General features: G+C 37.2%; 2 long non-coding RNA genes, 1 other non-coding gene and 2 pseudogenes across 3 annotated transcripts in view; 3 read left to right on the forward strand and 2 right to left on the reverse strand.

Annotated features, from left to right (window-relative positions):
• The first annotated feature begins 87,774 nt into the window (after nucleotides 1-87,774).
• Nucleotides 87,775-87,879, forward strand: LOC123801193 (U6 spliceosomal RNA). Its single transcript, XR_006782150.1, has one exon. It is a non-coding gene; the product is annotated as a U6 spliceosomal RNA (small nuclear RNA).
• A 109,035-nt stretch (nucleotides 87,880-196,914) lies between these two features.
• On the forward strand, nucleotides 196,915-197,398 carry LOC123801165 (peptidyl-prolyl cis-trans isomerase-like 3 pseudogene; annotated as a pseudogene).
• Nucleotides 197,399-212,005: 14,607 nt separating this feature from the next.
• Nucleotides 212,006-213,543, forward strand: LOC123801063 (polypeptide N-acetylgalactosaminyltransferase 11 pseudogene; annotated as a pseudogene).
• Nucleotides 213,544-290,816: 77,273 nt separating this feature from the next.
• On the reverse strand, nucleotides 290,817-821,178 carry LOC148109360 (uncharacterized). Its single transcript, XR_015725941.1, has 5 exons — nucleotides 821,141-821,178; nucleotides 765,216-765,321; nucleotides 761,727-761,846; nucleotides 298,570-298,701; nucleotides 290,817-295,476 (listed from the first exon to the last, which is right to left on the reverse strand). It is a non-coding gene; the product is annotated as an uncharacterized LOC148109360 (long non-coding RNA).
• Nucleotides 821,179-912,747: 91,569 nt separating this feature from the next.
• Nucleotides 912,748-1,153,433, reverse strand: part of LOC123801035 (uncharacterized) — a 519,085-nt gene continuing 278,399 nt past the window's right edge. The window contains exons 10-14 of the long non-coding RNA XR_015725942.1: nucleotides 1,132,915-1,133,012; nucleotides 1,070,226-1,070,369; nucleotides 1,045,041-1,045,094; nucleotides 948,014-948,132; nucleotides 912,748-923,216 (exon numbers count right to left, since the gene is read on the reverse strand). This is a non-coding gene — a long non-coding RNA (uncharacterized LOC123801035). The remainder of the gene's footprint in view (nucleotides 923,217-948,013; nucleotides 948,133-1,045,040; nucleotides 1,045,095-1,070,225; nucleotides 1,070,370-1,132,914; nucleotides 1,133,013-1,153,433) is intronic.

The raw sequence follows: 1,153,433 nt of genomic DNA on the forward strand, positions 1-1,153,433 counted from the left end.
TCTCCAGCTCCCTGCTCGGTGGGAATCCTACTTCTCCCTCTGCCCCTCCCCCTCAAGCACTCATGCTCTCTCACTCTCTCTGTATGAAATAAATAAATCTTTAAAAGTAAATAAATAAAAATCCCTTTTAAAAATGTTTAGCTCATATCACTTCAATTTTGTTTTCTGTTTTGCTTGTACATAGCCTTTAGCTGGCTGTTGAATTTGAGTCAAACTAAAATTTTATTTTCCTTTAGTAGATAAATTTGCTGACCTCATTAGTTGATGACAGTGATGTATTTGCTCTTTGCCAGAATCTGTTATAATAATTATGTAGGGGCACCTGCATGGTTCGGTTGGTTAAGGGGCAGACTCTTGATTTCAGCTCAGGTCCTGATCTCAGTGTCGTGGGATTGAGCCCTGTGTAGGGCTCTGTGCTCAGCAGGGAGTCTGCCTGGGATTCTCTGTCTCCCTCCTTCTGCTCACGCTCTCTTTTTCTCGCCCTCTAAAAAAAATTAATTAATTAATTAAAAAATTATGTATGATATTTTATATCTACGGGGTTTTTCTAGATTCCCTTGCTTTAAAAAATGTTCTGATATTTTGTAAAATTGATATCTTTGTTCCAGTGATTAGCTTTGTACCTTTTTTTTACACCTCCATGACCTATTATTATTATTTTTTTCTTTTTTTTACTGACTGGTTTGGCAGGTTTTAAGCAAATCCTTTATTATTTGCTTTTGCTTAACCAATATGTTAATACTTATCTTTTCCTTCCTTATCCCTACATTTTTATTTGTCTCTTGATTTCTAAGTTTGGTCTGTCTGGTTTTCTAGGCATTACAATATGCATCTTTATCACAGCCTATATACACATAATAATCAGCTACTTCAAATGATATAAAAACCATTTAGTGGTATAAAGTTGTTACTCCCCCCAACCAATTTTCTATACCCAACAATGTCTTTTTATTACTTTGTTTTAAATGGGCAATTGTATTTTAAAGTAATCAAAGATAATAAAAAAAAATGCCTCATATTTCACCAGATATTTCTCCTCTTTGATATTCTTCATTACTTTCCAAACTATGGGAAATCTTTTTCAATTTACAGCATACCTGTCACCTTTCTGTGTCGTGGGGAATCTCTGCTCTCCAGCCCCACCCCCCAGTTTTCTGCCTTCAGGAATTCTTGTCCCAGACTCCAGCCTTCTAGGGCAGCAGCAGTGCACTTACTGAAGTCAGTCAGGGGGCCCCTGCTCCCAGTTTCCATTTGGTGAGGGACAAACAAGCCCTGTAAAAACTTCTCTAAGTTCTAGTTCACAGTGTAGCCCAAATATGGTGGCAAATTTACAAGATTTTGTTTGTAAATGTGCTCAGAAACAGATTAAAATAACTGGTAGAAAACAGGCTGGTTATGTATCAACCGGCAAAATTAGGTAATCTGACTTGCAGAGGTGAAAAAAAAAAAAACCGCAGTCTAAATTTAGTCCATTTACTAAAAACAACGCATTCTTTGAGAATGCACTTCAAGCACAAGTTCTTTATAGAGCAGCGCCCAATTCAGGGTAGTGTACTGAAAATGTATTTTCAGAAAATGATGCAAAAGTCAAGAATGAGCTTTGTGGGAGGCACGGTTGGTCTGACTTATGAAATGCTGTTCACTGAACAATGGAAGAAACATTTGCTACAAACTTTTGGGACCTACCCCAACATCTTGAATCAGAAACTCCGGAGGAGGGGCTCAGCAATTTGTGTTTGAAAAAGTCCTCCAGGTGATCCTGATGCAAGATCAAGTATATGGACCACTGAATCGGCACAACCATTTACATTTTTTTAAATGTTTAATTTTTAATGAAATTGAAAATACAGCAAAATAACATAGAAAATTCATCACTACAAAGTGGGTAGAGTTTAACCTAAAGCATTTATACATAGAAAATGATGATCTGTAAAATTTTACAAGTAATCCCTATGCAGTAAAAAAAGAAATTCTTATTGAAACTGCGTATTTTCATCCATCTATCACATAAAATTGACATACAATAATTTTTCCATTTGAGGAAAAACTTTTCCTTGAAACTCTCAGAATGGAATTATGAAAACCCTATGTGATTTTTTTCAAAAAACATTGGCAATGCAACAATCAAGTAACAGCTTTAAGTGAGAGTTTATATAAAGAACTGCTTGTTTCATGCAACAAGAGACTATGAGCCACAAAGATCCCTCCCACTTCACACACACACACACACACACACACACACACACACACACACACACACTATTCTTTCTTCCCTAGGCTATAGCAATTTCATCTGATAGATGATTTGGGAAATAGGGGTAATCACTGCTTTTTGTTGTCATTTATGAATAATTTTATGATTTGACCAAAATCCTGGAAGTCAGTCCTGTTCCTAGTAATCAATATGGAGGAGGGAGTGCTTTATAAACATTCAGTGTTTACTAGGTTGCAAAAATTAGTAAAACAGTCTGAAACACAAAGTTGCAGAGTAGTATTCTTGGACACTTATTTCTAAATCTATTTAATAGTTATTAAGTTATACAAAAAAAAGTAATAGAGGGAAAACATTTGATATATAAGCTGAATAAAATTAGAGAGGTAGAGATGAATAAATAGTTTCATAAGGAGATTTTGAATTTGGAATCGATTTGATAGAAATTTCAGCATATTGCAGAAGACATTAAAAGATCATCATCTACAGAAAGGTTTGCTTAGTACAAAATGAGAAGTGGAAATAAATCTTACAACAGACATCAAATTCTCATTCTTTTCTACCCAAGTTCTAATTTACAGCCCACTTTAAAACACTATTTTTCTGTCCTATCTAAGTTCATTTACCATTCTGCTTTTTCAGTATCTCCTCTGCTATGTCCCTATCCAAGCTATCATCATTGATCACGTGGATTATTGCAGAACGACCCCTGCCCCCATACCCACCGCCAGCATCCCTTGGTCCATGCCATTCAACTCTTCTGCTTCACCCACACTGGCTTCTGTGATGTTCCCAGGACGCATCAGGCGTGCTCCTGCCTCACTCCATTTGTCTTTTCTGTTTTCTTTGGTTAGCATGGGTTTTTCTTCAGATATTTGCATGGCCCATCATTCTTTTTCTTCAGAAGATCTTTAATCAAATATCGATTTCCAAAAAAAGTCATCTTTGGCCACTGTTCAAAACTGAAATCCCCTTTTCACTTTATTTTCCCCCTTATCACTTATTACTATCTAACATGCTCTGTATTTAATCAGTTATTTATCTTGCTTATTGCCAGTCTCCCCACTCCCTTCTATGCAAGCTCCAGAGGGAGTAATTCTCTTCTGTTCTATATGGTATCATCAGTGCCACTGGAAACATCTAGCATAAACACTCAGTTAAGTATCTATTGATTAAATGAATGAAAATATAAACAATAGTGATACAAAAACAGGGGCTAGAACATCAATATTGGTTTATAGACTTAAAAACCCCAAAGGAGACAAGCATATAAAAAATAATCAAATTAATACATAATCAAATAAATGAATATTTAAAATCTTCCAGTTATAAAATAAATAAGACCGGGGGATGTAATGTACAGCACAGGGAATATACCCTATAATATCATAAAAACTTTGTATGGTGCCAGATGCTAACGAGAATTATTGTGGTGATCACTTTGTAATTTATATACATATCAAATCATTATGCTATACATCCAAAACTAATATAATATTGTATGTCAATTAGTCATCAATAAAAAAATTAGTGAGAATCCTCTTTACTTAGCGGGTACAGACGGAAGAAATACTGAGACTTGCTAAACAATGAGGAAGGATTATTTGCAAAAGCAAATAAAATCTCAAATTCTTTGTCATTTGTACTTTCTTGTAAGAATGTTTCAGTAGATACAAAGTAATTCTTTTAATCTGTCATGGTCACCAAAAAGAAGAAAAACCTATAAAAACAAAATTTGAAATAGGAGATTGTTGGAGCACATTCTTCATTGAGTTTGGAAAATATTCAGCATTTCAGAAAACTGAAAAGCATTTACAAGAAAAAAAAAAGAAGGGATACACAGGGACTTAAAAGTTCAACAAAGCAGCCAACAATGTGAAACAGTAGCAGAACATTTTGCATGCTGGCGAAAACTGGGCTCATTAGCAAAGCCATGGCTTGGAGCTGACTCTAGGGGAGGAGACAACCCGATTTCATACAGTCCTTCCTGCAGAGCTGATTGTGAGAGGTGATCCCGGTCTCACTTTTCGGAGGCTGCTCAGCATGCTTCCTGGCCCGGGGTAAGATAGGAGTACAAAGGCAAATGGTGAGGGACCAGCATTTTGAAATAAACAGAATGAAAGTCCACCATAAAAGTTGGCATTGTATAAAGTAGGATCCCAAATTCCTATATGAATCCTTTGAACACAGAATGTACCAAAGCTAAAGTCTCAACACAGAATTTGATATAGATATAGATATAGATATAGATATAGATATAGATATAGATATAGATATAGATATAGATATAGATATATACACACACATACCTGTATGACTCTTTGAGGTACTGATTCTCGGAGAAATTTCTTTAAAAATTTTTTGTTTATGAATTTTATGACCAGGTAAGGATGTAAAAGGTATCTAGTTTTAATCATCGTAGGTTAATTAAAAACAGGACAATCTATGGTCTCACATTTCAAAGATAATTCTTTAATGATTAGAGTAAACAAACAAAAATTATCACCTCAGTTATTGTTTTACATATTCAGATTCAAAGAGAAAACTAACGATAATAGAAATCACATGTAAATTTAAAAAAAAAATGAACAGAAATTATTGTATTATCCTTGGGATTTCTGGGGGGTTTTTGGTAATTATTTCATATTTACAAATTTCCCAAGATAATGAACTCTTGAACTTCAGAAAAATATAGTTGTAATTACATAATATTTCTAGGCTAATCACAGTAAATTTTAAAACTTGAAAATCAATCAGATACTGTATCACAGTATGAGAAAGGAGCAGAACAATGGAAGCGATGGCCAGCCAGAATTCCACTGGAGCATGGAACCAATTAGAACAGGGTGGTTGGAATATCTACAAGATGCTGAGCAAAGTAGCATCATTGAGAAAGAGTGTATGTGTGCCAATCATTTTCTAAGCAGCTTGTGTAAGTGGTTCGAAAGGAGTGGGGTCAGTTCCAAAACAGGATCCAAAGAAAAGAAACAAACTTGACAGCAGCCTAGGCTAGACAGGAGCAGGAAGCTGGAAAGGGAACTGTATTCTGGAGCCCTGAGGCAGGAAGAAAGGTGAATGTGCATGTTCGGGCAGGAGATGGGGGTCAAGCCCTGAGCAGCAGGAATGAGAACTGGGAAGTCTACCCAAGCAGAAAAGAAGCAGACCGTCAGTGAGCAAGGCAGATGGCCGGAATCAGAATTCAAAAAACAAAATTAGCCCGATCAGTATATAGTACAGTGGTCCCCCCTTATCTGGGGGAGATACGGTTCAAGACCCCAGTGGATGCCTGAAACCACAGATAGTACTGAACCCTATGTATACTATATTTTTTCTTATACATAGGTGCCTATGATAAAATTTAATATATAAATTAGGCACAGTAAGAGATCAACAATGCCTAATAATAAAATAGGATAATTATAACAACATACTGTAATAAAAGTTATGTTAATGTGGTCTCCCTCTCTCTCTCTCTCACTCAAAATCTCTCATTGAACTGTACTAACCCTTTTTGTGATGATGCAAGGTGATAAAATGCCTACATAATGAGATGAAGTGAGGTGAATGGTGTGGGTATTTTGACTAATGTTCATAGGTTGGGCTACTATTGACTTTTTAACTGTATGTCAGAAGGAAGATCATCTGCTTCTGGACCATGGGTGACCATGGGGTGGGTTACTGAAATGACAGAGTGAGACTGTGGATAAAGGGCAGGGCGACTATTGTATGGTAGAATCCTCCTTCCCAGACCTAGGGAACTTTTCAATTCAGACAGAAAAAGAACATCACTTTTAGATCTCCATTCTTCTCGCCATCTTCCAGAATACCTCCCCAAAGCTGTACATGTAGGGATACAGAGAATGAAATGCATTGGTTCTAATGCACTACTGCTTTTTGTCTGAACCACTCTCTCATGGTTAATTCACAGAGGAACAGTGCCAGGTACTAGGAAGTGCTTAAAGCATATATATTAAATTGCACTCAGCCCATGAGGGCTGATTCTTGGTCTGACCATTATTAGTTCCACCAGTGATTTTGATATTAAAATTTAGCACCTTCTCATTAAATCCTCTAAGAACTTCAGTATTGTGACATAGCAGCTACCTTAGAGAATAGTTTTAAAACTCAATTTGACCATGACAAATTGTGAAAGCAAGCACAAATAAATCAGATAAAGCCTGAAAAAGCCGGAGTGTGCTGCCGTTTTCTTTTGAAACCCACTTAAAAATGTTTTATTATGCACATTCTTCCTTTGATTTATTAATTAACATAGCATGGAGATTAAATAGCAGTCCCTATCTTGGTTTCTGGTGAACTGGTGTCACAGGTAAGCTTTTTTTCTTTTAAAATGTCTCATCTAGAATTGCTTGTTAATTTGAGGGAAAAACATTTCTCTAAAGCACAATTTTCAGTTTAGCCAAGATGAGAAACAACTTACCCCATGTGTTCTTTCAGAATTCTCTGAATACATGTGGGTTGCTTTTTAATTTTTTTTGTATTTTTTTTTATTCAGAGAAATTAAGTATTAAAATGTGTGATTTCAAAAAATCACACATGGGTGCCTCACCTGCTGCAAATTTAAATCATAGAGATGACCTTCTTTCTATTCTTTATGGATATTTGTTAAAAGTTAAGTGGACTGCATCATAGGTGAAACCCTGATGATTCTTTCATAAAGAAAGACAAAAAAAGTCACAGAGAAGGCATTACTGCTGGAATAATAGAGAGATGAAAATGGTCGAAATTTGGAGCCAATCTTGGCTAACAGTTTTTCCAGTCTTTCTAGTCAAAGACATCAGTGTTACTGTCCAAAGCTATCCAAAGCAGTTCATATTCATTGCATTTGTTTGTCAAGTGAAAAACAAATTCAAACTCAGTTGGGAAGACTTTATTGAAGAATATCATCACGGGGCAGGGCGAGGGGCAATGCAAGGGCGGGGCAGAGGGACTACTGCAGTGGGGAGAAGGGCTCTGACCGGAAGATCTGCAAGCATCTCAAGGGCTAGGCTAAAAATGTTTCTTTTATAGGGAGGAGTAAATAAAGCCAGAAAGATCAGGGTGTGGGGATGTGAGAGGATAGACGATAGGGTGGTCAGCTGAGATAGTACGTCAGAGAATGTTTTACTCTGAAGCCAGCCTACTTCGGAAGCAGTGGTTGGGGAGGTGATGCTATTTTAGGAGGGGTTGTCTGGTACTCAGCTTACCCGTGGGCAAAAGGTCAGGAATCTAGTAGAAGGAGAGAATTTTAACCAAAATTTAGCTAACAAGTATTTTGTTCCAACGGATCACTGGAAACAAGTAGTTCAGCCAAGCATTTATGAAACAAAGAATGGGAATGTGGGGAGTTTATGTTTGCCCTCCCTGGTTATGGGTGAGCAAGTGGAGTGCCCTTTAGCCTTGTCTAAGTCATAGAGGATGGTTCTTTTCAGTAACATGTTTCCTAGAATACAAGAGTGAGGAGATTTCTTAACCTCCGATGTTCTCCAGGAGCACTGGGCTCATTTAAAATTCAGTATTGTCAATATGCCCAAGATAACATTTTTTTGTAATATCATTATTCTTGCTGTCTAGTGACTAGTGTTTTAAATATAAAATGCATTCTTAACACACCTAAACCTTTATTACTTTGTACGTCTAAAAACCTGGGATTTTTGTATCTTTTTGAAAAAAATAATTAGATATACTATATATTTAGTTGTTGAAAACTACATGCAAACAGGTGAAGATATTATTTATTAAAAGATTTATAGATCTTCTAAACTGTCAGTATGCTAAGATAAAAATGTTTCCTTCTCTGACTTTTCTCAAATTCAGCATGCATGAAATGGAGAGGTCCTCAAGATTTGCTGTTTAGTATTTCCCCCATCTTTAGGAGGACATTGGCAAGAGATGCAATTTAAAGTGAATACATAAACTGGTCAGTTTCAATTTTTTTTCCGGGCGCAGCCTCATACCTCTTCCTACAAATACACAATTTGGTAAAGAATAACCAAAACGTTGCACTGCTCGATAACTTGCAGGCAAAGTTATTCCAATGTAACTTAAATGGCTTTTTTTTTAGTAGAATAATTGACAGCTTCTTTCAAGTAGCAACTTATAATTTAGAAATACTTATAATTTATTCCTTGACACTTATCTAGTTCACTGAGAAAGTTTACCAGTGACCATGGATATCTGTTGGCACGTATAACAAAACCAAGGGCTGGATTTGGAGAATCAGTTTGACTGTAGCAAAATGTTCTTGGGGAGCTTTCGCTCTCTTCTGGAAGAGTTCACTAACAGATGGCAACTTGTCATTGTTAATGGAGTGTTATCCTGAAAAACTTCAAGGATCCATGCAGAGTGTGACACTGTTCCCCTCCTCCTTTCAAGCCACCTCACAGAAATAGCCAATAATGACCTCTTTCTCTTCACAGATGATTCCACCTTATGTCGGCTGATTCCTTCCAAGCCACGTTATGGCTGCTCTAATCCTAATATGACAAAAGACTTTTTGTTGTTTGACAGCTGATCTATGTACTAAATAACAGAGGCATCGTGATGCAGTAGGATATTGCAACCCTAAGATAGGAGTCCTGAGTTCTAGCCCTCGCTCTGGGAGTCCTTGGCCAGCCAGGTAACTTCTCCACTCTGGATTTAATTGTTCTCCGTGAAACATGAGCAGATTGTCTTAAACAGACAAGAGGCTCATTTCAGGTGAATTTGTGAGATTCTGAATTCCTTTGGTATAAACAAAGCATCGGTTTGTTAGCTGAGGATGTGTGACCATTTTACATTCCGTTTACTTTATTCTCCCTAAAATTATATTTTCATAGGAAATTTGGCAATTTGGTTTCTAAAGTGTATAATAGCCATAAAACAGCAACAAAAACACTTTCTCTTCTTGTATTTGTTTAACAGCACATGGATTTAAGAGCTTATTCACAGCATAATTTTTATTTGTTTCTGTAAATCCATTAGTAAGATAGCACTTCAGAGATGACAATATAAAATGGTAAAAACTTGACCAAGATCCTACAATTTGCAGAGATTAGTGCAGACTATAACCTAGAGGACGTGAATCCTGCACTAAGGTTTGTTCACTTATTAAATCAGGAATAACCATTTCATTTTATTAATGATAATTAATATTTACATTACACCTGCTAGTGGCATATTTTGTACTTTAAATGTTTTTCAGATATAATTTTACTTACAGCTTGACAATAGCATCCAGAAGAAAAGAAAGAAAGAAAATGTGTCCCAGTCAGAGAGTTAATCGGTGATCAATAAGGAAGGATAATCAATAATAGGCAAGTAGAAAGAGGTACCCTGATTCCTCCTCAATATTCCAAATCCTGCTTCGTTATTTAAATCAGCCACTTCTCTGGAAGAGAATTAGGCCGGACACCAAATGCCTATTGAATACTTAGAAATCAGTTCTTTTAACCAGACATTTGTTTACTTAAATTTGCTTAAATTTACTGAAATCAACCAGCCTTTTCCTTCCCTTCCTTCCCTCCCACCTTCCTTCCTTAGCATCACCTTTTATCCCTCTCTTCATTCTGCACATCTCTTGCCACATTGTCATTTCACACGGGTCCCACGGGCAGTTAAATATGGTGTCCCTTTAAGAATTGTTATTCAGTGGATCTCACAAATGCGTATAGTTTTCAGCTTCCTTTGGAAATAAGTGCTGGTACTTTTGCAGGCTTTCCTTTTGTGATTAGAAAAATACCAATACCGTTTCCCTGCAAATACACATTAGCAACACTATGAGAAAATTAACATTCTTATTGCATAGAATTTGTAGCTTCTCTGAATGAATAGGAGAATAGCTAATGCTAATGCAGTTTAAATCTGAAATGAAATGTAAATAGAATTGGAGTTCGATTTCCTGAAAGTATTTTTCTTGAATAAAAGAAGCCCTTAAAGACAATGCTTTTAGTTTTAGACAAGACACTCATCTCAAATATTAGCAGTCAGTTTTCAATGGCTTACGTCTTAATAAACAGTGATAAGTGTGACATTTGTGTCGTACATTTGCATCATATTTTATGGCTTCCAAGACATGAGAAGAGAGTTTGGGTGATAAGCTCAGTTTTCCTCTGTTACTACGGGAGATGTACCTGTGGGCTCCACAGTGACTCCGTCTATTCAGAGGAATCAACATGCTCACGCGTGCAAACTGTCTTAGGCTGATACATTCAAAGAAATAAACATTGTTTTCCCCACACCGTAACCAACTTCAGATTGATTGTATAGTAATTCTTAACAAATCATAGAGTAAGAATGGTAAGCCAGGACGAAAGTTCATTTTAACCATTCCAGACAGGCAAACATTTATGATGGATAATTAGAGATAAGAGAACAGGTAAAATGATAAAAAAAAGAAACTTGATGTTTTAGTGCGTATTTCTTTGTATATTGGGACTCCTACACAAGAAAAAAAAATCCAATGTAAAAGGTAATACCAAGATTTTTAAAATTTATACAAACTTCATTAAAATTCATGCCTTTTCAAAAAGATCTCTAATGTGTTACATCCTGAAAAGTGACTCCCTTCCCTGATTACACTTATCACCATATTTAACATATATTACCTGTTTAAGTGTAAAGTGCTGACCAATTAAGAATTCACTGAGAAATTTAAATAAATAGGCCTTTATTGGAATTCAGGAGCACTGCAACTCAGGAGACACAGATTCAAGCATAAACCTGACTCCTGTTCCGAGGAAGACAAAGGTGGGAGGTAGAGTTATACAGTGGAAAGGTACTGAGTGCAGCTCTCATTTAGGTCCTCTGTACAAAACAGGGATTGAAAGGGGGGTAACTGGGATTAGTTGCTATTTTCAAAGAGACTTAGCTACGCTTGCTTGCTCCATTTTGAAATCTCTTTTAACTATATGTATTTAAAGATGGTTGAATTGTAGAGGTTCGTTTATTGAAGGGTGATAAATGAAAGCTCGCATCCCAAAAAGAATTCTGTTCATGAAAAGCTCCGTAGTTACTGAGTAGTGCTTAATGCAGCTGAACCTAGTCAACTGCAAAGGTCAGTGGCCGCACCCTGCTGGGGAAGTAGTTGGTACTCCTTCCAATGGTGAATGCTGAACTCCTAAAGCACAACTGTCAGATCATGGTATAGTATCGCGGCCTCTAATCGTACGAGGGCAGAGTCTGTATGATGTGGGAAACAAAGGCAAAAGAAAAATAAATGTCCTGACTACCTACAGCCCATTGACAAATCCTTGAAACAGGTAGAGTGACATTCCTCTTGGAACTCAGCCTCCTCGATGTTAATACATGCTAAGGGCAAAAGGCAATCTTAGCCAGGTCCCCAGGATCCTGTAAGTCTACTTTAACATATAAAAATTCCTTTGGAAACTTCCTTTATTTCTACCCCCCCAAGATATATATTGGCAGTCATTCCCCAAACAAATGACCCACCAATATATATGTGAAGGGTCTCATGACTGAGTTTTTAGTAAACAGTAATAGGTAGCCAGCCCCCTCAGAATCCTGGAAACCTTGTTTCCAAAATACCTATTCCGAACACCCTCCCAACTTGAAAGTATATAATGAGCCACTCCTCATGACTCCATTGCAGCTCTTTCTGCCCACGGGTCCTGCTCCCCGTGCTTTAATAAAACCACCTTTTTGTACCAAAGATGCCTCAAGAATTCTTTCTTGGCCGTCAGCCCCAAACCCCAACATCTTTCCCCAAATCATGTACTTCGAAGTGAACGCTGTAGGTATCAGAGACCCACACACCCATTGTGCTTCTTTCTAAGCACATTTGCCCAGTGAACCCTGCTGCTGCTAGGACGGCCCTGTGAGTGCTGCCTGACCTTTTGTTTTTGTTTTCAAAAACAATTGTGAGAAAAGTCTCAGCATGGGAGTACATCGTTTCCTTTTTTCTCCTTCCCCAGAAATAAAAAATTCCTAAAGATGTGTTCGTTGAACTAAAACGTATATGAAGATTACAAGCTTATGAATCTTTAGAATATAGATGACATTAGGTCCTATGAAAGTTCTACTTGATTGAAATTAAATTTCAGTGAAATTTCAAATATGGACCCAAGTTCTGTCACAAAAAAACTTTATTAAATATTTTAGGTGTGACTCATGACAGTCCACTTCTGTCAATAGGCATCTTGACAAAAGATCATGTCATTTTCCCCATCTCCAATGTAGGCAGTGTTCTGTGAAATATTAGAAGTTGCGAATCATCTGCTGACCACGTGACTATCAGCCATTACTAATATGTTTAGCAAGTGTTCTCTATCGATGACTGGGTATGTTTGGAAAAATTAAAATACACTTAGATGAACTGGTTCTAATGTAAAAGATACCTTTGGAGACCATTTCTTCTGACTCTCCTAGCATTATTAGGGGCCATTGCAGGCAAAATTTCTTCCAGCCCTTCCTACCCTACTTTGTCTACAACAGTGAAGATATGGATGACTGCATTGGTTCTAATGCCCATTGCAATAACTGTTAAAGCAGATGTTTCAATTTTCTGGCCCTTTTTACTGAGCCAAGGACGAGCAGCATCTACTTGTTAGGATCACAAAATCTCAGTCTTTACCTCAGACCTACTTAATCAGCATCTGCATTTCATCAGGGTCCCCATGTGATTCTAATGCAAATTAAAGTTTAAAATGCACTAATTCAAACAATACCGATGGCCTCCAGGCCAGTTCTGATAATTGTTATACCTTCAGCACCTATCAGAGTGCCTGGCACTGGCATACACTCATAAATATTTATGATGAATGATATATATTTGTATTGGCATTTGTATGAAAAGAAATAGATTGTTTTCAGGTTTTCAATCTGTTCTCTTCATCAACATTGTCAGAGATAGCTTAAAGATGAAATCTAGAAAAAAGCAATGGAAAATCCCTAACATAAAAATAACCATATTTCAAACTAATTCAGAATTATTAATAAAGAATTGTTAATTATAATCAAATATTTTCCTGAAGTGGTATTTCATTTGAATTTCATTCTTTTGTTTCAGAAGTATACTAAAATTGTCTCTCTTAATTTTTGGTGCATTACTTCTTGCTCCCCTAAAATATTAATTTTAAACATAATTTTATTATCTAATTCCAGTGTTTTTAAAATGCTTAATATCTGCATCTCTTCGCATCCTTATCAAAATGCAGGTTCTTAGACCTTACTCTGCACCTGAATAAAATCTCAGAAATAAGCATTAGAAAACACTTAACTGTAGGTAGTTTCCCCTACTGTTTAGGAATCATTTATTCTGATGTAAAAATATGACTTTGGGGGCTCCTGGGTGGTTCAATTCCTTAAGCATCTGACTCTTGATCTCAGCTCAGGTCTTGATCTCAGGGTCATGAGTTCAAGCTATGTTGGGTTCCATGCTGGGCGTAGAGCCTACTTAAAAAAATAATAAAGTAAAAATATGACTTCTTAGCAGACATTTTTGTGGTGATAAAATACATGTGAACTATTTTTTCTTTCTCGAGATATTAATAGATATCAATAAACAAATATTAATCTCATTGGCCATCTTCTGAGGGTAATCTGACCTTGAGAAATAGAAATTATAATGCTCATAAAAGCTCCCTTCTTAAAATCAAATTAAGAAAGAATAAGCCTGAGCTTAAAATAAATGCACGGATACCTAAGAGTAACATTGATTAGAGTATGACATAGTTTCCCTAAAATTTAGATCATGTTGAGAATTTTTTCAGCCCAGCCAAACTTCTAAACTGTTTTACTGACATTTAAAGAGCAAACAAAACAAAAAATACCTTTTACCACTCATAGACCATCATGATTCTACTTTGCCTGTCACCTCTTTATTATTTTTCACCAAGACCACCACTAGTGATTTGTAAACTTTACCCTAGTGTAAATGCATATTGACAGACTAAATATTCAATAATTTAATCAACAGTGGTAATTCTGCAAATTATTTTTTGACTCTTGGCTTTTTTAAGATCTTTGTGTTGATCTCAGATGAAAATAAGGGGCAATGTCTGATCACCTTCAAATCCTACAAAAGCTGAGGGAGACTAGATGTTTCTAATGATTCTAAAGAATGAACAAAGTACACACATCACCATATATATAGTACTGCATGCATTTATATAAGCAAGCCCTTTAGGTTTAGTAACAATATACATTACATTTCTGAGTTATGTAAATGAGATTATAAAACTGTTAGATGGAAGCTAGACCTGAGCTGTAGAAGGAATGCCTCCAGGCGGGCCCCAAGTCCTTGCAGAGGATGATAGAGACCTAAACTGGAGGTGAGGATGCTGATAAATAAACTACACATTAAAGGCGCCAGGGCACAACATCTTAATCGGTGGCTGGCAGATCAAGAGGCACGGGTGTGGAGCATATGCTCTCCTCTTTCACCTTTGCCCCAGGGTAGCCCCTAGATAAATTATAGTACATTTGCATTACAGGCACACCCCTCCCCCCACCTTCCCCAGTGGAGAAAGACTGCCATGAAAGTTCAAGTACAAACCTTGTAGGGTCAACAACTCCTCCTCCCAACTGGTGGGAGGAGTTCCCCAAATGATTGGAAGCAGCCTCCATTGCACCCCACTGAACTGTCACAGCTCCTCGCAGCTCAGAGAGATGCAACAAATACCCAATCCCAAAACAACTTAGGGGCCGTTCCTTCTGGAACCTGCCCCTCTCCCACCTTGAGAGTGTACTTGCACTTTAATAAACTGCTTTGTGCTTGCTACTTTCCTTCTGGCTGTCTTTATTCCAGCGAGGATCCCCACTTCAATCTTCTTGTGGGGAATCCAAGGACACAGACCTCCATTCACACAATGCAGACTCTTCCAGTGGTAACAGAACAACCCTACATTAATGAATTAGATCATATTTGAAAACTCTAAGTTATTAGGAATATCTGATTGATTCATTGATCATTCTATGAATTTGTTTATTTATTTTAGGATGGAGAAGAAAAGTATTTGTTATGGAGAGGTTTGTTTATTTATTTGGTCATAATTTGAACTTGCTAATTAAAAACCCTATGGATATTTCTAAATGTTATTATTTGAGGATCATCCCCTATTGTACAGATCACATTATATTATATTCTATATCAACACTCTTACCAAGAGAACTTTTTACCTGCTATCTATATCAAAATAGTACATATATTTTGGAAAACTACTTAGAAGACTGAAACGCAAAGCATGACGTTTCATACTTAAGCACCAGTAGTACAATTGAGGCTGCAGATTAAGTGTGCTTGAGCTATGTCAATAGAAGCTTTACTATTTACTAAAATAAATTTTAGATATTCCATAAGAAGTAAGATAAATTTTTGTCCTTCTGAGATCTACTTATCCATTTGAATGTATTTAAATATACTTAATTTAGGATACACTCTATACAGCTTATTTTTTATTAGAGTCCTTGGTTCTATGTTTGTATACACTGGAATTATTAACAATCATATTACATGTAACAGTAAAGTGCTTTATTTGACATCATCTCAACACTGGAAACATCTATGCTGCTGTGCCCATTTCAGTAAGGAGTAAACTAATTCTTGAAGAACGTAAGTGAATTACTCAAGGGAAGCCAGAGACTAACTGAAAAGAGGAGGGACTCATTTGAGATTTAGGTTTTTCTGATATGAGGCTTGGTACTCTCAGACTGCATTGCAATCTCACCCATTCCACCAGAAGTACAGAGCACACCAGTCTTCATTATTGATTTTCAACAAATAATGGCTACTTCTAGTCATGCTCTTCTTTGTTTCACTACTCAGATCAGCAGACAGTGGAGACCACATTACTAGAAGAGCTGTGGCAGTCTGTAAGGAGGCTTCCAAAGCAAATGGGCAGAGAATCCAGAACAGGGTCTTTAGAAGCCTATTAGAATAAGCACATATTAGGATAAGAAAAGTTTGGAAAGTGGAGTTTCTGGCTTCAGATCCCTGCTCTTCATTTAAAAGTCGAAGGCAATCACTCCACTCATCTGTGTGGTGGTTTCCTTATCTGTAAAGCATGACGGAGGACATCGCCTGGGCTACTTCACTTACCTATCGATAGTAGGAAATGGGGAAGGGAATATTGCAATAATTGGAACTCATAAAATGTTATAATATTTTAAGCATTTTGTAACATTTCTATTATTTGTAATACATTATATTGTAATATATTATTTATGACATTTTATAACAATAGACTAACCATGCTGACCTACCTAGTACCCAATTCTCAGACTTCTTGTCTCTGTGTTCATTCACTCCCAGGGTGCTCTCCTGTTTAAATATTGTCTATATGCTGCTAATTTCTAAAATTTTACTTCCAGTGTCCTGTCTCACCTGGAGTGAAATCCTAATTTGTTACCATGTTCCACTCACACACCTTACCTCTTATTATTGTCCACTTTCTTTCATTCTTTCTACATCCTGTTGTTCCTTGAACAACCTAGGGATTCTTCTGTCTGAGCGCCTTTGTTCTCTGCTGTGCTTCAAATGCTGTCACTCAGATAGCAACGTGACTGTCCCGTCACTTCTTTTGAATCTCCTCTCACGAATCACTTTATTGGAGAAGCATCTTTGAAAAGCTTACCTAAAATATCACTTTCCTCTTCATCCCTTTGTATCTCCATTGTCTTGCTTTATTTTTCTTCCTAACACAAATCTCCATCTAGCTAGCATATTAAATATTGATTAGTTTATTTGCTTATAGTTTATTTTCTCCCTTTAGAATAAGGATCACAGGAACAGAGATTTTGTTATTGTCCTGGCCCTAGAACTTAGGACATAGTAGGTACTTAAGAATTATTCATTAAATGAAACTGAGCAGGACAACATCATATGCTGGCAATAGTGGCTAGCTACTTAATTATTAAGAGTTGCTTCACCTAGTTTTATGGCAGTAACCTGGACATCTAGATATTTGTAGACTGTCTCTTAGCTCCCAGTATTTATGGATCTGTCAGTTGTATCTAACAACGGCAGTGGGTAGAATTGCTTTCAGGTGTCTTCCTCACTTAGGTCTATTTACTCATATACTAAATATGGATTAAATTCTTGTGGGCTATAAAGGGTGACTATATTCACAATAAAATAAATATGACAATAACATCACTAAAATTTTATTTTATATTATCTTACTACTATATCCCAGAAATAGAGTGGAGCTTCACATATATTATTTCTACCCCTGCCAAGCAATCCTACAAAATTCACATATATCTCTCTGTCTTACAGATGAAAAACCTGAGTTTCAAAAATCTTAAGTATTTTGACTAAGTGAACAAGTTTTTAACTGTTGTCATTTGAAGCTAGATTTGTCTCACAGCACACACTGTATCCACTGCCACATTGCTTGATATTCTGTCTTCAAGCAGGAAATATTATGAGGAATATTATGCTAGAATTTTCTCACTTAACAAAATCTATATGAGATTGTATTGATTCATAAGCTCATTTGTTTTAGCAGTCCTTAATATGTTCCTAAAATCTGTTAGAAAGAATCTCAGAGTTATTTAGCGACTCTCATTTTATAGATCTAGAAAGTCTGCCTGAGGAATGTTGTTTCCCCAAAATCACATAGCTGCCCTATTGCACAAACTCTCTGAGCAGTGTTCACTATGTTGGGCCTTCCCCAAACTTGATTTACACCATACAAGATTTGAAACAAAATAAACTGTTGTCAGGCACTCTGCTCATGGGTTAGTTTGGCAGAAAGTGAACAAGACTTTCACTTCGGGGCTGGAAAATGGACCATACACACTGTAGGAATTGCTTTTAGTCAATCAATACTGCATTACAGAATGAGGGGAGAAGGGTGTGGGTAGGAAAGCCAGGTAGAAGAAAATGGATTATACATGATAGTAATTGGAAGCCATTGTACAGCTCCAGTGACAAGTAATATCAATGACCCAAAAAGCTGTTTATGGCTAAGGTAGCAGATACAGAGCTCTAAGTTGTAACAAATCATGATCACTAATGTCTCCGTAGATATGGTGGCAAATATATTACTTAAAGATACCAACAATGTCAACATAACAAAGCAGTAAATGCTACAAGCTATAGGTGTATAACACACACATCACTTAATATATAAGTGATATAAAAAACAGAAAAATATGACAAATGTATGCTTACAGACATAATTTTTTATAACTTAAACATCAAACATTCAAGTCTAGTGTTATCTGGAAAAAGTCTCAAAGAACACAATATAAATTAAGTATGTTTTTCCTATATTTACTTACACCTTGATTGTAACCACCTCTCACTTGATCAGAAGTCAGAGTTCTACAGTGTAAGTACCACGGAGCTCATTATTTTTATATGTACAATCAGTATTTCAGCAAGATGTTCTATTGAAACAAGCCTTAAGTGACTGTGAAAATCTATATTATGGTCAATTTATGTCTTGGCTTTACTCACTTGCATTTCTGAAGCAAATATTTAAGAAACTTCCCAACTGTTCCCATTCTGCAATTTCTTATGCTAAATGTTTTTGAAAAAAAAAAATACAGATTAAGCACATATAAATGCTTAAACTCCATTAACGACTTCATCTTTCTTTTATATTACAGTTGGAGTTTGAGATACTGGATACAAAGTCTAGTAGATAATAAGAAATCACAACCCTAAATAAATATTCTTCTTTATGTTAAACCAAAACAATGACAGAAAATGAATTTAGCTTCTAAAGAAACAAGCATAATTGGAGACCACAATTTCTTGGAATAGCTGATTTACATTGTGAGCAATATTTTGCTCTTTGTTATTATTTAGGATAAATTTTGTTTTGAGTTTTAGACAGTCATTCTAAATCCCACTTGGGACAAAAGAAAAATAAGAACGCTGTACTAAATTATTAAATAGTAAGAGTTACAAATTATAAATTAGTAATAGCTATGAAAAAAACTATTTTGTCAACATTGGAACTACTTAAAATGTTCTAAAGACCAGTGTATATAATCTCATTTTCTAGGCATATTGTTGTTTGAATAAGATTGTGAATTAGTCAAGGAATCCAATTCCCATTTCTAACATTGTTTCTATGATGGGGAAAAGAAATTTGAATTTCAAAAGTAAATATAAAAATAATAATCTTTAGTATTTTTGACTCCAGTACATTCTCAACATAATATACATCCTGCCTAAACCATGATTTCCCTAAAAGTAATTTTTTCTTGCTATAAAATAAAAATGTAAAACTTTTATCATCCATTAAATCATGCTATCTCTTTTTCCCAGATATACCATATATATTCCCATTGTCTCCTTCACTTATCCTCTATTTACATACAAAATTTCAGCTTCTCAATTTGACCTAAAACTCTACTACAATCTCTACTCATTAAAATGTGTATCAATATTCTTTAAAATGACTCCTTTTTCTTTTTACCATTAGCTATTCTTGAGGTTTAAAATTATTAGTTGTCATCAATAAACAATACAATTAAATGTCTCAGTCTTAAATATTTTAACCTGAGAAGCAGTGAGAAAATGGGAAAAATACAAGTAGATTCAGGATTCACTTTAGCTGTCAAATCAACAGCTATGTGTTAATTCAATATGGAGCATTTTTAGGGAAGAGATCGATGATCATTCTAGATTAAAAGGATGGGCAGCTGAGAGAGTGGTGGTGGCATACATATAAATGAAAATTTTAGGGGATGTGGTTTATTCAGAATTAAGAAAAGAATAAAGTTGGACTTTGACATATTGAGACTGTCTTATCAATGAACCAAATGGCGAATGGTTGCAAATATAGTTTATAATCTTATGGAAGAGGTCAGATATCAAAATACATAGATTGCATTCAATTCAACAAATTCTATAGAGTACTTATTCTGTGCCAGAGAATTATCTAAGTAATACAGTCAGATATAAAATTAAATGGAGCCTCTCTCTAGGGATTCTTTGGTCTCAGTAAGGAGAAATAGATACATACATAACTACTTATAAAGCATTATATGGAAATATCTAGAATATACCATGGAAATCCATGTAAAAAAGTAATTTAATTTGCCTTGGTGGTTTGGTTACAGCCATGGAAAGCCATGGAGTTGCAGACAATGAAGTCAGCAACTAAGTATCACCCTCTCAGCCCTAGCTATTGCCTCTCCCTATATTGTATCACTTTGTGCAATGACAATTTAATGACAGCATGGGACTCCTCTATATATTCTGTTTTTTGTAACTCTATCTCTTCTTACTAATCCTATCTATCCTTTATAGACTTGGCTCCATTAGTACTTTCTCATTAAGGTCTTCCTTACTCTCTTGGCATGTATTTCTCCTTATGAGTTCTTCTTATGAGACCCTGTAATCACTGCTATTTTAATATTATTAAATAGTGTTAAAATTATCTGTTTGCTAAATCTCTCATTAGGCTCCAAACTAATTAAGGGAGAGGCCGGTTTTATCTCTGAATCCCTAGAGTCTGGTATAATACTTGACAACCATGAGATGTGTAATAAATCCTTGTGGAAAACGGAAGGGGAAATAAACAGAAGAGGAAAGTATAGTGGGAGAAATGAAGGAAGACACAGATTTAAAACTCCTCAAGACAGAGGCTAAAATTGTTATGGTGATAAGATAGACACAATAGAGAAATAAATGAAAATAATGTAATGGTCCAGGAAAGGGGTATAAAAGAAAATTAGAGAGCATTTTGCAGTACATTGATTTGAGGAAAAGGAAGAAAATGCTTCATATATACATATATATATATATATACACACACACACACACACACACACATATGTACATATTTCGCTATTGTGGAAGCTAGGGGTCTAACAGAGAAATATGGGCAATATGTCAAATACTATTCAGATTTCTATAGATCTGAGACTGGATTTAGTTATTAAGAAGTCACAAGTGGGAGGGCTGCCTGGGTAGCTCAGTTGATTGAGTGTCTGAGTCTTGATTTCAGCTCAGGTCATGATCTCAGGGTCGTGGGATCAAGCCCTTTGTCAGGCTCTGCACCCAGCAGGGAGTCTGCTGGAGATTCTCTCCCTCTGCCCCTCACCACCCTCTCTCTGGTAAATAAAATCTTTATTAAAAAAAAGAAGCCGTAAGTATGATGTCAGTAAAAATGACAGACTAGGGAATTCTAAGAGGCCAACTTCAATACAACAACCCCCCTCCAAAAAAGCAAAAACTATTATAATCAACTTTGTCAGAACTCTGGAAAATGATAAATGTTTTATAGCAACAACAACAGAAAGTGCTGAATCAAGAAAAAGGCAGCTTTAACCTGGTGGGAGAGCTTTGTGACATTTTAACATAGTTTTCCCCTGTCATCCCTATACTTACCATGACTGTGTTCTCGAAGATAACAGCCCATATTCCCAGTGTGAGCACACACATTTCTGGGTGTGATCCCCTGGAGAAACCAGAGCAGACCTTGTTTCATTAAGGGGAAAAAAAAAAGTTGTGTTTGTCTGTTTAGAACTGTCTGGGTGTTCCTTAAAGGACTGATGCAATGTACTGGTCTTTGTTTCTCCTAACTTGGAACTCTTTCCAGGTAAAAAGGCAGCTAAATGGAGAACATTACTGAAAAATGTTAAAAGACAAATGAACAAGCCACAGCCACCTGGGGTACAAGATTACAGATAAGGACAAACAATAATATGCTGAAAGCCTAGGAGCAAAGGCTGGGAGAGACTTAACTTTAACTTAACTTGTATATAAAAGGAAATCTGAAATGCTAGATGCATGAACAGGCATGGAGACATGCTCAGACAAGACCTGAGAAGACACGAGGGTTTCAAGTCCAACTGATCTTTATGCTTGGTACAAATAGGAAGTACGTGCTAAGGCAGAATTGTAAAGGTCCTGACTAAGCATTGAAGAAGTGCCCCAACACGGAACCAATCTGCAAAAGACAAGAAAAGTATTGGTTTTTGTTTGTTGTTTGTTCCAACCATTTAAGGAAATCACCGTGAATAGACTAGCTGACTGCAACCTAAAGGGTCTGGGACATCAAATTGCACCCATGACAAAGAATACAGTTTAAAAAAAATAGTTCAGAAAAGTTGCTAAGCAAACAACTGCAAATGATACCAAGTAACAAAAACAAACCCTGAGGAAGGAGAAGAATCTAGTTTCTAGAGTTACCACATTAAAATATTCAAAATGGGGGCAACTGAGTGGCTCAGCCAGTTAAGCATTTGACTCTTGATTGCAGCACAGGTCATGATCTCAGGGTTGTGAGATCAAGCCCTACGTCAGGCTCCATGCTCAGCACAGAGTCTGATATTCTCTCTCTCTCTTTGCCTCTACCTGCTCTAAACAAACAAAGAAATAAATAAAACCTTTTAAAAAATAAAACACTCAAGATGCCTTTGTATGAAACAAAGAAACAAGAAAGTATGAATCACTCAGAGGAAACAAGAGAAATTAACAGAAAAATTTTCTAACAAAAGACAGACATTGGATTTACTAGATGAAGGCCACAAATCACTGTCTTAAATATGCTCAGAGAACAAAAGGAAATCATTGAAAAAGAACTAAAGGAAACCAGGAGAATAATGTCTCAACAAATAAAAAATATTAGTAAAAATATATATTTATTTATTTATTTTAAGGATTTTATTCATTTGAGAAAGAGAGATACAGAGACAGAGAGCATGAACAGGGGGAGAGGAAGGGGGAGAGGGAGAAGCAGATCCCCACTGAGCAGGGAGCTAGACGCAAGGCTCGATCCCAGGACCCAGAGATCATAACCTGAGCTGAAGGCAGACACTCAACCATCTGAGCCACCCAGGTGCCCTATAAAATATATACATTTTAAAAGGAAATAGGCAGAAATTTGGGAGTTTAAAATTTTCATAACTGAAATGAAAAATTCATTACATGTGTTCATCAACATATTTGAAGAAGCAGAAGAAAGACCCAGCAAATGTGAAAGGATGAAGAAGATACCCCATGCAACTAGGGACCAAAAGTGAGCTAAGACACTCACTAATGCCAGAAAAAATAGACTTTAAGTCAAAAAGCATTAAAATAGACAAAGAAGGACATTATATAATGATAAAAGTATTAATTAATCAAGAAAATATAAAATTTAAAACATATACATACCTAATACAGAACCCCAAATTATTATTTTGTTTCAAATCTCACTTATAACAATTATTGATGCATTAATATAATTGTTTAATTAAGTTAAATAAATCAAAATATTCATTCATATAAAAAGTCACTAGAAAGTCAAGAATCACTAAAGAACTTTGCTGTTGAAGTTAGATGTGGGTAAAATAAGTAGAAATTATTGGGAAAACATTAACTAATTGAAAATCCAAGTTTCTTCTCAAATGTCTTGAGGTTTTGTTTTGACTTAAAGAATTTGAAACTAGAAATCATCGATGCTTTTCATCATGGCATGTGCAAACATTAATCAGAATTCAAACGAGCTGACTCACTGAAAGAAAAGATGATAAGAAAATGAATGTATATTTACAAGCCTTCAGTAAAATGCCTGAAATATGTATTTATTATCAATCTTAATGCTTCCATCTTTAACTGATTTTTATAACTGAGTAACTATGTGTCCTCATTGTATTGGCTAAGAAGTGCTTCTATTCTCCTGGTAACAATAAAGTATAAGGAGAGGAAGTGAGATAGGTTAGTCAATATTGTCCTGAATGGACTTTGATGAACTGCTGAGCAATGTAGCACAGTGCCCTGAACAAAAATGTAATTAATAAATACTTGCTGAATGAAAACAATATAAAGTTTAGAACTTAACTTATAGGCAATTGGGCAAGACCTTTTGGGTTTTAGCAAGTGAGATTGTGTTTAGATGGATAGTTCTTTCTTGTAGAGTGGATAACACTTTTAAGGTGTGACAGAGTAGTTGGTAGAAAATGGAGGAGACTATTATAAATATCCGTGTGAGATCCAATTAGGGCCTAAAGCCAGTTAAATTTAGTAACGTTTCATTTCATATATCATACACTTACTAATATTTGTTATACAGCTACAATAAGGACCTGAGGGGTTTTTTATGAGTCAGACAGCATGGAATACATATTAATATATTTTTCATCCTAGTATAGAATACAGCTAAAAGTTAGCTATTGTAGTTATGCTATCACATGCAATTATAGAGAAGGGATAGTGTGCTATGGATACCCATAGGAGGAGAACCTGATAGAATGATGCATGACTGGGCTGGGGGGTGGGGGGGCTGCTTCTCAGAGGAACTGAGCTCTATTGTTAAGTTTAAAGAAGGAATCTGATTTAACCAAGCAAAGGAATGCAGGAGAGGTCTAGGCAAAGGGTGTGTGAAAACTTAGAAGTAAAGGAGAGCAAGGATCAAATCAGCAGGATGGAGTGTATGGCTTGTAAGTGGGGAAGTAGTGGAAAGAGTTGAATATATAACATGAATATATAAACAGAGGTCAGATAATGAAAGGTAAATTTAGCTTTGCTAAGGATTTAGAGCTCTGTAGTGAGGAACATCAGGAGCCATCAACGTGTTTACAATAAGTATGTTATGTGGTTAATTTCAAGTTATAAAGCTCATTCTGATCATAAAGAAAACAATAGATTAAAAAGTACCAAGAGTATAAGCAAGCCGTTTAGAAGCTATTCCCATAATTTAGGCAACTGGAGTTTGTGAAATCTCGTCAATGGGGTAAAAAAGATACAATAACAAAGGCTGACATTTGCTGAACACACCATATACCAAGGCACGTGTTAAGCTCTTTTAAACATTTTAATTAATCTTTAAAATAAACTATGGTGTAGTCATTGCTATTATTTTCATTTTATAGGTGATGATAATCAGATTTAAAGAGATTGACTTTCCCAAGATCACAGAGTGAATAAGAGTTAAAGAATACTCTTATAGTTATGTCAAGGATATTTCTATAGAGAATACAATGCTTACAAAATTGTTGGAGGAGCTGACAAAAGTGGTGTAGCTTTGGCCGTCAGAAATGAAGACAGAAAAATAGACAAGTGACCAATCAGTTGACCCACTCTCGGGTCAGCCCTGAGGTTGTAATGGGATCGACAACCCATTGCCGCTTCCAAGAATTCCTCTGGCCAAACAAAAACTGACAAACAGACACAACAAAAATTAAGGGATCAGGAAGGCAGATAAAGCACTGCTATCTGCCACTACCAACACTGCTCTGATGCTTCTTATCATGCAAGAGGCTGGGGAATAGATTCTGAAATTCTACTGGGAGAACACTCAGAGATCTATGGCTTTGCTAGTTTCCCAGAAAATAACTCAAGGGGAAGGGGAGATGGTATCTGCCCAACTTCCATCTTCCAGATCTCACTCTGTGCATCTAATTGGTCCAACACCTAACAGCAAGGGGGTCTAGCAAATGTGGCTTTTAGCTTTCAACATCTCTAACATGACAAACGTATACAAAAGGGGTTAGGTAAGCCAACTAGAGAGGGACAAGAGGGGAATCATGGAAGATATCTAGGAGGCTACAGAAAAAATCCAAATAAAAGGTAATCATGGCTTGGACCAGACGGTAGCAGTAGAGGCAGTGAGAAGTAGTTGAGTTTAGAACATATTTAGAAGGTAAAACTAATGGGATATGCTGGTACATAAAATGAGAAGTACAAAAGAAAGAGAATCGTCCATGGTCACTAACACTCTGAGCCTAAGCAAGTAGAAAATGGGAATTGCTATTTGCTCAGGTGGGGAAACTGAAAAAGCAGATTTGGATAAGGAGTCAGGGGAGAATGCTTAGGAGCTAACTCTTAAACATTCAGTTGAAAATGTCTTTTAAACATCTAAGGGGAGATGTCAAGTAGGCAATCAGAAAAGTATGTCTGAAGTTCAGTGTGAGTTCAATGGCAGAAAATAAATTTGGAAGACATCATCTATAATTTAAAACATTTAATTGTATAAAAGAAAAAAAACTTTGCTAACTTTTAGTCTGCATACGTTTTAAGAAACCTATCCTTGCTCTGTTTTAGTGTTAGCGAATTGTTACTTTGTTACTGCAACACAAGTATACTTTTCTGTCTGACAGTGCAAACAGAATGATATAAATGACATTGGCTGTCACATATGAATGAGTAAGATATCTCCATGTTGGAATGAACCAGAATCTGGAACAACTCATTACCAAACATAATCAGAGTTATTGCCCAGGACAATATACAAATTATGGAGATCTGAAATGATTCAAATTCAGCAAAGAACACAAAAAGAGTTAACAAGTCTCTTGGGACAGAGAAAGTAAAGGAAGATAGTAGATAGTATGTTAAAAAAAAAAAAAGATTCACAAAAGAATCAGTCAAAAGCCAAAGAAAAAGCTAGATCCTAACAATGAATTGTGAAGAAAAGTCAAGCAAAACCACATTGATTTTATGCACGTTGTCATGCAATGCTTACTAAAGGAGAAAAGGGTTTACCAGCTCTTGTGAAAGATCAAAAGATTATTCTAAATCTTAATATTTTCTTTTTTGTGTTCAACATGTAAAAATAATAAAGATTAAAGTAATTTCTGGTGAGTAATACGATAAAAAGTTCATAGGTCACCCTGTTGCATTTTGCGCTCTGCTGCTTTGATTCTGCGGCTGTCTCCTTCCCTTGCAGCATTATTTATTCAATCTGTTTAGTTTGCTTTACAGGCTGTGGCAGCATTCACAGGGTGGACCTATTGAACCAAGCCGTAATAGATGTAATACATCAATACATTTGAGCTGAACAGCTTTAATTAGGCCTTCCCGGTCATTTCATCAATTCAGTTGAGTACCATTGGGATTTGGATAACACCGAGCCTCCTGTCGAGCATGAGAATTACAGCACTCCAGCAGGGCTCCACCAGTCACAGAGCAAGGTTAGGCAATCAACGATAATTCACACAGGGAAGTGCTCCGCGCCCAACCCATAAACTTGCCCTTACAGTAATATCTTTGAAATCCTAAAACCTTTACACCCAAGTGTCAATTTGGAATGCAAACTGCCTTAAAACCCCTCAAACAGACACATAAAGCTCTTTTCCCGCTCAATAGAAGAGCAGGAGTTTACCTTGTTGCTGCTGACATACATATATAATCAAGATACCATTTCTGTAGCAGTTAGGTTGATGGACATGATCTAAGAAGATGCAAAAACTGTGCCGGGTGTCAAATTTTATGTATACAATTCAAAGTTTCAATAATATAGCTGGTTTATATTTTGCACTGTACTTGTCATGTACAGCCCAAGACAAATATGCTAAAAGGAACCTGCTATGGAAAATTGATACAGATGAGCAGTATAGAAGGGCCAAACCACCGATGTCTGGAAAAGGGTAGACTGCACACAATTTTGGCATGACTCGCAATGAGTTTTCACATACAAAATATCTTCGAAAAGAAATACTGGAAACAAAAAGGAACAATGGTCAGTATGGTTGGCCGACATCTAGGTAACAAAGACATTTTCATTTATGTAGAAAGGCATCCAAATAATCTGGTGTCCTTTTTCTAGATTGTGTACAATGTGAGGACATGAATTTGTCAAGAACACCCAATGAAGATGTATTGGGGAAGAGTCCACAAACACCACGGGTACAGCCTCATGGGCGGCCCGCGTAGGAAACTGACCTGCGGTGCTCCCACTAAAAATCCATGTCAAGGAAAGCATGACATTCTGACAACAGTAGGAATGGAGCCAGGTGTATGAGACGGAGGTCTCCCAATTTCTCAAATGCCAAGGAACAAATCTGCACATTAACTGGGAATACCATATCCTAGGAAAAATAGTAAGAGGTCTTTACCAGGTAGTCCAACTAGGCTCTCATTCTTTTTCATCCAAATGTAGCCCTTCCCCTAGAGTAAATATCCTGGACTCCCGGCTGGTGCTGTAGCCACATCTGCTAAAATTTGGGAACAGAGCCTGCTTCGTTTGACCATGAGTCAAGTGGCAACCAGGCCAATTTATTATGACTATGGAAGTTCTAAATTATGTATGTTTACCGAAATGACAAAGGGAATGTAATGTTCCTTTAAAAAATTTAACCATGTTGAAACTGTTTTTGCAAATAGGAAAAAAGTAGGTCTGCAAAATACCATAGGAACTGGCAAAAAAATAAGTGGTTTTGTTACTTTAAAAAATTAACAACATTGAGCTTAAAGGGTTACGCCATTTACATTTGAAAATAATACTAGATGTAATATAGGTTAATTGAAATCCTCTTTCTATCAGCTGCAAACAAGAAAACCAAATTAGTCTTAATTATGTCTTGTTTAACTTGACCATTTAAATTAGAGATTCTTTGCTAATCTAGATGCTTTTATAGTTACCACATCTTTTCACATGGAACTTTTTTTTTATTTGACTTCTTTAACCCATGGAATGTTTTCAAGTGGGCATTTTTATCTTTGGAAATGCTAAGAGTGATGCTATGATTATACTTGTGGGGCTCTGTATTTGAGTCTCTACAATGTTCAACACCACAGTATTGATATTTGTCATTCATGTATATGGATAGCAAACATTATTAGTTCGTTTGTTTTAATATAAGAGAAAATGATACAGCCTGATTATGAGAGAATATAAACCTAATAGATGTGAATAGCCCTAATTGATAGAAATATTAAGCTAAATTGCCGTAGAATTTAATTTCTCTGATTTGAATATGCTTTTTTAGCTTGACAATGAATTGTCTGGACAACAAATGTTGGGTTGTTACACTTAGAAGAGGCATTTATCAAGAAATGTAATTATAAAGTGTATTAATCCCAATAATGACATACATTCTTTTAAAATGTTAAAAGATGGGTTTTCTAATGCACATCAAGGACTTATAACAAGGGTGATTCGAATCTATAAAACATAAGTATTGTACAATTGAATCCCAAAATCCTCTATTCAATGTTTTTTTCTTCAGTGTTTTCCAGGCTCTTCTTCCCACTCCATTAAGTTCCCCTGGCACATTTGTTATAGTGACTACTTATTAAACTCTGAAAAAAGATTTAGATAGGGACTCAACATCCACAATATGTTCCATCTGTGACTCTGAAAATCCTACATTCCTTATTTGAATAGAGATATAGATAGATAGATGATAGATCGATAGATATGTATATATATATTTGGTGTATATTTGGATGGTATATATGTGATATATAATAAACATATATATGTTTATATATGTAACTTTTACATATACACACATATTTTTATATGTATATATAATGTGTGTGTGTGTATATATCTACACACATATATATGTTTATTCCTTACACCCTATCAAAATGCTATGTGAAATTTAATATATTAGAAAAAATGTGAAATTTAATATATTAGAAAAAAATGTTTAGGTTTTATCGTTTTTCAATGTCAGAGTGAATAAACTAATGTAGAAAAGTTTCCTTAAAATAATTTCTAGTAACTAAGTTAATATTGGTTGTTGTAAAAATTCAAAGAGTAATAAAATGTTTAGAGAAAAAAAAAGTTCCCCTTCTTCAATTCATACCCCTGGGGGTATACACTGCTATTAGTTTACTGCATGTACTTTTAGATATTTATTTATTTATTTATTAAATATTTTACTTATTTATTTGAGAGAGAAAGAGGCCATGAGTGGGGGGGAGGGGCAAAGGGAGAGGGAGAAGTAAACTCCTGGAGAGCCTGACATGGGGCTCGATCCCAGGACCCTGAGATCATGACCTGAGCCGAAGTCAGATATGTAACTGACTGAGCCCCCCAGGTGCCTCTATACTTTTAGATATTTTGATATTTAAATAAGTAAAATAATATATATACACATATATGTATCGTTTTGCAATTATTGTCATATTTTTAAGGGAAGTTAATGTCATAACATTTAGACTTACCTCATTCTTACTAAATATATTAGTATTCTACTATGTGTATACACAGCTATTAATTTTTCTGCTCTCCTTAAAAAATGTTATTTTATTTATTTACATTTTTATTTATACTTTAAGTGTTTACTTTGCTATTACAAGCTGTGCTGCAGTATGTATCTTAGAATATATCACAAGACATTTTTGGAAATATCTCAATGTGTTAAATCCTTATATTTTTAATGGGTATGTCTAGCTTTTATTTAATAAATTTTCTATTACACATTAATAGATTTCCCAATTCTGTTTCAGAAATGTTGCACTAATTAACACCACTACAAAGAGTATATGTGAGTGCCATTTCTCCCAAATTTTCAAGAGTAATATATTAATAATGTATCCGTAAAATACATTTTTTTTTTTTTAAAGATTTTATTTATTTATTTGACAGAGACAGCCAGCGAGAGAGGGAACACAAGCAGGGGGAGTGGGAGAGGAAGAAGCAGGCACCTAGCAGAGGAGCCTGATGTGGGGCTCGATCCCAGAATGCCGGGATCACGCCCTGAGCCGAAGGCAGACGCTTAACGACTGCACCACCCAGGCGCCCCCCGTAAAATACATTTTAGATATTTTCTCCCAGTGTATATTACTCTGCTTCATTTATTGTGTCTTTCTCCATACCAAGGAAAACATTTTTTTTTCCTGGTCAATTTAATTAATATCCTCCTTCATTTCTTTGGAGTTTTAAATCTCATTTTAGAGAGTATTTTCCATTCCAAGATTATAAAAGTGTTTTCTTAGTTCCAACTTTTGGAAGCAGAATATTAGTGAGGCTTCTAGTGAAGTGTTTTATTAGGGAATATCTCTCTGAAAAAACTTGTAAGGGCATGAGAGAAACAGGGTAGGGAAAGGGTAGAAGTTGACTAAGCTGTGGATTCAGGTGACAACTAGTTAATTCCACACGGAGCTCTGGTATGTGAATCATACCAAAAAGACTGTCTTACTTTAAGACGGGTGAATAGAGCCTTTGCACCCCGTCATCAGTGGTTGGTTCCTGAGCTGGGGAGAAGTGTAAATCCAAGTTACTCCCTAACCAAGTGACATCATTCTCACAGAGAAAGGTAATTCTCCAGAGAAGACTGCAGGTGTGAACCTTTAGCAACAGGCAGGGCAAGAAGGCACCAAAAATCTGGGCAGGGCACCAGCACATTTTGCTGCAAGTGCACCCCTGCCTTTTCTCCAAATAATTGTACCAATTTGTAGGTAGAGTCTTTTTTTTTTTTTTTAAGAAAGTTATGCCTTTCGGCACATTTTCATACATGGCATGAGATGTTGATATTTTCCTCAAAGATAACCAATTATACCAAAAGGATCAATTAAATAATCCATGTTTTTCCCCCACAAATTCAAAATATGGCATTTACCACATATCAGATTCTCACATGCACGCAGAGCAGTTTTTAGATTCTAAATTGTGGTCTACTAATATATTTGTCATTACTGATCTTATCCCATATTGTCTCGATTATGTGGTTTTTAAGCTCTCAAGAAAAGTCCCCCTACATTATTCTTTTTACTCGCAAGTGGCTATTTTATCTTTATTCTTTTGGGATAATATGTATTGCAATTGAAGTCTTTATTTAGATTAAGTTTGATTTATTGTTCATGCTTAGGCTGGAAATAAATCACCAGGCAACAAGCAGAATTAGAATATAAAAAAATAGAAGGCCAGTTAATATGCATTGTTAGGACCAAATATCCAATCTCTGCACCATGCTGAAAGCCCATGTGTTGCATTAATATTCCTGTTTTAGAGCTGGAGAATTTCAGACTTCAGCAATGGTAATATTATACTGTAGTATGAATCACAATCCAGGGCATAGGTAGTGATTCTCAGATGCCTCAAATAATGGCAGGAGAAGTCTCCTATGAAATGGTAACATGCAAAAGAATTATGAAATACATAAGGAAGTCCACTGTGATGGAAGCTACTCTATGCAATGACAGCCTGGAGAAAACATGTCCAGGGAATTTTAATTCATAGAAAAATTTGATAGGCCCTGTAAAATAGATATGTTTCAATATTCCAACAAAGAAAGAGGGGCACCTGGGTGGCTCAATCGGTTGCCTTTGGCTCAGGTCATGATCTCAGAGTTCTGGGATAGAGCCCCTCATTGGGCTCCTTGCTCAGTGGGGAGTCTGCTTCTCCCTCTCCCTCTGCTGCTACTCCCACCCCTGCTTGTGCTTTCTATCTCAAATAAATAAATAAAATCTTCTTTATAAAAGGAAAGAATGAATGAATCTCTATAAACAAGGTCATGGATATATAAAATAAAAAGATCTGAAAGAGAACAAGATAGTAATCATGAAGATTAAGGTTTTAATCACTGGGGAAAAGACTCAAATGATTACTTAAATATTGACTAGTCACTGCCAGAGAGGGAATTATAAACTGGAAGAGGGGAGAAAGGAAAATAAAAGAATGTATCGTAGTCGGATATTTTTTTAAATCACTATATGACTGGAAATTCAAGAAATAGGGAAGACGGAGGGTGAAGCTCCAGTATTCCACTAGTATTTGTTCCAAAAAGATTACAGAAAGGGATTGGATGAGAGACAATATTAAAAGAATTATAATGGCTGATGAATTTCCAGAAATAAGAAAAAAACGTGAGTTCTCAGATTAAAAAGTTTCACGTAGTGCTAGAAATGATGATATTTGTAAATCCATACGTGGTCAAATCACAATAAAAATGAAGACATTAAGGCTAAGGGGAAAATCCTGAAAGGTAACAGAAGGTCTGAATATCTACACAGGATGAATTAATTATCAGGAGACATATCCTTAGTAACCAGAGGTGACAGACAGGTGACAGCAGGTGAACCTGCTAAGAAGTAAAATCTTTTTTTTTAAACATATGCAACCAAATTATAAATATGAAATAAAGATTATATTAAAAATAAAAGCAATTTATAAATTTTATAACCCCCCAAAACCTCAGTGAGAAAATATTATAGTATGCCCCTCAGCTAGAGAGACATAAATTTCAGAAAGGAATGGAAAGGAGAACAAAAAGAGAGAAAAAAAGAAAGAAATAAGTGAAATAGAATAGTAAATCTAACTAAGCTTTTACTGTAAACAGGTGGGTCACATTAATTAATCTGGGTGCATTCAATAAAATAAACAATGGAAATGGTATCAACATTCTTTCAAGGTATGTTTGAAAAGTAAAATGAAAATAAACTAAAACAATAACAAAGACTTTTGTGGGGCACCTAGTGGGAAGTGTGATAAAGTCCTTGCCTAATTTGAGAAGAGGCTAGAGATAATCTCCAAATTAGACTATGTTAAAATATATAAATTTAAACATCTGTTAACATATTAAGAGGTGCTAGTAAAAAAACCAGACACAAAATTTATTATATCTATCCAGTAGGAAACAATGAGAGAAATGGAAACAAAACAAAACAAACCAATGCAACAAAAAATCTCAGAAGCAAAGAAGAAGCATAGCAAATAAAAGCCACAAAATATGATGAGAGAAATACATCGAACAAATCAAAAGTCAAAATAAGGAAAATGGCTCAAACTTGCCAGTTAGGAACCACTCAATGGTGGGGGAAGGGTGTCACTTATTCCTCACTCCTGATGTTTCCTTCTCTTTGAAAAGACATTCATTAGTGTTACAGGACTGGGTTCTTTCCATCCCTCTGCGCATTTGCGGCTTTTGAATCTGTGGTCTGGAAGTTTGCCGTTCAGCCTGTCTTCTCTTCTTTGACTTTGTGATCCTGCTTCCCTTAGGGTTTCTGTTTTCTGGTCTTTTGCTCCATGCTGAAATTATATAGAGGTCTGAACTGTTAAAATATAAACTGAGGTATCTTACACATTTTAAGAGTTTATTCTAGCAAAAGTCAATTGGAATCGTGTAGTGCCCAACTTGAAGTGGTTAGGAGTACTCCACCAACAGGAACTAGGAGGGAAAGATTTTCACAGAGAAAAGGCAGGCCAAAAAACAAAGAAATTATTTGATTGGCTATAGCTCGAGCATTTGCCTGATTTGGAAAAGCCTTGGTGCCTGTTTTTGATTGGTTGTCCCTAGGTGTGGATTTCTTAACCCTGAGGCATTTATAGGCTTAGGTTTTCAATTGCTTTTTTAGGCAAGCTGCTAAGGCACTAAAACCACCTCAGTCTAATCATCTTCTTGCTTAGTTAACATAATGTGACAGGAAGTTAATATAATGTAACAGTACTGGCTGTCCAGTACTACCTGGGGTTGGGTAGATATGATGGTCCAGCCCTGAGGTTCAGTATTGCGAACCTCATTGTCAGTAAACATCAGGGCCATATTGCTAATGTCAGCATTATAGACAATAAATATTTTTATATTTATTTGTCTTTTAATATTTTTGTTTCTAACCTCACTGATTTTCTTTTGTCTCAATATGATTTTTTAAATCAGAGGTTATAAGAAAAATCAGAATTTAAATTATTAATAACCTTAAATATTTTAATATTTAGTATCAAATTAGTTTTATAATATATACATTTTTGCTATTAGAAAAATTCCCTTCAACTTTAAGCAAATTTCATTCACTTCACCTTTCCCTTAAATATATTTTGCCAACTCTCATACTGAGTCTCTTTTTTTGGACTAGGAATATCAGGACAAACTTAATAGAAACTGCTTTGCAATTGAAAGAGGTCACATGATAGATATTTATGGGATGAGATGGGTATCCTGGGGTGCTTATGACTTTTTCAAAAGCTGTTTACTTTCTAATATACAAAGAAGCTATTTTGTCTTTTAAATACCACATTATCTTTTGAGAATGGGGCATAGTTCATTCTAAAAAAATATCACCAACTTTAAATAATGGCAGTAGTTTACAAAAAAGGCAAGTGAAAGCAAACCCCCATAATTTAGTTTTTCTGCAAGTGGAACATATGGTCAAATTTATTGGAAATTAAAAGGGAAACATCTGAATTTGGCTGCATATTATGAGAAATTTTACACTATACTTATTGGTTGGCTGAATTCACTACTTGTCAACTCTAATTTATTCTAAAGAAGTCACCTTGCCAAATGCCTGGGTTTCCTTGTGCCCACATTAAGTAATGCATTTCTAACAACAGGCCTTGCAATTCGACAGCTCATATATGTGTTATTGATGATAAATGCATTTGTATATTCTTTATTCTGTTTTGCTTGTACTGTATTCCCTTTGTCTGATTTTGTATGAGTAGCATAAATGTGAATTGATTCTGGGGAAACTTTGGGTTAATCATATTTTAAGTTATCAAAAAGTAACTGCATACACCAGAAGTATAGCATTGCATTTAATAGTGGAAATTCTTTAGTGAGACATTGATAGTAGATTTGGCAGCTGAATGATGTATTTCTGGAAATAGAAGATGTCCTAGAAGTAACTTGTGGCTGTTCCTAAAGATTTATTAAAACTAAGCTGACACTTGCATCATTGATAGAGGTAATTTTAAAGCTCTTGAAATTCTACTGACCCTAAGATAATGAAGCCACCACCTTATACACATTTGTATTCTGTGGCATATAGTGTGGTTAGTGGTATGGAATGTGAAATGCTATCATTATCTTCCAGAAGAATTCACAAAAGTAACGGAGGGCAAATGCACCGACTAAGAGACACTGCAAGGAAAGGTAGATACAGTGCTGAGTACCTGATGAGTGGTTATGTATAAAAACAAACAATAATGATAAGGGATTATTTAGGCAGTTAATAAATCATGAGGCTCGGTGATGCACATAGCCCCATAACCAACACAGATTTCTTAAAAAGTGTTTCCTTTATCGTGTATCACAGCAGAGAATTTATATTATGCCCTAAAACAAATCAAATCCAGGGCATATGAAAAGTACCATGAAATGTACTTAGAAGAGACTTGCTGAGGAGAAGATATGTGCATATTTATGACACGGACTGCCATGGGCTCCACAAATGAAAGCTCTGCTTATAATCCAAATAACATTTCTAACAGTATTTTCAGATAAGGAGAACGTGTGTTAAACTCTGCTCAGAAGCTTCAAATGTTTAGGCTCATTCAAAATGCGGATTGTGCATATGAAATAGGATGATTGCTTTATATTGAAATTCAGCAGAAATATTAATGAAAATCTATGGGGATGGCTAACATTCAACTGCTTTCAGAGATTCAGCACTAAACTATGATTTATTAATCACATATTCATGGAGATAGTTTATAACACTGTTCTAGTCCTTCCCTTCCAATACTGATATTCACCAGGTAAAAAGATTAGCTTGCTTTCTTTTTTTTTTTAAGTTTTTTTCCCCAAGATTTTATTTTTAAGTAATCTCTACACCCAACGTGGGGCTCGAACTTATGACCCCGAGATCAAGGGTTGCACGGTCTACTTACTGAGCCAGCCAGGTGCTCCAAAGAGATTAGCTTTCAAAAAAAAAAAAAAAAAGTGTGAGACAAGTGGAGTATGAGGTGAGTAGGAAGATGTATGGAGATAAAAGATATAAAGTGTAGATGATTCTGGTACATCGTTCAAGTTAAAGATGCGAGAGATCGGCCCCCTGCAGAATTTCACTTTTCCTTTGGCAACATCATCACCGTAGATTCCAGGCATAACCCTTTTGTGTTTCCCTACTTAGATTCCTCCCCCACTGCCCAGGAGGGAGACTGTAAACCCATTTCCCTACAATCAAGTCTCCTATTTCACCACATGTCCCCATTTTCGGTAGATGACGTCATCTTCAAATTCACAATGATAAGAACTGCTTAATTACCTGTCACCATTTTACACAATAGCTGAATTCATGCCATTTTTCCTTCCTCCCCTCAATGGAAATTGTATTTCTCTAGTCTTGTTGGTGTGGTCCCACCTCTTTCCCATTGCTTCATTCATGATTCATTTTCTATTCATTTCTCTTTACTTCTGGACCCCTTTTCTTTGTACCGTCAACTATCTATCATTTGTATTTTTTCCTATCTCATGGCTTATTTGCATTAATATTTAAGTTTTGAGAAGTCTACCAGTTGTTTTGTTTTTGAAAAGCCTTGCTTTGAGGTCATACTCCTCCTGCTTACACCTCAGTCTCCTGCTATCTGATACTCTCATCCATTAAAACTATTTTCTCCAGTGGATCCTTTTAAGGTAAATTCTATTTATATCTCTCTGTTTCATCCCTCAAATGGTGCCTTTCCTTTCCTTTCAGATACTACGTAGTCTTTATTTATTTATTTATTTTCCTGTAGCAAGATTTCTCAGCTTTTGCACTATTTACATTTTGGACTAGATAAGACTGTTGTGGGGTGTTGTCCTGTGCACTGTGGACGTTTAGTAGAAATCTTGGCCCATTCCTGGATTCTACCAACTAGAGTCTAATAGCATGCTTCACCGCCCTCCCTCTCCACAGACACTGACAAATAGCCCTGAGGGGGCAATATTGCCCCCAGTTGAGAACCACTGGTCTACAGTGCCTCATATTTCCCCTCTCTCTGCCTCTTACTTCACTTGCCACTTAAATGTTGATGTTCCCTAGGTTCTACTCCAATAGTCTGATAACTTGCTTATTATCTATATGCTTCTGTCTTACTGATATATATTTCCATGTCAGAATGCTCCTTGAGTCCGATGTATTGTCACTTACAGAACTATAGGACATCTTGCAAATGCCTCAAACTCACAATTTATGAAACTGAATACATCATTTCTCACAATTACTTCCCCCAACTTGAATATTCTCCTATCTTCTCAAGGTGAAACAACTATCTATCCAATTTCCGAGGCAGAAATATGGGAATCATCTTTGACTCCTCCCTCACCCAAATGTCATATACCACATAAACAAAATCTCAAAACAATGCAGTATCTCATTTGCACCATTATTCACCCATTCCAGAAGACCATCATTTCTAATATATGTCACTACAATATTTTGTTGGTCTGCTTCCAGATTAGGCTCTCTCCAATATATTTACCACAAGGCAGTAAAAGGAAAAATGAAATAGAAACCTGATCTTGGAGCTCCTTTGCTTAAAACACCTATGGTTCCCTATGATACTAAAGGAGAGAAAAATACCACAAACATTCCTTATCGTTTTTGCTGCCACATGCTTCTTAATGATCTGATTCCTGTTGTGGCCACAATCCCATGTCTTGTCATTCTTATCCGTACTGCATTACTTCCAATTTCCTAGAATGTATCATTCCATTCTATTTTTAGGTCTTTGCATATATTAATTTTTTCCCTCCTTGGAACACTTGTATTTCATGAGAGTTTTTACTGCACTCACTGATCAGTCCTAAGCTATCAGGGTGCTTATTCAGGAATCCTCTCTTTTCTTTAGGCTTTAATGATACCCCTATCCTTAATGTTTTCATTAAACACTATAGACCACCACATATCACACTTTATTGAGATCATGTGTTTATTTGTCTATGTCATATAGTGGCTTGAAGCTAAAGGCAGTGTTTTAGTCGCCACTGTATCCATAGTGACTCATACAGTGCCAGGCACATAGTTAATGTCCAGTATTTATCTGTTAAATCAACAGTAAATGAATGACTAAACTAAACCTTATCCCATGTATAACATTTCTAATGTTTTACTAAATCCCACTATTGCTTCCAGTAGTTCATCTTTTTCCCCCTTTTCCCAATTTTTAAAAATACTCATTGTATTCATTCATTCAGTGAGCACTTGCTGATTACTTCTAAAAATGTGTGCTGTGCTAAACACTAGTAGTACCCTGAAGCCTCTACTGGTGGGAAGTAAGTGATAATTAGTGGAATGTGAAAGTGCCAGAAGAGGACAAGTACCAGTTCTGTAAGAGTCTCTATCAGCAGCAGCTGAGATATTTGGGAAGTGGGGTGGGTGAGGAAAGAGGACAGATGGCAAGAGAACACTCCAGGATGAAAAAAATAAGAGCTTGAGGCATAATTGTTAACTGCGAGTTCTACAAGTAACAAAACAAAACAAAAAAAGGGGCGGGGGAGGAGGAAGAGTCTTGCAGACAGTCCTATAACACAATATCAATCGTTATTTCTCTTATCTACGACATATTTTGTTCTCACCACTACGGGTGGGCCCATGAGAAACCCCATATTGGCCCACGTGCTCTTGTAACAGTGATAGGGCTTCCCTGGGGCTCAGTTGAGAACTGTCAGGTGCCACACTTGCAGGTGAAGGCTCTAACAGGTGATGTTACTCAAGTTCTGATTTCAGAAAGATGGAGGTAGTAGAAAATAGTTCAGCACAGCTAGTGAAGCTTGGAGAAGTCCTGACATACAAGTGCTTGATTAAATTTTGTCTAGAGATCAGTTTCTAGTAGATAGGTTGTAAAAGGAGAAACAGAAACAAATACAAAAGGAAATGTAATAGCCACAGGAATAAAACTTGAATAATATCAAAAGCACATGGAACAGAAAGTAAGAGCTAGATCTTTAACCTAACAAGAACAACCAATTGTATAATGTAGAAAGTAGGTACGCTTCCAAAGGAACTCCAGATATGGAAAGGTCACTGTCAAAATAGTTAGAAATAACTGCAGAAAAATTCTTCATAGAGGGCAGTGAGACCTTTTTAATGGTGGCCCTCAGTCTCTTTAGGTGATACAGTTGGACAGTTAATAGGCAACTTTACATCAAATCTCCTTCATTCTCCAATGCATCATGGCACAGTGTGTGACCTTGGGCAAGATAATTAAATACTTTCAGCCTCAGTTTCCTCATGTGTAAAATGTGGATATGCCTGTCATACAGATGATGTTGGTTTCAAGCACTAACATTAAGTTTTGGATATAATTATTATTCAATTACATGAATTGTTGGACCTTTATCAATATGAAATGTGATCTGAAAAATAATCCAGAGTAAAGTCCAAGGTTATAATGTGATCTTCATCAAATTTAAAAATAGGCTAAAACTCTTTTCTGGCAGTTTATCTTTGTATTACCTGTTAGGTATAGCTAAAATAAAAATTACTAGAAATTGGAAATCTAGTATCTGGGTAGCTGAATTAGGCTGTAGCAATCTCAGTGCATAGGACGATATGACAAACCTATATATTTTGAGGATTTCAGAGTAGTCTTATGAGGAACACTATTAAATATATCACAAGCTATATGAAATCACATATTCTCTTTTGAAGCTATTGATGAAATAAATCTTCTACTGGCTATAGAAGAATAACCAAAATGTTAGTGTTCAATTAGTAAAAATTGAAGATCTTAAATCATCTCCTTTCATTCATCTTATATTTAATACATTTTTCATGTTTCATAAATAGGCAAAGTTATAGTAAGCAAACTGAGGGTTTTTAGAAGTGGATTGTTATAAATTCCATTTTTTTTTTAAAACAGGATGAAGATGGTCTTAACCTTTCCCTCATCTTGATTAAACTTTACACAGTCTTCCTTCTGATTTAGGCCTCTGACCTCCCTTTTCTTAGAGCATTTACTTTAGAAAATTTAATTACAAATTCTTTCTCTGCTCCCTTTAGATGTAATTCTTTTCCTAGCCTTTTGCCAGTTTTACAACCCACATTTTCCTCAAGGATCTGGGAGCCATCCCTTTGAAATGTAACCATTGAAGCAGTTAGTGACCCTCCCTCCCAGATTCTGTGGAAGGATAGGCATCTAACTTAATAAGCTGCAATTAGCAAACACAGATGGTCTAATCATATTTCTCACATCCTCTAATAATTTTCTACCAGCTCACCCCCAGTCTTAAAAATTCCCTCTCCCCTGCCCCCAACACCTTTTGTTTCAGGGAGTTGAATTCTATCTCTCTCCCCTATTGCAATAGTCCATAATAAAGTCTTCCTTGCCTTTTTAACTCCATTGGTTGTAATTTTTCTTTGACAACTGAAAATTATAAATTCTTGACATATTCGAAGATGATTCAACAAAAGTCAATACTGGAATATCACTGATGGGATATGCTATTCAATATTTGTTGTCTACATTAAGGATCTGGCTTATAAATTGAACTGTAATAGAACCATTTTCAAAACTGATTCTTGCATATATCCCAATAAGTGAGCATTAAATTTTGGATTCTTAGGTAATGTATAAGTTCAATGAAAATCATAACTTTTGGTCTATTTTTCCATCTCTCAAGATATGGTTATTTGTGATATTATTTGAACCATCAGGAAGTAAAATCTAAAACTGATTTCTTATCCTGCTTCCAAGCAATTGATGTTCTATTCAGAAAGGTAGGATTATCTGTTTAAAAATGCATTAACTTTCACATAACCTCAATATGTTTACCAAAATTCATTTTAAATTTATATTAGAGCTGTGAAAGCTTTGAAATTGCTGCCTAACAAATTATTCACAGAGGTATTCAAAATGGCTCACTTCTGTGTTTCAGTCCTACAGGGTTGTTACTAGATAACTTATATGTAGTTGAAATTTGATTAGATTTCCATCTGTCAGGTAAATATATTTAAAGAATCCAGTTTGAATAATACCAAAATATAATTTTAACCTACCATCAGAAATTAACATAGTGTAGGGAAGTCTGCATTGGATCATTTCAGTAGCTTTTACATAATTCTAAACGTGATAGATTCCGAGCCACAAAAATATGAACAAACCATATATATGTTAGAAAACAAGTTGTCCAACAAAAGAAAAACAAACCTAACGGCTATTTCTTCACCCTCCTGCCCATATTTTCAGTAAATAGTTATCTCAATGTTAACCATAAGTTATTTATCTATTAAAATATCTTCATATACCTGTAGCTTGTGGCCTAAAATATACATTTTCCTAGAAATTCCCCAAAATAGCTGATTTGTGTATCACGAGGAATCTGAGCACAATTAAAACATTGATTTGTCAATAATTGTGCATTGAAATGTGGAACTATTCTTACGTAGAATAATTTTCAGGAAATATAAACTTAGGTTCTACAAATCCCTTCATTAAAATGAAAACTATTAAGAAATAATGTAAAGGAAACATAATAATAAAAGAATTTTTTTCACCATGATTTACTCGTCCATGTGGATAAAACTTGAATATTACAAGATGAATGTGTTCCTGAGAATTATTTAAAAAGATGAACATTTAAAAAAAATTAACTATTTTAAAAGCAATAAGGTAGTGCTCTGCATAAGGGCAGTGATTATGAAACGTTTGAAAAGCAGGGAACACTTTTGGTAATGGAAACTATCACAGCTAAATTATTTGGTTTGAGTTAAAGATGAAGACTAAGTAGAGAGTGATGCATTTAGGTTCAAAACCCATGGCATATGTATAGCATGATGGGATGACACCGTGGGGGTGGAGGTAATACTTAGTGCTCCGGTTGGCATAGGAATAATGTGTATCACACTTTTGCAAATGTATGACACTTTTGCAAAAATTCAAGGAAAAAAACAAATAAAAAGACGTGTTGAACCTCAAACTGCGTTGATCAAGATTTAAAGAAAGTCACAACCCCAACAACCTCTTCAGTTTGGACTATGCCAGATGATGGTAGTAATTTCATGTGGTCATAAATGCGACATTTCCAGAGTGATTATGAGTCTTGAAAGCACAGAAAGCTGCTATTTCCCAATAATTTAAATTTGTATATTTAACCTAAACCTAAAGAGACTGGAAAGATGTTAGAATAGGAAACTGCCTTTGAATAGATTTGCCAGAGAAAATACAGATTTCCAAGTAAATTTGAATTTTAGAAAAACAGTGAATAATTTTTTAGTTATTATAAGCTGCCCAACACTACGTGTGAAAAATGCATGGGGCATATTTGTGCCAAAATGTTATTTGTTGTTATCTGAAATTCACATTTAAACATGTATCTTTTGTTTTTATTTGCTAATTTAGCAGCTCTATATTTTGAAAGACCTTTATGTGAAGAAATATTATTCTATTTACTTTCAGTAACAGGCATTATATGAAGATATGATTAGGTTAAATGTACACTAAAATGTACGAGATTCATGAGCCAGGAAAACAAACATGACAAACAAGCAAACAACAAAATAGAGATTTCAATTTTGGAAATGTCCAAGCAGTGATTATCAATGGCAGCATAGAAAAGATTCTCCTTCGGATGCAATATTGACTCAGATGATGAACCCTAAAGTCTCCTGTATTTAACAGATTCTATAGATTAAGTTTGGAATGTATCGGATTTGATAATCAACCCTATTTACTAACATCATTCAGGTGCTAGTCACTTTTCAAGTGTTTTCTATAAATTTCAGATGGTATCTTATGACTCACAAGTCTGAAAATAAATAAAATAGTTCTGTGTGAAAATAGAAATAATGCTCATGGAGAAATTCAAATGTTGTATCACTGTCAGTAAACTTTCATTCTAAAAAATGTCCCTTACCATTTTAAAACAACGATTACACGTATGATTTCCCACTTGAACACTCCTCTACACTAAGGTCCTTAAAAAATGTTATAAAGCAGTTTTTTTTCCTTCCAAATATACATGAATTTCATCCTTGAGGATTATTTGCTTTGCTTAAAATAGCCTTAGATTTAATAGGCAAACATAGGAATGATACATTTTACATTAAAAAATAGTTGCAAAATTAAAATAATATATTTTTAATTCAAATCATAAAATCATAAAATTATAGTGATTTGAGTGACACAATTATTTTCTAGGGAAAAATGAAAGACTTTTAAGTATTAAAGAATGGATTTTGTTATAAGTTGGGTGTATTTCTAAAATGAGAGCCCAGATTGGAGAGAGCCTAACTGAAGGAGCAACCAAGTCTATATGAAATGAATAACAGTAGAAATGAGTTATTTAGTATCTATAAAAAATGATTAAATATGCATGTGATATTTAGAGGAAAAGTGTTTGTGGAAATTGAAGGAAGTGGTGCCTTAAATCCTAATACCATTTTATTTTTCATTGCACTAGGTAATTGTGCCCCACTTCAATTATATTGAGTATTATTTCACAACATGCATTATAGCACTTTATACTTGAAAAGCACTTTGCAATCATTTGCTAATGAAAACTATTTATAAAAATTATTCATTTTTCTTCAGTTGTCAGGTTGAGTAATAAAAGCTTGAAATCTCTTATGAAAGAAACAAAACAAAACAAAAAAGGACCTTAAAAGCAAAGATGCTAGTACTTAAGAAGAAAACCATATCTTTCAATGGAAAACAAGGAATAAAAACTTTTTGCATAAAATCAGTTCCAATTAATTTTTTTAAAAGGTATGTTTCTTCTTGTCTAGCAATAGATGATGTAGTTAAGGAGATAGAAGAGAATCCAAAGGACTATGGGAAAAATGAGATGAAATTGATAGGTTTTAGTTTGGAGCATTAGGGAACACTTAGAATCCTCATTTGAAGGGAAACTTGAATGAAAAGATACTTTCAACAAGCAGAGATGGAGGGAAGATGGAGGGAATAGGGGAGTGTGGCTGAAACATAGACACGTAGATGTAAAAGGAGCGGAAGTGGGGTCTTGGACATCCTCAGTAGGTTAATGATGTCATCTGTGGAGACGGGGGAGCCACACTGATGCCTGAATAACTACTTCTGCTTCTGGGTTATGCTCTTCTCTGAGTGTTTCTTGCCACACTGGGCTAGAATTACAGTGAATGTGGAGAGAGGACCTAAGACATTCCCACCAACCAAAAGGCCAAAGTGCACTAAAGGTAACTGGTATGTGTCAAAGCACCTTGTAGGTGGTCAACAGCTAATCTAGCAGAGGCAGAAGGATAAAAAAATTAAAACTATTTAATGAAGCAATAAGAAGTGTTCGGTAAATGGGACTGGAAATATTGAAACTATAACTTGAAGTAACTTATTCTTTTGAACAGGGAGGAATTATATTGTTAAATGCATGAGCAAAAGACCTGCAGGAAAATATTGAGTTATCTGTTGATATCAAATTTCACCTCAAGGCTTTACTTTATGCATCTTTTCATTCTGACCAAATGTAAACAAATGCTTTTTAGAATTACTAACGTAAATATCATTTGACATATAAATAATTGTTGGTACGTTTCTCTATCGATATGAATTTCACAAAACACTAATCTCATGATATGGTCTATGAACAACATTTTGTGAGGTCAAATAATTTTTGTAAACATTAACCTCAAATAGGGTGTAGAGAACCGCTATAAACATTGGCATTTTAAGGATTCTCAGAAATTTAGAGTAAAAAAAAATCCAAAGAACTGTTTATTTTAATCCAGCATTTCTGAAACACATATAAACAAGGAATCTTATTTTTAAGATAACTAACATTTATTAATATTCCATGGAACTACTGAATTTGTGAAGAATTTGTGAAACACTGGTAAATTGAATTCAGGTGCTTCAATCTAATGTTTATGAAACTAAGCATTGTAGGTTTCAGTCCCTGTATGTATATAGGAAATATGTCTACAATTAAAAATAAACCAAAAAACAACAGCTCACCCATAGAAAAAAAAGTAAACACATCACGTCGAAGGAATACTTTCCTTTAGAAAATAATGTATCCCGAACAGTCTCTTATATAGTTGTTACTTTTTAAAAAGTAGGAGATATCTTATCTAGGTCATTTCAACTCCCCAACTTCTGGCTGTCAATGTTTTGAACTGCATCCTGAGAGAAGAAAAGGCATTAACAAAAAGAGAGAGAGAGAGAGAGAGAGAGAGAATGAACAAAGGAAAGGATGAAGCCTCAAAATGTAAGGCAATGGGAAGAGTAACCAGACACTGATACGGTTTTGCCTGCAAGTGAGCAAGTAAATTCGTCTAGTCGTCAGGCATTCACTAGGGAACATGTGGTGGTCTACCACTACTCAGAATGAGAAGGAAAAACAAGATATTGATCGGGGAGAGGAAAAAGTGAAGTGAAGAGCAAAAACGAAAAGATGTTTAGATTCCTGAGCAAATGCTTGGGAACAACTGTCCTTTATTTCATTACTATAGATTGTAAGGAAATAAGATATTCATATGAAGCATTAATTGGTGAAAAAAAATCTTTAAATCTGTCTTGCTTAAGAAAAAAGCTATTTAAATTTTGCAAATGGTTTAAATGTAACTCAACTACAGCCATAGAAAGAAAACATTTTAAACAGTGTAATCCTCAACTAATCCCTGACACTTCTCTGAATTAGGTAGAAAGGAATTTGTATCTGAGGACAAGAGAAACCACAGAGAGAGAGACTAGCAGAGAGTGGACAAATATCACTAATGACCAGAAGGGATTGACTGTGCTTTATTCATACCATACCAAGCAGAATAAAAAATCAATTCAACGTTTCACCAGAAAGCACAGGAGCTTTTTCATGCAGTAGAAAAGTAATCAGAAATGTGGGTTCCCAGGAGCATTTAGGCATCACAGGTCTATAGAATGTGCAAACAATTGTAAAATGTGGAAGGGAGACTAGAATTGAGAGAATTATAAAAGCAGGGAAAAACAGCAAATGGCGTATCACAGAAGGGGTCTTAAACTGATTGCTAAAATTTAACCCAAGTAATTGCAGCACTAGTGCAATACATTCAAAACTTCAAAACTTCAATGATTTTGTTGAGAAAGCAAATAGCAACTATTTTCTCTTAAACTAATTGGAAGAAGCCAGGAAGAAAGTGTAGTGCAGGTAATCGGGCCGAGAATCACACTGTTGAAGCCTGAAAGAACCTCAAAGGTGGGCAGACAGTTGAGACTTTTCCTCTAAGCATCGGTGTGAACTGACTGAACTGAACATGGACCCACCCATAGGTAGTTCACTTTATTCTGTGCACTCCAGTGTTCTTTATAAAACAAGAGGTTCCCATGAGAGGATTCCACATTCCTCTTCAGCAAAAACTTTCTGCACTCAAGGGTTGACGCTGTTGCTCACTTGTTTTACCCTGGAATCCATGGATTCTTTGCGTATTCATTGAGCGCCTTCTCTGTGTGAGGCACTGTGTTTGATTTGGGGGACCCTGAATTGAGTAATGAAGAGTCCCTGCCCTTATGAAGCTCAAAGGCTGTTTGCTATGGAGGTACTAACAGTTGGGTATCTTCTCTCTCTTTCCCTTTCTTCTTGTTGTTGAAATTGATCACTAAAGAATATAGTAATTTTTATACTGTTTTATTGTGTTTCACCCGTTACTGTATGTATAGATTGACTTCCGCCTCCTGCCCCAGGAAATAGTAGCATTTGACAAAGAGTTGCTTATCTTTGTATAGTACCTGAGCACATGGGAACTTAATAAATGAGGTTTGTTGATGATACTAAGAGAAGTGATATTGGTATAGCACAGGGATTAAAAATACATGTTTTGGAGTCATAGGGTATTGTAAAAGAACACTGGGACTCCTGGGTGGCTCAGTCGGTTAAGCATCCAACTCTTGATTTTGGCTCAGGTCATGATCTCAGGGTCTTGAGATTGAGCCCCACATTGGGCTCCACATTCAGTGGGGAGTTGGCCTGAGAATCTCTCTCTCCCTCTCCCTCTGCCCCTCCTCCAACTCACTCTCTCTCTCTCTCTCTCAAATAAATCTTTAAAAGATAAACAAACAAACACACACTGGTTCTACCTTAAAAAATAATTGCTGGGTCACCTGGGTGGTTCAGTCAGTAAACATCTGCTTTTGGCTCAGGTTATGATCCCCAAGTCTTGGGATCGAGCCTTCATAGGGCTCCCTGCTGGGCAGAGAAGCCTAGCCTGCTTCTCCCTCTCCCTGCTTGTGCTCTCTCTCTCACTCTCACTCTCTTTCTCTCAAGTAAATAAATAAAATCTTTAAAAAAATAACTGCTAACATTTAATGAGTGCTTATAATATGCAAGTTATTCTGGTTATCTATTACTACCTAATAAGCAATCTCAAAACGTAATAGCTTAAAGCAACAGCATTTATTTTGCCTACTAATCTGCAATTTGGGCAGTGCTCAGCAGACAGAGCTTGTCTTCTGCTCCATTCAGTGTCATCTGGTGCCATTTAAAGTCTGGAGTCTGGAATCATCTGAAAGTTTGTTCACTTATATACCTGGAGGTTGATGCTGGCTGCCATCTGTCTCTATGGCTGTGGACATTGAAAGAAAACCTTCACATGGCTTGGGCTTCCTCACAACACAGGAATTTGATTCCAAGCATCCCAAGTGAAAGATTCGGGCAGAAGCCATATCAGTGTCTATGACCTGGAGTCAGAAGTCAGACAGCATCACTACTGATGTAATCTATTGGCCAATGCATTGACAAAAGCTGCTCAATTTCAAGTGAAGGGGAAACAGAATTCCCATGTTGATGGAGGAGCGACAGGTTCTGGAGGAATACATGGACTGCAAATGTTCTAGTGTCTTCTTTCAGAAAATACAATCTGCCACAGTCCTATGTCACTTTCCTATAATACGAAAAATATACTTCCCCACCTGCCTGAATCCCCTCTCCCACACACTGCCAAAATCTCATCACATTATGGCATCAGGCACAAACTCCAGGTCCAGGATCTCTTTATCTAAATAAAGGCCAGTTGTGAAAGCAGCTCTTTTGGTGCAGTTGCTCATGTTCAGTATTGATTTGAAGAGCTGTGTACTGAAGAGACAAGTTCTCTGCCTCCCACTTCCCACCCTAAATATGATGGTGGGGCAGACTTTTAAAAAAGAGGGAAGCAGGAGGCCCTCTGCAAATCTGGCAACAAGTTTAGCACTAGTTTTTATTTCCTTCGTTAGGACTCAATCCTGCTACTTGAGAATGAATTTCCAGGGCCCTTGTTTCCACTCTGCATTACTCCTTCTCTTCCAGAAGAAATTGCCTGTATTTCTGCTCAATCATTTTTTTGGCCTGTTTTCTACTCAGTAGTTCTACTCAGAGAACCAAAAGCTTTTTTTTTTTTTTTTTTTTTTTTTTTTTTTAAGATTTGGTACTTCCTCTACCCTTTTTAATCCAAGTTGGTGGTGTTTCTACCAATAAAATTCTCTTAAAATTGTGTGAGTTCCCTATGAATTTCAGTGGAGTTCGCATCATTAGACAAAAGCTATATTCATAAGTCTCTTGTCTAAGAAGATTGTTAAGAACACTTTAATAGTGAAATAAGTCAAGCAGAGAAAGACAATTATCATATGGTTTCACTCATTTATGGAACATAAAAAATAGGAAGATTGGTAGGAGAAAGAAAGGAAGAATGAAGGGGGGTTAAACAGAAGGGGGAATGAACCATGAGAGACTGTGGACTCTGGGAAACAAACTGAGGGCTTCAGAGGGGAGGGGGGTGGGGGATTGCGATAGGCCAGTGATGGATATTAAGGAGGGCACATATTGCATGGTGCACTGGGTGTTATACGCAAATAATGAATCATGGAACATTGCATCAAAAACTGGGGATGTAGTGTATGGTGACTAATATAACAAAATAAAAATTAAAAAAAAAAGAACACAGTAATGACAGTTTTATGGATGAATCTGAAGGTGTACAGTCAGATTTTATTTTCAATTGTTAGATTTTATAAGTAAACTTGGAGCAATAGAATATCGCTAGACTTAACCGTATAATTGTTGCAGAAAAATAAAGTTTTCATTTATAGATACGAAATATGTGAACTACACATGATAATGATAAATCCTACCTCTCACTATGATTTATCATGTTGACAGGGGATCCATAACCAAATTTTGTGGCTTTACATGTTTTTTCCTACATATCCAAATAATGCTTCAAGAATATTAGTTGAGCTCATGAATATTAAGTATTCTTATGGTTTAATATGGACATATGTGCTGCATATCTTGCTTCCCCTTCTTAATCTGTTCTCCATTGTTGTCAACCCTGCTTTGTGTCCAGGGGAGCTGATTCAATGAACTGCAAGACTGTTGTTCTCCTTCTCTGGATTCGACTTAAATATATGAAGGTGCCAGTTGGAAATATAACAAGAAGGAAAAGTCCTGTATTTATTTTCCTGTGGCCTTTCTGCCAGGTCTCTGTAGATCGACTGTATACATCTACCAACACTACTCAGCATCTTCCAAGGGCCCTCTCCATACAGCCACCTTCCCAGAATTTTGGTAACTTCCCCTTCCCCTGACTTCTCCTGTCCTAGCAATGGTTTGGGCTCTTCCTATTAACAGAGGACTAGAAGGATGACTAAGGGGTACAGTTTCCAATCTGATGCAAGAAACAGGCAGGTAAATAATTAGCAATAATAGAAGCCAAAAAATTTCCTTTGAAGAACACATGAAAGAGTTTGGATGCAAATTATTTTTAACTGGGTCTTAAAGCGTAGGTAAGATTTAAAAGCACTTAAAATAACTGGCTGTATTTCTTTAATTCTTATAAAAACATTACATGGCAAGGTACAAAATTGCATATAACTGATAATGTAATTTTAACAAATTTTGAGGAAAAGCATTCTAGGTAGAATTTCTAGAGAGAAAAAAGAATTAGCATGCTCTGAAAATGCGGCTGTGACACAAGAGTGAAATGAATTGTGGAATTTTGTGGAACATAAAGCCAGAATGATGAAAATAAAGGAGGACAGTTTCATGGCATCCTTTCATTCTTCACTTAATAATTTACTGTCACTTTCTGAATGAAGCCTTTTCTGACCATTCCATCTAAGTTTTGTTTTCCCATGCTTAATATGCTCCATTCCCCTTTCCTGCTCCCATATTTTTATGTAGCATTTACCATAATCTAACCTACACTACAGTTTACTCATTTAGTTTATCGTCTATCTCCCTCTGCACTATTGTTCAGATTATAGAACCCATGAAAAACAGTTCTGTTAAGTTGTATCATATTGTATCCCCAATGCCTGAAAAAAGAACAGTTTTAGATGCCAAATTTTTATTATATAAATTAATTAATGGAGAAACTGTATTTTTACTACATTAAATCTATGTACAGAGAATTACTTTCCAGGTCATACTGAAGAAAAATTTAAGCATTTCTCACTGTTTCCCTCTCTAATGAGTGTGTAAATTACTTTTGAAAATTATTTTCCTCTTTTCTCTATGCTTTGAAAGTTTATTATTGAAATTTCTGGAATTCTGTCCTATTGCTAGTTTCCCAAGTTAGAACAGATCTTATTTATTTATTTTTTAATTATTTATTTTGAGAGAGCAAGCAGGGGGAGGGGCAGAGGGAGAGAGACAAGCAGACTTCCCATGGAGCATGGAGGTGGAGGTGGGGCTCGATCCCAGCACCCTGAGATCATGACCTGAGCTGAAACCAAGAGTCAGACACTCAACTGACTGAGCCACCCAGGTGCCCCAAACAATGGCCTTTCAGAATTTAAGCACTAGTAGGACAGCATGTGTGTTAATCCAAACACGTTCCTTTCATCTGATGATCTTAAATTTTCTTCATTTCTACCAATGACTCATTAGATCTGATTTTTAAAACATTAATTTAGTTTCTTAAAAGATCTTAACATTGTTCCTGTCATAGAAATTTGCACTCCAGCAACCATTCTCATGAGGTTATCCCCTCTTTTAAACTGATCACTTTAATAGTACTTAGGATTGCTTTGGACGAGATCACTGATCCTGCAACACATACTCCCAGTTTTTATGTTACTCACTAGTTTGATCATAATTCTCCCTTGTCTTCTATTTATGTTGTTGCTAATGAGAAGTCTATTGTCGATCAAACCGTCTTGACTTTACATGAAAGGCCTTCCCCAGCTCCACTGTTTAAGGTCTCTGACCATCCTGTTAAATCCCAAAATTCCAAATGCCCTTGTCTCCATGCCATTCTTCAGTGTAAACTACATTTCACCTGTGCGTGCAATTGTAGTTCAGCTCTTTGTTTTCCCCAGTGCGTTGAAAGCTTCTGTTCGTGTTCCTAAGAAGCTGGCTTTCTGTCAAATCGTTGTTCCTTCCTGGATTATCTATCTTTTCTTAGTGGCGATTTTTAGTTTTATATCTTGTCCTCATATGTTTCAGTTTTTCTGTTTGGTTTCTAGAATAAAATTTTTATTTTTCCTACTTGTGTCTTGAAATTAACCTTTAATCTAATAATCTATGTCCACTTTTAACTCTGGAAAAGCATCAGCTGTTACTTCTAGTAATATCTTCCGCTGGTAGTGCACGTATTTTCCCCTCCTTAAGTATCTACTTGACCTATGTTAGATCCTCCAACCGCTCTGCAAGTCTCTTAGTTATATTTTCCTATTTTTATTAATCTCTTTTTTCTATCTATGCTGTATTCTAGGTTGATTTCTCAGGACAATCTTCTAATTTATTTGACTGATTATTTGACTATATGAAGTCTAAAGTTTAAATTTTATTGACTGTTTTTCATTTCCAAGATTTTTAGCTTTTTTTTTTAAGAGAGAAATGCAGAGAGAGAGAGAGAGAAAGGGGGAGATAAGACTTTTAAGAAGGCTGCATGCCCAGTGCAGAGCCCCAATGCAGGGCTCAATCTCACAACCCTGAGATCTTGACCTGAGCTGAAATCGAGTCAGACGCTTAAGTGACTGAGCCACCCAGGTGCCCCAATTTTTGCTTTTTTATTCACTTGTTTTTAAACACACACACACATATGTGTGTGTGTCCATGTTTAGTAACTTCTTAGCCTGAGTTTAAATTTTAATAACTACATTTTTCAATTCTAAGACTTTTATTTATTTTTTTTCATATTTTCCCTTCCTGTTTAATGCCTGCCAGATTATGCTTACTAATTTCTTTTATTTATGAATATCATTACTTCATTTTTATCTTTGAAGCCTCACATATGTTCATTTTTAAGTATTATAGATTGATGATTCCATTTTTTTTATTTGGTTCAAAGAAATTAATTTTTAAATGATACATTTGTTAGCTCCATTATAACACACAGTCTGTTAATTTTCTTCACATGTGTGGAATTTTGCTTTGTAACATCTTTTTTTCCAAGCTTTTATTTAAATTCTAGTTAGTTAACATATAGTGTAATATTACTTTCAGGTATAGAATTTAGTGAGTCATCACTTACATACAACACCCAGTGCTCATCACAAGTGCCCTCCTTACCCATCACCTATGTAACCCATCCCCCACCCACCTCCCCTCCAAACACTCTCAGTTTGTTCTCTATAGTTAAGAGTCTGTTTTAGGGTTTGCCTCCCTCTCTTTTTTTTCCTCCCTTCCCCTATGTTCATCTGTCTCATTTCTGTAAGATCATTTTAAATATGAGGTTTTGATCTTTAATTTTTCCTCTTTCTCTTTGTGCTCTTTTTTTTTCCTGTTTCGTGGTTTTGTGACCATTCTCTAAAGTCCCCAGTCCAGAATCTGGTGATATATTGGTTTCTAGGGGCTCCCAACACACAGACATTGGAAACATTCCAGATATGTCCATCAAACAAATGCGTAGTGGAAGCTTGACTTTGGGCTTCATCAGAAGGCACTATGTGTTACCTTCTTCCACTTAGCACACAGCTTCAGATAAATTGTAGTTCCCAAAGTGTGCAGTGACTTATTTCAAACTTTTTTCATAAATGGGAAGTTCCACCTCAGCAGAAAGCCTGGCTCTAGTTCATTATCTTATGTAGAAAGCATAGAGTGAACTTGCTAGGCTTTCTTGGCCACCTAACTTGGAAATCAGTAAACTATTCACATCAACTATGCGGACTAGTCTGTATCTCATCTCTGGTCATTAGAAATATTAACTGTGTTAAGCATGATTATATTATTTTAATATTCTGTCTTTGAATTCTTAGCAGTATGCATCTTAACAAAGGCAAAAGAGCGTGGTCCTCAAACAATTTGATCAGAATACCATCTTGATCGTAATTCATCCCTTATCACATTTTATTTTATTTTTTAATTATTTTTCTCATCATATTTTCATATTACATTCATAAAAATCAATAGTATAATAAAAGTATCTCAATAAGATAATTATTCATCATTTATATTATAATGAAGGCAAAGCATAAGTCAGGTAGAAATATAGACCATGAAACACCCATGCCTGCTTAGAATAAATTCCTTAATTATGTATCTTTTAAGTATAACAAGAGTGTTCTTTAGAAAAATGTCTGCTCAGTTCCCCACCTATTTCTTAATTGGATTGTTTTTTGGGGAGTATTGAGTATATACATTCTTTATATATTTTGGATATCAATCCGATATTGAATATATCAATACACCTATGTTGTACACTTGAAACTAATGTAACATTGTGTGTCAACTCTACTTGAAAAAAAAGAAAGTAAAAGAATAGAGTATTGAGGGTGAAGTGTTAGGAGGAATTTGCCAGATGAATAGTCAAGAGTAGTGGACCTAAAGAAAAGAACAGGGTATACAGAGGAATGGAGCTGTGAGAAACTATAGCTATAGTGGCCTAAGACTTGCACCCTAATGGGCAGTAACTTCAAAGAAAAAGATGATTTCTTCTCTAATAAGTGTGGCAAGTTAGTCATATTGAAGATTATATTTGTTTTTGCTTTATTTATGTGAACATTCAGGAACCAATTACTGAGACTAGTGATCAGTCCTGGGTAAAAAATCCACATCTATGTTACAGAGATGGGAACTAATTGTTACCCAAAACACACAGTGAGAAATGAGGTTACTTAACTAGAAAGGAGAACAAATGAAGATACAGCAAACACAACAGATATTTATGGAGAGGGGAGTGGTGTTAAATGTGACTGAAAACATATATTGATTGCATAAAAAATAATACCACTCATTGTCAAAAGGAGACTAAAAGTAAGTTTCTGTTAATGTAAACACAAATTTATAACATATGCACGTTTTTCCATCTGCAGATATATAGAACCGTGTTTCTAAACACCACATTTCTATATCACGCTCTTATGTGGTTTAATAAAAGTTGTGTATTTGTCTCTCATAAATCCCTAATTTCCACACGAAACTCCTTAGGAAATCCTAGCTTTATTCAGCCTTCTAGGTACATACAACATATATACTCCAATAAATACTAGATAAATTACTAGTTAATAGTATCAACACTCACATATATTTCTAGATAAATATGTTTGTATATGCATTTCTAAATCAATAAACATGTTTCTAAATCAATAAACATGTATCTATATAAATATGTGTATTACACACACACCCTCACACACCCATATGCTAATCTATTTCCAGATTTTGCGGAAACAGAGCCTTCCAAAATGATGAGTACTTTGCATTAACTGTTTCAGTTAATAATGCTTTAGAGGCATTTATTGCAGTAAAAAGGCACTAATGTGAGGATTTTAAATGATCTAATTAAGAATTCATTGTAGTAACAATAATATTAAAATTTCACTGAATAATCAAGTAAGTTTAAGGACATAATTTTATTTTATGATGTATTATTTTAATCTGTCCCTTTACTCATTTCTTTTCTAAGTATTCTCCATACATAGCAATCCAAAATTATTGTCCTCTCTTCCAACCCTCTAGACTAAAATCTCTGGGATTTCTACTGCAATTTTTTTTAACTTAATCTCTTCAGAGATTGCTGTCTGCATCCTCTTACATTAACCAATGGTGGCTCTCCATTGAGAGATATCTTACATTGGAGTTGCTGACCTTCCACTTCACTTGGAAAAAAAGAAGTGGTATAATTTTTTTCTTTATTTACTGTCTCTTAAAAAACAGTTTTTCAGCCTTATGAAAAAATAAACTTTGTCCCGTTAAGGTTAATTCCACATAATAAATTACCATCGTCCTAGTGTCTTTTGCTGTTGTTGTTGTTACTAACTTATCTCTGGTCAGTTGTGTATTTCATGATTTGGATTGTAATTATTTCCACCTGAATCCTTGTGATTATCCTTCTCATCACCTGTGAAACCCGCACCTCCTTTTTCCTCATTACAACCATGGTAACATTGAAGAAAGATCTCCAAAGCTTGATGCAGCCTCATTCAAAACTGCCCTTAGCAAGACGAAAGGGAGACTCATAGAGCTCTGCACTGTTCTGTAAAACCACTCTTTCCCTGGCCTCAACATTATCCAAAACAGATATGTGAAGGGTCTAAGAACTGACCTTTTGGTGGACAAACCAATTATCTCCAGCCTAAATAACTCCCAACATTGGATTTGGGGGAAAAAAGCTTAAATAGTTTTTTACTATTGGGTACACTGCCTATTTTTGTCATCCTGTCTGGCCCATGCATACAGAATACCTGCCTCATTATTACAGGATCACAGTAAGTTTAATTCCATAATGTTGTCAGCATTGGTGTATAAATCAATATGAAGAGCCCAAAGGGCTCACACCATCCCTCATTGCCAGATTGCAATCCCCATAAGATTCAGTATATAGTCTTCATGATCCATTGTGTCTTTGGAATTTATTCTTTGTTATCAACAAAATCCCCTATCTTCTGAACTTTTCTGAGTGCTCTGGAAATCATGATTCCTAAGCAGCCCTACCAAATGGTGGCTTTTTCTTTTTGTCTCTCACACCTGGTGACACAAGACATGAGAGCAAGGGAGATTTTCTACCTGTACCTTATGCCACTTCCAGGCTGTTGTTACTCCGTTCTAATTAAAATATTAAAACAATAGCAAAAATTACTCCGCTTCTTTGAAACCTTAATATCCTACAAGCCACTAGCTTTCATATTGTAGTAATCAACCATACTTTTAATCACTCCCTCACTCATTTTAGCATCTGGCTTGTTTATTTTTTCTTTCTCTCTCTTTGACTAATCTTTCTATCCATTCATATTTCTTCCAGTGTCCAAACATTTGCTCCTGATTTCAAGACTCATATATTCTGATATCTTCACTTTGGTATCTAAAAGGTACCTGAAACTTGGTGTGACCAAAACCATAACCCTGTACTCTCCACTCTCCATGAAAAAGGGGTTTTGCATTCAATGTTTTTCATCTTAATAAATAGTAGTGCTATCCATAGTTGGCCAAAGAAAAACTCCTTCAGTCATCTTTTTTTTTTTTTTAAGACTTATTTATTTGAAAGAGAGAGAGAGAGAGAGCATGAGTGGGGGGAGAAGCAGAGTGAAAGGGAGAAGCAGACTCTGTCCTGAACAGGGAGCCTGACACAGATTTGATTACGGGACCCCGAGATCACGACTTGAGCTGAAGGCAGATGCTTAACAGATGGAGTCAGCCAGGTGCCCCTCCTTCAAACTTTGACTCCTCTTTTAGACACCCCACATCCAAATCCTACTCCTAAGCATATTTCATGTGTTTTAGTATTTTTAAAAAATTTAAATACTACAAAAATTCTAACCCATCTCACTTATTCTATTTCAACTACCCAAGCTGAGCTTCCTTCTTACATTAGTTTTTGCAATACTCTCCCATTCAGTTTCTCTACATCCTGTTTTCTCTTCCCTACCCTGCCTATTTATATCACAAATTGTATCCTCGATTCAATCCCTTTTTTAACACTCCAATGGTTTCCCTTAATACTTATGATAAAACTCTTGCTATGTTCTATAAGATTTAATATGATCGAACCAGCCTACTTCTCTAAACTCATTTCCAACCACTTCTCAGTAGCTATTCTGCTCTACTGACATTGTGAGTAGACCCAATGATGCAACATGAAATAAATTGGACAATAAGCAATGTTTAATAATTGTGATATATCAAGAAGTTGGAATTTCGGAATATGACCCTTAGGGCTAGGTGATTTGAGCTGATTAATGTGCTTCACCCCTGTTCTCCCTCTACCTGCTGATTTTACAATTGTATAAAAAATAGTGAAGCCAAGTTTACAGGGCTCTTCTGACCTGGTGGATTGCTCCACCTGTATAAGTCTCTGAAAACCTAGGACTTAAGGCATGTATTAGTGAGGAAGGAGGACAGTACCAGGGAACTGTGTCCACCTGCCCTATCATATATCCTTGAGATCCTGTGCCTCCTTTGCATTACTGTGGCCTGTGTGAGAGTCAAAATGATGTATCCTGAGCTGAGTCCAAGTCATCATTCTTGTCAGTCCTCAACACCAGACCATCCCTTTATGTTCTGGCCTCATCAATCCCTTGTCTGTTCTTGTAACACAATGAGCATTCCTGTCCCTGAGCTTTACACTTGCTGTAGCCTCTATCACAAATGTTCTTGCTGCAAATAGTCTTTTGTTTCATTATTTCCTACTTATTCAGGTCTCTGCTTAAATATTATCTTTACAGAAATGTCTTCCCTGGGTATTGAAGAAACTCTCCCCATCACTCTGTTACATCCTTACTCTGATTTATTTTCTAACAATAAGACATTAATATGTTGCTTGTGTACTTTAGAAGCTGAGTACTTTACTAAACTTCATGCCTTGTTTTTCTCAATGTGGTGTCCCAGTTCTTAAATAGTTCTTAATGCATATAAATCTGAATAAAAATTTTGCTTAATAAATCCTAAGTTATTTAAATATGAACCCAACATAACTCACTCTTTTAGTTCCTTGCACTTATAAGCTCCAATGATCTTTATGACTCCTCTAATTTGCTATTACTTCAGAAATTGTTTTTACTGAAAACATCTATAGGCTTGAATTCTTAAACACCACTATCTGACCACAACTTACCTTTCCTTTCCCTTATTCTTTGACATTGAACAATCCTGATCTGCTACTTTATCCAGTTCTTTAATTTCTTAATATACTTCCCCATTTTTTCTTGCCTAATATACCACCTCAATCCACCCTCCACTCAGTCCCTTCTTTTATTGTTATTTCTGAGTCTTCAACCATGGTTGTTTACTTGAATTTCTCATTATTTCTTTCAGCTCCTTCAATATGTCAACCTCCACATTATCTTCTCAAATCCCAACCTTGACTACAATCATATTTCTCCTCTTCACCAAAGCATTGCTTAAGCACAACAGGAGGACTATCTGAGCAGTTGAGTTTCACTCAAATGGATATAAATTCCCATTTAACTGAGCCATCAGCATGGCCTAGAAAACCATTTTTGTCTTGTTCATTTCCTTCCATTACCATTAGCAGATACTGAATCAAGTTATACATCAATCTCACCCTGGATTATTTCACTTATTCTTTCACAAAGGGTAAATAGGAGACTAGAGTCTGTAATTCATAAGTGTGCCCTCAAATCACCTAATCATCTTGATATGTAGCCTTTTGTTCCTTTCCCTTCAATCTCAGAGACAGGTTTTCTCCCAGTCTCTCCTTTCATTTTACTTTATGGTTCATTTTAAGCCATAATTCTCTGATTTTGACCCTTTCTATTCTCTGTTCTTTAATTCCCCCTCTTTTAACTATTTAAGTCCCCAAATGCCTAATTTCTTCCCATTTGCTTATGCTTCCACCAAATACCATAAGTTGCTAAAATCTTTTCTGACTTTACCTGGGTAGTTTATCTCAGTACCACCAAGCAGAAATTATATACTCCTAGACCAAAGTGCAATGAGAAGGCTCTATGGGCTCAGTCATGTAAATGAGTAGCACAATTGAAATATCTTCTCATTGATTTGCATAACTTTTCTGCTCTATAAAATGGATTACAGTGAAAGGACCTGTGCCTCTGAATATGAATTCTCTCAACATACCATGAAGACCTCAAGGAAGAGTTTTGCTCAGTCTGAGTGCCGTTTTCCAGATATCTTGTTGGAATAATTTCTTAAAACTATATTTAACATAAGAAAGAATAAATAAATATGTTTTCTATGTCTCAGGGAAAGCTGAAATTGGCTGCCAACCACAAAAATCCCCTATCCATCCTTTATGTTTAGGTTAATGCTTATAAAAATGGTTTCTTGTAATAGTGTATCCTCAACAATGTTTTAACCTACAAAATATAGAGGTAGAGATTTTCTCCCGAGATAACAGAATAAAAAAAATCATCATTCATACTGAACATGATCTAGTGGTCAATAAATTAAAACTGGTGTATCTAGTTAGGGACCAAAAGAAGGATCTTCATAAAAGTTTTTGTTCTTTAACGCCTCACCTCTGGCTGGGTACCACTCTGAGTGCATCAACTATTCCTAATATTATAAATCATGAGAATTATTTTTTTCCCTTTAACTGCTTGCAAAAATCAAAACAAAAGTAAATTTCTTAGCACTTATACATTAAAATAAAAAAGATGTGGTAATCTTTAGCAAATACATTTGTTACAATAGGACTGGTGTCATGAATGCCATTTTGACTCTTCAGGACTTTGAAAATGCTTTCTCTTCCATTTCTGTCTCATTGTCATCCTTGGTTCAGTGGTCAAACATTAGGTGATACCAGGAAAGGAAGTTATGAGCTACTATTCTGCTTGTGAGGCAACATATGTTTCTTTAGCCTGGCAATTCTACCAGATGTATATTTCTGCAGATTTATAGCTGCCTTCTACGTGGTCACCATCCATCCCCACACTCTCGTACTCTCCATCCCACCCTTGGTCCAGTTTGGGGTCTTGGTACCATTTTTCTCCCATTCTCTAGCACATACACAATGAGACTGAAAAGAGTCATTGGTTTGATTGTTGGAAGTGAGGAAAGTCTGGGAAATGTTGCTGTCAATGCAGTCAATATGAATAACATATGATACTTGTAGTCAAGTTTTTCAAATATGTTAGCAGATCTGTTTATCACAAAAACGAGCATAAGTCAAGGCCAAACAATGGTAAATGTCTGAATAGTATAAAAATAGGTTTTGCTACATATAGAAAAAATATATTTATTGTGATTTCAATCACTTAGAAATTTATTTCTCTCACATACACACACAAAAAGAAGTTTAATAAAGATAGTTCAAAGCTGGTAAAATAAAGTCACAACCATCAGTGACCCAAGTTCCTTCTATCTCTGTTCTATCGTTTTTAGCAGGCACCTCCATCTTGGATTACCACATGGTCCAAGGTCCTTAAGGAGCTTCTGCCACATCTGAGACCCGGGCAAGAGGAAGGAAGAAAGGCCAAAGATATTTCTCCCAATTTGAAAATTATATGGACAAGTTTTAAAGGAGTCAAGAAGTCTTTTATTTTATGATTTTATGATCATTGCATCAAATCTAAATAAAGTTAACTTCTTTAAAATAGGATAGTTTAAAGATCATCGTTTCCACTTATAGAATATTCAAAATGATCCGAGTATATAACAGTACCCACCCTGTAGGTTTGTATTTTCTGTAATATAATATCATTTGCTTTTAACACATGATCTAGCAATGCTATTTCCCTAAGCATCCCAGCATCTTTTGTATATATTAATATTGAAAACTTAAAGAACTAGTGAGCTATAGCTATATAATTTCATGTTAAATTTAATGATGCATAAAACCACCTAAGGTCTTAGCCCTTTCATATTTAGGCAAATTCAAATGTGTTGTGATTCTGAATTAATGAAATGTAATTAAAATGTTCTGAGACATGCCCTAGACACATTAGCTTATATCTTAAATGGCTTGTCATACATTTAGGAACTGTTTCTAAAGGAGCGTAGCAACTAGCGCTGCATATTAATTTAGGCTCTAAAATTCAAAGTTTAAGTTCCACTGAAAATAAGCAAATCAAACATGGATAAACAAGAATTTCAATTAAAATGGAAAATGTATTCTGCTTAACTTGAAGCTGTCACTCAAATTCTGAGCATTTTGGATCTTATAAGGACTTATAACTGGCTAGAATTCATTAGACTTTTGCACATAGTTAAAGTTTTGAAACAAACATTGCATTCTGGTATAAATTTATTTGGAAGGAAATTCTAGGTTTGTCTCCCAGATAAACCCCAGTGAAAATTACACAATTTTTTTTTCTCTTGTATGTGTGAAGCAGTCGTGACTTGCATCGATGGTGCGGTGGACATATATATTAAAAAGAGATACATTGGGATTTTCCTTAAGTTTCATAATATAAATGTATCACCTAGTGATCTAAATTTTGCATATAATCTTATTTGTTATGCTTTTAACATTTATCAAACGCATCAAAAAACAAACAAGTAAACATTGATAACCGTCAGAGTTGATAAGATTTTTTGCATGTTTGCTGCTGAAATCCAGAGGAAAAAAATTTATAACTAGGCATGCTGAAAATCTTTTGAAGTTCTCTGAAGTATAACAATAAATTATTTTGCTTAAGTTCAAAACAGTATTATTTAAATGGTCTGTAACTAATCTAATCCATGACATAATTGTCAAATGTACTTCATAATGGAATAGCTGTCACCGCTTAATTATTACACTTTAGGTAGTACTATCCCCTTCACATATTAACTTCAGTGATTTAATATGAAAAAAAGATACAGCAAAGCATAAATGATCAAGCCATCATCAAATTTCTTTGCTTGAGTACTCTCTCTCAAGATCAGTGGTTCCATAAAATATGGCTCATCAGAGCTCTTTAGGAAAAGTGTTCTGAAAGCTGCCCTTCTATTTTTGCATGTCCCTGGTCTTCTATTTCTCATTCTTCTATTAAGCCTCAGGCTTCTCCTCTCTTTGGTTCTCCAGATTCTTCCCCATTGACTCCATGGGCTCCAACCTTTTTCTTGATCCACATGATACCTTTTCTCCAATTCCTCTGTGAAATCATCAGAGATCTTAAAAATAATGGAGCTAATCTAAGAAACTAATAGGAAATGTTAATAAATTATATGGCTTTGAGATTTTTACTTTAATGTTGGGAAGTATACTATTAATGGGAAGCACAAATAAGGTAAGACAAATAAAGAAAAGAGACATTTGAGGACAAAAAAGCCTACCACAGTCACTCTAAACCATGAAGGAACTTGACGATCTCATTTGAGTCTTCAGCTGATCTAGTGAAAACTTTGAAAGCTACATGTTTAAAGTTAATCAGTTAATACCCTAACATAAAGAACATCTTTTTCTGAAGTTCTGTGCTTTCCTATTTTGGGGATAATGATAAACGATTTATGCCATGTTGTCTAACTTTATAGAAAATATGGTAAGGAAAATTACACTGAATATTTATAACTGGGCAAAAGTAATATATATATACAATATCTGACTTTTTAAATGATGCAGTATGTAGCAAGTATAGCACAAGCTGCTTCTTTAGCAAGGCAGCTCTTTCAAGGTTATCTCTATAGCCCCTTCCAAAATTATCCTGTGTAATTCTTAAATCTCAGTGGATATGTAGACTAAGGTGTGCCTATCTACACAAGAGGCATGAATGTCATGGCTGATTCAACCTTATCTAAGAAGTAATAAAGTGATTTTTTTCCCCCTCCTAAATAATAATGCATACCACCTCTGGTTGGCTGCCTTGTTTTAAAGTTCCTGAGAACATATACTTTTATGTGTAATGATGCAGGAAGCAGCAGAAAGATGTCATATGTCTTATAAATAAAGGTGATAATGGTGGCAGAACAAAATGAAATTGAAAAGTACACATTATATTCAGAAGAGTTTCGCCTTATTTTTAAATAGCCAGTCCTGTCTCAGTCGGGGCATTGTTTATTGACTTGGAAACACCCTAGATTGCCACAGCACTTTGATAGACATGGAAGTGGCCTTCTAAGTGTGCCTGTTGTCTTCTGGTCAGGAGATGTCAATACTTAACAGGCCCATGGTTTAGGAAAAAGACTTAACCTTACCACATGTCATTACAGTTAGTTAATTGCTGTGACTTCTGTCATAGATTGTGATCATCATTGATATTTTCTGTTTAGAAAATAAAGAAATGGATAATGAAATATATTTTTATGAATGGTCATGAGAAAAGAAAATAGTTCAAATCCAGAAGGCCGTCATTTTCTGAAGTTGCACTTAGAAAGGCAGGCTGTGGAAATGATTTCCTTAGGCTCCCTTCTGGCCAATTCACGGAACAACAGTAATCAATCACAATTGTTTTATAGAATTGAGTTGCTGGTACCATGTCACAACAAACTGATTAAACTCTCCCAGAAGAAATCATCAACTTTATTGGGACTAATGGTATCTAAGATCTTAAGTTAAAAAGCTGTTTTCATTCACCCTTCAAGGAAAAGTCTTGCTTTGAAAACTCAGCAAACCTGACTTAATATTTTCAGAATAGACCTCATCCACATTGTGCACTCCACCATTCTTTGCATTTTAGGATATCAAAGCATATTGTATTCTTAGTATAATAGTGACAATTAATCTCCCTTTCAAAATATTTTACTAATTAACCCATCTTGCTACAGAGTGTGTCAAGTTGTTGTCTCTCTTCTCTCACACAGAGTTCTCCTCTTATTTTAATATATTTAATATGACAGTCTACCCTGATCTTTGTTCTTTATTATGTAACTGGAAAATCACATATGTGGTTTTAAAACATGAACGTAAGCATGGTCATTTTTGATGCTTCATAATATTCAATAAATGATATTTAACAATAATTTCTCAGTATGCTGATGACCTCTAGGCAGGATTGGGTCAGACTTTATTAGCCACTGTATGACAAAGAGATAATCAAGCTCTCTGTACTTGGGCTCAAACCAATAGAACACTGGTTTTCTTTTTTTTTTCTTTTTTCTTCTTTCCTTCCTCCCTTCCCATCCTTCCCCTTTGCCTTCCCCTTTTCATCCTCCTATCCTCCTCTTTCTCATTCTTCTTTATGATGGCTATTGATAAGTGGTCCAAATAGTTCTTATTCTACACATATCCTTGATCGTGATACATGCTGCAAAGACCATCTGAGTCCTAGAATCTAAACTAGTTTGTGAAAATCATTCATTATGCATTTTAAAATGTATGCTATTGCCTCCTTAACATTGACATTTCAATGTTCATAGGAAAACTTTGGGAAAAATAAAGCTCAAGTATGGAGCCCCCACACACCTGATACCCTAAAAAATGGCTAGCAGTTTACTCTCAAATGAAAATGATTGACTCAATACTTAAAACAACAGAGCATCTGAACAGGGAGGTAAAAAGATTGTGATGGGTGATTTTATGTGTTTACTTGACTGGGACACAAGGTACCAGGATTAAAAATTATTTCTGGGTGTGTCTGGGAGGCATGAGGTTAGCATTTGAATCAGAGGACTGAGTAAAGCAGATTATCCTTCTCAATGGGGATAAGTATCATCCTATCCATTTAGGACCTGAATAAAACAAAAAGATGGTGGAAGGAAGAATTTGATACCTCTGCCTGACTGATAGAGCTAGGACATTGGTCTTCCGCCTTCAACTGGAATTTTCACCATTGGTCCTCCAGTTCTCAGAACTGAGCATCAGCTTTCTTGGGTCTCTAGCTTACAGACAGCAGATCATGGGACTTCTCAGCCTCCATAATCGCAGGAACTAATTTCTTATAATATAGCATAATAATATGATATCATAATTCCTTACAATACATTACAAAGACATATATTGTATATTTGTTCTATTTCTCTGAAGAATCCTAATATAAGGATTGTCTTTGTTTTTTAGAATAGTATATCAGACAATTCTTCTCCTGGAAAGAGCAGAGACAAAGGACTGAAAGATCAATCAGAAGACCATTAAAATACAGTATCTGTGATATAATAAAGACCTATGACTATGGCTATAGGTCAGGAAAGAAGATACAATTTTCAAGAGAGATTTATAAAATATATGCAAATAAAATTATAGAAGGCAAATGGACATGTATAAGAAGCCATTATAAGAGAAAAATTTTTTGAAAGTAGATAGTGGTGAGAACTATAAAAATGCAACGTGTAAGTCCTGAAATCAAGCCCCACGTCAGGCTCCATGCTCAGTAGGGAGTCTGCTGGAGATTCTCTCCCTCTCCCTATGCCCCTCCCCCTGCACGTGCTCTCTCTCTCTCTCAAATAAATGAATAAATCTTAAAAAAAGAAAAAAAAAGAATAATGACATCTACCATTGAGTTATACCTGGAGAAGGCAGAGAAACTATAGTGGCAAATAAATTAACTTCTCATGCAAAGCAATACATTTTTGTAGCAATATATATATCTCCAACCATGAAACAAAACAAGATAAATTTCACAAAGCAATAGATTCCAAACATATAAAAGCTCAACCTTCAATTGTATATACAATAGGAAAAAAAAGATGTTGGACAAGGATTCTTTATGTCCTATTTATAGATAAGTATAATGATAATACAAAAGACATTAAACAATGGTCACATATATAGCCATAATAATTGTGAGGATAGTAAGTAATATGTACATTGAGAGAGTATAAAGTATTTTCACTTACATTTTTATTTTATAAATGGATTAGTGGACTTGGGTGTTTTCCCCATTGTTTTACAAATATTAAAGAAAAACTCAAAAAGATAAAGCAATTTTTCTTGGATTATGCAGCTATTGTGATCTCAGGACTTATGGTTCCCCCTGCTTTATGTTTAAGTTACAAACATATAGAAGTACACAAATACTGACACCTTCCTAAATGGCCCCTTGGATTTAATGTAATCCTTAGTACCAGTTTTTAGGTGTAACTCAATCACTAAAATGTATATTCTTTGATTACATTTGGCTATGTTAATAAGATTTTCTGGACAGAGTTCATAAGTATATTTTGATGTAACCTTTTTGGAAAGACCTTCATTTTCCATTTTAAAATCCCCCTTTTTCCTTTGTTGACACTCTGTAAGTCTTTAAGTTTATTCTAAATCTTCATTCAATAAGTAATAAATTATCCATGTCTCATTAAGCCCATGCTCTAAAGTAGTTGGTGTGGATCTGTGTTTGTGTGTTTGTAATTGGTGTACTTAATATATGCCTTTCCAGCATTCTTTTGCTGAATTACTTGTTGCCTAAACTTTATCATCATCAAGTGGCTTATAACATGTTCAGATGCCTATAAGGTGTGCTAAATTAAATTTTATAAAGACAAGTGTTTTCTAAAGGGTGATTCCAACGATTTTGTGTATAAACACCCACCAACACACAAAAAATGCACATGTACATTCTCTTATTGTTTGTTCTATTTTAACTATTAGTTTTTACTTACAGATTTGAAAGGAAGCTGGCTATCAATACTGTCGTCACTGAGAAATGTTGTTGGTGATACACCTATCTATGGGAAAACCAAATCCAGCTGTTGGAGCCTGTGACGTGTAAGGTATAAGCTTGAGCTGATGAAGCGTCTACCTGAATTGGGCATAAATTCATTCTTACTGGCTAACTAACCAGTTATGGTTTTCTGCATGGAAGATATTGCTGGACAAGATGTTTCAGGAAGTGTGTGTTTTGGGTCCCAAATTAGTAGAAGGAAGGGTGAATGGCTCATTTTAGTTAGAAGTGTCTTTATTGCACACTATTTCTCCCTTGAATACTCTCTATATATGGTTCATAATTGTCTTGCTTTGTTCTGAGAGCAGTAGTTTTAGTGTAAAACAAATGGAGGGATGCCTAATTGGGTCAGTTGATTAAGCTTTTGCCTTCAGCCCGGGTCATGATCTTGGGGTTCTGGGATGGAGTCCCGCATCAGGCTCCCTGCTCACCGGGGATCCTGCTTCTCCCTCTGCCTGCCGCTCCCCCTGCTAATACTCTTGCTCTCTCTCTTTCTCTCTCTCTCTGATAAATAAATAAATTCTCTTAAAAAAACACAAATGGAAGGGGAAAGATTACTGTTGTCTATCATTATGTATAAAACGAAATATATATTTTCTGGTGTATACATTGTACATTTGTTTCTGGCTTTTTATTTTTAATACTATTAATTGTGCGTAAGGAAATACAGAGTTCTTCATCCCAGATCATGCTGGGTTTTTTTGTTTAATTTATGTACTTAATAAACTTTAGAGAAAGACAGTAGTCTCAGCATTTTCCTAACTTGAGATCAGTATTCAAGTTAAAATTTATAATTGGACAGTTGCTAAGGTTCACTTATAATGCCATCCCTGTTCTCTTCCCTTCTGGAAATATTTATTTACCTCTTCTTTTACTTCTTTTACTCATTCATATTATATGTACTTTCATACATAGAAAGTTCTATCGTTCATAAGAAACTTTGAGAAAAAGTTCTGTTGAAAGTTCTTTTACTGTCGCAATTGAATGTTCTTCTTTAAAAATATTAAACTTACATGCTTATGGGCACATATTCATTGGAACAGAGAAACGAATAGCTTATATATGGCTAAAATGAAGAATTAATTTTGAGATACTATGCTCCCAGTAAACTTGTTAAACAATAGGAAAACTGGTTACACGTAGGAAAAATACATGTGTCATATACAGTTCAATCATCTGACTAATTCCCTCATCTCTACCCCATCAATATCAGTCTACAACAAGGAGTATGTTTTCCCTTGGACAAAGCAACAAGTGGAAAACAGGTATTTGAGCTTCTGAAAATAAAATACTGCCACATTGTTAGACCTTAATCTGATTTTATTCCCACTCTCTTGGTAGACTTTCCTGGTGGCAAACATTAATTTTAAGATATGATGGCAAGCAAAATAAGTCAATCAGAGAAAGACAATTATTATGTGATCTCACTGATATGTGGAATTTAAGAAACAAGGCAGAGGATCATAGGGGAAGAGAGGAAAAAAGAATGAAACAAGACAAAACCAGAGAGGGAGACAAACCATAAGAGACTCTTAATCTCAGGAAACAAACTGAAGGTTGCTGGAGGGGAGAGGGTGGGGGATGGTGTGACTGAATGATGGACATTGGGGAGGGTGTATGTTGTGGTGAGCACTGTGTATTGTGTAAGACTCATGAACCACAGACCTGTACCCCTGAAACAAACAATACATTATATGTTAATAATAATAATAATAAAAGATATGATGGCAATTCAGATATATACAATAGAGAACAAGAAAAAAACCCTGAGATTCATTCATATATGCCAGACACTCTGCTCTTATTCATTCATACCTAACATTTTTATCCTATTTCAATTAGCCAGGTAAGTGCTTTATATTTATTTACTCATTCACTTCTCACAATAACCCTCTGACATAGGTGTATTTTTAAGTATGTTAGATTATGCCATAGCAAGTTAATCACTAAATATCAGATTCTTAATATAAGAAGAATTTATTTCTGTCTTATGGTCCATATCCAAAGTGAATTCAAAGTGAATTCCAGGCTGGAGATGTGTAGAAAGAGTTCTGCTCTACACAGTTACTCAAAACCAAGGCTGTCAATGCTACTACTGTCTATTCACTGGCCCAAAAGTGACACACATTACTTGTACCCGCATCTCTTTGGTCAAAGCTCATCTTATAGACCCCATAAAAGAGGGGTAGGGAAAAGAGGGGCACATACGGATGTGGTTTGGTAAACACCACTCTATTTGATTCTACTTAGTTCCATGTTTCATAACCATGCCTCTCTTGGGGGCTATGCATATTTATTACTTTTCTTGCTTGAAATAAAAAGAGACAAAGGATGATTTTAGTCAGGATTGTATCTCTTTGACAGTACAATGAATGCAGATCTCTGCATGGAGTCAGTTTTTCAGTTTTTCCAGTTCTAGTCTTTCCAGAAGACCTCAATAGAAGACTAATATAAGTGAATCTTTACCTTGATCCTCCTTATCAATTGATTTTTTAAACAAAAAGTATTAAAGCCAGACCCTTAATCTGATCTGTACCATAAGAGTTAGTTTTAATTTGTTATTATTTAAAGGAATATTCCACTTCAACTCCTAATGTTTAGGTTCTCCGAGGAGTTAGAATCTCACCACTGTAAATCCCCACATTTCTGGAATCTACACTTTTTTTTTTATCATGCTGGCAAACTAACCCTTCCTTCCTTCCTTCCTTCCTTCCTTCCTTCCTTCCTTCCTTCCTTCCTTCCTTCCTTCTTTCAATTGTAATTCCAGTATAGTTAACATGTATCATTATGTTAACTATGTTTCAGGTGTATAAGAGTGATTCAACAATTCTATACATTACTCAGTGCTTATCATGATAAGTGTACTCTTCATCCCCTTCACCTACTTTTTCCATTTCACCACTCACCTTCCCTCTGGTAACCATCAGTTTATTCTCTACAGCTAAGAGTCTGGATTTTTGTCCGTCTTTTTTTTTTTTCCTTGTTCACATATTTTGTTTCTTAAATTCTACATTTGAGTGAAGTCATATGGTATTTGTCTTTTCTGACTGACTTATTTCACTTAGCATAATACATTCTAGATCTATGCCCATTTCTTTTTTATAAAACCTTGCAAACACAGGCAACTAGAACTAGTACAAACTAGGGGTGCCTGGTTGGCTCAGTCAGTTAAGTGGCCAACTCTTGGTTTCAGCTCAGGTCATGGTCTCTGAGTCCTGGGATGGAGCCCTGCATCAGGCTCCATGCTCAGTGGGGAGTCTGTTTGAGATTCTCTCTCCCTCTGCCCCTCCCCCTGCTCATGCTCTCTCTCTCTCTCTAAAATAAATAAATAAATTTTAAAAAGAACAAACACAAACTAATAACACTTTGTTTTCCCACCTCCTCTCCTATAGAAACAAGTTCTTTAGTCACAAAAGCTCTCTTTCCTATAATTTTAAATGATAGTTTAACCAACTTGTCACTGCATGACAACGATCACCTTCTTTTGAACCTCCAGTATTAGTTTCTTTGCTCTCTGGTCCCAGCTGCTAAGGCAATAAATAGCATACTCTATGTTTTTGTCCAGAAAATACTTTACTTGCATTATCAACTTTGGTAGGACATTGTAACGTAGATGGGGTGTCAACTGTTGCTATCTACCAAACACATATCCTGGTCTGGAACCCATCTTTGACCACTCCTGAAACTTTTGTGACCTCCTTGGTTTCATCATCAATCCTACTTCTCTTCTTACTCTACATTCTTATACATATATATATATATATATATATATATATATATATATATATGATTTTTTTTTAAGTGAGGACTATGATTTTTGTCGGAATAGCTATTATTATCATCCCATTTTATAGATGAAAAAACTAAGGCACAGTGTTGTTAAATTACGAGCTGAAAGTCACACAGCAAATAAAGAGCGACTCCACAGGAGCTGGTTATTATTGTAACACTATTAATTAATTTAATTTTCACAACTCACGTCTTAGGTGTTTTTTATGTTAGGGGTTGTTATTTTACAGATAATGACTCTCAGTTCCAGCTAAGCATCAAAGACAGAATTTAAATCTAAGTATGTAGATTTTTTTTGAGCCCTATCTGACCCGATGACATCAACATATCCCAAATTGGAATCAGAAAATATATTCTTCTTCCTAAAATCTGCTGCTCTCATGTATTCTTTGGTCAAGTTAATGACACCATCATCCACAGAGTCCATAAATCTCAAAATATTAGCCTCTTCCTTCTCCTAAATTCCTCTTATTCAATTAGTCACACATTCAAAAGGACTCTGGCATCTGAACGCACCCTGCAGCCTCTATTTTGTCTCCATCTTTTCTGGTTTAGAACCTTATCTCCTATTTCTGTTGAAGCATGGTAGGGGCATCCCACAGTCTTACCTGTTTATAGTCTCTTCCTGGAAGTTGTAGTTTTAAAATAAAGATTTGGTATATTATTTCCCTTTGTAAAAAGCCATTGATTAATGAAATAGCAGAAAGAGAAACCAAGAAAACAGTCCCATTTACAACTGCATGAAAAAATAATAAAATACCTGGGAATAAATTTAACCAAGGAGGTAAAAGACCTGTACTCCAAAGCTATAAAACACGAGTGAAAGAAATTGAAGATAACACAAACAAATGGAAAGATATTCCATGTTAATGAATGGGACAAACCAATATTGTTAAAATGGACATATTTCCCAAAGCTGTCTACAGACTTAATGCAATCCCCATCAAAATACCAACAATGTTTTTCATAGAACTAGAACAAATAATCCTAAAATTTGTATGGAACCACAAAAGAACCCAAATAGCTAAAGCAGTCTTCAAAAAGAAGAACAAAGCTGGAGGTATCACAATCCTAGATTTCAAGACAAAGCTGTAGTAATCAAAACAGTATGGTACTAGCAGAAAAATAGACCCATAGATCAATGGAACAGAATAGGAAGTACAGAAATAAATCCACACTTATATGGTCAAATAATCTACAACAAAGAAGTCAAGAATATATAATACAATGGAGAAAAGATAGTCTATTCAACAAATGATGCTGGGGAAACTGGGCAGCTACATGCAAAAGGATAAAACTGGACTACTTTCTTACACCATCCGCAAAAATAAGCTCAACATGGATTAAAGCTCTATTGTGAGACTTGAACCATAAAACACCCAGAAGAAAACATAGACAGTAACTTCTTTGACATTGGCTGTAGAAAGTTTGTTTGTTTTTTAGATATCTCTCCTCAGGCAAAGGAAACAAAAGCAAAATAAGCTACTGGAACTACATCAAAATGAAAAGCTTTTGCACAGAGAATAAAACCATCAAGCAATCAAAAAAGCAACCTACTGAATGGGAAACAATATTTGCAAATGATATATCCAATAAGGAATAAATAACCAAAATGTATAGCAAACTTATACAACTCAACACCAAAACACAAATAATCTGATTAAAATTGTGCTAAGGGCCCAAATAGGCATTTTTCTAAAGAAGACACACAGATAGCTGACAGACATATGAAAAGTTGCTCAACATCACTAATCATCAGGAAAATACAAATTAAAACTGCAATGAGATGTCGCTTGACACCCGTCAGAATGGCTGGAATCCTGAACATAAGAAACAAGTGCTGGTGAGGCTGTGGAGAAAAAGGACTCCTCATGCACTGTTGGTGGGAATGCAAATTGCTGTAACTGCTGTGCAAAACAGTATGGAGTTTCCTCAAGAAATGAAAACTAAAATTACCATATGATTCAGTAATGCTACCAGTGGATATTTACCCAAAGAAAACAAAAATAGTAATTTGAAAAGATATATACACCCCTACGTTTACTGTAAAATTACTTGCAATAGTCAAGATATGGAAGCAAACCAAGAGTCCATCCATAGATGAATGGATAAAGAAGGAGTGACACACACACACACACACACACACACACACACACACAAGAATATTATTCAGCCATAAAAAAGGATGAAATCTTGACATTTGCAACAACATAAAGGACATAGAGAGTATAATGTTAAGTGAAATAAGTCAGTCAGAGAAAGATAAATATCATATGATTTCACTCATATGTGGAATTTAAGAAACAAAACAAACTAACAAAGAAAAAAAAGACAAAAAAATAGACTGATATACAGAGAACAAACGGGTGGTTGCTAGAGGGAAGGTGAGTAGGGACACGGCAAGACAGACAAAGGGATTAAGAGTACACTTATGGTGATGAGCACTGAAAAATGTATAGAATTGTTGAGACATTGTATTGTATATCTGAAACTAATATAACACTATATGTTAATTATACTTCAACAACAACAACAATAATAATAATAATAAACACTGACAGTGCCTTGCTTCTTTTTGTTATAGAATAAACTCTAAATTTCAGTTAATGGGAGTGTGTAGTCCCCCTCAACTAAGGTGGGGAGGGCTATTGTTGGAACAAATTTCATGAAGAAATATCAGTTTAGGACATAAAACATGTGCATAAGACATCAAAATGGAGCTGTCAAGTCAGAATTTAGATGTATTAGTCATTATGATATGGATTTTATTGAAATCTATGTAAACAAAATTACACTACCAAGGAAATGAGCACCGAGAAGGAAAGATTGGTGAAGTAGGAAGAAAGCCAAGAGAGAGAATGGCATCCAGGAAGACAAGGGGAGTAAGTATAGCAAAGAGGATGGCTTAGCTAACTTTTTAAAATACTGCTGGTAGGTCAAGTAATATATAACATGTAATATGTAATGTTATAATATAATAATACATGATATACATTGTATCCTAAATATGTCTATATTCAGAATTGAAGCTTGAATATGCAGAGTGCCTGGAATAGAGTTTTGGCAAACCCAGGAGTTCCAAAGCTTGGTTGAAGTGGGCAGCAGAGGGAATCAGATGAGAGGGAGTGGAGGCAGGGGGCAGAAACACCAATTTTGAGGTGGAATTTCGATGCCAAAAAGGAACAAAGAAATGCTGTGGTAGTTGCTAGGTGAAAGCAGATCGGGTGTTCTTTTTGAGAAGGGTGACGTATACAAAAGATGGAAGCTTCATCCTGATGGTAGCAGTTCTTTAAAGAGGCAATTGATGAGGTGAACAAAATGATGATTAGGAAGGAACTGAGGGGTGGGTGTGAGGACCCAGAACCCTATACCACAGTGAGGCTCCTGCCTTTAGACAGAAGCTTGGAAGTTTCATCAACAGTAAGAGAGAAAGAACAGAATGGTCTGCAGATACTGCAGGCTGGTAGGTGAGGTCAGCAGCACTAGATGTTCCCTCCTGGTAATTTTGTTATTTCTCGGTGAAATAGGAAGTGACACTGCCAGCTGGAATTAAGGGAGGGAATTGATGAGTAAATGGGAATTTATCTGTGAGGTTATAAATCGAAATAAGTAACTTTTTTTGAATTTTTGATTCTTGTGTGTGTGTTCAGATCATGATTAATGTGTCTACTAATTTTATATCCTCAGCACATCCAAATATCTAGGACATGTCAGACTAATGACAATAATAGCAATAACAACACTAAAATAACAATAGCTCACATGTCTTAGGTACTTATTATTTGCTAGGCAGTGTTCTGAGTGCTGCATGTGAATAAACTAATTTAATCTTCACCAAAAAACTCTGAGTTAAGGAACATAATATCACATTGTACAGGTGAAGAAATCAAGATATTAAGAATGATATCTTACCCAAGGTCACACATTTAAAGAGAGAAACTGGTAAAATGAAAAAAAAAAAAAAAAGAAAGAAAGAAAGAAAGAAAGAAAGAAAGAAAGAAAGAAAGAAAGAAAAACTGTCTCTAATATGAATACATTTCATGAGGACTCCAGGAAGACGGAGAGACTTCAGAGGTCAATGTTGAAGTATCAGGCACTTTGGTTAAGTCGGGATGTGACATTTTTGCAGCAGCATTTAAGGATACCAGTGCTGCCCCCATCACCCCGTAAGTGGCCCCATATCTAAGCTCTTCTTAAGGATGTTTCTGTATGTGTAAACAAGCACCAGGGTCAGTGTGGTCAGATGTCCCTCAGAAAACAAAGTTTTCAAATGTTGCCTGAAACCATCCAACAGAGAAAATCTAGGTATGTTCCTGGAGGTTAGGGTGTGCACCTTAGTACCTTTGATATCTCCAGCAACTTGCAAATAGTAGGAGCTTGTTGATACTGATTATGAGGATGATGATGTTGTGGCTTTTTAAATTCACACCTTTATGTGCAGATAGCAATCACCTTGAAAGACTGATTGCTAATGTTCAAATTGCCTTTTGTGCAAAGCTGACAAATTTTCGACCTAATTGCTGTTGGCTATGTTTTCAGAAAGGTAGATCTTAATAATGACATTTAATTTTTCTTTTTTTGAACAAATGAATGAGTTTCAAGACTGTTTCTACAAAGACAGAGCACTATATAAATTCCACATGAAAGCAAGCCCTAATTTAAAAAATAATACCCTAATGATGCCTAATTACTTCCTTGAGAATAAGCAGCAACCTAATTAGTCACCTTTATCTTCATATGCACCTGGAATTGCTATTGTGAATAAAGCATACAAAGCACAGTCCATTTTAAAAACAATACTCTGCAGTGGGGGGAACCGAGAAGGTTGGGTTAGGTAGGCAAGGTAATTTATGACAAATCATTACATGTCCAATGGTATTTGATCCATTTTTTAGGGAATTGATAAAATAATTAACAGAGTTTGGAAAACTTTCCATTACAAGTTACAGAGAATTATTTAAGAGCTAAACATAAAACATTTCCTATAAAGCTAGATAAAATGCAGTTTAAGGAGACAGCGTGTCTGTCTGTGTTAGACATTTCTCTGCCATAGCAAATGGCAACTATTAACTCCAAACTTTGAGATTTTATCCAGAAAGAACTTGGAAATCTTTTCTCAGTTAGATAATGTCTTCTCAGAAATGGGCTGTGGACAGGATAGATTAACCAAGCTGACAACCCCTCAAATGAGTTTCTGGAGGTGAGCCTTTGCAGACAGAAAGGAAAATAAAAGTTTCCATGTCTTCACCACTGCCACAGTGAATGGCTCAGAAATCAGTTTGTACCATCTTCTATAAAATTCAAAGTGAGAAAGTCAAGGCATAGTCTCTCCTTGGTCACTGCAGAAGAGCTAGTCGCCTGTATTATTAACACTGTAAATCTTTAGAAACATTCAAAGTGGTCATTCTATCCAAGTGAAAACAATTCTACTTCACGGCAAATTATAAATAAATTACCATAGGAGGTAAAAGCAATCTTTCTGATTAGTACTGGACATTTCTGAGCAGTTACTTTTTGTATTTTGTGGCTTTTCTGAGTAGTTGCTTTTAGAGATATTTTGTTACCAATTGCTTTGTAATAGCTTACCACAAATTGAGCAATGTAAAAACAACATGCATTTATTAACACTCAGTGGCTGTGCACCAGGACTCTGGGAATTGCTTAGCTGACTCCTGTCCTTAGGGTCTCACAGACTGTAGTCAAAGCCATCCAAGGCTGAGTTCTCATCGGTGGGCTCCACTAGGAAAGGATCTGCTTAAAAACGGCTTCTGGTTGTTGGGCAGAATTCATTGCCTTGTAGCTGCAGGACTAGTAGCATTATTTTTGCTGGCTGGAAGCTGAAGAACACCCTCAGCTCCTAGAGGCTGTCCAGAATTTCTAGAGACCCCCGGTAGTTAGTTCCCTGCCGTGTGGGATTCCCCAGCCCCGCCACAAACTTCATTAAGCCAGCAAGGAGAGTCTTTAGACAAGTGGGCTAGAACGACACAATCTTATATAAAATAGCATGATCACTGGAGTGACTTTCCATCAGCCTAGTTATATTTACTTGGTTAGAAGCATGTCCCCAGTCCTCACTCACTTAAGGGGAGGGGGGTAAACACGGCCACGAAGACCAGGTAGCAAGGATCTTGGGAAGGCACCCTAGGAACTGTCCGGTCTTGTCACCTATTTATCATGGGGCACTTTTCTTCCCCTCTGTTCCAGCAAATGAATTTTTGTAAATTCTTAACTACCACTAAGGAATTGTGGACACTTTTATTTAGGAGGTTTCTTGAACCAGTCTGCATACTTAAATTCTCAGTTTTCTATGATGACTCTTACACTCCACCATCCTCCGGTCTCCTGCCTTTTCCACCAGGACCAAGAGCACATTGTCAATTCAAAAAAAGCAGATTACAGCCTTTTGCGGGTTCTTAACAGCCCTGTATAGTCAAGACAAGTAAGAGTCCAAGAGGCCCGGTTACAGGCACAGCCTTTAGACCTGAGCCAGTCTCTCAATGATGATGATCACATTGTCTTTTTCCTTATTTTCCTCTTAGGGCAACCTCTGCTAACTACAATTCAATTCTTTAGGCTGCTGAATTTTGCCTTCCCTTTAGTAACTGGAGAGAGAAAAACTTCTTTCAATTGATCCTTGGAATAGATCGGTTATCCAAGAAAAAGCTTTAGCACAAAGCATTTGCCCCAAACCTCTGGATCCCTACCCCCTTTTATTTTCTACTAGTAAACTTGGCTTTTAAAAAAATTGATGTTCACATTTTTATACCTGCCACTGCACCTGGCATCTAGGAATGGCCTGCTTAAAAAAAGAAAATTCTCTCCAAATAAACCACAAATGACTGGAAAATTATTTGGTAAACTATAGCTTTAAAAACATATAAAATGCTATTATTTTCTGATTATTAAGAAAATCATTTTGACATCTAGACTATTTCAATTTCTATGATGATCAATTATAGCAAGAATTGCTTACTGGTTTATTCTTAGATATATGTGTTTAGGCCACATTCCTTGTCTCTAAGCAGCACTACACTTCATTCTGAAAAAAACAATCACCCAGCCTTCTCTGAGGAAAAGACCCCTCTCTGTCTTTATTCACAACATGCACCTTTGGGTCTTTGGCAATTTAATACTGACTTCAGACTCACTGCCATCGACATTCTCCTCCTCCCCTTCCCACCTGTGCATATTCTTTAAGCACCTATTGGATACACTTGAAGCATTCATTTTCTGATTTTAAAAGCCGATTTTAGTCCATCATATCGTTTCTTCTCACTCTGATCTTCTAATATAATAGCTAGGTGAACTTTCTCTAGTGATTCTATAATTCTCACCTTGGATTTCATCTTTATTTAGAGACTCTAACATCAATATCCTTAAATAATTGTAAGCAGAGTCTTCTTTTCCAAAGACTAGTCTTTCTGTATATAATAATACATTAAAAAATATTATTACTTTGGCTTATGGGTGGAATAGCTCCAGCTCTATTTATATGCAGAACAATACAATGATCACATCCACAGTTCACTACAAAATCGAGTTCATCAGCTTCCTTTGCTGTACTTTTATTTCCCATGAGCATATGACTCATGAACCTACATGCTCCAACTCAGAGTGCCTAAGGTGAAAACACACACTTTGGAATCCTTTTCTCTATTGTTCTCCTAATAATACTGACCTCATCAAGCAGACCAGCTTCCCTGTTCCTCGTGAGCTCTCGGCCAAGGAACTCTACTGGCACTCTGCAACTTATCTTCAGTTCTTACACTTGGGTCATATTCCCAGGCCCTTTATGTTCCATATTTCGGATGACATTGGTTCATGGCCCCAGATTTTGCTGAGATTTACTTTTAGTAATTAGTAATTCTTCCATTGAAAAATGCATAAATTAGGGTGGGGCAATGGGTGAAATAGGTGATGGGGATTAAGGAGTGCACTTGCCGCAATGAGTACTGGGGATGTATGGAATTGTTAAATTACTATCTTGTACACCAGAAGCTAATATAACACTGTATGTTAACTGTATTGGTATTAAAGTAAAATTTTTAAAATGCACAAATTATGTGAAAATTTCACTGAGGCTGCCATGTTGCATAACCCCATGGCACATATATATTATAGGAATTAGTCCCTGTGGAGTTATGCAACACGGTGGTCCTGTCTGAGCAGTATCTAGAATCTAATTAAGTATAAATGGAGACTTGAGCAATTTTTTTTTCCTTTGCATATGGCCTGGCTCAACTAACTAGCCCATCTTTTCCAATTATCTGTTAGTTATCCCTTCAACTGGACTAAGAAGGTGAAATCTCAGTTAATATTTCTGTCCGTAGATTTTTAAAAATATTAATTAATTAATTACTATAAGAGGTGACCTAGTTATAAATTATTAAATGAAATTAAGAGTTTTGAGGGTTGATTATTTGCAGAATCTGGATGTGTACATGGTAGCAGAGAACATTAAACTCTATGCCATGTTTCATGTCTTTCTTAGTCTCACAAATACATGGGATGCTCAATCTAAAATTGCTGGACTCCATTAACCTTATTTCTGAAATGAATAGAGAAAAGAGAAAAAACGTTGGCTACTATGTGAATCTTGGGTACTATCTGGTCCCCCTGGAAACAGATTTGAATCCTGATATGATTTAACAGGCCACAGATCTATGCAGCATTTTATCTTGTGTTAAGAAAAGAAAGAAGAAAGAAAGAAAGAAAGAAAGAAAGAAAGAAAGAAAGAAAGAAAGAAAGAAAGGAGAAAGAAAGAAAGAAAGAAAGAAAGAAAGAAAGAAGAAAGAAAGAAAGAAAGAAAGAAAGAAAGAAAGAAAGAAGGAAAGAAAATAAAGAAAAAAAGAAAATTGAAAAGACATGCTCAGTCCTGAAAAGATACCTTAAAATGTCTGAGGTCCTATGAATGTAACCAAGAACTACAGTAATAATCTATGCTGGTATAATGATCAGCCTTTCCATCTGGGTTTATATTCTCCTGTGAATCAAGTGGCTATCAGTATGTCTTCTGTTGAACTGTGAGTACTGTCTAAAAATCATAATTTTTATTTTGATACATTTTAGGATGCTTTGATAAATAATTATTAAAATGTGATTTCCGGATTTACTGAACAATGTTTCTCTAATTTATTTTGTTCCAAATTAATATAAGAAAAGTGTAGTCAGTTCAAGAATGTGACCAGGAGTCTTAGTCTCTAGTCTCTTTATATGCTTTTTGAATCGAGGTACATTTTCCTCTCACTTTCAGTTTCCATGAGGAAGAATTTATCCCTAAACTGATTTCAGGCCAGTCTCTTCACCCTTTTCCTTATGTGGCCAAGAAAGAGATAAACGGACTTCTCTAACTAGCAAATTTGGAAAAGAATAACAGAAATCAAAGCTGACCTCCATCCTGCTCATTGCTCTCAGGCACTAGCTACTCTCCGGGAGCACATTTTCTCCTTAGATTTTCCAAGCTACAAGTTATGCAAGGGCCCGTCTTACAGCACTGTCCTGAGGGTTCGAAGTAAGGGAGAGTGGAAATGATGAGAATAGGCATCCTGTCATCTTCTGGACTTTAAAGTATTTTTAGCATTTTATAATTAAATGTGTTACTTGTAGATCTTTGGTGGATATGTACCCTGTAATTAATTCCTTTCTATTTATTTGCTATGAGGTATTTTTTAATAATAAAATAATGCTAAATTTTATTAAATGATTTTCTGCACCTAATGAGATCATTCATCTTCTTTTTTTCATTTTTCAAAGTAAGCTTATGTTAAACTGCATTCATGCATTTGTTTTTATTGTACCTAATTTAAAACCAACATCATGTACTTGGAATAATCCCAAGTGTGTCATATATATGTATTTTTTGGGGGGTTTGAATTGTTAGTTCACATTACTTTAAGAATTTTCCAATTTATATTTGTAAGATTGGTTCTTTTTTTCCCCTCTATGTTTTGATTGTTGTTTAGAATTATGTGTTCCTTTGAAAGTACATTGTAAATCACTCACAAATTTAAATCCAGACCAAAATTTATCCTGCGTAAAATTATAAATTAGCAATTCAATTACTTTAATGGATTTCGAATGCTTCATGGTTCCTGTTTTTCTTGAAACAACCCCCATAAATGTAAATTATTCTCACAATTGTATCTTTGTGTTCTAAATTATTAACATTTATTCATATATATTGTTACTCATATTCTTCTTTCTTTTATTTCTGCTTCTTTTCATTTCTTAATTTGGGTGCTTAGTTCATTTACATTAATTTTCCTATTATAAATGGAGCATTTAAAGCTATATATTTCCCTTTTATTTCTGCTTTAGATTTATCCTAAGTATTTGATAAGTTTTTCTTATTATTCATTTCTAAAAATGCTGTATTTCCCATTAGGATTTATTCTTAGATTTATTTATTCTTAGATGTAAATCCCATTAGGATTTATGCTTAGTCTATTTATTATACATTTGACTTACTATGTCATATTGGTGAATGAGACCTTTTTACCAATATGTGAGCATTCTTTTTCTCTGGTTTTAATTTATGCCTTAGCATTTACTCTTTTCTTCATATTGCTATACCCTTTTGTTTCTGTTTATATTTGCCTAACACATTTTTTCATAAATTTACTTTCAAATTTTTTGTGTAATTGTGTTAAATGTATTTTACCTATAAATAGTTTAAAAGTTTGATTATTTTTTATCAAGCCTGAAAACCTTTGACTCTAGAAAGATTTGCCATTTTCACTAATGTGACAGCTGATATATTTAGACTAAATTTTACCTTTATGCTTCTCAGAGTTTGTTTTCTTGTGTGTGGTCACTATCATTCTTCTTTTTGACAATTTTTCAGAAATTCTTTTAGTAAAGTTTTAATTGTAGAACATTCTAAGATTTTTAACTTTTGAAAAAATATAGTTTTTTCATCTTCATTCTTAAAACAATTTACTTAGCATATATTATGGATTGGTGATTACTTTATCATAGAATTTGAAGGTATTATTCTATCATCCATGGCTTTTTTAAGTTTTCTTATCAATTCTTCTGCCAGCATAATTCCTTGGTAGTAATGTCATTATGTGTTGGATACTTGTAAGAATTTCTCTTAATCATTATTGCTCTGCAATGTCATAGGCTGTGATTGGAATTCATTGTGATATCTGAGGATCCATGTCTTTCGTCGTTCTGTCTTTATATCTAAAAGTTATATTTTTTTCATTTTTGGGTGGTCCCTTTTTCCTCTGGTTACCTTCTTATAGTTTTGCCATCAATGTTCATAATTTTAAGCCTGTTAATATTTTAGTTTATATCTTCTATTTAATATTTACTAATTATATGGGTTTGAGGATCTGATTCTCCCAATTCTCCCATTTGTTCAGTCTGTGGGCTCTAGCTCATAGAGTGAGGATTGTTTCTGAATGTCTTGCTTATAATTGTTTACTATAAATTTACATCCATTGGAATATTATGTATAGAAATTTTATAAAGTCTGGTTCTAGAGTGTATTTCACCAGAGAGGATCAATATTTTGAATTTTTTAGATAGTCAAGGATACGATCAATCCAAACCACTTTTATTTTTCTTTTAGGGGTCTGTGGCAAACATGGTGTGAAATTTTTCCAACTTTGGGTGAATGCTTATGGTTAGAAATTTTCTGAGATGTTTTTCCTGCTTTTCTCTGTTCTATCCAGAGCCCAGCTTGAGAAAGTCAAGTAGCCCTCCATCCCCCTCAAGGACACTTCATTCCCTTGACTTTACAGAGAGAGTACCAGGTCAGATCTTCCATCCTGCTTGCTACTCAGGCTTCATATGCTGTCACTTTCATCCATTTAAATGAAGGATCTAAGAGAACAGACATCCCCAGAGGCCTCTGAGGACACCAGTGCTCCAGTCCTTGTCCTGTTTCTGGATTCTTGCTTCATTTTTGCCCCACCCCAACAACTTTCTTTAATTTCTCCTCAAGTCAACTATACATTTAGTTTTTATTTTATATTTTTATTCATAATTTTACATATCCTATACCTGGAGATTTTGCTTGGACAATAATTTGCCAACTTATTAGAAAAGAACTGCCTAATAATATTTAATATTAAAATAGATGAATACCTTTTTTCTCTAGTAATCTCATGTGTAGGGTATCTAGATCAATTTCGTGCAGAACCTAAGGTAATTAAGAAAATCTGCAAAGAAAAAGAAAGAAAATCTGCATGATTTTCCAAAATTTCAGTTTTAATGATATGGAATTTCCCTTTCTGAGTTCCTGAAGAGTTGAGTATTAGGATTTTCATATGGCTTAATTTAAATACATATTTTATATATATCGAAATGCAGGAGAATTAAATCAGTTGGGTTAAGAGAGTGCTAAAATAATAAACCAACTGATCATTGCAATATGTTAAAAATTACACAAATGTATTAATGTGATCTAATCATGACACATGTTTTTTTCAGCCTGTTTCTTTTTCTTTTTCTTTTTTTTCTCTAATGCCTCTCCCTTCCAACACTCATACCACTGATGTCAAACACTTACTAGTCATATCTCCATATTTTTCTCTGTTCTCACAGAATCATACACAAATATATATAAACATGTGCATGTACATATATATATAATTTTCTGCATTTCATCATTTAATGCCTCATAAATATCTACTCATCTATGAAAGTCACCAAGATAGCTTCAATTCTTTATCATAGCAGCCTAATTCTCCATTGCATTAGAATAACACATTATGTTCAATTACTATATTAATCGTCACATTCCTTAATAAGATATCGTGTTCCAGCATAATTTTGTTTTAGACAACCACCATTATATACTGATTTAAGAGAGACGAGGGTAAATCAGTATTTGGATAGCCCTAAATATAGTTTTTGAAGCTATTTGTCAAGGTCTGAGTTTTTGAAGATGAAATTCCCATTCTATTGCCATTTAAAAAGTTTGGCAAGACATGGAAAAAAACTTGTGTCCATCAACAGATAAATTGATAAAGAAGTTGTGACACAGACACACATACACTAGAATATTCATCCATAAAAAAGAAGGAAATCCCATCATTTATGACAGCATGGATCGGTCTTGAGGGCATTATGCAAAGTGACATAAGTCAGACAGAGAAAGATGAATACTGTATGATCTCACTTATACCTGGAATCCTAAAAAACAAAACAAAACAAAAATAACAAAAACCCTTATAGAAAAAATGATCAGGTTTGTGGTTACCAGAGGTAAGGGGTGGGGGATGGTGATTTGGATGAATGTACAAACTTCCAGTTAGAAGATGAATCAGTGCAAAGGATATAACGTACAACAATATGACTAGTTAACACTGCTCTATGGTATAGTTGAAAGTTTTCAAGAGAGTAGAATTTAAGTCTTCTCATCACAAGGAAAAACAAATTTTCTTTTTCTCTTTCCTTCTTTTTTTGTATCTACATGAGATGATGGATATTAACTAAACCTATTTTGGTAATAACTTCACAATATGAGTCAAATCATTATGCTGTACATCTTAAACTTACGCAGTTCTGTAAGGCATTTATATTTCAATAAACCTGGGAAAAAAAAGTAAAAACACCCCACAAAAGCTTGACTCAAGATTGTGTCTTCTGTAGCTTCTGAGGCAAGAAGAGCCAACTTACTCTGCATATTTCTAATTAAAGATTACCTAGATTTATGACTGCTTGATATTGCTACTTAGGGGATTTTCAATATCAGACAGTTCCAAAATTGTTTGAACAAAGAAATTGTTGTTGTTGTTGTTGTTAAATCAGACTCTGTTCTTTGGGGTATAATCTTTGTAAAGTTGGAATCTGTTTTATCTCTGTGGCAATCTCCTAATTGGCATACAGTACAAAAATTGGTGGTTTGTGTGTGATTAAAAAATCTGTTAGCAGTTTTATTGAAGTACAATTGACATGCAATTAATTACACCTTTAAAGTGTATAATTATGTCAAAATTTTGACATATGTATGCACTTGTAAAACATCACCATAATCAAAATAGTGAACGCATTCTTCACATCCCCGAATTTTCTCATAATCCCGATGTAACTCCTCTATCCTTTCTCTTTGACCCACTGTCTATCCTGTCACCCAGGCAACCGCTGATTTATTTTGGATCACTGTAGATTAATATATATAATTATGGATTTTAAAAATAAATATTAAAGTATGTATTTCTTTTGTCTCGCTCCTTTAACTTATAATGAATTTGAGGTTCATTTACGTCGTTGCGTCCACCAGCAGTTCGTTCCTTTTTATAACTGAGTAGTATTCCATTGTAGGGATCTACCGCAATATACTTACCACTTTTACTTCTTCATTGATATTTGGATTGTTTCCAGCTTGGTGATATTGCAAATAAAACAGCTATAAATATTTGCATATGTGTCTTGATATGAACATAAGTTTCCATTTGTCTTACATGAATACCTAGAAATGGAATGGAGAAGCAATATGGTCAGGCATTCCCACTGGCAATTTATGAGAATTTAAAAGTTGCACCACATCCTCACCAGTACTTAGTTTGGTCAATGTTTTTATTTTAGCCATTCTACTAGTTGCGTGTAACAACACTATGGTTTTGATTTGCATATCTCTAATGAATAATCATGCTGAGCCTATTCATGTCTTCATATGAAAAATAAAATGTCATCTTTGGTAAAGTGTCTAAAGAACTTTGGTTCATTTTTTTATTAGGTTGTTTGCTTTCTTAACATTGAGCTTCAAGAGAACTATATGTATTCTAGATATAAATCTTTTATCAGATATGTAATTTACAAATATTTCCTCTCTGTCATGGATTGTCTTTTCCTATCTTAGCAGTTATGGCTAATTTTGATGAGATCAAACTAATGGATTATTTTTGTCTTTTATGGATTTTGCTTTGGGTATATGTATATCTAAGAAATTTTTGCATTACCAAGGTCAAAACATTTTTCTCCAAAGTTTTCTTGTAGAAGTTTTACAGTTTTATGAAACACATTTAAGCTTACAATCAATTTTGAATTAATTTTTTTATATGGAGCAAGGCATGGATAGTTCATTTTGTGCACATAGAAAACCAATTGTTCTAGCAAATGTGTTGAAATAACTTCGTTTCTCCACTGAATTGCCTTTGCATCTTTGCTAAGAATCAATTGAATATATACAAGTGGGACTTTATCCAGGCTCTCTATTCCATTGATCCTTTCTCTATCTTGACATGAATATGATACAGGCATGATCATTGCAGCTTTATAATAAGTCTTAATGCTAGCTGATAAAAGTCTTTCAACTTTGTTCTTCTTTTTTCAAAGTTGTTTTTACTCTTCTAGGTACTCTGCATTTATATATGAATTTTAGAATCATCTTGTCAATTTCTAACAATGCAAAACCTGCTGAGATTTTGATAGGGATCACATAGAATTTCTAGATCAATTTAGGGAGAACTGTCATCTTAGCAAAATTGAACTGTCCAAGCCCTAAAAACAGTATAACTTTCCACTTATTCAGGGCTTCTTTAATGCCTCTCAGTGATGATTTGAGAATACAAGTCTTGCATATCTTTAGTCAAATTTATCCCTAGTATTTAATATTTCTGATGGTCCTGCATTTTAATTTCAACTTCTTTATTTTATTGTTTGTGCATAGAAATACAGTTGCTATTTTAATAATGAATTGGCATCCTGCAAGTGTGTTGAACTACCTTATTAGTCCTGGGTTTTGTTTTGTTTTGTTTTTTTGTTTGTTTGTTTATTGATTGATTGATTGATTTTTATATTCAACAGGTCTTTTTTTACTTAGACAATTCCAAATGCTAGATACTGTGGCTTCTCCAGACTCCCACCGACACCTGCTCAGCTCAGGAAGACCACTAACTAGCCTTTGCCTTTGTTTTCCCTTCCTGTATTGTTTCTGGAATATTTCTCCACTTAGAAATTTGGGACGACAGTAAGTTTTCTTGTTTATTTCTCCCAGAAAATACTCCCCTTTTTGTCTAATATCCAAAGTTATCTTGAGAATTGTTGTTTTATATATTTTTGTCAGTTTCTTCGTTCCTAGTTGTTTGAAGAGGAATGATACACCTATACCTGTTATTCTAATTTGGCCAGAAACAGAGATAGGTATAGTATGTTTTAATCTATATAAATGTTCACCTTTTGTCCTCAATTTTCAAAAAAAAAAAAAGATTCACATACCGTAACATCCTCTTTTAAAGTCTATAATTGAATGGATTTTAGTATATTCATATATTTGTGCAACAATCACCACTATCTAATTCCAGAACATTTTCATCATATGAAAAAGAAACTCTTTCAACCACTAATCCACTGTCTCTATGGATTTTTTACACTGGCCATTTCATATACATGGAATCATGCAACATGTGGCTTTCCTGTCTGATTTCTGCAAGTAAGCATAATATTTCAAGTTGCATCAATGCTATGGGATGAATCAGTAATATATTGTTATGGTTAATAAATATTGCATTATATGGATATACCACACTTTACTTAGCCTTTAATCAACAGATGGATATTTGGGTTGTTGGTACTTTTTGATTATTATAAATAATGCTGCTATTAACATTCCTGTACATAGTTTTTATAGACATATGTTTTCAATTATTTTGAATACATACCTAGAAATATAATTGCCAGATCATATGTTTAATTTTGGAGAAACTGCATGACTATTTCCAGAGTGACCTTTTGTTCCCTTTGCATGATAGCCTGGAAAATTTTCTACTCCATAAACTGGCTAAATTTTGTAGCAACCGTAAACACAAGGTTTATAGGTCTGTATACAGATGGCACACCTGAGTGAGTGGAAATGGATGAAAAAAAATAGCAGCACTAAATAAATTTCAGACTTTTGTAAAAAAAATGATAATCTTTTTCATTATATAGCTGACAAACTCTGAGGTCACACTGCTTTACCTCAGTACTCATGTGGAACAAACAATGTGAATACCTAGGCTGGTGAATTTAGTCTGTAATAATATTCTTCTCTAGAGACAAAGAAACAAATAAAATGTCTTCTTTGTAATGTCTTCTTTGTAAAGTATGTGAAAACTTGTCTGTGGCAGAATTAAAAGTGGACCTAGAGTTAAGAGAGTACATTTTAAATATTCTCACAATAAATAGCTAAGCAAATAAATAAATAAATAAATGGTGACTATGTGGCGTGATAGATATGTCAATTAGCTTTACTATGGTAATCATTTCAGACGTATACATATATCAAGATATCACGTGCTTGCTTTGGCAGCACATATACTAAAATTGCAGCAATACAGAGATCAATGTGGGCCCCTACTCAAGGATGACATGCAAATTTGTGAAGGGTTGCACAGTTTAAAAAATGAACAAAATATCATATTGTACATCTTAAATTTACACAATTTATTTTTATTTGTCAATTATACCTCAGTAACACTGGGGAAAAAAAGATGAACCTAGAACCTCTTGTTGCAAGAAATCCAGACTTTAAAAATGTCTAGGTTAACTTTTAAAGAGGAAGAGGAAATTGTATTGGTTTAATTATGATTGAAAACATTAGCGATTACAGTTTGTTGAAAAAAGCGGAGTAAAGTAAAAGAATCATGCATCTTTGTTTCTGACAATGAACAGGGAAAGGTAAGAAAAAGACTGCTAAAAAGTAGTTGTAAAACATAGAAGATTTTCCATATCAGTCCATCCATAGTGCTACATGTTGATCAGCCGAAAGTTGTAAGTCTTATCTTGGGGTTAATAATCTAAGGTGAATATCTGAAGGACAGCTGAATACCTGGAAGGACACAAGAAGATGTTTGTAGAATGTTCAGTGGTTGGAAATGTTCAGAAGACTATTTCTATTGTCCTAGAAGAGAGAAAGAAATCCATGTTAAATTGTTGAAATAGAATGTGTGAAGTCAGTGAATTCAGAGGAACGAGTCTCTGGTTTCCAAAGAAATGGAAACCATAAGGATGAGAAATTTTCAGAATTATAAGGAATGAAGTAATCTAAGAATCTAGTAAGAGTTTATTCAAGCAGAGGTAAAATCTCAGGAAAGACTGAAACTGCACTTGTCCATTCCCTGTTGCCTCAGCAGTAAGTCCTTCCCTCCCGCCCCCCTTCACTTTACGGTAAAGCATTATAATAAAACAACCCAGGTGCAATGTAAAAAAGGGATGAATTACAGGGGCACCCGTTTAGTTTGGATAGCTCTTGGGGGAAGAAATTGGGAGGGGTTAGTGATATAGAAAATAAATAATGCCTTGAGGAAAATAAACTACATTTTTATGTAAAAAAGTTTAACATCACCCTACAATGTTAAAGGGAATGTTGTGTATGCTGTGTATCTAGTTACTCCAGTCCGAATCTATGTAAGTATTAATCATGTGATTGTGTGTCCACATTATAATCATTTGTTTTTGGTGTTTCATCATCTTCAGAAGGCATCTTTGAATTTAGAAAAGATAGAAGCTCATGCCAACCACGCATGCTATTTTGCACTGGAAATCTCCATATATCAAATCCTAACTATTATGGCATAAATTCCTCGAGTACAGACACCATATTTTGTACAACTGCTTAATGTTGCATGAGGCTGTACCACGGTAAGTGTAAAATAAAAAGCTTTGAAGGATAAAGAAATAAACAGATTCAATTTTAGGACACTTACATTCTACATGCAAAAACTGAACTTGGTAACTCAAGAAATATTAAATATATCTATTATTGCATTTTTTAAAAAACTCTAAAATTATGCTGTACAACTTGAATAAAAAATACATTTTCTTCCAAGTTACTACATCAACGTAAGCTAATGTTATATTCAAACCAGCTAAAACATCCATTTTCCATTTTTTCCCCCAAAACACAATATGTAGAATTTTATATTGAAAGGGGGAGAAAAAGACAATTGACAGATAGGGGAAGGGAATGACTGACTTTCTTTACTAAACGTCCAGATGGGCAAAGAAAAATTTGACACTCTTGGACAGGTGATGACATCTAAAATGATGTGTCGAAGTGTTAAAACAAATGAAAAATGAATATGTGATTCAAATTTCTTATACATACATGCAATAAAAATGTTTCATTTTAAAGCATTTCATTGCTTCTATGATTAATTAACTGTTCTTTCCATTTTTTTTTCTTCCTTTCTTTTTTGTATCATTACTTTCAGCTCTGTATATGAGATCCTAGCCCTAGCAATGCCTTAGAGATATCTTATAGATGGATAGGAAATTGCTAACAATGCCAGGCAATTTAAAAGGAAATAACAGAAATAGGTCATGACCATGATTGTCATAGCATATGTTGCCCAGGGCTTTATCCTGCCATCTCAAGAACCTTCTGCTAATAGGAGCAGAGCTGTCAGGCAAGGCCATCGTATCAGTCTTATTTTACTTTAAAGCTGCTGTCCCATGACTTCTGCTTTGCAAAAGATATTTTAGGGGTGACTCAGCTATGTTTATGAGATTAGCAAGAGTGAATGTAAATGTTTGGGCTGGGAATTTAGCCCTACAAATAATCTGAGAAAGAGAAAAGAATTAACGTCTCCAATGATAGCAATTTTTCATAGTAACTTTACCTCCCATGGTAAAGATGTAGTCTAAAGAACAAAGAAGAAAAAAATTAAAAATTAAAAAAAAAATAAAGAACCAAGAAGAAAACATCTTCTACACTATTCTATAGGTTCATTTTGAAAATAGATTCCACATAACTAAAGTACTAAACTAATGTAACTTCATTTGAATATTACTGATTACTGATATTCATACTGACCAGAATCAAGACTATTACATTCAGCATGATAATGCCTTTCTCACTCATTGGTGGTTACTCACTCACTTATCTATATTTGGTTTTGATCTTTAGATCTGGTAATTACTCTCTTACTGCTCATTACTTGGATTACATATAAAACTTAAGTACACACAGATATTGTTCTGATTTCATAGATGGAGAAATATAGGTATTAATTATTAGCATCTTCCACTGACTGGTGTTAATATTTCCTCATGGTCAACCAAATTCTTTTTTTTATTATTTCCTGTGAAAGCATTGCTTAGTTCTCAGCTGAAAATACCTTATTGGCGGTGGTTAAACTATTTTCACCATACTATACTCCTCCAAGGTTTCATTTCATTTTTTCTGGTTATCATTGTCATAAGCAGTCTCAGATTTTCTACCTTTTAAAGAAAAATATGCATATTTGCTTATTTTACTGTCAATTTCAAAACAAACAGAAGAAAAGGCAATTATGTAGTAAAGAACAATTGTTGCTCTTTCTGATGACAAAGTATCCCCACAGAAATTTCAGTTTTACTTTAAGCAAATGCAAGAGTTTATTCATGTCTAGCACATGGCAGATACATTATAAAGATACATAAAACTGTTGGTCCAAAATCTATTTTCCTGCTTGACCTTCATCTTCTTTCCTCTAGCTACACTTTACTATCACTTATTCTTCTTGCAGGTGCCTTTGAGATAGATATTTTGACAATCAGTTAAGCCTACTAGTCTGCAAAGAGTCCGCTTTCTTAATGTGGATGAGATAATGCAAGAGGATGATACACTCATCCTCAGGGCACTCAAAACATGAGGTTAATAATCTGAGGACTAATGTTTGGGAGATGTAGTGCAGTAATTTATAATCATGAACTGATGCTATAGCTCAGATCAATGTACTTAATTAGTGTCCCTCAGAGTTTGAACAAATGAACCATGTGACAGATGAATTTCTATAGGGAGAGAGAAAGAAGCTCTTTTAACCAGCTAGAGGGCAGCATGATTCCCTAAAAATCTGAACCTGAGGCGATGAAGAAATCTGAATATGGAAGCCTTGACGTGGGAAATGATAGGCTCTGAAGACAAACTTCACCATTTCAAAATTTAGTCTGGATCTGTGGTTCAACAAGCAGTGCAAGTGTCTTTTTTGCTGTTGCATGTTATTAGACACAAATGTCAAAAGATTTGATTAAAGAAAAATGGAAAGGGGAAAACATCTCTAGAAACTGTCCTTTGAAATAATGACCTCCTTGCCTCTTCTCATTAATTTTAAACCATACCCACCACAAAGGAGCAGAAGTTCCATTTATCTAGAGTCTGGAGGCTGGTAATTGACATTTCTTTCTAGGTTCATCAATTTTAAGTCTTCTCAGCAATAAATAAATAGCCTCTGCTTGACTATAGTAGATAGTCTTACAACTTACTAATTTAGTCCAATAATATCCAATTACCAGAAGAAGGTATTCTTTCAACACCTTCACCCCCCAAAAAATGCCTTTTCTACATTCTCATCTAGTAAACTGCACCTAGTAGGTATCAAAACTTGAAATAATGACTGAGTTAAAAAACTAATGGAATATGTTAAATGTGGCACAAAAGAGCATTTGTTCATGTAATTTCTTTTGAAAAAAAAAAAAAAGTAACAATATTCATTTAAGAAGTCTAGATACCATTTATTTGACCCAGAAATGCCATACTGGATATTTGTTTTCCAGATACACTGTATATGTGTGTAAAGACAAATGTAGTAGGATGTAAAATAGAATTGTTTGTAGTGCCAAGAGACTAAACAGTGTAAATGTCCTTCAATAAAAAACAAGTTAAAAACACGTTACCACCACAAAATGGAAACCATTTACAAGGACTACGTGTTAGAGGGCGTGTGTATGTGCATGCATGCGACATATATAAAATGTATGTAAGTATGCATGATGTTTATGTATGTGTATATAGTATGAATTTATACCATACAGATGTATTTATCATGTATATGATACACCCAAATAAGAAAAGAGCTCCAAAATATGTCAATTTAAATATGCAGCATACAGAGCAATGTTACATATTCCACATGTCAATCCTAGAAACCATTCAAATTTCTATCAACCAAGATATGAATAAATAAATTGTGGTCTGTTATGTAAGAGAACACCATACGGCAAAGAATGCTATCGGTATAGCTACAGCAAAGAAAATGAATGAGGTCTAGCTATGTATACAATATGCTTGAATTTGAAATACTTTTGAACCAAATAAAAAAAACACTGGAAAATACTTTTAATAAAATTCAAAAACAGGCAAAACTGAACTGTAGAATTATAGTTATCATATCTTGGTGATAAAATAAAGGAGAAAATAAGGGAGCATGATAAAATTCAGCTTTGTGATAGCAATAGAGAGAGGTAGATTGTCCTTTGCCGACACTGTGTGTGCACATGTGCACGTGCGTGTATGGGAAATGTATTTATTGAATTTGGTAGTGATTACATTGTAGTTCATGTTATAATAATTCATTACCTATATTAATATTTTATAGACATTCTATATGTGGTATTTAATGGTTAGCTAACTACTAATATGAAATGTAAGGTGATAACCAGTGTGCACATTATATTTGTGTTAAGGGGAGAGTGTGGAAATTTACGAATGTCTGTGCTTACATATACATAGATGATTTTGTAAAGGACAACCAACAAGTTGAAAGGAGTAGTGACATTGGAGGAAAAAATAATAATAAAACAGAAATGGTGCCCATATTGTCATCAGGCAAAACACTAACCTAGTGAGTTTATTTTTTCCCTTGAAGAACCACTTTTTAATTATTTGGTAGAAGGGCTAAGCTTTTGAAAATATGTTTTTCTTCTTTGGTTAAGTCAGCAAGATACCAGGTATTCTTGGTGTTTCTCAATTGTGTAAATATATTTGAAGTCTAGTCTAAAGAAGTTTTCAATTAGCTGCTTTGAAATATTTGTTATTAATCAAGTTCTGCTACATAAACTTTTATAATATATTGCAGCACTGTAAACAGCAAATTGACCTAACAGCACCAAAAAATGAATTAGCCAAATGAATTGAATGAATTTATTAATTTCTAATTGTATCCAAGTTACATTTCTTAGTTTATTGGGGGAAAATGACAGCAGAACAAAAAGCAAAATAAATATTAAAAATCGAACACTGTTATGGTAACAAACACATGCAATTACTTGTAAGCTGGACAAATCGTTTTGTTTTGTTTTTGTTTTTTTTGCCACAAAATACATTTATCTATGCAATGATAATGCACTTATTTGCATTGGAGAGGATAACCCACCGGTCTCTTACTTGGTTATCACACCTTATTGCTTCAGTATAAGGTGAAAGGTGATTCAGCTAACTCTTCATCCCTGCGTTCAGACTCAGGGAAATCTAAAGGTGTCTTCTGAAATCCGAAGTCTGTTCCAAACTTGTTTTATGAGAGCGACACGACACACAGTAAGTAGTGATGAATGAGTTTCTCCTTGTGGTCATGAACTTTTGCAGAAATACTCCATTAAGCTTAAATCTTTTGAAAATATCATGCTTCGAAGAGGGGCTAGCAGAAATGGAAAGTAATCCTGTATATCTTAAGGAGATGCTTCATATGGTAAGAATTTGAAAACTTTCTTTAGGTTTAACTTATACAACTATATCATTCCTAGGACTGCAATGTGGTCAAGAGTCTATATTAATATGGTCCACATTGCTGATTAAGATTCAATAAGCAGCTGAAATAAAACAAGTGAGAAGCGTGGATCAAAATATGGCTTAGAAACATATCCAAAGTTGCTGCAAGTAGTCCAGCTAATATCTTCAGTAGAATAATCAGTGATTTCTTCTTTGAGATCTCACATCTTCAGTTGCCTGGTCATTTGTCTGTAGACTCCCCAGCAGTGGAGACTGGGAGAAGGATATCTGGGATGTGGAGCGTGTGCCTATGTCTACTTTCTTTTGCCTTTTCCCACTCTGAAGACCGTAGTCATTGTTATTCTGCATACAAGAGAGATTGCCATTTTGTTTAATGCTCTTTTAGAACGTGTAAGATGCAAGTTAGGAACTTAGGGAAACTTGGATACAAATCCTAAAAAGGAATCTGTATGCACTTCATGAATTTGGAACTTTTAAATTTTTAGTGGCTCAGTGTTCTTTTTAATTTTTTTTAAAGATTTTACTTATTTATTAATTAGAGAGAGAGAATACAATCGAGGAGAGGGACAAGCCAACTCCACGCTGAGCGCAGGGCCTGATGTGGGGCTGGATCCCAGGAACCTGAGATCATGACCTGAGCTGAAATCAAGAGTCAGTCACTTAACCGATTGAACCACCCAGGTGCCCCAACGTGATCATACGAGGGTGATCATACTTACAAGTGTGTTTTTTAAATTAAAAGAGATAATTAATATGCTACAGCAGATATTCAATGTTGATTTTTATTTTTATTTTTTTTTAAAGATTTTATTTATTTATTTGACACAGAGAGAGACAGCCAGGAAAGAGGGAACACAGCAGGGGGAGTGGGAGAGGAAGAAGCAGGCTCATAGTGGAGGAGCCTGATGCGGGGCTCGATCCCATAACGTCGGGATCACGCCCTGAGCCGAAGGCAGACGCTTAACGACTGCGCCACCCAGGCGCCCCACAATGTTGATTTTTAAATGTTGATCTGAAGGCAAAAAATTTATGCAAAGTTTGCATAGTAATGATTATGGTCAAATATTAAGAAATATTATATTTTTCAGTAGAGTACAGCAAGATATATATTAATTTTCACATTAAAAATCAATGCTTATTCAACAGAAATAAAAAATTAAAAATATAAAACTAAACATAATGGATCACTCTTACAAAAGCAGCATACCTATATGTACTAGGTGCAAACTAAATAAGAAATGTGCAATCTTCTTATAAATAATACTATAAATTTATTGATGGACATAGAAAATCTGAATAAATAAAGCCACAGGGGCGTATGTGAGAAAAGTCAGTTTTGTAAAACTGTAATTTCTACCCCCCAACAAATCTGCAATAGTAGAATGGAGTTCTGATGAAATCCCTTCTCTGGGTTACAAACAGCCAACTTCTCCTCTATCTTCACGTTGCAGAGAGCAGAGAGGAAGCAAGCTCTCCCTTGATTCCTATAGGGCTCTAATCCCATTCATGAGGACTCCACCCTTTAAATCTCATCTAATCCTAAAATATCCCCTAAAAGCCCCATCTCCTAATACCATCACATTGAAGATTGGCTTTCGCTAGACAAATTTTGAGAGGACACGTTTAGTCCATAACACTAACTTACTGCGCAATATAATGGGTGGCCTTTTCTCACTTCCCATCTTCTTAGCTTCAATCCACATCCCAGCATGTTCAAATCCATTCCTTCTCAAAACTTACATTTCTCTCCTTCCTCCCACTGTCTCTGTTCTCTCTCTGCCTCTCTTGGAGCACTGTGCCTAGTTGACTAGATTGTATTCTCTCGGGTCAGACAGGGAGTTATATAACCTTTTAATATTGATCAGTTTTGGTAATTTGGGCAAGTTAATTAATTTCTCGAGTTTCATCATGAATTTGCTAATAGTTATTTCATCATAGGCTTTAAAGAAATTTAAAGGATTTAAAGAAGTAGCGCATACAAATAACATTCATACTTATTAGCCCATACTAGGTGTTTGATAAATATTAGTTTTCATTACTAATCTATAACCTGTTAATTTTTTTATCAACGGTAAATGCATTTGCAAAAGTTATGGCTAACTCAATAACAATTAATTTAAATAAGTCCTGAATTTATCCCACTCAAAAGAAATCTTTTTTTTTTTAAGATTTTATTTATTTATTTGACAGAGATAGAGACAGCCAGCGAGAGAGGGAACGCAAGCAGGGGGAGTGGGAGAGGAAGAAGCAGGCTCATAGCAGAGGAGCCTGATGTGGGGCTCGATCCCATCACGCCGGGATCACGCCCTGAGCCGAAGGCAGACGCTTAACCGCTATGCCACCCAGGCGCCCCTCAAAAGAAATCTTATGATAGACATGCAAGAGATGGCCTAGAAATTCAGTTAACACACTCAAGACTCAAGCTCATGCTACCTTTCTACTCAATCCCTTAAATGTGTATGCTTATAGTTGCCTTCTTATGGCTTCCCTGGTTTCAAGATGGATACTGCATCTTCAGTACCATATTCCCTTCTCAATTAGGAGAAGAATAAAGGATAAAAATTCTTGTACGTGAATAAATTTTCCTTTAAATTTGGGAAATTTCATCTTATCCATGTATTTTTATCTGGCTGATATTAGACAGTACTACATCTTATGTCCACTTCTAGCAACAGGGAATGTTGGGACAGTTAAGCTTCCCAGGAATATAAGAAGGCCAGTAACAAGAGGGAACCGAGTGGCCTTTGCATAGCTATACCCTGAAGACTGCCATGGCTTCCATGACAGAATGTTATGTTGGCTTTCCTCCTTGCTCTCCAGTTGCAACTTATCTGAATATTTACTCCTATTGTCACTCATCTCTAGTTCTTCTGAAATCTGATTGCTTTGAATTGTAATTCAAAGTATATAAACCTAGTTTATAAATTAATAACCATCTTACAATATTTTACCATTGCCCTGCAGATGGTAGACTCACTTCGTCCCTCAACACTCTTCATATAGCTTCAGCACCATGGCCTTGACATTTTTCTTGTCTTTGAAGCCAGTTTCTTTGCTTTATAAATTGATAATGATAATGTTACCCATAGAGGTGGTGTAGATAATAAAGTGGTAAAACCTAGCACATAGGACAGACTGAACAAATCTGCCTTGGTTTTACATCAGTCAAATAATACATTGTTTCTCTAAGTAGCATTTTAGCATGTTGATTTGAAGGTTATATACATATATATATATATATATATAATAAATTTGAACTAAGTCTTAAAATCTTTATTATTTCCATGAAGACATTAATGATTATCATATTCATTTTCTTAAAAAAAATTATAAGTGATTTTAACTTACTGGAATACTGTGTCGCAAAGTTTCCAATTTTTACATGTTTTTCAGAAGGAAGATGTTTTATGGGCCTGAGCGGTAATAGAGAGGAAACCAAAAAAATGGTACGTGGACTCCTCATATATAAACACATTTACTCCAATACACCAATCTCAATCATAATTATTTCTTTTACCCTGGAGCACTATCACACCTGTCGAGATGCTCTGCTCAATAATCAATGATGTCTGGTGTGAAGACAAAAGGAAATTTTAGGTGATGTGACCATCTTTAGGACAAACTAGGAAGATAAGTGCTGTGAATTTTGAAAGAATTGCGGGGAAATGAGTTGTTTGCTCATTTTCAAGCTCATCCCCATAAACATATGCAAATATCTTACTTTCTGAAAAAGCTGAAACTACAATTGATGGATTGACACTTTTTTTCTGACACATTGCTATTAAAAATTAGGCAACTTACTCTTTGATTTTTTAGTAATATGTGAGCTATTGAAAATAAAAAATATTTCACACTTGCATGTTTTAATACTCCTCATCTGAAATTCTCCCCTGCTTTCCTTTTAACTCATTTTTTTTTTTTTCCTGGAGTTAGGAAATCAAAAACATGCTCCTCCATTGAGTGTGGCAAGCTTCCCTCTGCAAGCAGTACGTCCAAGTCTTTCCTGATATTTGAAGTTGTACTGACCAAATGAATACCTAGTATATGCCACCTTAGATTCTTCGCTGCTCTTTCGAAAGTGTTAGTCCTGTCTCTTTTCATCTCAGACTCTGTGCACCATGCTGCTAAACTTATTTCCTCAAATGATCAATGTTCTCTCTTACCATGTAGAATTTGTTTACATGGTCCCTTCTGTCTGGAATGGACTTTTCCCTCCTATTGGCATGGCTGACACCTATTGAGTCTTGAGGCTTCAGTCAAAAGGTTACAACTTCCGAAGTGATTCTCTGACTTTCTACACCATTTAGGTCTCCTGGAATATGTGTCCCTAAAGCTCTCTGTATTTCCTGTATCATAACACTAATCAAAATTGGTTATAAGTATGAATTTAATCATTTGTCTTTTCCAGAAGCTCTCATAGGCAGAGACTGGATCTGTGTTATTCACTGTTTCAAATCTGCCACCTGGTACGGGGTCTGGCAGAGAGATGATACTCAATAACTAGTTACTGAACTAAAAAAAAATTATTAAATTATTATTTTTAAGCTACCTAATAGCAGAGATTGCAGGCTCTACTTCCTTCGTACCCTCTATATGGCATTGCACAAGATTCTGGAGTATATTAGAAGTCCTCAATACGTATTAAGTGCATTCCAAGAATCTTAGAGCTAGAAGGTGTTTTATAATCAGCGTAACATAAAATCTTCAACTTACAGAAAGTTGCAGAAGCAAAGAAACAAAGACCAAAAAACTGGTGGGTTTAATAGACCACACGTGAAACCCAGATCTTCTAATCCTTTAATAAGGATTTTGGCATTTGGGTGGATCTAATTTCACAGTTAAAATGTAGTGTGTAGCCATCAAAAGGTTACTGTGATGTTCATAACCAAACGCCATTTGCAAGTTCTTACTTCCTTAGGGTCAGGAATAATGGTTCATACTGGGTACAAAGCTATGCTAGAAACTCTCATAGAGGATTGTTAGATTTTAGAAGTTTGTGACGATTTTCTACAGTCTGATGCCATTGGTATAAGCAAAATGACTTTCAAAAATGTAGTTTCTTGTTTCTATACTACTCCACCCGAACACGTGTGCACACACATACACATGGACAAACATTCCTCTACCATTTGACTGTCCTTCAATTTAGAAACAAAAAGTAAGACAGTACAATTTGGGCAACTTTTGAGTACATAGAGTAATGGTCAATTTTCTGCAATGTTAATTTATTCCTTTGGCTTTTAGTTAAATATTACGAGTCAGGAATTTATCCTTTGAGGGAACTAAAGGAGCTATAAAGTACTCTGTAACAGTCATCTATAAACATTATCGGAAAGGGTTAAGTTTCCCTAAGTGACTTACATACCAAATTGTTTAATTGGGTCCATCACATAAGGAGAAAAGATATTCATCATATACATTTTTTTTCTTTAAGAATGAAACCACAGAACTTGACAAGACATTTTCTATGTTAATTAAAATTTTGAATATTTTTTCTAACTTAAAATGCTGCACTCTTTTGTAGAAGTATGGTGCAATTTCACACATCCGTTTCTTATTTTATGCCTGACAAATGATATATATATATAAATGCTAGGGATAAAACAAGTCCTTTGCTCTTTTTGCTACACTAGAAGTTGCCTATATCTGTTAATGTGCTTTTCTTATGTTTCCAAAACCACAATTGTGGTCCTACTAAGTAGTATCTACCTTTCTGCTTTGAAATTAGTTCTCTGGAATACTTCATGTTAGGCAGAAGCCTTGTTATGGTTTATTGGTAAACAAATATTACCATAAAATATGTGCCAACTTCAAGCCTGAAGAGTTGTTGCAGGTGAAAGTAGTGATAGATTTCTTCCATCCATGAGTGGGGAAATAACTCAGCTTCCACAATATCATTCTTCAGATAGCGAAGCAAGATGACAAAATGTGATTTTGCATGCTTAAGAATTTTATCAGAAATTACAGTTTAGACATGTTTAGAACTTAGAAGTCTAATGGTTGCTTTTACACTGAATAGCTCATGGAAATTCAAATAGATATTGGTAGATGTCTGAATTTGACATTTATGCTGATCACATTTCGAATAGTAGATCTAAATGTAACATGAATTTCTAATTGTGTGTTTGCATATCTGTGCTTGTGCATGTGTTAAAGAACTAATAAATTCTCTCCTTCCAAAACCCCAAACATCTCCATCATGAATGCATTAAATTGAAGGAAGAGAGATGAGACTTGCAGCAGGAAAAAATTGCATATTGTTTGTATAAATGTGTAGAGAAATTTTTAATCCTTTACTGTCATTTAATAAACTTGTGATGGTAAGGTAGGTATAATTAGAGCTGTCAATATTGAATTCCAAATGTGCACTGCACTATGAATTTAATTTAAATTTCTCTATTCCTACCTTTCCCTTCCCATCACCACTGGGAGAAATTGAAGCACTTGACCGCTGCTGTGGCAAATTGGATCCTAATAAGTATGATGGTTTACTGCTTCTTGTTTTTGCTAAAATACAACTGCACTATTTCAGAAGAACTCACCTGGGTATTAATTCAACAAGACATGTTGGTAGGAGCATTATATTTTCCACGTTTTGATATCTCAGTGAATGACTTGCATATAAAAAGGTCGGGCAGCTGGTTTTGATCATTCACTGATGTGCTTGTCATTTCAACCTCAGGTTTGGCTGACTCACCTCTGGGGGCTTAGAAATTATATTCTCTCACTGTTTCAAATTATTTGAGATTACAATTTTTCAATCTAACAGTAAGGCATAACGTAACTGCTTAATACGCTTCGATATGAAGGAGTTGATTTAAGAAGCTGTCTTAAAAGTATCAACATCACAGGTCGTATGATAGGCCTTGTTTAAAATTATGATCATGTCCTGAGATCAACATCTGTGCTATAAACAATTAAAAACAGATGACAATATTTTTTAAAGTTAAAGATAAAAGATTTTATGAGACAAAGTCTCATTAAATATTTTATAAATGGAAACATTCAAGAGTGATATGACATACGTGGATTGCTGGTGAGAACCAGAACCCCTAAAACTCTCGCACTCTGTGGGTAAGCATGTTGCTGGGGATAACAGCTTAGGAAGACTTTGGTCGCGTCTGTGAAATCTGAGTGTGTCTGTGGATACATATGGATGTGGTCCTCGTATGTGCACACATACAAGAATTTCATAGCAGCTCTATTCATATAATAAGCCAAACTGGAAAAAAATACAAATTTCCATCATCAGCAGAATGGATAAATAAATTGTAAAATAAGCACAAGATGCAACACCATTCAACAATGAGAATGAATAAACAGCTGTCACATGGATTAATATTAATTAATCTCACAGATGCAATTTTCAATGCAATAATAAACCAGGGAAAAAAGAATCCATGCTGGTCAATTACATTACACTGAGTTCAGAGAGAGTAAAATCTAATCTAAGGCAATAGAAGTCACCTTAGCGGTTACCTTTGAGGGAGCGTCTGGAGTGCTGGTGGTTTCTATTTCTGGAGGTGGGTGGTAGTTACACTTGAGATTTCATTTTGTCCAAACTCCCTGAGCTGCATCTTTATCACTTGCACACTTTTCTGTAGCTATGTCATATTTCAATTTAAAAAGTTAATTTTAAAAAGGGGGATATGAAAGGCAACAAAAAAATGAGAAATTCCCATGTAAAACTAGGTCCTCAATTTTTCTTTTCTTTGTTCTCCATGGTCCTTTGTATGTATTTTTATTTCAGTACATAAAACACTTTCATTATATTTTATTTTTAACTATATTGTAAGTTAAGTCTGAGACCCTGCATTATTATTCTTGTACACCCAGGATCTATATCACAGTGTCCTTCACATGCTAAATTTATTAACAATAATAATTAAAAAAGAACCTAAGGTTTGTTAAGTGTCAATATTGTCTTATTGTAATTTATGTGTGTTACTTAAGTTTTACAATTGTGTGATTTAGTTAACATTATCTCCATTTTCCCCATGAGAAACCTGAAGAACTTAATGGTGCAATAATTTGCCCAAGGATGGACCGCTTGCAAGTGGTAAAAACAGGATTAAATCCAAATTCTAGATCTTAATTTCTAAACTCCTAGGATATAAGGGGCAGGAAATTAAGTATGTCATAACACAGGCTTGCCGCACGATGAGTACTCAATAAATGTGAGTTTTGAAAACAATACACAATTCATAGATTCATGTAACACAGTGATAGATTGTTCTTCCTGTGGAAGAATAGAGGCTAGGTATAGGCAGATACATTTCTTTACACACCCTTACTGTGGCAGGCACTGAAGATCCAATGGATTAAAATGACCCAATGAAGGTTGTAAGTCCAAACTTTCGAAGACCGAAGTGTGGTGGGAGAGACAGGAATTAACGTCATCATATTTATTATAAATGCTGTTCAGGACATCTATTGCATACATGAACACAACCAACAGGATGCCAAATGCAACGAAGAAACCGAGGACGCTGTGGGACACAAGAACAGAAAGCCCAGGATGAGTGCTTTGAGAGGAAGGCAGGGCCATACAGGGCAGTGATTATAAAGATTTCGGGGATGAGGATGCTATGTATAAAGGTCAACCTAGTGAGATCATCTTGAACAGATGAAGTTCTCTAAAAAAAAAAAGATTTATTTATTTATTTTTTTAAAGATTTTATTTATTTGCCAGAGAGACAATGAGAGAGGGAGTACAAGCTGGGAGAGTGGGAGAGGGAGAAGCAGGCTTCCCACCAAGCAGGGAGCCCGATGCAGGGCTCGATCCCAGGATCCTGGGATCATGACCTGAGCCGAAGGCAGACGCTTCACGACTGAGCCACCCAAGCGCCCCTGATTTATTTATTCTACAGAGAGAGAGAGAGAGAGAGCAGTGCCCATGCATGAGTGGGAGGGGCCGGAGGAGAGGCAGAGAGAATCTCAAACAGACCTTGTGCTGAGTGCAGAGCCTGATGTGGGGATAGATCCCAGGACCCTGAGATCATGACCTGAGCTGAAACCAAGAGTTGGACACTTAAAAACTGGGCCCCCCACGTGCCCCATTGAACAGATGAAGTTCTATGTTTTTAAGAAAATGTTACTAAAGTTATTTTAATAAAAACAATAACTGTGGATTATCAAGGTCACAAAGATGGTATGAAGTGAAAAATACAGGCAAAGTCACCAAGGTTAAACCTCTCATTCTGTATGAGTTTCTTCACTATTTGAAGCCTATCAAGTGTGTTTATTTCAGCAACTGCAAGTACAGCAAAGTAAATAATCTGGCAGTTTTTTCTAGACACAAAGCACATGATGATTCTGAGTAAGAGCTTATTCTCTTGCTGTCTTTCAGAAAATCCTAGAAGCACAAGTTTTAGATGATTCCGTTATTCCCACCGTCCAAGTCAAAAGTTGGAAGGTGGTGGCTGAATAGGAACAGAATTGGTGCTGCTGGGATTCTGAAAGCATCTCTCCTGAGCCGGATGGAACAATGACATTGCCTTTGTAACATTTTGACATTCATCACTTTCTGTCATATCTCTAAAATAAAATCCCTGGTGCTTGGGGATCTGACACATCAACATCCAATCATCACTGCAGGACTTGCCAACCACCTGAGAGAGTCTGGGGTGACATTCTGTGGCTAAACATCGCTATGCTGAATATTAAGGTGACAAGCAAAAGTTCGATATGAAGTTTGGTTTTTAAAAACCTTTTTATCTTACATAGTAATTCAAAACAGAGTTTATGTTTATAAACATGAATTTGACAAACAATGCAAATATATTTCAAATTAACCTACTCCGTATCTGCTTTATATAGAACCAGAGCAAGAAATGAAACTTGTAACTGTGACAGGCAGGCAGATTTTAAGAAACAATTTTTGGACACTGGAGTTAGAATGGAATGCATGGTCTTGTGAAATAGTGGACATCATTGTCCCGGAGGTGTTCTAGCAGGGGCTGGGAGTAAATGGGAGGAGGACGATCCCAGCAAGGGAAATTGTAAAGAGGATGTCTGCTTTGGCTAAGAGTCTATGATTACTCTATGATTATTCATTAAAAGCCACACTCTCAAGGTTTTCAAATAATAATTGTTAACAATTAATACTTAATATATGCTGGCATAATTCTAAGCAATGGAAAACATGACCTCGTTCAATCATCAAGACAAACATGACATAATTATTATTACTCCCACATTACAAAGAACCTAAGGTCTAAAGTGGTCTAATGACTCAATGTTAGCTTGTAAGCGGAAATACTGGGACTGAAAACAAATGTGTTTGCCCTTTTATCTGATGACTCAAATTAGAAGTTTATGGCAATCATTGTGAAGTAATTAAATGAATAATTTGGGTTGAGGAGAGAATTTTTCAAATCTTTACTCAGTCTCTCTGGAGTTAATCATTCCTGAGGTATAGCTCTCTGTGTTGTACTTGATTATATCGTCTCCTCTCATCTGGTTCATTTTGACTCTTTAGATTTTTAAGGTTCTTGTGTTTAAATTCCAGAAAACTCAAGTCAGTAAAAACGGTACTCCCTAATGTATCCAAAACTAACATTTAAAACATTTGATTGATAATGATTAGTATGAAACTCAGTGAATATGGGATTTCCTTTCTGTAATCTTACCATGGAATAAATATAAAAATATCCCACGTCTTATTTTTAAATACTGAGCAAACAAAACAAAACAAAAACAAAAACAAAAAAAAAAAAGGAAAAAGAAAAAAACTAAAGCACATTATCCTAGAAAAAAAAAATCAACTTGTCATAAGGAAAGTTTTTGTGTTTTTTGTCATACCATAATTCTTAGTAAAGAAAGCATTTGCAGAAAAATTGACTGATTCCAAATTAGAAGGTTTTAAAAATTATTATTAACATGATGTCCCACTATTTTGTCTATTATTAAAATTTGCATTGCCTGTCTGATTTGGTCCATGCAAAACTGCATTGTCTGTCTATCATCTATCTATCTATCTATCTATCTATCTATCTATCTATCTATCTATCTATCATCTATCTATCTATCTATCTATCTATCTATCTATCTATCTATCATCTATCTATCTATAAATATTCTTTGAGAAATTAAGTATTTTGAAAAGGCAGAGTGGGTCAAACATGATAGCAGTGATCAAGATGGTCTTAAAGTTCATCACAGCTTGACCAAACTGAAGACATCTTCCTACTGACTCAAGTTGCCTCACCTCTTGTTACTTAGAACATTTAATTTCAAAAACTTGAAAATTCTTTCTCTACCCTTTTGATATATAAGTATTTTTGAGAGCCTCTTGTCAATTCTACAATCCAGCAATGCCTTTCTTAAGGACTTGAGACATATCCCTTAGAAATGTACTCATCAGGGAAGATAGCGTCCCTGTCTCCCAGTCTCTGTGGGAGGATAGAAACACAACTTCTGAGGGTGTCTTCCTCCAAGCTGTAAACTACTTCCTACCATGAAGCTATGAAAAGTTTATATTTTATTTGAATAAAATCAATAAGGCAAATACAGATGGCATACAATTCCCACAACCCATCTTTTCAAACTCTCCAGCCCTTTGGTTTAGTGGAGTTGAGTTCAGTCTCTCTCCTAAATTGCATTGGTCTTAAATAAAGCCTTCATTTTCTGTTTAACTTTGTCTGGTACAGTTTTTGCTTTGACCATAATCAATAACATCTCTAAGAAGAGGGACAGGGTGTTCCTAATCAATCACAATGCTTCATTAAGCAAAGCACAAAGATAATCAAGCAGACATCACTCCTGCTCTGTAATTTAGAATGTAGACAAAAACAGGTTCTGCAGTGTAGTGGACTACAGTATATATGTGGGACTTTGGAGTTAAAGGATCTAGAATTCTAATTACATCATTAAATGACCAGTCATGTGGCATAGGTCAGGGCTTAAGTTTATAGCTGTGACCTTTCACCCCACATGTATGCTGTGCACATTCAGTAGAGGTTGAGCAAGAATATGACTGATGAAAATATACAATTAACTCACTTGGTAAATTGTATATGAATAATAGAAAGACATCTATAAATAGCTACAGAATATAATTATTTCACTTATTAATGATATTTGATAGCTATATATTGCAGACCCGTCTTAATAACTCTTTAGTAGCTTACGGTTATAGGTCCCACAGATGGAAATCACAAGCCAAGGCAAATTATTTATTCTTTGTGATTACATTTTCATCATCCTAGACTGTATGTTCCTTAAAGTCTCTTTGCACTCTAAAATCTAGTATATTAAACTTAGATGGATGTTATTCACATCCAATTAGTAAACAAAATATTTATATTGAATCTATTGAATCCTTAGGTTTTCTTTGGTGTCAAAGAAGTTGTATATTAATACAATAAACATAGCATGATGTGTTTGATTTCTGTTGCTGTGTAACATATTGCCACAAACTGAGCAATTTAAGATGACACATTTATTTTCTCACAGTTTCTTTGGGCTGGAAGTCTGGGTGGGCTCAACTGGGTAATCTGTTCCAGGTATTACAAGATGGAAATCAATATGATTGAATGAGGCTGCTATCTGGAGGCCCTAGAAAGGCCATTTCTAAGTTTATTCAGGTTGTTGGTAGAATTCAGTTTCTTTGCAATTGTAGGACTGAGGTCCCTGTTTGCTTGCTGGTAGTCAGCTAGCATCTGCTTTCTGCCCCTAGACTACACTCACCTTTCTCGTACACAGCTATTTCATCTTCAAAGCAGCAAGGGCACACTGAGTTCTATTCACACTTCACATTTTTCTGACTTCTTCTGATATCAGCCAGAGGAAGCTCTCTGCTTTTGAGCATTCCTATAATTACATTTGGCCTGCCCAGATAATCCAAAATAATTGTCTTACCTTAAAGTCAGCTAAGCCACGTAACATAACATGATCACAGGAATGATAACTCCTGTAGTCACAAATTTTGGGGATAATGTCTGTACAACTTTGAGGGGCCATTTTGGAAATTCTGCCTACCACATATGGTTATAAGGCATTTTATTTATAGTGAAAAACTAGTTTCAATTAAAAATGTATTACAAAAAAATTCTATTTTAAAAACGGACACAAAGTATTGATTAAAATAATGCCTTATAATTGCTAAAAGATTGCTATGGATTCGCAACTCTACATAGTTCTTGAATTGAACAATTTCATCTATTTCTCACAAAGAAAAAACACTGTAGTGAACAGCCATCACTCTCAATTTTACAAATAAGAAAAACAAAGAAAAGAGACGTTAAGGGTGAACCTAGACTCAGGTCGGAATAGTTTAAGCTTTCCACAAAATAAGATAAAGCTCATCTAATATTAACAGATCTCCTAAAAGTCCCCGGAGCTCAATAGTCACTTAGCGTCTCTCTAGTTTCTGCACCTTATTATCTAGGTGTAATACAAATTTGAGTCTATACTTGGTCAAAATTCTGCTTGGAGGGCAGAAAGCTGAACTCTAAAGTTAATTTAAGTTTTTCAGAAAGATTGTGACAGCCCAAATAATTTTATGTACAATGTTGAGTCCAACATTCTTGTGTTCTCCAGGAATTACACATGGATGATTGTATCTTAACTTTTGTGGATTCACCCTTAGTTGAAAAAAGTTTCCTCATGTTACATAATAATTATCCTTTCAGTTATACCCAGTGGATCTAACCAATCAGAATAAGATGAGGTTTTAAAAAGCAGAGGAAATAAAATCAGTGCCTAGATCTTTCTTCTGAGGCTCATTTGCTTAGGATATAATAAATTATTGACTCTTCTTCTGTGATAGTTTTCTCATTGGTGAAATAATGATTATGACCCACTTAAAATGAAGTCACGAGTGAAAAAACTAATAAAGGATTGAAAACTGCTTCAAAGACATCAAGTGTTCTAGCAATTAATAATGATAGTAATAATAATTTCCTTCTGCCAGATCGGGAATTGTATTTCTCATTGCTCTACCTACTCATTTTTTAGGTCATACTCTTTTTTATTTTATTTTATTATTTTATTTTATTTTTTAAAAAGATTTTATTTATTTGACAGAGAGAGAGACAGCCAGCGAGAGAGGGAACACAAGCAGGGGGAGTGGGAGAGGAAGAAGCAGGCTCCCCGCTGAGCAGGGAGCCCAATGTGGGGTTCAATCCCAAGACCCTGGGATCATGACCTGAGCCAAAAGCAGATGCTTAACAACTGAGCCACCCAGGAGCCCCTAGGTCATACTCTTTTAGATATTGAATTTGTGCCATCTTTTGGCATCCCAGGCTATATTTAATAACTTGATTCAAGTGATTCTTATACTGTTAATCCTATTGCTTCCTTAAAAATTACTAACTTCCCTTAGAATGGTAAAAGCTTCTCATGAAATAGGAAAACAAGAGTTCTTATTCCAGGAACGTTCTTTAAAACGTTCATTAATTTAAAACATTAAAAAACATAGAAGCAGTAACTTAGAGCAAATGCTATGGGTAATTATTTCATTACTCTGCTCTTAGCGTGATTCAGACGGCAACTTTGTCTTCTACGTGTAAAATATTTCGAAGAATTATAGAATCTGCAGAGCAGAAGGGAAATAAGATATAAGATTCAGATGTTATTTGTTGAAAGAAAAAAAAAACAAATGAATAAATGTATGCATTCATACAAGAATGTATCCCAGCTTTCATCCTAACATAAGAATCTTATTCACTCTGCATCTGGTTGAACCCTTTGGTGGCAGAGAACTCAGTACTTTGTTTTACCCACATTTATTAGTGGTCCTTGCATCAAACTCAAAATTGTTCCTATTTTCCACCCATTTATGTGAGATCTCCTTTCATTTATATGATATCTACTTTCTCTTCTTGAGATATAAAATTATTTGATGAGATTTATCAAGACCACATTCAGATGTTCCCCTTTAAAACATTTCTAAAGCTTTTGTTTTGTTTTGTTTTTCCTCATACTGCAAAACGTTACCTCCTAGGTCACCCTCTTCTGGACACAGATTATCAATATTTCTTTAAAAATATAATGCCAATATAGAAAAAAAAAAAGTCAGTGAGGATGCTCCATTTTCCCTAGAACCTAGAGAAATGTCCTGAGAGCATGCATCACACATCGGGGGAATCTTTTAGTTTCAGAGATCCACATTATGCCAAAATTTGACCCTAAAAGCAATATACTGTTGAAATCATTATAATCATGCGGTTGAGAATGATAGTTTTCTTAACTACAGCATTTTTGTCATGGAATTTAAATGGATGTAAATATGAATTATTTAAGCTGATATTTTTGGAAGCTAGAATTGTTTTTGTGAATTTCTCAGCACTTGTTTCCAAGTTGACCTTAAAAACATACAAATTATGTTTCCTTATTTTTGTTTTTGTTTTGTTTATTGTTTCAATCATTATGGCTCAAGTTATACAAAATAGCAGAAGGTTATTCAGTTAATCCTGTTTTTTAAGTCTAATTTTTCTGACAGTGTGTGCAATTTAGCTCAGTATAACTTCTTTTTCATTACTATGAATGTCACTTTCCTTCCATTCCCTTTTTAATCTTTATTTACTTTTATTATATACTCCGTATTTTCACCTAAACATCTATATCTCCCTTATGAATATATGATAGTTTCAAAAAATAGGCTTTAGATTCTAATAGAGCAATTTCAAAATAAACAACCAATTCATTATAAAAAGACTTTCCAGTTTCATTCACATCATGCTTACAATATTTGGATATTGATTTTTATACCCAAATTATATATATATATATATATATATATATATATATATATATATATATATATATAGGCAATTTCAAAATTGAAGCATTCTTTCATTATACTTCGGTAAATTTTATTGTCCTTTAATGCATTTCTGAGTTAGGCAGTCCAAAACAGAATTAAACATTCTGTCATGCATTGGGGTTATGTGTTCTTCCTCTGAATTTCTTACCTCCTAAAATGTTTCGGTTATTTTTTTTTTCACCAGCTTTTTTTCTTTTCAACTTTTGTAGCTATGTGACTTTGCCATATTTTTGAAGATTATTCAGTACTTCATAGAACCAGTCCCTAGGGAGCCATCTGTAAATAGGAGGCTTGCTGAAGGTCTGAAGAAATATTTGATATATTGCCATATATCTGAGTAACATAGCTGATCTGAAATTAAGTTTTAGACCTATGAAACAATCTTCCAAGGCAAATAGTTCTTTTGAAACCAAACAGCTTACATTTGGGAAAAATGTTAATTTTATAACACTAGATTTCATGCACCATGACAGTTTTGGCAGAAGGAGATTAAAACAACTAAGTTACTTATATCTTAAAAACATCAAATTTCAGAAGAAAAAAGTGTGACTTGTATTTCTTTACAGTACTGTTTTGTAAGAATAAAAATATAAGATCAAAAACGTCTTTAAAATTTTAAATGTGCAATTCAAATGCTCAGATGACTAAAGAATTTTTGAAAATGTAAAATCTCAGTTAAAAAAATAGATCATAGTAAAAATTAACTCAAGCAGTTTGATCATTTTCTTAATAATTGAGATGCCCAAAAGCATAGGAAATAAAAATATCTTCCTAAAGATTTTATTTATTTACTTATTTATTGAGCACAAGTTGGGGGTGGAGGGGTGGAGGGAGAGGGAGAGAGAAAATCCCACGTAGACTCCATGCTCAGCATGGAGCCTCACTCGGGACTTGATCTCTCAACCCTGGGATCATGACCTGAGCCAAAATCAAGAGTCAGACACTTAACTGACCAAGCCACCCAGGAGCCCCCAAAACATTTTAATCAACATACAGACAACACGATAATGATGCTGTTGATGATGATAATAGCAGCAACCATAATTGGGGCCATTTATGTAGTAATTGATAAGTGCCAGATATTTTTTGAACATAACTTCAAGTAGAAAGATACACAAATGAGTGGGTAGATAGATAATAAATACACATAGATGTGTATGTGTTTGTATTTCTTCTCATTTAACCTATAAGATAGTTACTAGTAATATTTCCAGTTAGCAGATGAGGAAATTGAGATGCAGAGAGATCACTAACTTGTCAAGGCCATATGACAAGATGATGTTAGAAATATATTTTGCTTAAACTTGCAGCCCAAAGATATAGAAGATACAGAAGATATAGAAACTCCATATAAGCAAAATCTTTTGTGAGAAAGAATTGAAGTAAAAATTCAAAGATGTTTTCTAAGGGATGTTTCTACCAAAAATCTTTGGATAAATAATGAAGCAAAAACTAAAACTTTCTGATGTTTTTGACACACAAATGTATGACTAAATACAAGTATCATTAAAACAAATATTTTGCAACATTTCTATCAATTATAATGAAAATTGAACTTATACAGATCTATGGAATCAATATTCTGAGCTAAAAGGGTAAAAAGAAGAAAATTGGTAAACTTAAAAAATGATATCAAATATGTCAACTTTCCTCAAATACTTTTTCTAAAAAAAATGAAATGAAATATGGCAAATATCAAACTCCAAAAGGTAGAAAAACAATCATAATTTGTACCAGAAGAAAACAAGAGAAAGAACTCAATAAAGATAAAAGTAGAATTTAGTTAGTTGATGAAAAAAATCACTAGAACAAAATAACATAAAATAACAAAAAGCTTGGTTCTTTAAAAATAATTAAAAATATTTAATACAAGTTAGCATAATCAAGAAAATTTTCATAATTAAAATAAACAAAATATAAAGATACATAGGAAAAAGTGATATATAATAATGTGTTCACATTATACCACCTTATATAAATAAGATGTTAAAACACAAGGAAATATTAAATTTCAAGAAAAATAACGTTTATCAAAACTTTTCTAATTTCTATGAAAGATAAAAAAAAAAAAGTACAAGAAATCCCCCGCCCCAACCAATGCCACAGGCTCAGAAACTTTCATAAAAGAATTCAGCAAAACCATTAACAAATAATTAATTTAATGCTCACTGTCCCTACACCATATAAAAGAAAAAAAGTCTCATAAATGACATTAGGGAAGCAAGTGAAACATTGGAAAGAAAGAATAATGGAGCATCTATAAAGAAAACCAAATAAATTGATATTACTTTGTAAATATCAATGTAATGATCTGAACCAAAACATGAGTAGACAATATAGAAGCATGTTCAAAAATAGTGAAGCATAGCCATGTATATTCCATACTGTGCATATGTTTTCAATATTAATAAATTAGAAAAATTATTTGTATTAATAAACCTAAGAAAAAATTATAAGAGCATCTTCAAAGAGGCTGGAAAGGCACTGGACACAATCCAAAGCTCATTCTGAATATGTGTGATAAGAATTGTGTTGAAGGACTGTTAGCATGAAACACACACAGGTACATAGATATGCACACATATATTTATTCAGAGCTCCAAGTCCCTTATCTCTCATAATGAGGATACAGTGGAGGCTTTCCCACTCAAGCCAGGAAAAATAGAAAGATGTCCACTACCTCTGATACTTTAATAGGGTCCTGACAACATCTGACATGTAAAGGACAAGAGAGAAAACATATCAGATTCAGAAAGGAGGAGTTAAAACTAATACTATTTGGCAATTGATATGATTATACACACTGAAAACTCAGTATGATGAAAATGACAACATAGTTGAATAAGATTCCGAGAAAGCAACAGCTTTCATGACAACAAACACCAACTCATTAGAAGAGACAATGGTGGGAAGAACCAGTTTTCAAGAGTAACCAAATAGTTAAAACATGTAGGGAAAAAAACCATAATAAGACATGTATGATGAAAATTCTAAAACACTTTTGAGGGAAAAAAAGAAGACCTGAACAAATACATACGCATTTGATATTTTAGGAATGGAAAATTTAACATCATAAATACATCATCTTCATAATTTATAACTTACATTTGATTTTCAATAAAAATGTCAACAACCTTTTTCCATAGCTAGACAAGGCATTTGGAAATTCATATGGAAAGCATAAACAGCCAAGAATATTTTAGGAAAACTGAGGAAAAAAGGCCATGAACCTATTAAAACTAACTGCAAATTCTTTTTAATTAAAGCAGTATAATCCGGGTGCAAGTAAAAAAAAAAAATCAACAATTTAACAGAACAAAAAATCCCAAAACAAATCCAAATATACATAAGACCTTAGTATGTTGTAACTGTGACAACTCAGAGCTGTAGACTCATGTACTCTTTATTGTGGTGTTGGAAAACTGTAGTCTTAGTGGAAAATTATAAAATAAGATTAATACTTCACACAGTATACCAGGATAAGTTCCAAATGTATCAAAGTTTCAAATATTAAACACACAGTTACTAGAATAAAATATTAGAGTGTTCTATTATAAACTAGGAAGCTTTTTAAATTCTGACTACAAATCTAGAATCCAATAAAAAATTGATAAATTTGATTACATAAAAGTATTTTAGATTCAAAGGCAAACTATACACTGGTGCAAATATCTACATCTCAAATCATATACAAATGGATAATCTACTTGATATGAGAGAGCTTTTAAAAAATTAAAAGGAAGAAGCAAAAATTTAATAAAAATAAACAAAGGACATGAATCAATAGATCACCAAAAAAGCAATACAAGACACTTCCGAGACATATGAGAAGATACTTGTCCTCAGTCAAAATAAGGGACATGCAAGTTAAAGCTTTGTTGATAAAGCATTTCTTACCCCTCAGATTGCAGCATCCAAAAGTCTGTCACTCCCCTGGTGGGAGGTGGAAACACTCTCACATATTGTTAATGAGAGTATAAAATGATAAATAGGGAGAGCGATTTGGCAGTATCTATCAAAACTAGAAATCTATCAGTTCTTGACCCAGCAACTTCACTTCAGAAAAAAAATATTCTAGAGGTACACCTACATTTTCATACAAAATGGAGTATGGTTTTATTTATTTCAGCATGATTAATAATACTAGATATTAGAAAAGCATATACATTTGTAAGGGACTGGTTAAAGAACCTACACAATGACATACAGTGCTATTATTTATCTAATAAAAATATGATTAAAATTAAAAATGGAATTATCATCCAATCCAGTAATTCTGCCACTAGGTATTTACTCAAAGTAAACAAAAACACTACTTCAAAAAGATATAAACAGCCCTATGAGTATTGAAGCATTATTTACAGTAGCCAAATTATGGATGCAACCCAAGTGTCCATCCATAGATAAAGAAGATGTGACACACACACACACACACACACACACACACACACATATATACACACTCCAGAATATTACTCTGCCATGAAAAAGAATGAGATCTTGCCACTTTCAGCAATAGGGATAGATCTAGAGGGCAGAACGCTAAATAAAATAAGTCAGTCAGAGAAAGACAAATACCATATAACTTCATATGTGGAATTTAAGAAACAAAATAAACTAACAAAGTATAAAAGAGACAAACAAACAACAAAAAATAGACTCTCCAATAAGAGAACTGCTGGTTGCTGGAGGGTAAGTGGGTGAAACAGATAAAAGGGATTAAGAGTACATTTACGGTGATGAGCACTGAGTAATGGATAGAATTGTTGAATGACTATACCGTTCACCTGAAACTAATATAACATTGTAAGTTAATATACGTCAATAAAAAGAGTAAGAAAGACTTCTCTATACCTACATAGAGAGAAGTTCAGAAATTATTAATTATTGAATAGTATATGTAGTATTATCTCATTTGTGTAAGAAAATAAAATAAGGATATATAGCCATGTTTGCACATATTAGTAGAAACACCAAATTATTCACAGGAGACGAATAAAAATGATAAATCTGTGCAAAGATAAATGGATAGGCAGGGGCGCATAGGGAGGAAAATTCTTTTTTTTTTTTTTAAGATTTTATTTATTAATTCGACAGAGATAGAGACAGCCAGTGAGAGAGGGAACACAAGCAGGGGGAGTGGGAGAGGAAGAAGCAGGCTTCCAGCGGAGGAGCCCGATGTGGGGCTCGATCCCATAACGCCGGGATCACGCCCTGAGCCGAAGGCAGACGCTTAACCGCTGTGCCACCCAGGCACCCCAGGGAGGAAAATTCTTGACATATCTGTTCTATATCATTGTGATTTCTGAACCAATTATAAAAATAAATAAAATAATAACTAGATAACCATATATAATATACATAAATATATAAAACTAGCTATAATATTTACAATCTATTCAAGTTATTGTCATTTAAGTATTTCAGCTAACTCCTCCCCATTATTTTCTCTTCATAAACCTTTATGTTCCAACTGGAACCCACCCTGCATACTTGTCATATTTTAATTCCTAAATACATTCCAAATATTTTTAACTTCCAAATATTGCTCCAGTGTATTTTTCCAACCTCATGTCAAGCTATTCCTCCAATCTTCAATATGACCTAGTTCTCATGTTCCCACAAAATACTCGCTCTTAACCTCTCCCCTCCTTCCTGCTGTTGGCTCTATTACTCCACTATCTGAAAACTACATTCCTCGTGGTTAATCCTGTCCATCATTTAAGGCCGCGTCAGTCACAACCACTGACCTCTTTCCCGACATTCCTAGTTTAATGGGATTGCATTATACTTTGAACTCTGGGTATATTTGCTTTATTCTTCACAGCCATCATATTCCAAAATTTAATAGTACAAGCATTGTCTCACTTCATCCCTCCTGACTTTTAAAACGCCGTCAGAACTGATCCCTGACTCTTTCATCTTTGTCACACGAAACAGCCTGCACAGATCAACATGTACAACCGAATTGAAAGGAGGGAGAACTGTAAAAACACCGAACAGAGAACTAGCAGGTATGGACTCAAATCTTGTTATTTCTTGGCTCTGTGACCTTCCTCTCTGTTCCTCAGTTTTCTCTTTGGTAAGTGAAGGGATTTAATAAAATTCACATGAAGTTACTGTGAATAATTAAGTATGTTGACTGTAAATTAGAAAATAGAGATGAAATAATATGGTGGCTGGCTACCGGAGAGTGAATTTCAAAATGATGCTGTCAACAAAGTTTAAGATACAACAATAGGCTCAACAGGGCATTCAATATTTATTCTTCATGGCATCTGTAGTAGTTATTAATATTAAATGAGTCATCATTTGACTTATCCCTAATCTGGAATAATGACATAAAGATACTTTCTGTGCTTTGTTCTGGCTTCTGTCCACATATGTAGGAGTTTAAATATTCATTGTGTTGCTCTGCATAATGCTACCACAATTACAGTTAATGGTTGTCTATGCCTATCTGATGAGCGCACACAATCTAAAGGAATTCCAGTACTCCACAGCGGTCACAACACATTTTGATTGATCAATGAAAGGTAACGTGAGACCACCCTCCTTTAATGATGGTTAAGATGTTATTAAATAGTGGGATTTGTTTTGTTTTGTTTTGTTTTTGGCCAGGAGGTGTCTGTGAGTAAATTGACCTACTCAGTCTCAGATTCAGGTTTCTCACATCATTTATGTCAACACATTAGCATTGTACTCACAAACTAGGGCCAATTTAGTATCAACTAGCTTGCATATATTTTAAAATGAAGACTCCCCTCCAAAACCTAAACACAATTTAAATGTTGCTCAAATTGGGGAAACCATTTGGTTTGCCATAAAGAATAAAGTCCTTATAAATGACAGATAAGAACCATTGTTTACTTACACATTTCAAAGCATTTGTTACTGGATGTTTAATAGTTGGCAATCACAATATTATAAAGGTAAATTGTTTTTTTATTTGATTGTTATCAATAAATATTTCTATGCGCCAATTTTGTGCTAGACACTGTACCAGGTACTAAGTACTCAACAGACATGTCTTCTAACCCATAAGCTCATTATCACAGTAGGCTCATTTCCTACATAACTCTGAACATGTCCCCTAGTCTGGAAATTCTCCATCTTCTTCCTTCCATGCAAATTTCTTGAAATTCTTGCTCTGTAATTTCAAAATACAACTATTTGGAAACATTTAAACTCTTGTTTAAATATTTTCCTTACTTCCCTGAAATAAAACCTGATTATAATGGATGAAATTGTTGCCCCTGCAGCCCTTTCAAGAGAAGATTCATATTCTTCTCACGCCTCACATGTGTCAGGAAAAAGAGGTTTGGCATTTTCCTCCAAGCTCCCTTTTGAGACTTGCAAAGCATTTCTTTTCATTAAAAAAAAAAAAAATCCCATTAGACCTCTGATATTTGGTTTCTTCCTTACTTTACTGGCTGACCTCTATTTACTCTTTCATTTCTTAAATACTTTAACCCATGATTTTTCTTCTTCATCCCTATTCCTTCCAACATTCTTAATGTTGCTCCACTAGTTGATTGCTGGCTAAAAGCATAGCCTTTTGGTTCACTCAACAAACTTGTCCTCCTTTTCAACTTCAGCTACCTAACCTCACAGTCACATGCTGAGTAACACGGGAAATATGACTGAATACGGACAGATAATTTCCCAATCATATAAAAGAAAAAAATACCAACTGGTTGGTGTATTTTAGAAAATTGAATGATAGAAACTTCGTATCAATTGCTTACAAAATTACTCCTATAATTTATGAACACATAAACATAATATTGTCTTATCCAAAGACTCTCATTTAAAAGATTGAGAAATATGTTGCTGAATTACTACATCATATATAACACTGTAACAATGTCCTTACTTATTTTAAGATTAAATGTTTTAATCTTATTTAAAAAATGAGGTCATAGCAAACAATTTGAATTAATGATTCACTATGCAGTGTAGGTCCTAGGGATCTGAGATATTAACTCAGTCATAGGAAAAGGCACAGATTAGAATAAAGACCCTCTTATATTCCTTTTTTTTTAAACATCAAGTTTTAGGATAAAGACAAGAAAGGTTAAAAAAAGTTATGAAAAGTTGATTTGTATTTTTCTCAAAATAATTTCAATAAGATTAATCAGAAAGATTTTTAAAAATTAACAGTTTTAAATAGCAGGCCACGTTTATGTAATTTAGAACACAGAGTGCAAGCTCAAAATAATTTCTTTTGCAGAATGTAATCAACTTAAAAGCAAAGCAGATTCTTTCAGACTTAAGCTCAAGTTTTAGCTCTGTTTTCTTTTTTACTAATCATGCATATTTTTTCTCTATGTTTCTTCTCACTGAAATACAATAATGTGAAAATATTTGGCAATTGTATACATTAGATAAAATGTATGTATGCAAGACAGCAACATGGTCAAGGGAATTTCTGCTTTGAAATACTCACTATTGTTAAAAATGCAATAGGAAAATAAAAGTATCTGGATACTATTTGAAATACTCTTTCGAAATTCTAAAGCATTTGAAATATATTAATCATGCATTTAAAATATGCACTTCACTAAGAAACGAAACAGTGTCTTGATGTTCACAACATGTTTCAGAGTACAAAATAAAATCATTTAAAAGACTAACTAAAAGACATATTTAACTAATTCTGTGCTGTTTGTAGATAAGATAAATTATGGTAATAGATTTACTTCGAATATATATGCCATTATAACAAAACTAGAAGACATTTGTCATGGATAAATTAATCTCTCAATGTTATTTATACATATTTAGATACTCTTTGCTTCCTTTGAAAGAATATGTTTTTGCAAGAATAACTGTTTGTTTCCAACTACATACATATCTCCTCTAATGCTTTTGCACTGTCCTGCTCTCCCTAGGTTCTGACTAGTGCTTATAAATGTCTTCATCCTTTCCCCTCCATCATTGAAATTCATCTGTACAATACCTAATTCCTTCCAAACCTTGCTGCCTCCTCTTAGAATGGTGAAGAGTTAATGTACTGCCTAATTTAAGAGAGGGTAGCAGGGAAGAGCATAAATGAATAAGCCTCAGAGTTGGCATTAAAATTAATGTCTTTCTGGTAACAGAGTCCCTACCATGGTAGACCAACTTCAACCTAGGAAGCTAATATGATCAATATTAGGATACATTGTTGCATAAAGCTATACAAGAAAATGCTTATAACATTATTTAGAGTCAGCTAAGCCAGGTGGAGATTGTTAATATATTCTTTCAATATTAATAAATACATAAGATATACACCTGAATGCTAAACTTCCTTGACTTTAATTTTCTTCCATAGTATCTGACTGGCAGAATACTAACCTTGGATTGTTTTTCCACCATGTATCACTTTTATACCTATTCCCAAACTGCTGCATTCTAAGGCAACCCTGGTTGATGTGTAACACTGTAAACTCACGATCACCACTGGCAACTGATAATTCTAATACATTTCTATTGTCATCCTTTCTACCTCTTGGAATCACTATTTCAAACCAACTCTGAATTCCGGACCCTTCTTTCCTTGCTTATCTCACTCAGAAGTGGTGTCTATTTTACAGAGAAAAGAAAAGCTATGAGATAGAACTTACATCAGCATCTAAACTTCGAATCTATCTATCTTTGAACATATTTTTTTTATCTTCCCTCTTTCAATACTTACTTTCCCATGACTCACCTTTTTATTTCCCATACAGCCAATTGTTTTTGGGAATTCTTCTATTTTGTGGACTCTTTATGTTCAACAGCTATCCATTCTTTAATACACAGAAATCAGAATTACCTCTTCTCCTGACTGTACTAAATTTTCTCTAGATGGAATATCGAGTCATGTCTACTAAACACAATGGACATTTCTCAGTCCTTTTAACCACATTAGCATTAAACATATTTGTGAGAAGCCCACTTTATTTAACTTCCTCACCCATACATTATATCATTTTTTTCCTTTTCTCTCATGGGCATCCCTTTGTGTACCACAATTGTTACTTTTTTCTCTTCTCATCATCAACACTGTGGAACTCAACAATGTGGATAAATAAAGTACAGGTGACTATGAAGACTAGGATGGACCAAAATGCCACATTCTATCCAGATCGTAATAAAAGTATAGAAGGGATCAATGGATTTAATGACAAGAACGTCATTGTGAACTTGGGAGTGTCAGTGGAATATTAAGGTCAGAAGCAAGATATTTCTCCATTGGGAAAAAAAAAACATGTTGGTTATTAAACTCTACTAATTAGTTATTGGACACTGGCCAGGATTCTGAAAACCTTAGGTTTTATTATCTTTTTGTGGAATAATGTTAAAATCATCTATCACTATGGTTCCTCATACACTTAAAAGTATCAAAATAAATCTGTGACCATCAGACAAAAAAACCCCAAAAACTGTTTTACAAACCGAGACACTTTAGAGTGAAAAAAAAAAAACACCTTTAAATAATTATGCTAAGACAACAGGTGTAAACCAGGATTGACATGGACCATTTAAGATGGAATTAATGGTCACCAAATTTGCTGGGCATTGTATGATCTCACTCTTTGCCACCTTAATTTTATGTCACTCTCTCTCAAACTTTTTCTAAATTCTAACCTAACTAGCTCTCTAATGTTTCTTTTAAAGTTTTATAACCTTAATAAGGCCTTCAGACATGATCCTCCTTCTGACTTAACTGCTTTTTCTCCTTCTCCTCTCTTTCATTTTGAAAATTTATTATTATTCATGAGAAGTCCATGTTCTGAAAGTTAGAATTTACAGAAAAAATGTTGAAAAGTTACCTACGTCTTGGCATCTAGAAGAGAGTTTGGTTTCTTAAAGATGAGAATGGAGAAATACTTTTGTGTAATGAGAATAATTGGGCAAATGAGAACACATGATTCTCTGATCTCTTAGAGGCACTTTGAGATGATGCTTCTCCATTTGTATTATTCTGGGTTTCTCATAATTGACAGGGAAATGAGAAGGGGATGAAAGGATATCACTACAAAATATCAACTAAACACAAAAGAAGGCACTAAGAAAGGAAAGGAAAGAAGAAACAAAAAAGCTATAAAACATACAGAAGACAGCAAAATGACAATAGTAACTTCTTCCCTACCTTTACCTTAAATACAAATGGGCTAAATTCTCCAATAAAGGCAGAGAATGGCTAAATGAATAAAACAACAGGATCCAACTATAAGGAATCTTGTCCACAAGACATTCGATTGAGATTTAAGGACACACATAGGCTAAAAATGAAAGGATAAAAATGGATAAAGAATAAAGGAAAGGATTTTTAAAAATCCATGAAAATGGGAACCAAAAGAGAGCAGAAGTGGCTATACTAACTAACATCACTCTAACATAAACTTTAACTTAAAAACTTACAAGAGTCAAAGAAGGACATTACATAATAATAAAAGTGTCAATTCACCAAGAAAATATAACAATTATTAATATCTATACACCAAACTTCAGAGCTACTAAATATATGAAACAAACTTTAATAGAATTGAGGGGAGAAACAGACATCAACAAGATAATATTAGGATATTTCAATATTCCACTTTCAACAATAAATTGAACAACCAGAAAGAACATCAGTAAGGAAATAGGACTTGATCAAAACTATAGACCAATTGGAACTAGCAGACTTATACAGAACCCTCCACCAAATAACAGCAGAATATACATGCTTCTCAAATGCACATGGGACATTCTCTAGGATAGACATAATGTTAGGTCACAAGCAATTCTTGACAAATTCAAGAAGATTTAAATCACACAAAATATTTTACTGATCACAGAAGAATGAAACTAGAAATTAATAGCACAAAGAAAACTGGAAAATCCATAAATATGTGAAAATTAAACAACATACTATTTAACAATCAATAGGTGAAAGAAGTCACAATAAGTCAATGGCATAGAATACAGAGTACAGAAATAAACTCACATATGTATGGTCAAAGGATCTTTGACAGCATGCCAAGACTACAGAATGGGGTAAAGACAGTTTCTTCAACAAATTTTACAGAAAAAGTGGATATCCACATACAAAAGAATGAAGTCGGATTCTTATTTTGCATCATATATAAAAACTCAAAATGAACTAAAGATCTGAATATAAGACCCAAAACTAGAAAATCCCTAGAAGAAAACATGGAACAAAAGCTTCATGACATTGGACTTGGCAATTTATTTTATCTAAAGACATCAAAAGAACAGGCACAAAACCAAAAATAGACAAATGGGACTACATCAAACTTAAAAATTTTGTTCACCAAAGCATTCAATCAACAGAGTGAAATGACAACATTTGGAATGGGATAAAATATTTGCAAATCACATATCTAATATATTTGTTAATATCTGAAATATATAAAAGACATCTATAACAACATTAAAAAGTCAAATGACCAAATTAGAAAGTAGGCAGACTTGAGTAGACATTTCTCCAAAGACAATACACAAATGCTAACAGATATGAAAAGATGCTCAACATTACTATTCATCAGACAAATGCAAATCAAAACCATGAGATATCACTGAATACCCATTAGGATGGCTAGAAAACACACACACACACACACACACACACACACACACACACAAAATATAAAGAAGTAAGGATGTGGAGAAGTGAAATGCTTATACACAATTGGCACAATTATAAAAATGGTGAAAACAATATGGAAATTTCTCAAAATATTAAAAGTAGAACTAGCATATGGTCCAGCATATGCTGGCTCTGGGTGTATATCCAAAAGAATAGAAAGTAGGATCTCAAAGACATATTTTCACACTCATCTTCATAGCAGCACTATTTAAAATATCCAAGAATCACAAACAACCCAAATGTCCACCAATGGATAAATATGTAAATAATATGTGATACAGACATACAACGAACTATGACTCAGCATTTATTTTTTAAAAATTTTTTAATGATAATTTTTATTTTGTTATGTTAGTCATCATACAGTATATCTTTAGTTTTTGATGTTCCATGATTCATTATTTGCGTATAACACCCAGTGCACCATACAATATGTGCCCTCCTTAATACCCATCACTGGCCTATCCCAATCCCCCACCCTCCTCCCCTCTGAAGCCTTCAGTTTGTTTCCCAGAGCCCACAGTCTCTCATGGTTCATTCCCCCTTCTGTTTTCCCCCTTCATTATTCCCTTCCTTCTCTTACCAATCTTCCTGTTTTTTATGTTCCATAAATGAGTGAAACCATATGATAATTGTCTTTCTCTGCCTCACTTATTTCACTTAGCATAATCTCCTCCAGTCCTGTCCATGTTGCTGCAAAAGTTGGGTAATCGTTCTTTCTGATGGCTGAGTAATATTCCATTGTAGATATGGACCACATCTTCTTAACCCAGTCATCTGTTGAAGGGCATCTCGGCTCCTTCCACAATTTAGCTATTGTGGATAATGCTTCTATGAACATTGGGATGCCTATGGGCCTTCTCTTCACTACGTCTGTATCTTTGGGGTAAATACCCAGTAGTGCAATTGCTGCATCATAGGGTAGCTCAATTTTTAACTTTTTAAGGGACCTCCACACTGTTTTCCAAAGTGGCTGTACCAACTTGCATTCCCACCAACAGTGTAAGAGGGATCCCCTTTCTCCACATACTCTCCAACATTTGTTGTTTCCTGCCTTGTCAATTTTTGCCATTCTAACTGGCATAAGGTGGTATCTCCATGTGGTTTTGATTTGAATTTCCCTGATGGCTAATGATTTTGACATTTTTTCATGTGTCTGTTAGCCATTTGTATGTTTTCATTGGAAAAGTGTCTGTTCATATCTTCTGCCCATTTTTTGATTTGATTATTTGTTTCACGTGTATTGAGTTTGAGAAGTTCTTTGTAGATATTGGATACCAGTCTTTTATCTGTAGTGTCATTTGCAAATATCTTCTCCCATTCTGTGGGCTGCCTCTTAGTTTTTTTGACGGTTTCCTTGGCTGTGCAGAAGCTTTTTATCTTGATGAAGTCCCACAAGTTCATTTTTTCTTTTGTTTCTCTTGCCTTTGGAGATGTGTCATGAAAGAAGTTGCTGTGGCCGATGTCAAAGAGGTTGCAGCCTATGTTCTCCTCTAGGATTTTGATGGATTCCTGTCTCACATCGAGGTCTTTTATCCATTTGGAGTTTATCTTTGTGTATGGTGCGAGAGAATGATCAAGTTTCATTCTTTTGCATGTAGCTGTCCAATTTCCCCAGCACCATTTATTGAAGAGATTCTCTTTTTTCCACTGGATGTTTTTTCCTGCTTTGTCAAAGATTAGTTGCCCAAAGAGCTGGGTCCATTTCTGGGTTCTCTATTCTGTTCCATTGGTCTATGTCTCTGTTTTTGTGCCAGTACCATGCTGTCTTTGTGATCACAGCTTTGTAGTATAGCTTGAAATCCGGCAACGTGATGCCCCCAGCTTTGTTTTTCCTTTTCAACAATTCCTTGGCGATTCGGGGCCTTTTCTGGTTCCACACAAATTTAAGGGCTGTTTGTTCCAGTTCTTTGAAAAATGTCATTGGTATTTTGATTGGGATGTCATTGAAAGTGTAGATTGCTCTGGGTAGCATAGACATTTTAACTATGTTTATTGTTCCAATCCATGAGCATGGAATATTTTTCCATCTTTTTGTGTCTTCTTCAGTGTCTTTCAAGAGTGATTTGCAGTTTCTAGAATATAGATCCTTTATGTCTCTGGTTAAGTTAATTCCGAGATAACATATGACTTTTGGTGCTATTGTAAATGGAATGGATTCCCTAATTTCTCTTTCTTCAGTCTCATTGTTCATGTATAGAAATGCAACTGATTTCTGAGCATTGATTTTGTATCCCGCCACATTACTGAATTGCTCTATAACTTCTAGTAGTTTGGGGGTGGAGTCTTTTGGGTTTTCCATATAGAGTATCATGTCATCGGTGAAGAGAGACAGTTTGACTTGCCAATTTGGATACCTTTTATCCCTTTTTGTTGTGTGATTGCTGTTGCAAGGACTTCTAGTACTATGTTGAATAATAATGGTGAGAGTGGGCATCCTTGTCGTGTTCCTGATCTTAAGGGAAAGGCTTTCAGCTTTTCCCCATTGAGAATTATATTCACTGTAGGCTTTTCATAGATGGTTTTTATGAAATTGAGGAATGTACCCTCTATCCCTACACTCTGAAGGGTTTTAATTAGGAAAGGATGCCGTATTTTGTCAAATGCTTTTTCTGCATCAGTTGAGAGGATCATATGGTTCTTGACTCTTTTCTTGTTGATATGATGTATCACGCTGATCGATTTGTCAATGTTGAACCAGCCTTGCATCCCAAGGATGAATCCCACTTGGTCATGATGGATAATCCTTTTAATGTACTGTTGGATCCTATTAGCTAGGATCTTGTTGAGAATTTTGGCATCCATATTCATCAGGGATATCGGTCTGTAATTCTCCTTTTTGATGGGGTCTTTGTCTGGTTTGGGGATCAAGGAATACTGGCCTCATAGAATGGGTTTGGTAGTTTTCCTTCTGTTTCTATTTTTTGAAACAGCTTCAGGAGAATAGGTATTATTTCTTCTTTAATGTTTGGTAGAATTCCCCAGGGAATCCGTCAGGCCCTGGACTCTTGCTTTTAGGGAGGTTTTTGATCACTGCCTCAATCTCTTCATAATTAATTGGTCTGTTTAAATAATCAATTTCTTCTTGTTTCAGTCTTGGTAGTTTATAGTTTTCCAGGAAGGCATCCATTTCTTCCAGGTTGTTTAATTTATTAGCATAAAGCTGTTGATAAAAGTTTCTAATAATCCTTTCTATTTCATTGGTGTTGGTTGTGATCTCTCCCCTTTCATTCTTAATTTTATTAATTTGTGTCCTTTCTCTATTCTTTTGAATAAGTCTGGCCAGTGGCTTATTGATCTTATTTATTCTTTCAAAGAACCAGCTTCTAGTTCTGTTGATCTGCTCTACTGTGCTCCTGGTTTCTAATTCATTATCTGCTCTAATCTTGATCAACTGCCTTCTCGTGCATGGGTTAGGCCTGTTCTTCTGTTCCAGCTCCAGCTTCTTGAGGTGAGAATATAAAAACTGCATTTTAGATTTTTCTATTCTTTTGAGTGAGGCTTAGATGGCTATGTATTTTCCCCTTAGGATCGCCTTTGCAGTGTCCCATAGGTTTTGGACCGATATTGTTTTCATTCTCATTGGTCTCCAAAAATTGTTTAAACTGATTTTTAATTTCCTGGTTTACCCAATCATTCTTGAGCAGGATGGTTCTTAGTTTCCAAGTGTTTGAGTTTCTTCCAAATTTTTCCTTGTGATTGAGTTCCAGTTTCAAAGCATTGTGGTCTGAGAATATGCAGGGAATAATCTCAGTCTTTTGGTACCGGTTGAGACCTGTTTTATGACCCCAGTATATGGTCTATTCTGGAGAAAGTTCCATGTGCATTCGAAAAGAATAAGTGTTCTGTATATATCTATGAGGTCCATCTGGTCCAGCATGTGATTCAAAGCTCTTGTTTCTTTGTTGATTTTCTGCTTAGGTGATCTGTCTATTGCTGAGAATGGGGTGTTGAGGTTCCCTACTATTAATGTATTATTATCTATATGTCTCTTTATTCTGGTTAAGAGTTGGCTTGTGTATCTTGCTGCTCCCCTGTTGGGGGCATAGATATTTATAATTGTCATATCCACTTGTTGCATACATCCTTTAAGAATAATATAGTGTCCTTCTGTATCTCTAACTACAGTCTTTAGCTTAAAATCTAATCTGTCTGATATGAGAATTGCTACTCCAGCTTTCTTTTGAGGTCCATTGTCATGAAGAATGGTTTTCCATGCCTTCACTTTCAGTCTGGATGTATCTTTAGGTTCAAAATGAGTTTCTTATAGACAGCAAATGGATGGGTCATGTCTTTTTATCCAATCTGCAACCCTGTGGCACTTTATGGGAGCACTTAGGCCACTCACATTGAGAGTGATTATTGAGAGAGATGATTTTAATTATGTCATGTTGCCTGTGAAGTCTTTGTTTCTATAGATTGTAAATTTCTGCTCTGTATCACTCTTGGGATCTTTTTACTTTTATAGATTCCCCCCAAAATCTCCTGTAGGGCTGGTTTCATGGTTACAAATTTGGTTCAGTTTCTACCGATCATGGAAGGTCCTTATCTCTCCATCCATTCTGAATGACAGCCTTGCTGGAGAAAGGATCTTTGGTTGCATGTTCTTCTCAGATAGAGCTTTGAAAATACCCTGCCAACCCTTCCTGGCCTGCCAGGTCTCTGTAGACAGGTCTGATGTTATTCTGATACTTTTCCCTCTGTACGTAAGGATTTTCTTCCCCCTGGCCACTTTCAATACTGTATCCTTGGATCTAATATTTGTGAATTGCACCATGACGTGATGTTGTGTAGGTCTGTTGTCATTGACCTTGGGAGGGGTCCTCTCTGCCTCTTGGACATGAATGCTTGTTTCCTTTGCCAGATTAGGGAAGTTCTCAGCTATAATTTGTTCAAATATCTCTTCTAGACCTCTCTCTTTCTCCACCCCCTTGGGGATGCTGATGATTCTGACATTGGAAAGTTTCATTGAGTCAGTGATCTCCCATAATCTACATTCTTGAGATTGGATTTTTTGAGCCAAGTTTCTGTTTTAACTTTCTCTTCTACCATTCCATCCTCCAATTCGCTAATTCGTTCTTCTGCTTCATTAACCCTGGCCATCAGAGCGTCTAGTTTAGACTGCATTTGATTCATAGCATTTTTAATTTCTGCCAGATTTGCTCTCATTTCTGCCCTTAGAAATTCTATATTCTCGTTAATATTTTTGTTAATATTTTTCAAGCCTACACATCATCTCGACCATTGTTACTCTGAACTCCATTTCTGACAATTTGGTTATATCCATATCCATCAGTTCTGTGGCAGAGGTCACAGACTCATTGTCTTTTCTTTGTTGGGGGAAATTTCTCCTCCTCCTCATTCTGATGAGGAGAGGTTGCAGGGATGCCCAGAGCCCAAATTATTGACCAAGACCCAGGCAGTGTGCACTTGTTTTATAGGGACCTTAGGGATTTGGGCTTCTTGATTTTTCAGCCTACCTTCTGGGGGAGGGGCCTGCCGTGCTGATACTCAGGCAACCCTGTTTGGGTAGAGTCACCCTGTCCCCTGTGAGGGGGGATAGGGATGGGCACAATTTGAGCTGGTATTTCCGGGCTTTTGTTCTCTGGCGGCTTTTCCTGGTGGTTTTCTGTGACCCTTCTGAGAGTCAGAGCAGCAGTGGCCATATCCCAGCCTCTGTCTCAGAACAGAGAGATTGCAGTCTGCTCTCCACTGAGCTCTCTTGGCCTCTTTAACTCTGTTTCTGTCAGTGGAGCTAAAACCTTGCACCGTCTTGGGTTGTGCGCCCCACAGCCGCTCTCCCAGCCCTCACCTCCAGGGCCAGCACATCTCTGTCCTTTGTGCTTCCAACACCGCTAGCTGCCCCCCGTTCCCGTGGGCACTGCCTAGCTCCCTGTTTCAGTGTGGTTCGCGTGCGCTCTGGAGCTCTGGTTTCCCGTCTGGTTGCGCGTGCGCTCCCGAGCTCCCGGATTTAGTCCTGTTCCAGTGCGCGCTCCGCAGCTCCGGTTTTTAGTTTGGACGTGCATGCTCCCGAGCTCCTGGTTATAGTCCGGTTCCAGTGAGCACTCCGGAGCGCTAGTTTTCAGTCTGGTCATGCGCATTCCCGGGCTCACAGTCTCAGTCTGCTCTCTCATGGGTGACAGTTCGCGAGTCCGGCCGTTCCCCAGTGCAGGTGGCTACTGCTTCCCGGCGCCTGAGCATGGTGGCTCCCTCCTCCTTCTGTTTATCTTCCGACATCTGTGCGCAGATTCACAGCTCCCTGCTTCGTACCTCAATACTCAGCGCTGGAGATGTTCATTTGTAGAGATCCAGATGTATCTTCCTGCGTCTCAGGCTGATTTCGTGGGTGTTCAGGATGGTCTGGTAGATATCCAGCTCAACTCGGGACCAGCTGAAGAAGGGGTCCCCTACTCTTCCGCCATCTTTTCTCCTCTGACTCAGCATTTAAAAGGAAGGAAATTGAGACGCATGCTACATCACGGATAAACCTTGAGGACATTATGTAAGTGAAATAAGTCACAAAAAGACAGATACTGTATGATCCTACTTACATGAGGTACTGAAAGTAGTCCCAATCATAGAGATGATAAATAGAATGATGAGAAAGGTAGAAAAAGGAAATTATTTAATGGGTACAGAATTTCAGGTTTGCAAGATGAAAAAGTTATAGAGATCTGTTTCACAACTATGAATATACTTAACACTACATTTAAAAATGGTTAAGATGGTAAACTGCCATTTTTTACAACACCACCAATAATCATAATACAATAGGAATTATGTCGGAGAAGCAGCCCTGGCATGACCTACTGTCTCTCTTCAGAAATGCCCAATCAATGCACTGGGCCTGGAACATTCCCCTATATGGAAAGCAGGTGCTGAGCAGCTGCTTGGCCCTGGATTCTTTCTTATTAGGAGAAACTTTTCCCTTGTTCTGAGTACACAGTGAAATTCCTTGTATTTCTTTAAGTGTGAACATCATAATATGGCACTTGGCCAGCTACACCAGTGTATCTTCCTTCTTCCCTCCACCACCCACTGCCCCATCATGGGAAGGGAAAGGGGTCTTCACTGGCAGCATTAGAGGTTGTGTGTAGTCCATCACCCTATGCCCTTTGTAGGTTATTGGGAGGAAGCCTCCATGGTAGACCCACACAAACTACAGCCACTGATCTTGCTGTGTCTTTCTCCTTTCTGTGAGGAAAGCATTAGTCCAAACGGTACCCTGTGTGTTGTCCTCTTGGCAACTCCTAACCCATAAAAGATGCAGTGGGCTGAGGTCTGTGGGCTTCTACTTCTGGTGGTTGTCATTATGACTTTTGCAGTCCTCCACCTGGTTGGAATTCTCACTTGGGATTGGTAAATGGGTCTTCCTACAGGACAAATAAGATATTGGATATTGTGGCAGCTCAGATATCCCTTCAAGAGAATCTACTAAAAGGACCATAGGTGATTTGCAAGCTCCTGTTGTTGTATCTTTTACCTACCTTCAAGTTCAAACCAGACCACACTTCTTGCAGGCTTCTACCACTAATGACTGAGCACAGCAATGATACTAGAACTGGCACATTTGCTGCTGACTCTAGATTACTCTAATAAGCAGTTTTGACTATAAGACTCTCCATCATCCAGGCCAAATTCTTCTCAGAACTGCACTGAGTTCTAAGGTTCTTCCCACAGAATTCTTTCTTCCCTCCCTTCTTTCACAACTGGCATACAAACATCATAATCTAAGACTGTTGTTGCAGATTCTTGCCTTCCTATGTATCATTCACAGGCATTTTCCCAAATAAATATCTGCAATTCCAATTCTGTCTTAGCACATGCTTGTTTGGGCACTCAAACACTTTTGAGAATTTTTGCTATAAAAGTGAACAAAAAAATGAAGTAGTAGCTGAAAAGGTTTTGGAAAGGAAGGCAAATGTTGGGAATTACGGTGTTTTTATGTCAATGAAAATAATGCATCAGAGAAGGGGAAATATTCATGGAGTAAGATTGAGAGGGGATAAATTTTGGAGTGCTATATTTGAACAGACCAGTGGAGATGGAGAATTAGCATAAATAGAAATACAGTCTGAAACAGTTCCTAGTAGCACAGAAAGCAGAGAACATGAACATTAGTGGCGTTAATTTGGTAGATAGGATAGTAGTAGCTTATAGACTTCTTTTCTAATTATTTCTGTTTTCTCATTCAGCAGAGAATAAGGGTGCATATTAGTGTGTTGAAGGTTTGATAAAGGAAGAAAAAATAAATAATGGATATCCTGAATTTTGGGAGGACTATTGACATAGAGAATATAGTATGATTGCTTCTCAGCACTAAGGTCCTATTTATACATTAGTGACCTTTAATTTGAAATGACATTCCAAACACTATGTTTTGTATTTCTCTCCAACCAGACTTAGCTTCCTAGTAGCAAAAACAGAATGTGCAATGAGTAAAATTAAGCCAGGTCTGATATTTTACAAAGAGAGCAGAATGATTGGGCTGAAGGGTACATGCAAAGGATTTGTCTAACAATAGAAAATCATGAAGGGGTTAAAGATATAAAGGAAAGCAAGTTCTAGGTATGACCATCAGAGAGCAACTGAAATGGGGTACAGGATATGATCATTGGAGGAAAGAAATCCCAGGAACTGAGAGGTTGTACCAGTAGATATTTGTAACAAAGTAGTTTTGGGTTGGTATAGCATCTTTGTATGAGTTTCAAATTAGATGGAAGGTATTAATGGAGAAAGAAGGCATTGTCTAAAAGACTTACTGTAGAAAAGGGAAAACACTTACTTGGTCCAAGGGGTGTGGAAAAGAAAACATCCACCACTTGAGAGCCTGCTGGTGGTGAATCAGCATCCTCAATAAAATGCTATGATTTTATCAGAGCAAAAATGTGAAATGGTTGCCCAGAAAATAGTTTGAAGATATAATATATTTTAATAGGGACTGGCCACGTATTCCAGCATGTGCAGTGGTTTTAAGGAGTCAGGAAGGGGTAAAATTTCTGAATCAAGAGGGAACTGATAAAAGTTGTTTACGGGAGAGAATAAGTGGAAGTGTAGGAAATAATACAAATAATACAAATTTTCCTTCACAATAAATCAAGAATTATCAAGAACACACTTTACAAATACTAAATATATCACTGAAAAACTAAACTCAAGAGTACAGTGTTGATTCTACCTAATGCTACTGAGAGTTTTGATCAGTGTGGGATACTGATAAAATGAACAATTGACTGTCATGTCAGTGACTATAATTTGCATCTCTAGACCATGATATTTTTTTTTAAAAAATCAGAATGATGGAAGGATGAGATGATTTTCCCAAAGATGGAAAATAATTTTGCCTGGAACCATGGTTGTCTGGATAAGAAGCAGTGTTAGTTAGATCAAATGTAGATGAAGGTACAGAAAAAGTCTACACATGTTCCATTACCTGGCATTAAGGCAGACAGAAAATATCATCTGGGGAAAAGAGTACAAGATTGAGGTGGTCCAATACTTCACATGAGAGAAAACTGGAGGCTAAAATAAATGCTACTTGCCAACTCAGGTTATGGCCCATTAATTAGTACACCTGATATTAATAATACAGGGAAATAAATATGACCTTGTAAGTTGCATAATGAATTCAGGCTTCAAATGTGGCAATGAGATGATATTTCCTATTTCAAAACATCAGCCCTGGGAGAGGGACTGTGTGTGTGTGTGTGTGTGTGTGTGTGTGTGTGTGTGTTATAAACTGAATAACTGTGGATCAAGAAAAAATATGTATATGCATTTTAAAGAAATAGAAGTGGTCTCAAGAGAGCATTTAGGAAAGAATAAGTGGGAGTGGAGAAGAGCATCATTGTGGAAGAATATAAAAACTTAACTAGCTTGCCTAGTTGGAGCAAATACATAAATTGATGCAGTGTTACTGAGATAAATTCTAAAGCAGTGTTGAATAAAGATATAATACCAAAGGGGAGATATTCAGCAAGAATGTTACCTAATTCACGAGGCCCTCCAAATGCCAAGAATTTTCACAATCCTTATTTATTCTTTGCCACTTATTCTTTTTTGTTGTTTTGTTTTTGTTTTTTATTTATTTTTCTTTTTAAATTAAAATATAATGTATTATTGTTTTCAGACTTTTTTTAAATATAATTTTTATTTTTTGCCATCTCTTCTTTGTCATTTTACCTGTATGGCAATCCCAAATGTTCTTAATCAGTTTCCCCTACTACCACGTTCTTTGAATAAAATATATCTTGCTCAAGTAACTAAAAAAATAATGGTCATCAGATACCAATCTTGTTCAAATCTAAACTTCCCTAGAGTGCTGCAATACTAGCTTTCATTCTAAAAAAAAAAAAAATTATTTTATTAACTTCAAATGTAGACTCTCCAAATATGGATTAATTTAATCTCTTTCTGACTTTACTTGGACATTGTCCTGTTGCTTAACCTTCCTTGCATTATTTCCCTCTCCTCTGGCTCCATAAATAGCATGCATAGATAGAAGTTAGAATACCTTCTATCATTCCATGGTATTTCCTTATACATTGAACATTTTGCAAAGTAGTAAACTTGCTGTCTCCACTTCCACAATTCTACTCACTTGTAAACTATGATTTGTTACCCTGCCACATTACTGAAAATGTTCATGCTGAAATCACCAAGGACCTCATGTTTAAATCCACAATGTAATTTTAGTCTACATTCTATGTGACATTTGCACAAAATTTGAGACTGCAAATAATTCTTAAAGCTTAAAATGGTCTCCTTTATTAATATGTCTTTCTATACTTTCTCCCTTAATAATTCTTGCTTTTCTAGATCTTTCTTGTCTTATTCCATACCCCTTAAATATCTGTTTCCTTAGGTTATATCATTTATTTTGTTTTCTCCTGAAGATACTCCAGGTCTATATTTTGTTATTCATTCCCTTCTCTCTTTCTAGTTGACCATCCATTTTTCCAGGAATCAATGGACTCTAGTAACTTAAATGTATTGCATGTATATTAAACATTCCAAACAAAATTTATTTTCTTCCTTTTTTCCTCTTTTTTTTGTGCTTGTTTATAGCAATTTCAATTAAGTTTAATTAGTCATCCACTTTTTTTCCCTCGTCCTCTTGACATCCAATTAATCACTAAATCATGTCAGTTATATACCAGAAATGTCTCTCAAATCCACCCCCCTTTTTATATTTACTTACACTTTATTTTGGATCTAGTAATATTCCACCTAAATCATTTCAGAAACCACCTGTCTTGTCTTTGATTCTTAACAACTTTCCCACAGTATAACCAAGGTACTTTTTCAAAGAAGCAAAATTGATTGTGTCACTTTCCATATTAAAAAACTACTTTTAGGGATGCCTGAATGGCTCTGTCTGTTAAACATCTGCCTCTGGCTCAGGTCATGATCCCAAGGTCCATGTTGCATCATGTCCGTGAAATACCATGATCTAAATACCAAAATGATCAAATGGATTACTAATCTGGTTAATGATTGTATTTGAAGAGTTTTGATCAATGGCTCAATATCAGCTTAGAGCCATGAATGGCAATCCATAATTGGATTGTGAAAGTGTTTTATAGAGATGGTATATTTCTCCTATATATATTCCTTCTCTCTATATTTCTTCTCTCTATATATATATTTTTATGACATCTCCATGGTGGGAATATACTTCTCTCCATGATGTTGGACTTAGCCACATGGGTAACTCTAAATTTGAGGTTCAACCATATGACTTTTGGCTAATGGTTAACAGATATAAAACAAGCAGAAGCATGAAACATGCTTCATGCAATTGAGCTTGCCTTTTATGTTTCTGACATTGCTATGAGAAGTATATGCCCAGATCATTCCACTTTTGCAACCTAGCATATGTTTTTGTTTTTTCCTTTGTTATAAGTAGAACATGCCTATTTTAGTTCACTGATCTGAAAAGGGTCAGAGACATGTGGAACAGAGTAGACCCAACATAGACTTTGAAGTCAAAACCAGCTAAGCACAAACTAAATCAACAGAACCCTAGGTGATCCATGGATATATGAACAGGAATAAGTGGAATTTGAGGATGTTTTATCATACAGAGCTGGCTAGCAAATAGTGTGAGCAAAAGCCAGTAATTTACATAAAATGAAATAGAATAAACCAAAATAGAACAGAAAATGTTATAGTGGTTAATTCATAATAGAAACACATTTAATTATTAAACTTAATTGAATTTAGATATACATAAATATTTAAATATTCCCACATATTCTGGGTCATAATATAAAATTCATTGTGTTTCATGATTTTTTAAAAAATAAAAATTGCTGGCCCAAATGAGAGTCTTGAAGTGTGCCACAGTATTCAGTTATCAACCCTGCATATTCAACATTTTAACAACTCAAGTAAGATATAAGATAAATGCTCATCATATTTGTAAATTGCTGAAACCTGGGTGGGAGGAATAATAAATAGTTAAAATGAAAGATTCAGAATTCCAAAAAAGTCTTCTTAGATCCCCAAGTAAAAAAGACTTAGTTAATGGTAGTAGTATGACCAAAAAAATACACAATTGAATCACAAAACAAATCATTAGAAATACACATGAGAGATGAAGAACAGAATAGTTTAATTCTACTCTTTTTGAAGGTGAACTATAGTTGACATACTATGTTCAAGGACATGCTAAGTTTAGGATACCAAAATGTCTGTATATCTTTGAAAATCTCTACCTAACCCTGAAAGAGAATTTAGTTGCATGAATCATTAGTGAATTGGCTTTAAACCAGATAATATGAAAAATGTCATGAATAACTAGAAAAGTTTTGCTTATAGTAGGAGAAACTCACTGGGCAAGTGAATAAAGATAGTTTTCATATGGAAGGTGAATAAGACTTCTTTTATATGGTAAAAGGGTAGCATGATATAGCTTGCTTAGCACAAAGTCTAATTATGTGGAATGATAAGAGATAAGTTTAATGGGGTGTTAAATCAAAAGAGAAACATATTAGTGGGAAATCATCAACATTTATTCATTTTGATAGAGAAAGCTTTTTTGGGTGATGCAATTTCAGAAGTTATTTTAATTATAGATCTAAGAGAAATACAAAACTGTAGGAAAGGTGAAGTAAGGAAAACTAAAAGGAAAGTGTGGGAGAGACAGGGTGTTGACTTAAAGAGAAATAACTGTAGATTAACTAGAAGTTGAAGAAGCAAAGGCGTTGGGAAGTAAGGCTAAATACCCCTCAGAGAAGGTTGGTGAAGAGAATACAAGTCTTGAACTGGAAGAAATGATAAGATCCTCTATGGAGAGGCAGCAAGAACATCCACATTGAATAATGGATGGACTTGGGCAGAACTAGGCACATGGTATCTGATAAAAAATTTGCAATAGTTCAGAACACCAAAAGCCTTTTAAAAATTCAGAGTATTTGCTTATTTAATTTCTCAAATACTCATTGTGAACAGATACATTCCTAAATGTCAGTTCAATATTTAGAAATGTTTTAAGGGTTAATGTTTATGATGTTTGCCATTTTAGGACATTTGCCAGTGACTTTGTATGACTACTTAATGAAGAGATCATGAATTTAAAGTGACAAAAGATTAATTTTGTTAATTTATTTGTTCATTTATCTTTAATAAGCACTGTTTGCTTTACTGAAAACTTTTGAGGAATATGAGACAGAGTCCTTGTTAGAGTTCCCCTCAGTGCTCATCTACATTTCTGGCTACTAAGCACCCTGGAGTTAGAGTGGGCCTTGGAGATCATTTAGTGTAACTATCTTCCAAAGTCAGAACACTACTCATTCATGTTCATCCATCCTGTGCTTGAATAGTGTCATTGACTCAGTTGAAGTTAGTACCAACTGTCACATAATTATATTGATGCAAATGATTCCTTCATTTTATAAATAATTATCATTTAAAACCAACTCACATATTTTTTTACTAAGCCAATCTGCTAATTCTCTAAAATGTATCCCAAGAGGGAAAAATAAAATGAGTATATTCTACTAATAATTGAAACTTTCAAGTTAGAGTTTTCTTACTTGCATTCTGAATGTGTTTTGTTCCCAAACAGAGTTTCTCCATTCTATTCCCTAGTAGCAAGACTTACTCTCTTAGACCAGTGGTCCTTAATCTTTTTAATGTTTTTGAACCATTATAAAGTTAATTACATAATTCGAAAAATGTTGAAAGCTATGTGCCTTTATTCAGAAAAAATGGCCGTAAGATTAATATTTACATATACTAGCAGTAGGATGGCAAGTTAACTGAATCCATTCGAGAACATGGAGTTAAGAACTCCTGCTTTGGATGTACATGGAGTTAAAATCTTCCCACTGGATCAGTGTTGAGAGAAAAATTGATCTCTCTCTTTACTAGATCATTTCCAATTTCTCACTTTAGGTCATCCCTTGGTTCCTATGAATTTACATTTTCAAGATTGTTATGGTCTTTATCAGTATGAACATTTGGGAAAGTACAATGTTATTATGTATTCCTGGTAACTTTGTCATAAACTTATTCGTGCAAGAAAGTTTTTATCTTGTTCCTAATGTGGAAATTGAAAACTCAAGGTGGGGCAGACATAAGGCAGAATTGAACTATTAACCAGATATAAATATAGAAATTATCTTGCTCTCTGCTCAAAAATTACAAAACTGATCATAGAGCTAAGTAAAAGTTTTTTGCTATTTAAGGAAAAATGTAAAGTAAGTACAAAGAGTGAAATTCTGATAATGGAAAAATACACTTTTATTTTAGAAAACAACTAATTATTGGGGCACCCGGGTGGCTCAGTCAGGTAAGCGTCTGCCTTCAGCTCAGGTCATGATCCCAGGGTACTGGGATTGAGCCCCACTTCAGCTCCCTGCTCATCAGGGAGTCTGCTTCTCCCTTTCCTTCTGCCCCTTTCCCTCTGCTTGTGCTCGCGCACACACTCTCTCTCTCTCCTTCTCACTCTATCTCAAATAAATAAATAAAATCTTTGAGAAAAATTCAAAAACAACTAACTATAATCATATGTGTCTTTTATTTTTTTAATATGTAAATGGATAGGACTGTGTATTTATTTATTTTTATTATGTTCAATTATATGTGTCTTTTAAAGGGATAGTCATCAACCACCTATTGTCTTCTCTTTTCTTCACAGAAATTGTGGGGAAAGAGTCAGAACTGGAGTGTATCTCCGCTTGCTTAGTGAACACACAAAAAGTGTCATTTTATTTTGATTTGTTTTGATTTTAATATGCACATAGAATCCCAAATATGGAAAATTGGTAATGAAAGAATTGATTTTTTTTTCTGTTCAAGATGGGAATCTTTTATTTTAATTTTCATTATTTTGTTTTGTTTCTGGAGTTCTGGCAGGTAGAGACCAAAAAGAAAGAGAGAGAAAGAGGCAAAAAGGGAAGAGAAAATTTAGTAACATAGAGCCCAAGTAAAACTAAATGGCTTGTTGGCTGCCAATTTATGATATAAATAGCACTTTATAAGACCAAGGGCCAAATGGTGGAGTAATTTATCTGAATTAACAGGATGCACAGAGAAAGTAACAATTATGGGAGTGTGACGAGGCTGAGAAGGACACCTGGAAGTTGGAGACCAAAATGACCACAAGAAAGTCAACACTGGGAAGTATATAGAAAACTTAGAAAGAACAGGAATAAAGGATCTGTACTAACAACTGGGTTACAGTTCATAAAAATGTATATATGATATTAATTAATCTATCATAACTATCCCATGTTCTGAAATCATTCAAATAAATTATTACAGTTTTCCAAAATAATTAAAAAATTCAGCATCCTTACTGAAATATTAATCTACCTGTCATGAAAGTTTGTCTACAAGAATAAGGCAGCAATTATAAAGATAGGTTATTCTTTAAACTCTACCAAGAAACAAAGAAACATCACTCAGAGAAATATTTTATTCAGTTCATAGCATCAAAGGTAATAACTAACATTCTGATTTATACCCAAAGGGGGAAAAATAAATGAAAGTTCCTATTATCTAGCTATCTATCTAAAAATGTTTCTTTGTTTTAAAAGATTTTATTTGTTTATTTGGGAGAGAGAGCATGAATTGAAATTTTCAATTCCGGTGAGAGGCAGAGGGAGAAGTGGACTTCCTGCTGAGCAGGGAGCCCAATGCAGGGCTCCATCCAGGGACTCTGGGATCATGACCTGAGCCAAAGGCAGATGCTTAACCAACTGAGCCACCCAGGCACCCCTAAATATGTATCTTAAAATATGTAAAATCAATTCCTCTTGTCTTAGGAATTTTCTGAAAAGGTCTCATATATAAAAAACTTTTTATCTGGGATTGAAAAAAATAGACACTTTTATGAATATATTTAAATTTTAGAAATATTTTGTTTTTCCAGATACATTATATGTTCCTTTTATAAAGATCATTATTTCTAATCATTCTAGCACAACCATAATACATTTAGATTTTTTTTTCTGAAACAAATAATATTTTTGGTTGAATTTCCTTTTTAGTGAGCAAAATTGGTGACAGAAAAAAATGAACATGGGTATAAAGCAAAATATGTTTTTGGGTGAGAACTAGTTTGGGGGAAGCTCTAGACATAAAAAGATTAGGAGATGCAAAATAGGCATTCTAGTGTAGATAATGGCAGTTACAAAGGTTCTGAGAAGTCATGAAGGGAGATGGATAGTTCTAAAGGGTCATTTAGGACCTTGTAGGACAAAGTAAGGCATTCGTTTATATTTTTAACTAGGAAAGATATTAGATATTTTAAAGTGGAAAGACATAATGAATTTGAAAAAATAGTTTTCTGAAGGAAGAGAAGGGTGGAAATATTAAGACAAGTTATATTACATGTATACATTATAATGTGATGTATAATGTGTTAATATTAAATATTAATATCCAACAGTCAGTACTTGGACAACCAGATATTGACACCCTGAAGAATGAAGTTGGACTTCTAACATACACCATATAAAAAAATTAACTCCAAATGAATCATATAACTAAATGCGTAAGTGCTTAAACTATAAAGCTTGTACAAGAAAATATAAGAGTAAAGCTTCATGACCTTGGATTAGTTAAGACACCAAAAGCAAAAGTGAAGAAAACAAAGGAAGAGAGAGGAAGAGAGAGAACTAATTGGATTTAAAATCTTAAAAAATCATTTTTGGCTCCCAGAACCATCAAAACAATAAAAAAGCTATCCAAAGAATGAGGGAAAATATTTGAAAATCATATATATGGTAAGGAATTTATATCTGTTATATAAAAAGAGTTCTTACGATTCAACAATAAAAAGACAAATAACTCAATTTAGAAAATAGCCAGTGGATATAAATAGACATTTCTTCAAAGAAGGTATACAAATGGTCAATAAGCGTATGGAAATATGGTCAACATCATTAGTCATTAGAAAACTGCAAACCAATGCCCAAATGAAATGCCACTACGCACCAAGAAACATGACTAAAATTGACTATAACAAGTGTTGGAGAGGCTGTGGAAAGACTGGAACCCTTATACATTGCTGATGGAATCGCAAAGTAGTGCAGCTGCTTTGGAAAACAATTTGGTAGTTCCTCAAAACGTTAAATATGCAATTATCATATGATCTAGCAATTCCACTCCGAGGTATACACCCAAGAGAAATAAAAACATGTCTATACCAATGTTCAGTATAAAAATGAAACATCAGAGATATCAAAAGCAAGGTGAAATCCTATAATCAACCAACATCAAACATTTCATGACCACTGATGCCATCCATCAACATTGCTGTGATTACATATATCATGCCACGTGCTCACCATCAAATAAAACTTTTACTATTCATAACTTAATAATAAATACAACAAAATGAAAACATTTGTGATAATAAAGAGATGAAAAACCTAAGAGATGAATATTTCTAGAGATACTTTTACCATTCTTCAGAATTTGGCCTTGATAGCTGTTTAAACTGCGTTTTCTTTGAAGTGCAAAGTTAATCCATGTAAACCTCAAAGAGTTCAGCATAAGACTGACTTGTACTTCTGAACAAGTTTTTAAATGTGTAGACCTCTGGGGATGTGTATGCATGCATGCTGATCTAATTGTGCATGTTAGCTATGTACTCTACAAGATAGTTAAAATTTATACAGTGTGTGCTCAGAATGGCATTTGCAAATGGTTAGAACCTTAATAATAAATATGTATATTTTAACTCAGGCATATTGTCCTCAACAAAATATAACTTAAGTATGATAATTGTTGTTCTTCTGTTCTTATTTTTCATGAGACTATTTTAATAGTAGGAATTACAATATTTTCTTTCAATCTGTTTCTCCATCTGTGTTTAAGTGGCCTTTTTTGTACAGTATGGAGGGATCCTGGCAGAGAAAAGAATGAACAACAAAAGTACTTCTTTATTAGTTTACCTACCACAAAACCTTTAAGAGCTCTGAAATAATGCTTGGATGAGGTTGACAGCCAGGAGAGCAAGATGGAATTTGTATCTATTTCTAAATAATATACTTTGGATATACTTCCATTAGAAGTATATCAGAACAATCAATTAAGAGAAGAAGATAGGAGACAGATATTCTCATCAGTCCTAGAGAAACCTTGTTTTTCCTTTCCTTTCCTTTCCTTTCCTTTCCTTTCCTTTCCTTTCCTTTCCTTTCCTTTCCTTTCCTTTCTCTTTCTTTCTTTCTGTTATGTTAGTCACCATATACTACATCCTTAGTTTTTGATGTAGTGTCCATGATTCATTATTTGCATATAACACCCAGTGTTCATTACAGCACATGTCCTCCTTAATACCCATCACCGTGCTACCCCATCCCCCCAATGCCCCTCCCCCCTGAAACCCTCAGATTGTTTCCTGGAGTCCATAGTCTCTCATGGTTCATCTCTCTCTCTGATTTCTCCCCCTTCAGTTTTCCCTTCCTTCCGCTAATGTCCTCCATGCTACTCCTTATGTTCCACATATAAGTGAAACCATATGATAATTGTCTTTCTCTGCTTGACTTATTTCACTTAGCATAATCCTCTCCAGTTCCATCCATGTCGATGCAAATGGTGGGTATTCATCCTTTCTGATGGCTGACTAATATTCCATTGTATATATGGACCACATCTTCTTTATCCATTCGTCTGTTGAAGGGCATCTCAGCTCCTTCCACAATTTAGCTATTGTGAATAATGCTGCTATGAACATTGGGGTGCATATGGCCCTTCTCTTCACTACGTCTGTATCTTTGGGGTAAATACTCAGTAGTGCAATCGCTGGGTCATAGGGTAGCTCTATTTTTAACTTTTTAAGGGACCTCCACACTGTTTTCCAAAGTGGCTGTACCAACTTGCATTCCCACCAACAGTATAAGAGAGTTCCCCTTTCTTCACATCCTTGCCAACACTTGTTGTTTCCTGTCTTGTTAATTTTTGCCATTCTAACTGGAGTAAGGTGGTATCTCATTGTGGTTTTGGTTTGTATTTCCCTGATGGCTAGTGGTGATGTTGAACATTTTTTCATGTGTCTGTTAGCCATTTGTATGTCTTCCTTGGAGAAATGTCTGTTCATGTCTTCTGCCCATTTTTTGACTTGATTATTTGTTTTTTGGGTGTTGAGTTTGAGAAGTTTTTTATAGATCTTGGATACCAGCCCTTTATCTGTAATGTCATTTGCAAATATCTTCTCCCATTCCGTGGTTTGCCTCTTAGTTTTGTTGACTGTTTGCTTTGCTGTGCAGACGCTGTTTGTCATGATGAAGTTCTAAAAGTTCATTTTTGCTTTTGTTTCCCTTGCTTTTGGAGACGTGTCTTGAAAGAAGTTCCTGCTGCAAATGTCAAAGAGGTTACTGCCTATGTTCTCCTCTAGGATTTTGATGGATTCCTATCTCACATTGAGGTCTCTCATCCATTTTGAGTTTAACTTTGTGTATGGTGTAAGAGAATGGTTGAGTTTCATTCTTCTGCATGTGGTTGTCCAGTTTCCCCAGCACTATTTATTGGAGAAATTGTCTTTTTTCCATTGGATATTTTTTCCTGCTTTGTCAAAGATTAGTTGACCATAGAGTTGAGGGTCCATTTCTGGGGTCTCATTGATCTATGTGTCTGTTTTTACGCCAATACCATGTTGTCTTGGTGATCACAGCTTTGTAATATAGCATGAAATCAGGCAATGTGATACCCCAGATTTGTTTTTCTTTTCCAAGATTCCCTTGGTGATTCGGGGTCTTTTCTGGCTCCATGCAAATTATGCCAATGGTATTTTAATAGAGATGGCATTGAAAGTGTAGGTTGGTCTGGGCAGCATAGACATTTTAACAATGTTTATTCTTCCAATCCATGAGCATGGAATGTTTTTCCATCTTTTTGTGTCTTCCTCAATTTCTTTCATTAGTGTTCTGGAGTTTAGAGTATAGATCTTTTATCTCTTGGTTAGGTTTCTTTCTGGGTGTCTTATGGGTTTTGGTGCTATTATAAATGGAATTGATTCCCTAATTTCTCTTTCTACAGTACAGTACTAGATAGACTTTTGAAGGAGGTAATTACATATGTATGGAGTTTTTATTCTTTCTTTTTCCATCATATATATAAAGTTTATTTGAGGTTTCTTGCAGTTTTAAAAGGATATTAAGAACACAGTCACTATCTTTTTTCCTTTATGGCCAAGTGATAAAGGCAATATTTGGAATCAGACAAAGTCCCCACTTCGACAGACTATAGGCCCACTCTCTGAAATGAAGTAACCTAAAAGGGTAAGACATGAAATATTTCCCAATGTCTCCATATTCATACAGTAGGAATTGTCTTTTCAAGATAGGTCAACTGAATTGTTGGTCCCATACACACCTACAAAAATCCATAACAGTTTTCCACTTCAAGGTTTCTTGCACCATGAAAAATACATTACAAATAAGACTTCAAATATATAACATGGCCATATATGACATAGAATCTGAAATTTTTAATTATTTTAGCTTTGGCATTATCAACAGTAAGTATTTTGTTTCAAGGTGATAATATTTTCCTTCATCTTCAAAGCCATGCACATACACCTACCTGCACACAGACATACAGAATTATATACACCTACACACATATATAAGCACAAATATGTATAAACACACATCTAGAAACAGACACATACACAGGCACCACTCTTGCACTCATATCTTGGATTTTAAATGGAGACTACCATAAAATCAGTAGAATGATTTATTCTGACAGGACCTTGACTTTTGAGTAGATGTTCCTTGGTTTCAAGTCCAGCATTTGTTCTCTTACTAGCCTGTTTCCACAAATGGAGGCTCAACATACCTTAGCTTTTTCTAGCTTCAAGAGTAACAAAACAAATACATATTTGTCTAATATGGACTTGGGTTTATGCCTTGATTATACTACTACTCCTCTGTGCCTCGCCAAATCCTATCCACAAGTCAGAACCCGCTCAAGTGTGACTCTCCTGAATCCTGTTCTCACGTCCACATCTGGTATGTTGCCAATGGATCACACGACACAGTCTGTCATAGGTTATGATAATATGATTTTCTAAGAATTTCATGTTTATTAAATTTTTCTTCAAAAGATGATTGATTACAACTTCCAATTTATCCATTGCCCTGGTACAGACCTAGGTTTGTGCTAGGAACTCAGTACCAGCCAAACCAAATCCATTATTTCAGAAGTCAACCTTCCAAATTTGCTGATATGAAGTTTAATGCAGATATCAACAGTTAATGAACAGAATCTAATAACTTGAATATTATAAATTTGAAAGTAAAGGATAACTTTATAACTATATATATGGATATATTTATAGTCACATATATATACATATATATACACACACACATATATACATACCTATGTATGTAGAGAGAGTTACTGATACCTTCAAAAAATATTGAAAAACATTTTCATCATCACACACCTGTATGGTTAGTCAAAACAAAGAATTTCACAAGTATTTTTTTGCAAGGGAGTATGTTGTTAACTTCAATTAATTTATGCTTCTTTGCTTTAAAAAAAGTAAGGAGTAGAAAAGCTATCACCACAATATTTCTCTCAGTAAACTTAAGGATTTAAATTCTGATGTTAGATGTATCATTTGGTTCAGTACCTAGATCACTGTTAAAGGTTGACAATTTTTAGATATTTTACCGGACTTATTGGAAGTCTAAAGTAAAGCTTTCAAAATATTTTGCTCTTATTTCATTAAGTCCCTTTTTGGTTTTGAAAATAAAACATAATATAAAACTAAATGTTCCATCTCTTTTTAATTATTAAGTGAATGTAGATACTCCATTCAGTGCTTTCAAATTCCAATAAACTACCTAACATTTAGGGGGAAATGAATTAACAGTGAAATAATTTGTTTTTAGGTAGAGCAAAATAAATTTTTTTGTAAAGTCCTAATGAATGATGTATTTATTACTAAAGACAAGTTTTCTTAGATATTACCATAAAGTAGTGAACTGTTGCTTTACTTTTTTTTTCCATCATCGAAAACAAAATAAAACGTAATACGTTGCTTTTACTTTAGAGGTTTTTAGTATACTTGTTCACATACTGTAAAACTTTTCTCTGGATATAGCAAGTCTTCCATTCATTTTTATTGTTTGATTTATTTCATTTTATCTTAAAAGTCAGTAATCTTTATGAAAATATTTTATAAAAATCAGAAATGGAAATCCATATATTACATTGAAAGTGTAGGTGTTGGTTCATTATTAACATCTTAATATAGACTTAAATACATAATAGGTATAATTTTTTCAATTGTCACTATTGAAGATGATGCACATTTTCTCCGTAATTTCCTTGCCTATGTGTCTATTTAGGCCCTCATTCTCTCTTTTCTTTTTTTTTTTATTTTTATTTTATTTATTTTAGAGGGAGAGAGAAAGCATGAGTGGAAGGGGGAGAGGGAGAGAGAGAGAGAATCTCAAGCAGACTCTGGTATGAGCATGGATCCCCACACGAGTTTCGAAACCAAGAGTTGGACCCTTAACCAACTGCTTTACCCAAGCACTCCCCATAGTTCACTTTTGAAAACGAAAACAAAAACAAACCCTGAATCATATAGATAGTATTTTATAATCTTTTATGTCCCTTCTCATGATGACTCATTTTGATTTTGGAAATCTAAGAAATAAACTGCTAATTTCCTCTGGGCTATGAAGGTATGCTTTACTAGAGCTATATTTTAATTATTTACCATATTAGAGAACATGGTAGAACATAGGCAATATGTTTTGACAATTTTGTTCCTGGAAGAAAATAGTAACAAAATACCTCCTCACAACACACCTTAGCTACTAAATCTTGGCTATAGAACTAGGTCAGGGAATTAAAAGTCATAGGTTAGTACAATTTTACCGGTTCTCTTTGACTTTGTTTTCACTTAAACGTTTTTCATGAGATTTAAGGATATAATCTAACAAGAAGTCAGGAGTCTGGAGATTGCTACGGTGTATAAAAGTGCTGGGTTTTTGGTATAATTCATTCTGCCACAGAGAATTCAAGATCTTAGCACCCTTCTTTCTTCTCTAGCTATACTCTTTTCCTGAGTGATATCATCGAGTCTCTTAGATTTATTAACTTTAAGCTCATTATACACTCAGGCACATACACAAAAACATATACTTTTTTCAACCTTAGGATCTAGACTTCTGTATCTTATTCTCTACCAGACCCATTTATTTGAACGTTGTAGTGGATATCTGTTTTTATTTTCTTCCTAGAATCCTTTCTAGGATTCTAGGATGACTTCTAATAAAAGTATCCTTTTACTTTGGAAACTCCTTAAGTAAGGTGGCACAGTAAACAGAATAACACATTTGCCACCACAGAGAAAAGAAGGTGATCTTAGCAAGGTTAGCATGGTTCATCAGTTTCTTCTTTTCTGTATGTTGTCTTTAATATCAGTACTGTCATAGTACCGATTGATTTTGTTAAAATCAATCAGATGTATCCTGCCAATTAAACCAGTATTATGCCAAATAGTGATTATAAACAGTGTATTATGTTAGGCTAAAATAATTACAAAATGAGTCAGTAGTATTTTCTCAGCATTCTCAACAAAATCAGCCCTTGCCTGGATTCTAAATGCTGCCATGCATTGCAGTATATATCAAGGGCCAAGCTTCAGTTTATTGTAGATTCCAGATCTCTAGAGGATGTATCCATATGCTTTGTTTCATACTGCAAAACTGTAAGTGCCAGTGTTCTCACTGTGTTTCATCTTTAAGTAATGCCCACCTTTCCCACATCAGCAAGACCCTGGTAAGTTAAATAGCTTTCTAACCTCAACTTCCTGCACTATTTGATGTATCTGTTTGTGTTTAGCTCTGGGACTCTGGCAGTTAGAGAGCACCTGTACAAATTACACTTTTCATTTAGAAATTCCCATAGAGGGGTACTTGGGTGGCTCAACTGGTTAAGCGTCTGCTTTCAGCTCAGGTCAGATCCTGGTTTCCTGGAATCGAACCCCACATTGGGCTCCCTGCTCAGTGGAGAACCTGCTTCTCCCTCTCCCTCTGCCTGCCGCTACCCCTGCTTGTGCTTGCTCTCTTCTGTGAGCTAAATACATAAAATCTTAAAAAAAGAAAAAGAAAAAGAAAAAGAAAAGAAAAGAAAAGAAAAGAAAAGAAAAGAAAAGAAAAGAAAATTCCCATAGACTTCATGAGGGGTACCGTAATTCTCCCACAAGCTTATTCTTTGTGATTTCACAAAACCCTATACCATTGTCCTTGAGCTGCCTTAGTTCTCTCCTGGAGAACCATATCTATCAGCCCCTCCCGGGTCAGTGCACATTCTCTGTTCCATCTATCTTCTTTAGATGCTGTAAACTATTTGTCTGTTTATCCATTATTTTAAACCATATTTTAAACCAAAGTATCTTCCAGGATGCTTGTCATTCTGTCTCTTTCTCCTGAAAGGCTTTTCTAGGTATCCATTATCAGTAAGTCTTTTTTTCTCAGAATGTCTTCATTCATTAAAGGCAAATGTGGTTTTTATGGGACATCTAGACCTGTGCTAATTTTATCCAAATCATTGTTAGAGCATTTTGACCAATGTTGGTTTATTCAACAAGTATGCTGCTGTCAAGGAGTGCTTATTGAGTACATTTTGAGTATAAATTTTGGACCACAAAAGTGCCATTTAAAATTTGAACTTCCCTTATAGGGACTCTGTACTAGCTTGCCCACATTGTTTAGGGAAGTGCAGATTGATGGTTCCTCCTGGTTTATCTGGTTACACAGCTGGCTTTAGCAACATGATCAGTTGGATATAGTAGACCCCTCAGTAAATTTGTGCCAGGGTGCCTGCTCGCCTGAAACTAAGATATATGTCTCACTGATCTAGGTGGTTCAAAATCCAAAAACAAAGAGCATCCAGTGTGGCTGAGAAAGGACTCTAGTGGGCAGTGCTTGGCAGTTTGTTGGTCTGTGTGATTGCCTGCTCTCTCTTTCCTCTGCTGTGCTATATAGATCCTTTACAGGTATTAAAGTCTTGCATATGTAACACGTGTGTCCTTTCAATTATTGTACATGGGGTAAAGGGTGGAAAATTTTGAGAAGTACCTGGTTTTAGGCATAGCTCAAGCCAAGAACTTAAATGTCTCTCTTGATTTTTCAAGTTCTGAGGCAATCTCAGAAAAAATATTTTTTCAATCTCTTCAACTTTATCCTATCCAAAAAAGATTAGTATGATGCTGAGTTCCCAGGATTGTGATATATGGTAGTAGACATCCACAAATATACTTGAGCTTGAATAGCCAAAGAACTTCCCATAGGTACCCTCAGTAATCACTGTGACCTTGTCCAGATCATCTTTTCTCTCCATTAGTGGCAAATATGCATTATTATATTCACTGTCCCAATTGGTCTTGAGAGGCTGTCCCAAAGTAAAAGAAAATCTTTATTCCAGAAATAAGGGGGAAGAGATGCTTGGCAGGAAAAAATTTTTTTTAAAAATGGGAAAATGCATTTCTGTTACAACATTCAAATTAAAAGGTCAGGTAGAGAATGAGATATAAGGATTTAGAACAATCAGTGGTAAATATATAAGCCGATCATGTCATACATACATACATAGGCTGAGTGTTCTTTCCCTTTATTTTTTTTTAAGTTCTTATTTAAATTCCAGTTGGTTAACACAGTGTTATATTAGTTTCAGGTGTAAAATAGAGTGATTTAACACTTCAGTACAACACCCGGTGCTCATCACAACAAATACACTACTTTATCCCCATCACCTATTTAACCCATCCCTCCACCCACCTCCCCTCTGGTAACCATCAGTTTGTTCTCTATAGTTAAGAGTTTGGTCTTGATCTCTCTCTCTCTCTCTCTCTCAGTACTTTTGCTTGTTTTGTTTCTTTAAATTCCACTTTTATTCTTACCTTGAATCCACAATAGCAAAGTCTATAGGAGTTAGGCTATATGACATCATGACAAGTATGGCACAAAATAGCTATCTGGGGATGTCTCACAACAGATCATCACCTAATTAATAATCACATAGTGGCCTGTAATTTTGTTGATGAACAAAGTCTTTTGCATGTATCTGGGAGGCAACAGTTTTTGCATATTACCTCCCCAAATGATTTTTCTATAATGTGTAAAATGAGGGCCAAAAGAAGAAGCAACACCAGAATATTCCAAGTGTTCATGGGGAAGGTAACATTAATGTCATTGAGATACATCACATAAATAACTCCAGGTTAAGAGGCTGTGGACCTTTCTTGCCTTGGTTTATAATAATTGCAAAGAATGAGTTTGAAGGGAAACAATGAAATGTGCTGAAAATTGGCAATGTTAGATTAATTTTTGTGGGTATATTCATAAGTTAGAAAAAAAAAGACCAGTGAATAATTTACTGCAAAATGTTACATGGATGATATACAGAAAGAAAAATTAGAATTTCATTTCTCCTCCCTAAACTAGTAGTGAAATCATTGTGTTTAAGGGAGGAAGTAGACTACAAATACTATGTCATGGCAGGTTTAAAATTGTGATTGATTCAAGTAAACCTTGATTATTATGTAAAATATATTTAGCCAGTGGAAATTAAAATTATTAAGAACTGTAATTAGATCAATCCAAATTATTTCTTTTTACATATATGTTCATTTATACGTATATATGTGTGTATATGTACATGTATATAGGTATATACCTATTGTATACAGGTTTATTAAAAGCACAGACAGGATTTCCTTAGTGCTTCTTACAGCCACTAGGACCCATATTGGACATTCTCCTCAAATAAAGGGAGATTTCTATAGGTCAAGACCCTCAGCCTTACCAGAATTTGCAAATATACCATATCATCACATGAAGTACAAAGTGTTGTTGGCTTTTCTCTTTTTCATGTTACTCGCTTATTGGTGTCATTCCATTAGCAATCACTTCTCTTCCTTCTGCTTATCATTACTTTTCATCTAAATCTTCTATTCTAGAGTAGGACTGTAAGGTCAGCAGGAAGATGGATCCATAAAACCAACTGCAATTGACCTGGCCAGTCCAGAAAGTGATTATATAAAAAACAAATGCAGATAGTTTGATATGGGTTTACATCACCTGTAACTAAGAGTCTTCCCAGATAGAAATGTTCACTAAGCTTATTAAGCATATCATGTCAAAACCAAAATCTGGGTTGTCTCTACAAAATTCTTCCTTTCTCAGTCTCCCTCATCTTGGTAAATGGTATTATCCCCTAATTAGTTCATCAAGGCAAAATCTATGAATCCTTTTTGATTCCTTTTTTTTTTTTTCAGGAACCACACCAAATATGTTAGTAAAGCTCCTCAGTTCAGTATACAAATATAACTAAAGTTCATGAACTTCTCTTATTCTCTACTGCCTACAGTAGTGTAAGCCGTTTGTGTTTTTGGAAATTCAGTATCAATTAGATCATATTATTATAACGCTTTAAATTCTTCCACATGTCCTAATTATTCTAAGAATAAAATCTTAACTCTTTAACAGGTTTCACAGGCTCTGCTAGGCTGGCTTCCACCCACCACCTGGTCTTATTTCAAACTGTTCTCCCTTTTTCTCCATTTATTCTGGCCACATTTTTTTTCAACTTAGCTCTTGATATTACCTCTTTCTGGAACTCTTTTCACAAGTTACGCCCAATTGTAACATGCATAGAGAAGCACAAGTCTATTTTCTCCATCACTCTTTATTTTCTTTATCAAATTTTTCACAAACAAATTATTTTATTTCTCCATGTGTTGTCTGTTATTTGTGATTTTTTTTTCACTCTAATGTCAGTCCCATGAGGTCAGGCTCATATGGTTTGTCCACTGTTGTATCTTTATTCTTATCTCAGTATCTAAGTGCCTAGCCTTATAATAATATTTCTCTGTAGGTAGGTAGATAGACCATTATACACACACACACACATTGATGATGATAGATTGATAGTTAGATCTCTGTGTCTGTGTGTGAGAGATTATATGTATATAATTTTTCAAACCTCTTACAGGACCCTTAAAACATCCTACACATTTCTGTTATTTCTTTCCATTTGATGACCTTGGAGACTACTTGCTTTAGATGACGTTTTTACAACATGGAAGAAGCTCACCCATTCAAAAATCAAACTACACGTAGTCAATAAATAACCCTTTATAGGGTTAAGTCACTGAATATTTGTGGTTGATTGTTATGAGCCCAAATTTTTGTCTAATCATATTAGTACAGAGTACCCAATCCATTATACATTTTAATGACTACACATTCTGATCATCGCACTCAGGAAGTGGGAAGTTTGTTTGATATTTCTTATTCTTCCACTTAACATTCATATTCAAATGCTTAGTTTAAACACTTGCTCCTTTAGGAAGTCTATCTAGGTGTTCAGTCAGTTAAGCATCAAACTCTTGATTTCAGCTCAGATCATGATCTCAGGGTCATGAGATCAAACCCTGGATCTAGCTCCATGCTCCCTAGGGAGTCTGCTTGTCCCTCTTTCTCTGCTCACTCTCGCTCGCTTGCTCTCTCTTTAAAATAAATTAATAAAATCTTAAAATAAGAAAGCCTTCTATAAACTCTCAAGATAAAAGCCATCTTTCCACTTTAAAATTTATTTTTTTATTACTATTATGGTAAGAACACGTCACATGAGATCTACCTTCTTAAAAATATCTTAAGTGCAACTGGGTATTTACTTCTAAGATACAGATGTAGTGAAATGAAGGGGCACCAGCACTCCAGTGTTCATTGCTGCAATTTCCACAATACCCAAACTGTGGAAGGAGCCAAGATGTCCTTTGGCAGATGAATGGATAAAGAAGACATGGTTTATATATATAATGGAATATTGCTCAGCCATCAGAAAGGATGAATACCTACCATTTACATCGACATGGATGGAACTGGAGGGTATTAAGCTAAGTGAAATAAGCCAATCAGAGAAAGGCAATTATATGGTTTCACACATATGTAGCATATAAGAAATATTGCAGAGGATCATAAGGGAAGGGAAGGAAAACTGAATGGGAAGAAATCAGAGAGGGAGACAAACCATGAGAGACTCTTAACTCTGGGAAACAAACTGAGGGTTACTGAAGGGGAGGTGGGTGTGGGGATGGGATAAGTGGGTGATGGGCATTAAGGAGGACATGTGATATGATGAGCACTAGGTGTTATATGCAACCAATGAGTTATTGAACACTACATCTGAAACTTATACTATATGTTGATATAGTTGAAATTGTTGATTAGTTGAATATGTTGATTAGTTGAAATTAAATTAAAAAATATCTCAAGTGCACAACTGATAGGTATTGTTAACTATAGGCACAATGTTGTACAGCAACAGAACCTATTCATCTTATGTAACTGAAACTTTATACCCAAGATCCAAGTATATACATAAAGATAGGTCAAAATTAGAAGAATAGAAAATGGTGTATAATTCAGTCATCATGAAAAGGATGCTCAGAATCCCTCTTCAAACCTTACTGATTTGGGACAAAATTTGGTTCTTTGCAGTTGTAGCACTAAAATTCTGATTTTCATGCTGTCTGCTGGTCAAGTACTGCTCTTATTCCTAGAGCTGCCCTAGGGTCCTTTCTATATATGCTCTCCATAGGCACTTAGTTCACAACATGGTTGTTTGCTTTTCAAGACCATTAAGAGAATGTCATTTTTTCTCCCACCCCACCCTTTCTCTCTCTCTTATTCTTATATCTGACTCTAACTTTTTAATCCTCTCTTAAAGTGTTCTCACTTGATTACCTGTTTAAGGCACGTACATCCAGGAAAGTCTTTTGTGATTACCTTAAGGTGGACTGATTAAGGACTTTAACCACATTCAGAAAACCTCTTCATTTTTGCTAGGTAAAATAACCTAATCATGGGAATGATATGCCATTATATTCTCCTTCAAATGGAGAAGATTATGTAGGATGTGTACATCAAAGGTCAAGAATCATGGAGTCATCTTGGAATTCTGCCTACCACAATTATTATGCCTATCTTATGGTCCTGAATATGGTCCTAAATAAGGTTTACCTTTTTTCTCCTTTCTCCATATATATGCCTCCTTTGTATTTACTAAATCTTAGACTTCTTTTGGACAAGGCTAGATGTGGGTAAAATTTCATTAGCAACCAATGTCGGATTTAAAACAAGAAAATGAGGGCCGCCTGGGTGGCTCAGCTGTTAAGCATCTGCCTTTGGCCTCAGGTCATGATCCCAGGGTCCTGGAATCGAGCCCCACATTGGGCTCCTTGCTCAGCAGGAAGCCTGATTCTCCCTCTAACACTCCCCTTGCTTGTGTTCCCTCTCTCTATGTCTCTCTCTGTCAAAGAAATACAAAAAATCTTTAAAAAAATAAAATAAAACAAGAAAGTGCCTTAAGTTTAGTATGTGTGTTAGGGAAAAGAATGCAAAGATTGTAAATAAGACAGCAAATTCTACTAAAATATTTCCATGCTCCTTAAGGTTATAATAATGCTTACTAGCCTCAACCACTTTGATCTTATGTGTTATTGAAGAATCTTGTCTGGACTAGCAAGTACAAAATTTTCAAGATTATTCTTATACCAGGCATATTAAAGACAGGGAGAGAGACAAGTTCCAATCTTCCTATTCTCTACTTCCATTTCTGGGAAAACCCATTTCTATTTCTGAATATTCTCCCTTCAGGAATACTGTGTTGTATGCCAAAGACAATGATAATGACCTTGGATTTCAGCTCTTCTGGGTCCCTCAGCTCCTTTGTGACATGAGTGTGGAAAATAGGGGAGAGTAGGGGACTTGGAGAAGAATGCTCAGAGCAGTTAGAGTCTCTTGCATTTCCTGCACAGAGTGAATACAATTCTAACCGGGGCTTTTTAAAAGAGCTACGCTGTCTCCCTCCGTGTGTGAGAGCAAGTCCAGTTTTCTATTGGTATATGTTACCACATGTTACATCAGAAGTTGGAACTTATTCTATAAGTATATATATATATATATATATATATAATGTTTATATATTTATATTATATACATTGTATTATATTTTATTATATTATTGTATTGCATTATAAGTACATAGCATACATAAATATAGAAATAAATTGCATATTATTTATATTACCTATATTGTATTGTATTATGGTATATATTATATATATTGTGTGTATATATATCCTTGAACTCAGTGAAAGACTCCAGTTGAAACTGATTGTTGTTTTCTATTTACAATTTAGATAGTACTCAGACTAAAGAACTTATATGGTAGTATGTAATTTTTTAAAATTTTTCTATTGAATTCAACCAACTCATGATTTTAAATACTAGATATTCCATCTTTTTCCTTATTATACCCTCTACTCCTTCTTACACATTGGTTAAGTCTCTATGATTTCAATCATTCATTTTTTGGATTCATCTTTGTTATTATGCTGCTTCCTTCAACTTTTTGCCTTGTATTACCAATATCCTATCTGATGAATATATCCTTTTCCCTCTGGCTTAGACTTTAAGTGGGGAAGATGTACATTAGGAAATGTCTCTCTTAAGACAAAGATATACTTTGAATGAGAAGAAGGCAGTTTCTTTCCAAGCTTTATTACAAGACTCACCCACATTTCTATTGATCCAAGTCAAAGCCAGACCCTACACATATATCATGAAAATTCATGATCCAAAACTTATCATTGGAATCAGTAATTATTTATCAAATATACACTTTGTGCCTAGCACCAAAATTTTAAGCCTAAGACACTTGAAAAACAAAACAAAACAAAAAGGAATGAGAGAGTTTCTCTTCTTCATAAAATTTGTTATTTTATTTGAAAGACATTAGGAAAGCTAGTCATGTAGCAAAACAATTTGAGATTCATTTAGGTGTTTAGTGATTATTGTGGAGATTATAGGTCACAAAAATGTTTATAAAAAGAGAAAATAGCTGTGTGTCATAAAATGGAAATATCACAACCAGAATCAACTAAATAAATGGTCCAGTGCAACTAAAGCAATGGGAAAAGAAAAGCATCAAACAAAAAATGTAGAGACATTGCTTACTTGAAACATGGGAATAGGCTGAAATAAACATTTGAGGACTTCTCAGAAATTTGGTTTTATAAAATCTGTTTGATTTATTCCAAATCTTTACATCATTTCCCTTGATTCAATTTATTTTCAAAAAGAATCCAGATACTGAAGAATAAAGGAAGACAAAGAAAACAGAAATCCGTGTCTGTGCCAAAGAGACAGGTGGACATTTTGTAAGTACCTGGGGGATCTATTAATATCAAAAAGGACACCAGATGTAACATGTATTCCTCCTGAGAGTGCTGCAAGAAAAGACTGCCCAAAACCTTTAATAAAAATATGGAGATAACACACACACGCACACGCGCGCGCACACACACACACACATCCTTATCACTATTGACATGTGCCACACACACACACACACACACACAGAGTTATCACTATCTACACACCACACACACATAGACACACATACACTAAAACCTTCACTAAACACCACACATCACACACATGCCTCTACATCCCAAAGAGGTCAAATAACTAAGTTTAAAATATACATTTCCTCCTAGTTGCAGATTAAACATAAGTATTTTTGTTAAGTCACATAGATAATTTTAATCCAAAGTGCATTTGTTGTTTTTCATAGGAATTGTATTTTATTTCCTGTATGTAATAAAGAGATCTAAAGTGTTAACCACTTATTTCCTTATTTCGATTTTTTAAGTGGATCTGTAACTGAAGTATCCAGATCAATAGAAAGAGGACACTTTAAAATAAATGGCACAGGTAAGTATTCAATCAGAAGAAGAAGTCTTATTAAAGAAATAAATATAATATACGCCATGCTCTCATGGTTGAAGGATTTAAGAATCTGTTAGGTCAGGAGGGAATTTACAAGCTATAACTCTGACATAGCAAGTTATTTCTTCACTGTGTCTTAAAGGCCATAGAGTTCGTGGAAGTCCCAGGGAGTTGTTTGGGCACTAAAATAAGTTCAGTTCAAGAATTCCTAGGCACCAGGCAAAGGGCGACTCTTTCAGTTTCTCTAACAGCGGTTTCCTAGTTATGGCAGCCTTACCAGGAGACTAACTATTCACCCAGGCTGCTTAGGTTAACTGACTGCAACTGAGGATCTACTGCCAATACGTAGGATCTAAATTCCCAGACTTTCACAAGCTAATCTGAGCATATGAATCATCTTAAATATTTTAAACATGTTAAAGCCTAAGAGTCTCTGATTCATTTGATCTGGGTTGATCCTAGAAATCTTTATTTAAAACAAGTCCCCAAGGTAATTCTTAAAACCGGGCAAGTGTGATCACACACGAAATAGCTGTTATCATGTGTTTAGCAACAGGATTATGAGATGAGTGCCTTTACCTAAAATTCCAGCCCTGGGTCTTCCCTTCTTGCTCATTTCTACCTTAGTCTACACTTCACTCATTTTTTTTTACTTTCAGTCTTGGTCTGACTGTTGATCTGATAGATTGTCAACAGCCTCTCAGACTCACAAAGCTATCATCAATCTACCCTTAAGAAAATCAGCTAATATTTGATAATGCTGCCTTACAAATCTGATGAACTCCCACCAGATTGCTATAAAGATAAGGAGAAAGTGATGCAGTCAAGACTACTGGAGATTGGAGAATGTGAGGACATTAATCATTATTTTTGTCTGTCCAGCTCTGAATGCCCATCCCATATTTAGGAAATCCCTCACCTTATCAGATAGAGCCTGGCTTCCAATAGAGATGCAGAGAGCTACTTTCTAGCCAACTTATAATGAGGCCCCAGGCACATGAATAAGAACTCTCCAGTCAGGTCCACCACTGCAGTGCAGATGGTAGTGGGCACCGAGGTGGTGGCTACATCCAGCTTCCAGAAGCATCAGGGATTGTGGTCCTGGAAACAACATCCATGTGGTATGTGTGCTGGTTATTATTTCCCAGCTTCTAAGGGAGCTCTTGCAAGATACTAATGGAAACAAATGTACTGTTCAAGCTTCAGGAGCAACGACGTAGATTAGTACTTTCCTCTCAACTTAATTTCTCTTCTTCTCCTAGAATCCATACTTTTCTGATATGTGGAATCTTTGTCTTTTGCCTTCTGATAATCCCTAAATTGGTATAGGTTGCCCCAATGTCAGTTAGGCCTCAAATCAGTATGCAGCAAACCATAAAGGTAAATAAGTGCTCAGTTTAAAATGAAAACTTCAACAATGTTTATCCTTCCAATCCATGAGCATGGAATGTTTTTCCACCTCTTTGTGTCTTCTTCAATTTCTTTCATAAGTGTTCTGTAGTTTCTAGAGTATAGATCCTTTACCTCTTTGGTTATGTTTATTCCTAGGTATCTTGTGGTGTTTGGAGCTATTGTAAAAGCAATTGATTCCTTAATTTCTCTTTCTTCAGTCTCATTGTTAGTGTATAGAAATGCAACTGATTTCTGTGCATTGATTTTGTATCCTGCCACATTGCTGAATTGTTGTATGAGTTCTAATAACTTGGGGTGGAGTCTTTGGGGTTTTTCACATAAAATATCATGTTATCTGCGAAGAGAGAGAGTTTGACTTTTTCTTTGCCAATTTGAGTGCCTTTATTTCTTTTTGTTGTCTGATTGCTGAGGAGAAGACTTCTAGTGCTATGTTGAACAATAATGGTGAGAGTGGGCATCCTTGTTGTGTTCCTGACTGTAACCTGAAAGCTTTTCCCCCCTAAGAATGATATTCATTGTAAAATGTCTATATGTCTATGCTGCCCACAGCAATTTACACTTTTGATGCACTGCCTATCAAAATACCATTGACATTGTTCACAGAGCTGAAACAAACAATCCTAAAATTTGTATGGAACCAGAAAAGACCCAGAATCTCCAAGGGAACATTGAAAAAGAAAACCAAAGCTGGGGGCATCACAATGCCTGACTTCAAGCTATATTACAAAGCCATAGTCATCAAAACAGTATGGTATTGGCACAAAAACAGACACATAGATCAATGGAACAGAATAGAGACCCCAGAAATGGACCTTCAACTCTAAGGTCAACTAATCTTTGACAAAGCAGGGAAGAATATCCAATAGAAAAAAGACCATCTCTTCAATAAATGGTGCTGGGAAAACTGGAAAACCACATGCAGAAGACTGAAATTCGACCATTCTCTTACACCATACACAAAGTTAAACTCAAAATGGATGAGAGACCTCAATGTGAGATAGGAATCCATCAAAATACTAGAGGAGAACGTAGGCAGTAACATCTTTGACATTCGCAGCAGGAACTTCTTACGAGACACATTTCCAAAAGCAAGGGAAACAAAAGCAAAAATGAACTTTTGGAACTTCATCAAGATAAAAACTTCTGCACAGCAAAGGAAACAGTCAACAAAACTAAGAAGCAAACCATGGAATGGGAGAAGATATTTGCAAATGACATTACAGATAAAGGGCTGGTATCCAAGATCTATAAAAAACTTCTCAAACTCAACACCCAAAAAACAAATAATCAAGTCAAAAAATGGGCAGAAGACATGAACAGACACTTCTCCAAAGAAGACATACAAATGGCTAACAGACACATGAAAAAATGTTCAACATCACCACTAGCCATCAGGGAAATACAAACCAAAACCACAATGAGATACCACCTTACACCAGTTAGAATGGCAAAAATTAACAAGACAGGAAACAACAAGTGTTGGTGAAGATGTGAAGAAAGAGGAACCCTCTTACACTGTTGGTGGTAACGCAAGCTGGTATAGCCATTCTGGAAAACAGTATGGAGGTTCCTCAAGATGTTAAAAATAGAGCTACCCTATGACCCAGTGATTGCACTACTGGGTATTTACCCCAACGATACAGTTGAGTGAAAAGAAGGAGCACAAGCACCCCAATGTTCATAGCATCAATGTCCACAATAGCCAAACTGTGGAAGGAGCCAAGATGCCCTTCAACAGATGAATGGATAAAGAAGATGTGGTTCATATATACAATGGAATATTACTCAGCCATCAGAAACGATGAATACCCACCATTTGCATTGACACGGATGGAACTGGAGAGGATTATGCTAAGTGAAATAAGTCAAGCAGAGAAAGACAATTATCATATGGTTTCACTTATATGTGGAAGATAAGTAATAGAGGAAGGACCACAGGGGAAGGGAGGGAAAACTAAATGGGAAGAAATCAGAGAGGTAGACAAACCTTGAGGGACTCTTAACTCTGGGAAACAAACTGAGAGTTACATAAGGGAGGAGCGTAAGGGGATGGGATAACCAAGTGCTGGGTATAAAAGGAGGGCCCGTATTGTGATGAGCACCGGGTATTATACGCAACTAACGAATCATTGAACAGTACATCAAAAACTTATAATGTACTATATGCTGTCTAACTGAACATAATAAAAAATAAAAATAAAGAAAATAAATTAAAAAAATAAAATGAAAATTTCATATTTTCAAATAAAAAACTGATAACACAAGTAGGCAATAAGAGAGGATTAGATACTGATGTTTTTACTGCCAATGACATTTTTAAATTTTTCTAAGTGTTATTTATGTATGTTTATCATATTGATGATTTAAATTTTTAAAATTTTCCTTCTTCTTTACCTCATCATTGTACTGTTATTAAGTCAGATTCTGGGCAGCAAAGATTGGACCCCATTTCTACTTAGTCAATGGCTTGGTAACACCGGGCATTGTGTTTTCCTGGGTGATAGAGATAATTTAGTAGATTATTTTAATCTAAATGATTAATGAGTTAGTCAGCTGTGTCATATTTTCTTTTGTCTCCCAGTCCATGTACAAGGGACCCTCTTGAATGCTCCCATCTCAGTGGGCTAGGGAAATTCTTGGTCATTTGCCATAAGAAAAGGATTTATACATTTATGAACATATATAATTTGTAAACTGCCATTAGGGGAGCATGATGCACCAAACCCGAGATAATTTCTATATTTTAATTAAAAAAACTTATATGATATAATCTTTAGTTTGTATAACTTGGACCTGTCCAGGAAAATGTTTGCATGCTTATTACTTTGTAATATCTTCATTAAAGAATAAAGAAAAAATAATAAAGAAACCTCAGTGAAAGGAAACATTGGGTGTTACCAATGTCAAATAATCATGGGCATAGAATAGAATCCACAGAAGAAGGCCAAGTGGTGACCAAGCCTTATTTGTGGAGCTCAGCAGAATAGACATCCCTGCTGGGACAAAGGAGTGTTTTCCTACACTTCTTAAGAATTTTGGAGCCATCTGAGTAGAGAAAACTACCATCAGAGACCTGAAAAACTATTACAAATTAATATCTGTTTTTATTTAATTAAACTTGAATAAGAAATAAGAATATATATATATTATATATATATATATATATATATAATATATATATATATATATTTTTTTTTTTTACTGAAAATTCCTTCCAATTATTGTCTGTCTTCTGGAATTTTAAAACTTTCCATGCTTTTGATTACATCAGTGTCTGGCTAGGAAAATAGTAGTCTTGATCTTTGGCCCCAAATATACCTATATATGCTTTTTGTTTCTGAATACCTAGAGATTTCCTGAAAGTAGGAAATATTAAGAAGGGAAAAAAATTTAATTTTTTGGAAGAAAGGAAGGTGCTTTGTGACAGAATATTTGAATAGTTTCATCCTATGATATAAATTGAGAGGGCTCCATTATTGTGTTCTTTTAATGTACCTTCTTCACCCCATTATGTCTCTTATTTCTTTCTCACTAGATATAAAATTTCTTCCTGCAGATTGTGGTTCCCAAAACTTGTGTGTCATAGTATATAAATATAAATGCTCATGAGTTCATATGTCCGCGAGTTCCCTGCCAAATTGTGCATGTGTGTTAGTATTAATATATTGTCTCTCTTTAAATTACATATATACATATGTTTTTGTTTATGTAAATTTTCCTAGGAAGAGTGTCAATATTTTTCATCAGATTTCAAATGTGTTCAGAAACAAAAATGAAATTTAAATTAAGTCCCATAGAAATTGTGAAGAATCAACACGTCACCTAGCTATATAACTTAGAAGTGATATCTGCAGTTGAAAGTTAAGCTAGAAGAACAGTATAAAATGAACATACTTGGAAATATGTAATCTCAAAGAAATAGAAAATTTCCTAGGCTGGAATATAACTTAATGAAACTTTTAAAGATGTAGGAAAAGAATATGTCTTTCGAAAGGTACTTGATGCAATAAGCAAGTACTAGCATGTGCATCTATCCACTGCCCAAGAGACAGCCCAACACCTTGGACTGAAATCTGCTAGATACTGATGTAGAAATGGTTGTGAGCAGAAGCCATAGACTGGACTTTGTAATTAAACACTTTACTCATGAAACAACTTCATTTTGAAAAAAAAAGTCTTCATTACTAAAAAATTTCACCAATGGTCAATCTTTTTGTATTAATCAGTTTTCTAAACAATATTAATTTTTAAAATCTATAGAAGTTGAGGACCATTCCTACTGAGAATTCACAAAGGTTAATCTCACATTCAGGCAACCAAAGATAGCCCACCACTTTAGACAGAGACCTGGTATCTGGGGAGTTCATTTCAACCTGCAAGACTCTCCTGGAGAATAAGCTCTTTAAATTAGATTCACATGATTTAGCCAGAATCACTTGCTCATGCAAATCATTCACTTAAACACACAACAAATATTTTTAAGCATCTATCACTGTGAATAGGTGTTGGAAATACAGAACTAATTAAATAAAACGTATATGGTCCATTGGCATGGCACTTAGAATCTTTCCTTATTCATTTCTTACTATCTCAGTTACAGAAAAAAGGTATGATTATTGTTAAATGGTGTGCTCTGATTGTTTTTAATCTAAATGTGGCAAAGAAATAATACATCCATTTTGTTTATATTGAATAGTATCTATTCAAACACAATTCAATCAAAGAAACTAAAATAATACTTTTAATTATTAATTTTATATGAGCTTTCTAAAATGTAAGAGCCCTTTATCATTGTTCAGAATAAACAATTGGCAAAGCGCAGAAACCCTAAAATGTAGTCTTGAAGATATGTTATGAAATCCTTTTTTCATACAAATAGTTCCTAAACTACTGGATTGAAAAGTGAAAAACTACGAGCAACAATTGGTTAAAGTGAGTTGAGTTAACAACAACAAAAAAAATTGTAATTATATATTTCAGTTGCTTAATACACTAGAAGCACTATTTAGCTAGACAATTTTTATATTTATAAAATTATTCTTTATAACCTTTGAATCTAAAGTTCAAAGAGAGAGATGGCTATTGAAGAGTGAATAATAAAATTAATGCCTTTCCCTTGATTATTCTAGTTCTTGGTTATTAAGATCATTATTATTTTAAATAGCTTCTATAATTAACTCATTGAACTGCTAGATATATAAAATATAAGATAACAACATTTCAGATCAGATTCCACTGAAGAATTATTCTGCATTAATATAAATATTTACAGCAGCACTTATGATTTACCTTTGCTCTCTATGTAACAAATCACTTTCTTTATCAATATAAGACTCACCACCATTAACAGATTCTAATCTATCCTTTCTACTGGATTTCTTGAGCAAACAATTTTAAATATTTGTATCTCATGATATTTAAAAGTTCTTTTACATTTTATTTGCCTTTTTTTTTTAACAATGACTCACTAATTATGGGGTATGCTATTTCAAATGTACCATTTGGATATCCCTAAGCATTTCCATTGAGTTCATTTGGGAGAAGGTTTGTTTATATTATTGTACAAATACCCAGTTAGCCTAGTTCAAGTCACTGAAAGTCACTATTTTGAAAATATAATTCTATGAACATTTTCTCTTTGTGTCCTCACTAAACTCTTTAAAATTCTCTATTTCTTTCTAAAGGATTATTGACGAAAAGAAATTATCAGATGAGGGTTTGTGTGTATTATGCATTCGTTGTTCTTTCTGCACAGCTCCTTGATTACCAGATAAATATTGGTTCCTGTCTCTTCTCTGAGCACCTTTCATCCTCCGCAGTATAATTTTATGTTAAGGTTTAGAGACACCACAATTGAATAGCATAAATCTACTCATTATATCATTTAAGCTTTGACTTTCTATTGTAGCCTGTGGGAAAGAAGGACTTTCCCTATTCTGCAGTCTAAATTTAAAATCTAGAAATATGACCAGATGTTCTCATTAAGGATTAAATGAATACCATGCATGTATATCATTTCTTTCTTACACATAATATGCCATGCAATTTTAGTTTTAATTAAATATGGATTTTGTTACTTAGCTCATTCTCCAGATAGCTACACTAACTGTAATAATATTCTTAGTATTCTCCAATGCTACTGAATTTTTATAGAGTCATTGTCTTGCTATGAAACCTTAGCTAGAAACATACGACATTCATGATCTCTTCATGCAATGTGAGATCTCCTAAAATAAAACATCTCCTGCAAAATGAAACCCTTTAAGTATTAGTAGCATGGGAAAAAAATCGTAAGATTTATAAAATGTATATACTGTGATTGAGACAAAGGAGAATGTTTGTCCATCTTCTCACAGATATTCTTAAAATATGTTCTAGGATGAACATAATGACATAAAACTTGCTCAGGCTTCAGTGTAAGGTCCAAAATGAAGGAAACCTGGGTTCACTGAGACACATCTAGTCACTCAATATTTTTCATAAAGTTATTACAGAGCATTAATCATGTGCCTAGCATTGTGTTGAGACATGGGTTATAAAATTAGAGGACACGTGCAAACAGGCAAAACAAATAAGCAAAGGATATTATTATTAAAGTAAATTCATGTACAAAATACTAACAAAGTTTCACAGAGGAGTATTAACTGAGCTGGTACTGAAAAAACACTTGGTCTTTTGCCACATGGGTGAACCAATAGGAAGGAAAACATATTTACCAAGAGAAAAGAGACAATCCAGCAGCCAGTTCATGTTTAGAAACAGGAACTTTGGGATCACATTTTCTACTTTCAAATACAACTTCATAACTTACCGAAAACTTGGCAAAAGTCATGTAAACTCTCTGTGCCTCAGTTTCTTCATTTGTTAAATAGAAACTACATCATAGAGTTATTAGGAGGGACACCATGAGTCAATATACGCAAAGTGCTTAGGATAGTGCCTATTTAAGTGTGTACTAGATAAAGTTAGAAAACCAAGTTTTCACAGGGTACCTAGCTGGCTCAGTCAGTAGAGCACGCAACCCTTGATCTTGGGGTTGTAAGCTCATGCCCCATGTTGGGTGTAGAGATTACTTAAAAATAAAATCTTTTGAGAAAAGAAGGAAAACTTCAAATTTTCTGAAATATAAAACCTAATAAATGAATTGATGAGCCAGAGTGACCAGAGAGTAATCATTTTAAATGCCTTTAAATATATATATAGAAAAGATATTTTGAGCAGAGGAGTAATGTGGTAGATTAAAGATGGTTCAAATTCTTTGTCACTTCTCCCATTTGAGAAGTGAAGTCCACTAAGTATAAGTGAAGTCTACTCCTTTTATATCTAGGCCAGTCTTAGTAGCAATATTGATGAAAAGAATATGGCAGAAATTATACATCAGTTGCTGGTCCCATGCACTAAGAGACTACCAGAATCCACTTCAAATTCCTTGGAACACTTTCTCTGGGACTCCTGAGCCTCCCTGTACAAAGTCTGACTATGCAAAGAGGTCCCTCATAGATACTCTACTTATCTCAGCTGGACCCCATCTTTCAATTGTCCCTAGCCAGTCACCAGATGTATGAGTGAAGCTGCCTTGAATCCTACAGACCAGAATATCTGTCCCTGAACACCCCACAATGAACTCCACCAATGTTAGATGTAAAAGGAATCATTCATCTCATCACTGCCTAGAATTCTGGACCAATAAAATCATGAGACATTATAAAAACGGCTGTGTTTTAGGTCACTGGGTTTTGGAGTAGTTTGTTGCTCATCAATAAATACTCTACCAGGAACAAGTGACAAGGTCAGATTTTTATATTATAAAGATTGCTTGGCCTTTGTGATAGTAGGGAGAATATGATAACTAGGATTGAGTCTAGGAGCTGTAGAATTGTAAGGAGATTTTCAGCTGAATCCAAAACAGAGATTGCAAGGGCTAAACTAGATCAGTGTTATAAATATGAAGAGAAAAGGGCATCATTAAATTAAAAATTAAAATTTTTCTTTTATGCATTTTTTTTCTTTTGCCTTTCTTCCTTTCCTTGGCTTTCTTTCTATTGAGTAGATACAATTTAGGAAAAGTGATTTGAGTGGCTGAAATGGAATTCAAGACAGTAAGCTAAAAAGCCAAAGTTCATTTCTTGTGCTTTAAGACAACTCTTGAAGAGAAACATTATTTTGGTATTTGTTGGTTTGTTGATTTCATGGAGATATGGACATAGATGATATAGATGCAAATATACATATAAAGATAGAGATGTGGATGTAGATATGGACATGCCAAGGATCCTGGAAGATTCAGACTATAACATTTACATCACAAACCACAGAGCAGTGAAGGATGCAAAATGATTTAAGGTCTTGCTTTGGCAATGGACTCCTGGTTGAGAGGGGAGGGGATAAACGAATGAGAGTAATATGGGAGAAGAATGATGCCTTTTGAGTATTCCTGGGTGAGCCCAACAATATGCCCATTACTAGGATTAAACTTGAAAGTAGGAAGTGGTCTGTATCAGCTTTTTTTCCCCCCAAATTCTTTTGGCCAAGACCAATAGTTAGAATTCATTTAATATTTTAACCTAATATAAAGACACACACACACTCTAACTGAAACAATCATTTCAAAAAACACTTCAATACATTGATGTCCCCAGCCAACTTTCAGGTTGAAAAGTACTGCCATCAGAAAAAAAAAATTAAATCAAATATGTTTAAGAGCTCCAAAAAGAAACAGCATTTAAATAAATCCAGCCCAGGGAGAGTGAAAGCCTCTTGAAGAATGTCTGCATATAGCCTAGCATCAATGCCATTGAATATTTGTTTCTAAAACAATAGGGTCAACAGGAGAACTTCCCAGCTTGTAGTGACAGAAGTGCCACAACTTCCTAGAGCCCCCACAGAGAGCAATGTAAGCATATTATCGAATGAGTAAACAGATGTAACTCTGGGCCCTGGGTGAGCAGGATGCAAATTGCTGATGTGGGCTATGACCAAACATCATGTCAGGACCCAGTCACATGTGTGCATGCTGGGAAACCATGCTCAAGGACCAGCTACATCTCAGCAGAGGGCAGATAGGAGAGGAACAGTGACATACCCTTTCTCCATAATGTCAGATTGATAAAAAAAGTCCTTACTCCCTGTTCCAGAACTTTATATTAGTTTGTGAATATGGAGATACTATGTATAAATCTTTCTTTCCCAGCCAGATTTGGAATCATTTATGAGATAGACAATGGAGTCCTACTCAGAGATAAAACTATCATTTTTATCATGGATAAAGCAATAGGAAAATATTTTTTTAGGTCTGTTGTACAAATGTACTTTGCTTATCAGTTAGTCTTATCCATCCAATTGCAGTCAATGTTATAAACCTAAGGGGGACTCCTAAGGGGGCCCTACATGGGGAAAGAGAGGAGCCGTGCTTCCTGAAGGCAGATTGTGTGTGTGTGCATGTATGTGTCTGTGTGAGAGAGAGAAAGAGAGAGTAGGAGAGAGAGAGCATGCAAGTTTGAGTAGAGAATGTGTAATTCTTTTACAGAACACATCAAGCAAGTAAGTTATTCTTCCTCTTACAAATGGACATTGAAAGAGACACAAACTGTTTTTCTATACATGAAAATATCAGGTATGTGGAAATAGTGTTCTACCCTACAAATAGTCATAGTTAACATTTACTAAGTCCTTACCATAAACCAAACACTGTTCTACAATGTGCTCAAGTATCTTGTACTTTTAAATACCCTACTGTGATTCTGTATTTCCTTGTGTGTTTTACTCACAGACAAACTGCTATAAAGAGTAATCTCTCATCAATCTGTCCACTTCAACATATTCTGCCCTGCAACCTGGCTCCTGCACACTCCACCCCACAGAATGGCTCTCACTAAAGTCACCAATAACCTCCTCACTGTCAAATACAATGGGCAATATTATGTTTTTTGTTCTTTTATTTTCATTTTCTTAATTTTATTTTCATTTTCTTCATTACAGTACTCTGTAGAATGTATCACTATTAATTCTTCTTGAACACTTCATCCTTGGTTTTCATGAGGCCAGCATTTTTGCCCCATTTCCATGTACTAGGATACCAATGTTCTTCATGGAGTTCACTCTTTGCCTGCTTCTAGAATGTTGGAAGAACCCTGTAATTCATTGTCAGACTTAGTGTAGGGCTAACTATTACCTGTATGCTGCTAATCATTCCCAAGTCTGTATTTCTGAGATCTCTTACATGATCTTTAACCCAAATGCATAAAAACTATGTAACGTCACTACTTGAATTCACAGAGGCACCTCAAATACAAAATATCAGCAACAGCCCATTATTATACTTTGAAATCTGCTTGCCCTGCTTCTAGTTTATATACCTATCTTAGAAAATGGAAACCCCATCCAAGCATTTACCCAAGCAAGATTTATGAAGGAGAGCACAGATTCCCGATTTCCCTTACCAAACATCTCCTGTATATCTCGTTGATGTCTGGCCTCTCAATGTTCACATAAGACATTGCTAACTGTGCCACCTTCACCCTAAAGCCCTTCTAGAAAATTCTTCAAAGAAAGGTAAAAGTTGCATTTTGGTAAGTGTGCAAAGGTGTGTTGTTGCTTTCTAGACAATCTCTACCCAGAAAACATCATCTAGTGGAAGTAGTTTTGAAAGAGAATTTGCATTAGTGTGTATGTACATAGAGACATGGAACGAAGAGTGATGTGGACCTTTTTTTGAAATAAACAAACAAAAAAATAAAACATCTCTGAACTTACTGGGAAATTGCCAGAATACTAGTATTGAAGAAAGAGCTGAGTTTATAGGAAATGAAGCAAAAATCCAAACAAAATAATAAAAAGTTAAAAATAAGTCTTTCCTTGAAAACTAGGTTTTCAAATCAAGAAATATGTTAGATGTAAAAACTTTAAGCCTTATTAAGGAAAGATATATGTATCATAGGATTTATCTTTAAAAAGTTGTTTTTAAAATCACCTTTGAGTGTATTTACCGAAATTTAATATGAACTGTTTTTAAAAGGTATATAATGCTTTGGGTATAAAGTTACATTCTAATATCTAATACCTTAGGATTTGCTCACTGCCATCTGGTGTCACTGTAATCAAATTGCAATGGCAGCTCCGTGGACTAACACGTTTTACTTCCTAAGAGTTGAAATTGCCAAAATAATTATTCAAAAAGACAAGTTTGACATTAAACATTCTACCACACTCAAAAGTATTATGAGTTGAAGCAAAGACAGACAATTAAATTATTTTCTTGTAGTGCTTTACAATAAGGCACCAGCTCAATGAAGTAACATTTATGCTACTGAAAGGTGGTGGCACAGTAAATCCTACTTCATTGCCAATAAACTGAAGATCAAAACAATCAACCAAGCTCCACTGGTAATAAATTGAAAGTCAGTGGAGCACAAAATGTATTACTGTTAGAATTAATTTTGGCACAAAATGGGTTGTTGAGTTTTCCCCTTTTCTTAAGGCAAATCAACCCCAAGCAAATAGTTAATAGACTGTTGAAAGGTGAACTCAATGCGCTCATAGTATTCTGATGAAATTTGAATTTTCTATTTGATTTTTGAGAACACATAGTCATTTGGATTCTATTTTATATGTATTTTGGAGGAATTTTTACAATGGTTTCATGATTAAATTGCATCTTAAAATGTCTATTGGATTACAAATAGAATTTTTTTCACACATTTACAAAAAGCTCTTAGGGACAAGTAGTCAATCCAATCATTGATCATAATAAGTTGGATTGATATTTCATGGACATCCATGATTTAAAACTTACTAACAAAATTGGAGTATGTCATAGGAAGTCATTTAGATCCTGAGAGAATTTAAAGCATACAATATGGTGCCAAATGAAGGGGGCTGACATGATTTAAGGGTACTCCAAAATGTGTAGGACTAGGAGAGCTAAGCTCAGACGTACTGCTGAACCTAAAGATTCTGGATGGGAATTGCAGAGGTGAGGCGAGTTCGTGACTTCCTTGCTGCAGGTTATCACCAGAAATCATTTCTATAGTTTGTTACCATTCTGACTTCCACTCAGATTGAGGTAACTAACTTGTTCAAGATTGTCTGGTGGCAGGATCAGAATTTTGCCTCAAATTTTCTAACTCACACAAAGGTTTCTTTTAACTACAAAGCATCTTTTATGTAGACCTTCAGTCTGAGGGTATCTTAAACCTTTAGTAGTACTTGGTTTTTCATAGTAAAGATTCATAATAGATATAATTTGACTTCAAACTCATTTTTTCTCATCATCTAAAGCTGAATCTGTTTCCTGTGAATCTTCATAAAGCACAGAAGAGATTACTATTATTATTATATAAATCCATTTGAAAACATTTATGGTTTTATTTCCTTCTAGCTTCCAAGTTAGAGATTCTCTTTAACCCATGTGGGCATTGACTTCCATAGTTACATAAGGAGACAATTTCATAACAAAATAATTATCCTTGTTAGTTCTAGAAAACAAGGTTTATTCACCTACTGATAATGGGTACCACAACCAGTCATAAATAATTTTACCAAGATTATTCTATAAAGGAAATAGTATTCCTGATTTTCCTCAGAATCCTAATGTTATGGTCTAATAACATATACAAAATACATTCTGCACCTGCAAGGCAGAGATCATTATTCATTATTTTGACTTGGTAAAATTACTTTTTAAGAATGAATCCATACTCTTGTGTTGGTAATGATGATGACAATAATGCAACCATGAAAAGCTAAATTTATCCTGCTAACATGTAGATGAGTTTCTCTATGTTCAGCTTGATATAATTTTCAAGCAATCAATTTAACCAGTCAATAAACAAATTCCAGAAATCATATAAAAATATTCCTACTAATGGATAAATACTGACATATATTGGTAGGTATAATTGTTCACAAGAACTGTAGGCATTTTACATAATTTTTGAATCATCTATTTTGAAGAAGAAGAGATTAAAATGTATATAAAATGGTATGCTTTTTAGTATTTAATAATTTTTTTTGCTTTCTTCAACTTTATTTACATAATCCAACTGTAAGTGGTTTTTTTGTCGTTTTTTTTTTAAAGATTTTATTTATTTATGTGACAGAGAGACAGCCAGCGAGAGAGGGAACACAAGCAGGGGGAGTGGGAGAGGAAGAAGCAGGCTCCCAGCAGAGGAGCCCCATGTGGGACTCGATCCCAGAACGCCGAGATCACGCCCTGAGCCGAAGGCAGACGCTTAACGACAGCGCTACCCAGGCGCCCCCAACTGTAAGTGTTTTAATGGGAGTAAAAACGGTTAAAATGAGCATGAGAATTCTGAGAAATCATACAAGAAATGCTAACAGGGCATTAAAAAGCAAATTGACTACTATTGAAATGAAAGCCTAGAATGAATGAAATTGAACAAAGAAAATGAAAAATGAGGAACGAGATTAGAAATGAGATAAGAGCAAAATGTAAAAAGGTTAATCAAATGAAATACTTGATTTGAATAACCAAGAAGATATAATCAGTGTGGAAGGGCACAACATAGAAAAACAGTGTTATAACTGTGGATATTGCAATAAACTTACATCTTGTTCTCATAACACAGCTATTTGGTGTTTCCATCTGATGAATAAAAAAATGTGTATTATATTCTAGAGGCCATCAACAAATCACTTTCTCCCACTTTACTTGCACATTCCTAAGCCTGTATTTGATCACTTTGCTCTCTCAGGAGTGTGAACATTAAGTGTCATGCTTGAACAACAAATTGATGTGCTTGCAAAGAAAATCTAAATTAATTAGATTCTTAAAATGTTATATGTAGCCATTCAAATCTGTTGGCATGATGTTCGTTATCCTGGGTACAGTTGATTATACACATCTTATATTAATTATAAGTATAAATGTATAGAATTATAAATAGTACTCTTTGGCATTCTGATTACACATTTCAATTCCTCCCCACCTAAGACCTGTTGATAAGATATAATAGCTTACCTTAACAAAACATAGTTATGGAAAAATCCTCCATTCACCAAATGCCTTTCTCCCAGGTTTGGTAGATCCTGCCTATTACATTTTTACTACAGAATAGGTCTAAGGATGAGATGTGTCTTTTATTTAATGTCATTATTTGTTGGGCGCCTGGGGACCTCTCAGTCGGTTAAGCATCCAGCTCTTGATTTTGGCTCAGGTCATGATCTCAGGGTCCTGGGATGAAGCCCCAAATCAGGCTCTGCGCTCAATGGGGAGGCTGCTTGAGAATTCTCTCCCTCTTTCTCCCTCTGCCCCTCCCATTCTTTCTCTCTCTCTCAAATAGATAACATAAATCTTTAAAAATAAAAAAAGAATAATCTCATTATTTGCAAGAATCATTTAGTCATGTCATTTGCCATTGCTGTGTATGCAACAAGTTAGATTTAGGCAAGAAACTAGTTTTCTCTTATAAGTTTCTTATAAGTTTTGCTCTTGTCCAATGAGTGGTAAAAATGTTGACTTTCTTTATTAACTGCTAAGTCATTAATTACTTTTCTCTTTCCATAATATTTTAAGAGTTTTTGTCTATGTGTTATTTCTGTGCTATCATCAGCATTCTCGTCTGATGAACACTTATCAACTCTGTTTCCTATCACAAAATGCAGTCTTATTACCTGCTCCTCTTTTTAGAGTCACATCCTAGGATCTCAGCTAAAAACAGATCCCTGACTTATTAATTGACATGACACTTTTATAATATAATATGATTATATTATGATATAATAATTCAATAGTAACGGTATTTCAGAGTTATTATTATTACATTTTTTCATGCCCAATATCATGTGGCCCCCATTTGGATAGGTTCCCTTCACTCAACTATTTTAATAGGGTCTCTTTTAGCTTGGTTAAATATGGTTCATATTCAGTAGTCCCAAGATTTCTTGGAACTATACAGAACACATGTCTTAAATAAAGTCAATCACTCTGTCATTATATATCACATCCACGGGACACACACAGACAAATATTTACACATACACATACACTTATCTACATTCTAGAGAAAAAGAAGTAATACATAAACAAATGAAAACTGAGCAATATCATCTTAAATGATAAATTCAGTGAAAATACTAAAACTGACTGATATGATAGTGATTGGGCAGAAAGAAATTTAAATAAAATGGTGAAGAAAGCCTTTTTTTGAGGAAGGAAAATAACAAGGTCATTTTGTTAAAACTGATACCCCACACAGAGGTCACTAAGACAAAAATCTGATGACAAAGCATTTCAGATTAAACAAGTTAAAAATGAATATATACATGATAAATAAATATGACACAGGTAATAAATAAAACATAAATAATCCAAAGTAGGAGTTCTATCCTTTTGGGCACTTAATTCCTTGACAAGGTACTTGTTTTTCAACCCATCTGGAAACAATCTGTGAATCTATGCTATGTGGCTGTGGTATAGCTCTCAATGTACAGATTAGAGTATGTCCTTCCATTTCTGACTTTAGTCCTAAAAGCTAGGGTTGTTCCCATTTTTGTGTACTTAGAAAATATGTACTATCATATTACCACTTCTTGTCTTTTCCTAGTTGCACTAAACATAAAGTGTCTGGGAGCACTCCCAGTTGAAGAACTTTGCTGGTCTCATACCCTTAGCTTAATGCAATCTCCACTGTAACAGACACCCAGTTGTAGTCTTATGTATCCACCTCATTACAAGAAAAGAAAACAACAGACCAAGATATTTTATGGAATAAGATATGAAATTATTTTTTTAAAGATTTTATTTATTTAATTATTTTACAGAAAGAGAAAGAGTGCATGAGCAAGAAGAGGGTCAGAGGCAGAAAGAATCACAAGCAGACCGCTCACTGATCATGGAGCCCACTTGGGGCTACATCTCATGACCGTGAGATTATGAACTTAGCCAAAATCAAGAGTCTGGCACTTAACCAACTGAGCCACCCAGGTGCCCCTAAGATATGAAATTCTTAACAAAATATTAGCAGAGACATAAAAGTAATATATAAATAAAATACATCCTAATCAAGTGAGAATTATATAACAAATAACAGTTTACTTCAACACTTGAAAATAGATGTACTTTATTATATCAACACAAAGAGAGAAAACACAACTATCCTAATAGAGAAGTATTTGAAAAATTTGACCATCCATTCATGACAGAAATTCTCGCCAATCAAACAAGAGAGGGGAACTTCGTCAAGTTGATAAATACATCTACAAAACACTTAAAGGCAATATCATATTTAATGGTTACAAGTTGAATGTTGTCCCCAAAGATCTGGAAGAAGTGAAGGATATCTGTTTTCACCAATTTTATTCAACATTGTTGTAGAGAGTCCATCAAGTGTAATAAAGGGGAAAAAAAGAAATAAAAAATATACATGTTGGAAAGAAATAAATAAACATAGTTTTTTTTTTACAGAAAACATGATCTTCTGTTTGTAAAACTCCTATCTAAATATCTAAAAAAAATTCTACTAGAGCTAATTGACTCAGTAAAATCACAGAATACAAGATATATATATATATCTCTCTATATATCAATTATATTTTTATACACAGGCGTTAAACAATTAAAAATAAAAATAAAACAAATATAATTTACAACACCATCAATAAAATAAAATAAGTAAAATAAGAGCAGAATTTATATGCTACAAACTATAAAAACTTTCATGAGAGATTTAAAGACCTAAAAAAAAAATGAAGATACATACCATGTTTATTGGTTTAAGTAAAGGTTTCTTATATGACAGATAATTTTTTAAGAGAATTAATTGGTCATAATTGATGTTAAAACCTATGATATTTATAAGATGTTGTTAGGAAAGTGAAAAGAAACTATAGGTTGAGAGAAAATATTTTTAAAACACATACCTTGTGCAGGACTTGTATCCAGAATATGTAACAAACTCCTACAACTCATTAATATGAGACAAACACTCCGATTAAAAAGGGGGAAATATTTTAACAAACACCGCACTAAAGAACACTATATATGGCAAATAAACACATGAAAAGATAACCAACAGCATCGGCATTAAGGGAATACAAATTAGAACTACAATGAAATACTTCTGTGATGGCTAAATTTTTAAAATAAGACTGGTAATACCAAGTTCAGGCAAGTATATGAAAAAAACAGGAACTTCCATGCATTGCTAGTGATTATTAAAATGGTATAGCCACTTTGGAAATTGATTTGTAATTTCTTATTAAGTTAGATATACACTTAACCATTTGATCTACTAAATCATCCGTATTTATCCAAAATACATGAAAACAAATGTCCATACAAAGAGCTTTAAAACAGAATATTTGTAGTAGCTCTGTTCATAGTAGACAAAAAGTGGTAAAAACTCAAAAGTCCATCAACTGGTGAATAAATGAGCAAACTGTGATATATGATTCATACGGTAGACTACTACTTAGCAATAAAATGGACCAAACTACTAATAATCCACAACATGGATAATTCGAATGCACTATGCTAAACGAAAGAAGACAAATATAAGAGGTTACATGCTGTATTAACCCCTTTGTGTGCCATTCTAGAGGAGTCAAAAATAAAGGGACAAAATCAGATCAATGGTTGCCAGAGGCAAGTATTGGGAAGGTGACTGGTTAAAAGACACATGAGCAGACTTTTTTGAGTGATAAAATTTTTCTATAGCTTGATTCTGGTGGTGGTTACAGGACTATATAAATTTGTATTGTATGTTTATTATATATTTAAGAAAGGTAAGGTATAGGGGCGCCTGGGTGGCTCAGTCATTAAGCATCTGCCTTCAGCTCCAGTCATGATGCCAGGGTCCTGGGATCTAGCCCCACGTCGGGCTCCCTGCTCAGTGGGAAGCATGCTTCTCCCTCTTCCACTCCCCCTGCTTGTGTTTCTTCTCTCACTGTCTCTCTCTGTGTGTCAAATAAATGAAATCTTAAAAAAAAGAAAGTAAGATATTAATTATACCTCATTGTATTATTCATTTAAAGTTGGTGAATTTTATGGTATGTAAATATTATCTTAATAAACATGATTCAAGGAAGAAGAATGAAAGAAAAAGGAGGAGAAGGAGGAGGTGAAGGAGGGGGAGGAAGAAGAAAGGGAGAAAAATTGATAAATACTGAAGACTGGAATGTAAGATCCAATATACAGATAATAGGTATTTTTAAAGAAGGAAACCAAAGCAAGGAAATTGAATTAATACTAAAACTTATACTTCAGAAGAACTTTCAAAAAAGGAATTGAAATTACATATTGAAAGTTACAATATGTACCTGATAATACATAACCAGAACAACCATTACCAGGAAATATGCTAATAAAATTACTAGATTTTAAAAAATATATTTTATAAAATAATCTGTGTATCTTGGAAAAAATAATATATGACTTATAATGCAAAGAAAATATTTTGCATTAGACTTTGTAAACACAATTTAATACTAAAAGAAAGTTGATTGACGTATTTAAAATATAAGGGATTAAAAGTGTAAGTCCAAGAGTTTACATCCAGTAAAACTGACTTACAGTGATCAGGGCCAAAACATATTGCTTTTAACAGGTGACCTAGAGAATACTAGTCCCATAAGCTCCGCTTAAGAATTTCACTAGTGTGAAATTTAGATGACATAACTCTGTGATGAGCATTAAACCTACAGTTATTTGTAGAATTAAGACTAAAGGAAGGAATTTAAAAATCATAATGACAATATGTTCTGATAATGTAGATATAGTACAACTGTGAAAAATAAGTGGGGAACATAAAAAGCATATGAAAAAATATTTAAACTCTTCTCAGTAATTCTACTGGGGGAAGTGATGTTAAGTTTTATAATTCTAAAACTTGTGTGTGATGTGAGATAAAACAAATTAGTAATTATAGGACTTTCTACTTATGCCATTCCTTCTGTCCCTTGAATCATAATTCTCAGTATAAAATAATGACGAAGTAGATGGAATATGAAGGTGTTTAAATAAAAACCTTATAGTCCTGAGAGTGAAGGGGAGGTTGTCAACTGAACTAATGAGATATACATATAAAATATGTATAGATATAAAGATACATCTTATATGTATATTAATTTTTCTATAGATCTACGTGTTGTTTCATAATATATAAAATACATTATAGGTCTTAACTCTCTTTAAGTAAGGCTATAATTGGGATGGGACACATGGAGGGGGTTCCAGAATTGCCAGCAAATTCCTCTTTATCTGGTTACAAGAGTGTTTGCCTTATAGTAACTCATAAAACTGTACACTTGTTTTGATTGGTTTATTGTATCTGTTATTTTTCAATAGAAGGGCTAAAACGATTAAGGTATTTCTACTGTAAAGAATTAGTTATAATAATAATTATATCCTTCCAATATTTTGATTATCCTATTATCCGTTCTGGCCCCATGGTGAACAAAATTCATAAGATCGGGTGCTGAGCCACACATTACAACATATTCTGGTGTGATATCTACTTGAAAGTAATCCGCTCGATAGGATCACCAGCTATTACAGCAAAGTATCACACTGAAATTAACTAGTGACAAGCCAAAAGAACACCAAAATTTCCAAGTATTAATTTCTTCATATATTGGGAAATAAGAAATATTTACCTTTTTAAATAATAACTTAATACCTGTATTAATTCTGGCTGCTTAATTCTTTTTCTGTGAATCCTAAGAAAATTAAAATACCATTGTTTCTCTTTCTTTCAGTGGTCTAATATTCATTGAATGTTATATTAGTCACAAATAAATTTAAAAATTAGAAAACTGTCCAAACTCAAAAACAAAGTAAAATCAAAGAAAAAATTTACTGTGTCTAACAAATCCAAATCTCTACTGAGACCCCATAATGAAAACTAATTTTGGTTACAAGCCCATTTAAATAGATGCCAGAGTACATGTAATTGTGTACCAAAATGCCTTTTAAATTTATTTTTGCTTTAAACATAATGGGCTTTACTACAAACTATACAAGCCAATGAGTTCAAAATGAAAGCACTATTTTCCAGTGATATGTACCTATAATAATATTCAGTATAAAATGTGTGAGATATTCAATGCTGTGATTTGTGTTAATAATGGTCAACACTCTTTTATAGTAATAAAATGTAGGTCTATAGTGAAAAATTCTAGTTATTTGCATTCTAGATTTATAGATACTGGAAAACATTCCCTGCTATAATATTGTGTGTGTGTGTGTGTGTGTGTGTGTGTGTGTGTGTGTGTGTGAGAGAGAGAGAGAGAGAGAGAGACAGAGACAGAGAAGTCTCTTGATTCAGAATAAAAATTGTCTTATGTTCTTACATTAGAACCAATAGTGCAATATATCAAATAGTTATATTATTCAATTCATAAAATATTTCTAAGTAAATATCACAATAGATTGAATCATAGAGAATGAATTATAAAAAAATACTTCAAATTACAATACCAAAATGTGCACTTCTTGCCCCAAACTATTTTACTTCTAAACTAATAACTCATTAAAAAAGAGAAGAAAAGAACTGTCAGGGTTTGTAGCTTCCATTTCCCTAAGGGATTAAATTTAATGCTAAAAAGCTGGTTTGGTAAAATTTCTAATTTAAACATTTGGACAACTGTATAGTTGTTCACATAACTTTGCCTTTTACTATTTCTATCTGCAATGTTAATCACAATTCTGGGACCCCCTAGCAGTTTAACATGCCAATTTCTATCAGTTTGTGAAGTAATTGAGGATGGCAGCAAGAAGATTTTCTCAGAAAGTACTTAGTGATGAATTGAAATTTTCTAAAATCTCATCAAACTTAACATGTATTTCCTGAAATATCTGCATATATACAGAAGATGTAGACATATATGATATTTAGATTTTATGACATAATAACATGAATAGCACTGTTTTAACATATTCACTCATAATCAGATCAATCAACAGCAACTATAAAATAAAGTGTTCCCTCTGTAGGAATTATGAACAATGTAAATCCTCAATTTTGGCACCTTTGTGTTTTTTTTTTAAAGATTTTATTTATTTATTTGACAGAGAGAGAGACAGCCAGTGAGAGAGGGAACACAGGCAGGGCGAGTGGGAGAAGAAGAAGCAGGCTCCCAGCGGAGGAGCCTGATGTGGGGCTCGATCCCAGAACACCAGGATCACGCCCTGAGCTGAAGGCAGATGCTTAACGATGCTTAACAGATGAGCCGCCCAGGCATCCCAACACCTTTGTGTTTTCCAAGTATCAAAACACCTTTACATATTTTCAAAGAAACGTAAAACATTTATTTGAATATATCTTTTCACTGAATTTTATGATTTCATCATTCCTTGATGGAATTTGATTACCACCTTATAATAAAAGTTCATGTTTAGGGTTCCATGATCTAGTGTTCTGATCCAGCATTCAAAGACAATATCTACAAGCTGTAAGATCTATTGGAAAAACTGAGGAACACATTGAAGTGGGAATTGGAGAAACAGATTTCTCTAGATGGTGTCCAGACTTCAAAATACAAAATCCCAATGGATGGGAGCAACAGCAAGCACCGTATATCAGTTAGGAAAGTGACAAGTTAAAGAAAAGTTTGAATGGAGAAATGTACATAGACTATTGTTTGTACCAATGTCAAGGTTTCTTTCAACTTTTGACTCTTAAAAACACCAGCATTACAACGAATTTTGGAAAAATGTTTTGCATTTTGGAAAAAACTTCACTTTGGCAAATGAAAGAGACAATAAACTAAAAAATTAATATCTAAATGCCCTGAAGTCTTGCTATAACATGACCTACTAAAAGGTGAATTTCTGTCTGAGGTATTTCTATCTCCTACTTCCTCCAAGGGAATTCATTAGAGTAAGAAGAAAAAGAACCTAGTGGTAACATTTTTTAACCTATAACAGAGTAATGTGGTGTTGACCATGTTGTAAACTCCAGCATTCTTTTTTAAAAAGAGAATAAGACCAGAGGACATTTTTTTACATTATAGTAAAAAAAAGTATTTATAAGGTCACCACATAAGATTTATTTGTTCATTTATTTGTTCCTTGTCTGTTAGTTGTGTCATACATTTCTTAGTCACTACAGGGGATTTACCAAACATAAAAAATAAAATTCTAATGAAAATCCTTAATAAAGCCATTTTTATTAACAAAGCAAAATAGAAAATGAAGAAAATAATCTACCTTTTATGGGCACAGACCTAATGTTCTCAATTATGCTCGAATCTTCAATGAATGAGATGAATTCAGCATGTGTAGGTGGGCTGTTATCCCAGCAATATGCAGAATGAACAAAAATCTTTCCTTAAAGAAAAATCCCAATACTGAATACTTAATCCCTGAAATAGTTACAGGAATGGAACACAGGGAGAATGTATCATCAGCGCATAGGATTAGGCTTTCTCTTCTGTGAAGAAAAATAAGTAAATACCTATTTACATTGCTAAATAACAAAAAGGCAAAGGCACATGCAGATTACGTAGGTGACCTGCCTAAATCCATAAACAAATACACTAAATAATTCAGTAGGAAAAATGTGATTTATCCATTGTCTTATTATGTAACCAAAGTCCAATATCATGAGTTCTTTCCTGATGATATTTTCTTAGATTCGTCACAGTCCTGGCCCAGCGGTGCCCTCCTCTCTTTTACTACACTCTTCTTACATGTGTAACTAGTTCAGGTTATCTCTGTATCTGAAATTGTGCAATTATTTTCAAATTTCTCACTTCGTGAAAGAAGTCATTTTTCTGTAGCTGTTCCTTAGTTTTTATATTTTTTTCGTTCTTCTACAAAAATCGAGTGAAACGTTATCTACTTCATTTTTTTGCAAGAGGCTCCATTACGGAAAAAATGTCATATCGTGGTTTGTATTATTATGCTATCAGGATGAAATGCATAAATTGGGAGAGATTTTTTTATGTATTTCCTACCTGAGACACTACCAGATGGTACTGTGCTAGTCTCAGGTTGATCATTATGTGAGAGACCTGGGCTCACAGCCAGACCAACACACCATTGACTGAGAGAAAACAATGTAATGCTGAACTGTACATAAAAATCACAAGTGGTGCTTTTGTAATTTAAACAGACATCTGCTTTCACATGTCATGTTTATCTGAAATACATACACATTCCTGATTTGATCTAGTTATGAAACTGAACTTAAGAGGGTAATTAATAATATATGTACTTGAGATACAGATACATCATATATATGTATATACACCTATAGGATACAGATATCTGCCAATGTAGATATCAGCCTCTCCTATGCATGTGTGTACTTCTCGTGCAAGTATACATATGCACATACACATACAGACACAGTAGAATACTAGAAATTTACACATTTCTCTGAGCTCTCCCTGTTTGTGCATTTGTTTTCTAAGCCTTCCCTGATGTTACATGAGAGAGAGGTTATTGCATTTACCTAGTAAGATCCCTATGTAACAAAGTCATCAACGAGACACAAAGCACGGGTGAATACCCAGCTTTCTGATTAGGAGTGCTTTTATTTGCTTTGGCAACAAATTTTCCAGAGAAACTCTTCATTTGAAATTTTATAAAAGTGCAAATGTTTGTATTTTAGTAAGCAAAAGAAAAACTCCTTGTTTTCTTTTGTTTTTTTTTTTTCTCTCTTTTGGTTTGAGAATATCCTCAATGGCATCTCTGATTCTTCATTTGTGCATGTAGTTAGTTGTGTGATTACCCCATTCATCATAATTGTTATCCAAATCTCAAGAGATACAAGCCTCAGGGATTTGGGGTTATATCTTCCTCTTCTTCCCTCCCTTCATTTTCTAGTCTCTTGAATTTTTGACCATCAGTAATATAGCTATGAGAAGACTGTTGATGCTTTACGTAACAACTGCTTGGCAGATTTAATAGCTCATGGAAGACATCTAACAAGAACAAAAGCATCACAGGAGAATTTTAGCTTTACGTTGACTAGCTCATTATGTAGAGTTCCTTTACTTTGCAAAATACTGCATAAATGATTTGGTTAACCTGGTAGAACTTAAATCTTTCAAGTACAGTATTTTTAATTACCCTCTTAAGTTCAGTTTCATAACTAGATCAAATCAAGTAAAAATGTATTTCAATGAAGATTGCAGAGGGCACAAAAACCATTTGCAGTAATAATGACTTAATATTTACATGGTAATATAAATACAACTTAACAAGGTAATTAATCTTTAGGTAAGCGCAACCCATTCCAAAGACTTTTAGCTTACAAAACCTGATTGCAAGAGCAAATAAATTGGGCTTCTTCTTTAGAAACACTTCTATTACTAGTTCAGCTTGTGGTGGGTTAAATTAATAGATGTTTTATATATAAATACTTATATCACATTAAAATATTATATCATACATATTGTATACACTAAATTTTCTATGTAGCCATATATGTGTGTATATTTATGTGTGAGGTATATATGTGTAAGCCACAGGTCCCAGTCAGCCACGTGATCATGAGTATAAAAAACCAATGCACTCACAAGTATTCTATACCCTACAACCATTCTGCTCTTCACTTTCAGTACACTATTCAATAAATTACATGAGCTATTCAACACTTTACTATAAAATAAACCTTGTGTTAGATTACTCTGCCCAAGTGTAGGCAAATGTAAGCATTCTGAGCATGTTTAAGGTAGGCTACGGTAAGCTATGATGTTTGATAGATTAGGTAGATGCACTTTTAAATTATGATATTTTCAACTTACAATCAGATGTAACCTCATCATAAGTCAAAGATTTGTCTATATAAACTCACTTCTTACTTTGCTCCAGTTTCTTGAAGTTTTAGGCTATATGATAGAAAGCATAGTTTTAGTATTTAAATATCTTTATACTTATAGACACTTTTATCTAGGTAATTTTTTTTAAAGAATCTTTAAAAAGTGCACATTGTCTAAAGAACTTTCATGTATTACAGTTAAGGTTTAAGGTTATGTAATAAACTGAGTTTCTTTCCAGTAAATGAAAACTTATAGGACCTTCAGGATATAAAATTGGAATAGTAAACCCTAAAATACAGAGACAAAATGAAACATACCCATATTTTTGTTAAATATTAGTTAATAGTTTCATTATCTGCTACTTGAAAGACCCAGCATGCCTTTTCTAGGATTATTGTTTCCATGTATTCTTTTAAAAGCATGCATTACTTTAAAAGCAGAAAAAGCTATTTTGGAAGTATTATTTTAACATATTGAAACTGATTAACAAGAAATTGAGAAATGGTGAGAAATTACTTTTGCTCTTTCATTTCTATTTAAGAGAAAAACAAAGCCCAAGCATAGTTATTCAATAAATATTCCAAGCAGGCAAATAAATAGAAAAGTCCAGTGTTGTTATCTTACACAAATCCACTAAAGTATGTTCACTCTTATTTATGTTAATTTATGCAAAAAATAACACCCCTGATTTAGGACCTTTTGGGAAATTAGAAAAACATCATATTAACTTTTACTATGACAAATATCTTTAATGTTTTCTCATTGCTTGTAACTGATACATGAATATAACAAGTATCCCAAAGTAAAATACTATGTGGTTGATACTGTTATTGTTATCAGAATTTAATAGATAAGAAAACCTGAAACTGAAAGGTCATCAGAATCCTTTAGCTAGGTAAGTGAAATAGCCATAATGAGAACATTGTTTTTTCTTTATTTGAAATCTAACCATCTTTCACCCTTCCATAAGGCATTTATAGCTTTCAATTGAATTTATAAATAATCTTTTAAAATATTTATTTATTTTTTAGAACTGCATGGCATATACATTTTATAAATGAAAATCTAAAACCACTCAAGTATTGGCTTATTTCTGAATAAGTTTTATTGGGGAAGCTCCTAAATATTGCATATGGATGTTCAATCTTTGCATGACCAATTCTTTATATGATGCTATTTAATTTGATTAAAATCTTCATGAGGGAAATTATTAGGTATAATTTAATTAGATACTCTTAACTACTTAAAATATTTACCTTTTTAATAATAACCAATAAATATATTTGACTGAATATGAATGGTAAAAATCATAAAACATTTTATTATAATCTCCTCTTATCCATGAGAATTGATACTGTAACAATCCATAATAGCATATATGTATATATGTTGGCTTCCCTGAAGTATAGGTACTATTTTTTTTTTTAAGATTTTATTTATTTATCTGAGAGAGAGAAAGAGAGCACGAGGGAAGGGAGGGAGGGAGAAGGAGACTCCCTGTTGAGAGCCTGATGTGGGATTTGATCCCAGGACTCATGACCTGAGCTGGAGGCAGGCAGTTAACTGACTGAGCCACCCAGGTGCCTGAAATACTGTTTTATAATAACGACTAAACAAAACAAAAGAAGATAAACAACAACAACAAAAAATCTTAAATTTATTCTTGATCAAAAAGACAAAGAGAAAAATAAAACAATTTTCACCACAGCTTTCATAGAACACTGAGCTTTTTCACTGCAAAAATTTGGTCTTCTGTGATAGCTTTTGTGATAGAATTGGTCATTATTGCCAGACTTCATTTACTGTTCTTTTTACAAAATCTGAAAAGTACTTCCTAATACCTTAGATTAGGAAGTGAAGGAATAAGAGTGGAACTAAAAATAAGTAGTAATAAAAGCAATATGTTGCATTTCCTCAAGAGGACTACAAATCTCTCGAAGGTAGCATAATGTCCTCATCACCTACCAGAGCACTCAGAATGACAGGGGTCCACCAACCAGAGCCAGACATGCATGATTCTATCCAGGTCAACTTTCCTCCATAGATGACCAGCTCTTTTGAGTCTAAGTCATTCATCCCTTCCCCACTTTTCTCAGTTTCAGCTGAATTTTCCCTGCCTCTTGCATAGCTGCTTTCTTTCTCTAACTACCTTTCTTCCTAAACTAATAAAAGAGGTTACTACTGCTGGACTCTACATATGCACATCATGTATTTAGATTAGTGCTTATACTCAGTTGCTCTACATACAATGGTTTCTGCAACAATTACTCATCTCCTAAACAACTGTTAAGCTGGATGTTTCCAGCATAGTTGTTTTTGAGAAAACACACAAAATTCAAATTCAGGTGCATTTTGACTACTGAAAAATATGGCTGTGTATGTGTTAATAGGTTTCAACATCAAATTATGGCAAAGGAAAATGACATATTGTCCTCTAAAAGCTCTTTCAGAAATAAGATCAATGCTTGGAAATCATGAGAAAACAGTACAAGGAAATAGTTTCTATTAAATGCCCCGTTAAGTTTTCACTAGGATGAAATAAGTGTTGAGCCTGTCTTCTTAGATTGCTAATAATAACGGAAATTATATGCAGCCATACAGAAATTTGTAGCAAGTCATATTTCCCTGTTTTATTCTATGGGTTTGGAATAGAGAAAAGGAATGAAATCAAGGGGCATATAAAAGATCAAACCACAGAAAAGAAGAAAAAGCAATGAGAAATCAAGATTATCTAATGGGCAAGCCTAGATAAACTCATCTACAAATTCACAGATTCTGTGTTTTTATTTTCATTCTTTCCCCAAATGTCATTACAGTATTAGTACAATAGTCCTTAGGATCATGGAAACAAACAAACAAACAAATTTAGATCTTAGATAACGTATGAAATATTTTATAGGCAAATAAAATAAAATTATGAGAAGTCTCCAGGGTTACCATGTTAGTTACTGACAAAACCTGCCAAGTTAGGCACAGAACCCAAATTCAAGGTCTTTTCCATTATGACAGAGTAATAAAGAATTCCATATAATTCAAATTTATTCAATTTTAAAAACCTATTATTTTAATGAATAATTACCTTGATTTAATTCTATCTGTAAGAGGTAGAATATTTTATGGAAGAAATATGAATTTAGTTTTAGGTATCTCTTTTGTGAGAATTCTTTGCAGAAATATTAAATAGGAATTTGAACAGATCACTTTAATTTTAGAATTGAGATCTATCCTCCAAATCCTAAACATGTACATGACATTGGAAGTCACAGACATTAATGAGAGTGTCTGAGGATAAAATAAGAATAAAGAAAGGGATTAGAAGAGAGTCCTAAAAGAGTCCTAAGGAACTCTTCTTTTAATTATTATTTTGTGCTCTAAATTCTTAGGACCTAGAAGAATGCTTAATAGAATGTTGAACCAATGGATGAAATATTATAATCCCTTAGAAACAGAAGAACCAGAAAATAAAGATGAGTAGGAAGATAGAGATGGTAAAGAAACATCAGAAAAGTTTATTGCCATAGAATCTAAAGGAAGAAAGAAATTTGAGGGAAAATTCTGCTGAGATCAAGCATGGGGAACTTGAACAAATCATATTGGACGCATGCACCTCTGGAATCATTAGTCACATGAGTTTAGGTAAAATGGAGGGGGAAAAACAAGATTTTAGAAATAAGTCATAATCCTGCTCTCAAGGTATTCATAATCTAATGGGGATAAGGGTAAGGAACAGAAAAATAAATAAATTACTACAATAGATTGAGATAATGCTACAACAGAAACAACAATAGCAACAATAAACACAGGGGCTCTATAGAAGCCCATAAGTCATAATAGGGCTTCTTGGAAAAAGTGATGGCTGAGTTGAGTGTTAAGGACCAGAGGGATAAACTACACAGAGTAGCAGTTACAGATGAGCAATGGGGATGCTTACTAGTGCATTTCAGGTAGTAAAGGTACACATTCAAAACCAGAAATATGAAGGTGGAACTAGTGAACTCAAGTTGTTCAGTGAGGTACTAGTGTGTGTAATCAATCATAGTACTGAGAACTTCCTGGCCTTCTGCCTTGCCTCTCATTATTTCAGTCTAACCCAATATATTTTAACTGAAAATTTAAAAATGCAACTTCACTCCTAAAGTTTCTGACTAACTTTGAGCAGTAACTAATTCCTTTAAAGTATCTAAATTAACCTTTCCTTTATATAGAAAGGAAATGACATTAAAAGAGAATCAGTGTCTTCCCAACTTATAAAAATAAGTGAAAAGAAAGACATACTTTTTTCAGGCTCTTAATATATAGATATATAAAATCCAAGCAAAGATAATGATCATAATGGTAGAAAAGAAATGCATGCTAAAGTAACAGTTACACATTTTAGGAATTAGTTTTCCTGAAAATTATCTATTAGAGTTTGTGGTAAATTGTTTTCCCATCAGTTTGTAGTAACTGGTTAAAAAAAGAGAATATTTGAGAGTGACTCATAGTTATGAGAAAGGGAGCTATCTTAGTAATTCTATCATTTTTTTTTAAGATTTTATTTATTTATTTGACAGAGAGAGACAGCCAGCGAGAGAGGGAACACAGTCAGGGGGAGTGGGAGAGGAAGAAGCAGGCTACTAGCGGAGGAGCCTGATGTGGGGCTTGATCCCAGAATGCCAGGATCACGCCCTGAGCTGGAGGCAGATTCTTAACTACTGAGCCACCCAGGCGCCCCAGTAATTCTATCATTATTATATAATTGTGGGGATACAACGGTGAAATGATTTTGCATTTAGTTTGTGGTGAGGTAGTGAAGAAAATTCATATAGAATCATTAAGTGTTAACGGGTACAGGAAATTGGGCAAATAGATCTCTAATGGAAAATAACAGAAATGTAAGGGCAACTTGGGAATCTAATCAGCAAATATCAGTGAAGAAGGGTACTTCCAAAAACACACATCTTTCTAAAAAAAAAGAAAGAAAGAAAGAAAGAAAGAAAGAAAGAAAGAAAGAAAGAAAAAAGTACTATTCAGCTGGATCCCTTGGGTATATAATCATGTTTTTCTTAAAATATTGAATTTGATATCAGAATTACTTATAACTGAGACTTTGAAGATGGTATATTTATCTAATTTTTCTGTTTATCTTCTATGCATTGTTTAAAGAGGGTAAATATTCACCTGCATTTACAAGGAAAAGATTCATGTGAAATTTTAAAAGATAAACCAGAAAAGCTTAGCTTTAAGTATGTAGGCACAGAAATGAGAAATTACGCCTGCCACCCATATCCTAAATCAGTCACAAATTACTATATTATTTTCCATTCCAATCTGACATTTATCAAAAATCCAATATTCTAAGATCAAACATTTATTTTAGGAAACCTGATGTATATAGCACTTTAAGTCCATCTCTATGCTAAAAGAAATTTACATGTGCCCAATGAAAGAGAATACTCATCTTTAATGGACATGGTTGTCTGCAGGTAATAAGTTTGGGTTTCAATTTTTGGAAGGTAAATGGAAGACTTAAAACTTAGAAATACTTGATGGAGAATAAAAGTAAAAAAAAAACATTAAAGTTATATTGCTCTAAATACCAAGGAATAAATTTACAGAGGAAGAATGGGTGGTATTAAATATAATTTACAGAAAATTGAGAAACATATGATGAAAAGACATGAAAAAATCTTATGGAAATAAAATCTGAGAATTTTAGTTAACTGTGAGTAGTGTAATATGAAATAAAAAAATATTAAAAAGGTAGGTGGGTTAGAAGATGGCAGAGTAATAGGAGGACCATGTGCTTGTCTTGTCCCTCAAACACAGCGAGGGAAATAACAAATCATTCTGAATGCCCAAGAAATCGATCTGAGGACTGAAAGAACAAATGCACAACTAGTAGGAGAGAAGAGGCCAAATAGTGGAAGGTAAGAAGTGCAGAGATATGATTTTGGGGGAAAAGGATCATGAGTGCTGCAGAGGGAAGGGAGCCCAGATCATGGAGAGAGGAGAGAGAGAGAGAGAGAGAGAGCGAGCGCACGTGCAGCACACAGGGCATCATACAAGATAAACGTTTCCCCAAAATCACTGACTGGGAAAATGAAAGGGGGTAATTATCATGAGTATTTACAACCAGCAGAACTCAAAGACTGAAATTTTAGAAGTCCATGCAGTCACCTGGTATGGAGCCTGCTGCAGCAGTGCTCCTGTGGAGGAGGGCTGAGGCTCCAGAAGCACATGGGGAGAGACCTTTCCCTCTTCTTGGAGTGCATCTGGGAGAAGTGGCTTTGCCACTTAGGGGACAAAAGAGCCAGCAGGCACCATTGCACTCCCCTGTCCCTTAAGCATTGGGTAGAGACACCTGCTGAGGGTGGCTAACTTGGACTCGGGCTTTTGCTGTGCTTTACTATAAACCCCAAGCCCCTGTGCATTGGTGTGACTCCCTTTCTGGGAAAAACCAGCATCAATCCCAGTGCAGTAAGACCCTATACCAGAGGACCAGCACAGGTCCATGTCACTCCAGTTCCCTAAAGTTTGGAGTTTTGAAACTCAGCCAGGTGCCTGAGATAAAACACAGGTGCACTCCACTGTGCAGTGCAGGCAGATGGCCCAGACACAGACAGGGTGAAGGTAGAGATCTGAGGGATACCTGGGACAGACAAGGGGAGATTGTTTGCTCTTCTGTGAGGGCTTCCTGGAGAGCAGCAGCCATGAACTCCCCTCTCCAGGGACAAGGGAGAGTGCTGGCCCCATTGTTTCCTCCCCCACCCATCAGCATCTACTGACTTCGGTGAACAGAACAGTACCAACATCAGAGGCCTGAGCCACTTACACCACAGTCCACCCCCCTGTGTCCTGCAGGTGCTTCTTTACTAGGGCAAATGTGCCTTAGAGACAGAGTAGCTGGCCCCTTCCCCAGAAAATCAGCACAAACTCCCCACATGCACCAAGTCTACTGATCATAGAGTGCTGCAAAGCTTCAGCTCTAGTGTAAATAGGATCAGGTCTTTTTAAACAAGCAGACCAGAACACACCTATTTAAAACTCACCACACACTGGACAAGGTCCAAACATTCCCCACTGCAGAAAAGGAGAAACTCTGCAGAAGACTGACCTGAAGGAAAGAGCAGCCAAAACACAATAGCAGAGTTCACACAGCAATCACCACAAACACTTCCTGAAGTATCAGGCCCTGGACAGCATATGATGTCTTCTTAATAAAGCCATTACTCCAAAAGCAAGAAATGTATCAGGATTTTGTAGCACAGAGAAGAAGAGAGAGACCTAGGCAAAAAGCCAAGATGGAGGAATTCATCCAGAAAGAAAGAACAAGAAAAGGTCATGGCCAGGGATCTAATCAAAACAGATATAAATAATACGCCAAATCCAGAATCTAAAAACAATAATCATAAGCATACTAGCTGGGCTTGAGAAAAGTGTAGAAGACACCACAGAATCCCTCACTGCAGAGATAAAGGGCCTAAAAACTAATGGGCTGAAATGAAAAATGCTATAACCAAGATGTAAGATGGACTGGATATAAAGACCACAAGGATGGAAGAAGCAGAGGAGTGAATCAGTGATATAGAAAATAAACTTATGAAAAATAATGAAGCCAAAAAGAAGAGGGAAAGAAAAATATTGGATCACAAATGTAGACTTAAGAATTCAGCAACTTGGTAAAGGGTAACAGCATTTATATCATAGGAGTTCCAGAAGAAGAAGAGAGAGGAAAAGGGGCAGAAGGTTTATTTGAGCAAATTATAGATAAAAACTTCCCTAATCTAGGGAAGTAAACAGGCATCTAAATCCAGGAGGCACAGAGAACTCCCATCAAAATCAACAAAAGCAGGCCAACGCCAAGACACACTGTAGTAAAATTTGCAAAATACAGAGATAAGGAAAGAATCCTGAAAGCAGCAAGTGAAAAGAAATCCCTCACTTACAAGGGAAGACAAAGAAAGTTAGCAGCAGATCTCTCCACAGAATTTTGGCAGGCCAGAAGAGAGTGGCATGATATAGTCAATATGCTGAATGGTAAAAATATGCAGCCAAGTATACTTTATCCAACAAGGCTGCCATTCAGAATAGGAGAGATAAATTTTCCCAGACAAACAAAAACAAGCCCTTCAAGCAGTATTAAAGGGAACTCTTCGAGTGTGAAAGAAAGATCCCAAATGACACAAACTGAAAAGGAACAGAGAAAATCTCCAGAAACAAATGCCTTAACGGGTAATGCAATGGCACTAAATTGATATCTATCAATAATCACTTTGAATATAAATGGACTAAATGCTCCAATCAAAAGACACAGGGTATCAGAATGGATAGAAAAACAAGACCCATCTATATGCTGCCTAAAAAAGACTTGTTTTAGACATAAAGACACCTGCAGATTGAAAGTGAGGAGTTGGAGAACAATTTATCATGCTAATGGACATCAAAAGAAAGCCAGAGTACCCATACTTATATCAAACAAAATAGATTTTAAACCAGACTGTAACAAGAGATGAAGAGGGCACTATATCATAATAAAGGGGCCTATCAAATAAGAAGATATAACATTGTAAATATTTATGCCCCCAACGAGGGAGCACCCAAATATAAAAATAATAACAAAATTAAAGAAACCCATTGATAATAATACAATAGTAGTAGGAGACTTAACACCCACTTACAGCAATGGACAGATCATCTGAGAAGAAAATCAACAAAGAAACAATGGCTTTAAATAACACACTGGACCAGATGGACTTAACACATGAAACAACAGATGTTGGTGAGGATGCAGAGAAAGTGAAACTCTCTTGCACTGTTGGTGGAAATGCAAACTGTTATAGCCACTCTGGAAAACAGTATGGAGATTCTTCAAGAAGTTAATAATAGAGTTACCCTGTGAACCAGCAATTGCATTACTAGGTATTTACCTAAAAGATATAAAAATACTGATTTGAAGGAGCACATGCACCCTGATGTTTATAGCAACATTATCAATAGTAGCCAAATGATGGAAAGAGCCCAGAGGTCCATCAACTGATGAATGGATAAAGATGTGGTACAGATCTACAATGGGTTATTATTCAGTCATAAAAAAGGACTGAAATCTTGCCATTTGCAACAATATGGATAGAGCTAGAGACTATTATGCTAAGTAAAATAAGTCTGTCAGAGAAAGACAAACATCATATGATTTCATTCATATGTGGAATTTAAGAAACAAAACAGATAAACATAGGGAAATGAAAAGAGAGAGAGAAGCAAATTATAAGAGACTCTTAACTATAGAGAACAAACTGAGGGTTGCTGGAGGGGAAGTGGGTCAGGAAATGAGCTAAATGGGTGATGGGTATTAAGGAGGGCACTTGTTTTGATGAGCACTGGGTATTATGAATCACTAAATTCTACTCCTGTAACTAACATTATACTATATGTTAACTAGTTAGAATTTAAATAAAAACTTGAAACATTAAAAAATAATAAAAAATAAAAATATTCTAAAATTACTATATATGCATATTACCCTTTGACAATGAAACAAAATATATACTTGAGGTTTTGAAGGGAGTGGATGATTCAATAATATTATGTAGTGGTCAGATCTTAAATGAAGTTACATGTCTACTGCTGGGCAACAGACTTTTTAAATGACTTTAAATAATACAAAGCATTAAAAAAATTAAATGCAATAATTAATTTAAAATAACTGCTTTTCACTTAACTAGACTCACTTGACTAGTTACAAAGATGTATAAAATAGAATCCTTATCCTTAAGGAACTTTCGTAATGTAGGATAACAGATCTATAGACAAACAACTCTCAAGCATGTGAGAAATGGTATAAAGGAAATATATACCCAGAATGAATGCAGTTGACTTGGGGAAACATACCACCATAGGGTAACTGAAGATATTGCTATAATCTGGATTTATCCCTCAATCCACTATATTCTTGACCCCCCTAAAGTCCTGGGATAATGCAATGAGGACAAAGGCAGTCAATATTATAGTCTTAGTAAATGCAATGATTTCAGAATGCTCATAGCATTAAAGGGGCAGACAATGCCAACACCTACTTACTCAAAGTAATGACTTTCACAGATGACTACTTTGTATGTAGGTTTTATGAGTACACTATATTATTCTTCTCAATTTAAAACTATTTTTCTTCCATCAAAATGAAAACCCACTTATTTTTTTAAAAAGTCATCAAAGTGATTAGAAGTATGGTCTTACAAATGCAATTTTTGTCCCCCATTTGGAACTGTTTATTTGCAATAATTTCATCCAGTCAGTACTGTATAATCTGTGGGATCATGGTATCTGAGGCATGCTGCCTAAACTTAATCAGCCTGGCACTAACTCTTGGTTGCATCTCAAACCTTTGTGATTGTCCAAGTAACCTTCTCTGTTTTTAGTGGCTCCCAGTATTCAAGGGTGTGTCAAAACCCATTTTGCTGTGTTATTTTTTTCTGGTTCACCTGATGTATAGGAGTTGCTCAGCTAGTTTCTGGATTTCTTTCAGAGGAAATTGTCCTACACAAGGCTGTAGATTCAGTGTGTCCATGGGAGGTGAGGATTTCAAGAGCCTCCTTGAATGGGAACTATCTTGAATGGGAACTCCTGTGTCCTTGCATTCCTTATTTGTGGTCTCTTCACTCCATCCTCAGAGCCATTAACAGTGGGTTGGATTCTTTTCAGGCTTTAAGTATCTCTAACCTCCCATTCTGCCACATATCTCTAACTCGTGGGTATTCCATAAGGCCTCACTTTTCAAATCTTATTGTGAAAAATATTGCCACCTTAATGTACAATTTCAGGAAAATATAACCATTTCTAAAAATACATAAATCTCAGTTTTTACATACCTATATGCAAAGTATAAAGGTATATAAAATTTTTTAAAATTTAATTATAAGTGATAAAAAGCATTCTATTAGAGGAATAGAGAGAAATAAAGTAGATGTGAAGTACATGTAATCCACAATGCTGTCCTCTGATCTGATGCCCAGCATAGTTTATCACAATCCATTTGCATATAGTCTATTCTAGAACTTTGCCAATGGAGAGAATTGTGTATATTTAAATTATGAAACTCTTAGTCACAACTTCATGCTTTTCCTTAAATATTTGAAGATGTTCATCTTAAAGAAAATGGTGACATATTCTGTGATGGCATATAGACCAAACTAGTATTAAAGATATATATACTGTCAGAGACAGATCTCAGTCTTTTAAAAGGTAATATATAATAATAACTATTATACCAAAATTTTCTCTTTTCTTCTTAGAAATAATGAACTCTTATCACTAGAAGTATTCAAACCGACATGATATGCTTACATTTCAGAATGGTTCAGAAGATATTTACAAATTGGGGAAAAAAGGAAGATAGGCTCTAAGATAGCTTCTTTAACAGAAAATCCATGATTCCTTAGATACCGGATGAAAGAAATAAAACAATAAACTTACCTTTTTTTCTTTACCAGGGCCTCACTATTTTTAGAAATATGTTTATATTTATGTTATCTATTATTGTTCTTCTTTTTAAAATATGTCAAAACAGGGAATTTTTACTAATTCAGTCTGATTAGAATTTGTTTCAACTCAGTAAGGTTGGTCTAAACATTATGTACAATAGATGAAGAAAGAGGTGTTAAAGAAAATTAATGAAGGCATAAACGGCAAGGGAATAGTCATATCATTTGAGAAGCTTATTCCTCTCAAGGGCACTGTTGTAACTGTTAGCACTATGGTCATAGGAAAAGCCCTTGACTGTACCCATTAACCAGCTAAGAGACCTTGGACAAGCTTCATAGTCCCTCCAGGGCTTGGTGCTTTCATCTGTGGCTGAAAGGATTTAGTCAAGATGATCTCTAAGATTATTCCCATCTCTATGGCTTTATTATTTCAGGTACCACACCAGAACCATATCAAGAGGAGAGTATCATTTATTGATTTGGATAACTTTATCTTAAGTAACAAATTACATTTAAAACTTCCCTGGCAATAATCTTTTACATACTATCAAAATAGCTGAAAATATAACTTTAAGAATGAAGCGTTTCAGTTTTGTTTATAGGCTTTAGTGAAGAAAACCATTTCATGATAAGAGGTAATAAGCAATGCAGCCATTTTTATAGAAACATAGATATAAAGTTATATATTTTTAGATATTTTCCATCCAATCTCAGCTATAAATGTCTTTATTACCTACAGTTATCTTTGGAATTAAATCTTTTGAGAGATGAATGCTAGAGACTATTTAATGCTTCAGCAGGTTTAGATGCTTTTAACTTGTGAAAAGTTAAAATGTTTTCCCTTTTATTTCATATCTATTCGAAACTTTTATTGTTGCTTTTGAAACAGTATTTAGAAACAAAAAGGATGTGAGTGATCATCTAGCCCAATTTTGGCATTTTTAAACCAAGACCACACATTCTTTTCACTCCTCCCATTGAGAGGTGACAGCTAGAGCCCTTGCTGTTGAAGCTCTGAGGTACTCCATACATTGAGGCGGTTGCATGCTGGAGAGGCCACCTGTACAAAATCTGATTGATGACTGGAGCTGAGTTTAGTCTTCTGCCATTCCCAATGAAGCATCCCATGACTGGAATTGTTTTGGACCTTCCATTCCAACCCATCTGCCAACTGAATATCCCTGAGTGACTTCCATCAAAACTACATGAAAGAGGAGACGCACCCATCTGACTGTTGCTACATTATTGATCCATAAAATTATGAAATGTAATAAAATTATTGTTGTTTTTAGCAACTAACTTTTGGGTAGTTTTTGTCTTGTTTTTATTTTTACCACGCCAATAGATAAACAGATTTTGGTTCACGAAAATGAGGTGCTAATATTACAAAATCTAAAATGTGTGGCTCTGGTCTGGGGACAGAGCAACAGGCAAAAGTCTGACAAGCCTTAAAATGAATACTATAGAGTACTTGAAGAGATTGAAAAAAAAATTACTAAGAGGTGGTAGAAAGTTTGGTACTACTTCTACCCAGGTAACCTGGAAAATATATAATGTACTTAATAAACTTGATAATCTAGTTAAGATGATTTCTGGATGAAGAGTTGAAGGTGCTACCTTATTTCTTCCAGTTGTCTTTTTAAAAATGAGAGAAAAGAGAGATGAAATAATCAACTGCTAATAGAATATGGAGCAAAAGTAAAGGGCTTAGGACAACCGTTCCAACCAGCAAGTGGTCCTCAAAGTAAGAGACAGTCTCAGGGTAGAGATAAAATCTAATGCATTGCCAATAGAACATACCCTGTGGTTGTAAGATTCCTTAAGATTTCAGAAGGATTTAAGGCTGTATCAAATGTACCCTCTCAGTAACAAAAAGAAAAAAGGGCATGCCCTATTAGATGTTCTAAGATAGACAAAGGTGCTTAGTGCACAAACAACAGCTTCACAAGGAAACCAAGATAGAGAAGGATTTATCTCAAAAAGATTTATGAGGTTGGTTTTGTCTAATGGAACAGATTAGGAATTGACACACAAAAGGCTCATAAGATTTTAAAGGAATTGTATTAGCATCGAACAGGACAGAAAGAGAAAAAAAATAAGGCCTAGAGATAACCAAAATTCTATATACAAGAAACATTCTATGAAAACTAAATTTTATGGAAAACAGATTTTATGGAGAAGAAAGTTTTCAGAGGGCAGGACCAAAGCTATGTAGAATTATAACCCAAAGACCAAGACTAAACCTCAATTGGAAAATGAAAATATCTGCCAGATTATACCGAAAAATTGCTATAAGATAATGATTGCTCTGTGTCTTATTTTCTCCCTTCTGGAATAGGAATATTTACTATGATTTTCCTATGTCTGTTTCATCTTTGGACATTAGGTGCCTGGGGGACAGATCATTTGTCTCTTCATTTCACAGGTCTAAAGTCTAAGAGTAATTTTATCCAAGGGGGAGAAAAACCCCAAAACCAAGGTATTTTAATAGCTAGATATGATTTAAATGATGTGATCCTGGACCTTGAACCTGAGCTTCATAACATAATAGAAAGAGACTTTTGGTGGTTCTTGCATGATGAAGGAAAATCAACATTATTGTAAGCAGGGCTTGTCCTACAGTGGTTTAAGCATGGAAGCAAATTATTTGAAACTTCTTTTATGGGTATGCAGGTCAATGATCCCTCCCCTTGAATATGTATGTGGTTGAGACTGCTTCAACCAGTAGAGCATGGCAGAAGTGGTGTTAGATGGTCTAATATCATGAAACTTTCACCTTCTTCACTTGACATCTTGACCTACCATATAAGAAATCTCACCACTCTGCAGCTGCAATACTGAAGAGGCCACATTAGGCATTTCGCTGATAATTCCAGCTGAACTCAGTCTCTCAGATGTACCCTCCAAGTCACCATATGTGTGAGTACACAATTTGCACCTTCCAATCCAGACCTTCTAATGGTTGGATATCATCAAGTGGCCTCTATTACGACACATGAAACAGTAGGATTATGCAGCAGATCTTTGCTGGAAGTTCTGACCCACAAAATTTGTGTGATACAGTAGAATGGTTGTAGGAGTTTTACCACTAAGTTTTGTGGTCCTTTGTTCCACAGCAATAGGTACCTGGGACGTACACCTTCTCCTTTAAAGATCAATCTTTAACAGATAAAATTATGGCAAGGAGAAATGAAGTGATTGGTAGAAGTTTATGCAATAATATAGGGGGAGAATTGCAGTGCAAAACCAGAGCCCATATCTTCCTCTTATTTCCACCGTACCTCATTGTCCTAATGAAGTGTATTTTTTTGTGTAATGCTATCTTACAATGTTTAGAAATCAAGTAATCAACTTTATGAAAGTCGAACATGCTTCTTTTCAGTCCTTCTGTTTCTTTCCATTTACCTGATTGTCTTCTCCTATTTAATGTTTTGAGACTCTGCCCACATATGAAGATAATAAACATAGGTGAATTCTAATTTTTAGTGGACTTCAAAATAGAAATGCAGGGTGGCCTGGAGACAGTAATTTTGAATCACGGGCATCTGCGATTACATCTTTTCTGTTTTAACAACAGCTGCGCTATCTGAAATGAGACTCATTTTCTAACTTCTCTTGATAAGGCTGTGAGAAATTAGCAACAGTATTTCCTGAAACTATCAAGACGAAAAATGTCAGTGACACTGAATACAGATTAAGTGGTATTAAAATAGAAGGCTTCTGTGATAGGACACACAAAACTTGTGAGAATTTTTTTGGCTCTTAGTACCAATAATTACTACAATGACTATATATTGCATAGAAATATCAAAGGTGTTATGGTTGAAACAGGACATCTGACAGGTAAAGGAAGATGAGGTAACAGTATCTGGGGCAAGAAATTTGAGGATGAATATAGCAACTTTCTTAAGCACAATGTTAGAGGTGTTGTATCTACGGCTAAAAACAGCCCAAACACCAGTGGATTTCAGTTCTTCACCTATGGCAAACAGTCACATTTGGACATGAAATATACAGTATTTATAAAGGTAATAGATTTTCTGAAGACTCCAAATGAATTACAGAAGTTACCAGTGAATGAGAAGACATGTCGACCTCTCAACGATGTGCACATTAAGGACATAACTATTTTATGCCAATCCATTTGCGCAGTAGCTGTAGTAGACCTGCAAAGGCACTTGGCAAACTATTTAAGGAAAACACCTATTGTGGTTTATGCAGTTTTAATTATGTCAAGAGACTGTATCAGCCTTCTGCTTGTTTACAACTCAAATCTCCTGAGTTGGTAGTACCAAAGGGACCCAACGGCTTTTACTCCTACTACTAGAGCATTTTCTTTGCCAAAACTATTATCCAATGTATTTCTTTTAGTTTAATTTTTAAAAATCTTCTGTCTAGTTTTTTGTTACATATACACGTAAACATTCATTTAAAAAAAATAGAAATACATTATTTCTGTGATAAAGACTTAATCTCCTACCTATTTCTCGGCCCCCATTCACGGTCATCCCTGATAACTAGAACGAAAAGCACTTAATTTCACACTGCCTTCTGAGCTATAGTCAATCCAACCCCAGGATCAAGAAAGACTTTATTCAGAGAAAGTTACAGGTTCCAAGCCAACAGATCTGCATTTCCACACTGAGGTAACTTTTTGATAACTGCACTCTTTTCTTGTGGTCACTTCTCCTTCCAAGTTCGGTTTTTGAGATGAAGTCATCCTATATTCTGTATCAAGTAACTGAGTCTCTCTCCCTTGTTTAATCTCATGCCTGGGTCCTTATTTGGATTTCCTGCATATTTCCCCTATTCACCCAGGATTGTGTCCTACTCTGTTCTTGGAGATTCTATATTCTAATCTCGTTATGAAATTTTAGCCTTGCAGTGGGAATTATGCCACTTCTCTCCAATTTCTTTGGTGTCCCTGTAATCCTCTCTAGAATCTTTGCTTTAGTACTTAGCTGCCTTAACTTAGTTTTAAGTTACTTAACACCTAACTCTTACACTCTTGCTGGTATTCCTGGACACCAGTGTGATGGCCTGCCTATCTATCCACCTGTCGTGACCCATTATTGTTTAGTGCTCACCATTGTATTCTCCAGATAAAATGCTTTGCCTGTCTGGCTGGATTTCCATCACTCGATTCTTGTTCAATTTGCAAGAACCGATTTTATCTCAGTGTTGGCTTTTAATCTCCCACTTGCATCCAACCTAAGCTCTTTCTGCCACTACCAAGTCCTATATTGGTTAGAGGAGGACAGCTGCCAGACAATAGCTAATGGAGAGGCAGTTACGTTGCTCTACTAATTAAAAATGCATTGTAAATCAGTTGTTCTAATAAAGTGTTAATAAAAATTTACTTCTTTTAATAACTTAGAAGAAAATACTTGTGTTATTCTTTCTCTTTGGTCTTTGAGAAGAAGAATAAATGAAGGCCACAGATTCAGAAATTGCATCTCAATGTTTTTAATATGTGCATATTTACAAAGGTCACTTTTTAAGTGAAAGGGGTAGTTTTTATATTTGCCTCTAAATAATAGAATTCTCACAGTGGAAAAATACAACATACCTATTTATATATAAAGCCACAGCTTTTCTCTGTGATGCAGTGAAATAAAGCATATGACCAGGATGTGTGTAATGTTTTTATTTAAAAGTTAATAATGCTGACCTGGATTTTTAATCAAGGATTTAATATGACTGATATATATATATCAACTATCATAATCATTTACAAAGCAAAAAAAAAGTTGCAAGTTTTTAAGATGTTCTTCATTATATTGTATGGACTAAGTATTCGTCTTCGTCCAATTAAGAAATAGAGCCACACAGTAATTTAAATAGGGGAAGTTTAATATTAAGAATTATTAAGCTATGATAAAATCATAACTATAAAGATGAAAAGAGTATGTTCTAAAGGGCTCCTCCACCTTCTCCTAGAGCAAAGGAAATGTACCAAAGAAGGACATATTTAGAATATATTCCAACCCCTGCCAGGATAGTGTTCAGACCTAGTTTGAACAGTGACATTTGTTGAATTGCCTGAGTTAAAGCTAGTTTACAGATATCAAGCAAGAGGAAAAATTAAATAAAAAAAGAAAAAGAAAAGAAGAACCTCTGGACTGGGGCTGCATGTTCGCCGAGGAACTGTGTGCTCTGGGTGCACAGATGGAGCAGAGCAACACCAACTGTCCCCACACACCGGCCCTTTGCCTGACAGTGTGGCAAGAGCAAGAAAAAACAAAATACCATTTATCCTAACCAGGAAAGACACTCCCCCTGCAGTATCTCTCCAGCGCCTTCTATTGACAAAATTTAAAATCATACTCGCCATTAGGGAGAAAATGCGGGAAGTGTCCCCTTATCATTGAGAACAAACATACTGAAGAGAGAATTTGGGTTTGTGAGGCTACACTGATAACTGCCATAGTCATCACATAAGCTATGTCACTAGGTTGTAAATGTACATTAAACACAAAATAAAACCACTCTTTTGTGCCATGTACTTGTCCTGTAAGTATTATCACAATCAGTATGCAATAAAAATTAGTAATAATTATAAATATGTTAACATTTAAAGACATTTAGGTGGATACTATTGATGCTGTAGATATTCTGAGAAGTTTCCCTCCAAATTGAAACTGATAAAATCTTTGTTCTAGATAAGCTTGCCTCTGCTATCAGAAACGGCAAAATTATTCCATGGACTTTATATCAATCTTTTTTTTTTCTTTTTTTTTAAGTACTCTCTATGCCCAGCGTGGGGCTTGAGCTCAAGTGTCCAAGATCAAGAGTCACATGTTCTACCAAATGAGCCAGCCAGGCACCTCTACAACAATCTTTATGTTTGGCTTTATTATATATAAAAGATAGACTTCTGTGTCTTCCTTTCTTATTTTATTTCCCATGTTATTCTTCAGATACATGGCAGTGGCAATAATACACACAAATAAATGCTAAATTGGGATGTAGCATACAATCAATGTCCACACATTGTTTTCAAGGGAAGCTGTAGGCAACCATATTGGCCTGACTGGCTAGAGTCACATGTAATCTTTCTGTGCTCAGAACAATATATATTTCTTGTTCCAACACTGGCAAATAGGACCTATAAGACAGTAGGCATTTGTTCCGCTATACAAAATAAAGATAATTCTAAAGAATCTGACCCCTTCTTGGCTATCTAAAATTTTTCTGAATGGGAGATTGAATCTCTGCTGGAAGAATGTTTGTCACCATGCTGAATGCGAACCCCTTTTACCTTCTTGTAGTAACAATGTGTTGACTAATTTAATGTAGTTTTTCCATCACCAAAAAGTAAAAAAAATTATTTATATTGGTGATCATTAACATAATGCTTTTTTTTAAGTCAAAGCTTTGTTCCTAGTGCTTTAATCTCCCAGAAGCAACTGGAACTCATCCTAGAATTAAATTTGTGCTCCTTACATCCATACGAGCTAAGTAATTTGTTCTAGAAGTTAGCCCAGCTTACCAGTTAAAGGTATGCAGTCTGGAGTCAAAACTTAGAACTTTGCCATTGAATTTTAGGTTATCTATTTATTTATTCATCTACTTACTCTTTCGGCCAATAATGAAGCCCTGTGCTACATCATGAGGAGTGAGCAAGACAGATTCAATCCCTGCCCTCATAGAACTTACATTTTAGCCCAGAATAGATAGCCATTAAATAAATAAATATCAACTGAGTTACTGAAAATTTTGGTAAGTAGTTTGAAGAAGCGTACAGTATACTATGAAAGGTGGAAGGGAAGTCTAATCTCTCTTGCAGGTTAGGGAAGTCTTGCTTGAGGAAATTACACTTGGCTGCAGGTTTGAAAAATGACCAGCAATTGATAAAGGTGGGGGTGTGGAGTCATGGGTTTGGGAGAGTTGTCCAGGTAGAAGGAGAGACCCCTGAGAAAGCCCTTGAAGCATGGAACAACCTGAAGTGACAGAGGACCTGAAAGGAAAATAGCATTCTCAAGAGGACATGCTGTAAGAAGAGTTTGGTGATGAGGCAGGGGATTCAACACACATTATTTAAAATTATTTTAGAAGTTATCAGGTGTGACAAACCTCACTGAACCTCAGTTTCTCCTTCTATAAAATGAAAAAAAAATAATGCTTCTGTTTCGGAAATATTATAAAGATAAAATAATAGAACATTTACAAAGTCTTTGGCACATAGTCTTGCCAGACTAAGCAGTCTGAGTATTTACAACAGCAGTGTCTTTCTATTCATTTTTCTAATCTATACCTTCTGCATAATTTCAACTCTAATCATAAATTTTTAAGGATAGTATTTTTACATCTTAGATTTTTAAAATAAATCTTGTCATTATTTATATATTTAGAATTGACTACATATTAGAGAGATGAGGAAGATACTATAAATATAAATAAGTTTAAATATATATACATACATGTATATATGTATATATAACTAGAATGTGTGTATTTTGGAACACAGATGCTCAAATAATTCAGTAAATAAATAATATAGACTTTAGTTTGAAGAATTGCAACCTTAGGCATCTTCCTGTTAACATATTTCTACTTTCTCCTAAAACCATAGAAAATACAATTTAACCATGTGGCATCTTTTGTGATTTTCTTCATTGGATTAGCAAAACTGCTTGAGTTTTAAGGTGCTTTCCAATATTCAATTAAGTAAACTTGGAGGTATGAGAAAAAATAATGGGCCCTCTTGTACCTCTTTTGGAGGAACACTAGGCCTAGTTGTCAAGGTAACTTGACCTCACTTTCAAGGTGAAGGAAACCACCATAGGAAGGTGTGCTGGTGCCCAATAGTTACTCAGTAAGCATTTTATTCTTTAAAGTGTTGTCAGATGCAAGCTTGAAGTGGACATATTGTTTTTCACTTTTACTTTTTTAAATAAAAGTTATAAAAAGCTCTTTGAACATCAATTTTTTTAACCTTTGTATTTATATTTTTCCCTCAGGGAGCATTTTAAATGGTATGTTCTTATTATTCCCTCTCTCCCATTAGATTTGTTTCTCTAGAGTATTATTCTTTTACTTTATGTTTTACACAAGAAACTGACAGTTCTGGCCTTGCTAAAAGGATCCATTGTCTGCTTTTTTCTGATGAAAACACTTGTCCAATGTTCCATTGACCTTTTGAATTTTCCCTCTTTACTTCTTCTGTATCCTGGTTGCAACATAAGCTTTCTTTTCCCAATAACCCACAAGAAAATACACGAATGATAATGGAGAAAAATGTCAGAAACATGAAAAACAGGTGCTAAGAGTTGGGCCTGTATCACTGTGAAAGTCTAACCCCTGGTGTTCTGAGAGTAAAAATATCTAGCATGCCTTCCAAAAAAATCTGAAAAAGAAAACTTTTCAGAGATATTTATTGAGATATTAGGATGATCAGAGCAATGTCTTTCTCTACTAGAGGAAAGGAAGCATGTATATATATTTGGGTGGCAAAATCTATTTACTGCCAAGCCAAAGAACCAAATCTCAGAAATAATCTGATCAAGCCTGTCACTTACAGCCTTTCAATGATTTGAACAAGGGTACCTGAGTGGTGGAACTGGAAAAATGCCAGGCCTATGATACTGTAGAGAAGTCTTTCACAGAGCATGCTATGGCTGCCTCATTTAAGAAAATGACTACCCTGTTTGCCTTTCAGGCTTTTTTTGTTTTTGTTTTTTGTTTGCTTATTTTGTGTTAATTTTTTACAGTGGAACCCTCTAATGGAAAATTACTGAGTTTTGAAGGGAACCCTAAGCTACAATTAATTGATAAAAACTATGCCTTTTCCTGTTTGAGTATTATGGGATGCCATGGAAATGACTGTACTGACAAGTAAAAATTGAAAGTGGCTTAATTCTCTACTATGAAAATAAAGGAAGAGATTACTCCTTCTCCCCCAATTTTCTTACAGCATTTAAGTTCAGAAAACTTGTAATTAAGTACTTCTCATTTCTTTGAAATGTGTATAAACCTTTAGAAACCTAGACAGGTCTTTCGTCAGCTTTATGACCCAGAAATGCTTTTGTCAAAGACCTGGGAGCCCGCTTTTTGAAATGTAAACATCAAGGGAGAGTGTATCACTATTTCCCAGTTTCTGTGGAAGGATAGGAGTTTAATTTTTGTGGGTGTCTTGTTCCATGTTGGAAAACTACCTCCTGCTATAAACATATGAGAAATTTGTTTTTCTTCTAGTATTCAATTAACTAACACAGATGGTCACCTCAGTTACCAGGTAAAGGTGACAAATGGTACTGTCGAATCCCCTTATTTGAGGACTTATTCCTGTTTTTCTTGAAAACATGTACATAATGAATTACACCCCCTTGGCTATGTAAGGGGATGAATATTCTTTCTGTCTTTGTAATCTCTTAATGGAGTACCTGTTACACATATCACATTCCGATTTAATACTTATTCATTAATAAAGTATACTCTTTCTCTACTGCCTTTATGGAGAAGCTTTCTGGGTGGGAGAAGATTTTATTTTTAATTTTATTTCCCCAACACAATATGATTTAAAAATACCTTTTAAAATGGGTATGTGTTGGGGCACCTGGGTGGCTCAATCGGTTAAGCGTCTGCCTTCAGCTCAGGTCATGATCCCAGCATCCTGGGATCGAGCCCCAAGTCGGGCTGCCAACACAGCGGGAAGCCTGTTTCTCCCTCTGCCTGCCGCTCGCCCTGCTTGTGCTCTCTCTCTCTCTGACAAATAAATAAATAAATAAAATATTTAAAAATAAAAAAATTTAAAAAATAAAATGGGTATGTGTTGCAATCAACCAGGAAAAATATAATAAACCCAATGTCTCCTATCTGAAATAAGTTTACTTCAGTCTTCTCAAGGACTTGTGGATGGATAAGAATTTGTATAGAAGTGGAAAATCTAATCTATAGCATCAAGAAATTTGCTGAGACAGAGATCCAACTCATCATCATTCATGATTTTCTTCTGAACCTGTCCTTACAGTTAGATTAGTTGTAAATAAAAATAAATAAACACAGTTGGTGATGATATAAAAAGATTTTCAGGGTGTAATTCAATGATATATTTCAAGAAGGTCATTAAATGTATCCTATTACATCTTCCTAACTTATAAAGTGTCTGAGAAATGAGAACTGTATCAGTAAGTAGAATCTAACAAAAGTTTTATTAAAATGTATCATATGATGACATTTGCAAATCAATGTTTTTATCGCTATGTCCACGAAATAATACAGACACCTCCTCACTAGGTGGAAGTCACTGGTGGGTTTCATCAAAACTTTGGTTTGGTGTTTATTTTACTATGTTTTTACTGTTGATGTAAATAAGCACAAATTATTTAATTTGATTAAATAGGCACTTATGACATGGTAATTATGAAATGTTGAATAGTGATAATCCTTAGTCATAATGCAGTCTTGAGAATGAAGAATGGGTGACACAAGGAGGGCTAAAGGAGTTTTATGTATTGAACATGGATTAATTTCTAGTAAGAACTTTTCATGTTGGACTTCCCTGAGGAAAGTTTACCTTCTCACCAAAACTGAAGAGGGATAATGATACATCATACCCTCACTGATATGAATTAGGAAAAATCAGGAGGATACAAATATAACTGTGCTTCTTTTTATAATCAGGATTTAATTAAATAATATATTTCCAGAGGGTCATTTAAACCTCATCTATTACATCTTCCCAATTATGTAGAAGATTCTGTGAAGTGGGAACTATGAGGAATCTTCCTGTCTAAGCCTGCCATTTACAGACGTTGAGTGAGCAAATCCTGAACGTTGCCTAAGTTTGCTGACACTATGGAGAATCTTGGAGGAATCACAGCCTAAGAATTTTAATCATAAATAAATTCTCTGAAATGAGAGGTCTTTCATTCTATGGTAGACTGGCATGGGACTAACTGAAGAGGTTTAATAGAACCTGAGAAGAAAAAAAGAAAAGGCTACTTAGAGTTAGACATACTTACCTTAAAGTATACTGAAAATTTCCAGAATAAAGTACCATCAATGAAAGAGTGCATTGTCTGCCTCATTATCCATCCAGGACCTCTGATCTGGTAAATATTCCAGGACCTCAGGCTGGACATCTGTATCTAGAGTCCTAACTATCCAAATCAGATATAGAGCTGCCTTTTCTCCCTCAAGCAGAAATGTGACTCTTTTTTTTTTTTAGTAGTTAGGATAAGTCTTCTCCATGGCCTCCCTAGTCTTCCTGATAGGTGGCTCTTGAGAGCATTTAAGAGTAGCTGGCATTATATATCTGAATAGCACCAAGTATAGTTTCACAGTGAAACATCCAGTGTTTCCAATTTCCTAGCAACTCTAGGCTTGGTGTCATTGCTGCCAGCCTCACACCCTTCTCCCTCAGGACTGACATTCAGTTCTGCTTTGAGTCAGTTTTGCTTCTTAGCCCAATTTTTCTATCAATTTAGTGGCCACAAATCACAGAGAGGATGTGGGGAGGAGGGGGCAAAGCTACACCCTGACTCATATATAGGATCTAGGGCCTGGCTTATATATGATTAGGGGCCATTGGACACTGCATTAAAGTTCAGAGATTCTTGATAAGATCAGAAAAGATGACATGTATGATAGACCCCTTGCTTTTCTGTCTCTCATGGTTCTTCTCCAGCACTTACCAGAGGTATCGACCTGTTTTTATAGGCTGGTTGGCCTCTGTGGCTCACTGTGATGGAACAAAAAATTCCTCTCAGATGGCCCTGGTGACAGGAGGTGTTGGATACCTTTGTCCTTGCCCTATTTTAGATACCTCCCCACGTGTTATTCTCCAATGAAATTGCACTTCACTCTGACAACAGCCCAAATATTAGATAAGACCCACGGAATTGCTTCTATTCAACCGATTTTGTGTGATTCAACTTATAGTTCTTCATAGAAGCATTTGGGTAAATATTACAAAGCCTTGTAGATTAAGGGAGAAAGAGAAGAAATCATGACCTTTGGGAAAGAAAACAGTGTAGATAAATAATCTGTAGTTGGCAGTAGTTGGTCCTCTCCTACAGTACCTGAAATCCATCAAACATATTTGCCACAGCAAAGCAATACCACATTTTTTAAAAGATACACATCCATTCTATGTGAGATATTTCTTTACCTTTTATTGTCAAACCCTAACCCATTTCCTACAAATAAACTTGGCCTTAGAGTGTATTTGCCTTCTCTTTGCTCTACATTACATTATAAACCTTCTTATAGAAAAAGATATCAAGTGGCATCATGTCCAAAATGCTTTTAAGGGTGCCTGGGTGGCTCAGTCATTAAGCGTCTGCCTTTGGCTCAGGGCGTGATCCCGGAGTTCTGGGATCGAGCCCCACGTCCGGCTCCTCTGTTGGGAGCCTGCTTCTTCCTCTCCCACTCCCCCTGCTTGTGTTCCCTCTCTTGCTGGCCGTCTCTCTCTCTGTCAAATAAATAAATAAAATCTTTTAAAAAAATGCTTTTATTTTACCCACAAGTTTCTTTTTTCATTGAGGAATGAAGGATGGAAGTTTCAATTTTCCAACATTCACGTACTATGCTTATACACGTTAATTCATGCTTATGTTAGCTGTTTATTTGTGTTTGTTTCTTAGGACAAAGTTAGAGTGACTCTATTCTCTAGATAAAGTTATACTTTGAATCTTTTAATTATAATGAAAGCAATACTCCAGGATACTAAGGGACATAAACCTGTCAAAAGGATTATATTTGCCCTTTTATTTTCTTTCAATTTCAATAGACAGAATGTATTTAAATAAAATCTACACTGTTTTCACCACTAGGTATGACAGAAGAATATTTCACTGGTTGAAAACCCTGAGCCCCTAACCTGGCATTGCTCCTTTGTAATTAGGAGCCAACTACAGAGAGTGCACCCAAGCAATGGCAGAGACTATCTGGCTATTGCTCTAGCAACATGGAGAGGGTGTGTTACCTGCTTTTATTTTGTATCTCAGGGAGAAATATGGCCATCATGTAACTCTACCCACAACTTCAACCAATGGATTAATTCTATTCAATACCATTCTCTGGCAAAAGTCATTGTCTTACTAAAGGACACATCTCCCTAAGTGATTAGAGAGATAAATATTTGAGCAGGGCATTTGTATGCATTATTTATTTTTCTTCAGTTCCTATATCCTATAAGGAAGGATGTGATAACTTTAATTGGAACAACAACCACAGTTTAGTACTAATTTCTACTCCCTTGAAAAGGACACATCATTGCATGCTGAGTATAAGGAGATAGAGCCTCAGGAACAATCCTCCAAGGATCTACCACAATCCCATTTAACAACCTCTAGTTTTAGCTATGTAATACGAATTGGGTGTTGTCACTAATTATTTGATTGACTCTTTATAATATTCTGAGATTTTAAAAAATGACTTCAGTATCATCCTAGACACAATCCCCAAGGAGGTAGATCTCTACTAACAATTAGGTCCATAATCCTAAACCTATATGTTACCAGTTTAGCATGATCCCTCAGAGAACAATAATTTGTGTGGTGGTGTTACATTGTTCCTAAAACCCTACGCTCACCACTGCCGAAGTATAAAATGACCAAAACACAGTCATTGTGCTCACCTAGCTCCAAACCTAGGAAAAATTATGTGAGTATACAAATGACTTCAATAATATTTAGAGTGAATGTGAATCAATATCAAAAATCTGTGTGTGCTCTATAAGCATGAAGATCTATGCCAAGGAAAATAAATTGTTCTGTTATTATTCGAACGAGGGAGAAATAACATCCTATATGCATTTGAGGGGGCAACAAATTTTTCTGGTGGAGGATAATTAGTAGATTAATTTGTTAAATTGTCTGTGTTTGGGGGCTTAAAGAATAGTAGATATTTTTTATGAAGAGTGATTTGATGGGAATTGCACTTTAGTTAAAGGAAGGAATGACCAAAAGACAGAGGGGCCAGAAAACATAGTATTTGTTTTGAGAAAAGAAGTAAGCTAGTTTAGCTAGAGTTTAGAGCTATAGAAGAAAACTCCCAGAAGGAAAGCAAGGATCCAGAATCAATGGAGAGCTATTAAATAGCAAGAAAATGTATTTATGCCCTATGTTAGGAGCCCTATGTTATGCCCTATGTGAATATTGCTGGGCAGTGAAGTAACAAGACTGGAATTGTGTATAATGAAGACATTCTGGCAACATAATAAGTGAGGGCATACCAATAAGTTGAGAAGTGTAGTAGGTTGAATGGTGTCTCACACAAAAAAAATCATGTCTACCCAGAACCTCAGAATGTGAATGTATATGATGTTATTAGTTAAGGATCTCAAAATGAAATCATCTTGGATTTATGGTAGGGCCTAAATGCTATGACCAGAGTCCTTAGAGAAGAGGAGAAGACACAGAAAGACACAAAGGTGATGTAAAGATGGAAGCAGATTGTAATAATGTGTCTATAAGACAAAGAATGTGAAGGATTGCCTACAACCACCAGAAATAGGAGAATGGCATGGGATGGTTCCTCCCTCAGAGTCTCCAGAAGGAACCAATCCTTCTGATACTTTGATTTCAAGCTTCTGTCCTCCTTAACTAATAGAAAATAAATTCTGTTTTAAGCCACCCAATTTGCAGTGATTTGTTGTGTCAGCCCCAGAGAATCAATATAAGAGACTATGGCAGACATTCAAATGAAGCATAATAAAGGTCTGAACTAGAGAGAGAGGAAGTAGAAACAGAAAGGAGCATGGGGACACTGGATTTACCATTAAGTTTATGTGTCACAGACCCTCACTTATATATCCCTCTCCAAGGCTTATACTGAATCATGCATGGAAATTGGAAAGTCTTTACTTAAATAAAGCCCACACACCATATAAATTACTAAATGTACAAAGCCTAGATTACCCCTCTCTACATGACACAGCAAGTAACCTATCTAAGTCAGTTGCAATGTAAGAGAGAATCCAATGCTTTCAGTTTGGCAATCAGAGATGGTGGTGATATTCCTTATCAGAAACAATAGATTTAGGGAAGGAGATTTTTGCAAGTAAGCAAAAATCAGGTTTTCTAACAATTTGTAATCTATTCATCCCGTAAGACCCAGTCCACTGCTGGATTTAGCCTGTGGTGTAGTTTGCTGACCCCTGGTACAAAGAAACAAATCTAATGAAATGAGATTAAGTAGTATAATAGGAGTATGTATATAGTACAAAATGGTCACAAAGCAGGGGAAGCAGTTTACTGCCACCATGTCCTGGGAAAACCTTTCTAACTCCTATTGTGAATTAGATTTATTTGGTCTTTTCTGGAGAAAAAAAAAAAAAGTTTGTTGACCTGTGGTTTAGACCACGAGCTCCTCTAGGAAGTGGCTCCATTGTTTTTTCATCATTGTATCTACAGTGTTGAGTACAGAGCACATCAAATAGTAGATGCTAGTTCATCGTGAAAAATGGAGAACCTGAGTCTCAGATACTAATAAGCTATCCAAATGGAGATACAAAGTAAGTGTTAAAAATATGGATCTTAGGGCCCCTGGATGGCTCAGTCAGTTGAGCATCCGATTCTTGGCTTCCGCTCAGGTCATGATCTCAGGGTGGTGAAATTAATCCTGTGTTGGGTGCTCAGCAAGGAGCCTGCTTGAGACTCTCTCTCTCCATCTCCCTCTGCCTCTCCCCCTGCTTGTGCTCTATCAATCAATATCAATCAATCAATCTTTACTTTTTAACTTAAATAAAATATTTTTTTTAACTTAAATAAATAAAATCTTTTTAAAAATATGGATCTTGAGTTCAGGAAAACTGTTGGACTGGCAACATGGATTTAGGTAATCAACACAGACGCAATTGCTGAAACCTTAGGATTGACTGCGAGCTCTGAGGGGGAGGCTATTACAAAGGAAAAGACCTGAGGATGAACTTTGATAAATACAAGTATCAGATTGGTTGCTGCAATGAGTATAATCAGGTATTTTGGATATACTAACTGTAGAACCAAAGAAATACTTTAAATAAATATATCCAATAAATTGGTGAAATGGAACTTTATTGTAACTCTTGACTTTCTCTAGCTTTTTTCTTGTTTGGGCCGTCACTTACGGGAAATGTCAAGTGATTCTGAAGACCACCTGGAGTTGCTTTAACTTCAATCCCCTGAGAAGCCTCAAAAGGTCAAGTATCATCTCCTACTGCTTCTCAGATGCCTTTACAACGTACCGAGTTCCTAGTTAATCTTCCCCAGTCCTGTAAAATTCACATGTGCCAGCGCTCTAGATAGAAATGACACACATTCTTTCAATTTTGGAAACGGAGCTTTTTCTCATAGACTCAAGGGGATAATCCCCCATTTTAAAGATAGATTTTAAAATATTGAAAGCTATAAAGATTAGAGTAGCTCTTTAAAAATCCCCTAAAAAGCACATTATGCAGTAATAATGTACACTGTCTTTAAAAAAACATATGATTTAAATTTCAAAGATAAAGTCAGGAATAATTTTAAGTGAATTTACAGATACATATTAATCATGATATCATAGCATTTAAAAGTATTTAAAAATACATGCACACATATGAATGTATACTTAAAGAAACCAAAATGCACACATATAAATACAAGTACCATGTGTGTTCATTACTGATAACTCAACAAAACTAATAAACACTTTGAGATCTTACTGTATGCCAAGGATGAACTAAGTCACTGCAAATATTAGCTTCTTTATCCTTCCAGCAACTCTGAGGTAGATAATATTATTTTTTACATTTTTCAATTACTACTTTATATAGCCAACACAAATAAAATCCCAAAGGAGTCTCAAAATAAACCAAAAGCTTACTCTTCAATTTAAGTCAAGAAATTGTTTATTTAGCACCTTCTATCTGCTAATCAGTATGCCACATGCTTAAACACAATGTCTTACTTCTGCATAAGAAAAGATACATTAATGCAGTCAAGGACATCAAACGAGCTATTTGCCCTCAAGGTAAATACCAGTCTCCATGCTAGAAGACAGAAACCAAACTGTAAAAAGTCTTTCAAAAGGGAGATTTTCAAGTTCTAAAAAAAAAAAAAAAAAAAAAGGAATAGACAGCCAGTTACCAATGGAGCACTGTTATTTTGCCTTATTCTTCTCTTTTTTCCTCTTCTTGCTTTCACTTAGGACTTGGCCCTATCTTTTCTATTTCAAATAATCCTCCATTCACTTCACACTGGAATAGAGAGGCATGGAACTGTTCAAACTTCTTCTTTGCTATTTCCCAAGACATGCTCTTAAAACTCTTGTTTAATTAAGTTAATTAATTCTTCATTTATTGATAGAGAGAGTATGCGTGAGCAGGCATGCAAACGGAAGGGCGGGGCAGAAAGAGAGGGAGAGAGAGAATCTCAAACAGACTTCCCACTGAGAGCAGAGTCCCATCAGGACTCGATCTCAGGACCCTGACATCATAACCTGAGCTGAAATCAAGAGTCTGATGCTTAACTGACTGAACCACCCAGCATTCCAAAAGTCTTGTTTAATTTTAAAAGCCTAGCTAATTTATTTGGGGGAAAGAAAAAGAGAAAGGGAGAAGAAATAGATGGGTGCGCAAGGCCCCAGAGCCCAGTGACTGCCAACATGTCCAGTGCATGCCGGAAGCTGGGCTGCTGGGCTTCCTGGAGCCCCTTTCAACTGCCTCTTCCACCCCACCCGGGGTTAAGGCAGGGAGGGAGAGTGACACAGCCAGATTCTGTGACGGCCTGATCCTAGGTTGTTGGTTTTGGGAGTCACAAGGTATCCTTCTGGAGTCTTCAACGTGAGGACCTGATGGGGTACCTGGAAGCCCGCAGAAGCATCACCACTCCCACCTCCAACTGCATCTGGGAGATATTCACTCTCACGTTGGTCCACACTCAGTCTCCAGCACTAGTTTCTGGCTCCAGCAGCTTCTGCTCCAAGAAATTGAAAAAGTCCTTTGAGCTGTGCTAGATCCACAATGTAAGTATAATTCTGTTCGATATTTCTGTTCAGGTGCCTTTTTATATCTGTGACCTGGACAGTCTCACTTCTTTTTTATTTCAACTTCAGTCAAGTCATTCAGTTGTCTGCATATGTGCCTATCCGGGGGTCTGGGCCCTGTGGATCGTTCCCTAAAATATTTTATCCCTGTTTCACTCATGCTCCAAGGCCAGCGTTAGAGTCACAGTTCAAAGCATACAAAATTGTGATATGATAATCATGCTGAAGGTCCAGAAAAAAACAATGTGACATTATCTTCTAAATCAGATGTAATTTTTAATGAAAGTGGTCAGGAATTGAGGGACTTAGACTCTCAGATGCATACCTTTAGTATGTAACTGCTTGGCCTACCACAGAGACTTGTCAGCACAAGGAAAGCAGCATGTAAAGAAAAGTCTTTACCTGAGTTATCTAACAGTCCCTAGTGTTATTATTTGTCTCTTTCAGTGAAGCTGTGTTGGCTTTGCCCAGGACAGTGCCCAGTCATAGACAGCACACAAGCATGTCATCTTCATGAAATCACCTCCGTGGATAATGGTAGTGACTTTGCTGATTTGAAAGGAGAGCTAGATAAATATATCCCCAAATACCTTGTTGGAAATTTAAAGTAATAAGAAATACAAAGTGTGAGGGATTGATTCGAGGAAGAATGATTGGAGCGACCCATGCTACAGGAGAAGTTCTGATGTCGCTGGACAGCCACTGTGAAGTGAATGTGATGTGGTTGCAGCCCTTGCTGGCTGTCGTCCAGGAGGACCGGCTGACCGTGGCTTGCCACCCAGCTGATATCATCGGTGCAGACAGGCTTGTCTACAGCTTGTTGTCCTCCGTGGAACAGGGAGGATTCAGCTGGGGGCTACACTTCAAATGGGCCCTTGTTCCCCTTTCTGAGCCATGAGGACCAGGGGGAGGTAATACATCAATAAAGTTACCCGCAATGACTGAAGGATTGTTTGCCAGGAATAGACACTGTTTCAGTGAATTGGCAGTATGACAGTGGCATGTAAATCTGGAGGAAAAGATTTAAAAATATCACTTAGGATCTGAAAATGTGGTGGTAAGCTCTTCATCACCCCTTGCTTTACAGTAGGACATGTTTTCTGAAAAAAAGGCCACCATATGGATCTCCTAAAGGTTAGGACACCGTGACACATAACTCTTTGAGGCTGGCACATGTTTGGTTGAATGAATATAAGGAGCATTATTTCCTTAAGACCTGATCTGAAGACCAAAAATTATGGAAATATCAATGAGTGTATTGAAATGAAGGAGAAATTGGGTTATAATCATTTAAAAGGTATTCAGATAATATTTACCCAGAAATGCAGATATCTTCACAAGGATAATATGGAAGGAGGCACAGTAAGTGTAAGAAAAATTAGTTAAGAAACTGTTGCATAGCCCAGAGGAAAGCCACAAGAGACCTAAGGACGGTCTGAACTAAAGCAGGACTTGACTGATTATCTTACATACTTCACATTGGAATTTTTTGTTTGGAAAGTAGGATGTAAGTGCATTAAAAACAAACAAATAAGAGATTCTAGTTTCAACCATTGCTTCATACCCACTACTGCTTTATTTACTATGTGCAAGAAAGTTTAGCAAACCCTAAATTTATTATTCAAAGATAAATAAGACAGAGCGCATTTCCCCAAAGAACATACAGTATACCATAAGAGACAAACAGATGCTAATGCTGTTATTCTTTCATTCATTAGAAGTCAAGGTGAAGACGGAGATAAATTAAAGGCTGACTCCCAAAGGATGGGAGGAGATGTAGACGTCACCAAAGATGGCAGGCAGGGTGGGACCGCACAGCTGGCAAGGAAGATGATAAATTAAAAGTGTGAGAGATAAAATACGAGTTCTGTGATCCATTAAAAATGTTTTTGTGAAGAAATGAATATACCTGGAAGATTATTAGATCAAGTTTACAGCTATGGAAGTTATGAAAGCTGAAGATAAAGACTCCCATGTTATCTCAAGCTGATGGGAAGACATTTTACCACAAGACAGAACAAAACAAAAAAGTGTACTTTGACTTTGCAATGTAATGAGGGATTGATTGAGACTGTATTGTGTATGACCTTGCATAAATGACTTCACTTTTGGTTCCCAATTTGCTCTTCAGTAAAATTAGAAAATAAAGCTAAGAATTTTTCCAAAACTAATATACATTCTGAGTGAATTCCATCCTTGTCTTGGTGCCCATCTCCCTGTCTCCACCAAACTTTGAGAATATTCTTGTAACAAACAAGAGGGAATCAGCAAGTCAATATAATTGTGTTTTGTTTTGTTTTTTATATGCCAATTTGCTATGGAATTGCTCACTGATGGATCATGTTACACTGGAAAAAATCATCACTAAATAATCTCAAAAGGTGTTCCCTCTCTAAGCTGAAAAAGCCATTTTTTCCCCCATTTCCCCTACAACTGAGTGACATTTGTGCTGCTGGAAATCCAAGGGACAACCCCATGAAAGTCCCCATCCATCATTGCACTGAAATCTGCTCTGCATTCCCATGACAATGTCTACTGAGTTTGGTTTTCTTAATAAGAGCTGCAGTCGGTCCCTAACATGTGGAACAGCAGGAAGTGGTGAAAATGTAATACTCTGTCTTACACAGAATAGGTGCTGGTAATTTTTTTTTAATTCAAATTCATTTGTTTTTGCTAAACGTTAAGGATTATTTTAGCAGTGCTCAGCATGTGATTGTGTGTTAAAGAGTGCCAAAGATCCTCTGGGTGTTGCTCACATAATTTCTGATTTGAACAACACTCTAAGAAAAAAAGAAAACACACTAAAAAAGAAAAGGAAAAAAAAAGAGCAAAGTTGCATGGGTCACTGACTATAAATGTATATTAAATTAACAAGACTCTCATCCTCTAATTATGTAATACTGTAGTAGTATGAGTCCTGGTTGCCAATTCGGGGTAATGCATTTTAGGACATGGCAGTAGATTATAATAGAAAAAGATGGGCCAAATCAAATTTGAGAATAAGGAAAGTGAAGTTGAATATGGGTGAACTTTTTTGAATGAGATGGATGAACATCTCTGAATGTAAAATTCAAGACTATGTAGCAAATTGCCTCCCGAGGGAAACGAGAAAATTCAATTTCATGGGAAAATTAAAGAATCAAAAGTCTCTAGAAGGGGCGCCTGAGTGGCACAGCGGTTAAGCGTCTGCCTTCAGCTCAGGGTGTGATCCCGGCGTCCTGGGATCGAGCCCCACGTCAGGCTCCTCCGCTATGAGCCTGCTTCTTCCTCTCCCACTCCCCCTGCTTGTGTTCCCTCTCTCGCTGGCTGTCTCTCTCTCTGTCGAATAATTAAATAAAATCTTTAAAAAAATAAAAGAAAAAAAATAAAAAAAAACAAAAAACAAAAGTCTCTAGAAGACACACACACGTATACACAGACACACACTTTTATTTGTGTTTAGCAAAACCATGTAGATTACTAGCTAAGCTAATAGATCTTTTAGATCTGTGTCTTTTCCTTCCTTTGTTTCCATAAGTACTTGTAATCATTGTCCCAATCAACCAAGGTTGATTTTTTTCTTTTAAATTCATCTGCCTTATTTCCTTATCTCCCCCAAACCGAAAGTAAGTGTAGATGTTGTATATTTTTGAATAATGTATCATGTTGAGGAGCTGCACAAGTATAAGTAACAGATTTAAAACCACAATTGACAGAGAGGGCACTCTGCAATGACAGGCTCTCGAGTCCAGAATTTTAAAGAGTTTTATTCAATTCTAGAAACCTCGTTTCCCTGCTTTGTTTCCAATTAAATAGAATTATTTAAACAAATCTCCTCATCTTTGTTTTGAATATTAGCACTAATTAAATTATGTGGTGAGATAGCACATATCTAGTTCTCTGTCATCCTCTAACATTCCTATAAGATATGATCTCCGATATGATATTAAAGGGACCGAGGTATTGAGAATGAGGAAGTAACTTCTCCAAGTTTATATAGTTAACAAACAATGGAGGCAAGATGGAAAATTTTGACTCTAAAGCCTGCCTCTCAACCACTACTCCAAAAACTTGCAGTTAATTCTTAAATGCTGCAACCACGCAATGTATCCTTTCGATAAATGTGTAGCTTTCTCCAAAATGGTACTAGACTTTCATAGAAGATGCCTATAGGTCTCAGAAAATCATGGTGTGTGTCCGTTAACTTCAGGGTGATACTTCATGACAAGGAAGATTGAGACGAGAAAAAATTACGATTGACATCCCCAATAAACTTACTGCCAATGAAGAACAATTTTTACCATTCATGAAGACTCTCTCCTTGACCACATTTTAGTCAAGCAGCTCTGAGCTTTCTTCTCGATGAGGCCTCAGTCTTGGCTCCAGCCTTGCCAGGTCTGCATAGCCCAGTTCTGGCAAGAATTCTGTTAAGTCAGTTTCCAAGGAAGCCCCCACCCTTGATACCTGATCATCCTCAATATCTGATCAAATTCCTCATGTTCCACCATATGCCCCCCACCCCCACCCAAGGGATATCTGCTCAGTCTGGCCTGCCCTCAGCAAGAATCTTGTTAGGTCAGCTTAGCAAGAACGCCCCTAACCTTTGATGTCTTTTCTCAGTAATCTTCCATCCACCAACCACCTCCCCCGCCAAACACCCACCCACCTACCCTGCTGCGAGACTACAAATCCTCCCTTGTCATTACATTCAGAATCGAGCCCAGTTCTATACTGATGTCTCATTCCCTTTATTATAATAGTTCCTGAATAAAGTCTGTTTTTACTGCTTTAACTACTTTCAGGCTCTGTTATTATTTTTTTTTTTCTTTAACACCATACACATGCTGGGCAGAGAAGCATGAGGAGAGGAATGAATTTTGAAGATAATGACAATTTTTAAAAGCCCACAGTTTTTCTGCCTATATTTAAAGGATTCTTTGCAAGGAAGTTTTTAGAATATGATCATTTGGTTCAAATACTAGCATAGAAGCTGTGTTTATTTGCTTTGGCAATATTCCTAAACTCAAGGGAAGGATGCGAGAGTTTACTTCACTTCTTCAAAATATCAACTTTGCCAGGCAGCGATGGACTGCATCTTTTAATCTGCAAGTGGGCGCTCTCCTACTGAAAAATTACAGAATCAACCTGAAGCATGTTTTGCAGCTACTCCTTCCCACCAGTACTCTGGTACTTTGATTAGGATTTACTGTGGCTAAAATAATGCCCTTATCGTCTTGTTTACTAGCTTTTCCGAGTAGGAAATATCTTTGGAGAAGAAAAAACAGGTTTGATCCACAATCCCTTCTCCACAGGGTAAACCACAGTTATCAGTGATAGTGTTCTTACGGAGTGAGATCGTATTGTTCGAAACTGCATTTCATGAAACAGGCAAAAAAGATTCTGCAATATTATCAAGTGAGCACTTTGAATACGGGAATAACAAAAGCAGAGTTTATCTTTCATTTGAAAACGAGTCTTTTGTGCTTTCTCTTGCACGCTAAAGAAATCATTTACATCAACTGCTTAAAACAATGACAACAGACACCTCTTAGCAGCAGGTAGCGGATGGACAAATTTCCACCAGCAAAGTTAGCCCTTGCACAAGGCAGAATGTATGTAACTTGTACTTTTATAGTCTTTGAATTCTTGTATGATTCAATTATAATTTTTGCAGGCCAAGGAAAGCCCCTTCCCTTCGCTCCTACTGAAATGCTCTTAAAATAAGTCTCTGTGTTTTTTCAATGACATGATTATGAAATGTATTCCGCTGCCCCAGGTCCCACAACAGAAGCTTTCCCATTATTTTCTACAAGATCCAATAGAGCATTCTTGATTTCAATCAGGTCAGACACCCTGTCACAATCCAATCTTGACACATCAATGACAAGGCATATCAGAGCAGTCAAAAGTTTACAACATGTAATAAAAACTGAACTAAAGTCAAGCATGCTATCCTCTTGTAGGCCCAGGGAGACTCTAGGCAACTAGTGATTTGTAGGCTCCATTACATCCCAAATGTTCGATGTATCTAGCCCTTGGCAGGGTGTCAAGGACAAGAAATAATCAGTCTTTAGAGATCACTTTTGAAATGCTATGCCCTCTGCTTCCTTCAGGTGAATCATTCCCTCCGCGTTGTCAGGATCCACTGATGAAAGCCGACGACTTTCAGTAGCCTGTGACAAGTGAGGTATCCCCTTCTCCATACGTGGAGGAAACGCGGCTGTGCAATCAGCTTCCGCGCGGCGCGCGGTGAGGAAGGAGCTGCACACCACCGCCCTCGTGCGCTCCTCGCCGGAGTCGAAGTAACATGCAGGACGGATGCGATCTTGCACGTAGGGTAGAATGATCACCAGGGAAGCAGAAAGGGGGGCATTTTAAATCTTACTTGTAGATATTCCATACCTAGAAACCAAATTTGGTCTTCACGTGGAATCTTTAGATTCAGGGGAGTAGACTAGTATCGGGTATCTGAAAATGACACGGAAGTAAACGATGCAAATTGGCGGCCGTGCTCGCATAGCAGTAAGTATTAAATAGGCATTCTGGTCTGAATATAACTTTTAGTCCAGCTAAGATATGATAATGTATCTGCAAAGAGAGTTGTTATTGATTTTCAAATAGCAACTTTTTTTCTCATAATAGCCTTACATTTTTTTTCACTCACTGGAATTCCAATTATTTCAACCATAAAACCACAATAATTTAAGTTTCTCCTACCAATGCCCTATAGCTACCATATTTATTGTTAAAATACTAATTTTTAAAAACTGATTATTTTCTAGTTAATTCACATCTCTAGTTTCAGCTTCTCTCTTCACATGTAGTCCAGTTTCAGTTAATTCACTGTATTTTGAGGTTAGAGACTATATAATGCCTCTAAGGATAAAGAGAAATGTAAAAGACACCCCAAATTTTCATTTTGTATAGACAATGTATAGAACAATGTGCTGATAGAGGAGATAGAAAACAAGGATTCAAATATACCAATCAGTTACAGATTCTGGCAGACGATTTCTGGCTTTACTTTAATGCAATTGTGTTAATGTAAGACTACGACACATTCAATGTATTTCCCAAGTATTCTAGTTTTTAAAAATTGCAGAGATGAGAAAGTATTATGAAACCTAATTAGGGGCACCTGGGTGGCGCAGTCGTTAAGCTTCTGCCTTCGGCTCAGGGCGTGATCCCAGCGTTCGGGGATGGAGCCCCACATCAGGCTCCTCTGCTATGAGCCTGCTTCTTCCTCTCCCACTCCCCCTGCTTGTGTTCCCTTTCTCGCTGGCTGTCTCTGTCAAATAAATAAATAAAATCTTAAAAAAAAAAAAGAAACCTAAGTAGTTCAATAATTGGGTCTTTTTTTTAATAATTTTTATTTTGTTATATTAGTCACCATACACTACATCCCTAGTTTTTGATGTAAAATTCCATGATTCATTACTTGCGTATAACACCCAGTGCACCATGCAATACGTGCCCTCCTTACTACCCATCACCAGCCTATCCCATTCCCCCCCCAGAAGCCCTAGTTTGTTTCCCAGAGTCCATAATCTCTCACGCTTCATTCCCCCTTCTGTTTACCCCCCTTCATTCATCTTACATATATTCCCAATAATACATGAAAAATATACATGTATATTGTAGGTATGTACACTCTTATATAAAAATTTAATTAAAAATATGTTTTACATCCTTACTATATAAAACTTAGTAAATATTTTACGAAACATTGCAAATTGTAGCATAGTACTCTATTCTTTGTGACAAAAATTTTTTTTCTAAAGCATAAAAGCCAGTTTGAAAAGCAAAGAAACCCCTAGTTACATTCTTTTGGCTAACAAATCATCTTTAATTGTTTTTTATTTTAAAGAATATAAAATATATCTTTTATTGCTAAATGTTCAAAGTTCTTTTTGCTTAATATTTCCTCCTGCCTTTTTTTTTTTTAAGATTTTATTTATTTATTTGACAGAGATAGAGACAGCCAGAGAGAGAGGGAACACAAGCAGGGGGAGTGGGAGAGGAAGAAGCAGGCTCATAGCGGAGGAGCCTGATGTGGGGCTCGATCCCATAACGCCGGGATCACGCCCTGAGCCAAAGGCAGACGCTTAATGGCTGAGCCACCCAGGCACCCCGCTATGATGTTTTTTCAAGTACAATAACTTTGGGCCTTCATATTACAGCTGTTTAGGATACATGTGATCCATAATTGCAGAAGTTTTGGTATATGCCATCCTTTAAAAATCTTATATAACTACATAAAGAGATATATGTATGTATGTATATAAACATATTTATATTTTAGTATGTACTTTATATATAGAGATAGGTATAGATATAGTTACCCATACTACAGAACTTTTCAAAAATCTGAAATGAGATTAATTGCCACATTTACATTTATCACTGTAAAGAAGAAATTTTTCAAGTATTCTATTAAGCACTTTTAAAATGCTACCCATGCTTATTGTCTAGTCCCAGTCCCACATATTCTTTTATTTTTCCTGTTTTTTCCTCTTATTTAAAATCCACCCACCAACACATAATGGAAATATCCCAATTTCTCTACTACTTGAAATATTTTTTTAAATCCTACAATTATATCCTTCTACCTGAAATATATATTTTTTAAAAATCTTACAATTACATCCTGAGCCAAAAAACCCTCAAACAAATCAATCTAGTCTAAATAGACTATGTGGCAGATATCTCAGTTCACAACCTATTATAACATGAAAAGCAAATGGGTAATGTGTTTTGAGTGCATTATAAAACTAATGTCTCTTTGAATTGAAACATCACAGATTGAATGCATGTGTTTATGTACAATTCTTTCAATATACAAAAAACAGTTTTTTGTAGAAAAACTAACACAAAGTAAACAAGAGAAAAGAGTAGAAAACAGATGTCAAACAAATTTGGAAGATGGCAAGCTGACAGACAAGTGATACCTGACTTGGCAAAATAGAAAAGGATGGATATCTATAGGAACACAGAGGAGAATCAACAAGAAGCAAACCTGGAAAAGTCTGAGGAATTGGAGCAACAACTAGCTCTAAATGAAAGTCTTTAGAGGGAATCAGACCTCCAAAAGCCTGGAGGACTTAGATGGGCAATTGCCTCTGCCAACGATGAGGGTAAATAAGAGTTATTCCATTTGGAGAAGAAACAGGAGAGGCCCTGTATCTGGAGTATGGGGCAAAGTTGACAATAGAGTTGAGACTCAATACTCAATACAGCAAGTCAAGGTCAAGGTCACTATATTCACTCATAACCCATTGCCCTGACCAAGAATATTGGAGTCCAAGAGAGATTTATAGGTCTCTGCATTTTAGAAGTCCCATTAGGTCTGCTAAGTCTCTGGGTTATTACGCGACAGTGAGTCCTGATATAAACAAAGCTTGCCCATGCACAAAAAGCTGAACATCACCTTTTCAATGCTTTGCACTTAAATAGAAATGGCAGAGAATATTCAGCAGGGACTTAAGGAAAGCCAATGATATGAAAGAAGAAGACAAACAAAACAAAACAAAAAGCAACAAGCATGCGGACAAAAATAGATAAAAGAGAGTAATTTGGAGGAAACAGGGAGCTTGTAAGGAGTAGTGAGAAACTTCAAAATGTCCATTAATTTTCAGAGAGCTAAGAGATACCATCGTATATTTAGTAATTGAAAAAGGCACTACAGGGAAAAAATACAGACAATAAGAAAGAACTCTTGGAATTTATAAAAGAAGGGAAAAACATAAAAATAGTCACCATCTTCACTATCACCACAAAATTAGAGAAGAACGGAAGCTAAAGTTGAGAATAGATTTTAGAAAGTTAGAAAAACAGCAGCAAAAGAGAAATGGAAATGTAGAAAGAAAAAAGATTTTAAAAAATAATCAATTCACAAGTTTCAACATTCGAATGATATAGAAGTAAACAGGAAAAAACACAGGCGATATCATACAAGAATCATATAAGAACATTTCCTTAAACTAAAGGGTGTAATTTTTCGTCTTTTTCATCAAAAAAAGCCACACTGCATACCTAGAATAATGAATTAAATGGAACTCACAAGCAAAACATATTTTTGAATAAAAATTCAGAATCATAGGAGCAAAAATAAGACCAAAATCTTACAGAAAGAAAAAAAAGCATGCACATATTAAGGATCTAAAATGAGAGTAGCTTACAATTTGTTAATAGTATTACAGCTAGAAGACAATGAAACAATGCCTTCTTATGAGGAAAAATGACTTTCGATCTAGAATTCTACATCAAAACGAACTGTCACTTAAGTGGGAGACACATAAGATCTCAAAGAAGTTTCAAAAATGTTTTAAAGGACCAGCCAAGTCCCTCTACAAGGCACCTGACTGAGGAGACCCTACCATCTCCCTCAGCAACACTAGAATTTAGACAAGCTTCTTCTTCACTGTAGGTCCCTGACCTCCTTTTCTTAAAGCATTGACTTTAGAAACTTGGAATTGTAAATTATTTCTCTGCTTCTTTGAGATGTACATCTTTTCAAAAGACTCTTGGTGGTTTTACAAGCCAGGCAGATCTTCCTCTGGAACCTGGGAGCCATCTCTTTGACGTGTAATGACCATTTCTCTTGGCAGAATAGGAGCCTATGTTAGGCAGGCACCTTCTTCCAAGTTGTAAAACTACTTTCTGTCATAAAGATATGGGAAGTTTATTTTTCTCTGGATAAAGCCAGTTAGCAAGCACAGATGGCCAGTGATTCCCCCCATCCTACCAATTAAAATCTTTCCAGCCCTTTGTTTCAGTGGAGTTAAGCTCAAAGTTTTGGCCTCACTCTGCTCTTAGAGTGATTTTGAACTAAGCCTTCCTGCTTCGTTAAATTCGTTGGGTGCAATTTTTGCTTTGACACAACTATAGCTTGTGTTCCAAAGGAGGGTGTAAGAGATGGCAGCCAAAGTAGAATATATAACAGGAAAGAGACAAATAGAATCTCCAAGCTGATGTTGAAAGAAACATCAACTGAAAGCTGTCAGAGTTTGAGATTATCAGCATACTTTGGGAGAGAAAGATGGACAGTTTGAGAAAGGCAAAAGTACACAGATGGGACTAGTAAATTACCAGACGGGTTTTACCACCCTGAGATGAAATGTATACTTATCTCAGAAATTTGGTGCTGAGTTTGTGCTAGGGTACATAGAAAACTCAGCCAAAGAATATCTAGGTAATTGTTAACTCCAGTGAAATTTAAAAAGTCGGACAAGGGGGAAAAAAGTTGCTTCTGCTCTGAACAATATTCACATAGTCAACATCTTACAAATCCTAAATAAAAGTTGATGTAATCAATATTGTGATAGAATTACGTCAGGAGGAAGAGGAGTGGGGAATGTACTTGTGAGTGGTGGGCACAAGACATTTAAATCCTCATCTGCCATCTTAGGAGAAAACGGTTAACATCTAAACTTTAAATAAATAAATACCAGAAGCGATGATTCAAACCAGGTGAAGTATTTGGTTGTCAAGAAACTTGGGATAGGAATAGTAAGTCTAGAAGTTAATTGCTTTTCCTTATAAGCCTGAATGCATTACCTGAATTTTTAGATGTCAAATATGTAAATCTGAAATATAATTAAAGTAAAGTCTACAAGAGTTAGGGAAAAAAGCATATGCTTGCTGAAAATAAGAATGAAGAAAAAGAAAAACATTAAAAAGTGAAGGGCAAAAAAGAGGGAAAGGAAGGAAAAAAACTTTAAGGGAGGAATATAAAGGAAAAGAGCAACAAAAGGGAACAAAGAAAAGCTGCAGTTTTCATACTGAATCATTTCACAGGCTATAGTTTCTGAATGACCATGTGAGTGATCATTGGCCTTGACCAGCAGTGTATTTGCAAACAGTGATCAGAACTGCAGTGGACTAAACTCACTTGCTGAATCACAACCGAAACCTAAACTACTCAGTGTTTTGTAATTCACAACCTCTTTCTACCACCACCAGCAACTACTACAGTTCTGATGAAATACATTAGGAAATCATTATGAGGTCCTCAAAATTGCAAAGCAGTGTTCTACATGCCAACTTTTTTTTTGGTCCCAAATGAGCTATTTTAAGAATTCACCAACCTCCACCCATGGACCACTCCCGCCACCCTCATTCTCAGCAGCTAACCTTAGCTCTTACCTTATGGAGAAATTAGAAACCATCAGATCCCATCTCTCTTTCTCATGTAAATCCTACACCTTCAAATATATCCCAGTTTTCACCTGTGTATTCTCTCTCTTCACAGGATATGTTTAAAAACTGGAATCCGTGCCTCACTTTCATGCCCCTGGTGATCTCTGTAAAGTTCCTGGATGAAGCAGTGAGAACCAAGGCCAGTTCAGCTCAATCGACTGTGTGAAGCCTGCTAGTGGCCAGGAATATGTGATAAAACACTTCAAGTCCAGTTGTTAGAAAAGCTATTATGAAGATTTATACAAGTATTCCTATTATTTAAGCATCTTCCCATGTTGCAAATTTTTTCCAACGCTCACAGTCCAGTATCATCTTTCACTTCCACTATTAAGTGATGCTGCTAAAGAGAAAAATGGGACAGCTTTTGATTTTGCACATGAAGATACAATCTTCTAGAGGGTGCCTGCCATCTTTTATATACACAGTCAGTGAGCAGATCCTGGCTGTGTCTTAGGTCAACAATCATTGAGGTATTAAGGATGACTCATTGGCTCATAATTATTCTTTACAACAAACCTGTTTTCTGAATCTGATTCCCTTAATTCTCATGGATCTCACTCAGCTTTGCTTTTAATCTGCCCATCTTTACTGGTTCTTTCCTCTTAACATACATATATGCTCAAGTCTCTCTGCAAATAAAACAGTATTTCCACAACTCCCTCTGGAAGTATTCTTCTTTCCAGTAAGCCCTGTATATTTCACTTCATTATGATCTCTTTAATCTCTGCTCTCATCTAAGTCCTCATCATTACTACCCTTTTCCACTGATCATTTAGTTTCTACTAATCATTAGTACTAATCTGATTGTTTCCCTGAACAATTTTTCCCTTCCACCTCTCTTTCACAAATATCTCTCGTTTGAGCATCAGACCCACATACTCAGCAGCTTGTTAGATGTATTCCCTTGCATACCCCACAGACACCCCAACTCAATATGTCCAAACCTGAAATCAGCTTTCTCTCGTATACCTGCTCATTCTCCTCTTTGTTCTAAATCAGTGAATATCACTGCACGTAGCGGTCCAAGCACATATCTGATCACCCTTGACTGCTTTCTCTTCCTTATTCTTTATACTTTAACAGTCATCAAATCATAAAAATTCTAGTTCATAAATGTCTCTCAAATCTACCCCCATTTTTCCATTCCCACTGACACCTTCTGTATTTAATAATTACTTTCCATCTGGATTTCTAAAACAACCTCATGGCTGGTATTTCTGACATCAAATTTTCCCCTCTTCTGCCCATTCTTCTATGGAGAATATAATGCATTTGTAGTGATTTTTATGAACCTCAGGTATGATTCTGTTTTCCCTGTCCAAGAATATCTGATGACTCCTACTGCCCAAAGATAAGTTTCTAATATCCTTAACTTACAAGCAAGACGCACCTTTATTAAATAGTTCCTGTATTCTTCTAGCTTAGTCACTTCAGGTTTTCATCTTATAAAAATTATTTTTGTTATTCAAGAGCAAAATCTTCTCACTCTTTTGGATATTTATACATCTTGCTTCATTTTGCTTGACATATTCCTTCCCAAACCAAACATTCTCTTCAGCTTTCCTCAGGTTTGAGTTAGATGCTCTATGAGAGTCCCAGGGCTAACCTAGCAAAACACCACAAATGGATGGTTTTAAACAACAGGAATTTATTCTCATAATTCTAGAGCCTAGAGTCCAAAATCAAGGTGTTGGCAGGGCCAAGGTCCATCTGAAGGCTCTCGGGAGAAAATGTCCCTTGCCTCTCTCCTAACTTCTGGTGGTTGCCTACAGTCTTCAGCTGTCCTAGTCTTGTAGCTGTGTCACTCTTGTCCTTGCCTCTGTCATCACATGGCCTTCTTCCCTCAGTTTGTGTCTGTATTTCCACACAATCATTATATAAAGACACCAATCATTGAATTTAGGGCCCATTCTAACCCAGTATGACCTTACCTTAACTAATTACATATGCGAAGACACTATTTCCAAGTAAGGTCACATCTCGAGGTTACAGTTGAGCGTAAATTTTGGGGGAACCCCCTTCAACCATTACAGAAACCCTGTTAACATCTTCTGCATACCAGGCTGCAACTTGAGCAGCCTGAGCGTACCACATATAACGTTACATTGAGGGGCCCCTGGGTGACACACTCAGTTAAGCGTCCAACTCTTGATTTCGGGTCAGCTCATGATCTCAGGGTCTTGGGATAGAGCCCCACATCTGGCACTGCAGTGAGCACAGAGCCTGCTTGAAATTCTTTTTCTCTCTCTCCCTCTGCCCCTCTGCCCCCCCCCTCAAAAAAAAAAAAAGACTATGTTGAGAACTACTGATTTGTCTTTTCCCCGACTGCACAGGGACAGCAAACATTTTATCTTCAAAACCTAGTACAAGGTCTGACAGAGAGAGGAGGCTTAATACATATTTGGGGAAAAAAGAGGGAAAAATTAATGAAAGATTAAAAGAAGAGCTCTTTTTAAAATTCTCACAGTCTTCTCATAGTTTTCAGGATAACTTTCTAAACGAACACAGAATCTAACAGAAAGGTCTATGTTAAAATTTAAAACATTCATTCCTTTTTCTATCTACCTACCTCTTTCAGAGCAAGCACAAGAACAAAAAGAAACAAAATTATAAGTAAACTACCATCTTCTGAAGGTGGCATGCTGCACTTTGACTTTTTGGGGTTTTTGTTTGTTTTTGGTATTTTCCCTACATCATGCTTCTTGTGAAATCCAACGTAACTTTTAGAAGTTGAATCATTTAGTTTTGTACTGGAAGGAACATCCAGTTCTCCCCCCACCCCATTCTTCTTTGGGGGCAGGTGCATTTTGGTATACTTCTGTAACAGACTCTGGTACTATCCTGTCCATGTCTTTACCTCTCTCATGGGCCCCATACCATCTAGCTACGTGTTATCGCATGCACTCTCAAGTGCTGGCCCGGCTGAAATGCCACAGAGCTTTTGAAGTCCTTGAGAAACCCTAACCTAGGACAAGGATTGGCACTGCAGTGAGCAATCTTAGGGATACCATACAATCTCTTAGTGTCCCAGTTGACCCAAACAGTGCCCTGACCTTTGGCATCACCTTTGTGGCCTTTTCTTCCTTCTCTGTGTCTCTTGCTCTCTGCCTACTGGTGTTTCTTAAGATAACTAACCAAATAAGCAATTTGTACTCCAGTCCCCTCTCAGGAATTGTCTGTGGTGAGACCTGATATGAGAGATTTTCTAACACTCTTTTAATACCACTTTTCATACTCTGTAATCTATTTACTTGTTTTCTGCTCCTACTCCTACATAATGTCCCAGTGGTATAAATAGTACTTTATTACTCCCTGTCTAGCAGAGTGCTTGTGCTGTGCTAGGAAGGAACCAATAAACATCTCTGGTTCTTTTTCTTCTTTCAATATATGAATAATTCCATGATTTCATTATTATGTGACAAAATTGAATAGGAAGGTAGAGACATTAAGGTAAAGCAATTGTTATTAAAAATATGTAATTTGTAACTTTATATTAAAATAATCATTTTATAGGCAAAACACATTAAGCATAACTTTTGAAATATAGTAAATTTTAAATATATTCTACATTTCTCTTCAGTTCTGCAAACACTTGTCACTTGTACTGAATTCTTTCCTGATTCATTTTTAAGCTTCCTTTAAACTGTTGAGCATGCTTTTTGAATGTGATTCCATGTCTATGGCTAAGTAATTCATTACTTGATAAACTACTCATAACTGACATAACAATCCTATCACAGATTCTAGCTTGAAATAATATCAAAGGGAATCTCCGGAGTTACCAGTATTACAAAAGTGCAATCATGGGCACAGATGTACCCATTTAATACTGATGGATTTCATACCATTGTTTTGACAAGAAAACATATAGCTGTGTTTAGCTTGCTTGTTTTCTGAACATTCAAAATGCAGTCTGAACAGATTTTTTATTTAAACCGTAAAGCACATCTTGTTTTTTATTTCTTTGATATTTACTCCTTTCATTGCTTTCTACTTTTATTACTGAATTGCTTTCCCCTACTAGAGTAGCTAGAACTGCATATCAAAAGTATGCATTGTTCTGAGATCAGATTTACCTGGTTTTATACACAATGTGATACACAGCCTTGTGTTTTGTTTCCCCCCTATTGTCTTCTGTTTTCTTACTATGTCTACTGCTGTGTGGAAGAGTAGGGCTCACAGCCTGATTCAGTCAGTCTTAGCAACATGAAACAACATATTCAAGTTTGTATTGTGGGCATATTTACGTAAATGTCCCACCTGAAATATTCTAATGTACCTGCTGCTAAAATTAGATCATTCTTTGAAGAGAAACAATGTTTTCTAGTGGAAAAAAAAAACCTAGAAAATGAAAAACATTGCTTTAATCTTTAGTTTATTAAAACATAGATTCCGTTTTAAAATTTTCCTCTAAATTTGCATTTTGAAAGACATTTGAAAATTTTTCCATACTACACTATCTCCTGTGGAAAGTGAGCCAAAAATATAAAACATTTAAATTCTGGCAAACGTTTAAATCTGTACCCATTGTTAGCTTACTGCTTCTCCAATTATAGGAAAACATAGATAAAAGGAAGTATGTATATTCTTCTGTTATATAGATTGGAAATGATCAATAATTACCAATAACTACCAGAAAATAGGTGCATTTTGTATTGTATTTTGTATTGTAAAAATAATGAAGAATTTTTATGTTTAGCTAAATTTATTTATAGCTACAATTAATTGATTATCTTCTAGGCTGATTTGATTTTGCCAATAAGAAGGTGAGATTTTTTTAATGATATTATATGAACTTGTTTTTAGCTGATTATCTCTGCCTGTTTCTTGCCTATAGAATTTGGGGAGGTCAGCCTTTGTTTTAACTATCAAAACAACCCACAGTAATTTTAGGTCATGGTTTGTTTGTCTGTACAATTCTCTCAAAAAGTCCATTGTTTTCTTATCTTTTTGATTGCTGCAAGTCTCATGTGAAAATAGACACACCAACTCTTCTGAAACCATGTCTCTTTCCCTGGATTTAATTTAGACAACTTAAGCCTATTGTGCTTCCATAGAGGAATGCTGTTTTTCTCTTTTCTCAAAGCTGTATTTTTCCAATGAAAGAATTTGCTGGGAAAATCATAACCATTAGGAGTTTTATTTAAATGGGTGTGATAACTACACCTTGATATTGATCCTTAAGCCTGGTTTATAATTGGCCTTTTTTATTCAATTGCTTTGTCAGTTGTATATATAATAAGTAAAGATGAGTATCGGATAAACTTGCAACCCGGAAAGTCATTTGACTCTGTATTCTCTGTTTTCTTTACATTCTCCTTGCAAAATAGCTAGGTCTTTTCTGAGGTCATCTCTCTTGCATTATCCTGGCAAGTGCAACTAACAAGACAACATGCTACTACCATTGGATTTTCACCTCTTCATTTAAAGATAAAGCTTAGTAGGTACAATACCTCCTTCCTAAATTATCGCATATGATACTTTTTCTAAATATTGAATCATTGCATGGCATGCATCAGCACATTTCTAGCCTCTAGAAATTCCCTTGCCACCAAATAACTAGCTCCAAAGCTATGCCAGATATTCTAGGTTGTCTGTTAAGGAAGCACCTCTGATCCAATACTATCTTTTTTTATCAGTCATTATAGCCAATTATTCCATGAAGAAAAAAAACAAACAAACAAACTTGAAAATCTTAAAGTTTAAAAATGATAACATCTATATATCGTACATGAGACCTGTTACATCATATGTCACTGCAGAGGCTCTTTTCTGGGCTGATGGAGATTCCATTTTTATACATTGGCAGAGTCAAGAGAAAAGTAAGAGACCCTGGCAAACAAGTGTTAACACTTAAAACTTAAACCCAGAATACACAAAACGCTTCTGCTCACATTTTATTGATCAAAGTAGGTAATGTGGGGTACTCGGTTGAACAGTGTCTCCCTCTGCCCAGCCCAGATTATGCCCATCTGCAACATCAGAATGTGACCTTTTTGAAAATGGGCTTTTTGCAGGTATATTTAGTTAAGATGAGGTTATACTGGATTAAGGTAGACCCTAAGCCCCACGACTGATGTCCTTATAAAGGCCATGTGAAGATACACAGACATACGTGGAAGCATGCTATATGAAGATGACAGCACGATGAAGTGATGCATCTGTAAGATGAAGAACACCATGGACTGCAGGCAACTACCAGAAGCTAAGAGAAAAGCACAGAACAGTTTCTCCTTCAGAGCCTGCAGAAAGAACCAAACTTGCCAATTTTTTGGTTTTGGACTTCTGAATTTCTGGACTGTGAGATAATAAATTTCTGTTGTTTTAGGTCACCCAGTATGTGGTAATTTGTTACGGCAGCTCTAGGAAACTAATGTACACGAGATGCTTAAATTCAAAAGTGCAGATGCAAGCCCCCCCCCCCCCCCCCGTGGATGGGTCACTGGATTCTAAACAAAGATTATTTGCATATGAATAGGGCACAAGGGCAGGAGTTTTAAAACAAGTTTTCCCATTTTTGGCATAAATTTTGAGGGTATGGTCATGATTCTTTGTCTTATTTCTGAGAAAACTTGATTAGGCCAGGTTGATCCAAAACGATGGCCTACTAGACACAAATGTAGTTCACACAATCCCAGAGATATTTAGGAAAAAACAAAATATTTCCATTTTGAGAGGTTGTTGTTGTTGTTGTTGTTGTTTTTATATAACTAAACCAAGAATTCTGAGAGTAAATAAACTCAACAAATAAGCTTCTTTCTAACCCTTTTATTCCATGTCATTGGTCAGTTGTGTTGTTAGGAAGTAAGATACATAGCCTCTAAATTACCCATGGTTCTGATTCTGAATTATGCTCATTTTTACAATATCTGCTCTAATCAAAATATGAGTATTTATTTTATTGTAAAAAGCACAGTTAAAAGGCAATGGAGACCCAAAACCTTAGAGATGGAGAAATCAGTTCAGATAAGAATTTCGTAGAGTTTAAATAACAAACCAACCCCAACCCCGATCAAACTTTAATCCTGCCTGTTAGTAGGTCAGAAACTATTAATTTAGGGGGAAAATTCTTATGAACATTATTTCTCTGGAGCAGCTTCTCCAAGGAAGCAAAAATAAAATACCCATATTTAAGTTTGGAAAACAGTATATTGGCAAAGTATTATATTTATCCTTCCATTGCTTATTAGTTGGGGTTGATATTATTTACAACAATGGAAGTACTACTTGGCAAATGCAACTGTAGAAATAAAATTTCCCATTAAAGTCAGTACCCAGTACACAACCCAGTAGATCAGTCACTGTAATCCTAAGTGGCCCACTCTATCATATAGACCCTGATACCAGGAAAAGAACAAGAAAGACTTCAGTGATACAGTGATGATATCTTTTTTAAATTTGTCTACAGATGGGAGTAAAAGATTGGTGTACCGAGTCATGGCCTAGAAGATGAAACTGTATAAGGAGGATAGGAAGGGTGTTACTTATTGGGTAAACAGTATTTTACTAGGAAGAAAAAGAAAAGGCTTGGGCAAAAATGTTTGACTCAGGGACTGGGAAATGTTTTTAAAATAATAATCAGAATTGGGAATGGCAAGTACATTTGTGAGGCAAACAAGTGTTTTTCAAAGACCATGCACTAGGATCCACCAAATGTTTTATTTGTGAAAAGGTGAAATCAATTAGAGAGTCTTAGGACATGACATAGAAGAATCATAAGGTCAAGGGTGGGAATCCCTTAGAAATACAACACAGAACTGAGAAGCAGGGCTGAAGGAAACAGGGAAACACTTTCCTGAGTGATAGAAAAGGGTGGCTGTACTGCTCTCTCCACTGTTGACCACTCTGTAGATAGGCCGGGATATCCATGTCAACATGAGCTGCTGGCTTTGGTTCTCATTGGCTTGAGTTACTCTTGGTGACACCTGCTCTCCCTTGAACCTGTGTTCCAAGAGAAGATGCTCAGCTGGTTGTGCTTGATTAGGCTAAATTTTAGTTAATAGGGAAAGATTTGGGGGAATTTTTGTGTAAGACATTTTGGGGAGGGAAGGAGAAATCAAATGGCCTGAATAGATGGAGAATGACAGCAGTTTAAAAAGCCATCTTAGATTCAAATCATTTCTGAAAGTATTGCTCCGGTGACTTGCTGTAAGGAACAGAAACAGGCATTGATAAGTACATTTTATACTTAAAATTGTGTTTTCTTTAGCCCACACTTCTGAATGTTAATGTGACTTAATTTGGTTAGTCATGAGTGTTTTTTGTTTACCTAAAATATAAATGTTCTCAAATGCATTTAACCTCTGAATATATATTTATATACGTATTTATGATATTTGTACAAATATACAAATAAGTGTAGTAATACATGAACTATCTGAAATGCATTCATGGAACAACCTACTCATGAATTAAAAGACTTAGAATCAAGATAAAATAGACAGAAGTAAAAGATCTCTCAAAGAAATCTAAGAAGAAATGGAAATAGCATATCATGGAAACCAAAGGCAAAAGCATTTCAGGAAGTAGAGATGAGTCAATGACACTGAACCCTTCCAAAGGCTTGTAAATTAAATCACATTCATGTTTGGGGGAGAGTACTACCTCTGCAGGGTGAAGAAAAACTTAAAAGATAAGAGGAGAGCAAAGCTGGATAAAGGCGGCTGGGTGCAGAGATTTTTGCTGAAATTCGGGTAAAAGAAAATGATGTCTCGAACCAGAGTGATGGATTCGAGAGAATGGAGAATCCTATTTCCAGGATATCAAAGTTGAAACCGGGAAACTTGATAATTGAAGAGAGAAGGAGAAATAGGAGTCCATTATTATGTATGGGTTGCCGCTTAGGTAGTTGAATTTATGTAATTTTTTTAGCAACATAAGAAGGTGATAGAAAATAAGGAACAAAGTTGGTGAGTTTTGTTTGGGATAAGGGTCATGTAGAAGATGAATTAGTGCGTAGATAACAACTCAGCAGTCAGTAGATGGTAACTGGGTAAACTACCCAGAAAAAGAGGAAAAAAAAAAAAAACCTTATATTGAACTGGGAGTAACATCAGCAATTACAGGTGTTGGAGTTTATCCAGAGCACATGACCTCAGGTTGACCTGCAAGCTGGACCCCGCAGAGGCTTCTCACCCTCTCCCCATCTTTTGAAATATATGGTCTGCTTGCCTTCCTCATGCTACACGCTGCCCCAAGGACACGACCCTGAGATGGTAATGTACTGTTGAGAGTATCCGGACGGTGTATAGGGTTGAACCCAGTTAAGGCCCTTTTAAGATTCTGGTGGGCGGGGCAGAGATCTACTTATATCGCAGCTGGGGAAGACAAGCCTCGTTAGTGCATTCCCTTGTTTATTGACCGCCAGTCTGTAGTGGTCTGCCTCTTTCTTCGGTCTCTCTGTGCCCTCTGTGTACTGGGGCTGGTTTGCGAACCAACGACAAAACAAACAGAAGTAAAAGATCTCTCAAAGAAACCTAAGAAGAAATGGAAATAGCATATCATGGAAACCAAAGGCAAAAGCATTTCAGGAAGTAGAGATGAGTCAATGACACCGAACCCTTCCAAATGTTTGGGTAAGGTAAGGACACTCAAGTGCTCAGTGAATTTTGTAACCAAAAGATACATTCATCTTCCATGTACAGTTTAATAGAAGTGACAGGGAAAGAATCTAGACTACAGTGGGTTGTAGAAGAAATAGCAGGCAAGGAAATGGAGAAATCAATTGAAACAAATGTCTTCAATAAAATTTGCTTGTGAGAGGAAGCAGTTGGAAGCTGTATGAGAATGAACGTTCAAGGAAGGGGTTTGAGGTTTTTCAAGAAGAGGAGGCTCAAACAGTAAATGTTAACAAAATGTTGCAACACGGGGGAGGGAGGATAAGACAAGCTAGGGAACTAGAAGTCCCCCAAGAAAATGGGAGGAAAAGAAAAACAGATCTCACTGGAGAATTGACCAAAGTAATTTCACCTGTTCCTATTACCCTTGCTTTTTCTTTCTTTTCTTTTCCTGCAGATCCCAAAGACTGGGATATAGAGACGAATAGTCATAAAGGTATCAAAAGCTACCCTGATACTTATTCATGAGGAAACAGTCATCTTGGGAGCATTTTGAATTCTATCTTTTAAAGCATTTTTTTGTAGCTTATTGTATGGTTTCTTGTTTTTCCTAAATGTATTTCTTTCATTCACTAAAAATTTTTCACAAATCCATGTCTATAAAAGACCTTGTTATACTAAATTTCATGTTGGCAGTCTTGCTACTACTTTTATCAGCTTCTCCCTGTCCCGGTGCCATGCGGAGCCCCTAGATTCTATAGTCAAAATTTAGGTAGTTCATGCCCTCAAAATCTCTCTTTTTTAATTTTAGTTTATTTAGTCATAGTTTTCAAAATAGTTCACTTAGAAATATTTTGAAGATTTAATGCTTTAATTACTCTATTTAGAAAATGAACGATATAAAAAGTAGCCCTTATGTATTTTAGTTACTAATCATGATAAATTAATTCATGATAACGAAAGATCTCTATTGTGTTTGTTGAAGTCAGACAATCTGAGATGTGGGCATGGAATAGTCTGGGAATGGAGAAGAGTCCCTAAGTTCCTTAGAAACAATTTGGTGTAGATATTTCAGGTGTCAGAGCTTCTGGGCCCTGGCAGAAGATGGTCCATTCTCAAGGCATTTGAATTTGAGCTCAAGAGTCAAATTTATCCCAGCATAGAAAAAAATAGTAGATCATGCTCTCTCTCTCTCTTTTCTATACTCTAAAAAAATTTTATTTTAGCTTTTGCTTATGTCAGAAGAACAACAAAAATAATTATATGTTAAACATACAGAGTTGAATTGAACTAAATGACTTCTAGTGTTAGTCTGCTCTCTAATTCATGATTTTAAGGTCTATCTGTCAGGTTCTAACTAGGAAAACAAATCAATTTGTTTACAACAGAATTCAATTCAAGAATTAGTTTCACATGTGAAAGAGTATCTGCGAGTCAAACGGGAGAGTAATAACAGCAGGAAACCACTACTATCTTAAGCTCAAGGGCAATAAAAGGCGGCCTAGTGTCCAAAGTAAGCTAATAACATGAAAAGTACACAGAGAGAGCTACAACCAAGAGGAGACACAGGGGCAGAGTCTGCTGGAGAAACCATCTAAGTCAGAGAGGGAGGAAGGATTTCCCTAGTTTCTTTCCCCCTCCCACATAAATTCCCACCAGTGGTTCCCATTGCCTGAACTAAGCCAAAGGAACATGACATGAGTATACAAGAGTATCAGCCCTCCTGTGATATAGTCAGAATGTGGAAGAGGGTTTGAGGAGCCAGGATTGACTCAGAAATAAAATACATTTTTTTAGAAATGAAGATAATTACAAAATTCTTGAAACACAAAGATGAATATGCAGCTCGTTATCATTATATTATTCTTGAACCAATTGTTGACTTCTACACCTCATTTCCCTATTTATTCTGCAGCACACTGTGTTGTCTACAAATGTCTTTCCAATCTCTCCATGGGTAATGCTTTGAAGTTCTAGTGGAGTCTTCAGCTGTTTAGACTTTGGCTTGTTCAGTTCTTCCTGAGAAACAAGAAATCCAATGTTCTCTTTTGTTTGGTGATTTAATGGAAGGCAAATAACTAAGCTCCACCCTGAAAACATTAGGATATCTCTTATAGCATTTACAAAGAGACATTTCTAGTTTTCAAACATAATCTCATCCTCTAAATTTGGACTATGCAATGCCTTAAAATAATGCCTCCACCATTCTATGTTTCATACCCTAATGTAATTATGTAATAAATGTAATTTATTATATCGACCCATTTCCCTCTCTGTTATTCTTTCTTTTTTCCTGATGCTTTAAGATTATTTCATCATTTTATCATTTCCTTTCTGTGGGAAGAACAACTTACAGCTTTTTTTTATAGGGTAGATATACTATTAATAATTTTTTAGTTTTCTTCTGAAAATTCTTTGTTTTCATCTTTATTTCCATCTTTATTTCCATCTTTATTTCATCCTTATTTCTCATAATGCCAGAATATATTTCCCAAATATAGAATTCCCAAATATAGAATTAACTATTCATAGTTCTTTAAGCACTTGAAAATTGTTATGGCACATCCTCATGGCCACCTTGATTTTTGGTTTGGTTTTATTTTTTTTTTAATTCCAGTATAATGTACAGTGTTATATTAGTCTCGGGTGTACAATACAGTGATTCAACAATTCTATGTATTATTCAGAGGTCATCATAAGTGACTCTTGATTCCCTTGATGTCCCCACCCATCTTCCCTCTGTAATGAACAGTTCTCTATAATATTTAAGAGTGTTTTTTTATTTGTTTGTTTTTTTCTTAAATTCCACATGAGTGAAATTATATGCTATTTATCTTTCTCTGACTTATTTCACTTAGAATTATACCCACTAGATCCATCCATGTCGTTGCAAATGGCAAGATTTCATTATTTTCTTTATCCATTCATCTATGGATAGACACTTGATTTGCTTCCATATTCTAGTTAGTGTAAATGATATAATAAACATGGGGGTGCATATATCCTTTCCAATTAGTGTTTTTGTGTATCTTGGGTAAATATCCAGTAGTGAAATTACTGGATCATATGGTAATTGTATTTTTTTAAGATTTTATTTATTTATTTGACAGAATAAGCAGAGAGAGCTGCAGAGAGAGGGAGAAGCAGGCTCCCCATTGAGCAGGGAGCCCAATGTGGGGCTCGATCCCAGGACCCTGGGATCACGACCCAAGCCAAAGGCAGACACTTAACTGACTGAGCCACCCAGGTGCCCCTGTATTTTTAATTTTTTGAGGAACCTCCACACTATTTTCCACAGTGGCTGCACGACTTTGCATTCCCAAAAACAGTGCTCACAGGTTCGTCTTCCACCACATTCTTTTCAACATTTGTGGTTTCTTGTGTTTTTGGCTTTAGGCATTCTGACAAGTGTGAGGTGATATCTCATTGTGGTTTTGATTTGCATTTTCCTGATGTTGAGTGATGTTGACCTATCTCTTCATGTGTCTATTGGCCATCTGTATATCTTCTGTAGAGAAATGTCTTTTCATATCTTCTCCCTGTTTTTAATTGGATTATTGGGGGGGGGGTATTGAATGGTGTACGTTCTTTATGTGTTTTGGATACTAACTGCTTATCGACATATCATTTGCAAATATCAAATATCATCTTCCATTCAGTAGGTTGTCTTTTTGCTTTTCTGATCATTTCCTTTGCTGTGCAGAAGCATTCTATTTGAATGTAGTCCCCGTAGTTTATATTTGCTTTTTTCCCCCTTGCCTGAGGAGACCTATCTAGAAAAATGTTGCTGTGGCTTATGTCAGAGAAAGTCCTGGCAGTGCTCTCCTAGGATGTTTATGAGTTCGGGTCTCACATTTACATATTGAACCTATTTTGAATTTATTTTTGTGTATGGTCTAAGAAAGTGGTCCAGTTTCATTATTTTGCATGTAACTTTCCAGTTTATCCAACATGATTTATTGAAGAGACTGTCTTTTTCCTATTGTATATTTTTGCCTCCTTCATCATAGATTACTTGACCAAATACTTGTGGATTTATTTCTGGGCTCAATATTCTGTTCTATTGATCTATGTGTCTACTTTTGTGCCAGTACCATACTGTTTTGATTACTACAGCTCTGTAACATATCCTGAAATCTGGAAATGTGATGCCTCCTGTTTTGTTCTTCTTTTTCAAGACTGCTTTGGTTATTCATGGTCTTTTGTGGTTCCATACAAATTTTAGGATTATTTTCCTTGGGTTGATTTTTTTGGGGGTTTGCTGTGCCTCCTATATCTGGATTTCTGTTTCTGTCCCCAGATTTGGGGAGTTTTCAGCTATTATTTCTTCAAATATATTTTCTTCCCCCCCTTTTTTTTTCTCTTCTCTTTCTGGGATCCCTATAATGAGAATGTTATTATGCTTGATAATGTCACTAGTTCCCTCATTTTTTATTCTTTTTTTTTTCTCTCTCTCTCTCTCCTGTTCAGCTTGATTGCTTTCCACTACTCTAGTCTACTATTGATTCCCTCTAGTGTATGTTTAATTACAGTTATTGAGTTCTTTATTTCTGATTGGTTCTATTATGTATTTTCTATCTCTTTGTTGATGGTCTCACTGAGATCTTCCACTTTTTTCCCAAGTCCACTGCTTATCTTTATGACCATTGCTTTTAAATTCTCTATCAGGCATTTTACTTATCTCCATTTCATTTACGTCTCTTGTCATGATTTTGTCTTGTTCTTTCATTTGGGGCACATCCTTCTATCTCCTCATTTTGCCTAACTCTTTCCCTGTTTCTATGTGTTAAGAAAGACAGTTATGTCTCCTGCTCTTAGAAGTAGTGGCCTTAAGAAGAGGTTCTATGGTGCCCTGCAGTGCAATGTCCCCTGTTCATCTGCACCTGGCACTTCAGGGGTGTCTTGTTTGTGTGTTGCATGTGTCCTACTGTTGTGGCTGAGCTGCATTTGTCTTTAGTCCCATTGTTCACAATAGCTCTCATTGCCAGTTGTGGACAGGGTTTGGTCCATGTACTGTTAATGAGCCAGTCTAGGTCCACACTGTGTCTGAGCTAGGTCAGGCCACAATTTTTCCAGAGCTGCAGTTGCACTGAACTGCAGGTCACTCTTCCTGTGTTATCCCCTGAGATGCTTTTGTTGGTGTGTAGGACCTGTAGTCCTACCAGATGTCTGCCCCCAGCCAGCTGCTATAGTCACAGTGGAACTAATGAGGGTAATTATCTTCCCCTCTTCCTGGAGCAAGATTCACTGTGGAATAGTACTGGCCCTGTTGGGGCTGCTTGCACAATGCCAAGCTTGTAACACTACTTTGGATGAGCTCTGGCCAAGGGCAAATTGGATAGGGCACGTCTATGGGAGAGCATGGGGACAGGGTATGTGGTGTTAGCAATCTAGGTGGAGAGTGTCTATATTTATGCTGGGGGAGGGCAGGATAGGGAAAGGGTGCCTGCCGGCTCTTTTGTTCTTTGAGTAGTTTCCTAAAGATCCCTGCTCCTCCGGCACACATTCTGCAATTAGTAAACAAATTTCCTCCTTGCATACTCCAGGTGTTTCTCAAACTGCGGCCTCTGGGCTGTATCTCAGTGGACTGGGAATGGTTTTCTTTCTGTCTCTTTAAGGGTGGGCACTCAATTTGCCAGAGCTAAGCCTGCAGATTTTTAAAGTTCCAGGTGTTAAGACTTACAGAATATAAGAACTTACAAGGTTAACCTCTCTGGTTTTTAAAGCCAAATGTCATGAGGCTTCACCTTCCCAGTATGGTCTCCTAGGCTGGGGGTGTCTGGTGTTCCTGGTATGTGATCTGCTCCTCTCCCCTCTCTGTGCTTGTGTTGGCGCCTCTTCCCATGAACAGTCTCGAGGGGCTATTTGGTTCCTAATTGCATTTCTGTCTTTCCCACCCTCTTTGATGTGGACTCATCTCTATGGTTAGCTGTGGGGATCTGCTCTGTGGACTTTGGGTCATTTTCTGGTTTATTTGCACTGACATGGATATTATCTAGGTGTCTGTGGGATGAGGTAAGCTTAAGATCCTACTATGCCCTCTTCCACAATCTTTTTTTAAAGATTTATTTATTTATTTGAGAGACAGGAAGAGAGAGAGAGTGCACCACGGGAGGGGCAGAGGGAGAGGATCTCAAGCAGACTCTATGCTGAACACAGAGCCTGATTCAGGGCTCGATCCCAGGACACTGAGATCATGATCTGAGCTGAAATCAAGAGTCGGATGCTTAACCAACAGAGCCACCCAAGCACCCCTGTCTCCTTGATTTTCAATAAGGAATCTTTCATTATTTTAATACAATTCCCTATAAGTATTGTGTTATTTGTCTCTGGCTTCTTTCAAGATTTTATTGTTGTTGTCTTTAGTTTTTCCAAGTTTAATTGTGATGTATCTTGGTGTGGATTTCTTTGATCTTATCCTGTTGGGTTTTGCTCAGCTTCTTGCATATATAGATTTATGTATTTCAACAAATTTGGGAAGTTTCAACCATAATTTATTTGAATTCCTTTTCAGCCTCACTCTCTTCCCCCTCTCCTTCTGGATGCAGTGATATTCATGTTGCATTGTTTTTGTTTTTTTTTTTTTTTTTTTTTTTAAGATTTCTTTATTATTATTATTTTGAAAGATAGGGACAGAGAGGGACAGAGAGCACACACAGGGGAGGGGTAGAGGGAAGGGAGGAGAGAATCCCAAGCAGATGCCACACTAAGCATGGAGCCCAACATGGGCCTTAATCTTACGACACTGAGATCATAATCTGAGCCAAAACCAAGAGTCATATACTTAACTAACCGCACCACCCAGGCGTCCCTCATGTTGCATCTTTTTATATTCTTCCACTGAGCCCTGAGGCTCTGTTTTTTTGTTTTTTAAGGTTTTTCAGTCTATTTTTCTCTCTGTTGTTCAGATTGGGAAAATTTCATTGCTCTGTCCTTAAATTCACAGATTCTATTTGCTGTCATCTCCATTCTAATAATGAGCCAGGAGCTTGTTAGGCACCAGCCAGTGGTGTCCTGCTGTCCCCTTGCTATGTAGTGTCACAAAGTAAGTGAGCTGAGGGGAGCCTCAAGCCTAATACCGATGGAGAGCTCTTTCCCTGCTGTCTTATTGTTAGTATGGCAAATGGAGCAATCAGTGATCCTCCTTGCTCGTTCTACAGGAATAGCCTTGTGTTGATGGTGGGACCCTCATTGGATTCTGGCAAGAAATGAGTTTACCTAACCCACCTTCAGTTCTTTGGTCAGAGGATGAAAAGTATGGACTTGGATTGTTTTCTTCTGTTGGATGGAATTTTATAAGAGTCATGTTGCTTTATTCTTCCTCCAGTCCTGGGATCCCTAAAGAGTTTCCCTTCCTCTTACTACATTTCCAAGTTCTCCTTTAGTCATCTGTTGTCTTTAAAAAGGTTTATAGTTGCACTTAGAGGGCAGAAGCGGGCAGAGACAATTCTGCACCATCTTATACAGCAGACTAGAAGTCCTTTGTGTCTAATTAAAACCAGTGGTTCTTAAGCAAATTTGCCCTGATGACAGTTGCAATGTCTAGAGACATTCTTGATTGTCACAATGGGAGTGAGTGCTACTAGTATCTAGTGAGCAGATTCCAGGGATGCTGTTAAACATCTTCCAATGCACAGGACCATCCCCCACAACAAAGAATTATCCAGTCCAAATGTCAGTAGTGACAAGGTTGAGATAACTTGATTTAAACATTCTCCTTTATAAAGATGAAACACATGGACTACTTTTCAAATCTGTTTTAGGATTTAGACATTGTTATCACTTCTTTCCTTCTTCATCATAGCCATTAGTCCTGATGTAGAACTTCAGTGCTCTAACATACAAAGAGCCTTTCCAAATATATACTTGAGGATTTTAATTTTTAATTTTGAAAAATATTTAAAAAAATTGATGGACCTATAAATGAAAAAGACCATTTATCACATGGCCTCAAAACTGTCTACATTACATTTCATCAAGGAAATTTTTAAAAAGCTAACATTTGTCCCTCCCATTACGTTTCACACATTTATATGCACAAAAGTGGTCTGGGACTCTGGGCTTTATTAAACTTATCTTTCCTTTTGTATGCTAAATATAATTTGGCATACTCTTAAACATTTATTAATCTAGTATCATTTGATGTTCTAATTTACTCTCTATGTCAGCATCTAATTTACTACTAATCTTTTCAAGACTTGAGTTAAGATCCTGGAAACCTTGCTTCTTTAAACACTGCTACTGATTTGGGAACTCCCAGAATCAAAGGAATTGGTGTGGCAGCTCATTACTGACTGTGAGCTCTAGATCTATTGAGTTACTGCCAGAAAATATTTGCACTCTATAGTCATAGACTTTATCCTTTCGCCAGTGAGATCAAAAGTAGACTACCTGAATATGGTTAGCGCTTCCTGATGATCTCCTTTCTTGGAACTGAGGAATCCTTGTCAATCTCACTACAGCTCTGCCCTTTAAAAGTGGTGTGCTGGGGCCAATAAAGCAGGCAGGTATTGCTCCTGAATAAACAGCTCATCAAAAGTCTGAGAACAGAAGGTTTCGAATGTATCAAAGCAATTGGCACAGTTGTTCACTAGTTAATTAGGAACACAAAGGCACTTTCGTCAAGCTGCCCAGACCAGGGGGCCATCTGCGTGACAGCATTGCCTCTCTGATGATATGTACAAATAGAGCTTAGCTGGTGCTCTCGAGGGAAGTCTCATTGACCTTCCTGCTTTAAAATATATATAAAGCATATGGAAGAGATGAAAATTGAACATAATCATAGAATGAGCCCCATTTTTAGTGTTTAGTCTTCTGAAGAATTTCCTAGGGACTTGTGTCCTATTTATGTTAGTTTTGATAATTGCTTTATTTTACTGCTACATATTTTAGTAATATTGTAATTATTCCCAGTCTATGGAGGTCAAGGCATTTCTAATGCAATAATACATAATGTAATATAATTGCTTTTTAAGTTTTCTGCTTCCTCCTTTATAAGTGATTTTGTGAAGATAGGAACCATACCTATTTTGTTTAATTTTGTTCCCTCTACCTAAGTACAATTCTGGAGTGTGGTAAAATAATGTGATAATATTGAAAATTTTTATTTTTTTTTAAATAATGTTTTTGGTTTACTTTGACTTCTTGGGAACCATATACCAATACTTTGCTGTGTAAACAAGTATCTGGATTTGTTTTGCGTAATATTTTTGTTTCTTATAACTCTTAACCCTGTGTGAAGGGAGAAAGCTATTGAAATGTATACTGATATATAAATTTGAGTATCACTTCTATTTAATTCTATCCTCTTATTATCTAAGTTGCCATCATTATAAACACTATATATTTATGCCAGAAATATGCTGTAGGAGGCCACTGTATTTGGTATGATTTCCTTGCTAACAGGTCAGTCATTGATAATAAATGGGTCTCATTCCTAGGACTCCTAGTGGCTCACCCATACACTATCAAGAGACAAATAGAACCAATGTACATGCATCATCACCTATTTTTCTAGTAACTTCCTTTCTGCTTTCTTGGTAGAAGTAGATGCTGCTGCTTTGTATCACCGAAGTTCCTGATACTTCAAGAATAGACCTATGTATTTGCATGTCTATTTGCCCAAATAGACAGTGAATCTGAAGGCAGGAGTCATATTTTTCCCTGCATGCTTCAACTGAGTGCACTAAGTTGAGCACGGCAAATAATAGCATGACAAAATAACAACCTAAGTGATACTTAGTGAATACTTGGTGAATGGATGGTTCTAATTCATCAGATAGAGACTAAACACGAGATGACAAAGATACATATATTTTTAGCTGGTATTTTTGGAAACTAAGTAGACTTTTATTCTGTTCCTAGTAAGAACAAAGCAGGCTTTCTATAAATAAAGGCTGATAATCAAAGAAACTCTAAATCAATCTCTTCAATCGTAACTATTATTATTTTTGTCCCTTAGAAATCATTCCTTTCTAAATTACTTTGGTACATGGCTTACACCTGTATCTGTCATAAGCCTTTTGCAAAGACCTATTAGAACTATGGACTGCATACATCTTAAATTCTTCATTGCTTTAACAACACTTTAAGGACATAAATAAATTTTTTTTAAGTTTTTATTTAAATTCCAGTTAACATACACTGTAAATATTATTTTCAGGTGTACAATATAGTCATTCCACCCTTCCATAAAACACCTGGTGCTTTTTAATCCCCATCACCTATTTCACCAATCCCCCCACCCATTTCCCCTCTGGTAACCATCAGTTTGTTCTCTATAGTTGAGTCTTTCCTTCTTAATTCTCTAACATCTTCTTTTAAAACTATTTACTTCTTTTCTTCATTACATCTTTTAATTTTTTCTCACTTTTTATTGAAAAGGCGAACCACAACCTTGATGATATGTGAGAAGGACATATAATACTCAGAAAAAGCCATTATACTCATGGTTACAGTATATTACTGTAGAGGATACAAACTGAAGTTCTCAAAGGGGAAAAAAAACCACATGGTCAAATTCCAGGAGAAAACAGGTTCAAGCTTCTAGGTGTCTGCCCTCCCCCCCCCCCCAGCAGAACCATGTGGAGATGCACTTTGCACTTCATTCTTCCAGCAACAACGTCTGACAACACTGGCAAGGTGTTGCCAACCAGGGAAGCTTAATCATGTCTTGCCATCCATGGTATTTTTTGGGTTTGGTCACATAGGCGTGTAGCATCTGCATGACTGACGTCAGCCCTCAGGCTCTAACTGTCCCATTCTTCAACCCCAGAACAAAAACATGCATCCACCATAAATCATATTGTTTGGTAAACTTATTTGGTCAAAATGGTATGGCATGGCCCGAAGTTTCAAGCATACAAAAACAGGCATTCATTTTAAATACTACCAGGGTCAAAATCTTTAGGCATACAAAATTCTCATGTCAGGCAGAATATTCAAGAGCTCAGAAGTTATCTTCCAAGAGTGGGTGGAGGGTCACTCCTGAAGATAGATAGCCCTCTCTTTGGAATATGCAGGTTTTGAGCAACCCAGACATGCTGAATAAAACCTTTCTGTCCAACAGTCAGAGTAAAATACACAAAATGTACTCGTTTTAAGGTGAGATCATTAAATTTTTACATCTGGTACAGCTATGCCTCTAGATAAAAATACAGCTTATATTTCTTTAAACTACCTACATTCTTATATTTCAAGTAAGTTTCTTACAGATTTCATTGTTATTTTTTAACCACTCTAGTAATCTTGGTTTTTTAGTTGGTGTGAACATATGATTTAGTTGTTTTTTAAGTCTATGACTTTTCTATTCTTTTCTATTTGTCCTAGCCATAAAATTCTTACTTTACACTTATGACTTTTGTGTACCCACACTTGTCCCCTATGTCACAGTTCTCCATAAACTAACCAATAATTATTATTTCCTTGTTTCTGGGTATAGGGCATCCAATTAGAAATTATAGTTCCCATTTGGCCAGATATGGTTATGAGATCAGTGTCAAACTCAGGAAATTAGAGTGATGTGTGAAATGTCTTGACTATCTCTAGCTTAAGTACATTCATACATAATATAATTTTCTTTTTCAATCTAAAATATGAGTGGATTAGTAACCTAGATTTTACTAACCTAGGGCAATTCTCTAGAGAATTGCAAAACAAGAAGTTAGAAAGAACCCAAATCCTGAGTGACGGTTCCCTAGTGGAGTGTCGAAGTCCCCAGTGATAATTGTGGATTTATCTACTTCTCTTTTTACCTCTACCAGTTTTAGCTTCATGTATTTTGAAGCTCTGATGGTACACATTAAGCATTGTACACCATTATGCAATGATTTTATCCTTTTTTAATCATTATGCAGTGTCTACCATTGTGGCTAGTAATTTGCTTTGTAGTCTTTATTTAATAAAGCCATTCGCTCCTGCTTGTTTGCTTAACACTTGTATGGTACAGCGTTTTCCATCCTTTTACTTAAACCTACTTTTGTCCTCTAATTTGAAGTGAGTTTCTTGTAAGACACATAGTCAGATCATGCTTTTTGTCTACTCTGCTAATCCTTGTCTTTTGAGTGGTATATTTAGACCACTTCCATTTAAAATAATTATTGTTAGCACTTAATATCTGATATTATTTGTTTGCTGACTATTCGTTCTGTTCTTATACCTAAATTTATTTTACATTGTCTTCCTGTAGGTTACTAAAACATGTTTTAGGATTGCATTATGACTTATTTCTAGTGTTTTTGAGTGTATCTCTTCATACAGTTATTTATAGTGGTTGCTCTTGGTATTGTACTAAACAAAAATGTACAAGACTTGGGATAAAGATGAAATGTGTTAATAGTAAAGCAAAAGTATTAGGTAATGCTAGTGATTATTATGGCCCTTGATTTTTCATCTAGAAATCATCGTAGTTTGACTTAACCAGTTTTCACACTCTATTTTTCTTATAAAAACAAAAGTTTAGTTGCAATTACATAGCTTCTATTCTATCTTAACTTTGGGAAAGTCAAGGATTCCTAGTAAAAAATCTGCATTCCATTCTTCTAAGCCAAAAAGCTGGTAGATCACCAGGGATTCTGCTGCTCTTAGAGCAGTGATGCAGTTGATTATTTAATGTGTAGCCAGGGATTACATTTACCAGCTCCTACTTTTGCATGTAGGTGACGTCCTGTGAATTGTTCTGGTTGATAGAATGTGGCTAAAGTGGTGGGTCACTTCCATGGCACAATGGTTAAATAAACTGAATGCTTTTGGTAAACACTTTTTCTTCTTTTCTTCTTCCCTTCCAGGCTGCAAGATGGATGACAGAAGCATAAACTTGAAAATGGGAACAGCCTGACTACCAAAGTCGCTGCTTAGATGAGAGATACCAGAAAAGCCAGCAGAACAGGAACATTCACACTTGATTCTGAGTGAGTGAGAAATAGCTTTTTTTTTCCTTTTTTTAAGCCACTGAGATTTTGAGATCATATGTTGCAGAAATTAGCTTATTTTTCATATAAATATTTCTTTGAAGAGCACCTTTCAGTCCTGAAATTTTCCCTCTCCCTTTCCTTATGCTATCTATTCTATATCACATTATTATAACAGGCTTTTCGTGGTTTGGATTATTCTCAATTCTCCATTCACTGCTGCTGGCGATGTTGCAGTGTAACAGAGGGGGTGAGGTATATTTACCTCCTCCATTGATATTGGGCTTGCGGTGTACTTCCACCTACCCCCTGATTAATTATATTTGAGCAAAAGCGAAGATGTGCTAGTCTGGAGTCAAGGCCTTAAGAAACAGCATGTATTTTTTCTATTTATAATCTTGAATATCCATGATCTCTCTACAAGGAGAACGGGCCCTGGATGGACTGGTCTGTGTTATTCACTGGCTTAAGATAAATGAAAGAGACACATAAGGTCAAACAGACCTCAGCCTAAAGCTTTGAGCCAAGTCCAGTTGATCCTCAGCTGAGAAAGAATAATAAATGATTATTTTGGGGAGTTACAGATTTTGGAATTTGGAAATTTTATTTAAAGCATTACTGTTTTGGCAATAACTGATGAATACAATACGTATTTAAATTGAAGGGAATTGTCTTTAAAGTTGCCAATAATTGACAGTAGGAAAGAAAACAGCAACAACAATAAAACTAACCTGCTAAGAAGGAAATTAGAAGAGGAAAGTCTTCTATTCTGGTTTGCATAGAGTTTTTATCATGAAAGGGTGTTTCATTTGTTCAAATGCTTTTCTGTGTTTATTGAGATCATCTTTTTTTTTTCCCCCTTCATGCTATTAATGTGATGTGTTACATTAACTGGTTTTCTTATTTTGGACAATCCTTGTATTCCTGGGATAAATCACATTGGTCATAGAGTGTAATCTTTGTAATGTGCTATTGAATTTGGTTTGCCAGTATTTTGTGGACGACTTTTGTGTCCCTATTCATAAGGGATATTGGTCTGTAGTTTTTTTGTGGTATCTTTGTCTGGCTTTGGTTCAGGGTAATGCTGGCGTCCTAGGATGTGTTAGGAAATGCGTCTCCTCTTCTATTTTTTGGAAGAGTTTAAGTAGGATTGGTGTTAATTTTTTAAATGTTTGGTAGAACTCAGCAGTGAAGCCATCTGGTCCTGAACTATTCTTTATTGGGAGGTTTTTGATTAGTGATTCAATTTCTTTACTTGTTATAGGTCTCCTGAGATTTTCCATTTCTTCTTGAGCCAGTTTTGAAGATTTGTGGGTTTCTAGGAGTTTTTCCATTTCATCTGGTTTATCTAATTTGGTGAATAGTTGTTCATATTATTATCATATAATCCTTTTTATTCCTCTACGTTCAGTAGTGATTTCATTTCTGATTTTAGTTACTTGTGTCTTCTTTCCCTTTTTCCTACTCTGTCTGATTCAAGGCTTGTAAATTTTGCTGTTCTTTTCAAAGAAACAGGTTTTGTTTTTGTTGCTTCTATTTTTTTTTCCCATTCTCTATTTATCTCCACTCCAATCTTTATTATTTTCATCCTTCTGCCTTTGTGTTTGGTTTGCTCTTCTTTTTCTATTTTCTTAAGGCACAAAGTTAGGTTGTTGATTTGAGAGTTCTTCTTTTTTGATTTATAGTTACAAAGTTGTAAAATGATAAGGGTTAGTTCTTTATATCAATATTTTATGTGTATTGATTGTTGGTAAGGATGTGAAGAAATATGAACCCTCAAATACTGGTGGTGGGAATGTAAAATGGTGCAGTCATAGTGGAAAACAGTTTTGTGGTTCCTTAAGAGGTTAAATATATAGCATTACCATATGACCCAGCAATTTACTCCCAACTGTATACCCATGAGAAATTATATGTCCACAAGCAAACTTACACAGAAATATTTATAGGAGCATTATGCATAATAGCCAAAAGGTAGAAACAATCCAAATGTCCATCAGTGGATGAATGGATTAAAGAGATTGTGGCATATATATATACACAATGGAATACGATTGAGCTATAAAAAGGAACAAAGTACTGATACATACTACAACTTGGATGACCCTTGAAAACATTATGCTAATTGGAAGAAGCCAAAAACAAAAGATATATTGTATGATTTCTATAAACATAAACAATATATTCAGTACCAGCAAATCCATGGAAATAGAAAGTAGATTAAGGGTTACCAGGGAATGGGGGGTTGAGTGATTACTTAACATGTACTTGGCATTTGAATGGGGAGATGAAATAGTTTTGAAGCTGGAGGGAGCTGGTTGCTGTACAACATTATGAATATCACTGAATATCACAGAAACGTGTACTTTGAAACAGTTAATTGTATTTCATGTGAATTTTACTTTAATAAAATATTTTAAAATGAGTTAAGAAACAATGACCTGATTACAAGCTCCTTGAGGGGAAAATACTTTCATATCTTTTGCATAAGATCTCAACAAAGTGCTAGAAACTGAGCAGCTGAACATACGTCCTTATTGACTATAAAAAGCCACAGTAAGCAATGTCATTGGGACAAGGGCAACTTAAAATTGTAACTTGCTAAAGCAATAACGAATTCATGGTAGCCACTCCTTCAAGTTGCCTATGTCTGTGAACTACAATTTGAATATTCAGAAGTCAGTAGGGATTCTCAAAAGAATGCTGGCAACTTTTACTGTCTGTACTGGAGCTGTCCTCCAGATCCCTGTCAGTGGCTGTGGCTGTTCACCTGCAGTGACAGGCATTTGAGAGGAGCGCTAACTAGAAATACTTGCTGCCACCTGGCACTGAATTCCCCCTAGGCTTCTCATGTTTTAGAAATCTTCTGTAGGTCAGCAGATGTAGCAGTGCTCCTACTCCCAAGAAAGCAGTCCCCCATTTTCAGAATGTCATTACCATGGCAGAAAAATCATAAAATTAGGATACACAAGTATTTATCCTGCTACCTAATGCAAAGCAAAATTGTTCCCTACGGCATATACTCAAATGCTTTGGTGCTGTCTAATTTTAAACAATTCAGCTTCGACATACTTTTTTTTTTTTCTTTTTTAGTGCCTGGTATGGCACCCAGTGATTTAGAGTCTACAGCTCTGCTGTTTCGAATGTTTACTGGAGGACACCTTTTGTTGGAATCTGAATAAAACAAATGCTTTCCTTTACATAGGAATAGGCTTCCAAAGAGGTGTGGGCACTCACCTTTGCCAACTCTCTTTAAAAAGAGGAAGTATGTATTGTAGTAGAAAAAAGAAAAAAGGCAAAAATAAATATTGCAAAGTGACTCTAATTGGGACTAGGTTTCTGTCCCCATGACAGTACAATGTTTCAAACTGTCTGGGAACTGCGTGCGCGTTTGAGGCATTGTCCATTCCTCCCTGCTGCTATTTCAGTTAACAGGCGATCCTAGCTCTCAACTATGCCATTCTCTTCGGATGATCCTCAGTGTCTTTGGGCATGGCTTAGTTTTCCAAATCCATTTTAGTTATCGATATATTTCTCACTTGCTTAGGGAAGTGTTGGGAAAACACCGGTCAGTGCTTATTTGTGGTTATTTGATATAAATAATATAAGAATCAGGAAGATGATAGAAATGAAAGTCTGTTCAACATCATTCCAGTGTGAGTGTAACTGCTTTCTACTTAGAGCACGAGGTTCTAGGGATCCAAAATGTATAACACAGACTCTTTATCCTTATATTGCTTCTGGAGCACTCACCAGGAAAATGAAAAGTGCCACATGGAATACAAGGGGATTACCAACAACTGAATAACAGGCAGTTGCTATAGAGGAATCTGGCTATACTCCTGTAGTGAGCTAAGATCTGGGGGTTCCAAACCAAAGGAGAACTGAGGGAATAAGTAACTGTGTTAATGCCAGGGAAAGGGTTTTGCTCCTGTGGCTATTCCCCAAAAGGGGTGACAACTGGTAAATATACAAATTAGCATTTACAGCAGCATGCTTCGCTGGGCCATATTTCTTTAAGAGATGCTCATTTTTAAAAATTATTTTTTATTTTTTATTTTTTTTTACTGGTGTTATCTATTTTTTCTGTGTGTGGTACATTACCCTTTGATTCGAGGGCCACATATCCTCAAGATCCTGGATGATTTTGTTTTATTTGTTAATTGAGAATATTTTTAGAGCAAAGAATCATATATGTTTAGAAGTCTTATCACAAAGTTACAGACATAATTTATTTTTATTGAAAAAGAGGCTTACAAAGTTTAGCTAGACATATTTTGTGTGGATGATGGTGATCCAGTAAAGTCATGGGATTTTGAAGGGCCTCTCCCACCAAACTCGCCGTCTAGTGGGGGAGCATTGCCTTCCCCAGGGTCCTTGATCAGCCCTCTCTGCCAATAGTTTGGCTTCTGTTGTCTGTCTTAGAGTGCAGTTCATTGCTTTTGCCCAGCACTCTTCTTCAGTGTCTTCTCTAGCCTCTTTAGTATGACAATACTACGTGAACTTTCGTTAATCTTTGCTTACAGACACTGTGAGTTTCTCATGAAGCATTTGGAAAAATCCAAGTTGATGATTTCCAAATACTGGTTGCTATTGAATTTTAAGTACGTGAAAACTTATCATAGATTTTCATACAATGTTTACAGTAGTTACCATAATCTGGTTAGTGTTAACATGTTTAATTTGCCGACAATCTCTACCAGTGGAGATTGCAGAACAAATTAATTATGTCTTATCTGTTATGTACACCTGAAGATCATAGAAATATACCTTGTTTTATGTAATTAAAATATAATTCTTAAAATACTAGCGGTCATAAAACAATCGAATGAACCACCCAAACCAAAATTAAGTTGAACAAACACACGGCCAATTTAGTATACTTAGGGATGTGCGTCAACTACATTGATAAAGGTGGTGGAAAATTGATGAGTAAAGCTGAGTTAGAGTCCAGCATGCTGACTGTGACTTGCGCTTTCACTAAAAATGTGGATAGAACCTAGGAAACCTGAAACGCAGGGCCAGAATTAATTATTTCATTTGCAATGGTCACAAAAATTTATTCAATTTGGATTGATGCAGCGTAAGGAAGTTTAAAGCTGAGGAGGGTTCAGATAGGAGACACAAGTAAGATAGAATCTATGGGCATGTCAAAGCCTCCTAGAAGATGTAGGAGAAGCTTGGTTTGTCAACCAACTGACCAATCAATATCATAATGCAACACAAAGGATTAGTTTCTCTAAACATAATGGGAAATTTAGCCTGTGAAAGAGAGGGCTAAATGATTATTTACTAGATATTTGCAAGCATATGATTATGGATCTGAGGACAGTGTTGCAAAAGAAATGCAGAACAAGAAAGAACATACAAGAAATGGTTGTTGATCACAGCCTCCAGGGAAAATAAAAAAAGCAAAATTACAGAGTAAGGGATTATGGAGGAATAAGATCATTACAGCTTAAATTAAAAAAAAGCAATTTCCATTTTCAGCTCTTAAGATATTATTCCCTATCCTTTTGATGCTTCCATGGTGGATCTGTGTGAATGGGGCTTAAGCAGATGATTGCTTGGAGTGGATTCCAGCTCTGATTCCTTTTGTAGCCCTTCAGTGAGTTTATAGGGATTTAAATTTTAGAGCTGCTAGGTCATCAGAAAATCAGGTTTTGTGAGTGAACTAAGACAAACAGATGTACACCCAGATGCAATTATGAGAATGGTTCACGGATGTGTGACTTCTTCCAAAATAATTTCATTCTGGATATAAGATTTGTAATGTGATTAGCTTCCCTTTCAACTGTAGACTTGCCACAAATATTGTACAATTGTTGGTTCTATAGGTTCCCAAAGGCAGTAGCAAATAGTAGCCTTTCTCCAGCTACTTTAGTAAGTGCCTGAAACACAGCAAATTGGATCGTCAGTAGTTTTGCTTTTAGCTCTGCGCCTCATTTGTGTTCTTGACCTCTTCAATATTTTTGAATCTGCACCAACCAAGAGAAACTAAGGTACAAGGATTCCAAAGAGCTAGAATAAAGAGAAAGGGAAATTAGCTAAACTCCCCTCATATAGTGGGTATGGGAACAGAGGAGTGTCCAGTGAGGCCAGAGTCATGGCAGGGGTGTTAACACCACACTTCATAGTTAACTGCCAAGGAAAAGAAAAGAAAGGGGAATAAATAGTGGAGTGGAAGGGAAGAGTCCAGAAAAGGGCAGCAGGATATGTTTGCATGGTGCGAGGTGAGCAGTCTACACTAACCATGTGCTGGCTTGTGTTCGACACTGATACTTCTGTTTATATATTGTAGATACACATTTTAGGGTTGTATGTGGCAACTCTAATTGGATCCTTTCCAGTACTGGGTCTCATAACTTTTATTTTTAGAGTTGTTATTGTTTCAGTAGCAAAATGTTTCTGTCAAATAAAAGACTACGCAGAATACCAATATGGAAGTAAATAAAAGTTGGACCGTTTGGGTTGAAGCATAATAGTTTATTTACTTTCTTGCCCAGTTTATCCTCCTCTGCTTTGGAGAAAACTCTATTCTGCAATACTACAATTTTACATTTTTTTAAAAATATTTTATTTATTCATTTGACAGAGAGAGAGGGAACACAAGCAGGGGGAGTGGGAGAGGAAGAAGCAGGCTCATAGCGGAGGAGCCTGATGTGGGGCTCGATCCCATAACGCCAGGATCACGCCCTGAGCCGAAGGCAGACGCTTAACCGCTGTGCCACCCGGGCGCCCCTACCATTTTACATTTTGAGAGGTGAATTCATTTATTCCTTTCAAGGAAAGAATTAGTCACATCCTTCACAAACTGTATTTTTGGCAGATCTCTCTTGATTGGAAATAGCACTAATTCTTCATACTAACTTGTTTCTGAGATTGTATTACTTCATTCTTTTCTTCTTTTCCTAATCTACACTGTTTCATAATATCCCCCAAATTCCTGTGGCCACAATCAACACACTTAGGTATATTTTGAATGGGAAGCATCTTCCCAAGACTATTAGTTCTGGCTGAAGAAGCTGCTTCGTTTGAAGTTGCCTGCCTCCTGCCACTTCAAATAATAATCAACTATCAAAAGACGCCCTCCAGGAATGTCACAGAGATGAACAGCTAGATGTAAAGAAAGCTTTCAGTACCCTTGGAATAACTGATAGACTCGAATTTTCCTCATAGACTGACGACTCATTAGCATTACAGATGTGAATAAATCATGAATTCTACTTCTCTAGATGAAGGCTGTTCCTACGCCTGCAGAGTCCATAATCAAGGTAGTTTTCCAGATAACATAGGAAGAGAAAAAACATACTACTTTTGCTTCAATTAGCAAGATATTTAAAGTGTATGGTTGGAAAATCTTCTTTCCTTAAAATATCAACATAATAGCTTCTATCCTCCTTCTGCTTAGTGTGTAGAAAGAGAAACAATTTGCCAAAAAGGTATTGTTTTTCCTCAGTGGACTTGCAAAAGAGACATCAGAGTAGCTTCTGGGTATGTTATAGAAATGCATGGGAACTATAAAAAATAATTGAAACTTGCAGAGTGATTTTCAGAGTTTTATTCACTGCTGAATTTTGCAACCTTGGTCTTTGCTCTACTTGAACTTGCAGAACTAAACAATTTTCCCAGAATTTCTCAAGGTCACCTTTGTTTCCAAAAATCATTTGAATCACAATCTAAGGGAAAATAATGACCTCTTAATAGTTTGTTTAGTCCAGTGGTTCTCAGCCTAGATGCACATTAGAATCACCCGGGGAGTCTTTAGAAATAGTGCTGCTGAAGCCCTACCTGCAGAGAATCTGATTTAAGAAGGTCCAGGCGTCTGTACTTTTTTTTTTTTTTTTTTTTTTTTTTTTTTTTTTTAGATTCTGGTGGTTCTAATACACAGCTAGGATTAAGAACTATCGAGCTTGTCAATATCCTAAGTCAAATATTCAGTTCCTGATCATGAGATTCAACCTAGCGTACTCGTTATCAAATTGGGACTAAACTAATATCCAAATACACCTTAATTCAAAGCCTCAGAAAATAAACCTTGTAGAGATGGATGGATTTTTCTTTTTGTCAGTCCCTACCTCCCCCAACCCTTCTGTCTGAAGTGTACTTGTGGACCTATGACAAAAGCTGATCTGGCTAGGAAATGTATCTGCATCAGGTCTCACTATATGGGGAGGCAAGGAATCGATGTCATGGACACAGACCTAATAATAGGTTGTCTCAAAAACTTAATATTCCCTTACCTCTATTATAATATGACAGTTCCCCTACTTAATGCTCTCTCTTCCCTACATCTAAGTCTAATTGCTGAGTTTTGGTCACCCCAAGTATCTCCTTCCTCTTTACACCATAGTTTCTCGGTTGTGTCTTGTTAGTGAACAGATTACCTAAAATTGACTTCACAGAGTCACGTGGTGCCTCTTGGTGTTGCCTGGGGACTAATTCCTGCTATCTTGGTTCCTGCCTGGGCTCCACCTCCTTGAAGGACACCTTAGCTAACCACACCTTAGGGACATTTGACTTTTTCCAATGTCTCTTAGCAAAGTAATACTTTCTCCTCCAGCCTATAATTTACTCTCTCAGCTTTCTTACTTCCTGTACTGCTTTGTTTTGCAGAGAGTCCGTCTTACCTTATACTATCCTTTATCATGAATCTAAGGCTCTATAATGTCATTTTTCAAGACTAGTAGTTACCCTTTTACTTTTATTTTCACTAATATTTACAAACCCATGTATTTTTTTTTTTGCTTACTGTTTACATGCTGTAGATTATAAGATGTACCATATGTGTTGACAACCTGCGATTTTAGAATCTTAAGAAAAATGAAAGTTTCCAAACAAAAGAAAAAGCCTACCAAAGGTAATACCCTAGAGATCAGACAGGGTTTGTTCATTATGTCTGAGCCTGGGGCATTCCAAATGCCTTCTAGCAATTTGTTTTTTCATGTTTAAAATTAATCGAACTTGCAAAAAGTTTGCTTCCAAATTACACACTGGATCCAATTATTTAATATTTATGTCATTGGCTCTAATAGGAAATTCAAGGAAGCAAAGAAAACACATGAATTTTAGTATTTGGCCCTACTTTTTATTTTGAGAAATACTTTGTTTTGATACATCATAAAAATGACTTTTATTTCAATTATTCTTACAATGTTAAAAAAGGAAGTTAAAGATTCTATGGATTATTATCATTATTTACCATTCTTTTTCTAATAACACACAACAGCATTTCTTCTGGTGTAAAGCACATATCAAATTAGAAAAAACAAAATGATCAAGATAAGTCAATAGATTTCAGTAAGGATGATGCAGATACTTAGATTGTAATGATGGCCTACTAAACAGGGTGTTTTATTTGGTAGTTTTATCAGAATTTTATCTAATGATGACCAAACCTCTCTTTTTCCCTGGATAAAAATAAATAAAAATAAATACCTTATACATCTCCAATCAAATGACAGATTGTTTTGCATGAAATTCTTTTAGCTGTATCTAAACTGTAAATCCTTCATACCGTGCATAATACTAAGAATACTACACTGTCAAAATGACTCAGTATAAGGCAAACAATGTTGCAAAAACTATGAACAGGGAGACCTAAGGAACTGTATGTTTTCATTAATTTCTATGCATACTGAAATCTAGTTTCAAGTGATGTATTGAACATATACCTTGACCTCCACTGTCTCCTGTAAACTCCCTGAAATGATAATAAAGTGTTCAAAAATGGATAATGCCAGGGATAGCAGAGGTAATGACAGCAAATGAGAAGTGTCAACCAAATTTTGCAAGATGGAAAGCAGATTTACAGTGTAACTCAGCAGAAAAGGGAAAAGCTGAAAGCCAAGTGACTACAGGCTGGTGGGTGTTCAGAAGCTGGCATGGAAGACTTCAGAGTGCAGGATTGAAGAATAACACAACTCCTTCACAGTCCATATCCATTTTGTGTGGAGAACTGACTGCCTGCCCCTAACACTAAGCACACTTACAGGGTTGCTTTCTGCAGAGATTGCCTGAGAAAGTCCCTGAACTCGGGTGCACCGGGCACAGATGAAGGAACTCTAATCACTTTGACTCCCATCACTTTCCCACATTTGACTCCTCTAGAAAGCTGGCAGACAGGCTTGTATACAAAAGGAAGGAGAAAAAAAAAATCAAATAGCAAAGAACTACAACTACCAAAAACTGTTTACCAACAGAACAGTTGGGTCTCTGTTTGATTCCCTTCTGGTAGGTGGAATAATGGACTCCAAAGAAATCTATATCCTAATCCCTGGATGATGTCAGTATGTTACCTTGCAAGACAAAAGGGACTCTGCAGATGTGATTAAGGATCATAAGTTAAAGATAAGGGAATTATCCTATCTTATCCAGATGGTCTCATTTGATCACTTGGGTCCTTAAAAGCAGATGACTTCTCATGGCAGTAGTCAGTAGGAGGTATGAGTATAGAAGAACGGTTCAAATGATAGGATGTGAAAAGAATTGGATTCACTCACTGTTGCTAGACTTGAAGATGGGGAAATGGGTCTAGGAGCCAGGGAATGTGGGTGGCTTCTTTCTAGAAGGTAGAAAAAGGAAGTCAATGGATTCTGCTTTAGAACGTCCAGAAGGCAACATGGCCCTGCCAACACCTTGGTTTTTGTCCAGTGGGATTTGTGTTGGATTTCTAACCAATAGAACTGCAGAATAATGAATTTGTATTGCTTAGGCCATGGAGTTAGAGGTAATTTGTTAATGGCACCAGTTGGAGTCGAGAACATCCCACTGCACAACCCATCACTCAGCAAGCCCTGCCCATGTCCAGGGCTTTCAGTCTGTATTTAGTTCCTCACCTGAAAAAACTCACAGAAGTCCTGGGAGGCCAGGCATTTTAGGAAAGCCTCTAATATGAAAACAAAGCGAACAGAGGAAAGCCACACTGAGGAAACAGGAAGAAAACAGGAAGGGGAGCAAAACAAAGCAAAAGCACTACAGTGACTTCACTGAGGTGGGAGAAAATTTTGCATCCATGTTACAAAAACAGGATGCTTGAACAAGATAAAAGTTACCTTCCAAGGGGCGCCTGGGTAGCGCAGTCGTTAAGCATCTGCCTTCGGCTCAGGGCACGATCCCGGCGTTCTGGGATCGAGCCCCACATCAGTCTCCTCCGCTGGGAGCCTGCTTCTCCCTCTCCCACTCCCCCTGCTTGTGTTCCCTCTCTCGCTGGCTGTCTCTCTGTCAAATAAATGAATAAAATCTTTAAAAAAAAAAAAAAGTTACCTTCCAAAAGTAACAAAGTGTTAAGGGTTCTTTGTCTCTATTTTTTGAGGAGCTCTCTCAGCAGGCAGACAAAAAGACCAAGAAGTGGAAAATAGAAGAGAAAATTGGAAGGTAATTGAGGAGCTCCATTTTTCACCCTTCCATTATCTTATTCTGTAAGGGGGGCACCAGACATGGGATCAGAGAAAACAAGAGAAAGGAATTACCAAAGAAATATTAGAGAAGAAAGAACATGACTTTCTAGATTGGAAGTATCATCAAGTGCCCAGGACAGTGAATGAGAAATGACCCAAAGCACATCACCAGGACATTTCTAAATAATTGAGAATAAAAAGGAGATTTTGAGGCCATCTGTGTGAAAGAAAAAAACATCACACACTCTGACTCAAACATATGGAATTAGGTTTCTCAACAGTAAAAAGCTAGATGATAAAGGAATGCTATCTTCAAAATTTGGAAGTCATATGATTGTCAAACAAGCTTTCAATACCTAAACTGTCACCTAGCATAATATAACATAGCATAATATCTGATAATTGTAGGACAGAGCAAATGTCCACCCAGGTGACCGCATGCGGCGGACCTAGAAAGCAGCTCGTACAGATATGAGGATATAAAAGTTTCTAGAAAAGACACAGCCAAGAAAATAATATATCTATCTGATAGATTATGTGATTTTTATAATATATTGGACAGATTTATACTTGTAGGGTTTTGGGTTGAATACTGATAGTGACAAAGAAAAGGAACGAAGTGATAGGCAATTTTTACCTCCCGAGTCAACAGAAACGTGTTTGAAGAAGAAAATATAATCCTAGTGAACTGCACGACTTAACGCTGAATAATATTTACATTGCATTAATAAGGCAAACACAAAATTTTCCTAAAACATTAATAAAATTATATAAAAAGCATAGGAGGAGGTGAAGTGTGTATAGATGTTTACATATGTACACGTGCACATGGATGCACACATGCTCACTGAGTGATAGTAGAAGGTGGGTTCTAGAATAAAACCTGTAACTTTCACAGAAAGAAAGCACAGGTAATACATTTTAAAAAAATTAAAACATCAGAACATACTACTCAGAAATATGCAAGTAAACTTTAGAAATGTAAATAGACAAAAAATTTAGTTATTAATTCCCTATAAGGTGTGGGAAGCAGGGATAAGGAGGGGTAATCAGGACACAGATCCCACCCTCAAACCTTTTAAAATATTTGGATCTTATTCTTCCATAAAGAAACTTTAAATGTAAGAAGGGTTTTCCATGAAAAGATGTGGTAAAGATAATCATGGATAGTTATGCTATGATTTTCCATTGAAAAGTGTACTTTGATATCAGGTAATTACAACTGATATAAGAATTTAGCAACCAGAGGGGCGCCTGGGTGGCTCAGTCATTAAGCATCTGCCTTCGGCTCAGGGTGTGATCCTGGAGTCCCGGGATCGAGCCCCACATCAGGCTTCTCCGCTGGGAGCCTGCTTCTTCCTTTCCCACTCCCCCTGCTGTGTTCCCTCTCTCGCTGGCTGTCTCTATCTCTGTCAAATGAATAAATAAAAATCTTAAAAAAAAAAAATAGCAACCAGAAACTGCTTTATAATCTGTACATAGGTTAGGAAATAATCAAATAGATAATATTAAACCATTTTTTCTCACCTGCCAATGTAATTCACTAAAAGTCTTCTGATAATAAATTAACATTGACTTTCAGATTTAATGAGGTCATTACAATAGTCATTAATGTAATATTGAAATTCAGAGTGAAATATAAACTCAATTTAAGTAAGATATCTAAATTGTCCTGTTAACCAATTATTGCTTCAGAAAGTACACTCATACAGAGTCTGTTGTCATTCTCTCTGTGACAATAAATAGTTCACATCTCCGATTTAACGTATTTCACCATGCTTTATTGCTGCGACAGATATGTGGCCCTAATTGGACTTTTTATTATTTTAAAATCTTTATAAGCAGCATCATGAGGATTTTATTCGCATATTAATTAGGGTATCCCACTACTGTGTATCCTACAACATTTCTATGTACATAACTTCCTAATCTTGCATAAGTAAATAGAGGTGATGCTTCAAGCCTGTATTTCACCAGAAACAACATCCACAGGTACCTTTCTAAATAAGAACTTGCTGACTACAAGTCATTTGTCAACATAAACTGTGAGAACTAACAAACAGGCAGAGAGGAGCTTAACAGTCACCGACATTCTGCATTCTGTCACTGGATTGCTGTGTATGCATCCGGGAGGATCTTGCAACTCAAGTTGCAGCTTCTTTAGAGAAGTCTATAAGCTATTACTTTGGGGGGAGTCAAAAGATAATGACTTATTTCTTGATCAAGCCAGTCATAGCATTTATACATGCACTACCCCTGAACATCGATAAATGGTCTAAATCTACCTTCCTTGTTCACAGATTGCTTGATTTATTTCCAATGGTGGATATCTACCTTACTAAATCTAGAGGGAGTTTAGTAAAATGAGTCTTAGATAAATTATTATATATATTTTAACAGCAAGCCTCACTTGAAGGGGTCCAGATCAACCTTGCCCAGTGGCCGCAAAGATCTCCTCGGTATTTTCTAATTCTGGTGTAGATGCTGCAAAGTCAGCAGAAGTTTCTCTTGCTTAAAAAGAAAACAGTCACTCCGAAGGCTCTCCTTTCATAGCTGTGTTTGATATTTCAAACATGTAAGTATTTTCAGACAATGGGAAAACCATTTTGATTCCCTAGAGGATTTTGTATTCAATGAAATTATGGATGATTACATTATAGTCAGAAACAACATTATTTAGTAACTTTGTGTACCCCAGAAAACTTAACTCTCTCCTTCCAAGTGTCAGAGGCAGGATTTGAATCCAGGTCAGCATAATACCAAAGCCTTTAAAGTAACTTATACCTTAAACACAGTTGGGAATGCTGCTGGCTTTAGCGAGGGAGCTTTCTGCCCATGAGCCAGAACGCAATTCTTTTTTTTTTTTTTTCCCTTCCTTGGGGGAGAAATAGGATAAATAAGCTGTCTCTACTACGAATGTTTCAGCCCAAGAGATATTTTAACCATGCTGTTTAAGGGGAAAAAGAGTAATGGAAGTCTTTTCTTCTACCTACCTTCCAACTAAAATTTTGTTTGCCTGCTACTTTTAAGTGTTTATTTTAGAAACTACAGAAGTCTTTGCTCTGAGTGTTTCAAAAAGGGGGGGGGGGAATGTAGTAATTGGATGTCATCCCTGTTGAGAATCTCTGTCTCTGAGAAGATTACAGAGGAGAGGACGGGAAATATCCTCTTTTGAAGTAGTTGCCACATAGTGGCCATTAAACTTGACTTTGGCAAACCTCTCTGTCAACCCCATTTGTTTTGGAAAGATTCCAAAAAGGCATTTGAAAAAAAATCTTTCAAATTATTTCTACTTCATAATGTTCTGAAATTTCATCTCAGAGCTTTGAAAAAAGTACGCAATGAATTAACAGGGAGATTTGTGAAAAGGAGAGAGCTCTCCCTGATTTTGGCAAGGCCCCAAAACGGCATAGACTAGTTGTGTTAAGAATTACAGCAGGGGTCTAAGAAAATTAACTTAGGTTAAGCCATTACAAGTTATTATAGCATAAGTCATGTGGCCCAGTGCAGGCTTCTCATTAAGGGTGACACATAGGGCTGTGCCAATTGTGCCTTGCACAAAAATGGCTGGCTGAGAGCCTGCAGGTGGGGGCAGAAATCTTTCCCTCGCTAAGCGCTCTCAGCTTTGCACTCTGTGAAATAGTCTGCATTCTCTGGGAGGGAGTGGGGGACTGATCTCTTCTCCTGTTCGGTCTGCCCAGATAGGATGTCTTTTGGAAAGGCACATAAAGATTATGTGCTGTCAGTGGGTTCTGCTTCATATTCAGAGAAATATAGCAATAAATGAGAATCAGGAACAGAGGAGGAATAGCCATTCAGACTACAAATATATCTATGGAATTTGACTCCAACTTACTTTGTGAGAATGTAGCACCCATAAAAATTAGGGGCAGTGGCTGAGGAAGAGAGTCTAGAGAAAAAGAGTGGCTAGGGTGGCAGTATCTATACAATTCTGCTCCATATAAGGGGCTCATGACAGAGCTAGGCAATCTGTAGGAGTGGACACACTGCTCTCAACCCGTAGGCCTGTGCTGGTTCCACTGCCTGCTACCGTCTGGACTGGTTGCTCTTCATGCCTGAATACATAGCCATTTCTCCTTCCTTAACCTCTATACTTGATTTAAACAGTAATTCCCGTGACATGATTACTAGGCTATTTGATAGCCAAAATAAAATGTGTAATTTATTCAATTATTGCATTATGCAGATATATTTATGCATGTATACGTATGCTCATCGATGTACATCGTATAAACACAGGACATATATGTGTACACATGTACGTGTGTGCATGTATGTTTGTGTATATCCTTCTCCTTTTGGCCTAAGCAGCAAGACTGACTTTAGAGGAAACCATGCTGTAGTAGTGTCCTTTGAGTATGTCAATAAGAGTTGTCCCGGGGTCTAAATTAACCGAACGGTGGTTTATGATAAATAAAACTACAGGGCAAGACCCCCAATATATGGATATGAATGGATATGTGACCAAAAAATTTTAAAAGATATTTCTGGACTAGCAGATAATTCCCTCAATCATACAGAGGAAATTTAGTATCTAAACTAAAATATCATGGGTCCTCATAAGATTCTACTTTAATTTTCTGTAGGAATTAACTACAGGTAACTTCAATTACAATAGACAAAAAACCTAAAAAACAAAAAGCCCCGGCTATCTCTTGAGTCAACACTACATTGGCGGCCACGTTTGTGCAGAGCTGGAGTGTGGAGTCTCCTCTGATCTTTCAAGGCTAATTCTATAATGGGTGAAATATTACAAGAACAAGCAGTCCAACAGATATAAAGGTGTCAGGCTGAAGTACAATCCAGTTTTATCAAAAGACATTGCTCAGGTCTTTTAATTCAAATTCTCTGAATGTATTTTATATAAGATTTTGTGAAATGTCTATTGTAATGATTTACCAGTTTGTTTTAATTGGCAGGAAGGCATAGATTTATATTTATAACCTGAGGAAAAATATTTTAAATATCTTAGCCAAATTTATTCTATAAAAATAAGTATGATTGCTTTAACATATCAATCTATGAATATAAAGAATTTGGGAAATTTTATTGGTAAACCAAACACATGTCTAAATATAGAAAATCCTACCCAATCATGCATAAGTGAAATCTGCTACAATCATTCGTGAATGTTAAATGTCAGCAGTGATGGATATTTATACAGAAAAGGAAGAAAAGGTGGAACAGTGGCATTATGGATCAAAGTTTTTCAAAATAACATTGATATGTTTTGACAGAAGGGAGAAATAGTAAAATATTTTAAGAAAGATTAAAAAGTAAAAAATAGAAGGAATTTGTACCATGTTTTATGGGCAACAGCCTGGAGGTCAGTACAGTCATTTATTCATGAGTGAGAATTATTTGTCAATTATGTAGAGCATTGCTTTCCAACTAGGGTGCCAAGGGACCCATGGGTGACCCTGGAGGGACCACCATTTCCAAGAAGTCACCAGTCAGTTGTTTTAGTTAATCATGTAAAACAGAAATGCCTAATTTTTGACAATTCAGTGGACATAGTGTCTATTCACAGTTATCCCTTGGGTTGAATTTTATTTGAAGGTGAATGTAATTTTACTCCTTTTAATGAACCAAAACCTTAATAAATTTATAAATTGTGAAATCATAAGTAAATACTACAGTTGGAGATTGTCTAAAGTTTTAGGAGTGAAGTACAATTATAAAACTCATGACCTCAGAGTTCTAGGCATGATTCTTTGCTGACAAAGATAATATTATCCTGAACAATACTTAACTGAACCCAGATCACCAAAAATAAATATCAAGGTGTGAAGTTAAATATGTAAAATGCATCTGACTTTTGTCCCTAGTCCTGGATAGAATTCTGACAAGGAAAACTATTTAGTGAATCTATGTAGTTACCCTTACTTAGTAAATGTAGCTTGGGTACCTATGAATATTTTATTGTTAATCCATAGTTTATAATAAATATTGAGTGATTAAGCTAGACACTTTTCAAAGAACTGTTCTAAAATCAATCTATCCTCCCCAAGCCCTATTGGTTTAATATATGACACAGTATAAAACTATACATTTGGTAAATGAAGAAATTCAAATTCAACAAGTTTCAACTGTCCAAAATTTGTCAGCAAGTAGCAGATGTGATATCTAAACTCTGATCTAACTTAACCCCAAATCCATGATCTTATATACCATGATCTACTGCAGAAAAAGTGCCAGTACCATGACTTTATATTTTGCAGACAACTTTTCAACACATACCATCCTTTTCCTTTTAGGTGTAATTAACAGATAGTGCTGTATTAGTTTCAGGTATACACAATATAATGTTTCAATAATTCTGTACAATATCAGTGCTATCATGATTAGTGTATTCTTAATCCTCCTTATTTATTTCACCCATTCTCCCATCTACCTCCCCTCTGGGAGTCACCATAACTAAAAAAATTAGTTGAGGAAAAGGGAAGCAGGTATGTATAGGAAACTTGTCTATACCTGCTCGAAAAGGGAATGTATACACCATAGGACATGATAACCAAATTAGATCAATGAATTAAAGAGAATTAGAAAGGAATTATGCCTACCAAATAAAGATTATTAGGATATATTTTGGTCTCAGAAGGAACTACAAGTATTTTGGGAAAATTTTACATTGACAAATGCGACAGCAGAAAAATCTTCTAACAATACAAAATGTGAATGGACGGTTTGGTTCATTGTCATTCAACTTACTTGGGTTAGGGGACTTTGCTTCAATGTTGCCTTGTGTGTGTCTTTAATGCCCTATCCAAGTAACTTTAGATCTTTTGATGGACAGTACAGTGTTCTATAAGATTCAATAATAAAGTCATCCCATGAGGCAAAATTCCCATCTAGATGCCGGTGCATATGTTCAAGCAGATGACAGTAGTTCACTTGCCATCACATCAGGTGGCCCTTCTGAGTGTAAAAGCGGCTATCATTGCTCTGCAGCTCACAGCTCTACGTATCTCTCACAGTTAAGATAATGCCAAAGACTTATAATTAATTTCTAAATGACTTAGATAAGTCTATCCACTCATCCCATTGCCGTTTTGCTCTGCGAATAACCCCTCTGAGTCACATTTCCAGAGCCATCAAGGAAAATGCAAACTCGTTTTATGTGGTTATACAAGCCACTGAGAATATGTTGGTGTGGGAGGCAGGCAGGCTGAGAACATGAATTACTTAAAATCATTTCCACCAAGGTGGTCTCAGAAGGAAGGCAGCATCGTGTTGCTAAGATAACAATGATAGAATCTCCTATGCGATTATGAAAATGTCACAGTCACCTCCTGAAACAAGTCCGTTTTCCAGTGTTTTTCTTTTTTGTTCTACATTATGACAGAGGTAGATACTGATGAGCTCTCTAAGCTGCAAACCCACCAAGGATGCTATCGGTTTTCATGGATCTCCTAGAAGCCTTATGGTCTTTCATTACCCTGGCAAAACAAAGTGTTTCATTACATACATTCTTTGGACCTGTCAGGGTAACTGACTACAGCTGTGACCAGGAACTCTGAAAATGTAGATGCTTAAAACTCACAGAGATCCATCAAAATCAAAGCAAAGATCATCCAAATACCATTTAGGGCACGTACTGTTTCTCTGTTGGCCTAACATGCTCTAGTTCCGAGACATGTCAGGGAGTTTCACATCATAGGAATCTAGGAATTAAAGCAGAACTCCATATCCCTGACAATAAAATCTCCCAGGAAACAAATCAATGGGAAAAGAGCCTCAGTTTGTGAATGGAATGCTTCTTATTTGCACCCATGACAGGGAAAAGAAACCACTTTTTTGCTTCAAGATATTGCCCTTAAATGTTTAAGTCGTTTCTCTTACAACATATACTCACTCTCAAGACCACTTTAGGACCAGCCACCCAAGCCACCCATAAGTGACATACATGCCATTCACTGAAAATGTAGTATAGATTCTCTGGTGAAAAATCAATTCCCTGGTTTGCAATATCCCAAAACATGCAGATCTCTAGAAGAGAATGGACTTCATTATAATGATGATTCATCTATGTTCACTAGTGACCTATTAAAATATATTAGAATAGTGCTGCTCAAATGTAGACTATAGACCTTTGTCCATCCATGAACTGTTCTTTAATGGTTCCCAATAAAGTAAAAACAAAAATTGAAAGCACTTACAAACATTTATAGAAATTTGAGAGAGTAATTTCACATCTGTTGGAGTAATACTAAAAAATAAAACTGGACCTTGTGTTCTGCATGTCTTGTTTTATTTCATTTTCATAGGAGTTAATTTTATTATATGTATAGTCTGGGTACTCCAGAGAAATAGAATGTATAGGATCTATATCTATTTATCTCTAATATCTATACCTATAAACTTATTATGTTTATGTCCACTATCCTTATTATAAAGAATTAGCTCATGACATTATGAGGTTATTCATCAGCAGGATGAGTCAGCAAACTGGAGACACAAAAGAGCTGATGGCTTAGTTCCAGTCTGAGTTTGAAGGCATGAGACTAGGAGAACCAATGGTGCAGTTCCAGTTTGAAGGCTAGTAGGCTTGACCCAGGAAGAGCTTACATTTCAGTTTACTTCTGGGGGCAGGAAAAACCAATATCCCAACTCAAAATCAGTCAAGCAGAAGGAATTCCTTCTTATTTGAAAGAGGGTCAGGGTTTTATTTGTACTTAGGCCTTCAACTGATTAGATGAGACCCACCCCAATAAAGTGGGGGGCAATCTGCTCTATTCAGTGTCACAGTTTAAGCATTAATTTCATCCAGAAACACTCTCACATAAATACCCAGTATAATGTTTGACCAAGTATCTGGGCACTCCTTGACCCAGTCAAGTAAAGTAAAATTAAACATCAGAGTATTTTTTTAAAGTATCTATCTGTGATAAATTAGAAATTTTTAAAAGTCAAACAAACAGATAAACTGGCCCTTCAGCACTCATACTTTGAGAATCACCCAAATACTTATTTCCTCAATCAGGTCAGAGGTAGGTTTAAGAGCTGATTTGTATAGAGTCCAAGGGTTTCCAACTAAAAAGCTTTCCATGAAAGAAAAAAAGATGTAAATTCCACCCAAGTCTGGTGATCTATTTATGGGAAGGTTATCAACATTACTAGAAACAGGGTTTGGGTAAGTCAATACCAAAAATAAAGAAAAACATGGCCTTACACTGGAGGGACTGAAAAAGCTATTTCAAGCCAAAACTAAAAGGACAGAAATTCAAAAGGAAGTCAGAATCCTGACATATTGGCTAGTGCATGTGTAGTCAAGGGTCTGGTATAAATTCAGGAGAGTGTTTAGCAGGGGAAGGTGTTCTTGACATCACAACTAGTATATCCCAACATCCTCAGATTTCATTATTCTACCATTTGGAGAAATTTTTAGAGCCATTTTTGCAATGACACATTGTACAATGTAATACTGGAAACTTTAAAACTATATTAACTGAGCCAATTAAAGGGTTAATAAGAAAAAATACAGAATGATGTTTTCTGTAATAAGACAGTAGAAAATGTATTTGTTTTTCATTATGGCATTACATGCACATATTAAGATCCATGTTAAATGAAGTGTCTACTCTTGCTTATAACTCGAGTTCTAAAACATTGCATTCTGTCTTTTGCATCAAAACAAAATAATCTCTCCCTTTGAGATATCCTTAAAATTTAGTATTAATAATCTTTGAGATCTATAGAATGTCTTTCCTACATAGGGATAGAATTTGAACATACTAACATTTATTAAGAGACACATATTTTCCAGGCATTATGCTAAGTATCTGAAGTCTCAATACATAATTTTAATTAATTCTTACAACAACACTCTGTTCTTAATTTCATTTATTGATGCAGATATTAAGGTTCAGAAGATTAAATATCTTACCAACAGTTGCTCAGATATTAAGTGTCAAAGTCAGGATTTGAATCCAGATCAACACGATACCAGGGCTATCTGTGCTCATTGTGCTATGAGATAGCAGGAGTGAGGGCTCTAAGGGATGAAGTGAGGGGACAGGGAACAAGAGAGCAAGAATGAGAAAGACAAACTACCTTCATATGCCCTTCCATAATATGTTGCTCCCAGCTATTGACCTTATTCTGTGAAAATAAAGATAAGATTGTAAGATTCTAAAAGTCAAATCATCTGAATGCATTTCCAGTTGGTTTACACATATTCTGATAGGACTGAGTAAAATGGTTATCACCTGGTGAGAATCAACTTGTCATGATTACTCCCAGAGAGCTGGCAAACTTCAAAATGTTTTTACTCACTATATGTGAGGGAACAAAGAGGCATTTCATATTTTGAATTAGACATGCAGTTGTCCCAGTGATATATAATCTTATCAACAGGAATGAGGATGAGAGAGGTGGCTGTCCTCCATGCCTGGCTGGTTTAACGTTGGACAGAGTTGGTGTTTTATCACCACTTTAAGAAGGTGTCATCATCTAGGTATATAAGAATTACTCAGGTAAACTTCAATCCAGTTAAGGCCAGGAGGCTTGTGCATTCCATAAATCAATGAATGAGTCCTTACCATTTCTTTAGCTTCTGCAATATACTCCTTGGTAAGTTAAAAAAAAAATTAAAAGCAATATAGCTAGGTGAAATGAAAGGAGACAGTTGACTGATGATAGTGGCTCCAGTTCTCACCAATAAATTTTATCTTGAATTATTTCATAATACTTTTTCTCACCATGTGTATTTATTGACAGTTGCATACAGCCCTGGCACTAGTTATCATCAAAGCATTGAATATATTAAGAAACCTATCTCAGACTGACAGAGTTTCTAAAGGTTGAAAGAGGTCTATTTAAGAAAAAAACATCATTTTGAACTTAAGCTTCTGCTGTCAGAGCATTGATAACAAGTGGAAATATGCTTCACTTTTATTTGCATAAGGACAGTAGTCACTGTTATTCGAATAAAGAACAATTTATTAAATGGGAAATAGAGAATCGGAAGAACTAAGAAATAGAAGTTGCTCAATTTATGTTTGGTTAAAGAATGAACAATTTATTTGAGTAGAGTGGACCAGTGGTTGTTTAAAATTGTTATTTAAGGGAAATTAAGCTTATAGCTACTTTTGTTTGCGTACAGCTGCATTGTTTTTCTGCTCCATTATAGAAGCCAAATAGTCACATTTCTTCTTAACAACAGCATAGCTAGGTAAATAATAAACAGCAGTTAACAGAACATGGAAGTTAGTACTACAAATGAGCTAACAACCCACAGCCCCATCTGTTAAACACCTGTTGATGTACAAGATATTTAGTATCTAGCACTTAGGAGCTATAAATCTTTTCAAGGGATGTTATTTTCATCATTTATCTGGAGTAATTGTCTTACAATTCCAATGGTAATTAGCTGCAGGAATATTTTCTGGAAATGCAATCTGAACTTTCACTTCTATGTTAATCCACTTGGATTAGTTTGCTTGGGCTGCCATAACAAAGTACCACTGACTGGGTGTCTGAAACAACGGAAATTTATTTTCTTAGTCCAGAAGGCTGGAAGCCTAAGATCAAGGTGTCAGCAGGTTTGGTTTCTCCTGAAGCCTTTCTCCTTGGATTGTAGATGTCCTTCCTCTCATTTTATCCTCCCATGGTCATTTCCTTGTGTAGGGGCATCCCCGTTTCTCTCTGTACATCCCTAATCTCCACTTCTTAAGAGCACACCAGTCAGACTGAATTAAGCTTACCTCAATAGCCTCACTTTAACTTAATTGCTTTTTTAAAGGCCCCATCTCCAAATATAGTCCCATTAGGGTTTCAATATACAAATGCAGGTGGGAGGGCACAATTCAGTCCATAACACCACTATTTAACAACTTTTATGTGATTTGACCCTGTTGGATATACCCTTCTTTATATTTTTTTCTATCAGAGAATGATGCATTCTTATTTTTTTAAGATGAATTTTTTATAATAATTTTTTATGTTAGTCACCATACAGTACATCCTTAGTTTTTGATGTAATGTTCCATAATTCATTATTTGTGTATAACACCCAGTGCACCATGCAATATGTGCCCTCCATAATACCCATCACTGGCCTATCCCAGGACCCCACCCCCCTCCCCTCGAAAGCCCTCAGTTTGTTTCCCAGAGTCCATAGTCTCTCATGGTTCATTCTCCCTTCTGTTCACCCCCCTTCATTCTTCCCTTCCTTCTCCTACTGATCTTCCTGCTATTTCTTATGTTCCATAAACGAGTGAAACCATATGATAATTGTCTTTCTCTGCTTCACTTATTTCACTTAGCATAATCTCCTCCAGTCCAGTCCATGTTGCTGCAAATGTTGGGTAATCGTTCTTCCTGTTGGCTGAGTAATACTCCATTGTATATATGGACCACATCTTCTTAATCCAGCCATTAAGATGAATTTTTATCCATTCTTCTTAACTTTACTTTACCCTGTTTTAAAGGATATGTAAAATGATTTCCATGAGATTGCATAGATAGAGCTGCTTCAAAGTAAAACTTAGAAAAATTAAAATGTGAGTGGTGTATTTTTAAATTAATTTGAGATAATGTAGTGACTTTGTTACCTTGGAATGGGGAAGAATTTCTAAAAACAAAAACATCAATGCAAAAAAAATCAAAATTTTGAAAATTTGATTAAAACAAAATTAAGCATTGTGCTCAGCAAAAAAGCGTTAGGGCTGAAATAACAGATTATAGACTGAAGTTATTTTGGCAAGGCCTGAAAATAATGGAGGGGACTTACATGTGGAGTAAAGAATGGATTTCTGTATATCAACTTCTGGGTATAAACTTATTAGAAAAATGGAATATGCACTTCACAGAAGAAACACAAAAAGCTAACAAACATATTGTAGACGTGCTCCAATTTGTTTATTAATTTTAATAATTAAAGAACTAAAGATGAAGACACAATGAGATATCATTTTACATCCATTAGAAAGCTGGGCTATTGCAAGTGTTGGTGAGGATGTAGAAATATTGGAATGTCCATGCACTGCTGGTGAGACAGAAGGCTGGTGTATCCATTCTGGAGATCACATTGTTTATAATTGTATGAGTAAGTACAGCCTATAACCCCACAATGCCATTCCTGGGAGATTCTCAGCGACTTCTAATGGAAACAAACAAGAGTATTCATGACAGCATTCTTGTGAGTGTGGGGAATTAGAGTTAATCATGGTGTCCATCACTGTCGGAATTGATAAATAAAGTGTAATTAATACACTCCATGGAATTTAAGTAGAAGTCAAAAGCAATGGAATATATCTACACATTAAAACATGGTGAGAATTTAAAAGTTTAATGTTTATGGCAGGTGCCATTTTCCTCTCTCACACTCCAGGATACACACGGCGTCGTGTGTAGGAAGCAGGGCTGCACAGACACTTGCTACCTAACCTGCTAGCAGTGTGCCATGCCCATGAGTTCTGAGGATCCACCCACTCCAAACCTGCTAGCCTCAGCCGTAGGCTCAGGGCAAGTTTTCTTAAAGCTGTGTATGCTATGTCCAGCTGCTGGGTGCACAGCCATTGCCAGGTGCTGCCCCCAGCCACCCCCATGCCATCCCCAGCTGCCACCGTACTTCAGAGGATCCAGGATTGGAATAGTGGCCCAGTGTAAATTTTGCTAACACTGCCACCCTGCTTCCAAGTTTCCCAGTGGGCATGTCCCATCAGAACTGGCCTGCCTGGGTCCCACTAACACCACAGAGAGCAAGCACAGACCACATCAGACAAAGTCAGTGCAGATGACTACACTGAAAAGAAAAGTGACTCAGACACAACAGCAAGGTGTAAGCAATAACACATAGGATACTCTCCTGAAGTGCCAGGTTCTGGTGAACGGGTAACACTGCACTGCAGGGCACTAGAGGACCTGTACTTCATAAAGTCACTACTTTTAAGAGCAGAAGACATAGCTGACATTCTTAACAACAGAAATGCATACAGAATGGCAGACAAAATAAGGAAACAGGGAAATTTATCCCAAACGAATGAATAGGACAAGGCCATGGCCAGAGATCTAAGCAAAACAGATAAAAGTAACATGCCTGGTGAGAATTTAAAGCAATGATCATAGGGATACTCACTGGACTTGAGAAAAGAATGGAAGACATGAGTAAGACCCTTAAACCAGAGATAAGGAATAACATAGCAGAGTTAAAAGGCTCAATAAATGAAATGAGAAACACACTTGATGGAATGAACAGCAGAATGGAAGAAGCAGAGGAAAGAATTAGTGACCTAGAAGACAGAGGAATGGAAAGTAATAAAACTGAACAAAAGAGAGAAAAAAGAATTATGCAAAATAAGAATAGACTTAGAGAATTCAGTGTTTCCATCAAATGTAACAACATTTGCATTACAGAAGTCCTAGAAGAAGAAGAGAGAGAAAAGGGGGGAGAAAATTTATTTGAAGAAATAATAGCTGAAGACTTTCCTAATCTGTGGAAGGAAATAGATGTCTAGATCCAGGAGATCTCACATTAAAATCAACAAAACAGACCCACACCAAGACACATTGTAATTACATTTGCAATATAAAGTGATAAAAAAAAATTAAAATCAAAACAAAAGAAGACAGTAGCTTACTAGGGAAAATCCACAAGGGTAATAGATTTTTTAAGAGAAACTTTGTAACCCAGAGGAGAAAGGCATGAAATATCCAAAGTCCTGAATGGGAAAAATCTGCAGCCAAGAATACTCTAACCAACAAGGCTATCATTCAGAATAGAATAGATAAAGACTTTACCAGACAAAGACCAAAAGACTTTATGACCACTAAACCATCCCTCCAACAAATATTAAAGGGGGCTCTTTGAGTGGAAGGGAGAGACCAAAAGCAACAGTATGAAGATGTGAAACATTAAGGTAGTTAAAATGAATATTTCCGTAAAAAAAATCAGACAAGGAACTCACAAAATAAAAGGATATATAATAACATATATCTAAAATGTGGGGTGGAGAGGAGAAAAGAATGGATTCAAATGTAAATGACCACTGGGGTTCCTGGCTGGCTCAGTCAAAACAGCATGTGATTCTTGATCTCAGGGTGGTGAGTTCAAGCCCCACATTTGGTGTAGAGATTAAGTAAAACAGAACTCAAAAAAAAATTTTTTTTTAATTAAACAACCATCAGCTTAATATAGACTGCTCTATGTAGAAGAGGTTATATACAAACTTAACAGTAACCATATGTATCAAAGACCACTAATAAATATGTAAAAATAGAGAAAGAAATCCAAATATATCACTAACGAAAATCAGCAAAACATGAAAGAAAGACAAGAAAGGATCAAAGAAAATCTTCAGAAACAACCACAAGATAAATAATAAAAAGATAATAAATACATATCTATCAATAATTACTTTGAATGTAAATGGACTAAATGCTCCAATCCAAAGACATAAGGGTAAAAGAATGCATAAAAAAACAGGACCCATCTATATGCTGCCAACAAAAGATTCATTTTAGACCTACAGACATATGGAGAGATATCTGTCATGCAAATGGATAGCAAAAGAAAGCCAGAGTAGCAATACTTATATTGTAAAAACTAAATTTTAAAACAAAGACTTTAACAAGAGACAAAGAAAGACACTATGTAAAAATAAAGGAGACAATCCAACAAGAAGATATAACATTGTTTATCTTCTCATATAATAATTATAAATATTTATGCCCCCAACATGGAAGCACCAAAATTCATGAAACAATTAATAACAAATATAAATTCATTAATAACAATACGATAATAGTAGGGACATTAACACACCCAACTTACACTGTTGGCCAGATGACCCAAACAGAAAATAAGCAAGGAAATAGTGGCTTTGAATAACACACTGGACCAGATGGCTCTAACACCTATACATTCCAAACACTCCAACCTGATACAGTAGAGTACACATTCTTTTCAAGTGCACATGGAACATTCTACAGAATAGGCCACAAAACAAGTCTCAACAAATTCAAAGGATTGAAGACATACCATGCCATACATCTTTTCTGACCATATGCTGTGAAACTACAAGTCAACCACAAGAAATAATCTGGAAAGAGTATAAATATTTGGAGGATAACTAACATGCTACTAAACAATGAAAAGTCAACAGGAAATAAAAGTAGAAATAAAAAAGTACATGGAAACAAATGAAAATGAAAAGACAATGATCTAAAATCTTTAGGATGTAGCAAAAGCAGTTCTAAGAGGGAAATTTATAGCAATACAGGGTAAACTCAAGAAGAAAGAAAAATCTCACATTAACAACCTAATCTACCTAAAGGAGCTAAAAAAAGAACAAACAAAACCTAAAACCAGCAAAAGGAAGGAAATAATAAAGATTAGGGCAGAAATAAATGATATAGAAAAACAAACAAACAAAAAAGAACAGATCAATGAAACCAGAAGCTTGTTCTTTGAAAAATTAATAAAATTGATAAACCTCTAGCCAGACTTATCAAGAACAAAAGTAAAAGGACTCAAGTGAAATCACAAATGAGAACGGAGAAATAACAACATCACAGAAATACAAGCAAATGTCAGAGAATATTATGAAAAACAATATGTTAACAAATTGGACAACCTGGAAGAAATGGCTCAATTCCTAGAAACATCAAAACTACCAAAATTGAAACAGGAAGAAATAGAAAATTTGAACAGACTGATAACCAGCAATGAAACAAAAGTCCAGGACAAGATGGCTTCACAGGTGAATTCTACCAAACATTCAAAGAAGAGTTAAGGGGTGCCTGGTGGCTCAATTCGTTAAGCGTCCAACTCTTGGTTTCAGCTCAGGTCAAGATCTAAGGGTTGTGAGATCAAGCCCTTTGTCGGGCTCTGGGTTCTCAGCTCAGCACGCAGTTTGCTTGAGATTCTCTCCCTCCCTCTATGCCCCTCTCCCTGTGTTCTCTGACTCTCTCAAATAAAATCTTTTTAAAAAATTAGAGTTAACACTTATTCTCAAACTATCACCACCACCCCCCAAAAAAGCAAAAAAACAAAAAACAGAAAAGGAAGGAAAACTTCCAAATTCATTCTATGAGGCCAACATTACCTTGTTATTAAACTGGATAAAGGCACCACTAAAAAAGAGGCCAATATCCCTGACAAACACATATAAAAATTCTCAATAGAATACTAGTGAACTGAATCCAATAATACATTAAAAAAAAATCATTCACCACAGTCAAGTGGGATTTATTCCTGGGTTCCAAGCGTGGTTCAATATTCAAAAATTAATCAATGTAATATATCACATCAATAAAAGAAAGGATAGGAACCATGCAATCATTTCAATAGATGCAGAAAAAGCATTTAGCAAAGTACAACATCCATTCACGATAAAAACCCTCAATAAAGTAGATTTAAAGAGAACACGTCTCAACATAATAAGAGCCATATGTGAAAAACACACAGCTAACATACTCAATGGTGAAAAACTGAGAGCTCATCCCCTAAAGTTAGGAACAAGACAAGAATGTCCACTCTCACCACTGTTATTCAACATAGTACTGGAAGTCCTAGCCACAGCAATCAGACAACAAAAAAGAAAAAGCATCCAAATTGGTAAGAAAGAAATAAAACTTTCACTATTTGCAATAACATAATATATTTAGAAAACCCTAAAGACTCCACCAAAAAAACCTTGCTAGAACTAATAAAGGAATTCAGTAAAATTGCAGGATACAAAATCAATGGACAGAAATCCGTTGCATTTCTGTACACCAATACTGAAGCAGCAGAAAGAGAAATTAAGAAAATAATCCCACTTACAATTGCACCAAAAATAAGATAGCTAGGAATAAACTTAACCAAAGAAATGAAAGACCTGTACTCTGAAAACTATAAAACACTGAGGAAAGAAATTGAAGATGACACAAACAAATGGAGACATTCCATGCTTATGGGCTGGAAGAACAAATATTGTTAAAATGTCCATACTACCCAAAGCTATCTACACCATTTAATGCAATCCCTATCAAAGTACCAACACATTTTTCATAGAACTAGAACAAACACTCCTAACAATTTTAGGAATCACAAAAGACCCTATATAGCCAAAGCAATTTTGAAAAAGGAAAGCAAATTGCTGGAGGCATCACAATTCTAGACTTCAAGCTATATTGCAAAGATCTACTAATCAAAACAGTATGGTACTGGCACAAAAATAGGCACATACACCAATAGAACAGAATAGAAAACCCAGAAATAAACTTATAACTATATGGTCAATTAATCTGCAACAAAGCAGGAAAGACTATCCAATGGAAAAAGGATAGTCTCTTCAACAAATGGTGTTGGGAAAACTGGACAGCCACATGCAAAAGAAAGTAACTGGACCATTTTCTTAGACCATACAGAAAAATAAACTCAAAATGGATTAAAGACTTAAATATTGACCTGAAACCATAAAAATCCTAGGTTGGAGCAACATTTTTCTAGATCTGTCCTGTGAGGCAAGGGAAACAAAAGCAAAAATAAACTGTTGGGACTACATCAAAACAAAAAGCTTCTGCACAGCAAAGGAAACAATCAACAAAACTAAAAGGTAACTTATTGAATCGAAGAAGATATTTGCAAATGATATATCTGATACAGGGTTAGTATCCAAAATGTATAAAGAACTTAAACAAAACTCAGCATCCAAAAAACATAATATAATTTAAATATGGGCAGAAGACATGAACAGACATTTCTCCAAAAAAGATATCCAGATGGCCAAAAGACACATGAAGAGATGTTCATCATCACTTACCATCAGGGAAATGCAAATCAAAACTACAATGAGATATCACCTCACACTTGTCACAATGGCTAAAATCAACAACATAAGAAGCAACAAGTGTTGGCGAGGATATGGAGAAAAAGGAACCCCATTGCACTGTTGGTGGGAATGCAAACTGGTGTGAACACTATGGAAAACAATATGGAGTTTCCTCAAAAAATTAAAAATAGAACTTCCTTACAATCCAGCAATTGTACTACTGGGCATTTATCCAAAGAATACAAGAACATTAATTCAAAGGGATACATGCACCCCTACATTTATAGCAGCATTATTTACAATAGCCAAGATAGCCCACCCCCACCCAGTGTCCATCAGTAGATGAATGAATAAAGAATAGGTGGTATATAAATACAATGGAATAGTACTCAGCCATAAAAAAGAATGAAATCTTGGGACGCCTGGGTGGCTCAGTTGGTTAAGCATCTGCCTTCAGCTCAGGTCATGATCCCAGGGTCAAGGGATCGAGTCCCATGTCCAGCTCCCTGTTCAGTGGGAAGCCTGCTTCTCTCTCTGCACTCCCCCTACTTGTGCTCTCTCTCTCTGACAAATAAATAAATAAAATCCTTTAAAAAAAAAAGAATGAAATCTTGTTATTTGCAGTGACATGAATGGCAGTAGAGAGTATAATGCTAAGTGAAATAAATCAGAGAAAGCAAATACCGTATGATCCCACTCATGTGGAATTAAAGAACAAAACAAATGAGCAAAGGGGGAAAAGACGAATCAAAAAACAGACTCTTAATTATAGAGAACAAACTGATGGTTACTAGAAAGGAGGTGTGGTGGGGGAGATGGGTGAAATAGATGATGGGGATTAAGGAGTGTACTTGTCACGATGAGGCTTGGGTAATATACAAAAGTGTTGAATCACTATATTGCATACCTGAAACTAATATAACTCTGTATGTTAACTGGAATTTAAATAAAAATTTAGAAACTTTAACGATTAGTGGGGAAAATGCTTAATTAATGAAATTTATGGCACAATCAACATATGTATATTAAAATATATGCACCCAATAAAAAAATAAACATTTTATGACAACAGAGAAAACTTTCCAGTGGATACAGGAAAGGAAGGGCAGTCAGTAGTAAAGGGAAAAGACAAAACAATGAGCATTGATCAGAACTGAGGAATATAATATAATCAACTCGATCCTCTACACTACAATATAAAAGAAGGGAAAAGAATTTCCAAGAAATCTTCTTGAGGAGTTGAATTTACATTTGGGGAAACCCCTTTACAATAATACATAAACATTTTCTGGGCTCAACACATTATCACTAATGGAACTTCATGTGAAGTAAGTGAACACCATGACCTTCTGGCAAAGAAATAGTTTTGATAGATTAGCCTTGAGCTTCTTCTAATTCATATTACTAAAAGTCTGTCCAGTTGCATATACTTAGCGCTCTCTATCAGCACTCATGTTTTGCTTCTTTTGTGACAATAGGTACTGAGTTTTATCTTTTCTTCTATTTCCTTACCTAATCATAGAGACTTTTTTTCCCATTTAGTCTTCATTTTACCTTTTTAAGTCACTCAGATCAACTGTTATTGCATTGTGTGTGTATATATATATATGTATATATCTTATGTATATGTATATATCTTATGCACCCTTTTCTTCCAACAATTTCCTACAAATCAACACAAAGAAATAGATTCCAACTGCACCCACCTTCTCAAAAAAAAAAAAAAAAACCATTAGGAAAATTTTGCAAGTGAAACTCTATTTAGTCCACATGTTTATAACTTTTCTTTTTTCAGATCTAGCTTACATTTATCAATGGAGTATTTATCCTTAAACAGAAATGTGAGTCTTCACATACTCATGTACCTTTGAAGACTCTTCATTGCTCAGGGGGCAAAGACCATGTCTTTTGATTTTCACTGATGTAACTAATCCAATCTTTGTCTCTAGTCTCAAACCCAAAATATGTCTCAAATTGAGAATTATTACAAAAGGAAAAATTATCACATCTTCCCTAATGATATTTGCCCTATTTTAATTGTGCTTCCTCTCTGATAATTGAATCCCTACAGATGTTTTAAACTCCGTATGTTTCTACCACTGCTTAGAGTCATTTTCTCACTGGAAAGTCATGATTTTTTATTCTGTGTGGGTATCAGAATTTATTTATAATACTTTCCTGAACTAAGGTGCATTTGCCTTGTTTCTGGTGTTACTCTTATGAATATATTTGTCTCCATTTCTGGATGACAATCAATTCTAAAAAGGTGGGAATTATGCTTTTATAATTTCTGAATAACCCCTGTTCCCATCCCTAGCTTCTTAATCTGCTTTCTTGCATACCATAAATGTTCAATAAGTAGAGTTTGATTTGAAATGACAGAAGTTTACATAATTTTATAGTACTCTCATAGTAATTAGATTCTAAATTCTAAATTCCTATCAGTCATACTCATTGAGTCATATATCGTGATTGAGTTAACCAAACCTACTGATGTCTTTTGTGGTGACTAGGTGAGAAGAAGTTAGCTAAGAACTTCTGGTACAATTAAGAAAACATTGACTATAATAGCCATGGTTAGGGCAAGGAAGGCACTGTGTATGTGTGTGTATTGTCTTCACCAGAGGCAATGGCAAGAACCATAGATACGTCAGTACATCACCACCAACCAGCCCTCAGCTGGCATCAGTCCTAGAATGTAGTGTAGGTAATATTTAGCTAGAGCTTGACAGATATCAGGCACTCAAATTAAATAATTGAATCATATTAAACAATTGAATCCTCTTAAAACTCTATGAGCAAGTACTATTATTATCCCTCTTTTGCACAGGACAAAATCAAGATGCAGAAAGTTTAAATAATTTCCCAGTGTCATGTATCTAGTAAGTGGCAAAGCTGGGGTCTGAACCCAGCCAATATTATGTACTGCCTGTGCTCTTAAGCTCTATACATATTGGTCTTTGTGATGCAATATTGCCTATAAGTTCGATTCCCAAGATATAGTACCGGAAAAATCACATTCTAATGGACACTGGTGAGACTCTTTTTTTCACTAAGAATATATGTTTTCCTGTGCCAGAGGCTGCTTGAAAAAAGGAAAACAGGGAGGAGAAAAGGGGACCCTTTTAAAATAAGAGAAATAGTCCTGATTTGAAGGTTTAACTTTAAAATTCTGACTATGGGATTCAAGAGACTGAGAATGCAAAGGAGAAAGTCTGAAAAATAGCAAGACTGACTTGACAAGTTGAAGTCCTCCAGCTCCCATGCTGTACCTTGTAAGTAGGAATGGAGGTCAAAAAAGAAAATGACATCAGTTATAGAAAACAGATAATATTATTAATATTATTGTTATTATTTATTATTTGCTGGATGGTAGCATATGAATCACATCCCTCTTTCCTTACTGAACATACATATTATGTGAAGTTAGCCTACGATAACAGTCACATATGCATTGTACCTGGGTGTGATTCTTACTCCACAAATTTCACTGTGCAGGAAATATCAAATTTCTTTTTTACTTTAAATCAAATCTACTTGACTCGAAGCCTTAAACTTCCATAACTCCAGGGGAAAGGAAGCTTGGAGTCAAGTTGATTTCATGATCCATTACCCATTCAGGCAGTTTTAATCTGCCTCTTCAACTGTCTTTTTTTCACTTCTTTCTCCAAGCCCTGGGCAAAAAGGGCAGCTTTCCCTTCTTCTTCTCTTTTTAGGATGCTTAATATATTTCTTTCTGAAATTTGGCCAGAGATGATAGTTTGGTGGCTTGTTGGCCAGGTTAATCTATTACTAGTGTTTGAAAGTGATGAAAAAGTTTAAATTAATTGCCTAGATAAAAATGGACACTCCTGGAAAACTGACAGATCTGGCAAAACAAGGTGCGCAGTCCCTCCTGATAACACTAGCTGGAGCGGAGCACTACTGCCCCCTTCAGATGAGCCTTGCAGCCTTCGGATTTCCTCCTCAGGACAACTAGCATCTCCCAGGACATTAACCTGATGGTCCTTGACACTTAGCATATTTGCACTGCTGTTTCCCAGTATAAGAGAAGTATTTCCCTACAGCTATGTCCCTGTTGACCAAGGCCTTAACATTCCCTTCAGATTGACTAAATTTCATGCAGGCTTCTTCCTGGCTCTAGGTCTCTGACCTCCTTTTTTTTTTTTTAGCTTATTTTGAAAACTTGCAATTGTGAATTCCTTCTCTGCCTCTTTGAGACGTAAATCATCTCAAGTTCTTGCCCATTTTTATAACCAGGAAAGTCTTTCTTAAGGATCTGGGGCCATCCCTTTGAAATGTAACCATCAAAGGGATTAGTGCCCCTACATCCCAATCTCTCTGGGATGGCAGGAGCCTCACTTAAATAGCTGACAACACACAGGTGGCTGAACCCCATAGACCAGCCTTTCCCAATGGTCCCCTATTCTTTTCATGAGCTTGTCCCAGCACTTAAAAATCCTGCATCCTTATGTTTCAGCAAAGTTGACCAATTTCTTTTTCCTGTGGCAACAGTCTTGACCCCTATAGTTACAATCTTAAATAAAGTTTTCCTTGCCTTTTAACTCTGGAGCAATTTTTCATTGACACTATCAAAAGAAGAGAAGAAAAATGGACCAAAATTCAAAATGTGTGTTTAGAAAATGGAAGAAATACATTCCTTAGTGAAAGTAAAAACTATTCCTGCATAGATAAATATTGAACCAAATGGAGCCTATGTGGAAAAAATTAAACCCAGTCTGCTTTGTTCATGGAGGTGGCTGCCTGGCTCTGTTGGTGTCTGAATTTATGACCCCTGGTTTGGACTTTCACAAAAACCAGAAAGAGAGGTTATTTTCAAGTACCTTCTGCTTTAGGCCCTGAAAAGCCCCTGAGGCAAAGAAATACAAGAGCCTAGTCAGAACTGATGCAAAAATGTAGAGCACAAAACACAGTGAACTCTCATTCTTTCTGATTTTTCCTTAGCAGAGAAAGTAAAACACAAATGAATTTTCTAATAAATTATCCTGCCACACAGTATCAGTGAAGCACAGTGTTTTCCGCTCATCTTCCCTGAATTGTGTCTGTTTGTGAATAATTTACCGAGAGGGATTCATTAGTAGTTTTCTTTCTGTTTTGTAGTTTTTAATAAAGATAGGGCACTTTGATTTTTATTTTGATCTCTCGGGTTTAAATTACAATATGGATGCTTTAGCATGTGAAAATCAATTTGAAATACATTTAAATGTAGTGAGATTCTTGGATGAAAGGGACTAGATAAATACTGGTTCTTTCCAAGACAAGTAGGCACTTGAGTATCTTCTGTGATTTTTAAAATGCCTCCTGTCCTCATTGTTAATCTCTCTGGACTTCTGCATGCTATTCTTCACTAATCCGTTTGGTAGTGTCATCTTAATTTACGTTTGCTATTGCTAAAGGTGTTCTCTAGGAAGGAGTGATAAATCACACATATATTCTTTAATTTATCATCCTCATTATTCAACACGAGTTTACTCACTCAATTTCCAACATATGGAATTTCTTCTAATGCTTCTAATTCAAAACTGGCCAAATAGGCCACAGTATAATAACTTCATCATTTCTATGAAACACACAACAGGCGTATGTCTGATCCTTGTTTCTCCAAAGGGAAGAGTCTTACATGGTATGTGTCATCCTTATTTATAGAAGAGCTTCTTGGGAGGTCATGACACAACGAATAACCTCTTCTTCATCATTGAGGGATGTTTTGAAACCTAAGCCATCCTTCCACACACCGCGATGTGTGTGGATGCATGCTTAAAAGGCAGTGCATCATGATTCTGGGAGACCTGCAAAGATCAGGCAGCCCCATCTTGTCTAACTTCATCCTCTCATTATTAATAGGTGCTTGAACATTGTAACTCATTCATTAGGCACATAAGCTGAAACTCAGGTAGATACAAAATGTGCTGCATAGAAGAATTCGGCTTTAAATTGAGATTCCTTTGCTTTTTATTATACAGAATTTAACACCAAGAAGTAAATTCAACTCAGTAGAACCACGTTGTCTGAAAAGCCCATATTTGCTCTAATCAACAGAAGATAAATGCATTTGCCAATGTATGTTGATATATGCTTATTTTTCTTTTCTTTAATGTTTAATCTTGAGCAGCAAACTAGATACAATTTTGTATTGTTGCATAGGATGTATTATGGGGAATTCATTATATTTAAGTTTTCTTTATTGTTTACCTTAAACTCTAATTAGAGACAACTAATAAAATTGTTTTCAGCACTTTTAACCTTTAAGTACAGTGGATAATAAAAAAAATGTTCCTTTTCTAAATTCTTTTAATCATCCAACATTTCTACATATGAGTATGACTATTTAAATATATAAAGCATTAAAAAATGTTATACTATTTAAAGTATAAAACTATTTCAAGAAGGACTATTCATGGACAGTCCATCTACAAATCCTACAAAATATTACATAAAACATTATTTTAAAAGGACATGAATGTGAATATCTGATAAACTTATCTATTTTGATGTTCTTTGGAACAGACTTATTTGTGTCAAAATTCAAATGGTAACAAGGAAGACTTCTTAGTCTTCCAGAATTCAAGGCTTCCCAAATAAGAAATAAAAGAAATGGGAGATGTAACGATTGAGAAGATAGGAGAGGATTTTTGCTGATAACTTTTAACTCTGTGCTCTCCAACTATCAGAAGGGCATGTTACCAGATCCCAAGTTCAGCTGCCTGTCACTCAAAAGGCCAATATTCAAGAGACGACTGTTGATCAGAAAGGAATATGAGCTTTATTCAGAAGGCTGGGCAATTTCTGTCCAAAAGCCAACTCTGCGGTTCTGCCTAGTCAAGAGGATTTTAAAGGGACAGGGAGTTGCCGATCAGTGAGGGGTGCAGTGGCCTGAAACATTTCCAGATTCTGTGTAGATTTAGTGATGCCTATTCATAGCTTCTGGTGCTTGAAAGGGTTGTGGAGAGATCTAATTCCTGTACTGTGATGTGTGAGGGCTTTCTATTGTCCTCCTAGAAAGGAATGTAAGATTTATAGATACACAAGGAAGTTTAGGAAGTCAATCACATGAACTTAAGAGCACTTATTAAAGATCACCATACTAGTTATGAAGATCAAGAGGGACTTAATCCCCTACTGTCAATTTTACCATTCCATATCTATTAAGGATGAAGGTCCATCTTCTACAGCTTCTTTGTGCTGATAGAAGGCATAGTCAGAACCTTGGGATGGACTATGTTAACGTGGGTTTGAAGCATTTCTTTGTGCACAGCCAATGTGGCTTGCTTGCAGCTTTCTTACACACATTGTAATGAGTTTAATTCCATGTATACACATAGTACCACTGGCATGAGGGTGTCCTAATTTTAGAATGCCTTGTAATGTGGACCTAGGTCCTGAGGGTATCTGGGAAAAGAGGTTTGTGAACCAAACCCATCCTCCCTGGAACAGGGGGGTGTGGCAATCAAGGATTTGCTGCAACCATGTGGCTTACTGTCTGATTTTATCGATACAGGTTTCCACCTCTGACCGAGGCATTGATATACGTGCAGCAAGACAAATTAACAACAACACAAACTCCCCCTTGTTCGCTAGGATATAGTCTCAGGCCATACGGTTATCCAGGATGACTTTAGCAAGGGAATTTAATGATTTTTGTAAGTTAGCCAAATATTTGGCAGTTTCATTAACCCCCATGGTTAGAGTTTGAGAAAAACTGAGAAGCACATGTTGGTGGGCAGCAGGTCCCCCACCACAGCAACAGTATATAACCAAAGAAATATTCATCCCCATCAGGGATATTGCCTGGGAGATCACAGGTCAGTCTGGGAAGTAATTTTAGGGAGCTAGCCCAATGTTTGGTTTTGTTAGCAGGACGGAGGGAGAAGGAGATCAGCAGGATGATCAGAAAACACTGTTTTTGGGTAAAAGATTTTTTAATAAGTCTGTGGCCCCGACTAATTTGCAAATAAAGATAAACACAGCTTAAGCACAAAGACAAAAGGTGGAGTCCTCTTCAGGTCTTCATGAGAATCAGTTCCCCAACAGGGCAGCTCATTCTATCCAATCTCTCTGCCCATCTGAACCTGGCTATGGATATTGTCCGTAGCTGGAAGGAAAGAGACTGCTGTTTACACACAGGGAGTTGCTCCCTTTCAGGAGGTGGTTTCATGTGATATCTAATTGGGGAATACATGTCTGTTTCTCTCCTTTGAAGATAACTTCCTTTAGTACAGTAATTGGAGGAACTGTGATACATCAGGGTGTCTCATGATCATTTTGAGACAATCTAGCTATTGAATCATATGCACTGTTGTTTGACCCTTACTGATTAGAAACCAATTGCCTTTGGGAATTTCTGAGGTGTTCTAAACGGGGTGGACCATGCACCTCTTGGGCTTTTGGACGATCCATCCAGCCATCAGCAGCCAATGTAACTGTAGCCAAATTCTGAATTACCTGTACCAGTGCATTGTCTTTCCAACCTAGGGAGAAGACATGGTTAATATGGACCACAAAATGAACATAGTTGTCATGGATTTCCTTTCCTAAAAAGGTATTTTAAATCCTGAATAGGATAGCTTTCCCAGTGTGTGTATTTGGAGGGGTGGGGGTGTGGATTCAGTGGCCTCTCTGTCATCGGTAGGTGGAGCCCTCTTCACTCTGGTGTAGTGTATCCATACTTCATGCCTACAAGTTTTAGAGAGGTATGAGAGGTTAGTAAGACATCATAACACCCCACCCATTTCTTAGCCATCTCTTGATCAGGTCCTTGATTTTTCTATGCCTTATTAGTACTCTGTCTCCAGGCTTAAAGGTTGTAGTGATTCATCTGAAGGATACATAGACCTGGAGAGGGCAAACTTGTGCAAAACAGTTAATATTTGATTCAAATGTTGTACATACTGTTTAATCCTATTTTCGTCTTCTAAGTCTAAAAGTGCCAAGGCCTAAAAGGGTCTTGTAAGGCCTGCAAGGGTCTTGCATATATAACCTGAAAAGGGCTTCATTTTAGCCCACCTTATCCCGTTTCAGGTTAGTTTCTTGACAGATTTTGACCAAAGTGTTTTTCAATGTATGATTCATGTTCTTCCATTTTCCTGTTGATTGAAGTCTCCATGAAGCATATAATTTCCAGTTGATCTGTAAAGCAGCACTTACTTTCTGTACCACATCCCACAGAAAAAAGATCCATTATCACTCTGAATACTGTTGGCTAAACCAAACCTAGGAATAATTTCCTTTAGCAAGAATCTTAAAATATCTGAAGCTTTTTCTGTTTGGGTGGGAAATGCTTCAACCCATCCCCAAAAGATGTCTACAAATACTAGTAAATACTTAAAACTCCCAGTAGTCCCAGGCATTTGGATAAAGTCTATCTGCCAATCCTCAATAAGACATTCCAATTTATATTGTATCCCTTGGCCTGTGGGCATCTCTCATTGTTTGGAATATTCCCTTTGCACATATAGGGCATCTCTGGGTGACTGTATGGGCCATTTTCTGGTCATAGGGCGCCTTCAAATGAGGCCTAATAAAATCCAATAAAGCATTCCTCTGGGAGTGTGATCCTTCATGCAGATGCTTTAAGACTAGATACACTATTCAGGTAATAGGTAATACTACCTATTCAGGTAATAGTATCATCCCGTGAGAATTCGCCTTTAATGAAGCAGGGGGATCTGCTGGAGTAAAGCCCCATTTTCTTGTACTCACTCTTCATCTCATTGCCTGTACTGGGGTTTAAAGGCAGAGAGATCCACTTGAGGAATCGGGGGTGCTATGAAATGTGAGTTTTTGGCAACTTTCCTGGCTGTTTCATTTGCCAACCAGTTACCTCTGTTTGAGAATTCCCCTTCTGGTGCCCTGGGCAATGCCTAATTGCTACTTCAGCAGACAGATAGCTTCTAGTAATTGCAGGATTTCTTGCAAATGTTTAATCTTGTTGTCTTTCCAAATTGCCCCATGTGCATGAGTTATCAGAGAAGCATATTTTGAGACTGTATATATCTTTACCTTTCCCCCTTATGATAACTGAGGGAAGGGCTTGTGTTAGAACAATCATTTCTGCCTTTTGTGAGGAGATGCCTGGAGGAAGAGCATGTGCTTTTATTGCCTGAACCAATGTGACCACCACAAATCTGGATTGCCACTGGCCATTCTCAATGAAGCTACCATCATCCGTAAATAACCCATAATCTGGTTCAGGCAGTGGTTGATTGAGGAGGTTGGGCTGGTTAGAATATACTGCATCAATTATCTTAACATATTCATGCTCACTTGAGGTGCATTCAAGTTATCAGGCAGCAGAGTCGTCAGATTCAGTGCTGCTGTTGTCTGTAAAGCCGCAGGTGGATTGTCTAACAACATAGCTCGGCATCAGCCCATTCTTCCTGCCATTAGCCAATAACCCCCTTTCTGTTCTAAAAGGGTTAATACTTGATGAGGCACATACACCATTATCTCTTGCCCAAGTCTTAACTTTTCTGCTTTTAATAGTATGTCACAGGCCACTGCAACAGCCATTAAACAGGGGAGCTATCCTTTGGCTGTGGGTTCTAATTGCTTAGAGAAATAGGCCACCAGTTGCAGAGTATCCTCACACATTTGTAGAAGGATCCCCAATCCATGACCTTGCCTTTCATGTATGTATAGCTTAAAGGGCTTTCTAGGGTTTGATAATCCTAGAACTGGGGAAGTTGCTACTTTTTCCTTTATTGTCTCAAATGCCAATTAATATTCTGAAGTTTAATTCAAAGGCTATGAACCCAATTCTCTTAAGCCTTCATATAAAGGGTTGAATATCAAACTATAATTTGGAATCCAGATCTGACAGAAACTAGCCTTTCTCTAAAACTCAGAGTTGTCATTGATTTCTGGGGGGTTTTAGAGATGTAACTGTTTTCTATCAATGAGGATACATTGTCCTTAACATAGCCAAAATCCAAGATAAACAATCTCTTATTGACAAACTTGGGCCTTATGAGGTGATATTTTATACCCAGAGTCTGCCAAATGACTTAAAACCAGAATAGTATTATTTAGACAAAATTCGTAAGTGGGGCTAGCAATGAAAAACTCATCTGCATATTGTAATGAAACCCCATCAGTTAATTTTATCATTCTCAAATCCTTTGCCAAGAGTTCACCCAAAATCATGGGGGAATTTTTAAATCCTTGTGGTAACACCATCCGATAGTTTTGGAAGGTGGTTCCGGTTTCTGGGTCCTACCGTTCAAAGGCAAACAACAATTGGGTCTGCTCCTCTGTGGGAATGCAGAAAAAGGCAGCAAAGTCGTCAGATTCAGTGCTGCTGTTAGATCTAGCACAGTGAACCATTCATAATCATCTTATGATTACAGTCAGCAGTATGTATGGACTGGGCACAGTCAGGTATATGTCTTACACAATTTCATTAATGGCCCACAAATCTTGTATAAAATGGTACTCATGAGTATTTTTGTTTTTGTTTTGTTATTGGCAGAATGGTAGTATTATATGGCCAGCAACAAGGTCAAATTAAGCCATATTTCAAGAACTTCTGCAAGGTTGGCTGTATACCTTCTAGGGCTTCCTTCCTTTTTTTTTTTTTTTAAGATTTAATTTATTTATTTGACAGAGAGACAGCAAGAGAGGGAACACAAGCAGGGAGAGTGGGAGAGGAAGAGGCAGGCTCCCAGCAGAGCAGGGAGCCCGATGCAGGGCTCGATCCCAGGACTCCGGGATCACGCCCTGAGCCAAAGGCAGACGCTTAGTGACTGAGCCACCCAGGCACCCCTAGGGCTTCCTTCTTTAAAGGATACTGCCTTTTGCTAGGGATGACAACCTCTTCTTTCAGGTCTATTCATGTAGGTGTCACATGTTTTGCCCTCCCTGGCACTCCACTGCCCAAACTACTTTACTCACTTTTTTTTATTGATTTCAGGAGGGAATGGCTCTGCTTCCAGTGTCTTAACCTGAGTAAGAACAGCTTGTAACTGAAGCATCTTAGTTGCACGACCTGTATTTGTAGGTGCTGCTTCTTTGGAGAGAAAGTTATCTGAGTGTTTATTATATAAATCAAGTCTTGTTCAAGCAGTAGCATAGGGCATTCTGGCATAGAAGGAAAACTATGACTCAAAGAAAAATCACCAAATCAAAGTGGCTGCAGGAAAGGTCATTGTTGTGTTCGACTTGAGACCCCCAACTACAGAGACTGTCTTCTGGGCATTTTGAGTCAGTTTAGTATTCAAGATGCTGTATGTGGCCCCTGTGTCCACTAAGAAGTCCATCAACTGGTTCCCCCTGGCATTTGTAGCTGGGGCTCTGAGGGGAAATGGTCACCGGATCAGCAAGATGGTGAGGAGCTTCTTCACTTGCCATCCTCCTCTCCTTCCATCATCGTTTCTTTACGCCTTGTCGTTCCTTCCTGCTTCTGTTTTCCTTTCGTATTAGGGCAGTCCCCTTCCCAGTTCCCTCCCTTTTTGCAGTAGTGGCACTGGTTTTCACCAATAGCTCCTTTCTTACTTCCTAGAGCTCAGTTACTTTTCTTTTTCCCATCCCTACCTTCCACAGTTTCCACAAAAGTTACAGCCTGTTGAGCCCCTTTTCCTTCATGTGCAATAAATACTTCATGGGCCGTATCAACTAGCTACTATGGTTTCACTCCTACCACCTCTTTTGGAGCTTTCTTCTTTTATCAGGCACGCTCTGCCCTATGAATGTCATATTTACCATGTGGACATTTTCTGGGGCCTCTGGGTCTGTATCTGTATATTTCCAATAAGCTCGGTAAATCCTTTCTAATTGGGCTGGATTTTCAGTTGCATCTTGTCTCAATTCTTGAATCTTATTCAAACTGCACTGCTTGGGAACCCTTTACTTAAATCTACCAAGATGCACAGTCGATAATGCTCAAGTCAAGGCAAACCCCCTCAGTTTGGGTCCCATTTGGGCTCAACCAATGGAATGGCAGGTGCTGGGTCTGGGGTCTGGGATGGGTCCTCATGGGACTGGGCTTCCTCATTTGCTTTGGCCAATACTAGCCATCTTTCATCATATCATGGTTAACATATTCAATAAAGACTGTACATCCGCCCAAGCCAACCCGATGGGTTGCAAAAAGGCTCAAAAAGAGTTCCACCATCATTTGGGGGTCTCCCTCTCAGGGGGGTTGGCATTTTTCTAATTCATTAAGTCTGAAGTTGAAAAAGGAATATATATCCAATAATATCTGGAAGTCAGCTCTGGTTTCTGCCTGGCCAAAAAGGCTTTAAAGGCACAGGAGGTGGCTGATCAGTGAGGGAGTGCAGTGACCTGAAACATTTCCTCATTCCATGTAGATTTAGTGGTGCCTGTTTGCAGCTTTAAGTGCTTGAAAGGGTGGTGCAACAGGTCTGATTCCTATTCTTTGATGTGCCAGGGCTTTCTATTCTCCTAGAAAGGAATGTAAGATTTATACATACACAAGGAAAGTTAGGAAATCAATCACATGAACTTAAGAACACTTATTAAAAAATCACCATGCTAGTTATGAAGATCAGAGCACCCTCAGGCAATTCAAAACATTTATTAAAAACCTGATGCTCATTTTTTACCATATGTTCTTATACTTAAATATGTCAAATATAATTTGGTAATATAATTTTATATTATTTAAACTAAGCAAATTTTGATGTACAAAGACATTTGATAACTATGTATTATTCATACTATATTTTTCCCTTATGTTCTCTGTTGTCCCAATTTCCCCCCCCCCAAAAAAGGCACTAAGGCACGTGGAGGGACTACAAATAATTGGCAACAACAAACACACTACCATAGTTTTATTTGCACATTGACTTTGAATATTCACAGATGGCAAGTTATCAAAAAGCAAATCTAATCAAGTAAAACCTTCAACCCACCAAGGCCAAAATAACACATGAGTAAAAGACAACTGGAAATATATGTTTTACAAGATGCAATGGTTTTTTCATGTTGAAATGAACAAACAAAATCACGTGGGCAAGCAGAAGTACAACTAAGTAGAAAACGTGATTGAAGGAAAACGACTAGTTGTTATATTGAAACTCTTATGATCTTGTTCTTTTAAATATCCCATACTGAAAAAAAAATTATGATTTTGCACAATCACAAGAATAAGGCTGCATCTTTGTTTACAATTAATGTTAAGTATCCTTCTACCTCCCCTTCCTGCTTCACACATTTACCCATATTCAAAGTGTTCGGAAAGCTTGGGAGTTTTTAATTCTTTCTTTGCATTGATTTTTAGTTTGAGTTTAATCAAAGAGATAATCCTTCTTTAAGAGGAAGTACGAAACCTACTGAAGTAAAGAAATGCTCATTCTCACATCTCTTGAATATTTATGCAAACTAGATTTTTAATGCACTAGCCGAAGCACCAGATACATTGAGAAGAAATATTTGGATGTAAGATGTTAAACCATGAACAATTTGGTTTAACATTTCAATCTTAAGTTTAAGAGTTTAATCTATTCACCATGTATTTTTTTTCAAATACTCTCAGATATATAAAAATCTAAAGAGATATACTTGAATGTATGGTATTTTTAAATAAGTATGTTTCAAAATATTTGGTTATGTTAACTATAATAATGAAATCTCCTGAGTTAAACTTAACAGGTAGGTTTCAGACTCTGTGCACAGAGATGAGAATTTGTCACAATTTTCAATTGGTAAGATTGAGTGAATTATAATTAGTCATATGTTAACTAGGTTAAATCAGTACATAGTCACCCTCAGCAACAACCACATGTATGAGGCTCTATTAGTAAAATCTTCTCAAAATTACATTTCTCATCCCTACCTAATTCTTCCTGGTAAACAGTTTGAGAATTTTAGGTATTCCCTTCACTTTTATTCGTGTTTAAAAAGTACAAAGACTTCATTTATATAACTGCTTTTACTATGCATTAAGATATACTAAACTTATGTCCTGAGATAATCATTTTTAGATATTTTGAAGTAAATATGTCAGTGCAAGTTATAAGAAACAAATTATAGTTGGCACAACAAAGAAATAATTATTTAAAAATATCATCAGAGACCAAGCTCTATCTCTATGGTAAAACCTAGATAATTGGGTTCAATTTATTGTCCTCACCCTTGGTATTTAAATCCATAAGATGCTCATTCTTGAAAAACCAAAGTTCAAATGATTTAAAAAGGCCCATACTTGAAGGAAGTTAAAAATGATGAGACTGATACCTGTGATGTCTGTGTGCATTCATGGCAAAACCACTGACATCATTCTAAGTGAAAAGCAACGACACACCTTCAGGATTTTATGTTACTCATTATGTCACCAATGGCCTGTGAAACAATACATTTTGCCTCTAGAGATGTCCCCAAATCTTATCACTTAAAACATTAGTAAATATTTTTAATTTTTGGTTTGTTTTTTATTAACTTTAGTAAGTTCTGGAATAAGCAACTACTATGATATCTTGTTAGCAACTGTTTTTACACCTGACTTGGAGAAAGTCATTTGTCCCAGGTACTTTTACATTCTGATTCCTGGGGCAAACTTTAATAGACATTTCAAGCAAGGCTTGATTATAAAACAATCTACAACCCATTAGTTGTAGCTATATTAAACCTGTAGCAATCAATCCCAATGCCTGGGTCAACCAAATGAGGTAGAAGGAGTGAATTGCCTGAAACTGTGGGTTATAGGAAATCTCACTGATAGGAAACATCAGGAAAATGAATGCTCATCTTCTCAACATTTACTAGGAGGAGAATCTCTCATCCTAATTTATTTTGCTCTGACTTTACAAAGGTGAATCAGCTGATATTCTCTGATATGTATTAAACTGCTTCAGAAAGGTGACTGAAAAATGTTAGCTGGTTTGTAGTTTTTAAAAGTTAGGCTATTTAACTGATGTGGTTTGTAGCATTCTAAATTAAAAACATCTTTTGATCCTATTCTATTTTGTACCTTTTGCCAAAATTTTTTAATTCGTTAAGCCAAAGTCTTAATATCTTCTATTTTTGTCATGCAATGGAATAGATTTTGTTTGCTGCTATTTATCCCAGGAAGTATGAAAACAGCCCCCATAGTGAGTCTGCCATTGGAGTCAGAGGTGTGGATCAGGGCAGGACGACTTTGTTCACAGCTGTAATCACTCTGGCCTGCCTCCCCAGAGCTGAAGACAGGCCTCTTGCCCACCAATCCCCATCCTACCCACTCTGGTTGACATATATATTTGTTGAGATTCTCATAACGGAAAAGATAAAGCCTATTTTTATCTTATTTTTACATTTAAAATTAGAGAATTGGATAGATATGTTTGTGCAATTTTCAACAATATCCAATCAAATATATGTGCATAATTAGTAAATTGGTTCATTTTTCAATAGATATGAACATTTTTTAGGCCTTTTATGATGTCTGACTCTTTAGATGATTAATCACAAGATTGATGGTTCTGCATTTCCATGTGTCACTTGAAAGCTCTCACAATCTCAAGGCAGTTACTATGAATCTCCTTCATAGGAGTAGTTGGCATGGCATTCAGAGAGACTACTCTTCAGTAATTATGATAATGATAATGATAATAATTCCATCAGCAACGCAGTTGGAGAACAGATGGCATATCAAAAGGGATGTTTGGGGCACCTGGGTGGCTCAGTCGGTTAAGGGTCCAACTCTTGATTTCGGCTCAGGTCATGATCTTGGGGTTGTAAGATTGAGCCCTACGTCGATCTCTGTGCTGGGCATAGAGCCTGTTTGAGATTCTATTCCTCTTCCTCTGAACCTCCCTCCCCCCAAAAGGGGGGCATTTGAAGAAAGTTAATAAAGGGACTAATTACAAAGGTGTGAGCTGGTTTGATGAAGTCAACAAGTAATGATGAGGCACTCTGGAGATAATCATAGCTGGAAAATCACTATTACCCTAAGCTGAATGAGTTAGGGGTAGGAGGATTTATCAGGACCCAGCAGAAGTAGAAACTGTGGGGTAGGAGAGAGGCATCTGCTGGGATACCAGGGTCCTCTTTTGGTATAGAAAGATAGTCCCCACTAACCTCATAGAAAGGGACCTGGGGAAAGAAATACCTACAACAATTTCTTCTCTCACTTCCCTTTCTCCTGTGGATAACTTTCATTGTCTGAATCCATAATATAGCAGAAGGGAGACTAATTCAATAGTGTCAACAAAGTATCGATCAAGTGCAAGGTAGAGAAGTAAGGTTGGATCTAGAGGGAACAAGAAAAGAATATTCAGTAAATATTTAGAGCTCTTTATTTCATGTAAATATTACAACAACTCTTCATCTTTTCACTAGTTGAAAATTTGAACCTCAGTTTTCTGAGAGCACGTGGCTGATCAGTGGTAAAGCTGGAGTTAAGCTTCCTAATCATCTAATTCGAACTTCTGCTTTTACTATGCTATGCCCTTTACAAGCAGTCATGTGCCTTACAAAATCCCAAATACCTCCTTTACAAACAAGTACATTTGTAGCCTGAGACCTCAGCAATGAGGACTTCACATTAAGAACACACTGAAACTTTCAACCGTCGGCCATAGCGCATCCAAACCATCCCTTTACACAGCCCATCCTTCTAATTTACAAAAAACCAAAAAACCCCAACCCCCCCCCAAAAAAAAACCCCACAAAAAACAAACAAAAAAACTCCCTATTTAAAAAAAAAAAAATCTCATCTCCCCTTACCCTAAAAGCTACACTGTTCATTTCAAGATTTGAGTTTGTTTTGCTTGTCCTACTTCATTGCTTAAAAAAAAAAAAATCTGTGGTATTATTTGCATTTGTCCTGTTTTCTTAGCCTCTGGGTCTTCATTTTCAGTCACTCCCTATTTCTACGTCCCCTTGGCATTTAACAAGGTACAGTTCAGCCCATTAGATTGAGGACGATGTCTTCAACTTTGAGACCAAAGCAAGAAAACCCCTTTTGACTGCTTACATTTCTGTATTAGGACAGAGGCAAAGGAAAAGAAATTAAAACAAGAATAAATAAAGGACAAGCCATGAAGCTAGCACAATTGAGAGAATTAGCATTCCAATATCAACCACTTATTTGTTCCATAGAAAGAATATGGAAACGAAGTCAAGAAAACTCTTCTCAAACTAGATGTGCTACTAATTACTATTATCTTTTCTTTTTTTCTTCATGTTTCTCACTGCCTTTGATCAGGTCTGTCCAAAGTGATTCAACATTTATGGAATAAAAAAATCTGAGTTTATGCAGCAGGCTTCTTTTCTTCTGTAGTGGGTTTCTTTTCTGCAGGCTTCTCAGTGGCTGGTTTCTAGGTAGCTGTAGCCTTTTTTCCCACCAGAGGTTTCTTCTGCTTCTTAACGTGGACAGTCTTCTTTCTTCCCAACCACAGGAATTACTACTTCCTGGGTGAACTGGCCAATCACTTGACCTCAGGGGACCTTGATTTCCACTGACACTGAATTGCTAAAGGAATAGTATGGATCCTCGGTGTTCTATAGGATAAAAGTAGATCAGAGATGCAAAAAATTAATAAAATTATAAGAAATATTTCTTAAGAATTATTGACCATATTCATTATCGCTCATTTTACTTTTGGACTACTTGTTTTTCTGTTGGCATGATACTTGTTTTATTTTTTTCAAAAGATGTTGGCTTCTGTGGAGTGCTGTGTGTTTAAAAAAAAAAGCAAGAATGATGCAGAGAGAGAAATTGAGGGTAGGGTGAAGGAAAGAGGGGAAGGAGAGGAGAGAGTTATTTCTAGGTTCCAGCACACAACACGAATTTATGACCTAATTTATTTATTATTGAAAATGTATTATTAAATTGAATGAGCAGAGCACATACGTTGCTATTGCTGGAGGCAACCATAAGTCACATTCTGACAGGTTACATGTATTTAATGCAACTATTTATTTTTTATACATGAGAAATGAATAATTTCTTTAGTAATTGCCAAATTATACACTTCCTGAAATGCATGGAATCTTCTTAGGGAAATACATTTACCAAAATGTCATGTGAATTTATGCATATTTCAAGGCAGATTCAGAGAAAATATGTAGAACAGTTTCCTAACTTCCTTTCCAAAGGGTGACATTAAAGGATAGCTTCCATTTTACTGTATTATTTTTTGTACATTTTAAAATTGTTTAAATAAAATATTCTCAAATGTAAAATAGAGGCTAAATATATAGCCATACAGCTATTATGCAGTAATAAGGTAAAGATTTTTGTTTTCTTTTCCCACTATTTTGGGGGTAGAGTAGGATAAATCTATTCATTTGGTTTCACAATCGCCTAAAGATATTTGATGAATACAAGATCTTTGTAACATTTTAACTGTGCCCTATGGGACACATCAACTGACACTTGACCAGAAGAATTAGCATAACCCTTTTACCAAAAGTCAGTAATCTGAAACCAAAAGTGAAAAATTAATTTACTTTCTGGAATGCCAGTGCTTCTAGGGGTGTGAAGTAGTTTATAGCTAAATTTGACGACCTGGTATTTTTCAGTGTCATAATATGAATTAGGGGGATAAGGTGGTGTATAATACAGCAAATCCTGAGAAAAGAATTCTAGTGAAGTAACTCTGTTTTATCTCTCATAATTTTTAGTCCCATAATACAAGCCCTCAACATCCACTACCTCAGGGAATAAATTACTATTTAGTCTTTGGCATTTAGGCAAGAGAGGAGACTATTCTTCAGGGTAATATATTAGCCATAAGATTGAAATATTCTAAGAAATGTATTTTCCCCAAATTTATGTTTTCAAAAAAGTGTTAAAAGTTCTGGGCTTTTTTTTTCCCCAGTCATTTGGAATACTTGGTTGAGCTTCGCTGAACCTCAGTCTCTCACTCATTTTAATGCCTATCCATAGACCGAGGATCTCTCACACACTGGCTCTGACAATGTATTTAAATGCATTTAAATACATAGCATGTCCTTCCTATCTCACGTTCCATCCTTGTCATAAAATCTTATAGTCCATTGTTAATTTTTTATTTTTATAGACTTTTAGGCATTATGACTCCTTAACTATCTCTAAAACTTCTAGAAAGAATAATTAAAACAAATGCACAAGAGCTTACTTAGGTGGAATGTCAATGAGTCACAAAGAAATGACTGAATTTCTCTCCCCACTTTGTGTGTTTACCTGGTAACCATGCTGCCATGCACTAATGAAAACCTCAAAAATATCCATTGGTGTTTTGCAAATGTAAGATAGTCCTATTTCAGGACTCACAGAGTGGCTCTATGTCCAAGTCAGACCAAACTTTTTCTAGTAAGGTCATTTTACAATGAGGAAAAAAAGGAATCTGTCCTTATATAATCCTCCCAGAGCTGACTTTCTTGATTATATATTAATTCATTAATGTTGATAAATAATTGAGCACCTAGTGTATACACCTAGGGCTGGGGAAGAAAACAGAATCTAGTTGTGGACACATTTATATATAAACAAGAAATTATACTTCCATAAATATGGAGAAAACACGGTATATTTGACTGCTATGAGAGAGAAATAGTAAATGTATTATGGATAGTCATAGGTTGAAAATATTTCATCTAGACAGGCAAACGTGAGGAAGGCATAGGATATGGGGGGGATAAAGGCCGAAGTAATAAAGTGAGGAAAGGTACAAAAGGTAAAAAGCATATATAAGGGAAAGTGAAGGAAAACAGGGATATGACTTTAAATTTTATGACTTAGCTGGACTATTAGTAGCTCTGAATATGATGTTAAACAAGATATGGCTTGAATCTAGCCACCTGTGAAAGCTATTTTCCTTCCTTCACAACTCTGGATGGCATGTTACTTTGTTTTGCATCACCAGAGGGGAAAATCAAGCACAATTTAATTTAACAAGTCTTTATTAGGAATTTACAATGGGCAGCACTCTATTAAGGTTACAGAACACATAAGCAGAAGGAATAAGACTAACACAGTGACATAACAACCAGCAGGCTAAGAGTGAAAAAGAACCCACTCAGGATGCATACCCTAATTATGGCTGATGGAATTTTCACCCTCACAGTCTCAATCATTGGTAGTTAACACCAGAAAAAAATGTATCAATGTATTATTTGAGTATTGTGCAAGTGTACATATTATTTGTTTAGCAAACACAATTACTGTTAAATTTATCTCAGCTAGTATGTTTGGTGCCTTCCTCAAGCTGTGAGTGAAAAGAAACTTAAGTATCACTAAAGAAAAGTAACTTCACCAGGTTGGCTCTGTCAGCATTTGCTGTCTGAGTGCTGATAGGAAGGTTACCAAGATGAGTGCTCCTTACACTCATGTATCTCAAACTTTGGTGTATAATGGATTCATGCAAGGTGCTTGCTGAAAACACAGGTCCTTTGCTCCCTGCTTTGGATTCTCATTCAGCATGCCCCGGCAGAGGAATCCAGAGATTTTGCTGGAGGTGGCCTGCAGACCATAATTTGAGAAACACAGCCTTATAAACTCTGTGTAGGTAGACAATATCCCACCACTGTGCAAGCAATAAACTACCCATCCAGGAACAAAATAGTAAAATTATTTATCTACATGCTTGAAAGTAAAAATGATAACATTACCAATTTCTATCTAGAACTCCTCTGTATTATTTCTAAGAAAGAAGATAGGTTTCATCTCCTCTGCTGGTAGTGATGGATAAGGAGTTCCTAGAGTTCTGGCTTGTGAATGACTCTGGGGCTGATCAGGTTTTTCTGGAAGAAAACATGTTATAGTCAATTAGCCTTGTCTGCAATGAATGGCAGAAGTGTACCAAGTGGGGTGAAATCCCTGTTATCTTCACTTTTCTAAGATGTGTTTGTGTTCCTTTGTGTTTAGTCAATTTTTTTCTTGTCATCTGAGACTTGGCAATGATAGTTTCTTTCTTTTTCTTTCTTTTTTTTTCCAGAGTTGATCTCTTACTCTTTTTTTACTTGTTCTTTTCTGTTTGCCTAGAAACATGTTTGCTCTTAATACAGTAACATAACCACCTCTTGGCCTGACTGGCTTCTCCCTCATGGGGGCACTGCATATGTACGGAGAGTGTCTCCTACCTTGTCCAATAGCTGTCCCCCACCATCCCTGCTCACAGCAGAGCTTTCTTCTCCCTGTCCCTTCTCTGTTTTTGAACATTCTTCCCCAGTCTTGAAGGCCCTTTCCCTTTCTCTCTCCTCTCCCTGGAATAATTCTAATTCTGTCTCAAGGCCCAGATCAAGTAGTAGTTACTGGCTCGTTTCCTTCCAGCTGAGTGGTAAAATTGTTTGAGTTCAAAACAACATAACGATGCAGGTTTTTACATCTGTGGCAGTACAGTGGCAAACAAGCTGTATATAATTGGAAAACAAAGTCAAGTAAACAACTTTCTTTGTGATAACAGATTAAAATATGGAAACCCATTATTGCTACTTAGCTGAAAATAGTTCACATCAATGCTGGAATACAATTTAGTTAAGCATCAGAAACTCAGCTTATAAACGATTCTAAATCTGAAACAGTATTTTGAGCATATCATGATACACAATTACATATGTGTTCATCTGTAGATATGTACATTATAAACACACACATATATATATTATAATAGGGTACTGGATGGGAATTGGGATTTTAATAAATAGCAACAATTTCTTCACTACTCTTGCTAAATGTTACTATATCTTTCAAGAGGGAAAGAAAGGAACAATGAAAGAAAAAGAGGAAAAAGGAAGAAAGAACATATCTTGAAAGGTTAGCTTATGCCTAGACTTCCATGATTAGGTTCCTGCTCTACTTAGACATTTTGCTCGATATCTATAAAAATCTGTTTTCTCTTTATCCCTTTCTAGCACTTGCTAATAAATAACAAAAATAAAGGGCTTACAAATATATGCATTGAAAACAATTATAGCATAGAGATACAAAGGAAGTCCTTTATGCTCTGCCTACTTCTAACTTCAAGGATCCATTTAGTGAGGATTCACTTAAAAACAAAAAACAAAACTTGCCTGTAAAGTATGATCACCCTCCTTTTACCCAAGATTCACTTAGGAACTTCTGATTCATTATGACATTTTTACAGAGTTCTTTCTTTTAATTGTGTGTGTTCACACTTGGGTTTTAGGTATCTCTGAACTTATCACTTAAAAGACCTTTGTAATAGTCTTTCAAAATTAATGAATCAAATGCTGTGAGCACATGGATTTCTGAAGAACATTTTAAAAAGGCCAGGCTTTAAAAGTCAAGGATGATAAGAAAGAGGATCAACTAAGTGCTATAGCCAATAATCCAACTCACTCCTTAATGCTTCTGAATTTAAAATTAGAAGTGTTTCACTACACCTGAATTACTTGAATTACTTTGGTTCAGATAAGTAATTCCAATAGATCAACCTTAGAGATAATCTTCTAACTTTAAATTTAGACTCCCTGAAATGTCTGCTCTCCTCAAATATCATTTTATAGGTTGAAGATGTCCTAAGAAAATCTAAGGAGCTTTAAGATGAGAAACAGATGAGATATGTTACATTGCATGCATAATATGTTTGACACCTCAAAGTTTCACATTTTGATGCGGTTATACAGTTAAAATATAAATCACAGGAATCTTCATTATGCTTCTATCACTCTAAAGAGAAATGATAGAAATAACAGTTATCGTAGTGTTATGATAGTGAAGAAAACTAATTAGCCTAGGTCAGAGGATAAAAGGCAGAATGGTAAGGAGTTACTAAACATTAAAAGAAAAGAAGAGATAGATTTCATGAAGCAATAGATCAAAGGAAGAAAACCCAGGCTAAAGTTAAGTTTATCGCTAACACAATTCCTCTTAATGCAGTAAAGCAAATGAAAAATCAATTAACTAGAAAGGATTTCACTTTATATCTGACATACTCACCATTTCCACTCTCCAGTGAGTTATCAAATTTGCATAAGTAAAAGTCATAATCAATGTAGACGTAGCATACACAACCATAGTTTTCCTTAGGGATCATGCAACGTCAAAAACTGGTAGAGATGTTTGTTAATATTTCAAGACACCCCTGTAGTACCCGTGAGTAAAAGGCAAAAGGTGCAAAGCAATGTACATAAACATACAGAAGAGCAAATCAGACAAAGATGGGCAAAATGGATATGTAGAACGATCTCCTACAATATTTGATGACCACTCTACTTAGAAGGCTAGGTGTATAATCTTAAAAGATTATGTCTGAGAAACAAAATCCTATTGCCAAAATGGCTAAAAGCAGGAAATCATTACATGATCTTATTTACACAGTTTTAAAAATAAAGAACACAGTCTGGTACAATACGGATGATACGTAAAGTTGATTACATCAGTTTCTACATGAAGTAAGAAACAGCAATGTTCTTTAATGCTTCACATAGTTTTGCTCTTTCATAATCTCTTGGACACTTAAAATTCTCAGAAAGCTGTGAAGCCATTTCACACCTTTATATTCACCCCTCACAACTGTGGTGTCAAATGTAGCCTCAGTTTACATTCATTAGGTAACATCCATGTTATACTTCTTAACAACAAAACTCTATCTTCAAAATGGGACTCCTGTCTGTCCCATTTATCAGTTGAGGTCCCTTTCCTAGGTTAGCTCAAGTGCATTAATCTGAAAAATCCACTCATGCTAATAATCATTCATAGGATAATGGGTCACTCATTTGAAAACAGAACTCCACTGTAACATCTGGTATATCTGGGCCTTACTTTAATTTGTGGATTAGTGAATTAATTTCACATACTGTATTAGGACACATACGTTAAAAAAGTTAATTCATATATTTTCAAAGGACATTTCAGGTGAAAGCAAAAATAGAACAGTGTGAAACAGAAGGGATACAAACATCCTGCCTCAAATTCAGTTGAGACATTTGAATATGAAGATATTTAAATTTATTTATTCCTTCATTCATTTATATTTTTAAATTCCAGTACAATTAACAAATAGCATTGTATTAATTCCAGGTGTACAATATAGTGATTCAATAAATCTATAAATTACTCAGTGCTCATCAAGATAAGTGTACTTTTCTTTTTAATAAGTATACTCTTTAATCCCCATCACCTATTTCACTCATCCCCCCACTCACCTCCCCTCTGGTAGCCATCAGTTTGTTCTCTATAGTTAGGAGTCTGTTTTTTGTTTTGTCTCTCTCTCTTTTTTCCTTTGCTCATTTTTTTAAAATTCCATATATGTGTGAGATAATACAGTATTTGTCTTTCTTTAACATATTTCACTTAACATTATACTGTCTAGATCCATGTATACTGTTCTGAATGGCAAGATTTCATTCTGTTTTATGGCTGAATAATATTCCATTAAGTATATATACCACTACTTCTTTATCCATTCATCTATCAATGGACACTTGGACTGTTTCCACAGTTTGGCTATTGTAAATAATGCTGCAATAAAAATAGCGGTGCATGTATCCTTCTGAATGGGTGTTTTTGTATTTTTAGGTAAATACTCCATAGTGCGATGACTGGATCATAGGTTAGTTCTATTTTTAACATTTTGAGGAAACTTCACATTGTTTTCCACAGTGGCTGTACCAGCTTGCATTCCCACTAATAGTGCAAGAGGGTTCCTTTTTCTCCACAGCCTCTCCAACATTTGTTGTTTCTTCTGTTTTTTATTTTAGCCATTCTGACAGATGTGAGGTAATATCACATTGTGCTTTTGATTTGCATTTCCCTGATGATGAGTGATGTTGAGCAACTTTTCACGGGTGTGTTACCCATCTGTATGTCTTCTTTGGATAAATGTCTGTTCATGTCTTCTCACCATTTTTTAATTTGAGTTTTTGGTTTTTGGTATTGAGTTCTGTAACCCTTTATCACATATGTCATTTGCAAATATCTTCTCCTACTCACTAGGGTGCCTTTTAGTTTTGTTGATTGTTTCCTTCACAGTTCAGAAGCATTTATTTTGATACAATCCCAACACTTTATTTTTGCATTTATTTCCCTTGCTTCAGGAGACGTATCTAGAGAAATGTTTGATGGCCTAGGTCAGAGAGAATACTGCCTGTGCTCTCTTCTAGGATTTTTATGATTTCAGGTCTCATTTGAGGTCTTTAATCCATTTTGAGTTTATTTTTGCGTATGGCCTAAGAAAGTGGTCCAGTTTCATTCTTTTGCATTTGGCTGTCTACTTTTCCTGATACCATTTGTTGAAGAGACTGTCTTTTCCCCACTGTATATTCATTCCTCCTTTGTGGAATATTAATTGACCATATAATTGTGGGTTTATTTCTGGGTTTTCTGTTCTATTTCATTGATCTATGTGTCTATTTTTTTTTTTAAGATTTTATTTATTCATTTAACAGAGAGACAGCCAGCGAGAGAGGGAACACAGGCAGGGGGAGTGGGAGAGGAAGAAGCAGGCTCCCAGTGGAGAAGCCTGAAGTGGGGCTCGGTCCCAGGACTCCAGGATCACGCCCTGAGCCGAAGGCAGACGCTTAACGACTGAGCCACCCAGGCGCTCCTATGTGTCTATTTTTATGCCAGTACCATACTGTTTTGATTACTACAGCTTTGTAATATTACTTCAAGTCCGGAATTGTGATGTTTCCAGCTTTGTTTTCTTTTTCAAGATTGTTTTGGCTATGCAAGTTCTATTGTGGTTCCATACAAATTTTAGGATTGTTTGTTCTAGTTCTATGAGAAATGCTGTTGGTTTTCTGATGAGATTGTATTCAATCTATAGATTGCTTTGAGTAGTATGGATGTTTTAATAACACTTATACTGCCAATCAATGAACATGGAATGTCTTTCTATCTGTGTAGTCTTCAATTTCTTTCATGAGCATTCTATAGTTTTCAAGTACAAGTCTTTCACAGCTTTGGTTAAATTTATTCCTAGGTACTTTACTAATTTTGGTACAATTGTAAATGGGATTGTTCTCTGAATTTCACTTTTTTCTAAAGATTTATTATTTTAAGCAATCTATATACCCAACATGAGGCTCGAACTCGCAACCCTGAGAGATTGAGAGTCACATGCTCTACCAACAGAGCAATCCAGGTGCCCCTCTTAATTTCATCTTCTGATGCTTTGTGATTAGTGTATAGGAATTCAACAGATTTCTGTCCATTGATTTTGTACACTTAAACTTTGCTGAATTAATTTATCAGTTTTAGTAGTTTTTTGGTGGAGTCTTTAGGGTTTTTTGTTTTTGTTTTTTTGTTTTTTACCATGTCACCTGCAAATAGTGGGAGTTTTTCTTATTCCTTACCAATTGGATGCCTTATATTTCTTTATGTTGTGTAACAGCTGTGGACAGGACTTCCAGTACTTTGTTGAATAAAAATACTGGGAGTGGACATCCTCGTCTTGTTCCTAATCTTAGGGAAAAAGCTCTAAGTTTTTCCCCACTGAGTATGATTTTTGCTGTAGGTTTTTCACATAAGGCCTTTAATATGTTGAGATATGTTCCCTCTCGACCTATTTTCTCAAATGCTTCTTTTGCATCTATTGAAATGACCATATGTTTTTTATTCTTACTCTTGCTCATGTGACGTATCACATTAAATGAGAGGTGAATATTGAACCACCCTTGCATCCTGGAAATACATCCCACGTGATTGTGGTGAATAATTTTTTAAATATATTATTGAATTGGGCTTGCTAGTATTTTATTAAGGATTTTTGAATCTGTGTTCATCAGAAATACTGGCCTGTTCTCTTTTTTTGTAGTGTCTTTATCTGGTTTTGGAATCAGAGTGCTATTGGCCTCATAGAATGAATGTGGAAGTTTTTCTTCCTCTTCTATTTTTTTGAAATTGTTTTGAGAAGATTAGGTATTAACTCTTCTTTCAATGTTTGGTAAAATTTGCCTGTGTAGTGGCCTGTTCCTGAACTTTTGTTTGTTAGGAGTTTTTGATTACTGATTCACTTTCATTGCTCATAATCAGTCTATTCAAATTTTCTGTTTCTTTCTGATTGTTTTGAGAGTTTACATATGTCTCAGAAATTATCCATTTCCTCAAGGTTGCCCAATTTGTTGGCACAACGTTTTCATAATATTCTCTTACATTTGTTTATATTTTTGTGGTGCTGGCTGTTTTATTCTCCTATTTCATTTATGCTTTTGTCTATTTGGGTCCTTGTTCCTCCTCCTCCTCCTTCTGGTGAGTCTGGCTAGAGGTGTATCAATTTTCTTGACTTTTTCAAAGAACTCGTTCCAGGTTTCATTGATCTGTTCTATTGTTTCTTTTTGTTTTGTTTCTATATCATTTATTTCTGCTTTAATCGTTATTATTTCCTTCCTTCTTCTGGTTTTGGGTTTTGTTGATTCTTCTTTTTCTAGCTCCTTTAGGTGTAATGTTAGGTTGTTTACTTGAGATTTTTGTTGCTTCTTGAGGTTGGCCTGTTTTGCTATAAACTTCCCTCTCAGAACTGCTTTTGCTGCATCCCAAAGATTTTGTACCAATGTGTTTTCATTTTCATTTGTTTCTATGTAATTTTTGGTTTCTTTTTTGATTCCTTGCTTGACCCATTCATGTTATTTAGCCTCCATGTATTTGTGCTCTTTCCAGATTTTTTCTTGTGGTTGATTTTTAGTTTCATAGCCTTGTGGTCACAAAAGGTACATGGTATGACTTTGATCCTTTGAATTTGTCGAGGCTTGTTTTGTGGCCTAATATGTGATCTATTCTGGACACTGTTCCATGTGCACTTGAAAAGAATGTGTATTCTGTTGTTTTAGGATGGGATGTTCTGAATAGATCTGTGTTAGAGCCATCTGGTCCAGCGTATCATTCAAAGCTACAATTTCCTTGTTGGTTTTCTGTTTGGATGATCTATTCATCGATGTAAGTGTGGTGTTAATGTCCCCTACTATTATTGTATGGCTATTGATTAGTAAATTTATGTTTGTTATTAACTGTTTTATGTATTTGGGTGCTCCCATGTTGGGTGCATGAATATGTGCAACTGGTGTATTTTCTTGTTGTACTGTCCCCATTCTTATTATATCTTATCCTCCTTTGTCTCATTTCAGTCTTTGGTTTAAAGTCTATTGTGTCCGATATAAATATTTCTTCTCTGGCTCTCTTATGACATCCATTTCCATGACATCCCCTCACTTTCAACCTATAGATGTCTTTTGGTCTGAAATGAATCTCTTACAGGGAGTGTATAGATGGGTCTTCGTTTTTTTGTTTGCTTGTTTTTTGTTTTTTTTTAATCCACTCTATTTTCCTATGTCTTTTGACGGGAGCATTTAACTGATTTAAATTCGAAGTAATTATTGAAAGATATGTATTTGTTGTCATTTTGTTACTTGTTTTGTAGTTCTTTTCTCCTCTTTCTCGCTCTTTTTCATGGTGTTGACTTTCTTTAGTGATATACTTGGATTCCTTTCTCTTTATTCTATACATATCTATTACTGTTTTTTGAACTTACAGTAACCATTAGGTTTGCATATAACATCTTTTGCATATGGCCACATATTTTAAGTTGATGGTCGCTTAAATTTGAACCTATTCATTTCCCCTCTCCCCTGATATTTTCAGTAAATGCTGTCATATTTTATAACCTTTAGTTTTATGAATCCCTTGATTTTTATAGAAATACTTATTTTTACTGTGTTTGTGATTTACTTTTCATATTATCACTTACGGTCTTTCCACTCAAAGAGTTGCCTTTAATATTTCTGAAAGGGCTGACTTAGTAGTCATGAACTCCTTTAACTTTTGTTTGGGAAATTCTTTATCTTCTTGTATTCTGAATGATAGCCTTGATGGATAGAGTATTCTTGCCTGCAGATTTTTTCAGTTCAGCACTTTGAATATATCACACTACTTCCTTCTGGCTTGGAAAGTTTCTGCCAAAAAATCTACAGCCTTATGGGGTTTCCCTTGTGTGTAACTATCTTCTGTGTCTTGGTGTGGATCTCCTTGGGTTGAGTTTTTTTTTTTTTTTTGGAATATCTGTGCCTCCTGGATGTGGATGTCTGTTTCCTTCCCCAGATTAAGGAAGTTTTCTGCTATTATTTCTCCAAATATACTTCTCCCTTTTTCCTCTCTTCTTCCTACGAATCCCTATAATGTGAATGTTATGCTTGATGAGTCACTGAGTTCCCTAAGACTATTCTCAATATGCATATTTTTTCCTCTCATTTGCTCACCTTGATTAATTTCCAATACTTTTCCAGATCATTAATTCATTTGTCTGCTTTCTCTAGTCTGCTATTTATTCTATCTAATGTATTTTCAATTTCATTTATTGTATTCTTATCTCTGGTGCTTTTTTGTCTCTTTGTTAAGGGTCTTACTGTCGTCCTTGACTCTTAAGTCCACTGAGTACATCTTTATGACCATTACTCTAAATCTATCAGGTATATTGCTTATATCTGTTTCATGTAGGTCTTTGCTGTGGTTTGGTGCTATTCCTTCATTTGGGAGATATTCTGGCTCTTTATTTTCTCTATCTGTTTCTGTGTGTTAGGAAAGCCAGCTACATCTCTTACTTTTGATGGTAAGGGCCTTATGAAAAAAAGGTTCTGTAGTGCCCTGCAGTGAAGTATCTCCTGTTCCCCAGGGCCTGGCTCTTCAGGGAATATCTCCCATGTGTGCTGCATGTACTCTGGGTTGAGCTGGCCTCTTTTTCCTTCAGTTTTCTGCAGAAGCTCCCTTTGCCTGTTACACGCTGTGCTTGGTCCCTGGCTGGGTGGGCCACATTTTAATAAGGGGTGTGCTAGTCTTCTTGTGACATGTGACCTCTAACCACTGCTGCCAGAACTGAGGCCTGCAAAATGCACAGGTCAGGAGATGAAGTGTTGGTGGGGGTTTGCACCGGTCTTCTATGGGAGGAGTTTAAGGTACTAGGACTGAGGAAAGTTTAAGTGGCAGAGGTGGATCTTTGGTACTGTTGGGCTTGGTGTAAGCATGTTAGGTAGTGAAGTGTCAGCCCTGTGCTGGTTTCTGCAGATGGCCATGTGTTTATGTTGGTGGGTGGAGGGGGTGGGCAAGGGAAATGGCACCTATTAGCTCCTTTGTTCCTGGAACAGTCTCCTGGTGATTCTTGCCCCTCAGGGACAGCTCTGCCAAGAGCTAGTAATCCCTCCCTTCTGCCCAGGGCATTTTTCAAATGGCAGCTTCCATGCTTATCTCCACTAGCTGTTTGTCCTGCTGTCTCTTTGGGGGGGGGGGGGGGACTTGACTTCCTGACATGTTGAGGCTCTCCCAGAGCACAGCCTACTGATTTTTAAAATTCCAAGCTTTAAGACATGCTGGTTATAAGAACTCACAAAATTCAGCCCCTCTTGCTTTCAAACCCAAATATTATGGGAATTTGTCTACCCTGTGCAGGCTCCTCAGTGTGATAGTCTGTTTCTCTCCTTTCTCTGCACCACTGGCTCCCTTCCCACTCCAGACGGCTATAGTCTATTTCACTCCCAAACTGTGTCTCCACCTTCCTACTTTCTTTGATGTAGCCTCTTTTCTACCTTTAGTTGTACAGTTTACTTTGCTACTCTTTGGGTCATTATTTTGGGTTATTTACACTGATGTGTTATCTAGTTGTATTAGCAGAATCAGCTAAGCCTAGGGTCCTCCTATTCTGCCATTTTCCCATCTTCCCCTGAAGAATTTTTATTAAAAATTATCACCAGAAATATTATTTCCACCATTAATCATTACTCTGATCCAAGACATGAGGCAAAACGAAGCATCACTTAGTAATCTGGGATTCAGAATTCACAGAGGTAGATATGGAACACAGGACCAGAGGTGAATAAAATGCATTAGGGCAATTTAAATATAATGAAAAGAAAAACAAAGAAGAAAGTTAATGAAGTGATCTATTTCCACTATTGGCTAAAATTATACAAACAACTGAAAGCTTTATCAGCTGGTAAATATTTTACTCAATATATGTTTTAGAATAGATGTATTTATAGACTGCCTTCTGCAAGAAGTTTTCTAAAGCCATATTGAAAAGAAGCTATTAACAAAACATTCTCAGCAAATACATATGAAATAAGAATTCTTTGAGGAAATTTAAAGAGGTTGGAAAGAAATATAAAATTACATAAAATTTTTAGAATATCAGTCTGAAGGTAAAGGCCACACTTCTATGCGTAAATTAAGGCTTTTAGGTTTGCTTTTACTGCAATTTTGTTAGAGGTAACCATTTTTTTCACTGGATCTATATAGATCTTAGAAACAATATTTTAAAAATGTAATTCTCAAAATAATTTGATAACTATATGTTGAAATTAAATAATTGAAAATATGCATTTTAAGATAAGTGATACTTTATATAAATAAAAATGTTTTTAGTTTTAGCTAATTCATTCCACTGATTTTGTCTGTATATAATATATTTTCATCATTCAATAAAATGTGATCTTTGATTTAGAAAAAGCCTATGAAAACAGGTAACATTGCTAAGCTTTGCTGGCATAGCATTTGCTTATGAGAAAATAGCCAGACCCTTTTAAAGCTCGTAATAGCAGTAATCTCCTCTGCAATGGTGATCATTAAGCTTATCAAAGTGTATACCATAAATATCACTAACTGGGAAAGACTGAATCTTGAAACTCTTAATGTTTAAATCAATAGTAGTAATATAAATGTTTTTATGATTGAAAAATTTAATTCAAACTACAGTGCCCATATGATTCATAATAAAAAAATTAGTGTATAGTTCAACTTAGAAGTATCACATGGTGAACATTTTAAAAATATGCCTAGTGTTCAAATTAAAATTGTAATTATCATTTTCAGAGGCAGGCAGGAAGTACAAGAGAATATTAGCCATTGCTTTCTTCACTTGTCACTAATAAGCATGATGCTTTTCATAATTTCAATAGACCCAAGGAGAGTACAATAAAACATATTTTATTTCATTTTGAAGTGAAAGTAAAACCATCTCATTAAGAAAATCATGTTATAATGACTAGAGAACAACTGTGCCTATATAACTTTATTGGGAGCAAAGGCTATCCTTAATAGACACAAAGTAAGTACATTACTAAAATGATGGATTTTCTGTCATACATTTTTAATTAAAGCCAATGTTGTCACTAAAAAAGATACTTCTTCAAGTCATTCACTATCTGTAAGTATCAAAAGTTCTGGGAATAAAGAATCATAGAAAAAAAGGATGTTCATGATTATATGAGCGTTACTACAGAATTGTATAGCTAAAAGAGAGGCGATGTTCTCTTTTTATTTTCATCACTTCTGCCTGTGGTCACTTGTGATGAAGAGATTCAAGTGTTGGGGAATTTTTGTTTGTTTAATTTTGGTTTTTAGACAAAACCTCTTGTTTTTTAGAAGTCATCCTGATATTTACTATAGTGTCATTAAGTCTTAGGGTAATTCCAAAGAAATTGTCGTTATTTATCTGCAGAATTTAGAAAAAGGAAGACTCTTCAACATGATAAAAGTTTTCCTGTCAATGAGGAGAAAGATGAATCCAATTTACTTTTAGGCATTTAATTTTCACTTACTTCAATATAAATATTTTCCCCTCTGCTTCACTGAGGTATAACTGACAAATACATTGTAAGATGTGTCAAGTGTACTAGGTGATGAATTGATATATGTATACATTGTGAAAGGATTTCCTCCAATGACTTAATTAAGAGATCACCTCATATGCTTATATTTATTTATTTATCAGTAAGCACATTTAAGTTTTATTTGCAGCAATTTTTTGTTAGTAAATTTTCTGGTACTTTATTATTTTTGTAACTTTAATTCCAATGTGGTTAACATACAGTAGTACTATATTAGTTTCAGGTATACAATATAGTGGTTCAACATTTTAAAGATTTATCTATTTATTTGCGAGAGAGAGAGCGTGCACAAGCAGGGGGAGGGGCAGAGGAGAGAAATCCTCAAGCGGACTCCCCTCTGAGCATGGAGCCTGACACAGGGCTCAACCCCAGGACCCTGATATCATGACCCAAGCTGAAATCAGGAGTCAATGCTCAACTGACTGAACCACCCAGGTCCCTCTCAACACTTCCATATTACTCAGTGCTCTTCAAGATAAGTTTACTTACCTCTCCCCCAGTAACCATCTGTTCTCTATAGTTAAAAGAGTTTGGGTTTTTTTTTTTTTTATCCTTTGTTTGTTTTGTCTCTTAAATTCCACACATAAGTGAGATCATATAGTATTTGTCTTTCTCTGGTTTATTTTGCTTAGCATTATACTCTCTAGCTCCATCCATGTTGTTGCAAATGGCAAGATTTCATTATATATATATTCCCCACATCTTCTTTATCCATTCATCCATTTATGGACACTTGGGCTGCTTCCACAGTTTGGCTATTGTAAATAATGCTGCAATAAACAAATGGGTGCATATATCCCTTCAAATTAGTGTTTTTGCATTTTCGGGGGGTAAATACCCAGTAATGTGATTACTGGATCATAGGGTAGTTCTATTTTTAATTTTTTGGGGGAAACTCCATACTGTCACCCACAGTAGCTACAACACTTTCCACTTCTACCAACAATGCAAGAGGGTTCCTTTTTCTCCACAACCTCACCAACACTTGTTTCTTGAGTTTTGATTTAGCCTGGTGTGAGGTGCTCATTGTGGTTTTGATTTGCATTTCCCTGAGGATGAGTGATGTTGAGCATCTTTTAATGTGTGTGTTGGTCATCTGTATGTCTTATTTGGAGAAATGTCTGTTCATGTCTTCTGTCCATTTTTTTTAAATTGGACTATTTGGGGGGGTCTTGGTGTTGAGTTGTGTAAGTACTTTATATATTTTGGATACTAACCTATTAGATCATGTGCAAATATCTTCTCTGATTCAGTAGGTTCTCTTTTAGTTTTGTTGGTTGTTCCCTTCTCTGTGCAGAAACTTTTTATTTTCATGTAGTTGCAATAGTTTATTTTTCCTTTTCTTTTCCTTGCCTCAGGAGATATATCTAGAAAAATGTTGTTTGGCTGATGTCAGAGAAATTACTGCCTGTGTTCTCTTCTAAGATTTTATGATTTCAGGCCTCATGTTGAAGTCTTTAATCCATTTTGAGTTTATTTTTGTTTATGGTCTAAGAAAGTGGTCCAGTTTCATTCTTTTACATGGGGCTGTTTACTTTTCCCAACACCATTTGTTGAAGAGACTCTTTTCCCCAGTGTATATTCATTCCTCCTTTGTTGAATATTAATTGACCATATAATTGTCAGTTTACTTCTGGGCTTTCTATTCTGTTCCATTGATCCATGTGCCTATTTTTATGCCTATATGATACTGTTTTGATTACGATAGCTTTGTATTATTACGTGAAGTCTGGAATTGTGATACCTCCAGTTTTGTTTTGTTCAAGATTCCTTTGGCTATGCAAATTCTTTTTGTGTTTTCATACAAGTTTTAGAATTATTCTAAAAATTATTTGTTCTGTGAAAAGTGTTGGTATTTTGATTGATATTGCATTCAATCAGTAGATTGCTTTGGGTAGTACGGACATTTTAATAACATTATACTTCCAATCAATGAGCATAGAATGTCTTTCCATTTGTGCTGTGTTCAACTTCTTTCATCAATGTTTTATAGTTTTCAGATTACAAGTCTTTCACTGCTTGGTTAAATTTATTCCTGGGTATTTTATTATTTTTGATTCAGTTGTAAATGGGATTGTTTGTTTTTATAATTTCATTTTCTGAGGCTTCATTTTTCATATATAGATATGCAACAGATATCTGTATATTGATTTTATATCCTGTGATTTTATTAAGTTCAGTTATTAGTTGTAGCAGGTTTTGGTGGTCTTTAGGGTTTTTTATATGGTATATCATGTCATCGGCAAATAGTGAAAGTTTTACTTCTTCCTTACACATTTGTATGTATTTATTTCTTTTTGTGGTATGATTACTGTGGCTAGGATTCCCTAGAAAAAAAAGTGTTGATGGGGCACCTGGGATGCTCAGACAGTTAAATGTCTGCCTCTTGGTTTTAGCTCAGGTCATGATCTCAGGGTGATAATCATGACGTGAGCTAAAGGCAGATGCTTAAACAACTGAGCCACCCAGGTGCCCCTAAAATATTCATATACTTTTTATCCTTTCTCTTGCTGATGTGAGGTATAGTATTGATTGATAGGTAAATACTGAAGCACCCTTCTATCTCAAGAATAAATCCCACGTGATCACAGTGAATAATTTTTTTAAATGTATTGTTGGATTTAGTTTGCTAATATTTTGTTGAGGATTTTTGCATCTATGCTCATCAGGGATATTGGTCTGTTCTCTTTATCTGGTTTTGGAATCAGAGTGCTATTGGCCTCAGTGCTATTGGCCTCAGAATGAATGTGGAAGTTTTCCTTCCCCTTCTATTTTTTGGGAATTGTTTTGAGAAGACTAGGTATTAACTCTTCTTTCAATGTTTGGTAAAATTTGCCTGTGAAGCCGTCTGTTTCTGAACTTTTGTTTGGAGTTTTTTGATTACTGATTCACTTTCATTGCTGGTAATTGGTCTACTAAAATTTTCTGTTTCTTTCTGATTCAGGTTTTTTTTTTTTTTTTTTTTGGTGTATTATTTGTTTCAGGGGTACAGGTCTGTGATTCTTCAGTGTTAAATAATGACTAGTGCTCACTGCAACACCTATGCTTCCCAATGTCTACCACCCAGGTACCCCATCCCTTTCCCCCCTCCCCTCCAGCAACCCTCAGTTTGTTTTTTATGATTAAGAGTCTCTTACGGTTTGTCTCCCTCTCTGGTTTCATCTTGTTTCATTTTTTCCTCTCTTCCCCTATGATTCTCTGCTTTGTTTCTTAAATTCCACATATCAGTGAGATCATACGGTAATTGGCTTTCTCTGACTGACTTATTTTGCTCAGCATAGTACCCTCTAGTTCCATCCATATCTCTGCAAATGGCAAGATTTCATTTTTGATGGCTGCATAAAATTCCATTGTATATGATTCAGTTTTGAGAGGTTACATATGTCTTAGAAATTATCCATTTCCTCGAGGTTGTCCAATTTGTTGGCACAATGTTTTCATAATACTCTCTTACATTTGCTTTTATTTCTGTGGTGTTGATTGTTTTTTCTCCTATTTCATTTTTGATTTTGTCAGGGAGGTCCTTGTTCCTCCTTCTGGTGAGTCTGGCTAAAGGTTTATCAATTTTCTTGACTTTTTCAAAGAACTCGTTCCAGGTTTCATTGATCTGTTCTATTGTTTCTTTTGTTTGTGTTTTGTTTTTTAGTTTCTATATCATTTATTTCTGCTCTAATCCTTATTATTTCCTTCCTTCTGCTGGTTTTGGGTTTTGTTGATTCTTCTTTTTCTAGCTCCTTTAAGTATAAAGTTAGGTTGTTTGAGATTTGCATTGCTTCTTGAGGTTGGCCTGTTTTGCTATAAACTTCTCTCTCAGAACTGCTTTTGCTGCATCCCAAAGATTTTGTACCAATGTGTTTTCATTTTCATTTGTTTCCATGTAATTTGGTTTCTTTTTTGATTTCTTGCTTGACCCATTCATTGTTTAAGGGCATGTTATTTAACCTCCATGTATTTGTGCTCTTTCCAGATTTTTTCTTGTGGTTGATTTTTAGTTTCATAGCCTTGTGGTCAGAAAAGGTACATGGTATGACTTTGATCCTTTGAATTTGTTGAGGCTTGTTTTGTGGCCTAATATGTGATCTATTCTGGAGACTGTTCTATGTGCACTTGGAAAGAATGTGTATTCTGTTGTTTTAGGATGGGATGTTCTGAATAGATCTGTGTTAGAGCCTTCTGATCCAGTGTGTCATTCAAAGCTACAATTTCCTTGTTGATTTTCTGTTTGGATGATTTATCCATCAATGTAAGTGAGGTGTCAATGTCTCCTATTATTGTATTAACTGTTTTTTAAAAAAATTTAAAAAGATTTTATGTATTTATTTGATGGAGAAAGAGAGAGCATGGGGAGTAGCAGGGAGAAGGAGAAGCAGACACCTGCTGAGCAGGGAGCCATACATGGGGCTTGATCCCAAGACCCTGGACATGACCCAAGCCAAAGGCAGACACTTAATAGGGGTGCCTAGGTGGCTCAGTTGGTTAACTGTTTTATGTATTTGGATGCTTTCATGTTGGGTGCATGAATACTTGCAACTGGTATATTTTCTTGTTGGATTGTCCCCTTTCTTCTTGTATCTTATCTTCGTCTCTTGTGACAGTCTTTGTGTTAACGTCTATTTCGTCCTTTATAAAAATTGTTACCTTGGCTTACTTTTGGCATCCATTTGCCCTATAAGTATTTCTCCATGCCCTCACTTTAAATCCTATGATGTGTTTTTAGGTCTGAAATGAGTCTCTTATAGGCTGTACATTGATAGGTCTTTTTTTTTTTTAATCCATTCCATCACCCCGAGTCTTCTGATTGGAACATTTAGTCCATTTAAATTCAAAGTAACTATTAGGTATTTATTTGTTGCCATTTTGTTACTTGTTTTGTGATTGCTTTTGTGGCCCCTCTCTGATCCTTTCTTCTCTTGCTTTCTTCGCTAATGGTTTGATGGCTTTCTTTAGTGATATACTTGGAGTCTTTCTCTTTATTTTTTGCATATCTTGTGCCAGTTTTTGATTTGTGGCTACCATTAAGTTTAAATATACTCTCTTATACATATAACTGTCTATATGAATTTGATTGTTAAGTTTGAACTCATTTTAAAAGCACTACATTTACTCCCCTCCACCTTTTAGGTATATGCCATCACACCTTACGTCCTTTTATTTTGTTAATCCCTTGAATGATTTTTATAGATATTTTTAATTTTACTACTTTTGTCTCCCCCCCCCCTTTTTTAACTCCTATTTAGGGTCTTTCTACTCATAGAATCTCCTTTAACATTTCTTGTAGGGATGGCTTAGTGGTCATGAATTTCTTTACCTTTTGTGTGGGAAACTCTTTATCTATCCTTCTATTCTTAATGATAGCCTTGCTGGATAGAGTATTACTGGCTGCAGGCTTTTTCCTTTCAGCAGGTTAAATATATCATGCCACTCTCTTCTGGCCTGCAAAATTCCTACTGGAACATAAGCTGATAGCCTCCTGGGGTTTCCTTTATGTACAACTGTTTTGCTGCTTTAAAACTTTTCTCTTTATCACTATTCTTTGCTATTTTCATTACTATATGTCTTGGTGTGGACCTCCTTGGGTTTATACTTGTTGGGGACAATCAGTGCCTCCTGGATCTGGAGTTTTGTTTCCATCCCCAGATTAGGGAAGCTTTCATCTATAATTCTATGATTCTATATATCTATAATTTCTCCAAATAAAATTTCTTCTTCTTTTTCTGTCTCTTCTTCTGGAGTCCCTAAAATGCAAATATGATTACAATTGATGCTGTCACTGATTTCCTTTAATCTAATCTCATGTTTTATTAATCTTTTTTCTTTCTCCTATTTTGCTTGATTGCTTTCTATTCCTCTCTTACTGTTGCTGATTGGTTCTGCTTCCTCGTTATTCCCTCTAGTGCATTTTTAATTTCAGTTACTGAATTCTTCATCTCTGACTGTTCTCTTTCTGTAGAGTCTCACTGAGATCTTCCACAAGTCCAGTGAGTTCTTTATTTAGGTGTCTTACTGTTATTTTCTCCTGTTCTTTCATTTGGGACATATTCCTCTATCTCCTCATTTTGTCTAAGTCTGTTTTTAGGTGTTAGGAAAGTCAGCTATATCTTCTGCTACTGCAAGTAGTGGCTTTGTGAAGATGGTGCCCTGTAGTGTAATGGCCCTTGTTCACTGGGACCTGGCACTTCAGGGGTGTCTGTTATGTGTGTTGCATCCATTGTCTTTAGCTGAGCCACATCTGCCTTCAGTCCAGTCATCTGCAGGTGGCTCTCTTTGCCTGTTGTGGGCAGCGTTAGGTCCACAGAGGAGTGGAGGGGTGGGGTGCCCTTTTAGCAAGCTCTGGAAAATGAGTATGCTGTGCTCACTCCCACAAGTGTCCATGTATCCAGGCTGGGAAAGGGGCCTTCCAGCTCTTTTGTTCTTATAGAAGTCTTCCAAAGATCCCTGCCTCTCCAGCACAGGCTGAGATTGGTAAACACATCTCCTTCCCATATGCCTCAGGTTTTTGAAGTGCTGTTTCTATGCTGTAAGGTTGGGACTCAGTTTCTTCCTGCTCTCCAGGCTCTCCCAGTGCCAAGCCCTCTGATTTTCACAGTCCTAGGTGGTAAGTCCCATTGATTGTAAGAACTTGAGAAGTTGAGTCCCTCTAGACTACACAGCCAGGTGTTATGGGGATTCATCTCCCAGTGTGGGTCTCCTATGCCTGGTGAGGGGTCTGCTTCTCACCTTTCTCCATGCCTGTAGTGGCTCTCCCTCCTTAGGTCTGATTTGGTTCCTATGTGTCCACCCTTTCTATCATTTTCAATGTGGCCACTTTTCTACCTTTAGGTGTTCTGTGACATTGGCTCATTTTCTGCATTATTTACATCGATGTGGGTGTTTTCTAGTTGTATCCATGGGATGATTTGAGTTTAGGTTGCTCCTAGTCTATCAACTTTCCTAGAATCCAGTAAGTTTTATTTTAAAAACTATATCACAACCTCAGCTATAAATTATCAGAGTATTTTTTTGTCTATACTTAGTCTCAGCTGATAATTTGTGGTAGTACTTCACCTATAATGGAGTCAAAGTGTCTAAGGAAGCATATTAGTATCTTTAAAATCTAAAACTACTAGAGTTTTAGAGTAGCAGTGTAACTGCTACTATTAGAATTACTAGATTTGATTGTAGCAAGTAATTAGCTTGTCAAAAAAATAAAGCAGGAATTACATTTAAGGGTCTAGAACATTGAAGGTGAGTGTGTAGATCATGTGAATTTCCTTTAGAAATACTTTGAGAACACAGGTTAAAAATTAATTAAATGAAAATTAGTTTACCACAATTTATTCAAAATGAGCAGAAAGTCACGATATTCTGGGAAGTTAGGTAAACACTAAGTGTTATTTAAAAAATGTACCAGTTCTAAATACATTTTAAACTAGATTTTAAAAAGTAGTTGAAGTTAAAACAAAGAAGATGTTTTAAAATACCACCAAATCTCATAGTCTGCAAATAGGAAATGGCTATCAACAACAAATGGGCTGTCCAGTGTAAATATAGGCTGCCAGTTAACTTTGGATTTTATATTTCAGGACATACTTATACTAACAACAAAATCAATGATTAGCTGGATGTTCTGTATATTTTTTGGCAACCCAGAAACCATGTATGAAGGCCTTTTCTCATTATAAAACAGAAAAAACAGATCTCCAGCATTACAAATAATTTTAAAAAACAGCAACCACATTTCTCAGCAACCAGGATGAATTAACCTTTGTGTTTTAAGCTTTACTCACATATTCTACTAAAGAACCCAGATGGCAGAAGTTTCAGTAACTCTAAATCTGTGGAGGATTCATTGCTTTAAGTCACATACCTCAAATAACAAAATTCCTTGAAGTTTTGTTTCTTAAAATAAAGACACTGTAACTCATACATTTATGGGTTTTGCACATTAGTACAAAAATACTGCTCTAAACTTTTTATATCTGAATAAAACCAGTGGCCTAGCCAGAAGTATCATTTTTAGCCTGAAGATTTTCCTTTGCCCTGGCAAGTATGCCATCTATGTCCCAGTTAGCACAAGACATGGGATTCTGGAAGTCTGCCTCAAATAGCCTCACTGTTTACTCAATTTTCCAACCCAACAATCTGGGAGCAAATTTTGCCTGTTTTTCTGTACTTTTCATATCCTTAGTCATACTCATGATATTTACCATGTCATTTATCACTTTTAATTTCTTGTTTAAAAGCATCTTAATGGCTACTCTGCCTTATGCCCTTTCTTGCTCCAATCCAACTTCCATACTGCAATCAGAAATATTTCTATAAATAGAAAATGTATTACTACATTATTGTATTAATTCCCTGCTTAAATACTTCGATGTCTTTATTTTTAAGTACATACCCCTTAGTTGAATTATAAGTTCTGTCACGGTCAAAGCGTAGTTCCTTTAGTCTTTTCCTCTTTTAGATTACATTTACTTATCTTTCAACCCATCTCCTCTGCATGAATCCTTCCTTCATTTCATGAGAATGACCTGTCTGCATCCTCTATGGCCTGATTGAACCATGTATATAAACTGTCTTAGAGCTCTTCTTATTTGCTCTTCATTGCAATTGTTCCTAAAATGTTAGTCACTCCTATTTGACACAAAGGCTTGTCAGAGCAGAATTTGTCATTTAAATCAGTACATACCTAGTATGATGTTTGGAACATTGCAATCACTCCATAAATGCTTATGGGATGACTATATGAGTTAAGAACCTGTGTACTAATTTGAGATCAAACAGTAACTGGTTATCATCTTGGGGAAAATATTCAACATACCTGGATCTTTGTTTCTGAGCCATAAGATGAGGGATGGAGCCAAGGGTGGTCAGTAAAATCTTTTTTTATTCTAGTATTCTCAACTGTATTTAAGTTTGGTACTCCTATTTTTCTAACACATTGAATTTTTCTGAAATATAAATTTAATCAAAGGATGTATTTATTGTACATTTGCTACCCCCCTGGCAGTTCCAACAGTACAATGGGAAAACATGAATGACATATCACTGTTCAGGTAGCATAATGATCAGAGACAAGAATCATCTATCATGCTTCAAGTAGGCCTTAAATTATGATGAAAATGCATTGAGACTCACTTCTGCTGATTTCATTAAAATGTAGTTGTATCCTTGTGTGGCAGGCATTTCAGCTCAGACTCCCCACTGGCAACTTTATAACATTAAAGGACAACAAAATGAGTCATGAATGATGAAAATAGAGTTACAAATAATAGAATACCTGAAGGTGAAATATGTTATTTTGTTTTTAAGTAAACAAAAACAGCTATTGATGTTGATTTGTTTTAATTAAGTGGTTATTATGCATTTATATTATTCAAACATTTACAATGACCAGGGATTATGACCTAAATAGTTTATGTCCCAGAATGGATGTAGCCACAAAACAAACTATGTCAAGGCAGCACAATTAGGGTTTATATGTCATATAAACTGAGCCAGGAACATTGAAGAGAAAAAGGAACTCATGTGTTTTACTCAAATTCTCCACATGATGTATATTATATAAAATACATAAATAGAACTCCATCTCAGAGATTAGCAGTTGACAATCTAAAGTAATCCACAGACCACTGATAAGGAGAGACATTATGAATGAGTTTTGTGGTGCATTCCATGAGAAGTAACTTTTAAGAAAAATATTTTAGGGGCACGTGAGTGGTTCACTCAGTTAAGCATCAAGTCTTGATTTCGGCTCAGTCATGATCTCAGGGTTGTGAGATCCAGCCCTGTGTTGGGTTTCATATTGGGCATGGATGCTGCTTAGGATTCTCTCTCTCCCTCCCCACCTCCATGCTTTCTCTATTATATGTGTGTGTGTGTGTCTATATATAAATATATATACATATATTTACTTTATTTATATATTCTATTGCTTTCATGAAAACATTTGGAGTCTTTTCAAGTTTGCCAAGAACCAGAAAATGTAAAAAGAATTTCAAGTGCTACTGAGCCTTTATCCTGCAGGTCTCAGTTCCTTTTGAGAGTTTAATGAAAGGTCATGAACTCTGAAGAAAAATGCAAATTGCATTAATGAACACATTCTTGCATGAAATGTGCACTCTGTACCAGAGATATGAACAAGCTCAATGACATACTTTAACAGAATGAGCAGTACTATCATGGAAGCAGGTCTCTACAGGGTTAAATTTCTCAATGAAATGGAATAAAAAACAATTATGACTGATGCTGAGTCTATAGAGGTAGGATGGGTGAGTTTGTAAATTGACTGGGTTAAACTAATTCATGGCAATTAATGGAAGAATATAATAGAGTTGTTTTTGAGGATATGAAAAAAAAACCCACAAAAATTACATTACTAATTTACCGAAGAGGCAATTATTTCTGTAAGCTGTATATTGACCACTATAACTCTTATGCCATTTTATTAAAAAGACTAAAATAGAGAAATAGCTTCACCTGCAATCCCAATTATAACGAAGTCACATTCCCATAGCAACTCTCACTACTTACTAGGCATTGACACATTTTAGATGATATGACGCTGTTCCTTAAATATTTAATGGATATTAAGGCTGGTTAATAATTCTGAAAAATCACTGAAGGTATCTCCATGCTGGACTTGATTTATTCTGTCTTCCACTGAGAATGTCCTGGAGAGATCTTACGTAGCAAATCAGTTCCAGACTCAAGACCTAGATAAGACATAACTTTACCATATAACACATGAATTTTTCCAAAGCTTCAAACAGATAACATTGGTCACTTCTCTGTGCTCCCACAGACTCAAGTTACACAAGCACAGTATAATTCATTCTACTTGAGTTTTGTAGTCAATATCTTCTGCTAGATTATGACTCTATTACAGCAGCAACTGAGTCTCATTCATCTATGTTACTTCAGCCACAATGCTTGTCAAGGAGGTAAGCACTCACATTGGTTTGCTGAATCAAAACACATTATTTAATTTAATAGCTTTCCTCTCCGAATGTAAGCACACTATCAGTGGCTGTTAAGGATATGTACCCTTTCTTATTCAATTCTAAGCAGCTTTATCAGCAAAGGAGCCATGCTTATCTTCACCATTGAAAACCCAACACTGGTCATGGTGCCTGGTACATTGCAGGGATCAATAAGGAACTTCTGAATGAATATTGAACAAATTAATTCAAAGGGGCATGAAAGATACCTCAAGAATATATTACTCAAAGCAAACATTTTAAAAAATACTGTAAATAAAAAGGTTTTTCTTTCAATCCACAGAGCTCTACAGTCATTTGTTTATCCTGTGGGCAGGATCTGGGGATGTATGAAGTCCAGCATATAGTCCTTTACATCACAGCCATTACAAAGCAATAAGGGAGGAAGCAAAGTTATTCTGGTGGAGAGTCCCCTGGGAGAACTAGAAGCTTTCTTTAAGAACTAGAAGTGAAAAGCGCAGAGAACTCCAAAAAGAAGTGGGTATCTGAAACCACTACTCACTGCTACCCACAGACACTGGGCTCTTTGAAGTACAGTGTATTCTAGTATTTCTCAGCTTAAAAATTAAATGAAATATAATTTAACCCTCTTTACCCTCAGCCATTTTCACTCTCTCCTGCCAGTCTTTACCAAAGTGTCACTTTATCAGCAGGGCCTTTTCTAATCGCCCTGGCCCCCTGCACTTTCTACTCCCCTTCCCTGCTTCCACAGCATTTACTTCCATTTGAAAAGCTATATATTGTGCTCACTTGTTCAGTGTCTCCTTTTCCAGTACAAAGAAGGTTCTTTGAAGGCAAGGACTATTGTCTAGAGTGGACTGGACTGACTGCCTGAATAAATGAATGAATGAAGGCAGAGACTGTGCTTTCATTCTTTATACCCCTTTCAACCCACAAAGCAGGCTTCTAGTTGTTTTAAAAATGCAAACCTTTCAGCTCACTCACTTATTTAAACGTGCCTATGTTCTTCCATCGTATGAAATATAATGTATAAACTTCAAAACTTAGACTAATAAAATGTCTGTAAAATTTGACTTCAGGCTCCCATTCCAAGCCTTAACTTGGACTCTCCACTCTGCTCTCTAGTATCAAGAACATGCTTTTTTTTTTTCCTTCCCTGTTCCTGGGGGAGGAAATCTTTCCTTTCCCAGAACATTCTCCCCACTTTTCTCCCTTCAGAAAGTTAATTCAGGTTTCAGATCTCCACTTAGGCACTTGGGAAAATGTGCTCACACTTAGAGCACATGTTTGGACACATATATTGTCTGTTTCTCCAAGGACTTCTACACGTCTTGTATTTCCTGGAAGTGTTGTAAATAATAGTTTCTTTCAAAACCAAATTTTCTAATTGTGTATGTTTCTTCTTTTGTTGGTGTATTTATTTTTGTTGATCATCACTGTATTCTTTTTAAAAAATCATTTTTTATATCAGAGTAAGTGTACTCTTTAATCCCCAACCCCTATTTCCCCCATACTCCTACTCAACCTTCCCTCTGGTAACCACGGGTTTGCTCTCTATAGTATAGTTAAGAGTCTGTTTCTTGGTTTGTCTCTTGCCCCCTCTCTTTCCTTTGCTCATTTGTTTCTTAAATTCCACATACAAGTGAGATCATATGGTATTTGTCTTTCTCTGACTGACTTATTTCACTTAGCATTACACTCTCTAGCTCCATCCACGTTGTTGCAAATGGCAAGATTGCATTCTTATGACTGAAAAATGTTTGGGGGGGTGTACACCACCTCTTCTTTACCCAGTCATCAATCGATGGACATTTGGGCTGCTTCCGTAGTTCGAAGCAGTTTTTTGGTGGAGTCTTTAGGGTTTTTGTAAAAATATATAGTACCACGTCAACTGCAAATAATCCGTGCATGTCTTCTGCCCATTTTTAAATTGGATTAAATGCCATTTTGGGGTACTGAGTTGTATCCATTCTTTATATATTTTGGAATGTCATTTGCAAGAACCTTCTCCGATTCAGTAGGTTGCCTTTCCTTTGCTCTGCAGAAACTTTGATGAAGTCCCAATAATTTATTTTTGTTTTTATTTCCCTTGCCTCATAGGACATATCTGAAAAAATGTTGCTCCAGCCTATGTCAGAGAGATTATTGCCTATTCTCTCTTCCGGGATTTCTATGGGTTCAGGTCTCACATTGAGGTCTTTAATCCATTTTGAATTTATTTAGAGCTACGGTCTAAGAAAGTGGTCCAGATTCATTCTTTTGCATGTGGCTGTCTACTTTTCCCAACACCATTTGTTGAAGAGATTGCCTTTTCCCCACTGTATATTCATTCCTCCTTTGTCAAATATTACCATAAAATGATGCGTTTATTTCTGGGTTTTCTATTCCATTAATCCACGTGTCTATTTTTGTGCAAGTACCGTACTGTTTGTAATATAACTTGAAATCTGTAATTGTGACGCCTCCAAGTTTCTTTCTTTTTCAAGATTGCTTTGGCTATGCAAGTTCCATTGTGGTTCCATACACATTTTAGGATTATTTGTTCTAGTTCTGTGAAAAATGCTGTTAATATTATGACAGGGACTGCATTCGATCTGTAGACTGCTTTGGGTAGTATAGAAATGTTAACATTTGTTCTTTCAACTCAGGAGTTTCTTTCATCAGTGTTTTATAGTTTTCAGAGTACAGGCCTTTCATGTCTTTGGTTAATTTTTTTTTTTTTTTTTTTTTTAGATATCATTTTTTGGTGCAATTATAAATGGAATTGGTTTCTTTTTTTTTTTTTTACTTTATTATGCTGCATGATTAGTGTATAGGAATCCAACAGATTTCTGTACTTTGATTTTGTATCCTGGGGCTTTACTGAATTAATTTATCAGTTTTGGTAGTTTTGGTAGTTTTTTAATCATGTCTTTAGGTTTGCTATATATACACCATCATGTCATCTACAAATTGTGAGAGTTTCGCTTCTTTCTTACCAATTGGGGTCGCCTGTATTTCTTTATGTTGTGTAACTGCTGTGCTTAGGACGTCCAGTACCATGTTGCATAAAAGTGATGAGGGCAGACATCCTTATCTTGTTTCTGACCTTAGAGGACAAGCTCTCAGTTTTCCCCCATTGAGTATGGTGTTGATCATATGGTTTTTATCCTTTATCTTACTGATATAACACACTGATTGTTTTGTGAATATTGAACCACACTTGCATCCTGGGAACAAATTCCACTGATTGTATGATTTTATGTTTCAAGTTTTTATTTAAATTCTAGTTGGTTAACATAGAGTGCATTACTAGTTTCAGGAGTATAATTTAATGATTCATCACTTACACATAACACCAAGTGCCCTCCTTAATACCATCACCCATTTAGCCCATTCCCCTGCCCACCTCCCCTCCTGGTGTATGATTTTTAAAAATATATTGCTGGAATTGGTTTGCTAATGTTTTGTTGTGAATTTTTGCATCTAAATTCACAAGAGATTTCGGCCTGTAGTTCTCTTTTTTTGTGGTGTCTTTATCTGGTTTTGCTCAGGATAATGCTGCTTTCACAGAATGAATTTAGAAGGTTTCTTTCCTCTTCTAGTTTTAGTCAGAGCTTAAGAAGGAGAGATGTTAACTCTTCTTTAAATCTTTCTTAGAATTCACCAGTGAAGCTGTCTGGTCCTGGACTTTTGGGGGAGTTTTTTGATTATAGATTCAGTTTCATTGTTCATAACTGGTCTGTTCAAATTATCCTTTTCTTCCTGCTTTAGTTTTGATAGGTTATGTTTCTAGGAATTTATTCATTTCTTCTAAGTTATCCAATTTGTTGGCATAATATTCTGTTGCAACTATATTTCAGTGGTGTTGGTTTTTGTTTTTCCTCTTTCATTTGTGATTTTGTTTGAGTCTTTTTGTTTAGTTTTTGGTGAATCTGGCTAGAGGCTTATCAATTTTGTTGATCTTTTCAAAGAACCAGCTCCTGGTTTCATTGACTGTTCTACTGGGTTTTTTTGTTTGTTTCCATATAATTTATTTTTGTTTTAATCATTATTTATTTCCTTTCTTTTGCTGGATTGGGGTTTTATTCTTTTTCTAGCTCCTTTTGGTGTAAGGTTGGGTTGCTTGAGATTTTTCTTTCATTCACCTTGAGGTAGGCCTGTATTGCTATAACCTTCCTCTTCGAACCACTTTTGCTGTATCTCAAAGATTTTGGCTCACTGTGTTCTCATTTTCATTGGTTTCCATGTAATTTTTGATGTCTTCTTTGATTTCTTGGTTGGCCTATTCATTGTTTAGTAGCATGTTATTTAGCTTCCATGTATTTCTTATGATTGACTTTTAGTTTTAGTGTTGTGGTCAGAAAAAATTCATGGTATGACTTTGCATTTGTTGAGACTTCTTATTTTATGGGCTAATATGCGCTCTATTCTGGAGAATGTTCCATGTGAACTCAGAAAAAATGTATATTCTTATGTTTTAGGATGGAATGTTCAGAATATATATGTGTTAAAGCCATCTTAGCCAGTATGTCATTCAAAGCCTTTATTCCATTTGGATGATCTGTCCATTGATGAAAGTGGATGTTAGCATCCCCTAGTATTACTGTAAACTGTTTTGGGTGCTCCTATGTTGGGTGAATAAATATTTATATACTGTGTTAACCACAAATCAAAAACCAGTAATAGATAGAAGGAGAAAGGAATCCAAATGTATCAGTAAAGAAAGCCAACAAGCCATGAAAGAGAGCAAAAGAAGGATCGGAGAAAATCGATAGGTATCTATTTATTACTATCGTTATTTTGTGGTTGTTTCTATCAATCAATAATTACTTTGACTATAAATGGACTAAGTGCTCAAAAAACACAGAGGAACAGAGTGGATTAAAAAACATGAGCCATCTATATGATGCTTACAAGAGACTCATTTCAGACTGAAAGACACCTACAGATTAAAAATGAAGGGATAGAGAAAAGTGAATGTCAAGAAAGCTGGGATAGCAATAGTTATAATGGACAAAACATAGACTTTAAAAGAAAGACTATAAGAGACAAAGACAATAATAAAGGGCACAGTCCATCACTGTATTAGTTTTCTACTGATGTTGTAACAAATTACCACAAACATAGAAAAACTGCTGCTATATAGCTTTATCCTTCTTATAAAATTTGAATTAGGATGACCTACAGTCAGTCATTTTCAGACCAACACAAATTTTAGTCATGTCTTGTAGATTTTTTGCATTTTGCTTTGATTTCACCAAACCATGAGGACCACTGATTACTATATTTAATGTAATTGAACTGTAACATGTAGTATAATCTGTATGGAAGTAACCAGACTCAAATCAGGGGAAGTCAGACTGGCTTAATAAAAAAAACTCAAAGGATTTAAGTTTAAGGTTATAGTTCTCTGCAGATATACCTAATTTTTCATTTGAAAATTGCTGATCCTCCATATAATTCCCATAATTTTGATGGGCCCTAATACTTTCAGAGAATACAAGTGCCTAGATGTAGAGACTATAGGAAGGATGATGCAAACACAGATCAGCCTGAAAATATACTCATAGCCATACTAATGAAATGCATAAGGAGAGTTAAGTAGTTGAAATATTTTTATCCTATGAATGCCATGATCAAATTTCTACTTTAGTTTTCAATGAAAATGCAGACACAATATTGTAATAGTATGCCACCTATATCTGTCTTTTTCTATTGTGGACTTCTGAAAGATAGACTCAGTGATTTTATGTAGATCTACATCTATATCTACCTACATATATATACATCTATATACACACACACAGGGAGCAGTGGTTATAAATTCAGACCATCACTCCCAGCTGTAGCACACTTAACAGCATTATACACACATACATATATCCCCACTCTTAATTCAGTGATGGAATACCATAGTGTTCTCTAAGTGGTAGTTGAATTGAACTAAAAATAATGAAATGAATGGTTCTAGAGCCCAGTCTTTACAATATGTCACAAAAATAGTGTAATATTCCAATTTATCACATGCGCTTCATGTATATCTTTTAATATTACAACTTAAAAACCTAATAAAATGGCTATACTTCTATAAAACTTAAAAGGTTTACATTGAGTTCTACTATTACAATATTAAGCTATCAAGAATAAATAGTAACATGTGAATCCTGATTATAATGTCATAAGTACACTGAACTTTTTTTCTACTAATAACATGTAAGATAATTGTGTTTACTAAAATATGGTCTACATGGTATGGCATTTCCAAATACATCAATGGAACAGAATTAATATCCTAGAAGTAGACCAGAGTCATTTGATTTTTAGCAAAGGTTAGTCTAACAACTAGTGATGAGCCATTAGAAATCCATATACAAAAAAATGAACCTTGAACCATATTCTTCACTGAAAGTAAATGCAAAGTGGATTGAGAACCTAAGTTTTGAATCTGAAACTGTAAACTTGTAGAAGAAAACAAATCAAGACATCTTTGTGACACTGGTTTGGAAAATTTTAAATAGAACACAAACCATAAAAGAAAAATATGGATAAAATGATAAAAAGAACATCTGATTTAACAGAGGTGAAAATTCAATTGAAAAGACAAGTCATTGAGGGATAATACTTACAGATCAATATCTGATAAATGGCTTAAAGCCTGAATATATGAAGAACTCTCAACACTCAACAAAACACAATTTCAAGAGGTCAAATATTTGACTGAACAAATATATATTAATCAAAGTCAATGTTCAGATAAAAAAGTACACAAGATACTCAACACTTTTCATTAGAAAAATACAAATTAAGCCACAATGAGATAACATTTGCACATGTATTAAAATGTTTAAAATGAAAAATGACAACCTACCAAGCGTTGGTGAGGATATGAACCAGCTGAAACTTTGATCCTAGGAATTTAAAATGGTACCACCACTCTGAAAATCCAGTATGTCAGTTTCTTAAAAGTTAAACATATACCTAGCCTATAAAGCAGCCATTCCCTTCTCATATATTTTCCCAAGAGAAATGAAAGCATAGGTACCCAAATATTTAGAACAGCTTTCTTTGTAAAGACCAAAATCTGGAAACAACTCTACTGTCCACCAACAGATGAATGGGGGGGGGGGGAGTGTGAATATTAAATGTATTCATATTCATTGGAGTCCTACTCAGCAATATGAGGGAATTAATTATACAACCAACACATGGATGAAAAAAAATTGACATAAGGCATTGAAAAAATATATGACATAAACTCAAAAATTTTTTTTAGAGAATTCACTACTCTTCTTAGTAACAGAAAATAGACTGGTATTTGAGGAAGGAGAAGGGGAGAAGAGGTGAGAACAAAGATTACAAAGGAGCTTGAGAAAACTATATTCAATAAATCTGTTTATTAAAAGGTCTATAGTAAAACATGCAGCAACATGAAAAGTCAACCAATGGGGCATCAAATACACAAAATGAGCCTGAAGCATTCTGAAGTACTTGGAAAACTGCACTGTGATGGAAAGTATGTCAAAAGAAAAAGCACAGTGACATCCTTCCAAAGAGTACAATATGGAAGAGGAGGGTAGGGAGAAACCTGACAGGAACAACCTCAACAATTGCTAAATCATGTTGATTATATATGCACCTCTCAATACAATAGGACAAAAATGGCACTTTACTCTGTGGTCCTGTTCCCAAAAACCCACAACCCTAGTCTAATTGTAAGTAAAATACAAGATAAACCCAATAGAGGGATTTTTTACAAAATACCCATCCAGTGCTACCAAAATTGTCAACATCAAAACAAAGAAAATCTAAGGTGCCTAAAACTACTCGAAAACTAAATGTAATGTGATATGATAGGTGGGATCCTGGAATAGAAAAAGGACTTTAGGTATGGGAGTCTAAATAAGGAATACATTTAGCTAATTATAATACATCACGGTCAATTAATTAGGTAACAAATGCACCATACTGACGTAAGACATTAATGTGGGATACGTGGGAACTTGGTTCTCTCCTCACAATTTTCGTGTAAATCTAAAACTATCCTAAAAGTTTATTTCAAAAAACAATTAACTGAAGCACACTACAGCACGAAAAGGCACCAACTTTGTTCTCCATAAATTTTGCTCCAACTGTGCTTCTTTTCATTTTTCCAACTTCCAGTGGGCCCCACCCAGTGAGTGAATTAAACAGCTCTACATGGAGCACTCATTCTAAGTATTTTTGTTTTGTTTTCAGTTTTTACAAGTACTCTTAATGTTTTCGTTGTTTTTTAAAGAAGAAAAACAGACACTAAACATGAATGAAATAGTTGTCCAGTAGTAAAAATGTGAAAGATGATAACTTCACTGTGTGTCTTAACAGATCAGCGGAGCAGTGGTTATAAATTCAGACTCTATAGGTTTCACTCCCAGCTGTAGCACACTTAACAGCATGACTTAATCAATTGCTTAACCATTTGTGGGGAAAAGAAGAGTACCCACCTCATAGAAAGTGAGCATTAAAAGGCTTAATTTATGCAAACTACTTGCAATTCCATAAGGTCACTATTACTGTTTTCTGACTCTCTACTATATTCTATGCTGTGATAAACTCCTAATGCAGCAAGGAGCTCTATGTTCTTATTTTCTTCAACATTTTTAATGTTAACCCTCTTTATACACTTATATCCCAATTATTTTAGCTTGGAAACAGAGCAGGATGTGTCTGGAGACTGAATTCAAGCCTCATGTTAATTATCTGAAATCCAATTTGTTGTCTACATCCCTTTAGAAATGTGAGCTATGTAGTATGCAATATTCATAATATGGCTAGATACCTCATATGAGAGTAATTTAATTGTCAGTGCTGCTCAACCATTGTTTAATGAATTCCTAACAATTTGGAAGGCAAGCTGTTGGAAGGCCATTATTAAATTTCGTATTTGCTCTGCAGTTTTCTTCACCATTGCTTCATCTATTCAGGATTATGATAACATTAACTTTTGAATTCCTTTAAAAAATAGGACTTTTTTTGCATGGTGCAAAATTTGAACTTCTTAGACTTGGAAGATAGAGTAAATACATTTTTAAGGCAGGGCTTGCAATTAAGCCAAAAGGGTGATGATCACACTCGTCTACACATTGTTCACCAATTTACACAGTAGCAACAAAAGGATACTATGGTAGACACCGGAGGAAAAGACAGGTAATTACAGCAGAACTTAATTTTACTTTATAAATGGCTTAATAAACTGTAACCACTAACATCTCAAAAAGCAAATTATATCAAGACACATTTTATGTATATTATCGATCATGCCACAAAACATAATAGATTGCTGTAATGTCTCAAAAGGCACCTGGGAAAGGAGCATGTATATCCAAACTAACCACGTTAAATTTGAAGAAAAGAACTTATTAAATCAATGATTTTAGGGTCAAAACTAAAAATGGTAAATAAGATATATTTTCAGACTCTTTAGTACTCTTCAGTGAATTAAAGAATTCTATTTTGTATATATTGAACACTTTCAGGATCTCCAAAACAGTTCAAAAATAACCCGTACTTGTTATTTAACCATGGCAAAGTATGCTGAGATAGCAGAATCATGACTGAGTTATGTTCTATAGATGTACATACACCCTCTCAGGGGATCAATGAAATCTTCTAAAAAATAGAAAAGAAAATGCAAACATTCTCCAGATTTGCGGGAGGCATTACTAATGGGAAGATCTGCTAAGCAAGTTGTAACTGTTTAAGATGGGTAAAGTGAATTATAAATAGCAACTGGGCTATTGCTGAATGAATATAATCTAGGACATTTAAGAAAACATCAGTTCAGTGTGGATTTGATGAAGCTTTATTTTTTGAAGCACTGAGTGAAGGTTTGCAAATTATCAAGAGAATTGGAATTACTTATTACTTATATTTCAGAACCCCATATGGATTCCCTGACGTGATATTTAATACCCACTACTTGAACTCATTATACAAATACTATTCACGAAACAACGACAGCAATATGCTACAGTGGACAACGTGTTTACAATGAAAAAGATGCCAATCTGAATTCTTACCATAACTCTAAGGGTTTAAAATTACTGTCTCTAAACCCTAATTCTCTACCTATAAATAAGGACTTGTGATTACATGCTGTAATTTTTACCATTCTTGGTGCCTAGCAATCCTTCCTGCATTCCTGAAATCGCAGACCCCATCTTCCTGGACACAAGGTAGTCATGTCACAGAAGCTATGCTAAATCAACACTAACCCTACTTCCAACCTCCGAGTGATTGATTGTTGCCAAGAGATGAGAATATTACTGGGGCTGGACCAAGCTCATTTCGTCCCATCTTTTACTCAACATGGTGATGAAGGAGACTGGGTCCCTTCTCCTTTCGTTCTGATAGCTTCAAGGCATTAAGCCAGAGCTGACTACAGACATGCTTCTGATGAAGAGAAATATATCTGTAAAAGCAAGAACAGCCTGGACAAAATCCAGAGCCATTCTGAGGTCAATTCCATCCCGGATAATCCCACGGTTTCCAAGGTACATCGTACTATTCCCCTTTCAAAACGAAGCCCATTACAGATGTGTTAGCCACTTTAACTATTTCACTAATATTCCTTCCTTGGAATATTTTTGGAGATAAAAGAGAGTACATGTAAAATAGCAGTCATGGGTTAAAAACAGTGTTAAGTCAAGGCCATCATTATTATTATTTTCCTCACTTCACATATATTCTCATTTTAGTTGATGCAGCCAGGGGTTCAAGAATAAAACTTAAACAAATATATATATTTTTGATAATCCAGGCCAAACTGCTATAACTAGTACTCTCACTATAACTACTAGTACTAATAGCACATCTATTACTATGACTACTACAGCACCTAACATTTGCCAATTGACTACCGTTTCTGGCACTATGCTAAAGATGTTCCATGCATCATCTAATTTACATAGGAATTATTATTACATATCAGTTTTATTATTATCACAGCTTATAATGGAATAGAACATTAATGAGGTTAAGTGGCATAAACTGAACTCATGTCCAGGCAAGCTTATTGACAAAGGTATAGTTCAGATGAAAACTGGGTATTTACATGACTCATCCAGATAATTCTCTAATTTCTGCAGGTTTCTCTGCATGTGGCATAAGCTCAAGTGGCAGGACCACTGAACATTTCAAAATGAAACCAAGAAGAAAATCTCCCAAGCCATAATATGAATGCCAACCCTGTTTGATCACAAATCTGTTAAGATGAAAAGCAAATCATACTTCATTTTATTGATTCAGCTTTAATATACTTTACAAAATACACAACAAATGTGGTAGATAGTATTTACATATTTAGGATTCATAAAATGAGGATTGAAGAATGGCTCAAAGTGTGTTTTGGTGTTGCTATTGTTTCTACAGTTGAAATCTCGAGAGAATTTGTCATAAGCAATCTATCTAATAAATGCCTCTGCTAAGAAAAAATAGAATTTGTCATAAACCCAGATCATGCTGGAAAAAGAAGATTATACTTAAACTAAATGGAAGGGCAGAATATTGCTAGAGGGAGATTTAGTTTCCAAAGGAGTCAGAAAATGCCAGTTTAGGGAGGCGTTCCCTTCATCTATTTTGCATCCCATTTTTAAATGTTCTTTATTTGGATTTAGTCATATGTTGGTCACATCTTCTGCAACTAAATCTCTTAGTCATTTCTGGTTTAGCTTTGGTGTCCTTTTCTTTATATTAAGCTACTTAAAAATTTTTTTTAAAAACTACCTTCTGGGAAAACTATATTCTTCTCCTTTCTCAGCTGTCAAAATGATTTAAAGTGTGACCTCTCAATCAATGGACAGTAGCCACTTCATCTTTAAACGATTTCTTCTTTCTGATTCTCTTTTGTCTTTTGTTCTCTAAATGTGCCATCTAAAGCAGTACTTTTGAGTTCCCCAAATTGGTCCATTTCTTGAATTGTTTTCCCCTTTCAATGTTTCATTTAATGTTTCTCTAATGGTTAGTTACTGTCAGAAGTCCTGCAAAAAGGTATGTCTTTGAGTTTATGTCCTCACTAATGCACGTAATCTTGAATATTTGATAATACAATTCTTTGAAAGGGATGCAGTTTTATCTAATTGCAGGCTCATTTTCTTGTCCTTCTTGTGTACTGTGAAATTTCTGTTGGTATTTTTAATCTTAATTTTGCCTTCATAATATAAAAAAAAACTTCAGAGGAAACATCATTTCTGAATGTCAAGCATAATTTTACTTTGAACAAATAAATACTGAATATGAATGATAAAGAGAAGGAAACAGGAAACTAACATTTGACTTTTTTTGCCAATTATTTTTCACTGTGCTAGATATTACCTCATTTAATGCCCACCACAACTCTATACCATTTGGGAGATCTTCAGCAAAAGTAAATGAATGTATGTATTTTTATTTATTAAGTTTTGCTTCACTGTAAAGCTATAAACCGAGTCTTACAAATTTCTATATATTAAATGAAATACAGAAAGCACTTACTAAAGTTCTAAATTTTGTCAAAAAATATTACTTAAAATGAAAAATATTTCTTAATGCCAATTTATTTATTTATTTTTTGTTAAATCATTCATTTGTGTGAGTACTCCCTGTTCCCCCTAAATAGGCCTGATAGTTGATAGGTTCTGAATAGTATATCCTATTTTTGACTCACTATGCATGAGGTAGATATTCACCACAAACTTATTTGGAAAGCATATTTGTCCCTACCAAGCCCTGGACAACCCACCCATCCTTGGCCAAATTTTTCTTTTTTGCAAAGATTTCCATTATCTAGTTTCCTTTCTTCTAGCTTTACTTTCTCTTCACCACTGGTTTAGGTTATTTTTCTGTATAGATTTGAATTTAACTACAGTTTCTTAAAATCTAATTTTGGCAAATTTTCCAAAGATACCGTCTGATGCTAACAAGAACCCTGTACTCTTCCCACTGCCTCCACAAATTATCAAATATCCATTTTATAAGAATGCATGACTCCTGGAAATGAAATTAAGGAAAACAATTTCAGAATAACATCAAAAAGAATAAAATACTTGAGAATGAATTTATCAGAAAGAGTTCAAGAGCTCTGAAAACAACAAAATATTGCTAAAAATTTTAAAAGATCTAAAATAAATGGAGAAACGTTCCATATTCATGCATTGGAAAGATCAGTATTCCTAAAGTGACAATTCTCCACAGTTTTATCTATAGGTTCAACACAATCCCTATCAAAACCCAGATTTTGTTTTTTTCTAAAAATGCCAAGGGTTCTTAGATATGATACCAAAAAATGGTGTATAACAGAAGAAACTAAATATAATTTGGACTTCATTAAAAAAATAAATTTTTTCAGCTTCAAAAGATACCCCTAAGAAAATGAAAAGCCACAGATTAGGAATAAATATGTGTGAAGCATATATATATGATATGTCTTCAATACATATATTTTCTTTTTTTTTCTTGACCTAAAATGAGTTCACAAAGATTTTCTTCTAGAAGTTTTATAGTTTTAACCTTTGCACTTTGGCATATGATCCATTTTTTGTTAATTATTTGTGTATGAAAAAGAAAATTCAATTTTCCCACTACAATTTGTATCCAGAATATATAAAGAACCTGTATATAAAGAACCTGTATAAAGTATAATAAAAAACAGTACAATTAAAAGTGAGCAAATAAACTGAATAGACAAGTCATTAAAAAGGGTATATGAATGGCTAATAAGCACATGAAAAGATGTTAGCAACAATAGCCGTCGAGAAATGCAAATTAAAATCATATGAAATACCATTTCATACCCTCAGGAATAGATATAGTTAAAAGGAAGATAATCAATAGTGTAGGCAAGGGGATATGGAGAAGCCAGAATCTTCATATATTGCTAATGAGAATGTAAAACAGTACAGCCACTTTGAATTGTTTCTTAAAAAGTTAACATAAAGTTATCTTATGACTTGACAGTTACACTCCTGGATGTCTGTATGAAATAAAACCTAGGTCCACACAAAGACTTGTGTTCATAGGTTTATTCATAATAGTAAAAATCTGAGCAGCCCAGATCTCAATGAAGGGGTAAAGGGATAAAATTGTGGTTTAGCCACATAATAGACTACTACTACTCAGTCATGAAAAGGAACAAAATATTGAAATAAGCTACAACATGAAAGAAGCTCAAAAACATTGTGCTAAATGAAAGAAGTCAGATGCAAAAGACATAATTCATATGAAATGTCCAGTAAAACCAAATTTATATAGATAGAAAGCAGACAGTGGTTGCCTGGGGCTGGAGTCAGCACTGAGAATGACTGCAAAGAGTACATGGGATCTTCTTGGGCTGGAACTGGATTGTGGTTACATAACTATAAATTTACTGTCAAAAAGTATACATTTAATGTGGGTGAACTTTACATATTAATTTTCTCTTCCTGTTGTAACAAATTACCAATGCTTGGTGGCTTAAGATAATACAAATTAGTTATTTTGCATTTCTGTAGATCTAACATCTGGTAAGGGTCTCACTAAGCTAAAAACAAGGTGTTGGCATGCTTCATCCCTCTCTGGAGGCCCTACAGGGGTATCTATTTCTTTGTTAATCCAGGTATTGTCAGAATTCAGTTCCATGTAGTTATAAGACTGAGATTTCTGTTTCCTTGCTGGATGTTAGTTATGGGGGCCACCCTTAGCTCTGGGAGACCTCTTGTCCATAGCTCTCTACATCTTGGAACGAGCAGTGGGCATCAGATCCTTTTTATGCTGTCATACCCTCCTCCCATCAGTGATTCCTCTTTGATCTGCCAAAAAGATTCCCAAATTTTAAAGACTCAAATGATTGGGCCCACCAAGACAATCTCATCATCTCAATGTCCTTAATTTTAATCAAATCTTCAAAGTCTCCTTTGCCATGTAAGGCAACATATTCACAGGAGATATTAAGGTGTGGACATATTTGGGATCCATTATTCTGCCTATAGGGAACATTATTATTTCTTCATATAGATTTTTTATATTTACATTTCTTAAAATCTAATACTCTGTGGACAGTCTCTGAATAATCCCTTGTAGAACATTATATCATCTTGAATGAAGATAATTTAGTGTCTTCCATTCTGATCTACTTTTGTTTCTTTTTATTTTCTGATTTCATAAAACCCCATGGCTTTAACTACCTAAGAGCTTTCCTAGATTCTCAGGCTCAAAAGGTCAGAGCCATCCTTGATTCCCTTAATCAGTCCCCATTAAAGATTCCTCAACAAGTCCTGACAGCTATACCTAGAAACATGTAATGAAAATGACTACTTCACCACCTCAACCTGTACCAAAGATTTCACTTAAGTTTCCACTATCTGATGCCTTAAAGATCTCTCCATTTCCATCCTTACTTGCTCTCCTTTGTCCAGTCTATGTTTCATTTAGTAGTCAGAGAGATCACATAAAATTATTAATCAGAGTACCTAATAAAAGTACTAAGGACTAAGACTCACTGAGTTCTTACTTTATGCCAGCACTCCTGTATATGCTTTAGAGGGATTAACCCACCTGCATTTTAAAATAACCCTGTAAGGTCAGTATAATTATTTCCCCCATATTTACAAGTTAGGATTTAAAGCACTGAAAATTTAGCTTATATAAGAGTAGACATCTAGCAAATCCAGCAGCCAGGATTTGAACATGGGCCAATTGTTGTAAAACCCATAATACTCCTAACTGCTATGCTACAGTCAATCTATTATTTTCCAGGTGCGATTGAATATTATATTAAACTTTACTGCTTTGTGTTTTGTCAGAGCCACCAAATGCCAAAAACAGCCACCACTTCCCCATTTTCTCCCCAATGTATATACTTAGAAGGTTAAGGAAAGCAAGGTGGTCGCCAATATCATTGGTCTTATAGACTGTGCTCTGCTTGCCGGGAGAGGGATCCACCTCCCCAAAGAGATCATAGGGAGACTGCAACATAATCACTGACATTGCTGCCACAAAGCAACATTGGCATTCTGCTTCCCAGTTCAATTTCTGTTTGGGCAGTGAACTTGCTGACCTTCCTCTATGCCTTTCTCAGTAGAGAAAATAACCAGAGTGATGGCTGGTAGTCTAGGAGCCTGCACACCCATCTTCTGGCAGCTAGACTGCCAGTGTGGGTGGTAAAAGGCAGCAGAGCAGGAGTCAGAACTCACAGATCAGAGACCTGGGCAGTGGGGAGAACCTGAAGGGTGGCCTCCAAAGACTTGTCACGCATGCTGTGCAGGAGTCAGCAGATGAGTGCCTGCCACACAAAAGCTGATGGCCAGCTGTGTAGGTCAGAGACACAGGAAGAGTTGGCAGGAAGGGGCCTAAAAACCAAATGCAGCAATAAAGTAAGAACCATTTGTCCTCGTTCCTCTCCTCCCTCCCTACTCTAAACATTGGGAAAGACCTACACCCTAGCATCAGGAGAAAGAAGGGCTAGAACTCTGAAACATATGGTTCAGATATATGACTGAAAGTGTCTTTTTTTCCCCTCCCAGTTCATAGGTGTTTTGTTGTTGCTGCCATTGTTGTTAACTAACTTGAATTTAAATAGAAACTTCAACATGTAGTATAATAGTAGTTTCAGGTGTACAATATAGTGATTCAACACTTCCATACATCACTGTGCTCATCGTAAGTACACTTCCTTCATCCCCATCACCTATTTCACCCATCCCCCATCCACCTCTCTCTCTGGTAACCATCAGCTTGTTCTTTACAGTTAGGAGTCTGTTTCTTGGTTTGACTCTCTCTCTCTCTCTCTCCTTTTCCCCTTTGCTCGTTTATTTATTTCTTAAATTCCACATGTGAGTGAAATCATATGGTATTTGACTGATTTCACTTAGCATTATACTCTCTAGCTTGAACCATGTCCTTGCAAATAAATAGCAAGATTTTATTCTTTTTTATGGCTGAGTCATTCCATTTTGTGTGTGTGTGACCTTTTTATCCCTTCATCAGTTGATGGATACTTGGGCTGTTTCCATAATTTGGCCATTGTAGATAATGCTGTTTTAAATTTTGGGGTGCATGTATCCCTTTGGGTTAGTATTTTTGTATTCTTTGGGTAAATACCTAGTATTGCAATTGCTAGATCGTAGGGTAGTCCTATTTTTCACTTGTTGAGGAACCTCCATACTGTTTTCCACTGTGGCTACATCAGTTTCCATTCCTACCAACAGTGCATGAAGGTTCCCCTTTTTCCACATCTTGGCCAACACCTGTTGTTTCTTGTGTTGTTGCTTTTAGCCACTCTGACAGGTGTGAAGTGATAGCTCATTATAGATTTGATTTGTATTTCCCTGATGATCAGTGGTGTTGAACATCTTTTCATGTGTCACCTGGACACCTTCTTAGGAAAAATGTCTATTCACGTCTTCTGTCCATTTTTTAATTGGATTATTCATTTTTGGAGTGTTGAGTTTTACAAGTTTTCATGTATCTTGGATACTAACCATTTATCAGATATGTCATTTACAAATACCTTCTCTAATTCAGTAGGTTGCCTTTTAGATTTGTTGATTATTTACTTTGCTGTGCAGAAGCTTTTAATTTTGATGTAGTACAGATAGTTTATTTTTGCTTTTGTTTCCCTTGCCTCAGGAGACCTATCTAGAAAGAAGTTGCTATGGCCAGTGATGAAGAAGTTACTGCCTGTGTTCTCTTTTAGGATTTTTATGGTTTCAGGTCTCACATTTAGGTCTTCAATGCATTTTGAGTTTATTTTTGTATGGTCTAAGGAGGTGGTTCAGTTTCATTCATTTGCATATGGCTGTTCCATTTTCCCAACACCATTTGTTGAAGAGAACTTCTCTTTCCCGCTTCACTGAAGATTAACTGACCATATAACTGTGGTTTATTTCTGAGTTCTCTATTCTGTTCTATTGATCTATGTGTCTATTTTTATGCCAATACCATACTATTTTGATTACTACAGTTTTATAATATAACTTAAGTCCACAATGGTGTTGCCTCCAGCTTTGCTTTTCTTTTTCAACATTGGTTTGGCTATTCAGGGTCTTTAGTGGTTCCATACAAATTTTAGGATTGTTTGTTTCAGCTCTGTGAAAAAATGCTGTTGGTATTTTGATAGGGATTGCATTAAATATGTAGATTGCTTTGGGTAGTATAGACATTTTAGCAATAATTACTCTTCCAATCCATGAGCACGGAACCTCTTTCTATTTCTTTGTATGACTGAAAGTTTTAATGTAGATCAGACAGATTTTAATAAAATATGACCAGAAAGACCCCTCTTAGGAACAGAAAGAAATGGATTTTCCAGAACATGGTTTAATCTAGTGACAGATTTAAATAAAAGTTTTATGTTTATCCATTATGCTTTGAGAGTTCTTAATTAACTGGTTATAATAGCTTTAAAGCCCTATAGAGATCAGGCTTCCACCTCATCACTTCCATCCCTCCTCTCACTATATTCCAAATCCAGAGCAAATTATTTGCACCCTCACGACCTTTACACAGCCCATCTACAGAGTTTTCTCCTACTCATCTTTTAAGATTCCACTATCACACTTTCAAATAGGCCTTTTCTGAACACCTTCTATAAAGTTACCCTTCTCCTGACTCAATGACCATATCATTTATTTTACTCATTGCATTTCCAATTATAGAACATTCAGAATGGAAGAAAAGTCATTTTATTTATTAGCAGCTCTTTTTGTGCATCCAAATTGACTGTAGTTTAGAAGGTTTGTCTAGAAATTTGGCCTTTTTTCCCCCAGGGACAATATGTTTTTAGGAAGCTGCACTATTGAAATGCTGCTCCCAGTGACAGTGTTCTTTCAAGGGCCTTATCACTACTCAGTCTCAGAAGTAAGCAACCCTATGCCTGAGACCAATATATTACCCTTTTCCTCTCTCCTATTTCCTCCCCAGTTCCAAAATTTAAATTCCTTTGCAATTTATAATTTATGAATAGCTACAAGACTCATCTCAAACAAAAAAACTAAAAATTTTGTTACTTTTAGCCAGGGTTAAACTGGGACCATGTTACTGGTATATTTGGAGATGAAAAACTCTGTCCTACTATGAGATTTGGCCTATCTGAAAAGATCTACTTTGCTATCTCCTTTCCATGTATTGCCAATAAAAATTAAGAACGTTAGCTGAAAAAATTTTTGCACACTTAAGTATGGTACAGTTTTCCATTAGATCTACATGAATGACCTAGGCAATTCCTTCTGCTACTTAAACCATCTGCTTTTAGAAATGTGCTGTTTTTCTTCCGATTTGAAGAACAAATGTGACTTTTAAAACACCTCCACTGTACCATTTTATTAAATAGGATGGGTGGTGAATGTGGCAGTGAGTCTCTTTAAAGATTCACTCCTGCACTGCAAGCTCCTGCAAACATTGTAAATGTGAGTTAACATTCTGGAGACCAAACTGTCTTTCACAGATAGTAGATATGCAGAGTTAAACAGCATGAATCTGCTAGAGGAATAGCTATATTCCTTCAAGCAAGAGAAAGACAGAATCATTATTCTGCTGGCAAAGTGAATACCAGAAAACAAGCCTGGTGTGCATATCCAGTCCCTGGCAAATATGTTTTTTGTAAACTGATCCTTTAACACATTTTTATCTAAAGACCAATCCTTCTCATTAAAAACTAAAGAACCATTAGTCCCTAGGCTCTATTTAGTCAGAAAATTATTTTAAACCTTAATTCTACATTTGTTATTAGAGGTTCAGAACCAAAGACAGAAATAGATAATACTATGGAAATGTGTAGCTGTTGCAGCATTTATAATATACAATAGAACAGTTAAGATAACAATGAAGGGCAAATAGGTAATTACTGGGAATAATAGTCCAAATAAATTCCAAGGCAGGTCCTGCTCCTTGAGGCTTTTAACGATGTTTTACTTGGTGATACTTAGGGTTGAATATGAACAGAAATGTAATACTCATGATGGTTTATATTTCATGATGGGATTTAAAAGCCATTATCAGAATGATCTTTTCCATCCTCACAACCGCCATGGAGAATACTATTATTATTCTATTGATAGATGCAGGAACATAAGCTCAGAATGGCTCAGCACCATACCCAAAGTACCATAGCTGATGACAGTAATGAGATCCAGTTTCTTTTGTCGAAGATCAGAAATACTACCACTATAGATGATGGTATGTATAATGTCAATATATTAGTTCCAATTGTGTGTTGAACACAAACATGAATAAATTAGAGATGAAGGTGAGATGAAAAGGATATTAATGATCACTAAGGAAAAATTGCTTTCTTGTAGCTTCTGGGATATAACACACAGTACAATAGAAACCTACCATTCATTTGTCCCTCCAAATATTTATTGAGTGCATACTATGTACCAAGCATAAGTAGCGGCTACTGAGACAAAAAAAAGAGTTTCTGTGTTCTGGGGCTCATAATCTAAAGGAGGGAAGAGCATAAACAATTAGAAATCAATGTGACAAGTAAGTATCATGAAAGAGCTAAGGAAGCAGATGTCGTTTGTACTTAACCTGCTTGGGAAGGTCAAGAAAAATTCCTTTGAAGGATAAGATAGGAAGAGGATGTTACATTAGGGGGTTAATATGCAGAATGCAGACTCTAAAAAGGTGGAGGAGTAGGGGTCCCCTTTTTTAGCTAGTCCCCTGAGTCGAGCTGGATATGTACCAGACCATCCTGAAAACCCATGAAATCAGCCTGAGACGTAGGAAGATACATCTGGATCTCTACAAATGAACACCTCCAGCGCCGAGTATTGAGGTACGAAGTGGGGAGCCCTAAATCCGCACACAGATATCGGAAGATAAACGGAGGGGGAGGGAGCCGCTGCGCTCGGGCACCGGAAAGCGGTAGCCACCTGCACTGGGGAGCGGGCAGACTCGAGGACCGGCACCCTCGAGAGAGCAGACTGAGAGGGTAAGCCCCAGAACGCGCATGACCAGACTGAAAACCAGAGCTCTGAGTGCTCACTGGAACTGGACCACAACCGGGAGCTTGGGAGTGCGTGTGTCCAAACTAAAAACCGGAGCTCCGGAGCCCTCACTGGAACCGGACTAAATCTGGGAGCTTGGGAGCGCATGTCCAGACAGACAACTGGAGCTCCGGAGCGCTCATTGGACCTGGGCTGATACCAGCAGCTCGGGAGCATGCGTGCGACCAGACTGAAAACCGGCACACCCTAGCGCACCAACCACACTGAAACAGAGAGCTCAGGAGCGTGTGCGGGAACCAGAGGCAGCTGGCGGTGTTAGAAGCACAAAGGACAGAAATGTCCGGGCCTTGGAAGTGAAGGCTGGGGCACCGGCTGTGGGGTCCACAACCCGGGGTGCTGCAGGGTTTTTAGCAGCACCGACAGAAACAGAGTTAAAGAGGCCAAGAGAGCTCAGGGGGGAGCAGACTGAGATCTCTCTGTTCTGAAACAGAGGCTAGGATACGGCCACTGCTGCTCTCTCAGAAGGGTCACAGAAAATTGCCAGGAAAAGCTGCCAGAGAACAAAAGCCTGGAAATACCAGCTCACATAGTGCCCATCCCCATCCCCCCTCACAGTTGACTCTACCCAAACAGGGTAGAAACTGCAAATCACTCTTGAAAGACACTGAAGAAGACACAAAAAGATGGAAAAATATTCCATGCTCATGGATCGGAACAATAAACATAGTTAAAATGTCTATGCTACCCAGAGCAATCTAAACTTTCAATGCCATCCCAATCAAAATACCAATGACATTTTTCAAAGAACTGGAACAAACAGCCCTTAAATTTGTGTGGAACCAGAACAGGCCCCGAATAACCAAGGAATTGTTGAAAAGGAAAAACAAAGCTAGGGGCATCACGTTGCCGGATTTCAAGCTATACTACAAAGCTGTGATCACCAAGATAGCATGGTACTGGCACAAAAACAGACACATAGACAAATGGAACAGAATAGAGAACCCAGAAATGGACCCTCGTCTCTTTGACAAAGCAGGAAAAAACATCCAGTGGAAAAAAGACACTCTCTTCAATAAATGGTGCTGGGAAAATTGGACAGCTACATGCAAAAGAATGAAACTTGACCACTCTCTCACACCATACACAAAGATAAACTCCAAATGGATAAAAGACCTCAGTGTGAGACAGGAATCCATCAAAATCCTAGAGGAGAACATAGGCTGCAACCTCTTTGACATCGGCCACAGCAACTTTTTTCATGACACATTTCCAAAGGCAAGAGAAACAAAAGAAAAAAATGAACTTGTGGGCCTTCATCAAGATAAAAAGCTTCTGCACAGGCAAGGAAACAGTCAAAAAAAACTAAGAGGCAGCCCACGGGATGGGAGAAGATATTTGCAAATGACACTATAGATAAAAGACTGGTATCCAAGATCTACAAAGAACTTCTCGAACTCAATACATGTGAAATAATCAAATCAAAAAATGGGCAGAAGATATGAACACTTTTCCAATGAAGACATAAAATGGCTAACAGACACATGAAAAAAATGTTCAAAATCATTAGCCATCAGGGAAATTCAAATCAAAACCACATGGAGATACCACCTTACACCAGTTAGAATGGCAAAAATTGACAAGGCAGGAAACAACAAATGTTGGAGAGGATGTGGAGAAAGGGGATCCCTCTTACATTGTTGGTGGGAATGCAAGTGGGTACAGCCACTTTGGAAAACAGTGTGGAGGTCCCTTAAAAAGTTAAAAATTGAGCTACCCTATGATGCAGCAATTGCACTATTGGGTATTTACCCCAAAGATACAGACGTAGTGAAGAGAAGGCCCATAGGCATCCCAGTGTTCATAGAAGCATTGTCCACAATAGCTAAATCATGGAAGGAGCTGAGATGCCTTTCAACAGATGACTGGATTAAGAAGATGTGGTCCATATCTACAATGGAATATTGGCCGTCAAAAAGAATGATTTCTCAATATTTGCTGCAATATGGACGGGACTGGAGGAGATTATGCTAAGTGAAATAAGTCAAGCAGAGAAAGACAATTATCATATGGTTTCACTCACTTATGGAACATAAGAAGTAGGAAGATCAGTAGGAGAAGAAAGGGGTATGAACCATGAAAGACTATGGACTCTGGGAAACAAACTGAGGGCTTCAGAGGGGAGGGGGTTGGGGGATTGGGATAGGCTGGTGATGGGTATTATATACAAGTAATGAATCATGGAACTGCACATCAAAAACCAGGGATGTACTGTATGGTGACTAACATAATATGATAAATTATTATAAAAATATGCAGAATGCAAGGGAAAGTGTCTGGCAGGAGGCATGTCCCTTGGAAAACATGGACACATTCAAAACATAAAGGGCTAAGATCTTTTAGAAGTATCTTGCCCAAACAGTCCCAAGTGATACACAAGTAGACATTTTGCTAGTGCATTTATTTAAAATGCATTTGGTACTTAAAAACGAATCGTTTGTAGGTTAATTAACTTACCAAAAATGGTAACGTTCTGCAATCCTTACACTATAATTGGAAATCCTCAAAGACCACAAAGACCAACTTAAGGTATTAATGCTTAATTGTGGATTCTATAGAGAGTACTATGGCAAAGGAAAGTATATTCAGATTAGTGAAATATTCATAAATGTACAAGTGATTTTTCCATACACTCTCCACTGAGATGGCATTACCCATTTACCCAACTCTAGCATCATCCAAGTCTTAAAAATAAAAAAAAAGATTCATTAAGATTTTATTTATTTAACAGAGATAGAGACAGCCAGCGAGAGAGGGAACACAAGCAGGGGGAGTGGGAGATGAAGAAGCAGGCTCATAGCGGAGGAGCCTGATGTGGGGCTCGATCCCATAACACCGGGATCATGCCCTGAGCCGAAGGCAGATGCCCAACAACTGCACCACCCAGGTGCCCCTTAATGAATCATTTCTATCCATGGGAATGGCATGCTTGTAGTTATCTGGACCTTCTGAAGAAGGCTAATGTGCTTCTTTGAAAGAGGGTTAGTGGTAATCTCAGAGAATCTTCCCTAATTTTTTTTCTTTTTCCCCCATCATAGCCCATTTTCTACTATTCTTATGTACACACACCTTATACTTCATTCTTTTTATTTTCATTCACTGTCAACTACAGAAGTCTGTGCTTGCCAATCGATACAAAACCAAGATGCGAGAATTCCAGGGAAGATGGTGGAGTAGAAGGATCCTAAACTCACTTTGGTCTAGGATAAACCTAGATCAGTGCAAATAAGCCAGAACACAAATCAAAGACTGGCAGAACAGACTCTTCACAGCTAAACATAGAGAAGAGGTCACATAGAAAAGGGTAGGAAGGGTGGAAATGTGGTCAAGAACGAAACTGATCCAAAAGATTCTGCATGGGAGGGAGGGACACCATAGGCATAGAGAAGGGAGAAAAGCACACCCCACACCTGGCATTCTGTTATCAGGGACCCACACTGGGAAAACAAATCCCCATAATACTGAGATTTATAAAACAGAGGGGCTTAACTTCTCAAGTTGTTACAATCAGAAGGGAGGTGGTTTAGTATCTAAAACTAAAAATCATCAGGCTCAGCTCTGGGAGAGCTAGAGGGCCATAGGAACCTGAGTCCCAACCCTTAAAGAGACAGCACAACAAACAGCTCTGTTGAGATGAAGCATAAAAGCAACAGTTTGAAAAATACGTGGCATATACAGAAAGGAGATTTATTTACTAATCTCAAAACTTCTGCTGGAGGAGTAGGATCTTTAAGAGACCCCTTAAGAACAAAAGAGCTGATAGGTACCATTTCCCTCTCTGACACCCAGCCTAGATATTTGGACACCCTCAAGAACCAGCTCAGCTTCAACACCCTCCACCAACGTGTAATAGTGTGCCCCGCTCCCAACCTTTCCTGCAGATGTGCCCCCTCCAAAATGCCATCAGCAGTTCTCCAAAGGCTACACATCCCCTCCTGCAGCAGACCTACATATACCTTGCTAACAGCACACTCCACACTTGCATTCACCTGCAACAAGCCCCCTCCAACCCAACTCTGCAGGACACCATCCAAAGTGGCACAAAAGCAGAGCAGTGTGCAAGCAGCCCTGACAGGAGCTAGCACTATTCCAAAGTGACTCTTGCCCCAGGGAGAGGGGAAGATAAAAAGATACATCATTTCCACTGCAGCCCTAGCAGGGGCCTAGGGGTAGAAATCTGGTGTGACTGCAGGCCCTACCAACCAATGAAAGCTTCTCAGGGGACAACACTGGGAGAGAATCCTGCAGTTCAATGCGACCACAGCTCTGCCACCTGCCTAGTCTGCCTCAACTCAAGCTCAAGGCAGCTCCAGACTGGCTCATTAACATAGGGAACAAACCCTGCCCACAGCAGGCAATGAGAGCCATTGCAGACAACTGGACTAAAGGCAAACATGGCTCAGCCACAACAGGACACACACAATACATATAGGAGACACCCCTGAAGTGCCAGGTCCTGGTGAACAGGGCCACCACACAACAGGGCACCACTGGACCTCTTCTTCATAAGGCAACTACATGCAAAAACAGGAGATATTACTGTATTTCCTAACACAAAGACACAGAGAGTTAAACAAATGAAGAGACAGAGGAATATGTCCCAAATAAAAGAACGGAACAAAATCACAGCAAGAGACCTAAAAGAAATGGAGATAAGTAACATGCCTGACCGAGAATTTAAAGTTATGGTCATAAAGATACTCATTGGACTTGAGAAAAAGTGAAGGCTCTCACTGAGATCATCAATAAAGAGCTAGAAAACATGAAAAAGAACCACTGAGAAATAAAGAATGCAACAACTGAAATTAAAAATGCACTAGCAGGAATAAATCGTAGACTAGAGGAAAAGAACAAATCAGTGACCTGGAGGACAGAGTAATAGAAAACAATCAAGTATAACAGGAGAAGGAAAAATGACTAATAAAAAAATCAGACAAGAATAATGGAACTCAGTGACACCATCAAGCATAATAACATCCACATTTAGGGAACCAAGAAAGAGAAGAAAAGGGGAAGAAAATTTATTTGAAGAAATGATAGCTGCCTAAAAGAGACTCTTTCAGACCTAAAGACACATTCATATTGAAAGTGAAGTGATGGGAAAGCATCTATCATGCAAAAGGAAGTGAAAAGAAAGCCAGGGTAGCAATACTTCTATGAGACAAAATACACTTTGAAACAAAGACTGTAACAAGAGACAAAGAAGGAGACTACATAAAGGGAACAATCCAACAGGAAGATATAATAATTGTAAATATTTATACACTCAAGGGAGTGCCCAAATTCATAAAAGACCTATTAACAAACATAAAGGATGTAATCAATAGTAATACAATAATAGGGGACATTAACACCCACTTACATCAATGGATAGATCATCCAAACAGAAAATTATAAGGAATCGGTGGCTTGAATGACCTATTGGACCAGATAGATCTAACAGATATATTCAAACCATTCCATCCTAAAACAGCAGTATACACATCTTTTCAAGTGCACATGGAACATTCTCCAGGACAGATCACATGTTAGGCCACAAAACAAGTCTCAACAAATTAAAAAAAGATTGTAGTTATACCATGCATCTTTTCCAACCACAATGCTATGAAACTAAAAATCAACCAGAAGAAAAAATCTGGAAAGAACACAAATACATAGAGATTAAATAGCATGCTGCTAAACAATGACTGAGTTCAACAAGAAATGAAAGAGGAAATCAAAATATGCATGGAGACAAATGAAAACACAACAGTAGAAAATCTGTGAGATGCAGCAAAAGCTGTTCTAAGAGGGAATTTTATATGAATACAGGCCTACCTCATAAAGCAAGAAAAAAATCTCTAATGAGCAACTTAACTTTATATCTAAAAGGGGCTAGAAAAACAAATAAAACCAGCTGAAGGAAGGAAATAATAAAGATTTTAGAGCAGAAATAGATATAAATGAAATAGAAACTAAAAACATAATGGAACAGATCAATGAAACAAGGAGCTAATTTTCTGAAAAGATCCAAAAAAATTATAACATTTTAGTCAGTTATCAAAACAAAAAGAGAAAAGGAGGACTCAAAATCAGAAATGAGACAAAACAACTGACACCACAGAAATACAAAGGATAATAAGAGAATATGATGAAAAATAGTATGGTAACAAATTGGACAACCTAGAAGAAATGGAGAAACTCCTAGAAACATGTAACTTCCCAAAACTGAATCAGGAAGTACTAGAAAATTTGAACAGACCAATTACCAGCATGAAATTGAATCAATAGTCAAAAAATGCCCATCAAACAAAAGTCTAGGATGAAATGGCTTCACAGGCAAATTCTATAAAACACTTAAAGAAGAGTTAATATCTACCCTTCTCAAACTTCCAAAAACTAGAATAGGAAGGAAAACTTCTAAATTCATTCTATGAAAGCAGTGTTATATTGATGCCCAAACTAGATAAGGACACTTAAAAAAAAGACAGAGAGAGACCTACAGGCCAGTATCCCTGAGGACATAGATGCACAAATCCTCAACAAATTATTAGCGAACTGAATCCAACAATACATGTAAAAAAATCATTCACCAGGATCAGGTACGATTTATTCCTGGTTTGCTTCAATATTCTCGAAACAATCCATGTTATACATCACATCAACAAGAGAAAGGATAAAACCAGATAATCATTTCAATTGATACAGAAAAAACCTTTGACAAAGTACATCATCCGTTCATGATAAAAACCCTCAACATAATAAAGGCCATACATAGAAAAATCCTAGCTAACATCATACTCAATGGTGAAAAGCTGAGAGCTTTCCCCCTAAGATCAGGAACAAGATAAGAATATCTACTCTCACCATTTTGTTCTTCATAGAAGTCCTAGTCACAGCAATCAGACCAGAAAAAGAAACAAAAGGCATCCACATGAGGAAGGAAGAAGTAAAACTGTCACTATTAGCAGATGATGTAATATTATATATAGAACATCCTAAGGACTTCAGCAAAAAATACTAGAACTAATAAATGAATTTAGTAAGACCAGAGGATACAAAATTAATACATAGAAATCCACTGCATTTCTATACACTAAGCATGAAGTAGCAGGATAAAAAATTAAGAAAACGGTTCCATTTACAATTTCACCAAAGCTAATAAAATACCTAGAAATAAACTTAACTAAGGATGTAAAAGACTAATCTTCAACAAAGCAGGAAAGAATATCCAATGGAAAAAAGACAGTCTCTTCAATAAATGGTGCTGGGAAAATTGGACAGCCACATGCAGAAGAATGAAACTGGACCATTCTCTTACACCACACACAAAGTTAAACTCAGATGAAAGACCTAAATGTGAGACAGGAATCCATCTAAATCCTAGAGGACAGCACAGGTAGTGACCTCTTCAACCTCAGCCACATCAACTTCTTGTAAGACACATCTCTAAAGGCAAGGGAAACAAAAGGAAAAATGAACTATTGGGACTTCATCAAGATAAAAATCTTCTGCACAGCAAAGGAAACAATCAACAGAACTAAAAGGCAGCCTATGGAATGGGAGAAGCAAATGACATAACAGACAAAGGGCTGGTATCCAGAACTATAAAGAACTTCTCAAACTCAACATCCAAAAAAACAAATAATCTGGTCAAGAAACGGGCAGTAGACATGAACAGACACTTCTCCAAAGAAGACATACAAATGGCAAAGAGACACATGAAAAAATGTGCCACATCATGTGCCATCAGGGAAATACAAATCAAAACCACAATGAGATACCACCTTACACCAGTCAGAATGGCTAAAATTAACAAGACAGGGAACAACAAATGTTGGAGAGGATATGGAGAAAAGGGAACCCTTTTACACTGTTTGTGGGAAAGCAAGCTGGTACAGCCACTCAGGAAAACCGTATGGAGGTTCCTCAAGACATTAAAAATAGACCTACCCTATGACCCAGCAATTACACTACTGGGTATTTACCCCAACGATACAGATGAGTGAAAAGAAGGAGCACATGTATCCCAATGTTCATAGCAGCAATGTCCACAATAGCCAAACAGTGGAAGAAGCTGAGACGTCCTTCAACAGATGAATGGATAAAGAAGATGTGGTTCATATATACAATGGAATATACTCAGCCATCAGAAATGATAAATACCTACCATTCGCATCGACATGGATAGAACTGGAGGATATTATGCTAAGTGAAATAAGTCAGAGAAAGACAATTGTCATATGGTTTTACTCATATGTAGAATATAAGGAATAGTACAGAGGACCATAAAGAAAAGGAGGAAAAACTGAATGGGAAGAAATCAGAGAGGAAGACAAACCATGAGAGACTCTTGACTCCAGGAAACAAACTGAGGACTGCAGAAGGGAGTGGAGTGGGAGATGGGGTAACTGGGTGATGGTCATTAAAGAGGGCACATGATCTGATGAACACTGGGTGTTATACACAACTGATGAATCATTGAACACTACATCAAAAACGAATGATGTACTATATGTTGGCTAATTGAATTTAAATTAAAAAATAAGATACTGCTTAAAAAGAGTATACTTATCATAATGAGCATTGAGTAATGTATATGATTGTAGAATCACTATAATGTATATATGAAACTAACAAAACCCTGTATGTTAACTTTAGTGGAATTAAAAAAATAAAGAAACAACATAAGATTTGAGTCTTAATGCAGTCAATTTGTGATTGTCCAATGTTTAGAGATTCAGGGAGGAAGTCTTTTCTAGGAAATCAAGCTCGAAACCAAAGGACAGAGTCTCATTTAGAAAAAGCTGGGCTAGACAGTCACTTTTCCAATGAAGACGTACAAATGGCTAACAGACACATGAAAAAAATGTTCAAAATCATTAGCCATCAGGGAAATTCAAATCAAAACCACATGGAGATACCACCTTACGCCAGTTAGAATGGCAAAAATTGACAAGGCAGGAAACAACAAATGTTGGAGAGGATGTGGAGAAAGGGGATCCCTCTTACACAGGGATGCAAGTGGGTACAGCCACTTTGGAAAACAGTGTGGAGGTCCCTTAAAAAGTTAAAAATTAAGCTACCCTATGATGCAGCAATTGCACTACTGGGTATTTGCCCCAAAGATACAGACATAGTGCAGAGAAGGGCCATATGCACCCCAATGTTCATAGAAGCATTGTCCACAATAGCTAAATTGTGGAAGGAGCCGAGATGCCCTTCAACAGATGACTAGATTAAGAAGATGTGGTCCATAGATACAATGGAATATTACTCAGCCGTCAGAAAGAACAATTACACAACATTTGCAGAAACATGGACGGGACTGGAGGAGATTATGCTAAGTGAAATAAGTCAAGCAGAGAAAGACAATTATCATATGGTTTCACTCATTTATGGAACATAAGAAATAGCAGGAAGATCGGTAGGAGAAGGAAGGGGGGGTAAAAAAGAAGGGGGTATGAACCATGAGAGACTATGGACTCTGGGAAACAAACTGAGGGCTTCAGAGAGGAGGGAGTTGGGGGATTGGGATAGGCCGGTGATGGGTATTAAGGAGGGCACATATTGCATGGTGCACTGGGTATTATATGCAAATAATGAATCATGGAACACTACATCAAAAACTAAGGATATACTGTAGGGTGACATAACATAATAAACATTATTTAAAAAAAAAAAAGAAAAAGCTGGGCTAGGAAAGATAAGAGTTAAATTTGATGTGAGTAGCAGAGTTTGGTTCCAGATACATGAATTAATGCACTATCAATAAGAACATGTAGGGTATATTCTAATTATTTTGCTGAAATACTGTAGAATGAGTATAAGCTACTTTCTCTCCAGCATTTAAGATCAGTGTATCTTCTAACCTTCTGTTGTAATTACCCCACTTTCCCAACTCCTATATAAATTATTTTCTGAGGTAGGAATTGAGCAATTACAACCAATGGGCCAAATCTAGCCCATTATCTCCTTTTATGAATAAAGCACCATAAAATCACACCTATTACTTTGCTCATTGTCTATGGCAATTTTTTGAGTTGAGTAGCTGTATTAGAGAATTTTTGGCCCACAAAGTATAAATTATTTATTCTTTGGCTCTTTATTCAAAAAGTGTGTGTGCTCTGAAGAATTCATAATTATGACATATTATTTCATATTTACTTTTCATATGGTTTATACTTCTCCACTAAAACTGTTGGTCCTTTATAAACATGTGTTATTATTGTATGACTGGGTATTCCTGAACAATACCAAATAAAGTAGGCTTTAAACAATAAATATGCAAGTTCCAGGAATTTAGAAGTTACATATTTCTTATTCACTGTTGCACACTCCATCCCTATACTGTGTCATGTATATGGTAGATGTGCAACACAAATGTTAAGTCAATGAATGGATAGTGGTTGTTGACTGCAGGCTTGGAAGATATCTGAAATATTTTGATTTTAAGGAGAACACCCAAAAACACAAACTGCATCAAATCCAGTACTACATGTGACCTGAACATTAATACATGGCACAATTACCTAATCAGCTTCAAACCTGGAGTCAAGGAATGAGTCATTCAAACGTAAGTCATGATCTATTGTATTTTATGACAATTGGATGCACATAAATGGGCATTCAGATGCAGTGTATTTCCTCTAAACAGTAAAAATTCTTCAGTATATTTTTCTCCCCAAATAATGCTTATTCTTTCAGACAACAACTTTAAGCCTTAGCACCAACTTAAGACTAATTTAATCTCCAAAAATACACCAAGCCCTCCAGGAGAGGACTTAGTTGTTAGAAAAGTACTGCAGACTTTTTTACTTCTTAATTGTTCTTTCAGTTTTTATTACCTTGCTTTAGCTCATGCCATTCTTTTTCTCATGCTGATTTACAGGTTTGAAAAGGAAGCTAAAAGAACATATTCTGAAGGCTGGAAATGTGGAACCTGCTGATTTTATAGAAGAAAAATCAAAACATTTAGATATCTGTCTGTTTACACATTTAAGGGAGTACCTGTCAAAATAAAAGTCAGTCTGGCCCTCTCAGAACTATGTCTCTGTTTCTTTGGCTTCCTAATATTATTTAGAAAAAAAAATTAGTTCTTCTCTGGATGTTATAGGCCAAGATGGAGTCTCTAATGTTCTTGTTTAGTATCAGTCTACAATTCGACTGCACCATGATGGTGCAATGTGGTGTCAGCAGCCCTTTAGCAAAAGTCCTAATATCTGTACTCCCTCCCTGCCCACATGCATTGGCCCACTTCAGCTTATCACCTAGCAGCTGTTTCAGCCTCCTGCTGTCATCCATCCTCCACATGTATCCAGCCCAGTGGAGCTACATTAAAGTGAGCAGAGCTTCCCTGCAGAAAGACTGGCTGCTTGCCAGAACTCTGTTATTAGTGATCCTTCCTTACTGCTCATGTTTCATAGGCTCTTGGGTGACACTGAATCAAATTTTCAAGAAACTCGATGGAGAGTTGTGTGGCAAGCCCACGTTTCACTGCCTCCACTCTTTAGACATCAAGCTTGACTGGTGACAAGAATGTGCCCTGCACAAAGCAACATATACAGATATTCTGGTATTTCAAATTCTGCACACGAAAATGACTTGGCAAGAGTAATAATAATGAATGTACCTGCTTAGCAGAAGAAAAAGATCTCATCACAATCCTGGATGACATTATGTTAAACTACTGTAACATTGAGATTTACTGTCTAAGAAAAACTAGAAGTATTAGGACCTGCCCTCTCCATGTCAAACAAACTATTTTTCCAATCCTTTAATTTCCAAGAAATCTGCATCTCAGTAGAGCTTAACCTTATGTAAGAGTTTAAGCTTTTCAACAGAATTAGAAAAAAGCTTGGCAGAATACAAAATTAAACAAATATATTCTGAATTCATTTCCCATTTTTCATACAAATGAAAATGAGGATCAAATAAGCAGAAATAGAAGCTTTAAAGTAAGTTATTTCTCTAAATTTTGAACCTGTAGGGAATAGAGATGCACCAATGGAGACCATAATCTCATTTTGTAATCTAGCTTGCCATGTAGTCACCCTAAAGGTTGCGTTGTGACAGAATTTGAATAATGTTAAATATGAAAAGTATGTTGGCATTATCTATTCTAACTTGCATATATTTTAAATGAGAAAAAAAGGGTAAGCAATGTATTGAATGCCGCACAGTTAGTAGGAGACTTGGAGTACAACTCTTTCATTCTACTTTACCACTGAGGGGATGTGTTCTTTTGTTTGGGACAGAAAAACCTCACTTTCACCTTCCATCATCCAACTTTCCTCCTCAAAAGAAAAAACCTTTCTGTTTTTCACCACAATGCCACATTCACGGTGCCCTAAGGAGCTTTACTTTACATAAGCCAGAGGAAAGAGCCTGTGAATTTTACTTTTCTACAATTAGATAACTCAGCAAATCCTAAATAACACTTGACTGAGCCCCAGAAGAATCCACCTGCCTTCATGCTGTCCTTTAAGAGTAACATACAAGTGCTGTGAAAGAGGCACATAGTGTAAGAAAAAAAGCAGTTTTATATATATTTACACACTTACAAAACCTGCGTCGTATGTATGTATATATTGCTATGCAGATATAAGTATACCTATATAGATATAGACAGAGCAAAAACCAGTATCACTTTTAATGGAGAATTAGAAGTTTTGCCAATAAAGGCAAGCACACTCAAAGGAATTCCAATATTAAAAATATACTCTATTTTTGGGAGGAATTATCTGATACATTTAGACTAGAGAAGAAAATCAAAGTCACAGGTATTTGAAGTGATGCAACTTTACCTTAAAAATACATATAAATAAACTGAAAAATTATTATTTTGGAATATAAAATAATTTTCGTTAACTAGCTGAGTAAAAAATAATAGGCACACACACACACAAACACACACACACACACACACACACACACACACACACACACATATATATATATTTCAACCATCGAGAAACCATAATGAAAGAAATAGGCCATTTATGATAGTAATAGAGTAAGATGTACTTTCTTTGGAAAATCTTAACAGGAAAAGTAGAAGATATAAGATAAAATGAAATGGGAGACTTGAAAGAGTAGTTGAATAGAAAGGCATTCATTTTCCTGGATTCTGTATTATAAAGATATAAGTTTTCCATAAATGAATCATACTTTTAATGCATTAAAAAGTATGCCAAAATTATTTTTATTTGTAACCAAGCAAGCTAATTATAGGGTTTATTTGTAATAAAAATCTTTCCAGAATTGCCAGGAAGATTCTTTAAAAGAATACTGGGTAGGAACTAGCCCTGAAAGATATTTCAATATGTATATAGTTTTAGAGACCACAGCAAATGAGTACTTATGCACAAAAAAAAAACAAAGAGATCAGTAGAATAGAAGAGAGAACTCAGAACAAATGCCCAAACAGAAAGTTAGTTTATAATAAAGGTAATCTTCTATTCCTGAAGAAATAATTCATTCTTATATAAATAGAAATGGAAAAATTTTCAACCACCTGAAAAAAACAACAATGAATTTGAATTTATTTAATCTATGTCAGTACAAAATAAACATGAGGTGGATAAAATAATTAAATGAAAATAATTAAATGGTAAAAATATAATAAAATTGGAAGATTTTTTTGTAATATCATAGTGGATGAATCTTTTCAAATATAATGCAAAGTTAAGTCTTAAAGTACAGATAACTGACTATACAAAATTTTTAAAATTCTTGCATGAAAGGTGTTATCCAAATTAAAAGTCAGTGGCACACTAAATACAGATATTGTGCTATTTGACAGGCAAAATATAACCCTGAAATTATTATGAGCCATTAGAAATCAATGAAAACCTGTGAAAATTCCTATAGAAAAATGGGCAAAGGATAGTGAAAGTTAGTCTATATAAAAATAAATGTAGAAGATTTAAGCATATGAAAGATGCTGTATAAAAATTCCACTACAGTAAAATTAATTCAAAATTGAAAATGAGACATGATTTTTCAACCCTATGAAAAGTTGATTATACACTGTGTTGATGATGGAATGGGGGTACCTGGGCGCACATAATGAAAACCTGTTTGCAAGGAAATTGCTTTAAATAGGCCAAAAAAAGTCACAGATAACATTTGATACGCATTTCATTTTTAGAATTATATCCTGCAGGTGTTTTCACACTTTAGCACAAGATATTTGTATAAGGGGGGCGCCTGGGTGGCAAAGAGGTTAAGCGTCTGCCTTCGGCTCAGGGCGTGATCCCGGTGTTCCGGGATTGAGCCCCACATCAGGCTCCTCTGCTATGAGCCTGCTTCTTCCTCTCCCACTCCCCCTGCTTGTGTTCCCTTGCTGGCTGTCTCTATCTCTGTTGAATGGATAAATAAAATCTTTAAAAAAAAAAAGATATTTGTATAAGGATATTTATCTCAATATTGTTTATGGTAGCAAAATATGGAAAACAACATAAATGGGTCAGGAGATTATTAGTTAAATAGATTACATATAACCATATATTGGATTTATGTTATTATGGCCATTAAAAAATTAAAAATATCTATAAAAACTGATATCAGTGACAACCAAGATACACGGTTCAGGAAAAATGCAAGTTGTGAAAGAGTGTATATATGATGATACCATTTAGATATTCAGAGATACATCTGAAATGATACATCGGTCATTGTCGACTGGATATTTCTGCAAAAGACTGGAGATACAGACAGAGAGCATTAAAGGGAAACACATTCCCTGTTAATGATTTTCATTATATGAATCTATCACTATGTATATATATATAATGCCTACTAATAAAACTAGTACAAATGTAGGATCTCAGTGATGGAAAAGGCATTGTAAGGAAATGGTTGTGCTGTTTAATCCCTTGGACTTCACTAAGTGATTTTTAAACCTTGAAGTATGAATGCTATCTGTATATGAATGAGTTTTATGAAAGAGCTAAGTATACTGACATTTCCCTGGAAGTATAGTATGAAACAACTCGTGTTAAGAGGATAGGAGAAAAGAGCAACCTAATGAACATAAATTGTTATTTTTAAAAAATATACCATGGATGGCTTACCACATTTTCCCACCTGTACTCAGTATATACTTTGAGTATTATAGGGGAAAATTCTTTCATTCATTCAGGGGGAAGGAGACCCTCCACATTCTAGCCTTGGAGAACTATTATATAACACATTTGGAATCAACACACTGGAAAATATGGGTGCATGATTTATTGGGCTAAAACTTGATAAAAGTGGATTAGCTAAAAGATGATATTCCAATGTGTTTTGAATGACCACATTCCATGTATGATAAATGATGTCAATAAGCAGAAGTCAAACCATTTTCAAAGTACAACCTAATAGATTTCAAATAATTACATTTTATTTTTGCATAGGACTTCATAAGTTTAAAATACTTTCTTATATTATTTTAATTTGCTCCAAACAACTTAACCATAGAAAGGAAGCCAGAGCAAGTATTTCCTGCTCCAATTTATAAATGGAAATGTGAGCCTCATAAAGGTTGTCAATTTTCAAAGTTCATTTGACTGGTAAATGGCAGAACTTAAATGAGTCCCCAGGTTTTAAAAATCTTAGTTCAGTTTTTAGAAACACATTCCTTCTTAGGAAATACAGAGAAAACCCTGTATTCTGATACAGGGACAATTCATAGGGCCATAAAGTTTCACTGAGAGTGCGTTGGTGATAAGATGCCACTAGTCCTTGCTAATACACAGAAGGGCAATTTAAAAAATCTATACATGTAATGCTATTAAGAATGCCAAAGATGCAAGTATTTTGCATTAACGTAACGATAAAAGAGGTCAGTCTCCCACATTTTCATATGTTCACTCTCTCTAGGATTGGAAGAATGTATAATGTTAGCTTCTATCCCTTTTAGTGTTTGTTTTTATGTGAAACATAATTCCAAGAATCTTAATGAATAATATAATCTTCACTTATAATAATCTTTTAGAAACTACATCAAATGTATTAAATTACTTAGGCATTTTTAGTAGATAGTATCCAAACTGAATTAATAAATATAAGCCACTGCCTCCTACTGAAGTATTTAGAAATGCTTGGCTAGCCTTTACGTATAAGGTCCTTTGAAACTACTCTGAAAAATACAATGGAATTGTGACTGTGATTTATTTTCTATTTATCATAACAAATCTGTTTGAGATCAGACTTGTTGTTTTCCTAAGACTCTTCCAAAATAGTGATAGTGAAAGTTATCATCTTAGAGTAGTAGACAAAACAAGGACAAATGTATTCAATGTGAAATTAGAGGGAATCAGTGTCAAACAAATCTGAAGATGTATCTGCATATAAAATCATACACATCTTCACTGATTAATGACTAAGGTAGGGTCCAGATTGCATAAAACCTGGTACCTCAAGAGATTCTTATAGTATAGTTGTCATATTCTCTGTCTTGGTCACTTAGAGACACCATTTAGTGACATGTCCTGGGTATTACCAAGCAATTCCCTGATTAATTCACATGGTTGAGAATATAACTCCAGTATTTCGTTGTAAAGGGACATCTGACCAAAGGAAGGAATGGGGTCTTAAATCTAGTCTAGGTGACAAGTCATGGTCCCTACGTGATTAGGCATGGAGTTTGTCAACCTAGAGAAAGGAGTTTCTTCTTTTTTAAATTTATCAGTGAAAAGATGGTTCCTCTCTTTTTGTTTGGTTTTGGTTTTTGTAATTTATACAAAAGCAGTTGCTATTTTGGTTGAGATATCAGTAAAACTGAGAGGCATTGAAAATACCTAGAGATAGTTATTTTTTATAAATCAGAATAAAGTTAATTATCCCCAGAAACTTCTAGCAAGATGTATAAGGAAAAAAAAGAGAAAGCAAAAACTACTAATATCAATGATGAAATAGAGGACATTAATATAAATTCTGGAGACATAAAATAATTAGGAAATATTAAGGAAAACTTAATGTCAATAAATGAGACAAATGAAATGGAGAAAGTTTTTGAAAAATATAATCTGCCAAAAGTGGTATAAGTAGAAATAAATACCTGAATATTATATCTGTTAATGAAATTGAATTCATATTCAAATACCTTTCCACAAAAAGCCAAGGACCAGATGTCTAAGTGAATTTTATCAATCATTTTTAGAAAAAAAAATCACAAATCATGAAGAAATTTTTTCTAAACATAGAGGGGAAAGAATAATTTCTAGCTCAATTGATGATCCCAGAATAACTCTGATATTAAAGACATTATACAAAAAGAAAAAAACAGAGAAAAATAACCTTCATGAATACAGATGCAAAAAGGAAATATGTCATAACCAAGTAGGATTAATCTGGGTCTGACATTTTAAAATCAATCATTGGGCAAAATGGATGAAAGAGAGTGGGAAGTACATCCTTCCAGTTAAGGAATGAATGTCACAGAATAAAAGGCACAGCATAGGGAATATAGTCAATACTATGGTAATAGTTTTGTATGCTGACAGATGGTGGCTACACTTGTGTTGAACATAGCATAACATATAGAGATGTTGAATCGCTATGTTGTACACCCAAAATGAATGTAACAGTGTTTGCCAACTATATTCAAATAAAAAATAAATAAAACCAATCACTGTAATATGGCACACTAAAGTATAACAATAACTAAAATACAGAGAAAAAAATTGAAAAATATGAACACCTACTCATAAAATTTTTCTCAGTATTTAGAATTAAGGGAACTTTATCACTCTGAAAAAAAGGACATCTATTAAAAATCCACAGCTAACATCACCATTAATAGAAAACATTGAGCATTCCCCTCTTAAATAAAAAAGAAAAGGGTATCTGCTAGGTGCTCACCTCTTCTATTTATCCCTGTACTGAAAATCATTACAAATGCAATGCATAAGGCAATATAAATAATGTTTAAAATAATAAAGATTGAAGAAAATAAAGCTGCAGTTATATATTTAAAAATCATTTGGAATATGCAAAATAATAATTAGAATAATAAATAATATTGGAAAAATTACAGAACATAAGATTAGTATGAAATTAATTTCAGTATACAATTAACAATTTTAAAATAAAAATAATAGCAATTATAGCACAGAGTACATAAAGTAACTAAATCTAATGAAAATGTACAGTATCTCTGCTAAGAACTATAAAACATTTCTAAGAGAAAGAAAGTAGGAACAACAAAAAAAAGATATGCCATATTCATGGACTGTAAGACTTGATACGTAATATCTATTCTTCCTAAATTGTGTGCATATTCAATGCAATCACAACTAAAATCCCGGTAGACTTTAAAAAAGAAAATTAGTAAGTTCATTCTAATATTGATATGGAGATACAAAAGATCTGAAGGAATTTGTCTTGACATTTAAAAACGCAAAACAAAGTTCTGGGGAAGATGGCAGAGTATGAAGCTCCTGGGCTCACCTCAGTATATGAATACAACTAGATAACACCCACATCAGCGTAAATAAACCAGAAAACAAACTGATGACTGGCATAAACATATGCTAAACATAAAGAAGAGGACACATTGAAAATGGTAAGATGGAAGGTTGGAGACACGATTGGGAAACAAGTTGACTCAAGAGATGGTCAATGGGAGGGAGGGCTGCTGCAAGCATGGAGAAAGACAAGTAAACTCCACAATGGGCATCCCAGGCATAATGGACCCACACTGAGTAGATGAACCTGCATAACCTTTGCCTTTGAAAACCAGAGGGGCTTAACTTCATGAGTTTTTACAATTGATGGAGCTTAAACACTCAGAACTTTAAAAAATGATCAAGCTCCACTCTGGGAGAGCTGGAGAAGAAAAGGAAATGGAGTCCCTGTCCTTAAAGAGACAGCATAAAAAATAGCCACACAGAGATACAGTACAGAAACAGTAGTTTGAAAAACACTTGGGGTATATAAGATTTATTTAATAATCTCAGAGCACTTGCTGGAAGGGCAGGGATCACTGGGAGACTTTTTCAAGACCAAAGGAGCTGGCAGGTACCGTTTCCCTTCCCTGCCCCCTGGCCTAGATGCACTGACACCTGTGGGAACCAATGTAGTACCAAAACTCTTCACCTAACTTGCTAACAGGGTGCCCTGCCCATACAAATGGATCTGCTCCCTACAACCTGGCCAGACTTGGCAGTTTACTCAGGCAGCTACAGATCCCCTTCCATAACAGACCAGTGAGTACCTTGCAGGCACTGTGCATCCAACCCGTGTGATCTCCTGTGGACACACCCTCCAACATGCCCATGGCAGGAGTCAATCCAAAATGAGCCTGCAAGCCTGGCAGTGTGCAGCAGCCACAACAAGGACCAGCACCACTCCAAAGTGATTTCTGCCTCAGGAGATGGGAAGATAACCATCCATAACAGTCATACCCAGCAGTGGGCAGGGGACAGACAACTGGTCTGACTGCAGGACCTGCCCACCAAGAAAAGCTTCTCAGGGAACAACACAGGGAGAGTGCCCTGTGGTTCAGAATTACAGAAACTCTAGTAAATGCATGGTATGATTCAATTCAAGCCCAAGGTGGCCCCAGACTGTCACAATAACAACACAGGTACAAAACCTGTCCAAAACAGGCAAAGAGAGTCAAAACAGATGATAGGACTGAAGGCAAAAATGGCTTAGCCAAAATAGTGCGGTGAATGCAACACACATAGGAGATAACCCTTGAAGCACCTGGATCTGATGAACAGGGGATATTGCACTGCAGGGGACTATAGGAACTCTTCTTAATAATGCCACAACTTTCAAGACCAAGTGACGTAGGTGACTTTCCTAATGCATAGAATAGAAGCAGAGACTTAAGACAAAATGATGAAACAAAGGAATATTTCCCAGATGAAATAACAGGACAATATTACAGCAAGAGAGCTAAATGAAGCAGATATAAATACTATGCCTAATGGAGAAACTAAAGTCATGGTCACAAAGATACTCAGTGGGCTTGAGAAAAGAGTGGAGGACCTCAGTGAGACCTTCAACAGAGAGACAGAAAACATAAAAAAAGAACAATGAAAGCTAAAGGACTCACTAACTGAAATTAAAAATATAATACAAAGAATAAAGAGTAGACTAGAGGAAACAGAAGAACAGATAAATGACCTGGACAACAGAGTAGTGAACAAGTGAAAGAAAAAAGAATAAGAAAAAATTAGATCAAGGGAACTCAGTGACATCAAGTATAAAAACATTCATATTACAGGAATTCCAGAAGGAGAAGAGAGAAAAAGGGGCAGAAATTGTATTTGAAGAAATAAAAGCTGTAAACTTTGCAAATCTGGGAAGGAAACAGAAATCCTGATCCAAAAGGCACAGAGAGCCCCTTACAGAATCAACCCAAGGAGGTCCATACCAAGACACACTAATGAAAATGGCAAAAAGTAGTGATAAAGAATTTTCAAAGCAGGAAGAGAAAAGAAAACAGTTACATACAAGTGAAACCCCATAAGGCTATCAGGTTATTTTTTAGTAGAATCTCTGCAGGCCAGAAAGGAGTGACATGATATATTCGAAGTGCTAAAAAGGAAAACAAAAAACAAAACAAAACAAAACCCGCAACAAAGAATACTCTATCCAGCAAGTCTATCACTCAGAATAGGGGATAAAGATTTTCCCAGGCAAACAAAAGTTAAAGGGATTCATCACCACTAAACCAGCCTAACAAGGAATGTTAGAGGGGACTCTGTGAGTGGAAAGGAAAGACAATAAGCAAGAGTAAGAAAAAAAGTAGGCCATACAGAAGCAGTAAAATGAAGTATATTTATAAAAGTCAAAGGATTCACAATATAAAAGAACAGAAGGAATGGTAACATATACCTAAACTGTGGGGCAGGAAGAAGAGTAAAAATTTAGTGCTTTTAGAATTGGTTCAAACTTATGTAACCACCACCTTAATATAGACTGCTGTATGCTTAAGATATTGGGAATAAATCTAATGGTAACCACAAATCAAAAACCAGATATGTTAAAATAAAGAGAAAGGAATCCACACATATCACTACAACAAGCCACCAAACTGTGAAAGAAAAGAGCAAGAGAAGAATAGAGAAGAACAAAAACAACCAGAAAACAAGTAACAAAATGGCAATAAGGACATACCTATCAATAATAACTTTGACTTTAAATGGACTAAATGCTCCAATCAAAGGACAGGGGGTGACAGAACAGATAAAAATGCAAGACCACTCTACATGCTGCCTACAAGAGAATCATATCAAACCTAAAGACACATGCAGATTGAAAATGAATGGATGGGAGAGCATTTATCATGCAAAAGGAAGTGAAGAGAAAGCCATAGAGGCAAAACCTACATTGGACAAAATAGACTAAAACAAAGACTGTAACAAGAGACAAAGAAGGACCCTGTGTAATCATAAAGAGAACAATCCAACAAGAAGATATAACAATTATAAAAATTTATGCACCCAACATTGGAGCACACAAATACACAAAGCAACTAATAACAAACATGAAGAAAGTAATCTATAGAAACTCAAAAATCAGAGGGGACTTTAACACCCCACTTACACCAATGTATCGATCATCCAAACAGAAGATAAACAAAGAAACAGGGGCTTTGAATGATGCAATGGACCATGGATCTAACAGATATATTCACAACATTCCATCCTAAAACAGCAGAATACACATTCTTATCAAGTATACATGAAACATTATCCAGAAAGGATCACGTTAAGCCCCAAAACAAGTCTCAACAAATTCAAAAAATTCAGATCACGCCATGAATCTTTTCCAACCAAAATGCTATGAAACTAGAAATCAATGACAAGAAAAAAAAGTGAAAAGAATGCAAATATATGGATGTTAAATAACACACTACTAAACAATGAATGGGTCAAACAAGAATGAAAGAGGAAATAAATAAAACACATGGAGACAAATGAAAATGAAAACAGAACAGCCCAACATCTTTGGGATAAAATAAAAGCTGTTCTAAGAGGAAAGTTTATAGCAATGAAGGCCTACCTCAACAAGAAAAATCTCAAATAATAACAAAACATTACACCTAAAAGAACTAGAAAAAGAACAAACAAAACCCAATAGAAGGAAGAAAATAATAAAACTTAGAGCAGAAATAAATGACATACAAACTATAAAAAACAATAGAACAGATTAATGACCAGAAGCTCATTCTTTGGAAAGATAAAATTGATAAACCTTTAGCCAGCCTCATCCAAAAAGAAAAAAAAGAAAGAAAGAAACAGAACTCAAATTAACAAAATGAGAAATGAAAGAGGAGAAATAAAGTGACACCACAGAAATACGAAGGATTAAAGTAGAATATTATGGAAATTACATGCCAACAAATTGGAAACCTAGAAGAAATGGAGAAATTCCCAGAAACATGTAACTCCTTCCTGTATCAGAAGAAATAAAAAAAAAATTGAACAGATCAATTACCAGCAATGAAACTGAATCAGTAATCAAAAAATTCCCAAGAAACAAAAGTCCAGGGACAGATGGATTCACAGGTGAATTCTACCAAACATTCAAATATTTTTCTCAAACTATTCCAGATATTACAAGAGGAGGGAAAACTTCCAAATTCATTCTATGAAGCTAGTATCACCCTGATACAAAAACCAGATAAAGACACTACAAAAGAGAGAGAGAGAACTATAGGCCATTATATCTGATGAATATAGATGCAAAAATCCTTAACAAAATATTAACAATCAAAAAATACATTAAAAAAAAAAACGTTCACCACAATCAAATGTGATTTATACCTGGCTTGCAAGGGTGGTTTAATATTCTCTCATTCATGATAAAAAAAACCCTCAACAATGTAGGACTCAGGGAACATACCTCAACATAATAAAGGTCATACATAGAAAAATCCTAGCTAACATCATACTCAAAGGTGAAAAACTGAGAGCTTTCCCCCTAAGATCAGGAACAAGATAAGAATATCCACGCTCACCATTTTATTCATCATAGAAGTCCTAGTCACAGCAATCAGACCAGAAAAAGAAACAAAGTGCATCCATATGGGTAAGGAAGAAATAAAACTGTCACTATTTGCAGATGTTATAATATTATATATAGAACATCCTAAGGACTTCAGCAAAAAACTACTAGAACTAATAAATGAATTTAGTAAGATCACAGGATACAAATCAATACACAGATATCCATTGCATTTCTATACACTAATTATGAAGTAGCAGGATGAAAAATTAAGAAAACAGTTCCATTTATAATTTCACCGGGGGTGCCTGGGTGGCTCAGTCATGAAGCATCTGGCTTTGGCCCAGGGAGTGATCCCAGGATTCTGGGATCAAGCCCCGCATCAGGCTCCCTTCTCTGCTGGGAGTCTCTTCTTTCTCTCCCACTCCCCCTGCTTGTGTTCCCTCTCTTGCTGGCTGTGTCTCTGTCAAATAAATAATATCTTAAAAAAAAAATTCACCAAAGATAATAAAATACCTAGGAATAAACTTAATCAAGGATATAAAGACCTGTACTCTAAAAATCATAAAACATTAAGAAAAGAAATAAAGAAGACACAATCAATTGGGAAGATATTCCATGCTCATGGATTAGGAGAAAAATATTGTTACAATGTCTATACCACTCAAAGCAATGTACAGATTTAATGCAATTCCTATCAAAATACCAGTAGCATTTTTCACAGAACTAGAAAAAACAACCCTAAAATTTGTATGGAACCACAAAAGGCTCCCAAAGCCAAAGAAATCTTGAAAAGAAGAGTAAAACTGGAGGTATGACAATGCCAGATTTCAAGATATTCTACAAAGTGGTAGTAATCATTACAGTATGGTACTGGCACATAAAAAGACACATAGATCAATAGAATAAAATAAAGAACTCAGAAATAAACCCACAATTATGCGGTCAATTAGTCTATGACAAGGGAGGCAAGAATAAACAATGGCAGAAAGTATCTCTTGAACAAATTGTGTTTGGAAAAATGGACAGCTATATGAAAAGAATGAAACTGGACCACTTTCTTACACCATACACAAAAAATAAACTCAAAATGGATTAAAAACCTAAATGTGAGCCCTGAAACCATAAAAGTCTAAGAAAAGATAGACATTTATTTCTCTGAAATTGGCCATAGCAACATTTTTTCTAAATATGTCTACTGAGGCAAAAGAAACAAAAGAAAAAATGAACTACTGAGACTACAACAAAATTAAAAGCTTTTGCACAACAAAGGAAATAATCAATAAAAGTAAGAGGCAACCTACTGAATGGGAAAAGATATTTGCAAATGATGTATCCAGTAAGGGGTTAGTATCCATGATACATGAGAATTTATACAACTGAACATCACAAAAACAATCCAATTAAAATGGGTAGAAGATCAAAAAAAAAAAAAAGGGCAGAAGACATGAAGAAAAATTTCTCTGAAGAAATCATACAGATAGCCAACAAACACATGAAAAGATGCTGAACATCACTAATCAGGGAAATGCAAACAAAACCCACAATGAGATACTACTTTATACAGAATGATTAAATCAAAAACACAGACAAGTACTGCACCATTGGCAGGAATGCAAATGGATGCAGCCACTGTGGAAAATGGTATGGACATTCCTCAAAAATTAAAAATAGAACTAATCTATGATCCAAGAATTGCACTGCTAGGTATTTACCCAAAGGATAAGAAAACACTAATTCAAAAACATATTTATCCCTCTGTTTATTGCAGCATTATTTACAATAGCCAAATTATGGAAGCAACCCAGGTGTCCATCCAAAGATGAATGAAGAGCCATGTATATAAATGTATACATGTGATACACACACACACACACACACACACACACACACACACATACAATGGAAATATTAGGCATAAAAAGAATAGAATAGAATATTGTCATTTGCAACAAAACATGAATGGATCTAGAGGGTATAATGCTGTGTGAAATAAGTGAGTCAGGGAAAGACAAAACCATATTATTTCACTCATTATGTGGACTTTGAGAAACAAAAGAAACAAACAAAAGAGACAAACAAAGATCCTTAAATATAGAGAATAAACTGATGGTTAGCAGAGAAGAGGTGGCTGGAGATAATGGGTTAAATAGGTGAAGGGGATTAAGTGTACACTTATTGTTATCAGCACAGAGTGATGTAAAGAATTGTTGAATCACTATATTGTATACCTGCAACTAATATGCACTGTATGTTGATTATACTGGAATTAAAACACACACACACACGCACACAGTTGGATGATTTAAACTTCCTGATTTCAAGACTTTCTATCTAGCAACTGCACCAGTGTTGTATTGGGTCTAAGGATAAAAACATGGATCAATGGAGCAAAGAACATCTCAACCCACATATATCTTTTCACTTTATTTTTTTACAGAAAGTAGTAAGTCAATTCTATAGATTAGGGAAAAGAGAGCAAGAGTTTAACATGTCCAAACACATTGGGTAATTTAAGCAAAATAATTTAAACAAAATTTGTATGAGAGACCATCTTTTTTCATGCAAATTTAACAATAAATATAATCTAGATTGAAACATCGCAAATTTTAAATTAGTTAATCTGGCTCAATTTCTAGAGGAGAATAACCAAGAGTAAAGATTTTTGATTCCCTGAATATTTTACAAATATACATAAATGAATAATCAGTCTGATTAATTTCAGAATGTTGAATGCCCATCTAATATATCTCATTGGCTAATTAAATGAATTTATAACCCTTCTTTACTAGTACATATGCCATTGTGTATTATATCAATAAATGTAGTCATTACCACAATATAATACTATGCCACACTTGTTAGAACAAGTTTGTTAACAAAAAAGACAGAAAGCGAATATTATGAGATATTCCCCTTAATTTTCTGCCAGCACCCATCAATGTACAAATCAAAACAACAGCTTTCAATACTAACATATTCCAGTAATATGTTTAATTTTGTCTATGTCAAAATGCTGTGAAGCATCTCCTAAAATATGTTTTTATTATATGTTAAGGTTTAGAAACATGACTTACAGCATACCTTTGTTTTTAAATGCATATGCACAGGTTGGCTGGGAAGATAGCAGGGTAGGAGGATTCTAAGCTTGCGTCATCCGAAGGATACAACCAGGTAACATTCACATTAACATAAATAGCCCAGAATACTCTCTGAAGACTGGCAGAACAAACTCCAGAACAAAATGTAAAGAAGTCACACTAGAAAAGGTAGGAAGGCTGAAGATGTGGCCTGGGAATGAAATAGACCTTAGCTGTCCACGGTGGGGAGGTAGGTGGTGGCATGCAGAAGGGTGAAAAGCAGACTTTCACACTGGGGAGCCCATGAACAGGGAGGACAAATCCCCATAACCTCTGCTTTTGAAAGTGAGGGCCTTCTCATGAGTTCTTTCATAAGTTTCTTTTGTGGGACTTAAACCCTGGAATTTAAAAAATCATCAGGATGAGCTCTGGGAGAGCAGGGAGGTTAGTAGGAAGCAGAGTCCCTGCCCTTAAAGAGACAAGAGGAAAAATAGCCGATGCAGATACAGCTTAGAACCAGCAGTTTGAAAAACACCAGGGGCAGACAGGAGGGAGAGTGATTTACTCAACTCAGAGACAGGAAAAACAGGGAGACCCTTCCAGCAACAAGGGAGCTGGCAGGCACCATTAACCAACCCCACCACCACCACCTTCCAGCATAAATAAGGGCCACCTCTGGGAACGAGCACTATGCCCATACTGTTAACCTAACATGTTTTCACCAAGCATTGCTACCCCTCCCCCCCATGACTTCCAGGGATTCACCCTTCCCATTCAAGCTTGCCTTGGGCCTCTCCTCCAGAAGACCAGTGCAAACCCTGCCAACACCACATCTCCTGACCCACATGTTTTGCAGAACCTCAGTTCTGGTGGCAGTGGGGGCAGGTCTCATTTTGCAAGCAGACCATCACACACCTTTTAAAATGCACTCTTTCCCTGCTGGGGACCAAACACTGCCCAAAATAGGCAATAAGAGACTCTGCAGACAACGGGACTGAAGAAAAAAGGGGCTAAGGCTCAACAGCTGAGCATATGTAACACACATAAGAGACATTCCCTGAAGCACCAGGCCCCGGGAACCACCAGGGAAGAGGTGACACTGTACTGCAGGGCACTATAGGACTTCTTCTTAAGGCTATTATCATTAAGAGCACGAGAAGTAGCTGATTTTCCTAACACACAGAAGCAGACATGCAAAGTCAGACAAAATGAGGAGACAGAGAAATATCTCCCAAACGAAAGAACAGGACCAAACCACAGCAAGAGACTTTAGTGAAACAGATATATGTAATATGCCTGATAGATAATTTAAAGTAATGATCATAAAGATACTCACTGAACTTGAGAAAACAGTAGAGGACATCATTGAGAAACTTAACAGATTTTAAAAAGAACCCATCAGAGAAAAGAATATAATAAATGAACTTTAAAAATACACTTGATGAAAAAACAGCAGACTAGATAAAGCAAAGGAAGCACTGATGATCTGGAAGGCAGAGTAATGGAAAGTAATCAAGCTGAGCAAAGAGGAGGAATGAAAACTATGTAAATTGAGAATAGTCTTAGAGAACTCGGTGACTCCATCAAGTGAAATATCATCTGCCTTACAGAGATCTCAGAAGGATGAAAATTTACTTGAAAAAATAATAGCTGGAAAATTCCTTAATCTGGGGAAGGAAACAGATATCCAGTTCCAGGAGGCACAGAGATCCCCCACCAGAATTCAATGCAAGGAGGGCTACATCAAAACACACAGTAATTAAAGTAACAAAAAAGAGCAATAAAGAAAAAAAATTAAAGTAGGAAAAGAAAATAAGACATTTACATAAAAGGGAAACCCCATAAGGCTACAGTAGAGTTTTTTTTTTTAAAGATTTTATAGATTTATTTGACAGAGAGAGAGACAGCCAGCGAGAGAGGCAACACAAGCAGGGGGCATGGGAGAGGAAGAAGCGGGCTTCCCAGCGGAGCAGGGAGCCCAATGTGGGGCTCGATCCCAGAACCCTGGGATCAGGTCCTAAGCTGAAGGCAGATGCTTAATGACTGAGCCACCCAGGCGCCCCAACAGTAGAGTTTTCAGCAGAACCTTTCTGAGCCAGAAAGGAGTGGCATGATATATTCAAAGTGCTGAATGGGAAAAATTAGAAGCTAAGAATAATCTATTCAGCAAGGCTATCATTCAGGATAGAAGGACAGATAAAAACATTCTCAGACAAAAATAAAGAAACAAAAAACGGAAAGGAATTCTTGACCACTAAACCAATCCTAAAAGAAATTTAAAGGGGACTTTGAGTGGAAAGGAAGGGTCATGACTGATAATATGAAAAATCAAAAACACAAAAGCAGTAAAAATAAATGTTTCTGTAAAAATCAGTCAAGGGGTTCATAAAATAAAATGATGTAAAATATGACACTATATACTTAAAACATTGTGGAGAGAGAGTAAAGAATGGGTTCAAACTGTGAATGCCCATCAACTTAATATAGGCTGCTACAGGCAGAAGATGTTATGTGCAAGCCTAATGGTAATCACAAGTCAAAAAGCAGTAATATAAAAGAAAAGAATAAAGAGAAAGGAATCCAAGTATATCACTAAAGAAAGCCAACAAACCATGAAAGAGAAAAGGATCAGAAAAAAGCTACAAAGAAGCATAAAACAGGTAACAAAATGGTAATAAATACATACTTATCAGTAATTACTCTGAATGTAAATGGACTAAACTCATGAATCAAAAGACATAGGGTGATAGTAAAAATAAAAAACAAAAAACAAACAAACAAAAAGACCCATCTATATGCTGCCTATAAGAGACTCATTTCAGACTGAAAAACACCTGCAGATTGCAAGTGAGGTGATGGACATTTATTATGCAAATAGATGTCAAAAGAAAGCCAGTGTAGCAATACTTATATTTGACGAAATAGACTTAAAACAAAGACTGTAAGAAGAGACAAAGAAGGGCACTATATAATAAAAAAAGGAACAATCCAGCAAGAGAATATAACAATTATAAATATTTATGCACCTAACATGGGAACACCCAAATACATAAGAGTTAAAAACAAACAGGAAGTAACTGATAGGAATGCAATAACAGTAGAGGACTTTAATACTACCCAAACAGAAAATCAATAAGAAAACAGTAGCTTTGAATGACACCCTGGACCAGATGAAGTTAATAGACATATTCAGAACATTCTAAAAAAAAAAAAAAAAAAAAAAAAAACAAAAAACCAGAAACAAAACAAAACAAAAACAAAAAAGAACATTCCATCCTAAAATAGCAGACTACACATTCTTTTCAAGTGCACATGGAACATTCTCCAGAATAAATCACTATAATCCTGTAAAACAAGGCTCAACAAATTCAAAAAAACTGAAGTCATACTATGCATATTATCTGACCACAACACTATGAAACTAGAAATCAACCACATGAAAGAAACTCAGAAGACCACAAACACATGGAGGCTAAATAACACGCTACTGAACAATGAATGGGTTAACCAAGAAATCAAAGAAGAAATAAAAAATTACATGGAAACAAATGAGAATGAATATATAATGACCTGAATTCTTTGGAATATAGCCAAAAGAGGAAAGGTTATAGCAATACAGGCCTACCTCAAGAAATAATAACAATCTCAAAAAACAACCTAACCTTAACACCAACAGGAGCTAGAAAAAGAAGAAACAAACAAAACTCAACTACAGTAAAAGGCAAAAAATAATAAAGATTGGAGTAGAAATAAATGGCATAGAAACTAAAAAAAGAATAGAACAGATCAATGAAGCCAGGAGCTGTTTCTTTGAAAAGATCAACAAAATTGATAAGCCGCTAGCCAGGTTCATAAAAAAAAGAAAGAGAAATAGAGAAAGAGGGAGGATCCAAATAAGCAAAATCACTCATGAAAAAGGAAAAATAACAACCAACATCACAGAAATACAACTGTAACAGAATATAATAAAAACCTATATGGCAACAAATTGGACAACTTAGAGGAAATTGATAAATTCCTAGAAAGATATACCCTACCAAAATTAAAGAGGAAGAAATAGAGAATTTGAACAGACAAGTTACCATCAATGAACTTGAATCAGTTTTCAAAAACTACCCAAAAAACCCCAAAAGTCCAGGGCTAGACGGCTTCACAGGTGAATTCTACCAAACATTTAAAGAAGCAATAATAACAAATCATTATAAAATACTGATGAAAGAAATTGAAGATGACACAAAGAAGTGAAAAGACATTCCATGCTCAGGGGTTGGAAGAACAAATACTGTTCAAATGTCTGTAATATTCAAAGCAATCTACAGAATGCAATTCCTATCAAAATACCAACAGCATTTCTCACGGAACTAGAAGAAACAATCCTAAAATTTGTAAGGAACCACAAAAGACCTCAGAGAGCCAAAACAATCTTGGAAACGAAAAATAAACTGGAGATATCGTAATTCCAGATTTCAAGTTATACTACAAATCCACAGTAATTAAAACAGTATGGTAATGGCATAAAAACAGACACATAGATCAACGGACTGGAAAGGAAAACCCAGAAAAAACCCACAATTATATTTTGACAAAGTAGGAATGGATATACAATGGGAAAAAGACAGTCTCTTAAATGGTGTTGGGAAAACTGGATAGTCACATGCAAAAGAATGAAACTGAATTACTTTCACCACACACAAAAATAAGATCAAAATGGATTAAGGACCTAAATGTGAGGCATGAACCCATAAAAATCCTTGAAGAGAGCACAGGCAGTAATTTCTCTGACATCAACCAGAAGCAACATTTTTCTAGAAATGTCTCTTGAGGCAAAAGAAATAAAAGCAAAAATAAACTATTGGGACTACATCAAAATCAACTTTCTGCACAGTGAAGGAACCAGGCAACCTACCGAATGGGAGAACATATTTGCAAATGACATCCAATAAAAGGTTAGTGTCCAAAATATATAAAGAACTTACACAACTCAATACCCCCCAAAACAAATAATCTAATTAAAATAATGTAATTAATCTAAATAAAACACGAACAGACATTTCTCCAAAGAAGACACACAGGTTGCCAAAAAACACATGAAAAGATGCTCAGCATCACTCATCCTAGGGAAATGCAAATCAAAACTACAATGAGGTATCACCTCACACTTGTCAGAATGGCTAAAATCAAAACCACAAGAAACAACAAGTATTGTACCATTGTGGGAATGTAAATGGGTGCAGTCACTGTGGAAAACAGTATGGACATTCCCCCAAAATTAAAAATATAATTACCCTATGATCCAGGAATCACATTACTGGGTATATATCTAAAAAATATAAAACACTAATTCAAAGGGATACATGTACCTCTATGTTTACTGCAGCCTTATTTATAAGAGTCAAACTATGGAAGCAGCCCAAGTGTCCACTGATAGATGAATGAATAAAGAGGAGTTGATACACACACACACACACACACACACACACACACACACACACACACACAGTGGAATATTATTCAGCCATAAAAAAGAATGAAATCTTGTCATTTGCCACAACATGGACAAGAGCTAAAGATTATAATGCTAAGAGAAATAAGTCAATCAAGATAAACACTGTACGATTTCACTCATGTGTGGAATTTAAAAAACAAAGCTAAGGAGCAAAGAGAAAGAGAGAGGGAGAGAGAGAGAGGCAAACCAGAAACAGGCTTTTAACTACAGAGCACAAACTGATGGTTACCAGAGGGGAGGTGAGTGGGGGGATGGGGGAAATAGGAGCTGGGAGTAAAGAGAACACTTACCAAGATGAAAAATAAAATAAATAAACACATAATTATTAGTTTTTCTTTGGCTGAATTAAAAAAATATATTGTTTGCAAATTAGGAATCAAAAGCCATTCTTAGATAATACTCTCCAAAAGGAATCTTAATTGACTTTATTTTGTATTCAAATCATATTTACTAATTCAATGGATATTTACTGAGTACTTCTAGTGACTTTAGGTTAGGGCAATAAGCATGAGCAAGAGCTGTTTCATGGAATACAATGTAATGAAACTGTTAAATAAAATAAATGTATCTATGAAATAAAAACTGAATCAACACCAAAAAGCAAATAATCTGATTTAAAAATGGGCAGAGGACCTAAATGGAAATTTTTGCAAAGACAGCATACAAATGGCCAATAGACACAGGAAAAGATGCTCAACAGCACTAATCACCAGGGAAATACAAACCAAATCCACAATTCCTCACACCCGTCAGAATGGCTGGTATCAAAAAGACAAGAAGTAAGTGTTGACAAAGATATGGAGAAAGGGGAACCCTCGTGCACTGTTGGGGGGGAATGTAAATTGGTGCAGCCACTTTGGAAAACAGTATGGAAATTCCTCAAAAAATTAAAAATAGAATCATCATGTGCTCCAGTAATTCCACTACAGGGCCTTTACCAAAGAAAATAAAAACACTAATTCAAGAAGATATAAAGATATATGTTCCCCATGTTTATTGTAGCATTATTTATAATAGCCAAGATAGATGAACGGATAAAGAAATGTGATATATCTATAAATATACATACATATTTACACACACACACACACACACAAATTACTGTACCACAAAAAGGAATGAACTCTTACCATTTGCAACAGCATAGATGGACTACTAAGTGAAAGCAGAGAAAGACCGATACCATATGATTTGATCTATATACGAAATCTTAAAAAAATGAACAAAGAAAAAGCAGAAGCAGTCCCATAAATACAAAGAATAAACTGGTGGTTGCCAATTCCAAGCAGTATCACTGTTTCCTTCCTCAGTTCTCAAATTTAATATCTCCTTAATTGTTATTTGAATCCAGCATCACAGACCAAATATGCTATACGTTTTTATGACTACTCCCCAAACTTTTAGATACAAAACCCTTCATCATATACTTAAAAGAGACATTTTTATTTTAAAGGACATTTCATTTATTTTTGATTTTCGCGGGGGAGGGGGTGAGTACTGCTGGCACCTGATATACATTTAATAAAATGTTTTGTTTTCTCGATTAAAATAGAAGTCAGAGAAAGCGTTTCTCTTTATTCTAACTGAAGGTGTTGTATCTTAAATTTTATATAAAAATTACAAAAAGGACAAAAATATTGAGATAAATATATCAACAAACTTTTTTTAAACCGATTTTGGAGTCTCTTAAAAATAAGTGTTATTCCTACACCAATTATTTTTTCCTTTCATGCTGAGTACACATCACTGAAGCCCCTGAATTGCTTCCATTCCTCCAAAATACTGTTTCAATGCCAATGAAATTAAATGGAAGATTAAGGAATATTTCCTGCCTTACTAATGCCAATTTTTTCTCTTAAAAGTTTCAAGTCAGGCTATATACAAGCATTAACTCAGTTTCCACAGCAACACCCCCCACCAAGGTCCTACCTCGATGTATGTAAAATGCAAGCATGTGACACCATTTTGGTCCCACAGCCTTGATTTACTATATTTGTAATCCTAAATTTACAGACTATCCTCAGAGAATGTTATCATTTTCCTCAGTACCAATTTTTACCATAAAGAACCATGTGTTTGACCAATCTGCTCTTCAGAGAATCTTTGCATCTGACTGGCCTTTGGGGGTAATATTTGCTTATTGCTTACAAAGTATGGCAAGAGTCAAACAGTTCTTCATTCTTCCCCATTAAAAATAAGTGCCACCTTACTTTTAATACTGTAATGTCCTAAGGGAAATGTATGTTGTCTTTCAGTTTTAACTTGCTCAGAATGCTTGGATAGACATTAGTGAACACTACATGAACTTCTGTATTATGAGCATTGTGTTTTATGATAAATTTCCAGCTGTGTTGTTTTTTCCTTTTAAATCAGTTAAATATAGCTGTCTTTGTGTTTCTGACTTTTTGAGTCTTCAAAGGCTATAATTTGGAGTTTCAGATAAGCTTTTAATGTGTTTAATTTAGTTAGTAATCTAAATTTCTGTTGGATTCTTCAATAATAAATGCAATGATGGGGGTCATCAAACAAAGATGCATTTTGCCTCCATCTAAGAGGTTTGAAGAAATTGCTTGGAAATTAATACCTAGGTTAATAACTATGATGTTGCCATATATGCACTATCTATTAATGTAATTTGACAACTTCTTACCGTTTGCGTAATTACTTGTGACACATAGTAATACACTCGAAGTACAAATAGATATTTCAGGGATAAGGAATCAAAATCTGAGAGGTATGTCTCTAGAGTCCTTCATTTACTTGTAGTTGAAATTAGAGAATGCTATAGTTGTTTCATATTCTTTTGTAATACACATATACATAATTATTGTGCAATAGTAGTTTAATACATATATATTTTCATACTGCTTAAAGTCCACTATTGTAACTGTTTCTTCCTTTACAATTAATTTACCTTGAAAGATAATATAGCATTACTGAAAATTCTTGTTAAGACCAGATGTATTTTTAGCAACATTCTATTTTTGTGAAACTTTAAAAGTAAGTTTATTGCTATTTCTCTGCAATCAAATGAATGTGGTCTGTAATACAAAATCTTATTTATAGAGAATATGTAGCTTCACAGGAGGAAATGTGATCTTCAGCTTCGAATAGGTAGGGGTTCATATTTTGAGTCTGACTCTTCCTAGATGAGTGTTATTTAATCTCTCCAAGCCTAAGAATTCTTCACTTGTAAAGCTTTGAGCTTTAGATAATGCACTCATATACTAATAAATTACTCAACTGTATCAGCATTATACTAACAAATATAAAATAGGAGACTTTTGACCAGAAATCCTCTTCTACCACTTCCTAAATGCATGATCTTGGCCTTAGGTTAAATGGGAATGTAAATATTTACCTTGAAATCATTTAGAGACAATATAAGTAAAATAAATAGCACCAATAGAACAGCAAAGGAGATGTTCAGTAAGAAAGAACAATTTCCATAAAACAACACTTGTATTCTTTTTCATAACAACAATAACCTTTAAACTCCAGGAGCTCAGAGCCTCTGATCCACTCTATGTGTATGAAATAATCATAACCCCTTGTGTTGTAAACTATTAATTTCACTGTCTCAGTTGCATCTCTTAATTAGCCAATACACTTGATGAGGGCCTTATTTGAGGATTTCTCACAATGTCTAGCACAGAACTTGGTTAAAGTAGGAGTTCAATAAACTACTTACTGATCAGTTTGACTCTAATAGGAGCAATTTAAACTTTAAAATGTTTTACATTGATTTTGGGTATATGCAATTATGTCAGGGCTCCCAAGACCATCCTTAAACCAGCTGATTTACTACAAGGATTCCTAGGACTCAGAAAAACTGTTTTACTCATGGTTATAGGACATTGCAGGGAAAGGATACAGATTAAAATCAGCAAAGGGAAAGTTGAGGTAAAAGCTGGAAGAGACTGTACACAAGTGCTCAGTGGTGTCCGCCCCCCAGTAGAGTCACATGAGCACTTGCTCAGTTCTCCTAGCAAAAACATGAGACTTGACACATATGACAATATGACATATATATGAAGCATTCCCAGCCATAGAAGTTGACCCAGTCCTTGTGCGCAGTTTTTTATTAGGGATCACTCACCTAGGCATGTAGTACCTGCTACTCAGATTCCAGTCTTACCACACTCCACTTCCCCAGACATAAAGCAGGTGTTCACCATAAATCACATTGTTAGGATAAACTAATCTGGTCAAGTTGGTGGGGCATGACTCAATGCCTCAGGCGTACAAGAACAGGTATTTACCATCAATACAGTGTGACCTAAGGAAGGCATCAGTCATACAAAATCATTCTTCTCAAGCAGAATATGTCAAGGTCTAAGAGGTTATACCCCCACGAGTCTACCAAAGGCTAGTCCTGAAGACAAAACTTTCCTGGAAATGTGCAGACTGTTAGGTTAACACTTCCTTGCCCCATAATGCATTCATATAATGGAAATTTAAAAAATACATAAGGGCATTAATTGGAAATTATTCCTCCTACTGTTTCTTCATTCACCTAGTTCCCCTGAACATAGTAAAAAGTAATCTTAGTTTCTGATGTGTTCTTTGAGATACTTGTATACATATTCCTCTTTTTACATAATTTTCTATGAAATTTTTGGTATTTATTTTAATTAACAGTGTATCTTATAAATCTTTCCATATTAGCACATAAACAACCTCATTATGTTCTATGACTGCATAATTTTCCTTTTGTTATTATACCATAATTGATTTAAACCCATCCTTCATTTATACATAGATAGTTTCCAATATTTTGCCTTAGAAAGAATGATTCAATGACTAATCAATGTACATATGACATTTTAAAACCATGTGAGTATATCTGTAGGATAAATTCTTACAAGTAGAGGTTTTGGGTCAATTTTGATATATATTTCCAAATGGACTCCCATTAAAGTTTTGCTAATTTGCACTCAAACCAGGCTGTGATTATAACACTTAATCAAAGATTACAAAGATTATAAATTTCTAAATATCAGCAACATTCTAAAGTATAAATATGAAGCATTATATTACCACTGAAGAAAGCAAATCTTGGCAAGAACAATTTAATATAGTATTAAGTAGAGCATTAATATGAAAATAGAGATCTAAGGGGGAGTGCTTGGATCTTTTTTGTTTTGTTTTGTTTTGTTGAATTCTGTAACTTCTCTTATATCAGAAAATGAGAGCACTATTATAGATGTTTTTGTCATCGAATTTTCAAGTCTTGATCTCTCTCTCAGTCAGATGTGACTGAATAAATGAAGTAATAGTTGTGTTCAGGTCAGATGACTAGACAAGAAGGAATAAATTACTGTGAACTTTAAATTTGGCCATTAAAGTGATTGTTGAGATTAAAGCTTCATGAAGCTGTGTAGTTTCCTGCAAGTAGAATCCTTGCCTAGAAAGAGAAGATTTTTTTTTTTCCCCTAAATGAAGCTGGGGGAAAAAAACCTATTTTAAATATAGTAGAATCACATTTTCAACTAATTTTAGCTAGAGTGTGAAGAAAACATTTCAGGAAGATACACTCCTACTGTCTTCATTTTGATGACATATGCGGCCATTTTGTGCGGTCCTATGGTTTTTGTCATGACAATGGTTTCTTTTTTTTCCCCCTTGTCATTGTCATTTCTGACACAAGAACAAGACATCAGAATTTTAATATCATGTATATATTTTCAGTGATTCTGGCTAAGCTAAATTGCCAGCAGGCTACATTATTGTAATTCTCTCTTTGCAAGTCTCACAGCTGCAAGGTTTCTTGTTCATGACAAGTTTCATGAACATATTTCTCCTTGTTGGAGCTTCCCCTAGACTGGATGGCTACCTGTGGCATATTTTATGAATTGTAAAGGAAATCACTTAAAGGCTTTTATACTTTGAGATTTTTTTTCACTCCGATGATTTGTATGTATCAAGTCTTTTGCACCTAACTTAGGTTCAGCTTTTTGAATTTTAAAGAGCTTATCAGTAGGAGGCATTTTATTTTTTGTATTTAATTCCATCAGACAGAAGAAATAACACATTTAATATCTCCAGAGCTAGAAACTTAATCAAATTAATTATTGTGATTCTTTGCTTTTTTATCTAAAGCAATTGTGAGGGTTTTTTAACTTGTAGGGAGCCACTTGCTTTTAATTAGTTAGTAGTATTAAGTTGGAATATTTACTTCCTGCCTACATATCAACTTTTTTCTTCTTTAATTGATATTTTCCTGAATGTCTCTTTAAAAAAAAAGTTGAGAGTGATTTTTTTTATCTTATGGAATCAAAAAGGAGGAAAACATCTGTTAAAATTATTAATGTAGATCCCAGAAGCATTAAATAAAAGTGTGAATCTTCCCTGAACATCAACAAATGGGCTTTTTCTTTATAGGAAGGGACGGCAATACCTCCCTTCATAGTTTCTTTCAATTTTCTTTGACACCTCATTCATATTCAAGACACATGCTATCTATTCCCTTTTCCAAAAGTAATCCTTCCCTCAGTAGTGGATTTACCCACGTATTTTCTGTTTTGTCTTCCTCCTTCATATATGTTGGAAACTTTCAGATGTCTGGATGCAAATACATTCCCACCTCATATTAATCTTGGGAATGTCTTTCCCCATCTTTAAAAATGGTGACAATAATACTGTCTTAGTAGTGAAGAGAAGGGCCACATGCACCCCAATGTTCACAGCAGCATTGTCCACAATAGCTAAATCATGGAAGGAGCCGAGATGCCCTTCAACAGATGAATGGATAAAGAAAATATGGTCCATATCTACAATGGAATATTACTCAGCCATCAGAAAGAACGATTACTCAGCATTTGCAGAAACATGGATGGGACTGGAGGAGATTATGCTAAGTGAAATAAGTCAAGCAGAGAAAGACAATTATCATATGGTTTCACTCATTTATGGAACATAAGAAATAGCAGGGAGATCGGTAGGAGAAGGAAGGGAAGAATAAAGCGGGAGTAAACAGAAGGGGGAATGAACCACGAGAGACTATGGACCCTGGGAAATAAACTGAGGGCTTCAGAGGGGAGGGGTGTAGGGGATTGGAACAGGCCAGTGATGGGTATTAAGGAGGGCACATATTGCATGAAGCACTGGGTGTTATACGCAAACAATGAGTCATGGAACACTACATCAAATACTAAGGATGTACTGTATGGTGACCAACATAACATAATAAAAAATTAAAAAAAAAATAATACTGTCTTAGTACTTTTGGCCTGTGGTAACAAAAGTACCATTATCTGGGTGGATTATAAACATTTATTTCTCATAGTTCTAGAGGCTGGGAAGTTCAACATCAAGGCACCAGCAGATTTGGTGTCTAGCGAGGGCTTGCTTCCTGGATCATAAATGTCCAACTTTTTGTTGTGTCCTCATACTGAAGAAGGGACAGGGAGCTCTCTGGAGTCTCTTTCATAAGAGGACTAACCCCCTTCATGAGGGCTTTACCCTCACGACCTAATCACTGTCCCCACCCCAAAAATGTCCACCTCCTAATATATTAAGGGTTAGGATTTCAATATATGAATTTTAGGGGGACACACACATTCAATCTATAGCAAATATCAATCTTTCTCTTTGGTGATATCATATAAGTACATCAAAAACTACTGAGAACATAGTACTAGAACAAGCTGACCTTGGGTTTCCAGTAATTGACCAAGAGCTAAAGCCTTACTTTCTAGGCTGAGGTTATTTGACATATTTCCTGCTGAGGCAATCAGTAGTAGTCATGCAGGAAGCTTGGCATTTAAGGCAAACAAGAAATTAAAAAAGTTCTCTATTTGGGAAAAGGTTCATAGACTAGCAGGTCTCTTGTTATGAAGAAAAATTTCTCCTTTTGATGGCCTGAGGAAGGTTGGGGATTATTTTGAGCAATGAGTTTAACTTTGCTCTACTGATTTTTCCTTCTAAAGCCTCAGTGCTTATGTAATATTCAGCTTCTGTAAAGATTCAGAATGGTAAGGTGATAAGGAAATATAAAGCTTTGATGAAAATAACTATTCAAATACTATTTTTTAAAGGCTAAAGAAATGATAGAGTGTTCCACAGAAGGGTAAAAACCTTTTTATACTTTGGAGTAAGTCCATTTAAGGTCACTTCCACCCATGATAATCTATCATTTTATAAATTACATGTGAATATAAAGTATAATGAACAATAATAATGATACATGTTAATAATTAAATTAGCATGATATGATCAAAGAGATGACTATGTCTTTCCTCCAAGAGTAGGCTTAATATAGTGCGCTTATTTGCTGGGTTTCAAATGAAGAAATGAGAAAAACATTAGGGAGCAGCCCAGTTAGGGGCAGATACCACATTTGGGTACTCAAAAAATACATGTCCTAGGGCGCCTGTGTGGCTCAGTCGTTAAGCGTCTGCCTTCAGCTCAGGGCATGATCCCGGAGTTCTGGGATCAAGCCCCACATCAGGCTCCTCCGTTGGAAGCCTGCTTCTTCCTCTCCCACTCCCCCTGCTTGTGTTCCCTCTCTCGCTGACTGTCTCTATCTCTGTCAAAATAAATAAAATCTTAAAAAAAAATACATGTCCTTTCTGGAGCATTCATCAGTGCCAAACATTGTATGGAAAAAGTTCCTTAAAAAGGTTTCATTTAGTTCTTTTGATACACTTATGAGATACGTATAATTATCTATTCATAGTAGAAACATTTAGTACATTTTCCGGATTTCACAGCAAATAAATTTCACTACCATCAGTTAGATTCTACAACTAGAACTCATAACGTTCCAAAGCGTTCGTCTTTACCTACGTATTTGAATAAACATACAAAGCCCCTGATCTACAAACCACATAAAAGACCACTACTTAGGACTTGCCATTAATGTAAAAATGTAGGGACCTCCATAGGCTCTCTCTTTCCTTTCTGGAAAGTTGGTGGCCATAATTTGCTCCCCTCTCCCATTCAGAGTTTAATCTATTTGCCGACGTTCAACCTCTCTCTCCATAACAGTGGGGACCAAGATGGTCTTAACGTTCCCCTTACCTTGCCTAACTTTATTCAGTGTTCTTCCTGACTATAGGCCCGTGGTCTCCCTTTTCCTGGAGTATTTACTTTAGAAAACTTGCAACTGTAAATTTTTTCTGCCATTTTGATATGTATGTAAGTCTTCTCCCAGCCTCTTCCAAGTTTTTCAACCTGGGAGAAGTCTTTCCCCAGGTCCTGGGAACGATCTTTTTGAAATCTAAGCCTCAAAGAAGATAGCACCCCTATCTCCCTGTCTCTGTGAGCAGGTAGGAGCCCAATTTAGGCTAAGTCTAAGACAGGAGACTAACTTAGGATGGGTACCAGTTAACAAACACAACCACAGAGAAAAGTACTTGCAAATACAAGAATAACTCAACATGCTCATTACCTCCCATTGATCAAGCTCCCACTACTGTCCTCTACTATGTTTCCAATAGCTCAACACAGTTCTTAAAAACCCTCCTGTCTTTTGTTTCCGTGAAGTTGAGTTCATCTCTCTCCTTTATTATAATAATCTTAAATAAAGTCTTCCTTGCCTTTATTTGTCTGGTGCAAATTTTTGCTTTGATAGTGGAGAAGGATAAAAATTGGCATATTATTTTTAAAGAGTCACTGCCTTATCTGGAGAGATAAACTATGGAACTACTTTCTTTGGTCCTGTTCATTCTTCATTGCATCATTCAAATATCTCTTCTCCAGGATGTCTTGCCTTACTTACCCCTTCACAAATAATTATTCTTTTTTTTTTTTTGGTATGTTGTCATATTTGATTTATAACCCTCAGGGTATATGTGCTGTGGCTTGTTCATCAATTAGAACATGCTGTGATGATACTAACAGTGTCTTATTCATACATACACATGTATGTATGAATGTAACAAGACAGAGTGAAGAATTGTTTGAGAACTTTCCAATCACTACGTTACCCCCTAAACCCTGCTATGCAAGCTACTGAAGAGTTGAGAAAGAGTTACTAAATTCTAAAGGCAGCACTGAATGAAATTCACTTCTTTGTGAGACCCCAGGGCTGTCTGGGCAAACTGGGATGCAAGTCATTACCAAAGAGAGTAAGAGTCACCAGGTGTGAGAAGAAGTTGCCTTTGAGCAAAGTACATTGTTTGTGAAAGTTGCTCTACTGTTTTTCCAAAAAACTAGTAAGGGACTGTTAGGAGAATTGCCTGAAGATTTGCAAATCCCTGAAGGGGAAAGTTTTAGAATTTTGTTTTGCTACTGGATTTCTGCTGTGCAATCAGCATATACCATTATGTCCATATGCTGCCTGAGTATGGAAGAGAACTGTAGACAGATTGCCTGTAGTCAGACCAGAGGACAGAAGGCAGGGAATCTTAAGAGTTACAGGTTTCCAAGACACAAAACTGAGGCAGTGAAAGACAGAGACTGAGGCAGATGAGACTTGAGCTCTGGGTTTGCTGTAATCTCACTGGAGGACTTCAGTTCATTGCTGCCTGCTGGGGACCAGATGGAAATGTGGGACCACAAACATTCAGGAAAGGTCACTTAGATTCTGTCCTATGTAAGCAAGGCCTGTTAAGACCTCCACTAATGCACAGCACACCTTTTGAAAATGAGCTAGGTCAACGAGGATGACTAACAAATGGGAGAGCCATCTCCTACACAAACAAAGAATGTTGGTCTTGATAAGGAAACAACTGTTAAAATGAATTCCTAAAGTAAGCCCTATTTTTCCTATTCCTCTCCAACCACTCCAACACATGTCAAAGATAATGGGAGAAAAAATGGGTAAGGGCATAAAAGAGCAAACTGCACTCTTCACTCCACTAAAATGATGGAGCCATAGTCTGGTCTGCACGGGGTGAGAGGGTGAGTCTGAAGCAGGACTGACATTTTTAAGTGGGTACAGCCACTTTCAGTAATAAATATGAGACTGCATAAATAATCTAAAGTGCCTGGGAATTAATTTGTAAAACCCAATAGAAATATCAAGTGATCCTACTACCTAGGGAAAATATCATTACATATATCAATTAACTGAGCCCTCGCTTAGACCTACTACATCAATTTTCATCCCCACCACCTATGATGTTCTTTTACATACTTCATGAAGTATTTTTTTTAATTACTGGGAATACAATAAAGCTCTAAAACTAAAAAACCAACTAGATAGACTCTCTCTCAGCTGTACAACAGAATAACAAGTAGAATTAGTGATCTCAATTAAGTGTTCTATGGGTAGACAGTGCTGAAATAACTGGTATAATGTGGCTAAACTGTGCCTGGATCTGTGGTCTTTGCAGCTACTGAGTCTTGAGTAGGGGGATGAACAGGTATAAATGTCAACCATACATATCGATGCAGAAACAGCTGCAGAAGGCAAATGGACAATTTGCAAAAAAGTTACTATGGCCTCCTCCAGAGATGTTATGTCCTGGAAAAAGAGAAATTGGAAGATATCCTGCAATAAAAATAGCAACTGATTCATCCATCCTCTCTCTTAGGAAGCATACATTCTTAGTTGAGGACATTTTGTGACAAATTATGTTACCCACATACATGTTTATTGTATTGGAAGGCAACAAACACAAATCTCAAGTGAACTGAGACAAAAAGTGCGTTTGAATCCTTCATTTCTTTCTCAAAACATTTTTATTGGCTCACCTGGTGAAACAATGAACCTTGAAGTCGCATCCCTTAATTCTGAATGCATCAATTAAAAATTGCCATACTTCTAAGCCCTGCTTGAGTTTGTTCTTTATCTATGAAATAAGCACAATAATGTTCTATTTCACCAGGGTGCTCTGAGGAATAACTAGTAAAAACGACTGCAGCATATCCTTTTTAAAATAAAAGCGCTATGTAAATGCTAAGACCAAGGGTAATAAACTCACAAACAGGGATGTGTTCATAACAAAGTGTAATATATTTGAATAGATAAATGACAAGCATCCCATATAGAAACCAGAGAACCTTTAGTGCTTAGGCAGCTTTTAATAATTTTCAAGGGAATCCTCTCTGGGGGCAAGAGATTGATACTGACTCCTTTCAAAAGATCATTCTAAGTAAAAAAGGATTTCATCTCTTCTTGACTACTGATCATGTACTAGTGGTAGCCAGAATAAAAGAACTACTGACTTTGGTTCTAACCACTAAGCACGAAATAAATTAAACTGTCCATGTGTATTTACTTGCTCTGATGAAAGATCGTAAGATTCTGCTCTGAACCTATTCAGAGAGCAAAACAGATTTGCCCATTAAAACCATAAAAGTCAGGTATGTGTAAAAATATGAGTGTTTTTACAAGTCAGAGATGCTCTCTATTGCAATGTCCTGTTGAGTTTGCTCCCTGAACTACCTTATCATTTTTGGATTCAATTTTGGAAAGATATAACTTCTCTATAATTCAGTTACCACCAAGCATTGTTCTTACTTAAGGAAATTTGTATTCAGACAAAACATGTGTCACAAGAGAGAAGTTTCTCCATGCTGACTGATGACACCATGTCCTTCGCATGTTCACGTGCTAATGGCAAATGAACTGGACAAGAGTGGCCACCGACATGGTGCAGCATGTTCCACTGGTTCAACTTTGTCCTTGGTCACTGATACTCTACTATTCTCTTTAGGCAGGCATTTGCATACTCATATTACGAGAAACTTTTGAAGAAGAGTTGAGGTCATCTGTTCTAGAGAGAGAAATTAGGAAGGAATGCACTGTAGTACTTAGACTTTGTCCCTCAAACAATCCTCTGAAGAAATCTCACAAAGGAGTACTTTTGATGTCACTGCAAAATTGAGTTCAGTATTCCTGTATTTACCTGTGTCTTTTGTCTGGGTGTTTCAAGATTTCAAATGACTTCACAAACTTCCACACTGTATTTCTTCCTTGGCTACTATGATATAGGGGGTGAATCTTCTGCCTTCCCTCTAATATTTTTTTTTTTTAAACAGGGCAGAAAAGTTTTCTTTAAAGAATCTTTACAAGGAATGGCCAACCTGTTCAAAAATAGCTTCGCTGACAGCTTCACGCCTTTTCAGAACTGAACTTAAGCTGTATCTTCTTTTTTTTTTTTTCTTTTAAGCCCTTGAAATAATTGGAAGAATATTTTTATTATACCATCTATCTGGAAAAGGAAGGCTGGGATACTATGAGAAGGGCCATTCTTTCTTGTGGTATTTTTGGCTGTGTCTCAGGGTGGGATGTTTGATATGTCATGAGAAAGATGGGCCTCATTAGATTTCCAGGCATTTGCACAGCCACCAGAAGAGCTCAAAGGGGAAAGATCAGCATCCGGTCAGTAACCTATAAAATTTTGGTCTTTTGACTTCTGGTTCTAATTCTTAAAACAGCATTTTTTCCTTTTTGTTAATATTCTTTAGTCTTCTTTTTCTTTTCTCTCTTTTTTTTTTCTTTACTGCTTTTTTACACTGAGTTTCTTAACGGTCTAACTACATGCCCAGGACCATTTGCCACTTTATAATAGTAATAACCCATGTTTATGCAAGATGGTTCCCTCGGGAGCTCTGAGTACTTCATAGATGCCATCCTGTTAAACCTGATAACTTCCCTGATGGATGGGCACATAGTATTTTCCAATCTTCCTGAATTTCTAGACAGGGAACCGAGTTTGGAAATTCATTTATGTTCATTCTCACCAATACTCTTGCTGGCTTACTATGCAAAAGCATGACATCATAAAGTCAGGACTGAAATAATGTGGCCTTATTAGCTACGTTAGTTTCTTTGTTACATGCATATATGCCACACATTTGGACAAAATTTCATGATGTCTTGCCTGGTATTAATTAGAAACATTGGTTTCTGTTCATTAGGCATTATTTAAGACTAAAGCATATAACTTTTGTCTGGATCAGTCTCTTTTTTGAGCTTTCCAACAAACTCAGCTTGTTTGCAGTAGCTAACTACACAAGATATTAATGTATGTGAACAAAGTTTAACAGAATATAAGCAAATTCACATGCAGATATAAATTATTAATTTTTAGGATTTAAGAATAAAATAAATTCACACAACACTATGTATTTTAGGTGCTGGACCTACTTCAGTATTGTTTCTGGGTAACTATGGCTTAGATATCATCGTTGATAGAAAACTGGTTGGGGCGCCTGGGTGGCTCAGTCCTTAAGCGTCTGCCTTCAGCTCAGAGCATGATCCCGGTGTTCTGGGATGGAGCCCCGCATCAGGCTCCTCTACTGGGAGCCTGCTTCTTCCTCTCCCACTCTCCCTGCTTGTGTTCCCTCTCTCGCTGGCTGTCTCTCTCTGTCAAATAAATAAAATCTTAAAAAAAAAAAAAAGAAAACTGGTACTTGAGAATATAAGAAAAATGATAAAACAAAGACTGGTTAAAGGCCATATTGAGAAGCAGAGGTTGATGTATGTAACATTTATATTTAATATCTTGCTATTAATAATCTGTCTTTTGGCCCCATTAATGGTCCTACTCTCTCCCTGGTCTAGTGCCTTCATGACAGGGAGTTAAGCATAATGATTAAGAGAAGGGGCTTTGGAACAACTTGGATTAGCATTGGAATCCAGCCCTACTCCTCACTGATTATGGATAAAAGGCAAGCTATGTAACCTCCTTGAACCTTGGTTTCCTCACTGACCATAGAGGTTAATAAAAAATACCACCACAATTACATAGGGTTGTTGAATGGGTTAAACATGTGTAAAAGGATTAACATGTGTCAGGTACCAATGTGTTCAATAAATAATAACAATAATAGTAACAATTACTCTCTTATTCTCTAGTTATGATGGCTCAGGCCTGACTTGTGCTTTCCCTCCTCAGCATCCCTGCACCAACACTGCATGCATCCAGTATGCGTTCCTCTGAATTTCACTGAAATGTATTGTGACTTTATATTATCCTCATGAGGGTCTTTGATGGGACTATTAGCTAGTCTGATAGTCCTTATAAACACAATAGTAAGTGAAAAACCAAGTAAGACTTCCAGGTCTTTTCTTTTACCCAATTTCTGACCACACATTTTAAGAAGGGAACTGTGAAGTCCATACAGGTAGTCATAGAACATACAGCTAAAAGGAATTTTGGTCTTTGTCCAGTAAAAACCCTTCTTTTTAGTAACGAAATTAAGTCTCCAGAACTTTCTAAGGTTAATAGTCTGAGAACACTTTGGATGCAGAAACCGTGTAATTTTTTAAAACTGTGTGTGTGTGTGTGTGTGTGTGTGTGTGTGTGTGTGTGTGTGTGTGTGTAAAGATTGTTAATTAGGTACTGAAGAACGGGAGTCAAAAGAGAGCAAGCTATCACAGAGGTAGCAATTTCAGGGGGCAGCTTCCAACCCTGGGGCAGAGACAAAACTAGAACTATCGAAATTGAAATTTAGGAGCTTCCAGGAAGGATTCTTCGAAGCTGAAACACAGGCTGCTAAATAGAGGATGCCACTAGGTCTGTGCTGCTGCCTCTAACCTCAGAAGAGGGGTCCCGTGGAGCTGTTAGTCAAAACAGTTGGTTTGTGCCGGTATCTCTAAGGGGATGCAATGAGGCTGGTTCCGCAAAGCTTGGACAAACTTCAAAATGAATTCAACTACTACTAACTGGAATGAATTGCCACTGCCAAAGCGAAGACACATTGCTAGAATAATAGTGACAGAAGGAGGAAGGAACAAGTTTCTTCTTCCCTTTGCAACCTTCTATATTCCCTCCAGGGCTTGCCTATCAGCAGAGCATAATAGGGAGCCAACTGGAAAAACAGAATTTGGTTTGCAGTTCCAGTCCCAGCATCAAAGGTCATTGAAGAGTGAGTTAAAGCTGAGATACTGCCCTGACTAGCACAAGTAGTTAGTGGGAGAGTCAGATATACTATCAAAGCAGATAGAATAACAAATGGTAGATCCTGGAAGTGATGGATGAAAAGCATGTCCCCAACTCAATTCATTTCTCTATCTCATCTCTTGCAAAGGAGGACTCACACAGAATTTTCCAATGCTTTATACCCTGCCTCTCACATTTATGGGCTGCTCTTCTTCCACATAAATTATAAGTTAAGTTCACACTTTGACTTCCTCTCATTTGGTTTACTTCACATTGTGGCATATTTTGAAACCAGACTTTAGTCTCTCATATATTGAATACTGGAAATTTGCAAAGAAGGATTTCAGGTGCTCTCTCACACACACACACAAAATAGGGTAACTATGTGAGGAGACGGATATGTTAATTAACCTGATTGTGGGAATTATTATACTATGTATATGTATATCAAATCATGATGCTATATACCTTAAATATATACATTTTTTATTTTAAAAACACAAAGAGGGAAATTCTGGGAAGTGAGAACTGAAACTTTAAATGGATCCACATGGTAGCTGGAAGAAATTAGACTGGATGCACACCACCACCCAAGATGCATGCTTTCAACACCATCTTTTACTCTCAGAGACATTCTCCATTTGAGAGTCTCTCTTCAGCTTTGGCAATTCATATCCTTCCTCATGATTCTCTCGACCTAATCTCATTCCAGTATTGTTTTTTCTTTGGTTCCCAGGATTCTGTAGACTCGGTTCAGTGGACTGGCATTGCACATTTTGACCTCCTCTGCACCCTGACAAAGATTTCCACAGTGCTGAAGTTCCAGTAACCAGCTGCTTCATACCATAATGCACATGGTTGCCTTTATCCAGCACATTAGGTTAGGTAACACTTCAGTAATAATCTATTACCCTGATCTCTTATCTCTAGTTTCACTCTAATACATCTTCCACAGAAAGACAGAGACGTAGAGGTTCAGAGTGTGGTATTACACCTACAATGTCTGAGTTCGAATCCTAGTTCTTCCATTTACTTGCTATGTGACCTTGCAATGCCCCTCTGTGCTTCAATGGCTTCACCTTATAAAACTCTTACCTTCTTGGTTGTTGTGAGGAGCAAACATACCATTTCAGGTGCTTAGAACACTGAACAACATACAGCAAATGGTTAAGAAATATTAGTTATTTCACTAGAACCAGTGTTATCTTGCAGCTCCAAGTGGATGAACATTTCTGGCTTTATCATTTACTAGCTATCTGACTTTTTGAATGTTATTTATTTTCTCGAGGTTCAGATGCTTTCCATGCTTAAAATGTTGCTTGAAATGGAGATATCTAGTTTATGTAGTGGTTGCTAGGATTAAATGATAATGCACAAGTGAGAAGTTAGCATGTTTGAGCCAGACCAGAGACTCAGATCGGTGGGTAGCATTATGCTACTGGTGTGACTACTTTTTAGAAGGCCCCTTACTGCTCTAACTAGACCAACCTCTTGAATGTAACTTGAAGTTCTAGTGTTCAGAAAAATGTCACAGATTGTATAATTTTACTGAAACATTATCCAGCTACATGTTTTGATTTATACAGGGTCTAGGAGCACAGGGTAAAAGAACATGAAGTTGTCCTTGTTAACAGACCTATCTGAAGAACCAGGAGTTGTTGCAGGAAGCCAGATGAAGGGAGAGAATAAGGAGATATGTCTAGAAGAAAGGGCCAAACTAAGGGGCAGGGCCTGGAATGATTACCGTTGACACGTAAGGGGTGCACTTGGCTACTCCAACCTGAGATCCACCGAGGTTCTTTCTTCTTTTCACTCCCAGGTTCTGTTTACTCTGAGAAATAAAGGGGCACCATATAGGGATCCCACTTCCTCTGCTATGGAAACACCTTCCAAGAGGCTGACCACAAGAAGCAGGGAGCACTTTCCTTCTGGCATAAACGAAGCAGTCAGGGGCTTACACAGCAAAAGAATAGGATGGTGATAATTGTATTTGCAATAGGGCTTCATAAAATGGTCTAGTAGTTACATCTGAAAGTATTACTGGAAATTCCAGGAATTTCAGCAAAGAGGAATTCTGGAAAAACATTCAATTTCCTGAGAAGGTGGTCTTTGATTACTACTTTCAAAATTATACAATTGCACTAACCATCAGTAAATCTTGAGGTGCACCAAGTATATTTAGTAAAACCTTGCATATTACCTGGCATAGAGCAAATGATCGATATCCCTCAGTCTAAAAAAAGTCATAGTAGCAATCAATTTCCATCCCAAATGGACAATTTTCCACCTGTATTCCTTTAGTGACATAGTTTCTGTATTTCTAGAAAATCTCCACTCAATATGCCACAGATATTTATTGTAAATGCAATTTTCTGATTAAGGGAAAGCTCCCTCTTTGAGACCCACTTCAAACCCTCTCTTTTCTCCTCAAAGTTTGATCCATATAACAGCAACACCAGCATTACTTTGATGCTTGTTAGAAATGCAGATTCTAGGGGGCCTGGGTGGTTCAGTCAGTTAAGCATCTGCCTTTGGCTCAGGTCATGATCTCAGGGTCCTGGGATTGAGCCCCAACACCCCCCCCCCCACCCACATTGAGCTCCCTGCTCAGCGGGGAGTCTGCTTCTCCCTCTACCCTTCCCTGGGCTCATGCTCTCTCTCTCATTCTCAAACAAATAAAATCTTTAAAAAAAAAATGTAGATTTTCGGCTCAGTACCAGATCTACTGAAACAGAATCAGCATTTTACCATGACCTCTAAATGATTACACTCACCCATCTCTGAGAAGCCTGAACTTCTCCCCTAATTTATGCAAGTCCTATTCAGCCTGGTAAAGTGAGATTTACTTGAGAAGAGCCTTTGAAAAAACACCTCTGCCTGATACTTTTTGGATAGAAGGTATTTCATAATGCTTGTTAAATTGGATTTAGAACATCTGTCTCACCCATGTGAAAAACTAATCATTGGTAGCATCTTTATAAATAATTTTAATCTAAATTAGTGATATTCTAGATGAAATGCTGTGATCAGAACACTAAATAAAACAAAAACAGAGCTTGTCAGTGTTCTCTTCCTCCTTTTCCAATAATAAAATTTTATGTGCTTGCCTCACAGAAACAGCATCTTCACCATATTTTTCTAACAAAGAGAAATCAAGGACTAAGATCTTTCCTCTGTTACTCTCCTTGCCCAGACTAGATTCAACAAATGGCATCTCGTAACATATTTACCATTGTTACAACTTAAATATGAAAATCATATTTAAAATGGAAATCAGAGTGCATATTTTATTTGCACAGGTTTTTCTTCCCAATTTTTGTTTTCTTAGAGCATTATTTTCTTATTAGCAGAGTTATGCACACATTTCCTTTTAATTTCTATTCATTCTTCATTTGTGTATATGTGTATTGCTGGGATGGAAAGAGAAGAGCACAGCACTCCTTATGTACTATTTTTAATATACTATTTTTAATATATAATTGCCCCCAAGTAGAATTTGAGTTATTTCTCTCAAAAGTGTTATGCTCTCTTTCCTTCTAACTTGATAAGGAGAATTTCTTTCGGGTGTATTGTTCTGAGGAGCAACATGGAGATTTGTCTGACATAGCACATAGCTCAAATGCAGCATTTCACGGTCTCTGAGATCTTGGAATCTGGTGTTGTTCACAACACAGAAAAGCTTTACAGGTAAAGGGGAGACTTGCTAAGTTTCCCTTAACACCATAAGTACTTTATAAGCTTATTCTCTGGGGAAAGTTTAGATTTCCTGCTTTTACTGTCTTCACTTTAATCTCATTACTTTTCTACAAAACAAAGGAAATAGGCATTAACACTTCAAAATACTAGTCATTTTATAATCTATAAAGACAAGCTTACATGAAGGTTTGTATAAAATTTTCAAGAACTAAAACATGAAATGTGGAATTAAAACAAAAAGCACTTTCATTTTAAGGACAAGAGGATAATATGCTGTGTTATCTATTAAAAAAAAGCAATTCAGTTCTGATCTACATAGAAAACATGCATTATTTATTCACAAAATATTTATTGAGAGGACGTTATGGGCTAGCATTAAGCTACCCAAGGGGATACATTTGCCAATCAATATGCCCTCATGGGTCTTACATTCCATTGCCCATACAAAACAAATGAAAAATAACATCTCCTTAAAATACGATAAAGCAATGGAGTAAACAAACAAGGTCAAGTAAGTGAAAACAGACTAGTTAGGGAAAAAATTTCTGAAGAGGTCGCATTTAAGCTGAGGGCTGAAAGCTTGAGGTGGGTAACTTTTTTGGAATTTTTCAGAAACTAAAATAAATTACAAGTGGCTTATGAATAAGAATAGTACCAGATGAGGTTTAAAAGTGCTCCACGGGCTAGATTATCCAAGGCCTTGCAGAGCACGGTGGTTTGGATTTTATCTGAAGCAACTGGCAGCTATCAAAGAAGTTTAACAGGGTAGTGAAACGATAAAATTTATATTTTAAAAGTATTTCCAAGGGTGCTGAGTGGATATCAGATTGGAGGAGAGCAAAAATTGCAGCGCAAATAAAAAGATATTGCACCTGCTAGGCAAAGAGAGAAAATGGCGTGCTGGACGAAGGTTTGGCAGTGATGACAGAGGATCGGCTAGTACAAGATAGATTTTGGAGGGATGGACTTTCAGACTTGATTAGATACGGATAGTAAATTAGCTTTAAGGAATATGGTCATCAAATTTGCTTCCTCTTATCTTAATGATATATGATGGTTTGGGAATGGAATTGTCCTTAATAAAGCATAAATTCTGTTTAGCCACAAAATCTGGATATCTGTATTTAGCTTTTGGAACTTTAGCCATTTACTATTTTAGATGTAAGCAATAAAAGTGACCCCATCTAAACAAGAATTAATTAGAAAGATACCAGGGACCCTCTGCAGAGGTAAAATTACAAACCGAGTTTGGGAGAGTTCCGGTGAAACCGTGTAATAGTATAGAGTTGAACAAAAATAAATATCGCTGCACTAATGCTTCAGAGAAGCTCAATTTTATTTATTTTTTATTTATTTTTAAAGATTTTTTTTTTTTAATTTGGCAGAGATAGAGACAGCCAGCGAGAGGGGAACACAAGCAGGGGGAGTGGGAGAGGAAGAAGCAGGCCTCCAGTGGAGGAGCCTGATGTGGGGCTCGATCCCAGAATGCCAGGACCACGTCCTGAGCCGAAGGCAGATGTTTAATGACTGAGCCACCCAGGCGCCCCAACAAAGCTCAATTTTAAAGTAACCCTTTTCCTCTCTTCCACAAACCTCCCCTCCTCCTTTCTTAGCCTTCTGTCTCAGGGGTCTGCATCCCCTGAAAACATGAGGAATGAGGCTGGCAGCACATACACAATTCTTGTGGAAACCAGCTAGATTCTTTATTTCCCTATAAAACCCCCCAACCCCTTCCTCTGGGAGGGCCTGTAGTTTTTGAAAGCCATAGCCTACTACAGCCTCCTTTGCAAAAGAGCAATAGCGCTATTATTTCTCTTTATCCCAAACTCTGTCTTCACATTATATTTTGGCTCCAAAGCACAGAGGTTGGTTTTCGACAGCACTGGAAGTTCAAGAAATTATTAGAGCAGGAACCCCCAGTCACCAGGGTACCACGGTTAGAATTAAACCCGGTCACTTTATTCATCTTTGCTTTGTTCACGTAAGATGCAGTGTCCCATGAGAGAGGGTCTGATTATACATTCCTTCGCAATACCGGAGTTGTAAGGGAAAAGACTTGTTAAAGGAACTGCCAAGGTCCTTTTAACTTCATGGTGAGAGCCAATATAGGCCCTGAATTATAGTCCAACTATCACTGCATGAAAGGAGGAAGAGAGAATTCCCCCAAAGACGATGGATGCTGGGAAACAACCAACCTAAAAATATCCATGAAAATAACACAGTAGTTTATCTGCTGGCTTCTACTAGCAGGCTACCTAGCTCTGATATTCTATGTCGATCTTGAAGATATTTTATTTCACCCACAGGATGGGATCTAGGACATATTCTATAGAAGGTAACATGGAATCAGAGTACACCGAAGAGGGTGCTAATGTTTAGGTGATGAAACGTATCTGTAAGCCACAGAAATACCTTCTTGCAGCCTTCCCCTATGACCAGTGCTTACTACAGATTTCATTAGCAGTTGATGATTTCTCAGTAATTCTTATCTTTATTAGGAATTAAGTTTTTTTTTTAATCCCAGTGTAGCTAACATACAGTGTTATATTATTTTCAGGTGTACAATATAGTGATTCAATAATTCTATAAATTATCCAGTGCTCATCAAGACAAGTGTACTCCTTAATCTCCACCATGTATTTCCCCCATCGCCTCACCCCACCTCCCCTCTGGTAACCATCAGTTTATTCATTATGGTTAAGAGTATGTTACTTGGTTTGTCTCTCTCTTTTTTTTCCTTTGCTCATTTGTTTTGTTTTTTAAATTCCACATATGAGTGAGATCATATGGCATTTGTCTTTCTCTGACTGGCTTATTTCGCTTAGCATAATACTCTCTAGGTCCATCTATGTCGCTGCAAATCGCAAGATTCCATTCTTTTTAGGAATTAAGTTCTTTAATCATTTTTATTTTGCTTAATTTATCTTACATCTGATTAGTCCAATTCCTCTATTAAAAGCACTAATAGGACTACACTTTTTTTATTTTACCTTTTCCATCAGCAGTTAAATTTTAAATTCTTTTTGCACACCCTTCTTGCAAATAAGAAAATTAAATTGCTAGGTGAGAAATTAATAAAATGAACAAAGGAAAAAAACAGGCTTCACTTCATTGCTATGCATGCGTTTAAAGATATGTCCAGAATAACCATTTGGAAATCAGTATCAAATAAAATTAAACCACTTGATTACTCGTCAAAGAATAAATCCATGAATGCTAATTTGTTCTTCTTACTGCATGTTAAATCAAAGCACATTGTTCCTTGAGCCTGATATCCTGGAGGAGGCTTATTAAGGCATATCTGTCCCACAGGGCAATTTACCCAAATCTGGTAATTTAAGTATAGAACATGATAACTGGAAAATTTTATAGAAGAATTATGCCTGAAAAAGCGAGAGTATCAGGACATTATTGTTGAGGCAGTACTGCAGAGTGGTTAAAAGCCTTGTCTTTGGATTCAAATATGGGTTTGGATCTTACTTCTTCCGTTTATTAACAGTCTGATCTTATAGAAGTTAATTGTCCTCTCAAAGTCCTATTTTTTGGGGTAAATGTAAAATTCTGTAAAATGTATAATGAGTTTTAAGTACCCGATAATTGGTGGTGATGATGACGATGATGGTGATGATGACAGAAAGGAACATGGCAGGACAAGAAGAAAGAACTCTGCTGTGACAGAATGGCTGCCCAAAGGACCATCTGTGAACGAAAGCAAAGAGAAGCAGCAGAAATGCAAGGAGAATCACAGAGCAGCACAGTAACATACTTCCTCAGAAAATTCTTGAGCCTGTCAGTTAGTAACTAAACTTTAATATTCCTGAACAAAGTTCATTTTATTCCATCATATTAACCTTCTTCCTCCAGTCAAAATTATTGAGGCAGGTGGTGGGACTGCTGGCCCTGGGAAGCTATCAGTACAGTATTGGGCTGTTAGTTACCAAAGGCATCTGAGGAGAATACACAAGTGGTGATTTTCTCCCCCTGGTGAATTTAACAGCATGAAATCTCAGATAGTCTCTCCTGCCATATCCAACTTCTTTAAAAAATAAAATAAAATAAAATTGTAGGCTGCCTTTTTTAATGAGAGTGCAGAATGCTCTCCCCATCAGTGAGTAATCCTTCTCAGGCAGGAATAGTGGGTCTCATTTTCTACATAAATGGAAAAAAAGTAATCTTATCTCCAGCACTTCCCTCTTCTGTGTTATGCAGGTTTAGCCAGGCTAAAGCTGTTGACAGGAAATTCTCCACTTGGATGAGAAGCCAAGATGAGAAGGGAGGTATCGCAATGGTGACGGAAAAGCTTTACATAATGAGACAAATCCCAGCACCTCCAGGGAACTCATTCAGTATGGAAACCATTCCGTGTTTCTTTCATTATGGGAATGATACACTGTCTATTAAAAGTACAGAAGTGAGATTGTCCAGACAGTTATTTTAATAGGGTGACTTGCTTTGGATCGTCATTCGGTTTTGCAAACAACAGCATGTAAGCCTATTTGTCTACAGCACCATGCTTCAAATAAGTCCAATCTATCATAGTATGGTGGCGTTAGCACCTCTTATTATATAAACCTGTCAGGGCATTACAACATAAACAACACATTCTGCCCAGCTGCAAAACACTTATTCAAGGAGTCCATTTAGTTTCATAAACTTTTTCTAAGTCTCTGACACCTTAAACAAACTATGACAGGCATTTCTATTGTATGCCAACCAAGAAGAAAAACTCACTATATAAAATGTATCTAGTGACTACCAACAAAAGAATAAGATAGGAGATAAAATAAGCCTCTAGTGGAAAAAATTCAGATATATTAATAATTTCTAGGAAAATATTCATTTCTTTTTCCAGTCTTCAAAGCAGACAAAGGATAAAATTTAGCTCAGTATCAGAAATCTAACTTTAGTTTACATAATTATTTCCTCACTGGTAGAACCAGAGTCTCCTTTTGGTGTTGTTACATATGTTTGCCTGTGCTGATCCATTTGATATGATGCAAAACACAAATAGTATATGGGTAAATATATGTAAATTTATATATTACATAGCATATATAAATATTATTTATACACACACACATATATATTATGTGCCTATAAACACGTACATAAAAATATGTGTTCTCCAGAAATTACAGGCAGCTTTCTCCCACATGTGTATATATATAAAATAGTAAATAACATCATGAAGTAATAAGGCACGCCATTCTGGGCTTACGTATCTATTTTCTATAGAGTAATTACTCTTCTCTAAACTGAACTTCCTAACTGAAACGTGCCCTAAAGCAATTCTGCATCATAGCTCTGTGGTTTATAGAACTGGTCCCAATTTCTTCCAACTACACCATTTAGAAATCTCCCCAAGTATTGACAAGATGAGCTACAGCTGTTCACAGAGGAGAGCAAGCTTATATGAAGAGAGACAAGTATACTTTCAAGGGACTAAGATTTGAAATATTGATATAGTCACATTAATTGAATTTTTGCCTTGAGAAGTGATTACAAAAATGTTGCTCCAATATTAATTTGTATCTGCTTTGGATAAGATTAACATTAATTTCTTCGCCAGTCCCCATTACTCTTTTATTATTCATTAGCATCTCTCTTTGCATGTGTAAGAGACCTTGATGAAGCATGTTTATTCATAGACTAACCTTTTTAAATAATTCTAACAGCTCTCTAACAGTAACCTTCCTGGCATGCTGAATATCTTGTCTTTGTTTCATTATTCAATGCTTGCACTCTATCCTCCACTTGAGATGCTGAACATGAATCATACTCCTCTTCCTATTGCTCTCTTCCTCCCACTAAAATGTCCTCTGCAGCCCGATCCCACAGGAGAGCTCTGCTCCCAAAATCCTGCAGCAAAACAGTCTCCTGGCTGGAGCAGGGACACTATAATTTCCACAGATCTCGAGTGCAATTATCGATCTATTTTTTTTGTAGTTCATTACATATTTGTTACCATGTTTAGTTCATTGTTCATTTACCTTTGTTAGGATATTTAGTTTGAGTTTGCCTTTGATGAGAGTTCTGGAGGTGACATTTTATCTTTTCTCTGTGTATGTGAGCTCTCAGGTTTATTTTTCTGAACAGATAAAATGGACAAAGCTGTGAGGACAGGAAGAAAACCAGGAGAAGAAAAATAGAATCAGCAAAGTAATTATATTTTTCTACAAGCTGGGACATCATTGTCTTTAAGCCTCAAAGCCTGTATCAATACTTGAAAATGAGCAAATATAATTTTTCATTTCCATGACAGATTTAGACATCTACCTTAAAATAAAACCTAGGATGACTTCTCACATAAGATCACAGGTTTTCTTCTTTCTTGAGTTCAAATCAAAATTTTTCACTGTGGAACAGACCAAAATATATGTGCGGATATTTCTAGCTTTAAGCATTGTGTTTACAACCCTGAAGGGACACTATGTGTAAAAAATAAAATATGTCTAGGAAAATAAACTTCTCTTATTATCAGTAAAATCATGATCATTTCACTACATTAAGGAAGGGAATTTCTTACTTTTCCTATAATCATTCAAATATATATTTTTCCCATGGCTTCTTCTACTTCGTCACAAAACAGAAATGAGAAAAAAGAAATTCAGCAGAGTTGGCAAAAGCCCTAACAGTTGTCATTTGACAGATTACAGAAATTACGTAACATTTGTGTCCCTTCGTAAATGCACTGAATATAAACTTAATTTGCTAACATCCCACTTTTTAACTTCTAATATGTTTGGATAACACTGGGTAATTTATTACTATTAATTGTTTGCTTTATAAGATTTTTTTTTTGTTTTCATGAGAGATTTGAAGCCTATACTGCCAAAGCTCCTGCAGCGAGGGAGAGACACGTCAAATACGATTTCTTTTCAGTAGACCCATTACAGCACAAGGAAAGTCTTGTAACAAAGACCACCTGAGGCTACAGTGAACAAAATGTCCTGGGTTTGATGGAACTTCCAAAATCAAATCATCTAGGCACCTTTTACAACTTGTCATAATAAAACTTACTTCAATTAAATGACTTAACTGAGAGAATTAATCAAACTTACTACTGACTACACCTGACCCAGAAATAACAGCATGTTATAGGCTGGGACGCAAGCAACACACACCATAACTTACACAGCCAGGCAACGAACTTCCGAAAAGGAACTGCAGGAGATCCAGGAACACACTGTACCAGGCCATGTACATATGGCAGAACAGAGCGAAACCAACGAGGAAAATACCGCCGCTTTATTAGCAAGAGAGAGGAGGATACCATCTTAAGATGGTACCTTCCACCCAGATGGAAGCTTTCATTAGGAAGTTAATGTTTTTCTTTGACAGAAATAAGGTTAGGGGCTTCACACACAGGAAGGGGCTTCACCTATAAGACAGGTGAAAATCCCAATTAAATGAAGATATTTAAGATAGAGGGGTTGAGTTCAAATATTAAAAATCCAGGGGACTTAAGTAACTAAGTGGAGAAATGAACGGCCAAAAATCAAAAAAGAAGATTCTCTATCAGAGAGACAAGGAGAGACAGAGAAACACACACACACAACATGCTGTTAACCAAAATCTACCATGAAGCACGGATTGCCATACTGATTTTGTCTCTGTGTCTTTGTGTCTATCTCTCGGTGTGTAGGTATACATATACGTATCTGTATATGTAGAAATTTTAGTCTATGTTGCAAACAATTTTCCATATCAGATACAATCCCCTCAAGCTTAGTAACAGCTATGTTTTTATTATATATATGAAACATATTTGAACCGAACTTCTATTATTGGACAACTGGACACTCAAGTTCTTTCTCTCTCTATATATATCTAGTCTCTCACTCATGTGTGTGTGTGTGTGTGTGTACATATACATAGTCTCACAGTCTCTCTATATAGTCTCAACCACAGCGAGATTAACAGCCTTGAGTATGTATCTTTGTGAAATTTAGGATTATTTTCTCAGAATGGATTACTAGAAATAACAATTTTATATTGGTTAAAGAAGATCGAGAGGGAAGTCAGAGCCCAAAGGCCCATATATACAAATTGAACATCTGAACCCAACTGATGAACATTTCCCCAGAAAATTTGTTCCTAAACTGGCAGTTTAGGGAGATAAGCTTTCTCCCAACTCCTTAACTGCCCTGGGTTGGTCATTGTTCTCATTTATCACCAATGGAGTGATGCTGCTTTTTAAACTTGTTACACAGTACTTATACCATATTCCTACTATGCCTGTATGATTTTTTTCGATATTTTACCCTCTTTCATTTACATGTGTGCCTATTCTTTCATCAATACAGCATGTTTATAGTTATTGAAAAACTACCTTCATTAACTCTCTTTTCTGTGATTTATTAGATATCCTATTAAAATTGTTCTGGATAAGGTTTAGAATTATTTTTTTCACATTTATTTGGATAATTTATTTAAATACCAGAAAGAAAGCGGTATTTTGATCGAAAGAATTGTAAATTTAAAGATTTGAGGTAAATTTGCTTCTTAGCAACATTAAGAGTACTCATCCAGGACAAATGCTCTTATGCCATTTACATATTCTTTATAACAATTAATATAGCTCTGTACTTTAACATAGTAATTTTTGTACATTTTTGCACATTCTTAATACTTTCAGAAACAGTTTTGTAGGTTTTTTTTTTTTTTAACATACAAGCACTATTTTTTGTAAAATGCTTTCTTAGGTGTTTAACCAATTTCTTTTATTATGACTGAGGCTTTTTCCAACTATAATTTGTAACTAATCTTTTCTGGAAATACAGAAGAGATACTAAGTGGTATATATTGACTTTGTAACTGGCTATTTTAGTAAACTTCTTGGTTTAAAAGCTTTTCAATTGGTACAATTAGAATTAAAGCAATCTTGCAAATTTAAGAATGATAAAAATTTGTTTCTTCTTTACTAATACCTGCCATTCAGTTATTTCCCTCCCTTCTTTACTAATACCTGCCATTCAGTTATTTCCCTCCCTTCCTCCCTCCCTCTTTCTTCCTTGTTTTCTTGATTGGAATTTCCATACAGGGGAGAAAAAAAATGCTTAGCAATTCTTGTGACTATGAGGATCTGTCTTATTCCTGGCTTTAGTGGATATGCCTTGAGTCTTATTTTTTTTTTAAATGGTAACCTGCAGTGTTTGACGAGATTTTAATATTCATGCTGCTCAAGGGTGCCTTTTTGTGTAACTTCTATGTGGAATCCAAAAAAGAAAAAAAGTAAAAGTCATAGAAACCGAATAGAAAAGTGGTTGTCAGGGGTTTGGGGGTAGGGTGGGAAGACAGTGGTTTATAAAGGGGTACAAACTTTCAGCTCTAAGATCTGAGGATCTTAGGTAAAGTGTGGGACTATACTTGATAATATAAAAAAACTCACTTTGTCAAAGCTCAGTTGAACAAAGGTAAAAACGTTATTTTACTTTAAGTCTTCTTAGACCCCTTTACATACACACATACAAAAGCATACTGAGAATGGAGAAACATTTCTCATATGCATTTGAACACAGACCCCTATTTCTCTTTTTTTATAGAACATATATTACATCTCCAAAAAGTAGTTTTCTACCCTTCAAGTATATTTCATCTTAAATACGGTGTTGATAATTGGCTTCAGTTTATTTTTTTTTTAAGATTTTATTTATTTGAGAGACAGAGAGAGAGCATGCACAAGCAGGGGGAGGGGCAAAGGGAGAGGGACAAGCAGACTCCCTGCTGAGCAGGAAGCCTGATGCGGAACTCCATCCTAGGACCCTGAGATCATGACCCAAGCTGAAGGCAGATGCTTAACTAACTGAGCCACCCAGGTGCCCCTTGGCTCCAGTTTTTAACATTATCATGGTAAGAGTATAATACTCTCCTCTAAATTTGCTAAACATTATCAGAAAGGAATAGTGAATTTAATTAAATACCATCTCATATGATTTTGCCTATGACTTAATGATTTATGGTTTACATTGATCGGTTCCTTAATGTTCAACTATTTTACTATCTCTATAATAAACTCAGGTAATAAGTTCAAATCTAAATCCAAATCACTTGTAAATGAGATATTTATGAATATTTTGCAAGTAATTTTTTCAGATTTCATTATAACTGTAATGCTGGTTTCATTTTTTTTTAAATGAAGGATTATCAAAATTTTATATGTTCTTTGCTCTATGAATACGCTTTGCCTGTTCCTTGAAAATTTTATAGTTTTCAGGGCACCTGGATGGCTCAGTTGGTTAAGCATCTGCCTTCAGCTCAGGTCATGAGCCTAGGTCCCTGGATGGAGCCCTGGGTTGGGCTCCCTGCTCAGTGGGGAGCCTGCTTCTCCCTCTCTCTCTGCCCCTCCCCCTGCTTGTGCTCTCTCACACTGTCAAATAAACAAATAAAATCTTAAAAAAAGAATTTGCCCTCATATATATTTGCCGCCATATTTATTATTGATCTTTGCTGAAGACCACTGAATAATTTTAATTATTCAGTTTTAAGTTACTGAATAATTTTAATGTGTTACTGCTTTTTCTATTTGCTTTACCTTATTTTTTACTCATACTTTCTGCAATTGTATTATTTTTTAAAAAGTGGCCCCTGAAATCCCATTTTATTTCTTTATCTCTAATTCATTAATAACATCTTTAAGGAATTGTATTTTGTGAAGAGTTTAATTCCCTTTTATAAATTTTGACACACTATGTTTTCAAATAAAAGGTTCTCAATTTTGAAACATATTTAAATTATCCACGTTATCATTTTGTTTTATTGCTATTCAGAGAATAAGATCTGTACATTTGAGATACTTATTAATTTGTCACTACACGACCACTTTTTGTAACTTTTCCAGGATAGTAGTAAACTAGATAATAATTCTATTTTGTTATAAGTGATAAAAGACAGGTAGAAATATATTAATATTTATATGTCAATTAATATATCTCCTAAAATCAAACACAGTACGTGGCTCAACTACTGCATGTTTTCTAAATAAACCTTTAATTACATTTTTTGGATATACCATATTTCTATTAACTTTCTGCCTCGATACTTGATTAAGTATATTAGTTTATTTTTAATGTCAAAACCAACCTTGCATTCCTGAAATATACCCACATTCATTGTGAGAAAAGGTGGTAAGTATTAGAATATTAATTTTGTAGCTTCTTCTTTGGTCAGATTCTATGTTTCTATGGATTTATATTTTATATAATTTTTTGAATGGCATGTAATTCAAAGTCCCAGGACAATTACATCTTCATTGTGAACTTTCTATTTATTGATATAAGATGTCTCCTGGAAATTTAATTTTTCTCTAATATAAATATTGTAATTTGATTTTTTTGCTTTATATAGCTTCCTCCAGTTTTTAATATTTTTAAAACTGTTTTACTTATCACAGTAGTACTGTTGAAAAATGGCACACATAATTGCCAAACGTTATTTTTCTAGTCTGCAAAAAGTACTTATTCACATACTATGATGAAATATTAAATTGGTGAAATTTGACCATTTCTAACCTACAAAATAACCAAGATTATATATGGCTCATTTAATCCGTTTATGACTGGTGAGAAATTTCAAAGTCTTTTGGGGGTAGAAGGGGGGAGGAGTAAGGACCATGGTCCAAAAGTTAGGAATAATTATTCGTATCACATTATATCCAGTCATCCATGGGCTATTTGAGACAAGTGATAGAACATGTCAGATAGTACTCTAGGAGTGCAAACAGAATAATTTGAACTTCCAAAGAAGATTAATATAAGATACTATCAAAGACATCAAATATAACGTTTTACCTAAACAATGTTACTGTCTTCAAATGCAGTTTGAAAAGAACACTAAGTTTTTCTCCAAATTCCACTACTCAGTTGTACCGAGAAAGTAGAAATATGGACCAGTGAAGTTAAACTGTCTCTTAGGCATTTAGCAGTACACCCCCCTCACCCCTCCATTCCCCACCCCCCACCTGTGCTTCTTCCTAGTCTGCCTGGTACCTGTCCTCAATGAACCTGAACCATGAACTCTGATTGCTATATAGAGCAGTATCTGCAATTCATGCCGAAAAAAGTACTTATTCTGAGGACTTCAATTCCTCATTTATAAGTTCCTTCTCTACCTCTGTTCAAAGTTACAGCTTATTCATCTTTGAATTCTGGTGTAACAGTTTTGATTGGAAATCATTCTCCCTCAGAATTCTATAGCCACTGCTACATTGTTTTTAATTGCCTAGAGTTGCTGTGGAAAAGTCCAATGCCGTTGTTTTTAATCTTGTAAATGAAAAGTGGTTTTATAAGTTTGGTTGCCTTTTGATTTTTATTCCCTCTGAAAGCTTCTAGTGTAATATATCCCCCACTACTCTCTTCTGAAGTTTCATAATGATACCTCTTGGAATATGATTTTTTTCATTGTTAAACTGGGTGCTCAGTGGATCCTCTTAATCTGGGCACTCATATCCCTGATAGCTTCCCAGGGCCAGCAGTCCTACCACTCACATCCCTCAATTCCAGAAAAATGTATTGAATTGTTTCTTTGAAAATTTCTTCCACAAATTTTTACTATTCTTCTTTGCCAAAATTCAAAATATTCAGACGTTGGCTTTCATGGACCAGTCCATTATTTTCTTAATGTTCCCCATTGCTCTCTTGTAGTGCTACTTTTTGCTCTACAGCCTTCTAATAATTATATACATGCTATATATGTCTCTGTAAAATTTTTGCTTTCTACTTTTAAAATAAATTTTGGAGAGGTCTTCTCATTCTCTGAGTATTTTCATTTAATGAACGTCATGTATTTGTGTTATTGTCATATTGCTCTAAGGATATTAAATTTTAGTGATTTTGAGGCTTTGCTTAAGTCTATGGCTATAACAGAACCTTTCCTCAACTGCCTGGAGATCTTTGGCATTTTGAATGAATCAGTAAGAAGCTGGTTGTACATCTCCCTGAATGGGCAAGTAGTGAGCTTCACTGTAACACAAAGTTGCTGTTCAGTTCCTTTGGGTAATTTCCAAGTTTGTGTAAGTATATTGTGTGTGTATAAATATTAACTGATAGATTTATTAATTTATATAAATCTAAACTTACAAAATAGAAAATGAATATTAACTTACATACTAATAAACATAAATTATATATACATACATATGTATACACATACACATTTACTTCACAGATGAGGAGAATTCTTCTAATCCTTTGCTAGCCTGAGGAGTGAGAAGGGACAACAATACATCTGGCTACCAAGATTAAAGAATCCAAGTTAGGAAAGGGAGTAGTGAATCTTAACAGTCAATGTTTATACTTTCTCTTAAACTTCTACTTGCTTCTACTAGGTTTCAACATTCTTTTGCCTGCAAAGTCTGTAACAGATTATTCCTGTTGTTTTTTTTTTTTTTAACATCTAAAATTGTGTCACTCTTATTTCTTCTTCTAAGAACTTTTTCTTGTGAGTTTATTGTGTATGTATCTGTGTATATATACATATATAGTATTTTAAGAGTAGTGGTAAATATAGTAAGGGAAACAAAAACAAACTATTGGGACTACAGCAAAATAAAAAGCTTTTGCACAACCAAGGAAACCATCAACAAAACAGAAAGGCAACCAACTGAATGGGAGAAGATATTTGCGAATGATATATCTGATAATGGGTTAATATCTAAAATATATAAAGAACTTATACAACTCAATACCCAAAAAAACAAACACTCTGACTTAAAAATGGTTAGAGAAACTGAACAGACATTTTCTTGAAGAAGATATACAAATGACCAAGACACATGAAAAATGGTTTAGTATCACTAATCATCAAGGAAAATTAAAACTATGAGATGTCACCTCACACCTGTTAGAATGGCCAAAATCAAAAACACAAGAAATAACAAGTGTTGGAGAGGATTTGGAGAAACAGGAACCCTCATGCACTGGTGGTGGGAATGCAAACTGGTGCAGCCACTTTGAAAAACAGTATGGAGGTTCCTCAAAAAGTAAAAAATAGAGCTATCCTATGATCCAGTAATTTCACTACTGGGTATTTACCCAAAGGATATGAAAACATTAATTCAAAAAGATACATGTTTACTGCAGCATTATTTACAATAGTCAAATTATGGAAGCAACCCAAGGATTCATCAACAGATGGATAAAGAAGATATTCAGCCATAAAAAAGAGTGAAATCTTGTTATTTGCAACAAACGGATGGACCTGAAAGGTACAACGTAAGTGAAATAAATCAGAAGTCAGTCAGAGAAAGAGAAATACCATATGATTTCACTCATATGTGGAATTTAGGAAATAAAACAAACGAACAAATTAAAAAAAGAGACCAAAAAAAAAAAAAACCCACAAAAAAACCCCCCAAAAGCCCCACAACAGACTCTTAATACAGAGAACAAACTGATGGTTACCAGAGGAGAGGTAGGTGAGGGGACAGGTGAAATAGGTAAAAGGGACTAAGGGTATACTTATCACAATGAGCACTGAGTAATGTATGGAATCACTGAATCATTATAGAAAGAAAAAAAGAGTAGAGGTAAACAAATGTGATCAATTCACCGCTTGACCAGAATCTCTTCATATCCTTTCATATTTAAGCTTTTAATTTTACTATAAAAATCTAGAGCTGTACTGTTTTAACTTGTTGGAGGGTTTGACTTTAACAGGATTATTTATTTCATTATGTAACGAGGTATCAATACCTCGTTTGGGTTCACTCCTGTTTTTCTATTCTTTTTTCAAGATTTTTTGCTAACTCCATTGTTTTCTTTGTGCTATCAGGGTTATACTTATAAATCTTTTTAAATCATCTAGTACACTGCAAACTATTCAATCTATTTTTAATCTAATTAATATTTATATTTACATCTTTAAAAGCACCTATTTAAAAAAATTCATAGCCTTGAGAGTAACAGTATTTTGTTTAGTCCCACCTTTTTAGACAACGAAATCAGCTCAGTTTTACTTCCCTTCACTACCATCCTCTCCTCACATTTGGGCCATTATAAATAAGAGTTATATATGAATTATTATTATTATGTTAATATAAAAATAAATCTTCACTCTTAAAAATGATTTTTGAATTTTATTTTATATATATTTAATGTTCATTGACATTCCACTAAAACCATCACTCCCTTATTCTCAACAGGTTAATTTTGTTTTTTTTCCTTTCATTTTGATATTGTATACTCAATGAAAAGCTACAGGAGTAATATTGAATAATATAATCCTAACATATCTGAGAAAACTATGTTCTTACCTTCCACACATAAGCTACAACACTAGATGTTAAGAGTCTTGACTCACATCCTGCTCCATTTTCTTCAGGCATTTAATTTTGTAGATGAGAAATCGTAGCCAGTTGGAATTTTCCTTCCACTTTAGAAAGAGTGTGGTTTTATTTTGCTTTTGTTTTCAACCTGCCTTGAGATATCTTTTATGTCTAGAAAGTGGGGGATAATTTTTTTGTAGTATGATACTTTAAAATTTTTGTTGGGATATGTCTGTAAGTATTTCTATTTGCAATTAATTCACATGGAATTATAACCTTTCACACACCTTCCTCTTTGTGCAATCTTGGGGACCCATTTTTTTTTAAAGGGTCAAACAGTCAAAGGCATTTTTGGAGTAAATTCATGAATTGATTTGGCAATAAAATTAATCTGAAGTCTGAGTAGGTTCTCAACTAGTTTCCAGTGAATTCCATGTGCCAATAAATAAACTAAAATTCCTAAGACAATGCTTCAGTCAGATTTATTTGCTATTCTCCTCTATGTCCTATTTTTCCTCGACTTAATGGTCAACTAGCAAAACTAAATCTCTATAAAATGAAGTTGAAAAATCATTTCAGGATACCTTAAAACAGTAGATGAGAAAATGACACTGTTAACCTGATTTTTGCCACAGGCTCAGTCATTTTGTACATCAGAGAAACCTTATCTGGCCTTGTCCCTCGATATTTTAAAAAATCTTATCTGTTACTTTTGGGGATCTAGTAATAATTTTTGCCACCATTTTGGGCCCTAGTTTCTGGATTTTCTCTATTCCTTTTCAATTCTTCTTGTAAATGACCAATTCTTTCATGAATTTATCTCTTTCTTGTAATATTTTTCAAAAAGCAAAAGTTAAAGCCAACACATTGACTCTTCCCAATCGCAGTCCCTGTCCTTAGGTCTATGGGATCAGTAATTACTGGATATGCCTTCCAAGTATCATCAGGCAACACTTCTTTGACCAAATCCCTTACATCACATAGGTCTCCATCATTCACATCATTAATATTAGTGTCCTTATCATGGGTTCCTTGACTACTAAACCAATGCCACATAATTCAGAGTTTGGCTTGGCAACACCCCATATCAACATACATACGGCTATCACTTTAGGTAATGATGACTTTTTAAAGCTCAGCATTTTTATATCATAGAATTTTATTTCTCAATCATTTATAGTTTGCCATAGATTTTCTTGATTGTCTCAAAGCTCTTATCCAAATGATAATACAGGGATTCAGTTTCCTCCCATCTTTGCCTCAAGCTTTTGTGTTTTGTTTTGTTTAAAGATTTTACTGATTTGAGAGAGAGAAAGCAAGCGAGAGAGAGCACGAGCTGGGGGAGAGGCAGATGGAGAGGGAGAGGCAGTCCCCCCACTGAGAAGAGAGCCCAATGTGGGACTGGATCCCAAGGTCCTGAGGTCATGACCTGAGTCAAAGGGAGATGCCCAACCAGCTAAGCCACCCAGGTGCCCCTGCCTCAAGCATTCAGAGTGGGGAAAGAGTATAAAGAATTCTGTACAGGACGGGTTTTGTTATTTGTTTTTCATTGTAGTAAGAACACTTATACCTGATCTACGTTCTTAACTTTTTAAGTGTGCAATACAGTAGTGTGAACTACAGTCACAATGTTGTACAGCACATCTCTATAACCCATTCGTCTTGCATAACTGAAACTTCATACTCACGGGACAGCTCTCCATTTCCCCCTTCCCTTAGCCCCTAACAGCAATCATTCTACTCCCTGCTTCTCTGAGCTTGATTATTTTACGTATCTTTTTTTTAAAATTATTTTTATTTTGTTATAGTAGTCACCATACAGTACATCCCCAGTATTTTACATATGTTGTATAAGTGGAACCATGGTATTTGTCCTTCTGCGTTTTATTATTTCACTTAGCATAACGTTGTGCAGGTTCGTTCATCTGTTGCATATGGCAGGATATCCTTCTTGTTTTAAGGCTGAATGACCCCATTTTGTGTATCTAAAATATATTCTTTAACAATTCATCTGCTGATGGACATTTAGTTGTTTTCATATCTTGGCTAATGTGAAAAATGACGCAATGAACATGATAGTGCAAATATCTCTTAGGGATTCTGACTTCAGTTCTTTAGATATACACCCAGAAGTAGGACTGATAGGTTGTAGGGTGGTTCTACTTTGAGTTTTTTGAGGAACCTCCATACTATTTTCCATAGTGGCTGTACCATTTTGCATTCCTACCAATAATGCAAAATTGTTCTATTTTCTGCATATCCTCTCCAGTACTTTTTTTGTTTTTAAATAATGGCCATCCTAGCAGGTGTTCCCCTGATGATTAGTGACACTGAGCATCTTTCATGTATTTGTTAGCCACGTGTCCAGATTAAAGATTTACACATAAGACCTGAAACTGTAAAACTCCTAGAAAAAAATGTCATGAATAAGCTTCCTAATACTGTTCTTATCAATGATTTTTGGATTTGACATCAAAAGCACAGGCAACAAGAGCAAAAATAGACAAATGGGACTATATCGAACTAAAAATTTGCATCACACAGGAAATGGTCAACAAAATGAAAAGGAGAAAGTGTTTGCAAATCTGATATGTGATAAGCAGTTAATATAAAAAATAATATGAGAACTTCTATAACTCAAGGGCAAAACATCAATAGCCCAATTTAAAAATGGGTAAAAAAGTTTAATAGCCATTTCTTCAAAAAAGATATATGAATGGTCAACTGGTACATGAAAAGGTGGTTCAACATCACTAATCATCAGGAAGTTTCATAGGAGGAGGAATTTTATGTCTCAGATACGGAAACATTCCGTATTATGTCAGTTCAGATTTTGCTGGCTAGAATTCAGTCATAGGGCCACTTCTCTCTGCAAAGGACACTGAGAAATGTGGACTAATATGTGCCCGGAAAGAAGAAGAAATGGGTGTGGTGAGTAATGAGCCAGTCTATCATACCAAATATCCCCATGACCTACCTCAGCTTCTACTTCACCTCCCTCATAGAAGAGCAGAAGTGGGGGTTTTGAATCACCAAGATGGATCACTGCCGCCCCTTTGTGGCTCCGTGAGGCCATAACCATTTCTGGTCAGACTATTCTCTGACCTTGCATAGGAGGAATCAGACCTTCAGTTTCTGACCTCGGGGTGGGGGTGGGGGGGTAGGCCAAAGAAGACCTTGTCAGGTGTAACAATAAGAAGCTGGACTGAAGCAGACACACATGTATACTTGTCCTAAAATTTTGCTCTTTGCTTTGTATTAGGCAGTTCTCTAAGATACGGACAAAAACACAATTAAGACAGCTAAAAAATCAGATACCAGGTTTCTGTAGTTAAGGCAAAATCCTGACCGGGGAGAATTCATAAGACATGCAGAGCACCCAACAAGGATCAGACACAGACAAGCCAAATGGCGTAAGACAACTTGACCTAACATAGATTTCAGAATCAGAGGCATTTTCATTTTTAATCCAGCAACTTGGGGCTTGCTTATCAACCCACTCACTTCCTAGGAGGCCCACAATCTACAGGGTTCTGGAAATCATCAAAGATCTATGAGACAACGGAAAGTAGGTAAGAGATACATGGTTCATCACTCCTGTCTTTATTCAGGGAAAAAAAATATATAAATTCAAACCCAGATCTGTCTGCTGCTGTGGCTAAGAACCACCCTGCTTACCAAGGCACAAGCTTCCCGGTGGCCTTCTGGCCAGGAAAACTGGGTCAGCTTCTCTGATGGAGTATCTCTGCTAGAGCATTACTGCTTTCAGTAAGGACTTTCTTTTGTAAGATGTGCTGTTTTTGAGTCTCACTTTCCCTCAGGTGACTAAAACCCTCCAGTTTGGGGGTTGAAAATAATGGTTAGAATCTTTGTTTTTACACAGGTTCCCTTTCAGCCACGATTACATTATAGGCAGTGTGTGGAAATAAAAAGCCAATTAAGTTTATACCTATCACCTAAATATGATCTAAAGCTCTCTAATCAGCTTAAGATTTCTAATCAGATCCACCCAATCAAAAATTGAAGTCAGTTCTCCCTGACATGAAATCGGTCTCAGTTTTCTTAAGAGTTGCTTATCCCTGTATCTGTGCTGATGACACATTTGATGGTATTGCCTCTCTAATGGATTTAAAACATAGAGCCAGGGTGTGATGTCAAATGTTGACCATTTTAAAGGACATAGCTAGAGGCAATTTGGGTATTCTTGCTGTTAAATTGTCAGTCCTGACACTGCTTAGTTATTCCAATTGATCACTTCACAATTAATCATGAAGACGGGCGAAAAGATCAAATCAATAGGCCTTGGCCACACAGGGTACATCAAGGAGACAGAAGGAAGTTAAGGCAGACCCCTAAGGACAACTTGTGTAGCGCTACTCACCTAGTAGATAACTAATAAACCTTTGAGGTTGATGATATTGGTGGTCATAGTCAGAAACATAGAAGCACAATGGGCAGAAACCAAATTTTCAGTCAGGCCAACATACTCTGCCTTTTAAAACAGGAATGTCATTTTTCTTGTCTCTGAATTTGCTTTCACCCCCAAAGTCAGGATGCCACAGAATTAGCATAACCATCAACACTATTCAGCACTTACTCACAGAACAATTTTAGACGTATTTGTAAGTTAAAATGAATTTCCAACATGCTGAGCCATGTGATCTGTCATACTAGTCTTGATGTCAGGTGCCTAAACTTTCTCTGTGAGAAAGTATTTACAGAGCTTTTGCTAAAGAAGTCATAAAGAACATATGTGGGAGATGATTGTTATTTAAGTTAGTGAATTGTAACTATTGTGAACTTTTTAATAAAAACACCTACACTGATTCATTCACATTTTGGATTAAAGTAATTATTTCCAAATTTCATTTTCTCTAATCATATAGTTGTTTGTTGCGGAAGCATGGCGAGCTGTCAAGAATGGAATGTCTTTTTCTAATTCTGACTTAATAGTATAATTTTTCCCTTCAAAATAGGCAGCAAAAATATCCATAGGAGCTATAATTGGTTAGGAAATGAGACAGTTGCCTCTGGCAATTGAGGTGAAATAGGTTGACTGTTGAATTGTTAAGGTCCTATTTTTGGTTGTTAGCTCTTATCCCTTGTGCTTACCGCATCTGCATGGGTGAGGTTGATCTGCAATCCCATAGTATGAAGCTCCGTGGTACTCTGAACTTGCACTCAAGCTCAGTTGCTTACCGTACAAACTTGGAAAAGGACTTTACTGCTCTAAGCATCAGTTTCCTCATCTGCAAACTAAGGACAACACCATCTTTACTGAGTTGGCTAAAAAGAATTCAATATAGTATATATAATATGCCCGGCAGGAAACAGGCACTAAATAAATGGCAGTGATTATTATGATGCCTTGCCATATTCTGGGAAATAACAATTTCCCTAATTTGAATTGCATAGCAGAAGAACCCCACCCTCTCCCAGAGTATGATCACGTTTATTCCATGTGAAACTACTAAATGTCCATTTTAAGCCCAGAGAAAAATTTTATAGCCAGCTATCAACTCTAGAAACGGAGGTTGATAATGGAAGTGCTGACAAATCTTTTGATGTTTTCAGGAATGTAATGGGCTTCTTAAGGACCTGGAATTGCAAGGTAAGCTGTTTACTCTTTTCTGCTAAGGAGGCAATTACGCAGGCCTGTTGGAGAAGTTTATAATATGATTAAACAGTCAACATCAAATCAAATGGTGATTGAATCCCCCAGAGGCAGTTTACCCTCACAGCACTTTTGAATCCCTGATTTGTATTTTCAAATGCCTTTGCACTGGACAATGAGCGGGGCAAAAAAGCCATTGTTTTTAAGACAGTGCTAAAATAAAAGTGGGTTGGTGGAAGGATGACTTTCAAAAAAACATATTCTAATTTTAATATTTACTAAATAAGTTGCTTCTATTTGCATTTTTTAAAAAAATCTTTAAAATAACTACATTCTAGATTGACTGATCCAGACCATCTACTGAATGTCTGCTCGTGTTAATTTGCATCAGATTTCTGTTTGATATACTGCAAAGCAATTCATGCTAACACATGTAGCTAACAAAGATTATACTTTAAGTCTTCATAATAATTTGTAATTTATTCCTAATATGCTACATATTAGTACTTTTACAAACACTAAAATATATTAGTTATGCTGTAGAGAAAGATTCTACTTATTAACCTTAGAAAACAAAATGGTGGTATTTACTAGTCTGTAAATAACATAATTTTTATATTTAACATCTGAAATGATTTATTTACTATCACTGTGTCTGCATGGAATAAAAACCTACGATCTTCAGTCTTCTGATATGCATTAAAACCAAATACTAACCTCTTTGTCAGTGAATTTACACTGACAATTTTTTTTTATAAAAGTATAAGGCAAAGTGCAATCTCCTCAAAAACAGATGTGCTCAAACAATACAATAATTACACAAAATTATTATATAGTTACACTAAGCCTCAGTTTAGCTACTATCATTTGGAAGTAAATAAAGATAAAATAAAACACAATGGGGGAATACTCCAAGTTTTACATAAATGTTTAAAATTCTGACTATGACACAATTATATTTTTGAAAACAAAATAACCCTAAGTAGAGGACATTTACTTAATAGGTAACACGAAGCAGTGGTTAAAAGCATGGAATACAGTATTACCTGATTCAAATTCCTGCTTTTCCCCAACTAGCTTTGTAATGTTTGTTAGTTTACTTAAGCTATACGGGCATTGCTTTTCTCATTTGTTTATTCTGAGGATTGAAGGAGTTAATATATGTAAAGCTCTTCAAACCATACCTGGAAAACAATGGTGATACTCAAGTTTTAGATGTATGTGTATATGATTTCATCTATTTGAAAGTCTAGGTTGTGTGAGGTTCACTTTCCAAAAATTTCAGATACTGCCTCATATTTTCTTTTTAAGATTTTATTTATTTGAGAAAGAGAGAGCACACAGGCGGGGAGGGCAGAGGGAGAAGGAAAAGACTCCCCACTAAGCAGGGAGCCCACTGACATGGAGCTCAATCCCAGGACCCCAGAGATCATGACCTGAGCCAAAGGTAGATGCTTAACCGACTGAGCCACCCAGGTACGTCAGTGTCTCATATTCTTAATAGACACTAATAACATAGGTTCACTTTTTCTGTAGTAGGTATGACCCGGAAAAGTATTTCTTTATACCAAATATTACTTTATTTTGAAAAATGAACTCTAAACTGATAGACATTGGAGTAATGGCCCTCAAAGTTTAGCTTACATCAAAATTAAGTGGATTACTTGTTAAAACACAGATGTCTGAACTTTACCACCAGAGATTCCAACTATAGGTCTTAGGTAAGGCCTCGGAAGTAGCATTTTTCACAAGTTCCCAAGTGATGCTTTGGGTAACACACATTCAGAACCACTGGCCATGAGGACAATTTGGAGAAGGGAGCCATTGGAATACAGAATATATATTTTTTGATTTCTTTAAATAGGAAAGAAATTACATTAATGCAATTTGTGCTAACACTTGACTGGTTAGCTAATATGTAGAGGATATAAATGGTATTACAGAAGAACAGAATGCTCACATAGGAAAGGAATTTATCCCAATGACTTGGATTCTACTTCTTAACAAGTCCCTGTTGGCAAATCAATGTGGTCTGGAAACATCTTTAACCATATTCAGTTAGATAAAATGCTCAGTCTTTTTGCAGCAGAAGATAACTAATGGAGAACCACTGGATAAATGACTGGAGGTCGAGGATATATTATAGTCTTTCATTGACAGGCTAATAACATTACACTTCTAACTTAAGCAGGGGGCAGCCAAGTCTCCCTGCTTCCAGGATGTTTGACCAGAGGAGTGTCATCTAAGTAGTGTTTCAGGAAGATTAATTTTGTGGTGAAATTGAAAGGAATAGAGATGAATTTAGGCTGGGAAAGAGGCTAGGCTCATAGAACTCTCGTGAATGGTGGCAGAAATAAAAGGAGAGAGAAAGAGAGAGAGAGAGGTATCTGGAGGAAGTATTTTAATGGGCTTTATATTGGATTAAGTTTCTGATTCTAAACCAATGTGGCTTGGCTTTGAGGGTAGCCTTTTTTCTTCCCCTGAACCAACCCGAAAGCATAAATCAGCACTGGTCTTCATGTCACAAACAAAAATCCACTCTATCAGGCATTTTTTTTCAACCAGGGTTTCTGGTCTCCAAAATCCCCTTTGGAAATCTCTGTCCATTTATCCCTCCAGCTTCCAAGCCCTCTATTCTTCCTTCACCACTCTCCTACTCACATCACCCCGTGTGAAACTGACAGTAGAAGGAAGCAGGGTCAAGAAAAATGTTAGGTAACTTATTTTTTATTGGCTGTTTTATCTTATCTGAACAGTAGAGAATAAGGATGCACTTAATTTGGGACAAGAAAGGAAAGAAAACTTGAAGGTAAATGAAGAGAAAGAATAGCATTTTGAGAGAGCTCTCTCCAGGGCACATTGTAATTGCTGCTTCTTTGTCATCTTATTTCACAATATGAAGGCAAAACTCAGAGCACAGGTGAAAGGATAAAGTCTGGAATTGGAGACGGAAAAGGACAGGAATCTGGGGTAAATCTGGGATAGAGTGAGGAGAGAGAATAGTGCTGACTGGGGGTACAGGGTGCTACCCACCCCACAACTCAGCCAGTTTGGGGGAGGACAGAGGGAAGTTAAGAGGAGTAAGCAAGATCACTAATCACCTTGCTTTGTCCAGGGCACTGTGGCTGTTGTCAAAATGGTAGAAGCAGTTTCATTATGTAATACCATTTTGCACACATTATTTCTGTTGAACACAATAAGTCAAAGGTGGAATGATGCAGCTACATTGATTCTTTAGTTTATAAAAGCTAAGGTGTATTGAGTAATGCATTACACACTTGGCACTAAGCTGCTTTTGTTGCTGATAAACAGTATGAAGCCACAGTGCAAAAACAAACATTTAAAAGCAGAAAGCTAAGAGGAAGTCACTCGATCACAAAAGCTCTACAAAGAGAAGTTAAATTAACACCAAAGCTAATGCACCCATAGATATGAAGCAATTAATTGCAGAAATCTAGTCTCCCTGAATTTGGGGAATCATTTTACAATGTGCACAGCAGCTAGGACTATGTACTATGAGACGATGCCTAAGTGACGAAGCTGTCTGTAAATGTCTCCCTCACTTTTGTGTGAGATATTTTCAGGGGTAAATCTCCATGCCACAGTAATGACAGCTGATATCTTGGTACTGTTTAGTGCAGGAGTCTTTAGTATGTTGATACCAAATCCATTTTAAAGCTTCATGAAACGCAGCATTTAAAAAAGCACAATCTAACAAATGTGTACAGTATTTCTGCTATATGTATCCTTTTAAGGCAAAAATGACAAAAATTTGAAAAATATTCTCTTAATTGCCATTAAGAGACTATCCAGTTTTGACACTGCTATAGACTTTTGACATTTGGGTTATTTTTTTCATCTTAATTGTAAACGGACATCCTGGAAATGCTTACACCCATAGAGAAGACAATGATGAAATCAATCACCCATTCAGATAGAATTTTTAAAGTGTGATATTTTTCTGAGTGGTGAAGAAAGATATTTGAATGGGAAGGAGAGTAGTGTTCTATCTGGAGAGGGGACTGATATGACAAATGTCACTGACAGTTACGGAAATAGTAACTAAAATTTTAGCAGCCTTTGGAGGCTCAGAGAGCAGAGGCCAGGGCATCCGCAAAAATGTTGTGATTGACCTGAAGGCCCTTGCTTTTTGCAGGACAACCTGCCACACCCCTCTGCAGGATACAACCTCCTCCTAGCCTCTGCTTCTAAATCTGCTTAAGAGGCAGAGAAGGTGAGAGAGGAAAAATAAAGAGTTTAGTTCATATCTGATGATGTGGACTAGAAGGAATATAAACTCTCTTCCAACTATGAGCCTGTATTATTCAAATGTCCTCTTCGGCAAATGTACAGAAATAAAGAGGCAAATTATCTTATGCAGAAATGAGGACTTAGCAAATAATTTATTGGTCACCTAGAACAACTAGTGTGTGTGTCCTGTTGTGTTGAGTGAATCGTTGCTGCAGGCTGGCATATTTATTTCTAGCATACTAACTAGAAATGTAAAATGAATGTTATACATGGCAGTCAAGTGTAGTTTGACATAATACTAGTCTTCAGTTGAGATTTGAATCCCCTGGGCTGGCCTGAGAACTACCATTCACAACATTGTTCCTGCTGAAAAATGTCTTCTGAATTCCAAACAACTGATTTGCAGATGAACTTGTGGTATATTCACAAACTGGGGTTCAAATTGTGCAGAACAGTACAAAGGAGTTGTAAAAGCCTATCGAAAGATACTGTAACTTGGAAAAAAATTAGATGGATACTGTAACTTGAATACGTCAGAGTTCAATGAGACAGTGGCCATGCATCTTGAGATAATCTTCTAAAAGAGCCCACAGCATGCTTAGTCATGTCCCTACATCCCATATTAGCTATCCTTAAGTTTATCCATAACGAGGTTTCTCTCAAGTGCTTATTGATACTGTTATCTGGTCTGCTTAATTAAGCACACTATTGACAAAATCCAGATCTTCATTTAATCTAGTCTAGTAGAAGTTAGAAGCACTCTTTCAATTACTGATGAAGCTCAGTTAAGGCATGAAAATAGAAACCTTAAGGTGATAAGTCAGCTAGGTTAATTTTGGCACTAACCATGTGCTGACTCTATGCCACCCCCTTAGCAAAGATCACCTCTCTAATCCTGTGTATATACCCTATGTAATGAGTATTAATTTTTATCCCCATTCAACAGATATGAAAACAAAGGCCAAAGTTTTCAAAGCTAGTAAATTGCAAAGCCAAGATTCAGATTCAGAAATTTTATTTCAAGAGCCTGCTCTTAATTACTCTGCCGTACTGCTAGCTGTTTATATCTGTCTGATAGGTGATGCAGCCACTGTCATCAAATGAAGCGTGAAGCAGGACTGAATAGTCAGCCTGGAAAATCAAAAATTACTATCTTATCTTCTCCAAATGATAATAAACTGTTTTTCAAGGGTTGGTGCCTTTAATACATTTTATTATCTCTCATTACATCTAGAAAAGTGTTCCATGCTTTTGGGAACTCAGTAAGCATTGACTAACTCAAAACTAACATATATATAGGTTATAAATTTATCTCATACTACCTTTTTAGAATAGATATTTTTCTATCATATTGGTTAATGACAACAGAAAGGTTGCATTCCTTTTCTATTTTCCCTATTCTCATGGTGTGTGGTCATTTATCAACAATACTTTACTCATGCCATTTATTAGATTACGGCCTAGAACATTCAACATGTATATTAGAAATGCTAAGATTAATTTACAAATGACATATACTTCTGAAACAAAAAAAAGCACATAGACTAAATATAACAGGCTAAATATGACAGCTAAATAACAGGCTAAAATATGACTCTACTTCCACATGAACTAATTGAAAGAAAACTAACATCTTTCTGAGCCCAGTCTTGTTCTAGGTTCTGTATTTTCATCACCTCATTAAACTTTTCTGTGGGAGTAAGAACTAACAATATTTCATTTGACAGGTGAGGAAACTGAGATTTGGGGAGGTTAATAACGTTATCCTTTATCAGACAGCTGGGTAATGGTGGAGCTAGAATTTAAAGCCAAGTAGGTGTATTCCAGAACCTTAGGTCTTAAATATTTGCACAACGCTAGTCCTGTGTAGTCATAAATCATAAATTATATTTTCTTTAATATCTAATTTCTTTGACACCTTTCTTCTTTGGGTCTGCATACTAACCAGTTGTCCTACATGTTTGGAAACTGTAAATTAGGTGGAATGTTTATATTTTCACCAATATTATATATTTTTAAAGATTTATTTATTTTAGAGAGAGAGAGCATGCATGTGCACGAGTGCTGGGAGGGGCAGAAGGAGACACTCTCCAGCTGACTTCCCGCTGAGCACCGAGCCCCACAGGGGGCCGGATCACACAACCCATGAGATCATGACCTGAGCTGAAACCAAGAGTCTGACACCCAACTGACTGAGCCATCCAGGTGCCCCAATATTATCTTTTTTAAAAAACAAAATTAGAAAACCATCTCATTTTTATAACATTTGTTCAGCACATTTTTATCTTAAAAATGCTATGAAGGGTGCAGGGTTTTCAAAGAGTTTGGCAGGATCCGCTCCTAGATGGCTATTTTCTGTATCTATGCTCCTCAATGGGTATAGAGTACAAAGGGGAGAGAGGGAGAGATATAAAAATCTAAGGAGCATTTTTAAACTTTTACAACTGACACCTTTCCTATCCTATCCGAGAATCTGATATCCCCATCTCCAGTTCTATTATAATGATAAATTTTCTAAGAGGAATAAAGTGTTTAAAAGCACCCCCATTCCCTGCTTTCTCCCACTGAATGTTTTCTCCTTAGAAGTGAGATGCTATGGCACAGGGGTTTCTCCCACTTTAACTGACCAAGTGAACAGGGTAACATTCAGGGGAAAGGAGGTGAAGAACAATCTATGTAGGCCTGTTTACAGTCTAGACTTAAGCTAAGGGCAACATGTGTTCCTGAAGTTCATGGACTGTTCAGCCTAGAATGCCAAGAAAATAAGCCGCGTGGGTATTTGGAATTATAGATGAAAACAAAGCAGTACTCCTGGCGTGCACTCGCAATCTGTTTTCCCCGGGAACTAGAGAAAATCCGTATTCTACTCAGAGGCCACGACCTTTCCATTTAAAAAACGACTAAGGCTTACAATGCCTTGAATATTTTTAGGCCTTTATAAAGTTGGTGGAACTGTATTACTAAATTTTTTCTCATTGATTCTCATAACAATCCCTCAAAAGAATTTTAAAAAATATTTAACCAACTGGGGAGAAAATGACCCTCTCTGGGAAATTTGGAGGACATTAGTTTGGAAACAAAGTGTATATTAAGCAGAGATGTGTGGAATTAATAATAAAAGCTATGGGAGTAGCTGTGCGGACTGACCTACATGAGTGTGGTTGCCATGAGGGGACAGTGGGAATATAGGATGGAGTTTGACTAACTAAGCAAGCTGTAAAATCACTTGATAGAGGGCCAGTCACCAGGGGCTATTCCAGTGGACCAATTAACACAATCAACGCAAGATGCAAATCAAATGTGAAAAATCTTACGCTAGTATTGAATTAATAAGCCTATAGATGAAAAGATAATTTCATCTATATGTTCAAGACTATTGGGGTTTAGTTTGTTCCTGCATCAGAAGCAGGTGTTAACTGCAGGTCTGGATACTGTTAGGAAGGTTATGGTCTCTGTGATCCCCAGGCCTGCAAAATCACCTTATGAAAGTTATTTGGCAAATACTTAATTAAAACTTGACATTGTTCATAAGACCATGATAAAATCAATACATTTTCTTCATAGAAAGCAGGCTCCCGTTGGAGGCTGAATTCCATTTTTTCTCTCATTTTTTATTTAAAAAGTGAACAGATTTTCTATTTGAATGTTGAATAGGAAATGCCTAAAAATTTACTACATCTCCAGGGCTACATTTTAAAAGTTCTTTATATTTAATATGACTTTGATGAACAATTTTTAGTCAGTAGAACTTAATAACCAAAACAACTGAATATTATCAAATGTGCCCATGATTTTTACAAGCAAATAAAAGCCAAAAGGAAAGAAATAGACTTTAATATAATTATACCTACATGTGGAACCAACAGTATAATTATTTCAATTGTTACAGAAGTGATTTCAATTATGTACCCTCAATCATTGTGTATTTGCATTAAAATGCAAATATATAATGATTCGTGTTTTCAAATATGTGATGCATTCTTCTTTCCTATTTTAATAAGAATAAATGCCTAGTCGTGCAAATAACATAAAACAAAAATGTTTTTGCAGCTTTTTTTTGCTTAATGTTAGGTCTTAATACGACAAAATGAAATATGTGCATTGACCAACACCATAGTCTTTGAAGCATACCATTTCTGGATGAAATATGGTTCATTCTGAAACAGATTGATATAAAAATGCATGCATACTATAAAAGAACAAAACAAACTGTTTTCTAAAACATTAACTTTCTTATATTCACACATTTGGATATTGGTGAAAATAAACATAACAAGCTGCCCCAAACCTGCTCAGTCCTTTTGTATTCTATCAGAGTGACAGATGTAAGACCGTAGAGTGAATAATCCCCTTTAGAAGACATATTTACAAAGCCAGTGTTGCCAGGATTTTTATCAACTCTCTCATTGCTCAGACCAAAAGTAAAATAAAACGTAAAAACAAAATAAGTAGCTGTTCTTAATTTTTTAATATATGCCATCTTGTCACATGGTATCTGTCTCTGTCAATCTGTTAGCTTAATTGAATCAATTCTTTTGAGCCTCAACATAAAAACATACAATTTGGTTAAAATCTGTAAAACAAGTTATTTGCATTTCCATGGTGTCCCTATAAAGCATCAAAGTAATCATGCTCTAAGAAAAAAAGTCATAGTAAGCTTGATTTTAGTAGATACAACCTACTTCCCCAATTAATTTTGCATTTAATACTTCACCGGTATTTGAGGCTCAGAATTAAATTATAATATGACTCATTTCCCTATGAACTCTGTGGTTCATCATCTTCTTTCCACACCACTTCCCACAAAACCACAGCAAGCAACCCTGGGGACTCATGATCACACTGTTCTCAAAATTAATGTATTTTTTACTTCTTCTTCTTCTTCTTCTTCTTTTTTTTTTAAGATTTACTTATTTGTGAGATGGAGAACACCTGCGAGTGGTGGGAGGGGCAGAGGGAGAGAATCTTCAAAGCAGACTCCCTGTTGAACCCACAGACCCCATGTGGCTTGATCTCACAACCCATGAGATCATGCTCTGATCTGAAACCAGGCGATGCTCAACTGACTGAGCCATCCAGGTGCCCCTCCTTCATGTTTCTCTTTTTTATTTCCTTGACTTTTTCTTTTCCGAAATTTTAAAGGAGAGGTACAGAGGAAAGATATATCAAGACTGGGGAGGGGATGAATAGGAGCAAAGCAATGCAGGTATTCATATGTGGTTTTTTTTCCCTTTATTTTATCAGAGAGCAAGAATAGTACAGTATATTCTACAGAAAAATTTCAAATCTTCTACTTAGAACTTCTGCCAAATGTCTGCTGAACAGTCCAATATACTCTAAATGACTTATGTTGTAGCATAAAAATGAGAAATGAGGCTTGCCAAATGGAAAGTCAGCCAAAGAAATCAGTCTATTCTAACAATGGGGTGTTTTGGTCATGGGTAAGGTGAAGGCTAACACTTGAATGTCATGCCTTCAAGCTGGAGGAGAACATGGCCTGTAAACATGAGATGTGAGAAGAATAAATAATATCTTGGATCTCACCTAACTATGGGAAATATCAGTTATGGCCTCTGTGTGTTTATCTGAAGTATGTATGTCGAAGTGTGGGTAGATATCAGACCCAGAGTTTGCTTCATGTTAGCCAACGACATACCTTATTAAAAACAAATATCAAGGTGAGGAGGATAAAACAGATCTGTAGCATTCTAACTTCCTTATCATACTCTTGCAAATTCCCTGCTTCGAGGATTTTTCTGATACCTGGTAGAATCAGAATGCTTATCAACCAACAATGTGTTTTAGCCTGAAATTCAATATAACTAAGGATGATGTAAAGGGATTAGGATTTAGATATAGCTATAGATTTAGATTCATAAGGTCACCCTATATACTGGACCATTTAAGAGTAGTCTAAGAAGTTTCCATTTCATGCTGAATTCCTTTCCATGACCTGTCTATCCGTACAGTGATTTCAAATTTTTAGCAAACATAGAATACAACAATAAAAGAGATCTGTTTTTCATATTCTCAACCCTTCTTGTTTGCTAGACCAAAAGAAATACAAACAAAAGAAAACTCACAAAGCTCTGCCAATGAAAATGCTACCTTCTGAATCTTGGACCTTTGGGTTCCTTTCTGCATACTTCTCTTCATTTAGAGCTTCTGCCTAAGAGGAAAATTCTGCACAACTATGGAGAGATCAAGAGTTTAGCCCCATGGCTCTATCCTAGTGAATTCAGAGGGGGCTTCTCCTCATAAAGGTGACCCCCTCATGTAGTACCATATTTGTGGTTTGGATCTTCAAACCCCTAGTGTCTTAGACAGATAAGGGGAGGGTCTAGGAATGTGCCCTGGGGGTTACTGTGCACGAATTCCTGTGTAAGGACAACGTTTGAAATATTAACTTTTGTTCTCACGTGGTATTTTCTCTTTTCTTCCCTCACACTTAAAAGAATTGATCAGGTGTCAGGTTCCTCGAAAAGGGAGGTATGCAAGAGGCTGAAAAGCAGAAAACGAACACTATGAATGTAGCTTTTATATGTCAAAAGTGCAAATCCTTTGGTAGTTTTAGAACACTGCACAGAATTAGTAGAGTGCTCTAGTTCCTGAGATGCCACGCGGAGAGGAACAGGGAACACTCTGAAAGAGAACTGCGAATTTTGAGGGAACAGAAGATGAGGGATCATAATGGTATTAGCCAATTCTTGAGTGGACAGGTGATTCAAGTGCCCCCCACCTCCAACAAAGACTTGGTACTATGCAAGTGCCTGGAAATTAGCCAGAACCTTCTGAAAAAAGGGAACTCTAATGGAATGAAATTTAACTTATCCTTATCTTTTAGGGCTTTAAAATAGAAACTAAATTGCAAAGTCATATTATGTACACAATTTATGGACTGAGAGTCCTATCTGCTCACTAAACGATACTGGACTATTAATCCAATGTATGTAACTGTAATCCTCTTTCTTAAGGGGTAACTACAGGTAGTGAATCTAATGTCTTTGCCTGCAGATACAGTTAAATATATGAAAATTACTTAATTTACTGTTAGCCTCTATACTCACTTTCCCATACTTCCTGAAATATGATGCTTTAAATCTTACTAATCCCAATTATATATATTATATGTAATATATATAATTTATAACCACAAAAGTCAGGGAATGAGGTTATCATCTGGTCATAAGGCATTAGTTTGGACTACGTATAAATCAGATACATGGAAAATTCCCAGGTGCAAACAAGACAGTGACATTGGAGAAGACACATATTTTGGTTCTAATATACTCCTTCAAAGCTAACTTCATCATGCTACTACAGTAAAGCTGGGAGGAGGAAGGGGAGGGGTAGTAACAATAAAACAACAGGTTAATTTTCACTACTGCTGGGTATTTACTATGTGCCACGCACTGTACTAAGTACTTATAAACATTATGTTATTTGAACTTTGCAATCATTTTCTCTCCGGAGCCCATGCTTCTCATTACTCTTCCATAGCACTGTCCTTAACCATGACCAAGCTCTAAAACAGGCTTTCCAAAGAAGAGGAATCACTGCTATGTGTCTTGATTGTAATTTGGTATTCACTTTAAAATAGCACATGGTAATACTGTCAGAAATATAGGTACGGGGTGCCTGGGTGGCACAGTGGTTAAGCGCCTGCCTTCGGCTCAGGGCGTGATCCCGGCGTTAGGGGATCGAGCCCCACATCGGGCTCCTCCGCTATGAGCCTGCTTCTTCCTCTCCTGCTCCCCCTGCTTGTGTTCCCTCTCTCGCTGGCTCTCTCTCTCTCTCAAATGAATAAATAAAATCTTAAAAAAAAAAAAAGAAATATAGATACTGTTTTAAATACAGCCTCTCTGCATTTCTCTGCATTTTCATTGACCAAGAAAACACTGATAAAAAGGGAAGAATACACTATTAGGTTTTTTTTTAACTTTAATGATTAGCAAATTATTCCGAGGATGCAATCTCTCATTCACATGAGTCCACGTTAATAAAACAACATCTACTTCCTGCATTTTACCTAGCGCATCGGTTAGAGCTTCTAAAACCTGGCTGTGTTAAGGTTAGAGAGGTGTGAGTATTATACTCCAGACATGGCTGAAGCACACCTGGAAAGGGACATCTCATCTGCACTGTTATTTTTATGTGAAGAGTAGTTCTTCACAGTTATCAGAGTGAAAATTCCATCTGCTATTTGCTGTATATACAGACTCAGAGCAGAAGCCACAGACCTTTAAAAAATGCTTATTTGTTACAAGAAAATACAATACATTTTCAGAATCCTCAAATATTGAACCAGAAAAGATTATAGAAAACTCTATACCAACAAGAGCTAGCAGAGATTATAAATGTTATACAGAGGGGAAAATAAAAACATCCTGAGTGTCCCTATTGAGTAAACTGCCTCATTATTTAGTTCTGAAACACAACTTAGATTTTTTTTCCCTCTATTGTTTCTGATATAATTTCAAAGTCAGGCAGATAACTAGAGAGTGGGAGGGCAGAAAGCATGTACTGTGCATGACAGGGGCACAAGGAACTGAGGAGGCAGGGGAAAGGCAAGAACAAATTTAACTTTAGATTCTCTTTAGAAAAAAAATAATGACAATTTATTAAATGAGAGGCAGTTACACACACCTCCGACATCTCAGAGTTCTAAGCAGCTGATATGGCATTTTAAGATGTTAAATATGCATTGTGGGCTGTTTCTTCAGAAAGTCATTTTAACCATACCCACTGTCTGTAAAAATGAATCGTTAAGTAGCCCTGCAGTTTTTAGAGAACATTGTGGTCATCACAAATTCTCCAAAACGTGCTTGCTTCTTTGTTTTCTAAATACATAATAAAATTCACATCTAGGCCAGCAGACACTGTGGTTGCTTGGTAAATATTTTTTGATTGGTCCTCCTTTTCAGATGTTCATGATACGATGTCATTGTTGAGATATATGTATTAAAAAGTACAAGCATGATTATTCTTTACCTGTATTTGGATCTCCTAACTACCATTACCCATTATTTTTCTAGTAATTCTCTTTTACCTATGCCTATGAGGCTTATGAACTTGAAGAACCTTCCAGGAGAAAAAGTTACTTTTATGTGCCCTTGCTTGTTTTTGTTTTGTTTGTTTTTTTTCCCCAAGAAGGTTTTTTACTAGGCCCAAAGGTGTGCATTGTTGGAATAATTTAGTACTATCCTAGGGCTAGTCAATTGTAAACAAGTCTGCTGTACGGAAAAACTGCCTAAAAATTGCAACTCAACATCTTAGACAATGAAAAGGCACTGGCTGAGGATATGTTTTATAATAAGCTTACTCGATTCATTTTTTTAAATCAACACTTCCCATTAGATTTTCTGTGGGTTAGAAAGAACATTAAATTCTGAACTAACATCATTTAAATAAAAGCAAGGTTTTAAAAAAAAATACTTTCTCTGATTTTATAAAGGCAATTCTAGTCCTTGAAGAAGTCCTAAATCAACAATCCACCAAAATTTACAGAAATTGCTTTGTATTTGGGTCTGTTGCCATGTCCCCCAATTGAACTGACCAATAAAAAGTAAAATTCAAATGATTTATCCAGGAGTTGGCAAATTTTTTTTCTGTAAAAGACCAGATAGTAAATATTTTTGGCTTTGTGGGCCAACTGTCACCACTACTGAACCCTGCCATTACTGTAACTCACTAGCAGCCATAGACAAGAAACAAACTAAGGGGCTTGGCTGCATTGCAATAAAACTTTATTTACAAAAACAGGCAGTTGCTGCTTTGGTCTATGAACCATAATTTGCCAGAGTTTTAAAAATGTACTGATTAAAATGTAATCATTCCTTTTAAATAGCAAGAATCTTAAATAACTTTTTATAAAAACAACTGTGTTAATTTGGATATTTTTAGAGCATCTCTATTCTTTTATCACATTGTCAACAAATCCCATTTTTTGACTGAATCGATGATTTAATGTAGTCATATAAAATGGTTGTAAAATTGGTAAAGTTTATTTTATACATGCTTTTCAGGCCTTTTTTTTTTTTTCTTTTTACTGTTTCGGATTTCTGAATTACTTACTGCTATCTGACAGAACAGGTCAGTTTTCTTTTACCTTCCAGTGATTTCCTTGGTCAATAAAAAGCTCAGTACAAAGCTCGAGGGATTGCACCTACTGTTAGTCTTTAAACTGTCCTGAAAAGAGTCCTTACCCATGAAATTATTAAAATATTGATGCCAACAGATTAAGCCACTCCAGCACATGCTACGTGGTGAAAGTATAATACTAAGGTTAGTTTACAAAATAATCTATGAATAACAAGTTTGGAAAAAGAAAGCTTCATCTTTTACATAAAGTGTGTCTTCATTCTTACAACAGGACACTCCTGGCAATCTACAGACTTTAATGTTCTGCTTAGTTCTCTGCACTTCTTTTGATAGTACCAGGAGGTAGAGTGTTCTTTATACACATCTTCAGCTTCATAAAAACTGTTTAGAACCTTTTACTAGAGTTACCCAAGAGCTCTGGCTTGCTTAGCGGACACGTGAATTGCTGCAGCTTGATCCTGTCCTCATACAAACTGTGACAATGTTTTCTTTATTATCTTGTTATTGTTTAAAGTGTACTTTGCCCACTTACATTAGCAGAAACCCATTTCCTCCCTTTCACTAACAGTGGCAAAAGAGATCTATTAAAACTTTACAAGTGCAAGAAAGGAAGATCTACCATTTAGCTTGAACTAAGAAAGGCCCACTTCTCACCGCTGATTTAGACTCTCTCTTTTGCTACGTCTCATTTACCCAATACGTTGCTGGCAAACAAAGAAATATTGGAGAGCGCTTTATGTGTTTCATTTATGGTACAACGCATTCTGTATCCAACCCGAACCTACATCCCAGAATGTTAAATCTACCTGGCATCAAGCAGTTCATGCCTTGATGATTAATTACAAGTCTAATAGAAAAGATAAACAACCCATTGCAATTGCAGAACAGTAAGCATACATTTCCTTAATCATGGAGAAATTACTAAATCCTATTCACCACAGGTGTGTAGGTTTATGTTACCAGCATCTGCTGTGAATCACATGAAGTTATTATTTTCATTCCACAGCACCAATGGGTGTTTATGGAAATAACTGTACACTATACAATTTTGATTGCACAGAGAGAAAAATAGTTATTTGGAATGCAATTTGGACTGCAATATTTCTTTTTCGTTGCCTCTCATTTGGCAGCTTATCCTACTCAGATATTATCATCAATATGCCATACATAAACTTACATTCATCACTGGTACTTAGGCTTATTAACTAAACAGCAATTATATTGTCGTAGGAGGATTATGGGAATGGGAATGAATACAACTGTGTGTCACAATGTTTCCTTCTTTATACACAAAGTGTTTTTTGTTGTTAACAACAAGCCGTAATGTAAACAATCTGTCTGAAAATATAAGAAGTGTCACCGAAGGCAAAAGCAGCATTTTTGTGAATATGCCCATTTATAGACATTCTTTTATGAAATTTAGCAACCCATAATGTTCTAACATAAACTTACATTGAACACAAACTGCACAGAAGATTCAATTATAGTATGCAATTTTACAAATTAATCAAGATCTGATTTTTCTGCAAAAAAAATCGGTGATTTTTAGAATCATCAGTTTCTACTAAAATAGTATATATAACTGGTTGCTTGTTGCCCATCTTGGTAGCTCTTCATCTCCCTATGAAAGGATCCTTCTGTTGGGACCCAGCCTTCTTGATTTCAGATCAGGAGAAAGCAGATGAGCACTTCTGCATCATACCACTACAGCAAATTTGTGGACCACATGGTAGGTTCTTGATATTCTCCTGACAACAGTTTCTGTGACAGGGGTAAGTTCATTTTTCCCTTATGTCTAATTTCTGAAGAGTACAGGAGAAATACCTACCTGCCTACCACTCAAATGGTTAATGCAGTGAGTGGGCTTTCAGATTCCAGGAATGACATTCCCCATAGCCTGCAGCATTACAGTGGATTCCTTAAGGCTCAAGGATGTTAGTAGCATTACAAGTGGTCAGATTTTATTTTATTTTTTTTAAGGGCAGAATTGAAAAGGAGATTCTGAGAGCTATTTTAATGAAGGTAAACTAGTTCTTTTGGTGGAAAAATATACTTCTCTAACCTGATATAAATCTTCTACCAAATGCTTATAAACATGTAGACCTAGGATGAGAACCACTTTTACTGGGGAGGGGAAAAGAAACAAAAACAAAACCGTCATCATCTGCTATTATACCTGTAAATAGTAAGTTGTATTATTTGAAATAATGAGAGTCATATTAAATATTCTCACCCGAATTAACCAGGTTTATTGACGTAAGTGCAATTCTGCTCTAATTTGCATATATTAAGAGAGCTTTTGTAGTTACTATATAATGGTTTCATAAAACAACATGTGATTAAACGTGGGACTAGAAATTAGGACCAGCTAATAAGAAACCCCAGGCTTTCTATTCAAGCTTCAGGCAATGACCTCACCTGAGTTTGGATGAGCTGTTCCCTTTTGTGTGCTCGGTCTTGCTAGGTATAAATTAGAACTGCCACTTTTGTTCTGCAATTCCTCAGAGGGGATGAGAATATAGGTTCAGATTTTTAATAAATCCTAGAAGTCTTCAAAGGAAGAAAATAGGTCTATGTAAAATAATAATGAATCTATAATTTCCTTTTATATTTAAAAATTATAATTGCGAACTTGTATTTTATTTTAAAAACTTGTCACTGCTGTGTGTTCCAGATGTTGGGTTGACATTCCCACTCTTAGCAAGAAGTGATTCATTCTCTACATGTGCTATTACAATTCTCAGTCTATTCACTCTTTTAAGACTGCAAAATCCCGCTGACTTTTCACACTTTTTGAATAGAGAAAAGCATATACATGAAAAATAAAATTATCACTTCTTAAAAAAGAAATTTAGAATATTGATTCAGAGTATATGTTCCCTAGCATGGCTTTTTTTTTTCTGATTTTATGCCGATTTTTCTTTTAGCTCTCAATTAATAGAGTTTATTTAATTTATATTTAAGTAAGGTATTTGAAAGACTTTTAAAAAACAATCTAGATTGCTTATTTAGCCTCGTACATTTTTCTCCTAATAAGTATTAGCTTTATGTACAAATTTCTACTTATGAATATTGAAACAAAAATATATATATTCTGTCAGAATATATATTCTGAATACATATATTCATGACATAATTAATGATAATGGGTAAGGTAGTGAGTTTCTTCCAAGGGGAACTTCTACATTTGAAAGGAAAATTAATGACTCCTTACATGCACACGTTGCTACAGTAGCTTCCCCCTGCCCTTATCCATGGTTTCACTTTCCACAATTTTGGTCCTGAAGAAGATGATTCTTCTTCTGACATCATTATAAACGTAATAGTAGCCTAGTGTAAACAGTCCTGGGTATACAACATAGAAACAATAGCTTGAAAAACCTCTGGAGTATACAGGAAGGAGATTCTACTAATCTCAGAGCCATTGCTAGAGGGGTAGAGATCTCTGGGAGACTTCAACAACAAAAGAGCTGGCAGGTGCCATTTCCCTCCCAGATCCCCAAGCCTAAACACATGGCCACCTGAAGGAATTGGCACAGCACAAACATTCTGCATCCAGCTTACTAGCACACCAGGCCCAACACTCTTTTATGGGCCTGCCCCCTCTAACCAGGCCAAGACAGGAGTTTTCCCAGGTAGCTGCAGTTCCCATCCTATAGCAGACTGGTACAAACACTGCTGCCAATGTGTCCCTGCCCCCCAACCCCATTCTTCTGCAGACCACCCTCCACCGGAGTCCCTCTAAAGTTGCACTACAAGCATGGCAGTGTGCGAGCAGCTCCAAGAAGGGCCAACAAGACTACAAAGTGACTCCTGCCCCAGAGAGGGGGTAATGACACACACCAGTCCTACTGTGACCCCTACATTGGTCTAATTGCAGGCCTCACCAACCAATGAAAACTTCTCAGGGGACAACACAGGGAGAGTGCCCTGCAGTTGGGTGTAACTGTAGCTCTGGAAATTACCTGTTCTGACTCAACTAAAGGCCAAGGAAGCCCCAGACTGGCCCACTAATAACACAGGCACCAAAGCCTGCCCACAAAAGGCAAAGAAACCCATTGCAGAAGACTGGACTAATGTGGCTCTGCCACAGCAGTAGGGCACACACAACACACACACACACACAGACACTCCTGAACTGTCAGGCCCTGGTAAATAGGGAACACTGTACTGCAGGGCACTACAGGGCTTCTTCTTCATAAGGCCACTACTTTTAAGAGTAGGAGATGTAGCTGACTTTACTAAGACACAGAAACAGGCACAGAGAGTTAGACAAATAAGGAGACAGAGGAATATGTCCCAAATGAAAGAACAGGAGAGAATCATAGCAGGACACAGAAATGAAAACAGAAATAAGTAATATGTCTGATAGAGAAATTAAGGTAATGGTCATAAAGATACTCAATATACTTGAGAAAAGACTGGGAGACCTCAGTGAGACTCTCAACACAGAGGCAGAAAACAAAAAAAGAATCAATCAGAGATGAAGAACTCAGTGACTGAAATTAAAAATACACAAGATAGAATAAATAGTAGACTAGAGGAAACAAAGAACAGATCAGCAACCTGGAGGACAGAGTAACAAAAAACAATCACACTGAGTAGCAGAGAGGAAAAAAGAATTAAAAAAAAAATGAGAACAGACCTAGGGAACACAGCAATACCATCAAGTGTAATAACATTCACATTATTGTGAACTCAGAAGGAGAAGAGAGAGAAGAGGGGGGCAGAAAATTTATTTGAAGATATAATAGCTGAAAACTTTCCAAATCTGGGGAAGGAAATAGAAATCCTGATCTAGAAGGCACGGAGAGCCCCCAACAAAATCAACTCAAGGAGGTCTACACCAAGACACATAGTATTAAAATGGCAAAATATTCTAAAGAAAGAATTTTAAAAGCAGCAAGAGAAAACACCTACATACAAGGGAAATCCATATGCCGATCAGCTGATTTTTCAGCAGAAATGTTGCAGGCCAGAAGAGATTGACAGGATATATTGGAAGTGCTAAGAGGAAAAAAAAAAATCCAACCAAGAATACTCTATCCAGCAAGACTATCATTCAGAATATAATGAGAGAGAGTTTCCCAGACAAAAAAAGTTAAAGGAATGCATCACCACTAAATTTGCCTTACAAGAAATGTTAAAGGGGACTCTGCAAGCAGGAATAAGAAAATAGGAAGCACAAAGCAGTCAAATTAAATATATGTATGAAAATCAGTTAAGCCATTTCCAAAATAAAAGGATGCAAACTATGACACCATATTCCTAAAATGGGGGGTGGGAGAGAAGGAGTAATTTAGTGTTTTTAGAATGAATATAAACTTAAGCTACCATCAACTTAATACAGACTGCTATATGCATGTTATATACAAACCTACGAAATAAAAAACTGGTAATATGCACGCAAAAAATAAAGAGAATGGAATCTGAGTATATCACTAAAGAATGCCAGAAAGCCATGAGAGAAGAGAGTAAGAGAAGAAAGGAACAAAGAAGAACTACAAAAACAACCATATAACAAGTAACAAAATGGCAATAAACACATTACCTATCAATAATTACTTTGACTGTAAATGAACTAAATGCTCCAATCAAAAGACACAGAGTGAATGAATAGATAAAAAAGTAAGGCTCATCTATGTGCTACCTACAAAAGACTAATTTCATACCTAAAGATGCAGATTGAAAGTGAAGGGATGGAAAAATATTTATCATGCATATGGAAGTGACAAGAATGATGGGGTACCAATATTTATATCAGACAGAAGAGAGTTTGAAGCAGACTGTAACAAGAGACAAAGAAGAACGCTATATAATCATAATAGGAGCAATTCAATCAGAAGATATAACAATCATAAATATTTCTACACTCAACCATGGAACACCCAAATTTATACCAGCTAACAACAAATATGAAGTGATTGATAGGGATACAATAACAATAGGGGACTTTAACATCCCACTTACACCAATGGATAGATCATCTAAATAGAAACTCAATAAGGAAACAGTGACTTTGAATGACACATTGAACTAGATGCATATAACAGATATTTTCAGAATACTCAATTCTAAAACAGAGGACTACACATTCTCTTCAAGTGCATATGGAGTATTCTCCAGAATAGATCACATGTTAGGCCACAAGTCTCAACAATTAAAAAAAAATAACAAAACAAAACAAATCATACCATGCATCTTTTCCAACCACAACACTATGAAACTAGCAATCAACCACAAGAAAAAATCTGGCAAGAACATGAATATATGGAGGTTAAAACTATATACTACAAAACAGTGAGTGGGTCAAACAAATGAAAGAGGAAATAAAAAAATACATGGAGACAAATGAAAATCAAAACAGAGTAGTCCAAAATCTTTGGTATGTAGCAAAAGCAGTTCTCGAGGGAAGTTTATATCAATACAGGCCTACCTCAAGAATCAAGAAAGATCTTGCATGAACAACATAATTTTACACATACGGAGCTGGAAAAGAAGAACAAACAAAATCCAACCCCAGCAAAAGTCACGAAATAATAAATATTGGAGCAGAAATAGATGAAATAGAAACTAAAAACACAAAAGAAAAGATCAATGAAACCAGGAGCTGGTTCTTTAGAAAGATCAACAAAATTGATAAACTTTTAGCCAGATTCATTAAAAAAAAGCAGAAGACTCAAATAAGATAAATACAAAAAATTATAGGAGAGTATTAGGAAAAATTAGAGCCAACAAATTGGACAACTTAGAAGAAACAGAAAAATTCCTAGAAACACATAACCTTCCAAATCTGAATCTGGAAGAAATAGAAAATTTGAATAGACCAACTGTCAGCAATGAAATTGCATCAGTAATCAAAAAACTCCCAACAAACAAAAGTCCAGGACCAGACGATTTGACAGGTGAATTCTAACAAACGCTTAAAGAAGAGTTACCACCTATCCTTCTCACTACTTTAAAAAAGAGAAGAGAAAGGAAAGCTTCCAAATTAATTCGATGAGGCTAATATTACCGTGATATCAAAACGAGATAAAGACAACAGAAAAAAAAGAACTATAGACCAATATCTCTGAAGAACATAGATGCAAAAATCCTCAACACAATATTAGCAAACTGAATCCAACAATACATTAAAAAACAATCATTCAACACTATCAAGTGTGATTTATTCCTGGGATGCAAGGGTGGTTCAATAATCACAATCAATCAATGTGACTCATCACATCAACCAGAGAAAGGACAAAAAAACATATGATCATTTCAATACATGCAGAAAAAGCATTTCACAAAGTACAACAACCATTCATGATTAAAATCCTCAACAAAGTAGGTTTAGAGGGAACATGTCTCAATATATTAAAGGCCATATATGAAAAACCCACAGCTTACATCATACTCGATGGTGAAAAGCTGAAAGGTTTTCCCCTAAGATCAAGAACAATATGAGGATGGGCTCTCTCACCACTTTTATTCAACTTAGTTGTGGAAGTCTTAGCACAGCAATCAGACAAGAAAAAGAATTAAAAATCATCCAAGAGGGTAAGAAGAAATAAAACTTTCATTATTTGTAGATGACATGAGACGATAATATAGAAAACCTAAAGACTCCACCAAAAAACAATTAGAACTTTTGAATGAATTCGGTAAGGTTGCAGGATACAAAATAAATATACAGAAATCTGTTGTACTTCTATACAATAATTATGAAGCAGCAGAAAGGGAAATTAACAGTTCCATTTACAATTTCACCAAAAATAATAAAATATCTAGGTATAAACTTGACCAAAGAGGTGAAAGACCTGTATTCTGAAAACTATAAAACACTGATTAAAGAAATTGAAGATGACACACTTAGAAAGATATTCCATACTAATGGATTAGGGGAACAAATATTGTTAAAATGCCCATACTACCTAAAGCAATCCACAGATCTAATGCAAGCATTATCAAAATGCCAACAGCAATTTTCACAGAACTAGAGCAAATGATCCTAAAATTCCTAAGGAACCATAAAAGACAAATAGTCAAAGCTATCTTGAAAAAGAAGAACAAAACTGGAGGTACAATAATTCCAGATTTCAAGATATACTATGAAGCCATAGTAATCATAACAGTGTGGTACTAGCACAAAAATAGATACATAGATCAATGGAACAGAATAGAAACCCCAGAAATAAACATAGGATTATATGGTCAATGAGTCTTCAACAATGAAAGCAAGAATACGCAATGGGAAAAAGACAGTGTCTTCAATAAATGGTGTTGGAAAAACTGGACAGCTACATGCGAAAAAATGAAACTGGATCATTTGCTTAGACCATACACAAAAATAAACTAAAAATAGATTAAAGACCTAAATGTAAGACCTGAAACCATAAAAATCCTAGATGAGAGCAGAGGCAGTAATCTTTCTGACAGGTCATAGCAACACTCCTGTAGATATGTCTCCTGAGGCAAGGGAAACAAAAGCAAAAATAAGCTATTGGGACAACATCAAAATAAAAACTTCTGCCCAAAAAAGGAAACAATCGACAAAACAAAAAGACAACCAGCTGAATAGGAAAAGATATCTTCAAATGACATATCCAATAAATAGTACCCAAAATCTATAAAGAACTTATACAACTCAATACCACAAAAACAATCCAATTAAAAAATGGGCAGAAGACATGAGCAGGTATTTCTCCAAAGACAGAGAGATGACCAACAGACACATGAAAAGACGTTCAACATCACTTGTCACCAGGGAAATGCAAATCAAAATCACAATGAGATATTACCTCACACTTGTCAGAATGGGTAAAATGAAAAACACAAGGAACAGTAAGTGTTGGCAAGGATATGGAGAAAAAGGAGCCTCTGTGCACTGTTGATGGGAACGCAAGCTGGTGCAGCCACTGTGGAAAACAGTTTGGAGGTTTCTTAAAAAATTAAAAACAAAAATACCATTTGATCCAGTAATTTCAGTATTGGGTATGTGCACAAAGCATATGAAAACACTAATTTGAAAAGATATGGGCACCCTTATGTTTACTGCAGCATTATTTACATTAGCCAAATTATGGAAGCAACTCAAGTGTCCGTCCAAAGATGAATGGATAAAGAAGTGGGGTGTGTGTGTATGTACTACTCAGCCATAAAAAAGAATGAAATCTTGCCATTTGCAACAACACAGATGGATCTAGAGTGTATAATGCTAAGTGAAATAAGTCAGCGAAAGACAAATACCATATGATTTCACTCATGTGGAATTTAAGAAACAAAACAAATGAACAATAAAAAAAGAGAGAAATCAAAAACAGACTCTTAGATATAGAGAACTGATAGTTACCAGAGGGGAGGTGGGTAGAGGGATGGGTGAAATAGGTGAAGCTGATTAAGAGTACGTTTATCATAATGAGCACTGAATAGTATCTAGAAGTGCTGAATCACTATATTATACAGCTGAAACTAATATCACATGCATGTGAATTATACTGCAATTAAAAATTTTAAAAACATTGTTGAAGTCCTAACTCCCAGTACGCACGAATGTGACTTTATTTGGAAACAGTATCTTTGCAGATGATCAACTTAAGATGAAGTCATTAGGATGGGCCCCAGCCCAATACAACTGCATACTTATAAAAAGGGGAAATTTAGACACAGAGGCACACACACAGGGAGAACACCATGTAAAGATAAATACACAGAGATCAGTATGATGCCTCCATGATTGCAGGCAAACTGTATAAAGCTAGGAGGGGAGCATGGAACAAATTCTCTCTCACAACCCTCAGAATAAACTGACACTGCCTACACCTCGATCTCATTTTTGTAGCTTCCAGAACTGTGAGGCAATAGAGTCCTGTTGTTCAAGTCACCCAGTGTTTTCCTTTCTTACAGTAGCCTTAGGAAGGTATTACATGGGTCTATACTCACCGAGTGGAATGAGTTAAACAAGGCAGCTATATATATGAGTTTAAATTTAGTAGAGAAGCTGGCTTGACACTATTTGAACAAAATTTATATACAGTAAAGTTGAAAAAAAATGTTTCCTTATTAAAACAAGGCACACAAATCTATGATTATTTTTTATGAGATTCTGAGTTTTAATTATAAAATGACCTATATCTGTACATTTTTTCAATGTATAACTAATGTTACCATTTTCAAATTAAGCATATTGGATGCTAGTGTAAGTTAGGCCTACCTCACATTTCTGTTACCATCATGCTCCCTATAAAGTCAACATGAAAACTGCTTTGAAAACATATTAATACACGTAATTATAAGGAACTGGCATTTGTTGAACATCCACTACGTGCCAGGAACTGTGTAGTGCACACTACATGTATATTCTTGTTTTAATTTGACAATATTCTTTAGAAGAAAAAGACAATCAGAATTTCTTGCAGCTACCCGATTCACAGTCTAGTAAATGAGGTGAAATATTAATAAGTGTGATGTCAAGCACATGGTAAGTTTTCAATAAATATTAGTTTCCTGATCTTTATCGGTGGGTTATTCATCATAAGAACTATTATTGGGATGCCTGGGTGGCTCAGTTGGTTAACTGTCTGCCTTCAGCTCAGGTCATGATCTCAGGGTTCTGGGATCGAGACCCATATCCTTGCTCAGCAGGGAGCCTGCTTCTCCCTCTGCCTGCTGCTCCCCCCTGCTTGTGCTTTATCTCCCTCTCTCTGACAAAAAAAAAAAAAAACTTTAAAAAAAGATCTATTATTATTATCATCAAGAATGTATCAATATAACCAAAATCACAACAGGCCTGTGTCTGTCTTATGGTACTATATTCAAAGGAGAGTGTGTGTATTCATGTGTATCGGTTAGGCTTCTTAGTTAATCAGTAATTGCATTCGGGATGACAGAAATAGAAAAGGAATTTTTTTAAAAGACGCTATGTAGCTAGATAAATTAATAGGGGATTTATGGAATCATCAATGGAATGTATGGAATCAGGTTCAATTTCCAAAACCACGTGCAGAATTCATCTATTAAAAATTACTGCCACCCTTGATTACCAATCACCAGGCATTATGGGTTTCCTTGCTGCCACTGCTGCAGGTGAAACTTGATTCTGTAGACTTCACTACCACTGCTATCCACTTGGAAGAGAGATCTATGGTCCCCTTTTCTGTTATCATGAGCTTCTGGGTCAAAATCAGCACAAATGTCACTGATAGCAGAAACTAGATCACATGCTTGAATCTCTGTTACAAGGAAGTCTGAGCATGAACCTGGCATGCTGAGCTTTTATCATAGGGAATGATCTCTTACTCCCAACAAGATCCTTATGGTGAAACATTCCCAAACATACAAAGGAAACTCAAATATCGTATGGTCATAAGGGATGACGATGTCCAGCACACTGCAGCAGAGACTGTCTTTCCTGTCTGTACATCCTAACAGTTAACCACATGCATAAAGTACAAACACTTAATTTAATAAAATTAAATAAAGAGCATGAGGAATAATGACACCAACTGAGTGATGTTCATTTTTATTATTTACTGAAACTTGAACCAATGTTCCCAATTTTGAAGCCATGCCAAATTTCTTAGTTGGACCTGTAAGTAAATGGGATCAATAGGTTGGTTCTGTTGGGTCTGATATTGAACAAGTACTTAAATTGAGATGTATGTTTAAAAATGCAAGTGTTTTGTTCATTTAATGAATAGTGGTGGCAAATTTATTAGAAATATGTTATTCCCTGGCCCCTGAAGCAGTAACTTCTCATTTGAATTCAGTTGTCAGGGAGATGAGGCTAAAGCAAAATCAGTGTAACATCATTCACTTGGGATAGAAAGTAATTAATAAATAGATCTGGGAAAATGTTTTGGCCAAACACTCTGAAGAACTAACCAATTAACAGAGCGTCTCACTCATGGTCTCCGAGCATCATTCATTCCTTCTTCAGCCTACATTTATTGAAGAACTAGTAAAACATGCCAAGCATGCTGTTGGAGCTGAGGAAATATCCTATATATGAAAGTAAAAGAGTGTCACATTTCCCTCTTTAAAGGGTGAAAAAGGGGAGAAACTCTACCTCCAAATAAATGCTACTGAAGCTCTAAAATGTGGGATTAACCAGGAAGTTATTTTTGCCTAAATTATCATGCATGTTTCCTTGTCACTCCAGATGTGACTGTCCAGTGCAGTGTGTGTCTCTTTGCTCTTTGCCATATCCTGTCTTTGGCCTTCCCATCCATATGCTTGTCTCTCTCCTGACTGTGGTTTTCTATTTCTATTTCTGCCTCCCTTAAAAAAAAAAAAAAAAAAGAAAGAAAGAAAGAAAGAAAGAAAGAAAGAAAGAAAGAAAGAAAGAAAAAGAGAAAAAGAGATACCATTTTGCCTGCTGTGCACTAAACTGAATAAGGAAATGATATCCATCAACTTTATCTCTTGGCACCATTCTTCCTAGTAATATACAGCATGCTACTAATTTTCAAGTGAATAAAATGCCCTTGCTACCTAACTGTGGATATATAAATGTAATCTTTCCTTTTGTATGTGTTTTTCACTATTTTGTAGAACTTTCAAGGAAAGAAAATCTAATCCATCCCTTGCCTTCTTGTCTCCTAAAGGACACTGGTCCACAGGCCCATTGGTTGGAGGCTGTCCTCAGTGCCATTAACTCCTGTTTCAGGCTGTACCTTTGCATGGGCCAGGGGATCAGAGTCAAATAATTTGGGAGGAAGAAATGAACAGACTCTCTGTTCCTCTGAACAAAGGTGTGTCTGAGCTCACAGAGAGCTGTCCATCACAGCAGCATCTGAAATCAGTAGCAGACCAAGGGGAAAGTCAAATACATTGCATATTTTGATGCAGTAGCCAATTGTAGAATTTCTCTGACAATATTCATTCAGCCACCAGCTGATTTTGTCAGTCTTCCTCCTTGCTAGGTAACCAGGAATTGAAGGTGCAGTTGTATCACAAGCTCCGACAGACCAATGAGTCTGGGAACAGTCTTCACCTTGTGTGATAGTTTTCAAATTCAGAAAACCATAAATCCAATCAAACAAAGGCAGAACTGGAAGCATCAGCTAGGGATTTATAGGTATTTTCCATTTACCATCTGAAGTACTTTTGTTTTGCCTACTTTCCAAAGGCCAGATACTACAAAAACTGCCAACTCTATAGCAAGCGGCAGAAAAAGAATGTGCTGTCATTTAGAATCCCGGGTGTCTGAACTGACCACCATTTTTGATTCATACCCTATTTAACAATTTTACATACAAATTCCAGGGAATAAACACTCAAGTGTCTTTAAGGAGCTAGATGGGTCATGCGTATGAGTGAGGTAAGCTAGCAGACTCTATTCCAAACTGGATAATATGTGTGTGGCAGGGGGGAGGCACAGAGGGAGAGAGAGTATCTCAAGCAAGCTCCCAGTCCAGCCCAGAGCCCAACCCAGGGCTCAATCTCATAACCCTAAAATCATGACCTAAGCCGAAATCAAGACTGGGATGTTTAACCAACTGAGCCACCCAGGTGCCCCTACTGGCAAGAGTCTTAAGTGCTAATATAAACATATTAACTTATGGTTTCTTATGGTTTGTCTCCCTCTCTGGTTCTTAATCTCAGGAAACAGGATCGCTGAAGCAGAAGGGGGTGGGGGGCTGGGGTGGCTGGGTGATAGACATTGGGGAGGGTATGTGTTGGGTGAGCGCTGTGTATTGTTTAAGACTGAGGAATCACAGACCTGTACCCCTGAAACAAATCATACATTATATGTTAATTAATAAATAAATAAATAAATAAATAAATAAATAAATAAATTCTATGTCAGGCATTTAAAAAACAAATATATTGATTTCTTTGTTCAAGTGAGAGTGACTGAAATTACTATTTTTGCTTTTTGTTTATCTATAGAGGAGGAAAGCAAAATATCAAAATTTCAACCTAATCCCTTAATCCAATGAATGGATACACCTTCAATTAGTACCTCTGAAAGTTCTAAAACATCTGGTCTGTTCTAAGACAACCAAGAGATAGGATCTCTGTTATTTTACTCCTCCTTAAGTTCCTTGAAACTTCAAAGACCCAATTTCTATAATTCTGTTAGTCATTAAGGTGAAAAAATTGGTAGTTTTTGAGAACATATGCCACGACTAAGCCAACAAAGACGTTTACGGAATTACCTGATCTACACTCAATTCAAGAATATTCACAATCAAGATATAACTTGTATCATCTTTGGCGATCAGTTGAATACATAAAACTTTGATACGCCCAGTGTTTCCTTTGAACCTATAACATAGGCAAATGCCTATATTAAAAATTCATGAGCTTTTCACTATATCCCGACCAACTGCACAATACTATCATCTTCTTGTCTGTCCCTGTAACTGTCTGTTCATTTACGCACTTGTAGAATTCCTAAATTCTCCTACAATTCAGGTATGAAAGTCTTTTTTTTTTTCCTCATGTCACAGCACTAAACATTCTTGATGTTTCTTTCTAATAAGATTCAAAACAATAACCATATAATTTACATTTTTGTAGAAAATTATACCCTTTAAATATTTTTTTCCCCCTGATAGGACCTAATATTACCAGGATATAATAAACCAAAGAAAGGAAAATTGTGATGGTGAGGATGACAACTGCAACTGACCCTGAGTATTGGGGGCAGTCACAGTAGGGTTAGAATGTGCTTAACCTCCAACTTCCAGCTTGACTCTGAATCAATTATCCAGAAATGTGTCCTATATCATTATTATAATCAGAAAATCTATTGAACAGAAACCACATAATATCTTTGTTCTGCAGAGTAACTTAGTCATACAGGGAAAATCTGATTGAATTTCAAAAATCAGTATAGCTCTTGTTAAAACCCAAAAGCCAGGTACAGCATATGTCTCTTTGCATGTAATTTGACCCCTACCTGACTAAATCATGAAGATTTATGCAATGAAGCAAAATTTCATGTCTTCTATCTTTGTTTTTATTAAATATATAATCTGGGTTACCTGGGTGCCTCAGTCAGTTAAGTGTCCAACTCTTGATTTTGGCTCAGGTCATGATATCAGGGTCCTGGAATGAGCCTCACATCAGGCTTCATGCTTTCTCTCTCTCTCAAATAAATCTTAAAAATTGCACATCTCTATTTATCCTACTCTATAAATTCTTAAGATCAATTTCCCTGTTTTTGGATAAGCCTTAGCATGATTTTATATACATGTACATATTAAAGTTTCCCAACCTGATCTTTACTAAATACCTACTAAAACCATTATTCATATCTTGCAGCTTGTTACTTTCAGAAGTAATGCCCAAATGGTTACACATATATACTTTGATGACTACTGCTAAGCAATTAAACCTTCTAGGGGAAGGTAGTCTTCAAATGTACTTAACTTTAAACTTTTATCTACTGAAGAAAAAACTGACTTAAGAGTTATAATGTCATATTATCCTTAAATGTTTCTTCCTAAAAACAGAAAAACTCAACTTTGGACCATTCAACCTCCGTAGCATTTCTTCTTTTTTCCCTTCTTCCCTCTCTTCCTCCCTACACATCTTTCTTACCTCTCTCCTGCCTTCCTTCCATTTTTTTTTCAGCTTTTTTGAGGTGTAATTGAAAAATAAAATTGTAAAATATGTAAAGTATACAATGTGATGATTTGGTAAATGTATGCATCGTCAAAGGATTCCCCCCACTGAGTTAATTAACACGTCCATCACCTTACATATTTATCTTTTGTTGTTGTTGAGAACATTTATGTTCTACTCTCTTAGCAAAGTTCAATTATACAATACAATGTTATCAACTATAGGCACCATGTTATACATTAGATCCTCAGAGCTTATTCACCATATAAGTGAAAGTTTGGACCTTTTTGCCAACTCTCCCTATTTCTCCCATCCCCCAGCCCCTGGCAACCACTTTTCTACTCTCAGCTTCTACAAGTTTGACCTTTTTTTTGATGGTTTCACATATAACTGATACCATGTAATATTTGTCTTTCTCTATCTGGCTTATTTCACTTAGCATAATGCCCTCCATGTTCATTCATGTTGTTGTTGCAAATGGCAGGATTTCCTTCTTTTTAAAGGACGTACAATATAACATTTTCTTTATTGTTTCTCCGTATCACATTTTCTTTATCCATTCATCGAGATACGGAAACACCCTAAGTGTCTGCCCAGAGATGAATACATATTTTCTTTAGATTTTGAATCATTACTGCTAGTGTGATTGTTCCCAAACTAGTCTACATATTGGAAAAACCTGGGGAGCTTCAAAAAAAAAATGCTAATGATTTTGGTGTGTCCCTAGATATCGTGATTTAATTGGTTTGGGATACATCCTAAGATTAGGAACATTTTTTTTTTTTAAGATTTTATTTATTTGAGACAGGGAGAGTATGAGCGAGTGGGGGGAAGGGCAGAGGGAGAGGGAGAGAATCTCGAGCAGACTCTGTGCTGAGCACAGAGCCAGACACGAGGCTCGATCTCACAACCCCAAGATCATGACCTGAGCCAAAAGAGTTTGATGCTTACCTGACTGAGCCACGCAGGTATCTCAAGATTTGGAACATTTTTAAAGGTTCCCAGAGGATTCTACTGTGCACACAAATTTGGGGCTCACAGTGCTAATCAATGTCATGGCTCCTTTATAGAAATTTCCTAAGCATTGGCAATCTTGCTAAATGCCTGTATCTCCAAGAAAATGCTAAATCTATGCAGATATTTTTAAAAGTTCAGCTCTCCAAAAGAATCATGGCTGAAAGTGATTCACAGAAGTAATTATAAAAAGAAGATGCACAAAGGGAAGTGAGCAGGGTCTAAGAAGCATGGTTCTGAGACAGTAGTCCCAAAGATATCCTGTGTATTCCAATGAAATTGGAGCCATAAGGCTCTCTTCCTCCTGGATGAAGCCTTAGGCTTATCCACATTATTGTGAGAACACAACACTAATTCCAATGGACCAATTGAGCACAGTATTTTGAGAAAATGTAGATAATAGTTCTATAAAGATATACAGTATTTATGAGAACATTTCATTTAATGGTATTTAATTTAGATGGCTGTACACAAGGAGGATAATAATTACATTGGTGCTTAATGTACTGGGAACCACATTACAGAATCCGATATAAGAAACAAAGAGTCGAAAGAAACAACTTTATATGCAGTGTAAGGTAAATGAATATTTTATTGTGCACCCTGGGTGCCTGATAAAAATGGAATTTTTTTGGTTATCATTAGTTCAATACCAAAGATAAAGTTATAACTATTTGTGGGTGTCATGTCACAATTGTCTCTTTCTTCTACACAGCTTGAAACTCAGTAAATAAGAACATAGCTGTTAACAAAGGAGGTGCTTGATATTTATTCATTATCTGCTGTTATGTCACTGCCACTCAAACCAGATAAATCATGAGGGGTATTTTAACAACTTATGCTTCAATTAGTAATAGGGATGCTTACATTTTGGCACAAAAATGTGTTGCATAGAATGGAACAGTCTTACAAAGAAACTACTATTAGATCCAAACTCTAAACTTTGGTAAGCATATGTACATTTATTTACACATTTTAAATTTGGGGGGGAAAACATTGAAAAGAATTAACTCTCTTGCTATCGTTGACACTGACTTTCTTACTAAACTGATTTATACTTATGTGCCTTTTCCAGGGATCTACTTCTGGGCTATCATTCATCTGTAAATATAAATATTAGTTCATCAATTAAAAGTATACACTATTGAAAGAATTTCGTGATTATACACCATACCTAAATTGGTAAAATATTTTAAATCATGGTAGAAATGTGTGAACTGAAACACACTCATTAAAAATTTGTCATATGAGTGAAAACGTAGAAGAAACCAGAGAGGTCATCTAATTATTTCTTTTCATTTTCAGATTAATCTGTTAAACATTAACTCAACAAGTATTTATTAAGACGCTACTGTTAAATGTAGGTGTAGAAACTGAGACCCAGAGGACTGAGGTGACTCCTCCAAGGCCCAAACTGAAACAAAAGACTAGCACAGTTGGCCTCTAGTTAAAGGCTCTGTGTACTAATTCACCACCTTCACCTTCTCTTGCTACCAGAAGTTGCTATCAACTTCTCTCAATCACCTTTTCAACATTTTATTATTAAAAGTTCAAATATACTACAACATGGAAAGAATTTTAAAATACGTTTTGAATACTCATAAAACCACAACCTGAATTTTTCACTGACTTTTGCTCAGTTGCTTTATCCGCATGTCTACTCATCTATCTATCCCTCTATCATTCCATTACTCAATCTAATTATTAAGTACATTTCAAACTAAATTAAAAACATCAGTATACTGCCCCCCAAATACTTGAGCACGCACATCATTAAACACACGTTGATGATCTAGCTTTCCTGTCTACAATGTCTACCTCACATACGAATTCACAGGTGGATACTGATCATTTTACCCCACCTGCAACTTTTTAAGCATCTACAGAACACTAAAAATATTTATCCATATACCAGAACTTCACTTTCCACAATGAAATATATTTTTAATATACTATATAAATATAATATTATTTGGATAATAAATTTAATATACTATTTTAAATTAAAACAAAACCATAACACATAGGTTCAAAAATAACTATAGTTCAAAAAAGAAATCTGAACTATCATAATGTGGAATCTTGCCTAACTTCTGTTTCTTGAAGATTTTTTTTTTTAAATAATAGGAAAAGTTTTAAGAGAACTGCTATTTTAAAGTTGCAGGCAGTAATTCTTCAAATTGTGACTTAAATTCACTTTTGTGAAAGCAATTTGAGGGAGTGCTGGAGTTACACAGATGTAAAGGAAGGAAAGTATCCATTGTTCTTGGATAAAATGCTGTTAAGTGACCATTTTCTTTTCAACTCCAATGTTAAGTGTTCTGGCTTGATAACGTAAATTGCTTTGAGAGGCCAACTGACCACAGCAGTAAATGGAGGTCCCTGGGAAAATAATTTAATACCTGTTCATTAGAACCTGTGCTATAGGAACCTAGGAAAACGTCTTTAGTACACAGAGACATAGTTCTTCAAACCAGCAGATGGGAGTGCAAGTAAATTTTGTTTGAGACTAAAAGAAAGGTGGAATGATTGTTTACACATGGGCCAGTGAGGCCTGGTTTTCTTGTTCAAGCTACAGTTCATCATCTAGCATAAAGACACTACAGACTATGTTATTTTAAGACAAGACCTTTATCTCTCTCCTACACAGCTGGCATTCCAGTGCTTAAGAGAGTGCTGAGCACACCAGCCGAGTAGGAGTGCTTAATCTGTTAAATTAATAAACAGATGAACAAATTCATAAAAAAATGAAATAGGAAAAGTACTACAAGCCAAGACTAATGGGATACAGCCAAAGCTACAATTAGTGGAAAAATCCATAATATTAAAAACAATCATTTTTTTTAAATTAAAATTCAATGAACTAAGCATTCTACTTAAATACGAAAACATGATGGAATCTTAAATGAAACATAGGATAAAAACGTGCAGAATGAGATCTTGATATAAAAATTCATGTTTATTTGTGAAAATGAATGTAAGAAAAGGATATATACATACGCACATATATAATAGTCAAAGCAAGAAAATACAGCTAAATATAAGAGATTAATCTTATTGTTAGAATCTTATTTCTTTTTCAGGTTTTATCACTTTCTGATAAAAGTTTATATAAATTTATATAAGCTTTATGGTTGCATAAATGATGTTTTTTAAACTTAGCACATGCACATGTATGTAGTGTCTTAGAGATAATTTAGACCTACTCTATCATTTACAAAAAAAAAAAAAAAGGATTCTGTGACCATTAAAATAAAGTATCTTGTTCAAAGTCACATACTCTTTGGAGACAGAATTCAAATAATTAATTTTGTTTCGTTTCAGCAAATAATTTTTAAGAGTGTATTATATGCTAGGCATCACATTAAGTGGTAGGAATGCAAACTGTTCCTATCCCTCAAGTATGTGAGATTCTAGTGAATAGTTCAGATAACAACTAGATTAATATTTGCTAGACTACAGGAGGACACAAGGTGCCAGAGGCAAAGGGCCCTTAGCCCTGGTCAAGTGATTAGGAGATAAATGTACAAATAAAAGATAAGTTACATTCATTCAGACTGATAACAAGAATGTGAGATGGTTTGGTCTATCTTCTGCTCAGTATCAGCAACTCTTTCCAAAACCTGGAGGCTCTGAACAAAACTTCCTAACCAACAGCCTCTTTTACATTATTAAACGATGTTTTACGCAGTGGAAATCAGCTACTATTCCACAACAACTGTGCATAACACTCCAGCCCCAAATCCATTAGCTTACAAACATAAGCATTTATGTCTTACACACATCGACATGTAAACTGGGGTTTGGCTAGTCTGGGCTTGGATGGACGGGCATTGGTGCAAGCTGTGGGTTCAGTCCCAGACCGCAACCATGGTCACGTTGCTCTTAGAACATCAGCTCTACTGGAAGCATGATCTTTTCGTGAAGGAAGGCAGTGGCGCAAGAGACCAAGCCCAACCCTACAAGCTGTCCTGTATTCTTTCATGTGATGGTCAGTTAAGGTGTGCTCCCAAGCGGGGACAGAGGAGAGACTCAAGAAAACAAAGGTCTGTTATACCCCAGGTCCTAGAAACAAGAGGCATAGCATGCCATGCAGGGCCACATGGGGGGCCCTGAGGGTGGTCGGGAGGCAGAAAACAGGAGCGAGGGAAAACTGAGGCTAGACCGGGGTAGACAGTTTAGAATTGGCTAGTTTGGATATTTTGATTGGCTCTAAACCACGGGAGGGGTCTCTAGTTGCCTGGGACAGAGCTCTGGGATGATTAAGGCAGAGGAATACTGACTTCTCAGAAGTATGGGCCAGATAAAGGATACAGCTGCTAGGCTGGTTAGTTTACATATCAAAGGCATGCTTCAGGCTGAGCTCTTTGCAGTCTCTCAATTGGCTAGCACAGAGTGGGGCTGTCTCACCCCAGACAAAAAGCTTTCTAAGATGCTGAAACATCCCTGTAATTTACAGAACATAAAAAACAAATAAACAAAAAAACAATACACAATCACATTTAGGCCTCCGCTTGCCACGCATCTACCATCATTCCATTGGCCAAAGCAAGTCACCTGTCTATGTGCGGGCACGATGAGGTCATGATAAAGGGATGGCTCTTTACTATTTCAATAGGATACTGAAGAATCTATTGCATAGCTCAACCCAAAATCCTCAAGCAATTTCCTAAAACAGAACTAAAGCAAAGAGATACGACTACTTCATAAAACAATCATTTTACACTGTAAAATGTTGAAAGCTTTCTCATCACCAATTACGGTGGTTTCAATATGGTTATTCATAATATTCACACAGTTTTGTGTATGTTAGTAACATCTGTTTTTACCACCTCTCTCAATCCCTTTGCTTCTCCATGACATTCTTCAATGCTATCACAAAATCTATGCAAGAATAAGGGGTAAATAGGAAAGCCTCTGTGGACACACATTCAGGACAGGCATACAATGACACAGAATTGTTCACACTGAGAAGACACTGTGCTACATACATCTCTTCCAGGCAGCAGTCTCCAAGGAGCACATGCCCTTTGTGACATTTGGCACACTTCTCAGTTTGTATAAAAGTTACTCTGGCATTCTAGCAGCTGTGTTTGGATTGTAACTCAAGAATTTTCCTGCAAGTCATTTGTTAAAAAATGTTTCATTGAACTGTGGGGACAGAAATATATTTTTTGTCTTAAATAAACATTCACTGAAAAACACTGTATTAAGAGATATGGATGTTCTATGAAACCAAGGGACATTCCTCTAGAAGAATGTTAACCAGGTTGATGCTCTGGGAGTTTGCCTATAAATGTCAAGGGCCAGAATTTAGAGTTGAGGATGAAAATAGTATCTCATCTATTAAATCTAGGTCGACATCAAATATAAACTAAATCATAATTTCGTGTACCAATATGAAAGGGAAAACACAGCAATTATATCATTGACCGAGACTCATTCATATTGGGGATATTAAAATGTGGGAAAAAATGTGTGTCTTAAAATCTATGCATTAAGGTTTTTTAGTATGGCTGGATCACAGAATGCAGATGTGGTGGGAAGAGATAATGCTGTTGATTTAGCAGGGCTGCATTATGTTGGGCAGTACAAGCCAAATGTACCAACTAAAATCTGGACTTTAAAACCAAGAGAGATAAAAAGCCACTGGACAGTTCTAGGTGGGGAAATGTCCTGATAAAATTTTCATTTTAAAAAATGTAATTTTGTGTGCAGTACAGAAAAAGGAACAGGGATTCAGTCAGAAGTCCGGGAGCAAAACTGAAAGGGTTAGTTCCCAGTTATAAAGCTGGGGGAGCAATCCAGATGAGAGATGATGGTGGCCTGAACTAGAATCCTAGCAGTGGACTTGGAGAAGAGTGAACAGATTTCAAGATCACACAGGAGTTACAGCCAGGGCTGAAACCAGAACATACACACACACACACACACACACACACACACACACACACACACACACACACATTCGTTCATTCCCTCCCTCCCTCCCTCATTCACTCAGTAAACCTTTACTGATGACATCCTAGGTATTGAAGATACTGAAATAAAAGACACAATCTTGTTCTATGAAGAGCTCTTGGTATGGTGAACCAAACCCAGCTAGATGGACACATTTCAGTGTGTCATTGTAATAACTTTGCAATTATTGATGGAAAAATGGTTTGGGATCTTCATACTTTATGGGATAGAAAGTAGGCCCTAACAATCTCCACCACTTTCTATAAAGCGGTCCTCCCTGGAGCTGTCACTGTCCTCCAGCCTTCTGGTGGGAAAGAAGTAGAATGAATGATACACTGCATTCTCATGGTGACTCTTCTCCTCCTAGGACGTGGAAGCTGATGAATGGGATGATTCAGCAGAGCTTCATTCACCCCATTCTGGCCTCACCCCTGGCACTGACACTTGAAGTCTCCATTTGCTCCACACAGTCTCCATTTTTACAAATTATTTATTTGAGAGACAGAGAGAGAGAGAGAGAGAGAGAGAAAGAGAAAGATTGCATGTGAGTGGGGAGAGGGACAGAGAGAGATCATGACCTGAGATGAAACCAAGAGTCAGACACTTAACTGACTGAGCCACCCAGGTGCCCCCACATATTCTCCACTTTTTAATGTTCCCACCACTGTGAGTGCTCTATTAGCAGCAGAAAGAGATGATGGCTTAACTCCAAACGATGGTTGTGGAAATTCTGACTACAATTTTTACATCTCTTATATGATGAAAATACTCATCTGAATTCATCAGGTTTCCTTCCCCGCCCCCCATATGGGATAGGAGAGGGTGGAGTTCAGTTAGTTTGTTATGAAGTCTTGCTGTTTGACATGAAAAGAATAAAGTAATTTGTTATTATTCCCTACTGCTTCTTCCCGAGGTGTCTGGAGTTAAATGGAGAAGAGGAGCAGCTGTAGTAAAAGCAGCAGCAATCCCTCTTTTAGACAAATCTAAACATCCTCCAAATAAAAACCCCGTTATCCACATGTTCCATAAAACCGCCACTAATCCACCCGCTCGCTCCAAAGCAGCTGAATCGGCAATTTCAAGCCTCGAAAGCTAAAAGGTGAGGGGGGGGAAATGACAGAGAATAGCAAGAGATTAATAAGAGAATGAAGCCACAAATCTCCCATGGGGAGCCTGTCTGTGTCTGTTTGTATATCTGGAGGCAGAAAAAGACTGTGACTAATCTCATTTGACTCATCAGGGATCCAGTGAGCGCAGCACAGTACACCTAGCACTGAGCGCTCTCTCATTTCCACTGGGAACGGGAGGACTGTGGACCCCTCAGGATTAAAGCCAGACCGTGCCCTCTATCCACAGGATTAGAGCAGCGCCCACACATTATCGCCCCACATAAAACAACTGCATGGCGTTTGAGCTAGTGATAATATATACCAGCAAAACACTTCCACTCATCTAGTAAGTGTCACTCGAGATCAATGACGGGGCAGGAGGATACAGCAAACTCTGGTACCTCACTGGCTAACTACCACGAGGAATGAATAAGAAATTAAAAAAAAAAAAAAAAGCAGCATGAATGAAAAAAACGTAGCACACGTTTACAATGTGCCAAGCCCTGTTTTAAGCATGTTACGCATATTATATCATGTAATGCTCACAATTGCTCTGTGAGGTAGGTACAGTTTTTGAGGAGATTCGGGTAGAGAGAGGTCAAGTAACTTCTTCGGGCCACAAAATGTGAAATCATAATGTAATCTTCTATAGCTTCCACACCACAAAACTGCCCTTCCCTGTCATTTAAGACAAGAAAGCATCGGAAGACACTCCGAAATTGTTTCTGCATGTTCATTTGTCATCAAGCTTGGGGTTTTATTTCATGTCAGAGCCACCTCTGTGTAAAGTCCTGTGATGCAGAGATTATTAAGATGGCTTAAATTAATTCATTTATTCATTCATCATATCTTAGTTGGTATTCCTACTGCGTGGCCCTTTTCCAGGGCTAAAGAGAAAGCAGTGAGCACTACAGTTTCTTCTGTTTTGGTGGCAACTTTCTAGCAGAGTACTGGAAAATCAAGATAAAAAATACAGATGTAAATTATGTATGACAGTTTAGGAACAAAGTTAAATAGTATATGAGAATAGATAGAGAGGGGGTGAGGGAGTGAGAAGGTGCTTTAGGCCAGGTAATCAGGGAAGGCCTCTTTGTGGAGGTAACATCTGCAGTGACCTTAATTAAGAAAAGCTGTGAGCCATGCTAATATTCGGGGGATGAGCATTTTAGACTGAGAAGAAATAAATGTACTGACTGCAAGGTTAGACTATGTTTGATATGTTCAAGGAACAGTCAGGAAGGAGAAAAATGAGAAAAGGCCTGAGTAGTAGAAAGGTTATAAAGGTCATGGCTGTATCATATAGTGTACTACAGGCATGGGAAGGGGGTCATAGTTTATTCTAGGTTCTATGGAATACCGTTGGGGTTTCCGAGTGGTGAACGGATCTGGCTCATGTTTAATAAGATAATTATGGTTGCTACCGGGAGTATAAATTGTAACAGATGTTAATGGAAGCAAAGAGGACAATAGAGGTGCTATGGCCAGACTCCAAACTGTCAATGGTGGTGGCTTGGTCTAGAGTGGCAAGGAGGAATGTTAGGAAGAGTGCTGAGATTAAGACTGTAAAGTCTCAAAGTGATGGGATTTTAATTATAAGGAGTCAGGAATGATTCCAACGTTTTCTGAGCAACTGGGTAAATTGTAGGGTTCTATCTTGAAATAGGGGACCCTTGGGGACATGTAGGTATGTGTTTATGTGGGGGGGGTGGGGGAGGGGGAACTCAAGGGTTCTGGTTTTGGACATATTTGAGACCCCTGTGAGTACTCTAGAATGGAAACACCATGAGTGCAAGGGCTTTGTCTTACTCTCTGTGATCACACACAGAGCAGTGCTTTGCATTATTAGCAGCTGAAAAAATGTTTCTTGTGTGAAATGTTTGTTGCAAATAAATTAAATGAAAATCGAGATATTATAGGCAATTGGGTCTCAGACTTTGAAATTAAGGAGGAGTTACTGGCATAGGGTTATTACACAACCATAGGACTAAATGAGATCATGTTAGGAGTCCACACAAAGAAAAATCTCCAAGGCCTGCTTTGTAGACCACCTGATCCAATATTTTTAAAGAATCAGAGGAATACCCAGAAAAAAAAACAGATAACAAAGAACGTTTAGCAAATATAGTAAATGGAAAACAAGTAGAGTGCTATTTCTCAGAGGCCAAGTGAAGAAAGTGCTTCACCTGAGAATAGACTTTATTTGAAAATGTGGGAACCCATTCTAATTTTTTAAAAAACGTTTTTTCTAGATATAACTTGAAAGAACATTAATATCTGTCCTATAATAAGTTAAAATCTTGTGTCGAAGTTACATACAGCAATTTTTGTCTCCACTTTCAGTTTTAAAATGCATCAAGTACACTTACCTGTGGGCTATTAAAAGAGAACCGACTAGAAAATTATTTGATACCATCCCTATATTCTCACAAGAGCACAAATGCATTTATCCAATTATCTGGTGTAGGGTGACCACACGTGTTTTGAAAACCTGCAAAACAGTTGAAAGTTTCTGAAAGGGGGCGCCATTTTCAACAACGCTAGTATAACAGGCATTATTAGCGATTTTCTCAGACAAACCAGGATGTATGGTCACCCTGCCAAGGGGAGCCCTCAGAGGATACACAGAATCAGGGTCCAAGAAGAACAATGAGGATGTGCCCTTCAGTGGGGCAGGGATAGGATAAATGTCCTGGGTGGTCTGCAGTCATCGGCTGCCATTCAGAAACCAGGTTGAAAAAAACAGCAGGACAGCCAAGGCTCTGGAGGACCGGTTTGGTGTGATTAGGTACCCAGAGGGGAAATGGAGAGGTGCCAACAGAAAAAACAAAGGAAGAGTGGCCACAAATGCTAATACGTGTGAGAATAAACAATCTTGGGTTAGTGAAAACAAACAGTGACCTTTTTACTGTTCTGTCATAGCTGTTTTCTTTTTCTGATTATCTTTTGTTTATCTTTTACCTCCAAGAAATTTTACATCTAAGAAATGTCACGAGCTGGCTTATTTTTCAGAACACCAGACAAGGAGTCCAAATATCTATTTTCTAGGCCCAACACTGAGCCCCTACTTCTGCGATCTTAAGCAAATCACTGGATAGCTTAAAATTTCAAATCCTTCCTGTCCAAACCTCAAAGTAAGTAAGAATAGTAATATCATTCATAGGACTATGATAAGGATCTGGTGACATTATTTATGTAAACTTCTTTATAATTTATGAAGCCCTCTAAAACTGGGAGCTTTAGTATATTCTAAAATGAATGTCTGATTTTGATATTTCCCAGACAAAAGACTAAAAGCAGCCCTTAAAAATTAGTTGTCCCTGTTTCCAGCTGTTCACATTCCCAATGATTCGTAAGAGGAATTACAGATCGGATCCCTCTGTGGTTACATATTATGCCATATAAGTTTCCAGAGGTTAGCAAGTAAGTTTCTACTTTAGGGCAGACTCATAGTCTGTTGATGGATTTTGGATTTGGAAGTATAAACATGTTGTTTCCTAATGCCTCTCCTAGTGGTGCCTTGGTACTTCCTGTTACGTCTGCCTGGAAGATCCTTTCCTTATTTCTGTTCACACCTAACGAACTCTTGCTTATGCTTCAGAGTCCAGGTGAACGATTTATTACCTTTTATCCTGTCAAGACCTGCATTAGGGGCAAGTGCAAGGGCATGGTGAGATCTAGGGGTGGGTGGGTGCAATGGGTACCCCAAAGATGTTTATCTCTCCCAATTCTAATGCAGTTTTAGAAAAATGAGGAAGAAATGATGTGAATGTATTATATTACACCTGAGTTGTTGTTGTTGTGGTTTTTTTTTTTTTTTATACAATCGCTGTGTGACTGGTCTTTCGGTCAGGAGTCAGAATACACGGCTCCTAGTTTTGCTCCACAACTTGCTAACTGTGTGGTTACAGATAAACTACTTAACTGCCTCCTTAATAAAATGGAAATAAAGCCCCCATATCCACTGTGACAGAACGGACGTAAGAATCTCTGCTCACCTCAAAATGGTTTAAATCACAATCAACCGAAATACAGACCCTTCTGATTACTTTTACAAAGTGCCTCATACATTAAAATGATTTTTTCATTTTATCTTTTAGAAAACTTTAGAAATAGAGCAGCATATGATTTGCTAAGGAAATGCAATCAGAAGATAATTTTTTAAACCGTTACTAAAAAAACTTGGCACATATCTATTAGAAAATATACTTTCTACGAAGTACATCTTTGCAAAAGGCCGAGAGAGAGACTAACTAGCAGATGTGTGAATTTTTACAACTAGAATGGTGGCAGCTGAGCCGGCTACATATCTCGCTTAGAGACCCACAGACAAGAGAAAGGCCAAATGGGAAAAAGATAGACCTCCACTGAGTACAGACGGGGACATAAAGGTGAAGCTAAATTATGAGAAGTGGTTCTGGAGTGAGCTATTTGCCTATTTTATATGGATGTGCTGAAAGCCCGGTGTAAATAAGTAGGGTGCCCAAGCACAAGATGTCGTTATGAATCTTGAGAGCCCTTAAGCATCAGCCTAGATGTGCAAAGATGGATTAAAGGAGTAGCTAAAGGACGGGGTGGGTCAAAGGGCAAAATATCATAATGTTTAATGCATTGGGCAAAGATTTTTTTTTTTTTTTTTTTTTTGCCAGCTGGTGGGATGCATGCATTAACAAATGGTAAGCAGAAAAAGAGGAAGCAGCATTGTCTAAAACAAAGGAGCTCTCTCAAAAGCACAAATCAAGGAGAGAGGCGAGGGGCTACCGGAAATAGAACAACATCGCTGATTTGGGATCACAAGTTAAGAGGTAAGAAGTGTATCCTCAGGAAGCTGTGGAAAGACAAGTACTCAAAGAGGAATCTAAACAGAGAGATGAATTAGTGAAAGACAACTGGCTTAAAGGGATATAAATAAGAAAGTTTCACCAAAACATATTTGCTCTTTGCCTCTTCCTCCTTAAGAAAAATTCAGACAGAGAAGACAGAAATACAGAATGCTAGGCTCAGGAAGAATGCCTTTGTTTTAATGAAACAGGCAGAGATGTAGGGAGAGGAACAAAAGTACTTAGAGTTACTGGGTCACCATTCTTACTCTAGAAAATACTGAGAATCTAAGATTATTTCTGAGATTCTATTAACTTATTAACTCTAGGGTTCGATCAATCTGATTACAAAAAGGAAATTTTGAGAGGCTGGCCATCAGAGGAAAATGTGAGAAACTTTCATAGTCTTATTTTATTTGGGAAGTAGGGGTATTTTTTGTCACCATCTGTTTGTTATTAACAATTTGGCATGGATGCCCTAAGTCAGTTTCTCTGAATGCTCTTGGTGAGTATGAAACTGATGTTCTGTTTCTTACTTTGAGAATCTTTAGATATGAGCTTAAACTGGTTTAAGGTGGTTTGCCCAGCAAATTATTTTAATCAAGGAGCCCATATATATATATATATATATATATATATATATATATATTTTTTTTTTTTTTTTTTTTTTACTTTCTGGAGTAAGCATGCTGGTTGAGGAAATAACATTTGCCAATGCATAGGGCTTTGGTTCCACAGCTAGCCGACCAAGCGGGTCGCACTCCTGCTCAAAAGACCTACCAGAACCTTCCTGGCAGTACTCCTCACACCTGGCATGGAAAGCACATCTTTTGTATTAGCCCCAGAGATGTCTGACCTGACTTCTAAGTTCTCCTTTCTGATTTACCCAGTTTCTCTCTTTCCTAGAAGTTCTTATGGCTTCTCTCTATTAACTGACCTCCTCTGAAGTCTTTCCTAGGGCTAAGGATTCACAAGCTTGGATCTAATTAAACTCATGTAGGGAGTTTGTGAAAATACAGATAATCAGGACTTACCCTCATATTTAAATGCCAATATATTGCTTTTCATTTAGTGTGGGTCCAAGAAAATTTTATCACTCTTATTATTTCTAAACTATTCACTTTATTTATAGGAACAGCTATCAGGATTTTGGTGAAACCAATAATAATAATAATAATAATAACAACAACAACAACAACAACAAGAGTAGGCAGCATTTACCAAGATAAGTATGAACCAGGCACTCTTCAAAGAATTGTATATATAATCTTTGCTACAATCCTACAAGGAAAGTATAATTATTATTCCCAATTTAAAAACAGAAAAATCAGGGTAGAACATTCCCCCTAGGGTCTCAAAAATAGGAAGTAGACTGAAGATTCAAACCTGGGATATCTGACCTCACTGCACTGTTCACCATCCTCCACAGTGAAGCAGGCTCATTGCTGGAGCACAGAGATAATAAAGCAAAGAACTTTCCCTAAGTTTTCTTTGATGATTCATCACTGAGCAAGTCTCAGGAGTATAGCCCTACTAAATCTCCAACGGTTGTATAATCAAATATCTTAAGTGTGAGTAAAAACAGACACAATATAGAGACTGAATCTCCCGCACCAGAATACGGTGAGACTAGGTAGTAGCACTCATCGGGCAGTATAGCTTAACCTCCAATATCCAGCTAAAATCAAGATCACCTAGATCCCAATCTTGCCTTTGTTCTTACCATTAATGTGACTTAATTCAAGGCTACTTTATCTCTATAAGCCTCAGTTGCCTCTTCTAAAAGAGAAATAATGATATATGCCTCATAATGTTTCTATAAAAGTGTATGCAGAAGTGCTTAGTAAGTTCTCGATAAAAGGAAGCCATTATCATTAGCATTATTATGCACCTTGGTAGGCCCAGAAGAACTCTTAAGGCGACACTAGCTGCCAATGACACTAAAGAGAGAAACAAAGGAGAGCTTTTTCTTATTTATGTGTATCAAACATAAAAGTATTAATAAGGAGGCAGCATGACAGCAAAAGAGAAAATGAAAGACAGAAGGCAACAGATTTATAATAAAGAAATCTCATTACCATGTACATGTATTTAGGGATTCTGCATATTTATTTCAGACTGGAAGGTTCTATTATTGAAAATGTTAATACGCATTTAGGAGGGAAAACATAATACCCAATGGAAACCTTTAACAGTTCAATTATATCTAAGTAGTACTTATTTTAGTTATATTTAGTTTAATTTTTACAGTGTAATATGTCTTCCTTCTAAAGAACGTATGGATAAATATTTTTGGCAAAGTATTTGTCATGTGATTTCATTCTTTACTCGATTTTTTATTCTGTTGATTACAACCTGATGGCAGGTACTATTGGACATAAAACACACTGATGAATCATGAAGCTGACCATCGAAATCCTGTTGAAAAATATTTTAAAAGTCACTTGTAAATAAAATATACAATTATGAAGCTGAACACCATTAATCATTTACATTTAATTTACAATTTCTTTTAAACATTAACTGTAAAGTCAAAAGTGTCAAGCATATTAAAATACTGGCCTGACAGAAGCCCTGAGGGGGAAAGAGAGCAATGTTCTCTTTTGGTAGCAGATCAAATAACCCAAAAAGGACTTGGTCTCCCGGGACCAGAACTGTATTTCAACTCTCAGAAGATGGACATTTCACAACAGCTTCCCTACAGCAAGCAGTGTGAATTAATAACTGGTTATTACATTAACGATCAAAATGTTGGCAGTTGGAACTCACAGGTTTCTAGGCCACATTTACATAAAAAATTCTCTTATTAATAAATTCTAGTTCAAATAAAACAGACAGCACGATACAGTGGAGGGAAACAGATGACCTCTCGTGATCCATCTCAGTGTTCTGATCGATTTTGTTCTCTTTCTATAGAAAGTACTAGAGCTTTTTATAGTAACACTGGTGGAGCCTACCAGAGGCTTCAGGTCATTGCCACAAACGCCTCCTCTATGGAAGCACCAAGGATGAATAAACACTCATTCACAGTAACTACTCTTGATGTTTAAAAGTTACCAGGGGAGATTTCATCTATCGGAGAGATCTGGGGAGATTCCCCTATGAAGTGCCACTTGAGCTGACTTGGAGGAGGATGGACAGGGTCGTATCAGAAAGAAGAGCATTCAAGGCAGTGAAAACAACAGGGGCAAAGGACCCTAGAGGGAGGAAGTGTGTCAGATCCAAGGAGTAGAACAAGGTCAGTGGAGCTGGACGCACAAGACAGAAGGGGACCTAGTTCAGTGAGAATCGGGAGGAATAGAGGAGGTAGACCACCCCAGGACTGGCAGGGACAAAGGACACCATTATATGATTTTAACAGGTCAGTGAACTGACAAGGTCTGCCTTTTGAAAGAATCCTCTAGCTGCTGGAGAATAGACCCAAGGATGCCAAAGCGAATGTACATTAATTATTTAGGATTTGAAGAAGTCTAGGTAAGAAGTAATGATGATTCTACCCCTCAAAGTGTGGGCAATAGAACTTTTGGCATGACGGCAATCTCCTAATCTGTACTGCCTCATGTAGCAGCCACTGTCTACAAGTGGCCATTCAATACTTAAATGTGGCTGGAGAGACTAGGAACTGAATTTTATTTAATATTAATTATTTCAAATTTACATTTAAAAAGTCACATAAAAAAAAAGCCGTATGTCGCTAGTGTCAAATGTATTGGACAGCACTGCTCTAGGGGATTACAATCTAGTGTATTCAATTATTCCAATACAGTGCAATATGTGTGGAATACTGTACTTTAAAAGGGAGACCTTTAAATGTTTAAGATAGAGATAACCTGAGAATTGTCACCCAGCTACTATCCAGAGGAGTCAAGATTTTAACCAAATTACTTATTTCTCTCTCTCTTTTTCTGTTTCTCTCTCTTCCATAAGAGGTCCAAGGTCAAGTACATTTGACCTTTTTCTACTTCTGATTTGTTGACACAACCTTAGGATATCCGCAAATTGTGGTTTTCCCAAGGAAGTTTGGTTTTACAGTACTTATTCCAGAATGATATTAATGGTGTCCCCTCACACTCTCAACAGTGTCCTAGCTCAGATGATAAATTATACACCATCCTACCAACCTCTACTGAAGATGTCAGATTTATTGCACAAAATATATTTGAAAATATAAGTAGTGCAAGATGAAATACAGTCTAAAATTCCTTGGTGAAAGTTTCTACTAGAAAGTTTTAAAACATTGCAGAGAGCAAAATGAATTATATTTATCGAATAATAAACTGTAACAGTGTATGAAGTTGATGACTATTAAAACTATTGAGTAGTTAAGTTTTGTCAGGTTCTCTTTAGTGATGTCAGTTAAATGTCTTTCATTAATTCTTACTTGCCTCACTTTTCCTGTAAATAACTTATTAACCACCCACTACTTCTTCTGTGACTGATTAAATGGTATAAACGTGGAGGAAAAACAACATGAATGACATAAATGCTAAGAATCGTTTGAAATGTGAAAATATGTTTAATACAGAGGTTCTGTTTATGACTCCTACAAACATGCTTAAGGAAGCACACAGTTAAATAATATCAATAACTAGGATCTGTAGAAATCGTTCATCTTCTTAATTCTTATTCTGTAGCCTATTTGTCGGGAGCTTAATAGAGGAAATGTAGTAGGTCAAACAAATCAAGAAAAGGGCAACGTACCGCTGCAAGACTTATCGAGTTGATGTGCCAGAGCCAAACATGATCTGAAAATTGAGACAATGCAGAGTAGGAAGGTATAAAATACCGTAGGGAATAATAAAGTAAAAGACAAAGTTCTGCCTCAGTTTCCCATGCTTACCCTGTCTCCGTTCTTCATTGCTCCTGCCTGCATTCTGAATAGGGCTGACATTGTTCAAAGTGATGGGAAACATTATTCAGTGAATTCATCTTTTTTGTTCAAATGTCTTGCCTCAATGTGAGAGAAAGTTAAGCTTAGCAGTTACAAAGGGAAGGGTCATTATCAGGGAGACAGGGATACTTGAAGGCCTACAGCAATTCAGAGAACAGTTATATGCGATCCCAAATTATAACAATGGGACAACCAACCAAAGACAAAGCAGCAGCAAATAGGCAATTTCATCTACACTTGTGTGGTGCTCCTGGGGGGCTCAGTCGAATAAGCGTCTGCCTTTGGCTCAGGTCATGATCCTGGGGTCCTGGGATTGAGCCGTGGAGCCCTGAATTGGGCTCCCTGCTCAGCGGGGAGTCTGCTTCTCCCTTTCCCTCTCCAACTATGCTCTCTCTCTCTCAAATAAATAAATAAAATCTTAAAAAAAAAAATCTACACTTGTGTCCCCTGGGGGTCACATTTGCTCACAGTATATAACCATGGGATAAAGGGCTTTTGTCAAGTGGAGAATACCTTTCCAGGTAGCTCCCAGAACAAAACTTGTTTTCCCACAGTACTCCAAACGTGTACTTCCTACACAGGCACACCACACACACATGCACACACAATTTACTGGTTCAAAGGAATCATCTCCTGTGTTTTCATGGATTTTTGCGTACACGAACAGGAGTGGAACCAGCTCTTACAGAACACAGGTTAAGGAAAATCTTGATTCATATCTGACTTGCTCTGGGTGAAATGCAGTGTAGTGTACATTGGATTATAATGTGTGAATTCTCTTCTCTCACACCAGCTTTGGTATGGATTAGTGTGAACTGCAAACTGATGTGAGCCACGAAACAGGATCAGCACATCACACATATCCATGGCCAAAGGAAGAAAACCTTGGTGAGAACCAGATCAGAGATTACTCTGTTTTTCATGGCTGTGGCTTTTTCCGATGTCCTACGAAGCAGAGATGGTAAATTACCACCAAATCTACCACTGGTGACAGCTCTTATTTGTAATCAATGTGCAGACTTAAATTAATATTTTGGATGTTCAGGGGTGACTTTAACATGATCCTGTGCATGCGGATGACGGGCTGTGAGGAGCCAGTGGTAGGCTGAGCTGTTCGGTCTCTGTCAACCTCCCTCAAGACTCAGACCACGATTTTTCTGTCACCCAACACTTACCTGTGTCTTCTAGCTATAGTGCTCCTTTTGATGAGATTTTCTGAATTTCCTTAGTGGAATTTTAGAGCCTACAAATCAGCTTCTGTTACCGAAACCATTACCGATACTGCATGTGACCGGTTTCTCATTTACAGTTTGTGGGTTTTTTTTTTTTTTTTTTTTTTTTAAGTTTTGACTTGATGTGACCTTTTGAAGTTGGGTGCTCGGGTTTCTTGTGCAATGTGTCCCAAAGATGATTCTGCTATTTTATACTATCTATGCTTTCCTTGTAAGGATGTGTTCTACAACACTCGGGGTGGATAAGCAGCACCTCTTATAGAATGGGTTTCTGAGCTGTGCTCATTCCTGTTTCGGTGTGCAAACACACACAAAGAAAGGTGAGGACGAGGGGCAACCTAACGTCAGACTTGAGAGGTCTAATTTCAGAGAAAAAAATGCTCCTGAAAAGCTGATGAAGAAACTTTTCATATCTATCATATATAGTATGAATCAATGGAAAATCAAAATAATCTGGACTCTATTTTTTTGTTTGTTTTGGACTCACTGGGTGACAGACTATAACAAGAGCCCATGTAAATACAATTAAAAACAGAAGTGATTCACAGCAAGATCGATACAAAAATGTTATGAAAAGTCTCAGGGAAATGAGAGAACATAATTGAAGATTCAAATAAGAGTCTGAGCCGATCCTAAAGTATTGGTAGAATTCTGACAGCTTGATATAGAGTAGAGGAGCATTTCATGAGAAGAGAATAGCATCTCAGAGATGGGAAAGTACAGGTAATGTCAAGTTGTCAGGTTGCACGAAAGCATGGAGCTATATTACAGAAAAGATGGAATAAGAATTGCAAAGGTATACTGAGACCAGGGCATAGAAGTCCTTGAATTTTATGCCAACACAAATGGATTTGTTTAGTAAATCACAAGAATCCTTTTATGGTGTTTGACTATGACCACATATGCACTTTAGGATGGGATAGTGACATACAGAATGGATCGGAGTAGACAGAAAATGAAGATGGGCAGTCTGGATTAAAGATATGGAGGCCAGACCACTTTGGTAGGAAGCAGTAGCCCCAAACATGATACAATCTCTTTCGATAACCCTAATAGGTCATAACCTCCCAGGGCCTCAGTTTCCACATTATAAATGAAGTTGACTAAATATAGAATAATGGAAATGATGTGACCCCTGGTCATATAAAGGGGGCAAGAGAGAAAGGAATAAAGAGTCATTGATGAGGCCAAAACCTGGGTGACTGGAAGAATAAAAGAATCATTAGTGAAAATAATAGGAAAAACCTGGGCTTTAGGAAGTATGGTAATACACTCTTAGAATGTCATAGATATAATCTGACTCTAAGTTCTAATAGTTTTCCAATTTTATGCTAATTTATCAATTAAATATAAGTCACAACCTTTGAATATATAACATGGTTCATACAAATATGAATTTTTAAAACATTCCATTTGTACAGTGACTAACTGAACAATAAGGGAACTGGAAAAACATCATATAAATGGTAGAAATAGAAAATAGCAATTTTAATGAAAGGAAGAAAACACCTTTAAGTCATTAGAAATTCAACATTTGAGAAAACTGCAAATTAGTGACAAGTTAATAAAATATGCCCTATATTCTACAAAAAGAAAAGTTTGTTTATTTTGAATGTCAGTTGTTTTCCATAAGAATGAGTTTGGGTGTGAAAAATGTAACTTTTTAGAAACTGTCATGCTATGACCCTGGTTTTGTTTTTTCTGTATTTTTTGATTGTGTTAATTTTTTTCTTTGAATTTCACATAATAGGAAATTTTATCTTATAAAAATTGTATGTCAACTCTGACACATTGATCAGCTTACTGTTCTCCTGATTATCATTAAAGACAGCTTTTATGAAGTATACAACTGCTCACAATTTTCAGGAGAACACAGTTTCTGGTGAATTTTTGTAAACAGAGCATTGTCATATTCATTCTATTTAATTCTGACAATAACACTCTGAGGAGGTATGGACAGCTCCTTACACACGTAAAGCGTATGACTTTGACATGTTAGTTAATTGCCAAAGATCACTACACTCTTTGTATGATTCAAAGGGCCGCTCACCATTTACCACCTGAGAGATTCACTACCATTGGTGCCCAAAGCTCTTCTAAGGGATCCTCCCGTGTGGTGTAATATCACCAGGTAATGCTCCCGATCTCATGACACAAATGGTCACTGTATAAATAACTATGTGCTTCCATGGAGGAGAAATCTGTGTACATCTCTGAATCTACTGGGGAAGAAGTGGCCCAATTTGAATCATCTCTGCAAAACATTCTAGACAATTATTTAGTAACACCATAATTCTGGAACAAGAAGGGAGCAGTACATATCAATCATCACTACTTTTCACAGTTTAAAATATGTCTAGTATGCACTCGATATAGGAATTATGTGGGAGAAACTGAAGGAAACTTTGATGTGCTATAGTGGGACTTGCTATTCACTCGATTTGAGACCCAAGCATCTAGGTCTAACCTAAAATCTTTTATCAACTGATTGTGTTTCTCTGAAGCATCACTTAACTTTTCAGAGCCTCAGTTTCCTAAACAGTAGAACAAAGGCTTGAAGCAGTTGATGGCTGGGAATCAATTCTCCGTGGGTCTGTAACACTTCCTTACATCTTGTGAGCAAAGGCGCTGACAGCCTTTGTTCCAGACCGTCTTTCCAATTATGACTGTATAACAAATAGCCTTGGAAGGCAGAACAGTGTCTCCCTCCAGAAAAATGGTCAGGTGGGCTTACTGCACATTAATAGTTTTTGGGTTCCCTAAACTCATGGCTTCACTCCTTCAGCTCAACCTACTGTGTAAACAGGTGTCACCTGGCCCTCTTTGTGTTGTTCTGAGGGAGCAAGGGCTCAGTGAACTGGCACAAGTTCACTACTGCTATCACTGGGAGTAATGAAATCCTTTGTCTCTGACCCAGGAGTCTTCTTGGCTTTGCCAGCATGCATAAAACTGTGACTGGCTAAATGGTTAGCTTGACAAATACACATTACATTCCCAGACCCTTCACAGTTCTTAAACATTGATGGGTACAGTCTTCTGTAAGTCTTACAAGACTCTGTTTGCCCCCAGTCCTCAAATTTCCGTAACTGGACTGTCTAACCACTATCTTCAGCTCAAATAAGTTAAATCCTGACCTTTGTTGATATAATTTAATTAGCTCTTTTTCAGTAAGTTTGCATCATTGACCTTCCAACATCCCTGGTCTGAGAACTTGTGCTGAAGTTCTAACAAGGTACAGGTTAAGACCATTTGAGAACTGACGTAGTGAAAAGATCATGGTGCACTCTGCATGTGTAATTCAAAATAAAAACCATACTCATCAGCAAAGCAAGTGCATAAAGCTGATTACTGCATATGCATTTTCTTCCACCTAAACTCGGGTGTAGTCTACCTGTTGAATAACTGAGGAACACTAATTCTAAACCTGAACTCTAAGTCTGAGCTACTCCCTTCTTGCCCACGTCTATATTGTGTCTCCTCCCTAGCTCCCTGACTCTGTTACATCCCACTGTCAAGTCTAGCTGCCTCTCTTCTGCCAGCGTAATCTGATATCAGTAGCTTACCTTGTGCCACTGTCTGAATGTCTTCCCCCTGCTCACCTTAATTGGGACCATTCCATTGCATCAGCAATGCTGAGCTCATGGACTGACACAACACACATTTCTTTGAGATAATGAATGATTGAAGGCTCATCTATCTAAGGAAAGAGGTGCATGCCAGGAACCCCATTTTAATCAGAAACGCAGGTTATGTTCATTTCCAATTATACTGTTAAGTGAGTATCATTAGGCATTTAATTATGTATTATCACTGGTATACTGAAAAAAAAAAAAAAAAGATTGTAGGCAGAGAAACTGAATCCAGACTGTGAGGGGCTTGGATTGGATCAGTGGAGAGTGTGGAGTTCCCTGCAAGCTGTCAGGAGTCCTCCTCACCCATGACTTGCAAGGTCACCGTGGAGATTAGAACTGCATTTTAGAATGTTAGATCTGGTGGCTGTAGAGCATACATACAAAGGTAGAGACCTGGGTCCACAAGAGCAGTCACAGTTTAATAAAATTCTCTGTGAGAGAGATGAGAGCTGAACAAAGCCAATGCTAGTAGAAATGGAAAGAAAGTAAAAGATGTCAGAGACATTTTGAAAAATGTGGGGAATCAGGGAGAGAGAGGCATTAATAATGATGTAGCGATACTAATTTGGGTGACTAGGATACTGTTGATAATGGTGAACAAAAAGAGATTTTGCATAGATCAGAGTCACTTTTTTCCCCCAAAAGCATTCTGAATACTGTAAACACCCTATTGTATAAGGTATCATCGTAATAATTATCATGCTGTGCTGTTTTAATAGCTCTTTGAGTCTAGAGCTTGAGTTATGGGCTGCTTCTTGTATTTGAAAGATACTGCACCCCAACTAGTCCAGATAAATATTGCCTATCCTACTTTAAGACCCTCCAGGGATGAACCACTATAACAAACCCAAGAAAGCCCCTCTTCCAAGGACAAGGTATCCTTTCCAGATGTCTCATCCATAGCCTCATCCCCTCTCTATGTTACGCAGTTCACTTGGGCAATTTTTAAAGGGAATTATGAGACTCTGGTATAAGAGAATCATGGTTCTTAGAGTTTTTTAAAATTCAAATGTAGGGAAAAAGTAAGTCTTCTGTTTGATAGCAAAAGCTATAAAGATATAAAGAGAGAAAGGTCTATCCTAGCATTGAAATACAATCTGTTTTCACTGGAAGCCCGAGCCGACTTTAATCATCTACATTTCAGTCCAGGCCAATATCTCAGAAAGCTGCAAGTATTGTGAATGCTCTCACACTAACACAAAACCTTTGCAGAAATTTCCCCAGGATACACAGACACATTTTCTCTCTCTCTGTCTCTGTCTCCCTTTCACACACATACACATACAAATTGTCTTTAATTCTTAAATTTCCTTCAGTATAGACAGGATAAGTATTTTACCTAATGTAATATTGTTCACGCTAAAAATGTTTTATCCATTAAAAAGATACTTGTAATGGGTTAGTTCAATCAATACTTACACATTGCAATTTTCGGGGGATAATTGGGAAGTACAAACAATTAGACAGGAGGAGAGAGCACGGTGTCTTTGCTCTTTCTGAGAAGTCAGAATCAGACTAAAGAAATGCAGAGCACTGCCAGTCAACACACTCTGAAATACGAACACAGCATCATTCAGAGAGATCACTCACAAACCCTTCCAATCGTATTTGCTTTTCTTGTGCTGTCATTAGAACATGTAGCACTTTTTTAATTTAAAAATAATTTTCAAAAAAAGGATTTTAAATTTAGAAAAAAAAAACCCTCAAACTTAAAAGAAATCTCCTTTATCTATCACTTTCATGCTTAAATGGCCATCCGGTTTGACATTACCTTTACTGAGAATAATAAGTCTCAATAGCACTTCTATTATCCAGTCTACTGTGAGAATGTGGCACTTACGCTGAAGGAAGATTATTTCATTTTTATCTTTTCTGGGACACCAGAGGAAAGCCTCAGACATTGTCACATTTCATTTGCAGGTAAACCTGTATTCATCTTAGGTTAACTGGTTACCACTACTCACTTTCACCTAATGCTTCCATATTTTTTCTTATAGAGCAATGTCTACTTTTATTTCGGAATGTATCATTTGTGGCTATTTGACTTTTCATGGCTCATGGATTCCTAATGAATATCCAGATTGTATTTGTATTATCCAGTATACAGTCTTTTCAAAGTGGCAAGATTCTCATTTTACATGTGTGGCTTGATGCCCTTTCTTATATATTGGTAGGGAATGTCTCCTTGGCTTATTCATGAACAAATAAGTGATGGGAGTACTTGTGAGCATTTATACTTGATATTTTATTCAGCTTCTTCTAATCAAGAGTTTCTACTACTCTATGAGTTAGAACAAAATACGGTGGGTAGCAGACTCCTCACATTTCTGTTCTGCACATTTTTATCATGCTTACACAATATCTGAATATGGTTCTCTCAAAAAAAAAGTCTGAAAAATTTAGCAGAGAGACATACTGTTCTCTAGATAAGGTAATACAGCACGGAAATTCCTGCTTACATAAACTTGTTAGAGTGGAATACAGGGATAACCAAAAAGGATAAGTGTATCACTCATATTCTTTCTAAATGTTCTAGAGATTTAAGCAGTGGAGTATCATGGGAACTATTAATAGGAACATAGAATAGAAAGGTAATAATAGTCATGATTAAAAGATAGCAAGAAAGGAAAATAAAATATTTAACTCACAGCTCCATTAAAATATGGCAGTATTTCTAAATTTTAAATGACATTCACCAAATACTATTGCTTTTGAGGGCAGAGAGTGTAAATTACACAACATCAGAGGTACATTTTTATACTGACACTTAGTCCTTTACATCTAAAACAGATTATCCACAGAAATTACTTACCTAGACATGAGCTGCTGACTTCACCTGCCAATGTCTGTTTTCATATTCACAGATTTAAATTTGTGAAAACCTATATACAGGGAAGCATGAAGTACTGGGTATTTAATCTCAATTTATTCCCTATAATAATCATTTGGACTCTAGCAAGATGCATTGATGATGGGGACTTTGGTGTGTGGTGCATAGTGGTGTGTGTGTGTGTGCGTGCACGTGTGTGTGTGTTTGTCTATTAAATCAATTGTTCAAAATTTGAGCTGCATAGTTTTTTAATGAATAAAAAAACTGAATTTGCATTGATGACTTTTTTTGCATTGTCCTTTAGATTATATTTTCTCCTTCAATTCAGTAGGAAAAAGATTTCTTATTTCACTGACTCAATCCTCTTTACTTGTCTCAGTTTCTCATTTCCTTGATGGGAATGGGAGTGGGAAGGAGTTGCTGGCATTTTTCATTGCTGCCCAAGGCTTGAGAGGGAAAGCAATACCAGAATGACTCGCCTCTATTCTTCCTCATTTATCCTACTCAGAGCATAACAAAATCAAATCTTAATAGTAAGTACTTACCTTGCACTAAACAGATCAATCTTTTTCCATTAGATTTGTCACATGAGACATGAACTCAACGGTAATTGATTTCAAAGTCATGTGGCACAACAGCCACTATAGTATTTTTCCTATGATAGTCTCAATCGATAGGCCTAGCAGCTTAACAAAAATAATTACATCAACATATCTGCTTTCCTGATACCATTTTGTTCTTAGGTGTTAGAAACAGTCTGGTATTAGAAGAAATCCAATAAGTTAGAAGCAAGAAGGCTGAGTCCGGGTAACTAAGTGCTTGCACCTCCTGGGCTTCAGTGATACTGATTCCCTCATTTTCTCAATCTTTTCACAGCTCACAGCACAGTCCATCAGTCTTACAAGCAGTTCTAATAGTTCCTGGATTTGGAGTTTGATGCAGGCTTTGTATGAGCAGATGCTTATATAAAAGCTAAAATAGGCGGGTATTAAAAGGATTAAGTGATTCAGTAGAGTATCTCAGCCAGCCATAATTCAAGACACAATAGTTCAAATCTTTCATTGCTGTTTTCTTTGATAAAATGTAGGTTTTAACCTTTTGGGAAGTCTTTTTCTACAATGTCAGCAGCAACTTCAGACCTGTCAACTCAACAATACTTTACAACTAATGCCTTTCACAATGTCTGAGGTAGAGAAAGGAATTGCAATAATACCACCTAGGATTCTGTGAGGTTGGAAATGTAGTGGCATACATTGGCTAGTTACTTTGTGTATGGAAATAGGTGAGTCGGCAATGACATGAGGGGGGGAAAATACCTGCAGTAGAAAATCAAGTCGCTGGAAAGAATAAAGGTATTCTATCAGGAGATGTCTAAGATGAGTACATACCATGTATATGAATTAAAATGATAAACTATTACAATGTCATTTTAGCATTTATCTCCAGAGTTTTCAAAGACTAATTTTTGTTTGCATCAAGGCAGAAAATATTAGTCACTGAATGGTTGAGAATCAATCTGGATTTTTGACTTTTCTGTTTATACTGGCTACTTACTCATTTTTAGATGTTTATTTCTTCTATTAACCTCACAGGATATCAATATCAATTGACTTCAACTTTGTGTCTTTCATTATGCAAAACCTTGAACTGGTATTTCATTTGCCCATATCAAAACATAATTTTATTGACTAAAGGAAGGATATTTGATATAGCTCTAGAATTTCTTCATCACTGAGATCTAATTATGCACCATCCACTCACTTAAGAGGCATTTATTGAGTGCCTATCATCTTCAACTATTGTGTTAGACACAACAGTGGGCAATCAGACATGGTCTCTTTCGAGAAGTGGCAGAAATCACTTAGAATTGAAAAATAAACATGCAATAAAACCTGATAGGAGAAATGATTTGAAGACAGAATGAATGTTCTAGTTCTAGTGGTGAAAAACAGCAAGCAAGGAGGAGGAGAAAGCAATTTGATTTAGTCATTAAAGTGGAAGTGATATTTGGCCCAATATGCCTGAACTTGTCCATAGATTACCTGAGATATGTTATATGATCTGTAAATTTCCAGAAGGGCTCCTATCTGTAAGTATATATATCTTACACAATGCCTATGCGTTTCAAATTTTAATAAAAAAATTTATAGTGGTCAAAACAAGTTCTTTTAAAATGCAGAATCACCTAGAAGAATAACAGATTAATACTGATAGTTATTTGCCTCTTGACTGAATAATCTTGGGATTATTTAATGACAGTCAACTGAAAGCATGGTTTTTAATGGGGACCAACACAACTAGACTATAGCATTGCTTGGGAGATCTTACATACCGACTTCAGAGAGAACAGCTTAGGGCAGAAAGACATGCAGAATGCAGAGCTGTGACCCAGGGAGAAACTTCTCCTACTTGTACAGTTACACACACACTAGTCAAGGTTATGTTAACAAAGTTGTGAATAAGATTTATTGTTAGACTTTATTCAAGAATGACACAGGGATTGATTTTGGATAATTTCCTCTCTGAGAACCATAACTGAAGAAAGGAACATGCATAGATAAATAACAGCTAGATACACAGAAACATTTCTATGAGATAATTGGCAATATTATTCTCATTGTCGGGTAAAGAAAATGGTATAGTGGATACGTGACTAAGGTAGGACAGTAAATAAATGAAAGATTAGGAGGGGCCTATTTTTCCTAATAATGTTTCACTTCATAATAATGAAAACTTCCTTCTTTTAATAGAGTCTACTTTCTTCCCTGCTCCTCTTTCTTTCAACGTTCTTCTCTGTTTCCTTCATCTCCTTTGGTGCTTATCAAACATGCTATAATAACAGCCAAACAGATGAATGGATAAAGAAGATGTGGTTCATATATACAATGGAATATTATTCAGCCATCAGAAAGGATGAATACCTACCATTTTCATCAACATGAATGGAACTGGAGGGTATTATGCTAAGCGAAATAAGTCAAAATACAATGAGCTGAATATGAGATAATATACAATGTTTAAATAAAATAGTTTCTTTAACACCTTATGGAATAGTTTGTTGTGTGGGTTGTATGGAATGCTTTTTATTACACTTCAGTTTTTAGCATGGTTTGAATTCAGAATTATTTCTAAAAAATAATTTTCAATTTAGAGATGGTTGAATATGGGATATTTCTAAATTTTAGCAGTGTCAATGGTCAAATTATTAACAATGATTATATAACAAAATTAAATATGTATGAAGCTTGAAATTATGCATTATCATATTGATTTTTTTTGATATGTTCAAATATTTGCAATGTTCTTTTACAATGGAAAACAAAGATTTGGAAGGTCAGACTCCAATAATTGATACTCCTAATTCAGAGATTGTGTGGGCCAATAACAACGTAATGTGCTGATTTTATTTCATTTTAAAGATCGTAACTATTCTTATGTGGAACATAAGGAATAGTGCAGAGGGCAATAGGGATGGGGGGACAACTGAATGGGAAGAAATCAGAGAGGGAGACAAAATATATGAGACTCTTGACTCCGGTAAACAAACTGAGGTTGTAAAAAGGGAGATGGGGGGATGGGGTAACTGGGTGATGGGCATTAAGGAGGGCATGTATGTGATGAGCACTGCATGTTATATGCAACTGATGAATCACTGAACATTGTATCAAAAACCAGTGATGTACCACACCTTGGCTAATTGAATTTAAATAAAAAAAACTAAAAAGAGTATCACTAAAGACTTAATTAAAGATATGCACTTAACACAGTTAGAAATATAATAGTTTCTTTAACACCTTATGGAATAGTTCATTGTGTGGGTTGTATGGAATGTTTTTTATTAGACTTCAGTTTTTTTTTTTAATATTTTATTTATTTATTTGACAGAGCTAGAGACAGCCAGCGAGAGAGGGAACACAAGCAGGGGGAGTGGGAGAGGAAGAAGCAGGCTCATAGCAGAGGAGCCTGATGTGGGGCTCGATCCCATAACGCCGGGATCATGCCCTGAGCCGAAGGCAGACGCTTAACCGCTGTGCCACCCAGGCTCCCCTAAACTTCAGTTTTTAGAGCAGTTTGAATTCAGATTTCTAAAAAATAATTTTTAAAAGTTCTTTTTCAAAAGAATTTTGCTTAGCATTTAATTATTCAATAGATTAAAGTCAATGTCCAAGAAAGTATTAGCTAGAAACCTACTCCTGAAAAAATTATGAAGTTTATAATGTAAATATTTACCACGGAATGTGTAAGATAGGGATAAAGAATTCTGCATTTGTGGCATTATTTTCTCCTTAGTATATTTATATAAAAATATACATGTAGATAAAACTCTATTTCTATATTTAGAAAAACCTAAATGTTTCTCAAATGTTTAGGTAAATCTCAAAAGCTCTGTCATCTCTGAGAGTTATTTTTTAGAATTAGATGTAAGAAATTGCTTACAAAGTATTTTGACCTCAGAGTTTTTAATATACATTTTGAAACTAGGTATTTGTGTCTTATTTAGGTATTTCATTTTATGTTTAATTCTAATCCTTGAGGATATTCTCTCTCACAAAAAGCATTTTCTTTATTTTGGATTATGATCTGCAGAATTTCCCTACATCTTTTTTGCAAGTGGCAAGATTTTTATTAATGACAATTATGTTTATGGTAAGATAAATTACAGAAAAAAAACCTATGTGCAGCATAAGACTAAGCTATATACTATATTCTTTTGTGTTCTTTCAGTGACAAGATTGGTAATGGATCCATACTTTTTCTGATAGACATGGGAACAGGTACTAATGATGCACTGAGTTCTCTATGATTGGATCAAGGTTGTAAAAAAAAAAAAAGATGAACCATTTATTCTAGGTTAATGCATTTCTATTTCCATTATCATTTTAATTATGCATGGAAGAAACAAATATTTTATCTAAGGAATCTACTGTTGTACTTAAAGAATATCTTTAGCCTGAAGAAGAATATGTACAGGTTCAAACCTATACTTTTATAGGCCATCTCCACTCTTGAAATGAGAAATGAAGGGCTTTCACAGTCAAGGGCATTGAACGACTAATTTCTTTTTGTCTAGCTTTTTTTCTTTTGATAAATATTTTCCAGCTTTAGTCTTCCGTTCATAACTTTAATTTACATTTCATATTATTTAAATTTTCTTATTGAAGGGCATTTGAGAGTAAGGTTAAAAGTACTGCAATTTTGGTCAATAATACTTATTGTGTATCTACAGTCACTGCATGCGTCTGTAATAAGAAACGAAGAAATAAAAAGCACAATTCCATCTCTTCGAGAAGCACAATTTTTATCCATACAGCTGCATCTCACTTTGAAAGGAGTAGACATCTCAAAAGCCCCATGCTAAACAAGCTGTAAACAGAGCTGTAGGTTTCAATGCATAAGAGTTCATTATTAAAAGAGATCCCACAGCCAATTAAAAGTTAGGTTACTTTATTAACCTTATTTAGCTTAGGGATCCTTTATATATGGCTACTGATGGGGATATAAGAATACTTTGAGGTAGCAGTATAAGGTCAAGTTCATCAAAAATGGTTCCATGGAGGAGCAACTGAGATCACCAAAAAAAAGAACTGATTATCCAACAGAGAGCAATAAGAAACACATTACAGAAAAATTTTACTAATTTGTCTGATAGAACATACCTCATAAGCTCTCATTTTGTTTTGTTTTGTTTTGTTTTATTGGCACTTGGGTATTTGAATGACCTACTCTTGGAAGTCAGAAAATCTTGGCCCTGTGAGGATTTTGTTTGGCATAAATAGCATTTTAAAAATTTTAATAACTTTATATGAGGCAGACAGTCCCGAGTTTACCTAGTTCCTAGGCTCTATGCTGTCTTACATTCAGACTGAAGATATTTAGGTTTACTGTCCCTGATTACAACCCTTATATTAGTTGAGAGCCTACTATGTGCAATAATGCTATAGAAGAGGGACATAGTTCTTACCTTCATATGGAGCTTACAACCCATTAGTGGGATAGATGGTAAATAATTACATAATTAAATTTAACTGATGTTAAATACCTCAAAGGAAATTACACATGAAATTAGAAGTTTAACAATAGGATTTAAAAGAGAAAAGTGATACTTAAGCTAAAAATTGAAGAATTAGTTAGTAAGTCCGAGGAAGGGCTATCCAGGCACTGTGCCCATTTCCTAATGAGGAAAATGAGGTCTAGAGAGACTAAGTGACATTCGTGACCAATTAATAGAGGAAGAAAATTCAGGTCTCCTAGCTCCCAGGATGACATTCTTTTCATTGTCAAGTGTTTTTAACATCCATTTAAAATGATCCGATCCTAAAAATCCAACGCTTTTGTATACTAAAGCTTGCAGATGTAGGAACTACTTCAAAAAAAAATTAAATGAGCAGAGATAATTTGATTGCCTTTCACTGTTTTATTGGGTCTTCTCTAATTGTCACAGCTGAAGACCACAGGAAAAAATAATGAGACAATTCATTAATTAGGATCAGTTTTTACCTCCTTTAACTAGTTAAATCATTTGTGAAAGATGTACCTTTATTATCACCTGAAATAAAAGTGCTTATCATGTATAATTTTTCCTTTTTATAAAAAAAAACTAAGAAAATTTTAATTTGGACACAGAAAGTAAAACATTCACATGCCCAAACCAGAAACAATATGAAGGTTGCGTTTCAGTGAGCATATGATCTATTACATTGGCTAGAACTCTAATTAATAAATATGTCAATTTTTCTTTGCTGTGGTTTTTGGATATTATTTTCATTTTACTTTAAAACATGTGATTACATGCCACAAGTTTGAGCTAAAGAAGTCAAAATCCCTACTCTTTCTATGTGCACCTGGGACACACATGATCACTCAGAGGCACCCTGGTAATAATTATTGGTGTCAGATTTCCCAAGGGCAGTTTTTCTAGTCTTGGGCTCCTGTTCCTGCCCCGAGAATTCTGCAAACCACTCAGAGGGCATCTTTCAATCAGTGAACCACAAAGAATAACTTTTATAATCTTGTGATTTTTATACGACTTAATCTAACCTGGGAAATAAAGGGGTCAATTTCTTTACCCCAGTACTAAGTCTGCTCCCCTGATTCTAAAAGCTAAATGTATCCAAATATACTCAATGGTGTACTTACAAATATTGGATAGATGCGAGTAGACAGTAAAAAAAAAACCAAAAAACAAACAAACAAAAAAACCCAAAAACCCCACTTAATGTGTATACTACTTTCACTAGGCTTTATTTTTCATACAAAATGTATGTTAACTAATTTAAACTTTATACCAACCCTATAAGGGACATATTATTAACCTCATGTTACAGTGAGAAAACCAATGCACAAAGAGCTTAATAAATTAGCCCCAGTCCTATAGATTCTGAAAAATTAGAACTCAGGCAGATGATTCTGTACTTGTAGAAGATATTTTTGGAATCAGCCTGCATTCAAATCTGGATCTCTAAAATCTACCAGTTGTGAGGCCTTGGATAATCTAATCCTTTTCTCTGAAAATCAATTTGTCTGTAAAATGAGAATAATACAACCCACCTCAAAGGGTTACTGGGAGGATGGACTGTGATAGTCTGTGTAAAGCACCTTAGCAGAATGTCTGATAGTACAGAGAACCCTCCAAGTATTTAACTCCAATAATCACCATTATTATGTTATGATGGGCTGGGGGATGTCCTTATCAGCCCTCTGCCCACTCATGCTAAGAAAGATAGCTATATGTCCTCCAAGAAACGTTGGTGTAAACAGTGATCAAGATCTGAAATATCCTCTATTTTAAATACCCTTAAATTGAAGTCACAAGACATAAAATCATTCTGAGTAACATCAAATTAAACAAATAAACAAAAAACACCTCCATTGATTGACCTAATAGAATTTCAAGTTGTAAAGGGGATTCCCTGACAGGTGAAACTAGTTATTGATTCATTTCCTTGCCTCAAGTCTTCTCTTCTCTACCCTGAACAAAGAGTTATTGTTCTAAAGAAAAAAAATTAAAAATAGGATTATCATATGATCCAGTTATTCCACTCCTGGGTATTTACTCCAAGAAAATGAAAACACTAATTTCGAAAGGATATATGCACCGTTATGTTTATTGCAGCCTTATTTACAACAGCCAAGATATGGAAACAACATAAATGTCCATCGATAGATGAATAAAGAAGACGTGTGTGTGTGTGTGTGTGTGTGTGTGTGTGTGTATGTGTACACAATGGAATATTACTCGGCCATAAAAAAGAATATCTTGTCATTTGTAACAACGTGGATGGACCTAGAGGATATAATGCTAAGTGAAATAAGTCAGTCAGGGAAAGACAAATGCCATATGCTTTCACTCATATGTGGAATTTAAGAAACAAAACAGATGAACACATAAAGAAAAAAAAAAAAAGAAACAAAAAACCTGACTCTTAAACACACATAACTGGGGGTGTTAGAGGGAAGGTGGGTGAAGGGGATGGGTGAAATAGATAAAGGGGATTAAAAGTATTCTTATCTTGAGAACTGAGAAATGTACAGAATTGAATCATATTGTACACCTGAAACTAATATAATACTGTATGTTAATTATACTTGAATAAAACCAAAAATATTTATCTTTATGAGAGACAGTCTCATTATCCTTATTGTTGGCTCTTATTTCTTACGTGGTTTGGACATGAGTGTAATGCTCTGTGATAAAGACAGTGAGAACACAGAGCTCAGCAGTAGCAATCAAGAAGAAAAGGAGAAATCCGACACTTATCATAAATATGCCTTTGTTCCAATCACTGTGGAGGATCAAGGGGGTATAAAAGCACAAAGTGAAGAACAATTGATTCTCCTAGCTTAGAAGAACAAATAGATGGTGATGCCAATATGAGAGACAGAAGGACAAGAGAAAGAGAAGATGGGAAGTAATGCACTTTCTTTCGAGTGTGTTCAGAGTCTAATCTCAGAATAAAGTGTCAAGGCTGAAGATTAAGACTGAGGGTTACCAACTATATTAGACATCATAGTCAATGGAGTGGAAAAAACTTCTTGGGAGAGAGTCCATCAATTCTCACTCTAGAATCCTGTACTCTACATATTTTATGTTCATTTATTAAATGGAGGAATTATTCCAATCCCATCAATCCTGTATTCTATACATTTTATGCTCATTTATTAAAATGGAGTAATTATTCCAGTCCCATCTTTTGGAGTCCATCCTATTTGACTCAGATAGAAAGGAAAAGAAAAAGAGAGGATCCCAACCATTGCACACCATCAACAACCAGAATATCAAAGCAAAGTCTTCGGTAATTTTTCTTTGCCAACTTCCATATACCATTCTGTCCTGATCTTTTATAAATTCTCTTTTCATTAAGATAAATATCATGTTCCTTTTAACTTGGTTTTATCTCTATATTAATTAAAATGTATAGAAAGTGATGAGACACAGATGCACTGTGCACTTCCCTGATTTCAGAACCCTTGGGACTGGTCTGTACTCTAAACCTTGGGAAAGGAGGGCGTATTACTGGTGAACTGATATTTCATTTATCCACAGTTTGACCTACGCCACGGCTTCATCTCATTCCTACAGATGCACTACCCTGACTTTTTCCCCCTGGCATATAATCAATAGTAAGGGCATTATTCATGTTTTCCACACCTATGTGAAGTCAAAAGTTCCTAAGCTCACTGCAAATCTGGGCAGCCCTCCTGCTGACCAGACTTGAACCCTTGCGTTAAGACTGTCCTCTGTTAAAATATTTAATGTAAAGTTGATTTCTTAGTAAGGCACTGGTCCTACAGTATCAGAATAAGTTTTTTAAGAAATGTGTTTAAAGTGAATGGCTCAAGAAATTTCTCCTTTTCTGTCGTATAGGCAAAGTTGCTGTTAGTTCTTTAATCAATTTTGAATAAGAGATAAGTGAGTAGGCTGTACAAAACCATCCAATCACTTTGTGAAGTTATCCTAATAAAAATAAAGAACTTCAGTTTACAAATTCTATAATTTGACTGGCTCTGAATTATAAATGCCAATTCATATCCCACAAATGCAAACTCACCGAGGGAATATCAATGGAAAACAATTACCAGGTGGATTTTTGTGCTCTGGTTCCACAAAATAAAATACATTTAGTGTTTTCAAATCAATGCTGGAGGAAATGTCAAGACAGGGGTACACATTTACTCATTTTGCAGAGATGTCCAAAGCTATTAACTTTCTGCACTTTAATTAGAAAAGCAATGCAAAACTATTCCATTGCTCAATTGTAGGAAATTCAAGGCATTTGGTATGGGGAAGAGTCCTAAAATTGTGAAATCTTATAGATCCAAATATATTTTTAGTATAATGGCAACAGTTACTAAAAATGCATTTCTATTTTTATGGCTATAAGCTTGATTCTTTACGAATAAACCTTAGGCATACAAAGATAATGGATATTGAAAGAGGAAGATAATTATAGGAAAAGTAGGATGCTTAGGCAGTTTTAAAAATGATACAATTTAAATTTTCTTATACAATGTATGAAACCACTAGGTTTTCAAGTTAAAATAGGTTTTCACCTAAAATAGGGTGGGAATTGCCATGGATGCTAAAGTATTTCTTGAAGATCATTATTAACAGATTGTGAATATTCCTGTTTGTTTGAATTGCATTTTCTTTTCTTTCATGTGCAATTATTTAAGAATGAAACATTGTTCTGATGTGCAGTCACACTGAGAGAATTAATATGCCATATGCCTTAAGCCTGAGACACTTTCAGTTACTGTCAATGCTCAGATATGAATATAGGGAAAGGGGACTAGAGTATTTTATGCCTCACGGTAATCCTCGTTCCTTTATTAAAATTTTTCTACTTATATTAAGCCTCACAGATAAGCAATGGAGATAAATGGAGAGCTAAAGGAGATGTGGTAAGAGAGAAAAACAAGCAGAAGAAATAATGCTCCGAGACATCTGACACCTTTGGAAGCTCCTATGGAGAATCCCAGGTGCCACAGAAGAACAGCAGGGCCACTGCTCCCTTCCACCAATTTCAAAAGTGGTTTTCTGGAATGTTTATTAAAATTCCTTGTTTAGCTGAGTGTTGAAAAACAGGTTATTGATCGCTCTATTTCTTTTTTAAGGAAAAATCTGACTCCTGACCTGAGACTGTGAGATGAAGCCAAGACATCTCCAAATATATGTCCAGTAGAAGAACTGCGTGTTGCCTTGAAAATAAATACAAATACTCTGTTTAAGTCATTCAAGTTCAGTAGTACTGAATTCTAGCTGTAGCCCATATATTGCATGAGGATGGAGGTAAATATGACAGAGTTCCTGCCTTGTAAAAACTTTCGCCAGGAATTCTGGTGGAATTGTAGTTTCTGATAAAAGTTATGCAGCTAGTGGAGTCCAAGGCTGAATTTCTAAGCCTACATTGTTTGCTTGTTTTTATGGTTTTAATACCTCAAGTTTAATGGGAACAGCATGGACTTTGGGGTTAGATGGTCCTGATCATTTTACCAACCTCCTCTTAGCACTGATTTTCTCATCCGTGAAATAAAACTGCTATCTGTGTCACTCTCCGTAGGCTCTGCCTGGAATTTTTTCTTTTTTTTTTTCTTTTAATGTTTTTTTATTATATTATGTTAGTCACCATACAGTACATCCCTCGTTTCTGATGTAAAGTTCGATGATTCATTAGTTGCGTATAACACCCAGTGCACCATGCAATACGTGCCCTCCTTACTACCCATCAGCAGCCTATCCCATTCCCCCACCCCCTCCCCTCTGAAGCCCTCAGTTTGTTTCTCAGAGTCCATGGTCTCTCATGCTTCATTCCCCCTTCTGATTACCCCTCCCTTTCTTTATCCCTTTCTTCCCCTACCGATCTTCCTAGTTCTTATGTTCCATAGATGAGAGAAATCATATAATAATTCTTTCTCTGCTTGACTTATTTCACTTAGCATTATCTCCTCTGCATTGCAGATAATTACTCCATTGCAGCAAATGTTGAGAACTAGTTCTTTCTGATAGCTGAGTAATATTCCATTGTATATATGGACCACAACTTCTTAATCCAGTCATCTGTTGAAGGGCATCTCGGCTCCTTCCACGATTTAGCTATTGTGGACAGAGCTTCTATGAACATTGGGGTGCATATGGCCCTTCTCTTCACTACGTCTGTATCTTTGGGGTAAATACCCAGCAGTGCAATGGCTGGGTCATAGGGTAGCTCAATTTTTAACTTTTTAAGGGACCTCCACACTGTTTTCCAGAGTGGCTGTACCAACTTGCATTCCCACCAACAATGTAGGAGGGATCCCCTTTCTCCACATCCTCTCCAGCAATTGTTGTTTCTTGCCTTATTAATTTTTGCCATTCTGACTGGTGTAAGGTGGTATCTCAGTGTGGTTTTGATTTGAATTTCCCTGATTCTGCCAGGAATCTTTACCTTTCCTTTGTTTTAACTACAAAAGTCAACATGGTTACTACAAGAAAGTAAACAGTACAAAATAAAAACATTATCATGTAAAGTTCTCCTTCACTTTTGTCACCCACTATAATCCTACTCCCTGAAGTTCACTTTGACAAACAGATTGGGGTGTACTGGCCTTTATTTAAAAAATTAGCCTCTGGACAGATAAGAACTGAAGAATACATCAGCCCTGAATAACTCTTCATTTTTTAGAATTAAGTAGAATTCTTTCAAAGTAGAAAAAGAAAATACTTTATCACTGGTCCATATCTTAGGATGTAATAAGAGCATTACTACATACAAATACATGCTTATTGTTTAAAATAGGATTTTCCTTGGGGCGCCTGGGTGGCTCAGTCGTTAAGCGTCTGCCTTCAGCTCAGGGTGTGATCCCAGCGTTCTGGGATCGAGCCCCACATCAGGCTCCACTGCTGGGAGCCTGCTTCTTCCTCTCCTACTCCCCCTGCTTGTGTTCCCTCTCTCGCTGGCTGTCTCTGTCAAATAAATAAAATCTTTAAAAAATAAATAAATAAAAATAAATAAAATAGGATTTTCCTTGTATTACTTAAATATGCCTCTCCAAAGCAAGCTTCCATCAGCCACTGACGATGGATGGAGATGGATATATTTCAGTTTAATGTACTTGTTACAATATCTGGCTCAGGAAACAAGTAGACGAGATTCAGATTTCAACTCATCTCCTTACTAAATATATGAATTTGGGAAAGTTCCCTAGGCTCTCTGTTTCTTAGTTTCCTCGTTATATAATGACTTAATCACAACACCTATTTCATAAAGTCGTTGTGAATGTTAAATGATTTCATCCATGTAAAGCAACGGTCTGGGGGAAACACTCAATAAATGTTAGCAATTATTTTCCTTAATAAAATAGAACTGATAAAATTAACTGTGGTTAAATAAAAAATAAATTATTAATAAAGTTCCTTTTCTCCTTTCCAATGCCATAAAAAAAACTCCCAATTAAAAAAAATAGTAATACAATAAAACATATTTAAAATATGTGTACAAACCAACATTTAAGTATATTACCTCACAATCTGGAGAATTCACACAAATTTAGTAACAAGGCAGCAAATGGAATATTTTCCCTCTGGGCTCTTTCTACAGCTTTTTGATACATCTGCTTTCATTATTTAAATAAAGTTATAAATAAAGGTTTTTCTAATGCATGGGTAATGTGTCTAATTAAGCCATTAAAGTACTTTAGGTTCCTTATATCCTTTTGATGTGAAAAGTTTACTATACTGTTTCATTTTTTTCTTACTAGTATACTTTTATCAGAGTGCTCTTTTTTCTCCCTACACCAAATCAAGCAGCTGTCACACTTACGAACTCATGCAACCGATTATAAACTAAGCCAACAATATAATGACAGGAAATCAATCTTAAATTGTAGACAATATGGACATAATAATTTTGTGTCCTTGAACATGGAGAGTCTTTTTTTAAGATAAGGGATTATTTAGTACTTAAAACTGAACAACGGTTGTAACTGTATTTGAAGATAAAAAACATTGTCCTATGTTCTCAGCCTCCAATCACCTTTTACATCTTATAAATCTTTGTACACATAAATATAAAAAAATTTGATGGTTAAAGTAAAAAAAAAAGCTCTAGTTATTTCAATCTGGTGGTTCTCTGAATTTTAATAGCTGACAATAATTAAAATATAAAGACAAACACCATTTGTCATGTTACATTTCAACAGTACTGTTTTACATACACAAAAACAGAGAACCCGGGCAGCTGTGATTCAATTCCTAGACTTAGGCTTTCAAGCCATGTGAACTAGCAGCAGATCACCTTCTCACTCTCAGATTGTTTTTTTTTTTAATATATGAAATGGAGATGACAATAGTATCTATTTGAGGGAAATTCATACAACGTGTCTAACAGTGATAGAACATACAAAACATGCCATTTATATCTGCTACAATTATTATATTTGCATGTATACAGTTCTTTGAAGATAATATTACTGCTATTGTCTCTGTTGAAACTAATGATTTTCACTTAAATTGCTGATAATTTTGTATCTCAGTTTCCTGCATCCTAAACTGATGTGCCCCAGCTTATGGTCAAGATTCAGCAATGTCCATATAATTAATTATACTCCCAACCTCTGGGTCATTAGTACTTATGATAGTGAATCTTGAAAATCATATTCTGAAATGTTTTCTGCCGAAAGGCTGATTTGGCTGCTGAAGTTCAAGCTTCATCTTTATAACAACCCTTGTTACATAAGACCTGAGTTCAGAAAGAACACCCCTTGGTAACTGATCATTGTGTTGGAAAATTCCAGCATGGATACTCTGGTGAAGGAAGCTTTTGTAGGGATGGAAAGACAGACATAAAACATTGAAATGCACAGGAATCAGGACATTTTTCAGAGAAGTGAAGGTAATCCATACTGCATTAAAAATCACTGAAATAAAGATCAGAAGTCCTGGTAGTAGTACTTGGCTATTAATTACTTTAAATTATCTAAGCTCAATTTTTCCCCATATAATATACCCACCCCATGGTTTGGGAATTTGCAATAAGTCACCCACAGGAAATGTGGTTCTAGAGCTCAAGAATGAAGCTGGAGCAACATTCTTGCCTTCTGCTTATCCATATGATAACACGATCAATGTGTCAGTCCTCTGGGAGTCACTATGCCCTGTAACAGTTAAAAACTAAAAACTTTTCAATGATTTTCATTGTTTTTGCCTGAAATCCAAACCTCTCCAGCCCCTCCTAGTCCCACTCAAGTACACTGGATTTTTGTCTATTCATCCAATTTAAAGGGACTACAGCATTTCTTTTTATCACAATGCATACACTTCCCCAATTTATATTTATTTACATGATTTTTTTATCTTTGACAGAGTATTAGCTCCTTTAGGGCAGGGGCAATACGAGTTTTATTCAGTTTTATTTTTATTTTTCAGAGAGGGAGTAGGGAGGGGCAGAGGGAGAGCTAGAGAAAATCCTCGGCAGGCTCCACGCCCAGCATAGAGCTCAACATGGGGCTCGATCTCACAACCCTGAGATCATGACCTGGATGTTCAGCCGACTGAGCCACCCAGGCGCCCCAAGTTTTAATCAGTTTTTAAGCCTCAGCTCCAAGCACAATGCCTAGTACACCATCAGTGCCTAATGCACGGTATTTTAAAACAAATTAACCAATCTACTACCATAGTTTTGAGTATCCATTTCAAGTTGGTATATCCCAAAGCTTTATTTGCAGTCCTAGGGCTCTCTCCCAAGCTTCATATTTGTTTATCTGAATTTCCACTAAACTCTTCACCTAAAGTTTCCTCAAGAACCTCAAAGTTAGTATTTCCAAATAAATGTGTAATACGTCCCTTTTCCCTCTTCCTCCTCTTATATTATTCTCAGTTGGTGGTACGTCTATCAAACCAGTCAACCAAGAAGGAAACCTAATAGTCATTCTTACCTTCTTCACCCACCACTCATAGTGGGGGGGAAAAAAATCACAAAAATCTATCTTGTAAATTTGACCATATCACTCCACTAAATAAGGTTTTTTAATGGATCTCCAGGAAAAATAAAATGAAAAGGAGTTGACAATCTTCCCTGAGGAACGCAAGAATCAGAGAACGTGAGACAACTACATCCCACTTCGTATTCCATCTTGACGGAAGGAAGCCAAAAGGTGGAGTGAGTTATGTGTGGCAGCTTTAATGAGGAAAGAACAAGCAAAATGTGCAGCACCCACAGAAATATGAGAGTCAAAGGCCAGAAAACAGATTTTAGGGGAAACAGAATTAATATTTTCAGAGAATTTACTTTGTGTGCCAAGTATTTTAAATATATTACCACCTCTCTTTCATCACAATAAAGTACTCATCTATATTCCCCATGAATGAAGAGATGTTGTCCAACATACTACACCAAGATTCTAGTACAGTGATGCAACTTACTAGGTTCTCCACAACATCTGTTGAAAGAATAAATAAATTCATATTGGTAAGAAAAATGGCAGTTTCGAAAGGTTAAGTAATATACCAATGTTTCTGCAGCATAAAGTGTTGCAGAATTCAAACCAGTTTCTCATTTCAAAGTCTTGTTTGTAATCACTGTAATGTATTATCTCCTTTGGATTTAAATACTTTCTATGTCTGAAAGGTCCCAGGCTTCGTGAGATTTCTAAAGAGAATTGTTGTAAATAGCACTAAATCAGTTCGGGGATTAATTTGGGACTAAAGAAGCCAAAGTTGTTTACTACTTCTAAACTACAGAACGAGGAGGATGGAGACAGAGTCCATTGATGGAAAAGGCCAAATTTATGACTGGATTCTTTTTCTTTTTGAGGGTAAGGCAATGCATTCTATTATAGATTCGCAGAATGTGAGGCTACAATTGGGCATGGAAGTGACAATGGTGATAGTAGTGAAAAGTGGGTCTCAGTTCTAAAGTGATTAGAGCTAAAGATAAACATCTGTGCATCACCAACATGGAGTTGTTGCTTGAAGTCATGGGAAGAGACTGATGCTCCTTGACAGGGAATACAGAGAAGGGAGTTGAGAGCAACACTTCAAGAAATTGCTGCACAGAGAGGAGGGAGAAAGAAAACACCAGCAGAGAACATAAAGGAAGAGTAGTAGGAGATCTAGTGTTTCTTCTTAATCAAATGGAAACCACAGAATTTCAGAAGTTCAAGTCACCAGAGTTTATCAAGTCATCAGTGTTACCAAGCCATAGGTGTGACCCATTCACATCCAATTATAGTAACAGAGTGAGATGAAAATAAAGAGATATTCTTCTTAGTTTTAATACTAGATCTGGGCCAGCAGTACTCTCTGGGGTATGCTGTGCCAGCTGCCAAGAAAGAGTCCCTGCATCATCAGTTCCTCTGGCAGCCGTTTGGGTGTTTCAAGTCAAACCCTGAGCAAAATCTGCGCCTTTGCTCCCTGTGGTGTTCTCAGATCTTAGCAAAGAGGCCAGCAGTGAAACTGGCAAGTAGTAGGGATGATAAATTAATACATACATGTAGATTGAAGCCGTCCTGTCCTGTCTCCAGTCACACCCTGCCTGGCCAGCAGCTGCTTAAAATAGCTGAAGAACTAAAGAAGTTGGAAAAATGAACACTTTTATATTTGAGAACCAGAGATTTTCAAACACTGGAATCACCTACAGTGTTTTTAAAATTTTAGTTTCTAGGCCTCAGCTCTAGAGATTTTGAATCAATGGGTCTACACTGGGCCAGGTACCTGCATTCCTAAAGAGCTTACGGATGTTTCTGGTTTTGAATTGCCCTCTGAATACATAGTTTTAAAACAAGGTCTTCAATAGTAGATGCTGAGACAATCGTGTTGATAGAATATATATATCTGAGCAGGTACACTCTTTTTTGACATCTAAATAACACTTCGATTATTAATGTTTTACTATTATATCATTCACTTCAAAATAAATGATTAGTGTGCATATGTTATCTCAACCTTTTTGCAACTTAATAATATTAGATGGCATTAAATACACTATTATTTTCTGTCCTAGAAAAAGATGACGAAAATTAATCAAATTTTGAGAAGACTGAGGACGTCATAAATCATGACCTAAACACTCTCATATTTGCACTTTTGATCGATTACAGAGGGGAACACGTTTAGGAGGCAAGGGCTATCCACAGAGAATATTCTGCTTCAAATTCGAATCTAAGAATAGACAAGATTCCAGCCAGCTGCAACTGACATGACATAGAGTGAGGGATGTGGAACTTTCAGAAATAATTAGGTCCCAACACATTCAGAATGTTATAAATAATAAATGAAACCTTGAATTGGCTAAAGAAACAGAATTGGTGCTAACTTGAGAGCACAGGTGCTTTGTGTTTGGTATTCCTCGCCTTGCCCATGAGGCAAGCAGACACGCTCAATACAACTTAATGAATCTTCTGGGAAGGCCCCAAATAGATTACCTCACAGGAGCCCCGTGCAGGAAGTGTCAAAGACTGGCTAACTGTAGTGCAATGTATAGTTGAGAAAGAAGATACACTCTTGAACATTATTGACTATACAGGCAGAGTAATTCATTGTTATGCACAAAAGCTCAGAGAGATCCATTAAGAACCTTTACTTAGTACCCTCTGAAACACCAAACAAGACTGCCTGATAGTTGTGTGTGTGTGTGTGTGTGTGTGCGCACGCGCGCCTATCGTTGCTTTGTGCACTTCCATTTTTAAGAGCTGTACTGTCTCATTAAGGTGGTAATCTTACTTATTTTACAGACTTGAATATTTATTATGGGCCAAGCATTATACTAAGTACTTTGCAAACGCTAGCTTATCCATTCCATGTAACCGTTTTACTGCCAAAGAAACTGAACCAAAAAGAGGTTAAGTAACTTGCCCAAGGTCACATGGCAAGAAGTGATAGTAACAGATGTGGGAATCTCACTCCACCGACAGCCAGCCTATCACTTTGTTGTGTTGCCCAAGTTCTGAGGAACTAGAGGCTTAGCGTTAACACACTTATGTCCTTATAGACAGAGTGTGGACAAGTTAAGTTTCCCAGCATAGCTACAGAGCAATGGGTTTATTAAGATGTTTCCAAGGTGAATTGAATCACACCACAAAATGGCATTGGTGCTGGTAGGTCAGTAGTTTGGATGTGTCAAACTAATGAATACTGTATTTCTGCTCTGTTCTTACCTGTAGGGGCGTTTTCTAAATTAAGAGAAGGTGGTACAACAAAAACACTAGAATCAAACTGAAGAGACTCCAGTTGTTTTTTCCAACTCTGACATCTCTGATTAAATGTATATAATCTTGGGTGATTTCTTTGCTAAACAATTAAATGAGAAAGAAATGTTAGTTGTAGCTTGTATGTTACTAGCAGCAAAACACTCTTCCAAAAAAGCAACCCACACCTTATGAGGAAGCCGATATATAAAGCAAATTAAAGCAGAATCGTTAGGAAGGAGGCGTTGCATAGCGACTCATCACTAAATAATTTGGCTTGCTTTAGACTCTCTTTCTAAGATGATCCTAAGGTGATTCACACTAAAGAACTTCACACTTTGCCATGAAACTGTACACCACCTGTAAGTTTTGGACTTCCCTGAATTGTTCTCAACCTCCTTATTTTTACTTGTACCACAGTCCTGTTTTCTAACTATGGTTAGTGTTCTAAATTAGACAAGGAAAGGAGTACTCTTCCCAGAGCTCAGCAACAATCACTGCTAAATTTAAAACCACACAAAAATGGCCTTATAGCCAATGGCATATCTCTATGATTTAAATGATTAAAGATACTGCAAAATAACTAAGTATTATGAGCTTTCCCCCAAGGTATTATCAATGCATGCTTAACAATACTGAATGGTACCCAAAGCTACAACAAAACTACCTTGGACATGACCTCCATCCATTAAAAGGTTATCCTAAAGATGTCAGTGCATTGTGCACGAGTGCTAATGACTCTCATAAATTCAGAGAAATCTGGGAGCAATGGAGTTGATATTCTACTACCATCTCATTGGAATTCCCAAGGAAAGGGTAGGTTAGTCTAATTGTACAGAAAGTGAGCAGTAACAAATACCAATAGCCAAACCAAAATTTATCTCATAGCATATATTCGTCCTCATGAAATAACGTTCGAACTTCACTAATCACATACATATTTATTATTCATTTTTACCCACCAAACCAAGGCTAGAAGCACAGCTAAGTTGAGATTCCATGAGTATTTGGGGATGTTTTTACAGAATCAGTGCAACTGTAAAGAGGAATGTTAACATCTCAATGGGGACCATTTCAGTGTTAAATAAAAATTCAAAACTTTTGCAATAAAACATGCCACATAAATACTATTAATATATGTTTCTCAGGATTAAGAAACTTGATGAGTTACAAGAAAAGTCTCCTAGGGTCGATGTACAGTAAGTGTATCTTTTGATTTTATCAAGTTTTAAATCCTCATGTGTAGACTTTCTTTGAAGAATTATTATATTGTTAATGATATATTATAGGCACTATCTTTCTTTGAGGTTCGGTTTTAAAATGCTAGTTTTACCAAAATTATAATCCTAAACAAGTCAAACAAGCAATTCACCACAGTGAAGGACCACAGAGAATTGACTACATGGGAAGTCATAAGTACTTCTGTTGATTGCATGAATACCTGGCTCTCCTGTGGCCAAAATTGACACCACTTCTTAAACAAATCCTCTCATGGGTAAATGCCTGTAGAGTTCTGTGGCAAATTGCTGTATAATTCTTTGCACATAAAGGTAAGTTAAGCTGGAAGTGAACCACAAAAAGCAAGTTCATGACTTGAACTGACTTCTGGGCTGGATTTTTCCCATCTTCTGAGTCTCCAAAATTTGCAGGGGGACTGATAACTCTCAAATAAACACACAGTGGCTACGCACAGAGTAAAAACATGTAGTGTATCTTGGGTTTTGGCTCTATTTCCCTTTAGTCATCTGGAATCTCAACTTATCTATTATATATATATATATCTTATATTTTGGAAACATTTAAAATATTTTGAGGTAAGCTACAAATCCTGGGTAATAGCTCAGAGTTCTTTGGGAGGTAAAATGCTACCTAAATATTAGGAGAAATAAGAATTATTCTTTTAAGCTCAGTGCATAAAACAAGTGCAAATGTATATAAGTCATAAAACAAAAGATTTAGGCCAAGTGTAAATGCTATCTTGGCAGTTAAACAATAGGTAAGCCATTTTGTGGAATAAAAAGTTTCCTTGCACTGATACTTTCTACTCTGCTGAGCAGAGAGAAAATGTAGAAACAAGATAATTCATTAGTTCTTATATATTAAATATCTTCTGTGTACCAGGAGCTGGGCTAGGTGTGGATATTATCCAAGGATCAGCACCTCAGTGTTCCTTAATGGAACTACAAGGTAGGAGAAGGTTCTGTGGCTAAAAAATACATCAAATGAGTTTTCTGCAAGGTGCTTTGACCAGGCAGAGGCCAACTACTTGTGGGTTGGATTCTGTGGATGGAGCAAAGGAAATGTGCGCTGTGGACGTTGCTTCTCAAGGAATTTACAGCTCAGTTGAAAAGAAAAGACAGTCACACATAAAGTGCTTATGTGTATGATAAAAACAAAGACTACTTTGAGAGTTCAGGAAAGATCAGTGTTTACTTAAGTAACCAAATGATAAAAACAAAGACCACTTTGAGAGTTCAGGAAAGAAGGAAATAATATTAGTTGTGGGATTTGGCACAGAATGACTTTTGCTCAAGACTCATTTGCCTTAAATTTAGCAGATAAATGCTGGGCTACCACTTGAACATATCATATTTTGATTTTTTTGGCTTACTGCTGTATTAAGCCATTTCAAACTCTGTTTTAACTGCATATTTTAAATGGTGTTCCAACAGACTGTTTTTAAAAGGAGTTAAAATATTATAACCTTAAATTTTTTTTGTAAATTTAAATCAAGATAGAATATATATATGATACAGATTGCATCATCATTGTAAATGACATAATTTCTTGCTATATATAAGCTGAACTTTCCATTGACTATCCCATTTATGTGATGATTACCATAGTGAAGTGAATTGCCTGAATTCCCTATTTCAGATGCATTCAGCCCTAGTAAGTGAAAAAAAAAATCCTATCCATTTAAGGTCATTCCTGCCTGTTGCAGAGCTCTGAGAACTAGAGCTTTGAGGCCTTGAATACTGTCTCTTGAATTAAGATGATGCCATTGAGAAATGGGCCTTTTTATACTTTGTTTTACATTTAAAGAAGGGTATTTCTCTGAGGATACAAGTCCAATACCTTGCCAAAGTTTAAATTCAAGTTAACTGTTTTTATAGCTGTTCTTTATTTCTTGATTTTATTTTCAATTATGATACAAATGGATATTTGAAATTGTCTAATCTATGTAAATTATAAATTGACTTCATTGATTTTTTATTTAGTGATCAAAATCTTAAAACACAATTGCTCTAAATCTCTTTGTCTATCTCTGGTGCTAAAACATTTTAGGCATAATTTCACATTGTTAGTACAAGTTCTATTCTTTCTAAGCCTTGGAAATAGGAGTAAAATCTTTAACACATTTAAGTCTAAAGGATGATACAACTTCCATTAACAGCTTTCAAGTACAACTGCTTCTAAAAAGGTTTTACCATTGATTTGAAGTTTGGTAGCTGCAGTTCTCAATGATTTCATCAATAAAAATACTAATAAACCCACCAATACAAATGACTATATTCATTACATGAAATTAAGAAAAAAACAGAATAAGTGAGAAAACAAAACTGTTTTCTTCTTAGTGTTGTAACTTTGACCAATTTTAATAAAGCTAAATTAAAAATAAACAAATATGGCATTTATATTTCAAACACTATAGTTTTCTTTGAATGGAATCTAGTTTTAGTTAATAGAGGTATTAGAGTGTTTCCAAAATATGTTCCTTTGAATGCTAACATAATTGGAGAAATGGATTGCACATTTATAGAAATATACAGACTACTGTCATGAACAAAGGCATATAATTTTATATGAGGGCTTCTAAGTGGCTCTTACTATGCTCATTAACATATTAATAATAGTGATACATATTTTAAATAATTTTTTAATGATTTGGTCATATATATCACTTGAGATATTTTCAATCACAAGGAACAAAAAACACAACTAAGCATGGCTTTAAAATTAAGGTCAGGGAACTGGTTTCTGGCTCCTTATGTAAAGAGTTTAGAAGTTGTCACACTGTCCTCAACAAACTGAAAAATCAACAACTCTTTTTGAATCTCTAAGAGATAGCTGGACACAGAGCAAGCCATTGTCCCCATGACTGGAGAGACAGAGAGGAGAATTAAGAAAGCCATGGCTAACTAGAGCTGATACTCACAAGAAACCATGCTGGGAACCAGTACCAGGGTAGGAAAACCTGAACTTTAGTTACAATTGCTGGAGGCTCAATTGGGACAACTTTGAAAGTCTCTGGGTGGAGGGGCAGTCATAGCGGACCCCATAATATGGGGAGGTTCATCTCAAGGAGCTTGACAAGTTTTTTATGGTCAATATAAGAGAAAAATCCCCTGAACTTCAGGCAGTGAGAGGGGAAAATAAACCCTTTGGAACTACACCAGAGCACTCTTTTCTTCTTAATGAGGTCTGCTCTCACGGGAAAAAAAAAAAATTAAGCAAAGTATATCATGCTGGGATATTCACAGAGCCCAACTGACCCCAACTCCAGCCATTCCAGCCAAGCTATGAGGGAGAAGGGAAATACCAACTTCAGCCCACTCTAGCCAACCTGTTCCACCTAAGGAGTAAGCAAAAAATAGAGAAACTTTTATGAAGCTCACAGTTCAGAGGTACAGGCTCACTAAAGGACTGAGACCTAGTCATAGATTACAGATGCTCTCCCCACACCTCACAACCACACTACTAAGGCCCATTTATGGCAGTTCCTTTTCTCTCCCATACATGATGCCTAGCTATCAAGAAAAATTAAAGGCATACCAAAAGGCAAAACAACAGTTTGAAGAGAAGAGTACGCATCAGAACCAGACATGGCAGGGATGTTAGAATTATCAAACCAGGAATTTAAAACAAATATGATTAATATGCTAATGGCTCTAATGGGTAATGGAGATAGCAGACAAGAACAAATGGGCAAGATAAACAGAGAGACAGAAATTCTAAGAAAGAAGTAAAAATAAATGCTAGACACAAAAACCGCTATGACAGAAATGAAGAATGTCTTTGGTGGGTTAGTTAGTAAACTAGACAGAGGTTAGGAAAGATTCTCTAACTTGAGAAGATATTTCCATAAAATCTTTGAAAACTGAAAAGCAAAGAGAACAAAGACTGAAAAAAGGCAGAATATCTAAGGACTGTGGGACAACTACAAAAGGTGTAACATACATGCGATAGGAGTATTAGAGAGGAGGGAAAGGAACAGAGTATTCGAATCAATAATGACTGAGAATTTACCCAAAATGTCAGACATTAAACCACAGATCCAGGAAGCTCAAAGACTAACAAGCAGGATAAATGCCAAAGCAAATTTTACCTAGGCCTATACAAACTACAAAAAATCAAAGATAAAGAAAAAATCCTGAAAGAAGCCAGAGGGGGGAAAAACAAACACCTTAGCTATATAAGAATAAAGGTAAGAATTACATCCAGCTTCTCCTCAGAAACCATATGAGGAAGAAGAGTAGAGTGAAATATTTAAAATGTCCAGAGAAAAAAAGCCACTAACTTAAAAATCAGTGTCCTGAGAAATTATTCTTTGATATTGAAGGAGAAATAAGGACTTTAGCTAACAAATAAAAATGGAGGGAAATTGTTGTCAGATTTATAAGAAATGTTAAAAAGAATTTAAAGAGGAAGAAAATTAATAATGTCATAAGGTTTGATCTACATGAAGGAAGAGCATCAGAGAAGGAAAAAGTGAAGGTAAAATGAAAACTTTTCTTTTTCTTATCCATAATTAATCTACCCAACAATTTGTTCATCATAATAACATCAAATGTGGCTGATTGTGTATGCTTATATATATATATCACAAATATACATATATACTTATATGTGTTTACATATAAGTGAAATGAATGATAGCAATGATACAAGGGATGGGAGGGAGGAACTTGGATCATTTTGTTATTATAAGGTATTCATGCTATTTGTGAAGTGGAATGGTGTTATTTGAAAGTGGGTTAACTGTAAATGTATACTGTAAACTCTACAGCAACCACTAAAAAAAGTAAAAAATAGTAATATAACTATTATGCTAAAAAAAAGTGAGAAAACGCTCAAATATAAAATGCTCAATTAAAACCACAGAAGGCAGAAAAAAGTGGAAAACAAAAATAGAAATGAAGAACAAAAGCAACAAATAGGAAACAGTAACAAACACGGTAAATATTAATCCAAGTGTATCCAAAATCACTCTGAATGTTCATGGTCTAAATGCACCAATTAAAAGACAAAGACTGTCAAAGTAGATCAAAAACAAGACCCAAATATGTGATGCTTGTAAGAAACACACTTTAAATATAAAAACACACATAGAAGAAAATACACACGGAGGAAAATATACCATGCTAACCTTAATCAAAGGAAAGCAGGATTAGCTATATTAATTTCAGAGAAACTTGCTGCCAAAGCAAGGGACGTTATCAGGGATAATGAAGGGCATTTCCTAATGATTAAAGGGTCATTTTCCAATGAAATAATCCTTAACACCTGTGCACCTAACAACAGAGTTTCAAACAATGAGACAGAAATAAAACTGCAAAGAGAAATGGCCAAATCCACTATCATAGTTGGAGACTTCAACAGCTCTCTCTCAGAAATGGACAGTACTAAGGAAACAGTTAAATTCAACAATACCATCCCATTAACTAGATATAGCTGACTTCAAACAATAGCAGAATACACATTTTTCTCAAGCCTACATGAAACATTCACCAAGAGGCTACATTTGGGGCCATAAAACACACCTTAGCAAACTTAAAATAATAGAAACCATACAATGTCTGCCCTTAGACCACAATGGAATTATACTAGAAAGCAATAACAGAAAGATAAATGGAAAATCCCCAAATACAGAGAAATTAAACAACATAGTTTTAAATAACATGTGGGTCAAAGAAGAAATCTCAAGAGAAATTTTAAAATAACTTAAATACATGAAAATGAAAACACAATTTATCAAAATCTGTGGGATACAGGAAAAGCAGTGTTTAGAGGGAAAGTTACAGCATTTAATGCATATATTTGAAAAGAAAGAGCTAAATTCTATGACCTAAGTTTCCACTCATAGAAATTAGAAAGAAAAGGGCACATGAACTCCTAAGTAAGCCAAAGAAAATAAATAATAAAAATTAGAACAGACATCAATGAAACTGAAAAGAGGCAATCATAGGGAAAATCAATGAAACCAAAAGCCGGTACTTTGACAAGATTAATAAAATCAAGGAGCATCTAGATAGGCTAACTAAGGAAAAAAAAAAAAAAAGAGAGAGAGGAACCAACTTACTAATATCAGAAAGAGGGGAGATCACTATAGATGCTATGGATATTAAAAAGAATATAAAGGAATGCTATGAATAGTTCTAGGCCCACATATTTGGTAAACCAGATGAAATAGACTAATGCCTTGAAAGACAAGATTTGCAAAAGCTCACACAAGAAATTGACAATCTGGATAGGCTTATGTTTATTAATCAGCAATTAATTACTCAATGTTTTTGAATCAGTAATTAATAACCTTCCAAAGCAGAAAACACAAAAACCCGAATGGCTAGGGAATTCTAGCAAACTTTTAAGTAAGAAATTATATGAGTTTTCTACAATTTCTACAAGAGGATAGAAGCAGAAGGACTGTTTCCTGATTCATTCTATGAGGCTAGCATTACTCTAATACTCAAGCCGGACATACATTACAAGAAAAGAGAGTATCTGTACTTTCCCCTCAACTTTGCTGTGAACTTTAAACTGCTCTAAAAGGGGCACCTGGGTGGCTCAGTTGGTTAAGCTTCCGCCATGGGTTCAGGTCATGATCCCAGGGCTCCCTGCTCATCGGGGAGCCTACTTCTCCCTCTTCCTCTGCCTGTGCTCTCTCTCAAATAAATAATATAATCTTTAAAAAAATAAAAATAAACTGCTCTAAAAATAAAGATTAATAAAAAAATGCACAACACACACACACACACACACACACACACACACAACTAAGGTAGTTTATCATCCCAATAAACAAAGTCTAAAGGATAGCAGTTAGGTGTGATTTTACGACTCAGTGATGTCAAGGTAAAGCCATACTTTTTGTTTTGTGATCCTCAGCTCCAATATCCTTCATGTGTCAGAATTTCCTCAATTTCGATTCCAGCATGAAACATGGAAGCAAGTGCTCCAGATTGTTTTAAACAAAATCATGTTCAACTTTTTTTCCACTGCTTTACTTTCTGTCTTTGTTTTTTCTCCTTCTTCTTCTTCCTCCTACTCCTCTTCCCTTCTCCTCTTCTTTTTTTTTCTTAAGGTATGTGGAAATCTCTCTGGGATTTTACTAAGCTCATCTATCCGTACAGACTATTTTTTTCAAATTATGCTATATGACCACTGGCAAGGAGGTCAGAATGACCATACTGGGTTTACACTAGTCATGTGTGTTGTGATGAGGGCTTTGGCGTCAACCACTTGCACCTCTCCTTCCTAAAGCAAGACTCAAGCTCTGTGGACGTATTTGGAGAAACAGTAATCAATAAAATGAATAATGCATAAGAATCTGCTTCTGTGTTTGTACCTGGGGACTGGAGGAAATAGGTACCTTTGTGTTTTAGGACCTGGGATACTGTGTTTGGTGATATGAAGTTAAGAATAAGCATCTGGTGACAGTATAATTTATCTATTCAAGAAAGAAACTAATAAATACAGAGTATCTTTGGATTTTTCTCTTTAAAAGTCATTATCTCTTTTCCCTTTATATAAAGCTAAACGCAGTATCATCGTTATTTCCACTGAAACCTACGTGGAAGAAAAAGTGACATGGTAGAAAAATTATGAGTTAAAAACATAGTTCTGTTATTTGTTTGACTCCACTCAATACAATATAAATATTTAATGCAAACATGTTTTACATATTAAATGCTTTCCTGGGAGATAAATTTTGAAATTTCTATCACTTTTTTGACTACTATTCTAAAATTGGAATTCTATTCATATAGGAAGCAGATGGTCCAAACATTAAGAAATATAATTGAGAACACAATAATTATCTTAAAATGAGATATTTAAATGGATTTTTTATGAACAACAATGTTTTAATATGATTATAAGCAAAGATACTGTTAGTAAATACATAATATTGTATATGAAATGCAGTTGCCTTAGGGGCAATCTTGTGGCAAAAGGATCTGCATTCTGTTAGCAGGTTCATCCTGCTATTCTGACTCTTCTCCCCTACTGCATCATTACAAATTTATTTATTGATTTAGTGGTAGCATCTTTTCTGTAAAACAGGACTTAATCCCCTTAGTCAAAGAACTGTTCCATCATCTGGAGTTAGATCTATTTTAAACATATACTTTGAATATGGGATGAATTATTGCATTTAACATAAAAAGTCTTGCATTAAAGTGGGATATTTTAGACTACATATATCTTTGTTATATTAGATACTGCATAAAACTGTGAATATATTTACTTAAAAGATATCTGGGAATTTATTCTCTCCACTTAAAAAATGTAGGCCTTTAACTTAAAGGAATTTATCTCAGCCAGCTTATCACATTTTTCTTAAAATATTAGTTATTTAAGGTAATTCAATCTTATTACAAACATTAGCTAACTTGATTGCTTTGAAAAGTCTTCCCCTTACTTCATAGAAAGAGTCATTTTGTGTTACTGTTATGAAGATCTGACTCACAGAATGTCGGCCTGTGGGCAAGAGGGGGGTGCTTAGAAAGTTTTATGGGGATTAAGTATATAAAAGAATACTTAATTATGCTGGAGGGAGTTTCCTTCTTGAATTATGAGAATTTCCATAAACAGAAGAATTGAAAGCAGTAGATATTCAAACAAAAGTACAATGTGGAAGTAAGATGATTTTTTTCTGGGAAAGAAGGCCAGTTTCTGCAGCAAGATTTGGACACAAGATTTGGACTGAAGATGAGACGGGATATGTTCATTGAAGTCAGGTTTTTGATGACCATGTATTTTGAGCACATGCTTGGCTGTCTTAACATTCTTACATAAATGCAAGCAATTAATTTATTTTATCCTTCACTACAAAAAAAATGTTATTTGCTGTCATATGCTTTCAATAATTTTTTGATAAATTTTGATATTCTTTTATGAACTTGAATGCATCTATTATCTTTCACATTTTTCTGATTCCTTTTGGTGTATAAATTCCTCTTGGTGTATTTATACCTGTTGATGAGAATAGAAATACTAGTAACAAGATGTTTGTGATTTTGTGAATGTACATAAGGTAACCACAAAACATTTTAGTTAGAAATAAACAAGTCATTTGCTTTCTGCTCAAATGATTATTTCAACAAATTGAGGGGAGATTTATCAGCAAAATCTTACTATAATCAATTTTCAGAGAATAAGTTCCCTGCTTCCTTTTTATAGTCCTTTCTCTAACTCTACATAGATGATGAACAGACAGGAAGAGACGTTGGGTATGGGGAAGAAACACTAGGGGTTCAGAAATAGGTTTAAATATGATTTCCTCTGGATCAGGCCTAGGACAAAATAATAAACCAGCACTTGCAATAAAGTAATGACAAAATTATTTACATGAAAACGTTACAACAGAAAAATCTCTGCATGTAAAGAGGGAACTAGTTTACTGTCTCACTGACTTTAACATAGTGTTAGTTGGACTAGATTGTCTTTCTTAATGCTGAATTGTGGTACTACATATTTCATACTTAAGTAGTACTGTCACTTTTTATTCGCAAACTTATCCATTTTATCTATAGCATTTTTGTGTATCCATTCATTTCTAGTGAACCAAACCAGGCCTTAAAGTTATAGGATTCTGAAGTCAGATACTTAGATTCATAATCAAAGAGAGCGGAACTCAACTGCTCGGAAACTAGATTAGATAATCTTTCATTATTCAAACATCACAAATGAATCATATATTTTTAAATCACACTAATTCTGTTAAATATATATAAATAAGGTGCATTTCTACTAAGTCACTTAGGACACAATTAAATTTGCTTGACACTCTTGGCCCTTATACTCTTTCTTCAAAGGCAACTATTTCTTCTTTCTCATGTTTACCATTTGGTCTGATAATTATGCATTTGGGTGTTATTTTAAAATTTTAGGAGTTGTAAAAAGCCATACATATTAAAATATTTACTACAGTGTTAACACAGTGAAAAAAAAATCAGAGTTACTCCAAATATCCAATGATAAGTTATGAGGAATTAAAGTAGGGCACAATCTCAATGTACACTCTCACCCACAATTACATAGATTGTATGATAACATAGAAATAAATTCAAACTGGGCAAATTTTTGATAAAGATTCTGATGGCAATTATATACATTCTGCTATAAAAATTGGTTAGAAGGATGCTCTGAAAAATGGAGATACTCATACACAATCATACAGAATGAAAAAGACAGAAAAAGAAAAGAAGCTATATAACAGCTGTGTTTAAAATGAAAAAATTTTTTAAAAATCAACATTTCTCTCATGTTGAAATAACTTCATGTTAAAAGCAGCTAAAACGATAGCGTTTTTTTAGTTATTGTTCTTCACTGTGCATTCTTTATAACTGTGGTATTTGATGACTTAAGGATTTGGTAAATAAAATGGTCTCCATAGGCAAGTCTCCAAACAATTATTGAATGAGCTATAAAATACGGCACATTGACCTTTTCATCAGGATTTTTTTGATATGGTAATAGTGTTAAATATTTGGAAATCAATTTGCTGCTGCTTTTGAATGTGTCTTGAGGTTGGTGTGAGATGTTCTCATAACTAAAGGCAATAATAGACCACTTACATTTGTGATTATTTACTGGTTAATGGGAAACACCCAAAGTTAAATGGCTGAGAAATGAGTAAGATTTCAAAAGAAATAAATGTTAATCCAGGGCCAAAGGCACAATATTCCATCTTTAACAAGGCTATTTTCTGTAACAGGACCATGATAGGACACTTCCCCATTTGTCCGGGACACACCAAATTAACACTCTTTTTGAGGTATAATTATTAATAGCACCATGTTTCTCTCTCAAAAGGTACAAATCTAAACAGTAAATTATACGGTCGACTTATAATTCTGTTTAGGTGATTAAAGATCACTCAAAGCACACACGGATTTCGTTTGTGGAATGGAGCAGAAAGTGATTTTGAAAGCAACTGTGCAAATTATGAGAAATATAAACTTGGTAGATTGCTGCAGATGTTCTTAGAAAGGTCTATTTCAGATCCAGGTCTTGTTTACCTGATTTCTGACAACCTTCTAATGGGGGTTACATTATGAGGACCCTGCTTTTTCAGCACCGAGCTCTCTGTCTGTCTTTGAAGTTGCTATGTTTCGCTTTGATCTTAAAATCATTTTTCACAGTGTTTTGATGATTACTAATGGTGAAAGTCACAAAGTCAGAACATGGCTTTACTCATTCTCTTTTGCAGGCTTAATGGAAATGTCATAGCTAAACTCCTAAGTTCTTCTTTGATAATACAGCTAAAGTTGTTTTTTCAAAACTCATTTTTCCATCTTACAGAGAATAAAAGTAAAAGACATATACACATTGTGGGGAGGGGGGAAGAAACCAAACATATCTTGGAAGTTTCCTTATTCTTAGATGGAGCTATGTTATCATGAAAGCATGAGCAAAGCCCAGACAGAGACAAAGTATACAAGAGACTAAACTATGTTTAGCATGGTTTTAGCTGTTGGTCATAGAGCCAGATTACAGAAAAATCCAGAATAATTTCAAATAGAAGGCTGAAGATTCAAATCTATGATTAAAAGATCCTTGAAGATTTTTCATAAGCTAATATCTCTTAGGTTGAAGTTTCTATGTGGTCTGACAAAATAGTCCATTTCCTGTGCCCTGCTTTGGTTAACACAATTTTAAGAGCTCTCCTATACAAAAATGATGGGTCATCACCATTATCAAAAGGGATATAGTTCCCGTATAACTCATAAAACTGTGCCATGATCTGAGAAGTAGATTAAATAGACAAAGTCAATGCCCTGTTGGTACTTTAACTTCAGGAGACAATTATTGGCAAGCAGTGGGAACCAGTGATGACTTTCCACTGAAGGGGAAACGAGAATGCAAGCAATCCCCACTTAATTGTGTTTACTATGTTTCTGGAAATGCCAAAGAAGTTTCTTGGAATTAAAAATTGGCTGAAAAGCCACTTAATTGAGAACTCTGTCTGGGAGAGATGAAATTTAAAGGAAAAGGCATGCTAAGCACACAAAGCAGCAGGTATATGGATTAAACATCAAGTTAACAGCACACAAAGTAGGGAAAATTTGTGAAAATCAGTGATACGGGGTGTCTTTCAATAAGTAAGGCTGCTGTGACACCCAATATAGCTCATTGTTCCCAAACAGAAATACAGGATACAGATAAAGGGACACAAAAGAACCCATAGCAATTATTTGTTCCTGCTTCTATTTAATGCCAATTATCCCACCCTATGGCATTGATCTTATCCTCTGCTATGTTCTCTGGGGTTTGCCTCCCTTATCTTCAAGTTTGCTCTTGGTTCTGTATCTTTTCATTCTTCTGTAAACATTCTCAAGTCTATCCCATACTTTATCCAAACAAGACAGCACACTCTCTTTTTCACCCCGCATTCTAGTTTCCTGTCTCCACCTCTTTCTGGTGACATTCCTTACTGGTAGTCTACCCAAAACTTCCAGCGAGAATGAGTGCCCTATTTCTTTGTGTTTTTATTTAATTTTACTTTGCAGAAATGTATGCAGTTTCAATTAGTGTCATATTGTTAAGCGTGTGATAAGGAGCAATACTGTTTCTACCACTTCGTAATTAGTTTCCATAATAACACATTGGGAAAAGGTACTCTTATTAGACCCATTTTAAAGATGAGAAAAATGAGGGCCAGTGAAGTTAAGTGATTTGCCTAGTTAGTAAACTGCAGAAGGAGGATTCTAACCCCAAGAACTCTGGCTCCAGAGTTCCTGCTTTTTTTTTTTTTTAAGATTTTATTTATTTATTCGACAGAGAGACAGCCAGCGAGAGAGGGAACACAAGCAGGGGGAGTGGGAGAGGAAGAAGCAGGCTCCCAGCAGAGGAGCCTGATGTGGGGCTCAATCCCATAACGCCGGGATCACGCCCTGAGCCGAAGGCAGACGCTTAACCGCTGTGCCACCCAGGCGCCCCTCAGAGTTCCTGCTCTTAACTCCTCCGCGCTTTGCTATCTCTCAGAAAATTCTCTATCACTGCTTTAGAAACGGCCAAGCTGTCAAGAATGTAGAAGAACTGCTGGAGAGCTTCATCAGTTGATGCTAAAGAATTAAACGAGGCCCAGACCACACTCCTTTGCTGGCTACACTGGCTACTCAGAGATTTATCCTTAAAGCAGTGAGAAGCATGGATGGGCATTCAGGGCCCAACAGTCTGTGTTGAGAGTACAACAAAATATTTGAACGACACACATGTTGAATGCCACTCTATGTACAGTGCCGGGCACTGTATGAACAGCAACTGGTATCTCTCCGTAATACTCCCTCCACTAAGTAAGCTCTCACTAGATTCAAGGACTGGAAAACTATGGTTCTGAAAATGAAATTCACTAGCCATTTATTCATTCATCTTTGTATTCATCTGCTGAATGCATAATTACCAAGTACCTAATAAGAACCAGTAACATGTGAGATGAGCCTAAGTTCATATGGTGTAGGAAACCATCCTGATATTCTGACATCTAAATTAAAGGGAGAAAATGACCAAGTTACATATCCCATCCCTCACCCCCCACAACACACTAATACATTCCCAGCTAATTACAAGGAGAAGCAACCTTGCAATGTTCCTATTGCTGGTTCCCTTGATGTGTGCAAATTGAATGCAACCTCCTCTAAAGTTTTCTGGTTTTCTTTTTCTACCTGCCAATTCTTCCTCCACACCTCCCACCTTTCAATCAACATTCTTTGTCATTGTCTATTGAACTTGGGTATTGATTCCACTTCCCTAAGGATGACTCTCATTATTTCCCAGTCTATTGCTGAAGTCTCCTTGATGATGACTAGGGCCTCCTTGTTGATTGCTCCTGTTATCTACCACTGAAGTCTGAGGGCCATTTGATGCCTTTGGAAGTTTTCTATAGCTGCTAAGTATCTCAGAGAACCTAACAAAAAGGAGCAGGGGAAAACTGACTGCATTTTAATTGGCCTGGGAATGCAGTTACACAATCATTTGTCTCATTGAAACCATAACCTTTTATTGGTTTGTCTCTAGGAAAATGGAAAAAAAAGTATAGGATAATAAATGTATTATGGATCAACATTATTTCCTTTTTATTCATATCCTATATATTCCTAATTCTGATAAAAATGAATGTAGGCTAACAGAATGCCAAACTCACAGCATTTAATAGATGCTAATTTATCATGATAATAGAATTATTTCCAACTAGGTTACTTTCAAAAGGGTAAACTTTATTGGTAGCTATGTTGATCACTTGCAAATTTATGTACCTAGTCTTGTGAAAGAAACAAAATTTATTGGGGCGCCTGGGTGGCTCAGTCGTTAAGTGTCTGCCTTCGGCTCAGGGCATGATCCCAAGGTTCTGGGATCAAGCCCTGCATCGGGCTCCCTGCTCCGCTGGGAGCCTGCTCCTTCCTCTCCCACGCCCCCTGCTTGTGTTCCCTCTCTCGCTGGCTGTCTCTCTGTCAAATAAATAAATAAAATCTTTAGAAAAAAAAAAAAGAAACAAAATTTACTTACCCAACTACACTGTGGTTGACTAATTTACTGATGAACAGAAGTTGCTTACTAGACAGCCAGAAATGTACAGCCCTCTTTCACTTAGCAGGATATAGTAGAAAGAATTTGAATTCAGGTGTCAAAATGGATTTACATCATTCTTTTCAGGGCACTTACTATTATTGTAAATAGAGAAGTTACCCAACACTTCTGAGTTCTCTTCCCTTTTCTGTAAAACAAGGTAGTATTGTCTAACTTTTAGGCGGTTAGACAAGGTTATCATGAAATTAGATATTTTATCTAAAGTGCCTCATATATTATCCTACACATCATAGGTATTTAATATGTGGTAATCATTATAGTTTACCCACTGGGGTCTCAACCACCAGTCATGGAAAATCACATTGTTCATCCAAAAGCACTGTTTTCAAGGAGGCATATTTTTTCACTCAATTTTTCTCCGACTTTCATTATACCTAAAAGAAAACACAAAATACTCTGCAAAACAAATTCTTCATCCCAAATAAGTTCATCTTCTTAACCCAGGAACAAACTTTGCTAACTCCCCTTCTTTTATGATATTCAATCTGCTGGTCCAATTCTCTCCTCTCATGCCTAAGTCCTATCATTTTTTCAAGGCTGAGCTCAAATCCTTCCTGCTTATCAATCCTTTCAATACCACTCCAGTTCACAATGATCTCGTTCTTAAATATTGTATTTATTTATTTTCCACTCGTATTGGCACTTAGCTCTACAGTCAGAATAGTTGTATACAATACATTGTTTTCTCAAGCAGTGGGGTTGGCAATATATTCTCACATGTGGCCATGACTTGTCTGTCCAATTTTGTTTTGAGTCATTGAAGATAATAAAAAATTGTTATTCTGAATCATCTCAATGACCACCTTTTCATCAAATATTGTCTAAGAGTTCATGGTCCACACTTGCATTTTGTATTTACAATTATGTTGAGGCCAAAAAGCACCTATAGAAATGGCAGTTTCAAGTACTGAGAAGCATATCTTACTCCACGGTTCTAATATTGCAATAACAATAACCTGTGTTTACTCTTCTACTTCTGTAATACTTCACCAATAACAGAAACTAAACTTGTTTTATGTGCATGGTAACATAATTTCAAGCCATTTTAGAGTGTAAGTTTTCAATTTTGGAATTGTGATAGTCATTATTTGTATTCGCCATGTATATTGTAATGTCATTCTTGGGACCTACAGCATCCAGCCCTCTTATAGTTAGATGGGGCCACGTGATTAGTACTTACTAATAATCAAGGGTGAGGCAGTGAAAATTATTCTGTATATCAAACCTGCCCTAGAGAGACACTGGAAATAGACCATGTGATAGAATTTTATGTGTTAACCCACTGAGATTTGGAGTTTGTTATCAACGTAGCAAAATCTACCTAAGCAGACTAACAAAGTGCCTGAGCAATAGCTATCAATACAGAATTCACATTTCAGTAATTGTCTTAAAAATAATGTATCACAATAACACTGTTAATTTGAATTATGCTTTGCTGCTTTTGTTTCTATTTGATTTGTAAAATTTATAAAACCAAATACTACTTTATTTTTAAAGTCCTGTAAATCTATAAGTACAAGAATTTCACCACCAATTGATATGTTTAAGTATCATTATCATAATGCTAATTCTACAGTAGGAATCTTCAGAAATATTTTGATATTTTAATGAGGGTACACATACTACTGAAATTTGACAAGCGTTGGTTTTAAGTTTTAATTCACTGATTTTGGATTAAGATAGACCTGAGGTATATTCTAAACAATAGCCTTGCTGTATGGGCTAGGATATAACTGACAACATTTTGAAGACTCATTTTTTTCTCCTATATTAATGTCTTCCTTCTATCAGACTTATGAGGAATAAGTGTGACATTTTTGAAGGTTAATTATAATGTTCATCCATAGTAAGTGCTCAATGAATGTCAAAAATAACTTTACTAGTTTACTTCTATCTTGTTTCTAAAATGTTTTGTAAGAATTTTAAAGATGTATCAAAGGTTGTGTATATTTTTGTTTTTACATTTTTATTATACTTCCCAGAATGCTTACTAAGATAGCTGCCACAGAGTAAGCTCTGTTTTCTAAAAAAAATATTGCACTTAATTGAATCATGACTTATTTCCCTGTGAACACATGGTATTACCCCTACCATTTACTCTGTAACTCAGCCACTGCCTCAGTGTTCTGAGGGGACTTGCCCAACTCCAGACACCTCTCAGCTTTTTCTCCATCTCACTTTCTCTCTCTTTTAATTTTTTTTTTAAAGATTTTATTTATTTATTTGACAGAGACAGCCAGTGAGAGAACACAAGCAGGGGGAGTGGGTGAGGAAGAAGCAGGCTCCTAGCGGAGGAGCCTGATGTGGGGCTTGATCCCAGAATGCTGGGATCATGCCCTGAGCCGAAGGCAGATGCTTAACGACTGTGCCACCCAGGCTCCCCTCTCTCTTTTAATTTTTTTTTATTATGTTCAATTAGCCAACATATAGTACATCATTACTTTTTGACGTAGTGTTCAACAATTCATTTTCTCAAAGCCTTATTTTCTGCACCAAGCCTTAAAAAAAAAAAAGATAAAATCCACACTTATGTGATAGTCAATGTATGACTTCTCAAGTTAACGTAACACATTCATTCAACAATCATACTAGGTGCTAAAATTCAAGTGTTGAGCAAAAAGAGAAACTGCCCTTGCCCTCATGAAGCTTATTTTGGACTGGCAGAAATTAAAATAAAGAATCTCATACAAAAGTGTGAATTATAACTGCGATAAACAAACTAAATAATATTTCTAAGAAGAGGTGTATGGTGGCTAAAAGGGCATTCATTTGGATGAAGTTCATTGTCAGAGAAGTCAGGAGAGTTCTTCTGAGAAAGTAACAACTGACCCAAGACCTAAGGAGCATGAACTCGCTGGGGGGTTGGTAACAAGGTAGGGGGTTTCATAGGCAGAGGACAACACCATCAAAATCCTTGTTGTGGGAAGGAGCATGGTAGGAAGGCTTCCATCCTCTCTAGAATGAAGAACTGAGTGGAGACCAGTATGAATAAAGCAGACAATAAAGAAAAGAGGTGTAATGAAACTGTAGAAATAAGCAGGGTTCTATATTCATGACATTATGAAGGCTGAATATTCTTTTCTACAAAATTGATATATTAATATATTCCTTCTATTAGATTTATGGGGATTAAATGAGATACTTTTCGAAGTTTATCATAATGCATGTTCATAGAAAGTGCTCAATGAATATCAAATAAAAATAACTATCAGTTTATTTCTGTCTAATGTTTTAATAAGTTTTTTAAGACTTACAAACAAGAGGTTTTGTTTTTTAATACCACAGGGTCTTTCATTTATCCCAAGAGCAATGAGAAATGATTGGAATGGTTATATATATATATATATAATTTTATTTATTTGACACAGAAAGACACAGCAAGAGAGGGAACACAAGCTGGGGGAGTGGGAGAGGTAGAAGCAGGCTTCCCATTGAGCAGGGAGCCTGATGTGGGGCTCGATCCCAGGACCCTGGGATCATGACCTGAGCCGAAGGCAGACGTTTAACGACTGAGCCACCCAGATGTCCTGGAATGTTTTAAATAGGGCAGAGAAAAGTGACATGGGTTGGTTGTCTTTTTTTTTTTTTTTAACTGAGGCTGTAACAGAGTATGGAAAACAAAATGGATGTAAGCAAATACAGCAGCTACAAGCTACAGTCCAGGAAAAAGATGATGATAGCCTAGAGTAGGGTGATGGTGGCAGAGATGAAAAGAACATAACATACTCAAAATCTGTTTAAGAAGGAAAGCTGACAGAGCTTGGTGATGGGAAAGGAGAAGATGTCAAAAATGGCTCCTACATTTCTGATTTGTGTGTATGGCAGTGGTGTACTCACCAACTTAGAGGATGTTGGAACATAAGATGAAGGGAGAAGATCACAAAGTACACTTTAGACACAGTGAGTCTGAAATGCCTTTGAACAGTCAAAGAAAGACACTAGGTAGGCAAGTGGACATACATTTTGGTGCTGGAGATAGAAATCTGTGCCAATAACTAAAAGCATGGATTCAGATGAGACTGCCTGAGTACAAGATTTTCTGTAAAGATTCAAGTGGACCAACATCCAAGACGTGAGGAACTACTATATTTAGTGTCCAGGGAAAAGGGTCTGAAACTGCGGAAGTTAATAAATAAGGCTATTAAAATTAAAGACTGTTTAATCGAGAAAGGAACCATCAACAGAAGTCAAGTAAGATGAGTACTGAAAAGTGACCTTTGAACTTAAAGTCACGGATAATCTACCTGTGATCTGAGGGAAATCTATTTATTTGAATTTTGGGAATGGAAGTTAGATTGAAGTGGGTGGAGGGGTGAATAGGAGTAAAGAAATAAAAGAAAGGTATAAATACTTAAGTTTAATGGAAAATATGAGGAAAGGACCAGAATTTGGAATACGTAAAGAAGTCTGTAAACATTGGATTAAGGCAGGGGTGTGTGTGGATGACTGTGTACTAAAGTAAAAATTGTCTATTTTATTTCCAAATTAATTGCATCTCATCTTACATAATAGGTATATCCTTCAAAAGTAAATATGAACATAATTTTGTCGAAGTGTTTTAGTTACAACAAGAAAACGACTAGAAGATAATCTCTTGATGAATTGCTGATTACCGTTTTTTGTTTTTTGTTTGTTTGTTTGTTTTTAGAGAGAAAGCATGCATGCAGGGGGCAGGGGTTAGGGAGAGAAAGAATCTTAAGACCACACACAACCTGAGTGATCTCACAACCCTGAGATCATGACCTGTGCCAAAATCAAAAGTCGGATGCTTATCCAACTGAGCCGCCCAGGTGCTCCAAATTGCTGATTACTTTTGAACAATTATCCACTTACTTCTGTGACTATTTAAGAATTCTGTATTACACTTACTTAGCTTTCCCTTAAATCAGCTACACCCATCCACATTCATGTGCACTAGACATTAGCCTTGCTACATGCTGTAACTTTTTGTCTATCTAAATTGTTACCTGAATTTATTTACTACTAAAGTTGACTCCATTTTATTATTGATTAGTATCATGTTTTTACATTCCAGCTAAGAGTTAATCATATAATATTTTTAAATTAAGAAAAAAAGACTCAGATCCCTTGGAAAATTATAGAAATATAACTGAACTTCTCTGATGAAGATAGTGTAAAGGTACTATTATTAATATCCTTATATTTAATCTTCCTATGCACATTTTCTAAATGGTTTTAATATCAAAACAAAAGGAATACAATTTCTCACCCTAGAAATAGGTATATAATCATGAACAACAACAGGGAAATATGTCCAACCCTTAATAATGAAAAATAATTTAATGACTAAATAAATCAAATCTTATATAAAGAATTTTGAGGACAGGCTTAAAGGAAAGCCACAGATTTGATCTTGGTAAAATATTACCCATCAGTAAAAATTGATATATGGACACAAATTAGTTCTTGCTTATATAAACCTGAAATCCCCTATAACTTCTACTCATTGTCCCCGAGGGCAACAGAATGAGTCTGCTTATTTGTCACCTACTGAATGGATCTCTGAATATTTTAAGGTAGTATTTATATTACTCTATCTCAAGTATTCTTTCTCTATGCTAAATATGACTGCCTTCTTAAAAGAGAGCTTCTAGTCTTCTTTATCTCTTGCTCCTTCGTCTTCTGACATGTTTCAGTGTGCTTTTATTCCCAAAATATGACATTTAAAACTTAAGGTAGTATTCTATTAATTAAAAATCATTAGAACTGATAGAGTCACAGGATACAAAATCAATGCATAAAAATCTGTTGCATTCTTCTACACTAATAATGAAGCAGCAAGAAGTGGAGTTAAGAAAACAATCCCACTAAAAACAATAAAATATCTACAAATAAACTTAACTAAAGAGGTGAAAGACCTATACTTAGAAAACTATAAAACACTGATGAAAAAAATTCAAGAGGACACAAAGAAATGGGAAGATATCCCATGCTCATGAGTTGGAAGAACAAATACTATTAAAATGGCCATACTTCCCAAAGCTATCTACAGATTTAATGTAATTCTTATCAAAACACCAACAGCATTTTTCACAGAACTGGAACAAACAATCCTAACATTTGTATGGAACCACAAAAGACCCTGCATAGCCAAAGCAATCTTGAAAAAGAAGAACAAAACTGGAAGTAACACAATCCCCCATTTCAAGATATACAACAAAGATGTTGTAATCGAAACAGTATGGCACTGGCACAAAAACAGATCTATAGATCAATAGAACAGAAAAGAGAGCCCCCGAAAAACCCACCATTATATAGTCAATATTCAAAAAAGAAGGCAAGAATATGCAATGAGAAAAAGACAGTCCCCTCAACAAACGGTGCTGGGAAAACCGGATAGCTACTTGCCAAAGAATGAAACTGGATCATTTTCTTTCACCATACACAAAAATAAATTCAAAATGGATTAAGAACCTGGATGTGAGACCTGAAACCATAAAAATCCTAGAAGAGAGCATAGGCACTAAGTTTTGTTACATCACCCATAGCAACATTTTTCTAGATATGTCTCCCAAGGCAAAGGAAACAAAAACTAAATAAACTATTGGGACTACATCAAAATAAAAAAAAAACTACACAGTGAAGGAAACAATTAACAAAACTAAAAGACAATGAACTGAACGGGAAAAGATAGTGCAAACAGCATATTTAATAAAGGGTTAGTATCCAAAATATGTAAAGAACTGATACAACTCAAACCCAAAAACCAAATCATCCAATTAAAAAATGGGCAGAAAACATGAACAGACATTTCTCCAAAGAAGACATACAGATGGCAAACAGACACATGGAAAGATGCTCAACATCATTCATCATCAGGAAAATGCAAATCAAAACTACAATGAGATTATCTTCTCACACTTGTCAGGATAGCTAAAAGAGAAAGGACAAGAAACAGTAAGTGTTGGAGAGGATATAGAGAAAAAGAAACACTTCTGTTTGGTGGGAATGTAAACTGGTGCAGCTACTGTGGAAAACAGGATGGAGGCTCCTCAAAAAGTTAAAAATAGAACTACCCTACAATCCAGTAATTGCACTACTGGGTATTTACCCTCAAAATACAAACACACCAATCTAAAGGGATACATACACCCCTATGTTTACTGCAGTACTTACAGTAGCCAGATCATGGAAGCAGCCCAAGTGTGCATCAATAGATGAAGGGATAAAGAAGATGTGCTATATATATCTACAATGGGATATTATTCAGTCATAAAAAATGAAATCTTGCCATTGCAATGACATGGATGGTGCTAGAGGGTATAATGCTAAGTGAAATAAGTCAATCAGAGAAAGACAAATACCTTACGATCTTACTCATATGTGGAATTTAAGAATCAAAACAAATGAGGAAAGGAAAAAGAGAGAAATAAACCAACAAAAACTCTTAATTATAGAGAACAAACTGCTGGTTACCAGAGGGGAGGTAAGTAGGGAGGTGGGTGAAATACTTGATGGGGATTAAAGTGCACTTGTCATGATGAGCACCGAGTAATATACAGAATTGAAGAATCACCATACTGTACACCTCAAACTAACATAGCACTGTATGTTAGCTATACTGGAATTAAAATAAAAAGCTTTTAAAAAACCAAAAAAATAATCATAATCATTTCCATAAATATTTATTAAGCACCTGGTAGGTATATTCTAGACACTAGGGATAGTGAACAAAATGGAGGCCAAATCCCTGTCACTTACATACCACAGGGTATTTTTACATTTTAATTTAGTAGAAAGATTTGCTCATCTTTAGCTCCTTTTCTCATCATTTCTCAAAGTAATTCAATAACAACGTAGGTTTTCTTGAGTTTCCTTTTAATGTATTGCTCCCCATTTTCTGATTTCTCTCTCATTTAGAAATAAAGTAGGGAACAAGGGAAGACTATGGCAGAGGATATAACAACTAGCTCTTACTTTCACTCAAGTTACTTATTTTTGAGAATAAAGTTCACAATTGCTTGTGGGTATAGGCTTAATATGGGGTCAACAAGCAAGTGTTCCACTACCCTCCCCCCAAGAACTTAGACAACAGACAAGAGTATGTTTTGGAAATCAAACTTTGCAGTCAATATTAGTGTATGGAGCAGGCAAATACTTATTTTAAAGTTATGGAAAGAATAAGTCTTGGGATAGCAAACTGTTTTTCTGAGTGAACATATTAATAATTAAAAAACAAACAAATGATGTCAGTCAGAAGAGGAACATGAGTACTGCCAATATGAAAAGCAAAGCAAAGCAAGAACCCTGGATGCTTCCTCAAGCAATACTTTGGGCAGAGAGTGTATTCTAAGGCTGCTACAAATTCACTGTATGGGTATCTTCACAAGTGTATATTATTAAGGAGATAAATACCTCAGTTATTAGAGTTGCAGCAATTACACATTTGAATCTCACGGCTAATTCACTTTGCTGTTCTGAGTGCTTGCTAAGGTCCAAACTAGTATGTTATTCCTGATTATTTTGCAATAAATAATCAGCTAACTCTCTAGGCATTAGCAACTTGAGTTCAAAATACTCTGAGAAACTAAAGAGTTCACCTCTCTAAAAAACTCCAAGGCCAAGTAAGAGCCAACTCAGACCTGGAGCCCTTGAAGACTCATCTTTGTGGTGAGGATTTCACGAGAGATCAACCCTCTATTTTACTATGTGCCTTGAGTTATTTTCATTAGTAAAGACCCAGATCTTCCATATCCAGCCAGACCTTCATTGATAACCATTATCATCCCCATAGTTTTATGTCCCTCTAAGGGAGAACTTTGCTTCCTGGCTCTGTTCAGTTCCTTCAGGCTCCTTCTTCTCCAGGCAAAGTATCTAATGCCCTAAACACTCTTCAACAGGGCTTGCATGCCCAGCAATTTGTCCACAGATTTTGAGTCAACAAAGGCAGGGTAAAGGGCAATATTCTTTACTGTTCCTTTTGCTCTATTCCTAAGCCCTTTCCCTACCTTTAACTTTGTCTCTTTCTTGAGTTGCCTCTCCACTTGTTTCCCTTCTCTTCCCCTGAGCTTCTCTCATCTAGATTCTTCAGGATACAAAAAAAAAAAAAAAAAAAAAAAAAAAAAGAAAAGAAAAAGAAGAAGAAGTAGTAGTAGTAGTAGTTCTTCCCACTATGGATCAAAGAAGACAATTTTCTTCCATTGCCCTAAATATTAGGGCTTCACTATAAGTAGGGTAGAGAAGTATGGTGGAAAATGACCTTCGGAGCATAAATGAAAGATAAGAAGAGAATGCACAAAAAGTAATCAGACTAATGCTTTCATAAAACTGAGGCACAAAAAAATGAAACAGTTGACTCCAGACAAATAAATTAACAAAAACAGATCTTAGTTTCTAAGTAAACTACACTGCTGCTTGCTTAAAGAGTTGTTCATTACTGGACTGTGTTTCCCAGTTGAGTGAAAGATCCTTTGTCTGCCTTGGTCTTCTGTCCCCTTGTACCTAATTTTCCACCCACTTTTACTCTCAAAAGTATCTCACTTGGTCCATTGTATATGCAGTCATGTTCATCATACTTGGAATAGAGTTGTTTATTTCTGGGTTTATTCATTGCTAGTAGTTTGTGTGGTTTTTTGTTTAATCCTGTTTGTTTAGTATGCTGCCTATGCAGGATTGGAACACATCTAATTGTTAGAATTAAAGCGTTCCCCACATTTGATGGATTAGTTTGGCTCATCCTTAATTATTTATCTGGTGTATTCACTAATGACACTGGATAAAACTCTTGTAATTCTGCACTAGTTAAAATTAAAAGTAAACTGTGACACCATTTGAAGTACTGTTGAACTTTAGCTCTCTTTCAGTTAAAAGATTCTAAAAGAACAGATGATCAATTCTGAATTTTAAAAATACACAAATTATTTTCTCTGTTGAGTAATTAATGCATAATTACATAATTACTTTATCACATGGCTCTGATCGAATAATTATATATGGCCTTTATGCAAGCTCTCTGTGCTCTAAGCATTTCACACACATGATTAATTGGCTAGGGAATTTTTTCTTAAAGGGAAGATTATGTACTAAATTATTTTTAACATTAAGTAACTATATATTTATATATGCATTTAACAAATGGTTCATTGCAAAAATGTCCCCGATTCTGCATCCCTCCCTATACCACAAACTTTGCAATATGACTTTGCAGATCTTCGTATCAAGGGGTAGAACTCACACTCTCATTTCTCGAATCTGGGCTGGATTTGTGACCTGCTTTATTTAATAGAGTATGCCAGAAGTAATTTGCCAGATCTAAGGCAAAGCTGCCAGGGAGTTTCCACACCTGTACTTACTTTCTTGGAACTCTGTTCAACCACCAGAAGAACAAGTATAGGCTGGCCTGATGAACTAAGTCATCTCATGTACATTTAGAGAGCCAGATGAATGCCAGACTTATGAAGGAGATCATCCTAGAAAAGCCATTCTCTAGCCAGCCAACCTGGTAGTTAATAAAAAATACATGAGTAAACCCATCTGATACCAACTGAGCCTAACTCAGATCAGCAAAACTACCTAGCTGACTCTTGGATTATGGAATAATAATAAATGCTTATTGTTAGAAGTCATTAGAGTTTACAATCGGTTATTATAAGGAGATGGCTAACTGATATGATACCTCTTAGATACTCTTACTTCAATATACAGAAAACATTTCAAAATAGCATAAACTATATTATTTTCCATTACTAGCTAGACAACTCAATCTCTGAATGTCTAGATGGCACTCAAATTGAAGATGTCTGAAGCCTTTTTTTTTTCAAATGGTGTTCCTATTATGTTTCATCACTTTACTTAAGCTAAGAAAATTTATTATTTTTTCTACATTTGCTAGTTTCCCCCCATTCAATTATTTACCCTAGCCAATGGAGTCTCCATTTAAACATTAATCAAGTATATTCCCAACTCCTCATTCACACATACTGCCATAATATCATCTCTCTCCTGAATTAATTGCCTTGTCTTCAGTCTCTCTCTACGAATCAATTCTACCAGACTTTTTTTTGCCTACAACAGACACCTAATTTTATGCCTTCTTCCATTAAAAATCATTCTGTGTTAAATTTAAATATACCCGGGGCACCTGGATGGCGCAGTCGTTAAGCATCTGCCTTCAGCTCAGGGCGTGATCCCGGTGCTCTGGGATCGAGCCCCACATCAGGCTCCTCCGCTAGGAGCCTGCTTCTTCCTCTCCCACTACCCCTGCTTGTGTGCCCTCTCTTGCTGGCTGTCTCTCTGTGTCAAATAAATAAATAAAATCTTAAAAAAAAATTTAAATATACCCTTTTCGTCAGTAAGTACATATATAATTTTCTGTGTGGTAAAAAACACAAAGTTCCCCAATATAGATAAAATAATATTCACTGCAGTACTATTAGCTTTTATTTTCAGAAGTGTTTACCTGGGTAATGAATTCATGGGCCATTTAAAAAATTCTTTCTGCTTTGGTGCATTGAAGAACAATAGCAACCACGTTAACAGATTATATGACAGGAGTCAAAACTTGATGCTTGTTGCATAGGGGTTGAAGTTCGTAGGGCTTTCCAAATCCAGTATCAAATCTTCTCATTTGCATTCCCATTCTCATCCCAAACATACCATCCCTCCTAAGTTGTCTTTACTCCTTTATTCAAGACGCTTCATCTGTCTCAAATGTCCTTTCTTATTCCTCACTAGGAAAAATTCTGTTCATCCAATGAAACATAACTTAAAAAACACTATCTCGGTGACACCCTCCTTGGTAATGCAGTCAGAAATAATCCCCATCTATGTGCTCCCCTACAGCAAGTTCTTACTAATATTAATATAGTACTTAACTCATTGTAGTTAGTCGTGTAGAGTTTGTCTTCCCTGCTTGACTGTGAGTTCTTTGAAGGCAATGATTATATAATTTTCATGTTTGTATCCTTAGAATCTAATAAAGAGCCTGGCAGTAGATAGAAGTGACTACTTATATGGTAAGAGGAACATATTTTATGTAGAGTGAGTAGGATTTTCCATCACTGATTCCTAGTATATGTCTCTACAGAGTAATTACAATAGGCAATTCACAAGCAAACTATTTTATTTGGAGTTGTTTTCACACCCCATATTATATTTTAGACTGACAGCAGCATTGATGTGGGCATTATTCCTAGTTTATAAATGAAGAAACTTGGAGAGGTAAGGGGAATTGACGAAAGGTACAAAGGTCTTTTATATCTACAGATTGGTATCTTTTTACTTCATTAAAATCTTAGCTTCAAGAAAACAATTTCATCACAATAGAGTATGAGTTACAACCCCCAAAGTAGCCAACTAACTTCAGGGTTCATATATACTGAAAATTTGAAAGTGTGCATGAATACTTTTAAGGTGTCATTTTTGCAGCATACGTTATTAAACTATTTTTTCCCACATACAGGCCCATTGTAATTCTAGTGTCTTGCTAGCCTAAAAAGAAGTCCCTGCTTGTAAAAAACAACAAAAAAGTGACGTAACAATGACAATTTCAAATTATTTCGTATTTTTCGAAACATGAAATAAGTAAAAAAAAAAACTTTGATTTTAAATATAATTCTCATAACAACAATAAAACTTCAGGTTGAATTTGTTTGAAAGAACTTCTTCAGAAGTTTTATGAATGACCTTCTTTACTGCATGGCTATAATCCTCATTTCCTTAAAAGAATTTCATTTTTTCTTACTGCACCATGTGCATGTTTTCGGTCTTGAAGTTCAGTTTTCTTTGCCAAGTTAGGCACTGAAATGCATAAGGCAGGGATGTGTCTCCTCTGCTGATTCTGTGATACCAGCACATACTTTCCAGGCAATGAAAAGAAAATAACTATAATGCTAATAATAGGTACCAATAAAAGCAAAAATGATATTGACAGTAAATTGGCAATAAGCAAACCATATAACCTTCAGTACATCAAAGACACCTCCTGGTATGGAGAAATGATGATTTCATTGATTTTGGCTTCATTGCTTATTTATTTGTTTGGGGGTCTCTGACATTCTAATCTAGAACTCTTGCGGGACAGGCACACTCTTACAGGATACTGTAGCTAAAACTCAAAACAAATTTAAACAAAGTATACAATGCTGCACTTAATAAAGTACAAATCAGTAGTTGAAACTAACTCCTAACTTGAGAAAGGAGTCACACATACAGGACAATTAGGCAATCTGTTCATGGGGGGGGGGGGGGTCCACTGATGGAGCAGTTTTGGAGCCGTTACATAAAACATACTTTTCAACCACATGGTTATCTGCCGCTTATTTGAAAAGAGTGTATTCGCAGCATAGAAGATACATTTGGAGATTATATTTTGAAAGGGTAATCAATTTTGTCTCTATGAAAGAGTGATCTCAGTTGTGAATGGACAATCTGCACAGTTGTGAGCGACTTGAATTTCAGACTGATAGAATTACCTACTTAAAATCTCCCTGATGGAAACCCACTGGACTAGCCTTTCTCTCTTAACATGAAATTTTTAATGAAGTTCTTTGCCTAACACCTTACTTAATTAATTACCTTCCACTCTCAATGAAGAGAGAAAATATTAGGAAAAAGGTAGAAGTTTCTCATGATACCCAGGTTTTTTTCTATGTTCAAGTCAAAATTGAAAATGTCACAAAAAAGCAACTTGAGGCTTTTTTCCCTTAAGTTCCATGTAAATGAGACCAGATATGACATTTTTTTTCTCCCAAAGTGACAGAATTCTGGGTGACTGTCTCAGTTATAGTTCTTTGGATGTAAGTAATAGAAACTGATTATAAGTTATTCAAACAAGAAAAATGGATCCCAACCAGTTCACAGAATCAAAGCAGAGCTGAAAACCCAGGCTTGTTGGAAGAATGAATGTGATTTACCTCGTGTGGGTTTTCTGTTCACCCTGCTAATATTGGTGGTGTTGGGTACTGGGATTTTTACTGTCTGGGGTGGGGAGTCAGGACTTGTAACAGAACAAAGAGAAAAGGGATTTTAGGTAGACTAAAACAACGTATTCCACTGAGGTAGTAAGTTAATCATCTACCAAAATTATTCTCTTATGATTATCCTTCCACATATTTTCTATCCTCCTTTACTCTTTATATTTAGCTCTCATAATGAGAAAGGAAGTGAACTCTTAGCAAAGTGAAAGGTATTGTTACATGAACCATGATTTTTCATCATTTAAAAGCAAGGGGAAATCTGTGATGACCACAAGGAAATATTTCATAGGACCTTAAGGGGGTTTGAGTAAAGAGAAGCAAGGTAAATCCAGTCATAATACTGATAATGTAAGATTTCCTCTTGGCATGTTGCAGAGTGAAAAACACTGCCCATGGAATTAGTACAATGGATTCAAGTTCCAAACTTTATATCTCATCTTATATAAATGTGGGCAAGTCAATTAATCTGTCATTTTATTCATGTGGTAACAGGAGAAACAGTGACCCACCCAATTGCATTTTTGTGAGAAGAGATAAATATTTTTTATATGAAATAATTTTTGAAACACAAAGACTTACATGAGTAGGAGTTATAAAGTTTAGTCTAAGTCAACATTTGTTTATTTTCTGTCTCTTTTTCAAATTACTCACATTCTAAAGTTTGGAATTTGAGTTCTTGATAATGCTTCCTAAATCACTCAAATAACATCACAACCACACTCTTAGATAATTTCTACACTAGAAGGTTCAGAAGGGCAGTGATGACTGCTGACTTATTTATAGCGTTAGCTCTACGTCCTTCAGAGCCCAGCATTTTGAAGGTGCTAAATAAATATTTCTTGATTGAATGAAATCCATTTAGTGCTTGAGATTTAGTGCTCAAGAAATCCATTCTTATCCTGAAGTTTAGAGCACTAAATATATGGGTTCAAGAAATTTCTGTTTTAGGGAAGTTCAACAAACTTGTAACAAATTTTACTATGTGCGATTTATTTTGAATGTAATGCAGTGATAATGGAAGGGGTTTGGCTTTGAAATTAAAAAGTGTTCCATAAGTCATCAATTATTTTTCTGTGTTCTGGAGCAGCAGCACCAATTCACTTTTATGCACCGTTCGTATAAAGAAATAACTAGGGTGGTACGTTTAGTTACACAAAAGTAAAGCAAGTACTTCCTTCGCCTATTTCTTCCCGTGTTTTATGTGGCAATGTAAGTTGGGTATGCATCTAGCCAGTGTCTTAGCTGGTGCTGCTGTAACACGTCACCATAGCACAGGCTCATAGTCCTGGAGCCAGGGAAGTCCAAATTCAAGGTGCCAGCAGATTCAGCATCTGGTGATGACTATGTTCTTGCATTCTCCATGGTGGAGAGCAGAGCTAAAGAGGCAAGCTCTCGTTTTTCTTTTAGAAGGGCATAAATCCCATTTTGAGGGCTCCACCTTTTTGACCTAAATACCTCCCAAAGGCCCCACCTCGTAATCATCATCACGCTGAGGGTTAGAATTTCAACAAATGAAATTTGGTGGTTGGGGAGGGACATAAACATTCAGTCCATGCTAGCATGACTATACTACAGCAGAATTACAAAATCAGTTTCCTAAGTAAGGATCTAAATGTAAATGCTCATGAAAATATGGCTTTGTTGTTGTTGTTGTTTTTAACCAAATGTCATCATAGGTAATCTGGCAATCCAGAGGACTGATATTCTCTTTACCTTATGATGGAAGTAATATCGTGAACAGGATTCAAATTGTATTGTCATGTCTCTGCTCAGACTGTTGACACCCTCTCCCCTGTATGTTATTTAGAGTTAAACAATCCAAACCACTTTGGGAGTGTACTGGCAACTATTCTGATTGCCTTTGCGGCACCATGTAAGTTGAACGTGTCTTGTGTGTCATGGTGAACAGTTTTCTTTCAGGGCATCATCTGGAGCAGGCAATGAGGGAGGACTTCATTAAACAAAGGATGAAAAAGAACTCTTTTTGGGATAAATTGGGTAGAGTTTTCAAATAGGGTTAAGTTCCAAAGCTCTTCTGTCAGTGAAAAGGGAGCTGGCCCCTACTAGAGGAAGCAGACTGGGGAGAAGGGAGAAAACCAACTGTAGAGAAGTCCCTTGGTCTGTGGACCTAGAAATCATATCTTACTTTTTAAAAATGTATTTACCTTTGTTCATAAACATAAATAAATGTAATTACCTTTGTGTGTAAATTTTATATTTCTGTGCATGGGAGAATTGTATCTAGAACAAAACCAAAATGTATGTGCAAAGCAGCACCAAATCTACAGAAATCCATCACATGATGTCAAGTGGTAGCCTTAGAAATCGAAAGCAGATACCTAGAGAGGGAAATCTGGGGCTGAGGTAACCAGCCACAACTGTCATGAATTTCTGGAACCAAAATCCATTCGCTGGGTACCTCCAGAAGTAGGAAGGGAGAAGATCCATGCAAGTTTAGACTCATACTTTCATGTACAAGGTATCAGCTGAGACTATGGTCACCTGGCTGTTACAATGTAGGCTGACCCTTGATGGCTGCATAATAAGGGCTAAATAACCATTTCACTCTTCCTTTTCCCTCTCCCCTTCTACATCTACTACATACACTCCTTGAGCCCAACAGGTACAGACCATTTAAGGCTCTATTACTACAGACACTCATTATTTATGTCTATATTCAAGCACAGAACTAAATAAACATCTTTAAAAAATAAATCTGTCAAGCTTCTGCAATGGCCTGAGGTAAAAGAGCTGACACTGTATTTAAATGTGGAAAGCTGTCACGTGATTTTAGAGTAAAATAAGAGCTGTTTCTGTGTTCAAACTATTTGTACCACCTTTTAAAAAATATATATATTTTATTGTGGAAAGAGTACTTACTTAACATGAGAGCTACCTTCTTAACAACAGTATTGTAGACAATAGGTACAGTGTTGTAAAGTGGATGTCTAGAGTTTATTCATCTAGCTTGACTGGAATGCTATGCCTACTGATCATTAGTTTCTCATTTCTCCTTCTCACTAGCCTCTGGAAACCACCATTCTACTCTGATTCTATGAATTTGACTATTTTAAATACCTCATATAAGTGAAATTATGCAGTACGTGTCTTTCTGTGACTTAACTTCACTAACAAAATAAAATGTCCTCAAGATTCACCCATGTTGTAGCATGTTGCAGAATTTCCTTCTTTTTAAAGGCTGAATAATATTCCATTGTAATTATATACCACACTTTCTTTATTCATCTGTCAATGGACATTTAGGTCATTTCCACATATTGGCTATATGCAATGAAATGTGGGGGTGCTATTATCTTTTTGAGATCTCAATTTCAATTCTTTAGGATAAACATGAAGTGGGATTGATGGGTAAAATGATAGTGCTATTTCTAATTTTTTGAGGAAGTGCCTTACTGTTTTCCATAGCAATTATACCATTTTGCATTTCCACCTATCAATTCTTAAAACAACTGGGCTCTGGAACATACCTGTGTGCTCTTTCCCAACTATTTCTCCATTTATAAAATTTTAATTCCTATTATTTTTGTATACACAAAAACTTAAAACTGAAGGAAAAAAACCCTATATATTTCTATATCTGTTTATTTAACTTGGAAATAGCTGGTTTGTTTTTTTAAAGGAAACAGCTCTTTTGAAGATACTGTTTCATGGCTGAGAAAATATATCTTTTTCCTTTCTTTTTTTTTTTTTTTTAAGAGATTCTATATCAAAAACAAACTTAGTCCTCATACATTTGAGTTTGGTTTGGAAATATTCAGCTACTCTTTATAAGAAGCCAGATTCAGAAAGATTCCCTCCTACCCCCTTATAATTACTAAAAAGGATTTTGCAGGGAATTGAACATCTTCATAGAATGTAGTGAAGATCAGGTAGAAACCCTGACAATGCAAATTACTGTACTTGTTAGGACTTTTTTTTTTAATTTAAATTCAATTTAGTTAGCATGGAGCATATTATCAGTTTCAGAGGTAGAATCCAATGATTCATCAGTTGCATATAACACCCAGTGCTCATAATCAATGCTCTCCCTAATGCCCCTCACCCCATTACCCCATCCCCCCACCTATCTCTGATGCAGCAACCCTCCATTTGTTTCCTAGTGTTAAAGAGTCTCTTATGCTTTTCAAGTGATGAAGAACTTAGCTGTATTACATATAAATTTCTTACCAAGGCTTATTCTCATGTCCCTTCTCTATCTTTGCCGTGATTATAAACTCTTGTTTGTAATAACTCCAGGAAGACTAATGATATAGCTCGTTATCAAGTGTATACAAAATGCAACAATTCTTGATTTTTCTTTTCAAAAAATTAAAAGGGTAAGATGGAATTGTGAATGGAAAGACCTTGGTAAAGAGATTCTCCATGCTCTAGAGCAGGAAGTCATGTTGGGTAGATCACTTTCCCTTTGTGCATTTGTTTCTCTGCCTATTAATTGGTGGAAAGATAAGGTGTCACTTGGTTAAGTGCTATGGGGTCCAAACATAATGTAAATGAGCAAAGAGAGCCACTGTAACACAATGGCAGTGGGGGCATCTGTAGAGAACCAGGAAGTAGATGTCATTTTAAACAAGGCCAGCTGCTAGCTAGCGGCAAATTATCAGAGAAAAGCAAGCCCAGTATCACAACTTGGCGAAATTGCTGAAAGAAATAGAAAAAGTCTGGTTTTTAGGTAAAATATCCTAGCTTTTAAATGTTAAGAACTCAGTTTTTTGCACACTATCTACCACAACACAACAAATTCAGCACTATGTTTTTGGCTTATAAGCTGCCAGTTGGCAACCTATGAGCAAGAGAATCTCCAGTTATGGTGTTAATATGCCTTAACTGGAAGTGTACTGAGCATTTAACATCTCTTTTATTCAGAATCATGCAAGGACGTCTAAGGACTTTAAAGATATAATTATGCTAGAAACTGGAAAACCCAGTTCATTAATGCCAAACACTGGTTGATAAAGTACCAGTGACATTTTTTATGAATTTAACTGGTTGTATACTTGGTACTAAAAGTCACTACTATTTTCATGATTCTTTTAATATCCCTTTTTTTCTTTTTTAAAAATTTAAATTCATTTAGCCAACATACAGTACATCATTAGTTTCATATGTAGAATTCAATAATTCATCAGTTGCATATAACACTCACTGGTCATCACATCACGTGCCCCCCTTAATGCCCATCTCTTAATATTCTTTATGCCATGTGTGATTACAAGCATGTAAGTATCAGTGCAATTTGAAATATACTAGGTAAGTTGAACATGCTACATATTGTTCCATGTTCCATATTTTCCTTTCAGATTAAAAGCTCCTGAAAAAATTCATTATTACCCAAAGCAATCTCCTATATTATACTCAGTGACAAGTACAGAACTCACTGCACCTGCTAATAATGGTAGCCTCTACCAGAGTCTTTGCCTACAGTCTCTTCATCAGAAAAAAAACCAAAACCAAACAAAAAAACAACAGCTTTTTGATCTAATTATCATCATTTCCATTGATTATGGTGTTTTTCAGAGAATTAGACTAAAACATAGTGTTGCTTATATGACGAGATCAAATAATGAAAAAGGCAAACACACAAAGAGTGTTTGATCTCAATGACAGACTAAACCTTCCAAATTGCTAATCATTAAGACATCATATTGGGAAAGGTTTTATGTGGCACAGATATAAAGCTTTAGGATGGAATTTGGATGAAAAAACAGCCTTCTCTCTTTTACTTTTTTAAATGACTAATTTGCTTCAGAAAGCAGTCAATAAAGTATATCCCTATACTTGGATTCCTTTTGAATTTCTAGAAAGATTAGCTCTGGGAAGTGGGACTATAGGTGATCTTTTGTGTTAGTCACGGTGTCCACACCAAAGAGAAGCTAATTCATCTGATAAAATTTAAAACTGATAAAACACACACCCAAACCATTTCTTAGCTAGCTTCTTCTGCAGAAACCACTCTCCACTCTGAAATCATTTTTATCCTTGGTATTAACATTTTCACAAGGATATGTGTTAATTTTTAGACTCTGTTTCCCCTGCTCAGCACTTAACTGAAATATCAATTTGAAACTGTGAGATTTGGTTTTTCTTTTATTACTGGATTTCTTTTCAATGTTTTTCTATTCTTTTTCTGAAAATATATTTCATATTGATGTTATATATGCTAGATAAGATTTTCCAGTTCTCTTAATTTCACTTTCAAATTGTCCTAATTTTTGTCTTTGTCTTTATTTTCCTCTCTTTTAAATTTTCCACAACTACTGTACTAACTTACCTAACATACTTCTTCCTCAAAACTTCCCTTTCAAAACAAACACACACAAGCACATATATGCACACACAGAAAGAGAGGGGACAGGGAGGGATTCTTATTCTTTTTTTTTTTTTTCCTAACCTGGGCAGTAACATTTTGGGAAGCTTATATTTTGTTCTTGTTTCAGAATACCTTTTCATTCTAGTAGTTTCTTCTTTTGGGGGGGAATATGCTATCTTCTCTAGTCTTTATGAGAAGGCTAATTTGGAATTAAAATGTATTTCTGTATTTTCATTTCACAAAATTCTTTGTAGTTTATAGCTCCACGTGTTCTGAAATATGACAGGGCTTTATAATCACTACCCCAATCATGATACAGAACAGTTTCATCATCCCCACAAAAATTCCCTTTTGCAGTCTTTCCATACCCCCAATTCCTGGCAGTCATGGATAAATTCTCCAACCCTATAGTTTGCCTCTTTCACAATATAAGTGGAATAAAAAGTTTTCTCTTTTACCAAAAACATGTTTGATCTTCCCAAGATCAATTGTTCTGGTTTTTTTTTTTTTTTTTTTTTTTTTTTTTTTTTTGGCTATTAGCTTACATAAATGCCTGACAGTCCTTAACTGCTATTTATATTTATAAATGAAGAGACATTTTATTAATAAAAGTCACTGGCATAAACCTTTCTACCCGAAGTAGGTCCTTTTTTTTTTTACTGACCTTCCCCAGAAGAGAGATTAACAGGTCCATGTGAAACAGGAGGGAATACTGACCGCCATGTTTTTTTGGGGAGTGGAATGGGGGCTCACACATGGGGTATAGAGAGTCGGGTGATCCTTTTACTCATTCAAATGCCAAAATAAAGACTTTTTGGTGGTATCAAAATTTACACTAAAATCTTGGCTTTTCCTGCCAGATTATTTTATTTCTTTATAGAGCAATGTTTTATTTCCTTTTAAGTAGAAGTAAAAGGCACTGCTTTCTCCTCCCTCCCTCCTGATCTGTATGTGTGTGTACGTTGAAAGGGTTAATGCCAAGGAAGATGAAGACATGTTAGGTATACTAGCCCAGTGGTTGTAGAGAATGCCCACCCATTCAAGCTTGAGGTCTCTTCGCAGCTATGCTGGAAAAGGACATCTCCCAGTTTAGCAACAATTTTTTCTCTAGTTTTTTAAACAACATGAACCAACTGGTTTCTGTTCTCAAAAATTATAATTTCTGAAACACTCTTGACCCTGCTTCTGTCCTCAGTGCTATTATGAATACATACTCATCGTCCCTTCATGAGAAGTGAGAAGAGGCAAAATTGTGTGCATTCTCAGCCATCCAGAACCAGTACCCAAAAAGTACTATCATTGTAGGAATGCCTGATCTCATGCAAGAACGTGTGACCCTACACTATGAGTTACAGAATAGTCTTCATTACTTGCCACAGTACTATGGATCTCCTTTACTGTTTGTCACATATGCTCAGAGTCTAGATTCAGCTAATTTTTTTTCTATTTAATAGTAACCTCTTGAAAGCTGAATTATCTTTGGACTCAAAGTGTTTGTCTGTGGGTGGGTGGTATCAAATGAAGAAATGTAGATGCTTTAATAGATAGTTGAGCATGTCTGGTGTAGGGAGCCTTCCATATACCTCTCAAGTACCATGGAAAAATGTTCTACTCTGCCGTCTGGTTTGTTGTAATAGAGAACAGTAAAGGGGGCAAATATTACTGGGAGGAAAAATGCTAGGTTCTTGACATGCATTTTAGTACTTGTTTTTCCTTATATATCTTCTTCAAAATAACTGACATCCTATAAAGAAACTGAGCCTTAGGAAATATTCATCAAATCACTCAGCTCATAAGGAGCAGAGCTACCAGTCCAACATATTTCCTTTGGTTCCTAAGACCAGACTCAACAAAAGGATCAACTGTAGCCAGCTGAGGAAGGCTTACTTGGAGACAGGACTTTGACCCACATAGCAAAACAAAGGCGATTTAGCAGGGTGCTGTGAAAATTATGTATTTTGATTCCTCATCCCTTCTTTCTCCTTTCTTTCTTACCAAGACTGATGCTTCTTTTTTTTAATAATTTTTTATTATGTTATGTTAGTCACCATACAGTATATCCTTAGTTTTTGATGCAATGTTCCATGATTCATTATTTGCGTATAACACCCAGTGCACCATGCAATATGTGCCCTCTTTAATACCCATCACCGGCCTATCCCAGTCCCCTACCCCCTTCTCCCCGGAAGCCCTCAGTTTGTGTCCAAGTCCATAGACTGATGCTTCTTAAGAGCTTAATAGAGGTGTTACTTATTACCATAAAACCCAACCATTGTTAAGTGTACAATTTATAGTAAATTTATAATTGTACAACCATTCTGACAATCCAATTTTAGAGAATTTCCACCACTCCAAAGAATTCCCTCATGCCTATGTGAAATGATGTTTTGTCTCTATAAATTTGCCTTTTTCTGGATTTTTAAAAAATAAATCATATAATACATAGTATTTTGTACGTATTCTTTCACTTATCACAATGTTTTCAAGGTTCATGCCTTCTGTGGCACACGTAAATGGTTCATCCCTTCTTATCACCAAAAAAGTAACCCATTTTATGTGGTTTCACATTTTGTTTATCCATTCACCAGTTCATGATTTATTTGGAGTGTATATTGATTTTATACTCTGCAACTTTACTGAATTCATTTATTAGTTCTGAAAGTTTTTTGGGGAGTATTTAAAAATTTTCTATATATAAAATCATCTCATCCACAGGTAGTAACAGTTTTATTTTTTCCTTTTCAATTTGGATGCCTTTTTTAATAATAATTTTTTATTATGTTATGTTAGTCACCATACAGTACATCCCTAGTTTTTGATGTAAAGTTCCATGATTCATTACTCGTGTATAATACCCAGTGCACCATGCAATACGTGCCCTCCTTAATACCCATCACTGGCCTATCCCGATCTCCCACCCCCCTCCCCTCTAAAGCCCTCAGTTTTTTCCCCAGAGTCCATAGTCTTTCATGGTTCATTCCCCCCTTCTTTTAACCCCCCCTTCCTTCTTCCCTTTCTTCTACCCATCTTCCTACTTCTTATGTCTTTTTCTCATTTAAGTGCTCTGTCTAGGACTTAACAATACTATTTTGAACAAAAGTGGCAACAGCAGACACCAGTGTCTTGTTCTTGATCTTAGAGAAAGAGATTTCAACTTTTTACTGTTGAGTGAGCTTCTCCTTTATGGCCTTTATTATGTGGGGGTACATTCCTTCTATACCCACTTTATTGAGAGTTTTTACCATAAATGGAGTTCGAATTTTGTCAAATGCCTTTTCTGTCTCTATTGAGATGATCATATGATTTTTATCCTTCATTTTGTTAATGTGATATATCCTACTGATAGAGCTGTAGAAGTGAAAACATCCATGCATCCCCAGGAATAAATCCCATTTGATCATGGCATATGATCCTTTAATGAATTGTTGAATTCAATTTGCTAATATTTTGTTGAGGATTTTTTTTTTCATCTGTGTTCATCAGGGATAGTGGCTTGTAATTTTCTTTTTTGTGTAGTGTCCTTGTCTGATTTTGGTATGAGGGTACTGCTGGCTGCATAAAAGGAGTTTGGAGCATTAAATTTTTAAATTTTTTTGGAAGAGTTTGAGAAAAATAGTATAAAACCTTCTTTGAATGTGTGGTAGAATTTGCCAGTGAAGTATCTGGTCCTGAACTGCAATTTGTTGAGGGGTTTTTGATTACTAATCCCTAGCACTCAGGTGTAATTATTCCCTAACCGCAATCAATCTATTCAGATTTTCTATTTCTTCATGACTCAATCTTGGAAGATTGTATTTTTCTAAGAATTAATCCACTGCTTCTACATTGTCCCATTTGTTGGCATATAATTGTTCATTACTAGCCTCTAATGATCCTTTTTATTTCTGTGGTATTATTTGTAACTTCTCATCTTTAATTTCTGATTTTATTTATGGTCCTACCCTGTTTTAGTCTTACTGAGTCTAGCTAGGGGTTTTCAGTTTTACCTTTTCAAAGAACCAGCTCTTAATTTCATTGATCTTTCCTATTGTCTTTTTAGTCTCTATTTCATTTATCTCTGCTCTGATTTTTATTATTTCCTTCTAACTTTGGGCTTTGTTTGGTCTCCTTTTACTAGTTCATTTGGGTGTGAAGTGAAATTGGTTATTTGAAATATTTGTTTCTTAAGATAAGCCTGTATTGTCATGAACCTCCTTCTTAAAGTACTTCTCCTGTGCCCCATAGATTTCAGTACTTTCTATTTTCATTTGTCTCAAGGCATTTTTTATTTCTCCTTTGATTTCTTCATTGACCCACCGGCTGTTTAGTATCATGTTGTTTAATCTCCACATATTTGTAAATTTTTGGTCATCTTCTTTTAGTTGATTTCTACTTTCATACCCTTGTGGTCAAAAAGATGCTTGATATGATTTCAAATGATGGACTCCTTTAGCTTTTCCTTATCTGGAAAACTCTATTTCTCCTTCAATTCTGAATAATATTCACAGGTGAACTATTCTTGGTTGGAAATTTCTTTTCTTTTCACAACATTAAATATGGCATGTCATGCCTTTCTGGCCTGCAAAGTTTCTGCTGAAAAATCTGCTGGTAGCCTTATGGGGTTTTCCCTTGTATGTAACACATTGCTTTTCTGTTGCTGCTTTTAAAGTGCTCTCTTTAACCTTCTTTTAAAAAAAATATATTTGGGGGGGGAGAAACAGACTCCCCACTGAGGAGGGAGCCCAATGTGGGGCTCAATACCAGGACCCTGGGACCATGACCTTGGCCAAAGGCAGACGCTTAACTGACTGAGCTACTCAGGCACCCCAATGTTCTTCCTAACTTTCAACATTTTAATTATAATGTTTTTGGTGTGGATATTTTTGGGTTCATTTTAATTCAAACTCTGGGGGTATTCTAGGCCTGGACATCTATTTCCTCCACCAGGTTAGGAAAGTTTTCAGCCATTATTTCTTCAAATAAGTTTCCTGTCCCTTTCTTTCTCTCTTCCTCTGGGACCTGTATGTTATCTACTGGATGCTGTCCTTTAGGTTCTTTAAGCTATCTTCACTTTTTTCCCCACTTCATTTTTCTTTTTGCTGTTGTGTTTGGATGAGTCCCACTGTTCTGAAGTCACCAATCCTTTCTTCTGCTTCATCTGGGCTACTGCTGAATACCTCCAGTGCATTTTCTTGGTTTAGTTATTATAAACTTCAGATATGTGACTTCTGTTTGGTATTTTCTCATCTTTTCCATCTCTTTGTTAAAGTTCTCGGGGTGTCCATCCTTCTTCTCTTGAGTTAGGTGAGCATCTTTATGATCATTACTTTGAACTCTGTATCAGGTGATTATTTATCTTCATTTCATGAAGGTTTACTCCTGGATTTTTATCTTGTTCTTTAGTTTGAAATATGTTCCTCTGTTTCCTCATGCTTACTTGACTCTGAGTTTTTCCCCATGTATTAGGTGAATCAGCTACCTCTCCCAGTTTTGAAAGAGTGGCCTTGTGCAGAAGATGACTCTTATCATTCAAACTAGTTATTGTTTGTCTCTTGAACTTTGTGGTTGTCTAAGCTGTCTGATTTATTCTTGAAAGGTCCTAGTTGTTTAGGGTGTAACAAGACCTGCCAGTGTTCCAAAGGGAGGGATTTCAGTCAGCACCTAGTTTCACTCTCACTGAAAGCCAGACCCTCAAGCATCAGGTTTTAAAGTGTGCCCACATATACAGTCCTGTGGGACTGCAATCATAAATCCTACTGGCCTCCACACCAGGTAATCTGGAGGTATCTCCTGATGGTTGTTGCAAAATCAGGGCTCCAGACAAGTGCATATGCTCCCTTCTTAGAGATATCAGTGAACTATAGGAAGGCCTAGGGAGAGTGCATCAATGGTAACCCCCAGCCTACATTCCTCAGATCACCTTGGAAGCCTCCAGATGTTAACCTGTAGGCTGTCTCTCAGGCTGAGGCTCCAGGACAAGTAAATAGGACGTTTTCACTGGAAAACTAGGGGTTTGTTTCAGTCTGTTGTCTTTGTCATGCATGGGTGTGGCAGCCTGCCAAGAGCTGTGTCTCCAATTGTTTTAGCCCTGGTTACCAGAGCCAGCCACTCAAGGGACTCATGGACTATGCAGAGCCACAGCAGAGCACAGGGGTAGGGCACCACCACTGGTGTTAGTAAGGTAAAAAGAGGGCAAAATTATGCATGCGTGGTACACAGCACAAAAAGGGTACCTGCCAGTGTCCCCATCCCCAGAGAAAATCCCAACAGATCCCTACTCCTCCTGCAGACACTAAGATTAGCAAATGAATCTCCTTCACATATGGTCTAGGCACTTTCTCAACTGCTGCTTTTATACTGGGTTTCAGAGTGAGTCTAAGTGTGAGCCGTTTCCGGGTGAAATCTCAGTTCCCTAAAGCCCTCTGAGTTTCCTGGACAGAAACCCCACTGTTTTTCAAAGCCAGCCATCTTAGGGGCTTGTCTTCCTAGTTCAGGTCCAAAGGGTTGGCTATCTGATGTGAAGCATGAACCCCCTGCTCCTCAGGGAGAAGTTCTATGTTTGTGAGATCCCTCCTAATTAATGGTTGCCACACTGGGAGTAGGGTTTTTAAACAAGACCACATCTCTGCCTCTCCTATCAGTTCTGATGTGGACCTTCTATCCTCTGTTGTGGAAGAGCTGTTCAGTTAGTTTCCAGGTCTTTTACAAAGGAAACTGTTCCACATGTAGCTGTTGACTTGGTGAGTCTGTGAGAGGAAGTGAGTTCAGGATCTTCCTATGTCATCATCTTGAACCACCTATAAGTCTGTGTCCTATGATACTTTTGCATTTAGTATATACCTCTATTTTAACCCCATCTCATGGTATTGTGTGTATGTATGTGTGTGTGTATGTGTGTGTATATATATGTATATATTTAATTCCTCACTGGAAAGTGAACTCCTAATAACATCTATCTATAAAGTCTATGAATCAATATACTTTTGTGGAAAAAAAATAGCTCTTTATGTGGATATCTCATGGTGAAAGAGTTACCTAAACAGCAATAAATATGTAAAAATTTTAGCTATCTGAACTGAACTCTTTTAGTATTTATGAACACCAAGAATGATAAAAAGGAACTGCAGTAGTAGTACACATTCAAATGTTCCTAGAATGAGTATGTTTCCACTTCACAGTTTGTATTTGAACCCCCTCTCTCTTGATTGCTCCACCCTGGTGAGGGTTTGCAGACTACAACTGCTAGCTGTACACTCCTGGGTCAAAGACTGAAGAGTAACTTCTCAGTTGTGCTTCTTTTAAGATTTTTCTCTTAGTCACACACACATTTAAAAAATATGTCCAATTCTGCAGGGGATATTATAAAATTGTAAATGATGTGTGAGTTAAAAAAATCCTTGTCTAAAAACCAATACACATAGAGTGCAGACGTCCTTGAACTGCTCTTTGTAACACTAAGCTCTGAGAACTATTTCCTCTAAATAATGGACCACATTAACTTTTTAAAAAGGAAAGCCGAGAGAGAGAGAGAGAGAGAGAAAGAGAGAGAGAGAGAAACTCTATAGTTTCCTTAGGAGTTAGTTTTGGTTATCCTCTAGAGAAGAACTATATAACTGTCTCAATGGAAATATCATGTATCAGGTATACTAGTCAATATTTCAAGCCGAATATTGGATGGAGAGATCAATTTCTATTACTTTTAATCTATTCAAATACTAGGGAGTGTATTATTCCATGAAACTTTAAGTTTAGTGGCAGACTGAAACAACACTACACCTGCCCTACATATGGCAGCAACTTTTATATATGAACTCCTCCTCTTTGGTGTGAACGCACAGACACACACACACACACACACACACACTCTTCACCATTATTGCCATAATTTGTAATTACATGCATAATCTATAAATGTATTACTTCAGAGGTAATGTGTCTGCATGTATGTAATCTAAGAAAGCAGTAAATCAGTTTGTAATAAATTCAGTGTGTAAGGGACAGAAGTAATATGCACACTATATTTTGATTTTTAGGACTAATGTTTACAAAGCAGTTTCTTAATATCAAGGTTCTCAATCCCTCCCCCCCATGAGATTCCCTGTTAAGAAAGAAGTTAACATTCTGGACACATTCCCATGGTATATACAGATTTTTAAATCATTGTGGTACTGATACCAAAGGCAAATATGAGGCAGATAATGTAAATTTCCTACTAACTGTCTAACACTTTTCCAGTAACTGAGGGCTCATCTATGTGTCATACCACATGGTTTATTTACCAAGTAGTGACCTGAGGCCCAGGATTAGAGAAAATGCCAGCCTAGTCCACTGTAGCAAATGAGAACCTCAGAGGTATTCCAATTCAACTCCTTTAAAGCTCCATTTTACTCCCTAAATCTTGCCCCAGAAAGAATTTGTAACAGGTCTCAGACATTACTGATAAGGACTTGTAAGTGGAAAATTCTTTTCTCCTATTCAGCAAGTTGGAATGAAGAGTTTCTAAGAGTTCTATGAGTTCAGGTTAATGTTTCTTACTACAGCAACTTGGAATTCAAAATTCATCTATCTACAGAAACCTAGTGGGTGATACTTCATGATATAGTATTGACAAAAGTATAATTGAAGTATGATATTGATTAAATAGTAATATTCTGTACTTGAATGTCTATCCATCAATTATTTTTTTTTCTAAGAGAAATATAAAGGCAAAGTACAATCCAGTAACATGAAAATGGACTTTTGTAATGCAATAAAGTTTTAGAAAGCAGATGTCCTCTAATGGAAGTCCCATAGGAAAATGATTCTCTTACTTTACACTAAATCTTCATATATTTCAGACTACTACTCAAGATTTCTAAAAGGATTTGAATCATATTTTTTAAAAGAAGTTTGAAGCATCTCAGACAAATAAGAGAGGTAAGAAGCTAACAGAATAAAAATCTTAGAATTTTAAGTTAAAAGCATGTGATCTCCGAAGTCAAACAATAATAGTTGCTAAATTGTGCTCTTCCATCTATTAGCTGGGTGAACTCAGATACTTTACTAATTTTTTCTGTTGTTTCATCTAAAATGAATGTAATAATACTGATATGAAAAGTCATAACTAAGGGAGATGCTGGACAGTTCAGCACACTGCCATGCATAGAGTGATCACATTAAACTTTAATTCCCTACGTCTCACTTTCCCCATGGGTTTTTTGAGAATATCTCTTACCTTCTGCAATTTTGAGGGTCAGTTTTATGATGCAGTGACTTTTATTTAGAGAATATTATTGCTGAGTTGTGTTATTTATTAAGCATCCTTTATCTATGAGGAGGAAGACTAATACCTGTTTTTCCCTGTTAAGCCATTTGGCTCACCTACAGAAAGCTGACAAAAAAAGCATCAGAGACTTTGACTGATGGCCCAGAAAAACAGATTATTGGTTGTAATAAATTCATCCATCTGATATTCTCAGTGACTTACTAGTTATTAGCAGCTCATGCAGGCATTGTTTTTAAATAGGTAGTAGTTCAGTTTGTGTCACCACCAGTAATATAAGAGCAGATCATTTATCACAACTCCTCAAATATCTGTAATATCATTACCTAGATATGGCAGATTCTCATTAGTCAGGTAACTATGTTTTATCAAGTCTCCATGAATACTGAATTAGTCAATATTGAACCAGTGCTCTTGGCGGAAATACGGAATTAGGTTCCTATGATACCCTGGTCACAAAATTTTCATGAACTAGCCAATATATAATCTTATTTTATGTGTGCTTGCTTAAAGACACTTTATTTAATACATATTTTTGATTCATTAACGTTGAACTCATAAACAACAGCACTATAATTCATGCCTGAGTATGAATTTCTCTGTATTTTCCCTATAAGGCACATCACAGCTTTCTTGGGCTTAGGAGCCCTAGACAGCACTTTAGCACTATGCTTGAGGACATCCTATACAGTGACATCACTAACAAAAGGCACAAAAAATAAGGCACTAAAAAGACCACAGGAAGGACACTTGTTTAGTATTAGAGCTGTAATAAGAAGGCAGTGCCACCTAGTTCCTCCTCAGCTGACAACATGTATGTCTGACAACTCAAATTTTTGCTCCACTGCTCATGTCCTTCAATGACTACAAAAGTATTGTATTGACTTAGGGATTACAAGTACATTTTAGCAAGTACATGATTTTGCAAATAAGGAATCCACAAATAATGAGGACTGGCTGTAATTTTAGATGGTATAATTCTTGAAAATCTGTCTTTAGATATATTTTGTCTCCTTTCATGTCATTTTTAATTAAATATAATATTTCTAATCTTAAAATTGGTAATTTATTAAAAATCACAATTTTTGAGATATACTGGTTGACTTGGGCTTATCCATACTATGAACGCTTCATGTTTAGATCCTCAGAAATTCTTGAAACTGATATCAATATTATATTAACCTAGTTTATTTTACTCCTAGGTAAAGGAAAACCATCAATGAGTCCCAGAAAGAGATTTATGAAGGATTGTGAATACTTGGAAGATCTTGCTAAAAAATACTGAAAAGAAAGATGATCATAAGTAGGTAAAATTGCTGGTGAGCAATATTGACAAGCCAAGAGTAAACACCTTGAATTTGAAGTGGCTCTGATTCATTTACCATGTGATTTTCTCCAAAAGTGCTTACTAGCTACAGTGTAAGATTAGCAGTGTTGAATGGCTATATTGATCCAAGGAGAAAGGTTACAGTAAGTATAGTAGAGAATAGAGTACAAAGAATTGAATATGTGACAACAGAATAGTCGAATTGTAGCATGATGTCTGTACTAGTTTAGGAAGTTGATAGGGACAAAGAGTGTTGGGTTGGGGAAACTCAAAGCCTCAGTGATATCAAGAGATTTACTTAGAATACGAATGGAGGGGCGCCTGGGTGGCACAGCGGTTAAGCGTCTGCCTTCAGCTCAGGGCGTGATCCCGGCGTTATGGGATCGAGCCCCACGTCAGGCTCCTCCACTGTGAGCCTGCTTCTTCCTCTCCCACTCCCCTGCTTGTGTTCCCTCTCTCGCTGGCTGTCTCTATCTCTGTCAAATAAATAAATAAAATCTTTAAAAAAAAAAAAAGAATACGAATGGAAAGAGGTGAAGATAAATGAAGTTGTGATCAGAGGTTATATGTTAGGGTTCAAATTTACAGAGGTATAATAGTTTGGGCTGCTCACAAAGCCCAGGGCTTCCCAAAGATAAGAAAGAGGATGAGTGGGTTAAACTGATTGATTCCTAGTAAAGAAATTTTCAATGTGGGAGATTGTTCACATTTATTCTGATGATTAAAGTTCTTGGAATAGAGAATAATGTGAGTTAGATGCCAACATCCATTATGAATAAAGGATGGGAACTCTGTAGAAGTAGTTACAAGTAGCGATAGAAGATGGTATATTCTGAAGTCATGAACCTCAGGAGGGAAGTGCTTTGTATGTGAGGGAAGTAGAAGAACCATCTGAAATTGGAAATAGAGACCTGGGAGGATGCCAATGTCATCTCTGTCTCCTGTGTTCTCAGTAGTGTAGGAGGATGAGAGAATACAGTGTTCCCTTTAGGAGAGCTGCAGGGGAGATTAGTATGCTGAGGCTGAGAGCCAAAGTTAAATTATGTCAACTATGTTCAGAGAAAATCATGTGCAGTGGCTTAGATTTAAGGTGTAGGTTTATAATGAAAGATGGATTCTAGAGAACAGGAAGAGTATGGGAGTGACAGTAAAAGGAAGCAGCAGAGGGCAGTAGGAAGAAGGCTGGGCAAGAAAGGAAAGCAGCAGCTAGGTTGGGTTTGTATATGTAGTTGTGTTTAGGGATAATTGGAGTTAAAAGACTTGATGGATTTAAGAAGTATCACGATTCCCAGTAGAAATAGGTGGAAAATTCAGGTAGTAATGGAGACTTGAGTTTAGCAGTCTGAAGTCTTTGTTTACCGGGTATATCTAATCTTCCCCAGGCACAAGGCTGCGATGGGACCAATTGCTGTGCATGTATGTTTAATGAGAAAAAAATATCTGTCCATGTGTGTTCAATGAACTAGGAGTAAACTACTGATGCAAGCTGGGTCAGTGCCCTTTTCCCTGGAGATTTTGGGGCTGTGATAAAGACACATGGCTGTGTATATCTGGCAGACAAGGCTTTAAGATGCCATATTCAGGAGCTGGTAATAGCCATGTGTCCTGTCACACAGACCAGAGGAGGGGGGATTTTTTTTTTTTTTTAAAGATTTTATTTGAGAAAAAGAGAGCCGGGGAGGGGGCATCAGCGGGGGGGGGGGGGGATGCAGGGAGGGGCAGAGGGAGAAGGAGAAGCAGACTCCCCGCAGGGAGCCCAATGCAGGGACCCATCCCAGGACCTCTAGATCACAAACTGAGCTGAAAGCAGACACTCAACTGACTGAACCACCCTGGTTCCCCAGGAGGGGGTATTTTAATTTATTTTAAAAGAGAATCAGCAGTTTTGTCTCTGGAGGAGAGTGATTCTTCTAAGGTTAAGAGAATAACTATCAAGGGGCGCCTGGGTGGCACAGAGGTTAAGCATCTGCCTTCGGCTCAGGGCGTGATCCCGGCGTTATGGGATCGAGCCCCACATCAGGCTCCTCCGCTATGAGCCTGCTTCTTCCTCTCCCACTCCCCCTGCTTGTGTTCCCTCTCTTGCTGGCTGTCTCTATCTCTGTCAAATAAATAAATAAAATCTTAAAAAAAAAAAAAAAAGAATAACTATCAAAAACCTTAAGAACTTGTAATTATGTGTTTATGTTAAATGTTAAAGTTTATTTTGAAACAATTCCTTACTCTAAAAGAAAAGGAAACAAACTTCACTAATTTTAACGTGTTTGTATATGCACTATTGTATGCACATACTACTGCGTGTGTACGTGTATATACATATATGAGTATACGTAGTTTGTGTCAATACCTCATGCATACAATCTCATGCTGTTGTTCTTATTTATAAACTTATTTTTAATTCATGGTTTTGTTATGCTTTCTACTGTCAGTATTTTTTAATGTTATGTTTCTCTTTTCTTCCACTTCTTATATCCTGAATAAATAGGAGATAATTTTATCTTTTATTTGGTCTAGTAAAATTCAGTTGATTTCTCCTTGAGTTTTTCTACCTTGTCAGACCAAAAAAAAAAAAAAAAGTCTTTCCAATCTGTACTTGAAATCTGTTCTAGCTTCTTGATTTTCTGCAATCTAAGGGGATGGGGCAGGGAGTATAGAGAATGGTAAGCTAAGGCTATATACAGCCTTTTTTTTTTTTTTTTTTTTTTTAACAACATGAACTCATACCGTTTGGGGGATGCTGCTGACCTAAGAGTGTTAACTAGAACAGAAACAAAAGCATATCCTATTTCTAAGGAAAATACCCCTGAACTTGGACCATTCCCAGCTTGGAAGTCCTGGAAATGACAGGGTCCCATACTGTGCCTTGCACCTACTCCTGAAACACTGAGATACCAACATTCTTAGTTATTGATACGACATTCTATTTTTTAGGCAATTTTCCATCTATTATTTCAGTCCATTTCTATTCTAATTGATTACATGTGCTTTGCAGAGAGAAGTCTATTAGTGAATATTGCAAGGATTGTTTCTATTTATCCCTTTTCCCTAGCATGGCCTCTGCAGGTTGGGGCAGAGAGTTGGGATCCAGTCTGATGAGAAAGAGATTTTTCTTAGCTTATCCACAACTTTATGAAAAATAACTGTACTTCAGTGATAAAAAACATTTCGCTAAACTCTATTCCCATGTGTTCAGATCTATCAGATTTTGGTGAGAGAACTTCTATGATCTGGTTTTCTTCTGCTACCTTTATCCAGGACAGTGAACACTCCTCTTAAATAGAAAAAATAAAAATAAAAAAAATAAGGCTAAAAGTGTCACCTAGTTCACCCAGGGTTACTCAGCAAATAAGTATTTTTAGTTTATAGAAACTGTAGAACTGTTAGGAATACATTTCAGTGAAACTTTTTAATGAATACATTTAAGAAAAACATAACTAGGATCATTTTAAAAATACATAAATTTCCTAGTAAATATAATTTGAGAACTTCTTGAGTGGTTTTTTTCTATATAATTTTCCTGATTTTTTTTTAAATTGAGTTGAATATGAATCTAGATATTCAAGATCAAAATACTAAATTCATGTCAGTTGAAATGTAAAAACCCTAAATCTAATTCCCATTCTTATACCACCATTAAACCAAGAACTATAATCTTTATCTGGACTGACCAACAATACAAAATAATTACCAGTATTTTACCCAGGAATTTCTTAAGCTACAGCAATATAACCAAAAAAAGTTAAAGCAAATCAGGCTACAACTTTGGGATGTACTAGCTGTCCACCTAAATATCTGAAGAACATTTTTGGTGGAACATACTAAATTTATTATTATTCTTTTCTCAAATATCCAATGAAGACTCACTAAATCTAACCACAAGATCAGAGTCTTCAATGCTTTGTCTGTCAAATGGTTTAGGTCCATATGCTATACAGAAAACAGCCACAGACCTGCAGGATAAATTTCAGTAGCGATTTAAGAAATAAAAATCAAACTGTCTCTGGTAGATGTTAGATGTTTTCCTTTAAATTGTATTGATATGGAAACATTCTAAAGGTCACTTTTAGTGGGAAAATCCCTTCACCCTGAGGAGTTGTAGTCATGCTTAAGGTCTTAGAATCTCTTTCTTTTTTTCTCTTTAACTTTTTAAAAATTTTGTTTAGCCCATCAGACTACTGCTTCTATGCTCCCCACTTAGCTCCCAACTGAGGCTTTTATTCTTAACCAGTGGGTTGGCAGGTTCCCAATTCCTTTTGTTTTTGGGAAAAAAGTATCTTTTTTCTCTCACTGCTTTGGCTCAGCTGGTCTGCTGTCTGCCAGCCTTTAGAGATGACTGCCTCCATTATTATTTTATGTGTACTGGATTTGGCAAATATTGTGGCTACAACTGTTGCCTATGCTGAGTTCGTCTTTTTCACTGACAAGAAGCTGTTGCATCATCCACAGCTGAAATATCCAACCATGCCTCACGATATCCATTTTCTGAGTTGTAACTGTTATGGGGAAAAACCCATGATCACAGAGCATGTAATCATGCTCTCCTATATCTCACATGGCTGTTACTTTATTAAATAAAACACTAACAGCTTTTTTTTCAAACCATTTCCATAAATTCTAAGTCATATTTCACATCCTGCTCTACCCAACAGGGCCTAAACATGCAGGTGAATACAAAGCAGAGAAATAGAAGATATAAAAAGAGAGTGAACATACTAAGAAAGTGCTGGAACAGAATCCAGACAGTTAATGATGTGGCTGTACTCAATGCAGCAAGCACAGCTGTGACCAGGGCTGATGTGGTCTGCACACTGGTCTGTCCAGTCTCATTTGTACACAGACCTCGCCATTGTCGGCAAGTCAGCAGGGTTCCATATGAACAGTAGCAGCATGGCAACCATCCTTGTTTCCTACCGCATGCATGAAAGCACAGCGGTGGTCCTGAAGTGGTCTGAGTGGAGGACAAGTCATCTACCAAAATCTCAACTCAACCATAGCTTCCTCAGTAAGGCCTTCTCTAGTCCTCAAAGGCTGTTGATACTGTCTCAGGTTGCAAAGGAGCTGAGGTACATGGCTAATATGATAGTTACAATATGCTATTGTCCTCATCTTCTCACCCACACACAGCACCTCAGTTGGAGATGGCTGGAGAAGGGTAATAATCAGAATCTCTGTTGATTTTTCAAACCATAAGCACTTGTGCAACTGCAGCAAGACCTTTCTTCATGGTCTTTCTGAATTTTGCCTGCCAAGACCCCCCATTCACATCAACACAAAATTTTTACTTTTAACTGTCCCTTCCATGTATACTGACATAACAGTTTACCTTTGCTGTCATACTACCTGAATTACAGAACTGAAGTCCTGGGTTATATGTTATAGTGACAGTCTATTTTTTTCAGATATATAAATCTCTCCCCTCAATAGAAATTGGACTATATATCCAATATTGCACAACTAAGCATTCAGTATGGGACAGCAATCCTTTACCATACTCCTGAGATCTAAACTCTGGAAAAAACAAAGTTGTGGGCTTTTTGATTATTACTGGCTGGAGCTGAAGTGGGTAGGGAGATAGGGTGGCTGGGTGATAGACATTGGGGAGGGTATGTGTTGCAGTGAGCGCTGTGTATTGTTTAAGACTGATGAATCATAGACCTGTACCCTTGAAACAAATAATATGTTATATGTTAATAAAAAAATTTTTAAAAATTACTTTCTTCTTTAAACTCTCCTTTGGCAGCACAACCTAACTTCACCAGAACTCATTTGCCAGCAAAACTGAACCAAAGTTGATATACGACTAATTATAGTCTTCATTCTATGGCATTTGAAAAGTCATATTATATAAATAAATAATCAAGTGTTTAATTATGGGCTGTCCCCGTCCCCACTGAGATGTTAGATATCATAAAGTATATTTCCCATGTTACTTTGATAAAATCTGAAAGATTCTAAATTTCCATGTTTCTTGCCCCAACTGTATAAGAAATTGTGGACCTGTAGATGTTTAATAATTTTTTTGTTAAGTTGATGACTTCTATCCAAATCCACCTTAAAACTTGAAAGTGTTTCATGTACCAAGGACAATATCTACAGTATGCAACCACCAGTCTAACTCCCTTCCCCTGGACTCCCTCAGCTTCTCCCTCCCTCATTTCCTGACTGGACTAATTATTTTGATACTATGCAACACAAAGTAAGTGTCCGCTTTCATGAGTCCTGTGACTTCCATTTATAATTAATATAGCACCAGGTATCTTTTAATGTACAAACTGACTATTTGTAATTCAATTTCTCCAGGAATCTGAAATAGAAATGGGACAATTTTCATAAGCAGCTCCTAAGTTTCTTCACAGCAGCACTGGCAAGTTGGCCCAATATTGATAGTTTTATGCAAATTATCACAACATGCCACAAATTCTTGAAAAGAAAATCTTCTAAGAATACACAGTATTTAATCTCCCTTTTACAGACTTTCATCAAACAGGATATCTTCTAAAAGCAATTATCTAAATTATGCATGGATAGCTCAATAATTTAATGTCTACATATTTTTACTAAAACAATTTGTCTCAATGTATCTTTTTGAAAGTGCTTTAAGGTTTCTAAATAAAAGTAACTAGATAAAACAATTATTTCTGTAACAAATACACTTAAAATTGACTTTCACGCTTAAAAACTTTTCAGAGAATTTGTGATACATAATATGTACATTTACTATTATGCAGTAGATGAGAAATGATGTTTCAATGACTGAATAATGAATATTTAAAAATGGTAGGTTTATAAGAAAGTACTGAAATGAATACAAGGGAAAAAAGCAACTATAACCAGTAATTAGTCCAATTCCTTTCCGTGACTGTGATATTGTTGTTGTTTAATTTGGGGGGTCTTTTAATATGTCTCATTTTGGAATACTTAGTTATAATATACATTGATATTCACTGCTGCTTACTTTTACATATTTTTAAATGATAGCATGGTCCATGAAGTGCAAACCTATAACCTCTGAAAGTGTAAGTTTAACGGCTGCTTTAAAGTGATGAATTAGTTTTATCTTTTGACCTTTTGAAGAAAGTTGGCCAGTGAATGATATATTCATTCTTTTATTTATTCATCAAAGTACTTATACATACCAGACCTTTTTCTGGAAACGCAAGATGGGAATGAATCGGACAACATCTCTGTTACTCAAAATTAAAATCAAGTGTAGTGAGACTGAAAAATTATTAAATAAACTGTACTAGGGAGGAAGTGAAAAAGAGGTTAAATAGGAAGAAGCAGTGGGCTTGAGAGGCAAGAAAGAGTAGACAGTACTAAAAAAGCTTTAGGGTGGCAGATTATTAGAATGTTTGATGAAAGACATATTGTAAAATGAGAATGTATGTGTACTTGTTGGGGTTGGCTGGCACTGTAGAGCAGGATGGTGGGCATTTAATACAACAGCATATGTGAGCATTTACATCAAGGGCCATAAGACACTGAATGTAAGTTGCTTTGTTATGTTGGGGAATAGAATGAGTAAGATTGAAAAGAGTTTCACGCAGCTGACAAGGTTAGAGATGCACCCAATGGGGCCAGACCATGGAAGCATTTGTGGTCTTGATAAGTAGTTTGGGCTTTGCTGCATGGAAATGTGGGGCCATTTAAGGGATTTTAGCCCAAGGAGAATTAAGATCAGATTGAAATTGCAGAAATATCTACGCAGATATATACTGCATAAAGTTGAGTCCTTTAAGACTAGAGTCAAAGACGACTTCCACAAGAGTCCATGTGAGGTATAAGAACAGTCGAAGAAAAGGCAATAGCAGTAGGCTATACCAAATGGAATCTAAAAGTCAATAGAACTGTAAGGGACATATGCTTTTGGTCCCAGGAACATCCATGCTTGAATACTGACTATGTCTGCTACTTACAATATGATGTTTGGAAAACAACTTAATCTATTCTTGGATCTCCATTTGCAAAATAAGAATCATAGTGTATATTCATAAGGTTATTGTGATGACTAAATGAAATAATGCCTGTAAAATACTACGATAAACCTGAAACATCATAAGCCTCAATAAACGTTAATTTGTTTTTGTTAGGAATACACCCCAAATGAACAAAAGGTCAAAGCAGAAAAATGGCAAATAGTAGACATTTGAAAATATTATAACTCCAGAAGTGCTCAGAAATATGCAAAATAAATGAACACCAAGGGATAATTTACACCTGGCAAACATTAAAAGAATGGTTAATACCCAGTGTGGGCAGATAGAGGAGACCATGAGCCCCTAAGCTTCAGGTGAACAGAGTGGCTATTCTGGAAGGTACATGGACCCAAAGCATGAAAAATGTAAATTCTCTGACCCACCAATTTCATATCTGGAATTTTATACTGCAGAACTGAAGAGACAAATATGAAAATATAAGTATGTCATTTGTAGCAGTGTTTACGGTAACAAAATATTGGAAACAACCTAAATATTCAACAACTAGGAAATGTGTAAGTAATTTATGTTGTGATTTATCGAGTAAAATGATGTTCAGCCTTTATACGGATGAAATAAATGGATATTTATTGCTGTGTAAATATCTAAGTGGTGTTTGGTCTTTTAAAAAGCAGGTATAGTTTAAGCTAATTTTTTATTGAACTCATAAACATACAATCACAAATGGTAAATTGGATAGGTCTGACTAAATTTATAGACTTATTAGAAGTTGTTAGAATAAGAGAATGTGAAGGGAAAATTGATTAACGAAATTCCCTTTGGGAACAAGAGCTCTTTTCATGGTATTTGTGTTATAAAAAAGGAAACATTTTTCTCACACATTGAAATAAAGAAGGTGAGGATATATCACGTAATCCAATAATTTCCCGACCCCAGAGAAAACAACTTTAGGGTCTTTGTGTTTTGTTTTTTTAGTCATCGTTGTTTTGCTTTTTCGCTCTCCAGCTTAGAATACTTCTCCATTTATTTCCTCTCCAATACTCTGGCTTTCTCCAGTTTTCCTTCTGCCACACATACTCTGCAGACCCTAAACATACATTTTTTAGTTAAATGTTTGGGCCAAGAGGTAAAGGATGGCTTGTTTTGTTACCTCAGCTGTTTCTGTTAAATTGTTAGTAAGATCCTTTACTGAGAGAGAGGGAGGCAGCAGTTTGGGAATGTTTTCAGAGCACAGTAAAGAGATGCAAAACACACTAAAGAGGACATCAGTGGAACCCTCATCCTCTCTTTGGGGGGCCCTCTCCTTTCCATTCCCTCGTGATATAACTCATCTTTGTTAGCTGCAGTAAGACTGATTCCCTCCAGTTTATTTTCTGGGGTTTTATAAGAGTAATGGGGAAAGACACGCTTTTTTCCTCTAGGTGTATGAGGTAAAAAGGATATTCAATCCTGGAGCTCTTAGTACCTTTTTTTTTTTTGTCATGGGAAAACACATTGCCTGAAAAATGAAGCAAACACAGAGGAAGAATGAGGAAGAGAGGATATATTCATATTATATCTTTGAGCACCTGTATCCCAATATGTGGTTCTAGACTAGTGGTTCTTGAAGTATGGTTTCCACTCCTGGCAATTTGCTGGAAAATAAAATTATTAGTTCCCATCTTAGACCTACTGAATCACAAACTCCAGAGTGGGCCTGACAATTTTAACAAGACCTACAGAGTTCCCCTTTCTCAATATCCTCTCCAACATTTGTTGGAGAAAGGGGAACCCTCTTACACTGTTGGTGGGAGTGCAAGTTGGAACAGCCACTTTGGAAAATAGTGTGGAGGTTCCTTAAAAAATTAAAAATAGAGCTACCCATGACCTAGCAATTACACTACTGGATATTTACCCCAAAGATACAGATGTAGTGAAAAGAAGGGCCATATGCACACCAATGTTCATAGCAGCACTGTCCACGATAGCCAAACTGAAAGGAGATGAGATGCCCTTCAACAGACGAATGGATAAAGAAGACGTGGTCCGTATATACAATGGAATATTACTCAGCCATCAGAAAGAATGATTACCCAACATTTGCATCAACATGGATGGGACTGGAGGAGATTACACTAAGTGAAATAAGTCAAGCAGAGAAAGACAATTATCATATGGCTTCATTCATTTGTGGAACATAAGGATAGCAGGGTCATTAGGAGAAGGAAGGGAAAAATGAAGGGGACAGAAACAGAGGGGAATATGAACCACGAGAGACTATGGACTCCAGGAAACAAACTGAGGGTTTTAGAAGGCAGGGGGGTCCGGGGGATGGGCTAGCCCGGTGGAGGGTATTAAGGAGGGCACATATTGCATGGAGCACTGGGTGTTACACGCAAACAATGAATCATGGAACACTACATCAAAAACTAATGATGTACTGTATGGTGACTAACATATCATAATAAAAAACAAAAAAACAAACAAAAAAAACAAAAACAAGACCTACAGGGGATTCTCAGGAATGCTAAAGGTTGAGAGTCACTGCCCAGACTTTTCAAATACATGTGCCATTAGTTACCTTATTTATGTCTCTTTCAATTAAAAAGCCATGATTAACACAGCCACAGAAATAAATTGAGTAGGTGGGGTTGTCATAGCTGATTAGTATTATAGACTCAAAGGAAATTGAAATCAGTTTTTAGTGACATGAAAATGTATGGTTATGTGATTTCACGGGGCAACTTTCAGCTGTCCAGATGTATGAATAAAGATGGTAAATTTTAAGACAGGGGAGCTGTCTCAGACGAGCAAGATCAAGGAGTGGGACCTTAGCTGAAGGTTCAAGAAGGAAATGAAGCCACAGAAGAGGTGATCGTGGAGATACAAAGGTAACATCAAGGGACAAGATATCAGAGTGACACCAATCAATGTGTGTAGGAGGCTGTGGTTAGACATCTTCATATCTGAATTTGAGTTAGAGCAGTAATAAGAGATAACAGTACTCAAGGTAAGTGTATAAGAACAGATGGCAAGAGCTGTTGCTGTTGAGAGGATCAAACAATTCTGGATTCCTGGGTCAACCATGTAGACATCCACAGAAGTTTAGCCAACTGACGAATTCCACAATGAGCAAGGGAACAGTCAAGACACAGGTAAAGAAAAGCAAAAGGAATTTTGAGAGTCTTAAAGAAGCAGTTTTGTAAAAGTGGGCAGTTTTGGTTAAGAAGTAACAGGGGCAGGCATGAGAACTCTAACAGTGTAACTGCAGGACATGGCACATGGAAAACGAGCTTATAAACCTCCACCAAGGAGACTAAGAGAAGCAATGCTTAGAGGTGGGGGAGAGAGGGGCAGCGTTTCTTGAAGGCTCAGAATCGGAGGCAGCATCTTGAGATGCTCAGTAAGAAGTGACACATCCACTGTCTGGAGACACTGTTGTGATGTAAAAAGATGACAGAGAAGAAGCAGAAATAAGCACGCTCTATTTAGCTGCCATTTTCTCTGCTAAGAATAATATTCGGAATGGAAGCAAGTTAAAGAGGCAATTGAAGATGAAGATCATTTATGCTGTTATTGTACATTAACATTTACCTTAGTCAATCCATGATTGTACTTGATCTATTTCTATAAATAATTTGTAGAAACTCTTCACAGGAGGTTCACTTTTGTGTGTGTGAGTAACGGGGTGCATTCACTTGCCATTTAGACAAATCAGCTTTGGTGTTCAGTGTGTGGTAAATGCAGCCCAGCATTTCTATCAGCTTGCTCTCTGAGGCTTGCAGGGGCTGTAGTCTCGTGGCTCTTTGCTAGCTTAGCACCTGTGACTACCTTTACTATAGAGTGCTAAATTATAAGTAGGGTGCTTGTTTTTGTTTTTGTTTTTTAAGATTTATTTATTTGAGAGACAGCACACGTGCGCAAGTGAGTGGGGGAGGGGGCAGAGAGAAAGACAAGTAGACTCCCCAATGAGTGGGGAGCCCAATAGGGGGCTTGATCCCAAATCTCTGAGATCATGACCTGAGCAGGAACCAAGAGTCGGAAGCTAAACTGACTGAGCCACCCAGACACCCCAGGGTGCTTGGTTTTTAAATAGTTCTCGTTATGATTGATATCAGTGTATCACTATTACTGTTGAGAAACTTGTTTCATGTTGTGAATGAAAATACTCATTCAAGCATGGCATAGACAGCAGAAATCCATAAGTTTGTACATGTGTCAAACTATTCTCTGGGTTAATAGTTAGCAGTCATTTTTCTAGTCCTAGACCCAGAAAATATTCTTAAAAATAATCTTGGGTCAATGACACAACAACCTTAGCAAAAAGAAGCATATTATTTTCACCAATTGATCAGACCTTCCTAGATTTTACACTCCTGAGGAAATAATAAAAAATAAAAGTTGAAGAAAACAGAAAACACAAAAATATGGCTTTCAATGTTTTTCCTTTATAATGTTACATGTTCAGGAATATTTGTTTTTTTGTTTTTGTTCGTTTGGACAGTCATGGATAGTCACACTATTAGGCTTTATTTAGTTTCATAGACCCAGGCCAACAGAATAAATAAAATAATAAAGTGTATTTTATACTGAAAGTTGTATTTAAGGGGCGCCTGGGTGGCACAGCGGTTAAGCGTCTGTCTTCGGCTCAGGGCGTGATCCCGGCGATCTGGGATCGAGCCCCACATCAGGCTCCTCCGCTATGAGCCTTCTTCCTCTCCCACTCCCCCTGCTTGTGTTCCCTCTCTCGCTGGCTGTCTCTATCTCTGTCAAGTAAATAAATAAATAAATCTTTAAAAAAAAAAAAAAAAGAAAGTTGTATTTAAGACTGATTCATTTCTGCTACATATTCATGGAAGTCTACTACTCCTTAAGCTACAGTGTTTTTCTTCCCATTTAGGCAAGCACCACATATGTAAATCTAGTCCCACCACATTAAAAAACACATATATTAAGAATGTTAAACATTCTCTATACATCAAAAAATGCTTCTGAGTGGCTCCCAGAAGAGCATGTCTATCTCCAACTAATGAGTTTTAATGTATGATTTTCTTGTACCTCGCTTTTCTTTACACATCAATCTGTTCATGGCATCTGTCATGCAAACAGTAACAGGGAAACCGCTGGGGCTGTCAAGGAAATGACACCTTTCTCCTTTACCAGAGTCTGAAAATGATGCCCAGATTTCTCTGAAATTCTCCAGGCAAACTATGTCTTTCTTTTAAAACCAATACCATCTGCCCAGGCAGACATTTGTGAGCCAATTGTCACATAAAAGATTTTAGCTGATTTCTAATGCTCAAGCTTGTTACAATAGGTTATCAAGCTTTCACTTAACTAGATGACTTACCTTATACATTTCAAATTGAAGATAGGTATTAGAAAATAGAATGCTATGGGTTAATCTTAGTTAGCCAAACTACAGGACACTAACAAAAGCAGCCTTGCTTTATATTTAAAAGCAAGATCACTATTTGTTTCAACTTACATACATACATATATATGATTTCTGAGTGTTTGTTTTCCTTAGAATGAAAGTTGAGGACATTTAAAAATAGGTGTAGTATGTACTGTCAATGGGTATAAATGAGTATTTCACTGTCATGTTTCTTAAGTTTATATTCAGATAGAAATTTAACCAATATAATAAAGTACAATCTCAAAACAAACAAACAAACAAACAAACACCCAGCTGCAGCAAGAAGACCCCCTCTTAATTATTCCAATCACATCAGCAATTGTATTCAGCAGATAATTCATTCACAGGAGCATTCTTTTTTACCTAGTCCAACTACCTAATTTGATTAACATAATTATTTTCCCCGAATCCATAAAGTTCCTCAAGTATGTATCATCTCAGACCAAAAAATAAACATATATGTTTTCTAAATGTATATACATGTACATTATATATCATGTCATAACTTTTTTCACTTAAAAATATTTAGTATCATTCTGGGTAAATACATCTGTAGCACGAATTTTAATGTAGCCCAGGATTCCCCTGTGTGAATGTATCACCTAAGTAACTTCCTTAAGGAGCTGTTATGAAGTTACAGTGTTTTGCTGTTGCAAAAAGCATTCAGATGAACGTTTTAATAAACTTTTCCAATTCTGTTCATTTTTATAACTCCTCAAGGGTTATAATTGATCATTAAAGAGGAATGAATATTTTAAGAATTTTTATATATCCTATCATATTCTCAAAATTATAAAATTAAAATCATCATTGCATAAATGTTTCCATTTCACCATAAACCTGTCAACATTAGATATTTTAATTAGTTACTTCCTGATAATTGAAAAATGTTCTCATTGTTTTGTTTCCTTGATAACTAGCAGGGCTTAATTTTTTCTTAAATTTCTAGAACAATTTCACCACAACCAAGTGGGATTTATTCCTGGGATGCAAGGGTGGTTCAACGTCCATAAATCAATCAACATGATATACTACATTAATAAAAGAAAGGAAAAGAACCATATGATCCTCTCAATAGATGCAGAAAAAGCAATTGACAAAATACAGCATCCTTTCTTTATTAGAACTCTCCACAGTGTAGGGTTAGAGGGAACATACCTCAATATCATAAAAGCCAAATATGAAAAGCCCATAGCGAATATCATTCTCAACAGGGAAAAACTGAGAGCTTTTCCCCTAAGGTCAGGAACATGACAGGGAAGTCCACTCTCACCACTGTCGTTCAACATAGTACTAAAAGTCCTAGCCTCAGGAATTAAACAACAAAAAGAAATAAAAGGCACCCTAATCGGCAAAGAAGTCAAACTTTTACTCTTCACAGATGACATTTTACTCTGTCGAAAACCCAAAAGACTCCACCCAAAAACTGCTAGAACTCATACAAGAATTCAGCAAAGTGGCAGAATATAAATGCACAGAAACAAGTTGCATTTCTATACACTAACAATGAGACAGAAGAAAGAAAAATTAAGAAATCAATACTATTTACAATTGCACCAGTAACTATAAGATACATAGGAATAACCCTAACCAAGAGGTAAAATATCTATACTCTGAAAACTATAGAACACTTATGAAAGAAATTGAGGAAAACACAAAGAAATGGAAAAACATTCCATGCTTATGGATTGGAAGAACAAATACTGTTAAAATGTCTATGCTACCCAAAGCAATCTACACATTCAATGCAATCCCTATCAAAATATCATCAACATTTTTCACAGAGATATAACAAATAATCCTAAATATGTATGGAACAAGGAAAGACCCCAATTAGCCAAATGAATGTTGAAAAAGAAAACCGAAGCTGGTGGCATCACAGTTCTGGATCTCAAGCTATACCAGAAACCTGTAACCATCAAGACAGTATGGTACTGGCACAAAAACAGGCAATGCCCAGAAATGGACCTTCAACTCTATGGTCAACTAATCTTTGACAAAGCAGGAAAGAAATCCAACGGAAACAAGATAGTCTCTTCAACAAATGGCATTGGGAAAATTGGACAGTCACATGCAGAAGAATGAAACTATACCATTTCCTTATACCATACACAAAGATTAACTCAAAGTGGATGAAAGACCTAATTGTGAGACAGGAATCCACCAAAATCCTAGAGGAGAATGTAGGCAGCAACCTCGTCCATCTCAGCCACAGCAACTTCTTGCTAGACAAGTCTTAAAAACCAAGGGAAACAAAAGCAAAAATGAACTATTGGGACTTCGTCAAGATAAAAAGCTTTTGCACAGCAAAGGAAACAGTCAACAAAACAAAAGGTAACCTACAGAATGGGAGAAGATATTTGCAAATGTCTTATCAGAATAACAGCTAGTATCCAAAATCTAGACAGAACTTATCAAACTCAACACCCAAAAAATAAATAATCCAGTCAACAAATGGGGCAGAAGACATGAACAGATATTTCTCCAAAGAAGACATTCAAATGGCCAACAGACACATGAAAAAACGCACAACATCACTCAGCATCAGGGTAATACAAATCAAAACCACAATGAGATATCACCTCATACTGGTCAGAATGGCTAAAATTAACAAGAGAGGAAACAACAGATGTTGTTGAGGATGTGGAGAAAGGGGAACCCTCTTACACTGTTGGTGGGAATGCAGGCTGGTACAGCCACTCTGGAAAACAGTATGGAGGTTCTTCAAAAAGTTAAAAATAGAGCTACCCTATTACCCAGCAATTGCACTACTAGGTATTTACTCCAAGATACAAACATAATGGTCTGAAGGAGGACCTGCACCCCAATGTTTATGGCAGCAATGTCCACAATAGCCAAACTATGGAAAAAGCCCAGATGTCCATCGATAGATAAATGGATAAAGAAGAGGTGGTATGTATACATGCAATGGAATATTACTCAGCCATCAAAAATGAAATCTTACCATTGCAATGATGTGGATGGAAGTGGAGGGTATGATGCTAAGCTAAATAAGTTAATCAGAGAAAAACAATTATATGATTTCACTTATATGTGGAAGTTAAGAAACAAGACAGAGGATCATAGGGGAAGAAAGATGAAATCAGATGAAATCAGAGAGAGAGAGAAACCATAAGAGACTCTTAATTATAGAAAACAAATAGGGTTGCTGGAGGGGAGGGGGGTGGAGCGATGGGGTAACTGGGTGATGGGCATTAAGGAGGGCACTTGATGTAATGAGCGCTGGGTGTTACCTGCAACTGATGAATCACTAAACTCTACCTCTGAAACTAACAATTATACTATATGTTAACTTTAAATTAAAAAAAGTTTCTAGAACAATTTATTTGTGTGTGTGTGCATGTGTGTGTGAGACTTAATGTCCTTGGTCATTACTCCATAAAAGTGTTGATCAATAACTGCGCACTCTTTAAAGATATACATCTTTTATATATTATATAAATTAGATTTTCTTGATTTCATTTGCATTTCAGTAAGGTTTATGGTCATATTTTACTTCCAGAGTTGGTCAATCATTTCTATCAATATTGTCCTTTATGGTTTCTATCACTTTTTATGGTTATCACTCTTAGAAAATTTCTCCTTGCTCAATAATTATACAAATTTCAACTACACATTCTTTTAGAACTTTTACACTTTTATATACCAATTTTAATATCTTCTAATAATGAATCCTTCAACTACTTATTTGAAATATCGTCTTTAGTATATGCCATATTTTTATAAATGATGAGATATAAATCTCTGTATTATATCCCTTAGGCTATTTGTCTATTCCTGTTTCAGCAACATATTCTTTCAATTATTTCACAGATTTAAACTATTTTTCAGGAAAATTCTTTCCTGAATATCTTCCCCTAACTCTAGTACTCTTTGTTTTTAGGAATGCTGTAATTACTCTCACATGTTTATTATCCCAGGTCAATTTTAGAATGATTTGGTTAAGTTCTCAATAAACAAAAAAGTTTGTTAGTTTTTTACCTGGATGTCATGGAAACATCCAACCACCTCCCATTATCTATTCTCCCTTCTTCCTTTTGGAATAGAAGACACAAAATGTTAGCTGCATGCAGGTACCCAGCCTTACAGCTAACTCTCTATGGCTACATGATTAAATTTGTGCTTGTGAGTGGAAGTAGTGAGCGCAATTTTTGAGTCTTTTTTTGAAATCAGTTGCCTTAGATCATTCATCTTATAATTGACATATGAGAGAAAGAAAAAAAAAAACTTCTTTTACTTAAGACAGTATATAATATTTCTTACAGCACATTGTCCCAAAGCCTAACAAACAGACTTGTATTCTTGAATGTGGGAAAATGACAAAAACAGAATATGAAGGATTGCCTTCCCAAATATTTAGTAACTAGAAAGAACACAGATAACACTACAGTCCTTCTAACTAGTCAACCATTTTATGGCAAGGAAAAGCAGTCGGCAGAACATTTGCTTGTGATACCCTAAAAGCTAGTCTCATTTCCCACCAAAGCCATACTAATAATAGGGGAACTGGTTGAGAAAATGTAGAACGATTGTGATGGCTGCTCCTTGTTATTTTTAGTAAAATACAGAGAAAAAGACATGTAGCCCAAAACTGTCCAGTCTGCAAGGAGAGATGGAGAGAAAACAAACTCCGTTTATGGAAGGCTCTGTCTGCCAGTGGCCTGAAATTTAAATTGATTGAATGTCCAGAAATCTGAAGCCTTAATGGGCTGGAAGTTCCAACTGCTTCTGTATGGAAACAGCAGGAAGTAAGTTTAGGACCCAAAAGCAGACTGAAAGCAAACAGCAGATTAAGGATGTTGCCTTCAGACATGAAGTTATGGTTACAAATCCCTCAAGGGAGGCCCCATTACAGGACAGAGAGGGATCACCGACTAAATTCAGAAGCCATCCAACATTAGAAGAGATTGAGCAAGCTTAAGAAACGTTACCAGAAGAGATCTTTGTGAATGGTTACTTTACACAGAACTGACTAGAAGCAAGTAGACCAGAGACTACTACATTTTGGAGGGATTTGTATTGCCAAATAAATTACAAGCCCAACCACAGAAGCCTAGATTGCTCTGGCTCCAAAGCAACTCTCAATCATCAAGACTTTATACTCTCCAATGGCTGCTGAAAGAGTGGCTGCAGGGCATAAGTGAAGAACCTGCAAAGGGAGGGCCAAGTAGGGGTTATGAAGGACTGTGGAGAAATAAGTTCCTTCTATAAAGCATCAGGGTTGGCAAGATAGGATTAACCAAGGAAATCACTCCCTCTGGTGCAAGGAGTCTTCTATCAAGCAGGATTTTATATCAGTGATGGACAAGTAAATGTTCCCATACCTTTTCTTTTCCAAATGGAAGTTATTTAAGTTTTCTTACTCCTCATCTTCCATGAATATTGGTGTGTTTGTCTTTGATATTATTAGTTCCCCAATCTCTAGAACTCATTCTTGGAAATCCTGCAACTAAAAGAGCATTTGATTTTTAGCTATGAGCTAGATGCAGAACGTGTATGGAACCCTGGGTTAACTTTCTAAATAAAGGGTGTGTGTGCATATGTGTGTGTATCTATGGGACAGAAGTGCCTGGACACAGACTAAAAAATATTTCTGTGTTTCCATTCTTCCATTCTTCCTTTTAGTAAGTATGACAATTTTAAAATTTGGCCTCAAATTTTTGAAACTTTTCCACTGGTAGGCTTTGTCTGTGTTTACCAATAGAGTATAATGGAGATGACACTAAGTGATTTCTTAAGGCTTCTTAAAGTGCTTTATTAAGGCAACGAATTTTCTGTGACATTCATGAGGGAAAAAACAAAACAAAACAAAACAAAAAAACCCTCCCTAAGGAGCATCAGCTAGCCATGTAAGCCAGCCAACTGCCCAGAGGCTGCCATGTTGACAGAAAGCACCAGCTGGTACATGTGAAGGGACCACATGGAAAAGTTCTGGGATAACAAGACAGGGGAATGTCTGAGCAGCCACCAGCTGCTCCATCACCCCATAGCTCTTCTTCAACTCCCATTATCTTCTCATTCCAAGTGCGGGAGAGATGCTGGGCCAAAATCACCCCAAACATCTCACTTCCTGTGCCTTTGGAAGTCTGAGAAATAAAATGATTATTGTTCTTTTAAGCCACTAAGTTTTAGGTTGTTTTGTTACCAAGCATATAGAGATTTTACCCTGTTTTGGAATAACTACAGACTACATTCACTTCCTAGTCTCCTTGGCAGTCAGATGTGGTACCATGACAAGGTTCCTGCCGATGAGATGTGTGCAAATTCTGGGACATCTCCTTAAACATTACTTGCCCTAATGTCTCTATCTTCTCCTCTAGCTTAGGGGAAAATAGGAAATATAAAGCAAATTTGGAAGCCACATGCTAAGGATGACAGAAGAACTCTAACATCCAGGGGCCTCTCACCTCTGGATGGTAAGATTAAGGAGAAATAAATTTTTTTCTTACTCAAATCACTATATTTTGATGGGATAGGCTGGTGATGGGTAGTAAGGAGGGCACGTATTGCATGGTGCATTGGGTGTTATACGCAACCAATGAATCATGGAACTTTACATCAAAAACCAAGGATGTACTGTATGGTGACTAACATAATAAAAAATATTATTATAAATAAAATAAAATAAAATAAATAAAATATATCACAGATTAGTTAAGAAGACAGTGGCAGAGTAAGAAGATGCTAGGCTCACCTGGTCCCACAAATAAACTAGAAAACTATGAAATTATCCTAAATACCCCAGAAATTGACCTGAAGACTGGCAGAACAAAGTCCAATACTAAAAGTAGAGAAGAGGCCATGCTGAAGAAGGTAGAAAGTGCAGAGACACGGTTTAGGAGAGACTGTGGCTGCTGTGATGCAGAAGGAGCCACGGACACAGAAAAGGGAGAGAAACAGACTAACACACAGGGGAGCACAAGGAGAAAACAAATTCCCATGGCAATTAGCTTGGAAAGTTATAGGGGTTGAATTTCATGAATTATGGCAAACAGCAGGGCTTAAAACCTGGAGTTTCAAAGGTCAGCGGGCTGGGCTTGGCTGGCATAGAGTCCTGAAGGCATTGCACTGCCCTTGGAGAAAAGACAGGCAAACAACCCTCAGACACAGAACCTGGAAACAGTGATCTGAAGAGTGCCTGGAACACACAGTGAGGAGGTGATTCACTCAACTCAGAGCATATCCCAGAGAGAGAGCATTCAGGGAGAGACCCCTCCCAGAATAAAGGAACTAGTTGAGGCATTTTCCTCCCCCACCCCTCAGCCACCTGCGGGAACCAGTGCAGTGCCCACACTCGCTACTTAACATGCGTACACCAAGCATGTTAACATGTTACACTGCCCCCTCACACCCCAGAAGAACCACCTATCCCAGTCACATGTGCTTCAGTCCCAGAATAGTGGGCGCCCTCCCCCTGGAAGACTGGCCCAAACCCCTGCTCACTCCCCCTCTCCCCACCTGAGAGTTTTATGGAGCATCAGTTCTGGTGGTGACAATAGGTCTCATTTCACAAACAGACCAGGGTACACTTAGTTAAAACATGTCACATTCAGGCCAGGGACCAAACACTACCCACAACAGGCAAACAACCTGTGCAGATGACTGGCCTGAAGGATAAAGTGGCCGGGACAAAACAGCAGAGCACACGTAGCACACACTGGAGACTTTCCTGGAAGCACCAGGCCCTGGAAAAGAGGGGACACCACACAGCAGGGCACTACTGGATGCCATCTTCATAAGGCCATCACTCTCAACAGCTGGAAATTTAGCTAACTTTCCTAAACCAGAGAAACAGGCACAGACACTTAGACAAAATGAGAAGACAAAGAAATGTATCCCAAATGAAAGAATAGTACAAGGCCACAGTCAAAGAGCTAAGTGAAACAGATGGAACTAACATGAACTGATAATTTAAAGTAATGACTGGGGTACCTGAGTGGCTCAGTCAGTTAAGCATCTGACTCTTGGTTTCAGGTCAGGTCATGATCTCAGGACTGTGAGATCAAGCCCCACATCGGGCTCACTGCTCAGTGGGAAGTCTGCTTCTCCCTCTTGCTCTGCTCCTCCTGCTCTCTATCTCTCTCCCAAAATAAGTGAATTTAAAAATAAATTTAAAAAATCTGTTCTTCTAATTCGGGAATCTAACAATAAGACAGAGTTTCAGAAATTTCAATAATAAACTTTAAAAACATAGAGAAAAGAAGAAAATCATTTTAAAAAGTAATTTACACACTTATTAGAGAGGGGAGCAGTGAGAAATGCCTTTTCTTTCTTCATCATGACCTGGAAGTAATTTTCTGTACACAGTTTCTTTCCCTTCCTTCTCCTGCCCCCTCTGTTCCTCTCCCTGCTCATGCTCTCTCTTTCTAAAATAAATAATTAAATCTTAAAAAAAGAGAAAAGTAATGGTCATAAGGATGCTCACTGACTTTGAGAAAAGAACACATGGATGAGACCCTTAACACAGAGATGAGGAATAGCAGCAGAGATAATGGGTACAATAAAAGAAATGAGAAACATGCTTGATGGAATGAACAACAGGATGGAAGAAGCAGAGGAACAAATTATTGACCCAGAAGACAGAATAATGAAAAGTAAACAAGCTGAACAAAAGAGAGAAAAAAAGAACTGTCAAAACAAGAATAGATGTAGGGAACTCAGTGACTCCATCACACATAGTAGCATTCATACTACAGGAAGAAAGAGAGAGAGAGAGAGAGAGAGAGAGAGAGAGAAGGGGACAGAAAACTCATTTGAAGAAATAATAGCTGAAAACTTCCCTCATCTGGAGAAGGAAACAGATATCCAGCCAGATCCAAGAGGCACAGAGAACTCCCATCAAATCAACAAAAAAAGATCCACACCAAGAAATATTGTAATTAAATTGGCAAAATAAGAGTGATAAAGAAAAAAAAATATTTAAAAGAAGCAAGACAAAAGAAGATAGTAACTTACAATGGAAAACCCTTTGTAAGGCTATCAGGAGATTTTTCAGCAGAAACTTCCAAAGCCAGAGGGGAGTGGCAGCATATATTCAAAGTGCTAAATGGGAAAAATCTGTAGCCAAGACTATTCTATCCAGCAAGGCTATCATTCAGAATAGAAGGAGAGAGAGAATTTCTCAGACAAACAAAAACTAAAGGAGTTTATGACCACTAAATCAATTCTGCAAGAAAATTAAAGGAGCCTCTGAGCAGAAAGGAGAGACAAAAAGTGACAGTGTCAAAGTAGAAATCACAAAAGCAATAAAAATGAATATTTCTGTAAAAAATCAGTCAAGGAACTCACAAAATAAAAAGATGTAAAATAGAACAACATATACCTAAACCACGGGGAGAAGAGTAAAGAGTTAAACAACAATCAATATACACTGCTATATGCAGAAGAGGTTATATACAAACACCGTGGAAACCATATACACAAAATGACTAACAAATATGCAAAGAATAAAGAGAAAGAAACCTAACTATATCACTAAAGAAAATCAGCAAACCATGAAAGAGAAAAAGACAAATGATCAGAGAAAATCTTCAGAAATAACCACAAAACAAATAATAAAATCACATGAAATACTTATCTATCAATAATTACTTTGAATGTAAATGGACTTAATGCTCTAATTGAAAGACACAGGGTCACAGAATGGATTATAAAATAAGACCCATCTATATGCTGCCTACAAGACACTCATTTTAGGCCAAAAGACACCTGCAGACTGAAAGTGAGAGGATGCAGAAACACCTATCATGAAAATGAATATCAAAAGAAAGCTGGAGTAGCAATACTGGGGAACCTGGGTGGTAGAGTCAGTTAACCATTCCACTCTTGCTCTTGGTTTCAACTCTGGTCATGATCTCAGGGCCGTGAGATCTAGCCTGGCTTTGGGCTCCATGCTCAGCATGGAATCTGCTTAAGAGTCTCTCTCGCTCTGCCCCAGCCCTCCATACTCTCTAGATAGATAGATAGATAGATAGATAGATAGATAGATAGATAGATAGATAGATAGATAGAAAGAAAGGAGTAACATTACTTATATTGGACAAAGTGTACTTTAAGATAAAGACTGTACAACGAGACAAAGAAGGACACTATAATAAAGGGGACAATCCAAGAAGAAAATACGCCAATTATAAATATTTATCCAACCAACACGGGGGCACCCAAATACATAGAACAGTTAATAACAAACATAAAGGAACTAATCGATAATAATACAATAATAGTGGAGTACTTTAACACCCCACTTACATCAATAGATCATCTAAAGAGAACATCAACAAGGAAACAATGACTTTGAATGACACATTGGAACAGATGGATTTAACAGATATATTCAGAAAATTTCATCCTAAAACAGAATACATATTATCTTCAAGTGCACATGGAACATTCTCCAGAATAGATCACATATTAGCCAACAAAACAAGCCTTAACAAATTCAAGAAGATCAAAGTCATACCATGCATCTTTTCTGACCTTATCACTATGAAACTAGATGTAAACCACAAGATAAAATCTGGAAAAAGCACAACTATACATGGAGGTTAAATAACACATGCTACTAAACAATGAATGGGTCAACCAGGAAATAAAAGAAATTTAAAAAGTACAAGGCAACAAATGAAAATGAAAACAAAATGGTGCAAAATCTTTGGAATGCTACAAAAGCAGTTTTAAGAGGGAAGTTATACCAATATAGGACCTCAAGAAGCAATAAAAATCTCAAATAAACATCCTAGCTTTATACATAAAGGAACTAGAAAAAGAACAACAAACAAAACCTAAAACCAGCAGAAGGAAATACTAAAGATTAGAGAAGAAATAAATGGTATAGAAACTAAAAAATAGAAAAAAAAATCAATGAAATCAGGAGCTTGTTCTTTGAAAAATCAATAACATTGATCAACCTCTAGCCAGACTTATCAAGAAAAAATGAGAAAGGACTCAAATAAATAAAACCACATACGAAAGAAGAGAAATAACAATCAATATCACAGAAATGCAAAGAATTAAAAGATTATGAAAAATTGTATGCCAACAAATTACACTACTTAAAAGAAATGGATATATTCCTAAAAACATATAAACTACCGAACCTGAAACAGGAAGAAATAGCAAATTTGAACAGACTGAGAACCAGCAAAGAAATTGAATCAGTAATCAATAAATTCTCAATAAGCAAAAGTCCAGGGCCAGATGGCTTCACAGACAAATTCTACCAAACATTAAAGAAGAGTTAATACCAAAAAAAAAAAAGAAAAAGAAAAAGAAAAGAAAAAGAGCTAATACCTATTCTTCTCAAACTATTCCAAATAATAGAAAAGGAAGGAAAAGTTCCAAATTCCTCCTATAAGGCCAGTATTACCCTGATACCAAAAGCAGATACAGATACCACTAAAAAAGAGAACAGGCCAATATCCCTGATGAATATAGATACAAAAATCTACAACAAGTCCTAGCAAACTGAATTCAATAATACACTTAAAAAATCATTTATAGTGATCAAGTGGTATTTATTCCTGGGTTGCAAGGGTGGTTCAATATTTGCAAATGAGTTAATGTCATACATCACATCAGTAACAGAACAAATAAGAACCATATGATCATTTCAATAGATACAAGGGAAAAAAAAAGCATTTGACAAAGTATAACATCCATTCATATCAAAACCCCCTGCAAAGCAGGTTTAGAAGGAACATACTTCAACATAATAAAGGCCATATATAAAAAACCCACAGCTAACATCAACCTTAATGGAGAAAAACTGAGAGCTTTTCCTCTAAGATCAAGAAAAATACAAGGATGGTCTCTCTCACCACTTTTATTCAACATAGTTGTGGAAGTTCTAACCATAGCAATCAGGCAAGAAAAAGAAATAAAACTAATCCAAGAGGGTAAGAAGAAATAAAACTTTCATTATTTGTAGATGACATGAGATGATATATAACAGACCTAAAGACTCCACCTAAAAACAATTAGAACTGATAAAAGAATTTAATAAAATCCCAAGATACAAAATCAATGTGCAGAAACCTGTTGCATTTTATACACTAATAATGAAGCAGAAGGAGAAATTAAGAAAACGATCTCTACTGAACCAAAAATAATAAGATGCCTAGGAATAAATCTAGCCAAAGAGGAAAAACACCTGTACTCTGAAAACTATGAAGTACTGATGAAAGAAACTGAAGAAGACATAAACAAATGGAAAGACATTCCATGCTCATGGACTGGAAGAACAATATAATATTGTTAAAATGTAGATACTATCCAAAGCAATCTACACATTTTATGCAATTCCTATCAAAAAACCAAGAGCATATTTCAACAGAACTAGAACAAACAATCCTAAAATTTATATGGAGCCACAAAAGATCCAAATACCCAAAGCAAATTTGGAAAAAAAAAAAAAAAAGGCAAAGCGGGAGGCATCACAATTCCAGTCTTCAAGTTACATTGCAAAGCTGTAGTAATCAAAACGGTATGGTACCAGCACAAAAAGAGACAGATAGATCAAGAGAACAGAATAGAAAACCCAGAAATAAACCCGCAACCATATGGTCAATTAATCTTTGACAAAGCAGGAAAGAACATCCAATGCAAACAAGACAGTCTCTTCAACAAATGCTGTTGAGAATACTGGACAGCAACATGTGAAAGAAAGAAACTGGACCACTTCCTTACATCGTACACAAATATAAATTCAAAATGGATTAAAGACCTAAATGTGAGACCTGAAATCTTAAAAATCCTAGAAAAGAACACAGGCAGTAACTTCTCTGACATCGGGTAAAGCATCTTTTTTCTAGATGTGTCTCCTGAGGCAAGGGAAACGAAAGCAAAAATAAACTAGTGGGACTGTATCAAAATAAAAAGGTTCTGCACAGCAAGGGAAACAGTTAACAAAACTAAAAGACAACCAAATAAGTGTGACAAATAAAGAAACAGACTCTTAATTATGGAGAACAATCTGATGGTTACCAGAAAGGAGGGTGGTAGGATGGATGAAATAGGTGATGGGGATTAAGGAGTGCACTTCACTATATTGTATGCTGGAAACTATTAAAACACGGTATGTTAACTAAGCAGAATTTAAAAAAAAACTTGCAAAAATTAAAAATAATAAAGTAAAACAAATTACGAAGTTATAGTAATCAAAATAATACTATGCCAGCATAAAATAGATATATAGATGAATAGAAGGAAATAGACAACACAGAATTAAACCCATGCCTAAATGGTCAAGTGATCTTTGACAAGGATGCCATAACTGAAATCTTGGGAAAAGAGTCTCTTTAACAAATAGTGTTGGGAAAACTGGATATTCACATGCAAAACAATGAAACTGGATCTTTATATTATACCATATGCAAAAATTAATTTGAGATGGATTAAAGACTTTAGAGCTGAAACTATAAAACTCTTGTATATGTCAACCTGACTAGGACAAGCGATGTCAGAGAGTTGGCTAAACATTTCTGGATAGGTCTTTGAGAATGTCTCCCAAAGAAATCAGTATTTGAATCAATAGACTATTCAGTAGAAAAGTTTGATCATTAGAAAAAAGACTGTCCTCACCAATACAAGTAGGCATCATCCAATCTATTGAGAACATGAATAGAATAAAAAGATGAAGTCCCACAGGTTCATTTTATCTTTTGTTTCTCTTGCCTTTGGAGATGGGTCATAAAAAAGGTTGCTGTGGCCGATGTCATAGAGGTTGCTGCCTATGTTCTCCTCTAGGATTTTGATGGATTCCTGTCTCACATCGAGGTCTTTCAACCATTTGGAGTTTATCTTTGTGTATGGTGTGAGAGAGTGGTCAAGTTTCATTCTTTTGCATGTAGCTGTCCAATTTTCCCAGCACCATTTATTGAAGAGACATCTTTTTTCCACTGGATGTTTTTTCCTGCTTTATCAAAGATTAGTTGCTCAAAGAGCTGAGGGTGACTAACATAATAAAAAAATATGATTATAACAAAAAAAAGGAAAAAGAAAAGAACAAAAAGATGGATGAAAGGCAGATTGGTTCTGAGACATCTACCTTCCCCTCCCCTCAGACACTGGCACTCCTGGTTCTCAGGTTTTCAGACTCAGACCGAGATTTACATTGTTAGCCCCTGATCGTCAGGTCTTTGGACTCAGACTGGCTTTCCCCGCTCAGCGGTTTGCTGATGGCTGATCTGGGGACTCTCCAGCCTCCATAACCCTGCGAGCCAATTCCTATAACGAATCTTCACTTTCTATCTACTTATCTACCTACTTGATTGGTTCTAGTTCTCTGGAGAACTAATACTAAAACATAAGGGAAAAGCTTTATAACACTGATCTTGGCAATATATATATTTTTTAATTTGACACTAAAAGCAAAAGCAACAAGAACAAATATAGACAAGTGGGACATCAAACCAAAAAGCTTCTGTGCAGCTAAGGAAACAATCAACAGAGTAGAAAGGCCACCTACAGAATGAGAGAAAATATTTGCAAATCATATACCTGGTAAGAAGTTAATTTCCAAAATATGTGAGAAAGTTCCATCATTCAATAGCAGAAAACTAATGCAATTAAAAGATGGACAGAAGACTTGAATAGGTATTTCTTCAAAGAAGACAGAAAAATGGATAACATGCATATGAAAAGATGCAAATCATCAGGGAAATGTAAATCAAAACCACATGAGACAGAACCTCACACTTGTTAGGATGGCTATCAAAAAGAAAATAAAACAAAACAGAAAAGAGCCAGTGTCATACGTGAAGTATGTGAAAAAAACTGGACCCCTTGTGCACTGTTCCAGGAATATAAAGTGGTATCACTTCTATGAACAAGCCTTTCTTTTGATTGTGATGCTGATACTGTGTCTCAGGTGTGAGCATTTCTGGGATGATGGGGATAGTAGATGGCATATAAAATAGAGCGCATCTTTTAGCAAGTTTGTTTTGAAGATAACTAAGCCAAATAAACTTAGGAAAATAAGGGTTTCATTGTTTTTATGACTCATGGCCTGATTAGGGGTTTGGAATCCAAGCTTCAGCTAAGGATAAAATATTACATAGTCATTATTCCTTCCCTATATCACAGAGGGAATTTTGTGAAGAGAGGATACAGATGATAATCACATTCAAATATCAACTCTCTTTTCCATGGTTCACCTGGGATTTTCATATATGCTTAGATTTGATGGACTAATATTTTGCTCTGAATTTTTGCATCTTCATTCATGTGATATTTGTCCCTAGAAAGTCCTTATATTTCTAATCTCACATATGTTATGTTTTGTTCAAAGTTAGGGCAATTTGGCAAAGGCAATTTTTTTCAAGTGCCAGAATATTCTGAATGACCCCAAAAATGTCAGATTCTAGAAGGTATGAATGAACACGTATATGCATTTTTCTGTACCAAGTGCAATTCTTTACATATATAGGTCACTATGGGTTTTCTACATCTTCTTAAGTCATTTAAATCATATCTCTTTCTGAAAAAGCCCCCTTTTTTTGCAATTTTTCCATAAAAATTTTTAAAAAGGGAAATTATGGTCAAAATTTTAAATGCGTTTTTTAGAGAAAAAATAAACAGAAATAACAAATCTTATGGAAAATGACATATTAAAGCTTCTAGGAATGGCAAGATCTGTTTAAAAATTTAACTTTATATATTTAAAATATAATTTTATAGAGTTATAAATATATATGTAACATATAAATTTATATAAATATGTTATATACTTTTATGTGTGTATATATATAAACATATATATATATAAACATATATATATATATATATAATTTTTGACATTTATACAAGAATACTGACACTTCTAGGAAAAAATAGGGCTTATTTTGTATACGCCAGTATCCATGTACCTTCAACTGACATGTATCCTCAACTGACACGATATCCTGCTGTTGTCAATAGGATCAATTTTGTTATATCATCCAAACTTGATGTCATAGGGTGTTTTAAAACATAAGTGAGGTAGTCCTCTGTGCTGACCTCTATAATATGCCTGACTGATGAATAGCCAATAGCTTGGCCACATAATTTTAAAAAACTGACCATGAGACTATTCAAGGTGAAAGATTACAGAATGACCACAACAGTCTCATGTATGTTTGTTTAAAGTCATCTGAGTGCTTTTTATTCTCTTCTCAAATGTGAATTCTTTATGTTCTTTGGGATGTGTTCCATACTTTAAGCTATAAATCATTAATCTTGCCCTTATAACTTTTGTACATCTTTAACCATTGCTAAGGTAATGTTATACAGGGGACTTCTGATGTAATCCTTGGTATTACCCCCTCACAATTTCAAACTGTAAGGGATATTTTTTATAAAATTTAAGTTAATGTATATCAGAAATAAGAAATACCAATGCCATAATTACAAAGACAAAAATTTACCTAATGAGAATTATACTACTTCTCCCCCTTTCTGCAAGCAATTCTAATAACAATAAAAATTCACAACCTTGTCAATCCCCTTAGAGCTTGTTTTTTTAGTGAAATATTAAGTAGTATGAGACATTTAATTAATTTTTCTACAATCTACTTCTAAGAATCAGTATCACATTAGCAGAAAACAAACGGAAATTGAGGATTAACTAGGGGGAAAAACACCCTCTGGAGTCTATTCCAGTGATATACACTCAGCCTAAGCATTTTCTACAGATGAAATCTAAGTTACCTTGCTCAAGACCACTGATGCAATTCCATCCCAGCAACTGTCAGACCAGTTCTTTTGAGAAGTGATTTTGTAGAAAATTTTTTAAAACGGCAAGGAGGTAAGAGGCTAAGTAAGCAAAACTGGGGTGTGTGTTTAATCTTTTTGCACAGCGAAATCACTACACTCAATTCACTATTTTGCAGAGAGGGGTTATGTTTCTCATAGCCTCAGCAATTATCTACCTAAAATAGTTTGCTCATTTTAGAGCCTAACGGTTTGAATCGAAAGCAAAAAAAAGCAGTCCCAAATAAATGCACCACTTGTTTTTGTTGATTTTGTCTCTACTTGAAACAATACTGAAGTTTACTTTAGTCCCCTAGATTTTTCATAGGAATGTTTGCTTTACATATGCAAAAGCATCTCCCTATAGCATTAATATGGCTTATTAATCTTCAAAGAAACTACGCTTTTTTATGCACTGTAACAGCCAAGTCTAAAATGAAAGCTTTCAAGTTTGTTGACTCCGGAGCTGTTTTGATTTTTTTTTTTCCATTCTGCCATAAATGCCCTTTTTCCTGATTCGACACTGGGAATTAAAAAAAGCGAATTCTGACAGCATAAGTCACCTAAGGAACAACATCTGTGCTCGTCTTGCTTCTAATTTTCTAGCACCCTAGATATTCAGAATAACTGAACCTACTGGACCTCTACCAAGTTATCTATCTCTGACGACTGCTGTGCTGTAAATTCATACCGAAAACTATTTTATTCTGAATTGCTGCAGCTCGACCCGATAAAATGGGAACTCTTCCACAGATTTTCCTGTCAAGTTCAACCTGGAGGTAGGATTTAGGAAGGCTGCGTGCCTTGGTCTACTGACAGAGAGTGATTTCCTCACCATCCTCAGAGCACCCTTCCTCAAGGCCGGCATTCAAAACTAGTGCACACATATGCCAGTACTAAGGCTTTGCTGTAATGGGCTCAGAAAGGTTGTCTTTAGGCTCTTTCATTTTTAAAAGTCCTGATAAGGTGGCTCGGGAGGACTCACAGGAGTTTCCTGCTAAGTAGCCTTCTAGCATGCTGCTGAGCAATTGGGCAGTTATCTTCTCTCAGACTCATTAGTTTATGCTTTCAGTCACTCATTTGCAGATTTAAGCTTGAGTTTCTCAGGGTGAAAAAGAGCTTCCACATCATACCCTAGAAAGGCCACCAACTCTTTGAACTGGTACTTTAAAGGGTCTTGGCAAATGGGTATCACAATTCTACTCTCAATCCATGCTGAGTGGAGACCCTCAAAAAAAAAAAAAAAAAACCACACCCCCCCCAAAAACAAACCCAGTTCTATCAAATACTTACTTAGTGATTGATTCAAGAGGAGTTTGCTTTGGTTAGAGTGCTAAGAATTTTATAAAAAGAGGTAAAACCAGGGGCGCCTGGGTGGCTCAGTCCACTGAGTGTCTGCCTTCAGCTCAGGTCATGATCTCAGGGTCCTGGGATTGAGCCCCGCATCCGGCTCCCTGCTCAGTGGGGAGCTCAGTAGAGCCCTGCTCTACTCCTCCCGCCTTGTGCTCAATTATGCTCTCTCCCTCTCAAAAATAAATAAAAAATCTTTTTAAAAAAATGTTAAAAAAAAATTTTATGAAAGCAGGGCAGACTAAAGACAAGGAGTAGGTGACCAACCTTCCCAGTTTGCCCGGGACTCAGGGGTCCTGGATGTGGAACTCTCAGTGCTAAAACTAGGAAAGTCCTGGGCAGACCAAATGAGCTGGTTACGCTAAGTATTTTATTCCATTTTGTTATTTTATTACTTTCCAGATTTCCTGAGCTACGACTGACAACATTTGTGTATATTTAAGTTGTACAATGTTTTGATATTCATATATATTGTGAAATGATTGCCATAATCAAAGTAATCAATCCAGGCAATATTCATCATGCCACATAACTACTCTAACGCTTAAGTGTCCTCCAAATTAACTCTACCCCCTACTATTTAAAGTCTACTTAAAGGAAAAACTGCCATTTTCCCTTTAGCAAATAAACTTCCTAGAACAGAATAAAATACTTCCTTCTACCCATTCTGCTAGTTAACAAACATGGTTAAACCCTGTTTGCCTTTTTTAATTTAAATGTTATCAAAAAGAAATTGTATAAATAAAATTCTTGCTAAGCACCTAGAGGACATCCCAGTTGACACTGGTTTAAATTCTGTGTTCTGCATGCCAATGCATATCCACACATCACAATCCAGACTGACTGAGCAACACTGGTCATGCCTGTGTGCTCTATCCAGGTCCTAACTCCACGGCAGAGACACGGAGTTGTGTAAACGTCACTTCAAGAGATAGAGAGAAAAAGAAAAAAGAAAAAAAAAAGCCTGGATATTTTATAGGCTATCAGTTGTGACAGTGAAAAGTAAAGACTTAACCCTCCCTGTTGCTATTGCCTGAAGGAACACTTGTAGAAAATAAACCAAGATAGTTTCCACAGGTAAAGCTTAGGCAATAAAAAAAGAAAGCAACATCTGCGTCAAAAGAAACTCTAAGAAAGTTAAGTCTGTAGAGTTTGACCTGAAAACCACCACAGCTTGTCTGAATTACACGGCCACCTGTCACAACTGTGCCTGAGATTCTTCTAAAACAGTAGGGGTTTGTCACATAAATGGAATGTGCAGGATTTAAATTATTGGAGACCATGAGGCCACCCCAATGAACGTGAAAGTTTTCAAAACAGAAATGACAGGGCTTAGTGTCTCCTAAAGCCATGTGACACTCCCTGTTGACAGCTGCCCAGAAGCCCTACAGTGAGATTAAACATTAAAATGACAACATCATCACTGGATTTCTAACAAAGTTAGCACAGACTAATTCACAAGATTAAATTCATAAATATCCCCTTTGCACATACAGAAATCATTTGCCAAGGGTACATAACACTGCTGAGGCAGTTTCCAGTACGGGCAGAGCTGCTGCCTCACATAATTCTCTTAAATATATTAGGGGTCTTCACCTTAACCACTGGTGGAGGCCGAAATCTACAACACAGGAAAACATCTCTTGGTTGCCTCCTCCTACATTCCTCAGAAAAGTGACAAAGTCACTCACGTGTCGGTTTAAGAAAAGTGCTTGCTTTTTGTTCTCCATCCCCCTTACTGCCTTCTCAAATGCCTTACAGTTCTGGGAGATGAAAAATGAATACACAAGGAGGATGGCATGAGCCATATAATCAGATAACTGAGAAATCTTTTTGTGAAATCCCCTATCACATTCTCCATGCCTAATGTGACTGCTTTTTGAAGACACGCTCCAAGTCCCTTATCAGGCCTCTGTGCTACTCTTTCCCATACTGGACATCTCTTACTCTACCATGCTTGCTTCACTGAACTTCTTCATTTGTCTTAATTACCACCTATTTCATGTTTTATCTCAACCCAGGTACCTAGTTCCTAAAATGCTCTTTTATCACCAAATCCATTTTTTTTCCTTTAAAGATCAAATTCAGTATCACTTCCTTTTCAATGTTTTCTTAGTTCTTTCATTATATTTATTGCTTCATTTATGATTGCTAAATGTAATACATTTTCAATTCAGAATATTAATAAAGTCCAAAAAATTATATATAATTTTATTACACACATATTCTGTAGATGCACATATAATCTGAATTCTCCTGTAAGTTCACCACACAAGGAAAGCCGCTGTTTACATTTAGTTTATCTCCTTCTAACATATATGATTTCTTTCATGCTCCTTGACAAGCAGTGCTCAGCCTGATTGCAGACCTGTTGTCAACACCCATGCAGGTGCTTCGAGATGCTTTGTGATTCACATAAGTTGAAGTTGGAAGCAGCCTTGGGAATCAAAGAATTCAACTACTTATTTTACAAGCAAGCACCTCACCATAGATCATCCAGCTTGTAAGCAGTAGAATTAGAACTAAATTCAGATAAGGCCAGCATGTTCAGGAGCATAGGCTGTGCACTAGACAGGAGAGCCTGTATATTGACCAGGCTGCGCACCAAGGCTCAGTCCTGCGTCATATGGAGAGGGGGGCACGGAAGCACCATCCAATTACCGCGCACTTGTAGGGCTTCAAGTGCCAGCCATGGTAGTGGGTGGAGAGGAAAATGTGAGCGAGTGATGTTTCTGATCCACTGACAGCACTGTGTAGGCTAGCAACGAGCCTGAATCTGGGTTTATCATTTTCCAAGTGGAAGCTTTTTCAGGGCTCTAGGTTTCCCAATGCATCATTCTTCCTAAAAGGACATATTTTAAAAACTACTCCCCATTAGATAGTTCCCTGTAATTTTATGACATTTGTTTCTCATATATATGTATAAATACATATGTAAATATATATATATGAAATCCCCCCAAATCCCACAATTATTAATTACTATAATCCTAGTCTGAAAAAGTTTCAAGCAACACACAACGAATTGGATTGACTGACTGATGATTGGAGTGTGCACTTGGAAAGCAGACCTGACAGCAGGTCAATAATGAGCTTTTAAAGTTACTGGACCTGACAATGATCTTCACTTCTCCTCCTGAACATCCAGCAAATTGCCTTACACTCTGCAAAGATTTGTTTAAATTAATTCCTATACCATATAAAAGGAAATCCTAGTGTTCAAGAAAACATAAAGTCACAGAAAAATTAGCTGTATCTTCTATTAAGAATAATTTTGATCAGCCAAACTAGAATATGAGTAAGGGAAACATTTATATAAATTAGAGAAAATGACCATTGAGGAGTTAAAAGCATAGCGCTTGCAAGTGACAATTTTGTATCTACATCTGGATTCTGTTATTGATATTAACTAATAGTGTGTTCCCAGGAAAACGCATCTGTGAAATGGAAATGATAATAGTACTTCTTGGAGCTTTTCTAAATGTTACAAAAATTAATGCGTACCATGGCAAACACTCAGTACTGTTAGCTATGATTATCACTGCAGCTTTGCATTCATAATGTACATGTAGTTCTTTTATTTGCCTTATCAAACTGGACTCTACCAATAACTGGGAGATGTGTTTAAAGAGACTCGTAAATAACCAAGGAGAAATGGCTCTCCCAAAGCCTTATTCTGAGAGGTTTTTCTATAGGTTTCCTTTCACACAGGTAATTGACATAGCTGTTGATTTTTTGAAAGTTTTGAACTATAACTTGATTCAGAAAATAAGAGAAACAAATGTTTGTCTTCCAAATTAAAACTGGGATGTCTCATTTGAAATAATTCAATGTGTTAAGATATAAATATCAGGAAAATGTTTTAATAACTTTCTGCTTCTCAAAATGGAATCAATTACTCATTTTCCAGAAAAACCGTGTAGCCTGTTGAAGCTGCATTACGATCTCTTCTGAAGAAAGCAAAAATATGTAATGATTCATGGGTGATTTCATTTGGGTTTGGGACCTTCAACCAATCACCTTGGTGAGCTTACTTTGTGAACAGGTGCAAGGGTTAACCAGAGGATCAGTGTACAGAAGCGAGTTTACTTTCCTGATGTAACCAGTTTGGAGGAGGAAGCTTACCATCTTCTCTCCTCCGCAAATTTAGAACCTGGACACTGGATGATTCCAATGTGCGATGGGTATTAGAACCGGCCTTCTTGGGCTGATCACCTGATCAGCTCATCAGCAAATTATTACCCCTTCTAAGGAGATGTGAATTGAATGGTTAGAAAGAAAAACTAGAAGTATTCCGTTTACTAAGTAAATAAAATTACTGTATATTTGTGGAATGGAATATGCTTTGGCCTTTAAAAACGGAGGAAACACTTTATGTAATCATAAGGAAGGATTCTTGCTAAGTGAAAAAAGGAGAACAGCATTATGACATGATACCAACTGTGTAAAAGAGGAGAAATAAAAATAAAAGAAGCATGTTTGCTTACATAAGCATGAAATATCTCCAGAAGAGCATACAAGAAATTGGCAATACTGGTTCTTTCTTTCACAGGGCCATGAGGGCTGGGCGCATGCATGGCAGGGAGATTTTTCACTGAGTATCTTTAAAATTTTGAACAATGTGACAACCCTGCTTACTCAAAAATAAATAAAATTAAAGCAAAAAGTGAAAGATACTTTTATACCTTTTCTCAAACGCCATCTTTTTTTTTTTTCTTTTTGATGTAGCTGCTACCTCTTGCCTGTTTTGTTTTCTTCTAAATATCTAAGTGAGTCTCATAGGATTTTTATACCATTACCTTACATAACAGGAGCCCCTTCTAATAAAAATGTCACATTTGATACTGAGGCCTCTGGAAGCTATATATGTAATTCAACTGTTAAAGTTGCATCAACATTTCATAACAGATTTCTGATATTTACCTATACCTTTCAGCCTGATGTTTTATGAAACTTCCTCTTTTTCCGAAGAAACAGAGCCAGGGTCTTCCTAGACCTTGAACTGTGATTTATTTTCTTTGTCCCGGTTTGACCCACTTCTGCATTTTGGAGACTGCTAACTCTACGCCCTTGAGGATGAGGAAAAATAAATCCTTGCAGCTTCCCAGAATATAAATTACAAGGAAGTGAGCAAGATAAGTGTAGTGTAGGAAATCGACTTTCCTTTTCCTGATGTAAACTATCAGAAGTCTTCCCTTTGTTTATTTCTAATCCATCAATCAAAGAATTAAGGAACTGAAGCAACTTTTCAATTAGTGTGCTATTTGTTCATTTCATAACATTTTAGATAATTATTTTAAACTTTTTGCACCAAGGTTCTGTTCAGAATAGGAGAGAATAAATTCACACCCTAGTAATCTGGGAATGGGGGAAAATTCCAGTTGTTTGTTATTCGGCCCCTCTTCCCCCAATCAAACCCATACATATATAAACTTGTATGGAAATACAAAAATATATATTATATGGAAATTTTATAATTTTCGTCACAAGAATATGCACCAGTGGGGTTGATGGCTCCCCTTGGTCTGTGGTCCACAACACTATACATTTTAGTGACAGGAATTCACACATGCCAGTTTTAAAAGTATGGTATCATGTCAGAAATACATCGCATCAGAAAATAACAGCTACGAGTATAGTTCTTAGCAATTTGTAAAGTCCTTAGACATAAGTTTCTCATCTGATGAAACCACATGTGAGATAAATATGGTAAGTCAGGGACCATTTCCTAAGTACCTACTCCAGGTTAGTTATTTTCCATTCATTGCCTAATCCTCACAATGAAACTTATAAAGCATTACTAGAGTTCCCATTTTACAGATGAAGAAATTAAAGCCACAGTAAGTCACAATTCTAATTTGGGGGATGGGGAATTTCATTGGCCCACTGGCCCACCATGGATAAAGAATCTACTTCCAGTCCAATTAACTGGAGGGAGTTTGGGGCAGGACTCTCTACGAAACACGTACCTTCCACAACAGCTCAGCTTGACATAAAAGGTGAGTGGTCCCAGGCTCAGTAAGTCCCACAAAATGTGCAGTATGTTGTGTTGGGCCATCCAGTTGTAAAACCTGGCAACCAAGGCTCCTCCTTCAGCTCTACTTTGAAATCGAACTGCATCATAGATTACTACAGACCGCCTACCCAGAGGCAGAAGAGAGCATGGAGATCTATTCATTAGGCAGGTGACATTTCAACTCAGATTTAAAGAATGAGAGAGAACTTGTCAGACAGACCACGTGCTGCAGAACACAGCATATCAAAGACACGGAGTTACCAGAGACTGTGTTCAGTAAGTATGGAGTGAATGACAGCACTGAACATTATGGCACTGGAGAAATGCGAGTGTGGCTGGAGGAAGGCTGGTGTGGGAAGGGAATCACAGGAAGGAGTTACATGATACAGGTTTTATATGGCCATGCCACCATGTTTGGAGTAGAAGCTGAAGGTGATGGGAGCCACTGTTGGACTTCAAGCAGGGAGAATAAATATCTAGCTTTTTCTTTTTGAAAGATTACTCTGAAATCAGCTTGGAAATCAGATTGCACAGGAGTAAAATAGAGACTAAAAGCCATTTGGGAAGTTATTAGAATAATTCAGGCAAGAAGAGCTGAGGATGAGTAATGACAGTGACCATGGTGAGAAAGAAGGGGTGACTTGACCATACAAAAGCAGAGTTGCTAGGGATGGGCAAATTGGATCCTCGGGGAAAAGATCGCCTGCCTAGGAAATAGCTATTTCCATCACTGTGAACAGGGTCAAGGGGCACAATTACCCCTTCACAGAATGTATATCCTTAGTTCTACAAACAAATTGTTACTTACAAAGTAGCATCGTGGCCTTTGAGAAAGCTGTTCGGAATTTTTGTACTTGAAATTTATTTTTACCTGATTAGAATTACTGTATTTATCAATTCCGACCAATTTTAAACATGACAGATTATTCTTACTTTGCTTTCTCCAAAGACTGAATCTAAAATCATATCTATATCCATTTGTATAAAGATTAGATTTTTCTAAGTTTAATGTCGAAAAATACTAAGTAACATGCTCTTTTCGTTCCACAGGATAGATTTAAAAAGGAGGGGAAAGTCTTTCTTAAGGTTGTCTGAGAAAAGAAAAACAACTTTACAGATAAAATCATGCCTTCATTTAGATCTGAGAGAAAAGTTAGGATAATTTGTCTCAATGGAGGCAGAGCACATCTTTGGGACTTGTGCTTTGTTAGCTTGTTTGCTGGACTTTTTTTTTTTCTTCCCCATCTGCTCATTTGCTTTCCTCATTTTATTTATCAGTCTGTGAATGGATAATTATCCCCCCCACACTTTTTGTCCCCTTTACTGTTGATGTTCTGTTTTTGTCAGATTTGTTTTCCCTTGATGGTTTTCCTACTGCAATCATCATGCAAGAGGGTGATACATTTTTTCACTTAACTATAATTTCTTTATCATGCAAATTTCAAGATTAATAATGGCACAAGCGGATAAGAAAAAGTCTCTTTAGAGCTTCTTAGTTTTACCACATAATGACACATTATTTAGACCAAATCACTCAGTTCTTTTATAGATACATATTGAAATCATCAGAAAGAAATTGAATTATCATTTTATTAGAAAAAAAAATATCAGTAGAGGCAAGCATTAATACCCAAGTGCCAGGAAGCAGGAAAGTTAGGACCAAAATATTCATAGTACTTCAATGAGATATACTTCTCTAATGACTTAAGACCCAAAATTATTCAATTTTTTTTCATTTCCGAAAAATGTTTTTTTTTAATTGGTGAGGTATCAATTACCATCAAATCAGTAATAACCTTAAAACCTACATTTTCTTTTTAAACATTTAAGATATTAAAATTGTAGCTCCCTGAAACTAATAGATCTTTTAGGCTTTTCTGAAAACAAACAAACAACAAAAAAAACCTAGTTTTTGAGTACCCAAAAACTCAAATGGAATAATTTAAGTCTAGCGATAGAATGATCAATGAACATTATTATTTAATTTTAGCAGGAGAATATTTGGAGATCAATTGAAAGAGTTAGGTTTTCAACCATCAAAAATGAGGAAGTTGACATAAAAAATTTATGTATCAAAGGAAACTGTCTATATGCTTTTCTATATGCTATATTATCCACACAGGAAAAGTGTATTATCATTAATGGAGATCTTCATGATATAGACAAATATAAAAATTATAGATACAAGGCATATTATTTTATGAAGCATATTGTATTAATTTTCTAATGCTGATATACCAAATCACTATAAATTTAGTGACTTAAAAAACAAAAATCTACTTTTTCACATTTCCACAGATCTCAAAAGGACAAAATCAAAGTATCAGTAGGGCTGCATTCCTTTCTGGAAGATCTATGGAAGAATACATTTCTTTGCCTTCTCAGTATATTTATATACACTGCCCACATTCCTTGGCTCATAGAGCCCTTCCTCCATCTTTGAAACCAACAATGATAGGTTGACTCTTTCTCAAATAGCATCATGGTGACCACTTCTGCTTCCCTCTCCCACTTTAAAGAATCCTTGTGATTATCATGGGGTCCACCTGGATGATCTGGGATATTCTCCCTACTTAAAGTCAGATTTACAACCTTCATTCCATTTGCCACCTTAATTCCCCTTTGCCATGCAATTTAACAAATTCAAAGGTTAGCAGGAATTAGGACATGGGCATTTTTGGAGGAGCAGTCATTATTCTGTCTGAAACATACATTTTTATGCATTACTCTCATGGTGAAATTTGGAATTATATAAAAATTAAATTACCTTTTATGTAATTTATATCAAGTTATATAAATTTCCGAATTAAATTTGGTTTTGAGTAAATGTTATACAATTAATGGAAATTACCTGTATTCTTAATAATAATAATGTGTAATGTTTATACTCCTATAACCAATAACTTTATATTTTAATAATTTGTATGGTGGAATAGAATCTTTAAAGCCAACCTTCCCAGTGATAAAAAAAATTTTACTTTAGCTAAAAATTATTTAGTATAGTTCAGGATCTAGGTAAAATTCCATATTCTACATCTATATATTATTATCTATATTTGATATCTACATCTATATCCTAAATCACCTCACACTCTTGGAGAAAATTATGTCATGCAGATTAGCACCTTGTTAATCATCTTCTGATTTTAAGAAATTTATATGGATAAGTGTGTGTGTGTGTGTGTGTGTGTGTGCGTGCATGTGTGTGAGAGAGCGAGCAAGCGAGAGAGAAGGAGAATTATGATAGGTAATTTGTTTTCTTCAAAATAATATTTGAAATGACATCCTCACTGAATAGTATCTTTGCAAGCATTAAGCAGCATTACTATTTAACTGGGTTATCATGGGCCTAGTCCACATTGCCAGGGCAACGGAACCTAGAAAAATTGTGACATGCTTTAGATCTATAGTTATATGGCCTTCTTTATAGAGATTTTGCGGAGTACATTTTTGAAGGTCTTGACTAGTATCATCTTTATGAAAAGCCTCAGGTTTTGTTCCTTTAATTCTCAGTGCCAAAAAATGCTTTGCCTTTCATGAGTCAGTGGTATATTTTTTGTTTTACTGACACTGAATCTTGTGCCCATCCAAGTTTTCTTCTTTCCTTGGCTGCCAGGGATCAGAGAACCAAATTTGATGTTGACCTCTACCAACTGAATAAAACATTGTGTTATGAATCTTTCTGTCCTAATTTATCCTGGTTACTTAACTCTTATTTTCATTTTTTCTTACTTCTTTATGTTTATGTCATACCATAAAGTATGTTTCTATATAAGTTATATCAAAATTATTTCAACATATAATCTTTAAAAAAGATAGTGTATAGAATTGAATATCTTGACAACTTAGCTGAAAGATTCAGAATAAAAGTGAATTAAGCATCCAGATGTTAAAATAAGGTTTTTGTCTCAATTAGCTACCTAGATCTTCTAAACGGGGGTGGGGGGTGGATTCTATAGGTCTGGGAGTAGAGTAGGGAAAGAATTCTCTTTCCTATACAATCTGAGAATCTGATGGCCATAACAGTCTGATTTAATGTAGAATAATGCATAGAAATATTAATTATCTTAAACCAAAGCTTTGGATAAAATGATTTGGTGAATATTAAAATATTCATCTTTCATTCATTGTGACTCTTTGCCAACCTCACAGCTTTAATATTGGTGGAATATTTCATCCAGTGTGTAAAAAATAGATTTTATATTCTATTCCCAGAACATAACTTTTTATCGACTTCCTAGCAAGTTACATACCCTTTTAAAATAATCAGTAAAATCTCAGAATTTGCTGGAAATCAAAGAAATGGATAATTTAACACATATCTATGGCTTCTCATGTATACACCCTTGTTATATGAATATTCTTCCTAATAATGAAATTTCAAAATCCTGGCAAGTAGAGGATAATGATTAACCACAGAGCACTTAGGATACTCTTTGGTTTAGTAGTTAAGCTTTTCCTTTTGGGAGACCTATATCTTATTCTCAACTCCATTATTGACTGGTCGATCCAACATTAGCAATGCATCCTGAATGGCAGCCTCACCAGGCTTTTGTTGGGCATCCACAGGGAAATTAATTCCCTCACTACATCACGGCTTCTCAAATTTCTTAATATATCCTAGGCAGATACTATGTATAGAATTTCAAGTTTTCAAGGAAAGATGTTTGGTAAGGGCAAAATATGCTATAAAATATATGATTAAACATCAAAAAATATACTGATGCTATGTGGTGAAAATAAATAATTTTTAACTTCTCAGAAGACAAGTTTGTATGATGCCTCAAGGTCAATCAATGTCACATGCACTATCTCTTCATAAACTGAAAGGTGATCAGGTTTCTGCATCACTGAATAGGCTAACACCAGAGTACCTGTTATTTTTTCCTCTATTTTATTCACTTTAATTGTATTTTATCAGAATTTATTTAAAACCTAAATTATTTCATATTTGTTTAATCATATTCAAGGAGATATCTTTGGGAGCTTCACCAATTAAACCTCCTCCAAATATTTCAAAGCCTCGACACAATAAACATGCAACAGAAAATCTTGCTTGGCACATTTTTCTCCTTTAATGTAAATTGAATGGGCCAAATTTTATGGTCTAATTTGATTTTTCCACGGTCTTATAGACACAGTCACAGTCTCAAAGGGGTTTCATCACATTGAATTAGTACAAACCAAAGTGCATTAAATGATAGGCATTGCAGAAGTCCTATGTCAGATAAAAACACAGCATTTTCAATAAAAGGGTATCTATTTTCCTGCCTGTATGCTCACAGAGAGACAAATAGTAGGCTTTTGGCATTACACCTTAAGGTCTTAAAGTCAAAAGCTTTATTCTTGTTCAGTGATAGCTTTTAAAATGAAAGAAGAGGGTTTTGGTTTTCAATGACAATTGTCATAGGATATTAGAGGTCCTTGAAAACCCAAAGATAGGCATCCTTACCTGTCTTACAACGTAACACAACTAGCATCAGATCTGATAACTCAGGCTTTAGCTCAAGGTCTTTCCACTACTGTCACAAAGATTGTTATTCAGATCTTGAAAGCAAGAATACCTACAATGTGGATGGTATACAGAATTTTTTTTTTAATCTACAATACTAAAACAATAAATGAAGTTCTGTTTGAAAAGTGAAGCGAGGTACCAGTGTGACAGATAACCGAGTGGAATCTTGGGCAGGGATGGAATAATCACACGACTCTCATTATTTTTCTTTTTCCATTTTTATATGGGACCTTTTTCATAGTATGAGGTAGGAAATTAACTTTATTTTTTGATACAGATAATTATGAGTTAGTCATTTCCTCCAAACAATGCAGGAATTGTAACAGGTTTTTCTTTACTTCACAATTATCCTTTCTCGCCACCTATTATTTCCAACTTGTTAATAATGTCATAAGACTACACATATATATAAGTTAAATTTGCCAGTATGACTGTAAGTATAACTGACTACATTATATAAATTTCAGGTGTACAACAGAGTGATCTGATATTTATATACATAAGATGATCACCAGTGTCTAGCTTCTGTCACCTTACATCATTTTGACCCAGTATGACTTATTGTTTCTTGCATCAACTATTTTAGTGTTTTTTTTTTCTTAAAGAAGTGCATTCTTTAGTATTTCTTTAGGCTAAAGTCTGTGGTTGGTAAATTTTATGAATTTTTGTGTCCATAAAGGCATATTTATTTCACCTTCGCTTTTGCATAGTAGTTGTGGCTGATGAACCTCAAGTTCTTTTTCCTTAGCACTTTGGAAGTAGTATCTCATGTCTTCTTGCATCTATTGTTTCTGATACCATTCTGTTTCTCGTTTCTTTATGGTAATTTACCTCCCCCTCTGATACCTCTTAGCATTTCATCTTTCTCTTTGCTGCATTAAAGTTTCATCAAGCTGTGGTGAGGGTATGGGTTTTCTTTTATCGATTCTGGCATTGATCTCATGTCTTGCTTATATTCTTAAAATTCTTGATACCTATTTTGTTAAATATAGCATTTCATCCTTATCTCCTGTTTACTCCTTTAGATTTCTTAAATAATTTGGAACATCTGGAACTATTCTCTATTCTTTTCACTTTCGCTTCATATTTCTACCAGACAGGAGGTGGACTGAGCAGATGGCAAGATCTCCTCTCCCACCCCAAATATATAATATAGCAGTGTTAGATGGAATATTTTAAGATGCAGAACAGAAAGGGAGTTCTTTGCAGTCCAGAAACAAAGAGTAAACATACAGACAAACTGGTAAGCAAGGATTACTGCCACCCATCTCATAGGCCTGAAGAGGCAGCTTACATATGCTAGTTCTAGGATTTTATCATGTGCAGTTGCAAAAATAGTAGAACACTGAAAGTGACTCCCTACATTAAAAAACAGTCAGGAAAACACACAAAATAATTAAAACAATGACACAGTAGTAAGCACAGAATAAATATCCCATGTAATAAAACATAGGTTTTAAGTTTAACTTATGCTGTATGTGTAAACCATAGGCAGGAACTGAAAATTTTATTCCCAATAGTCTAAATGGAACACACGTGTTAAAATAGAGAACTTTCCAGCTTCACACTGCACAGTTTAGTCATGAAATCTGATTGTTACCTACATGTTGTAAAACTCATAAATTGAGAAACAAATATAGTAACTAGTGTATAAGCATTGAATAACCATGAAACCATCCATAATCAAGGTTCTTTAAGCTGGGACTTGCCTATGATCCCCTGTGGATGGCTCCCACAAACAGCCAAGAGACAAATGACAATACCTTTCCAAAAGTAAAATGCTCAGAAAGACAGTATACTGATTTATCAGTTGCAGAATCTGAAACTTCATAGAGTTATGAAAGTAAAGCCTACGTGTCTATCATAAAGAGAATCTAAAACTGCAGGACTGAATTTTAAATCCCAAAAGGAGATCCATCCTAGCCTAAACACATACTCGTTGACATTCCCACATTTCTCCCATCTTGTTACTCATGGCTGACACTGGATCAGAATTAGTTGGGGCTCTGATTTTGAAGAGGCTCTTTCCTTCTCAAGTACACTGGAGGAAGTGAGGTTGACTCGGGATAAAACACTCTCAGGCTTTGGCCACCCAAGCTTGTGACCTCATTAACAGTACCATGCCCTAAGATGGTCACAATTTACTGTTGCCTTTGCTTGTTTTTTTTACTGTTGCTCTTTCTCTCACTGCAGCAACAAATGGCTATCATTCCACTCTGTAAAATAAGCTTGTTTGGAAAGCAATATACCCTGAATCTCATATTTGCATCAGGGTATATCCTTGTATTTGGGCAAAAAGTCTTAATAGAAAGCCTTTGAGAAAGGTGCTGAACAAGTCTTAGCACCTAATATTTACGGGAACAGGAGCAATTGGATCTTTTAGTTCTGAGAAACCCCAAAGATTTAGGTCTATATACTCTGAGTTCTACTTATACCCCCCCCCCCTAAGTTTTGACTGAGCTTATCTTGGTTGTACAATATATGGGGAATTTAATTGTGGGTAAAGGAGATAAACTGTATTATATGAAGGTAACAAACACCTCTTGCAGGAAAATTATAGTACTGATGCAATTTTCTTCCTTCTCTACTTTTCTGACTCCTCTTCAAACTCCTATTCCTTATAAATGAGTCTTTCCCTAGCATGGAACTTACTCTTCTCTTTCTGTTTTTTCTCTCCCTTGCCAAATCCGACTACATTTAGTATTTCAACTGTCACTTTTATATAAATAATAGCTAAATAAACATCTCTAGTCATAATTTTACTGTTGAGTTCCTGGCGTGATTTTAAACTTTTGTTCAAGATCTCATATATTTCCACAATTAACATAAAATCGAGTATGCTGCAAACCAGCACACTCTTTCCTTAAGAAATACATTTAGTTGTACAATTACCTGTTTTTCCATTAAGAGCCATATCACTCCTTATTTCACCAATCTTTCATTCACTCACTTTTTTTTTTAACCAAATATATATTTAATAACTACTGTAAAATGGGCACTGGTGATAAAATGGAAAGTGAGACAGTTAATGTACCTGTATAAGGAGCTCAACATCTGCATCTGCCAGAACATACATTACAGAATTCTAGACCTTGTGTGGGTGACTCTGTGTGCATGTATATATATGCATGCTATGTAGAAATGAACAGTGTGCTGTGATGGGCATCACCAGGGACACCCACAGGGGCTGTCAGGGAAATCTGTCACTTTAAGGGACCATTTAAACTAGCACCTAAGGCCAGATGATAAAAAGATCCTAGGAAGCATGTGACTTCCCAGAAGACAAAGTCAGTACAGTGGTTCTGACATGGGAGAGAGCATTTTATTCAGTTCTAGGAAGGGAAAGAATAACTAGAAAGAATGGCATGAAACATGTTGGAAAGTTTGACAGAGTCTAGAGCATGGAAATCATAGAGTTTGGATTCAGTTTTAATTATAAAAACAAGTCTGCCCTGGAGATACAAATTTGTGAACTATTATCGTCACCTGGTAATAAGTGAATATCCCTTGGGAGAGTATAGATAGGGAATAGCTTAGGACAGATAACCCTGTTTCCTCCAATAATTTGTGGTCAAAGTGGAGGATCTACCATTGGGAAGGGAGGGAGTGGAAAGAGTGTTCAATAAGACAGAGTAACAGGGAGAATTTTACTCAAAAGAGTGTTTAAAGGAGAACGAGTCCGCCGAATCTGAGGCTATTGAAACTGAGGAGTAGGGTAAGGCTAAAGCATGAAATGAGAGGTCACTGACATCTTGGCAAAGAGAAGATTTCATTTAAAGTATCCAAATTTTATCTTTAGTAACAATTTATATGGAAATCTTTCTAAAATATGTTCTTTACTATTTTCTTAAATTAAGAAATCAGAATATTTTAATCTATCCCTAAAGGCTCAATCATCATTACGTACGTTAACTCTTATTTATATTGCTGCAATTTGATGTGATAGAGGTACACGGGGCTGCTTATACCACTCTGTCTCTAGATGGGGATGCGTGTGTCTGCGTGTATGATGGTGGCTTGGGTTTTGCAATTTATTGGCTTTTTCAGTCTCCTCTCTTAACGTTAGGCTACACAGCATGACTTCTTGCTTTGTTGGCCTAGTTAAATAAATACATACTTGATTTAAAACAAACAAAAAACCAGGTTCCAAGTTCCAGTTAATATGTATATAGCTTTGTGTAATTTGTTGAAATAAGAGGTTAAGGCAAATTTCTCAACAGTAAAACTCCTTCCCGCCGCCCCCCTAAAATGGCTGTGAGAAGCAAATAAAGTCCATGAAAGCATCAGTAAAACTATAAAATGCTGTACAATTATAGACACTGGTGTTATTAGCTACTGAATATTGCTAATTCTAGAAACTCCATATCTTCTTAATTAATTTACTCTTTGTACACTTCTCTAAGCTAGAAATTTTGAAGATTTTTATTATGAATAGTCTAAAATAGGAGAAATGACTTTAGGTCAGAGGAGCTCTTGTTTTTTGTTAACGACAAGGGTTATTTTGGTCCACATACTCACTTCCCTTTTATGAAAGTATTGTCAGGTTTGTTAAGGTTGCTTCTATGTGATATCTGGAAGCGAGAGCTTACCATACTCAGGCCTTGCTGAATATTATGTAGCAAGATTCACAAAGTATAAATGGCATTTTTGACTTTCATTGCACTGTTATGTCTTCCCATTTAATTTCCAAGATGATGGTGCAATAAATAAAGGAATAAGTTTCGGGGCGCCTGGGTGGCTCAGTCATTAAGCGTCTGCCTTTGGCTCAGGGCGTGATCCCGGGGTCCTGGGATCGAGCCCCACATCAGGCTCCTCCGCTGGGAACCTGCTTCTTCCTCTCCCACTCCCCCTGCTTGTGTTCCCTCTCTCGCTGGCTGTCTCTCTCTGTCAAATAAATAAAATCTTTAAAAAAATAAAGGAATAAGTTTTATCAGTGGCAGCTATTGCTGAAGTACTGGTTTTCTCATTCTAAATACCAGTCTCATGAGACCAGGAGCTTTACAGCAGTTAGCTACTCAAGAAAATAATTGTTCAATATGCTAAAAGAGTAAAACTGAATTATCTAAACAACGGTAAGAACCATACATATAATGGCAGATTTTGTTCTGTTTGTTAATTTGCATAAAACTTTGTCAGCGCTCATGTGAAACGGATATTTTAAGGTGTAGAAAGCTTATTTTTTAAAAAGATTTTATTATTTATTTGAGAGGGAGAGAGAGCATGTGAGAGAGCACAAGCAGTGGAGAGGGAAAAGCAGGTTGCCCATCCAGCAGGGAGCCTGATGGGGGACCCGATCCCAGGACCCTGGGATCATGACCTGGGCCAAAGGCAGACGCTTAACCGACTGAGCCACCCGGTCAACCCATGCTATAGAAATCTTATTACGAGCCAGTATTTAAAGATAAATTTCAGTTTTAATTAAGTGGGGAGAATAAATACCTGTTGAATGACCTCCTAAATATGGAAACAAAGCAGACCAGAGTTTAGAGTGTCACCAAGTCAAAGTGCCTTCTTTCTTAGCCTGCATCACTTCTCGCCTTCACAATACAGATCTACATAGGGTTATGTTCCAAAGAAAAGCAATCGAAAACTTTATTTTCTAAAATTGCGGAAGCCATTTGTTTACTGACAATAGCGTCAGAGCCACAGACAGACAGTAACCTCCAAGACAGAGTAATGATATTTGAATTATTATCATAAGTAGTATTTTCGGAGGGGAAGTGTATACATGACTTTAAGAAGTTTTCCCTCATCTAGGTGAGTAATAAGGTCAACAGGGAAATATTATGCTATTGTTAGGGAATTACTATGTTCCCCTAAGGGAGGTTTGTGTTTTGGTTTTGTTTTCTCTACACCATCAGAGGATTCACTGGAAATTAAGCTTTATAAATTTCTACCACAAACTGAATTAATGTTTGGATATAAGGTATAACCATATGGCAATCTACACAAACGAACAAAAGTCAAGTTTGTGAAGAAAATTGTAATGGTGGCCATTCTAATTGTAAGACGTTCCTGAAAACCTCACTGAGCAATGACTGTTACCGGTGTGTAGAATTTTATCAAAATCACTGAGGAGAAGAAACTGGATCCCTTATTTATCTGCTTTTGCTTGTTTGATTTGTTAAACAAAAGGAAAAACACACAACCTCTGAAGAATGGGAAGAGATAGTCTTTGGTTTAAGAACACCTTACGTGCCCTGAAACCAATCTACTTAGAAGTCAGGATAACGATACTTTAGAAATAAATGGAGAGAGACTGTGGAGAAGTGACATTAAATGTTGATTTTATCTTTCTAGTGTTAAACACTATGTTTATCATGTACTATAAATTCACACAACTCTGATATACCCTCTAAGGTTTTAGCATGTTGTCCCTGTTTAAAAAGTGTGACACCAAAGCCATCAGTCTTCAGAAAATCTGGGAAAAACATACACAATGCATACCATTTACCTTTAATTCACTAGGAAAGACATGTGCAAAAGAGTATTGTAAAACATTTTAAAATTATCTTGTCTTCCTTTCAATCTGGACTTCATTAAATAAATTTGCAGATCTGATTGTTTTCGCATTTAATTGTTCTACAACCATCAGTTTTATAGATAAAGTATACAATGATGTTTAAATAAAAATCAGAATGTGTATTTGTATCCCCCATAAGATTTAACGGGGCTTCACAACTCTTGTGGTTTTATATCAATAATTTTCCTACCAATTCTAAATATTACCAATATGGATAAATTCACTACTTGCTTTCATTATAGGGAGGGGGAAATTAAGTCATGGAGAACAGTTACTTTCCCAAGATCCAGAGTGTGGCAGGTAGAAAAAACTTGAAGAAAATTTCTAATATAATTTATATTCAGCCATAGCTCTTTAGTTGCTATAACACTTGAGTGAAAATTTCCCTTAAGTCCTATTTTTCTTCAAGGGGTGAAATGAAACATCCTACAATACTGCAACAGATTTGTAGTTATTTCCCAGATGGAAAGTAAGGTCAATGTCTAACAAGGCTATTTAGGTTGAAAAAGAATGATAAATAGCAAATAATTTGTAATTTGTAGAATAGAAGAAGAAATAAATCTGATAATAAATTTACTTGTCTTAAAATTCTAAAATCCTATGAAATATGAATAATGGAATTAAAATTAATTATTGGATGAATAACTTCAAGGTAAACAACATGCATACGTTATTTTCCACACTGTAATTATTTAAATTATGTCAAAGCCTACATAGCCAAAATTTTGAGAAATTTTATAGATAATCAAATAAACTTGAAACATTAGATACTTTTATTCTCTAGTTCATATTTAAATTCCAATAACATCCTAGGTATCTACAATACGGCTATTTACATAAAAGAAAATAGATCCCTTAAATAGATTAAGTCATCCACTCAAGGCTACAAGTTTACTAATAATATTACCAAGGTAAGAATGTTCTGAGTCTTAATCCATTTCTCTTTATAGCACATCAGATAGACTCTTAGCCACAATATTCTTCTCCCTCAAAAACATTTTCATTCAAGATTGAAAGCAATCTACGGTGGAGGGAAAAGACTGGCAAATCTCTTCACTGAAAAAAACAAGTACAAAACTTTACCAAATTGTCAAAAACAACTATTTTAGGACTCTGGAAATTGAACAAAGGCAAATCACAAACTGAGTAATGCTTACAAAGAAAAGACTGCTTTTCTTCAGGTAAGAAAGGTAAGGGTCTGTTTCCTTTCTCTGTGAAGCTGCTTCTGTCCTTCTAAACCTACCTGGTATGGCACTGAAAACTGTAGAATACTTGGCATAAGACAACTCTATCCAAATGCCTGCACTGAGAAGCTGGACCAAAATCCACCATGACTTCTCGTAGCTTAAGGCCTTGTTCCTAAATTGGCCCCAGTCCTACTTAAAATGCCTGCCTGAGAAAGCTTGCAATCCTTTCTCTGTTTGAGATGTAAATCTTCCACCACCCCAAAGTGTCCCTTCAAAATGCAAATGTCTAGAAAGAGAACTCTCGCTCTCTTCCCTCCCAGTCCCTGCAGGAGGAGAAATGCCTAACTTCTGTGGGTGCCTTGCTCCAACTTGGACAACTGCCTTCTGTCATCAAGATACAAGAAGTTTGTTTCTCCCCTGCATAGTGACAATTAACAAACCCAGATGGCTTAGTCACATGGACCAACACCACGCTAATCCTCAAAGCCCTTTACCCTCTCTCCTTTAACACACTCTGGTGTCTAAAAGGCCTGCTTTTTATTTTGGTGGAATTGAGTTCATTTCTGTACTGAAGTCTCTTTCTCCTACTAGAATAGAATTTGAATAAAATCTGTCTTTACAGACATTAACTAGGATCTGGCTTTGTTTCTTTTTAACAGCCGAGTAGATTTAACCAAGAGGGGCTAACTTTGAAAATCAGCAGCTTTGCTGCCAGAGGAGGGTGAACTGACTTGAAGCAAAGAACAAAATCCACACCCAGCAGCACTGTTATAAGTAGCAAGTGGTGTAGGAAACAAATAGATGTTCCAGTTGAGATGTATGGATAACCCAGAAATTTAAAAGATCTCCAGTTAATGAGAGATCCAAAGAAGGGCTAGATAAGCTCTTACCTATATCCGAATAACTATGAAATAACAAGTATGCCCTGAGAAGAACCAGGAGACCCAGCACAAAGTAAAACCCGAGGCAGTTATTAAAATTGCCTGAACTTTAAATGCACTCCTCAACCCACACACTGATCTATAGTTAGAGAGTGAAAGTCTTGTAAGAGTGAGGTTACTGTTCTGCCCAATCATTGGCTAACCACTAAGCTATGAATACACAGAAGCAATCCCCAGGAATTCATGTTTAAAAATAAATATAAAACTTAAAAAAAAAAAAAGTACTGGTAAGAGACATCAATGGCTGTATGTTGCAGGAGGAAAGAATTTACAAATTAAATACAGTCACTTTTTTTAAAAAAATTCAGGAAAAAAAATCAGAAAGTAGAGCTTCTATTTTAACATACCTAAGATTCACTTATCAATAAAAAGTTATCAGAGTGCAAAAAATCAGGAAGGTGTGACCCATCCGCAGAACAATAAAAGCAAACTGACCCTGAGTGGGACCAGATTTGGAGTTTAGTAAACAGTGACTTCAAATCAGCATAGCTATGGTCAAAGAATTATAGGAAATCATGTTTCAAGTATTAAAAACATAGGACTAAAATAACAAATATGGAATTTCAACAAAGAAATATAATTCATAAAAAAGAAAGCAAATGGAATTTCTAAAGTTGAAAACTAAAATAACCAAAATGGAAAATATAGATGAGCTGAACAGCAAACTGAACGGACAGAAGAAACCAATCAGTGAACCTGAAGATCTAGTAATACAAACTATCCAAGTTGAGGTACACAGAGAAAAAGGGAGAGTAATATAACGATTATAAATAAACATCTAACAAAAATGTATCAAAATACATGATGCAAAAAAATGACAGAACTGAAAAGAGAAATAAGGAATCACCAATAATTATATTTGGAGATTTCAATATTACCTTCTCACTAACGAAAAGAACAACAAGCCAGTAAATCAGCAAGGATAAAGACTTCATCATTATTAAGCAACTTGATCTCACATATATAAAACATTCCACCCACTGACCATAGAATACACATTCATTATAAGTCACATGGACTATTCTAATGGATAGCTTCATAAATTAGAAAAAAGATGTAAATGAAAATACAACGTATCGGAAGGAATGCAAGTAAAACACAACTTAAAATGGAAACTTCGAGCATTAAACTCCTATATATTCTCAAATCAAAAACTAAGCTTTTATCTTAGACTAGACAGACCAAATTAAACTGAAAGCAAGCAGGAGGGAGAAAACATTAAGATTATATCAAGAAAACAGCAGGGCACCTGGATGGCTCAGTTGGTCGAGTGACCAACTGTTGATTTTTGGCTCAGGTCATGATCTCAGGGTCATGAAATCAAACGCTGTGTCAGGTTCAGAGCTCAGCAGGGAATCTGCTTTGGATTCTCTCTCTCCCTTGCCCTCTGCCCCTCCCCCCCACTCACACGCTCTAAAATAAAAAGATAAATCCTTAAAAAATTAAAACAACAACAACAACAACAAAACAAAATAGGGGTGCCTGGGTAGCTCAGCTGTTAAGCGTCTGCCTTCGGCTCAGGGCGTGATCCCGGGGTCCTGGGATTGAGCCCCACATCGGGCTCCCTGCTCCACTGGGAGCCTGCTTCTTCCTCTCCCACTCCCCCTGCTTGTATTCCCTCTCTCACTGGCTGTCTCTCTGTCAAATAGATAAATAAAATCTTAAAAAAAAAATACAAAATAGAGGAAATCAAATAAAAAGTTGAACCTTTCAGAAAATCAACAAAATTGATTTAAAAAAAAATCTTTGCTTGATAAACATTAAAAAAAAGTTTAAAAAGACAAAAACTTCCAAAGCCAGTAATGAGAGAGGATACTACTAGCAACCCTGAAAAAATTAAGACTTTAAGGGAATATTATATACGATATTGCATCAAAAATTAGAAAACATATATGAACAATGTCCTAGAAAGATACAAACTTCCAAAACTAACTCAAGAAGAAATAGAAAATCTTAACAGACCTATTGTAAGCAAAGAAATAGCACCAGTGATTTTAAAACTTGTTGGAAAGAAAAGCCCAGGTTAGATGACTTTACTGGTGAACTCTATCAAATATTTCAAGAAGATATGATACCAATCTTACACAAACTTTCTTAGAAAATACAGGAGGAGGAATACTTCACAAGTGTGTCCCAAAATTCATACGTTGAAACCTAATCAATCCCCAGTGTGATGGCATGTGGAAGTGGTACTTTTGGGAGGTAATTAGGTCATGAGAGTAAAGCCCTCATGAATGAAGGACTAAGACATGCTGCGTGGTAGGCAGAATTGTAAAGATGGTCCATCTCCCCAAATTCCCTACACTATCATTTCAAACTATAACTTAGGTATTACTATTGAGGTAATTTTTAAAATCTAATATAGGTCCCAAATCAGTTGACCTTAAAATACTGGGAGTATCTAGGTGGGCTGGAACTATTCACATGAACCCTTCCCAAAGCAGATTCTTCCGGCTAAGCAGAAGAATAATTCAAAGAGTTGGCTCCTGTTGACCATAAAGAGGAAAGCAAATAGCTATGTTATAAACTGCAGATGAAAACAGCAGCCCCTAGATGTTGAGACTACCCTCAGCCAACAGCCAGCAAGAAAATAGGAGCTCAGTACTACAATATAGCAAGGGAGCGAATTCTACTAACAATGTAAGAGTTTGGAAGAGGACCCAAGCCTCACATGGGAACCAGAGTACCAACAGACATCTTGATTCCAGCTTGTGAGACCTGAACAGAGGATTCAGCTAACTGGCCCCCAAAGCCATGAACATGGGATAGTACATGTGTGTTATATTAAGCCACTAAATTCGATGTAATGTTGTGGTAGCAACAGAAAACTAAAATACTCTAACAGCAAAGCCAAAGATACCAATAAAAAATCTACAGACCAATATTCCTCATGAACATATACCCTTAGCAAAAGATTATTAAATCAAATGTAACACATAAAAAGGATTATATACCATGACCATGTAGGATTTATTCTGGGAGTACAAAGTCAGTCTGCCATCATCTGTCTCCTGTCAGGCCCCTTACTAGGATGAGGTTTAAAGAGTCAGCCAAGATGGCGATACAGGAAGATCCTGGGCTGTCCTCCTCCCACAGACACTATAAACGTACACACAGAGTGATTCCCTCTGACAGAGATCCAGAAACTATCAGAGTGACTCCTAACCATTGGATGAAGGAGAAAATACCCACTCAGGAACAGTCGAAAAGTGATTGTGAGCAACTGAGGGGCGGGGGAGAGGAGAAGAGTTTGGCAAAGGGTACAAACTTTCAGTTATAAGATGACCAAGGTTTGAGATCTAATGTATAACGTGGTGATTATAGTTGACAACACTGTATATTGAAATGTGCTAAGAAGGTAGAACTTAAATTTTTTCACCAAGGGGGGAGAGAAAGGTGAATATGTGAGGCACAGGATGTGTTCATTAACTGATGAATATTACAATGCATATGTATATCGAATTACCCTGTTGTGCACTTTAAATATCTTACAATTTTGACAAAAGATTCTTTTAGAGTTGATAGAACAATCTGCAAATGAAATTTTAAAAAGGCCTATACACTGAACAGTACAAAATATTGAGAAAAAAATTGAGTATCTAAACAAATGGTGCAAAACCTCATGCTCATCAATAGAAAAGCTCAGTATTAACATAGCAATACTTTCCCAAATGAGCTACAGATGCAACATAATCCTTATCAAAAGTGCTAAGCCTAATTTATAGAAATTGGTTAAGTCATTTCTAAAATACGTAGGATCTGGTTCCTGCTATTCTGCCTGCTCCATCTGTGGTTACTTTTTCCCAGACTCCGTACTCCTGCCGTATTAGCCTTTTTAAGTCTCTGTTACACTTTACCCTCAGGCAGGCTTTTTGGCATCTGCTGTTTCCTTCCCTAGTATGTTCACTCCCACCTTCACCTACCTTCTTCTAGTTGTCCTTTAGATTTTGGATGAGATGGCTTTTTCTTAATGAACATTTCCCAAGCCAATCTCCTGTCTCTGCTGTGTGTTCTCTCATTTCTACTAATCTCTCCTCTGGAGTACTTATTGGAATCGTACTTAAGTAATCAACTGAGTAACTTGTTCAATGTCAGTTTCTCCTACTAAAATGTACACCTCAGAAAGCCTTAAAAATAACTTCCAAGTTTCCATTCCCATGTGCTAGGAATTCAGTGGTACTGCTGGCTGGAATGAGAAGTTGATAAGGGATTTTACCTCGAGCTGGATATTAATTATGTGGTGTTTGTCCTCAAGACCCACAGTTCAGTGGTACTTTCCCCCATGTGCATATCAGTTTAAGTCCAAGAGTGCTACCTGGAGAATACACATACTTTTTTTATGTGTTTGATTAGAAAAAGAACATGATATAAAAATGATTTCTATTTATAGCTGATTGCTTAATATTCAGGATGATTTTCATTGATATCATATTAAAAATAATGGAGAACACCACGACATATTTTTATATAATAAATGCACATGGAAACCAACAGTTTTATTAGATCAGGAATTTCAAACCTCCTATAACTAACTAAACATGATTAGCTTCTCACAGTGAAGAAAGTACGGATTCGGAAACAAGAAACATGGTACCTACTTTCTATATGCCATCTGTAAAGTATGTCATACCTTTAAAAGTCTTTCCTCACAGGTTTATAGTAAGGATTAAATGGGATAACATATTTCAAAGCTCTTTATAAACTCAAAACCATACAGATGTCAGTCATTGTATATCCATTACAGAAAGAGAGGAGATGAAATAATTCTATTTTATGTCCCCCATGGACACAGACTGGAAACACATTTATAAGACTGTCTCTACCTTTCATGGGAGTTCTGCTAGCATAAGAACTGCTTTAGAAAGCATTATTAGACCCAGAGGAAATGTTGTATTCTAAAGATCATGTGAATGTAGCAACTACAAGTGTGCTTGACTTTCCCAAGCACGAGGTGTGAATACCTCCACCACAAATTTAAGTATTCTAATTATGAAATTTAAATTAAATCTTTATATGACACAATGAAATCACACATACACACGCACACGTCTCTCTCTCTCTCTCTCTCTCTCTCTCTCTCCCTCCCTCCCTAACTGAATCAAGACATTTTTTCCCCTGAAAGCCAGAGAGAAAGGGTGCTGATAGGCTTAACTATAAACTTCAAGTTTCAATTGCCCTATGAGATACTTAAACGGCCTGGTTAATGAGGGAGTAACGCCTATTAGTGCAGAACCTAACGCTTCTAACTATTAACACTGACTGCTGCATCAGATTAGAGATTACAGAAACTGCCAAAGTAATCACTTACGCCATATCCTTTGAGAACGAGGAAAGTGTGTTCTCCAGTCTACCCCTAGGAATGTATTCCCATGATGTGAGGAGAGGCATAAATTTAGAAGCATTATGTCCTCCTCCTCATAAAATGCCTGAGCTCCTTCATTCCCACCTGAGCAATGATGCAAGATCAAGAAACTGGCCAGGCCCGTGGCATACAGAATCACTGCGGGAGAAATCTTCAGTTCATAGACCTGCGCCCTGCTTCTGATTCTTTATTTAAGACGCATCCAGCCATTTTGTGTAAATGCTGATGATAAGCTAAGCTTCAGCAGTTATTTTGGGGAAAGAAGATGAAGGTTTGGAATAGTCCAGATGAATTTAATGAATATCTAACTTGTGAGCAGGAATATCAGAGCTGACAGCAGCAAAATTACAGAATCAGAGAAGCCAGAAACATTAAAGTGTAACTAGATGACATCCTTAGGACCACGATTTTAAAGGGTGGCATGGAATCTTCTGCATATCAAATTAGTCATCAGGTCAAACTGCAAGTGAATTCACCTTCTATGTAAAACTTTGGAATTCCCACAGAGAGGACTTGGAAGGCAAACGTATCCCTAGGTGAGCAGTCAGAGCACCTGATTCCTGTATAATTACATGGAATGAGAATTTGATACATGACAGTAATTACCTAGCTGAAGGTGCAATTAGCCATTTGTGACCTCATTCTGAGTGGCAACTAATTAACCCTTAATGTCAAAAATGTCAACCTTCATCAAGACACCAAAGAGAAGTACTACACGATCAGCTAATACTTGTTCCAACCTATTAATGGGTGAATCTGTCATTAGAAATGTGAATATATCATTTTTACATCAGCATTTATGTTAAGATGTGGAATACGCTTCATTTCTTTTGTGGCTGCATTTCTCTTCTTTATCCTTGTGTGGGTAAAAATCCTTTTCTAAAATAAGCTTTTGTATGCATATAAAATAATCATCTCTCCATAAGAGAAAACACAATCAGGAGGTATACAGAGAACTAGATTTTGTCAGTGGCACGTGATTTCTCATGGTTACAGAAATGGCACAGAATGTGAAAATATTTGAAACTAGTATCATTATTGTCATTCAACAGCCCCAAAATATTGGCCTCATTGGAAACTGATACTGATACTTTTTCCTGCTGTAAGTAGTAAAGACTTAAGAAACTTCATCTGGGGTTATCTGGAGAAGTCTAAAACCATCATCCTTTTTAAACCACCAGACGCTGGCCCACAATTATCAGCAGTCTATTCTTTCTGCATAGTATTCACTACCAATAAAAACATGAGATTGGAAAATCTACATCATGTATGAGTTTGCTTCAAATAAGAGAAAAGTGTTACACGTTTTCCTCACAATCCTAAGGTTCAAAAGAGTAACCTCAAAGACAATCTTTCAACTAATTAGCACGCACCTATATCATTTGTTCTGAAATAAATCCAATTATTAAATAAGATCAATGTGGCAAACATTTGTATTAAAGATTGAAAACAAAATCTAGCACTGATATTTCACTGTTTTGGATCCATCACTGGGAAAGTATGATATGTGCAGCTTAAATCTTGTAGGCTATTTGATTTTTCTTTCTCTTCAAGGTTGTTTCAAGGGTCTAAACTTAATCCAGGTATTTTTTTCTCCCCACCCTCCCTTCTTTTAAATAAGGAACCAAACTATTTTCTCAAGCACCTTACAAACTTGTGCTTTGGAGCAGCAGGTGCAAAACGAAGAGTACATAACAGTCTAACATCGTATTCTCTACCTTATATGTGTGGCAAAGAGTTCGGGTTACTTTAACTAGAAGTTCAGAAAGAGTAACTGATTAAAACTTGTTCCAAACAATACTGACAACCTTTATTATATAAAATCAACCTAAAGACCTATCTTAGACATACATAAACAAAACAGCAAAGACATAGTCCTTTAATTCCCTTTAATAAATTCTAAAATTAAGTATTTCTTTGTATTTGGAAAGGTATTTCATAGTGTTGCAATTTTTCTGAAGGTGCCAGGGGAAATTGTGCACAGATGGATGTTGCTATGTCCAATTCAAGATGAGAAACACCTCTACAGAGTCAATCATCTTTCAAACCAGAGAGAAGGTAAAGCCTCTTGTAGAGATAGTGAAGCAAGGAGTAAAATCAAAGAACAAAGCCAACTACTACTTACTGACAAATCAGATGGAAAACAAAATACTTGCTTGACAATGAGATGCAAAGTCATGTGATTACAGGAGATGCTTTGCTTCCAAGGGTTATTGTTTGTTCTGGTTTTCCATTTGTTCCAATCAGAAACTAAAACTACATAACACAGATGGTAAACTTAGCAACCAAAGTGGCACACTGAATGAGCCATTTCCACTGCGTGATTAAGCTTTCTGTCCACGCTTTGAAGGCCTGCACAAACTAGTCCTACTGCTGGACCACTCACTCTTGCTGCTCCTTCTCAATGGTGGAGGGCCCCTCTGGGCTCTCTGAATGACCAATGGCCAAACTCTGCCACTCAGTGGGCGTAGCTCACTTCTTATTCTAAATTACTGTTGTTTACTCAAAACTACGACTTCCACATAACAGTGTGTTGGACAAGGGAGAAATTTACATGCCGAATACGTCTCCAAGTAGCTGATTATGGCTTTTCTGATTGAATCACATGTAAAAAAAACAAAGAACAAAAAACAAAAAAAAAACTGTGAAGTCTGTCCATAGTCACACATTTTATATGTGTGAAAGAAGTCATTTTTTTCATCAACAAGGTTTTCAATGTTAGTGCATTCTATCTGGATGCTTTTTATAATTGTTAACTGGGTAAATATTTTAAGAACAAAATATTTTTAAACATCTGGCTCAATATTTCAAAACACTAGCTGTGAATTTATTCTATAGATGAAAATACTTTAATTGGAAAAGAAAAAACTTTGTTACTAGTAAGAAATTATAAAATAATTTAAGGCAACAGATAATTAAAGAGCCTACTAGGGTTACTGGCTACTTCAAGAGCTTACAGCTGAATTTCTGCAGTATTCCAATTTTCAAAATATAGAGCGACATTTTTAAATTGATGGTTTAGCTATCTGTACTTTCTTTTTAAAAATAATGTTCACTCCTATGGGACTGAATTTTCCAATTCTAGAAATATAATTTACACTATTATAACACATATTTTAGTAAACAAGGGGACTGGATTTCAAATACAGGTGGCTGCAGCTATCTCATTTGCAAAAAATAATAGCTACATTTTAAAAGAATGCAAAACATCATGAATAGGAAACAAATCACCCCTATATTGAAATGCAGAATTTGTCATGTTATTCTCCTTATGTGAAATGTCCCACAGAAATCTACTTTTTCCATTACTTGTCAGACAAATCAAAGCACCATAGAGACAATTATATGCAAAACTCCTATAGATATGTACGTGGATATATTATTGTATTGCTATCCAAGACTTTCTCATCTGTTACCATATAATTGTTGATATTCACAAGGGTGAGAATATTTACTGTTGGAAAATATAACCATATTTCAAATGGCCAGAGGGAAAGCTTTAAGGAGGAAGTTGGTTTTGAGGAAAATTTTGATTCTGAAGATCATCCAGATGGGAATAGTATTATTTGCAGTAGAGGAATGAAAAAAAAAAAAAAAAATCTTAAAGGAAAAAGAGTGTGCATGTGTGTGGGCGTGCGTGCATGCATGTCTGTGTGTATATTGTCATGGAAAGAGTAGGAGTACAGAGGTGAAGTTCAGAATAGGCAAATCCATTGATGCTTAAATTAGTGGTTGCCAGGAGCAGGTGGCAGGGAAGGACAGAGTTTTTGTTAACAGACAAGGAGTTTCTTTTTGGCATAATGAAATTGTTGTGGAATTAGGTAGTGGTGATGGTTGCATTACCTTGTGAATATACTTAAAACCGCTTAATTGTACACTTTCAAGTATAAATTTTATTGTATGTGAATTGTATATCAAAAAAAACTCACATACTTATGAGTACGTGCTGATATAAATATGTAATGACTTAATTAATGGAGGAGAAGAGAAAGCTCTTCCCTACAGTGTAATTCCAATTTATGTAGAAGAAATGATGGAAACAGAGTGGTAATTACCACTTGGTACACACCATGGTAGAAACAGTTGCAAGGAATATCATCAAAATATACTAAAATTAATGGGCAAAACTATGATTAGGAACATGATATTTACGTGTCTAAAGTATTTGTCCAACAAAGAAATTCAACAACAAAACAAACTTTTTTGGGGGTGGGGTTGGGAGTAAAGGTCCACCTCCTCTTATATATGTGTTAAAGGATCGTCTTGATCGTATTTAAAACAACAAATTAACATTAAACTTTGGTCTATCATAAAGCATAGCTCAAGAGGTCAAATTTTAAAACTGATCATGTTCCACCAATTATAAAAGTGTTCTTACACTATAATTCTTCCTGTCTTGCTTAATTGTGATAGCGTAATTCAATTTTTCAGTTTCATAAGTCTTAGGGGTTTCTTCGTATTTCCGAATCACCACAGACATGATACTCTTTTGACTGAAGTCTTCCACTACAAGTTGTGTAGACAGGTATTGTGTTCATGATAAAATGAAATCCAGTATCCCATCCTCTCAGTGATTCTGAAACGAAAAGTCCTCACAGTACTAGTTTGAAGATTCTATTACATTCTCTTTACACGGATAATTTTACAATTTCTTTATAATGTAGAAAGACGACACATTCAAAGTACTCTCCACTATGTCATCTGGTGTTTATAAGAGGAAAGTAATGGGGTGCCTGGGTGGCTTGGTCAGTTAAGGATCTGCCTCCAGCTCAGGTCCTGATCTCAGGGTCCTCGGTTTGAGCCCTGAGTTGGGACTCCCTGCTCAGAGGGGAGTATGCTTCACCATCTGCCCCTCCCCCCATCTCAAGTAAATACATAAAATCCTAAAAAAAAAAAAAAAAGAGGAAAGTAATATGAACAATTTACTTTTTATCCCCAATGATTTTTATGGAAGAAAGAAATCTCACTTATGAAAAGAAATTATTTCTATTGGATATTTTATTTCATTTTTGTGTTCCTTTAATTTTTCACTTGAATTTTTATTCCATTTTATAAATAATCCAGTGTACTAACATCTAAGTGAGATTTTAATTATACAAATTTATAATATAAAAGTAACAGCAAAATTTGGATATGGTGATTAAATCATGTAGCTATGGGAACTTTTGCATTTCAATTTGATTTGATTGAATTTAACTCCATATATTATGAACTTCCAATGTGTTTTACAATCTATTAAATGATAGAGATAAAAGATGAATAGGATATTGTCATGTTTTCAAGGATTTTGTAGTGTAGTCAGGTGCAACATGAAATAACTAACCAAAATGCACAGTAAGGAGTCAGTATGGTGGACACCATCAGTGATAGGTCAGTTTTAAGCTGACCCATAAGCAACAAAGACAGTCTGGTTACTGTCTTATCACTGAAGACAGGCAACTACTTAGGTTTTGATTTGAAATAGGTTTTGATTATGACTGTCTATGTAGCTGGGTAGATATCTGGATGACATACAATAGATTTAGCACAAGTAAAAAAAAATATACACATTCTGATGAAGTACTCATACTTAATGATGAGTACTCTATAGTTCTCAAACGTCTAAAAATATTTACTGTAGAAGCATACAAGTTTTTCTTGGAGAATACTTACCAAATACTACTCATACTTAACAACACTAAACTTACAATATATAACGATATTATAGCCCAAGGCAGTATAGAGCTCAAGGCAAAATAAAAAACAGAGAAAATTGGAAATAAAAAGCAACCCAATGAAATTTAACATTTTAAAATCTTTAAACAGAAACTTTCAAGAAAAAATTCATAGCACAAGTGCTAGAATTTTATATAAGTATAGATACTACATATATATTTACATAAATGTGTATATATACTTATGTAGTATATAAAGAAATATACATTTTATATGAATGTTTACAGGGGTAGGGGGAAACGATGGAAGCATCATATATAAGTTGCTCAGGCTTTTGAAATTACTGTTGCAAATCACTTGGACAAGCATGTCTTCTGCCCCATAACAGGAACCTGCCTTCTAGTCTGCTTATTCACTCATTTTCCACCAAAACCTACTCTCTCCTATTCTTGTGATGCTGTTCAGATTCTTCCATTCATGCCCACAAACCTCCCTGCCTATTTTCTTTATCTCACTGATAGCTTTTGACCATATCTCAAATATATCCCCACTATCTCCAGGAATCATTCTCTAAGGATGTCAACCAAGAGTGGCTTCTTTAATTGCCGATCTCCTATGGAAATAATTCAATGTAGTTTTAATTAGTTAGTAAATTATATCTATCTTTTATATTTATTTAATTGGTAAGGTATATGTATCTTGTGTTCAAAAATATATTTTAAATTCTTCAAGAACAGTGAATGTGACTTATTTGGTTTTCCATATCTCATACTAGAGACATACTAAGTAATGCAATGTGCAAAGATTTGCAACATGAGTGAATGATGAATGAATGACTAAAAGTGGCGTTAACTATGGAAGAAATGTCACATGAAAGCTGATTTACTTATTTGACACCACATTCAAAAGCCACTAAGCCATTACCAAACCATGAAGAGAGAAAACCAGCAGAAATCAGACTGAGACTTAACAATGCCCTACATTATCTCATGTGTCCTATCAGTGCACTAGGGAATCCTATAATCTTAGAGCAAAATACACACAGCATCACTATAAGAAGTGAGTTTTCAGGCCCAATACTCATAAGCTATTCAACAAGCTAAGCTTTATGATAAATTATACTTGGAAAATGCACTCGCCTTGATGTCCAAATATTTATCTTGATTATGTAGCCATAATCTATACGTTAATGCCATAGATATCCGCTGTGATCAATTCAACACTTCTCCAATTGTGCTAAGTCTTGAAAATATATAACGACCCCATCATCAAGCATCATGCAGGCAATCATTGTGGCTACAATTTTTCGTCATACAATGCTTTCTTGGTCATTAACAGTGCAGTATTGGAAGGGAGAGAATGGAAACAGTACTATGTCAAATGATCTTACTGTTGTAAGCTCAGCAGTCTATAAGAAAATGTAAAAGTTCAACAATAAACAAACACATTATAAGGAAGAACTCTAGCCTACTTGTCCTCTTGCGTCTAGTATACATTTAATAAATTTCAACTTGCAACCATGCAGTTTCAAAAATAAATGAAATGGGTTGGAAGGCTACCATAATTTAAATAGAAGATTTCTCTTTTCTTTACTATAGAGTAACTTAGGATAAGAAAATCCAAGCTATTACTTAACACACACACACACACCCCTTTCCAAGGAATAAAGAAGTATCAATGATTCCCTAAAACTCTTGGAAAAAATTTTTTTCATGATATTAGGGAACTGGTATCTTTGAGAGAGATTTTTAGAAAAAAAAATCCTCTTTGTAATCTATATATTATCTATATATTAAAATTTTTAATGTAGGCAACACTGCATGGTAATTAAGACCACAGTCTCTAAAGCCAGAGACTGCCACTTGAATAAATCCTGGCTCTACCTCTCATAGGTATGGGACTGATGCATCAGTTTTTTCACCTGCAAAATGAAAAAAGACTTTGCCTACTGATGCAAAATCTTCTGTTTCACAATATCCATTTTCCCTTTCTTTCAGTAGCAAAAACCTGTGAGTTTCAAATGGTCATGCAACATCCTGCAGAGTGAAACTCTTAGGCTCCCTCACAACCAGGTGTGACCATGTGTCTGAATTCTGGTCAACAGTATTTGAGAAATAACAGATGTTATTTCTACATCTCCCCTAAAGGACAAGTAGCGTGCCGAGTTTTTCTGTTTTCCCCCATCACCAGTTAGTAATTGGCAATAACTATAGCAACTGCACTGGACCTAAAGGTGGAAACTGCTTAATGAGGATAACAGAGCCATTATGCTAGACTGGATCTTATGAATAATAACACAAAGAGTCCGTATCCCCACTATGAACAACTGAAAAGGAGAGTGGAAAATAAACTTCTATCTTCTTTAGGTGCTATCATTTTTTTTCCTCCTTCTTCTAGACGCTCAGCCTATCCTTGTACCATAACTAACAGACCGTTTCATAGTATTGTGCTGTGAATTAAATGACCTAGAGTAAATGGAAAGCACCCAGAACAGTACCTGGCAAACACTAAATTCTATAGAATTATTTGCTATTATTATTTCAATTAATGTTATCAATTTTTAAACCACCAAGCAACCAGCAAATACCACTGTACTAGGAACTCAGAATGATTTATAAAATTAAATGGAATCCCAATATTCACAATTAGGTACTTAACCTTTATTCATATAACAGTGACACAGATTCCCTTTATAGCTTGCTGTGACACAAAGGACAGAGGAAGTAAGGTGGGATACTGGAAAAACAGGATTATATTTATTTTGTTCTTTCTCTTCCCTAATTAATGCAGAAAGTAAGAGAAAATGAAAATAAAGAGTTACTGGATTACTGGTGTAGTCTTTGGAGTCAGTCTAGTTTCAAGTACCAACTCTTAAAATTTACTGCCTCGGCAAATCATTTGAATTTGCTGGCCTTCAGATACTCACCATTAAATGATAATAGTAATAGTACCTTACATAGCTGTCATTTCATTGCTTCCACGCATCCTTCAATTTTCTCCCCAATCTATGGCAGCGATGCAGTGTGGACTGGATGACCCTCTCTTAGTCCCGGTGGGGGTGGGAGGAAGAGGGATGATGAGCTCTTAGCATATTGACTGGTTCATGAAATCTAAGCCAATAAATGTATGGCATCCCAGGCCACTGGGGTGTGTGTGTGTGTGTGTGAGATCAACATGAAGCCTGATATTATATGATGGTATGCAAAGAGCCATTGCCTCTCTTACCCTAGGTGGCTAAGGAAATTAGAGCTCTACCTGCTGCTTAAAGCCATCTTTGAAAGCCAGAGCAAAGTTAAAATGCACCCACAAGCAGTCTCAAGAACCTTATGAGAACAAGATCAAGGTTTTTATTGATCCAATCAACCTCTGGATTTTTCAGTGTTATAAATTCCTTTTAAGACATTAACCAGTTTGATCTGAGCTTTTCTGTTAGATGGAATCAGAAGCAGCTTAACTGTCTTATGTTTATTGTGTACAAATGGTTGTATGGAATACAGTGATTTGCATATGTAGAAACCTAATCACTACTAGTTTTATAAGGAAAAGGAAAAGTAGTCATATTTATATGTAATAAAATATTTTTGGAATACTACTGTTTTTTTAAAGAACGCTCACTCAATATTTATAGAACTGTGGTTCTAGGCTTTTTTTAATGCCTTTTTTATTATATTATGTTAGTCACCATACAGTACATCCCTGGTTTCTGATGTAAAGTTCGATGATTCATTAGTTGCATATAACACCCAGTGCACTGTGCAATACGTGCCCTCCTTACTACCCATCACCAGTCTATCCCATTCTCCCACCCCCCTCCCCTCTGAAGCCCTCAGTTTGTTTCTCAGAGTCCTTAAAAAACTAGTATATATACTTTCTAAAATACATTATATGACTGCCTAGGACACAAGAAGAGCTCACCTGGATAGTACTTTTCTATTTTATATATCAAACACCAGTGAATCCTAAATCAAGCTAAATCTAATTTTAGTTCATCCATTTTCAGTTGTTATTTGCGATTATGTGTATCTCAGGAAACCTCCTGCCTATTCATGGAAGGCTTGAAAATGGCTAGTTATAAACTTTATTTCTAAAATCACTCAAAAAAACTCAAACTGGGTAAGCAAAGCACAGAATGAAATTAAATGCATTTCATATAATGGTGAAATCCAAGATGAAGAACAGAGGAATCCTGGGAAAAAGGAGGTTGGCTTTAATTAAAATGGAGCCTTGGGAGTTAAAATGTAGCTATTTCTGAAAAGACAAATCCAGAGGGTGAAATTTCAATGAGGTATAATCACAAGCTTTGCTGAACAGCACAACAGGAGAGCGCTCGGGTAGGCACAGTCTCACCTCTAACACAGACCCACCACACACAAAGTACATCTGCATCACACATATTGTCTTCATGGTGTCACTTAAATATCCACAGGAGAATAATGCATGTACTGTATTGGCTGTACTTCTGTTACCTTTTCTTCTTGATGAACTAACTCTCAGCCTACTATGTAAAGGTAGCACTGCTTACAGACAGTAAGTTCTACTATTAGGACCGTTTCAAGTGGGGGGGAATCCAAGTATAAAACACAGAAATAGAAATATTACCCTGATTACTGAGTTAAAAAATTTAAATAATCTAAATACTGTGCAATTCAATCATACTGAGAAAGAGTAAGTATGAATAAACAACATATTACAGAGGGAAAAATCGTATGAGAAACTGAGGCTTCTGAAAGAAAATAAAAAAATGAAATTTCCTTCCATTTCAATTGGAAGTCTTGTTTTTTAGAAGCAACCACAGTTATGTTCAGAGCAATACTTAATGAATCACAGACTTTGGATTCCAACAGTTCTAAATTCACTTTCAGGTCTGCCATTTTCTAGATCTGTGATAAAACTTTTCTTGACGTTAGTGTACTCACAGTACATTCAGAGCTCTCTCTTTTGGGCTTGATATGAGGATTAAGTAAGAAAATGCGAGAGCAGCCTTACCCATAAAAGGTAGGATGGAGCTCCATCACTGGAAGGATATTTTATGGGCAGGGCTGCTCTCATTCCATTGTGAAGTGGAATACCTTCCACGTTCACTTGTGAGATCTGAGAGTGATTGTGTGCTCAAAGAAAGAGGAGCACGATGCTGGTAGATGATAATGGTCTTTGCCAAAGGCAGCCCATCCAGCCATCCAATACCTATGTGCAACCTTCTCTCTATAAAAAGAGCATAGACAGGCCCTTCTCAGGGGAGAAGAACCAATGTCCTTCCAGTACCTACAACCACATGAAAAGTTTAGAGTCTCCAGGTGATTCACAATCTCTTCCCTCAGGATCCAGTCATATTTCCTCATGGTCCAACAATTTATAGGATAAATACAAGCTCTTTGCTTTCTCCCACTAATGTACACATCATAAAGAGTAAAGAAAGGATAAGATAAAAGTTGCAAATACTCCTATTCTGCAAAAGCAAATCAGAAAAAAAATAGCCGTTATCAGGCTTTTAGCACATACGCACTCCTACTGAGTAGGTACCGTGATAAACCCCTTCCCTGGCAATGGGGAGAAGATTCTTTGATTAAATTTAGATTCTACTCCATGATCCATTACTGTTTCCCTCTCTTTCATTCTCTCTCTGTTCTATCATGGTTACCTTGTGGTTGTCTGAGTTTTGACTGTGAAATGAACCCCCTTATGATTACCTATTCTTACGCTTGCTGTAAGACTGACTCTGCCTTTTTTCGTTAACTGAGAGATCTTCAGGGACCTTTGTTTCTCAAAGCATTTTTTCTCTTTAATTTTCTGAACTTGGGGATCCATTAGCCAATGGATTTTCCAGTGATTTAAGGCTCTTAGTCTCAAGAATGTTGTATTCTCTTGAATCTCTGAAAACCAACCAATTACTACCCAAAACTATCTTTTTTGCAATACCCTGCCAAAAGTTGCAAGTTGTGGATGCACAATAATCTCCTGGGTTTTTCCAATCTCCTTCCATAGAGCTATAGTCTTGAAGGTTAGTTACACCACCTTCCAAGTTGTCATGGGCACACTTTTACCAAATATTTTGCCACAGCATGATATGGGGCGTCAGATTTCCAGCCTGCTATGTATGTTAATCACCTATGACTACCCCTGCATGACCACCGAGCTAATGCAATACAGGTTAGTATTTTTACATTTATTTAATTACAATTGTGCCCTACCTCAAGTTACTGATATCATTACAGTAGTTAGGGTTTGTTTGCTTCTAATCTTCAGTAGACTCTTAAATCTCAGTGTCTAAATACATCATGTTTATTTCTCAGTCATGTTGCTAATTGAGCTCAATAAGGCACCTTCCTTACTGTTGGGGAAAGAGATCAAAATGCAATCTGAACTCAACTCTACTGAAACAAAAGGTATTTTAAGAATTGGGTGAGCGGAGAAATATAGACCATCTGTCTTTGCTAACTGGTTTTACACAAAGGAAAAGAACTCTGTCTTGTCTTCAGAACAGGAGGTAGTCTTACAACTTGGAGGAATGTACTTGACCAAATTAGGGTCCTAACCTCCCTGGAAACCAGGAAATGGCAGCACTATGTTCATCTATGATCACATTTCAGAAGGAAGGTCCTTGAGAAAGACATCTGTGGGTTGTAAAACTGGCAAGAAATGTTTTGAAAGATTTACATCTCAAAGCGGCAAAGAATTAATAAGTTTTCTAAAGTAAATGTTCTAAGAAAAGGGCACTCACAAGCCTAGAGTCTGGAAGAAGCTTGTCGAAAGTTTAGTCAAGTTGAAGAAAACTTTAAAACTACTTGGGACAATTGTCACTCAGGTCACAAGGCTGATGGCCATTCTACCATCTTTAATATTTGGCTTCCAAGGTCATGCTAGAAGGTCAACAGAAAAAAAACGTCATAAAGGAGCTCAGTGAAGAATTTTTCACATCTTCATGCACATGTCACTGAACACTTCTTACATACATATTTCATTAGAGGGAATTTAGAAACTTCTTATACCTACCTGCAAAGGGAGCTGCGGAATGGAGCTGTGTGCACAAATTGTAAATGGGACTTTGACAGCTCACATTCTCTGCCACCATAAAGAAAAGAACAAAGCAGTTAAAATATAGACATATTTAAAAATCTTTCCTCCCTCACATGATGCAGCAGCCAAGCTTAGGGGGTAATGAGAACTCAAACTAGTAAGGACTACTGCGTGAGAGTAATTTAAACCACCATCAATAGGGCATACTAAGCATGGAAACCTTTACAGACATTAAATTTTAGGAGGACACTGCTTTAAGATTAAGCATCTTCATTTTCAAGAAAAGAAATCAAGTTTAGGTAATCTAAACAGAAAGGGGAACTGCATTTTAAATATTAGGTAGTTCATAGTTCATATTAGGTAGTTCATTCAATCTATAAAAATTCTTGGCAAATACCCAATTAAGAACAATTCACTAACTCCAAACAAAAGTGATCCTAGGAAGAAAGCTCTGCCAAAATCAGTGGACAAAGGCCATGGTTTTCCCACTGATTCTGTCAACACTGGTCATAGGAGGCTATCACCAGAGCTATCATTGCTACTGAATATGGGGACTGGATATTGTTGTTACCAACTCACCCAATTCTTTGGTGCCTACTTCTCTGTGTCACTAGTGGCACGTTCAAAATCTGAAGTGGATGTATCTTATTGAGGGAGAGTAGGTCACAATTCATATTCTAGTTGCAAGGTTAGTCTGGAAAATTGAGTATCTGCCATTTTTGAATTTCAGAAAAGAAGATGGGTTCTGCCTGATAATATAAGGTATTTCACAAATATAACAAATGTGTTCAGGTGCTGGTTGTCAAAAATAAATAAAAGAGAGAAAATGGCAGTCTCAGCAGCAGCCCATTATCCTGGTTATATTATCAGTTCAAGATGGACAGACAACCTACACTTACAGGAAATAGTTTATGGGGTGTCTTTTTTATTTTTAAATTTTTAAGGAAACAGATAAGAATTCACTTTTATATAAAAATGCAATTATTTTATTTAAAGAGCCAAACTTTCACTGATAAAAAAAAAGAAACAAAAAATTATTTTAGTGGGATTTATAGTCAACAAAAGACCCAATCTTTCTTCAAGGTGAATCCATTACAAGGACCCCTGAATAAAAATTCAGGTGAAAAGTATCATGTATTATCATTCAAAATAAAGATATTTGTATCTTAATATTTACTTCATTATCTTCACGCAATAAAATTTCAACCATCAAATTGACAAATGCCAATATTAGTCTCAGACTGTTGAAAAAACCTGACACAAACATCATTTGGACAAATTTAACAAGATTTAATTATCTGTTAGATGCAGAAGAAAGCCCGATCAGAACATCAACTTTTTTTTGAGATAGGAAGGTATCAGCTTTAGGACACCAGAAGCCTCAGCAGAGGGCACACAGGTCAGGTAATGACATCGGAGTCGATGAAAATCACCTTACACTTACTAACAGCACAAATGCTAATCCTTAAGCCCAATCTCCTATCCAAAAAGGTAGGTCAATCCTGGTCACAATCTTGCCTGGATTATGACTGAAGATTTCAGTCACGGGCAGGTGCATCAGCAGCCTCAGGATTATGCAATGTTTCATATAATTACTAGAAAAATGGGCCCTGAACAAACTTCCCTTGTGTCACTTTCAGGTTAAAACAACTTGGGCTAAGAAAGTTCACAAATTCCCTCATTAGAGTGAGAACCAGAACAAGAGTGACTTACACTGAAGTCTCAGAGTTATAGTAGTGGGCACTTCCACCAACAACTTGGGGGGGGGGGCAGCAAGTTGGTAGGGAACTGAGCAGCTTCAATAAACCAAGCACTTAAAATACCAAGAAAAAGCAAGGTAAAATTATATACAAACTGATTATAAACATTTAAACGCTAAAAAAAGGAGTATGATATAGCACTTTTGTATAGTAATTGACATTTTTCAAAGTACCTTTGCACGGCAAATTCCTGCTAAGGAATTTAAACTATAGTGCAAACTGAGATCTACAGAGATAAAATGATTTGTGCAAGGGAAAAAAAGATAGTGTTCGAGTACCCGAGATCGGGTTTTTTATTCCTGACCTGGTGCACAATGCACTATAATGTATGTCACTCAACATAGATTCCAGGCTGGCAATCCAGGGATTCTTAGACACTTCTGAAAAACATCAGGATCATAAATTTCAGAAGAATCATTAAAATCACATTTAATTAATTTACTTTACAGCATAACAAGTAGAAATCTCATGTCCTCCATCTGTGAATTAGGACAGCATTAGAACTATATCATCCCAGAATAAATTTGTTTGTTATTAAGTAGATGGCACATCCAGATTCAAAAAATGTCATCCACTTGGAGTGTATAGGAATGTATGCTGGGCTGATTTTTTTTTAATATAAATTTGGATAGCTTTTAGTATAGATAGGAAATCCTGAGTATAATTCTTTCCTGGTTGAATCACTCTCTGGAAATTGATTAAAAAATAAACTTCCACAAACCAGCTACTAAATACTTGCCAAGCCAGTTTTCAAGTGAACGCCCAATGCAGGGATACTACAAGAAAATTAGTTATTCTTCCATAGTTCAAGATAATTGAGTTTATCCTTGGGGCCCTCCCAGTTTCCTATTAGCACCCTTTCCCTTGCCTCCTAAATTGTACCCAGATCAATATTCTCAAGTGGCTCTGAACTAATAAATAGTCAAGTGGTAACCCATAAAAGTCTAAAACATAACCACTCTAATATTATTTGCATTTTAGTAATTGCAGGCTATATAGTAACTAAACAAAGAGCTCCTAAATTTGCTCTTCGAGACCTGGCTAAGTGTCTCGGAAAATATTTTTGTTTAAAAGGTTTTATCTAGCTAGCATTCTTCAAATTGAACAACCCAATAGCCTACTTCCAACTCATAAAACTGTTTCAAATTTGGAAAACCAAAGAGTGGGCAAAGTACAGAAACAGATCGATAAGACTTTAAACAATAAAACACACAGGCTAAATAAATAAAATACGTAGGCTACATCTTAACATGATCCACTTAGATAGGTTTTATACCTTTCTTAAATATTTTTTATGAAAAGTATACTATTTCATCCTCATATACACTCTGTAAAGACAGTAAGGAAAGAAAAGAAAAAAACAGACAATTGCTAAGAACGGACAGATGGAAGCTCCAGGAAATGATTACTACTCCCACTTTATAGCTGATGAAACCGAGACTCAGGTCCATGTTGAATAAGCTCCAACTGGGTATTTATTACATATCTCATATGGAGTATTTTACATGTGTTGTCAGTGTAAACCTTCACAAGAATCTTTAAATTAGGCATTATTGTCTCGACTTTATGGACACAACGATTGGGGCAGAGAGATAAAGGACTTCTTTAAGAACATACCTGGAATATTGACTCTTATTTCCATTGACCAAATCCACTTTCCAAAATCCATTAGATACCCCCAGAAACCATTTCTGGGCCCACAGTCATGTAGTTTTGCAGTTAGCAAATGAGTTATAGAGGATTTTTAAATCTTCCAGCCCTACAGATAATGTTCTTTTAACAACACTTTGTCGAAACAATGATAAAACATCCCAGTGAAAAAGAGAAATTTAATTAGGCTGCTTGTCTGCAAGAGGCCAAACATCTGGACATTTGAAACCAACTGAATGTCTGAATGTATTTTTTATATTTTACCAAAATGTGAAAAGTGAGTTTACATCTATTATATATAGAATTGTAACACAAAGCAAAATATAATCAGACCGAAGACCAGAGTCAAGAGCCATTTTTACGTTATTCCAGCTAAGAGATGAAAAATATTATGTACCTAAGATCTAACATATAATACTTTTAGCCAGTATGTCTAATATGTAAATAAACTAAAGGCCAAGTAAGCATCTTTTTACACAAAATCAGAATTGGTAAATAATATTGTGAACTCCAACCCTACATCCTCTGGCCACAATATCATTCCTATCAAACGCAAAAGGGGAGACTCACTGAGGACTGAGCCACAAGGACAAAGACGAATGAACCAGGGAAATAACCAGCCTTCACCACATAATCCTGCCTGGTTCTCTCAAGGATTGTTTTCTCATTTTATTTTAATGACTACTTAATCAAGATGTATTAATTTTTCCCTGGAATGGTCCAAAAAGTCAGGATTGAAATTAAAGCAATTGGAGATCAACTGGAGAATATTTCCTGGGTAGGAAATCATAATAAGTATGATTGATGAACTGACAAATCCCGCAGCAGTTGAGGTAAAGCAAAATACGACAACAATTTAAACAAAATATGCATTTAGGCTTTTAAACGACAAATCATCCACATGTGCTAAACTGCGTATTAGACAATCCTCGGGTTTATGAGGCCTGTGCACTGTGACTCCAGGGAGCTCTAGGTTTTCCCAAAGAATGTAAGGAAACTCTCAAAAGATTCTGAAGATAAATGAATGTTAATACATATATGTGTTGGGATATGAAATCACCAAAAAACCAAAGAAACCATTAGTTATAGAATAAAAATTCTATGACTTGGCACAGTACTATTATATAGCAGTTTTCAGTTTAAATAATTATCGATGAAGAAGATACTGAAATTCCAAAAACTCTTGGGTACATCTAGCCAATATCAGAAATACAATCTTCCATTTCATTTAGTATTTATATGACAACCTCATTGACTATTCAAAAATAATTTTTACAACAATCTGTTTGCAATGTATTATCACGTCGAAGAAAGCTGCTCCTTTTCCAGGAATCACACAGACTAAAAGAGCTAAGGTGCTGGGAATTAAACGCCCTATACAACATCACAGTTAACCAGAGTAAACTGGCAGGAAATACAGAAGTCTCAGGCTCACACAACAGACAGGCCTTACTGCAAATCCTAGATCTAGCGCATGTCCATGAGAACCCCCTCCAAAAAAAATCTGAAAAACAATCCTTTTCCTTTTCCAAAATACATGTGGCAACAAAACCTAATCTGAACTGATGTGAGGCCTTCATGTATGCCATTGACTGTGAGAATTCATCCATGTGTTTAATTACAGGGTTTCTCCAGACTATCATAGGCTGTTCCATATTATAAACTACATATAGTGTAGTAGCTTTTTGAGAGCTGGACAGTTTTGATTTCCTAAACCTACTGATCCACAAGGGTTTATAGGAAGGGTAGGGCCTTTCTCTGGGTACTTGTGCTTATGAACACCCTGACCTTGGATAAGCAGCCCTACTTGCCTCCAGAATAATGATACCTTACAGGATGTGGGCAGAGTAACCAAGGTTATGTTGAAAAGTGCCAGGGACACAGTGTGCTCATTATATGGCAGCTATTACCACTAACGGGACGCTCGAACGTATGGAGGCCAAGTACTACCTTTCCTCCAAGGACAGAAATTCTTTCATCTACACAAACTGTATTTCTTGAACTCCTAAGTTATACTTCGAGGGACAATACGGACCTTGCAATCAAGGTTACAGTCCATGCCTTGAGAGTACATGGAAAACACATTTTATACCAAATGATTTAGGAGCTCAGACACAAATTCCTGGACGTTTCAAAAAAAGGAGTGGGAAAGAAGGAATACGCTAGAAGAAGAAAAGTCACCACATTTTTCAAGCACTGACCAAGTATCAGCAGTCACATGGAGAGAGAAGATACGGTGGAAAGAGCGTGATCAATATTCCTGCTTTTCAAGGGACTGCCCTAAGAAACACATATTCCCATGCCAACTCAGATGGTTGGTCATCTTAGGCAGAAACAGAACATGGTGCTTGACAGTGACAGATAAAGCTGGAGAAGTAGCAAGAAGTGGACAAGTGCTTAGATTGTGAGCTTGTTGTAATAAAGGTATATGGTCAGAGAAGCACGTCCCCCTAGGACCTAAAACAAGGGAGCTTAAGCACCATAATTAGAGAACCACTGTTACTCTCTCAGAGCACCCTAGCTGGTAATGAGAAACCAAGCTGCATATACCTGTGATGGGGGTCTAAAGAATAGAAGGGAAGCAGTCCAGTAGCGAGGGACTCAGAGGGAAGGGGTGAGAGAAAATTTTTGCCTTAAGCAAAAGTAAACATTTGAAAGGTAACTAAGAAAACATGTTGCTAGTCAGAGCTTGGCTATCTCCTGGGTTTTGCATCTAAAATGAGGGTTTTAAGGTAACACCATAGTGTTCTTTTTTAAGTTGACTTGGTCTATGAATATCAGTTCAGAAGTTACTGTATGTTGAATACTTGTGTTATATATTATCTTCAGTCAGGCTATGTAAAAATTTGATTGCTGACACAATTAGGAAATAAGAAGCATACTTACTCAGACATATCAAGAGACATTAGGGGTCAGGAATAGGAAATAAGAGTTCCATGTTAGGAGGTCTAAGAGGACTATGGCATTCCTCAGAAATAGGACCCAAATTTTCAGCTAATAGAAGAGCTTCAGTATCCAAGCACAAGGTCGCAGATGTATTTGGCAGATTTCTGGAAATATACTTGCTAGATTTAATCCATTCTACTGTTGGAAATACCTCTGGGATAACATGGACTCAATTATTAGAATTTATGACGGAAATGGTTATTGTCTTGGTCTAGGTTCAACCCAGGATGAGTTGCTGATGTGGAAGTGATGAAGTGCTGGAGGCCCTGGACATAGAACTGCTTTTCTCTATCTCCTCCTCCTAAGAGAAAATCCTACCCTTCCTCTATAAATTCAAGTAACTCTTAGATCACACCTTCTCCCACTGTCCTTGGGAATGTCTCTTTATGCTACTGCCCATGCAGAACTGAGACCAAAAAACTAAGAGAAAAACACAGCCAAGAAGAGCAGCAGCTTAGTGTGGCATGTTGGGGCGACACGAATACTCGAAGACAGAGCTAATGAGAAACACTGGGCCCAAACTACTAAGGACCCCTTCTTGGCAAAGCTCAAGTATATGGATTTTCTTATTTGCAATGGGAAATCGCCAAAGAGTTCAAAGCAGAACTATAATGATCACCCAAGTTAGGGCAGTAGTAGCAGAAAACAGAAGGGAATGGACTGATTTGGAAGACATTAGGACAATAGAATCAATAGGAACAAGGGGCTGCCCACATGTGAAGGGGGAAAACAAAGGCTTATTCTAAATTCTAAGGCTGGGCACCTGGAGAAATGTCTATACTCTTTTGAAACTAAATGTAAAAATGATGAGCTGGATTAACTTAAAAGTGTATTGGGAGTTTTTCTGGTTTTTTTTTTTTTGTTGTTGTTGTTGTTGGATTTTAAATTGCTAGTAACTATGGGACTCCATTCATTGAATTTTTTTTTTTTAATAATAAAGTGTAATAATTTTCAAGTGACAGTGAATCAGAAATCCCTGGGGACCTTATGAAAAAAATACAGATTCCTGTTTCCTGATGTCAGAGATTCTAATTTAGAAATTAAGAGAGGGCTCTGGAAACCTGTACTGTGGAAATCTTTAGATGATTCTGATATGCAGCAAGGTGTGGGAAATACAATAAGAGTACCTCTGTCTTTGGCTGGTTAAACATCTCAAAACTGTTGGGAAATTTTAAGGAATAAGGATGCTGAATGATGTGAAATAAGAAATAACACCAAAGTGGGATAATTCCAGGATTAAAACATAATTATGAAAGAAAAATAAATAGATTGTTTTGACATACATGGAGGTTTAATTTAATTTAGTTTTCATTACTTTTTATTTTTAATTCAGAGGTAAAATCTATTTTTCCTTAATTTCCTTTGTAGTCTTAAGTGCTTGTTCTGTAAATATATACATAGGCTTTTTACTCAAAATTAAGTGAAATAGCTGGAGGCAATTTTTCTTCTTTTTCTGTTGCATAAAGGTATTAGTTCATTAAATTGTCATTTTTGTAATGTTATTATTTAATATTTATTGAGTACAAACAATATCTTAGGTGCTAACAAACTACAGCCATTTCATAGCAGGTATAACATAGTTCTTTCATTTCTTATTCATGCTCCAGTTTAAATGTCCTCCTCCCTTCTCTGATAAGCCACAAAATTCTGTTTATGTTTATTATAAATTTTTCAGGTCTTGTTTCCTATTAATATTGGCCATGAAAAACTTTACACTTAAAAATAAGATGATGTGAAAATGGAATAAAACCACCTTTTAATTTCCTGAATCATGGGATAAAATATTAGGGAAACCAGGGCAATTAGAAAAGGCATTAAGAACAAATTATATTCATTAAATCCCTTGGCATTATTCCAAATGGAAGTTCTTTTGAGAAGAGAAATCAATGTGATTCTAACCCAAGAATAAAGAACGCAGGATGAATCCAGGGGAAATATTAAGTTACAGAATGCTGAGACAAGCATAAATGGGTTGGTTTAAGAAGAAGAATTACTTTGTATATCCACTGACCACATCCACTTAAGATATCCAAATTTACCAATGTCCTTTGCTCTGGAAAGTAACCAAGATACTACCAGGCACTGTCCTGTTCAGCTAACATGTATGAGGCAATGGAGCAGGGAACCTGAAAAGGCTCTCAGCAAAAAAACTGACAGGAATGTGACAAGAGCAGTTAAATGCATGAAAGTAGAAAATGACCCATACTCACCTCAGAGCTATTTCAAGCTTTCCAAGTATACATCCAAAATTACATCTATTGATCTTTATTTTCAGGGATAGAAGACACTAGTGTTCCGGAACTCCTTAGAATGTGTAGAGTTACAGTAAACATCTTCTAGACAGAATTTCTTTTTGAATAGAGTTCCTGAAGTGGACCAGGAGGTCTTTTGCCCTCTGACAATATGGACAGGCAGACAGGCGCTGTACTACATGGTTGCCACTGGTCCTTAGTTTTCCAGTCAGGATGACCAAGTGGACAGAGTCCAGTCTGAAGGCTAGGACACAGTCAAGGCTAAATTGAGCATGCCCTTTGACTTGCCTATTAACCTTAGATCTGGAAGATAACCTATAGCACAGTGGTCTAGCTGAGCATATGAAGCAGGGCCCCTGCCCATTTCCAGACATGTTGAAGGCTTAGAGCTTATTATTTTTTGGCTAAAGGAAGGTCAAGAGTATCCCGAATTAAATCAGGAGGATGGAATGGTATAAGTTTACTAGTTAGACCACAGGACCAGTTTTGATACTCTATGGAGAAGAAAGGGCAAAGGGTGAAGCTGACGGGACCATTTTTTATGGCAGGGTGACAAAAAACAAGAAGTGAGTGAGAGAAGCATTCTCTTAATGCCTGCAGAGTTCAGCAGCACTGATCCGTGGGCCCTCAGAGAACCGGCCTTCTCACAGAAGTTGCATCAGTGGCAGAGACAGGGGACTCCTTCCAAAAGGTTGATGGCAACAGCTTGTAAGCGGCCAGATTGGACAACATGAAGCAAGACTGTGTGTGATCACTTCTACATCACCCTTGAGTATTTCTATACACAGCGAGATAGATTAGCAGGAAAAGAGTGGTTTTGAATAGGAGATGAGATAAGAAATTTGCAACATTTTTCATTAATACCTAGAGCAGGTGAGGTGTAGGACCATTCAGATTATGGAATTTTGTGGATGTCATCTGACCATGTAGTAGTAGTAGTAGTAGTAGTAGTAGTAGTAGTAGTAGTAGTAGTTCTGGTATACTCGTCATGCAGCTTTCCACAATGTTAACATCTTACATAACTTGTGTTTGTCAAAATTAAGGAAATAACATTGGCACATTACTATTAACAGACTTTATTCAGACATCAGTTTTCAGTTTTTCCACTAATGCCCTTTTACTGTTAAAGGACCGAATCCACAGCAGCATGTGTCACTTAGCATAATTTTTTCAAAATTACGGTCATTACTTCAAAAATGCATATTGTATATTTAAATGGTGTGCAAGACAATCATTGCCTTCAAGGATATTACAGTATAACAGAAAAAGCAAAAACCAAGAGGCAATCATAGCATCTCATGAAAAATGCTATGACAGGAGGAGGAAGAGTGGACTCTGGAAGCACAGAAAGAAGGCTAAGATAATTTGGAGAAGGTGACATTCTCTCCGAGATCCCCAAAGGGAGCTAAGATTTAGAAGACGGTTGGCTGAAGGTGGGCAGAAGGAGCAGTTCCAGGCAGAGGAAACATATTTTAGGTGAATACGTGTTTTTAAAATTCACTAAACTTTCAAAACCTGCTTTTGTTCAATTTTCAATAAACCATTATCTGTTCCATCCTCTTATAATTCTGAAAACACTTAAAAAAATCAATCACGAAATGTGGCATAGGTGGTTATTGGTAAATTCACAGGCACTGACATTCTCTAGCCTAATTTATCTTAGTCATTCTTAGTGTTGGATGCATAATGAGTGGCACGGACACTCAACTCTTTATTTTAATATATGTTTGTATGTTATTTTAATGCTAATGATTTATCACAACTGTTTTAAGTTGTAAAACCCTAGGAAACAATAAGATATTATTTCCAAATGACTGATTTAATTCCATATACCAAGAGTCTTTCAATAAATACTATTTAAGTGACTATTTTTCCTTTGGTAGATCTGGGAAACAGGAAATCTCAATGTGTGTATGTGTGTATAAGTTTTGGAGAGAGATTAGCTACTTTCTTTTTTGTTTTGCGAAAGTGCTGTGCTGATAATGATAGAATGGAAGACAGAAGCTGAGCTACTGAAACTATAATTGAATATTAAATAGAACCATGACATTTTTAGTTTAAGAAGGTACCCAGCTAACAATACCTGAATTTCTTCAACTCCCCATTAAAATGCCAATGAAGACACCCATGTAATGCTTATAAGGCTATGAACTAAATCATTCCTGAGGTGTTCTTCTAGTTGAAAGAAAACACACAAACATAGACCTACACATATATTTCATGTTGCCAAAGGTAGCCTCAAAGGAACTAAAAGCCTTTCCATATATTTCCTGATGACTACGAAGTAAATGCAGACCTCAATATTTCTCATTTCTCCCTTTTGCCTTCACACACCACAACTGTTCCTTCAGAAATTCATCTCCTCAACCACAAGAATTTTATTTAACTGTCTACAACTGTAAAGCATCTCAGATTTTAGCCTACTGTTAAACTAAAAAGTCAGCCTCCACAGTTTCATGGATGCTGACAGAAGATGGGAGACTCTTGGGTGAGAGATAAAGAATACTTTATCACTCACAGCTAAAGTAATAGCCAAAGTTTCCACATTATTGTACAAGTTTCCCAAATCCCAATTCCAAATAAGTGATGCAAAAAATGCCAGATAACAAGCCAGTGGATTTCATCATAGGAGAGGAACACTGGACTTAGGGAACTAACCTAGTTTAAAACACATACCTGTCCTTTGCTCCAGAGAGAGACTTTATCTTTATTTTACTAGACATTAAATACATCTTCCCTTTCCTCTAGAGGGAGACACTATATCTGCCAAGGTGATACACTATCTAAATATTATTTCAAACATAGTCTAGAGCAAAAAAACAGTCTCACTCACGAGATGTAAAAAATTTGAGATCAATGGAGAATTGTCTTTCTACAGTAATCTTTGCCAAAAGTGGCTCTTACTGTTCTCACCTTTCTCTTCCATACTAATTCTCAAGCACAGAAGTTCAGTGATCTATCTGGCAAGGCCAGACTCTATGAAGAGTCAAGGAAGAAAAGAAATGGAAATGGGTCAAACATGTCTCCATGCATGCATGTGTATGTGTGTGTCAGGATAAGGATAAGATGGGGGTAGTCTAAGAACACCTACAAACTATAGTTTTGTATGTATCATAAAGAAAGAAGACATACCACAATTAAAAAGTGGGTATGAGTCTATACAACATCATCTAAGGAGAATTTTTATTAACTATAATTTTGAAGACAGTATGTTTAGAAAACTTTTTTTTTTTTTTTTTTTTTTTGGTCAAAGGACACACATCTGATAAAACAGAAAAATAAGGGAGTGGATATGTAACCATATCTTCATCCTTAACTCTGAGACCAAAACAGTGTATCACAAGTTGCACTGAGCAACAAATCCAGACTGCATCTGCCCAGTGCTGCGATCCAGGAGAGGCAGGACCAAATCATGCTTAAGAATAAAAAAATGGGGGGGGGGGAGCTAAGATGGCAGCACAGTAGGAAGACCCTAGGCTTGTCTCATACCTTGAACACAGCTAGATAACTATCAAGTCATTCTGAATACCCAAGAAATTGACCTGAGGGCTGATAAAACAAACTACACAACTAGAAGGAGAGATGTTACATCAAGGAAGATAGGACACGCAGAGAAATGGTTTGGAGGAGAAATGAATCACTGGTTCTGTGGAGAGGAGGAAGCCCTGGTTAGAGAAAGAGAGGAGAGAGAGAGATTGTAGAAAGAGGAGAGAGAGAAAGGAGAGAGAGAATAGAAAGATCTGAGTATTGTCTAAGGCAGACGGAGAGAGACTGATCTCTCAGAGTACATCTGTGAGAGCTAGCATTGCCTCCCCAGGTACAAAAGAGCAGGCAGGTACCATTTCCCTCCCCTGCCCAAAAACATAGGTGCCGAGACACCTGCTGAGGGTGGCTAACCCAGACACTGGCTCTTTAGCCAGCTTTGCTCCAAATCCATGCCCTTGTGCGTGGCACGACTGCCCTTCTAGGTCAAACCTGCATCAGTCCCAGCACAGTGAGACCCTCCCCCAGAAGACTAGTGTATGTCCCAGCCACAACACCTCCCTGAAGTTCAGAGTTTTAAAGTTAGATGGCTGGCTGGGATAGAGCCCAAGGTGTGCTGTGCTGCTCCAAGAAGGCAAGCAATCTGGAGGCAGACAGTGTGAAAATAGTGATCTGAAAAATGTCTAGGATGCATGAGGGGAAATTATTCACTTTTCTGGGAGGGCTTCCCTGAGGGCAGCAAGTACGAACTCCCCTCTCCTGGGACTAAAGAGCTGGCTGGCACCATTTCCCTCTCCCACCCCTCAGCATAAACTAACTGCAGTAAACAGTACAGAACCAACACTGGCTGCTTAACCTGCTGGCTCCAAGTTCTGCACCCCCTGTGGTCTCCTGGGACTCCTTTCCAAGGCAAGTGTGCCTAAGTACAGCCCAGCGGGCCCCTTGCCCAGAAGACCAGGACAAACCACTGCACACATCTACTGACCATAGTGTTCTGCAAAGCTTCAGTTCTAGTGGAAGTAGCAACAGGTCTCATTTAGCAAACAACCAGAGCACACCTAATTAAAACTTGCCATAATCCACCCAAGGTCCAAACACTACCCACTGCAGGAAAGGAGAACCTCTGCAGACGACTGATCTGAGGGATAGGGAAGCCAAAACACAGCAGCAAAGTGCAAGCAGCACATAGCAGAGACACTTCCTGAAGTTCCAGGCCCTGAACACTATATGGTCTCTTCTTCAGAAAGCCTTTACTCTCAAGAGCAGGAAACAAAACATAATAGGATTTCCCAACACAGAGAAGACAGAGACCTGCACAAAATGCCAAGACAGAGGAATTCATCCCAAAAGAAAGAACAAGGAAAGATCAGAGCCAGGGATCTAATTGAGATAGATACAAGTAATAAGTCTGATGCAGAATTTAAAGCAACAATCATAAGGACAGTCACTGGGCTTGACAAGAGCATGGAAGGCATCAGGGAGACCTTACCACAGAGAAAAAAGAGCTAAAGAACAACCAAATCAAAATGAAAAATGCAGTAACTGAGATCTGAAACCAACTGAATGTAATGACCATAAGGACTGAAGAAGCAGAGGAATGACTTAATGATACAGAAGATAAAATTATGGAAAATAATGAGGCTGAATAAAAGAGAGAAAGAAGAATGATGGATTACAAGAGTAAACTTAGGGACTTCAGTGACTCCATTAAACGTAATAACATTCCTGTCATAAGAGCTCTCAAAGAAGAGAGAGAAAAGGGGGCAAAAGTTTTATTTCAGGCAATAATAGCTGAAAACTTCCCTAATATAGGAAAGAAAACAGACATCCAAATCCAGGAAGCATAGAAAACTCTCATTAAAATCAACAAAAGTAGGCCAACACCAAGACATATTATGGTTAAATTCAAAAAATATAGTGATAAAGAAAAAGTCTTAAAAGCAGCAAGACAAAAGAAGTTACCAACTTACAGGGGAAGACAAATAAGGTTAGCAGCAGATCTCTCCAGAGAAACTTGGCAAGCCAGAAGAGAGTGGCATGATATATTCAATGTGCTGAATGGGAAAAATCCTCATCCAAGAATTTTCTATCCAGAAAAGCTATCATTCAGAAGAGGAGAGATAAAGAGCTTCCAAGAAAAACAAAAACTAATGGAATTAACAGCCCTGCAAGAAATATAAAATGGGATTCCTTGAGCGGGAAGGAAGGACCAAAAGTGACAAAGACTAGAAAGAAACAGAAAATCTAAAGAAACAATGACAAAGCAAGTAGTAAAATGTCACTAAATATATCTTTACTCTAAATATAAATGGACTAAATGTTCCACTTTAAAGACACAGTGTGTCAGAATGGATAAAAAAAGCAAGACCCATCTACAGGATGCCTACAAGAGACTCATTTTAGGACTAAAACACCTGCACATTGAAAGTATGGGGATGGAGAACAATTTATCATGCAAATGGACATCAAAAGAAAGCCAGAGTAGTAATACTTACATCAGACAAACTAGATTTTAAACCAAAGACTGCAACAAGAGATGAAGAAAACAGGAATAAATAGAAAACTTGAACAGACCAATAACCAGCCAAAAAATTGAATCAGTAATCAAAATTCTCCCAGCAAACTAAAGTCCAGGGCCAGATAGAGTCCCACGGGAATTCTATCAAACATTTAGAAGAAGAGTTAATACCTATTCTTCCCAAACTATTCCAAAAAATAGAAATGGAAGGAAAACTTCCAAACTCATCCTATGAGGCCAGCATTACCCTGATTCCAAAAACCAAACACTCCATTTAAAAAGAGAACTACAGGCCAATATCTCTGATGAGTATGGATGCAAAAATTCTCAACAAGATACTAACTAATCAAATCCAGCAGTATATTAAATGAATCATTCACCACGATCAAGTGGGATTTATTTCTGGGCTGCAGGAATGGTTCAATATTCACAAATCAATGTGATACACCACATTAAAAAAAGAAAGGGTAAGGAACCATACGATCCTCTCAATAAATGCAGAAAAGTCATTTGGCAAAGTACAACATAGATGCATAATAAAAACCCTCAACAAAGCAGAGATAGAGGGAACATACCTCGACATCATAAGATCCCACAGCTAATATCATCTTCAATGGGGAAAAAAATGAGACCTTTTCCTCTACAGTCAGTATAAAGATAGGGATGCCCACTCTCACCATCATTATGTCCTAACCACAGCAATCAAACAACAACAAGAAATAAAAGGCATCCAAATCAGCAAGGAAGAAGTCAAACATCCACTACTCACAGACAATATGATACTCTATGTAGAAAACCCAACTGACACCACTAAAAAATTGCTAGAACTGATAAACGAATTCAGTGAAGTCACAGGATACAAAATAAATGTACAGAAATCTGTTGCATTCCTATACACCAATAATGAAGTAGCAGAAAGACAAATCATGGAATCAATCCCATTTACAATTGCACCAACAATGATAAGATACCTAGGGAAAAAATTAACTGAAAGGTAAAATATCTGTACTCTGAAAACTATAAAACACTGTTGAAAGAAGTTGAAGATGACACAAATGGAAAGACATTCCATGCTCAAGGACTGGTAGAACAAATACTGTTAAAATGTCTATTCTACCCAAAGCAATCTACGCATTTAATGCAATCCCTATCAAAATAAGAACAGCATTTTTCAGAGCTAGATCAAAAATCCTAAAATGTGTAGGGAAACCACAAAAGACCCCAGATAGCCAAAGCAATCCTGATAAAGAAAAGCAAAGCTGGAGGCATCACAATTCTGGACTTAAGCACTATTACAAAGCTGTAGTGATCAATACAGTATGGTACTGGCACAAAAACAGACACACAGATCGATGGAACAAAATAGAAAACCCAGAAATGAGCCCACAACTATATGGTCAATTAACTGTTGGTAAAGCAGGAAAGAATATTCAATGGGAAAAAAAAACCTTCTTCAACGAATGGTGTTGGGAAAATTGTACAGCAACATGCAAAAGGATGAAACTGGACCATTTTCCTACACCACACACAAAAATAAATTCAAAATGGATGAAAGACTTAAATGTAAGACAGGAAACCATCAAAATCCTAGAGGAGAACACAGGCAGCAACCTCTTTGACCTCAGCCATAGCACCTTCTTACTAAACATGTCTCCTGAGGCAAGGGAAACAGAAGTAAAAATAAACTATTGGGACTTCATCAAGATAAAAACCTTCTGCACAGCAAATGAAACAATCAACAAAACTAAAAGACAACCTTTGGAATGGGAGAGGATATTTGGCATATCTGATAAAGGGCTAGTATCCAAAATCTATAAAAAAAACTTATCAAACTCAACACCCAAACAACAAATAATCCTGTTAAGAAATGGGGAGAAGACCTGAATAGACAATTTTTTCAAAGAGGCCACATATATGTACAGGTGGCTACTGTTAGAAAGATGAAAAGATGCTTAGAAACACTCATTATCAGGGAAATACAAGTTAAACTACAATGAGATATTACTTCATACTAGTCAGAATGACTAAAATTAACAAAACAAGAAACAACAGGTGTTGGCAAGAATGCGGAGAAAGGGGAACCCTCTTGCACTGTTGGTGGGAATGCAAACTGGTGCAGCCACTCTGGATAATAGTATGGAGGTTACTCAAAAAATTAAAAATAAAACTACCCTACAGTCCAGCAATTGCACTACCAGGTATTTATCAAAGGATACAAAAATACTAATTCAAAGGGATACATGCACCCCGATGTTTATAGCAGCATTATCAACAACAGCCAAATTATGGAAACAGCCCAAATTTCCATCAACTGATGAATGGATAAAGAAGATGCAGGGTATAATGAACCATGGAACATTGCATCAAAAACTGGGGATGTACTGTATGGTGACTAATATAACAAAATAAAAATTATTAAAAAAAAGATGCGGGAGATATATATATATATATACACACACACATATATATATATATACACACACACATATATATATACACATATATATACACACATACACATATATATACACACATATACACACATATATACACACATATACACACATATATACACACATATACACATATATACATACACACATATACACATATATACATACACACATATACACATATATATACACACACATATACACATATATATACACACACATATACACATATATATACACATATACACATATATATATACACATATACACATATATATATATATACACATACACACATATATATATATATACACATACACACACACATTTATATATATATATATATATATATATATATATATATATATATATATATATATAAAATGGAATATGACTCAGCCATCAGATGGAGGAAATCTTGCCATTTGCAATGACATGGATGGAGCTAGAGTGTAGTATGCTAAGTGAAATACATCAGAGAAAGACAAATACCATATGATTTCACTCATGTGGAATTTAAGAAACACTACATGAACATATGAAAAAAAAATAAAAACAAAAAAAAGAGCCAAACCAAGAAACAGACTCTTAGCTAGAGAGAACAAACTGAGGGTTGCTGGAGGGGAAGTGAGCAGGGGTATGAGTTAAATGGGTGATGGTTATTAAGGAGGGCAGTTGTTATGATGAACACTGAGTATTATATATAAGTGATAAAACACTATATTTTGCACCTGAAACTAATATTAAAGTGTATGTTTACCAACCGGAATTTAAATAAAAACTTGGGGGAAAAAAGAATAAAAAAATGAATCTAGCTCTTACTTTAGTCTAGAATTTGCCAGTCATTGACTCATGTTGTCTTCATATCCTCACATATGAAAGTGGAATCTTGGGAAGATAAAATGGACTGATAAATATAATGTGTTTAAAAGACACCTGCAGGGGCACCTAGGTGGCCAGTCAGTTAAAGGGTCTGCCTTTGGCTTGGGTCATGATCTTGGAGTCCTGGGATGGGGCCCCATGTCTGACTCCCTGCTCAGCAGGGAGTCTGCTTCTCCCTCTCCTTTTGCCCCTCCCCCTGCCCATGCTCACACTCTCTCCCCCCCCAATAAATAAAATCTAAAAAAAATTAAAAATTAAAATAAAAACACACCTGCAGAATGCATGCTCAAGCCATATGAGCTGATTCTCTTTTGAGCTAGAAAGTATGATCAGAGCACATCTTCTCCATTATCTCTACATTAACTCTACCCCTGCCTTTCCATGGCATCTTTATTATTTATTATTCTATTGTTTATCATCTATAGTCTGAAATGACAAATTCTCAGATTTATGCCTTGTGACTCAATAATCCTGGGAGCTTTGTATTTGGAGACAGATATATTTTAAAAACATTAAAATAATATCTGTGATGTATGGTGGATTTTAAAGCAATATAGCCATACTGAACTAAAAAAAAAATGTGATTTGTTTTTATTTAAAAACTCAAGCTCTTTTTCTCAGTAACCTGAGTTATATTTCTTAATTTATATTTTAAGTTTTTAAAAAAATTTTTTAAAGATTTTATTTATTTCCCAGAGAAAGAGAAAGCACAAACAGGGGGAGCAGCAGGCAAAGGGAGAAGCAGTCTCCCCGCTGAGCAAGAAGCCCGATGCAGAACTCAATCCCAGGACCCTGAGATCTTGACCTGAGCCAAAGCAGACACTTAACCAACTGAACCACTGAGGCATCCCTATTTTAAGCTTTTTAAGGTAGAAAGTTTTAGTCATATATAAAAGTACAGTGGATGATAACATGAACCCTCACCTAGCTTGAATGACTATTAATAGGGCAAATTCCTTTCCCAAAGTATTATCCCAGCTACTCCCAATCTCAGATATCTCACCTGTATCCCAACTACTTCCCACACTGAATTATTTTGAAAGAAATCTCAAACTTCCTAATTATTTCTCTACATATATTTAAGCATGACAATCACATCTAACCTGATTTTCTTTTATGGACTGATGCATGCTATTCTAGGTCTCTAGAAAACTTCTCGAGAACTTAAATTTTACTTCAAAAATAGTTTATTTGTATTATTTTCTTCATTCCATGCGTCTCTTTATATTTTCCATTCTAATTTCATTGTATGTTTTCAAACAGCTTTACTGAGGTATACCTGATAGTCAAAAATGACACTTATTTAATATATTTTAATTTGATGAGTTTGGACATATGGATACACTCATGACCCTGCACAGAAATCAAGGTCATAATCATATCCATCACCTCCAAAAAGTTTCCTTGTGCCTCCCTCCCCAGGCCTTTTTTTAGGGTAAGAACACATGAGATTTTAACCTCTTAAATTTTTTAAGTGCACAATATATTATTGTTAACAGACACTATGTTGTACAACAGATTTCTAGAATTTATTCATCAACTACAACTATAGCTTTATATCCACTGAACAACAAATTCCTTTTTTTTTTTTAAAGATTTTATTTATTTATTCGACAGAGATAGAGACAGCCAGCGAGAGAGGGAACACAAGCAGGGGGAGTGGGAGAGGAAGAAGCAGGCTCATAGGGGAGGAGCCTGATGTGGGGCTCGATCCCATAACACCAGGATCACGCCCTGAGCCGAAGGCAGATGCTTAACCGCTGTGCCACCCAGGCGCCCCTGAACAACAAATTCCTATATCCCCCTGGCAACTATCATTCTACTCACTATTTCCATGAGTTTGGTTATTTTAGATATGTCATACAAGTGGAATCTTGTAGTATTTGTCTTTCTGTAACTGGCTTATTTCCCTTAGTATAATGCCCTCCAGGTTCATCCATATGGTCATCTATGGAAGGATTTCTTTTTTAAGGCTGAATAATATTCCATTCATGTATATACCACAAATTTCTTTATCCATTCATCCACTGATGGCATTAAAGTTGTTTCTGTATCTTTTCTATTGTGAATAGTGCAACGATGAACATGGGAATGCAGATATCTGCTCAAGATCCTGATTTCAATTCCTTCCAATATATAACCAGAAGTGGAATTGCTGCAACATATTGATAGTTCTATTTTTGATTTCTTGAGGACCCCCCACTGTTATTTCAGATTGCTACACCATTTTATGTCCCAACAACAGTGCACAAGGGTTCCACTATTCATTTCCAAGAACAGATTTCAGAAAAACAGTGAGCACACAGGTAAGATGTAACAATGACATTGATTTTAACATGTGGTGCAATAAACACATCTTAGGGAAAAGGAAAAGAGGGAATTATGAGTCAGCTCTACACTTTCTCTACTGATGAAACACATTCTAGGAAAGCTAAAGCCATAGATGACATATGAAAACTATCAAAGCAAAAATATCTTAATGGTAGTGAAGAGTATAATGGTAAGAAGGAAATAAAGATATTTATCCCAGTTTTGAGAATAGCTTTCTATAGAAAAACACCTTTTATATAAGGGTAGAAATACGAAGAATATTCTGAATAGCGGATGCTGAGAGTTAGAGTCTTTCCCATTCTCTGCTATGAACAAAGAAGTATTGGTTTCTGGTTATGTTACTATAGCAAAAGTAAAGAACTTCACATCCAAAGAGCCTCAACCCGAGGGAACAGAAAAAAATAACTGAGAAGGAATTAGGAATCAGTTTATGAACAAAGCCTATCTATTCTGGAAAAGGTAATCTGTCAGGATCCAGGTGCACAGTCAGAGGAGGGAAGTGCAAATGGAATTTTTAAAAAAAATCTATTGGCAAATGTCAACCAGAACACATGGCTTAATTTTGAGTAATTAAAATGTACCCTGGTCTTTTTGAACTATCCCACAAAAGAAACAACAATTACCTAGAATAGAGGAATATATGTGTGTGTATACATATATGTATATACATGTAATCTGTGTATATATATCTACATATATGCACATGTATATAGGGGGATTATACATAAAATAGGATATTTTAGTACATTTATTTCTTGGCATCAGATATATCAATTAAGTATGGCCTTTAGAAATGAGAGCAGGGAGTGACACTGAGTGAATTCACTACCAAAAGGCAAAACAGAGACAGAAATGTATTAAATGAGAGAAGAAGGGAATACAAACAACAATGAAATAATTCACATTAGTGCCAGCTAAGAGGTCAGATGTTGCCAAGCACAACTTCCGTTACAGGTAGTACACAATTAAAAACCTCATCCAGAACATAGTAGAAAAGACAAAAGGAATAAGAACCTTGAGAAAAAGAGAAAGTGACCATTCTGGTGGACTTAGAATGGTGCTTCAAACTATAAAATATGTGTGTTCCCAAAGGAAAGTTAAGAGATAATAGAAGCCATAATCAATTATGCAACAGGAAAAAAAGGAATCTCAAGAAGTTCAAGTTTACGAGATAAAAAAATTTAATATGATTAAAGCACCATTTAAAAATAATCAGGTAGGGGCGCCTGGGTGGCACAGTGGTTAAGCGTCTGCCTTTGGCTCAGGGCGTGATCCCGGCGTTGTGGGATCGAGCCCCACATCAGGCTCCTCTGCTATGAGCCTGCTTCTTCCTCTCCCACTCCCCCTGCTTGTGTTCCCTCTCTCGCTGGCTGTCTCTCTCTCTGTCGAATAAATAAATAAAATCTTTAAAAAAAAATAATCAGGTAGAACATGTCCTTATTAAAATTTCTAAATTAAGAAAAAATATATAGAGGTAAACAAGCAAAAAAATCAAATTAATACAAGGGTACAAAATAGTTTTACTAGAATATTAAGTTCTTAAAAGTTTGCTTGATATTTCTTTTATGTTTCTATTTAAAGATATTTTAAATGTAAGTAACATGTGCAAAGTTAAAAATTCACAATGTACATTATGGAATAAAATGAAAACTGAATTCCTCCCTTCACTCTCTGCTTCCCTAGTCCTTGAGCTAAAGGCACTCAGTGTTAGCGGTTACTTGTATATCCCCCACTAAAAATAGTAAGATAGATAAATTTGATACTTTAAAACCCGCTTATATAGCATAGGTACTTCTAAGGACTGTGAAGTTAGCATCTCAAATTATTCTGTATGCACATTCGTCATTTTTAAAATATAAATTCATAAACATATGTTAGCAGTTTGCTTTACTATATTAGAACATACAAATTTGTATCATTCTAACAGTTGCATAGTAGGTCATACCTACAGCCCCAAATGTTGTACCTCGCCAGCTTATTTTCATTTACTTCTGAAGTCAACAGAAGACCTTCTTAAATATGAAACTCAAATAATGTGATAATTGTGTAGATGCTTGAGAAAATTATTCACATCTACAGACAAAAATAGACATTTGAAAATCAAGAATCCAATGAGGAGGCCATGTTAACAAGGACTGAAGTGAATACTCATACCAATTAAATTAATGGGACCGATAATTTTACAAAACGATTACATATAACTTATCATTGTTCATCTTGCCATTCACACTAATCACCTAATATCAGTCTCCTTTAGAAGGACCATGCCATGACCACAGCACTGCCTTCTGGAAACTGATCACTCTGTTCACACCCTCTTTAATCCTGAACAATCTGGAACCAAGATGTCCCCATACAGTCACCAGGAGGGGATTCCGTAAGATAGGTGAAAGCACTTCTCACTAAATAGGGATATTGTGCAGGAAATTTAAGAATTAAACAGAGTAGAACCAGATAACTTTTAAGGCCCATTTCAACTCTCTGATTATATGATAAGCTGTCTTGTAAAACAATAAAAATTTTACTCTCGGGCATGCTTGAAAATATATCTACATATATCACTGCCATAATTTTAAAGGAAATAGCAACTGCATAAGCTGTGACCAACTCTACATGCCAAGGGACTTAATGTGATATGTGACCAGACTCATTGGACGAGACCACTTTATTGCATTGCCCAATATCAGTGGGCTGCTTGTCAAGAGCCAAAAGTATGTTAAAGCTATTTTAAGCACAAAGCATTAAAGAAGAAGTATGTTAAACACCTTTGCGTAACCACTTTCCCTACTTTTTCTGCTACTTGCCCTCTGCATACGCCAACATTCCCCAGTGCATCCCACCATTTACAAGCCTTATTTATTTTACCTTAATTTGGGTACCTGTTAACACCGCTTTTAGATTTACTTTGTTGTAAGAATTTCAACTCCTACTACGCAAGAGTATTGTTTTTTTCCTTTTAATGTAATTTTTATATCTATCAAAGATATAGACACATACAGTTTTAGATAAATCAAATAGTTCTCCAAGACTTGAAATAAAATATAGCTGTTCTCTTACTGTCCCCAAGCTGATTTGCATTCCCCAGAGGTAACTACTCTCAGCTCCTTTGACTGTTTCTTCTGGTATCTACTTTTATGTTTCTAAATAGCATGCTTGTTGGGCTGTTTCTCATTTTTTCCCCCATTTTAGGTGATATCTATTGACTTCCTACTATGGAAATTGAGGACTTCACCTTCTTTCCCTCCTCGTTCCCACACACAAAATTCTTAATGCTTATCCTTCAATATAGTTATGGCTTTGTTTATAGTATCAGTATTAATATTCACAACTACCTTTCTTTTACAATCTTTTTGCTTTTCTTGAAGGGATTAATTTTATTATTGCATGTAATGATTCTATATCAGGCATAGAAACAAATTCTGTCTAAATATATTAAAATATATAGTAGAGATTGACTTTCACATAACTGTTTATTGTGAAATAATTGGTGGTTCTGATTCTTGTACTTTCCGACATTCTGCAGTGGAACCAGCTTGCTTCTGAATCTCCCTTATCTCCTCCCCCACCCCCCACATGCCCATGCCAACTGTCTTTGTTTCTAGTTTCCAAAATGTTGTTGCTGTCGTCTCTCTTTTCCTTGCCCTTCTTGATTTAAGCCTTTTAAAAATCCTTTCTAAATGGAATATCAAAGTTTATTCTTTATCTTTTGGAGGGTTTTTGTTGTTGTTGTTGTTGTTGGTGGTGGTGGTGGTGGTGGTGGTGGTGGTGGTGATTTTTTTCCAAACTGCAAATCTTCTACCAGGTACAGGCATGCTTCTCTCATTCAAGAATTGTCCGTTTTTTTATGGCAAGTCTTTGGGCATCTTAGAGCCCCGTTTTCTTATAGCAAAATTTCATTTACTGTTTCTTGGTTGTTCATGAGCACAGGGTGTTAGAGTAGGCAGAAAAAAAAAAAAAAAAACCACACGCACAAAAAAAAAAATTTCTCTAGTGCCCATTACAACTAAAGTTCCTGTTTAGGACAAAAAGATGGATGGAATTCAGCACCAAAAAAGGGAATAACAACAGTTGTTATTACTGAGCGCTTGCTTTATTGCAGGTACTGTTCTAAGCACTTTACCGGTATTAACTCATCGATCCTCATGGCGACCCCAAGATCTCAGGGCTTCCATTCCCTTGTCTTTTCTGTTTAATAAAAATTATTGCTTATAGTTACTAATTAAAGAACTCTGGTATATTCTCACATTTGTGTATCTGATTTCCAACAATCACAATTCTCCTTTCTCTGGGAAGTTTGGGACCTGATTCTTGCACCTTTATGGTCAGCCTTGGCCCCTCCCTTGGACCCTTAAAAACAGCAGCCTCAGGCTCTGACCTCACCCAACCACTCAAGGATTTGCTAGTTAATGCTATTTGCTAACTTGCCACAAGAAATAAATGGTATGGCAAAAAATCTTACCAGCCAATAACAGGTTGTTTAAAATAGGTAAGCATTAACAAAAATGCACAAATTGAATTTATGGACACTGGATATCTTGGATAAGAAACAATATACTGTTATTATTCTATGACGTGCCAGACGCAGTACAGTCGGTGGTTCCCGTCGTAGCTCTGCTATTTACTAGCTGTATAATCTGGAACAATTTATCTAGCCTCTCTGGGTTTCAGTTCACTTACCTGTGATATGGATTAATAACTCCTACCCCATAGTGTTGTAGTCAGGATAAAAGAAATCAATCTTACATGAATAGCACCTGGAAGAGTATTCGCCATACTAAGTGTTGGCCATTACCTAAACTGCTGGCAAACCGCATAGAAACTCTGAAAGGAAGGCGTGATTTCACATTTCTCACAGATAAGGTAACTGAGCCTCAAAGAAAGTACAAAGAGAGTTAGTGTCTCCTAAGTCCATAGTTTCCAGAGTAATAGTCTGCAGAGCTCCTAAAATATCTGTTAGATGAACTGAGTAAGATAACATCTGAGAAAGAAAAGCGTCTTCTCATAATATTCTAAATCAAAGGAGGAATATGAAAATGCTGGATTTCGAGGGTTTAGGAGATCCCAAACCCTTCTGCTTTGAACAAAGATTCTGAAAAACACCAGAGAGTAAGAATAAGAATAGTTTATGTGACAATTTTTATTTTTCCGATTTATTTTCACATACAAAGCTGAAGGATATTTCCTAAAGTTGAAATACTATTTTTTTCATCATTCCAAGCCATGCTTAAACATGCATTTTGTCACTGCAAGGTCCTGTGTGATCTCATTCCTCCAGTCTCTCTTAGCCTCCTACCTTGCTCCTCATTCGTGCACGGCGTGTTCCAGCCACGTAGGATTTGTCTGTTTCTCCAGCATGTGTTGCTGGCTTCAACCTCAGAGCATTAACACATGCTGTCCCCCCAAACTAGAATGTCTTCCCTTTTATTCCTTCTGGCAAACATCTATAGAGCTTGCAGATCCTTCAAGTCTGAAATTTTATCTAACCTGCTAAGAAAAATTGAGTCCCCAGGTTTAGGTAAGCCCGCCACAACACACTTGCATAATGCCTGTATTTCTGCCTCAGAGGACTCTGCATGTTTTCCATTGTTTAACTGATTATGTAACAACATTTGTCTCCTCTGCCAACCTATAACCTCTCTGAGTTCAGCAAACTTATCTGCTTCCTTTCTCCTCTTTCCCTCCACTCCTATTCCCCTTAATACTGTACCTTTCAACTAAGCAGGCTCCAGTAAATAAAGACCAACTGCTTTGTAATATCAGCTACTTTCGGTGCTAAGCCATTGTCCAAAGATGGAAGATCTATGTTTTAAGAAAATACGCATGGTAAAGTGAGAGTAATTTAGCAAAAGAAAATTCTTCTTTCCTCTTCAATATATTTTCATATTAAGTCTCCTGGAAATTTTGCCTGTTACAAATCTAGGTTTAAGTTTTTCCCTCCACTTATTGTCTTGATTTTACAGGAAGAAAAAAAAATTGTTTTGCCATTTAAGAAGTCAAGGTGTTCTTCTATCTGAAATTATTTTGATCTGTTCTCTGAGATTCTTGAAGTAAAGATAGAGTGAGGAGAAAAAAAAATAGTATTTTACAGATATATGACTGAGAAGAGCTTTGTACTCTGCAAAAGTTATTCAAAGTTCCAAGTAGCTCTTCCATAACAAAAACCCACCAGGCAAATGACCCCTTTTCCTGTTTGCCAATCTGACTGTATAAGAACAAAATTTCCTCCTTACTAATGCTTAAGGGAAAAAGTCATCCTCGCTCAGCTTTCGTGGTTAACCAATTGTCACTGTTCTATAGTCTTGTAAACAAGCAGATGAGACAACTGGGATTCATTTTCGAGATCATTAGGAAAGAGCTGAGATGGACTTGGTGAAATTTTAAGTCAATACTTAATCAAGAGAACACATGCCAGAAGAGAGAGACCAGTATTTTCATCTGACAAACTAAATATCAGCTTCAGGACCATTATGGAAAAACAGAGTTGATTCTATAACTCCCAGCACACTCAGACAAAAATTTACCACTAAAGTCTAATTTGATTTCCTTATCAGGCAATTAGTATATTATTAAAAATTCACGGCAGGGTCACTCTCCTGTTGATTTACATAATTAAGTTACCTTCTCTCATATAAATTAAGAGTTTTTATTCATTTCTTGGGCAGAGTTTTGAGGATGGAAAATATATTTTTTCCACCTCATAAACCAAGGTTTCCAAATGGCTGACACATACATATACACAAAACTTTTAATCTTTCATAAAGTTCAAGCTGTCAGATTCTGGCAAGAGATGCCCAATTCTTTCTATTCCCCTTTTTGCTCACTCACTCTCTCTGAAATACCTGTAAATAACTAGTTATTTCTTAATACATGCTGAAAGCATACTTAGGGCTTCCTGAGAGGTACTTGCTGCCTGTCACCAAGGAAAAGGAATAAACATTAGTGAAAGCCAAACCTCATGAGGTTTATAGGGTTGGTTTAGATAAGAAAGCAAAAAAGTGTTTTCCAGATTGTATTTAAATCTCTTGAGCCCAGAAAGTTTGTCTGAAGGCTTCCTCTTTCGGTTTTCTGTTAATACTTTTGCAAGTAAAGAACAAGTTTCCTGTGGGAGTCTGGCACTCCTGATTTGGATCTTAGATCCAGAAAATTTAGAAGTCTAAATCAATTTTTTAAAAGGTTAAATTTAGTGATTATAGAAGAGAACAGGGGAGATAAAACAAAGTTTTCTTTGACCCTCCTAGGGTCTCTGGCTAGGTCTGAAAATGAAATAGACAAGGAGATTAATAGGAGAAAAGCATAGACATTTTATTGAATTGTTACATGTACATGAGAGCCTTCGCAAGAGAATAAAGACCTGAAGTGACCAGAGTAAGAAGCTTTTATACCTTTTAGACAAAGAAACAATACATTTGTGAAGTCTTGACAAGGCAAGGAGGTCTGGGCTAGGGAGTAGTAAATGGTGAAGAAGTAACTTAGAAGATAAGAGTTTCACAAGGTTTGTTTAAATAGCATTTGGGGCTCTAAATTCCCTTTCTCTGGTGATAAGGAGCTCTTTTATCCTCCTGGTACAGGGAGGGTATCTTTCACTTGAGAGTTTATTTCCTGCTTTCAGGAAAGAAGGGCAAGGGTAGGCAGGTCAGAGTGACCTTCCTGTTTCCGTCTTTTTCTCAAACTCAAACACCGTTGCGTTAAGATAATCTACCAAGGTACCATATTTGGGGTAGCATGTCCTGAACATCATCAATAGGTCGTTTCAGTTCATTCTTCTTGCCTGTTATCCAGTATTTACTGAGAACCAGGTGATATTAAAAAAAACAAAAACAAAAAACCAAAAACCGAGGCCAAAAACTTTATTGCCTAGTGAGCCAACTAAATGAAATAGGTTATATATTTAATAAAGAGTACCCAGGAGCCCACATGTGCACTGCCTGAGGACAAGATGAGATGGTACCTTTGCAAAAAAAAAAAAAAAAAAGATTGTTAGTTCTGTGTTACTAGGTAGAGCACTTAGTTTCTTTATGTTTGAATTGTCCAAACCACCCTCAACTCACCTCCAGGAAAGAAAAAGATATAAGAAAAGCTACTAACAATGGTGTTCAGTGCTTAACATCATTTCTGTTTAAATCTGTATCTCTGCTAAGACGTATGGCAGAAGTCCCTGCATTTCTAGTACTGAGCACACAGTAGGCATTGAATCTGTTTGTGGAAGGAAGAAACGAAGTCATTATGTCACTGATTTCAAAAGTATTTAGTTTTTTTAGGATTCAGAAAATTAATACAGAAGTTATTCATTATTTGACATGAAAAATGTTTACCTATGTTAGCTAATTAATGGAAAGAGCGAAATTATGTTTTGAAAAAGTATAGTATCCTCCCTTTAAGTAACCTTCTCTAGAAATAGTTTTCTAAAATTAATACCTACTTTCCCAAAGTCCAGATTTGTATTCAGACTCCAGTAACCATCACCACCATGCCATGTAGTATTAACTATAAATAATTATGGCTACTGATCATCTGATTTGTTTCAGAATCCTGGTGAAGCAAATAATTTTTCAGGGTTTCTAAGTAAGAAGCACTTACATCTTCTATTTATTTCCATTCTTTAAATATGTGCTTCCATTTTTAAATTTAAGGGTGAAACCTTCTCAGTCTGATATAGGTTTTCAATGTAAACAAGTATCCAAATTTTATAGAATATTTAGAAAGTAGTACACATCGAAGGGGACAGTGGGGGAAAGACGAGATAGCAAGCAACCATGCTCAGAATTTAGAACAAAGAATACTGAACATTATTGTTAAAAATGCTTCATTATTACTCAAAATTGGTCATTTTTGTCCTTCCACATTTCCATTATAGGAGAGATTTTCCACAAGATAAAATAAGGACAGAAAGAATTTTTGATGAAAAGTCAGGGCACATGCTCCTTCCAGGTGCTCTTGGAAGAATGCTCATTTGAACAGGCAGAGAGTTAAATGATTGACACTCTGCATAAGGGCTTTGAAAGTCAAGGCTTTGACGTGTCATTTGTTAGAAACCCTATTATAATAACTGACAGCCATACCCAGCAGATGCACCATAGAGATGTTGTGCCAATTTCTTCCCTAAGAAACATTAAATATTGTGAATTTTAATATGAAATATTCAACAGCAGAAACCAGTACTGCTATTTCTTGTTGACAAGGTAAGGACTAAGCATCATGCACAAAATTCTAAAAGGTATAAAGGTTATGAGTGGTGAAAATCATATCAAAGAGTTACAAGAGCTCCACTAAGCCAGATGAGTTGAAAAGTGGACAGAATGAAAGATTTAAAAGCGCAGAGATTCCTTTGATGCATAAGAACTTCTGTTTGAGGGACAAACCTTGAAATCAGCATTTAGAATTTACATGAGACTACAAGCTAACACAAAGTATTTCATGACACAAGATTAGGGGTTCTGAGGAATGGGCACATGTTAAATATTCTCAGTTCCCTGCTTAAAATGAGATAATGACCATGGAGAAGAAATGAGACTAAATGTTTATAAAGGAGACCTGGGAAGCCACCCCAATGACCCTTTATCACCTCTCCCATGTCCAAAACGTATGCGTTCTACTTAAGGAGTTCGTGAATCTTCGAAAGGGAAGGGAAGGGTGTGAGAAAATAGTTTATAAAATGCTGCTGACCACTAATCTTATTGCTGAAAGGGGAAATGTGGGCATGCAGGCAGGAGCAGAAGATGAGGCAGAAGAGGGCTATGATTTTCCACATGTACTGGGCACAAATGTAAAGGTAAGCTTATTAGAACACACCTGCCGTCCTCTTTCTTGCTCTATTTGTTCTAACTAGGGTGTCAAGAATAGCATTTGGCAGAAGTGAATGTAGTATTTTGCTACAAAATGGCATTACTTCCTTCCACGGTGTATTTCAGGGATATTTCCGCATTGTCAATTTGCAAATTGAATCACATGATACTTAGGTGAGTGCTGGGACACACTGGGATAACATATCCTGCTAGGCCTTGCCCCCCTGACTGTCTCTTTTTCTTTATCTAGTAGACTTCCTTACCCCACCACTTGGTTTATATTTGGGAACATAAACAATTCATTTACCATTAATTTCCTTTTGTTAATATCAATGCACTGAATGACTATATGGGAGGTCAGCCACTTGCATTCTGTAAGACCACAAGAATGCTAAAAGGTAGAAATAATTCTTGCCCATCTGATAGCAGCAATTTAAATTGATACCTCGGATATTGGGAGGAGGGAATTTCCTAAGGATGACAGCTAGCCTCTGATCTAATTTCAAAACCTTTTTAAATGCTTCACTCTGGTTTCCACCTAATGGCTTCCTGAAGCCATTATGTTTGCAGAAGAATCCTTAGACACTGGCACCCAGAATGCAAGTCTAAAAGGCATGTCTCCTATTGATTAACTAATGAATTAATTAATCCAAAGAGCCTGTGTTCCTTACCAAAGATCTGTATGTCTCAGGCTCAGGTGGCGTGGGGAGGGGGAAACAGACTCTGAATGTCTGAAAACATATGATCACTACAAAGATTCAACTTTTTTTCTTTTTTTGCAAAGCCTAACCTATGAAGATGGGAACATAACCTCTTTGCTTTGAAAGTGTTAGAGGTGATTTTGAGAACTTTATTAGTAGTCCTTGCGCTCCTCCCATCTGCATGTAACTTCTCCATTAGGGAATTACCTTACAATACCCCTAATTAATGCTAATTTATGCCCATTTAGTGACCATAAAAATGTGTCACCAAATTTTAATTGCATGGGGAGGGTAGATAGATGAAAGTACTAAAGAATTAGTGTGTCATTTACTAAAGAGACCTTTAGGAACAATAAAGACCATCTGCCCTGTCAATCTTCATACTCTGGAGACAACACTACACCTTACAATCCAATGATAAATAAAATTGCCTGCCGTAGCAATGAGGGTAAATGTTGCCCTTCTTCATTATTTGTGTCAAACCAGGATAGGTGGAACTTTGAGAGAGACAGCTTGTTGCAAATGCTGACTGTTCATTTTAAAATTAAGTTTTATGGGTAGCAAAGCATTTTTATAGAACAAAGGTGACATCTATTATCCACTTAGGTCTCAAGAGTATATTTTTCATAGGTTGTTAATTAAATAGTTCAGAAGGCAGTTTTTGAAATGTATCAGGTGAATTCTTTATTTATGTATGCCCCAGATTCCCAATATTCATGTACTTAAATGAGAATTTCATGTCAGTAGGTTTTGCAGACTGCAGCAATGCTATTTCTAGATATATCCTAAACTTTCCTTTATATTTAACACTCTTGGCTTCACTAGCAACTGACTTCAATATGTAACAAAGCACACTGCTGTTCCAAGTTTCAAGGGGATTCATCAGGCGATACAATGTATCTTTGATTCCTTGTGCCTAGTGAAGAGTCGGCCACATGGTATAGGCTCACTAAATATTTGCTGAGTGGGTGAATGAATGGATGGATGGATGATGTCAATCATCTGCCCATGTGGCCTCTATCCTCCATAATAGTTCCTGACAATGTGACAATTCTTTCTGCCAGATTCCTCTAAATGGAGGAAGAAAAAAAATCAATGAATATGTTCAAAGTAATGATAAGTACTCCTAAGACTCTGGCACGGACTCCTATTAGGTGATGCCAGGCTAATAATATAATTGCTAAAACCTCTGGTCCTCCCACACCCAAGCCTTTCTAATTGGAAGGATTCCAGATGACTCAGAAGCTCTTCTGGCTTTAGCTATTCACAGAGAACTCTCCAGTCATTGCTACACAGGCTACTCTCCCATGTACGACTGCTCCCAGAGCACTCTTTTCCGTGTCTCCCTGACAGAGCCACTGCCTGCAGAGCCTGGACTCCGAGAGCCCTGGGCTAGGACAATGCTCCCTTCCCTGGTCATACTAAGAGCTAACATTTCTGTCCCATCCAGGATGACCAGAGGTAAGCCTGTGAGTCCCTAGATCTCAGGATATAGCTCCGAAAGGCAGAACTGTCTTTTTGATGAGTGGGGAAGAACTGTTCTAAGCTAATGCTCATTTGTATTGAGGTCTGGTCACAGTATCAAAGCAGCTGGTAAGTGGAGAGACGCACAGAGCATGACCAGGCAGGGAGTCCCAGAGAAACAGAACAGGGCCCAGGGCGGCAAGGGCACTGTATTTTTCTGATGGGAAGATCTGCAAATAGTGACTCAGAAAGATATAATATATATATTTTTAAATCAGCTGAAACAGTATGCTTAATATGAGCACAGTTTTGTCAAAAATAATATGCATGGGTACAAATGTAAATATTTTCCTATTTTATCTACCCATCTACCTACCTATGGCATTTATAAGTATATGCAACCAAATTACAAAATAGTTACTTCTGGGTCCTAGAAATACAGACAAATTTTATTGTATTTACTGAACTTACTGTATTTACTGAAATTTTATTTTTACAAATAGCAACTGTAACATTATTCCTCCAAAGAAGTTACTACCACTTTGAATAGTAATAATAAAAAAGAAAACATACTCGGTGACAAAGAGGGTGAGAGATCCCTGACAATGACTGCTCTAAATTTCTGATTCAGAAAATAAAAGACTTTAATTTGGAGGATAAGTATAATAAAACATTTCTCCTCTGATCATCTTAACATTCAGAAAATACAAATATTTTAAATGATGCAAGTAGGAAAAAAGGTACCAAATTTCACGACATAGTCTCTTTGTATCACTTTATATCAACACTTTATTGAATCAGTCGCCAAATATGCATTTACATTCGGGTTATGTCTGAGACTGTTCTAGTATGGAAACCATGAAAAGCTTCAACCAGCGCCTGTGTTAACCCAGAAGAGAGAATGCCAGCTCTCCCCACCCGCAGCACTTCAACAGGAACGCTGGGAACTACTGAGGGCGAGTTTGGCCATGTCCCCCAAGTTTCCAAAACCAGTGTGTCTTCCCCGAGTTCATTCATAAAATGTGCTCTCTTTCCCCAGCATTAAGTTCTTGAAACAAACTGGCACCATCAACTCTGTACAGGAGTGAGAATAGAACAATTTTCTCTTGATTTTAAAGGAGAGTCTTTTTTTTTGCAAGTTGAAGTTACAAAATGGCACAACTTGCCATCAGGAATTTTAAGGTCATTTATTTAGTCCATTGTATTGATTCCCATGCGACTCTAGGGCTGGATCAAAGACATGACAGAAAATGAAAAAGGTGAAACAACACATGAGCAAGGTAATCTCAAAAATAGAAAAGGAGAAGAAAACAAAAGGGAGATTTTCTTCCTCCTTTTAACCCAATTCTCTTGGGGACGGTCTTTAATGCTCTAGAAGGTCTGAGGAAGGAAGAAAGGTTATCTTATTGGCATCAGGAATGCTATCCTGGGGATTTTATTACCGGGGAAGTGAAAAGGAAGACCCGCTTCTCTATCTGGCTCAGGGTCACCTCTGTCTGTGATGTGCCTCAAGACTGGGTGGGAAGATAAACATATGGCACCTCAAACTATTTTTATTCGATAAGGACACAAATAAAACCGGGACTTTAAAAAAAATAAAAGTTATACTTAATTAAAAGGACTGTTTAGAGGACATTTCACTGATTGGTCTCTTGCCTAAAACATATTTTCTTCTTGCCTATAAAAATTGTTGATCTGTATTCTCTATGCTTATTTTCATTCTTTTCCAGCACAAGGTCAGGTTTATACAGACAATATATTGTTTCTCATAAAAATGAAACAGCCCTTCTTCATGTATGCAGGCTATAATTAAAATATATCCAGATCTGTAGCAGCGAACTTTAAGACACTCAAACGCTGCCAGTAACAACTTCCATCAACCCGTGAAGAGACTGCCGAGCAGAATCCCGCAGTGGCTGGCGTACAGCGATCGTGCTGAGATATGTGTGAGGATGTATGTCATAATGGAGTGATACGGAATCTGAGCTGTGCGGCGGAGATATCCAGCTACCTTTCAGTTCTGTGGGCAGGAACCACATTCGCTAAAATTGTTTATGGCTCTTAAAGGATTATTTGGGCGTTTGGTGCCTAACGATAACATTGGTTATCACACAGAGTCATTAAGGATAGATTGATGAAATAATATCACAAAATGGCCTGATAAGCAGAGGAGATATTTATGATCATGAATATGCTGAAATTTGCTTTTTGGCTTGGTTGGAATTGAAGGAAACACCACAAAGTATATGATGCTGGGGATATTCAGCCTCAGATAAGGAAACTTGAAAAAGGAAATGAAATCGCATGTTTCGAGTATAAGGAAGAAAACAAGGGTATACATATGTAAACCACGGACTTTTACCTGGTCATGTATTTCACTCTTGACGGAGTGAAGACGGTTGAAGGAAAATTAGGGAACAGTTCAGTAGAAACCCTTAGTTGATTAGAATGCCAATGGCAGAAACAGACAACTGGAAGAATCAAGTAGGATGAGATACGTGCTATTGCAAAAAATACATAATTTTAAATGATGCAGCACAGGCATCAATAAATGGTAACAGCTAAGAGCCTGTTGTTAAGTGTATATGGTTAGCTATTCTATGTTTTCTCTCTTTCTCTCTCTCGCACACAGACGCACATGCACACACACATCAAAATTAATTACCACCTTGTCCTTCCAAGCTACTGTTGTTGCCAATAGTGAATGTTAGCCCTAGCCAATAAAAGAGAGACAGCAATAAAGTCCTAAAGATGTATTAATGCCCCTATCATAGACACTTCTCTAACTAAAACTTTTGAAAGAGTTATAAAGTTTATTTTTAGTTACCATAATAATTTCAACTCCTGTCCATGCACACGGTGGAATTATGGGATAGTCCAAAATATTAATTTTATTTTTTCTATTAGAGTTTAGCATGCACGCTGTATTTAGGTCTGAAAAACCAGAAAAGAATCCTGATAATAAACACACTTCAGTAACATCACACTAGACTTAGAAGGAAATGGAAAGTGTTTACTTTTACTGCCAGACCTTTCTACAACTTAATCCATATAAGAAAACAAAAGATCACCTCTTGGATTTCTGTCCACATCAGCTTAAGAAGACCTGCCTTTTCTCTTTCTCTAGCTTTTTCTGGGAAAGGAATTAAATGTTTACATTTCAAGAATTTTTTTCCTAATAGGAGATAGGCAAGTAAAGAGTAAAGGTGAGAGAGGTGAGCAATGACTGAGGCAGAACACATGATAATGCTGTCAACTCAAAAAGCATTTTTAAACATCTACTAAGTACCAGCAGCAGAAGAGCCACAACAAGCACAAACATGGTCTGGGTTCTTAAAAAAAAAAAAAAAAAAACCTAGTAAAGGGTAAGAAACGTATATACATCATATGGAGAAAGGAAAATAAGCACATAAGTTAAGTTCAGGTAGCAGATGTGGGATCTGTCTTACAAGACAAAGTTGATTTCCAGAGGTCAAACCTGAAAGAGGAGAGTTACAAACACAAAGAAAGCACTGGTTGCGGGAAGCATGGAAATGACTGGGTGATAGAAGAGCCCTGGCTTAAATATAGGAAATATAAAGAGGGAAAAGAAGACAGGAAAAAAAGCAGGCTGAAAACTACGGAAGGCTTGGTCATACCAAGGATGTGCGAGGTAAAAATCATTTTGGCTTTTTCCACAGTTCTCTGATGATTTTCAATCTCCATACTGGGCTGTTATCTTTCTGATATTCCCCAGGGTTATATCCTTGGCCCAAGATTCACGATGCTCTTTATGGTTGCAGGGACTAGCCTCCTTTACATACAATGCCAACCATCACTGACCTGCTGATGACTCTCCAATGTGTTTCTCCACTTGCAATGCCTGAACCCCTCTTCTATGCCTCCAATCCACATTTCCAGCTAATTTATGGGTTATTCATTTCAGCCTTAAAGCACCTCAAAATCAACATGTTGCCACTTGGTCCTTCTCTAGATTTTGTAAAGGACACTATCATTTTCCTTTGACGAAAAGCAGTTTCCCTATTAAGTATACCATTAGAAAGAAAGGGAGGGAGGCAGGGAGGCAAAGAAAAGGAGAGGAGAGGAGAGGAGAGGAGAGGAGTGGGGAGGGGAGGGGAGGGGAGGGGAGGGGAGGGGAGGGGAGGGGAGGGGAGGGAGAAAAGAAAGAAAGAAAGAAAGAAAGAAAGAAAGAAAGAAAGAAAGAAAGAAAGAAAGAAAGAAAGAAAGAAAGAAAAAAAGAAAGACGAAAGGACGAAAGGACGGATGGAAGGACGGGCAAACCTGCTAAAGGAGCAGCCTGGGACAATTTATTCAGTACAGAGGCCTAGCGAGTGAACCCGGCAAACCCCTCCCATTTTAACAAGGGATTAAACGAAAGGCCATCTGCCAGAGGACAGCTCTTCTGTATGCTGGGCAGTGGCCTAAAAAGGAGGCTCGTACAAAGCAAGTCAAGAAGTACTGACCAGATCATTTAGATAATCTCTAACGGAAATGGGATTTGAAATGTGACAATGTTAGCAAAAGTGTAAAAGGCACTAAAAGGCAATGAAAATGGGGTGGCTGAGTTAAATTAATGGTGATGCACTGGAGCAAAGACAAAGCAACTCTTCCTTATCTAAGTCCGGCACGGTGCCTGACATTCAGCAGGTATTCAATAAATTATGTGTTGACTTTTTCATTTTGCTTGTGATTATATAGCCACTAAAACCCTCTGACTCTCCAGATCTATTCATCTGAGAGGAGGAAAACTAAAAAGGAACTGACACAAGATAGGAGATAAGAGGTAATTAGGATCTGGAATGGTGGAAGAATCAAAAAAGGAGAATACATGAGAGACAAACAGGGGAACAGACTCCCAAGATTTACACGATATAGTTAAAAGAAAATGAAAAGTTGGCTCCAACTGATTAGCTTGAATATCCTGAGAAAATGCAAAACTGCTACTAACATTATGAAAATTTAGAGGACAAACTGGTTTGGAGATGATGTGGATGAATTTGGTTTTGGAAGTCAAGGGTAAGACCAGGCTTAGGGGAGCATTCTTCAGGAAGAAAAGAAGTATTAGTTGAATGACAGTATTCTTTATACTTACTTCTTAAGTATCATATCCAGGATATGATAAATACTAGTATTAGTATGTAATTTTTACTTAACAAGGTATTAAAAAAAATTTATTGCCTTTCATATCATTTCCTATATGTTCCCAAGCAGAGAATCTAGGTTTACTATTTGTGAAATAAAATATTGTTATAAATTTCACAATGCAGATTTTCTCCAGTAAATTCAGTTTCCTGACTGAATCCTACATGGCAATGCCCTACCACTCAGCAGTTTCCTTATCTAGATAACATTATCAATTACTGTCTCAGCTTAGTTGATCACCACAGGTAATAGTATTTATTTCCTAAAATAAATGATTTTATGGTTTGCTGAAATAATTCGTATTTGCTTTTTATTAATTTGCTACCATATTTTCAACAATCACGATTATGAATCATCTCGTCAAATATTCTCCCCTCCTGCCCACACCCCAGGGCTTCCTATTTTTACTGCTAATTTGATTAGAGTGCTATTTATAAGTACTTTTTTAATCATCTATATAAAATATGATTATATACTTTTAATTTCTCTCATTAGAATAGGCTTCTCTTAGGCCACTGGTTCTTTGCTATGAAGTACATTTCTGAAATTAGCCTGTTCCTTCATATTTGCAATTATTACTTGTTTAAAAATTATTTCATAATTTTCCCTTGGGTTCCAGGTTCCTAACCTATGAAATGAAGCAGTGGGGCTAGGTGGTCTTAAGGTCCCTTCGGGTCTAATGTAAGTGAATTCTCTGACTCTTATCGAAGACATTTGTCGATGTCTAATAACAACGTTACATAATTACATGATTCTCCTGGCTCATTATATCACATTTGTAATATCATTAATATTAAATACTGAGGCAGCTTGTGTAAATAGCATAGCGCTATGACCTACAGCACATGCATGAAAAGCATTTGTTATGGATATTTCTATTTCTTCTTTTTTAATATGTGTTATGTTTGTGTATATTGAAGAAAATGCAGGTTAGAGAGAGAGTAGATAGAAAAGACTAGGGATAGGAGCATTGCTTTGAAGTAATAATGAAGTCCCTTATGAAGATGTAATAAATATACCATAATTTTATTTTTATTGCATTTTCATCTATTTTAAATCATAGAGCAAATCATGTAACTTTGCTGGCAACTCCTGCCCTCTGGAATGATTTATATTGCAGGAAGAATGGCGTGCTCTCCATGGATATCTGTTATGTTTTTCTTTATGCACTATTCTTTAGCAGCTGAATGATGCTGCAGCCGTATAGTTATTAGGGGGTTATAGCTAGAATCCAGCTGAAGAGAAAACTAACTCAAATCTTCACTTTCAGTCAATATTATAGAAGACTTTTAGATTCATCTGGAAGCTTAGTGTACTGCCAACCTTTGCCATTTCTATTCCCCTTCCATTTCCCAAAATAATGTATTTTTCATTTGTAGATTTATAAATTTGATCCTAGCTTCAGGCAATGAAATGACATGTTTTTGATTTCTATTTTATAATGCCCATTCTGCAGGATTAGGAGATGGGAATAGGATGAGAGAGAATGAGAGGTTAGAGGTGACAGAAGATACTGACCTGAATGAGGGAAATTAAAGTAGGGTAAAAAGATTTAAATGGCTTTAAAAATTATTTAGATGATATGTCAACAGAATGGAGGGAAGAACAAATTAAAGGTAATTCCATGTTTCTCGCTTTAGTAACTGTGTGGATGGTGGTGTGGTTCACTCGGATTGAAACTATCAGAGGAGTACATGAAGTAGTTCTGATGGAATATAAAGAGGTTGAGTGAGAATAATACGTTTGTTTATACCTACTGAGTCTGAGGTGCCTACTACATATTTAACTAAACACACACAGGAAATTTGGACCTTGTGGGAGCCAGCCTCTAGGCTGTGCACAATGATTCCTGCCCCCACACCCTGGTGCAATCTCTTCTCACACTGTATCAACACTGGTCTGTGTGACTAATAGAACACGGCAGATGACATGCCACTTCAGAAGCCAGATCATAAAAAAGCATCATAGCCTCTCTCCTTACTCTGTTTTGGGTTACTCACTCCAAAAGAAAATAGCAGCCATGTTTTAAGAAAACAGCCAGCACTGAGGACAGCTCCACAGACAAGGAACTGACACCTTCTGATAACAGTCCTGTGAGCCATCTAGGAAGATCCTCCAGCCCCAGTCAAGTCTTCCAATAACAGAAGGCCCATCAACAAATTTCCTGTAATATTTTAAGACATTTTGAGTCTTAACATCCAGCTAAGCTGCTCCCAGATTCCTGATCCTTAGAAACAGTGTGAGACTATACATACTTGTTGTTTGAAGCTTCCAAGTTTTGGGGTAATTATCATGCAGTGATAGATAACTAATACGGGTCTCAATAAAGAGACCTAAACCAGAAATAAAGAGGAGAATTATCGGCATCAATTCCATAGTTTTGGATGACATTCACTTTGATATCGTGTATAGGAAGAATAAAGGAGAGCAGTATTTAAGGGCTAGGAATCATAAGGAAAAGATCCGAATGAGACTAGGAAGTGGCTAGGAAGGCATAAGGAAAATAAAAAAGGGCACTGTCATAGAAGTCACAGGAAGAGAGTATTTTGAGATGGAGGTGGAGGAGGGTTATAGAAGTAACAAATTCTGCTAAGAGGTTAAGTCAAAGAAAGACAAAGTGACAGTCAGGAGGTCATCTGTACTGAAAGCAGTTTCAGAGAAGTGTTAAAAATGGAAACAAACAAAACAAAACAAAAAAAGTGAGCTGAAACTAGACCTTGTATTTTTCTGAGGACAACTGCCTATTATGATCACTACCACAGCTCACTGCTAAATTTTGGTACAGCAGCAAGTTTTAATTTTGGAAGGGAACTAAAAGTGGTCTCTCACATGCAATGTATTCTTCACTTACAACAGAAGAAAAATCTCGATCCTCCGATTTCCAATGGTGACCTAGCTATGAGCTCAAATGAAAGAATCAACAAATACACAAGGATTAATGACCATGAGTGGGCATCAAGGGAAGAAAACTGATTAAGACTCTCCAGAAATTCAGATACTAATATTTTTAGAAAGAATATAAAATGACATCTAAAAACATAGGGACACCTGGATGGCTCAGTCAGTTAAGCATCCAACTCTTGATTTTGGCTCAGGTCATGATCTTAGGGTCTTAAGATCAAGCCCCACATCAGGCTCTGTGCTCAGTGGGAAGTCTGCTTGAGATTCTCTCTCTCCTTCTCCCTCTGCCCCTTCTCCCTCACTCTCTCTAAAATCTTTTTAAAAAATAATAAAAGCATAAAAATATGAATTTACAAAATGATAATGACCAGCATCAACAATTTCAGAAATGAATGGGCAAAATTGGAACAGAATAAAACAGAACTTTAAAAACAATTAAAATTAAAATATGCAATGAATGGGCGCCTGGGTGGCGCAGTCGTTAAGCGTCTGCCTTCAGCTCAGGGCGTGATCCCGGCGTTCTGGGATCGAGCCCCACATCAGGCTCCTCCGCTATGAGCCTGCTTCTTCCTCTCCCACTCCCCCTGCTTGTGTTCCCTCTCTCGCTGGCTGTCTCTATCTCTGTCAAATAAATAAAATAAAATCTTTAAAAAAATATGCAATGAAAAAGTTAAAAGCAGACTGGATATGGGTAATAAAAGAATAAGTTAACTGCAGTAGGCTGTTTCAGTAAAATACTGAAAATTATGACCAAAAGGCCAGGGGTGGTAGAATCTGAAATGAATGCAGGTTTAAAAAAAAATTGAAAAAGATCTTTAGAAATGTTTCAGGTTCAGCACAGAGTTCAGCATCTCTCTCACAGAGAGATACAAATATGGAAAATATATCTTTTTTCAAAAAAAAAAAAAAAAAGATAAGAGACACAGAGAATAGAATGAGACCAGTGAAAAAGAATGAAAAGGAGACCAACCTATATATGAAGGGTGACTTTGCAGATCACTCAGGACAATTCCATAAACGATACTGGGACAAATTATGTTCGCATGGGAAAAAATAAAATTATATTGCTACCTCAAACTATACAAGATACAGTCAACAAATTCTTATTGAGCAATTACTTGCCAGGCACTGCATTTATTATTAGGCACTCAACAATGATAGGTACAGTATTTCCATCATCAATACATTATACCTATGCCTTTTTCCCTCTCCCTCCCTCCCTCCCTCCCTCCCTCCCTCCCTCCCTCCCTCCCTCCCTCCCTCCCACTCTTCCTCCGTCTGTCTTTGGAGTATTGAGCCATCCTTCAAGATGGTATTTCTCTTTCCACTGTGGCTTTAATCTCTACACTTCTTCAGAACAATCTTCGTGTAATGTAAATCCGATGTGTTTCTTGCTTTAATGACCTCTACTCTCTTTGGAATAAAATAAACATTCCATAGCATGGCACGCCAAGAGCGTTTCATCTCTATCTCCCCAGCTTCCCAATGTATCATTAAAATGTGTACACAAGGGCTTGAGTATTCTACTATTTTTAAGCTCCCTGAACACAACGTTCTCATCTTCTCTCATCCCTCTACATACCCGTCTATGCCACTTCCCTGTCAAGAGTTGTATCACTACATAGAGCTTTGTTCCCAAGCAGAAGTTTTTCGCATCTTTGTTAGGCACCGTCTCTTCTATGAGGTAAGCAGAAACTACTTCTCCTCACTTTCTGTAATAACACTTAAAACGTTAATTCACAGTATCTGCTTACTTTTCTAAGTCCCCACTAAGATATAAGTTCACTGAGGATAGGAAATTGTATACATCCCTAAGATTTAGAACAATGATTACATATTTTTAGATGGAACTTAAAGGCAGCAAAAATCACCAGAGCCAACCACAAGCTTATTAAATGATTCTTTTTGAAATTATTCTAAATCATAGACATTCTGGACTTGTTAAATAGTACTGTATCAGAGAAAACTACAGAAACATAAAGGACCAGAATGCCAGAAGAGTAATATGTACGAAATGATTATAATGAGAGCCTCCGACTTAGGTTTTGGTCATGTGGTTTGCTTTGTTAACAGGATGTTAGCAGAGGAGCTTCACGCAAGGACCTAAAATGTGCTGGAATGATGGGTGTGCTTTCTTGTGCTAAGTCTGTGACCACTAGAAGAAAATGTCCTGTCTAGTTCACTGGTGGTGTTTTTATTTTCTCGTTCTTGTCCTTGGAAAATGCAAGTGCATATGTAATAATTCCTTGCAGGTAATAGGATTCTGATTAAAAGGCTCTACTGAACTGTGACTTATCTCTCTACTTGGAATTTGCAAATGCTAATGAACTTACATATTTTTCTTATATGCCATACAGACAGCCAGTTCACTTTGCTCCCACCTGATTTCCCGAAAAAGTAACAGTCTAGATCCATAATTGTCCCAATGTAGGGCTTACTTAGCCAAAAATGTTCACCTCTGACAGTCACATATAAATCCCAAACTGAAGCCATGCCAATCAGGAGTCTAACTCAGAGGCAGACTATGCCTCCACGACTAGCACCAGATTTGCTTTTTCATTGAGCAGAATTCTATAGACAGGCAGAACTCCCACTGAAGCCATTTAAATCAGCCTGTAAAAAAAATTGGAAAAGTTGTCTGACTCACCAGGGCAACATAAGAAAAAGACAGCCCTGAGTGAAACGGAAAAAAAAAAATGAGGTCACAGCAAGAAAGGAGTATTCGGGTTACTCAAAAATATCAAATACCATAAAAAGTAAATCAAAGAGCCATAACAGGATTTCTGGAGACACCAGAGCCTCAGCAACTTGGCAGCTCAGTTTATTAGAGCGGAGTGATAAGGAGGCCATGCTTTAGGATCCTGAGCGGAGCACTTACTCTGGTTGTGCTCCAAGACCACGAATTCACCCCTAACCCAAATCAGAATCCGTGAAACATTTGCTGTCAGTTACACGGGATTTGGGTGAAAGAGTTTTGATGGAACAGTGCAAATCTATCACCACCCACTGAAAAGGCAGGTCAAAGTACAGGTCCTATTGATGGAGCAGGTGTTAGGTTGAATAGACTCATCTCAGGACAGAAATACAATGTTATAGAGCTGAAGATTTATCAATTGTCCATTTTCCTCATTTCTCTGTTCCTGTTGTCGTCTTTCAGAATTCATTTAGCTAAAAGTGGGCAAAGGGTCACTCGTGGTGGCAGGTTACCTGGTGTCCTTAATCCAGTTCCAATGATGCCTGAGGTCTGACTAGCCCCCAGGAAGAAAATGAGCCTTTCTAACATAAAATATGTATACATTCTTGGAAACAATTCTAGCAAAACTGCCATAACTATATTTGAGGCTATCAGCTAAATAAAAAGACGTTACATGGAAGAAGCATAGGAAAATAGTTTTAAATTTAATTTATTTTTAAAAGTTAGGTCTTATTGACATATCACTGTGGCTGTAATAACAGTTTCCTAAGAAAGGTGGTCATACTCCATATGAAAGGTCTCAAAAATGGCTGTTCAATAGAAAATACTACATCGGTGAGGATGTTATAATGAGAAATGTTACTAACAAAGAGACAGATATCATTTCATATATCAATTAAATATTTACACACCAGTTATTATTTTTTTTTTAAGATTTTATCCATTCATCTGCGAGAGAGCGAGAGAGCAAGTGAACATGAGTGGGAATGGGGGGGGGGCAGGGGGGAGAGGGAGAAGCAGAGTCCCCACTGAACAGGGACCCCAACACAGGGCTCAATCCCAGGACCCTGAGATCATGATCTGAGCTGAAGGCAGACGCTTAACCGACTGAGCCACCCAGGCGCCCCCACACACCAATTCTAAGTATTCTTCTACTTTGCTAATTTTATGCATAACCCCATAAATAGGTTATTACCTGTGGTAAAATACAGCCCTTCATTTTAACAAATGGGGTATCACTAAATGTGAAGTAAAACATGATATAACTAGGTAATAGCACTTGGTAACTTTTGGAAATGTTGGTTGTCCCTTATAAAACTAGCAGTTCTATGACTGAGACTTCAGTGAAAAAATGAATTTACACTAGGAATTCATGATTTCATATTTAAAAAAATTAAGGGTATTAAATAAAACAGTACTACAAAAAATAAGGGGGCTGGGGAGAGAAAGAGAGAAATTGTAAGAATTTTAATAGCAGTGAGGATAAAGAACATAAACTGCTTTCACAAATAGTCTTTCTCCAAAGCGGTACTGGCCTGACAATCATGAAGCCCTACACCCAGGAAATATATACATGTATTCAAGCAGACCACACACATTTTGAAGCATTCAGTGAGTAAAATGCCCCAAGGAAAGTGAGCCAGTAAGAAGGAAAATGAAATTGACACAAATTAGCATTATCAAGCTTCATAATTATGAGCAGTTATGAAATCAAAAATTGTTAAATCATGATTATAAATAAGGAAATTAAGACAAATTCTAGAATAATATAGAGACAAATAATGGTTATTTGCGAATGAATGAAAGTTATCATGAGCATCTGAAAGGTTAAAACCCTAATGGACATATTTACATCAAAGAGACCTGTACCAGGACAATATATAATAGGTAAACATTAGAAACACATTCATGTATCATAGATTTATCTCATTCTTTACCATCCTATTTTGCTTTCAGGTAGAGCAAAGCGATAACAAGAGAACAAATAAGGCAGGAAATGTTCTCATCATTAGAAACTTAGAAAACTTCCAAACTACAGTAAAAAATGAAAAAAATTTTAAAAACATAAAAATAACAACTTCAGGTACCAGTGTAGACATTTAATAAGAACTGGTAGGGGATATAGAACATATATGCCTGAAAAAGAAAGGATTTTTTTAAATCCCATAAACATAAAAAGTCATGAAATTTTTATTTAATATAAAAATTAGAAATGATCAAGTAGATTGAATAATTGCCCAGGTATTTAATCTCCATAGACTTAGATGAAAATAAGTTAATGAAATTATACCAACAAATTAAAAACACATTCAAAACAATTAGAGAAAATAAAAGCTATGACAAGAAAAGTGGCTTCTCAGTCATAAAACAATAGTGGGAGACTTTACACGGTAAGGCACAGAGTACTTCTTTTTTTTATAATAATATTTTATTATATTATGTTAGTCACCATACAGTACATCCCTGGTTTCTGATGTAAAGTTCGATGATTCATTAGTTGCTTACAACACGCAGTGCACCATGCAATACGTGCCCTCCTTACTACCCATCACCAGCCTATCCCATTCCCCCACCCCCCTCCCCTCTGAAGCCCTCAGATTAAGAAGATGTGGTCCATATATACAATGGAATATTACTCAGCTATCAAAAAGAACGATTTCTCAACATTTGCTGCAACATGGATGGCACTGGAGGAGATAACGCTAAGTGAAATAAGTCAAGCAGAGAAAGACAATTATCATATGGTTTCTCTCATCTATGGAACATAAGAACTAGGAAGATTGGTAGGAGAAGAAAGGGATAAGGGGGAATGAAGCATGAGAGACTATGGACTCTGAGGCACACAGTACTTCTAACTTAAAAAACATTTGAGGATTCTAGGAAAGTGTATTTGAAATGAGAGACATAGGAGAAATATAGGATAATTGTGATAAATATGATAAATGGAGGGGTAGAACTGCAGTGTCAATTTCTATGAATATTTGAATGGAAATATTTTACTCACATTTTCAGACTATTTTTTCGTAAGAATATAAAACCAGTTCATTAAACATTCCATGAAAGACTTGTAAAGGTATAACTTTCTATTTTAAAAAGAGTTCAGCATCTAGTTAATAGAAAAGAACAAGAAAAAGAATAAAAAGGAATAATTTTGAGGACTGTTCTCTTCTCTCATTGATCCGTGAAGCCAAGAAATGACTTGGGCAGACTTTTTTCTTCTTTACATGATTATTCTCATTTCTATAGAAAGATGTATAGTGTCTTGACCTTCTTCATAGGAGTTTTGTGTAGACAAAGTTAGGAGCATCCTTTATTGTGGTTGTTCTCTAAGGTTTTGAGGTCACAGTCAGGGCTGTGCTATCTCCCTGCCAGGCTGTTGACTCCCAGGACTGTGCTCCGCCTCCCCACCCAGAAATATCCCACCCAGAAATATAAGAGCAGCCCATATGCTGCTCTTATAAAGAGGGACTCAGAACCTCCAAGAGTGTTGTGAATCTAGCCATATGCTGACTCCAATTTGACTGATCCCCTTACAAACAGAGCTGAATGTTATTATGGGAGGACAGGAGTCTAAGTCAAGGCCAGAGACTGTGTGCTTTGAAGAGCCTTTAATAAGTCTGGAGAGAAGGAGTCAAACCAGATGGGTGCTGCTGAAAACAGGTGTGCAAGAAGAGGTGCCCATTCAGCAGTTTTAGGATAAAAGAATAATCTGCCTAGGGCCGTCACTGCAGCATTTTTAGAATAACGTATCTACACAAATTCAGAATATTGTATTGTTTGGCTTCATTAGATAGGATTTCTCTGCACATCAAGTGAAAGCAACCACTCTGCTTTATCCAATACTTTCTAATTCTTCTCCTCACTCTGTCCTTTTGGAGAATATTAAAACACAATTCACTCTCCTTCAATTTGTGTGGAGATGAGCTGGATAGAAGTGCCACAGAGCTGACAGGTCATACTTTAAATTAAGTTTCCCAAATAAGAATTTAATCTAGTTTCAATAGAAGAGTTATTAACCACTTTTAATTAGGAAAAGCAGGACTGAATCTGGGGTACTTTCTGCAGCTCCCAATGCAAGGACTGATCATTACTCACTGATGGTATCAGGGCTTGTCTTCAAAGGGCTGCGGTACAGAGACCCACCAAACCAACATCAGAAGAAAGGACAGGGTTGAAAATGCACAGTTCTGGGGATATTCCACAGTTGGACTTGATTTGCAAAGGCTTTCTCTTGGTGTCATTACAGAGTCTCTTTGTAAATTGACTAAAACTTCTGGCAATCGCTAAAGACAACCAACCCGAGCAAATCACAGCTAATGAAATAAATGAGTTCATCCTCACCACTGGAAAGCAAGCTGTATTTCCTGAGTACATCCACAAACATTAGCAGGCTAGACATTTTGTGACTGCTTCATCCTATCTTTTATCACACCTGCTTGATATCCAGTAACAAGGAGTTTTGCTCTTGTCAGGTTACAAATCAATGGCAGATTCAGGCATAAATGGGATCATGTGACCACAGGCAAGCGACCTTTTCGTACCCACCACATGTGTCTCTTAAACCCTATAGGTGTGAGCAGCAAAGTACAAAAATGGGAGCAGGCATGTATCAGTGCTGAAAAGTTAGAAGGATATCCACCATTCCCATTTCATACACCTTAAGGTACTTCTGCCAGATTAGGTACAGACCGAATTGAAGTCAGGATAAAAGAGTGAACTTGTTTCATTAAAGAGCTTAGAGAGTAAGCAGAAGGAATCTTGATAAAGCCTCATAGCTTCTTAACTTGAAAGGGAGATGGCAGACCATGAATGAATGCCAGTGTGATGTTAAGACTTTCCATCATGGAGGTTGTGTAAAATGAACAGAAAGTCACCAATCAAAACTTCTTCTTAAAGTGACAGAATAGCAGTTCAGTAGGGTATCCTTCACATCAGATGAGTAGCAGAAAGTCTACACTGTCAAAATTCATCTTGTCTGGGCCTACAAGCCTGCAAAGTCCTAATGCCTTTCTGGCATGGGTGATTGCAACACAAAGAAATGAGCAAACAGTAAAAATCATCAGACCCGTGAAAAGATACAAGGTGGAAGGGGCCGCTCTGTATAATCAGAAGAATCAAGAGAAATGTCACTCTCTGAAACAGATGTACCACAGAATGTTCCAGGAAATGCTGCTTTGGGTCTGCAAAATATTTGCATCGTCACAGTGAAGGACTGATCCAAAATCAGGAAAGAATATTAAAGAAGGAAATCACAGTTATGACTTAAACTATGTTACAATGAAATACACAGGGAACACTTAAGGACGGAAACAGTGAACTACATCACGTGCTCAAGGAATTCACCCCAAACTCAGGAGGTATAGGAACATTCCAAAAAGAAGATGGGCAGACACAATACACCCAGGATTTCCGATGTACTAATAATTGGAATTCTAGAGTCTAAAAGCTAACAACAAAGGAAAATATAATTAAAGAAAATATAGGAGAAAACACACACACATACATACATACACACACACGCACACGCACACACACACACACACACAATGCTTTCCAGAGTTGAAATCACTGAATCTACAAATTGGATGGGTTTACTAAGTATTGGGAGAAACTGATCAAGAGACCAATATGTATCAAGATTTAAAAAAAAAAAAATCTTAAACTATAATAGAAAAAAACATACAGATTCAAGGAGAAGAGAGATTTAATAATAAAAATTTTAAAATGACTTGTTTACGTAAAATGTCTCAAGATGTATGAAGATATAATTTTAGGAAAGAAGAAAATTTTTTATCAAGAGTTCTCTAGGAAGTTGTCTTTATGTGTGATAACTAGATCAAGGCAGCCACAGATAAAAAGGGATAAAAAAGAATACCACCCGTATATATGCTTAAAATATACTTAGAAATTGAAGAATTAATTAAAACAAGGACTGCAAGAACAGAAAGGTACAGATACAAGACCATTATGATGGACACCAGAGAAACCCTGGAAATATTAGAGTTGTATTTTTAATGTACGACTATTTTGGTTATAACTTAATGCAAATTAGAAAGAAAACTTTGCCTTAGAATATGTAACAGTAATACAATTTTATAACAACAGTCTGGGTTTAAGTGTAAATTATATCGTAAAAACTATAAATTGAGGGAAAGTTGGAAGAAATTAAACATTAAAATCTTAAACAAGAGAATATATGCTGTTGTTTAGAAAAAGGCGTTTTTCTAAACATTTGAAGGCAACCACTAGTAGGAAAAAACAGAGATTTACCTGCCAAGTCAATATATTAAAAGGAGGAAAATAGGAAATGAGAGAAAGCACAAAGCAAGGTTAATGGACAAACATACCCATTTCCCTGATAACCCTAAATTAATTCTAAAAACTATAATAAAAACACAGACTCTTAGAATGAGGGAAACAATCCAAATTCCATGATACACTCTTGACAAAATATATGTCTAAAATAAAAGGCAAAGAAGGGCTAATCTGCTGAATGAATTATGTATTTAAATGATGATCACCATGTAATTGACAGCAGCAAAATCCTCAATACTAGTTTAATCGGTCTATAGGACCCTCTTGAATAACTTAAGGCATTTCCATCTGAAAGGATATTATTTGCAGCATGCTACTGAGATGCAAAAAAGTGTGAAAAAATAGTGTCAGAAAAGCAGATTACAAACCGTCACTCAGAGTGCTCTTAGCTTTACAGAAGTTTCTACATCTCCATAGTTTTATCAGGATGATGGGAATACGGGCCATTTTATTGGATCTTATATTCTAAATTTTCTGAAATATATTTAGAATACATCTTATTTTAGTAAGGAAAAAAAAAAAAAGAGTAAAGATGAATCAGTGAGCTTTGCCCATCCCAGGAAGTGTGGAAGCTTCTCATGAAAGTTTCTGCGATGAGCTGTGCACCTCTTAACGATTGAGTGCGGCTTCAAACAAAACAAATATTAAGGTTTTATTTAGAGGTTTCTAAGTTCCAGTCTCATTTTCTCTCTTTCATTAATGTTATATTCAGCCACTAAAAGGGAAGGAAATTGAATAAAGGCAAATTTGAAATATGCAGTAGCGCACACAAAATAGTTTAAGAAGCACCACAGAAATTGCTTTACATAAATATAACACCTAACACTTAATTGTCTTCTGCCTCTTAATGTGCAGCTTGCCCTATTAAAGCCAATTGCTTCCTATACCCCTTATAAAACAGAGATGTCACTTTCTCCTCTCCGGAGACCAACATCATAAAAAACTTTCTAACTTCAAAATCTGTTTATGCCTTTCTCTTAAAATCTGTTTATGCCTTTCTCTTAAAAAACAAACAAAAAAAACCTCTTCTTGAACAGTAGACAGCACTTACCACATAGTAAAACAATAAGAATCAAAACACTAAATCTAAACAAGCTCCATACCTACTGTCTCTCTTTGTATTATTTAAAATGCATAGGCGGTAATAAGAAAAGATAATGCAGATAAACCATACACAGCGAGGTAACTGAAAAACCTTTCCTTTTGCCTAAAGAATTCTGGGAATTAATACGATAATTTCTGTGAATGTTCAGAATAACATATTTAATAAGATAATAACATAAGAATTTCCTAGAAAAGTTAACGTTTATGTGAAATATTTTGTGAAATTCAGAATTATCAACATTTGTATTGTGATTTTTTTCAAATTCTATATCCATACATACACAGATAACTGTATTCTTTTTTTTTTTTTTTAAGATTTATTTATTTGACAGAGAGAGACACAGCGAGAGAGGGAACACAAGCAGGGGGAGTGGGAGAGGGAGAAGCAGGCTTCCTGCTGAGCAGGGAGCCTGACATGGTGCTCGATCATGTCACGGTGCTGGGATCACGACCTGAGCCGAAGGCAGACGCTTAAGGACTGAGCCATCAGGCGCCCAGATAACTGTATTCTAAGTTCACAGCAAACACTGGCACCTGTTGTTGCTGCCATGGCTCATTTTTCTTTTGCTATTTTCCAGTTTCATCCCATTTTCTCCTTGATGAAGACCAGCCTCATTACTCTAAATACGTAGACATTTTTGTAGAGCGTGTAGTGGTCGTGTTCTTATTCGTTTTCATATAGTATTCTTTTCCAATTCATTTCTTTCTTACATTTCTTTTTCTCTTTCTTTTAGTGGATTCATTGAATATTATTTCTAAGCTCTTTCCAAACTGCTGTAACTTAAGTTTTTGCTTTTAACTGCCACGTATTATTCCACATTTTAGTAGTATATAACTTGGTGGTAGTCATCGCTCATTCTTAACTCATAGCAGTCAGAGACAATATAAAGATGAATATAATCCTATCTTTTTAGAGACTTGTGGGGTAATTATAAATGTATAATGAATTCTAAGAATTATAAAAACTATTCTAATTATGTGTGTATACACACAGCCATATGCACACATCCAGGAAAGGAACTGCTATGCTGTAAAGAATAGACATTCATTTCAGTAAATACTGCCATATCACTTTGAAGCATGTGGATAGTATTTGCATTTACAATGAGAGCGACCGAGTTTCTCTGCACTTCCTTGAAAATTCTGAGAACTCTCCAATTTTTATGACTCATGGATATAAGTGACTGCTTAATTTGCATTTCTCTGATTATTATTAGTCAGTTTGGGCATATCTTCGTACAGTTCCTAGCCTTGAGCACCCCTTCTGTGGATTTACATCCATGTTGAATGCACTTTCCATGCTTTACTGGTACTCTAGTTATTGTATTTTTTATTTGCCAGAGTTCCCTATATATTCCAGATATCGATCTGTTTTAGACATAGAAATATCTTATCATAGTATATTATATATCTGCAAATTTAATGAAGTGATGAATTTTTAATTTATGGAGTAAAATACATTATCTTAAAATCTAGTTTGTGCTTTCTGAGTCTTGTTAAAGGGGTCTTTCAAGCCTAGGTCATTAAGATATTCTTCACCATTTTCTTCAATTAGCTTTATTATCTTAATCCATTTGATAGTCACCTTTAATATGTGGTAAAATAGGGATTCAGCATTATTCTCCATGGAAAACAATTTTCCACATGTCATATAAATAAGCTGCCTTTCCTCCACTGCTTTGTAGTGTCACAGTATTTCAACTTCTTGGGTATATGTAGTTCTATTTTTGGCTCTATATTCTGTAATACTGGTTAATTCGTTACGATGCTAATACTAATTTTTTTGTACTATGTCTTAAGGTATGGTAAGGTAAGTCCTATGCTCTTTGTTCTTCTAACATGCCCTAGCTCATTGCGTACCTTCATTAAGCCCAACATTGTAGAATGATTTTGTTGGGTACCTCTAAAAACCCAGCTGAAATACTTATACCATGTTCACTGTGAACCTCTTCCTTTAATTTTAAAATCGGTACCAACTTTTTTTTTTTTTTTACGAATATTTTGGAATTCTTTGTTAATTCTTAGAAAACTTTTGTTATGGTTACGATCAGGAATAGTCCTTTATTTCATTTTGGTGTTATTAGTGCTATCATTCCTGTTTTCATATTCAATAAGCTTATTAAAATATATTATTTTAATAGTTCGTTGAGTCTGCTGGATTTTCTATGTAGTTGATTACAGCACCTGAAAAATGACAAATTTATCACCTCAAAACATTACAATTATTTTTGCTGGCCTTACAGTATTCACCATATTTGCAATTCCATCTTAGAAAGCAGTAATGATGACAGACATCATTGTCTTATTTCCAATTTAAAATGCACTGGGTGATGGGCATTAAGGAGGGCACGTGATCTGATGAGCACTGGATGTTACACAACTAAAGAATCATTGATACATCAAAAATATATTTGGCTAATTGAACTTAATAAAAAACAAAAATTTCAGCTCAAAGTTAAAAAAAAATAAAATAAATAAAATGAGGATGTGCTAAAGTCTCTTGATTTGGGCTATAAATTTTGGGTATATAGCCTTTAATATATTAAGAAATTACCTTCTTTATTTCTATATTATGGAGTGTATCTTCAGGTTATGATGTCAGGGTAGGGAGATCGAGTCTCACATCAGGCTCTGCGGTCAGTGGGGAGTCTGCCTGAAATTCTCTCCTTCTCCTTTTCCCTTTGCCCCACCCCCTGCTCGTGCATGTTCTCCCGCACTCTCAAAAAACACCCAAAAAAACAAAAAAACAAAAAAAATCCTGTTCATACAAGAAAGGAATTAACTTTAACTTTTTTTAAAAAACTGTTCAACCATATGCTTTCACTCATATGTGTAATCTAATAAAACAGAAGAATAAACAAACAAGAATCAATCAGATCTACAAATACAGAGAACAAACCAATGGTTGACAGAAGGGAGGGGAGTGGGGGCTGGGCAAAATGGATGAGGGGAGTGGGCAATACAGGCTTCTAGTTATGGAATGAGTAAGTCACAGGAACAGAAGGTACAGCATAAGGAATACAGTCAATGATACAGTAATAGTTTTGTATGGCAACAATGGTAGCTACACTTGTGAGCATAAAAGAACATACAGAGAAGCTGAATCACTATGTTGTACATCTGAAATTAACGTACCATTGTGTGCCAACTACACTCAAAAATTGTTAAAACTTATGTATAAAACTGCCTGAGTCTGAGATTTTTGAAGGTGGAGGATAGGGCTGGAAGTGAGGTAAGGTGAAATTCCCTTTTTTGATCATTGGAATATTTATTCTCCCTCCAATTCTAGTATTATTTTTCAGAAATGAACCCATATTTTCTAGACAGTAGCCTAGCAAATTCTTACTTTATTATATATTAACTATCTATGGTATCTATAGTTGTTTTCCACGATTAGTAGATTCTATTCAATGTCATAGTGAACTCATAGGGAAAAAATCATTAATTCTCAATCTCTTCAATAGAAATATTAGAAATTAGATGTTCTGTTTTTATTTCTGTCATAAGATCTAATTATTAGAAGCATATTTTCCAAGCTAATAATTGTGTAGGTATCTAAAATGTTCAGGCATGACACAATATAAACAAACAGGTATATTATTTAATAAAAGCAAAATGACATAATTTATTGGTTAAATAATATTTATGTGCCACTCAATTCATACTAAAAGCTCATCTATTCAGGGGTGCCTGGGTGGCTCAGTTAAGCATCTGTCTTCAGCTCAGGTCATGATCCCAGGGTCCTGGGATTGAGCCTGCTTCTCCCTCTCCCTCTTCCTGCTGCTCCCCCTGCTTGTGCTGTCAAATAAATAAAATCTTAAAAAAAAAAAAAAAAGAAAGAAAAGAAAGCAATCAAGCAAGCAAGCAAGCACACACGCTCATCTATTCCTCCTAAAAATCTTAGGAAAAGCATTTTTAAAAATTACAATAATGGAGGATCAAAAAAAAAGCAAAAACATTTCTAATATCATACTGCCTCTATTTCCTGGAATTAGGACTGTAACACATTCCTAACTGGCTCTAAACCATCTCCTTTAAGGACACAAAATATCTAATAGCATACAGTCTGGGATATATAACAGGTGTGACATGAAAGGGCACAGGTTTCTCTACCCATTCTTCTTGAGCATGGTCCATTATATGGCTTCCCTCTTCTTGGCTTCAACTCTTCTTTATCTCTCAGCTCAAGTTCATACAATAGGGTAATAAATTCTATTTTTCACTTCAATTTTAAACAGAATGATTCACTTTAACCAAACTTATGGCTAGGTTACCCTTAGGTAAGATTTCTACGATTTCCATTTAGTTTCCATCTCAGATTTAATATCAGTAAATTTAGGCCTGGAGAGTAGAGCCAGAAGGGTGAGTTAGCCAGTGAAGTCCAACTGATCCAAAACAATGTGATACATTATATCTAGTTGCCTGTGACGCACCACTGATACATATATTACATGTATGTATATTTTTCTAATGCATACATATTTTTTCACATACATATGTGCATGTGTGTGCACATGAGTGTGTAACAAACATCCCCAGCCTTTTCCAAAACAGGGATAAATGTTTGAATCAGTTCTTATATTCAGAGTGATGGCATGGGGCCAATTAAAAAGCTATTTGTCAGTCCATCTTATATATATTATATATATATAATATATACTATAGTATAATATATAATATTATATATAATATATAGTATATATAATATATATAGTATATAGCATAGTATATATAATATATATAGTATATAGTATATATAGTATATACTATATATAATATATAGTATATATATAGTGTGTGTATATATATAGATATTTAGATATATATAGTATGTTGAAGAAATGGCATTGCAATTGAAATTTTTTAACAATCTATCCTCATCTTTAAAAGAGGTAAAGACAAGTCTATAATAGAAGAGAGAAAGATACAGATGAGAGAGTGGGAGAATTTACGGTATTATGTCAATCCATTTAATCGATGCCTATACTGATACTAGGTCTAAGAAATACCCTAGACTTGGAATGTGAACTTTTTGTCATGTAGGAAAAAATAAGTCACTTGTGGATAATAAGATATAAAAACAGAATCAGTGCCTTTATTCCCTAAATTAGCAATGAAGTTTGTTCTCTGGTGAGATCTGACTGCCATAATTCCACCCACTAGGAAAAAAAATATGTATGTATGTATGTATGGATGGATAGATAGATAGATAGATAGATAGAAAGATAGATAGAAAGATAGATGATAGAGCTCAACTTTTCTTTCAGAGCCATCCCTGGAAAAAATCTCAAATTTCTAGGAGGGAGAAAAATGGAAATGGCCTTCACACTTAATGAAGGTAACAATAGCTCGATTTTTTTTTTTTTTTTTTTTTTTTTTTTTTACTTCTAAGGATACTATCAAAAAGTGAAAAGTCAGCCCACAGAATGGGAGAAAATATTTGTCAATAATTCATACAATAAAGATCCAATATTCAGAATATATGAAGAACTAGCACAACTCAAAACCAAAAAAAAAAAAAATAATAAAATAAAAATTAAAAATAGACAAAGGATTTGAATAGACATTTCTCCCAGAAGATATCCCAATGGTAGATAAGCACTTGAAGAGCTCAGTATCATCTGACATCAGTCATATGCAAATCTAAACCACAGTGAGATACTTCATACCCACAAGTGGCAATAACAATAACAACAAGAAATGGTGAGGACAGAATAAATGGGACCCTCATAAATCACTAGAATGAATATAAAATAGTGCTGACACTTTGGAAAATAGGTTGGCAGTTACTATATGACCCAACATTTCCCATTCCTAGATATATACCCAATATACTTGAAAACATATGCCCATACTGAACTTATACACTAATGTCCATAGCAGCATTATTCAGAATGGCTAAAAGTGGAAACCCGAATGCCTATGAGTAGATGAATGGATAAACAAACTGTGGTATATATATAAAACATGTTATCCATCCATAAAAAGGAATAAAAATGCTAATACATGCTATAAGCATGTACGTACCTCAAAAACATCACACTAAGTGAAAGAAGTCAGATATAAAAGGTCACATATTGTATGATTCTATTTATATGAACTGTCCAGAACAAGCACATTTTTAAGGATAAGAAGTAGATTAGCTGTTGCTGGATAGGTCAGGTGGGAGCAACGGGCAGCTTTGTGTGTGGGATGGGGGGGATGAAAATATTTTAGATTTACATGCTTCCGATTTTGCACAACATTGTGAATATAATAAAACCACTGAATTGTACACTTATAAGATGGTGGATTTTAGGACAGTGAATTAAATCGCAGAAGAAGGAAAAAACATTCGACCATTTAAGATGTACAATTTGAAAAAAAAATAAAAAGATGTACAATCTGACATTCCTTCTATTGCTGGGTAGTATTCTGCTGTATGAATATTTTATTATTCGTTTGTGCATTTACTATTTGATGAGCATTTAAATTCTTTTTAGTTCTTGGCAATTATCAATGCTGCTGCTATAAATACACATGCAAGTCTATGCGATGTGTGTTTTCAATTTCCCTTGAGTAGATATCTAGAAATATAATTTTGGGATCATATAAGAAGTGTATATGGTACTCATAGGAAACTATCAAATGATTTCAAAAGTGGTTGAACTATTCTGCTTTCTTACCAGCAATACATGGCATTTCCAGGTGCTCCAATTCTGTGCCAACAGTTGGAATTGTCAGACTTTTAAGTTTTAGCGATTCTAGTGAGTGTGCAATACCATCTTACTGTGATTTTAATGTGCAACCATGACAGCAGTCTTCCTGTGGGCTACCATAACAACCACTGTAGACTAGGTAGCTTCAACAAGCATTTATTTCTCACAGTTCTGGAAAAGTCTTAGGTGAAGGTACCAGTAGATTTGATGCCTGGTTTACAAACAGCTGCCTTCTAGCTATATCCCCAAATGGCAAAGAAAGAGCTGGCCTCTCTGTCCGTCTCTTCCTACAAGAGCACTAATCCTACCCAGGAGGGCTCCACCCCTTTATAACCTAATTGCCTTTCCACTCCCAAATACCATCACATTGGGAATTAGGACTTCAGCACATAGATTTTGGGAAGATACATTCAGTCCACAGAAAACACTAATAATATTGAACGTCTTGAAATAATAATTGCTACTCATATATTTTGATAAACTGTCAATCATCTGCCATTTTCTTTTTAATTAGATTGTTTGTATTCCTTTTAATAAGCTGAAAGAGTAGTTTATGTATCCTCTGGATATGTCTCTTTCTGACATGTTTTGCAAAATATTCTTTCAGTCTGTGGCTTGAATCGTCTTTTTATTAACTTTTTTTTAAATATAAAAAGTATTTAATTCAAATAAAATCCAATTAATCCATTTTCTCTTTCATGGTTTGTCCTCTTTCTAGAGAAAGTTTTGCCTAAAAGTTACATAATTTTATCTCTCACATTTAAGTCTATGACCCAGTTTGAATTAATGTTTTTATATGCATTAGTAATAATCAAGCTTCACTGACACATTGCTAACTCTCAGCTGAAGTACATATGGGTCTATTTCTTGATTATCTGTTTCTCTGAACAATATATCAAACCTTACACCAAAACGACATGGTCTTACTGTAGATTATATAGTCATTACTGTAGACTATATAAAGTTTTGAAACCAGATAATATGTGTTCTCCAAGATTTTCTTCTTTTCCAGTATTGCTTTTGATATTTTAAGCTCTTTGCATTTTGAAATTTATAATTACTTTGTCAATTTTTTAAAAAATGCCTGTTGAGATTTTGAGATTAAATTGACTCTACAGATCAATTGGGACAGTCACGACAACTTATCCATACTGAGTCATCCAATATTGTATTTTCTCTCAGCAGTTCCTTGTAACATTCAGTACATATACCACATTTTTTGTAAAATTTATCCTTCTGTATATTTTATGCTATTATAAATGATGTTTTTAATTTTGTTTGTTGACAAGAATAAAAATTCTGAATGTTGACCTGAATCTTAAAACCTTGCTAAACACATTTATAATTTCTATTGCTTTTTGTTATATTATCTTATCTATTTTTTCTTTTCTTTTTTTTTTTTTGAAACTTGAGAGAGCGAGCGCACATGCACATGACATGGGGTGGAGGGCAAAGGGAGAGAGAGAATTCCAACAGACTCCCCACTGGGCCAAGAGCCCAATGTGGGGCTCAATCCCATGACCCAGATATCATGACCTGAGCCAAAATCAAGAGCCGGACGCTTAACCAACTAGGCCACCCAGGCACCTCTATTCTATAGTTTTGTAAAGAGATGGCTCTATCATTTGTCAATAGAGATTTTTCTTCTTCCTTTTCCATCTAAATATCTTTTTTTTTTCTTTCCTTATTGAACAGACTAGAACTTCCAGCAGAATATTAAGTAGAAATACAGAGATCAGCTATCCTCATCTCATTCCTGAATTTAGGTGGGAGCATTTAGTCTTCCACTAATATTTAAGTGTGACATCAGGCATGGGATTTTCATAGATACACTTCATTAGCCTCAGGAAGCTCCCTTCTCAACTAAGTTTGCTGGAGGGATTTTCATCATGAAGTGCTGTTGAATTTTGTTTCTCTGCATCTACTGAGTTGACTTTATTATTCTGTTTGTATTGGGAATTACAATGATTGACTATGGAATACTAAACTGCTTTTGTATTTCTGGAATGAAATTCATTAGGTCATGGTGTATTCCCCATTTGGTTAATCACTAGATTCAATTTGCTAAGATTTAAATGAATTTTTGTCTATGCTTATGTGGTATATTTGTATTTTCTTTCCTTGTAACAGATTTATCTTAACTGTGATCTTGTGTGCTGACCTTATCAAATGTGTGAGTACACATGCCTTTCTAATTTCTGGATGAATTCATGTATAAATGGTATTATTTCTTCTTTAAACACATGCTAGAAATGACCAGTAAAGGCAGTTTGTGTATGGTTATTAAAAATGACTTAAATTTATTTTACAGCAGCACGGCTATCCATGCTATCTATTTTTGAGTGAGCACTTAAAGTTTGTCCATTTAAGATTTCTTGGTTACTAGCAAGAAGTTTTTCATAATATTCCCATATATTTTTAATGGATGTAGGTTCTATACTGGTTCTGTTTCTTTCCTAACATTCTGGCATTATTAATCTACGCTCTGATTCTCTCTCCCTCCTTGCCTCCCTCGTATTTTTTGCTTTTAAGTCTGTTTGCAGGGTTTTAGATTTTATTGATCTTTTCAAAGAACTAGATGCTATTTTTTTTCTGTTTTCTTATTTTTTTCTGTAGTATTTCCTTTCTTTTGTTTAATTTGGATTTAATTTGCTTTTCTATTCCTAGTTTGTTTTAAGGTGTAAGACTAAATCATTGATTTGAGATCTTCCAAGTTTTCTTATGTGTATTTGATTGTATAAATTTCTCATTAAATAAGCTTTAAGTGTATGCCATCAATTTTATACTGCGGTTTCATTTGCTATATCTTCAAAATATTTTTATTTCTTTTTTTCCCCCCCAAAGGCTATTTACAGTGTAACTTTCCAATTACTTAGTTTTCTAGTGTGTCTCTGTGTGTGTGTGTGTGTGTGTGTGTGTGTGTGTGTGTGTGTGAGAGAGAGAGAGAGAGAGAGAGAGAGAAAGGGAGGGAGGGAGGGAGGGGAGGGGAGGGGAGGAGTGTGAGAGAGAGTACACACCCAAGAGGTACTTCTAGATTAATACCGTTGTGGTAAGAACATATTCTGTAAGGTTTCAATCTTCTGAGGTCCACCCTGATTTGTTTTAAGGCATGATAATATTATCTATCTTGGTTCCATGTGTTTCCAAAAACAATGTGCAAAAAATTCTGTGTATTCTGCAGTTGTAGGTTGAGTGTAGTAGTTAGGAAGGTCATTCAGATTTTCTGCATGATTATATTTTTATTTGGTCAATTACTGAGTGAAATACGTTAAAATCTCCAGAGTTCAATTAAAGTTTGCCTCTTTCTCCCTTACTTTCCCATCAGTTTTTGTTTTCTATATTTTGAAGATGTTAATTATGTGGATATTTATAATTGTTTTATATTATTGATGTATCGACCCTTTCATCAGCAGGATGTGTCCTTCTTTGTCTTAACACTCATTACCCTGAAGTCTACTGTATCTGATATTAATATAACCTGACTTCAACTATCTTATGCTTTGTATTTTCATAGTATATTCTTTTCCAACCATCTATTTTCAATCTGTCTCTGCATTTAAAACGTGTCTTCTGTAACAACAGGTAGTTGATTCTTGCCTTTTTAAACCAGTTTAAAAACTTCTGCAATTGGATTTAGAAAACTTTCTAATTTATGTACTTATTGCCATAGTTGTTTTTATGTCTATCAAAATACTATTTATTCATATCCTTCAACTCTGATTTTGAATTTAATATTCTTCATTCTTTATTGATTTAGTTGTTCATTATCCATTTCTTACAACCCTTGACTGAATATTAAACATTTTAATATTTTTAGCAACTCTATATTCTATTGTATTATTCTGATAATTAAAAAATAATTCTAGTAGGTAGTGGACTTGCCTGTTTCAAACTGCAAATGGAGTTTTTTTTCACTGCATGTAGCTGCTGATAATTCCATTTTTGTGGCTTCCTACTGCTACTGTCTTAGCTTGAATTCCTCCCAGTCTCAAAATATGGTAGTCAACCAAGGATTCGGGCAGAGATGTAATATACATTTTCTATGATTTCCTTGCTTCTAGCACTCTCTACAACTCCAAACTGTGATCTACTCTTTGTACTCTGACACTTCCAGTTATCAGGATTCACCATTCTCCCACTCAGGCTATACACTGTTGGGGAATATAATTATTTAGAAAAACATTAACACACAGATACGGCTCTGTGCAGGGATATTTTTCAATAATCAAATGTTTTCTGACCCTTTGATTTTTCAGTGGGTCTCCTACATGTAAATAGTGAAGCCCCTGGTATTCCCATGTAGTTTAGATGTCAGCCACAGATTTTGGACAGTTTATGCACTGAATTTAGATCCCATTTCTTCCTCAGGTCTCATGCTACCACGATTTCACTTCAGTTTCCAGAAGTTACCGCTGCCTTGTTCTCGGACCTTTGTAAATTCAGCTGGTAAGACTGTAGCTTTTCTCAATGCTATGTTTGGTAACGTGTACCCAGTATACCCATGGGCTTAGCCAGCACTCCCACTTTCTGATGAGAAGGTCATAATCCTACTCTTCTTTTGTTGCAGTTATTTTGGAATTAAACTCCTCTGCCTCTACCTCCTTTTTGACATTTTTCATTCTTCAAATAGCTCTTTTTATTATTCTAGTGTTTTTAATAAGTAGTGTCTACATTGGGTTCCTGTAACAGGAACTGTTGTTTTATTATAACAGGAACTGTTTCACTGTTGTTTTATTAAAGTAAATTCTCCCCCAAAGTTTGGGGGAATCGTATGTCCCCATAATATCTTTCTAGGGCTGGAAAAGGGCTAGGATAATTGCAAGGGTGTGTGTTGGGGCAGGGAGGGAGGGGGCAGGCTGCTGCAAAGGGTTACAGAGTAACTGATAATCATCCTTGGAACCATGCAATATTACAATGTTGCAATAAAGTATCTTCTCTCCCAAACACTACTTGGGAAAATGAACCTGAACTGAATAGCAACTGTACTCCTGCCTTGTCTGAGAAGGGAATCACCGGATTTCTTCACTAATGGTTGTTGATTAGGGTTGGCAGTATATTGGAGAGTGCCATGCAATTCTTCAAATCGTCCTGTTCCTCTAAATACTGACATTCTAATTATCAGAGTGCCTAGTTTTGCCAAAAAGCAAAAATATTAATTAAAAACACCTGGTATGTCAGCAAATTTGGATTAGGTACGGAAACTGACCATGAGTACAAAAGGGCTTCCCTGAGGAGTTTATATATAAATTTTGTCCTTGTCTGTGTTCACTTCCAAGTATGCCTGGCAACATGGAACTGGAATCCCCCAATCAGGTATGTGGTATGAGTTCTAAGAGCCACAGGATATAATGAGCTATCTCACGTCTGTACATCACAGACTCACAGATTTAGATTCTAAGCAGAAGAGTTCTCACTGGCCCCCACTACTATTTCCTGTCTAATCTTGTTTTTTTGTTTGGTTGGTTGGGTTTTGTTTGTTTGTTTGTTCGGTCTACATGCTACTTGCTATCTCACACTTCTATCTATTTCAGTTTGAATTACAGTCTATACTTGCAAGATGAAAAAAAAAAAAAAATCCACTCATGGAACTCAGCTGAAAAGGGAAGGACCATCCTACCTTCTAGGTAGTAGAGCAATAAATAAGAAAGTTAGAAACCGAAGTTCTTGTAGATATCTAATCTCTGACTTTTTCACTCATCAAGATATTCCATTTATTTTCTCCATTACCTCTCTTTCCAAGTAAGATCTGTATGCATTCTATTATGCATTATTATGCATTATATCTGTATGCATTATTCTAATAAATAAGGCTATCGTAGGCCAAATTCTCTATGGCATAGATTTCTTTGGAGAATCTCTTAAGAATCTACTCTAAATGGGACTGAATAATAAGGAAGGTAGAGGAGCCTCTTCTAATAGTCTGGGCAGAGAAGATGTTTGTCTTACCAGGTAAGTGAACTAATAGTCTGTCTATTCACATCAAAAATAATAAATGGCAGGGGCGCCTGGGTGGCACAGCGGTTAAGCGTCTGCCTTCGGCTCAGGGCGTGATCCCGGCGTTATGGGATTGAGCCCCACGTCAGGCTCTTCCGCTAGGAGCCTGCTTCTTCCTCTCCCACTCCCCCTGCTTGTGTTCCCTCTCTCGCTGGCTGTCTCTATCTCTGTCGAATAAATAAATAAAATCTTAAAAAAATAATAATAATAAATGGCAAAAAAAGAGAAATGGTAATAGCCCCAGGAACAGGAAATGTGTTTTCACATAAAACACTGATTAGATATTTTCTTTCTGAGAACACTATTACAAATATCTTTTCAATAATACAACTGGTAAAATTGTCCTAAATAAATAATTCCATTTCACTGTCTTCAATATACTTTTCTACTTCTCTATAGTTGTATATACCATGCTCTATCTATTGTGAGTACTTTGTAAAACAAAGGCCCATTATATAAATGTGAGAAGTCATTATCATGTACTTACTATGCAAGACTGTACAATGCCCAGAGCAGTGAAGGGAAGGGAATTCTCTGAACAGAGCAATTTTTTGCATGTTACTGATACATTTCTCAAATCACAATCATTTCCATGGAAACAGTCTGTGATATTGAAAAGACAGCCACTGTCTTCTAAGATCCAGCAGAAAAATAATTTTGTCTCTGAATGTAAAAGCTTCTTAGTCAATCACAAATATTGTCAATAATTAGCAATAACAGCAAGGGGAATTCAATTACAGGCAAAGCAAATTGCTTTTTATTTAAATGTTCTCTTTTTAGTGCATCCCAGTGTGAAAGTCCCTCTTTAAATTAGTGAAAGCATGTGTAATTTCAATACCTCCATTGGGGGTTATAGGAATATATGTAGTCTCGCTCTTTTGTTGAGTGTTTAGAGGCTTAGGACAAAATTATACTGCTGTTGGTACTTTGTAATGATAGATATCGATAGTAATTTAGATAATTAAGTGTATTCCAGCTTTATTTCAATTTTCTCCAGTTGTAAAATTCTTGTCTGCTAGCTTAATATATTCATGTTTATGTTAATTTAAATGCAATCATAACCATTCTGTAGTCATTATCAAAACAGGTTGGGCCATCTTCATTTCATTCTCTGATGCTTTAACCTTATAGAAAGGTCCAACAAATGTTCTACTAGAAACCAACAAAGAGGACTCATCTAATCTTGGTTCTTGTCAGTTGGGTTTAATTTTTGCAGTAGGTATCATTTTAGCCAATAGTAGAAATGTAAAAAATTTATGAACAGGAACCATGGCATCTGGAGGAAGAACCTGAGATGTCTACCCTTCGGTAACTTCATTAAGGAGACAAAAATAAAAGAATTCAATTTTGGCATCCTGGGGAAATTTGCCTTGAGGTCAAAGTTTATCAACTGGTTAGAACTCTTGATTATAGATCCCTTTGCTTTTCCTCTCTAAAAAGGTGTCCTATTCCTAAAAATGACTATCCTGCCCACTGAAGTGCAGCATGGCACAGAAGCATCAGATATAGAAATAAGAGCACTAGTAGGACTGAGGAATTTAAAGTACGGGAAAATAGAAGCTATTAGTAATTTTCTCTTCAGAGGTGTAAATGCCAGTATTTTCATCTGCTCTATTTCAGGGTGACATGTTTCTAGTTGACTAATCTATATGACTATTAGAAATCAGTTTGTGGTCACAATGCAATTTTAATGATGTTAACTGTAAGCCCTTAGGTGATTTTGTATATTTACCTATTTGGGGTTTTGTCTTATTATATGTTGTGTCCCTCTGAACAATTATGATTCTACCAAGGTTAGAAACTTGCTGAAAATGAACCCATTACCTAGTTTAGAGTACACTGCACACAGCAAATGATGAGTGTAATAGATTAAAGATGGTTAAAAATACTTTGACACTCCTCCCATTGAGCTAATCCCTCATGCCTCGAATACGGGCTTAAATTTGTTATTTTTTTGATTAATAAAACACAACGGAAGTAATGTTCTGGGATTTATGAAGCTAAATCAAAAGAAGTCTTGCAGCCTCTGCCCCAGTCCTTTGCAACACATCCTATGGGAATCCTGAGCTTCCGAGGAAGAAGTTACTTGCCCTGAGACCACAGTACTAGAAAGACCATTTGTGAGACCTTCCGCTGCCTGTCCCAGCTGAGCCTCACTTCAGTGCACTCCCGCCAAGATGTCATATTTGTGAGTGATGCCATCCTGAGATCTCCAAACCAGGTCATCCACCAGATGAAGACAATCAAGTTACCCTGGCTGGTGCCGCGTGGAGTAGAAACATCTGCCAGCAGACTCCTGAACGAATTCTCGACCCACAAAATCTGGAGACATAATAAAACTGTTGATGTTCCAAAGGCTCTAAGTTTTGGGATGGCTGGTTATGCAGCAATATATAAACCAAAATAAGGAAGCAAGGTGTCCATGTTGTGTTTTTTGTTTTGGCTTGGGGTTTTTGTGTGTGTGTTTTTTATTGAGACTTCAAAATGTTTATTCTACTGTTCAGCTACAAACCTGTTTTTGTCAGTTTATCTCTACTACTAAATATAAATGTCAACTTCATCCATGTAATGATTATCCACTATTTTTTCCCTCGTCAGCACCGTCCTTACTACTGGCACTCTGTATTTAATTCTTTCTTTTCATTCTAAAACTCGTAAAGTAAGTAATGATCTTTTCTCAGGCAAATGGAAAGGTTTTGAAATCACAGAAACATTCTGTACTATAGATCCTTGAAAGTCATAAAATAGGACATTTACATACTATAATGTTATAAATGTATTTGTTAAGAGTAGATAACTCATAATAATAAACTTTTTGCATTTTTTATTGAGGTATAACTGAGATATGACATTAAACTACTTTCAGGTATATGACAATGATTTGATCTTTGTGGACACTGCGAAATGATCACCACAATAAGTCTAGCTACCATCTGCCACCATACAAAGGTACTTTTTTTTTTCTTAAGAGAACATTCAGGGTTTACTCTCTTAGCAACTTCTAAGTATACACTAAAATATTACTGACTGTAGTCACCATGCTGTACCTTACATCCCATGACTTATTTGTTTTATATTTGGGTCTTTGGACCTCTTGGCCCACTTCACGCATCTTACCCACCACCTAACACACCTCCCCTCTAGCAACCAGCGTTCAGTTTTCCGTATCCATGAGTCTTGTTTTGTTTGTTCATTTTTGTTTTTCAGATTCCACATGTTAGTAAATAATATGGTATTTGTCTTTTCTGTACGACTTATTTCACTCAGCATAATACCCTCTAGGCCCACTTGTAGTGTTGCAAATGGAAAGATTTCTGTTTTATGGCTGAACAGTATTCCTGTGTGTGTGTGTGTGTGTGTGTGTGTCACATCTTCTTTATCCATTCATCTATCAATGGGCACTTAGGTTGTTTCCAAGCTGCAAGAAACACAGGGCTACATATATCTTTTCAAACTAGTGTTTTACCCAGTAGTGGTATTTTGCTGGATCATACAACAGGTTTAATTTTAATTTTTTGAGAAACCTCCATACTGTCTTCCAAGGTGGCTGCACTAATTTACCTTCCTACCAACAGTGCACAAAAGGGTCCCCCTTTCTCCATCTTCATAATAATAACCATTCTAACAGGTAATATCTCATTGTGGTTTTGATTTGCATTTGATTTTGATTAGTAATGTTGAGCATCTTTTCATGTGCCTGTTGGTCATGCGTATGTCCCTTTTGGAAAAATGTCTATTCAGATCCTCTGCCCATTTTTAATCTGATTATTTATTTTGCTATTGAGTTATAGGAGTTCTTTATATATTTTGGACATTAACCCCTTATTGAATATATGATTTATAAATACTTTCCCCCATTCAGTAGGTTGGCTTTTCATTTTCTTGATGCCTTCCTGTGCTGTTCAGAAGCTTTTTGGTTTGATGGAGTCCCACCTATTTTTGCTTTTGTTGTGTTTGCTTTTGGAGTCAGATCCAAAAAAGCATCGTCAAGACTGATGTCAAGGAGCCTCCTGCCCATGTTTTCTTCTAGGAAGTTTTATGGTTTCAGGTCTAACATGCAAGTCTTCAATCTATTTTGAGTTAATTTTTCTGTGTGGTAGAAGATAAAAAATTCTGAGAGGCACAGGGGATTCAGAACTGATATCAAGAGGGTTAGGAAATAAGAGAACATACACAAAAAAGCCAACATAGAAGAAATTCAGTATAATGTATGCCTTACTAAGAGATGAGAAGTTTCTCCCATGGAAGATCTATGCATCCTAGCTAAAGACACAGCATCCAACGTTCCATGTAAAAAAAAAAAAAAAAACCAGTACGATGAACATAGGTATAAAATATAAGAAATACTTTTAGAGTTCCTGATAGGATAAAAGTATAGCTGTGCATATGGATAGGTCTCTGAGGCAGCCACGATGAACACGGTAAAAACACAGAACGTGAAGTCAATCAGATCCATGTTCGGATCCCAGTTTCTCCTCTTTCTCAATTTTCAGCAAGTTACTTCGCTTTTCGGAGATTCAACTTCATTAACTCCAAATGAAGAGAACGTGTCTTTCATTAGTTAATTAGCCAGTATCTGCCTGAGATATAACAGGTGGGCACCCAAGAAATGTTACCCTCTCCTTCCTTTAAGGGATATGGGAACTACCTTTAGCCATAAATCATTCTAATGTAGAGGTAAGCTATTTTTTCTTTCCTGGAGAAGTTAAATTGAAAACTGTCTCTAACTATTCAAGCCACATTCAATTCTCTTTTTCTGCTTATTCATGTGTAAAAGAAGGAAAATTAAAAACAACAGCACATACCTGCTATGCATTTCTACCTTTCAGTCTTAGGAGTATGGTTAATGTTATCCCTCTTTTTGTTAATTGAAGATTATAACTTTGGAAAATAGAAAATATGCTAAGTAATTCTATCTATCCATCTACCTAAAAAATAAATCAAAGATTCCAGAAAAGAGTCTGCATTAAATAACAGGAATTAGGAAGACAATTTTGAGTCAGTATAATACCCAGAAATAGTGTAAAATAAGGTATTACAGAGTTCAATAGATACCATTTAGAAATAAGCATCATGGAAGTAATTCCAAATAATTCTTAAACACAATGAAATGGCAATGAGATTTCTGGCACTGGATATCTGAATACTGCCGAGTAATAATCAGAGCTAATGTTGATGAGCTATTTATAAACACACAGTAACTCCTTAGACTCATTACTCATTTTTTTAAATTAATTCTCAAAGCAACTTTAGGAAGTAGGTAATATCTCCATTTTTCAAATGAGGAAACTATGTCACTCAGAGATTCAGTGACCTCTCCAAGTCTTGTAATGAATAAAAGGTGGAGATACAAATGAACTTAAAAATCTCACATGAGGAAGTAAAAATGCCCTCCAGATATTAGCTCTTTTTGTAGAAATGGAATATTATATAAAATGCAGTAGATGCTTGAAAAGAATCAGATTCCAAGGAACCTGCAGGAAAGCTGCTCCGTCAAGCGTACACTTCCAGTTTACTGTGGATTTACATGATGCTCCCGTCCCATTTCTACAGTTACACCTGTGAGTTCTGTTGGAGTGACACACAAATTCTAGCCTGCCAGATGCTGTCTAGAGTTAATACTGATGCAATCCAGCAACACAGTACTGTTAATTGTCTATTGAGGATCAGTCTCCCCACAATCCCACCAGTGTATCCAGGACTTTCTTTGTAAAATGACCCACCTCTTATTCTCAGCTATGTCACACCACTTAGGTGAAAGTGACCAAGTTCTTAGTCACAGACTGATTCAGAAATGTGATACCTGTGATACCATTCTGGCTAATTGGAATCAAGAAGCTATTTGCTGGCAGGTTCTGAGAAAAAAAAAAGCTGCTGGAAAAATAATTCTTCACTAGATGTCTTACTGCATGGATGTAACCAAGTGGGAGAGTAACAACCTCAGTGCTGTCATGGGGAAGACAACTGGAGAAGCTAGAGGTGGAAGAGCCAAGACAACTAGCAGGAAGTACAGGCAGAGTACGTAAGACTTTGCGAAGACTTCTGGATCAGTTCTTGCCTGTGGCCAGATCTAACTCTGCACTGTTCAGTTATGCACATCATCAAAAGTTAGTTTTTAAATTAAACTAGAGCCCATATGATACAATCTCATAAAACAGGATTTCTTAACCTTAGCATTGTTGACAATGGCCCAGATAAATTTTTGTTGACCATCCTGGGCACTGCAGGACGGTTAGCAGAATTCTTGGCCTCTACCCACTAAATGACAGTAGAATGCCTCCAGTCATGACAATTAACAATGTCTTCAAGTCATTGCCAAGTGTTCCCTGCAGGGCAAAATCACTTATTGTTGAGAACTACTAATATAGAGCATTAATAGACATTTTGGCCATTTTCCTACCAACCATTCCCCCTCTCTTTATCCATTCTGATTTTCATTCACGCATCCACGCATTCCTTGTTTGGTGACTAAACTAAGCCATGAAATCCTATTCTTTGGCCACCAATTTGTTTGAAGGAATGAAATTTGGGCTGATGAATTTCAGGAAAGGTTTGTGTTTACATCTAGAGGGAAACTCTTCCTCTGTCTCCTGAAGATAGGGTAATTGTATTAGATTTGTAGAACTATCCAGATGTAGGAATCATGGGAAGACACCTTGTGATCTTGTTGAGAAGATAGCCCTTAGACTAAAACAGAGACAAATCAGAGTAAGACAAAAAAATCCCAAGTCTATTATGACAAGTCTATTATGCAATTGAATCAGACCAATGTGGAAGCCTTCCTGCTTCATGAGTGAATGTTCCTTTTATTCATAAACTTGTTTGAATTATGTGATCTGTTACTTACAGTCTATGTGCCCTGATTCAAAGAACTTGCATTGCCTTGGCATGTAAAAAGTTTCAGACAAATGAACAGTTTAGTCGGTGCTGTCCGATAGAAGTTTCTATAATGATGGGAATGTTCTATATCTGCACTGTCCAATACGATAGTGAGCCCTTGAAAGTTGGCTAGTGTGACTGAGGAACTGAATTTTTTATTATTAAGGGAAGCACACGTAGTAAGAGATCTATCATCTTGACAAAATTTTAAATGTACAATACAGTATTGTTAACTACAGGACAAAGATGTACAGAAGAACTCTAGAATTGTTTTACATAAATGAAACTTAATGCTTGAGTAGCAACTGCTTCCCCCCTCCCCCACCCCATAACCACAATTCTACTACTTGTATGTGTTTGACTATTTTAGATATTTCATGAAAGCTGGATTTTTAATATGATTTAACTTAAGTCACCATATGTAGACAGTGACTACTACTACTGGACAGCACAGGTCTAGAATAAGTTTTTTTTTTTAATGCTCATGCAATCAGAGCTTTAGTTAGCAAGAAGTCACAGCCTAGAGAGATGGTTAGTGTCCCCTTAACAAAACCAACAAATCAACAAATATTTTTTTATTTTATTATTGTTAAGGTAAGCACACACAAGAGATCTACCCTCCTAACAAATTGTGGGGTGGAAAAAATGAAGAAACAGGATAATTTGGCAACTATCAGGATTCCAGAGGGCACCGAAGCTGGCATTGCTCTGAAGCCTAACTAAAGCACATGCAGAATTTTAACCTGCACAAATCTAAAGGGCAATCTACTTGGTCTTCTATTTAGCAAAGGGGCGAACATCTGGATTGGAAGACCTTGAGTTAGGTGCCCACCAAGGCCCAGTCATCCGGGGTGGGTGGATCACATAACTGTGATCATGACAACATCTGTCTATAATTTCCTCAGCGGGCATTACAGGCATTAATAACAACACATATTCTTGTCTTTTAATTTGGATTTCCTCAGCCATGTAAGATGAATGTTGTTATCCTCTCTTTACCCGTAAACAGAGAACAAAGCTGGTAAGCAAGTGCTATTTCTCCTGAGTCAAGATGTCCTTTAGAAACTTCAGTAAGTTACCATGAATCCCTCCTCATAGATCCTTAAAACTCCTCTACTTTCTCTTGTAGCCCCCATTCCATCTCCCTAGGAAACAATTCTAGAAATACTTAGATCAATTTCAAGACGTCGTACTTGTTACTGCATTTAAATTGTTGGTCTCTATGGGGCATGCACCCACTGAGGGAGACACGGCTTGTACCTGTGCAGGTACCAAATCGCTCTGTCTTCATTCCCAAATCTGAAGTACATGCTTGAAATTAAATCACTGACTGCTCCAGCAGTTCACAAGCAACAGGTTGCCTGTGTGTCTTTAGAGTGGAAGTGTGGTGATGTACTTGGATTGCAAAATAGTTAACAACTGTGGAGTCGAGCCTTTCCAGTACAGAGCTCTCCAAGTCAGAGCTGTTTCAAAAACTTAGAAACCAAAGGAATCAGTGGGTGAGTCCTGATCTGTGTGTTTTCTGAGATGTGAAAGAGCCTCAGTACCATGGGGGTTTGCCAGCACGTCTGAAGAGCAAACCCAGCGGGAAAGAAACTAGCTGAGGGGGAGGGGGGGAGTACCGACAGGTGGGGCATGCTAGCAACTGCAAAACTCACTACTGACACAAAAAGGGAGTCGCAAAACCAAAGAGGCATCAGCAGCCTGCAAGCTCCACATACCAGGCCCTGGGCTGCTTTTCCCTGGTACTTTTCTGCACATGGCATAACATATAAAATTTGAAAACTCAAAAATTTGCAGTTTGAACAAACCGAGTGGCACCGTTTCTGGGTTCATATTAAACATTGCTCCCTCTTTGGGGAAAGAGGAAGAAATAAAGTCTGTTACAGACTGAATTTATAAGCTACCATGTCTCTGGTGCCTTACCAAGTGGGTGCTACAATAATCTTTAACAAAATGGCCAAAAGAAATATTAACATCTCTGCTGAGAAAAAGCATTGTACTTCGCCCAGCATTGTTGGAACATTTGGCAAGATCATAAGCAAATATTTAGGTTAGGGAGACATCTGCCAAGGTAAAGGTCTTTCAGTGAAAAGGGCACTGGAAACTTCTGTCTGGAATATAATACTTTGCCAAATCAAAGTATCAAAAGTGAGAATAAAATACATCAAAAGATTGATGGCTGGTTCTGGGAGGATGAGGGGAAAGATTAAAGAAGAGGAAAATAGTGTCTATTTGAGCATCCAAATATTTAAAAAAATTTAAAAACTGAACCTACTTAAAATTATCCATTTTACTAAATATAAGTATATAAAATGAATGAATAATAGGGAAAGACGAGAAAGGATGTGAGCTTCCTGAAGAGGTAAATTCCAAGCTTGAGCTAAGTGTTCTTTCCAGACTATTCTCTTTGGAAGTATTTCCTGCCAAAAGTATGCTCCCAGGCTCACCTCAGGTGATGCATTAACATTCTGAAAGCTTTTACCTAAACCAATAAATGAAACTCCCTGATTAGCTATAAGCCCTGTAGACTTGATAACTTTACCCATTAATTAACAAAGGGACAAGTGAAAGAAGGAGAGAAGTACAGGGCAAGAAATCTTGCCATTTCTCTTAAGTCTTAGGAGAACAACAAAAATGAAAATGAATGATTTATAGCCACTCTTCTCTGGGCAATATGTTGAAATAGCCAGATCCTGGATTTAAATAACGTCAACTAGCTGATCGCTGATCTGTGTATGTATAGGCTTGCATGTGTATGTGAGTATATAGTTTTTCACACATATAGATTCAGAATGCTTACTGATAAGTATAAATATTTATGACACATTTGTAAATTCTGTCTAAGGAAATGTTGCTATGGGTAGTTTCATTTCAAAACTTGTGATGCTGGGACTCTTAGAAGATTACAAATACATTTCCTAATAGAAACCAACTATACATCCCCTAATAAGATGAAAGGCCACCATAATGATTTCCCTTTCCACTCAGAAATTAAAGTGATGCCTGGATTTTTAAAGATACAGAGGATATATGGCAATGAAATATTTATTGACTTAACCGGAAATATCACACACAGGTAAGTTTTCCTTTATAAATAACTGATCCATTTGAATAGGAAAATGTTACATTTTTGAAACACAAAAGCACCTGGAGTGGGGATAAAGCAAGGGCTGGCTGCAGAAATTTTAGATGAGTTTCGAAGTCACAAATCAGCCCTTGACAAGAGCAGCACTGAAGAGTTTCATAGTATAAATATGCAGAGGTTATACTTCAGTCTGGAGAAGATGTGGAAAGCAACACTATCTAAACCTAATATGAGTTTAATATAAGCCATATGTTTGCTCTCTGTATATCTCTATAGAATCACCAAATTTAAAAGAGCAAATTCCATCTACACTAACCTGATCATTGTTCTCTCTAGAAAGTGACAAGCGGTGTCTCTTAAGAATTGTTAAGCTGACTTCCCTAGTGATCAGAAATTAAAAATAAATATGATGACTTCTGATTTTAATATAAAACTACGTAGTTATCAAAATTTACATAGTAGGAATGTCTGAGTGAATATTCAGTGACTATTATAGCCAAATATAAGAATAAACAAATATATTAAAGCAGTAAATTTTCACTTAAAAATGTGACTAAAAATCAAGACATTATGTATGGTAGTATTATCAAAAATAACTTTTGAAAATAGAGACTTTTCAATCAGTTAATGAGCAATCTCCAAGATGGTTTATTTACTCTACAAACTCATGCTGATGATGCTAAGTGATTTAGGAGCCATCACAGAATGGAAAGAGCTCTGTATTTACGGGTTTCCTATTGGAAGACTAAATTATATGATAAATACATGAAATTAACCTGAAAAGACAAAGTTGTTAAGAAAAGGAGTAAACATGAAGAAGCTGGGATATGATAAGACATTTTGTGGAAAAAAAAAAAAAAAAAACAGAACCGGAGCGTGACTGGAAAGATGGGGCTTTTTATAACTATGTAAGTGTTTTGATGGTAGGATATCCAAGATTTGGAATAAAGGGAACGGAATTAACTGCTGAACATTAATCTTAAAGATAGAAATCTAGAAATTACAATGAGACCGAATGATTTTTGCTAGACCAAACTGTGTTTGAATTTATCAGTGTATTTAAAGAAAGGATGCATTTTCTTCAGCAAGGGTATGGGTTGCTAAGGGATCCTAAAAAAGAGAGTATCCGAGGAAAATGACAGTGCCCTGGCTTCCCAAGAATAGCAGCTAAGATATTCATTGGCTATGAAATATAAGATAAATTCAACCTCCCTTTGTCTGAAAACTGATCTCTACACAAGCTTTTAGCCTAATGTCTCTTTCCTTCCAAAAGAATGTGATGAAGACTAAAACTAAGAATGGTACAGAACTATTGCCTCTGAAGACAGGCACCCTGATTCATAATCTGACTCCACCACTTACTATCTGTACAACTTGTATAAGTCACTTGAACTCTTCGTGACTCGATTTCCGTATCTATAGAATGGGCCTAATAATGGCTAGTTCACAGAGTTCTAGGGAGGATTAAATGGATGTAACACAGTTAGTGGAATGGAAAGGCATGTAGTAAGCACTCAAAAATATAATTCACTGCAATGATAATTTATATAGCCCCAGGCAGTGGTTCCCATGATAAATTAATAAACTGCCATGAAGTGCCACATTTCTAGTCTGCGTGCAAGAGCTCCTACTGCCAAGAAGTTGGCTTTCTGTTGCTATTTCTGTTCCACAGGTTTTTTTTTTAAAGATTTTATTTATTTATTTAAGAGAGAGCACGAACATGCAGTGCACCCACAGATTGGGGGGGTGGGCACAGAGGGAGGGAGTGGGACAAGCAGACTCTTTGCTGAGTGTGGAGCCTGACACAGGGCTCAATCCCACAACCCTGAGATCACAACCTGAGCCAAAACCAAGAGTTGGACGCTTAACCAAGTGAGCCATCCAGGTGTTCCACATATGTATTTTGTTAATAAGATTTCATTTCCTGGAGACTGCTTCTCCTTGGGCGTGATTAAGAGTTGAGTAACAAAGCCATTATATGAGAGGTTATATCCTGTCAGATTTCTTCAAAATTAACATTTTTCAAAGTTTAGTTCTGTAAAAAGTCTCATGGCATGCTACAAAAATAGAGTAAATTTGTCTAAAAAGGTGGAAAATGCTGCATACGATAGCCTTCTCTGAGTTTCACAGAAATCCCATTCCCTACTCTTACTACTAGATCAATACCAGCTCTTTATTGGTTTTTTTCTGTAAGGATATTACTTCAGAAACTGGGCTTATCACTTACTGGTTTATTTCCTCAATAGTCAGTGGTGAAGTACAAGCTGGATCAAACTCCATCTTCACTTTCCTCTCTCACTCACAGCTGATGACCTTGCTACGTATATATCATCCTGCTACTATATTCATCTTTCCTCTGGTCACGGTTGTGACAAAATCATTTCTCCCAAAAAAGGCCAGTGCTTCCACAGGAACACCAAAACTATGCTAGTTACGTCAACGTAAAAAATTTAATATAGCAAATCAGTTAAACACATGCGGGAGGACTAGAAAAGCCAAAAGAGAACGCTTAGGTCAATATTACAGAAGCAGCTTCTCTACAGTTAAAGAACACAGGACAAAGCCTGGGGTTGTCAGAACCTCAGAGAAAAGCCCTGTGGAACTGGAACCTGGCTCACTGAGGATGGGACACTTCTCAGCTCTGAGCGCCACATGCATTTCCAGCTTGGGCAGGTTCAGAAAGACTGTTTGTGAAGGTATTAACAGGAAGCTAAACACTGGAACCAGCTAATGCTGGGAGTGCACTGATAGGAACAACAAATAAACACAAAGGAAGTCCCTTCCTCCATTAGTCCTACTTCCAAGCTCTTTCTAGTGCCTCCAATTGGTGGAACCTAACAGGAAACTAGAAGGTAAATGAAAATGAGTCTGCAGCATCACTGGTCAAACCTCAAGTAGAACAAAGAAGAATGGGTATGGAGTTAAGAGACAACAGATTTATAAACAGAATATTCTGTTATTTTCTCTTACGACTTAAGTTTCTTTCTATCATATAATTTCATCAGCATTCCAACATACTCTCAAATTGTCCATAAAACCCTCCTAGGACCTCACAAGCCTCTCTACAGCTATTATCCCACATTGCTAGTCCACTTCATAACAAAAATTCTCAAAAGAGCTCTCCAGAAGTCTACTTGCACTCAATTTACTACCATTCAAATAAAGGAAGCCACTTCGATTGGCCTTCACTCCCATCCTTTGGCACAATTCCATAAATTCGGATTCTCACCAGTGTTACCAAATCCAAGGATCCTGCTTTGTGCTGACAACTTTGTGCTCTTGCCCCAAGTGGCTACTCTCTCATCTGGGAAACATGTTCCTTTGTGGACTCCCATGAATTCCTGTTCTCTTCATTGGCTTCTTTCTCAGACCTTTGTACTTACATCTGTTATTTTACTTCACTTCTAAATGTTAGTATGTCATAGATTTTGGTCCTGGTATACATTTCTGTAACTTCACTCATTCCATAAAAATCTGATGTAGGCTTAAGTTTTGTTTTGTTTTGTTAACTGTCTATATGCTGATAAACTCCAAATTCAAATTATCAAAATATGTGATACTTCTGAATTCCAGATATCCAATAAATTAATATTTCTCCTTCATTGTTGTAAAAGCAACACAAACATGAGATGTCTCAAATGATATTATCTTTTTTTTTAACCTGATACCCTTTTGTTTTTAGTTTTTTTTTTTTTTTTGGTAATCTCTACACCTAATGTGGGGTTTGAACTTATGACCCTGACATTGAGTCACATGCTCTTTCTACTGAGCCAGCAAAGCACCCCTTATTTATTATCTTTTAAAACATTTTCCTTCATTAGCTTTCTCTAAGAGAGGAACTGGAATCAATTCTTACCAGTTGCTCAAGTTAAAAACTAAGAAATTATCCTTAATGATCCCATTTGTTTCCAGATCCAACATAGGGATGTCCTTGCTTTTACTTCCAAATAGATCTAAAATCTATTCACTTCTTGCCATTTCCATTTTTAGCACTAAGAATCCAAGCCACCATTACCATGTAGAACATTCTCATATCTCTACTGGTTATCCTGCTCCTATGTTCTCCCATTTTAATTCATTCTCCCCAGAGCAGCCAATGATCTTCAAACAAACAAACAAACAAAAAAACAGATCTGGCTATTTCCCTTTGAAACAATTTAATGGCTTCCTATATAGCACGTAGGACAAATTTCAAATGATATTCCATGGCTCACAGGATCTTGCCTAACTATCTACATTTACTGTGTATAAGTCTACCAACAACTCACTATATTCCAACAACACAGACTTTTTTTCAGTTACTTAAATTTTTTAGCACTTACTATATGCTACCATTATGCTAAGCAAAGTTACTATCCTTATGAATACAGAATATAATAGAAAGCGACGCAGATAAAGACACATACACACAATTAGAGATTTCAATACTGCTGTGTAGGAAATAAACACAAGGCTCTAGGACAGAAAATAGATTATGGTTAGTAACTTAAGCTGAAACAAACAAGAAAATGAATAATCAACCACTCAAAAGATAACAAGAAAAAAAAAATTCCAAGCAGAAGAACACCGTGTGGATAGGTCCTAAAAGCTTACCATAGACAAGCATCTGGTAGAAGTTCAAGACAGCCTGAGTGTAGTAAAGGGAAGGGAAATAGGCCAGAAATATGGTTGGAGGAATACAGCAGCCTGACCAATAAGGCCATTATGGGGTTCTTGACCATCGTACTATTGACAGATTGCTTGTCTTTGCTGTGGGCACCTGGCCCGTGTACTGAAGGATGTTTAGCAACATTGCTGGCCACTACATGCAAGTAGCACATGCCCCCTGTTGTGAAATTAAAACTGTCTCCCAATATTGACAAACATTACATGGGGAATAAAATCACCTTTAGTTAAGAACCACTGGAATATATATATTAAGAAGTCAGAATGACATTCCAAACATAAGTCATTCACTTAATATTTTATTCATTTATTTAGTATATATTTATTGAAAACCTAATATGTGTTAGCCACTATGACCAAGTGATCAAGACAAATCCCTGTCTTCAGTGATCATATAATTTGGTACAGAATGAAGTTTCTAAACAAATAATAGCAATTGTCTAATTACATTTGTGAAAAGTGCTCTGGAGAAAAAGGATATTTTTCTGTTGCACAGTCACAGTTAAATTTTAGTCACTTAGTATCCCTTCACAGGCAAAATATCCTTTGTCTAACAACCTACTGATGTTTAATTCCATCTTCAATTGTGTTGATATATTTTATATAAACATAAATTTTTATAAGTTTTAAGATCATAGAGGATAGCATTTTGGTACTTTATATTAAATGATCCACACCGACTATGAAAATTTTATGAAAAAAGAATGCAAGGCCTGAATACCCAATTTGATAGTAAGAGCCCAATGGGATGAAAATTCAAAAATTTTCCTAAATTAAAGAGGATGTGTTGACAAAATGATGAAACAAAGCAATGAAATTAAAGATAATTTGAAAAAACTATAAACGGAAAACAATAAAAATATGTGACTGTAAACAAATGATATATCCAAATGAGTGGAGGGGACAAACTTCTCTTAGCCATATGGAGTTAATGTTGAGTCACAAAGACTATTTAAAGGCAGACTCATAGGTCAATAGTACTATATAATAGTGAGAGATCATCACCATCACCATCATCCTGGCCATTCCTCATACGCCTAACTGCACAAAGTACTAGACTAAATGTAGTGCAAAGTGAGTGAAAAACTCTTCCTAACCTCCATCCAAGGCAGGATATAATAAGAATATTGTTAGTGCTTTAATATCTCCAGTCTAACTGGTATTTGAATTTTAAGACTTAAGAGATAGGGTCCACACGACTTTCATATGAGATCATCTAAGAGATCTCTAGCAGTGTATGATGATTAAAAAAAAACAAAAAACAAAAAAGCCTTCCAAGTATATTGCGCATAACAGCTGATCTCTGGGCAGAGTCTCCCAGCATCAGGATTTCTCTTAATAATCAAACACGTGTTTGGCCTTGGTGATAAAAGCAAGCATTTCCATTTTCAAATGTTGAACAAAGCAGCAATGGTTTGCTTTAGAAAGCAAACTTTTGGTTACCAGAGATGTCTAAACAAATGTCTGTTTACTGAATACTGACATAGACTCATCTCATTAGGAACACTGCCAATATGAAGGTGACTGCCCCAAGCAAGCATTAGCAGATAATGTATGTGGTTTTAGTTATTACCATCCATCTCAATACACATAATGCTTCATATTTTTGAAATTGTAAGGTGCCTGTTTTATAAATAATTGCATTGGATTGACAATATCAAAACAATCTAGCTACATTTTTTTAAAAAGCAAAAATGTTAACTTTATAATATACAAAAAAATACAATCTATTAAACTCTTTGTTATGAACTAAATTATGTTCCTTCAAAATTCATTTTTTGAAGGTCTAACCCCCAATATATAATTTAGGGATCTTAAAAAGACTAGAAGGGGGGCACCTGGGTGGCTCAGCCACTTGAGTATCTGACTCTCTATCTCAGCTCAGGTCTTGATCTCAGGGTCATGAGTACAGGCTCCATGCTGGGTTTCACATTAGGCATGGAATCTACTTAAAAAAAAAAAAAAGAAAGAAAAAAAGGCTAGAAGGGAGTGGGTTAACATAGTCAAAGTGCTAAAAGGAAAAATGTCAACCAAAAATATTGTATCCAGCAAAACTATTTCTCAAAACTGAAGGAGAAATTAAGACTTTCTCAGAAAAACAAAAGGTGAGGAAGTTCATTGCCACTAGACCTCTTCTACAACAAATGCTAAAGGGATTTCTTCAATTAAAATGAACCAATGATAGACAGCAACATGAAGCCCTACTAAAATAAAAGTTCTTCAGTAAAGGTAAACACATGAGCTAATATTCTAGCCTGTGCTACTGTAATTTTAGTACATAAAATTTAAATGACAAAAACATAATTTAAAAAACTACAAATCTATGTTAAGGGGTATACAATATATAAAGATGTCATCCGTGACATCAATAATATAAAGTGTCTGGGGGACTGTAAAGTGTTATCATATTAAAAATAGACTCCTATAACTTTAAGATGTTTTATATAATTGTGATGGTAACCATAAAGAAAACATCTATAGAATATATACAAAAGTAACTAAGAAGGTATTCGAAGTATATCACTATGGAAATCAATGAAATGCTAAGAAAGGCAGAATGAGGGGAAAGGAGCAACAAAAATAAATTAATTAAAAAACAAAAAAACAACTATTAAACATCCAGAAAACAATTAACAAACTAGTAAGTATTTCTCTACAGGATTACTTAAAATATAAAGGGATTAAACTCCCAATTAAAAAATATAGATTGGCTCAATAAACTTAAAAAAACAACAACACAGTATTCAACTATACGCAGTCTAAGAGATTGACTTTACATCTAAGGACTTACACAGGCAGAGAATGAAAGGACAGAAAAAGATATTCCATGCAAATGATAAACAAAAGACAGATTTACTTAAATCAACTAGACTTTAAAAAATGATTACAAGAAGAACATTATATAATGATAAAAAAGGCTTATTCACCAAGAAGACATAACAATTATATTCATGCATCAAACTTCCCAGTTCCTAAATAGGTGACACAAGTATTGACAGAATGGAAGGGGGGAACAGTAACACAATAATAGGATACTCCCATACCTCATATTCAATACTGGATAAAGCAATTGGACAGAATATCAGTAATGAAATAGAGAACTTGAAAAATACAATAAACCTACGGGACCTAACAGATATATGAAGAACACTCCACCCAACAGCAAAATGTCCATTCTTCTCAAGTGTATGTGAAACATTCTTCAGGATAGACCATACGTTAGGACACAAAACAAGTCTTAAGGAATTAAAGATTTAGTTTCATTCCATTGTGATCAGAAACGATATTTTGTATGATTTCAAACAACAGCACAAACAGAAAAAAATCCACAAATACGTATAAATTAAACAACACTTTTTTAAACAACCAGTGAGTCAAAGAAGAGTCATAGGGAAATTAAAAAATACCTTAATACAAATGAAAATGAAAATATAACATACCAAAACTTATGGGATTCATCCAAGGCAGTGAACTAAGAGGGAAGTTTATAGCTATGAATGTGTATATTGAGAAAGAAAAAGGGCGCCTGAGTGGCTCACTCATTAAGCATCTGCCTTCGGCTCAGGTCATGATCCTGGGGTCCTGGGATCAAGCCGTATCAGGCTTCCGGCTCGTCAGGAAGCCTGCTTCTCCCTCTCACACTCCCCCTGCTGGTGTTCCCTCTCTCACTGTGTCTCTCTCTGTCCAACAAATAAATAAAATCTTAAAAAAAAAAAAAAAAAAACCCTTCCAATAGGGGTGCCTGTGTGTCTGTCAGTTAAGTGTCTGCCTTCCGCTCAGGTCACGATCCCAGGGTCCTGGGGTTGAGTCCCACATCTGGCTCCTTGCTCAGGGAGCAGCCTGCTTCTCCCTCACCCTCTGCATGCCACTCCCCCTGCTGATGTGTGTGTGCTCTCTGTCAAATAAATAAAATCTTAACAACAAAAACAACCTTCCAAAAAAAAAAAAAAAAAAAGCAGCTCTGGACCAGCTATCTTTATGAGGCCACTCTCCCAAACATTCAAAGAATTAAGACCAAATTTCCTGAAACCTTTCAAAATATTTGAAAAGGAAGGAACACTTCCAAACTCATTCACCATGGTACTAAAGCCAGACCAAAAAAAATAGAAAACTATAGACCAATACTGCTGATTTATTGAAAAATCCTGGCAAATAAAATTCAACAGCACATTAGAAGGATTATCCACCATGACTAAGTAAAATTTACTCCTGGAATGCAAGGATGGTTCCATATAGGACATGCAATCAATGTAATGAACTATGCTAACAAATGAAGGACAAAAACCCTAAATATCGTCTCAATTGACAGAGAAAAACCATTTTTACAAGATTCAACACTCACATATTATATAAAACTACAAAGTAGGAATAACATAACAAATATTATGTAATAAAGGCCATTTATGATAAGCCCATAGCTAACAAACTCAATGGTGACAAACCAAAAGCATTCCCTCTAAGGTCAGGGACAAAGTGAGGATGAAACCCCTCACCACTTTTATTCAATGTAGAATGAGAAGTTCTGGCCAGAGAAATTAGTTAAGATACAAAGGCATCAAAACGGGAAAGAAAGAAGTAAAATTATCTTTGTTCATAGATTACATCATCTTATAATGTAGAAAACCCTAAAGATGCCACAAAAGAAATATGAGAACTAATAAATTTATCAAAGCTACATGATACAAAATCAAATCAGTGTGTTTCTATATACTAAATATTGATCATTCAAAAAGGAAATTAAGAAATAATTCCATATATAACAGCAAAAAAGAGAATAAAATACTTAGGAATAAACCTAACCAAGGAGGTGAAAGATTTGTACACTGAAAATTATAAAGGTGAAAGAAAATAAACAAATAAATGGAAAGATATCCAGTGTTCATAAGTTAGAAAACATAATAATATTAAGATGTTATTACCCAAAGTGATATATAAATTCGATGCAATTGCTGTCAAAATCCCAATGACATTATTTGCAGAAATCGACAAATTCATCCTTAAATTCATATGGAATCCCAAGGGACCCAAAGTTGTCAAACAATTTTGAAGAACAACAACAAAGTTGGAAGAGTCACACTTTCTAATTTTAAAAACATAACACAAAACTAAAGTAATAAAAATAGTGTGGTACTGACACAAACACATACAAATAGACCAGTGGAACAGAGGACCCAAAAATGAGAACCCTTGCATATCTGGTCAAATGATCTTCCACAAAGGTACCAAGGCTGCTCAGTGGGGTAAGGACTATTTCTAGCAAATAGTATTTGGAAAACTGGATATTCACATACAAAAGAATGAAGTCATTTCTTTCTCTTACACCATGTACAAAAATTAAAAATGGATTAAAGACCTTAATGTATGATCTAAACTATAAAACTACTAGAAGAAAATGGGGGAAATAAGCTTCAGGACAATGGACTTGACAATGATTTCTTTAATAGGACACCAAAAGTATAGGCAATGAATGTAAAAATGGACAAATGGAACTATATTAAACTTAACTTTTGTGTGTCAAAGGACACAACAGAGTGAAAGGCAACCTACGAAATGAAACATTGCAAATCATATCTAAATTGTCAATTTACAGAATATAGGAAAAATTCTTATAATGCAACAAAAATCAAGTAACCCAATTAAAAAATAGGCAAAGGACTTGAATAGACTTTTCTCCAAAGATGGTATATAAATGACCAACAGGCATGTCAAAAGATGCTAACATCACTAGTCATAAGAGAAATGCAAATCAAAACCACAATGAGATTATCACCTAATTCTCATTAGGATGGTTACTATATTTAAAAAAAAAAAAAGTATTGGCAAGGATGTGGAGACACTGGAACCTTTAGGTACTGTTGGTAGAATCGTGAGGTGGTGCAACTCCTACGAAAATAGTATGAAGTTTCTTTAAATATCAAAAATAGAACTACCATATGACCAGCAATCACATTTCTGGATATATACCCAGAATTGAAAACAGGGTCTCAAAGAGATATTTTTATATCCATGTTCACAGCAGTACCATTCCCAATATCCAAGACATGGAAGCAAGCCAAATATCCATTGACAGATAGAAGAATAAACAAAATCTGGTATATACAAACAACAGAATACTATTCAGCCATGAGAAAGAAGGACAATCTGCCATTGGCAACAACATGGATGAATCTTGAGGATGTTATGCTTAGTGAAAAAAGCCAGTCACAGAAAGACTTTGATTCCACTTATATGAATTATCTATACTAGTCAAATTCATAGAATGTAGAATGGCAGTTACAGAATCTGGCAAGAGGCAGAAAAAGGGAGTCGTTTAATGGGTATAGAGTTTCAGATTTTCAAGTTGAAAAGTTCTCGTAATCTGTTTCATGCAACATAAATATACTTAACACTACCTAACTGTATACTTGAAAAGGGTTAAAGTGGTAAATTTTTTTAACACAAAAAATTAACATTCTACATAGTATCTAGAACTATAATCTCCAAAATGCTTTGCTCTTTCCCCTCCATCCTTCTCCCCATACACACACACACCCACCCATCTATAATACACATATATTTATAATTACATTCCTATACTATGTTTAGTTAATGTCTCAAGGTACAAAATGCACATAGAATGGTCATATGTAATGACTGCATATAAATCTATATTTTCAAAAGTATTCTTGATAATTTTAATTTTCAAAATTTTGGCCATGTATCAGATCTAACTAGACCATCATTTTATTTATTTTGTAATGTGACTTACAAAGAATTCATACTAAAATAAAAAGTGTCAGCCATTCCCTTGCTGGTTCCCTATGCTTGCATGATAAATATTATTTCAATTTGAAAAAAATTTTGCTAGAGTATTTTAATCTACTTTCTCATCTTCTACGGAGAACTTATCAAAGCTAAGTATCATCTATAAATCCACTGAAATGATCACATGTAAACTGCAATACAAAGCAACACAATGAAAGCAAATGGACAGGTATAAAGGTGTCCATCATTCCACATTGCAAAACTCCCCCACTTCCCACAAGATCTCTCAGGGACTGTATGTGACAGATGACTGACTGACTTAATAACCTTTGAGGGCACTAGGGTTAATCAATGTACTAAACTTAATTAGGTGGAAAATGAATATAAATATTCTGATATTTCCTTCCTGTGCAAGTTTCAAGGTCTACCTTTTTTGTTAATCTCAAACACATTTTTAATCCAGGATCATCATTTCTTTAGCAATATTGTACCTAAAAACAATGATTAGGCTTCTTACCTGTTTGATTCCTATCAGTTTCATTGCTATCAGTAACCACCCAAAGTTCTTCCCTAGTTATCAAATCTGCATTTTTTGTTCTCAAACTACCCCTTCCCATTATGCCCTCTGCTTTCAAAACGTAATGTCTGAGACCTTGAAATCATATGAACCATCTGGCATGGAAGGGATGGAAGCAACTTAATCTGATCTTTGCTGCAAAGTCAAATCTTTTTCAACAGAGAACTCTTAGTGGGTATTTGTGTCTTGAAATCATTTTTAATTTTATCTCTCACTCTTTTAAGTCCAAAAACAATAGCTTTCCCTACCCCCGATATCTGAGCCCCCTTTTATCACCTCATCTCTGCCTGACACCACCCAATTCTTACCTCAGCTTATCTCTTATAACATATTGGCAAAAAGCGGCCAATGAGCAACATGGATGGGACTGGAGGAGATTATGCTAAGTGAAATAAGTCAAGCAGAGAAAGACAATCATCATATGGCCTCATTCATTTATGGAACATAAGAAGTAGGAAGATCGGTAGGAGAAGAAAGGGAAGAAGGAAGGGGGGGGTACACAGAAGGGGGAATGAACCATGAGAGACTATGGACTCTGGGAAACAAACTGAGGGCTTCAGAGGGGAGGGGGTGGGGGATTGGGATAGACCAGTGATGGGTATTAAGGAAGGCACGTATTGCATGGTGCACTGGGTGTTATACGCAAGTAATGAATCATGGAACTTTACATCAAAAACTAGGGATGTACTGTATGGTGACTAATATAACATAATAAAAAATTGTTATAAAAAAAAAGCGGCCAACGATGGCCAAAATATCCCAAAACTTTGGTTTTTTTCTAATTGCTTCCTAGAAATATATGCTTAGACGTCGGTGGTATACCTTCCACATTTCTCATGGGACAGTTTTACCAAATGTTTTCCCATTACATAACATGAACCATGAGCTTCTCAGTCTCTGATTTAAGTCTCTTTTCCATGCCACCTGTCTCCTAATTACTCCAATGCCATAGATTAAGCAAAACTCTACTTCCATGTACCATTTCTGTAATAGGTAATGTAATCCCTAACACCCATAACTAATGAACCCCAAATCTCCATAGTTAAATTCAGTAGAAGTTTATACCTGACACTAATTACTTTTTGTGGCAAGTTTGGGGAAAGAATACTATCAACTCTATGCAATCACTAAGAAATTTAGGCTTCTTGTATCTAGTAAGTCCTGCTCTTGGCAACTTCCCCACGCAGCTGGCCGGTGGGGAAGGAAGTGGTTAGTTACACGTATTTTGTTATGGACCAGACCTAATACAGGTATATGTTACTTTAACTCCCAAGCCATAGCCATATTAACTGCAAAAGACACAGAGAAATGTAGTCTAGCTGAGTATACAGAATAAAAGGGAGTTTGGAAAACTATGAGCAATCTCTTCAACACATGGATGTCTAAAACAGCCCCTAAGCTGGTTCCCTGCCTTTACTTTAGCTCTCCTAGAATTCCATTTTCAATACAACAGCCTCCTTTAAATGTAAGTCAAATCTTTTCACACAGTTCTTCAAAACCCCCCAATAATGTCTCATTTTATTTGAAGTAAAGGCGAAGTCATTACAATGGCCTATAGTGCCTAACATGTTCTGGCCTCAGCACATCACTGGCCTCATCTCCAATTCTCACTCAATCTGCTCCTGCCACATTGGACTCCTAAATATTCTTATGTGTCCTCAAACAGGGCAGGTCCAGCCTGGCCTTAGGATCTCTTTGCACTGGCCTTAAGGACTCTTCTTCCAAAAATCTGCATGGCTAAGTTCAAAATTTCCCTTAATTTTTCTCGGATGTCACCATCTCAATGAGATCTGTGCCCTCCAACTTCCCACAGACAATAATAACTGAATCCCAGCATCCAATATACCTGCCATGGCAATTATTAGCACACTATCCCAAACAGCTCCTGTTCTCCCTGCTACAAAGCAATTGGCAAGACTGTGCTTTTTGGTTGGCTCTCTAATGGTTGGATGGGACCACAAGGACAAGTTCTTGTCGATGACCTTTGAATGGAAGGGAGGTGTGGTCCTTCCTGGCCAGAGTAATTAACCACCTAGTTGGGACTCTGGGCTCTCTTTTCCTCTGGCAAGGCAATGGCGTGATTTAAACCACAGCACTTCTAGCCTTTCTAACCTATAGACTGCTTATTTGTTAAATTTACTGCTCCTTGTCTGTCTTCCACAGCAAGATCATGAGTTTAAGGGGCAGGGATCTTTATCGGTTTTATTTGTTACAATATCCCAAGTTCTCAAAATAATGTTTGTTACATAATAGGTGTGTACTAAATACTTATCAAATTAATAAATAAATAAGAGTCCTAAAATTATATTCTACTTGATGGAAGAAATCAAGAAAAAGAAAGGACACAGAATGGGCAAGAAAAGGCTCCAAAGGATAACCACAGACAATGAAAAAGCACAGCACAAAAAGTCAGTCTACATACTGAATTATCTCACACACAGACTATAGAAGTATATACAAATATATTTTATAAAGAACACTGGAAATACATCCATACGTTTAACCATGTCTATTCTTATGTGTGCAGTAATTTAACTTTTTTACTTCTCTAATTTTACCAAATTCTAAATGATTAACACATAACATCTGTATAAATCTAAGGAGTTGAGACTTCAGAGTACCTAAGTATAGATACTATATCTTCTTCTTCCTTTCAGTAAAGGGATTCCTCTAGTTTTAGTTGGACACACCTACATAAAATATTTCTCAGTTCGTGCTATAGTTTGATTTAACCACGTGCTTAAATTTGGGCCAGTACGATAGAAGCAATGGGTGGGAACTCCAGATCATCCCCTTAAACAAGCTTGTCCAGGACTCTCTGAATCCCTCCTAACCACTGGGCGAGAAATGTCAAACACTGGAGTGGCTGCTTGAAGTCGGCAGAGCTATCCCGCCATCCCGGCTCCGTTATCCTTTGGATCATGTGATGTAAGACAGACATCAACTTCTAACTTATTTTACTCACTATATTCTATAGTCTATGATAGCAACTTAGCTGTTTTCCAAATATCACTAAATTCAAGAAGGTGACTACGAAATGGTTTATACTATTTGTTTGTTAAATATAAAGGCAAAAAGATAGTTTCCCATTTCTTACTCATCATATGTATTTATAAAAATTACCATAAAGTGACTCTCTCTTTTCTGAAGAATAATATTGGTTAAAAATAAAATCATTGCAAAATTTTTAAAAATCTTGCCTTATTAGGCAGATGCAATATTTTAATATGCTTAAAAATTTACATAAACTTATATGCATCTTTATTGCAACAAATCTTCAACAGTTGACACGAAAATGCCTAGACTAAATTTTATATGTAGAGGGGCGCCTGGGTGGCACGGAGGTTAAGCGTCTGCCTTTGGCTCAGGGCGTGATCCCGGCGTTATGGGATCGAGTCCCACATCAGGCTCCTCCGCTATGAGCCTGCTTCTTCCTCTCCCACTCCCCCTGCTTGTGTTCCCTCTCTCGCTGGCTGTCTCTATCTCTGTCAAATAAATAAATAAAATCTTTAAAAAAAATTTATATGTAGGGAAATATGATACAAAGAAACCTTATTCATACTAGTTCTCTTCATCAACAGCCAATACAAAACTAATGAACATCTGCATGGATAAAAATATGACACTTCCTTCATCACAGCAGAGTAACTTTTTAGTCAACAGTGTTAGTTTTACTTAAAATATATCCTTTGTTATACTTTAGCAGAACATGGGAAAATGCATATGGGGAATGTTCTATAAAAGCATAACCAATCCATACTTTGTATGATTATATTTGTAAATCTTTATTTTAGATCAATTTGGTGCAAGTCATTTCACTTGAGTTGGACAGGATATGATTAAATTGGTTTTGTTCTAAAAATGTACAGCTTGGTTTATTTCCTGAACTCTGTCTATGATTTGCATTCTACTATCCCTGCTATTCACTGACACCTACCATAATATAATCATATCCCTCTAGTTTTGTTCTATTTCTTTTCTTACCTCCTCTTAATTACCCCTTTTGTACCCCTTGTCTATGGTCTCTGTGTCTCTAATACATGGAGGTACTAATTTCACAACCCCCAAGGCTTGTCAGGTTAAAGATTAATGAGCAGACTATACTCAGAGGCTTTGGAAAGGTTAAGCATAATTACAAATGGGTATTTTATGCAATGCTGGAGATGTGCAAGCTGTTTTTTTAAAAAGGGCAAGAAAAAAGGTAATGAAACTTATGGGATTCATGTCAACTATTGTATCTCAAAAAAAAAAAAAGCCTTGTTAAAATGAGAAATTAACATGCTAAAAGGGATTGTTAAATTCTACCCTTTGTTTTATTCACAATTAAAACACACGCGCGTGCGCGCACACACACACATATACATATGCACACACACACCCATGTAGTACAAATTAGGTACAATTACAGGTCTGTACTATCACTTTTACTATTCTTTTCTTCTTTATTATGAAAAATCACTTTTTCATATTTAGGGTAAAAAAAGTTACGGTTTGAAATAAATACAGTAGCTGAGCATTGCTGCTAGAAAAATTAAATAGCATTTAGAGAGGGAATACGTAGTTTCCACTTGAAATTTTATAGCTCACCATGAAAAGAGCTACTTTCAACGGGAAAAAATAACTTAAACCTTCTTTAGAGGTTCAGTTACACAATTATTGTAAAATATAAGCTGAACATCTGGCCATCCCAGCACCATGGGGATGGTAGTAGGATTACAGTAATTAAAAGAAATCCAGTCAGTGTTTTACTAATTATAAAGTGTTACCAGGGTTAAAACATTCGTGTTTAAGTCAGAAAGCTGTTGACCTAATTGGAGGTGCTTTTTCCCAAAATGTTTCAGAATAAGGGAGTATGTTGGAATTAACTTTGCTCAAAAGGAAAAAAGAGCGAGAGAGAGAGAGAGAGAGAGAGAGAATATTGAACTCTAAATGTTGAGAAGTGAGAATGTTTGGGTTTTTGCGCTTTTGTTTTTTGCGTTTTTTTTTAAACAAAGAGATGAGACATTACTAGTGTTAATTTATTTCTTTTTGTTAGTCAAGTACCTACTAAGGGCAGCCTCCACTTGTCGCCCACCTCTCTCCACTTACCAAAGTCAGGTACTCTGCAACTGCAGTCTCTCATACTTGCAACAACGTTTTTCTCTATCAAAAAATTTCTGTTAACATGTGAGGTTTTTGATCTCATTTAAAAAGGGGGGAAACCCACTCTTTTGACTCCATTACCTCTCTATCTACCACCCCATTTTATTCATTTTCTTTACAGCAAAATTGCTCAAAATAACTTGGGTATTTTTCCAGTCTGATTCCTTGCTTTTCAGTCTATTTTGAATTCACTCCAATCAGGCTTTCAAAAGTACTGAAATGCCTAATGTCGAGGCTATCAATGATCTCCCTAAATCCAACATCCAACGTCTGTCCTCCTCTTCCATGGCCTATAAGCATATGGCATATACTCCCTTCCTTCTTGATACATTTCCTACACTTGGCATGCAGAGCATTTGCAAATCACCGGTTTGACACTTAACTCTTTGGCTGCTCCACCCCATTCTCTTTTCTAGCTCCTCATCTTCTAAATTCTTACCGTTGTTTAGGAACGGCCCAACACGGCCCTTGAACATTTCTCCCTGGTATCAAAACTCTCTCCCCTTCAGTGAGCTACTCCAGTCTCATGGCTGGACTGATGACTGTTGGGCAAGAATTTTTACTGTTGACCAATTATCCAAGTTCTCCCTCAAATCACCCAGACCCCTTGCAGTTAGGGGGGTCTACTGGGATTGGCCATCACCAATAGGTAATGTCTATCTCTTCTGGGCAAAGCTCCTAAGAGCTGGTGTGAGACCTTTCCACACACGATGGTGATGGTGATACCTGGTGATAGTGGCCTCATATTGAAATAGTGGAGTCCTGAGGTGGGATCAACTTCGATGTCTGAATCTGGCACTTGGAGATGAGCTGCTATGGGAAGAGTGTTTGGATAACAGGCCTTGCTTGAAAAAGAAATAAGGCGTTTTTGCTTTAAGCTTGAGGTCAGCAAACCTTTTGTGCAAAATGACAGATGATAAATATTTTAAGCTTACAGGCCATACTGTCTCTGCTGCAACTACTCAATTCTGCCATTAGAGTGAGAAAGCAACTATAGACAAACTGTAAATGAATGTGTATGGCTGTGTCCCAATAAAATTGCATTTACTGAAATGGTGGGGTGGGCTACATTTGGACTACCGGCCATTATTTGCTGACCCCTGATTTAAGCCAATGTGATACGGGGGTTTGTTATCACAGCATATAGCCTTGTCTATACTGATTAACACAAATTTCAGATTTATGTGTTCATTCCAGATGTCCAGGCACATATGATTGCCATAGGCTCCTAAATGCCCCTCCCCTCTTTTTTAAATCCTTTTTTCTCCCTCAAGGTATCATATTATCAGAACATAAGCTAGATCATGTCACTCTTTTGCTCAAAATTCTCCAATGGCTATCTATTTAGCAAGTGTCTAGAATTCTTATAATAGCCTGGTAATAGGGTAACCATTCGTTCCAGTTTGCTAGGACAGTATCCAGATATAATCACTAGGTTCGTCTTTCACTTTCAAAAGTGTGATGAGTTAAACATAAAACTTATGAGGATTTAGCTCCTCATCACCTCAATGACCTCATCTACCACTATTTTCCCATCTTTCATAGTGTGCCAGCCACACTGAACACACAAGACACCATTCAATTTTAGGACTTTTTATATATCCTATTCCCATTTTTTTGTATGTTCTTCCCCAGAAATACACTTAGGTTCCTCATTACCTTGACATCTTTCCATAAACGGCACATTCTAAATGTGGTCTTCTCAACCTTTGTTTTAAATTGTACACCATCCACTTTCTATCCACCTCCCTGATTTACTGTTCACCCTAACACTTATTATACCGATCTTACATATTGTAGATGGTCATGTCTTTCCTTATTTCGCTTGAGAATCTTTTCACACCTCAATGAAGACAGAGGTTCCCCCCACAAACCTACAGCAATGCCTTTACGTAGCAGACACCCTGTAAATCTTTTTTCAAGCAGTAACATCTATAATGGTAAGTAACTGTCTAAGTCTTAAAAAGGAATTGCTTCTCTTCAACTTCAGTTGCATTTAACGGACTTAGGGATGATCTGTGTCTTACCTGGATCTCCTAGAACAGAATCTAAGGAAAGCATTAAGTGACCACACTTTGTTAGGAAGGTGTATCTTCATTAAGAATGGGGAAAGTGTCAAGTGAATGACAGCATTATAAGAAGCAGTGTAAGGGGAAACGTGACAGTGCTCTCCACTGTTTCACGAAGAGATGCTAAAAGACCCAGAAGACTGTTTCACAGGTGTTTTTGCTCGGGCACATGGAACATCTCTCGAAAGGCCAAATGGGGAAATCTTACTTCGGCTCAGTCTATTAGAGGGAGAGAGGAAAGCAAACTCAACTACTCTGCTCACTCCTACCTCGTGTGTCCCAATGGTCAACGTTAGCTGCTGGGGGATCTAATGCCATTGAACTTCCTGGTTTGCATCATTTGGTTCTTCTGCAACTGCTAGAAAGGTCAGATCTTAAATCCTGTGCGTGGTGTTTTATTTACGTTTGTTAGTATTACAAGGAGCCAAATACATGAGTCTGGCTGGCCTCAGGCAGAGAAACCGCGTACACGGAGAGGGTTAGGAGGTCAGGGCAGCTGCTGAGGACGAGCAAGAGGTTGAGTGTCCAGGAGTCAGGGAAGTCAGAGGAAATTTGAAAGGGTACCTACGATGTGATTTTTTATAACCCACTTTGTAAAAAATGATCACATCCATATTTCAGGCCACAATTACTACATACATTTCTCTTTTTCGGGAAAACACACATGTTGATTTTGTTTCCTTGTTTTTAATTAGTAATGTAATGCTAACTTCTGAAGAGATTAGGTAGCTGTCCTAGAATGAATGTTCAGCTTTGAACAACAGATGATCAAAGACCTGCTAAAAGTACAGGAGAAAATGCTATGTGCTTAGAATCCAACCCGTTCAGAAATCCCACGACACTTAAAAACCAACTTGCCCAAGCTGCTCTGTCAAAGGCTAAATTGTGAATTGTGAGGGTGTGGTCAGGTGGATAGTAAATAACTGATGTCTATTACCAGCTACTCAGAGGATAGATAATCGCCAATGACAACCATCTGCCCTCCCAGCAAGGTTGAGGTTCTGTCTTCATAACCACAGTGGTGGAACTGAAGATGGGCAACAAGTGATATGGACTTCGTCAGAGGTAAATGTAGCTTAGAACAAAAGGGAACAAATTACTTGCTTACTCTTTGGAAGGCATGCCATCTAAGCTGTTTTCAGAGGCACGTGTGCTACATTTCTTCCCATAAAGTAAAACAGAACCTGTTTTTGCATTCCAAATTACTCTGCAGGGCTACCATTACTTCCTCAATTCACATACAACTCTGGACACAGAGCTGACCTAAGAAGAAATAACCAGGTAGCTAGATGGTTGAATATGGAAGTTCCCCTCAAACACGTTAAGTATAAACAGTAATGCTCTAACTTTCAAAATCTATGCCTATTCAGGGGCGCCTGGGTGGCTCCAGTTAAGTGTCTGATTCTTGGCTTTGGTTCAGGTCATGATCTCAACGTCCTGAGAACCAGCCCCACATCAGGCTCCACGCTCAGGGGTAGTCTTCTTCCCAACCCCCTCTGCCCCTCCCCCGGCTCCTGTACTCTCTCTAGTAAATAAGTAAATCTTTGAAAAAAAACAAAACAAAAAAAACCTATGCCTATTCAGTAAACAAAATATTCCCTAACACCCCTATATCTGAATTAAAAAACATACTATTTGAGGGACCTATGAAGGATCAGTCTCCACATTTGTTAAGTCCTGCCTCAGTACTGATCACTCCACTGTTGACACAGAAACAGGCCTAAAGTTAAGCCTGCAAATCTATTTTATGAGATCACTACCCAGGCTAGTTTTTCAGTATCTTCGGGCATCAAAAGGAGGGCTTTATGCAGCTGAGCTCTAATTTGGATAGTCTGGTAAATGCGCGTGTTCATGAAACATTCTCATGATTTCAAAGTTAGATATCAAAATAGGAAATATCTCAATTTTATTTTTAAAGGTGAAACTATTTAGAAACAAAAATTAGAACTTCTCCCTTAACCTGCAATTAATAGTTTCCTTTCATGTCCTTAAAAAGTGATGTTATGACTATGATTTGTCATTTATTAGTAATTTAGTACTCCTATTCATTTATTAGTTATTGCATTTGTTTTATGGCTATTTAAATAATACTTTGATAAAGAGTAATAAATAAACCTTTACCAACCTGATGTCCAGATCAGAATGTATTTACCGAGACTTTCTTACCAAGGAGACTTCAACACAAATGATATCAAAGCTAATACTGGATCAGAGATTCACACACACACACACACACACACACACACCCCTCATACACACACATCAAAAGATCACATTCAAGCTATAGGGTGGCAGAAAAGAGCACATGTCACCTTCTACTACCCATTTACATTATGTGATCTTACGTGGCCTCCGCGACAACCTGATCAGTATTATTTTCTCCAATATGACACAAAGGAACCATGATTCAGGTTGGAAACTTGCCCCAAATCACACACATCAATAGTTCTCAAACTTCTGAGTGCAGCAGAATCACTTGTGGGGGTGGTTAAAATCCAAGTACCATAGTTCCAGCACCCAAGCTTCCAGTTAAGTGTTTCAGTCTGCAGTTTTCATAACCTCTCCCTTATTTACCCTGAGTGCAAGAAACACTGATCTGACGATGAGGAGCAAAGCCAGGATTCCAAACGTGTTTTCTTATGTCCACAAAGGAGCTAAATCTCAACCAAAACCAGCACTGGAGAGGAAATAAAATTGGTATAGTTTATAATAATCCATGTCCCTGCTCATTTGAATATTAACACTGGAATGACATTAATTAACTTTGTCCCCAGGAACTTCCCTTCTTTTCAAATGAAAGAGGAAGTCTTCTCTGAGGTTCACTCCTTATTTTAGGGTTCTATTCTGCAGATAATGCTACCTCTACTGATTACCTTTGTTACTGCTTTGCTCTACGTTTAAATTTAGGTAGCTCCAAAGTTTTGTCTGGTAGCAATATTAGAGAGAAATAGAAAATGAGGCCAGTGTTTTGTGCAGAGAAGTAGGAACCACCAACGATGTGACTGCCTACACCCAGGAGGCTTAACGGGAACTGAAGCCTTGCAGTTTTATGATGTTACCTATTCCCTCACTGCACATACTGAATTCAGGATCACATAGACCCAGAAGCATGGCTGATCTTCAACACTAATGAGTGGCTGCATGCTGCTCAAGTAAACTCTGCTATCGGAGCTCCATATTCCCTCAGTAATTATTTATTAAATTATGAGCATCCCTTCCCTTTTTCAAATGAGAAAGGAGACATGAGTTTTTCAAAAACATTAAAGCACTTAACCTCAAGATCCCGACACTGTTCAAGCTGATTTTGCAGATTTAGGTATGTCTGGTTTGGCCAAGATAAATCAACAAATAAGAATAGATTCATATCACATTTCTATACTTTTTGTACTAAGCGAGAAGAGAACTATGCTACCTTCTTTTTATTAAGAGGCATTGGTTCACTTTAGTTTTCCCTTGAGTCAAAGACCTCATGATTGGAAGATCTGGCCTTGCACTTATTTCGTGTTTCAACAAGCACTGACTGGGCACATCTGCAAGATTTTCTATTAGGTGTTTTGGGTCTTTCAAAGACGAACAAGAAATTACCCCTTTTGCCAGAAAGTTTACAATTCACCGCTTTAGGTCAATTTAGTGGAAAAGCTGTAGCCAAACAATTAACTGAAAAACAAATTGCAAACACTAACTCAAGTACCTATAACACAGATCTAAGACAACTGATACATCCAATTCACCACCGGAGATCAGAGCTGGGGCTAGTCAAAACGTCGGGCAAGGAGGGGCTAGTCAAAATGTCGGGCAAGGAAAGATCAGAGACAATGAAGGAACAGGGACAGATCTACGGAGGGGCAGGACCTGAAAAACAGGAGGCAAGAATAGCTGGGGACAGAAGAAAGGGTAGGAACAAAGGAAAATGGTGGGCAAAGAATTAGTGTGCAAATACAAAAATAAGAAAAGACTAATATGCATAAAGAAAAACAGATCTATTTACTCTAAAATGTTAATGCATGAGAAACTGATGTTCAAAAAAGCTGTACTGAGGAACCCCCACACAACAGAAAGCTGAAAAATACCCCAGCTGTCTCAGGAGTTGCTCATCTGATGAGGGAATTGTTTGCTGTTTATTGTTGGGAACTGGTCTGCGTTCACAATTTAGTAAGAACACTGAGAAGAGCAGTGTCAGGAGACCAGGATTCTAGTTCCATCTGGTCAACAGCTATCAGATGTACACATGTCACTACCCTTTTGTTAGTTTTCTCCTCTATAAATCGGTGCCAGGCTAAGGACAAGCTAGGGCAGAGTCGGGTGAGCAGAGATTTCAGTTCCAAAAATTCTGTGACACGGTAACATAAACATATGGCGAAGACAGAATAGGGAAATAAAGTACAGAACACCAGAAGGGCATTGTATACATTCCATAGAACAGGGAAGCAGAGAAGAAGTTTATTGTGTGACACTTCATGGAGGAAGCAAGATTTAAACCAGTGTTACAACAGTTTGTAGTGTAGGGTGTGCGGGGGCCTTGAAGGGAAAGGCATGAGGAAAAACAAAGACAAAATGTGTTTGGGTAATGGCAGTGCTTCAATCTGGCTCAAGAAGAGAAAAGTTACAGGGAGGCAGAAGAGAAAATGATCGTCAAGAACCACAGAGTGGGCATGAGATGCGTGTCTTCTGGCTGAGGGCTTCTTAACATAATCACACCTGCAATTTCGGGTGGAATCCCATGTTGGTGGCCCCAATGTCACCTCTTTGATTCCAGACTCTGAGGCTCCCACAGCCAATCAGTCAAGGCTCATTCTCACTGGCCCCTCTAAATCCATCTCAAACACAGGCAGCTGGTCCCAATACAACAATCGGAGCAGAACACTTGAACTCTACTTTCTACTCTTACATCTGAGATACGAAGCTGGTAGCAGAGATCACATGGAACCAGAGGTGTATCACTGGACTGGGAACCTGGGGAGCGGAAGGAAGTAAGAAAGGAGACCCACCACAGAGGCTCTGCCATCTGTAAGGGGCGACAGGTAAGGGAAGGGGAGGCCACCAAGGGAACCTTGCAATACTGGTAGTGTCCTTGAGGGAAAGCAGAAAGCTGGTATAGGAAGGAGGTGTGAGGAGCAATGTGATGAGGCTTGCTGAATTTAGGGGTGGGCAGGGCGTGGCTGATGAGACTGGGCCTTGTGGTATGCGGTCCAATGGACTAGAAAAGGAGCGAAGTGTTTTAGATAAAAGCAAAAACACAATCAAAGACGGAAATCAGCTATCACGGGTAGGGAAGTGAAGCCAGTAAACTCTGAGAACACTCCTCCTAATGGGGAAGAGAAGGAGGCAAGGCTGTTTACTATGGTGGAGCTGATGAAGGATGTCTCAGTCTCTTCCTATTCTCCCAGGGCTTGACTGCACTCCCTTCTAATCATCATATTGAGAGTGGTCAGAGAAGCAGGAGGCCTTGTTTAAACAGCATGAAAAATCAAAGACACACAAAAGAGCTGGCATAAATCAGGACAAGACGAATGCACACACGGGGAAGGCTCGCGCACAATTCCCTAGCCTTCGTTGCAGGATCTGTACTTGATAATGGCAACGCCTGCTCAGTTATGCTTCTGGAAGGTCTCCACACACTGTGCCAATCAAGCAGGCGTCATGCGGGAGACAAGGCCATGTCTCCGAGTGGTAGTGTTTTGGTCCTGGTTTTATATTTAATCCTTACAATGCACACCAAAACCGTGGCCCTCTCTAACCACTGCAATCAGAGTGTGCCATCCCCGCCACTGGAGACCAATTCATTTTGTTTATTTTTATCGTAAGTCTTCTGTTTGGGAAATGTGGCCAGGAGAAAAGCACTCATGCTGTTGATCTCTCTGGTTGTATCTGGTGCTTCAAACATGGGTGATCTGGCTTCAAAAGGTTTATAATGACAGATGTGAGGTGAGCTGCCCTGATACTGATCACCCCTATGGGAACCAGGCTGTAACTGGTCTCGGGGTAGAAAATGAATAAATGGGTTTGAATACTATTTTGCTGAAGCAAGGTCACCACAGCTGAAGAGTGATTTAGGATGCAGAACAGTCAAACAGAGACATTTGGTCCTTGGTTGTCTGTAAATTAAGGTATTAAATTTGTAAGATACTGTTTTTAATTCACGGTTTTAATATAATTGTGTTTACTCAATCGGAGTTGTTGGACATTGTAATTTCTGAGTTCTAATCTTTTTTAAAAAGGCAGAGCAAGCATTGATTGTCCTCATTAAAGTTTGAACAGCAGCTATAAAAGCAGCATGATGGAGCGGAGTATCAGCTTAAGAAGAAAAAAAAGAGAGATGATGGAAGCAGACAATGAACAGGAAAAATGCTTAAATTTTCACACCTGTTCCAACCACCCTCCTGGGCTATTCACTGTGGGGTAAAAGGGCTCTGCAAAATGGGTGCAGGACAAGGTCAGGCATGGAAACTCACCATGGAGGATTTATCCTAAATATTCCAAGGGCAGCAGAGGTTGGTCAGGGTCCACAAGAAGGACAGGTGTTAGCGTAAACACACAGAAGTGTCACAGAAGTTTAGAGACCTAGACAAAAAGCGAGAATGGAAAGCAAGCGCTGGCATCGGGAAAGACCTGGGGAACAGAGCAACACATTTTCAACTGAATGCTTTATTTCTTCATCTTTCTCTTGAAACATTCTTTACAATTCTTATTTTACTACCACATAGTGATTTGGAGATTTTTTTCACCTAAAAGAGAATCCCTGAATTAGCAAGTGAAATCATAACTGTTGTGGTCCATTGTGCTACTTGTGCAATTAGACACAGGATAAGTCAACAGCCCAGGATGAATGGAATATTTCAGCTCATAATAACTTTGGGGTCTCATGGACAGTTAATGGTCTTTGGAAAGAAATACTACTCAAGCTTCAAATTCCAGCTGAACTCTGCATGCCATAAGGGCAGGAGAACTCAGACCAGATGAGTCCCTTTCACAAGCACAGGCCATGCTGTGTGGATCCGGCTGTGGGAGCAGTTTGCCAATCTTATCTTCAGAAACACATAGTCGGTGTTCAGCCAATAATGAATGTCAAAATAATACTTAGCTTCCCTTTGGGTGATTCAAAGGGCTCTGGACAGAAAATAGGCATAATAACCTTTCTGGTATGTTTCTCATTAATTGTCCTTCAAACTGAGAGACGTATTTGCAGAAGATTGTTTGCTTGTGCTGAAAGATCAGGGAGCAGTGAACAGTGTGAAAAGTAAGGAATTGGACAAAATTATTATGAGTGATATATTGCACAAATAAAAATGAAAGTCCAATCTTGGCACCCAGTCTGCACAGGGATCTATGGAAAGCTTCTGCACTTATCTATCACTGTGTTAGAGTAAATAACAGCTATGGCATTTCTGATCCCCATGGCAAAATGAAGATTTACATATCATGAGCTGTCTCTGTTTCCCCTTTGTCCTTCTACCCAAACTTCCAACCCTAACTTGAGACCAAGAAGAAATAAAAGCATGAGAGTCCAGGATCAGAGAATTGAGAACAGGAAGTGGATGACCCCTGTAAGGACGTATGGGATGAGTACAAAACGAAGGGTCACATACGGAAAGGGAGGAGACGGCAAATATAGCCCCCATCCCAGTTTTGCCTGCAAATCCTGCCGCTCTTCTAGACAAAAGAAAATGCTGGTAGAGAGACTATTGTAACAAAAATATCCTGTCAAGGAGAGTAGATCCCTGCTCTAGAAAGGAAAGGCCACATTGTATCTGGAAAAAGAGTAAACACGGATAGGCAATGTCTAGTGAGAGAAGCATGGGGGAGGCCCCTTTGGAGAGAAGTGACATCTGGGCAGGTCAGGGAGAAAACAAAGACTAGCCCCCGAGAGCTGGGCGGAACTGGAGGCCACAAGATCATGACTTAGCAAAATCTTTTAAAAAGTGTTTTTCCCAAACTCCCCCTGCAAGGGTAATTTAAAACAAGCTGTTAGTGATGATAAAACAAGGCTTTCCAGAGAATACATTTCACTGAACCCTCTGGATTCTTTGTTCCAAGAAAATGTTTAAAGAGTGTTTTTCTATAGATCCCAATATCCCCCTTTCTCCTTTATTACTGGGCTCTTGTTGTTTTATACTGATTTTAATGGGTTTGAGTTTTATGGTAACGATGTTTTTCTTTATCGCAAATGACCTGAAATCCTTTTTTGGAAATAGCATGGTGTAAATTAATAATTTTTTTGAAAATATTGTCCTATCTTGGTGCTCCCTAGGTTTTTCAAACTAGAGAAAATTAAGATTAAAAGAAATAAGATATTACACAAAATATATGAGTGCGTTTTCTATTTAATGTAAATACAAATATATATGCATATATTATATATGTGCGTGTGTATGTGTATATACTCTGACAGGAAGACAGGAGCTGTGTGACTCCCTTTGAAAAGAAAGATTAGCCACCGCCTTCATGTGAAGCTTACTTTAAGAGAATACTTACCATGTACCTAGTAGAAATAAAAATTGGAAACTATTTTCAATGATTCAGATTCTTAGAATGAAAATGAAATACCATAAAGTAAAAGTTTTAGAATCAGAACAAAAAATTTAGATACTGAGAGAAAAGCTGTCTTCATGTCAGGGAAATAAAGCCCATGTAGGCTAAAAATTTCACTGACTACACACATTCTTCAGAAGCTTGTGGGATGCAACAGTTTCTTTACTACAGATATCCTATAGAAGAGCCTGCACTTTGCCGAAGCAAACACATCAATAAGGAAAAGAATAATGTGCCCGAAACTGCTGGAAGGAAACAGAATAACCCGGCTCCATAGCACTAATTCTACAAACTCACTCACGGCTGCACACTGTCTACATACGTCAAAGCACATTTCTCTCATTAAATCCCCGAGCTGCTTTATGAGGAAGGCCCCGAGAGGATATGTTGTTTGTCCCAGGCTGTGCACCTTATCAGTAGCGGAGCCAGGATACAACCTCTGGTTACCTGACTCTAGAGCTCACCTTCACCATGAAGCACCTACAGAAATGAGCAGAAAGGGGAAAATGACAAAACGGAGAGGAAGAACGGTCCTCCTTTTCAAACACAGTTCATGAATGGGAAAGCTTATGAAGGAAACCAGCTTGAGAAGATTACGAGTGAAATATGCAGTTACACTTCTTGGAGTATCCAATTCAGTAATTCGTGGAATACCTAATATTTTCAAGACACACTGCCAACTGTTGGGGAAGATACAAGAAATTCATCTGTTTGACTTCATCTCTTTCCATGGGATCCTTTGGTGGTTCCCTGATGCTTCAGGAAAAAATGTGAGTCCTTGGTCTGACATCAAGGCTTTTTGAGATCCAGTCTCATTTATTGTCAGTACTCCTGTAGCTTGTTCTCAAGCCTTTCTGAACTGGCCACATGCCATCTCTGTGTCTTGGTGAATTTCCATAAGCTGTTCCCTCTGACAGTAACTCTCTCCCTCATACCACTCCTATCCTCTTTTGGCCTGCCTACAAGAAATCCTTCAATTTCAACTCAAACAGATTCTGTGAAGACCTGTCTGACTAAACGCAAGTCTGAGTAAGGTATCCCTCTTTTCTGATCTCATAGCCTCTCACATTATCCTTTGTTAGTTTATTTTCCTTGACCATTGAAATTTATGGGTTTTTTTTTTTTCGAGCAGAAATTCTACCTTTCATCTCTTTTTCCCACACTGAACTTGGCATAGGAGCCATGTAAAAATATTGGAACTATTTAATGAAAGAGTGACAGGTTTTAAATGGCGAATATATGCAACATATATAACCGGTAATTACCAACTTTTAAAAAGAAACAGAAAAGCAAGAGAAGGCAAAAAAAGCAAAATTTGACTTTTGAAACCCCCTTTCTCACCTCAGAAAGGACTTGAAGTATCTCACAAAAATGTTTCAGTACAAAGGATGAAATATATAGTTGAGAGAATCACTACAAAGGGGAAATAATCACACCGTGGGTTGGATAAGCACACTGAGAAAGCATTCCATACTTTATTACAACAGGGGGGGTGAGGGTCCACGAATACCGTTCCTAGTGACTAAAGCATGATCTGTTACCAGATTCACAGGGGCCATAATATGAAATCAAATAAGTTTTTCAGTAGAAGCAGAGCTGTTCTGATTGATAAACCTGAGGAAAATTTCTTCTTTGTTTTCATATAAAGGGGACTCTCTGTGATAAAGAACTCAATGTTCCCTATGCTTCCTCACACTTCCTATAATAATACATTTCACACAGCTATTTCAAATAAAGTCTTTTAATGTGGGTCAGTGGCCTAGCACTAAAGCATAATTTAGTAAGAGTAACCCTAAGAGGGGTCAAAATAATACTGTCCAACACAGTAAAATCGACCACTGTTGGTTGGACTTTTTCCAAAGGTAACATTCAGGACAGCCAGAAGAGCATATGTTGCATGGCCTTCAGGAAATTTTCCATAAATATTATATCTCACAATGGGCATTTAATAACATCCCGACAGCAGGAATTTCAAGATTATATTATTTGGCAAGAATCTAGAGAAGAGAACTTCTGTTCTTCTGATCAAAGCACATTCACATGCACTGCCAACCAACTAAGAAGAGTAAATATAAAATAAGGAGTCTAATGAAGATTTATGCCTGAATGGATGCCCACCCAACCATTTTAGAGGAGTACACCTGGTAAAGTTTTTACATTTTTCCTTAGAAATTAGTCCTGGGTCTACAACAGGAAATACATAATCGGGCAACTGATTAGGACAAAGCATCATCAATGTTACTAAGAAAGCTTCTTAAGGTTAGTATCATCAATAAACAACCACAGTCTTAAAGAAAAAAAAAATGTATGTGTGTCCATGTTTCAAGAGAGTCCACACTGTGTTTCTAATGAACACCACCTATCTTCTTGGTGTATCCTCCAAGATGAATGAGTTGCACATTAAAATTCTATCTATTTGGGAATTATGTTTAAAAAGAATCTGCAAAATGAAATTATTCTTATTTTAAAGCATCTGAATTCATGTCCATTATCCACTTGGATATAGAAAGTGATGAAAGATTCTCTCTTCACACTAAGAACACTGGGGATGTACAGCTCCTCTCCGGCCTTGTGGGGAAAACAGTAGTGCAAAGTCAGTGTAACGATGAGAGCGATAGCTACAGCTTTTAGAAGCAAACACATAACCAGGGGAATGTCCACGTGAGGATGGGAAGAGAGACGTGAGGGGAGTTTATCAGAGCACTTACAACATCTGCTACGTCTGATTAGCGTCACTATTTCACAGACAAGAAAACAATCAGAACTTTCTTCCCAGGGGTGCCTGGGTGGCACAGCGGTTAAGCGTCTGCCTTCGGCTCAGGGCGTGATCCCGGCGTTACGGGATCGAGCCCCACATCAGGCTCCTCTGCTATGAGCCTGCTTCTTCCTCTCCCACTCCCCCTGCTTGTGTTCCCTCTCTCGCTGGCTGTCTCTATCTCTGTCAAATAAATAAATAAAATCTTTAAAAAAAAAAAAAAAAAGAACTTTCTTCCCAAAGTCACATGGTTGATAAGTGCCAGTGCCAGGACCAGAATTCCAGTGCAGTCAACCTTTATCAGTTGTACTCTCAGTGTCCCCAGCTTAACAGGACTCTCATTTTCCCAAACATATGGAGATGGGCTATAACTGGTCAAAGAAAATCACTATACGCCATTTTTCTGGCAACAGTGATTGCTTCAGTATTAAACACACTGAGCTACAAAAGAAGTAACTTCTCTGTACTAGGCATAACTATGAGATGGCCCCACAATCTCTAACCTCCAGTGTTACTGCCAGGATTCCGTGACATGACATGGCAGTATGCAGCGATGTAATTAACATTACTAATCAGATATACTTTAAGGTAGGGAGATGATCCAGGTGGACGTAGCTTAACCATGTAAGTCTTTTAAAAGCAAATAGTTTTCTCAGGTTATTAGGAGCAAAGGAAATCAGAGAAGCAGGAGAAGGATTTGCCATGTTGTTGCTGGGCTGAAGATGCAGGGGGTTATGTAGTAGGAAATGTGGGGAGACTCTAAAAGGATGAGACTAGTTGACATCTAGCAAGGAAAAGATAACCTCAAGCCATACTACCACATGGAACTGAATTCTTTCAACAAAAAGTCTGGACACCGATTTTCCCCTGGAGTTTCCGGATGAGAACTCAGTCTGGCTAAAATCTCAATTTCAACCTTGTAAATCCCAGAGCAGAGAACCCAGACATACCACACTGGACATCTGGCCTATAGAAATTGTGAGATAGTAAATTCACGTTATTTAACCTATTAAGTCTGTGGAATTTGTTACACAGCAATTGAAAACTAATTAAATTCCTACATGTAAATGAGAAAGCTACAAATGTTCTGGCAGCCATCTGTCAAACATGAGGGGACAGTCTGCCAAGAAATACACCAACACCACAGAAGAAGAGCAAAAAAATAGAAAAAGAGAAGGTAGAACTTTAGTGTTTGCACAAACTGATCAAACCTTCCTTGATATTTGCATATTTTGGGACTTCTTTTTTAAAAAGGTCGATACATTTCACATGCTACGTACAGTCTGACTTAGATTTTCTGTGGCTCATACTCAAAAATACTCCAATGGATTCATCAAATTGCTTGACTTCTACTTTACAATAACTCTGTCCACAATGATGCTAGCTAGAAAATGGTGGTACTTTTCCTTGGGTTTCACAGTTACCATAAACCTCTAATTTAATGAAATAACTATTAGAAATATATGAAAAATAAAGTGGAGGAAAAGATAGAAATATGGTAATATATGGAGTATTTCAGAAAAGAAATGTAAACTAAAAATACGAATTGAAATTCTCACTTTGATAAAGAAGAATATATTGGATGACTGAACAGCATACAGGATGAAACAAAAGAATCTATTTACTCAGATCAACAGAGGTTATTCAAATTGAAGAATAAAGAGAAAAAAACTAATGCACCATATATATAGAATACAACGTCAGAGTGACATCACAAATGATCTAGCCCATGATAATTGCAGTCCCAGGAGGAGAAGAGAGTGAAACCTACTTAGAAGAAATATTTAAAGAGATTAGGACCGAGAAAATTCCTAATTTAATAAATGAAATCAATCTACACATTCAAGAAGTTCAGCAAATCTCAAACAGGTTAAAATTTTCAAGAAGATTACATCCACCTACATCAGAGTAAAACAATAAATAACAAAATAAACAGAAAAGCTTATAAGTAGCCAAAGAAAATTAATACATATTATATGCAGGAAAACAAAAAACAGCTGATTTGACATAAGAAAAATGGAAGATAGAAAATAATGGAACAACTTTTTCGTGCTGAAAGGGAAAAAATCCTAACACTGAATTCTAAATCCATTAAAACATCCTTCAAAATTAAGGCAAAATAACATAGAAAAAACAACAATCTTGATATACCATTGGTATAAAGATGCATTTTCATTTTGAAAATAGTTCAGAGGTTCTTAAAATTTTAAACATAAAAATATTTTGTGACCTACCAGTTCCACCTTTATATATCTAACTAGATAAGTGAAAGCTTATGTCCATCCAAAAATTTTCATACTAATTTTCATAGTAGCACTTACAACAGCCAAAAAGTAGAAATAACCCAAATGTTAATCAACTGGTAAATGGATTTAAAAAAATGAGTGGTATATCCATACGATGCAATAATATTGAGTAATAAAAATAATTCTTTTTTTTTTTTTTAAGATTTTATTTATTTACCTGACAGAGAGAGAGCACATAAGCAGGAGGAGCAGCAGTCAGAAGGAGAGGGAGAGGGAGGCTCCCTGCAGAGGAGAGAGCCCAACACAGGGATATACTATCTGGATATACCATTTATGGATCTATAGGGAATGTGCATATAAACACAACATAAATGTAATACACAACACATATATACAAACATATCTATAACATACATGACACACATTCACAGTCATATATGTATACATACACACACAGGCAGGACAGAAACATAATACATACACACATAAATGTATGCCACATACACACACGCTTGGCAAAGAACTCCTCCCTAGAATATATTTAGGAAAAATTTTTTAAATTCTGCAAATCAGTAATGAAAAGGCAAACAATCCAATATATTGGGCAAAAGACGTGAAGAAACATTTCACAGAAGAAGATACCCATGTGGTACCATGCATATGAAAAGAATATTAGTTCTCAGAGAAATGCAAAATTTAAACCATGATAAAATAAATGTAAGATACATACACCAAAATACCTAAAATTAAAAAAAAATAATATCAAATGCTGGTGAAAGGAGAAACAACTAAAACTTCCATATACTGCTATATGGGTGTAAAATGGTATAGCCACCTTGGTTAGATTTTTTTTCCGGTCTTATTGAAAGTAGTTGACATACAACTTTGTATTACTTGAAGGTGTACAGGATAATGATCTGCTATACGTACTGCAAAATGATTACCACAGTAAGTTCAGTTGACATCCATCATGTCACACAGTTACAAATCTCTAATAAAGTCTGACCCACTCCTAGGAATATACATTCAATAGAAATAAGCGTGTATGTCCACACAAAAGCCTTTACAGGAATATTCCCAGGTTTGTTCATAATATTGCCAAACTGTAAACAGTGCAAATGTCCAGCAATAGATTAAATATACATGTAAAATTTACTACTTATAAATAAAATGGAATAGATATGATACAGACAGTGCAACAATGTGTTGAGTAAAAGAAGCCAAACACACAAGGACACCTTCTGAACGGTTCTGTGTACATCAAGTTCAAGAACAGGAAGAATTAAAGTTATTGTGGCAGCTGTCAGAATAGCGGTCACCTCTGGAAGAGGGTGTTGAAAAGACAGGGAGATACAGCAGTTTTGATACAGGTGTGAACATAATTCAAAATCCATCTTGTTGTATATTTAAGATTTCAGCATTTAACAACATATGCATCCTAATTTAATTACACCTTAACAAAGTATACTTAATGTGAAAGAAAAAAACCAAGTAGCTAAGAGGCCCAATTATTTGTTGAAACAGATCAACAAACAATTTTTACTATTGTAGAAAAGATTACTTGACTTAATACTCTCAGTATAACCACTAGCTCATTTAAAAACAACTTCAAATAATTAAGATGATGGGGAAAGAAAAGGCAGTAAGAATTTTTAAAGAAACAGTGGTCAAAACATGTCCCTGTTCTGTAGGTGACCCATTCTAAAACTCACAACGCTTAAGTTTCTCTGGATTCAGTTTTCCATAAAACTTAGTACTCAAGAATCAGTAATGACTTTTGACAAAGTGGCACATAACTAGATCTTCTCCACTATGTCAAAGTTTAACAAGCTATAAATAAAAGTTGGAAATTAAGTTAAGCTGAAAGTACAGAAATAAATTAGCTATAAATGCCAATATTTTAACAGGAAACTAAAAAAAAAAAAACTATTACCAACAAAGCATATGAGAATAATCTGCATATCTCTAATTTTCCAAAGGAAAAAAAAATTAAACATTTGAGATTGTCAGCAGCAACGTGCATTTTAGCAACTAACTCAAGAATCTTCTCAGGTGGAATTTTATGTCAGAGTGCAGTGTGATATCATAAAGTAAACAATGGCCTCAATAATATTTCTGCGACAAATGTACTAACAATGTATTTTCCTGTAGTGTTCCCAGATAAAAGCTGGAAAAATGACATTACCAAACACACTGCCAATAGCAATTCTACAAGGGCCTAAGATAAATATCATCCAAGAATACAGACTTTCTGATCTGAAGGTAGAATTTAGATTATCTAGAGGAGTGGAGGCTGACATCTTGATTTTACCTTCATGTAGAAATAGCAAAACAGAAAGGAATGATACTCTATTTTTTGGGATGTCACTTTAAGATAGTACAAAATAAATTATATGACAGTTATTATTTATACATGAAGAGCATTTATGTGCAAATAACCCAGTTCTGGAACTGAAAAATACTTCAACATAGTTACTAAAATAAATGGGATACACTGTGCTCTCGTATCATTAGCAAAAGTACATATTGTCTGTTTCTGGATTTCTGGGATTCCTTGAACAGTCTTCAAACCAGCAAGTAGCTGTGGCTGTCTAAAAAAATGTAACAATTGCAAACTGCCTGGGCTTCTGAAGTACAAAATGAATTTTAGTCTCAGTCTTTTGACCAGAGAGTCTGCCTTTACAATAATCAACCACATTTGGTTGATATAGTAAAATAGAATCTGTGTTTTCTGGATCCATAGGTTATATGTTATCTCTCTAACAGATTGCCTATAATTTCAGATGACATTTTCTTATGTTCCTTTTCAAAATATGGAAGTGGAAGCTGCTACACTTACTGGCAGAAAATCTTGAAAATCTAGTTACGTCTTCTGGCACAAGTGGGGATGAAACTTGCAAGCTCTGTGACTCTCGGTGTCTATGTCTTTGTGTGAGTAAGTACGTGTGGTTTCTTGCTCTGGTAGCTATGATCATAGAACCACTACAGAATGTTAGCTGATATCTATAGCTCACACACACCTTAACTATTCAATGACATGTATATGAATAAAACGAGGTTTATTTATGAGTAAAACAAGGTTTTATGCTAAGAATGTAATCCTAACTTTTTGTTGAGTATTTTCCTTGTACTCTAAGTATTCAAGTTGTCTCTTCCATATAGTTTTATTCAGATGATAAATGTAATTTTGACTATTACTGCTCTCTCTCTCAAGAAAGGTCAAAAGAATTACAGAATGCTCTATAAAATAGGACAGCATTGTTCTCTACCTAACAAAAAGCATATCTAAGTTTGGTGATCATTATAAAACTTCACATTTGTTCGTTTTTGAAGGAAGACTCAACATCTCACACATACGCACACACACTGAAATACCTTTTTGTTTGCTTATTCATTCTTTTTTAGATTCCACATATAAGTGAAATCACATGGTATTTGTTTTTCTCTGTCTGACCTATTCCAAAAGCAGAATCAGACCTATAAATAGAACTAAGTGATGGTTGCCAGGGGGAATGGTTGGGGGATGGGAAAAATGGGTGAAGGAAAATAGGAGATAGAGGCTTCCACATATGGAATGAGTAAGTCACAAAGATAAAAGGTTCAGCATAGGGACTATAGTCAATGATATTGTAATAATGTATAGTGACAGATGGTAGCTACACTTGTGGTGAGCACAGGTAACAGAGCTGTTGAATTGCTATGTTGTACACCTGAAACTAATGTAACGTTGTGTGCCAACCATACTCAAGAGAGAAGAGAAGACAAGAGTTACGTGGCATGAGATGAGAGTAGGTACCCAGGCAGATGCCAGAATAGTCCTGACGCAGACGTCATACCATGGAACTCTGCGTTGATCTTAAGAGCATGAATAGGTTTTACGTAAGCACTGACATGATCAGATTGCAAAATATTACACTAGCTTCACTAAGGCATAAATTCTGGAATGAGGCCAGAGCTGATACTGACCAGTTAGATTATTAACGCAGCTAAAGACAATGGTGGAAGAATGTGAGAGGGAGCTGGGGGTGCACAAGTACTGCAAATCATGGAAGACTTTTAAGCAAGGAATCAAGACCGTAAGGTTGTTATTTTAGAAACATGTATGATACATTAAAGATGGCAAGCCCAAAGTAAGATTAGTTAAATGATGATGGCAAAGTTATAGGAAGAAAATATAAAGGTCTGCAATGAGACTGAGAGGTTAGAGAAGGGACAATGGATTTAAGCAATACTCAGAAATTCAAACCCATTCTTTAAACCAAGTTTCGGTGGTCTCCCAGGATTCAGTGACATCAATAGGAGAAGGACAGAGAAAAGGAGAAAGATTTTGAAAGGCTAGGTAAGAGGCTTATGACTTGGAACAACATGACTTAGTTGATACATTTAAACACACATTACAATTCAACAGCCTAATTTACGTCTTCCCTCAATCCTTCTGAGCTTGCTAATGAGATTTCAGAAGGACAACAGTTCTCAGAACCCAAGAAGTCCAAGTATCATTCAAGACTAATCTCCCAAATATTTTCATAAAAGGAGTTGTGTTCTGACCAACAGCCTGATATCCAATGTTTTAAAAGCCAGATCTCAAATAGGGAGGGGAGGGGAGCGGAGGAGAGGCAGACTGCTGAATTTGCTTGCAATATTGGTCAAATCACAAAAGATACCTCTATTGCCCCTCCTCCCCAAAGCACGGTCAGTGTGTCAGCTAGCACTGTCCTCTTCTCTGATCTCTATCAGAAGACAGTATAGTGGCTATTCCATGCAGTGGCCTCACAAATACAAATATTGGGATCATGGCAGCTGGAATTCCCAAGTTCTAATCAATTTTAAGAATAGCCACAGAGAGGGATGCCTGGGTGGCTCAGTCGTTAAGCGTCTGCCTTCGGCTCAGGGCCTGATCCCAGAATCCTGGGATCCAGAGCCCCACATCAGGCTCCTCTGCTGGAAGCCTGCTTCTCCCTCTCCCACTCCCCCTGCCTGTGCTCCCTCTCTCACTGGCTGTCTCTCTCTCTCTGTCAAATAAATAAATAAAATCTTTAAAAAAAAAAAAAAAGAAAAGAAAAAGAATCACCAGAGAGAAATCTAGAATGCCAACTAGAAAACTCTCAAAAATAGAGTATTGTCCCTCTAATTTCCTTTGCTCTAAAGAGCATGTTAAGGTGATGTTAGACATGAGGAAAAACCGAAACCAGTCATCTTTATGAATGTGCTACCACAAAAAAGTAAGAACACACATACTGTGGATATAATAGGTTATAAAAATTTAATCAAAGATCATTTTAACCAAAAGAAAAGTCAAAACGTAAACTATGAGATGATGGTTTATTATAGGCAAAGAAGAAAAATCAAGTATATCATTAAACATTCATAACAATGCATCACGGATAAAACAAACCACACTAATTAATTAGATATATATCTCTTCAAAAACTATAATTCTGGTAACATGGGATTTTTAAAAACTATATATTCCAAAGTACTTTATGAAGCATCTAATTAAAATATGGTGGTAATGGAATATTTGTATGCAGGCAAACTGCTACCCATAGTCACGCGTTAGCTGCAAGCATGCCAATTAACAGGTGGTAAGAGAAGAAATAAAGACCAAACAAAAGCTATTCAAGAACTGTGATAAGAAAAAAACTGATTAATAAAAAAAGAAAAACATTGAAATCAATGTATAAAATGTTGTATTTTATTAGTGAATTAAAATTTTTCATTCTTAAACCTATAACTGCTTATTTCACTGTAATAAAGACTAAGTTTGTGAAGTGCCCCAGATCTTGGAGAGACTGACCTGTACCAAATTCAAGTAAGAAAAATAATATCCATATCCTACCTTATAAATTTGGAAATTGTAGAAGTGCAAACACTTGATGTCTCTAGAAATTGGAGCCGTACTGGGTTTTTAGCAACTTTTTAAAAAGTGATATAAACAAAGCACAAACATTTCAAGTTTATAATTTGCTAAGATTTGACATGTGGCTATCCTATACAATCAAGATATGAATACATGTACTACCCACAAAAGTTTCTTAGCGTCCCTATGTAATAACCCTCACGCCACTATCCAGGCAATCACTCACCTGTCACCATAGATTAGTTTGCAAGTTCTAGAAATCCATTTAAATGGGGAAAAAATGGAATCCTACAGCATGTACTATTTGTTGTCTAACTTCATTCCACAAAAACTATTTTGAGATTCATTTACGTTATTGCTTGTATAGACAGGTTGCTTTTGCTTTGCGTTTTGCTATGTAATACTGCATCATATGGGGATACCAGAACTAGTTCACCTCTCCACCTGTTATGGAGCTTTGGGTAGTTTGGGCTTCTGCATATAAAGCCACTATTAATTTGTTTTCAAATCTTTGCATGGACATGGGGTTTCATTTTTCTTTGGTAGGTACTTTGAAGAAAAATAGCTGGGTTATACAGAAAGTTATGTTTAATATTTTAAGAAACTGCCAAACTCTTTTCTAAAGTAACTGTGCCATTTTCCCTTCTCACCAGCAGTATATACGAGAGTTCCAATTGCTTTACATTGTTGCAAACAAACCTACCACCACGTTTAAAATTAAGAAGCCTGGCATAACAAGTGTCAGCAAGTATGTGGAACAACGTGAGCTCTGCTAGTTGTGCCATTTCATGTAAGCAGACACATTTTGGCATAAATTTGTTCAAGATATTCCTTTGTTTACCCTTTAATCTTTGTAGAATCTGTAATATTATCACCTTTTATTTTTTGCATTAGTAACGTGTCCTTTTTTGTCCTTAGCCTCATAATTTGCTAGAATTTTATTGACCTTCTCAAAGAATGAACTTTCAGTTTCATTGATATTTCTCTATTGTTTGCCTGTTTCTATTTAAATATCTTTATCCCTGGCAATACTGTCTAATTAATCTACTTTATTTGATATTAATATAGTTCTTCTAGCTTTCTTCTGACTAGCGTTTAAATGGTATTATCTTCTTAATCTATTTTTATCCTATTTGCGTCTACATAGAGTGTTTTCTGTAGGCAGTTATTTTATCCAATTGGTAATTTCAGATATTTGTTACCCTTTTCTCTTTAACCTTCCTTTAAATTAAGTAGGTTTTAAATTCCATATTATTTCCTTTTTTAGTTTATTATATATAACTTTGTTTTGTGTTTTAGTGGTAGTTTTAGTATTTATAGTTTACAGTTTTAACTTAGCACAATCTGTCTTCAAGTTATACCACTCCGCATATAATACAAGAACTTTATAATGGTATACTTCCATCTCTCTAGCCTAGATCTCTGTACTTCTACTGTCGTATGCTTTATATTTGCATATATTATAAACATAATACATGGTCATATTTTGTTCACGCTTACACAGTTGTAAAGATATTTAAAGATAAGAAGTAATGTTATATGTAATGTTATATATTTACCTACAAAGTAACCAGTGTCAGAACCCTTAACTTTGTGTATAACCAGATTACAATCCAGTATCATTTTCCTTCTGCTTAAATGGTTTCCTTTAACATTTCCTGCAGTGTATGTCTGCTAGACATGAATTATTTCAGTTTTTCCTGTGTATGAAACATCTTTATTTTTGTCCTTGTTTTTGAAATATATTTGTTCTAGGTATAAAAATTTGTGTCAACAAATTCTTTCTCTCAGTACTTTAAACTGTTGTCCCACTTTCTTCTCCCTTGCATTGTTTCAACAAGAAATCATTCTTCTATTTGTTCCTCTCTACTTATCATGCATATCTTCAAATACATATAATATATATCAACTATATATAATATTTTCTATATATTTAATATTTTCTACTTTAAATATATTTATACATACTTTATACAATATGTACATTTGTATAAAATATATTTTATATAGAAATATAACTATAAATTACATTTATATATTATATAAACAGTATATACATTTCACACACACACTGTCTCCTATACTCCAATTCCAGGGACATTGGCTTGCTTTGTGCTAACCCACAGCTCATGGATATTATGGGGGGTTTTGTTTATTTTTATTTTTTGTTTTGATTTTTTCTCTAAGTATTTTATTTTGGACAGCTTTTCTGACTATGTCTTTAATTTCACTAATCAATTTGTTTTCTGCAGGGTATACTTTGCCCTAAATTCTTTGCAGTATATTTCCACCTCTAGCAGCTTAATCAGGGTCTTCATGTTTTTTAATCTGTCTCTGAACTTCTAAACATATGGACTTCAGTTATAATGACTTTTAATGTCCTTGTTTGTAAATTCTAACATCTGGATTAATTTTGCATTCTTTTATTTTTTTTAAATTTTATTTATTTGAGAGCGAGATAGTGGGGGGAGGAACAGAGAGAGAGAGGGACAAGTAGACTCCAGGCTAAGCGCAGAGCCCAATGCAGGGCTCAACCTCACAACTCTGAGCTTATAACCTGAGCCAAAATCAACAGTCAGACACTTAGCTGACTGAGCCATCCAGGCACCCCAATTTTGCATTAGTTATAAATGATCTTTCTCCTCATTATGAGTCATATTTTCTACTTCCCTTTGCATACCTGGTAATTTTGATTGCCAGACATTGTGGTGGTGTTGTTTTTTAATATGAGGGATATGTTTATATTCTTGTAAATATTCTTGAGCTTTGTTCAGGAACATGATTAGATTACTTGGAAACAGCTGATCCTTTCAGAAATTTCTTCAAGGTTGGTTAGGAAAGACTAGAGATTTAACTCAGTCTAAGGAGTCTATCCAATTCCCCATAAATAATGAGGTTTCCAGTCTGGCTGGCGGAAATAGGGGGTAATCCCAGTCCTGTGTGAGCATAGGGTACTATTTCCTCTTAATTCTTTCTGGTGTGCTTCCCCACCTAACTTTGTGTAAATTCCTCACAAGCATGTGCTACTCAGTATTCTGTTGACTATCAGGGGCAACTCCGCAGTTCTCTCAAGCACACACGTAGCTTTCTACTCTCCATGTTGTGTTTCATAAACTCTAGCTTCCTCTTTCTCCTCAGACTCTCCTAAACTCTCAACTTCTGGATTCTCCCAGGTTCCACTTGGATTACCTCTTTGTGTGCCACACCCTGAAAATGCTCTCAAATCGGTAAACTGGGGTACCCATTTTTTTTTCTATTTCTCAATTACAGCTGTCTTTCAGTGCCTGACGTCCAGTGTTTTAAAAACCATAGTTTCATACATTTTGTCCACTTTTAAATTGGTTTAGAAGAGAAAATAAATCTGGAAACATCACTCCAATTTAGTTGGAACTGGAACACTCATCATGTTTTATGGATTTTAACAGTATTACGGAGAAGATTAAGACCTACCTTTCACACATACATATAAAGGAGAGATCAGAAATTTTCTCATCAGATGTTAAAGAAAATGAAGCCATTACTGGCTCACATATGCTTCATCAAATAGAGGATAATTTTCTACCAAAAACTTTAGTCTGGATTTTGAACCTCCTAGTTCTACTTCATTCATAATTTCTCTGCTATAAGATTGATCATTTAGATTCAAAGGATCTTATGTTACTCACAAAAAATTCCTCCAGTATTCCTTTGAAGGTTTTTAAAATTTTATCTTCATTTTGTTTTGTTTTTTTATAGTTTCACTTTTCAGACTGTGCAAACTAAAACCAAATAATTGCTAGGAGGCCTCCTCTGCCAGCTGTCATAGTACTCTGAGGTGTATCTAGTTTCTAAAATCATTTTTACCCCATCTTAAGGTAAGTGTACTTTTAATAACATTTTCCCAACATTTGTTCCTATTTAGTACTCATTTATGGAATTTAAGTGCTCTGGCACATTGTGTTATTTTTGTTAATTGTGTGTCTTCACCTTTAATTTGATCAATGTAAAATTTGAAATTGGAAAAAAATACTGCATTTGTTTCACTTGCGTTTTAACAAATTGAATTTTACGTTTTGTTCGTCCTATGGGATTCTGTTATAGTTATGAAAATATGACTCCTTTGAAGATGAATTTATGTTTTTGCTCTAATTTTGGAAATATTAATACTGATAATCATATGATGTATTTCCTAATATCTAATTGCACAATACCCTTGAAAAAATATTCAAATAATATTAATTATAGTCCAGTTGTGAAATTATATGACCTAGGTAATGAAATATACCAATTAAATTGGAAATAACCTAGGAAAATACTGTTTAACATTTCTTTTAAAATCCCATTTTAATATATTGACTGTTATAATCAGAAAAAAAACACTAAGTGTACAACGTCCTCATTTCTAACACTTCATGACTAGAATTTCTCTGCATGTAAACAAAAAGAAATTAAACTCTCTCCAATGTCTCCAAATTACACACAGACAAAAAAAAAAAAAAAAAGATGTCCCATAAATCTTTCAAGTCATTAAGCAATTTATTCTGTTTTTAGGATGCATGCTATCTTGAAATATTTGTTTAAACTGTAGTTGCAACAATTCTAGCCATATTCTAAGTATTTATTTGACAAATATTAACTCAATAAAAGTAGAAAATTAATGTTTCCTTGGCCTTTAGAAAATATTTTGTGCAATTTCTTAAAGAAATCAGTAGTCATTCCCATATTTATTTTCCGAAAATAAACAGTGAAAATTATTTGATGACATATGGCAAAAAAGCAAGAGTTGAGGGGGGTGCGGTAGACAGAAAACATTCCCCAAAAGAGAGTGATCTGTTTTAACAGCAAATCCTGTGAGTTAGGAATCAAGTCTATTTTGCTAGAAGCATAAAAAGTAACTTTCCATTTGTAATTCAACAAGACCATTAAGAGGTGGAGCTAAGGTTTCATTCTCATATGCCTGAATTTGCCTGTAATCACTGTATGATCTTGAACTCATGACTCATCCCTACCACATGATGCCAAATTCTGGTGACTTTAGAAAAGATCACATAATGCACAACATCATAAGAAAGTGCCAGATACCTTATAACAATAATAACAACAACAATATCATACTGGTTCAACAAGGAAGCAAATAGAATACATAGATTATTTTTTTTAATACCTGAGAATTTATCCTTATCCAAGCTACTGGAAATGTTACTATGCTCTATGTTTTAAAGGTTAAACAAAAATGGATTACTAGTGTTATTTTCAAGTTTTCTTCATTGCTCCAATAAGTCAGTGAACCAGGAGAATTTGATGGGTGTTATTCATTTGTTTTACTAAGAAAGTATTAACATTATAAAAATTCAAACAGTATGGAAGGCTGCAAAGTGGAAATGTCAAAGTCCCCTTCCCACACTTCTCCCAATTAACCCCCGCTAACATTTTCTAGTTCTTCTAGAAACTGGCAAACTTGAAAATAGCTAAAATGAAACAGCTTTGGATATATTTATTGATATAGTTATCTCCTTCCTAGAACTACATCAGATTCTTTGTTAAGAAAAGGTACAGGCAAGGAAGCAATGATTGAAATGTTCCTTACATTTCCTTTTCAAATTTGTGGTAGTAGATAGGAAATGATGAAAATATTTCCTGTGTTCCAAGTCCATCATTTTATTGTTTTTTGTTTTGTTTTACATCCCCCAGGATCAGTTCCTCTCAGGCCACACTGTCTGGGCAAGAAAGACCTCATCCTTAGTTTCTGGTCCAGTATAGTCTATCCCACCCACTGTGGGGATTAGTTGGTTACAAACACATGACTTGCCTCTGACCAGTGGGGGCAGGTCTAGGGCTTCTGTTTTCCTGACCATATCTACAATAAGGATTCCTTTAACTGGGCAGAATGTATTCATAGTCTGCCACTCTGCCTGATATTGATTTAAAATTATTCCCAACATGTTGCCTCTTAGCTAGTTTGCCTTTTGCCCTACAACTTTTCACTAAGGCTTCTGCACTCAAATACTCAACTACCTGGGCAGTATTTTGCCTAAGATATGTTAATAACACTTTATCTCTAAGTTAATGCTTTTTACATCCACCAAACTTGTACTTTACAACTTTCTTCCACAGTCCGATATTGAGACCTATCTGAAAAATTGTACGCCTCTGGGGAAAACACAAAATTGATTAGAGTAGCTGATATAGTAACTTAATAGTGGAGAAAGACCTACACTGTATAATGAACACACACCAAAAATCTAAAGTGAAATTGGAATATAGGTAACTGTGAACTTGTGACAAATAAATACAGTAGAATTTTATTTAAATTCAGAATAACAGGTGAATGTTTGTTCCATTTCATAGACAAATTAAAGAACAAAAATTTACTGACCAAACTAGATAGCAGTAGAGATATAAGCCAAACTCAAACATGCAGCTATGTGCAGGACAAAGACAAGATATCATTTCCATATAATCTTTTAATCATCAAATATCTATATTTTATAGGAGAGATTTCTAAATCTTATGTGAGTCATTTTCAAATTTTAAAACCATGGTGTTTCCCATCAAATGACAGAGCCATTAACATTCATGGCAGCTGGGAGATTTTATTTCCCCCCCACACATGGCCTTATGCCTGAGCTTCTATTATTTCTGTTCCAGAAGAATGCAATAAATATGTCTAGAGACAAGGGACAAAGTTAATAAAAGGCTGTCCTTTCCTTTGCCTAAGACCCTGGTTTAAAATGAGCTATTTTCCCTGAACACCATATTTTAATTGGATGGCTTCAGCTTCAGCCACAGACAAAAGCAATCCAGATCATGATTATTTGCAACATAATTCTTCTTGATATGATGAGCAGTCACAGAGAATAGATATTAAAAAGTAAAATTCTTCCACGATAAGATCCTAGCACGCAACTTGGTGGGTCAGTTAAAGGACCACCACCAATATCATTTCTTATACTGTGTACATCCCTTTCAAAGATTCATAAAGATTTTATAATTATAGATGCTTCACAACTATTTGACTTTAGCTGGCTCATTTTTTTTCCAAGTGAGTTGCTTCAATAAAGTATTTTGTTTTTAATATGTATTTGGGATTCTCCTTATGATTTCTACACCTTGTAGAGGGTGGACAATGTTCAGTAGATAGCAGACTCTCCAAAAAATTATTTTAAGTAAAATGGGAAAATATTTCCAATCTTTTCATGTAATTTGTAAAATATAAAGTACCCATCTATGTTTTCATATCATAGGAAGGTGGTATTCTCGGGCCTATTGCTCAAAATACTAAAAATAGATTCTGAATTCAAATTATACTACGTTTCAAGTGTTTGATCCTAGGGAGTTTCTGAAATCCAAATTTTATAGACTGATCTAAAGAAGGACTGAGAATGGCTAAGCTTGCATAGTGCCATACCCACCCTGCTTTTTAGGGGTCATTTTAATCTCTTAAATGAGAGATTGATAGCTAGGTCATCAGTGTGAATAATCCCACTGGTATAGCAATATAATTCCTCCTCCCATTACTTTTAAATTTTGGGGTACTAAACAGATAAAGCTGTGGTTCTCAGCTTGGGTTGAGTGTGCTCCCCAAGAAGTATTTGGCAATGTCTGGAGACATTTAAAATTATCACCACTTGGGGGAGGGGTCACGTGCTACTGGGTAGGGGCCAGAGAAGTTGCTAAACATTGTACAATGCTCAGAACAGCTCCCGACAACAGAGAATTATTTGGACCACGACGTTAGTAGTATTAAGGTTGAGAAATCCTGACACAGGCGAACAAAAGTAAGGGAAACAGTACAGAGTTATACTATTTTTTAAAAGATTTATTTATTTGAGGGGCGCCTGAGTGGCTCAGTTGTTGAGCGTCTGCCTTCGGCTCAGGGTGTGATCCCAGCATTCTGGCATCGGGCCCCACATCAGGCTCCTCCCCTGGGAGCCTGCTTCTTCCTCTCCCACTCCCCCTGCTTGTGTTACCTCTCTCGCTGGCTCTATCTCTGTCAAATAAATAAAAAATCTTTAAAAAAAAAAAAAGATTTATTTATTTGAGAGAGTGTGAGGGGGAGGGAAGAGTACATGAGCAGGGGGAGGGGTAGAGGGAGAGACTCTAAAGCACACTGAGCTGAGCACAGAGCCAGACGTAGACTCAATCTCAGGACCCTCAAATCATGACCTGGGCTGAAATCAGGAGTCAGACGCTTAACTGACTGAGCCTCCCAGGCACCCCTGGAGTTACACTATTTTATCTTATTGCTAAGTTCTATCCTCCAAGCCTAAAATACTTATTCAGCTTTCTACTTGTCTAAGTTCACATAGCTTTAATTACAAATTTCACTCATGCATTCAGACATAAATTCATTCGTTGCCTCATTCAAAAATAAAAGGGGAGGATTTCCTAAATTTCCAACTGAAATAAGTACATGAAGTATTTCAGTTATTAAGAACAAACAAATCAGGGTAGAAATATAAAGCCAGATTAAAACATATACATGCCTTGGACTTTATGCTAAGGGCAAAGGGAAATCACTGAAATAATTTAAGCTTGATAACAGACATGCTATTTGTGTTTAGGAAGACTACCCATGTTGTCCTGGAAGTATATATAAAGTAATGCAGAGTCAGAATCCAAATTATAATGCTCTAGACAAATGGCTTGGTGTAAAATATTGTCCATGAAATGGAGAAATGGGCCAATTATAGAAGATGTTTAGGAGGTAGAATTGGATCCAGCTAGACCACAAGGAGTTTTTATCTTGAACATGAGGACCAGACAAGGATTATGCTTGGATTTCTTCTGGCTTAAACAAGGATTCCTCCTTTTATCAATGGAGAGAGAAAATAGGGTGTTGGGGGAGGAAGAGATAATAATCTCTGCTTTTTAAAACCGTAAAACAAAAACATCTTTGTAACATCTTTGAAAATGTCCTTAGACAGTTGGTTATGTGGTATTTAAAATTCTGGGCAAAAATCTAAATTGAAAGCAGAGGAATCTTGAAGAAGTCATCGAGGTGGCAGAAATTTGGTTTGGCCAGAATTCATGGGTACCCAGAAATCACAGAGGAGGAAGTTCTGGATGTCAAAGGAAATTTGTTTAATCAGAGTCAATGAACTCATCAGGGACAAAGAGGGTATATAGTGCAATCCCTCAGTCAAAAAAATATAATTAAGAAAACAGTGTTGGGAAAAGACATGAGGTCTGACTCCTGAATTCTTTCAAATAAAATTTGGTCAACATTAAACTGACATTTGTGTAGTATTTCAAAATTTACAAAGCACTTTCATGAAAATTATGCTTTTTTAATTCATACAACCTAGGGGAGTGCAGGACAGATGTTATTATTATTACCATTCTGTAGATAGGATTACTGAGACAATAAAAGGTAAAGTGTATTTCTCAGTATCAGGTAGGATAAAAGTGCCATCACTGAATTTCAAGCCAAATGTTCTCACCCTAAGCTCCATGAATTTTTCAACAACAACAACAACACACACACTGCCTGAATATGGATAAATAAAAATTAAGAATGAATGTTGTTTAGAAAATAGTTCCCCCCCAAAAGAAATCTACATATGCATTAAAAGTAAGTCAGGGCCATTTCAAAAGACTGCAGCATAGTACTAAAGTATATTTCTACATCATTTATCTGACCTGAGAAGTTAAATATTTTTAATATTTTAATGTTATTGAAATAAATCACTGCTCTCAATAGTAATTGGTCACACATAGCCTCCTAGCCTAAATAAAATTTTAACATGTTTCCGTAATAGATAATTTTATAGTTTATTGCTAAATGTATATTTCAAATGACCTTGGATGTCAAATTTGAATGGCCAAGGTTTCCCAGAGTAGGAAATTCAGAGGTAGAGGAACTTTAACACGTGCTCTGGTTTCAGTGGTGCACTATCTCGAATAAAAATTGATAATGACTCCAGGACTGGAAATGCTTTATCAGTCCCAGAGGCTTAGTCGCCTCACACCAGATGCGGGAAGTCGACTGTATTCATTAATATCCTTCAGTGAGGTCACAGGTAGAGAGAGAAGGAGCTCCAGGGGGGATAGCTAGGGAAATAAAAGCAAAGAATACTGAGTTTTGAGCAGTAAAGGCAGGATGCAGGTTTATAAAGTTCTCATTGTCTGAAGTATGTAAGTAAATTGAAAGTCAAGTCTACTGAAAGAAACACTTTATGTTACTTGAGCCTTCCCATTCCGACTCCATCAAGGATAGATAGCACCTGTTCAGAGTAACTACCGCTTTGTACTTCTCTCTTCTCCCTCGCCTACCCTTTAAAATTACAGAAAAGGAAGTAATTGTTCTGGCTTTGTGACTTAGCTATTTTGTTGTTTGGTATTGGTGAAAATTAGAATTAAAGCGTCTGGTCTCCTTTTATGACACTTTCTCTGTCAGCCTGTTTCTCAGAATTGAGCTTCACCGATTCAAGTGAATCTGTGCGCTGAAGTGACTCCTGAGGGAAAACACAAATCCTTCGAAAGGATTGCTACACAGCTTCAGCAACAAGCACCGAGACCTCCTTATCCAGCCTAACCCTGCTTACCTATTTCAGAACTGAACCCCAATCTTCATGCCCGCACAGGATTTCCCTGGTGATTTGAGCAAGCCTTGTTAACAGTTTCATCTAACAGGCTCAGCAGGTTCAACATTTGATTATCTTTCCCTCAGGTTCACGATCAAGTCTTTTTCCTTCGTTATGCACTGACAGGAACACTCTGCTCAGGTTCTGTGGGTGGGTAGCTTCACATGCGGAACGTGCAGAAAATGCAAAATCGACAATCTGGGTAAATCTCACATTCAAGGAATTTAATTGTATTATTGAAATTCAGGGCTGCGCCCCTGAGACATTGATCCGGTATTGTCAGTTTCAAATCCTGGGTGCACCGGCAGCATGATGATGTGTTCATGGAATTTGCAATTGAGATAATGAGGAATCAAAGCTTAGGACAGGATCGCTAACCGACAGAAAACAGGGGAACCAACGCGAATCGATACAGACCGGCCCGATGGAACCCGCCTGGCAGCGTGCGATCTTGGCAAAGCTCCTCAGGTTCCAATTTAAGAACGGGCTCAGGACTTTGGAGAGGGGCACAGTTGGATGTGCAGACTGGGGTGATGCTTCTGCTTTCCAAGGCACAGAGAATGTTTACTCATAAGCTTTGATTGCCAAAGGCAAGGCGCTCTGGCCTCAGCAGCCAAATAAAACAAAGGGGGATTAAAACAAAACAGCGGAATACAAAATATGAAAAAAAAAATAGAAGGAGGAGGAGGAAAAAGACTTATGACAAATAGTTGGGGTTTTTTGTTTGTTTTTGTTTTTGTTTGTTCTGCTCTGCAAGAAGTTGATGTGATCTGCTCCGTTGGGGCATTCTCAAACAATTTAAAAGGAGGTGAAGGCCCAACTGGTAGAAGGAGGATACACTTTAATCATGAAGTTGGATTTTTCTGAACTTTTGTTTACTTCAGAGCTGAGAAAAGAAGCCAATTTTCCTGTCAGAGTGGTGAAAGCAAGTTTAAGGTGTTTCCTTTTTTTTTTTTTTGTAATAATATTTTTTTATTATGCTAGGCACCATACAGTACATCCCTGGTTTTTGATGTAAAGTTGCATGATTCATTAGTTGCGTATAACACCCTGTGCACCTTAGGCTAAACCAACACAGTCTATTGTCTTACGTTTACCCTTTGACTCAGCAACCATTTTCCCTCTCAGAGTACAGATGTCCTTTAAACTGAGCTAGAACAGCAAAAATGGAGGAAAGGAATCAACCAGGATGGATAGACAGACAGATAGGTAGATAGATACCTCAAGCCGAATTTTGTATTTCCTTCTTGGGCATTTATTCTAGTGGGTTAATGATTAAATTACATGTGAGATTCTCACTCCAACAAAGCACAGGGTGGGGGGCACATCTCTAATTGCAGAAAGATCTTCATTTAGGTTTGCTGTGCTGACCTAATTATGAAAAGCACTCTTTTATTCTCAGAATCTCTTGGTCTGGATAATAAAAATAGAGTAATATATGGTCACCCTGAAAGCCTAAAAGAGTTATTGATTCAAAAAGAAAGGGATTTTCTTTTTACCACATAGTGTCTGCTGTACCATGTAACCCTTAAATGCTGTAGCTCCATGACTCGTTTGGAAGAAATGTAAATCTTACTGCCTCAGTTGCCTCTGAAGTAGAAGAATGAATGCTATCTGCAAAGACTTTTAGGGGGAAAAATCCTCTCTGTTTAGCTGGATTTTACCTGTACCTAAATTACTCCTTATGTGGTTTAGAAGGTGCAAGGATACACTTGCAAAAGACCAGGATATTTCTGCACCACCGAGGAACTGCTGGACTGCTCTGTGGCTCTGAGTCAACCTTCCCTAACTATACTCCCACCATTGTAAAAATACTGTATTTCGTGATTCAGAACCAAGAAAGTAAAGATGTCAACTTAGATTACTCAGAACTAGCCTTTTAGATAAATAAGTGAAGTATATTTACTAACCTTTTGGATTAAAAACAAAAAATGAAGCGGGGGAAATCAGAGGGGGAGATGAACCATGAGAGACTCTAGACTCCAGGAAACAAACTGAGGGTTTCAGAGAGGAGGGGGTGGGGGGATGGGTATTCAAGAGGGCACATGTGATGAGGACCGGGTGTTATACGCAAACAATGAATCATGGAACACTACAGCAGAAACAAAGTACTGTATGGTGACTAACATAACAAAATAAATTTAAAAAATTTTTTTAAAATAAATTAAAAAAAATCTCTAATATATATGGAAACTTCCTAGATCTGATCACCAGAAAACCTCTGAATAAAGTTCTCTAAATTATTGGAAAGAAACTGTACTGATACCAGGAAATACGTTGGCACTGCCATCCTGAAAGTGATCTCCTATCAGTCTGACATTGTCAATTACCTTTTTTTTTTGGAGGTATTAAAATGAATGAAAACTAAGAGATCGATTCCAATGGCACATGACAACAGTGTTGCTGTATAAAGCTGTCCATTCAATGAAAGTTAAAGCAGGTTTATCTGAAATGTTACGCACAGTTTTAACAGATGACCTTGGGATTATTTTGTGAGCAATATTCTCTCATTCTAGAATCTTTTAACTCCCATCCGTCTTCTAGAAGCATGTTCAATGCTCTCTCACAATCGCTTCCGCTGCCCTTGATGGAGGGACATCACATTTCGTGAAACTTTCAAACATTGCTACCAGAGAACTTAGCACCCATTTTTCCTTTAAAACCTACCAAATAAAGATTAATTGTATCTTCCCTTCCATTTTAAACCAGTCATATTTCATTCTTCTGGAGCAGAAGAATGAAGTATTTTGAAATTTGGTAACTTTTTTAACATGCTTATTAATCTCATAATTGAACCCAAAGAAACTTAATTGTCCTTTGAATTGAGAGGAAAAAAAAAACACACTAAGTTTTAATCCAATGTAGCAATTAACTGACTCACTTATTCAATCATAAATAATTGCTCATTGCCTACTATCTGCTAGACTCAGGAACACATCAGGGAACATGGCAGGGATAATCTAGAGATCGCCCCTGCCTGTAGTCGGGAGGAAAAAAAAATGCAGGCAAAAGAAAGGCAAAATGACTCCCCATGCCCTGCTATCCTACACTTACATCATTAGAACGTAAAGATCTCATTTATACACACACACACACACACACACACACACACACACACACACACACACACACACAGCTACTGAATATCATTCCAAAACACAGCACAGATGCAATGCTAACTTTTTAGGCAGTTGATCAAACAAACAAACAAACAAACAAAACTCCTTCCCTTGTTTTGCTTTTAAGTCTAGTGAGTTTTTTTTAAACCCCTACCAATCATTGTTCAATATTCATTCTACTATGAAGAAATTATTATCCCATTGCACAAATTACTCTCACTCCAAAATGACACAATTAGAAATTTTCAGCTAATCAGTAAGTGGTCTGTAGTCTGATTCCCATTCATCAGTGATGCAAAAGGGGAAGATGTCAAGGAAGGGGGAAGCAGCGCTCTATTAAGCATTCCCTATTAAGAAATGAATACTGAAATTGATTAATAATTGAGAAAAGAATTAAAATTCTTTTCTTTCAGCCATATTATAGAGAAGAAATTGCTATAGTTAATGGCAATTATGTGAAATATTCTGGGTAATGAAGCAACTTAAATAAACTTTGCAGTCCTCACTCATATCACAAATAGAAAAAAAAAACAGCAATTTAAATGTAATATCCACTATTTGCATTTAAGATTATGAGGAAACTCAGTACTTGAACTAACTCAGCCTATTAGGTAATAACATTCCAGTAATTCTAAGTGTTATTATTATTAATAATCATGAACACTCTCTGCCTAATTTCCTTTAGTTTGACTAGCATAGTTTACAAATATTTCCAATAGGCCTAAAGCATAACCTATAGCCCATTGAGATTTTGAAGGGGTTACAGACACCATGGAGGTGGGAGTTAGGTCATTAAAGCTTCAGAATGTACCCATTTAATTATATCCTCTCATTTCTTGTTTAATTTGTTTCTTATGTCATTTATATATAGTAATTAATTCAGTGGATGTCTACTAAATGAGAGTAGGGTCTCTCATGCTTCTTATGCACTATAGATCTTATGATCGTGGCACATTTAATCCCCCCCCCCAATCCCTGTACTTTTTCCCAAAATTCTCAGCCACTTGAATAACCAAAAGCCAACACTCTAGCCTCTGGTGGTCTTCGTGGAAGAATGGACCAGGTAAACGCTACCCACCACAGGCAGCTCCCCCAGGACCACTGTTGGACCACTGTTGGCATTATTTGTTCACAGGCAATGTTACTAATTTTAGATAAAACTTTAAAGTACCCTAACTGGATGTTCATTAAGCCAACATCAATGAGCCAGATGTTAACTATTTTAGGGTTAGTCTCTTCCCGGTTCACTAAAATCATCACGTGGGCAAAAGAGGTTTTGCTCAATACACACCATTAGGAGACACATGGTCAAAGCTGTGTGAAAACATAAGTGAGAACAGAGAAAGCTCAGACGTCTAAGGAGTATTACTACTTCTTTAATTGGCACATGTATTTTCCATAATAAATATAAATTACTTTTATCAAGGCAAAATTAGCCTTTCCATATTTTCTATAATAAATAAAAATTACTTTTATTACGTTACATTCGTACTTTAAAAATTTAGAAGTCCACTTCCAAAACTCTGACATATACTTAAAAAAATATTTTCTGAACACTGTCAAATACTACAATATTTCTACGGTCACTAGCTGGTACCTTTCCCATCCTAAACATATATTTATTTCAACTAAGGCAGGTGGAAGTTGAAAATCATCTCTCACTTTCTTCGATTTAAAGCTAATTAGGTGTTGGAGGTGATGGAACACCTTTATTAGGTGTTGGTCAAAGGTGTTTATCATCAATGGTTTTATATAAAGTTTTGGATTTCTTTTCTCCTAACTCAAACCAGGAGGGGGCAAAAATGACATCCTGTGAAAAATCCCCAAACAGGACTTTTTCTTGAATCACTGCCAATTCAAGAAAGCCTTCAGTCTTCCCAGGATTTCTCAAGATGTTTTGTTTTATTTGTGGTGTTTTGAGTACTGGAATCCATGATTCCTTCACATCTAGCTTCCCGAGGGTTAATCCTGGGGCGGGAAGGAGCCTGAACTTATTTTCTCATCCTGGTAGTCTACTTAGATAGCAATTTTGCTTTTAACATGGTGCTATTCGATTCCAACTAAACCTCTGAATTCATTATTACTAACAATATTGTTCTCTTAGATTAGTAAAATGAGACTTGCAGAGGGTTTGTTGCCTAAAGGAATAACAGTAAAAAATACACAGGAATTTATTTAATGTAGCTATGGAGGAGGCTAACAGAAAAGCTATATATACATACATATATGTATAATTTTACTTATAGCGTTAAATATACTATATTAATGTGTACTTTTTTCATTAAAGACCAGAAGAGATCTGAAGAAAATGTCCAAAAAATCAAGTGTTAGACACAAATGCAAAAGACTTTCAACAACTCAACCTATAGATCACTCAAGCACACAAAGAAAATTAAATATAATTTTAATATTTTGAAAAGTCTGATATTAAAATATGAGGCAATCCAAAATAAATTACTGTCCATCTAAATTAATACAGAGGGAGTACATTCTATAGTAATTTGGAGAAATGTGCAGAATTTGTCAGGTCGCCATTATCCTGCTTTATGTTCCTATTTCTAAAATAAATAAAATAACTTGACTCAGTCCACTTCATTTTTCCCACCTCCAGCTGAGTCCAAGGACCTACCTTTTCTCACCTGATCCACTCAGGGGGCTCCTTGCAAATCTCCCTGCTCATCTGCTGTATTCAGCCTCTCCTCTCCATCTGATCCTTTCCTTCTGCATGGGAAAATGTTCCAGTCCCTTCCAATACCATTTCTGACCCTCTATTTTGCTCTCTCAATCTCTCTCTTTCCATGTCTTTACAACCACAGTTCCCAAAACACTCCTTTGTGCTTTTTGTCTGCCCTTCTTCAATGTTTTTCTGCTGATTCATGACCTGATTAATTCATTCAAAATCCTACTGTAACAATCAATTGGACATTTACTTCCTGAGGTCATGAAGTACCTCCTAATTGTCACGTCCAATTTGACCTTTCTGAAATATTTGACACTGTTGACCATTCCTATCTTTTGGAAACTCTTCACATTTGCCTTTTATGACACACTTCTTCTTTCTGCATCTCTGCTTATGTGTCAGGCAGGGTCATGGAGGGAAACAGATGGTACACTTAAATTGGATAATTTGAGAAGATTTTAATACAGGGATTATTTACAAAAGTGTGAGCAAGGGAGACGACAGGACAGTGCAGTTCCCTAGGTTTAATATCTGTAGGTGTCACTACTCCTATGCAGGTAGTGCAAAAAGAGAAAGAGTTGCCAGAATCTTGAGATGGAGAGGCTTTTGTTGAGCCCCACAGGAAATGTGACCTTTGGTCATGGGACATGTCAACGCTTTGAAAACCCATAAGGATGGAGGCGGGGAATAAAAACTTTGCACTCACTCTTCTTCCTTCTGATTTTTTTTTTTTTTTCCCAAGTGCCTCCTCCTTAACTGGGTGAACAATGCCAAAAGCTACGGAAAAACGAACAATTTTATGAGGTCCAAACAAGTCACCTTCTCAAGGTACAGAGCAAGATGGAGGAGAGTAGAGAGTTAATCTGAAAGAGCTAGCAGAAGACATTCTGCCCAGCCTTTAAAATTTTTTAAGTGGTGGTTTTTCTCCAGGGTTCAAACTCAAATCCTTCTGTCTTCCCCTTCTTTAAACATCCTCCTGCTCCTGGCACCTTCTTGTCTTCAATCTTGGCATAAATTATTACTCCTATCCTGGTGATTCCCCAGTTGGTGTCTCTGTTATAAATATATTCTCCGAGGCGACTCTCATACATTCAACTATTTAAAGGTATCTCTTTCTTGTATTCAATATCACAAAATCAGAAGTGATGTTCTTCCCACCTTACTTACTTTCTCCATATTATCTTTCTTGGAAACTGACACCAGAACCTACCCAATGTATCTTTGCCCCTTGGTACAGCCAACTGATCACAGTGCTTTATACGCTATCTCCTAATGAACATTTAATTGCCCACTCCCGTGCACTGCCACCATCACTATCCTGAGGAGTGTGGCAAAAACATCCATACCAAGAGTTATGGAAACTGCTTACATGAAGAATTTACCTGGTCTGGGGATTATGGGAAGTTCTTCCAGAGGAAAGCATGCGTCAGCTCAGTCCTGAAGGATGAATGACAGGTGCCTGAGCAAATCATGGGATAAGTGTGGATGCAAAATAAACAGCATGTGCAAACGTTTCTAGGGGAAAGAATAAATTAAACATTTGAGAAACTAAAATAAGGCGAGTATAACTGGCGTGTGGAGAGTGGATAAAAGATCTTAACATACCCACTGAGACTGGGGAAGTAGGAAGATTGCAGAGGGCCTTGAGAGTTATAATGTGAACTTGGGACTTGGTATTCAAGCTGATGGAAGATGTAAGGAATTAAAGAACAGGCAGCAAGAAAGTTATTTCTATTTAAGCCTGTAAAGACCTCACAGACTTCATCTGGAGAGTAGGACAACATACCAACCAGGCAAGAAAAGACAATCGACCAAAGGTCACTGGTAAAGAACTCTTTTAGAAGCCGCACGCCTTCTTTACTACTCCCCAACTTTTCAAGTACCATGCATCTTTGTGCCCCAAACACCTGTGTCTGTTCAAGAATTCTCTGATTACACAGTCAGGAATCCTTCCCTGAAGGGAATCGCTTTGCATATATAGCTTGGTCCCAAACTCTTGGAACTTATGACTGTTGGTCATATCTTCCTTCCACGAGGCAGGATGGAAAGATCATTTATTCAAGAATGAAAAATCTTAAATGTTATGTTGGTGTTAATATTTGTCAGTCATGACCTTTCAGATTGCTTATAACAAGAGCAAGCCACTTAAGTTCCACGTTTTGATTTCTTCCCTTTGAAGTTAAAAGAGTTGAAGGAGATAATCACCAATTTCCAACTCTGGAATTTTGTAAATTGAAATAAAGCAAAAACATGAGAAGAGATGAAATTATACTTTTAAGACTACAGCTAAGCCTCTAAGCCCTATGATACTTACTATAAAATAAATGAAGTGGACAATCAAGAAAAATTAGCGTTACACATTTCCAAGTAAATCAACGTAGCGTTTAATCCATAAAGCTTGGTATCAGATCTAGATCTGCCACCTACCACCGTACGTATGCAACTGTTGAAATTTCAGCTCCAGAAAGGTCTTTAGAAATTAGATAGGAGACATGCCCCAAGTTAACGCACTGAGGCAATTCATCCAGCTTCTGGATGAAACTACGTATCCCAGCATCCACACGTGCATAAACAACACTTGTCACAGGCTAGACTACAGGGGTCTTCAAAGACACAAGAGAACAGAAAGAATGAAAATGATGGAAAAACGAATAATGGGAGAGAAAGAAGTACATTGTCCTTTCTCGTTCTTACACCTTAAACTATTTTAAGTAATAACTTCTGACTTTACTCTTTTCTTTTATCACCTCTTGACTTCAACTTAACACTGTCCAGTAGGGAATTATTCATCTCCTAAAGGATCCTAAGACTTAATTAATAGAGGAGCCAGCCAAAGGGATAAAGCCAGAGATACCAGAAGTAATTACAATTTAATGAAACAAGAATGAACAAATTACGGCAAAGCCCAGTAGCCTAGTAAGTGACCTGAAATAAAAATTTGGTCATCAAATTGATAACCTCTCTTTTTAGCTCTCCCCCTGAAACACCATTTCCCTTTGCTCTTTCCTGTTCTGCCCTCTTCTCATTTTAAAGAATCGGTGAGATGGTCATAGTTAGGATTACAAATACGAAACATAAAAATATCATTGAAGGTCTCAACCTCAACACATATTCAAAGGGGAGATGTGAGGTGTGGGTTGCAGTTGAAAATTAAAATTTAAGTGTTTTAATTTTTATTTAATTTTTTAAAGATTTTCTTTGTCAGTGAGAGAGGGTGTGCGTACATACAAGCAGGGGGAGCAACAAGCAGAGGGAGAAGCAGGCTCCCCACTGAGCAAGGAGTCTGATGAGCGACTCGATCCGAGGACCCCTGGGATCATGACCTGAGCCGAAGGCAGATGCTTAACCAACTGAGCCACTGAGGCATCCCCAAATTTATTTTAGAGTCAAAATTAACTAAAGACCTGTTTGAACAGAAGTTCACTTGTACTGCAGATATACTATAGCCTTTTTTGAATATTTAGCATATTTCGAGGCCAACGTGGAACTCATTAATGTCTGCTAAACATAATTTCCAGGGTCGTCTTCAGCACAAAAGAACACTGTAGTACATCTTAGCTGTGTAAATTCAGTCTCAGAAAACGTTTGGAATAGAGGGAATGTTTACAGTCCCGTGCTGTTTATTTTGATAAACACAGTCTCTTTTTACACTGCAGGAAGGAAAGAAAAAGGGAAAACAACAACAACAAAAAAAAGTGAGAGAGAGAATCTTTGTTTTAAGTCTGTTGCTATCAAATGTTAAAAACAGAACAGAGAAAATTAACTCCCCTCCCTCTCCTGAGAAGCAGCAGCAGGGTGAAATTAACTGGGAAGGCAAGCACTGTCCTAGTCCTACTTCTGCTGGGGCTGAAACGAAAGCCCATTCAAGTCCACCTCAAGTCCTTCTCCCAGAGAGTCAGAATCTCTCTGACACAGTCAGGATGCCTATCTGCACTGCATACTACAAAGTATTTCAGTTTGCGGGGAGTGGCATAGGTGAGCAAAATCTAGCTGATGGGAGAAAAATTACCTAGTGCAGACCATGGCATTCTTTACTACAAAATTAGGAAACGAATTTCCATCTTTCAGCAAGCACTGAGACAGTTTAACCTTGCATGTTCTTCTTACATCTACCAGTTCATTGTCTGTGTGGACATACTCGCTTTCACAGATAAGAAAACCGAGGCAATTAAATAAGGGGTGAAGTTTTACCCTGAATTGCTCAACTGTCTAATGATTGTGGTTTAAGAAACTAATCGGAATTAATATTGCCAGATGAATAGTTATTTAGTCATACAGCAGTATTTTCTTCTGATGACAGCTCGTTTTAGAAATACATTGAAAGGAGCCTTATCTGATCACATCCTTGGAAAATTATATTTATTAGATAGATAAAGGATGCTAAATTCCAGCAGGTTTGATAACAATGGGGAGGAAAATTAACCAAGTCAGAAATATGCTCAATACAGTAAGTGAAATACAAAAATAAAATGAAAATATATTGGTCTGTATATCATTGTGCTGTGACTATGAAGTGATTTGCTAGGATGGCAAGAAAAAAAAGAATATTAAAGTACACTATCAATAACCTAATTAAAAAGAGAAGATGATGTAAACCTGGATATTAAATTCACTTCAAGACATGAAAGTACAAGAAGAAATAGAGATTCCAGAATATATGAAAAGACATGCAAAAAGCTAAGACCAATACAAAAATATTACATATATATGCACACATGTGTAGGTACAACTACGCACGTATATGTATATACACGTAGCAAGAATTTGCGATGACTAAATTATTATATCAATGGGGAAATCCCGGTGCAACTACACATTAAGATATGTTTTCCAATTTTACGCTAAATCATCCTTGCTGTGCAGGCGTAAGGCCAGATGGAAGCTTATGGCTGCTATGTCAATACCTACAGAACACTGATGTCTTCTTAGCTAGTCCAAATAGAGCCATTCCATCTGCCATAAACACTGGGCCCAAAGGCCACATTTATAGATTGCACTAAAAAAGTTAAAATTATTTTTACAGTGAAGGGATTTTTATAGGTTCTGGGAAAAAGGGAACTCAATGTGTGTTCCAAAATACTTATTCTCTCATGATTTTGAGTGCATGTTCATGTATGCATGTGTAGGGAAATAAAATAACCTTAATGGGGTATTTTTATGGATGCCAGCACTAAATTAAGTATGCGTTATTATTGTTTCCCTGGGGGTGAGATCAAGCTGACTCCCTTTCGCTTCTTCATTTTTCCTACAGTGATGACTGGCCTTATTCTTTTTTTATTTTTCCCCTAACCACTTGATGGCTTCCTTCTCCAAGTGAAAAATATAGGCTATTTCTTTGTCAACCTGCCAGAAGGTGCTCAAGGAGAAGACAATAAGGCAGACTGAAGGCAAAAAATGACTACAGGTCACTAATTGTTCTAAAAACCTGCTTTGTCGTAATACCTCCAGCCTCTAGGGAAGAGTAGGAACCATTGCCCTGTACACTTCTTGCCATTTGAGGTGAAGCTATTATTACGAGCACCATGTACTCACCATCTATCTGTGAAATATAGCATGACTAAAAGGAACCTTCTTTCAGACCAGTCTATGTAAGCAGTAAAGCAGGAGTCCTAAGTCTTTGCTTATATTTTTAATCCTTTGGTCAGTATTTATTTAAAAGTATATTTAAACTAATTTATCTTGACTTCACTAAACGATAAGCATGAAAAAATGAAGTAAAGAGAAGAAATGAATTATTATCTGATTATCAGGATTATCAGATGCTTCTGTATTATAAAAAGGCACCAGATACAAGCTAATGTTTTCCTAGAATCATGCCAGACTCCACAACAAGAGTAGTAAAGGAAGATCAACTCTGGTTCCATCTTTCCCTTCATCTAAACTTTAGTGTCTTGGCCACTGATTCTTGGTGGGTTCCTTTGTACAAATCAAATCCCCATTTGAAGAAATCTGAAATTCTCAACTGTGAGGGGAAAAAAAAGTAGAATGGGGAACAACTCTAAATATTTTTAGTGCCATATAAATATGAGTTATTCAGGAGTAGTCCCACTATATTCTGTATGAAATGGTGAGGAAGGGAGGAAACTACCCAGTTAGGCAAGTAAGCAGACTTCATCCTGGAGAGCATTAAGCCAGCAGAACGATGTCAAGCCTGGTCAGACTCTGCAGTAGACATGTTGATTAGCCTTCCAACCATTCCTGTTGGCAGAAAGTATATCACCCAAAGCTGCTAGAACAAACAGCCAAGGTATCAAGTGACCTCAAACAGATGGGCTTGTAGCTGACTGGTATGGACCAATTTTATGATCACATCAAAAATTCTAAGATTCTCTCTAGCAGAAATTTGGAGTAAGGATACTGAAAAACTAAGTCTGTTAGATAATGGTATATCCCTAACTGACAGGTCTTGTAGTCCTACCAAAAGCAGAGCCATGGTCAGCCAATAGCATATACAACAAACTGAATTCTGGGGAAAAAGTACAAATCTAACTGCAGAGGTGGGAGAGGGGGAAAGGAGAGACTAGAGAACAAGAACATGGCCATGTGTCTCTACAAAACAGGAAAATATAGCTTTAGTTCGTAACTTTCCACTTCCAGTCTCACTGTAGCATGGATGAACTTCATTCTCTGCCTCAGAGTCAACTGGTGTTTGGTTAAAAAAACAAAACAAAACAAAACAAAAAAAAAAACCAACCAAACAAACAAACAAAAAGACTCAACTATAGAGAAAAACAGATGGTTACCAGCGGGGAGGTGGGTGAGGGAATAGATGAAAAAGGTGATGGGGATGAGGGAGTGCACCTGTGATGAACACCGAGTAACACACAGAATTGTTGAATCATTATATTGTACACTTATAACTAACATAACACTGCTAATTACGCTTGAATTAGAAAAAAAAACACTATAAATATATAGAATTAGGGGAAAAGCACCCCTTTTTTAAGCTATTTAAAATGATTCTGTTTGGACATAAACATGCCGTGTGTATAACACAAGTACAGCCTTCTCTTAGTGCCCTTTGCACACACAGTCTACACATTACCATTTGCACACAAAATACTGCAATCCAGTTCTTTCATGTCTTCTCACATCAGCTTCAATTTTATTAAGAGAAAGAACTATGCCTTCTATATTGGCACATATACTACAGACCCTAGCATTCTTCTAGGAAAACCACTGCCATATTAAATATGAATTCATCTGACAATCATCTCTGTCAAATTCTTTTCAGTCAACGGTAGTTGCTGACTATGAGGGAAATATTCTAGCATAGACATTCCCTCAGTCTAGTTTTCCTTGGACATAAATTTTACTTGGGACTGGATGACTATGGAAGGCCTATTAGCCAGTACTAATTATTCCATCTCAATGGCATCTTCACATAGGTCTTGTAAATAAGAATTTCATTAAGGAAGAACCTACACTACTTAGAGAAGCACCAAGAGGAGCTGGTTTGATGAATTACAACCTCAGGACTAAAACAGTTAATCTAAGAAAATAAGTCTACAGATAGACAAGTACACAAACTTTGGAAGCTTTCTGAAAGCTTTGTAACTTGGCTATGTTTATTGTTAGTGTTGCTTACTTTTTCTTGGTGGAAATTAAAAGTCAAACCCTTCAAGCCAAAAGAGTCTACAGTACATGCTTTTCTTCAAGGATAAAAGAGTGATGCTGTTCAAGATGAATTTTATAGAAAAAGAAACTTCAAAACACAGAATGATGATGGAGATGATGATGATGGGGTATGTGTGAGCAAGTGACAGGGAAGACTGAGACAGAGAGACAAGGGGAATGAGTGGGGGAGGGAGACAGACCCTCTGAGGCTTCTAACTCCATATTTCATCAACATCTACAGGGTCCTCAGAAGCTCCAGGAATCTCCAGGAAGTTAAGGGAAGCCTCTTGCGCCTTGTTTCCCCAAGACACATATCCTTGTTAATTCTTAGAGAAATTTCATTTAGTCTCCAGACCCCAATTATAAGAGAACGCTATATGAAATTCATCCATTCTTACTGGAACTACCTGACTATAATGAGTACATGTTTGAAATGCATGAAATTTAATTTTTGAGCCCATCAATGATTGATTCGTGTGTTTCAAAATATTCCTGAAGAAAAAAATCTGTTTTCAATTGTGAATAATAAAGGCCAGATGCCCCTACTACATACACAGCATGGGGTATCTTTTATGTTGCCATCTTGGGAACACCAGAGTTTGGAAAAAGCTAGAAGCAATAGTTCCACTATGGGTAAAAACACCTTCACTTCACAGGAAGCCAAATTATAGAGAATTAGTTTTCCCTAAAGACAATCCATTAAAACACTCAGACATATGAGAGAAATATTTTACACTCTACACTTATTGTATAATACAAGTGCCCAACACTGATTCACTAAAATCCAAAACAAACTTTGAGGGAAATGCTTTGCTAAGCTCTTTGTCTCCCTGAGATATGATGTGTCTTAACCACCAGTGGCCTCCAACCCTAGTGAGGGGTTGATTGGTTGGAGGCAGTTGATACTGGTCCACATTTCTCTTCTGGGAGAAGCTAACCTATCAAAAATACTGAGCACAGAAATTTCTCTTTTTCTTCTCCTCCCCACGAGGCCCAACAAGAGGCAATGATGTGGATTGGTGTTTTGTGTTGCTGCTCTAAAAACTCAAATTTTGTCCTAAGGAGAACTGTGCCAACTGGCACAATGGGAGAAATGGAGAGTGAAGGCTGGCTCATGATGGGACTCTCCCTTATGTCCTCCAGCTTACCCTTTACTGGCAGTCAGTGTGATCGTTGGGGAATTCATTCACTTGCTGACTCGTTTTTCTGATTTCCCAATTTTCCCCCCAAAATTCATCAGGAAAGGAAGCAGCTTATTTGATGCCACAGAGAGTCTATAGTATGAAGCAAGGTATGTTTTCATGGTGATTTGAAAAGGTAATTTTGAATTACTAATTAAAGTCTATAAAATACATTTAGCCATAGGATAAATTACTGATTATCCATAAAGAACACTGACTAGTTAATCTAATATGCTTTCAAAATTTTTAAAAAACAGAAACTTACACATATTGACCTGAGATTAAGAAATAGATACTCCATAACATTTGGTGCAGTCAAACAAAGCCATATTTAAGTCCAGAATTATGAATTCAATTAATAATTAAAGGATTATGCTCATAGGGAAGGTATATATAAAGCAGTAAATGGCTTTTTCAGGTGATTAAACATCTAAATGATGTTTCACACCAAAGAAAAAAGAAAATTTATTATGACTATAGTCCTTAGCCTGAATAATATTCCTCCAACACAATAAGAACATAATTCAATGAAACTAAAGGAGCAGAAGAGACAGTGAAGTTCCTTTTGCTCGTGAAGCTCTGAATGGTTGGTCTGACTGCTTTCTTCAAATTACCAGGGATATCACAGTGACTGCGAGTGAGAGGTGAGGGGAAGAATGAAGTGCGAGCAGGTAGCAAAATGGAATAATTACAAGAGGCTGGATTAAAGAAGTGAATAATTTTCAGTCAAAATGATCTCTATAGAAAGGCGGTGATATAATTAGACATTTTAAAGCCAGTAAGAATTTCAGGGTCATCACTGAGTGGGAGAATGCTTGGATTTTGTGAGCTAGCATCAGCTAAATCCTTCTCTTGACATAGTACAGCAACTATTCCCCCACCAGCCTTCACAGGATACAAATTGGACAGTGTACAAGTAATTACTGATGAATGTGAATGTGCTGCTCAGTGATGAAATGTTTTCAGAGACAGAATGAAGTAGATGGAAAAGGTATTCTCATCATCTTTGAATAGATACATCCAAAGATACACTGTGAATACTACAAAAGATGTGAAGAGGTGTTCAGTAATGTGATTGTAAAGGGTCATTTATAGATTTTTTTTTTTAAAGCTCTTATTGTAACTTGTAAAGGGAACTGTGTAGAACAGTAAATACACATTACAGCTATTCGAGGCAGTATGGATGCTAAAATAAATACATTCTATTCACTTGAAGACTGACTTTCGAAAATTCCTGCAGTTGGAAGCTTATAGTTCACATAATAAAGACTCTGTTATAGCTAATAAAAATTAAATACTAAATATCTTTCAGTGTCAATAGTAGTTTTTTAAAGGTAGGCTTAATTTCATTATAATTTCCTTGAGAAGCATCTATATATTCTCAGAAAAAACTAATACAGATACACATAGGTAGTACTAAAAACATTTCTCTTTGGCCATACTTTGTCTAGCATTCTGGCTTTACTTTTGCAGCTCAGTCCTTTGCGCATTCTCTTCTCACAGCCGCTCCAACCCATCATCTCCTAGTTCTCACGTGCTGCCCTGAGGAGCGCCACCGCTCTCAGCGCAAGAAAAGGGTCCTGTATTCTGCAATCTTCCTGCCAGAAGGGCGGGACATGTTCAAGAATTAAAATGAGTTTTCTGCACCGGCCTAAAACCTGTGCACTCTTCAAAGGAATACAAATAAAAATCACAATCCAGACGAACTAGACATTTTCTACATTTAAGTTTGTCACAAAATACATAGATCATTTATTATTTCATGTACCACTTTAATAATGCATTATATCAACTTCGGAAATATGTTCGGGCTCCAGACACACTCTTTCTCAGAGTATCGCTTGTTATGTCAATGAGAGAACAAAGTTAAGAGTCAAAAAGGGGTAGACCCTCCAGACATACTGCCAATCCGTGAAGGGACCCATAGGATTGCCCAGGATCCAGGGCTTGGTCTCTCCAATCAGACAAAACCCCCACAGTTCTTGACTCTACCCCTTTCAAGATAAATGATCTCGGGCAATCTAATCTGTCTCGGCCGGTGGGGACTGTTGTGGGAATTAAAGGAGAGGGCAGTAAATACTTCATCAGAATACACAGCTACAACCCGTAGCTTCCATAGCCTCTGCTGGGAACTGTGGGGATGCTCACCCCACAAAGAGTGGTGAACCTCTTGCAGCTGTGGCTCTATTCACAACCATCTCTCATTCCATTGCCAGGCATGTCTGGTGCAATTTGATTCTAACGATGAAAGTACCAAAGCTAGTAAATGATTTTATTTTTGATAACAAATTGGAGAGGTCTCAAGGTTTGGGTGTAAGAAAGCTACTTTCAAGATGCTATTTTGAATGGGAATGAAAGGGGTTGGGTTATAAGTACTGCACTGGGAGTTCCCAAAGCCCTGTCCCCTCCAAGGGAGAGTGTCTCACAGTAGATACAAATATCACTTATCTACGTGTGCCGGATTTGAAAGGTTGAAGACACTCCTCCAGTGGAGTGCCTTTGAATTTCCAAGTTTTTTAAAATTATGGAAAAAATGTCAGAAGAACATTTCAGCAGAGAAAGTGAAACAAAAAACCCAAAGGTAAGCTTAAGAACAACCGTTTGAGGGGCGCCTGGGTGGCACAGCGGTTAAGCGTCTGCCTTCGGCTCAGGGCGTGATCCTGGCGTTATGGGATCGAGCCCCACATCAGGCTCCTCCGCTATGAGCCTGCTTCTTCCTCTCCCACTCCCCCTGCTTGTGTTCCCTCTCTCGCTGGCTGTCTCTATCTCTGTCGAATAAATAAATAAAATCTTTAAAAAAAAAAAAAAAAGAAAGAAAAGAACAACCGTTTGGAGATCCAGAAAAATCAACTCACTCTGTTAGTTGTTTCATGTGAATCTGTATTTGGAAATATTCTGGGGCACAGGAGGAAGTTCAAGGGAACTGAATATATCAGGTTATATGGTGCCTTACACAAGCAGCACATGTTCAGTCCCCATTTATAAAACAACTTCTACGAGCCAGACTGCCCTGTCCTAGATGGCAGTGATAGAACATTTACAAAAACAAAACAAAACAGAAAAACATCCCTCTGCTCTTGGAGCATATATTCACCTGTATGCATGCTGTCATGGGATGGAAGTGATGATGTATCAAGTAAGTGGGGGGAAAGACAGATTATTCAACAAATGACACTAGAAAAAGTGGGTAGCAACTTGGAATAAAATAAAATCCTATCTTACACACATATGAATCAAAAATTCAAATGTACAAAATCAAAGATTTAAATGAAAACATGCTAGAAAAAATTCTGGAAGAAAATCTGAATGATTTTAGAATAAAAAAGTCTCCTGTAAGTCTGAAACCATACGTAGAAGTCATAAACTTGAGTAATAACTTATCCTACATAAAAATAAACAAAACACTTTGCATTGGAAAATCCACCAAATTCAAAGTCAAAAGACAAAGCAAACACCTAATTTTTTATATGTAAAAGTGACCTGGAAATCAGTAGCAGTAAGACCAACTCAGAAAAATATAACAACGGACAAATTCTCTGTAGTTCACAGACATAAGAAATGTTATCCAAACAGCTGGAGTAGAAACTATGAGAATTAAGGTGAAAACAAAGCACTAGGGGAAAAAATTATATATATATATATATATATATATATATATATATATATATATATATATATATATATATATATATTTTTTTTTTTTTTTTTTTTTTTTTTTTACTTTATAAAAAGCAGATACTGATTTAATCATTTTGAGGATTTTGGATTCTGGAGAAATAATTTATGTTCAATGAACATCATAAATTATTACTTTTAGTTCCTAGTCAAAATTATAAACAGTATGTCCAATGAACTACAGTAAATACTTAACTTGGCTTCATTTTTAAAACGCTTTTTTTTTAAAGTTGTTTTATTCCAGCAATCTTTTGGATTAAATAAGCAACAGTCATAAGTAGAAGAGAATCTTCAATATGAGAACATATTAACACCCTCCTCTTTTGGTTTAAATTCGAACCATAGCCCATATTCGTTTTCGTATATGTTAAAATATAAAGAGAACACCAAGATTACAGGAAGCCACTTTTAAGTGGTCTCCTTTCATTCAAACACAATACAAAGATTTTACTTTGGTTGCATCACATTTAATATAATTGTGATGGCTGGGGCACCTCATTATCTACGAAGACAACAAAATAACATTACCAGTTAGTATTCCTCAGTTCATTTTTCAAATATACGTTTTATTTCTCTAACAAAAAAAGCTTAAGTGAGAATTCCAGCTATTCACACCAGCGTTAATTTCATGTTTTGCATGAATGCAAGTCTTGAAAAATCATAGACTACAAAGTTACTTGACCAAAAAGTTTACAACTGAGACATATCTACTAAGCAAAGCTTCAAAAACCAAGGATACAGGCAATTGCTGGAAAAAACTTTAATTCAGATTTTATAAACCTCTAAGCAAAATTCAGAAGAAATCATGTGTATTGCAGTATTTCAAAAATGAAAACCCAAAGACTTATCAAAATCTTATCCTACAGATTTCTGTCCTACATCTTATTACATTCCCCATAATACTTTACATTAGCAACTTCAGAAATAACAAAAACCTACCAGCCTCATGAAGACTCAGGATTCTTCTTGATACTGCAAGTGACAAAAGCACAATTCAAACTATCTCCCCCCCCCCCAAAAAAAAAAAAAAAAAAAAAAAAAGATCAAGGAAAGGAATGTCTGGGGCACAACCGCTTCAGAAAGGGGTGGATCCAGGAACTAAAAAAAATGTTGATACTCAAATTAGCTTTCTCCGTAACACAATCAGTCGGATTTGCTATGTCCCAGGCTCAGCAGCACATTTTATTCTACCAGGTTTATTCAACACAGGCACTGGTCCATCCCAGTTGGACTCATGAGATGTCAGATCTAAGACATTTGCTGACCCCTGAGGGAAAACTGAACTTCACCTTTTGGAAGAGGGGAAGGAGTGGTTTTTCATGAGTAATTTGAGCTGTTGTTTTCAGAAGACCAAATAGATGCAGGACAGGCAAAAGTCTTTCCTTCATATCTGTATAATACTTATAAGCATATTGCTCTATACGCTTCCTATTTTTTTCATTTACAATTTGTCCTGAAACTCATCCATTCTCTCTGCAAACCCATAGTTGATATCATCGCTCTTCTTTTCTAGATGGTCAGGAAAGGTACTTAATTGCTTGTGTGGACCCTAATCTTACTTTCTCTTACATACAACCTTCTCCTTATACCTAAAGTGACTGATTTAAAACACAGACCTAAGCACAGCACTATTGATAACTCAAACTCCATAAATGTCCATTATGTCTCAAATCTTTGATACCGTCATTCTACCCATTACACTTCGATAGTTGATCTCAGAAGATAATCCTGCCTCATGACATAAGAACAAAATAGAAGAAGTAAGTTATGTGGAAAATGATCCTTTTGTTTAATAATAAACAAAAAATCTGATATGGGGCTGAATCATTTTTTTTCTTCCTGATAATGTGCTTCTAATACAACTAAATTGAGTATTTGCACAAAGATTCACAGATGTGTTAGAATAAGACACTTGAAAGGGCTCATAATCAACAAAATTCTCCAAAGTTTAGCCTTCAATATTGATTTTTGCTCTACAGTGTATTAGTGTCTCAAAGTTTGCAGTTTTTTGGCCAAACTGTTATCAACATCTATATCTACTACCATGTTTTCTATTCTTGAAAAAAAACTCTGTGCTACCATGGTTTAATGATGTTGGCTTATAGGCTTAACACTTCTGAACAAAATAAAGCCATAATACCATATTCTATGGGACAGTTTTGAACTGGCAAAGTGCTTAAAGCAATCATATTTTTCCTCTTTTCTCAATAACCCAAAAACATAAAGGCAGCATCTATACTTACCTGGTAATAAGTTCATTTAAAAAATGAGCTTTATGCATGCCTAGTGATGTTGGGCACCATTAATTTTATTATTAAGATGGTTTAGTATGTGCCTAATATGACAGCACACACCAAAGAGATCAAAAGAAATCAAACTATGGTCAAGGAGATTATACAAAGCCCCATTACCACATGGCAGTGTATTTCAATTCCATTTTACCTAAAAACACTTAATGAGATATCCATAAAACCTAGAAAGCCCCGAGTCAGGAGTAATAGATTATATAAAGAAAAAAAGATATACTAAAGATATTCTTTAGTGCTTTCACCTCTTATTAACAGATTGACAAGAATCAAAAATCATTGCATTTTCCTGCAATGTTCACTTTGTTTACATCTTTGTTATTTCGCGTACTGTTTCAGAAATTCAGGGCCTGAGTTCTAAAGTAAATGGTTTCAAATACTGGCTCTAGCACTAGTTTCATGCTCTTTGAAACGTACCTGACTTCTCTGTGCCACCACTCTGCATTGCTAGAATAAGGATCACACTACTTACTTCATAGGGTTGCTGGCAAGTTTACGTGGCATCATACCAAGAAAATGCTTAGACAAAACTGTACACGCAGTACATACTCCACACATACTAAGCGCCATTTATGCAGCTCACCCATTATGGGAAGAGATTTCCCAGACACTAGACACAGTATCAAACCAGAACTAGCAAATAAAGGCCGAGATACAGGCTCCATGTAAGCTGGAATGTTACGTTAGTCTCAGAAGCAATATTAAATGCAATAATGAGCACTGAAAAAAAATAATATATATCATCAGTGTGTGTTATCAATGCGAGGAACAACACATTTTTTGAAGTGCTGTGGGTTCATAAAACACCTTGGATACACATATCCAGGATGTATTCTTCCACTATGTTCTGTACCTCATCTCTAGTTTTCAGAACAGTGATGAAAGGATTGACTTTAGGTAGGTGGTTAGACAGGTCGCCTGTCCTATATAGCAAGAGGAAGAGAGCAAGGCTGTGTACAGGTGTGCGAGAGAGATACTGAGGTTTAGTGATAGGAGACTGATGGGAAGGAAGAAAACAATACTATAAAACTTTTAGGTAGAAATCACTAACAAATATTTTTGGTTTTAGACAATGAAAATCCATACAGAAGCAAGTCACAGATTAAAATAACATCTGAATGTTATTTAAATTCAATATCTATTTGAGTCAATTCTTGATTTCCATTTTTCTTCTATTTTTAAGCACGGTATTCTAAAATGTCCACATAATCTCTGAAGTACTTTGTTTAGCTTAGAACGGTACAAAAGCTTTTAAAATAAAACACGAATAGCTTGGCAGACTTCATAAGGATATTTACTGTTAAAAGATCTCTTTTCAGAAAAGTATCAGCTTTGCCATTTCCCTCTGATTAAAATAAAATATCATCATGTAAGGTAGAATTTGTTGTCCCCTAAAAATTAACTTCTCTTTGTTCCTCATCTGACTCTCATTTGCCCTCCTGTAGCCTGTTCTACAATTTCATCCAGAAGCATCTGCGTCCTCTGTCAGGCGATGATGCACACATCGGATGATCCCGCTACATAAGCCTGGTGTGCACACTTATCAACATACGTGTGCAAGTGCAAACAAGAAGTCAAAAATCTTCAGACAGACAGTATCACTCACTGCTCCCCGTCAGTCAAACCGCAGGAAGGTGATGAAAGAAAGAAGGCCTCTGGCTCACCTAAAGGGTAGAGAAACAGACGTGAAGTCAACCTGGATATTCAAAAGGGGTTCTTTTGTGAGGTTAGGGATGGGAGATGTTTTATGCCCTTTGAGGTGGTTCTTGTGAGAAAGGATTTCAGTGACGCAGGCAGTATAAGCCAAAGCACTACCGAGAGGTGAAGAAGCAAAGCTCGGCAAGTCGGAGATACTTAAACCAATATAACCAGGTGACTTCGGGGCTCTTCAGCTCACTGGGCCTAGGTTAGTTTCTCTTTAAATTAGAGACGATGGCGCCTACCTGTGACAGATTGTATTTTCCAAAAAGGGCCACAACGATATTTGTGTTATTATGTGCTCTTCTAGAATGTTGGGATTCCCAATAAAGAGGGAGTCTCTTTGTCTTCCTCTTGAACCTACACCAGACTTTTTGACCGCCTCTCCAGGTACGCTGTGGTACAGACATCACCGAACTTCTGAGGTCAGGTCATAAAGAGGGACAGCTGTCACCTGCATCTCTCCTTTAGAGATATGACCCCATGGCTCCCCGGGGCCATCATGGAAGAGGTCCAGCTCTCCTGAGTCTACTATGAGAGAGACACCTGGGGGGGGGAGCCCCCCTAGAAACAGAGCAGCTTGAATATTCCCAGACAAGGCACCAGTGAGGAGAATGAAGAAGTCTTTGGACTGTGACCTCATGAGAGACCCGAAAGCCAGAATCACCCAGCCCAGCGGCTCTTGAATTCCTAACCCACAGAGAATAGGAGACATAATAAAGGATTATTATCATGTTCAGTCACTTGGTTGTGCAGGATTTGTTACAAGGCAATAGATAACTAATGCCCTGTCATTTAATTTGTGAAGATTAGAAGGCATGTTTCAATACTTTGTTAGAGTAGATTCTCAATTAAAAGCAGGTGTTTATTAATGTGTTTACTTGTGCTACATGCATTTATAGACCATTTTCCATTCTCTCCCTTATCAGAAAACGAAAAATACTTGTCATCTTCCGTAATAAATTTTTCTGTTCTCTGAAATCCTCTTCCAAGCATAACTTTTGTAAAGGATAATAAAATATTCAATGAGGAAAGGCACAGACCTTTTTCTGGTGCCCTTTCTTTTTAATATACCTTGAAAACGGAACTGAATGAATAAATTATGCCTCTATCACTAACATTATTTTCTCTTCCATTATTTCTCATATTCTAAATCTACAAAGCGAGTTAGTTTGAGGGTGAGGACTATAGTAAGTGTGGCAGCACACCAAATACAGTTAATTAGGACATTCTTAATAAAATTATAAATCATAGCACTCTAGGATTAAAGGAGTACTCTTTTCTTAGCATAACAGACTACACGCAGATGCAAAAATGACAAGGTTATGTAGCCAGTGGAACAAAATTGCCTCTGGGCAGAGACCAGTGTGTACTCCAGCATCCTGGAGCTCCGATGGACCTTCAGAGAAACGCAAACCTTTGGGCATTAACCATGCTACACACAGGGCCCCAGCCAACTGAAACTGCTGCCCGTAAGAGATGGGAAAAAGGAGGGCTTTTGTTTGAGAGTAAGGAAATAGAGAACTTTGTTGGGGAAGAGGGGATTGCAAAGCAACATGACAAAAGAGCCCAAGATGTAAAAACAATAAAAATGCCAATGTCTAGGGGCACCTGGGTGGCACAGCGGTTAAAGCGTCTGCCTTCAGCTCAGGGCGTGATCCCGGCGCTATGGGATTGAGCCCCACATCGGGCTCTTCTGCTATGAGCCTGGTTCTTTCTCTCCCACTCCCCCTGCTTGTGTTCCCTCTCTCGCTGGCTGTCTCTATATCTGTCGAATAAATAAATAAAAAAAAATCTTTAAAAAAAATGCTAATGTCTAAACTTCAACATCAGATTGTTTGCATGTGTACAGTATCATCTCCTTCCATTTCCACCAACGCTCAGTAAGGTCTGCTGCATACTCCAAATGCCACCCAGGTAGTTTATCAATTTCAGATTCTGAGGCTGGCGTAACAGGGCTGCTGCAGCAGGAGCAGAGATGCACAGGTAAGAACGACCCTGGCTACTGGCAGGTATTACACAGCTCCCCAATTCTCGCAAATGTCATTCAGTTGCTTAGCACTCAGGGAGCTTTCCCTGTCTACTCGTCTCCCCCCATTTCTTATTTTTATCTTTTTTTCCACATGATCATTATTTTTTTAATTTAAATTTTAGTTAACGTATAGTGCAATATTGGTTTCTGGAGCAGAATACAGTGATTCAGCACTGACATACAATACCCAGTGCTCATCACAAGTGCCCTCTTTAATCCCCACCCCCACCCACCTCCCTCCATCAACCCTCTGTTCTCTATTGTTAAGAGTCTCTTATGCGTTGTTTCCCTGTCTACTCTTTAAACGTAGTTGAGCCATGTTGAAAATTATGGCATTCTAGTGATTTTTATTAGTAATAATGCTACCTTCCCAGGTACTAATAGCAACATGTAATTAACACTAAAAAATGCATATTTCACCTTAACTTGAAATCCCCTTCCAAATAAAGCTGGAACGGTATCATTCCCCACAAACATGCCTATTTTTGTTTCAAATTAAACACTGGCAACCTTGAAGTGAGTTGGTATATACACTCAACAACAGCTATAAAGTCCAATGATTTGGAGGAAGTAGTCACATTAAATTCTGCAATAAAGGACAGTGTTGCCATGATAATCTCATGAGCATTGAAATCCATGTTTTAATTATTAATTTTAAAACTGTTGGATTTCATAACCTTACATTCTGAGTGTTACTTCATAATATACTTGGAACTGCAGTTGTAAATAGCATGCAGAACTAAAATCCTTGCTGTGAAATTGGATCTACCTGAAACCAGGTGCCAGATCGGCCATTAACTAGTTAGGTGACCTTGGTCAAGTTACTGAACCTCTCAGAGCCTTGATTTTTCCACGTAGGCAACAACACTACTTACACCCAAGGGGTTGGTAGTGAGAATTAAATGGGATGATTCAGGTTCCTGGCCCAAAGTAAGCACTCAATAAATGTTACCTCTTAAATCCTCTATTTTTAAAAGTTATTCTATGTGGCCACTATACTATCAGAAGGTAAGAGCCAATTTCTCCTAATGACGAACTGAGACAACTGTCACTTCTTTGAGCATTTGACACTTGAAAATTCTTCTTACATGCTTCATCCCGCCAAGTTCACACTGACCCCAGGTGCTGGATATTCTTACCTATCTTTAGTTTAGAAATGAGAAAACTGCAGCTCAAGGAACTGAAGAAACTTCACTAAGGTGACTCATGTAGCTAGCAGCAGAATTAGAACAGGAAACTGAAGCCCAAGTTCCATCCCCTCATTTACGCCGCCACTACTGGCCTAACAACTAATCTCAAACCATAAAAGACAGACGTGTGTCTCAAAGGTGTCAGTTTAAAGCATCACCTGCTTATCTGCAGTCCTGACACCTGGATATTATGCCCAAGGCCACGTCAGTATAATCTCACTTGCATTATTCCTTTGCCTACCCTTCCTCGTGCTGGCCATGTTTCCGTTCACGCATGTATAGTGTACAACACGTGCTCGCCTCTCCCTCCTCCACAAGCAGTTCAGCCTTCTGGAATTCTACATACCAGCTTTGAGAAGAATGGCTGCACTCCAGCAATCTGCAAAAGCTGGCTGTGTACAGCCCTCAAAGTCAAGAGGAAGCACACTGTGTGTCAAAGAGGACGCTGATCCACGGAGTGCAGTGTTAAAGGCTGTCTGATCAGGCTGTCGTGCAGCTTCTGCACGTACTCTGCAGAACGTGGGCTGGAGTGCTAGACTGAAATACTAGGTGGCCAACATGCTGGGAGTGATGGCTAGGGGAGAGGTGCTCCAGCCTTATTAGGTTTAAAACACAAAAATGTTAGGGGCGCCTGGGTAGCGCAGTCGTTAAGCGTCTGCCTTTGGCTCAGGGCGTGATCCTGGCATTCTGGGATCGAGTCCCACATCAGGCTCCTCGGCTGGGAGCCTGCTTCTTCCTCTCCCACTCCCCCTGCTTGTGTTCCCTCTCTCGCTGGCTGTCTCTCTGTCACATAAATAAATAAAATCTTAAAAAAAAAAAAAACAAAAACAAAAACAAAACAAAACACAAAAATGTTAAACTTTCCACTCCTTTTTGATGAGAAGCACAAGCTGACTTTTTCCAGATAGTGGTTTTGTTTTTCTTGAGACTGTGTTATGGAGGGGTCAGCTCATTTGCTGGCCTCTGTCTTCTTCACCCTGAATATTTCATCTTAAACGCTGGACTGATTTTCAAAAAGATCCATACTATAGAACAGAGTTTAAAAGGTGAAGAGTCAAGGGTCCTTCAGGAATTTTGAGTAGGACAGTCAAGTAACAAGGGCACTGGGAGCTACAATTAAGTAGCCTTGAGGAACTGTAAGTAGTTGTGGATAGCAGCGTGACAGTGCTCTCAGTCTTAGAACTGTGGCTGCAGAGCACTGAAGATTTTTCCACAGATGGTTTCTACCTCACTACGTTATGTGGTACATGTGTCTTATGCTTTCTTATAAATGTATCCTATAATGCCCTTGACTTTCACTACATCCAGAAGGATAAAGATAGTGCTTCCAAACAGAAAGGCAGGCCCCCATTGTATAATAGCAGCACCTGAAGTGACTAATGGTGTATTATCTCTGATTTATTCCCTGGTTTGTTCATCAATTCCTTACCATTTATGGAGCCAAGCAAAAAAAAAAAAAAAATTGGAAATATCTTCATAACCTTATTGTGCAGAGCTAGTGATAACATAGGATTCATTGCCAATATCATCTCTCACAAGCGTGCATTCCAAGAACCTCCCACACAACACTCTACATCTTTATGTGAAGCCAAATGCTGGCTACAATGGCAAAATCTTCAAGATAATGAACAAAGACAACCGGGGTCCTTGAAAACCTTTTAATAATAGTCCTGTCTTGTTACGCCAAAAAGGATTTAGACACGATAGTCATGGTCAAAGAATTTTAAATCATAAAGAGTCTTCCCATTCTTAATAAGTGTCATCAGCTTCCACCAAGCTTCCCAAGAAAACAGTCAAAAGTTTGAAGTCAATCTTGATTTCTCTCTCATACCACCCAACCAGTTCTTAAAGTTTTTTCAGTTGTAACTCCAAAATCCATTCTCCACCTCTGTCCCGCCATCTGCATGGCTTCCAGGAGAATCCAAAACACTGTCACTGCAGGCCGCCAGCTGCCTTAAACTCTTTGTTGACCGCCACCTCACTACATTTCATTTTCTGCACAGCACTACCATTAAAATCCATGCTCTTGATCCTGGCTTCCTTGCTTTTTGAATACTTTCTAGTACTTTCCCTGGCTGTACTGGCTTTTTAATTTTTTTTTGAATACTTGAAATCTGTATTTGCCAAGTGGTTTCCTACCATTCCCATATCTCCACCTGGCTGGCTTCTCTGCCCATGTAAGTCTCACCATGAATTAGTAACTAATCTCACAAGGTCATCGTAGAAATTAAATGAGATGATAGAAGTAAGCTGTGCCTGACACACTGTCCTCTCTTCTAGTCTCAGTTTTGATACTTACTAGCAGTGGGACCTTGTCAACTCACTCATCAGGTCTGAGTTTTAGTTGTTCACTTTCAAATGATAGCATTATAATCTATGTTCTTAAAGGGGTTAGATCAAAAAGTCTAAGATTCTTATACATATAAGTAATCAGCCTTATCATTCACATGGGAATGATATGTTCAGTGTTTCTGATAATCCCTTCCACATTAATTTGTTGTAATTTCATCTCTGCTTTACCATGTAGATGTGCTAAAATTAAATCTGATTTCCTTGAGAAAGCAACCACCTTCTTTCAAAAGCATCAAGTGCCAAGTCTGTTTAAAGCTCAGCACCCCCAGTGTGTTATAATGTAGGAGGCGATGGTGGTCCTCTTGGTAATGTTCTTACATGCACACATACCAAGTTTTCAAGTCCCTAAATAAAATTATCATATAAGAATGTTTTGACTTTAATGTAGATCATCTGTATTTTAAAAAGCAATTTGGGAAATAAGATACTTCAGTAACATCAAGACTCCCACTTTCTCCAAGTGTTCACCCCACATAACTACAACTAGCTCAGGACCCAGAAGCCAGATGGATGGCAAAAGAGCTCCCCTCCCTACTTAAAAATCCCCTCAGCTTCAGTTTCACTTTTGCAAAATACTCAAGCCCAACTTCACTTGATTCTTCTCATACTTTGTCATATAAGAATAAAACATAGATAAAGAAATATGCAGTTGAAAATGCATTTGTATTTTAATCAAGAACTGTGTGTTCAGGAATTATCGCTCATGCAAACAGAGATAATAATTGATCATAAGTATTCCCTTGTATCTGCAGCAACTTATTACAGAGAGAAGAAGTATTTCTGGATTCTGAGAAATTTGCTGTCAGAAACACTACACAGAACTCCTTTCTTTTATAACTTTCTCTGAAAGGAGAAATGCAGTAGGAGGGATGCTTTTTTCCTTTGCTGTGACCTGAAAATAGACAGGAACAGTCTGTAACATTGCTATTTAAATCAAAACTCTGAAAGTGACATTAGTCATTATTTTTATTTAGTATTGATAATCATAGTAAGATGGGCATAATACTTTATAAATGTGTATATATATATATATTTTTTCATTATGATTCGGAAGATAGCAAGGGATTTGGAACAGGAACCCAGAGCCTACATTACTTCCATATTATATTTCCTCATCTAATTTATAGTAATTAGAGATATAGGGGAAATAAAAAGAATTCTAGGTATCTGAATACCTTTTATGTATGTATATACATGTAGTACAAAAGATTTATTTTCACATCCAATAATTAAGATTTGGGATCACTTTTTGCAATTAAACAATATTTTCAGAATTCAGTACAGATCTACTTTCCACCTTTATTTTCCATATTTAAATTGTCAACTTTGAGAAATGTGCAACAAATTTAATCACTAATCAGCATAAACCCCAATCTGTAAATTGCTTTGTGAACATTCTTAAATCTTTCCACATGCTTCATTCTTTATTTCAAATAGTATGTAAACATCTTCCTCATGGGAGACATGTTTTGTTTTGTTTCGTAATGCCTCATAATATAAATATTGAGAGATGAAGACAGGGAGATCTTAGTAAAACATGGTTGTCTGATTTTAGGTGTTACAGATCTCACAAATCCTGCAGTTAATTGTCTCATGTTCTCCTCATACTTCAAACTATGAAGAGCTAAGCAGAAGAGCATCTCAGTAGTAGCCCGTTATTAAGTAGGAATAATCTCTAATTCACACCATCCAGAACATGCCCAGCCTCAACTGAGGAGTGCTGAACAGACCTACCACCTTCCAGTGTTTGAATGGGAGACAGCGTGAGAACACCAAATCCTATAGGACTTTAAGACAGACAGTACTGTCCAATGGTTAAGAATGTAATATTCAGAGTTTAGGAAACCGAGGTTCATAATCAAACTTTCCTATGTGAACTTAAACAACTAGTTCAACCATTTAATCCTCAGGCTCTTCTTCTATGGAATGGGAACAACAGCAGTATCTACCTCATTAGATATAGTTGGTAAAGATTATAAATTAAAGGACGTACAACACTTTGACCAGTGCCTGCACATGGTTAGTCTTCATTTGATAGTACTGAGTAATCACAGGTTTATTATATTATTAATGCTTCCTTTAATACTGCTTACCCCTTGCCCACTATTCATCTATTCAACAAATACTTACTGGGGACCAACTATGTAAAAACACCACTCTAGGGGCTGGTCGCACAAAAACATACATCTCTGTTCTCAGGGATTCTGTAGTTAATTATCTCTACTGTTACTCCTAACTCTGCACTATGCGTTCTCAACTGCATCTTCTATTGTGCTACGGTACTAATGCCATTATTCGGGTTATCTCACAAGGAAATGTAAAATTTTGACTGATAAATGGTTCCAAGAAAAGTGGGTTAATGCGACAAGAACCTAATTGTTTTTCCATACTGAGAAACAGACTTGACACACAACTGTCATCCACAGAATCTCAATGTTGGAGAACAGAAGAAAAGCCCAATTAAACACGTTTGTTATTTATTCTCTTCAGTGATTCTCCCCAGTACATTTTCTATCAGTTAAAGTTCATTCTCTCAATTTCTTGTCACTTTCTCAACTTACTATGATGTTAGATAAATAATTAAGACCAAAAAATAAGGCTAGGGCATAAATAAGAAAATAATATAGTAAAACCTTGTTAATCCAATGCTACTTCATTCAAAATAACATTCAAATCAAATCAACAGTTATTCCCCAGTCAAATAGATACGGTTTTCTCATTAAAATTGTTCATTTAATACAAAGCATGCATTATGAATTATTTAAGGCAGAAATTAGGTCCCCAGAGTACTTTGCATTATTAAAGAAGTAGAATAATTCCAAGGGATGCCAGGAAACAGCTGTATATCAGCTACAGTGAAACTGTATTTGTGGACCACTGTGATTACTCAAGGCTGTAGGATCTGGTACATAAGATGATCATTCTTTCACCTCTTCTTTTTAAAACAACTATTCAGGACTATTTCTGTAAGTTCACCGCATTTTCCAGGAAAGGACTTCCCTGCTTCTTACAATGTTCCATACCTGCTAGAGATTTACTTAATTTTAATCATTAGAAAAATTAAAGAAACTTTTCTCCCAACCGTGATCTAAGTTTTCAAGGATGAGATGGTTTTTATGATCTTGAATTCCTAAAACCTGAAAATTTCCCATTGTGCATCGCTATGTTGGTATAACTGGAGAACTCAAAGAAACCTGCTGTCATGAAAAGGTTCGAAGTGCGTTTTAGGGAAAAAAAAAATTGGAAGTCACAGGCTGCATTTTGAGAGACAAATCTCCTCAGCTTTGTGATCTTTGAAATGGAGCTATTGTGATTTGATGTGCAAAGGATCCTTGATATCTCAGAGGATCCAGACAATGTAATTTTAATGTCTAAGAACCCGAGGATCATCAGATAAGAAGTGTTACAAAAGCAGAAATTATTAGGACTGTTTAAAATGTTGTTAACTGCATCATCTCATTGTAAAAGGAAATCTTGTTTTAGTCAGAATCCCTGGAGGGAGGGATGGTATTTCTCTTTTAAATCTATTCGACAAGCTAAGAGCCAACAGTACAGTAAGCGTGGTCTGAGCACTCAGGCATGATGTTAGTGTAAGATTTCCCCTCTGTTCCAGGATGCGTAACTGAGGACAATTATTCCCTGCTGTGGCCCAAGTTGTGTCAATATGACAATTCATTTGAGAGATTTGTAAATCATTAGAAAAGGTTTATGGTATTTTATTCCCCTAAGGACCACCATGTGCTATGTCACCATGGTGATTTATGACTCCTTCTGAATTTCCTTGGGATAAACCACGTGCAGTTTAACATCCTATACTCTTGAAATTAACCAGCATTACTATCTCTACAGGATCCATTTGTAACACAGAGAGGGGTAGATTTGAAAGTTAAATCACAAAGTCATGTGAGAGCAGGATATGTGTTTTATAGTAATAACTCATATAATGAAACTACAGTTTTAAGGAAAGCCAATTCAATTCATAGAAGAGGCACGAAAGCATTAACCTTGCTGTTTAATTTATTAAAACAGACATTCATTCAACAAACATTACTGACTATCCGTGCTCAATTTCTCAGGTCAACAAGAAACCAAAGAAATGACCCCAATTCTCAAAATACGTAGACTAAAAATCTTTATGAATTTCTCCTACTCTTGCATTTCAGCTCCATCAAACCTGAGTCAAAAGTAAAACTAACAAACACATAAGCCTCTCTGCCTTCTTCCCAGACTTCCCTTTGGAGCAGAGCTAATGTTAGTGACCTAATAGCCAGTAAACCCCATTTAATGCCAGACAGCCAATTGCGATCACTAGTCTTTAAATACATTTCAAAAGCCCAAAGAAGTGGAGAGACAGTTCAAGTTCCTCTGGGAAAAGCCTGGGTGCTGCTCACAGGATTAATGTCTTCAGAGATCCAGAACTATTTTTCTATTTCTGCTAAAGGAGAGAAGGCATTGCTCCTTCTCTCTTTCCCTATAAACCCCAGATATTTAAACTTTCCATTGTTGTGCCTCACAAACCCCTCTTATCCCCCCAATGTGTGACTCCTTCTCAAATATAAGCCACAGTCAGTGCCCCCGCCCCATATCCTCTTAGCCCTTCTTAGATTCACCTGTGGGTCACGCATACTGCAATGTGGACACATTCTTGTCTCCAGAGCCAGAATACAAATGGCAAGGACCCAGGTCCCATCTCAATCGTCTTATATTTCCAGAGTTTAGAGCAGTACTTGGCATTCGTGAGGTTCTTAATGAGCTAAATGATGGGCCATGAGCCCCCTTTTCAATGATTTTAAATACCTTTACATGATGGGGTGACGGGTTTGCTTTATATAGTTGCCGAACCAGAACCGAGCCCCAGAAGTGGAAGTTCTGCGCAGGGGTCACGTTGGAATGAACAAAAGACACTGCCATCAATGCATGGAAACCACCAATCGCTAGAAAGGAGCCTATCACTGGATGTATTCAAGCAGAAGATGAAAAACAATCTGGTGGCAATGCTACACAGGGAAATCCAAGAACCAGATTGGTTTATAGATCCTGGAATTTGTATTTTTTCTCTTTTCTACACAGGTAGTGAGTGAGCATGCAGTGACTGGGTTGGTCTTTAGACGAATGACAACCCTACTCTGTGTGACAGAACAAGGCACGAGAAGGCACTTGGATAACCTGTCTCCACTATGGATTCTTTCTACTTCCCACTTTGTGTTTTCAGTCCCCTTCTCCAGGTTCGAAGCAACCACTATGTGTATGTGATTGTTATTACGTGTTGGTCCTGTTCCTGCATCCTTAGTTTGGATCTAGCCCTTCAGGTTACTAGACTGGGCTCACGCCCCCGGGTTAGGTTTTAAACTTCCAGGTCTTCATCATCTGCTTCCTTTTCTCAGTTTTTCTGTTTTGACAACACAACCATCTGCCGCTCTCCTCTCCTCCTCCTTTTTCCTCTGCATCACCCCCAATCCCCAGCCTCAAACCACTTCATCCCTGTAGCCCAAGACCCAGCATTCTGCAGTCCAGTGTTTCCGGCCCCTAATCCTGTAAAGAGAGCTTTGGCTCTGTTCACGCAGATCATGGGAAAGGGAGATCATAGGGTATCCACTAGGGAACAACCTCCATTTTAGAAACTGTGAAAGCAGTGGTACCAGAAACACATTCTCCACAGCTTTCCACTACCAGTCATAACCGTCCTGTCTATTTTTCCAGCTATGGGTCAAGCAACCACGGCAAGCAGAGGCAAAAGAGTTTGCCTTTTTTTTTTTTTCTATTGTAAAAACACTACAAGTGTTTGCATATACCTGTCAAAAGGTTCCACTCAGACACTCAAAGCTTTGCCATCTGAACTCAGAATGCAGAACAATCCATGTCGAGGACAGAAATCAGGATTGTATAGCAATCCCCAGATTATGGGTCAGACAGGTGGGATGGTATGATGACAGCAGTGCTCCTGGCCCCTCGTCACCCTGCGCTTGCAGGGTTACACAGAAATGTAATTAAGGGGATATGCTGGTGTGCCTCTGGTCTCAAGGTTAATTAGCCACTGGAAAATGACACCTTCAGGTGTCCTGGATCATAACAGCACTAGCAGAAGCAGCACAGTTCTAAATTGACAGAACTGACGCCACACGACAGCAGAGTTGAAACCAGCAGAGGTGAAAACAAAGACTGACATAGGTTGCGGCACTGCTGACAAGATGGAAAAGGGACATGTTCCGACTGCCTTTGGGAGAAATAACACTGAAACCAACAAAACCCCATGATGCCCCACTGTTGGGCGTGAGCACCATCCCGTAATTAACTGCGCATGGAAAGCTCCATTGCCTATGCTCCCCGGACCCTCCATTCCAACCACTGGAAGCTGGCATTCCAGAGCCCTGCACCCATGACTCCAACACACATGCCAACTCTCTTACACCTTTCCAGTTCTTTCACAGAGAAGCTCAAGTCCAGCACAGAGGACTGTGTAAAGCACCTCTCACTGAATGTGAAGACGTCGCCGTAGGTCTCTTACCTTCTTGGAGGCTCTTCCGCTCTTGTGGCACTTACCTTCTTGGAGGTTCGTTTCCTTCCAACTTAATGGTCCTTTATTATTCGGTGTCTTTTCTTTTCCAATTTTCAAGCTATGCCCAGACTCGTCTGCTCTGGGATCTGGCACATCCGTGTGACCTGGAAGAGATAAACTCAGTGAGAAAGAGACTTTCTGGCCCTCAACATCGAAGATCCTGGTTTCTCACCAGGTGTTTTTTTGTCTGCCTAGGGAACTGGGTCTCTGCTACCTGGTAAGGGAGTGTGTTGTTGTGGGGGGCGAGGGGGTGGTGGTGAGGGTAGATTTTGTTTCTTTGGGGCATGGCACCCAACCAACATGGAACCCCACTCGGGTTTCTCTGAGCACGGAGGGCAGCGTGCGCTGCTCTGTCTCCCACCAAATCCCCTCTGCTATCAATTTGTAAACAACTCAGCTCTGCCTGCATCGTATGTGAGCAGGCAATGCCAGCGCCACACTGTGCCCTTCCCTGCTCCCAGCCAAGTGCACCTGCTGCCTGGGGCTCTGGCTGCCGCTGTTGCTACTGCTGTTATTATGCTCTGCCATCGCCCGCCCTGCTGCTTGCTGGGCTGGCGGCACATCTTCGGCATGGGGAGGAATGTTTATTAGTTTTAATTGGTGGACACGGCTGGACAGTGACATTTGGGGAGGATTGTGTGTCATTCACCCCGTACCAGGTGCCGGCTGCGATGGAAGACGTAGGTGGATCAACTTAGAATACAACCTATGGATTATTCCCTTTCCAGAACAATGCAGTTGCTGTGACTCTCCCCTACCTATGGGGACACACTCTCCCCTCTTTACCCCGTCCTGTCGTGTGCTTTCCTAAGTGGGAAAGTTTTACTCATTCTGTAATACAGTCTCGTTAAGAAAAAAAATAAAATCCATCCTCTCCCCAAATCATAAATATATAGTCTATGAATGCAAGTATCTTTCTGTGCGACCCAAGCACCGCCCTGAATTGACGGTAAACATTCCTTATGCTGTATGAATTCATATACTTCCTGAGTAATATTCTGAATATCAACTTAGCAAATCGTTTTATACACAAACTGTTTCACTATCACTTTCTACTCCTACTCAACTCTGTAACTAACGTCTCACTGTTAAGAAGCCTCAAAGCTGTGTGCTTTCAATGTACAAGATCTGGTTTTTACATGGTTTTACATTCTTCCGCCTTACGTTGCCTCATTGCTCCTCTTCCAACAGGGGTCAAGCAATAATGGCCCCCAGCAAAGCCGGGCGCAGGCACCGGCGGTCCCTCCAGCAACAGGGCGTGGGAGTTGCTAATTGCCTCGTTTTGACGCCCTAGTCCTGGACTCTGGTACAAAACCACACACACACAGCCCAACCTCGGCAAAGAGTCCTTTTTTCAGGATTCCTTCCTCTACCTTAGCCCCTCAGCAAAGCCTTGCCTTCACCAGACCATCAGAAGCCAAAAACTCTGGCTTGGAGTTGTGGCTTTCCGCTTTAAGAATGGCGGTGTGTGTCACATACAGCTTCTGCTTGTTTACACATTTGTATCAGCCTCAGCGGCTGCAGGACGACCAAAGAGCGGAAGTAGCTTCTGGAGCACAGAGCCAGAAACCGTAAAACTCTTCTGCCACCTAGCGGTGTAGCAAAAGCTGCTCTTATCAGAAAAATGTAACTATGTCTGTAGGACCAGGACTACCAACTTGTTCAACTTTGGCTTCAGTTTAGAAGGAGACAATGAAAACCTATACCCATGTCCTCAAGTGTAGTGATTACGAGTGACCTAAAAGTAATGTTTTAATGATACCAGATCTTTAAACAGTTAACGACCGAACAAAATGCCCGATTGCTGGTAACTAATTATAGGATTCTCAATTGTTGATTTATAAAACAAAGTGACCCAAGCAAATAAAATCCTTATATTGAATTTCTTCTCTAGATTCTCACGGTTATTTATTAATTTTTTTAGTTTGTTTGTTTTACCATCTGTTGTTTAGCTACATACTAATCCAAAGTGCAGGGAAGGCTTAGAATGCTGTTATAAGTGGAAAGGAGATTAGCTTTGAAAAACTATACAGTGCATGTCCTAGCAGAGTACGTATAGCCATGGAAGGTATCGTCATCCTAAAACACTGGAAAAGAGGGAAAATTCAGGATCTATATAACTAATTCACTATAACACTGCAATTATTGAATCCTATTTTCATAGGGTTTTAAATGACACACACAGGATACAGAAATACTGAAAAATACAATTACTAAGTCATTTCCAAATCACTGCGGAGTGGACCTCTGGCACTGCTTTAACACGAGTGAATGCGATGTCTGATGGAATCGTCCTAGCCATTCCTCTTCAAAAGGGTTTGAGGAAGAATGAATACTCTGAAAGAATCTTAGGAAAATGGTCTAAACAGCAGATGGCATGGCTCCTTCTGAGTGCTCAGCATTCAACAGCGAGAGATGTAGATAATGCGGAAAGGTGCAGAAATTGCAGAATCAAGTCTCTTTCTCCCCTCTAAAAATGTAAAATAAGAAAACAAAAGCTATGCATCATTTATGGATGCCCCAGGATAGCCTTAAATTATGCAATCCACATACCCATGAAAAGTTGCCTAATGTATTCCCCTACTTCATGATACCGATGGTCCCCTCAGCAAGCGTGCACGCCCACGCGCACACACACACACTCACACTCATTCACTCTCCCAGACGAGTTGGAGAAGCAGGCCTGTATCTACCAAGTGAGTAACATTCATTTCTAAAGCAAATAACACCAGTGAGCAGGGAAGCACAAAGGTATTTGCTAACGAAATGCTTCTTTTATCAACTCAGTGGTCTTCCCTGCTTAGAAAGCTTCTCAAACGTGCATAATGGGATTAAAAGCACTCTCAATAAAGTTCATTACCTTAGTGGTCCTTCCCATCTTCTTGTGAAATTAACTGTATCTCCTCTATGTACATCTACTTAAGGTAGTAATTTAATGGCAATAACGGCTGTATCTAAGAGGGTTATTTTTCCCTTGGATCTGCTTCCCCCTTAGAGATCTCTTCATGTTTAGATTAAAAACCAGAAACACCATTTTCTGTTTTAGGTAAATGAAGAAAATGACATAGGAGAAAAAAAAAAAAGACCTTTTAAAGCAATAATCCTGGAAAATGAGAACGCCACAAATACTTTAATATGAATGCCCAATGGGGAGGAAGAGGAATGAACTAGGTATGTTTTATACTAATCTCATTTTTATTTGGTACTTCATTGCATGCTCTCCTCTGTTCCCCCAACTCCACCTCCATGCACACACACAACCTCACTCCACCTGTTCTGGCAAATCACATCCACTTTCCCTATTTTCAGACACACATTCAAGGCAGGTATTCTTCAGCCGTGTTAGATAGGAGTTTTACCATAATGGTGATTTCCCTTCCTTTTATATGGGCAGGGCCTTGATTTTTCTTTTCCACCTTCTCACACTTGACTCTGGAGACCGAGACTCTCCCCAGCACTAAACAGCAACTTACCAAAACTAATCATCATCCCATTGATTAGTGGAGGTAGGCATGTGACCCAGGTGTTCCCAATGCCACGGGAGGTGTGCTGAGGAAGCAGGATGCTGACTCCGGATTCCTATGCCAACAATGGGAAAGAAAGCAGCCTTTAGGACGACAGTAGAGGATGAACACAATCGAGTCTGTGATGACTTTAGACCCTGGGCTCCACTAAACCTAGAGCCCTGACCTTTAAATAAAAGTCAGTGATGTGGCCAAGTGGATCCTAACCCACACCTTTGCTCAATGGTGTGTAGGAGGAAGCACAGATGGCTTCAGATCACGTTCTCCTCCACTGCCAGCTACTTCCAAAACCTAACACTCTATGTCGCGAACTCAACATTATCCTATTCTAATTACCCATTCTTTTCTCCTTCACGTACACTTACTTATCAAGTAAGATGTACAGGATTGTGTATCTCTTGAATCAACCTTTGTAAATGGAATCACATTCACTATTTTATTTTTTTTTAAAAGATTTTATTTATTTATTCGACAGAGAGAGAGCCAGCGAGAGAGGGAACACAAGCAGGGGGAGTGGGAGAGGAAGAAGCACGCTCATAGTGGAAGAGCCTGACGTGGAGCTCGATTCCAGAACTCCGGGATCACGCCCTGAGCCGAAGGCAGACGCTTAACCGCTGTGCCACCCAGGCGCCCCTACATTCACTATTTTAGTTCAGCCCCTCATAACTTTTTTCTTGGAGTCTTGTTACAGCCTCGTAACTCCTCTCTTTCAAATCAATCCTTTACTCCGCCTGTAGCAGGACCATGTAAATTTCAAATGCAATAGGTCCCTATGCACAATTGCACCCCTACACATCTCTCTGCATTTAGGTTCCAAGCAAAGCTTTTGTGTGGTCAGTAGGCACATCTGGACCCATCCTTGAAAAATCGAGCTTTTCTTACCTTTCTTGTCTTTATCCTCAATCATCCACCCATAGTGAAATAGCTATACATCTAAAATTTTGTTATTTCTTGCCTCTGAGCCTTTGTACTTTGGTTCCCTCTGCCTGTGTTACATGTTCTTGCATCAATCAACTGCAAGTCTAGTTTATCTCAGCGGGTTACTTTGTAGGTCAGTATCTGAGAAGCCATCTCTCCTGTCCTGACTCCTGCTTTCGTTGTGGGTCCCCCTTTCTCTTCCCCTATCACACTCTACTTGCCTCTTACATAGTGCTGAGCACACCGCCCGCTCTCTCTTGTTTGTAAATCTTCTCCACTAGATGGGCTCTTTTCGGATCTGGAGCACAGCTTTACCAACACTTCCTACCACACCTAGTACAGAAGAGGCTCTCAATAAATGGTTTGGGATAAAATAATATCTAATGGTCACCCAACTTAAAAAATAGTACCGTAAAAGGCAAAGAGCTAGTTAGCGGTATAAACGCAAGTAGAATCGAGAACTCTTGATTCCCAGTCCCGTTATCTTTTTATTACAATATACTGTTTCAGATTAGGTTTACTCTGGACCTTTGTGTTTAAAATTCAGAACTGTCATTTAAGACAAATAGCTTCTTCTGAGGACTTTACCAAAGCCTTATAGTTAGAATGGCCTGAGGCAGATCTTTTAACCTTCCTACCATCCTCTTTTTTATTTACAAAACAGGGGTAATAGTATTGCTCATCTCTTTTTACTAAGAAATGATTAATGCAAGGGCCAGTGAAACCAATATCCACGGAAATGATTAAAAGCGAGGCGAAGACTCAGAATATCCGGATGCCCCTCTTTGCTTTGCTAATATCCTTCTGTGTATTTACTGAATACGAGAAATTCAACAACAGCACAACTCAGTACACTTCCCTATAATATCTGAGAAAGTGACATGAAACAAAGAATCACAAAGCCATCACCTATACACACTTCACCCTGTTACAAACTGGAGTTCAACATCTATTTCCCTGGGTTTACGTATCGGGCAATAAGCCCTTGACCTTGTAACATGTTACATTCCAGTGCATGTAATCAATTCTATGTTTGTATGTTTATACCCTGAAATGTGGCGCATTTTGATTCTGCTCAGTATATGGTAGTATAAATGCAATGATTTTATGGGAGAAGATCATAATTAGCTGGAATTAAGTGAAATCTGTGTTGTCTTTCAAGTCCGAGTATTTTAAGAATGACCGGAGCTATGTTGCTATGTAGATAAAAACAATATTCTCTAGACACTCATTTCTTACATTTCAGTTTCTCCTCAGATTTTACCTTAACAGAGAGGCCTTTCTCAACCATTCTATTTAAAATGGCAGCTCCTAACCCACACCTACACCCCATACCTACACCCCGCCCCCCGTATACAAAGGCTTATTTTCTTTCCTGGCTTTAGATGTTTTTTTGTTTTTTTGTTTTTGTTTTTTAAAGATTTTATTTATTTGAAAGAGCATGAGAGAGAGAGCACGAGAGGGGAAAGGGTCAGGGAGAAGCAGACTGCCTGCTGAGCAGGCAGCCATTCAATGCAGGACTCAATCCTCAGGACTCCAGGATCATGACCTGAGCCGAAGGCAGTCGCTTAACCAGCTTTACCAACTGAGCCAGCCAGGCGCCATTTAAATGCTTTCCTGCTACTTATCGTCCCTGTATCACAACACTAAGTAACACACCATTTATTTTACTTATTTACTGACTTAGTGCTTGTCTCTCTTCCCAAAGTGTAAGTCTCACGAGGGGAGAGGCAGTTTGGGGATTGTTTTAGGCCACATTAGCAATGCCTAGAACAGCTTCTAGCAAGGGGGAGGTGCTGGATAAATATATGCCGAGATAATGAGTATCTTCTACTCCATAGATTGGGAGACTCTCCCAAAACAGGACCTTTTTATCCTATGACCTCTGACCTGCTTTTTCTCCTGACGCTTTTTTTTTTTTAATGCATCACAGCTGAAATATGTTTAGTGCCTTCAATAGTCATTCTCTAAATGGTTTGAGCATCCTCACTAATTTCCATTAAATGCTGCCACAGCTTCACTAGATGATAAGCATTTCTATCATGGTATCCTACTATCATTGCAGTATTCAGAAGTCTTCCCAGGCGTGTCCTTTGGAATCTACAGTCTCTGACCAAGCATCTCATGAATGGGGATACACAACTGATAAGACGCTAAAAGAAAATTAACAGGCCCACATTTTATTTCACTGCTTTAAAAATATATATATATATATCCTCTGAGATATAAAACATGATGATATAAGTTAAAAGAACAGAATCTTCCCCTGGCTTACAAAGTGCTCTCCCAGCCCTGTGTTAGCTAGTATTGGCAGCCCGAGTACCACTTGAGGAAGATAACACAGGAAAGTTTGTTTCTAAGACAACAGCATTTTCTTTCATGTCTTATGCTACAGTCGTAGTTCCTCTTACCTCAAGGATCACCTGGAATTTTGCCTAAAATAAAATGGTGTAAATTAAACCAAACAAATAAGTATCCTTTCAAAGGCCCAAAATAAATAGAATTTTACTGATTGAAAGTATTACAATAACTTTGGAACAATTTATATTGAGCTACTGTGACAAAGAGGCAAAATTCAAATATTTAAAAACAGACTGCATTTTCATCAAGGTAGGCATTGAAGGGAACACACCTGCTAATTTTAAAAGATTACTTTCCTGACAATATCCAAAAATAACACATTAGATGTAAATTTCAGACCTTATTCTATCATCCTTCTCAATACTGTATGAGCTTACTCATCCCAGGCCCAAATTTTCTTTATAAAATGGAAAGAATAATACTGCTATATTTGAATGAAGTAAAAGAACTCAGACTGAAAAGAGCTTTGAATCTTCTGTGTAAAAATTTTACGAAAACCTACAATAAATTTAACACCATGAATAATTCACCATTGATTCCAAAAATAATCCTTGCAGACTTTAGTAGTAAGTTCTCTTATTCTATATAAATGTTAACACCTCCATTCTATTAACAATTACATTTCAGTCTTATGAATATTAGCAGAACATGTGTTGTTAAAAATGATTTCAAGCATGCTTTTCTTATATCAAAAAAGGAGAGAAAAATACATATTTGGGTTGAAGGATTTTTTAGAAGAATTACCTTTGCATAGTTTAAAACTAAGGTGTATACAGTACGACTGTGTAATAAATTAAAACCCATCCCTTTTTCCTCCACAGCACCAATTTTTCCATTTACAACCTTAAGATTATAAAATAATTCAATAAAGTTTCTTTTGTCTTTTTTTATTTGAAGTTACTTATAAGTTCACGTCAAGAAAAGCTACGCACGAGGGCAGAAAATGGTTGTGATAAAGTCCAGGGATAATTAATAAGTACCTGCCATGAATAAAGAAGAAAGTAGGGAGATAAGACAATAATACAAGCCAGATTATGATAAACGCCAAAAGGCAGACACAAACAATGTCCTAAATGTCTCAAAATGTGAACAAAAGATCCCTTTCTTTATGCTAGTGCTCCTTCCAGTCTGAATTACAACACAGGCAAAGGCTATTATAAAGGTTAACAGAAAAAAAAAAAAATCAGATCAGAGCATTGTATTATTTTCAATTTATCCTTGTAAGACCAAAAACTACCAAATATGCACTTTATTTTTTTGAAAGGTTTTCCAAGACGTGTTCCTCCATTCTCTTTTGTTCCTTTCATGGGCCTAACAGTAAACCTCGTACGACTGTAGTTCTCTCCACTGACAGGTGGGCACTTCACACCACCTTTTGTTCTTTCTTTTTCAACACGTGTGACTGCTCTCCTAGCCAAGCCAATTTAAATTATTTGGGGAATAAGATTTCATTAAACACTACATCAAATGCCTCACTGAGATCAATACATATCACCTCCACTATATGGCCTTTATTCACTAATGCTATAGTCCTGTCAGGACCTGGAAACAAATAGGTGGTTCATAATTTACATAGGACATCCGTGAGTCATGCTCAGCTACCCTGAGTTTCCACATATGGCTTTAACATTTCTTCTTTTACTTTACTAAGGAGAGGATTAGAATGTATTTGAGTAGGGGCGCCTGGGTGGCACAGCGGTTAAGCGTCTGCCTTCGGCTCAGGGCGTGATCCCGGCATTGTGGGATCGAGCCCCACATCAGGCTCCTTTGCTATGAGCCTGCTTCTTCCTCTCCCACTCCCCCTGCTTGTGTTCCCTCTCTCGCTGGCTGTCTCTATCTCTGTCAAATAAATAATAAAAAAATAAAATCTTTAAAAAAAAAAAAAAAAAAAAAAAGAATGTATTTGAGTAAAATAGTCAAATTGAATCTGCTTGCCTATTTTCAAAAGTGAATGACATTTTGCCTATAATGTTTTATATTTGTCAGGTTCTGTGACTTCTGAAAAGTCAATCATTCTTTATTTGATCATGTATTCATTTCCTTACACAATTTCTATCCATTATGTTGTCAGGTTTTCACAATGAAAATACATTTTATAATTGAATTACTTTGGTTTAAATTAACATGCTCTGTATATCCAATTATCTAGTGGTTGAAAAATTTTTTTTACACTTCAATATTAAATATTTTGGCTAAATCAAAAAAAATCTGTCCACAAATGCTGCTTTCAATATTCTGAATAATTTATAATGATGGCGTCAATGAACTCACAGAACGTTAAATGTCAAGGCAGTCTCACCCAAAAGCCCTGACGTCAAACACTGTGTGTTGAGCCACTGGCAACAAGGGAGCTTAGAGTAAGTGGGGACTCTGGTTACTGAGGCTTTGCCAACACAGACTCTCTTAGCTGAGATCAGGAAGGGCAATTCAACAGGAACTATTAATATGACGCACCGCCACAAATTGCAGATTTTTTTGGTCTAAAATTGTTGGTAATTTCTACATATCTCTAGTCTGCTTTTAAACCACAAACTCTGAGCTCATCAGGTCTGCTTCCCACATCTCAACGTCAAGAGTGTTACTAGGATGAAACTATAGAAAGACAAATTACTCATCGATTAATAAATATGTAAACTTTTAGAACATCTGAGCAGAAAGAATGCCTACAGGACGTTTGCTTTAGCTTCCTTACTTTGTAGGTAGGAAGAAGGGTTCCACTGATGCCAGGGGCCTTTCTCCGAGTTAGCACAACCAATTAGAAGCAGGAGCAGAACACAGTATTTACAGTATTTCTTGGGAATACGCAGGTTTGGTTCTAGAGCACCGCAATAAAGCAAATATCACAAAGGGGGCCAAATTAATTTTTTGGTTTCTCAGTGCATATAGAAGTTATGTTTGCACCATACCATAGTCTATCAATTGTGCAACAGCATTATGTCTACACAATACATATCTTCATTTAAAAATACTCCATTGTGACAAAATGCTGACCATCATCTGAGCTCTCATTGGGCTGTCATCTTGCTGGTGGAGGATGGCGTCCTGATGTTGATGGCTGCTGACTGGTTGGAGTGGTGCCTGCTGAAGGCTGGGTGGCTGTGGCAATTTCTTAGAATAAGACAACACTGAAGTCGGGCACAGTGACTCTTCCTTTCACAAACGATTTCTCTGTAGCATGTGATGATGTTTGGTAGCATTTTACCCACAACAGAACTTCTTTCAAAACTAGAGTTAATCCTCTCAAAACCCGCCACTGCCTTATCAACTACGTTTATATAAGAGTCTAAATCCTTTGCTGTCATTTCAATGATCTTCACAGCACCTTCACCAAGAATAGATAGTATCTCAAGAAGTCACCTTCTTTGCTCATCCATAAGAAGCAGATCCTCATCTGCTGACGTTTTACCATGAGACTGCAGCAATTCAATCCCATCCGCAGGCTTCACTTCCAATTCTAGTTTTCTTACTCTTTGTACCATAACTTCCATCACTGAGGTCATGAATCCCTCAAAGTCATCCATGAGGGTCCCAACTCCTGTCAATACTGGCATGTTAACCCCTTTCCATGAATCACAAATATCCTTAATGGCATCTAGAATGGCGAACTTTTTCCAGAAGGATTTTGGTTTACTTTGCTCAGATTCATCAGAGGAACCGCTATCTATGGCATCTCTAGCTCTATGAAATGTATTTTTCTTATTTGAGCAAGAGAGCACAAGCAGGGGGGAGTGGCAGAGGGAGAGGGAGAAGAAGGCTCCCCACTGAGCAGAGAGCCCGACTCAAGGCTTGAACCCAGGACCCTGAGATAATGACCTGAGCTGAAGGCACATGCCTAATCTACTGGGCACCCAGGCACCCATGAAATGTATTTCTTGAATAATAAGACTCGAAAGTCACAATTCCTTCTTGATCCATGGGCTGCAGAATGTTGTATTAGCAGGCATGAGAACAACATTAATCTCACTGTACAGCTTCATCAAAGCTCTTGGGTGGCCAGGTGCATTGTCAATGAGCAAGTAATATTCTGAAAGTCATCTTTTTTTTTCTAAGCAGTTCAACAGCAGGCTTAAAATATTCAGTAAACCATATTGTCAATGGATGTGCTGTCATCCAGGCTTTGTTGTTCCATTTAGAGGGTACAGGCAGAGTAGACTGAGCATAATTCTTAGGGGCCCTGGGATTTTTGGAATAGTGAGCACTGGCTTCAACTTAAAGTCACCAGCTGCATTAGCCCCTAACACAGGAATCAGCCTGTTCTTTGAAGCTAGGCATTGACTTCTCCTCTCTAGCTATGAAAGTCCTGGATGGCATCTTCTTCCAATAGAAGACTGTTCCATCTACACTGATAATCTGTTTAGTATAGCCACCTTCATTCATGATTCCGGCTAGACCTTCTGGATAACTTACTGCAGTTTCTACATCAGCACTTGCTGCTTCACCTTGTATTTTTGTTATTCAGAACACTAAAATTTTCTTCATATTGGCAAGGAGGTGGCTTCATTTTCTTATCATTCATATGTTCACTGGAGTAGCATTTTTAATGTCCCTCAAGAGATTTTCCTCTGCATTCATATCTTGGATGTTTGCTGCAAGAGGCCTAGCTTTCGGCCTGTGTTGGCTTTCAACACACTTTCCTCATTATCTTAATCATTTCTAGCTTTTAAAGCGAGACATGCAACTCTTCCTTTCACTTGAACACTGAGGCCATTGTAGGGGTACTGGTTAATCTAATTTCAATATTGTTGTGTCTCAGGGAATAGAGAGAGAGATGGGGGGACGGCCAGTCAGTGAAGCAGTCAGAACACACACATTTATTAAGTTTGCTGTCCTATATGTAAGTAGCTACTGATACTCCAAAATAATTACAATGGTAACAAAGATTACTGACCACAGATCACCATAACAAATATAATAAAGTCCAAAATACTGCGAGAATTACCAAAATGTGCCACAGAGACGCAAGTGAGCAAATGCTACTGGAAAAATGGCACTGACCGACTTACTCCACACAAGGTTACCACAAACATTCAATTTGTAAAGAACTCAATACCTATGAAGGACAACAAAGCGAGGTGTATCTGTACTGATTTCAAGTCTGGGACTCTATCGATAATACAATACTATTTCTTCATTCTTCAATAAGGGAAGCATTAACGTGGATTTTACAGAATTCAAAATCCCTAAGAAAAACTGTTACATCTACAGTTCTTTACAGAAATTTTAGAATCCCCAGGTGTACTGATGTAGAGATAAACTATATTGAAAACTTGCTCAAAATTCATTGCTATAGCCTATATTTAAATTAAGTATTTTGCTCATTATATTCAAGTTTATAAAGAGAAATACCTGGAATAAATCAACAGAAGCTAGTCTCTCTCCTTACAAAATCTCATTCCACCACATGTTTTCAACTCCCATCTACATGGTACTTATTGAAATCTCTGGATCTGCAGCCCAAATCTCTCTGGCCCTCCAGACCTCACTATGTAGTGATCAACACTACCTAATGACCATGAGCACCTCAAACTCAAAATATCAAAAGTAGAACTTATCCTCTTTCTCCCACACGTCACAACAAAACCAAAGAAACAAAAATCAGGCCCGGCTTCTCTTCCTTATTCGCTAATACTAGAGGATAGAGCGAGCATCCATCCATCAAGCAGCCCAAAGCTAAGTTCATTCATCAGTGCTTCCATCTGTGTTTCTTCCCACATGGAATTAGTCACCAACACTTGTCTGCTCACCTCCTATATACCTCTCCCCTCCCCGAGAGCTCTGTCTGGGCCCCCACCCTTTCTCCATCCTTCTATCCCCAGATAAATCACACCTCAGATCCTTCACATTATTCTCCTGGATTAGAACAGTGGCTGAATTGCGATGGCACCATTTTCATTCTAAAACAAACTTAAAACCTGAATTTCTCTACTCTTAAGAGCATAGCATAACGTACAGAAGTTCAATTATTATGTTACATACCTGAAACTACTATAATGCTGTGTCAACTAATTTTTTTTTTTTTTTTTTTTTTTTTTTTTAAGGAAAACCTCAATTTCTTCTCATGGTCCAAATTCTTTACTATGGCACACAAGGACTGTCATGATCTGACCCTGGGTTACCTCCAAAACCTCCTCCTTTCCACTCCTGCTTCACTACTAAATCCTTTCCCTGCGTTTAACTCCTTGCAGTTCTCAGAAGGTTATGTGCTCTCTTTCATGTTCAGACCTTCACGGAGTGTATTCCCTCTGTGGGGGATAATCTCCCTTTCTCTAGGTCCTTGCCACCTGACCCCGCCCCTTTTAACTGAGCAAAGATGCTCTTCCTTCAAATCCAGCTAAGCCCTATCTTTTTTAGGAAGTCTTCTTTGACTGCCACGGATATATCCGATGCTGCTCCTAACAGTTTCCATACAAAATTAAATACTTCTCAATTCGTAATTAGCATACGCCATTGTGTTTCTCCATTTTGAAGCCAATTTTTCAATTTCTTTTAAATCTGCTGGAACCCTACAGTCTCTAATTCCTCAAAACAAGGAAATTGGATTAGATGACCTTCAACATACCTTCCAAATGTAAATATTTTATATTTTTGATAGCATAAGTACTGATTTTAAGGCAGAAGAGGATTGATTTCTTAAACATGTATTATGTATAAATTATTTAACATTCATGATCTCATTTAATTTGGTATCAGTGGGAATACCTAATGTTACAGTAACAGAAATTCACTTTAAGCTAGTTTAAATAAAAAATAAGTGTATTATCTCGCATACACAAAAGAAACCTCTAGAAATAAGAATTAGCTACATGTACAACTGAATCCAGGGCTCAACCAGTATCTTCAGCACTTGTTCTTGGATTCATTTTTGTCTCTACATTCCTTAGAGTTAATCTATTAGAAACCGTGCCTTGAACAGCTAAAGCTTGTCATTATCATTCATCTAATTCCAGGAGAAATAGAGTTTTTCTTTCCCAGTTGTAGCAAAAGTCTCATGACTGGATCTTACTGGACCTATTTGTGCCATACGAATAATTTTCTGTGACTAGAGATAGTGAAAAGCAGGATTAACCAGGCTAGGTACCCAGCCCTAACAGCAAACAGTAATGGAGTCAGGCCCACCCACAGCTTACAGTCTGAAATCAGGGTAGGCTTTGCCACTGAATAATAAACTCATTAGAAAAAGATTTATGATGGCTAGGCAAAAATAGGCCACAGCCTGCAAGAAATTATAACAATTTGTGAGGTTGGTATTATTATCTCCACTATTTTCCCGATAGATTAGGGGTCAGCAAACTTTTCTTCAAAGGACCAGAAAGCAAGTATTTTATGCTTTTTTGCAAGTCACATTTGGTCTCTGTCACATTTTTTTTTTTTCTACAACCCCTCAAAAAGGTGGAAATCTTTCTTAGCTTAAGGGATGTACAAATACTGGCTATGTGTCAGATTTGACTTCGGGTCATAGTTTGCCCATCCCTGCACTAGACAAGTGAGTAAGCAGAAGGCAGAAGCCATGTCTTCTCGGTAGGAGTATTCCCAGGACTAACACACAGTGAGTGCTCAGTAAATGTTTGTTTGCTGAATAAATTCAGACTTGGATCGATTCAATTGAGAACTGGAAAGAGAAAATGAATTTCAGACTCATTTCATATAGAGCATTAGAATAACCAGAAATGGAAGCTCTTTCTTAGAAAGTTGATTAAGTGCCTTTGACCTCAACTCCCTGGGGAAAACCAAGTTGGGAGAGAAGGGAAGGGAGGAAGAGAGAAGAGTTGTAATGGTAAAGAAAAATTCTTCATGCAGTTATTAAAAACCACAGAGAATGCACAAGAGTTGACTGGCAGGACCATAGAGGGGAAAAAGCACAAAGGAACTGGGAAAACACTCTCCTGAGGCAGTACCTGCCTAAAGTACAAGCTCGTGGAAAGGAACCACTGAGAGACAGGTGGGAATGCCTTTCGTTGTGTTTTTAAACACAGATCCACTCTCACATACGCCTCCAAGCTCCTGAAGGCTAAAGCTCTCAATTCCCTATGGCCACATGAAGACATATAGCTGTAGTAACAATCAGGGAAAATGGAATTTTCATGAAAGCTGCACCAAAATAGTATAGGAAGGGAAATTACTCTGTATTAGGGAGTTCTTTAATTTATGTAGTATTCAGTATTTTATCTTACTTTACTGAACCTATGTCTCAATTTGATATAGGTCACTCTACCACCTCCATTATTCCATGTCATTTTTTTCCAGCACTGTGATTCCAATCAGCCTCACCTAAATGCCCAATCCTTCGATCCCAACATCTTTTTCATATTAGTCATTCCCCCCCCCCCTTGAAGTCTTCTTTTCTTCTTCACATAGCTTATGAAAGCACATGAGTGACTACATCCAATCTTAGCTCCTTGCTCCTCCTAGTGGCTGAACTGGTGGCCCCCAAAATGATATGTCTAGGTCCTAATTCCAAGGACCTGTGAATGTTATCTTCTTTGGGGGGAAAAAAGTTTTTGTAGATAATTCTGTGAAAGATCTTGAGATGAGGAGATCATCCTGGATTATCCAGACGAGCCCTAAATTCAATGACAAGTGTCCTTAGGAAAGACACACAGAAGACAGAGAAGGTGATGTGAAGACAAATCTGAATGATGTGGCCATGAGCCGGAGAGGAGAGGAGGAAGAAAGTGACCAGGGGCAGACACTGGAGTGATACAACCACAAGTCAAGAAATGCCAACAGCAACCGGAAGCTGGAAGAGACCAAGAACAGAGAGTTCAGCTCTGCTAACATCTTATTTCAGACTTCCGACCTCTAGAACTACGAGAAAATAAATTTATGTTGTTTTAAGTCACCCAATTTGTGGTCATTTGTTACAGCAGCCACTGGAAATTGACACACTTCTTTTCTTAGTGTACTCTGGGTCACTTCAAATGTCCACTTCCTCTGGACCTTACCACCCCATGCACTGAACATAGCTGGAGAAAATTCACAACTCATACCATTTTAAGTCCATGACCACAAACTTCCCTGGGCCATTCATTGTTCTTGCTCTCCTTAACAATGATTTCTTATCCTCGCTCTTGGCTGACAATCCTACTTTCTCTTTCACGGAAAATAAATAGAAATCAAATAAGTTTTATAGCCTCTCACCCTTCAGTAGGTACCCATTTATCCTAGATATGTAGATCAATTATTTATACTCCTCTCTAAATACCTAAAGACAATCCCCTCCGTAAGTGGATCCATCCCTTCTTGCCTACCAAAGTTCAGGACTCCAAAAATTCTTTATTTCTTCTACATCGTGTTCTCTCTACTGAATCATTTCCTTCAGTGCACAAATATGTTCCTCTTTATTCTTCCCTTTTGTAGCAGAACTCCACTAAGTTGCCTGAACCTACCCACTCCAATTCCTCTGCTCTCATTTTGTGGTCCACTCCAACTGAGGTTTTTCCCCACTACTCAATGATCAATTACTGCCATGTTTAGTTAAAACTTGCTATTTTGGTTACTATTGTGGGCCTCTATGGTATTTCCTGCCCAGCACTCTTTCCCTTTGCTTGGTAACTCACAGCTCTCCATTTTCCACATGGCTCTAGAAGGAACTGGTATATTTGCAGTCAGATTGTGAGGTCTTGTGTAATCAGTTTTGAAAGTACACTGTTGTCTAAGATCAGTCACTCACTGCCCTTCCTCTGAAATCACAAAGTAGTAGGATCACAAGCTATGACGGAACACAGAAATCCCCTCCAGTTATATGGAGGAAATCATTCTGTAAAACAACAATGACAACAAAAATGAATCCCTCGATCAGAAAGATACAAACAAGAGAGATGAAGAAAGATGGGGAGGAGTTGGGGTATGAGGACTGATACCTAGTTCTTGAAATGCTGGTCATTCTAGTTTCAGACATTCCCAAGTTGGGACTGCAAACCCATGCCACTGACACAGATTATTCAATTTCTCCTTGGATTCAAGACCAAATTCCCCTCTCAGATTGTTTTTTCACTGGCAAAAACACATTTTTTCTTATTTGCAAATTCTGCATTTGTAAAATGGAGAATTACAACCTAACAAGGCACGAGCACTGCATTAAGATACTCCAAATTGCAAACCCTATCCCTACAAGATATAATAACGTTCAAGTGGGCATGTCTTGGAAAGTGAAGCTGAGTTAATTAGACAAACCTCGGAGCAAATAAGTGAAATAAAATATTCTACCCTTAGGAAATACTTCTAAGAAATAAGAATGACAATCTGAAATAAAAATGAGTGGTGCCAATAGATCCATAAGCCCTTGTTTTCTCCATGTGCTTTAAGCCAAGGTTTGCAATTTCAAAAGAGTATAGGGTCCCAGGCAAATAATGCAAATGAGGATCCTGAGCCGGACATTAAAAAATAATAATAATTCATAGAAATGGTGGTGACTGCAGAAAATAGAGGCATTTTTCCTCACAAGGGACAGGTTCTGCTCAGCTCCAGCCATTTGTCACCACTTCTATACCCTTTCAGAAGAAATCCAGAAATTCTCGTTTTATGTGAAACCTCTATAAATATCAGTTCAAGGTTTTACAAGAGTGGGCAGGCCACATGCAGGCCCCGGCATCCACTGGCAATCCATGCTTTAAACTTCCGTGGGTTCTCCAGGACCACTGGTGAATTATGAACACAAAGAATCTGACACATTTGTAGTGGCCTCCCAAGAAAGCCCTTGAAGAAGTTTTATTTTCTTTCAGTTCTTTGATATGACTGACTTCTTAAATTTCACATAGACTAAGTTGGATACTTTTAAGTTGTGGGGTCAGGAGTTACTCCCACATAGTCGTATGTGTAAGAAAAACGTGGTGGTGTTTTAAATGTATTTACTCCGTAACCAATCTGCCCATTCCTCACAGAAGCACATTCAACTGGATAGTGTAGATAAAAAAAATAAAGTACTACAATCTACTACTGCAGGCTTTTTTTTTTTAATGATTTTTTATTATGTTAGTCACCATACAGTACATCCCCGGTTTCCGATATAAGGCTCGATGTACTACTGCAAGCTCTTTAGATAATTCATCTTTGAGGGGAATAATGTTGTCTTATGTATTACCTCTTCTTCCCCCAACTCTTTGTGGAGATGGTATCTGACTACATGGCAAAGGGCGCTTCTGTGAGGAGGGCTTCGCTCCTTCCAGATAGTCTTCACTAGCTCTCTGGTCATCTGCTAGGATGTCATTTGCCAGTAGGGTTAAGTGGACACCCTGGAGGTATTCAATCCCTGAATCTCTGGCTGGAGAAACTGTGGTATGTCCACAAATTCAAGCAGTGTTCCTAGGGAAGTCCCCATTTGCCGACAAGGTCCACTTTGTCTTTCTGGCTCTAAAAGTCTAGCAGTAACTCCTCTGTGATTTCCTACCCGGGTGAGTTGCAGGGCAGCTGCTGACTTCGAAGCCTTTCCTCTCAGCTATAAGAACCCCCAGCCCCCAGCATGCTTATCAGCCAGCGCACTAGGCTTCCCCCGCCCACAGGCTATGAGGGAATTCTCCCCACAGTGTCCCCTGCGGATAATGAAATCAAAGACCCTCTGGTCTACATTTTCCCCTCTACCTCACCAGATGGCAGAAAAGTCACTTAATGTCAACAAGGCAGAAGACCTAAACAGGGGTTAAACAAGGCCCCTTCCTCACTCTACCTCCATAACAAGATGAACGGGGACAGGGAGGTCTGGACTATAAGTTTCTGCTCCCTTTAGTAAGAAAATTCTATGATTAAGAAACCCAGGCTTCTGATAATTATAGAAGTAAATGAAATTTAGAAAATACTTTTCCCAAGCCTATTGCCTTACTGAGGACCTGAACATCCTATTTTGGGTGTCAGAATACTGCATTTCTCCCTTTCTCTTCACATTCATGCTATAACATTCCTCACAGTCTTGGCAGCAGGCGAATGCATCAGGCTAAATATGGTGGAGGTCAAAAACAAGCAAGTTAAAAGCCCAGTAAGAAGTAACTCATTACATGTAGGTGAACAGTTACCTAGAGTAGGTGTTTCAAGCATAGTTCAGATGTTCTACTAAACAAAACTGAGGCACAAATCCTTGTTTGTACATTCCAGCCCTAAGCTTGAGACTGAACCCATATTAGAACACTGATAAGAGCTGGAGATGGGGCACCTGGGTGGCTCAGTCAATTGAGCATCAGACTTTTGGTTTTGAATCAGGTCATGAACTCAGGGTCCTGGGATCGAGCCCTACATCGGGCTCCACACTCAGTGGGGAGTCTGAGGTTCTCTCCCTCTCCCTCCACTTCCTCACATGAGCACACATGCTTTCTCGCACCCTATTTTTTTTTTTTTTTTAAGAGCTGGAGAAAAATATCCTTTCTACTCTGGTCACTTTTAGGATGGGATTCTTGCTTTACTCTACAACCTTGCAACCTCCTCTGATGTTTAGTAAATGGTAACTTGTATCAATAGCGATAAGCTTCTTTTTTTCTTCCTCAACACTGCGTCATTTTCTACTTGCTCTTGAAAATTTTCTTTTCATCTAAAATTTTTTGTCATTATAGTATCAAAGAGGTTTTTCCATGGCAACATATCAGTGTTATTCTCTCATTAAGTTATATTTATTTTAATGTGTTTATTAAAATTTTAAAGTAAAATTACTTACAAAAGCCATTTTTCATTTTAATACTTTTCCTTTTTGAACTTTGAAGGTTTACTTTTGATTGATTTTTAATGACAAAGCCATCGTTCTTCCATGTTAAATTGATACTTGAGTACTCTATTTTTTTCTTAGGTGATGCACCAGAATTAACCTGAACATTTCTTTGATGTTTCAGCGTAAGTATTATTTCTCAAAATCTGCTGCAAATTATGCTTTTGTTCCATAGCAAACATGCTGTATTCATGGACAGGTATAATCTGAAACAAATGGTCTTTTCTTAAACTTTCCTTTGAAAGGTAATTAATCTCATTCGATTAAGAATAAGCACCGCACTAGCAAACCAAACTTTAAATTTCATTATGAGCTTCCTAATGTCTAAGGGACCTTAAAGAACATAGAGTAACTCTGGGCCATATTTTTAAACAGCCGACAGAAAACAGACACATCCTCACACCCTGAATTATATTTTAGGGAGTGTGAAAGGAATTAGGTGGATTATTCTTTTTTATTGTTTCACAGATATTTTTGTATGAATACTCAGAAGAAAGGAAACCCTGGTGTTTCCAAATACCACCGCTTTTTTAAATGCCAACATTTGCAAATCCAGCAAAACACTGATTCCTGTGGATCCATATAGACGCCAACACATACCATGCCTGACACACACTAACTTCTTACAGAGGATTATATCAGAGTTCAATAATATCCACTCTCCCCGGACCCCTACCCCAGAGGAGTACTCACCCCCATCCCACTGGTGCTGCACTTGGCCACATGATGTGCCCTGGCCAAGGAAACAGGGGTAAAAGTGAAAGAGCCACTTTTGAGTGGACTCTTTAAGGGTCACTGAAAGTTTAGTGAACCACCAAAAAAGGTCACTGAAAGTTCTCCTTGCCTCTTTGCTATGGCATGACAACAGCACGCCCTTGTAAGAGGTGCTCCTTCAGAAGAGACTCTGGACAGTGAGGGGGGAAACGCAGGCAAAAGAAATGTAGCTTAAATGAAAATCCCCTTACAGCCTGTAGCCCATGGACAGACACCTGAACATGCAGAGTATGACTTTCCTCAAGGAAGTGGTGGCTGCCCTAGTGCCTTAATGCTTAAAAGTAACTTCATCTTGGCAGCAGCTGGTCCCTCAAGGTCCTGAGAGCCTTCCAGATTCCTTGGAGACTTGTGCTATCCCTAACCCCCACTCATTAAAAAGTATACAATCAGTCACTGCTCACAATCCCAGTGTAGCTTCTTCTGCCCACAGGTGCTGTCCTGTAAGTAGGGAAGGGGTTAAGGTAGAGGCAGGAGAGATAGGAAGCCCCTGACTCCCTTGACTGGGCTTTGAAACTATTCGTGGAAGGTGGAGCTGCTGAGACAGAGTGGAAGCAGATATAAGGGAACAAAACAAGATAGCACAAGAAACTCAAGGAAATGAGCTTCCCAGTCTGTTCTCAATAAAAGTCCGCCACTAAAAGCCCTCAACGGCAACCCATTCGGGACCCCTCTCACTCTAGAGAGCTCTTCTTTCCTTTCTGCTCTCCCTTTCACTTAATAAACTTTCACTTCACCTCATCCTTTTGTGTCGGCGAGATTCATTCTTTGACTCCGTGAAACAAGAACCCTGCAATCCTGCAACATCAGGACCCATGGTACAGACCACAAATTGACCCACGGCCTGAAGTAGAGCTGCTGCAGCCAATCCAGATTGGTGAATGGGAAATCAGAATGCCTTTCTGTCAACCACTAGCATTTGGGGAGCTGGGTTCATAGCATCACTACAGCCACACCATGTAAATAGAGAAGTTGATACCTAGAAGATGTGTCGTGGAAGAGCAAAAACCTAAAACATGTGTCATGCGGCTCTGGAGCTGAGTGGAAGGCAGCACAGAAATTTATTTTAGGCTAGGCAACACTTTATGGCCAGATAGTCGGCAACACTGCCACCTGAAGTAACTCAGAAGGCAGAAAATACACCTCAGGAATCTGCAGGTTTGGGCAAGGAGATTTTGAGACAGAATACTGCTGGCCTAGGTGGCTTGTTACTAGCTGCAATTGATAAACATCTTGAGAAAGGAATGCGCTAAGAATCAGCCTATTAAGGAGGAAGAAAAGGGAAGGAAAGAATCCAAATATTCCTGAACTTTTGGAGTTCAAAGATGCAACTGATTCTCATCTCTGGCCTCTTCAGCCTTTAAATGATGGTCAGATTGAGAGAGAGTTGGGGAGAAAGACCAGTCTAAGGCAAGACTCAAGGTCTTTGTTAAGACCTCTGATTGGATTAAGATGTCTGCCAGTAATTCCCACCCACCCCGAATAAGATGGGTCAGTGGAAAGTGACTAAGAACATAATCCACAGAAGTCTAATAATCTCAAAATGTAAGTCTCTGGGGCGCCTGGGTAGCGCAGTCGTTGAGCGTCTGCCTTCGGCTCGGGGCGTGATCCCGGCGATCTGGGATCGAGCCCCACATCAGGCTCCTCCACTGGGAGGAGCTCCACTCCCCCTGCTTGTGTTCCCTCTCTCACTGACTGTCTCTGTCGAATAAATAAAATCTTAAAAAAAAAAAAAATTTAAGTCTCTAGATATATTGACACAAGGTGGTGAGTGGAATCAAATATATTAAAACCTTCGGGAGAGTTCTATTGCCAAAAGTGCTGTCAAGCTAGACCAAAAAAAGACCGACTGTTGGAGTAAAACAATGACTGGCCCCCAACTTTCTATGGACAAGGGATAGACTGAGAATGCAGCTCAGCACCAAGGAGGGGCCTTTCTTCCATGCCTCCCTCGGATGTTAGGAAGAAGTATCGTGGAGCAGGAAAGCCCACTGCGAGGGCTGAGTCAAAGCCTTGGAGAACAATGAACTTAAGAGCTTCTCACAGGACAGAACTGGAACCTATCAAAGAATGTCACTGATACCCAGAATAAAGGGCTTCAGAATATCTGCCCAGTAGGCTTTCACAATAGCTATCAATGACTACTGTGTGATGCCCTTTCTTCCCCTCTTTGAATAGGAATGATTATTACATTTGGCTTTCCTTTGTATTCTGTGTGTTGGAAATGTAGGGGGAAGATAATTTTTCTTTTCAGCTTATAAGTTTCTACGATGAGTTGAATTCGCCATCGTACACAGACCATCACAAAATGTATGACTCAATATTTGTTGCTTATATAAATGAATGAAATAAAAGTCAGCTGAAGTGGTGCACATACACTTCACAACTGAATACAATTGACCTTTAAGGTGCTGACTTCCCTGTGCAACTGAAAAATCAACGTGTAACTTTTGACTCCCCCAAAACCTAACTACTAATAGCGTACTGTTGACTAGAAGCCTTACTGATAACAATTAACACATTTCACAGGTAATGTATTAGGTTTATTATTTAAGGAATTCTTACAATAAAGCTAAAAAAAAAGTGTTAAAATCATAAGAGAAAATACGTTTACAGTACTGTACCGTATTTATCAAAAAAAATGTCCATGTAAGTGGACCTTCAACCCATGTTGTTCAAGGGCCAACTGCATTTTGATCAGAAGAGTTTACTGTACACAATTTCATCATTTAATATATTCATTCAACAAATATTTACTGATGAATAACAGTCCTAGAATCCTCTAATTGTTCCCCTTCTCTTTCCTCTTGACAAATAGAATCCATCATCCACATAAACCATCAAATTGATTTATCTAAAAAGCAGAGCTGACCACATTGGACACGGCTCTAATTAAACCCAAGGTGTATCTTCTACCAGCCAGAGGACAAAGTTCCTACTCCTTTATAGGTCATACAAGATTCTCCACGAAATGGTTTCTGCATTCATTTTCAGTGTTTTCCTTTTTCCTCAAAATTTACACTTATAAATATTTTTTTAAGATTTTATTTATTTGACAGAGATAGAGACAGCCAGCGAGAGAGGGAACACAAGCAGGGGGAGTGGGAGAGGAAGAAGCAAGCTCCTAGCGGAGGAGCCTGATGTGGGACTCGATCCCATAACGCCGGGATCACGCCCTGAGCCGAAGGCAGACGCCCAATGACTGCGCCACCCAGGCGCCCCTACACTTATAAATATTAAATTGATGGGAACAAACAGCAGTTGTTTGAGGATTCCCAAATTTACCAATTTTACTAGACGTATCCATGCACCACAGAAGCGACCTGACCAAACCAAGTTGGCCTCTGAGATTATTTCAACAGGAAATCTAAACAAGAAGTGATGGATTGACAAGGACATCCATGTTCCATTTGTTTTGTTTCCTCAGTCCCGTGACTTGCCCTCCCTTAGAGTAAGGAATCATTTTGCTGAATGCCTGTTTGAACTGAACAAAGGTGAGTGGTACACCCAGCCTGCAGCATTATTTGACACTCGAAAAAAATAGTAATGGTAACATGAGGGGGAGAACCATGAGGGAATGGTTTTCTTTCATTTATTTTTTTCAAACTGTCACTATAAAGAAAGAAAATACTTATGGAGGGAAATATGTGAATCTGGAAACTTTCAAATGTCAGATAATTTAAGGCTATGAAGACCACTGATAGTTAAACAGATGATGTAATCATCAGAAGCACCAAAATAGTCACATAATTTAAACATCGGCTGATTTTTACCTGAATTGTCCTGATGGTCTATACCAGGTTTTTTCTAACCTCAGCACTATTTCTACTTCTGGCCAGATCCTTCTCCTGTCGTGTGCGTGCTAGTGGTGGTGGGGTGTGCTGACCTGTGCTCTGGAAGATATTTAACGGCGTCCCTGGCCTTCATCTGCCAGTAGCACCCAGCCTTCCAGTTGTGACTATCCAAAATGTCCGAAGGTATCTCCCCAGGAAGGGGGGGGGAGGGACGGGGCACAGGGGAGAGGGTAAAATTTCCTGGCTAAGAAGCCAGTCTACACGGATCAATTTTTTTGCAAATTCTGTGTAATTTTCTCCTTCATTTTACTCACCTAGGTCTATCTTTGAGAAGTTAGACCCATGACACTAGCAGACCATTCAGATGACCATCTCATCGGGTTTTTCTCACAAATTACTCTTCAGTCTCTTCACAAACAGTGGAAAAGCTTCTGTGAATTAAGTTCCTCACCGGATAATAAGACAGCATGGCTACTTCCGCTGTAGCATTATACACTTGAAAGAAAATCTGATTTTCTTCTAAAGATCTTGTGTTTAAGGTGTGGCTTCCAAACAACCACTAGAAAGCTCTTGAAAAATTACTTAAGTATCTCTGCCTCAGTTTGCTGATATGCAAAATAAAAATTATGTCTATCTAGTCAACTTGAATGGGTTACTCTGAGGAGCCAATAAGGTAGTAAGTGTAAAATTATCTTATAAATGGCATTCTAAGGAGACAAGCTATTATTTTTTCAATAATGCCATTTCTCTAAACCCAGTTTGAATATGAAAATTGAGATGCTCAGCTTGAGTGATAGTACATTTATTCCAATCTCAAACCTCTAAATTGAGGCACTTCTAGAAGATCAAGAAGGGATATGGTAACAGTTAACTCTTTTTAAAGTGAAATGATGTAGCAAATATTCTCTGAACCAGTTAAATTTTAATTGCTTGTACATGGATGATTCTATAGTGCTTTGCTCAGATAAGTGCTTAATAAATACTTGTGGAATTGAATTAACTGAACCAAAAGACATATTTCCTTCTAATAGATTTAGCAGTATGACAGTTACCAGCCCCATCATGCAGAAATAAATTACGATGTCTTTAAATAGGAGCTTCATATGGAATTGATAAAAGAAGTTCAGTATCAACTATTCTACATCCATTTGTTACTGTTCCTTTGTTTCCTTTCTCTTCACTCCAATACTATAAATATTAATATTTTTGTAATCTCCCTGGAAGCTGATAGTGTTAAAACAGCATTTTAACCTACATTTTCTCATTTTACCTTTCTAAATTTCCCATTCTTCAAAGCCCAAATCAATGTCTATCTTCTCCGTAGTCATCTATACATACTCAGGATTTTGAAGAAAAATCCATGCGTTCTATTTGTGGACTCTGCAAAACCGTAAGTGTACTACTTTATGTTGCTATCACCTAAAATTTCATGTATTTTGCATTTTATACATATTGTTCAGTAAACGGACGTTTGTTAATTTTGTCTGTCCCTGAAAAGTATAAGTTCTGTGAATGTAAGGACCATGTCTTACACCTATTTTGCATTCCACGAAGAATCCTTTCAACAAATATTTGCTGAATATCTGCTATATGCAAGTCACTGTGCTCAGTGCTTTGGGGGATACAAAGATGTGTCAGCAGCAATCCCTGTCCTCCAGTACTTTAAATGTATAATTGATAAGTGGCCTGAAGCCTATCTTATAATTACATGAGTTCACTCAATTTAGGATATTTTCATTTCCACTACCACCTGTTTGTTGTTTTGCTGTTTATATTTTTTTAAACTCAACATCTACATGGGAATTCAAATGAATCCCCTGAATATCAAATCTGTTGATGTGTGATGACATCTCGTGTTTCCTTTCCCATTATATTTTTTCTGTCAAGAATGCCAATGTACACATTTAAATCAGAATATCTGATCTCACAGTTTTATCCACCCCCAAGTTAGTCCTTTGAAAATTCATCTTTTCTATCTTTGGACCTCCTTATCCACCACTTTTAAATTCACCACCTTACTACTCTGTTCAGATGATTTTCCTCTTCCAAGTCTGACTGCTATGCTTTTCTTTGAGGTAATTCTAGAAAACACTCAACAGCTGCCTCTAGGTAAATAAAGGTTGAGTAAATAAATTCTTGCCTTTTCAACAGCTTATCTTTAAGACTCCATAATTGTCATTGCAATTGCTACTCATGCTGGAAACGAAGGCCTTCAAAGGCCAGAAGGTTCATTCGGATAATCCGGCCTACAATCAATTCTAGACAACTTTTTAACCATTCACAATGCCAACTGACACTTCTTAACAACCAGACTTATGGATACATGTCCTTACACATTTGTCTAAACTCAAAGGGAAAACCAACAGCAGGGGTGAACCCTAAGGTAAAGGATGGACTTTAGGTGATTATGATGTCCCAATGTAGTTTCATCAATTGTAACAAATGTACCACTCTGACTGGGGGGGTGTTGATAATGGGGAAGGTATATATGTGTGGGGGCAAGAATATATGGGGAATGTCTGTGCCTTCCTCTCAACTTAGTTCTGAGAACCTAAAACTTCTCTAAGAATATGATGAAGTCTTACGTTAAAAACAAAAAAAAAAAAGTGTATGATCACTTTTTGAGGGTTCAACACTAACTTTCTTTAGGTTGTATTTCAAGTGTTTTATTAATCCAGCTCCTTAAACAATGAGTTGAACATAGACAACCCAGGGGAAATACATATGCTCTTACTTCCACCTTATCATCTGTATCACTGTTCCAGTACACCTGATATTTATATTAATAATGATGTGAGCACTGACTAAAGTTATTTGCTGGTTACTTTGCTAAATCTTAATATATATTAGCTCATTTATCATCACATAAAACTATGAGGTATAAACTATTAATATTTCCATTTTTTATATAGTGAAAATTAGAACCACAGAATCTTTATAACTTACCTTTGGTCATCTAACTATTAAATGACAAAGTCCATGACTTTAATTACTTAATTATTAATAAGTACTAATTATTGTGCTGTACTTCTACATATCATTTTTCATATATAAATTACCACATCATTCTTCTTTTCTAATATCGCTCTGTTATGTCTCATTAAAAATTGATTTGGGCTGCTTTCATTAATAAAAAATTTGAAATATAAAATATTCAAAAACATAGGTTTACTACCTACAGATATTTGAATAACTTAGAGTTGACTAATAATATGTTGCCTAAAAACTGAACCTCTCAAGTGGTTTCTTTTATTAGAGAATTATTTGTAATTCACACATTTTTATAAATAGGAATTTCAACGTTTACAGAGTGAACTTGAAATTTTTCTAACATATGCAAGCAAGATAAAACTGAAGCATTTTTCTGAAAAAAAAAAAAACCCTACAAACACAGGATCTGAGGAGTATAAAGCATATAGGATACGTTATCTATAAATTGCAAGTTAAATCATGCAGAACCACAAAAACATGACACCAAAAAGCATGCATGAAGACATCTAATGAACTGAGCTAGCAACATATTAAGAGGCAGTTTTTCTTCAAGACTAACGATTACACATAATATAAGAGAGGGTATATTAATTTCTAGTGCCTACCATAATTCTTAATATATAATAAGCACCAAATAAATACTGATTGGTTGGTTCCCAGATGTGAGTTAGTATTTATCAGTGGCAATATTACTGATCATTCTCACTATCCCTTCCCCTTCCCTCTCTCTACTTTAGTTTACATAAAAATGGCATGCCAGACGGCTCAATTCTCTAGAACTGTACTTCATCAGACATGACAAGGCTCCAATGTAGCATCCACTAGCATAGTCTAGCGACAACCTTCCAGGAATCTTATTAAGGCACCTTGCTCTGGCTGGGCAGAGTGACACTGACAGTGCTCTAGAGAGAGGGGAACCTGAGAGTTGCCTTAAATCTTTCCACTGTCAAGACTTCCATTATATCCGTTTCTTAGAGCTTCCGGACTCCTGCCACTGCCAAGGCCTGGCTGTTCGGCACCATTACATTCCATGAGATACCATAATCCCTCCCAACAAGGATTTATTGTGCTCAGAGTTGGCTTCTTTTACTTTCTGCAACAACAAAACTGCAACAAAATCTTTACTATTAAAACCTCAGTTTAAAAAGACAGGTCCTTCCAATCAGCCCAGAACACCTCTAACCATTACCAAGGGAGCTTCCCTTTCACTGTACTTGCCTAAATACTTGGTATAATATTTTTAATATCACTGACAATTTAGTAGGTAAAAATGACATCTCATTGTGACTTTCATCTTACTTCTCTGAATGCTAGGGAGATGGAATGCATTTTAACATATAACTTAGGCCATTACATTTCTTCTTTGTAAAATGTCAAAGTTCTTTGTTCGTATTTCTATTGGGGTGTTCACCTTTCTCATATTGATTTGTAGAAGCTATTAGAAATAGTAACTTTCTATAGTAAATTATAGTAAATAGAAATAGTAAATTCTAAGTATAATATAAATTTTCCAACTTTATAGTATGCCTTCTAATTATTCGGGTCCTTTTTGGACGAATAGAATCTCATTTTTAAAACAATGAATAGTGCCAGGTCTGTTTCTTTTGGCTTTTTCCTTGACTTTTAACTTCCTATTCATTCCTTACCCTGATTTTTTAAAAAATTTAATTTGTATACTTCACTCTATTTCCTCCAGAATTCAGAGTCATAGAAGGTAGAGCTCTCACCGTTCATTTACTAGGTGAGGTTTTTTTCAAAGAGCCCTTAATAATACATTTAACAATTATTCTTTTCTGGCTCAAAATATCCCTTGTGGTAGACACTTGTGATATTTGCTTTTCAGTCTTTACTCCTCCTTCCTGCTGGTAACACTGTTATATTAAGCACTTTCTGAAGGGCAAATATCAGTCACATGCCCAACATGTGGGCATAAGGACTGACTCATCCAATGAATCCAATGAACTGGGTGTTCTTTTGCTGAGATTTGGACTCTTGAGACATGTGATCAATCGAACATGACTGGAGTTCATTTATCTCAGCTGTGACTCCGTGAGAGTCTACTTCATGCCGCTGCCTGCATTGCTAGAACGACCAAATTCCTTTCCCTACCAAACTGCTTTTCAGCAGTCTCCCTCTGGGATACCCATATTCTTAAAATGAACTTCTTTTGCATTTACCCGGAGCCACTTTATATCTGTGAAGCCAAAATACCTGAGGATTAATATTTGCATATTAATAGGAAAAGTCCTGAAGGAAATACAAAATATATTCTTACAAGTAAGCAAATAAAATATTGGCATATGGAGTTTTGCTATTGCCTTAATACAGAAAGGGTCAGAATGCCACTCACTGTGTTATTAGCTTGGGTATGGACGTGATCTAAGGCCAAAGGCTGCCAACATAACCTTCAGGTACTAACTGCTTTGGCCAGTGTCAGCAACAGAACTTTTGTGAGAAATTCTTAAATTGTTTAAGAATCTGTAACAGGAAAACAGACCCTCTTTCCAAGCCTGTACCTCGGCAGCAGCACAAGGCCTCCCTGCTACCTGGGAGGCTGGGGGGGTGGGGGGGAGGTATGCAGCTCAGCAACATTCACAAAAGGGCCTTCGAGTATATTCAAGGCCTGCTGAGGCACTCTTCCCTGGGAAGACATGGAATGACTAAGGAAAGGTTTCTCACATCAGAGCAGTTAGATGTGAAAAGTATCTCCAGGTCATTTCCAAGAACTGACTTGATACTCTAAAGAGTGAGCCTGTGGTTTACCTTTTGATGACTTTGTTTAGACCCAAATTCTAACTGGAATTATGGTCCAACCACCATCTTCAGAATATGGGTCTACACTCAATTTAAAACTAACTCACTACATTATAGTCATGCTGTGTTTTGAATACAATCACTCTTAAAATTTCCCCCAAACCAGTAGATTCTATAATCTTCCCTACCTCAGTTACTATCATTTATTTCTAGTTGCTTTGGCCAAAAAGTATGATCATTCCTTTGACCTTTTTCTCCAGAAGTCTACTCAGTTCTGCTTTCTAAATAGACCCACGTTCTAACGCTCTCTTACCACTCCACTGCCCTCTCCTTGCCCAAACCATCATCGCTTACCTGGATTGATGCAATAGTCTGCTTTTCTTGCTACTCTCCTGGGCTCCCTGGATCCTTGACTGAATGTGGCTGCTAGGCTAATGCTAGTAAAAATAGGTTACACTATGTTTTCTCAAAATCCTCCGATCATCTCCCTTCTCAAAGTAAGACTTCTTTTTTAAAATGTTATGTGGAAGTCCTGTGTGATCTGACTTCCCATGATCTCCCCTACCTTACCTCTTTCCACTCCCTGTGTTCTTTGCTTGGACCATACCATCCCTCACTATCATTCAACCTGGCATACTCCCATTTCAGGGTCTCTGTACATGTTCTTTCCTTTGTCTGGAATACTCTTCTCAGGTAGCTGCCTGGTCAGCCTCCTCAATTGCTTCAGGCCTTCATTCAAAAGTCATCTTCTCTAGGAAGTCTTCCTTTGCTCCTACCGAAAACCTCAATCTCCCTCCAACATTTCACATTCTTGTCTACTTTTTCATCTTGTGCATATTATCTTTCATACTTTTGTCCAATTTTATTTTGTGTCTCCTACACACGTAGAACATAAGCACCATAAGGACATATTTTTCTTATCATTGACCTCATCATCCCCAGCACTTAGAATCATGGCCTAACACACGGTAGACACTCCGAAGACAGGTGTTGAATGAGAAATGAATGAATGGTTCTTTTCCTAGTCAAGAAAGAAGTTTTTAGAAGGCTGTGGTCTTCTACTGCGAGCTTCTAGAGGGCAAAAATCATAGCCGGTTAGTTTCCTGATTGAATAGATAGAAAATATAAATGTAAAATATGTATAAATGTATAAATAGTGGTCATCATGAGAGGTGTGGAAAATGAAACCCAAGTTGGAAGCCTCATAGAAGAGACTCAGTGTACCCATTACTCGAGTGTGCTAATGAGGAAGCACATGATTTAGAAAGAGCCACAGAACAGAAAATTAAAATAGCCAAAGAGATGCAGTAGCTTCCATCCCTAAACAATTTTCTTCTCTACAGAAAATGTCTGAAAAGGCTGTATCGGTATCTATAAGATCATTACAGCGTGACTAAAGTGGACACAAACGTGTGCAATTATCCAGGATGTTTACATGAGGGAACGATCCTTGAAGCTATAGAACACAAATTAGGGCAAAAATCAAGCCCTATTATTTTATAGAGTAGGTAATAAAAATACAGAATTCATTAACAGTGTAGAGCAGATGAGCTAGGAAATAGAAACAAATTAAGAGGGGTTTGGAAAATACATGGATAAAATTAGTCCATACTTAACTAGTATTTAACAAATAGGAGGGTTCAGGGTCCATCCTGAAACTTTAGAGGTTCGTGTCGTGAAGACCAACTACCGACTAATCCCCCCAAATCTTCCTGATGCCCCTGTCAGCAACAGGAAATTAGGATGCACCTTTGTTCTGAGAACTGTAATAAAAATCTCTTATGTTCTTAGGTCTAAATATCTGAGCTCCATCTGGTTCAGCTGCACTTGTCTAGACCCTGCTTCAGTTTCTTAAATAATAAAAGTACTTTACTAGGGAAATAAAAATAGCAAATGCTGATCACTGGTTGTGGCTTGTGAAAGAACACATTGCTTATAATATAGATACAGATATTGAGTCCTGATGAGTTGTAGTTTATGACTGCTTACAAAACTAAATTAATCTTCTACTCACATGGCACAGTAAAGCAAATCAATGTACAAAATGACATACCTTGCAATCAAGCAATGTAAATAAATCAGATAATCAACCTAAAATCAATATGCAAGTAAACATGAAATATAAAGTAATAACCAAAAGTCTGAATATGAGTGGTGATGCAAATCATGTCACCTTTTTTTTCCTATCAAATTTAGCTAATAATTAGAAAAATCTCCCTCGATGGTTCTAAAGTACATATTTCCTGGCTATGTCCCCTAGAGATTAGAATTCAGGGATTTGGGGGTAGGATCTGAGAACATTAACAAGCTATTGATAGAAACATCTGAAAAGTGAGTAGTTATGATGCTGTGTTAATATTTCTTAGTCGAGGTTGTCACTAGCCATTTAAAATAAAATGAGATTAATAGAAGGAGAGTCACGTGTAATCTGAAATGTTTGTAAATACTTTTAAATCATAATGATTTTACTTGAACAACGTAGTGATACAAGTTTGAAGAAGTCACGTATCAGGGATTTATACCTTGGGAACATAATGCAAGATCTAGTTGGGAAGAATCTTTTTGGACACTAACAACTCACTGAGCTGCAACAGGTCAACACATCTGTTAGAGGAAGGGTCACAAAATTAGCAAGCGTCAAACGTCAAACACACGCAAATGTATTAACGTCCGCTTTTCTTGTTTGAGCCGTAAGATTTTAACGAACCTTCTCAGAACTGCAAAACATGGTTTGCTCTTCCATTTCCACCTAAGGAGAGTTTAGAGATCTCCATTCAGGACCACCAGTCACAGAAGCTGCTCTGCCTGATATTAAGTGCCCCCGAGATCTCACTATTAAGTCTCAGCTACTGTATATTTTGCAATCACAAATTTAGATGTCTAGTTTTCAACTGGAAAATATCCGCCTACATATGTTGGCATGCTTTCTCTTTCAACTGACCGAGTAAAAATGCTTCATCTGTCCAAAGATCTGGGGTGGACTTGTGGTTCATCTGGATGCAGAAGTTCAAATGACATCATCCAGGTCAGATTATTTTCTAATCAAAACACATTTAGACCTTAAAATCAAAACCCAGCTTAAGACAAAAAATATTTCAGATATACCTTAAGATGATGCTATATATATACTTATCCCTTCCCCTTACTGATTACCTTCCAGATAATCACTAACTTGTTTGGTGTTCATGCTTATTTATCCATAAAGCAAAAAAATACACACATGTAACTTTATGCATGCCTCAAATGTTTTATAAAGGTCTTTGAACGTATGTTCTTTTGCATTTGTTTTGTGCAAGATATTTGTGAGATTTATCCATATGTGTAGCACTCGATTTACATTAACATCTGTATAACATTCTAATCCTACTGACTGACATTTATTGCTTCCATTTTTTTTTTATTACTACAAAAACACAAGTGAAACAAACATTCCTATACCTATCTCCTTTGGTAAATATTCAAGAGTTTTTATTCAGGACTTCTTGTCTTTTTCTTACTGACATGAATTCTTTATAATATCCATTGCGATCTTTGGTTTAATAACAAATTGTCTTGACAATTTCTTCTTATAATTTATAGCTTGTCAAAAATACCAAAGATTTATATTTTACTGTCATTGAATATTGCAATATTTTCTTTCATGGTTTGTGATTTTGGAGTATATTTTTAAAAAAATCTATCATCACCCAAGATCGTAAGAGGATTTTCCTTTTAACAGCTTTCAGATTTTGTTTTTCATAAATAGCACTTTAATCCATCTGGAATTGATTTTTGTATATAAGTAATTAAAAAAAAATTCCATATGGATATAAGTACGTACTTACTCTAGACGGAATCATGTAGCAGGGAAAGGAGATGAACTAATTCCCTCAGCTCTGGGTTACATGTTTACTCCTAAAGTACAGACAGATCTTCACCGAGAACAAATGAACTGAGAATGGAAAAAATCTGCACCTTACACCTCCACATTGGAAGTCCTTTGATTAAACTGTTGGAAGAGAACAGCAAAGGATTGGGGGGTTTTATGTTGTTGCTGTTGTTGGTTTGGGTTTGTTTTGTTTTTTGGTGGTGGTAGTGTGGTTCTTCTACACTAACTGACTCAATTCATGAAAACAAAAATTGATAAGACTCTTCCTCAGGAATAGAGTATGCAGATTGCTGGGAGTTTCCTCATGTACTCTGTGTATTATAAGTGTAAGTTTAGAAGTGACCAATAGGAACTAATCCACGTATTAAACTTCAGTCAGAAAAAAACACCACCACATTTCCAAATGTTAGATGCCTACCACCTACTTATCCCTACGTGAAGCCTCAAAATTGACCACCTCAGTTTATAACAGAGCACCAGTCAGCGTCTTGGTTCAGAGGGAGGCTTATTATGTAAGCAAATTCACACAACAGAAGAGGAAACAGGCTGACTGTCCAGAATTAATCCAACTCTCTCATAAAATAGCAACAGAGACCAGCCATATATATATATATATATATATATATATATATATATATATATATATATATATATATATCAACAGAAAAGTGAATGATCAAGACTAAACAGCAAAACAACAACAAAAACAAAACCCCTGAACCCTGGATAAGCAAATGTACATAACTTAGGGAATAGACGGGGGGGAAAAAAAAAAAGGAAACTAAATTAATGTTCCTCAAGAACATAAAGACGTTATCCCAAAACAGAAGCCATCAGGGAATAAGAAAAACCAGTTGTAAATTAAAAGAGGCAGAGGATCAACCAAAGAGGTCCAACATCCAATTATACTCAATCCTACAGTTTCAAAAAAATAAAAGACAAAAGATTCAAACATTTCTATGACAGCCCCCTCCCAAAAAAACGCACATAGAAATAAAATTGGCATCAAATCTGAAATACAAACTATCAAGTATAAGATCACAATAAAAATGTCAATATATAAAAATGTATAGCTTACTACTCATATCCTTCTGAGGGAAAGAAAAAGACATGGGATATAAGAACATGGTAAAAAAAAAAAAAAAAAAATCTCCAAAAGATGCCTACACAGCTGGTCTAGAAAGATTCTGGCCCAAATTAGAACAGGAAGTCAGGAGGCTAGGAGCAAAAATATCAAGAGAAGGTACAATGAATTCCACTCAAAAGTTACCCAATGTGGGAAAACTGTACTTTAACAACAACAACAAAAAAAAAAAGAGTGAAAGAGAAAGAACTTAACTTTGCCCAACATTAACCAACCTGAACTATACAGCATAGTTTTGATCAATTGATGGAACACAAGAGAAGAAAATTCATTGGAACTTGATCTTTGAAAGTCTCCACAGAGCTCATAGGGGTTATGATATTATACAAAGATTAAAAAAAAAAAAAAGCAGAAAAGAATATCTAATCATGGCATACCAACTTGCTTTCTAGGGAGCAGTGTTTTCATGATCATAAGGTAAATAATAAATGGTTTTCACCTTTATAATATAAAAAAAAAACAGAAAAGAATCTAAAAGGTACAAATTTGATCGTGTACAGATAAAGTTATGGCTGACACCCATCATTGATGAAAGGTGGTAGGAAGAACGGGAGTACCTAGTATCCTCACCTATCCAATAGGAAAGAAATGGCCTAAGTTTTCCGAGATAAGAAGTTTAAGTTTGAGAGTATTAAGTATGCTTGGTAAACCAATAGACTGAGACAATTTAAAAATTTATATTTAGAAAAGAGATGGAGAGATGGATGGGGTTATTATTGGTAAGCTAAATCTTCATATTCCTTAAAAGAGAACAGAAGATCAAATGTTGATCATTCGTAGCTATGGAAGCAATTATCTGAGCTCCAAGTATTTAAAAAATAATTGTTTCAGCTCTGGGAGATACAAACAGCTGTTTTATTGTACAAGGTCTTTTTGATTATTTGTATTTTTCTACTATACCTGAATTCATGTGTTTTTTTTTTTTTTAACTCTTTTTTAGGTGCCATAACACAAAATAGCTGATGGAGAACACAGATAAATAGGCTACTTAGCCTAAATCCATACATAACTACTAACACATGTAATGTAGCTCTGCCTCATTGATACAAAAAGAATAACGTTGTTGGGTCTGTGAAATAGATTAATGGGCTTTCCTTGGTTGGCAGAGGGTTTCAGTGAGAAAAATACCTCAGAGGTGGTCAGGAGGGTCCTGTGTTGGTTGAAAGATACTCAAACACTCATCTCATTCTCTTAATTTTCTGAATAGTGCTTTGAATAAAGTATTAATAAAAAATTTTGGTCCCTAACACAATAAAAATAAAGGCAGTATCATATTCAAAAGAACTTTTGTTCATTAAGGAATTAGTATCTTTTTAAAAATCCAAATAGAATGTTGCTGAAATAACCAAGCCCAATAAGGCATTTTGTTCTTGAAGACCAGTATCTTTCTGCAATGAAGTTTAAGGTATTTTATAAGCATCATTTTCATTTATTTAGATTTTTTTTTTTTTTTTTTAAGATCTGAGAGAGAGAAAGATAAAGCATGCATGTGCAGGTGGGAGGGGTAGAAGGAGAGAGAGAGAATCTTTTAAGCAGACTGTGCTGAGCCGCTGAGCCTGACATGGGGTTCAATGTCAGGACCCTGAAGTCACAACCTGAGCCAAAACCAAAAGTCTGACACTTAACTGGCCACACTACCCAGGCACCCTTATTTTCAAATTTTAAGAGTGTCTCAGTGTAGCGTTAATACAAATACCTAAATACAAATAGCCTATTTTCTAATTTTCTTTGATATTCTAAAAAGAACAATTCTAACTACACGGGATTTTAATGAAAATCACTTTCACAGGGGGTACTTGGGTGGCTTAGTCCGTTTTGAGCATCCCACCTTTGATTTCAGCTCAGGACAGGATTTCAGGGTCCTGCGATCGGAGCCCCATGTTGGGCTTCATGCTCAGCAAAGAGTCTGCTTGAGAATGTGCTCTTCTCCCACTGTCCTTCCCCCTACCCCATGTTCTAAAATAAATAAATCTTTAAAAAAAAAAAAAAAGAATCACTCTTACAGCAATACTAGTAAAACTAAAATTTGTATATGTATCTTTATTATATTTCTCTATATAGTATTCCTTTTTGTGTTCCTTAAATAATGCATTATCCTTTTAATAAGCTCTCAAATATTCCATATTCTGCTTCCAAAGTCACGGTCATTTTAAATCAACTCATTTCCTGAAAAGCAACATTTATGATTTCCTGAGTTATCTGTCTAATTTTTAAAACATTCACTCCATAATGAGTAAGGTAGGAACTGTGAATTTCTGGTGTATGTATCCAATGATATGACGAACACTTTGAATTCCTGCTCAGATCCAGGATATAGAGTGTTTTGTTTTTGTTTAAATAGCGGTCCTGATCCTCTTGTGATGCTCAGGATTTTTAGGCAAAGTTTCTATACTCTGTTACATTTTCCAGGTCATGTGAAACACGTTGATCTAGTAGACATACTGATTTTAACCATCAACCTAATTGTTCAAGGTATTTTAGGGCATACAAACTTAGTTTTTAATGTTTGGTATTTGAAAATTTTGAAGCAAATAAATCAATGTAGTTATGTAGAACTAAAATCATTTAATGCAATGAAAAATGAGCAAATGATACATTTTTAATTTAGTTTCATATGTGTTAAAAAAAAAGTTGGACATTAGTGTAATCATCCTACCAACAGAAACCCATGAAAGACATGCGGCAGCCATGATTAAAAACTGAAAATAAAAGTCATGTAACACAAAGGTATCTTAAAAAGTTTTAGCTACAACTAATTTTACAAATTCTGTTTAAAGAATGTATGATAGCATTAGATAAAGCCTTACATAGGCAAATACAATTCCCCCAAAATTAGAACAAGAGCATTGATAGTCACTGTACTTTGGAAACTTGAAAAATTTGGGATAGAAACAGCTTATTTATTCACCAACTGCCCTCTCCCTCTTTTCACCCAGCTGTGTTGCATTTCCTTCCAGACAATTCCAGCCATGGGGCTAAATCTGGCTAGAGGAATGCAGGATGGAGTAAGTCCTCCACTCGGCCACTTTGCTCCTATAAATCCTCTGGTGTGACCCTCAGCTTTTTCGCAGTCTTATAATTGGATCAGGAGGACAAGTTGGTACATGCCTGGGTCCACAGAGGACTGAACAGCTAGAGCTCCTCCTCCTTGCCTTGCAATGGGTTGTGACACAGGAAAGAAATATGGTTCTATTATATAAAGCCACTGAAATTTGGGGTTTTACAGCAAGCAGCCTATCTTTAGTCTACTAAATATATCAAGTCACCAGTAACATACTATAGTAAACATTCCCAGATTAAGAATCAAGAGACCTAGATCCTAGCCTGGACCTGTCATCTCCCACACAAACAACCAGTTAGCACCAGTAATGTCACTTCTGATGAGCTTCACGTAGGCAACATCCCCATTGCTCGATCCTATTACTGAAAAAAACCCATAGGATAGTTAACTTTGAATATTCATTAAGTTGCTTACAAAACTAGACAGATATTCAGCTAATTCCACGGGTAAAAACAAATAGGTTCAGATTTTTCAAATGACACAGCTACATAGCTAAAGCAACATTACATGCCCAGTCTCTAGGACTCCTGCTCCCTGTTAATGACGACTGGAGGAACTTAACATAGGCTCTTGACTTCACACTCTAGCTTCCTCCTCAGAAAAAGGAGAGGATTGGGCCAGAAAAATTCTAAAGTCATGGACTCCAAGATTTCTTTATTCCAACTAAGCAACAGTTGTCAGGAAAACATGGAATACTGGTGGACATACTCACCTGTGTTAAACTATTTCAACTGTGTTATATCGCCCACTAACCGTGGGGAGAAAGACAGTGGTCTGACTCACTAATTTTCCACTACCTACACGCCCACCCTATCCTCCATAATTTACAGCAATTCATAATGTGACTCACTTACTTGACAGTTTATTTGAAAGGTAAATGCCAACCAGAGGAAAGATTAGACATTAGACGGCCTGAGGAAGACAAACTTACATAGTATATGAACTTTATACCCAAAGAAATTTTACATACTACTTGGTCAGATACTCAAATAGCAACAGTCTTTAATATGAAGATTGTTTTATAAACAGGGATGGTGATCTCAATACAAAGTCCTTTAGTGAGGAAGTTGAAATGACCTCTGAAGAACTAGCAGAATTGGCAATATATTAATATTAAATATTAATATATTAAACAGGTGGGCAAGACAGTAGGTGATAATCCAATTGAGGAAGAAGGAGCTACACTGTCATGAGGGTGGAAAGCAGGAGAATATCCATTAATATTGGGTACAGTATAGGACCATTTCACTCTACGCAGCTTCCCCTTCTACCCTGACCTTACAAAATTATTTCTGAGGTTCTCCTGGCCTCTTCTCCTTCCATGTCTATCACTTTATCACCCATATGTTTATGACTTCCACATCTATGTTTCATTTAGCCATGTCAGACTCTTGTCTAAACAAATATTAGGTCATTTAATTCCTCATACAACCTTATAAGGTAGGTATACTATTTCAATTCCCATATTCTAGGTGAGAAACAGGCCCAGAGAGGCTCGCCCAGCTAATAATGGTTAGAGCTGGGAAATAACCATTCTTCTTGGACACATCTCCAAAATCTTGAACAACCATGTTCAGATACTAAGGGTATGGCATAAATTTGGGAAGTCATCTAAGTAGATGGGGTTGTTGAAGACTTGGAGAGGGTTCAAGGTCTGATTGTCGATGTGCACAGAATACTGGAAAAAGAACGAGGACTAGAACTCCGGAAATTTCCACTTTTAGAAATAAAAGGAGGCAAAGTCAACAATAGAATTGGAAATAAAGGCAAGGCAAATGAGGGCCTGCACTGCCATACAATTTGGGGTAAAAGGTAAAACAGGAATGTGGTCCCTGAGTGGCCTGAGTTCTAAGAAAACACCACAGTCCTTGACATTCTTATGACCTGAGAGCACGATCATGATCAATAAGTAGGCAACAATAAAGTGGAGACAATGAATGTAAATTAGTAAGGGAAAAGGTGGAGTTGCAAACAATGCATTAAAAGCTCTGGTTCTGCTAAGAGAACCCACCATTTTAGCCTTTATCCTCTTCAGCTAATAAAACAGTTTGGCTGAATAACTTCTCCGATTTATGATCGTATCAGAATATTGACTGCAGAGGGAGAAAGGAGGTAATTGGGAGGCTGGTGTGTTTGTTTAAACCAAATGTTTATTGGTAAGCATGATGAGGAGTAACCCAGCTCTGCTGGCTTCGACACAAAAAACCACTCGAAGAAAGCGAAGTTAAAAAAAAAAATTTTTTTTTTAATTTAAAAAATCAAATCTAGTGGAACTTTCTGCTTTAGTTTTAATTTCACCTTTTAAGTGAGCATCCTTAGGATTCCTTGAGAGGCTCTGAGGACTAAAATTACCACCAAATCCTTCTTTTCCTATGTCAGCCCTTAATTTTGGCCTTTTTATTCCCTTAAGATTCTGGGTTCAGACATAGCCATCAAGTGCTTGGGGAGACCAAATGTGAACTTCTGCTATTTGCCATCATTTATGTAATTTCAGCGTCAACTTGTTCACTTTTAAAATGTCAATAACACTTCTTCAAGCTGAATCAAACAAAAAAAACCTTTGCGTTGTCAGGGCATCCTAAGAGATCACAGAAGGAAAACAAAATACTTACTGGTATGTGTTCCAAAGAACACTAGAGGAGAGAACTAAGCACGGAGATGTTAGGAGCCATAAAAAAGATGCAATAATCTGTGCAAATAAACTCTCTCTTCCAAACTCAAAGGCATTCAGGCTGTATCAAGGCCAGCAGTAAGAACGAATGGATACCACGGAGCCCTATATGGAAAGGGATTACAAAAGCTACTTCATGTAACCTCCAGCTCCCATGCACATTGAGGAGGTGTACTGGACATTTGTCTCATTCAAACCTTCTGAACATGACCTTCTAGGTTTTGTAACTTTCTACCCGTGAGTCCTTATTCCCCCGGTAGAAGACTTGCCAGCCTCCCTTCCAGCCGGGGCACAGGCATGCAGAATCCGTAGGTGGGCCAGTCATAAACATGCTCCAGAGACTTTGTTTAGAGAGAGTCATGTGAAGAGGACAGAACTGTGTAAAGGGGCAAAGGGCAGAAGGATGTTCAATTCTCAGAGGCAGCAACAGTAGAGATCCAAGTTGAGACACTCATGCTCAGAGGCCCTGGTGTAAGCCACCTGTGCCTGGAGGCAGTGGCAGTCAAGTTTCCCGTGGAGCAGACAAATGTGTAGTAGGGGTGTAGTTCCTGGCTACCCACCTGGGTTTAACTCCTTTTCCTCTTGAAAAACATGGATGCCTCTTAATGTCCTTTATAAAACGCCTTTCAATTTAAATGGGATCGGTTTTATTTTTTGCAACTAAGAATGTTTAGCTTTAAATAGAAAACTCAGCTGATTTTTGAAAGACAGAGGAGTATAATTATAATAAAGATTATATTCTGGTCCTGTCCACTGTGCCAATTTTGCCCATGACTATTTCCCTCCCCCAAACCACTTCTTCATATGCACGTGGCTTCTTCGCTCTGCTGTCTTAATTCATTTGTGTATTCATTCAACTGTGATGTAGTGAACATCTATAATGCTTATTGAATGTCTAGAATCCAATGAATAATGATGACTGAAACTCTGTCCTTGACTTCATAAATCTCCCAGGGCTAATGGTAGAAGTAAACTAGAAAACAAGTATGTATAATACAATGATATCATACAATTAATGTTACGATAAAAGTCAGCACTAGGGGAACACAAGGGTGAGTGCTGCATTTAACAGAAGCCTAGCAGTGGGGAAGTCAAGACAGACCAGAGAAGGGAAACGCCAAGTCAAAAAATAAAGGCTAGGCAGAGGTAGATAAATGTGAAAGTGGAGAACTGACAGAGGTAAAACAATGTAGACGGTCTTAATTCCACTGTATGGAATCACTGTATGCCCAAGGAACCGCAAGGCACGCGGTGTAATTTGAGCTACAATAAAACATGCATGTGAAAGAAGTGAAGCTAACAGGGAAGCAAAGAACAGGGTTCCACATAAGGCCAGAAAATAAAAAAATATAAAGGTATTGGTCAGCAATGGGAACTCACTGGGGAATTGAGGTCTTTAAGGCCAAAACACAGACCTCAAATGAAGGAGGATGAAGAGGATGATGGTGCAATGATGACTTTTAAAGGGATATTTTTTCTCTGGACTGATTAAAAGCAACTTTTTCTACAATGTGCAAAACAATTAGGGTCAGATCAGCGCCTCATAGTAGGGTCCTGATGTAAGTAAGCCTCTTGGTCGATCCCTTCAGTAGTTTGGCCCCTCGAAGGTACAAGCCTTGGTGCCTTAGAAATGAACAGTCATTTATAGAGTCTTTACGTCATCACTACCAATGAAAAAACCCCTGCTCTTCTGACCCAAAATACAGAGCAAAACCTTTCAATATATCCCTGCCTCTTCCAAAACTCCCCCTCCTCTGCCTAAAAACTTTCTTCCTAGGCCCAAGTCAGGCATTAGGATACTTTTCACTTTATCTTCTTCTACAAAGATATCAAGTCTTCCCCTCACTCTGCTAAAGCATATCGCCCAAGGACTGTATTCCCAAGACTGGTTACAGTCCTCATTCTTGGCAACTTACTTATGATTTTCCCCTTTCTCAGACCCCTTATGAAATAAGTAGGATCTGAAGCAATCTTGAGCCAAAGCTTTAGGGAACTTGGAACGCTTTCCTACAGTCACTCATCATACATGCAATGACCCCTGACACCATGTCAGCACTGTGCTAGGCACTGATAACGCAGCAATGAACAAGACAGCCACGGTCCCTGGCCCCAGAGCTTAGAAAGGTACCTTTTCCTAGTCTGAAGTTCCCTGAAGGTCAAGGACTTAGGATGGTGTGGCTTTACAATGGTGTGAAAGTGACAGGGATTCAGGAGAAGCCATGCTTTACCTTTGATCTTTTCCCAGGCTAGTGATATGCAGTATAGTACTCTCCCATGATGCCGAGCGGTGGCAGAGCCGCAGCTCCCGGTCGGCCCCGAGATCAGAAAACAGCCAATACCCTTGCAACCATTCTGTACCCATACAACCATTCTGGTTTTTCACCTTTGTTACAATATCCAATAAAGTACATGAGATTTTCAATACTTTATTATAAAACAGGCTTTGTGTTAGATGTTGCTGCCCAACAGAAGTGTTTCAGGCTAGGCTAAGTTATGATGTTTGGTAAGTTAGGTGTATTAAATGCACTTTTGATTTATGGTTCAACTTACAATGGATTTATCAGGACATAACCCCAAAATGAGGTTAAATCTGTAATTACTTCCTTACCACTACTTAGCTGAATGCTGTGCTCAATTAAAAGCATGCCAAATACCTATGTATTTGGTGATACAGCTGCTCTGAACCACTCAGGGGAAGGTGTGGCATGTTCTGCATAGACTCAGAATTTGTTTTTTTATGCAGTGGAAAGAAATATTCAAGTCCTATCCATAGCCTAAATAGCTGATACTTTTATTATTTATCCTTGGCAAGTTAGCTGAAAAAAATGTTTTATTGAATTATTTAAAACTAATCATAACCTATCCTCTATCAATTTAATACTCAGATTTTTATTAAAGTGATTCTCTTGTCTGGCATGGAGTTATAATTGAGATCAGTAAACAAGTATGCTACACAATGAATGACAAATGTAGCTGTCTTTTGTACCATAAGCCTTGGCTCTTCCTACCTCTGGCCTCACCCAAGACTTCCTGAACTAGAATTCTGGAGATCTGTGCTTTCCCAAGCCCTCAGGAGATTGATGCACACTCAATTTTGAGAACCAAGCTGCAGAAACATTACACCTGGTGGTTTTTAAATTTTCAACTTTGATGAGTAAGACCCTCACGAAAGAATAGTTATGTAAATGAACAATTTCACTAAAATTAAAGAAGTCAACAATAAACCAATGTTACTCTTTGGCTTAATAAACTCGTGAAGTGTTTTTTTGTTTTTTTTTTTTTAAGGTTTTATTTATTTGACAGAAAGAGAGAGAGAGACAGCCAGCGAGAGAGGGAACACGAGCAGGGGGAGTGGGACAGGAAGAAGCAGGCTCATAGTGGAGGAGCCTGATGAGAGGCTCGATCCCATAACGCCGGGATCACGCCCTGACCTAACGCAGACGCTTAACTACTGAGCCACCCAGGCACCCCAAACTCCTGGAGATTTTTGACAATCATGTTGGTACAGGTTCGGGGAAACAGATCTTAGCAAAATTAAAAATTTGTTCACATTCTAGAAGGCACATGGGTAATAGTCAAAAGCCTTTAAATATCTGTAACTTCACCCCCAAATTCCAATTCTAGGAATTTAACATCAAGAAATAAGATTGAGAGCTTCAGGTCTGAAGTTAAGCAGACCTGGGCACAAACTTTCACATACTAGCTTATGACCTTTGGGTAAGTTCTTTAAAGTCTCAAAGGGTCAGTCTTTACTGTCTGTGAAATGGGGCTAATCACAAAAACCCCTTTAGGAACTTGTGAAAAATAAGTGGCATAATTCAGATGATTAGGGTTGCCAGATAAAATGCAGAACCTCCAGTTACATTTGACTTTCAGATAAACAATAATTGTGAGTATGCATACCCCTCAAGTATTGTGTGAGACATCCATATACTAAAAAAATTTTGTTATTACCTGAAATTTAAATGGAACTGGCCGTCTTGCACTTGTACTCACTAAAGATGGCAACTCTACCTTCAGTGAACTAGGTATTCAGTAAATATTAACTATTTGTTTATTTTACTTAAAAGATTTATAAAGCAAACTCGTGACAAGTTTGCTGGTTTAAATAGTGATTAGCAGTTGCGTGAAACTCAAAAAAAAAGTTTGTACTTATGAAAACTTCATGATATGCAGATGAATGTGCTGAAATACAATCTTAAGATGGCTCATATCTAGAAATACCCCTGAGTAATCAAAGACATTCAGTATCTTGGGTTTGAATAAACCCAAATTAACTGGAAAACCTGATTTGTTAAAACATTTTAGCATCTCAGTTCTGCTGCACTGTAAGAAAATATTTGCTTATACATGTATCAAAAAACTCCTGATAATAGAACAAAATAGAGTGAAAGTAGGTCTGCTGACTTTGTAAGAAACAGAAAGAAACCCATGTGCTATCAATTTGTTACTAATAAAATGTAAACATCCTGAACTTTAAATTGCATTTGATTCAGCAACCAAAAATAAATTCATCTCTTTAAAACTGTAAAGTTATCTCTTTATGCCAATAAAACTTAGTGATTTATAATTATGCCCCAAAATGTATGTGACAGTTAAAAACAAAGTATGAAGTGGAATAGTGATGGTTATAACTTGCCTCCCCCTCCCCCCAACTTAAAATCCAGAGCCGGATGCAAATGAATCAAGAGGACAACATTGTGACACTGTCTTCGCTATCAAAGTGACTGGATCGTGACTGGACACGAATGATCAAGTCATTCTGGCTGTCTTACTGATAGATGGAGATATTTCCCAGATCAATTCTGCCTGCCACTGTGAGCAGCAATGACCTACAGGCAACTGGAAATGACTGAGCTGTGGTTGAAATTACTGGCTACAAAGATCTGGCTGAAGTTGGGATTGTCCAGAAAACAGTGAGAGCTTTTCTGGCAGGATGGGGTGGGGGCGAAGAGGTGGGGAGGGGGGTTGCTGTCTGAGAAGGATCTATGGAAGAAATACTATTGGATTTCGGTCTTGAAAATGACAAGGATTAGGTAAAGAGAAGAAAAGAGGCATCCTGGGCAGATGGGAGACACAGAGATCATGTCCACTGGGCATCAATGAGTAAAGTGGGACAAAGCATCCCTGAGAACAAAATAAGGGGAAGTAATTTTGGGTCTGCCTAGAGGTCCGAAGGAGTATGCATCTTAGTCTACCACAAGAGGAAAATACTGGGGTTTTGTGAACAGCAGGGTTATGGACACAAATCAGATTTTCAAAAGGCTAATCCTAGAGGAATATAGAAAGTGTGCTGGTAGAAGGAGGGAATGGAGGCAAAGAGATCAGTTAGAACCTCTCCTAAGAGTCCTGGCATTAAGATGTGAGAGATCAGGGGCGCCTGGGTGGCTCAGTCGTTAAGTGTCTGCCTTGGGCTCAGGGCGTGATCCTGGCGTTCTGGGATCGAGCCCCACACTGGGCTCCTCCACTGGGAGCCTGCTTCTTCCTCTCCCACACCCCCTGCTTGTGTTCCCTCTCTTTCTGGCTGTTTCTCTGTCAAATAAATAAATAAAATCTTAAAAAAAAAATGTGAGAGATCAGTTTTATGGAAGTTGCAAGAACAGAAAGCAACCATGATGGAAATTAAGCCATGGGAAGTAACAATTGCTAAAACTCAGTCTATACTGGGAGTGGTAAAATGTATAGAGAGGAATCTGGCTTAAACTGGGGAGAGGGCAGGAGCCAATCTGATAAAAGATCAGTGATGTCTTGGTAGGGTGTCCAACTGGAAATGTCCACTAGCAGCTCAAAATGCAGAATTACATCTTAAAAAAAAAATTAGTGACATAAATAAAAATCTGGGAGACCACTGCTGGGAGACAAAACAGAGGCAGTGAGAATATATCGGAGAGAAGGGGTGTCAAGAGTGGAAGGAGTGCAACTCATTAACATTTAATCCAAAAATAACTCCTGTAGAAAGAGTAGGTGAAGACGGAGCACTTAAAATATAAGACCAGGAACTATGAGAACCAAGATCAGCAGTACTGGAGAGACAAAACTAACTTAGAATTCAAGGGCCATCTGGGTGGCTCAGTCAGTTAAGTGTCTGCCTTTGTCTCAGGTCATGATCCCAGGGTCTTTGGAGTGACTCTGGCATTGGGTTCCCTGCTCCATGGGGAACCTGCTTCTCCATCTGCCTCTCTCTCCATCTCACGCTTTCTCGCAAATAAATAAAATCTTTAAAAAAATTTTTTTTAAATTCAATCACAAAAACCAAAGTGGCAAAGACAATCAAGATGTGAAAAAGCATGGAGCCTGGGTGGCGCACTGTGTAATGTATCAAGTTGTCTAGTCATCGTTATACAACTGAAACTAATATTGTATGTCAATAAACACCTCATTTAAAAAAAAAAAAAAAGGCAAGAGTAGCCAGTGTCAATGGTGCAGGCACAGTAAAAAGTAAAAAAGATGTTCCAGGCAGGTCAAATAGCGATCTGAAGTGGGAAAGTTGAAGTTCAGAGGAAAGATACATGACTTGGAAAAGAGCACGGAGTTTAGACTCCCACCTGGGTTTGAATGCTGGTATTCTTCCATTAAATGGAAATAGTAATGCTGTTATCAGTGAGAGTTTCCAGTGAAGTCATCTGGGTCAGATATGCAGAGCACCAATCAGGAAGGGGTCAAAGAACATTTCCTAAATATAATGATAAAGATAGGTCCATTTCTAGAAACTTCTTGCAGACTGTGTGTGGTTAGAGGAACACTTTAATTAGCTATTTGGATTGGGAAGGAGCATAATGAGCACTCCACAAATTCCTATCCCGTCCTTGCCAAAGGCCATTCAATATAAAGCCAACATCCCCTTGACTATTTAAGAAACTGCAGAGTTTTGGGGGGGGGGGGGGGTTTGTTGTTTTTTTTGTTATTTATTTTTTTCTTTTTTTAAAGTGGACAGTGCTTTTATGGTCACCTTAAGGGTTATCATTTTTGTGCCTATTTCTAATTTGAGACTCATTGTCCCATCTATTTAAACACTGAACAGATATGTGACGAAGATGGTTTGAGGGGGAGCAAATTAGCTTGCCTGAAACACCCACAGGTCTCAGCCTGACCCTGACCGGTCTCCTTGTGAAGATTAAACGTATAGGACGCACTGAGGGCGGAGCTGGCACGCTGTCCAATAAGTGGTATCTTTCAAAATTGTTATACAACTAATGTGGCTTCGAAAGGGGTCTTTATAAAGCACTACAGAGAGAGATAAAAATACAGGTCTCAGAGAGAACATGGGAGGAGTTATGCCAGACCGAGCGGCAAAGACAAAGGGAAACACTGAAATCAATTTTGTAATCCATGTTTTAGTGTTGATAACCTCCATTTTAATCTCAGCCTACGATGGACAAGCTGTGTGAGCCTGAGAAAAACACTTAACTTTCCTGAGCCTGTTTGCTCCCTAGCCTCTAAAAATAAAAGGACACTTATTTCAGAAGCATGTTGTGGTAGCCACCGATAATTAGACAGCAATAAGAGGTGGTAAAAACCAAACTGAGGGGGGTAAAGCACGACTCCAGTTCTTACATTTAGAAGATGGCCAGGAAAAGTGGCCACAGACAAAAGTGGGGCTCAGTGACTGACCTACCTGCCTTTTGTCCTCCTGCATCTACCCCCCTATCTACCTTCCTTCACCCTAATTCTCCATATGGGAAGAACTATTGTTTAGAACAAAGAAGTCACCAACACAGCGAATAAAATGCTAAGTATCAATCCCACTAAAAATTAGCATTTCTGCTGGGATGCCTTCTTTTCCCTTTATATACAGCATAGAAGTACATTCACGTAAGTCATTAAATACAGAATTTCCCTAAATTTGAGATAGTCTCTGTTGTCTTAGAGTTTTGTACTGCGTGTTAATTGATTCTCCTTTTCTATCACTAAAGAGGTCAAACTCATTTCTCAACTAATGAATACAAGGAGTAGATAGGTTTAATGCTGGCTGGAAATAGATCTCCGATAAACAGGACCCAACAGAAAGCCCTTTGAGGTGCTGTAGCAAGCAGCGTCTTGTGCTTCCACCGAAGCCCTGCTTATGGAGAAACATGCCTCTCAAGGTTAGGGAGTAGACAGAGATTGAGTGATATTGTGACACTCAGAAAAGTCTATCGCGCAAAAAAAAAAAAAAAAAAAAAAAAGGCAATAATCAGTCTTTCTGCTACCTGATTACTGTTTTCATTCTTGTTTCTTAATGCATGACTCCCATAAAAATATACTTTTATTGTGGTCAAGAAAAGAGTGATGTTTGGATTTTAAAACTACCGAGAATATTCTCTTCCCCATCCTCATTATCCTGAGCTCTGCACAATAAACACATAATTATTGACACCAATAATTGATAGGAAGCTTTTTTTTTTCCCCCATGCTGCTCCTTTTCAACATACCCATTCCCGACAGCTATGCAGAAACACTCTCTGGGTCAGTGATGTGATTTATAAGGAAAGCCAGTGCTTACGTTAAAAGGAAAATGTTCAAGTTTCATGAATCTGTAAACAAGGAATGGGTGACAATCCCCGAAGATTTGGGGTGATTTTCATTTTAATCAAATGGCATAAACTATTAATGTTTACTCTTATATTTATAATCACGGATTAAATAGCAATATTGCTATCTGGGAAAACAGACACCATGGTGCCAGCTGCCTTGAAATCGCATTAATAGAAAATACAGTGGTGGTTTTGGCCTTTGGTCGGTCATATTTTACGTTTTCTTTTCCATTAATATTTGAAGTGATAAACCTAAACCACCATTTCTATAAAGAGAAAAAACCATCAGATCTCTGCTTCATTGCTAAAATATGCATCTTAATTTCATTTTAGATTCTACTTATTTGAAAAACATAAGTTAACAAGTCATTCTTCTAAGTCAACATGGCAGAGTCAAGTACAGAGTAACTGAATAGCGGTTTCACAAAACCAGAACACATAAAACCGTATCTTCTCTCTCACCGGACTTCAAACACAGCCCCATTCACACCATCTCAGATGGAGAAAACCCTTCTGCTTTTAAAGGACTCCAGATATACTTTCCTCCCTCATTTTCCTCATCTTCTAAGTGGGCTAAAATGGACCTCATAAAATTGAAAAATTATACATGGTACTTAGCACGCTGCCCAGTATACAATAGCTGCTCAAAAAATTAACTATTATTTTCTTATTACTCAAGAAACTCCATATATGTATAAATATAAACACAAAGAATTTAAGACTTCAAACTGGAATGTATTTCCCTACAGAACCATTTATTTCAGGCTGCATTCTTTTTCCTCCAACATTTCTTGAGCGGGCACCACGCACCACACTCTCTGTGGGCACTGGTAATAAAGAAAGCTAAGCACGGGCCTTGGCCTCATGGGACTTGCATTATTTTACACCGTAACAGCATGCAATTCCCAGCATGCTTTTGTAGGCTAGTTGCTCTAATATCTTATACGAGAACTCTTTGGAAAGCTACAATATCAGGATGTAAACCGCTCACTGGTGTAACAGGAAGAATGCCCTGCGTAAATTGTTTTTGTTTTGTTTGCTTATTTTTGTAAATCAGATTTTTATCTTGCTCATAAAATGAGGAAATGAAATCTTGATTTATCTCAAAATCAACAGGGTATGAAGGATGCACAGATCACAGTTCAATACCCATTACCTGTTCTAAATCTGTTTAATGGATAAACTAACGAAATTCGAAAACCATAAAAACAAAAGATTCTGACTTTAAGCACAGTGAATTACATATGCAGAAAAATAAAATGTTATCCCTTCTTTCATATAAAAATAAACCTAAGAAATGACAAGTTAGCCCAGCAGCCTATTAATAACCACCATGAATTGGTGATAAAGCCTTCTTGTAGCACTGAGATGGGGAGGGGGGGTAATACATGTCACTGAACAATATAAGCACAGTGGAAGATTCAGCAGGCTACTCGAATCAATCAATTTGATCTTCTGAAATGAAGAAACACTTTAGAAATGCAAATGAAATGAAAAGTATGACAAAATACACACACACACACACACACACACACACTTATTCCCTTAAGACTGTCAAACAAGGATATTATGCATTCTACCTAAAGCAATGACTATGTCTCCAACATGAAGGAAATCTTCTTTTAACCTGTCTAAACAAGAGAAATTGTTTACCTATTCATAAATATTTGTTCTGTGTTTGTACAATATGTAATTCAATAGGAAACAGAAGCTTATTATCCATCCTTCTCTTGCAAAGGGATCTATGCTTCTTCATTTTTTATTCTGATGACTGTGTCATTGACAACATCATCAATAAACACTTATCATTAAGCCAACAACATTGTAGCTGTAAGGACAAAAATCGTATTGTTATACATCAATTGCTCAATCGAAAAAGTTTAAAATTGTTCAGATCCTGTGAATGTTTCTAGAACTCTGCCAGATTAACACTCCCATCCATTTCCCAAAGGATTCCTAACCACTGCCCTTGTGCCAGGCACTGTGCTTGGCATTAAAAGTCAAGTGCAGTCTAGTGGTAAAGATGGACAGTAAACAACATGAAATCCTAAAGTCTATAATTATGTATGCCAGGGGAATAACTCACAGACTTCGGAGAATGAAACAATAGTCTTCCAAATGTAAAAGCCTCATAATCCTGCTAAAAAGCAGGATTCCCTAAGTAAAAAAATGTTCTGTTGGTGAAGGAAAACAGGAAAGAAAAGCATTCTGTAAAATCTTGGAGGGAAACCAGCAAAGATTAAATGGCAAGAATAACTATTGTGTGAATTTCTTTGGATCTCTTGTTCTGAAACCCTTCTTAAAAATTGTACTGATGTATTATTTTCTTGATGCAGCTTTGGATATATCCTGTAGCAGAAACGTTTTGGCCTTCTGGACAGATTAACACTTTTTTTTTTTTTTTTAAACAGAAACTCTTGTACTCTTCACATAGGCAAGGAAAGCATGAGTAATCTTTGAAACCAAATGTATTTCTCCCATTTCATATTTGACAAAAAGCTTCTTTAGAAAAATAAGAAACAAACAAGTCATTAGAAACTTTATTGCATTTATCTTGAATGGTGACAGATTAGTTATGAAGTGTCCCAGAATAGCACCTTCTGCATCTTTATTTTTTAATCAAAGACCATTCCTCGGACACCAGTAGCCCATTTTTCCAGGGCACTGGGCCTGAGCATTTTCCAAGCAGAGGGAGGAGGAAGTGTGGCTCCAGGATAGATCAAGAGTCTTCCCAGTTAACTGCTCTTTCTGTACAAGCCCGTTCTCATTTTACAGGGACTGTTACTAATTATAAGAAAGGGATATTCAAAAACAACAAATCAGATTTAGAGAAATCCTGCAAATACTTACAATCATTGACCATGGCTTATCTAGCTGCCCACGAAAGGTAGTTGAGTGAATGATGTATATTCACTAATGCTTCCTTTCTCCTATTATTTAATTTGGAAAGGAGGGGGAAAATTTTTTTTTTATTTCCTAATGTATAATAGCATCAGACTGTGGCCAAAGAACAAGAAACTCAGCTTTCAAGGAGAAGTCAGCTTTTGGTCCACATCTGGATCTCTTTCAGACTGACCCGAAACAGAAGGGTGTTTTTCAATCCTTCTAGTCACAGAGATGGACAGCCTGAGTAACGTGGGATAAGAGGTGTGACAAGGGGCGCCTGGGTGGCACAGTTGTTAAGCGTCTGCCTTCGGCTCAGGGTGTGATCCCAGAGTCCTGGGATCGAGCCCCACATCAGGCTCCTCCGCTAGGAGCCTGCTTCTTCCTCTCCCACTCCCCCTGCTGTGTTCCCTCTCTCGCTGTCTCTGTCAAATAAATAAAATCTTAAAAAAAAAAGAAAAAAAGAGGTGTGGCGAAAAAGATGTCTATAACTATGTAGCTAGTTTGAATTTTGTTAATACTATTTCTTTCTACATAAGGGAGCCAGAAGTACTGAAGAGGCCACTCCTTAAAACCAGTTTATAAAATTTCCGTATCCCAATCACATTCTGTAGTCAAGAGTCATTCCCCATAATGAAAATAATACCAGAGTCCTTAGGACGCAGCCCAGGGTAGAATTAACCTGTATCTGAGAGAACATCATTCCCAGACAGCCTTCCTTCCCTTTCCTCCACACCACTTTTTCCTCCCTAAATCATCAATCTCTCAACCCTCTTCATCTCTTCTTCTACCACTTCGGCCATGAGCTGTCAACACACTTTAGATTGTGACTGTAAATCACAAATTCTTAAGCCACCGCTGCCTCAGTCCTATTGCTTCTACCATGTTTATGTTTGCGACTATAGCACCAGCATCAGTCATATCTTTAGCTTCGAGTGCCTTTGTGCCCCTCTTCCTCCACATGCAATATGGTGCCACAGCTTTCCCCTCAACTGTGGTCTCACTACCACTTTGATCAACAGAATTGCCAACACCACAGAAAAACTCCTCAAACCTTTTCTGTACCTAGGTCTCACACATTCACAAAATTCAAATTTTAAAACTAGAAAAATTCCGTAAGAGGTATTTGATGGAGGAGAAACTCTTAACTGAATAACTGAAAGTCCATTCCAATTCGCAAAATTGATATCTTTACTAGTTTTCCTTTCCTGTTTACCTATAAAAAAAGAATGCAGTTACCATGATCCTTTTTAAAAGACCAAAAATTTCCAATTTCCTGGACCAAAAAAAAAAAAAAAAAAGAAGTAATTATTTACTGACTCCCTACTTTGCAGAGAACAGGGTGCTTAGAATAGTGGCAAGTAATTAGGTTTAGGCATCCAAAAATCTTAGAAACAAGAGACAAATGCATTTAAAACACCATAAATGCAAATATCGTGACTAGATTAATCCCTTTCATCTACAGATTGTGTCTTCATATAGCAGTCAACCTCTTGATTTATTAGAACTCTTCACTTAGACTTGTTTTAAATGCCAACAGCATACACAACACACGGAACCCACATTGGCTGAAGGCAATTTCAAAATCCTTCCCCAAATTGTTTTTAAGAGACATAAATAGTGTAGATAAGCTTTATATATTCAGTCATCCTCAAAGCATTTAAAAATTTCCAGTCCTCCAACAATTTTGCCCTCTAAATAATAAGGACCTTTCTCTTGAATGCTATCCTAGGGGTAGCTACTATGCAGTCAATTCAGACTGAAGTTCTGTTTATGATTTTTACCCCTACCAAGTTCCCTTCGGTGACCTGTTTGCCTTATTACCACCATGGGGTCAATGGACCAGTTTTGAACTTTTGTTTTTACCATTTTCTAGACAATGCCAAACTTCAAAGCTTTGAATATTTTCTTCCACTAGATTTCATAGATTATACAACTAAATCTCACACTGAGCCTCTCCTAGTGTCTCACTCCTTGGTTGCAAACCACATTATATTATCCTATAAAAGTTTTCTTGTAAAGAATAAACCTACAATTTTTTCCTTAAGCAATTTAGAATGAGCTCATGGAAAATAAGTGTTCAAAAAGCATCCATTTCTATTAATTAGCCACCAAATTTAACCCATCCTGTATTTCAAATTTGTCTCTAAAAGGTGAAGGGTGAAAACAGTTATAATTTATAATTTTCATCACCTGAGGTCTGCAATTTCTATCTGTGATACACTTAGAAATCATCGATTAATCATCTCAATGCTTTTATGAAATGAATATTATCTCTATAGTTACAGGATTTAAAATTGAAACTTTTTTTTTTTTTAAATAAACCTGAATGTAATCTACTTTTGAGTAGGATTTAAATCACTGTTGGGGAAAATGTTCTAATATGTGAATTTGGTGGTACAAAGCAATTTGTTAGTGTACGGTATGGGTTAATTTTGATTTCTTAAATCACCTTAGGACATAATGAAAATCATACATGTTTTAGGACCAATAGTTAGTGAGAAATGTTTCAATGCCAAAGTTCAACAATATTAGAGTTTAAAAGACCATAAGGTTGATTGCAGAGGTTTGCAACCCATATGTTTATAAGGCTGCCAGCCTAAAATATTGATAGAACTTTTAAAATTTAGCATATTCAGAATTTGGCATTAAAAAACTTTTATGTGAGAATTTGTACTAAAAAAAAATTCATGACTTCTTATTAAATCCCAAGGAAACATAAGTGAATAAAATTAGCTAATCATTATCATCATTCTCTCATCTCTCTAGTATACCAGTGCACATGTTGTCCTTTCCACTTGAATTTTATATTTACTAAGAGTCAATTATCTTTGTTTTGAGACCTACTCATGGGTTTTAATTATGTAATTTAATAAAACATAAACTGATGAAATATGAGCACAAAACAGAAATATTTTGTTTTATGATAACTATCATAAATGCTCTAGAAATTTTCCAAAAAGATGAGCTATTTAAAAAAAAAAAAAGCTATCAAATTAGGTGTCGGGAAGCCATTATAAGAGACTAATAATTACAAAAGTACAGAAAGATCTACCGTTGGATTGTATCAAAGTATTTCTAAGTTCCCATTGTACCATAAACAGAATGAAACTGAACTCAAAATCATTTCTGCCATATGAACATGTTTTCTTTTTAATGGGGAGGGAAGTAAACAAAAAACAATGTGTCCTTTTACTCAAATAGGAGTGAATATAATGTATCCTATGTTGTAAGTTAAAATAAACTGTGTTTCATTTTTAGTGATTCTACATTTTATCTGATGTTCTTGAGTAGTTAACTAAAGATGAATCAAGATAGGATTATATAAAAAATTTCTACCATAGTACCTTAAATCCTGAGGAAAATCAACCATGTAAGGAGTTAGTTTTCCTCCAGTTTTTAGGGTTCTGAAAATATGGATTTACATCCTTAAAGAACAATCATGTTCATCCTGTTCTTTCAGATAATGAAGATGAAGTAATCAAGACCAACAGTCAAAACTCCATTTTAGGCAAAAGGATAACTTATCAAAAATGCCTTTCTTTCCTTTTGCTTCTACTTCTCTACCTCCAAACCCTAACAGATGCCAAGAGCCCTTTTCTCTTCTGTTTGAAGACCTCATTTATTTTTGTACTCTTGGACCATACTTCTAGACATCTTTCTCCATTACTCTAATATACTAGAACCTGATGGGGTTCAGAACATACTACACTAAAATATGGCACCTTGGTATACTGAATATCTTAAGCTGAAGGAGTTTGGGAAAACAGATGAAGGAAGGTCACTCTGGGCTCTCCCCACTTCCCCTGAAGCAGGTCACAAGACCCTGAGAGGTTCCCTCCCTATACCCAGAGGAAAGGAACATCTTTATCTCTAAGAGTGATGTAGGAAAGACATTAGGGTTTGAAGCCGATGGCCCAAGAAAGAATTCTTGGGACATCTTTGGTGCAAAAAGGTGATTTTATTAAAGCATAGGGACAGGACCCGTGGGCAGAAAGAGCTGCACCAGGGTCACCGGGAATGGCGCATTATATACTTTCAAGTTAGGAGGGGGTTAGGGATAGAATAAGTCCCTAAGGAATTCTGGAAGCAAGGTTTCCAGGACCTTGAGGGGGCTAGTTATTGTTGGGCAAATGTCATTTATTAGCATCTAATAAAACCTTAGTCAGGAGACCCTTCAGATGGATATCGGTAGGCCATATCTTTGGGGGATGATTGCTAACATGCATCTTGGGGGATTCAGAGATATTCCAAAAGAATTTTTATATGTTAAAGTTGGCTTACAGGATCCTGGAGGGAGGGGGGCAGATCAGGCTAGGATTGCCTTTTGCCCTTAGCAAAGTGTCAACATCGAGGCAGCTGAATCCCTAGAGGAATGTTACTCTGCCTGTAGACTCGTCAGTGGACTGTAGGTCATAAGGAAATTTAATTTTTCTTCTGCCTTTGTTTCCCACATCAAGAGGAACAAGAATCCACACAAACAGGCCTTGCTCAATTCCCCCAGTCTACTGCACTTCATACTCTCTTCCCCATATTTCTCCATGACCATCTACTCTTCACCAACCCTAGTTTAAAAATAGTCAGGTTCAACTGTTTCTTCAGGTCTTCATTTCCTTTTGAAGGTCCCCATGCCACATAAAATTTATCTTAAATCAATGTGTCAGATTTTCTATTAATCTTTGTCAGTTCAATTTTCAGACTGAGCCAGGAACCCTAAGAGGATGAAGAAAAAATTTTCCCTCCCCTGCAAAGCAAAAAAGAGAGCTTGGCTAGTTATGCTCATGATATATCGAGAGAAAGACCATTACAGAGTAACAACGATTTGGTTCAATTCTTTCCTCTCCCTCTTATCTACATGACCCTTGGGAAAACACTTTGAGACCCCAGTTATTTTATTTGAAATATTAGGTAATAAAACTAGAATTAAGATACAATGCACCAGTCACTATTTTCCATTTATTGTCTCATTTAATTCTAAGTAGTTATATAAGGGAAATGTTATTACCCCCATTTTACGTATAAACAGAACGGTATGAGTCAGAGGGTGGTAGAGATGAGGGGAAAAAGCTAGGTGTGCCTGAACCTTATGGTCAACAAGGTAATTTGAAACTCCCTAGCTGCTTAAAAAATAGTCAAATGTGTTTTGTTTTGTTTTTCCTAAATTAACCAGGCTTGTTGACTGCATGATTCAAATAGTTTGAGTGTTTAACTACTTACCTACTTTGTCAAGCCCCAACAAAATGACCATAGAATGAGCCTAAAACAGAAGAAGAGAAAGACAGCTTCCCCATTTTGCAACATTTACAAACTGAGTTTTACGCTGGTCACTTCACCTCTGTGAGCCTTCTGACACATGTTTGATATATATGTTTATTTATACTACCCCGAACGGAAACACAAGGTCTCTGGGTCAAGAACGGCCTATTATTCACTGCAATAAGCACACTGATTCTAGATGCACCATTTTCCCCCTTAAGGGCAATGAAAAAAAGAACCAGATATATCCTACGCACACTATAGGTTGTTTTTTTCCCCACTGCAGGAATGGAACCCCAAAATTATGAATCTAGGAGTTTATGTAGACTACCTGCTGTCCTCTCAGCTGCCACCCCCCCAGAGGAGAAAGAGAAAGACTTCATCTTCATAAAATAAACAAATTCTCACTGGGAAGAGAAGAAAGAAGGCAAGCATTTGGCTCCGGGGGCAATAGGTTTTATTATCCTTTGAACAGAGCAGATGGTTCCACAATAAAAGAGATAAGCCACTCTAACTCTAATGCTGTTGAAATATGAGGAATGAATGTATCTAGGAAAAAAAAGTATTTTAGTTGTATTATTCTCTGTACTTATAGCATAGCATTTATTTTGCTGAGAACGTCCCACTCCTACGGTAGTACGAAAGCATTCATAAGGCTTGTCAGCACTTTAGTACCCTTGCCTGTAAAATAAAGGCGCTGCTATAAAAGGTCTCCAAATTCCATAAATTCATGATGTTTTAATAGAAGTGATAGCTCCACTTAGGAAACATGCAATGGCTAGAAAAATAAAGTTACGACATCTACAGGCAAAATGGCAAGCTGAAGAAATCACTTAGCTAGATGTTATACCGCTCCTCTGTGGCAAATCATTTAAACTTCTAGCCTCCATGTTCTTAAGTGGTTAAATGAATTGCTTGCATTAAAATAACTAATACTCCTTTCACCTGTAAGGCTATGAAAGTACTACCAAGTTAAAAATCAATGAATATGTGTTTTTAAATTTTATTCCTGGAATTTCATTTCCATTCTCAAATTTGCATCAATGACGTTACTGGCCAGATTCTATAGTTGCTATGTAAAGTAAATATTTCAGTCATTCCTATAACTGAGGTCATGAATCTTTTCATTAATTATAGTTCACCGCTGGTGTTGATTTTTCTTTACTTTCCCAAAGGAGGCTGGGAAAGAGGATGATATTTTGAACTCCAACGTTAGCAGGCCAACAGAAAGAATCATCTGGAGATCTTGCTTTTTTGCACCAGTCCCTAATTCAGTACACCTGAGATAAGGCTCAAGCACTCGCCTGTTAAGTGATGGCTAGAAAAGTTCCCATGTGATGTTAATACTGCTGGTCAAGGGTCCACACTTGTAGAACCACTGACTTACAGATCTCTAACAGTGTTTCTAAAGCTTTAGTTTATAGAAATCACTTGGGGATCCTGGAAAAAAACGCACTTTCTGCTTCAGTAGGCCTGGGGTGGAGCTTGCCATTCTGCATTTCTAACAAGCTCCCAGGTGATGCTGCTTTTCCTGAACAACAGCCCACAGAACACTAAGTAGAAAGTCCCTATAAGCATCACCTGGAAGCTGTTAAATTGAAACTCGAACATACTGATTGCCTACTAGGTCTCACAGACCATAAAAATTGCTACTGCCCCCAAATTAATTACACCCTGCCTAGAAGCTCAATAAAGTTTAGAGAGGAAATTCAAAAATTAAACACGTATAAGTACAATGATAAAAGCATAATAAAAAAGCACTACGGAAAGACAAATCATGACCCACTTAGCTCTCACTAAAGGGTACCATGTTTGACAACAGCACAGAGGGACAGGTCTTTTCAGGAATCAATGTAAATATTGTGTATTTTACTTAAAAGGCCAAGAAAAATTAAGCCGGAGATTCAATATGAACATTTTGAACTTGTTTGAATTAACACACATACTAGAATAGGCAAGGAAAAAGGAAAAAGCACTACTTTAAATACTTAGACCAAGCAAACAACCATTTTCACTTTAAAAGGATCTAAACTTAGCTAACCAAATAAGCTGACACCTTAAGCCCCACTTTAAAAATAAAATCGGCAAATAAAATAAACCCATAGGATTTCAAGTAAGGTAAATAATGCTCCACAAAATTACTCAGATACCCAAAGATTTAAGTAATGCAAATACCAAGTATGCCAAAGTAAACAAAGACATACCAGCTTCCTTACAGGTCCCAGAAAGAGAAGGCACCAGAAAGGCGCCTGGACCAAATTTAAAGCGCTACCAGTGCTCTGACTGGCCAGGAAATCTCCACCTCCAAACATTCCCCGTCCTGATAGGGCATCGGTATTCTGCGGCGCTGTAGACAGCTGAGTCCTATGTAATTAATTGAAAGCCCATGAAGAAGTGTTTTCTTCTGATATAATGGAAAGTGTGGACTCCCTCACTTCTCAGCTACCAGTGTTTTTTGGTTTTTGTTTGTGTGTGTGTGCGCGCGCTCAATAGAAAAGACAAAATGACAACAGAGCTGTGCTTCCTCTCTAAACAAAGAAATAACTTATAAATTAAAACTTAAACAGTCATGCAATCAGATTTAATTGTGTCAGCACTTCAAAAAAATGGTTTCTGGTAGAGCATGATGTCACTTTCACAATATGAAAGTGACGAGAATAAAAGATACCATGATGTATGGGGGATTTTTTTTTTTTTTTTTTTTTTAAGTTCTGCTATTTGGAAGAGGCAATGAAGATAGGGTGGCACTCCGACCGGATAAGAGAATCGCCCTCTCCCTCAGGGCAGGTGAGAAATGGCGGGACCTGAGGCTGAGGCACTGCTCAATGCAGACGCACACCCTCCGCTCCTCACTACACTCGCTGTAACCTCAACCGCCATTGTTTTACAAAGTCAAGAGACAGTAACTAGAAAAGAATCACAGCGACAGAGGAAACAAACAAGTGTGTGGAGAGTTCAAGTTTAAGGGTCTTCTGTCTGTGTAGATGGAGAATTTTGAATTAACATTCAAGAGCAGGATTCCTACAAAGGGGGGGCATACCCGCCCTCTGCTAAGGAGCTTCAGGGATGCCACAACCGCCCTAGGACTAGTGTGGATTTTTTGTTTGTTTGGGGGGAGGTGGTTGTTGTATTGTTGTTGTTGTTAACAGATTAATCACCTGGATTTAGCACAATCAACTCATGTGACTTAAAGTCAGACTGTAAAATAATGTGCTCGCTCTGGGCCAAGCCTTGCTTATGTTCCGAGTTTACGGAATCCCTACTATACATAAAAAGTTACAAATATAGAACCTCGGGGTAAATTTCAGGGTAAAGTTGCTCAGTTTGCAGTTTAGATGACGTTGCATACGATGGAACACTATCATATCCAGAAAGCTGATGGCCAGCACTCCACGGTATCTTTCTAGCACATGCCTTCCGTCTTAGTGCTCTTTCTTAGTGCTCTATCCTTAAGATAGAGCTAAACTAGCTCTGTAATTTATTCTGGCAAGCATAAAACCCTGGTAGGCTAAGCCTTGCATTATATAGCACCTGTGTTATAGGTGAGGCCTGGCTCACCTCTACAACCTGAGGCCATTTCTCACCTCTTGTTTACTTCATTTTAATGAATGCCAAAACTGAAAGGGATTTTATACACCTAGGACTGCAGGTACTGTCCCTGCTTAATAATACAAAATCTGGACAATTCATGGCCCTGACTTTGGGACAAACTAAATGGAGAGGGGAGAATGAATAGGAAACAAGCTTTTTTTTTTTTTTTAGAAGGAAGAAAAAAAAATTTTTTTAAGAGAAGGCATTACATCTGTTTTGTTTTGCTTTGTTTTGAAATACCTGTTTCTATAGTTAAACATATAACAGTTAAAGCTCATGCAATAAAATACAGAAAAGAAAATGAGTGTAAACATTTTCCGAGAACTGCTCTTTATAGATTTTAATGTGCTGTTACCCTCTATTTAAACATATGCTTGTAAGTTCACTGACTCAGAGTATACTGGATGTGTCAGAAGGTAGAGTTCTAATAAGTAGGAAAAAATCTCAGATAACCTCGACTCAGACATGAACAAAAATGTCATTCTCTTTGCAGCTAGATTTTAATACATCCTTCAAGGTGTAAGGAGTGTGGTAAATCAATAGCAAATCCCAGGGTCCTTCTGTTGAGATATTCTAAATGTTAACTCTAATGGGAGTGATATCAGAGAAAAAGGCAGACATAACCTAGGGTTGTGCAGTTCACTCAAGAGCTGGAAAGAATTATTGTGCAAAATCTAAACACATCTTATGTCTTAAATAACAACACAAAAGCTTGTATTTGTCATCATAATTTCAACAAACAATGTAGCCATTTTTCAGAAATGGAAGCACAGATATGAAGGTAGATAATTTTGGAGAAATTATTTTCTCTTGTTTAGTAATTATCATTAATGAAAGAAAGATTTCTTAAATACTAATAAATCAGGGCTGAATTGACTGACCATGCATCCAAATTGCTGCATTATTCACACTGGAATTACTCCAAAGATTAGCTGCAAATTGCCCTCTAAATTGAATTTATGGTTTCATTTTTCATAACTACTGTGTTGTGACAGATGAGAGGAATCTGAGAGGAAAATGACAGCGATGGACCCAATTTCTTAGTGCTCTATCTTCAAGATAGAACCAAACTATCTCTATAATTTATTTTGGCAAGCATAAAACCCTGGTAGGCTAAAATCCAAGAGATTCTACTCCATATCCCTGTCAGGAAAAGGAAAAGGTCAACACTATTTTTGTCAAGTGGAAGCTGATCAAATCGACATCTGTGGAGAAGAAACGAAGTTCACATATGTGACACAATTATGTTGTGTGTTACATTCTTCGATTTAATCCCCACAACAGCACCAAAGGATAGGTAGTTGTATCTTCATTTTAGAGAAAAGAAAAAAATGAGATGCTGAGAGACTGGAAATCTGCCCATATCTGGAATTTCAAGAGGCCTCTCTAGCTGTAAAATCCACGGCAGGATCTCCTGCCACACCACCAGCCAGTGAGGGCTGCCGCTTTGAACCCATTACCAATTCAGACACATTAATTTTTTGTCTGGCAAATCATTTTGTGGTTCCTTTCTGCACCAAAGAAAATAAAAATGACCACAGTACAAGTTAGACTTTGGGGTGGGGGCGTGCAGGGGGGCACACAGAATGTTTCTACAAACCGGGCATCGTGAACACACCTAAATCTTTGGCAAAACTGTTGTTAGACTATACTCGAAAAGCTGAGACAAAGTAAGAGCTGGCAGATCAGAGTGACAGACAGGCCTCCCTCTTTATCTGAGGTATATAACTTGTTGCAATACAGGGAGGGGAAGACAATTTTGTTAGCCTTTAAATTGCGTTTGTATCATCCAGGCCTCTCCAGTTAAAAATGATTGAAAACAAATATTGGGTTGGAGTTCGTGACAAATGCAGTTGATGCCTTCAGGTTTATGAGACACTGGTATGTGAACATACGCTCTGTTTGTAGGACAAATGATTAGGCAGCCTCCTACAGCGTTCTGTTTCTAAAGGTTTAGGACGAGTCACCATCTTTCTCCTGTAATGGTCTGGGTATCCTTTCTTTTATCAAGCTAGCGCTCACGTTGACGCCTAGATACCCAGGCATTAATGGCATTTCTAAAATATGCGGAAGCCAACAAAGTAATTTTTACTTACAAATAAATGTTTTCATATTTTTTCACACTCAGGTTGTTAAGAGGGTATTGAAATGTTCCTTTAAGAAGACAGAAATAAAACCTTTACCAGTTAGAGGGGAAACAGCAAACCTCTGGGTCTCTAGATAAGTCTTTGTGTCCTTTACCCTTTTAATGCAATTACTTTATTACTGATTTTATGATGTATCTTTTCATAATGCACATGATTTAATTTTTTTCTCCTCTGAAGATAATTTTTAACAATTTAAGTTATGCTACTGTGACATAAGTTTTCAAATAAATATACATATTTCTACTCTACTGGTACCAGTGCTGCCTTTATCCCACCAAACTGGACTATTTGGGTCTTCTCTTGGATTATTTCAAAGGAAACTAAAGTGTTGACATTTGAATTCAAATTCAAATACTATTATTAGCCGACAACAAATGTGAAAACAAACTTTACTCAACCATTCCACATACATGGCCAATATAATACTAACTCTGCATGTCCAGAGCAAGGAAATTCTTTTTATTTTGGATTTTGCCACTATGTAGACAACACAAGCCAAACTCCACAGTACACAAGATAGTTTAGAGAAGCAAGCTCAAAAGTTCAACTCACTGTGTGACCTCTGGTAAGTTCCTCAAAATCTCTGAGCTTCTTCACTAAGGGTGTGGTTAAAATTGCCCACTCACCAGGACGTTGTGAGGACCAGAGAACTAAATCTCCGAATCTTATTTAGAAGGCCTGTCCTCAAGACTTTACATCATTTCTGAGAAGAAGGGGTTAAACTTCACTGTTGGGCAAAGAGAAAAAGATCCAATGATAAAAGAGCAAAGCGCTACTGAGCCCAAGTCAATGGCCTGGATTTTGGTTCTCAGAAAGACGTTCCATGTATAGCATGCAAACACACAGGATCAAAAAAATCCAGGGGAATATCCACAACATGAAAACAATGGTTACCTTGGGAACCAGGTTAGATGGACTTTCATTTTCTGTTACACATTTCTGGAATGTTTGAAGTTGTTTATGATAAGCATGTATTACTTTTGTGATAAGAAATACTAATAAATATTAAAAAGTAAAAAGTGCCTAGAATATGGTAGTGCTCAATTAATGAGTTTCTTTTCTCAGTTTCCAGAGTCACTGGCTATAAAAAAAATAAAGGCATTCGTTGTGTATCTGGGCTAATATTTATTGACTACCTACTAGTTCTGAGCTCTTCTGGGTGCTGCGGATTAAGAGTGAAAGGAAATAGACAAGTCTCTGTCTTTCCTATCTGACAAGGCATAGGGAAAGTTAATAGAACTTTCAAAATTCCCTGCAAGGAAATTTTTAAAAAGCTTTCTCTCAATCTGATTCTCTCTCAGTTAAATTCATACCACAGTGAGTCTCCCCATCTGAAAATTGGCCACTACTCTCTGAAAAATAATGTTAGAAAAATACTTCAAGCATATGTAAACAAAATATAAATTGTTGGGATACTATGATATCCTTTTGTGAGTAAAACATTAATAAGCATATATTTGCTTGAACTCTATATAATTCCTGTTTTTATAGGTTAAAAGGGCCAAAGAGCAATTTCACATGATCTAATGTTTACTCTCAAGATAGTTTCAAGACAATATTGCCTCCACATTTCAATGAAGATCCCCACAAAATAAACACATTTCTCATTTTACAAACCTTGCCTTGAGTGCAGCTAAGAATTCTCAGAATAATTTTCTAGACAATTTTTGATATCTGCATGAATGGATGGGAGCAGCAACATATATGAGCCAAACTGACTGAAAATCCAAAAACTATTCACATATGGCTTTCAAACATTCCCCAGAAAGTACAAGGATATATGCCTTAATGAATGATATCAACAAACGTCTCAACCACCTGTTCTGTTACACCATATCAATAACTCAAAAGCAGGGTGTGCAGAATAGAGAATCCTCAACTCCCCCAGAGAATGCTTCAATGATTTCATTGCGCCAGCGATTTAAGCAGAGCAAACTTTAGCAGAGTAAGTCTCATTCCAAGAACAAAGGAAATCTTTCTTGGCCTATACAGAAGCATTGTCCATTTATCATCCGTCCCTTAATTGACAGAAGCCTGAGAGGTAACTCACAACAACAACAAGGCCACCAAAGAAAACAACAAAGTAACACACTCTGAAGCAGGAGCTGCTTCGCTGGTTAAATTTGTATAACCCTAAAGGGTTTCCTGGCGCTCTTGGAGCAACGTGAAATCAGTACCAATGTTCAAGTGGGAAACTGCAGAGCACGACGGGATTTCTGAACTGCACAGAGGGCGGTGTTCATAACTAACCTGTTTCTGACACATCTCCTTCAGCAAGGAACGGAGAATCTGGGGCTTGGCACGCATGCGGATCCTGGGGGCTAACAGTGGGCGGGCTTAAGCGGAGATGGCCTGGGGAGAGCAACCTGGGAAGCAAAAGAGGTTCAGTGGAGCAGAGCACAAATGGGATTATAAATGTAAGGTCAGGAGCAATGAACCACGGCAGTGGGGTAGAGCCTGTGGCTTAACCTAAGGATAAATTTGATTCTCATAACTTCCTTCTGTCACACAGGCTATTACTACTCTGTATTTTAGTTCTGCCCTGTTTACACTTTCGTCATCTGAACACAACTGACCAATGCTTAGTCTTCATGTTAAAGGTACTTACCCGATTGTTTCCTGCACCTCATGCCTTCCTTCTAAGTATAATACTCTTCTTACTCATATATATTTTAGTAGTTTTTTCAGCTAAAGTCTTTGGGTCGTATACTTTTCTTTGTCTGAAAATGTTTTTATTTTATCCGCTTTTTAACAGATACATGTATTATATATACAGATATACATGCTATTTAGCTGGAGTACGACATGTTGAGAAATGCACGTGAGAGGACATATAGAGCTTGGTAAATTTTTGTTCCGTGAACACAGCGATATAACTGAAACCAGGGCAAGGACGAGAACATTACAATCACCCCAGAATCTTTTCCTCATGCCCCATTTCAGTTATTACTCCCCTGGCCCCAAATAACTGTAGTCCTCAATGGGTAATTACTTCTAACACCACAGATCAGATCTGCCTGTTTTTTAACGTTATGTAAGTGCAATTATGCATATAGTCTTTTGTTTGGCCTCCTTTCATTCCACATTATGGTTATAAAATCCACTCATATTTTACAGAGGGTTTCTTTCTGTTTTGTTCATTTTAATTATCACCGACAGATATGTTTCATTGCCTACTTATAACACAATTTATTTCACCATTGTGTTGTTGTGTACATTTGAATCGTTTCCAGTCATAAGCTACTACAAATAGGGTTCAATACATTCTTACATCTCCTTTGATACACATATGTACATATTTTGTAGCGATATGTACATAGTATATTAATATGTTCACCTTATGTAGATACTTACTGCCAGTTTTCCAAACCAATGCTACCATTTCATACTTCCACCAGCATTGTAAGAGATCAAAAGATAATTTTCAAAATAGGATAAAATTATGACTTTCATACAGATAGAAAAACAAACATATTAAACATTTTATTTAACATATTCAATGAAAAAAGCAAGCCGATACAATCAGGTTGAAAGAGAATCCAAAGAAAAACATTTTCATGTAGAACTGAAAATAACTCAAAGATAATAAACAGAAATAGAACCAAATAACCAGAAAGCGCATGCCCTACATAGAAGATGCATTGTTGTAAAATAGCTTAAAGACAAAAGCTAGAATCAAATGACTTACGGCGTGTCCTCTCAATAACGCATAAGTTTTCACTGAAATACATTTTTTTCCCTCCTCTACAGAGTATTCCAATTGACAACAAATTCTCTAACACTTGTTCAGATCTTTTTGTTTTAACTATTTTGATGTCTGTGCATTGTGACTTTAATTTGAATTTCACTAATGATTTCTATCTATGAACATGTTCTCATAAGTTAATTGGTTCATTGGCCACATTCCTTGAAAAGGTCTATTGCAGATATGTGTCCTTTTATTCTAGTGTGTTGACTTTTTTACTTGTGCATTTGTAGGAATTCTTTACCTATTCTGGATGCAAGTCCTTTAGCAGTATATGCAGAAGGAATTACATGAAAACAGTCCTGTTCAATACGATGCTTGAATTCCAGAACTCATTTTAGGTTCTTTTTTTTTTTTTTTTTTTTTTTTTAATGTAAGCCCTGTGAAGATCTCACATTTTTTATGCTTCTAATTTTGCTTTTGAGATAAATAAATTTGTTATTTCTTCACAGATCTCTTTGCTTGCTTTTAAGATCTATTTTTCCCTTGCTCAAAGGACCTTTATTTTGACTCTAGGATTATACTATCTAGATAACTTGTGTCAGGGTGTGGATTGACTCATCTTTATTTCCACTTGGAATTCTTTATAGGTCCTAAATCTGAGTAATCAGGATTTTCAACAATTTTCTTCAAATTCATCTCTTGAAATCTTGTACCCCCCTCATTCCCTCTATTGCTCATTCAGGAACTCAAGGCAGACCTTTGATACACATCAAGTTACTTCCTCCATGTCTCTGAACTGTTCATATTTTCCATCTCTTCGTCTCACTCTGCTGCATTCTGTGTAAATTCTACAATCTGTTTTCCAGTTTGCTGACTCTTCCGCTCACTGTAATCTTCTGTCTAACCCCTCTTTTGTGTTTTTAAATTTCAATGACAATATTCTTTAGTTTAAAAGTTCAGTGTGGTCTTTTCACTTAACCATTCTACACTTGTATTATTTTTCTAGATTCTTAATCTTTTTTATTTTTTTCAATTATGTCTTCAATTATTTTTCTCTCTTTATTTATCATGGTAAACACATAACATAAAATTTACAATCTTAACCATTTGTAAGTGAATTGTATATTTGACCATGATCGACAAGGGTTCCAAAGCTACACAATGGAAAAAGAATCTTCTCTTCAACAAAAGCCATCTGGTCCTGGGCTGGTTTCTGTTGTGAGGTGTTCTGATTATAATTCAATCTCTTTACTGGTTTTAGGTCTATTCAGACTTTCTGCTTCCTCATGATGTTGTCTTGGTGGATTATATGTTTCTAGAAATTTATCCATCTCTCCTAGGTTATCCATCTTGTTGGAGTACATTTGCTCATAATAGACTGTTATGTTCCTTTTAGTTTTGTGGCATCGTTTGTAATGTCTCCTCTTTCATTTCTCATTTTTTTAATTTCAAACTTCTCTTTTTTTCTTAGTACAGTTAAGGGTATGTCAATTTGGTTGATCTTTTCAAAAAAACAATTAATAGGTTTATCTTTTTTCTTTTGCTTTTCTATTTGCAATTTTGTTTACTTCTGCTACTATTATTGTTTTATTATTCCCTTCCTTATGCTAACTTTTGGTTCAGTTTGTTATTCTTTTTTTTAGATCTTGAGGTAGAAAGTTAGGTTGTTGATTTGAGATCTTTCTTCTTTAATGTAGATATTTATCGCTATAAAAATCCCTCTTACTACTGCTTTTGCTACATCCCATAAGTTTTAGTATGTTGTATTTTCATTTCCATTTGTCTAATTATATTTTCTATTTTTCCTGTGATTTCTTTCTGACTCATTAGTTTTTCAAAAGTATGTTGTTGAATTTCCACACACTGGTGAATTTTTCAGTTTTTCTTTTGCTATTGATTTCTAGTTTCATTCCATGTGGTTGAAAGACATACTTGATATGGTTTCGTCTTCTTAAATTTAAGACTCGTTTTGCAGCATAACATATGATCTATCCTGGGGAATGTTTCACATGCATTTGAGAAGAATGTATATTCTGCATATGTCTGTTAAGTCCAATTGGTCCATAGTGTCGGTTCAAGTCCTCTGTTTTCTTACTGATCTTCTGTCCAGCTGATATATCCATTATTGAAAGTTAGGTATTAAAATCTCCTACTATAATTATATGACTATTCTCCCTTCAATTCTGTCAATGTTTGCTTCACATAAATGGAAGCTCTCTTGTTAGATGCTTATTTATTTATAATTGTTGTATCTTAGAGAATTGATTCTTTCTTTATTATATAATCTCTTTTTTCTTTTATAAGCTTTTGGCTGAAAGTCTATCTTCTCTAAGTAAATAAGGTCACCCTGTTGCCTTTTGGTTACCATTTGCATGGAATATATTTTATTATCCTTTCACTTTCAGCCAATGTATGTCCCTATATCTAAAGTGAGTCTCTTGAAAAAGGCATTATTTAGTTGGACCTTGTTTTTTTATCCATTCAGCCAACTCTCAGTCTCTTACATTTAAAGTAATTACACACAGGGAAGGACTTACTATTGTCATTTTGTAAATTGTTTTAAATTGATAATTTCAATCACATATATAAGCTCTTTTACATCTTTACATACTCCTTTACATCTCTCTGCCCCCACTTTATTTTACTGATGTCAAAAAATAATTTTTTATAATTTATATCCATTAACATAGTTTTATGGTTATTGTTATTTTAGGCTTTTATTTTTTAAATTCTGTGCCTCAGTTAAAGGTGACTTGTGCACCATTACAGTATTACGGGGTTCTGCATTTATTTTGTCTAAGATGTAAACATTTTCCTTTACCAAAGATCTTTATATTTTCATGTTTTTGTGTTGCTTTCTAGTTGCCTTTTCTTCCAATGTGGAGGACTCCTGTTAGCAATTCTTTAAGGCAGATCTAGTCATAATAAACTCCTTCCGGTTTTGTTTATCTGAGAAGGTCTTTATTTCTCCTTCATTCCTGAAGGACAGTTTTATCTGCTATAGTTATTCTTGGTTGGCAGGTTTGGGGCTTCCACCGTTTTGTCATCCCACGGATGTCACTCTCCTCTCTTCAGTGATTTTCATCATACTGCTTGAAGTGTTCTCCAATTATCATAGGATCTTTTTTGGTGGACTATTCCTCTGTTTGTTGTCTCCGCTGAGGCTTACTTGGTATGCATTTCTTTCTCACGTATTTATAAGTTTGTACTGTGGGCTCACCATCCCCGATACTGTGTAGCCTGAGCTGAGGCTTCGTGCATACAGAGCAGGTTTCATATTTTAACTAGCCCCCAAAGTGCTTTTTATCAGCTGAAGGCCAATCTTATGATAATACCCTGAATAACAGATTCCTGGATCATGCAAGTAGTGGAAATATAAGCCCCCATATGGTATGAAATACATCCCATAGTTACAAATTCTCAGGGAAACTTTCCAACTTTGTATATTTGCTCAGACCTGAGACAGAACTGGCAAACCTCTTTGTCATCACCCTGAGTTGGTAGTCAGATTTTCCTTCCTTTTTTTTCCTTCAAGTTCAATCTTAAAAAGAAAAAAGTATTATTTTATACCACTGTCTGTTAAAAGATTGCTCCTTAACCAGAGCAAAGGTATTTCTTATGTCATTATTTTTCCTCTACTACTTCAGAAGTTATATATTCTATTTCAAATTTACCAATGCATAAGCTTGATCAATATCATTACCTTCCTCCAATGTAAGGCACTTAGAAAACTTTAACATCAGTCACTCCTCTCCTAACTTATAGATAATAATTGTCTTTCTTTATTCAGCTTTTTACTTTAATTCCAATATAGTTAACATACAGTGTTATATTAGTTGCAGGTGTACAATATAGTGATTCAACAATTCTGTGCATTATTCAGTGCTCATTATGATAGGTGTACTCTTAGTCCCCTTCACCTATTTCACCCATCCCCCCACTCACCTCCCCTCTGGCAACCTTCTGTTTGTTCTCTATAGTTAAGAATCCATTTTTTGGTTTGTCTCTCTTTTTTATTCTTTTGTTCATTTATTTTGTTTGTGTCTTTCTTTTTTAATTCCCATGTAGTTAAAATATAGGGTTATATTAGTTTTTAGGTGTACAATTGTCTCATAGTTTTGATATATGCTCCTTAAAATTTCACAAAATTTTATTATTCTTGGTCCTTATAATTAATGGTTGTCTAGCTATATATTTACCACTTCCTTTGCTCATAATTTTTGCTTGCATGTGCAATCATTTTCTTTTTTTTTTTTTTTTGAAAGTATATGCATTAGAATTCCTATTAGTGTGGGTCTGTTGGTGGTAAACTTTCTTAAGATATACCTGAATTTTTTTTTGTATCACCATTTTAAAAGATATTTTCACTATGTACACAATTTTAGATGGATAGTTATTTTATCTGAATATACTGAAAACAACTTCTATCTTCTAGTTTTCATGATTATTCAGAACTCACCTTTCAAGCAAAATTTCACTCCTTCTGAGATGATCTGTTTTATTCTTCTGCTATAAAGATTTTCCCATTGTATTTGGAACTTTCCAAATTCACTGCAATAGACCTAGACATGAGTTTCAGACCCTATTTTGAATCTAAGGATAGAAATTCTTCATAACGTCTGAACAGTATTCAACCATTTCTCTTATTTTTAACCTTTTTTTAGCTCTTTGTTTCTCTATGCTATATTCTGATTTTTTTCACTTGACTATCAGCTAAACTGCTGATAAAACTACCTACAACTGTTTAATACATTATATTCTTATTTCTAGAGTTCTATATGGTTGCTTTTCAAATCTTTTTGGCCATTCTGTTATATTCAATCTATGTAAAAATTTATTTTGTCATTGTTATGGTCTGAATGTTTATGTGACTCCAAAATTCATATTTTGAAATCCTAAACCCCAAAGACAATGGTAATAGAAGATGGGGCCTTTGTGAAGCGATTAGGTCATAAGAGTGGAGACTCCAAGAATGGGATTAGTGCCCTATAAAAGAGACTCCACAGAGCTCTCCAGACCCTCCCATTATGTGACCACACAGCCAGAAGGCACTATGAACCAGAAAGTGGGCCATCAATAGACACCAAAACTGCCAGTGCCTTGATTTTGGACTTCCAGACTCCAGAACTGTGAAAAATAAATTTCTGAAGTTTATAAGCTACCCAGTCTGTGATGTTTTGCTACAGAAGTTTGAAGTCCAAGACAATCATCTTGCATATATATTGTATTCTGGAACAGATACTTCTTGAATTCTTAGCATATCTGATGCTGCTATTATTTCTACTGAAAGCAATCCACGATGACTTGTTCCTTTGAATGTTTTGAAATTTTTCACTGAGGGGCACCTGGGCGGCTCAGTCACTTAAGTGTCTGCCTTCAGCTCAGGTCATAAGCCCAGGGTCCTGGAATCAAGTCCCATGCCCGGCTCCCTGCTCAGAACGGAGTCTGCTTCTCCCTCTTCCTCTGCCCCTCCTCCCCACTTGTTCTCTCTCTCTCTCTCTCTCTCTCTCTCTCTCTCTCAGATAAATAAATAAAATTTTTTTTTAAATGAAACTTTTCACTGGGACCCATATTTCTTAAAATTTTATCTGTGAAAATTATGAGTCCTAGAATGAAATGTTAATTCCTCCAGAGAGGATTTTTTTTTTAATCTGCCAGGTATCTGTCTTGAGTTTATCTGACCTGCCATGTAACATGGATTTGGGTTGCAAATCCACCAGAGGTCCAGCTTTTAGATACAGAATTTCAAAAGGGATTTCTCACATCTCTACTCAGCACCAAAGTTCAAGACAGATAGCTTTCCTGCAGCAGAGTCCTATAAGGAAGCAGTTTATTGGTAATCAACTGTACACTACTAGAATAATTTTTCAGGGTGTTCAACGTCATTTTTCATCACATGAGACAAATAACCTCAAGGCTTAAGCCAACTCCACTGCTCTCTTTACTCCAAAGGATCTGCCTTTACTTAGTTTTTGGCTTCGGAGTGTGCTTTTATTCCTATTGGCCCATTAATACATTTTAATATATGTAGTAAGAGTGGAAATCAGATTACAAAATATACCAGACTACCAGGAAAAAAATGGCAGGGATTTTTTTTTTTTTCTTTTTAGTATACATTTTTACTGAGCATGAAGTCCCTCAAAGGAACCAGCTGTAAGCATGGTGACCTCAGTTCTAACTCTTACATATGTGGGCTTTACACCTTCTCCCTTGGTTCAATGTGGGCAATACACATAGTACCTAAACCAATGCCCTCCACCAATCTCATCCTCCATCCTCAACTAGGACAACTACAGGGTTTTAGTTTCCTCTTTGTTTTTACCCTCTCGACATTTTTACTTTATTTAAAGTTCAGCCTGCATTTAAAGAAACACTTATGGTATTTTATAAGTATTTTACAGCATTTATAGACTTTTATAGCAGATGTATCGTCATGTTGGATATTTCACCAAATTGGTGAAATTAAATTTTTGGCACACCTATTTACTGAAAGTCAATGGCTTAAAAAAACAGAGCTACATTTGCAAATTTTAAAAGAGCCCATTATGTGGCTTAATTAAACTGACTTTCATTAGGGCATTTTGTACTGTATAGAATCTATATTCCCTGCAAAATTGACTATGGTATCTTGCACACTTTTCATAGTAATTTTTATAGGATTTCTTCTTTGGTTTGCAATAATATTGTCATGCTTAGGGGAAATATTCTGTTTGTTTTCTCTATCACAAATATTCCATTTCCACCAAAGTACAGCACTGCAATACAATTCTGCCACTAATTACTCTTATTGTCACACTCCACAGGTTTAAGGCTCATCCGCCACAAGCGTTCCCTCAGTTCAGAGGCTAGCCACAAGTCTCTGGAGCCACCCACACTTCTGCCTTATCAGTTACAAATTAAGCATTTCCCAGGATCCCCTCAGCTTCAAATTCACTAGGATGCCTCACAGAATTCAAGAAAGTGCTATACTTACGATTACAGTTCTATTACAAAGTTTACAACTCCAGAACAACCAAATAAGGACGAGTCACAAAGGGAAAGGTCTGGGAAAGTCCTGCACATTGAGCTTCCAGGCCCCTTCTCAGAGGAGTCTCATACATCACCTTCCCTGTACACCATTGGGTTCACACATCAAGAAGCTCCATGGAGCTTCAGTGTCCAGAGTTTTATTATGGTTTCATTATGTAAGCATGACTGATGAAATCACTGGCCACAAGACAGAGCTCAACCTCCAGTCTCCCTCCCCTACCTGGAGGTCAGGCTGACCTGAAGTTCTGACCCTGTAATCACGTGTCTGGCCTTTCTGGTGTTCAGTCCCCAGGCCTTAAGGTATACATCACCAGTCACCATTAGCATAACAAAGACGCTCATCACTAAGGAAATTCCCTGGGTTTTTGAAGCTTTACATGAGGAACCAGGGACAAAGACCAGATACGTTCTTTATTATACCACAATCATATATATCCAAAATATCATAAAATCTGTTAACCTATGAAGTATTTTGGAAAAATGAATAGATTACAGAAGTAATGAATAGGTCAATTCATTCCTAATACATTGTATATCTAATATATCTGGAATGTACTTCTAAATAGTCTAGGTGCAAATTTGTATTCTTAATATCATCTTTTAAAGTGCTTAAACAGTGTGCCTGGGTGGCTCAGTTGGTTAAGCGTCTGTCTTCAGCTCAGGTCATGATCCCAGGGTCCTGGGATCCAGCCCCACCTCTGGTACCCTGCTCAGCAGGGAGCCTGCTTCTCCCTCTGCCTCTGCTGCCCCCCTGCCTGTTCTCTCTCTCTCAAGTAAATAAATAAAATCTTTTAAAAAAATAAAGTAAAGTGCTTAAACATTACAAAAGAGGTCTCCTATACTCATCATTCCATTGTTATGTCCAACCTGCAAAGTATTATCATACCATTTTTATAGGTAAATTAAAATTTAATGATTTGCCAAACTCACAACACTATGTAGCAAAATCTAGAGTAAAACTGACTCCAAATTAAGCGATCTCTAGCTAACAACATAGGTTCCATCTTAATGCCTGTGATTTTTATCAGATGAAATAGAATGCATCTTTCATTTATTATTTTGTATTTATGCTCCCTCACCATCATCAACAGAGATGAAATCATCTTTGTCTTTAAATTCCTTCAGAGTCATTTGGCCACAGCCAATTAATGCTGCTGTTCCTTTGACCTGAGAGAAGGATGTTAATTTTTTTAAAAAGCATGTGGTGATTTGTGTATTGTTAAGTCAGGGTTAGCTAAACAAGCTAACCATAAAGCAGTGGTTATATCCCTTTCCCTTATGGAAGGCCTCTGCTGAACTTGATTTAATGCAAGTACAGTGCTGCATAATGAATATTGCATTTTCCATTTCTATAGTGAACTAAAATAACCTATTGTGAGTGTTAGAATGTAATAATCCATACATTATTATGTTTTATTGATGGGTTTTTACATTCTAGAATCCATTCAGGCATATCCAACCCCAAATACCTTTAACTGAATTTAATTCTGTGCATGAAAGTTATTATATACATCATCACACTTTTTACCTAACTGCACAACATTTAATTTCATGACCGTAATGGAACTGTAGACATTAGCTCTATTTCCATATATTGGATTGCAAAAAATAAAATTCTCTTTTTAGTGTGATTGAGGGTGAATTGTTACACTATGGCACTTAACTGAAACTAATAGTTAAAATGATTCCTTCTTCCAAATTCTTTAAAAAAATAGAGGTGATGGATCGATGAAAATCAGGAGTTATAATTCATCAAAGTGCATTTAGGCTAGCAGATATTCTATGAGGGCAAACACAAAATGGCATTCTATTATATTTTTAGTTAGTAATCAATTTTTACGTCTAGAATTTAAATAAGCATCTGATTTTTCTTCCAATATATGCAAAAGGGTATTGTGACATAGAGAAGCATGGCAAAGTAAGACATATTGTAATAATTAACTGAATTATTCCTGGCATGCCGTGAACAATTACAGGATTAATAACCACCCAACCAAACGGTGTTATGTTGGAATAAATTGACCGACAAGGTTTCTCGGCTAGGAAATGAAGCTCAGATAGGTCATCAATAAAAACGACTGTGACAAGCATACTTGTGAGAACTCAGTGTTTTAAATTTACAAAATATGGCCGTGGTAACTGTGCTTAATGATTGGAAGAAGGTATTTAAAAATTCATTTAGAATATTTTGCCCTTTTTAATTGCCTGCTGAAAGACAGAATGTTTGATGGTCACTAATGTACCATACAATCTACATTTAATTAAATACCTGTAGTAAGTTCTGAAAGCCACTGAGAAACAGTCCTTTCTAAATAAAGAAAAAAAAGAAGGGGGGGGAAGAAAAGAACTGCAGTTTGTTTGGAATACGTGTTGTGCCATATGCATCCGTACTGAGAATAATATTGGATAAAAAACAGAGATAATTTTGAGTAGCGCCTGGGTGGCTCAGTCATTAAGCACCTGCCTTCGGCTCAGGGCATGATCCCAGAGTCCTGGGATCGAGCCCCACATCGGGCTCCTCCACTGGGAGCCTGCTTCTTCCTCTCCCACTCCCCCTGCTTGTGTTCCCTCTCTCGCTGGCTCTCCCTCGTTCTGTCAAATAAATAAATAAATAAATAAATAAATAAATAAATAAATAAATCTTAAAAAAAATTAAAAAAAAGATAATTTTGAGAATGAATGATGTCACCTGCCATGCTATGTATATATGCAACATGTAATCGGATGTGAGATTTTATAACGTGCCTTATGAATACAGTTATTGAAAGGTTCGACTTAAAAGAAATAACTGAAAGATCAGGTGGAACACCAATATTTACAATTTGGTCATTTACAGTTTTTGCAGATGGCTGTTAACTTTAAATCAGAAGAAAAGAGCAGAAAAATAATGTTAAGGAAGAGGCAAGAATAGAAAAAGGAAAGCTCGGGACATGGAAAATGTCATGCATGTGAATATCGTAAAATATTTTCAGACTAATTGGGTTCATGAGGATATGATAACCAAAATCATACCCTGCTGCAAACAGGAGGAATTAATTTGTAAACTAATTTGAACTCTCCCTAGATCTTTACTTTCCAGTCATCTTTCAAATAAATGGCCTGGCCAGACCATCAACTTACTATACAATAGGAGTAGCATAACAGAACCTATCTTTAAGTGAGTTTCCTCATTTATAATATAAAGGCAATTGGCCCAAGAAAGACTACTGTGAAAAGTAATTAAGTGGACAAAAGTATGACACACTTAAAAACTCAAAAACATATTCACCTTGGTATGAAGTAGATAGCAACCATAACAATAGTACTGATTCCAGAAGCCTGTCTCTATGGTCTCCTTCATGGAGCCTTAAACACTGTGATTTCCCCAAAGTGACATTTTCTCCTGTCATCTCTCCTTACCCTGTCCACTGTTTCCAGCAGCCCAAGGCTCAGCTTCAAGTACAACCTACATGCACCTGTCTCTCGCTCCTTCTTTTCCCCCACTTGGATGGCCCATAAATACTCTCAAACTCAATGTGTTCTAAACTAAGATTAGCATATTTGTCCCTCAAATCCCTTTTTTTTAAAAAAAATTATTTATTTTAGAGATAGATAGATAGATAGATGAGGGAGGGGAAGAGCAGAGGAAGAGTGACAAGCAGACTCTGCGCTAAGCCCAGAGCCCAATGCAGGGCTCTATCCCATGACCCAGAGATCATGACCTGAATTGAAATCGAGTCAGATGCTTAACTGACTGAGCCACGCAGGTGCTCCTCAAAGTCCTTCTTATATGTTCCCTACCAGTTCAAACTAAGAGTGGTAGGTCTCTTCAACCTTCTCTCTTATACCCTATTAGCTTCTGAATCCTCTCATTGCTCCTATCTTCCACCATATTATTCATTTTTCACTACCTGATTTTCCATCACGTCTTCATAAAGGGCCTCCATGTCTCCACCTTCACCTCATTCCAACCCATGCTCACACTACTGTCAACCTAAGTCTTTTGCTTAAAAAGTCAATAGTCCAAATGTTCTCAGTATAAAATGCAAGTTCTTCAACATGAAAGACAAGTTCCTCATGAACTGGGTCTTGCATACCTTTTCATCATGTCTCCCCACCTTCTCTCTTGCCCATAGGTTCAGGTCATACTGATCTATTAGAAGTTTCCTCAATGTGTTGAGCTCACCTACAGGTCACTGCCTTTGTACAATACTGCTTTTTCTGTCCAAAAATCCCTTCTCTTCCTCTCCTCCCTACCCATAGCTCTGTGTTTCACTGTTAGCAATACTAAAAAATAAGTTCAGAAGTCACCTTATCTAGAAAAGTTGGTATGACCCCACTTCTACCATAATCTGAGCTAAATGCCTCTCTCCTAATGACATGGGGTTACATCTACTAGAGTAATTCTTAAACTATTATCACAATTACTAATGCCGTGGCCCCTCCAACCAGACAGTAAATTCTCACTGCACACAGGGTCCCCAGGATTCTAAAATACAGGTGTGCCTGAAGGAAGTTTACCTGAGACTGTTTTGTGTCCTCGGGATCAAAAATTGTGGGGCGTGAAAGAAGCAGGCTTGGACAGAGAGAGCCACTTTGAACTGTGAATGAATGCAATGACAAAGAAAGCCTCAGCCAATCTTATGGGGAGCTCTTGTGTTGAAACGGCCTTTCCGAATTGTCCGAAATTAGGGCAAAATAGATAACCCCCCTACTGATGAGTCATTAAATGTGGTTTCCCTCTGGGAAGGGAGCAGAACCTTGGGTGAGGGGGCTTTCTTCAGTTAAGGGCAAGTCCCAAAGAGAGATTAGCTGTCAGCCACCAACATCCAAGCAGCTGGGGTGACAGCACGTGGGCACAGCACCGTGGAATCCACTGCAGCTCCTTAAAGACAGAAAGGTTTTCTCATTCATTTTTATGTGCCCTGGGCTAGCACAGACCCTGAATTATAGAAGGCATTCAAAAATAAATGTTTACTGAATGAATGCATAGTATGATTTTTAGTCAAATTCATCTTTCTGAAAGCAATCTGTGCTGCAGATACCTTATGTTCAATCTGAAAATAAGGACCAAAGAAAATACAAAGTGCAGAATAAATAGCTTTTAATCTAATGGCAGTCCCTTGGCTTCTTAGAAGACTCATAATGATCCCCTGTCTTTAATCTCCCCAACGGAATGAAAAGTTAAAAACACAGCAGCCAGGACTAAAATACAGAAGAAAAGTCTGTGTATTAAAAGGACATTCATATGGTTTTTCATTTGAAGAAACTGTAAGGCTGCAGCATGCCTAGTATTAGCTGAATCCCAACATTCTGTGCTTATTTACGTTTGGTAAAGCAAGGCAATCACGTGGCCAGTGTGGGCTCCATGGTTGCCCTCCAAGCCTGCACGTAGGCGGAGCAGATAGGCTAACCATGAAATGCCTTTGCTAAACTGTATGCATGTTTCATGCTGAAATTTTACCCGAGAAATACTGAAAACCAGGTAAAAATGACACAAAATGGCACAGACTTGATTCAGGCTTACTAATACACAGCAGAGATGCTGGAGGTGAGGAGGGGCCGGGGAGTGGCTGCAGGGAAGAGAGTATGGTAGTAGCCATTCACTAAACTGGGATCAGGCTGGTAACTGAGACACCGCCAAAGAAGTCGAAAAATTACCAAAGATGACAACAGGTGGTAGGGAGAGAGGAAAAAATAAGTGGGATACCGAAGGCACTGAATCAGGGGCCATGGGTCCCTTCGGGAGTGAACAGAGATGAGGGTGCGGTGATGTAAAAGTCCACAGGGAAGACTTTAAGTCAGCTCTTGAGAAGTGGGAGAGAAAAGGGGACAACGTTCCTCCTCCCACACCTACACTCACCAACTGCGAGAGTTAGGGAACCATGTGCCTAACCTCATAGGAGGCATTAAACAGGAAGGTCACCTGGCATAGTCAGGGAAGATCCAAAACCCTAAAAGTCTCTGTGCTTTCTTTTACATAAGAATCATACATGAGTACCTCGATTTTGCTGTAATAGCTGTTTTGAAGTGTGAATCTGTTCCGACATTACTGGTCTACTATTAGGTAACCAGTTGAGCATAATGCAGGTTTCACTTTTGTTCAGGTCTCACTTCATCTGGAGAAACACAGGTGAATTCAGAAAACTGCACCCACTGCACTGAGCCGCGTGAAAATACACAGAATGCACACAAGTACACACTGGAAACTTCTACCAACTACCTCACTTTGCCACAGGTGTTATGAACCAAACTCGTGCACATCAGGTATTACAACTTTCTATTTTCCATGTCAGATGACCGTCACTTACCTACAGCACGACCTGTGACCTTCCCCATGCCCACTTCTGTAAGCAAACCTCAGGTCTCTTTCAGGCTAAAGGGTCATTTCTATTGTAGATTTTATGTATTTCTTAGCCACTTAACAGATGTCAAACTGTACTGCTGTGTTCACTGCCTTCCTATCTTCTTTCAGCATGTCACTAATCGAGTGTTTGAGTGTTGTGTTCCTGACAGCACTGTTCTCATAACCCCTGTGGTCTTTATTGTGTGGTTTCGTACAGTGCAGTGATTTCCGGGAACACCTGTGTCACATCATAGCAGAACTGACTGTATTTGTTTAAACATGCTGATTCTCATTGTTTCTTCCAAGATTTTAATTCAATAGGTTTGGGCTGAGACTGGTGTCATAGAAAGTTCCTCTCTCTCTCTCTCTCTCTCTCTCATCAGTTTCCAAATGTTCTTCCAATTTTGGATGAATACTCAATGATTCAAATTTAAGGGAAATTAAGACAGATACTTAGCCAATGGACATTCTTACTTGAGATTGGAACTTGTAATTACCCAAGAATTAATAAAGAAAAACACAAGAATGACTGAGAAGTTATTCTCAGAGACAGCAGAAGCTACAGCATAAAGAACAGAGCGGAGGCAGTGAACAGAGGGCCAGATGCAGCACCCAGCCATACCCACCGTCATGGCATGGCTGAGCGGCCCTGACGTCATGAGCTCTTGCCTACCTCCAAGCTTCAGTTTCTGGTCTCTGTGTGAGCTTTGTGGCTACCCAAGAGCCCACTGATAAACTTTTCTCCTTAGAAAAACCATGCCTGCAAAAAATGGACCCTGACACTGATTCATCCTCAGATCTAACCTAACAAACACCCTGATGATTCTGAAAAAGGTGCTCTGTGCAGTTTGGTTTGAGGATTATCATTGAGTGGCTCACAGAACTATTACTATTTTTTTTTTCGAATTTTTATTTAAATTCCAGTTAGTTATCGTACAGTGCAATACTGATTTCAGGAGTAGGATTCAGCGATTCATCACTTACATATAGCACCCAGTGTTCATCACAAGTGCCCTCCTCAATACCTATCACCCAACTAGCCCATCCCCCACCCACCTCCCACCATCACCCCTCAGTTTGACAGAACTATTATTTTGTAGTAGTTCAACAATGCACTATTTAAATTGACCACTATTTAAATTTAATATTTTTCCTTCTTCTGAGATCTGTGTTACCAATCATTAGAACTTTGTAAAGAAATGTTATCTCTGCCACATGCAGGCAGAGGTAATTTTTCTCGAGACCCTCCTGCATTTGGGAGGTAGGAGTGGGAAGCAGATAATACTTTCTTCCCCTATGTTCCTCAACTCTGATCATTTTCTCTGGACCAGAATACTGAAGTCACCAGTCTTCTAAACCAACACACTTTGTATTAAGAGGGGCCCTTCTGCCTACAAAAACCACAAAAAAAGAATAAAATCTTCTGTTAAGTGTCTTTTACTCATCAACATTAGTCATATCCCCCGGAGAACATAAATTTTTTGGGGTGGAGGTGGAAATAGAATTTTATTTAAGAGCAGATCACAAGTTTCATATATTTTCCCCTGTAATCCCCTTTTACTCTCTTAAAATATTTCCACTTTTTAAAATCCAGCTGCTTTGGTAGATAGAAACCCACATACAGTGAAACGGGTTATGTTATTATGAGTCATTTCAGTTCAAGATACTGATTTGATTACCCGTAAAAAAATATATAGTGCTTATCCTGTGTATCTCTACTGATTCAGGATTACCCAGTTAAATCCTGGACAACTGTTATACCTCATACATGTAAGAAACATGTTACGGCAAAACTGCGTATTACTTTGTTACTCACATAGTGTTTCATAATAATTGACAAGCTTTGTGAGTTCCCTTCAGCTTCCTCACCTGTAAATGAAGGGGTTGCAATCAACAGCTTCCCTGGTCCATTCTAGTTCTAACATTCTATTGTTTATATACATACTAACAGAATTCTATTGTATATATCTTTATCTTATTCAAAATGATTAAAAATCTATTAATTGTTCATATAGTAAGCAATCATCTCCTAATTACTTTTTTTAAATACAAATCTCTACCTTCCATTTCCAAGTTGACTTAAATTGGAGTTCAAAGATTTTTATTGTAATCCTGTGCGTTATAACCATTAATTTTACTGACTCTAAATATTCAAAGGTAATCTCTTCTCAAAGAGCAAGTTACAAAGCATATTTAGAACAATGGTGAGAAATCAAATCACTAAACCATTACAGTGAGACCTCAATTATCTGGCAATGGTAGTAAAATGGGTCATTTTGTATAACTGAATTTTTACGTTAATAGGATCAGCAGCTACATGGTAAGCCCTTAGCAGCAATGCTCCTATATTCAATTAATAGATATCTTTAGGAAGAACATATTAATTCACTCTTATGAAAAACAAGGCAAAGCCTGGAAATAAGTTAAAAATGTGGGAAACATCTTTTCCTTTTTAAATATAAATTATATGTTTACATTTTAATAGACTTTATTTTTAGAGCAGGTTTAGGTTCACAGCACAACTGAGAGAAAAGCAGAGATTTCCCATATACCCCCTGACCCCACACATGTGTAGCCTCTCCCATTATCAAGCTCCCTCACCAAAGTAGTACAACTGTTACAACTGATGAACCCACAATGGCACATCATAATCACCCAAAGCCCATAGTTTGTACTAGGACTCACTCTTGGGGTTGCACAGTCTATGAGTTTGGACAAATGTGTAATGACATGTACCCACCATTATCATACAGAACATTTTCACTGCCCTAGAAATCCTTTGTGCTTCATCTACTCATCTGTCTTTCCCCCCTCAACCTAGGCAATCCCCGAAATGCTTACTATATCCATAGTTTTGCCTTTTCCAGAATGTTATATAGTTGGGATCATACAGTATGGAATCTTTTCAGACTAACAGAAAGCCTGCAGCACTACCTGGGCCTCCCCACTCCAATTCTGGCACCTTCTTCACTGTACAAGTGTTTGGTAATGCTTCCCATCTGCCACAGTCCCAGGCCTAGGGAAAACACGTCTTTTCAATATCATTCAGGGGTGAAAGCCATTTAAGCATTATCTGGAGGAATATACTGACATCAAATCACTATCTCATACTGATTAAACCCTTCAAAATATGTGAATTCATACATTACATTGTAGACTTTAGTCCAGAAAAGACGCAAATATTTTTTGCCTTGTGGGATGGAGAACTCCAAAGATTATGGTTTATTACACTATAAGACATTCACCTGTTTTGTATCCATGCCAGAAATATTCCTGACTTTCCTGATTAAATTACACATATGCACACACTCACCCCTTGCTTTTCAAATGCTCTTTGGGGGCACCTGGGTGGCTCAGTCGTTAAGCATCTGCCTTTGGCTCAGGGCTTGATCCCAGCGTTCTGAGATCGAGCCCTGCATCAGGCTCCTCTGCTGGGAGCCTGCTTTTTCCTCTCCTACTCCCCCTGTTCCTTCTCTCACTGGCTATCTCTCTCTCTGTGTCAAATAAATAAATAAAATCTTTAAAAAAAAAAAAGAAAGAAAGAAAGAAAAACAAAACAAAATCAAATGCTTTTTGAACTGGTTTTGGTATCTGACTGATTAATTAATGAAGTGAATAAAATTTCTGATATGTGTTTATTTTATACTTATAAGAGAGTCATCATTTTGCCTTTTTGAAAAGTGGAATGTCAATTCATTCACTGTAAATGTCTTTAATATATAACATGACTCAGTCATTGTGCTCTGAGACACATGGAACCAACAAATAAAGGTCAGTCCCAGCCCGAGAAAACCTCTTAATCTAATTAAACAGTTAACTAGAGAGCAAAGAGATAAATGTCTGGCAGAGGGTTCATCAAAATGCCAACAAACTCTGACAGAATCTTATAACGACTGGATTTTAAAAAACAAGAAGAAAAAAAAGAAAGATTTCAAAACAGTGTAGGGTTAATTTCTAAGCTCAGCACGTAATGTAAAAGTCATTCATAAACAAAATTACCCTTGAGGAAATTCTTTTTTTCTTTCTTTTTACCCTTGAGGAAATTCTTACATTCTTAATTAACTCATGAGGTGTAGCATACATTTTGTGTATCTAATCCTGCATGGTACTAGAGATGTAGAAATGTAGCTAATGCAAATAGTAAGGTAGGGTAAATAATCTCTATAATATATACTATATAATATATATTATACTCTATAATATAAACTATGTTCAGAAATCTAATCACTTAAATGTTTTGTTGCTCAGGGAGTAAAGTTCAGGCTTTTCTGTTCTTTCTTGTCTTTTTTTTTTTCACTATAGACTATCGTTTTAACTCATTCCATAGACCAGTTCTTTTATCTGTACAGTAGGCATTGTTTCTCTATGAATAATTCTGCAAATAAAAGTCATCACAAACAATTTCATGGTCAGCTGAATAACATATTTCACTCCCTCATTAATTGTCAGGAATATATTAAAATTATTAAAATTACTCACATATTTTTCCATTGGTTCTGACCAACAGACATTTACTACTTCAGACTTAATTGCATCCATTGTCTGGATCATCCACTCACCTTGCCAAACAGGGGAAGACTCACAAATTCTACAGGCTTCTTATGCTACTGTTTGTAATTTATTTTGTGCCTATGTGCTGCACTGGTCAAGGGGGTGTGTTAGCTTTTCTCTAAGCATGTTTATTTGAATTTAAGTAAATTAAATGATTATGTACCATGGTACTCCACTATTACAGAGAAGCTACCAAAATGTATACAAGCAAAGGGAATAATAGGATAAATAATAAGTGGATTCAATCTATAGGGCAAATTTGAGTAACTAGGAAAATCCTGGAATGGGTATAATCATCCTTTTTTCCCCAGCTTTATTGAGATATAGTTAATACTAACATTGTGTATGTTTAAAGTATATAACGTGTTGATTTGATACACTTACATGTTGTGAAATGATCACCACAATAGGATTAATTAATAACTCCATTGCCTCACAGAATTACCATTTCTTTTTTGTGGTAGGAACACTTAACCCAGAAATGAACCCATAACTATATGGTCAATTAATTTCTAACAAACCAGACTAGACTATCCAATGGGAAAAGAGTCTCTTCAACAAATGGTATTGGGAAAACAGGGCAGCAACAGGCAAAAGAATGCAATTGAGCCACTTTCTTACACCATACACAAAAATAAATTCAAAATGCATTAAAGAACTAAATGTGAGACCTGGAACCATAAAAACCCTGGAGGAGAACACAGGCACTAACGTCTTTGACGTTGGCCATAGCAACTTCATTCCAGATCGGTCTCCTGAGGCAAGGAAAACAAAAGCAAAGATAAACTATTGGGATTTCATCAAAATAAAAAGCTTTTTCACAGTGAAGGAAACAGCCAACAAATCTAAAAGGCAACCCTCAGAATGGGAGAAGATATTTGCAAATGAAATAACTGATAAAGAATACCAAAATATATAAAGAACTTCTAAAACTCAACACCCCAAAAATAAATAATCCAGTTTAAAAATGGGGGGAAGACATGAATAGATGTTTTTCCAAAAAAGACATACAGATGGCCAATAGACACATGAAAAGATGCTCAATATCACTGATTATCAGGGAAATACAAATCAAAACTACAATGAGATACCACCTCACTCCTGTCAGAATGGCTAAAATCAACAACACAAGAAACTACAGGTGTTGATGAGGATGTGGAGAAAGGGGAACTCTTCTGCACTGTTGGTGGGAATGCAAACTGGTGCAGCCACTCTGGAAAAAAGTATGGTGTTTCCTTGAAAAGTTAAAAATAGAATTACCCAATCATCTAGCAGTTGCATTACTAGGTATTTACCCAAAGAATACAGAAATACTAATTTAAAGGGATACATGCACCCCAATGTTTATAGCAGCATTATCAACAATAGCCAAAGTATGGAAACAACCCAAGTGTCCATGGACTGATGAATGAATAAAGAAGATGTGGTGTGTGTGTGTGCGTGTGTGGAGAGAGAGAGAGAGAGAGAGAGAGAGAGAGAGAGAGAGCAGAATATTACTCAGGCATAAAAAAGAATGAAATCTTGCCATTTGCAATCACATGGATGGAGCTAGAGGGTATTATGCTAAGCAAAGATAAATACCATATGCCTTCACTCATATGTGGAATTTAAGAAAAAACAACAAGAACAACAAAGGGGGTAAAAAAGAGAAGCAAACCGAAAAACAGACTCTTGGGGCACCAGGTGGCTCCGTGGGTTAAGTGTCCAACTCCTGATTTCAGCTTAGGTCATGATCTCAGGGTCATGAGATCGAGCCCTGTGCCAGGCTCCACGCTGGGCATGGAGCCTGCTTAAGATTCTCTGTTTTCCTTTCCCTCTGCCCTTCCACTACTCATGTGCTTTCTCTCTCTCTCTAAGTAAACAAAAAATAATGAAGGATACAAAAAGAAACAGACTCTTAACTACAGAGAACAAACTGATGGTTATCAGAGGGAGGTGGGTGAGAGGATGGGTGACATAAGTGATGGGGATTAAGGAGTGCACTTGTGATGAGCACCGGGTGTTGTATGGAAGTGTTGAATCACTATATTGTGCACGTGAAACTAATATTACATGGTGTGTTAACTAACTGGAATTTAAATTTAAAAAAAGAAAAAAAAAGAACATTTAAGATCTACTCTATTAGCAACTTTCAAATATATAAGACAGTATTGTTAACCATAGTCACCATGCTGTACATTAGATCCCCAGAACTTATTCATCAACTTATTCAACCTACACTGAAAGTTTGTACTCTTTGACCACATCTTCCCATTTCCTCCACCCCTGAGCCCTGGCAATCATAATTCTACTCCCTGTTCCTATGAGTTCTGGTTTTTTAGATTCAACATATAAATAATAATATTCATTGTGTCTTTGTCTGACTTGTTTCATTTAACACAGTGCCCTCAGAGTTCATCCATGTTGTCAAAAATGGCAGGATTTCCTTCTTTCTAATGTCTGCATAATAATTCATTGTATGTATGTATGTATTTTCTTTATCCAGTCATCCATAGATGGATACTTAGATTGCTTCTGTATCTGGGCTATTGTGAGTAATGCTGCAATGAACATGGGAGTGCAGTTATCTTTTGGAGTTCCTGATTTCATTTCCTTTGGAGATGTATCCAGAAGTAAGATTGCCAGATCATATGAGAGTTCTATTTTTAATCTTTACAGGAATCTTCACATTGTTTTCCATAGTGGCTGTGCCAATATACATTCCCATTAACAGTGCACAAGAATTCCTTTTTCTCTACATCCTTGAATTCCTTTTTCTCTACATCCTTGCCAATACATGTTATCACTTGTCTTTTTGTTGACAGCCATTCCAAAAGCTGTGCGGTGATTTCTTATTGTGGATTTGATTTGCATTTCCCTCATATTAGTGATGATTATCATGAGGTTATGTGGATATCTTCTTGGAAAAACGTCTATTCAGTTTGTGTCATTTGAGGGCTTTTCAGGGGGAGGGGTTTTGTTTGCTTTGTTATTGAGTTATATGAATTTCTTATACATTTTGGATAGTCACCACTTATAATATATATGAGTTGCAAATATTTTCTCCCATTCTGTAGATTGCCTTTCCATTTTGTTATTTCTTTTGCTGTACAAAAGCTTTTTAGCTTGATGTAGTCCCAACTATTGATTTTTGCTTTTGTTACTTGTGGTTTTGTTATAAATTGTATATATGGTTTAACAACTTTAATCTATTAATAAAGTCAATAAAGGAAGAAGTAACACTATCAATCAAAAATTTAAAAATTATAATAAATCTAGAAAATTATAAAGACACTCACTAGATACACAATTTAGAATTACTTGCTCAAAAATGGAATATATCACAAATAATCCATTATTAAAAGAATTTAAAAGTCATAATAAATTGACAAATGCATCTAGTTTGGATTTCAATTAGTGGGGGTAAAACCTATCCAAACCCAATATATTATGGGTGAAAGAGTTCCTATAGTTTAAAACAACTCTGAAGTGACTATTTAGAAATAAACAGAACACTAATAAAAGATTATAAATACATGACAGAGGTAAATGTTAAGAACTTAAACTATAAACAGTTTAAAAGAAAATCTGTGTGGCCACGGGTTAAGAAAAGATTTCTCTGATGTGGCTCCAAAAGCATAATCTCCTAGCAGAGAAAGAGAAAGGGAAAGGGAAAGGGAAAGGGAAGGGAAATTGGACTTTATCAAAATTAAAACATTTTGTTTTTTGAAAGATACTATTAAGAAAATGGAACACAAAATACAGACTTGAAGAAATTATTTGCAAACATACATCTAATAAAGTAACTGTGTCTTGAATATATAAAGAATTCATATAACTCATTAATAAGACTAAGAACTAATAAAAACAGGGTAAAAGATTTGAATGAACACTTCACCAAAGTGGCAATGAGTACATGATAAAATGCTTAAAATCATTAGTCCTGACTTACAATAAATATATTGTACATTTAAAATGGGAAAATGTAATGATATATATAATTGTAACTCAATAAAGCTGTTTAAGAAAATACACCAGATTATCTTTTTTAAGCACTCTCTTCTTCTATTGTAATATTCTCTACTGGCCTATTTTTTATTTCACTAATCTTCTCTTTTGCTGTATCTAATCCACTTTTTAACCTATCTTCTGATTTCTTAATTTACAGTTATTGTATTTTTCAGATTCAGAATTTCCGTTAAATTTGTTTTCACAAATGCCAGTTCTCTATTGAAACATCCCATCTTGTCACCAATTTTTTAAACATAGTAATCATAATCCCTTTGCTGTCCTTTTTCAGATAATTCCAATAAATTGATTATCAAGTATGTTGTCAGATCTAAGTATTTTCTTGTTACTTTTTTTTCTTGATTTGTTACTGTCTATGGCCATGTCTGTTAATTTTTATCAAATGCCAGATAATACATATGAACAATTGTAGAGGTTCAGTGTGATGTGTTCTTGTTCCAGATGGAATTTAATTTTCTTCTAGGAAACAACTGGAGGGCAGAAATATCACCCTTATCCAATCATGAATTGGAACTAATTCAAAGCTGATTTCCAGTTTTATAGATATGGCCTACTTTTTGCTTGATCATATTTCTAGGATCCCATTTCTAGTGTAGCCCTTCAGATTCCCTCAGGAAATTCACTGAAGGTCTGGAATATATACCAGGGTTCTTCTTCCATTTTTTGGTTCTTCATCTCCACAGCACTATGAGATTGTTAAAAACTTCACTTATCTTCACTTATTGGTTTCTTTGTCCTAATTTCCTACAATCCAGCAGAATTTATGAAACTACACATACTTTAAGAAAAGATTTCCAGAAGCTAACTTTTTATCACTTCCTATGTTCCAGAATCATAAGTCACTGAAGTCCTGGCTGCTTTAGTCCCCTACACCCTTTGTCGCTTTGATCCCGAGATTGTCCACAGGATTGTTGATGCCGTGACTGTCTGCCTGCATGTTAGCCTGCTCTACTTACGAATAGACAAGAGGCTAAGTGGCAGACTGTCTAGCTCCTCTCAAGATATTTCTGAATTTCCTTATGACTTGGCCTCTTTGAAATCCTGGCTGCCAGAGGCATTCTCTGCCTGCTTTTGGATTTGACCTTTTGTATTGTCTCTAGGTTTCAAAATTCTTAGCTGGAGAGATGGTCTGATACAAGCTATTCTTTCATAACCAGAAGCAAACATGACAATACCACTTTATAATTTATTGGTAACCCTAGTGGGTTGAACAGTGGTCCTCAAGAAGATACATCTACCTAGAACCTCAGAATGTGTCCTTGTTTGGAATTAAGGTTTTAGCAGATGTATTCAGGACAAGAATCTTGAAGTGCGATCATCCTGGTTCAGCATGAGCCATAAACCCAGTGACTGGTGTCCTCAGAAGAGACAGTAAAGAAAACACACAAAAACACTACAGAGAATGCCCTATGAAAATGGACACAGAGAGTGGTGTTATGCAGCTCTAAGCAAGGGAAGCCTGAGCCAGAAGGAGCTGGGAGAAAAATGGAAGGCTTTTCCTCTATAGTCTTTGGAAAGAGCATCCTCACCCCCGATCAACACCTTGATTTCAGATGGCCTCTGTCGCCACGAGAAAATACATTTCTGTTGTTTTCAGCTACTTTGTTTCTAGTAATTTGTTACAGCAGCCCTAGAAAACATAGGTGACAAATCCTGCTTTTAATTTATAATTAATTAAATATAAACAGTGTACCCCAAAATGAAAAAGCATTTAAAATCATTCTTACTTAGTTTATATATTATTAACAAGAGCATATTATGTTAAAAATACTGGAAAAGCAGATCTAACTCAGTTTTCTTATTTTACAAATGAGAAATTCATGGTTCTCAGAAATGAAGGTATCTTCATATCCTAACCTGCCATCTCCCATGCAACATTTTGATACCAGACCTTGCCTGATCTATTTTGTGATTATTGATATTCCAATGCAATCACTCTGTATTTGAAGTCCTTGTCTTCTCTCTAAAAGCCTGACCCGGGCAGTTTTTCAGTGCAAATTCCCATCTTTGATTCACTGTGATGATAAAGGATTGGGGCACAGGTCATCTGGGCCATAGCATTCTATACTGTATTTGAAAAGTGAGGATTCCCTTTTGATAACTCTTTGGTATTATAGGAGGTTAAGCCACCAACATTTCATTTCTTCTAAGCCTCTTTGTCTTGTTAGTGTATCTGCTATCATCAGTCTAGTCAATTATCTTTCTAATCAGTTACCTAGATATATCCAGCTTCTAGCAGGCCCCCAAATATCCAGGACCTTTATGACTCAGGTTGTCTCCTCTGAGTACCAAAACTCTCCCACTTTCTGGTCTATGTGCAGTTTTAAAGGCTGTTGACTCATCTCCCCACCAGCCTTCTCTGACCCTCTCTGATACCCTCCTTCCCAAAACTTGAGTTGGAGGTCCTTTTGTGCGCTACAGCAATCCCTTTAAAATTTACTGACCTTCTTTACTGTGACCTTCTTTCTTGTGAGTGCCTAGTATCAACAGATCACGTGTTGTTTATTTACCTTTGAGACTTTCAATATCTGGCAATGAATGCATACTGAACTAAATGGAACAGAAAAGGAGGAGCGAAGGTGCCACTGTCTTGAGGGCTAGTTTGCAGGACTGCCCCAGCTGGTTGTGGAAGTGGCTAACCACACAACTCCAGGCACCTCATTCACACGTAGCAGTTAAATGAAGGGAATACCACAAGTTCATTCAGGGAAGGCTTGGCAGTTTTTCTCTCTCACACATGCCAACTACATTGAGAAGGTCATCCTTTCTGCTTTCTCTATCTACAATCTAGCTTCAGGTTGTCTAAAGGATCCTGTGTAATAGCAATCTTCTATCAAGAAATGACACAGTGCTAGGCCCTTTACATATATTGTTTCATGCATTCTTTACTATAATTTATTTACTCATCCTATAAATAAGGAAATGGAATTTTAGAATGTTTAAATAGATTCAAAATGTATAGCCATGAATATCTGACATAAAATCCATCGATTTTCTGCTATATCATGATGTTATTGCCTATAATTTTCATAGAGCATGTTTGACTTGTTTTGTTTTTCTGAAGCTAAACCTTCTAGTTTTATAGTTCTATGGTATAAAAATGTGACATGACTGTATTATTCAGGAATACACACTTTCCATAGTAAATATTACCCATAGTTCAATTGACATGGCTAATGATCTCTTATTAGTGGGCACCTGGATAAATATCAGTGTAATGGAAAGAAAAACTGTCTATTTTTCTTCAAGTTCTTTCTAAAACATTCAGATCCAAAGCTCAATTTGGAGTACAAACACTTTTCTTTGTTTTTCTCTGGATTAAATTTAAATGAAAGAAACGATCACTTTTTCTTTGTCTTTTAACTTCTTTTGCACTAAATACATACCATTTAGAATGCGTTTTCATCATATGTTCTGTCAATACCCATACTTTTGAAACAGTATTTTTATTTTTCCTCTAGCCTTGCAGTGTGATTTCTAGTTTCTTTGTCTGCTGTTGATTATTTTCCAATACACTGATCAGTTGTCAAGTATTTGCTCCCTGACTTCTGTTTGGTTTGTGGATAAAGGAGATGTGTGTTGGCAACTCTTTGGAACATCCTTGGTTCTCTGTTGCAAAGCAAATTTTTAGTCCTTGGATATTTCTTTACAGTTAGTGAAGTATAACTTTCTGACTTGAGGGAAAAAGGCTTAAGAAGGCTTATCCAAAAGACACACAAGATTTCTCAAACATCAAAGAACTCTTAAAAGCAATGTGTTGATGAATAAAATGCAATGAATCATAAAGTTTGCTTGAATCTTATTTGAAATGCATGTAGATTTAAAAAGGGCAAAGTGACTGAAAGAATGTATTTTTGATAGCTTCACATGAAAATGTATTACAAATATGTAGCACATTTAAATCATTCAAGTTCTCAAATAAACTCTTATTATCAAATTACCACTATTCATTTGTTGCTTCAGGTATTTTGAAACTTACTCAAGAGCTAGAAAAATTTAGCTATTGAGTTAATAAGCACAACCCTTGAACTCGTGGGCTTTTAAAATTATTTTGCAGAAATTATTAAAGAAATTGATTTGAGGAAATCAAACGAGTCATTCAGCACTTCCATTGTATAATTCCTAAAGAACTTTCCAGTCTTCCTTTGTGTAGCACCTGTTCTAGATAATTTTGCATGTAAGAACTTCTTGCAGAGTAATTGTTTTATTGTTTGTTTGGGCTACGTTATCTCTACTGCATTTGTTGAGAGATATTTTTCTTTCAAGCCCCTTCCCAGAATAGCCAAGCCGGGTTTCTAGCTCTGTTGTCCATATCCAGTGCATGAGGGAGAGAGAGGGGTAAGGGAGGGGCAGAGGAAGAGGAAGAGGAAGAGAGAGAAACCTAAGCAGACTCCGTGTGGAGCGTGGAGCCCAGCACGGGGCTGGAGCTTACAACCCTTGACCCGAGCAGAGATCAAGAGATGGACGCTTAAGCAACTAAGCCACCCAGGCGCCCCCAAATCCATGTATTTCTATACTGATAACAATGGCTTCGGATTTTCAGTGATGCAGAAGTTGTCCATTTTCTCAGCTCTTCTTCCCAAGCAGAATAGGAGTGCTGTGAGGGGCGCCTGGGTGGCACAGCGGTTAAGCGTCTGCCTTCGGCTCAGGGCGTGATCCCGGCGTTGTGGGATCGAGCCCCATATCAGGCTCTTCCACTGTGAGCCTGCTTCTTCCTCTCCCACTCCCCCTGCTTGTGTTCCCTCTCTCGCTGGCTGTCTCTATCTCTGTTGAATGAATAAATAAATAAAATCTTTAAAAAAAAAAAAAAAAGAATAGGAGTGCTGTGAAATCTCTTTGGCAAGGCTGAGAAGTAGACATGCTTGTACTCTATGAACTTAACCAGTGTTCCATGATCCTATGCTTTTACGCTGATAATATAAATGAAGCCAGTAAATGCTTCTGTATTGTCTTGTTATATAATAATGGTTTTCTCCATTCTAAAAAATTTATTTTTCTTGGTGTCGGGCATTTCCATCTTTTATATTCCATTTAAAGATATGTATGGATTGTACATATATAGGTTTTTCTCTTAGAATAGTCTTCCTTAATGTCTTTATTTTTTAATTAGGAAGTAGATTTGAGTACTGCCTGTGCAATTTCATTCTTGTGTGCCCCAACTCTTCAATTCCATCTGGTTCTACAAATGAAAGACTTTCTGCTGGTTTCTTCTTTTATCTCCCCAAAACTCAGAATTTCAAAAGGTTTCAATCGTTTCATATTCGATTATTTCTTTTCATTCCTTACATTTTCTTCTGTTTACCTTATGTTGTATGCCTCACTATTTTCTATAATTATCTATTACAAATAATACAAAGCTATTTCCTTTAGTTAAGGAAATTTTAAATTAAGTAAAATCAATATGCTAAAAAAAAATGCTTTTAGCACAACTTAAAACTTTTCTGAACAAAATTTCCAGAGAGTTGATTTAAGAAAAAAGAGTCTGAAAGTTGAACATAAATGTTAGACACATATAATTTTAAGGTAAAGCATATGTGATAAATTCTTCACAAACTGAGTATTACCACTATTTGAATACTGGTTCAAATTCAAATTATTCTTAATATTAGCTAGAACTTGAATTGACATTTTTTAAAATATGCTTATTGTGGTAATTTTGAGATTATCTATAAATGTCCTCTTTGTATTCAATTTTATCAAGCACAAGCAAAGATTTTGCTAATTAACTGGGCTTATAAGGTATTACTCACACCCTTTTATTTCTGATAATTGCTGATCATTAGAAGTGCTTAAATTAGTTACAAAATTAGTAATTTTCTATTTATATTTCCCACACTTGACATTAAATGAATAAGCTTGAATTTAGCTGAATTTCGGGTTTCGGCAAGGATAATTTTTGGGCCAGATAAAATAAAAGAAACAATAAAGGAAAAAAGGATACAGACTTTTAGAAAAGTAAGCAGCATGAAATATATTTAGCACTATGATGAGAACTACATGATCATGAAGTTAAAAGGGAAATTAATAATCATCAAATTCAATTGCTTCATTTAATCAGTGATGAAGAGGATGCCCTGAGAAGTTTTAACAACTGTCCATGGTCACATTCTTAGCTACTGGTTAAACAAGGTCAAAACTCAGGTCTCCACACTCTGGCTATTGTGGGTTTTGCTATTTCTACTATGTGTTCTAGAAATTATACCTGGATGATGAGAAATCTAATAGAGAGTGTGCCCTTCTACGTACTCCTGCATTATAATTTCTTTTGTTAATGCCCTTCAGCTAAGTTACAAAGTAACAATGCTTGGAAAGCTTTTCAAGCATTAGGAAGCCTTGAATACATGTATTATCTTCATATGATGGTGATTTGGGGTATATATATTTTAATCTACTCATCAGTACTTGGAGACACCTCCAGTATGTTCAGAACTTCTCAATGACACTGGACTACATTTGGCACTGGGACTAGCTTTAAATGGGATTTCTACGTGGAGTCAAACAGAGTCAGCCATGATTCTAGTGTGAGGTAGGGCTCCCATTTCACTCAAGTAGGTTAGTGAACTATCCCCATCATCAGTGTAAGTTGTTTGACACCTCTGAGCTCTGGCTGTTGGATAGATATTTAACAGCAACAGTAAATGATGCCTCAAAACCATAAGTCTGAAATAGGCGATTCCATGGTCTCTTTCAGTCCTAGGATTCTTGGATCATCGTCCACATGATAGCATCATACAGGCTACCGAATGTAGAGTATGCATCAGGAGTATAAAAAATTTATCAGGTACATTCCAAAGAATTTTACATTGTTCTCTTACCTGCAAAAAATCAAAACTTTACCTGTCAACCTTCAGATTAAAGGTGGAGTCGTTGGAGGTTTTCATTGAAGTATCACATCGATACAGCAATTGCACGTTATTAATGCCTTTCTCAGGTCAATGTATTGCAAATATCTCTTCCTACTCATTTTCCCAGACTGTAAAATTGTGTAACCAGTGCCCAGATCAAGAACAACTAACCAGAAGTTCATCTTGTGCCCCTTCCAGTCACTAGCACCTCCACTGTTGAATCAGAAGTACTACGCTGAATCCTAACACCATAGATTAGTTTTACATCTTTTGTGCTTGATATAAACAAAATCAGGAATTCTTTTATTTCTGGATTCTTTTGATTGATGTTATGTTTGTAAGATTCATTCATGTTTTTGCATGTTAAATATAGCTCATTCGTTCTTATTGCCCTATAGTATTCCATTGTGTGAGTATGTCACAATTTATTTAGCCGTGCTATTGCTAATGGACTTCTGGTAATTTTCAATTTTAGGCTACTACTGAGAGTGCTATTATGAACATTCTATTATATGTCTTTTGGCAAACATATGTGTGCACTTTAATCAGATATACCCTTTGGCGTTAAACTGCTGGATCAGGGGCATATTTAAGTTCAGCCTTAGTACACATGGACAGATAATATTGCAAAGTTATTTTACCTATTTACACTTCCACATTCTAGTCAATACTGGTTATTTTATCCTTTTCTTTTTTACCATTATGATGAGGATGTATTTTTGCATCATATTGTGGATTTAAACTTGTGTTTCCCTGACTAGCAAAACTAAGCACCTTTTCAGGGTTACTCAATTACTTTCTTTCATAACAATTATCTTCAGATATTTTGCCTACATTTGCATTGGTCATCTGTATTTTCCTAAATGATTTGAAGGAATCTTTTATATAGTTTAGATAAGAGGCCTTTCTCAGGTAGATGTCTTGCAAACATCCCTTCCCACTCATACATTATTTTCTCACTCTCTTAATGGTGCCCTCTGATGAACAGAAAGTTCTGGTTTTTAATATTCTACTTTATCAACTGATCTCTTTTATGGTTAGTTATTTTTGTGTTATGTTTAAGAATTTATTTCTTTTATGGTTATTTTTTTGTGCTATGTTTAAGAAATCTTGTTTACTCCAAGATAATGAAGATATTCTTACTAAATTTTATACTAAAATATTTGTTTCACCTTTTGTATTTATTTATTTATGTTAGTCTGCATACAGTACATCATTAGCTTTCGATGTACTGTTCCATGATTCATTGTTTGTTACCTTTTGTATCTAGATCTGCAGTCCAGTTGGAATGTATGCATATCTGTATGTGTATGTGTATGTCTGTGTGTATGTTATGGGGTAGGAGCCAAGGTGCATTTTTTTCTATATGAACACTCAAGTTAACTCAGCACCTTTTACTGTAAAGGTCATACCATTTTCTTTACATTTCCATTAAGTATTTTAAGTACATTCACTTTAGGTTTGGACAGTCCAAAGCAGATTTTTACCAAAGAATTTTCAAGGGAGCTGATTTAATAACTGGTTAAATGTTATAATGATAATTTCCTCAGGAGGAAATACTTGAAAGAATTGAGAGAATCTGGATGTCTAGAAACAAATTATAACTTTTTTGCTGTGCATTCAATTTGCATATAACTAGATAAAGTAGTTTATAATATTTCTATGTCCAGGCATTTAGATTTCTTCAGGAATATTTAACGTATCTAGTAATTACCAAATATCTTCAGATCATTAGCCCTTTCAAACCAACCATACTATTACAGAGAATAGGTAAGACGAATTTCCCAACATTGTCTCCCTTGATAATGATCTCACATTTGCTACCTATGTGCTTTATGAGGAATTAATATTACATCAAATACAATTTTCTTCTCTTTGGAATATCACTATAGAGGAAGTAGTGTCGACTACAGACTTAGACAGATTTGTTTACACTATGAATTTGGAGGAAAACAAGTACTTTCTGAGGCCCAGTTTCCTACTCTTGTAAAAATGGAAGCAGTAATAATGCCCACTCCATACCATTACTGTGATAATCAAGTGAGATAATGTTTGTAAAACACCTTGCCAAATAAGTGATGCTGAGGAAATAATCTTTTTGAAAGAGAGAGAATATGGAGAAATGCAAATTGCTTGAGCTTAATAGTCAAATTCATCAAATCCAAATGCTGCTCTGAATTTTCAATTTAAAATAGCTTTGACTATTCAGTCATAAAGTACAGTGCTCCTCCTCTCCAAAATATCTGCAAAAATGTTGCAAACGACACAACTTGAAATAGTGACTAAAACTATCAATTTACCAGAGTCATTGGAATTTGACTAAGAAAAGCAAGAATTTTACTCATGTTTACATCATAAAAGAAAGCTGGGAAAATACTTCTCCATCTCATACTCCCTGTCTGCTCAAGACTCAGAAATCAAGGGTGAGCATCAATCAGAAAGCTGGATAGCTGTCCTTCAACGTCTTTGGTATTTCACTGTATTGTGTGTGTCATGTTGTGTTGTGTTGTGTCCCATCACATTCCATGTCACCGCATCACATTCCATGTCATTGCATGGTATCATTCATTAGTATATTGTTTTGTACAGTGTCCAGAATAATAGTCTTGTCTCCACATGTCTCTATACATCATTCTGTTTTTGTCTTTTTGGTCTCCCAGAACTCAACAGAATAGACAGTAGGAATACAGAGTGGGGATAGATAGGATGACTTGAGCACACTGCATTCTGGGAGGAATGGTACCCTCAAGTAAAGTTCTGGAGGAAGACCTTGTCTGTAGTATTTGGAAATTGTATTTATTCATACTCTCAGTGTCTTTATTCAACTCTCAGTGTCACAGAACTAGATAAGTTGCCATGTCCGTCCATGAAAAACATGCTAGAAAAATTTTTTGTAGATACCAAATATTGGAATAAGAGCTGTGAATTCCAGTCTGTCTTCCAGATACAGATCAGAAAAGTGAGTTATTAAGCAAGTGGATGTTGAGCAAGATCAAGGACAATCCAAAATCTCAATGTTGTGTGTCAACAGAGTCATCCTTTTTGAAGTAAGAGTAACTAGAGAAAAAATATAATTTAACCCATAGCATAGGCCAAAGGAAACCCCATCTTGGATACTTAAAAGAGAGAAAAATACACTTCAAAATCATAGTGAAATTACACATAGGAAATCTGTAATACTATTTGGAACTCTCAGTGTGATATAAGTCTATATGACTGTAAGGAAAAAAGAGCAGCAAAGCACAGATCAGGATATCAGTCTATACTACCAGGATGAGATGGGAAAACAGGATAGTATGCAAGATAATTCTTCAATGTCAGAATTAAATCATCCATTGGAAGCAATCGAGGAACAGAAATATTACTAAACGACATCAAAACAAAATACACTGAATGTATTTGTAAAGTATTCTCAGAATACAGAGGAAAGGCACAAAAGAGTTACAATGATGAGAAAGATGTTGACAGAGAGAGGGAAGATATAGTGTATTAGATATTACTAAATTAACATTGACTTTGTTAGGTATGGTAATGACATTATAGGTACATCAGAAGATGCCATTATTCTCATAAAATATCCCAAAGTACTTATGGGAAAAATACCGTGTCTGCAACTTACTTCCAACTGACCAAGCCTACATACACACACACACACACACACACACACACACACACACACACACACACATCTATTCATCTCTTGTTCAATCTATTGATCGATCTAGACGTCATCTATCTCTTTCTCCCTCTCTGAAGCAAATGTGCAATCTATTACCAATATGTGAAAGGCGTACAGGTGTTTGTTGTCTTATTCTATCCACTTTTTTATGTGTTTTATAGTTTTTAAATTAAAATATGGAGGGAAATAGTATGGTGTAAGAGGAGCTAATGTTTCAGCAAAAATTAAAGGAATGTGATTTACATAGTGAGAACAAAAGTTTGAATTATAAGTACTTTTTTTTTTTAATTTCACAGATATGGAAGGGTAACAAAACACATTGTAAACAATGAAACGTGGTTGAGCTCAGATTCTCCTAGGGTAGCACTAAAGGCTAGAGGATAGTGGAAATATCAACAGATATTTTATGGAAAATATTGCAACACATGATAGCTTCCACAGCCTATTATTTTTGGTGAAGTAAATGAAAGGCATTCACATGCAAAAAATTAAACACTGGTTCTTCTTGGGAAAAAGGAATTCAAATCAAGTAGGCAAAAAAATCACAAGTAAGAGAAGGAATGACATAAAACAAGAAAACTAGGAATGGTTGTGACTATTACATAAAACATTGTTATAACTGCCAATAAAATGCTGGACACTATGGTTAAAAGAAACATTTATAACAAAAATTATAACAAAAACTTAGATCCAAGTTTAGATTCTATTAAGAAAGACTGAAAAGCTGAAGGAGAGGGGGAAGTGCATAAAAGTATAAAAGTCAGAAGGTACCATTTTTCCTTCAGTTTGATAATCAATAAAATATCACTAAAGGGCTGTTATATTAAATGTTCGTGACAATGGTAAATATAGTTAAAATCTAAAAGTGCCTATTCTCCAAATCAATACAGAACATAAAAAGCAAAGAAAACACAATCCAAAGACAGAAGAACAAAGAGAAAAGGCATGTGTTAAAAAAAGGTGCAAGCCAACATTATAGCATCAGGACAAAGCATGATGTTGAAATGTGCTAGTGGAGAAGAGGGATAGATGGGACATGACTGTTCATGTAACAGGATCCTCACATTCACAGAAGAGCAGGATGTGGCTCAGAGCAGAGGAAGAGAAATGAAAAACATCACTGTCTGGGAAGTAGAAACTGACTTTTCTGAGACCCAGTACGCTTAGGCAAACTGCACTTCTTTGGGTCTTCTTATCTATATATTTCTCCATCCCTTTTGAAATGTAATTTCATCAGAGCCTGGAAGCTCTATCTTCTTTTATGTATACCAACTTAATAAAAGCTGTTCCTTTTAGCTAGTCATTTATCTCCCCGTTCTCAGACGAGATTTCGTTCTTCTCATGCCTGAATATCTGCGAAGAGCAAGCATCAACTTCAAAGGGAGGAGTCTCTCCTGTAAAGGATGGGCAGTTCACTGAAAGTAAGAGCGTGGCTGCTGGTGATCGTTTTAAGCAAAGTTACTTCCCAATTTTCTCTCTCTATTTTTTTAAAAGGTACTATATATCTCACGCTTTAACAAAGGCAACACAGGAACAACCACTATGTAAGTAAAGAGAAAAGCAAATATAGATGAACTTTTAGATTTCTTAAAGATAACACTGGACCTGCTAAAAATGTCTGATTATGTTCCCTGTTTAAAATTACTCTATATATGTACCAAATTTTAACTCTCAGAATCAAATTTGACCCTAAAATTTTTGTTTAGAAGTCCATATTTATGATTATTCACAGCTTGATATTACCTTATCACTAATATAGAATTTAGTGCAAACACATTTGTATTAAGATAAAAGATTGGGGAGTACCTGGGTGGCTCAGTCAGTTAAGTGTCTACCTTCGGCTCAGGTCATGATCCCAGGGTTCTGGGATCAAGCCCCAAGCCCTGCACTGGGCTCCCTACCCTGCCTCAGCAGGGAGTCTACTTCCCCTCCCTCTGACCCCGCTCCTTGTGCATGCATGCTCGTGCCCACGCTCTCTCTCTCTCAAATAAGCAATATTTTTTAAAAAGATAAAAGATTAGGTTTTTTAGTCTTACATTAAATTGTTATTGAAAGTACTACAGATCCATTTTAAAACTATTTTATGATCAGATGTTGGGACCTTGTAATTGCCTAAACAATAAGTCTGCTTCAAAACTTAAAAAATATATTTTTCTACTCAAATAAAGATCTTTAAAGTGATTTTATGCTATTCATATAATATGTAAATTGCTACTAAAGATGGAAATTTGCATCATATTCTAAAATTCTTAAGCCAAAGGTAGTATATTTTTGAAAAAGAAAATAAAACCCTAATAAATAAAAAATGCACATATTCCCGGAATGATATGAAAATAGTTGCAACACCAAAATTCTAAATATTTAGAATTCTAAAGTTGGTCACCAATAATCAGTTCTATTCTGTGTGTATGAAAACTCCTCATGATCTGATAATGGTATTGTTTTTCCAAAATGTATCGTCATAGTTTGGCCATAGTCCGATGACCTTGGAAGACGAAGTCACTGCATACTTTTATATGAATAATTGATACAACATACGGTGAAATATCTCAAAATACAGTCTTCTGCATGTTTGTGTCACTGTTCATCCAAGTTCAGACTCTTCACGAAAACACAGGCATCGTCTTCATTCGAACTTGGATGTGAAATCTGTCTGTAATTTTTAACTGTGGCAACAACATCATGATCTTGAGAAGTAATATTGAATTATATATGTATTCTGCTTCAAGATTTTTATTTCAAAACACTTTGCCAGCATATTATTTTATGCACAGCATTCATTTTTTGATGCATTTATCTACCCTGCCTGTTTTAATTAAATCATCATTGCACTCTGATGTTTTTGCTAATTTTGGATGATGGATCCACCACTGTTTGTTTATAAAGGCTGATTGGAAACAAGGCATTCATTATGTCGTGCCTGATAATTTGTTCACTTCATTATCGCGGGGCACTTGCTGTAGTTGCATTTTGTTATCATCAAGTTTTTATAAACACTGTGTTCTCCCTCGATTGATTGGCCTCAGCAGCGTCATCTATGCTTGTAGTCACCAAATTCTTGTCATTTCTGCTCTCTTACAAAATGCCTGCCTAATAAACAGAAAATTATGTTTTCAAGAAAACCTGCATCTCAGACATTTCTCTAATAGATCTTTGATCCACAGATACGCTATCTGGGTAAATGAACAAGTGGGCCGCTATTCCCACAGTGTACTGCATTCACTACTACAATCAGCTTCCTTAATGAATTGCTTTACATTTGCGGGCTTGTTGAGATCTACTTTGAAAACCTTCCCCATTCTTCACATCACCGTAAATCCCATTGTGGAAAACAAATTCCCACATACAGTTCATGAGCATTTTAAAAAGAGAGAAATGTTAATTTTAAAGCAGACCTTTGAGTTGACTGTCATTTCAGAAAGTGTACTGAAGAGGCACGGGAAAGAAATAATTGAGCTGTGATTTTCTTAGCTCTCGCTTGCAGTTATACCATTGAAATTGATATTGATTCTTTTGAATGATACACGAGGAAAACCGTCAAAATCTGGAGAGTCTGCATAAGACACGGGAAAGTAATAACTTGCTTTTCCCTCTAAACCTTATGTATATATCAAAGCTGGGCCTCGGGGAAACATCCAGACATCTCCTAAATAACCATCCTCACAAGAAGTCAAGGTCCTTTGCAGAGTTAATGGTGTGTATTCTGAGCTACCAGCATGGCGCACGAGCCGTCATATCCATACAGCCGCTCATTCGACTCCCGTTCATTAGGAATTTGAAAGGTATCTGATTCAAACACCTTGTATCATTTTATTTGAGAAGAGGATACCTACTGGCAAATACTACACTGCCAAAGATGCATGAACTTGGCAATTCTATGTTCTCAGTCTGTGAGTACTGTAATCAGAATCGCCGACATTATTATCCAAAATATTTACAGAATATCAATTTGTGCAGGCACTTGTGCTGGGCATCCTACAAAATAAACTACTGATGATTTAATTTACGAATGACTTACTTGCTACTCATTAGGATAACTGAGACCCTATGCATAGAGAGGGGCTTTAAAAAGCCAGGAAAAAAACAGAATGACTTCTTTTCTACACTGTAGAAACCGCCAAAATTATAACTCCTCTTTCTGGCTTAGCCTTTACATAAAGATTTAATTTTAAAAACGATATTAAATATTCCAAACATCCAAACAGGTTCTCATCACTCAAGTGTACAAATACTAATATTTTGTAATGTTTCCTTCCGTTCGCTATTTTAAGAAGTAAATCAAACTTTCCGGTTAAGTGTCACTCTCGCCCTTGGGCTCTCAAGTTCTCCTTGGACATAATCATTTAACCACAGTTAGTAAGATTTTCACGCATGCAGTATTTTTATGAATTTACCAAGAGTACATCTATCTATAAACAACATAAATACTGTGCTTTACATTTCTATTTTAGCGGGAGTACATGCTGCATATTATTTTGTCGTCTGTTTCCACCATGATAACTTTAGATTCAGTTCATTCTTTCACATGCTACATGATTGAGCCACATTTTTATACCCAACTTCCTTTTGAGGGACAGATAAGTTGTTTTTGCTGTTAGAAAACTGTTACTGCAACACCATTCTTGTACATATTTGGAAGAGTTTCTCTATGGAGAGAGCTAGAAGTGGAGCTTTTGAATTTTATATAATATTCACCTCGATATCACTGCATTTCTTTACTCAAGCTCTCTGGATATGAATTCCTGTTTCCTCATATGATTGTCAAATATGGTGTTATTAGATTTTTTTTTTTTTACTTTTTCCAAGGTGGGCATAAAATATTACAGATGATTTATTTTAATTTGCATTATTCTATTAGTGTGGCTAGGCATTTTATTGACTTTGATGCTTCCTTTCCAGTAAATTGTACTCTCATCTTCATCATCCATTTTTCCACTGGGTCATAATTTTTGTATTGATTTGCAGGGGTCTGCCATGTATTCTCTGCACCAATCTCTTAGCATTTTATATCAAGTGCAAATGTTTTCTTCCTGTCTGTTATGCTTTCACATTGTGATATCTTTTGTGATCTCTCCCATGTTATTTTGAGGATCGGATAAAAAAATGGGAATACTTTTGCCCCCAGGGGTCTAAAGATTGTTCAGATTTTTTTTCACACTTAGTATTGCCACCTGTGTCACACAGTAAGTCCTCATTTATATGTCAGTCCTTCCAGGTTTGCATTCTGTTCTATTGGCTTATTTTTATCTGCCTAGACCAATATACCACTGTTCTAATTACTTTGTCTTTATAACTATAGGGAAGAGTCCCATCTTACCGATATTCTTTAATATTGTCTAGAGATTCATATGCATTTTGTGTTAAGTCAAGCTTCATTGTAAATCACACATGCACATGGCATACCTCACACTAACAGAATCTAATTTTATGCCATTAAATAAATTTCAAAATTTTCTCCATAACGTTTGCCATATTTTTGTCAATTTTATCTCTGTAATTACGGTTTTACCTATTATCATCTGAGCAATTTTATCTATATTTTCTAGCTGTTGTTCGCATCTAGGAACACCTGCTTTGGGAATGGTAATTTTGTACCTGGCAAACTTGCTCAGGTTTTTTATTGGTTTGTATATTTTATAGATCCCCTTGGATTTTTTTATGTAGATAACTATATAATCTACAAATAATTTGTGTAAGATCAGATTTATGTTTTTAATGTTCTGGAGAGCCTACAAGCCCATATGGACATGGTTACTTTACTGTAGGAAGGTTTTTCTCTATTGATTCAGTGGCTTTAGGTGGACAGAAATCTATTCAGATATTTTTGTTTCTACTTGATCCAATTTTGTTCAGTAATATATTTCTAAGATATTATCCATTTTTTCTCAAGTGGTTAAGTTTATTAACACAAATTTGTACAGAGTATTTGGGGAGTTATCTATAATTAGGTCTTCTACTTTCTTCCTTATATTTTGCTTCTTTCGACTCATCTCTGCATTTTCTCGAACACCTTATCAGATGATGTGTCAGTATGATTAGCTTTCCCAAAGATTCTCTTTATTGTAACTGCATTCTATTTCATTGCCTTTAACACCTTGTTTATCATAGCCCTTTACCATCTTTCTTTGGATTTATTTTGCTGTGCTTTTCATAACTGCTCATCAATTTTCAACTCTCATTTTCTAACTAAACATTTAAGGCTGAAAATCACCCTCTAACTACAGGTTAACCCTAACTTATGTCTTAATATGCAGTATTTTTCATTTGTATTCAGCTCAAAGTATTTTCTGGCTTTTATTATGATTACTTATTTTATCCAAGAGCTATACAGAAGTATGTTCTTAAATTTACCAAACATAAGATTTCTTCCTTTCTTTGCTTTCACTTAATGATCAGAGAACACAGTCTCTATGTCTTGTTCTTGGCCAATTACCGTGTTTCACATTTCCTAGATCCTAACTACCTCTCTCTTTGTCCAATATAGTTATTGTTAAGAACACTGTCTCAAATTTTTCTATTATGCCAGGAAATTAGTAAATTTCTCCTGCTCAAAATCGGCCATTAGGATAAAGTCTAAAACGCCTGCCGGGCTCTGCATGGTCTCGCCAGCACTTTTCTCCCCAGCTCCCTCTCGGCTTTCTGGTTTGCGGTATACATGTTAAACATTGCACCCTTTCCATTTCCAAATCATACCATACTCTTCCCTGCCTCTAAACCTTTATTCATTAAGTGTCCCCACCACTGTCATCTAGTTAAAGTTCTTTACTTAGTGACCTCCAAGAAGCACTACGTCTGAGGAAGGGGACCCCAGTCATACCACATATACCCTCTGGCGTCGTATCTCAGCACTGTGTTTTAGTTCGCTTCTCTGTGTGTTCCCTCCAGCTAGGATAAATTCCATCTTGGGCACTGTTGTACCCCAGGACACAAAATCCAATGCATGGGGGTTCTGCACACACACACACACACACACACACACACACACAATGAATTGAACTGCAATGCTAGAATCAGCAGATAAACACAGGGACGCCAAGATCCAATTTCTCATTTTTAAAATCATCACAGGTTTTTTTGACAAAAAACAAAGAACTTTTCTTAGAGGAGAAAGAAATCCTTTCTCGAAATGCAGGATTTTAATTACAGTACAGCTTCTCTGGCACCAGCAAGATGCTAGCCACCAAATCCGGAAAGACATGTGAAAAGGGATATTTTCATCTCTGAAGCGGTACTTCTCCTGAGTACTGACTGATCTCTTTTACATTTTTAAGATTCTCACCTTTGCTGCTCATTAGAAAGAAAAAAATAATTCTAAGACTGAGACTGTGTTTTCTGCATTATCTTGCAGGACTGAAAACTCTCTGCTGCTGTTGGTAATTTTCTTAAATCTAATGGTCTCTTTTATGTATGTATTAAAAATTGACAAACACCTCTCTGTACAGTGTTTCATCTCCATAATAGCCTGAGCCTTGAGAAAGGTTGGGGCCCGAGCAGTGTACTATTATACCACACACAAAAAGACGACAAGAAGTCTCATTGCTGACCTCAGCCGGTCAGCTTACTGTACCCCATCTTTCTTTTAACGCAGGGAACTACTCAGATACTCTTTTCCATGTGTCTTATTTTGAGTCATTCTCAGTAATTTACTGCCATAATTTATAATCACATTAGAGCCCCACAGGTTAATTACAGAATCTTCTGTGTAAAAAATGTATTTCTCTTTTGTTCGGTTCAATAACATAGCCTTTATTTCGCTTAGCAGTCTCTGAATTTTCTACTATAGAACTAACTGGTAAATGGACTGGCCCAGGATGACCTATCCGTAATTTTATAGGCCTATTTCTCAACTCTCACCTAAATCCCTTCCAAACTGATGAAATTAGTTCTTGTATCTTCTGTATTATGTTGCAGTTTCAGTGACCCTCAATCGTCTTGCTGTTGATGGAAAAAAAAAAAGTCTAACATTTTGCATTCATAAAAATCTTCTAACCTTTTGCATAAAGGACAAAGTTCCACAAAACTGAATGGGTGGGATATGTGTATATTTTGTAATTACTCCACTGGACACACACACACACATACGTACATAATCACTGCTTTCCCATAAAGTTATAATTATATTCTAATTAAATGGAAACTGTCTATAAAAATATCTTCATTATTAGTAGTAGATAAATACATTCTTGTAATAGTTGGAAAAAAAGTGCTCTAATGGCAACACTTCCTTGGGGGGGGAATACATTATTTAATATAGACACTTCCCATATAGAGCTAGTTTTCATAATATAAATTGTGATTATGTGATTAAAGAAGCATTTGCATAATGCAGGCCACTTTTCTTTATACTCTAATATGAACTTGAGATCAGTATGGAAGTTGAGATTACAAACTAATATCTCTCAAGGAGTGAAAAAATAGAGTATAAGTGAAATGACTTTTTAAAATTTATTTATATTTTATTGTAACAGGTGATAATGGATTTTTAATCACTATAGTTTTGATGAGAGGAAAATTGAGGCCATTACTCTTCTAATAAAGCTAGATGCAAATATGGGGTTTGTTTAGTGATATTCAGGCTCTATAACTTTCTTGTAGACTATTAAAAATAAAAGCAAATCCCTTTATTGTTAAAATTCTTCCAACGTAAAATAATGTTGTTAATGTGAGTCTGAATCAAGAAATTAATCACTACCACCCGTTATTTTTTCACTGAATAAAGAAACCAGAGACTTCTTAGAAAGCAACTCTCGCATTGCCAACAGTACTGGCTGTTTGTGTGTTTTAAGGCTTAGTGATTGGAAATACTGGCTCTGGAACAGATTGCCTGGGTTTTAAATCCAAGCTTTGTTACATATAAGCTATGCAGTATTGGGCATGCTACTTGACTTCCCTCAGCCTCAAATTCACCTATGAAATAGGGATAATAATAATCTATAGCTCACAGAGTTGTTGTGGGTATTAAATGTGCTAAGTACTGAGTATAGTATCTAGCATATAAGGATACAACAATCTTAGTTATTACCTCTATTACAAAATTTCAAAATTGCATTTTTAATGTCGTTTCTCATGTCAAAAATATCTAATCACCACTTAATAACCACAACATTTTAAAGAAAATGTCACCTATAAATTCCGATAAAATTTGAAATGAGCTCCTTATAATTTTTTTAGCTGTTGTTTCTTTCCTATATTTCAATCCTCTTAAAAAAAAAAAAAAACTAATGGGTAGCTTAATCTCCACTGGCACGACTGCAGAATACAGTGTTAACAGAGAAGAGGAAATACATTACTATTAAAAATCTAGTTGTTGTGGACACCCTGCAGAATAGTCATGGCCCTCCCCACACCCCCCCAAAAAAATTTGGTTCAGATGTTGACGGAATGCCACACATGTTATCAAGAAGTTTTGAAACATGAAAGCTTCTGAGAAGAGCAGGGCAGTCTTCCCAAGCAGGCCCAAAAATGTCTTGAGAAAGCAGGGATAGGAGACTGGCTTGGGTTGTTGTAATTAGTGGGTGAAGCTAGGTGAGGATTCGCACATTTATTATCTGAACTTCCCATCAGGCTTTAAAGGAGGGGGCACCAGGCTTTCTTATCAACTCTCCCCATTCTATTCTGCCCCAGCATGGTACAGGTTACACACAGTGATGGATGCCGGCATGTTTCGGCAGTCTTAGAGACTTTTATTGTTTAAGAGGATGTTGCTAGAACATAATGACACTGCAGAAAAGAGCTAGGCCCACAGACCAGAATGCAATGGAAACAAGGATTTGGGCTTGCAAATTAATACACATTTATGAATGGATTCATACAAAAATAAGGCAATATTATAAAGGTTACCTGGCCGTCTGTAAATTAGCATAACACAGTTTCTCTAGGAGTTACAAAAGTTTGATATAAATCTATTTTGATATTTTAGAAGATTGTGTCTTCCAGCATTCTAATTTTACTTTTTTTTTTTTTTGAAGAGTTTTGGTAATGTAACATTTTTTAAAAATCTATATAGGAATGGATCATGAATAAAAATGGGGGCAGGCAAAAAAAAAAAGATGACTGATAGCCAAGACTGAAATAATTCTTTTTCTCTTTGCCAGTGGTTTGATCCAAGCTATCTGGTTATTCTAAAATCGTATAATATTATAACTACCTATGGCATCTATTTTGAATCCAAGAACTGCTAAGAAATGAACTCTATGTGCATGTCCTTCTGTTCTCCATGTGAGCCTATCCTTGACAAACCAGAGGGATCAAGGTTTTGATATGAGAGCAGACTTTATATCTTGGAAAAGGAATGTTGGAGGATGCCAAAAGAAAAGGAACAAGGGACAGAATTGTCCAGAAAGCAATTTTGACCAAAGGATAAGCCTTGGCATGAAGGAAAAATAAGCTGCTGGAGATGCATGAAGAAGTTAATATGTGTGGAATGCCTACACATATGACTCAATAAGTATCACTGATAAAAGGTGGGGGCCTGGAGGGAAATCCAACAAATGCAGCAGTCGACCTGAATGCAAGGCTCACTTTCTCTACGCTATGTTGGCCCATATGAAAAAGAAGAGTCTGAATAAGATTCTGTCCACATTCTGAAGCCAGTATTTGTATTTTTGCTCGTATTTTACTATCACGGTCTATTTAGAGGATGATTACCTATATATTCTCTTTAATTCTATTTGTGCTATCATAGCTGTCTGATGCTTCAGCAATATCCAGCATCTTGGAACCAATTCCAGGATTTTGAACCCAAAGACAAGAAAGAATACCTAGCGACTACACTATCTCTTTCCTTTTGATATGCTTTCTTTCCTATTGCATTCTGAATTGCATTTGAATTTCTGAATTGCTTCTCTGAAGCCCTGAATAGATTGGTGGGTGATTAATGAGGTATAAATGTATTGGTTCCACCATAGAGACTACTTAGCACCATAGGGAAAGAAATCGGGGCTTAACCAAATATAGTGGGGTAAAAACCCCAATATTTAAATGTATTTATTTATACTGGAAGAAAAGAGAACTGATTGCTGAAGGAAAAAAAGAAACCCAGTCATAACAAGAAAGAGAGGGAAGCACTTACCAAGACACAGTACTTCAGTACTCAAATTTATCAAGGGATGAAAGAAAACCAACCGTGACAAGTCAAAATGTCTTGCTGAATTTTTCTGAGCTCTGGTATGAAGATATTCTTGGCAGAATTAAAGGCATGCCATAGTGGGGGGTGGGGCAGAGGAAGAGGCTCCTGACACAAAGATCAAGTGTATTAATTAAAAGTAAAACAGGAGATACCATTTGTAAAAGTGGTTTTAAGGAAATAATACCCCAGAATAGCCTGGAGTATAGACAAAATGGCAGTTTAGTGTCCTGCTTCTAAAGCACCTGCATGACATTTTGCCATAAATATTCAATGATTTAAAAAGGTACATATTCCTTGAACCAGTAATTCTACTTCTAGGAAAGTTTCCTGAGGAAATTATGATAAATAGCAAAAAAGATTTATCTACTAGAATGATCACCACAACACTATTTAGGATAGTGAAAAATTGGATACAACATAAATGCTGAATGATAAGTGATCGGTTCAATAAATTATGACACATAATTATGCATAATTTTGGCATATAATTCATTGCCACATCCATAAAATGGACTACTATGGAACAATTAAAAATCTTACTGGAGGAAATTATTGAATCATATAAAAATATTCCAGATATCAAATGAAATGAGTTATAATATAAAATAACCAGAATTATTTAATTTTTATCTATAAAAAGTAATTCTCACACACACTTAAAATAGACAGCTATAAAATACAATTTTAAGCAATTACTTCTGGAAGGTTGGAGTACAGTTTTTTTTTTTTCATTTTTCTTCTCCATGTGTTAGTATTTTCATATAATGCTACAATAAATGTGTTTTATTAGCACAAATAATTTTAATGAGCGTTATTGAAAAGTTACAGAAGAACAATACTGCATGATTCCACTTATCTATCTAAAACCATCAGTCGCTTGAAGCAGAAAGGAGAACATGGTTACCAGGGTCTGGGTTTGGGGAGAAGTTGCTGTTCAACAGGTGTTCACTTTCAGTTACGGAAGACACGTAAGTGCTAGAGAACTGCTATATACCATTGTGCTTAACAATACTGTACACTTAGAATTTTGTTAAGAATAAATCTCATGTTAGTTTTTCTTAGCATGCACGCAAGCGCACACACACACACACAAAATGTTATGGAGAGGATTTGTTTCCAGCAAAGGTAGAGTAAGAGGAAACAGACTAAGTCCCCTGCCGACAACAACTAAAAATAAGTACAAACAGGAAATACAACATGTAAAACAACAGTTCCCCAAATAATATACCAAGTAATAAAAAACAGGGATTCCCGAGAGAAGGGAAACAAATGAGGCGAACCATATGATTGTTCTGGATTGCTACATGCAAGGAGTGTCGAGGCCATGGTGCAGAGAGGCAAACCAGGCAGAGCACAGCAGACATCCAGAGCTGAGGAAATGAAGGTAAGGTGTCTAGAGTTCATAGGATGACTACTGGAGAGGACAGAGCTGCAGGAGAAGTCCTCAGATCTTCAGAGCATTCAGAGCAATCCCTTGGAGTATTCAGTCAAGTACTGCTCAGCCCATCCATACAAAGATACTGCACAAGCCTGGGACATAACCACACAAAAAGATTAGAGGAAATAATCCCTGGTGCCCACAAAGGGAAGGAAACAGCACCAGTTCCCACAAGCAGAACAGAAAACTTCTTAATTCATAAGGCATTGGAAAAAGTCCTCAGGATTTTGCCACAGTGATACGGCAATGTTTCAGACGAGACGAAAGGTTATTCTTGTCCCTTCTAATAAAGCTTAAAAGCAAGACCCCAAAGGATCAAACCGTTTTTTAATAACTTAAATGTGTCTCAGAACAAAGCTGAAGAATATTTATAAAAATACAAAAACAGTAATCAACTAGGTAAAATTCATAATGTTAGGCACCTAATCAAACCCTGGCAGGCAGGCAAACATATAGGAAAAAATGACCAATAATGAGGTGAAAAATAACTTAATCAAACAGGCCCTAAAATGAAACAGATGATAGAATTAGAGGGAAATCGTTGTAATGGTATTCCGTGTGCTCAAAAAGCTAGAGAAGAAAACATAAGTAGAGTCATGGCAAGTATAAAAAGAACCAAATCAGACTTCTAGAGGTAAAAATTACAATATCTGGTACAAAAAAATAATAATAACTGGATAGGATTAACATTAGCTTAGACATAGCAATACATTCATTAACTTGAGAACAGATAACAAAAATTATATAAAATAAAATACCAAGAGAATAAAGACTAAAAATAAAAATGAGCAGAATATCAGCAAGCTATAGGACAAATGCAAGCAACCTAATATAAGTCTGATTAGAGTCCCCCAAAGAGATCAGAAAAAAGGACAAACAAAAATAGTTGAAGAAATAAGGGCTTACATGTTTTAAATTTGATGAAAAGTATAAATCAATACATGAAAGAAGTTCAATAAATGCCAAACACAAGAAACAGGAAGAAAACTATACTAAGGCACATAAAAATCAAGCTTCTTAAAACCAGTGATAAAATAGAAAATCTTAAAAGCATCCATGGAAAAAAGACACATCACCTACACTTTACAAAAATTTTAACAATATATTATGGAGCTTATAACATGTATCACAGTACAACTTATTACAACAACAGCATAAAGATCTGGAGGGAAAAAATGGATATAGTTGAAAGTTTCTTAGAGTTGAAATGACATAAGATCACTTGTAGATTGTGATAAGTTAAAGAAATCACTAAAATTGCACACACATACACCACCACCACCACCACCCCGTGCCATACAAGAGACTCTAAACTCTAGGAAACAAACTGAGGGTTGATGGGAGGGGAAATGGGTGGGGGGTAGGGTAACTGGGTGATGGGCATTAAGGAGGGCACGTGATGTAATAAGCAACTGATGAATCACTGAACTCTACCTCTGAAACTAAGAATACACTATATGTTAACTAATTGAATTTAAATAAAATTTTAAAAACAGTTATAGCTAATCAGGCAAAACTGGTGATTAATGACATCAAAAAAGTACTAGACTAATCTGCAAGTAAACAAAAAAAGAGGGAATAGGGAACAAAGAACAGATAGGACAAATATAAAACAAATAATATGATAGACTTAACTCAATCATCTCAGAGATCACATGTTCTCACCACACACACACACACACACACACACACACAGTCAACTATGTAAGGTCATGGATCTGTTAATTAACTTGATTTTTGTAGATACTTCACAATGTATATGTACATCAAATCATTATATTTTACACATTAAATATAGACTGTCTTTATTTGTTAATTATACTTCAATAATGCTGGAAGAAAATTTAAAAATCACATCTATATGCAAACAGGATGAACATACCAATTGTAAGGCATAAAGTATCAAAATGTATGAAAGGGGAAAATCCAACTATATGCTGTGTTGCTGAATGTAAGAAAATATATTTTTAAATACAAAGACAAATAATTTAACAGTAAAAAATACAAAAAAGATATATGCTAAAAAAATTTTCTTTAGGCTGGTGGTGCTATTTAACAACAGAGAAAGTTGATTTTGGTCAAAAGAATATTAATAAGGCTAAAGAAGGCTAATTCATAATGATAAAAGGGTCAATTCATCTAGAAGACATAACCTTCTAAGCATTTGTGATCTAATAACAGAACTTCAAAATACATAAAATAAAAACTGATGAAATTCCAAGGGAAATGGACAAATCCACGATTATAGTCAGAGATTTAAATACTACTGTCTCAACAATTAATAGAGAAAATAAACAGAAAAGCAGTAAAGATATAGAAATCTTGAACAGCAACAGACAGCTTGACCTAATTTACTGACATTAATAAAACACTCCACCCAATAAAATCATACCTTTTTTCAAGAGCAGATAGAACATTTACCAAGGTAGAACATATTTGAAGCAATATACAGGTATCAATGAATTTAAAATGATTTAACTCATATACAAAGCGTATTCTCTGATCACAATGAAATTAAATTATTAATCCGTAACAGAAAGATAACTTAAAATCCTCACAGATTTGGAAATTATATAACACTTTTAAATAATTATATATTAAAAAAAAGAAAAAAGTGAAAGTATTTTAAATTAAATGAACATGATAAGAGAATTAATCAGAACTTTAGAGATGCAGCAGCAGCAGTAGATAAATGGCAACAATAACTACAAAGTTATATACAAAATTATGTTAGCAAAGAAGACAAGTCTCAACACAGAGATCTTCTCTTCCATTCAAAACATACAGGAAAAGTAAAGCAAATTAAACCTAACCCAAGCAGAAGAAATAAAATATTTTAAAAATCAGAGCCAAAAATCAGTAAAATAGGAAAAAAAACGATACCAGTGGAACCCAAAACTGGTTTTCTCAGAGAATCAATAAAATTGAGAAAAACCTGCTACACTGATCAGTAAAAAAGGAGAAAGCACACAAATTACTAATAGAAGAAACAGAAGAGGTGATATGACTGCTGAGTCTACAGATACTAAAAGGATAATCAAGAAATAGTATGAACAACCTTAAGACAGTAAATCTGACAATGCTAATGAAATTGACAAAAGTCTTTGAAAGACAGAAACAACCAAAGCTCAATGAAGAAGAAAGAGACTATCTCAACAGTCCTATATCTACTTGTATTAAATTTATAGTTGCAAACATTTCCAAGAAGAAAACTCCAGGCTAATTTCCCTCACCGACATAGAAAACAAAAAAACTTAACCAAAATTTTAGCAAACTGACTTTTAAAATGTAAAAGGATCATAAGCAAGTGGGGTTTATTCTAGGAATGCAAAATTATTTGAATGTTCAAAAAGTACTGGTGATTCTCAATAAGGATGGAAAAGCAATGGACCAAAGAAAGGATAATATTTTCAACAAACTGTATTGAAAAAACTGAATATCCATATAAAAAAAGAGGGAAAAACTAACTTTGATCCATGCCTGGTTTCATATCCAAAAAATAACTTAAAATTGATTGTAGACCTAGATGTGAAACCTAAGACTATAAACCTTCAGAAGAAAACTAGCGTAAGATAAGATCCAGTCATTCCACTAGTAGATATAATAAAGAAAAGTGGATTCTATGTTCACTTAAAAACGTATTCACAAATATTCATGGAGCGCCTGGGTGGCACAGCGGTTAAGCGTCTGCCTTCGGCTCAGGGCGTGATCCCGGCGTTATGGGATCGAGCCCCCATCAGGCTCTTCTGCTATGAGCCTGCTTCTTCCTCTCCCACTCCCCCTGCTTGTGTTCCCTCTCTCGCTGGCTGTCTCTATCTCTGTCGAATAAATAAATAAAATCTTTAAAAAAAAAAAAAACGTATTCACAAATATTCAAATCCACTTTCTTTGTAATAGCCAAAAAACTGGAAATAACCCAAATGTCCATCAACAGGTAAATGGATAAAAATATTGTGGGATGCATGTGTATTTCATACCACGGAAAACAACTCAGCAAGAAAAAGGAAGGGTCCAATGATACTAATGATACACATAATAAACGTGAACATATCCCCCCAAATAATTATACTCAACAGGGAGAAAAAGGCAAAAAAAAACAAAAACAAAAACAAACAAAAAACCCATACATATTATATGATTCCATTTATATAAAATTCTAGAAAATACAAACCCATCTGGAGTGATAGTAATCAGGCCAGTGACTGCGTGGAGAAGGGATTTAGAGGTGGGATGGATGGACTGCAAAGGGGTATAAGGAAACTTTTGCGTTCGTTCATTCATTACCTTAATTATGGTGACTGTTGCATGGGTGTATACACGTCAAAACTTTCCAAATGGTACACTTTTCTCCATGTTAATTATTATATGTTAAATACACTTCAATAAAGCTGTTAAAAATGCCATTGGACACTAATTTCTCTTAAAATAATTGCATTATTCTGACCAGCCCAGAATCCTGACAAATAATATGTTTACTGAACAAGTATTTACTGAAGATTTAGTAAGTGCCAGATAACATTTGTGAATCTAAACAGGAAAAAGTCCTTGCCCTCAGGTCACTCACACTGTACTGGCAGAGGTCAAATGTAGACACACAATACATTGAGGTCAGTTCTACGGGAGAGGCCTGCAGGAACTGAGAGAGGAGGGAAGAAGGAAACGTGGAGCCAGCCAGACAAGGCTCCCATGAAGAGGAAAGGCTTGAGCATCACGATCTCGGAAGGTCAGGATGAATCTGCTAAAAAGAAGGCAACGATATGAACTAAGGCACAGAACCATAAGCAAGCATAATGCAGCGAGAGAGTGTGCATATGTGAGAGAGACAGAGAGAGAGTCCGCAGAGAGAGAGGAAACTGAAGAGTAGGCCAGCTCAGAAAGGCTTTTTGTGTGCTGGCCTAAGGAACTGCAGTTTTACCCAGCTGGCTATCAGGAGCTGGCTAAGGATGTTAAGAGGGAAACAATGACATTATCAAGTTTGAATTTCAGAAAACTCACTTTGGAAGCAGAGTGGAGAGCAGTTGGGAGGAAAATAAGACGGGATGCAGTTAGATCAGGTGGAGAACACTACCGTAGTCTCCGCACGCAATGGTGATTGCTTCAACCAAAGAGAGCACGGAAGAGTCTGGATGCCATCAACACGTTGGGGGGAGAGTCTATAGATTCAGACACTGTTAGTGAAGGAAATGAAGAGTGCTTTGCTACAACCAGGCACCTGATGTGGGCAATCAGGTGAAAGGTGGCGCCACTCACTTGAGGACAAATAACAGGTTCAGAGGGAAAGAAAGTTAGTTCCGTTTTGGAAACTTTAAGTTTGATGCACATTTGGGACATCTATATGGATGTATTTCAGTAAGCAAGATTCTAGATAGATCTTAGAGCTCCTAGAATGCAGCAAAACTGATGTGTCACATTAGAAACTTCAGTCACTCCTACAGACGACATTCACATTCTGGCAAAAGAAATAATAGTTACCATTTGCTGAGCACTTCTTTATACTAGTTATTGGGCTAAGCTCCTCACACGCATTATGCTATGTAATCCGCACAGAAAACTGATGTCAGGATTTTATACTTGTGCTATGTATGAATAAAGTGAGGCCTGTCCAGCTGATGCAATTTGCCCAGGAACACATTATGCTGCAGTCGGGTTTCAATAATGCAATGCTCTTAATGGGTATAGAATGCCAGAACCCTGTATTTTAAAGGTGTTCCGAAAAATGCAGAATGCAGCTGTGTCCCTAACTCACCCTATGAATTGCCCCAAAGAGCCTGAGAGTAAATCCTGAGAAAAAGCCCCTTGTCTCTAGAAAATAAAGGGAAACAAAGTAAGGAGCAACCATAACATTAACCTAAGATCCAAGTTGAGGTCCCCAGGAGGCAACCACTTGTCTCCAAGTTCCCTCATTATCCATGTTTTCTACTTTGTATTTTCAGATCTGAGTCCTAGCCTGACTGGTTTAACATCTAGGTCCAACTTTCTTTCCTGTGTTGAATTGTGGGCTCATGCCAAGTAATGACTTAGCAATTCAGCACTTTTACAAGAGAATTGACACATGAGTGACAGCCTTACATCTGTCTCTTATGGGGTATATGATCTTAGGCAAGTCATTTAATCTGAGAGTCACTGTTCTCATAATTTAATGGAAATAATACATCCAAGCTATCTACTTCAGCACAATCTCCTTCAAAACTATATATTAAAATACACTGAAAACTGTAAAATACAAGTAGAACTGTAGATGAGCACGCGAAGCTTTTGTTTGTTTCCTCCTCTACGGCGTCTCAGTGACCTTCTATGTATAGTTTTCAAGGACAAACACCAGACTCAAAATTATCTGGTGTGATTTATTCCCTAATTTTGCTTTTCCTTGAAAAGACTCTGAGAAATTGCCTGCACTTTACAAAACAAAGAAAATACTATTTTCTTTTGCCTACTAAATTGCATAGCTTCTATCTTTCAAACTATTGCTCACAATCCAGTTATCAGTCTGTCTTCCAAGTTAAGTTTCTTGCATAAAAATGAATTTGATACAGTGCTCCATAAAACAAAAACACTGATATATTTCTCTATATACTTCATGACTATTTTTGGTAATAAAATGTGATGCTAAGCTATTGAGCTCTTAGTTGGTTCATTGAACCTTGGTTCATTAACAGCTCCATTTACTAGTGATGTAACTTTCATCAGATGACATCATTTCATCACTCCATTCCCTTGTCTGTAAAATGAAGCTAACAGTAACATCTGACTCATAAGGTGCTGAAGATTAAATAAGATGGACAACATAAAAAATCATTATGATGCCTGCCATAAATAAGAGTTCAATAAATATCAGACGGTATTGTTCAGTAATATCACTGGTACGCACTTCACATGTGCACAGCAAAGTGCTAGCACACTACATATTCCTCTATTTGTTTTTTAAATCTCTATTTTCTCTTGCTTCTCATGTCTTCCTTATATCCCATAACCTCATTTCATCATTCAGTAATAATGTCTTTTTGTTGCCATGTCTAGTCTGTTAATAAATGAGTTTCCAGCCCACCCACCCCCAATACGGAAGCATTCTGTAATCAGACTATTTTTTACATGGAACTCACTAGCAATTACCTTTGTGCATCGTACCTCCATTAATATAGGAATATCATGTCCTAAGTTTAGCCTTCTCAACAATTCTGAGATAGCTGAGAAGGATCTCGAGTTCTTCCGATTTTTAACTGATGTCCTTATGTTCCTTCAATTTGCATGACCAGATCATGCTTCCTTATGCTCCTCTCATTTGTTGTAGCAACAACAGACAGTGAATATTTTAGAAGTTCTAGTGAATTTTATGGAATTGTGCCCACGTAGTTATGCAGCTATATTCCTATAATCACTGTATAATTCAATCTTGTATACCTCATTTTCCCACAGCCTAATCTTTGCTTCAATCATGTGGCCTGCTTCTTTCTCCCTCAGCCTTACATGCACAGAAATCTTATTTGGTCAGTATTTCCAGACTGGATCTACTTCTCAGGAGTAGGTTCACCTTATCCGGGCTCACAAGAACGACTATAAAACTGAAGTCATCATTTACTAGTTTCCAAGGAAAATATCACTGTGACATAGTTCGGGATCCTGGCATTAACAGAATCATCACATTCTCTGGTTGACATTATACGTAGGGAACAGAAAATCAGATGCCATGGAGAAATTACTTTCACAGCAACTGAACAAACATGAAGTTTCATGAGCAGAACACTATCTCGCTCAGCAGACTTACGTAGACAGCAATACCCAGAGTTGCCTCAAGCAAGGGATCAAAGTAATAAAAATCAGAGAAATCAAATAGTTAAAAGGAACAGAGGAAAACCTTTATAAATGGAATTGAGTTTCTGACAGTCAGCTGACAAAGGTTTCCTCTTCGATGGACAGTGTTTTAATGAGCCCAGCTAAAGAAATGTCTCTCTCTCATTCTCTTTCAATCTCTTTCCTTAGTTAGTCCTTCTACTGTAGGGGGACTTGTTCTTTCTTTAACTGTATTACAATATTCAATTCAGATTATCATTGTCTCCTTGCGGCAATTTGGCATTTTTTTACTCTGATCTGACATCTATCTATTGATTTTATTGTTCAGTTCTATAAATGTAATCTTTCTTCTTACAAATTCCTGGGGATAGTATTATCTAAATTTTGGTAAAGATTCCAAACTCACAAGAGTTTAGGCTGAGAATATTAGACATCTCACGGAAATGTTTTCTTTCGTAAGAAAAAAATCACACTAAAAATAATTATGCTCACACACACATCCCCCATATGAATGTTTTGGCATACAAACAACAACTCAAAAACTGAATTGTAAAAGGAATCCACTTTGGGTTGGGGACATTTGTCTAAGCACAGTCCTGGCCTCTCTCTGCCTTTGATTCATTTTACTCCTAGGGAAGTGGCCTTTTTCAGTTGGTAATTTACAAAAGAATAACTATTTAGCCATACTCAGCTCAGCATTATCTTTCTTCCTTTTGGGAGCAACCTTGCCTCCATGTCTAAGTGTTTGGTCTAGCTAACTAGGAGTGTGATGGTAGGCATACGTCTAATTCTGGTAGGAGAAATTTGGTAGGAGAAAGCCACTTTACTAACAAATTCAGAGTCCTGCCCTCAAAGCCGGCCACAATGAATGTGTTCTTTTACCCTTATTTACTTCTAATTTCTCAACTTACTCATAAACCAGGTGGGAGATGGGCATACAATTTGCTAGCCCATCCCTTAGAAATTCCAAATCCAGTGAAAGCTAAATTTTTAGTACCCTTAATCCACACGCCTATCAACTTCAGGTGACTTAGCAGCAAACTTTGGATCAATAATTTACTATTCAGCCTAGAGAAGATTCTAAATTATTGTCGTCTAAAAAATGTTTTATAGGCCAGTGCACACATTTTTTTTAAGTTGGAGCCGTGCAAAGCTCTCCGCATGCTGTTTTAAGCGCTAATGTGTTTCTGAGATCACACAGGTCTGGAAGGACGCACTTTCCCTTCCCAAAGACATCCTTAAGCCAGACACTTTAATTAATTCTTTGGGGGCAATGTATTGAGGGAAGACTGCTGGGACCATTTTCACTTATACCACCAGCTTTTGTGTGAAAGGTGAGATGTGTTTAGCTCCACGTCTCAATTATCCTGCCTTTGCTCTAGTTGCCCACATCAGGTCATGCTGCTGGTAACAAAATCGTTTCAGGACCCTTGTGCAACAGTGAAGATAAAGTATGATAGAATTCTCTTCTTTTTAATGAGAAAGCTTTTCCAAACTTGACAAAACAGTACTGTATGACCACTTGATTTTAGTCTTTATGAAGTAAATTTATTCCCAATCAATTCCCTCTGTTCACAAGTAGATTTAGTTTTTCATTAAGATTTGTTAGGATAGTGATATTCGGTATTTGCTGAGTCTCCCAGTAAGACACTGAATTTATTGGCTACCTTTCCATCTTCTTTCAAGGCTGTTCGGCTTCAGCAAACAAATTTTAAAAAGTCATTTTTTCACTGAGAGAATGGTGTTGACTCCTTGTTAGAATTCTGATTACACGGTTTGCCCTTTAAAGGTAAATTTCAGAAGTAGATACAGTTGCCAAAATCTCTCATTTAATTTGATTAAGGTATTATTTAAAAAAAAAAAAAAACAACTAATTCCACCTCCTCAGATCTCTCTGACATTCAGAGAACTACCATACAATTGGTCAAGTGGTCGCATGAATGCTTTCAGTGGCAACCTCATCAAAAGAACATAATCAGGAAAATTATTGCTGACTATTCCCCTTCAGAATATTCTGTAAAGCATGGGAGGAATGTGGAAAGCGAGTCACATGCCTAGACTTTCCGGACGGCGACGAGGACCCTTGTTCCTTGTTGATCTTAATCAGGTATGTAATTGCCTATTTAATTCTCAAAAGTTAAATAAACTATTATTTATTCCCAAGGACTCAAGCGTCCTTTACAACCCAATCTTTTCCCACTTAGAATCAAACTACAGAGCATGCGTTTAAGACAATTCTCCCTATACTGCTTCCCAGCTATGAAGACGGCTTGCGTGAGGCAAATGTGGTTTGCGCGTGCGCTGCATTCACCCATCTCGTCTCCCGCAGCAGAGTGCCTCGTCGTGGCATTCCCGAGTCAGGTTCTTTCCCGGGTTAGGGTATGTGCATAAAAACTGGGGCTCAGGAAGTTACAGACCACCGAGCCGCTGTTTCAAGATTCCAGACATCTTCTAACTGCCATCAGTTAAAAATCTCTCCATATCCTCAGTTAGTATAACTTTGGGGAAATAACCGGTCTAAAAAAGCGCCAAGAAAGTAAGCTATCACGTGCAATATTGCTGTAACTTTAGACTGACCTTTATAATAGAAGAAGCGGTGGTAAGGCTTGGGAGCAGGAAAAAAGTGAAGGAAATCTGTGAGGAAGGAGGGCAGCATAAACTTCAACTGGGGGTGAAGTCCGCAGGAGATAAGCGCTCAAAATGGCTTCCCCTGCAGGGCAGCTCTACCTCTATATCACCAACGTTGATGCTAGACAGCTGTTTTTTTTACTCAGGAGTCTACTTCTCTCAGGCTCTTTGAAATCTTGGAGATAGCACTGTCAGCAGTAGAGGAGATGAAGATTTACAGCTGGTGTCAGCAGCATATTAATGCCTTTGCGGTCTGTCGTGTCTTATGAGTTTCCACAGTGGTTTCACATAAATTTTGACTTAAGACGCATTAGGATAGAGTAGTCTTTGGGGATACCGGATATAAGTCCCTGAAGTCAGATAGAGAAGGGGGTCAACGGGCAAAACATAGGATTCCATAGTAGGGTTCCATAGTAGTCATTATTGCCTCTTAGGGGTTAGATCCAATAGCAGCTTAATCTACAAGAGCGCACGTTCCATAGTGTCATCTACAGCAAAGCTTCTCCAAGCAGCACACTGACAGTCTGGATTAGATCATTCTTTGTTGTGTGGTGATGTCCTGTGCACTGCAAGATTTTTCAGATCATCCCTGACCTCTGCCACTCGATGTCAGCAGCACTTACCTCTCTAGTTGTGACAATCAAAAATGCCTCAAATGTCCCAAGTGGCAAAATCACCTCCATTTGAGAACCACTGGACTAAAGCAGCCCTAGTGCATCGCACTGAATTTCCCATCATTTTATCCAGCACAAAAATATGCCCCCCATGTCTATATCTACATACGGATATGCCTATCTATATCTACATATGTCTATATACGTAGATGGACTGCTTTAAACTACCTTTTAATGATCAGTTTTTTAAAAAGTGTTCTACAGGGTTAAAAAAATTAACAAAGGGTAAAAATTTTTTGTTTAATTTTCAGATGCAATTAATAGAGTCAGCCAGGAGGTTGGTAAAACCCTTGCTTATACACTCTGATTCAAAGTTTTTCGGAAGGAAATTTCAGGGGATTTTAAACTATTTTTACTAAGTTATGGAAGAGTAATTAACATACTTATAGGGAAATTTTAAAAGGACTTCTGTTTTCCTTCTTTCACTTAACCCTCACAATTACCCTAAGCAAGCATTATTTTGAATTTGTATGAGAAAGTCTAAGTCACTAAGAGCATATAAAAGAATTCTGGAGGAACCAGAAATCAAACTCATGTCCTTTGACTTTAAAACCAGGCATCTTCCAACAAAATACTCGGTGCCTCTGCTAATGCAACTTGAGGCAACAAGCAAAATGTTATCACTAGGATCAGAAAGCTCAGAGAAGGAGGGGATTGATATCTCTGAATCCATATGCCAGGTTGGGTAGGTGTGCTGGCTTCTTTTTAGTTGTGGTAAAAAACATAAAACATACCATCTTAGCCATTTTTAAGCACACAGTACAGTAGACTTAATATATGCACATTGTTGTACAAGAGATCTCTACAGAGTTTTTTCATCTTGCAAAATACGAACTCTTCATCCACTGAGTCCTCTTCCCCTGCTCCTGGCAGCCACAGTTCTATTTTCTGTTTCTAAGAGTTTGATGACTTTAGATACTACCTCTTATAAATGGACTCACGAAGTATCTGTCTACTGTGACTGGCTTATTTCACTTCATGTAAGGTCCTCAACTTTGCTCCATGATGTAGCAAATAGCAGGATTTCCCTCCTTCTCATAGACAAATAATACTCCATTGTACACATATATACCACATCTATCCATTCACCCATTGACAAACACTGGGTGGTTTCCATATATCTTAGCTATCACACTGCTGCAATGAACATGGGAGTGCAAGTATCTCTACAAGAGCTGGTTTTCAATTATTTTAGATATATACCCAGAATTGGGACTGCTGAATCATATAGTAATTATATTTTGGGTTTTTTGGGTTTTTTTTTTTTTTTTTTTGAGGACGTTCCATACTGTCTTCCATAGGAGCTGCACCATTTTACATTCCTACCGAGAGTACACAAAGCTTACAATTTCTACATCCTTGCCAACACTTTATTATTTTGTTTTTTTTGATAGTGGCCATCTATTTTCTGTTTTTTGATAGTGAAGTCGTATCTCATTATGGTTTTGATTCTCATTTCCCTGATGATAAGTGATGCTGACCATCTTTTCTTGCGCTTGTTGGCCGTTTCTATATCTTCCTTAAAGACATGTTTATTCAGTCCATTGCTTATTTTTAAATAAAAATATCTGGGGTTTTTTGGTGAGTTGTAGTGTATGTAATATATTGCAGAGATGAGGGGTGCTTGGGTGGCTCAGTTGGTTAAGCATCTGCCTTCGGCTCAGGTCCTAATCCCAGGGTCCTGGGATCGAGCCCTGAGTTGGGCTCCCTACTCCCTGGACAGCCTGCTTCTCCCTCTCCTTCTGCGTCTCCCCCTGCTTATTCTCTCTCTTCCTCTCTCTCTCTCATGAACAGATATAATCTTTTAAAAAATATATTGTAGAGATTAACCCAATATCAGATATATGGCTTGCAAATATTTTTTTCCGTTATGTAGTTTGCCTTTCCACTCTTTTGACTGTTTTATATACTTTTATATGTAAAGTGAATTGTTTTCTTAATTTCCTTTTTGGATTGTTCGTTGTTAGTATACAAAAACACAAATGATGATTTTGTATCCTGCAACTTTGCTAAATTTATTAGTCCTAGAAGTTTTCTAGTGGAATCTCCTGGGTTTTCTACATCCGTCATGTAGCAGAGATAATTTTATTTCTTCCTTTTCAATTTGGATGCCTTTTATTTCTTTTTCTTCCCTGAGTGCTTGGCTAGGACTTCCAGTACCATGTCAAACAGAGTAGCAAGAGTGTGTATCCTTGCCTTGTTCCTGATGTTAGAGGGAAAGCTTTCAGTTTTTCACCATTGAGTATAATATTAGCTTTTCATGTATGGCTTTTATCTTCCTGAGGTAATTTTCTTCTACTACTAGTTTCTTGAGTGTTTTTATTATGAAAAGGTGTTGAACGTTGTAAAGGTCTCTTTCTATATTAATTGAAATACAGATCCTATGGTTTTTATCCTTATTCTGTTAATATGGTGTATCACACTGATTGATTTTCATATGTCAAAGTAGCTTTGCATTCCAGAAATAAATCCCATGTGGTTATGGTGTATGACCCTCTAAAAGTGCTACTGAGTTCAGTTTGCTAGTATTTGTTGAGGATTTTTACATCAATACTCATCAGGGACATTGGTCTGTAGTTCTCTTTCCTTGTAATATCTTTATCTGATTTTGGTATCAGGGTGATGCTGGCCTCACAGAATGAATTTGAAAGTGTTCTCTCCTCTTCAATTTTTTGGAAGAGTTGGAAAAAGATTAGTGTTAATTCTTCCTTAAATATTTGGTAGAATTCTCCAGTGAAGCCATCTGGTGTTGAATTTTCTTTATTGCGAGCTTTTTGATTACGGATTCAATCCTCTTACTCATTATATATCTGTTCGGATTATTTATTTCTTCTTGATTCAGTCTTGGTAGACTGCTTGTTTCTAAAATTTATCCATTTTTTCCAGGTTATTCAATTTGTTGGCATGTAAATGTTCATCGTAGTCTCATGATCCTTTTTATTTCTATGGCATGAATTTTAATGTATTCTCTTATATTTCTGATTTTATTTACTTGAATCTTCTCTTTTTTTTTCTGAGTCAGCTAAGGGGTTTGACAATTTTGTTAGTTACAAAAAAAGCAACTCTTAATTTCATTGATTTTTCTATTTTTTCAGCTTTCTATTCCATTTCTTTCTGCTCTAATAGTTATTATTTTATTCCTTCTGCTAACTTTGGGTTTAGTTTGTCCTTTTTCTAGGTCCTTAAGCAAAGTTAGGTTACTTTTTTATTCTTTTTAATATAGGTATTTACCACTAAAAACTTTGCTCTTAATACCGTTTAAGCCGTGGCACCTAAGTTTTGGTATGCTATATTTTTGTTTTCATCTGTCTCAAGGTTTTTTCTTTTATTTTTTAATTTCCCATGTGATTTCTTTTTTAAGCTACTGCTTGTTCAAGAATGTGTTGTTTAATTTCCACATATTTGTGATTTTTCCAGTATTCCTTTCGCTATTGATCTCTAGTTTCATTCCACTGTGATCAGAAAATATACTTGGTATGATGTCAGTCTTCTTAAATTTTCTTCTTTAGTGGCCTAATATGTGATCTATCCAGAAGGACTGTTCCATGTGCACTTGAGAAGAATGTGTATTCAGCCATTGGATGGCGTGTTGTATGTAAGTGTGTGAGGTCTACCAGTTTTTGACTTAAAGCCTCTTTTGTCTGATAGAAGTATGGCCGTCCCTGCTGTCTTTTGGTTACCATTCGCGTGAAGTATCTTTTCCTATCCTTTCACTTTTAGCCTATGTATGTCCCTGTATCTAAAGTGAGTCTTTTGTGAACAACACATAGATGTTTCTCGTTGTTGTTTTTTGACTGCAGAATTTAATCCATTTATATTCAAAGTAATCAATATAGGGAAGGACTTACTGCCATTTGTTTCTGACCTCTATATGTCTTGAAGTTATTTTGTCCCTGCTTTCCTCTCTTGCTGCTTTCCTCTTTGTGTGTGCGTGCATGTGTGTATGTGCACACGTGTGTGTGTGTATGTGTGTGTGTGTAGCAGCATGCTTTGATTCAGTCCCATTTTCTTGTGTGCACCTTCTGTAAGTGTTTTCTTTATGGTTACTATTGGGGATTTAATAAAACATCTTATGGTTAAAAACATATATTTCTAACTCATAAAAACTTCACTTCAATCATATACAAACACGTTACATCTTTACATCTCTACCCACTTTTTGTTATCGACACCACAAATTAAATCTTTTACATTTCTAGTGATCTACATAGTTTTATAGTTATATTTATGCTTTTATCTTTTATCTGTGAATTAAAAGTGATTTACACACCACTTTCATGGTATTACATGACTTTGTATTTGTCTCCATATTTACTTTTAGCAAAGAGCTCCATATTTTTGTATGTTTTTATGCTGCTGTGTAGTGTCCTTCTGTTTGAACGTGAAGGATTCTCTTTGTCAATTCTTTCAAGGCAGGTACAGTGATGATAAACTCCCTTAGGTTTTGATTATCTGGGAAAGCCTGTATTTCTCCTCATTTTTGAAGACCAGTGTTATTGGATATAGTGTTCTTGGTTAACTGTTCTTTTCTTTTAGCACTCTGAATATGATATCTCTTTTGGTCTGTGATTTTTTGCTGAGAAATCCACTGATAATCTTATGAAAACTCTTTTGTACGGGGAGACACTTTCCCTTGCTTCTTTCAAGATTCTCTCTGATTTCTGATAGTGAGATGAGATTATAGTGTTTCTTCATGTGGACAGTCCTGTAAACTTTTTGTTTATTTGTATATTTTTTAATAAAATTGTACATATTATATATATTATATATATATGTATTATGTGTAATACACGATGATGTGAAATACATACACATAGTAAAATGATTGCTGTAGTTAAGCTAACTATCATTGCCTGACATAGTTAACTTCTGTGTGTGTATGAAGAAGAACCTGAAAGCTATTATTCTCTTAGCATATTTTCAGTATCCAATACAGTATTAATAATGATAATCATCATGCTGGTGCTTTAGATCCCTACTATTCTCTTATCCTTTGAATGTCTATTGTATCAGTTGTAATATCTCCTCTTGCATTTCTGCTTTTATTCATTTAAGGCATCACTTTTTTCTTAGTCTAGTTAAACATTCGTCAATTTTTTTAATCTTTTCAAAATGTCAACTCTTAATTTCACTGATGTTTTCTACTGTTTTGCTAGTCTCTAACTGATTTCTGTTCTGATCTTTATTATTTCTTTCCTTTTTCTAACTTTGGGCTTAATGTATTCTTCTTTTCTAGTCCCGGAGGTGAAAGTTAGGTTGCTAATTTAAGATCTTTCTTTTTTCTTACTGCAGGTATTTATCACTGTAAAATTCTCTCTGAAACCTGCTTTTGTTGCATCCCATAAGTTTTACATGTTGTTTTTCCATTTCCATTTGTCTCAAGATATTTTTTTATTTCCTTGTGGTTTCTTCTTTGACCCACTGGTTTTAAGAATCTGCTATTTAATCTCTACCTATATATGAATTTTCTTCCCATTATCAATTTCTAATTTATCTTTCAAGTCAGAAATTTAATATGATTTCAATCTTCTTAAATTTGCAAACATTTATTTTGTGGCCTAATATTCTTTTTTATGGTTTCTTTTTGTTGAACTTCTCATTTTGTTCACGTATTATTTTCCTGATTTTGTTTAGTTGCGTGTATGTATTCTCTTGTAGCTCACTGAGCTTCATCTGCATGATTATTGTGAAATCTTTGTCAGGCAATTCATAGATCTCCATTTCTTTAAGGTTGGTTACTGGTAGTTCATTTATTGCTTTGATGGTGTCACGTCTCCTTGATTATTTGTGATCTTTGTGGCCTTGAGTTGATGTCTGTGCATTGGGGCATGCCAGGAACCTTGGTCCATAAGATTCAGCCTGGGGCCAAAGGTGCCAGGCTGGTGCTGGGGCAGGCTGTCAGCTTGCAGGCATGGTAACCACCCTAGCACTTGAGACTGCAGGAGCTTGCCTGGGTTGTTACTTTTCCTCATTTCTTTTTTATTTTCCTCTGACTCAAATCATTCTAAATGACTTGTCTTTGAGTTGGCTAATTCTTTCTTCCACTTGATCATGTCTGACATTGAACCTCTCTGGTGAATTTTTAAATTCAGTTCTCTTCAACACCAGAATGTTTGCTTCTTTCTGTACTTCCTATTTGGCATGTTCATTTTTGTTGATATGTTCATTTTGTTCATGTATCTTTTTCTGATTTTGTTTAGTTGTCTATCTGTGTTCTCTCATAGTGCATTGAGACTTTCAAGGTGGTTATTTTGAATTCTTTATCAATTAATTCCTAGATCTTTCTTTAGGATCAGTTTCTAGAGATTTATTTTTCTCCTTTGATTGGGCCATGTTTCTGGTTTTTTGTGTGCCTTGTTACTTATCTGCAATGATTTGTGCATTTGAAAAAAGAACCACCTCTCTCAGTCTTTGTGGACTGGCATCATACCAGGGAAGAACTTCACCAATCATCTGGCTGGAGATTCCTGGAGCCTTTCAAGCCATATTTTATGAGGAGGATAAGGTGGCATCTTTCAGGATTTGTATTTCCCTATTTAGGAGGTTGTTGGTTACTTTTCGGAAGCTTATAATCTCTTGCTGATTCTGGGATCTGTCTGTGGTTAAGAAGGCTCTCTGGGGCTTCGAGGAGCCAATGAGCTCTCTTTTATCCTCTCTGACCCCTAAGCATCCAAAATATGCCAGTTCTATTAGCACTCTGAGTCAAGTGAGACAGAAACCAATTCTTTAAGAAGTCCCCTGAAAGCTGAACTGTTGGACATACACATTCCAGTCTTCTCTTTCCCTCCTGAGGTAGAAGCCACAAACTGGGCACTTTTTCCTTATCCCTTTGAACTGTACTAGCTTCTAGCTGAAGTGGCTGGAGGTACTCTGGTGCTGCAACAAGCCAACAAGCTCTTTTGTTTTCATCTGCCCCTACCCATCCAAAGTACACTGGCTCCCTGTCAGCATTCTGAATCAGGTGAGCAGAAACCAGTCCCTTGTGCAACCCCTCAAAAACCAGAATACTAGAAAAATGTTACATTCTTCTCTTTCCCTCTCAAGGAAGAAGCTGTAAGTTGGGTTTTTTCTCCTGACTGTACTCAGCTGTGCCAGCTTGGGGTAAAGTCTGATGTGGCTAAATCAAAATGGTTTTTCTTATCAGTTTCAATGCAACTGTTCTTGGCTTTGAGCTTGCTTGAAGTACCGAGATTTCTTAACTAGTTTCTGGAATTCTAATAAGAGCTTTTTGGACCATACATTGTTGTCAAGTCAATATCTGCATGGGGGAATGACATCTGAGGCTTCCTATTCCTCCATCTTGCAGATGTTACTCCCCAGCTTGCTGGTTTTTTAAAAGAGCATATTGTTTTATTTAAAAGAATAACTTAATTTTTAATTTTTTGTCTTAAAAGATGGATGTGATTTCACATGGTATATACTCCTGGTCTCAGAGCATATAATTCTGTTTCTTTTACCTTCTACCCAGAAGGAAATTAGATCAACTCTTTTTCAGATATAAAGATATGATTGATCAACAGAAATCTCATTTAATGGACTCACCTCACCTAGAATAGAACAAATGTGGAAATGAAAAGAGGATTACAGTCCTATTCTAAATAATTACAGAAGACTCCAGTTACTATGAATTCAATAAAAATCCACTTTAGCTTTTGTGTACCCTAAGAGAACAGGAAAAATAGGTTTGAGCACTTGCCCTGCAACTTACTGTGTGATCTTATACAAGTTGTTTCACCTTTCCTAATCTCCATTTCCTCATCTATAACATGAAGATGATGACAGCATCTGCCTCAAAAGTTTATGGTGGAGATTAACAATGAGTAGGAAATAATAAATGTTCAAAAATTGTATCTATTACTATTAACTGTGCTATGTAAATATTATTAACTTCATTACCAGATTCCACCACTTATGCCACCATGATGGCAATAATTTCTATTAATAAATCTAAAACAATCCTCCTCCTTTCTACTAACCTGCATGATCATGTGTGTCCTATCTCAGGCTTAGGCTAATTAACACATGTTTACCCAAATGACTCTCCTGGTAATGCTGCTCACTAAAGCCTTTACCTTTGAAATTTTTTCTGTGTGTTTTAATATTCAAATATGTCTTATTCCAAAAATATGAGTGACACTACATCTCTTTTAATACCCCTTTAAATAGTCTTCTCTAGCATCACTAAAAACACTTGTTCTTTCCTAAATCAACTAAAGTAAAAGAAATGGATTCTGGATTATATAGCCTCTCTCCATTGGCCATCAGAAAGTAATACATGGAATTTGGCTATCGTTATGTTAGCTTAATCAATGAAGACAGTGAAACTGAATCACATTACAAAGAATATTTTCTCTGAAGCTGAATAATCTAGCCTATTTATGTTGATGAAATTATCTGGAGATCTTGCCTGTTCTTCCTTTTTCTGCCAGGTAGAAGCAAATACATTAAGTTTCTTGGAAAAATAATGTATTTGTTATTTCACATAACATTTATTATCTTACCGCTGAATTAAAAATTACCCCTGCAATTAGCAGCTTGAAATGACAAATATTTATCTCACAGTTTCCGTTGGTCAGGAGTTCAGGCACAGCTTAGCTGGGTCCTCTCCCTGAGGATATCTCACATGGCTATAATCCAAGTGTCAACTGAGCTACAGTCATCTCAAGGTTTGGTGGGTGGTAGGATACATTCTTGACCTCCCTCATGAGACTGTCGACAGGTCTCAAGTCTTTGGGCTGTTGACCTGAGATGCCAATTCCTTGCCATGTGAACCTCTCCATAGGGAAGCTCAGAATGCAGCAGCTGGCTTCCCTTTTGAGCCAGTAAAAGGAGAGAGGGTGCTTCAGCTGGAAACCACAGACCTTTTCCAACTTCATCTTGGAAGTGACATCCCATTGCTTTTGCCACATGCTTTTCACTGGAAAAAAGTCATAAGACTCAGTCTCCACACAAGGGTAGGGAAGTACCCAAGGGTGTTTATACCAGGAGGCAAGATCACTGGGGACCTTTTAGGAGGCCCTCACACACATAGATCAATAGGAAATGAGCAGGAAAGAACAACTGAAAATACTGGGTAAGTAAGGTAAATTAGGTTCTTTGCTTTCTGGATCTTTTACTCCTAATGCCAGTCAGATAGTAAGAGAATATAAATTGTTTTCAAGTGAAGACTTTCCACTGCCTTTTATGATGCCAAGTTTAGAAGTGCAGGATATTAAGAGGGATTCTTCAAGAGGAACAGCTCAGCACCAGCCAAGGCTAATGAGCGAACACCATGATACTATTTCTAGAAGTGTCACCTTTCTGGTGATCTTTTTCTTTAAAATCCCCCTGGAGGTCTGCATTTATGTCCTTTGACTAGGAAATGTGCAGTAGCTCACTGCAGAAAGATGGAGTCCCGCAGGAGGAAAACTTGTACAAGATATTATTTATTCTCTTCCTCCCTACTTATTCTAAAAGGAAGGGAAATTGAAATAGAGGAAGCTTTTGAACACAGCATGAATGCAGAGCTTGTAACTGTCGTGTTACTTTTAGTTTAAACTTAAGCCTCTCTTGTTCTTCCAGTAGACCCTTTGAAACTGCTGCTGTCAATGCAGAGGAGACCACGTTATTTCAGAGTGACTACTTTTCAAGCAAACACCGCATCTAAGTTAATTAAAATGCCTACGTTGTTTTCCTTCTTGAGCCTTAACAGCTTTGAGGAAAAAGCAGACAATTCAACTGCCAGGGGGAAAAAAGTAAAGTCAAACAAATTGACAAAAAAATCATGGGCTGAATGTATCATCACCACATCCTTCAAACTGTACATTTCTTTTACTGGGCCATTGTTTTCAACTTGTTTCTTCTTGTAGCATGCTGATGACCAACTATACTATTTACCTCTGGGTTTTAATGACCAAAGCAATTACAGTGCTTTGGGGCTCACTTCCCTTCTATGAGGCTACTGGGCTGCTGCTGTGAGCTTTGTTGGGTCTGAAAGTGAGATGAGTGAGCCCTACCAACCCAGCTCCATGCACAGGCAGAGCAGACGGTCACATGCTGTGACAGAAGCAAAGAAACCTATTAAAGTATTTAAATGCATAGTGTTTAAAGTGTTAAATTCATATATTCAGGACTCCTGCTTGCTGTCTGCTAGTCTCCTACTTTGCAAACACTGTAGAGAGAGATGAACTCATGTAGACAGAAGTAATTTGATGTGAATTCACTAACCAGGTTGCTTTTCTTTGGCATTGTGAGGACAAAGAAATTAAAAGACCACAGACCATTTAGAGAGACAGTACCTTCAATCCTAGTTCTCTCGCCTCTCCCTTTACCCCCCCTCAGGACTACCGGTAAGAAGCTATTAGACATGATTACATGGTAACACAGCAACCCCGGGTGGTTCAAATCTGTGCTGGAAGTGGAACTTTTCTCACTTGTGATGATTAGTCTTATGTGTCAACCTGGATAGGCTATAGTACTCAGTCACTTAATCAAATACTAATCTAGGTATTTTGCTGATATAATTAACATCTACAGTCAATCGACTGTATGTGAAAGAGATTAGACTCTGTACTCTGGGCGGACCTCATCCAGTCAGTTGAAAGGATACAAAAGCAAAAACATCTCCCAGAAAAGAAATTCTGCCTCAAGATTGCAGCACAAAGGCAGAATATATATATATATATATATATATATATATATATATATATATATATATATATATATATATATATATTTGGAAGTCATTTTAGAAATCTTTCTTCCCTTTCATTCCCTTGTCCAATCCAATCAGCTCTACTTCATATATATTTCTGAAATGAGGGTAAGAGGGAAGTAGAAAGATACGAAAGAGTTTGAGTCTGTAAGATTTGGTCACCAGTCAAATGTGTTAAATGAGAGAAGAGGAACACAGGATGACTACTGGGTTCTTCTATTAGATAACTGAGTTGGCAGTGATGTCTCTGAGACAAAAAAATACAGAGGAAAAAACATTTTTCAGAGAAGATGGGTTTAATTCTGAAATTCTGATTTTGAGATATCTGTGAGACTGCCAGGAGAAAATGTACAAGAGTTGTTAGACTTAGGAGCTTAGTACTCAGAGCACTCTTGGTCAGGAACAGAGAGATATGAGAGCCTCTCAGCCTACATGCACTCACTCAGGAAATTCAGGAGGCAAAAAAAAATGATGATGAGATGCTAGGAAACAAGGAAACATGGTGTCAAGATGATCAGAAGACATAAAGAAAATCAAGAAGGAGCAGTTCAGATGACCTAGAGAGTACTTCATTTTCTTCTTTTCTTTCTTCCCACAGAAAGGCCCAATGCTGAGAAGAAGAAAAACTGAGGTAAAGATTTAAAAAGTGCCCAATAGTATCAAAAACTAGGAAGTTATTTGGTGACCTGACCAAGCACAATTTCAATGATACAGAAGCCAGAAGGCAGCAGACTGAGCAATTGATGAGATGTGGGAAACCAGAGAAAGTGATTATACCCCTGAAGGGAAGAAAAGAAATGGAGTAGTAGCTGGAAGACAATGAATGTTGAAAGAGGAATGCACTTTTTAACTATGCAAGAGTCTAAAGCATTCAAATTAAGGGATATTTCTGTGTTGTTTGTTTTAACTAAGGGAGAGTCACTCTAGAATATATTTACGTGCTGAGGAAAAAGAAGAACAGGTGTTCTTAATTTGAGAAATGCCTGGCTGGTCTGAAGAGGCTCCATAAATCCCAGAAATTGTAGACAAAGACTGTGTATATACTATTCTGTGCAAGTTAGTTTCCCTGTGGACCCACCTTTCAAGGTCTCTTGAAAACATACGCGTTTAAAACATTGGTTGAATGAGCGGATGAATCAAATAACCATGGGGAGCTGTGACCCCAAAAATGGTCAACAGAACCCTTAAAGATAAAATCAAGAGAGAAGTTAAGAAGTGTTTTTATACTGAGTGAAATAATATTTACATTAAAAAACAGAAAGTTTGAAAGACCCCAAAGTGTACTTCACTGGATATGGCAGACAATTCTCAGCTGTGAGATGTCTAAGCCACGTGGCGGTGTGGCCAAAGCAAATCTGGTGTTCTGGTATATTTCCCAGTGACTAAAGTACCAGACAAACTATACATGCCTTGAAGACAGCCTCTTATTTTTGACAAATAGAACTTTATAGATATTATTGATTTCTAACCCTTTCTCTCTCTCTTTTTACACGACTTTGTATCCTAACCGAAAGTCTTTTGTTAAATAAACATTAAATAAATTTTCTTGCTCTAGGAATGGTTTGAAAGAGGGCAGCTCATCTTAGCTCAGTGTTAGGTCTCAGTCTCCGAGAAGGTCATGCACAGAGGAGATGAGCTGCACTTACTCTGAAAGAAACCCTCACAAGTATTTCTTTTAATGAGAGCCTGGAGAAACAGCTGGGGAGATATTCAAACGGGAGGTGTTCCATCTTGGAAGGCTAACATCGAAGGAGGTGCCACACCAAACAAACCACAAATATTTAAACTGTAAAATGAAAGGAAAGAAAAAAATATATTCTAAATCTGTATTAAAAGTAATGCCATGTAGCTGTATAAAACTCTAGTGAGGGTTGCGGAATGAATCTTTAATGGTATCATTTATACTTGTCCCAATGCACTATGTTCACAATGAGAACTGCCTACAAATCTTGATGTACCATTTTATTGCACAGAAAACTGCCCACCATCTCACAGAACAGCAATTGTAAATTAGAAATATATTCTGTTTGGTTTGAGCCAACAACACATTTGGAAATTTATGAAGTTACATAAAAGTACACAAAAGCATTTCTGAGACAGTTGTGGCTTTTCTTCTGGTCTTGGGATTCCAAGAAGGGGAGTCCAGGCTGCGGGCAGTGCCACTGTTTCATCAGCAGAGCAGCTCTACCCGAGTGTGGCCCCCAACTCCTCCGAATCCAGCCGGTAATGATCCCTACATTCCCCCACCCCCATTTGGGGCCTAGCAGAGATGACTCAATGACCATGAAAGTTTCCGAATCCTGAGAGAAAGTAACTGACACTGCACGAGCGTGGTTGGGTATACTCCTGTCTCTCATGTTACTCGGTTACATTTTAACTAAACAAGACCTTATTATAGGTATGAAATACATGTCATGGCAATTTCAGATGTTAGAAACTGCTGAATCCAAGTTTTCGAGACCAAAAAAACCCAAAAAACAAAAAACAGAACAAACAAAAAAACCTGTATAAAGACTTACTATATTTTAGGTGGTTTTCTTTTTTTTTTTTTATCCTGTTTTATCAAAGTTGGGCTTTTTAAAAAATCAGTAAAACAAGAGATTCCTCTTTCCCTAGCTCCATTTTGTGGGGACTGTTGTTTAGTGCCAAATTAAATACTGATAAAAATCTTAAAGAATGAGTGTAACTTTCATTTAGTCTTTGAATATTCTTTGGGTTAATTTTGTTTTACGTCAAAATCAAATGCCACATTTAGCAATCCAATGTCCAGATTTATGTTGATCACATGAACTAAGTTTCCAAAAGACAGAGAGCACTAGGTAGACAGGAATGATAATTATATTTTGTTTTTACAAAGTTACATCCAAATTCTACATGAAAGATGTATCTAGATCTAAATAGACTCAAGCCCTCACTTTCTTTTCATAGAAAATAGTTTCAAATAAATAATTAGAAAGTTCAACAGGACAGAAAAATTCTTAGCAATGAAGAGAATAATTTAAGGGTAGGACTGGAAACATAGGAAGAGTAAATTTTAACAGATATTTACAGTGCTCTGGAAGAATTCTGTGTACACATAGTCTGTACTAACTTGAGAGATAGTGAAGAAATGATACAGAAAGCAGAAGCTGAGCCTTAACAAAAAATATACTAATAATTTCTTAGCAATGAAGAGAATAATTTAAGGGTAGGACTGGAAACATAGGAAGAGTAAATTTTAACAGATATTTACAGTGCTCTGGAAGAATTCTGTCTACACATAGTCTGTACTAACTTGAGAGCTAGTGAAGAAATGATACAGAAAGCAGAAGCTGAGCCTTAACAAAAAATATACTAATAATTTCTATGTAGGTAAAACAGGTACCCATGCTAATTGCAAATAATACAGCCAAAATATGCCTGGCTATTAAGGTGACCTTACTGAAACGAAGGAGAATGAGTCATCAAATAACACCTTAGGAGGAAGTTGCTTATAATTATCGAATGAAACGTATCTGAATATAATACAATATAGCACAGGTAACATTAAAACACTCTTGAAGTCTTGAGAACTCTGAAGATTCCACTACTAGAAATCTAGTAAAGACGTTTGAACAAAATTGCAGACATGTTTTAGATATCAAACTAAATAAAAGCTGACAAAGCAGGTTTTATTTGTTTGTAACAGATTACACATACTCTTGTCCTATTATACTGATTTCTATTTTGAACTGTAATCCATCTTCAAAATACAGGATTTTTGACTATCAAACATTTACTCATCATTGTCTACTCTTTCAGAATTACTATGGTCACTCAGTTTCTCATGCAGAAGGACAAAGAACATTTATTTTTGAGCAATTTTATTGTAAACTGAGAAATAATATTTAAGAAGGGAAAAGATAGGAAATCTCTTTTCCAGGGATTGAAAAACAGGAAATAAAAAGGGAAAACTGATTGAAAGAGGTTATAAGATGAAGCTAGCTGACAAACAAAATTCCCTATTACTTTAAGTGAATATGTTTTAAAATACCCAAATCCTTAAAAGTTACATATTTTATTTTGAATAAAAATTCCAGAATAAACAGACTTGATTTTTTTCCACAAATAAAACCCCATTTAACATTATTTTAAGAAAAATTATGGAATTTTCTTTCTCCTGATCGTACTTGGCACAATGTCTCCTACCTCCAAATGAATTACTGAATTAGAGAATCTACTTTCCAAAGGCTTCAATTAGCTTTAATACACAAAATAATCAAAGGATCACTGATTTTCCGATAATGCTGAAAAAATCATCTATTTAGAATAAAAAGTCAAAATAAATTGCTGCTTTAAGACGTAGTACATGTCTCCTGCATTAGACAACTTTTAAGATGGCCTCACTGAGTCTTCCATGCTCTGTGTCATCCTTTTCCTCTGTATGTAGACTGCACCTGGTGACTCCCTTCTAATACACAGAATACAGCAGAGTGAAATGAGACATTTCTGACATTAGATTTCAAAAGGTCTGTGGCTTCTGTCTTGTTTGCCCTCCCTCACTGTCTTGCTGTCTTGCTCTGAGGCAAGCCAGCTGCCATGGAGCCACCTTATGGAGAGGCCCACATGGCAAGGAACTGGCCAAGAGCCAGTGATGACCTGAGGCATGTCAGTAACCACTGAGTGAACATGGTAGCAGATCTTTCCCCAAATGGGCCTTGAGATGACTACAGCTTTCAACACCTGTGAGAGAACCTGAACCACAGACACCTAGATTCTTGGCCCATAGAAGGCACGAAATTTTGGGGTCATTTGTTATGCAGCAACACATACCTAATACAACGTCTAAAATTGAACCCAATTCAGGCACATGCCTAAGAAGTTTTGATATCTAGCAGAAATTATATTTTGTGTCCTCAGTGGAAACATTCCTACAAAATATTTGTGTACAGTGACACCAGGATAAAGTCATAATCAAAGATATTCTTAAGAAAAAAATATACAGTAAAGGGATCTTTTTTATTCACAAATTATTTTGATAATCATTAATATAATTTGGCAATATTTTATGTTTACCCTTTTTAACCACTCAGACCTTTTCTGTAATAAGTGATATTTTAATATTACATGGAGGTTTTGAAGGAAAAATGACATTAATGTCTTAAATCATCAATAAATAAAGTTTCTAGAAAATATGAAGAAATTCATGTCATCCAAACAATACCATTGTTGATACCCCTATTGGAATCCTGCCTTTCAAAAGACGTTTCCACATAGCTCCAAATCAGGTTTCCTTATCAATTTTTCCTCTTCTCTGTTAGAGATTTAATAGGAAATGAAAAGGGAAAGCAATCAGATCAGTGGGATAATGGGGTTGGCAGATCTAACAGTTAAAGGGCTCCACAGTCTCAGCACCACACACTAGCCCTGAGCTTGCTAGGTTACGGGTGCCTCCAATGAATGTTTCTGTATATTGGGTTCTCGTTCTTACACAAGTTTTTGGTTATAATCTTCCCATTGTAAATAAGAAACAGCAGATGTGTTTTAATTCATATGTCAAATACCAATTATTGGTATTGTCTGTGTTAAGAAGTCTGAAGCTCAGCAACAAAGAAAGTTGAGATCTTATTAATCATCACTGCCATTTCCCTAGGAGGGGACAGTGGGCCTGAGTAATACACTGTCATCTATTGCTTATCAGTACTGTGTGCTGTCCAACCTAAAATTTCATGATTCAAGTGCAGTAAATGCTCCAGTCTGGTTTGATGATGTTTGGATGCCAAGTACAGAGAATAATTATAATTAATTTTTAATGGTTGAAGTTACTTTGACCTTTGCTTGCCCAAATGGATGCATTTTTGCTTGTTTGTTTGTTTTACCTTGGTCAAGTGTATCTAATCATCTAACCCAGATACAAAAAAAAAAAAGGGGGGGGGGTGTTACACTAAGAAAGGACTTCATTCATGAATCACTAATGAGAGGCCTAAGTGGGAGGGAAAAGACGAGACTTAAAATGTAGGTAGGGAACTACTGCAGGAAGAACCAACATTTTAGTCAAGATAATAACTCTTTCCATTTTCACCTTGCTGTGCTTTTAATAGAAGTTTAACATGAAAACCTCCAGACATAAAATAAAATAAAGTAAAAAGGGCAGCGGGCACTTCAAAATTTCCAATATCTAACTGAAAAATCTTTGTCCTAATTAGCCATCTGCTATTATATTGCAGAGATTCACAGGATATAATAATGACCCTTACATCTTTTCACTCCTTATACTCTAGTATCATATTGTCCCATTAGAGGCAGAGAGGCTGTTTAAGGGTTCTTAACAGCCAGGTATGCTTCAACTGGAGAAGCAGCTATTAATTCTAATGTCTTCTGTATTAACACATTAAATCAAAGGAATCTGATAGATCGGGACTAATGGATCCTGTACCCCCTGCTTCCCTAGAGTATATCAATATGCCCTGCATTTCCAAAATACTCTCCAAAAGTTTAATTCTTATCGAATATAGGAAGAAGTTTAAGAAAACTTTCTCAAAGTGCACAATGCTCACAAAATTCACAGAATCTCCTCATTTTAAACTTCAATTACATAGCTGCTACTGCAGAGCCCGATTTTACTTTCTTCTAATATTGCAAAGCTCATAAAACTCCCTCTAACTATGATTTCCTGGATTATTCATTTATTTACTCATTTAATTTTTTTTTAACTGAAGACTTTCTGTTGACTCATAGTCTCAGCGTCTCTTCAGGGATTCAGAGTAACACGGGTATTTTAAAAGGAAAGCTTCGGAAATCTTCCATAATGTTTGCGATACAACACTGATGGGAGACAAAACACCATAATCCTCGAAAACACTATTCCAGCTCCAGCTCCAATCTCAAAGTTCTGGAGCTTTAGAGCCACCTATCAGCATCCCATGACAGGCATCCCATGACAGGCAGTGGAACATTCCATTCCATGGTGACCTTCAACCAGCAACCCCAGAGCCTGAGTGCCCTTTCTCTCTTAAGAGAGAGGAGAGCTTTTCCTTCACTTTTATGCAACTGTGTGGAGGTATGATTAAGGTCAAACTCCCGGAAGTCCAAAGAAAACGATATTCTAAAAAAAGTAATAATACCCAGAGACAAGGAACTGTGAAGATTGTATGTGTGCTGGATCATTCTCTTGAGATGCATCTCTGGGTGGGACAGACTTAAAAAGAACACTTAAAGTTCATGCAAACCCGTAAATTAGATGATAGGCTTATTCAGGATACAAAATAATTCCTCCTTTTATAAAAAAATAAAATCTTAAGTCCCTTTAAGTGTTTGTTTATAGATTATTAAGAACTTCATGTAGTGAGAAGCTCAATACTGAAGTGTTTCAAATTGCTTTTTTTTAAAGAATTTATTTATTTGACAAAGTGAGACTGAGAACACTAGAGTGTGGGAGGGGCAGAAGGAGAAGCAGAGTTCTCGCTGAGCAGGGAGCCTAATATGTGATGCCCGTCTCCATCCCAGGACCCCGGGATCATGACCTAAGCCAAAGGCAGATGTTCAACCCACTGAGCCACCCAGGCGCCCTCAAATTACTCTTGATTAAGTATCAGAAATTATAAGGAATGCAATGATGAATTGTTGAACACTACATCTGAAATTAATGAGGTACTACTGTATGTCGGCTAATTAAATTTAAATTAAAAAAAGAAAATAAATTATAAGGAAAATTAAAAATTATAATAGTAAAATAACATTTACAAGTCCATATTCAGTTTTAGTTTTTAACTTACTAGGCAATTACAAACCTACTTGATCAAAATGCTGAATACTCCTCTGTTTACCTTCCATGGTCTTGCCCTTCATCACCACGACAATCATTTTCTCTTAGATGTATGTGTGGATGAATGGATGGATAGGTAGATGGAGAGGTGGATGGATAGGTGGGTGGATGGATGGCTGGCTGGCTGGCTGGATAGATAGGCTGATAGATGATTGATAGATAGATAGATAGATAGATAGATAGATAGATAGATTTTTCTCCATAAATCTTCTCCTCATTTCTATGCCACTATCCTAGTCCAAGTTCCATCACCTCCCACTGACCTCCTTCTGCCATGGCCTCAGGACAGACCCTTCTACCTCTTCTCCACAATACCCTTTCCACCCTCGTATTAACACCATGTCCAACACTTTTCTTACACACCATGCTCTGTCCATACCTTCCTCCCTGCATTTCCATCAATTCCCCATGGTTACTCCCAATACTGAGACTTTACAATCCTCTTCCCACTCACTATCTTTCATGCTTTTTTCCAGTTCCTTCTCTCATTTAGTACCAGTTCGTTCTTCAACTCACCAATCCCCAAAACTGCTTGATTATACCCACATCAGTAAAATTTTTGCACTTGCAGCCTAATAAAAGTGTACACACACACACACTAACACATACATACAGTTATAAATATGCTATGTATGTGACAAAAATACCTGAAAACAGAAAGTGTAAAGGATAGTCTAAGGATGAAATTTAAAAATTATATTTTTAGTAGTACTTATTAAAGACTAAGAAGCTTCTTTCTTCACTAAAAAAATGTTTTCAATATTTTTATGAGATATGCTATTAAATATGAAGTGATTTGAAAGTTTACTGCTTCTAAATTCTGTGTGTGTGCGTGTGTGGTTATTTTACATACATAATATATGCACAGTTATTATAGCTGAAAAAAGATACCTCACAAAGGTATAGAGACAGAATTCACTAATTGCCCCTAGAGTCTAACTGACCAGATTAACGTGGTTTAACCACGTTCTAGTGGTATGATCTTCAGGAGGGTTATGAACTTCTCTGTACCTCAGTTTCCCTCTCTGAGACACTGTAATTTTATCACCCTCCAAGAGTTTTGATGACTAATGAGTGAACACGTAAGTCACAAAAGGACAGAACCTGGCTCAGAGGACGTTCTTCATTAATGCCAGCTAACACTACAGTTGTGTTTATAAACTCAGAAATACACCATAGCACTTTGCACACTTCCGGCTTCACTTTCCTGCTCTGCTATGAATTACCACAGAACGAAAACATTTTAAATGTGATGATAACTCTGTGCCCTTGCCCCCTAACCATTCTTACAAATTTCAGCCAAGCTGCCACTCTATAAGAGTTTATACCTCCATAATTTGTCTGTAAAATGTTTTAATTAAAGTATAAGTCCAGTACATCTTTTTTCTTTAGTCAAGTGGCTCACAAAAATAATTACTTTTATATTTCATTATTAAAACAAAATCTTGCAAATACCATAAGCTCAGGCATGTTAGAAACATCTGTTCCTTCAACCAACTGCACAGCAAACCTCCCACATTGTGAATTTGTTCTAATACTTGTTTCTTCAAATATTAAACAGTATTTTCTTTATGCCAGTATTTACTGCCAAAGGAATGTATTTTAGTTTGTTTCTTACTGTTCTCTACTGTCCTCAGCTGTTTTTATTATACCATGAAAACCAAGTGGCATTTTAAATTCTGTTAATAAACAGGAAATCTCAGAGGTTTTTAAACATGTGTCGTTATGCTTCGTGAAGACACAGAGTGCTGCATTAGGTATCACAAAATGTTAAGCATAATTGAAAACATTATAGAACTTTGTCCTCCTGCTTTGGTTTCTTGGGCTTCCTAGTACCACCAGCTAATTTCCCAAGGCATTCTATGCACTCTCCAAGTGGATTGTAATTGCGTTCCTTCAGCACGTGTCCTAGAGGAGCTCACACAAGGAATGGGACAGTCAGCTCTCCATTTTCTTGCGCACACTCCTTGCATTATTATAAGTGTGTTCTTCAGTTGTGATCTCCATATGGTCACTATTTTTCAAGCAATCTGTTCATTTTGTGAGGATTAATGTGGTTGACAATATAATCTTACGCGATATGACCTGTGCAAAAGTAGACTGTAATATATCTCAATATACCCTGAACCAACAGAAGGGTGAGCACACCACGGGCAGCCTCTCCGTAGAGAAATCCCTCTTGAACATGGCTCAGGGCTGACGTAGAGATCAATTTAGGGTGCCCACGTGTGTCCACATATTATTAAATAATGGACAAATGTGTTTTCATTCTAATTGGTAGATAAATAGACATGCGTGACTTCTATTCCTGTCTTGGTGCTCCACCAATGAAATGCTTCATATGTTGGCGCTCCAGGGTAGGTCACCTCTTTGGGTTTTTTTTGGTGGAGGGCAGCTGGGTTTTGTTTTGTGTTGTTGTTGTTTTTCTCAGTTGCCACTCTGATTTTATTTATTTACTTATTTGAGTGTAGTTGACACACATCACTTCCACTTCAGAGGCCCTTCATTATCACTTTTCTCAATCATCACTTCTTTGGAAGCATGTATCAGGGCCATGAGTGATGGAGGAGAAGTGAAAGCCTTATCTGTTGACTCTGGCAATATAGCTTTTCGAGGGGTCATCATGTTGCTTTTATACTCCTGACAGAAACAAAGTCAACATGAAGATTAGGTAGACTGGTCTAGCAATGTACCTTACTCTATATGGTAGAGAGGGAAAAAAAGTGGAACTGGTTTTAATATGTCATTCTGGCCACTCAGGAGTACAAATACTCCCTGATTTTGATCTAGTGGCAACATACATTCTTTATTCTTATTTCATTTTTTAACTGGCTTTGATGTTTTCCAAATTATATCTCCTGGCTTCATTTTGAGTCTCTTATTCTAAAATTCACAAGTTTCCCTCAAATTGAATTGGAAGATGCCCAGAAAACTGGGTCTGAAAAGAGATGGCTACAGAATATAAAACCTAGGAATAAAATTTAAAAACAATTCAGTAAAGAAGACAAATTACAGAAATAGGTTTCATTTATGAATCACTCAAAGAGAAGTAATATATATGTAAATAAATATCAATTGGGCTAAGTAGTGATTAAGGTTGACAGACATGAGACTATCACAACCATTGTAAGGCATGCACATTAAGGACTGAGAAAATTTTTCAAGGCGAATTCAAAGCATGAAGTTAAGGGGTGGTAAAATGCATGCTTCTGGAAATACTTTTGAGAGTAGACACTTCTGGAATAAGAAATAAAGGTTCCTCAAGGGGAAGGATAAAGAAATAATAATCACCTGTTGCTGCTAGTTACACGGGGAAAAATCATTCTGGAGGGTGTGTGGTGAAGAGAAGTTCTGAAACCCTAAAACAAGCTATTGGATTGGTTGAATTACTTGATTTTTCCACATCTGATTTTTCAAATTCAATCAATTTCCTACCAGCTTTTCTACTTTGCCATCTGTTTCTAAAGCAAAACTCAACACAAGTCTGTGGAGAATGAGGTTTGTTTTGTTTCTTTTCTAAGTTTTAGTGACTCATGTCTAGGCTAAATTCCAGGTTGAATGGATCATCAAAATCCAGCATCACACTCACATGTTTTCTAAAATTCGGGCAGAGCATGTTGTCTTTCCTGATACATTACGTTTGAACCACAGAAATAGATTTACTATGCTAAAAAGCATCCAAACAGCACGTGCAGTAGTGCTTCGTAAGGAAAGAGATAGTTAACGAGCATTTCAATACCGTTCATCTCCACCGAGTACCAAATTCTTCGCTCTTCTTAATGCATTTTTAAACTCTGTCTATCCTAAATCTGATAGTTCTTATGCAAATGAGTTTGACATACACTGTGTAGGATAATCTGGTCCATGCTGACATGTAAGGATAAACAACCGGCACACATGTACCGTTCTGTTTACGTTAAGGATGATCCTGAGTTCAAATTTATATAAGAATTCATTATCGCATCACAATAAATTTCCATACAACAGTAATTCTTACATTCTTCCTGTGGATAAAGAATGCATTTGCCCTTGAGCTTTGGAAGAAAATAAATCGAAAACACTGTGCATAAATAAAGACCAAATATTCATGTCAATATAACAACCCCTAACAACAGGGGCAAAAATAATATGAGGCTCGACTGAGAAACGACGCATGAGAAATGGTTGGTTTACACAAGTTACTCAATAAATATTAGTTGTTATTGTTATGAGACTTAAAACAACTCTATAAAACTCTGATTTTTAGTTTTTAAAGGAATACATGAGGCAACAACATGCTGTTCTTTTGCACACTAAAATCATGACTCATTCAGGAAAAAAGAAAATCCATTTCGAGGCTGAAAGTAACCAAACTGCATACTCTTATATCTAATATAAAGACTTACAGAAAAGTGTGCACAAGAAATGACAGGTTTGCACTGAGGTGCAGAAAAAGATCCTGGGGTGTCAATTCAGTGTTTACTGAGTTTACTGAGCAAGTTCTTTACTTGGTGTACTTAGCTGAGAACTGAGAGTCCACAGGTACAAAAGAAGTTTTGCTACAAGAGGAAAACACTCCTACAAACCACCTCACAAAAATGTGAACTCAGCCGATTACTGTTAAAATCTGCATGCCTTCAGGTACTGAATTTGTTTCACTTCCAAGTATTTGCCTATGATTAAATAATGTTGATTTCGAGAAATACGTTCTGAAATTTGAAATGTAAATTGGTGCTCTGATTATAAACTTCTTAAGGGCAGGGGTTATTTCCTTGACATTCTTTGTTAAATACAAATGGTTTATGAACTCACAGAGTTTATTCTTCCTAACTGTAATGATAATGTTCAAATTTTCTTCATAACGCTAATGATAATGTTCAGAATAAGACGTGGGGGAAAATAATGTCATTTGATATCATTTTACAGCCTCAATTTTTCCTTTAACAGCCTTAGTGATATAATTGACATACAATTTGATAAGATTTAAACATGTACACAACCATGAAACCGTCAGGGCAATCAAGGTAATTAACATATCCATCACCCCTAAGTGTTTCCTCCTGCCTCTTGTAATCCCATCCTCCAGGAGGCCTCTCTTCGCTACTTCCTCCCTGTCCAGTCAATGGATCTTTGTTTTGCTAATATTAATTAGTTTGCATTTACAAGAATTTTATATAAATGGATTCACAGATAAACTTTTAGGTCTCTTTTACATATGGTAATAACAGAGATTCATCTCTGTTGTATCATTTACAGTTCATTTCTTTTTATTACTATTTCATAAAAAACAATATACCACAGTTTGATAATCCTTTCACCTGTTGATGGTTAGCTGAGTTGTTTCCACTCTTTAGCTATTACAAATAAAGCTCCTATGAACATTTCTGCGCACGTCTTTATATGGTTCTATGCTATCATTTCTTTTGGGTAAATACTGAGGAGGAGAATGGGTGGGTCAAATGTTGGATGAATGTTCAACTTTATATGGTCAGGGTGTTTGTTTTTATTATTTACTTATTTATTTTTAAAGATTTATTTATATATTTTGAAAGGGTAGGGATGGGCCTGAGGGAGAGGGAAAGAGAGTCCTAAGCAGACTTGGCACTGAGCGGGGAGCCCAACATGGGACTCAATCTCATGACCCCGAAATCACAACCTGAGCCAAAACCAAGAGTCAGACACTCAACCGACTGAACCACCCAGATGCCCCTATCTTTTTTTTAGTCATTCATATCGAGATGTAGTGATACTTTATTAGGTTTTAATTTTTCATTCTCCTAATAACTAGCAATGTAGACAATATTTTCATATTTTCTTTTTGCCATCTGTATCTCTTCTTGCTGAAGTGGCCATTAAAATCCTTTACTCATTTTTTTGGACTCTTTTATTGGTATTGGGTTTTGAGGGTCATCTGTATATTTTATATACAAGTCATTTGTCAGATAGATGATTTTCAAATACTTTGCCAAGGCCTATAGCTTGTCTTTTTGTTCTTTTAGCATTGGCTTTTGAAAAGCAGAACTATCAATTTTGATGAGGTTTGATTTATCAATTTATTCTTTACTCTATCATGTTTTGGGGGGTTGTATCTAAGAATCTTACTTAAGGGGTGCCTGGGTGGTTCAATTGGTTGGCATCCGACTCTTGATTTCTGCTCTGGTCATGATCTCAGGGTTGTGAGACTGAGCCCCAAATCAGGCTCTGTGCTGAGCATGGAGACTGCTTAGGATTCTCTCTCTTCCTCTCCTGCCCCCTGCCTCACACTCTGTCTCCCTCTTTATCTATCTAAAAAAAGAAAACAAAATAAATTTTTAAGAAAAGAAATCTTACTTAACCCAGGTTATAAAATTTTCTCCTATGCTTCTCCTAAAAATTTTATAGTGTGGGGAATTATACTTAGGCCTGTAACCAATTCTGACTTTTATATACAGTGTAAGTTATGTGGAGAGGTTAAATTTTTGCATATAAATGTTCAATTTTTTTAGCTCTATTTGTTGAAAAAAAAATTCTCTACTGAATTGCTTTTTAACTTTTGTCAGAAATTGATGACCACATACACATGGCTGTGTTTGGGGGACTCTGCATTTTATTATGTCAATCTACTTGTCTCTGTTGACATGAACACCAGATTTTATTGAATACTATAGCCTTAGAGTAAGTCATAAAATCATGTACCATTCATTCATCCTGATGAGGGAACAGAAGGCAAGCTGAGGACAAAGCAGAAACTGACACCCCACAACCCCCCACTCCACCATGGGATATATGTGACATTCCTCAGGCACTCCTGGCTGCCCTAAAGGACAAAGAAATAGTTAACCTATAGATGCCACAATCCTGCAAGATTTAAGTCTCCCTCAGTTTTACAAATGTCTTTAGCAGTATACAAGAACAAAGCATTTCTATCAATAACCTAGCTTCTGGAAGGGAATGTAGATACAATTAAGTGTCCTTGTAATCTGCAGGTTCCAGGAAGTTCCCAACTATCTTCATGTTAACGCCTTAATAGAGGGGTAAACAATATTAACTTGACAATGGCAAGGCCTCTGGTATCTTGTGAATCTTCTTTAACACATGAAAGTACTTCCTCAACCTCCCTTTTTCCTTACCTTCCCCCAACCCCATGGTATATAATCAGCCACCCCTCATAACTCGGGGCAGCAGCTCTTTCTGCCCACGGGTTTTGTCACCGGTGGTTTAATAAACCACCAATTTTGCACCAAAGATGCCTCAAGAATTCTTTCTTGGTCGTCGGCTCCGGACTCCACCCCACTGAACCTCACGTGTATTCGGTAACGTCATCAATCCCACTGTTTTGTTCTTTTTCAATGATGTTTTGGTTATTCTATGCATTCAAACATGAATTTTAGAATTAGTTTCTTAATTTCCAACCAAAAAGTCAGCTGAGAATTTGGTAGGATTTCATTGAGTCTGTAAGTCAGTTTGGAAATACTGGTATCTTAACAGTATAGAACATTTTGACCAATGAATACAATAATCTCTCCATATATTCAATTATTCTTTAATTTTTCACCAACAGTATTTTCTACTTTTCAGGGTACAGGTCTTTCACATATTCAAATTTATTTCTATTTCTTTTTTTTCCTACTTCATAAAAGGCACTCTTAAAAAATTTCAGGTCATTTCATCCCTACATATAGAAATACTATTATTTTGGCACATAAGTCGTGTATACCGAGAACTTGCTAAGCTCATTCAATAGTTCTAACAGCATTTTTATAGATTTCTGTAGAATTTTCTACATAGACGATTATGTCACATAGAAATAAAGATTGGTTTACTTCTTCCTTTCCATTGCAGATGCCTTTTATTTCATTTTCTTACCTAACTTAAGAATACAATAATGAGTTAAAGTGATGAAAGTGAACAACCATGTGTTTTCTTATTTTAGGGGGAAATTATTCACTCTTTCAACATTATTATGTTAGTTGTACATTTTTTATAGATGTCCTTTATCAGATTTGTCTATTCCTAATTTACTGAGAGTTATATCACAAATGGGTGTTGAATTTTGATTAATGATATTTCTGCAACTACTGAGATATTTTCTTCTCTTTTACTGTTAACATGATGAATTGTTTTGATTACTTGTTTAAAAGTTTAATCCAACCAAAAATCCAAACAGAGAGTCCAGAAATAGATATACACATATGTAGAACAATTGATTGTGCCAAGACAATTCATTTAATAAAGCGTGATCTTTTAAACAAATAAGGATGGAACAAATGAATATCTATATTCCACATGGAAAAAAATCCTTGACCCTTATCTCATGCCATAAAAATCAACCCAAAACAGTAATAGGCTTAAATGTAAATGGGAAAGCCATTCATCTTTTTGAAGAATACATAGGAAAAAAGTTTCATGACCTTGACATTTCTTAGATATAAAACAAAGAGTGTGAACCATTTAAAAATATATTTGGGACTTGATCATTTAAAATGTAGCTTTTTCAAAGACACTGCTAAAGTAATTCAGAGGTGGGCCACAGATTGGAAAAATATATTTAAAAAACGGATATATATTTTAAAAGCCTTGTATTCAGGATAAATTAAAACTTTTACAACACAATCATATGAGAAAAACTACTAATTAAAAATATGGGAAAAATGTGAACAAATGCTTCAGAAAGAAAAGATATGCAAGTAGAAAAAAAAAAACACATTAAAAGACATCCAACATCATTAGTCATCAAGGAAATGTAAATTAAAGCCACACTGAGATTTCTCAAGATTCAAACTGATCTATTGTTTTAATAATTAAAACAGCAGGGTTTTGGGGCGCCTGGGTGGCACAGCGGTTAAGCGTCTGCCTTCGGCTCAGGGCGTGATCCCGGCGTTGTGGGATCGAGCCCCACATCAGGCTCCTCCGCTATGAGCCTGCTTCTTCCTCTCCCACTCCCCCTGCTTGTGTTCCCTCTCTCGCTGGCTGTCTCTCTCTCTGTCGAATAAATAAATAAAATCTTTAAAAAAATAATAATAATAAAAAAAAAATAAAAAAATAAAACAGCAGGGTTTTGTTGGGGTTTTTGTGTGTGTGTGTGTGTGGAAAGTGAGGAGTTAATTCCAAAATTTATATGTAAATACAAATGATCTAGATTATCTAAACAGCTTTTGAAAAGACAAAGTTAGAAGGCTTATACCCAATTTAAGACCTAATGTAAAGCTACAGTAACCAAGTCCATAAGATTGAAATAATAATAAAGATAGATTAATAGAACAAAATAGAATCCAGAAACAGACTCACACATCTCCGATCAACTAATTTTCAACAAAAATACAAAGGCAATTCAATGGATAAAAAATAGTCTTTTAAAAAATTGTGCTAGAAAAAATGGATATCCATGTAGGAAAAAAATGAACCTTGATTAAACTATATAACATCATTTCCAAAACTTAATTCAAAAATGATTCAAACAAATATGCAATAAACAAACATGCAGAATCATATCTATAAATAAAGAGAACAAACTCATCGTTGCCAAAGGGGAGGGGAGGGGATGCGGGGAGGGGAGTGAGGGGATGGGCAAAATGGGTGAGGGGGAGTGGGAGGTGCAGGCTCCCAGTTATGCAACGAAAGGTCATGAGAATAAAGGGCAAGGCAGGTCATGAGAATAAAGGGCAAGGCGCAGGGAACAACGATATTGTATTAGCATTGTATGATGACAGATGGTAGGTACGCTTGTGGTGAGCATACCTGATAAAGAAGCTGAATCACACCATGTTGTACACCTGAAACTACTGTAACATTGTGTGTCAACTATTCTCAAAATTTTAAGAATCACAAAACCATTCTAAAAGTAAAGCCTAAAAGTAAAGCCTAAAATTATAAAAGTTTTATAGAAAAACACAGGAGAAAATCTTTGTAACCTTAACTTTGGCAAAGAGTATTTAGATAAGACACCAAAAGCATAAGCCATAAAAGGAAATGAGTGATAAATTGAATTTCATCAAAATTTTTTAAAATTAAGGTCATTATTAAGAAAATGAAAAGATAAACAGATGGAGAGCAAAAAAGTCATTTCTTTCCGATTTTACATATTTTATTTCTCAAGTCTAAAATTTTTTTATTTAAATTCAATCAGCCAACATATAGTATATCATTAGTTTTTAAGGTAGTGTTCAATGATTCATTAGTTGCATATAACACCCAGTGCTCATCACATCACATGTCCTCCTTAATGCCCATCACCCAGTTATTTCTAAAAAAGGATTTGTACCGAAAAATATATATCTATATGATAAGAGATGATATGCGTTATAGTGTGTGTGTGTATATAAAGACAAACTATAATAAAACACCAAGATAACCAACATTTAATTTTGCTTGTTCTAAGCCGTTGCCTAATCCCTATTTACTCAAAGTTACTCCTTGAACTAACACCAATGATCCCACCTTGGAGTTTATGAGAAACAGCATCTTGAACCCCATCCCAGAGAGCAACTAAATTAGGATCCGTATTTTTAATGACTGAATTTCACATTAATATTTGAGAAATCCTGGAATCTTTTTCCAAGCTGGAGTCTTCCTATGCTGCTCAGAGCTTGTCTTGGGATCCCTCATCTATCTCACAGGTGTCAAGACCTCTCAAAAGTCTTTACTATTCAACTAGAGAATCTTATCCATGAATACCTTCAATTCTAAGAAAAGTTACTGTCCTTCACTTAATCTTTGCCTAGTTGTGGGTATTTTCAGGAATCTGTATCTCTCTCTCTTACTTTTACACCATGACAATAGTGGAAATCTATCCAAATCCTACTTGCCCTTTCGACGCCATTATAACCCTATGACTGTCTTTTCTCCTAATCAGAAAGGAATCACTTTGTTACCTGCCTGCCTGCCCTCACCTAAGCTCTTTGTCCTTTGAAGCTATAGTTTTCACATGTATAATCTGAAATGAATAATTACTGGTTATACCTTACACACTTCCTTTAGTAGCCCTCAAGTTTTACAAACTAATTTTTTGAAACTCATCTCATTCTGCTCTGGTCCCTGAAAACACAATTTGATAATCATGTAGAGGTATCATAAACATGCTTTGATACAAAATGGCAACGTGATTTATTCAATGTCTAGTACTTCGGTTATCGTTCATTTCGCCGCATTTTAAAAAAGAAAACATACATCCTACATGAAGAGCTATAAAGATGTTGTTCATTGTCAATATGCTGTATGCATGCTATATAACTGGAAGATAAAGTAAAGAATAAAGGAATTCTTGTTCTTTTGTCCTTTGCTTTAAAGTCATGAGAGATTAAAGGTAGAAAGAGTTGGAAAAAGAAAAAAAATCAGAAATAATACATGTTTAACTCTGGTTAAAATTACACATAAAAGCAGATGAGAGGGGCGCCTGGGTGGCACAGCAGTTGGGCATCTGCCTTCGGCTCAGGGCGTGATCCCGGCGTTATGGGATCGAGCCCCACATCAGGCTCCTCTGCTGTGAGCCTGCTTCTTCCTCTCCCACTCCCCCTGCTTGTGTTACCTCTCTCGCTGGCTGTCTCTATCTCTGTCGAATAAATAAATAAATAAAATCTAAAAAAAAAAAAAAAAAAGTAGATGAGAGGTGCCTGGGAGGCTGAGTTGGTTAAATGCCCCACTCTTGATTTCAGCTCAGGTCATGATCTCAGGGTCCTGGGATGGAGCCCCATGTCAGGCTCTGAGCTCAGCGGGGTGTCTCCTTAAGATTCTCTCTCTCTCCCTCCACTCTGCTCCTCCCCCTGTTCTCTTTCTCTCTCTCTCAAAAAAAAAAAAAAAAAATAGATGAGACTATTGATGCCTATTCTCCTCCATACACATGAAAACATAATATGGTACAGACATCTACATGAAAGCAAGCCGTGATGTAAAATTGGGATTGATAAACCAATGAATAATTAAAGATCATTTATTCATACCTAGGTATATAAAATTACCTGAGACTTATACTGGAATTGTCAACGTATTACAGTTAGACCATTTTTTCATTCCAGATCATATAAGGCCTTTATTCTGCGTATTCTCTCTATACCTTACTAATTTTGAAAGTGAAAATATTAACCATGCATATTTTTCAAAATGATCCCCAACTCGCAACACTGACATTACAACTCTTCCTTTTAATATATCTCAAATAAGATGCTAGCTATATAGAGTTTTATATGCTTTTGTAGGGGTTATCAAATTCCACAGAAAAACTTGTTACTGAAATTTGACTCATCACCCCAAGATTTTTTTTTTCCTATTTCAGGTCAACATTTGACATGGCTCAAATATAATGAGCTCGTATGCCAAAGCCTGCATTTCAATGAATATATTTCTCATTTAAAACATGAGCTATTGTGCCAAAGCCTGCATTTAAGACGAACAGATTTCTCATTTGAAGCAGCAGTAGGATATAAAGTTTGCTGAAATAATAAAACCAAGTTTCTAAGTGAAAAACAAATAATTAAGAAGTAGTGAGAAACGCTTCACAAATAGAAATGTAATAAAGACACATCATTGGCTCACTTCTGGTTTCTTAGAAATATCATCTCCTGACCTTTTCTCTACTTGATTCTCTGAAGTTCTTTCTAACTACATTTTGCATTGATACAGTTCAGTTCTCTTTTAACCCATTGGTGTCATTCTTGCTTTTGTACCTACTCTTAGCCTTCCTCATCTTCTATGGATTTCTGGAATAGGTATGAAAAAGCAGAGCTTGGAAAACAAGAGAAAAAGAGATCAATTGGTAAGGCAACAGGCTTTTGCTTTTACTTCTCTGTTGTTCATAGAGGATTTAGCTGGTTTTGTCATTTCCCCCTACACTATAAACCATAAAAACAAAACCTTTAAAGTTTAAATGCACAAGCTTGGGCAGAGAAACAACAAATTGGCCAGTCTCAGCAATGCAAGGTTAATTGGCATCTCAGAGGTTCAGTTTTCATCAGAAAGACCTTGGCACTGATTCTTTCCAGGACAAAAAAAAAAAAAAAAAAAGTATCATCAGGACATTAGCTAAAAGAGAGAGCATACTAAGCTCTTGGATGGGATAGAGAAAAGTTCAAATCTTCTTTTCAGTGTTAGTTCACAGCCAGATTACTCCCTGGGCTTTCATATGTTTGAGAGAATTTTCTAAGGGTCTCTTGTATTTCTGCACATTTTGCAAGTAGATGCACTGACAAGCTCTGTACTGGACTATCTTTTCAAGGATATTTTTATAGAGAATAGGCATAGGAAATTGAGGACTGACTTTCTGTAGAGGAAAAGGTGGATTTGTTGGGTCACCAGTGTAATAAAGATAGTATCTCCTTCTGGCACAAGGGCTAAACAGATTTACTTATGGCTTATTGTAAAAGACTGGGGTTTCCTAAACTTGGGGTTCCTCCTGGAGACACAAACACACTGCCTGAACAGCATTCATCTATATGAACCTGTGTTGCCCTGTGGAAATTGGGGAGCATGAGGAACCAGTGGAAACCTGAATTGTGCAGCTTGTTGCATCGTGAGTAATCAAGGCTTCTGTCTCTGGCTCAGGAGTCTTGGTTTTCTGCCAGCATCTATGAATCTGTGGCAAACGAACTTGTTAACGTGCAAGCAGGGTAGACTCTCAGACCCTTCCCATTTCCATACTCCAAGTCATTTCTGAACATTCAGTGCACCTACCTTCCTCAAACTCACTGATATTTCACATGTGTCCATAAGGACATGCTGATGCAAATGTCTGGGCCGAAAGTGCATTTAGTCTTTAGTTGCTCATATTACTTAATCCACATATAGGGTGCCAACAAAACATTTGTGAGGACAAGAAAACTTTGAAACAGCTGCGGTATTTTATGGCGGATGTCTTTCATATAGTCGCTTCTGGTTTCTGCGGAAATACTGGTTCACCAGAAGAGGAGCCATGAACTGGTATATAAAAGTAATCGGCGAGTCCCACCAGGAAAAGTATCTGAGTGGGGGTTTATCACGGTTGTTAGTGAACTCTCCCCATTTATAAACAGGCCAGAGGGAAGGCAACAAGGTAACTGGCCGCCAGGCTGACCCTCAGCTGGTTTGCAGACATACCGATGTACCAGCTGCATATGACTGCGTTAGTTACCAACGGTTATGTACCAACGGTTATGTACCAACGGTTATGTACCATAGTACCAACGGTTATGGCGGGCATCTCCTCTGACCAGTCAGTCATACACCCATATTTGCTTTCGCCTCTGCCACCACAGCACATTTTTTCTTGTCCTGGGTAGGAGAGTCAGGATAAGGCATACGTAATATCGGGATTGCTTACAACAATATTTTATCCAAACACACTCTCCCGCAGTGTACAAAGAAACAGGGATGTATCCAAAAAGTGGCAAGAGACCCTGGCTAGCGTAGGTAACCAAGAACAAGCAGAAGAGTTTCTGTGAAAGGGAAGTTATGACTTCTCATGAAATTGTGGTTGTCTATAGTAGACTCAAAATAATTAAAAGCTGCGAAGTTATACCAAGAGCAGAAGGAATGGGTAGATGTATGGGAAAACAAGAATAAGAAACTAAGGGACTGAAAGAAAATACTGATTTTCCTTCTCTGTTCTAAACTGATCCATTATTTCTAGTATTCATCTACTCAAAGAACGAAATGATGTTAAGCAGAGAAATAACAACTAAAGGGTACAAGCTACGTGACAAAGATAAATGGCATTCACAACATTCTTTGAGAAACTTCTCATTAACCCAATCTGCCAATGAGGCTGGTGCCTCACCAAGACCAAGCTCAAAGAGCTAACAAGGGACAAAGCACAAGTTTTAACTCTGTTTTCTCGGATTCGAAAGCCACATTAGTCTGACTAGTTTTAGTCCCAATATCCGCCAAATTGTGAGGATTTCAAGCGATGACGGGCTGAATGCTCAGCACAGTGACAGACACAAAATAAATCACTGATTGCTAGTACTGTTGGTCATTTTAATAAATCAGGAAAATGTCAGCAGGATTCAAGAGACGGCTTTTGTTTTATCACAAGAAGTCTGGCTCATTAAGTCAACAAATTGTTTTCAAATGCTGACTCCCATTCAGACTTGGGAACGTTGTGTCCTGGTTGAACAAAAACAGGTCTCTACTGTCGGGGAGCTTGCGGTTCAGTTGGAGACAGGCAATTGCACTGGCCATCTCAAAGCCATATTGAAAGGGAAGTTTTGGTGAGGTTAGTATGCGTGTTACAGAAGGACCTAGAAGGCACACCTTCCTAGTAGAGGGGATTTCAGGATCAAGACATTTTCCCCAGGGCCTTCACTGACTTCTTACTGAGAAGAGTGGGTTCCTACCCAGGCCAAATTGTTCCACAGAAGTATCTGCCTTCTGGGGCAGATTTACTGTCTCTGAGATTTCTGCAGACTTACTACCCGGGAGCAGCAACGTCCAGAGAAATCAGCAACATCAGTGCGTGTCTGAAGTCCTGTTATCTGACACCACCAAAGTCAGAAGTAACCCCTGCACCCGATGTCCTGTCTCCTTACGCTAGGCTCCAGCAATGAACCAAGTGCGGTATTTTCCTCCTCGAGTTTGCCAAAGGTCAGGAATGAAAGGACAAGCTATACTACTATTCCTAAATTACTATCTGTATATCCAAAATGAACTACAAAAGAACAGTTTCAAGGAATGTACTCCCTGTACAATCAAACTGAAGTAAAGCAACTTCTGACTTCAAAAACTTCCTGCCTCTTTGAGCACTAAGAACACATGTTGTAAATAAGATAGTTGAAGCTACTTATTATGCTCGGAAGGCACATTTCCAATTCCCTTGAGCTTTTCTACCTGTAATACCCGCATAGAGCTTGGAGCCACCCCACACAGAACAAATTCCCCAGAGACCAATGAATTTGAAGAGAATGCTAATTATCATGGGGAAAGAAAAGGTTCCAAAGCTCCATTTCATCCTCTCTGATTCTGTACAATCTTCCCTAAAAGAGAGATTTGAAAATGAGCACTTCCCTGTACTTCATCCACTTCTTGAACTAGAATAACTGGAGAGTTTGCTGAGGATGGAAACAGAAGGAAACGGAGAAAGGACAAGCAGACCGTGAAGTCTTTTACTGCTACAAAAGCCACCGTGGGAAGCCCCATCCCTCATCCCAGCAGCGTGCAACTGCAAGCTCAGGAAATGAAAACACACAGGCAGACTAACGCTGAGCCTCTGCGGAGACCCAACGCCAGCCCCATCCTTCCACAAACAAGTAAGTACCCAAGTCTGTCCACACATCACCGTCCTGGGTGGGGCTGGGGCCGATGTTGACTTTGCGTTGGCAGACACCCGAAACGTCTCCGAACAAAGACAAAACTAAAGAAGGTGGGTCCACAGATGTTCAAACTGTCAGCAGGGAATGACTTGACCATTTCAGAAATAATGTTCTTACAACTCTAGAAGAGCAATGAATGGAGGTTTGTAGAAGGAGCAAAACCAGACACCCAGATAATGCTCTCTATATTTCTTATATCCGATTTTCCCCTTTTAAAAAAAGAAACAAAATCGAGATTTGTTCTGCCTGCTTATAGGTAGTACAAATTCTAAACGTCTGCTCATTTGGCCTGTATCTCAGAATAAAGCATTTGTTCCTGCGAGCACGAGGAGAGGCTGCGGTGGACAGGGGAGACGAATTGTACCCAGATCAGTGCATACCCGTCACTTCCCATGATTTACGTTCCTGAATGTCTGGCTCTTCAAAACAGGTGAGTAGATGAATATCTGTGTTTACCTTCGAGGTTTATACCACAGAATTCCTGAAGGGAAATGGGACATTGGAAATGAAACCTGATTAATTCTGATGTGAGAGGCATTCTATGCAATGGAAATTAAATTTGGAGCCTTGGGGATTGCTAGTTTCTCGAGCTCTTGAATAAAATTGGAAGTTGCAGAAGCTTTTGTGAAGTACAGTCTTTAACTTCTCAGGAAAAAGGTTAAACACTTTGTTTCTTTTTTTTTCCTCAACAGTTATTCTTTTAATAATCTCAGACTTTTCACAGGAATTTTCTTGAAAAGCTTTCATTTCCTTGATAGGTATGGAAATGTGCTCTTTAAAAAAGTAAAAATGCTCTCTGCGTGCTTGTCTAGAGAAGAGAAACACACCCTTTCAGGGGAGAACAGGATGGGCTCTCCGTATAAAGAAAAGAAACTAGCACTCATGAGAAGATATGTCCTAGATACTCATATTAACATTGTGTCCTAGATACTCATACTGTGTGTCCTAGATACTCATATTAACAGTATCCTAGGTACGTATATTAACCTTGATAACCTCAAGAATTTAATATCAATAATGTGTATATATTGATGTCGTAGAATATACCGGCATGCTAATTTCAAATGATCATGCTTTAGAACTAGTCTGGCTGTTGCTGTTTTCAGGACTGCTATCATTAGTTGTAGTAGGAGTGGTAGTAATGGCTACGGTATCTGGGTATCTACGGTGTCTCACCCCTGAAGGACAGGCACATTATCGAAATCGCTTCTAATCTTTACAATGGCCCTGATAAATATTATTCTCACTTTATAGATGGGGATACAGAGTTTAAGCAAGGGTTTGAGATCTTGAAAAGCTCAACTTGAGGAATCGTGCTTCACAAAGAGACAAAGTCAGGAGGGAGGGCAGTGGGCAAAATGGGAAGAAGACGATCTCCCAAGATGGCACAGCAGTTATAGGCCATAAATGTTAAGTCTGTGAACTTCAGTATGCAGGCAGTGGAACTGTATTTTTCCAAAACTAAGCTGAATTTTTACTAAAAATATAGAGAAATATACTCTTCCACTGCCAGATATCTAACCCCCCTCCATGAAGTAGAGCTTCAGCTACAATTTGGGGAAGAGGCTTCTGTGGTGAGAAAGCCTAAGAGGGAGGGGAGGTGCCCAGGCCCTGGCGGATACCCGTCTGAGTTGGTATTCACTAAGACACGTCTACTCCTTCCAGTCTTCGATGACAGGGCCACAGGGGCATAGCTGTAACATATTGGTCTGGGCAGCCAAGCTCTGCTGGCTCTCTGGGCCATGTCCATTCTGCTGCTGGGTGAACGTGAATCATCTTTTTTTTGCCCTTCACATGATGCATAGACTCTGCGAGGCTACTTTAGACCTGCCTCCACAGATTCCCCACAGGACATTTCTGCCAAGCTCCACAATGGAAATGATCTCAGACTCTCAAGTTCTCGGGGCAATGTGGTTAAGGAAAACCAGTATCATCATGGGTAAGCTGCTGGCCTGGCCTCATCCTCTGTGAACCTGATACAGGTGTAAGACACCATCTGATATTGGAAACAGTCCTCCGCCCCCAGACCCCACAAATAAAATTAAAAAAATATATCTCTGTTCTGGCTAGAACAGGTGTAGAGTTGAATGAGAATAAGAATGCAGGGGTAATGCCTCATACTGACTTGCTCTCGGAAATGAAGAGAAGACATAAAGAGGCTTTAAGGAATACTCTGTAGAATCTTCTAGCAAGTGTCAGCTTTGAGGTGAGAGTCAAAACCAATTCCTGAATTCCTGCACCTACTACCGTCTAATGGGTCTGCCTATGAAAAGGTTCTTAATTTACCTCTTGATGGTGCAGTGTCCTCATTACAAAGCGGCACAAGGACAACTTCATTACAAGACTTTTGTGAAGATTTAATACAAACCAAACCTAAAACTGTTACAGAGCCTTCATAGATCAGGCCCTGTTGGCAGGGCTTTGTGCCTAGTAACTCAAGTAATCCTCACCCCAACCACAGGGATAGATGTTATTATTATCCCCACTTTACAGTAACCACAGTCCAGAGACAGTGAGGAATTTAGCCGACGTCGTGTGACGATGAAGCAGCAGAGCCGAGATTTTTCTCTCGGGAGCTCTGTGCGACAGCCCGTCTTGCTAGCCTCTCTACCACGTTGCCCTTCCACTATGATGGGAAGTGGGTTGCCATATCACGAATCGTCCAAATCAGGATCCTTCGGAGTAAAAGTGGCACTAAAATAACGACACTAGGGTAAGATGTGTACACAGAGATTCTCCCGGGGAAACTAGAACACGGGAGCACGTGAATCACACGGAGGGCCTTACTTCCCCAAACAGAGAAGAGAGTACTTTAGCATGACCCAGAGCTATGAGCCACACTTCCACGTATTCCACTGAAGCCACAACATGGCAAAGTTTTCATCAAGAGTGGCAAAAACAAAATTAAGCACTATCTTCGAGTGAACCATGTCTCACCAGGGTATCAAATTTCTCTTCTGTTCCAACGGGCAATCACCTCCCCCGGTCCCATTCTCTCTCGCTGTCAGTCTAGTTGGGGGCCGTCTCAGCATCTTTGCAAATCACACCACTAATCTCCCTATAGAGAAATCAATCCAGGTCCTCACTTGAAGCTGAGAGCAATTGGTTAGGCTCCTCTGCCAAAGGCTTTCCCACTGAAGACTCTCCTTCACTTCTCCCTGAAGCATTACTCATCTTCCACCTGGGAAGCTCCTCTCTCTCAGTAATCAGAAGACTGTGGCAGGTGGGACAAGGAAAGCTGCCCAGGGAGAGGCTGAATGGCTCTTTTTGGTCCTTACTGCTGAATTGCTATTTTTCCAGGCACAACTCACATTTATTTAAGCTATATTGCAACACTGATGACTCACAGTCTGTCTGGCATTCAAAATAAATCAACCAACATCAATCAATGCATACGTATTGAACACCTATTTTAAGCTCACAGGGAGCCTGACCTTCGTTCTTACACAGCCAATTAGTCCCCATTGTGCTGATGAAGGGTTTGCTTTTCTTCCTAGGCCTGCTGCTCTGTCCTTGCCCATGCTGACCTTCATCTGGGTTGTCTTGACATCCTGCCCAGATCAACAAGGGCACTTTGAATTTTGATCCAGGCTTACTGGATGTTGGCCACTCTCCCGTATCTTGGTGCAAACATAAAATGAAATGAAAATTTTCCTTACTGATTCTCAGGACCTCCCAGTAACCATTCACCATCCTGAGTCCAGGAATGAAGGGTCCAGCATAACACAATGGACTCAACACAGGCATATTAGTTATCTCTTGCTGCAAAACAAAGTACTCTAAAACATAATGGCTTGAAAACAGTAAACATTTGTTATTTCATATACTGTCTATGGCTTAAGAATCTGGGAGCAGCTTTGTTGAATGGTTCTGGTTCAGGGTCTTCCATGAAGTCGCAGTGATGATGTCAGTAAGGGTTTCCATCTTCTGAAGGCCTGGTGGGCTGGAGGGTCCACTTCCAAGATGGCTCACATGTCTGTTGGCTGGAGGCCTCAGTTCCTCATCACGTGAACATCTTTATACGTGGCAGCTGCTTCCCTTAGAAAAAGTGATCTAAGAGAGGAAATAAGAAGAAAGCCATAGGGCCTTTTATCACCTTGCCACACACTGTCTCTTCTACTGTATTCCATTCATTAGAAGCAAGTCACTAAATTTAAGGGAGAGCAGAACTAGGCTCCACCTTTTGGAGGGAAGAATGTCAAAGAACTGTGACCGTGTTTCAAGATCACATCACCAGGTATATTAGTAGGGGTTCTCTAGAGAAACAGAACCAGTATGACTATCTATCTATCTTTCTTTCTACCTACCTACCTGCCTGCCTGCCTACCTACCTATCTACCTAGTATAAGGAACTGACTCACACAATTGAACTTGGCTGGCAAGGTCAAAATTGGAAGAGCCGATGTCCCAGTTCTGGTCCAAAGGTCAGAAGGTGCTGTAGAACCAGGAAGAGCTGATGTCCCAGTTCAAAGACCATCAGACAGAATTTTCATTTACTCAGAGGCGGGTCAGCCTTGTATTCCATTCAGGCCTTCAACAGATGGGCTCACCCACATCATGGGGGACAATCTCCTTTACTCAAGTCCACTGATTTAAATGTTAATGTCATCCAAAAAAATTCTCACAGAAACATAAGAATAAAGCTTGATCAACTATCTGGGGACCCTGTGGCCCAGTCCACTTGACACATAAAACGAACCACCACAGTCGGCTTTCAAAACTGTCCATTAATAAATGACATACTGGTGTTGTTGCTCCAGAATTTCATCAACTGACTGACCCATTCTCTGAGAAACAATGAGCTCTTGTTCCAATGGAATATTGTAATTTACAAACCATTTCTCCAAAGCTTTAGTAACTTGTTCAAGAGCTCACAGCTAATTGGAAGAACAAAATCAAAAATCAAAGGAGGTTCTCTGAGTCCAGCTCTATGGAATTTTCCTTCACACAGCTTTTTCAGCAACTGCATATGCTCTTAATATTTGTGCAGACTAGATCAGTGTTGTTTTGTCTTGGGTTTTCTACAATGTTTATAGCGATCAATTCCTTTTGTAAATGAAGTTTCCTAAATAATTAAATGTCTTAAAGGAGAAGAGTGGACCTGCTGAGGACAAAGACAAGCAAGGCTGGAGCAGATGGAGCTCCCCCCGCTCTGTCCCTCCTTCCCTCCCCTGTGGGCTTTCAGGCATCACTAAGGATCTGTGGGACCTGGTTTGAAATCCACTGGCCTAGATCAGCTTGGCCTCTGTCCTGAGAATGGGACTTTGTGGGAGGAACAGAAAGCTCGAGATGGGAAGGATGACTGGGTTGTCACTGTTACTTTACCTTCAGGCAGATGGGCATCTCACTCTCGTGTTCTAGTGTTTCCAGGAGGAAAAACTTGAGTTTAGGTTTGTAAAGTAGGGTATTAGACTGTGATTTATCTTGGGCCACTTATATTTCCACCTTTAAATTAGTTCAGAGTTATACTGTTTCTGAAGTTCGACTCTCCTCAGTTTCCTCAGTTTTCTGTGTTGTAAAAAGAGAATTACAAAAAAAAAAAAAAAAAGGCTGCCAGAGCAAAAAAGGTTTGAAAAGGCACTTGGCAAAGTGAATTGGAACATAATTTAGAATGTCTGACTACATTATTTTTTATAATTAGAACATTTCATGATTATAAATGGTTGATTATAAAACCTCAGCCAGCCTGTCAGCCAGATACCTTCCGAAGCTCTAAAAAGAGCACTTTTTAATCCTGCAAAAAGCCCCACCTCCATCATAAAGTAAGGTAAAATAACATTCCCAAGTCCCAAACGAGAAAAAAAACAACACCACAGTGGCCACTGAAGAGTCAAGCTAAATGGATACCCTCGGCTCCGACTCCCTACAACGTCTCTCTAACTTCCTCCAGCTCAGACGCACTGAATTACTGCACGGCTCTGCAAGTCTCCCGACACACAACTCCTCGTCACCTGCAGGACAACGTTGCAATTCCTGACCCAGCATAAGAGACCCATAAGATACACCATAGTTCTGTGTATTTGCATACTTCAATTCAATTCAAATCCATTTGACAAATATTAGCTGAGAGTTAATAGGTCCCAGGCTAGTTGAGAAGATATAAACAAACAAAAAAAGGCGCAACACTGAGAAGCTCTCAACTTCAAGAGGCTAGGCTGACAAGTACAAAGGTAACAGGCACAACATGACACTGCAATCACAGACACCACACAAGGGACAGAGGTGTGATCAAATCGGAGACTTCCACAGGTAACAATCTCGTGGTAGATATTGAAAAGCATGTTTGTTTGTTTGTTTGTTTAAGAAATAGAAAAGATAGCCAAGTGGAGGGCAGGGCAGTGGGGTGACAGGTGGAGGAAGGAAGGGTGAGTTCCAAGTACAGGGAATAGTCTATCTAGAACTTTGTAGAGAGACTGTCAGAGGTTTTCATCCCCAGCAGCTTCTGGAGCAGTTTCAGAGCATCTGCAGGAGAGGAGACTTCTAGCTTCCAGCTCAGTGGCCTCAGCAGGAAGCTAGCACTCGCCACGGCACTGGAAGCTCCCCCTGCACACTGGCCGCTGAGCTCCTAGCTTTCAGCCTAAGGGGGCAGTAGTTCCCAATGTTGAATAACCACCGGCTTTTCTCTTTTGCTATTTTGATCCTCCCAATACATACATATATATATATATATATATATTTCCCCAGCTTTAGTGAGATATAATTTACAGGGAACATTGTATTAGTCCAAAACGCACAACAGAATTTAATATATACTGTATATACCGTGAAATGATCCTCACAAAAAGTTTAGTTAACAACAATCACCTCACATAGTTACAAAAATGATTTTCTTGTGCTGAGAATTTTTACGATTTGCTCTGTTGGCCTTCAGCAAACATACAACACAGCATCACCAACTAAACACTGTGCCGGACATTCCATACCCAGAACTTATTTGTCTTATTATTGGAAGTTTGTAGCTTCACCTAGTTCACCTGCCTCCCTCCCCGCACCTCTGGAAACCACCAATCTGCTCTCTGTATCCATGATTTCGGTATACTCAGATTCCAAACTTAAGTGAGATCATAACCACATTTGTCCTTTTCTGTTTATTTCCTTCCATATAACGTCTTCAAGGTCCCATCCATATTGTTCCAAATGACAGGATTTCCTTCTTTTTTACAGCTGAATAATATTCCATTGTGTGTATATGCTGGTGTGTACACACACATACGTATGTCACATTTTCTTTTTGGTTGTTTCTATGGATTGGCTTTTGTGAATAATGTTGCAATGAAAATCCAACACCCAATATGTTTTGTTTTTTTTTAAAGATTTTATTTATTTATTCGACAGAGATAGAGACAGCCAGAGAGAGAGGGAACACAAGCAGGGGGAGTGGGAGAGGAAGAAGCAGGCTCACAGCGGAAGAGCCTGATGTGGGGCTCGATCCCATAACGCCGGGATCACGCCCTGAGCCGAAGGCAGACGCTTAACCGCTGTGCCACCCAGGCGCCCCCAACACCCAATATGTTTTTTAACTTATTTCCTCTGTTGAATTCTCTCTGCTTGAAATGCCTAGAATAACTCACATTATCCTGGCTGGACATTGACTAATCCAAGCTCCTCCTACAGTGTTATTACTGAATAATGAAAGAATTAATGAGGATGCGCTTATTCTCAAATTACCTAGTTTTGGCAAAGAAGTCACGCGTGCACAATGACATCGTGATGGAAGAACAGCATCAGCAAGGAACAGAGAATTTCCTAAGGTTCTTAAACAGAAAAGGGAATGACCACAGCTTCATTATAACTATATTAAGCTACACTGGAGACTTTATAATCCTCTATCATTCTCCAACAAATGAGGAGGAGGAAAATTAGACATCATTTTGGATTCGGATATTATGAACTACAAAGTACACCCTATTTTCTGTTGAAAAATGAAAAGTCCCAATGGAAAGGTTTTACACTTTCCTTCATAAGCTTCCTTAATCTCTAGGTTTACTTTGGTTGTATTTTCATACAGCCACTGGAGGTGAAATCAGAGTTATCTGCAAACAGTTTTCATTTTCAATGAGGCCATAAAGTTTAAAATGTACAGAAAATCATGTATTGACTATACAGCATTTGAGGCTATTAGAGCCAAAGTGAATAGACTATACTTTTCTGCGAGGGGACAATTTTGTCAGTAAGCTCTGGCAAGCAAAGATCAGACAGGGGAATTAGAGGGACAGTTTGATTTCTTAGGAAGATCAATGAATATGACAGGTTAATAGATGGCACACATCTGGTGTCAGGTTCAGAAGAAGTGATGACAAGGGACAAAGGAGAGGACAAGACAAGCATTTATAGAACCAGAGTCCAGTTCTGTCTGGAAAATCAGAATGCCCTGGGGGAGACAGGAGTTAGCAGTTATCTTTCCTGGGATAAGCAGACAATCAAAACATCTTAGATATTCAGAGGGTCCCCTAGGAACCCAGCTACTTTCTCCTCAAGGCCACAGAGACTTCTCCAACCAGCAGTCCATGCAGTGAAAATGTCAGCCACGGTGTTTGGATGAGTCTCCTCTGAGTGACATGCTCCCCTCGGGAAGACAGGAAGGTGTTCCCACCTTGTGAAGGTCAGAAAGGGAAATATTTTTCTTTTGTGGCCATTACCCACTTATGGGGGACAGTGTAACTGAGCAGGAAGAAAACAGTCTTAGAAGTCAAATATACCTGCACCGAAATTCAGTCTCTACCATTCAAGTAATTCAGCGTTGATTAACCTCAATTTCCTTTGCCTTAAAATGAGAATAATATCTCCAGCCAATGATTACTGAAGGCTTTAAACAAGACAATGGTGATGATGATGCAAATGATAAAAGCAAACATTTGTGTACAATTTACTAGCAGACACTGTTCTGAGTGCTGTACGTGTCAAGTCAGATACATATTTAAGATACAAATGTTTATAAAGTGCCTTGCGCATTAGGAGTGCCTAATAAATGGCAGCTCTCTTGCTGATCTAAGTTGGTGGTGGCTACTTCCCCTTCAGTTCCAACCACTAAGGCCACGAGTACATGAAACTGGATATGCCAGGCTCATGCTTATGGGACTTACAGCAACAGCAATTCTTACCTAAGGACAGTGTGATCTAAGCAGAATTTAGACCACCTGCAGAAAAGCAAAACATCTTTATTGATATTATTCTCAATATACTCATTCTCGGTCATGTAATGGAAAAAATACGAGTACCATCAGGAGGGTAATGTGGGGCATAGTGAATATCGAACTCAGGGATAAAAATTCTTAAAAACCAGTAGTGCGAGCTTTTGGAAGTGCACGTTAGAAATAAGAGTGCAGAGAAGATATTAACTGAGGGGGGGGAGTATTAGTAACAGGATGCAAGGGAGAGAATTTATGGGAGATAATTATGGGTGATGAATGTATTCAAGAAGAATCACAGGTTCAAACTACATATCAAAATGTCACAAACTCATGGCACCTGAGTGGCTCAGTCAGTTAACTGCCTGCCTTCAGGTCAGGTCATGATCTCAGGGTCCTGGGATCCAGCCCTGAGTCGGGCTCCCCACTGAACAGGGAGTCTGCTTCTCCCTCTGCCACTCCCCACTGCTCATGCTCTCTCTCTCTAATAAAAATTTTTTTAAAAAGTCTTAAACTCATACAACATGAAGACAAAATCAGAGAAAGCATCAATCTCTAGAGAATACTGCTATGTTCATTTGTATAATTATGTTTAGAAAGCACATATACAAATATTTACAGAAACGGTGAGAGGGTGCACTGGCCTTGGAGTCAGGCTCTTAGAGTCTGGCAAGTTGCCTAACATGCCTCAAATTTCATGCCTTTGTCTACTAGGTGGGAATATCTGCCTCCCAGAGCTGGGTCTGTTTACCAAAGTGATGTATGCGACATGCTAATCTCTACACAGTAGTCACTCAATAAATGTTAGCTCTTTCCCAACTTAAATTCTGTAAGTTCTTCAACAATAACAGCTGTGTGAAACATTCCCAAATCATTGGATTAAGAATACTAATTTATGGGCCCTTCCTAGTAAACCTAAGATAGCACTTGGTGGCAGGGGGAGGAAATGTTTGGAATTTTGTCTTATATGAGTAATGTTAATTACAATTCAACAAATCATAAGAGTCAAAATTGATAATCAACTTTTTTCATCAATTCTCTCTAGAACTCAGAATATTTTTAAATGAACTTTAATAGGCTTAACAGGAAGACGAACAAAAAATTACAATTAAAGAACTAGACCACAATACTTTGAGAACAACCCTTAGTAATCAATTAACTGACTTAAGAACACCAAGGAAAAAGAGTACTCTAGAAAAGGACATTGGGGGCACCTGGGTGGCACAGCGGTTAAGCGTCTGCCTTCGGCTCAGGGCGTGATCCTAGCGTTATGGGATCGAGCCCCACATCAGGCTCTTCCGGTATGAGCCTGCTTCTTCCTCTACCACTCCCCCTGCTTGTGTTCCCTCTCTCGCTGCCTGTCTCTATCTCTGTCGAATGAATAAACAAAATCTTTAGAAAAGGACATTGGATATAGGCAATAAATACGCCACTGCATCACGTGCAGAAACGAAACCCTATGATGGGTACAATCTACGGAATACATACTTCTGTAAAAATAACATTGCAAATGAGAACTAATACAACTCCTATGAATGCACTGTATCAATATTTCATCAGATAAGGAACTGTGTATTATCCAAGAGAATTTCACAGGACCGCTGACGGTCAGCAGGCCGGGCTTTGGGAGGTGCCAGGAGACACTGGTCTAAGAAACGCAGTATAAAATGGTGTATGAGGCGGCCTCCATGCAATCTCCGGCCATCACACGGTCTCATCCGGGACCACGGCTTGCACCGACACTAACATTTCAGCTGGAGTGCGGAGGGGAAGGCGGAAAGGCTCCTCGCCGGTGTCAGCTCCATCGGCAACAGAAGTGCTTTCTAAGACGGCTCTCCAATCGTGAAGAACACTTCTGCCGTACAACAGAAGAACCTGTGGTTTGCTTCTCTCCGCTCTCAGAACCCTGATCCGTAGAGCTGCGAGGCTGCAGGACAATAGCTCGCGTACAATGGGTAGGTTGCCAGCCCGAAGATTCTCAGCTTGTGCTTTCCGGGTTGCTGGGTTTGAAACTGCCCGGAGTTATACAGGTGTCTACATCCACCCACTGACTTTACAAGGAAAAAGTTTCATTCCACCGAAGGGTTGCCTTGTGTGTGTGTGCGTGTGTGTGTGTGTGTGTGTGTGTGTGTGTTTTAATAATAGTGTTTCCTATTTTTCTAATACATTTGCCATGAATCACTTTAAATAGCAAATACTTTCTCTAGATCCTTTCCACATAGGTAGCAATAACTTTATATCAAATATGATTTTATATTGTTCACATTTTGAATAAAGAGAAAGGAGAAGGACTAACTGACCTTTAGCTAGTTGTACCTCAGAAGTCTAGCTAGACAATCAAAATTCCCCTATAATTCCCTTCACCTTTCCACGTGAGGTATTTATGGAGCAGTTCGTAACTGCTCCCATTGCCAAACGTTAAATGACTGAAACAATTAAAATCCACCCCATTTCCCAAATCTCTATAAACAGCAAATGAAAATATGTGAGAATTGTAAGAAAATGATTAAGTGATAAATATTACTTTTTGATCATAAATCAAGCAACACTTTTACTGATCATATGTTATATGAGCCAACATAGTATATTTATCAGAAGGCAACCTAATGCAATTTATCCATCTCACAACCCTATACACACAGAGACTAGAAGTCAAGGAATGAAGAGATTTAAATTCTGGCTCTGTCAGTGTACTAGCTGCAAACAATGTATTTAATTTCTCTCAGCTTTAATTTCCTTATTTATAAAATGAGGATCATAATATCACAAAGTATTATGTATAAATATATGATTATATGTATATGAATGAGATACGGTAGCAGTCCACAACAACTGCTCAGGAAACAGTGCTCCTTTCCCCATGTGCAGAGTTCTGTCCCGACAGCAAGGTTATGATGTGGCCACTGAAGAGAATTACAAAGACTTTATAATATGCTATACTTTTACCCTCAAGGAGCTACCACCGCAGTAGAGCATGAAAGACAGTCATTCATGAAAAGTCAATTCGTAATATTTTAGCATACAGAGGTTTATAGTGAGATGCCCACCAAATTTAAAGGCAGATTCTATATCTGAAATTAAATAAAACTGTACCCTAACAGATGAGATGTGCCATGTGTCGAGGGGGTTCAATACTAATGAGCATAGCAACTACAAACCAAGGCGGCGTGGGAGAAACCTGCATCCGAACAGTCTTGCCAGGCAGGGCTTGGGGTTGTAGTGAGACAGGGGTCTAGGACGCCCCAGGAGTCGAACTCACGTTCTGGTCAGTCAACTCAACAGCTGTAACAATTGACCTCACTTTCTTTGTTCTGATACCAGGCTCACAAAACAGCCTTTTGATCATAACTTGACTTCCTAGGTAGGCTTTCATCCTGGGGAAAGGATTAACTGACCCATGGTCACAAGCTTTCCTTTCTGTTTGGAAGTTCTGTTTTCATTTTACACTTCACACTGTAAACTAACAAACACCATAAGCTGCCGTAAGATTCAACAACCAGAATCATTTCCCTTGAGACTGGACATCTCTGGGCACACATGCAAAACCAGATGAGGCTCTGGACTACGAAACCATGACCAGATCCTGGATCACGTAAGCTGGCATGCTTTTCCTGTCTCAGTAAATATTAATCAGCATGGTTTATGTTCCAGATTGGTGCTTCAAAATTAAAATCCAGAAGAAAATAGCACTAGAAAGAAACACTCTCATTTCATGTTTAGGCCACTGCAAATGTAAAACAGCAGATAAAACTTCAAATAATACAACAATGATTCTCTACTGTGGTCACACAGAACCACTGGTTTTGGTTGCTGGGTATCTATCTATCTATATCTAGATATCTCTCTCTCTCTCTCTCTATCTCCAGGTAGAGATAGATAAATAGATAGATACAGATATAGATCTCAGGCCACAGTTTGTCTTCTGACTATAAACCAAGAAGGGTTATGTGACATATGAAGCCAACACAGAGGTTTAAATAAACAAGTCCTTAAATAGCAAGGAAAAATTAACACATACTAATTCTGTTGTGTGACATCCCGATCAATCAATTGTTACACTGTTTTGCTTTATCTATTGATGTTTTATCTTGACATTAGTCAAGAGCTTAAGTATCTTGAAGACAGGAATTAGATTTATTTTCTTCATGTCAGTTTCACTTCCCTAGCCTTGAACACACCCTTGAGTACTGTTAAGTTTTTTTAACATATTATAAATGTGATGTATGAAATGCCTTATGGATTAAACCAGTCTTATTTTTCATGTTTACTCAGAAAAAAATACACAGTGAATCAAACAAGTATCCAGGAATGTAATTAGTGGTCAAAACAGTCTGTTCACTGCAATATTAAAAATCTCCCTCTCTCCCTCTGTGTCCCTTCCTCCACCCACCTCCTCTCTCTCTCCTCTTCCCTGTCTGCCTTCCTCCCTCGCTCTCTTTCTCTGTAACTTTTTCTCCCTCAAAAGCTGGGATCCACCTGATCTTGAAAATAGCACTTTTTAATGTACAAACAACCTGTAGAGAAACTGAAGAGAGTAAGTTTTCTTAAGACTAACAGTGAACAACCATGGACGGGCTGGAATACCGACCATGAAAGATTTTAATTACACTGATATCGACTGGGATAATTGCAATTTAATTATAGAAAAGAGTAAAAGTTCTGTCCTCGAGTCACACTGGCTTTTGTTTCTAAGAGTTTCTTTGCCTAGTCTTTATGGAGAGAAGTTTTAGGGGGTTTTGTTTTTTATTTATTTTATTTTTTCTCCTGGAACCTTTCCTAAAAATTCAGCCAAGTATGATAAATCAGATTGAAGCCAGGGAGCATCTCAAATCTAGTTATCAACTTATTATTTGATTTGAAATGCTCAAGGGAGTATGCTGCTTATGAAGAGAAAGAATGCAAGCATTTGTGACTTTGGGAAAGAAGACTTTGAAGACTTTGAAAGAATGCAAAGTGCCCTGAGGAATGTTGATTGGAATTCTATAAAGTATGAGAAATTTACTGCACATAAGTAAGGAATTGAGCATTTAGGAAATAATTGGAAAGGCTAGCATTGAAATTCAACTGAGACAAGTAGTAATCACAGCACTGAATTTAGAATGAAAGAGTTGAATGTGAAATAAAATACGAGAACACTCACTAAAAGACCATTAAAGGCAGTGCTTTAGTTGAGGGGGTCTTAAAAAATTTTCTTGTCCATGATACAGTTTATCTTAAAACATCATGTACTTCAAATTTGCAAGGAGGTGAATACTTTATTATGTTACAGCACTAGAGAATGTAAATACATAGCCTATGATTAGACATTACTCTTAGTGAAACTTATTTACTCAACAGAAATCAATGTAGAACACCTGGATCTTTGAAAAGATTGGACTAGTCTAAAAAACTTTTCATAACTACAAGTAACAGCCTTTATAATGAGAATTTTTAAAAATTGGTCATCATTGGATAGGACTGAAATTTTTTTCTATTATGGATTTGGGGTTTTTTTTTAAAGATTTTTTTAAAGATTTATTCATTTATTTTGGGGGAGGGGATAGAGGGAGAGGGAGGAGAAGAGAAGCAGACTCCCCACTGAGTGTGGAGCCTGACACAGTACTGGATCCCAGGACCCTGAGATCATGCGCTAAGCCGAAATCAAGAGTCAGATGCTTAACTGACTGAGCCACCCAGGTGTCCCATGGATTTGGTTTTAATAGCATTTGTTAGAATAGGTTTGACCCCATGTGAGATGATATATATATATCATCAGTTATAGTTATGTAATTATTAACTATATTAAATTATAAGTATATATATAGTTATAATAGAAATATAAATACATGCAGGACATGACAACTCATGAGGAAGAATATAAAATATTTTAAACATGACAGGGCTCAGAAACTTCCTTCCCCCTTCAGCCCTTTCTACCTTTTCACCTCACTGTATTTTATTCTTTTATTTTGGTTTCTATTCCTTCTTTATTTCTTAAGTCATTTTAAGCATGTGTATTTTACAAAGTCCTTCAGATTTTTTACCCCAGTTCTTAGGAGTGGCTTCTAGATCTCCAGAGTGGATTACTTCCTCCGATGGTTTATAACTTTTACCAGGTGTTGCTTTAACTCTAGGAGTTCTGTACAGCCTGGGTTGTAAAAAGTCCCTACAGAGGAGTGATGCATTTGCTTCTTGAGGGAGATCCATGGGTTTTACCACCGTGGGACTAATTTTTTTTTTTTTCCCAGAGATTTATTTATTTACTTTAGAGAGAGAGAAAGAGCGCAGTGGGGAGGGGCAGAGAGGGAGGGAGAAAGAGAATCTTAAGCAGACTCCCTGCTAAGCATGGAGCTGGATGCCAGGCTCCATCTCACATCATGCCAAAATAGAAATTTGGTCACATAATCCAAACACAGCACCACCGGTGCCTTTGTCAGCTCACGGGAAACTTCGCCCCACCTCCAGCGCCTCAGGCAGAACACACAGACTCTCACTGAGCAGGCAGCACTTCCAGGAACCAGCCTGATGCAAGAGTCTTAATTCAAGCTCCACATCTTATATAAGCCAAGGCTCCTACCACCTGTCCCCATATGGTTGTTAGAAACTCAGCCCCTGAGTTCCTATAACCAGGAGTGTTAGGGCCCAGTTTGTTGTGCCATCAGCTGGGGTTGCTTACTGCTCTGGCTTTCATCACTGGTGTGGGCATTTTGGGTTTTCCTTTTCTTTTTTTCAAGCTCAGTGTTTACATACCTAAATTCTGTATATATTCCATTTTGTTCATATACATTTAGATTTTTATTGCTACTAGGAAGAGGGCTATGTTAAATGAGTCTTCTGTGTTGCTAAAATCAGAAGTCTCCTGATAATGGGGAGAACAGATTTTTCATGAGAAAGCTGTCAAGAAGGAAAGAAAAACTCCCCAAGATTTTATTCAAAGTTGTCATGGCATAAGTATTTAAAGCCCTTCAAAATTATAAGAGAATGTGAGTATGAGAAAATCTTATCTAAAAAGACTTATTTAGATCTAGTACCAGCTATCTACTCAACATATTTTTCTTCTACCAAAAAAAGTAAAGACATCGGCGCTGTGGAAACATAAAAATGTGAATTGTTGGTGTAATTTAGTTCAATCCAAGATCTTGACTAAAATGGGAGATTTTCATCATTCTTACCAAGTGCCTATCATAAATCCCATAACCCAAGAGAGGCCAGAATGCCAAAATGCAATGAGGTAGGGCAGTGGCAGGAAAGGACTGCAAGGTATTAGAAAGGGTCTGACCCTTTTTTTTAACAGAAGCTTTTAGGGAGTAGATGGCTGCAACCGACCACCACCAAACAGGTCAACGAAGCATCCCACAATGCCAGAACCACACAGAGGCAACGGCGCAGCAAACCAAAGTGCCAGGCAGGCAAAGAAGAGCCAGAGTCTGACACCAGGAATGAGTGACAGGGCAGTGAGCAGCAAGGCACCAGGAAGGCATCCACCAGGCAGATCTATTCTTTTTTTTTTTTTTTTTAATTTATTATTTTTTTAAGATTTTATTTATTTATTTATTTGACAGAGATAGAGACAGCCAGCGAGAGAGGGAACACAAGCAGGGAGAGTGGGAGAGGAAGAAGCAGGCTCATAGTGGAGGAGCCTGACATGGGACTCGATCCCGTAACACCGGGATCACGCCCTGAGCCGAAGGCAGACGCTCAACCGCTGTGCCACCCAGGCGCCCCCTTTTTTTTTTTTTTTTTTTTTTGACAGAGAGCACAAGTAGGCAGAGTGGCAGGGAGAGGGAGAGGGGGAAGCAGGCTCTCTGCTGAGCAGGGAGCCGATGCGGGGCTTGATCCCAGGACCCTGGGATCATGACCTGAGCCGAAGGCAGATGCTTAACCGACTGAGCCACCCAGGCACCCAGGAGGCAGATCTGTTCTGACAGCATATTTGGGATGGTCAACAATTCCTGAAGTTCTAATCCAGGCTTTGGCTTCCTCCAATGCTGAGGACGAGAAGGGCCCGATCCCTGAGCATAACCATAACTTACCTCAACAACACTGGTTCTACTGCCTTCACAGGATTGCCACCAAAGGGCAGGCACCCAAAATGTACATCAGCAGGATTTCTGCAGGATACAGCGTAGGAAAGCCCTTTTTCTCATACTGACCAAGAGAGGACCTGGCTTCTGTACAACAAGTTTTTCTTTATAATTAAATACATCATTTCTAGTAATCATACATAGTAACCCCCACTGCATGAGCGAATAAATGAACATATGTATATCAAAGCTTAAAGCTAGAAGAAACCTTACGGAGCGTATTTTCAAACACCGGAACTTACAGAGAAGGAAATACAGTCCACAGCTTGATGTGGCTTGGTCAACTCTGTACTGCTAGCTGGCAACATGGAAATATGGCAGAACATATGCTAGGATTGAGCTTCCTGCCTCTCCGGTCTTCCCAGCAGGACACCACTATATATATACTTTCTACAGACTCGTGAAGAGGGCTGAGTTCATCCTAATTCTCATAATCCTCAGCTATTGGTACACTGTCATCTTAGTCTATGTAATACCTTTAACTGATATTCTCTTAATTTTTTAGAAGGCATTTTCCCTTTATTCTCCATTTCCCATCCTCCACACAGGAACTCAATCAAATGTGACCAACATATGATTTGAATATGGACATTTCCTTTGCCCATTGTACATGTGCCTTAGTGTGTATGAATGTGTTTTTAAGTTCCCTAAATGGTATGGATACAGTCTTGAGTTCTTACTCCTCTTCCTAAAATCTACCTTTTAGAACAGAGCATTGTGCTGCATGTACACCCATTCCATTGCTTCTAACCATTGCCTAGTGTTACATAGTAAATATCTACCACATTTCAGTTGTCCACTCCCACTGATAACAGGATCTAGTCTTGGAGCTGTTGAATAATTTCCTATTAATATTTTTCTCCCTCTGAAATTCAAGCATTCACTACAATCTACATCCAGATTCTATCATCCAATAGGGCAGGTTTCCTTACAATGAATGTATAAGGTCCCTTACAACATATAAGGTCTTATGAGCCTCCTGTTTACAATTTATGGAACCTTTCGCTCAATGTGCTATTTCTTAAATATACCACTGATAGTTACTAACATGGGAGAAAATGCCAGTGGTTACAGGAATTTGGGCTATGAACCCATCATATCTAAATGGTGTGGGATAAAAATTCTCTGTAAGATTAGCAGAGTGCTTTGTGGTAAGTTTATTTGTGTCAGTTAGTACTAAATTTATTGGTTCACCATAGAAAATAGCTTTAAAATATATGGGAACATCATTTGCCAATTAAAATTCTAAAAACATAAGTCAATTGATGACTTTAGTCACAAATAAATAATGAGAAAGTATTCACAGTACAATGTGTGGGAGCAAATATTCAAAACAAACGACACACTATTAGTGACTCAGTGTCCCGAAGACTGAATATTGCTAAATTCTACCAGACCCCCAACATGAAAAGAAAAATGTTTGTTTCTCTTAGGATACTTCCTCAAATCTGATCATGTATTCTGTCCAATACGTACAATGCATTTTTTACTTACACTTTTTTAAACTGGAACTAAGACAAGGAATGAGAGGACATCAGGCATGCAAGAGACTGAGATGGATGGAGACTCGGGACAAGCAGCACAGCATGGCAAGCTAAGAATTATGTCATCCATATTTAAGAGCTACATTGAAATTCTGCATGAACCCCAAGCAGTGACTATCGGGAAAGCTGTGAGTTCTAAACGGAACACCTTGTTTAACTGATGTGTGACTTTAGGTTAGTTATCCAACCTCCCAAGAATATCCTGATCCCCTATTAAAGACAGAAGGAACGTGTCCCACACTTCACATAATATGTTGTGATCATAAACCCAGTGACACCAAAGCACTTAGAGTAAAACCGAACTTCAGTATTTTAATATTCACATAGAATGACTCTAACTGCAGCTGATGTGCTGACCACCAAGAAGGAAACATGAATAATAGGGAAACTGGTGCTATGGGCGTTTGAAAATTTTCCTTTGTAGTTAAATTTCTTTTTATTGAAGTTGATGTGTTATGGCGTAAGAGTCATTTAGGGTAGGGGAGTATTTAAAAGAAGACGTAAGAAAATTATTTAACAAGATTATTAGGCTAATAGACATTAAGTTGCCAATCAAGAAATGTTTCTGGCTACTGTTGGAATGTAGGGTTCTGTGTGCATTATCACAGAGGTGGGAAATATTCATGGGTGCCTGGGTGGCTCAGTTGGTTAAGCATCTGACTCTTGGTTTCGACTCCAGTCATGATCTCAGGGTCGTGAGATGGAGCCCCACGTGGGACTTGGCATTCAGCTTGAAGCCCTCCTCTTCCCTCCCTCTCTCCCTTCCCCTGCTCGTGCTCTCTCTTTCACTCTTGCTCTAAAATTAATTAATTAGTTAATTAATTCTTTAAAAAACAAGAAGTGGGAAATATTCCACTGACATGCCAGTAAGAGGCACAATAAGCTTGAGACTTGTGCTTGAGACACAAAAAGAGTATCTCCATTCCACTTACCCTTCAAAGCATACACACACACACACACACACACACACACACACACACGCACGAATCAGGAACAAAAGCCAAGTTCCAAAAAATAGCTTAAAAGAACAGAGGAGAGAATGCTGGTAATAAAAATGATGTGAGAAAAAGTGAAAGGTTTGGAGGACAGATCCAGGAGATAAAGTGCACATTACAATGAATTTCAAAAGAGAGGCAAGAAGCAATGAACATGTAAATAGTACCAAAAAAATCTACCAGTAAAATAAAAAATTGAATTTGCAAGTTGAAAAGAATTTTTCCTAGAAGAATTCAAAATAGAATACACTTTTCTAGATTCATGTTGGCAAAATGTTTGAATTATAAGGCTTTAAAAAAAAGCCAATAACCATAAAAAATAGGAAAAAATAAACAAACTTACCTACAAAAAATTAAGTGGCAGGCCATAAGAAATAAGAGGAGAAGAAAGAAAGTATACAAATCTTCTACCTTACACTGGGTAGGCAGAATTGCCATTTTGACAATTACAATCAGAAAAACCCAAATTCAGGGGAGCCTGGGTGGCTCAGATGGTTAAGCATCTGCCTTCAGCTCAGGTCATGATCCCAGGACCCTGGGATGCAGTCCCGCATTGGGCTCCCTGCGACTGGGGAGTCTGTTTCTCCCTCTCCCTCTGCCTCTCCCCCTGCTTGTGCGTGCTTGCCCTCTCTCTCTCTCTCTCTCTCTCTCGGTATCCATCTCAAATGAATAAATAAAATCTTATTTAAAAAAAAAATCCAAATTCAGAAACGTTTTTCACTTGAAGGTAATAATAAATAGAGTAAAACGAAGTTGCATGGCTTCCCAATCACTAGTGACAAAAAGAGGAAACACATGTCATCAGAGATAAATGAAAGTATAAAAGTAAAAAATGGGAGAAATGGCACAAAAGTATTAGAATGGCATCAGATTGCTCATTTACAATACTGGCACCTAGAAAAAGACTGGAATAGCAGGTACAAATTAAGAAGGCAGCAACTCAAGTTTCCTCCATCAAGTCTAGATATAACTCATCTGTTAGAATGAAAGAACGCTATTTAACAGTAGATGGATGGATGGATGGATGGATGGATGGATGGATGGATGGATGTGTGTGTGAACAGACAGGCAGATGGATGGAGAGATAACTATTAGGTTGTTAATACGGGATATACTCATGGAGGGACGCTGCTGTAGGGAGAGGGAAGAGGAAAGAAAAAAAAATAGATAGCACCTTCTTAAAATGTACCTACGTAATTATACTTCTGTATTAAGACAAATTATATTTGTGGGCCCATGTATAAATTAACATATAGACTCTTCAATCAAAAGATATTTTTCTGGAAAAAAATTTCTAAAATTGTCTCAAGAAGTAAAAAATGTAAATAGATCTGTAACCAAGAAGTGCACTGAAAGAAAAAATTATAAAAATTCCTGAAAACATAGAGAAGATTAGCATGGCATCCTTGTGACAGATACAAAAAATACTGAGTAAACAGAAAAAAAACTGTAAATAAGAATTCTTCAAATTGAAAACTTCAGCTCATCAAAAGGCACTGTTAAAAAAACCAACCAAACAACCAGCAAACAAAAGCCACAGACAGGGAACAAATATAGACATCTGAGAAAGGACTTGTAGCAAGAATATATAAAAGTGTTAAAATCAATGAAAAGAAAATACAAATAAATAGTCAAAGGCTTGAAAAGACACTTCACAAAAGCCGATAAATGAATATCCAACAAGCATATGAAAGAGGATGGGCATCATTAGTCATCAAAGAAATGCAAATTAAAATGAGATCTCACTTTACACCCACTCGAATGACAGAAAGACTGATAATACCAAGGGTTGGTGATGATGTGTGAGAACTGTCTTTCTTACTCATTGCTCATGGAAATATACAATGGTACAATCACTTTGGAAAACGGTTTGGTAGTTTCTTATCAAGCCTCACTTATGGACTAGTAACCATAGTTTTAGGTGTATATGAAAAAGAAATGATAGTATATTTCTATAAAAATGGATAAACACAAACCTACACAAATGCTTTCTTCTCAAGAGACAAAAACCAGAAATAGTCCAAATGCCTATTAACTCCTAAAAAACTGATAACATATCAATAGAATACCACTCAGTAATAAAAAGAGATGAATACTAATATAAAAAAACAACATGAATGAAGCAAAGAACCACTATATTTAGTGGTGTGAAAAAAGCCAGAGACAAAAGGCAGCATACTGAATAATTTCATTCATACGAAGTTCAAGAATGGACTGGAAAGTGACATGAGGGAATTCTTTGGGGTAACAGAAATGTTCTATTGGGGTGGTGGCTGTAAGAATGCATTCATGTGTCTAAATCCATCAAACATGTATAAGATCTGAACATTTTCCTGTATTTAAATTATACTTCAATAAAACTGAGTTTAGGAAAGATCACATATAAAAAACAAAGAAGCAAAACTGGCATATAATATTAATGCAGAAGAAAACTTAAAGACCATTTCACGGTCAACAAAATACAAATGAATCTATAAGAGTTGAAGTGATAAAATTAACAATGGTTTTAGCTATCATTTATTAAGTGCCTGCTGTGCACCAGATGCTGACCTATGCCCTTTTCGACATGATCTCTTTTAATCCCCCAAAGGACAATGACACCACTGGTTCTGTTCCCTATTCTCTCCTACCAAAATTCTGTTTTTGTACAAGTCCCCAGCCCTTCCCACAGAGCCACGTGCTTCAGGGGATTGCGACTCCTCCTTTGCCTCCCCTGGGTGGCCCAAGGTCTATCGGACCCTCCCTGACAAGGACTGGTTCAAGAATGGGCAAGTGGTCCATTCTGACCAATGAGATATAAAAGGAAATCCAGTGAGATGCTTCTGGGAAAGCACCTTCCTTGTAACGCAAGTCATATGAGATTATCTTTCTTCTTCCTCTTGACATTGTCACGCCTGGGGGCAAGGCCTAGATTTGCGGCAGTCATCATGCCATCTTGAAGCTCTGGTGTAGGTGCTTGCACATAAAAACAGCCTAAGTGACAGTTATTAGTAGTCCCCCTCACGAATGAAGAAACTGATCCTCAAAGGTTTGAAAACTTGCCCGAGGGGACACGGTAACTACGTGGTAATAACGGTATATCTAGCTCTACCTCAGACTGAAATTAATGCTAATACTCCTCATTGCCTCTACTCAAGTTGATGTTAGACCTAAGGTAAACTTCACATGTTCATAAAGCTTTACAAATCCTAGTCCACTGTTCATTTTACTACATCAGGGGGTAAAATATTCTTGTTACTGCATTCGAGTAAGGGTAGGATTAACTTGCAGCTGCTTTTCTTGTCTTTTCTGTACGGACTATTTCTTCATGCTCTCTCTGTACGATCAGCAAATCTCAGGTCAAACGCCACCCCTAACAAATCTTTCTTAACCTATGCTGACTGTATTAAGCTTTCTCTCTTTCGTCTTCTTTGCCTGAAATAGGCGCCTGCCCCTGTGAGCTGCTGTTTTAGTCCTCTTTTATCCCAGCACAAAGCGTCATGCCTGGTATATCGCAGATGATTAATGCTAATGGAGAAATCGCCCTTATAGTCCCTAGCGCATGTACTTCAATATTTAATACTTACTTATAACAGCTTTATACTGTTTACTGCTGAATGACTGCAAGTCTAGCCTCTTCAAAAAGATTCAAGTCTGAAATGAGACCCTGGAATACACGATCTCTGGCCCACGCTGTCTTTGAGAGTCTATTTCTGTGTTTCTATTCAAGAACGAAGATGTACATTTTCTTTTATGATGCCTACCAAGATGCTTGGCACAGGAAATATTTGCCAATCACTTGAATATTTGAAAGAAAAAGTAATGTTCATGTTATCACATCCTGACATTTCTAATGCCTCCGAAAAGTTATTCTGTGGTGATGGAAATTACGAAAGGAAAATGAGGATGACAATTTGTCCAATTTGGTTCACTGCATCAGTGGGAAGCAGATGTAAAAGAATATATGTATTGGGGCACGTGGGTGGCTCAGTCGGCCAAGCCCCCGACTCTTGATTTTGGTTCAGGTCATGATCATGGGGTCATGATCTCAAGGCTGTGATCCCAGGGTCATGACATGATTGAGCCCTGCATCAGGCTCTGTGCTCAGCACAGAGTTTGCTTGAGATACTCCCTCTCCCTCTGCTCCTCTCCCCTCTCGCTCTCTCTCTCTAAAAAAAATAAGTAAATCTTTAGTAGAAAAAGAATATATGTATTAAAATACAAAATCACAATCTCCCAGAGTCACCCAGAAGACAGAATATTAAAAGCATTAAAAAGTGTTAAAAGCAGTATTATAAGCCTAAGTTTGACTAAAGAACATAGACATTTGACTAAAGAACATAGACAATTTAGGTGGAACATTTGAATAGTGATGACATCTTTTCCGGATCCCCAAGGTCCAGAAAATAAACAGGGGTAGGGTGGGGAGGGGGATGTCAAAAACTACGTCTCATAGGCCAGGTAAATAAACCTGTATGGAAACACAGACCTGCCCCATCGTTCACTTACTGTCTGTGGCTGCTTTCGAGCTGCAGTGGCAGAGTTGACTAGTGGCGACACAGACCATGCCACCCGCAGGGGTCAATACTTACTATCTGGCCCTTTAAGACCAAGGCTGCAGAGCCCTAGGCTCAACGACATACAAGTGTCACATTATTACGGGGGCGTTCCATCACGGTTAAGACACATTCTAGAAGATGTGCAAGAGTTATGTTTGACATGATTAGGATTAATCGAAAACGGTCGCTAGCTTTGAGGGAATGGTTCTAAGAGTATAGAGAGAATAGGCAAAGCATAAGCATTTATTGAATTACCCAAAATGGAAATTTGTCTTTAAAATGCCAAGCGGCCTGTTTTTCTTCATTAGAAAACAGTCTCGGCTACATGTACAGTATGGATTCATCACAGCAGCAACATTCTAATTGCGGGCTGTGAAGAGTTCTAATTGAAATAAGATTAATGAAGAGCCATGCCAGCCTCCTACAATATCACAATCTGTAGGAACACTTAGCTTCTGTGAGTCATTTTCCTCCCCAAAATAACTCAGATTAAACAGCAACTTCCAAACTAATGGCAACATTTCCGTCCAGATTTCTTTTTATGTCTTGCATCATGTTCCAGGATATAGCACACGGAGCAGGACTCATCTTCTGCCGTCAGCTAATGTTGTTAAATGTCAGGCATTTAATAAAGTTAAAGGGCAAAAAAGTTTTAAAGAATTTATTCTGCCTAGCAATCAGCCCTTGAGAAGACTCAGGAAAACTCATTGCTTTATTGACTGGAGCAGAATGAGAAATTTTCTCATCAGGTTCTGGAAACATCACCTGATGCCCCAAGAAATTCGAAAGCCCTGTGAATGATGTTCCTATAGGTTCACGCGTGCATATTTGTGTGTGTACATACCTATGCATTTAGGAGCATTCAGGAAATAGAATAGCGAGTGCACTCTTGTGTACCCCAAATGTAGAGTTTGCATAATAGCAACGTGGGTTAAATTCAGGTGTTTGAGAGCCAGGGCACAATTCCTAGTAAGACCTGCTGGTATGTTCCATTTGCCCAAACATCTGCCAAAGCGTGAGAGACAGCAGAGCCCTGCAAACCTCAAACTGGGCTGAAGGGCCTCTCACTGTGATTTCCCCGGTGTCCTTTGAGGAGGGAATCTCCTCAGTCTTCCTACTCTATTCTGCTGGACTCGGAAATGGAAAGATGAGGTTTATCTTCTTTTATTGCCTCAATCTCCCCTTTAAGTATATCATGATGGGGAGGGAACTGGTAGAAATTGAGGGGAAAAAAATAACAGGTTCAAAATGCCGTCTTAGAGCATTAAAAATCAAATGTGCTAAGAAAAGAGGGTAGAGAGTGTTGGCAAAGTCAAGTCCCCTACCTTAAATGAGATCCATTCTAAGACAGACATTACAGCACTTCAGTGTAAGTACGTATAATTAAATTTTAAAACATTTTGGGCGTCCTCCTTGTTTTCAGTACATACCATAGACTGATATCTCCATTAGCTCTCTTAAAATAGAAATTCTGTAAGGAGCAGACTTATTTTAATGAAGTATGTATAGTGAACAAAACAGCAGTGACTGACTCCCTTTCTACTCTAGTACCAAATTTAAAAAGGAAAATATATACATGGAACTGTTTTTAAAGCCTCCGGAGCAAGATGCCACAAGCCTGAGAAATTGTTTCCTCTGATCTCTTGAGTTTTAATGACTAGCTAGCAGCATTCAATTACAAACTGGTCATTAACAAGAAATCTAATTGCTATTAGCAGACAGGTAAACAACGCATATCGGCATCACAACGTGCGTGGAGAGCCATTTTATAGTGTCAAGTGAAATGGAAGTTTCCTTACGACAAAATAAATAACATTAGCGTATTTATAAAATGGCACTGCCTCGTCTCTTCATATATATAGTTATATACGAACAGCTATAAACAACAGTAGTGAACTAGATTATTTTTTAATTTTTTTTAGTTAACAGTGCAAGCAAAGCTGCTAAATAAGGCACATATCCTATTCTCTAAGAAGTAAACCCCTATCATCATTTAGGGTTTCAAAAACTTAAGCCACTATTGGAAACCTGTGATCAGGAAAGAGTTTACCTACAAATATCTCCCACTATTTAAAACATAAATATACATATATATCAATTACACTGTCGATATGTATTTAAATATTATATAGCTTTATTAAACCAGAAAAAAAGGAAAGTTTAAAAACTGAACAGAGAAAGTCTAAGATAACAAAAGATTCTGTGTTTTGATTTTGACACGGTTTCAAATTCTTACCTTCTTTAAAAAGATCCAGATTGGTTATTTTGCCTGGAGTGCCAAAGTTACTCTTTGTCTATATGGAGTCACCCAAAGTGATTTTGCATCACATTATAGTTCATAAGTTAGGGCTTAAAAACACACAACACCCTGACAGAATCATCAAACACCTTCCTGAATCTTTTCCTCTCTAGGTAGAAGAATTACAGCTATTAGTATCAACTTACAAAGAAAATCTTGTCCTAAAAATCATCAGGAACCGAAGTAAAACAAAAAAAAAGAGGCCTACTATTATAAGCACGTTCTTTATCAACATATTAACCCCATATCATTGATGACCAGGCAGCAGGAGAGACATACTTGGAAGTTCACTGATAATTTAAGGACTCCTACGGCATTTTTCTGCAACTGAGTCTTAGTGAGAAGTTAAATCTTGGTGAAGAAAAAGATAAGTATTAAATTCTATTATCAATGTCATGATTGGATTTGAAAAAAACTAATTTTTACTGGGAATTATTTTTTAAACAATAGACTTCTAACCATTAAAGAAGAAGAAATCATAAAGTCACGTATTACCAAAGCCATCTCAAATGTGTTCCTAATAACTGTGCCCTCAATACTGTGTACCTTTGACCCATAGGGAGGAGTGGAAAGTCCCCCAGACAAATAAGTTACTTCTTTCAGCATTTAACAGCCCCGTGGGGAAGAAAATATGTAATAATCAAGTTCTTTCTTGTCTCCAGTCTAAGTCCTTGCCACTTCGCAAATTCATTTTCTCTTGTTTTCCTCTTTGGAGACAGAGAACAGCTGGTTGTCATCTTCCAAATACTGTAACAATCCTTATATACTTGAAGATAGTAATTAAGTCATCCTCTCAGCCTTCTCTTTTGAGAAACTCAAATTCCTTTTTAACACAAATTATCAAAAAAAAAATTGCCACCGCCTTGGACATGAAAATTATTATTGCATCGACATTCTCTGTAAACCCCACTTTGTTTCTGGAATTGCTCCTTCTCCAAAAGCAAACGCAGAAGTGCACTGCCTTGATGCGTTTGAGTTCCACTGTCTTCAGCCTTCTTACAACATAACGTCGCTAGTGAACTTGGGTTCTCCAGTAACCTCCCACGAACACTTTGTACTTCTCAGGTAAACTCGTGTGACTCTTACCTCCCAGTCACCTTTCACTCCCTGCCTCCGCCCCCTCACGTTCTAAAACAAGAGCCGTCATGAAGAGCAGCGTCTCTGGCAGCCATGACAAGAGTGCTGCTCGGAATACTACACAGGCTGCTTGAACCCAATGTTCATCTCAACTGTGTGAATTTCCTCCATAGGGTGTTAGTATGCCAATAAGATTTCAAAACAAACGAAGCTTTCCTTTTAGCCATATCCTTATTAAAAAAAAAAAAAACAGCACTCATTACACGGAGATATGAAAGAGAAACTACAGATCTACGGACAGTGTAATTTTAGGCAAATTTTTTGATCTCACATTTTCATCATCTGTAAAATGGGAATAATAATAACCCATGGGGTTGTGTTAAGGAATGACTAAAGTAGTCTTGTTACCCACCACATTGCCTGACAAAATTCCTTTCTCTGGCACTTGTGTGGCATTTTCATCCTTCGGTGTAGTGTTCTTTACAAAAACACGGGGAATTAATGAATCAGTTCTCCTGGGGCACATATTTATATTTAAAGAGGGGCCTTCTGGCGTTTTAATTAAAAAAAGAAAAAAGCGACTCTAACGTAGGCATTCCAAGTAGCAAGTCAGACTTGGAAGGACAGTGTTTTGAAACAGGAATAACCCCCAAGTAAGGCAAGCCAAATCACAGATGTGATTTCATCTCCTACGTGAGGCAGAAACATGTTTATTTAAAGCCAAATATCCTCAATCTCAATGATCCCAAGTTGCTTATAATAAGATTTTCTCTGAAATATCAAACCATATATTTTACCTTGGGTTATTTCCCTGGTAAAGAGGATAGCCCTGATTTTGGAAAGATCTGACATGCCAATTTATCCACAATATGGATCTAGAATATTAAGGTACCAACCTTTTATTTCATTTTGCTTTGAATAAAGTAAGACAATTATTCTGCTTGAGGATAGAGTATTTCAAGTGTGAAAAGCTGAAAATATTTTTATTTTTCTTATATGACTACAATTTAACTGTTTATATTCCCCTTCTGTCCCTCTCCCACCCCAACCCTCTCTCTATATACAGCCTGAAAATAAGTTAGAAAGGTCGAATAAAGATTTACCCTCCATAAGTATTTTAATTAATTATCATCTGAGAAGGGTTTGATCATCTACTTACCTGGAGTTAATGGACAACTTCTCGAGTTTCATAACACCATGATTTACCTGTTTCCTAGTGCCCACGGATAATGATTGATGGTCTGTCCAGTATTAATTTCACTTAAATCTACAGGTCATAGAGGAGAGGTGGGAGGAAAAGTGTCTCACGTAGAAAACAATTCTTTCTGTTAGAAAAAAAGAACAAAATTAATTTTCTAAGCAGCCACACTAAATGGCTCAATCAGCTACCTGACAAAACACTTCCTTACTTAACATAAGCCTCTTAAATGTCAACCAATAAAAGTCATCACTTACCTGGAAAGTCTATCTTTTCGGTGTTTAGAAGAAAGCTACCTGACTATTTATATACCCAGAAATGTGGATGCGTGGGTCGGTACGCGTGTGTGTGTAATGTTTGTGAGGTGAGGGCGTGTGGAGGGATTATACACATACAAAGCTACTTCTGCTCCTCTCTAAATGGCAGTGTCAACCTGCTGCTTGGTGACTCATTTCATAAGGTGATTACTTCTCACCCACAGGCATTTCTAATTTTGACGGAAAAAAATATGCCAGTATACCTATAGTGTTTAAACAAGTTGTGTTTCGTTCATGAAATATTCTACCCCAAATGGCCACTATGGACCTTCAACCAAACCAGGAAACTTCTGCAACAAATGAACACTGAAGGTACCAAACCCTTGCTGTGAATGAGTGACTTAGGAGCATTTCCCCTAAGGATTTCAGTAGCATTTTACAACTCTCACTGGTAACTCCTCTTCCATTCTAAAAAAATTTTTAGAGAGGGAAAATTTACCATTTGATCAAAGTTTAATCATGGTTCAATAGAATCCTGCATCTTCAAGGGATGTGAAATTTTCCTCTAGGAGAATGTGATAACCTTACGTTCATCAACAGAACTGTGTGGAGGAGACAAACAGTCAAGATGGCCGGACAGAGAAAGTTTAAGATTTCAGAAGCTCTGCCCCTTGAGCCAGCAAAAGCAGGTAAAGAATGGAAGTAGGTTCTGTTGAATTAACTTCTACCCCAAAGCTCTTCTAGGTAGCAATTGGACCATTTATTTTGTTTGGTCATCTGTCTCATTAATATTGTTTGAAGGCTCTATTCCACTTGCCTTCCATAGTTCCCACTGCCATTCAACCCCTCCTCCGTCTGGTTTGCACTATTTATTGATTTTTAAATATTACATATAATTTAGTTATGATTCCAAAGGTTACAGTAGCAAGACGAATGGTCTCTAAGACTTCCAATGTGATCTTCTGTGATTTATTTTTTAAATTAATTTTTGAACAGCCTCACTCCGTGTGCCCTTTCTTTCTTGTCTTCTACTTTTTCAGGTTTCGCTTTCCTCAATAAGATCTTTTTTCTTTTGTTCATATGATTCCTCAATTTCTACTTTTTAATCCCACCATTTTTCTTTGCTAAACATAGTCACTGGGCTATCAGTAAAGCACTGGTGTTATGTTTCAACCGAATCTCTCAGATTACACATACCTATTTCATTCCTATTTTCACTCATTGCACAAACCATTAAAACGCTGAATTATACTGGCCAGTAAGGAGGCAAGACACATGTTTACTTATCAAGAAAGTTCATGAATAATCTCTATCGATGCACATAGTTATAGTCCACACAGCTCTCCTCCCTGCACCATAGGGATGTACTCCCCTCAACACCCATAAAAATATTGTAATAACATGCTTCCCAATATTCTTCCCAAGAGAAAAGGAAGGAGGTAGAAGATAGGAGAGAATCAGTCACTGTATTCCAGGGTAGTAGTGGAGCAAAATGACAGATCAGACACAGGCTAGTGAAGAGTAGAAATCAGGAAGGCAATAATCAAGTCTCATTGCTTGTTGAAGGAAAATTATTAACATGGACCGTGAGTCCAGCTGAAGGGCAAGGGATGTGTAAAATGGTGAGCTCCTCAAAGAGACAGTTCATATGCCCAGAAGTCAAAAGAACAAGCCTAAGCAGAAGTACACAGATGTAGTCAGCAATTTGCTTGGGAAATTATTGGTATAAAGGCAAAGGTATATAGGAATAATCCTCCTAAGCAAGCAAAGGACAAAGAAAAGAAGGAAGAAGAAAGTTCACTCAGAAAAAGGTAAAAGTGGACAAATATGAGAAACTTTAATGGACACATGTGCTTAAGAAGGAGAAGAAAATTAAAAATCTGGAACCGTTTTATCAGTATAATGATTGTACACATGTGATACATTCGTAATTGAGATATATATATACATATATACACATATATATGTGTTTATATGTGGAAGGGAAAGACAATATTGAAATTTCTCATATCACTGAATACACAATGTGAATTACTATTTCACTAAGTTTTGTGGAATTTATACATTCAGGCTATAAGCGAACGTGATCAGATTCATGGCTTGATGGAATGGTGGACTACTGCCAATACGTGATACTGAATTGCTTTTAAATTCTTCTTATATTCAGATAATTTTGCAAAAAAATACATGAATACGTAAGTAAAAGAAGTAAATTAGTGCATATCAACAAATCCATCATGACCTTGTTATAGTGTACAGGCAAAGATCTCATTCCATGAAGCATATGTCCAATTCAGCATAGCTCTTTCAAATCCACAATCCTAAATTTTTCTAAGCAACATTTTTCACAAAGAGCTTTAATTTCTGCAAGAGTTAAATCAACCAAAATGCTAAACTTGGAAGGGAATGGTGTACAATTACAAAAATAAAGGGATAATTAGGTATAATATTCTAGAATACTTAGAACTGTTTACTTCTTGCAGGCAGTGGTTTTTCCAAATAAAAGCTCAGGGTGAATTAATTGTTGTAAAATAAATACACAATCAAGAAAATAACATTTTATAATTCCGAAACAAGCATATAATAGAAACTGTTTCAAAGATGCCTAATCCAAAGGAACTGGCAATGGAAGTAGATTTGTGAATTAGCAAACGTGATGATCTGGCAGTCAACATCTCCGGTTCCCCATGTTTGAATGCACGCTATAGAATGAGTGAAAAGCACACAGGAAATTAAATATATGCAGCGTATGAAAAATTAAGCAGGTGGAGGGATGCAGAAGGGGAATGAGAGAACTAGTTGAGAGGGGAACAGGAGAGCGGGGAAACGGGAGAAGGAAGAAGAGAGGGAAATGAAAAATATTTGACTATTCAGAAAATCTGTTTATCTTCTTTGTTCAGCATCTTCTATTGATCACCATCAGTGCTGGCAAATAGCTTGAAGCTGTGATCCTGAATTGATATTTAATTAAAATCCAGTTCTATTTTAATAATATGGTAAACACATCACAATTCTGGATGTAAATAACATCAGCAGATGAAGGATAAAAGAAGAATCAAAACTAAGTGCTAGGAAGTTTACAAAGAAGGCAAAGAGCGAATCATGCAAAGAAAAACAATAATTAAACTCTGCTTCCAATTTATTGTTATCGTGGCTTTTATTAAGATTCTGCTTTAGTCCCAAAGTTATTTTCTTTCTGTCTTATTTGTCTTGCCAAGGAGAAAAATAAGCATCAACTGCATTTTATTCTTCTTATCATGAAATCAGAGCCAAGTGCTGCCCTTGACAACTCATCCCCAAGTCTGCAGGCTGGATTATTTTCTTGTTCATCACCTTTCACTTCCTCTGGGCAAAGTTCCTTCCCCAAATTCTTACCCTTGGTTACACTAAAATATCAGGAGTAATGGGAGTTATAGGTGTTTATCTAGGGAAAGATTTGGCATTTGAGATAGGTTCCACTAGTTAATCCAGCCAACTTCTTTGAAAGCCACTTAGATTTCTGAGCAACCTAACGGATTCTACTGTAGAGGTACGCTGTGCTCCCCTGGGAGCCATTGCCATGCAGATATGTTCATATTTATATATTTATATGCATGCCCATGTATAAAATGAGAAAATGTTTATGAGATCTTTTTTTTATAATGAGAAAAGTATTTTCCAAATTCAAAGTAATTTTTTAATTACAATGATTAGTGTTATAAATCTTTGTGCTTCACCCAGCAAGTGGGCTAAATTCTGATTCCTTAGTGACCTGGAATAGTTACAACTATAAAAAACAAAAACAAAAGCAAATTAAAAAAAAAAAACAAAAAAACAACCAACGTTCGTCTCCCCAAGTAAGGAAGTACCTTAATTCGTCTGAGCTATTTTAACAAAAATATCATGTGCTGGCTGACTTAAACAATAAACACTTATTTCCCACACTTATGGAGGCTGAGAAGATGAAGTTCAAGGTACTGGCAGATTCAGGCAGATCCCACGTCTAGTGAGGACCCACTTGCTGGAGGGCTATCTTTCACTGTGTCTTCAAGTGGTGGAAGGAGCACTGGATCTCTCACAGCCGTTTACAAGGCCGCTAATCCAATTCATGAAGGCTACACCCTCACAACCTGATCACCTCCCCAAGGCCCTACATCCAAACACCATCGCATCAGGCAGCGAGATTCAACATATGAATTTGGGAAGACACAAACAACCAGTCCATGGCAGGAGGACTTACTAAAGGTCAATTTTTTTTTCTTTTCCCCAAAATTGGAAATTCTGATCTCACGAACAGAATCATTGAAATTTCTGCTTCATTTCATCTTCCCATCTATCCATGGCACCTCAGTTCTAGAGTGAGAAAACAGTAAGTGAGTGGAAGTATCGAATGGATAGCCTCTTAAAGAATCAGGGTTGAAAAGATAGGTAGGATGCCTCCTAATCAAATAAATAAAGGAGATGAAATGTAAGTTTCTTGAGAGAGCACAGCCAAAGCCGTCTCGCCCTACGCACCCCTCACCTGAGCCTCCCATCAGGCAAAGCAAAGATTTCATAGGAGGCTCCATTCAGCTTGCAGGGGGGCAAGGAAAACAGCCAGCCTTTCCATCCTCGAGCTGCCACCCCTTCCAGAAATACAGGGTCTAGTGCACTTGTGTGCATCATTATTCTGTTCCAAAACAAACACATCTTAGAAACCTAACATTGCCCCAGGTGGTTCACAGGGTGAGAGGAATCGCCTACATCAGTTGCATCCTCACAGAGATTAGCAAGCACCTGCACGGGCGGGAGCAAGACGAAAGGCTCACGGTGCTTAGTTACTCTGTCCCTGAAGTAGCCAAAAATTCAGAAAAAGTATCAAAGGGGCCAACAGACAGGATTTTCTTTCCTCCAAGACTAGCAGAAGGAAAGTAAAGCCAAGCGTCCAACTCTTCGACAGTGAGGCACACTCTAATTATTTGAACGGAAAGAGATCTACCAATGCCAAAAACATAAAACACACAGAACAAATTCAAAGATTTGAGAAAAGGATGTGATTTGGCTAAGATATTATTTCTGCCTTTCTCTACTTCCAACCCACTTTAATTCAAGCAGCTCACATCTGGTGTTTTATGTGAAGTCAAGAGGAAAACCTCACTGAACCTAAGCTGAGCAGCTCCAGGCTGGGAACTAGGCCCACACACTCAGAGAGATGGAGAAAATCACAGCGCGCACCCACCCGCCAATCTCCAGCTTTCAGAGCCCAGGATTTGTGTAAGCACTTCCGTTTCAGTTAGAGGAATGAGAAAAAGAAGAGGTAAAATAGCTAAGATATAGTTAACCAGAAGTAAAATTCATACTGAACCCATTATATCAGAATGCAATGACTTCACTGCTCTCTATGATATCTTGCTTATCTCTAAATAACAAATAAGGATGCTACTCTCTATATTCTTTTATAATATCCTTTACTTTTGAATTCAAAGTTATTGATTTGTAAAAAAAAAAAATTAATGTTTTAAGTCATAAAACTTGCAAGGTTTTAATCACAAAGTTGGAGTCGAGATATTTTACCTACTGCATACCTTTTCAGGTCAAAACAAAATAAAACCACAGAGAAGCTTGGCCCACGGTACTCATCACATATGTTGTGTTAAAATGATTTCTGATGGACTGTACTACCAGTCTGATCTCATCTGCATGGTGGAGCTGAGTAACCCCACTAGAAACATATTCACTTCTGAAGCTCATTCAAACAGTGAGAGTAACATTCCATTTACAGAGCTATTGTGAACACTGGGATCAGGGAAGGTTCTGGTACTAGCACCATGGGACACATACTAGCACAGTGGGGCACATAACAGATGCACGGCTAATAACACTGTCCTTTACTTTCCTTTAGCACCATGGGGCTCTTCTAATGCTCAAAGCTGTCAGGCTAACAAAATAAGTGAGGAAAAGGACTATATCCCAATCACATTACAAAAATCTGGGTGCATAATTTGAAAAATCGAATTGGTGCATGATCATCCCTCAGGAACCAAAAGGAGAACTTCTCCCCTGGGAAATCTCATCTCTACTAATCATACTCAGAAGACTTCCTGCCAACATCTTGTATTTCTCTGTCCAAGTTTCCTTCCCATTTACAAATGAATATTTCAAGGTGATTTCTCAGAAGCTCCCTAATTCTGATCCGATAAGATAGGCACCATAAATTTGTAAGGACTCCTGGGGTATCTCCCAGTTTAGCCTGCCTTCTTGTCGAGATCCTTCTGTGACTTAGCTCTCATTATTTTGTTCAATTCTCAGGGATCAGTCAGAGCTTCAGTTCTTATTGCCTATATTCCCTTTAGAGGAGCACTGAGATATGTCAGATTGCTCTGTTTTCCCAAATTTCCAAAAAACAAAACAAAACAAAAAAACCATAGCATTTTTCCTTTCTTTGGGGCATTCATGTTGTACACACATCGGCTCAGTCAGGGAAACATTCTCCTACTTTGCACGCAGTGCTCTTGTATAAACTGGGGGTCCACTGCTCTTATTTCCTCCCACAAGGATGGAGAGTGTGTGCAGCTGTTGCCAAAAATGGGACAGAGGATCCTGTGGTCAGCAGAATAAGCAAGAAATTGTCTGGGAGAGGGGAAAAGCTGGATCAAACTTCAAGCACGGGCAGGAAGGGTGAAGAGGCAGGTGGACAAAGTCCGGTGTGTACACCACACATGCCAGGGGTAAGGAGCATCGTAGCAACTGCGCCACCGGATGAGTGAGCTGCAGCCCGAGCAGGGAGGCACAAGGGGTAACACAGGAAGCTTAAATTGCACAATGCATTGGTCAGTTACTTCACACAGGTAAGTCCACCGACAGAGGATATGTATGGTGGTATTTCTTTATGCAAAGCAAGCTACCAGGTAAACACATCTCCCTAAAGATGCCATCAACAGCTGGACAGTCTGCAAAACTACAGATCACAAAACAAACATGCGTGACTTCCATGAATCACCAACTCAGTCTTAGAAGCTCCGCCTTTATATATTTTCTACCTTTGGTTTCCACTGAAAGCTTTACAGTCTTTAGTTTTCGGTCCTTAGGGTCCAAAAATTATTTTTTCTTTGAAAAACAGGGACACCACAAAAATACATCCGCTTGAGCAATTGTCTTTCATCCTACTTACTAACGACGGAAAAGCAGGCAGGTAATACCGAAAATATGACCATGACCCTAACTAAATTAAATAAGCATTAATTCAACAATACAGAGCACACCCCGTGGCTACAAATGTGTGCATCTTTCTTTACAGCTCCATTAGTTTGGACATGAACTCCAGGCTTTTGAAAATGTCAGTACTACACAGGTTGCAGAGATAGTCAAATTCTTACCCTGGATTCGTTAATATGATTGTAGTCACTGAACTGGTCTGAATTCACATCCAAGGGCACTATGTACTACGACATTTTCCAAGAATAGAGACAGAAATAGGGATGACGTACAGACAGAAATAGAAATTTGAGACAGATACTATTACAGATAAATGCAATATAAATTTCATATTATCTCACATAATTATCACAATAAAGGACTTTTAAAAAAGATCATGAATATCCCATTAATGAAATATTTTTGACGCTCCCCTAAAGAAAAGATTCCTTAAATTGCTTTTATTTGCCTTGGATTCTATACAGCATATATGGCTAATTCTATTCTAGACTCGATCTTTGTTTGGCATTACCTTTAGAAAACAGAATTGCTAAAAGGTGACTGTCAAGCCCTAAAATCAAGTGTAAACTCTCAGAGCTTGAAAGAGCAGACACAGATTTTCATTCTATTCATGGATATAAAAACTGCAGAGTACCATACGTGGCCTTGTGCACGCGTTAACTGCACAGACCAGAAACAGGGGGGAACATCCGAACGAGCTATGAAGAAAAGAAGACAGCAACATGTCAACTCAGAAGGAAAAAAAGGAAATTAAATACTGCGAAAAGATATACGTGATAGCAAGTTTAGAAATCGAGACTAAAATGTACAAGAAGGCAGATCATTTTTCCTGTCATTTTTAACACTTCCTTGTTCCATGATGTCTACCATGCTACAAAAGCTATCTTACTGTATTTAAACTTTTGAAGCAGAAGCTTGAGAGTTGATTGTTTAAAAATGAAACAAACGTTAAACAAAACTTTCCCAAACACTGAAAGGAGATTCGAGTTCAATTTATAATAGCACTTAATTCATCCCTGCTGGTTTTTCCATTCATGTTAGTGAGGCTAATTTGTGTCTTATATTATTTCACTCTTTTTTACACACTACTTTCACAATGAAATAAAAATAAATTCAATCTCACCTTTGAAGAGTGATAATTATGTTTCTGTCGCTTACATGAAAGATCTTAGTAAAACTCCCTCATGCCTGAGGTTCCTTGAGTTTATAGGTCTTTCACCTTCATAACAGAAACATAATAACCATACTTCACAGGTGAGGCATTCTGCAACAAAGTTCCAGTTCTCCCAGGCAAGACACCCTCCACTGGAGGTTGGAAGAATCAGCTCGGAATCTTCAAGATACTGAGTCCTCAGGGAGATATTCTTTTCCCCACACGGCAGTTTGGGGATGAAGAAACTCAAGAATCTTCTGAGCATGGAAAACACAGACACACACACACACACACACATGCATGTATATATGTATATGTGCCTATATACTCACATGCATGTATATATAACAGATACTTGATATATTCTAATTTATATATGTGTACGTATATAACTACATAAATGTGCATTTACGTGTGTGTGTGTTTCAATCACGGTGCTATACTAACTGATTATATATGGCCTCATACTGGGCTATATATAACCACAATAATTTCTTTCTTCATGAGAGTTTTCCAAAGAGTTGAAGATAGCTACCTTAATATGCTTATAATGGATCACATAACTTTATTGTTTCATGGGGTTACCTAAATTATCTCTTACTATGTTCATTTATCATTTCAAGTGAAACACAACTGTCACTCATCATTCGAACTTGTTTTCACATTTTTTCCCTGAATCCACTTGCCAGAATCTGGAGAAAAGAACAGATGCATCTTAGTAGTAACACAGAAAACCTACAGAATGGACTCTGGCATCAAATGGACTTAATATGAGCATCCAAGAAACAGTTCTGCCAGTTTTTTACCTATTTGTCCATGTACTAGTTACTCACATCTCTATACTTCAGTGTCATAATCTTAGAAATCAGGATAAAAAACCGAGTTTCTGTAAAGATTACGTGAAATTATTTACATACTGCAACTAGCAAACTGGCACGTAATGGCAGAAAATTGTTCATGACTATATTATGTCTTTAGACAGGGATGACCTGTTCCATCCCAACGTTTTCATGAAATTAGATTTTCAGTTATATTTAAAAAATGAGAAACAAGTCACTTGTTATGTCCAAGATGTGCATTGTGTGGCATGGGACAAGTCTAAAACTTTATGATACATAAGAATCTAAAGAGTCATTTCTATACACTAAGGCATAATAAGCCTGGGGATATTTTCCACTCTCATTCTGGGTAAAATTCAGTGTGGAAAATATGGCTATTACTTACCAAATACAATACATGCCCCTCCCTCCTCCAGATTCCCTTGTTTGGGGCCATGTAATTATTTCTTACCAATGGTAAGTAACCAGACAGGCCATTTCTGGTCCAAGAGTTTTAAGAGTGGCTGGAGTTCTCCGAACTCTCTATTTCCCAGGCCTTGAATAATAAGTATGCTATGTTGAAATAATAGAGCCGCAGGATGGAAACAGTCTAGATTCCTCAGTTATGGTCAGAGATTTCCACACCATTCTTAATAATTTAGAGAATAAGTAGACAGAAAATCATTAAGTATAAAGAATGCTTGAAAAACACTATCAATCAACTTGACCTAGTAACTCCACCTAACAATAGGAGAATATACACTCCTGTAATACACATGGGATATTTACTAAGCTGGACCACCCTGTGGGCCATAAAGGAAGTCAAAGTAATTTGAAATGTGTGTAAACCATGTATGTTCTCTATAAAAACAGCATTAAATTAGAAATCAATGGCAAATCAATATGTGGCCAATCCTTAAAATTTTAAAACTAAATAATATCTCTCTAAATAACCAATGGGTAAAAAATGAAATGATAAGGTATTTTGAACTGAAGTCAAATGAAAACACAACATATCAAAACTTGGGTATGTAGCCAAAGTTGTACTTAAATGCCAATAACATTTAACAGCACTGAATAACACATTATAACAGAAGAAAGGTCTCAAATCAATGACCTTAATTTTCACCTTAAAAAACTAAAAAGAGAGAACAAATTAAAACAAAAGAAAAAAAATAATAATAAAGACCACAGCAGAAATCAATGAAACAGAAAACAGAAAAACCCTTTTTTGAGGAGATCTATAAAATCGATATATACCTAAACATAATGGTCAGAAATGAAATATAGAAGGCATAAATTACCAATGTGAAAAATGAAAGAAGTAGCAATGCTATATATTCTAAAAGCATTTCAAAAAAAATATGTGGTGCCTGGGTGGTTCAGTTGGTTAAGCAACTGACTCTTGATCTCAGCTCAGGTCTTGATCTCAGGATTGTGAGTTCAAGCCTCATGTTGGGCTCCATGCCCAACTTAAAAAAAATTAAAATAAAATAATAAACAAAATAAAATAATGTGGACATTGTATATGAAATATAAAAACACCTTGAAAGACAGAAACTACCAAAGCTAACGAAAAAAGAAACAGAAAACCTGAGTAGTCCTATATCATTTTTTTAAAGATGGAATTTGAAGTGAAAAGGTCCCACAGAAAACTCCATGCTCATATAGCCTCCCTAGTAAATTCTAGCTATAAGGAATAATAATACAATTTTATTCAAATTTCTAGAAAAATAAAGGAAGAGGGAACAATTCCCAATTTTTTCTATGAGGCTAGCATATTTTGGTACCCAAAGTGGAGAAAGATGTTAAAACTACAGAACTATAATTCTCATGAATGTAAATGCAAAAATTATTTCAAAACTTTAGGAAATCTATTTCAACAATATATAGAAAATATAATACATCACAACCAAGTAGAGTTTATCCCAGGAATGGAAGATCAATCAATATAACTGACCATATAAAATTAAAAATGAAAAAGAATATGATCATCTCAATAAATACAAAAAAAATTGACAAAATCCAATATGCATGCCTAATTAAAACTTCTTAGCAAATTAGAAACAGAAGGGGACGATAGGAATCCCCACTAAACTACAACTAGCAGCATACTCAATGATGAAAGTATGAATAAAGTTCCCTCTCAGAACTTTACTAAGACAAGGATGTTCACTAGACCACATCTATTCAACACTGTACTAAAGGTTCCAGCCAGTACAATGAAGTAAAAGAATTTTTTTTAAATCCATATTGGAAAGGAAGAAGTAAAGTGTTCTTTTTTTTCATGTTTGTAATCTTTATTTTATGTCATACTGGCAATCTTTTAAAAGAAATAAAAAAATTGATAAGATAGAGGAAAATGTTCTTTATTTAAAGACAACATGACCAGGGGTACTTGGGTGGCTCAATCAGTTAAGCATCCCACTCTTGATCTGGGCTCAGGTCATGATCTCAGGATTGTGAGATGGAGTCCTGCAATGGGCTATGCACTGGGCATGGAGCCTACTTGGGATTCTCTCTCTCCTTCTCCCTCTGCCACCACCCCTCCCCCTCCACATGCACGTGGGTGCACCCTCTCTCTCAAATAAAACAAACAAACAAACAAATAAATAAAGACAACATGACCATCTATGGAAAAAAAATCTATGGACTCTATCACAAAGGTACTAGAACTAATAAGTCTAGAAAGATTACAGAATACAAGATCAAAATACAGAAATCAATTGCATTTCTATATTCTAGCAACAACCAGAAGTTGCAGTTACTTAAAAAAAACACATTTACAACAGTGAGCAGTATTAAATTTATAGGGATAAATCTGACAAAAGATATACAAAACTTATACACTAAAAACTGCAAAACATTCCTTAGAGAAATTAAAGAATACCTTTATAAAACGAGAGAGAAATCACATTCATGGATCAGAGGATTTATTATAGTTATGATATCATTTTTCTTCAACTGATCTATAGATTTAATGTAATTTCAGTCAAAATTGAACAGCCTTTCCTGTAGAAATTGACAAGGTGATTCTAAAATTCATGTGGGATGATAAAGGACCTAAAATAGCCAAAACATCTTTTAAGGAGAGTAACAAAATTCTGTGAAAGAGAACAGATTTTCAAAGGCAATGCACAAAGGCAATTCAGTAAAGAAAGGATAGTCTTTTCAACAAATGGTGCTGGAACAATTGGATAGTCATAGGTATTAAAAAAAAAAAAAAGCTTTGATCTATACAAAAATTGACCCTCAAAATGGATCACATATCTTATTGTAAAACCTAAAGCTACAAAATTTCCAATAGGAAATCTTTGAGATCTTTGAAGTTTTCTTTCAATACCAAAAGCACAATCCATAAAGTTAAATGATAAAACTGATCATTTGATTTTCATTAAATTAAGAAATCCCTCTCTTCGAAAGCACTGTTAAGAAAACATAAACCACAGACTGAGAGAAAATACTGCAAACACATATGTAAGGAAGAACCAGTATTCTCAAACTCAGTAACAAAAACAATCTTACAAGAAAAATTAGAGGAAAGATTTGAATAGAAACTTCATAAGGTGAATATACAGATAATAAATAAGTACATGAAAAAAAGTCCCTAACATCAGGGGAGTGCCAAGTCATACTGGAATCTCAAGCAAAAGGAAAAATCAGCATTTTAGTACAGTCTTTATTTAAGATTTTGATACTTTGCTCATTATGGGTATGTTGCTGTACTTTTCATTTTTTTTAATATTTCACTAAGATATTATTTATCTTGGTTACTGAGTTTCTTGGCACCCCCTTAAATTCTATGGCCAAGGTGAGTGTCTCACTCATCTTACCACAGTATTTATTCTGTTTCATATCATTAGCAACTAGATAAAAGGAAATCAAAATCCTAATTAAACACATCTACATACCTATTAGAATATCAATGATTAAAATAAGATTGGTCATTCCTAGCACTGTCGAGAATACGGAACCGCTGGAACGCTCATACACTGGAGATGCTTCGTAAAATAGTGCAACCACTCTGAAAAGCAGCTCAGCAGTTTCTTAAAAAATTAAACATACTACCACCACATGACCAAATCATTCCACTAGTAGATATTAATGCAAGAGAAATGGGAGCATACTTCCATAGAAAGACTTTCATACAACTGTTAACGGCTTTGTTTACGATAGCCCAAAACTAGAAACAACCCAAACGTCCATCAACAGGTAAATAAATTAACAGTCTATGGTGTATGTATAAATGGAATACAAATCAGCAATAAAAAGGAATAAACTACTGATGCATGCAGAAAAGCACGGATGAATCTCAAAATATTATGCTCTGTGGAAAAAAAAAAAACAGGAAAAAAAGTACCTAGGATATGATTCCATTTATGTAAAATTTTAGAAAATGCCAGGTAATTTATAGCAATAGAAAGCAAATGAGAGCAGGCAGGGGGAGTTGCAGGGAGAGGTGGCAGGCAGGGCGGAATTACAAGGGGACACAAAGAAATTTTGAGTGGGAATGATATAAGCACTATCTTGCCTGTGGTGATGGTTTTATAAGTCAGTGCATCTGCCGAGACCTATGGATTTGGACATTTAAAATTTGTACAATTTATTGTAGGTCAATTACACCTCAATAAAGCTGTTTAAGAAACATATGGTTGTACAAGAAAGAAGTCATGTCTTCCTCTATTGCTTGATAGATATCATTTAGAAATGCCAAGGGAAAGGCTGAAAGAATTCAATGTTTGTCTCTAGGGAGTACAACTAGAGTTCAAAGTAAGGGAGAAGAGACTGCTACCTTTCATTATAAGCCTCATACCTATTGATTTCAGAACTATCTACACATCATGCATTGTTTTGTTAAAAATTAAAATAATTATTAACAAGGGAAAATGCATGAGGAATTCTGATACACAAGAAAGGTGAAAAATGATGGGAATATCCACAGTAATATTAACAAATACCAGACAGCAGTGTGGAAAAGAAATTAAACTACATTATTTTATTTTCAGGGGCTCTGAGTTTTGCCTCTTTTGTTTAGCTGGAATTCTCCAGATGTTAAAGGAATATTATCCTCCCCCCCCCGAAATAGTATTTCCTGGAAATATTAAGAAACTGCCACCATCCCCCAAACAAATTAAAATATATTGTTGGAAACACCATATTTTTATGCCTCCTGGGAAGCTCCCAAATATAAGAAATACTTTATCACTTTATGTTGTTAGGTTACACAGTATTCTTACCTACTAACAAGGAAGAAGCAACCTCACTGTGTGGACAAAAATGGTGTCATCTTATAATCACTAAATATGCCTTGTTCACAACAGTCATCAGTGGTGACCTCTAAAGTCTGGCCTGTCATGGTCATATACTTGAGAGCTGTGCAATTACTGGTGACTCATTTTACTTCTTTGAGCCTCACTTCCTCAAATACAACAACGGAGAAGCCAGACTAGTTCTCCAAACCTCTTGGCATTGGATATATTTAGTTCTATGACACGATGACTAAATGTCATATTTTATTGAATCTAAAATGTCATTGGTTTTAAGATGTACTATTATTCAGCACAAGAAAAACACTGCCAATTAAACTATTTTCCTGTCCTCTAGGATTTTTATTTTAAATTCATTGAAAAAAGCCTTTTAAAACTTAAGTAGACACAGCTTTTTCTTTTTTCATTGCGTTCTTGTTCATACATGAAAAGGGAAAGCGTAAATGAAATAAATTGGTTTAGGTACTTGCAAAAGTTCTTTGTGTGCAGAAATTGGCTCTTCTGAACCAGTTCTTTGCTCAGACAAGAGTGTGGTATGTAGCATTTCTTAAAAGAGTGCCCCCCTATTGTCTCCAGGATTTTTTTCTAAGCTACTTGTACCTATTTTTTTTTTTTAAGATTTCATTTATTTATTTGACAGAGATAGAGACAGCCAGCGAGAGAGGGAACACAAGCAGGGGGAGTGGGAGAGGAAGAAGCAGGCTCCCAGCGGAGGAGCCCGATGTGGGGCTCCATCCCAGAGCACCGGGATCACGCCCTGAGCCGAAGGCAGACGCTTAATGACTGAGCCACCCAGGCACCCCTACTTGTACCCATTCTTTAAGATTTCATATTGGCGCCTTCTTGGAAAGGCTTCAAACTAACAACCCCATACTCCTTCCTCAATCAGTCCTTCAATGATATGCTGACTGACATACCAATGGGTTGCACTACTCCAGTCATGCCACTAAATTCATGCACATGCACAGGAGATGACAGCCATGGCAAAACTTCCCTGTGGACCACAAGCTAGAAGATACTTTTGATTTCAAAGGAATGTGGAAGGAGAAATACACATTCATTTTGGAATGAACAAAATACAACCACAGCAATGAGGAGTCCCCAAAGTACATAAATTACTAATCTGGTACTTTATAGAAGCTATAGTATTTAAATTTATAAATGCTCCGGACATACACCTATGGAGAGACTTTGTGTTTCTCCACATGTGTGTGCGTCTCATGCCCTCTCCATTTCCAGCACACACACACATACAAACGCATACAAGCACGCGTAGGAGTGCACCTGAAATAGACCAGAAGTATGCTTACCACCGCTAGACCCCTTACTCAATGTGGACAGTTCATTTCATCTGAGCATGGACGATCGTAATTATACATTACATCGTTCAACTGTGATCATGATCTGTGCAAAGAAAAATGTAGGATGATCATATACCCCGTCCTCTTAATCTTACAATAATTTCTGGTGTGCACGCCTCTTAGGCAGATGAAGGTGTTAACATTTAAATACACGATTTATAGTTGTCTCATCATAATGATATCATGCGTTCTCTCAAGAGGAAGATACCTCTAATGGAAACATGGTCTCTTGATTTCTGCTTCCCAGTGGGTCTCCCTTTTGCCTGGTCAACTGGATTTAATCATATGTCATTGCTTGATTGGGTGTTGGTTCCTCTCAGGAGGCAAAAAGGCCTGTTTCCTCTAAGATTTAGACAAGCAAAGCATTGCCGGGTCATTTGCAATATTATCGATGTGTGGGGGGCAGTGGGGAGGCTGTAAATAGTAATAAATATACATGGGTCCTCATCACTTTTACTGAAAATGAATAGGCAGGAAAAAAATACCCAACTGATCAGTAAGAAAATATGTATTTACTTTTGCTTGCTCAAGCTTGGGAATGAGTACAGAAGCAAGCTAGCTCTGGGACCAATTTCTCTTTGCCCTTGCTGCCCTGCAAATGACATTCTTACCAGACCATTAAGAAAACTGTTATAACTTCTAGTGAGACCACCTGCTAGGTCTCAGTGCTGGGACAATTACATCTATCGGAAATAATGACCCATAACTAGAATAAAACACATTAATAACATCACATTTACCCAGGATAATGCATTTCACCATTTTATATTGCAGAGACCAAGTTAATCAGTAAAAGCATTACCAAAAAACGAGAGCAACTAACAGGCACAGAGTAGAAAATGAATATAAAAGCAAAATGTTCAGACTTCTTTTTTTTCACTCCTAGAAGTGAGAAGATATGTAATGGGCAGTAAGAGATAGAGCACTAGTTTGGGAATGGGTAATCTTACCTTCTGTTTGTGGATTCATACGCTAAAGTAGGGAAGAACTGGAAGTGCCTTCCTCTGGACATAAGAGAAAACAGGAGGTTGTGAGGTTTAATGGAAAGAGCTCTGGATTAAGAGTGAGATGACCACAGGTCTTACTTCAGCTGTGCTATTAATGAGCTGTGTGACCTTGGGCAATTCACTTCACCTCTCTGAGCCTCAATTTCTTATCTGTAAAATGAACAGCTTAGACGAGGTGATCTCTGAAATCCCCTCCAATTCTCATATGTTATGATTCGAAGCAGAATGTCAACCTGACATGGGAATGCTGTGAAGTGTAATAAAAATGCCTATAAAACTTTGGAGCCCCAAGATCCTTAGAAGTGCAGGTAGAAAGGATCAGATTGCAGTGGCATTTAGGAGACAACTTTGACATAATGGATTCAGGTCCCGCTAAAAACTTTAGAGAAGTCCTGCATCAGGACTGGAGGAGGTCAAGTCTGTGGTTCTTCTCGTGTTTATTTTCTTAGATAAATGCTTTGGTTGATTGTAGCTTGTTTCAGCAATTTTAATATCTATAATAACAGGAAAAAGCTAGTCCTAAATAAGGCAGATCATACAAGCCAAATAAACCCCAACTATTAAGATATATAACACACCTAAGAGTTCAACCTTACAATTCATTATTCTTAGAGGTTAAGAGAACAGGAAATTAGTTAAGCATCTTAAGGTTTTTCATTCTCTCTCATAATTTTCTGCTTTGTTCATATGACTGAGCACTTTCATTTGAGAAAACACATTTCCTAACTCACCACAACAGCATTTCCACTGAGGCATTAAGCGACCAAAAGACAACTGCAGGAAAATGTATATGAAACACAAAACTAAAGGTCTTGGGACCAATGCCTAGTGTGTGTCTTGTCTCCTTCATCCTGGTTGGCAGATGCTCCATTCTTTCGACCGTTGTCAGTATTTTGGAGGAAAAAAGAGCCAGTGACCTTTTCATTTTAATCAAGACTCAAAGTGTGAAGTTGATTTTCGGGAAAAGGAAGAAGTGGGGACAGTACGTACCGGCACTTTGCATGCAGAGCCTCAGTGACACCTGCATACCAAACCCTCTGGGACACAAAAACTCTAATCTTGCCACATAATGCTCTTCCATTCTAGCCTCACATTATTACTTGGATTGAATTTTAAATTAGTCTACTTACAGAACAAATCACTAAAAGTTTAATTTCCCTTTTCCAACAAATCCCACAGCAAGCACCATGCACAAGAAGCCAAGAGAGTTCTATATTTTGACCACACGCAAGTGAAATAAAATATCCAAATCAACTAATTCTCCCTCAAAATAAACATGTAAACCACTTATACTACCAATCTTTGGTCTAGCCAGATTTTAGACAAACATAATCAGAAATGGTCCTTAGGTCAAGCATCCACCTTGTTACCCTAAATAAAATACAGAAGACAATAGAAAGGCTGGTAGCTTCTTGTCATGAAGGCAAAAGTGATGAGAAAAAGATGTAAAAATTAATGATATCTGGCTGACATTATTTAAATAGACAATGGCTCTATCAATAAAAAGAACCCCTAACAAATGTGTTTCATGACAGAAATATATTAACCACTTTTCATCATCTGGAACCTTCATAAATCAATAAGAGATAATATTTACTCTATCCTACTGGGGTGGCTTTTTGTATTTCTAATAGAATTCATTTAATTCTGGTTGCCATAGTTACAACAGAGTTGTAGAATGAGTTTTGTTTCATCATAATTGCTGCACGTTAGTATATAAACAGCTGAACTGTACCTTCTACCAGCAGCACTCACTTGTGAATAAAGAAAATCCCTTATCATAAAGTAATTGAACTCGAATTCAAAATATACCATTGAGGCCTTACTCTCCTCAGAGAGTTGGCAAATACTTCTCAAACTTTTTTTTAGCACAGCTATCTCTGAAAGGCACATCAATAAATAGCACAAGAAGAATTCAGAGGAGGATTAAAAATATTTAAAGTGATACAGAGGTTTACAGAATTTAAAATTACTTATTCTTGGTCTGTACCATAAGTCCTAAGGAAAAATTTGACCTTCAGGCTATTGGCCTAGCTTTTTTACCAAATACCTGTCAGTTCGTATAGATACTACATTTGAAATGTGTTACTTCCCAGCCAATTTATCCACTGAAAAAAACACAAGCCAGAGGAATTATCATTAAGCCTGATATATTTTTAGCACTAATTTCAAAGGCCACAAAGTAAAAGAAAAGGGGAAGATGTATCTTCTTGTTACATCTTTAAGGTCGCATCTATCCATAAAATATAAAATCAAAAAAGGAAGACTTGGATCCCACAACTTGAGAAACAGGTATTTAGAAATCAGAAGGAAAAATATTTGTGCCTCAAGAAAAACTCAAAATTTCATAGACAGAAACCCAACAACCTGTGCCGTGGCAATTACAATGTCAGTTCAGTGAAAGATACAACCCTTTAAATTTTGAAAAACAAAATACCTCTGGTTACCACTAAATCTTTTTAAATATGTATTTGTCTAGTAACGTTCTGCAATACTGACTGTGAGATCTGAAAGGAGAACACGTCATGAAAGTACGGGAAGACAAAAAACCTCAACCAAAATTGTCTTTTCCCATAGGGAAGCTTAAGACAAATAGTCATAAGCATGTTATTTTGAGAGATACACAATTTTTAAGTAACTGAGCATACCTCAAGTTATTCCAGAAAGGAAAAGTAAAAACATGCATTTTTGCTGATTCACTTACACTTTTCTTATTTAGTCAGGCGCTGCCATTCAATATATTCCATTTGAACCTCGTTTTATTCTACATTTCTAGTAACTGTTTCAAGGGGGAACGATTTCCTTCTATATATTCGATTTGAATCATGACTATTTTCATGACATTTTATTGAAATACATGATTTTGAACATGAACAAGACATGTTAATAATTCTAAAGATACAAAGATAAATAAGATGGTTCTTGACCAAAAGAAGGTGAACTCGGATTAGCCTACCAGAAGAACTTAGTAGAAGAACGGGGAGAGGCAGGTAATACTAGGTAGTTAAGTAATACGGGGTGTGTCTGAATGAGAGGAAGGAAGAGCAGAGCCAGTCAACACAGCAAGGAGACCTGTACTTCGCAGGACCAGCAAAGGCTTCAAGAAGACCGGCATTTGAGTTGAGTATCCTGTAAAGGTAATGAGGGATAGTCTGATATTCTGAAAGAAGGAAAAACTCTAGCAAAAAATTAAAATGATGACCAGGACAGGATATGTAGCAGTTCTTTCTAGAACCTTGACCAATTTTTAATAAATGTTGGTATAAGCAAATGCAGACTATGAGTGGGGGCACCTGGGCGGCTCAGTCAGTTGAGCATTCGACTCTTGGTTTTGGCTGGGATCGTGATCTGGGGTCCTGGGATCAAGCCCTGCACAGAGCTCCAGGCTCAGCAGGGAGTCTGCCCCTCCCCCTGCTGGCACACACATGCACACTCACTCTCTCTAATATACAGATCTTTTAAAAAATTATTAGAAGTACAGGTTATTAGAAGTACATACTGCAGTTTTCACAGCAACAAATGTGAAAAATTTAAGTCGGTTTTGTAAATTGAGGGCAGAGGCTATTTCCGGCAAGCGGAAAGATGCCAGGCAGCAGCTGGCGGGGTGAGGAACGGGCTTTGCAGACAGCCTGTTTGGGTGCAAATACTTGCTCAAACACTTTACTAACAGAGCAACCGGAAAAGTGACTTAACCTCTCCGTGACTGTCTCCTTATCTAAAGCAGGAACATCAGTACTGCCTACTTCCTGGGTTGTCCTGAGTATTAAAGAATTAATACGTATAGAACACTTAACCTAATGCCTGGCAAATGGAAGCACCTGGTGTGTGTTAGCACTTATTTCTTATGTGGAGCAGGGCTGAAAATAGTTTTAATTCCAATATAGATTTTTTTTTTTTTTTTTGAAAATTGTCTCTTCTTTAAATAATCTCAGCCTGCTCTGGATCATCTAAGAATTTCAGTAATGGGGGGAAAACTAAAGTAAACGAAACTTGCCAATTAAAGATAACTTCCAATTTAAAAGTCTCCTTTGAGTTTCTTTTTCCTCATTGCAGCAGTTCTAGAATCCAGCTGCACTTTTTAATCATATGAAGATTTCTTTAAAATACTAATGCCGGGATCCCACCTCCAGAGATTCTAGTTTAATTGGGCTTGGCCGTAAGGAGTGTTTAAAAGCTTCCCAGGTGATTCCAGCGTGCAGCCGAGGTTGAGAACCACTAATCCAATGGGTAAATCATCTGCCGATTTGAAATTCAAAATCCCCGTAAGAGCTGGTTCCTCACCGCTCAGGGGATCTTCTCCTCCTCCCCTCTTTCCCTCTACAGTGGTACGGGGGGACACCGTGACTGCCCTCAGTGAGGGGTCTCTGTCTTGGGGCTGTGCTAGTCCTCACCTACCAGGGAGTCGGTCTACTTTTGTTCCTGGGAGGCCGGCACTGCTGGCCACGGAAGCGTGGACCTGGTATGCCCCTGACCGCCCTGCCTGGCCCTCGGCCCAGGTAACACTCCATCACACCTGGCCTTTGTGGGCACCTTGCCGGGCGTGCTGCTGAAGCACACGGCCTCACCCGCGAACCTCAGGCGGTGAGGCCCTGTGCTCTGTGGCCTCTCCCTCCTGGCACGAAGGCTGTCTGTTGGTCACGAGTGCTCTTGACATCTCCCTAAACCATCTACTCCACCCCCAACACCAGGCGTGCGGGGACTCCGTGGTCTCTTGCAAAGGCTGTGCAGGCACGGGGCTCGGGGTCCTTTTGCAGGCAAATCTCTCAACATCCCTTTCCCTCTGCTCTTGCTAGTTCACTGGTCCTGGACCTCCGTTCCTCAGGTCACATCCTCGACCCTTCCCATGCTGTAGCTTAAGGAAAATTCTGTGATCTGAGTCTCCTAGGTTGGGCTTGGGACATGGAAAGGGAAGATTTCTGGAATTCCACAACATTTTCCTCTTTCAGTAAAGCCCCAGCATACTGTCTCACAGTGAACTCAAAAAACTTCATATTTAGTCAAAATGTGAATAAGCAAACTGTTTCTCTTTGTGTTTCTGCCCCAACTTTCCTGCCTTTGTCCTTCCTAAGGCAGCAGATAGACCTGGACATATCAGAGGACAGCCCCATCCAAGGAAGTATAAAGAAGAAAAACATTAACATATTTCAAACTATATTATTTCCCTAGTATCTGTAACTGAAAACAATCCAGACCTGAATCTTCCATTCACACTGATTTAGCTTTAGGCCCAGTGGACAGGATACTCCTCATGGTTTTCATACAGACAATTCTTTCCCTCTGTCCCTCACATTCCACATCCTAGTGTGTGTGTATCTGCGTGTGAGTCTTGTTTTGCTCGCTAGATGCCTTAGATTTATGAGTCAAAACAAGCCAGTATGGGCTAAGAATGTAAGACCAGGACTCACGCCGTGACCATCTAACCGCCACCACAGCTAAGAATATAGAGCACACGGTAAGAATCAAAAACTGTTTCTTGACTACGCAACAATATAACCTGATATCCTGAGTTTGGAGACTTTGTTTGGTCTATTTTCCTTTCCCTTTGGCCTCCTTCAGTGCTTCATGGAAAATAAATGCACTAAAGCTCTGGCTTCTCTCCCATTAAGACTGAATCGATATCCAGAGATCCAAATTGCACACAGCGTGCTTCCACCTACAGAAACCCGGATGGAGTAAACTTCGACCCACGCCTCTGGGAGACTCCCCACTCCAGCTGCACGTCCTGTCCCATCAACTCTGCTCCAGAATGCTCTAGGTATGACTGACCTGTCACCCTGCTCCCCTGCAAAAAAATACTTAGGCAAGGAAGATTTAAGAAAAACTGGAAAATTGAGAAGAGGATAAAGAAACACAAGCATCCAATAATTACCAATGTTATCATTTTGGTATATTTCCCTCGAGAACAGTATAAATTATAAACAAAAAATAGCTGCTTTGTTCTCTCTCTCTCTTTTTTTTTTTTTTTTTTTTTTGAGAAAGAGTGAGTACAAGTCAGGGGCGGGCTCGGCACAGAGGGAGAGGGAGAGAGAGACTCTTAAGCAGGCTCCACACCCAGCACAGAGCCCAGGCAGAGCTCAATCTCAGGACCCTGACATCATGACCTGAGCTGAAGTCAAGAGTCAGACGCTTGGGGAGCCTGGGTGGGTCAGTTGTTAAGCATCTGCCTTTGGCTCAGGGCCTGATCCCGGAGTCCTAGGATAGAGTCCCACATCAAGCTCCCCCAATGGGAGCCTACTTCTTCCTCTCCCACTCCCTCTGCTTGTGTTCCCTCTCTCGCTGGCTGTCTCTCTCTCTGTCAAATAAATAAATAAAATCTTAACAAAAAAAAAAAAAAAAAAAGAGTCAGACACTTAACTGACTGAGCCACCCAGAGGCCTCATTTTAGAATTTATTATGACAATTTACTCATGTTGTCTTTCAAAATGTTTGTCTATTTTTACTCATAAATAAAACTCGGATGAAAATAACAGCAATATTATAAGCAACAAAAAAAATACTACTAGCATGTATAATTGCCGGGTACGAGGCTAGGTCTTTAAAGTGCATTGGGTCATAGAATCTTCACAGAAACTTGGCATCATTATCATTTTTCAGATGAAAAACTGTTAGAATGATTAAATAATCTGTCCAATGACATAACAAATATCAAAAAATGGATTCTGCACTAAAATTTAGTTCTCCAACACTCTACTTCATACGTGATTCTATTGCCATGGAGGAAAAAAGACATCCCTGGAAGTGGAATCCAAAATTTAAACCATTTTAACTCTTTCATGCTTCCTCCCCATATCTAAGTGGCTTTCCAGAAAGGCTTTTAAAATACTTACCAACCTATCTGGGGAGTCTGGGTGGTTCAGTCTGTTAAGGGTCTGCCTTCAGCTCAGGTCATGATCTCAGGGTCCTTGGATGGAGCCCCGCGTCAGGATCCCTGTTCAGTGGGGAGCCTGCTTCTCCCTCACCCTCTGCCCTTCCCCACGCTCATGCTCCCTCTCTCTCTCAAATAAATAAATAAAATCTTTAAATATATATATATATTTACCAACCTATAAATAGCATATGAAAATATCTGTTTCAGGGGCGCCTGGGTGGCACAGCGGTTAAGCGTCTGCCTTCGGCTCAGGGCGTGATCCCGGCGATCTGGGATCGAGCCCCACATCAGGCTCTTCTGCTATGAGCCTGCTTCTTCCTCTCCCACTCCCCCTGCTTGTGTTCCCTCTCTCTCGCTGGCTGTCTCTATCTCTGTCGAATAAATAAATAAAATCTTTAAAAAAAAAAAAAAGAAAATACCTGTTTCACTGCACCTTTCTCAAACTGTTGCCAATCTGAAGGTGAGAAGCTGTAACTCAGTGTTTGATCATGTTCTCATATACAATGCCCATTTGTATTTCTTTCCTGAATTTTCTCTTCTTCACTCTTGTTCATTTTCCTGAGATTTTTTTATTGTGGATTTTTAAAGAGTATCGAACATATTAAAGCTTATAATCTTTTGTCCATCTTTGCATATTCCAAATATTTTTCCCAGGTTGCCAAATTTGCTTTGCATTTGGAATTACAGAAGATTCTAGATTTTGTTTTTTAATGTTTGGTTTGCCGTTGCCCATCTTTTCTTTCATCGTTTCTTCAGTGACTATGCTTTCAAAAATCCCTTCCAATCACAAGCAGATAAATACCTGACAGCTTACTATCCCACTGTTCTGTGTGCTTCATTAGGGGAAGTCCATTGTGGCATGTAGTGTGTTCATTCCTCACTGGGATGGTCTGTGTGGAATCCCAGCCCTGCCCTATCCACGGAGTCACCCTTTCTGAGATATCCCCATTCCTTAAGTGGTGATGATCCCTATCTTGAAAAGTTGTCATGAATATTAAATAAAATAATATATTGAAAACACAGCATGGCATGCACAGTAAGTACTCAATTAACAGTTATTACTTAATCACATGAAAATAATTTTTGGTTTAATATATAACATAGATCATTTAATTATTGCCCCAAATATATGGCTAGTTGTCCCAACATTAGATATTTAAAAAAATTTTACTGCTGTGGTGTCTGCTGCTAAATCTCTATTCGTGCTTGAATTGGACATGGAACAAAGAGACCCTGTTATAACGTGATTTATGTGCCTGCGTTCTCACTCACTCTAGGCTCCGTTATGCACTATGCTTTGGAAATGAGAGCTTGAGCTTTTGTGCCTTGTACTTCACATCGAACAACCTGGCAACCCTACCTAAGGGAAGGCCCAGTGGAGTCAGGGCCGGCCACAGTCCTGTCTGTTGACACCCCCACATTGGGATATACCTCTCTTCACCCCGACAGGCACACAGAGATGGCAGGACCAAGCCGAACGAGCAGGCACACCAGGTGACCCACAAGTGACCCACATGCAGGACTGCAGAGAGAGCCGTCCCCACCCATTCTGCCCACAACACTGGCAGAGAAAACACATACACCTTTTCATCCTTGGAATTCTGATGAAGTGCCAGAGGAACAAAGGTAAGACAGAAGATCTAAGGAAGATTATTATTCTCCTCAACGGGGTGCTGCTTCTCCTACCCTGTTTATTCTCTTCTTATCCTAAGGATAGCTTGAATAACTCGCCCCAAATAGGGGAGAGGCTCCCTCAGACAATCCTTTCAAGTTGTCAAATTCTCGCTCCATGAAACCTATCTTGTAGATTTTTAAAAATGTTTTCCTCCAGCTATTTAATTTAGCTCTTACCCAACAAGAAGGAAAGAAAAAGAAAATCTTTAATAAATAATATAAACAACTACACATAGATTTTTCACATTTGCTTTCAAGTTGAAGAGAAAATAGCTTTACAGTGATGTAACCACCTATCCTCAGACTGAGACTTGAGTCGATGTAAGCCTTCACAATTACAGCAGCCATGGATTGTGGTTGAATTAGGTTAGGTAATGTCTAACATTCTCCACTTCCATTTCTATTCACCAATGATTACCATAAATTTTTTATTCTCTCCCTGAATTCTGCTGCTAGTTCCTCTGGCCTGGCCTCTGACTTAGCCTGCCACTGTGAAGTTTGCCTTGGTTCATTAATTCCTATGTAGGTTTCTGACTCGCCTCCAATTCACGGAGGGGATTTGTGGTTCCATGAGGCTTGTGGGAGCACCTACTCTGTGAGGGTCGTTAGCGGTGCAGAGTCACCCAGCTCTGAGCTGCCTAATTCCACAAGCATAGCTGACTTTGGTTTTCTCCTGGGTCTCAAGGCCACGCACTGCACAAGACCCAAGACCTTAAAGCTGAGTAAGAAACTGAACCCCTTGGAAATGCAGGGAAGCCTTTAAGCCTTTTTACCTCATTTTCCAGCTCTTCTCTTTGGGGTAGAGAACTATAACAAGAAGAGACCCTTCATCTCTCCGCCAGTGGGGTTTCTCGACTAATATTAAAGCTGTCTCAAATATGCCAGCTCCGCGAGCAATCCTATTTCTGAAGCAGTCGTTTGTGGCCGCACTTTCGTGTTAGTTGGGACAGGCCCCTCCACATGGCCAGTACAGCTCCGTTCTCTGTTCACTTTCAGATCCCACCCGCCAAAAGTCAAGGATGTCTCTAAAAAGTCACACAGGTTTCTCTTATTTTACTTACCTCTCACATGGTCTGCATTTTTGAAAAGAAAACTAGCTGAACATTTGAAACATATATGAAAGAAAAAAACCCTATGGGGCTCATGGGTGGCTCAGTCAGTGAAGCGTCTGCCTTTGGCTCAGGTCATGATACTAGGGTCCTGGGATCGAGTCCTGCATCGGGCCCTCTGCTCAGCAGGGAGCCTGCCATTCCCTCTCCCTCTGTCTGCCTCTCTTTCCTCCTGCTTGTGCTCTATCAAATACATAAATAAAATCTTTTTAAAAAAAGAAAAAGAAAAAAACCTGTAACCAGACAATAGAAATATTCCACCATCTCCTCCTCCTCATCACTGTCATCGTCACCGTCACAGACGTCATCTCTAACAATTATATAGTGCCTGCTCTGTGCCAAGCACTACTATAACTGCCTTACACCTGCTAACTTATTTAATCCTTGCAACAACCTAATAAGGAAGGTAACAGTATTACTCTCATCTCACAGACAAGGAATCTGAGGCAGAGGGAGAAGAGACACTTGTGCAAGGTCACAGAGACAGTAACTTGCCAAGACAGCTTCAAACCTGGCCTCAGCTGCCTCACCCCTAACCCTTCCACCAGGCTGCCTTCCTAACATGACAGTCCCCCAGCAGCTTCTGCAAAACACTGTCTTCTCGTGTAACCCAACAGCCTGTCTTGTGGGTTTGCAATTCACTCCTGAGTGTATGGATTTACCCCTAAAGAGACAGTCACTAAAAAATTTCAACGGAGCAGAGGTGGCTTTAAAAGGAGGCAAGTATAAAAACTGAGCTCGAAATTTCCACAACAAAGTAGCAGTTTTGCCACATGCATATCCAGTATCTAAACTATATCAAAACCTTTTAAGCAATAACATGGGGAGCACTGCCCCCCATTTTCTGAATAAAGAAACTAATGGTCAGAGAAGTCAAATATTTTGACCATCACCATCTAGGTACAACCTGAGCTATTTGCCTACAGCATGCATGTTCTTTCCAGTTTAATGCACTCATTAAAGATATTCTTATAAATTATATGATACCCATAACATACTCTGATAAATTACTCTGAAACTTACTTCTAGGAAACTAAAGTTTAATTCTAAGGGAAATTCTTTTCAACTATCAACATCCAGAGTGACCACAAGTACCAAAAAGCAGATCCACCATTTCCATGTGCTCTTTATTGAATTCAGATGACCCCCTTGATATTCAAATGAGAGAAACAGCCAAAGGTGGAGGTGTGGATGGAAAGACCCCATAGACATTACACAGAGATGCCTTGTCATATATAATTCACAGCCAAACTCATAAGGTGTTCTGAGATGCTACAAAGAGCTAAAATTTTCCTTGATTCCTACACTCAGCCCATTGAATGACAGAACACCCAAACTGACTTGTCTGCTAGGTGACAACTAATCAGTTTACCCAAAACTCGTTTGTAAAGAGTAAAGTTTCACCATCCCCACTCTTTTGAGACACTGTGGTGTGAAGTATTAAAAAGTTTTTAAAAAACAATCAACTAGATTCAAATCCAAGTTGTGTCATTTACTATCAGTGCAAACATGGAAAAAAAAAAAAACTAACTCCCTGCAAGGTTTCAGTTAATTCATGTATAAAATGATATTATTATTTATTTGTTTGTTTAGACTTGGGAGCACCAATAAATGCCACCCTGTAGTCCACTCTTGAGTTCAGAATCAATGAAAAAATAGACATAAGAGAAAGGCCAATCGATATTGTAGTGCCTAATATATGGATAAAACTGGGGACCATGACTTCAGTTGGGCTCCTAAAATTACTCCAAAAATGGGACATAATTATTCCTTCACTCATAGGTAGAGTAAGATAAACCCTAACAACTGGGATCTAGTCCAGAGCTACTTATCTGGAAGACCATACCTGTGTCCTGAACACCTGTGAGCTGCATAAGAGGGACCCAGAAGGCACAGAGCCCGGCAAGCTCAGTTCTTTCTACAAAATTTATCAGTGCAAGATAAATCAGTCTTATCAGTGAGGAGACAGTGAGGATGCTAAGAATAATGTTTTCAGGACATCCAGGGAAGATGGTGGAGTAGGACAACTCTGGCTCGCCTCCTCCCAAGGTTACAACTAGATAACACCCACATCAGTGTAAATAATCCAGAAAATAACCTGAAGAATGGCAGAACACACTCTCCACAGCTAAATGTTGAGAGGAGGCCACAATGAAGAGGGTACAAAGGACAGAGACAGTCAAGAGCTAATCAGACTCATAGGACAGTCCCCAGGAGGGAGCGACACCATGAGTACAGAAAGGGGAGAGAAAGAGACTCTCATACCAGGTAGCCCACACAAGGAAGACAAATCCCAACAGCATTTGGCTTTGAAAACCAGAGGGGTCAAATTTTGTTGGGTTCTTACAATGACTGGGGTTTATACCTGAAACTTTAAAAAATCAGTGGGCTGGGCTCTGGGAGAGCCAGGAGGGCAAAGGAAACTGGGTCCCTGCTCTTAAAGAGACAGCATAACAAACAGCCCTGCAGATATACAGCACAAAAAAAGGTCAAAGTCATACCATGCATCTCTTCTGACCACAATACTATGAAACCGGAAATCAAACACATGAAAAACACTGTAAAGAACACAAATACATGGAGGTTAAACAGCATGCTACTAAACAATGAACAGGTCAACCAAGAAATCAAAGAGGAAATCAAAAAATACATGAAGACAAATAAAAATGAAAACACACTGGTCTAAAATTTTGGGATGCAGCAAAAGCTGTTCTAAGAGGGAAGTTTATAGTAATACAGGCCTACCTCAAGAAGCAAGAAAAATCTCGAACAAAAAACCTAACCTTGCACCTAAAGGATTTAGAATAAAAGAACAAACAAAATCCAAAACCAGTCAAAGGAAGGAAATAATAAGATCAGAACACAAATAAATGAAATATAAACTAAAAAAACAATAGGATGGATCAATGAAAGCAGGAACTGATTCTTCGAAAAGATCAACAAAATTCATAAACCTTGAGCTAGATTCATCAAAAACGGGGGGGGGGGGGACTCAAACAAAATAAGAGATTAAAGAGGAGAAATAACAACCAATACCACAGAAATAAAAAGGATTGTAAGAGAATATTATGAAAAAGTGTATGCCAACAAACTGGATAACCTAGAAGAAATGGACAAATTCCTAGGAACACATAACTTTCCAAAACTGAATCAGGAAGAAATAGAAAATTCAAGTGGACCGATTACCAGCAATGAAATTAAATCAGTAATGAAAAAAACTCCCCCCAAAACCAAAGTCCAGGACCAGACAGCTTCACAAGTGAATTCTACCAAACATTTAAAAAAGAGTTAATACCTGTTCTTCTCAAACTATTCCAAAAAAATAGAGGAAGTAAAACTTCCAAATTCATTCTATGAAGCCTCATTACCCTGATACAAAACCAGATAAAAACACTACAAAACAAGAGTACCACAGACCAACATCTCTGATGAACATAGATGCAAAAATCCTCAACAAAATAGTAGCAAATTGAATCCAACAATATGTTAAAAAAAAAATCATTTACCACGATCAAATCGGATTTATTCCTGGGATACAAGGATGGTTCAATATTCACAAATCAATCAATGGGATACATCACACCAACAAGAGAAAGGATAAAAGCCATATGATTATTTCAATAGATGCAGAAAAAAACATCAAAGTACAACATCCATTCATGATAAAAACCCTCTGCAAAGTAGGTTTAGAGGGAATATACCTCAACATGATAAAGGCCACATATGAAAAACCCACAGCTAACACCATACTCAATGGTAAAAATCTGAAAGCTTTTCCCCTAAGATTAGGAACACAACGAGGATATCTACTCAACATAGTACTGGAAGTCCTAGCCAATCAGAGAAGAAATATTGCTAAAATGTCCATACTACCCAAAGGAATCTACAGATTTAATGCAATCTCTATCAAAATACCAACAGCATTTTTCACAGAACTAGAAAAAAAAATCCTATAATTTGTATGGAACCACAAAAGACCCCAACTAGCCAAAGCAATCTTGGAAAATGAAGAACAAAACTGGAAGTATCACAATCTCAAATTTCAAGATATAATACAAAGCTGTAGTAATCAAAACAGTATGTTACTACTGGCATAAAAGCAAACACATAGATCAATGGAACAAAACAGCCCAGAAATAAACCCATAAATATATGGTCAGTTTAATCTTCAACAAAGGAGGCAAGACCATGTAGTGGGAAAACTGAAGTCACGTAAGACATGGCTGCTGAAAACAGTGGTGAAATCCCAAAGGAATATAGAGAGAGAATCCCTCATTTTTATCACTCCCTACCTCTGATTGAGGTCTGGTCCATAAATATTTAGAATAGACATAATGCAGCTCAGTTAAAGAAGAAAAATATGAAGTGAAATCAGAGCTACCACTTCAGAAGCAGGGTTTTCATTTCACATCTAGATTTTTTTAATGCCCGATAAAACAAAAGAACCAACACTGATTGGAGAAAAATATAACGGAACCCAGAATATCCACAACTTGACATTCATATTGTCTAGGATACGATCCAAAATTACCTGTTATTTGAAGAGCCAAGAAAATGTAGAACATTCTCAAGAGAAAACAAAATCAACCTAGTTTGATTCCTAAATGAACAAGATGCTGGAATTATGAAACAATAAATTAACTATTAATATGACAGATTACTATCATGTATTATTATCCAGAATAAAACCAAACAAAAAGAGCTTGTGATAAATGGAAAAAATACACAGTCACAGTAAAGAAATAGAAAACATAAAGAAGAATCAAATGAAAAGTTGAGAACTGAGAAATACAATGTATGAAATTTTTAAAAATCACCAGATGGACTTAACAGTCAAATGAATATGACAGAAGAGAGAGTAAATGAACAAGAGAAAATGAATGTACATCAACAGGAATTACCCTGAGGGACTTCCAAGATAATATCAAATTGCCCAACTTATGTTTATCTGGAATCTCAGAACACACAAAAACATTTGAAAAAAATAATAGCTGAAAATTTCTCAAATTTGAAAAAGATAAAACATATCTCATACAAAATATGTAAAGATTGACAAGCAAGGGGGCCTGGGTGGCTCAGTCATGATCTCAGGGTCCTGGGATCGAGCCCCACATTGGGCTCCCTGCTCAGCAGGGGAGCCTGCTTCTCCCACCTACTTGGGCTCTCTCTCCACCCCCTCTCTCAAATAAATAAAAAAAAGAAGAAAAATCACCAAGCAGAATAAAAATGGTGAAGGCCATGTCAGAGCCTATTGTTGTCAAATGTTGAAAACCAAAGATAAAGGGCAAATCTTCCATCAGCAAGAGAAAATGATATTACATAAAGGGAAACAACAATCTAAATGACAGCTGACTTCTCATGAAAACCATGGAGGCCAAAAGAAATTGGAAAACATCTTTAAAGAGCTGAACAATTTGTCAATCAAAAATTCTCCAGTCAGTGAAAATATTCTTCAAAAATGAGAGGAAATAAGACATATTTATAAAAGAAAACTAACAGAATTTGTTCTCAACATAAATGTGCTTAAAATAGCTGCTGAAAGAAGTTCTTTAATTTGTTCTGTTAATTTCATAACAAATGACCAACTTTTAGTATATTAAACAATAAAACCTTATTATTTTACAGTTCTGTAGGTCAGAAATTTGACATGGATTTAATGGGGTAAAATCACGCGTCAGGATGCATTCCTTTCTGGAGTCTGTAGGGGAATTTACGGCTCCTTGCCCATTTAGGGTGTTGGCAGAATTTAGTTTCTCACATTTTCAGGAGTGAGGCCCCTTTTCCTTGTTGGCTATCAGCCAAGTGTTGTTCTTAGCTTTTAGAGGTAACCCTCGTCCTTTGTCTCATGAACCTCTTTCTCCATCTCCCAAGAAATGGCAGGTCAAGTCACTTTTTAAAATCTTTTCTCCTCCTTCTTTCATCTCATTTCTATGACCCAGAAGAGAAAGGCTCTCCTTTCTTAAGGACTCATGTGATTAGATCTGGCCTACTCATATAATCAAAGATAAGGCCCTCTTCTCAAACACATCTGTAAAGTAACTTTTGTCACATAAGATGACACATGCACAGGGCTGGAGAATAGGGAATGGGCATCTTTAGGGGCTATAATTATGCCTCTTACATAAGAGTATCCTGAAACATGAGGGAAAGAATATATATCTATAAAGCTGAAAAATGTTAAATATTTTATAGAAAGTGATACTATCGTTTGCAGTAAAATATGAAGCTAATGATATATGTAGTAACACCCAGGACAACCATCTCAAAAATTGCGGAGAAACATAAGAGTACAAGAGATCAAAATGTATGAGATGTAGCTAAGCAGTGCTTAGAGGGACATTTATACCTGTTTGCCTACGTTAGAAGTAAAAATCTAAAAAGCATCTGAGTTTTCATCTTAAAAAAACAGACAAAGAGAAAAATGAACCTAAATTTCATAGAAGGGAGAAAAGAATAAAGGAATAAAGCAATAAAAAGGAAAATAGGAAAATAATATACAAAAATTTATAAAATCAAAATCTAGTTACTGCAAACACAGGTAAAATGAAACACATCTATGTGCACTCATTAAGAAAAAAGAGGAGAGACACGCATCAAAATACAACACTGAAAGAGGGTATATCACTACATATCCTACCTACATTGAAAGGATAATAATGGAATTTTATGAACAACTTAATATGGTAATACATTTAATAACCTAAATAATGAATAAACTTCTTATAATAAAGTACAAAATTTGACCCAAGAAAAAGCAGAACACTTGAATACCCTACATCAATTAAAAAACTGAATTTGTAATTTAAAAATGTTCCCGCAAAGAAAACTTCAAGCCCAAATGGCTCCCCTGATGAATTCTATCACACATTAAGAAAAACTAATACCAATTCTATGCAGAAATAGCAGAGAAGGGAATACTTCCAAATCCTTTTATATGTTCAGTATCACTTAGATACCAAAACCAGACAAAATCATCACAAAAATAGAGAACCATAAATCAACATCCATTATGAGCATGAGTGCAAAAATCCTTAAAAATTTAACAACTACAATCCAACGATATTAAAAAAATATGTAACATAACATGGTCAAGTGGGATTTATACTAGGAATGGTAGGCTGGTTTAACATCTGACAATCAATGTAATTCACCATATAAATAACATAAAATAGAAAAACCATATGATCTTTTCAATAGATGCAGAAAATGCATTTGACACAAGTTATGATAAAAACTTCAAAAACTAGGAATAGGAGGCATGTTTCTAAACTCAAGACATGTATGAAAACCTGCAGCTAACTTCACTTTCAATTACAAAAGGCTCAATCATTTTTAGCTAAGATCAGGGACGAAGCAAGCATCATCTGTTCTCCTAATTCCCTTCAGTTTTGCAATGGAAAGCTTTGTCAGTTCAATAAGGCAGGAAAAAGTAACGAAAACATAAATATTGGGGGTGCCTGGGTGGATCAGTCGTTAAGTGTCTGCCTTTGGCTCAGGGCGTGATCCCAGGATCCTGGGATCGAGCCCCACCTCAGGCTCCTCCACTGGGAACCTGCTTCTTCCTTTCCCACTCCTCCTGCTTGTGTTCCCTCTCTCTCTGGCTGTCTCTCTTTCTGTCAAATAAATAAATAAAACCTTTAAAAAATAAATAAATAAATACTGGAAGGAACAAAATGAACTGTATGTATAGAAGATGTACTTGTGTTCATTGAAAACCCTAAGGAATTTCCAAAAGGAAACAAATCTACTAGCACTAACAAGTAAATTAAGTCTTAGGACATAAGGTTAATATGCCAACACCGAGTTAAGTTTCATGTACTACAAATGAGCAATTAGAAATTAAACATTAAGACATTAACTCTAAACAGCATAAAAATACTTATGAATAAATTGAACTAAATATGTGCAAGAACTAAACACTGAAAACTACAAAACACTGCAGAGAGAAATGAAAAAAGACCTAAATAAACGGAGATACACCATCGCCCTGATTCTGGAAGTGCATAACAGCAATATGGCAATGCGCCACAAACTGGGTCCACAGATCTAATTCAATCTTATTATATCGTAAGAGACTTTGTTCAAGAAATTGACAAGCTAGTTTTTAAAGTTATGTGAATAGGGAAAATGACCGAGAATAGCCAAAAATAGGCATGAAATCAAGAATAAGTTTGGAAAACTTACACTACCTCCTTTCAAGACTCACAACAAAGCTATTGTAATCATGACAGTGGGGCACTGGCACAAGTAGAGTCCAAAAATAAACCCACACATTTATGGTCAACTGATCTGCCACAAAGGTGCCAAGATAACGTAATGAGTAAAAAGAAAGTCTTTTCTACAAATGACTCCGGAACAACTAGGTATCTGTAGCAGAAAACAAAACAAAGAAAACAAACAAACAAACAAAAAAAAAAACTTGATCCTTGCCTTATATACAAAAGTTAACTCCAAAAGGATAAAAGACCTAAACATAAGAGTGAAGACTATTAACTTCTAGAATAAAACATAAAAAGAAAATCTTTGTGATCTTGGGCTGCACAAAGATTTTTTTTTTTTTAAAGATTTTATTTATTTACTTGACAGACATAGAGAGACAGAGACAGCCAGCGAGAGAGGGAACACAAGCAGAGGGAGTGGGAGAGGAAGAAGCAGGCTTCCAGCAGAGGAGCCTGATGTGGGGCTCGATCCCAGGACTCTGGGATCACGCCCTGAGCCGAAGGCAGACGCTTAACAACTAAGCCACCCAGGCGCCCCTGCACAAAGATTTCTTACACAGGACACAAAAACCAAAAACTGTTAAAATAATGATAAATGGAACTTCATAAAAATTAAAAACCTTTGCTCTTTGAAAGATAGGTAAAATCCTACAACTGGTAAATAAGAAATCAGAATTCTACTTTAAGTCTGTCACAGGCCCTAAACCCAAAGCATTTTCCACTACTCTGTGCAGTCTCTGGTACTTCCCTTGGGTAAGGGAGTCTGGCTGAAAATGCACAGTAAAACAGCGTCTATATCTAAAGAAGCCTAAGAAGATTGTTAACACAACAGATCAAATGTCAACACTAGTAACCACCATGAGTATTAAATAGGACTAAGCACTAAGTGGAAACTTTCCCCAAAGCAGACGACTTTTTCCTCCCCAAATTCCATAGGTAACCAGCAAAACACATGACCTAATAATGTGAGGAAGTCCCCCAGAATGGAATAAAGAGCACTAACCAGGGACCTGGAGCCCTAGTCTTAACTCCCCCTTGACCTTAACCTTTTGGTCCTTAGACTCCCTCTCCTTAAAAGATAGACTTAGAAGGACAATCCTTCAAGCCCCATTTAGATTTTTAACGTGAACAAGTAAAAGATTCTCCAGTCCTTCAGTCAATAACTTCCGTTGCCAAGTTCCAACCGGGTGTAGATCCCGAGGGGGGTGAGAGGTGGTTAGAACAAACAGAAGCTGAGCCCCAGACCTAAGTCAGGACCATCATGACTGCACTCCCCCTTGGCAGGTGAGCAGCACGGACCCTGCTGGGACACCGTCTGTCACAGCTGTGTGGAGGCAGAGGAAAAGCGGCGGGAAATGTTCACCTGTTTCAGTGGGTCATTTTTCACCAGTTGCAGATGGCTCCGTGGAAAACAAACAAACAAACAAAAAAGGCAGGGGGGTTTCAGTGACTGGCAAATTACCCTCAGTATCCTGAGATGAATGAGCTGTCTGTCTACACTAGGAGCAAGGCCTGTGGATCCACTTCGGGGAAGAGTCCAGCCTCCTCTCTGCTTTCCAACCATCTCCGTCCAGACTCCCACCGGCCTGTGGTGCCTCGTACTGCACAGCGGCCCCATGCTCTAGGTGCTCCGTGCACAGTGATGAGTGAGGCAGGGCCGTGACTCAGATCGTCCACCCATTCCAGAAGTCCTTATAAAGCAGCAGTGAGAACCTGGCCCACAGTGGATGCTTGACAAATCCTCATCAAAATATGGTGCATTGAAAAGTCCTTCCCTAGGACTATGCGTGGAAAAGTCATTCCACTCTACACAGTACTTTCTGAAAATTAAGACTTGTTCATCTAAAACTCTAAATCAGACTCAATCTGATTGTCTCTGTTGTTCCCAGACCCCTTCCACTGTCCCAAACTCCCGGTTTAATTCTGAGCAACCCGACATTCACCTCGCATATTGCCAGCACAGCTGGGGTAACGGGAAGTAAAAAATGAACAGTAACAAGGCCGTAGTGCGATCATCAAACTGATGAAATTTTGTTCGTGGCTTCCAAAATATTTCCCTTCTGCTTTAGCCACAAAGACCAGTAGCGGCTGCTTTCTCTCACCTCGCAGCGAAACCTTGCTTTCACGAAAGGCTCTGAGGGCCCTCGTCTGTGGTGCAGCATAAGTTTGTCAGTGTGATGAGATTCTGAGGAAATTTCTATCCGAAGGCCTAACTCTAATTGTTTCCTGAGAAGCCGAGCCACCTGTACCAACAACTGAGTAATCGGAGGAATTCAGGAGGAAGGCCTGGCTGGTGAATCATAAGCGCTACATTATCTAGAAGTAAAATAGGCCCTGACTTTTCCCGGACTCTCCTCCACTACTTTCGACCTTCAGCTATCCACACACCAGATTTCAAGTGTCACTTTTGCCGCTGTGATGTGACCTGGATGGCTAATGACCTAAAAGAGCCACTGCCAAGGAATGCCCCGCCGTCTCAGAAGAGAGAAGCGGAAGGCGCCGTGCAGTATACCTGTGCACTCAGAGAGTTAACGCATTTCCAAAGCCTTCTTCCCCCTTGGGAGGACATTCCTCACTTTGAGGTAAAAAAAAAAAAAAAAAAAAAAATTGAAAAATTGAAAAAAATTTTTGAAAAAAAAAAAAAAATCCAGGTGTGCCTGAAGAGGAACGCAGAGAGAATGGAGGCTGCTTTTAGGGGATACTGAACTCCAGACCTTAAATGATTTACATGCAATCCCCACGTGCAGCTGTTAAACCAAAGCACCTCACCCCAGGGAAGAGATGAGAAATTTTGAGGACGACTGAACACTGAGAATTCTCATGGTGGCTTAGCAAAAAGTGACTTAGCACATGTGTTTCGGTAATTGTGAAGCATGGGGGTGCTCTCGGGCTCTGTAAAGGCACAGTCACGGGTGCGACAACGCCGGTGCTGGTGGAAAAGGCAATCAGCCGAGGCAGCCGTGAACGTCTTTAGCCTTTGCAATCTACCGATGCTCCGGGCAACTTGTCTTCCGGGAATGGTGTCTACGTTGTGCATGCACACTGAGATTATTCATTGCTTTTTAAGACTGGGTGTGCAGAGCTCATCAGGGAAAGAAGAGGGAGGTAGAATGCTTATTAAGTAGCTGCTACAGTAGCTACTGGGGGCCTGGAATTTTACATACATTCCTCTAAAACAGGAAAGAAGAAACTTTTATGGTGAAATTCCACATTATTAAAGAAAGCTAGAGATACATAAGTTTTCTCTAAACTCTGCACAGGCCATAAAATAAAAGACTGCCAAGACCTCAGAAGGCCACTGCATACTCATGCCTCCGAAAGCCCGCCCCTCCCCTAAAGTTTGGCTCCACTTCCGGCAATCCCTTTTTTACTTTGTAGGTTTCCCATATAAGCATGCATTTCTAAACATTATTGTTCATTGTGCTTGTTTCTAAACTATATATAAACGGAATAATGCTGCACGGATCCTTTTGTATCTAGCTTCTTCCATTCAATACAAAGTTATGCTTATGATGATCGTGTTTTTGTCTGGTTGGTTTCACCGCTATCCTATTACATTCTAGGACTATATCACAATTTATTTATCCATTCTATTGTTGATGGGTTTTGGATTAGAACTATCATGAATAATCTGCTATGACCATTCTTATGCATGTTTTTTGAGGCACATCATTATGAATTTCTGTCAGTTATATCCCTAGTGGCAGAATCAGGGGTCATCAAAAGCTACATCTTCAACCTGGTGAATAGGAAAAACCTATTCTCCAAATGATACACCAATTCACCTCAACAGTGCTAGACAGCTCCTGGTGCTTTACATTCTTAACAAACTTGGTATTGTAAGTCTTTTTCATTTTAGCCATGCAAGTAGATATACTATATTATGTCATATTTTTATTTTCCTGATTACTAATGAGGTTGACATCTTTTAAGACGTGTGCTAGATATCAGCATGTCCAATTTCTGAAATGCCTGTTTGAGTCTCTTGCCCATTTTTATAATTCTTTATTAACTTCTATGATATTGCATCATAAATATAATTACACATATATTCTTGCCCTCTTTAACTTGCCTTTTAACTCCCTTGATGGTTTCTTCTAAAGACCTGAAGTAGTCAAATTTATCCATCTTTTCCCATATGGTTATTCTGTTTAAAAACCATTACCTTATCCCTGAGGTAATGGAGGTATTATCCTACACTATCTTCTAAAACTTTACCATTTTGCTATTGAAGTCTAAACCCTACCTGAAATTATTTTTCTGTATAGTGTGAAAAAAGGGTCAGGTTTAATTTTTTTTCAACGTGAATACCCAATTGGCCCAGACCATTAATTAAGGCCACTTTCCCCACTATCTTCGCCTTTGTCACAAATGAAGGTTTATTTTTTTCACTCTATTCCAGTGGCCCATTTATCTGTCCTATGCAAAAAACACACTGTCGTAGTAGCTCTATCTTTAAGTCAAGTGTTGATATTTGGAAGTACAAGTCCTCCTCCATTTTGCTCTGCTTCCACTTTGTTCTTTGCATTTTCGTATACATTTTAGAATCATCTTGCTCATCTCTTTCTCTGTCTCACACACACACACACACACCCCAAATCTGCTTAGATTTTTATTGGCATTACACTAAATCGAAGTATCAATTTGGAAAGAATTGGTATCTTTATAGTAATGAGTCTTCCTGTCTGGGAACATAATATACATTTCTAGTTACTTAGATCTTCTTTGTTTCCATTGTTACCTTCATTGAGATCTTGCATATCCTTTGTTAAATTGATTCTTAGTTACTTGTTATTTCTACTACTACTCTAAATGGTATTTTTATCACCTGATTGCTTATTGCTGATATATAATAATATATATAATATATTATATATAATATATAATAATATTTAAAAATATTGGCTTATATTCAGGAAACCTGTAAACTTTCAATAGAGTCTTGGATCCCCTAAAAATACAAGTATATAATCTGTGAATAAAGGCATTACCATTTTTTTTTCTTCGTAATCATTACATAATTTATCTTTTTCTTGCTTTACTGCATTGGCTAGAAAGTCTGGTACAATGTCAAATAGAACTGTTGGTAATGCCACCCTTACCTTTTTTCCAGTATCAAAGGAAATTTTTAAACATTTCACCATTAAGTACAAGGCTTACTGTTGGATATTTTTAGGCCTACTTATTAGATTAAGAATTTAATCTCTTCCCAGTTTGCTTTTCCTCATAAAATGTATAATGACTTTTACCAAACACTTTTCCTACCTTTTGAAATAATCATGAATTTTCTTTTATATTCTCTTAATGAGGTATAGTTTACATACTCTGACTAATCTCAGTTTTACACGTAGCAGGAATCTCAAGTTTAGGGAAAGACAATATTAACCACCCAATTCAGGCAAGCTGGCTGGAGAAGTGAAGTGGGCCTTTCAGGAACCCATTGCGTGAGAGATATCCCAGCAGAGAATCCACTAAAGGAAAGAGACTAGATGATTACAAAACTCCAGTAGCAGAAATGAAGGTAACTGTACCTCTACTCTGGCAGTCTGTTGTTCAAATTTTGTCTTTCAACCAATCCTATAGAGTGTATTTGGGTTTTAAGGAAAAAGAGGGAAGAGAATAAAAACAAACAATTTCACTTCTTGCATGGGCCATTAACAAAAAGTGATGCAAAAGAGAAGAAAATCATTCCACATTTTGGGCTTCAGAGGACATGGTGCAACTTTGGTACTTCAAGACCTCTAGATGCCAGCAGTGATGGAAAAGTGTCCAGCCACAGCTCTGATAGCGATGACTAGGGACTGAGTCAGTGGGGCAACAGTCACAGCTGTACCTCTTTACTCAGTAGCAACTAAGGTAAGTGTTATGAGGGCGCCTTGGTGGCTCAGTCAGGTGTCCGACTCTTGAGTCTGGCTCAGGTCATGATCTCAGGGTCATGAGATCGAGCCCCTCACCAGGCTCCACACTCAGTAGGGAGTCTGCTTCTCTCTCCCTTTCCCTCTCCCTCTCCTCCTCCGCCTAATTGCACTCTCTCTCTCTAAAATAAATAAATCTTAAAAAAAAATAAAGTTTTATGCAGTGAATGGTATCCCCCCTCAAAAGATGTTGGAGTTCTAACCTCAAGCGCCTATGAACATCAACTTGTTTAGAGTATTTGCTGATGCTTCCATTAATATAAGGTCATTAGAGTGGACCCTAATCCAATATGACTGTGTCCTTATAAAAAAGGGGAATGATAGGCACACAGGGAGAACAGCATGTGAAGACTGGAGTTATGTTGCCACAAGCCAAGGAAGTATCAGAAGCTGAGAAAGAAGTCTTAAACAGACCCTTCCCTAGCGCCTTCAGAGAGAACATGGCCCAGCCAAGACCTTAATCTCAGACATCTAGCCTCCAGAACTGTGAGATAATAAATTTCTGTTGTTTAAGCCACTTAGCTTGTGGCCCTCTGTTACGGCAGCCCTAGCACTCTAGGACAGGAAGTAATGGGTATTGTCATCAGACAAGATGATACCCAATAGAAACAGGTCTACAAGAGAGGACAGTCCACAACAGATGTCATATACCAACTGATGGAATTGTTCAAAAGCACATGGGACGTTCCCTGAAACCTCTGGAAAGAAGTGAGGAGGACTCCTCAGGGTGTTAAAAGTCCCAATTCAGCAACAGAAAGAGAACCAGTGCAATGGATTAAGCCTCTCAACACAGCCAATTTGAAACCCCAGAGTAAAGCAGACTGGGTTTGCTGGTGGAAACAAACAATGAAACAATGGTGGAAACAATGAAAATTTAGGATGAATAATGAATAATGCAGCCAGATTACGTACTCTGTACAAGGTCTGCCACCAATGCTGGTGGCACTGAACTTGAGTTCTCTTCACTCTGCCATGCTGTCTTTGTCACTCTTCTTGACAGTCCCTTTGACCTTCACCATTCCCAGGTTGAACTAGCTGCATGGAAATTTGCATGGAACTTATAACATGATAGAATAGGGGCCTACACAGTCAAGGTCAGGTATATGGATAAATCCATAGCTATTGCTATTCACAGACATTTCTGAAAACTAAAAACAAGTACTTTGGAATCAGGAATCATTCAATCAACAACTGTCCCTTGTCTTATCTAATGCATTGTGCTTGACCTGCAAATGGGACACTCAGAAAAGATGACTCAATCTCACAAAAAAATGTCATTCATTCATTCATTCATTCATCCATCCATCCATCCTCCACCCATTCGTTCTACTGTTTGCTCTGCCTTGAGTACCAACTATGTTCCATATACTGTGGAGGAAGCCTACTTTGTCTCCTGTGGAGGAGAACATTCTAACAGGAAATCAGAATCACAGAATTACCACAGCTTATAACTGATAAAGAATATGGTTGAAGCCACTTACTAAATAAGTGAAAAGCAGAACCACAGAGAACTAAAAGAATGATTCAATTTCCACAGAGTTGTAGAATCCAGGTCTCCCAATTCTCAGATCTAGAGAAAACTTCTCTGAGGGAAAAGAGTAGGGTCAAGGAAGGGGAACTTGTGTGCTCATATATTTAAATCCAACTGTTTCTGAGATCTTTTTTTTTTCTTCTCCTCCTTTCCAAAGCTACCTAGAGGCAAAATTAGGAAGTAGGCAACCGACCAAGGTACAAAGTTTGCTCCTTTTCTCTGTTTCCAAAGACTTTGCCTCCTATATTACCTGTATTTTCCTTCCCCGGGTGCCTATTGTAGCAACCCTGAGACACGGAGGAAACTCGATCCAACTCTTCTAAGATATACATTGGTTTTGTTAACTCTCGAAAAAGCCCTGCCTTCTCAGCCTCACTCGCCATGTCACCACAGCAGCTGTGGCATGAAAGAACCACAGCTACAGGACAGGGATGCACCTTTCTCAGATCAGATACAGTATTCCTGGCAAATGAGATTTGCACGGTCACTTTAGCCTCATGAAAGCTAGCTCTGTACCTTTCCACACCTTTCTCAAAAACCTTTGAAGGGTTATAATTTTGTGATTTTAAAAGATTCACTTTGACCTATTTCTCTCTTCTTTTTTTAAAAAACGAGGACAACACTATTTTCTCCCAAGACACCACTGGTACTTTTGGATGTTTCTTCAAACTAAGTATTGGGAGAGTTCAATGTGCAAAGGTGGAAAAAGCATGGGATTCAGAGGTGGAATATGTGATGCATTTCCAGGCTTCCAGCACACCCCCACTTCTGCCTCAAGGTTGTTACTATTTATAGCTCAGATCAAAGAGTATTTAATAGTCAGTGCTTAAAAATGGTACCTCCGTTCTTTATTTTTGTTTGAATTGAGCTCTGGAAAAAGTGCTAATTCAAGTCAAGAATAAAATGGCTTCTGGGTCTGGTCAAGCTTTTTATACTTTTGCAGAAACAGTGTTGTGCCTAGTTCCAATGGTAGGTCCAGACCCCAGGTGGAATGCACCAAAAAATGAATAGGAGTATAACTATCTTTGGGAAGTCCAAGTCAAGTTCAGCTTCCCTTGACAACAAATTGCCACTTCCACAATCCACTTTCTAGAGCAATGAACTGCCTCTTTGATGTCTGTACCGTCCTGTACCTCCTCAAAATGTGTGGGTATTTTTTAATATGGGGGTTTCAAAAAGCACAAAACAGTCCTTTTTTAATTCTTGCGTTAGAGTGTGACAACCCACTTCCTAGAGTCTCATAAGTTTGTACCCCATGTCACAGGCAATCAAAGACAAAAAAAAAAAAAAAAAAAACAAGAAAACAAACCAAAAAAACCCCAACCCAGATGCTTAGATAGGCTTTTTTAGCTCTGGGCTAAGAATCAATGTTGGAAAGCACTGGAACATGGCTCATCTTGCTGTGAAAGAACCCAATCAGGGCTCAACCTACAGCAGAGTTAAATTCGTAGAATGCTTCTCTCTCAAAGTGTTCAATTGGGAGTGCTCAAATTTTGATGCATTTTAGTTGGGTACTAATTAGCAACTAGCTGACTGCTAAATGGACTGTCACCTCTCCTTTTGACAGTTTACTGAAAATTAGCCCCTCAATGTTATATGAACACTAGGGAAAGGGGTTGGGAGGGCTGGAGCTAAAGATGGGATTTCATCTGGTGCATTTATGTGAGAAATTTCACTGCGCTGCTGATATTTAAGGACTTCAGCAAATGCAAAAGAGGGGAAAAGGTTGGGAATGACAGACAGTGAGTTCTGCTCAGCAGGCGTTGATGCTATAGTCAAAGTATAAATGGATCTAGTTCTTTTTAAATGTTAATAAGCCTTTGCACTGGAAGAGATTTCATATGTAGTTTCTATAATATCAAGCACTGGCCTATTCCGTGGTTGCCGAGGTGGACTGGGTCTTTGAATTACTGCCAATATTAGGTGAGAACAAATCCAAAAGAGGTGTTTAAATGTTAATACCAAAAAAAACCCTGACATTTGGAAAGTCAACAAAAAATGAGTATTTATTTCATTCACGTATGTTGCATAACTAGTATTATTTGGGTACAGAATAGAATTTCCATCCGTCATGACAACAGTTATCTAAGTGATAGAAAATGCATGAAAGATGAGCATAAGCATGAACTAAACTAAATAGGAACTCTACTCTCTAGCACTTAAAGAAAAGGATTTTCCTAAGTTCGAAACTATGACATTCCAGGGTTTAGATCTCAAATCTTCGCACTGCCTTCCTTAGCTTCTTAGACAGAAGAAGTCACAGCAACGAAGTGACATGTGATGAGATGGAGTGGTATTAATTCGGATCTAACAAAAATAACATGATATATGTCTTGGCTTCCAAGGAAAAAATCAAACCTATGTTAGGCAGAGTTTCATATTGGAATTACAACCACATAAAGTCAACCCAGTATGCCTTTACCCTGCCTATACTGAGAAATAGAAGCCAAGGTCACCCAGGCCAAAAATGGTCCTTATCCAGTCATCTGAGAAAAAAAGGAAACAAATAGCCATTGGAGAGAAACTGCCTGCAAGAATCTGACCCCCCTGACTCTAGGAAAACAGAGGAGTCAGAGTCCATCAATGATGGGCAGCAGTGCTGATTATTTACCCTCAGAGCTTCTTTAGAGAGCAATCCTCAGTCTCAGACTATAATTTGAGGTATAGAAAACAACTCCTAGCATGGATAATTCAACTGTCAAGAAACAGAAGGCATATCCATCAGGTGAGAAAAAAATGCAAAGGGCAGAAACAGTAAATTACAGGATTATAATAAATGTATGAATTCAATGAAATACAAATAATAATGGGTTTTGAAAACAAAATAACATTCTAAAGTTCATCTCAAAAATATATATGATACTACAGTTTAAAAGAGTTCCTTGAGGAAGAAGGAACTTGTCCAACGTACTATTAAAACATAGTATATAAAATCTTACAATCAGAGGGTGCCTGGGTGGCTCAATTGGTTAAGCGTCTGCCTTCGGCTCAGGTCATGATCCCGAAGTCCCAGGATCAAATCCCGCATCGGGCTCCCTGCTCAGCGGGAAAACTACTTCTCCCTCTGACCCTCCCCCTTCTCATGCTCTCTCTCTCTCACTCTCTCTCTCAAATAAATAAGTAAAATCTTAAAAAAAGAAATAAAATCTAACAATTAGAAACAATGTAAAACAGGAATGGGAATACACAGAAAAAGGGATTGCCACTCCTACGTGATTTTTTTCATTTCATGTTCCAGGAGAAACTGTAAAAAGGAAGATTAGACTAAGCTTATTCTCAACTGAATCCAGACCCAGTTATGATACTATATGGCTTACACAGTTGTAAAATTAGACCGTTATTTTCTGGGAAACCATTTAATTGTACTCTTACAGCCAAAGGACTCAAAGATTAGGGTGTCCTAAGAAGGCAGTAGATAGTCCTATTTTCCATTATCTGAGGAAGAGGCATATCACGGGGTAGGTAATGAAGACTTGAAAGCTACTCTGCAAGCTGAAAGTGAGGGAATTACCTTTCTCTGGACCTGTGGCAGGTCGGCATGGATTTCTACTGGACTCAGAATCATGAAGATCAACCTGGAAATATTCCAGAAGGTAGGTTCAGAAATGTTACTACATCTGTCAAGGCTGCCCCATCAAGGAAATGTGTAAATTGGGGTTTGAACCTGAGAGTTCTGAGAAGGCACATCAAATACCAATTTTATATGTTCTCTATGTCATGCTTCCCTTCTGTTTTCATCAAACCAAAAGAGACTCGATAAAAGTTATAGCCTGAGAATATTTACAAGAATGTGCAAAACAGTGTTTTCTGCAACAGTAAAGGCTGGAAGCAATCCAAATGTCCATCAGCAGGAAAATGGATGAATGAACTGTGGTATATTCACACAATGGGATGCCATACATTAAAAAAAAACTGTATTGTTAAGGGACACATGTATAAGAGGTAAAACTGTCAAGACAAGCAAAGGAATGATAAACTAGTGACTAACTCCTGGAGGAAAGAAAAGGGATACAACAGTGACATGCACAGAGTGAATGTCAGCATTACTGGTATGTTTCTGTTTCTTAAACTGGCTGGTGGGTACTCTGATGTCTATATTATTATCATTTATACCAGGCATCAGCCAACTATAGCCCATGTGTCAAACCTGGCTAACATAATAAAAAAATATTACAAAAAAAAAAACAAAACCTGGCCAGCAGGATGCTTATGTATGGCCCATGAGCTAAGAATGGCTTTTACATATTCAAAGCTTCATTAAGAAGCAGGAGAAAGAGGCAGGAAGAAAGAGGAAACAAGGAGACAGAGGTATATGTGGCCTGCAAAATCTAAAATATTCTTTATCCTAACCTTTGCCAAAAAATGTTTGCCGACCTCTGATTTATAATGTACTTGTATCTCATATATTGTTTTATTTTTTTTTTACTTTTCTCCATGATTTGACTTCATATATTGTGAAATGCTTCCCACAATAAGTTCAGTTAGCATCTATCACAGATGCAAACAAGAGAAGAAGTTTTATATTCTTAAAATATATTTTATAATATACTTTTTAAAGAGACTACTGTCTAGTTTCTTGTGCACTGCAGGAAATTAAAGGAAAGTTCTGGTACCCATGTAACAGAGTTATCTGAGAATATTTACTCAAGGCAATCACATGAAATAACAGGTTACCTTTGTCTTCCCCTACCAGCTGCACACCGTGACTCTGAGAAAGATGACCTACATTCCATAGGACTGGATCAAAGGCTACATGCCAGGTGTGAGACCATAATCATTGGAAATAAAAGTTGGCCCCCCTGATAACTGAGTTCCTTTTTCTCTCCAAAGGAAGAAGTTTAAAGGGAAATGACAAGGAAAGAGAGTCAGGGATTGAGGAGAATGAAAGCAAGATGCTCACTCCTCTTGATGCTTCTAGCTCTCCTAGGATTTGTCTGCCAGGTCCATCTACATTGAAGTTTCGTGGTTCCCAAGGGCAGGAAAGCCACCATCTTGTTTTTCATTTGCTTCTCATTTGCTGCCCAACAGATGAGGAAAACACTGGGTCAGGTGGAATCCAAGAAAACGGTGAGGAAACAATGAAGAGTGCCCAAGGAAGACCCTGGAATATATCCCTCCCTATACTCACCCCCTAACTTAAGCAAATATTCCTACATCCCCATACCTACAGGCCCAGAGTGAGACAATGAGTTTGCTGAGAACTTGAGGAATGAATTAGCTGCCCTACCTATTGCCATTCAAAGGTCATCTGGCAAAGCAGGAAGATTCCAGAAGCAAAAATCAGAAGAGGCATGCTTGCCAGGAGTCAGGGGTAGATAAAGAGAGGTCCAGCCTTCCCAGGCTCACCGGTATGTACAGGAAGCTGTGCAGGTGGTCAGAACACTTGACAGGTGTCCCCTTACAGCTAACAATAGGGGGTGACTTGGGGCAGGCAGAGGGCAGCGTGAAAGCCCTGGGCTCTTGAAAAATGGATGCTAATAGGTAAGAAATGAAGCAAAAAGAGGGACAAACTAATTCGCCAAAACTTCCACCCATGTATTTTCTGTGTATTTAGTTTCTGAGTCATAGATGCTTATCTGCTTAATAATAATAAGCAACAACCTAATAATAGCCAACTAATAAACTACCCCAACAGAAGAATTAGACAAGCATCACTGTGGGTAAGGAGTTGCTCTTATCTCTCCTTCTCAATACCCAACTCCCTCTCCAGATATTAGTTATATTTAGAGTGACCACAGGATTTATTTGGAACTTTTTGAGACCAAAGAACGTGCTATTAAGGGGTGCCTGGGTTAAGCATCTGCCTTTGGCTTGGGTCATGATCTCAGGGTCCTGGGATCAAGCCCCGCAACCGGCTCCCTACTCAGCGGAGAGCTTGCTTCTCCCTCTGCACCCACCCCCCACCCCTGCTCATGGTCGTTCGCACTCCCCTTTCTCAAATAAGTAAATAAAATCTTCAAAAAAAAAAAAAAAGAATGTGCTATTAATTATTTTGCCAGAACCAGGTGTAACCAGAAGGGCATGGTTACCCTGGTATTATCTGATCCCCTTCCACCTGAACCCACAGGGCTTTGTAACAATAAAAGCTGTCATGAAGGACTGTGGGGATGCCAGGTGCTTTACCTATGCCGTGCCATTTCATCCGGAGGACCACCCGGTAAAGTAGGCATTATTTTCACAGTGTTACAGAAGAGGAATCTGAAACTCAGAAAGGTTAAGTAACTTGCCTAATGTCACACCGTTAACAAGGGAGGCTTGCATCAAACAAGAGAAGCTTTCATCAAGCCTTTAATGTATGTTAAGTCTTTTGCTAGCTGTTTCCACATCTGATGTGTCATGTTCATTCTTAACCTTTGAGAAAGGGATAAGGATATCTTTTTTACACACGAGGAAATAGCATTTCAGGGGAGTTATTATGTTATTCAAGTTCAACCAATTTAGGAAGTGCCTAAGTCCAAGTTAAACCCAGGGCTCTCTGAATCTAATGTATGGGGTTTTCCGCTCCCCGGGCCATCTTTCTGGGGGTTAAGAGGGGAAATGCTGAGTCCTCCGTCACTGAAGCCCAGTTAGGTGAAAACAGAGTGAAGGGACAGCCAAAGATGATGTCCACCTGTTTCATTATTTTTATTATTAGAGCTTCGCATCTGTCATTCGATATATTTTAGAGACTCCTGGAAAAAACCCTGCTGAATTATCAGCAGCCACAAGTGAAGCATAAAGCTGTAGCTCTCAACACTAGGACAAGTCCCACTAAGATGCTACCAAAATTAGGGAGGATTTGTGTTGATGTGCAAGGCTCCCAGATGGCCTCCTGCAAGGCACACAGCACGCAGAATGTGCTCATCCTTACTGACACGAAACCAAGCCTTTCAAATGACTTACGAGGGACCGAGGCAACTACACGCATCATCTCTTCAGCATCAGTCACGTGACCACAAATCCTCTTTGAATATCAAGCAGGTGAGCAGTGTGCACTCATGCCATCGGAATCTGTGGGCTGCCAGAAGGGACTGGAAGTGGTCAGTAAGTGAGCAAAATTGGCAGAACAGTGCTTCTGCCTGCCTTCTGAGGCGACCTGAGGGAAAATTTAATAGAGTTTGTGATATATCTCATTGCTCTATGCATTAGGGTCAATCCAAGCGTACTACGAAAGCCTGATGCAATAGGTGAAGGGTCCTAAAAGAAAGACCAGAAAAAGATCTAACAGAAAGTCATTTCATGAGAGAAAATAGAGATTTCCAGGACAGCCTGGAAGGTGTACAACTGTCTCTGAAAATCAGTTCATCCTCAAGTCTATCAAGTCACCTCCTGCAACATGAGACAGGAGGAGAACGACTACAGGCTTCCACATGCGGGAGAGCTGGATCCACAGACGAATTCTGCCACGGACTGGCCCCTGTCACCCTGGGTTAGTCTATTTATCTTCTCTAAGCCTCAGTTGCTTCCCTTGAAAAATACGACCCTAATACCAGCTTCCAGATCCCAACTACGCATGCGCCAGGAGCAGGAGTAGAACGACGTAGTAGAGGCTCGCTAAAGTTAGTTTCCGTCACTTTCCCTAAATGTGTAACCTTCCATACATCACTTGGTGTCTGTTTCAGTTTCCTCATCTCCACAACGCGGATGGTAAAATCTCCCGTAAGTATGAAATAAGAAAATATCTGTAAAGTAGCTACCACCATTCCAGGCACGAGGTAAGCACCCAGTAAATAGTAGTCCATATCCCTAAAGCACTGTGTCTCAATGCGGACTTTCCTTTCCTTCAGCTGCACCCTCTGACTGTACACAGGAATTAAAACAACGCTGCTGTTCCCTAACAGCAAAAGAACGCAACGGTGTCTGCCTGGTTTTAACCAGCATACTCTCTAAACCACGTGGCCTCCGCAGCAACCCCGGGACCCCAGTCTACCTCTACCACCCAACTGAGCCCCAGTGACCCACCACCTGCGGAGCCTTATTATCCCAGACACACTGATTTGCTATGGCGGGCCTTGCTAGCAGGTTTCTAGTCACTCATTTCATGCTTCTTATGGCAAATTATATTTGACTTTCAATTTAAAATCCAGGGTTTTCTAAAGTAAAACCTCAGTGTAATCATGGTGATAAAGCAGCAGCACATGCAGTTTTGACAGGATGGATTTTTCTTGTTTGTCATGAAGAGTCTCCCTCTGCACGTATCCGTGCCCGAACCCTGCCACCCCCTCCCTCACTCCCAGCCCCATGCACCTACCAGAGAATGATAGGAGGCCCACCCATTGGTACTCTCTTGAACGCACAGGGAACCCACGCACTAGGAGGGCATGTGGAGAAGCAGAGGGTTACTGTCCTACTGAAAGTCATGGAGGTCTTCGTTAGGCTTGGTTCAGTGAGCATGAAATGAATGAAGTCAGAAATGGGAAGAAAAGCCATATCTCAGCAATAAAGTTTTCATCTTATTTAATCAAACATATATTTGCATATTTCTTTGGCAAAGACATCAGGTTCTCCAGTTGATGAGCTAAAGCAAAATCTGCCAAAAGAAATTGTTTTGGTTCTCCCTCCTGAATAAGAAACATTTAACTCCATTTTTTCAGCGTGTACCTTTGGTGGCGATTAGAGGCATTTTCAAATCCATTCGGGTGTCTTTTTTGGTTATTTAATTCCAGAAACAAAATCTGGGATTCAGAGTATTTAGAGGGGGGGATACTTAATTTTAACAGTATGATCGATTGCATGAAAGTTGAAGAGCTTGGTTAACTCTGTTTGAGAGGGTAATCTAAAAGTAGTTCCCTTTGGCCCTAGACTGCAGCTGTATCCTTACACTTGAATGAGGATTTTGGACCCGTATCATAGAGAGTACTTGATGTTTCTAGCATCTTGGAACTGGAAACTTTAAAATCAGTCTACAAATTAGGGAATTATTTAAGCTTAACTCCTTTCAAGCATTCTTCATGATACTTCTTCACATAAATGTTGTCATACAGATTAATACATAATCTCCTCCCTTAATACCCGTAAGTATTTCCAGTTTGGAAAGCAAACTGACGACTGAACAAGCCAAACTGAATTCTGATGCTGAAAACTTTAGAACTGCTAAAAATACAGAACCCTAAAATAATTCAACTTACCACTGGAGATATACAAGTTACATATTAAAAGCTACACACTCTAGCAGATATACTCTGTAGAAAGGTTCGGTTGCATAAAAAGTAGGCATTTATAAGTAGATGACACAGGTCCCCATGCCATAAATTTAAAGAAGAGTTTGCCCCCAGTGACAGTAACTAAGGGAAGAAATTATGTGATTCATCCTCAAAAGAGCAGGGCAGGAACTTCTCCATATATATCTTTTGTAATCTCCCTAATTGGCCACTAATTTCAGTAGGTCCTCTCTTCCTCACACCATCTGGAATCCCTGGGGCCATGATCATGTTTACGGCTTAGGAAGAAGAAACACTGCCTTAGCACACAAGTCCAACCTTAGACTTTGAGGGACAACCCCAGGAAAGGAAAGAAAGCGGGGATGAAGATGAAAATTGCAGAAACTACCCAGATGTGAGCAGCACCAGTGAATGGTCCTCTCCCCCCAACCTCCCTTGACTAGGGTAGGTCTGTCTCATTTACCAGAAGAGCTGTAACTGTGCTCAGCCAGCTCATCTTGAGTCTTTGCAGTCTTTATTCACAGCTGAACTAATATTTATCCCTGGAATTCCTTTTCTAAGCTCTACTTTTTCCTCAAGGTCCTCCTTTGGCCAAAAATCCATGCTAACGGTCAATATCTATTTTTCAGTTTATACTGGCTACTTTTCCAAATGCTTTTTAACTCGAAATAACCACATTATTATCCTTTTTATTTTACTCATGAGAAAATACAGACATGGAGACGCAGAAGAATTTAATACGAACCTTGAACACTAACTTCAAGGCTTAATATGTTAACTACTACCCTCATTGTTCTCTGGTATATAGTACTTCATCTGAGTGTTTTCTCAGGCTAAGATTATTAGTGAAACCAGGTATTCGGTTCTGGACCTTTAATCTTCTGATTTCTACTATTTGCCATGAAAGAAACTTATTTTTAGTTCAAATTATATAATAGGCACAAATTATATAATAGCAATTACTTCAAGATATATGAAGCCAACAAACACTCCATCTCCAACAACCATCAAGCATTTGCATCTTTTACCCACTGATCAGGGATCCTGACTTATGTTGGCTAGGAGGACAAGGGGGCTTTAGTTCAGGGCAGTCAAGAATATTGTACTATTCCTGGAGCTAGAGATTCACTTACGGAAGTCATGGTATGAGCACCCCGAAACCACCTAATCTATCTCAACAGGAATAATCCAGAGAGGAAGAAAGAGGACACACGGTAACAGGAATTTTAAAAGGCACATGACCTGTAAGTTGAAGATACCGAAAGTCCAAGGAATTGTAATAATAACCACAACACCCACTTGTGAAATATCTGCTCTCTGCCAGCAACTTACCAGTGATTGTAATAACAATGACGACGAGGATAATACTAATGAAAGCTTGTCTAGGGGCAGGCTAGTTCTTCACATACCTTAACAAAGGGAATCTTCTAAGTTCTTCACATCTTCTAAGTTCTTCACATACCTTAACAAAGGGAATCTTCACAACAATCCCATGAGATATACGCTGTCAACACTCACATTCTATAGATGAAGAGAATCTTAAAAGAGGTTGAGTCATGAACACTGGTCCAGAGATGGGTTCTACAATATCTTCGTATGATAAAAACCTCCCAAATTGCAGCTAAGACACAGTTTGGTACTAGAAACCCAAAGGACTTGAGTGACACATCAGGACTGTCAGACAAGAACGTCAGACAAGAAAGCAAAAGCCAATGACACTCCTCCTCAGGAGTAGCTACCATGGATATTTCCAAGAAATGGAAGAAACTAACTTTATGGAAGACAGTCAAAATTCTCATCAAAGGGAAGAATTTATGTCCCAGGAAGTGAAAATAATAGAGATACTTGTAAATAATTTTAAAATACATATTTTAAGACTCTAAAGGAGATGAAATATGTACAATCAGGAACAAGAGATTATAAAGGAAGAGAGATATGAATCAAATATTAGTAGATATGAGAAATACATCAATTAGATATTCAGAAAATGAAAAGTACAGCCACTGGAAAACAACTGTATTAAATGGTGTGTACACACACACACATACACACACATAGTACAGAATCAACACAACTGACAAAAACTATTAAATTGGAAGACACTCTTACTAAATTTATGTAAAGTGCAGTACACAATGATAATAGACTGAACGATGCGAAAGACAAGCTGTTGTAGTGTAAGGAAATGCCAACAAACTATAGATTCAAGAACACACAGAAACAGTATTTGAAGAGATAATGGCAGAGACTTTTTGGGAAAAAATTAACATGGGGGCGCCTGGGTGGCGCAGTCGTTAAGAGTCTGCCTTCAGCTCAGGGCGTGATCTCAGCGCTCTGGGATCGAGCCCCACATCAGGCTCCTCCGCTGGGAGCCTGCTTCTTCCTATCCCGCTCCCCCTGCTTGTGTTCCCTCTCTCGCTGGCTGTCTCTGTTAAATAAATAAAATCTTTAAAAAAAAAAAAAATTTAGAACACGAATCCCAAGATTCAAGGAACGCCAATGCATCCTTCATTTAATTAAACAAAACAAAACAAAACCATAAAGCATTTATCCTGTGACCCAGGAATCCCACTACTAGAAATTTATCCTTAGGATACATCTCAATAAATCAACAATATACGCACAAGTTCATTCACTGTGGCCTTTTGCCACATCCAAATATTAGAAACAAATTCACTGCCCATCCACAGGAGACTAATTGAATAAGTTCGTCCACAAAATAAAATACTATACAGCTATTGTTTAAAAATTGATAATAAATCTCTCTATGCACTGATATGAAGTGATTTACAGGATGTGTTAAGTGAGAAAAGCACAGGATGGTACAAAGAGCATATATGTTTTGTGCTAGAAAGAAAAAAAATGTATACACTCTTGTTTACCTTGCAAAAAGAGATACAGGACAGAATAAGACAGAAACAAACAACACTAACAGCAGAAAGATCACCTGGGGGGGTTCCTAGGAACAAGGTGAGAGCATCAGGACAGGGAATTAGACTTCTCAGAGCATATAGTGAGGAAGAAAAATGAATATAGAAGGAAAGACTGGGACGAAAAAAGCAATGAAGGCTAAATAACTTAGTTTGAAAATGTTGGCAAATCTATTAACTAAGAAGTGTTATTTTAAATAGCTATTATTATTACATGGTGTTGGCTGAAAAATATTGGACATAGCATTCTGTCATAAGAAAATTTTGAAATGCTAAGTTCTTTGTCTTATTTCTGCAGGGGGAAAGAGATGCTGAGTGCCTTTCGTCATTGTTTAAAAAACGTAAATATATGTGTTAGAAATGTAACAATAATCACTAAGTAAAAAGAGAATCTATATATTCCAATCCAACAATGAAAGCATCAAGAAAACTTTTGTCAGTCAAGAAAAGGAAGAAAAATGAAAAGCTAAGTGAAATAGAACCAATATAAAATGGTAAAATACATGAGAAGTTTTTAAAATGTAAATGGATTAAAATCAGGTTTACAAGTTTAACCAAATAAATAAATAAATAATAGCCGAAAATAAAGGAAAACCAGAAAATAGCTAAAATAATGTCTATGCATCATTATTAACATTGGATTAAATAGACTTCAAGAAGAAAATATATATTTATTATATAGATAAAATTTAGAGTTCAAATCCCTTTCATCCTTTCCTGACTGTCCCTTCCTCACTTCCCTTCCTCAAGAGAAATAAACCTCAAGTGATATTTCTTAAAGGTTAGTTGCAATATGGCATATGAAACCATTTCAGTGAACTTTTTTACGCTCTGTTACCTTAAAATTCATTGTTCTCTCTTGCAACTTGAATAGAACTTTAACCAATGCATGACTTTGTAACATCCTGTATTAGTTTTCTCAAAAATCTTGACATTATTCATTATAAAGTATCAAAAGAGCACATCCATTAATATTAAACTACCATCTCACTGGAAATTCTTGAGTACTGGAAAAACTCACCATAGTGGATACACATGTTGCAAAATTCACATTTTCACTAGAAAGCTCCATGTCTGTCACTGGCGACAAATACTGTCAATTGTTTCCCTTGAAGAGACAGGCTTATTTGTTCACTTTTGAGAAAATGTTCGCCAAATATAAGTCTGAATAACCATAATTTGTCTGCCAATAGTACTTTCAGGTAAAAATGGCATTCAATTGAAAAAAAATAAAACTACAATTCATCTTGCAACTCAAACAATGGCACAAGTACTCTGTCTTGAGATACAACTATATTTCAGTATGCAGAAGTACTTTATGCAAACTTGCGGTTTTGTCACACAGAATATAAAAAAGACACGTGTCCAAGGGTCAATATTTAATCAATTTAATAATTTTTTACTGCTTCTTCAAGGACATTCTTAGGTAAAACTGATAATTTCTAACTGCAAGCATGTGACTGTAAGGAGTATCATGCCTATTACTGTCTGGTGCCCCTGCCAGGATTTATGCTAAGACACCGTCAATGTCACCTACCATTGCTTTTGAACCATCAGTGCAAATGTCGACACATATAACACTAAGTACTAATATAATACTAAATTACAACCAAGTATTATTATAAAAATAATGGTGACCTCATGGAACCCGTGAAACAATTCCAGAAGTCCACAGAGCATGTATTGAGAACTGGATGTGCATTTCCACTTCTCACTGGTATGGGTTTAAGCCAAGTTCCAGAGGCAGGAATTAAAAGCCATCGCTCAATCTCTCTCTCCCTCTTGTGTCTCTCTCTCTCAATCTCTACATATCTCTAACTCACTCTGTCAATCTCTCTCTCCTTCTACTTCTCCTTTCGTGCCTTTCTTTCCCTCAATCTCTCTCTTTCTCTCTCTCTCTCTCTCTCACACACACACACACACCACACGATACTGGTTCCTGTTAAGTGTAATTTAGCTTTAAATTACAATCCTAAAATGTGTCTAACCTTTCCCACGAACTATCACACCTTTCCTCTTCCCCTTAGCCATGCCGAATGCCCACTGCTGCATCTCTGCCTTTCCTAGGATGAAGCCCCGTCTCCTCCTTCACAGACACCCATCCTGAATTCCCTGCATTTTTCCCAGTAACTGCATCTGCTTTGTCCCTGGTATGCCACTGTTGCATTTGAAAAATCTGGTCACTTTAGATATGGGTTTCGAGGTGGACAACTTCCTTTTAAAAATGATGTTTGCAAACAGTCTCCAACTTCTAAACATCAGCCACGGAAATCACTCATATAAAAACGACTGCCGATGCCAGCCTTCCTATCCTCAGACCACTGTGGAAAACCACGGAGTGTTCCAAGATTCTGCCATTTCAGAATTTGAGGAGAGAAGGTAAGTATTTTGAACAAATGTGACCTGAGCACTTAAATGGTTGTTAAATTATTAATGAAAATGGAATATTAAAAAATTAGAAACACCTTAAAAATTAATTTTTGGACACTATTCTAGGTGCGGCTGGCTGGACTACTTAAATCCCTCTGCCCAAAATACACGCACACAATTTCCCCTTGACCTCATGGCTTAAGATTTTAACTACCAGAGACTAATCTAGGTTAAGAATCTAAATGTGCAAACATCTCCATTTATTCGGGGCTCGGCTAGCAATTCACGAATGGGAATGGGGTCAGAAGGGGGAAGACTGGGGGTTAATAATTTTGGAATATGAAAAGAGGGAAGTGAGTCTACAGAGAAATGCAAGAAATGGGAAGTCAGACAAACTATGTGCAAGAAGCAAAGGAGAGAGTGCCAAAGACATGTCATCTCCTCAAAAATCTTGCCTAGGGTCAGACCAGATATTAAAAAGATGGAGCAAAAATAATCTTTCTCCTCCTGACTGCTGAACTGCATGGTTCTTGATAGCAGATAACAGAACTTAGGTCTCTGCCCTCAGTCCTTGAGTTACATGAGGGCTAGGGATGCATCAGGGGCGAACCACAGAACCAAACTGCCTGAGAGCAGTGTTGCTGCGGGCTCCTGAGTTAAAGGAGAAGCCACACACTTGGAGAACATATTCTCAATGCGTATAAATTGACAAAGGATTAGTGTTCCGCACAGTGTGATTTCCACACCACTGATTTACAAACATAACTCCTTTGTTGGTTGAGCTATTCCTCTTTAGGATTACTTTGATTTTTTTTCCTGTTCTCCCCCCAAACCCCCGAGAGGCCAATAAGTGGTGCGTGCCTTGGTGGGTGCTGTCTATCCATGGATAAATAAAGCATTCTCCTGCCCTCAGGAAGCACCTCCGGGTGTAGCAGAGGAATGCACTGCTGAGGCAAAAATGACTGGGTGAAAGAGAGAGGAAAATGTAAAAGAGGTCAAAGAATGAAAATTCAATCGGATGGGTTTTCCTTCACATAGTTCATTGGGTTTTTCTTATTACTTTCTACCAAAATTCTGAGTGTTGTGGACTGAATTTTTGTGTCCCTCCCCCCAACTTCATATGTTGAAATCTTAACCCCCCAGCGTGATAATATTAGGAGGTGGGGCCTTTGGAAGATAATGAGGTCATGAGGGTAGAGCCCTCACAAATGGGATTAGTGCCCTCATAAGACATGAGCTGCTCCCCCTCTCTGCTCTTCCCCCATGTGAGGATATAACCAGACGTCAGCCGGCTGCAGCCTGGGCAAGAGGGAGAGGGTTGTCCCCAGTACCCGACCTCGCCGGCACCTTGATCTTGGATTTCCTGCCTCCAGGACTGTGAGAAATCACATCTGTTGTTTATAAGCCATCCAGTCTGTGGTAAATCATGTTATAGCAGCCCAAACTGATGAAGATGCTAATTTCACTAAGAAAGTCATCAAGACATTTTTTAAGTCAACTAGATACAAAAATAATTTTTCAAAGAAGGCTACTTGATGTATCTGCCCCCACCCTTACCAACCTCCGCCAGCACAGACCAGAGGACCTACCAGAGGACCAGAGTGAGCAGATTTGCTCATACTTATGGATGTGCAGGGTTTAACCTCTCCACTGCACCGACAAGCCAGGCACGGCCATCAAAGCCTCACTGTTCTGCCCATAATCTGTACTCTCCTCCGAGGCCACACTGCTGGCAGTTGTTTAAATGGCTGATGTTGCATCATAAACACTATGCAAAAATGTCAGTCCCCAGCGCAGCCTGCTTGCCGAACTCCAGAGGTTACACTTTGTGAGGTTTGTGCCAAACGTTCTGCTTCCACTGAGCGCTTAAGTGCTCTTAGCGGGCAGAGCAGATAAGATCTGTTCCCCATCAAGAATCTAGAAATAAGAAGGTTTGCAAAAAGTGAAACTTCTCCAGTTGGCAATTTGTGCTTAGAAATAAGCTCCTGACCCATAGGCGTTTGTTAAATTTACTTTTAAACTTTATTTTTTTAAGTTCTTCTCTCGTGCTTGTAGAGCGTTGTCTCATTTGACGCATCTCTGGCCTTCTCCCCTGCTTTTTTACCAAGGGTTGTCTGTTGTGGTTTGTCTTCCAAATAAACACTGTCATGGCCACAGCCTTTGCTGAGAACCCACCCAGCCCAGCAGGAACCATTTGCTCTTTCTGGTGAACCTCATCAAGCCCATGTTAGCTTCTCTGTTCTGAGCTTGGCTCCTCAATTAAAGGAAAAACAAGCTTTGCAGGCCTGGGCTTAAGCCAGCTTCCTCCCTTGAGTAGTTTCAGCCCAGATGTTGGAGAACATTCGCAAATGATGCTAGATCTATTCCTCTCTTTGAATTCATCTCCAGGCGTTCCAAATCTGCCTCCCTTCCTGGCTGCTTCCTCCCCGGCCCTGTGGAACAACTGACATTTAGACAACACCAGCATTTACCCAGTGCTTGCACACACCATAGCAGGCGGAATAAACTAATGACGTGCGGCAAGCCAGGCGCTGGACAAGACACTTAGCAAGCATTACTCTAGCTAATCTTCAAAATTCCCTGCTGGGTATTTCTCTTCTTGTTTTGCCCATCAAGAAAGTGAACTATGCATCCGCTAAATGGAATTTTGCCTCATGATATTTTGCTTAGGCACCACCAGAATGCATGATCCCGTCATTTCATTTTCTGTTTCTTCAGGAGACTTCTGATGGTCAGAAACCATCTTTTGGAATTGTCTCAACTAATTCAACATTTTTACAAAACTTAGCCACTTGGACTTCATTGAGCCTTTTCAGAGCACTCGTCTCAATGTTGAAGGAAAGAGCACTCTACTTTGTTGTCACTGAGCTCCTATCTCAATGGTTTGCATAAAGATAAATTAAAATGTGCATTTGCAGCAGAAATGCAAGTGGCATAAATGGGCTCAGGAAGAGCCCGGCTGACTTCCTGGTGAGATAAAACTTCAAATGGCCAGCACAGGAGTGTGGGGACATTCCAGAAAGTACGTAGCTGTGTAGCCTCAAGCCTCAGCAGGAGCATTTCAGAAAAGGGAGGTTAGCGGTTTTACTGCTAATTGATGGTACTTCAATTTAGTGCAGTCAGGAAGGTCAAGGGAGATTTTCTGGGAAATGACACTTGAGATCAGAAGGCATAGGAATCAGCTAGGTGACAAGGAGAAAGAAGAGTAATTCAGAAGGGAAGGAACAACCTGTAAAAAGAGCAAACAAAGCAACTTCAAGGGAATAAAATTATCAATAAAGATAATGAAGTGTCTTTAGTCAGAAGAGATATCCCCAAAATAAATACTGGGGCTGCTAACAGGTATTTGACAGGTCAAAAGGGGAACGTTCAAGATTTCCCCTTGGTGATTTCCAGAATTTCTCAACAAAGTGGTAACATCAAATGCCTCAAAGAAGGACATAGGAGAAGAACCAACTCAGGGGATCAGACTCCCAGGACACAGAGTGAGAGGTGGAAGATGTATGGGGAATGAGAAGGGGCCAGATGTGTCAATGGACTAGTCATAGCCCTGGCTCTGTTAAATAGCAGCCGTGTGACATTTGGGAAACCATCACTTTCTCAATTGATTGTGATTCCCCGTCCTGGGTCTAAATCCTGACTCCACACCTTGTTAGTATATAACCTTGGGCAAATTACACAACCAATCTGAGCCTCAGTTTTTCTCTTTGAATGAACAGAGATAATAATGGCTTCCTCATAGAACTGCAAGGATCAAATGAGCTAATAAATGAAGAGTGCTTACTATCTATAGCAGGTGCTGCTGGTTTTTCACCCAGATCCCTCAGAGCTTCCAGTGTTCCCTGAAGGATTTCCAATTTACAGTACCTGCACTGTCTGCCTCTGAAAGTCACTTTGCCCCTGCAAAACTGACACTACCCGGCCTTGCACAGCAGCCCTTAGATAACGGCTCTGGAGTGGAGCGTAAATGCTCCAGCTTCTTCACTCTTAAAATAATTCTGAGGTCTGGATTTTACTCTTTTCCCCAGCTTTTCCCAGAGGATTCAGTTCCACCCACTCTGTACTTCTAGAGTAAACAACCTGCAAGTAAATCTTTATCTCAGGGTCTGCCTCTGGGAGAATCCAAACTAAGACACTGTACAGGTATCACATAGTAAGGACTCACTAAATACTGGACTAATTAGTGATTTATGATGATAACGATTACACCTACACCAAAGGCAGTAAGTTTTCCAGGGGAACTCTAATGACTATTCCAGTTTCTAGGAAAACTCTAAGATTGTTCCTGCATAAAACCTGGAATAGAAAGGATACAACATTTTTTGCTGATACAAAAAAATGGAGAGTACCTACATGGGTAAAGTGAAAGATAGCTGGATTCAAAGAAAAAGTCATCTGGACTGTTCAGAAAGCCACGCAAAGACCTGAAGATAGCAGCAGATGTTACACATAAATTATCTGAAGGAGCTTAAAGAAGCTACAGAAGTCAAATGCTGGTACTTCCCCTGGGACACAAGCCCAGACTCCTGTTGGTACTCCAGACTTAGGAGGAACTGGCCTCTCCTTCCATTCTCCAATACTTCAGGATAGTCAACCATAAAAGGATGCGATATATGAGGTGGGTTTACACAGAGAATTCAGGGGCACTCACTGAAGTGAGCAGGCCTATGCACGGCTTGGCTAATCAGTAAGGAGGCAGCCATGGGCTTCTGAGGGTTTTTCAGACTTACGGGCAGTTTATCATGATGGTCACAACCAGCCTCCCTGGCAATGTCAAGCCTACCTTTTGGGGATGGGCATGACTGTTGGTAATGGTGGCGAACTCCAGCCAATAAGGATATAACACAAAAGGGGAGTGACCCATTCCAGCCATGAGCCGTGTGACTCCATTTCACTCCAGGGCCCTCACTGTGGACCTCAAGCTAAGGATCCCAGTTATACTATTTTCATTATTAACTAGTGCTACCTTAATAATAAAAATCTCTTCAGAAAACTGTGGTCAGCAGTATTCAGATGGAGAACACAGAGCTATCTGGTAGAATATTTCCCAGGGTTTTTGTGCACAATCAAGCCAAGATACGAAAATTAATGTTGACTTTAACTTGATCTTCGAAAATAATAATTATTTTCATTTATTATATGGCACTCACTGGGTGGACTATTATGTATATCAGTTTACTTTTCCTCATAACTATCCTCCGATGGTAGCTGTGGCTGCATAGCCATTTTAAAATTTAGTGTCTTAACACAATAACCACTTATTATCTCCCGTGAGTCCAGGGCCAAGCTGATTAGGGCCTGCTCATCTCGGCCAGGCTCCCTCACATGCCTCTAGCCTTGGCTGGGACAGCGGGGCTGACCTGGCTCTGCTCCACATGGCCTCTCGTTCTCCAGGAGGCTAGCCCAGGCTTGCTCTCAGGGTGCAGGCAGAGCTCCAGGAGAATAGAAACATGGGTTTGGAACTGGCCCATCTTCTCTCCCTCCACAATATGTTGCCAAACCACGTTAGCCCCAATTCAGGAAGTGGAGGGAAATCTTCCATCTCGTGATGGGAAGAGCATCGAAGTCTCCTGACAAAGAGCATTCATACTGACAAGGGAGAAAAATGGTGACCATTTTTCAGTCAGTCCAGGACATCTTGTAATTGGTGTGATGGGCTCACTGATACCGTTAAGTAGAAATACAATATAGCAGATCCTTAAGCATCTCAAGGTCTGTAGGCCTTTGTGTGCAGTGAAGGCAGGGAGGGGTAGTATTCAAATTCCTTCAATACTCTCTTTATCCAGTTCCTCATTTTATTGATTAGATTTCCCCTCCGTTTCTCTGGGAAGCCCCCACTTAACCCCAGAGGCCCTCATCTGTTCCTAGAGCACATCTGAATTCTTCAGTCATACCTCTTATCATCTTGGATTGTATTTCTTTAACTCTCCAACTTCCTTTAGAAGGTAGTTTTCTGAGGGCAGGAACTGACTTTCCTCTTCTTTATTATCCCACATGCACATCAACAGGCAGAGAACATGGCAAAGAATCGCCACAGAACAGATATTGTATTGTGTGTCGAGTGAATGAAAATTAAGAAAAATATGAATGAGAAAAATCAGGAAAGTCACCGTGGGACTGAGAGTGCACAGGCACGTGGTCACTGTCGTTATTATTCAAGTGAAGTATAGGAATCCTCTGTGATGGAGAAATCCCAGCACTAAATGCCATCTCCTTTCTTGCTCCCCACCCCCACAGCCCCCAGCCCCGGGTGATGTTCTACTTGCTAGAGGGCTACGGCATTTTAGCACCACAAGAAAAGAGAGTCCATCATTTGTCTGTGGGCTTTTGTGCAATTGAAAGCTAAAAGTCTATCACAGGGTTCTTTCTAAACAAGGGTACATTTCTTGATTGGATTTCTGTCTACCACAGAGCTGGAAATAAATTACCCCCAATTTTTGGTGAGGTATACAGAAACTACTGGGTCATTTTCTCTTCAGCCATGTTTCCAATCACTAAGTAATTATTTTTTCCAATTCGTCCCTAATAAAGTTTTATTTGGATCAAAACTGAACAGTCTCAGTTATATGGAATTAGGTTTGGAAACTACTGGGTGCTAGAGTATAAATGAAAAGATAACCGGGTTACCTTGTTGGACATGCCCAACCAACATAATTAAATTCAGCTTAAAATATACCAAAATGTAAGGTAATTTCCTTTAAGAAGAGAACAACAAAATAAATGCAATACAGTTCCATTTTTCTGCACCACTTTTCCTAGAGGATTTTATGATCTAACAAGAAAATAGTAGGTTATCTGTGTTTGCTAAAAGTTTTAAATAAGCCTCAATAAAACAGAGTTCCCAATCACAAGCCTTATGAAATAAAATTTGATATAAGTTTTATCATGTTCAGAATTTAAGGAAATTTATCCAGCAATTCAATTTGTAGAAACTAACGACACCATGAAAATAGGATAAATAAACACATAACATCTGACCCAACAGTTTAACCTATAGCAATTAATTTTACAGGTATTCTTTAATGCGTTCACAAAAATGCACATTCAAGAATATTTATTGTAGCACTTCATAATAACAAATTACGAAGAATTTAAACACTCAATAAAAAGCTATTAAATAAATCCAGCACACACACACACACACATAATGGAATGTTATGCAGCAATTAAAATGAACAAGGCAACATATCTATGTACCGATATGAAACTTTCTAAAGATATATTGTTAAGTATAAAAGAAAAGCAAGGAAATGGACAATGTGTATGCATACTAAAAGTTGTATTTATTATTTTTTTTAATGGTTACGAACGTTGTATTCTCTGGAAGCACACATTAAACACCAGTAAGAGTGACTGTCTCCTGGGTGAGAAACAGAGATTGGTAGAACAATAATGAAAGACAGAGTTACCCTTTACTTTATTTGTTTTCTATCTTTAAATTTTTTACCTTATACTTACATTATCTAATCAAAGGCATAATAATAATAATCCTGAAAACAACAAATAAAGCAAAACCTATGTCTACAGAGTTGAATTTTAATGTAAAGTCTGAATTACAAACAATATTTCAAATAGAGATAAACCAGGAGTTGAAAAGGATAAACACTGGTTCAACACGTATATATAAGTTACGAGGACAAATACATTTAAGGTATCTGGTTAGGACTCAAGAAAAGTTTCAGTGAAAAATTATACTTGCTTCTAGGTCAAGTATACAGTTTACACCTTACCCTAAAAAAAACCAAAAACAAAACGCATACACACAACAAACTTCCATCCTAAGCAAAAACATAAAAAAAGGACATATATGTACACACACACACACACACACCGCAGTGGGCCATTAAAACAGAGAAGTGTCAACATATTTAATAAAATGGAGGTATTTCTCATCTATTTTGGAGAACTGAGATATCCAAGATTCTCAAATGAAGATAGTGTGGTTTGAAGAACAAAGACCAAAAAAGCTAAGCACTGTGTTAAGGAGAGTAACTTACTTTTGAAATGGAAAAACTAGTTTGCATTTCAAAATAGATGAAATAGTTAAACAGGAAAGCCTGAAAAGACAGGACTGCCACTTCTAACAATGACAGAGTAGACTGTATCCAATTAATTCTTATGCTGAGAACTATAAAAGCTCAATAAATATGAAACAAAAACTAAACAGCTCTTTGAGGGCATCAGTGAGCAGACAGGCAGACAAGACAAAATATGCTGAGATCCCAAGAGGAAGGAACTACATTGAGGCAAACCCAAGTTCTCAGCCACTTTTCCTTCTCCATGCTGATTCCTCAGAAGCAAAGGCAGGGCTTCTAAACTGAAAGCAGTGACTCAGAGCTTCAGCCCTTCTGTGGGGCTGCGGAGACAAATAATTGAAGTTCAGGCTTCCTGAAACAACCAGGAATTGAAAAGCCAAGACCTGAGAGAAAAGATTACCTCAGGGAAGTCAAGACATCATTCTTGTTCCCTCAAGCCATTTGCAAATTCCCAATCTGCCATGGCGAGGGGCCAATAAACAGAGCAGCTGGGATCAGCTAGCAGGCTAAAAGGCGAACTCAGAGCATTACAGTACTCTCATGATGTTAGGGAGATGGAAATTGGAGATTAGAACCACCATGAATAATTAAACTACCCCAGGTTTTCAATTAGAAGCAGTGCAGTCTAGTCCCAGGAAAAAAGGTAAATCGGAAATAGACAAGGAAGTGGTCACAAAGGCTGAAACCCTGCCTCAAATTATTGTGCTCCCTGATTAGAACAAGGTGACCTGCCCGTATTCTGATAGTCATTTAATTTTAATGGAAATTAAATACTCTGTGGAGAAAACTAGCATCTAGACCTTCTAAAAGTTTGTACATTGGTTCCGACAATTAATAATAATAATAAAAAGGAATGTCAAAAGACAAATCTGAGTGTCTAAAAAACTTTAAATGCAGACAAGAGAATATAGAAAAACTACATAATCCTGTATCTATTAAGGAATTTGAGGGGCACCTGGGCAGCTCAGTGGGTTAAGCACCTGACTCTTGACTTTGCTCATGATCTTAGGGTCATGAGATTGAGCCTGCTTAAGATTCTCTCTCTCTCCCTCCCCCCTCACTCTGCTCCTCCCCACACTCATGCTCTCTTTCAAAAAAATAAATAATTTGAATGCACAATATTAATTTTTCTTACCAAAAAACATATATATATATATATATATATATATATATATATATATATATATATCAGTACCAGATGGCTTCACTGTCAATTTCTTGCGAGCTTTCGTATCTCTAACTAGCACCCTCGCGTTTCGCCAGTTACAGAACACCGATGAGATTGTGCTTGCAGTCCATTCAATTCTCCGTGGAAGAATTCCAAGGAAATGTCCACTTTTTGGAGTTAGATGTGCTGCTGCACCACCTCTCCCAGGCAACAGACCATTTCATTGTCTTCCCCGTGCACATTTTATTTAAAGTGTTACACTTGAACAAATGGCAGTGTTTTATGTCTTTCACGCACTTTTAAGTTGAGTGAAACTGATGGTTGCCAGAGGGGAGGGGGCATAGGGGAGCTGGCGAAATGGGTTGAAGGGGAGTGGGAGATACAGGCTTCCAGTGACGGAATGAGTAAGTCACAGGAATAAGAGGCAAAGCATAGGGAATATAGTCATTGATGCTGTAATAGTGTTGTATGGTGACAGGTGGGAGCTACACTGGTGGTGAGCACAGCTCAACATACAGAGAGGTTGAATCCCTATGTTGTACACATGAAGCTAATGTAACATTGTGTGTCAATTATACACAAATTTTAGAAATTTTAAATAAAGTACATTCATGGAATGGAATTGCTATATAGAACACACAACAAATTATCGCTACACATAACACACACTCAGAATGTTATTTTTTAAGAGCCAGAAAACAGAAAGTGTACATTCTGCATGATGCCATTTACGTCAAGCTTAAAAGTCAATCCAAACATGTCTATGGTTGTAATGAGCTAGGCCAACTGCACAGGTAAAGGACACAGTCCCCACAAGACTCCCTCGCCTCAAGCATCGGCCACAAGTTCAGGATCCCCTGGGCCACCCTCACTTTAGACCAGCGGGCTACAAATTCAGAGGTCTCCAACCAACTACCTTCAGCTGCATAATTTGCTAGAAAGACTCACGAAACTCAGAAAGTACTATACTTATGATTACAGTTTTATTATAGTGAAAGGATAGAAATTGGAACTAGCACAGAAGACAAGCAGAGAGAGGCATGTGGGAGAGTTCCAGATGTGAAGCTTCCTCATCTACAAGGATTCTCTCCTCTTCTGGAATAAATGTGTCACAATACACATGGAGTACTGCCAACTTAAGGAGGCTCCCTGGAGACTTTGGTGTCCAAAGTTATTAAAGGGGTGCAACTGCCTACTGCCTGTATGGCTGACCTTTAATCTCAGCCCCTGCAGTAGGTTTGGGCTAATACCTGTAGTCCCCAGTTCCTCCAGCGGTCAGATATGATACCGTACGTCTCAAAGCCCTCACCGTGAATCACATGATTGGACCTCCTGGAGGCCAGACCTTCCAGGCAAACAAAGACAGTGCTTTCCAGCCAGACATTTAGGGCCTGGAGATCACCTCCCAGTAGCCGAGGACAAAGTCCAGAGCTCTCTGTGGGGAAGATTCATTCCTCACTACCCAGGATCGATGGCAATCAGAGGAGCGGCTACATTTAGGGGCACACAGGAGCCAGGGAGGGTAGGATGCTGACTTCTAGACTGTGCTCCATGTTCTATTTCTTGATCTGCTGGTAGCTCCACAGGTCTGTTTACCTTATAACATTCACCGAGCTGCATTTGTTATGATTTCTGCTCTTTTCTATATGTGTGTTATACTTTAACAGAAATGTATACTTAGAGAAAAAAATTTAAAACCCAAAGACGCTGCTCAGCCAGAGCGGATCTGTGGAACAGGGAGTGTTACATAACCCACCGCTTCTGCCCAGTAGGGAAGCACTTTTCAGGCTGAACTCCACACAGAAGCTACACTCTTCCTGCCAAGGAAACAGCTGCACTGAAACCCTTCCCGCTGCTAAGGTGCGGAAAGACCCTTTCAACCCAAAATGGCCTCGCTCATGAATGGTGTGCGGCCCCGAAAATGTCAGGGAAGGATGCAGAGTCACTGTGAGTGGACAGAAAGAGAAAGGGAAGAGAAAGGGAGGGAGGGAGAGAAGAAGGAAAAGGAAGAAAAAAGCCTTGGTAGCAATATTTCTTTAGCTGAAAAGTCACTCGTGTCTTAGAGTTTCCCAGAACAGTCTCTGAGAGGAGGGTTTGTGTGCAAGTGATTGAAGACAAGGTGTCGTGGAGAAATCGTAAAGGAAGAGGGCAGAGTGAAGGGCAGCAAGCCAAGCAAGGCTGTGATTTTAGGCAATGTCCCAGCCTCAGCCTGATGATCCCTTAGGGGCGCTCTGGGGTATAAGTTATGCCTCAGAGTCTGTCTCATCTTAGGGAAAGAGAGCGGTGTTTCATGTCCCAGTAACAGTCAGTCATTTGCCAGGGGCCACATCAAAGGGATGTTCCCAGGCATTTCCGACTCTTCTGCAAGTGACAGTTGCCTACCCGTGTGACCTATTAGAAGGTGAAGTATACAGCAGTGTAGGAAAGGGCCTCAAATAATAGAAGAAATCTGACAGGATCACAGCAGAGCAATAACTGTGTTCACCACACCTGGTGAAGAAGGGTGGGTAATTAGTTCAAAAACATGCTCTATATACATTCTTGTTTGAATTCAGCATTGAATGTGCCACATCCATTTTTCATTCGTGTATGAGAAGAGTCATTGTCAGTCAACCTTTCTTGATGTCCCAAGTTAGATCATCTTTTCCATTCTTGTTAAAGACATTTACTCACACTGGATGAATTCCAGCCAATAATTGCAGTCACTGTTTTAGAACTCAGAGAAGGAAGATAGAGAGACAAAATGCCCCTTATCTTCTAGTGCTTGGAAAAAATCACTGGCCTGTCAGGGTGGGCTATGAGTTATACGATCATTCATTTAAAAGGTGGTGAGTGAGAAAAACATCGCGCAGGATTCTAGCAATACGAAGATAAGCATATGTAGAACTTGCCCTTGAGGAGCCCATATTCTAAAGAAGAAGACAGACAAATTAGAACTTATAAAACACTATGGTAAATGCTATAATAAAAATATGAAAAGCGAATTTTGCAGAGAAATAACACATTTGAGCAGAACTTTGCACAGCAACTTGAACAAGCATTTTCTTCCTCTGACACACATCCATGTCCATATACTGTTCTCTGTCCTGCAGACTTATTATCACATTTTAAATAGGTAAGAAGTAATACTATTTACAAGTAAAATTGAAAGTTGTGGCAAAAGCAATACTCTAGCCACTTACTAATGGTTAGTCTGTATGTTGGGTAAACCTGATCCAGCAGAAAATATTCAAAAGCAAAGTCTCATTTTTTTTCAGTTCTAAGTAGAACATATTCAAAGGGGACAGCACACTACTGCCCATGGGCCACATCCACCCCAATGCCTGTTTTTGTAAATAGTTTTACCAGAACACAGCCAAGCTCATTCATTCTAGGGCTGCTTTTCTGCTGCTGGGCAGACATGAGATGTGACAGACACCATATGACCTGCAAAGCCTAAAATATTTATTACCTAGACCATTTAAGAAAATGTTTGCTGACCACTGTTATACCACATTAACCATAAATTATGAAAATGGAGTATCTCCTCATAATTTACCTATAACTATAAAAGAATTCCACCTTCTCAGGAGCTGTGAATTTGTGTCATTTCCTATCAATTTGGTAAAATCCCAAAACCAGAGAAGATGCCTATTTGCATTCTTTTCACTCACTACTTTTAACAAAGAAATTCAAAATCAAGTACTTAAAAATAAATGGTTGTGATGACTCTTTCTCCAGGCTTTCTGTGAGCAGTAAATGCAGCAGACACTCAATAATTGCTTATTGGGTAAACTGTCACCATGGTTTTCTGTGGACCTGCTAGCTTTTAAAAAGTTTTTAAATAAATCTTTAGGCAAACATACAGGACTCTGAGTTCAACTTTCAGATAGAGAAGGCCTTCTGTTGTCTTCAACAGATTGTCAAACTTTGTTGGTCAACCCAAAATCAGTGAGAAAAGTAAATAACCTACGAGCCCATAAAATGGATGAGACAGTTCATTTAATATTCAAGAATGATATATAGAGAGGGAGGGAGTTAAGATGGCAGAGGAGTAGGGGTCCCCTTTTTCAGCCGGTCCCCTGAGTTGAGTTGGATAGGTACCAGACCAGCCTGAACATCCATGGAATCAGCCTGAGACACAGGAAGATACATCTGGATCTCTACAAATGAACATCTCCAGCGCTGAGTACTGAGGTACGAAGCGGGGAGCTGTGAAACCGCGCACAGATATCGGAAGATAAACGGAAGGGGGAGGGAGCCGCCACGTTCGGGCGCCGGGAAGCGGTAGCCACCTCCACGGGAGAGCGGGCGAACTCGGACTGGCACCCGCGAGAGAGCAGACTGAGACCGTGAGCTGGGAGCGCGCGCCACCAGACTTCACAGAACTCCGGTGTGCTCACTGGAACCAAACTGAGACCGGGAGCTCCGGGAGTGTGGGGGCGGCTGGCAGCTGGCGGTGCTAGAAACACAAAGGACAGAGACGCGCCGGCCCTGGAAGTGAGGGCTGGGATGCCGGGTGTGGGGCGCACATCCCGGGACGCTGCAGGGTTGAGCAGCACCAACAGTAACAGAGTTAAAGTGGCCAGAACATCAGTGGAGAACAGTCCACGATCCCTCTGTTCTGAGACAGAGGATGAGATTTGGCCACTGTTGCTCTGGCTCTCAGAAGAGGAACAGCAAACCGCCAGGGAAAGCCGCCAGAGAACAAAAGCCTGGAAACACCGGCTCACAGTGTGCCCATGCCCATCTCCCCTCGTAGGGGACACGGAGACTCTACCCAAACAGGGTTGCCTGAGTATCGGCGCGGCAGGCCCCTCCCCCAGAAGGCAGGCTGAAAAATCAAGAAGCCCACATCCCTAAGATCCCTATAAAACAAGTGCCCACGGCCTGGGTCCCGGTCAATAATTTGGGCTCTGGACAACCCCGCAACATCTCCTCATCATAATGACGAGAAGGAGAAGTACCCCCAGCAAAGAAAAGACAATGAGTCTGTGGCCTCTGCCACAGAACTAATGGATATGGATATAACCAAATTATCAGAAGTGGAATTCAGAGTAACAATGGTCAAGTTGATGTGTAGACTTGAAAAAAGTATTAACGAAAATGTTAATGAGAATATAGAATCTCTAAGGGCGGAAATGAGAGCGAATCTGGCAGAAATTAAAAATTCTATGAGTCAAATGCAGTCAAAACTAGAGGCTCTGATGGCCAGGGTGAATGAGGCAGAAGAACATATCAGCAAATTGGAGGATGGGTTAGTAGAAGAGAAAGCTAAAATAGAATCTGGACTCAAAAAAATCCACGCTCAGGAATGTAGGTTACGGGAGATAACTGACTCAATGAAATGTTCCAATGTCAGAATCATCGGCATCCCCGAGGGGGTGGAGAAAAACAGAGGTCTAGAAGAGACATTTGAACAAATTGTAGCTGAAAACTTCCCTAATCTAGCAAGGGAAACAAACATTCGTGTGCAAGAGGCAGAGAGGACCCCTCCCAAGCTCAACCACGACAAACCTACGCCACGTCACGTCATAGTGCAATTCGCAAATATTAGATCCAAGGATACAGTATTGAAAGCGGCCGGGGCAAAGGAATTTCTCACATACCAAGGCAAAGGTATCAGAATTACGTCAGACCTGTCTACACAGACCTGGAATGAGAGAAAGGGGGGGGGGCATTTTTAAAGCTCTTTCAGAGAAAAACGTGCAGCCAAGGATCCTTTATCCAGCAAGGCTGGCATTCAGAATTGATGGAGAAATAAAGACCTTCCAGAATCGCCAGTCATTGACCAATTTCATAACCACGAAACCAGCCCTACAGGAGATATTAAGGGGGGTTCTTTAAAGGTAAAAAGGCCCCGAGAGTGATACAGAACAGAAAGTCACAATCTATAGAAACAAAGACTTTACTGGCAACATGGCATCATTAAAATCGTATCTCTCAATATTCAGTCTCAATGTAAATGGCTTAAATGCTCCCATAAACGCCACAGGGTTGCAGATTGGATAAAAAGACATGACCCATCCTTTTGCTGTCTACAAGAGACTCGTTTTGAACCTAAAGATACATTCAGACTGAAAGTAAAGGGATGGAATACCATCTTTCACACCAATGGACCTCAAAAGAAAGCTGGGGTAGCAATTCTCATATCAGACAGATTGGATTTTAAACTAAAGACTATAGTTAGAGACACAGAAGGGCACTATATTATTCTTAAAGGATGTATCCAACAAGTGGATATGACAATTATAAATATATATGCCCCCAACAGGGGAGCAGAAAGATACACAAGCCAACTCTTAACCAGAATAAAGAGACATATAGATTAAAATACGTTAATAGTAGGGGACCTCAACACTTCACTCTCAGAAATAGACAGAACACCCATGCAAAAAATTGACAAAGAACAAAGGCTTTAAATGCCATACTCGACGAGTTGGACCTCATAGATATATATAGAACACTATACCCCAGAACCAAAGAATACTCATTCTATTCTAATGCCCATGGAACATTCTCAAGAATAGACCATGTTCTGGGACACAAAACAGGTCTCAACCGATACCAAAAGATTGAAATTATTCCCTGCATATTCTCAGACCACAACGCTCTGAAATTGGAACTCAACCACAAGGAAAAATTTGGAAGAAACTCAAACACTTGGAGACTAAGAACCATCCTGCTCAGGAATGACTCGATAAACCAGGAAATCAAAAATCAACTTAAACAATTAATGGAGACCAACGAGAATGAAAACACAACGGTCCAAAACCTATGGGATACTGCAAAGGCAGTCCTAAGGGGGAAATACATAGCTATCCAAGCCTCACTCAAAAGAATAGAAAAATCTAAAATGCAGTTTTTAATATTCTCACCTCAAGAAGCTGGAACAGCAACAGAGGGACAGGCCTAATCCACGCACGAGGAAGCAGTTGACCAAGATTAGAGCAGAAATCAATGAATCAGAAACCAGGAGTACAGTAGACCAGATCAACAGAACTAGAAGCTGATTCTTTGAGAGAATTAATAAAATTGACAGACCACTGGCAAGACTTATCCAAAAGAATAGAGAAAGGACCCAAATTAATAAAATTAGGAACGAAAAGGGAGAGGTCACAACCAATACCAATGAAATTGGAAGGATTATTAGAAACTTTATCAACAGCTTTATGCCAATAAATTAAGCAATCTGGAAGAGATGGAGGCCTTCCTGGAAAGCTATAAACTACCAAGACTGAAACAGGAAGAAATTGAGTTCTTAAACAGGCCAATTAATTATGAAGAGATTGAGTCAGTGATAAACAACCTTCCAAATAACAAAACTCCAGGCCCGGACGGTTTTCCTGGGGAATTCTACCAAACATTCAAAGAAGAAATAATACCTATTCTCCTAAAGCTATTTCAAAAAATAGAAACAGAAGGAAAGCTATCAAACACATTCTATGAGGCCAATATTACCTTGGTTCCCAAACCAGGCAAAGACCCCCTCAAAAAGGAGAATTACAGACCGATTTCCCTAATGAATATGGATGCCAAAATCCTCAACAAGATCCTGGCTAACAGAATCCAATAGTACATTAAAAGGATTATCCATCATGACCAAGTGGGATTCATCCCTAGGATGCAAGGGTGGTTCAACATTCGCAAATCTATCAGTGTCTTAGATTTTATCCAGAAAGAAAAATTCAAAAATCATATGATTCTCTCAATAGATGCAGAAAAAGCATTTGACAAAATACAGCATCCTTTCCTGATTAAAACCCTTCAGAGTGTAGGGATAGAGGGTACATTCCTCAATCTCATAAAAACTATCTATGAAAAGCCTACAGCAAATATCATTCTCAACGGGGAAAAGCTGGAAGCCTTTCCCTTAAGATCAGGAACACGACAAGAATGCTCACTCTCGCCACTATTATTCAACATAGTGCTAGAAGTCCTTGCAACAGCAATCAGACGACAAAAAAGGATAAAAGGTATCCAAATCGGCAAAGAAGAAGTCAAACTGTCGGGGCGCCTGGGTGGCACAGCGGTTAGGCATCTGCCTTTGGCTCAGGGCGTGATCCCGGCATTATGGGATCGAGCCCCACGTCAGGCTCCTCCGCTGTGAGCCTGCTTCTTCCTCTCCCACTCCCCCTGCTTGTGTTCCCTCTCTCGCTGGCTGTCTCTATCTCTTTCAAATAAATAAATAAAATCTTAAAAAAAAAAAAAAAAAGAAGTCAAACTGTCTCTCTTCGCAGATGACATGATACTCTATATGGAAAACACAAAAGAAGCCACTCCCAAACTATTAGAAGTTATAGAGCAATTCAGTAATGTGGCAGGATACAAAATCAATGCTCAGAAATCAGTTGCATTTCTATACACGAATAATGAGACTGAAGAAAGAGAAATTAGGGAATCCACCCCATTTACAATAGCACCAAAAACCATACGTTACCTTGGAATTAACCAGAGACGTAAAGGATCTATATTCTAGAAACTATAAATCACTCTTAAATGAAATTGAAGAAGAGAGAAAAAGATGGAAAAATATTCCATGCTCATGGATCAGAAGAATTAACATAGTTAAAATGTCCATGCTACCCAGAGCAAGCTACACTTTCAATGCTATCCCGATCAAAATACCGAGGACATTTTTCAAAGAACTGGAACAAATAGTCCTTAAATTTGTGTGGAACCAGAAAAGGCCCCGAATCGCCAAGGTACTGTTGAAAAGGAAAAACAAAGCTGGGGGCATCACAATGCCAGATTTCGAGCTGTACTACAAAGCTGTGATCACAAAGACAGCATGGTACTGGCACAAAAACAGACATATAGGCCAATGGAACAGAATAGAGAACCCAGAAATGGACCCTCGGCTCTTTGGGCAACTAATCTTCAATAAAGCAGGAAAAAACATCTGGTGGAAAAAAGACAGTCTCTTCAACAAATGGTGCTGGGAAAATTGGACAGCTACATGCAAAAGAATGAAACTTGACCACTATCTCACACCATACACAATGATAAACTCCAAATGGATGAAAGACCTCGATGTGAGACAGGAATCCATCAAAATCCTAGAGGAGAACATAGGCAGCAACCTCTACAACATCAGCCAAAGCAACCTTTTTCATGACACATCTCCAAAGGCAAGAGAAACAAAAGATAAAATGAACTTGTGGGACTTCATCAAAATAAAAAGCTTCTGCACAGCCAAGGAAACAGTCAAAAATCTAAGAGGCAGCCCACGGAATGGGAGAATATATTTGCAAATGACACTACAGATAAAAGACTGGTATCCAAGATCTACAAAGAACTTCTCAAACTCAATAGAAACAAATAAACAAATCATAAAATGGGCAGAAGATATGAACAGACACTTTTCCAATGATGACATACAAATGGCTAACAGACACATGAAAAAATGTTCAAAATCATTAGCCATCAGGGAAATTCAAATCAAAACCACACTAAGATACCACCTTACGCCAGTCAGAATGGCAAAAATTGACAAGGCAAGAAACAACAATTGCTGGAGAGGATGTGGAGAAAGGGGATCCATCCTACATTGTTGGTGGGAATGCAAGTTGGTACAGCCACTCTGGAAAACAGTGTGGAGGTCCCTTAAAAAGTTAAAAATTGAGCTACCCTATGACCCAGCCATTGCACTACTGGGTATTTACCCCAAAGATACAGACATAGTGAAGAGAAGGGCCACATGCACCCCAATGTTCATAGCAGCATTGTCCACAATAGCTAAATCGTGGAAGGAGCCGAGATGCCCTTCAACAGATGACTGGATTAAGAAGTTGTGGTCCATATATACAATGGAATATTACTCAGCTATCAGAAAGAACGAGTTCTCAACATTTGCTGCAACATGGATGGCACTGGAGGAGATAATGCTAAGTGAAATAAGTCAAGCAGAGAAAGCCAATTACCATATGATTTCTCTCATCTATGGAACATAAGAACTAGGAAGATCAGTAGGGGAAGAAAGGGATAAAGAAAGGGGGGGTAATCAGAAGGGGGAATGAAGCATGAGAGACTATGGACTCTGAGAAACAAACTGAGGGCTTCAGAGGGGAGGGGGTGGGGGAACGGGATAGACTGGTGATGGGTAGTAAGGAGGGCACATATTGCATGGTGCACTGGGTGTTATACGCAACATTAAAATAAAAAAAAATAAAATAAATTTAAAAAAAGAATGATATATAGAGTTACAAAAAAGAATAAGATAGTTTTGGCATGGTCCTTTTGTGAATTGAGTAATTTATAAAGGACAGAGCTGGAAGAAAACAGGATATAACAGCCTTCTTCATACAAACCCATGAGAAAAATGAAAATGAGTTAAATGTATTAACAGCCAACCTAATTTACGAGGTTGTAAAATGCATATAGATTGTATTTTTAAATGTGCAAATAAATTTAAAGGTACAAGTTATGGTTATATAACGCATAGGGAAGGGATTTTAAAATTAAGGTGAAGAAGGTTATCTGAACAGGGAAAAATAATAGTGTTTAGTAGCAACTGATGACCATACCGATAAAGTTTTGCCCTTGTTTATATAATTCCAAACTCATTCAAAAAATTCCAGAATCAGCTTTATGTCTTCAAAAAGAAATACTATTTTTTTTTACCACAATGATACTAATATTTACATTTCTGAAGGACTTTATGGTTCATGTGACATGTCAATCATATCTGGTTCTGTAGTTTCTCTCGAATTCATCTATGATTTATTTCCAAGTGGATTTGTCCATAACCTTATTGTAGTTCAGCAGTATGCCTGTCCCCATTGAGAACTGATTTGTAGAAAGGTCTTTGGCTTCCCGCTGTCAGTAAAGAGAACATGTAATCTCCAAGAATGATTAAGGTGAAAGCTCAAGTAAGTTTCTTACTTTAGAAAAATATCAAAACTCCTTGAGATTGTGCTTCCTGAAATCCCGCTCCTTGGACTATATAATTCAATTGCTAATCATGAGAACATCTGCAGTTTCCAATTTAGACAGGGTGAAGTTGGAACTTCTGACTCCCAAAATAAGATCATGGTCTCACCTTTCCATGAATATGCTTCCTGAATTTCCTGGACATTTCTTCTTTACTTTTCGTGTACTCAGATACAGAATTTTATATTAAGAAACCAAACTTTTCCATGAGATTTTTTAAAATTCAGTTTTGTTTTGATCCTCATCGATCGCCTTCAGCATGGAGATACAGCCTTCCACTCTCACTACGAAGCCCAACCAAGAATCTTGGAGAGTACTGTCCTGAGCATTTAGTCATGAAAGCAAATCCTTGAAACCTTCAGCCCCGTTCATTAGCATAAATCCAAACCTCCTGCCAGTAGCTGCAGGGCCAACTCTAAGCTGGGCTCCCTTTCCAGTCAATATCCAAATAAGAAGGAGGTCTGTACTTACAGAATTTGAATTATTACAGCAGGGAGTGGAGTTCAAGCCATAAATAAAACAAATAGCTTGCTCCCCATAAAGCTGATCCTGGGTAGGAAATCAATTCCCTCTCGGCAGAAAACAACCAGTCTTCCACCACCCAGAAGGTTTGTTTGGAAGACTGCCAGTCGCCTAATGGGTGCTCCATAAATACATCTCAGATTATTCCAGTCAAATCCATTACAGTCTTTTCAGGACAAGTCAACATGTCAGCATGACCTTTGACATTGTCCTCATGGGGCCTTTCTTGCTTCTGCAGAGCAGGGATTGGATTCTTAATGACTCTAAACTTTGGTTTAGTTCTTTCTTCTGACTTGGTAGTTGATCTTGAAAGTTCTTTCAATAAAACAGGTCTTGCTCAGGAGATCTTTTATAACTTGGACAAGGGAGAGCCATCTGACCAAAACAATTAGGTAATGTCTCTACTGCAGATCAGAGACCCATAGTAAATATATTTTTATTGCCCTTCCTTATAGTCCTGTGAGTTTCTGACTTAAAATCTAGACTCGAAATTAATGTACAAAGAACTTTTTCCGAGCGGGCCCTTCAGCAGACCAATCATAGTCACTCTGTGCAGACATTCTGGTTTGTGCATCAAAAGGTATCCGATCCACAAAAAAAAAGACAAATACGTCATGAAATAATTTCTCCTTTTCACATCATATTTTGTTCTCTCTTTGTAGGTAAAATTGCCTAATTCAGAAATCTAAAATCTTCTGAAGCAGTAACACAAAGATTTTCCCCTTTTCAATTTCCATGAGTGGAATAATTTAAACCCTGTATTCTTGCCCATGATTCACAACTTTTTATATTCCTTTCCCACCCCTGACCTCACCAGTCCTGCAGTAGGGTATTCGTGGCATACGTAAGGGTTTGAAATCCTGAGGCCATGGGCCAGGTTTTGTGAACAGTGCTTTACACATTCTCATTTGCTCCCCCTCTCTCTCTCTGCATCTTACTCTTGCTCTCTTTCCACTTGTTTTGTTTACAAATGCTCCCATTAATTATCCCATTTTTTCCCTGCAAGAACTCCATGATTTGCTCTCCTTGCCTCCATTTTAAAAACAAGGAATGTGAGATTTGTGCGTTTATCTAAGGTAACGCAATAACCCGTTCATTTGCTCAATTCCGAACTGAGGTCAAAGTCCAGTCTTCTGCTTAAAATCCTTCAGTGTCTTCTAGGTGCTCTTTGAACAAAGTCCGAAGTCCTTGGTTTGGATGAGAAGACCTTGTCTGTCCCACCCTGCCTCCACCTCCCACCCCTCACCTCTGTCTCCCCCTACTTCCCATCAGTCACAGGCACGGCTATCCATCCCCCAGAGCTCCATGGCTTCTCTCACCCATCGTACTCTGCATAAACGATTGTCTCCCCCTAGAGAACTCTTCTCTATTTCCTAATAAATGTTTCTCACCCCTTATTTTCATCGTGTATTTTCTTCTTCTGAGAAGCCTTTGGTGACCCCCTCCCTCAGTGCGGACCCCAGAAGTGCCCCTCATATACTTTTTCACAGCACCCAGCATTTCTCCTCACACATTAATCACAATTGTTATCTAATAGTTATTTGCTTAATTACATGCTCCCTGAAGGCAGATAGTGCTCAGAACGCTTCCCACCAAAATTGGTAATCAATGAATACGCCTGAATACATATAAGTGAATATGTATGAAGTAACTAAAATGCATGAAAAAAAGGCTCTGCCTACTAAGGCGATAATCCTCCTATAATGTGTTTAAATAACTTATAAAATCATTAAATATTAATGACCCTGTTCTTTCCATTTGGATGTTTTAATTGTGCTTTCAATCATTATTTATCATGTGTAATGGTCATGGATGATATGATGCCAGCATATATAATGATCTAACTATTTACAGTCACTTTTCTCTTAACAACTACTTTATCTTTTTTTATTTGTAAACATCTTTATAGATTATCTAAGAAAATATGATAACAAATTATGCTTGGTATACACTGTACACTAAATATACACTAATAATACATATTATTATTTTCCCAGTTTTACAAATACACAAACTACAGTTTAGACTTCCCAAAGGAAAGACAAACATGAGATATGGGTAGTTCTGACTTCAAAGCCTGTGCTCCTAATCACCATGTTGCATCATCTTTCCAAAATGTTCCCCAAATATTCACTTATCCAGTATCAAAGGTCCTCAATATATAATCTCAGAAAAGTGCAACTATACCCTTGAAAAGTGCAAATCTACCCTTCATAAATGTGCCACTGGGCTTCTTTATAATGTTACTTATAATTCATTATGATTGGTCAGACTATTTTTCAGTCTGTGCTGAAGACTCCTAACAATCCTAATGAATGAATATTGTATTATAATTACGCATTATAATTATCAATATTATCATATGGATAAATAACTGTGCTCTTTAATTCAATCCAGAATTTGTTTATTGAGTATTTAATATATATCGATAATGTCAAAGATCTTACCTATCACTGGAATTCAAATCATACATACCTGAAACATAACAATATGAAACAAAAAGTAATTAAATATATAAATAAGTAGTAAATAGAGGATCTACCTGGGATAGGAGAGATATTATCAGGGCAAGAGATCTGCATCCTAGTTCTTTCTCATCATAATGTCTGGGTCCTTCATTTGGCTCTTAGACTTTGTATAAATAATCTTCCATGTGTGTTTTCTATTTTTCCTGAACTAGACTACTTCCTTGAAGACAGAGCTCACATTGTATAGTACTTTTGTATCCCACATAGTATCTTCAGAAGGCTTAGTAAAGCTCAATGTTCAATTAATATTTATTTACTCTCTAAATAGAAACAATGGGCCCCGTTATTAAGGCTTTTGAAGATCATAACAAAGCAATTAAATGGCAAGGTAAAATCTCTGAATACTGCTGAGCAGTGGGGATTCTTCATGACCTTAGTGTTTTAGTAAGATTTAATTGAGACCAGTGGGAGAGAAGACAAGAGTAGGAAAGACTGGATCCACGAACATCCGTTTGGAAGCTTCAGTAATAACTCAAAAGAGGGAACTGGTGGAAGCAGAGAGAGAAGAGAGGGAAGAAACATTTTCAGGTAGAACTAAAAGGACTTAGTGACTGATTTCTGAGATGGAGCTGAAGACAAGCCATCAGTCAAAGACAAGTTCAAGGTTCCATTCCTGCAGAACACAGATAATGGCTTGGTCATTTCCAGGGATAGGAAATTAGGAAAGGATGTCGACTGGGGATGTCAAAAAAGCAATGAGTTGTACTTGGAGATGAAAGAAGTAGTCATGAAATTATGTAGCAGTAATAGCTGGAACATGAACCTGAATCGGGGAAAAAACATTGGAGATCTAGGTTTGGTACTGGGCCACATAAAGCCGGTAACCAAGGCCATGAGTCAGAATAATAGATTATCACACTCTGCATAAAGGCAATATGTATTTTCTTTCAGGTCGCTGTCTCTAATTTCTTAACACTTTGCTAAGATTCTATTACATACATAATATACCTACAAAATTTTCAAATCTTATTGTACTTCCATATGTTTTTCCAAGTTTATGTTCTTTAAAATGAATTCAGAACCTCAAGACACTGAATGTTGTAGAACTTCAAAGGTTTCTTCTTTCTATTTACAGTGTATTTTTGTCTTATGTTGTAATTCCAGAAACTAAATGCTGCACTATGCCACTCGGAACTGTGTTTTGTTTCTGCTTTGTGTTTTTCCTAAACACTGCTAATATGATTAATGAACCAGACAAAAAAATTGGAGTGCTGGCTTGTTTTCTTCTCTCCCACCTCCTATGGATGTGAATGAAAAAGGCACTTCGAAAAACATTCTCTACTCCCCTCCTTCCACCCTAGGGAGGAAATGTACATTTTCTGTTTCTAAGTTACATGTCCTTCCTGGCATCAGGCTTATTCCCAAAAGGTTTTCAACTCAAAAAACAATACGTTTTCTGTGCAAATCACATAATCAATCTAAATTTTAATAGCGTCAATGTTGTGCCTTTTACCATGTCTACAGCAATATAGAAATGCAAGGGTGACCTTTAGAGGTTCCCACTTCTGGAACTTACTTCTCATTCATTGAGAAAAACTGCCACCCTTTTGGGGTATAACCAAATGATTCTTCACAACTCCTGCTACCTTTCATGATAGCTTCAGGGGTTGTTCACTTTGGTTCTATCTTTGCAAAAGTCATTTATCAAGCACTGGCTACTTGGCTGTTACCAACTAAAGCCTATTTTAACAGATACTCTTTTAATATTAAAATCAAGAAATACTGTTAGTAACAGTAATTAAAAGGGATCAGAAAGAAGGGCAAATATATAAGTTCAGGTTACACACCTATTTCATGTTATATTTAAGAGAGAAACTTTGGCTAAGATACATTAATTGTTCATTGAACATGTGCTCTGCCCTGTGAAGAAAAGTTCTGTTTTCTTGTGGTGAGAGAAACACACTTTCTCTCTGATGAGATTTTTAGACAGGCGGAAAGGAAGGGTGTGGCAAATTAGCTGTAACTGAGTGAAAGCCAAATGATATTCAGAGTGTGTCTTCAGAGGATCCAAACAATCTAGCCAGATGTAATGATGGTATCTGGCAAACACCCCGCCCAAAGGAGAGGAAGTATTATGGTCTGACTGAATAGGCATAAAAGCACAGAAGAAACTGGGAAGGGTATTTGTGCATATGTCTTGTTTCCTCAAATATCCAAGAAAAGGCTGCACTGTGAAAAGATGACAAGAGGTTCGCCTAGGAAAGGATTATTTGCGTGCATGGAAACAGCATTAAACACACACACGCACGTGTGTGAACGCACACTCACGCATGCATACATACACGTGCGTGCGCACACAGTAGATCTGACTTTGGGTCCCTATCCTGATTGAAGATGAAAGAAAACTTCTACTATCGTAGCCAAGATCGAGTATTGGGTATTAATTTTGGCAATGTAAGATGTTCAAGTAAACTTACTCGTATGACCTAAATTCTGGGTCTTCCGTTAAATCTGTATGATTCCCAGAGACACTAGCTTCCCATCGTGTAAGGTCTCAATAATATCAGTTATCACATCAAAGAATTCTAGAAATTAAATGTAACCCGTCAGTGAGAGATTCCCCTGACAAAAAAGATCAAAGGTGGGTTTGCATGTGTATGGTGTGGGGGAAGGGGGCCTGTTCCCTTAGCCATAATCCCTGAGAAAAAAATTTGGCATTATCTCTCCACTAACAAGTATCTTAATTTGGAATGTATTTTCCAACTTGGACCTATCTTTGCTAAATGCAACAAAAACAAAAGGCATTAAACACAAGATAATTTAGTGATCATCGTTCTGTTACAGATCAAATATAGGAAACTAAAACCCAAAAGTTCCATGAAGAGTCAAAGTGCCTGGATCAGGAATGCTTCTAGACGTGGAGACCACCCTGTGAGAGTCTCCTAACAGCTTGCAATACAGCCTGCTGCTTCTGTGTCAGCCGCTGGAAGCACCCATGCATGGCACATCTAATCTCACCCTTCCTCACTAGCATGAGGAGGGCTGTCCCCATCTTCTTCCTGTATGGTGCACTGTGTTGTGGCATGTGTCTTACCCTCGGTATTCAATGACTGCCAGCCCTCCCCACATGGACTGATTAGGAGGAAAAGAATTCTAAAATTTCCTGCCTTTATCTGTCAGAGCGTACCGCTCCTCTAAGCAATGCTCACAGTTCTAGCAATAAAGGCGCCAGGTCAGGGATTTGCAGTCGCTCTTCCTGAAAGGCATGTGCTCAGTTTTCCGCATAATGTAATGTAGCACGGAGAGTTTCTCCAGGAGGGACGGCTATCATGATGGCTATTCACAGAGCTGACCCATCTCGGCGTCAGTGCTTCACCTCTCCTTCTCAGCCAAAGCAAAGCATTAATTCTTCTCAGGTAAGACTGGTGGGCTCACCTTAGTCATCAGGAATCCCTGCCTTTCTACCAAAGGAGATGCCACTTTCTATGTCTTTTCTCTCTAGAGACCTAGGAACTGGTAACGCTGTAATTTACAAATCATCAATATCTCAATTCAAGTAAAGCTGTTGTCCTACATGAAATCTAAGAATGACGGCCTAAAGACTGCCTCCTTGCCTCTCCATGAACTATTTCTTGCAGGTGATAACAATTTGAAAGTTAAGAGCAGATCCTGAAGATATAAGGAATTTTCAAAAATTGGAAGACATGAGAGTAAATGTCAAATTAACTTTATAGGAGGAGTGCTAATATCAGTCAGCTTGCATCACTTTAAGTTTCAGGAACAAACAACTCCCAAATTTCAGGGTTTCACAAAATCACTCAGATGACAGCAGCAAGTACACCACGGCTCTGTTCTAGGAGCCAGGGTGAAGGAGTGGCAAGCGTCTCACCCATGCTGTTCGATGAAACGGGGAGAAGAACCACAGCAGAACCAAGCAATGGCTGTGAAAGCTTTCCCTGATCAAAAAAATTCACAGGCCAAGATTGATGTCAACATAGTGGAGAGGTATAATCCTCTTCCAGAAGTGGTGAGGAATTAATTAGGAACAGTAACATAATCCACCCCAGTTCTACACGGTGAGAAGCAGTCCTCCGTGACTATACCCACATAATATAGAGGCCATAGGCTCGCATGCCCATCAGCGAGTTAAGAGAATGAGATGTAAGGAAATGAGATATATAAGCCTGGCCTACTATTTCACTCCAGGCCCCAAGCATCACTTAGGTGTCAATGAAAACTTTTCTGGCACAACCCCAATGAATTCTTGACTTTGCAAGTTCACAAACGCCAACGCTTATCTGTTCACTTAAGAATGAACAGATTTTAGGGGTGCCTGGGTGGCTCAGTTGGGCATCCTCCTCTTGGTTTTGGCTAGGGTCATGAACTTGGGGATGTGGGATTGATTGAGCCCTACAGCAGGCTCCACACTCAGTGGGGAGTCTGCTTGAGATTCTCTCTCTCCCTCTCTCTCTACCCCTTCCCCACCACATGCGTGTGTGTGCTCTCTCTCTCTCTCTAAAATAATAAATCAATCTTTGAGAATGAACAGATTTTGTTAACTGACCCACATTATCCATTCTTACAGGAGAATTACTGATAAATCAGGATATTAATCTAAAGGGTACTGATCAACAGGATATAAATTAAAGGGGAACTGAAACAACTGAGCCTTAACTCCAGACATCCACTAACAGCATCAAAGATTGTGGAAAGCCAAATTGGTAATTTGAAGGTTTCCGTTAAGCCAAGAATCAAAACAAAAGGAGTTGGATAGTAAACCAGATATATAATTTTTATTATATTTGAACTTTCAAACAGAACTTGCCCTTCTAGTTATTTCTACTATATAATCTCTCCCTCACTTCTGAATAACTCAAGAGTTATTTCTGATATGAGCTCAGCCTCCAGTTTTCATTATACTGTACACCATTAAGAGATGTGACTTTCATTTGCATTTGTCATTAAGCCACTTTCCTTCATTTCTCACAATATAATTCCAAGTTTGTAGATGCTGTGCCACTAATTCTATTTTAAGCAAGTCGCTTTCCGGTTTCAAGGATAAAAGAATTTCTAATTCATCACAAAAATATTCCCATTCTACATTTTGCAATGGATGATTTCTGATGATTTGCTGAGAACTTGTTCATTCCACTTGCCTTGTAAGGTGAAGCAACTCCAATTAGGCCGTCAATACGTGATGGCTGTTTCATTTTCATTTCCTCTAATAATTTTAAGATCTATCCACTCATTATAACTCATGGAATGCATCTGATTTACAGATTGGTTCTCCAGAGTGCTAATGACCCGATTCAAAGGTAGAAAACCATTGGGACCACCTGAGGCTGCCTGTCAATCAATCAATCAATGTATATTTGTTGGATTTCAGAAATGTGGAGAAGATATAGTCCCCGCCCTCAGCGAATCTACCAAGGAGTATGTGAGAAGAAAATAGAGAAACCTAATGTACAAGGCACTGTTTTAGAGGAAATGTCAAAGAAGCACATAATATCGTCGAGGACTAGAGGAGTCAGGAAAGATCTTCTGAAGACTTAACTTTGAAGAACGTCATGATTCTGACGGGCAGAATTGGGCAAAAGCACATTCCAGATATAATTACTTTTTCTTCTAGCTTCAGGCAGGAAACAGTTCTGTCTTTTTCTCTTATCAAAGGCAAGTTCTCAGACATCTTACCAATATTTTTATATGTTTTTATTCATTCTATTTACTTGATTGATCACAGTTGCTAATGACCTTTGCATATTCATCACTTACTAATTCCTCTCAAAGTGTAGTGACCCAAACGGCACTATTATGATCTTTAATGACAAAAATCACCACGCTTTGTTGTCAGTTTGGTCAATGCTTCTCTGCAAACTGTCAGTTTTCTGAATATAAGGCAGAGCACACAGAATGCTGCCTTAGAGCGAACAGAATAATTGCGAGGATAGCTGCTTAGGGTTCTATCAAGGAAGCGAAAAGCAAAACTTTTGCGCAAAGGCTGATTACTGGGCAAATGTTTTGGACGCTGCAGGCGAACCTATCAGTTCCTTTGTAAAGCCCTTTCCACTTCTTGAGGATGAATATATACCTAATCCGTAAGATGGAGCTTTAAAAGTCAAATACTAAAGCTAGACGACCCCTGTTTAAATTCCAGCTCCTATACTTACCAGATCTGCAGCCCTGGGCCAGTCCCTTCGCCTTTCTTAGTTAGTCTCTCAATAAAATGGGGATAGTAGGAGGAGCTAGAACACAGCGTAGTGTGCGCTAAATGAGTCAGTGCCTCCAGAATGCTTGCAACAGCACCTGGAACATCATAAGCCATCAAGAAGTGATGCTAAGCCCTAAACTTAGCACAGAATAAATGCCATAAAAATGTTTGCTCTTATAATTATTATTGCTATAAATGTTACATACATTTAAGAAACGGGAATGCCAACTGACAATAGCCCAAACTGACATGACAGAAGGGTTAAGTGGGTGGAAGAATGCAAAGTATTTATTATCAGCTTGTCAGGTGGAGACATTTTCAGGAGAATAAAACTTTAAATGTGGTTGATTCTGTAAGTCGGAAATTTACAAGTGGTCTATGGCTCATTAATGAAGCACTAAATTGGACAATCAGCATTAATGGGAAGCGCGCAGTAGAAGCGCCGCACATCAAGCTGAGACGCTGGCCTAATGTGTAATCACACACTTCAGCGATTCACTTCCTAGCCCTCTCTGTGTCATCCTCCAGACCAGAGAGACGGAGAGACAGGTTATCTTTATTCACAGAGGACGTTTTATCTTTTGTTTATTAACTGTGTCCTACCTCCTTTAAAGAAAGAATTACAGTTTAAAAAAAAAAAAAGGGACAGTTAAATTGGTTGAAAAAATATTAAGTAATGGCACAGAGAAGAATAAAATTTATCAAAGAATTGATGGATATAGTTATTTTGATTAAATATAAAACTGAGTTCAAAACTGGTTGGTCATCAAGGATAAGAACAAGTATTTCATGCTACTGATAACAATCTTAGCAGGAAATATTTCAAACTCTATTTCTCTTCTCTATATATGACATGCTTTTTCTACTAAACAGGTAGGAAATTCTCCAAACACCCTACATCCATTCCCCCACTGCTTTAAAGTTTTGTGTTCCCTTTATTTAATATGAGGAACTGGCCATTTGTCATGGACGTTTCTTTATCATGTCTCCTAGGAAACCTATCTAATCCTCAGGCAAATAAGCCTATTTGTATGATGGCCTTAACTCCCAGGATCCCCTCCAGAGATGAAGGTAGCAGTCTGCAAACTCCCATCCTTGAGGAGCTAACCTTTTGCTTGTGTGATTAGGCATCTGAAATACATCTCACTTTCCTTTTATAGCTTATATTTCCTGGACAGATGATTGACATGACATCTCACAGTTTAGTATCACGGAGCAGTTAAATCCTACTCCATTACCTGTCGAATTTAGTTTCTTAATCCCAAACACAATATGCACACAACTTAGCCCTATCCAGCTTTTATTTAAAGCTCATGTCATGGTGTTTTATGCGGAGTCAAACGGTATTAAATGGTGTGGAGTGAAGCAAATGGAAAGATTAATTTTGTAATGTGACACTAAAGGAAAGACTTTAAAACAGGGATTAGAGACTGGTCTGCTCAGGGAAAATACTGAAACATATCCATTATAAGCACCAATACCTCTATACTGGCATGAGAAAACCCAGCTTTATAAGCACAGACTCAATATTCTTAGGGGGAAACACAACTAAAATGGAATAAAAAGATTAACATTTCTGGCTAGAAGTAGTCTGGCACCTTGCCAATTTATCAATCTCTTTCCCTATAATCAAAAAGTTGTTAAAGGAAAACTAAAACCTACATTTCTACAGAAGAAAAAAAGAAATATCTATGAATGTAACTTTTAGAAAACCCAGGCTCACAAAGCCTTGCAACCAACTCACTACTCTCAAAAGTAATCATTACAACCATTTTGAAGAACAGAAGTTACTATGACTTTTCTACAAGCAAAAATACAAGAGAATTAGGAAAATTACTTAGTTTTTATTTTGTTTAGTTTCTTATGTTTTCTCTGATGTAAATTCTTTTGAACGTAATTAAAGGGAAAACATCCATATTAAAGAAAACTCCATAATAATCTTTTGAAGGCTCATTATTTTGTCTTGAGAAGCAGCTCAAGGAAGACATGAAGCAAACTTTCAGTGTATGAAGGGCCATCACACAAAGAATGTCTGAAAGATTCCGTTAAGAGGAGAAATGGCATGAGGTATACAGATAAGAATGAAGGGCAAATTTCCTGACAGCTAAGGCTGATAGAGCCCGGGATGTGTTACCAAGGGAAGCAGAGGAGTCTCATTTTTCAGAAGTATTTAAAAACATGATAGATTCTCATCTCACTGAACAACAACATATTGGATTTCTATTCTAAGTAGAGCAGTATACTGGAGAGTCTTGGGAGTATTCAAAAGCAATAGAAACCTATCTCTAACTCTGAAGAACTTTGAGTGGGAGAAGGGAAAACAAAACTATAAAATTATCAAAAAATACTGAAACAAAGTAACATTGGCAAACTATTTAAGTTGGAGAGTAGACAGTCATGGAGGTGAACACTTCTGGAGTAGCCAATATACAAAGCCATACAGATTGATGGAGAGAAAATAGGGCCTCCCAGGCAGAGAGGATGTTGGGCGGGGGGGGTAAAGAGAGAGTCTAAATCATCATGAAAGTACTGAATTAAAAAATATATATATACATACTGATGTATTCTGTTTTTCCTCTGAAGAAAGAGAATGGTAATCATTTCTTCACATAAAGCTACATCAAGTATCTTTATACATAACACATTGTCTGATGGAGAACAACTCAACAAATGGAAACAACTGTTAATAATGATCACCATCATTGTCACATCTTCATCATCCACTTCGATGGCCTCTGTCCCCACCACCAGCAACAGAGTTGGATTTAATACTTAGGATTTCTGGGCGTTCCATTCCTAGCGTGATCTGCACTCAAATTGTTTCCTCTAGCCAGCTCACACTCATGCTGGTTAACATGCCTCAAGCTTAGTGATTCCTGTGGTGTTAGCAGTACCTGATAAACCTGAAATAAGAGATTCTCTCATTCCACTCTATGTTTAATAGAAGTCACCCTTGTCTGCACACAGAAAAGCTAATGCCTCAAACTCAAACTCTTGGGACAGACAAATCAACCAGATGAAGCCACATTAGTGTTCAAGATTAATTTTTACCTGGCATTTCCTCAAAGAAAGATCTACGTTCTTGTGAAGGATATTTTTCAGGTTTTTTGGATTCATATTTATCATTTTCATGTGGGTGGTGAGTGATTTTATTAGTAGTATTCATTCAGCCCTATAATTTGGCAACTTTCAGCAGATATACTCACTAATTTATCATTGTGAATTCTATCTTCAATCAGAAGCAAAAAGTTCATTACTGCGTTCAACATAGTCCTTAATGAATGTGCTAATTGGGAGCACATTAGAACATTTCATTTGCTTCTGTGTTTATTTCTAAAGAAAAGTAGAGGGGCACCTCGGTGGCTCAGTCGTTAAGCGTCTGCCTTGGGCTCAGGGCGTGATCCCAGCGTTCTGGGATCGAGCCCCACATCAGGTTCCTCCACTAGGAGCCTGCTTCTTCCTCTCCCATTCCCCCTGCTTCTGTTCCCTCTCTCGCTGGCTGTCTCTCTATGTCAAATTAATAAATAAAATCTTTAAAAAAAAAAAAAAGAAAGAAAATAAAGAAAAGTAGAAAGTTTGGTTTCCTGCGTATGTTTACCATTAAGTAAATTTCACTATAACACAACCATTTCCAAGTTCCTCACCTCAGCACTGAAAAACTTGAAAGATTAAAAAAAAAAAAAATTTCTCCATCAAGATATTTTCGTAAGTGATATTATTCAAAGGGACATTGTTATAACTTTTAACAGAAATGGCTGAGGACATTACGGGGTGCCACCATCTTGTTACAAATTCATGATAATAACCAACACGAGCCTGCTGAGCCTGTAACACTCAGCAAAATCCCACTCTATTGCAAAATGGAAATTCACAGATTCAGTGCACGGATATTTACTTAGATGTTCACTGAAGGACATTTCACAAGGTTAAAAAAAAATTTACTTCCTAGAAGAATCATCCTTTCAAAAGGGCCCAAATTATGCTCAGTTCTCAAAGAACCCGTTTATAGTTTGCAGACATTGCTTTCTGGTACATATATCTGATAAAATGCCTTCCATTGTTTAAAAAAAAAAAATCATGTTTCATTTCTTGTTCCCTTGGTGTTCAAGTCACAGGCTGCTTCTTACTCCAGACCCTTATGGAATAGACTTGGCTGTTCAATGAGAAATAGGACACTGCTCCAGACGTGGAATTGCAGATTCTATCTCCATCCTCCTTCAGGACCCAGTAATTATTCTATTCAATAATGGCATGGAGTTTTGTTGTAATTCAAGTAAATCAGGGTGGGAAAAACAACAAACAAGAAAATTATAGCCCTGAATTTTAAAGAGAAGCTTTGGTCTAGTGTAGAGAGCCTGGGTCTCTTGTGTAAGGACATGAGTTGGAATCTCAGTCTGTCTCTTTCTTGCCTTTAAAACCACTGGCAAATCTCTTAGCCTCTCTAGAAATCATTTTTTTCATGTGCATAAATGCAGAAAATAATAATCTACCTCAGAATGTTATTGAAAGAATCATGAGGTAACATACAAAATACACTGGCAAATTATGATCAGCAAGGAAGACGAGGGTTACCATTATTCGTAATAATAATACCAGCAAAAATCATATCCTCCTTACAGCTTCACTTCAATGGGATGCTCACACCCCTATCTGGCCTATACAGGCAAAGAGCTGCAGACTGTAACATCAGATATCCAGATGGCTGGCTCTAGCCCTTGCCAGGCCTTCAAACTACTTTAGTCCTTTCTTACCTCCCGTCTCCGCTTACCCAAATATCACTAGTCCTTCAAGGTCTAACTTGTGTTTTATCTCTCCTTAAAGCAACCCCAAAGTCTCAGTTATAAAAGAAGGTGTACTAGGTGTCCCTTTGCATGATACAATCTGAGAGGGCAACAGGTTAGTTTCCACTATTATTAAACACCATCCTCAACATTTGGCATCTATCTTAAAATGCGACACACTAAAAATTTATAAGCATTTAACATTTTAAATACACACACACACACACACACACACACACACACACACACACACACACGGTTTCCACCTCAACCGGGTGTATCACAATTCAAGTCTAACACTAACTACCCAGAGTTACCGCAGACTTCACATGTCAAGTTTCGGTCCTCCACAATGACAGGCACACTTTGAGGAACCCCAGGCCACCCATACTTCTAACTGAATGATTATAAATTCAGGGCTCCCACAACCCCCACAGGTTCAATAACTTGCTAGAATAGCTCACAGAACTCTGGGAGGCTCAATGCTTATGATTATAGTTTTGCTATAAAGGAGACACATCGGCTAGGTCTGGGAGGGAGAACCGAGCATTCGTTCCCTTTCCCTGCGGAGTCAGGGGGCATCACCCTCCCTGCACATCAGAGTGTTCACCAACCAGGAAGCTCCAATAGGCTTTGCTGTCCAGAGATTTTACTGGGATTTCTTTATGTAGGTATGATTGATTCAATCACTGGCTGTAAGATTGAACTCAATCTCCAGTCCACCTCCCTTCCCCAGAGGTCAGGTTGCCCAAAAGTTCCAACCCTCTACTCACATAATTGTTTTTTCTGGTGACCCCATCTGGAAACTACTGAGGGACCCCCTATGGTCATCTCATTAGCATAACAAAGATATTCCTATCACTCGGGAAATTCCAAGGAAATTCCAAAAATTCCAATTTTGAAGCTCTGTGGTAGGAACTGAGGACAAAAACCAAATATATTACTTTACTATGTCACAGTATTTTCTGTTTGTTTTTGCCCCCCACAGTAAAGTATAAATTCTGTGAGGCCAGAGACCTCATCTGTCTCATTCACCTCTGTACCCCTACCAACAAGAAGAGTTCTAATCATACGGTAGATGCTCAATATTTATTAACTAAATGAATTAATAAACATATGGAACATGGATGAATCAATTCTACCATTACAACTTTTTCTTTTGAAACTTGAAAGACTTAGTAGTTCTCTGGCCTCTCATAAGAAAACACAAAATCTATGACAACAATCATTCATAAACCATCAACAGTCCAACCAATATTTACTGAGTACCCACTATGTGCCCAGTGCTGTTCTAAGTGCTACAAATTTAACAATTGGCCCATGTGGTTTTAGCACTGGCAAGTTCGAAAGCTGCCATGGTCTTACTGCTGATATTTCCTATTACCATTTCATGCAATACTTGAAGATTAATCACCCCAAATACCACTTGTATTATGTCTTTTGTAGATCAAATGCCTGGAATTTCATCCACACTCTACTAGATCAGTTCAAGATCTATCACATTCCAACCAAATTAATCACTCCCATGCTTATCATCCCCTAGGACGCATGCTCTATTTTTTCGAACATCAGAGCACATTTGACTCATTCCCACCTTCAAGCTCTTGCTCCTCCATTGCACCCTCCAGGGATGTGGTTCTCTGTTTTTCTCCCTTAATCTGTATCTGATTCATCTACCCATCATGATCCCGCAGAAGGTCATGGCTTCCCGCATCTTTCTATCCACAAAAACTCTCAATTCCCATACTGCTTGTGTCTTTAGTCTATACCACTGGGCTCTTACCTTACTAATCATAAAAATGTATTATAAAAGATTATTACCAATATTGTTCAAATCTGACAGAGTCAAATGTTAACTGATTCTTTTAAATTACATTCTCCACATCTGGAAAAGAGTTCTAGAATATTGGATTCCTATCTGCGTTCTCGTGAACTCCTCTTTTAAGCATTTAGAATCTGTAATTTAATGTCTGACTCTAACATTTTACAATTCGGCAAAACTGATTAAACAAAAACAAAATAACTTTAGGCACCATCCACTTATAAACATTATTATAGATTTTCTGCTAAATTCTTTCCTGCAGAATTTAACGTAATAAGACAAGCTATTTTTTTCCCCTAATCTTCAATACCTCCAAATAGATATAGGAGCCTCCTTATGGTCAGAAGTTTCAAGGTATATACAGCATACATGTATGTTTCTTTGGGGCCCACACCAAAATAAATAGAGTTATGATACAACTGTGTATTTGTCATTCACAATAGAAAATTATGTGGGCAGCTTTCATTATAGCTGGATAAATTTAGATAAATGAAGTGTGTCAACTCAGTAATTACTAAATGTTATATGTGAAGCAATTAAAGCATGAATGTCTTTAGACACTGTTGTAGCTACAGGCTGATTTTTTTTTTAAATGCATTGTGACTCAAAATAATAAAAGCTGCCTTAAAAATAAGTCAAAGGAGGAACAAAGGTGAAGATACCCTCATAAACATTCTACCTTTAGGAAGGTTGGATTTTACCCTTTGGTAATCAAGAGTATAACATAAGGTGACTTTTTACAACAACACTGTCTTCCACTGTGGTCAGAAATAACTAATCCATAATACTTTCAATGTTCCTAAGAGTGTAACTGAGGCAGGGACACTATATTTTTTCATGCAAGATTAAACTATGATTCAGCAACTAAGGCAAGACAAGAACCCACAATTCATATATTACATATTAAAACATACCCTCATGACACCCCTAATATCAGACCATTTCTCAAAACCAGCAAGGTTTGAATTCCCTTATAATGAACAAAATACAGCATATATAAACTTTGACAATAAGGCTATTTCAAACAATAGTAATTCATAGATGGTGTCCTAAAGCGAGTTGATCAATACACTCTTTTCTCTCTAAATATGTTGCAGTAAGATCAAGCCATGCATTCATTTGTTAAGCTCTGTGAATTCTCATCAGTTCTGGGAACTACCAATTTTACCTATATTGATATTTGGCTCTAACTTAAAATGGAAAATCAATATTTTAGAGAAAGAAATGTGCCTTGCTCTTTAATGTTTTTTCTCTTTCCCTCCCTCCCTCTCTCTCTCTTTCTCTCTCAATCTCTCTCATTCTCTCTCCTTTCAATGACCAAAAAATTTTCCCCAGGGTGATATAGTCCCAAATGCCAAGAACTGGTAATGTCTTGTCTAAAACACAGTGACAACTAACATCTGTTTGGCTATTATTTTTAAATCATTCACGGGATACCACCCAGTTCCTAAAGATCTGTCCATTTTGTCCACTGTTTCGTTGGTCCTTGTCAGCGGTATCTCTACTGGGTAAGACAGCCCCAGAATTAAGGCTGTATGAAACACGATGGCACGTACTATACATTTTTCCCCTGTCTCTGATTTTAAGCTGGGCACCTGGCTTCACAGAATAAAGTAACATTTCCCAGCCTATTAAGTCGAAGTAAGCAGAAGTAAAAGGTAAACATCCCAGGAGTGTTCTTAAAGGAGAATGCCCCTTTTCCTATTTCTTCTTCATATACCCTGAAATGAGAACATAGCAGCTAGATTGGAAGCAGCTGAATCACAAAGTAGAAGACATATATTGGTGATAAGGAGGCAAGGACCTAGAGCGAAACTACATCTCTGATGAACCAACTGGGGCACCACATCATCCCTTGGTTGCTTATTCCTGCCTTCCTACCTGTGAGAGAAATGTCAATCTCTACACTAATTAAACCACTGTTCTTTGAAGGTGTCAGTCACATGCAGCCAAATTATCCTAACTGATACAAACATAAAAGTTCAATGGGTATCTTTCCTTTATCTGGATACGTATGATGAGTACTCTTAAAAGAAGAACACATATTCCATTGTATTTGTCATTCGATTAAATGATCCTTTCTGCTCACCGCCTCTGAACTCTACTTAATACCTTAAAATATGTTCCTAAAATAATCAAAAACAAAAACAAAAAAAAAAACCTACACTTTTTTTAAAGAAAAGGAAATCTGTGTGATGCTGATAGCTCTATATGCCCATACTTTCAAAGCTACATGGAAACATCCCAGTATTATTTAGTCTTACGAGCAACCCTCAATTCATCAAGTACATGCAGTCACAAATGCCTAGTCCAACCTAAACGTAACCCCACGTCTTCACAAATGCCAGTCATCCGGAAGACCTTTGCTTTTACTGTGTACATAAACCAGCTCCAGTCCTACGAGGCCCAGGAACAGCGAGATCCAAAGAATCCCTGCACTGCTTGCATTCCTCGTCACTGAACTCTCATCAGTTTCTTCCTTTTTTTCCCATAATTAAAACCTTTCTTTAGTTTTCTGGGGGTGTTTCTGGTTTTATTATTTTTTTAAATTTTTTATCTGAGCATAGCTGACACACAATGTGACATTAGTTTCAGGTGTACAACATAGAGATTCAACATCTCTCTACGTTATGCGATGCTCGCCACAAGTGTAGCTACTATCCGTCACCACACAACGCTCCCACAACAACATCAACCATATTCCCTATGCAGTGCCTTTCATCCCTGTGATTTATTCACTGCGCCACTGGAAGCCTGTACCTCCTACTCCTCTTCACTCATCTTGCCCAGCTCCTTACTCCCCTTCCCTCTGATAACCATCAGATTGTTCTTTGTATTTATAGGTCTATTCAGTTTTTTGTTTATTTATTCATTTCTTTTGTTTTTTAGATTCCACATATGAATGAAATCATATGGTATCTGTCTTTCACAGTGTGGCTTATTTCACTTAGCATAATACCTTCTAGGTCCATCCATGTTACCAGAAATGGCAAGACCGACCGCATCCTTTCTATGGCTGGGCAGTATCCCACTGTGCACATACACCACACCTTCTTCACCCACATCTCCCAACAGACACCTAGGCTGCCTCCCTACCTTGACGATTGCAAGTAACGCTTCGATAAACATAGGGTGCATATATCTTTTTGAACTAGAAGTTTTATTTTCTTTGGGTAAATAACTAGTAGTACAATTACTGGATCATTAACTTTGTTTCCATCGACAGACAGGGCTGTTGTGTGTGTTTCAGATCCAATTTCTGACAATAAACACCACAGAAATTTCTTACCACCCATCTTTTTCACTCTGGCCCCCTCTTTCTGTACAATTCTCCCATCTTTCTTGTCTTTTCCTCATCTTCCTAGTCCTGGGACACCACTTTGTTTTAGAATTCTCAAAAGACTGTCTTTAATTCCTATTACTTTGCAAATCAGGGTAACCTTCTTTGACATAATCCTCTATTACCAGCTAGGAATTAAGGATGGAAGGAAATGGGGGGAGGCCTATGGGTACTTTCACAATCAAAAGTTGCACTGGCAAGGAGAACAACAAATACAGACATGAGAGATATAACCTATATCTTCATTTATGAATAGATATCAAAAAATAAAAGTATCAATGTGTCTTAACTTTAAACCAGATTAAAGTTTAAATAGCTAAAGGGACTTTCTTCTAGGTAAGAAAAATCGCTGTGAATGAAAAGGTCGCTATAAAATACCTATTCTCCAGACCTTCAGAGCACATTCTCCAGGATTCTGATTTTTCTTCTCTTTCCCATTCCATAAGCTCAAGCCCTCTACTTATAACACCACCAAGTTCTCATTTCTAGGGCATTGCTTTTTCTGCTAAATTGCATTGCTTTCCAAACCACTTCATTGGAGTTTCTTTTCCAAATTCATTTTTGATCTCTTGTGCAAAAGGAACAGAAGTACTTTTGACAACATGTCTCTTGAATTAATTAATGATAAGGTTGCCTCGTTCCCTTGAGTAAGGGCATGACCAGACTACATTTGTTTTTCATGAGTAAAAGGATGCACTCATCGTAACTACTTCTTAAAATCCTCATATAGAGAACTAAGCCTCTTTCTTAAAATCCCAAGCATGAATTCCTTCAGAAGATATTGTCCTAGAATTTTGAGAAGGATTTCTGCACTTTTTCTGATAATCATCAATTGAACACTTTTTATCTCCTGCTATCACACTGGTCACTAGAGCTACTGAAAGATAAGATGATTTGATTTTGTACTCTGGAGGAGGGAGAAAGTGGAAACGAGATGTGATAAAGATATGATAAGGACCTATTTGAGTACAAAGAAGGGGCGCTTACCTTCATCAGGGAGGTACCACTGAAAGCTTCGTAACAGAGATATCTGAGTTGACTCTTGAAAGACAAAGGAAATAAAAGTTACATAGAAAACACCAAGGCTTAAAGGTCACCTCATGCAAACCAAACAACATGAGCAACGATTTGAAGGCATCAAAACTTCTGTGCCAGTAGTTTAGAATTGTTGTAGCAGTAACTGTAAAGTGAGAAATGGAAAAAGATATGTTACACCTTACTCATGTGTTTAGTTACTTCTCTGTGTTTCTTCTGTCTTCCCCATTAACACTGTAAGAGGAAGAATTCTCTCTGCCCTTATTTCCTCAGCACCTAGAACAACATAGTTGCTCATTAATTGAGCACATAGGTGCTCAATAAATATTTAATGATTGAATGACTCTTAAGTATAGACAGGAGGAAAGGTCGTACAGCATAGGGACGAAGAACATGAGCTCTGTCCAAAAAACTTGTGCACACATACAAGGAGGCATGTCTAAGAATGTGCATGGCAGCACCACTGAAAACAACCACGTCCTGGATACAAGCCAACGCCCAGCAACTACAAAGCAGAGCAATCAAAGGTAGTATCTGCACAAAACGGTTTGTTACATAGTGTCGAAGTACAGTAACATAGGTGAGACTGCACAACAACATGTCTCAAAGAACTATGTGCATTATGACCGCTTTTTGAAGTGAAAATCACCTAAAATAAAAGTGTATACCGTAGGGGAAAACAGATGATCACATAAGTGTATACAAAAACAAAAGTAGGTTCAGAATGACAATAACTTCAGAGAAACGGGGAAGGGAAATAAAAGCATGAGTCATATTTTTAGGTTTAGATTATTGTCAAGGTCTTAAGAGTCATGTTTTGGGTGGCATTTTGGGGTATGATAACATTATTAAAAATACTGAACTATCCATGCATGGCAATGTTGAGAACGTGTCATAAAACAAACACGAAGCTGATTCTGTGCAACCAAGACCCAAAACAAGGAAAAGGAGGGAAAAGGGGTGATCCTGAGCTCCTGTGTTCTCCTGGAAGTGGGAACAGGGGCAGGGGTATTCCATGCTCTGGAATCAGGCCATCTGGGCTCAAATTCCAAACATGTAGTTTTCTAGCTGTGTGATCCTGGATAAATTCTTTAAAGACTTTGTGCCTCAGTTTCCTGAACTCTAAATGGAGGGAATAAAAACAATACCTTCATTTTAGGGCTGTTTTGAAATTAAATATATGTAAATGCATATGTCTACCACATAATGTTAAGTAAATGTTGTAATAAATCCAAAGAATAAATGAATACTGACTGTTAATAGTACAGGACCAGAAAGTAGAAGACCTTGCATATACGCTAAATAGTTTCTTCTTTACCTGTAAAGGCTTTGAGAACTCCAGAAAAAGTTTAAGTCAGGAGATAGTATGATTAGACTTTCATTTTAAACAGGTCCCCGTAACTGCAATATCATGGAGGAGTATAAGAATTAACAGGGAGGCCAATTAATGTAATATTATAATAGTTATGGAGAAATATGATGGAATCCTAATTTAAGGCAATAGTGGTGGAAAAGGAAAAGTGAGGACAGAAATGACAAAACAGTGAGGAAACAGAATCTTGGTGCACAGTTGTCTGTGGATGAGCTTGGAATGACTCCCAGAATTGAGGACTGTGGGATGAGTGAAGGCTGGCACTGTTCCCATGATAGGAAATACAGAAAAAATGGAGGTTTCCCGATCTAGATACTATTGACATTTTGGCATGAATAAACCCTATACATAGAGAAAGAGCAGATTTACAGGGGAAGATAATGAGCTCAGTGTTGAATATATTGGATATGTCAACTTTCAGATGCCTCTGGGGCATACAGGTGGTGCTATCTAATAAAGAATTAGATGTTAAGAGTATGATTCAGGACAGAACTCTGAATTTACAATATAGATTTGGACACTTAATTTATATACTGTAACTAAAGCCATGGGAGATAGAGTCCACCTATGGGGAGCATATGCAATTAAAGTACTGAAAATATACCAGTTCAGTGATGAGCAGAAGACGATACACTAGCAAATAGATAATTTCTTTTTTCTTGTCTTATTGCACCTGCTAGGACCTCCACTGGAGTGTTTCATAGCAGAAAATAGCAAGCATTAATATGTTGTTCGCAAATATAATAAGAATGCTTCTAAAATGTTCACCACTTTGAATGGTACTTCTTTCAAAATGTTAGTGGATGTAATGACAAAGATTGCTAAAGAGCTCATTTCCAAGGAGATAAAAATTGGACCGAGGATACAGGTAGAGGAATAAGCTTGAACAAAGTGGCATACAAAGGCAAATGTACCTCTTTCTCCAACAACAGAGAAAAGGAAGTGGGGTTTTGATTGTTTTCTAATAATTATGTCCCTTTCTTCTGTATAAAATATATGAAGTATTTAACTTACTTAGACTAACTTTCATTGCTAGTATGCCAATAAAATCAGACCAGTATTCTGAGCTACACATTTACAGGTTTGGGGAATAGAAAGGAGTTTATGCCTACTAGTCTCATCTTTTTTTTTTCCTGGTAGGTAATCTGGATGTAGACATCTTAATGGATCCAATGTGCCCCCCACAAAAGTCTAGCAACCCAAAGCTTCACATGATAAAGCTGAACAGGACTGACCCCATTAGGGAAAATGATCTTTATATATGATTTTGCTCCATGATTAAGTTAAATTCTGCTGTTACTAAAAGACTTTAGAAACATTTGGAAATTCCCTCAGGTTGAGACAGAAGAATCCTCTCAGAAAGGCAGCGCCTGGGTGGCTCAGTTGGTTAAGCGTCTGCCTTCGGCTCAGGTCATGATCTCAGGGTCCTGGGATTGAGCCCCGCATTGGGCTCTCTGCTCAGGGGGGAGTCTGCTTCTCCCTCTCACTCTCCCTCTGTGCGTTCTCTCTTTCTCTCTCTAATAAATAAATAAATATCTTAAAGAAAAAAAGAAAGAACCCTCTCAGAAAAATGAAGATGCTGAAATAGAAAATCCAGAATGATGCAAGTCAGGGCTTGACAAACTACAGCTTGCAGACCCTATCTTTCTGTTTCTCTACAGCCCATAGGCCCTTGCACTGGCTAGCACTAGAGTCATAGCAACCAATCCCAGGCACCCACCCTGTGTCCCATGCTCCATCTCCACCTGCCTCCCCAGCCCACAGCTGACCCTTGCTGCTACCCAGAGCCAGCTCTTATTGCCCCTTGAATGTGAGGGGCTTTGCTGTTAGCGCTGGGGGATGGACCCTCAACCTAAGGGTCACCTCGCCACCAGGCCCCACCTCTTGAGCCAGTTGCTCTTCTTCTAGCAAACAGGTGCAAAGCCTACCCACCACCTGGGACAGCCCATTCAAGGCAAACAGCAGAGATTTTCTCCCTTGTTGTAGAAATGTCTTCAGTTTTGCCTCTTGATCCCACAGAGCCTAAAATGTTCACTAGCTCGCACAGAAAAAGTTTGCCAATCTCTGGAAATTTCTTGGACATTGAGTAAGGGGAGGAGCCAAGAATAAAAATTTCTTCCAAAGAAATTTGCATTCATTTGTCTAGCTAGGGAAAAATGTATCTTTTTCTTCCTAGGTAAACTGAATTACCAAATGTAAACAAGAAAACTTTGTTACAGTTAGGGTAATGCAGGTCGTCTTATCTGGAACACCCTGACATTTTAGGCCTAGTAAGTCCTATGCACTGAGGGATAGAAGGAGCATCCCTGACCCCTAACTTCTAGAGCAGGGAGCAACCACATGCCTCTCTCCAACAACCAAAATGTTTCCAGACATTGCCAAATGTCCTCTGGGATGGGACCAAAATCACCCCCCAGGTTGAGGACTACTAGAGTAATCAAAAGGTAATCAAATCCCCCAGACCTGGCTCTTCCTAGTCTATCAGTATTTTAACTTGGTATAAATTACTTCATCACTTCGGGGAAATTATTTTAACAGTATTCTTTCCCCAGTAAGCATAAGAATATTAATCGCTGGGATATCCGTATCAGAATCTTCCCCCCCACATGCACCCTCGGTGATGTGTACGGGGAGGGGAAGGGTAGTGGGGGACCGGGTGGGAGGTAAAAAGGGCAGCACGTGAAAGCAGAGAGAGGAGGTGAGCACTCCAGCCAATGAGGGTGCTTCCCCCCTGAATGTGCTGGAAATACAGAAACCAGGAAAGGGGACCAAGCTAGGAACCAAGGAGTTGTTATCCTACAGGAGTCCAAAGATTTGCCAAAGACAAAGAGGCCAGAAGCATGGATTAAAGCAGGGATGCAGAGCCTGGACAACGATGGCAAGCACATCACATAAATGGGGAAACATCCAAGACAGTTGCTTTGAAAGACTTCACTGCCTATGGCTATTATTTGTAGCTGCCATATGGCATCTCAACTGCCTCGCAAAGCTGAAAGGGCCAGAGAGGATATTGACATAACTGATCTGATCTTATTGGCACTTTGGTCACAAAAGGAAAGAAAATCCTTTATTCCATTAGCAATTCATAAGATGGAGGACACGGTGGGGCACCTGTATTAAAGGAAGCCAATGTTCGTTTCTGAAGCTTCAGGTTTCCCGACACTCACAAACCAGAAGGCCCACAGCCAGCTAAGACAGAGTCTGTGTAGAAAGGGGCTCTAACCCAAGAGGGACTGGAGGAAGAACAAGTTTAGAGGGCTAGCGCCTTCCTGGAGCTTGGCTTCCTCATTGCTGCCGCCCCCTCAAACTCTTTGTTTCATCTCCCCTCTACTAGGTGCAAATCTGGCTTAGTGCCACCTCTCCTGCCCAGGAGCCTCCCCAGACAATCTCCTCCAGGCTCTGGCTGCTTCCGCCACTGTAGCCACGCCCTCAGCAGCAGGGAACGATGTACTGGATTACACAAGTGCTTCTGAGAGTAAATTTTTTTCTCTCTCTGTATTTTTCAGTGCTTTTTGTGTTCTGTCCCTCTTACTTTTATTAGAGTGCCTTGCTCCTACATCATTCCCCGCTGTGACCGGGACAGTTGTCTGCCGCGCGGCAGGTACTCGGTAAATGCGGCCCGCCTGCATGACCACTCAGACAAGGACTCCCATCCCCAGCATATTAATGACAAGATTTCTTTTGAGATGACATAGTTGTTGTGTTATATCTATGCTGGAGAGTCTTTGAGTCTCTGTTGGTCTCTGCCTCATTATCTCTTTTTCTAAAGGCTTTATCAGTCATACACACACAAGAATTCTAGCCATGTCTTTTCCCCTAGGAACGAGAATATGGACAAGAATAGCAAAATGAGATTCCAACTCAGAAAAGAACACAGAATTTTCCCTAAGAGAATCTAAAAGTGGTGGGGGGTTGAGGGTGGGGAGGAGGGGGGGTGGAATTCAATGAATTGGAGAGGAGTAAATTTAAAAGAAACAGAGGGTGACAAATAGCAGAACAATAGCACTTCTTTTAATGGTTTGACCTTGAACACCCTGGATCAATTTGTGCTTGTCTTAATGAGAGACCATAGTCTTCCTGCCTCCTTGACAGCAATGGCTGTTGGTGTGAGCCATAAGTACACTACCTCAGTATGTTGGTATAATGAACAGCAATGACCATTCTCACCATTTAACCCTTAAAGTTCCCCCCAGAATAACAGTCTCGGGAAACGCTCCACAGTAAGTTAATTGGGAGAGCAGTGTGGGAAGCACCTTTTCCTCAAGAGGCATTCCACACACTAGCATTGCTAACTCTGTTATGTACTGCATGTCCCCACCTTGTTTTTCTTTGACCATGAGAGCCTTGCATCCTATCACCCACTCGGTTCCAGTCCATTGCCATGCTGAAAAATCACAGCTTGGCGTTTTAGGGTGAGGCCAGAGAAGGAACGGGAGGAGCAGCCAGAGGCTGCTGTCCAAATTATCTCCCTTCTAGTCCTATAATCTTACTAGGGAGCAAAGGAGCACCAGATGGGCCAGTCTCTCTCCCCCATAGCAGAAAGCTTTCATTAGCAGACACAGTGAGGAACAAAGAGAATGAAATGCATTTACTCCCTCCCTCTGCAACTTCTGGAGGATTCCAGAAGGCAGCCTAAGGCCAGCAGCAGGGCCATGTCCAGGACTGATCCAAGCAGGTAGCTGCTGGGATCTGGATGGAGCTTGGCAGCCACGAGGCTGTGTCAAGTCAAGAGAGAATCCTGAAAGATAAAGTAGGAAAGAGGGACACTGGGTCACTGTCCTTTCTGGTAAAAACAATGAGTGCAACAAACCAGCATGACCTCCCAAGCCAGGCAACTCACTGAGCTTCCTGTTGGTGCTTTTCATTCTGTTTGGAACGCTGTGAGTGACAGTTGCTGGATGAAAAAAGAAAAAGACAAGTCATGACACCTGTTCTTTTTCTTCCTCCTGTAATATCAGCTTCACATCCTGCAGAAAGGCCAGAAGTTATAGGATGACTCTCTGTACTGTCTGCTGTTAATGAGGCCTCCACTGACATTTCCCCGCTAGACAGTGAACAGGTAACGATCTCGGTTCTGAGAAAGGAGAGGTGGGTCACACCTGGGGGCACCCCTGATTATTTCCAGCAGCCAAACCCTACCTTGGGGGGACCCTGGCCCTGGCAGGTATACTAATCATGGCCGGCTGGCTGGGATAAAAGGCCCTGGATTATTGGGGTGTTGGCCATGCCAGCCTCAGAGCTTTTCCCAGAAACTAATGTTAGGGATTTGAGAGTGAGCTGCCTGGCCAGCGAAAGGTGCAGGTTCTCCTGCGAAGCTCTTCAGCTGCCCACGGGGGTGTCCCAGCATTTGCTGACACTCCCTCATGCCATCTGTAGATGGGCTCTGCCTGGCTCCATCTAGAATCTCACCTGCTTGCAGAACAAAACACTGATGTTACCAAGACTGCTGTGTTTGGTTCCCCAAAGCTGTCCCCAGACAAAGGTCTCTGGGAAAAGTACACTTCAAAAACACTTCCTAGGATGACGGTGTTTGGGGGTGCTTGCCAGGCATGTTGATTTGCGTTGGTAGAGAGCATGACCCTTTTATCCTTCTCACCATCCCAACTTCCATACGCATCATCCCCAGAGGCTAATGTGTGCAGCTCTGCCCCAGCTCAAACGTTGCACATTTGTGTCACCCACGAACCAGCTCTCTTGTACGCTCCACATTCTGCTGTCCCTTTTTTTTTTTTTCCTTTAGCTCAGTATAGCATTACATTCCGAGCAAATGCTACTTCCCTGACTATGATTGATCCCCACTTACTTCATCCTGAATGCAAAGTATTTGATTTCGAGTGTGGTTCATTCTGCTCGGTGAACTCATTATGAAGTCAAGCTGAACATCTCGCAGATGTGAAGCACCTCGTCTCTGAGGTTCAGCGATCTAATTTGGAATCTCATTATAGACCTTAGACTGGTGGTGGGCACAGGGGCAACTACCTGGCCGGTGTTCTCCTGCCCATCTCCTATCCCATAAAGAAACTGTCATTTCAATACCGGCACACCAGAATATTCCCCGTTTTGGAAAATAGCTTTATTTATCTCCCCACAAATGCCTCTTGGCACTGATGAGAGAGTAATACTTTGTAGGCTATTTTATTAAGCATCTCAGGAGGTCAGGTGCTGAAAGCGACAGCTCGCAGCTGCTGGCTTCCCATCTATTTGGGAGGCTTCTGGATGGATCGTATGTTACATTATGTTACATTTTCTAAAGTTCGCAGTGTGGTTGTCATTTTGCTAAGAATCTATATGCCAAGAACCTTTGTCTGGCACCGTAATGTAGTTTAACTCTGGGACAATCTGATTTCTGGTGTCTCTATGGTGGATGAAGAGAGAATGGGGTTGAAATAGAAAGTTAGCTCTATTTGCGGAGAGATGCATTGACTCTGAAAGATTGATGCATTCATTTTTTTCGCCTATTTGGTGCTTTCAAAACCAATGAGCATCCAAGGCCCAGTTCTGGCTACTAATGAAGCTTTTATTTCTCCACTTTCTATCTTAAAACTTCGGTTAAGAGAGAATATTTGCTTTTCCAATTCGTTGCCATTCCCCATAGAGCAGGCCTAGCCTTGAAGACAACTGGAACTTTGTTTCTCTGCTATCGAAAAGTACAGAGATTCTTGAATCACACAGAAGGGAAGGTGAGCAGACAGTGTTTGCATAGATTAATAAATCGGGATGGGCTAATGCAGCCATGTCCCGCAACACGTACAGATGTTTGTCTTGCATTTTATATTCAGCAAAAACACAGGTTTTCCTAGCATCACACCCCACCTCCTTGACTTCTCAGTTTGATCTAGGAAAGGGGTCTGCGAACCACAGCCCACAAACTAAATCCATCCACTGCCTGTCTTTGTAAATAAAGTTGTTTGGAACAGAGTCACAAGTAATTCATTTCTGTCTGTTGCTCCTTTCGAGCCTCAGAGGAAGACGGGAGCAGTTGTGATAGAGACCATACAGTCCACAAAGCCTAAAATTTATTTTCTGGCCCTTTATGGGAAAAGATTTGTGACTCCTAGACTAGGAAAAGAAATATTACTGATTTTATTGAATTCGTGTTTAAAACAGCATGTATGCTGAAAATCATTTTTAGTGGGAGAACTGGGATTAGGATTACAATGAGCCTAGAATAGGAATCAGGTCCTGCTGGCCTTTCAAGAAGGCTTTCTAATCTTAGATCTCTGCTATTTCTACCTCAAAAGTTTTTTGAATAGATTGGTTAATTAATAGCAATAATCTGATACAATTTATTCATAGTTTGAATGGCTTTCAACTTGGAAAAGCTGCCTTTCCACTGACTTTTGATTTCCACTTATGGACTTGGAAACTAATTATTTCATTTTATTTTTATTGCATTACATTTTGATCACATTACTCAGGAAAGGTGGAATTAGGAATAAGTGATAGTAAAATTTTACAGCATATCCACCCCATAAAATTGTCTCATTGCCTATATCTCTCCCCTTTTGGTCCTCCGTTCTGATAGTGTACCTTCAGTTGTTATGACCCATTAGAATGTGCCGGCAGCTTCGGTGGTGGCTGACCATGAGGACTGGCACGCACCACACAGCACTTTGTGGTTGGGAGGATGCCAACCATTTATGACCATTGCCTCCCACATTCTACTTAAACACGAGTTACATGCAGCCATTTGAGTATGGTTACAGTAAAGCAATGAGACTAGATGGAGGGATAAAGAAATACAGATAAGTAGATGGTAAGATAGATAGGGAGATACATAGACAGATAGACAGATGAGAGACACAAGACTAGGAGTTGAAAGACCCAGATTCAAGTTTTGCCTCTACACTTAACTCAGCCAAGTCAGCTAGCCTCCTAATAATAGTAATGTATTATGAGAATGTCATAAAATATTTTAAAGAGGAAATCTGATAATATATCTGAAGTACATTTAAGTGAAAAGTTTATAATTATAAACTTGTTGTGACAGGTCTAAAAATTACTTTTTACATTAAGTTCATAGCATTTTCCCCAGCTCAAGAAAGAGAACCCTCTGCGGAGAAAGGGCAATTCTCTTCCACTGCTGGTGGGAACTTGAGCTGGTGCAGCCACCCTGGAAAACAGTATGGAGGTTCTTCAAAAAGTTAAAAATAGAGCTACCCTATGACCCAGCAACTGCACTACTAGGTATTTACCCCGAAGACAGAAATGTAGTGATCCAAAGGGGCACCTGCACCCCAATGTTCATAGCAGCAATGTCCACAGTAGCCTAACTACAGAAAGACCCCAGATGTCCATCGACAGATGAATGGATAAAGAAGATGTGGTATAGATATATACAATGGAATATTACTCAGCCATCAGAAAGAATGACATCTTGCCATTTGCAATGACATGGATGGAAGTGGAGGGTACGATGCTAAGCAAAATCAGTCAGAGAAAGACAAATACCATATGATTTCACTCATATATGGAACTTAAGAGACAAAACAGAGGAGCATAGGAAGGGAGGGAAAAATAAAACAAGATGTAATCAGAGAGGGCGGCAAACCGTAAGAGACTCTTAACTATAGGAAACGAACTGAAGGATGCTGGAGGGGAGGTCGGTGGGAGGAAGGGGTAAATGTGTGATGGGCATTAGGGAAGGCACTTGTGATGAGCACTGGGTGTTATATGCAACGGATGAATCACTAAATTCTATCCCTGAAACTATTAATACACTATATGTTAACTAAATTAAATTTAAATTTTAAAAAATTAAGAGAAAGGAAAAGGGAAAGAAAAAGGAAAGAAAGAGAATCCTCCTGGCATTGCCCAGGCCAACCCTGTCCCTCCTCCCTGCTTACAAACAGGATGGAGCTTACGTAGCCAGACGAGGACAGGTCAATGTGTATTGTAAAGGAATGGTGGGGGAGCCAGAGAGAGGTGGGTAGGATGCTGGGTTGGGGAGCTGAAGTAATCTGGGAGCTGGAGAGCAGCTTCTAGTATGTGATAAAAACAGAAAGGAGAGAAATTAGGGTTTTAATAAGTGCTGCTCAGGACCGTGCATCTGACTATCCCGTCCTAGTCTGAAAAATGTAACAAATATTTGATATTTCAAAATTCAGGGGTTTCTGCAATTTCTTTCTTTTAACCGGAAAAGGCCAACCGGGATTAAATTTCATAGCTCATCCAGGCTTTTTTTTTTTTTTTAAAGATTTATTTATTTACTTTAGAGAAAGAGAGAGAATGAGCTGGGAGAGGGGCAGAGGGGGAAAAATCCTCAAGCAGATTGCCTGCTGAGCGCAGAGCCCGCCGTGGGGCTTGATCCCAGGACCCTAAGATCATGAACTGAGCTGAAATCAAAGGTCAAATGCTTAACCAACTGAGTCACCCAGGTGCTCCAGTTCATCTAGGCTTTTAAGGGTATACTATGCATTATCATTCTGACTCCCTGCTTTGTTACACAGCATCACTCTTACGTAGGCCTGAATTTATGCAAGTGGTGGCTCTAGGTGCTTTTAAGTTATATACTGAAGACTGTCTCATTTAAAAAGCCCTCCTCCAAAATCAGTTAGAAATGTCAATCATTTGTATTTGTCAGACAATGACAGAGCACCATTTCCAGTGAGTCCCAGTTAGAGTATTATTTCAGAGATTTTTAAATTCTCGGGGTGTAGGTTTATGGGGGGTGTGATGAGAGCATAGTTTGAAAGAAAAAAAATTTTATTTTCAACCTATTCTTTCAAAACAAACTAGGAAGTATTCAACATACATGTCCTTGTCCATAGGTGATACACAGAAGACAGAGCCAAGAATGAAAACTGAAAAAAAAAAAAAAATAATAATGGAAATTTTTTTAAAAAGATTAAGACACCTGCTTGTCAATCACTAGAAAGGCCTTCAGGACTGAGTCAACATGATGATAAACTGGGCCTGAGGTATTTGAAATAAAAGCTACAGTTTAATGATGGAAGAGAAATTAATGTTGACAACCTACTATGCACCAAAAATATGTTTTATATACATTTTCCCATTTAATCCCCCCATAACCCTCTAAAGTAAATATAATGACCATTATTGTATAGAAAAGAAGTTGAGGTTGGCAACCAAACGATAGAGGTAGGATCTGCACACAGGTGCCTTGGTTCTGCCAAGCCATGTTCCGCTCCTGGAGGAACGGTAGTGCCAAGCTAGCCGGCCTCAAGGTGAGAGCAGGAATCATCCAATTTCAAGATGGTGGGCGGCCCTACTGCACCAATTTATAGATGAGGCTCTGAGAAGTTAAGTGACTCTTTCACAGCTACATAATTAGCCAGTGGATATCCTAGAACTGCCATCCCCTAACGCTTTTTCTACTGGCATTTCTAGTCACCTTGCCATTTTTATCTTGCTTTCTATAGCAAAAAAAAAAAAAAAAAAGTAGCCAAAATTATGATATTTTAATATTATTCTTTATACAGACTATAGAAGAGAACCAGCTATTTAGTTGTCTAGGGCTGTCATGAAAAAAATCAACACAAACTCAGTGGCTTAAAGCAACGGAAATTCATTGTTTTGTAGTTCCGGAGCAGAGAAGCAAAAAATCAAGGTGTTGGCATGGCTGCTACCTCCTGGAAGCTCTGGGAGAGAATCCACTCTCTGTTTCTCTCCTGATTTCTGGTAGTGGTTGGCAATTTCCTTGCCTTGTAGCTGAGTAACTTGAATCTTTGCCTCCATCTTTACCTGGACTCCGTGTCTCCATGTCTTCTTTTTCTCCCTCTTATAGGGACACTTGTCATTGGATTTAGGGCCGAACCTAAGTCCAGGATGATTTCATCTGGAAATCCTTAACTGAATTACATATGAAAAGACTCTATTTCCAAATAAGGTCACATTCACAGGTAATGGGGGACAGAACCTGCCTGCCGTATCTTTTTTTTTTGGGGGGGGGGGACACAATTCAACTCACTATCCCAGCAAATGCGCTGTGACCCCCCCAAGGTGATATCTAAGCCTATGAGAGCAACAGGTCCTATAAACCAATAATAAGCAAAAAGGGAGCTGTCATCTCATCTCTCAGAATTATGGATGTATGTGCTGTTAGCTGGGCTTTCCAAGGATTCAATAGGGACTGGTCTGAGCCCCAGTGGCCTCACTTCTGTGACCCTGGGTAAGTGGCTAAATGTCCTTAAGCTTTAGTTTCCTTGTCTATAAAATGGGGGAACAATAGTAACATCTACATCCAATTTTCACTATTATATATAAAAAGTTATTTTTATATTGTACAATAGTAATTTCATTATTAGCCAGTTCAAAGTCCCAGTAAATAATTCCATTTCCATTTTTTTTTTTTTTTTGCATATCTTTTCCTTCTTCCATTCTTTCAGGGTCACTATTATTCCCACAGTATCTTCTGAAAACTTTTATTTTATGTCAGACCCTTGGCACAATAAAAATAGCTTTCTATATTTCATATTTATATGGACATGACTATATGCAGGTGTACACAGGGAGGAAAGTAGAGGTGACGTTAACAACAGTTAATTATGAAATCAAATATTTCCAAAGTGAAGCTACATCTAAATATTTTACTACATTCACAGCTCACAATATGGCTTATCCTAATATCAGATTTAAAAAAAAAAAGTTAAATGTCTTTGGCAAATACCATGTAAACTTATCCTTCTGAAAACAGTTTCATGATCATTTAAAAGGAAATGAATAATATAATTCAAAAATATAAATAGATGATCATATTGGACTGAAACGAGAGCAGATGTTTTAAGTTATGTAAAATCTTGCCCCATCTGGTAAACAGTAAAAATGTCTCAACAACAACCCACAGATGAAATGTTGCCAATAGTGAGGATAGTGGGGATTGGGTAGAAGTCAATTTTACTGGATTACTTCATAAAAAACTTGAAGGCTATTAATATATATATAATAGTTTCACCTCTGACAACTATTATCATTCCAAAAACTATTCTCAAAACTGTTAGAAACTGCATGATCAAGGATACTATCCATCACAGTGGTTAAATGAAACAGTTTGCTTTCTCCCAGTGGACCTGGAACCTAGAAACCCATTCTGGAGTAGTCAAATGTTTAAGTTAATTGAAACATACTCCACTTCCAATCTAGGGAGGATGAGCACCAATAAGAGAATAAAATTAGAGATGGACCAGCCTCCCACGGTTGCAAGCCCCATTCTGTTTATGAAGAGTAGGCGGATCTATCAGGAACATTTGGTTTATGTCAGTTTGCCTTAGAGCTGGGTTTCATCGTGTGAAACTATTTCCAGTCTTTTCAGCTACAAATAGGTGGCTACCAATAAAATCTTGCTGCATTATTCCAAGTTGAATTATTACCAGGGAAGTTTTATAGGAGCAGTAGAGTTGAATCTCTCTGAACATAAGGCCTGTTCTTCAGCCTCCCTACCACTTGGGTCTAAAAGTTGCCATTACCATCACATTTCTTGTCCCCTCTTCATAACTGCTCTATGGAATCCCCATTCCGCTTCACTTATTCATTCCACCTGGAAGGAAGACCTGCCAAGATTCCCCTACCACAAAGATGTCTGTTAAAAGTTAAATCAATCACTCTCCAAAATGTGTGGATTCTTGATTAGAACAATAAGAGGATTTCTCACATTTATGAAGGGCAATCATAGATTCAGATAGAAATAACATGAAGGGAAGAGATTTTAATTATAAGGACAAGTTATTGTGCTGATTTTTAAATATTTGCTCTCCGAATTCAATTAAAAGGGTACCATATTCACATAAACACATACCACCCCATTCCTCAATGTTCTATTTATACTAGAAGTATGTTTAGCAAAACCTTTTTCATAGATTAGTAGAAATGAGACAATTAAAACTACATGGCCAAGACAATGAACATGAAAAATATGAATTAGTATTCTTTTTAATGGTTTTCTAGTCTCACACGTGGAGTTCTTACAAATGCTTCCAGTGAAAAAAAACAAAAACCAACAATATTAATTTAGACAAAATAAGCCCTGGTCTTAGACAGCTGAATTCAATAATTATCTATATTAGCTTTGAAAAATATGTATCAAAAAATATCACATTCCTGCTTAAAACCCTCCAGTGGCTTCCTACTGCATTAGAACAGGACCCAAACTCCTCGTCCTGAGTGATGTGGCTCCAGCCCACCTGCCAGTTCCATCTCCTACCTCCTTCCCTCTCACCACAAAATGACTTCAGACCATTCCTAGACTATGCCAAGCCTTTCCCGCCTCAGGATTTTGTCGATCCTACTCTCCAGAATGTCCTACTTGGCCTGCCCACTCCCACTCCCCAGAATGGCAATTTTTCAGGCTTCAGGTCACCACTACAAGGGAGCTTGCTCTTAGACCCAACTAATGAAGTATCTCCCTTCCTCAGAGACTCTTCTATCCCACTATCCTGTTTGCTTCATAACTTGAATCACAATTTGTAATTATTTTGCCTGTTTCCTGTTTATTGTCATTCTCCCAACAAATTCCATGAGAACAGGGACTACGTGCATTTTGTTCTTTTGTTCTATTTGTCTCCCTGGCCCTAGAACAATGCAATTAGAATGTGCTTAATAAATATCCTTTGGATGTACACGTTTTGGAGATGCAGTGATGACATGACTCATAGTTCTCAAAAAACTCACAGACTGAAGGGAAGAGAAGACAGAAACGCAAGTAGAATAAGAGAGGAATGTGAAAATGCTAAAATGGGGCATGGAAGCAAAATGCAAAACCAGGGGAGGGAGATAGAAAATAGGCAGTAATGATCAGAATAGAGTTACAGAGATTTAATGAAAAAAGATGAAATCTGAAAGTGTGATAAGAACCTCAGGAACGAAGGCACCGGAAGAGACAAGTACAAGAGGCTGTGCAGAACAATGGAGAGTTTGGGATGATACAGCAGTGGGTGGATGAAAAGGAAGGGATAAGGGAACAGCACCGGGAAGGTGGCTGGGGGACAGAGAGCAAACAGCATCAATGCTCTGCCAAAGTATTCAGACCAAGCTTAGGGGACACTCCGAGAATGGTCCCATCGGCAGAGAGAATGCCGTGTGGTCCCTACAGAAGTGCGTGCCCCAACAGGGCTGGTGCGTGTCCTAATGGGGCCAGAGCCAAGGGGAGCCAACAGAGAACCTGGCTGGCAGGGTTCGCTCTGATGCCTCAATGAAAGCCTTTTCACACCTCTTACTCTCTGCTTGCTTCACCCTCTCTGGCTCTTGACTGAATAAGCCCTCCAGAGATAATGGTTCTATCAGCTGTGCGTCAAAAAATGAAACCTTACATTTTCCCCTCTTTAAGTGCATTTCATTACAAGTAGTTACCTCCCCCCCCCCCCGCCCCAATTCTCAAAGGCTCTGGTGAGTGATAAAGGAAGAGAAGTAAGAACTTGCGTATTTGAGGTTTATGTTTCTAAGTAATGTTTTTAAACTCATGTCTAGTTTTATCAAGAGAGGAAATCAGGCAATTTTTCACAGGGTGAAGATAATGGCTTATGCCTGTGACGGCTGGAGTATCTGGTGCCCCTCTCTCTTTCTCTGGCTTTAATGCCGACTACAGCAGCACTAAACCTCAGCCAGACGGGGGCTGATACAGTCAGTGGGCTGTTTTACCAAGATAAGAATAAAGGTGAAAATAAGTCTTTATGCTCTAGCCACATATGTTTTGCTCTATGATAGCAGGAAGCCCATCCATTAGCTTTTTAGAAAGCTGTTTCTAGTTGACGTAACAGAAAGAGATTTTAAGTCATCAGAAATAACACCAAAAATTCCCTTAAGACCTGTGTTCCTTCTTGGTTCCCTTTTAAAATTAAGAGTAGTTTCACTCTTCAGTGCTACGTAATTCAGTATTTTTAATGTGGACGGTTTTGATTTGCTGTATCTACGACTACCTATGATGATACCACTTCTGCAATAATATTTCTAAACATCATTGGTGAAGTTAAGCACTGCTTTGTTACAAAGACTCTCATAGCCTGATCAAGCTACAAAGCTAGGGCTGGCCTTCATGCAATCATCCGATTTTTGTTACTCTGAACCTACCCTGCCATTAACCACACACACAGAAAGGAAAATACATCGTAACTGCTGTGTTATTATATGGGCTTATGTAGCCATGCATCCAAAGCACCGAAATATTAAAATATGCTGACAGAATCCTGGGGTGGGGCAGGGGGTAGGGAGAGATGGGGAGTAGAGCAACCTCCCCAAGGACAGCTCTCCAGGTTCAAGGACTTGCTTCCCTTCATACTCCTAGAATCTCTGAACTGCAGGCTGGGGGAGTATGCATCACATGGGTGAGGATTTCCCATTCTTGTATGGTCTTCCACCCTAAATAATGAATGTCTATCTTCCCTGTGCATCCATGGTTAACGATGTAGCATATCACAGACACTCAAAAATTGTGTAAAAATGAATAATACGAAAGGAAGAACTATATGAAATTTGCAAACTTAGAACAGTATGGTTTTGGGGTACCTGAGTGTCTCAGTTGGTTAAGCTTCCAGCTCTTGGTTTCAGCTCAGGTCATGATGTCAGGATTGTGAGATGGAGCCCCAAGTCTGGCTCACTGCCCAGTGGGGAGTCTGCTTGAGAGTCTCTCTCCCTCTTCCTCTGCCCCCCCGCAAGTCATGCGCACTCTAAAATACATAAATAAATCTTTAAAAAAAAAAACAGTATGGTTTTGTCAAGACTCCCCAAGTTATATCAATACGCCAGGCATATTAGGAAATTCTGAGAAAAATAGTCGTGCTTTGCAAAATACAAGTCTGAGCATACTTCCCCCTACTTAAAAGACTTTCAATGGCTTTGCACTGCATTTAAGGTAAATTCAAACTTCTTCCCATGGCTAAAATGTCTCTGCCTGCTCAGACCCTCTGTCCATCACGCATAGTTCTTTCCTTCTCTCCTACTACACACTCTGCATACTCTGGTACATTTCAGTTCTCGGAACACATCTGTTAACCTTGCTTGGAGGACTCTCACCTGCCCCCTTCCAGTATTTTTAAGACTAAGTCCTTCTTTTGTTTTAGATCTCAACACAGTCACCCCTTTACAGAGACCTTTTCTTATTATCTTAATCAGGCCAAACATTATGGGGGGTTTTTTTGTTTGTTTTTTGTTTGTTTTTTTTATCATTTGCCAACTTTATAACCTCGCCTCTTTTCTCTTTCCTCTACGGGCCTTAAACACAACTTTCCAATCATCTATTTATGTATGTGTTTATCGTATGTGTGTGCTTGTATGCTTTTGTCTCTGCATGAGGAAGTCTGTCCCACGAAGGCAGGGACCCTTTCTGTCTTGTTCACCATGGTATCCCTAGCATCTAGCACAGTGCCTGGAAAACGGCAGAAGTTCAGTAAGTACTTCTTGATCTTAAAATTGAAGAGTTACGTGCCAGGCCATTGGAACTCTACTATTTCCTCCTGAAAGTACATCTCTGGGCAACACTTTTAAGTGTAGTTGTTTTAAAGCATCTCCGACCCATGTTTTTCAGGCTATCCTTGGAGTAATGAGTCACTGCATCCCTCGTATGAGGATCAAGTGACCAGCCACTTGGACAGCTGAGCCACTGAAATATGATCCATTTTAAGTACAATTTCAAGTCATTTTGATGCATATAAAAGTACTTGTATTTACAGGGAGCAATCCCTTTTGGAAATCTGGCTCATTAGCAACACTGAGGAGTAATGGAGTGTGATCAGAACATCAGTGCTTCCCTCTGGGGCAGCGGTGCCTTGGGGCCACCGTCTAATAACTAATCTCAACTTGCTAGCAAAGCAGCCTCTTCTCTCAGTCCTGAGAAACCTGCCTGAGGCCAACAGCCATATGCCTTGCTCCTGGCCAGTCTCATTTCACAGAATTACAGAACTTTCTTTCCAATTCTGAAGTGCATTTTTGCTTCTTTAAATAGTAAAGAGCGATCCAAGTATCAATCACGAGCGATGTCCAGTGCCAGACACGTGCTCTCAGCTCTTTATTATTAACGGCTCACCCCCCCACACCTTATGCATTCACATCTCAGTTTCGTATAAGTGGATAAATTTGGTGAGGGTTCATTTTCACTTCTTGACAGTTGCTCTGCTTGTTTAAAATTCTCAGAAGCAACAGCACATGCCGTATGGAGACGAAATGCATGGAGTCCCTGGGAAATTTAAGTCGAAAGGCAATGGCTGTGTCTGCCAGGTTTATCAGAAAGCACAGCTCCTCTCCCTCGCTCTGTATGTCTTGCTTTGAGAAATGCGCAAAAGGTCAGTTGGAATTCAGCCTCATCAAGTGAGCCCTCATCATCAAAGGGCACACGTTAGGTCCTGAACAGCTTACAACTATCTTGGCACCTCCTGCGTTGCCTGCACGGTGGGTCGTGTTTGTTGACAGTGTAATCAGCACGCAAAGGTACTTCGGTTGTCCAGCTGAAACTTTACGGAGTTGATGGGTGTTTGAATATACTCAGCACTCTCTGAAAAGTTTGACATAGCTAAAAACTGAAAGTGTTAGGATAATTACAGCCCTGAAAGGGCATCCACACGGGCTTTGTAACATGACTAACAGTATCGATGGTAACAATTTCCAAGGAACTACAAAGATTGAACGCTCTAGTTAGAGGGGAAAACAACATGTATATAAAAAGCAAAAAGACAACATGAAGTAAGAGCTCATAAGCAAGGACAAATATCTCCCTTCCATTCTTTCAACTGTGCAGTGCTATCCCATTGCATCTAGAAAAATTTAAAACTAGTTACCGGTTACCATTACTACTTACCATTCAAAACTAAATGACTCCACATGATTCACCCATGTTCACTTCTAACCCCTCTTGTCCTCCTGCTCATGCCTCTTCTCCTCCAGGCCCGGCTGGTTTCTGCCTCAGAGCCTTTGAGTTGGCTCTCTGACTCAACGCTTTCTACCAGATGATAGAAAACATCCCAGCTCCAAGGATCCCCCTGTCCCCATCATCCCACCTATGTTTCATTTCTTTCAAGGCTTCTCACTATGATCTCTTATTTACCAAAATTATCTTATTTACTTGTTTTCTTGTTTTTTATTTGCCTTTCCACTCCAGGAAGTAAGCTCCACGAGGGCAGAAACTTGGTATATCTTATTTTCTGCTGTGTACACAGGCCCTACGTCTGCCACACAGTATGCTTACCAGAGAGGTACTGGATGAATAAATGAATGATGAATAAAGCATTACTGATAGTAACAAACACTTGAACGCTTTATATTAATAAAGCACAGCAAAACACAGAACTGCAAGGAAAGTATAAAACGGGTGGAGTAGATACAAGGAACAGAGCAGTTCAGGGGAGAAAGAATCCCTATGGAATAAACCCATCAGAAGGGGTGCCCCAGGCAGCTGGGCCATAAAAAAAGGGCGAATTTGGGGACAGGAGGCTTGGAGGAAGGGATTTGCTACAGTGAATGTAAAGGAAGAAACAATGTATATAATATATTAGGGGGCATATAAATCCATCACAAGATACAGGAGAGGTTCAAGTAGGAAAACAACAGGAAATGAAAACAGAGCTTCTATGCGGAAGGCTTTGAATGGTACTGTAAAAAAAAAAAGTAGTGTAGGATTATAAGCATTGATGATAATAGCATTACAAAAGAGCGAGACAAGTAGAATACTAACAGCATAGGGTTAAAAGCCTTGATAAATTATAAAAGAGCATGAAAATAGTCATCACAATGATCAGAAAGTGTTATCTCTAGGTAATGAGGTGTTATCAAAAGACAATCATGGTCATAGAAGGCTCCCCGAGAAGCTTCTAGAGCACTGGCAATGTTGTTTGTTGATGGGACCAGTGCTTATACAAGTACCTGCTTTGCAGATATTCTTTAAATTGTATATATGTGTGCGTATGCTTTCCTTTTTACAAGATTTTATTTATTTATTTGACAGAGAGAGATAGACAGCACAAGCACGGGGAGCGGCAGGCAGAGGGAGAAGGAGAAGCAGACTCCCCAAGCCTGACTTGGGGCTCGATCCCAGGACCTGGGATCACCACTTGAGCCAAAGTCAGATGCTTAACCAACGGAGCCACCCAGGCATCCTAAACACACATTTTTTAAAAGGCAATAAAACACAGCGGCTAGGAGGGGAGGCACTGTGTTCGGATGGCTGGGCTTCCATCCGAGCTTTGTCACTGACCACTTGTGTTTTCTGCCGTGTGTTCCCTCCTTCCTCTGAGTCTCAGTTCTCACCTTGGTAAAAACAGGGTAATTTACAACCAATTTCATGGGTTGTCATGAGAATGAAATGAAAGAATACAGGTAAGCCATTTAAAAGGCTGTCTGGAATATAGTAAATACCCATCGTTGGTATCTGTTCATATTAATTCCACTGGCCTTTGTATGTCAACTGCATTCGATTGGGTTGCATCTTCCCTGTGCTGTGTGTTGATAAAAGCGGATGACATGTTCTCTCTGGAAAGGCCCTGACACCTAAGGAGACTCAGTTAACAAGACTCCATCCCGGTGACCCACATCACAGGGACTCCCCCTTTATCCAAACGATATATCCCACAAGCTCCACTGACTTAGGGTTGGAAGACTCGTGAGCATGCATAGATCTCGAAGATGCAGGGTCTTCCCAAGATGGGTTACACTGGTTACACGGAACTACTCAACCTAAATTTGAGAAATTACAGACTCGATATGTCAGTTTTATTATTATTAAGAATCTGCTTTCATACTCATGCCATCCAAAATCATCTCATGGTACACACATGCAGTAATACTGGTGCTTTCGGTTACAAGGATTTTCTAAACTACTATGCACGTAGTTACTTACTATGTGCCAAGTCTTGCTTAAGCCATTTTTACAAATATTAATTCATTTAATCCTTATAATCACTGTTTAAGCTCTTGCCAGTTTTAATATAGGGGAGCGATAAGGGTCCAGTTCAAAAACTATGGCCACATACAAGAATTATCTGGCATATTATTTTCTTGGGGCTGCTGTAACCAAGTGCCGCACACCAGATGACTTTACACAAATTTATCGTCTCACGGTTCTGGAGGCTAGACATTCGCAATCGAGTTCTCAGCAGGCTGGTTCCTTCTGTGAGGAAAATGTGTGCCACACAGCCAAGCCCCCCCCCCCAGCTTCTGGTGGCTACTGGCAATCTCTGGCCTCCCTTGACTTGTAGAAGCATCACCCCAATTTCTTTATCTTCACATGGTGTTCTCCCTGTATGCAGGCCCAATCCCCCCTTTTTATAAGGACACCAGGAAATTGGATGGGCGCACATCCCACTCCAGTATGGCCTCATCTAAATTCAAGTATTACATCTGCAAGGACCATTTCCAAATACAGTCATATTCTGAGCTTCTGGAGAACAGGACACCATTATATGAAGTTAGGGGGACACAAGTCAACCCACAACACTTGGAGAGCTCTTAAAAGTAAGGATGTTCTATGTTCATTTAGAACCTTGAGAGATGATCCCTGTTTTGCCATAAATTTCCTGAGTAATTATGGCCCAGCTACCCTGTGACGGGGTCCATGGACTTGTACCTAGAAATAATCACTGTAAGCCAAGGAGATGATACGAAGAGTTTCTTCTGTCACAGGTTTTACGTGCAGTTGGAATGCTCTGCCTGCAATCATTCAGGCGTGAGCAGCTAAAAATCCGATTTTAGTGAAAATCTCAGCATTGCAAAAGGAGGTACAACAGTGGAGAATGAGCGCATGAATGAGACAATGACTATTTCAGTGAATGGAAACGTAAAGAGGGGAATCGGTATGGCTTTATGATTCAAGCCTGTCATCAAGATTGATGACAAAGTTGAATGATTCCAGAGGGAGAAAGGGATTTTCCCCTTTCAACAATGAAAAGCAACATGTATGAAGTGCTCACTCAGGCAAGGCACTACACCAGGTACCAGAAACAGAAAGGTGGGTGAGACCCCATGCCTCATCCCAAGGAGCTCATGGTCTGTTGGGCAGAAAACAGATGAACAACAATAATACAATCTGATGAGAGCAATAATTCAGATGACTAAGATCTATGGGAGAAATCCAAGGGAACATGGTAGGCTCCTCTGGCATCATTCAGAAGAAGTGACTCCAGGCTTAGGGACTCGGGAGGCTTATACTCAGAAAAAAACCCATCTATTGACATCTTGCCCTACAAAATAAAAGTGAATCAGAGGTAGGAACAACATTCAGTCCTGGACACAGGACCCAGATCTAAGACTAGGGTTCTTGTTCCTGCTTATTACACAAGCACGCGCACGCACAGGCGCGGAAATTATCCAGGGCCAGGGGATTCTGTGTTTTCTGAGGATTCATCCTTTTTACAAGCTAAGTGTTTTTGTTTTTCCCAGTTTCTGTTTTCTCTGACATCTATCCACTAAGCTATCCAATATCAGGGAGCAACTTCTTAAATTTTTGTAAAGAGATAAACATCACTGAGCTCAAAGAAATCAAAGAACTTCAGGATGATCTGGTCTGAGTCATCGTCACCTCCAGTCCTCCAGGAGAGTATTTTTGACATAGATCACGTGAAAATCAGAAGTGATGACCCATTACTGCTCAACTGAGTCTCTGCCAGGATTATTTTTGCATCATTTCAGGGGTGTCTACAAACTTGTCAAGAGGAGACCATACATGCCTATTTCCTATAGGTTACCCATTTATTTAGAAGGGATAACAATCAGAGCAAAAGTAAAGTGGCAGCAGAGAGTGGGAGGAAAAGCATCTTTACACATTTTTGCCCTTGCCCCTTGCTTCCTCATGTGTAAAAGCTGACACTGGTCTGTGCAGGAAGGACTCTGCCAGAGTGAAGGAAGATGACCAGTCCTTGCTACGCCACAGATTTTTTATACTTAGAATTACATCTTCCTTTCTTCCAAAAAAAAAAAATTATAGCAATTATTTATGAATTTCTGGCCGTTTTCGTTTTCTTTTGCTGCTATAAGAAATGATCACCACACACTTCGTTATTTATAACAATGCAAACTTATTATCGTGCAGTTCTGTTGTGAGAAACAAAACACGGGTCACCCTGGGCTAAAATCAAGTTAAAATCAAGCAGGGCTGCTCTGCTCCTTTCTGGAGATTCCCAGCAAGGATCCGTATCCTTGTTTTCTCTAGCTTCCGGAGGGCGCCTGCCTGCCTTGTTCGCGGTCCCTTCTTTCATCTTCAGAGCACTTCTCTCCAATCTCTGCTTCCACTGTCACATCTTTGCTGATTCTGACCCTTACGCTTTCCTTTGCTGAGGGTCCTTGTAATTGCACTGAGCTCACCCAGACGACCTAGGATCATCTTGGCATCTCAAGATCCTTGGTCACATCATCAAAGTCCTTTTGCCATGCCACACTCGTAGGTTATGGGGAATGGGGCGTGGGCACCTTTGACAAAGGCGGGGGCGTTAGTCACCTACCACACTGAGTAAGGAGCTGTTTACAAGGTTTTGGCTCTCTTGCTTCTTGAATCAAACTCTACTCCAGGAAGAACATATCTCCATCTTTTAGCCAACCCTGGACAACATCTTAGACTCCAGTTTGTACAGGCTTTAGAAAGCCAGACTCTTAGCAACCACCAAATGAGTGTTTCAGCTAAGACACCCAAGTCTTTAGAGGAAGGAGGCAGATATGATTGATAAGGTGCTAAAAGTTAGCATGTCTGCACCATTAGCTTCTATGTAAGTTTCTTATAGCTCCAGCAGAGCATTGCACATTCCTCCTGCGGGGTAGGCACATAGTAACTTTAATCTTTATTGAAAGAGTTAACGAGCCTGTTATAAAAATAGGTGCAATCTGATATGCCAGTATTTTTGCATGGCAGGATCAAAATTAATTTAAAAATAAAAGGGTTCTAGTCAGACAGGAGGGACACAAAAACACTCAAAATTGGATAGAAATTTCATTTTAGTCCTCCAAACAGCTCAGAAAACAAAGACAAAAAAGCAAGTGAAACCGACTATTTATAATGAGCTCCCACTTTTTACAGTGTTACATTTGTTATATGTGTTACGTATACATTTACTTGAACGCTTGACAATAATAAGTGAAGGTAAAGCATTTTAAGGCAAATCGACCCACTTTCCAGGCACAGCAAATATAGTCTGTGAAACTAGACGGAGTAATTCAGTGTTATTAAATAACACATTTTATCTTTTGTCTGCCACCTGCTCCCACTCTTTCCTAAAACAAACTTGGCAACCATACCTTGCTCATTTCGTTTCATTTTCTATGAAAGCAAAATCTCATTCATAATCTCCACGTCCTACAAATCACTTGTAAATCTGGGGTGGGTAGGCACAAATTCATTTTTACCCACATAATTTAAGGTTTTGTGGGGGCTTTTTTGTATTGTTTGGGGTTTTTTTGTTTTTGCCCAACAGTCAGTAATAATAATAAATAATGTTTAAAGTTTTCCCTAACCCCTGCATCTCATGCTAGATGAAGCAGCAGTAGCCTTTGTCCCCACCACCAAACATTTCTGGATCGAAAAGTGTCTTAGTTCTATAATCTCAAGGAAAAACTCATTTTCTTATGCACTTTTAAAATTAATAGTCTATAATGCATTCTCTTTATGAGTGCGAGAGAATAGAATACAAAAACAAATGCTTATTTGTTCTCTCTGCTGAAATTGTCTAATGTTAGAAGAAGAAACTTTGCTTTCCACAGAAAATACTGGCTTCCCCATTAGCCATCTGCTAGATGGTGGGAATGTTCTGTGTGGCTTTCTCAGCTGGAACATTTGGGAAATGAATACATTGTTGCAAGAACTCACATTGTTGGCCATAATGTTTGTGATAATGTTGTTGACTTACCAGATGTCCTGGAAATTCCTGGGGTGGAAGTATTTCCAGTCGTTCCAAACCCCTCCGTTTCGCTGCAGAATGGTGTTTGGTATGTATGACTTCAGCTATTTCTCATGGTTTAGCACGGTATTTTTCATCCGGTCATTCTGTAGACTGAAACAAGATGGAAAAGGATTCCACTGGACTTCTCACGTTCTTCCAAACTGCCCTGTTCGTCAGGGCGTCACAGACCTGTAATTTGCCATTTTTCAAAATAACTCTTTCTCCAACCCCAACTATATACATCTATCTCTATGTAAGATTAAATAGCATGACCTTCCTTGTACGTGTCTCCAGCTGGTAGAAAAGCAACAAAGTCTAACAGTTGAATGCTTTGCTCACTCATTATGCCTAAGGAGTTTGTTTGAAATGTGAAATCACCTGTTTTCAGCCCTGGCCTTCCCTTTTGAAATGAGATTAATGAAGTGATGAATAAAGAGAAAAGTCCTTTACACTCTGGCATGAAAATAGATTAGACTTCTTCTTTTGCAAATGGAATTATCTCTTACAGATCCACTTCTCTACCTATTTGCCTTTCATTTAAAGCAAGAGAATTCTCTGACCAGAGTGAGGACTTACTCTAAATGGGAAGCCATTTTAATATTCCACACAATCTTGACTGTCGTGCCAATCACACACGGCTGTATTTATTTGTCAAACGATACTACCTGATTGATTTTTTTATAATAATATTTTTTATTATATTATGTTAGTCACCATACAGTACATCCCTGGTTTTTTATGTAAAGCTCGATGATTCATTAGTTGCGTAGAGCACCCAGTGCACCATGCAATACGTGCCCTCCTTACCACCCATCACCAGTCTATCCCATTCCCCCACCTCCCTCCCCTCTGAGGACCTCAGTTTGTTTCTCAGAGTCCATAGTCTCTCATGCTTCATTCCCCCTTCTGATTACCCCCCTCTCTTTATCCCTTTCTTCTCCTACCGATCGTCCTAGTTCTTATGTTCATAGATGAGAGAAACCATATAATTGTCTTTCTCTGCTTGACTTATTTCACTTAGCATTATCTCCTCCAGTGCCGCCAGGATTCATTTTTATCCCTTACTTCTATCAAAAAGAGACACTGTAAAGGTTTACACCTCCAAAGATTTTTAAAGGCAACTCAATTTATATTCGAGTACCCTATTCCACCACATCATTCCAGTTTCGTTTGTTCCTTGGAGCTTACATGGTGTCAAGACAAAGGGGTGGCCTATCTGGTCCCGCGTCACTCATCTTTACAAGCACCCAATGGCTATCCATCATCCATCTCAGTGCTCTGCCATCAGCTATGCCACAGAGACAACCCTGTCCTTCAGGGTGGCCCCTCCAGCCCTGCTCATTCTTTCTGTTGTCTGTGGACATGGGAATAGCTGATGAGCTGTCTGGGGCATGTCCTGTCAGACAGAGCCCTCCCTTCACTGGGCTTTTCCATTTTGGGGGGGGTCTCCATTGAGAAAGTCAACATACTCGTTTTCCCCTTAGGTTTCATATCCTCTTGTTCCGTGGCTCTGCCTCCACAGTGCTCCTCCCACAAACAAAGCCAGGTCCCTCCCCAACTCGCAGGCACACTGAGGTCTCTGCTCTCCCTTCACCTTCCTTCCTCTTCATTCCACCTTGAGGCATCCATACTCTGGAGGGCATTGCCTCTACTAAAACAATCTCCTAAAAGGAACCTTTTGGAGAATAACCCTTGTAGGAACTTTGTCCCCCTCTATCCCTCCCTTGAGGCGAGAATTACAAAGCCAGCTATCTGCTTGAATGCTGGAAGGGAAGAGGGAGCAAGGAAACGGGAGAAGACATTTAAAAGCATCCAGTGATATCGTGCCAAGCCCTAGCTAGAAACAGAAGAGAGAAATAAACAGAAGAGAAGGCCAAAATGGAGGACGGAGTGTCAATAACTTTTTTTTCTGATACTCCGAGAATTCTCTCCAACCGCCTTTGATAGAGGCTGGTATCCATACGACACACCTCCACACCTCCTCATTCTGCCCACCGCTCCACGTGCAAGCACCCTTATATTTCCAACCTTGAATTTGATAATTGCCGAGAGTTATTCAATCTATGAATAAATGAATAAATAAATACAAACTGGTGACTGAAAAAAACATTATCTACCATCTCACAGTCGCTTAACACGGTATGCTCTTCCAATGGAAAGTTTGTTTTTTTTAATTAGCAAGTGCCATCTACTTTGAGAATATCCCCATAAGACAGAAAAATCATAGAAATGCAGGGCTGAAAAAACTTGATCTAATCCAGTGGTTTTCAAGCTTGACTGTACCTGTTATCACCTGGGGAGATTTCACAAATACATATGTAATCCATCCTACCCCAGACTAATGGATTTAGGTAAATCCCAATCACTGATATTTTTAAAAGCTCCCTGGGTGTTTCTAACACACTGGAGGTGGAGAACCTCCCCCATTTACACAGGCGAGTAGTCATTTATCCAAGACGCACCATCACAAGTGAAAAAGCAACGGCTGACAACTGCTTCTCCTGACCCATTGTCGTCCATTCTTTCCTCCACACCCCCACTAAATCCCAACATTATAAACCATCTCCCAGTGTCCAAAAGAGGTTCTGCTCCAGTTTATTTCAATGCTGAAGACAACACATTAGAATAGTATCAAAACCATTCTCATGGTTGTCTCACTTCAAAAGCTGTAACATTCGTTCCCATTTCCCCAAAGAGTTACTCCACAGCCCCCAACCCCACCCGGTCCACATGTTTGATAAATGTTAAACAACACCTTTATGAGATGGCATTCCATTCTAGAATGACATTTAAAAGCTCTGAAGTTTAATTGCTGTGGATAACCATCGATCATTGCCGGGATGCCCCTGGGACAGTGGACTTTGAGGTATGCCATCCATCTCCTGGCGATATTGTGGCTGGCTGCCTTCCCCTCTTCATCACCGGTTGATGGGGCTGATGGAGATCGCTGCCACACTTTGAAAGTGCCTTCCATTCCCTCACCTGCTCTGCATGACTACTGAACGGAGCCGTGTTGTGACAGTCTGCCTGCTCTTCCCTGCTCAGATTAATGAATACAGCTTTAGCTGTTAATTCAAAGCTAGTCAAGCTTATATCCAACAATTAGAGACCAATTTTCATATTCAGCGCGAGTGTATGTGTGGAAGGGTGTGGGAGCAGAGTGCAATTTGGCGTGATTCTTTACATCTGGGGGGAGCGGAAGAAGGAAGAGTAGGGGATCCTGAAGACAGTACCGGCAACTCTCACTGGTCTGGCTACAACAAACCGTTTCAAGCCTCCACGTCTTCGCCAGCTACAATGATGCGACCCCGGGGGTTTGAGCTTCCTGCCCTGCAGCTAGACTGCAATCCATCAAAAATAACAAGCACACGGAAGGCCCCTGTGCACTCCTGCCTTCGAGGAGGGTCAGCAGCTAAGCCGGTCTTTGAAGGCGCTTTAGGATCAGAGCCCCACATCTCCCACTCCTCTTTTCCTCCCTCCACAATAAGAAATGAAATGCTTACTTGTACACAGAATTATGTAAGGGACCCCATCTGCCCCCTTCCAGGGTCATCCAGGGCAACGGAAATGGAATACTCAAATTCTCAACCCTGAAATGTCCTTCCCACTAGAGCAAGGGCTACAAATGCTCTGTCTTGCGCGGAAAAGCTATCTACAGACCCCAGGTGCCAAACACTGTCAAGATGCACTCCTGCCGGAATTTCTATTTACAGAAAGGAGAACACAGGAACTGCCAGAGCATTCCTGCCCCTGGTTACTGATGGTACAGGTGGTTCAGAGGAGCACATGCCCATCCACGGTAAGCTACACCTTTGCCCTGGGAACAGAACTCTCTCCTGAGTCACTTTGACTGATCTTATTTTTCAAGCCGGCGGGCCTGGGGCCGGAGCACAGTACCTAGCAGCAGGCAGCAGTAGGCAATGTTGATAAAGTCTAGTTACTTGCTTTATTGACTATCTTTTCGCTCTGCTGCAGTATTTAGCAGTCGTCTCTGGCATCAGACTAGCTCGGCTACGCAAGGAAGGATCAATAATGGAATTGTTGTCCCTTTCGAAGCAGCGCACCCATGAGGACCACATGGAGATGGTACAGGTGTACAGTTTACGCATCTCCACCCGCAGGTGAAAGGCAGCCAGTCAGAAGCAGCACATGCTATAACCCCTTCTCCAGGCCTCCGTGAGGCTCAAATGTTTGAATGAAGTCTCTGCTGCTTTTAAGGGGTGTCAATTATTTTGTCCAAAAACTAGTGATTAAAAAGACCTAACGTATAGTACTGATGCTGGCAATAAATGAGATAAATATAAAGCATTTAGCGTAGTGTCTAGTACATAGGTTGAACTTAATAAATGATACAGTGGAAAACATATCAATAATGGGTCCTGTCTCCCTGTGAGTTTATACCGAATTGGGAACACATACAGTAACAGAGCAAATAAATAAATGTTTATAGATTGAGTGAGGGCTCCCAATGATGGAAGAAACAGTGACTCTGACAGAGAATGATCAGGAACAAGGGCACTGCTTTGGATAGGGTGGTCAGGGGGAGCCACTCTGGGGAGGGGACACTCATGCTGCGATCAGACAAGAAGCCAGAAGAGCGGGACGCATGGCAGGCCAAGCACAGGGAACAGAAACCACAAGCACTAGGAGGCGGCAAAGAGAGGAGAGTGGCTGAAACATGGACATCCAAGGGAGAGAACGGGGTGAAGGGAGGTGGGACAATTCTGATTGTGCTTCAAGTTCTTGCTCCTCCAAGTGTGGTCCTGGCATCACCTGGCGCTCGTTGGAAATGCAGAAACTCAGGCGCCGCCCCAGACTACCCATCCAGAATCCGCATTTTAGCAAGATCCCTGGACGATGCCTTTGCACACTGTGAGATTAAGAACACTGGCTTAGGAAGCCACTGAAAAGTTTAGGCAGCACAGTGGTGTGATGTGCTTTGTATTTTTAAAAGATTCACTCCTGATGCTATGGTGAAAATGGATTAGGGGAAAGAGAGCGTATTTTTACTGCTATTTATGATTACTTTCGAAGTCGCCTGCCTAGCTTACTGTTCCTTCTCCTTCCGAGGTAGGGTCCTGCTGTAATCTGGCCATTTTCCACCTGAAGTCCAGCCCAGTGGCTACTGCCCTGCTCTAAGCTGATGCACTGCTCAGCGCCACTGTCCCCCTGCCTTGTATTTTCAAGTGTCAGCTGTTCTTGTGTTCCCCAGATCTCAGCTCTGCCCACCACACCAGGAAGCCCACCCTCTAACATCCTGATAAACCCCCTCGGAGGCTGGAGACAGGCCTGCCTTTGGTCCTGCACCCCACACCTTCAGCTGGCTCCCTGCAAGACTGGGCCTCTACCTCAGAGGTGGCTCCGGGCCACATCCACCTGTTCCCACTGCGTGCCCCCTTCCACATTCCAGGAGTTCAGAGGCCAAGTGAAAAGTGAGTATTCTCAGCCACTATAATTACATTCCAAAGAGGAGAAGGGACTTCATAAGTAAATGCTAACCATCTTCACAGTAAAAAAATAATAATAAAACGTTTTTAATCGATTGTTGGGGGGAGCTGTTAATGAGCTAACCACTTTTAATTCAATATTTGACAGTAATTGCAACAGAATTACCTTTAACAAGAACCTCTATGGGTTTTTAGCAGTCAGATGAGGTAACAGAACAGTTCTGTTAAGGAACTGAAATATAATCAAAGGAGCCTTCATGCCTGTTGCTGAATTTGAGTGACAAGACTACCAACAGTAAGCCCCAAAGATGGCTAATACCGGTTGTCTACAAAAAGAAACACAAGATAGCCCTGTGCTCCGTGGAGAAGAGTCTAAATGCCCGGGCTGGTGGAGCAGGCAGGTTGTTGAGGATGGACGGAGATCTCGCTTGGCTAGAAGCTATCAAGGAGGCTGGGCGCCCAGGGCCAAGAACATGAAAGTTCACCGGTAACTCTGGCAGCAACACTGCGAGTACACTGAATCCCTCCGATTCCGTGGCAACGGTGAACATGATTTCCTGTCACCCTGGGGTGCTCTGGAGAGCAGGCACTGTCCATGCTGGTGCTAAGCACCCTTCTCTCAGAATGGCAGCGTAAAGCAGCCCTTCTATTAGCAGAGCTGAATCAGACCTGTGAAATGAGGGCAACATTAAAAGAGGGGTGTTTATCTGAGAGACAGAGGAGAGCCGGTGAGAACATCGTGAGGGTTTAATCAGGTCGCGTTGCATTTCATCCTCGGGAGATCTGAGTGAGGCCGCCGGGAACACTACAGAGGCATGGCTCCAAAATTGTTTTCATTACGCACTTTCTTGAAACCCTCTGAAGAAGTTCACCTTTCTCACCTCAAATGGCTATGTCATCACCTTTATTTCTGCTCTTACTCTGGCTCTAATGGATTTTCTGAGCTTCTAGCTTTGAAACCATCTAGAAAGACAGCCTCACCTGAGTACCACAGCTGTTACTCAGATCAAATGTCATCCATCCTCAGGGACAGCTTTAACCTCAGAATGATGTTCAAATTTGGGGGTTTAAAATCAAGCAAACAGATTCTATATATTTTCGATGGTCTCTAAAAGAAGCTTCAGGAAGACAACTCTTCTATTTTCTCTCAATTTGACAATATATCTGTTACAAAACAAATAAAGGAAGTCAAAATGACATTTTATACGGTATCTTTGGGGGGAAATAATGTTAGAAGAAAAAAAAAATCACTAACCAAATATTCACATTGCTTTATAAGGGAAAAGAACCTTTGGATACAAAGTTCATATTTGACAGGTAATGTGACAATAAAAGGGGGAGAAACATGAATTAAAATGCAATGAAAAGTTCATACTCTCCGTGCACAGAAAAATAAGTGAATGTCCTTAAATTGATCAGCTCTCCAGCTGGGAGAAGGCTCCAGATGATTGATGGATGCGTGATGGTTTTTCTTTTACATAGATGTTGAACCATAGTGAGGAGATTAATTGGAGGTGCTTTTTAAAGAGAATTCATAAACGCATTTGTAATGCACTGTGCTTTGCATAGAGGAGAAACTTAAAAGTGCTTTTACAATATATCCAAAACCAAGGGAGAGGCTGATGGTGGAGAACTAGGGATCCTACGTATTTAGGGTGAAGAAAAAAAATGCTCTGAACATTGGAATTCATTGGGAAGCTAAACGTAAAGGTGATGGCAGAGGGCAAAGCCAAAGGTGGTGGCTAAACCCTGGGGGAAGAGCCGGTAATGCGTCGTCACAGCCACAAACCACTCAGCGAGTTCTCAAGTTCTCATCGATAAAACCCAGGAGACCCACTGGCTGTCATGCCGCAGAAAGACAGAGGCTGAAAAAGCGTTGAAGCAGAATCTGATTACGTGCATAAATGTAATTCCCTAAACTGACTACTCATGAAAATCATGTGAGAAGCTTCTGAGAGAAGAGATTCTAGGGTTCCCTTGACACTCATGGAATCAGAATCCCCAACTGGACCCCAGGATATTTCCTAGAATTGAGAAACTCTGTTTCTTTTTTCAGCTGAATCAGCATGGTTTTAGACCCATGGTTGAGTACAAGGTATGGAGCGCCCATTTTAATGACGAAACATTTGGGAAGATCACTGTGTTTGTAGTCGTAGGGTCTGCTACTATTGCTAAATGAGCAACTTAGCATGCATAGCTCTGAGGTCAGTGGCTGGGAATCACCGATAGGGAGCATGAGCGTTGTGGAGCAAGTACTATGTTCACCACTGTTTTCGCAGACCCTAACACCGTGCCCACTATATAATGGGTGATCGTGAAACATTCAACTAATTAGCGAATCAGAAGGCCTCCAAATTATTGTGTCTCTTTCAGGTACGAGTGAAGATTCAGGAATACTGTATCCAGTGGATTGCAAAGATCAGAGTGGAGAGCACATCATAGCGAAGTTTGAGAATCGCAGAAAAACTGGACCCAGGAATCTTGCCCGCCTTGACCTTTGAGACCTTTGTGATTATTCCTTTGTATCTTGTGCTTATCCCAGTGACAGGTTCACAAGAGGTGTACAATAAATGTACAATAAGTACCATTTGTTCAACGAATCAATGTATCCTTTCCTAGGGTCATTAGGAGAAGTCAGATTCATCAGTTATGAGGAAAACTCGGGGGGACCTCTTCCAATTATCTTCAAAATAAAAACACACTAAAGAGAAACTACGACTATATCTAAGCTATATGAATGTCATTAATTTACACGATTCTTAGATCAAGAGAAAGCTATTTTAAGTTACTTAAACGGTTAATTTATCAATTTTTTATTAAATCAATAGAAATGAAGGTGTATGAAACCTCAAGGAGTTTCTCCATCATATCCACCATAATTCACCCATTTCTGTGGATTTGCCAGCCACAGCGACAGGTAGAATCGTATCTCAGGATTTCTGACAGCCTTCGCTACTTGTGGCCCCTCCCTGGCTACATGTCAGATGGGAGCGTAAGTGCTGGGGCCAACTTCTGCATTATCATCTTAGGAATGAAGCTGCCTATCTATGCCTCCCTCTATTTTCCCTTCCACTGGCTGCCATGTGGACCTGGCAGTGACCCAGACACGGACACCACCGTGAATGATGGTGGAGCCACGAGATGGAAGGAACCTAGGTCCTTGAATGACTGTCATGAGCAAACCCTGCCCCAGAAGCCTAAACTGCTGGCCTTCGGACTGTTATGTGAAAAAGCAATAACTTCCTTCCTTGAGTCCCTGTATTTGTGATTTCTTTCTTTCAGAAATTTAGCTAATGCCTAAATTTTATACTCCTTATTCTAAAGTTCTGGAATTTCATTTATATCCAACAGGCAAAACATCGAATGGTTTGTCTACTGTGGGTATACCAGTAGCAAGTTTTCCCTCAACAGGCATTGTATGGATTAAAGCAAGTACTCTACTTTGTTATTCGACACAGATGACAACCACCAACAGAAAATATTCTCAAGACAACTGTGCCAAGTAGTGAAAAACGGTGAGACCACAAAGCTAAAAATATTATGATACACAGCATTTTTTGACCTAGATATATCATCTGAAGGTGCATTTTGTTTGGCATACTTTAAACACATTCTCAGTGACAAGAAACAATATTTGTGAGTTTATTTCTGGGCATGTGCATAGAGTTAATTAGCAAACTCCCAACTCACTGTGCATGCAAATTTCAAAGTTCAAGAAGTGGCAATTTACTCACATAAACCTTATGCAGCTTTCATTGTTTTGTCAGATCTGCTTACTTAAATGCATAAATTAAGTACTATGTGTTGTACCCACTTAGAAATATGGCAGGATTCCTTGGGAGAAGTGAAAATTAAAATGTCAGGAAGAAAAAAGCTTTGCCATCTCACCCTCAAAGGTGTGCCATGGGAAGAACGTCAGTTTTGGGAGATGTGTTGGCTGCCAGGCCAAGTGTGGCAATAAAATCTGGCGCTTCTCCTAGGCCACCCCTCCTGACACATACAGTTACTCTTGGCACAGGGGAAGTCTATATGCTGGGCACTGAGGACACCCAAGCTTCAGGGAAACGGTCAAGCACAGAGCTCACCTCTTCTTTTCCCAGCGTTTCATTTAACATTTTAGGACCAAAAATGGATTCAAGATTCTCAGGTCAAGGTTACTTTGTTTTTACACATAGAACAGACTTAATTTTTTTTTTGTCTGAATGGTCCACACGTTCCTGGTGGAAGGCTAAATTTTCTTTGCCCTGCCTCCTTTATGATAGAAACTATCCCCTATTTTAAAAGATTAGGATTACCCCCCACAGTACTTGGTGAAATTGCTTGGTACCATACTTATTCAGTTAATATATGTCAATGCTTTGCTTAAGACTACTTTAAAACAGACTACTTATACCTGTATTAGTTGAGATTGCTCAACGGCTTCCACGATGTATTTTAAGTGACTCAGGTATCCTTGCAGGTGATGAACAGGCTTCTCCAACAACATCTGGCACTTCAAGATGGCGCAAACACGTGTGTCACGTGCACATGCACACACACACGCCTGCGCATACACACTTACCCTTGGCAAGACTGAATGGGTCAGCAGACATAACAAAGCACTTTGTTTTGGGTTGAAATTTTAACTCAGCATGGCAAAGCTGGTTACCTTTTACAAGCTGGTCAGAAGTTTCACCAGCCAGAAACTTGGCTCTGACCAAGTTTTTATTAATAAAAAGAAAATGGATAAATTGTTACTGAATAAGGTTTACTTTTGGTAGATATATTTTTTAAAAGATAGTGGGCCTTCTGGGCAGTGGGAAATAATTAAGTTCCTCGATGCTTAAAATTAAGATAAATCTATCATTTTCTCCAGAGATATTAATATTGTATCCCAAGATAACTTAAACAATTTCTTGGTAATACCATCAAACTATCAAATGGTATAATCAGGGAGAGTTCTGCTCGTCTTCCATCTCGACTTAATTTTTCCAATAGAGCAGATGTCAAAGGGAAAAGAAATCCCTCCTAATTTCTAAACATCTGCTACTCAGAGAAATAATGAAAATGGAACCTCTGTCCACTGTGTCCTGAACATTTTTCTTTGTCAAAAAAAAAAAAAAAAGAGAGAGAGGGAGAGAGAGAGAGAAAGAAAATCCTCATTACTTCCCATTCAACTTTCCCTTATTTCTTAATTCTAAACACTCGAAGCACATTTTTGACTGACTAGTTCCCACCCTACCCATACTGCCACGGGCGGTTTAAAGGAACATAAAAGGGAGAGGATGTGGTACCATATTCCATTGTCACCGTGGCCCTCTGCACCGAGCCCAGCCATCTGAAAGAGATCCACATCTCTGCGTCTTACATCGAGTGTTTACTTTTTATCATTTCAAAGTGTTTCTCTCTGATAACACTCCTGTCAAATTTATGAATAAGTCTGGAAATTTTCAAGATAAGCTGAAATTGGTCTTATTTGTTGGCTTCTGACTCAAATTCCCTCTACCTCTTTGGGGAGGAAGCTACTGATTTTAGAACCCAACTGCTGTATGTTTCTTTGCCCCAGCTCGAGCTGTAAATCACACTTGGTTTCACAGATTTGATAAAGCCTGTGAGCTTATAATGTCCCTGCCAGAACGAGCCAAGAGTTACTTCCTGGGGAATGAAGCCAGTCGGCAGCCCTTCCAGCCACATAAATATGACCCTATTAGGTAGAAGTCAGTGGGCCTGTCTAAAGGTGGGGATTTGCCCAAACAGCTCCACAAAGTAGCATGATCAAGGTGATAAGAGAAATGTCCTAAAACGACAAGGGGAGAGAAAACAACAGAGAGTTCTGTGTTGATTTTTGTCGTCTGCCCTTCAACTCTGCTTGGATTCTGCAGCAAGTAAGATGTCCTACCAATACATGACCTGTTTCTATATAAAAACATGAGCTTATCCACTAATACAGCCCCTCTCTCACCCCTCAGATCCCACATCCCATCACAAGCTGCTGTTTCGAAAAGTGAGAGCACAAAGACTGGGACAGCTTCTGGCAGGGTGGGGAGAGGAGCAGGCGGTTATAAAAATTCAGATATCAGGTTTACACACTTCCTGTCTTTCCAACTTTAAAAGACACTTAGTGCCCTATGAGGGTGCGGGTGTAGACCAATGGTGATGGCAGAGAAGAATTATGTAGTTGCACTGAAATATATTTTACCCATGAATAAAAAGGAATATATAATAGAACTTACAATGGCTTATTATCACAAGAACCGCCTTGCTCAGCTGGCTCTTATTTGACTCTATCAAAGACCATCTGTAACATGGAAACACATTGTTTGAATATTCACTCGATATTTAATTCACACGCTATATGCTACACACACACACATACACATACACACATACTACATGCATTTGCTTTTAATATTATTGACACAAAGAACATGGCTGCCTGGTCTGGGGAGGACAGGGAGAGCGCAGACAAGCATTCAAAATCCAAAAGACAAAGGAAGTTTGGATTTTTTTTTTAATCCAACATAGATGTATTTTATTCTAGTTTATCCCCAAATAAGAGGGGGGAGGGTTTATAATTCACCACAGGCATGAGTCAGTGTTTGTAAGTCGTCAATAATAAAGTCTGAGAATAAAGGACTGTCTGCTTGAAGTACTAAGACCTCAATGTTAAACAAACTTGAATAAATGATGATGCTTTGTTTTTATTCTCTAACATTGTCTTGAACAAAGTAAAATTTTAAAACATAAATATCTACAACTCTGACAGGAGCCCTAAAGATCGAATAGTGCAACACTATCATTTTATTGACAGGCAAATGGAGACCCACAGGGGTTGGGATTCCTAACATTGCACAAATAATTGCTGTGGGATGCAGAAATGATTAGTCATAGAAAGGGGTTGAGATCACACCTGGCATGACTTCCCACCTTGTGACACAGGAGCTGGGCTCAGACTCATGCCTGTGCTGTGCGGCTCTCTTTGTTCAGGGGCTCCAGGAAAAGTGAATATGTGATTAAGATCGATTTTTCATCGAGGCCCTGAAAAGGCTTTCCTGCCAGGGAGAACTTGCTTTCACGTTTCTCTCTCCACATGGTCTTAACAAATTAATGGATGAGACAGAGATTAAAATATCTCAAATTAGACACTAAATTCTGTGAATTGTTTTCACTCTATAATTAGAATAAAAACCAAAATTGAGAACCTGCCAGTTCCAGAGCTTTTCAGGTCTTCACAAAAGGGGAACTCACTGTCTCTTCATCTTTTTATTAGGGACAAAACCCACTGAATGAGCATCGCCAGCTTCGGGGAGACAGTAATGGGCTGCATTTCACCACGTGCAGGCCTCCTACAAAGAGTTCAATTATCTAGCCACTGGAAGGAGACACTGCAAAACAAATTCAGCGGGCGCTGGTGGACTGAGGCCCCTCGTCTCATCCTCAGTAAGCCGACGGGTGCAACCGTGTCCCTTGACAGCCAGCATTGTACCAAGTTGCTCGACCCAGAAAAGTCCATGCTCTGAAGCTGTCATCGAAGGCACACCTGCTGTGGCAGCACCTCCTACGAACCATCCCCTTCCTAGAAGGACCCCTTGAGGGGATAACAGAAACCTGTTGCAAATGGGAACGGCCATGTCGACGCAGAGAATAAACACAAGGGAGGATACGGTGCCCTCCTGTGTTCTTCCCACACCATGTGCCCAGTGACAAGCAGGAAGTTGGGAACAAGATGCACACAGTAATGACGGCCATTCCGGGCGAGCTTTGGTGTATACTCCCACAGGAGCCATGCCAGCAGAAGGGTCCTGAGGAAGCTCCAGTGCAAACTCCGTTTTCCGGGGTGGACTAGCCAATCCCCAAACACCTCACTTTATCTCTATGCTGTACCTGCTTCAAAGAGTTATTCTTGGGGCCTCAGGGAAGAGTACGGTGACAGAGAACTTCTCTGGCTGCCTGCCACCAAATAAGTGGGAAAGGCAGAAAAACAATTCCTTCTTTTTTTTTTTTTTTTTAACAGATTTTACTTATTTATTTTAGAGACTGAGAGAGAGAGCACACGCAGGGGGAGCAGGAGAGAGAGAAGGACAAGCAGACTCCCCACTGAGTGTGGAGCCCAACATGGGGCTCCATCCCATGACCAGAGATCATGTCCGGAGCTGAAATCAAGAGTTGGACACTCAACTAACTGAGCCACCCAGGTGCCCCAACAAATTCCTTCTTTTCGTCAGCATACAACATCATTTAAAGCCCATCCCTAGTGACGCTGCCCTAACAGCTCATATCTGGAGACACCCGAGAGCATGCAATCAAATCCTGACAGGGTCAGCTGGAGCTACCACTCTCAGGCCTTGTGAATTTCTAAGCTCACGGTACCCTGGCAGATTACAGAAATATTTCTTTGGGGTAGTCATTATTCCTACATTTCTGTGGCATTTTACAGTTTGCAAACAGTTTTTACATTTGTCTCATTATATAATCTTCACAACATCACAAACTATCAAATTTTTTTAAAGCTTTAATTTTCCAAGTAATCTCTACAGTCAACTTGGGGCTCAAACTTAACAACCCCGAGATCAAGAGTCCTATGCTCTACTGACTGAGCCAGCCAGGTGCCCCAGAAACTACCAGTTGTACAGAAGATACTGAGGTTCATAAAATTTAAGTGGCTTGCCACACCTCACACAACTGGGAAAAAAGAGACATAACTGAAGCCACATGCAATGGACTTCTGCCATGTTTGCTCATCGGCACTAGCGGGGTTCACTATTACGTGTTTGATAGAAGGCATGGCCCAGTTCCCATCTCTGTGCACCACAGTGAAGTCACTGGACATTATGTATGTACAAATGTACCATACTTAACAATGTCCGTTGCAAAGCTTATTAAGAAATTCCTTACCCTTGGGGCGCCTGGGTGGCTCAGTCGTTAAGCGTCTGCCTTTGGCTCAGGGCGTGATCCCGGTGTTCTGGGATCGAGCCCCACATCAGGCTCCTCCACTGGGAGCCTGCTTCTTCCTCTCCCACTCCCCCTGCTTGTGTTCCCTCTCTCGCTGGCTGTCTCTCTCTCTGTCGAATAAATGAATAAAAAATCTTAAAAAAAAAAAAAAGAAAAGAAATTCCTTACTCAGTCAGCTTTTCCCTCTGATTATTGCTGTATTCCTCCCTCACTATTTCTCTCTGGTCAAAGCCCTATCTCTCACAATTGTTTAAGTAAATGTCTACAGTCACAGATACCAAAGAGGCAGAAAGGGGTTGATCTTCTCCCAGTTCTCTGGGATTAGGGTGCAAGCCCATGACACAGACTTTGCTGATCACAGGTTCCTCCTTGGTCTCTAAAACTTGAGGGAGGAATGAAAGGCACAGGGAGCATCCTGTGGCACCCAGAGCAGGTGGAGAGCTCTGTGCCCAGCACAGCGGTGGTGAGGGTTAGGTGAGGAAACCTCCAAGCACGGAGATGAAACCACCCAGCTGCCTGGAGCCCCGGTTCTCCCGGCTACTCTTCATTGTGTGAGCTACCCAACAGCCCTTCAATAATCCCGTCTGCTAAGTTAGCCAGGGTCAGTTTCTGCTGTTTGCAATGAAGAACCCTGCGTGACACACCCAACTGTCCAATTTTAACATCAGTGGTTTTTCCAACACCCTCAGTCTCTTATAATAACTCATTCGATACTCGATAAGGCTCTAAATACCTAACATACCCTTTCCTAAAAATCAGAAAAACTAGTGTCTCATATTCAGGAGTCTAACCTGAAGTCTGTATACATTAATTTTTTGTCCTTCGGCATTACATAATATGGAGTTAATCTAAAAAGAGGCTAGAAGGACCAGTTATTGCCTTTTTTTGCTAAAACTGTCCAGGACCACTCCAACATATAGTAAGTGCCTCCCCCTGGAACTCATAACACTTAATGTCGATAACATCATTTGGCAAGCAACCACCTACTGTCTTATAGCAATTCCTGCAGTAGTATCATATCTTAAACATATTCTTAAATTTGGCTCTTAAATGTTTCATATACTACTATCCTTTTTTTTTTTTTTTTTTACAATGAGAATTATGGCAAATTGGAAGAAGGCAGGGACTGGATACTAAATTCATAGCCTGTGCCTATAAAAGGTACCTACTCCTCTATAAATTTGATGCAAAAATGTTTCTTCTAATTTGAGACTAACCAATTATTCTATGTTTCCTTCTATACCTTGCAACCTCTTTTTATATGCTCTCATCTCTAGTGCAGTAACATACATAGTAGATGAAAATCAGTGGTCAATTGTCTCAGAAAAGATCTCTGACATCAATGACTGCCCAGTATTATTGAAGCAGCATTTGACATGAAGTAGCCAAAGAGAAGGACTCTAGAAAAAGGATGGCAACAATTATAGGTTGGATAGGGATCCTTATAATAGGATTATGTTAAATACCAACACACATACACACACACACACACACACACACACACACACACAGTATTTATGCATCTGAAATACTCAAGGACTTCACATTTTGTATGAAGAGATCCTTTCCGCCTTGTCTCCCTGCCCCTGCTTAAAAGAACAGAACTCATACACAAAGAAGCTGCTGGTAATTGTCATTTTTGCCACAGACCCAATCTTCCCTAGTCATAATTATATCTAAAGACAAAGCAAAACAAAACAAAACAAGCCTCTGGTAAATGCAGACAGAAGGATATAGGGAGAACCGCTAGTGGGAAATTGGTGATGGTACATGCATATTTTAAAAACATTTCTTTCAACTGCCAGTCGCCTTGTCTAATCAGGTTACCTCTATTCTGAAGGAGCAAATATCAAAGTCAAGATGGAATATAAATGCAACATTATAATATACGGCATGTAGAATGAAGATATGGCAAAGGTTGACATTGATGATGATCAAACCGTTTGGGATTTGGTCTTAGAGACATGAGGACGGAATCCGTAATCACCAGCCCTCCTCTCCTCTTCATACAGTACCAGCTAATATACAGCGGCTTCATAATTACCTACTAAAAGATAGGTGGGGAGTTCATTAACCACGCTAATTACAAGAACAATTTACGCTAAATCATCAGCAGGAATGTTAAAAAACACTCGTTGAAAACCACAACCGTGTAAAACCGACCTGAGCGGGTGCAGAACATCTGTTCTCTAGGGCAGGAGAAAAGAGAAAAATCACAAGAAAACAGAGAAGATGAGAGCAGAAAAGTATTTTCTTTGTCATTCCCAACTGAATGACAGGTGCAAGTCTATTGTGTGAAGAAAACGGTGTGTCTCAGAGATGACGGCCTCACAGATAAAGAGGATCACCGGCAGCGGCTAGCTCCTCAAGACCTCACCACTTGTCACCCAGAAGCCCAATTTGTTACTGCTCAGAGGGATTCTATCTCCTGCTTCCTCACCTCTGAGACGTGAATCAGACAGAGAAGGGCAAGATTCCGGAAGTATATGAGATGTGTTTTAAGTATCGTGTCCATTTGTATATAACTTTATCGGATGGTCTGGAACCAAAGAACAAAAGATGATGGCTGCGTGGTAGAGAAGTCTCATTGTGAAATTAACAAAAACAGCGCAAAAGGTATTTTAAAACGTTTTGTAAGTACATATAAGCATCAGAAACTACATTTTACTCAAGGGTTTCTTTGAATCTAAGAGTGTTAGGGCTATTACTTCATGATTAAGAAATAATGCCTTCTGATTAGGCAATGTCAACTCAAATTTAAAAAAATATATTTTTGCAAAAGCCATCCATATCTAAATGCATATAATTACCTTTTCCCCCCGCAGGAATAGAATTTTTAAAGGGGGACCTGATTCAGATAATGTTTTCGGATCTCTTTAAAATGGAAATGCTTCTTTGGAAATTTTCCACACATTTGGCATCAGAAGTCTCCTCTGTTCGAGCTGCACTAATTAGAGGCACACGGAGGTTGCAATGTAAGGTGAAGGGAGAGGCACATTAATGACCCAGGCTGTGATATCATTTGTGAGAACTTCTTCCCACTGATCTGACACTCATTGAAGTTCAGCTTTCAATCCTGTCTTTGAAGCCCAGATCAAGAAGTGTCCTGGACACATGTCTTTTGTGTTACACACGCATGGGTTTGTTTTTTTTTTTTACTAAATTGCTATGGACTCCCTGCGAAAGGAGACACCCACCCCAACACTGGCGTTGGACACCACTCCAAACTAGTTTCTCATTTGGCATGAAGTCTACAAGGACAACTTTTGCCGCTTTTTGGTAGCTTTGAACGAGGCCATATCCAAAGAGGAGAATACTGCCTTGGAAATGATAAACAGTGACTAGAAAATTCAGCTCTACCAAACACTCCTTTTTTTCCCCAATTCATGGTCTGCTGTGAAACCAACCAACAGGTGAGCCCAAGATGGGTAGGCTCTGCGAAGCCTCTGGTATGATTTCAACATAGCAGGTGGTTTCAGAATTTCTCTGAGGCATGAAGTGACCATTCTTGCTTTCACTGCAGAAAAAAGGAGCCGGAAAAACAAAATTGTTAGTCACTGGCAATGCCCGGCCTTCCTGGCTGGCACCCCTGACCTCCATTTCTCCATCCACCTGATGCTGAGACCTTTCTCACAGCCTTCTCTGCCTGGCTCTGCTCATTTCAGCAAATGATTTTTGATGGAGAACAACATTCCCAAACCCTACAGAGGGAAGCTTCTTAAAAATACCACAGCCTGAGCATCAGCCTTTTTTTAAAGATGTCTCCAGGGGAGTCTAATATCCAAAGAAAATTTAAGAACCGCTGGAAACTTGCTATTCCAAGTATAGCCCCAGACCAAAACACTATCATGAGAGCTTGCTGCCAATGCAGAATCAGACACCGCCCAGACCTCCTGAACCTGAATCTCCATTTTCACAAGAAGTACTGCTCTGGAGCCGAGGACCTTCTGAAATTTACTTACATGCAAGACTTCAAAGAAACCTGGGATCAGAATTATGATGTGTTTGTGTTCTCGCCTTTTTTTCTGGGCAGTGTCCAAGAGTTTTCATGATACCTTCAAAGGCTTCGTGACCCAAATAAGGTGAAAAAACAGGGCTAGAAGCTAAACCAGGGCTCATCAACTGAAATACTCATAGGAGGCAGCCAAATGAAGCAAATGGGAGAAGTGGGTGGGGAACGTTCAAATAAATATGCAGAATATTCTATACAACACGCCATGCCCTTCCTCGTTTAAAAACAAAACAAAACACATTGCCTTCTTGCTCCCTCTTTAATTTTGCCACTTTTGGTAGAGACGTGAGTTCAAAACAATGACTCTACTGTAAGGGAAAAAACACACAGGTGCACTGGCGCGTGACAATGGGCACAGCCGCAGACGGCAGAGAGAGAGGAGGATGTGCAGACGGCGAGAGCACACACCTGGCAGGAAGGAGGAGGAGGCCAGGCATCGGCTCCGGCCCACTGCCAGCATGGAGACCTTCTGAGTTTTAGGGACAGTCCAGAACACCAGATTTTTATATACAATGAAATCTCCAAATGCTGCAGCAATATTTGTTGAGACTGAGTAGGCAGAACAAAACTCACACGCATATCTGGATGGTTCACATCCACTGGTACAGACCTCTCTTGCATTGCTCACTTCCAAGGAAACATCTTTCTAGAGCACATTCCACCTAGAATCAAAATTCTCTAAAAAAGATCATGTGACCCCACCGTCTCATGTCAAGAATGAGAAGCCAGATGGCTGAAGCGTCTTGACGAAGGTCATAGTGAATTCATTTTGGTTCATTTCAGTGCAGCCGTGAGATTTCGGTCAGAAAAGCCCCAAATAATTAAGTTTTTCAAGAAAGAAGAGATTCAGTAAAAGGAAATGAGGCCTGAAAACAGTGAAGGTCTGGAGAAACCGCTTCTAGTCCTCAGGCCTATTGACAGCATTCAGGAAAATGGGAAACCACTAGCAAGAGTAAGAGCAGCCTCCTGCGAAAAGGTAAGTGATTCCTAGGAAAATGCCCAGAGGAATGTTCTAGATCCCACCCCCAGCCCTCTGCTACCTGAGGAACAATAGAATGTTTTCTGCCTCTCTTCCACTTTTAAAAATCTTTCACTAGTGCCTCATACTGGCAAGATCTAACCTAGAGCCCTACTGGAAAGAGATTCTGAAAAACGTAGCTCACAGGCTTTCCACACCTACAAAAAGAGCAGAGCACGGAGGAGGAGCAGAGATGGTGCCGAGCCACTGACATGTGACAATGTGGTATCTAAGCATGCTAAGCATTGCCACCTTAACTTCTACCTTTTTACTAATCGCACCTAAATGACAGCCTGTATTTCATGTCAAGGGAATAAATAAAAACATATATGTATAATTAATGTCAAGGAGATACAAGCAAGCAAGCAGGTGCTTGGACCCATGAGAGATACAACTGACGCTCAAGACGGTCAAAACACGGAGGCAGAATTTGTATTTCTTAATGAGTTATCCTTTTCTTTATAACTTGTATCGCTTACGTAAGTAGACCGCCTTCTCCCTTTTGCACTCCTAAAATTTCACATTTCACTGAAGTGAAACAATAGTTTAGACAGACAGGTAGAGAGAGAGATTTAAACTTTTTTTTTTTTTTGAAATAGAGAGAGAGTCAGAGAGAGGGAGAGGCAGACTCCCCACTGAGCAAGGAGCCCAATGTGGGACTTGATCCCAGGACCCTGAGACCATGACCTGAGCCGAAAGCAGACGCTTCACCGACTGAGCCACCCAGGTGCCCCGAGAAAGATTTAGATGGAAATATTACTACCTCACCTAAAAGATGTCCAACCTGATTACAGTGAAAGGCACCAAAAATAATCAGAAGAGCGGACAGGTGAAGATCGACAGTCCTTTAAGGTCGACACACTGAGGAGACATCTGAACTCTGAGTGGGTTCTCTTCCCAATTCTGACACTGATTCACTCTGTATACTGAGCTTCAGTTCCCCTCGGGTAAAATGGGGAGCTGCCACAGCTTGGATATGGAATTATTATAAAGGATGCCTGTTAATGGAAAGATAATAGGAACGCAGACATTTCTAAGAGTCCCAGGGGGCATAAACAACAGAAATCAATGCTGTCAAGAGAGGTACATTTTGTCTTGTGCCAATAAGAGCTTTGCTGAGTTGTACACGTTTGGGGGAAGGCAACACGGTGACTGCTTCAGGTGGACAATGGGGCACACAAATGACTTCGGGGTTTTCTGGTAGATTTGGCCTTTTTCTACTAAATAAGCAGACAGAAAGTGATAAAGGGTATTCTGACCTAATGGCAACAGGCACAGTGTAGCTGGGCCGTTGAATATTAATAGCTGACACTTTCTGGGGCTTACCACGTGCCACGCGTTGTCCTCTCGTGTGTTAGTACAGTGAAGCCTCACAGCATCTTCATGAAGAGGAGTCCATGATGACCCCCGTTCACAGGGGAAGGAACCGAGGCGCCAAGAGGCCAGGTAAACTGACTGCCCTAGTCACACGGCAGCACGATGCCCGAGCCAGGTTCAAACCAAGTCTGCCCCAGGATCTTAATCACTCAGCTGTTTCATCACTGAATATGGTTTTTAGTAGAGTTGTACCAGTTTGGCCATTAGTGGCATTTCCCCCAAAATTTTGGCAGCTGTCAGTCTTAATTCTTAATATTATTGTGGACTTCACCTGTTCAATGTCTGTATTGCTATTTTAATTTTTGAGAAAGTACTAGCCAGAAACCATTTTGAACGACACACACTTCATGCTTTATATTCCTGGCCAAACCTCTGGTCTCCCCACTTTCATTTGGGGATTTTGAACCACCCATCTAGCCATGAGTATCTTACAAAGAGTAACAGCTACATACTCAGACACGGAATGAAAATATATATCCTAGGGATTTTACCAGGCCCCCACAATCCAGATGCAAATGTCCCTTTGTTTGCAGCAACAAATAATTGGTTGTCATACAAATCCCAACAGAAGAGCACAATGAACAATCTGGGAGCCTAGGTTCCTTTGTCAGTACGGAAGACAAAAGCAAGCACAGAAAAAAATTAAAAATGTGCATGGGATTAGAAAGGCCACTGGAAATGCTAGGAACATCAATCCCAAGTACTGAAACCAACTTAACTATAAGCATTTTCAACGTGGGAAGATAAGCACTCTGGACTTTTTTAATGTCTCTAAGCTAGGCATCCTGATTTTCAGACTTCTGTACAAACATGAAAACACTTTAAACCAAAGTTCTTCATCAGAGATATTTGCCTAACTCCTTGCTCATTCAAAATTAATTTTTAAAATAATGAGAAAATAGATGTTAACATAAGTATACTTTGAATACATTTAGCATGCATTTATTTTTAAAGATTTTATTTATTCATTTGAGAAACAGAGAGAGCATGTGTGTGCATGAGTTCACGAGGAGGGGGAGGGGCAGAGGGAGAGGGAGACGCAGACTCCCTGCTGAGCAGGGAGACAGACCTGTGGCTGGATCCCAGGACCCTGAGATCATAACCTAAGCCAAAAGCAGACAGACACTTAACCAACTGAGGCACGCAGGCACCCCTAGCATGCATTTTAAAGGAAATACATTCATTCACACATATAAGAAAATTCTGAGGATGTCGAGCTCCTTCGAAGGCTGCTGCTTTCAGCCACCTCCTTCAAGCACTGCACATGTTTCTGAAAGCTGTGACTGAGGTTTTCCAAGGACCTCTGGTCACTCGCAGAGAACTGCTCCTTTGGGCTACAAAAGGCAAATGCTTTAAGTCAGGGGTAAATCACAAGGTAACAGGTGGAATGTCTCCCCATATACCATCTATATTCCAGAAAACTCTTTACAGGGTCATGATCCCTTTCACCATCAGCACCAAATTCACATTCACAGGAAGAAAGATATTTGTGTTTAGAAGACACTCCACCCCAAACTAAGCAAGTGAAAGTCACTTCAATCTTTTCACTTGCTTTTAAATCCTTCTGCAGAAAATCATTAGGAAAAGCTAAGCGATAGCATACATAAAACCACCATTTTCAACTGAAAGAGCCCTACTTTTAAGGACATTTTTCTCTCCAAGCTTCCAAAAATCGGTAATCCAAAGAATAGAGAAATTGGTCCTGAGTAAAAAAAGATTGGATTTAAATTGTGAGGTTCAAAATTTACTAAGCCCTGTGGATACCAGTTTTGATAATACTGAGAGTAAACAGAAAAGCAGTTATATAAAGATTATTTTGGTAATACTCCTGCCAAAGAATTCACTATTTCCATTTCCGCAGGTTGAAGAAAAAGATTACTTTTATTTAGCAAAAGAACATGTAATAAGACACCTCAAACTTGGATAAATGAACGAGTAACAAAATAACCATAATACCATAATTATAAGAGTTTTTCTAATGATACAGTTCTAAGGGAAACATACTTCAAGGAAAAAAATAATAGATAATTATTAACGAATCTCAAAAGAAACACAGAATAATTTTAAAAAAATAGAGTTGCCCAGTATTCTGGTTTTGAATGATCTTCTGGAAACATCTTAAGAGTTCGATACATATTTTCAACCCTACACACCAGTGTAATCCAGATGACCCTTTTTGTAAGGAGAAAAAGAAAAGAAAAGAAAAAAGAAAAAAAAGGGGGGGTATTTTATTTCCCTTAAGAGAGATTTTATTTCCCTCAAATTACTTAGGGAAATGAAAAGCAAAGCAAACAAAACTCAACTCTGTTTGAAGGCCTGGCCCATCCCCTAGCTCTAACACTGCATCTATATACAGCACAGAGAAAAGGAGAAGTTTGTTAGCTACCTAATTTATTTAACAGCCAACCAAATATTTCAATTACAAAATTAAAAAGTCCTCAAAATTTATTTGAAGCAGAAGCATTCAGATTAGCTATTGAGAACTATCAAATAACAAAATGACTAAACCTCATCATCACATTCCATTTGCAGAATGTGCTCGAGGAGAGGAAACTAATTGAAAAAAATTTTTGAGAAACTCAATTTGACACACAACAAATTTAAAACTCTACTTCTGCACGTGCCCAAGCATGGAGATGTAAGCATTCTATTCCGCAGGAGAAACTAGAGGCAACTCGATACCCAAGAACTGAATCCTCAATCAGTTCACTCTCTAGGGGGATGCCAACCACCTAATGTTTCACATAACCAATTTGGGGGAGGGGGAGGAGGGATGGGATTTTTTGGCCTCATTTTTCTGGATAAATGCCTCAAGTCTCCACTCTGGTTTGCCTTTGTAGTGCCCAATATTGGGAGGGTGGGGAAACAGCCTGATAATAAAACTGTATGAAATTATACTGCTGAAACATATTATTTTTGAAGATGGCGGAATTTGCTGGCAGTGGGATTTATTCTTCTGGAGAGTGAGAAAATGTTTACTTTCCTTTATTTTTATGCTTCAACTCTATTTGAAGAAATAGAAAAATAGTGTATTGATCAGTTGTTAATGAATATTCATCATAGGCTGAACATACCAAGCAGAATGATTAAAATCCTACTCTCTTATTTGGCTCAGATTCCTTTGTTTAGACCTACTGCTTTGATTAAATCTACTGGTTTTCTTACTGAAAGCAGTGTTGTTTTCTGAGACAAATTTCCTGGATTCTTTTGGGGGAGATTTACATATTTACATATTGGTCTTTTCTATTCCTCACAATGTAATGTCTTACATGTATTACCAAGTCATCCATTTATTTCCAAACTGTAGCCACTCCTTGACATGCAATCCCAAGCCCAGTTGCCTCATGACATTATTTGAATGATTTGTATTGCTCCCAAGCAATGTAAAATTAATCCCATAAACAAGTTTTCACAAATAATGAAGGGAAAGACTTCATCTCCATTGCCTTGGCCTCAAAGTTGACACCTGGGAAAACACGACTTAGCTCCCCGGGCAAGCTCAAGAACATTTCCCTACATCCTATTGCTTGGGAACACCTTTTTTCCCACCCCTGGTTTCTAAGGAGAGGATTTTTCCTAAGCTGCGTGCCCTTTTAACTCTCTGCACCAGCTGAGGAGATGGGGAGGGGGAGACTGTTAGGCCTGGAAAAACTAATGTCTTGCTGAGCGTGTTTCTCCCAAAGTTCTTCCTTCTGGGAGCTCCAAACTTCCCCAGGCAGACTTTCCACCTCTTCTCCTGAGGCTCTGTCCCATGGGAAGGAGGAGCGCTGCCTTGGGCCACAGTGCTGTCACAGGTAACTGCGTCTGCCTAATCTCATTCACTGATTCATTTGGCTCACGGACCCAGAGCCACATCCTCCAGCCTCTACCAGTAATAAAATTATCTTGTAGCTCCTACTTGCCATTCTTAGACACACATCTCTGGTTGTTCAGGCGAAGAAGGGGATTCTACTTCAAAGAACTCCCCCAATATCACCCGCAGCCTGTAACTGCTTCTCTGTCCAGGACCTACAACGCTTGTCCATCTCTCAATTCGGGGACTCCCTGTCTTCTGCTTCATACCACAAACACCATCTCACAGTGGTTTATGAACCCAGGCTCTGATGTCAGCCTGCTGCCCTCACTTGTTCCTACACAAATTTAGGCGCGTTTTAGTTTCTCTAAGTCTGTTGCCTTCTCTGAAAGCGAGTAATACAATCTCTTACTCAGTGTTATTATGAAGGTTAAGTAAATCTATGTAAAACACTTAGCATCAGGACCAATACATAAAAGCATTAAATATTTATTATCATCACTCTTATGGTCTGAACTGGGCCCCTGCCAAATTCATATGTGGAAGCCTTAACCCCCAATAAGACTACGTGTGGAGGTAGATCCTTCAGAGAGGTAGTTGAGGTTAAATGAGATCACCGGGGGGGGGGGGGCTATAATCGATTAGAACTGGTTTCCTCATAAGAAGAGTAGGAGACAATAGTGAGGTACCCACAGAAAGAAACAGTGATGTGAGGACACAGTGGGAAAGTGACCAAGCCAAGAAGGGGGGCCCTAGGACAAACCAAACCCGCCACCACTTTCATCCTGGACGTCCAGCCTCCAGAACTGGGAGAAATTAAGTATCTGTCATTTAAGCCAACCGGGCTGTGGTGTTTTGTTACAGTGCCCCGAGCAGACTAAGATAATCCCTATTGCCACTGATAGGATTCCACCTCCGATTCACTATCAAAACAACTAGACAAAATACAGATAGATGAATTTTTTCATTTAAATCAAATCATCCGTTATAACTTTAACAAGGTCAGGTATCTAAAGTTTTGTGAAGATGATCAGTGTTACCAAAGGAATACGACATAGTAATTTCGGGGTCAGTATAATTCTATGAGACTTACTTCTACCATTTCTCCCATGTCAAGAGCCACGCAAGCCTGACTGATGAAGATCCTCCAGTGCAGAGATGGTTAGTTGCAATGTCCCAGTCTCCCTTCCAGTCACAGTAACGGGACCATGATTTTTAGTTAGACATATGGCCACGTGCAGTCAAGGTTGTACTTCTCAGAATGTTTCATATCAGGATGTGGCCATATAACTAAGTAACTAAGTTCTGGGTTATGAGGGATAGACAAAAAATAGTCATTGTATTTCCAAAATATATTCTTAAGAGGGGAAGACAGGCCTTCTTTGTCCCATCCTAAATTCTACTACCTGAATATGAAGGCTAGATTTAGCTGTCATTTTGGATTTTGAAGACAAACCACCTAGAGATAGCAAGACAGTGGCTGAGAAAAAATTGGGGCATCTGAGGATTGTGAAGACTCCAAAATAAGTCTACTGCTGCATTTCTTTGATGTGAAAGGAGAAGCCCCTCTACTCTTCCAAAGCGCTGTTATAGTTGAGTTTACTGTTGGTAGCAGACACTTCCGGCGCCCCTCCCCATTTTCCCATCTCATATGAGTTTTCCTACAGTTTTGGTATTTTCCCACCCAAAAACCTGTGTCTCTCAGCTTCTCTGATTGAGGCCTTTCTGTGGTCCCATGGAAACTTGCTCAGCGGACCACAGGCACAACTCAGTACAAGGGGGTGGTTGGCACTCTTTCAGGTTATCCTCCACTAATGAGGAATAGTCCCATCCTTCCAGAAGACAAGTCTGAGACTGTTTGTTCCTCATCGTTTCTCAGATTTCTTCAGTGGACTTGAACCCCAGGTGCGCTTCCTAGAATCACCAAAATCCTTGTCTCCGGGTCTACTCTTGGAGGAACCTAGAATGTACTATGAAGTCACACCACAGACAATGTGGCCTAACCAAAATCAGCTGATTACAGCTCGGCCAAGAACAGCTCAGATGATGCTGTACAAAGGCCAGACCCAACTTGGCTGAAGGCAAGAATCCCAACAAAGGAACAATTAGAAAAGGGTGCAAAAAAATTTGCAAATGGATACAAATGTTTAGTTATCAGAGGCTCAATTTAAGAACCAAAGGGAATAGACGTGTATCAGAAACTAACCATCCTTGATTAAGTCTGAATTTGTCCCTCGCCAGTTCTTGACAATATATAACCAAGGCATATCAGAGCAAAGTCTGAATGAGCCTGTCTCTTCTGAAGAAACCATCACATCTCCTCAGATGGGTCCAATTTATTCTCACCCAGACAACATGGGCAAGAACAACATCTTTATTTATATACCAAGCAGAAATGGGACTCCGACTCTTGGTATGGACTAAAAGGATATTCTACACAATAGCAATAATCAGAAAGAAACCGAAGACAATTGTCCAGATCTTTCAAATAAATGAAACTTTAGTTCAACAACTTTATGGTGAAACACTGTAACACATTCTGATAATCAAACTCTCTTTCTCAATAATCAATCTTCCTTAGCATTAAGACTCTCTTTTTTTAGATCCTGGCTGATACTTCTGATGCAGGCAAAAGCTTTCCAAAGAAAAATGCTGTTATGAATCCAGTGATTCATTGGAACATCATTCTAAAAATTAGTTCTTTCAAAATTGGGTCTTTCAAGGAAATGTATGTTTTCAAAATAATTGTCCTTGGATCACTAAATCTGGGTATGTAACATCCTCCCTGCCACAGGGCTGAAAGATTTTAATGTTGTGGAAGGAACTGGTGACAGTGGTAAAGTTAATAGGGCCCTACTTAAGAAATAACTGGACATTTCTCTTGTTTTATGAGGCAATAATTTTACTCCCTAGTGAATAAAGAGTAGAAAAAATTGGATCACTGCCAAAGATATAACCTACACTATATCAAGTCATGCCATTCCATTTCTCTTATCTGCCTCCTGGAGGTCATATGGCTGCTTACAGGGGAAGCTTTTCTGATAACTTTTTCTGAAAAATCCCATTAAACAAATACCAGCCTAACAAAGCAAAGATGTAGTGCTCAGCCTTCCACAGATGACTTTCCAGCTTCCCAAATTCATTGCCCTCATTACTACCAAACTGTATCATTGCCTCTTATGTAAACTATCCGAGAAATATTTAAGTCTTTTTTATACCATTGTTTGTAAACACCAATACAGGAAAGCGTAGGAGCGTCAGGGGATTCTTGGCCTAAAAACAGAAAAGCCTCCATTGAAAAGAAGGGGATTACTGTGCATTTGTTCTCTAATGCTCAAATAAACGAGCATTAAAAAGAAAGTATTTTAAAAGCAATGAATCAAGTGTATTAGCAAATGCATTTCCCACCCAAATGTAAATTCTCAGAGAATCCTTGAAAATCAGCTATTGGATTTCTTTCTGCTTATCTGGCTCCAAACCGTTAATCTGCCCACATAAATATATATATATATATTTTTTTTTTTTTTTCACGATACCAAAACAGGCCTTACAAAAGTACACAATAAAGTGGCAGGATCTAATAAAGCCAGTGGCCAAGTCAGTCCCCGAGCACAGTCATTTGCATTCTCCATTAACAAACTGCACCTAGGAAACCTCCCTCAGTCACTTCCAAGTTTTCTGATTTCATCTGCTGATGGTCACCTTAGAAAGACTGACACCAAGTTTCTGAAATAGCAGAAAAGTCCATCACTGAAGAAAGTTTACCAAAAAAAGAAAAGAAATGAAAGAAAAAGAAAGTTTACCTTAGAGGTAGGTAGCCCTTTATACTCGAATGGAAAAATCAACTCATTTGAACCAGGCTCTATTTGGGATTAAAATCACTGCTAAAATTTTTCCATATGCATTAATTATGCCCACAAGGATATTCTACAGGCAATTGTGAGTTTCTAATTACAGTGCTGTGCTTTGAATTTACTGATTGACATAAATTTAAAATTGTATCACAGTTTTAACTCATTTGCCCTATTAAATGGGTTTGTGGGTTGATATTATCCTCCTACACGTCTAAATACTTAGTGCAGCCGAAAGGTTAAGTAACTTCGCCAGCAACACATGATGAACTCTTTTGCTTCATTCAAGCCTATTCTCCTTTTGCACCTGGAGAATGAACTCCATTCTCTTCTGTGTAGCAATCGTGTCTCCCATGCCCCTCCTCAACCTGGACTCATAGAGGACCCTGGTCCACATATGTCTATACTGCTACACTGAAGAAGGATCTGGACATTTCTTGAGAACTCACAGATGCTTCTAGAGAATCCAGAATGCCTTACCTCCCTCAGTCCGTGACACCCGCCATTTTGTAGCAGGGAAGTCCCCTAACATTATGCTTTAAGGCAGCCCATCTTTTTTCTGCTCTCCCTCTGACTATTTTCATTACTATTGGAAAGTCAGAAACACAGAACTAGGCCATACCAGGAAAGCAATGGCCTACTCCTTGGGGTGCTCTTACCTCTCCTCTGCTGTCCTTACTTTCCCAACCCATACAAACTTCTTCTTCTTTCTCTTACACTTCTTTCTCTTACCCTATCATGTTCCCAAAGCTTCTTGCTATCTATATTTAGTAAATGGATCCAGTGACTTCATGAAATTGAGATGGGTAGGAAAAGACCCCTTGGTCTCCTGACAGAGCCCCATTCCCTTTTATGCGAGGGTTAGGAAGAGGGTAAAAGGAGGTGTAATGGCTAATTTTATGTGTCAGCTTGTGGACTGCGGTGCTCAACTGCTCAAACACTAGTCTAGATGTTACCGCGAAGATACTTTGTAGATGTGATTAACATCTATAATCAGTTAACTGTAGGTGAGATTACCTTGAATAATACGGATGAGCCCCATCGGATCAGCTGAATGCCTTACACACAAAAACTGAGGCCTCCTGGTGAAGAAGAAACTCTGTCTCAAGACTCTAACATAGAAATCCTGCCTGACTTTCCAACCTAAGTCTCCAAAATCTGTAGATAGAGATTTGGGACTCAAGACTACAGTATCAACTCCTATCTGGGCTTCTTCTACTGACCTGCCCTTCAAACTTACCAGCCCCATGATCATCTGAGCCAATTCCCAGTTCCTTAAAATAAGTCTCTCTATATCTGTGCATCTGTTGTGTATCCTCCTGGTTCTCTTTTTCTAGAGAATTCTGATTGATACAGAAGACAACAAACATCTTTGGAGCATCTGTTATGTGTCAGGAACCATGATATCAAGTTACATGTATTACCTCACTGTGGGGGTAAAACCTTCTATAAACAACCATTAAAAGACCCTGATATATATATATATATATATATACACACACGCGCACACACACACACACACACACACACATATATTCCCCCCCCCCAGCTGTCACTCACAATGAATTATCCCAAACATCCCTAAATCATCACCCCGGCTTCGTCGCTAATGCTGTGTGATGTGGTGACTCACCCCGTACGTACCATCTCTGCCCTAAGGAAAGAGTCCAAACACAGCAGCAGGGAAATGGATGAACACGAGCCCACAAGAATTTGAGGCCTACTATACGAATGAAAAAGAAATCTCCCTGACAGTCCTCTATAAAACACAATATTCAAGAACAAAACATAAAAAGTAAACACTGGGTACTGCTAAATATTTAAAAAGATAAAAAACTGCTACACGGATTCCATTTTAAGATATGTTATTTTACACTTTCTAAAGGGGAAAAAATATGAGGAATGTAAAACGCCATATAAAAAGGGGAGGCACTTTGCAATTTATGTATTCTCTGAGGTCAACTGCCATCATTTCCCAAAAAAGAAAGACTCTCAGTGCCTAGTTAGAGGGAAAACGAAGGAGGTGGAGTGGTTTGCATGCCATTATGCATGTGCCTGAAGCATAAACCACATTTTACTTTATTCCAGGGAGAAAAGGGCCTGGCTAACAGATGCAGATAAAAGACTTTAAAACCAACAGCATAGCTGGGATACGTTTCGGCAATTTTTTCCCAGTAAAATAGAGAGATATTTTACCTATTTGACCCCAGGCAGTGACTCCTTCCTAGCTTCTAAGTACAAGCCAGCACCCAGCAGCAGACACAATAATACCAACAACCATAGCGAAACAAGGACAATGTCAGTATTAATAATACTACTTACTGTTCACCGGGGCATTGTTTTGTGGACTCGATCTCATTGTTTTTAAAAATCTCTACAAATTAATAAAATATAAACTCCAAAATAAGGAGAGGTGCATAAAGAAAGGCATTAATTGCATTTAAAAAAATTCAAATGCCAATAAAATTAGAAGAAAAAAAAAGTTTGACCTTGCTAATAAATAATGTGAATTAAGACAAGACTCCATGTCCATTGTATTTGCTTGTTAATGAAAATACCAGTGTGGGTTAGGGTGCTGGACACAGGCACCTTCACCCACTGCTGAGTGCTGGAAACTGGTAAGGCCTCTTTGGGGAACAATTTGGCAAGTGGGATTAAAGACTTCTGGACACACGTACCCTTTGATCCAGAAATCCCTTTTCTTGAAACTCATCTTCAAGAGTGATAAGCATGTGTACAAAGATTTACGTGTAAGGGTCTTTATCGCAGTATTTATAGAAGTGAAAACATGAATATAAATTAAATACATCAAATAGGTATTTAGTTTAATGCGGCATATCCATAAGCCAAAACAATGTGCTTTAGCAAAATATTTAGCAATGCTGAAAAACACTAAAACATTTTCAAGTGATAAAACAAATGTTTAAGAACATGTTATCCTTACGAGTGTGGCTTGGCAAAGCACACTTCACTTTCCCTGGGCCTCAGTTTCATCACCTTTGAATTCAGGAAGTCGGACTGAATGATGGCCAGGATCCCTTTTCATTCCAAGATTCAAAATGTTCTGCTTTCAACCTGGAAAGGTTTTTCCTGCACTTAAGAGATAGCCAATAGTTTTTGGCATTTACATTCTAGACCAGACCTAGGCTTACTCCATCAACAGATGCCACTAATTCTAATTGTGCAAATTTAACACCAGGTGAGACCCAGTTTGAACAGGTGGGAATAGGCAGCACCGTCCTTCAAGCTACACCATGAACACAATTTAAGTTTCTCTTTTTAAAAAATGGTTACTCAGCTACCAAAAAGAACAATTTCTCAACATTTGCTGCAACATGGACGGCACTGGAGGAGATAATGCTAAGTGAAATAAGTCAAGCAGAGAAAGACAATTATCATATGATTTCTCTCATCTATGGAAAGTGAACTAAGAAGATCAGTAGGGGAAGCAAGGGATAAAGAAAGGGGGGGTGAGCCAAAAGGGGAATGAAGCATGAGAGACTATGGACTCTGAGAAACAAACTGAGGGTTTCAGAGGGGAGGGGGGTGGGGGAATGGGATAGACTGGTGATAGGTAGTAAGGAGGGCACGTATTGCATGGTGCACTGGGTGTTATACACAACTAATGAATCCTCGAACTTTACATCAGAATCCAGGGATGTACTGTATGGTGACTAACATAATATAATAAAAAAAATTTTTTTAAATGGTACCATTTCACAAATGGTGCTCACCTTCCCTTTTAAGCCTCGTTATTCGTCAATTACACCACCATGCAAATAAAGTCGGGGCTCCCCAGAAACACTGAACCAGCAGGAGATGGATGGACATATAGGTAGACAGATGACAAATAAATAGATGGATACGTGGGCAGATAAATAGAAATTGCCTAAGGTGTTTTACCGGCAAGCAAGTTCAAACCTGTAGGGCAAACCAGCAGGCTGAAAATTCCTGGACGGGAGCCGATGTTGCGATCTTAAAGCAGAATTTCTTCTTCCAGGAAACCTGACTTCATTGCTCTTAAGGATTTTCAACTGATAGGCACACCCGTAGTATCTGGGGTAATCTCAATTACTTAAAAGTCAATCGACTGCAGATGCGAATAACGAGGTCTACAAAATACCTAACATTAACAATTACATTCGTGTTCGATTAAATAAGGGGGTACTATAGCCTACCTATGTTAACATATAAAACTATTAGAGAAATTATATGAGTGTTTTCCTCTGACATCTGGCTATAATCAATCCCTCTAAAAAAGTAAAATTTTGCTTAGACTTGTAAGTAAAGAAGGATCGGAAAGAAGCAGAAAGAGGAGCCATTTTGCAAAAGTACAGAACCGCTTCCGACCTTAGCACAGATACGGACCCAGACCCTCACACTCTCTCACCCAAGATCCCTCTCCATGTCTCACCTCTCCTGTCTCCGTGCAAGCTGTACTTTCGAGCATTTTCCCTGCAAGCGGTGACTGATTAGCAAAATTACTGCGTAAAGAGGCAGAGGAGGCAGACCAGCATGGTGATCTGAGCACGTAAACCTGTATAAAGGAAGCCTTTTTCGCGCTTGCGTCCTGCGGGTTCCCCCCCCCCCCCCACCTCGGCCGCGCACGGCTTCCTGCTCCGCCCCCACCACCAGCAATGTGCCCCTGTCTAAAGAGCGCTGCGCCCTGGTTGTAGTGAGTCGGGCCCACGCATTTGCTCTTGCCTTTCCTCTCTGCAAAATCCATGTACCCAGATGTATGAACCAGTGTGTTTATTTTAGAGAGCCATAATTCGAGAAGGATGGATATAGTTAAAAAAGCAGGTTAGAACAATGAAAATGGTCTGAATTCTTGAAAACATGTCTTACTAAAACAACTGCTGTCACTTATCTGTAGTTTTTCTAATTCAACGGATGGGGGTTATTCGGCTTTCAGAAACCTCATGCTTGTAGTTTGGTTACCTTGGCACTGGGTGAAAGACATTTGTGCAAACCAAAACACATATGCCTTCGTGTATTTTGCTGACATCTCAAAAAGGGGCTTTTTGCTCAAAGTTTGAAGTTAACCATTAAATGTCTTCCTCAAAAAAAATGTGTGTGTGTGTGTATACATATATACATATATAATGTACATGTGTACAACATATATTAATACATGCATATATGTTATACAGATACATATATAAATGAAATGGCTTACCATTTAATGGCAACCATAAATTAAAAAACAAAATCAGAGGATCCTCGACTTGATCACTTCCTCACTATTTCTTACCTGTCTCTGAAGGTTGAAGCCCAAGGTCTACCTCAGTAGTTCATCCTTAATCTCTCTCCTGGCTCAGCACCAGCTTGCTTATCTCTCTATTGCTGGATTTTGCCTCCACAGTCATATATAGCCTATGTTACCTGCCGGGTCAGCGTAAGATAATCAAAGAAGGATTTATTTTGCTTTTCATGAAGTCATAAAAATTTTCATTTGGCAGATCTCTTGAAGATTTCCTAATCCGACTACTTATTTTATGGTAGATAAAACCAGGCCTGGAGAGGTCAGGGAATTCACCTACCAGCATACAGGTAGCAGAGGCAGGGCGGAGACTGAGACCATATGTGTGGAGAAACAAAGTTGCACATAGCCCAAGCTAAGAATACTAAATAGCTGATGTGAGAGGAGACTGATCACAGTAAAGAGGAAAGTGACATCATAAAGATCAAAGAAAACCAAACCAGGCAGCACTGTGGCCGCCATTCAACAGCTCCACTCCATCTGCTTCTCCTCTCCTCCTGCACACTTGTAGGAGTGCATTCTTGCTTTCCCTGTGGGTAGTTGGGGGAGGGAGGGGCACACAACTGGTTCTCCCCACTGAGTTGGAAGTGACAGGTAGCCTGTCACCTGGGCCCATGGCTAAGGACTATAGGCCATGATACTTGTTCTTTCCATTGAGTTTACACTGAGTTGGAACTGACATGTAACCCACCAACCTGAGTCCCTGAGGAGGACTATGAAGACATGGAGTGAAAGTCTCACTGACTCATGTGGGATCTCTAGAATAAAAAAGATACAAGCCTTTGTTATTTAAAATGTTGCCATTTGGGGAATTCTGTTAATTGCATTATAACTTAGCCCACCCTGACCACTATACTCATCCCGCCACAGCATAATTTACTTCATTTCTTATCTGGCATCTGCAGAGAAGAGCAGCAGCAGCAATAAAAGTCGAGAGTTAGAGGCTCTGCAGCATTCTGAGTCTGAATTACAGTCCCATCACTACTATATGTGTAGCCCTAAGTTTCCAATAGAGTAGGGATAATAGGATCATTTGAAAGGGTCATTATGAAGATTAAATGAGCTAAGACATAGCAAGCATACCAGAGTATCCTAAAATTTTTGAAGTACTCAATTAACTGCTATTTCCTACTATTATTATTAGAAACAAATTCTTCAGAGACCCAGGCCAGTTCTCTTTCCATGACACCACCTGACCTCACATTCCCAACCTTTACAAGCTCCTGCTTTTTTTCCTGAATGTTAACAGATGGGAAAGAAATGGCATCACACTGCTAGGATAGTTTAGCCACACCACAACCCCAGCTCCCATGCTGGACAAATCCTTCAACAATCAGTAAACTCAGATCTTCAAGTTTCCTCTTCCCACAGCTTCATAAATTTTAGAGCTGGAGCTATATGTCATTCTGGTTGCATATAAAAATTCCTAAGTCAGCAAACTAAATGTTACTACTAATGACTTGAGGTAGGCTAGTAGGGTAACCAAGAAGATTTCTTTAGAAAGTGTTTTTTCAATGAATGATTTTTCTTTTATATAGAAGAATGCAAGTTGGAAGATTGTGAAGAGGTGATAGGAGGCTCCTGAGTCTAAGGTTAGGAACAAGACAAGAAAGCTCACTCTCACCACTTTTATTCGAAATGGTACTGGAAGTCCTATCCTGAGCAATTAGACAACAAAGAAGTGAAAGACATCTAAATCAGAAAAAAAGTAAAATTGTCTCTATTTGCGACGACATATTATATATAGAAAACCCTAAAGAGTTTGGGAAAAAAAATTATTAGAACTAATACACAATTTCAGTAAAATTGAGGATACTAAATCAACATCAAAAATCAATTGCATTTCGATATACCAACATCAAATTACCAGAAAGATAAATTGAGAGAACAATGCCATTGAAAACAGCATCAAAAAGAATAAAATATTTTGGAGTAAATTAACCAAGGAGGTGAAAGATCTGTATAATGAAAATTTAAGGCATTGATGTAAGAAATTGAAGACAACACAAATAAATGGAAAACTATTCCCTGTTCATAGCCTGAGAGAGAATTAATATTGTTAAAATGTCCATACTACCCAAAGTAATCTACAGATTCAAAACAATCCTTATTCCAATTTCAATAGTATTTTTCACAGAAATAGAAAAAAAAAAATTCCTAAAATTTGTGGAGGATAAGAAAAGACCCCAAATAACCAAGGCAATCTTGAGGAAAAAAGAACAAAGCTGGAGGCACCACACTTCCTGATTTCAAGCTGTATTACAGAGTTCTAGTAATAAAAACAGCATGGTATTGGCATAAAAGCAGACACACAGATCAATGGAACAGAATAGAGAGCCCAGAAATAAGCCCATGCATTGTATGGTCAAATAATTTTTGACAAAGGAGCTAAGAATATGTGGTGGAGGAAAGATGGTATCTTCAATAAATGGTGTTAGTGAAACTGGAGAGCACATGCAACAGAATGATACTGGACTACTCTCTTACACCAGACACAAAAATCAACTCTAAATTCATTAAAGACTGACCATAAGACCTGAAACTATAGAAGTCCTAGAAAACATAGGGTAAGCAATTTGACATTGGTCTTGCAGTGATATTTTGTATTTGATACCAAAAGCAAAGGCAACAAAAGCAAAAATAAACAAGCGAATGACATCAAATTAAAAAACTTCTGCACAGCAAAGGAGACTATCGACCAAATGAAAAGACAATGTATGGAATAGGAGAAAATATTAACAAACCACATATAAGAGATTTATATCCAAAATATAAAAGGAATTCATACAACTTAATAGCAAAAAACAAATAATCTAATTAAAAATGGGCAGAAGACAGGAACAGGCATTTCTCTAAAGACATCCAGATGACCAATAGTCACATGCAAAGTTGCTCAACATCCCTCATCATCAGGGAAATGCAAATCAAAATCACAGTGAGATATTACCTCACACCTGTCTAAATGGCTAAAATAAAAAAAAAAAAAACACAAGAAGTAACAGGTGTTGGTGAGGATGTGGAGATAAAAGAACCTTCATGCACTGCTGGTGGGAATGCAAACTGGTACAGCCACTGTGGAAAACAGTATGGAGTTTCCTCAAAAAATTAAAAATAGAACTACCTTATAATCCAGGAATTACACTACTGGGTATTTACCCAAAAAAATACAAGAACACAACTCAAAGGGACACATGTACCCCTATTTATTGCAGCATTGTTTACAATAGCCAGACTATGGAAGCAGCCCAAGTGCCCACTGATAGATGAATAAAGAAGATGTGGTTATATAGTGGTATATATACACAATAGAATATTATTCAGCCATAAAAAAGATTGAAATCTTGCCATTTGCAGCAACATGGATGAAGATAAGGAGTTTAATGCTAAAGAAAATAATTCAGAGAAAGACAAATACCATAAGATCTCACTCGTATGTGATTTTAAGAAACAAAACAAACAAGCAGAGGATAAGAGAGAGAAACAGACCAAGAAACAAACTTTTTTAAAGATTTTATTCATTTATTAGAGAAAGAGAGAGCAGAAGAGGAGATAGTAGTGGGGGGGGAGAGGTAGAGGGGGAGGGAGAAGCAGACTCTCCGCTGACCAGGCAGCCTGATGGTCCCAGGATTCTGGGATCATGACCTGAGCCAAAAGCAGACGCTTAACCCACTGAGCCACCCAGGCACCCCCAAGAAACAAACTCTTAACTATAGAAAACAAACTAATGGCTACCAGAGGGGAGGTGTGGTGGATGGGGAAAATAGGGGGATAGAGATTAAAAAGTATACTTATCATGATGAAAAAAATTTTTTTAATTAAAAAAAGAATAAAATCCTATCATTTTCAATAACATGAATAACCCAGAGGGTACTATGCTAAGTGAAATAAGTTAGACAGAAAAAGACAAATATCACATGGTATCCCTTACATGTAGAATCTTAAAAAAAAAAAAAAAGAAAAGAAAACAGAAACAGAATAGAAAAACGGAGAAATAAGGAAAGGTTGGTAACAGGGTTCAAACTTTTAGTTATAAGACAAATAATTTTGGGCGCCCTGGGTGGCTCAATCAGTTAAGCATCTGCCTTTGGCTCAGGTCACGATCCCAGGGTCCCAGGATGGAGTTCCACATCCGGCTCCCTGCTCAGCGGGGAGCCTGCTGCTCCCTCTGCCTGCCGCTCCCTCTGCTTGTGCTTGTTCTCTCTCTCTTTCTGCCCCCTCTGTTAAATAAATAAATAACATCTTTTTTTAAAAAGACAAATAATTTTGAGTATCTAATGTATAACATGGTGACTACAGCTGATAACACTGTATTACATAATTGAAATTTGCTAACTGAGTAAAACTTAAATGATGTCATCCAAAAAGAAAAAGAAATATAAAAATATTTTGTTTGGTCTAAGTATTATGTTAACTCTCTACTCTTCCCAAATCATGAGAGAAAAATACCAAACCAGTTTAAAGTAGCACAGGCAACATTTGATGTATAAGGTAGAAGAAGGTGAGAAGTATATGTAAAATGAGAAAAATGTGTTGACAATTATGGTATGAAGTTTCCTCTGACATTCCCTGAAAATCACATGCCAAATAAACAACTAAATGAAAAAAAAAAAAAATCCCAAACTATTTGTTACAAAACATTCTCATGCCCAATAACAGCAGAGGCAGATGTTTGCATTTTAAAAAAACTCAATTTGGATAAAATTTTACCACAATTTAATTTAATCTAAAGAGAGAGAAGTTGACAAAGAGGTCTCAGAAGAAGCAGATTGTCTCAAGTAGAACTGAAATGCTGACAGGATCCCCAGTTAATAAATACAGCCACCCAGAAAGAATGGGTTTAAGTGATCGATGTAACGATGACACAGAAATCATGGAATTGACCTTCTTGAGATGTTAGTAGTTTAAATTGCTTTGCAAATGATTACTAAAACTGTTTCAGCCCACTCACTTCTTTGGGCCGCGAAATTTGCATTGACTGGTTTTGCTCTTATTGACATGACAAGAAGATAGCATCTTCTTACAAGAACTAATGAATCCCTTCCATGAACAGTTTCCTTGCGGACAGACTGGATCGGGCCTTCTAAGTTCATGCCCATCTCTCACGAGGTCCACCCTGAATGATGTAGGTGCTGGACTTGGTGTTTATTTCCATGGAAAACTTAGGATATACCTTCATACAGTAGGTGTTTCCAAAACGAATTAGAGTAAGTTGGTTTCTCACCACCTCCTTTTAATTTCATTCATTCAAAAGTAAAGATCATGTTTAACATGTAAAATGGACTGAGTAGAGGTGACTAAGTGACCAATTAATAGGATGTCACATAAAACATTTCCTTCAATACAGCGAAATTTCCTTAGAATAAAACTATTTCCTGTACCCCCTGGCAATACAGATGGGAAAAGCGAGGTAGTGTGGACACATGAAGCATTCCATTCATTCACACTCTGATGAAGGTCATCAGGAGGTACAACACGTGTGAAAAACCTAGGGAGATCTTGGGCCCTCAAAGTGAGTTTAATTCTTCATACATCCACAAAGTCTTTATGATTTTTTCCTCTGTCTGACACATCAACTCACTGAAATTTCTCCCCAGACCTCCACCTCACCCCTGACTTTCCCTCTACTTTTGGAGGTTGTTCAACTTCAAAAAGCTATATACTTGTTTGTGTGATATCTTTTTTTTAAAAGGTTTTATTTATCCATTTACAAAGAGAGAGAGAGAGAGCAAGCAGGAGGAGGAGCAGAGGGAGAGGGAGAGAATCTCAAGTAGCCTCTTCACTGAGCACGGAGACCGGTGGGGGATTCCATCTCACGACCCTAAGATCATGACCTGAGCCGAAATCAAGAGTCTGGCGCTTAACCAACTGAGCCACCGAGGCACCCAGTTTGCATAAGATCTTAATACAGGGCCACAAGCACCTGGAACATGGAACGCCAGTTGGGATCAGCTGGGAACTCTATGCGTTGCTTGGTTCTACTTCAAATGTATGTTTTTAGTGCTTTTCCTTCTGCAATTGCAAGAACACAGCTATCCTATAGGCTTTTTCTTCTCCTTGTTGTACGTGTTTCTTCACAAGTGCCAGTTGATAGAGTACTTTTCCTAAAGTTTACTCACTTAGCTCAGTTTATTTTTCCACCAGCTATGCTTGCTCATGTCTGTTCACCCCACACAATAGCTTTCCTTATTTCATCCACATTGACATTCAGCACTCACAATCATAACAACAATACAGTGCTTCCCAAATTACTGTTCCGGAAATGTTAACATGTGTTCTAGGGGGAGGGCGGGAGGGACTGTTTGGTTTTTAAAAGTTTGGAAAGAGTTGGATTAAAGATCTTTTAATGTCTTTATTGCAGGTTTTCCTCCAGAGTCAAAACTCTGTAAAAAGCTGTAATGTGCACTGTTAAAACCCCTAAAGTGAGATATGGAATGTATAATTCCATATAATTTATGACCTGGTTTTTTTCCTAACCTGGTTTACTGTGCAAACCTGGATTACCATTCTTTTCCTCATCCTAGTTTATGGTTACAGAAGCACTGCATATGGAAAACAGAGTACTAAATTCGGCAGCAGTTAATTCAGGATTACCAAGTAACGCTCCCTAAAATAGCTCCATTAATGACCTATATCACAGCCTTTTCACAATATTTATGATACTTACTGATACTATTCCTTATACTAAAAGAGATTTATTATGACTTCAAAAAATATTTTTAAATGCCATAAAATAGAAATTAAATGAAAAGAGAGGCATTAGAGTGGGGAAAAAAGTCAGAAAAATGCTAAAATAAAGCTGGAATGAATGTAAGAGTACATAGAATCTAAAAATGTATTCTAGAACATCCCATGTAGAAGCTAATAGGGGTCAAAATTGGCGCTGAGCTTACTGACAGTTCAAATCAAAAAGGGAAGAACAATCATTTGTAAGATTTATAATGTCTATGAGATCAAAACACAGCAGATGCTTTGGAAAAGCGTAACATTCCCTATATTCCTCAGACTGAGAAATTTTCTCTTCAGGATCTTCATAGAGAACACAATGTGTGGGTCCCACAGCCAGCTACATGTGAAAAATCACCTGGGGCAGTTTGTGAAATACTTCTTCTCAGTCCCCACCACAGGATGACTGAGTTCGGATTTTTAGTAAGTTCTCTCCTGGGTCTTCAGCCAATCTGGAAGATCAGAAATCAGAAATTCCTACTCTGATAGACAATATTCTTAACAATGTCCTTGTTGAAGTTGTTGGAACAGTTGCTTTAGGCCAAGATTTCAGCCTCACGAGGAAATAGATACCTGGTCAATTACTTGAAATATTCCCTTAATGTATTTTCAATCGTCTCCCTGCTCAATGGCAGAGAAATCTCCCATAAATACATATCGTAATTGAGCCCCACTTCTCTGAAAGCCTGTGATTCCATTACCCAATTGAAATATTCAATAAAGTCAGTGAATATTTATTTGGAAAACACTCAGCTACAATAAAACACAACTTAAAAACAAAAACTTTCATTTATAAACATACTGTCTTCTCTCTAACTCAAAGCCATCAACATTAATTGGCGACAGAATTCTCCACTTCTGAAAGCTATATAAACAAACACAGATGTCAAACAAGAAACAAATTGATAGGATACACAAAATTATCTCAGTTGCCTTACAAGGTGACACTGAATATATTAAACAAAAGTTGGAAAGAAAATTTAATTTACAAATCTCACAGGAATATTGGTTCCATATTATAACAGTTAGTTCTTATGCTATGAATTTTCCCTCAAGGAGGGAACGCCAATGGAGAGTAATCTCTAGAAATTTTCACACTCTACTACAAAACAATAGAACAGATCAGAAATTATCTAATCAATGTTGGAAAAAAGTGTCAAAATAAAAGCACAGATTTGCATTCCTTCTGGGGCTGCTTACAATTGCTTAGTTTTGAAAGAGGAAGAATTGAAGTTTTTTAAGAATGTCAACAGGCAGGAGGAAAAGAAGGATGGCTCCAAGAGTGACAAGAGCTCTATCAGCTCAGGGTTAAGAGGGCCTGTCACCGCAAATTGCTGTTGTTTATTGAAAATGCTAAGGACTACAGGACATTGTTCTTCTTAGTTACCTCAAGTCCAAAAGAGCAAAGGAAGGAAAAGCCACAATGATGAAAGTGACAGGGAAATAAATTGAGGCTCAATAAGAGGAAGAACTCTATGACAATCAGAAGCAAAAGTGAGTCACCGGATGCTAGACAAATACAGAAACAAGTCATTGGGACATTTGACTGGCCTTCATAGGGCACTATTTCTCAAACTCTGGAGTATATTTGAATCACCAAGAAGGCTCCGTAAAGCCATTTGTTGGGCTATAGCTCCAGTTTCTGATAGAGTAGGTCTGAAGGGAGGCCCTAGAATTTACATTTCTAACAAATTCCCAGGTGATGCAAACTCTGTTGGCCCTGGGACACACTTTGAGAGTCTCTGTTGTAGGATATGGGTGACAAATTCCCAGCCTACAGGATCTAGACAAGGTTACTTGGCAGGAACAGATTGATGCCCTGATGGTACACAGGTTAAGTGTTCTGGTTTCTCAATGGAAATCAGAATTCCAAACTTTTATAAGAAGTCTCTTGATTTTTAAGTATTGGTAACTGATTCTTTAAAAACAAAAATATTTAGGGGCGCCTGGGTGGCACAGCGGTTAAGCGTCTGCCTTCGGCTCAGGGCGTGATCCCTGTGTTGTGGGATCGAGCCCCACATCAGGCTCCTCTGCTATGAGCCTGCTGCTTCCTCTCCCACTCCCCCTGCTTGTGTTCCCTCTCTCGCTGGCTGTCTCTATCTCTGTCAAATAAATAAATAAAATCTTAAAAAATATATATTTAAACAATCGGTGAGCTAAACTATATAGCTAAACTCTATATACTTAGAGTTTGAGATCTCTTCTGTAGAGGGATTCACACGTCAGGTAAGGAATTTTGTTTAAAAAACACATCGATTTAAAATGACTCTCTAAAACTAAAGGTGAAGTTCAAAGACCCAAGTTGTCAAAAATAATAAGTATAACAAAGTGTCAAATGGTAAAAAATATACCAACAATATCTTACTTTTTTTCCCAGTTTACTAAGTAGTTTTATATATTACCTCATTTTATCTTTAAAGTCATAAAAGAAGTAAGGATTTTACTGTCATCTCTATTTTCCAGATTAAGAGCCTGAGACTCAGAGAGGTTGAATATTCAGAATTTTAAAACCCTGGGGCGCCTGGGTGGCGCAGTCGTTAAAGCGTCTGCCTTCGGCTCAGGGCGTGATCCTGGCGATCTGGGATCGAGTCCCACATCAGGCTCTTCCGCTGTGAGCCTGCTTCTTCCTCTCCCACTCCCCCTGCTGTGTTCCCTCTCTCGCTGGCTGTCTCTCTGTCACATAAATAAATAAAATCTTTAAAAAAAAAAAAAAGAATTTTAAAACCCTATTACAAAACACTTACACTCTTTTGCTACAGCAATAGTTTGATGCTTTTAAACGTTATTCACAGCCATTTCTACTCATCGCATTTGAGGACACAGCCCTTTTAAAAATCTAACAAATGTAGATGGGGATTGGGGTCCATGTTGGCCCAAGAGCAGGTGGGTTGGGCAACTAGCAAGATAACCATCATCAACAGGAAGTAATTATGACGTAGTACTGAATTCAGAGCACTGGGATTACTAAAATAAAATCTTCTGTGGACCTCATAGAAAATATAGATGGCCAGGCCCTGGTATTCTATTTTAGAAGGTCAGAGGTCAATAAGAAGAAATTACATCTCCCTATCACTTGTCATTTATGTTTAATTGTGCCCAAAGAAGCTGAATTTTTATGGAAATTTTTTTATCCCACTGTTTTCTTTTGATCAAAAATGTAGCCATAGGGAGAAAACCTAATTCTTTACAGGGATATTCAAGGAAGAAAGTCCTAAATTGTTCCAATGAATGAAAATCTATTTTATTCTTCAAGATAGCCAGAGAAAAAGATGATCCAGTCCTTTTGGTAAGACATTTTATGTCCAATCACTTTTGGTTCGGGAACTTATTCTTTCCCAGCTAAAGCCTCCCGTCTGGGGCATCTGTCATCTATGTGCTCTTAATTCATGACCAATGGCACACTGTCCTTTGTCTAGACCCTTATGTTATATATCACATACCATAACCTAAGATCTATGTGATTAGTGAAGGTTCTAAGTACGATTTAAAAAAAAAAAAAAAAAAAAGCATAGGAAAGGGGGAATGGCTATATTTTTCCGAACAAAACCAGGATACAAATCAAATTCTTCCAAGTACTTAAAGTTGAAACCGCCCTAGAAATGCATAGTCATTTGGTTATTTGATATAAAATGAGCATCCATATGTATGAATCTATTGGCTAAACGTACCAGTCCGACATCCATTCTCTCCAGTCGAAGACCTCAATGGAATATTGTCTCCCTGCTCCCAGTGAGGGGAAAGAGGACAATCATGGGCTTCAGAATCACACTTGTGTCAACGGACTCAAAGCGTGTCACTTAACTTCTCTGAGTCCTAGAGTCCTCCACTGACTGAAGAAAATATAAAAGCAAAAACAATGATACTTTTTTTTCTGGTAGTTTTATGAGGAGTAAGTGAAAGAAATAACATACACTAAGGGGCTATTGAGCCTGCAGTAATTCTCCATTTATTTTGATTTCCTTCCTGTCTTCTTTTCTACGTCACCCACCTTCACCATTAGCTTCTTAGTCTGGTTAATGTACATCAGGGTTCCTCAACCTCAGCACCAGTGACGTTAGGATCCGATCATTCCCTGTTAGGAGAGCTGTACTCTACACTGTAGGAGATCTAGAAGCCTCTCCCTCTCTACCAACGAGGTGCCAGCAACAGCCTCCTGCACAAAGCTGTGACCACCGAAAATGTCATTAGACATTGAGAATAAGAGAGACCACCCCCCGCCGAGAACCACAGGTGGAAATACAGGGTCAGCTGTAAGAAATAGAGTCCATTTTTGCTTGTACTTTGACCACTCCTCTAGGAGGAAAGAAATAAGTGAGCAGCTTTAAATCCATCAATCTTCAAGTCTTAGTGTTAGAGGATATAAAGTGGAATCATCAAACTAATGGATGACTCCTTCACTAAGGTGGAGCGTATCTGAGAAAGACAGACAAAAACCAAAGAGCAAATCACACTCCTGAAACACTTCCATCCTCAGACAGATTTTCTCTCTGTCTCTGTCTGTCTCTCTCTCCTGCTTTCCCCCCCCCCCTGCCTTCCTGCCTCTCCCCATCTCAAGTACACTTTGGCCTCAATAAATTAAGGTAATAAAAACAATACTAAAATATATAGTGTTATTGAGGACATTTCCAAGGTATAGTGTTGGGGAGAGAGTATCCTGAATAAATAGATTGTTGTTTTAAACTGAATTCATGATACTATTAAGTTTTCAACCTCATCATCTGGAGAGGAGCATTTCAAAGATAAACTATCTTGATATTTTCATTTCAAAGACAGGTAATAAGTAGAATACAACAATTTCCAGGGTACTCCAGACAGGCATAATCTACTTTATGCAACCAGTCACCATTCTGAGGTTTCTCAAAGAGCTTTACTTTATAGTCAGTCTGAGAAGGTGCAGATTTGTGGTGGCCGCACTGCCTACGTGGTAAAGATGGATTACTTGATTAATAAATTCAGAGAGAAGGGGATATGAGGGAAGGACAAGGTGAAGTGCAGAACTAAAATGAAAAGATAAGATAGGTAACGAAAAACACAGTCAAGTGAGGAGGGAAGGGGAAAAAAAGCAGACAAATGGTCCCTTTTCATGTATTGGATATTTGGATACACTATATTTCTGAGAAAATATGATTGTGAAAATACGAAATATTTTCTTCCACCCAGAATATATTCCTCCTCCCTCTCATATCTTATTTTATAGGTAACAAATGTCCTCAAAGATCTACAACACTGATCTATTCTGACTCCCACTTATGAGACACGTGTCTTTTCAGAGCCAGCCACAGGAAGTGTCTCCTGTGCCAAGGGACCCGAATGTAATAGGAAGGGAGAAAAGCATTGCTATCACTCCTGTATGAATAAGAAAATTGAAGATTAAACAGGGTATTGCTTGTGCTCTGAAACTTGTGGTTAATTTAATCAGACACCCTTGTGGTTCAGGGCCTTAATAACAAAAAAGCAAGTTCCCTCGATAACGGATCTTTCCTTTTTTTTTTTTTTCTTTTTCTTTTTTTAAAGTGAGAGAATTGCAGGCCTGAAAATTTCAGAAGAAAACATACCTCATAGTGGGGGTATATGCCATGTGCAAAGGTAGCAGCAGCACCTCAAGAATATTTAAGAGCCTCGTAGAGTTTACGGGGATTGGATAGTGTCTGGGGAGAGGTGCCCGCAATGCTCCAGAGTGAAAGACTGCAGGACCACGAGCTACGACAGAGTCTTCGCAGCGCTGGCCTTAGAGATGGAAAAGGTGTCTGTGCGCCCAGTGCTCCTCCGTGTTCCAGAAGAGGAGCCAGAGTAAGAAGCGAGTGTTCCTTCGCAGGCCCCGAGGTCCGTGGCTTGAATGAACCGATGAGGGCCTTGCGCTGGGACAGTGAGCGCCATTGCTCTGGGGCTGCCTCCGGGGCTGCCAGAGGTTCTCCCTGCAGTGCCCTCCTGTCTCCCCTCCCGGCCTGGGCCTCTCCCCTTTCCAGCAAGCCCTCACCAACATCTGACCCCTCACCGCTGCCCCCCGTCACGTATGTGAGCAATGGCTCCTGAGTTAAAGAATAATTTGAGGTGCAAAGAGCAAATGCCTCAGTCACAACCATGCCCAAGGATTCTGATCGCTTTTCCACTTTGGACTCTCACTGGCTCCCTACCCTGCAGTCAAGCCTTACAGTGTTCCATAGGGGAAAATACCATTAGCAACCAAGTTCACCAGTAGAAAACCTTCACGACAACAGAAAAGACAACTGATTTGATATTCAAAACAAATAAGGGTACCTAAAGTTAAGTCTCTTGAGTTAGTGCCCTTTGCTTAGCTTCCTGATCTCTCTATTCCTCTGGTGAGCAAGAAAATGCAGGTGCTAATATCTTGACGATCCTCAGACAAACCAGCATGGGCAGAACTGTCTTGAGTGGCTGTCCGCTAAAATGGAGGCCATACCAAACATGGATTTTCCTCAACTCACTCACTAAATTAGAGATTTAAAATACCATCTATGGATTATACCACGGTACTGTCCTTTTCAAAATCATGGTTTCTCAAATTTCTTCTGAGGAATTTACCATTTACTTACTGCCTTAGAAATGCAAGTGTAAGGTGTCAAGACAGAGGAGCATAAAATGTGAAGCACCAAGGAAGAGTAGCCAAAGGCGCTGATAGCATAAATAAGCACCTCTTGAAACCCCATTCCAGTGGGCTATGCTGAGCAAAGACCCAAGACATTGTCCCATAGAATCACAGAACCATGGCTCCTCAGATTATCAAGGGCCTTAACAGCAGTCTGGTCTTACTCACGTCTCTTTACTTATAAAAAATATGGAATAACAGACCCGTGGTGGGTAGGTGCCTTGCCCAAGATCACCCAAGTAGTGTTATCTTTATTTTCTCATTGGCAAGAATTTCAAAGAAACTGAGATTTTTTCCTCAACTTGTAAGCTAACAAGTTAACCTGTCACAGTGTCATGGATGCCGGCAGAAGACAAGAGATTCCTGGCTCTGAAACAAAGACCTTTATCACTCACAGCGATAACAGTAGTACTGGCATTTCCTTGTGTTGGTTCACCGAGGCATATTTAAAGAGGACAAGCTGGCACCTGCACATGCAGGGGGTTGAGTTATAGGAGAGGAACCCTGAGCCTAGGGAATCTGGTTCTTTTCTAATAGATAATAAGCAGACTGCCCTTGGAAGACAGTCATGATCATTGGGAAATGAGTCAAGATGGTTCAGAATAAAGACAGTCAGTGCCTCTGCTTGCAGGTTGGGCAGAAGATGATTAACTTCCACAGATGATTAACTTCCAAGAACATCAAGCCCTCCTTTCTACATCATCTAGGCTTTTGGCAAATTTTTCTGAGTATACCTTTGATTTGGTCACTCTGATACACCTTGCTAACTGAGGCTGGGACCGAATCTGCCCATTTGTCTTCTATTGCATTTACTCTCAAGAGGATTCTAAGCCCCAGATTAAGGCCAACCTGCAGGAGTGACCTCAGCCATGCCTCGCTACCCCCAGGTCCCAGAGCCAAGTAACTGAACAAACCCCACCTACCATCAGGGTCTACCTTAGAAAGCAAGGTTGATTTCTCCCTAAGCTTTGGTGTGAGGTATTAATCCAGGTACAGGACAATGTATTTATAACTGCGCATACTCCACCTTGGCCCCCAAGGAGCAGATCTAGGACAATTTTAGCATCCACAACAATCCAGGCCAAATGAGATCAGGTGTATTCAGGGTGGTATGGATTCAGACTGAAAAGACAAATAGAAAGACAAGTATGATTTCACTTCTATGTGGAATCTAAAAAAAAACAAAACAAAGGAACAGACAAAGCAAAACAGAAACAGAATTATGGATACGGGAAACAAACTCTTGGTTACCTGAGCCGGCAAGGGGATGGGGGGCACAGGGGGAGACAGAGGAAATAGGTGAAGGGAATTAAGAGGTACAAATTTCCAATTATAGGTAAATAAGTCATGGGAATGTAATCTACAGCATAGCAAATATGGTAAATAACACTGTAATAATTGTATGTAGTTACAGATGGTAACTAGACTTGTTGTGGGGAACATTTCACAAAGTATAAAAAAAGCAAATTATTACGATGTACATCTGAAACTACTAAGATATTGTACGTCAAATACACTTCGGTAAACAACAAACAAAAATTAAAAGACACCTAAAAAAAATAATAATCCAGGCCAGTGTGTAGAAGCTGACCTGGAAGTTTTCCAGGGCAAGGGACTAAAGATCATCCCTGCTATGAGTGACTTTTATAGCAAGGATAACTGCCCCCGAGTGCATAAATAACAAATCAGTTATCCCTCCAGGAAGAGTAGAAGCAGTTTGTGCCAGCTCCGACCTAGAGCTCTCGGGAGAGTGAACGTGCCTCCTCCACGTTCTTTCCACTTCCCCCAGCTGCATGCCATCCATGAAGAGCTCAGGGGAAGTGGGAGACCCAGTTGGAAGGAGGCTAAGTCCCTGAGTCCCCTCACTGAAGAGACCACCCACTGACATAAGCCCTTGCTTTGGGTTATTACGCAAGCAAGAAATGAACTTCTGTCTTGGAGCCATCACAAATTGGCCAACTTTCAGCAGCAGAGACTACACGAAGTTATGACATAGCAATTTCACTACACGAAGAAGCGTGGGCATGTGCAAAAGCAGCCTTAATGATAGAAAACAAATGGAGGGGCGCGTGGGTGGCTCAGTTGTTAAGCGTCTGCCTTGGGCTCAGGGCATGATCCCAGAGTCCTGGGATCGAGCCCCGCATCAGGATCCTCTGCTGGGAGCCTGCTTCTTCCTCTCCCACTCCCCCTGCTTGTGTTCCCTCTCTCGCTGGCTGTCTCTCTCTCTCTGTCAAATAAATAAATGAAATCTTAAAAAAAAAAAAAAAAAGAAAAGAAAAGAAAAAGAAAACAAATGGGAAGAGCCTAAATAGGCCATGAGTAACTTAGACAATGAAATACGACACAACAGTTCAAGTGAGTATACTAGGCCTACCTGCAGCAGGATGGGACAGTCTCAGGAACCTAACTGCTGACTGCAAAGAGCAAGGTGTGGCAATACATACACTCTGATGGCATTTATGTAAAACCGTAAGACACAAAAATAACAATATGCTTTGTTCCTTGAGAGCGACACAGACATAAAAAATGTAAGTATGCATGGAAATGACACGGTCCTTCGGAATAGCAACTGCTTCAGGAGCCAGAAAAGACGAAGTGATGCAGGGCGGATGCATTAACTGTATTGATAATTATTCTAGCTCTTTAAAAGGAGAGAGAAATATGAAGCAAAAAAAAAAAGGCGAAATGTTTAACATCTATGAAATCTAGATAAAGGGTGCGTGGTCTTTATTACATTATTTTCTATGTTGTTCTGCGTGTTTGGAATATTCCATAATCTAAAATAATCTTTAAAGCAATATAGGAATATTTCTCTATTCCCAGAGGCCTGTCACTATGAACTCTTACAGTTTATCTAACCTACTTGCATGTGAAGATCTTTGGGGAGAAAGAGGCATAATTTGACTAAAAGCAGGATGTTATAGAATTCTTGCTCTCTAGGGAAATAAACAACACACAGTAACGGCTTCGGATGCCTAGTCAACAGGGAGTCATCCAATTTTACTCATCTTCACAAATGCAGGGAATCAAATGCGAAATTTCACACTCTGGGGCTACATTGTGAAGCCATGGCATTCCCTGGAGGTCGCCAGGTACGTGAAATAATTAATGGCCTACGCTCACCCATAACTAATTTTCTCATCTCTAAAAGAACTTACGGGAAATTGTCTTCATTTAGTAACTAATTGGAGTATAACTCAATACAAATTATAAAATATTTCTTATATTTTTTAACAATCTCAGACCACTGTTGGAATCGTAGTTTCAATGGATTGACATTGTTTATGACTAAAGATGCGGGAGTAAAGTCGGAGACATCGCGTCAACGTGGGCCAAGACCAAGTTCATAGAAAACTTCGCTCTTCTGACCTCTTAAACACTATTGTAGGTCTACTTTCTGTTGCTGCTGAATGTGAGTGGTGAACAATTTACTGGATTTTTTTTTCATCCACTTGGATACGCCTTGTTTGACATATATTTGTATCTTCCACAGCACCTGGTACTGAAATGTACCCTAATTAGATGTAGCGGAAAATTGTGTTGTTGTTGATTAGCTGATACGTGTAGCACGCGAGCCAAGTTGGATTTTAAGGTTCAATTATGTGTTCCTTGGATTGAGCCTTATAATCCCAACTCAGCCTACCTTCCAATCCAGTGCCTAGCATAAGGTATATGGCAAATATTTTCTGACCTATCAGCCAATCAGATGAGCCAATAAATACATCCACATGTTCTACACTGTTCAGAGTAAGGAAACATATTCCTTCTAGCTTCACATGGTGAGGTTAGAAGGAGAGATGGATCATGTTGCACTTAATCTTTTCCTTTTCTGTCTGTTGCTCCTACAATGAAAACAAGTTGACTATTTGTAACAATGCTCCAGAACACCCCGACAGTCCCTGAGCTTTATATATACGGTGACAGAAGGCTTCAGAAAGCTGGGAAGAGCAAATTAAGAGTTAACAGGATGGGGGCTCCTGGGTGGCTCAGTCGTTAAGCGTCTGCCCTCGGCTCAGGGCGTGATCCCAGGGTTCTGGGATCGAGCACCGCATCGGGCTCCTCTGCTGGGGGCCTGCTTCTTCCTCCCCCACTCCCCTGCTGTGTTCCCTCTCTCGCTGGCTGTCTCTCTCTCTGTCAAATAAATAAATAAAATCTTTAAAAAAAAAAAGAGTTAACAGGATATATTGCATTCTTTACGAGAAAAACTATGTACAGTCAAAAGTCAGACCTTGGTAACAAGCTTAGGCTTCACAAGAAAGGTGTATATCACCTCAAAAATTATGTCACTGCATTCTATGACAGGTAAGCATTTCTCAGGCAGTTGAGACATATTTATTCTGACACATCCATTATTATCCAATGACAAAATAACAAGCTGCTTATAAAAGGAACTGAAGAACTAACACCTCTGGACTAATGAGCACACAGTCTACAGAGGACATCTAAGCAGGCAAGAGTCAGGATCTCTACTGAACCATGGTCTCACACCCCCGTCAACTGTTTTTTGCCCGTGTTAATTAAGAAGATGAATAAGGTGGACAATGGACTCGAATATACAAATAATTAGAATGTTATTTTTAACCAAAGATTTGCACCTCTTCTCTGCCCTTACAAATTACATGCCAGAGTTACCAAATATATTGATTTCAGGTTAGACTATCGTACTCCCCTCTTTAGAAGTCAGCAGTGTTTTCCTCTTACCTGGAAATAATACTCATACTTCTTGGTGGGACATTAAAAGTTCTTCCTTCTCAGGTCCTAATGCATATCTAGAAGCCTGTATCCGACTCTATCCATCCATTCACTGTGTGACTCGACATGCCAGTCTGTTTGCCAGTCCAAACACCAGGAATAGACCACGTTCTTTGACTTTGTGTCTCTGCTTAGGCAGTAGCTTGAGAGTCCTGCATACCTTACTTACCCACACATTCCAAGTTTTACACATCTTCTAAGATCCAATTCAGATATTGCTTCATCCGTAAAGCCATCCTTGATCCCCCCAGGCAAATTAAATATTCTTCTGTGGAACCACGGCAAATTTCTTGCACATGGATTTAACTCTGTTAATAATATATCTTGTAGGAGTGAAGACTACTTGAATGTCTTTACCCCTTCCTATATTATACATCCCCTAGGATGAGGAACGAAATCCTAGAGTCACAGTGCTTACCATGCTGCTTTGCACTCGATGGACCAATGAATATTTGTTCCATGACTAAATGAACAAATGAAAATGTACAGTGGCTTAGTTTATATTTTTGACTAGAGATTTCATAATACATAGAGTCCAATAAGCTATAAAATCATTACAATAAAGGGAGTAATAAGATGCCTAATCTACAGAGTAGACTTTAAATAAGGCAGAAGAATAGAATAGAGATGTTAGAGCCAAATTTTAGTGTAAAATTCATGATGCAGTGTAGTATAAGAGGGAGAACACTCATTTGGGGGCCATCAGACCCAAATTCATATTTTTACTCAAGCACTTAATTCATCTGAATCTATTTGCTCATCTACATAATGGAAGCAGAAATCTCTGCCTGTCAGCACTATTGTTAGGACCAAATAAGATAATGTGCGTATGGAGGTGGGGGAGGCTGATGGGGGAGGGGACTATGATGAGATAGTAACCCATGGCTTTGCCCTGTGTTGTCATAAATTCTTGTCAACTTGGGGTTCATTGCCTCAAGGAAGGCATGAGACAGCAAACAGGAGTCAACTCTTGGGTCTTAAGATTTAGATATCTAAAGCTCAGCAAAGAATGAAAAGAAGTCATAGGTATCTATCATCAATTTAGAAAAATGTGTGATGAGTAGAAAGAAACTTTCCTTTTTCCCACTTCTGCTGCCTTGGCTCTGAATTAGACAAAGTTCTCCAAGTTGGGCAATGAAGGAGAGGTAGAAGGGAACACCAAATTGACTAAACTTTGCACCTCTGGGAAAAGAGAACCTCCTACAGGAACTCAGCCCAGGCTGAACTCCAGGGAATGGAGGCAAACACTGGATAGGCTTATGGGTTTTGAGAGCACAGGAGGCCTATAGCTCATTTTTCAGGAAGCAACAAGACCACTGTAGAAAAATGGAAAAATGTGTCCGGAACAGAAGGTTTCTCTGACTCAGGGTGGCCAAGAAGCAGTGGAGGCATCACATGTACCTACCCGAGCTCAGAAGCAGATGAGGCCTCCCACAACCTCTCAGAGGTCCTGTAACCCCAGCACCCCGTAAGAGATTTATCACAATGTCAATCCCAGAGTGTCAGAACAGATGCAAAGAGAAGTCTATCCAAAATGGCCTTCCTAATGGGAACAAGAACAATGGCAGCAAGACCTCCATGAGTGAGCGACAATTACCTGGTGGGAGTGACAGCAATGACATTGATGGCAGTGACCAGAGGCAGCCCAGCCCATCCGACATCTTGGCAGGCACTGTACCCTCACCCCAACCCGGAGCACAGATTAAGAGAGGGCAAGACTGAAGTGCAAAGATTGAGTCCCTGCCATCCACAGGATGGGATTTCTTTCTTTCTTTCTTTTTTTTTTTTAAGATTTTATTTATTTATTTGAGAGAGAACGAGTGGGCAAGAGAGAGAGAGCATGAGTAGGGGGAGGGGCAGAGAAAGCAGCAGACTCCCCGCTGAGCAGGAAGCTGGACGTGGGACTCAATCCCAAGACCCTGGGATCATGTTCTGAGCCAAAGGCAGACACCTCACCGACTGAGCCACCCAGGCACCCCAGATAGGATTGCATAATAGAAATTCCATAAAGTTTCAGAAAAGAGGAGGGAAGTGATGGCTCTTATTCCCCTGAGTTTATAGCCCTGGGTTTGACTTATGCAAAATACCCCGTCCGGGATCTGCATGGAGTCCTCAACAAATGTCAGTTCCTTCCTCTCCCCTTCTTACCTTCTAGAGCGACATAATCAGAATTTGGAATGGGATAGGTATCTTCTAGTCTACACAGGAGTTGGCAAACTTCTTCTATAAGGGCAGAGAGTAAATGCTTTAGGGTTTGGGGGCCATTGCATCTTCTGCAACTGCTCTACTCTGCCTTATAATGTAAGATCAGCCAGAGAGAATACGTAAATTAATGTGGATGGCCATGTTCCAGGAAAGCTTTATTCACAAAAACAGGCAATGGCCTGGGTTTCCTCCGCACGCCATACTTTGCTGGAACTGGAAGAAGGGAAAGTGGCTTAAAGAGCTGCTAAAATAATGAGGGGAGAGAATCCAGGCTTGAGCTAAGAGGACTGGAAAGGCATGAATACGTTCTCAAGGAGAAGGCAGGCAGCTACAGAAGCAGGGACTTCTCCCCTGTTAGACCGAAAGAGCGTATTATTGATAAAAATGGAGCAGTTGGAAAAAGTTTGGAATTCAAAAAGAGAAAAGATTAGCCACACCTTCCTTATCACAAAGGGTCTTGATGCCCCCGCATTCATGTAAAATTCAAAGGCAGAAAGAGCGTAGAAAAATGACAGTTCCTGTAGGTTCGAGCTCCAACATGTCAACAATCATTACAACACAATACAATATTTCATAAGTGCCAACTCAACTCCGCATTGAAGTCAAGGCTAAAAACTCTCCCATTTCCTTTTTTTTTTCCCCCAAGCAATTTGCTAAGCCCCTCTTCAACCACTTCCTTAGCACTCCCCAGAACCACTAGGCAAATACTCCAACTTCCCCAAGGACCGGTTGTGTCTAACAAGGAAGGACAGTATCTGTGCCCCAGACCCCACAGAATAGCCAAATTAGCCAGTCCCCAGAAAGCCCAGGACACTCAGCTACTCTCACCACAGTTGCTGACCTGAACGTCAGCCACCTTCTACATTTCTAACTTGCTGCTACCCTCGCCCAGGGTAACCCCCCCCACCCACCCCCACCCCCCGTGTGGCCCTGTATAGTAGACTTCTCTCCTGTAAACAACATGGAGCCTTGCCTTTCATCCATCTAAGTGTCATTGCGCTGGGGGCCTCTGGGTGGCTCAGTCAGTTAAGCTTCTGACTCTTGGTTTCAGCTCAGGTCATGATCGCAGGATCCTGGGTTTGAGCCCTGTGCAAGGCTCCATTCTCAGTGGGGAGTCAGGATTCTCTCTCCCTTTCCCTCTGCCCCTCTCCCGCTCTTATTTTCTCTCTCTCTCTCTCTCTCTCTTTAACAGTTAACAATTTTGGTGTGAACGGTGGTAAGAGAAGACGACATTTCCAAACCCGTTTCCCTGCAATTCCTATTTCAGTCAAACAGTGGGTACCCGACACTGCACGCACGACACAGCGCTTGCCCAAACATTTCTGAACAGTTCTCCAAAGCAGACACAACATTTGGAGAGAAAGTTGAGGAAAGGAATTTGCCATTAGATTATCACAGTACATCTGTTTTTAAAAGTCATTGCCACAGTGTTCCTATTAGGAGGCTCTTGTGCTTCCCCTGAAATGCAATCAGCAAATCACACCAAACGAGTTAACAGATTCTCCTCGCTGGAAACTGGAGGGAACTTTGTTAACGGGTACTTTCCGCCCATGACTGTCACACGTAAATCACTGATGAGGGGAGTGAAGTCCCCTGGAAGTGAATTTGCGTGCTGTCCCTGCAGGATGTCCGTTCCACAGGCATTTTCGACTTGCTCTCTGTAAGATTTGCTTCTTGCCATCTGTTCTGAATTTGTCACCCTTAGTTTACATTACCTAAAACTGTAAACTAGATTGACATTAAGCATGCAATTTAAGATTTTACTCCCATCAATAAATTCCCTCGTAATCACCAATTTAGACTTTATGTAGCTTCTCTGCTCTCCATCATTGGCCTCCTTAAATAGCACTCTGGCTGCCCCTCACTTCTGCTTGCTAAGCATAATTTGAATTCCCCCTTCACACTGTCCTGTCCCATCCCCGTGCACATGCTGCCATCCTCTGTTTAGGCTGTTCTCACTCGGCTTTCCGACCCCCTTCCTTACTGCTGCCATCTTGCCGTTTTCCTTTCAGCTATAGTATATTCAAAGACGCTTCCCATTTCTTGATTCTTCATTAAAGTATCTCCCCAAATGCTGACATCTGGAGGCTCCCCGAGCCCCCATTGTTCTCTGGAAATAGAAGATTGTATTTCTAGAACAGGCAGAGTATGAACTTTGGAGTCCTGGCCCTGTTATTGATCGGTTTAATAGCCTTGGCCAAGTCTCCTAAACTCTCTGAGCCTCAGTTTCCTTACCTATAAGATGGTTTTAAGAAAAATTGCCCACCAGACAGGACTAAGGGAGATGTGAAGCATCTAATGTAATGCCGGGTGCACAACTGGTGCCCAATAAAATGTTACTTATGTTATTTATTGTTTCTGACAATTACCTGTAATGTGATCCATGTTCAAATTGAGTTTTAAGTATGGCTTATTTACCATCTACAGAAAGGATTCCCAATGCTGCTATTTTTCCTAAAGCATTGTTTTATTACTCCTTCATATTATTTTATATCACATATTGATTTAAATATATCTTGTAAATCAGTATAATTATAAGGCCGGTGGTAGAAAAAGGATCTTTAATGTGAAGAGACAACCCGTGACTGGACCACCGAGGTCTTTATTTTAATAACCACCACTCAAAGCTAATTTTGGAAATTCTGAGAAATTATATTGCATTTTGACACTCCTGGGGGAACTGCAATCTGAACTCAGAAGATTCTGACTCAGTTATAGTGAAACTGTTAATTTACACTTGGTATGAATAGGAGAAAACACCATCATCTTCAGGATTGTTTATATCGTAGAAAGCAATTTAGGATAAACGGTATTTAATCTGAACTAGTTTATTCCTTTTCCCTGTCCCTCTAGCATGACCTCAAGTGCTACCCCAAGTGAGGAGTGCCATTGCTGAGGCCCCACAGGGTGACTATAGCGGAGGCTGTCCTGCCCTTTACCCAAGGCAGCCGTCCCACAGCCCATGAACATTGATCCATGACTCCTTCTTGGGACCCAATAGGAGAAAAGTATTTTTGTTGCAAGGCCTGCTGACTGCCTAGATTCACTCAGGACTGTAGCTTTGACTTAGAAAAAAAAAAAAATCACAGTCCTTTGTCGTCGTTGTTGTTTTTAAATATATATATATAACTTACAGCACCAAGATTTAACCCTAAACCCTAATGTAAACAATAGACTTTGAGGGGTGCCTGGGTGGTTTAGCCATTAAGTGTCTGCCTTCGGCTCGGGTCATGATCCGGGGGTCCTGGGATGGAGCCTCCATCGGGCTCCCTGCTTGGTGGGAAGCCTGCTTCTCCCTCTCACACTCCCCTTGCTTGTGTTCCCTCTCTCGCTGTCTCTCTCTGTCAAATAAATAAATAAAAATCTCTAAAAACAAAAAAACAATAGACTTTGAGCAATAAAGATGTGACAGCATAAGTTCAACTGCTGCAACGTGAGTAGAGATAACGGCGGAAGCAGTGCATGAGTGCGATCAGGGGACATATGGGAACTCTCTGTACCTTCCACTCAATTTTGTTGTGTATTTAAAACTGCTCCAAAAAACAAAGTTTATTAAATACGCACATACGTGTAAAAAAACAACAACAAATCATCATAGTAATAAATGTTCAGTGTAGAACATTTAGAAAATACTATAAAAAGATACAAAGGATATAAAAATGACTCAAAATATACTACTGCCTAAAAATAATTAATAATTGTTAAGACTTTTGGTACACTTCTTCCCAGAATTTAATACACACACACACACCCAGCATACTGCGAATCGAATCATTCACACATTTAACTTGCGCATAGACTTTAGGACCTAGCTATCTGTTGCCTTCCCCAAGATGGATCCCTACTACTTCATTCAATGCTCACGACAGCCAACTGTTCTATTTAATCCACTTAATGTTTAGAGGCTTAATAATAAAAAGAGGGAAATGGTACACTTAAGAAACACTTTATTATTCTCAACCCACCCCTCTCCCATTCATTTGTAGGGATCTGATAGTTATTTTAAAGACAGAATGGTTCAAGTTCCCAAATATCCTCATATAGGCCTTTCCTTTAGTTTTTTCCTTTAGTCTAATCCCATGGTTCCCAAATTTCTAAATGTACAAGAGTCCCTGAGTGGTTTGTGTATATATAAAACCATATGTATTATTCTTTATGGGTGAATTAAAGTACTTCTAAGCAGAATTTGACTATAAGTAACCTCCTGATTAACAAATGACTTAATCTCGTGTGATGTAACTTCACTGCATATAGACATGCATTTCTTTTTTCATAATGTATATTATTAAGTAACCTACTATTTAATAGACCCAACTTTCCATGTTATCAAATATTTACCTACAACATTCCTTTTGATGGCTGCATGGTATTCTGACCAACGAATATACCATAATTAAACCAACACTCTTATTTGTGAATTTCTTAAGTTGTTGTTCAGTGATAACCCCTTCTTTTATTAAACATGCCAAAATGTGACCTCAACTCAGGGATAGCGTGAAAATACCCAAGAATCATTCTTAAGACACAACCACAGCTCTGTAACTCCTTTCTCTATCTCAGAATCAGGACTCAAATAGAGGTCCCAACCCCAGAAAAACACTGAAAGCTTAATGATATTTGAGGTTATTTCATCTTCCAGATCAAATTTGTATACTCCCCAGAGTATACAAATATATACAATCTAATTTTTCTTTCTTGGGGGAATCAGAGGGGCAAATGGCATCAGCCTTATTATCATTTTTAAGAGCTACCATAGACTAGGTGGCTTAAGCAACCAGCATTGATTTCTCATGGTTCTGGAAGTCTGAAGTCAGGATGCCAGCATGCTTGAGTCCTTGGTGAGGGCCCTCCTCCTGGTTATGCCCTCACGGGGCCTTTCCTTGGTGTGTGCAAGCAGAGACAGAGAGATCTTCTGTCTCTGCCTTTTTTTATAAGGGCCTTAATCCCATTATAGGGGTTCCACCCTCAGGACCTAATTATCTCCCAAAGGTGCCATGTCCAAATACCATTACATTGGGGATTAGGCATTTAACATATTCCTATTTGGGGATTTAGGGGAGATGCAAACATTCAGTCCATAGCAGAGCCCTCATGTAATAATTGATTCGGGCAAGGATCACCAACAAATGCTAGCACCACTGAATGAAAGATTATTGAGAGAGAGGATATTCACACAATCTCAAAATATCACCCTACAGATGACTTATCATTTACAGATTAGAAAGTATCTCTTTGTAGTGAAGGGTGTATTGATCATCACCTGTATATGATTAAACTTGGCACCATCAATAGTGAGAAGTCTGGTGTCAAATCATGTAAAAAGTGAACACAGTGACATCAGCACAGTAGTAGAATAGGAAGCTTCAGACCTTCCTTCCCCACAGAGGCCCAGGTTCAACAATAATACATGGACCAAGTCCTTTTGTGAGAAACCCAGAAACCAGTTAAGAGGCTCCTACACCAGAGGCAAGGGTGAAACCAGCACATCAAGCCAGCAGGAAAATCCACAGTATTCACTCACCTTAGTCCCTCCCCACATCTCAGCTGAAGCAATCAGTGAAAACTTCCACTTCCAGCATCTCTCCGGGGAGAGAAAGAAAAGGCTGAAACACATGTTCAGGGTTTAGACGTTTGGTGGATAGGAGGGGGGTATCTTCCTAAGGGACTACATTCTTTCTTGCCTGAATCCAAGTTCTGACAATAAAAGGTTCAGATTGCGTGCCACTGAGAACAAAGGCAATGATGTGAACTAACACACACTTACTCAGTAGAGTCTCTCTGTTCAACGTGGAACAAGCTGGCGAAAATCCCCAATTCCTGGCTTCTCCCAGGGGAGGGAAAGAGTTGGAGCATGCATCCAACATTCTGACTGTTTGGGGGACTGCTGGAGGGTCTTGTTTCTTTCTCACCTCAGAACACTGACAAGACCCAGTTCATCCTGCATTCCTGGGGGCCACAGAGAGCAAGAGGGCTGAGGAGCTTGCTGTTGATTCAGAGGACACAGTAAAACAGAGACTAACAAAACTCCCCTTGATGTGGAAAGAGAAGAGTGGAGCATTTGTCTAATGTCTAGTTTTTGCAGGGGTTGTCCAAGGGACCAATTTTAAGATAATGGACTCAGAACACTGACAGGGTCTGGCATTCTCTAGAAGCCTAGGGGACACTGAAAACAGAGAAAAACTAGGCAGTTTATAGACACTCCAGAAAACTACAGTACCACAGATAGACACCAGAAGAAGGCAAGAGATGGCAAACTCCTGGAAAAAAGATAGTGGCAAAAAAACCCTCTCTAATTGGAAATGTACATGCGTAAGCCCAGAGAAGACACCTCCATCAAAAGGTATGAGAGACCCCCAGAATTTCTAGCCAGGTAGATTAGTGACAGTCTTTCACTGCACAAAACCAGTCTATAAAGACTAGGAGAAGTGACTGTTTTTCCAAATGGATGGATCGCAACATAAAGTTACAAGGCATATGACGAAAAAGGAAAGCATAGCTCAGTCAAAGGAACAAAATAAATCTCCAGAAAATGACCATAAAGAAAGGGAGGTAAATGAATTACCTGACAGAGAATATAAAATATCCATAATAAAGATGCTCAACGAGCTCGGGAAAATGAGGCACAAACAAAATGAGAATATCAACAAAATAGATTTAAGTCAAAGCTGTCACGAGAGACAAAAAAGGACACTATATAGTGATAAAAGGGCTAATTCACCAGGACTCTGTAACAATTATAAATATATGTGCAACAAACATAAGAACACCCAAATATATGTAGAAAGCAGTAACAGAACTGATGAGACAAATACACAGCAACACAGTAACAGTAGGAGATTTCAATACTCTACTTTCAATAATAAATAGAACACTCAAACATAAGATCAATAATGAAACAAAGGACTTGAAATAACCACAACAGCCCAAATGGGCCTAACAGATACACACAGATCATCCTACACAACAGCAGCAGAATACCCATTCTTCTCAAGCGTGCATAGAACATCCTCCAGGATAGGTCATAAGTTAGGTCATAAAACAAGTCTTCCAAATATGTAAAAGACTGAAATCATATCAACCATCTTCTTCAAACATGATGGAATGAAACCAGAAATCAAGCACAAGGGGAAAACTGAAAAAACTCACAAATATCTGGAAATCAAACAATGAACTCTTGAGCAAGCAATGGGTCAAAGAAGAAATCAAAAGAAAAATTAGAAACTACCTTGAAAAAAAATGAAAACAAAAACAGAGCATACTAAAACTCATGGGATGCAGCTAAAGCGGTACTAACAGGAGAGTTTACAGTGATAAATGCCTTCATTGAAAAAGCCTCAGATAAAAATCAAGCTTGACACCTCAGGGAACTAGAAAAAGAAGAACAAGCTAAGCCCAAAGTCATCAGAAGGAAGGAAATAATAAAGGTTAGGGTGGAAATAGAAAAAAATGACAAGACTAGGAGTTGGTTTTTTCAAAAGATCAACCAAACTGGCAAGCCTTTAACTAGACTAACTGGAAAAAAAATAGAGAAGAGTCAAATAAATAAAATCAGAAATGAAAGAGGAGACATCACAACTGATGCCACTGAAATAAAAAGAATTATAAGAGATGACTATGAACTATACTGTAAGCAAATTGGAAAACTTAGAAGAAATGAATAAATTCCTAGAAACATACAAGCTATCAAGCCTGAATCATGAAGAAACAGAAAATCTGATCAGACCTGTAACTAGTAAGGAAATGAAATCAGTAATCAAAACCTTCCCAACAAGGAAAAGCCCAGGACCAAATAGCTTCACTGGTAAAATGTACCAAACATTTTTAAAAAAATTATCACCAATCCTTCTCAAACTCTTTCTAAAGATTGAACAGCAGAGAGCACTTCCAAACTCATTTTATGAGGCCAGCACTACCCTGGTACTAACGCCAGACAAACTCACTGCCAAAAAGAAAACTACAGACCAATATCTAGATAAACATAAACACAAAAATCCTCAATGAAATACTAGCAAATCAAATTCAACAGCACATTGAAAAGATCATACGTGACCAAGTAGATTTATTCCTGGGATGCAAGGATGATTCAACATATGAAAGTTAATGTAATATATAACATTAATAGAATGAAGGATAAAGATCACATGATCATCTCAATAGATGCATAAAAAGCATTTGACAGAATTCAACACCCTTTCATGATAAAAACACTCAACAAACTAAGAACAGAAGGAAGATACCTCAACGTGATAGAGACCATGTATGAAAACCCTACAGCTAACATCATACTCAATAGTGAAAAACTGAAGGCTTTCCTCCTAAAATCACGTATGATTTCATTTACATGAGGTGTCTAAGGTAGTCAAACTCATAGAAGCAGAAAGAGGAATGGTGGTTGCCAAGTGCTAAGCCAAGAAAAAAATAAGGAGTTGCTATTCATGGATACGAAGTTTCAGTCATGCAAGATGTAAAAGTTCTAGATATCTGTTATACAACAATGTGAATATAGTTAATACTACTATACTGTATCTTAAAAAATTAAGGGGGTAGATCTCATGTGATGTGGTTTCTTACCACCTTAAAAGGAAAATTTGACATGACTCATGTCTCGTTTACCTCTTTTGTAAAACATTTAACCATAAGATCTCAGTGGCAGATAACAAATAAACTATTTGCTTACACATCTGCAGATTGGCCGAGGTTCTTCTGATTCAAGCAAGACTTGGCTCCAGGCTGTGGTTTCAGGTCAGGTCTATATATCACTCAATTTTCTGAAATCTAGAAAATGTTTTTCTCGTGTTAATCTCAGAAAAACAAGAACAAGCCCACTACTTGGGTAAGAAATATGCTCTTCTAGGAAATGTTGGCAAGGACGAGAGGAGAGTAGTGACATTTTTTTGGACAATAAGTTAATTTACTACAATCATCTTTGCAATATTTCTACCAAACAAAGCTCTACCTTGATTCTAATCATAAGTAAACAATCAGACAAAGCCAAGATAAACAACATTCTACAATAACTAGCTTGGATCCTCAAAAAGTTCTTTGACATAGAAAATAAACAAAGTAAAAAAATGAAAGAAAATTTTCTAATTTAAGAAAGACTAAATGCACAACCTGAAATTTGATTAGATCCTGGAAAAATTTTTTTAAAAAAACCTATGAATAGCATTTTTAGGGCAACTAGGGAAATTTGAAAATGGACTAGATATTAAACAACTGCATGTGATTCTTATTAAAGTCTTTGTGTGATGAAATGGTAGTTAATAACTAAACATCTTAATTTATAAAAGACCAGTGCTAAATACTTATGAGTGAGATGTCATAATATCTGCAATTTATTTCCAAGAAGTTCGTGGAAAAATATGTATTTACATAGAGAGAAAAAAATTAAAATGTTTAACAGTTGATAAATCTGGGCCAAAGTTGTTGATAATCATTGTCCTATTCATTCTTTTTTGTTGAAGTTTCCTAATATATATATATATATATATAAAATACACACACATATTTTTAAAGTTAAAAGAAAAATGAAGAAAGGGTTGAATTAATTACCTTGAGAATTCATGGAAATTTTAATTCATGTGGAGGAAGAACCAAGATCCTTATGCTGAATTAAACAGATTGGGGGCTCTAGGGGTGGTTTACTTGGTGGACCATTCAGTCTGTCCCACACTGATCATAACAAGTTCAAAAAACCTAAAAGCAGTGAGGTTTCGCACACAACTTGGCCAACTAAAACATTTATTTAGTGGTAGGATTAATTTGATTTGGAGGAATAATTATGACTAATGATAGAGATAACTACATATTAGAGACATATCTGTAGGTGTAAACAGTTGAAGAATCCCCACATGGGACAAAATAACTTCTAAACCGATGAAGGGGAGCTGCAGGAATATTCTCGCATCTCCTGCTAATTGTGCCACCTGGTATCCCTTGAGGATTCCATTTCTATGGTCATACTGCCACCCCAAGTTACACTTTCTGGAAATAAAACCTCCTCTGGTTTCTGTGAGTTACTTCTCTTCGCAAATGCCTCCTTGAGCCAACTCAGAGTTCTTCACCGAGTCCCCAGGAAGCACAGCTCATGTTTCTTGTTAATAAGTTTGATAAGGCTCGTTAAGAATTTGATCCTTTTCAAGCACCAAATTCTCACTTTGCTTCTGATCCCAGAAGAATCCATCTAGTGGCCTGAGGTCCCTGTTCAGGGAAGAGCAGGTACAAAACAAGAGAGAACCGAGCAAATGCAGCCGTGGCTCTGAGAATGAATCTCCCTCAAGTGACTGTTCTCTAATCTACATACAGGAAATTAGGCAAGCATTTTCTGTTCCGCCTTCTCTTTGGGGAACTGCAGTCTGTCCTGATGAGGAGTCTGCTCATTAATAGGAAGGACAGTTTAAAGATGTCATATTGCTTCATTCCCATTTTTCTACAAAAGGAGAAAGCCAGTATTCTAAAGGCGGACAGTATCAAGCCGAAAATAAATTTCACCTTAAAAAGTCTGTTGGATGAAACCTTGGGGGCTTCCTAGGTGGCCCCTCTTTGCCGAGGGCAGGGGGAAGCTGAAGGAAGGGGCAGGCTGCTCCACATGGGTGGGCAGCAGCTTTCATAAGCAAAGGAACTTGCATTTGAGGCTTGTCTGGGCATGACAGGATGAGTAGATCTTGGTGCCTGCCACCCACCAGAATCTGAAAAGTGTGTATAGAGGCCATGGCTCCCACTGTGTGCATGGTGGGCAGAACTACATTCCAAGGACAGCGGAGGGGGAGGAGACTCGATTGCCTGGGTCCTGCTCTTGGGTCAACCAGCAGTCCCAGCCTCTCCATGACCTCCCTGTGACCAGCTCTTAAAATCTTGCATGTCCCCCTCTTCTGCAGTGGGCCCTGAGCAGTCAGAAGGGGTTTCATTAGCACAGAGGCAGCTCATTTGTCAGCTATCTGGGTGACTAGAAGTAGATACCACAACAATAATATAGGCACATGCAAGAGAAAAAAGGTTAAGATCATGATTCCCAAAATAAGCAGCCATTTTTCCCACCAAGAGCCCCATGGTCTAAACCTCTGATTGATTAAATACCCTAGACTAGGGGTCGGATCACTCAGGATGTTCACTTGTATCCTCGTGTGATTTAATACATTTGCACTTATCAGGTACGAACACACAACATTCTGTTTGGATAATGGCACAGGTGCCTCCATGGGAAGCAGTAATAAAGTCCAAGGTTGTCCTATTTTGGAGAACAGCCTTTCTCCTTAGAGACATTTTAGTGTTCAGTAAAGACAGGCTTTGCCAGCTATCATTTAAGGCTTGCTGGGTGAATTTAGTAAGAGCTCCTATACGTGCTATAACATCCTTCAGGCCAGTGGAGGGGACAGAGACGGCAGCCAAATGTTCATACAGTAGAGAACAGAACATGCCCATCCTACCTTGAGGACGAGGCTGGCAATATGTGTTGCCATGGGGTGGATTCTCCCCTATGTCCAGGGAAAATCCAGGGTGCAGTGACCCAACCACCCATGTGGAATCCATGGCCAACAGTCTGTACCACACACCCACAGGGTCCCCTTTGGGGCCACCCAATAAATACCCGGGCAGCACAACCAACTGTGCCAAACTAACCACTCTCCTTTATTCTTGGTTCAACTGGCTTGGCTCTGTTTAGAGTGATTTTTCTGTTCCCAACATAGAGATGAATGGGTACTCAAATGTCCACAACCTAGATGAGCCCCATGAACCCATCCCAAATCTGAGCATATCTACCGATGGCTCTGATGGTGGCCATTTTAGGACCCTTCCAGTTGGCGGTTTGATGGGTTGCGTGTGTAGTATCATCGACAGAAAAGAAGACCTGTGCCTAGCGTTACTGACACTGTGTGCTACAGGCCAGTTTTCTGGATCCGTATTGGTAATATCAGCTGAATTAAGAGTATTAGTGCAGCTTGTTCTTCCTTAATGTATGTTTTACAGCCTGCTAAGCCCCTCCCTGGAATGGTGACACCATTATGGCAATCCTGATGAGAGAGAGGGACAGCTGCCCACATGCCCAACAGCTGGATTGATTCCTTTGCTAGGAATATAAGGGGACCCACTATAGAAAGGTATTGGCCTCAGGTGCCCATCCCATGATCAGACAGCACAGGAGCAACTATCTAAGGTCAAAAAGACAAATATTTACTAGGAACTTGTATGGAAAAGCCTTCTTCCGTAAGAATCACACTTGGGGTCTTATCCTTAGATGTTCATGTGGCTGCAGCTTTAGGAATTTGACCTGGTTCCATATACCATACAGATTAGCTGGGGGAAGCAGCACTGCTGACATGAGGAGACAGATTGGAGGTGGCATACGCCAGACCAGGATTCATGCCTTCTCCCCTCTTTCAGTGATCTTTCATGCCAGGTGTAGCGTGTTTCAAGAGGTCTGGTTTGTAGCAGGACAACCAGACCCCAGGGGAGCTTGAGTAGCTCCGCCTGACCCACGGATGGAAAGTAAGTCACTTACTTGTGTGATGAGACATCACATGGCAAACTCCAGTAGATAATGCCTTTCGCAGGTGTGATGCGACCTGGTGTTGCTGGCAGCATAGTACATTGATACCTGGTGAGAGTCAGGGCAATAGCTGTTCCCTGTGTCTTCCATATGTTTATGGTGTTGGTTGTCCCAGCAGGCATCCCCAGTATGGCATACAGGGCAACAGTTTCTACTGGTGGATCATTCAAATGTAATAGAGCCTAAACAGTTCTTCAGTCTACCCACCCAAAGTGGTTTTGCTGATGAGTAACTTAATCTGCCACTTTAACAATCCATTTTTCCTTTCTACCAACCCTGCTGCTTGTGGGTTACAGGGGAGATGGAACCTCCATTCAGTGTCATGTTCTTTTGCCCAGTCTCGCATATCATGACGTTTGAAATATGAGCCCTGATCATTGTCTATTCAACAATGGTGTCCATACATGGTGCTCAGCTTCTCTAATCCCCTAATGGCAGCAGCCAGTTTGCAGTGACGGGGGGGGGGGGGGGGGGACTTGGGTTAGACGAGATGCAGTATCCACACAAACCAAGGCATATTCAGAACCTCCCTCGAAGGGAAAGGGCCAACAGAATCAATGTGTCAAGCCCTCAGTGGTTGAGAACTCCAGTGCATGGCCGCAGACTCATTTGCACTTGCCTTGAGTGTGGTTTAGAACACACAGGACATGCCACTAGACATTAACCAAGTCACTGAATTCCAAAGGAACTCCAGCATCCTTGGTACTAACTGTTCCCCTACCACATGCTGGGGGCAGATGGGACTACCTTAGCTTTCATTCCTGCAGTAAATGTGGCTCAATCGGGACCTTCAAAGACAGGGGTAGAGATGGCCTCATTCCCAACTCCATAAAGAGTTATTGCACCTCCTCTACCTTTCCAGGATCTCACGTGCCTAGAGGGACCCCTCTCATTGAGCCAAGCCTCCCTGCAGGCCAGAATAATCCAATCTATAAGGAACTGAATATCTTGAACCCCCTAAGTGCCATGCAGGTGTTGCCAGACAGCAGGGTGGGTGGTGATGTTGCTCATTTTCTCTGCTTCCTGCCCCAAGAAATGCCACTGCCCCATATACCATAGCTGCATTAACCACGCCTGGATACTTTCTCTGGCCTTTGCTGGAATTTGGCCGCTTTATCAATAAGCTCAGCGGGAGTGTATTTTCCATTATGAGCATTTCCTGAATTGGGGGCTGCCCTGCTGGCTGGGGTTGTTGCTATTCTTTGTAATAGGGGTCGGCTGGCACGAGGCATTTCCTCCACTTCACTGTCAATCACAGCATCCTCCTCTTCGCTCTCCTCACTTTCCCAGGGATTGCACCTGCCCCTGCCATCCCTGATGTTTGCACGCTCCAGCGGGGGCCTTAGGGATGCAGTCCTATTCGGGGTAGGTGCTTCCCGTGAGCCGGGTATAGGATGCAGGCCAAGAGTGTCTCCAGGTGAGGCCTTGCAGGCAAACAGAGGCTTCAGCTGAGTTCACTATTCACTGGTCCCCCCAAAATGAACAAAAACGTGATGGCTCAGCTTGACACTGGAGCGGAATGTACTCTAATACATGGTAACCCTCAAAAGTTTTCTGGCCCCCTCGGGACCATGATGACCGCCTGCAACAGAGTCCCCACATCTTGGTTTATTCAAGCTTTGGTAGCAAAATTGCTTTAAGTCTTTCCTTAGCTCCTACTTAACCTTTGGTTTCAAAGGCACTTGAGTTGCACTACCCACTTACAAGAAATACCTCTTTGGTCAGAGATGGCTGTATCTGTAAAGTGAAGTAGGACTAATTTTGGCCTTTTCACTCCTTTATTCTTTTAGTCCCTTATTTATCCCTTCATTTATTGCACCCTCTTCTGCCCCAAACATTTTTATTCATTTTAGGTAGTCTCTGATGATGATTCTAAAAACTATAGCTTTTTAAAAAAAATCAGGGTTTCTCTGTCCAGTGGCACCACAACCAACAAAATCCCCTCCTCTCCCTCTCTCCCTCTCTCTCTGACTCTCTCTCTCTCTCTCACACACACACACACACAATGCACACACACTTTCTAAGGTCTACTTCGATTGACAGGCCAGCCAAGCCTCTCCACATAAGTCCTCCTGGGGCAAGATATTTTTCCAGACCAATGCCAAATCTGACCCAAACTGCAGAGTTTTGGAGTTTTCATCACTACTTGCAGTCCAAGGAAACAGACTAGAACATCTAATTTAGTATAGTAGACCCTTAACCTGGCAATATTTAACTTCAGCTGAGAAATCTAAAATCCTCTATGGGAAACCCAACTGTTTCTAAGGTATGCATTAGAAAACTGTTTTGTGTCTGTTTGCTTTAGGGAAAAACGAAGCCTTACTTCTCAAGATCAGGAACAGACATATGGTATGTTGGTGAACCCAGAAGGGGCGTGGGGATTCACATGGACTTACCTCCACCATGCTACCTTCAGGGCCCTTCCATGTTCCGTCAAGAAGGAAACTACAGCCAGAGGGACCCTGGGTAAGGGAACCATGTATAAAATAGCCTGAAGAAAACTGGCTTTGGCCGAAACTGTTCTTAAGTGACAGAGGAGAATGGCCAAGAAGCTTAGATTCACAAGATTACGGGAGAGCAAAGGTGAGACTAGAATTGACAGCTCATATTTCTCATAGTCCTAGTCCCTTGTTCCGTACTCCCTACTCCTCCTCCTTCTTCAGACTGTATCCTTCATTTTAGGTATACCTATGGCAAAATCAAAAGAAACCTAACATCAATCCGTGTATAAGAGTTTGACCTTCTGCCCTCGTCCATTCCTTTTCATGCCTTTACAATTGTTTCTTTAAATCGTGAACACTGTCTTAAATACCCATAAATAAAAAGCTTGATTTGGACTACTCTGATTTCTCTAATCTCTGCTGTCATCTGCCTCCAAATTAAACATTCTTCAGGCCAAAGATTGATGTGCTGCCCCTTATTTAGTCTTGTCAGAACAGTTTATCACTTTTTTGATGAACAAAGGAGACGGACAAAATGATATTTTCCTGAGCTCTTCAATTTTAAGAGTATCTGAGATTTCACATGATTGAACTGCCTTCTTGTTGTCATATTACTAATTCTCCTAAATAAACATAATAACAGAGAGGGAACTTTATGTAAATATCTGTGTATATTTGAGAAGCGTGTATAAATACCATAGGTACATGCATACATGTATACACATTAGAGGAAAAAACACATTTTATGAAATCTGTGGGTAAAAATAAACATAATAAGGGGCGCCTGGGTGGCACAGCGGTTAAGCGTCTGCCTTCGGCTCAGGGTGTGATCCCGGCGTTATGGGATCGAGCCCCACATCAGGCTCCTCCCCTATGAGCCTGCTTCTTCCTCTCCCACTCCCCCTGCTTGTGTTCCCTCTCTCGCTGGCTGTCTCTCTCTGTCGAATAAATAAATAAAATCTTAAAAAAAAATAAATAAACATAATAAGGGCAAAGAGGATATCATGGCATCACTGCCTCCTCACATGATTCACCACTCAGGACACCAAAAAAAATTAGATTAAAATATTAAGAGTTTAAAATTCTGCTAATTACTACTTACTACCAATATTTTTTTGAGAGAGAGAGCATGCGCACATGCATGAGCAGGGGGAGGGGCAGAGGGAGAGGGAGAGTCTCAAGCAGACTCCATGCTCAGCACAGAGTCCCTCGAGGGACTTGATCTCAGGACCCTGAGATCACGACCTGAGCCCAATTCGAGAGTCAGACGCTTAACCGACGGAGTCACCCAGGTGCCCTTATTTATTACCACATATTTTAAAGTATCTTTGTATACAAAAAAACCTTCCTTAATAACCAAACATACTGTAAATCATAAAACTTGCAGCATAAACTCAGCTTGCCGAGGAAACATGACCTTGAGACCCTCAGTTTTCTGATTAAAAATCGTAGTCGGTTGAAGCTATAGCCGCTTTGACACAGTGAAAAGGTAACTACACAGGTGAAAAGAGGACAAAGGGGTGTTTTTCCAAAACAGAAGAATTCCTCTGAAAACTAACGCTTTGAAAATATATGAAAAGCATTCCAGTCTGATGCATGGACAATGAATGCTGATTTGGAATGTGTAAGTATAAGAAAGGACAATGACAGATTAAAACTCATTAAAATTAGATCAGCTCATTGTGTATCTTCAGCTAAAAGCAAAATGATTCTTTTGTAAAAACACGTATGCTCCTTTTTTCCCCTTTCCGTGCAATAGTCCAGCAAGACGCTTCTTAGGTATCTTAAAGTCTATTGCTATTTCTACACTGCTGTAATTCTACAGAAAAAAAATAAATAATGCTAAGGCATCCAGCCATCCAGGACACATGAGAAACTTTGTGGAAGAAACTTTGTTTGACCATCAGCCACCAGGCTGAAACAGAAAGCAGGCAACACTGTCATCACGGTCTCTGTGGGGGTTTTATGTAGAATTCTAATTAACCAACACTCATTTTCTTTTCAGATATCGAAAAAAACAATCTGGCTACAGTTCCTCAGGAATTTGGGAGGAAAATATGAATTTACATGTGGCATACATTAGAAGGGGCTCCCTGTAGATTCTTCAGGAGACCATTCGAGCATCTGTTTAAAACATTTCTTCAAGTCATGAAATTGAAATGCCACTCATCAGAAATCGAACTCCCTAGAAAATATTGAATTACAAAACAGAAAACTGTAGCATTTCAGTGTCTTGGGATTGATAAGAATAAAGTATAGATAATAAATTTTTGAAGCACGAATCCCCTTTGTAAGTCCCTATTTAGTGGCTATCCCCTCACGAACTGTAAGCCCCAGGAAGGATGCAATGGCGCTGGCTTGTTCATTTCTCTTTCCCAAGGGTTAGCCCCGTGGCTAGCACACAGGAGGTAGTCAATAAACATTTGTTAAATTTTTTCTAGTAACTTCTTCCTAACACGGGAGGAAGCAGAGGAAATGAACAAGATCAGCAAACCTCAACAGAGAGCTAGGAGGTTTTTGACAGAGGAGCAGAAGAATGCAGAGAAGTAAATCCTCATCCCTCTGTTATTGCTGCCTTAGGTTTTCTGCCCTTCTTTTTGCAAGAAAAGCTCATGATAATGATGGTAGTAATAGTGGCATACGAGGAGAAAACGCACAGATCCATTTTCCAGGTTTCCTTTGATCTTGAATAACGTATCACATTTGGTCCAGGAGTTTGGCCCAGGAGTTAATAATTTGGTCCAAGAGTTAAGAATCTGCTGGGAAATCTGGGAATCGTCTGGATGCGTATTTTTGATAAATTCTTAAGCAATCAGATAACACAAGGATGGGCATCAGAATGCACTGTTTACTGTGGAATTGTTTGTTAGGACTCATGTTTTAAAACTCATAAAAGCTGCTTTAAAATTTTGAAACCAGTACAGATATCCACATGTTTGATGAGGATTGTGCAATGTAAAACCCAACATAACCTATATGATGCTTAGGTTTTAGGCACCTGTTCATTTGAAAAACATCTGTGGCATGTTTGGCAACCAATACGGGTGACACACAGAAGCCCCCGGAAGACTCTCAGACCGACTGATGACTGTTCTCACCTGTGAATTATTCCGAGCCAGTAACTTGATGTGAACATCCCTTCCCTGGCTTTGGTAATTATGCTACTAGGCTGCGTAAAGCCTGTTTTCACGTGGGACATAATTACCATACGTAATTGCACGTACGCAAATATCTGTCCTTCCATTGGGTAGTCACAGCATCACCCATGTTCCAAAGCACCAAACCCCCTTTTCAGGGATACACTTGACGTGTCATCGTTGAAGTAATTAGCATGCTTAGGGTTTTTTAAAAATGTATAAATGCATCAAATTTTCACTAGAGACTTTTGTTCTTGTCAAAAATCCCTACTGCAGCAATGCGCGAATTACAATAGAAGGTAATTGGAACACAGCGTTCCATAGGACTGTGCTGAAATACGGAGCTACCTGTATAGCATTGCCCAGGGAGAGAGGCGCAGATTTCCAAGTTCTCGGTGCTGTTTTCCTAAGTTTCTGTTCACACTGTAACTAAGGGAGTTCAAGTGTGTGAGCCTGAACGAGTCACAATGGAATGACGGTACAAACACATTAAAGGCAAGGAGCATTCCGCATAATTCAGACAAAGCAATCCAAAGCACAATACAGAATTCGGAGACTTTCAGTGCTCACCTGTCTGCACTAAAAGCAGCAATAGCAATATTGATTTTATTTATTTATTTGCATCTTGATCCAAAAGCTGTAAATGCACCTTACAAAATACAAATAATACAAGAGGATTTCTTAAAAGCAGCTTCAGGATGTCAGGAAAAAAGAAGAAAAATGAAAGAAAGTCAGAAGTGAAATTAACACCCAAAATGCATCCCCCGAAGCCTAAATTTGGCACCGAGCTGGGTGGTAACCCAAAGAAAAACATGACCAAACTCACGATGCCATTGTTCAGGAGAAGCACAATTCCTAGCAAGCAGAATAACAGTCCAAATTAGTTCTACCTGGTTTAGAAAGATACCTTGTGAGTTATAGTTTCACTGGATTTACTTTCCTAAATAGTCTAAGACTAGTGTTACTCAAATTTAAAATTACCCAATTTTATAAAATAAATTTTTTGGTCATGACCAACTTTAAAAAAATTGTTAAAATGTATTCATGACACATAGGGTGGTTATTGTTTCATGAAAATGTGTGCTTTCATTACGTATATATATGGGGGCCTGGATTTTGAAATTTTACATTTATTTCTTATTATGGTCATGTTCATGGTCAATAAATTGTTGAAAGCCCCTGAGCTAGTCCGATGAAGTCTCTACTTTCACTGGCAACAACAAGAAAGCAGACTTGAAAAATGCATGGAACTGAGGGGAGAGAGAGAGGTCTGTGCTTCTGTGCCTTGCTCAGGGAGGAAGGCGGCTATACGTAGACGCTGCAGGTTCTCTGGAGGGTTCTGAGGAAGGCTGTATAGCTATAGCAAGTCCCAGAAGACAATGATCTTCAACTGCTCTCTTGCTATTACTTTTGATGAATTTTAATTGGTAATATTAAGAAGGGAAGATAATAGATATTAAAGCTATCTTTAAATCACAAGTCAAACACTAATACTGACCTCTACTTCCAGCCTCAATTCAGGAGAACCAGAACTGTGTGACTTCTTAACCCCAACCCTTCTAGCCACAGTCAATGGCTCCCCCAGTCTGTCCTATAAGCCTCAGCTGGGACCCTGCCGACACTGTCACACACGCATCCCTCTTCCTCGCTAGACTGAGAACCTCCTAAGATAGAGACGGTGCCTTTCCAGCAGCCATCACACTGCTCGGCACTTGGTAGACCCTCAAAGCATGTTTGTGCAGGGGATGAATGCATGAACGAGTAACTGAATATTCATTACTACTCCTGTATTTCTCTGATGCAATCAAAATTTGTCATCATGAGGAATACCTGACAGTCCAATATTCTACAACATTTTCAGAATTAAGAGGGAAAGAGGCTTTAACGTTTCATCCATTCTAATTTTTACAATTAGTCATTTATGCTTATCAAGGGTAACATATCAGTTTCAGCTGAGGCGCTGATCCTGAGGGACTGGCAGCAGCTTCCTGGACCCTAAGCCTGGCTTTGGGCCGAGATGGCAGAAGTGTCCACCGAAACGGTCAAGCAGTGCACTTGAGACGACAATGGTCCCCGTGTCCCATGTCTGCCATCTCGACATACCTAGTCAGAGGACCTGAATAGTCATTGGAAACAGGTGCTGAAAACTGGTTTTGCTTAAAGTAGCATTCCTGATCTTTCCAACTCCTCCCGGGAAACAGCCAACGGGAAGGAGCTTGAGAATGAGCAAGCCATGGGTCAGGATAATTTCAACCCAGGTCCTTTGTTGACACTAACAATACAGCCATTAGTTCCAAGTGGAAGAGATGACAATGGGATTTATGATACACAATCTCTTCTCCCTGGACTGGAGCCGAGGAAGAGAAAGAGCAGCTACAAAGAGGCCGTACTTCCTAAAACAGGTATTTCATAACTGCTGCTTAACAGCTGTTTTAAAAATGAAGTGAGCAGCTGCGGTAATTATAGTCAACTTGTCAAAACTTTTCAGTGTTTGTTATTTTTTGATAGCGGCCATTCTTCTATCTCCTCCAGGATCTGTGGGGTTGAAATAGGGTAAGCAGCTGTCTTCAATGCTACACGAGATATACACTTCAAAGAGGGTCTTTTGTTTGGCTTCATTTTTCTTAGATCCATGTTTATATCCAAGATCCCTGTGAAGTAGAAAGCAATGCACTCTAGAGGAAATTGTTTGCAAACCAAAGAGAGAATTCAAAATTATGGGTCAGAGCCATTTGCTTGCAGTTATGATGAAAATTCCTGGTGAGATTTCAGAGCACTGCTTGATCATTAAAACATTGTGCGTGGTGCCTTACTTGAGAAATTAGATAATGGACTCTTAATTTCACTCATACCTCCACATAGTTTCGAAGAAAGGTAAGTTGGCAACATGCAGAAGACTCCCGCCAATGTCCTGTGCAACTCGCTGCCCACCAGAGGAATCAGCTAAGTTAGGGAGAGCCTTATTCCAGAACAGGTGTGCTGAAGAGGAAGAAGTACATGAAAGCCCACGGCGTGGGAAGTGCCCTGCTCTGGACAGAGTGGGCCTTGGTACAGAACATTAAATCTTAAAAAAAAAAAAAATTTTTTTATGGTGCCTCTTCAGGCCATCATTTAGTCCCTACAAGAACTCTCCACCGGCCCCATGCCCAGGGCCTCAAACTGCAAGGAAGGTGTAGAAGGCAACACTCAGGTATAAAACTTGAGCTGAGAGAAGGAAAGCTAACCGGTGCTGGGAAGGAGATCATGGATACATAAAAGATTTTGGTGGAGCCCGTCAGGTTAACATGGGTAGAGCAGAAAGCCCGAGTGTGGGAAGGAGACAAACACATTACAGTCAGAAGGAAAGAGGGAAAAAGAGACCATGGGAAGCAAAGACAAGAACTGAGACTGGAGGTCCAGAAGAAAAGAAAAAGCACCACAAACAGGAGCAATTAAAAACACAACATCTGTGAAACAAGAGCCTGAACTTAAGTGATAAGTAGCAACAACAAAACGAAATGAAAATAACCGTAATCAAGAAACTGAAAATGGAAAAAAAGAAAATACACATGATTAAAAATCAAATTAATCACTTAAAGAAGAGGTCTTCAAATTTTTCTGAAAATGGTCCCATGGTAAATATGGAAAGTTTTGCGGACCATACAGTTTCTGTCACAGCTATTCATCCCTGCTGTAATATATTATATATGTACTATATTAATATTCATGAAGTGTTTAGGATAGAGCCCAGACATAGTAATCGTCTATTATTATCATCAACATCAAGACACATCCAAATTAAGTGATGGAACTTTAAAGATAAAGAGGGAAAAAAAATCATTCAGTCATTTAGGCAGGAAAAGTTACCCACAGTAGGGAAAATCAGGCTGGCCTCATGCTTTTTCAAGGCAATATTTAATTCCAGAAGCCGACAGAACAATGTCCGTAATATATTAAGGAGCAGCACGTGTAACCAAGAGTAGTACACCCAGCCAAGCCGTTCAAGTATAAAGGCGGTATTCTCAAATATGAAAGAGCTCTGAGAATCGAGAATTTATAATCCCTTTGCTAAAAAATAAATAAAAATTTTAAAACTACATGACAATAAAATCCAACCAACCAAGTGATAAATTAAAAAGCAAGTTCCGTAATGGAAAAGTCATGGTAAAAGAACCAGTGCTGAGCATTGCTTCCATTTAAATAGAGAACTCATAATGATTAACAGAGGGAATTATGACTGCAGGACAAAATGGAATGCTACAGCGCTGACAAAGGGAAATCATTTCAAAGAAATGCCAGGAGGTGTAGGGAAGGAAGGAAGAGTGAAAAATAGAGGAGTCCTCATCCCCTCATCCTCCCTATCAGGTTGCCTATCAGATACTATTTAAAGTTGCAATAGAAAATTAAAAAAAATATATAATACTCTGATCTTGTAAAAGTTTCTGTGCCATTAGCAGGACGATATAAGACTTGACTACTTCTTCCAGGGGCACCTGGGTGGCGTAGTCAGTTAAGCGACTGGTTTCAACTCGGGTTATGATCTCAGGGTCATGAGATCGAGCCCCATGTCAGGCTACCTACCTGGTGCACAGTCTGCTTGGGACTCTCTCTCCATCACCCTCTGCCCCTCCCTCTTGCTCTCTCTCAAATAAATAAATCTTAAGAAAAAAAAAAAAGGACTTGCTATTTCTTCTGGATTAAGAAACACTGGTAATTTCCTAAATTCCACTTCACCTTTTTTTCCTTCTAAAATTTAAATCAATTAAATAAAATTAATGTAGTATTTTATATAGAGAATGACTGCATGATTTCAAAGTTAAAATATTTGTCCATCCATACAGAATCTGTCCCCAAAAAAGATGTACAGAAAGATATTCACCGAATTATTTTAGGTAGTAGAATTTAGGGTGATTCTTCCTTTCTCCTTTGAATTTTACTCCATTGTATTTTTTGACAGCCGATGTATGGTATTCCTAGCTGCCCACCAACGTCCTTTCTTACTTCCGGTCTGCACCATGGCGAAGCCACTTTTCCCAGCCTCTCTTGTAGCTACATGGGACTATGCGACTAAGTTCTCTCCAACAGAATATGAACAGAAGTAATGTTCAACTTCCACAGGGCGTGATCTTTGAATATTTTTGTTCTCCTTCCTGTCTGGTGACCAGAGCCAACTTAGAAAGCATGTGCTGTAGATGGCGGATGTGTCAGGCCAAATGTCAGAAAGTGTACAGAGCAGAACCGTTTAACAGCCGGAAACACTCATGTTGGTGTGACACATAAGAGAACAAAAGTTGTGTTCTTTAAGCCACGTTATTACGAGTTTCTTTATAGAGCCTCCTTTTCTTTTGGTATAATTAACATAAGCATGCATTATTTTATTTTAAAAAGGGATAATAAACTATAATCTAAAAATAGAATCAAAACAGTCTAAAAAAAAAAAAAACCCAAACCAAATCCAGGCAAAACTCCCAACACATATGTCACAGACTCCAATGATTCTGGCAATAATCTAGGAACAAATCTGGTTGCCACCATCATGACTGACATTGGAGGACAGATCTCACCAGCTGGTAGACTTACAAGTAATGGTACCAAGTGGCCTCATGTAGCTTCGGAATTGAGTTCATCTTTGAGACTTGTTTTGTTTGTTGGTTAAAGACAGTCTGGCTTATGATGTTTCAGATTATTCAAGAAAATGTTTCCTCTTAATTAAGAAGGATAGTAGTCTCTAATATTATCCTTGCTATGCAACCAAATATTTCACTTGGTTTTAAGTGTATCAGTTGCATCTAGACAAGCCTGTGTTCTCTAAACCCTGTTTCACAGCATTTTGAAGATTAATTTTGACATACAACCTTTTCACATAGATTAACGAAGCTCTTCTGTCCAGAACACAGTCTGCAAAACATCATCCATACACCACCCATTGTGTTTTTGACGTGTAGTAAGAGATTATAACTCTGTATCAGTGTACAGGGCTACTGAAGGCCAGTAAAAGTCTGTGGGTAATTTGGATCTAATCCTGGAATCAAAGTATTTACAGAAAAAAAGTCTTCTGAAAACTGGAAGGGACCTCAAGAAACCATTTGGTCCAGGGCTCTTCCAAGTAAGGCATCAAATATTTTTCTTAAACTTTTTAATTAAGCTACAAGATGACAGGTTTCCAGATTTTATTTATCACCACAGAGATAAATGGTTTTCAAATAATCACTGAGGAGAGAAACGTGGGAGGTTAAAATAAAAACTCTCATTTAGTTCTCTTCACACATCTGCCCCGGAAAAATCTTTTTTGAACTCCCCTCAAAAAAAAAAAATTAATTTTATGAAAGAACAAATTGGAATATGAAAGGCATGAGAATCCTAAATGTCTGGCTCATTTCCTCTCAAGAAATAAAAATCTTTCAACAACGTGTTTATAAGTTACAAGCCAGACACAAATACTAATTTCTCAGTCCAAAGATATCCAATTTCCATTATAATGCATTTAAATCTCTGCAAACTAGAGTGTTTTTAGAAACCATGCCAGTCAAAGATGTCTAAAACAATGTTGCCTGATTCTTTTCCGAAGTTAGCTTTATACCAATTAGCTATTATTTCTAGTGAGTACTCAGCCCCCGCAAAGATAACCATTCCACTCCCTTTATTCTTGACTATCTTATTAATTTTGACATTTTTTCCTTTTATGCATTAAGGTAGCAATAGCAGCACTATCAAATTCATCAAGTAGAGAAAGATACTTCCAACTTGAAATCTAATTAATTTTTCATGTTCATTATCTTTTAAGAGTGTTTCTTGCAAAAGGACATTATCTGCTCCTCTTTTCATGATAATTGATGCAGTTCTTCCCCCATCCTTTTATTTTTTCTAATAGGTGAGGAAAGACCTTTAATACTTATACTTACAATCTTGCCAATAACTTTTTAAAGGATAAGTATTAAATATGTCATTCAAGATGCATAATGTGTTACCAAAATCAGATCCATTAGAATGAGAAACTCATTAAGGGGTAAGTTTAAAGAGTTTACAGAAGTACACTTGCCCCTTTATGAAGCACTGAATTATTAATATGAAACACGGAGATGTGTATTCCTTTTTATATTTTTAAGGAGTCATATAAACAAGAAAATTATTTCAGTGAAAATATAACGAACAATACACTGTTTTTAAACACAGGCTCCCAATTACAGATTGGGAGCAGCCTAAAGAGTGAAGGAAGGAAGAAAAGGGGTGTGTGTGTGTGCGCGCGTGTGTGTGCACGCATGTGTGCACGTGTGTGTGCACGTGTGTGTGTGCGTGTGTGTGCACGCGTGTGTGTGCGTGTGTGCTTTGGGGAAGGAAAGTTAAATACTCTGGACAGTCAAAGTTACCCGATGTACCTAAAGAACCAGCTGCGCATTAAAAAGAAAGATATAGTAAATATTTTATATAAAATTTTAACAATTTTTAATGTTAGCATTAGAAAAGTAGAAGGAAGTGAAAGTTTGCCATTTGAAATTGGAACGCAACTCCTTACGATATACTTACCTACTAAGTATGTCTGCTAAACATACGTTGGAGACCGTGAAGAGTCCCTGCATTCCTGCTCAGCTCATCTACCTGAAAGGGCCAGAAGCCTACCAGTCACTAAGAATAAGAGGACAGTCATAAATTGTCAACAGAAAGAAAAGAGACTTTTTCTGTATCCAGAGAGAAGGAAGAAGTGGGACTGCTTTGCAAATAGGAACTCATCGCAAGTCATGTCCCTCCTCAGGATACACTGAGTCCCAGAGAAACAACTAGTCCAGATCAATGCAGGCTGCCTAGAAAGTCGGAAACAAAGAGAAGGTCAAAAGCAAAACTTAATAAGACTTATTAAAGCACAAACAGAGTTTTATTCGCTTTCCAGGCTCACTCTATTTGAGTCAACCATGATGTTGTAGATGCCAGTCCTTTCCTTCCTTGGGTAGAATGTGTTGCCTGGAGTTGTAGTCTCAGCGATGGAAGCACACTCACTCACACTTGGGAATCAACAGAACATATTAACACATTGAAACCATAGCTTTTGCCTAATGAGTGGCATTTTTCTCTGTGAAAATCTAGCTAGTTCATTAACTAGGATCGAAACCATATACTCAGCCTCATTAGGCACATGTCTATTCAACTGAAATATCCAGCCCAAAAAGACAGTGAAATGCGTGTAATATGGACAGAACAATTCTGAGGTTTCATTTAAACATTTACCTTTGGTTCTCTACTTGGGTACAGATTTTTGAATGTTAGAATATCAAAGGGAACAAGAAAACTCCTAACGATAAGAAAAGGGGAAAATGGCAAAAGGAAATTAGAGAATTTGAAATTTTTACCTCAATTAATTTAAGTCTCATCATTGAAGGAGAACAGGGTGTTGCCAATTTTCTGGAGAGTTTACATGCCAGGACCCCTGTGGATAATCTACAGTCCTATGCCTAAGAATTCACTCAAAAAACAAAACTGGCTCCCAGCAGGCATGCCTACATTTTAGAGCTGAGTTAGAACATAATTTTAATGCTTTCTGAAATTACAGATTTTTTATGCATTTGTCCTATCTTTAGCTATTTACATCTCAATTCTTTCTCTCTATCGGAGAAAAAAAGATGCAAGCAAAATTTGAAGAAGGAGGCTAAAAGGTGAGCTGTTTCGCAGAGGTACGTACGCTAACATTGACCTGGTCATGACCCCCTGCGCTGTACAATTTGAAGAAAGAATAAAATGAGTCTCTTCTTCAACAGATGAGCCTTCAACTGCATTCTGAATAAACCCATTCATGACACTGTCATCTTCTCCATTTAGTCTCCGATTAGATACTCGGGGTTTAAATGATCACCTTTCCTTAGGAAGGTGCATACTCTTTCCTTGTCTGTGTTTGTGGAAACCTCTTCAGAGGAGCTCATTTCTGTGTCCTACAAAAGGGTTCTGCTTGCCTGATCACTATCATCATTAAGCATTTATGAAGCACTTTAGGCTTATTTACTAGAGCTCATGATATCCCTATACGATAGGTTGGTGTAATGGTCTTCTTATAAATGAGAAAATAGAGGTTAAGTAACTTAGCCAAGGTCACACAGAGACTTTGGATGAAAGACTCAAAGTCCCTGACTTACTGTTTAGTACACAAGTGAAAACTCTTGAGTGGCATAAAAAGTTACGTGTTTCAGAACTTCACACCTCAACTGCTACTGAACGTGAATAGTGAGAGAGTTGGGTTTTGGTTTTTTGGTTTTGTTTTTGTTTTTGCTCTACCCCTGTGGCTGATGGCATTGCTTTGGTAGATGCCAGGGCCAGTATCTCTATGGTTCTCTCGGTCTTTCCTTCTTAGTCTCAAGACGACACCTCTGGTTCCAGGCAATATGTCTGCACCCAAGGCAATAGGAAGAGGAGTGCTTTACTAGCCTTGTCTCTGCCTGTCAAGAAAGCAAAAACTTCTCGGAAAATCCCCAGTGCAGTTCTACTAATAGGACTTTGTCAAGGAGACTGATATGAACATCTAGTATTCTATCGTTTCTCATGGAAAACAATAAAAAAGAAGGAGGCTGAGAAGGACAATCCTGCCAGCCTACTAATGGTGTCTGCCACACTTATTTACAGCACAGAATTTTCTGTTGAATATTCATTTGCGAAGTATTGTTTGCTTCCACTACACGGTAGCATTTGTCAAGAAGGCAGTGGAAGTCAGCTTCTAATTTCTTAAAAAAAAAAAAAAACTGGGATAAAAACTTATAATTCGGAGAATTTTACCTATTGATTTACTTTGGTGAAAGAAGCGAAATTTTGGTCGCTTAAACCTATGGTCCACCTTATTGTGTTCTGGGGAAATATGAAAATTACTATTGTAGTACAAGTAGCCACACATTTTCCAGAATCCATGCCTCTTTCTTTGTGTCAGTCTCCAACAGATATGTCTCCTTCATTTGCCTCTTTGTTTATCCAAATCTTAGCACTTGACTCACGGCTCAGTCCCTTATTTGGCATACCAAACAACTTTGTCCTGCCAGGACATTCACCACCTGCTATCGGGAGCATTTACTAGAAAGATTCGTGATATAATTTTTCATGTACATTTGTTTCACATCCCCCAAAAGTGTGACCTCTCTTCTGTTCTATAGCTATATAGAACAAAAGCTAACATATATTGAGCACTCTGTATGTGCCAGTTAAATAATTGACACATTTTATCTTCTTTAATTCTATGAGACCAGAATTATAATTATCCCCATTTCATAGACGAGTAATTGAGTTCAGAGAGGTTAAGCAGCTCACTCAAAGACAAATAGGTAACAAGTGACCCAGCGGGGATACAAACCCAAGCAGTCACTCTTAATAATTCTGGGATTTTCCCCTGAGCTTTATGGCGACATTATTTACATATACGCTATACAATATGATGATCTGGTACACATATATACTATAAAATGGTTACCACACTAAAGCTCACTACCACCTCATCCCTTCACATAATTAATCATCTTTTTGTGTGTTTATGTGTGTATGTTGTGATAACATTTAAGATCTACTCTCTTAATAACTTTCAGTTGTATAATATAGTGAATTATAGTTAACATGCTGTACATCACATGTTGAGAACTTATTCATCTTTTAGCTGGAAGTTTGTACACTTTGACCAACATCACCCCATTTCCCCCACCCTAAGCATTCCACAATGGTAGCAGGAAAGAAAAAAGGAAGGAAGGAAGGAAGGAAGGAAGGAAGGAAGGAAGGAAGGAAGGAAGGAAGGGGGGAAGGGAGGAAGGGAGAGAGGAAGGGAGGGAAGGAGGAAAAGGGAAGAAAGAAAGAAATAGTGGTGTGGAGAAGTAGTAAGGAGGAGAAAGGCAAGCAGGCAGGCCGCATGCAGAGGTGGATTTACTGTGGGGCTGATGAAATTTGAGCTTCAGAGCCCTCAATTTCCCAAGTTTTGAATGAGGTCCTAGAAATATGTGGGGTTTTTTTTGACTTTGTGAAGTTTTTAAGATATTTTAACTGCAATGAGTTGAGCTCTCTCTTTTTATTCTTACCCTCCCTTCATTATACTTGCCCTCTTGCCGAGGGACATTGGAGTGGCCATCAGTCATTCTGGTTC

Source organism: Ursus americanus, chromosome 10, assembly GCF_024610735.1.
Source record: "Ursus americanus isolate L20-20 chromosome 10, mUrsAme1.1.p, whole genome shotgun sequence".
NCBI lineage: Eukaryota > Metazoa > Chordata > Mammalia > Carnivora > Ursidae > Ursus > Ursus americanus.